The sequence below is a fragment of the Syngnathus typhle genome, linkage group LG2, assembly GCF_033458585.1.
Source record: "Syngnathus typhle isolate RoL2023-S1 ecotype Sweden linkage group LG2, RoL_Styp_1.0, whole genome shotgun sequence".
Classification (NCBI taxonomy): domain Eukaryota; kingdom Metazoa; phylum Chordata; class Actinopteri; order Syngnathiformes; family Syngnathidae; genus Syngnathus; species Syngnathus typhle.
In genome coordinates, this window is record NC_083739.1 from 9,868,443 (window position 1) to 10,975,171 (window position 1,106,729).

The 1,106,729-nt window shown below is 43.2% G+C and overlaps 105 protein-coding genes, 7 long non-coding RNA genes and 3 other non-coding genes across 201 annotated transcripts in view; 54 read left to right on the forward strand and 61 right to left on the reverse strand.

The window, feature by feature from the left end:
* Positions 1-18,212: 18,212 nt before the first annotated feature.
* On the forward strand, positions 18,213-28,620 carry LOC133145175 (insulin-like growth factor-binding protein 3). The gene is made up of 5 exons (XM_061268362.1): positions 18,213-18,492; positions 23,496-24,697; positions 25,220-25,254; positions 25,714-25,833; positions 26,746-28,620. The coding sequence occupies exons 2-5, from the start codon at positions 24,361-24,363 to the stop codon at positions 26,857-26,859; spliced, it is 606 nt and encodes a 201-aa protein (XP_061124346.1). The 5' UTR covers positions 18,213-18,492; positions 23,496-24,360; the 3' UTR covers positions 26,860-28,620.
* A 2,611-nt stretch (positions 28,621-31,231) lies between these two features.
* On the reverse strand, positions 31,232-37,967 carry LOC133149899 (phosphatidylinositol 5-phosphate 4-kinase type-2 gamma). The gene is made up of 10 exons (XM_061272116.1): positions 37,582-37,967; positions 36,663-36,760; positions 36,484-36,580; positions 36,220-36,369; positions 34,487-34,633; positions 34,014-34,052; positions 33,802-33,915; positions 32,981-33,245; positions 32,328-32,431; positions 31,232-32,232 (listed from the first exon to the last, which is right to left on the reverse strand). Exons 1-10 carry the CDS (start codon positions 37,750-37,752, stop codon positions 32,152-32,154), a joined length of 1,266 nt encoding a protein of 421 aa, XP_061128100.1. The 5' UTR covers positions 37,753-37,967; the 3' UTR covers positions 31,232-32,151.
* Positions 37,968-40,061: 2,094 nt separating this feature from the next.
* On the forward strand, positions 40,062-44,352 carry gpr182 (G protein-coupled receptor 182). The gene is made up of 2 exons (XM_061272401.1): positions 40,062-40,194; positions 41,029-44,352. Exon 2 carries the CDS (start codon positions 41,040-41,042, stop codon positions 42,123-42,125), a length of 1,086 nt encoding a protein of 361 aa, XP_061128385.1. The 5' UTR covers positions 40,062-40,194; positions 41,029-41,039; the 3' UTR covers positions 42,126-44,352.
* Positions 42,945-48,993, reverse strand: LOC133150099 (zinc finger and BTB domain-containing protein 39). The gene is made up of 4 exons (XM_061272400.1): positions 48,877-48,993; positions 47,216-48,278; positions 46,748-47,086; positions 42,945-45,723 (listed from the first exon to the last, which is right to left on the reverse strand). Exons 2-4 carry the CDS (start codon positions 48,260-48,262, stop codon positions 44,800-44,802), a joined length of 2,310 nt encoding a protein of 769 aa, XP_061128384.1. The 5' UTR covers positions 48,263-48,278; positions 48,877-48,993; the 3' UTR covers positions 42,945-44,799.
* A 268-nt stretch (positions 48,994-49,261) lies between these two features.
* agap2 (ArfGAP with GTPase domain, ankyrin repeat and PH domain 2) lies at positions 49,262-66,248 on the reverse strand. 2 transcript variants are annotated; one of them, XM_061299336.1, is made up of 19 exons: positions 66,139-66,248; positions 64,457-64,758; positions 57,447-57,505; positions 56,763-56,850; positions 56,328-56,413; positions 56,113-56,248; positions 55,664-55,798; positions 55,479-55,597; positions 54,996-55,142; positions 54,785-54,859; positions 54,349-54,453; positions 54,002-54,176; positions 53,792-53,902; positions 53,109-53,243; positions 52,385-52,536; positions 51,906-51,996; positions 51,497-51,719; positions 51,132-51,384; positions 49,262-51,013 (listed from the first exon to the last, which is right to left on the reverse strand). In XM_061299336.1, exons 2-19 carry the CDS (start codon positions 64,617-64,619, stop codon positions 50,807-50,809), a joined length of 2,460 nt encoding a protein of 819 aa, XP_061155320.1. In that variant the 5' UTR covers positions 64,620-64,758; positions 66,139-66,248; the 3' UTR covers positions 49,262-50,806. The 2 variants fall into 2 exon arrangements, with proteins under 2 accessions (XP_061155320.1, XP_061155315.1); XM_061299331.1 differs by lacking the exons at positions 64,457-64,758; positions 66,139-66,248 and adding exons at positions 59,799-60,933; positions 61,453-61,825.
* On the forward strand, positions 65,415-71,918 carry tspan31 (tetraspanin 31). The gene is made up of 6 exons (XM_061299348.1): positions 65,415-65,614; positions 67,123-67,290; positions 67,369-67,449; positions 67,995-68,135; positions 68,393-68,503; positions 69,292-71,918. The coding sequence occupies exons 1-6, from the start codon at positions 65,417-65,419 to the stop codon at positions 69,364-69,366; spliced, it is 774 nt and encodes a 257-aa protein (XP_061155332.1). The 5' UTR covers positions 65,415-65,416; the 3' UTR covers positions 69,367-71,918.
* A 3,387-nt stretch (positions 71,919-75,305) lies between these two features.
* Positions 75,306-86,543, forward strand: marchf9 (membrane-associated ring finger (C3HC4) 9). The gene is made up of 4 exons (XM_061273025.1): positions 75,306-76,591; positions 82,088-82,243; positions 83,630-83,822; positions 85,141-86,543. The coding sequence occupies exons 1-4, from the start codon at positions 76,247-76,249 to the stop codon at positions 85,470-85,472; spliced, it is 1,026 nt and encodes a 341-aa protein (XP_061129009.1). The 5' UTR covers positions 75,306-76,246; the 3' UTR covers positions 85,473-86,543.
* Positions 86,544-87,258: 715 nt separating this feature from the next.
* On the forward strand, positions 87,259-93,639 carry LOC133150472 (natural resistance-associated macrophage protein 2-like). Its single transcript, XM_061273018.1, has 16 exons — positions 87,259-87,381; positions 88,968-89,060; positions 89,327-89,475; positions 89,668-89,793; positions 90,221-90,340; positions 90,438-90,544; positions 90,621-90,691; positions 90,764-90,831; positions 91,082-91,237; positions 91,318-91,476; positions 91,563-91,649; positions 91,800-91,919; positions 92,003-92,152; positions 92,547-92,620; positions 92,703-92,856; positions 93,021-93,639. Exons 1-16 carry the CDS (start codon positions 87,360-87,362, stop codon positions 93,126-93,128), a joined length of 1,764 nt encoding a protein of 587 aa, XP_061129002.1. The 5' UTR covers positions 87,259-87,359; the 3' UTR covers positions 93,129-93,639.
* A 3,391-nt stretch (positions 93,640-97,030) lies between these two features.
* Positions 97,031-104,805, forward strand: ctdsp2 (CTD (carboxy-terminal domain, RNA polymerase II, polypeptide A) small phosphatase 2). The gene is made up of 7 exons (XM_061268905.1): positions 97,031-97,764; positions 99,799-99,962; positions 100,957-101,058; positions 101,489-101,545; positions 102,194-102,286; positions 102,399-102,584; positions 102,684-104,805. The coding sequence occupies exons 1-7, from the start codon at positions 97,704-97,706 to the stop codon at positions 102,807-102,809; spliced, it is 789 nt and encodes a 262-aa protein (XP_061124889.1). The 5' UTR covers positions 97,031-97,703; the 3' UTR covers positions 102,810-104,805.
* Positions 104,806-107,367: 2,562 nt separating this feature from the next.
* tegt (testis enhanced gene transcript (BAX inhibitor 1)) lies at positions 107,368-111,277 on the reverse strand. Its single transcript, XM_061303376.1, has 10 exons — positions 111,118-111,277; positions 110,310-110,383; positions 110,131-110,239; positions 109,911-110,031; positions 109,768-109,816; positions 109,152-109,249; positions 108,857-108,936; positions 108,365-108,465; positions 108,191-108,266; positions 107,368-108,113 (listed from the first exon to the last, which is right to left on the reverse strand). Exons 2-10 carry the CDS (start codon positions 110,363-110,365, stop codon positions 108,087-108,089), a joined length of 717 nt encoding a protein of 238 aa, XP_061159360.1. The 5' UTR covers positions 110,366-110,383; positions 111,118-111,277; the 3' UTR covers positions 107,368-108,086.
* Positions 111,278-112,541: 1,264 nt separating this feature from the next.
* On the reverse strand, positions 112,542-133,740 carry nckap5l (NCK-associated protein 5-like). 3 transcript variants are annotated; one of them, XM_061303389.1, is made up of 13 exons: positions 133,602-133,740; positions 123,071-123,156; positions 120,104-120,244; positions 119,701-119,769; positions 119,590-119,628; positions 119,391-119,510; positions 119,178-119,270; positions 116,271-119,026; positions 115,989-116,124; positions 115,838-115,910; positions 115,049-115,327; positions 114,292-114,437; positions 112,542-113,545 (listed from the first exon to the last, which is right to left on the reverse strand). In XM_061303389.1, the coding sequence occupies exons 3-13, from the start codon at positions 120,242-120,244 to the stop codon at positions 113,285-113,287; spliced, it is 4,113 nt and encodes a 1,370-aa protein (XP_061159373.1). In that variant the 5' UTR covers positions 123,071-123,156; positions 133,602-133,740; the 3' UTR covers positions 112,542-113,284. The 3 variants fall into 3 exon arrangements, with proteins under 3 accessions (XP_061159373.1, XP_061159383.1, XP_061159392.1); XM_061303399.1 differs by lacking the exon at positions 133,602-133,740 and adding an exon at positions 131,920-132,076; XM_061303408.1 differs by lacking the exon at positions 133,602-133,740 and adding an exon at positions 125,061-125,369.
* A 1,177-nt stretch (positions 133,741-134,917) lies between these two features.
* kansl2 (KAT8 regulatory NSL complex subunit 2) lies at positions 134,918-140,582 on the reverse strand. The gene is made up of 10 exons (XM_061272564.1): positions 140,464-140,582; positions 138,978-139,238; positions 138,528-138,700; positions 138,258-138,375; positions 137,118-137,281; positions 136,869-137,032; positions 136,470-136,566; positions 135,434-135,687; positions 135,155-135,346; positions 134,918-135,078 (listed from the first exon to the last, which is right to left on the reverse strand). The coding sequence occupies exons 2-10, from the start codon at positions 139,229-139,231 to the stop codon at positions 135,034-135,036; spliced, it is 1,461 nt and encodes a 486-aa protein (XP_061128548.1). The 5' UTR covers positions 139,232-139,238; positions 140,464-140,582; the 3' UTR covers positions 134,918-135,033.
* A 91-nt stretch (positions 140,583-140,673) lies between these two features.
* Positions 140,674-146,990, reverse strand: ccnt1 (cyclin T1). Of its 2 annotated transcripts, XM_061271828.1 has the most exons (9): positions 146,774-146,989; positions 145,683-145,764; positions 145,457-145,585; positions 145,067-145,127; positions 144,572-144,634; positions 144,403-144,457; positions 144,088-144,251; positions 143,638-143,708; positions 140,674-143,291 (listed from the first exon to the last, which is right to left on the reverse strand). In XM_061271828.1, the coding sequence occupies exons 1-9, from the start codon at positions 146,944-146,946 to the stop codon at positions 142,116-142,118; spliced, it is 1,974 nt and encodes a 657-aa protein (XP_061127812.1). In that variant the 5' UTR covers positions 146,947-146,989; the 3' UTR covers positions 140,674-142,115. The 2 variants fall into 2 exon arrangements, with proteins under 2 accessions (XP_061127812.1, XP_061127806.1); XM_061271822.1 differs by having other exon boundaries at positions 144,403-144,634; positions 146,774-146,990.
* Positions 146,991-147,986: 996 nt separating this feature from the next.
* Positions 147,987-152,544, reverse strand: sarnp (SAP domain containing ribonucleoprotein). The gene is made up of 11 exons (XM_061272290.1): positions 152,405-152,544; positions 151,792-151,891; positions 151,315-151,364; positions 151,169-151,239; positions 150,862-150,913; positions 150,691-150,764; positions 150,297-150,334; positions 150,185-150,210; positions 150,006-150,074; positions 149,395-149,481; positions 147,987-148,889 (listed from the first exon to the last, which is right to left on the reverse strand). The coding sequence occupies exons 1-11, from the start codon at positions 152,435-152,437 to the stop codon at positions 148,848-148,850; spliced, it is 642 nt and encodes a 213-aa protein (XP_061128274.1). The 5' UTR covers positions 152,438-152,544; the 3' UTR covers positions 147,987-148,847.
* Positions 152,545-153,794: 1,250 nt separating this feature from the next.
* On the reverse strand, positions 153,795-156,764 carry hsd17b10 (hydroxysteroid (17-beta) dehydrogenase 10). The gene is made up of 6 exons (XM_061272593.1): positions 156,615-156,764; positions 155,782-155,946; positions 155,294-155,458; positions 154,825-154,953; positions 154,535-154,643; positions 153,795-154,150 (listed from the first exon to the last, which is right to left on the reverse strand). The coding sequence occupies exons 1-6, from the start codon at positions 156,636-156,638 to the stop codon at positions 153,960-153,962; spliced, it is 783 nt and encodes a 260-aa protein (XP_061128577.1). The 5' UTR covers positions 156,639-156,764; the 3' UTR covers positions 153,795-153,959.
* Positions 156,765-160,130: 3,366 nt separating this feature from the next.
* Positions 160,131-178,053, reverse strand: fam120c (family with sequence similarity 120 member C). Of its 5 annotated transcripts, XR_009717936.1 has the most exons (19): positions 176,567-178,053; positions 174,617-174,863; positions 174,409-174,491; positions 172,966-173,094; positions 172,255-172,357; positions 172,112-172,185; positions 170,799-171,073; positions 170,107-170,269; positions 169,949-170,032; positions 169,661-169,862; positions 168,501-168,750; positions 167,399-167,513; positions 167,093-167,302; positions 166,765-167,002; positions 166,549-166,684; positions 165,396-165,459; positions 165,025-165,306; positions 162,599-162,714; positions 160,131-160,242 (listed from the first exon to the last, which is right to left on the reverse strand). XR_009717936.1 is itself a non-coding variant. In XM_061297927.1 (18 exons), exons 1-17 carry the CDS (start codon positions 177,074-177,076, stop codon positions 165,052-165,054), a joined length of 3,138 nt encoding a protein of 1,045 aa, XP_061153911.1. In that variant the 5' UTR covers positions 177,077-178,053; the 3' UTR covers positions 161,726-162,714; positions 165,025-165,051. The 5 variants fall into 5 exon arrangements, 3 of the variants coding, with proteins under 3 accessions (XP_061153911.1, XP_061153929.1, XP_061153901.1); XR_009717935.1 differs by having other exon boundaries at positions 162,599-165,306; XM_061297927.1 differs by lacking the exon at positions 160,131-160,242 and having other exon boundaries at positions 161,726-162,714.
* A 2,303-nt stretch (positions 178,054-180,356) lies between these two features.
* Positions 180,357-183,983, forward strand: avpr2ab (arginine vasopressin receptor 2a, duplicate b). Its single transcript, XM_061273094.1, has 7 exons — positions 180,357-180,418; positions 181,464-181,716; positions 181,988-182,233; positions 182,392-182,538; positions 182,623-182,860; positions 182,943-183,143; positions 183,208-183,983. The coding sequence occupies exons 2-7, from the start codon at positions 181,465-181,467 to the stop codon at positions 183,402-183,404; spliced, it is 1,281 nt and encodes a 426-aa protein (XP_061129078.1). The 5' UTR covers positions 180,357-180,418; position 181,464; the 3' UTR covers positions 183,405-183,983.
* LOC133150518 (monocarboxylate transporter 1-like) lies at positions 181,881-195,269 on the reverse strand. 5 transcript variants are annotated; one of them, XR_009713783.1, is made up of 8 exons: positions 195,095-195,269; positions 189,621-189,897; positions 186,712-186,855; positions 185,832-186,632; positions 184,834-185,375; positions 183,298-183,447; positions 182,617-182,827; positions 181,881-182,255 (listed from the first exon to the last, which is right to left on the reverse strand). XR_009713783.1 is itself a non-coding variant. In XM_061273092.1 (5 exons), the coding sequence occupies exons 2-5, from the start codon at positions 189,835-189,837 to the stop codon at positions 185,080-185,082; spliced, it is 1,458 nt and encodes a 485-aa protein (XP_061129076.1). In that variant the 5' UTR covers positions 189,838-189,897; positions 195,095-195,269; the 3' UTR covers positions 183,549-185,079. The 5 variants fall into 5 exon arrangements, 1 of the variants encoding a protein (XP_061129076.1); XR_009713782.1 differs by having other exon boundaries at positions 182,940-183,447; XR_009713781.1 differs by having other exon boundaries at positions 182,617-183,447.
* Positions 195,270-201,237: 5,968 nt separating this feature from the next.
* cables2b (Cdk5 and Abl enzyme substrate 2b) lies at positions 201,238-214,221 on the reverse strand. Its single transcript, XM_061273091.1, has 10 exons — positions 212,309-214,221; positions 207,550-207,645; positions 206,031-206,108; positions 205,843-205,948; positions 205,601-205,769; positions 205,197-205,294; positions 204,555-204,661; positions 204,325-204,444; positions 204,054-204,138; positions 201,238-203,672 (listed from the first exon to the last, which is right to left on the reverse strand). The coding sequence occupies exons 1-10, from the start codon at positions 212,869-212,871 to the stop codon at positions 203,529-203,531; spliced, it is 1,566 nt and encodes a 521-aa protein (XP_061129075.1). The 5' UTR covers positions 212,872-214,221; the 3' UTR covers positions 201,238-203,528.
* Positions 203,562-207,010, forward strand: LOC133150520 (uncharacterized). Its single transcript, XR_009713785.1, has 2 exons — positions 203,562-203,697; positions 204,629-207,010. It is a non-coding gene; the product is annotated as an uncharacterized LOC133150520 (long non-coding RNA).
* Positions 214,222-214,364: 143 nt separating the features above from the next.
* ccm2l (CCM2 like scaffold protein) lies at positions 214,365-219,461 on the reverse strand. 2 transcript variants are annotated; one of them, XM_061273089.1, is made up of 11 exons: positions 219,243-219,461; positions 218,622-218,789; positions 218,158-218,241; positions 217,770-217,953; positions 217,104-217,681; positions 216,865-216,994; positions 216,237-216,300; positions 216,003-216,159; positions 215,676-215,814; positions 215,194-215,341; positions 214,365-215,046 (listed from the first exon to the last, which is right to left on the reverse strand). In XM_061273089.1, exons 1-11 carry the CDS (start codon positions 219,270-219,272, stop codon positions 214,911-214,913), a joined length of 1,818 nt encoding a protein of 605 aa, XP_061129073.1. In that variant the 5' UTR covers positions 219,273-219,461; the 3' UTR covers positions 214,365-214,910. The 2 variants fall into 2 exon arrangements, with proteins under 2 accessions (XP_061129073.1, XP_061129074.1); XM_061273090.1 differs by having other exon boundaries at positions 214,365-215,043; positions 219,243-219,458.
* Positions 219,462-225,118: 5,657 nt separating this feature from the next.
* On the forward strand, positions 225,119-248,251 carry LOC133150219 (serine/threonine-protein kinase WNK2-like). Of its 4 annotated transcripts, XM_061272604.1 has the most exons (28): positions 225,119-225,576; positions 226,699-227,494; positions 231,453-231,625; positions 231,688-231,908; positions 231,985-232,142; positions 232,289-232,377; positions 232,463-232,682; positions 233,663-233,930; positions 233,993-234,108; positions 234,301-235,005; positions 235,812-236,702; positions 236,860-237,054; positions 237,212-237,226; positions 237,714-237,947; positions 238,495-238,538; positions 238,699-238,858; positions 238,932-239,048; positions 239,234-239,401; positions 239,512-239,563; positions 239,773-239,874; positions 240,053-240,762; positions 241,018-241,054; positions 241,131-241,192; positions 241,480-242,060; positions 242,404-242,624; positions 242,705-242,920; positions 246,085-246,374; positions 246,552-248,251. In XM_061272604.1, the coding sequence occupies exons 2-28, from the start codon at positions 226,889-226,891 to the stop codon at positions 246,789-246,791; spliced, it is 6,891 nt and encodes a 2,296-aa protein (XP_061128588.1). In that variant the 5' UTR covers positions 225,119-225,576; positions 226,699-226,888; the 3' UTR covers positions 246,792-248,251. The 4 variants fall into 4 exon arrangements, with proteins under 4 accessions (XP_061128588.1, XP_061128590.1, XP_061128591.1 ...); XM_061272606.1 differs by lacking the exon at positions 234,301-235,005; XM_061272607.1 differs by lacking the exon at positions 234,301-235,005 and having other exon boundaries at positions 233,996-234,108.
* Positions 248,252-248,607: 356 nt separating this feature from the next.
* Positions 248,608-260,950, forward strand: brpf1 (bromodomain and PHD finger containing, 1). 2 transcript variants are annotated; one of them, XM_061271120.1, is made up of 16 exons: positions 248,608-249,258; positions 250,284-251,054; positions 251,940-252,129; positions 252,291-252,578; positions 252,820-253,337; positions 253,916-254,105; positions 254,173-254,304; positions 254,565-254,693; positions 254,804-255,167; positions 256,057-256,368; positions 256,515-256,793; positions 257,252-257,399; positions 257,680-257,813; positions 257,891-258,006; positions 258,070-258,224; positions 260,150-260,950. In XM_061271120.1, exons 2-16 carry the CDS (start codon positions 250,324-250,326, stop codon positions 260,331-260,333), a joined length of 3,870 nt encoding a protein of 1,289 aa, XP_061127104.1. In that variant the 5' UTR covers positions 248,608-249,258; positions 250,284-250,323; the 3' UTR covers positions 260,334-260,950. The 2 variants fall into 2 exon arrangements, with proteins under 2 accessions (XP_061127104.1, XP_061127098.1); XM_061271114.1 differs by lacking the exon at positions 248,608-249,258 and adding an exon at positions 249,267-249,668.
* Positions 260,951-262,369: 1,419 nt separating this feature from the next.
* On the forward strand, positions 262,370-268,891 carry LOC133169751 (interleukin-17 receptor E). The gene is made up of 17 exons (XM_061302233.1): positions 262,370-262,563; positions 262,970-262,985; positions 263,058-263,147; positions 263,873-263,961; positions 264,035-264,127; positions 264,200-264,302; positions 264,761-264,909; positions 264,980-265,048; positions 265,758-265,824; positions 265,897-266,078; positions 266,157-266,204; positions 266,372-266,417; positions 266,480-266,631; positions 266,813-266,878; positions 266,938-266,989; positions 267,053-267,151; positions 267,263-268,891. The coding sequence occupies exons 1-17, from the start codon at positions 262,468-262,470 to the stop codon at positions 268,027-268,029; spliced, it is 2,184 nt and encodes a 727-aa protein (XP_061158217.1). The 5' UTR covers positions 262,370-262,467; the 3' UTR covers positions 268,030-268,891.
* A 403-nt stretch (positions 268,892-269,294) lies between these two features.
* Positions 269,295-273,836, forward strand: LOC133169776 (protein disulfide isomerase Creld1). Of its 2 annotated transcripts, none has more exons than XM_061302284.1 (11): positions 269,295-269,490; positions 270,083-270,224; positions 270,287-270,369; positions 270,666-270,776; positions 271,075-271,166; positions 271,245-271,424; positions 271,507-271,602; positions 271,683-271,766; positions 271,903-271,998; positions 272,280-272,420; positions 272,503-273,836. In XM_061302284.1, the coding sequence occupies exons 2-11, from the start codon at positions 270,108-270,110 to the stop codon at positions 272,721-272,723; spliced, it is 1,221 nt and encodes a 406-aa protein (XP_061158268.1). In that variant the 5' UTR covers positions 269,295-269,490; positions 270,083-270,107; the 3' UTR covers positions 272,724-273,836. The 2 variants fall into 2 exon arrangements, with proteins under 2 accessions (XP_061158268.1, XP_061158259.1); XM_061302275.1 differs by having other exon boundaries at positions 269,296-269,490; positions 270,104-270,224.
* Positions 273,837-273,929: 93 nt separating this feature from the next.
* Positions 273,930-275,770, reverse strand: LOC133169845 (uncharacterized). The gene is made up of 6 exons (XM_061302324.1): positions 275,611-275,770; positions 275,015-275,136; positions 274,805-274,932; positions 274,549-274,608; positions 274,294-274,483; positions 273,930-274,247 (listed from the first exon to the last, which is right to left on the reverse strand). Exons 1-6 carry the CDS (start codon positions 275,618-275,620, stop codon positions 274,137-274,139), a joined length of 621 nt encoding a protein of 206 aa, XP_061158308.1. The 5' UTR covers positions 275,621-275,770; the 3' UTR covers positions 273,930-274,136.
* A 404-nt stretch (positions 275,771-276,174) lies between these two features.
* LOC133169854 (struthiocalcin-2-like) lies at positions 276,175-277,951 on the reverse strand. Its single transcript, XM_061302336.1, has 7 exons — positions 277,618-277,951; positions 277,423-277,485; positions 277,304-277,331; positions 277,103-277,191; positions 276,798-276,935; positions 276,575-276,671; positions 276,175-276,429 (listed from the first exon to the last, which is right to left on the reverse strand). Exons 2-7 carry the CDS (start codon positions 277,483-277,485, stop codon positions 276,350-276,352), a joined length of 495 nt encoding a protein of 164 aa, XP_061158320.1. The 5' UTR covers positions 277,618-277,951; the 3' UTR covers positions 276,175-276,349.
* Positions 277,952-281,205: 3,254 nt separating this feature from the next.
* LOC133169862 (methyl-CpG-binding domain protein 4-like) lies at positions 281,206-283,344 on the reverse strand. Its single transcript, XM_061302349.1, has 4 exons — positions 283,028-283,344; positions 282,790-282,893; positions 281,550-281,889; positions 281,206-281,456 (listed from the first exon to the last, which is right to left on the reverse strand). Exons 1-3 carry the CDS (start codon positions 283,248-283,250, stop codon positions 281,815-281,817), a joined length of 402 nt encoding a protein of 133 aa, XP_061158333.1. The 5' UTR covers positions 283,251-283,344; the 3' UTR covers positions 281,206-281,456; positions 281,550-281,814.
* A 2,669-nt stretch (positions 283,345-286,013) lies between these two features.
* On the reverse strand, positions 286,014-289,490 carry LOC133169789 (methyl-CpG-binding domain protein 4-like). Of its 2 annotated transcripts, none has more exons than XM_061302293.1 (8): positions 289,354-289,490; positions 288,783-288,919; positions 288,297-288,706; positions 288,151-288,216; positions 287,934-288,068; positions 287,416-287,565; positions 287,178-287,281; positions 286,014-286,264 (listed from the first exon to the last, which is right to left on the reverse strand). In XM_061302293.1, the coding sequence occupies exons 2-8, from the start codon at positions 288,887-288,889 to the stop codon at positions 286,190-286,192; spliced, it is 1,047 nt and encodes a 348-aa protein (XP_061158277.1). In that variant the 5' UTR covers positions 288,890-288,919; positions 289,354-289,490; the 3' UTR covers positions 286,014-286,189. The 2 variants fall into 2 exon arrangements, with proteins under 2 accessions (XP_061158277.1, XP_061158276.1); XM_061302292.1 differs by having other exon boundaries at positions 287,178-287,311.
* Positions 289,491-289,512: 22 nt separating this feature from the next.
* ift122 (intraflagellar transport 122 homolog (Chlamydomonas)) lies at positions 289,513-307,217 on the forward strand. Its single transcript, XM_061302185.1, has 29 exons — positions 289,513-289,654; positions 290,493-290,559; positions 290,826-290,910; positions 290,992-291,070; positions 291,149-291,225; positions 291,330-291,396; positions 291,478-291,624; positions 292,390-292,465; positions 293,273-293,464; positions 293,776-293,914; positions 294,263-294,465; positions 295,062-295,199; positions 295,680-295,844; positions 296,427-296,624; positions 296,848-296,988; positions 297,825-297,878; positions 298,135-298,296; positions 299,014-299,180; positions 299,798-299,969; positions 301,045-301,147; positions 302,367-302,507; positions 302,577-302,674; positions 303,170-303,273; positions 303,658-303,823; positions 303,955-304,069; positions 305,416-305,541; positions 306,262-306,338; positions 306,438-306,602; positions 306,745-307,217. Exons 1-29 carry the CDS (start codon positions 289,611-289,613, stop codon positions 306,829-306,831), a joined length of 3,555 nt encoding a protein of 1,184 aa, XP_061158169.1. The 5' UTR covers positions 289,513-289,610; the 3' UTR covers positions 306,832-307,217.
* Positions 307,218-307,336: 119 nt separating this feature from the next.
* On the forward strand, positions 307,337-312,636 carry LOC133169815 (rhodopsin-like). The gene is made up of 5 exons (XM_061302295.1): positions 307,337-308,473; positions 308,555-308,723; positions 309,371-309,536; positions 310,525-310,764; positions 311,002-312,636. Exons 1-5 carry the CDS (start codon positions 308,113-308,115, stop codon positions 311,131-311,133), a joined length of 1,068 nt encoding a protein of 355 aa, XP_061158279.1. The 5' UTR covers positions 307,337-308,112; the 3' UTR covers positions 311,134-312,636.
* A 1,434-nt stretch (positions 312,637-314,070) lies between these two features.
* plxnd1 (plexin D1) lies at positions 314,071-366,645 on the reverse strand. Its single transcript, XM_061302172.1, has 36 exons — positions 365,291-366,645; positions 361,926-362,102; positions 358,073-358,204; positions 357,433-357,533; positions 354,603-354,732; positions 352,961-353,138; positions 352,761-352,869; positions 348,492-348,591; positions 347,234-347,332; positions 345,907-345,996; positions 345,679-345,778; positions 344,748-344,905; positions 341,031-341,176; positions 333,120-333,225; positions 331,606-331,745; positions 331,249-331,428; positions 331,078-331,162; positions 330,263-330,556; positions 327,078-327,227; positions 324,882-324,996; positions 324,424-324,531; positions 322,997-323,109; positions 322,176-322,280; positions 321,346-321,476; positions 320,970-321,168; positions 320,636-320,782; positions 320,355-320,511; positions 319,888-319,991; positions 318,952-319,015; positions 317,843-317,877; positions 317,224-317,328; positions 316,990-317,153; positions 316,763-316,910; positions 315,125-315,265; positions 314,977-315,051; positions 314,071-314,791 (listed from the first exon to the last, which is right to left on the reverse strand). The coding sequence occupies exons 1-36, from the start codon at positions 366,497-366,499 to the stop codon at positions 314,675-314,677; spliced, it is 5,712 nt and encodes a 1,903-aa protein (XP_061158156.1). The 5' UTR covers positions 366,500-366,645; the 3' UTR covers positions 314,071-314,674.
* Positions 366,646-366,759: 114 nt separating this feature from the next.
* Positions 366,760-369,051, forward strand: LOC133169883 (uncharacterized). The gene is made up of 2 exons (XR_009718474.1): positions 366,760-367,008; positions 368,804-369,051. It is a non-coding gene; the product is annotated as an uncharacterized LOC133169883 (long non-coding RNA).
* On the reverse strand, positions 368,000-392,135 carry LOC133169763 (transmembrane and coiled-coil domains protein 1-like). 3 transcript variants are annotated; one of them, XM_061302244.1, is made up of 7 exons: positions 392,037-392,135; positions 387,015-387,070; positions 386,370-386,746; positions 372,701-372,934; positions 371,887-372,572; positions 370,543-370,678; positions 368,000-369,799 (listed from the first exon to the last, which is right to left on the reverse strand). In XM_061302244.1, exons 3-7 carry the CDS (start codon positions 386,616-386,618, stop codon positions 369,485-369,487), a joined length of 1,620 nt encoding a protein of 539 aa, XP_061158228.1. In that variant the 5' UTR covers positions 386,619-386,746; positions 387,015-387,070; positions 392,037-392,135; the 3' UTR covers positions 368,000-369,484. The 3 variants fall into 3 exon arrangements, with proteins under 3 accessions (XP_061158228.1, XP_061158246.1, XP_061158237.1); XM_061302262.1 differs by lacking the exons at positions 386,370-386,746; positions 387,015-387,070; positions 392,037-392,135 and adding an exon at positions 384,150-385,155; XM_061302253.1 differs by lacking the exons at positions 386,370-386,746; positions 387,015-387,070; positions 392,037-392,135 and adding an exon at positions 374,151-374,429.
* A 9,309-nt stretch (positions 392,136-401,444) lies between these two features.
* trh (thyrotropin-releasing hormone) lies at positions 401,445-403,417 on the forward strand. Its single transcript, XM_061272355.1, has 2 exons — positions 401,445-402,490; positions 402,847-403,417. The coding sequence occupies exons 1-2, from the start codon at positions 402,298-402,300 to the stop codon at positions 403,371-403,373; spliced, it is 720 nt and encodes a 239-aa protein (XP_061128339.1). The 5' UTR covers positions 401,445-402,297; the 3' UTR covers positions 403,374-403,417.
* Positions 403,418-404,821: 1,404 nt separating this feature from the next.
* On the reverse strand, positions 404,822-404,933 carry LOC133150583 (U5 spliceosomal RNA). The gene has a single exon (XR_009713801.1). It is a non-coding gene; the product is annotated as a U5 spliceosomal RNA (small nuclear RNA).
* A 400-nt stretch (positions 404,934-405,333) lies between these two features.
* On the forward strand, positions 405,334-411,117 carry LOC133145913 (rabenosyn-5). Its single transcript, XM_061269428.1, has 11 exons — positions 405,334-405,446; positions 406,319-406,566; positions 406,702-406,937; positions 407,015-407,060; positions 407,131-407,292; positions 407,469-407,716; positions 407,876-407,946; positions 408,051-408,137; positions 408,216-408,318; positions 408,515-408,619; positions 408,703-411,117. The coding sequence occupies exons 2-11, from the start codon at positions 406,398-406,400 to the stop codon at positions 409,720-409,722; spliced, it is 2,247 nt and encodes a 748-aa protein (XP_061125412.1). The 5' UTR covers positions 405,334-405,446; positions 406,319-406,397; the 3' UTR covers positions 409,723-411,117.
* mrps25 (mitochondrial ribosomal protein S25) lies at positions 411,062-412,550 on the reverse strand. Its single transcript, XM_061269430.1, has 4 exons — positions 412,304-412,550; positions 412,117-412,223; positions 411,722-411,809; positions 411,062-411,529 (listed from the first exon to the last, which is right to left on the reverse strand). The coding sequence occupies exons 1-4, from the start codon at positions 412,435-412,437 to the stop codon at positions 411,340-411,342; spliced, it is 519 nt and encodes a 172-aa protein (XP_061125414.1). The 5' UTR covers positions 412,438-412,550; the 3' UTR covers positions 411,062-411,339.
* A 299-nt stretch (positions 412,551-412,849) lies between these two features.
* Positions 412,850-415,402, reverse strand: slc52a3 (solute carrier family 52 member 3). The gene is made up of 3 exons (XM_061272286.1): positions 414,368-415,402; positions 413,571-413,694; positions 412,850-413,336 (listed from the first exon to the last, which is right to left on the reverse strand). Exons 1-3 carry the CDS (start codon positions 415,366-415,368, stop codon positions 413,124-413,126), a joined length of 1,338 nt encoding a protein of 445 aa, XP_061128270.1. The 5' UTR covers positions 415,369-415,402; the 3' UTR covers positions 412,850-413,123.
* Positions 415,403-417,334: 1,932 nt separating this feature from the next.
* Positions 417,335-420,256, reverse strand: LOC133167666 (ubiquitin-conjugating enzyme E2 variant 1-like). The gene is made up of 4 exons (XM_061298496.1): positions 420,152-420,256; positions 419,000-419,145; positions 418,253-418,378; positions 417,335-418,063 (listed from the first exon to the last, which is right to left on the reverse strand). Exons 1-4 carry the CDS (start codon positions 420,171-420,173, stop codon positions 417,917-417,919), a joined length of 441 nt encoding a protein of 146 aa, XP_061154480.1. The 5' UTR covers positions 420,174-420,256; the 3' UTR covers positions 417,335-417,916.
* Positions 420,257-421,199: 943 nt separating this feature from the next.
* peds1 (plasmanylethanolamine desaturase 1) lies at positions 421,200-426,406 on the reverse strand. Its single transcript, XM_061298469.1, has 6 exons — positions 426,191-426,406; positions 425,337-425,456; positions 425,157-425,248; positions 424,944-425,088; positions 424,580-424,792; positions 421,200-424,503 (listed from the first exon to the last, which is right to left on the reverse strand). Exons 1-6 carry the CDS (start codon positions 426,324-426,326, stop codon positions 424,382-424,384), a joined length of 828 nt encoding a protein of 275 aa, XP_061154453.1. The 5' UTR covers positions 426,327-426,406; the 3' UTR covers positions 421,200-424,381.
* Positions 426,407-428,354: 1,948 nt separating this feature from the next.
* Positions 428,355-430,054, forward strand: cebpb (CCAAT enhancer binding protein beta). The gene has a single exon (XM_061298484.1). The coding sequence runs from the start codon at positions 428,561-428,563 to the stop codon at positions 429,425-429,427; it is 867 nt and encodes a 288-aa protein (XP_061154468.1). The 5' UTR covers positions 428,355-428,560; the 3' UTR covers positions 429,428-430,054.
* An 8,142-nt stretch (positions 430,055-438,196) lies between these two features.
* LOC133167673 (uncharacterized) lies at positions 438,197-440,334 on the reverse strand. 2 transcript variants are annotated; one of them, XR_009718084.1, is made up of 3 exons: positions 440,172-440,334; positions 439,268-439,390; positions 438,197-438,915 (listed from the first exon to the last, which is right to left on the reverse strand). It is a non-coding gene; the product is annotated as an uncharacterized LOC133167673 (long non-coding RNA). The 2 variants fall into 2 exon arrangements; XR_009718082.1 differs by having other exon boundaries at positions 438,197-439,390.
* Positions 440,335-442,575: 2,241 nt separating this feature from the next.
* On the reverse strand, positions 442,576-450,791 carry ptpn1 (protein tyrosine phosphatase non-receptor type 1). Its single transcript, XM_061272896.1, has 9 exons — positions 450,323-450,791; positions 447,856-447,946; positions 447,422-447,522; positions 447,125-447,223; positions 446,904-447,041; positions 446,605-446,814; positions 445,537-445,698; positions 445,295-445,452; positions 442,576-444,821 (listed from the first exon to the last, which is right to left on the reverse strand). The coding sequence occupies exons 1-9, from the start codon at positions 450,377-450,379 to the stop codon at positions 444,530-444,532; spliced, it is 1,308 nt and encodes a 435-aa protein (XP_061128880.1). The 5' UTR covers positions 450,380-450,791; the 3' UTR covers positions 442,576-444,529.
* A 41-nt stretch (positions 450,792-450,832) lies between these two features.
* klhl12 (kelch-like family member 12) lies at positions 450,833-456,388 on the forward strand. 2 transcript variants are annotated; one of them, XM_061272894.1, is made up of 13 exons: positions 450,833-451,095; positions 451,191-451,298; positions 452,079-452,305; positions 452,506-452,659; positions 452,747-452,964; positions 453,469-453,618; positions 453,690-453,804; positions 453,887-453,993; positions 454,158-454,353; positions 454,774-454,932; positions 455,003-455,101; positions 455,170-455,356; positions 455,590-456,388. In XM_061272894.1, exons 2-13 carry the CDS (start codon positions 451,241-451,243, stop codon positions 455,714-455,716), a joined length of 1,797 nt encoding a protein of 598 aa, XP_061128878.1. In that variant the 5' UTR covers positions 450,833-451,095; positions 451,191-451,240; the 3' UTR covers positions 455,717-456,388. The 2 variants fall into 2 exon arrangements, with proteins under 2 accessions (XP_061128878.1, XP_061128879.1); XM_061272895.1 differs by lacking the exon at positions 451,191-451,298 and having other exon boundaries at positions 450,834-451,095.
* A 1,149-nt stretch (positions 456,389-457,537) lies between these two features.
* Positions 457,538-469,194, forward strand: kdm5bb (lysine demethylase 5Bb). 2 transcript variants are annotated; one of them, XM_061272892.1, is made up of 28 exons: positions 457,538-457,886; positions 459,078-459,155; positions 459,416-459,538; positions 459,618-459,788; positions 459,963-460,019; positions 461,028-461,183; positions 461,495-461,588; positions 461,671-461,789; positions 462,077-462,235; positions 462,314-462,433; positions 462,515-462,673; positions 462,782-462,963; positions 463,073-463,235; positions 463,311-463,430; positions 463,559-463,753; positions 463,839-464,020; positions 464,099-464,223; positions 464,369-464,519; positions 464,595-464,709; positions 464,802-465,157; positions 465,821-465,959; positions 466,039-466,218; positions 466,305-466,466; positions 467,020-467,505; positions 467,580-467,664; positions 467,761-467,945; positions 468,061-468,312; positions 468,388-469,194. In XM_061272892.1, the coding sequence occupies exons 1-28, from the start codon at positions 457,731-457,733 to the stop codon at positions 468,523-468,525; spliced, it is 4,608 nt and encodes a 1,535-aa protein (XP_061128876.1). In that variant the 5' UTR covers positions 457,538-457,730; the 3' UTR covers positions 468,526-469,194. The 2 variants fall into 2 exon arrangements, with proteins under 2 accessions (XP_061128876.1, XP_061128877.1); XM_061272893.1 differs by lacking the exon at positions 459,963-460,019.
* Positions 469,195-469,367: 173 nt separating this feature from the next.
* LOC133150400 (uncharacterized) lies at positions 469,368-470,240 on the reverse strand. The gene is made up of 2 exons (XR_009713763.1): positions 469,719-470,240; positions 469,368-469,549 (listed from the first exon to the last, which is right to left on the reverse strand). It is a non-coding gene; the product is annotated as an uncharacterized LOC133150400 (long non-coding RNA).
* Positions 470,241-470,557: 317 nt separating this feature from the next.
* rap1aa (RAP1A, member of RAS oncogene family a) lies at positions 470,558-476,326 on the forward strand. 8 transcript variants are annotated; one of them, XM_061272901.1, is made up of 9 exons: positions 470,558-470,664; positions 471,461-471,578; positions 472,535-472,622; positions 473,217-473,285; positions 473,701-473,757; positions 473,838-473,978; positions 474,538-474,681; positions 474,775-474,907; positions 475,331-476,326. In XM_061272901.1, the coding sequence occupies exons 3-8, from the start codon at positions 472,566-472,568 to the stop codon at positions 474,859-474,861; spliced, it is 555 nt and encodes a 184-aa protein (XP_061128885.1). In that variant the 5' UTR covers positions 470,558-470,664; positions 471,461-471,578; positions 472,535-472,565; the 3' UTR covers positions 474,862-474,907; positions 475,331-476,326. The 8 variants fall into 8 exon arrangements, with proteins under 8 accessions (XP_061128885.1, XP_061128886.1, XP_061128882.1 ...); XM_061272902.1 differs by having other exon boundaries at positions 475,371-476,326; XM_061272898.1 differs by having other exon boundaries at positions 475,423-476,326.
* A 614-nt stretch (positions 476,327-476,940) lies between these two features.
* xkr7a (XK related 7a) lies at positions 476,941-484,502 on the forward strand. Its single transcript, XM_061273063.1, has 3 exons — positions 476,941-477,524; positions 480,150-480,349; positions 482,032-484,502. Exons 1-3 carry the CDS (start codon positions 476,980-476,982, stop codon positions 482,979-482,981), a joined length of 1,695 nt encoding a protein of 564 aa, XP_061129047.1. The 5' UTR covers positions 476,941-476,979; the 3' UTR covers positions 482,982-484,502.
* A 1,089-nt stretch (positions 484,503-485,591) lies between these two features.
* Positions 485,592-490,823, forward strand: cables2a (Cdk5 and Abl enzyme substrate 2a). Its single transcript, XM_061273064.1, has 9 exons — positions 485,592-486,151; positions 487,166-487,258; positions 488,214-488,291; positions 488,564-488,660; positions 488,867-489,035; positions 489,272-489,369; positions 489,475-489,581; positions 489,659-489,863; positions 489,952-490,823. Exons 1-9 carry the CDS (start codon positions 485,655-485,657, stop codon positions 490,090-490,092), a joined length of 1,485 nt encoding a protein of 494 aa, XP_061129048.1. The 5' UTR covers positions 485,592-485,654; the 3' UTR covers positions 490,093-490,823.
* A 186-nt stretch (positions 490,824-491,009) lies between these two features.
* Positions 491,010-501,724, reverse strand: LOC133150490 (DDB1- and CUL4-associated factor 1-like). Of its 3 annotated transcripts, none has more exons than XM_061273038.1 (25): positions 501,530-501,724; positions 500,817-500,931; positions 500,672-500,748; positions 500,514-500,587; positions 499,909-500,022; positions 499,368-499,505; positions 498,669-499,262; positions 498,487-498,588; positions 498,244-498,402; positions 497,878-498,057; positions 497,568-497,777; positions 497,317-497,486; positions 497,111-497,235; positions 496,800-497,032; positions 495,220-496,259; positions 494,954-495,152; positions 494,796-494,878; positions 493,608-493,692; positions 493,302-493,535; positions 493,092-493,185; positions 492,919-493,023; positions 492,748-492,821; positions 492,580-492,675; positions 492,180-492,429; positions 491,010-492,029 (listed from the first exon to the last, which is right to left on the reverse strand). In XM_061273038.1, exons 2-25 carry the CDS (start codon positions 500,927-500,929, stop codon positions 491,974-491,976), a joined length of 4,605 nt encoding a protein of 1,534 aa, XP_061129022.1. In that variant the 5' UTR covers positions 500,930-500,931; positions 501,530-501,724; the 3' UTR covers positions 491,010-491,973. The 3 variants fall into 3 exon arrangements, with proteins under 3 accessions (XP_061129022.1, XP_061129023.1, XP_061129024.1); XM_061273039.1 differs by having other exon boundaries at positions 500,817-500,934; XM_061273040.1 differs by lacking the exon at positions 501,530-501,724 and adding an exon at positions 501,400-501,527.
* LOC133150513 (uncharacterized) lies at positions 500,882-501,960 on the forward strand. Its single transcript, XR_009713780.1, has 2 exons — positions 500,882-501,016; positions 501,124-501,960. It is a non-coding gene; the product is annotated as an uncharacterized LOC133150513 (long non-coding RNA).
* Positions 501,763-506,268, reverse strand: ssuh2rs1 (ssu-2 homolog, related sequence 1). Of its 2 annotated transcripts, XM_061273078.1 has the most exons (14): positions 505,976-506,268; positions 505,863-505,903; positions 505,696-505,760; positions 505,108-505,212; positions 504,331-504,406; positions 504,108-504,237; positions 503,955-504,015; positions 503,718-503,839; positions 503,561-503,623; positions 503,396-503,478; positions 503,213-503,305; positions 503,020-503,125; positions 502,473-502,580; positions 501,763-502,357 (listed from the first exon to the last, which is right to left on the reverse strand). In XM_061273078.1, the coding sequence occupies exons 2-14, from the start codon at positions 505,883-505,885 to the stop codon at positions 502,217-502,219; spliced, it is 1,176 nt and encodes a 391-aa protein (XP_061129062.1). In that variant the 5' UTR covers positions 505,886-505,903; positions 505,976-506,268; the 3' UTR covers positions 501,763-502,216. The 2 variants fall into 2 exon arrangements, with proteins under 2 accessions (XP_061129062.1, XP_061129063.1); XM_061273079.1 differs by lacking the exons at positions 505,696-505,760; positions 505,863-505,903; positions 505,976-506,268 and adding an exon at positions 505,438-505,689.
* Positions 506,269-506,777: 509 nt separating this feature from the next.
* rpl32 (ribosomal protein L32) lies at positions 506,778-508,301 on the forward strand. The gene is made up of 4 exons (XM_061273084.1): positions 506,778-506,929; positions 507,480-507,580; positions 507,660-507,841; positions 508,138-508,301. The coding sequence occupies exons 2-4, from the start codon at positions 507,485-507,487 to the stop codon at positions 508,265-508,267; spliced, it is 408 nt and encodes a 135-aa protein (XP_061129068.1). The 5' UTR covers positions 506,778-506,929; positions 507,480-507,484; the 3' UTR covers positions 508,268-508,301.
* A 3,172-nt stretch (positions 508,302-511,473) lies between these two features.
* Positions 511,474-530,394, forward strand: LOC133150492 (glutamate receptor-interacting protein 2-like). Of its 3 annotated transcripts, none has more exons than XM_061273041.1 (24): positions 511,474-511,868; positions 514,244-514,324; positions 515,408-515,543; positions 516,417-516,562; positions 516,998-517,081; positions 517,153-517,228; positions 517,969-518,114; positions 518,606-518,753; positions 518,837-519,006; positions 521,432-521,560; positions 522,399-522,560; positions 522,885-523,071; positions 524,256-524,401; positions 524,468-524,548; positions 524,670-524,733; positions 524,991-525,136; positions 525,264-525,408; positions 525,663-525,829; positions 525,994-526,176; positions 526,261-526,414; positions 527,079-527,193; positions 527,301-527,501; positions 528,213-528,359; positions 529,182-530,394. In XM_061273041.1, the coding sequence occupies exons 1-24, from the start codon at positions 511,835-511,837 to the stop codon at positions 529,380-529,382; spliced, it is 3,249 nt and encodes a 1,082-aa protein (XP_061129025.1). In that variant the 5' UTR covers positions 511,474-511,834; the 3' UTR covers positions 529,383-530,394. The 3 variants fall into 3 exon arrangements, with proteins under 3 accessions (XP_061129025.1, XP_061129026.1, XP_061129028.1); XM_061273042.1 differs by having other exon boundaries at positions 522,435-522,560; XM_061273044.1 differs by lacking the exons at positions 527,079-527,193; positions 527,301-527,501; positions 528,213-528,359; positions 529,182-530,394 and adding an exon at positions 526,678-526,901.
* A 701-nt stretch (positions 530,395-531,095) lies between these two features.
* Positions 531,096-547,862, reverse strand: LOC133150498 (sodium- and chloride-dependent taurine transporter-like). Of its 3 annotated transcripts, none has more exons than XM_061273061.1 (15): positions 547,703-547,862; positions 542,369-542,598; positions 542,148-542,282; positions 539,180-539,414; positions 538,959-539,091; positions 538,688-538,822; positions 538,100-538,203; positions 537,835-537,959; positions 535,713-535,825; positions 535,405-535,542; positions 534,974-535,076; positions 534,439-534,539; positions 534,174-534,344; positions 533,523-533,677; positions 531,096-531,444 (listed from the first exon to the last, which is right to left on the reverse strand). In XM_061273061.1, the coding sequence occupies exons 2-15, from the start codon at positions 542,595-542,597 to the stop codon at positions 531,408-531,410; spliced, it is 1,914 nt and encodes a 637-aa protein (XP_061129045.1). In that variant the 5' UTR covers position 542,598; positions 547,703-547,862; the 3' UTR covers positions 531,096-531,407. The 3 variants fall into 3 exon arrangements, with proteins under 3 accessions (XP_061129045.1, XP_061129044.1, XP_061129046.1); XM_061273060.1 differs by lacking the exon at positions 547,703-547,862 and adding an exon at positions 544,029-544,190 and having other exon boundaries at positions 531,098-531,444; XM_061273062.1 differs by lacking the exons at positions 531,096-531,444; positions 547,703-547,862 and adding an exon at positions 544,029-544,190 and having other exon boundaries at positions 531,818-533,677.
* Positions 547,863-554,604: 6,742 nt separating this feature from the next.
* abtb1 (ankyrin repeat and BTB (POZ) domain containing 1) lies at positions 554,605-562,003 on the reverse strand. Its single transcript, XM_061273065.1, has 12 exons — positions 561,766-562,003; positions 560,787-560,849; positions 560,658-560,713; positions 560,413-560,557; positions 559,996-560,155; positions 559,873-559,918; positions 557,419-557,535; positions 557,230-557,342; positions 556,967-557,065; positions 556,740-556,907; positions 556,376-556,576; positions 554,605-556,236 (listed from the first exon to the last, which is right to left on the reverse strand). The coding sequence occupies exons 1-12, from the start codon at positions 561,819-561,821 to the stop codon at positions 556,030-556,032; spliced, it is 1,431 nt and encodes a 476-aa protein (XP_061129049.1). The 5' UTR covers positions 561,822-562,003; the 3' UTR covers positions 554,605-556,029.
* A 367-nt stretch (positions 562,004-562,370) lies between these two features.
* On the reverse strand, positions 562,371-562,443 carry trnam-cau (transfer RNA methionine (anticodon CAU)). Its single transcript has one exon. It is a non-coding gene; the product is annotated as a tRNA-Met (tRNA).
* A 244-nt stretch (positions 562,444-562,687) lies between these two features.
* On the reverse strand, positions 562,688-574,037 carry LOC133150503 (N-chimaerin). Of its 3 annotated transcripts, none has more exons than XM_061273069.1 (16): positions 573,958-574,037; positions 569,583-569,998; positions 569,199-569,289; positions 568,263-568,301; positions 568,100-568,155; positions 567,124-567,155; positions 566,938-567,051; positions 566,412-566,538; positions 566,158-566,319; positions 565,263-565,340; positions 565,114-565,198; positions 564,641-564,814; positions 564,494-564,571; positions 564,295-564,432; positions 564,116-564,221; positions 562,688-563,804 (listed from the first exon to the last, which is right to left on the reverse strand). In XM_061273069.1, exons 3-16 carry the CDS (start codon positions 569,215-569,217, stop codon positions 563,633-563,635), a joined length of 1,380 nt encoding a protein of 459 aa, XP_061129053.1. In that variant the 5' UTR covers positions 569,218-569,289; positions 569,583-569,998; positions 573,958-574,037; the 3' UTR covers positions 562,688-563,632. The 3 variants fall into 3 exon arrangements, with proteins under 3 accessions (XP_061129053.1, XP_061129051.1, XP_061129052.1); XM_061273067.1 differs by lacking the exon at positions 573,958-574,037 and adding an exon at positions 572,085-572,411; XM_061273068.1 differs by lacking the exon at positions 573,958-574,037 and adding an exon at positions 570,145-570,359.
* On the forward strand, positions 572,412-598,098 carry LOC133150493 (FERM, ARHGEF and pleckstrin domain-containing protein 1-like). 3 transcript variants are annotated; one of them, XM_061273045.1, is made up of 28 exons: positions 572,412-572,448; positions 574,156-574,367; positions 581,097-581,201; positions 581,287-581,329; positions 581,723-581,801; positions 582,641-582,738; positions 583,323-583,437; positions 584,281-584,428; positions 584,533-584,628; positions 584,750-584,916; positions 585,009-585,077; positions 585,155-585,230; positions 585,304-585,481; positions 591,438-591,601; positions 591,687-591,776; positions 592,258-592,394; positions 592,510-592,591; positions 592,674-592,735; positions 592,813-592,988; positions 593,214-593,344; positions 593,421-593,489; positions 593,584-593,673; positions 593,802-593,884; positions 594,036-594,148; positions 594,548-594,708; positions 594,813-594,920; positions 596,867-597,018; positions 597,117-598,098. In XM_061273045.1, the coding sequence occupies exons 1-28, from the start codon at positions 572,427-572,429 to the stop codon at positions 597,190-597,192; spliced, it is 3,102 nt and encodes a 1,033-aa protein (XP_061129029.1). In that variant the 5' UTR covers positions 572,412-572,426; the 3' UTR covers positions 597,193-598,098. The 3 variants fall into 3 exon arrangements, with proteins under 3 accessions (XP_061129029.1, XP_061129031.1, XP_061129030.1); XM_061273047.1 differs by having other exon boundaries at positions 592,677-592,735; XM_061273046.1 differs by having other exon boundaries at positions 591,690-591,776.
* A 1-nt stretch (position 598,099) lies between these two features.
* LOC133150509 (gamma-glutamylaminecyclotransferase-like) lies at positions 598,100-599,179 on the reverse strand. Its single transcript, XM_061273083.1, has 2 exons — positions 599,019-599,179; positions 598,100-598,623 (listed from the first exon to the last, which is right to left on the reverse strand). The coding sequence occupies exon 2, from the start codon at positions 598,619-598,621 to the stop codon at positions 598,163-598,165; it is 459 nt and encodes a 152-aa protein (XP_061129067.1). The 5' UTR covers positions 598,622-598,623; positions 599,019-599,179; the 3' UTR covers positions 598,100-598,162.
* A 777-nt stretch (positions 599,180-599,956) lies between these two features.
* Positions 599,957-611,577, forward strand: LOC133150489 (uncharacterized). Its single transcript, XM_061273037.1, has 10 exons — positions 599,957-600,155; positions 601,871-602,016; positions 602,316-602,397; positions 602,990-603,125; positions 603,349-603,548; positions 603,684-603,820; positions 603,904-604,045; positions 604,137-604,418; positions 604,617-609,864; positions 610,773-611,577. Exons 1-10 carry the CDS (start codon positions 600,030-600,032, stop codon positions 610,781-610,783), a joined length of 6,510 nt encoding a protein of 2,169 aa, XP_061129021.1. The 5' UTR covers positions 599,957-600,029; the 3' UTR covers positions 610,784-611,577.
* Positions 611,578-611,833: 256 nt separating this feature from the next.
* vegfc (vascular endothelial growth factor c) lies at positions 611,834-624,082 on the reverse strand. 7 transcript variants are annotated; one of them, XM_061273077.1, is made up of 10 exons: positions 622,867-624,079; positions 622,645-622,691; positions 619,491-619,514; positions 619,274-619,415; positions 619,002-619,192; positions 617,895-618,025; positions 617,502-617,605; positions 616,162-616,296; positions 615,329-615,530; positions 611,834-612,844 (listed from the first exon to the last, which is right to left on the reverse strand). In XM_061273077.1, the coding sequence occupies exons 2-10, from the start codon at positions 622,678-622,680 to the stop codon at positions 612,733-612,735; spliced, it is 1,077 nt and encodes a 358-aa protein (XP_061129061.1). In that variant the 5' UTR covers positions 622,681-622,691; positions 622,867-624,079; the 3' UTR covers positions 611,834-612,732. The 7 variants fall into 7 exon arrangements, with proteins under 7 accessions (XP_061129061.1, XP_061129057.1, XP_061129058.1 ...); XM_061273073.1 differs by having other exon boundaries at positions 619,274-619,514; XM_061273074.1 differs by having other exon boundaries at positions 622,645-624,079.
* Positions 624,083-624,432: 350 nt separating this feature from the next.
* LOC133150512 (uncharacterized) lies at positions 624,433-625,615 on the reverse strand. The gene is made up of 2 exons (XR_009713779.1): positions 625,279-625,615; positions 624,433-624,812 (listed from the first exon to the last, which is right to left on the reverse strand). It is a non-coding gene; the product is annotated as an uncharacterized LOC133150512 (long non-coding RNA).
* Positions 625,279-625,360, reverse strand: trnas-aga (transfer RNA serine (anticodon AGA)). The gene has a single exon. It is a non-coding gene; the product is annotated as a tRNA-Ser (tRNA).
* A 531-nt stretch (positions 625,616-626,146) lies between the features above and the next one.
* On the forward strand, positions 626,147-628,966 carry zgc:86609 (ER membrane protein complex subunit 3-like). Its single transcript, XM_061273082.1, has 9 exons — positions 626,147-626,268; positions 626,901-627,084; positions 627,156-627,213; positions 627,312-627,405; positions 627,648-627,752; positions 627,827-627,908; positions 628,046-628,125; positions 628,209-628,291; positions 628,363-628,966. Exons 2-9 carry the CDS (start codon positions 626,930-626,932, stop codon positions 628,489-628,491), a joined length of 786 nt encoding a protein of 261 aa, XP_061129066.1. The 5' UTR covers positions 626,147-626,268; positions 626,901-626,929; the 3' UTR covers positions 628,492-628,966.
* Positions 628,967-629,036: 70 nt separating this feature from the next.
* usp11 (ubiquitin specific peptidase 11) lies at positions 629,037-640,014 on the reverse strand. Of its 2 annotated transcripts, XM_061273048.1 has the most exons (21): positions 639,749-640,014; positions 638,246-638,352; positions 637,789-637,919; positions 637,538-637,655; positions 636,589-636,734; positions 635,983-636,044; positions 635,653-635,752; positions 635,387-635,560; positions 635,168-635,326; positions 634,682-634,906; positions 633,533-633,616; positions 633,288-633,382; positions 633,027-633,209; positions 632,837-632,940; positions 632,235-632,708; positions 632,072-632,142; positions 631,375-631,487; positions 631,148-631,297; positions 630,316-630,431; positions 630,123-630,211; positions 629,037-630,005 (listed from the first exon to the last, which is right to left on the reverse strand). In XM_061273048.1, exons 1-21 carry the CDS (start codon positions 639,856-639,858, stop codon positions 629,802-629,804), a joined length of 3,015 nt encoding a protein of 1,004 aa, XP_061129032.1. In that variant the 5' UTR covers positions 639,859-640,014; the 3' UTR covers positions 629,037-629,801. The 2 variants fall into 2 exon arrangements, with proteins under 2 accessions (XP_061129032.1, XP_061129033.1); XM_061273049.1 differs by lacking the exons at positions 629,037-630,005; positions 630,123-630,211; positions 630,316-630,431 and adding an exon at positions 630,438-630,816.
* Positions 640,015-640,353: 339 nt separating this feature from the next.
* On the forward strand, positions 640,354-643,031 carry rfc2 (replication factor C (activator 1) 2). Its single transcript, XM_061273081.1, has 6 exons — positions 640,354-641,111; positions 641,344-641,449; positions 641,508-641,609; positions 641,804-642,062; positions 642,400-642,660; positions 642,811-643,031. The coding sequence occupies exons 1-6, from the start codon at positions 640,880-640,882 to the stop codon at positions 642,919-642,921; spliced, it is 1,071 nt and encodes a 356-aa protein (XP_061129065.1). The 5' UTR covers positions 640,354-640,879; the 3' UTR covers positions 642,922-643,031.
* Positions 643,032-643,089: 58 nt separating this feature from the next.
* LOC133150506 (protein NDRG3-like) lies at positions 643,090-650,774 on the reverse strand. Its single transcript, XM_061273080.1, has 16 exons — positions 650,113-650,774; positions 649,326-649,394; positions 649,214-649,246; positions 647,275-647,380; positions 647,087-647,207; positions 646,936-646,998; positions 646,521-646,581; positions 646,350-646,436; positions 646,229-646,285; positions 646,049-646,152; positions 645,824-645,889; positions 645,698-645,749; positions 645,562-645,609; positions 645,371-645,406; positions 645,223-645,274; positions 643,090-644,838 (listed from the first exon to the last, which is right to left on the reverse strand). Exons 2-16 carry the CDS (start codon positions 649,380-649,382, stop codon positions 644,705-644,707), a joined length of 1,077 nt encoding a protein of 358 aa, XP_061129064.1. The 5' UTR covers positions 649,383-649,394; positions 650,113-650,774; the 3' UTR covers positions 643,090-644,704.
* A 148-nt stretch (positions 650,775-650,922) lies between these two features.
* LOC133150496 (PHD finger protein 20-like) lies at positions 650,923-660,343 on the reverse strand. 6 transcript variants are annotated; one of them, XM_061273058.1, is made up of 18 exons: positions 660,277-660,342; positions 659,072-659,106; positions 658,529-658,608; positions 658,274-658,448; positions 657,790-657,874; positions 657,513-657,586; positions 657,144-657,435; positions 656,454-656,513; positions 655,482-655,701; positions 655,109-655,203; positions 654,378-654,488; positions 654,105-654,188; positions 653,876-654,018; positions 653,705-653,804; positions 653,344-653,539; positions 652,958-653,153; positions 652,226-652,463; positions 650,923-651,880 (listed from the first exon to the last, which is right to left on the reverse strand). In XM_061273058.1, the coding sequence occupies exons 3-18, from the start codon at positions 658,606-658,608 to the stop codon at positions 651,732-651,734; spliced, it is 2,298 nt and encodes a 765-aa protein (XP_061129042.1). In that variant the 5' UTR covers positions 659,072-659,106; positions 660,277-660,342; the 3' UTR covers positions 650,923-651,731. The 6 variants fall into 6 exon arrangements, with proteins under 6 accessions (XP_061129042.1, XP_061129038.1, XP_061129040.1 ...); XM_061273054.1 differs by having other exon boundaries at positions 654,378-654,491; XM_061273056.1 differs by lacking the exon at positions 660,277-660,342 and adding an exon at positions 660,188-660,272 and having other exon boundaries at positions 654,378-654,491.
* Positions 660,344-660,749: 406 nt separating this feature from the next.
* On the reverse strand, positions 660,750-676,921 carry LOC133150495 (arf-GAP with coiled-coil, ANK repeat and PH domain-containing protein 3-like). 3 transcript variants are annotated; one of them, XM_061273051.1, is made up of 25 exons: positions 676,728-676,921; positions 671,799-671,856; positions 670,888-671,007; positions 670,449-670,502; positions 669,322-669,380; positions 668,704-668,887; positions 668,571-668,615; positions 668,390-668,485; positions 668,012-668,086; positions 667,609-667,620; positions 667,334-667,446; positions 667,220-667,271; positions 667,047-667,147; positions 666,723-666,834; positions 666,359-666,567; positions 665,771-665,840; positions 665,322-665,419; positions 664,877-665,094; positions 664,532-664,621; positions 663,745-663,834; positions 663,305-663,519; positions 662,964-663,073; positions 662,640-662,750; positions 662,328-662,389; positions 660,750-661,587 (listed from the first exon to the last, which is right to left on the reverse strand). In XM_061273051.1, the coding sequence occupies exons 1-25, from the start codon at positions 676,772-676,774 to the stop codon at positions 661,481-661,483; spliced, it is 2,508 nt and encodes an 835-aa protein (XP_061129035.1). In that variant the 5' UTR covers positions 676,775-676,921; the 3' UTR covers positions 660,750-661,480. The 3 variants fall into 3 exon arrangements, with proteins under 3 accessions (XP_061129035.1, XP_061129034.1, XP_061129037.1); XM_061273050.1 differs by having other exon boundaries at positions 663,745-663,841; positions 664,530-664,621; XM_061273053.1 differs by lacking the exon at positions 663,745-663,834.
* Positions 676,922-678,705: 1,784 nt separating this feature from the next.
* Positions 678,706-692,942, forward strand: fgd1 (FYVE, RhoGEF and PH domain containing 1). Of its 2 annotated transcripts, none has more exons than XM_061272185.1 (18): positions 678,706-679,179; positions 684,075-684,260; positions 684,326-684,488; positions 684,798-685,380; positions 685,589-685,678; positions 685,748-685,896; positions 686,017-686,173; positions 686,299-686,437; positions 687,072-687,130; positions 687,215-687,361; positions 687,952-688,044; positions 688,274-688,353; positions 688,431-688,461; positions 688,569-688,670; positions 688,921-689,049; positions 689,131-689,289; positions 689,883-690,029; positions 690,340-692,942. In XM_061272185.1, exons 1-18 carry the CDS (start codon positions 679,026-679,028, stop codon positions 690,610-690,612), a joined length of 2,841 nt encoding a protein of 946 aa, XP_061128169.1. In that variant the 5' UTR covers positions 678,706-679,025; the 3' UTR covers positions 690,613-692,942. The 2 variants fall into 2 exon arrangements, with proteins under 2 accessions (XP_061128169.1, XP_061128170.1); XM_061272186.1 differs by lacking the exon at positions 678,706-679,179 and adding an exon at positions 679,207-681,949.
* Positions 692,943-693,850: 908 nt separating this feature from the next.
* tfe3a (transcription factor binding to IGHM enhancer 3a) lies at positions 693,851-701,976 on the forward strand. The gene is made up of 11 exons (XM_061270582.1): positions 693,851-694,063; positions 696,281-696,379; positions 696,553-696,624; positions 696,710-696,875; positions 697,622-697,792; positions 698,172-698,270; positions 699,180-699,300; positions 699,709-699,765; positions 699,850-699,925; positions 700,003-700,150; positions 700,257-701,976. The coding sequence occupies exons 1-11, from the start codon at positions 693,951-693,953 to the stop codon at positions 700,581-700,583; spliced, it is 1,449 nt and encodes a 482-aa protein (XP_061126566.1). The 5' UTR covers positions 693,851-693,950; the 3' UTR covers positions 700,584-701,976.
* Positions 701,977-702,090: 114 nt separating this feature from the next.
* zgc:113363 (uncharacterized protein LOC791449 homolog) lies at positions 702,091-704,749 on the reverse strand. The gene is made up of 4 exons (XM_061270597.1): positions 704,679-704,749; positions 703,853-703,959; positions 703,534-703,749; positions 702,091-702,840 (listed from the first exon to the last, which is right to left on the reverse strand). The coding sequence occupies exons 2-4, from the start codon at positions 703,956-703,958 to the stop codon at positions 702,578-702,580; spliced, it is 585 nt and encodes a 194-aa protein (XP_061126581.1). The 5' UTR covers position 703,959; positions 704,679-704,749; the 3' UTR covers positions 702,091-702,577.
* Positions 704,750-705,126: 377 nt separating this feature from the next.
* cxxc1a (CXXC finger protein 1a) lies at positions 705,127-709,907 on the forward strand. Of its 2 annotated transcripts, none has more exons than XM_061302007.1 (14): positions 705,127-705,284; positions 705,964-706,082; positions 706,304-706,404; positions 706,515-706,630; positions 706,712-706,870; positions 707,159-707,359; positions 707,427-707,534; positions 707,715-707,968; positions 708,134-708,341; positions 708,518-708,628; positions 708,704-708,753; positions 708,882-708,978; positions 709,201-709,353; positions 709,756-709,907. In XM_061302007.1, exons 1-14 carry the CDS (start codon positions 705,282-705,284, stop codon positions 709,900-709,902), a joined length of 1,827 nt encoding a protein of 608 aa, XP_061157991.1. In that variant the 5' UTR covers positions 705,127-705,281; the 3' UTR covers positions 709,903-709,907. The 2 variants fall into 2 exon arrangements, with proteins under 2 accessions (XP_061157991.1, XP_061158000.1); XM_061302016.1 differs by having other exon boundaries at positions 707,186-707,359.
* Positions 709,908-710,410: 503 nt separating this feature from the next.
* On the forward strand, positions 710,411-727,690 carry cdk20 (cyclin dependent kinase 20). Of its 2 annotated transcripts, none has more exons than XM_061302504.1 (10): positions 710,411-710,552; positions 710,864-710,964; positions 711,036-711,149; positions 711,616-711,804; positions 712,009-712,130; positions 712,202-712,264; positions 712,495-712,618; positions 712,693-712,848; positions 712,930-713,156; positions 725,885-727,690. In XM_061302504.1, the coding sequence occupies exons 2-9, from the start codon at positions 710,890-710,892 to the stop codon at positions 713,122-713,124; spliced, it is 1,038 nt and encodes a 345-aa protein (XP_061158488.1). In that variant the 5' UTR covers positions 710,411-710,552; positions 710,864-710,889; the 3' UTR covers positions 713,125-713,156; positions 725,885-727,690. The 2 variants fall into 2 exon arrangements, with proteins under 2 accessions (XP_061158488.1, XP_061158498.1); XM_061302514.1 differs by lacking the exon at positions 725,885-727,690 and adding an exon at positions 717,379-717,762.
* magixa (MAGI family member, X-linked a) lies at positions 713,998-730,238 on the reverse strand. Its single transcript, XM_061301686.1, has 21 exons — positions 730,099-730,238; positions 728,224-728,275; positions 727,893-728,130; positions 727,248-727,364; positions 727,054-727,173; positions 726,461-726,631; positions 725,913-726,087; positions 725,765-725,832; positions 724,777-724,944; positions 724,369-724,538; positions 724,038-724,116; positions 723,759-723,918; positions 723,009-723,537; positions 722,464-722,527; positions 722,195-722,398; positions 721,815-722,081; positions 717,330-717,530; positions 717,187-717,254; positions 716,927-717,073; positions 715,806-715,944; positions 713,998-715,299 (listed from the first exon to the last, which is right to left on the reverse strand). Exons 2-21 carry the CDS (start codon positions 728,263-728,265, stop codon positions 714,713-714,715), a joined length of 3,714 nt encoding a protein of 1,237 aa, XP_061157670.1. The 5' UTR covers positions 728,266-728,275; positions 730,099-730,238; the 3' UTR covers positions 713,998-714,712.
* cacna1fb (calcium channel, voltage-dependent, L type, alpha 1F subunit) lies at positions 728,119-751,501 on the forward strand. 2 transcript variants are annotated; one of them, XM_061301565.1, is made up of 51 exons: positions 728,119-729,805; positions 732,643-732,710; positions 736,349-736,599; positions 736,870-736,970; positions 737,239-737,344; positions 737,497-737,636; positions 738,929-739,080; positions 739,150-739,302; positions 739,409-739,605; positions 739,697-739,800; positions 739,941-740,092; positions 740,151-740,225; positions 740,329-740,410; positions 740,489-740,515; positions 740,604-740,764; positions 740,908-741,133; positions 741,230-741,437; positions 741,503-741,623; positions 741,891-741,966; positions 742,032-742,080; positions 742,146-742,206; positions 742,415-742,517; positions 742,601-742,730; positions 743,754-743,813; positions 743,882-743,988; positions 744,329-744,416; positions 744,524-744,631; positions 744,771-744,823; positions 744,914-745,060; positions 745,360-745,561; positions 745,664-745,822; positions 746,046-746,156; positions 746,239-746,322; positions 746,416-746,544; positions 746,768-746,833; positions 746,936-747,027; positions 747,114-747,273; positions 747,473-747,600; positions 747,693-747,789; positions 747,886-747,988; positions 748,059-748,160; positions 748,307-748,437; positions 748,499-748,642; positions 748,704-748,957; positions 749,134-749,241; positions 749,315-749,433; positions 749,504-749,616; positions 749,720-749,939; positions 750,020-750,073; positions 750,149-750,249; positions 750,603-751,501. In XM_061301565.1, the coding sequence occupies exons 2-51, from the start codon at positions 732,692-732,694 to the stop codon at positions 750,864-750,866; spliced, it is 6,198 nt and encodes a 2,065-aa protein (XP_061157549.1). In that variant the 5' UTR covers positions 728,119-729,805; positions 732,643-732,691; the 3' UTR covers positions 750,867-751,501. The 2 variants fall into 2 exon arrangements, with proteins under 2 accessions (XP_061157549.1, XP_061157541.1); XM_061301557.1 differs by lacking the exon at positions 728,119-729,805 and having other exon boundaries at positions 732,434-732,710; positions 746,239-746,544.
* Positions 751,502-753,502: 2,001 nt separating this feature from the next.
* On the forward strand, positions 753,503-759,889 carry sypa (synaptophysin a). 2 transcript variants are annotated; one of them, XM_061302602.1, is made up of 8 exons: positions 753,503-753,567; positions 754,302-754,367; positions 754,449-754,573; positions 755,096-755,294; positions 755,978-756,169; positions 757,320-757,529; positions 757,612-757,671; positions 757,841-759,889. In XM_061302602.1, exons 1-7 carry the CDS (start codon positions 753,550-753,552, stop codon positions 757,654-757,656), a joined length of 855 nt encoding a protein of 284 aa, XP_061158586.1. In that variant the 5' UTR covers positions 753,503-753,549; the 3' UTR covers positions 757,657-757,671; positions 757,841-759,889. The 2 variants fall into 2 exon arrangements, with proteins under 2 accessions (XP_061158586.1, XP_061158595.1); XM_061302611.1 differs by having other exon boundaries at positions 753,506-753,567; positions 757,377-757,529.
* Positions 759,890-760,546: 657 nt separating this feature from the next.
* On the forward strand, positions 760,547-763,249 carry pcsk1nl (proprotein convertase subtilisin/kexin type 1 inhibitor, like). The gene is made up of 5 exons (XM_061302623.1): positions 760,547-760,800; positions 761,297-761,486; positions 761,618-761,798; positions 762,087-762,182; positions 762,249-763,249. The coding sequence occupies exons 1-5, from the start codon at positions 760,747-760,749 to the stop codon at positions 762,556-762,558; spliced, it is 831 nt and encodes a 276-aa protein (XP_061158607.1). The 5' UTR covers positions 760,547-760,746; the 3' UTR covers positions 762,559-763,249.
* On the reverse strand, positions 763,247-765,647 carry lhfpl4b (LHFPL tetraspan subfamily member 4b). Its single transcript, XM_061302723.1, has 6 exons — positions 765,543-765,647; positions 764,811-765,071; positions 764,455-764,659; positions 764,251-764,330; positions 764,025-764,172; positions 763,247-763,744 (listed from the first exon to the last, which is right to left on the reverse strand). The coding sequence occupies exons 2-6, from the start codon at positions 765,033-765,035 to the stop codon at positions 763,716-763,718; spliced, it is 687 nt and encodes a 228-aa protein (XP_061158707.1). The 5' UTR covers positions 765,036-765,071; positions 765,543-765,647; the 3' UTR covers positions 763,247-763,715.
* Positions 765,648-766,144: 497 nt separating this feature from the next.
* hdac6 (histone deacetylase 6) lies at positions 766,145-777,791 on the reverse strand. 2 transcript variants are annotated; one of them, XM_061301698.1, is made up of 29 exons: positions 777,714-777,791; positions 776,459-776,545; positions 776,170-776,298; positions 775,853-775,938; positions 775,356-775,440; positions 775,247-775,287; positions 775,087-775,183; positions 774,911-775,008; positions 774,727-774,831; positions 774,449-774,517; positions 774,241-774,367; positions 773,973-774,038; positions 773,836-773,895; positions 773,577-773,666; positions 773,168-773,274; positions 772,669-772,736; positions 772,230-772,362; positions 772,021-772,149; positions 771,323-771,491; positions 770,807-771,012; positions 770,447-770,639; positions 770,156-770,305; positions 769,134-769,311; positions 768,682-768,818; positions 768,417-768,602; positions 768,002-768,124; positions 767,773-767,919; positions 767,473-767,601; positions 766,145-767,336 (listed from the first exon to the last, which is right to left on the reverse strand). In XM_061301698.1, the coding sequence occupies exons 1-29, from the start codon at positions 777,789-777,791 to the stop codon at positions 767,268-767,270; spliced, it is 3,342 nt and encodes a 1,113-aa protein (XP_061157682.1). In that variant the 3' UTR covers positions 766,145-767,267. The 2 variants fall into 2 exon arrangements, with proteins under 2 accessions (XP_061157682.1, XP_061157690.1); XM_061301706.1 differs by having other exon boundaries at positions 776,459-776,550; positions 777,712-777,788.
* Positions 777,792-777,812: 21 nt separating this feature from the next.
* Positions 777,813-781,256, forward strand: uxt (ubiquitously-expressed, prefoldin-like chaperone). Of its 2 annotated transcripts, XM_061302756.1 has the most exons (6): positions 777,813-777,972; positions 778,648-778,729; positions 778,814-778,881; positions 779,032-779,139; positions 779,304-779,367; positions 780,854-781,256. In XM_061302756.1, the coding sequence occupies exons 1-6, from the start codon at positions 777,863-777,865 to the stop codon at positions 780,914-780,916; spliced, it is 495 nt and encodes a 164-aa protein (XP_061158740.1). In that variant the 5' UTR covers positions 777,813-777,862; the 3' UTR covers positions 780,917-781,256. The 2 variants fall into 2 exon arrangements, with proteins under 2 accessions (XP_061158740.1, XP_061158732.1); XM_061302748.1 differs by having other exon boundaries at positions 778,648-778,881.
* Positions 781,257-781,409: 153 nt separating this feature from the next.
* elk1 (ETS transcription factor ELK1) lies at positions 781,410-789,715 on the forward strand. Of its 4 annotated transcripts, none has more exons than XM_061302123.1 (11): positions 781,410-781,555; positions 783,445-783,653; positions 783,820-783,984; positions 784,061-784,228; positions 784,296-784,415; positions 784,878-785,288; positions 785,627-785,750; positions 786,439-786,554; positions 786,647-786,730; positions 786,816-786,917; positions 787,295-789,715. In XM_061302123.1, the coding sequence occupies exons 2-11, from the start codon at positions 783,447-783,449 to the stop codon at positions 787,391-787,393; spliced, it is 1,596 nt and encodes a 531-aa protein (XP_061158107.1). In that variant the 5' UTR covers positions 781,410-781,555; positions 783,445-783,446; the 3' UTR covers positions 787,394-789,715. The 4 variants fall into 4 exon arrangements, 3 of the variants coding, with proteins under 3 accessions (XP_061158107.1, XP_061158095.1, XP_061158101.1); XM_061302111.1 differs by lacking the exon at positions 781,410-781,555 and adding an exon at positions 781,562-782,485; XM_061302117.1 differs by lacking the exon at positions 781,410-781,555 and adding an exon at positions 781,562-782,485 and having other exon boundaries at positions 784,064-784,228.
* Positions 788,149-792,082, forward strand: LOC133149951 (gamma-crystallin M2-like). Its single transcript, XM_061272187.1, has 3 exons — positions 788,149-788,152; positions 791,055-791,320; positions 791,780-792,082. Exons 1-3 carry the CDS (start codon positions 788,149-788,151, stop codon positions 792,053-792,055), a joined length of 546 nt encoding a protein of 181 aa, XP_061128171.1. The 3' UTR covers positions 792,056-792,082.
* A 167-nt stretch (positions 792,083-792,249) lies between these two features.
* LOC133170115 (gamma-crystallin M2-like) lies at positions 792,250-793,532 on the reverse strand. The gene is made up of 3 exons (XM_061302792.1): positions 793,520-793,532; positions 793,144-793,386; positions 792,250-792,640 (listed from the first exon to the last, which is right to left on the reverse strand). Exons 1-3 carry the CDS (start codon positions 793,526-793,528, stop codon positions 792,371-792,373), a joined length of 522 nt encoding a protein of 173 aa, XP_061158776.1. The 5' UTR covers positions 793,529-793,532; the 3' UTR covers positions 792,250-792,370.
* Positions 793,533-795,215: 1,683 nt separating this feature from the next.
* On the reverse strand, positions 795,216-796,021 carry LOC133170098 (gamma-crystallin M3-like). The gene is made up of 3 exons (XM_061302768.1): positions 795,986-796,021; positions 795,645-795,908; positions 795,216-795,583 (listed from the first exon to the last, which is right to left on the reverse strand). The coding sequence occupies exons 1-3, from the start codon at positions 796,019-796,021 to the stop codon at positions 795,305-795,307; spliced, it is 579 nt and encodes a 192-aa protein (XP_061158752.1). The 3' UTR covers positions 795,216-795,304.
* Positions 796,022-796,440: 419 nt separating this feature from the next.
* LOC133170106 (gamma-crystallin M3-like) lies at positions 796,441-797,259 on the forward strand. Its single transcript, XM_061302781.1, has 3 exons — positions 796,441-796,494; positions 796,570-796,818; positions 796,941-797,259. The coding sequence occupies exons 1-3, from the start codon at positions 796,441-796,443 to the stop codon at positions 797,214-797,216; spliced, it is 579 nt and encodes a 192-aa protein (XP_061158765.1). The 3' UTR covers positions 797,217-797,259.
* Positions 797,260-797,822: 563 nt separating this feature from the next.
* On the forward strand, positions 797,823-798,829 carry LOC133149953 (gamma-crystallin M2-like). Its single transcript, XM_061272190.1, has 3 exons — positions 797,823-797,831; positions 797,977-798,246; positions 798,554-798,829. Exons 1-3 carry the CDS (start codon positions 797,823-797,825, stop codon positions 798,827-798,829), a joined length of 555 nt encoding a protein of 184 aa, XP_061128174.1.
* A 750-nt stretch (positions 798,830-799,579) lies between these two features.
* On the forward strand, positions 799,580-809,491 carry smc5 (structural maintenance of chromosomes 5). The gene is made up of 24 exons (XM_061301718.1): positions 799,580-799,832; positions 800,653-800,794; positions 800,934-800,986; positions 801,679-801,841; positions 801,934-802,068; positions 802,198-802,338; positions 802,488-802,649; positions 803,039-803,110; positions 803,376-803,631; positions 803,695-803,849; positions 803,933-804,046; positions 804,155-804,249; positions 804,536-804,668; positions 804,739-804,912; positions 805,135-805,304; positions 805,452-805,575; positions 806,032-806,154; positions 806,239-806,364; positions 806,442-806,537; positions 806,791-806,895; positions 807,267-807,386; positions 807,676-807,855; positions 808,066-808,161; positions 808,237-809,491. The coding sequence occupies exons 1-24, from the start codon at positions 799,681-799,683 to the stop codon at positions 808,384-808,386; spliced, it is 3,237 nt and encodes a 1,078-aa protein (XP_061157702.1). The 5' UTR covers positions 799,580-799,680; the 3' UTR covers positions 808,387-809,491.
* Positions 809,492-809,571: 80 nt separating this feature from the next.
* On the forward strand, positions 809,572-820,239 carry elapor1 (endosome-lysosome associated apoptosis and autophagy regulator 1). The gene is made up of 22 exons (XM_061301730.1): positions 809,572-809,752; positions 812,063-812,183; positions 812,273-812,453; positions 812,964-813,111; positions 813,213-813,293; positions 813,389-813,497; positions 813,625-813,774; positions 813,957-814,045; positions 814,247-814,427; positions 814,505-814,633; positions 814,777-814,867; positions 814,932-815,037; positions 815,121-815,258; positions 815,487-815,774; positions 816,198-816,374; positions 816,451-816,601; positions 817,087-817,180; positions 817,378-817,479; positions 818,715-818,841; positions 818,974-819,152; positions 819,427-819,592; positions 819,687-820,239. The coding sequence occupies exons 1-22, from the start codon at positions 809,681-809,683 to the stop codon at positions 819,771-819,773; spliced, it is 2,967 nt and encodes a 988-aa protein (XP_061157714.1). The 5' UTR covers positions 809,572-809,680; the 3' UTR covers positions 819,774-820,239.
* A 490-nt stretch (positions 820,240-820,729) lies between these two features.
* On the forward strand, positions 820,730-830,162 carry mapk14a (mitogen-activated protein kinase 14a). 2 transcript variants are annotated; one of them, XM_061302459.1, is made up of 12 exons: positions 820,730-821,107; positions 822,766-822,895; positions 823,823-823,881; positions 824,806-824,917; positions 825,010-825,039; positions 825,307-825,354; positions 825,460-825,574; positions 825,739-825,810; positions 826,601-826,680; positions 828,438-828,516; positions 828,781-828,954; positions 829,408-830,162. In XM_061302459.1, exons 1-12 carry the CDS (start codon positions 820,989-820,991, stop codon positions 829,470-829,472), a joined length of 1,083 nt encoding a protein of 360 aa, XP_061158443.1. In that variant the 5' UTR covers positions 820,730-820,988; the 3' UTR covers positions 829,473-830,162. The 2 variants fall into 2 exon arrangements, with proteins under 2 accessions (XP_061158443.1, XP_061158452.1); XM_061302468.1 differs by lacking the exon at positions 826,601-826,680 and adding an exon at positions 827,504-827,583 and having other exon boundaries at positions 820,944-821,107.
* Positions 830,163-830,662: 500 nt separating this feature from the next.
* On the forward strand, positions 830,663-841,181 carry srpk1a (SRSF protein kinase 1a). 4 transcript variants are annotated; one of them, XM_061301937.1, is made up of 16 exons: positions 830,663-830,755; positions 832,386-832,440; positions 834,177-834,304; positions 834,426-834,534; positions 834,647-834,734; positions 834,869-834,956; positions 835,367-835,473; positions 835,643-835,808; positions 835,885-835,910; positions 836,104-836,329; positions 836,403-836,744; positions 836,826-836,926; positions 837,177-837,284; positions 837,434-837,503; positions 839,100-839,192; positions 839,726-841,181. In XM_061301937.1, the coding sequence occupies exons 1-16, from the start codon at positions 830,743-830,745 to the stop codon at positions 839,908-839,910; spliced, it is 1,905 nt and encodes a 634-aa protein (XP_061157921.1). In that variant the 5' UTR covers positions 830,663-830,742; the 3' UTR covers positions 839,911-841,181. The 4 variants fall into 4 exon arrangements, with proteins under 4 accessions (XP_061157921.1, XP_061157913.1, XP_061157930.1 ...); XM_061301929.1 differs by lacking the exon at positions 839,100-839,192 and adding an exon at positions 839,274-839,366; XM_061301946.1 differs by lacking the exon at positions 839,100-839,192 and adding an exon at positions 839,274-839,366 and having other exon boundaries at positions 836,448-836,744.
* Positions 841,182-842,836: 1,655 nt separating this feature from the next.
* On the reverse strand, positions 842,837-843,993 carry lhfpl5b (LHFPL tetraspan subfamily member 5b). The gene is made up of 2 exons (XM_061272194.1): positions 843,585-843,993; positions 842,837-843,132 (listed from the first exon to the last, which is right to left on the reverse strand). The coding sequence occupies exons 1-2, from the start codon at positions 843,991-843,993 to the stop codon at positions 842,837-842,839; spliced, it is 705 nt and encodes a 234-aa protein (XP_061128178.1).
* A 5,827-nt stretch (positions 843,994-849,820) lies between these two features.
* Positions 849,821-896,272, reverse strand: cpne5a (copine Va). Its single transcript, XM_061272195.1, has 21 exons — positions 896,070-896,272; positions 886,682-886,722; positions 886,415-886,461; positions 882,947-883,050; positions 881,163-881,202; positions 880,237-880,251; positions 880,002-880,078; positions 871,440-871,503; positions 866,778-866,881; positions 866,562-866,666; positions 864,506-864,547; positions 864,346-864,418; positions 862,795-862,848; positions 862,447-862,508; positions 858,452-858,498; positions 857,225-857,406; positions 855,256-855,383; positions 853,575-853,677; positions 850,356-850,413; positions 850,130-850,203; positions 849,821-850,042 (listed from the first exon to the last, which is right to left on the reverse strand). The coding sequence occupies exons 1-21, from the start codon at positions 896,180-896,182 to the stop codon at positions 849,821-849,823; spliced, it is 1,755 nt and encodes a 584-aa protein (XP_061128179.1). The 5' UTR covers positions 896,183-896,272.
* A 12,703-nt stretch (positions 896,273-908,975) lies between these two features.
* dclre1b (DNA cross-link repair 1B) lies at positions 908,976-912,474 on the reverse strand. Its single transcript, XM_061302059.1, has 4 exons — positions 911,792-912,474; positions 911,343-911,508; positions 910,805-910,987; positions 908,976-910,372 (listed from the first exon to the last, which is right to left on the reverse strand). Exons 1-4 carry the CDS (start codon positions 911,984-911,986, stop codon positions 909,243-909,245), a joined length of 1,674 nt encoding a protein of 557 aa, XP_061158043.1. The 5' UTR covers positions 911,987-912,474; the 3' UTR covers positions 908,976-909,242.
* Positions 912,475-934,762: 22,288 nt separating this feature from the next.
* On the forward strand, positions 934,763-938,669 carry adora1b (adenosine A1 receptor b). Its single transcript, XM_061272199.1, has 2 exons — positions 934,763-935,241; positions 937,892-938,669. The coding sequence occupies exons 1-2, from the start codon at positions 934,910-934,912 to the stop codon at positions 938,667-938,669; spliced, it is 1,110 nt and encodes a 369-aa protein (XP_061128183.1). The 5' UTR covers positions 934,763-934,909.
* A 15,269-nt stretch (positions 938,670-953,938) lies between these two features.
* On the forward strand, positions 953,939-958,403 carry mmp9 (matrix metallopeptidase 9). The gene is made up of 13 exons (XM_061301881.1): positions 953,939-954,227; positions 954,757-954,995; positions 955,142-955,290; positions 955,509-955,637; positions 955,715-955,888; positions 955,980-956,153; positions 956,262-956,435; positions 956,594-956,749; positions 956,838-957,009; positions 957,078-957,220; positions 957,325-957,475; positions 957,558-957,661; positions 957,768-958,403. Exons 1-13 carry the CDS (start codon positions 954,087-954,089, stop codon positions 957,875-957,877), a joined length of 2,016 nt encoding a protein of 671 aa, XP_061157865.1. The 5' UTR covers positions 953,939-954,086; the 3' UTR covers positions 957,878-958,403.
* Positions 958,404-961,809: 3,406 nt separating this feature from the next.
* Positions 961,810-971,512, forward strand: kcnc4 (potassium voltage-gated channel, Shaw-related subfamily, member 4). Of its 2 annotated transcripts, XM_061301981.1 has the most exons (4): positions 961,810-962,790; positions 965,560-966,484; positions 966,583-966,759; positions 969,335-971,512. In XM_061301981.1, exons 1-4 carry the CDS (start codon positions 962,158-962,160, stop codon positions 969,406-969,408), a joined length of 1,809 nt encoding a protein of 602 aa, XP_061157965.1. In that variant the 5' UTR covers positions 961,810-962,157; the 3' UTR covers positions 969,409-971,512. The 2 variants fall into 2 exon arrangements, with proteins under 2 accessions (XP_061157965.1, XP_061157956.1); XM_061301972.1 differs by lacking the exon at positions 969,335-971,512 and having other exon boundaries at positions 966,583-967,517.
* Positions 971,513-976,583: 5,071 nt separating this feature from the next.
* On the reverse strand, positions 976,584-986,690 carry slc6a17 (solute carrier family 6 member 17). The gene is made up of 11 exons (XM_061301868.1): positions 986,322-986,690; positions 985,999-986,156; positions 984,833-984,959; positions 984,571-984,752; positions 983,901-984,011; positions 983,464-983,705; positions 983,146-983,338; positions 982,852-983,044; positions 982,618-982,777; positions 982,012-982,174; positions 976,584-981,772 (listed from the first exon to the last, which is right to left on the reverse strand). The coding sequence occupies exons 1-11, from the start codon at positions 986,620-986,622 to the stop codon at positions 981,410-981,412; spliced, it is 2,193 nt and encodes a 730-aa protein (XP_061157852.1). The 5' UTR covers positions 986,623-986,690; the 3' UTR covers positions 976,584-981,409.
* Positions 986,691-1,001,513: 14,823 nt separating this feature from the next.
* Positions 1,001,514-1,006,988, forward strand: alx3 (ALX homeobox 3). Its single transcript, XM_061302495.1, has 4 exons — positions 1,001,514-1,001,909; positions 1,004,669-1,004,946; positions 1,005,835-1,005,960; positions 1,006,251-1,006,988. The coding sequence occupies exons 1-4, from the start codon at positions 1,001,594-1,001,596 to the stop codon at positions 1,006,590-1,006,592; spliced, it is 1,062 nt and encodes a 353-aa protein (XP_061158479.1). The 5' UTR covers positions 1,001,514-1,001,593; the 3' UTR covers positions 1,006,593-1,006,988.
* Positions 1,006,989-1,008,913: 1,925 nt separating this feature from the next.
* Positions 1,008,914-1,016,827, forward strand: rbm15 (RNA binding motif protein 15). Its single transcript, XM_061301752.1, has one exon. The coding sequence runs from the start codon at positions 1,009,090-1,009,092 to the stop codon at positions 1,011,664-1,011,666; it is 2,577 nt and encodes an 858-aa protein (XP_061157736.1). The 5' UTR covers positions 1,008,914-1,009,089; the 3' UTR covers positions 1,011,667-1,016,827.
* A 5,573-nt stretch (positions 1,016,828-1,022,400) lies between these two features.
* slc16a4 (solute carrier family 16 member 4) lies at positions 1,022,401-1,044,337 on the reverse strand. Of its 3 annotated transcripts, XM_061302030.1 has the most exons (11): positions 1,044,186-1,044,337; positions 1,043,897-1,044,051; positions 1,042,774-1,042,859; positions 1,034,433-1,034,556; positions 1,034,161-1,034,293; positions 1,032,419-1,032,562; positions 1,031,978-1,032,139; positions 1,030,845-1,031,468; positions 1,025,652-1,025,863; positions 1,025,434-1,025,527; positions 1,022,401-1,024,742 (listed from the first exon to the last, which is right to left on the reverse strand). In XM_061302030.1, exons 3-11 carry the CDS (start codon positions 1,042,812-1,042,814, stop codon positions 1,024,531-1,024,533), a joined length of 1,746 nt encoding a protein of 581 aa, XP_061158014.1. In that variant the 5' UTR covers positions 1,042,815-1,042,859; positions 1,043,897-1,044,051; positions 1,044,186-1,044,337; the 3' UTR covers positions 1,022,401-1,024,530. The 3 variants fall into 3 exon arrangements, with proteins under 3 accessions (XP_061158014.1, XP_061158023.1, XP_061158031.1); XM_061302039.1 differs by lacking the exons at positions 1,042,774-1,042,859; positions 1,043,897-1,044,051; positions 1,044,186-1,044,337 and adding an exon at positions 1,034,877-1,035,259; XM_061302047.1 differs by lacking the exons at positions 1,042,774-1,042,859; positions 1,043,897-1,044,051; positions 1,044,186-1,044,337 and adding an exon at positions 1,034,631-1,034,832.
* Positions 1,044,338-1,044,966: 629 nt separating this feature from the next.
* On the reverse strand, positions 1,044,967-1,046,564 carry lamtor5 (late endosomal/lysosomal adaptor, MAPK and MTOR activator 5). Its single transcript, XM_061302855.1, has 4 exons — positions 1,046,426-1,046,564; positions 1,046,271-1,046,332; positions 1,045,595-1,045,712; positions 1,044,967-1,045,191 (listed from the first exon to the last, which is right to left on the reverse strand). The coding sequence occupies exons 1-4, from the start codon at positions 1,046,458-1,046,460 to the stop codon at positions 1,045,131-1,045,133; spliced, it is 276 nt and encodes a 91-aa protein (XP_061158839.1). The 5' UTR covers positions 1,046,461-1,046,564; the 3' UTR covers positions 1,044,967-1,045,130.
* A 1,765-nt stretch (positions 1,046,565-1,048,329) lies between these two features.
* On the forward strand, positions 1,048,330-1,050,680 carry prok1 (prokineticin 1). Of its 2 annotated transcripts, none has more exons than XM_061302868.1 (3): positions 1,048,330-1,048,468; positions 1,049,626-1,049,751; positions 1,050,255-1,050,680. In XM_061302868.1, exons 1-3 carry the CDS (start codon positions 1,048,394-1,048,396, stop codon positions 1,050,375-1,050,377), a joined length of 324 nt encoding a protein of 107 aa, XP_061158852.1. In that variant the 5' UTR covers positions 1,048,330-1,048,393; the 3' UTR covers positions 1,050,378-1,050,680. The 2 variants fall into 2 exon arrangements, 1 of the variants encoding a protein (XP_061158852.1); XR_009718521.1 differs by lacking the exon at positions 1,048,330-1,048,468 and adding an exon at positions 1,049,322-1,049,562 and having other exon boundaries at positions 1,050,252-1,050,388.
* A 271-nt stretch (positions 1,050,681-1,050,951) lies between these two features.
* LOC133170017 (uncharacterized) lies at positions 1,050,952-1,053,588 on the reverse strand. Its single transcript, XM_061302648.1, has 6 exons — positions 1,053,428-1,053,588; positions 1,053,050-1,053,361; positions 1,052,669-1,052,777; positions 1,052,423-1,052,538; positions 1,052,149-1,052,195; positions 1,050,952-1,052,055 (listed from the first exon to the last, which is right to left on the reverse strand). Exons 1-6 carry the CDS (start codon positions 1,053,543-1,053,545, stop codon positions 1,051,945-1,051,947), a joined length of 813 nt encoding a protein of 270 aa, XP_061158632.1. The 5' UTR covers positions 1,053,546-1,053,588; the 3' UTR covers positions 1,050,952-1,051,944.
* A 637-nt stretch (positions 1,053,589-1,054,225) lies between these two features.
* LOC133169413 (zinc finger protein 335-like) lies at positions 1,054,226-1,066,879 on the reverse strand. Of its 6 annotated transcripts, none has more exons than XM_061301613.1 (28): positions 1,066,690-1,066,879; positions 1,064,559-1,064,752; positions 1,064,022-1,064,301; positions 1,063,851-1,063,916; positions 1,062,695-1,063,774; positions 1,062,358-1,062,561; positions 1,061,941-1,062,105; positions 1,061,484-1,061,745; positions 1,061,127-1,061,304; positions 1,060,931-1,061,043; positions 1,060,509-1,060,527; positions 1,060,288-1,060,407; positions 1,060,074-1,060,150; positions 1,059,642-1,059,802; positions 1,059,321-1,059,544; positions 1,059,137-1,059,236; positions 1,058,697-1,058,785; positions 1,058,354-1,058,613; positions 1,057,681-1,057,783; positions 1,057,409-1,057,606; positions 1,057,026-1,057,168; positions 1,056,620-1,056,762; positions 1,056,426-1,056,523; positions 1,056,276-1,056,362; positions 1,056,109-1,056,192; positions 1,055,974-1,056,033; positions 1,055,554-1,055,647; positions 1,054,226-1,054,883 (listed from the first exon to the last, which is right to left on the reverse strand). In XM_061301613.1, the coding sequence occupies exons 2-28, from the start codon at positions 1,064,748-1,064,750 to the stop codon at positions 1,054,705-1,054,707; spliced, it is 4,779 nt and encodes a 1,592-aa protein (XP_061157597.1). In that variant the 5' UTR covers positions 1,064,751-1,064,752; positions 1,066,690-1,066,879; the 3' UTR covers positions 1,054,226-1,054,704. The 6 variants fall into 6 exon arrangements, with proteins under 6 accessions (XP_061157597.1, XP_061157576.1, XP_061157586.1 ...); XM_061301592.1 differs by having other exon boundaries at positions 1,064,559-1,064,755; XM_061301602.1 differs by having other exon boundaries at positions 1,064,559-1,064,782.
* Positions 1,066,880-1,067,291: 412 nt separating this feature from the next.
* Positions 1,067,292-1,070,689, reverse strand: clrn1 (clarin 1). Its single transcript, XM_061302661.1, has 3 exons — positions 1,070,079-1,070,689; positions 1,068,667-1,068,846; positions 1,067,292-1,068,111 (listed from the first exon to the last, which is right to left on the reverse strand). The coding sequence occupies exons 1-3, from the start codon at positions 1,070,410-1,070,412 to the stop codon at positions 1,067,846-1,067,848; spliced, it is 780 nt and encodes a 259-aa protein (XP_061158645.1). The 5' UTR covers positions 1,070,413-1,070,689; the 3' UTR covers positions 1,067,292-1,067,845.
* On the forward strand, positions 1,068,058-1,069,051 carry LOC133170164 (uncharacterized). Its single transcript, XR_009718522.1, has 2 exons — positions 1,068,058-1,068,157; positions 1,068,669-1,069,051. It is a non-coding gene; the product is annotated as an uncharacterized LOC133170164 (long non-coding RNA).
* A 147-nt stretch (positions 1,070,690-1,070,836) lies between the features above and the next one.
* LOC133169831 (coagulation factor VII) lies at positions 1,070,837-1,075,135 on the reverse strand. 3 transcript variants are annotated; one of them, XM_061302298.1, is made up of 11 exons: positions 1,074,873-1,075,135; positions 1,074,146-1,074,214; positions 1,073,900-1,074,078; positions 1,073,807-1,073,831; positions 1,073,606-1,073,719; positions 1,073,286-1,073,420; positions 1,072,902-1,073,194; positions 1,072,399-1,072,513; positions 1,071,915-1,072,111; positions 1,071,439-1,071,564; positions 1,070,837-1,071,193 (listed from the first exon to the last, which is right to left on the reverse strand). In XM_061302298.1, exons 2-11 carry the CDS (start codon positions 1,074,210-1,074,212, stop codon positions 1,070,951-1,070,953), a joined length of 1,494 nt encoding a protein of 497 aa, XP_061158282.1. In that variant the 5' UTR covers positions 1,074,213-1,074,214; positions 1,074,873-1,075,135; the 3' UTR covers positions 1,070,837-1,070,950. The 3 variants fall into 3 exon arrangements, with proteins under 3 accessions (XP_061158282.1, XP_061158291.1, XP_061158299.1); XM_061302315.1 differs by having other exon boundaries at positions 1,071,033-1,071,165; XM_061302307.1 differs by lacking the exon at positions 1,074,873-1,075,135 and having other exon boundaries at positions 1,074,146-1,074,544.
* Positions 1,075,136-1,075,268: 133 nt separating this feature from the next.
* LOC133169617 (glucose 1,6-bisphosphate synthase-like) lies at positions 1,075,269-1,080,161 on the reverse strand. Its single transcript, XM_061301961.1, has 12 exons — positions 1,079,927-1,080,161; positions 1,078,893-1,079,060; positions 1,078,710-1,078,816; positions 1,078,375-1,078,459; positions 1,078,021-1,078,301; positions 1,077,334-1,077,526; positions 1,076,994-1,077,272; positions 1,076,811-1,076,904; positions 1,076,619-1,076,748; positions 1,076,326-1,076,515; positions 1,076,012-1,076,145; positions 1,075,269-1,075,611 (listed from the first exon to the last, which is right to left on the reverse strand). Exons 1-12 carry the CDS (start codon positions 1,080,035-1,080,037, stop codon positions 1,075,509-1,075,511), a joined length of 1,875 nt encoding a protein of 624 aa, XP_061157945.1. The 5' UTR covers positions 1,080,038-1,080,161; the 3' UTR covers positions 1,075,269-1,075,508.
* A 327-nt stretch (positions 1,080,162-1,080,488) lies between these two features.
* ahcyl1 (adenosylhomocysteinase-like 1) lies at positions 1,080,489-1,090,976 on the reverse strand. Of its 2 annotated transcripts, none has more exons than XM_061302072.1 (17): positions 1,090,594-1,090,976; positions 1,086,504-1,086,618; positions 1,086,247-1,086,390; positions 1,085,454-1,085,554; positions 1,085,281-1,085,383; positions 1,084,990-1,085,084; positions 1,084,817-1,084,923; positions 1,084,548-1,084,664; positions 1,084,418-1,084,481; positions 1,084,078-1,084,166; positions 1,083,779-1,083,849; positions 1,083,042-1,083,136; positions 1,082,863-1,082,961; positions 1,082,703-1,082,771; positions 1,082,325-1,082,403; positions 1,081,498-1,081,618; positions 1,080,489-1,081,410 (listed from the first exon to the last, which is right to left on the reverse strand). In XM_061302072.1, the coding sequence occupies exons 1-17, from the start codon at positions 1,090,786-1,090,788 to the stop codon at positions 1,081,404-1,081,406; spliced, it is 1,671 nt and encodes a 556-aa protein (XP_061158056.1). In that variant the 5' UTR covers positions 1,090,789-1,090,976; the 3' UTR covers positions 1,080,489-1,081,403. The 2 variants fall into 2 exon arrangements, with proteins under 2 accessions (XP_061158056.1, XP_061158064.1); XM_061302080.1 differs by lacking the exon at positions 1,090,594-1,090,976 and adding an exon at positions 1,088,195-1,088,355.
* Positions 1,090,977-1,091,690: 714 nt separating this feature from the next.
* nfyal (nuclear transcription factor Y, alpha, like) lies at positions 1,091,691-1,098,779 on the reverse strand. Of its 4 annotated transcripts, none has more exons than XM_061302556.1 (9): positions 1,098,647-1,098,779; positions 1,097,539-1,097,642; positions 1,094,869-1,095,015; positions 1,094,669-1,094,800; positions 1,094,257-1,094,359; positions 1,093,609-1,093,757; positions 1,093,203-1,093,376; positions 1,093,014-1,093,124; positions 1,091,691-1,092,410 (listed from the first exon to the last, which is right to left on the reverse strand). In XM_061302556.1, the coding sequence occupies exons 2-9, from the start codon at positions 1,097,617-1,097,619 to the stop codon at positions 1,092,345-1,092,347; spliced, it is 963 nt and encodes a 320-aa protein (XP_061158540.1). In that variant the 5' UTR covers positions 1,097,620-1,097,642; positions 1,098,647-1,098,779; the 3' UTR covers positions 1,091,691-1,092,344. The 4 variants fall into 4 exon arrangements, with proteins under 4 accessions (XP_061158540.1, XP_061158529.1, XP_061158521.1 ...); XM_061302545.1 differs by having other exon boundaries at positions 1,093,591-1,093,757; XM_061302537.1 differs by having other exon boundaries at positions 1,094,645-1,094,800.
* Positions 1,098,780-1,099,156: 377 nt separating this feature from the next.
* On the forward strand, positions 1,099,157-1,101,581 carry ngrn (neugrin, neurite outgrowth associated). The gene is made up of 4 exons (XM_061302590.1): positions 1,099,157-1,099,551; positions 1,099,758-1,099,868; positions 1,100,018-1,100,159; positions 1,100,291-1,101,581. Exons 1-4 carry the CDS (start codon positions 1,099,313-1,099,315, stop codon positions 1,100,711-1,100,713), a joined length of 915 nt encoding a protein of 304 aa, XP_061158574.1. The 5' UTR covers positions 1,099,157-1,099,312; the 3' UTR covers positions 1,100,714-1,101,581.
* The window catches only part of LOC133169510 (sortilin-like), a 10,746-nt gene continuing 5,024 nt past the window's right edge, over positions 1,101,008-1,106,729 (reverse strand). For both annotated transcript variants that reach the window (XM_061301766.1, XM_061301775.1), the window contains exons 9-20: positions 1,106,512-1,106,656; positions 1,106,284-1,106,439; positions 1,106,075-1,106,166; positions 1,105,507-1,105,609; positions 1,105,254-1,105,425; positions 1,104,990-1,105,180; positions 1,104,491-1,104,680; positions 1,104,230-1,104,346; positions 1,103,805-1,103,913; positions 1,103,320-1,103,432; positions 1,102,870-1,103,011; positions 1,101,008-1,102,707 (exon numbers count right to left, since the gene is read on the reverse strand). In XM_061301766.1, the coding sequence (XP_061157750.1) occupies positions 1,102,693-1,102,707; positions 1,102,870-1,103,011; positions 1,103,320-1,103,432; positions 1,103,805-1,103,913; positions 1,104,230-1,104,346; positions 1,104,491-1,104,680; positions 1,104,990-1,105,180; positions 1,105,254-1,105,425; positions 1,105,507-1,105,609; positions 1,106,075-1,106,166; positions 1,106,284-1,106,439; positions 1,106,512-1,106,656 (1,545 nt within the window). In that variant the 3' untranslated portion in view covers positions 1,101,008-1,102,692. The remainder of the gene's footprint in view (positions 1,102,708-1,102,869; positions 1,103,012-1,103,319; positions 1,103,433-1,103,804; positions 1,103,914-1,104,229; positions 1,104,347-1,104,490; positions 1,104,681-1,104,989; positions 1,105,181-1,105,253; positions 1,105,426-1,105,506; positions 1,105,610-1,106,074; positions 1,106,167-1,106,283; positions 1,106,440-1,106,511; positions 1,106,657-1,106,729) is intronic.

Genomic DNA, 1,106,729 nt, shown 5'->3' on the forward strand with positions numbered 1-1,106,729 from the left:
CCTTCCTCTGCCATACAGAGATGGTTGCCAAAGTAGGGTGGTTGGAGCACCTCAGGGAACTTGCTTGTTTTGCTTGGATAGTCAAATGAAATAAAGCAGACAAAGGGTGTTGGACCTCTGCGTTGACAGATGACAGAACACACTGCGCAGGATTTACAAGCGGCAAGGTTGCCTGATGAGGCGCTGTGATTATGACGATGACATTTACAAGGCAGCGTAAGTCTGAAATAAGCCAACTGCAGAGTCACGAGCGTGTTGTGAACAAGGGTCTCACCCGTTGAGGGGATGCAGATCCACTGACCTTCTCGCAGCTGCTCAGCATCTCCAGGGTGGTGTGGAGGTTGCCAGATACAACGGCGGATCGGAAAAAGAGGCGTGATAAAAATAGTGATTTACTGGTTTCTCCAAAACTAATTTATAAAATAGAACATGCAAGCTATTTTTATTTTGCTGATCAAAAAATACACAAAGAGAGTTTATGAGTTTAAAGGGGACCATCTTGGCCGGATGGTGCCTTTAAATAAATAAGTGGCAACAGTGTGATGTCAGTCAAGTCGATTTTAAGTTTCTAAGTGGGCCAAGTGATCAAATATTATCCAGCTCGCATGAAAAGAACACAGAGACATTTTTCAACGTTCATACAAAAGGCTTCTACTCAACTCGGAGAGCAAATACACACGCACGCTAAAACAACAAGTGAAGTGTGTGTTCTCATTTATTAAACATTTCATGTGCCACCCACTTGAAAAGGAGCGGCTTAGTTGCTATTGTGAGGCAAACTGCCGTCATGCGTTTGCAACAATAATGGCAACGTGGTGGTAAGGCACACGTAAGGGTTGATTACACACACACACACACACACACAGACACACACACTGACGCACCCTCGCACACGTGCGGTCCCGCCCGCCAACAAAGACATCTGAGGTCAGGGAACAATGCAGCGAGGGTAATGCATTGCGCTGAGTAAATATTGACAAATCAGAGGATTTTCTGTTCTCACCCACTTGGGTTTCAGGAACACATGGGCTCACATCAACCCGTTCACACCTACGAAGGCCTGCGTGCGTGCGTGCGGCCTGCTGGCCGGCCGACAAGTTGCACCAGCGGGAATACTTGATGCTGACAGGACACAAGTCAGAGCTCCTTGCAAATGCTGTCCTTGTTATGGTATAGCGTTTATGAATTAAACAATTTAACTATCAAACGCGGTTATTGCTTTCCAACGTAAAAGCAGATATTTTCAAATGTCTATTTGCATGAATTACTGTTGAGAGGCTGGCAGTAAAGAATTTGGACAATTTTAAGTTAATTTTTTTTTTTTCCAAACGATGACTTGATTATTAAAATAGTCGTCGATTAATTGATTGCTCGCTGTGCTGCTACTGGTGTGTCAGCTTTGGACACTTGGGGCAGCATAAGGGAGCAAGACAGATATGTAAATGAGCTTTCACTTGTATGGATAACTTTTTTTTTGTATCGTCTTTTGATTCGTCCACTGATAACGCATCATCATTAAAGGGGGTCAATTATTCTGCTAGTAGGACCTCTTTTTTAAAATTCACTGTTCACTACTTTTTGAAGTTCTCCTCATTATGAAGTGAATTGAATTCACTTGCCACCATATCACAATCGTATTTCAATTCTATGCTTGCAAGCCAAATGGACGCATGACAGCTTGTGTCTGGACAAACCTGTAGATTGAGTCACACCTATCTGTAGATAGCATGGAACTATACATTATTACGATATTTGTTAAAAAAAAAAAAAGCGTATGCACATTGCCGCTGGACTATGAAGTTGCTTGTGGCTTTAATATTCCGAAACTGTGTCGGAACCCATTATTGCTCACATTCGTGACATGGCAAATATTCTAATCACAATCAGTAAAAACACTCCAGACAATCATGCAGACTAAAAGATGAAAAAATAAGTCGAAAAAAAAAACATTGCAGAGGCAACCTGCCTGCGGACGAGGGCTTCTCAAGGAATCGGCGCGGCTCCTGCGGGTAAATATTTACCAAGTTGTCATGGGACCCGTCCCCAGCGCAGGATACTGTTTAAACAATCAGAGTACAAGGAAGTGGATGGAGACACTGTATCATTGTAGCCCTCATGCGGGACCTTGACACACCACACACTCTGCTAACACGCCAGAAGGGTGCAGCTTGGCTAAAAATAGTTGAGTGGGACTTTGGAGTATGGAGTGAAGGTGAGTTGAAGGCAAGCTTTTCCAACAAATATATCCAAATACTGATAAAATATCCATCCATCCGTCCGTCCGTCCGTCCATCATTCCATCCATTTATCGTTCTGTCCAACCATCCTTGCGTCCATCATCCTTCCATCCTTGCATCCATCCATCCTTGCATCCATCCATCCATCCTTGCATCCATCCATTGTTTTGTGTCCTGGGTCATCCCAGAAGCGTGACGGAAAATCTTCACCTTTCGGCTGAGGTCTGTCTCCACTACAACAGACCAATACAAAGTCCACCGGTCAACTAATCAGTCTCCAAAAAGAGAATGAATGTTTTTTATTTGCTTTTCCAAATTACTGACGCTGTTTGGTGGAGAGAGATGTTTTTGTTTTGGAAAACTTGAAAAACCTGATTGTGGTACACTAAACTGGAATGAAGTGCAGTGGAATATAGTGAAGGGTCTGTATACAACAGTAAGTATGGATAATTTACAAGAAGCAAATACTTTGGCGAGATTAACTTTTATTTACTGTATATCATGAGACCAAATTTGCCCCAAAAAACTAACCCCAAAGTTATAAACACAGCAACATGTCACAGAACTGCTGCAATGCTCGGAAAGCTAGTTTGGAATTGAGCTTTTAAGCTCTGTCTGTCTTGATCATATGACCAACATATGCACTGTCACCAATCCAAAGTGCATATGCACGCACTTCTCAGACAAACTTCTGCTCTCGTTTTTATGTAGCTGGAGCAGAGCCCACTCTTGAACCCGCTTGTCGCAAAGCTGATCTCAGAAAAACCACAAGCATCATTCTAGTCTCAAACAAATAAGATTAATGGTGGCCGTGTTAGGGTGCGCGCATACGGCTGCCAAACCAGACAGACCGCGCGCAGCACTCGAACTCAGGGGCCAGGCTGGTGTGCGTCGCCCATCACTCAGCGGCAGACTCGTCCGCAGACCACAGCGGGGCTTGCCGCTCCCGCTGTTTTTTGTATTATTATTCACGCCCGAGTGAAATCTGCATAAGCATATTGGAGTCGAAGATTATAAACAGCTTCGAATCGTGCATGGAATGTACAAAGGAGAATATGTTTTGATATGTGGATTTCTGCGCAGTGCAAACATCACAGCTCATTTTAGCTCCGATCAGAGGATAAAGAATATATGACTGGAAGTACCGTTTAATGTGTTGCCGCAACTGTTATGTTCAAATATCAGTTGCAAAAAAGGATTAAATAGGAGTTTGGCGAAATGTTAGCATTAAGCTTCAGGCTAAGCTAAGCATTTGTTTTGGAAATCATGTTTAATTCTCTAACTTTTCTGTTTAGCTTGAGAGCACAGTTGAACTGGAAGGGAAATGACACAGCTTTAAGTGTCATGTTCCATTGTTTGAGTTCTATGTTCTTTGTCCAGTCTTTTGTGTTGTCTTGGCTATTTTTATTTTGTAGTTATTGCTTCTTCTCATCCTCTGTCCTCAAGATGATTAGTAAGCTCGACTGGAGTCCATGTTGCCAACAGTCTGCTTTTGATACTTTCTTACTTTTTGTGACTGACTTTTGAAATTGGTTTTGCCTCCAGTTGTTAGTTTTGTTCCTAGTATATACCAGATTTGTTGAAAATGTAAGCTCTCTGAATTTTATTTTTCTTTCTCAGATGTTTCTTGTATAGTTATTCTGTGAACTTTGGAGATCCTGATTGTACGATTATCTTTTGAAACCTGTGAATCGTGATTTGGAGTCTTTTTTATTCTACTCATCCTCTACATTGAGTCACTCGTACCTCATGGTACCAATGTCAAATTTGGTTAAACGTCTCTTGCAAAGTGCATCTGGTTGGAACCGGCGCTTTTTGTAGCCATCAAATGTGGGATAATTGTAGCTGGTTGTTTCAGCACTCTTGTTGGCAGAATCAATCAAGTCAATTCAAATTGGTTTGTTTCCTGGCATGTACTCAGGTTTTATTTAAGCATAGTCCAAAATGCAGTCAATCTTGACTGCAGCTGCTTATGAGAAGTTAACAGGGCTTGGCCTTGTCAACTTTTCACATATTCTAAGAAATTAGAGCGGTCTGTGTGGATTAGAGAAAAAAATCCAAAACAAATTCAAACTTGTGCGCCCAATTTGTGTTCTTTTAACACATTGCACAATCGTTCCACTCTGGAAAGGAAGTGATTCAAATAAATTATAAAAAGTACAAATTTAATGAGATAAATGTCCATGCAGAGTAATTGGATGCTTCAAGCTATCATGTTTGTCACAAAATGTCAGCTTGACGCAGCTCGGCAGGCTCTGTCACTTTTGTAAACGATGATATTGGCAAATCCGTCGTTCAAAACATCCCAGACTTAACCTATGGAAAGAAAGATTACTCTGACTTTACTTTTTTCTTGGCTATTTCTTCACTTGAATGTGAACACTGGTTGCCTTGCAGAGAAATCGAGTTTTTCCTGATGGTGTGAGTGGCTGCAGCTTTTTGTTATTTTATCACCTTGCCTCCATCTTCCTTGAGCTCTTTTGTAAGCACCCTTACATTCCCTCCCACCCTGAGATGTTTGGGTCGAATGTCAACAGATAGTATGATACTAACGCTGTCTCCTCATTCCATTCAGGAGGAATTCCAAACGCTTATTCGAAAATAAAATGATTTACAAAAAAATAGGCTGTCATTTATATAAATTATATTTAAACATAAAAAAAATATATTAGTCGGACACCACCAGACAAATAATCAGGCACACATCAAGAGTGGTACATAAAGTAAAGCAAAATTGTTTTTCAAATTTTTGTTGTTGTATACCGTGTCAAGGTCTGGGGACAAACATACAAATCTGTTTTTTATTTTAGAGAAAAAGTCAATATTTGACTCATATTTCACATTTGCTTAAATCCTATATGCTCTAAAAAATAACTAAAAAGTCAAACAGGGATGCATCTCAGACAGTACAAGGAAATAGCCGGTGGAACATCTTTGATTGTGACTTGAAACTAACGAAAGATCTCGCAATCAACCTGGAATCGGAAGTCGCTGTGGAGCTTCGGATTCAAAAGTCAAACTATATTTCGTAAGCGTACTGTATTCATTGAGCACGTTTTAGAGCATTTCAGACAATCCATTTGCCAGTCCACATATCCTGTTGAGTCACAGGGAAGGCGGAGTCAATCGTTACACCCTGAACCGATCATTGTTAATCACAGCACAAACACTTAAATCCCTTTTGACGGGATTGTGCCAGACTTTCTGGATTTTAATCTAATTAAAACGTTCATGTTCTTTTCCCTTTACCAACATTTTGGCTCGTCTAGGCTGATCTGCAGGTGCCAACAAAAACAACTGGCGAGCCAATTTCAGACAAGTGTGACTGAGCTAATTGCCAGAGGTTGTATCTGTCTTCAAGGCTGCACCTTCATTATTTAAGAAACACACCACACGGCATAGCTTCAACTTAGATCCCTCTGACATCTCGAGAAAATGTCTGTTTAGAGACAAACAGGCTTTAAATGCCATTTTAAAAAACTGTTAAAACAGCGGTTTTCAAACTTTCGACTTGTTTTATTTGGCTCTCCATGTACGACTATAATGTCCTAAATTAAACATAGTAGTGTTTCATAAAGTCTGTATCGTTTTAAAAGTGTTGTAAATGTTACAAAAACATACGTAGGCTATATTTAAATAGGGTATTTTCATATTGCTGATTTGATGGGGGTGGAGTAGATGTTTTTATTTGGAAAACTACATTAGATTAATTGGACTTTCATAAAGGTGGGTCATGAGAAAATTGTTGAGAATGTCTGCTTTAGGAAACACAAATCACCTAAAAGCACATTAAAGTTTGCGGAATAATGAATAATAAGGTCATCGCATCCGGGCGGAGTGCAACATCTGGCATCAGGGAAACATTATCAGCTCACTTTCACAAGGCCACTGGGGACAGGGAATTGGAGAGAGCTGGCGGGAAGAAGGCAAGCGGTGTACACGGACAGATTGAGACATCATCAGAGGAAGACAGAGAGACATTGAGGAATGCAGCTATCGCTCCAAGCCCCAAACCTGTTGAGACGCCAATTCTGCTCCTCTATTGTCTTGACCGCAAGCCTGACCATTCATCAGGCTAACTAACGTGATGGAGGATCGTCTGCTGCCTGATTGATGACCCTGTCGCAAATCTCTATTTGGACGACCCAACGGCGAAAAGTGCAATTTGACCAACACGTCTGATGGTGACGAATCAAACTTCAAAACTAACGGCTCAGCTTCAGACGATTTGTGAGACGTGGAAACTGTGATGTCATTCTCAGGCCACAGTAAGTGGCAAAATGGCTGCCCGCCGAGATGGATAAACACAGGTGGCTATTGTCTGTTTAATTCATATTCCGCAAAGTCATCAGAACACTGTGGTTTGACTAGTTGGGCTGCACAGAACATATTCCTACAAAGAACATTTGGAGGTTGGCTTCCCTTTTAAGACACAAGTGCTGTATGATGAAAGGCAACTCAATTCAATTCACCTCTTTAAAAAAAAAGAGGTTTAAAGCTGTGTATTGCTACTCTGACTTAAAAATGAGATGAAATCTAAACAGGAAACAAACATCTGAATTAAACAGGTTGGCAAGGCATGTGCACCAGAAGGACCGGCATTAAATCATGATGCACCAACTGTTTTATTATTTACGTTCTATTTGATTATATTAATATTCGTTTGTTTTTCCAAAGTCGAATATTTCAGAAAGTCTTTTTTTCTTTGTTAGAACCCCCCCCCCCCCACACACACACACACACAATTATTGGTTTAGAATGGGTTTAAGGCATTTCCATTCATTTCAAAGGCAATTTAAATTTTAGTGTTTTGAGTTATAAGCATGGCCGCTCAAACAAAAAACTTCTATCTCAAAGAAGAATTGCGTAAATATTTTTTAAAACTGTCAAAATATTTTTTTTGTCACCACTCGGCAAGAACAATTATTTTTTAATGAAATTATATTTGACATGACAGTCAAGAAAACAATTATTTTACATTAATCTTGTATAATTTTAGATGATGCAAGAGACAAAGCTGCAATTTAATGTGGTAGATAACTACCTCCAATTACTTATGATGCATCCAAAAAAAAAAAAAAAAAATCAGACCACCAAGAAAATCATAGCTTGTGTTCTGGTCAGCTGCGCAGGGACATTGAGGTACATCCGTGCGGAACAAAGAATGAACAAAAGAACGCTTTCTAGCTAAAAAAAAAAAAAATAAGGGCCGTCTTGCCAACTTGCTGAATGATGATTGGCTTGTCACGTTGCTGTCTCTGGCTATCGTCCTGTCATCTGAAACGCTTTCCCAAAACTCAAAACATGTTCTCACTTTGCTAAAGTCCGTGAACTATGGTTACTTGACTTGGACACTGGCTATAAAAAGCGCACACACACACCCACGAGACTAATATTGGCATAATTTAGAAATAGTTTATCAAGATTTTAAAAGGTACCTGTACTTTCAACCTCAAGAAAAACAACAAATATTCATTTCAGTGTAAACTCTGCCATCAATTATGTAAAGTTGCTTTGCTAAGTCCCAATTGAAGTGACACTGTTGACATTTGTCCCCACAAGGTCCATGACCTAAAGAGGTTGTCCCACATTGGTTCAAGTCTGTGGAGGCTTTGCGTAACCTATCCAATGTTCTCACAAAATGTTCCCACTTGACTTTGCCTTGCAGTCAGTGAAGCCCACCACGCCTGAAGTGGACCAGAAGGTGAATGAGTTCATCTTTCGAATGAACTCGCAAAGTGGCTCCCAGTCCATTTTAGATGTGATTTTAAGGTTTTGTTACTTATTGCTACAACAACAAAAAAATCCCATGACTGAGCATCTTTCTATCTTGCTGACTTAGTGATACTATTTTATCCCAGAACTTACGCTTGCAACACACAAAAAGCTAAAAAGGAGTTTTAATTCTCGATTTAGGCACCGGGACTCCTGAATGCCCAACTTGGAGAAATGAGAGCAGCGACCTCTGTATTGTCGACATCAGGCTTAGTTTTGTGAAAGTGAAGTGAGAAGCGTGACTGTGAAAGTTACTATAAAATATTATGGTTGTTGTTATCAAGTCAAGTCGCACGCATTGTGTTTGCGCATACCAGCACAAGCTCGTAAGGACTGGAGCTGTGCGGAGAACCAATGCAGGTCTGTGTTTGCAACACTGGCCTCTAAACTCCAGATGATAACAGAAACAATCTGACATTAGCTGATGATCAGACTGCAGTGAGCAGAACAGTGTGGCTGTGTCGGGGCATGCGGGCACAGATACAACAGATAAAGTCACTTGTTTGTCGCAGGCAGAACAAGGAGGATGGGCGCACTTACAAGAGATGTGTACATTTAGGTATAGATTTGAAGAATCAATCTGTTCTTAAATGGTTTTAAATGTACTCGTACAAAGCCGAGTGTATCAGCTCGTGTATGAAATTCACTTGAGAAATCAATCTGCCTTTCCTTAAATTGGCCTAATCTGCTTCACGTTAGGGGGTTGTCAGCATGACAGCGGGAGGAAGAGCTGCTGTCAAGAGTGAGCGAGGCCTAACCAGGACTGAGGAAACAGCCATTTGATGACACTAAGTCTTTAATCCTCCAGCACAGTCAGTTTCTTGTACAACTTCAGGGGTTTGTTTGTTTTCGTTACCCCTAAATTCCACTGCAGCACTTAGCCTCTTTGTTCAGTGTCCTGGCAACCAGTCTGTGTGCGGAACAGAAAGACAACATATCAAGCAAATGCGCTGTTCATTCAAAACCTTAGGGCCTTATCTTAAGACAGAAAGAGGTCAGGGAAGCCCTACATCCAAAGTAGAACCTCAACAGAATTTTGTGCTAACACACATCCTCCTTTTTTTTCCGTCAAATAAAGGGAAGATTTAATTTCTTGTTCGAATCAGAAAGACAACAGAATGAGAAATAGAATGTACAATAATTGAAGCTTGTTTGCAATGCATGACACCGCTATATCTAGTTGCCTTCACATGGGAGCTTAAATAGATTTGTAAAATGTAGAAATTTGAACATTATTGAAGGTGCTGGTGGTGGCAAAGTTGCTGTTAAAGGCAATAAAGCTAGGTAAGGGAGCAGTACAAGCAGAGTAGAAAAAAAAAAAAAAAAGAACAATAGGCTTCAACGAATTTACGAGATTGGCCAAGATTAAAAATTTCAGAATGCCGACTGTTTTCAAATCTTATTTTCATTCTAGAAGTCAGGTAGTCAACACAGTCTATCTTCCCCAAGAATATCAGGGCAGGGCGATCTATATCGTTACCGTATCGAAATCGAGATATGAACGTTCATTCATATGGACATTGACATTGCAACGTTTGTGTAGCATGTAAAGATCAGTCCACCCAATCACATATCTCCTGTCAAGTTTGATCGTTGATCAACATCTTAAATGAGACAATGACAGTGACGAGGGTTACATGCAGTCAATAACCTTTTTAAAACCCGAATATTGGCAGCATTCAAGTTTTGAAAGTCCATGTAAACACCCGCAGAAACCCAAATATGTCCATAATCGGGTCGTTACATTTTTTAATAACACCTCTGAGTTATCGCTGGTGGAATTTCCTAACCTGGAACGGGCCCAAAAAACATTTCTTAGACTCCTCCATAACAAATAAATTCAGGAAAAATACAATGGATGACATGACCTATAATAGAGACATGAATGATCATTTTTACTGTTGAGTGAAAAGCAGTTTTGGCCTTTCACCTGCACCTCTCACTCCCTTATTTATTTACCTCTCAGTGCACGTTTTCATTTGGACACAAGAGGGTGGCATCGACTGGGTTCTGCGGGCAATAATAAGACCAACCAGGTGCATTGGTGGGCAGCTTCCACCAAGTAGAAATTGAGCAACCAGGCGCACCGGTTGAGGCCATGGGCGTAGCAACGCTTTAAAAGCCTCAATATCATTTACAGGTGAATTCATTGTGATTTTAGACTGTCAAATATGTAAGACTCTACATTTAAAAGACTATTGAGCTGTTTGAAACTTTAAGTTCATGTGATTGATGAAGTCCCAGGAAGTAGAAGGACCTGTCTATAGTAGTAATGCATTTTTGTTTCCTTGATTCAAGGTTTTCAAACTGCATCTGTGTCTTAAAGACAATAAACTGAGTTGAGCCTACAACTGCTTTCTTCCTTTTTCAAGTTGACCCGACCGATTTACAGCAAAAGGAAAAGAAACTTGACATTTACTCTTGACCACTCTTTCCATAGGTGACCATCTAGCTCCAGCCTAAACATTTTGTCATTTTTGGGGAACACAAAGCTACTTTAACATCAACCCAAAAAGGCTCAGAAAATGAGCTACGGAGATGCTTTAAAACAGTTTGGGGATTTACCCGCCCGCTTTGTAGACTCCCTGAAAACATTGACGGGCCCTGAATTGTCGGATGAACATCCTGCAAGTATGAACAGCCACAAACAGACGGCGTGTGCAATCCAAAATGATTGTGTAATTAATTGAGGTCGACATTATGCTCGATCATGTCACCATGTGAGGATGGATGGGTATCGTGTTTAAGTGAGTAGGTGGGCAGCTAAGCAACCACAAAGACGTACAGATGAGAATCCTTTCAGTGCCATGTGACTGCACGCTTGAGATTAACCGCAAAATAATGAGGAAAAATACGCCTACCGTTTAAAAGGACGGGATGACAGATGACGTGGAGGTGGACAGAATTAGCTCTGTATTCTTTTTGTTTGCGCACACCTGCACGTGTGCGAGCAGGTGTATGCGTGTGTCTCAATCTCGGTGTGAAAGAAAAAAAAAAAATCAAGCGTTAAAGTTAGGGTAGTGCTATTTTCCACATCTGTTATTGTCTGTTGCTTGGTGAGTCATCAAATTAAAAGCAAGTTAGAAATAAATACAAAGAAACTCCCGCTCCTTTGCAGGTCAAAAAAGGGTCATCTTCATGAAAGCTCTAATCACACTTTTAATTCCAAAATGTTCTTGAAGGATCTTTGAGCTGAAGTGACAAGAGATGACTGCTCTTTTGCATACGTACACTAGCAGAAAGGAAAATCAAGGGTGTTATTTTCAAGATTTGTTTGAATTTGTTTACTGTTTTCTCAGATGTATAAAGACTGGATGTTGTGCAATTCACATGAAGCTGTTTGTTTTAACCGTTATATGAGAAGTCAGGCTCAGCAATTTAATTGAAATGTAATCGTAATTTCGATTTTGGCTTCTCACGATCGTAAAAACATGGTAATGGAAGAAAAATGATGAATGTGCCAAACAGCATGGTTTATGATATGGTTTTTGCCCTCCCGGCGTGTGCTTTAAGCTTTTTATTGACACCAGCCGATCGCCGGATTTAAGACATTACCACCCATGAAAAAATGTGCATGAAATGCAAATTCTCAGCCAATCCGATCCAGCCAATCAGTTAAGTCTACTTTTGTCATGAGTAAAATTCAGCCGATATTTTGGACTGTTGAAATGTCGTGCTCTGTCGGTAGTAGGATAGCATTTGCGCTTGATGGACAGTCACGCCTACTTCTTGCTTTGTTGCTGCGCGAGACGTAGCCTGGAGCAAACTGTGCCTCACTCAGATACCTGACAGTCTCCTAACTTTGCTCGTGTCCAAAGTAATTCAGGTGCAAGAAAAGTGATGATGGTGTGCAAGACTTGTTTTGTTGGGCTGCTGCCTGGGAGACAGATGTAACATCTACAGAGTGGCTCTGCCAGTTTCCTGTCACTCCTAATGGAAGAGAACGTAAAAAGTGCCTCATTGAGAATTGCAGCTGCAAGCTTTCTGTTGAGGGCAAAAACTTTGTAGTTTTAACTTTGTTTCAACTTTCTCATTGCATAAAATCATTTTGCCACCGCCTCTGGCGTTATCAGTAGCTCACATTAGATGATTACGAATGAGCTCCCAAAATGCTTTGGAACTGTGCAAATGCTTTTAGGAAGAAAATGATCATAAATTTCACGCATTGGTGCCTTGCAATACAAGTTTCATTTGTTCTGCGACCACAATTGTAACTTGAAACGGCAATCAAATCATTTCAATGAATGGAAATGACATTAATCCGTTCTCTGCACTCCATAAGATTGTGTTTAAAACATACAGTCATTAACCTTGTTAAATAGAATTAAAAATAATTTTGTAGCACGGTATCAGTTAAGCGCAGCTCAATCATTCTTCTCTGAAGTTACCAGTGCAGCACTAATATTAGTGTTCTACATAGAGGATATGGCTGAACCATTTGTTTTCAATCTGAAGCTTCAAGAGTTAAAGTTAAATCATTGACTGCCACCATAAAGCACTCGTTTCTCAGTTTTGACTTCAAAAGTCAACATCCCCACAAAAATGAATCAGTCGGACGGTAGTTTGTATCTCAAAGAAAGGGTGAAATTGGGTAACACAGTATTGTGTGAATATCACTGATTCGGACAAAGATTTGTGTCTTGCTTCGGCACAATTAAGTCTTCAAGAATGAAGGCAATCAAAGAAATCCATTGCGAAACCTTTAAAGAGGGAGCTTACCAAAGTCAAATGCAATAATTGTTTTCCTAATGCTTTGCAAAGGCCTCCAATGATTGAGTAGTCCTCAAAGACAACATGTTCTCTTCTTATGAAATATGCTGGCAATTCAAACAATGTGAAAATTAAACAGCCCCCTTCGCCGACTGCCAATTTCATTTGGAAAGTATGTAAGATGGATGTGTCTTTTTGGAAAAATTGTGGCTCATAAACAATCGCACATTTCGCCAGGCTGCTTTCCAGTGCGTAAGCCGGACTTGTCCATGGGATGCACATATTTGTGAAAAGATGATGAATGTTGTCAAGTTCCAACTATCAGTGTGGTGCCAGAACACATTACAAACAATCCATCATTGCTACAGCATACAAAAATTGGGAGGCGTGAGGTAATAAAACAAAAATAAAATAAAAACGCAGTTGAGTGACTCGCAGCACTTAGTTGGAACTGCAAACAGACCCATACAAAATGAACAAAACTGCAACATATACCACGCTCTTCAAAAAAACTAACCACGTTTTTGATGCTTAAAACAGATCACATCAATCACCCATTGCAAAACTTTAACGGCATTCCTGATCAAGTGTGACACCAATCAATGCGAACGCGTGCTAGCGACAATGACGCCTATTAAGAAGCACAACGGCACTCTGATGAAGTCCTGGAACAAATGAGCCAAAACAAAACACTGCAACAGCTCATCCCCATGGCGAGGACACTGTGAAGAAGAATCAGTCTGGAATTCAAGTATCAACAAGCATTAGAGCTTAAAACATTCTATGCTGAGCATCTCCACATATGTATGTGCATACTACAAGACAATCAAACACAAATTTAAAACAATGCGGCGTTTTAAGAGTCGTGTTTCCTTCCACTTACAACTTGTCACTCGCTGGCTTTTAATTCACTTCACTTACGATTGATTAGCAACACCACTCCTGCAAATCGGTATGCACCGTCAAAGCTAGCAATTATTGCCAGCACTGAGGCTTAACCTGACGCGAGTTCCAAATAAAACAAATCATTAAATACGTGAAATAAATGTGAATAAACGTTGGTGTTGTGCCCCCCAAGGCTGGATTATGGCAAGTCTTTGCTAAGTAAGCCTGTAAAGACCTTCCAGCTGAGAAGGTTCTAGCCAGAAGCAGCAGAGGAGATTAGTTTTCTCCTCTACTAGTTTACCTATACTGGCTTCCTCAAAAATTTAAAACAAAATCCGTAAGACCATTCTTGCTTGCGTTATTTAGAAAAACCACACAGTTAGCAAAAATTGAGCAAAGGCATGTACTGTACAGAGTTGTGAGCAGATCTGGATCTCTTTTTGCAGATCTTTTTCTCATGAAGGAGTTGACTTATAACACAGTTACTCTTGGCTACAATTCCTCCGATGGCCGCTGCCTGATTTTTTTTCTTATCCACAGGTTTGAATCTCTTCATTCATCGCTCTCAAAATCTGTCCGCCGACATATTTCCATAGTGTGCTGCATCGGGTTGAGTTCCCCTTGAAAAAGCTTGCGGTGCCTTATCAGTCAAATGGAACGCTAAGCTCACAGTTCAAACAATTACTTGTTTTTTCCAAAATATCTGTAGAATGGAACTTTACCTCCCTTGTGGAACTATCCTTCAGATGCAGTCCCCCTTCTCTCTATTGAAGAGTAAACTCCCAACTTTCCTTTATGAGGCCCGCTCTGTGATTGGACAGGAGCTGGACAACCTTGAGACTATGGCTGAGAGGATGATGAATGACAAAATCAGGGCCATCAGGGCGCCCTCTTCTCATCCTCTCGATGATAAGCTTTTGCCAGATAAGCTCTTTATTTAGCCATTGCCTCATTACACTGAGGAGCAGAACTTACTCTGTATCCACAACCATCAGACTGTACAACAGCAGAGTGGGCCACAACGCACACGATTTTGTGTAAAGTCACTTATAAGACAAAAAGACAAAAAAAAGAGTAAAACGGTAAACGCCCTCCTCACAACATTGCAATCCTTTTGTTTCATCTGCAGTAGGGGAAACTCTTTTCTGATTGGCTGACAAGTTTCACTTCAATATATTTCATTTCAATATATCCACCAATACGTTTCTTCAATATAAAACAAGTAACTTCAATATGTTTCATTTCAATATATCCGCCAAATGCTGTCACTTGCCCTAAAAACTTGACGTAAAGGGCAAGTCAACCCCAAAACCTTCTTTACAATAATATATTGTATGTCCAGCTCAACTAGTTGAAACAGTCTTCTAATAAATGTTCAGTTTGTGGAATATGAATCAAACAGGCAATAGCCACTTGCTTTTTAGCCATCTCAGGGGGCGGCCATTTTGCCACGACTGAAAATGACATCACAGTTGCCAACTCTCAGGTCACAATCAATTACGGCTCAGTGGTGAGCAATGATTTACAAAACGTATTACTTCAAAGAACGATTTGGGGTTGACTTTCCTTATGACTACCGCAAATGGAACCGTATTCCCCACCCTCGGGAACTCTCTCGGTGCTATATAAATCCAAGTTACTATTATTATTATTAGAATACATCAGGTACTTTACTATTCCTTTCCAGAGTATTCGGAGGTATCCGAAGCAATCGTTCCATGTTTGTCTTTGAGAAAATTCCACCAAGATGATTGCTACTTGTCACTTACATTGTGTTTTTCTTTCTTGAAAGACTTCACATAGTGTTGAGTACATTATCCGAGACGTTTGATTACTTAACTGTTGTTTATTTCTAGTGGCATTTCAACGACAATCAAGTACGTACACCTCTCACTGACAGACACAAAGAAAAAGCGAAGCGAAAGTGGCGAGAAAGGAAAATGTTTAACAACGAACGAGGGTATGATGATAGTAGAAAGACATCCGTGATCAGATAGGCCACCTATCTAAACAGGATGGCAAATCTGCACTGTAGACAAGTCACTGGCGCCATTGTTCTCTGTGCCTTCTGCAGTTTCACACTTAACAAGTGTGGCCTCTTCAAAGGCATACCAGTCAGAAAAGTCATTTGTCTTGCGGAGATATTCTGTCACTCGCCCCGTCCGTGTTGAAATCAGCAAGGACGGCAATCAACCGGAACGCTGATTACAACAACTTCACCAAATAGCAACATGTAAAAACGACTTTGCTGCTGAGCTGCAGCGGAGGTGTTATTTATTTATCCGTGGCAACAGAACAATCACGAAGTCGGCGGGACGATACTCTGGCTGGTTGGAGAGGAACCTGTAGCTGAGTCTAGTAGTTCATACTGCATGTCATTTTCCCATTTTTTAATGTCACATTTGGTTTTGGAGTTTCAAATGATTTTATTATCATTGTTATTTATCTGCTGTATTTTGTTAGAGCTGCAGTTGTGAAAGTGGGCTAGAAAGAAAGGTGAGAGCAGAACTGCAACGATTCATCGATTAATCAGCAACTCACTCATTATCGAATTAATCAACCATTTTGATCATGTATTAATGGCTTAGAGTAGGGGTGTTAAACTCATTTTTGTCGCGGGCCGCATCGTAGTCATAGTTTCCCTCGGAGGGCCATTATGATTATACAGAACAGGCTATAAAACAAATTGATGAATAACTAGTTTTGAAATCAGAGAGTAGTAAAAAATGTTAAGATATTTTAAAAAGAAGAATTGTAATAAAAATAGCAAGCAATATCTATTTTTTTTAAAGTGAAGACAATTTGTAATCTTAGTATCGATACAAAGTCGATGCAAAATTTGTCGTGTGGGCCACCTAAAATTATGTGGCGGGTCGCATCTGGCCCCCGGGCCTTGACTTTGACGTCTATGGCTTGGAGGGCTAGGGTAGGTACTGTCCGCTCTTTTTGATATACCGTAATTTTCAGACTATAAGTCGCACCGGAGTATAAGTCGCACCAGCCATAAAATGCCCAAAAAAGTGAAAAAAAAATCATATATATGTATATATAGGTCGCTCCTGAGTATAAGTCGCCCCCCCACCTAAACTATGAAAAAAAAACGCGACTTATAGTCCGAAAATTACGGTAGATATGAAAACAAAGTTTTTCACCGCACAATTAATTAAAACAAAAATTATTTGAAGAAGATGACTGGGACAGTCAAAGTAACTTGAGGCAAGAAAAAAAGGACATTCTGGATGGGGACCAAGCCTTATGGGGTGCCATCACTTCTTGGGGAAACCACAAATACAAAATACCATATGAGTTTCTGAAGAGATAACATGGGGAGATCCATCGTTCTGCAGTTTGAAATGACATGGCAAAACATTGGCTGCCCCCATCCACTACTTGGGTTGCCAGATGTAAAACTAGCAGAAATTCAATATTTTCTTTCAGCTAAAATTAGACAGCGAACGGAGTTCAACAAAGAAAACTCCCTAAGTCTTTGACTGGAACCGTGAAAGTGGAAGAAAACATGAGAATGTTTTCATAACATTCTCCAGAAAGCTTTTCAGCTCTTCACTTGCTTTTCTCCCATCCTCGGATTTGTGGGGCATGCAACACTCAGAAGATTAATCAGAAAACAAAATGTTTCCTCATCTTTGTGTCTTACTGTTAACAAAAAAAAAAAAAAAAAAGGCCAAGACTAACTACATTAAAAAAAAAAAGAATTTTCATCATCTTGGTGTCTTACTGTTAAAAAAAAAAAAAGAAAAAAAAAAAGACAAGACTAACTACAAAAATTACAAGACTTCTGATTGAAAAGCTTACTTTTCAAAGGGCTGGGCACATTTGTATTGAGAAGTACATTACATTATTAACTTTTGTTGAATTTAATTCAGATATTTTGTTAAACTACCAAGAATTAGTTGATTAATCAAAAAGTAATTGATGATCAAATGAACCATTATCGATTAATAATTCAGAGTGCTTGCTTAAAGGCGCTGTATCATGCTTTCCACTGTTAATTATAGGCATACACATATATGATTATATATTGCCAGAATGGTGATCTAATTTTTTATGAGATATGAGTTAGGTATTGGTGCCAATTTTTCTAGCCCGGAAGTCAAAGCATCTTTGCAAACATCTGCTTTTACTTTGGAAGCCAATCAACATTTATATTTCAGCATTCATCGTGTACTGTAGTTAAGTTCCAACCACATAGTGGCGTCATAAGAGCATTTCCATTGCAGGAAAGCAATTTATTCATTGAGTCGTACAAATCCATTTTCACAATAATATTTTGTTATGGCTCTGGGCGGAGGACATATTTTTCGAGTATGTATGAGCTGCTGTTTCTTGTGTTGTGTTGTGTTGTGTGTGCGTGCGCATGTGGCGTGACTGCTCTTATCCTGAGGAGAATCGCTGCAGAGACTAAGGTGGCCTACAATGATTGGCTGAGGAGGCAGAACAGAAGAAGTTGGCCTCCAATTGGCCAGATCTCGCATTTCAGTTTGTTTTCTTGTCAAAAATGTCTTGCCATTAGGGTTGTTTTTGTAATAAATTGTGAAATAAAAATGATTGTGTAACAAATAGAGCTGGCTATAAGTTTGACAGACAGCAAATTTTGTTGGCTCCAGGTGAATCATTGAAGTTTGGCAATATATGAGGACTCAAAAGAACAGTGACTATTGTCTTTAAAAGTTAAAAGATTCAAAATGTTACGCCATCGAGATCAGACACAGGCAGGCACAGATCACGACATTATATAAACCGAAGCCTCGAGCTTCGCCCAAACATTAAAGGGTACAGAGTGCATAGTGACTAAACGACTGACACTTTGAGGATTTTATTAAGCGCAACCCAAACAGCGAACTGGGAGCAACTGTGACTCAACAAGGTAATCTTGGTCTGTCAGAAGAAATTCAACTCAATGTTTTATCAGTGCTCTTTCAAAAGGCATCACTCAGCACAAGGAGCATAAAAAAAAACGCTCTTGTGATTTATGTATGTATATATACACAACTTGTTAGATCAGCCGTTTGTGGAACATTTGCAACAGGGCCACACAGGGACAGTGAACAAAAAATATTTTGGTCGAGATTCAAGTCTGGGAAAAAAAAAAGGCTTATTTTGTCATTGCCGGACGGTAGTCAAAAAGTAAAACAATCTGAATTTAGGAGATGAAAAATGCTGTACGACTTCAAGTATGGGTTTATTGTGACAGGTGATTTTCGCACCTTCAAAACTGCCCTAATTAGTCAGTTTACTCCGATACCCGAACACTAACAATTAATCGATGCAATTGTTATTCCCTTAAAACTTTAATTAATAATCACCTTATGTATTTCCACCACCTGCAACCAGCGACTTCTGTTCATGAAGTAGAAGATGCTTGCAGTGTATGGTTGCTCAAGACTACAGGTGTCAAACTGGAGGCCTGAGGCCAGATCTGGCCCGCCGGAACAATTTATGTGGCCCGTGAAAGCAAAAAAATGTCAGTCACGACCCTAGCTAAAATCTTTATCAAAATGTTTCTCATTTGTAATAAATGAGATTTTTAAAGATTTTCTTTTTTTACAATCACTGGAACAATAATTGAAGAAACTGCTATCATTGACGTCTGAAAGCTCAGAACCTTTCATTTTTTCGTGTAATATATGATAATTTGATGAGACGATTAAACATTTGGTTTCACTATCCTAACGGCCCTCCCAGGGAAGAAACATTTACTGCTCTAGACTGAAAAGGGACAAAACGTGATTTTATATATTACTGCTGGTGGAGATGGAGACTTGAACTCTGTAATGTGATCGGCGTGACCCCGAGCCGGCAGCTGCTTCAGCAGACGCTTGGTGGTGGCCTGCAGCTATGGACCTCTTCTTTTTTTTTTTCTTACCCTAATATCTCTACAGAAAATAGTACACCTATTTTGAAATGCAGCTTCTGATAGACAGGTTCGGAATACATACAAAGATTATAGCAAACTGCAGGTTGTGTACCTAATAGGGCCTCCAAATGGGGTCCAAATTTAGTGTGCAGATCCTGAATCCCAAATAGAGTCCCAAGTTGTGACAGGCCAGAGGGGCTTATTTTCATCACAAATTTGCAAATATTTAGCTAGACATTATCGGGAGGAAAACAAGGAATATTTAACCATTTATGAAGTGATGTGTACGCCTGGGTGGTTTGTTCATATTTAACGGGTTAAAGTCCCACAATATAGAAGCTAATTACCATTAGCATTTAGCTACCAGGTTGAAAGGCTATGGTTATTTTGAATGCAGAATTTGTGATTGTTTTTGGGTGTAGTTTGACAAAGGACTTTACTAGGAGTGGCATTGAAAAGACATTGATGACATGTTAACTATTTATTATTAAGTGGGGCGAGCTCGTTGCCAAGATATGCCGCATGTATAGGATATCCGAGGACTGCGCTCGAATTTTGTGTGTCCAGTCACCACTGTGTATTCTCAAACTAGAAATACATGCCTCCTTGCTTAGATCTCCACGCTCGTTCACCGACTAATCCATTCTAAGAGGCGCTTTTTGCTCTACAAGGATAGGAATGTGTTCAGTGATGAGCCTGACAAACGAGCTTCTCAAACCAATGCGGTGAGCCGAGCGGAATGCTGCGCATGTTTGAAGAAGGTGAAATGGAGCCCACGTGAAAGCCAAGCCAGGAGAAACAGTAGGAAAGTCACGATGCGTACTTTGACAGCAGCCTGACCTTTAATAAAAGAAAAGGTCCCGAATGTTTGAGATAAGTGGACAGCATGTGCGTCACAGCTGGAGAAATTCATTGCAGAAAATAAAATAGCCGCATACTTGTATTGGGTCGGGCTTGTTTAAATGTCAAGGGGACATATCAAGTTCTGAATGTGACGTCTCATTTCACTACAAACTTGAAAACTTTCAATGCGTGGCTCAGACATTGCGTTTTACAGGAAATGTCAGGCACAAATGGAGAGGCCCCTCGATACGATCCGAGCACAAAGTCAACTCCGTCGTTTTGTGTGTGACATCTTCAGAGGAATACTTTAAGCCCGGTTCACACGACAAGATTTTCAAATTGTCGGCTGACTTCCAACCTCTGAGAGACCCCACACGTCAGAGGGGAAATCTTACAAAACCTCTCGAGATTAAACGTGACTTTGGAAGAAACAAATATGGCGGACAAAGAGGAGGCGGTTGTGATCGTTTTTGGTTTGTTGTTAGCAGAAAAATGTGACATAAAAAGAAAAGGAATCAAAGGAATGAAGACAACGTGAGCATGGACTTTCTGTTCCGCCGCCCTGATGATTTTGATTCTGGATTCCCCCACGTTTGTCTTCAGGGGGGACACAATGCTGAAATGGCAGCAATCATGGCTCATGCCGCAACATTTTGACAATTTTAAGTTTTGGGCTCTCAATGATCATTATCAAAATAGTCATTCATTATAATACTGTATTAAAAAAATACATATATAAGGATTAGTTATGCATTTATTTATCTACTTGATAAAACCATGGCAAGGCTCTGCGAAATCCCCAAATAATACTTTTTGGGACGATAATTTATTCTGATAGCCATTCTTTACTCTGCCATCTGGTATAATTCTGAAATGTTCAAATATTCACAATTATCATGTATGAGTTGCTGAGATGCTAGAAGGCGACTCGACGAGCACTCAAGTCTGAAAGCATCTACCGCAGAGCCCGACTGTACCTCAAAGTAGCAATTTCCTTTTGACAAAGGATGGCCAGCCACATAGCAACCCACTTCTTCTGAGTTCCCTTGGTAACTAAAGGGAATAAATTACAGGTTAACACGGAGAGCGCGAGTGTGTGCGCGCGGGTGTGTGCGTGCGTGTGTGTAACTTTTAAATAAAACTGCATTGACATTATTGATTCAAACAGCATCAAGTACAGGCTCACATGGTTATTTATGCGGAAAGAACAGTTCAAATGAAATCAATGTCAGTGAACATAACAGCCTTGCAATGACTCATCATCCATTCATGAGACAGCAAATTGTAGCAGTGGGGAACAGGTTTGCCACGGAACACGAATATATTACATACAATACAGCTATTTTGATACAAATATAAGTCAGAATTTATCATGTCCTTCATCATAATGTCACATCAGCAACATATACAAAGCATCTAAAAAAAAAAAAAGACAGTTAATAATTTTCACCAATTGCCAATTATATTTGTCATTTACTGACCCAGTTTTTCCCTAAGTGTCATCCTTGCCAGCTGGACACTTTTTTCCCATGGAAATGTTTCAAAACAAGCAACTTAAATATTTCTTTTGCCCTTAAGGTACACTGTTTAGTTTAGTGATAATAGCTTATTGTTTTGCGTTTAGTTTTATAATTCAACAGAACAACTGACTTGAAAATTTCCTCACAGATTGAACAGAGATCAGGGATCCTTTTGGAGGGGTAACAGATGAGTGAACATTTTTTTCAAGGATGTCTGCTCTTCACAGAGCAGCATTATTCAGCAACTACAAATGCTACAAATGTAGTCAATTATTCAAAGTAGGGCGCAGGAATGTCTTTGACAAAGACAAAGTGACACCTCCAACCTTGGTCAAAGCAGACATCAATGAATTTCAGGATTCAAAATGTCAAATCCTGTCAAAATGTTTGGGGGCCCCATCATCCCACAATCCTAAAAGAAAATCGCCCCAGTAATTCCCAAGATACTCGAGTGGAACAGTTGGCTTCCACGTGTTTTTGCCAAAATCTTCAAAATGTTCGACGGGCCGTATGTCCCAAATTGCTGGTGTGGTGTCTGTAGACTTTTGGATTTGCCGTTGAAAGATCATACTAAGCAAATAAACCACGTTTCATCTAATTCTGAGATGGTTGGGTTAAAATTTGGGGAGGGGGGTTAGGGTTAGTCACGGACGGACAGGGTCATTTGAGTTCATTGGCTGCAATTATTATTTTTGTTTTATTGTTTTCATTTACTTATCATCTGCCTATTTTCTGCTACAGAAACACAAAATTATAATTCAAGTGGGCCAGAGCGTTTATTTTGACAGACCTACTTGAAACAATGTCGGTGGAATTAAGGACCTTGGTACTGTGTTGATGCCGGTTGCCATGTTAACAGTAGTTCAAAAAAAGAATCCTCCTGGGAAATGTGGACGCACAGAGCCCCCACTTGGTCTGCCGCTTGTCTCGGAATGTCCTCCGAGTATGCCAGATATGCAGACTAATGCTGAAGTCTGCAAACTGATGCGAACGCGTGTCAGCAGGTGATTTTAGCCATCCTCGCCAAGATCAATATAACCTGCGAGCCGCAGATAGCGGTGTCATTTTTGGCCTCGTGTTCCAACTGAATTCTCGTGGACCGATGGGGATACGTATCTGCTCTGCCGCGCCTTGACGTCCACTCTGACCCTCCGGCACATGGAGCGCATTGTGTGCACGGACTCCAAAGCCTCTCGGCCAGATCCTGAGCACATATAGTATTCTGGAGGAAATTGGATAGGGCTAGCATTACAAGGTGCCAACTAAGAGGAGGGACAATGATGATTATTTGTACTCTTTTGAAATGGTCATGCTCAGACTACAGCGGTGCATATAATATACAAAATTACGGTAATGACATCATTAAAGAGAATGGCACTAAATAATCAGTTGCATCATTGTGTTAGTCCATCTATATTCTCATTAAGATAGTAAAAAAGATTGATGTTACATTTTCCTGAGAGGAAGAAATGCCAAGATGTCAATTTTTCTAGGACTTTGAACATACACTTTGAACTCACGCGACAACGGCAAAATGCGGGTTACAGGGTCACCGCAGTTGCGAGCCAATGATTGAAGAATCATGCGCTGGTTCCATCCGTTTGACTTCTTGTGCAGCCACAAATGTGACACGGTGACATTATCCCACAGCAAAATGATGCGGGTATTGTGATGTCGGGGACAGCTGGACCCAGCGTTTTGCGGTGGCATTTGGAGGAGAAAGGTGAAGGTGAGACGAGTGATCCATGTTTGTCCAAAATAGCTTGTGCTATTTTTAGCCAGCAGATTGTCCACGGGGGAGCAGGAGCTGGCCTTAACAATTCAGATGATTACTCTTCAAGTCCATCGACAATCCTGGATGTGGATCGGTACTCACTTGTGCGTGCCAAATTCTTTTCTGTGTGCAAATTGACCTAATTTGGCGCCTGTCATTTTCTCAAGTGTTGCCACAGGGAACGTTGTCTGTCCCCCCCCTCCCCGACTGAAATATCAGGCGGCTGTGCAGAGGCGATGGAGGTGTGTTCATATTTGTTAGCATGACATGTTCTTGCCGGAGGGTCCGTGGCATCGGAAACGGTGGAATAGGTTGACTACTTGCAGAATGAGATGAGATGAATATTGCATGTGTGGGTATTTGGATCATTTGTGAAAGGGACAGCATCCACCCCCTTCTTCCTCTGTCCCTCCCCGCCACCTCCTTCTTGTCCTCCCCCCCCCCCTCTCTCTCTCTCTCAGTGAGTCCCAGCCCCTGAAGGTGTCATAGCTGCGCCCGCTCTCCCTCTCTCTCACTCACTCACTCACCGCCTTTCAGATCTTTAAAAGCCGGCACCGTGCCGCGTCTCTCTCGAGCTCTGTTCGTCTCCTCTGGCACCGCAGGGGACTCGGCACCGAGGATTGCTGCTGTCCTAGAAGCAGGAGGGCGAGTGGGAAAAAAAAAGAAAAAAAAAGGGGAGAGAGAGCAGAGGGGAGCTCTAGCTTCAGCCACATTTACCTGTCAGTGTGGAGAATCTGAGAAATGCCTTTGCTTTGTAACTTCACTAGCGTTGTCTTATTGCTGATTGTTCACTGGGGATCATGGACGGGAGCGAACCGTTTGGGCCCCTTCAAGGTCTGTCCTAGCTGCAGGGATCCACTGGGGGCGGGTAGGCCCCCCAGGGAGCACAACGTTGCCGGCAGCACGTCGCTGCTGGCCCAGGGGGAGCCCTGTGGTGTGTACACCCTCAGCTGTGCCAAGGGGCTCCGCTGCATCCCCCCACCCAGGGAGCACAGCCCCCTGCAGGCTCTCTTGCAGGGCAGGGGCATTTGTGTCAAGCACAGCAGGACCAGTCCCACCGAGCGGCCCCACCCCACAGGTAAGATGCGCCTCCTTTACATGTGACCTACACCTATACATACATAGGTCGCCTGCCGCACACACACATGCGGTCGCTGTACACGAAATGCCGAAGGCCCGTTGGTATCCAGTCGCACGCATCATCCGGCGCTGCTCTGCAGTGCCTCGTTCCACTCATTCGTCATTTCGACTCACTCGCAATTTGTTAGCAAGTTGTGTGACAGACGCGGACGAATGAGGTTTCAGCGAGGCGCCGTGACAGCGTCCAAAGAAAACGATGACATTTGTTTGCCGTCAATGTGAACGCTCCACTAACGTCCTGATGGAGAAGCTTTATACTGCCAAACAGAGACTCCGCCAGCTGAAAAGGAATGGCATCGGCGGAAATCATCTTCCTCACTACCGACGACCGCCCATCCATCCATGGATTGAATAATATATCTGTGCCACCATTTGGATTTTTTGTGCAGACACAGCTAGGCAAACTGTTCCTACTGTTGGTAGATGCTTAACGTTGTTTCCGTGTATGCTTTTCTCCCAGGTCCTCATCCTTCACACAGCGATGACATTGAAAAAGTAAGTTGTCTTGATTCTCTTGTAATGTACAATTAGTGAAGGCGATTCACCGTCACGGCTGCACAGATGAGGTCCAACTGATAAATGTCAGATTAAATGTGTAGTTTTCAAACGCTTTATTGGCCATCTTTGCTACTGGCGGCGTCTTCACACATGGCATTACAGTGTACGATGCGTGTGCTGCTATGCGGCACAATTATTTGAGCGTGATGACAAAGGCCACACAAAATGCATCGTTTTACCCGAGAGGCTTTTTAAAGGAATACGCACGATTGGGGATTATTGATCACTTGGTCCGTTGTGTCACAAGAAGCACCCGAAACATCTGAAGCATTGCAGCTAAATACGTGTCATGTAAACATACTTATGGCTGTAACGCCGGCTCTCATGTGACATAAGTGAACATCTGACCCGACTCTCGAGCTTTTCCCCCGGTTTCACTCAGCCTTGCTTTTTCAGGCGCCGTGTCGCAAACTCCTCAACAACGTCCTGAGAGGCTTGCAGCTGACCGTCATCCAGTCGGACCGCGACATCTACATCCCCAACTGTGACACGCGAGGCTTCTACAGAAAAAAGCAGGTAAAGTCGGGAACGTTCCAAATTTGTCATGTGAGCACAGTGTTGGTGCCAAAGCTGGATCAGAAAATCAACTGTCACCTTCCTCTCACGCTCAGTAAATAAGATTTAATGGTCCCAAGAGATGGAATTTGAATATTCAAAAGCTTATACTGCGTTGGCGTAGATAAACATTAAATTATAATTTACAGATCTGAACAAATCTTGTAATATGATTGCATAAGTTCTCACTTACATTTCTTCAAGAAAAATGTACCCAGAAGTAAAAAGATATCCTCTTTTTGTGTTAGGATCTATACATTGACCAGGGCAATCAACATGTCATGTTGTGGTTCAACCAATACTAATATAATACAATATTTATGGCACCTAAAATGATTCCCAATATGAACACCAGGGATCGCAGTTTTTCCACTGTACGTATATGTGCGAAGGTTAATTGCCGACTGCATTTTGTTTGCGATTCTACATTCAGCCGCATCTCTCAGTCTGTGGTGGGCCTCTGAGACAATGAGTTGTTGTTTTTTTGCAAGAATAGTGGAATACATTTTTTTCTTAATAATATGCACAAAAGTCCATTTTATAAAAAAAAACAATACTTGTTAAAAATAATTTGTTTTTGCTTATCGCTATGTATTATTTAAAGAAATATCCAAACATTGGGGGAAAAGGTGGAACTGTATATTAACGAAAAGTCTTAGTTTTAATCATGTCCTATCTTTAAACAATCTAATAACAAAAAGGTAAACATCACAAAAACAGTAATGGGAAGTTTGTTAATGATCAGCGACACAGGCCCTGTATTTACTTGGCCTCTTGAATGAAACAAACCAAAAATTCAAATTTGCCATAGTCTAATGGTCTAATCACGATTGTGTTTCGACATACCATTTTTTTCTCTGCCATCCTGTCCAGTGTCGCTCTTCCAAAGGCATGCACCGCGGCCACTGCTGGTGCGTGGACGAGCTGGGCACTCTGGTGCCCTCTCGAGCCAGCGAGGACGGTGTTCTACCGTGCGACGGGGAGTGAGTGTTGAGCCTGTGCTATCGTTCTGCGCCTGGAGGAAGACGAGGAGGAGAGGTGCTCAGGGAGACGGGGGCTTTAGCGTGGGCTAGACTAGACCAACACTGCCCGGACAGGAGGTAGCAGGGAAAATAAAAACACTCCCAAAGGAAAATACACATCAATCGTGAGGGGAACGATATGGGTAGACTCGCAGCTCGGGCCTGAACTGCGTCGTCTGTAGACAACACTGCACGCTCACGTTCGCGGCCATTTGAGCTCTCTTTCCTGCCTCTTGTCCCGGCTTTCGGGTTAGATTTCTCTTTTGCTTTCTTTTAGGGATGCACCGTAATGAAACTTTTCCTCCGTAAGCACAACTGAACATGAGGAACCCAAGGCCAAAATAACAAAGACCAAAACATAGAAAGACATTGCAATATCTTAAAAAAATGACATTTTCATGGCTGGACCAATATCAATACTTTGGCAAATTTGTGCGAGCTGTCAGGTTCTTTCCGAGTAATGAGCCCGCTTTGATGGCTCCCGGAGAGGCAGTCCTCCCCGGCCAGGCGGCCATCTTGCCCTGGGCCAATGGCCGGCTGTCACTGCAGAAGAATTTAAGGCTCAGTTCCCCACCTCCCGCTCAGTTGATGCGTGGGCGACCACTCAAAATGTTACCTACAAACTTCAAGTCAGTACCACGTTGGCCAGAAACCATTCTCGTCAGAGATCGGGCTTGCTTAAAAGGTTTTTGCTTGCGTCACCGCAACTGTTTCGGACACTAAGTCTTTCGGCTGAAAAACGAAAACGCAGTTCAACGACTGAATTTTCGGTGCATCCCTACTTTCTTCTTTAGGATAGCTGACACTGCCTGTGCATGTTCTGATCTCAGCGGGCTTAAATACTGTTACACAGGTGAAGTGACACAAACGTTTGAAAAATGTGTCTCCCTCACCATCCTCTCTCCCTCTCTCCAAAGATACACTGATATCAACGATTCCATTCTCTTAAGAGGAATTTATTTTTGGGTCTGTTCATTGTATACTGCTTTAAGCTTACAACCTTCCTTACCTTCTATATTTGTGTATGTTTTGTCTGGAAAAAAAAAAAAAAATAGTCACATGAAAATGATCCAGGATGCTTTATTTGTCAAGTGAGTGTGGTGAATGCTTGTCGGTTGATTGTACAATATGTTGGACTCTTGTGCTTGACTGTGTGATGTTCCGAAGCTGCAGACAAAAAGCGTACGGCTGTTGTCCTTTTCAAAAAGTTGTAAGGCATATTTTTATACACCTCAATATATTTTATATATGAATTATTGCTTTTATTTAACAAACTACAGTATACTGCCATGTATTTTTATATTGTCAGCTATTTCTTATTTAAAGACTGAGATTATTTTTGGTTCATGTTGGTGGAAGTCTAGTGCTTTAAGGGCACCTAACTTTATGGGGAAAAATATCCATCATCGGAGCTCACTTCAACTACTGTACGTGTTTTTATTTTCTCTTTTAATTTATGTCTTGTTGATTTAAACCCGAGAATGTCCATGAAAGCATTATGTTTTCCTCTTACTAATACTTTACTGAACAGAAAAAAAAAGAAAAGAAAAATGTCTTGCCAAAGTCATAAAAATGTGTGTTAAGTGTGAGTAGAATTTATCCATTACTGACCAATCTTGTTGTGCCGATGTGTTACCGTGATGGTTGGATGTCTGCACACAAAGGACATTACACCTAATGATAATAAATATGGAAATAAATAAAACTTATCTTAATACAAGTCCAATCACTGAGTGAATTCTTGCTTCCTGATTCACAATCACTGGATGCAGCAGTCAAACGAAATGGAAATGAACGTCACATACTGGAAGGAGAGCATATTCATGCGTCATGGTCCACACATGAAGGATTATTTCTCGTGCTTCTCTACAGGACTTTGCTACATGCTTGTTTCCAAGGTAACACCATTCGTGGGATTACCCTATCTGTCCAACCATAATGGAAGCAAGGCCTTGTAGAAAATTCGACAAATTGTTTAACCAGTGAATCTTTTTGTAGGCTTGTTGAACGTGGTTTGTCCTATGACCTGCCAATTGTTCATGTCATAACAAAAGCATCATGATATCAAATATTTAGGTCCAATGGTCAAAGCTAACTGCTTTATGGATATTCAATGAAAATCAAAGAGCGTTAGGGTCCCCTAGCGGCTTTTGTTGTAACTGCAATATTCACGGTTTTTTTTTTTCTTTTTTTTTTTTTTTTAATGAGGGACTATAGGGACTACTAGATAAGCAAATTGGTTTATCCACTTGGCCATTTCGGCAGGGCATGTGTTAACAGAGCATGAAATAAAATTGTGGTGAATTATGACAATGTACTAGCCGAAGCAAACAAACAAACAATTTGTTTCAAGATATTGCAATTTTACCATACTTATAAACCTACCCATTCCAAGTGGCGTCTAAAACAAATAAAGGATTCTCATTTAGGATGTCAAAATATTCCGTTCATATTTGAAACAATTCCAAACCAACCATTCATTTTCAATACCGCTTAGGGTCGCGAGGGGTGCTGGAGCTTGTTCCAGCTGACATCAGGAGAAAGCCTAAATGGGTCGCCAGTCGCACGATACATGTTTCCAAACCCAAATGTTTTCAACAAAAAACATTAAACAAAACAATGACAAAAACATATTGAAATTCTAATTATAGTCTAATCTGTTTCATAGGCTGGCCTCATTTTAAGTTATTGTAAAACTTTGATTCTCTTACCCAAATTTGGAAATGAAGTCTGTTACGTACCTGTACAGTCTTCAATTGATGCTATTAGCATCAAAAGTCTCTCTTTTTTCTTTGTGCGCTGAGAATAATTGTTCCACATACTGTCATAGTTGGCACGGCGTACACAAGCTGGAGTAACTGTAAACTGTGTTGTCAATTGAGAACAAAAACCTTTGCCAAAAAGCTGTCGAGAGTTTTCTATTTATTTTGCACCGTATGTTTGTCAAGCACGTCCGATGAGGTCAAACTTTTCGCGAATTTATGTATCTGTGCCGTAGAAGAAGAACAGAACCGACGTGACCTGGTGTGCTCTCCTACGACCCCTTCAGTGTTGGAGGAGGCCACTGACACATTAAAACGAAGCTGTAAACGTTAGCCTAAGTAAAAGGGATACTTTGAATGCATATTACAAATATATGAAATCACTGACTGGAAACATAAGACAGAACATGTGTTGTAGTACCATACTTTGACGATAGATGGCGGTGTTGCACTGCACTATTTCTGATATAGGTCAATGACACAGAAGTCGGGTTTTGAGGTCAAATGATGATTTATTTGAACAGAGACGATGCATATTAATATACATCAGGCTTTCCCGTGTATTCAGAGGAAGACTGTTCCAGATGTTAGTGGCCCTCACAGATAGCCTTCTGTCCAAACGTTGTTCACCTGTAGGGGAGCTCACAGTCTCCTTTTGAAGAGGCCCTGGTTCTCAGGCCACTTAAAGTCTTGGATTTAAACAAGGTAGACACTGGAGGAGGGGCTAGTCCATGTAGCGCTTTATAAATGAAGCATACATACTTGAAAAAAAAAAAAAAAAGATTGTGCTTTTCAAAACATTACATTTTTTTATCAAAAATTTAGATTTGATTTGCATTGTGATTCCAACTTGTGATGCAGTAGTCAACATGAGATAAAATCACTGAATGGAGTCAATGAATGAATTCAATAAATCATCATTGAATGTGGCTGATCAACCTCCCCTCAAAATGGACTTACCACGATCACTGTAAATCCTACCTCAATGACCCATATGTAATTTCAGGCATATACCAGAAATTTCAAAGAGATATATATTTTTAATCCTATCACAAATTAGTATCCATTTGGGCAGACCAAACTGATCAAAAATTGAGTTTGGCATCAATTTTAGCTCTTGACAGTAAATGCATTATTCTGCTGAGAGGAGAAAGTGTCATCTTGCACCATGGCTAATAATGGAACATGTATAAACAAACAGATGAGACATGTCTTGATGTGAACAGTTTGGAACAACTGAACTCGAAATTTAATATGCCCGGACATACCGTGTGTGTTTGTTTGTATGTATGCAACTTTGTTAGTAGAATGAACACAAATAACAACCCCAAGTTTTTTGTAAAATATATTTTGGTCAAAATGCTGATTTTCAAAAATACAACATGTGCAATCGATGAGGCCTTAAACAGAGTAGAGATTTCTGTACACTTCCATGCCAGGTTTTTGGAATGCTGCATTTTAAGGCTGACTGCTAAACTCCTCAACTGCAGATCTAAACATCGCCCACCGTGCCGCAAAATGACCAAATACTGTATTGCTCAATTCTTCCCACACAAAACAATACACCATCATTGATAAACTACCACTATGATATGCTTTTAATTCAAATTGCATATATTAAATATTTAAATCAAATATTAACAAGTAGTGTAATCTTTTCAAACAAATTCATTCCTTGCACTTCTGTCACAGTCAAGTGCCAATTTTGCATGCGTGATTGGGGACATGGCACACATTTTGGCACTCATTTGTCATCTCTCATGCACGTCATTAGGGCAACCTTAATTCATCTCCATTCAAGGTCCAAGAAATTCCTTGATTCACTTTGTTGCCGAGACTCACGTCAGGAAGTTAGTGACTCATTCAAGTCTGCCATGTGGCCTCTGAAACTGCTCATTAATCATCATTTGCTTCCAAGAGAAAACTGTGACGCTCTGTCTTCCCGGAATGTACGTCAGTGTGCTTGCGAACGACATGCGGTTTTGTACATATTGAGTTCATTTACAGGCTGGTCATTTGACTCTCTTTCCCACAAGTTTCATTCATATTGTTTTGCTTCCACTAAGAGAAACCTTCCACAGTTTGACAACGCTCGTCTTCAGTTCCTAGTGAAGTTGAAGATCATGGGCTACGGTTCAAGAGAGTTTGAATTAATCACTGGGAACCTATTGCCTAGTTCCCGGACTTGTATGCCAGTACTACGCAACAGCGGCCTCTAGTGCCAAAGGGAAGTTGCCAGAAGGGCCACCTTTGGAGAGGCAATTCCTTTTCGAATGCAATCTTTACTGTAAAAGGAAGAAACGATTGTGCACTTGAACAGTGAACACTGAACAGGGTCATTTAAAGATCCAGATTTCTTCCCTTCAGAGAAATAACGAAGCACATAATAATGAAGCACGCTATACTGTCTCTCTGCAATGGAGGTCGTCTTCATGTCAACAAATTCAAAATATTGCCTGGGCACACCAATTTTGGTCAATAGCAAGGCATGTCATTTATGCAAAAATGTTGGAGATGAAATCCCGGAACCGTTTGGCGTACTGCTCGGGGTGTACGGTAGAGATTTCGGCGCCCGCCTGTGACAAAGGGGCACAAGACCAGACAAGCGGGTCAGTAGAAAGTCAAAAACAGCCCTCCTTTCTTCCTCGAGTCCCTTGCGCGTCATACTCACCCCGTGCTTAACGGTCTTGGCCGCATGAGCTGCTTTCTTCTTCGTGTCATATTGAGTCAGGACATCGATCAGGCCCATGAAGTAGACCTCCCTCTGAGGGGCTCCTGCAATAACAAAGGCGCATCGTGAGAACGCTTTTTTTGGCGGAGCTTCTCCGTCTGATGCTGAAATGTACGGTTTACTGTTGGTTTTTATTGGGGCCCGAACAATCAATCAGCCAGCTGATTATATCGGCCGGTATTAGGCCTTTTTTAATTAACAGTGACCAAAGTTTTACCGATTAAACACAGATATAATCTTACCTTTTTTTTTTTAATCATTACACCAAAATCCTTTAATCTTCTCAAAAATAGCCAGTGTGCCTTGTATCTCAAAATAATCTTGGTCAACTTTGTCATCCTTCAGATTGGTCGGTTGGGAAAAATTTTGGGCTGCTGATTGACAGCAACACAGAGCCCAATATCTGTCGTACTGAAAACAGTCAAATGTTCTGAGTCTCTGATTGGAATTAATAGCGTTGTTCTTGTGTTAAGAAACCAAATAAGAAGTTATCTTATTAATTCTATGACCCGCAAAATATCGACGTTCGAAAAAAAAAAAGAATTTATCAGCTGGATGTATACTTGCTACAGCATAGCCACACACAAGCTCACCAGGGCAGCTTGCGACAGCATAGACGTCCACATAAGGGTCAAACTCGCCGGGCCCGAGAGGTTTGCAGCAGGACATGTAACCGGCGATCCCCTCCGGAGACGTGCCGTAAGATCCCACGGTGGGGCCAGGGGCCAAGCCGTTCTCACTCTCCTGGTCTTCCTCGTTGGAAACCTCTTCGCCTTCCTCTTCCTCCCTTTCAGCGCGGCCGACGTCGTGGATACCGAGCAGCAGGCTGTAGTCCATGATCTTCAGCTTCACCAGGAACTGAGAAAAAGAGGAGCATTGTGACACTGTCCATGGTACCTACCTACTTTTATACCATCTTAGCAGCCTTCACACAGGAAGGTGTTTCTGCTAGCCCATGTGACAATGTGCGAACCGATGGCTTTATGTGGATTGAACTGGATGTGTGCCAGAGTGCTTAAGATAGAAAGCCAAGCAAAAGCTAGACAAAGGTCACAGCACAATCACAGTCTAGCTCAAGGCGTGTATCTAATTAGACGCACCAAAGAGGCCTAATCTAATAAGAGCAACATGTTAATTATGAACTCATCCACTGCCGGACATTTTCAAAACAGATTGCAAGCAGCCATCACAGAATATTTTGAGTGATCTTTCAAGATGCACAGAATGTTGTGCTCCGTCACAAACTAAGCATCGAACCTACCAAAAGTCAAAAAATCTCACAGAATAAAATATTCAAATGATGACCGGGAGAAAAACACAGAACAAAAACTCAAAAATAAAATTTAAAATTGCATGGCAATTGCACCAGTGAAGGGGAACCAAATAAAATCATTTCCATTGCTGTGCAACTCACTTCCACATCTCGATTAAGTTTCTCTATGAACTTCTCTTTTTGCTCGTCTGTGACGTACACCTTCTGCATGTTGTTCCTGAAGTCCTTGTCCTTAAAGGTGGGAAGCTCTTTACCCTGAATTGTACAATTGAAGCACAGCCAAAATATTCAAAGATTAAAACACTTTGGCATGTTGAGAAGAGAAATGATTCGAAAGTCAAGTCGGCTTTTACTCGTTCTTTGTCGCTTGCTTCCCGATCCACCAGTGAACCCTGCAGAGATCACAAGGTTGAAAATCTGCACCTTTCTCAAACATTTCACACCAAATACCACCTCAAAAGAAATAACTTTTTCAAATCGTCAAAATTTGTCCATCTGTGAAAGACTCCAGACGAGGATCAAAATTCAGGCATTTAACAGTTTTGGTCATTATGTGTGTGGTGTGGTTTGATTATCTCAATTCTCAACACAGAGAAAGAACCATACCAATGAAGATTCTGTTTAATTATCGATCTCGAAACGAAGTTGTCCAAAGCAGAAATCTCAAGTGAGCTAAAAAAAAAAAATCTATATAGCAAATATAAAATCTTAATTTACGCCGCAATTGCCTGCAGTCTGAACAAAGCCTCTGTGCATTGGCTCGAAAAATGTTGGGGAAACAAGTTTGACGACAGCAGTGCAAGCAAGAAGTAGCGTTTGGCCTCACCTTTAGGTCATACTTCCTGTGTACCACCAATCTGTGGCTGAACATGTTCCTCATGACAATCAGATAGGTCTCTTCACTCTCCACGCTAACACGGTACATTCCCAGGAACTGAGGCAGCAGGGTACTCCCGTGACACTTTACTATATGCTTGAGGGGCATAGATGGGAGAAAAAATAGAAAGGCATCCATTCATTCAATAAAATGTGTGTTTATACAAGGAAAACATACTTAAATTCATACTTTTTTTATTTTAACTAATTAATTTGATCAATTCTGTTTGGTCCAAAAAGAACTAGATATAGCATTTCAAAGAAATTTATCTTAACAGGGTTTGTTTTTTTTACTAGTAAACATTTTGAAAAAAAATAAATGATTGTTTGAATAATTGTGATTTCAATTATTGTGGTTGTTTTTTTTATTTTTTATTATTGAGTAGCCAAACTGTCACACATCCATGAAGACCTGAGTCTTTTTTTAACTTTGTGATCATTGTTCTTTTTCATGGTGCTGATCAAATAAGCGTAGGAAAATATTTCCAACCAGGAACATTGACAGCAAGTCATGGTTATTAAAAATAATACAGTTTGTACGTTAAGCAAACTATTTGTCACAGAATTCTCCAACTGAATTTGATGATTAATTTTCTAATATCTGGGTTACCTGCTGCTCACACTTGTAGTGTAAAAGTCAAAGCAGCCTCTGGCGTGCGCTCAACTGGGAAACGATTTGACAAAAGCTGAAGGGTACAGATGGAATAAGTAGGACACACCACTGGCACGCAACAAATGATGCTGGCTGGGTTCAACTGCAGCACACCAGCCTCCTTCTATGGCCTCCTAACTGGGGATTTTGATTTTAGCGACACGTTTTGCAGTCAAAATCGAGGACACGTTTACAAGATTCATATCATCATTTGAGTGACAATGAGCTTCTACCACATTCCATTTCAGAGCTCAGATGGATCAGATGGCATCTGCATGGACAACAGAGGTGGCAGAAGTACTCACACTCCAGTAAAATGGTGACATTTCTAACTTGGCATGGTGATGAATTCTTTGCACACAAAACAGTTTCCCTCTTTTATTAACTCACATGGTCCATGTACTGAGAGAGAAGGTGTGGTTGAGAGAAATCACACTCCATGTCCCGTTACGGTTTAAGCGCTTGCCAACAAAAAAAAGACACTTTACCAGAGTAAGAAAAAAAATTAAGCGCCAAAAGGTCATGCTTTTCATGCTGGCTCTAGTCAGCAATCCCATTCTTGTAGCTGACATTGAACTTCTCAGTCATAACACCATAGATGGCTACTTCAAATCAGTTGCTGTCAACAGGCTGGCCAACATTCTTTTATGTCGATGTTAATCTTTCTTTTGCCTTGATAAGACCCCAAGAACTCGAGCAATCAAGATTTCCATCATGGATCATGTTCTCTCTCTATTTAACATCATGTCATCATCCACGCAGTTCAGAAAAAGTAACAAAAAGCCTATTTTGACAAATTAAGGAGCACAGACAACTGCTTTGAAATGTAAAAAGATAAAAAGTCATCAGAAAAATACAAACTCAATTACAGACACCTGAAAAAAATCTTGGCATGGCTTTTTTTTTTTTTTTTTTAAATGACAGCTGTGCTGAAAGTCACAACTGTCAATAAGACTCGACCAGATTTGCTACAATGACACAAGCCGAATTTGTATTTGCATTTGGTCCAAGGGATTCTCATTCCAACTCACCTGGTGATAATCCGATAGTATGTTGTGCATGTCGGCCACGTCCTCGCCAGAGATTTGCTTGACGATCAGTGTGCGGTCGTAGGAGTTGAGGAGCAGCCCCTCCCCTTGGTCATTGACACTTCTCGTTGGGGGGCTGCGGGTCAAAGACACCTTGGAAGTTTGACGATAAAGACAGTCAGTCATGTTTCAACACCAACGCTGCATTAAACCTAACAACAACACTCTTTAAGTGGCATGTAAGGACAGCAGAGAGAAGTCTTCTACCTGATAGTCCAGATCTTCTATACCAAAGCGTTCTCTAAGATTTCTAAAGACTTGAGGACAGTATTCCTTGAATTTAAAGTGTCCAGGAAGATTTTCTCTGTGCCGAGAGGAAAGCATTGTGATGTTATTAAAATGACGTGACTGTAACCTTTGAAAGCACCTTCATCGAGACAACATACTTGTTGAAGAGGTGGTTGTTCACTTTGATTTTTGTGTTGGCCTTGAAGTCATCGGGGAGCAACATGACAGGCACTGGAACCTGGCTCAGATCATTAATCTGGAGAAAAGCAAGACCACTCTTTTACTAAATGAACAGTGGCAAATTATGAGTGTTAACACCCTGCAGTAATTAGTCCGTGTTAAACAAACCAGAGTTTCATTTTATATGCTTTATGCAGGTGTAAATACACAAAAACATATCCAGGTGTGGACCAAACAACCAGTCCAATGAATCTGAATACTAACTGGTTAGCAGTCCGCCTCACACTTCAGAGGTGCACGTTTCGATTGGGCTTCTTGTGTTGACTTTGCATGCTCTCCCATGGCTGCAAGGGTTTCTTCTGTATGCTTCAGTTTCCTCCCATATTCCAAAAAACAGTATGGTAGTTTGATTGGGCACTCCAAATTGTCCGTAGGTGTGATTGTGAGAGTGAATGGCTCTTTGTTTATATGTCCAACCAGTTCAGGCTGTCCCCCGCCTACTGCCCGATGACTGCTGGGATAGACTCCAGCACACCCGCGACCCCCATGGGGACAAGCAGTATAGAAAATGGGCGGATAGATAGTCGCCCTATGCACACTCATTTGTTAGCAGATACTGTACTTTGACATTATTGTGTTTGGTGGAGTGCCATCAAGTGTTTTGTAGTGTATATGCAAATGTGCCCCCCCCCCCCACACACACACACACACAACCCTCAAGTTTTGTTTTTGAGGCCATATTGTACGAATATGAAGTCCCACAACGGTGAATCAGATTTCCTGTGAGCGCGTGTGTGTTTTTGCGTGCGCTCAGGCATGCGTTTGGCGCACCTGCTAACATCCAAGCTAAAAATGCTAAGCGAGGTAGCAGCGTTAGCATGCTAGCTGGTGACTCACCGAGTGATTGACGCCCCACATGAAGACGCTGAGGACAGGGTCGCTGGCTCGAAACACTTTGACCTTCTGCTGGACAAAGTGCTTCTTTTTCGTCTTGGTTTGGGGTACCAGCACTACCATGGGGCTGCTGCTATTCGACGAGGCGGCCGCCGAGTTCCCCAGCGAAGCCATTATCGCCGCTCAGCTAAACCAAATGATGCTCAAGCAAAGGACAGAGTACAACCAGAAGTCAGCTGTCGACCTCCGAACCGATGTGTCACACGGACTCACGCAACTTGAACGCACTTGACGTTTCAAAACAACCCTCTCTACATTAGTCGTGAACATTCATCCCCAATAAAGTTGAAAGCTTCTTCTTCGTTTTCTACTTTTAGTTTACCGGCGGTCTACAATCATTTGTCGCACACCGCCACCTACTGTTTAGGAGTGTACAAAGGCAAGTGTGCGTGGAATAGCCAATTTCACTAGATTGTTCTGAATATTCTCATTTATGAATTACAAACATGTCTTTTTTTTCATCTATCTATGACATCAAATGCATTTCTGTTAGAAGGCAGAAGGTACAAGTGCAATTCATGCTGCTGTTTTGTTGATCAAAAACATTTTTTTCCATCTCACTTGATTTATTATGGTTCTTGTTTATTTGTTTACTGTAGTGGGGATTATTGCAAGAGACACTCACCTTTTTGGACCCCCCCCCCCCCCCATTGTCTAGATATGCTCTAGAATACCTTCATCTTTTGTTTAGAATCGGGTATTTATCAAAGGTGAGGTACACGACATCCTTTTAATTTACCTTGCTGTGGTGTATATAATGGGGTTGAAGATGAGGATGATGACAAGGATGTTGTGGAGGTCAGGGACTCATTTGTGTCAAAAGAGGGATTTCTGCTGACTGGTTCCTTCCTGTCAAACTAGAGAAGACAGAACATGCTGACTGTTGAAAGTCTCTCATCACACACAAACACACATATTAGTTCCAGGCAGGATGAGCGACTAGCTAAAGGGTCACCATGCGAGTCCCAAACTGCTGACAATTCCGAGAAGCAATAGGAACAGCGTATCCATTAATCTGCACGGGACCCGGCCAATGTAAATGTTCCTGTTTTTTTTTTTGCTTTATGACCTTTTCCCATATTCCAAACTGCCACTGCAGCGGAAACACAACACGAGCACACAGCCCTGGTAAATTGCCAAATGCATAGACTATTGAATTAATAAAACCGCAAAAATCGATCCATCTGTTTTTTTTCACTCTTCCGGGGTCAGGTCTCCTTGGTGGAAGCCCGCACTCCACTCTCCCCAGAAAGTTGGTCCTTTCTTCAGAGGGATACAAGGCCTCGGCCGGCATAGACGCCAGCTCTTCCGTGGCCCTAATGGAAACAACATCTAGAAACATTGGTAAGATGGATGGATGGATACATTTGGAATCTCCACATTTCCTAGCTTAAAGAGCAATATTTACAAAGTGGGAGATTTTTAAAGACGTGTTTACACGAGAAGTAATCTTTCACAAATCTGACCCAGAGCATTTAGTGGAGAACACCACTTTCACATCTGGAATGGAATTATTTCTATTCCTCAAAGCGTTAGAAAAAAATCTGTTCCTATTATTCCTGTCAATAATTTTTGCAAGCAGCATTTGTTTACATACTGGCTTAACTTGCATTGCCTTCTTCCATGTCAGCTACTCAACAAAGTGTTTTTTTATTTCTACTTTTAGAAGTAAATTGATCACTTTGCTAAAATGGGATTCCTTAGTGAAAATGTCCAAATTGGGTCCAAAGTGTCACGAGTACTATGTCCGGCCACCATTCTTTTCCAGTATTGCTTAAGAGCGGCTCGGGCATGTCGGGAGTTCACAGCTTCCCAGTTTTCCGCTGGAATCCTGTTCCACTGCGCTCATAAAATAGGTGCTCTCACTTTTGCAAGATACTAGACAGACAAAACAGATAACTCATGTGATGCTAAGGAAGTGTTTGTGTGCAGCTATGTTAAAGGGGCCCCTTCCTCAGCTTCCCTTCTCCCCAAACCCAGCTTGCCTGTCTCGTGTGTCCCTTTCCTGCCATTGTTGTGCGCTAAGCTATGGCACCTGTTTGTACACCAAATGTATCGGCGACATGTTTTATGTAATTTCTATTTTTTTTTCTTTTACTACAATGTTGTCTGCCTCCTTGACCAGTTGGTAAAATATCAGTCTGAAACTGAGGTTTACGTTTCACACTAATTGCAAATTGATAGAAACCATCCTTCAGAAGATTCTTTGTGCCATTTTTCTATGGTGACGTGTTGTCAGACTTGGCTAACCTAAAATGGCGGGCTCGGCTCAATAAATGAACACTGCGGTAGTATGCAGCATTAAATGCAAATGTCCTGGTGATAATGATTATTATTTTGCCCTCTTAACCCTGAAGTTGAGGTGAGGGAATCGCCGGATCCACAATTTTGCAACTTACACAGGATATCCTGTTAAATCTGTGTGTGTGCGTGTGTGTGTGAGAAAGTGGGGAGAAGGCAGAGTGGGACCGGCAGAGAGCTCAGACATCCATCAACATCGGAGCTGCAAAGCATCTCCTCTAATTTGCAGGCGAGGAGGCATCAGGATCCCACCAGGTACGCTGATCATTCATTCGTGTCTTGTGTGACATTTGGCCTTTGATTCTAGACAGCAAGCCTTGCAATGTGGAGTTTAAATATTTATGGGCGTGCATAGTTACGTACGGTGGTGACCAAAAAGACAGTTATTGTTGACCGTTTTTAAAACTACATTGATAAATTGCACATGAACAAAATTACCCTGTTGAACTCCAAAAGCAAATGCCTTCACTAAAAATCGGAATACTGCACTGTAAAAAAACATAACTTAAACACAGACTTTATTTTTCTCTTGTCCATTAGGCTGCAAAACATACCTACTGTTTGAGAGTTAAACTTTACTCCGACTGGGAAATCCTTATTTCTGATTGGTTAGTCATACTGACGTTTTGTGATCATATTGCAGTAGTATTTTTATTTTTTTTCTCGAATTGAATTTGACTTACTGTCACCTTTGATAAACAAAAAAATGATAGCCGTCTGTGGAGCAAAGTAGGCAGTTCACACATCCAGCTTTGAAAAAAAAGAAGGGGCCATTGCAAATGGACAAAAACAGTCATTTGACAAAGTCCAATGCTCCTTGATCCCCTGAGGAAAAATGATTTGATTTAAGAGTGTTTGGGGTGCGTTCACCGAAAGAATTTGACTTGTATCTCAAGGCACCTCTGCTTAACTAAATTTGAATTAATAATGAATTTAAAAAAATTGAAGCTGGTGTAATGTTCTGCACCGTTTGTACATTTGATTAAGTGATACGTTCTGTCTGCTCTTTGACAACCCCTGACAGAAATTTCCAGAAAGCATTTCCTTTCAACAAGGTCTCATTTTCAGCCGTGTCTCACTTGTTTCCAGAGCCGTCCACGATGAGCGCAGACAAGCCCAACATCTCGCAGGTCTCAGCCAATGAAACGCCATGGTTTGTGTCCGAGTGCACCCTGGAGCTGGATGCCGAATACCGCCGCATCTGCCTCTTCCTGCTCTACCTGTTTGTGTTCGTGGTGGGCCTGCTGGAGAACGTGCTGGTGCTGTGGGTCAATTGGCGGCGGCGCCACTCAGCCAATGGCGTTCTCTTTTGCGTGCTCAACGTCAGCTTGTCGGACATGATGGTAATCATCGTGCTGCCCTTCTTCATGATGGAGGTGACGGTGGACCGCGTGTGGCTGTGGGGCCGCTTCCTCTGCAAGCTCACCAGTCTGGTCTACGGCATCAACTTCTTTAGCAGCTCCTTCTTCTTGGCCGCCATGACGTTGGAACGTTACCTGTCGCTAAACCGGCCGTCAGGGATCGTCTTGTTTCCAGCGACGGGCTGGCGCCGCTGGGCCCTCTGCGGAGGTCTCTGGCTCTTCGCCCTGTTCCTGGCACTGCTGGAGAACGTCCACGTGGACCTCCTGGAGTGGGACGAGCCGGGCTGCTATATGCTTCCGGAGGGCAACTATGCCGAATGGTTCGTCTCTGTGGCCTTTCTGTGCCTGATCTTCCAGTTCCTTGGTCCCGCCTCAGTCATCATCACCTGCAATGTGCTGATCGCTCGCACCGTGCGTGCGGCAACCGACGTGGAGGGCCGACGGGACGTGTGGTTGGTGCACGTCTACTCTCTGGTGTTTGTGGCCTGCTGGCTGCCCTACCACCTGGTCATGACGCTAATGATCATCAGCGACCTGTCGCCTGGTCTGTTCAGCTGCAACGTTGTGGAGTTTGTCTACTTCTCATTCAGCGTGGTGCAGAGCCTGTCGCTCTTTCACTGCGTGGCCAATCCTGTCCTCTATAATTTCCTGAGCAAAGGCTTCCGCGACAACCTCATTAACGCCGTGGTCAGCCGCCTGCCCCGGCAGACGGACATGGGGACCAGGCCCAACGAGGGAGGAGGAACAGGAGAGACAGCTTGCGACAAGGGCTCACGCCGCAAGTTGAGCGACGTGAGCACCAGCCAGTCAGATCTCGGGTCCTGATTGGAATTTGCTTACAAGCGGAATCTCGGTTCTTTAGTGGCTGATCAAACAATCGATCGATTGACTCCCTCCCTCAGGCATTCAGGCATGTTTGGTCATTCATAGATTTAGAAGCCACAGACATGACAAATCGTGGCCACGATTTAGATAGAAATGCCCATTTGTGACCACAAACTGCACTCACCAGAGCCCCTATCCTCCTGAAGTCTTTTTGAAGGACACTAATGTTAATGCTCATGCTCATCAAGGTTCGTCGAAGGAAGCAGATGTTCATGAAATGGTTACCAGATATTTACTTCTTGTCGCAAGGGAATTTTGAACTTCAATTTCCTTGCAACAAGAAAAACAACAAAAACTGTGGGCAAAGATCTGCGACCTTGAATAAACCCTGACATGAGTGTTTATGAAACGAAAATGCACACAAATTGATGCCCAGGTATTTGTGCGAGCAAACTCACTCAGACCCTGAATATAGAAAAAAAATAATTCAGTAAAAACAGATATTGAAAAAAAAAAATCAGGACTAAGTGGCAGATTAGGGAAAAATACTGTGAAAAAAAGCAGGGGTTTCCACAAAAATGGGATAAGTTCCATATTTTATCTGAATTTCATTTCTGCCCCTATTAAAATGAAATATGCACAGAGAACGCACAACGAATCATGTAAAAAATGGGACTAAATGGAGAATTGTGAAGAAAATAAGCAGGGGCTTCTGCAAAAAAATGGTGATAGGTTCTAACAATAATTGAAAAAAATACAAATCTGTCAAAAAATGCAAATAAGTCTTATAATGAATATACTTTTTTTTTTTTTAAAAAAAAACATCATAAAGGTAGGGAAAGATGTTTTTAACATTGCTTGCTGATTCTCCTGTGTATGTTTTCTCTCACTTGGCCAGTCTCCAAGCTGGCCGTGAGCCCTCATGTAATGTTTTCTTGTCCTAACTAAGCCATAAATGAGTATGATTTTGTTAAAGCCTCTTGAATGTAAAAGCATCAGAGCTGCTTTCTTCACAAATTTCACAAAACATGAACAAATTAAATGTAACACCATTACTTATGTTTGAAAGAAGGTTTCTGCTGATTTTTTTTTTTTGTCATTTCCAAATGAGGAATTTGCCTCAAAGTTTGAACAATAAAGAAGGGGAAGAGCTGGTGTTAGGACAATAGCAGGAAGAGGACGACAAGAATTTTACAAGGGGCAAGGGTGCTCGCATAAATGCGCTGAGTCATCACGGCCTACTAGCGATGGATGTGTTGTTGTTTTTTTCTATCAAACAACTTTAGGCAATCATATCATGCATGATGACACAATTTCCTTAGTGCATTTGTTCTATTCTTGTCAATAAAAAGGCAAATAGAAACACATTGTATAAAGATGTACAAAGCCAGAGCGGTCACAGTATCATAAATAAGAGCTAAGTCTAATTACAAAGTGAACATTTCTCAAGAGTTCTCACTCTTTAGGTATTTCTTGAGTGTGTCCAGAAAATAGAAATTAATTCTATTAATATCATTCATGGTCAGTTGGGGAAGCAGAGTGCAACGTCTCTCGAAAGTATGTAGAAGTAGAGGACGTTGCACTTTTTACAGAAGGTGCGCTCCATTTTGTACTCAGACATCCAACTTGTTCTTGGGACTCAAAAAATCAAGTCACCACAAAGAATTGTTACTACTCCGATGCATTTAAAGAGGAACTCGAGTCAGAAATGTTTGTCACAGTAATATATTCCATGCAACAGTATTCTGAATAATATTTGGAATCGTTTCTGGAATATGCAGCAAATCCACTTCTCTCCTATCGGGCAGCCATTTTCCCACTTGTTGACTGAAATGACATTGCAGGATCAGCTTGTGAGCGTCACATGTCCACACACGGAAAACAATTTCCGTTACTTGGGCACTGTGATGTCATTTTTAATTGACAGCAACTTGCAAAATGGCCACCCCCCGAGTTAGAGCAAAACAGGTGGACTTAGTGACTTAGCTGCTTAATTCCTATTTCACAAATGCAATATTAATTAGAATGCCGTGGTTAGAATAGTGAGGGTGCATAGAACATATTATTGTAAAGAATGTTTTTACTTTTAAATAGACTCCAAAAGTACTATAGGTTTTTTTGCTAAGAAAGACATGTTATGCCTATTTTGTGGCCATAACTTAGTACAGTATTTTGTTTCAGTCAAAGATAAAATGTTGTGGATGTGAATAAACAGCTTGGAGTCCGATCAGTTACTCATTTTCTACTCCCTGATCCAGGGATGTCCCAGAAATGTTTTTCATCGAGAGCTGGCTGCATGTAGGAAAATGGAAATAAGAGCGGGATTTTCATATAGAGGCCCTCTAGAGTTACCAAAGTTTTAAGATAAAATAATCTATTTACTTGTGCGCCATTTTATGCACATAAATTAGTAATTGGGATTTTGTGTGCATGTTATACATATATTGTGGCTACAATAAAAATTTCTTATACTCATTCTGTCACTACAGCTAATTATTTTGCGGCCCTAAATGAGCATCTTGGAACTAAACTACTTAAGTAGCCACATTTTAGATACCAACTACATCTACCACAATCGAGTGTTTAACGCACATGACCCCTACACACACACACACACATACACACACACGCCTCTACCAGGAGTCATTCAAGTGTCCACAGAAGTCAGCGCTTCTTAGGAGTGGTCGTTATACATGAAGGTGTCCTCAATGTTGAAATCGGCCGGCAGCTGGTTCTTGTGGAGCTCCATATGTGCGGCCATCATCTTGAGGGTAGAGCAGTAGAGGCCACAGACGGTGCATCGATACATGAGCGCGCCGGCGTGCGTCTTGAGGTGGCAGATGATGGTGGAGCGGCCTCGGAAGAAGCGCAGGCACACCTTGCACTGGTATGGTTTCTCCCCCGTGTGGATGCGCAGGTGGTACGTGAACTCACCCGAGTGTGCGAAGCACTTCCCGCAGTAGCGACAGCGGTACCATTTCCCGCGCACGCCCACCGCCCCGTCGTGTCCCGTGCTCCCATTGGTCGATGCAACGGAAGATGAACTGTGCATGGAGCCCGGGAAATACTTACCAGGAGAGCAGAGGCCCGTTCCGCTTCCTGGGCCTAAACTGGTGCCACTTATCTTTCCGAGACCTCCGAGCTTTTGCGGAGAGGAGGAAGACGAGGGCGGGTACTCCAGAGGCTGCTCGGCCTTACGCTTGCCTAACAAGCCAGGACCCCCTCTCTCTTCCCCGGCACCCCCGAAGGACTCCGATGTGTGCTGGCTGAGGTGGCACAGGAAGGCAGAGGGGGTAGGCAACGTTTGTGGGCAAAGGAAGCAATTGAGCGCCTCCGTTCCCGAAAATTTTTCTCCCCCTACTGTGACCACTCGGATGTCCTCGCGCTCCTTGGCGTCCTCGCCGTGCGCGGCCACATGTGCGTCCAGTAGAGGGCGCTCTACAAAGCAGCGGGCGCAGTAGGGGCAGGGGAAGACGGGCAGCGAAAGGTGGGTGAGGGCGTGCCACAGCAGAGAGCACAGGGAGCGTTGGGGCAGGTGACAAACGCTGCAGCTCAGGCTTTGGGCACACACGTGGCTTAGGACATGCTCTCTCACCATCTGGTAGCAAAAAAAAAAAAAAAAAAAAGGCATGTGAGAAAGGTTGTAATATTTATCCTGAGACAAAGTTAGGAGAATTATTGGCGTGTACGCTGTAAGCTGTATTTTTTTTTGTCTTATCAAAACTTTCCTTACAAGTATCTTATTATTTTGAATAAATAAAATACATTTTATCATCTATTATTCTGCTGCTTTTGTTCTATATTGTATTTTAGTACCACAGTTGAGGTACCTTATGCAGGTCCAGCATGCAAGTCACAATTTTCAAATTGTTACGCTACTTTTAAATGACAATGTGTTTGTATTGAGAAAACTAGCGACTCTGACACTAATATGTTTTGCTTTAGTGACACCCCAAACTATATAACAACAAAAACAATACAAAGGGAATAATAATTTCTTTACAGATAGAATCAAACAATAAATCAAAAGTGCTTGAAGTTTACTGACTAATTGCATGGCTTTGGTTGAACATCAGAATTTTTTTACATTGCTGTTGCAAAATTGGGGGGGGGGGGGGGGGTAGTATTCCAGAAAAAAACAAGAACATTTCAAAATATAAAAAAAAAGAAAGAAAAGAAAGAAATCCATGAACATGCAAACTGTGAATATTCAGAAGTCAATTGTAGTGTTAAGTTGTAATATCATCCATCACCACTAGATGGCTGACAGGTGCCCTTCCAATGGGTCAGATGGTGCCCTTCCTATTTAACAATGTGCATCGGCTTTATATTTTTTTCGGAAAAAAACAGTACCTCAATCAAAAAACTTTGAGTGAGCTGATTTTGTGGAAGAATTTACAAAATTATTTCTGTGCTATCCTGAAATGGCAAGAGAGTCCTTTGTACTGGAAAAAGAAATGCAGTTCATGGTTATTTTGTTGTTTACTTCACACCCTTTGTTCTTGGGATAGTGGATCTTATGAACATGAAAATATAGATAAGATAGAATATAGTTGCCCATCCCTGATATATATAGGCAATTCTAGAAATTTTGGAAGGGGCGGCAATTATGGATAGCAAACCTGGAAGTCCTTGCTGAGGCCTTTTGCGCACACGGCACACCGTAGCTCACAGCCTTGGCCGAGCTGCGCTAAGGCACGCGTGGACCCGCTCTCCTGCTGGTGGCGCAGCAGCTTCTTTTGGGTGCAGAAGTCCAGGTGACACATGTCACAAGAGAAAAGCTGCGTCCCCACGTGGGCGAGAGAGTGGGAGATCCCGGCGGCCCGGTCCCGGAACGAAGTGCCACACAGACTGCACTGTCCGAGCTCGTTCATGTGGCTCTCGGCGTGTCTCCGCAGCGCAGCCGGATCTGCGGGTAGAGGAGCCGCACAGGCTTGACATAGCAGCACGTCTCCCAGAACCTGCATCGGAAAACAAAACCAATCGATCATATGAACATGCATATTGCAGAGGTTACGTTCCAGAGCCAAACTCCAGCATAGTTGGCTGGCTAAACACTATCCTTAATAAATTACCACTGCAAATATGACCTTTTCGTGTCCGTTTTCCACAGAGAGGTCGTCTTCATCCTCGTCGTCCTCCTCCTCATCTCTCTCCTCCATAAAGTTGTCGTCATCGCTCAGTTCAATGATCTCGGCTGCCAGCCGCCCCCACTGCTCCTCCGTCGTCTGTCCAACTGCGCCATTGAATCGCAGAGGTCGCCGCTCTCCGCTCCCCTGCGAAACCAGCAACTCTTCCCCGCTGCTAGCGAGACCTTCCGAAGGCGAGGAGGTCCCCGAGCCGAGTCGAGCGAGAGAATCGGGAAAGGGACAGGCGAGGGATGGCTCCGAGTCGCTCGTCTTCTCAGAAACCTTCGGCCTGCCTTTAACTGCCTCCTCCAATGTCTGCTCTTTTTTGGTTAAGAGTTCAGCACCCACAGAGAGCGCCTCACTGCTTAAAACGCAGCGTTCCGGTTTATCTGTAACGATTTCCCCATAGCCTATAAGAGACTGGATGTCTTCTATTTTGAAGTCCATGGGCGCAGTCCCAGCTGGAGACCGGCGCTCCGGCACCGCACCGACTTTGGCGTGAGGTGACAGGGCACGGGCAGGGGTCGGGGCAGCGGAAGACGACAGAGATGAGCACGAGGCGGTGGAGGAAGAGACGGAGGAGGCAGTCGGAAGGTCTCCGGGGCTGCCAGCCTTGGCGTTAGCTGACATGGATCCCTGCAGGTCTGGGAAGGTGGCGTGACACGCCCTTGCTAGTTCGCTCAAGCCCAGCCTCTCAGCCAGCTCATAAAGAACCCCGACATCTATGAGATCCGTCAAGATCTCCCCAGTGTACATGAAACTCAACACCTTCTCAAAGTTGGATGGGGAAATAAACTCCAGCGAGACGGGGTCGGTGCGGGCCGATGGAGCCTGGCTGAACAAGTTGCGAAAGTACGTGCCAGCGCAGGCCAAAATGGCGCGGTGTGCCGCAAACGTGCGCTTGCCCACTTGCAGGGACACATCGCAGTAGCGGCCCGATTGGCGGCAGCGGTTGAGCTCGGCGAGGAGGAGGCCAGCATGGCCGGGACCCTGGAGACGGATCCTCATCTTTGCTTCTGGCCACCTGAAGGAGCATACATTAAAATTTTAATTAAAAAATTTAAATTAATTTAAAATAAAATGAAAAACTTCAGCTATCATACAGTCCACTTCCAATTGTCAATGGGGAATATGTGCCGGACCCAACAGCTAAGTGTTAACTGAGAGGCTGGGCTTGATTCATAAATAGGACATTATTAAATTGATTACACTTCAGTATGTGGTTTAGTCCCTAGGTAGGTTTGGTTCCTGTTTTGTCAAGGAAATTAAAATTTTGTGGATTTTGAAAGACCAGTCCTTGAAACGCTTGACAGATAATAGTAAAATGAATGCCCCTCCCCAAAAATAGTGAATTTGGCAGGGAGAGTGCTGAACTTCAACAATGGCATGTGAATTGATGAATGGAAATGTATTTGTTGGTTACGAGCTCGACAGTGTACAAGTCCCGTCACGTGCTCCTTGACGTCATAGGGCTTCGCGTGATGGATGACATTAATTCATGCGTGTAAGTAGAAATCGCCGAGAGGTTAAACGTAATACGTCATTTCCAACAGGCGTGAATTCCATTGAGAGCAAAATGTGTTAACAAACAAATGGCACCTTGTGTCCTTGCAAAAGCTTACCTAGTTAAGCAGTCATTGTGTTGTCGCTTCCTCGCTGCTCGATTGTGTTTACAATGACTTTAAATGAGCTGTGACGTCATCAATATTTAACAATCAAGGACCTCAACTCGGATCGCATGTTGATGGCGTCACGCGATGAAATGCTCCGTGGGCTGGCGCCCTCTTCAGGCACAATTAAAAACTGTAACCAAAAATATACAGCAGTCTCTCTCTCTCTCTCTCTCTCTCTCTCTCTCTCTCTCTTTCTCTCTCTCTCTCTCTCTCTCTCTCTCTCTCTCCCTTTTTTTCAGAGGGCTGATATGAGTCATCCTGAGCCAATGTAGTTATTCAGTCTGGCGCCATGACACAAATTCAGTGAAAGGTAAAGGAGTTATCAACACAAAACAACATTTTAAAAAAAGTTTATTTAATACTGGGATTCGCACGACCCACCAAGTGTCAGAAATAACATACGCTTCATTCGTAACAGTAAACTCATGGAGTAGACCTACACAACAGGAACAGGATATCAATCATGGAATCGCCTCTCCTCACCTTCAGTCATTATCCCAAATGACATTTTATTACATAACATGGATGTTGTCATAAAAGTATGGAGACAATGGGAAAAAAAAGAACAGGTGCCTTTTAAAAAGAGCATTTAAGAAATGATTTACAAAACTGATTGATTGGTTTCCATTGTGTCTTTGTTACAGATAATGTAGTATAGGTTTAATTACAGTATATTAAAACACCTTATGTTGGAGCAGTAACAGAAACATTTCATGTTTTCCGTCTTGGAGAAGAACTACCAAATGACCTCAGGCGCTTCTCAAGGCCAAGGCCACCGTCAAAGGGAGGCAACAGGCACACAACAGGCAGACATCCCGTAGCTTTGCTCTTCTTTGTTAAAACGATGGAAGAAACGCTGACATGAATACATGAACAGATCGTCTCCTCAGCACGAGTACACACCGCCTGCCGTATTATTGCACTTGTTCTGGAGGAAGTCGAACGCAAGTCCGCTACAAAGAGTCTACTGAAGTCGGCATCTCCCCGATATTATACATGGAATGAATATTGCTTGCTTCAAATGGTTAGATATGTTGCTCAGTCTTCCGAGACGTTTGATTTAAACCAGAGGTGGGAGGAAGTCACAAATGTGCAAGTCATACATACATCACAAGTTTTAGCCTTCGAGTTTTAAGCAAGTCCCAGGTTACTCAGGCAAATATAAAGCGACTCAAGTCCTCACTAAATTTCGAGCAAGTGACAAATTGGTTTAAAACAAGTCCAACAATAATGCTCAGTCACAAGAAATATTGGGACATTAGTCACCTGTACCTGGCTTGGTAGTTACTGTGCTAACATATTCACATAGTTTTTTATTCTTCCAAAATCAGTGCCAGCATTGTCTATGTCTTTACAGTCTACTTAATTTGACAATAAATGGACATGAAGTTTTTTTGACCAACTATCGGGAGGCTAAACTGTGAGGTTAACAGAGCTAACTTATTTTGACGTTGTAATAGCTCTTATGTTTCTTATCTTGGAATTTTAAATTTATTGCTTTATTGTCTTCTCAATTAAACATGACACCAGCGTCAGGAAGTGGCGTCATCATAGCTCACAAGAGTGTCAAGTTGGTGTGGAACACACACACGCACACACACAAATAAATTTTCTTTCAAGAGCAAAACAAGTGACACACTGTCTTAAAATTTGTGCATCTTCCAATGTAAACACGCAGTCTAGGTCAAGTAGAGTCAAAGTCGAGCTTTTCATCATTTTTAGCCGGGATCGTCGCAAGTCCTAAAATGGATGAGTTAAATCTGACTTGTGTCAAGTCATGTGACTAGCGTCCCCCACCTCTGCAAAATACTCAATCACTCAAGTGTGTTAAAAGTTTGACAACAGTTCCCAAACTCCGAGGTCAGCGTCCACGGCCAGGCTACGGAACGGGTTTCCTGGGGCTGCTTCGACCCAGGCTGGCGGTGCTGGAGCGGCGGGAGAGGACGGGTGTGGCGACGGCGGGGGAAGTCTCATTGGAGCAGCCGTGTTGGAGCAAAATATCAATGCAGCCTTTGCTTCCGCCTTTTCTGGCTATCATCATGGCCGTTTGGCCTTGGTGGTCCCTCGCTTTCACATCGATTCCGTACTGCAGGTGGAGAAACGATACACTCTGATGTAGTCGCACCACAACAATACCAACAAGTTCTGAATTCAACCGTATTTGCTACGAGAGCACTTGTTCGATACGAGAAGAAGAAACGCACCCAGATGAGCAGTTGCGTCATGACCACGTCGCCGAGCTGACAGGCGGCGTGCAGGGCCGTGCCCGCGGGGGGCAGCTGAGCGTTGATGACCTCCTTGCTGCTGTGGGCGAGCAGCAGCAGGAGGCGCGCCAGGTCTCGGTCGGTCACCGCCGAAAGCAGCCGTGCTGGCATATTATCGTCCGCACGCGGCTGGAGTGGCGGCACAAACGCCCGCTGTTCGTACTTGGCACGAATCCATGACTCTCTCTCCTCGCTTTAAAAAAAAAAAAAAAAAAGAACTCACAGACATAGAACACAGCGGGTTACAAATGTCATTTCCAAACCAGCCTTTCCTCCCCCAGAAAATATTCTGAGCATGAACCCACCGTGAAGCATTGGGGGTGGGCTTGGCCCTGCCAAGAGTGCGACCCTCCCAGATGCTGTTGGCCGTGTAGTTCCCAATGGCGGACAGCACTTGCGTGAGCTCTCCGGGCCAGTCGTCCAGGTCCAGCGAGCGCACCCGAGAAAGGTGGGTACCCAGATTCCGATGGATTCCCGAGCACTCGATGCAAATCAGTGCGCCCAGGTTGAGACTGGCCCAAGTGGGGTCTTTGGGGAGGGAAAAACATCAGAGGTGTGATTTTTAAAAAGTCCCACGTGGGCTTCCTCGTCTTCTCATATTTTTACCATCAAATAAAATGCATGAATTCCAATCAAGCATGAATTGATCTTACTAAATGTTGGATTCAAGCGGGCAATGGCATTGCAGCTCCAGATGCACGTGCGAGCACTTACTTGGGGCTTCACAGTCCACACACAAGTTGTTGCCTTTGGTGTTACGGATGGCCTGCAATGCTACTGCCTCGCTCTGGCTGCTGCGTCGTGCCTACAAACACACACTTTCACAACAGTGCAATTTCTACAAAAATAACAAAAGACGATTCCAAACATGCGCACAGTTAGCTTGTGCTTTGTGCCAGACTTGCGCTGGGCACGGAAAAGGGCCCACAGAGTGTAATTCTCTGTTTTATGTTTAGTTTGATATGAAACCTCATGTGGGGGCGGCAACAAACAGCTTGACGCCTCTCATCTACAGCTTGATGCCTCTCGTCTGCCCAACTGCCGCTTGTTGTGTACAGTACTTACGTTTCCAAGTCAAAGCACAAAATTCACCGCTCGTATGTTGAGAAACTCACAAGATGGGTCTCGAAAGAATCCTTTCCAGTTTGTACAGATTGTGCTCATGTCCCCTTTCAATTAAGTCGTGTGTGTACCTTGTTTCTGCCGCTCTCACACGATTGCAGGCTGGCCAAGATTTGACTCTCGATGGCCGACACCCACGAGTCCCTCTCCTCCAGACTGGGAGCCTCAAAGTGCCACGTCTGTCCGTTAAACGACACCACGATAAAGTCGGCGTTTTCTTCATCTGAAAGACAAACAATGCGATTGCGATAGCCTCGGTCATCCATTTTGAGCGAGCTTCCTGGCATGCTGACATCAAACGGAGGCAAGAAAGCCCACATCGCTGTGACAAACGAAGACGATCGGGATTGGCGATGAAAATGTCAGTCAAACAGAGCAAATGTGAGCGCAAATGTTACCTGTCCTGTTAATGTTTCTCAAGCTACCAAAGCTCTTTAACTTCCACATTTTGCGCTTGGCTGCAGAGCGAGAGACGAGCACAGAGAAGCAGAAGACAAAGCAAAGAAAGAAAGCGCAGATGTTAAAAATAGCCTGAGGAAACATGTTCAGAGAAAGTCACATTTAATTCAAGGATTAATTCAAGGCAGAGAAGATTCTTTTTTGCCTGCAACTGACTTTGGTGTCAGGTACAACCTGGACGAACCAATCGCAAGGCACATAGAGACAAACACACAATCACGACTCAAGACAATTCAGAGAACATGTGTGAAACTCGCGGAACATTCCATCAGCAGTGAGATTTTTGTCAGTTTATGCAAAATGACAACTTTCCCTCATCGAATGCTTTATTATTACCTTCGGCCTGCCCGACGGCCGCGTCTCCTTTTTGATTCATGCTTTTCTTCCTCCTGTTCTTCTTGCGGTCACTCATGGGAGAGGATTGGCCAGCATCTTTTCCAGAAAACGGTCCCGATGCCCCCTCAAGGGCATCTAACAGTTTGGGCAAAGGCAATCAAATCACAGAGCAATTTGCAGTACCGTAATTTTCGGACTATAAGTCGCGTTCTTTTTCATAGTTTGGGTGGTGGGGCGACTTATACTCAGGAGCGACTTATATACATATACATGTTTTTTTGTCACTTTTTTGGGCATTTTATGGCTGGTGCGACTTATACTCCGGTGCGACTTATAGTCCGAAAATTACGGTACTACTCTGAAGACATTTTTCTTGTACTTTTAACCTTTGAAAATAGATTACTGTATGTACTTTCTACTGCTTACATTGTCAATATGTTTTTTTTTTCAACCTCCCAAGCTCGCTGCCTATCCTCTCTTGGCTACCTCGCCAAATGTCATAAATAAATAGAGTGAATGCATTTCTTTTCAATTCTAGGTCATATTAACTGTGGAACAAGTTTTCCAGTGAGTCATCTCGAATCACCAAAAGATATACATTTATATTCATTGTATTTGTACTTCTACTTAAGTGCGTTTTGTGAGTCCTGCGGCCTCAGAGCGGCTTAAGAATGACTTCGTACCGACGCTTTGTGCTTTGGTGGACAAAGACGAGACGCAGCGCTGAAGGCCTCGCTCTCCTCCGGCAGAGCGGTCATCGAGCACGGAAAGGGTGGAAGGACACAACTGAGGGACTGACAGACAGAAAGAAATTGTATTTAGACATACATCTACAACAGGGCTTTCTCAAATTAGGATTTGCAGGTTCTGGGATGCTTTTGGCTGTTTGGTACCTGTACTGGTGCTCTCGGCAGCCGCCAGCTCTTTACTGAGCCCGTTGACGCCAGATGAGGCAGGAGGGACAGGCGAGGGCACGGGCGCCACGGCTCTCGGAGGACGTTTTCCCGGGACCTTCACGGTCACGCGCAGCAGATCGATTTCCTTCCCGTGCACATTCTGCATGTAGTCCTGAAATCCACAACATCTTACTTATCCGCTTCACCTGTTCTTTGTTTTGGGCTTGTGCTGTGTTTCAAGAAAGAAGCTTCAAAACTGTAATCTAACTGCAAAGCCGTGTATTAAAGGTGAAGTTGAACATGAGAGAAATGTCGATGCTCTGTTATCGATGGTGTCTTCTTACGCTGGAGCTGGAGTGGTAGCACAGCGTGCCGTTTTTGGATAGAGTGACGTATTTCTTCTTCCACTCCTTGTTCAGAGAGCTGCCACTTCTTTTCCACAGGATGCTCTGTGGAAACACAACAAGCTCAAGTAGGCAATCTCTTCAGTGAAAGTTGTCCCGCAGCAACAGCACAAAGGACGTTATTAATAGAAAAGCCAACGTGACTTCATCTGCTTTTGTCATTTCATCTGCAAATGGAAAAGAAAACAAATCTGGCATTTTTCACTTTTCATCCATCCATTTTGCAGGGGTACATCTTGGATTGGTCACCAGCCAATCGCACACATGTTTCCAGATCACACTGAATGACAATTTAAAGTCCTAAATTGAGAAACATATATTTGGAATATGAAAGCAAACATTTTCTTCCGTTATTTTTATTGTGGTTGGCTCCAACCTGTTTGATGGGGATGGCCCGAGTGCCGCTCGCGTCTCCTTTGGCGTCAGCACCTCTCCTTTCAGAGTCCCGGTTCTGCAAGAAAAACCCAACAACAGGCGGAGTATGCGTGACGTACTCAAAACCTGCCAACTAGACAACAAGTGGAACAAGTGGTGGCGTGAAATGACGACAAAGTTGTGAGATGGCAGCGGGCGCGAACACAACTGACCTTGAAGAGCGAAGGTCTTCGAGGGATGCTCTTCAGGGAACGAGAGCTGCCGCCTCCCTCCCCGTGCGCCACCCTCAGCTCTCTGTGACCGAGCATGGGGGTGGAGGGGAGGGAGCAAGCGTAGCCGCCACTAACGCCATTAGTGACCTGAGAGGAAAGGTCACAGGGTGCGGCGGGTGATGACATGATGAGAATGAAGACGCTGAATGTGAAATGTAAAACAACTCCTGCGTCACAGAGGCAAAGTCTTAGACAACAGGAAGGCGATATGAAAGGGACCAACCCAAAGTGTTCAATGGTAACTAGTCATCCCCGAGGACCACATGAACAGCCAGTAGGCCAGTTCTAAAAATAGATCACCACTCTGTGATACTGACATAGGGTTCAAACTATTTGTCAAAGCTTGACCACTTGTGGGTTTAAGCAGTTTGGGTAACCACAAAAAATGAGTGGGCAGGACACAGCGCCATGGGGATTTCCAACCTGTCCAGGGAAGGAGGCCGAGCCAGGCGTGGAGCTTCCGGAGTGACTGGGAGAGTTGGGGAGAGACTTGCAGGCCTGCAGCGCCGCCTGCTTCTTCTGGGCGACAATTTTCTGGGCAGCTGGAAAAGAGAAGCAGGTGAATCTTTTGGTGGTGATGACTCAATCGCTTCTCATCCTATGCTCACCCTCCAAGAATACTCGATCGACATTGAAACCGTAGGTGGCGCAGGTCTCGTAGAAGAGCGAGTGACGCACGTCGATACACAACTGGCGGGCTCTTTGGTCCTCGATCACACGTGGGTTGCTGCTGGTGATTTTATCTAAACACAAAGATATTGGCATTTTCCCCAAAAATGTATTTACTGAGTGAGAAGACTCCTGTCTGGTTGGGTAATGTCCTCCCTGATGTAGTCAAACGGACCGACAAAGGAGAGAACCACTTTTACGGCTCAACAAACATCATAAATAAAGCAAGTGGATCAGCAGGGGTTGCCCTCACCAGGGAAATGCGTCCCGATTGACGAATGGATCCCTCACTCGACAATCGGGAAGCACTCGCCTCATGAATATTAACGTCCACCCCGCCGTTCTCAACCTGTTCTGCCAGTACGAGTCATGGGACCGCTGCTCTCACCTTGAGTGCCAACAACGATGACGGGGACGCCCGCGCGCAGCGAGCCAAGCTGGCTGTAGAACTGGTAGAGCTCTTGGAAGCTGCCTTCGTTTTCCAGACTGAACACCAGAATCACTGCGTCCACCCAGTCGCTGAACTGAAGGAGGCAGAGAATGAGATGAAGCAGACTGCGTCCATCACGGACCACGCATACCACCGCGTATCGGTCCACAAACCTGCGCGTCGGGTGGCCCGGCTTCCTCTCGGATCAGTAATAAATAACTCTGTCCGTCCACAAGCACCTCCTTTTTATACCTGCCACCTGACAGAGACAAGTCATTAAGCACCATCGCATATTCAGAGCATGACACATCCTGTCTTATGCAATGTGTTTGAGAGATTTGTTACGGAGATCGCTACAGACCAAACAAGATTAAAAAAACAAGCCTGTTGCACTTTTGGTTACTAAAACACCTCACACAAAGATTTTGCACAAAAATTCAAGAAATATACATTAACATATTTTTCCACTTTCACAACTTGATTTTTTTTTTTATCAGTGATGGTTATGAAAAGCATATTGTCATTTAAATTGTTCAGTGTAAACCTTAAAATGGTTGCTTTGTTTTGTGTTCTTCACAGGTTTCTATTAAAAGTCAGGTTCCGCTTACCGTCGGGTTTCTCAAGCGCAACATAACTGCCAGTGATGTATTTGGTCACCAGGGCCGACTTGCCACTTTTCACACTTCCCAGAATGCCCTGAGAGAAATGAGCGGAAAATTAAAAATGAGCCACTGCTTTCACTTCACTCTGTTCCGTTACCTCAAATACACTTTTTTAGTCTAGTAGAGAATAATGCTAGAGTACAGTAGATGTTTTTATTATGTTTGCAAACGTTTTCCTTCTTTTCTTTTTTCCTTTTTGTCGCCCAATCTGTTGCTCGCTTGCACTCCAACTGTCATCTCAGCCAGTATGCTTTCATTAGCCAGTTTCTTCACACTATTGACATTGACGCTGTTCTTGTTGTTCACCATCTAGTGCAGGGATGGCAAATGTGCTTACGCTGATTAAAAGATACTTTGTGTGTGTGTGTGTGTGTGCGTGTGTATATGTTTTTTTATTATTTTTTTTATTTTTATTTTTATTTTTATTTTTATTTTTATTTTTATTTTTATTTTTATTTTTATTTTTATTTTTATTTTTATTTTTATTTTTATTTTTATTTTTATTTTTATTTTTATTTTTATTTTTATTTTTATTATTTTTATTTTTATTATTTTTATTTTTATTTTTATTTTTATTTTTATTTTTATTTTTTATAACAGCATGCAGCCTCGTTGCAGCAAAAGCCTCACCAATCTCAGCTCTGGGATGGATCTGCCCAGGCTCCATTCCTGGCTGTTGGCGATGTTTACTGCAGACAGGGAGACAAAAAGAGTCAGGACGCAGCTACATGACGAAGGCCTCATCAGTCTCATCATGATCATTAAAGGGCAGCCATCAGGACAGCCCGCGGTGAGCAATAAATCAGAGCTCCCTGACTGGGTGTCATAAGCACACGTGTGGCCCGGCCAACTGCATTAATGAATGTAACCTTTCTAGCACAACGGGGGGATCCAGAGCTCTGCTGCCACATTGCTCGTTTGCCACTTTATTCCCCTTTGTGCGAGAAAGGACTGACAAAGCCTGAGGAGGAACTCTACAAGTGCCAGGAGGCCAAAACTCTCAACAATAACCAAAGTTGGTTATTTGTGGTCAGATAAGAGTCAATAGTGTGAGTGTACAAGATGCAGTGTATATTAATTGTTGCCTCAAAATGACTCAACACACAGACATTGTCTAGACCGCTGGCACCAAATGTGAGAAGTCGCCGTTCAGACTTCCAGTCGAAAATATTTAGCACATCTACATTGAAACCTGATGGCTATTTTGTAGTCTGTAGGGTTACAAAGCGCATAAAATCCAATTTTTGCACGGAACCACATTCACAAGGTAGTTTCATATCAAATTTGGACAGGATGCTTCTCAGTCTGAACAGCTCCAAACACACAAATGCGTTTGGACCCTCCGTGAAGTTGGGAGCAGTAAAAAAATTGGCGTACATTGAAGAAATTGAAAAGAGCCAGTCCCTGGCTATAAAGTGAATGGACAGTCAGCTCTAAAAAAACTGATTCGAGGAAGAATCTGAATTTTTGGTCAGATTTATTCTCACATTATCTCATAGTATAGTCACTCAAAGGTCAATGTGGCACACTACATTAAATTGTTGATGTGGTCCCACGAGAAAACACACAAAGACAAGCAGAGTGAGACTGTCAAATGCCCGACTATCAAGATTGTCCACTTAGATGATCCTTCTGTCTGAGGTTTTAAGAGTGTAGCTGTCCAAATAAGACTCTGTTTGCTTATATCAATTCATTTTCTTTCATGTTACTGCACATTATGAATCGCACTGAAGCTTGATTCAAGAAAATTGCGTATTGAATCGAAATCTGTCAGAAAAATATAATCTTTTCTTCAAATCGTTCAGCCCTAGCTCCAGGTATCACAATTTTACGACTTGCATGGAGCAAAAAGATATTCATAGACTTTGGCTTCATCTTTGTCCTTCATCCTGAGCCAAAACCGATCAGACATGGTGATTCTTCAACTGCTCCTCTGCCCAGATTTCCACCGAAAGCCAATTACCCACGCTCTGTGGCCCAAACCAGCCGTGTGGGATCCACTTAGCAGCCACATGTAGCTTGCCAGTTGACGTTTAACGCTACCAATCTTTCCATTTCATTGTTTCGGAGAGGGATTTTGTGACAAACCTGTGTCGCTCACACACACCAAAAAATCGCCCTCCTCCTCCACCCTTCTGTTTCATCAGACTCTGCCTCTGTAGCAGCAGCAGCAGCCGTCCTGCCGGTTGCCATGGCAACACTTCCTCCTGCCCTAGCTGGGTGAAACTGCGTGTGTGTACTCGTGTGTGTACTCGCGTGTGCGTGTGTGTAGTCTGACGACTTGAGTGAATCCACAATGTGCCTGTGTAACCGTGTGAATGCACAATGAATGAATGAACAGACACACACACTCACTTATACAACCACAACTGTGAACGATATCCCAATGTTCGAATACTATTGATAAATAAAACGGTACCGAATGAAAGTGAACATGTGACAGAGGGAGGGAAATACATTTCCAGCACATGAAGTGGGCGGACTTCAGAAGAAACCCTCTTGGCTGTTAATAGCCCTCTTGACGTGGGCAAGGGTATTTTGCCTCGTGCTTTTTGCCGATGCGACCGTTATATCTTTAGGAGCTAAAAATCACCCCAAGCAGAAAGACCCATCTGGACCACCAGCGACCCCGCCCCCACCACGCCTTGGAATCATTATATGATTTAGAGCTATGCTGGGAACGCTGGTATTATGTGTGCAAGCAGATTATCCCTCCAGCGGCGTGAAATCAGCCCACGCTCAAAGGGGAATAAGATTAAGACTGTCCAAGACGATTGGATCGTGCGCTCTCAGATGAAAGAAGTTCATCTGTCATCAGTCTGAATTTGCACATTTACAAAAGCTTATCTCAAGACACCCATTTTGGTTCGAAACACACGCAGAGAGTACTGCAGACACACCAACCGCACCCAGATAACCAGGTACGTCAGTGTCCAGTTCCTTTATCGTGAAAGGTGGGAGTGTGCGTTTGTGGACGCCTACCTTCCTCTTCACTGGAGTCCCTCTGAATGAAGACAGGAGCAGTCGTTGTGGATGACCCGGCCAAAGCGGAATTGCTCTTTGTGAAAATGCCACTGATGAATTTGAGCATCTTCCTATCCTTTGAGGCGCCCCGCTGGCCCTGCTGGGCCTCCCGGCTCAGCGCCAGGTCTTCAGAAAGACTGTTCAGGTCGCTGTTGTCCAGCGTGCGACTTTTGCCTTTACGTGGAGCTTTGCTTGCCTGGGTAGCAGGTACAGGTAGGGAGGTTGAACCTGACTTAAGTCTGTCCTTGCGAGGCATGTCTCTGAGCATTGCGGCCACCCCGCCTCCAATCTCCAGCTGTATCCCAGCTTGGACCTCATCCCGCATGTCCCTCCATATTTCGGTCCGGCTGGCCTCGGCCCACGAGGCCCTGCAGGGGCCAGGGGAGCGTGTGGGCATTCGGCAGTCCTTTCGATCCAGACTCTGCGCCGAGGTCGGGCTGCGATCGCGACCCTCCCTGGGCTCCCGGCCACGGGTGGCCACGCTGCTGTGAGACTTGAGCAGACTCACGGGCCTCTGACCTACAGGACGGATGGGCAGGCTGGTTCTGGTTGGGGTACGAACAGGTTCAAGAGTCTCTGTTGGAGGTGTATTGGGCAGAAAAGGAGGCCAAGGTTGCTTTGTTTCCGGTGCGCAATATGTCTTCTCTTCTTGAGTTGCGTCTGTGTCCGCCGACTTGGGAGTCATGGCTCTCTCAGGTTGTAAGGGGATAGAAAGTTTGCACAGTGGTTTCTCACAGATAGTTCTGGGGGCATCAACAGCGCAGGATGAGTCATCTTTTAACTCGCTCAGAGGTTTCCTCCCTTCTTCTTTGACTTCATGTGATTTAACCCCTTTGACAAAAACAGGAGCCTCAGCACCCAAGGTTTGGGCCTGAGTTTCTCCAGCTTCACTCTGTGCTTCAGTCTCCACCTTCCTTTCTCCTCCCTGGCTCTCCGCTGACTGGGTCCCCGATCTCGCTGTGGCGTCCCTCTCCGAGGCGCTGCTCTGGACCTCCCCTCCATTCTCCTCCACTGCCTCTACCTTAACCAAGGTGAGGGAGATGAGGTAGGTGGTGCGTTGCTGCAGGGCGCCGCTGTCGCTCATGGGGTCCAGCTTCAGTTGACACACAGGAAATGAATCAAAGCAGACGCTAGGATGTCAACTAATGACAGTTTGCCGGCGTGTCGATGTGCGGAAGAATCCGACGGTGCAGCTGAGACAAAAAACTTGCACAGGAGATCAAGTTTCTCCTTACGCCAGCAGAGGGACGGTCATCCATTCCCCAAATCTCTCTTATCCTTTGTTTGAGGTTTTAATTGAACTCACAGAGAATCTACACATTCCATCGCTTTGGCACACAAGTCACTGAAACTCTTTTAGTCCTGGGAAACACGCCGATGCCTGTGTGTGGCTACTGAAGCTGATAAATCTTCAATACCGTGCGCAATACCTCATTCGTGTCGGACTTCGATTGACCTTATTTTTAGCACCTTCCATCCGATGTGTTACTCATCCCCAAAAAAGATTCCGTTCACGACGACAACTGCCCTGCGTCTCGTACGTCATCCAACATGGGATCAATGGCAGCCGTAAAGCGACAAGGTGAAGTCTTTGAATATTCAGTAGGGTCACCTCAAAGAAGCACGGTAGAGTGCAGCCAGGGATCTGGATCATGAGCTCTCATTGCCATTCCTCAAGCCTCACGTGTGGCAGGCAGACAGGAAGGACATGGATTACGGCTGAGGTGGATGGAGAGAAGATACCAGAAGAATTCCTGACGGAGGTAAACCAAGGAGTCAGAGCGCGTCTGGCCATCACGCCCCTCTCGTAGTCTCCCCGGTCGCCCGAGTCCTTTGAGCGCATGAAGCGTTGAGCATGACAAGACGTAGGAGACAAGGCGAGTCACAGCTTAGAACAGCAGAGATGCCGTAGCACAGGTCCGACGAGTCTGAGGCACGCTAAGAGCAAAGAGCTGCATGCCCCTCCTTGTTGCAATCCACACAATCCTGCTCCTTTGCCGATTTCTCTTGCAGACTGTGCTTGCTTTCTGCTCTTTACTGCTCATCCCTCCTATCCCCTCCTCCCCTTCATCTTTCTCCCAGCTTGCCGCCGAGGCAGGGGTGGGGTGTCTATGGGGGGGTGCGGGGTGGGGGTGCTAAATGAGCGGAGAAATTGGAGACAGTGGAAAATATCAGTGGGAAAAAGGAGGGGCTGGTAACCAAGAATGCAAATAAAGGATGGAGGAGGGAAAGAGGGCACTCAAGATGTTTTTTCCCGGGGAATAATTTTATCAGGACCATCCATCTGTCCTCAGCTGTCTGTCGTTGTGCGTATGTGTGCGTGTGTGTGCATGTGTGTGTATACGTTCGTGCATGTGGCTCCTCCTCAGTGGGAGGCTTGGCTTGTTTGTTGCTAAGGTGTTACAATCTTCCTGGCGATGGTGGCACAATCATCTCCTCCGTGTCCTTCCTTCCTCTGTTGGTACATTCTGTAACGCCGCTTCACAATGCTTCTCTACGTGTGTGCGTGTCTGTGGGTGAGCTTTTCTGTGAGTGTATTGATCCGTAGCGTATTGCCTGCTACGGCATGTGTTCATTAGCAGAAGTGGGAAAGCTCTGGTCTCAGCAGGAGGATGGGAACATATTGGACATCAATAGCTGGGCCACAGAATACTATCTGTCATCACACACTTACTTAGATGTGGAATAACGTGCAGTTTCTCATCCTCATTTCTGACCAAACAAGGATCCTTAGACCTTTAAGGATCTAATCACCATTAGATAACATTCATGGTTGCGCCTGTGGGGCACTCTGTCAGCGTTACCTTGATCATGCCAAAAATAGAACATTGTTTTTGGTGGCGGGGTGTGGCACGGGATTAAAAAGGATCCATTACATCGAGGAGCCGATCACTCAAAAGTAGCAGCACTTGTCATTTCTCAGTAGGATTCCTGGCGTCAATTCATAAGCGATATCTAACCTATCAATCACAAACCTCTGATGCAAACAGACTTGATTGTGATGTCAAATTGTTGCCGTGCGATAAAATCAATCATTCTGATCATGTTATGATTTACAAATAAATCCGGATCACATACACAACACAGAGAGAAGACAAAAACAACAGTCGCCGTGTTTGAAAACGCAAAAGCTGCTGCTGCTACAATAAGAATGCATCCAGCTCTTTAAACCTTGCTGCACAAAATGTCGTGTTAATTGCTCTCACAAAAATGACGCGCAACATGGCAGAATCACAATCAGACCGTCCACCTGCTCTCCCTGCATGCTCCTCCCTCCCTCTCTCCCGCAGTCCGCCCAATAACCACTCGCACGGAATACAAAAGAGCCAACAACTGCCTTTGGCTCAAGGGGACAGACAGCAATGGCGGCCACAGCACGCTAAATTGTTTTATAAGCATCCAATATGAAATTCACAAGCCTAAAATAGAGTCACATATCCAGAGCACGACTGCTGTTTAGCAAAAAAATGACCAAAGGCGGCAGTCACGCCGGGTGAGCACCCATTTCTCCTTCATTCGTCCTCTCTCGCACATGCTAAGTGCTCACAAACACATCTGAACGTCTTCATTTCACTCCCTGGAGCAGCTTTGCCGGAGAGCCATCTCTCCTTTTAGCATCAGTCAACTCTGAACTCCGACATCAAGGCCCCGCTCGCTTTGATCCTCAATCCAGACTCAATGCTCCAGCTTAATTATACAAAAATTCTCTTGAATGTTGTCAAACACGAAAACGGAGGGAAATTGTTTCAACATGAGCCAGAACCTAAAAAGACCTCAAAGCTCACCAACCCCCCCCCCCCCCCAAGGCAGCTTATTGGCCTTGGAGCAAATATGAGAAATGTTATACGGTAGATTAAAATAATAATAAAAAAAAAAAAGCTCATTTGTTTGACCTCAGTGAAGATGAAAAGTAGCGTTATCTTCAAGGAAGATGACCTGATTAATTTTTTTTATTTTACATTTTCTGACATTGACCTCACTTCTATCACTTGACACCAGAAAAGTCGCAAGCCAAAAATTGCCTGCGGGAGCTTTTGTCATTTTAACAAGAAGCGATGAGAAGTGAAGGTTGCGCGGAAACGAGGTAGAACTCATCAACGTCGCAAGAAAAGGCCCATTTGTGTGAAAGGAAGTGGCTTTGAGAGCGGTTGCTCACTGGCAGACAGGAAGTAGACCGCTCATCACTCTTCTGCTGCAGCCTTCAGTGCATTCAAACATAGCGCTACTACTCACATCGGGGAATAAAAATGAAACTTTGGGTGGAAGATATAACGGCTAACAGGAAATGCAGAGGACGATATCCATCACAACATCTCATACATTTTCAAATCAAACTCCCAAAGCCAAATGCGTCATATACGCATTACCCACTCAAGTTCTGGGACGCACCTATCAAATATTTTTAGAATTGATTATTCTATCAATTATTTATACAAATAAAAATCTAGATTTAAGTTGATTGCAAAATCATTTCCCAAGAATTGTTTATCAATGTGTTGCTTACTTGGTATTTTTTAATGATGAAACAAAACTAGAAATATCAGAGCGACTCCTTGGCGACTGATTCATGTGGGCCAGAAAATTATTTATACCAAGGCTGCAAAAGAGCGGCTTACCTTCTATACTGCGAAGATAAACTTTCAGGCCTGAGCGTAGCTGCAAGTCCTCAACCCTTTCCAGTTGCTTGTAAAGTCTGTTGATGCCACTGTAGAGCGATTCGAACCTCTTGACCTCTGCCTTGATCACGGCCGAATTGAGCAATTTGTTGTTGCCACTCATGGTTACACGTGCCGCAAACACAAGGAAGGATGCTCTGAATCACACGGGCCCATCGAACCGATTTCCACTGCATCAGCTTGAGTCAAGGAGGGTCGAGTTCTCGTTGAAGACCTTTCAAGTCAGCATCCGTCAAACCTTCCTGTAGGTTTGAGATACACTGAACTCACTTCCCCTTCTCAAGTTGAATTTGACGGCTCTTAAAGGTACTGCAGTTGAGAGCATGACTCACAGATTATAATCTTCACTTCCTTTGCCATCAAATATTTGTCCTACCTGCACTTGTTTACTGCTTACTGAGTGTATGGAATAGAGGCGAGAGGAAGTCGCATACTGTGAGGGGAAGCTACATTGAATTTAAACAGCCCTGTTCTATGGACAGGTTTTTGTGATATATAAAAATTAAATTGTAAGGACAATTTATTTCATGCAGAGCAAAAAGGGAGGTGCTTGAGCACCACCTAGTGTCTATATGTGCCTGATGCGAGTAAGCATTGACCCTTCTTGACCTCAGCCGATTTGTACTGATTTATTATTTTAAACCTTTATTTCGGAACACTAAATCTGTCTTGAAAGCGGACTTCACTTGCCTTGAAAACTTAACCCTGGTTTCAAACTCTCATGCTGGCTCAATCTCTCAATCTTAACTGGAACTGCAAAGCCAAACTCTGGCAAGAAAACCAATCTGAAACTCTAATAACAGGAATTTAACAGGGAGACATACGTAACGTAAGCGTTCCTGAACAGGAAGAGAACGTTTTCAATGGTCACATGTTGACGTCACGCGTGATGCTTACGTCATGTTCTCCGTACGCCCTCTTCGCTGGCGTCTGAAGAGCAGCCGTAAACAAAACAGCCATCGTTTGCCAGACGCCAACAATTGCTTCGTCTATTTGGCCTACAGTCGGTCGCCCGGCCGAGCCGAGAGAGTCGCGATGGTCTGCGGTGGCTTCACGTGTTCCAAAAATGCCCTGTGCTCCTTGAACGTTGTCTACATGGTGAGTGTTGCAAATCAATCACGGCGCTAACTTTCTCATTGCTAGCTACCTTAGCGTCTAGCATAGCGCTGCCTTAGCATCTAGCATAGCACAGCCAAACCCTGCTAGCAGTTTAGCCGCAACGCAGAAGAAATAGTTTGACTTTTTCTTTTGTTTCAACACGCCTCCGGGTTTCAGGTCTACGCGGGTACGTGTGTATCTTTGGTAGTTATAATCTCCAAATAGATACGTTTATAGCAAATCCTGAATGTAGTTACTCGCGTAGCAGTTAGCCTGCTAGCTCCTATTCCGAGGTGTGCTTTAGGCCAGTTGAATATCATCGAGACAAATTGAAAACCCAATTCAGCCCGCAGGCCCTGTCTTCTTGTCCCTTTGGCAGAACAAGAGACACACCCTATACATGATCAATTTTCCCCCCAATATTCTTGGTAGGGTCTTCATTATTAGCAGCGCCATTACTGCTTCGCGTGCTATGCTTAATACGTTGAAACTACCTAAATTGGACTTTATAGAATATTACTCACGGCCCAGGGGACAGATCTGGCCCACCACATCATTTCATGTGGCCCATGGATTTGACCGACTACGTCTTGTCTTTGGCTCACCATACAGAGAGCACCAATCAGGGCTCCAGAGTAACATTTTCTGCCACATTGTCACGGCATAACCGACAAATACTTGCAGGAACTACAATGTTTTCAATTCAGAGTTGATTGCGCAATTTTTTACTCCGTGACAAAAGTATTGACATAATTACATCGCACTGACATTCCAACAATCCCCAAGTACAATGTATTTGTATTTTTGCTTATTTAATAGTGGCGGTTCAGAAAAAGTACTGTTGACCGCCTGAAGACATTTTGCTGAACCTGAAATAGCTAAAAAAAAAAAAAAATTTATTGACCATTAGTGACACCTCAGTGTGACTGAATCCTGAGCGAATTTTCCATGAAGGTAACAACACGATGCCATAAAGTTTCTTTATGTTGGTAACGTTGAAAAACATCTACAATGAATGAAGTCATTTCCAGCACACAGTGTTATCTGTGTATCATTAGACGGAATCTTCGGGCGAAAAAAGTGTCACTTTGCTTCGCTGCCTTTGTTGTTCCATCCCGAGGCCCTGCCGGTACCGCTTATGAATCGAGTGCTGATCGAGGTAGTCGAAGCCAGCGCTATGAGGCTCAGTGCATCTCGTGTTTTTTTTTCTCCTACGTTGTCACATCCTTTTTATACTGCTGTTGTTTCGATAGCAAGTCTTTTGAAGTAAGGAACAGAACGCAACAAATTTATTTATTGATCATTTCTGACACTGTCATGTCTGAAAGCTAGTATCACGCCCAGATGACTATGTTTTTGATGTAATGTGAAGTCTTGTGTGGTACGCTAACATATTTTAGTGTCTACACCCTACAATGGAATATTGGCTAATCAACTTAAACAAATTGATCTAACGGATGAGCGGCCCAGTCGAGCTGTTTGTGAGATGCTCCTTATGTGATGCCCAGCTGGTCGGCCTGCTGCTGATTGGCGTGGCGGCGTGGGGGAAGGGTTTCGGCCTGGTCTCCAGCATCCATATCATCGGCGGTGTGATCGCCGTGGGCGTCTTTCTTCTCCTCATCGCCATCGTGGGCCTCGTCGGAGCCATGCAGCACCACCAAGTCATGCTTTTCTTCGTATCCTTTACCCGCGTCAGTCGGTCGCAGCAAATTCAAAGCAGCCTCGCACGCTTTCTTTAACGTCTGGCTTCCCAGTACATGGTCATTCTCTTCATCGTCTTCCTCTTCCAATTCGGAGTGTCCTGCTCCTGCCTGGCAATGAACCGCAGCCAGCAGGTGAGTTTGCTCGTTTTTCAGGCTCAACCCAAAATGCACCTTTACACATTGACTTAATTACTTGATAATTAAAATTATTTACTCACGAACCCAATTCCGATGATGTATGGACAGTCAACTTAATTGTTTTAAGGAAATTATTCATTTAGAATCTTATGGCTGCGACGCGCTTAAAAAAAGATGGGACACGTGGCAAAAAGACAGATAGTTGAGGAATGCTCATCATCGGAATATAAGTTTACTTAAAGTACCTGCTATATTGTATTTTTAGGTTCTGCAATATAAAGAAAGCTCCCTTGTAAAAATGTCTAAAACATAAGTTAAATAAGATAACTGTTAAGAATATTCCTTTGACTAACTTATAATGAAGTTCATAAACAAAACTTTTACTTTCTTTTCCCAAAAATCTGAACGGAGAGTCGTAAAAAAGCAGAACCAAATTGAAGAACCAGAATCGTCTAAATTTGAACAATGGCCAACCCTATTCAAATTGTTGCTCATTCAATGTACGTATGAGGCTGAGAATCCCTGATGTGCTTTTCCAGGAAGGACTTCTGAACTCAGCATGGGGAATGTTGGAAAATAACACCAAGACCGACTTGGAGAGTCAGCTCAACTGCTGCGGGTTTCTCAATGTCACCAGCAAACGAGAACAGTTTGAAAAGGATTGGCAGAACTGTCCCGCTGTAAGTCTGCAAATGAAATGTCCCCTTTCACTTTGGAGAAACTGCATGCACAGCTTGAGCATAATAACATTGGTTGGTAAATAGCGACGTGAGCAACTCGAGAGTATCCACAGCTTCCCTCGCTTTTAGCTACACAGTTTGTCCCAATAGCTTGAGCCGAGTAAGTAGGCCACATTTGAGCTCAGCTGACAGCTTGCGGATTCGCAGCGCCGCAGACCAACAGGCCTTATCTGCTATTTTTGTGTCTTGGACTGCAGTTATGCAAGAATACGACTTTATGCTACACCTGCGGGGATGTGATGCAGCACCATGCTAGCGAGGCTCTCAACATCCTCGGAGGCGTCGGGCTCTTCTTCAGCTTCACCGAGGTGAGAGATTGACCGTGTGCGCATGAGCGTCAGCCAGAGCACACGTTAAAAAAAAAAAGTCTGATCTTAAAATTTTTATTTGCAAGTTGTAGTTTTTATTTTATTTTCCATTTGTATTAGATAAGGTTCGATGCATGCCAACTCCAGCATGCTGCGAGGGGCAACTTCAAATTAAAAGCCTAACCAACAAGACATGGACATCAATGTTCAGGTTAAGCTTTTAATTTGAAGTGGCCTCCGTATTGCCTTGATGGCATGGGACCGTATTTCATACCATGAAGAAACATTGTGGCAGCGGGCTTGACTTCCATCTTTTCGACGGAAATTTATTCATCCGTTCATTACCCGAACCGCTGATCGTCACGAGGGTCGAAATGATGAATTAGTAGTGTCGCTTCCCCCGACAACTACAGCTAAATCTTGATTTTACACGGACTTTGGGGTCCAGAATTTGGGAATTGCGCTTAATCTGTACTGCAGCAATACCTCCAGTATGGAATTCTTTTTTCCTTTTTTTTTTTTTTTTTTGAATGAGCATTGTCTGTGGAGATCAGCAACTTGTGACTTCGCTTCTGTGATTAGCGGCCAAATTGGACGTGCCTGTTTCACCGTAAAAGTGAATTAAACCAATATAGAGGTTCATTTTTCAGCATTGGACGCTTTTTCCCTAGCTAGCCCGATACGTGTACCAGTGTCCCTTTAAGGATTTGTCTCCAGAAACTCCCAAGAGTTCATCTTTGGCTGCACAACGTTGATCTCCGCTGACTTTCATGAATATCCTCCTCCAGATTTTGGGAGTTTGGCTGGCAGTGCGCTACAGGAACCAGAAGGACCCGCGAGCGAACCCAAGTGCTTTCCTATAGTCTGCCCCACGCGTGTAAACAGTACGGCTCCGCGCCCTTTCTGACTCACCGGTACACAATGCTCGACGCGGAACAGACATGCTACCCAACCGACCTGAGAACACGCTTTCTTCACCTGGAACCGAGAACCTATCTGAGCTCATGCTTAACCGATCGGGGACTCGCGCATGACAGGATGATTCGTAATACCGGTGAGCCCCACTCGCCCGTATCGCGATGCAGCCTTGATTTGAGTTCCCGACGGACTCGACTCACCAATCGCACGCCACACAGACAAGCCGCCACCCAAGCCAACAAGTGAGAGGCGTCTCACAAATTATCCCTGGATGTGTTTTTCATGTACAGCACACGTGCTGGTCTGTCTGATGAGACTGTTGTAGGGAAAAGACTGGATGTGTGGAGCAAAAGTAGCTTTTGTGTAAATTGTGTCACAAAAAGGTTTAAATTAGCAACGTGACCAAGTGGCCACCATCTTTGTGGAATCTTCTCAAAAAAAACAAAAACATGGAATGGGCACTTTTAACACCTCTAAAGTCCCCCATGTCCATGTACTTCTCAAGTGTCCACACTGCTCTTCTCACTAATAATCTTCAATTTGCATTAGAGGTGCAACAATTAATCGGTTATCCAAATAATCATCAACTGTTTTGATGAGGATTAATTGTTCAAGTTGGCCAACTATTCTCAATTTTTGGCTCTTAACATTTCAGGCTTGCTTTGTGAAAGCAGGCATTTTCTGTTTAAGCAAAAAAAGATATGTGCAAATATCAGCTTTGATAGCAATGATCATTTTGCCCATTTCTTGGGGGATGTTATGGAATTCCAAATGTCCTGTTTTAATTGAGGGGAAGGGGGGGTTGATTTTATTTTATTTTTTTACTCATTCGTTATTTAATTCCAAATGGATTATTAATAATCATCAGTTGCAACCCTAAATAGTTACTAAAGTCACATGTAACATTGGTAGCAAGTGACACTGTTTGAAACATCATGTGAATTTTAACATGTGGGCTAGTAGACCTGTACCAATTTACTGGTAAATATTTTGAACTGAAACTTGTCAGCCAATCGAAGAAGTGATTTCCTGAGTAACAAATGAGAAGGAATGTTGAAAAAGAATCCAATTTTGCTCTTTTAGAAGCCCTTTGACCAGATTTTCTAAAAGCTCATTTTCTCCAACACAAACTCAATTTCTACTGAACCCATCATTTGAATTTTAAAAATTTTGTTGCATTGTATTCAAATCGAACTGGCTCTTTGACTGACATTTTAGCTTAATCTTGTCCTATTGCTGCTTCTAGTGGTTAGGGAGTAAGGAATGAACAAATATTGCAAATACAGTTAGAGTTGGAAATTAGTCACTCGTTACTTACTCAATAATGCACTGCAAAGCAATTCAGGAACTAAGTTCAAGTGGCCAATCCAAAGAGAGATAGGATTTTTTTTTTTTTTTAATCTTGTCATGTTGCTATTAAAGTGTAGTTTCGACAAAGGGTAAGGTAGTCAATCACGTTGAAATATTTATGAACTGTAACTGAGCCAGCTGTCCCAAGTTGGATTGCCAACGGACTGCAGACTTGATGTTGTACATAATAGTGATGTTGTGTGTAGCTTCTCATCCCTTGTGTTGCACTATGATTTAGCTTCGTATAACTTGTCAGTAGGTTCCAGCCCATTTCAGCCCAAATCTAACCAGCCAGAGAAACCAGGAGAAAGTGTTGGTTAGGTATCAGCGTTTGCATATCACTGGTAGTTGTGGGTCAGTTAAGTTGTTTGAAATTAGTGTGGAGTTGCATCAGACACTCCCCCACCTATTCTCCGTTGAAAACAAAAATTAAACATAATTGTCTCCTTGTCAGTGAATGAGTTATGGGACCAAATATTTATGTCATGATTCATTATATACATTTTCTTTTATTAATTTGGCAGTAAGTCTTTTTTTTGGGGGGGGGGGGCCTTTTTTCTGCCAAATATTGGGATCTGCATCGGGCTCAGAAATAATCCATATCAGTCAGCCCTGCAATGTAGACTGTGTAGTGCAAACAGTATATATAGGGCAAGAGAAAAATGTGCTCCATCACTTGGTCGAGGATTTCTTTTGTTTTCTTGTGAAGTGTGAAATGGCCTCAGTTGCTGTCCTCTTTAGTCAGTTCCTTTGTTAATAATTGCCAGGAGTCCTTTACATTTATCAGTGTTATTAAATGAATGCTTTGTACAAATGTGTGGAATAATGTTTGTCTATTTTAAATGATCTTTGATGGGTGTGCTTATTTACAGCAATGGCGTTCGTTGACGAGCTTTTAACTTATAGATGAGCGCCAACTTTAGATCCGTGTCTTACTTGAACTTGTCAGTGACAGCCAGTGCATGTTTTGCTGCTACTGTTGCTGCTGCTGACAAGGTTTCCCCTGCTGTGTACAGATGCGTTGCCAGATATTCTGCTCAATATTTACACCACACCCTTAATTTGTGTGCGCTTGTGGTTGAATTGTATTTTTCCCTTCATTTGGGGACCTAATTTTACAAGTAATAAAATCTCAAATTAGACCATACTTTGGACTCTTTGTTCCTTTATGTGTGTTTTAATGGCATTGGAGAATTTTGCAAATTACAATGGAAACAATATGGAAAAGCAGTGATGAGAAACACAGACCAGCATTACAACCTAAATTCCAATATTTGCAGTAAAGTCCGATAACTTTTATTAATCCCACAACGCTGACATCTCCAAAACGTTTTTATCGATCACTGTGAGGTCCCCGTTTTCATAAATAACGATGTTCTCAATAGATAATTACATTCATGAAGAACTAAACCTTAACAAAACCTCGCCAAACTTTGCCCATAACTCAAAAAAGATTTCATGCACGAGTGTAAAAAAGATGGATCTATAGTGAGGTTTAATGAATCCATGTCCCGGCAGGTTTGACCTACAAAAATTGAGAGGTATATGTAACACCCTCAGATGTACAAGAGTGTTTGGTAGCTACACCCTAAAATGTGCATGACGTGAGCTATGTGAATGTACAGATACAGATGTTTCATCTGAAAATGTTTAAGATGAAGTAATTGAAAGCATTTTATTTTGTTGCCATGGTGATGCACCATTTGCAAAGGAAATTTTTCATGGGGTCTAAACATAGGCAAAAACTCATGAAACTTACCAGACTAGGAAAAACATTTCTATCTTAGGTTATTGTGCAGTTTCTTAAAAATGGTTCAGTAGTGACCCATATATTTTTGAACAAAGTACCCCTGGTTGAAAAAAAAAAAAAAAAAAAAAAGCCTTTAAGTCTGCCTTATGGTGCCCAAAATACGCTGTGTGTGTGTGTGTGTGTGTCTGTGTGTGTGTATACATGCTGGACCAATGCCCCTGACCACTAGGTTCATTTTCCTGACACGTAAGAACGTCCCTGGAAGCTATTGAGAGCATTTCCGAATCTCATGTGGATCCTATGCCAGTCTCCGCCTTGCGATACGGGCCCATATGCCTAACGGGCGCTTTAGCTGGCATTAGCTGTGGAGGATTGCACAGAGAGAGAGAGAGAGAGCGAGAGAGAGATGGCCATCTGTCTTCTGAAAGCTTTAGAAGATGCTCTCTAAACACGACAACGATGCATCTGCAAGGGTGTCGTCCAGATCCGGCCCTCTGCGTCACTTTGTTCTTCGTGGAAACCTGCCGCAATTTTTCAAAACTAGTCCTGATCAAATGCAAATGTGGGACTGGCAGATGAAGTGTACGCGTTTCAGTCGCAGTGGATGCTAAAAGCTCCCTGTACAAGCGCAGTGTTTGAGCAGACATTGAAAGGAGGTTCTCGATCAATAATCTCTTAAATGCACACTTGGATGGTCACTGTCGGCCAACATCCAAGTCAACATTGTCTGTTATCTTTCGGCACCCCTGGTCTACATAGAATATCGTCCCTATTCCAGCCAGCCTGCAACATATACAGCAGCACAAGTGGTGTGCTTTTATTTCTTCCTCTGGATGAAAATCCAGATTGTTTTCACAGCTCAGTGAAGACAAACTAGAAGGCAAATCATTCCCATTCAGTGGGGGAAGACAAACAGGTCAATAAGGCCTATCAATAATAAAACAGGGCAGGAATGCTGCTTACTTGCTTGTCGGAGAGAAGGCCGACGTGAGTGCGTGTGGGGGGAGCAGCGGTGCTGGTCATCGGGGAAATGTGGCTTACGGCGGTAATGAAGTACATCATGTCACCTCTTTTACAAGAGTGTCGTGAAATAAATCATTTGCACTATGCTGAAGAGCTAACGTTTATCTGGCTACACATTCTTCTGCACGTTGAAGTCGTCATACCTGATGTTGTTTTGAATCTTTTCATGGCACCCTGCAAGTCTTCGGTGATTTGATGTAAGCAAACAAATGAATGTTGATCCCCGGGCTTTTTTCTCTCGGCTAGCACTTCAAACGGCAAAGACGCAACAAGTTGTCAATCCGCGCAAACATTTAGAATTGAAATAGGAAACAAAACACTCATGATTGAGTCAGGCAGCCGCCGGCATAGACATCAATTCGTAGAGTCATGGTGTCTTTGTTAAAGCCACGATTATAAAATGACTCATGTTGTATCAAAGCTGCATGTCTGATTTTTGTAACAACCCAATCTGCTTCGAAATCAGACAATTCAATCGGATATAATGAACGGTCTCGGGAACTATAGCTCCTTAGAAGAAGGAGAAGCTGCATGCAAGCTAACCCACCCAATACTTTTCCTTGTTTATTTAATATTTCTGCATCATCATTTTGAACCACTAATTAAATAAGTACTGCTGTCATCATCATTTTTGTTCATCAAATCTGCATTATTTCATTGATTTAAACAATGTTGGGGCTTTCGGGGGAACTAAATATAGCATGAGCCTTCATAATTTGGAACAATTTAATTTGTATGATTTAACCCCACATGTTTCTATTTGTCTTCATTGTGGATGCCCATACAAATTTGCTAACTCTGGCACATGGGAAGAATACATGTCGCATTGAAAGGCTACATCCATATTTGCAACAAACAGAGTGTGAAAAATCCATGGCGATCAACGTGTCAGGGCATTTTGTGCCAAACGTTGCCATGGAGCAGAATGCTGAGTGTTGAAGAGGCGCCGACGGCGGCGTCTTCTTTGTAAACAGCAGATGAGAGTGACCTTTGCACTCGCGCCTCTGATGTTTTTCTAATTAACTTGTCTGGCCATCTTGACAAATGAGACCAAGACGCTTTCACTGCTCTTACTCCTACCGCCTTCAAACTAAAGCGGCGAAGATTGCCAACATGTCAGCAATTTAAACTCTTTTCAATCGACCTAAAATGCCAACTCCGAACGAGATGTGAGATTCAAACTCCCGTCCACTTATGGCAGAATTCTAATGGTGTGGTCGAAATAGAAATGATTGCTCATGAAAGAAAATGATGTTGCTTGATTACTTCTATCGATGTGAAGGTCATAATCCAATCATATGCACGATACGGCGGAGAACCAACTTCTTGTGAAATGAAGGCTTGCGATGTTGGATCATTTAGCACAGCACACCTAATGATCTCTCGATCTGTAGAGTGATTCTCAGTGTCAAGTGTCAGTTGAAATCAGGATATTTGGTCAGGTCAATTCCTCAGAGGTGAGCTGGAACATGAACGCAATTTAGATTTCGACAGGTTGTAAAATATATGCGTTGTCAATTCAGACATAAGAGTTCACATGTACTGGCTAATGAGTTGACCTTTCTGTTGCTCGGATTGATTGAAATGGTCATTGATCGGTTTTACCTTGCAAAGCAAGCCGTTTGTTCTGTATTGTTCAATTTGAGGGCGCCCGAAACTAGCTGGCTGTGACCCACAGGAAGGGAGGGCAGACCCCGCTTTGGCATCAAGCGCATGCACGTCAGCGAAGAGGGGGTGGGGCATCAGCACCACGGACAGCGCCTAGTCAATACGCCGACCGCCTCTCGCAGGGCTTCACCCACCCTCTCGATAGAAATCGAAATAAATAAAAGTCTTTGTGCGTGGACAGGATGTCAGCACACTTTTTCCGGAACTAGCTTCATGGGAGAGCGACCATTTGGAGGAGGGGAAACGAGCGAGCAGCATCCTGATCAGGAGCATCGACGCGCTCTCCACTAATCGAAGCTACTGCTGCTGGCGTGTCATTGTTGCTGTGGGACGCCTCTTTGGTCTTCTGGGTTCTCGGACTCGAAGCCCGAATAAAACCGCAGGGTGCCTTGTGTTTTTTGTTTGTTTTTCCCCTTCCGCCTTCCTCCACCTTTGATGGCGGCGAGGGTGGCAGACGGGCAGCACTCGGTTGTTTTTGCCGGAAAATGCAAATGATTGTCTTTTTGGGAGGAGATGGACTGAGGAAGAAAGTGAAGGCGGACGCTGTGACTCTTTTGTTGTCTTGAAGGCGCCATGCAGCTCGCAAGTCTCTCTTCGGCCCGCTTGGCTCTTTTGTCGGATGATGATTGTAGCCCAGGCTCCCAGATGTGAGCGCGTGGATGGCGTGTCGTGGTCGTGGTGCTGCACAGCCCGCGTCGAGTCGCCCGCGTCGGCGTCGCTCTGTCTTCTGCTTCGGCGAGCGAACATGATGGCTCGTCCTTCTCTCGTCTCGCGTTCGTCGCTGCTGCTGCTGCTGCTGCAAGCTGCTCGCTGCACATGAACGCCGGCTGTCTTGTTTGCTTGCCCGACACAAGACAAATGATATGGGACGTGTTTTGTGAGGAATGGACGCTGGCTTTTGGCACACATGGCTCGTTTTTTTGGCCGGCAGTGAGCGCGTGAATTGTCCAAGCGAGGAGCGTAAACACGCATCCATCCAGGCGCACTTTTGGTGTATCGGCGTGCGTGTGCGCGTGTGTATGTAGCGGCCCAACATGTTCAAGTATCGGATCCGCATGTTTCTAAACGAACTGAAAGTGCTGGTGTTGATGCGATCCGAATCGAGCCCGTCCGGCGGTGGCTCCTCCTCCGAGCGCTCGGCCGCCGCCATGCGAGGCTTGGGGATGGGCGGCTGCGGCTGGCCGCCCTTCGTTGACTGCCGCTCGCGCAACGACGAAGAGGACTACTACGGCAGCAGCGAGCCGCGGCCGCGAAGCCTGCAGGCCTACGACGACAAGGAGCCCAAGCTGCAAGTGGGCCTGGACGCTGTCTCGCTCGCCAGCACCGCCAGCAGCCTGCGGAGCCCTCAGTGCAGGATCTGCTTCCAAGGCCTTGAGCAGGTACTGCGTTCATTCGCTTTGTTGCAACTTCCATCCTCCAACCGCCTTGCTTCTTACATCACGCGTCAGCAGCTGCAACAACAACAACAGTTTATCGGGCTTTTCTCCTCCAAGCCGATAAGATGCGGAAGTTTATTTTGGAGGGGGTGCTCATTTGACGTTCATGTGCGAAGTTGGACATTTTAACGTGATAAGTTTCGCGAATTAACGTGGAAAGTTATTGCGAGATTTAACATAATATTTTACAATAACAATTAACACAAAAGAATGAAATTACACAATAATCATCAGCAGCGTAGCTAGAGATTTTTCTGTGGGGTAAACAACACCTGCTTGAGGGGTGGCCGTGCATGCGTCTGTCATTGTTTATCATACCACAGTCTGGGTTTCAGGAAATAAAATTCACACAAATCCAGTGCCCATCACAGTAAACAGCAATATTTTGCTGAGCTTAATTAAGCACAATGACACAAAAGTCTCAGTATCAGGTGTGTTGCATTGGGGATGCATCTAAATCAGGCCGGATTGGAACCCTTGAGGACCAGACTTGGTGACCCCTGGCCTATGGGTGCATTTCATTTCACGAAACCATGACTGGATGGATAAACAATCACTCCTTAGCTATCTTATGTGCTTACTATGGTGTGAAATGAATGAGTTTGATTGATGTTGCGTATAAGAAGTGAATTGTAAATCATTGGACAGACGTCGCTTCTAATATCAAAATAACAGGGATCAACCAGCCTCTCTACTTGGGCCCACGTCAACATCTGAAAACATCCCAAAACGATGATCCTTTCCATGGCTGACACTTAAAAGAGCAAGAAATGAGCAGATTCAAGCGTAGGAATGTGCACATGAGTTTGATGGCAGTGAATCACCATTTCAGATGCGAGGTGACAAGTGAATATGACAAGCCAGGAAACTATACACATTACGACGCTTGCCTGCCTCCTGTGACGTAGACCCGCCCATTCCCCAATAGCGCTTAAATACATTTTAGTGCTGACACAATGTTTACATATGGACCTATTTTATAAAAGTGCAAATGTTCAGTTCGTTGGACTGATTATTAGTTTTAGTCTTTAAATGTGCAATTATTATAAGATAGATTTTGGGCAGAGTATCGAGGGGTCTAAGAATACTGCATAGATGTGAATATGGCAAGAAAATCATTGCTATCAAAATTTCCCCCTAGGCCAGTTTGGTGGCCCTAGAGTGACAAGCGGTGGCCTTGCCCCCTCGTGGATCCTGTAGCTGCGCCCCTGATAATAAATATTTCAAAAGGTTTCAGATTCAAAAAGACGCACATACAGTCCCCCTAGTTAAGAAATGTTAAAAAACTTAAAATAAATTTGATTCATATTGCAGAATTATATACTTAAAATTTCACCAGACGCAGAATCAAGGGCCCCCCCTGGCCATTTCAGCCCTTAGATATCAACCTCATTGGATACCTGTGGCAGGGGCTAAAGAGGAGAGTGCAGAGGAGGACCCAGCTCGATCTGATCCAGGAAGAATTGCTTCATTTTATTCAATGCGGAATTAAGTCAAACTTAGGACATTCAAACATGATTCTGAGCTTGCTTTGTGGGCGAGGGGGTTTAAGATATTTAAGAAATGTGGGGTAACATTTTCTCCATAACCGCAGGTAGGCACTTAGGACAGATTTGCCAATCCGTCATTCTGTCCGTCCTCGACGGACACCCATTATGCGGACAAGCGACGAAAAAGCGCGTATGCCGATGTTGTTTTTAAACTCATCCGGGTTGGAAGAGTGGCAGGAACATTCGCCACCCTGCCAGCATAGCAACAAAGAAAGTTAGCCAATTAGATCTGCGCAATGACAAACAAACGCAGTGCAAATGAGTCATAATAAACGGACCATCACCGCCTGTCATTCACACCTCTCACTTCTCTCGCCGTAGGAACGCTTTGGCACTTACCCACATTTCTGAAACAAAACAAAAGCGTATGTAATGGTGCGCATCTGTGGTTCGTGTCTGTCACCTGATGTGCTCAGCGGCAGCAGATCCACCTGAAGGCCAAGATGATAAGGCGACGACTTGATAATGGTGCAGAAGCGCAGATGGATATTTCCATTTAGTCACTTCTCCCATGTACACACGAGTTATTACACCCCATGTGCTAATTAATGACATCTACCTCATTGTGTGCATTTGTCTTGTGAAGCGTAGTAAAGCGGACGACACTTAAGGGTACGCTCGCTCTCGTGCGCCTCAACGTCTGGTCTCTACGGGAACGTGACTCAGTCTCGAGCTGCCCGCTTTGACTTCCAGACAAAGAACGAGCTCAGTTCACTGTGCCGCCCGTTCTCAGCTGATGGGACCTGTACGCCCTTTACAATTGTAGCTCAGTTGCCCCCTCAAGTTAATCCGCGTAAAGAAAATGCATTCTTAAAAAATAGCATTCGAAAATACAGACTTCTGGAAAAAAGGGACGAGAGACATTTTGGGTCCGCGACCCATCACTTGAGAGTTAGCGTCCTATACAACAGTTTATAGGAGTGGTCATATTGATATTATTTTATTCACGTGTGCTAAGAGTATTCCTGGTGCAGGCAGGGTGCACGTTTGCCATTTTCTTTTTATTTCATAATTGAAGAGGTCTTGCATGGGGGCCGTCAGCGGGCCAATTACTGGCAGGCGTCATGCCTTCACATGTGGGCTGCCCTTCTGACAAATGTATGTCAGCCTCCGTTTGAAAAAATCTGCATGGTCTCATTAATTAGATCCGAATTTTTGACACCTCAAAAATTGTTGGCTCTCTCGGTACCACTGTCGTGCCTTGGTTCAAAATGAGCAACTATAAACTATTGGCTGGCCCTGCTTTGTTTTTCATCAGAGAGTTTATTGACCAAGTCTGGAGATAATCGGGTTTAGGTGTGGTCCGTAAAAAGTAGTACTATAGTAAACCCAAAAAACTCTTTTTTTTTCGGCCATCACATTCTCGGCCAATTGATTGGTTGCCAGGGCAAAAAAAACGTCTGTTATCTCTCAATAAATTGAATCAGCTATAGTGCGTTGCATGCGCTCTACCAGAATGGACTTTAAACCAACGCTAAATTAGACCAAACAATGAAATTTGGCAGCACAGTTGATTGAGCTAACAGCCAAGATGAAAAGCGAGGGGTTTATTTTAGCTTGGGCCGGTTGACAGGCGGCGCATATCAGTCCTGACAGGCTCGTCAGGGTGTAATCTATCATTCGCACAATGGTCCAGTCACAATTTTAATCGTGACTGCCATCCAAATGTCAGGTAGGCCAGCAACCGGTTTAGTTAAGCTACCATTCACTATTTAAGGCCAAGGAAATGAGTTATACGATAAAAGATGTTCCATCTGCTTGTTTTCCAGCCATCATTTGCTTTGCAAACATTGACGCTGAGGCTGAAGGTGGGTGGCAAGGCAGGGAGGGGTGACAATAGCATCAGTCGACTGACTCCCTGCCTCGTTTTCCCAGAGACTGACTGGCTTTATGACACACTCTTGCTACATGCACCAAGGTCTTGCTAACCTAAAAAATGGCATTGCCCAAGTAGCATCACAACGTCACGATGTAGAGTGGCACTTTTCTGTCCAGAATTGGTCTTGTGACTTCATCCGCCAAGGGAGCAGTCATCTCCCAATACACCTTTCACTCTCATTTGCTACAGTATAAGCCCAAGTGATCATGCATTAAAATGATGGATGACTTATTTTTATCTGAGTGTGAGCACACATTTGACCTTTAGATTTGCAGATCTTCCTCAAATGTGAACATGTGCATGAGCAAAGAAATTCACTTTCAATTTTATCCAACCATCCAGCCAAAGATCTTTTCCTCCTTTTAAATGAATGTTGATGGGAAATTGTAGAATTTTGTGGCAGTAGTAGTGCTAGGATCACGGACCTGACAAAGAGTTCACATTGACTGTAGAATGTCTATCGTGTATGTATATATATATTTTTTTTTGACTTGTCCGCAAAAGTATCTTGTCAGAATATGGCTGGTACTCACTTACTTCAGTAACGTTGTACTGTAAGAAAATCGACGTGTCAATTATGTGCTCATCAAAATGATGCAAGGATGTGTCAAGTCTGTTGTTATGGTTACAATCACATTAGCAAAGCCTCAAAAGTTGGTTACGATGAAAATATGCCAATACACGTTGCGAAGGCCAACGGTCAATAGGGAGGTGTGGTGAGTGTGATAAATACTTGTTTTTTTAAAAAAGAAATCAGAATTTTTATTCGTTGTTATTTTTCATCATATCATTATGATCATGACATTTATGAAATATAAATGTTGCTTAGCATTCATTCATTGTGCTAGTGTCAAACTCACAAAATGGCAAACACTCAGATTATAGTACGTCTGCAAACCTCCCTCTTTATTTTTATTATAATATAAATTTTAACCACAAATTTAATGTCAACTGGGCAGCATGAAATTAGTCATATATTTCAGTATACATCTTTATATTTATGTCAAGAGTAGATTTGGTGAAGATGAGAAAAAAGATGCTGTGATATCTGTTAAAAGCGAAAACAAATAATTTTGGCTCAGATTGTCAGCCAAAATGAAAAGAACAAAAACTCAAAATCAATCTAATGACATTAACAAAGTATTTGTCCTTGGTTACCTTCCCACTACTGTTTTGAATGAACAAATCCAAGCAGGCAGGCAAGCAAGCGAGCATGATCAAAACAATTCCTCCGGTCTCCGAGACACTCGAGCGCTTTGTTTTAAGAGTCGCGGCGAGTGCCGAGGAAAGATTCCATCTTAGGAGAAGCGTGATACTCGATCAGCACTGAGAGCGCCGACGTTATTGAGCAACAGTGGAGTGCTACTTCACGTAAGCAGGCCGCTAGCCAATCATTGGATGAGCATGGATTTCCTCATCCTTCCTTTTTAGCGCCACACAACAGCTACACGCAGGTGGATATGCTCACTCAGACTTTCATGTGTATCCAAAACGAGCGATTAAGCTGGCAGTCAGTCATGCCTGATGTGACTGACCTCTTTAAGGGCGAGAAAGAAGGGCTGTATAATATATCGCAAAAATATCGTCATCGCAATAACGCCACGAGCGATTTCCCTCGCTACTTCGCGTTCCGTTTATCGCGGCTTCACTACATCGCGGATTTTTGTCCAAATTAAAGAAAAACATTTAAAAGTCCAAATAAAACTTTTGAATTGAAGAAACATGTGTCTAACCTTTAGTATTGCTCCAAATGTTCGTTTATAGGGGTGTAACGATTCATCGATACACATCGATGAATCGATATAATGCTCTACGATTTATTGGCATCGATGCTAAACGTAAACATCGATTTGTATCGCCGTGTTTGACCTCAGACAAACACACAAAGTTGCCATTTCAGTTCATGTCATTCACTTTCTGCTAGCCGGAAGTAACCCAGCGCTTATTGTTTTCAAGCGAGTCTACTTGATTGTTTTCCTGACTTGCTGTCATACCAATCCTGTCCTGCAGGGAGAGCTGTTGAGCCCGTGCCGGTGTGACGGGTCGGTGCGCTGCACCCATCAGCCCTGCCTCATCCGCTGGATCAGCGAGAGGGGCTCCTGGAGCTGTGAACTCTGCTACTTCAAGTATCAGGTTCTGGCCATCAGCACCAAAAATCCTCTGCAGGTATGACATCGCCCTGAACTTTCCCATGTACGTATTCATCTGTCCCATTGAATAAATGGCCTGAGCAAAACGATGACCACAATATTTACGTTAACTGTCTTCAACCAATTGTGAGATTTTAAAACAGACTTTAAATCGCTTTCGCTCTCTTGTTATTTAGGAACAAGCCTTAAGCATGCTTTCGCGTCCTTGTAGTTGAAGGCAAAAAAAAAAAGCTTTGACCGCTCACCGACAATTATCTTAATGGTGATTATTACCAAAATGGTGGTGACAATGAAAATTCGATTCATTGTGCAACCTTAATGTCGGCGCTGCTCCACTTTCTCCGCACAATGGTCACACCACAAAGAAGGAGGTGGGATGAGCAGGGCCTCATCTGCATGAGACAAGACGGCCTGCACTAAATGTGGCAGCTATGAACAAGACAGGGTGATGAGTGTCATCAAAGTTAATTCACTTTAATGACGAATGACGTTCTATATCTACATTTTTAACATTTACTGACATGAAATTATCACTATTATCACTCACTTAGCCTATCAAACACACACAGGCTACCTTTTGATCTCAACTGACAAGCACAGATTAGTTTATTGGAAAATTGGCGAAACTGCCATCTTGAGTCTTGAATAAAGAATCTCCGATTATTTTTTGCTGGTGATGTCACACTTTTGTGTTGCAATTTGTAAACGGGGCACGAATTCTACCTACCTACCTACCTACCTACCTACCTACCTACCTACCATCATCCATCCATCCATCCATCCATCCATCCATCCATCCATCCATCCATCCATCCATCCATCCATGCATCCATCCATCAATTCATCTATTCATCTCTTTTTGATCTTCTTTTTCTGCATGTTTCCACGAAATATAGTGCAACCTTCGGTCGGGAGAGAAAAAAAAGCATGTTTGTATGAAGGAGGACAAGGTTCCCTGCACACTATGAAGTGCATGTGTGCAGCTCTCTGATTGGTTGAGCTGGCTGTTGCCATGGAAATGCGAGCAAGTCGGAAGCCAGGAAACAAAGCATTTGGCCATGTCAATGGAATAAAAATTGACAGGAATTTTCTGGAAAAGTTTGATATCAGTGAAAATGTACACTGAAAAAAAAAATCATCCTGTTCCATTGCATTTGGTTACAGTTTTTCTTTGTTGTTTTGTCTCATTTCTTGAAACAAAAATGACATTTTTGAAACTAAAAGATCATTTGGTTCTGCTCAACAATACAGCTCATTAGCAAAAGATCGTATCTCTCTTAGGGTTCGCGTATGCTTCAAACTAAATCCTCTTGTCGTACCACCAAAATAGTAAAGGTTCTCAATCCTCAATGGCATCCACTTAGTACTTTTGCATGACTGTCTGTGTGTTTCCTTGGTGCAGTGGCAGGCCATCTCTCTGACGGTGATCGAGAAGGTGCAAATCGCCGCCATCATCCTGGGCTCCTTGTTCCTCATCGCCAGCATCTCCTGGCTCATCTGGTCCTCCCTCAGCCCCTCGGCGAAGTGGCAACGGCAGGACCTGCTCTTCCAAATCTGCTACGGCATGTACGGATTCATGGACATCGTCTGCATAGGTAAAGTGCGCAAACACAAACTAGTAAAGTCCGATACGAAAGGTATTTTCAGAGATGTACAGCGGTGCCTTGAGATGCAAGATCAATTTGTTTCATGACCATGTTTTTCACTCAAAATTCTCATATCAAATAATCTTTTCCCATTGAAATGAAAGGAAATGCCATGAATCTGTTTCAGTTGCCCTAAGAATGTGTAATGTGTTTTATTAGTCTTTTTTTTTTTATAATTGATGCCTATTGAAATGCATTGGAGGGGGCAGGGGGGTCGACTTTACACAATCATGATTTTGGAGCCGGTCAGCAAGTTTAAAAAACAAAAACATGACCAATCACCAAGCCTATCAGAAGATGAACCAATCCATCCAATTTATTTAATTTAATTATTGGAGGTGATTGGTATCGGCCCGGCCCAAAAATAGCCGAATTATTTGAAAGTCTAGGATCACTGTCAAACAGTGTAAAATAAAACAGGCAAAAAAACATATCTGTTATGAGTCAAAACTGAGCACTATCATCTTTTTAAGGGCGCAATGTTTACAAGAGCTCTCATTGTGGTTCTCATTACATAGACCAGTGGATGCATTATGCAACAACTTGTGTAACAAAACACCGTCAGAAATATGAATACAAATATGACTCGTTACTTGTATTCAGTGCACATTGTGGCCCTCGCTGAGGTCACACAACGTTGCACGGAAGCCAAATGAAAGAAGCAGATGGTGTGCAGGTAGGAGACCGCAAGGACGTTGAAAGGAAGCAAATGCTGATGATGTCACAGAGCGATCTGGTCCTGCGGGGCAGGTGGCGTCACATGTGCTTCCATCGCAGGAAGCATCTGTCCGTTCAATCGATTAATTTATGAAAAGAAGATGGAAAGAAATAGTTAAACACACGATTTAAACATTCTAGCACCATTCCTGTTCAGATATATGTTGCGTAAAGGGTTACCGCATAGATGCTAATTGTTGGCCGCGTGCTTGTGGCGTTTCCCATGAATGTTAGCGTTCAGCTAGTGCAGGTTATGTTGTTGATTGTAACTTTCAGATGAGAGTGACCTAAAACAGCTTGAAGACTCTTTTTGGAAGAATTGATCACAGTTCTTTCGGTTTTGTGCTTGGAAGTCAAAGCAAAAAATTCAATGGCTCATATCTCAAAAACTCCCAAGTTGGGTCACTTGTATCTCAAGGCACCACGGTATTCAAGTAAAACACTAGAAGTTGACAATGCTTATTTCGGGGTCACTAGCTAAATACGCCGTGGGTCAGAAAGAAGCTAGCGACAACCAAACATTCTGAAGAGTTCCTCCTTCCTCCCGCAGGCCTCATCATCCACGAGGGCTCGTCAGTCTATCGCATTTTCAAGCGATGGCAGGCCGTCAACCAGCAGTGGAAAGTTTTAAACTATGAGAAAGCCAAGGACCTGGGCGACCCGGTGAGCCTGAGCGGCAAGGCGGGGGCCCGCGGCGCTCGCGGGACTCCTCTCGGCCTGGCGGGTGGCAGCGCGGGCCGCCAGGGCAGGAGGCTGAGAACTATTCTGAACCACCACTGCGGCTACACCATCTTGCACATCCTCAGCCAGCTGCGGCCCAACGACCCGCGGATCGGGGCCGCCGCTAATCGGGAGGTGGTGATGAGGGTCACCACCGTATGAGGCCCAGAAGGACCTCGGAAGAACTCCTCTTTGAGCCCTTACATATGAACGGAAGGACACCTTATCAAATATGAAAGCCGAAATAGTAAATGGACTCGCAAAGGAGGCAAAGTGACGCCCGGAGCATCAACATCACACCGAGACACTCGCCAGGAGTTCTCCACTTGTTTCTTACAACTAAAAGGAAGCCAGATGCTCCTTTTCAATAATGGAGGAAGTGGTGGGGGGGAAAAAAAAAAATGACAAAAAATGTTTAAAATACATCATGGAAGGATGCGAGGGGGGAGCGGGGGGCATAAACAGTCTTTTTAACCTAATGGGAGACAATGAGATGTTTTTTCCAGTTCAATATCAGGATGCACAGAGACTTTTCTCTTTCGGTTGATCCTCGCGTTACATTTGCATCTCTTCTCCTGCTTTTGTTTTCTACTCCAACTTCAATTTTGTACGGATCAAGAAACCATGTAACTCATACATACATGTCAAGCCTTTCCAGACACCTCCAGTATGTCCAATTCTTGATCTGAACAAGCTTCCCAATGCTGGCCAATAGACGGAACAGAAAGAAAACAAACAGGAAGAAACTGATAACAATAATGTCCATAGGTGTGATTGTGAGTGTGAATGGTGGTTTGTCCTGTGATTGGCTGGCGACCAGTTCAGGGTGTACCTCGCCTACCCCTCAAAGACAGCTGGGATAGGCTCCAGCACACCCGCGACCATTGTGAGGAGAAGTGGTTCGGAAGATGAATGAATGACTAATAATAATAGAGAAATCAACGAGACATAATCTCTCTGCAATAAATACATATGGTCGCTGTTGGGCGGAAACCCAAACTGTCAAAATGACAACTTAACAGGAACTCAAAAGAAAAAAAAAAGGCTTGTTTTGAGTTCCCAGGCACTGCTTTGTTCAAGTTGTATGATACACACAGGTTTCCGCCAAACAGAGACGAAATGTACATTTCACAGGGAATTCTGCATGGGTATATCATTTTATTTATCACATAACATGAACACAAATTTGCTCTGTTTCGAATGGTGCTTGCCAAAATAAACACTTTCAAACCATCAGATTTTAGTGCACCAACTTTTTGTAAACGGGACGAAAGCCAGGCAGTATTTTACAGCTCTTTAAGATAGCGACTGAAGATTGTTGCTGCCGTTGCTGTGTGCCGAGTCCCGCCCGTTTGATAAGTACACAATTGGATTAAAACCAGAGATCAAATTATCTCTTAATACTCCGACTCTGTCTCTGCTTCAACGTGCATGATTGAAATTCAAGTACTGCCTTCAATGAATACTTTCACTGAAATGGTAAGAAAAGGGAGTAGCTTCATAACATACAGACACACATAAAAGATGAAATGAAACAAACAAAAATGATTAGATAGGTTCAATTTAATGCGGAAGACGGATTCCTGCAGAGGAGGATCTGTTACTTTGCTCTTTAATTTGAATGCTTTGTGTAAATGTCAAATTTGTTGGAAGAAATATTTGAATTGTTGTAGGATTGATCTTTTTTTGTGTTTTCTTGTTTCGAAGAAGATATACATATTTATTTGTGTCCCAGTCATAGGGTGGTGTCACATCTAAATAACTTGAACGGGATAGGTTTTAATGTGGGTTAATGGCACAATTATAATCATAATTATGTTGAAAATAATTTGAGGTTCATTTAAAATACGTAAAAGAATGTTCGTATGAGCACCTTCACATGACTTCATTCTCGTAGTGGGTGTGTGTGTGTGTGTGTGGGGGGGGGTCAGTTTAACTCAGGGCCGATGTCCAAACTCAACTCCCTTTCAATTTATACTTCCTCCTCCTCCGAAACTCAAAATGTCCCCGCCTAACCAGAAATAACAAACAATCCGGCAGTTGTTCGGAATGTTCTCCTTCCTCCGACCAGGTGAGTTTGCTTTCTAATACTTTTCCTTTTTGCCGTCTTTCCACTATATCTGTCAGTCACAAATTGAACAAGAGAGGAAAAGGTTTTGGCTGACGACTTGAACCTTAGTTCATTGTTCGTCAAGAAAGTGGGAAAACGTTTTACTCGGGGTTAGGATCAGGTTTAGGGATTTCTAAACTCAACCACCTCTTCTACTACGAAAGTTACATATTTCACCGTTTAACAGAAACAACAAAGAATCTGGCATTTATTCGGAACGTGGCTTTTTCGATCAGGTGAGTTTGCTTTTCCATAAAGATGCACATGCCGTTTTTCTCCTTCCCCCTATTTAGATCAGAGGAATTGTTTTTGAGCCTATGTTCTATTTATAATCTAGAAATTGGGAATAATTTGTGCTCAAGGGCCACATTTGATTTTAAACTTTGAATCTGTTGGAAAGAAACGTGAAATTGTTTATTTTATGAAACATATGAAAGATTATGTACGATTCTTTCTATTTCTAATTTAATTATAATACACTAGCCAATTATTTCAAAACAAAATAGAAAATGTAAAATTCTGTTTTCATATTTTTCATTCAATTATTTTCAATAGATGCATTTAAGCAGCTATTACCATCCATGGTCCAGATCATTAGGGATGGAAAATATTCCCATTTTTTTTCCATCTATCTATGTCCGTGATCAGCTCATCAGCAAATTCTGTTGAAGCTTGATAATTACCCTGATCATTTAACTTGTATGTGAAAGAGGGAAACTTCCATAACTGGCTTGTGTGTCCACCTCTTGCATTTATGCAACAGACTAATTACAAAGTTCCACTAAACAGGTCCATATGAACTATTAACCAAATATCTGAATAAATTAAAATGAGATCATCATTATTTCCATTTTTTTGGTAACATTTAAGATTGGGGGTGTGCTGTGACATTTTTCAAATTTAAAATGATGTTCAATGAAGCTTGGAAACCTACATGTGATAAAAAAATACCAAATTACAACTTGTAAGATTAGCAAACATTAGAGTGGGCAACTGTATATTCAAGACCTATTGCTAAAGAGTATCTGTTGTAAAATATAATACACTACCGTGAAAGGACCGAGCACAGCTATACACTAAGGATTTTTATAGTTGCCTCACAGTAGTAATGTGTCACGTCAACATTTTACTGTGTGTCATGAAAACCGGGCCGTTGGCACCATCATGGGCATTTCAGAGAGCAAAGTCCCCAAATCAATAAGTGAATTCATGAGGAGCAAAGAGCAAAGATGCAGGAGAACACTGTTCCACTTTTATATTTGCCAAAACCTCCGCGCCATCTTGCCGCAGCTTGTTATAAAATATAACTGCAAATAGGTGAGTTTTCAGTAAATCACTGAAGAGGTGTGAAAATTCACTGCAATCCTTTGTTTACATTTAGTATGGCCACATGACAGAATTTGGGTCGTTAGAGAAGACATGAATTCAGTTTTGGTGCATCGCTTATGCGTTGACGAATGTCAGCGTATACAGTAGCCATTTTTTTGCGTGTGTGTGCGTGCATGTGTTGAAGTTAACGTTGATAAGGATTACCTTTGTGCTTTCAGCCAGGGCAAGGGACCCCCCACCTGAGAATCTGCACGCCTCCTCTTTGCCGCCCAATGGTTCCAATAATGAACCACAAGATGGCAACACACAAGGTGGCTTTTTTTTTTTAAAATCATCATATAACACATCAATAATGGGTGATTATTGTTTAGTGTTGTCAACTTACCAGAATTTGGACCTCCTTACTTTATCTTTTTAAGGTACTTTGATACCCTTACTATGGCAAAAAGTGGACGATGTAATGGCAAGACAGACATGACATAAAGTTCATGCCTTTAAAAACGTAGAAGATGCCCAATTGTTGCATTGAGATCACCTATGATAAAAGGCAGACTAAATTAATTTGGGCATGTGACAGACAATTCAGAGGCTGGCGTTTGCGGAAACAAGTTTGTGATCCAGACCGGACACACACACCAGGGTGCCTTCCTCCACAGTCCTGACTATGGAGCCACTTCTGGTACTTATTTGGAGGAGAGGGTCCCTGTACCCCAAGAGGACACTGAGGTAATCTATATCATTTTGGCATGAATAACACAGCTTTCATGTAAAAACAGGATTATTCATTTGTGACCACAAATTATGTTTGATGTGAGCACAAAATACAAATTAACAATTTGAATGTCATTGAATATGACGGGGGGGGGGAAAAAAGTCCCGATGTCATATCTGCGGTTCTGTACGTGTTCCTCTAAACAGCAGAGGGGCTTTAGTCTGCGGAAGTTGTGGGCCTTCACCGGGCCGGGTTTCCTGATGAGTATTGCCTATCTGGACCCGGGAAACATTGAGTCGGACCTTCAGTCTGGAGCAAAGGCTGGTTTTAAGGTACAGATCTTCTTTTTGAAAGACTCAATACCTGATTTTTTAAAAGTTATCTAAGAAGCAGCAGTCGACACTACTAAACTACACTACTAAACTACTTATCCTCAGGGGTTTGGGACTAAGCCCCTATTGGCTCTGCAAGCAATTGGCTCTCCCCCCCAAAATATTTCAAATAACCTATATGAATGGTTTAAATCAACCAGAATCAGAAAATACCACAAATTAATCCAGTCATTTCAAAAGCCTTTTACATGAGACATAAAAATAAAATGATTAAATGTAGAAAAAACAGATCAATCTGACATATGCAGAAGAGCAAAGCCTGCTAAAAAAAAAAAAAGGGGGGCTACGCATTGTCATGGCCCCCATCCACCATTCACTCCAGCATCACTGGAGGGTCAACAATGATAGTTTTGGACCTGTTTGTCAGCTTCTGTGGGTGTTGCTGGGGGCCACCATCATCGGCCTGCTTCTGCAGAGGCTGGCTGCCCGGCTGGGCGTTGTCACCGGGATGCACCTGGCCCAAGTCTGCCATCGCCACTACCACACCGTGAGAGACCACACAATATCTCAGCTGCATTAGTATGTCTGCATGTTTGCTGTATTACCTAAGTGGGGAGACTTTTGCATTCGCGGCATGTGTGCAGGTGCCACGCGTCATCCTGTGGTTGATGGTGGAGTTGGCTATCATCGGCTCCGACATGCAGGAGGTGATTGGCTGCGCCATCGCCTTTAATCTCCTCTCATCCGGCAGGTGTGAACTCGTGCAAAAACATTGGACTTTTTCTCAAATTGTGGCCTAGCGCTCTCGTTGCTACGATTGCTGACAGGATTCCATTGTGGGCTGGCGTCCTTATCACAATCATCGACACGTTTGGCTTCCTCTTTTTAGACAAGTACGGTAAGTGATTTGGATGTCAAAATATGCCAGACAACATGTGCTTGGAACAAAATTTGTCTGCTCGTCATGCAGGACTGAGGAGGTTGGAACTCTTTTTCGGTTTGCTGATCACGATTATGGCCATCACGTTTGGATATGAGGTACAAACATTTGTTTATGTACATTTTGCTTCCTTTTCTATTTGACAACAGTAAGTACATAAATGACATCAAAATCTTCAGATTTCTTCCCCCCCCCCCCCCCACAACAATTGCACTGCTATGTTGAGGATGGTTCCAAATAAAGGGAACGTTGACTAGTTATGCTGTTGACATTTGAATTTGCTTGGACTGGTGACTGAGAGATTGACAAGGCAGTCGTACGTCTCTCTCTTCTCCACCTTTCAACCAGTACGTGACCGTGAGTCCAGACCAGAGCCAGCTGCTGATGGGGATGTTCGTGCCATATTGCAAAGACTGCGGCGCCGTCCAACTCGGCCAGGCGGTGGGCATCGTGGGAGCTGTCATCATGCCCCACAACATTTACCTTCACTCTGCTCTCGTCAAGGTGAAGGTCGACGCGGATGCTCTTGTTTCCTGTGAAGGCGCAGGAGCTAACCGGCGGGTGGTCACAAATGTTTTTTTCAGTCTCGAGAAGTGGATCGGTCGAGCAAGAATCAGATTCGTGAGGCCAACAAGTACTTCTTCATCGAGTCCTGCATAGCCTTGTTGGTGTCCTTCATCATTAACGTGTTTGTGGTGGCCATCTTTGCAGAGGCCTTCTACGACCGCACAAATGTGCAAGTGGTGAGTTTCTCCTCTTTGAACTTGAAGTGCCATTCTCTGCTTTTCTCTGAATTCTTTCCTACAGTTGTTTGCCGTTTTTATTTCAGAATAACGTTTGCAACCAAACAGGGAGTCCTCACTCACACTTGTTTCCACTCAACAACCACACTCTAGAAGTGGACATCTACAAAGGGGTATATACCTGTAATTGTCAAGCAAATTTCAGGACAATAGATTCCAAAAATATTTAATGATGACAGCCCTAAATGTGTAATTCTCTTCATTTTATATTTAGTTTGACACTAAGCTTAGAGTTGCAGCTTGAAGCCTCTGTTTGTGTTCAGGGAGTGGTACTGGGTTGTTTCTTTGGCCCAGCGGCCCTCTACATCTGGGCTGTTGGCATCCTGGCGGCCGGTCAGAGCTCCACCATGACAGGAACGTACTCCGGCCAGTTTGTCATGGAGGTCAGTGCACAAGCCGAGCGTTGTGACAAATATTTTTCTCGTTTGCACAGTCGTGAATGACAGCGTCTTTTTTAATTCCGCAGGGTTTCTTAAACTTGCGCTGGTCTCGCTTCGCTCGGGTGTCGCTGACCCGCTCCCTGGCCATCGTGCCCACGCTGCTGGTTGCCATCTTTCAGGACGTGCAACATCTGACTGGCATGAATGACTTACTCAACGTGATGCAGAGCATGCAGGTCGCGCTTCGCTAAAATGCAACTCACCCTAGTGGAGCAGCTGAGTAACACATTTTCTATCTTCCGTTCTTCTAACATGTGATGGGAGTAAAGTAGGTTTTGTTTTGGACCTATACACAGAGTCCTCTCTAAAAAAATGGCAATAATGGGTTTTTGGGTGAAATTTCAGGATAAACCTAAAATGTTCATCTGATTTATTTTCTTAATGCAATGTACAAGTCAGTTTTTTTAAACCAACTTCTGCTTTGTAATTTAGTTCTACCCCGATTATCTTGCATTGTTTTACTGTAGATTAGATTAAACAGGACCTGCAAACAGGAAAAAGAAAAACTATATATTTATAACGGTGCATGAACCTCTCTTTGTCCGAATAAAGTTTCTTTGTGTCGCACAGCTTCCGTTTGCCCTCATCCCCATCCTAACTTTCACCAGTTTGCCGTCCGTCATGAAGGACTTTGCCAATGGATTGTGAGTCCGCCGCCGCCATCATCAGCATTGATTAGATTGCGTCTGCTTGGAAGCAAACTCTGAGTCCATGTTGTTTTGGCAGGTTTTTTAAGATCTGGGGCGGCCTGGTCATCTTGGTGGTGTGTGCCATCAATATGTACTTTGTGGTGCTTTACGTATCAACGCTCAGCCATGTGTGGCTCTACGTGCTGACTGCCTTCCTGTCTGTAGCCTATCTGGCATTTGTGGGATACTTGGTAGGTAACATTTTTTTTTTTTTGACAAGCCAATGTCACTCAGCAAAATGAAATAAGAGTGAGAATCCGGGGTTCATTCTTCATCCCCAACTATAAGTAGAAATGCAAGGTGCAAAAACGATTTTAAACTAGGACTATTTATTGCTGCTCTCTTGTTTGTGCAGGCGTGGTTGTGCCTGATTGCTCTCGGTGTGCACTGCCTGGATCCAAGCGGCCGCAGAAGGAACGACGCTGCCGTCTTTATTGAGCCGCAGCTGGAGTTTGAGTCCTGAAGGAATGCGTGCATGTTTGAGCAGGTCAAAGGTCGCCTCACAGGTGATGTTGAACTGCACATCTCCGATAAAGTTTCATAGCATATACAGTCAAAAATATATATATATATAGTATATATTTCATTTTCAATGTATGTTTATCGTCGTTTTCAGCTTTGTCATTACCTTTGGGCGTCAGTTATTTAAATCTCACTATATATATCTCTATTTGTGGGCAGGGCCGGTCCCAATTGTCGGGGAATAGCGAGGGTCGACGGAACAGTTATCAAATGAATTGTTTTAAATCGATTGGACAGATTGGTCCATCTTCTGATCGGATTTTTATTTTCAGTTTGCTGATCGATGATCGGCTTCAACTCCTGATTATGTGCCAAGCCGAGTGTTGAATGTATGAATCGCCACAAAAATAACGCCTGCACCTAACATGCATAAATTGTTCGTTGAAGTACTATATGAGTGATACTTTAAAATATGGGTAAAAAATACACTGAATAAATACTATTGGTTGCTACTTTGCGGATTTTGTCTATTACAATGGTGGGACCACAATAAATTAGGAATTACTCCGTAAAATGTTTTGATGACTTTTTCTCTCTACATTTGAAAACACATGCTTCTTACTCCTTTGTCATAATGGGGTAGTTACTATTTCAGATAAGTAAAATTGTAAAAGAAACAATGTAAACCGAATACCTCCGACTGAAATGTTTGTTCCTCTGATGTATATAATGTGACAACAATTTTATATATAATATCATATAATATATGATTGTCTATTTTCTTTACGTCCGTGCTATTTTGAAATACTCATTGAAATACATTTTGGAGGCTGGATAGCTATTTGCATTTATTTTGACGGGATAATAGGATTTGAGATATGAGTATTATGAGCTACGAACGTGGCCATGTAACGAATTCAACTCGTTTCTTAATCCGCACCAACATTGCTGTACTTAGTACTTGCTTTGTGGGTCCTGCACTTCATGCTTTGGCCACATGGAGGCAGTGCGGGCTGATCAGAGAAATGCAGTACTGTATACGAGTGTAATGATACAACACGTTCGTTGAGTTACATTCTGGTTTACATCTAAATGATCAGGGCTCAGGAGCCAACGCACTTATTTTTAAACATAAACCAAAAATGTGACTCAAGGCCGTATGCTTGTTTTGCATCAAGCTGGACGTCAGCAACAACTGACAGAATCTCTCTCTTATTGTTGTGGTCTCGGGACAAGGATTTTGTCGCCGTGGTCATGACCCCTTAAATGATCCCACCCCCAAAGAAGGGCTTTTTATACTTGCTCAGGACAAGCAACACTTTAAATGATTGATGCCTCTGTCGATGCGCTGGCTGGCTGGCTTGCCTTCTTTGTCCGGTTAATAAACGAAGACTTGTTTTTGGGGAGTACCAAAAACATCCTAGGTAGGGACTGGAATTGAGAGCAGTATTACCACATGAAATTAGATGTTTTTTTTTTATTGCCTTTTCACCCCAGAGCATCTTAATTCACTGGTTACTGTAGAAATTGAGAGTTATGAGGACGCAATTTAAAGGGAAAGTCAAACAAAAAATCTAATATGATGTGTGCAGCCCAACTAGTTACAACGTAGTGTTCTGAGTAAGGTTTCGTGTGTGGAATATGAATTAAACGGAGAAAATCCTGTTTTTGTCAATTTCCGGCTTCCTAAAACGGATTAGCCGTGACCTGAGACTTGGCAACTGTGATGTCATTTTAAGTCGACACCAAGTGACAATATGGCCGCCCCCTGAGATGGATAAAAATGGGTGAATTTTGCTCCCAACCCATATTCCAAAAATGCAATATTAATCAGAGTGCTGTGTTTAGACTGGTTGAGCCGCATATAGTATTTCATTGTCAAGAAAATTTTGCAGATGATTCCTTTAATGAAAAGAACAAGCATGATCAAAATAAACAAGGTGACTGACAAAAATGATATAAATTTGTTCTGTGGCCAAGCTCGTATCCCATAACACTCGTGATCCAAATCGTTCTTATTTATTTATTCATTTATTTATTCAATCATTTAATGTATTTATTCATTTAACATTTCATCATATCCTCTATGACAAATTACAAACATTAGAGCATCTTATTGAGAGGAAGAAAAAGTAGTAAAAGAAGAAGGTTCTTCTTCTGTGTTTGCATGACTGTATTATATTGCCTCCCAGTGGCCAAATCAGTCACAGCACATTAAATTGGATTGTGCCATGAACTCATGATCCACAAACTGTTTGACGATTTACATTTTGTTTTATCATGTATGTTTTTATAAATTAGAAAATTGTTGGGTTTTATTTTTCCTTATCAAAAAAAAACAATGATCTGTGACCTAGCTTCGGATCTCATTGGGTATGCAAGCTGTACGGAATGAGACTTCCATCCCGTTGGACATGTTGCAACACTTGTTCAGAAACGTCGTTCTCGCTGCTTTAGACAAATTTGTCACATTCCAATCAATTCAATTTTGAAGCGGCGGCACACGATTGAGCAATTGTGATCCGGCCTTGCCACTTTCAGCTTTGCTCGCATTCTGGTCGCTAAGCGCAAGAGTGAGGTGAGGAGTGGCAGCTGGACAGGTTTTTTTTTTTTTTCTTCTCCTGTCATGGAGGCTGACTTATGTAAGAGGGAGAGTCTTCCCGCCTTCGTGTTTTTGTTTTTCTCAATGAGCCAAATGTCTCCCCATCGAGGCCTCTCAGCCTGTCCACCAAGCCCCTTTCCTGGAAACTTCCAGCAGAGGCTACTCGGGGCAGGCCCGCGGGTTGAATGGGAGGTGGGGCTTGGTTTGTCTTCAGTGGGTGTTCTCTTCCAGCAAAACACATGACTGGCGCCCACACCATCTCAGCCACTCTCAGCGAGCGGGTCGTCAGTCATTGCATTTTTGTGCAGCATTAAAATAATGTTGCTGTTTTTTTTTTTTTTTCTTTTTTTTAAAAGTATTCACAACCCTCCTGAGAATAAGCGGTTCAAAAAATGGATGCCTGGATTTAGACAAATTTGGATCACCTAGCAAGGGGGCATTCGACACGTCATTTTCAAAGGCTAGTCGTTGTGATATTTTCAGAGGTTCATGTGGGCCTAAGTCGAGATGGGCCAATTGATCCCTAGTTATTTTGACATTGTGTATTTACAATGATGTTGAATGGACAAATAGTCTCCGATCCCCAACCTTGACTCCCGCCAAGACATAGAAGGAAGGCGCGGCCATATCCCTAATTTTTGATGGGCGTGTTTAAAGTCGTTAGTGGTCTCTCCAAAATAAAATGATAAATCAGAAAATGCTAATATAATTTTCCTGATTTAAAAAAAATACATAAATTGGGCTTGTTAGCAAAAAATGGACCATTCTGGACGGATGATTCCTTTAAAAAACCTGGAGGCAAAGTGTTATAATTCTTACTCCTGCGTCAGACGGTAGATAGATAGATAGATAGATAGATAGATAGATAGATAGATAGATAGATAGATAGATAGATAGATAGATAGATAGATAGATAGATAGATAGATAGATAGATAGATAGATAGATAGATAGATAGATAGATAGATAGATAGATAGATAGATAGATAGATAGATAGATAGATAGATAGATAGATAGATAGATAGATAGATAGATAGATAGCATTTGCTGTCCATATTTAGGGTGGATGATAAATTGATGGATTAATAAATGTGCACACAAAATGAAAGAGATGAGAAAGTGATTATGATGGATGGCTGACTGACCATCAATCGTCGTTTGTTTATTCGTTTATTTTTGAACGTTATAATCAAATTGGCGAATGAAAGCATCTCGTCGTCGGGCTGGAATGTGACGCGTGCAGGCCTGGGAGGAATGCCTCAACCACGCCCCCTCGCTATGGCTTGTCCAATCAGAAAAGGTAGTCGGTTTTAGGGCACCCGCTGAGTGCCAACCGTACAAAAACAACGCGTGGGCTATTTGACTAAAGTCGTATTTATGTCATTTGGTCCTGGGGTGGACTTTTTGCACTTGAGAGCAAAGTGTAGCTTCGAGGTGCGGGTCTTTTCGGGGCCCTCGGAGCGCGTCCGGCCGATGTTGTTTATGTGTAGTAAGGGGTAGCTTGAAACCGGCCTGGCTTGCCCCACTTCCTCGCTTGTTTTCCTCCTCGGCTCGCTTGCGCCTGCTGGATTCTACTCCATGTTGACGCCGCCACTGCTGGCGCTGCTGCTGCTGCAAAAGTGACGACTCGGCGGCCACGGGACGACCAGGACGACCAGGAAGACCCCCCCCCCCCCCCCTAGCTCGCTCGCAACACCGCCGAAAAGTCGTGTCCAGAGAGCCCCGCAAAGCGGTTCCGAATTGAGCACTTTCCTTCTGCAAAGGAAAAAAAACTGAATAAGCGTTGGAGAAAGATAGATCGACAGAGGGACAGAAAGACAGTAGTCAAGCCAAGCAGGCGGGAGAGACGCCAGTGACAGGCGAGCTCGGCGAATCATCGACTGGATCGGAACCGCGAAGACAGAAGCCAATGAGGGGTGCCCGTCAGTGCCCGGGGACAGGATTTGAGGATTTTGAGGGCTCCGTGATTGTCCGATGGAAAGTTCTGTTATCACCCAAGTGCACAAAGAAGACGTCCAAGTGTCCCCCAAAACAGGTGAGACTACTTTGAACCGTTCAGATGATCTTTCTCTGCGACTGTTGTTGTTGTCCCACTACGTTGAATCAGTGTGCGCTTGATTGACAGCCGTAACATAAAAAAAAAAACATTACAAGCAGATGTGGAATTCAAGTAAATAAAGCAGTCCAACTACAACGTTAATGGCGAAAATAAAAATGACGCTTGTTGTAGGTTTGAATTAGTGTCGCATTTAAACTGAAATTCGAACTAAAAGTGTCCGATCCAAAACGTGTGTTGATGTTTGATTATCGCTGTTGGAGTTTGTTGGCCAAGAAACAAAAGCTGCTCGAGTATTTGAGAGTGTCAGGTTGCAGCTTGTTTGGCAGCAGCCCTTCATTTTGCCACTAGCAGGAAAAACACGAGTGCACAACAACAGGCTCGCTTTGCTCCCTTTTCGAACGCAGTTCGGCAGTTTGGGTCGCATTCTGGGGAGGTGGGGGGGGGGGACGTAGCGGTTGCGTTTGCATAACGCCAAAATGCACCGTAAATAATCTCGATGTTTCTGGAGAATGTGTATTGAGATTGGAGGGGGGGGGGGGCGTTCAAACAGCAGACACCCCCCCCCCCCCCCCCCGCACACGCCCAAAAATATAAGATACAATTAGTCAGTGCCAATTATGTTAGTTTAGGTTATACGATTAATTAGACGATAAGGTCGCAGTGAATTGGGGGGTAAAAAATCTGCCAGTGTATTTGCATGTGTGGATCAACATATGAGGATTTTTGTTTGTCTCCTCAAGCACGGAGTTGTGTAACACTACGTCCTCATTCTGCCGAGTAAGAAAACGTTCTTCTCCTTCCTGAGCTGCACTGGCACACTTTTGGCCCGTTTATCATCGGTTCCTCTTTCCAGGAAGCTTGATGATCCACTGGAAGCTTTCACAGCTTAGGGATGTGATGCCCATTTTTTGTTGTTGTGACTTTAGGCTTGTCCCACGATCCATAGTCAAAAAACCGTGGAGATGTGACCAAGGCTATAGGTCCGACGATAGAATGGCTGCCAGGCAGCCTTGCAAAGGCCTCGCTCGGAATGCTTTCTGTCTGTGTAAGGTAGTGCTCTAAAGTGAGTGTAGGTTTTCCCGCCCTTCGTGATTATATAACCTGTGCCGGCCATTTCCAGCAGCAGCGGCAGCAGCAGAGGCAGTAAAAGCAGATTTCACGCAGGCCGTGTTATTCTGCATGCAGAAGGCACGCGCTGACCCTCAACGTCGATCGTAGATATCCAACAATTAATCTGTTAATCATCAAATTTATCAATAACTATTTTGAGACCTTGTTTAACTAAGTAGCAGCTTCTCCACCGTAAATATTCTCCAATTGCTCTCGTCCTCCATGAAAGCAGACTGGTTATCTTTGTGTTTCATCCAAAGAAGATATTTGCAAACATCTGTTTTTACTTTGGGAAACAACTATCGACATTTTTGCGGATTTGCTAACCTGTTATGAATCAAACGGGGAATTGAATCACAATCCAGTCATTTTTCTGCTTTTTCTACACTAGCCATTTGAAGTATTGTCCCGTTTTTCAATAAAGGGGTGGAAATTGCTAGTATTATAATTCACCAAGATAAAAAAAAAAATAAAATAAATATTGACAATTCATACATATCAAAAGATTGTGGAGGTGAGAGCGGAAATCCTCAAGCTCCTCATTATGCTTTCACAAATCGATAAATGCTCAGGGGGACAAAAGGAAGAGCGCAAAATTACAGTGGACCTTAAAAATTGTCATTTCTATGTTGTTGCATTCTATGCGGAAAATCAGGACGAGTGTAAAGAAGCCGGATGGCTGATGTGGACATTTGCGAATTCCTGCATTTTAAGCTATTTTCCATTTTCTGAAAACGAATGCTTCACGTGGCAATATTTGTTCTTGGAGTTGCATTGTGTTGTTGTAATTTATAGAACAAAATAAAGATGCTTATTTTATTTGAACAATAATGTGTTGACAAAGTTTACTGCAATGACATTTGAGTGTAATAAATGTTTTCCTCTGCGCTTGCGTGGCAGGCCAGGTGAGCCGCTCGGCCCTGAAGCAGCCTCGGAGTTGTAATGTCTTCAAAGCGCTCTTCTGCTGCCTGCAAGCTCAGGATGAGCCCAAACTACCTCCGCCTCTGCTGCCGCCTTCCCAGCAGGCGTTGCTGGAGGCCCCGGAAAATGCGGCGGTTGTCAAGGTAACCTCGTTCGCATTCCACGTACGCTCGCTTCAGTCCTGCCGAAATCGGACCGGAGCAACCCAATGGGATGTGGAGTATGTTGTCGCTGTTATGTCACGGCGAGCGCTTGCTCTTTTTTTTTTTTTTTTTTAGCTGAAGAAAGAATGGTGTTGTAATGTGCGGTACGCATGTTATATAACAGAAGAGTAATTCATGTCAGCCTGGCAGCTGACTAAAAAAGCTCAGAGAGAGAAATGGTTCCCATGGCATGTTCTGTATGTTATTCATAGATTGCAAGAACTGCATGTCTATTTACAGAAATTGCAATTGTGCTAATTTTAGGGGCGGGGGGGTAATAGGTTCTTTTTTTCAAGGCCAATTAGTAGTCATTGAAACTGAAAATAATTTGCACAAAAGGGGAAAATATTGGCATCAAAATTTACTTCGACTAACTATATGCTTCCTGAAAGGGTTTTCAGCTTTGCATGTGTTAAATGTTCAGGTCATGTTAATTTTTCATTCATTATAATTAAACCAAAAAGTTCAGGGAAATTCCAGACTCAGCATGTCTTAGAAATTAAAAAAAAAAAGAAATCAACAAATAACACAAATAGTGTAACTATTAGTGTAATCACGGTAATAGTTATTTTGTAGTGGGTAGTGAATCTTCTATGTGCCCATTTATTAATCTATCATCCACCAGTTCAACTAGTTTTAAATCCATCAGTTATCGGCTGTCAGATATCGATGACACGTTTTTCTCTGACTAGTAAAAATATCAATGAGATCAAACATCGTAATCTAAAGAACTGAAATCAAATCAAATTGGAGCTTCAAAAATTGAAATAGAATTGAATGTGAAACTTTTTGACAATACCCAACAACTCAAAATCACACACACACACACACACACACACACACACACACACACACACGCATGCCTCAAATGGCTTATATTAACCTTATATTATGTTAGGCTAATAGCGGTGAAAACGGTTTTGTGTGTCATCAGTTGTGCGACATCAGCCTCCTGCCCGAGGTGACCGCCCATGACCAAGGGAAGATCTGCGTGGTCATCGATCTAGATGAGACGCTGGTGCACAGCTCCTTCAAGGTGGGCACCGACTGATCAATTGATCGTTCATTACGGGCCTCGTTCCAGTTGAGACACTGCCCGGACTGGTCGCCACTCAATTGCTGGGAACATAAAGACAAACGTGTTCCAAATGAGAGTCTTCCAGGGGGCCAGCATGCTAACATGTTTTTAGAAAGTATGAGTTTGCTGGAGTACCCAGAGAAAAGTCGCACAAGCACAGTTTGTGTGTTCACCTTGGCTTGTAAATCCAAAAGAATGTTTCTCAAATGACTGGATGTTCACACGACCTGGAGTGAAATACCCTGTTATTTACGGCAGTAGCAGCAGTACGCATGGCATGTAAGCGAGCGCTTATGTAACATCTTGAGAACTTCTGCTCGGGGTCCATGAGTGCGTGCGCACACGCCTACCGAGCCAACCGTACGTCTCCCTTCTGTTTCCCCTCTAGCCGATCAGCAACGCGGACTTCATTGTGCCGGTGGAGATTGAGGGGACCACACACCAGGTAAGCGGCAGTGCAGCTTGCGCCTGCGACATAGTTCTGATGTGGTTGCAGTGACCTCTACTGGCCACGTTTTGAACAAAGCCTCAACAGCAGGATGGGAACTCGCACGGTCATTTCGTGTTCTCAACATGGGTTGCCCAAGACGTTAACAGTGGAAGACAATTAAGAACAAAAGCCGTCTGGCAAAGACTTGAGTCCTGCGATGGCGGCGAGGCATCTGTGTGGGCCTCTGCCTGGTTCAAGTAATCCAGGATAGGCTGGTTAACACTGGCACGGCCTATTCTTGATTACTTGTTTCAGGAAGTGGCCATTGGCAGCTAACCTGGGGTTTCTGATGAACATGCATCCGTCCATTTTCTGCAGCATTTCTCCTCATTAGGGTCACAGCTGGGCTGAGATACTAGTGTCCAGCAAATGCCAGATAAGGCTTGCAAAATACTACAAGCTGTCTCTAACTTCTATCCAAGTGAAGATACTCATGTTTATCTTCCGTATGGCTTTCAGGTACTTTTTCATGACCGACCAAATGCTAAACATGTTAGAGCTTCTAGACACTTGTGACCGCAGTGATGAGTTCCTGCTGTCCTGGAACGTGGGATGGAGTTTTCCCGTAAGGAAGTCACCAATGCGTGGGCTGTGTGTTGGCAGGTGTACGTGCTTAAGAGGCCGTACGTGGATGAGTTCCTGCAGCGAATGGGAGAGCTGTTTGAGTGCGTGCTGTTCACCGCCAGTTTGGCTAAGGTAGCTAGCGGACATAGTCACCATATGTACCATCATCACCAGTGATTCTCAAAGTGGACTCTGGCGGTATGCAAAAGAATCACTCAATGTATAAATATATTTTTAAATCCAGTACGCCGACCCAGTGACGGACCTGCTGGACCAGTACAGCGTGTTCCGGACTCGCCTCTTTCGGGAGTCATGCGTCTTCCATCAGGGTTGCTACGTGAAAGATCTGAGCCGCCTGGGCCGAGACCTTCATAAGACGCTCATCTTGGATAATTCTCCCGCATCCTACATCTTTCACCCCAACAATGCTGTGAGTTTACCCTCCAAACTGGCGCAAACATTTGCTTGAGTTTGATCGATCCGAACATTGATGCCAAATCTGTGATATGTGCGCGTGCACGCTCGTCAGGTCCCCGTGGCGTCATGGTTCGACGACGTAGATGACGCCGAACTCCTCAACCTCCTGCCCGTGTTTGAAGAACTCAGCCAGGCGGAGAACGTGTACACTCAGCTGGACCAACTTCGTGGGCATTAAAGGACCTTTTTCCAGGTCGTCTTCCACATACCACGCATTGAAACCGGATCTCTTCACATGTTGGTCTGTCCCAGCTGCTGCACAAATATCTCAACAATGACATTAGCGTGGGTTACAGGACATTCCAAAATCACAAAGCAACTAAATTTGTGCCTCGGATTATGCTTGGCATTCTCAAGCCTTTTTTATATGCTTGTGATAGCAGCAATCACTATTCAAAATCGTGCAAATCACCACGAGACAGCGCGAGGACATCACAACCAAAGCGCCATTGTCCCAGTCACCGGTTCAACCAGTTGTGGCAATTGTTCTCTGGCCAAATAGAAGCCTCCATGCCCTCTATCTGACTTTGATTGAGCGTGCCTTTAAGGAACGAGGAAGCAGAAAAAAAAGATTTTTTTTTAAATCACCACGGGTTTTATACACCGTTCGTTTTGATAAGTTGTTTTATATGGAAATCTATTTTTAAATAGTTCCTCTATGCAAGCCGGTTCTGTCAATATTTCATTTCAGTGGACGTAAGAGTTGGCCTTATTTATGAATAAGCAACAAAAAAACGAACACGAAAGCTAAATGATGCCCAATTGTTGTCTTTTCTAAATCTGATGCTTTTATGTAGCCGTTCACGTTACAAAACCAAAAGCGACTTGGAATGTGAACGGAACGCATCAGTGACTTGACACGTGTGCGCACAAACCATGACGTCATGTGGTGCAGTCTGCTTCCTGAAGGAAATACCAAAAAGGTTTGACTGCAACCGAAGCCAAATTTCTGAACCGAATCATTTTGTGTCGTCCTCTTTTGCCCATTGACTGATTTCTTCTTTTTTGTCCGCCATTGCTTCTGTCACTGTCTAATTTGTCAAACCGTTGTGATGTTTATTGCCTTTTGATGACACGGAGGTGCATTGAGCGCCACCTGAGTGGTCAGTGTGCAGTTGCGTCAGCTACATACCTGATTTTTATTATAGCCACTTACGAAAGTCAGCAAAAATGCAATTGTACTGTTTACATTCATGTAATTATCAGAATTTACCTGCAGTACGAACATACTGTTTCAGATTTATATTTTCTACATCAGTCTTTGGTTGTGGATTTCATACTGTGTCCCTCTTAAAATTGTGGCCGGTGACATATTTTGATTTTGCCTCAATCATCTTCTGCCACTCAAGCCACCTCTGCTAAAACCGGCTGCATCCTTAGTTCAAGTGCTTATTCAATTTGAATATAGTATGATTAGTGTTTGGTTCTGTTTTTTTTTCCTGTTTTAAAAAAAAAAAAAATGCATTATTTTAGGAACGTGACAATATACGTAGCTTTCAGCTTGAGCGAAAAAGGACAAAATCGTATCGTGTCAGCAGACACAGAAATATGCGGACACAGCATAGGCCGAGTGCCGCACATTCAGACAAGCTTTCTGAGTTTTTTTGTCGTTATTATTATCATCATCGAACACTGCTGACAAAGATATACAGTGCCTTTTGAAGTTTGGAGCAATAGAGGTGTTGTGCCTAAAAATGAGTTATGATGATGGCCTCAACACGAGAATGCATGTCATGCTGGGCATGAGTGAGGAAACACTGTCGAGAGCAAGTTTACGCAGCTGTGCTACTTGTAGCGGGAAAACACTTGAAAATATCTTTTTTTATGAGTGTTTTTTTTTCTGTATTTATTGGCCAATGACCTGTATTGTCCGGTAATGCTCAATATTTTCTATTGTTTTCCATTTGCCAACATTAAGCAGTTTAAACTTCACTTGGAGAGTTTTGTCATATTGATTTGTGTCATTTTTCCTGGGTTTTCTTGTGTTGTTGAACACCTACCCATGTTAACTAGTTTTAGAAATGCTAAATGTACCACATGTGATGATCCAAAGTATTTAAGATTGCCATCAGTTGTCTTTGTCTTTTGGAATATTTTTGTCTCCCATATCTGACCAGACCTACAAAGTGCTACCAATATTTTATTGAGATAAAAATTGGTTCTATTTTCCTGTACTTGAGTGTTTTTGTGATGAGGCTCTAAACTCAAAAGTTTATCCACCTTCACCCAATACGCTTATTTTTTATTTAAACATTTTTATTAAAATAAAAAAATCAAAATAATAAATGATAAAACAAAAATTAAAAAAAGAATTCTTTTTTTAAAAAAAATCAAAAAATAAATAACTTTAAAAAAGACCAGAACAAATGGAAACGAACCGAACCCAATAAATCTGTGACGTCATTCGGACACTCTATTAGGTACATCGCCATTTTCAGGTGTTCCTAATCACAGGCCACTTCATTAGGGACAGATCATGGTCAAAGCTTAACTCAGTGCTTCTCAATTATTTTCTGTTACGCCCCCCCCCCTAGCAAGAAGAAAACTATTCGCGCCCCCCCTCCCCACCGTGACTATCCTAACTTGTCTTGTAAATCGTAAAATGTTGCACTGTCGCAAACGTGACAGAAGTAACAATGAGAGCGCCACTGCCCCCTGCTGTAGTAAACGCGCAATTACACTTTATTCTAGTACTGCCAAAAAAAAAGCCTGTTCCCCAGGGTCACACGCGCCCCCCCAGGAATAGCACCGCGCCCCCCAAGGGGGGCGCGCCCCACTATTTGAGAAGCACTGGCCTAAGTGACTGATTCACAATTTGGTTTTGTCTGATATCAGAGATTAAATAAAGAAAACCAACTGGCTGATTGATTTGTTTTAATTGAGAGGGAAAAAAAACAGCAAAAGCATTTCACTAGCTGACCAGGAGATGGCGACAGCGTGGCATCTGAAGACCATGGATTGTTTGTTCTGCTATAGCCTAGGTGACTGATTCACAATTTGGTTTTGTCTGATAATAGATATTAAATAAAGAAAACCAACTGGCTAATTGATTTGTTTTAATTGAGAGAAAAAAAAAACATCAGCAAAAGCATTTCACTAACTGACCAGGAGATGGCGACAGCGCGGCATCTGAAGACCATGGATCGTTCTGCTATGCCGGTTTAAAAAAAAAACAAAAACGTAATTAGCTAGGGGTCAAAGGTCAAAGTTTACGGTTCAAAGTTCACCCAGGGGTCAAAGGTCGGTTCAAAGTTCACGGGGTCATGTGCACATTTTCGATTTTTAACTAGAGTTGAAAGTTCAGGGTTCAAAGGTCACCCAGGGGTCACCACGGGGTCACCATGGGGTCACCGCGGGGTCACCGCGGGTTCAAAGTTCAGGGTTCACTTTTTTTTTTTTTTTTTAGGTTAACCTTTATTTAACCCAGTGCTTCTCAATTATTTTCTGTTACGCCCCCCCCCTAGCAAGAAGAAAACTATTCGCGCCCCCCCCCTCCCCACCGTGACTATCCTAACTTGTCTTGTAAGTCGTAAAATGTTGCACTGTCGCAAACGTGACAGAAGTAACAATGAGAGCGCCACTGCCCCCTGCTGTAGTAGACGCGCAATTACACTTTATTCTAGTACTGCCAAAAAAAAAAGCCTGTTCCCCAGGGTCACACGCGCCCCCCCAGGAATAGCACCGCGCCCCCCAAGGGGGGCGCGCCCCACTATTTGAGAAGCACTGGCTTAACTGAAAGTGAAAAGTGCCACACCCGCCCTCACCCCCACTTTCTGATTGGCTGTTGGATATGTGACGTCATTCTGACACTATGAGGTACATCGTCATTTTGTGTTTGAATAAAAGGGAGAAAAAAAATCCGTTATGCCGACGTTACTTGGGGGGGGACACCAACTCATCAACGTAAAACGCATACATATTGTCATACAAAGCAGTTAACCAAATGTCAGATTTTTATGTTTTGAATGGCCAATATAAAAACAAGGAATAAAACACCAGACAAGTTTTTACATAAATGTTTATTAAAATAATGATAAAAGTAAATCTCAAAAAAGCAATCTAATGTGAAATTGCAGTAGATATATTGGATAACAATATTTAGGCATATATATATATGCATACACGTTATCGAACCAAACCGAACCAAACCAAACTGAAACGAATCCCTTAGCGACTCGCTCTGTCTTCGTGCGACAGCCAAGGACGATTTGGTCGCTTGTCATTCGGTCGCCGAAGAGTCAAAATTGTCGTGATCTGGATCTTGAAGGAAACTCGTAAAATGAAGGATGACAATCACCATCAACCAGACTTCTCCTCCTCAGGATCTCCAACCAAAGTGAAGCCAATTATTTCTATTATTATTTTAAATGTATGTCACTCATTTTTTTGTAATCTTTAGGTGAAAATTCAAGTCTTCTGGCTTAGTTTCGGTCCCTATTTTTAATGTTAAGGTGATAGTTCCCCTATTAGTTCTTGTATGAATTTATCTCACTGCCATGTGTGCCAAGTTTGGAGTTTAGCTTTTAGAACTCTTAAAAGTAACATGCATTTCAAATATTTACAACTGTCACATTTGACTATACAGTCGTTGCATAAGTGTAGTAACTTGAAATTCTTGAAAAACTGCTGTGGTCCATGGTTGGAAAATGCAAAAAGAGGTTTTTGTGAAAAATCTTTCCTTGCAGAGGAAGAAATCCTCCCCAAACACCTTGGTGGGATTAAACATTCTACTTCGCTTGAATAATGCGTGCATTCAACACATTTATTTGGGCAAATGTATCAAACTTGTAGTTAACCTTTTAGATGAACAAAATTAATTCTTCACAGTATATGCTAAAAATGCAAGGTTAACTTCACTTAATTTGGCAAACTATCAGACATCTGTGGAATTTACAAGAGAAGAAAGCAGAAAGAGGAAAAAACGCAGTCAAAAACTTGGACAAACGCGGCCAACCTGGATCTAGAAAAGTCCAAGAGATTTCAAAGCATTACTTCAGAGGGCATGTGGGAGGGTGTCCAAATCACTCTCGACTACTACTAATTATAATAAACAGAAACCCAGAAATGAAGCAAAATAAACATGTGATCACACAACTTAAACTATCTTCCATGTGACTTGCTAAATAAGAGTCTGTCATCATCTTGTATTAATTGTTGGCACATAGAACAAGACCAAACTCAACTGAAGTGCCGCTTGCGTGGCACAATGCTGCCCTCTACAGGCTAAATAGGTTGACTGCAATGTTAGTCCCCTCGTGTTCCCAGCACGATTAGCATTAGTTGGACATGGACGGACAAACAATCAACCCTTGGAAGTTAAACATAAGGAAAAAAAAAAAAAAACCTCAAATCATTTTCGATCGGACCGTAAGACCACGAGTTTAAGAAATTAAGTCAAAAATAGTGCGCGACGCAAATTGGGCCGACTCTTTTTCAGCCGCTCACACAAACTTATCTACTTCTTCTCCTTCTTCTTCTTGTCCTGAAACAACAAAAGAGAACACCACACTGTTACTCGACACACTGCTACACTTTGTTGAGTTGTTTTATGACTGGTACCTTGTCGTTGAGGGCGAGGATGACCATCAACTTCCGGAAGATGGTAATGAAGTCCAAGAACAAGTCCACACAGTGCCTGCACAGGGTGACACGTTTTGTTTGTGCATGTACGCAGTGAAACGGTGACATATTTTTATTTATTTTTTTATTTAAACCAAACGCGGCCTCACTCACCAGACGTAGTCCTTGTCGCCGTTCTCCGCCTTCTCGATGATGAGCTGAGTGTCGAACAGGACGAAGCCGCACATGATGAGCAGGCCCAGGTACATGTGAGCCTGTTGGAAGAAGCAAAGGTCATCTTGGAAACGGCTCAGAAACGTGGAAGGAATATGCAAGAAGGATAGAGCGAGTGTGACAAGATTTCCCAAAAATGAGTGTCAACTGGTGGAGCTAGATAGTTTTTAGAATGTGCACTATTGCAAGTAAATGCTTGCAAATGCAGAAAACTGTCTTGTCCCAAAAAAATTAAATGGAGCAAATAACATAACAAGCAACGTTCAAGTTGTTTTTTTTGGGTGATTTTCTTTTGTTCTGGAGTGTTTCAGAAGCCTTTTGGAGGCTTTTTTGAGGACAGTTGTGACACTGAGACAAGATGCAGCAAGCAAGACAGCTACAAAGTGACAAGAGAGCGAGACGAGGAGAGATCAAACGATGGTTCCGACTGACCTTGAAGAGCATCGCCGATCCAAAGAACATGTTCATGAGTGACATCAGGAAGAGGATAGACAGGCCAGACATCAGTGTGCCTGATCACCACCACAACAACAACAGCAAGGCAGTCAGAGACAACAAAGTACTAGCAGTTCAGGTTCCCTATTCGTTGGTCTTTAAACGGGCAAAACGTGGAATCCATCTCTGGACAGAGAGCTTCTCGAAGGAGCACGCAACTATTTCATACAATTGTGTTTCGAGAAAGTACTTTCAGCCATGCCAAGTGTGAAGAGGAATGAGGGCGAGTTACCTCCAAGGAACAGGTAGCTCCTTCGTTTAGCGTAGAGGGCGCTGAGGGTGAAGCAAATGAAAATAACGGAGGTTCCCATGAAGGCTGTGACAATGATGCTAAAAAGAAGGCGGGGGGGTTAGCAAGTGCTTTGCACACACAAGGCAAACACAAATCATCAACAGATGCGACAGAGAATGCAGCTATGTAAGGCAGACGATGAATATGTCCATCTTAAACTCGAAAATTCTCATTTCACATGATGCCCTTACATCGACAGTGTCAACAAGACAAGTGAAATTTCATGGCTGTACGCATTTTTGCGCTTACAGTTGGAATGTTAATCGTCTTGTTTCCAAACAAGGTTCTCTGAAAGGCACTTTGAACATGTCTGTTTAACTCTATGATGTGTTTTCAAAGCTGACTTTTGAGTATCATTATTTATTTTTAATATATTCTTAACATTGTGCTGCCCAAACAAACGTTATGTTCAAAGGAGCAATATTTTTCTTTTTTCCCCCACTTAGATAGAGATACACAATAGGAGATTTTTTTTTTTTCAAGGCTTATGTGACTAGGAGGCCCAAACGTGATTTTAAAGGTGAGGCACACGTTACGCAAGTGTTCCTTGGCATACCTGGGGTTGACGGCGATGACAAAGTCCAGTGTGGGGCCGAGGCCCAAACCTAGAGTGAGGAAGGGGGGGGGGGGGGGGGGGAGCGCCTCAGTTGGTCTCATTTGGCTAACAGTCGCCCAAGCACAATAAAGGTGAGTGCAAACCGTTAAGGAAGGCAAATCCCGCCAGGATGGCCAGCCTCTTCTTCTCAGTGTGGGCGTTGTGCGGAGTCATGGCCAGCCACACCATCATTCCCAGGGATGCCAGGGCGCAGAGCACACCTCCCTGACAACACACGAGGCGTCACTCGTCTGATCAGGTATCATCATCAGGTGCATGATATTCAAGATTGAAAGTTAGTTAAGATTAAGCAAACTAAGATACCTGGAAGAGGCGCAAGACGACATGCGTGTAGGCGCCGGCTGCCGCCAGGAACATGCATGCCGCCAAGCTGGAGTAGACATTCTTCAAGTGCAACTGGGTGGAGTGAGATCTGCAAGAGCAAAGAAAAACATTTGAAAGAGCACGACTCAGATAAGTAACAAGTCTGACGGGCTCCATACATTTGGGAGAACTTGAAGATGGCATCAAAGTTGATGTTGCGGTCAAACGCATTCATGGTGCAAGAAGATGAGATCTGGGTAAAGACAAACAAATTAGAAACTGTTTTGCCATGTTCCTAGCTACTTCCTGAAAATGTCCATTAAAAATCATTTTGTTGTGATTTTGGAGTGAGGAATGAGTGACTGATTGTTGATGCAATAACTCCATCATTGTTCTCCAAAGTAATAGCACGTTTGCAGCCGCACACGAGCCAACACTTCACCATTACCTAAAGTAAATGAGGCCCCAAGAAATTGAAAGCGAAATTAAACATCTTGATATTTTACTCCAGTAACCTAACGCGTAACGATGTGTTTTCGAATGGCTTGGCGTGAGTTATATACGTTGACGGTGCAACAATTTCTCTTAATGTACAAATGGCGTCCAAATGGCGGAAGCATGAACAATCGGAGTCACGTACTACGAGAAACGCAAACGGTACTTCGTTGTTAGCTGCTCCGAATTGAGTGGTTGTAATCCATGTTGTCGATGTTGAATCTTGTTCGTCAGCAGCACGCAAGACACAACGAACGTGATCATATGTAATTGCGTTTGTTTGTGTAAATCACAAAAGCACAACGTCTATGTTTGGTAACCACAGTTTGCTTGTTGGTCGTCTGCTGTGTGTGTTATTAATAGCCTTCCAAGCTAACGTCGGCTAGCGTGACCACAAATCCCATACTTCGACAATTAAATCGAAAAACACAAACGTCAAGCCATTCAAGCAATATGTCAAGGGGTCCCGACGGTATATTGTGTGTGATTCACCTGGTCGGTGCTCCTGACGCCTTGCGGTTCGGTTCGGTTTGTTTTGCAGGCCTTTCGTGGATTCTTTCACTCCCTTCTTTCGCTTTGAGTCGCGTCTGAAAGCCAGGACGTGTCACACAAACACACGCACGCGCACACAATGCAGTGATGTCACCATAGAAACGCCCAGAGACGTGCACGCCACAACACCTGACTGTCCCCCTTTTGTGGCTGTTATGTTACTGACCTAAATAATTTGACCAACTCTAAATTCAAACTCTCACCAAAATACATTTTAGGAGGCATACTGGACCGTCCAAATGTGACAATATAGAGGTTAAGGTATAATTATCACAGTTTTGTTTTGTTTCCATTTTGGCAACGTTTTATACTCGCTGGTCAAGTTGGCAATTTAACGACCAAGTCTTGGTTGTTAAATTTGGATGTAGTCACAAATCCACAAGAAATAATCTCGAGCCTCTTAATCACCTATATCTTTCTTGCCTATCTAATTTACTTGTTTATATGTATGTAGAGTGGTTACCACTATATGTGTGTTCTGCTATTCTATACTCTTGTATATTTGTACTCAATAAAGCTGATGTTAAGAAAACTTCCGGTATAATGAAGAAGAAAAACACACCAACAAGTGTCATGTGTAATACGACGACGATAATGAAGTCTTTAATTTGTCTCGAGGAGGCGTAAGATTAACAACGTGAATGTTTAACGGACGCAAATAATATCAAAGAAGCCGATCAACAACTCCCTGGCCAAGTTTTTGTACACAAGTGCTCGCCTTTGGTCACCTAAAATGGCTGCCGCAACGCTGTTGTACCGTGACGTCACTACATTGCTGGTGCGTTCGCGGCCACCTGAAAATCTCTGTACAATTCAACTTTCGGTCACTTGGAATCTATCTTCAAGTGAGAATCCGAGACAATTCACTGTAATACAATGCAAGATCATTGGAGCAGATTTTCATTTCCCCCCCCAAAACAAAGGCCTACGGTTAAGCAATATCATTTAAGTGGTCTTTTTACAGAGCTGTGTGTCACTTACCGTCAATAATATATTGATATAAATTTGACTCCTTGCAATTTATTACCATATTACATCATGAGACTATATAAATCCCCATATACACGCAATTGACTTTTTGTGTTTTTGAGTGTGATGATGACTTCACATGACATGTGAGGGTGCAAACTCACAATTAAAGTGACGTAACCACCTGAAAACATCTCACAGTACATCATAGCCAACAACAGTAAGCGTGCAAAACTGCCAGTTAAAATGTCAGAGTTTCATAAACAAGTTTTACAGTATTGCAAAATGGTGTTTACACACCCATCACTTTACCCATCATTGTGCCACCTTGTGGAATAATACTGCAACTGTGTCAAACAAAAAGTCAGGGCAAGCTAATAAATGCATACAAGAACTAAATGAAAAGCTTTTTAATAGAAAGTTGAAAAAGGGCAGTACATACAGGGGAGCTATCACCTAAGGAATAAACAGCAACACATATTGACATTAAAAATAGGGAGCTAAACTAAGCCAGAAGACTTGAATTTTCACCTAAAGATTACAAAAAGATGAGAATGACGTACATTTCAAATAATAAATAAATAATAGAAATATTCATTGAATAGCGTAGCCATTTCTCTTTGTTATTATTGCTGGTATATATTACGTTTAAATGCATTGTGGTTTCAGACAGACATTTTTTTCACAAACCTTCGTGGTCGCAAAAAATATCAAATCAACATGATCAATAAAATCATTTGTACACTGAAATTGAGTTGAGCAGAAAAAAGAAATACATGAACATTCTTTTTTTGTCTTCTTTTTTTCCACCTTAGTAGCACTGCCTTTTTCTTCAAGTACATGATGTAGTGAAATGTGTCCTGGATACACCTCAAGAACCAGGATGATTGATGATGATGAGGTTGAAGTCGACACTAGCTGAGCGCCACTTGTGCTATTGGTTAACTCGCTCGCTCATGCGTTTGCAGTCCTGTACACACCTCGCCATCATTTTGGTGGGTTTGGCTTCACTTTGTTTGGAGATCCTGAGGAGGAGAAGTCTGGTTGATGGTGGTTGTCATCCCCATTCATTTTAAGAGTTTCCTTCAAGATCCGGATCATGCCAATTTTGACTCTTCTGTCAGCACGAGCGACCGAATCATCCTTGGCTGCCGCACGAAGACAGACTATCGTAGAGCGAGTCGCTAAGGGATTCAGGCGTCTCCAGAACCTGCGGCCGGCCGGGCGACAAGGCCTCCTCCGGCCGCTCCCTGAGCAGCTCGAGCCCGGTGTCCCGACTCATTTCCGTAACGCCGGCGGCACGGGTCTTTCCTCTGCGGTTCAATCCCGACTGGGTCGGCACAGGCAGGCTGCCCGGCTCTGCTGCACGGCTGGATGATGGGCCGCTGGCTTTCAAGCTCTGGCGAGGAACAAGACATCAAGGAGGACTTTGAGCAAGCAAACACATCCCACGCACTGACCTACATTTCGCTGATGTAGAGGCAGAACTTCCTTTATACAAATTTGGTCTTTTTTACACAAATCAATTTCGGCAATCTTTACAAATTGATGAGCATACACTGAGTGTAAATATATATATTTTTTTAGTTGATAGATTTTTGTTGTATTATTTGAAAATATTGTGAACCCCCTTGATGATGTAAATGGAACACTATTATACTGTTCTGTTGTTTTTTGTAGTATTGACTGTTTCTATAATTGGGCTCCTTTTAAGAAATGGATGAAGTCGGCACATCCGCGACTGATTTTTCTGGTCTTATGCAACACTGGGGCGGGAACACACATGAAGCGGGTTAAAGCAATCTGCATTATTCACATCCTGCTGATGAATTATTCCTCAGCGAAGAAGTACTTCTGTGTTTTAAGATGATGTAAGAAGCGGAGGACCCATCTCTATCCCTGCCTCGCTTTCAAGTGACACTCTACAGATATAATCTACGGTAAAAGAGAAGCTTCATTTAGAAAATCAGGTGCCTCGCCTGTGCCTCTGTACACGTCTAAGCACTCATACTGTTCATATAATATGCAAATAAAAAAAAATATCAAATCACACTCGGGGTGTCATTGTCTGTTGAATGTTTTTTTCCCCCCTGCTCTAGCAATACATCTTTGTCATTTTTATTGGTAATGATGAAAAGTGCTTACCGTTCTGAAGGGTGTGCCGAAGGACACCACCTCCTCGTCTTCCTCCTCCACAGCCAGGTACACGTCTGCAGGGCCTGCCGGAGTCTTGAGGTTGGGGAAGGTCCACGTCTTAGAGCGAGGAGAGAACATGTGCGCTCCGTGGGGCTCTTTGGAAGGACACATGAATATACATCAGAGATGTTGATTTGGAAAGGCACGCATTGGTCGATATACATAAGGTCCCACAGGTGACAATGCATATCAGACCCCAAACGAAGCATGAATTGTCTGCTGACCGCTGAGACGGACGGGATTGTCTCGAGGCACAAATTTACGGAAGGGTACAGGGAGAAAAAAGTGCTGCTTGGAAGCTTTCAATGAGCACAGGTCAAAGTTTACCATCCGAGAGGACAACGACTGTAAGCACACAGCCAAGACAACGATGGAGTGGATTAAGGACAACTCTACAAACGTCCTTGAGTGGCCCAGCCAGAGCCCAGCCTTGAATCTGATCCAACATCTCTGGAGAGAGCCGAAAATGGCTGTGCAGCCACGCATGCCTTTTAGTTCCTGACAATAAAACATCTGCAAGTGATCGCTGGTTCTAGCGGAATACCCAATACCTTGGAATAAGACTGTTATCGGCTCAATGCCGATGCTCACCTATTGCTGAGAATAACACTGTTTGACTGAATTCCAAATTGCATGTTGGGTTAGCTTATGTGGTAATTGTTAGTCGCAGCCCTTGCCACAACTGCATAAATGCATGCACGTTTACCTTCCCGGATGACGCCAGCTGAGCCTCTTCCCTCCATTTTGGAAGCGTGCTGCGGATTGGGAAGGGGCTGCTTGTGAGCTGCATAGCACTCGTCCTGCGACGTGGGTTCCCGGTCCAAGGTGCGGGCCCGTCGCCCGGCCCTCCCCGGCGAGCCCGAGGGCCGCTGCTCGGCTCTGCTCTTGGACAGGCTTCGTCCCGTTGCCCCGCCGCCACCGCTGCAGTCAGGGAGCGGGAACGTGCCGATGCCGCTGTCCAGCGTGTACGTGGACGCACCGGAACCTACGGTGACAAGACGAGATGAAGCGATAGAAAAGAAAATGTCTGTGATCAGTCATCACCAAAATGTACCCACCTTTAAAGATATCAAATCAATAACCTCAGTATTACCCACTAAGCCTAAGATCTTTTTTGTTTTTCACATTAAGCTTTTTAGACTGTCACCACAAAACACATTTTTCATCCCATCCTCTAGTACTTGCTGAAAAACCCGACTTGCACTGTTACGTTGCCTACAATCCCTAACATATATTATTGTGAGAAAATTAGACAGATTGTGTTTCGGCCAAGCTGAATGATCAGCATCGATATTCGGCATTTATCGGCATGGGTTTAAAAGAAAGACAATCAGACGGCCAATAGAACCGGAACGGCAATCGACAATAGCTGTTGGACATTTGAATCTGTCGCAAATAAAGCAATGACATCATCATCACTATATATTATGTGGGTTGGCACTTTATTACGTATGTACAGCATTTAATACCACTTTGACTTGACATCTCATCTCACCTGAAAAGTGTTGCGAATGACCCGAAATGGCGAAATTCTCATCCGAAGTCATCTTGGCTGTTCGATGGGACGTCTGCATGACAAAAGCAAACGCGTTGTTTTCCAGGTATGAAAGGAGAAACTCCAAGCGGAGAAAACCACGCCGACCAACCTGTACCACGTTGTCCCCTCCGCCGCTGGCGTGAGCAATGACGATGTCGCTTTGCTGACCGAACACGGGCCTGGACGTCTTGCAGTCGAACGAGAGCCTCCGCTGCGGCACACTGACGGCTTCCTTGCCATCAACTCTACAAGCACCAGATTCGATGAACAATTTTGGACATTTTAGTTTGCAGTCAACCCAAGAGGGATGTTTTTAAAATGACGATGGATGTCAAAGCAAAGTTTGGAACATATGAAATGAGCAGATGTAAAGAAAAGACAATCTCCATACCTGTTGAGCAGCTGCTGCATGAAGTTGTCGGAGCGGCCGCCCCGGTACATGACGGCCAACTGTCCCTGAGCCTGGTCCATCACCACCTCACACGAGTGACCCCTGCCCGACCTCTCCACGTACGCTCTCTCTTCCTCCAGCGCCCTCCGCAGGCCCTCGGCCTTCTCCATCAGCGTGGAAATGTTCAGGCCTTCCACTCCTTCTCGACACCTGCTGGCCATCTTGACCGAGTCCTTGCCCACCGACGGGATGTTGATCTTCCACTCCCGTTTCTCGTCTTTGGCTTTGACGGCGTCCGCCTTGCGGCTCAGGGCGGGCAGCTTGCTCTTCTTGCGCCCGAACCAGCTGGCGATCCCGTTAGTGGCCTTCTGCCTGGCCTCGCTGGGCTGCACCCCTCGGTCCTGCTCTTGGAGCTTGAGCATGTTCTCCTCGATGCCCTTCATCACCTTCTGCTCGATGGCCGACTGCGGGCTGGGCACGGGCGGCGGTGCGTTTTCGCCTCCAGATGTCGGAGGCTTGGGAGGAGGCGGCGGCAGGCTGTCTCCGTACATTGGGTTCTTTTTACCTTTACCGCTAACTTTGGCTCTCTCTTCCGACTTGGAGGAATACCGCGGGGCGTCTGTGGCTTTTCCTGATTTGTGGACTGAGGGACCCTGACAAGGTTTGGACGGCGACTTTGGATGGATTTTGTTGGGACTGTTGCCACTTTGAGTAGCGGCTTTCACGTTGTAGGGCAGGTTGAGCGAGGCGGGACACTTGATGTTGTTCCGCAGTACCTGCGGAGTATCGGCGTTAGGCGAGAGCAGGCCAATCTTGCTCTTGGAGCTCACACATAGCTCCTGTTTAACCAGACCGGTGGAGATGGGAGACTTCCCCACTTGTTCGTGAGGCTGAGTGGCGCCCGGGTACTTCAACCCCCCGCCGCCACCTCGACCTTTCCCATCTAAAGAGTCGGTGTATTTGGAATGTCTCTGCTCCTCCTTGTGCAGCTCAATGTGCCTCTCCGCCGTCTTACTCCTATCCTCGACGGCCTCGTCGGCCACGTCTGCCGGCTTTGTGCCTCCCTGTAAGTCCTCGGAACTCCTCAGCTTGCCCAGCGCAGCCAGTCTGTCTTTGAAGGCGTGGTGACTGGAATCGGTCTGTGACCTTGCGGCGGCGCCCGGCGTGGGCCTCTTGGGGATGGAAGATGAGTCGTTCCTTCTGGATGGAAGTGGCGGCTGGGCAGCCTCGCAGCTCTGCCCGACGGGCTCGTCTCGGATCTGTGAGCGGTCGACTCTGCACTGTGCGCTAGGGTTGGGCAAGCTGTGGTGGTTCACCCAAACCGGACTGTCGGAATCTTCTTCGTCATCTGACGTGGACTCCGACGAAGAGGACGACGACTGCTTTCGCTGAGGAGACGCAGCGAGGACGCTCTCGGGAAGCGATTTAACCAGTTTCCTATCGCCACCGTTGGTTTTCGTTTGAGATGGAAGAGTGATTCTTCTCTCCAGAGCGTGAGTGGGCTCCTCCGGACGTGGGTTAGGGGTCAGGTCACAAATATTTTCATAATGCGGAATACTGGGAGCTGGTTTGGAGGAGGAAGAGGAGACTGTGGATGAGGGAGCACTCATCTTAGGGTTGGCTGCAGAGAAGCTGTAACCGGTGTCTTTAGCAGGTGCAGGGCAGGCGTCATCGGGTTGCGGGGGGGAGGTGGGTGCCGAGTGCGCGGCAGGGTACGACTCGGACCTGGTGGGCGGCGCCGGCGGCTGCCTGCATCGTTCTGTGGTGGTGGCTCGACGGGTGGGAACAGGAGAGTGATACACCTCGTAGTTGTTGGTGCGACAAGGGATTCTGGAGCTTCGGGTGAGTTGGGGGCTCAGGCGGACGGCGGGACTTGAGGCCTGACACTTGTCCCCTATGGAAGGAATCTTGAGGAACTTGAGCAGTTTGGACGGCGAGTTGATGGCGGCGTTTTTGACGTCATTGAGGCAGGAGGGGCTCGGGCTCACAGAAGCGCCAGCTCGCACGGCCTCCAGATCGGCGCCATCTTTCTCCGGGGCGGATAAAGTATCGTTGGACGCGCTGTCGAGAGTGGAGCCGCTGGAAACACCATCGCCTGCCTCCGGGTCACAGTGGGAAACGTGGGTGCCTTCTGAATCAGGGAGCTGGGGGGCTGGAAAGAAGCCAGTGAGTTCTTGGATGTCCTGCTTCTGCTCCACTCCCTCCAGGATGTGATCGGCAGCGCCGGAATCATTTGCTGTTTTCAAGTGCGAGTCATTCTTGGCGCATTGCTTGGACAGCTGGACACATTCCGTTGTTCGGCTCTTGGCGGGACATTCGTTGGTAGCGGCCGCAGACACGCTGCAGGGCGTGGCGCAGGGGTGGGCGGCGCATGGTTTGGGAGCTCCGTCTGGGCTCCTCTTGCAGTGTAAACAGCAGGTGTTCCCCGCCTCGCACATCAGCGCCCCATCCCCGTTGATGTGTTGGAGTGCCTCTGCATCAGGGCGGCAGCAGTGGCAGCGCACGTGCTGGGATTTGCACTGTAGCGTGTCCGCTGAGGCCAACACGGCCTCTGTGGACACAAGCACCTGGCTGTAGTCGGAGAAAGACAAGCTGGCCGTGGCCGGGTGGAACTTAAGAGGGTCCGTTTCCTCCATTTTGCGCAGGACTTCCAAGATGTGTGCTTTCTTCTTAAAGAAGGGAGAAAGAGCCTCCATGGAGGAGGCGGCAGCAGCCCGAGGGCCCGGAGAAGAGTGCTGAGTGCGGTAGCCGTTCCCCTTTGGACAGGACAGAAGGAGAATTCGATCAGCGTCACAAAAGACCTTTGAGTGCACGCGAACAGGAAAGGAGTGCAAGGGAGATTAGCCTTTTGACAAACAATAGAGGCACAAATGTCACAGGCTTCAGATTGCGGCTTCACATAATCACCTTGGCTTGTGCTTCGGTCTGAGCGGCCTCCAAGTGTTTGGCGGAGTCATTGTGCAGCTGTGCATTGTAGTCTGGGAGTGGTCCCGCCTGGACCTGGAGGCAGGCAGACATGAGTCAGTCGCTATTTACACCGTGGGCGGCCAAACATTTTTTTTCCCCAGAGTGAGTGTTTGTGTCCTCGGGTGTATTGCAACAAACAAATTTGACAGTCACCTGGTAGTGAGCAGTGGGATGATTGGGCAGCTTCTGCTGAAAAAGCTCGCAAAGTGCTCGGTTCTGCTTCTCCAGGTCAAACACCAACATCTTCAACTTGATGCACTCTTCCCTCAGATCCTGTTCCATCAAACACGTACACACGTTCACAGAGGAGCAGACTCACAAAAACGTCACTGCTAATGCGAGCGGAGGCTACCTTCTGATTGAGGAGAGCTTGAACCACATGGTTGGCCACCTGCAAGCAAAAAGATCTTATATTTGACTTTCCACACAAAGATTTAACATTTGAGTTTTCAGGCGACATCACCTCGTCCAGACATCTTTCGTACGCTTCTCTCTGACTCTCATTCGCCAGCACCAGAGCTGAATTTTCTGCCTGAAAGAGAAATAACATAATATGTCACTCAATGAGAAGGAAAAAAAAAAAAAGTCATTTTCATTTGCTGTGCTCATCATTAACACTAAAAGGCATTGCATTTGACCTTATTGAAATATACAAATGCACTTGCTTTTGGCACAAATTTTACTTCTCTAAAAGAAGTTTAACAGAATAATTAACAACAGGATCTATGAAAATTTGCAAGGACGTCCCATTGTATGCCTTTCTGTGACTCTTCCAGTGTGTCTGTTGCGGCCTGGTGATGACAGCCTGTGACTCTGAGGTTGATGCAAACAGCTCTTGGGATTGTTTAAAAGTCCCTTCTGCTCACCTCCAGCTCCTTGAGCCGGTTCATGAGTTCGCTGCTGTTGTCCTCCAGGTACGACTCCACGTCGGCCTCCTCGCCCTCCTCGTCCGAGCAAAAGTCCTCGTCGCACATTCGCTGCTCCGCCTCATCCGACATTATTCTCATCTGGAACGGCACACGGGAACGTTCGTCATTGCGTCGTGTTTGTCCAGCTCCTGTTTCTATTCATTCAAATGAATAACAGCTTTTGTGCTCGACAAAACAGACTCGAGTTTCACACCGTGTAAAGCAAATTCTTGAGTAAAGACAAGATTGTCATTATTTCAGTATAAATGTTTCTTTTGTTTGGTGGCGTGGTCTGAGATTTTCTGGGGGGAAAAAACATAAATATAGATGTAATTTACAATATAAATTACACACCTACACGCGCACACACACATAGAATTTGCTCTCTATTTACGGTAGATTTCACAGCTCTCACAGCCCGAGATTTTGGGCTGTGGGACAAAAGGGGGCGTCAGAACTAGGTGTGGCTCGATAACACTTTTCCATATCCGATTCCTTTACTGCAGCCTCGAGGATCATCTGTTACTGAATCTAAACTGATCCGATTATTAGTGTCACTCTGAAAGCTGATAATGCGTAATTTGCTTGATACTTTGCTTAAAACACCACGTTGACTGTACAAAAAGAAAAAAGGGATGAGTAACTGCTCTGGCTTTATTAAAGCTCACGTCTTATACAAACACAGCAGACCCAGCTGCATCATTTAAATAGAGTGCAAATATTCAAAGTGAATAAAATCATCCCTGTGTATAAACAGAAAAACCAGATCATAGGTCAATGATATTGCCCTTGGCTGTTTTACTTCTCTCCACCTTACGCTTATGCGATTGGTTCAAATTTTGTCCAGACCCGTTCCATTCCCATTAGAAGTCACATTTATTCGTGTAAAGTAGGGGTGTAACGATACATCGATACACATCGATTAATCGATATAATGCTCTGCGATTTATTGGCATCGATGCTAAAGGTAAACATCGATTTATATCGCCGTGTTTGACCTCGGACATTAGACGCGACTTTATTTTGAAATCCAGTTCATTGTTGCTTGCTTCCTCTTTTCGGGAGCAGTGCGCCCGGCGTTGTTGTGTTGTGAGCAGATCACGCACGTGAAAGGGGAGGGGACAACTAGTACGCGGCTCCTGGGCTGCTGCTATGGCTAGTGTCCAAAAAGACGAGGAAATTTGCTCCCCTTTAGGCTTCAAGTCATTTGTTTGGAAGCACTTTGGATTCCAAAGAAAAGATGGCTCAACGGACAAGACACGTGCAGTTTGTAAATCCTGCCATGCGGTGATCAAATATTCAGGGAGCACAAATCTCGCCGCACATTTAAAGAAAAAACACGACATCAAAGTTCAGTGTTAAAGTAAGGAATTTGTATACTACAATACTCTTGTAATTTCCTAAATAAAGAGTTTGCAGTACCTTGTTGATTTTGCGTATGAATTGTTATAAATCAGGATATTGTTCTATATTTTTTATTAAAAAAAAAAATAATCGATCGTAGAGCACTATATCGCGATATATCGTGAATGAATCGCAGCAGGCTTTAAGATATCGACAAATATCGTATCGTAGTTCTTTATATCGATATTATATCGTATCGTGACAAAACCCGCGATTTACACCCCTAGTGTAAAGTGACCGAATACATAAAACAATCGGATTTAACAACAGCTTTCCTGCCGAGTGCAGCATTTAACAAAACCCCACAAAAAAGCTTCAAATGGTTTCATGATGAGAAGACGAGTGCCCGTCACTTGTGTAACCGGAGCTGTGTGTAAAGTGTTTACAGGAAGATTATCGAGCGCTGACCATCCTGAGTGGTAACCAGAGAGTCGCTTTTCGAGTCCAAACTATCCGCGCAGTCCAACAGTGGGATCGATTCCTCTCGCCTAAGAAAAGAAGCGGTCGGTCGGCTTGAGCGAGGTTTGACCTCGGCGAGCACAAGGCGACTTTTCGGTTGGCGTTGAAAATGACGGCATGCTCCAAAAGACAACAAAAGGGGTGCTAAATATAAGCTGAACTTTAGGGCTGCCGCAGCTGCTGTGGTTTGCCTCCATGTGCAAACAACACATCACAAGCTTGGCACTAAACGCGGAATTGTTCAACACTGCCGTCGTGCTTGAGCTCCTTGGACATATTTGGTGACCGCGCTGTCGGATTTTGAGCACGCTATATTATCTACAGCTCAAGAAAACTTTGAAAAGGATCTGTTTCTTTGGTTTTGCAATTTATAGGTTGTTGTTTGGGTAAGATAAACATTTTTTATCAATTTAATTTTATAACGCTCTTCGACTTTATTTTCAGAACCTGACGATTGGGCAAAATTGGACAGCTTTTTTTTGCCTTTTATTTCTTCCAGAGTTGTATATTGTTGCGACAATTATTTATTTTTGTCTCATTCCATGGGCGAGGAAGCAGCCGAGGGTCCTTTCAAGTGTGTCGGCCGGCAGCCACGAAACGCAAAAGGCTTCTTTTGCTTTTCATGGGCGTGTGTCACCGACACACAACACAAGGCTTTTCTTATCGTCCGTCCAGGGAGATCTTGCAACATGTCAGATGACACACGAGGAAGTTATGGACCAAACCCATAATTGGATCATCAACTTTTGTTTCTATACAGTTTCTGCACTGTCAATTTGAAATCATGTCTTGTTTTTCATGAAAGGGATGGATATTAAAACGTTTTTTCTTAAATAATTAAATAATCGACGGATTAATCAATGATCTAAATGATTGTTAGTTGCATTTCTCGTTTCTCACAAACAGCAACACTCCATTTTACCAGGGACTGCTTTCAGGGACTATCGATAATCAATCAATGCAGAAAATGACTTCATGGGATGAAAATGACCTTCACTCATTTGTCAGCACTTTGTGAAGGGCAGTCAGGGCACACACACGTACACAAACACGAACACACACCTGTGGTTTCCGCTCTCCTTTTGAGCCGTCAAGAGGTGTCACTCTGGCGTCAGGTGCCTCGCTCTCCCAACAACAGAAGCACAAAGCTGAGAAGAAAAGACAAAAAAAAAAAAGTCATTCCTTTTTGTTTCTTGATTGACTCGGACAGTGAATCGCAAAAATCTGTAAGTAATTGAAACATTTGTAAAAATGAAAGTTTGCTGGCATCATTGCCCATTTTTTGCTCGCAACTCGAGAAAAAAAGCAGCAGAGTAATGGCTTGAATCTGGAAAACCTTGTAAACTGTGTAACTCATGAATGGGGGCACCATTGTATATCAGCACAGAGAGGTTCATTCTTTGAGGCATGCGCCCCAAAAAAATAAACATCTTCAAGAATAAGCTGCAGAGGTTGTGAAAAATCGATGGCTGTCCGTAGGTCAGTCCAGCGGAAAGTGACATAGCGAAGAAAGCCACCTCAGCCGTGCTCTAAGAGTGGCAACCACACTGCGACGAGAGGAACCCCAGCATCCTCGGGAGACCACAAGAAGCCCAAACACCCCCTCCTCAAGTGCTCCTCCTCGCCTTTCACCTCCAGTCATCAGGAAACCAAATGAGAACTGTGAATGAATAATTCAGTAGTGGATAACTACTCCTCTTTTTGTGCATCTTTTTTTAGGGTTTGCAGCGCTCCCCCACTATTTCCTGCTTCATTGTTCAGAATACCTACTCTGTTATTTATTGACAGTAGATTTACTTCCTGTAATGCTCTCACGTGGGAAAGAAGCACCTTTCAGTCATGAATTGAACCTGCGCCTAAAATAGTCCAGCCATTGGCAACCCTATCTGGGATTGGCTTTTTAACCCAGTGACCCATCACTGCTCCGAAGTGGGACATCAGCGCATTTCAGGATCAGCATCTGTGATGTGTTTGGGCGTCAAGCTCGCGTCTTAATTCCTCCTTTCCGATAGGCGTCCACGGGCGAGCCGGGCCTGATCCTCCGAGCTCATGTCAAAGTGAAATGAGATTAGAGGTGTTGAGCAGCTGCCTTCCCAGTCTGGGTTTTAACGGAACACGAACAGATCATCTGGGCCGGCTCCTTGCTACACCTGGTGTAGTGGGCAAAAACAATGCCTTGAGCTATGAGCCGTGTCGTCACAAGAGCGCCCACGCTCTAACCCCAACATCACAAGCGGCACCTCATTGATTATCCAGGGCCGCTGCTGACGAAGACCCAAAACGGAGGGAGCTTTTACAAGACCGAGATTCGTGGAATGAGGGCAAAAAATATTCCAAGGCGACTCAGTGCACAAAAGCTCCTTAAATCATGTCGGTGGCACTCTTGGGGATTTGGCGCAGGCTGCTGCTGTTGGTCAACCGCCATCCTTCCCCTCCGCCAACGGCAAGCAGCCAACACTTGCGGTGTTTCGGCAAGACGTGTAAACAATAAGACAAGACCAACGCTCCCACTCAACCAAAATCTTCCCTGGAAGAAAATGTAGGCCAAAGTCAGACGCGCCACTTGGCCGCCATTGTCTGCACGCTCAAGTTCGGGAGGAATATCAAAGAGCTGTGACGATGTGGGGGAGATGGAATCGGGCGGGTGGGCGAGGGAGTGGGGGGCCGCTTCCTGTCTGATGTTTGGTTACGCCAACCGAGACGAATGGTACACAAGCAATATTTGGGCTGGTGGGGGGCGGGAGCAATTGGGGGAAGGGAGCTCCAGAAAGGTTCAATCTTGCCCATATTCACACACATGGAAACGCATTATCGCCCATCTCTGCTGCTGATGTGTCTTGTTTTTGTTTGACACAAACACACACACACACACACACACACACACACACAAAAGGTAAAGTCGCTTTTCAGATTCACAAGGATTTGTTGGCGTAAACCAAAACAAGCCTACCTCCGCGTTAAAAGTCGCCCCTCTGACGTGTGATGTCAAGTACAAATCAGCCGAGTGGAGAAAGCGTGCATTGAGTCCATGCGGTTGGAACGCGCGGCTCACCTTGGCGGCTGGCGTGTTTCCTGTCATCCGGTCAGCAGCAGAGAGCTCCAGACCGCAGCACGGAAGCAAGTCACCAAAGAGACGAGAGAGGCCGCGACCTGGCATTTCTGGGATGAGACAACCGCACTTTCAGCTGTCCCGCCCTCAGGATCGAGCAAGCGGCTCAGGGAAAGACCCGTCGCGGGGCGCCAACACCGGCTGAGCGTCTGCGGAGGCGGCCGCGTCTCCCATTGTTCCAGGACGAGTGAACGAGCGAGGAAGGCTTCCTCCGAGCCAGCGCAGCCTCCCGACTACAACAGCTGTGGACCAGCCCCCCAGCTCCTCGCTCACCGCCTCCTCCTCCCTCCCCCTTACAACTCCTGCCTCTGCCTCTGCTAAACATTAACCCCGCAGCTGCCGTAAAAAAAGGAGAGAGAGGGGGTTGCGGTGGCGGAGACCCCTCCGTGGAGAGCACAAAGGAATGGCGGAGAGAGCCAGAGAGGATATCCTTCCTGCACATGAGGAGGAAAAACAAAAGCTCTGTGCTAAGAGGATTGTCTTTCTGGATCACTTCTGTGATCAGTGGGATCCTCAACGAGGCGGCATGAGTGGTGCGCACGTCCGCCTCGCAGTCCTGAGGTTAGGGGGTTCAAATTTGGACTCTGGCCTTCATATGTGAAGTTGGCCATATCATCAAAGAGCGACACACTCAATAGAGATGAGCAAAAGTAATGTGGTCCTCACTAACCAAATTAAGTCAACTTTCATGTGCTTGACTCTCCTTTTCTGACATATTTTTTCCATTTAAAGTATTTGCCTTTGCCCCAAAAAGTCTGTAGAACAAGTTGGATGCCCGGAAATGGGCAAAATGACCCCAAAATGGCCATTTCAAAGCCAAACTAAAAAATGTGTTTCTTGTTTTGCAAGATCTCTGCATGACCAAATTTTGATTTGCTAAACTGGTCTGGGCTGAATGATGGCGTTACGGGCATTTTGCCCACCACACAGTTGGCGCTCTCGCCATGTATGAAGCCACATCACATCCTCAAAAGACACACGCAAAGAGTCAGTGTGCGACAGGAAGACTGGACGCCACGGCAACAGGAAGACATCGCTGGTTTGAGCTGCACAATGTGGGAGGGAAGCACAGTCCAGCCCAGATCCAAAAATATGGAAAATAGATACAATAGTAAATACATTGAGTCATTTTCAATAGGACTGTCACTGTCAAATATTTTTAGAAACAATTATTCAATCAATTGCTCCACTGCTAAATTGAAGAACAGCATGAGAAATTGCATTGAAGTTAATCCTTTTTCCCAAGCTATTGTTTAGTAGCTGACTGGTGTTGTTTGCGTGGTATTGTCTCATGAGGAGAGAAAACCAAGCAAGAAGTAAAAAATAAAAAAATGAGACTGACTACCAAAGGTTTTGGAACGCGAGAGCTACTTCTTGGCTACATGACGAGGATGCGCTACTACACTTAAAGTGTACATGTGGAGCTCAGAAGGAAAAATATAAGATATGGTTTATGAAGTAAAACTAGATCCAAATGTATTTTTTGGTGCACTTGTTTTAAAGCAATCTTATAATGGTGCTCGGAATTTGTCAAAACGTCCCTTCTCTATCTATCAGTACTGATGGAAAGTAAATAAATAAATACATTTGATTTCTCAATGTCAAATGACAAAGCAGGCGAGCCTGATGCACTCGCTCTTGGCCTGCCTCTCCCCCTCCCTAACGGCAAAGGACGTGAAAAGACGTGAATGGAGGATTGTTGCACACTAATGCATAGCGACATGCTTATGGGCTGAATGGGCCACTGAGGGAATTCCCTCCTGAGGATCTGGGCCTCAACAGGCCTGGCTTGAGAGGCGCTCACATGGTCCCCTCCGAGCCCCCGAGCCAACGCAGGCCACCGTGGATGACTGTGGAGATAAAAGGCCTTTTGTCACACGCTCTGCCATCCCGGCCTTTATTCAGCACGCCGCGCTGACTGCTTGACAAGCTCACTGTTACACACACCGCGGGGCAGGCAGAAGGAAGAAGACGACCACGAAGAGTCCCGTACACGTGGACAACTTCTCCACCAGGAAGTGACATGTGAGAGAGGGAAGCGTCGTACCGCAACAGCACACCTACTCACAGCATGCCTGAACTACAATCTGAAGAAATACAATTGAATCAACTTGTGAAGCTTTTAACAATACCCTGCCGTAGACATATCTGTACTCTGATTATAGAACTTCTGAATCAGCTACACCCGATTGTCAAATGATGCCCAACAGCCACGCAAAAGTCGCACAACCATTGAACACAGCCAATACCAGACTGTCTTTATCATATAGAATGACTCGAGATCAAGAAAGGACAAAATCAGGCATCCATTATCTGAAAAATTAGCAGCGGGTCAAATCAATAAGAATCAAATCAATAGCTGCACCCTGTGCGCAGACAAAAGACACAACGGTGCGTCAGCAGCAGATGGTTCATATGAACGGTTTGTGCTAGCCACGGAATGGGACGCGTCATCCTAAATTCCGGCTGTAAATCACACTTGCGGGGTGTAAACGCCCATTGAGGCGCCGACATTATAATGGACGCTAATGGCGCAGAGAGAACCCTACGGCCATCCCTTCGTCCTCCTGGGTCACCGTTGAGAGATGCAAGGTCCACCGCTGTGATATCTACGCTTCAGAAGCGTCTATTATCATACTTGCTTTACATTTTCAACTCAGTCGGAAGTCGTCAGTGACTGTGTGAAACACACACAGGAGCTTTCAGGTACGTGACCCTCCATTCATTCATCTTATACAGTATCGGCCTTTTCAAACATCAGGCGCCAGGATAGTTCCAGGTGGGCAAAAATCGACTGACTACCTGCTGACATCACTTGTGTCTTCTTCAACCAAGTTGTGGGGGCCCTGTCAGAAGCGCTATGATGAAATACGGCAAGTTGCAATTATTATATCTATTTTACAAATAGACTGATGTACAACTCTCATATAAATAAACACAAGCATATATTCTTTATCACCTCCAAACAAAACACTAATGCTAATGTGGGTTACTGAGGACTGACTGACATTTATAGTCAAATGTTGGCATTATATTGCCCCCTGGTGGCCAAGGTGCAGACACCAGAAGGAGCAGCACAATGTCCATTCAACCTGTTTAACGCTTTCCATTCTTTTGAATCATGTCGGTTGTGTTGTGTTTTAATATTGCAGAGCGCTACTTCCTTCATTAAGTCCCACAATTTTGTTGTTTTCTTGAGGATGCTGGAACGGATTCTGAGCATTTACAATGGGGAAAGATGATTGGAGATAAGAGTCGAGTTAAAAGGGAACAAATTTGATATTTCAAGGCCCCATGTTTTTAGTATATTTTTATCAACACTGATGGATTTGTTCTAGTGTAGAAAAGAAATAAAAACTGAAGCTTCTGGTTGCGGCTCTCGGAAGTCCAAATTTGCACATGAATAAAGTGATAAAGTTTGGACATGCAAGACTTGTCGGCTTATCTGAGCAGAAATTTCCTCCCCCACAGCCCAGTCGTTGAGCGGCGACTTATGCTACAGAATCCCAAGTCATAAGGAGACGTTTAGTCCAGAAGCTCAATAAGCACCTCATGGAAGACGCTTGGGGGCAACTAGAAAGTGGGTTGTAAAAGTTCCTCAGTAACAAGCTATTTCCAAGCACATAAAAATAAAACGCACTAAGGATGACCATTTGTTTGGGAGTCGCACAAGTTATTTGTGGCCAATTTCGTGTGTGTGTGTGATGAACACAATTTAGCAACTGAATCGTTTGACTGACAAAGTTAAGAGAAAAGAGGAAGTGGGAAGCCTGGTGGAAAACAGCTGCAAGGATGAAGCAACATGCACGCAACACAATTTGTTACACGTTTACACAATCGCTGTTACACACGACATTTGAAAACACAAACACTAAATCAGTGCAGTCTAAGCTTCACTTCAAAATAGGCTATTTACTTTTTTTAATGTCATGTTTGACGGATAAAATAAATTCATGAAACACTGCAACACAGGACCTTCTTTTTATGAAACAGAGAAATAATTTGATAAAAAAATGAATAATGATAGTAATATTTTCATAACACACTGATTTATGTATTTAATTTTTTAATGGTGCGTTTATTTAATAGCACATTTATGTATTTCTTTGATTTATTTCCTTTCATTCTTAATCAATAAATGGAACATGTAATTAATTAATGACACTTAATTAAACATTTTACGGTGGATTTATTTATTTAATATGGCCACTTTTCATGCTCCATAAATAACAAGAAAATGTGAAATTTCTGTAGAAATTGCATGTGAATACTGAAATGAGAAATCCTGAACAAAAGTGCAACATCAAAATGTATACATCATTTATTACATTTAAATAAATAATATTAGATTAAACCAGAGTACCGGGAGGAAACCCACCCAGGTGGAGGGAGAACATGCAAACTCCACACAGAAAGGCTGGAGGTGGACTTGAACCCTGATCGACTGACCTCTTTTTTTTTTTTGTTGATGAAGTGCACTTCCATTATTTCCATGGAGAATGATATGAGTAGATGAGTAGATGAGTAGAGATATGGTTCTTTGAGCCACCAAACAAGGTAGCGTCAATATTTGGTGATGCTAATGCTGGTGGTGCAGGCACCTTGAGTGTGCAAGAGCGGGAACGCCTTGGAGCAGGGTGGAGGGGCCATAGAGGGACTGCCTGATAATGGGTTGATAAGGAAGAATCCCATCTTCAAAGTGTGGCCATGCATGCACAACACGTGCACAACACACACACAACACACGCAACATCCTGGTCCATGAGAAGCTTGGCAAAGGCATTTGCACCCCCTGCCAACTTCACAAGGGACCCCATAATGCCCCGTGGATCTTTCTTCTCACAAAGCCATATGAACCCTTCAGGACTTTGCTGATTATTTCAGTAGCCTTCTTGATTTGCATTGGACAAGACTAGTCATGATCAACAACTGCTGGGAGGAATAACTTCATTTTTTACAAAATGGCCCATTGTAGGACCCGACGGATTATATCAACTCTTTTGTAGAAATACCAAAGTTTTGCCTTTGATAAAATACCTCGAGACACAATACCATGGCAAAAACTCAAGACATCAGTAAAAAGCAGTGGAATAATAGCTGAGAGCTAAACAACTTGAAAGTTGTTGTTTTTTTTGCATTAATTAAAAAACTGTGACAAAGACTTGGAAAATAGCCAGCAAAGTAACTCATATTTTATAAGAACCATTAAGAAATTAGAGCACCATTGGGCTAAAGGTAATATGTAGTACCTATAATCAGGCGCACTGATTCGCACGTCCGCTTCACAGTTCAGAGGGTGCGGGTTCGATTCCACCTCCGTTGCATGTTTGCATGTTTTCCCTGTGCCGGCGTGGGTTTTCTAGTTTCCTCCCACATCCCAAAAACATGCTTGGTAGGCCGATTGAGCACTCCAAATTGCCCTTAGGTGTGAGTGCGAGTGCTGGTTGTTCGTCTCTGTGTACTCTGGGATCGGCTGGCGATCAGTTCAGGGTGTCGAACTAAAATGCATGGTACGATACTAAAACCGATACTTAGTTCAACATTTATATCTTCAAGTATTTATACGTTGTTGCTTGCGAGCATTTCAAAGGAACAAACTTCTCATTGTGACATTAAGAAGTAAAAAAACACAAACAAAACAGAAAAAAAGGGTCAGTCAAGAAAAGAAGAGCAAGAAGTCGACAAAAGGGTGACTGTACGCTTCATTTCACTCCTCCTACTTTTGCAGTTGTGTGCAGCAGCCACCAAGAAGGCAATGTGGCGCGCGGCACATCTGGCAACAATTAGCCGCCGACACAAGCGACAAGCGCCGGCCAATAAAGTCGCCTGGCCGCCCGCTCGCCTGCGCTGATGTCATGCGGTACCATTTGGAAGAGCTGTGTCAAATAGCGCCATTGGGAGCGAGCCCCTCGCTTAGACATCCGCCTCCAACAAACAAATAAAAAACACTTAGCGCATGTTATCACCCGCTTTGTCAGCTTAGCAACACAACAACATAAACACACTGATGGATCGCCACACAAACAATTAAAAGCAAGCGCCTGAAAATAACAACACCCTGTTTTAAGCTGAAAGGAGAAGCTGGTTTGCTGTGCCCTTCTTGGGGGGGGTCAATGGACACAAGTGGATTGAGTTTTGCCGGTTGTGTTGTGGTGATGTATTGGTGTTGTGACTGACTTTGTGTTTTACCAATGACTGGGCTTGTAATTTAGGCTTGTGGTTGTTTTTGCAGCCCTTTTGACTCAGGCAAAATTTGCTATCAACCCATTTCTATGTTTGTAAACAACAATGATATAATGCAGAAATGACAGCGGGGTACATTCTTACGTGCTATATGTGTGTATATAGTATGCCAGTTCTGAATGAGCAATGAGAATGTCCCCAATCCAGTCTTTGAAATCCTAACCCCGGTTTTGACACAACAATTTGAAAGCCTAACTCCGTCTTGAGAATATCATTTGAAGCTTGACTCTGGCTTTAAAGCTTCCTTTGAAACTAACTCTGGTTTGAAAGAGCGCTTTTAACCTTGAACGCTGCCTTGAATCCTCCTCACTTTGAAACCATAACCTGGGCTTTATCTTTGAAACCCCTGAGCCTTGCTTGAAACCCCTAAGCCAGACACGACTCCCTAATTTGAAACCCCGACCCTTGTTTAAAACCTTAACCAAGCTGAAACCCTAACGCGAGATGGCTCACTTAATGAATTTGGTTTCCCTATTTTGAAACCCTAATCAATCGTTATTTAAAAGGCTTTTTTAACACTGTCCATTGCGCTTGATAATCTGTTGTCAAAATGCCTTACCTGCATGGAGAAAAGTTCAAATAATTGTGGTCCGTCCTAAAACATCAAATGGTTGGCCTTGTTTTTGCTTTCCGGGCAGATAGAATTTGTGTCCATTTGAAAACCAAACATGCAACGCAGAGTGCCTTTTGCACGAGCACCAAACTTGTGCAAGCGGATTTCCTTCTTTTCACTCTTCCTCTGTGAGCAAAACGTCACGTATGACTGAAAGGTGTACTTCTCAACTGTAGTCTGCAACTGCCATATTGCGACCCACTTTTACAGAATTGATTTGAAACTTGACAAAAACGAACGATGACGTTGCCGCGGCAGCTGAAAAATGAGAAAAACTTTTGTAACATGCCCACCTCTGGGGATTAGTAAACAAATGTTGGAAGAATTTTGAAACCCACATTTTTGGGGACTGATGTCAAAGGCATGATAGAAAAGCTTCTTAAAATGAACCTTCTCCTAGATCAGACATGTCCAAAGTCGGGCCAAATGCGGCCAAGATTTAACCAGAAGATGGCAGCAGACCTGTGGCTGAGCCCGTGGGTGCTTTGGAAAAATGAAGACACCATTCTCAAAGTTGTGCTAGGTGTCACACTGAACCTGCTTGACCTTTGTGTGGTTCTTTCCAGCCCATATCTAAGCTGGAGAGAAAAGTCGCTTCCAGGACAAGTGGAAATTGGCATATTTTGTTCCACAAAAATACAAAACAACTGTCTGCCTAGTTTGATAAGAAACTGGTTCTTTTCAAGGAATTTAACATCAAGAAGCAGTACCTGATGAAACATGCAAACTAGTTTGTGAAATATTAAAGAAGCTAAGAGGTCATCCCCCCCCCACACAGTTTACTCTAACCAAATCTGGCCCTCTCAACATCTGGACACCCCTGCACTAGGTTCTTTAACATTTTCATTTTCTCGTGGTTTGTCCTTTTTTGCCCCATTCACCCTTAAAGATGAAGAATTTAACAGTTACCTGTTTTAAGCCTGAACCACCTACAAAAAAAACCTCAAATATACTCAATGGATTCCTATCTTTAAAAAAAAAAAAAAAAAGATGGAGAGTCTTGGACCTTGCTAGATAAAGATCCATTGTGTATGGGCATGTTTTCGTTTTTCCCTACATAATACCAATTATGAGTGAGGGCCCAATCTCGGGACAATTTCTGTTATGGTGTGTGTTATCTGTTAACCTTGACAATAATAGTTATAAATAAATAAACACACTCCGATTTCAGATTTGAACGTGGGTCTGGCACCCTAATGCAAAAGCCTAACCTGCATAGTTTCTGCGCCTGTCATTTTGTGACCCATTTTGCTTGATCATGATTTTCAATGAGTCCAATATGTGACCAATTCCAAGTGAGAGGCAACTTCTGCAATTTCAGCTTCAAACCGTGCGCTGACAATCCACCACGGCGTATGGCAGCCACCCAAAAGGAGGAAAAAAGCGAACCCAAGACCCCAAATGCCCGGCCGGGGGCTCCAGCAGCAAGCATGCAGGGAGGCAGGCCCTCTCATTCCCATTTCCATTTCCAAACTACACCGCCCTTGCTCGGCCTGCTTGGCTGCGACAGACGGCAGCCAAACCAAGCCAAGCGAAGCCTTCTCCGCAGTCCACACCAACTCCAAACGCCACCGCCCGGCCTTTCTGAGTCCCCGACCCCGATAACGACATGGAGAAAAGGCGCTTACCTCATTTTCTTGGAGGTCCTCGACGCCGGCTTGGCTGAAATGGAGAATTTCCTTCGGCTGCTGCTGCTGCTGCTGCTGCTGCTGCTGGATTCATTTCTTCTCCTCCTCCTCCTCCTCGTCGTCGTCGCTCTTGTGTGGCGTGTTTGGGTTGAGGAAAGTGATGTCATAGCAGAAATCTGCTTTACCCCCCCCCCCCCCCCCCCCACGCTGTTTTTTGCCTGCCAAATAAAACTCCAGCACATACTTGTGCAAAAACCTTTTCAAGTTTTCATCAACTCTTTCGTGTCCTTCTGCCACGTATCCAATTTTATTTTGCACTTGTTTGGCACTGCGACACCACTGCAGAATGATCCAAGTATGATTCATTTGAATCTAATAAATTTGTTTTGTTTGGAAAAATGACTGTCTATCGAGCCAACAAATAATGTTTAATTATTTTTAGCAAACTACCAATAAGGTTCAGTTTTTCTCATGTAAAGACGTCATCATAGGAATGCATTCCCGCGTATTAGCGGTTTACGTTCAATTAGATTAGCATCAATGAATCAACTGATTATTAATCAATCAATGTTTCATCATTAATCGACAAATAGTAATGATTACAATTATGTATTGTGACTATCATTTAGACAACCGATCTTACAAAATTACAGAATCATTGCTTAGAAGGTTTTGTTTAATAATTTCATCAAGAAAGAAATGACTGCAATAAATGTTAATGCAAAACACATTTCCTTGATTATTCAATCATCAATGGAATAATCGCTTCTAAAAATACTCAATAATGACAGCCCTACTCTCCATGGACAATTTACAGTCCTCAGTTGAAGCTGGTGTTTTGGGATTTTTGGGGGAAGTGGAGGAAGCCAGTTTTGCCATAAAAAAAAAAAAACGCACAAGGAGAACATGTGAAACTCCATGCAGGATGCTCTGACACGAATTCCAAAACCCTGGACTTAATCCACTGTTCATTATTTGAACCATGTGTGTGAAGGAGGTCATCTTCTATAATAGGTAGGACAGCAGCTCTAGGAAGAGAATTCTCCAGCCACGGTTCAGATTGTTAGCACAAATTATGAGAAAGTCTTGCCCAATTGTGCATTAAAACAAATGAATGAAGACTGTTTGTTGTAAGGCATTTGATGTTGCAAGATGCGTTTGGAATGTTAAAATGGATTTCAATCAGATTGTTCTATATTTACTTCTTAAATTAATAATTCTAAACAATGTGTGCCAATTACTGGCAGTTTTGGGCTTTATTCCTGTGGCCAGTAAATATCAAAATCATTCTCGACCCCAATTAATGACAAACAGGATGAGGAGGAGTGCAGTTTAATGCGTGTAAACAGGACCAATCAGGGAGCAGTCAGTGAACAGTTGAAAATATTCCAAATGGCTGTTCGTCCGTCTTTGCAGATTGGAAAACAAAGAATCATCTGGGCGCGTCTTCTTTGGCTTGCAACGCCTCGGATGTCACCTGCAGGAAAAACATGGCCGGGTCATTTGAGACGAAAAGGCTCGGAACCGAGCCGAAGTGAGCGACCGAAACAAACCTGCTCATCAGCAATGTCGTTGTCGTCCTGTCCTGACGGGTCCAGATCTACCTGATCCGGGTCGTCCGCGGTTAGGAGATCCATCGGTGCCTCGGCAATGGCTCGAATGGTCTGGTCCTCCAGGGCCAACGCAGTGTCGAACTGCAGGGGGGACGGCGGCCCCTGCGTCCCGTCTCCTTCCACGTCCAGGTCCTGTAGAAGAGGCGGATGGGCCCATTAAATGCAGTAGATGGCAACAAGTATTCCTCGTTGTCCCCTCGAGGACGCCGTTCCACGCACATCGCTGAACTCCAGAGGAAGGCTCTCGGTGGGCCGAAGTTCAGCGGCGCTCAGGTACAGTTCTCTGGCAACGGGGCTGGGATGCTCCTGCTGGGGGGGCTCCCACTCTGGCCTGTACATGGGTGGCGGGAGGGGGAGGTGAAGAGGGCAACGGGGATCGTCCGACTGGCCCATGTGCACCGTACGCTCACACGGGATGTCCTTGGTTCCCGGACAACTTTTGAAAAGAACCTGGTTGCTGTCCTGGAAAATGTCTGAGTGTGACATCGTCAAGGATTAGTTGAACGGTTGGCCAGAAAGGAATCGTGCCAAGAGCCTGACAGCCACTTTGTGATTCCACAAACCATTTGATCACAGGTGGTAAAAGACCCCCAAATATGAATGGCAAACAGAAGCAGAAAGAGCTCAATGATGAATGATATGTTGACCGGTGCACTGTTTTTCTTGAATTTGGAGGGGTTTTATCTAAACCAGATTTTTTTTTTTCTTGGCCAAAATCACACAAAAACATTAACCGCCCCACCCAAAACTCCAATTCCAGAATCTCTGAAATTAGGCAGTCACAAATTATTGCAAAAGCAGTCACGGCATTCCCAAATACTCATTCTTGCCACCCTTATCACTACAAAGAGATTTTAATGAATGTTTTCAGGAACCATGTTGAAAAGATGACATGGTCATTTCAACCAGACCCAGCATTTGAGTGACCCGTTATTTGGGTAAAATCATTGCTGAAGAAATATTCTTCCGCTAGCTGGCAGAAGATTCAATTCTAGTCGTCATTGTGATGGCAAAAGAGTCTTACTGTGTGGGGTAAGTGAAGGAACATCCCGAATGTCTTATGACATGTGAATGTGGAAACCAAGAAAAAAAAGACTTTGTTCCTTCCTACTGAGTTGGTTATCCCTTTGTTTAGTGAGGGCAAACCAACGGACCACAGGAAGGAGTTCATGTGGGCTCCCATTCAAGCACCAGAAGCTACTGCAAGCAGCCGGTCACAATGGGGCCAAAGGTTTCCAGACTTTTGAGAGGATACGGGAGAAACAGTGGCGTGTCAGGGGAAGGCAGGGATTTGAGCATCGACTTCCATCCACCAAGGAAATGCATTTCTCCTGCACTGCTCGTGTGTGCGCCTACAAAATGGGAAACAGCCATCAGTCAATTGGTTGTTGGTTTTTCCAGTTCAGAATGGGACAACAAAGCTTGGAGAATGGAGGCAAAACTGGACTCTAATCTTTTTCAACAAGACGCTAAGCCCACTGTTTTTGCCAACGGCAAGGCTTGACGAAAACTTGAAAAAAAATACCACGCCTGGTGCCCTTATCAGAAAAATCCCCGTCCATAGTAGTTAATGAAAACACATGGTGTGATTGTCTAAAGAAAAATGAGATCGCCCTGGCAGGTGTTGCTATGTGTCTCAGTCAGTGGAGAGCACCTGAGGAGCTCCCTCGGTCACCGTCTGTCTTCGCTCTCTCAGCTGGCGGTGGAGCAGAGCTTCCACGCCATAGCGACGACGGTAACGACGAAGAGCCTTGAGTTTTTTCAGGTTCTCCCTCTCCTTCATGGACAGGCCTTCGGCTCCCGTCAAAAGACTGCTTCCTGTTGTCGAAAAAAACAAACACACGGTTGGGCCGGCGACATCTTGTGAGACGCGATAGGTGATGGGCGAAGACTCAATATTTACCGATGGTTTCGTGCTCGATTTTGCGGTTGTGTAGATATCTGCGCTTTTTCTCCTTGAGCAGATGCTGGAGACGTTTGAATTGGTCAATGTAGAGGGACTGCAGCCTGATGAGTTTCTCTCGAGTGAAGAGCGCCACCTCCTCTGCCGTGTACACGCCAGCATGTCTATGCACACAGAATACATCACAGAGCGCCAGCCGTTACATCACAATGTGCGCACACGCCGAGCCCCCCCGGACCAACGAAAAGCTTTTAATACTTCTCAAAAGCAACCGCCGGTGTTACATCATCTTCCCAAAATCTTTTTCAGAAGTCTTAGAGTCATGAACGATGCAAAAAATTAAGCGGATTTTCATCTGCGTGTAAACGTCTATTGCCCAGAAGGAAGCATTACAGTGATTCATTTAAAAAAAAAAAAAAAAAAACTATTCAAATGTATCTAACCTCACTATTTTTACTGATGAAAATATTGATGGCTGGCTAACTTAACAGCAAGCAGCATAATGAGAGAAGAGTCCAGGAGAGGTCCGACAAGCAGGTCGGTAAACTTCTCAAGGTGATGCAGAAAACGGTCTGGATTGCTATTAGCTTCTTGAAAATTAATGTATGGGACAATCAGTGATGACCAAACTGAAGATGGAGTTCTTTTCCTGTATGCATTTTAAAAAAGGGAGTACCTATATTTTACTGTGTCAAGTGAACATAATAAAATGCCTAGTAGGAAAGTTGTCATTGGTATTTTTACAGGTTGACATTCAGTGAGGTAAATACGCATCCTTGCAAGTGTGATGCATTTTTTTCCAAAATCAAACCCTCAAGGTCCCTTTAAGCATAATGTTCTAAAATATTAAACATCAAAATCAAGTGTTTTGGGGTACATTACCAGTTCAAACATGGGCAATTCGAAACATTTTGGTCAGCAGTCATTTCCATCGGTCAGGGTTTGGGCTATCCTCCCCCAATGGAAATAGCGAGGGTTTCATTTTGTTCAATGTGCGTCACTAATTTTAGCAGCATAAGAAACATTCACCTTCTCAAAAGATGCACTTGTAAAAAAATGTGCCGCTAGGCAACATTAGCTTCTAAGACCGTCCTATTCAGCAACAGAAGAAAAAAACACGGGTGGGCTCAAAACTCTTACTTGAGAGGATCTTCATGGTCACTATCAATGCTGTCTGCTTCACTTTCGGGGTCGCCTCTCCACGTCTGGTCCAGTGCCAGCGGACCTTGCTCCTCCTCGCTCATTGGACTGTCCTCATCTGGTCAAAACACATGACATCTTGCCATCACAAACACAATATAATAGTATGGACAAAAAAAAATAAAATAAAGGAGAACAATAATTATGTTCTGAAATGTAGAAACAAAGCGTGGCAAAACTTGTCACCACATGGGATACAAAAGCGTTTACCGAGAATACGACTGGCTTCGGAGTGAGCTCTATCGAGGCCACGCGTCTCGGCACGGCTGTATCCGCTCAGCTGGGACAAGAGCATCTCTGGTGACGGACCGGACGACACCTTTTTCATCTGAGCACGAAGGGCCATGGCGTTCCTGCGGGCATGCTCGGCACAGAACGTAACACTAAAAAAAGAGTGAAAAAGCTGCGGTTAGATCACATTTAGTAATGCAGAATTCTTTTACATAATTGAAATTTTTTGAAAAAGTAATGCAATAATTACTTTCCCTAGTAACTTTTTTTGGAAAGACGACGACATTTTGTAAGTAATTTGCTCAACACGGACTATGACTTAAACAACTTTGAATGTGTACTCTATTTATTAGTGCCATTTTTAAACAACACATTTGGCTACTTATGCTTCTATACGTCTATAAAAGTCACTTTTCCTGTTCCGCTTACCCGTCTTTCCTCTCGACCTTGGGCGCAGCATTGGGGCAGCGTTTGCCATTCTTAGCGGACACGTAGTTGCATTGCTTGTAGGGGGCGCTTTTGTCCTCGAGAATGTGTTTAATGCAGAACTCCAAGCCATCCAGGCGGGGCTGCGAGCACGGCCGCTGCAAGAAGGCACAAGTCTGAGCCTCCTGCGGACGCGTCGGCTGCTGTGTCAGCCGGTTGCGGCTGCTCGGCAAGACGTGGATTCGAATCCTGTTCATCGCTATGCTGCAAACAGTTTCATAACATCTTAGGATGGACAAGATCAAAAGGAGCAAAAACAAATCCATACATTTAATTTCCATAACAAACCCCATGGTCATTTAAAGCATTGTTGTCTGTTATCTTGTATCCAGTTAATAACGGCATGGAATGTACAGGATAGAAATTGTGTTGCTAGTAGAGGTGCAACAATAAATTACCAAAAAAACAAAAAAAAGTTATATCTGCATCATGTTTTCTATAACACTGCGGCTGTAGGCTATTTTAAGATTTCCACAATTAACTCTAGACATATATACGATTATATATTGGCTTTGGCACAACGCTGATTAGTTTGTTTTGAAATACGAGTTACTTTGGTGGCTATTTATCCAACCCGGAAGTAAGACTGCAGGTGCACTAAAACCCTGCCTCCGCTGTGATCACGTTTGTCGGGGGACTCGCGGTCAGTGACCACTCACAAAGTACGACCTCAAGTTACATTGTTTGGAATACAATGACGTTTCTGATGTACCAATGCAATTGCCCATCAAGGGTTGGGTAATCGCTTAATTGGCCGCCCTATACGTGAACTTTATATTGCAACGGCACCTATGCAGAAGTTCCCATTAAGTTTAGCGTGTCGGTTTTACATACAGTAGCACGGCAGGTGTCTTTCCACACTGAACTGAACAAAACGTCTTCAGATTATGCCAACTAACGTAGGAAGGCGTTGAAGACTCGTGAATACTAAACAAGAAAATTAATTGACGAAAATCGGTGTGTTTTGCTCGGTGGTTTCTCCCATTAGGTCCGACCAAGCACGCCGCGTTTCGGGCCGCCTTTATGATCTACGTCACGCTTAATGCGTCAAACCATTTTCATTAAAATTCTTCAAAATTGATACTTGTACCCTGGCTTGTTTATCCCTTGTCAATTAATGTTTGAACTAAATTCTATTCTAGATATACTGCATTTTTTACACTTGTTTTGAATTTACTGTACGTGAGCAACTTGTAAATAAAGTTTTTTTTTTTTAAACACTGCGTCACTCTCGGGTGGCAGCGCCATTTTTGTCTGGGAGTTGCTAATCGTAGCTAAGCTAAAGCTTGTTATCTTCACCTTGCAGCCAACATTTTGCGCTCTGCTATGCCTGTGAATCTCAGTAACATCTTATGAAAGGCGATAAGTGTATCCATGACAGTAAAACGAGTTTATCTGTTTATTTAAAGCGAATAATTACGTCACGTACCTCTGCTCTGATGATCTGTTGTACCAGGCAGCTGAAGCACAATGAAGGCAAGCCGCACTTTTCCAACGGCAACACAGTTGACTAGAGCCCGCCTCCCACGAACTCCGATTGGTCCAAGTGTCTCATTACGTTTACCTCACTTGTTCTAATAAAAATGGCAAACGGTTTGTATGTTTTTGTAATTAAAATTGCGAAAAAAATGAAAAAGAATTACTTTAAAGTATTTATTGACTTTAAAATGAAAAAAAAAAACAAGTGTTCACATACAACAGGATACCTGGAAGAATTCCCACTAACATTATTCATGACCAGTCCTGTGTATATTACAATATCCCAAGATGCAGGAAAAGCTCTGGTAAATAGTGATTTGCATTGCTGTGTTGCATGGCAGTTGTAAGATTGAATTTTTGTTGTTGTTGACCTCATTATTTGAAGTTAATTTCGCACTTGCAACCGCAAGTGGAGTGCAACATTTCAGTGCATTTTCTCTCTTCAAAGAATTACAAAATAAATGTGATTAAAACACATGTTTGTTCACCTGTCCAACCATGAAGCATATGCACAAACTAAAACAAATGAAAGTTAACAGAGGTCAAATTTTGTCACACAATAAATGGGACTAATCCTAGTATGGCGCAGACATCCAGATGATTAAACATCAATCTTTTTCTCTTCACAGGAAAACAGGATCCTTCTTGACAGATAAACATACCTTGGAGCTGAACAGGTTAGTTGAATGTACAATGCAAATAGCACAAGACATCAACTAGAAGATGACCACCCCATCAGCTCACAGGGTTTCACTGGACTTCTGCTTTAAAAAAAAAAGACAACACTCCCAAAAAAAGGAATGCCTATATTAGAGACAGCCAACAACAGTCGATTAATCAATAAATTGATATGGTCACCATCATTGTAAACCTAAACATGACGAGAAAAATACAGAGGACAAACAATTCAGAATCGTTTGCATCTGTGTGCCAATATCAGCACAATGCATTGACGAATTATTAGACCCTAAACATATCTTCTCTCTGCATCTCTGTCAATAAGTATGCTTAAAATCATTTTTTACAACCATTTAAAACAATGACTGCAACGCTCATACAATAAAAAGACTGATATAATTTACACCTTTTTTTAACAAAATGTAAAAATATTCCATGTACTGTTTTAAACATTTTAAAATCTCTGCATACATTTATCAAATGTAGCAAATAAAATCAAGACCACCAAACCCATCTTTTTGGGCTAGGGCTGCTTTGGAGATAGACTGTTACGTCTATACAGTATTCATTGTTGATCAGGAGGAAGATTAAAAATGAGTAGCATTTGAAGGGAAAAAATATGTTTGAAAAAATATCAAGCAATAAATAACCCTAATCAAAAACTGTAAAACAACCGGGTGGCCATTTGGAGATCTAATTTAATATCTTTGATTTCCTCTAGAACCCGATGGGGGAACATGAACAACAATTGCAGCCAAAACAATAGCTACTTTCCTGGGGACATGTCAAAGCTTTTCAAGCCTTTTTTTGTAGAAGTCAGTAAGAAATAAAACATTCCAAAAGTCCTCTGTCACATATGATGATTGTGAGTGAGGCTCCTAATATATTGACTTGTAAAAAACAAGCATAAAGGACAGCAGAAAGTCATTTGGGTAAGGGTGGAAGCGGGGGCGGGGGATCTGAAGGTAGGGGTGGGGGTCTGCTGTTGCTCCCCCGGGACCCGGCGGAGTACTTGTAGTCCCCGTATTGAGATCTGTAGTCAAACATGGACGGCTGTGAGGGCTGCACCCCCTGCGCGCTCAGAAGAGAGTTCAACATTTCAAAAGTGTCCTGGTACTCATTGGACTGGGCGCCACCCGTTGCACCGTGCCCGTTGGTGTCAGTCTTGTCGCCTTTGGGGTGCGAGTAGCTCCCCGGGGGGTGGTGCGGGAGGCTCAGCGCGGGGAGGATGTCAGATGAGGAAGACAGGGACGGCAGCTGGTAGGGATTGCGAGAAAGCTTGCTGACTTTGGAAGCGGAATGGGATCCCGCCAAAGGTTCCTGCGGATACGTCCTCTTGCGCGACGACGAGCTAGTTCGAGACGAGTCACTGGGGGCTTTCTTGCCACTTCCTGCTGCGCCGCTGGAAGTGGACGAGTGCTTGTGGGAAGAGGAAAGTGAGGCGCCACTAGAAGAAGGGTGATGGTGATGATGGTGGTGGTTGGAGCGCTCCCCCCTGTGCTTGTCCCTGCTCTTGCCTTCCTCGGCTGAGCTCCCCCTTTGCTTTTCGGGCACGCGAATGCGTACTTTGATGTCCTGCTCCGGCCCTCTGGCGCCGCCCCCGCCCGCCGCGGGGAACCTCATTTTCAAAGAGCTTCGATCGTGTCTCTCCTTCTCCAGGGGGATCTTCAGAATAATTGGCGATGAGTTAGCCAGGTTTGAGGAAGATGAGCCCGATTGCTGCTGCTTCTCCTTCCTTTGCTGCTGACCAATGAGAACCTGGGCAGCGTTGGCATAGTCCCGTTTCACGCTGGCCTCCATGTTCTCCAGCTTCCTTTTCTGCGCGGCCAGGACGTCGGCGTTCTTGGCGCGGTACTCGCTTAATGACACCTTGGCTGGGGTGTGGACCTCGTGATTGGACTGTTCGGCACCCCCTTGACTTTTTCCACTCCAGGTGGGCGCGCTGCCAGGCGTCCCCCTGTCCGATGCCGGTGCCGAGAGGCTCATCAGGCCCGCCACAGTGCTTTCAGACGAGGCCATGGAGATCATGCTCATCATAGTGTCCCTCTGGTCTCCCTCCTCTTGGACCTTTGGCTTGGCCTTTGGCGTCTGACCTCCTGCCTGAGAAGAAATAACAGACAGGCTGCTGAGTAGGGTTGCACAATTAGCTGTAAACCTTCCGTGGAAATGTATAAAAGCTCGTGGGAATAAACCAGAGATTTACACACATTAAGGCCTGGTTCAATCAACACAAAGATTGGGTTTGTTAGAAACCACACATGGGGAAGCAGCAAAGTCAAAAGAGCACACCACACGTAAAGATTGTGAGCCATCACTCTTATAGAACCTGGTCAAAGACAAAATTTTCCAAGTGACTTTAAAATAAAAAAAGAGAAGAAGAGAGAGGGATAAAAGAAACGGTACCAGGCAGAAAACAGGACCAGAAAACGGAATGATGGTGACGTACCTTCCAGTTGCGAATCCGCTTCAATCTGCTGGGCGTTTTCTCCAGAATCTGCAGGAATTCGTGCGTGAGCTCTGAACAAAGAAATGGGCAAAAACAGTCAGATGGATACAATTAAAAGCCACACATTGGTCTGTAGTATTCCCACATTCCGATACATTGAAATGTAGAGTCGGGATTCCAACTGCCAACGTTTTGGTCACTGGACGACCCGTGTAACCAACTGAGCCACAGTCATCTTAAGTGAATTTTTTAGGGCAAGTGAAGCCGTGTCAAAGGCCATTACTGGATATTTCCAAATGAAATTCATTGGGCAACCGAGAAGAGTCTTCACCAAGTGGCAGAGGTCAAAGTTGAGAAATAATCAGATATTGAGCAGATGTTTTCTAGAAACCTATTTGTGACTTGCTTCAAACCCTTGTGCTAGTCTACAAGGAGCTTTGGTGCACATACCATCCAGTAGTTTGAGCGTTACTGTGGGGTCGACATATTCCCACCAATGCTTGCCGTCCGTAGACACGGGAATCTCCCAGTTGGACCACTTGCAGGCTAGATGGATGCACACGCAAGCCACAACAGGCGGACTGTATTGCAGACAGAAGGTGGTCAAGTGGAGACTGTGTGGCAGCGTAAACCCACGAGAGCAAGACAATACCAAAGGGAGAAAAAAAGGGTGGGGGGGGGGGGGAGAATATTCACAAATTCAGTATACTGCGTTGAATGGACTTTTCTTTCAAAACACCTGGAACACACGAACGAGGAATCTACCTGTTGGTGGCCATGAAGTAAGATGTTTGCGCCAGATCCTTGCTCGCTGAAACAACAACACACCAGAAAAGCATACTTAACATCTGAGTCTGTTCAACAACACAAAAGCATGTATGCATGCCCTCCGCCTCATCCCAAAAACATATCAAAAGGGCCGTTCGATGCTCACCTCGGACCAGCTGGGTGCACTTGACAACATGTGTGTGCGGATGGTCAATGGTGATTTCGAATGCTGCAAGAACAGAGGACAAAAGAGAAAAAAGGAATGAGTCAACTGCAGCCGCCAATCACGAATAAGGCGCACTCCAATTCAACGGCACAAAAAACGAATCCTGCGTTTGCCCAAACAAGAGTTAATTGTGATTTGCATGGTGTCTTCCACTAACATTCTGTCCTAAATGGAAAAAACGGAGTTTATTGAGAACAGCATGCCCGATGACACGGCCTCCTCCCCAAACAGATGGCTTCGAATGAATAAAGAAAAAATATGAGACTGCAAGGATTTGGCTAGTTCAGTGGCTTGATGAGGCATGACCGTGACTTTGTAGTGTTGCCAACGGCGTACGACTTTTCTGTTGGATAAAAGGTCAAAACAGGTTACTTCTTGAGAATGACAGGGAGGGACGGACAATTCAAGGGAGCCGGGCTTTCCTTCCCAACTTACCCAAGGTCTGGAGTATTATGCTCTCAAGAATGACCAGGTCTTGGGCTTGTTGCAGGTAGGCCTGAGGTTGAGAGGACAGGCACATTACTCACTGCGAGGCCGCTATCCGTCCATACACAAGATCAGCCGATCATGCAGTTTGCTTTTAGTCACGTCAAATTATCTCAACGTTTTCTGGAGGCCATCTTCAGGAGCTGACTTTCCGCCATCCATCTTTTAGAAACGTTGGATGACCGCAAGTTAAGGGTTTTGACATGTGCTGCTTAGGACAACGCAAAACCTTTGCAGAGGTCTATTTGACGCAGGCCGGAGGACACGGCCGTACCCTGTTGGGTAAATACAGGAGTGCGCGGGGCACAAAGGGGAGACTTTTAACGATCTCAAACTTACATCACTGTGTACATCTGGTGAAGGGTCCTGTGGATTGAGACAGGCATGGGCCACCTTGATAACGTGTTCCAGCTTTCGGGGCTGCTCCTCAACCTTGGCGGCCAGGAAAAGAGCAGCAGGAGAAATAACCTGAGACAAAAAAAAGAGCCCCATTGATTTCAATATTCAGAAAGTGAAATCTGACGGCAGGAAAACGTGCTATGAATCACACAAGTGGCATACTCACATTTCTGTGAAATCTGGTGAATGACTGGACCATGTAGAAGCGATGCATGTACACGATGGCTGTATTAATTGTAAGTTGGGACCTAATATGTGCTTGTTAAGGTAAGTAGCATAAACATTGACGCACAAGTTATTTAAAAGGCATTGTCTCCCATCTTGTTTTCTTTATATTTTTTTTTGCGACGGGTAATGGACAGTTAATAGGAGACTCTTGATCATGCAATTTTGAACGGAGACACGTTTGTGATCTTTTCCCACCATTACTACTACTGACATACGTAGAGTCGGACAAATGCCCCTCAAAAACCTCTGGGTGAGTAAGGCCAGTTGTCAAATCCATACAATTTGTATTAAATATTTGTCTGTTCTAATTGGAAAACGGTTTTAGATTCAGTAAATCAACATCAATCACCAATGCCCAATTTCCGGAATTCTATCAATTTCATACCTGTGCGAAATTTACTGAAACTCGGATTGAACACAAAGGGTCCCACATCAAACTTTGACCCCAAATGAATTGGGATCTTTACGTTAAGACGTTTTAAAGGAGCAACAACTTTCTTAATATTTATCACCAGAAAATCTAAAATAATCTGTTGATCCTGGTCTCTTGCAAATCAAGTAACTTTGGAAACTGCATAAGACTTGATTGAAAACAGTCTTATGTTAAAGCGCTGCAAATCAAAACAAATTTCCTTCACTCGATATTACCTGTAAAAACAACTTAACGTCAGACAAAAAAAAGTGCACCAAGTATTGTGCTAAAAGGCAAATCTTCCTGAAGTCCAACGTGAAGTCTACGGGCTCTTAACAAAGTGAAATTTGTGCGCGAGCAAAAGCTAACGAAAACGTGCTAACGTAAAGGCCCAAGGCCTTTGCAGCAGCAAAACAAAAATAGACGGCACGTTACTTAAGCCTAAACCACAACAGAAGGACGAATCGCGGCGAGAAAACACTTCAGCTGACGCGATGCAAGCAATACGAATGCACACGAGAAGCATTAAGAAAGTAAGAAATCCTCCCGACCGAGTCGCTTGCTAGCTTGGCTAGCTAACGAGCGAAGGCGGCTAACGCGGCGGCTAAAAAAGATACACGTTGAGCCGCTGCCCCATGTCCTGCAGCAGGTTGGCCGCCTGTTGCCTGTACGACAGCTCCTTGTCCGGGTCAAGCCCGGCTCGCCGAGACGGGTTGTTGTCGATCTCTTGCCGGTTGTAGTACCATTTGTTGTTACAGCTTGCGGGGGGACTACGAAGCGAAGCCGCCATCACTGACGAGGGGGACAATTTAAAATTGCGGCACGCCACAGGAAATGCGTCACGCCCAACCAGGCCATGGGAGGGGGCGAGGGGGGCACTTTCTCCTGGTCACCACCAGCAAGCGTTCGTAAAAACAAGCAACCCCGTATATTCGCGGTTCGGCATCTGCGGATTAAAATATTCTCGCAAACTGGGGGGTTTCATACTCTTATATTATATATATATTAAATATTATAAGACGTAAATATTTTAATTAATATTTTTTGATACTTAAAAAAAATTATGCGTGGGGGTGTCATAAAAAACACCAACTGGAGATAAATTATGTTTATTCAAGAGTTTTGGAAGGTTGTCTCTTCTTTCCTCACTGCATTTGTAATGGATATCAATTTTAAATTTCGTTGTACATGTTACAATGACAAATAAAGATCTATCTATCTATCAATTATTCTTTACAGGCCAGCACTGTCCCCTATCCCCTGCAAAATGCAGGGGTCCACTACATAAAGTACAGTGCTGCCATAATCTATGAGGTTCAACCATAACGCCAATCACTCATAAAAGCTATATTTTAATATTGATACTGTATATACATTTGTGGTTTACCGTTTTCACTGTCTTTGTGTTTGTCCTGTAGCTAAATTAAATCGCTTTGTTGCAGCTCCAGCTGTTGTGAAATGCACAATACAAAATTGTATTGTACTTTTGGAACATTGCAAGAAGACAATTATACATTCTTGACCTACTTCAATCAATAACTATTATTTTACATGAGAATGTGGCAAAAGGTTTTTATTCTACGAGCCAAATTAAGTTCTGGTCGAACTGTTCTATCCCGTCTGAAAAAGTCAGTGATCGCTCGCAGGCAAACGTCACTCCCTGTAATTCAAGGGGCAAAGGGGCATGGCCACTTCGAGAAAGACTTTTGTATGTGATTGGAGGCTTTGGTATCATTGAACCTCGGTGTTGATGTGAAGACCAGTGCTGAGACACTCCTGACATATTGCTTATAACTGCATGCAATCACAGAGAAAATCTGACAAAGCCAGTATCAGAACCTTTTTTTTTTTTTTTTAATCAAAAGATTTAATTTTATAAAATGAACAACCAACCGAGGCAATTACCAAGCAGTTACAGGCATCAGAATTACATTTCAACACAAGAAGACCTAGTTTTATCCTAATAAGTGATTGAAAACATTTGTTGCCCTCCAATCAACTTGTTTATAATAATAATAAAAAAAAAAAGGAAACCCCATTGGGTCCTTTTCGGGACATGGCCTGAATGTAATAAAGTCACAGCATCCCCTGCCAAATTTTCCTCATTACATTAACTATCAGGAGTAGTTAAATTTTTATTTGGTCAGAATTCACGCAAATTACTCTGGTGTCATAATCAAAAAGACGTCTACTCTCAAAATGCCTGAAATGTATTAAACCGTTCGGATTGCCAAACTCAATATTTTCAGACTGGAGGACGAACAAACGAAAAAGTGTATTTTGAACACAACTAATGTCGTTTGTCCAAATCTGCCAGTAAACAGATGCACATGCTAAGGATGGAAACATGGTTGCGTGCTTGAAATTGTGTTCATTCAGATAGAGTGCAAGAAGATTTGACAATGATAAAAATAGGTAACAAAATAGTAAAGATAAACTTAAGTTATCAGTCATGGTCACTCAATTTCTAACATTTGTCAAGTGTGAAAGAAAACAGTAGAAAAAGGCCAATAAAACTATTACGTGTAAGCAGGGAAAAAAAAAAACAACGCTTTCCATTTCCACTATTTCAACAGTTTTTGTCCAGTAACTCAACACTTTTTTAAAAACCTGATTAACAAGGACACAGTCTGTGACCTGACTGAATGTCAAAAACAACACAAAAAAACTAAAATAAAACAAAAAAATTCTTTACACTATTCCAAATCGAGCAGCGCGCTTCACTTTCTTTGCCTGTTGGGGGGTAAAAAAGGGAAAAACATATACATACACAAGATGAACAATCAGTGGGTGGACTACGGTCAAGACTCAACTTCTTGCTGTATGTTTGTCGCAAATTCACCATAAATAAAAAATAAATATCCAGAAACCCCCTTTTTCTTTATTTTTTTTTTAAATCGCTGCATCATTAAAAATTCAATTATTTTGTTATGAAAAAATACTCGTTTTGTTACGAATAAATACAATTGTTTCTTTTACAAATATAGCACAAGAATATTGTGGAGGGCCTAAATTCTTAAATGTTTGCTTCTGCCCTTTTATTTTTAACCTATACACAGTTATTTGTATTTTTAAAGTCTCTCTGCATATAATGGCTAAAATAATTTCCGCTCTTAATGGTTTTTAAGTGTAACGTTGTCAAAATTGGATCTGACATGATATCAAAGAGAATTGGGCTCATCACTGGTAGCATATTTACAGGTTCAACCATTGACAACCATCAGAAAAACAAAGTTACCTCGACGTCCGCGGAGCCAGTCACGGCGCCGCCTGTTAGGATGCCGAACCTTTCCTTCCTCTTGATCAGCTTCTCATCTGCTTCCATCTGTAGACGCCGAAAACATTCAACATTTAAAACTTCCCATCCAAATAAATCCCTTCACTTATGAGCTGAATACCATCACCACTGAATTAATCTATGTATTTTGCAGATTGAGAAGAATTGAAATTCATTCATTTGAATGTCATTGAAGCAGTACATACGTCGTTCGCGTATTTTTTTTTTTTTTTTTTTAATCACAAACTTCGCTCTTTCACTCACTGGTACAACTTAAACTATAAATATAGTGAAGTATTACTGTAAAGGACAATTGTATTTCGAGCAGTTGGAATGCTCAAATGATTTTTCATTTGTGTGATAGCTTCCCTGAATTTGGAATGGGTAAAGTTTGAGACGTCGCCACATCATTTAACTGTGATTCAGATTTTGAATGGCCGCAAATCAAGTGACCGAGTCTCAGGCACTCCGAAAATTTTGTGGAACTAGCCCACGCCCTGAACGAGTGTTGAGTGCAGCTCGGCCATATCGCTACATAGCCCTCAGTCTGCTGCAGAATGAGGTTGTCTCACCTTTTGCGAAAGCGACGACACGTTCATGCCGAATCTCTCCGCCCTCTTCTTCAGCTGATCCACGTTGACCTGCGGCAGACGCCAAAAGTTTTCACACGCACATAAAAGAAAAGGGTGCCATTGCATCAAAAGAATATGAGGCGAGCTTGGCGTCGTGTGAACCGCGGGGCGACCCTTACCGGCATGTTTTTGGCCATGGCGGTGCCTGAGCAGGAGAAGGAAATGATTGGTGTCGCGGGTTGCTTGTACATGACGGACAGCAGAGTAGCGCCAAAGAGTCATCATACACACCTGTGGATGAACTTGAAGCACTGATCGGTAAGCCAAACCTAGAAATGCAAGCACACCAGCAAAAAATATGTTACACCAGAACAAATTAAAAACACTTTAAATAACAGATTGACCTTAGCATTCCACATGTGGTATATATAAAAAAAAAATCCCATTGTGAAATCCCGTGTACTACCTAACCTTTACCCTAATACAAGACAAGCGACATGCCAAACTTATACAAACAAAAATGTAGAATGTCCAAACCCAACCAATATGACATATGAACACTTACATATTTTCAACTAGCACCCAGCCCCTTATGGCCAAATGTTCTTCCCGTGAACATACAGATTGATCCATGTTTTGACAAAGACCAAACTTAATGGTCAGTAGGCAAATCACTGGGTCTCACCTGGCTGCACGCTGGGCCTTCTTGTCCTCCGCTGATGCAGGCAGATTGAAGCGTTCAGCGCGTTTCTGCAGCCGCTGCTCAACAGAAGATTACAATTGTTGATAAATGTGAGGCTGTGTAACAAGTGATGGGGGGGGGGGGGGGGATGTAGTTCTGGATCACGTGTCATACTTCGCCGGCAGCAGCTGGAGGACATATCTTCACTATCTTTTTCTCAGTGGGCCTGAAAAATAAGCACGTAAAGAAAGGAAAAATACTTTTTTAAAGGCTTTTAAAACATTTACAGAACATTTCTACTCCACTTCCACTAACATAATTGCTGGAAACAAAGGAGCCACTTGGCAAAAGGAGTCAGCTAAACCAAATCAATACATTTGTAACTATTTAATGAGCAACTCCTCCAAGCCTTCCTGTGACTATTTTTCTATTTTTCACTAAAAACAGAGGGAAAAAAGGAGGAAATTTAGAATAAACTCACAGCTCTGCCACGGGAGATTCCAATTCTTTGACATCTTTGCCGTTGTCTACAATCTCGCCTTTTGAGAAGTCCTTTAACGCAAACAGTCACAATCCCAACATCAGACAGTATAGGCATGAGTTAACTTTGGCGACTGGCAACGTTACCACAGTGTCATCCGCCAGCACGTCATCCACATCCTCTTCTTCATCGGTGGCTTGTGTGATAACATATCAAAAACATAAAACACACAATGTCAGCCACACAAAATCATTTGTGGTTTTCATGCGGATGACAGAAATACTAGAAAACACAGGCGGGTGATAGAATCTAGCAAGGTGACAAAATTTCCCATAAATAAACACCGACAAAATCCTGAGTGTAATTGGATTGCTAAGATTAATGGAGCAAGAATTTTGAAAATTTGATGATCTGGTGGGGGGAAATCACCCTCAAATGAGAGTAACTTGATTATTGCTCAACATATCTCCTCAACGCTAAAACTTAATCTGGTAAATTCTAAATCTCCACCAATAGGATCGTATGGACCAAAATGTACAAGTTAATCTGTCGTCTAAGATTTACGTCAGGTGTTCACGTCAGTAATTTTTCAGTAATTTTTCTCAAAGCAACTTTTAGCTTACCGTGCTCATCTAGGAAGGCCTGCAGGCGTGCGATCAAGTCTCCCTTGTTGCCTTTGGTCTCGAGACCTCGGGCTTCACATTCTTGCCTCAGCTCAGCAAGCTAAACCCAACAGAAAATGTTTCACGAGTTAAAATAATCTATATTATGTATTTTTTTCCTGTAAACCCATTGAGTTCGTGAGTTTAAAAGACTGCGAGCAAGTTCACCCTCATGACACGTTGTTTATTGCTCCACTGGCAGTCTGCCGACCCGGCGGCAAAGAAAATCATTTTGAGATACCCGCCTCACGTTTTCATATGACGCCAAACTATTAATCTTGACGCAGTGGCACTTGTGATTGAAATTGTGTTTTAGTTGAATTGAAACATTCAAGGTATTTTTTAAACGTAATCGGTGCGTTTTGAGCTCGGGCGCAGAAAGCTCAAGACAACGTGAGCACATGCTAACGCTTAGCTTTAGCATTAGCAACCATTCGACACGTTAGCTGCACCAGCCCAACCACTTTGTTTTTTTTCGACACTCCTACAGGGGACATCGAAGAGATCATCCAAATAACTCCCACAAGAAACGATCAAAGCTGGGTAATTGTAGTCAATGAGTGGCACGACCAACCTTGAGTTTCTGCAGCTCGATCACTTCAGCCATTTTTGTTGATCAATCTTTTCCTTTCCTCCAATCAAATCGCTGCTGCTGCTTCTTCTTCTTCTACTGCTGCTGCTTTTTGTCATCATCTCCCAACTTTTCGAAATCTCGCGTTACATTTCAAACTTTCATCAAGGAAAGATGGAATGTCTACATTCAAAATCTAAGTTCACTAAACATGTGCAGAACAGTACATTCAAAAATAAATCAAAATGAACGAATAAATAGAAACAAAATTATGAGATGAAACATCTCCTTATATCCAAATAAAAAACATAAAACATCTCCCGAGATCCATTTGTTTGGTTGTGACCCATATGATTGTTTTGATAATTTCATTTCGTCATTCATAAACTAAAAAAGGTGAATATGCTTTACTGCCTAAAATATTGGAAAATATATTTTTGTTTTCTGTCCGCAAAAGACGCGTAGGTTTCTGAGCACCGCTTCTTACAACTTTGTAACAGCGACACCGTGTGGATTAAAGGACCATTTTTTTTTTTTTTAATCAGATGATTGGCTTACCTAGTTGGAGAAAATGGGAGAAGTTACATTTACGTGCATTTTGTAATACAGAGACTCTTTAATAGCTTTTAAATATGTAATATAAATGTTGTAAATGATGTAAATGTAATTAATGCTTTTTGGAAATGATCACTTGTTCATGTACTCTCCCAAATAATTTCCTGGATGGGCTCAAGATTCTGCACTTGACAAAAAGTAGCTTCGGGATGCTATTCTGACATCCTGGATAGAATTTTATGCAGCTGTCCAAAAAAATCACAAGCTCAACGGACACAAGGCATGCGAACCGGCTATCGAATAAGAGGTTCTATGTTAAAATGTAACTTGGCCTGTTGAAATAGCTTTTGATTTCACAAATACAACTTCGTAATGCTAAACTTCAACAAAAGACCACTTTTAGTGTTTTACAAGCTACAAAATGTCTCAAAACACCACTGTGCAAAAATCATTCGGAACAGTGCATTTTTAACAAAAAATTATATTTCATTTTTGAAACACAAACACGGTTATCACTGGGAGGTTTGTTTCAAAACATTCCAATTATTTTCAAACAGTTGATGACTTGCAAATTATACCAAGTCACATTTGCATAGATTTATAAAAAAAATCTTGCTTGCATCATAATTTGGAACACTGTATGGTTGAAGTTACATGGGGGCCAGCACTACTGATTGTGAAGTCAACCTAAAAATTTCATTTGATCTTAGATGACATTCTTCAAGAACCCCCATTCATTTCCTTCATTGCTGACTCTTAAGCAGTGCTAAGAAGAAAAACAGGTCAAATACGTACTGCTCAGTTTTGAGACTTGCGGACAATTTGAAAGAAAGCCAGATTCCAAACCAGAGCTTTATTTTCAAAGCGGTTTACCAAACAACTAGGCGGTAATACGATGGACTGAAAACTTTCTAGATCTATTGTCCCATTCAGAGGGGCCTTGCTTTCATTCTTCATTTTCCCATGAAAACAAATCAGCGCATGAGCGCACACACAGCCGCACTCACGGCTGCATGCGAATGGCCCCGTCTAATCGAATGACCTCCCCATTAATCATGGGGTTCTCGGCTAGCGCCGCCACCAGGTGTGCGAACTCAGCAGGGTCGCCCAGACGTGAGGGGAAGGGGACTTGACGCGCCAGAAAGGAGCGCACCTTCTCTGGAAGTCCAGCTAGCAGGGGAGTGGAGAACAGACCTGCGGGCAGGAAATTTGTGGATTACAGGCAAAAGACACCTCCTACAATTTCCTACATTTTAATAAGATGTTCCATTATCGGTCCCACACTGGGAAATTCCAGAAAATTCCAATGACCGCCAAACTAATTTCATATCATTTAGAGTAGGGTTGCAATTAATGCTTATTTTAATAATAGATTAATATGTCAATTAATTATTTGATTTGTTGGATAAGCCAAAATGTTGATGACTGTTTTTCAAAGTATACACGGCTCTTGCAGATGGATTATTTGGAATTAACAAAGAAGAATCTGAAAGCAGCGAATGTTCCCGTTTATGGTTTATCAGCAGCCTCATTTTAAAACAAACACCGGAGCTATAATCAAGACATTTGTTTACTTACCTGGCGCTATAGTGACGACCCTGATGCCCATCGGGGCCAGATCCCTCGCAATGGGAAGGGTCATTCCGACGATGCCGCCTTTAGATGCCGAATACGCAGCTTGACCGACCTGAACGCAACACGCATGTAGAACAGCGTCAGTCAATGTATTGCACTCGATACGCATACAGGCTTTTAAATGTTTTGATTGGAGGCGCCAAGGCACACTTGTTTAATATTCTTAATCGAACAAATTTTGAGCACCAGGACAGCAACGTGACAAGTGGCTGTCATCTTTACGGAATGCTCACCTGCCCATCAAAGGCGGCCACGCTGGCAGTGTTGACAATGCAGCCCCTGTGGCCGTCTGCGTCCGGCTCGTTTTTAGCCATGGCTCCCACAGCTAGACGAATCACGTTGAAGGTTCCTGCGATGTTCACCTGCGCAACACAAATTCAACAGCATCACAATCAATCGATTTTTTGTTATCTTTCATTGACATCCCAGATACTACTGATATAAATAAACCTTTATAGGAGTGTATAATTCTTTATATCCTAATGCAAAACTGCATGAAATGAATGGGAATTTATTGACTTTATTGCTAGTTCCTTAAGATGTAAATACCAAAGTGTTGCTGAATATCACTGAATCATATAAACCCAAAGAGAATTCTTGAATTTTACTGATGCCGAATTGCAGTGTATTGTGTTTAACGGGATAAATTATGAATACATTCGATAATTATAATTTGTCTTTTCTTTTGATCGAAGGTCTTACATTGATGACGCGCTGAAAGTCGTCCAAGCTGTGAGGGACGTCCTTCTTGAAGTTGTACGTTTTGACTGCAACGGCAATCCCGGCGCAGTTGACAGCCAGGTCTAATTTGCCAAACTTGTCTCGTGCCAAGTTCACAGCAGACTGCACTTCCGATTCTGACGTCACCTGCGAGACAACACGAGGTTGCGTCATGTATGGAACCTTTCCTGAAACTTTCCATGGAATAAAGATGTGATTTACAAGATTAGTTCAAGCTCATCAAGGACTTCATTCTGGCGTATTTATTTCTTAAATCAAGGTACTGCTGTGTCAGGACCATGCTAATATCAACCTGCATTTTAATTTGAGTCACTATTCAATATTGTAAAACCAGATATTTCCCTTCAATGTTTGTCAATTGGAAAGGTTGGAATTTACAAGCCTGGTTCTTATCGCTAAAATCCTTGTAGCCAGGAAAGAGACGACATCATGATCATTTGTGTACTTGCATCTGCTGGTGCAAAGGCACATCTGTCTCCAAGAGCAGCCGCCAGCGCTGATCCTTCGGAAGACGGCAGGTCCACGATGACGGCCGACGCTCCACTTTGCACCAGACGCTCCACCGTGGCCCGGCCTAGACCTGACGCTCCGCCCGTCACCAGGCCCACCATATTCTGAGGCCACGAGTAGAGGAAGCCATTAAAAGTAACACCAAATATAAAACCATCAAAAACTCAACCACAAGGGATAGTCACTGCATACTCAAGTAATAGTTGCCACACCAAGTTAAAAAAAAAAAAATCAGGATCATGTTAGAATGTGGATCACTTCTGGTGACTGGCAGAGTAATTTTTGTATCTTATAAAGTTATTTTCTATAGAGTAAAAGAAATAGGATAGTAATTTCTAATTTCAGATTCAAACAGCAGACACACGATATTTTGGGATGGACTAGTAACTTGAATTGAAAATGATTGCTTCGTGAAATTTGTCACGTTGCAATGTGAAATGATTCTTTTTTATTCATGTGAACACAAGGTCACGCTGACTACTGCGAGACGATCGCCGTAAGCTGCCCCAGGTATAAAGTGAAATGATGGATTCGTAAAGAAGGCTAGCCGGCATACTTGTGGGCACCTTTAGGAGTTGTGGTTGAATGAAGAGAGCTTGTGACAACATCAGGCTAGCGTGGACATGTTAGCCCCCGGCTGCAAAACTTGTAAACGAGCACAACCGGGATGACTAACACTACACAATTTTATATTTGACACACATGCAACTTTTAGACGTGCGCAGTAGAGGATGACAAAGGTTTCTTTTCTGTTTTGATTTCCTTTGCTCACCTTGACACACCGGATATTCGCCATGTTGAATTGCAGGCAACCGTTACGTCACCAGCGCCAAAGATCGTGTCTTGGCCAGATGCGTCACTACACATAAACTCTGATGACTCACTTTTTGAACTTGAGCCCTAAAAATGCAAAATATACAAAATAGTTTACAGTTGGCAGTAAAATGAAACAAAAATGAACAAATAAGGTGCATTCAAAATCACAAAAAACATTTAAGGAGTCAAAAAAAGAAAATACTCTATTATGGAGCAATGTCGATGCTTATGTGCCTGTCTATTTTTAACCATTTAATAACGTGATTTCATTCACAGAAATAGGTATTTAAGTTTAGTCAGATGGACCCAAAGCAATAAATGCCAGACTCTGAGCCATGACTTTACAGTTACTTAAAAAAGTAGGCTATTGAATGGAAACACCATTTACACAGCACACAGACTTTCAACCTTTATTCAATCACAAAATAAAAATACATTGAGACCAACATCTCCTTTTCAAATTGAGTATTTTTTTAAACCGGGAGTATAGCAAAAAAAAAATTCACCTAAGGGTACACATACTGGTTGGTGTGAAAGAATTCTAAATAGGCTAGTTTCTTGTCAAAACTGTACTATTTGGATGATTTTATGCGTAGATTAAATCGGATTGCGGAACATAAAAATATTATCGGGACTTTTCACTCTTAGGGAGAAGACCTAAAGATGCTGGTCCTTGTTAGCAAGTACACCTGAAGTTTTAAATGTATTTTCAAAAAAATAAACAAGCTAATACAGGTATTTCAATACTCGGGCAGCCTCTCGTGTCATATCTACAGGATGCTTTGGTTGCCGTGAGAAAGACAGTAGGCTGTATAGTCATCTCCCAGATCTGGTGTGATCCTAAAACTATACAAACTACTACCTCATCCCACACACAGCCCCAATGTTATGGTCTGGGAAATGACCAACATCACGCACATTCCTCTTGTAGCCTTCATGAGGATCAGTCTTAGGTGGTAGACGAGCATCTTGGGAAGCTGGGAACATTTAAAAAAAAAAAAAGTCATGTGTGGAACATGGGGTTCATGCAACTTCGAAAACAAAGTATGGTCATACGTATGGTATGGTCAAATTGCGGTACAATAACTAATCGATTAATTGACAACGCATCGATTATCAAATAACCAACACCTTTGCTGTTCATTAACAAAAGAGTGAGAACTTTTCAGACTTCATATTTTCCATATCCTCAGAATTTCAGACTCATATGAATAAATTTGATTTCTGGAGTCTTCCATGAAAGCTGACTTGATTACCTTTTGAGTTCTTGGTTTTCAAAATAAGTCTTTGGCAACCATTTCCCTTTACTTTACAAAACAATGATTGACATTTCTGCCCGATAATCATCAGTTTGGCATTTGCTGCTACTGTTGCAACCCCAAATAAGACTGAAAAGGCCAGCGTGCTGCAGCAAATTGAAATTGAGTCATAACTTGTTTATCCCTCATCGATTTTCCTTTTTGGGCAGTGGCAAAACACGTGTTATCAAAGAATACATAAATAAATCACTTTTTAATGAGATATATTTCCAATTTCCTTGTCACAATTGTACTATATTGTTTGCTACCCTAGTCAACACATGTGACAGCAGGCGTGTTTTGTTTTTAGCTTCTTTTTTTTTTTTACACTACCAACTTCGCCCCTCCTAGCTTAGCCTCAACGTAGGAACGGAAATCAAAATAAGCATGTCTTATCGGCCAATCTTCTTATCATACCCACTTGATTAAGTTTAACCGCTTAGTACTTCTATCGCGTTGGCTAAATGCTAACCCGATCACCATCTGAGCAACGCAGCGAGTTAACCACTTTGAAGACATGATTAAATATACAGCGTGAGTGCTAAGCAACATGAAATCTTCCACCAGGCCGCCAATGAGTCTTTAAGTCCGCTAACGGGCTAGCAGCTAGCTAAGCTAATATCAGTCGCTCACCTCAAGTGCCCCCGGCAATGAACCGAACAGAGCCGTGGCGGTCTAACAAGGAAAAAAAGGGGTCAAAGCGTGCCCCGCGCAGACTCGGTAAGGTAATAAAAAGAAAAAAGGAAGAAAAGATAACACAAAAGGCAACTTCTCTTTGCAATGCAGTTCAATTCATTTCCGACTGTCATCGTCGCTCACCATCATTACTTTTACTACTTTTGGCGGAAAGCGGAGCAGGTTTCTTCTTCTTTTACTTTCTTCTTCTTTCTTTCGGCGGTTGGCAAAAAACAATTCTGGTGCATTACCGCCACCCTCTGAAATAGAGTGTGGGTCTGGATAATCCTCATATTTAACCACATTATTTTTCCAAATAAAAAGACAAACACTAGATACGAATGCATGCTCTCATGTCTCTATTGTATAGGTGTCTAATACTGAAGCAAATCATGACCAAAACTGCCAATCCAAATAAAACAAAAAAAAGCAAACAAATGTTAAAAAATACATACACGTATATATATATATTAAAAAAAGCAGAAATAAATACAAAAAACAAGTATATAAATACAATTAAATATACATGTATATTTAAGTTTATATTGTATTGTTTTTATATTGGCTTTTATCTTCACTTTTATTTTTGATTTTGGCAGTTTTGGTCCTTCCTCTGGCTGACTATAGAGTAGCATAATCTCTAACAAAAGAATTTCTTTTCAGCATTCTTGTCTGCCACCTTGTCATTCCCATACTTCCACTATGTGTGATGGAACCCACAGAAATGCAACACTAACCCAAAAGCTTTGCAACCTATCCTCCAACTTCATATTATCCACACAATGTGTACTCTTGACCTTGATGACCCATTTTGAATCCTCAGCGATGCAGGGGAGCAATATGAGGAGACAGCCACCATCGCACTTTTTGCTGCCACTGGCTGGCGACCAGTTCAGGGTGTTGTCTGAATTTTGCCCAATGTCAGCTGGAATAGGCTCCAGCATACCAGGTGACCCCAACCAGGATAAGCAGATGGAAAAGTAATTTTTATAAGTTCTTTTTTTAATTCCATATTTAATAATGAAATATTTAAAACATCTATTTGTTTATTTAGTGGTGCATTTAATTATTCAATGGCACATTTATTTGTTTGACTCATTAAATTCCATATTTAATTGACCCAAACATTTCATTAGTGACATTTTTAAGTAAATAGTTCATGGTGTATTCAACTTTGGCACTTTTGGTCCTCCATACTTTTTTGTGATGTGGACAGGCTGAGATCGGAAGGGGAAAAGAAACAGGAAGTGAACTCCAACAGTGGGCAGGGCAGTTTGTCGCACATCTCACCCCAAACGGGCCCTTAAATTTTTACAGATTCTTTTAGTGGCGTGCATTTTAGGGCTGACATTTTTACTTATTTTAGGACACGCCAATGTTCAGCTGTCAAGTGCGGTATTTTCTATTATCCACATACATTATATACCATATTATACACATTTGAATAATATTCTTGATTAAACGTGATTTCTCCCCAAAATAAAACTGGGCACACCATGTTTTTTTTACTAAAAGAATAAATTTTATTTCAGCACTGTAAGTCATTTCCCAACCAGTACAAACATGACTGCCATGGTTGTCTCTTTCTGAACCATTTCTCCTCCCCTCCATCTGTGAGATCAGACCACCAACACCCAGACAAAAAAAAAATGTCACTGACTCTTTCTTCCCCTCTCTCTCATCTTTCCACAAACAGTCTGGTGCTTCCATAATGCTAACAATGATGACAAATGATACCAACCATAATTATAACAGCAATAATGATGATGATGATGATAATATCTCTCGAACAATAATATCATGGATATATTTGAACCCTTTTTTGCTGCACGGGTAGTTTTGGCGGGTGGTCCTGGGTACTGACGTGTATGCTGAAGGCATGTTTGAACAACGTGGCAGCAAATGCTCACAATGATCAAAAGGAGCACCTCTGCAGGGGGAAGGGGCGAATTGGGGGGGGGGGGCGCTTGGCCTTATGATTAATATGAAGTTTGGAAGGCTGCTGAGGGGGGAGCGGCAGTGTAGAGACAAACAGATAAGGACCTTTTTATCCAATGGGGACAAAATGCTCCGAGAATCTCGCAAATAGATCTTAACGGGTACAAGCAAGACGAGCGCACATTCGGTTCCACATTCAAACACATTAATACATAAATGTTTTACGCCAACACTGCGCAGCACTTTCTTTCCCCGGGATTTGAGCTCCTCCAACATTGGAATGCGAACGAGTTGGGCGCGCTTGCACCATTTGGAAAGTCGGTCAAGTTAGCCTTGCCAAACAATAGGCGAGATTTTTGCTAACACTTAATCTTTTCCCTTACTGGTAATCATTTTTGTTCTACGTAGAATATCTAAAAATTAAAACTGTCTCCACAATCTCATTTTGATAGGCACACCTCAGCTGCTGACGAGTTCAAATTGATTTAAAATTCACTCCAATATGGCAACAATGTTAGAAATAAATCCAGGGGAAAGAAAAAGCGATGCCAACGACCAGAATATTCAAGTGGCTACGCAATGGCTGGCACAGCCGCAATGTGGAACGAGCGAGTGCAGACACTCTTGTCGGCCTGGCGCTGGCCATTCCTACTTTTCCTTCCTGTTTGCGTCTCCATGACAACCGAGGTCAACAGCCACATTTACCTCACAGTCTTGTTACAAATCACACAGGCTGCAATGTCATTATACATACACATCATCATACTCGCTGGTCTATAACCTTGGGGCAAGCTGCTTGCGGGGGAGGTGGGGATAGACTACGTGGGCTCAGGGGGACACTAAGTGTGCTTTGGTTCTCAGGTGAGACGTTCCGCTGCTTTGTGCAAGGGCGCAGAGTTCATCTTAGATCGACCACAAAATTATCATCAGGGATATTATGAAAATCAACAGTGCAGACGATGGTTCTCAATTGGTAGCGGGCAATATTTACTTACGTACATTAACGGTGAAAGTGTCTAAAGATGCCATATAGAGGTGAGGAAAATCGCAAATATAACAGTTCAAATCTCTAGGTTGGCTAAGCGTATTTCCAGTACTAACTGAAGCGATGGTAGAAGGATTAGACGATGTAACAACATTAAAATAGTAAGAAAAACACATTTGCACAACTGAATTTAATTTTTTTTTTCGGATTTTTTTTTCAAACTCTGGCTAGATACATACAGAAACTGATTATTAACGTTAATATAACCTTTACTGTTAGTTGGGTTGATTAAGGGGCAGGGCAGCCAGCCTAGAGAGAAAAGAGAAAGGCGGCCAATACAAATCATCCTAGGGCTACAGGACAAGCGAGGAGGTCTGGGATGGGGAAAACAGAGAAATTCAGGACAGTTATATCATGGTGTGTGTGTGTGTGTACGTGCGTGAACTAAGGTGACATAGTGGTCCCCGCAAAGCAATCACTGACTAGCTGTGGGACAAACCATTTTAAATTTGGACATAAAAACCTTGGTTGAATTGCAAGGTTTTTGTCAAGATGCACACCTAAGAGTTAAGAGTTGGAAGGACAATATTACGAGGCTGACAGAATCCTTCCACAAAATACTTTTTTTTTTATTTTTTAAACTGCATAAAAGTCATTAGTTTCAATGTGTGTACACGTATGCAACAATATTTGTTTTAATTTTGTAACATGGACCAAATCATCTTTTTGCTTCGTGGGGAACAAAACGTGTGTGTGCGCGTGTGTTTGTGTGTGCTGAGTAAGATAAAGAGCAGAAAAGAAAAGTATTGGTTGAGGAGGGGACATTGTGTCAAAGCAGGGGAGGGAAGGGGTGACTGAGTTAGCAAGCATAAAAAAAAATAATCAATAATTAAATCTCCATTGAACAAAAACAGACATGGACTAAAGAGGGCCAATACATGATGTATTGTGTTGCTGTTTGATCCATACTAGCTACTGTATAACTCAGGGTTATTTAACATCTACTAATGTGTGCGTGTGTGTGTGTGTTGTGTGTGTGCCTACCCAGAACTTGCAACGTGTATTTTTCATGTGTCCATGCAAAGGAGAGTGGAAGGGATTCCGAGTCAGTCGCATGTGTTACTCCAATGAACTGACAAGCACTCCACTGGCAACTGAAACTGCACAAATATATCACGTCAGCACGAAAGCAGAGAGAATGCTGCTGGTAACAAACACAACTGAATATTTGTTTGTCCAACGTGTGTGTGTGTGTGTGTCTGTGTGTGCATTGTATTGCGCACTTGTGGCGAGCAAATCGGTAGAGGGCATCATATAGCAGATCATTCTCAGGCGCATGGCCGTCCTCTAACACGTAATGTACTATTGCAATACATGTCCTAATGTCAAAATAGTTGAAAGCAGTTAAGTATGCGACTCCCAAGAAGTCTCGAAGTCGAGCGTTTCGGCCAGTGGAGCTATATTCTTTAGCCTAACCATAATGTCTTGGGTGTTTAAATCCATTGACGTGGTCACCTATGAAAACGTAGGGCGCGCGTTGCGGCGCCGATCATTTCCTTTCATTTGGTGTTCGAGAGGCGAGTGCGGCCCCTGCGGCGTGACCGGCCGCTCGGCATCTCACTGTAATGGTTGCGTTGGTAACAGGGGGGGGGGATGTCTGACGCGACTACATTGACACTTAGACACACTCATGTTTGATTCCTTCAAAACGGCATCTATCCATATCAATTTTGCGGCGTGCAAAAGAGCGCAAGTCATCAACGTAGTACGAAAATAAGGTGCTTTCTTGTTGACTTGCCTTTTAGTCTGTGACGAGCACTCGCGGATGCTCTCGGTTCAATGTCTACTGCTCTCAAACACGCAGTTCTGTAAATATAACTTGTATTTCCGTTGTCGTATGAAACCTACTGTGGGGGACTTCCGCTTCTATACAAACGTTAAGTGCTCAAACAAAACCGTTCATTAGCGGAGTCTCCGAACGTGAGCGGGAAACTCGGGTAGGGGTTGATTGGGGGGAGGGGTACTCTGACGAGTTCCCACCCACGAAGCCTTGGACTTGCACCTTTAGGGCAGGAAAGTGCATTCTATTGGTCTAAAGTGACACGCTGGAGCTCTCAGCGTTTCTTAACAGCCACCCGAGGATGGCGGGATCTTTGAGGCTACGCCGGCTTACCATGTTTTTTTTTTGTTGTTGTTTTTTTTTAACGTTGCTCGGCTAGCCGCGTTCAAATACGCTTTGGACATGACTTTTCTGAAAGTGCCGACGATTCCCGGAAGAGAAGAATCGGACTTCAAAAGTTATTTAATGAACATTTTAGGCCACTTTGCAGAGTAGACTTGGAACTTTCCAATATCTGCTAAGCAGCAGTCTTTTTTTTGTTTGTTTTTGGCCTGGGTGCCTCGAGGTGTTTGACTTGTCAGTCACCTGGCAGAGGACCATCCAGTGTGGTTTTGAATCTTGAAAACAAAGTGCCTCTTTGTCTGGAACCACTCTGTACACATTCTGACGTCTTTCAAATAGATCTCTACCTTTAAATGTAGTTCCCTGTCATCATTAACATTTACTTAGATGCGTGCAGCCCATACACGGTCAATTCGTCGCAATCTGGGGCTTCTGTTAAAAAAAAAACTACATTTAAATACAACATCAAGTGCTTTTGTTGGGATAATACAATCAAAGCTTTTGGGAGGAAGGGGCAGGAGGGTGGGCAATATAATATAATGCACTTTTTTGGAGGAGCGGGGAAAAACCTTGCATACTTAGGGGATTAAGGTGCGTAAATTCATGGGATTTCTTAGCAACTAAACGCTAGGCTATGCTACATAGCTCAAAGTATAAGAGCATCCTAATTAATGGCGTCGCTCAAGTGCTCCTGTGATCTACTGAGAAAGGAAATATTTTGCCAATGTGGCTTTCTAGCAGGCCGGACACACAAGTCACTTTATCCAGTTGGACTCTTTCGATCACTGACGGTCTCGCGGAAGTCAAACCTCACGCGAGACGACGATTACAAACCGCACTGACACGTGGCTACCGAACGTGGTGAACCTTGGGAACCACATCGGAACGGTGACCGCCGACGCCAAATGCAACCTCTGTGTGCAGCGTTTCTAACAACATAAAAAAGTATAATATAAAGGTAGCCATATTGGAGAGGGGGCTCGCTTACGTGGCGGCGGTGGTGATGGGGGCGGAACTTCTTTGAGTTTGTGTGCAGGGAGGAGAGGCTATTTTTGGAGGGGCGGGGTGCGTACAGACTCATGGAGAAAATCTCTCAACAAAAACAACAATATAAAACCACGAGAAACTAAAAATGGGATTTAACTGTTGTGACAGCCAACTGTTTGGACGCATCACACGGAGCAGCAGATCATACGAGACAGATGCCCACGGCTGCTTCCTGCTCCGTGTGATGGCGTGACAGTTAGTGGGCGGGGCTACAAAGACGGGGAAAGGCAGTCAAACACACTCTCTGAGGACGCCATCCGTCTCTTTATCACTCTTCCTTCTGTAGCGCTCCGTCTGACGGGCAGTCGTCAAGGCAACAAGGGGTCTCCGCTTGCACCCCCTCTGATTGGTTGTCTCTGCTGGCTAAGGCACACTGGATTGGCTGGGCCAGGGAGGCCAGCTCCAAGGGCTGCCCGATGGCTGCTGCTGAGTTTCCATTCAGCTGCCGAGTTGTGACCTCTGGCGCTGAACCCGCCTCCTCTAAGGGCTTCGGGGGACTGTTGGATGGAGGGGGCGATGGTGTCTGATGGGGGCACACGAAGCGTTAGGACACGTTGCAATATCTGAGTGCTTACTTTTGATAGCCGGCGAAAAGCACAAAAGTGGCCGTACCTGTGTTGTGTTGGCAGTTGCTTTTTTCCCTCCCCTTAGCTTTGCTGGGATATCTTTACCCCTCCTGTGGTGAGCAAACAGACAAGACTTTAGCATGGCGGTGAGAAACTCACTGGAGTTCAGGAGGGCACATTCAGCCCGACTTAATGTCAACTGGGCCAGTCCACTATTAGTTTTAGCCTAATCCACTACACATGCCAATAATTCCAAAATGTATTAGTACATTCTGAAAATATCAACATTTCTTAATATCTTGTTGCAAACAAAACAAGAAACGTCTTAATGAGTGCAATTTCAACTCGATTATGAAATGATGATAGTTTCCATCACACAGATCACAGTGGATCTACAGTATGTACTGTAGTAAAACTGGAGGGCTAGAAATCACTTTAAACTAAAAAATGTCCACACCAATCGGAAAATGTTACCGCCTCATCACAACATACAAATTAACATGGGAACCTTTCTCCAAGAGGGTACAGTTGTGCCCCTACCTTGTAAATGTAGACATCAAATTAAATCCAAGTTGTGGCAGTGCATGAAAAAAAAAAAAGAAAAAGTGCTTGCATTTAATGATCAATAGCTGCGTGTAGAAGAAGAAGAACTGTAGACGCTCGCGTCGGGTCGTTTACTCTTGGTGCGTTCAATAACCACTCGCATATGAGGGCAACTCAAACTTCCATCAAAATACTCATTTAATGTGCCAAAAAGCAATGAGGACGTAGACCCACCAAAATCCGCACAGTGGGGAAGGGGATTAAACTTTTTTTGAGGGTAACTGCATTGGCACGACAGTTTTTCTTTTACTGCTAGACGACATGTAAACCAGACAAGATTTTTTTAAATAGAATATTTAAACATTTGGCAACATTTTTACCATTACAATTATTTGTTCTCTCTGCAGAACAACCACAGATCGAGGTGCCTTGAATGTGAAAATATAGTTTACTACTTGCATATATGCAAAAAATAATAATAATATTGTGACTATATCAATATATTGTATCAAAATTGCCCAAAGAGTAATATATCACTGTGTCAAATCATTAGGCCCTTTATCAATATCTATTGTATTAGTCAAAAACATACTATTACGTCTCTACTCTGTCAGGTCTCTACTCGTCGTCTAGTCGTCTGAGCCAACAACACTCACCCTTTCCCGGCTCCGACTGAAACCACCTGCATGTTGAACCCCCCTCTGCCACGGATGGGTTTGTTCCCGGCCCACTGCCCAACAACCATGCCGGCAATCTCCAACTTTCCTCCCTGAGGGGGAATTGACTGGATGCCTGTATAAATAAAGGGATGGTGATTGAGAGATCTTCCTATGGTGTTTGTACAGCTCGTCAAAGTTCATGAATGCGCGTACCTGGGAAGGCTCTGGGTCTGTGCTGGGAAGGGTGGTGCGGATGATGTGGGTGATGAGGAGGCATGCCACCCATGGGCCGAGGTGGGTAAAGGGGGGGCATGGGGTAGAAAGGGGGCACCATGGCAGGCGGCAAGAAGGCGGGAGGCGGAAGAGGTGGAGGCGGAGGAAGAGGACGAGACAGATTGATGCCCTCAAGTATGGCTTGACGCATCTTCTCCACCTTCGATACTAGCTCCTCCTGCCGAGAAGAACAAGGATGGACCCGTGTACTCATTAGCGGTCTTGTATGCCTCGAGACTGGGCGGAAGAATTCCGAGCGGGTCCATACCTGGCCTTCGCACATATCTAGCAGGGCAGTACGGTCACGGGTGGCGCGGGCCAGTTTGCTCTGGAACAGTTTGCCATCAAAGAAGCCCCAGGGACAGCAGTGCTCCCATGGCAGCGGCTGACCGCACACATCGTTGATGAAGAGTGCCGTGTCGACGCCGGCCATAAAGAGAGCAGCTAGCTGCACGCCGCGGGCATCCACCTTCTCCACCTGAAAGCCAAACAAATGAATGCTCAGACGGAACAGGCGGGGGGGGGGGGGGGGTGGGGGGGTAGATGACTGGGAGTAAGGGAGGGGAGCACGTACCTTGAGCTCCTGTAGCTGGTCCGGTTCGTAGAGCTGGTTGGAAACGGCCTGGGCCAAAAAGGCATCCAGCTCATTTCTCTGGAGGATTCTTCCTCCAGGCCACTGCATCATATACCTGGCAGACAAGGAAAGCTCATCAAATACCCAATAGAGGGGCCAGACTGCCTTGGGGGCAAATACTCCTTTTGTGAATCCGTGGGATGTGAGTAACATGCAAGAGAGCAGGGTGAACAGCCTGTTCCTAGTTTTGGCTGATGGCTCATGACGCTTTTGAACGCCAAACTACAAACCCAAGTCCAATGAAGTTTGAATATTGGGTTAAACATAAATAAAAACAGAATACACTGATGTGGCAATCATGTTCAATCTCTATTTAATCAAAAACACCCCAAAGATATTTTATATTCAAACTGAAACCATGTTTTTAGTAAATAATTTATTGCTTGAGGGGTGTTTCCGTGAGTGCAATGTTATAACAATAAACACGGATGCAGTTTTCTTTACCACCAATATTGAATGCCTTCTGAGCCAAAGCAATGTAGTTAGCCCTTAAGTATCATGCTCTCAAGGCACTTAGATTGGAAACAAATCCTTTTTCAAGGCTCCATTAGCTGAGTTACCATTACCATCTGAAATGCGCAAAATGCAAATTGCGCAATAGAAAACTGGTACCATACAATACATCTTTATTTTTATAGCGCTTTCACAACAGTTTTTGCCATAAGAGAGCACTTTACACTAGAATTAAAAAAAAATAATCTGCATTCAGAAACTAAACGAGAGTAATCTGTACTGAGATGACATTAACTTGGAGCAGAAAGTGGCGTATCGTGTTTGTGTGCGTCTCGACATAAATAACACAAATGGAACATTATTAGAGCTTAGTGGGCAATTGAAAAGGTCATGTAATTTAATCACCATTTGTTTTTATTAATGTACGTATTTGCTATGGACGACTGGCTTATGAAGCGTTTGTAGTGCTCATTCAATGTTTTTAGATTGCAGCCACTTGTCACGTTGTCATCCCACACATTGGACACCACTGGTCTAAAGGTTACAAAAAAGGAGACAAACAATTCGACGCAAACAAGCAGCTTCCTACCTGAGCACGCAGCACATGAGCAGCAGATGCTGCGGGACTTGCGCCGGGTTGAGGAGGGCTGGGCAGTCGGAGCGGAGGCAAGCCAGGAAGGCTCGAGTTCTCCTGGAGCGGTCCTCGCTGGCGCGACCCAACCACAAGCGGCGTAGGTTCGGGCAGGTCCACTCCCGGAAACATAGAGCCGGGACCAGTTCAGGAGTCAGAGCCGACTTGGCTTTACCGCAACTCCACTCTTTGACAATCACTGGAGGAACTGAAACATTGTAATGGATTCAGTTACTGGCTCCTCTTAAGATTGGCCCATTTTACAAGCAACACTTTCACGACACATTCCCTTTTAGCAGTTTTTCGTCAAATATTTCAAGACCCACAAAACAGACTCTTCTTTCACGGGTAAAAAATAATGTGATTCTACCATTTTCTGTTCAGTAGAACATAAAAGCAGCCGTTTCTACCCTAAAAACAAAAAAGGGTGACGATGGGCATTTATCAAAAAGAAAACTATTATGCAGAACAGTGACTTTGATACTAGTATTTTTTGTTTTTGTTTAAACCTCAGCCAACTCAAAAGTAGTGTGGTGTGGTTTCATTCAATAAACCCGCTAAAACAACATCTGGGAATAGCCGTACATTTACAGTTGTTCATAGTATAGCCTGAAAAGAGCGAAAAATATCCTTTCAGATATGTATTTACACATTAGCAATGATAATTGTTTTCACTGGTATTGAAGTCTCGCTAGGTCTTGTGAAATCAGCTGCCGAAAAATAGAAAAAAAAAAACTTTGGCTACGTTCACACCGCAAGGTATTATGCCTGCAAAATTTAGATTTTCTTTTGGGTGGATCTTTTTACGTAGTCGCCGACATTCTACAACCAAATCAGACGTGTAATGTGAATGACGCGAGGCCGTGAAGTGATATGCCCGGCAGTAAGACACTTCTCTGTATGTTCTCAATTGGCCTCATTTACAAACTGTGCTGCATGCGGAACACAAAACATGCATAGGCACCATCAAGTAATTCTTTAAGCATTAGGAGATTTTTGAATAAATAAAGCAGCAAAACCGGCGTCGTGTATAAAAAAAATCCCAACCGACATAAATCAGAATTGCAGTATGAACATAGCCTTTGACACAACTTTGAAAACACATTGTTGTATGCCACCTCCAAATACTTGACAATCCCAGCCCCAACCTTCCAAGGGAGCTCTTTTGCGGAGGGCGAGTCTTTCAAGCCGGCGGTGAGTTTCGGCCAAACTGAAGAGGACACCGTAGGCATATTGTCTGGCGGCACGGAATAGCAAAGAGGCAGGAGGCAGCTCAGAGTTACACTCGTCCTCGATACAAACTGGCATTTTCATCTCTCCCTGGAGGCGAGAAGAAAGACCAGCTGTTAAACGGAACACGACAAGGTCAAATGGCACTCGGCGGCAGAAGCTGAGCAGAACTTTACCTTGGTCAAGATGTGGTAAATCTGTGGGTACATCAGCCCTCTTCTGTGTCTGTGTTCAGCTACACGAAGAACCTCAGCACTAACCTAAAAAAAACACTTGGCGTTTTCTCTCGGCAAATTCAGATCCCATATTCTGAAAAGGTGTTTTTAAGACAAACCTGAGGCAGAGGGGGTGTGGTTATGTCCATGTGACTGCGAGTCGCCATAGACAGCAGTGACGGAATGCTTGAGCTGCTCCCGTTGCCTTGGGAACCGTCTCCGGAGGCCGAGCCCTCTCTTCCGGCAGGATCCTCCCATCGTGACGACTTGTCTGTCAAATGGCTGTCAAATAGAGAACAAGCCGTGTGAGAATGCTCAAACATAACAACCGTGTAAATAGTTTCGCTTTTGTAACTGTCAATATTTGTGTAACAGAGTCAACAACCGTTCCGGAGAGGCCTAAACTAACTTCCAGAGCTGCAAATCCATTCATCCAAAATTTGACACCAAAAGCTCTTATCAGATGGCAACATCTATGAGGTGTTCAAAAGTTGGCCAGTGTGGGCACTGAACTTTGTGGATGACGATATGGAACAAATCAGAAATCAGCTCATAAATCAAGAGTGATATCAAAATTGAAAGTGAGTACAATCAAAACCCACAAGTGGAGCGAAATCGCCGCTTATGGCATGAAAAGGAACGTCGAGACTTGCACGTCTCCTTGCTGTGGCTAAGAACAAACTGCCAACTCGCTGAGACACCAAAACTCTGCTTGTGTTCAGTCAAAGTATGCGTCGTGCAAATAACTCGCAGCGGAATGTGATGAGATGCATCCAAAGCACAGCGGACCCTCTTTTTGTCCCTGCCTTACTTTGCATTGTTGTCATTGGGTTCGTCTCCATCCGATGACGAGGAAGGTGACGGAGAAGGACCTGACTGAGCGCCCGTGTGGTGATTGGGCAAACGTCCTCCACCCTGAGAGGAATCGTATGGCGCCGACCAATCAGAAAAGCCCATCTTGCCCGTGGGCGAATTGTTGCAGTCTTGAGATGGCGGTGGTGGGTTCTGGAACAAAGGGGCGGAGCCGGGTCCGAATGGAGCGTTTGCAAAAGGCGGTTTGAAGCCGGCCACCTGGGGAGGGGGGAACTGATGGCAAGGAGAGAAAGAATGAAGGCAAGGTGTTAGGCGCTAGTAAAAATCACTTAATGAATATCAATTGAGCACTTCCAATTCACTTACGAAAATAAATAAACAAAACACGCCTGCCGTAAATGAGCTATTCTACTACTTAGGTTCCATTTGCATTATTTAAGTGGAGTTTTTAGGGCAAGTGACAGTTTGAAAAGTCACAGCAATTTTGACCCGTCACGTTGAACAAGCCCTCAGAATTTTTTTCAGAGTTTTATTATTAGTGAATAAGGGTTTTCTTGAGTAGCAGACAAAACCACAGGGTCAAAGAGATGTATTGAGTAATAACCAAGTTAGACAGTATAACTCTCATTTAAAGGTGTTTTGTTGACCATATTTTTAATTCATTAATTAAATTAAGTTATGCAAGTACATATACTGTTTGCATAAACACTGTCTTGAACAAAAAACAAAAATGACATTTTTATACAGTTCAGTCACAGCAACCTTGGTTTCCATGGGGATTGCCTGGCTTTTCTTACCGCGACCACTGTGATTAGCCTTAGGTTTGTCAGCCATGCGGAATACAGCTTGCAAGGAAATGTGCAAATTTATCCGAGGTGTACTGCACCCGCTGAGATGCTTCAAGAGACAAGTGCAAAAATGCTTCTCGGCGGGGTTGTGGCCGAAAGACTTAAAAATACACTTACAGATATTAACTTAAACCATTTGATGACATTTACGGACATCCACCTATCTATCGATTTGTTGTATATGTAATAATATGATGACACAATTAAAGAGGTCTGAGAGAAACTGTGACTCTAATGTGCCCAGCGAAAAAATGAGTTTGACACTCCTGATCTTGGTCCACAAGATGAAATCGCAAGTCCTACCAAACAATTTTTTTTTTAACAAATATCACTGTGATTTTTGATTTTGGGGTTTGAGATGGAAAGATTCCCCCAGACTGGCTTCAAAGAAATCATATAAACTACGGTATATGGAAATCAACCTCACACACACACGTTACATACAAAGTAAGACGAGATCTACCTGATTTTTTCCAGGATGCATCGGTCCCATGTGGCCGGAAGGTCCCCCAAATGGAGTGGGCCCAAACCCAGGCACTGAATACACACACAGTTATTAGGGATGGACCCAAAAAAAAGTCAATAAACCTGATCAGTTGAACTCACAAATGAAAGTGGGAGGTCCCACGTTAGGCGATCGTGGTTTGGAGGCGGCTGAGAAATACTCCACAGCTTTCTTGAAGCGATCCACCTTGTCCTCCATGCGAGACTGGAAGGAGACACAGCACCATGTTCAGTACTTGTTGAAAGGCTCAACACAATTATTTCACACTAGAAATGTGCATTGAAGTCGGCGTGAAGTTATTTGACTCGTGTCATCACATTGTTTGTTTGAGCCAACGAGTGGGAGAAACAGGAAATGGCGAGGTCAGTTAAAATATGACACTGTTGCTCTGCCAAGTGTGAGCGCTGGCCACAAACGTCACCCTCTGACGTGGGCGACCACAAAAACTGCGGCGGCGGCGGCGACAATCCATCATCATTAAACCCGCAGGGATCTAAGTTTGGTAAGAACCAGGACTGAACCTTATTATGGCCCTTAAGATAAAATGGCAGATTTGATTTCTCACAAAAATACTAAACAATATTTTTAAAAAACCTGAAAACTTTGGATTCTTTCACTTGACATCACGTGACACAAATACAAAGCAATCGGGTAACTTGAAGACGTGTCACTGGAAAGATTCTGTAAATTCGTGTGAATTAAAAATGGAATGACTAGACAGCCGCACAATACACGACCGTTTGGTGCTTTAGTCCATTTTCAATGATACAATACGGATTCTTCAAGCATTTAGATGAACATGATGAACCCACCGGTGACTGTTTGAAGACATCTCTGGCGATGGTGTCCAGGTTCCCAAGGTCTTTGATGGAGGAGACATACTCTGACACAGCCTTGATGACCACTTCGCAGGGCGGCAGTACCAACTGATGGGCTCGCACCTGCAATGTTGTTCACAAGATTTATTGGCAGCAATTCATTTTCTAGGCTGAAATTAAAATGACAGACACTGTAGGAGCTCTAAGTACTTTTGTAACTTTGGCCGCAAGCTGAATTCCTTTTTTTTTTTTTGGTGAGTTTTGTGAATCCATCTTATCCCGAGCCCGCTGATTTTCTCCGAGGCAGCGCGGGTGGAGCAGACTAATCACAAAGCAACAGTGTGTTTGGGGCGGGATATGCGGCTACAATGAAAACAAGAAGTACCGAGGCTGGGGGGGAAACAAACAAACCGCACAAGTGGACCAATGCATGGATGATGCACGTGACTGGAAAAGAGCTTTGTTCTCTAGTTAACTTCTCGATATAGATTTCCGTTGCCGTGATTGGTCAAAACCAAAGTTTGGTCGGTTGCACAAGTTGCTACATCCCTCAATGAGCTTAAAGTATTGTACACAATTGTCGCACCTTTCCCGAGAAGATCACAATGGAGCGCTCCCAGATTGATACTCCGTTGTGTGAGTCACAAATCAATCTGGCTTTTGCCAGTTTAGTACTTTAGTGTTGTCACTAACAAATCTTTTGTGAAAGAAAGATACTGCTTTTCAGGAAAATGACAGTGATAAGCACTCTTGGATAAATAACACAGTATATTAACAATCTGGTGCCGGGCTCCCTTGTCAGGTCAAATGCCTCTCGCGGCCGTTTTGCCTGCTTCGATGGCCCAAAGTGGACGTCAGAACTTACAAAAGAATAAATAGAAAATGCTAGGTTGGTTGGAGAAGGTTTAACGTGCACTGAGACGTTTTACTTTTTATCTTTTTTTGTTTAAAGCACGAAAGTGACCACGCGTTGGTTGTGGGTGTTGTAAATATGGTTTTAAAATTGTTAATTATAGTTTCAAATTTTTGTGCTAACCAAGTTTTGCGGGTGACTGTTACCCCAGCCCTATTGTAATTTAGATGGACAAAATGACAATTACAATGGCGGGAACTGAAAATGCTGAACAGAAAGTTGTCTTCCTCAAAATGTTGGAAGCAGAGCATTGTACAAAATGTTGCTCTAACTTAACAATGGGCGAGTAACACAAGCACAGAGTGATGAATGAAATGAATGAGGTAAGATTTAGAACGAGCGTAATTACAGTACTTTACGGGACAGTAATACTTTACAATCCATCAGTAAAGGTGAATACACAATTACTAACTGTGATAATAACCATTTTCAGAGAACAGTTATTGCTTGAGGCAAGATTAGTTTTGATAGTTTTTCATGTTTGAAGCTCGTTTTTTCATGCACGACTTTCCGGGATACGCTACCTTTAGAGATGCTAGTGGGTGTTCTGGTCCCAGCAGACTCCAGTGGAAGGCAGCCAGGTCTTCATCAGGCAGAATATGATTTCCTTCACAAAGAAAAAAAATGAAATGGCTCTCGTGTGAATGAACAACGTATAGGGACACGGCGGTCGTAGGCGTGTGCGCTTCAGAGTGCACGATGGAAACATCGTTGGTGCGGGCCGCTCCTCACCCAGCAGAGCGGCGAAGCAGGGCAGATGCTGAGTCTTGAGCCCGAGCTGGCGGGCAGCTTCAGACAGCAGATACTGATGTGTGGTCAGGTTTTTGCCATTCCAGCTCAGTTTGAGTGCGTGCGAGGAGAAATAGGCAGGCACGTTGCACAGTGCAAACTCTGAATCCTGCGCAATCAAGCCGGCAAATCCGTAGTCCCTGTAGAGAGACAGCACTTCCTGGTGATGATCCTCCAAAGTCTGTACAACCTGCACAAAGAGCGAACAAAGTCAGCAGAACCTTTTTAAGCAGGTGGTTTTTTTTTTAGGCGCACTCACCAGCAGATCACAATTTTCATTCAAGAGTTTCATTTGTAAGGCTTACTGGCAATATATGTATATTAGGATGTGGCATCAGCGAGTACTCAAATGAAATGTAATCGTACTCGGTCCAAAAATGTAGAATTGATACTTTCTTCAAGGAAAAGTTTACGTGGAAAGTGTCTATTCATACAAAAGGATGCATGCAATGTCATGTAGAGGAAAGGCAATGCAAGGCAGATTAGGTATGAATTGTTACATGCAATAACACAACTAAATACATCAATTTGTCACATGAGAGCATACCCCGGACTTATCTTATCTGTCAATGTATCAAGAGAACAAAGTCTCTGAAAAGATGGACAGAGTTCAATTCAGTGACACTGTCAATAAGAGAGAGTAGCTTGCCCCAGACTTGTGAACTGCTTAAGGCGAGACCTTAATCCCAAAATGGCTACACACAGAGACACGTGGTGCGGTGCGCAGGATCTATTTGGAGCTCTTTCGTCGATCAGCTGAGATGCAGAAGAACGTTAACATAGCTGAATAGCAATTTAGCTCCACTGTGTGATGCAAAGTGAGAAAATGTACAACATCCTCTTCATATGAATCACGTGTCCCTCAAACTGCGGACATGCAAACAAGGCAGCAAACGCAACTGCTTAAAAAGTCAACACGGGTAAAACCCCGGAAGCAATCGTGGGTTTGAGTGCGCTAAATGTCACACATTTCGGTTCCTACTTCCTGACATAGTGTATTTCAGTCGCAACGCACAAACATCAAACCTCCAAGAGCCCTAAAATAATCACTTCAATTATTTTGGGGAAAAATCTTCGATAAAGTAATGGGGGTTTATAAAATCCACAGATAACACCAGCAGCCCAACTCTCATCTATTTCAGATTTCACAGGAAAGGCGCCCCGCTAAAATGTAAGCGGCAATATGAAGGAATAAATCATTCCATGCCTCCACTCAATATGCAAATGTGTGAAATACTCCAAATGAGCCAGCGTCCTCTTCAAAGTAAGACTATGCACTTAGCAATTCTTCAACAATGTATGTCAAGTTCATCGAGTTCATACTATGCAATACATAAGCAGAACGAGTCAACTTGGAAGGACCGTTTTAATTTGTGATTAATTTGAAACCCAAGATGGCTCGATCCAAACACATCGGCTCCCAGGAAACATTTGTGCTCTGCTGACTGGCTACATTTATATATATATTTATTTTTTTAAAGTGATGCTATGTATTTGACTGTTCCAAAAGTGGTCAAGAAGTTGTACGCTTGCCAATGGTTTTGAAAGGCAGAGCTACTTGACTACTTCATGCCACGTAAAGGCTCACGACACTTTTGAAGCTGCTTCAGGTACATGTCAATTACAAATGACATGTGCACAAACCCTTATTTTAGCCAAACAATTCATCACTCATCAACGCAGTTGTGGATTAATTTTACAATTATTTGTTGCGCCACTTGTGACAAATGATCAAAACGGAGTTTTTGTGTACGATTCAAAGTCTCTACTTTGACTTAAGCCAGTAGTTAAGGGCAGAGTGGGAGTACCGATCCCAGCCAAATGAAGCAGAAGGGAGAAGAAACACGTGCAAGAGAAAGTGCAAAGGAGCAGCGTTACAACTAGGTAACTCACCCGCACTCGGAAGCGGAACATAGCGAGGCGGACGCAGTGGCTGAGGCAGGCCGGGGGCAGGAACCAAGCGCGGGGAGGCGGGGTGGCCTTGCCGCCGACGTGGTTGACGATGAGCTGCGCTGTCTGTCGCTGGCCCTGAGCTCGCCGCGCCCACTCAGGCCAGCGCTCTTTGCCCAGCGTCCCGTTAAACACCACCACGAGCTCCAGGCCGCCCTGGAACAGGCAGGCCTGGGAAAGTGCGGCCAGGTAGCCCAGCATGGCATTCCACTGACCGCCGCACACCCAGTCCGTCTGGTAGCCGCCGTAGAGGCGCTGCAGGCCGGAGTCGGCGTCCACCAGGATCCTGGCGGGCGGGGGCGGGGGAGGCATGGGCCCGGGGTGGTGAGGGTGGTGCGGGTGATGGTGCGGGGGTTGGCGGGCCGCGGTCCGGACGAGCTTGAGCAGGTCTACGGGCACCGCGGCGCCGGGACAGCGCTTCTCCAGATACTCCTGGAATCCCTGCACGCCCATGACGGTGGTGTTGAGCCTGTGCGTGTGTCCGGGAGCGGGCTCGGAATACGTTCGGTACGCCGTGGTTGGAACGGGATGAGGGGCGAGACGAGCTAGCTAACTGCGAGCTAACCGTCTGCCCAACGACTGAGTGACAAGCGGAGCGCTTTACCCACACCCGAATAGGTCAAGCGACCGATCATGCGCGAGCGCCGCCTGATCGTGGCTAAAAACTTACGTCCGCTCCCCTCCACGAAACAAAAAAAAGATGTTTCTCCAATTTAGACGTGCGTGCGGAGCCTTGCGTCCATCTCTGTGGATTTTGGCGAGAGCCACAAGGCCAGTGGAGCTACAACGAGTTGGCAATTTGTTGATCACTCCATCCGCAACATCGCCGGTACCCAAATACGCAGTCGCTCACGGTGGTGTCCAAAAAGTGCCCGATATCGACACTAAGTGAAGAAATGATCACGCGTGAAATGGATGCGATACTGCGCACTAGTTAGCAGGGCTGGACGGCCACTTCGCGGACATGTTGAAGCGAGCGGCTAGCGCGACTCTTTCAACTGACAGCGACAATATTTGCCACACAATCAGCTCGAAAGCAAGTTCAAATTCCGCATTTGGGGAACGCGTTGAAATACTAGGCGCAATAAATGTCGTCGTGTGTCCGTGTTTTCTATTTGCCAAGTGTGTACGTGTGTGTGTGTGCACGCGCGCGCGTGCGTGCGGCTAGCTGCTGGCAGGGTCCCCGGCGTGATTTTGACGCGTCAACTCCCGACACAAGTCCGGGGCGGATCCGACGCGGAATGGGATGAATGTTTGACGGAATAAAAGAAAAAAAAGAAAAAGAAAAGAAAGCGAAAAGCCCGATTGTGCCTCCCTCGCTGTCGTCCACGCTCACGGCTCCATGTTGGGGAGGAGAAGCTCACTTCCAAGCGACAGCAGCCATCTTGCGACTTCCTCGCGGCCCAGCACAGTCGGAGAGAAGGCGGAGGAAGTGCAGGGAGGCGCCACCATATGGGGCTCATGGGAAATGTAGTGTCACGGCCACATGGCCGCCGTTTCACTTCAGGGGCTCGACCTCCACGTTAGAACTACAACTACCGACGCTAAGATAGCGACCGTTTGGATCGGAATTGCCAATAGGCGATTTCTCCAAAAAGTGTGCGGACTCGTCGTGAAATGAGCCAAATCAGTTTATGTTAATTGATTCAAAAATAAAATGTGCTCCACAAGTGTTCTTCCCGTTATGTGAGGATTCTCAAATACCTTTTTTTAACCCATGTTTGCCAGATAACATGGACGCTCGATTGTTTTGCACATTTAAGTATTGATGCGGTTGTCTCCGTGTTGATCTCACCCACGAACACAAATAAGCACAGTAGATGATCAGTCATTAACAGGTAGTATGGTTCGCTTCGGTCCATGTTGGCGTGTCTGTCTCCCCCCTTCGGTCATAAGCGGCACTGCTAGCCACGACGGAGGAAAAGTGAGGCATCCAGTTGCGTCCCCCACACTTATAAGTCTTAGAAGTTCGTTGTTTGTATCTAGCAGCTAATATTTGCAACATTCATTTGTAAACATTTAAAGTATATGTGATGTTTCAAATTTCAAGATTCAATGACTATTAATTTGTTATGTAAAAACTGAATGGCAGAACTTGAAAATGTTTATATTAAAATACTGTTGAAACACTTATATAAACTTGTTTTTATTACTTTTTAAAAAGTCTTAATGTCATCAATTTTTTTTACTTCATCACATTTGTAAATTAAATAGTCCAATTACATTTTGGGAAGACTGAATTTTCATCTGAAACACTTGCAACCGTGACAAAAAGGCAGAAAAAACATTTTCAATACAATGTTAAAAATAAATTAAAATGCACTGAGATGTAATTTATGTTTATTTATAATGATGAGTTGTGAACTGTTGTTTCATTTCATTTCCTATTACTTGACGAAAAAGATAAACACTATTGTTACTGTTGCATGCTAGGGGAGTTATTTGTGTCCAAACTATTCACACAAATACAACCGCAATTCCCACATGTTTTTCAGATCCACAAATATGCTCGTTACTTTAATGTGTTTTCGGGTCCACTTATTTGGGATTTCCCTATGTGCTTTTCCAATTCACAAATTCTTAGTGATTTCCATGTGTTATTCATGATTCAAAGTCAAAGTCAAAGTCTCCTTTATTGTCAACATCTTCACATGCCGAGACACACAAAGACATCGAAATTACGTTTTCCCTATCCCACGGTGACAAGACATATTACACGATAGACACACAAGTAAACAACGCAATATAAAAAACAAGAAGGGACAAACAATAAATAAGAGTAACAATAAATAATAAATAAATAGATAACACAACGAATAAAAGCCAGTGTGCATACAGACAGTAAAAGTACAGGACGCTACGCAGAACGGGGAAGCAAGTTCAGGATCCTGACTGCCTGGAGTATGAAGCTGTTTGAGAGTCTGGTGGTGCGGGAGCGCAGGCTTCTGTACCTCTTCCCAGAGGGCAGAAGCTCGAACAAAGAGTGAGTGTGCATTTATCATTTGTAAATATTCCGTTCTGTGTGTGAATTGTCCAATATGTCATTTAATTTTAAGTTTAAAAGCAGTTATTTCAAATAGAAAAAAAAATATTTTATATTATTTTAGTTTTGATAAAAGGATACCAAATTGAAATGCAGCTTGTTTTCTCATCTGGATGTTATTTTTAAATAAAGCTATTGACCCACAACTCAAAAGCTGTCTGATTTTCATTAGTTATTTTTCACATATTTTTTAATCTCCTTGTATTTCATGTCATTATTGTTTTGTCCCTTCTTTATTTGATAGAAGTGTGCCAATAAATTTCTCCGTTTGTAGTTTGCATTCCACGTTGCCGCCCTCTCCTGGTCAGTTTGAGAAATGCTGCCGGTGATAACAAGCGGGGATCCATTGCATTCGTGTCTCGTGCTTGATCATATTAGTAGTTAACATAGAAGTCACTTGATATAGTAAATTTACTAATACACTAGTTTGAGAGGTTCACATCTTTGTGATCAAGTGCGTGAGGTAATGGTCTACGAGTTTAAGGTTCCTCAACATACAGTTACAAGGAATTTAGGGATTTCATCATCTACGGTCCATAATATTATCAAAATAAAATCAGGAGAAAATGTTGTCCGATATGTGTGCAAGTTAAAAGAGAGGGGAGAAGGAGTGAACAACATGGGTTGCCTGAGGTCACCATCAGTCCAAATCATGAGCATGAGCACACACACGCAGCATGATGCAGCCCGTGTGCACCAGATCAGGTTGTCCCGGCTTCTCGACGCACCTTTCACAGGGCCCTGACTACGAGGTGAGTGAGTCTTTCTTTGCTTCTACTTCCCATTAACGCTTGACTGACATCTATAGTAGGAAGGTTTGCCGCCTACAATTCTCTACTGCTCTTTGGATTAAACAAAAAAGTGTAATGAGATTGAAGGACTGAACCTGACTTGCTGATCTTGGAACGTGAAGCCAGTCAGCTGAGAAGGTGACCAAAAAAAAAAGCAAATAAAACAGTCTCTCACTTGAGATCCCTGTTTGTATTGACTACTTTTATGGGCAGAGAAAAGTCCATGAACCAGAACTTCACAGTATGTTTGATTCTGGGTATGACAGTACTGGTAGTGTATGCGGAATCACAATTAGAAGATAATGGCTGTTTATGTGTTGATGCTGCGCTTCCGTGATCCCAATAATGACCAGACAATTGCAAATAGGAAACATGTTTACACGGCTGTTTACACTCCAACGCGCAATCGCAAAGGCATGCGGAGAGGGCCCCTCCATCGTGTGGACACTTCTACGTGTCCCAAAGAAAGTCTCGGCTTTTCGAGTCGAGTTACTAAAAACGCTCACAAAATGGACGGCGTAGCGGATTTTGTGGAAAAACTGAAGATGAATCTAAAATGCAACACAATCTTGTTAGGTCAACTTTATTTGGAAACCTTTCAATGTCCAGCTTTTCAATGTTTCAGTACTTTATGGACAACCGATACAATTCTTGGTTCAGTTAGCACTGGTATTAAAATAAAAGAAACAGAATTGGCATTTAAACATCGTGACCAAACAAGGCAAAATGACCTCTTCAAGTACTGAACGACTGTTCAGGTATATTTGCCTTCACCTGATGAATGACTTCATTTGTCAAGAAACCAAACTATTTTGGCACCTTCCCAAATAATACTCTGACTTGTTTTGGACTTTTATTACTTACCGCATCTTCCGAAAGAACCAATAATGCGAGGGAAAAGAACATTCCTAAAGAACAATGAGGCACACCCAAAAGAGGGATATTGATGGATGATTGTTTGCAACAGAATTTTACTTTCTTCTCACCATGATAACCTCTTCTCCAGCATGTTTGTCTCCATGGCAACAGACCCGGACCCACCCAACGCACGCAGGGGCAGCAACAACACGGAGTGGCAGCGTGACACTCAGCTGGCCGCAGCAGAGGTGACGGTGCTGACCGTCATCCTCGTTCTGGCATTGCTCGGCAACGGCCTGGTACTGGTCGTGCTGCTGCGGCGGAGCCGGCGCCGCCGCAACCCGCTGCATCAGTTCATGCTCAATCTCTGTCTGGCCGACCTGGTGGTGGCGCTCTTCCAGGTGACCCTTGCACGCCATGTTAGTACCATCAATTTAAAAGAGTTTAACAAGCCTGTATTTCTCACTAGGAACATTTGAAAGTAAACCGCACCAAGACCTCCAATGATTTTGACTATAAAAATGTTTGAAACTGGTTATGTCTAGAGATCAGCAGACAAATAATATTATATATATGTGTAATTTTATTTTTACTGGTCATGATGACTCACATCCCTGGAGCTACAACTATTCTCACTCTTGTCAGCATTGTCTTTTGATTTTGCGTGTGAAGGTGCTGCCGCAGCTGGTGTGGGACGCCTGGGGACTTTTTCCTGGTCCGGACTTCCTGTGTCGCTCAGTGAAGTACCTTCAAGTGCTCGGGATGTTTGCATCCTCTTACATGATCGTCGCCATGACGATAGATCGCCATTATGCCATCTGCTGCCCCCTGCTGGCACACCGCAGCTGGGCCACCCGCAGATGGAACACCCTCATCCTGCTGGCTTGGGGGCTGTCATCATTACTCAGTGTACCACAGGTACGTGCGAGGGATGAACCATCTGTGAATATGGTGATACTGTCAATCGACATGTGTTGCTTCACCACTTGCGTTTTTAATGCCACCACTTTTGACATTTTCCCCTTTGTATTAGCAATAAGATAGTGTCATTCTCCATTCTTGTCTTCCTACTCCAGGTTTTCATTTTCTCCCGTTCAGAGGTGGCCCCGGGGGTGTACGAGTGCTGGGGCCATTTTGCCGAGCCATGGGGCCTCAAGGCATACGTGACGTGGATGACGTTAGCCGTGTTTGTCGTCCCCGTCCTCGTAATCGTCGTGTGTCAGGTGAGTTGCTCAAGTGCCGAGCCGCGGAGAAAGATCACATGCACGAAAAATAGTCGTGGATGTCCTACTATCTTTTACCTTTAGGTGCGAATCTTCAAGGAGATCCGCAACAATCTGTATCTGAAATCAGAGCACCGTTCGCTGTCTTCCTCGTTTCCTCCCTCCAGACGGGATATCCAGAGAAGACGAGGACGCGGACAAGGAAGGTCCAACTCCTCTCTTGATGCTCCACCAATCACTTTCAACAACATCGTACCCACCAGCCAGCTTCACGTCGGACCTTTCCGTCCTGACACACATACTCACATGGCTTTGCAAACAGGTAAGGGCAGCAACAGCTAGTAAACATACACAAAGAAATTCCAATTCACTTTAAAAAAAATACTTTGAATTGTGCCTACTAGCGGACCGCCAACAGCTCTCTACTGTCTGCGCTGCACCAAAAGCCTCCACTTCCAGGGTAGCAGGAAGAGGAGAGGTGATGGCGGCCATGTCCAAGACAGTCAAGATGAGCGTGGTCATTGTGCTCGTCTACACGCTGTGCTGGGCCCCCTTCTTCAGTGTCCAGCTGTGGGCAGCCTGGGCACCCCACCCACCCAAGACTGGTGCATACTATTGGCTACATTTCACACATCCAGTAACTCACTCACCGCGTGTGTGTTTGGTTAGGGGCAACCTTCACGCTGCTGATGCTGTTGGCCAGCCTGAACTCATGCAGCAACCCGTGGATCTACTCGGCTTTCTCGAGCAGCGTGTTACCTGAGCTACGCGGCGTGCTGCTGTTGCGTTGCGGCAAGGACGCAGAGCAGCGCAGAAGCTCCCTCCCCAATAACGACTCCACTGCCACGCACGCCTCCAACTATTGACGTCGATGCTCTTCTGCCACCTCCTAGTCACCCGCCTGCACGTCTAGGTGAAGATTCAATAAATGTGATACTGAAGCACAGATTAGTTTTTCTTTTCCATGTAGTTGCATGACAATGATACTTTGTCACAATGATTAAATGTCATTTAATAGGTTTTACATGAAATGTTTTTATTTACCTCCCAGGCACCCCATTTTTAGTCTGACAATAGAACCAATGATACATTCTTTTAAAAAATACTTCACTCTGCCATCATAAAAATATCACAGTTAAACTAATTAGTATGACAATTGAAAACAAAACACAGCCTGTTTTCCAGACCCTTCAGAATAAAACACTGGAATGCAAAAAAACCCAAAACAAAACAAAAACAAAACAAAACACACACAACTTATTTGTTCCCATAAGTGCCCCTCTTCACCATGAGAGGCTTCAAGTTTTGTGTTTTGATCCTGGAGGGCAGTGTTGAAAGTTGTTTTTAATGTGCATCATTAAGTAGATCACTTGCAGAGCTTCGGGTCGCACTATGAGTAAAGGAATCTCTTTGGCTACCGCACTTGGACTAAAAACTAATGGTGTGTGTTTCTTTTTTTTAAAATAATTAAGTTGACATTTTGATCGAGGTGTGCACAGTACAAGACGAGGACATGACACAGGTAAGATGTTTGTGGTGATGTTCTTTGCACCAGTGCATGGAGATCTTAGTGCTGATATGACTATTGTTTTAACAGATGGCAGAAATTAGGAGTGACCCGTTGTTGGAACACAGCAGAACCATAGCTTTGTGTCAAAAGTAAACAAGCCCGCATTCCAGACCGAGATAAGATCATCATTATTTGATTGATTTTTGTTTGCTTGGTCCCATGACATTTTTCGCTTGTAAAGATTAGGATTCTGCCCTCTGCCAAAAAAGGAATTGAATGGTTGACAGCAACTCGAAGAGGTCAAGAAAAAAGATCAAAGTTTAAATTCACAAATATAATGTGGTTAATACAAGGGAATATATTTAGGATTTGCTTGAGAGGAAATTCCTTCCCTTGCTGGTTTTGGTGTTTGCAGATTGGAATTCAAGATGTTCTTGGGACATGTTTAATAACATTTTATATTGCTGGAAAAACCAACAGGCCTGTCCTAAGCTTTAAAGAAAAGATGACACAAAATGACTACTACTGCTGGTAAAAGAAACCGCCACGGATTTGACACATTCCAGAGTGAAATGTAAAAACCATCACACTCACGCGCCATTCTCTCACACACACACACGCACATTCCATCGAATCAGATTGTCCATATAATTGGAGATAAAATATTTGTTCATGGCCGCGTGTGTGCTTCAAAACCTACGAATACTGACGTCTGCCATGGAAACACAACCCCATTAAGACCGCTATGTGAGTGTGTGTTTGCATATGGACGTGTGGCAGCTCACCGTGTTAGTCCAAAGCTCACAAACGCTCCTTCATACACTCTGCAGACCCTGAGAGTAACATCTTCTTCAAAGTGATTGAAATGACTACCGTCATGAATCTGTGCTCTCCTCAAGATTCCCGCAGGCACATCAATAACACACAAGAAACAAAAAAGGAGGTGAGTGCAGTGCAAGTCCATAGCGTGAATGTGTGTGTTTGTGATGGCGTGTGCCGTGCGTGTACGTCTTTCCGAGTCTGTTCCGCTCCTACACGGTGTTCTCGTCCATCTTGGAATCCTGTGGTTTGACGGCGTCGGCCGCAGCGGGGGCCTCGTCATCCACATCCTCCACGTCATCCGCGTTGGCCTTGGGGGGCGAGGCTTGGTCCAGCATGGGATTGCGCTCCTCCTTAGGCTCACGTTTGTCCTCTTTCTTCTTCTCTCGCTCTAAGAGTTTGTAGTTGATACCCATCCCCACAAAGAGGAAGAGACTGGCCACGATGAGGATGATGCCCGACGAGATGTACGTGTAGTCGTAGTGCTGGTAGTAGTTGTAGAAGCTTCCTGCGGGACGGAGGGCGAAAGGAAACAGATGCATATCAGCTCGGAAATTGGGGCCAGAGTTACGACAATGCCTCCTGGTGGGTGCCACAACACTTAACCGCTGGTTTGGACTGAAAAAGGCAAGTTGGGTTTGCGCCACAGGATATTGCCCCAAAGTTTTTTTCGTTTTGTTCTTTAAAGATTTTCATAAAGGAAAAAATAAAAAATGCAATTTGTGATTGACAAAAATCCCTAAACTAGCCACCATACATTTTGGCAGTTTGGAACCTGCCAATTCTTTTTTTTCTTTTGAAATATTTGTTTATATTTGAATTTTTACCTCATTTATGTTCTTTTTTCTATTGAAAATGTACAGTTCATTAGCACTTTTAAAATAATCCCACCAAAAGCAAAATAAGAATGAAAAAATAAAATCAAGGGGCCGGCCTGCCAGCCTCCAGTGTCGGCGTGTTGTACCTGTCAGCGGCGGGCCGAGTAGCACAGGGGCGCACTCCACGATGGTGACCAGGCCCACGGCGGAGGAGAACCTCTGCGCTCCCACCAGGTCCATCAGAGTCTCGAATAGCACCGAGCTTAGCCAGCCGAAGGCGAATCCGAAAAAGATGGCGTACACCACAAAACCCGTGTAGGTGGTGGACAGCGGCGCCAAGACGTGACACACGCCGTTGTAGAGGACGGCGCCGGCAAAGAAGTACTGCACGCGGGGTCGGACCCACTTGGTGTTGGCCAGCAGACCCATGGAGGGCCGAGCAAACATGTCGACAAAGGCCAGCACGGACAGCAGGAAGGCTGCCTTGTCTTTGCTGATGTCTTTGCTCTTGGCGAAATTGGAGAGGAAGACGAGCGGCGCAAAGAGGCCGAAGAACATGATGACGTTGCCCAGCAGGTAGAGCAGGAAGCCGCGGTGCTTAAACAGCGTCAGGTCGATGAAGGAGTTGATTGTCTGCAGCACCGTCTTCTTGGGTCGCGCCTCACCGTTGGGCTCGGCCTCTGCGGCGGGCTTGGGGGGCGGCGACCGGGGTCCGATGGGGCGCATGAGCGAGCCGGCCACGCAGCAGTTGAGCAGAAGCCCCCCCAGGATGAGGAAGCTGCCTCTCCAGCCGAACTGGTCGTACAGCCACGAGTTGAGTGGCGCCAGCGTGGACAGGAAGACGGGGCTGCCGGCCATGGCGATGCCATTGGCGATGGGTCGCCGCTTGTAGAAGTACTTGCCGATCATGGTGAGGGCCGGGTTCAGGTTAAACGCCAGTCCCAATCCTGGACAAAAGTTTCAAACTATGAATGAAGCCACTAGCCAAGTGAGGAGCGGAACGAGCAACTGGATACGAGCGCCCACCTCCCACAACGCCGATGAAAAAGTAGAGCTGCGGCACTGTGTTGCAAAAGGAGGCGGCGACCAATCCGGACGCTGACAGACAGCCGCCCATCAAGATGATGGGTCGGCTTCCGAATCTGTTCACCAGGATGCTGCTGATTGGACCTGATGACACGGAGAGAGACGATCAGAACTTTACATTTGTTAAGTGAAACTATAGTCACCCAAATTGTTTACACAATTGATGCACCTCATGGCCCATGTGTTCTTTAGAAACAAAGCAAAGGCTTTATTCCAATAAAGTACGGATTGTCAACCGGTGGTCTGCGGCCCACTAGCGGTCTGTGGCGGTATTGCAGGTGGTCGGCGAAATTGGGAATGGAAAAGAATTGTGACATTTTTAAGAATAAAATTTACTTATTATTTAGACTTGATATATTTTCCAGCTAATTTTGTGGATATTAACAATGGATCATAAAAAAAAAACTAATAAGGTATTGATAATGATGTATTATAAAAATGTATTTCACATAAGAAAAGCGCCGGAAAATATTCAAAGTTAAATACAACTTAACTGTTCGACTTAACCAAGGCGATGTAAAAAAGTTGAAGTGACTCTACATTGTGCAGTTTGAATATTTCATTCAGTGGTACCACAAGAGGGAGCCCATGTACCACACTTTAACAATCAAACATTTTTGTTAATTACTCAAATTTAGCAGGAGTGTCAAATTAACTTGACGTAAATTTTTCTTTCACAGTGTCTCAAAAAGTGTTTTCTTTTATACCACCTATCTTAAGCTACAGAAAAAGCAGAGACTAAATCTGTAAATTTGCTACTTTAGGTGAATAGAATGCCAAATGGGAGGAAAATAGTACACAATGTGAATATGGGACAATAGAATACCATTAAGTATGAAGTAATTATAATGTGTTAAGTGTAAAGAAAACTCAATATGGAGTAAATATGAAACATTGGGCGCATAGGCGTTAAATATGACATAAATGTGTTGTTATATGCGGTTAGCTACACGCGAGACTGGTCGAGAACACATTTAAAGGCACATTTAAGGACAAAACAGCCTTTCCAATTGCAATAGAAATAAATAAATAAATAAAACCACAGCTATCATTTATAGAAAAGCAAAAAATCCTGCATTAGACATATCCAGCCAAAAAAAAAAAAAAAAACACCTTCAGCTCTACCATGCTATCGACCACTTACTTACATAATACCACATTACTGCTTGCATTGACAATCAGAGTCCAAGGAGATGGAGACCTTATTAACCCATTGAACCTCATCCATACTATTTGGAATGCAAGTCTGCTCAGTTTGATTACGACAGCAGAGCACTGACGGGAGGAGGAGGAGGAGGAGGGCTGGAGGCAAATCATCCTTCGTGTCTCTCTTGCGTGCCAAGCTGGCTATGAATGGACTCTCACATGGATTCACAGCAACCAGCTCTGCAAGCCACCCAATACAAAGTACAAGCGCGGCCGGGCCACTCACGCTGCACAGTCGAGGCGCTTGCTTTAGAATGTGCATTTCATACACATTTTAATCATTAAGGAACCAACGGATGACAAGCCAATTATTTTCCAGATTATTTTGAATTTCTTTTCCCTTGTTTTAATTAATAAAGTCCATCTATCCATCCACATTCACACACACACACAAAAAAAAATAGCCTAGGATAGATTCCACAGAATAAAGATGAAACTGAGCTGCGACAGCCAAAAAATGCTGAGGACAAAAACGACCCGTATACACAGTAACAAATGAGCGGTGACGCTCTTTGTTGTTATCTGGCAAAACACAAAGAGGCCAGTGAGGAGCGTTCTCCGAGGGATTATATAAACAACAGCGGTTTCTCCCTCCAGCCATCACTTGACCATTTTCTCACCGGCACCGCCGAGTGAACTACTGCGACGGCTTTTGGATCACATTGTTTTGTCAAAATCGAAACTATTCCTGCGGGGATGCACCTCAGTGGAAACACAAGGGCCATGAGAACCCAGCCAAGAAAAAGCAGATAGCTGATAAGAAACGCTCGCACATTCCTTATTTACTCTGGCTCTGCTTCGTTGACGTTCCACACACTGAAGCCAGGCGTTTCCCCCAACCCACGAGAAGTGGAATACAAGTCGGCGGTCAGCACTCCCACTTAATGGCCGCCGACAAACAACCTTTGTCTGCAAACAAAATCCTGAAATTTAAGAGGCTCTCCTCTTTGGCATATACTAACTCCAAAGTTCAAGTCATAAAGGTCACATTGGTGTCCCTCCCATGCCTGCCAGGCCAAGGAAGCACCGCCCGCCGGAGACCCAATTCTACGTGGCCCAGGAGAACAGACTGAAATGTGAAATCAGGAAGAGGCTGGAAAGAAAAATCCAAGCACTTAAACATCTGGGTCCTGTTATGCCTTTTACGCCTTCTTTTATTCTTTCCTTGGAAGTCCCTAAAGCTTCCACGTCCTGAGTTTGAAAAAAAAGCACATGCGAGTCTTTGGAGCCTGAAGATGTTCACCAAGAGATCAGATGTGAGCATGCGGCTTAAGCACGTTACGTACGTGTATATATATGACGGGAACTGTGAAACCTGATCCAAACCAGAACGACACTTGTAAAAAATGGGCTGTTGTTGCAAGTAAGGAAAGTCAAGGTTGAGCCATTTCTGTCTGTGGCCTATTAACAGTTGTCAACTACACAATGTGTTTGGAAAAAGGTGCCAAGGGTTCCAAAGATGCAAAAAGTCATGGCTAATAGGAAAGTACTCATTGGTGTCAAGGCGGCATCCTGACTGAGCTTATATCTTTATACAAATTATGGATGTTCAGGAGGAGTAAAGTTCAGCCTGGGTTGTGAGTGGAGAGCGGCTGTTCAAAAAAGTCTACGGTACGTTCAAGCTGAACCTTCTTGCCACTTACCTCCTGCGTACATGACAGCCAACATGATGGAGGAGATCCAGGAGACTTGGCTGGGCGTGGCATCAAAGATCACCTCGATGTCTTTGAAGAAGACAGTTATGGATTTGGGGAAAGCGTAAGAGAAGCCGATGGAGATGAACGCCCCCACCACCACGGCCCAGCCCCAGCCCCCCTCGGGAGGGGTGTATCCTGTGGGGCCCCCCACTGGAGGAGGCATGTCTGCTCACGAAGAGAAGGAGGCGAGGAGGAAAGATGCAAGCTGGACTGGAGGCAGCACCTGTGGAGAGGGAGAGCAAGGTTGATGGCAAAACTAGTCGGCTGCATTTTCACCAAAACGACACGACTGAAACAGGATGTTGTGATGATGCAAGCTAAAGTCTTGCCTTTCACATCCGCCTGCAACAGTCTGCATGTGCAGCACCATTATGCTACCTTGCAGCGCTTGGGAAAAAAAAAAGGCCTCTCTCATTGTAATTAATTAACAGCCATGCTGGTACTTAGTCTGGATCAAGTTGTCAACAACCACACTTGAGCAATCATTACGCTGCCACAAACTTGGAGAAAGTTCTTAATAGAACTGTTTTTACATACCACAGGCACAGGGGGGAAAAAAAGGTCAAAATAAGCACTCAACTCTTTCCCATCTTTCATTCCCAGCCACGGCTGGTCCCATGCCCAAAAAAAATAAAATGTATGAGTGGCAACAGGAAGGGTAAAAACGGTGCCAAACAAATCCCACTGTGCCAAGCCAGAGGTCACAGCGGCCAGCACTTTCCCATCAAGAAATTAATTGGACTGGTCCCCATGGCGTTCCAACGCGAATCATCTTGCCAGCTCCAAGGGCTCCTCTTCCCTTTCTCAACACAGATAAGATAACAACTATTTTGCACCATTCCGTGAGCTCGCCTGATATGCTTGGTGCATATTTTGCGGGCAGTTGCAGATGGTCTCCAGGAGACACGCCAAAATCGACGTGCAACCTGCACCGAGGTTCGTACGCTAATTCTTCTGCAAGAAAGAAATGCGCTGACCAAAAAAACAACAACAACGGAATGATGTCACTCGAGCCACATCGAGTTCATGCAAACTCAGCATGTACGAGTACTTCCTGCACAAAGCCAATAGAGTTGTTTTTTTTCCAACCGCCTCACTCGTGTCAAAGGGATGGGAATAGCGCCCGTGTCAAAAGCAACCACACGCACGCACACATATGACCTACCTAACCTACCACAGTCACGAATGCTCTCACACGCTTGTGCAAACATTGCATCGGTGTCAATGAAGCTCTGCTTCGACATCTCACAGATTGTTGACCTGTTCCACAGCTGCGGCCAAACAAAGCTGGCGCGTGCCAACAAGCAATAAAAGGTTTGCCAACCACTATCGAAGAAGAACTCCGTAAGAAGCCGAGTGGGAATACGTAGGGCGGCAGGTCAGGGGGGGGCAAACGCAGGTCGAGTTTCCTGTTCTTGCGAAGAATGGGTCGACCAGCAAGCAGTGGCCGGGACTAGGGTTGCAAAGGGGTGGAAAATTTCCGGTAAATTTCCGGAAAGTTTCCGGTAAATTTCCATGGGAAGTTAAGCTCGGGAATTTTGGAAATATTCCAAATTGGAAACTTTCCATGGGAATTATGGGAATTTATGGGAATTTATGGGAATTCATGGGAATTTAATGGGAATTTATGGGAATTGAGGGTAATTTAGTGGAAAGGTATCATATCTAAGCAAAAATAATTGTTTAGTTATAAGCAAAATAATACAATTAAAGCAGATACAATTAAAACAGATTTATTTATAAGTTGAACAATCAAACAGAACAAACACATGAACGTGGAGTTAAATTTTACTAGTGGAACTCCCATCTGTTGCACGTGTTGAGCCTTGAGGAAATTTGTTGCACTTTGCAATATGCTGCTGCATTTTTGTGGCATTTTTTGTGTATGCCTTTTCACAATATTTGCAGATATACAAAGACTTTCCTTGCAAATTAGCTTGTGTGAAATGTCTCCACACATCGGATGGCGCACGTGGCATTTTTCTCTCTTTGATGTCCCTGAGCTGTTGAAGTTATATTAAAATTATTAAATTGTTTATAATTTAATACAAAAAAACAACTAAATGTTATTGTTCTTAATTCTTAACCCACAACTCTGAAAAAATACAACAATGTGTCTGTGAAGCTACACATCCCTGGGGATGTGTCCAATGTATCCTGGTGGAGATACAACTCATAAAATCCAAAATATACAAGATGTTTTTAAAACTATTAGTTATTGTTATTTACTTAGGTGCAAATGATATCTAGCAACATCAAAGTTCCACTCCTGTCTGTTAAAGTGATATTTACTGTATAAATTGTGGTTTATTTGGTTTTGACCAGTTTTATTTTTTCCACCATAAGGCTAAATATAGCACTTACATATAAAAATATCTCTAAATATATTACCATATAATGTCATCAAAACTTACTTCACTTCATGCAGTCCACAGGCTCAAAAGTCTGGCTTCAATTTGTGTGCTCTGGACTCAAAAGTGTGGTCCAGAATTGTATAAATCATCTGTGCATGTGATGGAGGAATGAACAGCACATGTAGGGGGCGTGGTCTCAGTGGCCCTGCAACTATGTGAGCATGTGATAGCAAAGATATTCAACTGTGCTGCATGATATCTGGTTGTTTTAGTCAGGATTATGCTAAAATATTATTTTACACAACTATATTTAAGTTCCCTAATAAGAACATACCTTCAGTTTAGTAAATTCCCGGTTTATTCCCGTTTATTCCCGTTAATTCCCGTTAATTCCCGTTAATTCCCATGGAAAGTTTCCAAGTTTGAAAATTCCCGGAATTTTGCAACCCTAGCCGGGACCTACATGCATCAAATCACAACAACACGTTGCTGATCCGGACAATAACAACCAGCCTAACCAGTCAGTAATGAACTATTAGACAACATGTGCCGTCATCGACGATTGCTTAACTTAAGTGTAGTTTACAATGCAGTCATTAGGATTGCGAAATTCTGTGAATTTTCCAAGTTGGAAATTGTCCTTGGGAATTGACAGGACTGAGACAGCTTTTCGCTAATATGTGACCTCTGACCTGTCTGACGGGTGCACGAGTGGTTTTATTTTTTCTTGTACGGCTCATTCTATAGCGGGTGGCAGGTGACAGGAAAGTCATGACGGCATACGTTCTAACATAGCTAGCAAAACCTCAATGTGGGATCACCGGAGGTACACTTTAAACACAGGTGGGGCACAATCGCATTTCTAAAATTTCCCGTTGAATTTTCTAGGAAATTTGCCAGCCATTTGCGAGACCAACAGGCCCTTGTGAGCAAGCAACTCCAGGAGGGAAGTTGCAACTGAACTCAACTGAACTCAACTGAGCGGACAGGAAGGTCATTAAATACGGCTGCTCGTTAAATGACTCGTGAACGATGGGCGGGCTCTCGTGAAGCCATAGCATGAGCCACAAAAAGATCATTCAATACAGTTTTCAAAATGTGGCGAGCAAGGACGGTTTGCTTTGAAAGTGGAACGATTCGGTTTAGTTCGATTATGAATCGATTTGACGTGCTACGACTCATTTGTTTGATTAAATCCAACAATAGTGGGCACTTCTTGCCACATTGGCACACTTCCAAACTGTGTGGAAATGCAAACACCCTTCATTAAATTTCATGCACGATCATCACCAGACAGAACAACAACCAAATTAACCATACAAGAGTATCTATTTCACTCAGTTCGAGTCAGATTAATAGTTCAAACCCTGATGCCGCTTAGAACCAGTTTAGAGCTAAGTGGCCATGAAATACTAGTCGGCTTAGCATAAGTGATCTCTTGAACCTTGTGTTGACAGAGCTGCGTTAATCCCAAGAGACACCAGTAATCTGCGCGATCGAGTTGCCCACTGAGCGTGTGGCACAAAGGTGCCCGCCCGCGTGGAAGCGAGTTCCGTTCACTCGGGCATGACAAAAACATGCCTGTGTTTTTTTATGCAACTGTTTTTATTACACACAATCAGGGCAGCCATTTTCAGGTCAAAGCCGTAAATGTCCAATTAGACGAACGCAAATCATGTCAATTTTTATGGTTCTTTCTAAAAACATCTGCAGCCCAAAGTCAGCGTAAAATCGAGATTTAGGAGTATTTGGTGTCAGTGTCTTAACGGCTCTCCGAGGGAAGGCACAACTATGAAAGGGCTGGCAATAAAAAGGAGTTTGACACCCCTCATAAAATCTGATTGTTTTACAATACTTTGCCCTTTAGTAATTGTTTTAATCCTGAAAGAGAGAAATTTGGGGACAAAAACATGCAAAGAAAGGAAATAAAAGCTTAAAACCTTTAGGAAATTATTTAAATTACACAATATTCCATTTTTCTGGAACCCATGAAGCTGATTTTCAAAATTGTTGCTGTGTCTTGACATTTCATTTTCTTTTTCAAACGACTAATACAGCTTATAGGTTTGCATTCAAGGTGTGGGAAATATTTGAAAGGATTTATTTTGGCCTCTTGTTTTTAAGATCACAAAAACCTGGCATTTGAACAAGGCTTTTTCACTTGAGCTAAACAAAACGTTTCGAATTGCTTTAATGGTCGTGAGTCAGTTCACGAGCTCACTGCGGTGGGTTGCGCAATCATCGTGAGCATCCGGGAGGAGCATGTGATGCAACGCAACAACAGTGGCACGCAAGTCCCACATAAGGTCAACAAGTGACTGGACCATTTGGACACAAACACACGCTTTCTCTTTGCACCCGAACCTCTCTGGCAAATGGGGAATTGGGGCCCAAGTCCGCTTTGATTGGGTGGATGATTGTCAGAATGAAATGCCAAGAGCAATTGCCATGCATGCTGCTTGTGTCCTTTCACATTCTTCAGCCATTGTAAATGAGGATAGAGCTAGATTGATACTACGAGTGCACTGATTAGTCTTGATGATAAGGTCAAAAAGTGCACTTTATTGGCCCCATTCATAACATCTTTTTAAGATGGACGTCAAACATTTGTTTGGAGTAGATGTTTTTATGATATGCTTCGTAAATCAATAAAAATAACCTTGATAAGCCGTCTAAGACGAGTGCGATGCAGATCGTATATACAGACATGCAACAATCACAGTTCCATTCGTCAGAGCGCGTGTCTGACTCGGTGCCGAACCCACCCACAGGATTGTCTGCAGGCTGGGCCACATACTGACCAGATGCGCCCGAGGGAATGTGTGCGTGAGAGGGGGGGGCGCTCCCGCAGCATCACGCCATCAAGAGGGGTGGCGCTGGGGGTTGGGGTTAGACTCCACGAGGCGTGGAGCCGACGTTAAAAGCGTGCCAGCTCCATTTTCCAAAAGCTGAATTAGCTACACTCAAGGCGCTAACATGTTGATTAAAACCACGCGTACGGTGTCCCTTTGCCATCGCACCAACCCAAAAAAACGAAAAGAAAACAACGAACGAACGCATACCGACCTCGCGGTGGAGAATTCTGCCGGTGTCCTTGGGCTCGGTTCAATGCTCGACTCTCACACGCGCTCCCAACATGCAAAGGTTGACTTGGAGGTGCTCACGGTACCAAAAGAGCAATGTGGAGCGCTGCCGAGTGGAGGGATGGGGGACTCGGGATGATGACGTCACGGCAGCCAGTGCGCATGCGCACTAACGCGCCAAACTCTATTTTCTCCAAACTAGCAAAAAAGGACATTTACACTAGAGGTGACTTGAGTTGTTGTATACAGAGCACAAATGATAAATCAATCAATCAATCAATCAATCAATCAATCAATCAATAAATAAAACAGGAGCTCGGTGTATGTGGCGACCCCTGATGGGACAAACCGAACGATGGTTACTTTTAATAATCTTGGTCTTGACACATAAAAATATTTCCATTTCATCTAAGAGTGTTCATACGGAAAAGAAAAAACACGACATGTCTTTTTCTATTATTTAAAAAGGGACAGTGCAATAGCTGAACATTTGCAACTACTATGACATTTGCAACTAAACTAGCCACAGGCCAGTTTGCATCAGGTGTCCCTTGGCAAGGTGACGTAACAAAGCAGGTTTGAGTTGAGAAAAATGGAGTAAGAAAAATGAAGACCCGCACAATACAAGAACACAAGTCATTCAGTGCTAGTGAGCAAAAGAGAAGTGCTGACTGTAAAGTGCGCTGGTGCGTGTACATACAGTGTAGATTTAAACCAAGGACTCCCGTGAACAGCCAGGATATGACCTTCACTTCACTTGCCCTCTAGCGGTCATTAACCTTTTTGACTTTGGGCCCTCAATTTTTTTGTCTCAGGGCCATTTAAATATTTACAGTATTTCATAACAACGGTGTGTAAAATTCACTTGAGGTTCGACAAGCCAAAATCTTCAAAATTACATTTAAACCAAAATATATCATATGAGCTGTTCTGCACCTCCAACTTAATGAGAGTCTTTTTCTTTACAGTATGCAGAGAAGTTGCTTTGGCAACTGGACAGTTTTTATTGTTTGTATTTTGTTTTGTTATCTTATTCAAGGAAACCGCTATAACTATAGATAACCGTACTATCACTCAAAGCGATACTGTAACTAATCTCGGGGTAATATTTGACCAAACTCTCTCCTTTCAAAAGCACATTAAGAATATAACCAGAATTGCGTTTTTTCACCTTCGTAATATTGCAAAGATTCGTCCGATCCTTTCGACCGGTGATGCGGAAACTATTATACATGCGTTCGTCACGTCGCGCCTGGACTACTGTAATGTACTATTTTCGGGTCTTCCTAAGTCCCGCATCAAAAGTCTACAGTTAGTACAAAATGCCGCTGCAAGGCTGCTCTCTCGGACAAGAAAATTTGATCACATTACCCCAATACTAGCCAACTTACATTGGCTTCCGGTCCATTTAAGATGTGACTTCAAGGTTCTTCTATTAACCTATAAATCGCTGCATGGCTTAGCGCCTTCATATCTCGTCGACCTAGTTGTTCCTTATGTTCCGTCTCGTAACCTTCGTTCGCAAAACGCTACCCTTTTAGCGACACCGAGGGCTAAGAAAATGTCTGCAGGCTCTAGAGCATTTTCTATTCGGGCTCCAGAGCTTTGGAATGCCCTACCAATGGATATTAGGACTGCTACCTCAGTAGAAACATTTAAGACACGTTTAAAGACACATTTCTATGACATGGCCTTTAACTAACCTGTAGTGGCCGATTCGGCTGGAGTTTGTTTTCTCTCCCTCTCCACCCCCTCCCTCCCCCCTCCCCGGCCGGGGAGGTGGTTAGGTGGTACCCATGCTGACAGCGGCTATCTGGATTCTCGTGGCCAATTCAGGATAGGGGAACTGCAGCTCAACCTCCTCGAAGAGCACTGCCAGGACAATTGAGGGCTCCTTTCGGCAGCCCTCTGCTGTGACATGGACATCCACTTTTTATTTAATTGATTTTCATGTTGTATCATTTGTGCCCTCTCTGCATCCATTTCAACCTGGTGATCCTGAAAGGGGGATCCTTCCATCTGTGGTCCCTTCTCAAGGTTTCTCATTTTCCCCCTGCTAGGGGTTTTTAAGTTTTTCCTTGCCCTTTTGGGAGCTTAAGATCAGGGGATGCTTTGAGAATAATTGTCAATTTCTGTCTATGTGAAGCCCTTTGAGACTGCTTGTGATTTAGGGCTATACAAATAAACTTGACTTGACTTGACTTGACTTGTTTGTATATTGTTATTATTTTGTTTGTATTCCAGAAACACTTATTTCCGAGCTGTCATACCTGAGGCCGCAAACATTTAGCACCAAATGAAACCCGTATTTCTTGTGTTGTCTTGTAAGCCTGCCAAAATCAAATACTTGACAAGTTCACACAGATGACTGCGTCATCGAAGAGAGAAAATGAAGTGAGACAAGAAGCAGGGCACACCCTGTCCCGCTCACCAGACAATCACGGAACATGGGTAGACAAATAGCCACTCAACCCTATTAATTTGCACCTACTCGCAATGTAGAGTCATCAGTGAAGCTGACCTTTTTTTTTTTTGAGTAAAAAAAAAAAAAGACAATGTAGGGCTTTCTTTTCTGTAAAAAAAAAAAAAAAAAAAAGACCACATATAGTAAGGCTTTTTTCTAGTAAAAAAATGACCATGATTTTATATAGTATGTATAGAAAATTCCGATTTTTTTTACCCCTGAAACTTGACCCCAACTATTGACACCTGAACTCTGACCAGCTATAGTGAGGTTAAGAAAAAAAAAGGCTTTTAAAATAAACCATTAAAACGACCATGTGGGCGGCACGGTGACGAACTGGTTAGCACGTCCACCTCACAGTTCAGAGGGTGTGCGTTCGATTTCATTTCCGCATATTCCCCCCGTGTCTGGGCATAAGTATTTGTATTTTGGTACTTCCTACCAGTGGTTCATGCTGACGAGGAGGAAGGTCACAGGACTTTTGAACAGGCAGCCAGGCCGGCAAGACATAAACAACCTCAGTGGAGTTAAACCTGAGACGTCCATGCTCCTCTGCTCATTTGTATCGGCTTCAGTGGAAACCACAGACTTCATCTGCCATGACCTACCAAGGGCACGGCAGTGAGCCTGTTGCTCTTCCACTTGTGGGGTTGTACTCACTGAGCTCCCCGAGATAACAAACAGGAGAGCATGTTGTTTTGCTGCTTCATCCATCCGGCTCCTTCAGACCGAAAAAAAAAAAGCAAAGAATTTAGTGTGAAAACAAAATATTAATGACGGGAAGCTGGAGGAGCTAACGAGAAACACATTTTGTGTCAGCGGGAGATCTGGCTTGTCTTGAGAGGTGAGCCAGCATTTCACTCGGGCATGTTTATGATGGAACTTTTCTTGCACACACACACACTCCCATTTGACAGAGTTAAAGCAACACTAAGTGCAATATGAGATCTTAGTTTCAACAATGTTAAGCTGTACCCTTAATGACTCCTGAAATGGCAACATGTCCGAGTGGTGAGCACGTCGGCCAAATATTTGAGGTGGTGGCCATGTTGGTAAACCTCAATTAGCTTCTTTTATATTTTGTGATGATTCTCATTGTGACCACACTCACTCACCTGCGGAGTGTTTAGAGTCTTCACTAAAGCCAAATGTCAAGCTGCTTCAAAATAAACACATTGTTGCATTCTAACCTTTTACTACATTCTTTTCATAGACTTCCTGAGCAATAATCAGAACGTACGAGGTTAAAATGCTGTATGTGTGCAGCCAGGAGAATGGAATCCCCATCCCTGCTGCCAAGCAAGCTCCAAGAAATAAAACAAAACAGTTAACATTTGGAATTGACAAAGCAGAAAAAACATTCACAATGTTTGAAGATGATGAGTATGTTTACTCTAACTGCAACCGACAAATAACTAAATTACTAAATTAACAATAACAATTCATGACCTCAAGGGTTTAGTTTCAATCTTTTTTTTAGGTCATAGTTGACAAGTGTTTGGACGAATAGTATCGATCGCCTTATCTCGGTCAGCGTGTTGTTCCTCCCTGTCCTTCCTCCTCGTCAGCTTCAAGGACCCGCTTGCCTTTGTCCCACTTAACTCGTCTCTCTGTCCAAAAATAAAAAGAAAAGTTTAAAATTTTATGCTTTTGAGCCTATGTGGTTTGAATTATTTTGTGTGTTTTTTGGTCAAAGTGCCATACTTTCCCGACCCAGGCCTACTTCATGAGGACCTTTTTTTTGTGTGTCACATGCAACGTGTGACAATCTTTTCTCACGTCTTCTTGCGCAATCCACTAACAGAGACGGCGCGAAAACAGATGTTTACATACCATGCCCCAGTAAAGCCTCTCATAATCATGCAACGGTATATATATATATATATACTGTATATAAAAAAAATTATGGAGTGATATATTGAAAGCATTTTTTTCTGCTCTCAAAGTAGATGTTTGACTCTGCAAGCATGTGATCATAAAGCAACTATTCAAACATCTAGATTTAATCTGGAGGTCTTCATGAGAATAGCAGATTTGGCAGTAGCTTTGTGTGATGTTGGCCAAGCGAGTTCTTGAGTGCTCCACTTTCAGGTGCTGAAACGTTCAAGACAAGAATAGGAGTGAGAGACGCTTGAGACAGACACCAGTTGCTTTGCTGAAACTATCCAACATCCAAATCAATCCCCATTTGCTAAAAACCGGGAGGGGCGGGGATTACCATTTAAATTTTTCTAGCAGTTTGAAAACTGGGCTTCATTTTACACAAGTGTCTGTATTTGTACTTAAATACACTAAGTGAGGACTTTTGCCAAGTCCGCAGGAAATCATCAGGTTTTACTTCTTCAACGGAAACTAACTGAAACTACAGTTTATGTTTATGAAACTTCACTAAAACTAAATGGCCAATATCATGCAGGAGCTTTCGGGGTTTGTTTTAAATGTATTTGAGTATTTACCGTTTGTAGTTTACTCCACAATACTATCTTACACAATTAAAGTATTTATTTCAAAAACAAATCGTAAAAGTAATAAAAATTCTACACAAAAACATTTATAATAATACAAAGTAATAAAAAATTAATGAACACACTCAAAAAAACTAATTAAAAAAAAAACTAAAACTAAAGTGTAACTGAGTGTAACTCGCATGTAGAAATACTTGTCATTATTTGTACACAGAACCAATTGCTTTTTTTAGAACTGAGTCACAGCATTTTTCAGCTCCACCTCAGCTGCAATTGGAGGAAATTCACTCGACAGTTTTGGGCAGGACTTGAGGGAGGGCCTCGTGTGTTTGGGGACTTGCAGAAAGAAAACAGGTTCCAAGCTCTTAAAACAATGATGCTATTTGTCTTATTTCCCTTTTAGTTTTCACTTCAATTTTTCTGGAGAAGTGCAACAATCTTTACAGCATTCTAGTTGATTGACAAGATCCGCCCCTTTATCGGCTGACAAGAGCTCAATGTGCTTGATCCGAGGAGGGTTTGTGCTCATGACCCAGTTAACGTGTGCCGAAGACAGAGAATTCTTTTTTTCCTCCACTCTCAACATCACATAGATGGAAAGCATGTGATAGGAAAAAAGTAGGAATGCTGTGGTCATTGTGTATCCTTATTGGGAACAGTGATTGCATAACTGCATGTTTCTTTTTCCTTCAGTAGTTTTCATCCAACTAGAAAAAAGAGTAAGCAAAGAAAATAAATAAGTGACCCCAGTGTAGGTCCAATCACTGGAAGCTTCTTTGACACATACACAGTCATGCAGCCTTATAGTGAGAACTCTGACACAATTAAATCGGCCTTTACGAGAGTGATCATGTCCATTTTTGATTGATGCCATCACACAGGTCTTCAATTAGTGTTATTTAATGTTGTGGTCGTTTCCCTGTGCCTAAGATTACACTGAAAAAAAAAAAGTCTTGGTTGAATTTTTATTTGTCAAGTGGTTACACAAAATAATCCTGTCGATCCAGATCCATTATTTTTAAAGTAGATGATATATGTAAATGTATCTGGATTTATTATTGAGTGAATTCAACACACATTTTTTTTTTCCGGTGTAAGAAGGGATAGTGTCGCACAGCGGTACACTACGCTACAACAATAATATCAAATATATTGTGAAATCAAAGCTCTGATAGGGTGGATCCAAAGTCCACATGATCGCCTTTATAATCAACTTTTATTGATTCATGTTGTGTAATATTTGCTGCTGTCTAGTGGCACATTTGGGGCACTGCAATCGGGAGCCGTTTCAGAGAGACTTTTCGGATATTCCTCATTTCAAATGCCTTGGGGCCAGAAATGGATACACAATCATACACAATCAAGCATTCACAATATTGAGCCTAGTTTGACAATTTTAAAAAGTCTATAAAATTAGAAAGTACAATACAGAATTCAGTTCTTTTCGCGAATGGATGGATAACGGAACATTTCCTTCAAACCATTATACAGTTTAACCTACCATACTTACAAAAGAATAGTCAAATCAAAATCAGCTCACAGTTCTTTTAAGAAAATAAATATTTAATATACATTGGCAGTTTTCTTGGCATTCATCTAGCAAAAATACCTAATCACTGCTCTATTCTCTAAACTAAATAGGAAACAGTCGGTGGTCGGGAGCTACAAGTCACTAAATGTGTACATGATGACGTCATGTAACAAAAACATACATATAGATGGATTGAGTGGCTCGAGGGTAAAATCTGTGCCAAAAAAATCACGCCAGGTAGCAACCCCTGCTGGATAAGCAGAAAGTCAAACGATAAAAACGATTATGATGAGAAAGTCAACAATTTCAGTTATCATTTTTTGTATGTTGGTATTAAAAAAGGAATTTGTGGAACGATACGGATTGTGGAATGTCAAGAAGAGTTCAACTCACTGGTATGAGACAATCAATCAACCTAAGCACTAGATCCAAGTATTTTACATCATGCATTTGAAATGAAACGAGACCGCTGCGGACTCAGCTGACATCTGAAAACACAAACAGTTAACTGAAATGTAAAAAAAAATGTCATAAATAAAAGGAAGACAAGTAAAGAAAAAGAAAAAACGCAAGCTGAATGGGAAGGCTGCATAGAATCAAGTCTGTAATGCAAAGAACACAAAGTTGCACGAGATCTGAAAGTCGCTCTACTTCCCGATGCCGCAAATGTCAATCAGTGAATAAATAATCGACTTGAGCGACATATCACAATACAAAAAATAGACACACCGTATTTATCATAGGTAAAAAAATATCAGTCTATTTTTCCCTTTGAGAAAAATAGTTGATGAATTTATTCAATTTTAGTTCATCAACTGGTTGCACGAAATGAAAGGATCTGGATCCAATTTTTACGTTGATTATACAGTTACAGAAATTTTTGTGCAACCACTTGACAAAATAAATGATGGAAATGCAGTTGGATCTTTCTGCTATAGCCTAAAAATAGTTTTTGTTGAATTTTAGTAGGGAATTTTATTTTCTCGTGGTTGCACAAATTAAAATCATCTGGGTCCAGACATTTTTTAAATACATGTACTTATTCTTTTTATCTGGATCCAGATGATTTTACTTTGTGGAATCACTGGAGGAAATACAATTTTTGTTCAGTGTAATGGGCGTTTTTTGTTTGTACGGACCAAACCGAGGAAGCAGTTCAGGGCATAAATGCAGATTAAAATATGGAGAAAACTGGAAGGAGGGCTTGCGAAAGGGAGGCAAATGTGACCAAAGAGGTGACGAGGGAGGACTTGCAGATAGGAGGAAGACCTTGAGCAAATGACATCAAACATTAGATTGCTTTGAGAGTCACAATTGGATGGGCTGACCATTTTGCAGGAATCGTCTGGAATCTTTGGTGGACAACCGGTTTTGTCTTGCTGCTTCGGGTTGGGCCGCAGGCGCCATTTATGGGCGTCACACCAAGACCGGTAGTTCGGCTTTGTCGACTCATGTGCTCACGGAGATCATGTGATCATCAGACCTCCAGGTCTCAGTCTTCCACAAAAAAGATGAATAGAGGCAACTGCACTGTTGAAGAGATTTCATCTCAAGTTTCACAGCTGAGGTGTGGAGTCCTCGGGGTCATTTGAAAGCCGACAGTTTCCACAGTTTGCTCGGTCTCTTTTTCAGATTCAAATCCACTGCCAACTCTGGGAACGAGTAGCCTGCCCTCATATGCAAATTTTGCTTGGAGGGATTTGCGAGAAATCAGTCTTTTTTTCTTTTTATTGCGTTACACAAGAGAAAATGCCGCAAGAGATTTCATGGCATTTCTTCTTTTGGCAGATTTTCCAAAGGCCCGGTTAGGATTCCCACACGCAATTCGAGATGGACCGAGCAATCCAGAATGCCACCCCTGATCCATTTCAGAAAGACAACTTGTTGAGGGCCAAATAGGGCGGTTTCCCTCAAGCTGTGCAAATCAGGGAAGAAGGAAGGGTCTTCGAAGACCAAGCTACATCTGCTGCTGGACCAGCCGCCTATAGTGAGGCATGACTTTACTTTCCGGAAGGTAGAGTGCCATCTCCAGGGCCACCAGGATGGTGAACTCAAAGCTTATCAGCTCCCGCCTGCCGATCCTGAAGCGCTCCTCAAGCTTCTGCTCAAAACATAACATATAGAAGGTTTGGAACTTCTTTTTTTTTTACCAAAACTTTCACCAAACATAATTTTCTTCACTATTTATAATAACCTGCACACACAAACACTCAAATTCACCACAAAGAAACCAGCATGAAAAGATGGCCAGATGCTGCCACCTAGCGGCAGCGTGTCAGAAACTCAGAATTAAGTCAATTTTTTGCTGACATCGCAAAACAAACCCTCCAAAAAGAAAAAACAGCATCTGATTCCTTCTAACTGGGAAAAACCTGTGTGGCACTTGATGTTCAAGGTATGACAATACTGTAATAATATTTGTGTCTTATTTTTATCATCACTGTTGTAAATTGGTGTGGGTGTGTGAGCGCAGGCCTCTTACATCGATGAGATGTTTAACCTCCGGTTTTCTTAGATCACTGCTGATCTTGGCAGCCAATAGGATGCACGCAGCGGACACCAACTTCCTGTAGAATAAAGCCAAATAAACAGGGACGTTTTAATTGAAGACCTCATTTGAAAGAGAATAATACCAATAATATCAGCCTGACTGCAATGATAACATAGCAACACTAATGGGAGCCATTTTGGAAATAATCCAGCCGTCAATGACTGCTCCTTCTGTCTACCTTTGTAGCCAAAAGTAGGCCTACCTGTTCTGTTTGTTGAGTCGCCCCTGCAGTACCAACTTTTCAAAGTAGACGAAGGCCATTGCGATGGTGGAGGGCTGCAGGCCGCAATCCTCGCCGACCAATTGCATCTCTTGCTTCAGACTGAGACGCAGACGAGCAAAAGGTCACTCGTGATTCGCCGCGAGCGCGACCGCCTCGTGAGACGCCTTTCCGCTCGGGCATTCCGAGAAGGTGTTTACGCTTCCACGTACCTGCGAATCTTACTCAGGGTGAGTTTGATGTGAGGAAACTTCTCCTTGAATGTCTCGTTCATGTCTTTCTTCAGGTCGGAAGGCTTCACGTACTCGATGACGGTGGTCTGGGACGAGAGAAGGAATGGAAAGAAAATGATCACGCGACACTTCACGGCCAATGGAACGCTCCGAGGATGTCAAAAGCCAGCTGCTAAACGTGAAACCTAATGACGGCGTGTTCGCGCACACGTTCGTGAGTGGAATTATAGTTTAGCCTCTGGAGTGAAAATCCCCCGGGATGGATTAAACAGCATTGCATGTGTGCGTGTGTGTGTGTGTCTGCATCTCTTTGGAATAGATTCCACTAAGCTGCTGCCTATCAGGCCACCAATTAAGCTGACATCAAGGCATGTGGCTATTTGGTGCTTCTTGAATTTTTTTTGGTCACCATATTCTGTTGGGGTACTCGGGATCACTGCAGAGCAGAAATGGATGGTAGATTGACTGTTGCTCGTGGTGGCCAAATGCAAAAAGCTACTTTGATGAATGCTGCAAAAATAGGCAAAGGTCTCGTGGGGTCGGTGTTGGCAAAGACAGAAAAGATGCAAGATCTCTCCCGGTGGTTCAACATGCTTCTTCCGCATTGAAGAATGTTCTCACCATGTAAGAGGCGAAGATCAGCACCCGCTTGTGTTTCCCGCAAGGCCACTGGGGGTCATTGAGGATGTTTGGGTCGTAGTCTGTCATGTCCTCCAGTCCTGCAGAATAGGAGAGATGACATTTTAAAATCTAGCCCACTCCTCGTTTATCTTGTCTTGGCCTAAGAGCAGATATCATATCAGTTTGGATCGAGTGCTCAACGTGGCGGACAGAACAATACGTAAAGCTTTTTTTTTCCCTCTCAAATAAAGCAACATTTTGATGGGCTTACTTCTTGACTATTGATGGGTGACCCTAACAAATCAAATTGCATGATGGCAGAATTATAAAAGATGCTTCCCTCTAATTATGGACGTTTGCTCTGTACACAGAAAATGAAGATGAGTACTGTTTGTGTGTTCTACCAAGGTCTAGTCCCACGACGCTGTTGAGCCTACTCGGGGGTAAACGCCTGCCGGGCATGCTGTGAGAGCTCCTGGAAACGGGGATTTGCAGCGTGAGGTCGCTGGTGGACGACGGCTTCTGACTCGCCAGGGCGTTGGTGGGGTACAGGAACTGGGCGTACGACACCGACTGGACCAGAGGCAAAGGAAAGGTCGGGTCACGTGGGAATGGATTCTCGTGACACGGGTGTGTGTTGACGTACCCTGCCGTACGTCTCCAAGTGGAAACCCTCCAGTCCCATCATCTCCAAGGAAGTGGAAATATTCCCGGACGAGTGTCTCCTCCGGGGATGGTTCAGCATGGGCTCACTAGAGACAGAAATTTGACGAGAGAGCAGCGTTCTTCTTTCCGGTCCTTCCTTTCAAATGTGCCATCAACACGCGCGTGTACCTGAGGTAAAAGCTTTCTCCGTACGGCAGGATCGAGAAGGCCGCGCACAGGGATCTTTTAGCGCAGATCAAGACGATCCTGAAGGCGACAAAACACACGTCGGCAATTCGTCTTTCCCCCTTCACAGTTGTGAACATTCACAGGACTCGCTTTTGTGCGACTGTCGTGAACAAGCGTTTGGCTGGCAAGCAAGCAAAAGAGCATTTGGTTCTCATGATGCATGGGAAAGTCAAGTCTGTGGGGATTTGACGACGGGAAATGACCCGAACTGTGACAGGAGCAGTACATTTTAGCGCCTAACTCCACTAGATGTCTTATTTCACTTGCGGCTCCAGCAAGACACAAGTTCTCTGCATTCTTGTACATTTGCTCGACTAAGCGGGTATTGGGCATGATCTCTTCTGCACGATGATATTGTGACTGGTAATCTACAAACAGCTGCGCCGCTGGTGGCAAGATCTATTTTGGAACAATCAGCCGTGAGTCTATTATTACAGAACGACTCATTCTTGTTCCCCGGACTCAGAGGTCAGATTTGTTCCGTCTGCAAGGAAGAATAGAGGAACGATTACACTGAAGGAGGAGACAAAGCAATGGCGCGGAAAGTGACAAGCTGATTCAAACAATAATGCAGTATTAATATGGCAATTACAATACATTTTATGTCTATTTCTTGTCTAGACGGGAATGAGTCATCTCCAAAAATTTCTATACAAGAGAATAAACCTGTCTTGCTCTGCAGATTTTGTGATTGCCACTGCCTGATGAAAATTGCATCTTTTTTTGAACACGCATGACTGATTAAGGGAGAAAACTATTTTTTTTACACTGTTTTTTTACACTCAAATAAGCATGTATATGACTAGTATTAGCAGAGTATGCCATGTGTGTGTGTGTGTGTGTGATGTGATTCGGAAAACGTACGGCAATCTTGGATGAATGACCGAGATGGTGGTCGTATAATAAAGAAAAAAAACAAGCCCGTGACTGTTTTTTTGTGAGAAACTGCTGTTTTTTGTTGAAGCCAGTTGATGTTGTACTCCAGATTGCTAAAAATTACAAGAGAGAGGTTTGATCCATTTTTTTTCTATTCTTTCTCATGGTAGATTTGGTGCTTGTATTGTTACAGAAAACAATATTCTGTAGGACTTGAAAAATCCGTTGAAATGCTCTGAAAACCGCAGGCAGCAAACAGTGATCTAAGTTCAAAATATCAGCACGTCCATGGTAGGAGAGGCGCTAACATTAGCTGCGAGCATTTTAGCAGCATGCACTAACTTGACATTGGCAAGGATTTTTGGCTGACTTAAGCTTGGCCTCAAGTGTTTATTGCATTAAAAAACAAAGTCGTGCAAAGTCATGCACTTGTCACAGCGCTGCTTTAAAACGGACCCGGGATGTCCTCAAGTTCAGCTCAATGCAATTGTGTGGCTCATATTATGTTTATGGTTTTATCCCCGCTAACACGGCAACATTTTGCCCAGACACGCCTACATGGGTGCCACTGTTTTTGTCTCACCTGCTGCCCCTCGTGTCGTACTGCTTCATGTTTTTGATGAAGTGGATCTTCTTGGTGTGTCGCGGCCTGGGAGAACCGCCAGAGAGATTTCGGGTCCTGAAGCATTAAGACATCAATCAAGACCTCACAATGTAACAAAAATGACACTTGACACGCAAACAAAATGGCTGCATGCACTGCACGTGTGCTTTCTGGTATTTCACGACTCAGCACATTTTAGATGGGCTCATTTTTGGATTTTGACGTCTTTTGACCTTTTCTCATGTCTTCCATTCTTCTTCTTGCAAATTGATACTGGGAAGAAAGCGATAAGCATTGGAGTCGTTCGGTCCTTGTCTAAGTGTTTTCCGCATCTAACCTCAGCTGTATGGCTGCATTGACCTCGCGGATTAAAGCAACTCCGCATAAAAATCAGGCCAAGGAGATCGGCTCGATGACATCACAGCAGTTACGCAACTGCTGTGACGTCAGCACAGCAGACGCACAGCAGTACCTGCGCTGGCTCAAATTGCACGCCGTGTGTATTCCCCCATCGGCGCTCCTTCAAAACAATCGGCCACTTCAAAAGTATACTTGAGTTTTATCCATTTCGACGAGGCTCGTCACGGATAATATGCCATTTCCAAGCCAGCAGATGAAACCAAAGGTCTGGCCGATAGCTGGACTAATAATAATCCGTAACTTTCAAAATAAAAGCACAACATATTTGATGGGTTACATCGACTTTGAGGTCATTGTGAATGGGCGGTCAGATTTTTGGACTTTTTCTCAGCCTTCACATTTCCACAGCAATCATCATTCCACGACATTCTGGAGGATGTTCAGGAATGTTCCATTTGTGTGGGAATGACAGCCGAATGAAGACATATAAACACAACTAAGCTCAATCAATCTATCTATCGACATAAACAAGAATCAGAAAATTGCCAAGCTGATCTAGTATGTGTGGTAGCCTCCATCTAAATCTATCCCGGCATCCAAGCGGCAGATCCCATCGGCAGCCGCATTCTAATCGGCGTGACCCGCAGTGACCTTCTCCCATGAGAACCCAGCGGTTTCTTTTCTCCAGGATGTTGTGGAAAGTTTTGTGGGAATGGAAAAATTTCTCGACTGCTGCTGAGGACGACAATTGTTGTTTACATCAGAAACTAAGCGCACACAAATATCCCCAAGCTTTTGCTGACTCTTTGGCGCTTTGATGCTGGTGGCATGGTCGAATCTCGGATCACTACTGAGTGGTTATTATTGTTCATTTGGTATGGTTTAATGATGAAAGAGGGAGAGATGATGAAAGGTCCAATTAAGTGAAATTGGATCATAAATTAGAAAACTCTCAAGCCGCTGTTTGAGATGATGCCATTGTCGATTGTTTGACAACATGGAAGCCGGTGACCAGTCCCGAAGGAGCCATTCTAATTACAGCTGGTGGCCTTTTATCTTCCAAATATAGTGGCAGTAATGCACTGTTTGAAAAGCATCGTCTAAAAAAAGAACTTTGTCTCGTCTCTGATTTTTGTCAACTTTTTTTCCTTTGGAATATTTGTCACTTTCTCGGCCTTCTCGGTCGGGCCACTGTCAATGTCTCTTAGCACAGCTTAGATGTCCAAACAATGTCAAATAGTTTCCGGGTGTTCTATGTATTTTGCTTTTGTCAAAATACTCTTAGGAAAAAGAATTATAGCATGCTCTTTAGCACTAAGTTGGGCTGTTTTAAGAGAAGAAGTCTTGGCTCACGCAAACCAGCCATTGTCCCACCCACAAAGGTTGAGCAATAGTAGAGAATGGCAGTTTTACCATGACACCCAGGGGAAGCAATAGGCCATTATTTGTTTATCCATCATAACTATTTACTCTTAAGACATTGACATTCTGAGGGTTTTAAAAATATCCCTTTCTAGTACCTGCTAAATGTTTTCTCGGGCTCGTCATTGAATTGACACATGAACATCTGCAGAAATGTCCTGCTCTGTCTTCACTGTTCGTCAAGGGTTTGTATTTTAAGCAGGGGAGTGAGGGAGATACTCAAATCCCCTTAAAGTCAATCTGTAACTCGTATTAAGCGGTCGGTCAAGCACCAGTTGGAGATTAAACGTCTTGTGCTTTGAGCAACATACGTACACTTGCAGGGGCGGGAGGGTCTGCGTGATAATCACTCAGCCGGCCAGCTGCTGTATCTCTCGCATCCTCACATACATTATGATGCATTTGCATCTACATTCACTGGGTAACTTCAATAAATGTGTAGGCATATTGCTTACATGCGCACGGCTCGAAATATTTATTTCTTTAAGGTGCAATTTTACTTGTCATTGACTTAATTTGAGGAACTACTTTCTAATAGAGGAGCAATTTTTTACAGCTTAATCCCAGGGACCTGGGGCAAGAGTTTTTTTAAAAATACGGCAATAATTTAGTTTCCTTTATTATATAATTTTTTTTTTTTTTTTTTAAATTCACATTGTACATAGCAGAAAACTGTTGATATATATTTTCTGCCTACAAACATTTTCAATGGGATAATAATAAATCCCACTGGAAGGCACTTTAAGATGAATTCCCCATTATTTGGCAAATTTCTGTTTGTTGTTAAGTGGGATGAGTTCAGAGATGTGTTTTGTATTTTTTTTTCTGTCTGCCTATTTTGAAGGAAATACAGCACATTATAGTACTTGGAAAATAATGTTATGACAAAACGTGTGTGTGTGCGCACACGCGTGTGTGTATTAAAGGGTGCGGAGGGGAGTTCAACTGTTTACTGGAAACATATGCATGTTTGACACACCAGAAAATGATGTCAGCTTAATTCTACTGCTCCATTTTATTTCTCATTGTTACGTGTATGCTATTTGCGTGTGCGTGACCATTATTGCATGCGAACCCCGTCTATCTGCTCCACCCCTCATGTCATTCTGTTTTCATTATATTGGAATTCTTACCATCCCCATCAAAGTGAATATTGGAGGTGTCCATTATTGCATGTGAACCCCATCTCTCTGCTCCACCCCTCTTGTCATTCTGTTTTCATTACTTTGGAATTCTTAACAGCCCCATAAAAGTGAATATTGGAGGTCGTGTATGAGTTCAAGATGAATTAGGTGGGTGGTGTTGACGTCGTATCAGTCGCAGTTCATGTTAACAACAAACATATTATTGTAAACAATTTTGGGGGGTTGACTTCCCCTTTAAATGTCACTTTTAAAACTACATTCCCAATTAAGTGGCAAAATGGCTGACATCTTTATGCCAAGTAAGGTTGTCAGTATCAACTGAATGTACTATTACTAATATAATCCCAATTTAGTTACTTTCAAAATCTACTAATAAATTACCCAAGTTACTTTTCAGAGCAAGTCATCTGCAAGCGAGTCACCAAAAGTCATTAAGTTATCAATGTAAGGAGAACAAATGGCAGCTGGTGTTTTGTTTGGACTGATGAGTTGTTATGTAAGGCTCATATTCACAGCTTTTTGTCACATACAAATAGGTTAAGCGGTGTTTATTGCCGCAGGCTTGAAATGCTGCCAGTACGATGACTAACTACAAAAGTGGGCCAGCACGTGCAAACTTCCTTTTACGGTAAACGCTTTCACTCAGTTTATCTTGACGAGCAAATCTCTTGTTCTGTTTGCGTCTATGTACGCCACCCCCCACCTCAAAAAAACATTTTGCATTTGTGTGACTTGATGTTGCCTGTGGTTTTATCAATCCCCTCCCCCACTTCCTCTCTGCAGACACCAGTTCACAATTCAGCGTCATGCATCAACAGCCTTCACAATCGCCAAGCGACCGCCAATCCATGCCATCGCAAGTGGCCCACTGTTTCCAGATTCTCTCCAATTGTTAGCATCATTGTTCCAAAGCAAAACTTCTCCAAGATAAGATAAGAAAATCATGCGCTCACAATTGGGGAATAACTGATATGAGGCGCCAGGCACAACGGTGACAAATGGCAGCTTGGACAAGTAGTGCAAAAGTTTCCCTTACTTCAGTCTCTCTCTTGTTTTTAAAAGCGTGCTTGCTTTGCTCACTTTGTATCACTAAAACGCGATCACTCCAAAAAGGACAGCACAAGACAAATAGTTCCTTCCTATTCTTGATTAAATCAGCCAGTACAGAGAGTTTATCAGTCAATTTCTGCCCGCTGGAAGTAGGCCTCTTAAACATTTGAGTTCAGAATTCCATACTTTTTACAGTCGCTAATCTCCAGACTTCTCAGTAAAATAATTTGTAAATAGCTATGTATAATTTTGTCAACTTTGTTTTATTTTTTTTCTATACTTTATCCGCTAGTGTCAGTTGTCAAATTGAGGGTGAAATTTGCCCATTTTATTATTTAATGTACAGCATGTGCATATTGTCCATTAATTAAAAATTTTAAGGACAACGAAATAAATCATTCAGGTGACAACAATTATTGAATACTTGTTTTATATTTCTTATTTTAAAACTTTATTATGCTTTTATCATTCTCAATTTTAAACATTTATCTTTATTGTTTTTAAGTTATTTATACATATATGCAAAGTTTAGTTATGGTAGTTATTTGTTGTTCATTTAACACAGGGCGTTTATTTAATAAAAGATAATCAGTTATCCATTATACAAATTTTTGTTTTTGAGGGGGTTCCCCCCTTTCATGGTGCCCCAGGTGATGTAGATACGCCCCTGGTCTAGCGAACGACGGTGAGATTTTCCGGAAGAGCAAACAAACAAACAAACAAACAAAGAAGACAAAGTTCTGTTCGTCTTTTGAACTCACCTTTGCCTCAAGTCGGAGGACAGCGAGTTGCAGCTTTGCACCGACAGCAGCGTGGAAGACTTGCGCGGTGTCGCTGGTGAAGGCAGCAGGCTGTTGTTGGATGCCGACGGTGACGGGGAGAGGAGGTGGCCATCGGCCGCCAAGGGCGCCGAGTCCCTGCGACGGCCGAGCAGCAGCTCCGCACCCCCCGCGTCGGAAGGCAGGACGAGGATGGGCGGCACGGCCAAGAGCCCTGCGCCCGTCCGCGGCGTCGCCGTCGTCGCTTTCACGTCCTCGCAGCTGACGGAAGCCAACAAATTCACCGAGCACGTCCCGACATCGCTTTGCGGCTCCAGGAGCGCGGTGAACGCGAGCTCGCTCTGCTCCGGGACGGCATCCTGGTGCCCCTGCGTCCCTCCCCGCTCGGCTGAGCCACTATGCACCGGGCGGCCGTCCAGCGAGATGTTGGAGAGGAACAAAAGAGCGGCTCGTCTCCGGTTTGAATTCTCGCGGTTCCTCCGGATCTGCTCCCGAGTTTGGCTTTTAGTGACGGCCCCGAGGTGGCCGCAGGCGGCCGCCGCCATGCTGCGCGTCCCAGCGCAGAGTCCAATTGGGAATCTTACTCTCAACTGTCAAATCCCTTTTACCCGGCTCGAGACGGCTTAAGCCTTCCCACGCTCCTATTGGATCAAAACTGGCTGCGTCATGACGTTGCCGCACGCACACTTCCGGGAGCAGATGACGCTGTCAAAAACAACAACAACAACAACAACAACAACAACAACAACAACAACAACAATAAGAACAACATGACAATGTCAATTGACTGGACTTCAAGCAAAGAGGTTGAAACTTGTTCCAAATGAGAAACACTTCTTGGAAAGTGACTCATGCAAAGGGCTCTCAGTTTTGAAATGAGTCACCTTTGCTCCAATGAAGAAGTTGCTTATGAGTAACAAACGATTCACGTAAAGACACTGATTTCTCACAATTTAACACCTAACCGTAATAAATATGCAATCCTTTAATTCTTGATATGAAATCCTGCACATTTTCAACATTTTCAAATTCTCCAACATTCAGAAGAAATCATGTGTATGATTGATGGCTATCTTGTTGGTGTCATTTTCTTCTTGTTAGCAGTTGGCACCTGGCTTCTTTTGGGTGGCAGAAAAAGAATAATCACCTCGAAACCACAGGTGCCAAACTCCAGTCCTCGAGGGCCACTATCCTAGATGATCAGCTCATTAGCAAGCTCTGCGGGAGCCTGATAATGATCCTGATCATCTGAATCACGTTTGTTTGTGGTGACAGGATGCTGAGGCATTAGTATTATCACCCCGGCCCTGCCCGACAGCAACAGCACCTTTGATTGGCTGTCAGCACGTCGCTGTTACGAAACCACAGAGGATTTGCTCGCTCTGATCCCCGCACTGACACCACTGTGCCTGTCAGGCTGCTAAATATAACCGGAGGGAGGTCGCGCCTCGCTGTATCCCAGCAGGACGAGCGTTTGGGCACACGCGTGCCCTTTGGACACCCACATCTGAAAGACAACAAATGAACTCCCAGTGACCTTCCAGCTCTCATGAGCTGACAGCTGGTTTAAATCCAAAGCTGACATCAATTGAAATCTTCTGGGTATTAAATTTGTAGTTGTACAATGTTATGTCAACTTCTGCTTCTATTGTGGGGTCATCAGCACCCAGTGGTCTTGGCCTGACCCTTTGACCTTTTCACCACACGTTATGGAGGACCAAAACTGCCAAAACCCAAACTAAATTAAGAAAAAAGGGTGAAAATGAAAACCAATACAAAAAATAAAATGTAAAAATTGAATGGTTGAGTACATCACGGCAAAATCCCGGCCCGCCTCTGCCGCTATGAACGCATAACTGCGGGATGATACAAGGACAAGCCTGAGCTCGTTCTGACAAGTGACTTTATCAAAGAGGGAAGTTTAAAAAGCAATCTTTTGCTAGAGAGGCTGTCCCAAGACGGAAAGACGGATCTGCTGTAGTGCGGCGCCTGACCAATGGAAACCATATTATGCATAAGTACTGCGGGCAATTCTGCGTCATGGGCTCATGGTGCGTTTAATACCAGCACACAGGTACAGATTACAAAGATCAATAACAGAGCTCTAATCCACTGCTCTCATTTCATCACTCTGCTGTCACACGAGCACAAGTGCAATGAGCACCCCCCGATATTCCTTTGACCGTACGAGCAAAGAAACGAGCCTATTACATCACAACTCTGGCTGGATGCTCAGTGAAACTGACAGAGGTCACACGCCTGGCGGTGGGGAAGCAATGCACCATGGGAAGGTCGTGAAGCGTGCTCTGCTTTGTGGCGGCTCACCGTGGAGTGTTAACTAAAAAAACATTTATTCATTTACTTTTATCACAAGCCTTGTCTTAGATATTGTTTTAGATATTTTATTCCCTTATTTTGCGCTGCCACTGAAAGACGAATATAAGACTAAAGAAAGCGGGATTTAAAACACTACCGCTATCCCTACCTGGTCTCACATTGTAAAATATTTAATGTTTATGTTATATTTTTAAAAATTGAAACATGAACCTAAATTTAAAAAAATATACATATTAATCTACTTGGATCACAGGTAGTAATCCTCCTCTTCAATATCAGCATGTGCTTCCCCAAAGCCAAGGGCTTGGATGTCGTGTGTGATGTCACTGATGCGGCGGTTGAACTCTTGAGACCCCGACGTCAGAGAGCAGTTGTCGTACCTGCTGGGAAAAGAAGCAACTTTATTAACAGCATTTTTTTTCTTCTTCATTAACAGACTAAGAGAAAATACGAAATATTTGATTGGCTCATCACAGGTTTTTGCATTCAACTCAGATGTATGAGCCCGCCCCCTGCCCCGCCCCTCATACCCTCTCATGGCAGTGGCCGACGTGTTGCTCATACTGCGCTTGATGCGTCCAAAGCTGTCGGTCAAAATTCCACCTTCGCGGATTCCAATACTTTCCAGGAAACTCTCGAAGACACCCACGTCCTTATCCGGGATAAACGGCCGCATGCCTGCAAGTCAAATAAGTTTTGTTGAAAGGTGGCTCTTTTGTCATTGGGCAGTTTCTCAATCTGGAAGTGGAGTGCAGAGCGTGGTGGTCCCAGGGATTCACTTGACACATCCACGGCACCCCAGAAATAGAAAAAATAGGGTTCTAAACTTGGATTAAGGTTGCAGGGTTTTCAACTAGGGCTTCAAATTAGGATTTATACATGCATGTTGAGGTGGCATCACCAAACAAACTCCTGGCGGGCCCTCTGCTGCCATATCAAACGCTAAAATAGCACCTGCTCTCGGTTACGCCAAGTAGCTTCACCATACTTATGGTTATCATCGGCTTCTCACCCATTAGCAGAAACTTGCGGTTGTCTCCATACAGCTGCAGCAGCTCGGAGCAGAAGTGTCCAATGTCCGAGCCCAGCCTGTATTCTCGCAAAAAGGTTGCAAAGTGTTGCAGCTCCACAGGACTCAGCTTGTTCCTCAGCTACACACACGCACACACACAATTAATCAGTAAAGATATATCACGGTGAATTTTGAAAATCAATTCTTCTTTGAATTTTTGCTAGTTGTTTTTATTCAATGGGTAATATTTTTTGAATGTTATATTTTCACACGAAATGAAGTTTCATGATTTGCATGGTTTCCTGAGGATACAAAACAGTTTTTCACCGTGATCATGTACTCCTGCATGAGCGCTAGGGTGGGATTGCTTTCTCCCGCGTCGTTGGCCAAAGCCAGACCGCGATGGGAGTCCTGAAGCGAAAGCGATGAACTCTCGCTATACGTCTCACTGTAGTAGAGCTCAAACGCATCCTGGGATCCGTCACTAAAAGAAAGCAAAGAAAGTGAGGGTATCTTGAATGGTCGGGGGATGAAGAAAACCCGAAGAGGCTTGAGACTGACTATGAGCTGCAGCAGCTGAACTCTGGATCATAACTGTACGATGCGTCCGTCAGGCAGCTGTCACCTGTCACAAAAAGTTACAAATGAGCCTATTACTGCAAAAAAAAATCTTCAATTTGGAAAGTTTCAATGGGAGTCAACAGAAGTTCATTGCAGGGATTTGTTAAATTGAAGCTTGGCTCATAATAGGGAATTTAAAAATAGTTGGATGAAATGTTCTTCAGCACAGTCATGACTAAAACAAGCTGATTTCATGCATGCATGCTTGAAAATGAAGAGCCGATGGCATGAATAAAAGAGTTCAACAAAAATAGAGAGGCTCAGCAATAATTGTTAATGCAATTTTCTGGAGACAAGCAGACTCATTTGAACATTTTGGCGATATTTATGGATTTTGTTAGATCTTTAGTGGATTGGCTTGGGGGGAATGAGTACTTATGAACTCGTCGTTTGTGTTTTTGTTCTTTAATGAACAAATCTATTGTTCAATATTATTAGTAATCAATTTTGACTTACAATTGTTAGGAAATGTTATGTTGTTTAATTGCTTTATTTTGCATGGATGTCACATGATGAAACATCCTCCGAAATCATGCAACTTAATCCAGCGTTAAATGACTCCACTCACTTCTCTGCAGCCAGTAGCGGTCCGGCATGGTGTGGTGAAATCCTGCTCTGTCCACGCACTCAATAGTCTGATGGCCATAAATGATCTGGAACATCTGGCAGATCAGCGAACAGTACTCCTCCGCGGCATCCTAAAAGACACACACATCAAAAAGTCCTCATGTGGTGCTGCCTGATTAAAATTGGATGGATGGATAGATAAAATGTAAGTACGAACAACTGGTGCGAGAAACAACCCACCCGGTTGTCTACGGCCAAGATGACAAGATTGCAGTAGGCATCAGGGCACGGGGTGGGCTCCAGAGGGTTGTGGTTCCTCCTCTCCCAGCTCCCGTAGCTCTTGCCCCTCTCCCAGCTCCCCGTGCAGGCCTGCCGCCGCTCCCAGCTTCCTGCGCCCCCTCCTCCTCCTCCTCCCCGCTCCCAGCTTCCACCTCCTCCTCCGTGCCGCCTCTCCCAGCTCCCTCCCCCTCCAGGCGCCACACCGCTCGCCGGCCTCGGCCGACGACTCTCCCAGCTGCCGCCAGTTTTACGCGTAGGTTGCCTCCTCTCCCAGCTTCCACCTGCTTGTTTCCTTTCTAAACTCCCGCCGCTGCTGCTTCCTCCTCCTCCTCGCTCGACGTTCTGGTTCTTGTCGTGGCTGCTCCTGGACAATGACGGCCTCCAGTCCACTCCGCAAATGGTGTGGCGCCGCTCCATCGTACCACCGGAAGGTCGCGGGTCGGCGTTGCAGCTCACGGTTTGACGTCGACTGTCAATGCTCGCCGGCTTCTTTCGGTCCAGGCTGTTGTCGCCGGAGACCACGGTGTCCACGTTTAGCCCTGAACCACAAGTATCCAAAACACCTCTTCAAAAGTCTAAAACTGTTCTTACGCTATGTTTACACGGGGTAGTCAAATCAGTTGTCACCTGTCTTGAGGACCAGCAAGTGCAGCGCATCATCTCTCAGGTAAGACGCGGCGGCAATCTCGTGCGTGGGAATCCTCATCAGGAGCTTCTCGTTGTCTCGCCATGTCAGCAGGAGACAGCGAGCGGACAGACTCAAGATGCAGTCCTGCTCCACACTGGTCTTGGATGGCAGAACCCTCAGCTGCTGCTCAACAGCACAATTCCGTCACTACGATGTCACCACTTGTCGCTAATAAATTATTTCCTTATGTAGAATTCTCATATTTCAGCATTCATTATTAATATTATATACACACTTTAGCCTGTGCTGTCTTTACTGGAGCTGAATGTATTCCGTATTGAGCCAAGCTTGAGGCTAACAATGGCAATGATGAGTTAAACTACCAACCCTGGCTGTGTCCAGCAGTTGCAGCAGTTCATCTCGACTGGATGGGTTGAGCGAGACCGACACCCAGGTCAGGTGACCCAGGAACTGATGGGAAAGGTCATGTGATCAGAACGTTGTGTGATATATTCTACATTAATTCCCAAGCACTGCGCCACGGGACATTCAGATCGTACGGCAACTTTCCAAACAAACGTGTAAAATGTTTGACAATAAAAATAGTCACTGAAAATAATAAAACCACAAAGCTACTCATACAAACATGGAAATATAAAAGAGAAAATGTCATTTTAAAAATGAAATAAAGATCAAATAAATTAAAAGACAACAACTGAGTCCAATTGTATATAAGTTGCCTGAAAATTATTTGCTACAAATAATGTATCAATGCACTCAACATAAAGTGGCAGGCAATGAATGCGGGTTGGGCAAAACTGTCGTCTGTGCTGTAATTGTGCAAATCCTACCTTGACCTCCTTCTCCACATAGTCGAAGATGAGTCTCTCAGGGTGGATGAGGAAATCCGGAGGGTAGAGGGGGACGGTGTGTAGGGGACGCCGGTAAACGCTGCAGCGCTCTGACGGCCTGCGACTGGCTTTGAACCACACTAGACGCTTAATGGGGGACACCAAACCCTTGGCAGGGACACCACATGAACAAATATTGGGGGGGGGGGGAATGTAAATGAAGGATTTACTAAAAGAAGTCTGGGACAGTTAAGAAATTCAAAATGGATCCAAATAAGTTTTCATTTGCGACAATTAACTCACAAGTACTCTAGCAATGATTTAAACTTTAAATTATGAAATAAAAATGTTGCTTTAAATTTTAAAGCAACATTTTCTTTTCAGAATAGTTTTTTCACAGAACTTTACTAGCCAGCATGGAATGAAATTGAAACAGATCACTTTTGACCACATTTCTAGTATGTGGCAGGAAGTGAAGGTACCAAAATATGCCGCAACCAATCATTGGCACTTTTTTTGTTTGTCTGTTTGTCCGTATGAGATTATTTCCAAATGATCATGTTGCATGACAAGGCTCCTCCTGAAGCAAATGTAGGGAATTGTAAAAAAATAGGAAATTACCTTTTTAGATTTCTTGGGTTCATAATCCATTTTTGGTCAGCCGTCAAACTTTTCTAATCCAGTTTGATAAATTTGTTCTTGCTCAAATTGGTTCTCATTTTCTTTACATCGTTACCTCGACCTCTCCAAATTCTTGTTCTTCGCCTCTACACTGATTGTTTTGTCATCATATTGTTAGGACACACACACGCACACATACATACACACACACACACACACACACACACACACACACACACACACACACACACACACACACACACACACACACACACACACACACACGCAGGAGGGGACGACAGGAAGCAAAGGAAGGCCACTTCCTGTCCAGAAGGAAACTCCACCAGAGGCTGATAAGACCCCATTATCACTAAACAACACACACATACACACGTGCACACGCAGACACACACACACGTGCACACACACAAACCCACGCACACATACACACACACACGCAGACGCACGCACACATGCACACGCAGACGCACACTGACAGACACACACACACACAGACACACGCACACAGACACACGCACGTGCAAAGACACACACAGACACACAATAAACATGGATGGAGGCAAACTTTTGAAAATATTCATCCTTTTTATTCACCTTTGAGTTTCAAGGTGTTTTTTTTCTTTTAAATATTGTTCATCAAATGTATTTTTGTCATTAAAATCAACGCTCAATCATTTAAATGCCCCGCCAAATCTAAGCCATTTCTAAAGACGGGCACGCTCCTGCAGTCATCCAAACAGCCGACAGATGCCGCTGTCCCCTAATACAATTTTGACGTGCAACTAAACTGCTTTGCATTACAAACACGAAAATAAATGCTGCAGGATTCTGCAAGCAAATGATGAAAGAACATAAATGTTTGCCCTACTGCTGTTTTTATGAGTTGAGTTGAAATTGATTTAGTTAAGGTGGTGAGGCATGTTTTTTTTTTCTACACTGTATAGAGTTGGCATGGCGTGTTAATCTCCACAATTGTGTCATCATTACTGCACTGTCATTAACAAGCTGCTTCTCCTTTCAACGAAGTCAAGCCAGCCGCTCTTTTATGTGTGTGTGTGTGTGTGTGTGTGTGTGTGTGTGTGTGTGTGTGTGTGTGTGTGTGTGAGGTGGGGGCACTATCGGGTACATGGGCGACATGATGAGGTCACATTTGCCCGACTGTTGTTCTCTCCACTTTGCTGTCGGTCCGCTGGGAACAAATGTTGTGTTGTTTATGGATCAGACCTCTTTGTCACGGTTTGTGTGGAAAGCCTCGTTTTCTCCCCGCGCTCGCCCACAGGACGACAAACAATGTCTGGGCGTAAATAATCGTCAGTGGTTGTTCTTTTGTGAACGACTTGTTTTCCGGTGGAAACTTCGATGGGAACCTGGAGAGGTCAATGTGTTTGTAGGTCAGGTAGTGTTTTTTTCGCAGAACATCCAAAACATGTTGACATCATGGAAGTCCCGAGATCTGAAACACTGCAATATAAAAAATAGCTTCTGATTCCAGTGTTTAGACAAAATGACGTGTGCGTGTTGACATGCATGACAAAGCTATAAGGACCTTGCCTGGATGTTTTGGAGTTCTGGGCCAAGTCGGCAAGTGTAATTAGGCCAGCAGGGTCACGTACCGCTGCCTCTATTTGGTGGACAAAGGTGGAGCCAACAGGGTTCAAAATGTCCGACTGAAGTGGGGACAATGGAAGCAATGACCAATGAGAATGTGATGTGTATGCATGTGTGTGGGTTTTGGGGGAATGGGGAGAAATCCTAGCATTGAATGACTCTCACACCTCTGACCTCTTTTCTGATACACAAGCCTTTCAAGTGGGAGAGGTCAACCTGGATGATTTGTAATGGACGCCACGAAATATTGGACAAAGCAGATGAACTGCTTTTAGCATTTTTGCACATGTTTAAGACAGTGGATAGCATCCAGAAAAATTCAGTCTGAAATCAGTCCCCATATGGTTATGTTCTTTTTTTCCCCCTTCAAATTCGTGACCAATCTAAAGTAGTCAAAATGACGACGTAATGTTGAAGACTCAACAAACATGGTCTTTTTGAAATGTGCTGGTTTTCAAGATTTGAGCTGACCCCAGCGATATGCCATTCTAACAAATATGTACGTAATTCATAATTTTTCTTCTTCATGTCAGGCTCGGCACAATGACAAATATCAACCCATTCTGAATGGATCAAGTGTCTGCTGTTGACTCCCATGGGTGCTGACGACGGCACAACAATCGAGTGAACTCTGACCCATTGTCAAGCCTGGTTGTCAGGGATACAAGTGCAACTTAGCTGTACATGGACTGTTTGTCAGGGGGCAATGTATTTGACATCAGCGAGGGACAGGGGAAAAGGTGGTGGCCCGTGATGCTTCTAAACTCATTGAGTGTCCGGGGGGGGGTCAAACATTTGACCCTGAGGGCCACCCGTTATACTGCCGATGGATGGATGGATGGATGGATGGATGGATGGATGGATGGATGGATGGATGGATGGATGGATGGATGGATGGTGCAACGTGTGCAATAGCCTTCTCAGATTCCACAATGCCATCAATATAAGACGAGGTCAGCCATTTGCAGCTGAAATAAATAAATGAATAAATAAATAAAAAATCCTGGCAGCAATGCCTTACACATTTTCAAATAAATGAATATCCGGCTTTTTAAAATGTTTTGGGCAACGTATGATGTAGATAATGCGCTGTATAAGTCTTATGCAATTATTATTATTATTTGGGGCAAATGTATTTTCTGGGAAATTATTTATTTCCCAGTTGAATAACCTGGGGCTTAGCCGTGCCAGAATCACACCAACCCTGTGTCAACTCGTGTCTCACTAAATAATTTTATCCTGGCAATGCAAAAAATGAGCTGAGCGATACATCATGCTTTTGGAGGAACATCTTTTGTGCTCGCGTTGACATTGAGGAAGATCCACATACCGTCCGGTTAGCTTTGCCAGGCAATTAGCACAACCGACAGCCATTATAGTGCAGTGACCTTTGGAAAGGGCGCCATTAGGACAGCAAAAGCAAGATAGACTGACTGTAAAACATTTTGAGGAGCCTGTGTGTCAGCTGTTGATGCCCGTTTTGGAGTCAAGTGCTCACGTTTAACACACATATTTTTTCGATCTGGTGAGCTCCAGGGATTTCCTTGTACACATCTTTGATTAGGGTGTGTTGGAAAATATGATTGCTGTACATTTTTTTCACGTTTTCCTGACAAATGACATGATCGGATTATTGCAAATGTTTATGGATGGGTGAATAGTAATGAGTGTTGAAATCAGCGGATGACCACGCTAGATGGGAATTTGTGTGAAGATGGGACAAACGAATTGTGAATGACGAACAAATGTATCAAAAAGAAGCTCAAAGACGTATTCTGTTCATTGGATGCTTGTGCTGTATGCTTGTTATTTCTTCCTGCAAAAAAATTCAATCATCTAGAAGCTTATAGCGCTCTCTTGGATATTATACAAATCTTTTTAACTCTAACATTAAGCACCAAATAAGCACCAAAGAAGCTTAAAGCTCCACACAAACGACTCACAAGTGGGGATCCAACGTTTCATTGAAAAAAAAAAGGATTTTGTAACTAGATTAGATAGAGGCGTGTGTGTTTGCACAGTAGAACCGGCCTCCTCACAACTAACTCTCTGTATGACTACATACAGGCCAAAACTTGCATGCATGACAAAATAATAATGCTCCCCATTTTTTCTCTCACACCTGCAGCTGTGGATGAGCCCAATAAAGAGGCCTTTGCTTCCATTCCAGTATCATGAGCAGGACTGAATGAACAGAGAGAAGCCAGCTGACTGTTTAATAAGCATCCAGTGTGGTCATGGCATCTGCTGCAGGGGTTTGATGTTTACGACCTCCACAATGTGCGACATTCCAAAAGCATAAGACGGCGCAAAATTCAAACGTATTCTTTACTTCCCGTCTGTATTTTTTTCCACTGAGTTGCACAGAATATGGCTCATATTAATACGTGCACAATAGAAGTATAGTAGTTCCCTTCTAAGTGGGTCCTCCAATTATGCCGTGCCTTACTTTGAGGCTACTTATCCACATACATGACATGAACATGTATTGCGTGTGGCACGTGGAAAGCACTTTGTCAGACACCACTTAAGACATGGTGAGGTATTCATTATTTAGTAGCTTCAACTTGCTGTCTCTTAAAATGAAGCAAATTAACTTGAATGGATGGGGAGAGAGGGTCTTTAACCCCCGCCCCGCCCCCCCACACACACACACTTGGCAAAATGTTGGCACATCTAATATTTTCATCCATCTTGAGCAAGAAGTCACCTCTCGCTCACCTCAAACTCTGGCCCTCTTCCAGAAAAGGATCGACCTACGTGCAAATCTCATTTCCAGTATTTTCAGTCGGCCTTTTATTTTTGTACATTGCAGGAACAAAGCAAACAAGCAGGTGATATGAAACAATTGCACATAACAGACAAAGTTGGCAAAATGTAGAGCGTGCCCCTTGATCACAATTGAACTTTTCAACTCTTTCAGATATTAGATCTATTGACGGGTTTTGGATAAGAAACATATTTCATCACAAGAAACGTGGGCCATATTTGGTGAACAGGGATACAAATTTCAACTGATATATACACACACTTGTTAAAAGTATTACTTAGCACTCTTGCTGGCATAGCTTTTCCAAATAAGAGGAATGGCGTGCTTGCTTTAAAATGTTTCACATTGAAGGCGCAAGTGGAAAAAGCCGTCAAAAACAATGGCTTGCAAACAAACTCACAAAGAACACAGGATGCCTGGGAAAGACGGACCACTCCGTTTGGATAAGGTACACCAATTGCATGTCCAATTGCACATTTTATTGAGCGATAAGATATTTTCTCATTTCACACGTGTAAGCTAAGGCACGGCCGTTAAGTCCGCCGAAGCGACGCTCTTGCTCGTCCTTGCCAACGCTGAGACATCCATCTGAAATTCAATGGTGCTTTTAATAGGTTAGCCCGCTGAAGCCTAAATCCATATGTAGCTGTTCGTACAAGTCAAATGGAAACTTCACTTGAGTCATCATATGTGATAGCTGTGCTTACATGATGTAAATGTGTTCCTCTTGCCTACTGAAGTGGAAACAAAGTAAGAGCCTGCATAATTGCCTCTGGTGTCCCGCCGTGCAATGTGACTTGAGTCGCTCACATACTGCACTATATACGTAATTCTGCCACTGTGTAAGCCTAATTGTGGGGGGGAAGACAAGCCATTTTGACACAGCAGCACACCAACAAAGAGAGAGATGTTTGCCAGCTGCTTGCTGTGAGGACTGAAAATAGGCCTTGGACTTGTCTTGGGGGTTTTCATTGCTAGTGCTGTTTTATTTTTTCTAATGCATGTATAAAATAAAGAAAAAGAGAGAAAAGAAAGAACACAACAAGATCTTCTTGTGTTCTTTCTTTTCTCTCAAAGTTCGAACTTTGATATTCCTCGACCTCATAGCCGAAGAATCTTTGGATAATAGTGTAAAATAAATTCAGCTATAGAAACGTAAAATAATTTAAATTAGGTAGCTTTTTAAGGAACGGCTGCACCGTTTTTGGTGCGCCACTGTGGGAATGTCAACAACATGAAATAGATCCAATCATGAAAAATTCATGAAGATGTTGGAGGTGCTGATAGGCGTTGTTTGGCTGAGGACTTTATAATTTTTCATTTTTTTTTTTTTACTATAAATAGTAACGCGGTGGAGCTTTAAGCACGATTATATTTTCGCACTTGGGTCAGTTCACTTTTGTTGTGCAGTTCCGGCGTGCCGCCTGATTGGTCGGCCGGCTCGCTAGTCCAGAGGGGCGTCGCCGTGGAGCTTGGCGAGTCGAAGGAACGAGCGTGGGCGCCGCCGCCGCTCACTGACGCCGGGCACCGGGCAGCGTCATTGTATCGCAAGCCGCAGAAGCTCTACGGAGAGTGACAAGTACAGGAGCACTTCCTCCGCGTCGTGTTATATCTAACGACGTACGCTGGGCGGTAGGCGCCCATGTTTAAGAAACAGCCGCTGAGGGAGGAGGAGGAGTGATGCGGCGAATTGCGTCGTGGGTCAACGAGAGCATCCAAGCAATAAGAACATTTCCAAGAACGTTTTTCAACGTCGATTAGAAAATAGCAAACGACGAACGATAAACATGGAATTTCAAAGTGCACATTTCTTCGACGATAAACGGCTTCAATGATGACGACGACGATAATGATAATGATGCCACCTGCCGTGACCATCAGCACCTAAAAGCAGGACGTTGGGCGTGCTTCTGTGTGCCTTTTGGGACAACCAAGGTACGTCTTGCTTATATTTGTCTAGAAATGTCTATATGACGTCTAAATGTGTCGGCGTGGTTCAAAGGAGCTCTTTAATATTATTCATTCTGCCTACGCCCCTGCCAAGAAGGCAAGGATGCAATCTTGTGCCTAAGCTAGCAAATGAGCAACGTGGAAAGCTATTTTAAATGTCAACCTGCACTAATACAAGCCATTTTGTTACATCATAAAAATCTCATTGCACACCACCAAATGTACAAAATGTAAATAAAAATTGGGCATACGACTCATCTGCCCGGCAACTTCTTTTCTAAGTCCAGTTACGTGAAATTAAATCCACATTACACTCGTGCAGTGTGGCATATTTTACATTTGAAACATCTCATGACACAAAAAAAAAAGAGAAAAATCTCACAAAAAATACATGATGAAATATCCTCATTTTGATCTTCTCTCAGTTTAATTACAAGATGTGAACTACTTTGATTGTGTCAAGTCATGAATGATTCTGCTGCACAATTTGGCAACAGGTGGTGAATTGATGATATCGGAACGTTCGATAAACGTGCCCAAGGATGACACAGTCGCTTCACGTTTCTTTATTCCCACGAGGGGTTATCAAGTGCACATTCATTCAGAAGCTCATGCCTGCACACACTGACTCCCTGCACACACTGCCTCCCTTATTCACACAAATGCTAAGCTTTAAATCTACTTTTTGCCCTTTCATTATCTTTTTTCATTTCAAAAACCCACTATGAATTTCAGTAATATGCAAAAGCTATGTTCCATCCCTTCAATGTACATTTTTTAATGTAATCATTGATCTCCTAATTGCTAAAAGGTTAATATGGGTCGCGCCTCACGTTATCGGAAGCTGACATGTTTTGCTGCCATCTTGAACGCCCGAAGGAGACAAATCACCAGATCACACATTTTTGGATCAATGACTGCTGTATGTGCATCAAATACAATGCACTTTGGTTCACTAGATGGCAGAAAAATCTAAACACTGTCACTTTAAGAAATGCTTGTTTTAAAGCATCTATTTTAAAGATCAATCCTTTTGTCTTAACCCTAAACTTTTTCTTCAGTGTATAGTGGACTGACTAAAACGCTCTGGCAACATATCTGTTACAGATCTCAAGATTGGATTCAAGTTGGTGTGTGCCATCCATGCCGGTGTTGTCAGAGGTGTCTACTGCTTCAGACTACTGTGACTCGGTCACAGAATGGAAACCGAAGGTGTTGATGTGTGTGCCGCATATCGGCAAATTCGCCCACGGCGCGTGTGAGCTGTTAGCCGGAGCGACGGAACATACGACTAAGCATGGAGCAGGAAGCTAGCCTAAACGCAGAGGAGCGCTTGCGAATCAACCGCCCCCCCAGCAGGCAGCCTGAACCCCAAATAAGCACTCGTGAAGCCACAGCTGACGGAAGCCCCAGCCTGCCAAGAGGCGGCAGCGACCCATCTTCCGCTTATCAGAAGATCGTTCGTCAGAGATTCATCAGGAGAAGCCTGTGGTTCTCGGACGCGGACGAGCAGGCCTCGGAGGCGACCGAATGTGACGGCCGGCTCCTGAACGTGACCCCACCAACGGTCGCCGGCAGGACGCCAGGCGCCAGCGGCGGAATACGGGAGGACTCCGGCGCCGAGACTCGAGGTGGGCAAAAAGAAGGAAATGGCAGAGGTGACGAGGAGAAGGGCGAAAGCGGAGGAGATGCGCTGAACGCCACGTGCAGCGATGGCGGTAAAAGCGCCATCAAGGCAGCCAGCGAGGAGACGGAGGAAGAGGCGGAGATGAAGGCCGTCGCCACCTCTCCGGGAGGACGCTTCCTTAAATTTGACATTGAGCTCGGGCGGGGCTCCTTTAAGACCGTCTACAAGGGTCTGGACACGGAAACCTGGGTGGAGGTTGCCTGGTGTGAGCTGCAGGTAAACCACAGCAACTAACAGTTGCCTACTTTGAAACTAGAGATGTTCAATTCCGAGTAGCGTTTATACAATTTCATTTGAGACAATGACAAAGACCTTTCTTTCTGAAGCAGATGATGACTTGCAATAGTGTTCAAATAAGGCTGGTATTGTCACAGATGTATCAGTACTTGCTTAGTTCTAGTTCAAACTGGGAAAAGATCATTTAGTAGCTGCCATTGACCTTACTCCGTTTACTTGCAAATAATTAAAATTCAAATTGTCACGGTTTTCTACGGAAAAGGAATCAGCAACTATCATTGACCTTGGAAAGATTTGTTTTTTTTACTTGCTTCGGTAGGCGAATCATTTGCTTAGACCGTGCAAAGGAATGAACCAACAATGATTTGAGTCCTTTGGGGATTGCAGTTGGATTATGTCTTGGCTTCTCCCTTGCAGGAAGTTTACATGGAGCTCCACTAATCTTGGCTCAACTAGACGCTCTCGCTAAGAACGTTGCAGTCTTTTGTGTCACAAAACAGCAGCACATCTCCCAAGCAATTGTACTTGAGATGTTTTAAGCGAAGGCTGACAAAAGGTAGACACTGGATGACATCATTCGGATGGTGATGTCATGCCAAGCAGCCACAGCGGTCACGCCATCCCACTGCCTGCATGCTGAAGATTGCAAACACATCAGGAAGCTCTGCGCTCTGTTATACCTCCCTTGGGGCAAATACGAATATCCTCCCTCTAGCCGGCAGTCGATAAAGGGGTTAATCACAGCGCAAATGGATCAAATGTTGAAATTATTTTAAAGCAGGCATGTCCAGCTCTGGTCCTTGAGGGCTGCTGCTCTGCCTTTTTTACTAGGCTCCCTCGGCCAACCTACCTGATCGGCAAGCTCCATAAAAGCTCCTCTCCAACTCCCTAGCCAAAGTCTCACTATTGCCTCCGTTCTAAAGTACTAAACGTAATGGGAAGAGGAAACTGGTCATGTTTTTGACAGTTGTGGGTGTGCTTAAAATACAATAAAAGCCACAAGAACAATCCTTAGTAGATGTTTTGAGGCACTTGACGGAACTGGAGGCACATAACACGCCTCGTCACAAGAAAGCAAAAGCAGATTAAATACATTTGTTGGCCAAAAAATCACTTCTGCCTTCGAGTCTAATAAGCAATTAGTTGTCACAGTACCCCCTCCGGATTCCAGGAATTCCTTCCATAATCTTTTGAGTCAGGCTGTTTACTGCTTAATCTCGATGTTAAGAAGTAATTGCTAACTCTAAGATACACCTGATTAACCTCTTTGTCACTAAGCTTTTTATGAGTACGAAATAAAAGGGAAATAAATGAGCTGGTTAAAGGAGCTGTGTGAAACAGTCTCGTCATCTCCATCAAGCCAGGCTGGACTTGCACCTTCATATAAAAAGCTGAGCGTCAGAGCAGATGGGTTCAGCCGCCACTGTGTATCGCGGCACCGCAACTATTCGTGGCTAATTTTATTATGTTGTGTGTGTGTATGTGGGTGTGTTAACATCACCAGCTGTCATGCCTTCGCTTCTGCTGGTTACTCGCACCGATGCTGTTTTTTTGTTCACAGGCAGCCTTGCTGCTTAGTCATGAAAAATGCCGACTGTGCATAAATATCCGCCTAGGTAGTGTAGTACATTGCGCAAAATTAAATTGTGTTACCCTAGATTTTACTCCAAGCATTTTAATGATCCATTCATATTGAGAAATGACAAAAATGGACAGAATATTAGACTTTGGCAGTGGAATTTCGAGATAGTAACTTGTTGTATTCTCCCCATTTTGTTGATTTATATTAGTGGATATCCAAATAAGTGCGTTGAGTCCTTGGCGTGGTTACATTTTTAATAGCCATTATTTGAAGGTGTGAGGTGTGAATTTATACCTGGTTGTGTTTATGTTGGAAAAATAGCCATAGTTGACATGATATGGCTCAGAATATTCTTAGACTTCCACATGACTGTGTTGTTGTGATTAATGTTTCATTTGAGGAATATTACAAATATTTTTTTGCAACAGGTTTAGAGATTTAGTTTACAGTCATCCACACTGGACTGGAGATTTGGCAAGACAATTCGATTAAATCACAGCTGTAATGGTTCATTATGTCTTGTTTGTCTTGAAATGTTTGATTTTTTTTTCTGTTAGCGCTATCAATTTAAAAGGGATACATTTGAGACATCTCGTGTTCAAAAATCCTTGGTGTTTTTGAGCAATCTTTAATGTTTTCATCACAATTTCAAGATTGAATGTCCTCATCAAGTGTGGTTAATAATCGGTTTGTGAATAACACGATGCAATCGCACCCCTTCGGACTTTGTTGGCCTTTGTCCAGTTGAAGCACGTTGGGCGGCGTGTCGCCTGGAGCATGGCAGCCGTCCGGCGTTACTTCCTCTCTGCGGAGGCCTGCCCACGTTCTGAAAACATGTGCGCATACTGTACAGTCATGATCTGAATTTAATTGGAATTTTTCTCTTGCTGTTTTCATGGCTGACTGAGGCGTTGTCTGCTCCTGTGGTGTCTTTTGTCCAGCTTGCACACGAGTGACTTTGGCCGGTCTTTGGGGAGTCTCGGTGTCTCACCATGCTGGCTTCTGAATTATGTAAAAGCTTCCCTGTCTACTGTGAGGAGAGCTCACTGGAGTTACGTGCGTGTTGGCTGTAATTGGGGAACACACCATGGTGGATTTGCCGAAAGAATTTGTGCAAGATGACAGCAGAGAGGAGGACTCGAATACAAGGGATGATTTTTTTTTCATTTCATTTTCTTCATTGAGTTATATTTATTTTGCTTTCTGCAGTGTCATAAGTGCTCCGCATTGTCATTTTTAGATTGTGGAAGCTAAGCATCCAACTTGGGTGGACCTAGCCGGTCCTCCGTTGCTCAGCTTGCCACTGTCGGCTTCTGCAGAGGTGAATTATTCATGCCTCTTCAGAAGAGTGCAGCCTAAGTCTCACACTCACACACACGCACACACAGACACCTCCACGCTAGCCACATTGTCATTAGAATATATCACCATTCACGGCTCCATTTGAAACAATTTTTTATTTCTGGGCAACCTTGTACCGTTTCGTGTCACTGGAGTTCACTGTAAGGGGTAAATAATTGAATGTCTCCGAGCCTTTGAGTTTGTCGCCCATCCCTGCGAGGGTGGGGTCATGATTATGTAAGGCCCACTGCTAAAAAAAAAAATCAGTAGAGCAGTGCTTGGTGCTTCAGTATATGCCTTGCAGGGAATGGGACAGGGTGCAGCTAGCAAATTCTGCGCTCATCGTTTCGTGTCTGTGCGGGGGGTTTGCTGGTGATATTGAAGGGAGTGGCTGCTTTGAGGGGTGCAAAGAGAGAGAGAGAGAGAGGCAGGCTGGATGCTGTGATGGGGGATGGAAGGTGGACAGTGAGATGGCAAGATATCGAAGGAAATGAAGAAAGATGGAACAGATCGATGACACAAAGCCTTTTGCTGCAGTGGGGTGGGAGAGGGTGTGACTACCCCCCAACACACACACACGCACACACCCTTTGAGCTCTCATTTAGTCGCAGTGGCTGCTGATCGAGCGCAATGTCAAAACAAAATTGGTTTGACAGATTGATGTCCACTTGCAAGAAAATGGATGTGTACCCACTCTGCAATTTCTTGGATTGCTGCATGAATGGTTCATAAAAAGTGATCTGACCTCGATAAACCCTGATGAACATTCCTGAAGTGGCAAACATCTCTATCAACTTCATATGACTCACATTGCTGAAGAGTCAGGTAAAGACATTGACTGAGATTTCTCAAACGTAACACATCCTTGTTCGTTGGTTTTGCTCGGTGTTGCGTATTTGTCATAAAGCAAATAGGGATGTATTTCTTTGACCCAAAGACGAAGCTCTGACTTTCTCTGACCAACTATTTATGATAATGATAATAATAATATTAATGATGTCCTTTTTCCTCAGGATCGTAAACTGTCAAAAGTGGAACGTCAGCGCTTCAAGGAAGAAGCTGAGATGTTAAAAGGTCTCCAACATCCAAACATTGTCCGCTTTTACGACTTTTGGGAGTCGCCGCTTAAAGGAAAGAAGTGCATCGTTTTGGTTACGGAGCTTATGACATCGGGGACGTTAAAAACGTGAGTACTGATGAATTCCCAACTACCAAACAAACTTTGAACCTTTGCCTCCTCTTGTACAGCTATCTGAAGCGGTTTAAGGTGATGAAGCCCAAGGTGCTAAGAAGCTGGTGTAGACAGATCCTGAAAGGCCTTCACTTTCTCCACACCAGAACCCCTCCCATAATCCACAGGGACCTCAAGTGCGATAACATTTTCATCACTGGCCCTACGGGCTCGGTCAAGATTGGCGATTTGGGGCTGGCCACGCTGAAAGCTGCCTCTTTTGCAAAAAGTGTCATAGGTAAGTCGTTGCAGCAGCCATTTGTCTAAGCAGAGAAACGTGTCCAAGACCTGTGTGTCTCCAACTCTTGCCGCAGGCACTCCGGAGTTCATGGCCCCGGAAATGTACGAGGAGCACTACGATGAAGCTGTGGACGTCTACGCCTTTGGCATGTGTATGCTCGAAATGGCCACCTCAGAATATCCCTACTCGGAATGTCAGAATGCTGCGCAGATTTATCGCAAAGTCACAAGTGTAAGTCTAAGGCACAATTTGGATTTTTGTTTTTGTTCAATACGATCTTTAGCACATTTAGGATAGGACAGTTTTTGTTGTCTTCCCTAAATGGAGTTCGACTTCAGTTTTTTCATTCCACGTGTTGAATTTTTTTTTCCATCTAGGGTGTCAAGCCAGCCAGTTACAACAAGGTTATGGATCCTGAAATCAAAGAAATTATTGGGGAGTGCATCTGCCAAAAGAGAGAAGAGCGGTAAGCCACTGTCACCTCTTCTCATCGTAGCTCTCCCCACAATTTTCCTTTGAGTCCCAGTGACTGATTCGGGTCTGACTGACAGATACGCCATCAAAGACCTCTTGAACCACGCCTTCTTTGCCGAGGACACGGGCGTGAGGGTGGAGCTGGCCGAGGAGGACGACGGGCAAAAGACCTCCATCGCCCTCAAACTGTGGGTAGAGGATCACAAGAAATTGAAAGGCAAATATAAGGAGAGTGGGGCTATCGAGTTCACCTTTGACCTGGAGAAGGAAGTCCCCGAGGTGGTGGCACAAGAGATGGTATGTCAATACATTTTTGCAACTTATTTCATTTACTACTCTTCCATGAGAAAAGGGATCATGTGACTGACCAAATGGCTTTTCTTTTTTTTCAATTTGGAGCTTTACTTGAGGAAAAGATTAGGCACGTCCACATTGTAACTGTTGTCTGGGAGTAAGAGTGCAGACAAAACAATTGTGTCATGGGTGCTAACTTTGCTGCAACATGAGACTTGTGATTTCTCACCACTTGGCTTCTCTGGTGATTAGTTTTGCATTTATTGTGGCTGTCGCTGGGATTAAAGTTACCGTTACTCCCAAATTTCAACCCCTATCTCTTGCATAAATCATTTATGAAGGAATCTCCCCCCCCCCTTTTAGTTTCAATATTTTTGAATATTCATTTAGTATTTTGGAGGTGATTTGTTGATATGTTTTTTTGACAAATTTGGATTTAATTATTTTTTTCACACATATTCTCATATGCATCTTTTTGCTATTCACAAGCCAGCCTGATCTCTGCCGCCCCCCTGGGGAGTCCACTGTATTAAAGAGGAAAAAAAAAGGAACAATGTACTACGCGGGTGTCCACTGTCGATCGAATGTCACAAAGTTAATGAATTCACTCATACATATTCAGATACATAGAGCCACAGATACGTAATTCATCTCCAAGGGAAATTCACACTTGCAATGAAATCAACAACACAAGGCAAAGCAGTCATACTGCTGCTACCAATAATATGATGAAAAACAAGAAGCGCCGCACTGAAGGGAATGAATCTTGGCTTAATGAATTCCTTACCGACAGGATATGAAAGCTACTGATGAAATTAAACCAACTAAAACAACCTTTACATTTTTATGCTGCATCGGTGCCCAGATGTAACCTATGTGAATATTCTGACACTTCCGCCATTTTCCCTCTTTTTGCCCTTTAAGGATAGCAGCTATTTCAGCACTCTAACAACAACAATGAGTCATGCCTTTGTCTTTTTCAGGTGGACTCTGGATTTTTCCACGACAGCGATGTGAAGACCGTAGGGAAATCCATTCGGGACCGCGTGGCACTCATCAAATGGAGAAGAGAAAGAACGGCATCGGCTACTCATCAAGTGGATGGCGGCCATGCGTTCCAGCAGGCATCTTGTCAGGGTGCGCCTTCTCGGGACGTTCACGCAGGTCAACCTTCTTTGCTGGAGCCGCAAGCCGACATCGAGCAGCACAACCAACCTCGCACCCTGCCGGCCAGTTTCACCTCAGTCACATGTAAGTCGTCATACTGGGAGATAGTCATGTGCATCAATCATCATAATTTTGTGTTTCTGTAGCAGACGGCACTTTTGACAGCGGCAAGGGCTCTACTGTTTACTCCGACTCCCACAGCAGCCAGCAGAGTGTCCTCTACCAGTCCCTGCTGGAGCCCATCACCATGGCAACACAGCAGGTTTGTACCTGGAGCATACACACTCAAGTTGACTTATATATTCAAAGGTGTAAAACAACAATGTGCCATCGCTAAAGCACCTTTACTTCATAATAAACAACCTATTCACGGTTTTCCTTTGGGTTTTTATGGAGAAATGATTGTCTCCGTGAGTGAACATGTGTTTTGCCTTGTGGTCCGCTTCTCAATCAGTGGCAGCCAGGTAAAGCTTTTCCGGCAGATCGACCTCACTCCTGTGAAACGGCCAAAGAATGCGGGGCCACGCTGAGCCCGGAACGTGGTACTTGTTGTGAATTTGCAGCCCGCAGAGGAAGCGCTCCCATTATAGACGCTTATGATCTTGAGCCCTTAGCTCAACTCGACGCCTCCAAACTCTCCCTGAGATCCGTCAGCAGTGGAGAGAAATTCCTCTCACCTTCATCGGACGTGACGCTTCCTGTGACAAGGGTCCGCAGACACTCTGACATAAGTGGGCTCCTCAATTTAATGTGTCATCACAGCAGCCACCACCGGGGAGTGGTTGGACGTTCTGCGTCTTCTGATGCACCGCCGCACTGTCCATGTGCGTCCAAACGCACAGCGTTCTCAGTGGGAACGTTGCCTCGCCCTCCTTTGGGACATCTGAAAGATCCAAGCGATTGTTCAGATTTGCTCCTGCTGCAAAAGTCCCTGTTCAATATTATCAACCAAAAAGGAGCGCCAGGTCATGCTGCCTCCGCCCAGCCCGCCTGCGTTCAATTCTCAGCTTCCCACAGGAATCGTTTTGTTACCCCAGATGGCAATTTGAAGAGTCATCATCACCTGAAGGCCACTTTGGGTGGGGAAGATGAATGTCTTCATGTGTGCGAGGATAGATCCTTTGCAAGACAGCAGCACGTAGCCGCTGCAATGGGAGTGGTAGGTGGAAGTAGTAGACTCGCTGATTTCTCCCTGGATCTCCTTCCTTTCCACCGTCTGGGTCCCGCTTGCTGCTTAGGTTCCCACAGCTGAGCATGATCTTCAAAAGGAAGCTTGCTAGTAATGCAAAATAATGGTTTGTTGTTAATTCTCTAACACAGTGGTTCTTAAAAAAAATAAAAAATTGAGCCAGGTACCCCCAAACCAGACTTAAAATAGAATAATGTGCCATCAGTGTCTGATCCATTAAGCATTGGAACTCAATCTATGTGGGAATATTTGGAAATTAAAATATTTAACCAAAAAAATAAAAGAAATTATTCATTATAAAGAAAGATTTTTTCACATAAAAATAATCAACATAAAGCGTCATAGTACCGATTTGCTCTCAAAGAAAAACATTGACTTAATTTTAAAAAAAAGCAAAAGGAATTCAGTTGAAATCCAATTATGATTTCATTAAAAAAAAAAGATCAAGCTCTTTTTTTTTTTTTACAGATGCTACTAACTATTAAATGGATTTTAAAATCTCACATACCCTCGAAGTGGCTTCCTGTACACCCATTTGAGAACCACTGACTCTCAACGGGCAATATAGACTTGCTGATTAACTTTCACTGCTCTTCCCTCCAATCCACACAGATGATAACCATTTTTTGTTTAGCCTCACTAGTTCTTCTGGCCCTATTTGACCTGATTTTTAGTCTGCCTTCACTGTATTCTTGTCTGACTGTGTGCAAGAATGTATTGAAGAAAACGAGCGGTACCATATCATTCATGTTAGCTCGCTGCTTTTGTGTCCTTAGGCCAGTTCTGTGGGTCACCAGAATCAAGCAGCAGAGCTCACATCTCACCAATACCTCCAGCCCGCTTCGCCCTACGCGTGCCAACCCAGTGCCGCAACCCTAAGTCAGGCCGCTTCATGCTCATCCAACACCCATCCTGCCGCCAGCGACTGCTACCCACCTCCAAGTATTCCCGCAGGAGCGCAGTGCTACCAGACACAAGGTCATCATCGGGAAGCACCGACTTTGAACTGCGTTGCTGCGTTCCAGCAGCAGACTCACACCGTGTCAGGTTATCAACCGCAGACGGCAGCCGCCGTCACGGCTCTCCCGGCACAGCGGTCGGAACAAAGTTGCCCGCTTACGTGTGCGTCCTCGACGATGACGGCCGTGGCCAAATGTCAATTGGCGCACGCTTGCAGTGGCGGCGCGCTGCTTCCAGATGGCTCCCAAACTGGTCCGAGCGCTTCTGCATCGCTACTTAGTAGCCAGCAGATGCCCGTTCAACTAGAGAACCAACAACGCCTGAGGCAGCAGCCACAAAACGGGCTTCAGACACAGCTGGAGGCGATGCAGAGCGCACAGCACCAAATCACGTCACAGCGTCTTCTCCATTGTCCAAGTCAACATGAAGCACTAAGCCCCGCTCCCCAGCAGCAAGGCCGGCAGCCCGCACAGACAACCGCGCCGCAATCCAGTCAAGACGCATCCCAGTCCGAAGTCCAACAGCACCAGACTGCAAACGCAAAGCAACAATATTCTCCTGTGATCTTACCTGATGTCAGCATTACACATTCTGCCGTCAATGCCGTACCTGCTCAGAGTCCGTACCTGCCCGGGCAGTCGTCTACTATGACCTGCGGAGGAGGTCCCCATCTCCTACATGGCCAGGCAACTCACCTGACTCAAAAGGTAACTTTTCTACCCTTTCCATGCCTGAAAGCGCAAAAGTCCATTTGAATCCAAACTTCCTGCTGATTATCGGTCACGTGCACAACACTGTCTAGCTGTAAGCGGTGGATGTCCTCCTAGTGTCTTCTTTTTGGTTTTCTTCCGTCATTATCTGCAGAGTGTGCCATTGGTTAGACAGGAGGGATCGAACCAGAGCCCCCATTCAGCAAGCAGTTTCCCAACCCAGACAATTTGCGTCCAGCAGCCACTGGCTGAGGCAGACGTCCACCAGCGGCCACCGCCGCTGCAGATTTCAACCTCGCTGCCAGCAACAGCAGTAGCAGCAGCAGCAGCAGCAGCACTCTCATCTCAGGTAGGCTACCAATTTCCTCATGTTCCTTTCCTGTTTTCCTTCCTTCTTTACCCTCTTTCCTGGCTTTCTTATGGACTACGATCTGTTAACTGAAAACAAAGTCAGTCAAAGTCTTCCTTTCCATTGTCTTTTTGTTTTCTCCTTGACTTGTCCACAGTACCCGACTGTCCAGGTGATGGCCGCTGTCACTGACTGTGAATCCTCCTTCCCTCCCTCACACACTGCCCATCACTCTTCAGTGTCTTCTTCTACTCTCAACCATGTCTTCCTTTCTCCGGCTCATGCTCTCCCTGTGACCCCCTCTATCTCACCGCTCTCCCCGATTCTCATTGAAAATGTCTTAGTTGCATCCGTACCAATGTTGCTCAAGGCTCCCCCTTCACCCGTCTTGGCTCAAATGCCGCTAAACGCATCAGCAAATGCTCAGGTCACCGTTGCTTGGCAGCGAGATGACGCCCGTTGCTCCGAGCCTACATTTTCAAATCCCATTTACACGCACGCTGCCCTCTCTCCCAACACACTGCCGCACACAAATGGCAGCACTCTCATGCAGGTAAATATGAAGATGGCTAAGTGCTGAACTTCACAAAATGGTACTTTGGGTGTGTGTGTGTGTCTGTTATGCATAGGTGCTGATTGTTCTTTTCTCTTTCCCTCAGAAGTTGATTGGCAGCCACCCAGAACCTGTCCAGCAGATGAACCTTCTCACCCAGCCTGCACACTTGTCCACAACTGCGCAGACTACCTCAGACCAGGTTGTCGCTGGTGGCCAATCGGGGAAGAAGGAAATTCTGAGCCACGAGTCTCAGAGGACATTGACAAGTTCCGGTCTGACGCAGCAGCAGTTCAGTGTTCCCACAGGAGACGCAGGTCCAGCTGAGGCCAACACAGATGTAAACATCTAATTTTTTTTCTCACAAAGATTCGGTCCTGCACTTTGACGTCTATCCCACTTGCACGTTTGATATGATCATCTCCTACTTTTGGGTGGGCACAAAGAGCCGCAAGATAAAGGAATGCCACCTGCAAGTGCGGGCAGCCACATTCATGTGTAAACAGCATTGGGACAAGTGGCTGGCGTCTTGGTGGAATTTGGTGAAAAACATCAATTGAGCACTTAAAATACCTCTTCAAATCCTCCACAAGAAATTAATTAAATGATGACTGATGTGCATGAGCTGATCTACTGCGCTGCTCGCCAATAATATACCATTTAATTGATCTTCAAGTGTGCTACCTCTTGGCATGTGTCCAAATCTCAGTGAGCATCAAAGCTAGTCAGTCATTTAAAAAGGCTCACATGGACATCAAGGCAGACTGTAAAAACTGTTATTGGCAATAGGTAAACAAAAGCCAGCAAATGGGAGCTCATGTAGTTTCTGCTAAAACATTTCTGTGGGAGTTTATTTCTGCCTTTTCTGGATTGTGTCCTATCTGTAGGATCAGGTTGTGGAAAAACACACTGGTGGACAAAGCTATGACAGGTACCAACTAGCATTCTTCTTCATCCGTCATATTTGACCATTTGCGGGTTTTTTTTTTTCTTCCTTCATACCGCCGTGATTGCAAATAACTTTGCCAGACGTTGAATGTTGACGAAAAAAAGTAACACCAGCCAATTACTTTTCTTTGCTTTCGAACCAGTGTCAACTCTGATGCCACGTCAGGAAAGGAGATGAGTGACGGCTATGAAGGGACACACGGAAGCAAAGGCCAAGGAAGAATCCGCAAACACCACCGGAGGTCAACACGCACTCGGTCTCGCCAAGAGAAGATTAGCAGGCCAAAGCTCAGCATGCTAAACGTGCGTTACCAAAAAACGCCATGTGGGTTTACTCCTAGTAACTGAAAATACGCTTCCCTCGCTCACATTGTAGGTATGCAACACGGGAGATAAGATGGTTGAGTGTCAACTGGAAACGCACAATCACAAAATGGTCACGTTCAAATTTGACCTGGATGGAGACGCGCCTGAAGAGATCGCAACTTACATGGTATGTGGGAAATGAATTAAGAAGAACATCTGAACTCTGAATCTTCTGAAGGACTTCATTTATCATGTTATTTTCATTAACCAAATCGTGGTCCGGCGGTGCATACAATATTTGTTGCATTCTGTTAAAAAGGAAACAAAACAAAAGTTGCTTTTTTAGGCACCTTTTACCAACCATCCCCTCAGGTGGAGAACGATTTTATCCTACACTTGGAGAAAGAAGTTTTCATTGAGCAGCTCAAGGACATCGTAGACAAGGCTGAGGAGTTGTTGAGTGAAGACACAGAGGCGGAGAGAAATTCCAACCAGATGAGCAGTCCCGCGGGTGAAGGGATTAGCGCGATGCTGGCGGAGGTGAGACCAGCGCTCAGTTAAGTTAATAGTTAGTTGTATAAAATAGAGTAAACTGAATAAAGAATACAAAATGTGTCACATGTTCAATTAGTTTCCATTCTCCGTTTTAGGGAATGAAGTCTTGTGCCCCCAGCACACCACAGCCCGTCTATCAACAAAATGGTGAGACCAAAATTTGCCACCTTGTACTCCACAAGAATCTACACTCGGGTTTCAGTTTTACATGAACTCTAACACTTCTGTACTGGTATTTGCATTCTCGAGAGCCTTTATGACTACAGTATAATGCAATATCCTGGCATTTGTAGCAGGGGTGTGTAGACTTTCCCGTGAACACGAAACTGTAGGTTCTTCCATTCTGTCCTTGGCAGTGCTTCACACTGGCAAGCGCTGGTTCATCATCTGCCCAGTGGCTGAGGTGCCGGTCCAAGAGCAAGACAAGAAGACTCCGTGTCACAGCTCAACTGATCGGGGTATGTATGCCAGAAGCGTGCGTGCTGCCTGTCGCTGATGAATCATCAGACCTTCCAATGGAAGATTTCCCTTTATTGGAGCTTTGATTTTGTGTCATCCAACACAAAGGACTCAGCCCCTTTTTTTCCATGGCCTTAGCTCTGCTCTTAAATAACTCTCGTCTTCGATATTTTCCAGAATGTGAAAATTCTGCTTCACTCTCGGTCGAAGCCGTCACCAACGCACCCGCCGCGTCGACCTCTCTCCCGTCTTCACGAGGCCCCTCGTCCGCGCCGTTGCAGCATCAAGACCAAAGCCTTTGCCCCGTCCGGCACCCGCAGTCTCTTATCAGTCAAGATAAAAACAGCACAAAGGGGGCGGGCCTTCCCGTTGAAGAAGCCTGCGTCTCGGCAGTGTCGATAGTCAGCGACATCCCGTGCTGTGCTTTCATACCACCCGCCTCGCTGGATGTGAAGACTGAGGATAAGGCGGAGGTTGCACCTTTGGCCGTTCAAACCGGTCATCAAAAAGCCAGTCCTACCGGCGAGCTCCCCATACAGCGTGTCGCACACCCGTCGGTGGTCCTGCAGCAACCCTGTCCCGCAACCGCGCCGCCAGCGGCCCCCATCGCCTCTCAACCTCAAAGTCCCGCCCATCAGACCTCGGTTCCCTTAGGTCCCGGGGAGTCGGACGGCGAGGGGCCCCGCCGGCTGGAATTTGCCGATCGCACTATCAAGACTTTGGATGAGAAGTTGAGGAATCTGCTCTACCAGGAGCATGCTCCCTCGCAGCCTTCAGGCGCCGCGGCCGACCCGCAAACCGCAGCCACGGAAGCACTCGGCTCAATGACAGTCTCGGATGGCCGTACCGGGGAGGCGCTGCCGCTCAAGAAACAGGAGGAGCCAGTGGTAAACAACAAACATTGTGTGTTTGTGTGACTGCTTCACTCAATGAGCCCAACCCATTCATCTACCCGCCAATATAATCTGCTGATTGTAGCATTGCACTCATTTATTGACATCGGTCACCGACGCAATAACTTGTTGGGCGCTAATGACTATTGTGACCTTGTGAGGAGAGTGCATACTGTGTTATTGGACTCCTAAGATCATCCGCTGGTAAATTAATTGTCTCCCTGTGTGCTGCACTTGTCGTTTCCTCAGATTCCTGAAAGGCCAGATTGTGTGGATGTTTTGGCGGGTAGGCAATGTTTCTGTGTATAAGGCATTTACAGTCGTTGTCTCACTGTTATTAAAAGTTTCTTCTTCTCTTGTAGCTGCCGATAGGAATTCGATCAAAGGAGCTGTGACTGTCAGTGCTGCTTCACGCGATTTTCAAGTAAGAGCGAATCCGTATTTTCATGAGTTTGGTCTGATTATTGCTATTTAGTCATGCTGTAGTTTAATTTAAAACTTAACTCACAGGATTTCAGTAAAAATGTCTTTTGTGTTCAAACCTACTGTCTGACCTTTGTTACAAAGGCATTAAGAGGTATTTGAAGTTCTCATTCTACTTTTTTTTTTAAGAAAAGCCACTTGTCATGTTGCAAATTTGATTAAAGCATATGTTAGCTGAAGATGCTCACTGGCAAATATATTGAACGTTTGGAAATATTTTTCTTTCAGACAACAACCACGGCACCAACTGTGGAAAAAAGCAAGGGTAGCCTCAACACTTTGTCTGGTTGTTCTCAAGGACCGGATAGAAATAAGAATGACTGCACGACTGCTGGCAGATCCTCGGCAGATCCTGAGAGTCCAGCCGCATCCAGATCTCATTCTAGTAACCGCTTCTCTGCCCCGCCAAACTTCTACCAGGCTACCCTCGCGTCCAGCCCGGATATCACCCCACGCCATTTGCCCCGGGCCGTAACCATCAGCGCTCCCAGCCGTCACTGCTCACGTCACTCGGACTCCGCGGATGAGGACAGCGGCAGCGGCAAAGCTCTTCCAGCGGGGCGCCTCCACGCCCGGGCCGAGCACGGCGGGAGCAAGCTTGTCAAGAGGGCGGTGGACTTTCTCAAGCGCTCCGGTCGGAGCAAAAGCGAGCAGAGCCCTGATTCGCTGAGCAAGCAACCACTGGAAATGAACGGGCACGCTCCTTCGCCTGCGACGGGACAAGCGCCGTCTTCCTACATCAGTAGTGACAATGACTCCGAATTTGAGGATGCAGACATGAGAAAAGAACTTCAGAAGCTGAGGGAAAAGTAATTGAACTTATACATATATATACAAAGCACGTGTATGTGTCGGATAAGTAGCGCAAAGCTCTTCTGTGTCTCTGAGATTAGATGAGGAGTCCCATGCCATCAAAATCCAGTTTTTCTGAAGTGGACCTCCTGAGATATCCTTGGGCGACCCCCCACCCCCCCAAAAATCCTTAGTTCCCCTCCAGCAAATTTAGTTCAAATTATTACCTCGTTATGTTTGTCGATTTCTGATCTAATGACAAGAATGTTATGTGAAATTGACCTTTTAGAAATTTTAAAAATGTTTAATCATACTATTGAAAGTAATATCGTGGTTGTTGTTTTTTCCAATTTTGGCTAGGCACATGAAGGAAATATCGGAACTGCAGGCATTTCAGAGAAGTGAAATTGAGCGTCTGTACCAAGAGGTGGGAAAATCTCTGCCGTCTAATGTGGGCCTGCTTCATGCGGCGCCTCCCTGTGGCCGTCGACGGAGGGCCAGTAAGCACAAAGTCAAGGCTGGCAAATTGCTCAATCCGATGGTGCAGCAGCTCAAAAGCAATCTCAGCGCCACTGCGGCAGGTGTGTGCCTTCCGCAGTTGATCATTTGCGCTGATTCAACATTGGAACGTTGTCTTTTATCTTCTCATTGCACCAAGTAGAGAGTTCTGGAAGTTCCTCTGGATCACCTGCTAAAAGTTCAGCTTTGTCGGACTGCTCCGCTCGCTTCAGCGGCAGCTCCGGCTCCAGCAATCAGCGCAGCTCAACCCCGGAGCAGGTCCACACCCAGCAACCGTGTTCCTTGAAAGGCTCCTTTTCCTCAGACAACATTCACGCTGGCCAACACGCTGACGGGACGACGAACTTGACGAGCCAAGGTACACGTAGGAGAACACACGCTATCCAGAGAAATGTCACACAGAAACATGCAAATGTAATAATCCACTGGTCCAAAATCCCTTCAAATTTGAGTTAAATGACCGATATTGTGGAAAATCTATACGTTTGAGCGTCTAGCTTTCATTTTAAAATGCTATTCATCCACAAAAACACCCCAAGGTTTTTTTTCCCATTCCTCCATTCACTCATCTTGCAGCGTTCAGTCTGTGAGCTGTGTGCCTTATTAAACTACACACAAACACATTACACCATAAAATAGTAAAAACCGCAAATATCCTGGTGCAGTTTGTAGACAGTGACGAGGGCTGACATTGCTTTGACTTGTTGTCGTTGTTCCCATTCATCACTTTTGCGAACGTCATTATTTGCTACAAGTGCATTTGTGATTGTGGGGGTTTCTCATCTCTATCTTTGTTCTCTTTTTCAAAGTGTCTCTCTTGTTTCTTCTCTTCTTTCCTCTTATATTCATTTTTACAGGCTGGACGGTTTACCACCAAACGTCAGAGAGAGTCACCTTTAAATCTAGTAGCAAACCACGCACTAGATTCCTCAGTGGACCCGTGTCTCTGTCCATCTGTTTGTATTTGTTCCTTTCTCTTTTCCCCACTCTTTCATTCCCGCAATCTTGATTTGAAAGCTCCCACACTGCCGCCCTATGCTCATTCAACAAAAATAATGACGTTTTTGCGCCACCTTCATTGCAGTCATCTGACATTTACATCAACCATCCCCAAACGCTGCGCAGCCATCATCTGTCGGCCTTTCCGCCGTATGAGTACTGAAAAAAAAAAAGGTGTTTGCTAGAAAACATTGGGGTCTTTTTTTCTTCATTTTCCCTTGGTCGCACCGTTGTGCGTTTAGCATCCTGGAAATGAAATGGATTACTACAAAGGGCGACATCTGAACCTCAAAGAGGGCTGATGATGTGATTGGGACGGTCTTGCTCGAAACGAGTCAATGCAATAGTCTGTAAGGACAAAAAGCACATAACACTTTTAAAACTGCAGAATAGAGATGGGTGGGGATATTAAATAATAAGTCAAAGTCAAATTTATTTATATAGCACATTTCATACACACAGGTAATTCAAAGTGCTTTACTTAATAATTTAATTTAATAATTAATTGCGCCTCTCTCTTAAATCACAAAAATCATGTCACGCAAACATCTAATTTCCAGGGATTGTGTTTTCATTCCAAATCCCCCAAAATGATCATGTCGTGTAGTCCAAGGCAGTAAAGTGCAACTAAGACATGTCTGCCATCTAGGGACAATTGGTGATATTACAACTTTAAACTGCAGCCACCCCCTGTGTATTTGCATATTCTCTGTAAATTTTTCCTCTTGGGATTTTTCCCTCATTTTCTTCCATTTATATAGAAAACAATATTGAATGATGATTGGGGTGTTTTAGATATATTTTTAAGGTTTGAAAAGAAAAAGAATTTAAAGAATATTTTCTGGTGGGGGATAAATGAAGGGGTCACTTAGACGGTGGGCCGCCCTGATCTCGACAGAGAAGGCCAGCAGCATTTTGCTGTGAACAGCACCAAGAATAAAAAGAAAGCCCAGGATGCCGCTAGGGTTGATATTGTTCCCAATTTCTTTTCCAATCAATTGCTTGTCACACAATCACAGCGTATTTACTTCCAGTAAAGTAGAAGCCCAAACACATTAGTCAGGGCTTCTGGCGGGGGGAAAAAAAGCACACAGTAAGCATTAAGGCCAAATCTTTCACACTCAAGTCTCGAACAAGTTTGAGCACAACACGTGCATGTCGGAAACCTTGACCCCCTCTTGATTTGTTCACTCCTCATTTGAATTAGAAATGACTCACAAAATGTTGGGAACAATTCAGGATGACCCTAAAATGACATTTAGAGATGAACTTACACCTTTAAACTTTCTGAATGCATATTGGGCAACTTTGGCTTGTGAAAGTAATGCCATCATTTGGTCTTGGTCTCATGACAAAGAGCTCATTTCAATTCCAACCAAGAAATGTGTTGAATCATTCATGCTACAAATGATGCTTTTCAGTTCCTATAAGAGAACAGAAGGTTGCTCAAAAAGAGCTGCACCGTTGAAGGGTTGGAACGTGCCTTCAAAAGGTCACGTTAAGTCAACCTGTCAAAATTATTTAGCATTTTACGTTCATCCTGAAATTTCACCCGAAAAGCAGAATATCCCAAAGAACGTTTTGTGAGTAGTGTATAACATTTTCTAGTTGAAGCCAGTCGGCATAGGAACACAACACAGAACCCTGCTTCCCCTTTGTTGTACAAGAAGAGAGAGCGCCCTCGAGCGTTCGGACGAAGACATACACGATGCGGGCGATTTCTGCGGCGCCGGGCCATGCCGCCAGACGGGCACGGCGGGACACTGCTGGGCCGCACCAAGGGCTGTATCATCACTGTTGCTTTCTTTTGATTTTTCTCTTTCCACTTGGTGGAAGTGCATGAGCGTTTCCAAGTAGTATTGGTGTAGTCTTTGGGGTCGTTTGAGCAGGCGTGGCAATCTTCCTTTCTTAGAGAACACACGTTCAATCACGTCATTCCTTCCGAGCGCAAACTGTCCAAAACTTCCTCCTCAGTTTCGGAATCTAGATGGCAGTCAATGAATTGCAGCGATAGAAAGGAAAAGCAAATCCCCCCCCCCCAAAAAAAGAAGCTGAGCCTTTCTTTGCAGTCTTTCTGCTCAATTTGAAGTGACTCTCTTCTTTCGCCCCCCCCCCTTTCCATTTGCTCGCTGAACGTGCACATTGCTGTTGTCCTGCGCCTAATGTTTTGTCTTGTGCTGTTTTACCTCTTTATAGGGTCCACACTGAAACGACTATGTCTAGGGAAAGAGCGCAGTCGTAGTAACTATCTCATTTACTTGCTTCCAGTCCCCCCCCCCCCAACCCCGAATCTTTTCATCCTTGTGTCGTTTGTGCACGTCTTGCTTTGATTTTTCAGCACTTCGTAGTTGGTGTTCCTGAGAGTGTTCATTTGACACTTGTTTCTTTTGCATGATAGTCTCCCCAAATGTTTTTGTCACTGCTTGTAGCAGACATTTTAGACGTGTGTACTCATTTGTGACGATTGTAATCGTTTGTCTGCTGTGTTGCTAGAGGTGCGTCACACCTTTGTGTCTTCCTCAGGGTCGTCTTTCCGCGCCGCAGCTCAGACGCAGCCGTCCCTCGCCTCGGCCACCGCCCCGCTGGCGCCGTCGCCTCGGCCCATCGGTCGGCTCGCCGGGGTCCAGACCAACAACAGCAACAATAAGGAAAGATTGTTTACAGAGGACCTGCACAAGTTGGTGGACGACTGGGCCAAGGAAACCACGGCGGCCCATCAGCCGCCTCCCTCCTTGAACCAGATAAAACAACAAAGGCGTTTGCGCGACCTGGAAGGCAAAGTCGAGCGCCCGACAGCAGCGGCCGTGCACAAGGTACTTAGCATATGCTTACACATTGCTAAATGGAAATTCTTAATAGTCACCACTATGATGTATTCAGTTTTGGTGTCTGCTGTATCTTCAAACATATTCTATCCAAATGACTGAAGTGCCTTTTCAGAGTCTAAGATAAAAGTGAAAAGTTCACAGGGTTCAACCGTTCATTTCCAGATGAAATGCCACGCGAGCCCCAGAGGGTCGACAGCCGGGAGAGCGCGGCCGAGTTCGACGAGCGGCCGAGGTCTCGACTCGCCTCTGGCGCTCCACGCCGGGCACCTTCTGTCCCCGGGCTCTTATGCCCAGCGGTGGCCCGTTGCATCAGCGAGCCCCTTACCCGCCGTGGCCAAACCTGGAATCCAAGCCTACAAGTCGGAAAACGGCCTCTGCTCAAATCCCGCCAGGACTACCTAACTCCGAGGCCGCAGTCTCCACAACGATGGTGGACGCCACCCATTTGCGCGTGTGTGCATGTCACGTGTTGCGTACGAAGACTTCATGCTTCTTGACGAATGTGCTCATTTATCTTTGTCTGTGCACTTTCCATTTTCTCTGGGCACATGGTTACACTTCAAACACCGAATTGGAATTCAAATACCTGGATTTCCGAAACAAAACTGTATTAACGTTGATGGAATGTAGTGCCTTGACCCTTCAACTTATTCTTCTGTGCGACATTTATTTGATTTAACAGCTCACTGGAGTGAAGTTTTCAATGCAGCGGGCACTCTTTTTGCTTCTGAATGCCATCGTAGCTCTGCGCTTTTAAAAACAGCTAATTATCTTGTTCAGATAATCAAATGATATTGTTTTTCAATCGTTCCTCTGCTGTATGCCATAGTGATGAAACGCACTGCTGCCTTGCAAAGGAAAAATGAATTGAGGGGAGGAAGTAGGAGGCCAGCAGGTTCTTGTTTCTCTCCTCTCGTTTTCACAGACAACATAGACAAGATTTGGTCGTACAGGATTTTAATATTGAGAGGAATGACCGCATCCAGAAACGATGGCTGGGTGAGAATGTAGCAGATGGCATTTGATAGTTGGAGTCTTTCAAGTGAAATTGAATCCTCCTGCAAAGCTTTGATTGTGGCATTGCCACCGGCCTTATCTGAGCTGAAATAATGTGATGTGTGCAGAAGGAGCAAAAATTGGAAGCAAAGCGTGACACATTGTACATATTGGCCAGTTTAGAGTTGATCCTTTTTTTTTTTTTTTTCATGCTGCTGTCATGTAAGCCTATTATTGACATGATTGGATGGTACCAAAAAGAAAAGTCCTGAAACTGAGCAGCGTTATTGCCTTTGTTTTATGAAGCATTTTCCTTGACAGTCGAATATGGGAGATTTGCACAAGATATAGACTCCCGAGCTTGTACTTTATGTTGACGTGTTTCTTCATGTGTGCAGCATCTGTACTGTTCTTACAAATCGCCAAAAAGCACCGACGTTTTCCTCGCCACAAAAGTTGTCCACAAGAAATGATTGAAAAGAATCAGGACCTGGACCCTTCCAAGCTGTGAATTGTACAGATTAGTTGTAGTGTAAAACTGTATATTTTGTTAAACTTTGTGTGCGTGCGTGTGTTGTAGAGCGGTTGCTTGGATGTACAGTATCAATTCGCTTTGAATTGGACTTTTCTAATAATTTATGCAGAATCCTCTTCTTTGGGGAAATACTTCCAGTTGTAAGAGATTTCTGTTCTCTGGCATTTCTATCTGGGCTCGTTTGCTTTGTTTGAGTTTTCTTTGTGCTGAGAAGATGACGCCGGTTTAGTGGACAAATTCAGGTGGTGGCTGGCGCTTCCCCTCCCTGCATGTTTGTGGCCAACAAACGTTCCCTCACAGCTAAAATGCTCCCATGGGATGTGGAGGGGGGGGGGGGTGTTGGGGGGGGGGGGTCTTACTTGGGTCTGCCACACTGCATCACTCATCCTACCTGCTGCACTGTTTGACCGTGTTGAGAGACAAATAAATATTTTCAATCTGATGGTCACGTTTGATTGATTTGATTTGAAACAAAGCCCCCAGGCACACTTGTTTGATTCTCAAAGTGTGGTATGCTCAGTTGTATTTCATTTTTAAATCCAATATATTTACATTTAATATTTTAAGAAGTTTGTAAGTGGCGTTGGTATTTTATTATCATCCATAATTGTTTATATTGGATCTGGGTGTCACGTGATGCACTGGTTAGAACGTGCAGGGTTCGATTCCAGCTCCTGTCTTCCGGTGTGGAGTTTGCGTATTCTCCCCGTGCCGGCATGCGTGGGTTTCCTCCGGGTACTCCCCCAAAAAATTGTGAAATCCAAATTGCCCTTGAGTGTGAATGGTTGTTTGTATGTGTCCCCCGCCGACTGTCGACTGGGATAGGCTCGAGCACACTCGCGACCCTCGTGAGATGAAAGCAGTTCGGATAATGAAGGATAGCTGGACGTACCTCGCCCAGCCATTTATGAGTTCGTAAATGGATATTCAAAGCGGCAGATTCGTTCGGACGCCAAATGGGAACAATATTGATCACATGGATTGTGAAAGCCAATTGATCAAGCTGTAATGGACCCCCAAAATGTGACCAATCTGAAAAGCTGAAGGGCGGGGGGGCATGAGAAAGGTTCCCCGTTTTCCCGCTTTGTGTGTCGAATGTGCCGAGAGGCGCCCCAAGAAGCCAACGTTCTTGGCGCAATGGCGGCCCCCTTTGTTGTTCAGGCTCGCTGAGTAAATGCTTCTTTTTCTGCCTTTCTTTCGCACAATGCAACGACTGCGAGAGGACATTGCTTCTTAAAATAACACTACGATCACCTCCTACGACGTCTCCTTGGAATTGGGAAGCACTTAGTGTCGATGCGTGAGCCCCGAAAGGCTTCGTGCAATGCGATGGAAGTAGTAAGTGACCGTTGTTTGTAATCCGCCAATAAATAAAAGACAACAAAGTGTTTGGCATCACTTGGCGGTTGGCTGCTTTGTTGCGTTTCGTGGCTCGATTGGGTAACATTAGCTGACGATTGCACAGGCGTCGCGCTAAATTCTAAGATGAGCAAATGTCATTTGGATGCGATGGAAGTCGGGCGGTGCGTGAGGTGGTCGTCGCGGTTGGAGGGAAATGCTCGCTTGCAAAGATCGGAAGGCAACTTGCTGCCCGAATGTCGACATTCCACTGTTTATTGGTTGTGAAAAGTCACAAAATTCCCCTGCGACGCCCCAGTTCCGAAGCTAATAAATACCTCGCAAATGCAGCTAACGAGTATCCGACATCACGCACAACAAGTCGGCCATCAAAAGGCTGCTGCTCGTTTGTATGCACCCTTTTTGTGCTTTCGCACTTCGGGCTTGTTTTCGCTACTCGAATCAGAATGTGCTAAAGAGCGCGATTGCGGCCACAAGCTAAGCTAACGTTAGCTTTCCTCAGCTGCGGAAGTTTGGTCTTGAGCTCGCCATTCATGTCCAAAAGTCAAGCTTTGGCACTTGCTCAACACGTTCAACTGTTAAAACGAGTTCCAAGCGTGAAGCACACTTGCTGCTATGTGCGCTAACAAGATTCTTTAGTGGGAATGCATCGACTTCCTTTAGCTGTAGTTACACACTTGGCATACGTCAAGATAATACAAAGATAAACATGTACTAAAGCGCGGCGTACGAGAGAGGAACCGATGGCTAAGTGTCTAGATGTTTTGGCTTTACACCTCCAACATCATCCCACATAACACAACCATCTGAATCATCTCGTTTTTAAAACACAAAAGGCTCGAGTCAACTGTGCAAATGGTGCACAGAAACATTTGTGCAAAGGCAATGTTCATAAACTCATTTAATGACAATGACTTGAAAAAGGCCTTTAAAGGTCACCGCCATTCCATGGCAGGTCAGGTCCCACCCACAAGCTTGAAGTCTCCTCCTCACTTTGTTTTCAGATGTAAACCTGAACAGCATTCGGCTGCGGCCGTTGGCGTCATGGGCCTGGACTTTGATGTGAAGACCTTCTGCCACAACCTGCGGGCCAGCAAGCCGCCTTACGAGTGCCCCGTGGAGAGTTGCCGGAAGGTCTACAAGAGCTACAGCGGCATCGAGTACCACCTGTATCACTATGACCACGACAACCCGCCTCCTGTGCAGGCCACGCTCCACAAGAAGCGCAAGGGGCGTCCGCCTCGTGTGTCCCTCGCTGGCTCGTTGGATTTGGACGATGGAGGCCTTGGACAAGGAGGGGGGCAGGGGCACGGCGGGAGTATGCCTCACAGCCCCGGACGCTCCGAGCCGTCGCATTCCCCCGGCAGGGACGCCATGACGTATGCCCAAGCGCAGCGGATGGTGGAGCTGGAGATCCAAGGACGCGTTCACCGCATCAACATTTTCGAGAACATTGACGTCGTGTCAGAGGAGGACAGCGACGCTGAAGATGACCCGCCGTCAGTCGCCAACTCTGGGGGTGTTTGTAACGGGAGTGACGGAGGAAGCGGCGAGGGAGGAGGCGCTGGCAAGGACCGGCCTGACGTTCCGTCCTCCAACGGGGGCAAATCCACGCCCAAGTCCGGGAAGCATAAAAGCAAAGAGAAAAAGAAGGACGGCTCGACCTATCACCACGGCGCCCAGTCGGGGCCTGCGGTCAAGCTGCCCGAGGCGGTCTTCCGTGAACTGGATCAAGACAGGGCTGACGCTCCTGCCCGCCCGTCCTCTTACTACAGGTCAGACTTGCGCAGAGAAAGTCACCTCATTTTCATATTTTAAGAATCGATTCATAGATGAATCGGATAGAAAATGTTTCAAAGTTGTAAATGAAAGTGGTTTGTAAGTTTTACCCTTTCTCATAAAACAGCTGTTGTTTAACTAAAGTGTCCAAATCGTAATTATTATTCTCTGGTTTCTGTAGTCCTTCATGAAAGCGTTTGTTTTTAATCAAAACAATACATTCACAAATATCAGGAAAACATTGACCAAATCAGTAAATGAATCGATTTCATGAAGGTTGGTGAGTTAATCCCTCTTGTCTGATATTGCTCAATTGTTTTTTTTTTTGTCAATAAACAATACCAAAAAAAACTTGGACAGTAAACAGTTACTTGGAAATGAGGGTTTTACAATATACTTTATTGCAAAACAACATTGTATCAGATTACTCGATGGAAAAATCTATAGAATAATTGAATCTAAAAACTATTTGAATGTGACGGTTATTCTCCAGATTTTTTTACTTCTTTTTTGTTACCTCTCCCCAGCTTTCTACTGAAAGCGCTCCATTTTTGTTTAGAAATGTTTTGAAATATTGTTCAAATAGTCTGTTTAATAAGTTGAAATGTCTTTAATGCACGCTGACTAGAAGATGAGCTTCGGTAATTGTGGATAGCCTGGGTTGTTAGCAGAAGAGCAGAGAGACTGAAAATGAAATGGAATGAAAGGCTTCCTGTTGAGATTCGTCGTCACATCTGCAGCAGGCTACTGGTCGGGAGATGCTAAAGGGAAAGATCAATATTGATCAAATAGTCCAGCTTTATTTGTGAGCCATCAAATGAAATGTGTCGCAGTACACAAGTGGCCTAGACGTGACTGATGCCACGCGTGTTTTGCTTCAGGTACATGGAAAAGTCTGTGGAGGAGCTAGATGAGGAGGTTGAGTACGACATCGACGAGGAGGACTACATCTGGCTGGACATCATGAACGACAAGCGGCGGATGGACGGCGTCACGCCCATCCCTCAGGAGGTCTTTGAGTACCTCATGGACCGTCTAGAGAAGGAGTCTTACTTTGAAAGCCATAATAAGGTACTCGAGCAAGCGGAGCACCGCAAGTTATTTTCCACGGGACTGCTCCTTTTTTTTTTTTAATGTGATTATTTCCCTTTGTGTGTGCTAAACAATGTTGTCGATTAATTGTTGCATCGCTTGTAGCCGCTCTCATGTGAGCTCACTGTTGTCTCTACCAGGCAGACCCGAGTACCCTGATCGATGAGGACGCTGTGTGTTGCATCTGCAATGACGGCGAGTGTCAGAACAGCAACGTGATCCTCTTCTGCGACATGTGTAACCTGGCCGTCCACCAGGAGTGCTACGGCGTGCCGTACATCCCGGAGGGCCAGTGGTTGTGTCGTCGTTGCCTGCAGTCGCCGAGTCGAGCGGTGGACTGCGCCCTGTGCCCCAACAAGGGAGGAGCCTTCAAACAGACGGACGACGCGCGTTGGGCCCATGTGGTGTGCGCTCTCTGGATCCCGGAGGTCAGTTTCCACAGGCCCGTCATGTACCGAGCCTCAGTTCAGCGAATGACCCTTGTTGTTTTTCTTGGGGAACAACATCTTGACTTTAGGCACCACCACTATTATTTTTGGGCGGAGCCAAGGGAATTCAATCATTTTCCGGGCATGGTTCAGTCAAGTAAAAAAAAAAAAAAAAGCAAAACTAAGTGTACGTTTTGTGTGCGCGCTGACTTTGTACTCTCAATGTTTTGCCGCTCGTCAGGTGTGCTTTGCCAACACGGTCTTCCTTGAGCCCATCGACAGCATCGAGCACATCCCTCCGGCACGCTGGAAACTGACCTGCTACATCTGCAAGCAGCGAGGCTCCGGTGCCTGCATTCAGTGTCACAAAGCCAACTGTTACACCGCCTTCCACGTCACGTGCGCGCAGCAAGCGGGCCTCTACATGAAAATGGAGCCCGTCCGAGAGACGGGGGCCAACGGAACCTCTTTCAGCGTCCGCAAGACGGCCTACTGTGACATCCACACACCTCCAGGATCCGCCCAGCCCTTGGGGTGCGTCGGCGGCACCAGCGGCGCGTCGTCTCAGAGCGAAGGCGAACCGGAGGAGGACGACGAGCCCTCCGTCGGCCACGATGACGACTCCAGGGGCTGGAGCTCGGAGCGGGCTAAGAGGGCAAAGGCCAAGTCGAGAATGAAGATGAAGCGAGCCAGGAAGATATTGGCTGAGAGAAGGGCTGCGGCTCCGGTGGTCTCAGTGCCGTGTATACCCCCTCATAGGTACTGCTCAGCACAAACGCACATAAGTTGGCAATGTCGGAATTTTGGGTCAAATTTCAGCATGGACCTGGACTTCAAAATAACTTGTACATCAATTTGGAACTTAATTTAACTTTTAAACGTTCACTTGGGGTTCAGTACTTTTTGCACTGCTTGATTTTTTTTCACAACAGGTGTTTTGTCACTGAATTGACTCGAGACATTTCCTGGTTCAATTGGAATTGGTATTTAAACTGGCGTCTTACTGCTCGCATTATTGAATGCGATTAATTTTGGATCAAATTCGATTTTTAGCAGGTGACGCTACCAAACACCGCTTCAACCTGCTGAGCACAAGCTTTCGTCCATTCACGTTATTTCTAGATGGCTGGATTTCAGACATCTGACACCTGCTGTGACATTTGCCATTCAGTTAGAATGTTAGACAGCGGTAAGTCTTCAAATTCAGTTCACCTAAAAAAGTCAAAGTTCATTCTCAGTTCATCCAGAAATTTGACCCAAAAGCACCATTCATGATATGATGCGCCATGACCACCAAAATATAGTAATTCAGTTAACCCGTGTTTGATTCGATTCAGGCTAAGCAAAATCACCAGCAACTTAACGGTACCCAGGAAGAGCCAGTTCATGCAACGGCTTCACAGCTACTGGACCCTCAAGAGGCAAAGCCGCAACGGCGTACCACTGCTGCGGCGGCTCCAAACGCATCTGCAGTCCCAACGACATATTGAGCCCGTCCCGCCGCAGCCTTCAGCTCAGCTTCCTGTGGTACGTTGTGATCTTAGCGCCACTTGCCGTCCTCTCCTGCTCTCACGTTTGATTTTGCCGCTTACAGAGGGACTGCGAGGAGAAACAAACGGTATTGAAGGAGCAACTGAAGGCGTGGCAACGACTCAGACACGACTTGGAGAGAGCCAGGTTACTTGTGGAACTCATCCGCAAGAGGGAAAAACTCAAGAGGGAGACGGTGAGATGTGGTGATGGAGTATAATCATTTATTTACCTGAGGACTTCCGCATTCTGTGCTTCAAAAGGTTAATTGCGCTATAGCAAGGAAGCACTGGTGACAGACTCAATGAATTGCTCTTCCACTAGTTAGCGGAAACGACATAACTAACCTGTGCCTCAACCTTTGAGATTTAAGGTTGGGAAACGTGAGTCACTACAACCGACAATCATGAGTGTGCTCACTTCAATTAACTGTGGAGTCTCCTTTTTTCTTTCCAGATTAAAATGCAGCAGATGGCGCTAGAGATGCAGCTGACTCCCCTCCTGGTGCTGCTGAGGAGTACGTTAGAACAGTTACAAGAAAGAGACACTAACAACTTTTTCACTGAGCCCGTGCCCCTTGTAGAGGTCAGGCAATATGTTTGTGTATACACACACACACACAGAGTTTTTTTTTTGTATTTCTGTAAATTAAATAAGTGCATAAAAGAATCAGTCATTTGCATTGTGACTTGCAGGTCCCGGACTACCTGGATCATATCGACACTCCCATGGACTTCCAGACTATGTGGAACCTTCTGGAATCCCACCGTTATCGGACTTTTGAGGCATTTGAGGGTGACTTTGGTCTCATTGTCAACAACTGCCTCAAGTACAACGCCAAGGACACGGTGTTCTACCGGGCTGCGTTGCGCCTTCGAGAAATGGGCGGAGTGGTCATTCGAAGCGCCAGGCGGCAAGCGGACAGGATCGGCTTTGACTACGAGGCCGGCATGCACCTCCCCCGGGAGGCCAGTCCCGATACGAGACGGGAACTGGAGAGGGAGCGCCAACGAGAGCGGGAAAGAGAACGAGATTGGCCGTTGTCATCTAATGAAGATGGTGAGCCTCTTGATTTTTGGCCGCAGAAGAAAAAAAAAAAGGATGTTGTCTTTAAACACGTTCATTGGAAGTCGCTTTGTCCCCATCATACATTCGACACACAACATTTCAGGAAGAACCTGTTTAGATGAACTCGATCTTCTCCAAACTTTTGTCTGCACTTGTCCAACTGTTCTCTTTCACTACTCTTTGATAAGGAGCTGAGCTGCAAAATATGCAACAGCTGTTTGAGCCACGAATAGAGCGACAAATTTCCAGGTAGAATCAGAATCGATATTTAACCCGTCGTCTTTATCATGCCGGTAAGTTTAGAGTGTCACGAGAAGCAGGTTCTCAGCTGGAGAGGCACTGACAACAAAGTCCGATCTACACATTTAGGAGTCAAACAGAGTGGTGCTTTTTATTAGGTCTTCTAGTCAAATTTTGTGTCTGAAAACATATTGAATACATGAAGAGGGACAACTTCCCTACAACCCTACTCAACCCATTTGCGGAGGGATTGCGCAATCTGGGCCGAATCTGCCATATTTTGCATCTTGCCCATTGAATAGGAACCAACCTGAAATCAGGGACACACATATTCAAATCAATAGAAAGTACAGACAAGAGCTCAAATGGAAAAGATTTAATCTAATCCTTATTTGACTGGACGTCCCCGATCAGCAGGTTGCAAAAAAAATAGAGACTGGAAGACTCATAGAAAGGCATGGAAGTGAACTTGATTGGTCAAGACCTGCAAAAAGGTACTGAAACATTGAGCAGTTGGACATGTGCATTTAAAAGATTAGCGACGGCTAACCGAAGTTAACCTGGGATATTCAGCCAAAAGCTAAATGTTCACTTTTTGTGAGAAGCGTGCAAAACCTTTAGCATGCTCATCCCGCCGTAGAGCTCCTGGTGCCGGAGAACAGGCGGCGGCTGCCTTTGGAGGAGCAGCTGCATTACGTGCAGGCTTGTCTGGAGGAGGCCAGCTCGGGGAAGCACAGCATCGGCCAGTCCCGCAGAGCCAAAGCTCTCCGCAAGGAGCTCAGCATCATCAAGAGGAAGCTGGCACATCAGCGAGAAGGCGGCTCGGGCGGGGCCAGGGATTCTCTCGGAGGAGGGGGTGGAGGAGATCGGGGTTCGCTCCCGCATCATCCGTCGTCCACGGGGCACCACGACGAAGGGGAAGAGAGCAGCAGTCAGGAGCTTGGCGGCAAGGGTCAGTATGCTAATTTTACAGTTCAAGTCGTTGATGAAAGCGGTTATAACATTTTAAGGTGTCCATTTCTTTTTTTCCAATCTGTATTGTGGTTGTGTGCAAAACATCTGAACAATTTTTTTTTTGTTATTGTTTTGAACTAACAGATATGAGCGCATCGTCCTCTGCCTTGGCTCCAGAAGTGGGCCGACGGACCTCCGTTCTCTTCTCCAAGAAGAACCCCAAAATGGCCGGACCTCCCAAAAGGCCCGGACGCCCTCCTAAAAACCGGGATCCTGGCTACATTGTAGCAGGGGTCGCCCCCAGTCCCATCGGGCCTCCGCAGTTGCCCATGCTGTCGCCGGGCAGGCAAAGGAAGCGTCCCCGCAGCCCCCGCACCAGCTCCACCTCCGACACTGACAGCGATAATGACGACCTGCTGCCAGGTACTGCAAACACACTCAGGCATACAATGAATTGTACAGCAGAGATACAAGCAAAATGTCATCACAAACAATTTGTAATATTCCCTCACGTGACAAAAGTCATTGCGTGTTGAGGAACATCCGCTAAGTTCGTCTCCTTTCGGAAAACAAGGTGCTTGAAAAGATCATGTGCAAATACAAAGTTAGATACATTTAAACTGTACCTGACAACCTCTTACTGGATTACAGAAAAGTTCTGGAGTCACTGACCGTTTAATTATTACTTCTCCGGTATGTCACGAGAGAGAGCTTATACCTAGCATAGGAGGTTGAAGTTTATTTATACCCATGATTATGACTCATCTGTTTTTTTTTTTTATCCTTTTCTTTGTCAAAGGACATGGTAAAAGCATTTAAAGTTGCCATTCAATCAAGTTGTTATTAGTTCAATCAATCAATCCATCAATCTGTGCGCGTAGGTCTGCCAAGTAATGGATTTGTCGGAGGGAACCAGCCCGTGACGGAGAGCTTCCGCGTGTATAGAAACGACACGCGTCTTCCGCGTTCCAGCTCCGACTCGGAGTCGACCACCAGCAGCAGCAGCAGCGCCGCCTCCGACCGGACCAGGTCAGATGTCCCTTCTTGTGATCACTCTTTTTGATACATCAAGCTCGAGTGACAAAGGCAGGGGGAATCATTTCCCTTTTACTGAAGAATTTTCAATGAGCTTCAAGTACTAGTCATATTAACTAGCTAGCGGTATTTATTCTGGAATTGAGGCACAAACTGATAGGTTGAAGCGTTTTTGCCATTTTTGAAGGCATCCCAGCTTTGCGTCTTTGGCGGTTTAGGTATTGTGCAGTCACAGGCTTAATTGTCGCATACACCTCTCCTTTCGCGTTGACAGCACGACACCGTCGAAGCAGGGCCGAGGAAAGGCGTCGTTCTCGCGCTCGGCCTTCCAGGAGGACAGCAGCGAGGAGACATCTGGCACTGAAAACGAGTCGTACTCTGTTGGAGGCTCACGGGGAGTGTCGCATCGTGAGTGGGGAAAAGATCGACGACAAGAAGCGGTCGCTCGGTACTGACCGTGCCCCTTTTTCACACTTTACTGTCAGTGGTGCGTGGGCGGGCGCGGGCGGGATGCTGGATGACGTCGGATGATTACGCATCATTGGAGGCGCTGGACCTGGTGTGGGCCAAGTGCAGAGGCTACCCTTCATATCCTGCTCTGGTGAGTCCACATGACGTTTGATTGTAGCTGTGGCGGCTTAAAAATGCTGACATCTGTGGGCAGATCATTGACCCCAAAATGCCCCGGGAAGGCGTGTTCCACCGCGGCGTCCCCATCCCCGTCCCACCACTAGACGTTCTCAAACTCGGAGAGCAGATGACCCAGGAAGCACGCGAGCACCTCTTCTTGGTTCTCTTCTTTGACAACAAAAGAACCTGGTTAGTGGTTTGCCCTCTTTATTATGTAAATGTGTTGCGACATTTCTATGGTCTGTTTCTACCTTCAAGGCAGCAGCCACAACTTTACTTATATGGGCCCAATACAGTTTGCCTTGAGTCTCACATTCAGAAATTGCATCTCAAATCACCCTTTTCCATTAAAATCTATAGAAATGCCATTAATCTGTTCCAGCCCCACATTGTGCCGTTATTGTTGTGGTCCCCCCTGGCCACCAGGGGGCAGTATAGTACATGCATACTGCCACAAACGAAGCAAAGTTTCACGAGTAAGCAACCAAGTAAGCTGCATTATTTTTCATTTATCACAGAAGATGAAAAATATATGCCTTTCAGAATTATATATATTTTTTGGCCACTATTTATGTTAAGATGTCTGTTGGTTAACATGGTGAATGAACATTGTGACACTGATATTATTCAGTAGCCTGTCTATGGAGTTTTGCATTTGCCTTAAAATAGTCGGCGGTTCCAAATGTTGACATTTAGTCGACGGTTTTCAGCCCTTATCAGTTCTCGATTTCGATCATCTCCCGCATACTCATCTTGTATGGCGCTTTGGACGGAGAATTGATTAGCACACTAATGGCAGCAGCGTCAAAAGTTGTCACCGCTTTGACCCGATATGGGTTCAGCCACTAAACCTGTGCCGAGTGAGCCCCGCCACCCCCCGTGAGGCGCTTTACATTTTCCTGAGTGTTCACACGCATGTCGCTTGGTGGCCTAGTTTGAACGGAAACTCAGAAAATCATCAAAGAGCCGGTTCACAGAAATGTTTTGAAAGAGGACCGAAGAGGTGGGGGGAACCAGGCCGCTGTTGCTTCTCGTAATGTTGTTGAGGCTGCTTTTTGACTCACCAAGTAACACCCCGTTACAAGAAACACTGCCAACTCGATCATGTCAATGTCAGCAAACACCTTGTAAAATAAAATAGGCTCACCAAGTAACACCGCCAAGACCGTTTCATTTGATAAAAACGCTTAGTCTAAATTGGACCAAAAAAAATGTTTCAAAACAAATATGTCTCAAAGCAATTGAAGTGAAATACGTTGGAGGGCGTACCATACTGGCTGGTGTGAGGCTTTACGAATGAAATTTGACGCATTAGAAACTTGCGAGGAACATTTTTGTCTTTTTTGGATGTATGGAAATCATTCTTCTGGAATTTGAACATGAACTGTAATAATTGTCAGACTTCAATGTCATCGGCCGTCATTTCAGTCGATTCTTTGATGGGATTTATTGTTAGGCAAGCAACAAAACATTATAAACACCCAGCATAATAAAATAGAATCACACACACACACACACACAGAAAATGATTTAAACAGACAAAGCCAGACAAGTAAATTGGCTATTTTCCAGTCTCTTAACACCAAAACATTAGCAGCGTGGCAGAGTTAACAACATCGCCGTTAAGATTAGTCCGTAATAACCCTACACGGTTACTAAAAACATTTTCTAAGGTCCAATTTAGAATCTTTGATTTGAAGTTATGACCTCCTGTTTGATCCAATGTTCATATAATTTTGCGATTAAATTGTTGATGATGAGTTGCTGCGTATTATCTGTAATACAGTGACTAAAGAAGGGAAAATGTCAATATTTGCTCTGCGAGTCAATTGTGTGCGACCCCCAAAAAGAGTTAGCATTGTTTCCAGCCTGGTTAGGTCACGTCACATGTCACAATTCTGCATTTTTAGTTTTATTTACATTTTATTTACAGATCGTAATATGTAGTATATGTCATGTGTTTGGAACTTACTTCCCCCAGCGCTGCCGGTGAATTCCAAGGCTACAAACTTGATTTCGAAGAAGAAAAAAAAAAAAAGGGCACTCACTGGAAAGTCAAGTTCAACTGCATAGAGCGTGGCTGACATTCCTTTTCTTGTTTTCTGTGCGTGCAGGCAGTGGCTGCCGCGCTCCAAGCTGGTGCCGCTGGGCGTGGACCAGGAGCTGGACAAGGAGAAAATGCTGGAAGGCCGCAAGTCCAACATCCGCAAGTCGGTGCAGGTGGCCTACCACCGGGCCATGCAGCATCGCAGCAAAGTGCAGGGAGACCCCAGCAGCGAGACCAGCGACAGCGACTGAAAGCACACGCACACACGCATGCACAGGCAGGGTGATGCCGAGGTCACGATTGGTACAGTGTGTGCGCGCCTCACTAGAATTCCCCACGTAATCATGAAAACTACAAGCGGGCATTGGTCGCGCGACTTAGAAACAATCCACTGTGATTGTCTTCAAAACACTTTTTTTTAAATCACAAATGTGAAATGAATGATGTATTTAAATGCGCAAGCCTAAATGTGTATAAAGAGGAGGCTAGAAAACTAGCCGTGCAGCGTGCATGTGGGACGCGCGGCGGACGCAAAGAGCTCGTCCGCATTCGGACGGCAAACAAGCCACAAAATGAATTCCACCTAATTTATTCAATGTGCAGCTCAATACGAGCTCCTGTGGACACTCAGCAGTCTTTTTAAAATTTCATCAGTCCCTCACAATCATGATGTCACTTGTAATCCCAACACTTCCCGTTTTGAAGATTTTGTAATGTCGCATAGGTTGTTAGGTCAACAGCCAAAGTGAGGCAGCAACACGACTTCGCTGTCTCGTCCCAAGATGAGCGCTTTACAGTTTTTATATAAATACAGCTCTCAAAAAAAGAATACCATTTTAATAATAAAAAAAAAAGAAAATCAAACGTCTCACTTGTGTGGTCTGCTGTGCTTTTGTGTATCTCGACTCGCGGGTTTTTGATTTTCACTGTTCTTCCTTGAGGGCTTGCAGACTCATCATCTTCTTTGTGGCAATTTAACACACTTCACTCAACATGTATGCGACAAACGAACACTCATTGCTTTCACTGTGACTCAATAATGTTCCCATGACATCAAAGTCCCTCAAAAAGCCCTTTTTATAGTTTTATGCATAACATGACAGTCAAAAGTACGTCCGAGACTTTGTTTGTAGTCCTATGCGGCTTGTCTACTGTATGCAGCAGCTGATGAAATGCACAATCTTGGAAAATGAAATTTGAATTTGGTGTCATTGTGACATAGTTACAACAATCATCATTCCAATATCCCCCCACACTACTCGAACTTGTGTGACGCTGTATAGAGGACCAACACTGGCAAAATAAAAAATAAAGAAAATAATTACAAAAACAATGTAATTGGAAATAAATAAATAAATTGATATGTAATTGCATTTATTTACTTTTGCATTTATTCTCACATTTATTTTGCTTTTACCGTTTTTTCCATGTATAATGCGCAAAATGTAACTAATTTATTGTCCTAAAATCTGGGGTGCGCATTATACATGGGTACAAAAAAAAAAAAATTCTTTGTTTTTTTAAGTCCGGATATCATACGGAGGCCGACATTACAGATGCGCTTTCTTCTCTGCTGTTCACTTCAAACACGCTCCATACGAACACAATGCTCTCGTATCAGACGCTTGCTAGATCACCTGCTCGTATGCTCTCACAATGTACCCTACACAAATTCGAAACATTTCTTCGCTATTGAGTATGCTAGCGCATGCGCAGTGATACTGACCGGCAGAATAACATCCGGTTGTTCCCAAAGATGATCTTTTTTCTGGAATAATTTTACGTTCACGGACTTAAGTAGGAGTCAAAATTTGGGTGCGTATTATACATGGGTACAGGCTTTTTTCCAGCATCAACATGCCATTTCTAGGGTGCGTATTATACATGGGGGCGCATTATACATGGAAAAAAACGGTATTTTTACTTTTATTTTGCAGAATCGATTTTTGCTTTTGATTACATATTTAAAAAAAAAATATATATATATATTTATATATTTTCACTTTTATTTATTCTTTTGATTTTTGCAGTTTTGGTCTTGCAATGCAGAAGGAAATGTTATTCAAATAAGGTTGAATATTTTCTCTAATAAAAAGCTTGCCTGAGGGCAAGTGGATTTTGTTGAATTTGTTGGGAATGTTCTCGTTTTCTGAAAAGCGATATCTTGCTGTTACTTGTGTTGGTATGTAGCTGTACTATCGTAAACACCTCGAGGTTTTTTTTAATTTTGTTTTGCTTTGTTTTGCTTTCATTGTGTGGGTGGCGTGAGAGGCGGTCCCTCCAAGGCCACGCCCATCTACCTTTATAACACAGCCCTTTACGACCACATAGTTTGTCTCCTCTCAAGGGTCATTTTTTTGTGCAGTATTTCCTTTTAAAGCTGCAATGCAATTGCAAAGGCGGTTCGTGGGCTCGCTCGTCTTCACCGTAATCGTCAGCGGGCTGCTCCTTCCCCACGGAAACGGAAACTTCATGTGCCAGGTGAGCGGGTGCTGAAAAGCCGTAAATATATGTGCAAATGTCCGGTTTTGGCCAAAGTACATAGATAAGCATATAACCTGAGTTCAAGGTTCATTTGAAATGTTCCTTATTACTAACAGGGATGGCGCCAGGATATTTTATCTCCTGGGTTGTAGTTTGGGGTCTGAGAAAATATATATTAATATTATTAATATGAATAAAAAAATAAAATAAAAAAGGATTATGCAATCAAAGGTTCACATCTGCCTCGTTTTTCCATGCCATGAATTGTGTAAGCATTTCTTATCAAATATGAGATGACACAACGAGACATTTTAGGTCCACTAATCTTGGTCATGTGTCTGATATTCCTAATAATTGTCTCTTCTAACTCCAACTCTTCTTCTATCTTCAAACTCCACTGTAGCGGGCTCATGAAAATGGTGAGTCAAGTCAAGTCTTGACTATTTGTCTTCACGTTGCTGTCATGACGCTGAATGTTGTCTTGTGGGCAGTTTACGAGGCAGACGGCTGCCCCATCAAGATCGTTCGCCATCCATCAAACAGCAAATGTGTCTCCGTCCAGGTTTGGATTCAACGTGGAGGTACAAGAGTGCATGGAATAATTGAAAATGCTGCACACAGTTTTGGATATTCAACAATGTTAAGCTTTTTCTAAGTCAAGCAATTTATATTTGGTCCAACGCTACCCTCTTTGCACATTTGGAAATGGATGGTGTGTGAAATGCTTTGATTTTTTTATTCATTTTTAAAATCCCACTCTTAATTTTTATAATATGCCATAAAAAACATGTCGTATCACAACGTTATTTTATTTAATATAATCGTAGGTCTACTAATAATATTCAATCAATTACTACCGCATTTAACAAATGCACTGCGCTTACTTTCTCACTTGAGGAAATACTAGAATCATTTGCATTTTGCTGCTGAGGAAATTGGGGTTAGGCATGCAAAGTGTGGTCACATGCATGCTTTAAAATCCGCGTGCGTCAAATTGAGTTAGTCGCATTCTATTAGTTCACCCCCAGATGGCAGAAGATGTATACATTGTCCCTTTAATGGTCGATTTGAGTGTAGGAACTGGTCAAAGAATTAAAAGTACCTTGTGACACAAAAGATTAACACAATGTTTTTTTGGGGGGAAAGAAATTAATAACTTGAACCAATTATTTAATTATTAATTTTAATGGAATAAAATGTGTACTTACTGTTCCTGTGCGTGCGATTGTATTTACATAAGACCGCTTCTAGCTTTGTTTTGTTTTTGCTATCAGATGAAATGAAATTAAATGTGAGATCGTTCCAGACTTGAGTCGAGCTCCCACAATTGAACTTGCATCCTTGAGAAAAGAGATCATCAGGCCCGTCATCACGTATAAGAGAAAAAAGAAAAAGGTTTGGCCTCTTACACCCCAATTTTTCATCATTATCATCATCACCACCACCTCCATCTGTTTTATGTGTGTAGTGGCACGTCAAGAAGAACAGAAGTACAATCCAAGTGTGGTGTCCCGACAACTCTGACCTGCGTGGGCCACATAGCAACGACACTTTAACCTCAGTAATATTCTTCCTCCATTTTCCCGACACCCAGTACTCTGCTAATACTCACAAGGTGCCCCTTTTCTTCCAGTGGGAGCTGCTTTGCGACTGTGTGGAGGCCAAGCTACGGCTTCCCGTCACTGTATCCTACCACGCCGCGTCGATACGTTGCAGTGTCAACTACACTCTACCGGGTAGGTGAGCGTGTGTGTTCTTCTATACTCGTGTGAGGCAAGCCTAGCAGTGGAACAATGAACTATGATTACAATATTAACAATGTGTACATTAAGCTCAACAACCTGATGTTTCAACTGCAGTGGTGGAGAGAAAAAAGTTTTTTTCCAATGTGGTCAGTTGTCGACTACCTTGTGTGTACTGAATTTAAATAATGGCGAGTTCTGTGCGGCAACATTTTCTTGTCAACAGTTTCACAGAAACAAAAAAAAAAATCTATGAAGGTGAAACGCCAACTTCCTCGTCGAAGGGAATTATTTACTTTGCTTGGCCAATGAATGATTGAGGAAATGCGTGGAACGTTGATGATGGGAAAAAAAAACAATTGCCACAGTGATTCTTTCAGGCACGTCATGCGTTTGGACCTTTGTTTTTTTTTGTCTGTCCTGAATCGGTCCGATCATTTGTGTTACTTTAGATCCTGTGCCCAGCTTCTCTTTGTCTGTGCATCATGCATCCAAATCCATCAACGTCACTGTGGAGTCGGAGAATAAAGTCATCACGAGGTGGTGCTACAAGCAGAGTGCTCACAATTGCGTCCAAGGCTCGCCTTCCAACATAATCATCGTAAGAATCGCCAGCACGAGCCCAAATCTTTGAGCACCGAAACGTGAACATTTTCTCTTTTCATTTTTAGATTGATCCAGCTCAGTCTCGCTCTGCACTTGTCAAGATCCCGTTCATGCTTCCGTGCGTCTGCATACAAGTATGTTCCACTCCAATTGATTCTACGTTTGCTAAACTCAAAATGCAACGAAAATTATGACAAATGAAATAAGGATGATGCTCTCTCTCAAATGGACCGTAGTGAATGTGAAATGTGGGCATGTGATTCTGTTTTGTGTAAATGCCAAAGAGCTTAATCTGAACCTCTGCCATCTAGTGGACGGAAGAACGATTGCAACTTCACCAATTTTATCTGGCCCATCTGTCATTTCTCCAGCTTTATTGATCCAAGGCATGTGTATTTGATGTATGTTGGAGAAAATGGTATAATTGAAACAATCATTTGTTTTTCGGTACAAAACAACAAAATATTTAAACATGTAAAAAATAAATTATTAAAAAAAAGACATTTCATTGAAACACTGATTATGCAAGTTCCATTTGGACCAAATTCATTTGATAAAATTAGTTACTTTGAATTAAATATAGGTGCTAATGTATAAAATCAAGTAGTTTTAAGCCGATTTTGTAATTTTAGAGTGTAATAATTGTCATAGCATTTGAATTTTGATAAATTACACAGCCTTGCTTTGTGCTTCACATGTATGTGTGAAACGTTGGATTGATTGAGAGAATCAATTGTGCCCTCTAGTGGCAAAGCATTGAATCGCTCTACCTGTCACTATACGTAGCAGCCTGATTAGAAGTCAGTGTCAGTGCTCTAAGCTCCCCTCTTTTTGTGTTGACAGGTTTTTTACACCCACGCAGACGCCCCACGCAAAATGGTGTGCCCTCTACAACACTTCCCTCTGCCAGGTGAGTACACTTGACAATGGGGGGCCGGGGGTGTTAATAATATAAGCATGCATCATGCATGTGTGCCAGCAGATGCGGAAAATGTGTGGCTGTCCTCCAAGATCACGCTGTACGAGTCCACTTTGATTTGGCGCTCCGTGTGTCCCGCCCAAGCCTTCCCCGTATCTGCTTCCCTCTGCTGGACGCATCACAAACACATCTGCACCCCCTTGCCCAACTCCACCCTTGACGTGCAGGAAGATGGCACAAACCTGGTACTTGGCACAAATCTTTGCAATCATTCTTTCCTTCCTCCTCTGTTTATTCATGAAAGCTGACGTGTCCCCTTCCAGATATTTAACATCTCAGCTGTGGACAAACACCCGCAGATGTGCGTGAAGGTGAGATTGCAGTAGAAGAGTGCGAATAAATCAGCAAGTAGAATTGTGCCCTACCACACTCAAGTTGAATAACAAAAGGAACTTGGCAATGTTGCTCGTTGATGATATGAAACAAAAGCAAAATGGAAATAATGCTTCATGTTTCTTCAATCATTTTGTGGTTGCAGTTTTCCCTGCAAGGCAGCCACAACATCTCTTGCCCCTTCATGGCTGGTGAGTTGACTCAAGACAATGATCCCAGTCAGGAGGTGTGACGTGCACCCTCTGTGTTGCAGATATGCCATCTTGGCATGTTTCTCTGGAAGCTGGGCTGCGTACGCTGTCTGTGTTGGTCAAGTCTTCCGCAGCGGCCACCTTCTCGGCTCAAATGTGCGTGCTGAGCCAGAGGGAATGCACATCCCGAGGGCCCGTCTGCGCAGTGGCGGTGGTGAGTCTCTGAGTATGTCATGTGAACCGCTCCCGTCAATCTCCAAATTCTTCCAAAACTTCTAAAATCTGCTCTGACGTGCTCCACCTTTCCTTTAACACGCTAAACTAAAACGATTCGTCAATGAAGTTGAGCTTTGTGAGCATCCCCGAGACCTTGACTTGTGTGGGCTGTTTCTCAGGAAGCAGCGTCTGAGAGCAAAGTAAGCATGCCTCTCCACTGGGCTGCGGGGAGCGCGTGTGTGCAGGTAACCTTCCAGCAGTGCCCATTGTTTCGTTTGGTGTCTTATGGGTTGAACTTGCGCAGGTGTGGCAGTCATTCCCCGCCCAAACTGGACGAAGAATTCTGTGTCCACACGGTGAGTATGCGCAATATTGTAATTCCAGATTATTTTGGTCCTGAGTTCTCTTTTTTTCTGCAGGAACTCGTGACAGATGGGGGGCGATAGCGGCAGCAGTTTTGATTCTTCTCACCGTGCTTGCCGTTTTTCTCCACTCTCTCAAGAAAAAGGCAGCAAAAGGTCAGTTGCATAATCCCATTTTTTTTTAAACACTTTTATTTTGAGGTCATTGAACAGTCTGAGATGATAATGCACTTGTAATCTCCGCTCTCTTTTTCCCCCGACGTGTAGCTTGGCTGTTCATCCAGAAGCCAGTGTTGCTGGTGTGCTCGTCAGACACGTCGTCGCACGTTTCGGCCGTGTGTGCCTTGGCTTCCCTGCTTCGGGCGGATCTAAGCGCCACGGTCCATGTGGCCCTGTGCGCCGCAAGCTCGCAGATGCGGGCGGAAGCTGGCGCCGAGACCAGCGTGGCCGACCTGGGCCCGCTGCCATGGCTGTACGGGCAGTGGGAGGCTGTGCAGGAGGCGCAGGGAAAAGTCTTAATAATCTGGAGTCCCGAGGCCAAAAGGACGTACGGCAAATGGAGGCAGCGTACGCGTGGCGGCAAAGACGAGGCTGACGACAATTCCCAACACGATGCCGGACGACCGGGAATGCTTGAGGAAGGTGGGGCCGGAACGTGCGAAGACAAAGAACGGCTGATGGAGGACCAACGCTCAGCCGTCATCGAACCTGTGTTTGCGGCTGCTCTAGCCTGTCTGGAGAGCGCCCTGCACCGGCGCAAAGAAGGAGGCGTGGCCTTGGTCTACTTTCGTGGCCTGTGCCGCAGCAGGGACATCCCTGAAGCCTTTCGAGACATCCCTCGCTACTGCATGCCGCGGGATTTGGGAGGGCTCATTGGGGAGCTCGAAGGCCCCAGGGCAACTAATAAGACCTTTTGGGGGCGTTGTTGGTGTAGACTGCTTTCAAAGGGGATGTCAGTGTGGCTGGCGATGCAGTTGGCCCGCCGGCTGCGGACGCTGCTGCCTAATGTGCAAAGGACAAAAGGCCCAAGGTGATGAGTCTCATCAGTCAGGAAAAAAAAGCTGGATACAATGCGGGGAAGATCTTGCTGGCACTCGAAAAGGTAATGAAGCGAGAGCACAACAGACGGCGGAGAAGCATAAAAAATCCGTCCTTGTGTGACTTCTACATTCTGTAGTGAGGCAGCAGGATTCTCAATTACAGCGGCCCAAGCTTGAATTTACAATGACCTGTTGTGAATAGAAATGCCATAGTGGCATCAAACACGCGGCTTAGCTCCATAGACTAAGCTCAGAAAGTGTCCGAAGATGCCTGTGGAAATGCACATCAAGCGTTTGGAAAGTCACAGCGTTTTTGGAATGCTCTTCAGTTATTCAGAGTGCCACAAAGGGGCTGCCCGGAGCACGCTTCGTTGTTGAAGAGCGCCAGGCAGGACAAGATGGAAGCTGTACAAGCAAGATGTGAGGGTTAGGGGATGATGAAGAATTTGGTAATAACTTGTTCATAAATTCAAAGAAGGTGAGCCCACTCTGCTCCTCGGAACACTAGCACGGTTTAATTTAGGTCATTCATTTGCTCTTCTGTCAGGATAATATTCATTTTGTTTTAATACATTCATATTTGATCTATATTCGTTGTTTACTTTTGTTCATTGTTGGACACCCTCTCTCATTTGATTCTGAACGGTGGCTAGTCTGAAGTTGTGCTTTTGAAGGTTTGCTCTCATGTCCATAAAAATTAAAAATAAATTTCTGCAATTTATTATCACTAATACGTAGAACAAAACAAAGATTATCAAATGGGTAGTTATTGGCATGTATTTTACTGGGGTAAAATACATAAAAAATCTCCACTTATCGATATCAGTATGCACATTAAAATAATGCGGAAACTGTGTCATATTGAATCACACTGTTATCTTCCGTCATTTACAGATAATTTCAAAAACATATAATAAAGTTTGGCACAGAAAAGCAACACTGCAGGCCAGGGACTTGGGAGTATTGTCTCACATACTCGTTTGGTGCGGGTAGGCGGACTTTTTATAGGAACGCCCCTGGTTCTGACGGATTAATCTTGTTTTATTCATGATTTTTTTTATTATAGCAACAACTTTAGGTGTACTATGTGGGGGTACAATTCCAAACACAATGAAAGTGTGTTTGTGTTTTGTTTTTCACGGTAAATACAATGTTGAGTGTTACGTCATCAATATTTCCATGACTGTGATTGGTCAATAAACCAACTTTGGGTTTGGGGCGGGGCTTCATCCCTGACACAAAATCACCTCGACAGCAGCCCTTGCCCCTCGTCGTTCCTGCAAGATTCCAGACGTCTAATCGTACATTTCATCCTAGAATTTCCCCCCGATGGCTGCATAGCGAGCGCATTTCACCTGGGTTCACCCCAAAATATGAATTTGTGCCTTTTGCGTGTGCAACACGAACGAACGTCACGTCGACTAGGACGAGGAGGCGCTCAGACTTCCATTCGAGGTAACAACCGCTGCGGCTAACAGCTAGCCACGTTTAACTGCTTCAAATATGTAGCGACCAATTTAGTGCGTTTGGTGAGCTCAAGCCCCCCCCCCAAAAAAAACCCCACATAAGCACCAGAGGGTTTTTTTCGCGTTAGCTAAGTGGTAAATGCTGACTTGAGTTTAGCTAACCTTTGAGGTTCGGTGCTGATGCTGTGCTGACTCACGCGAGAAGCAAAGAAAGCTGTTGTTTACATTTCAGATGATGCTGATGACAGAATTGAGGTTGATGACAATAATTACCTGAACTCCGACCCCTTGGAGGGGCAGTTACCCAAAGTTAATCAAGCCTTTTGAAATCACAAATCTGCTTGATAATACATATAATCATTGCACTGTTTACTTGATGCATATGGCTGAAGTGACCTTCTTGAATCTTGGAACTGAGTCGTAGGTGAACATTTTGACGCAATTTTCAAATTGCAAAGGCATCGATTTCGGGGGAAAACTATCAGATTTGGGCATTTTTATATAAATATAAAATATTCATGTATTGTGTATTCTGTACACAGTCTACTGTGCTGACTTTCTTTTTGTTGTGTGCGGTTTATGTGTGTGAATTGTCTTGGAAGCATCATGCGGTGGGCCTGGCCACTCCTGCCTGCTCTGATGCTTCTGTCGGAATTGTCGCTGGTCATGGTCCGCACGGCGCCGTGTCAGACCTGCCAGAAACTGGCGGAGAGTTTCATCAAGGTACAGCGGTTGTATTTACGCACGTCTTCACCTTCAACATGAACTGCGTTCCTCCTTTCTAGGGCTTAGAGAGAACAGCCAACAAGAACTTTGGCGGAGGTAACACGGCCTGGGAGGAAGACAAGTTGGCCAAGTATGCAAGCAGGTCAGTCACTGGAAGCTGCAGTCGCATCTGCACAAAATCCAATTAGGGTTTGAAATTAGAGTTATTGAAGAAGTGAGAAATTATTGCCGACTAATTTGTATTTTAGATAACAGCCTGTTGCAAAATGAAGATTTTGCTGAGTGGCAAAATAGAGCACATTTGTTGTTATCGTTATGGACAACACACAAAATGAAAATATACCAAACCGTGGCCCAAAAACAGAGGCTTGTAGTGTACCACAGGTCATCTGTTCCAAACGGACTCTTATGTATTAAATAAGTTTGTTGCCGTTGCAGCGAGACTCGACTCCTGGAGATTGTGGAGAGTGCGTGTGACAAGTCTGACTTTGAGTGCAATCGCCTGCTAGAGCAAATTGAGGACCAGGTGGAGACGTGGTGGTTCCACAGGTAATAACAGAAAAGTGGTCGCCGTGTTTTTGAGGATCTGAAAGTGATTTGAGTATCGTCACGAGTTATTCAACTATTAGTGGTGATGGCTCCTTGAAGCTTCATGAGCCAGTTGAATTTTGTGACTTCTCTAGATGGCACTGAAAGTCCATTGGCACCATTTCTGAAGCCCCTTTATTAACACCAACAGTGCCATCTAGAGTGGTCAAAAAATACAACACCTGAGGCAAATTTGAAGCTTCATGTTCTCATTACTATGGATAAATGCCATTTGACGTGTTTTATGTGTATGGCGTAGGCAGCGGGAAGCGCCCGACCTGTCAGAGTGGTTATGCATCGACCAGTTGAGACTCTGTTGTCCTCGTGGACACTTTGGACCCGACTGCAAAGGTCACTGACAGCTGACCCCTTTGCTTGCATCAAATGGTGACACGTGAGCACTAACACGCATGCGCTGTTCCGATACAGAGTGTCCGTCGGGTCCTGGTGGCGTATGTGGTGGTTTGGGCCGCTGCGAGGGCGAGGGCACTCGCATGGGGGGTGGCGAATGCGTGTGCGATCCCGGATACGCAGGCCCGCTCTGTCAGGACTGTGCCGATGGCTACTATGTGGACAAAAGCGCCAACACTACGGCTAAAGCCTGTGCAGGTACCTGACTCAAGCCAGGCAATTTTGTGGAACTATCTAAGTCTACATCTGAAACAGACTCAGCATGTTGTGTCCTCCGCAGCCTGCTTCCATTCGTGTAAGAAATGCTCGGGGCCGCAGGACTACAAATGCCTGGACTGCAAAGCAGGCTGGATGCTTCACGACAACAAGTGCGTGGGTGAGTGGGCTCGCTCGGGTCACGTGGCGAGTCTTTTATCCGGACGCGTGTTATCCGACCGCTCTCGTGTGTCTGTTTAGACATCGACGAGTGCGGCACGGAGCTCTCCCGTTGTCCTTCCAACACTTACTGTCACAACACGGACGGTTCTTATGACTGCAGAGGTAAGCTGATCTGACTACTATGCAGCAGACAAAATCCAGTTCAGACACATTTTTTGGGGGGGAGGGGGCTGTAGATGATAAGATATCCACTGATAGCTTTGTGTCTTTCTTAGCGTGAATGTTGATGGCTTTTCAGGCTGTGACCAGGCGTGCGTGGGCTGCATGGGCAGCGGTCCCGCCCGCTGTAAGAAATGTGCGCGAGGGTACAAGCTGAAAGGAGCCAAGTGTCTCGGTGAGACTTTTGTTTGCTTGCTCGACAGATGACGTAGAAGATTTGCGCCAATATTCTAATGAGTGGATCAATCCATTTTCTACTTTCTTATTTGATACCATTTTGTGGCCTCTCAGGATGTTACAGAAAGAGGGGTCCGTACTTTTGGGAGTAAATTGAGACAAAATCATTATTGTATGTCATATAAATATTTGTTCTCATTGTTATTGTGTAGATATAATTTTCCAATGAGACTTTTGTTTGCTTTGGGTCTTTAAAATGGGTGTGGCTTTCTGCGACAGATGTTGATGAATGCAGCGAAGGTGCCATGGCGTGCCCGGGTCTCAACGAGGCTTGCATCAACGAGGTGGGATCCTTCCACTGCGACTGCGCCGACGGCTTCATCAGGAGAGACAGCATCTGCGTGGAGAATAAAGCTCCCGGTACGTCAATACGCAAACGCGCGCCGGTCGGTAGCCGTCCGCCGAGTTGACCTGAGTTTGCGGTTCGCGGGCGTCCCCTCAGTCGGCCCGGAGAAGGGCCTCTTTGACGACATGACGGACGACGAGGTTCTGGTTCTTCAGCAGATGTTCTTCGGCGTGGTCATCTGCGCCCTGGCCACGCTGGCCGCGAAAGGCGACATGGTTTTTACGGCCATTTTCATCGGGGGCGTGGCCGCCATGGCCGGCTACTGGCTGACGGAGAAGGGCGACTACATGTTGGACGGATTCCTCAAGGGCCGCTAGACAAGTCAGCGGAGGCCGCAATCGCTTCCGTGCTCGTGTTGGCTTGCCGAGTCGCCCGAAAGGCCTTCGCTGCGTTTTGTTTGCATCGGTACCACGATGCGGGAAAGCAAAGGCGTGCTGGAAGACAAGATGACGCTCACGCTGCACTCGTTTGAAAGGAAGTGAACTCAATTCCCCCCAACCTGGACTTTATTGCGTTTGAGGGTTATGCAAACCACCACTACTGATTGTTCACATGCAAAGTGGCTGCTGTCTGTTTTCTTTTCCTCTCTCACAATTAGAACCTCATCATTATCAGGTAACACGCTTGTTCTTGATGCAAGCAGGAATGTTTTTGACCTTTTTAGAAATGATGCATGGCACTGAAGTGACTCGTATCAAATGTATTTATTTATTTATTCATTTATTTATTGTCTTTAGCATGGAAGACTTACAGATGCAGGATGGCATCGTTGCTGCGAAAGAAAAACCGATTAGGTCGCGCTGCAGTTGTGAGGATGGATGCAAGCCATTTTCGTTGACTTTAATTTATTTGTAAAGTTTGCCACCCCAGATGTGACATGGGGAGGACAATTTCCAAATTGTGGCCGCACTATAGATTGAAGCGTGACACAAAACACTTGTTTGTGTACACAAGGTGAGGATAACAAGCGCACAGAATACAAATGAATAATATGGGCATTGTTGGAAAGTTAGGTAGGCAAATGGAGTTCACCTTCTTGCAAAACGTTAAGGTCAATGAAGAGGACATTGACACAGTCGGTAGCCAAGGCGTGCTCCACTTTCCTCCTTTCCAGAAAGAGTTATCTAGTCTAAAACCATACGTGTCACTATGGGCTTGGATTATTAATCTGTCATCAAACGCAAAATAAATCATTTTAAAGAAATGTCACATCTGGGGTGAAGCGATCGCTATATTTCCAACGCACTTTTATTTGTTGACATTGCTTCTGTGTAAACTCCTAAGTCGATCTTCACGCGTGCGCCCGTCTACCCGACACAACTTGCGTTATTCAAGTGTGATCAATTGCAGGTTTGCTTTGCTCCACCATGTCTAGATCCTTCATGCCTCAGATTGACATTTTCCTTTTAAATAAACACAACAGAGGAAAAGCTTTGGCTTTGTTGTCTTTTGTTGGATGAGTAATGGCAATGGCAGGAGGGAAGATGTGGAATTTTGGGCGCAGAATGCTGCCATTTAGGGCGAGTCCGGAGCTCAGGAGCAACTTCCTGTTTTAGGGTGAAGTTCTGTTGGTCAGCTATCGGAGGAATTGAATTGGCGATGGGTCAATTGACATGTTAAGTTAGAATTTGAATGGTTTCATTTTAACAATAGTTTTACTTAGGTGTCCTTATTTTACCCGGCGCTGTATGTAAATCTCGAGTTGGTCGTGTTCATGGCGAGTGGTGGCTCTATTTAAGCGTTCCGGTCCAGTTGATGGGGTTGAGGCGGAGCCTGTACTTCTCCCTCAGGATGTCCCGGGAGCGTGCCAGTGCACTGTCTTGCCACTTCTGCTCCATCAGCTTTACAAACAACACCGCGTTTTTTGTGACTATTGGTCGGCCTCACCTTCTTGTTATCATCTCTATAGGCCGCCATGGCCTTGCGGTGTTGCAGCCGTTGCTGGAGTTCAGTAGATCGGGCAAGGCGGTCCACCTCACGCAGATCCTCCCCTTCCTTCGCCCTGCCGGACAACCGCAGACTCAGCGGGATGCGTTTCTCCTCCATTTGCCTCTTGAGATGCTCACGTAAGTCCCTCCTGCAATCAGGTGCCATGTAGCCATTGTCAAGCACTCAGGAAACAGTTTGAGATCTCTAGCGTACCTGTATTCTTCTTTCTCCATGCTGGTTCCGTAAAAAGGTTTTTGCCATACTTGGTGATACCTGGACAACAAGAAGTGATAGACATCAGACAGAACAATTAAAAACTAGCCTGGGAACGCATCCGTCATCCTCAGTCCGTCTCGTCATCTTTTCACTCAATTATGAGTCCAACACAAGCGTATCTATTTCAGAACACAGTGTGAGAGTACTTTTGCCACCTCTGCGCACCGCGAAAAAACGCTGGCATCGATCCAACCTGTTATACTCTCGTCTCTGCATGATGGACGTTCTGTGTTGGTTGTGTTGATGAACAGCACGTGTCTCCAGACTAACGCCGCATGTACTGCCTGCCGGTGGACGCAGGGGGTTCAGTCTCGGAATGACCTGTAGATAATTGCAACGTTGGTCACAACATGGTCGAACATCTTACAAACTTTATTGGCACGTCAAATGAACCGGTGGCTACCTGATGACTGGTGCGCGGTGGCTGGTCGGAGGCTGCGGAGATGAGCGGCAATGTTGACTGCTTGATAGGGGACGCAGCGGAGGGAAGGCGCGTTGGGGAGGTCGTCGCTATGGAAATGGAAGCTGTTGGAATGAAGACAAGTGCCAACGGAATGCGTTCAAAACGACTAAGCTGGCAATTGTACTCCCACAGACATACGTAAGTACCAAAGTAAGCAAATATCTTGATTTAAAAACACATATCATCCAATTGTCTTTAAATAGGCGATAGATGGAGAACATCTTTCTTCTCCCAGTAGTGTTTAGCCTAACGCGCCCGGGTTTAAGTCCCTCATGTTTTTTCTGCTTTACAACATCTCAATGGATCTCTTTGTCGTTCCTTTTCACGTTGCATCATCGCTGGTGGAAGTAAAAAAATGTGATACGCCTATTTTGAAAGCATAAGGAGTTCAAAGTATAACATATTGGGAGTAAAAAAAACAACCAAAAACATATTTAAGTCCAGCTACCTGCAAATATTCTATTTAAGTAAAATATTGTTATTGCACAGCAGTGATAACAGATAATATTTCTTTTTTCAAAATTCTGTTGTCTTACGGAGTTTCATATTGTAGCTCAGGCTCTTTCTTCCATCTGGAAAAATCCACTCGACTAAATGTCACCGTCATGACTTTGAACCGTTCTGCACTGTATTGTCGTAATCAAAAACATCAAACTGTATTGTGCCTCCTCTGGCAACGGCAACAGTAACCCTGGCGAGGAGGTTGTTCCCCCCCACCAACAAAACAAAACTTCTGACTGGCATCACTCCTCAGTTAATTAAAAACGGTTATATTTAGCATGTGAAATACTATGTACACTGCGGGAACAAAAAATCTATTTTGTAAACAAATACACAGCCTAAAGGTTTGGGGAAACTGAGAAGAGATGGAAAATGCACTTCTTTCCGAGTTTTATTGCCCAATGATCTATGAGTAGTGATTTTAGTCATTGTTTTATTACCTATTGATGTTTGATTGTTTTTATTATTGAATTGTCCATTGATCTATGATGTATGACTCATTGGTCCTTTTTAGCTCATTGATTTATAACTCACAAATCGCACTGTTAATATGGGCTTGAGAAATTCCATCCTGAAATGAAACGAATCAAATACGAAAATGATCCCACACCAAAAAGCTTTATTGCGGAACTGATTCGTTAACCCACTTTGCCAAATATACTTGAGTGACAGCAATTAATAAATGAGAAGATGTCAATTTGGGTTGAAAAGGTAAAGAATAGTGGAATCCCAAAATGCATTGTTGTCGATCATATGTGGTGCTTGTAGGCTGGGTCAGTGGAAGCATTGGTGAGCATCTTTGGCACAAATATATATGTTTGATGTAGTGCAAGATTCGTTGTCCCAGAGGTCATCTAGAAGTGAACACAAAACAGTGTGACAACAAAGAAAATCAAATCAATGTGCGTGATGTCACTTTCAATTATTCAATCAATCCATGCAACAAGCAGTCAAACATTTGAATCTAACAAGCAGCTATTCATAAAAATTGCAATTCACCATCCACTTCGATCTCAATGCAGTCTCCGAAATCGGAGTTGGTGTTGAAGGCAGTGAAATCAACTGGTGAGCCGTCGGTCCAGACAAAATCGTCAGACTGGAAGACAGAAGGAACACGTTTCAGTGAGTCCATTCAAAAGGCAAAAGCGCATGCTTCTTTCATCATGACGTGTGACTCTTAAAGTTTGACATTTTATCTATCTTTTATATTAAGAGGTTTCACCCCAAGTGCTTCGTGGAGTCCTATCCAGATGTCGCGGGAAGGGTCAGAAGTGCCTTTCGCAATCACTCCAAGAACTACGGCATATTCCACAGCACTGTGGACTGAGGCCAAATTCCCACCAAGTATGTTGCAGACACTCTACAAGATGAAACAATAGAGAAATGAGAAAACATCCCATTCAGCACCAAAAAAAAAAAAAAAAAGGTCATGATTGTACAAACTACATTCAGACTCATCCATGACATTTCACAGACAAATGGATGATACCGTTTTGCTGGTTTAGCACAACTTCCCCGTTCTTATACCTCTGCGTCTGAGAAGCTTCTCCCTTCATCTTGGAAGAGGAAACAGCGACAGTCCAATTGAGTCCAGCCTTTCGGGCAGCAAGGACCAGCTACGCAATTGGTGAGAAACAAAAACCAGATTTGACAGATGAATCTTGTAGTAAAATAAGGTAAAAAGAGAAAAGCAATGTTATTAGGTGTGATGAAGAAGCAGCTACTAACTTTTAACTTGAGCAATACTTCTACTCCACTGTGAGGAAGGAAAGCTTGTGGTTAAAACCAAGTACAGCCCGAAATATGACGACAACAAAAAATCAAAATATGCATTTTGTTTGACTTACACTGACAGACGCCAGTCCGCTGAGGGCACAAAAGAGGAAAACTGTGTGGAGAACAAATGCCATCTGCAATGACAGAAAAGAACTTTTAGTATTAGTTCCTGGACAGATTACACTCGTAGTCAAATGAAAACGTGGAAAAAGGCATAAAAGTTGCAGTTGGTTTTGAAAAGCAGGAGGTCAGGTGTGCCGTGTTACCTTTGCTGTCCAGATGCTCGATGCTGAGCATGAGAAACGAAGCGTGGTGCTTTTATATCAGCTTGTGGCATCCCAAAATTGTACAATGACACCGTGCGGTGTCAGAATAGGTAGGTGTCATCAGAGATGTACTCGTGCCATTCTTCACTTTCAGGTTATACTTTTGAATTCAGCACACACCCAACATATACTTAACTTAATTGACCATAATTAAGGTTTAGTAACACAGCACCACAAAGGAACATATTTTTGTCGCTTTGAGATTTCCATCCATCTGTGCGTCCGTCCATTCGTCCATCCATCCATCCGTCCATCTTTTGAGGCGTCATTGTCAACTAGCCGGGACGTTTTTGGAGACTTTTTGCAGGAACTTCTCAATATAAGTGACCTTCCTCGTCAAGAGCACTAGCTAGTCCTTTGGCCTTGACTCGTGTCAGAAGTTCACCAGTAATTAGTGGGGCTGGATGATCCATCCACCCGTCCGTCCGTCCCTCCCTTCTCCAGAGTTTCCCACGTATATTATGTTTGAAATAAACGGTTGAGGCATTAAACCACCATCCATCCATCCACCTGTGGACACAAAGTGGGCAGTGATTTTGCAATAAATGGGTTAGGCTGCTATTCCCTCCAGTTCAGAACCTTTTTTTTCATGCAGAATTGAACTCCCATAGAATTGAACAAGCTTCATCCTCAAGTAATATCTCCTAATTAGATAACATCTGTGAATTCTGTGCTAAGGTCGCTAAGCTAATTCTGTGCTAAGATAGGGCTCAATATGTCATCACTAATTTAACTGTCAAAAGCTCGAGCTAAATGATTACTTGATTATTAAATAGTTGTCGATTCATTTGATAATCCATCCTTTGTTGCTTTATCAATTCATTTAGGAAAACCTTTTATTTTTTCATGTCAAACTTAACAAGTTACCAAAAGTCCAAACTACACTTTAAAGATTCAAATTTCAATTGTGATTATATTTCTGGGAGCCGCAATTGATTGACCGGATCGTCGGCTGTTTGTATTTAAAATGATGCGCGGTTACATATTTTCTCAAGCACAAATGGTTAAGGCTTCCCATTGCTGTCTAAATCTGAAGAGCAAAAGTCATGTTGAGAGAACAAAGCACAGACAATTTTGAGGAATGTCGAACAACAAGTTGAGCTTGAGCCTCAAAATGAATCAGCAGCCATAGCCTGAATTTATTTTGAATAAACGTGAGCTATGTTAACAATAATAATAGCATATTCAAGCAGTGTTTGCGCATGGTGAATTTTTAATTCTTGGTTGTTTCCATTATTTATATAGCATTTATGTTAAAATGACAATTCCTTCATTATTAAGTCTCATATGGCACTGACAGTAGTAGTGAAAAGTAGTGCAGTAGAAATACATTTGTTTTGCCCAACAGAAGGAATAAGGGTAAAAAAATCACGATCACAGTGGTTTTGATTTTGGCCATAATCATCCAGCCTCACTAATTACTGGTGAACTTCTGACACGGACGGGTCAACGCCAAGTGACGAGCTGGTGCTCTTGATGAGAAAAGTCACTTGTATTGCGAGGTTCCTGCAAAAAGTCGAAAAAAAACCCAAAAACATGTTCCTTTGTGGTACTGCGTGACTATACCTTAATTATGGTCAATTGACTACCTTGTTAAGTTGTTGTTGAGTGTGTGCGCTCACCTTAAAAGAATTGAAGGTCTATCTTCCCTTCAGAAAAGAGAGGGGTCACATGGAAATGTACCCGTTTAAATTCTTTTGTGCGCACACACCCAACAATGTCACACAGTACATATCTTTGTCACTTTTAGATTTCCCTCCTTCCTTCCCTCCCTCCATCCATCCATTCTCTGAAGCACATAATTGTCACGTAAGCATTACAACAAAGGAACCTGTTTTTGTTCCTTATCTGTTTTATACTACTGCACTACTTTTCACTACTACTGCAAACAGTTGTCAGTGGCATATGAGACTTAAAAATGAAGGAATTGTCATTTTAAAATAAATGCTATATAATTAATAAACCCCTCCGTGAGTCGTCACCTAATTGTGGTGAAGGGGTTTGCGTATCCCTATGATCCTTGGAGCCATGTTGTCTGGGGCTTCATGCCCCTGGTAGGGTCACCCAAGGCAAAAGGGTCCTAGGTGAGGGGCCAGACAAAGCACGGCTCAAAAATCCCCTCATGAAGAATAAGATTTATGGACTTAGTTTTCCCTCGCCCGGACGCGGGTCACCGGGGTCCCCCTCTGGAGCCAGGCCTGGAGGTGGGCCTCGAAAGCAAGCGTCTCGTGGCCGGACCTTTGCCCATGGCGCCCGGCCGGGCACAGCCCGAAAAGGGAACGTGGGTCCCTCTTCCCATGGGCTCACCCCTATGTGGGAGGGGCAAAAGGGGTTGGGTGCATAGTGAGCTGGACCTTGGCTGTCCGATCCCTGGCTGCAGAAGCTGGCTCTTGGGACATGGAATGTCACCTCTCTGGCTGGAAAGGAGCCCGAGCTGGTGTGTGAGGCAGAAAAGTTCCGACTAAACATAGTCGGACTTGCCTCCAGACATAGTTTGGGTTCTGGTACAAGCCCTCTCGAGAGGGGCTGGACTCTCTTCCACTCTGGAATTGCCCACGGTGAGAGGCATCGAGCAGGCGTGGGCATATTTATTGCCCCCCGGCTGGGCGCCTGCACATTGGGCTTCACCCCGGTGAACGAGAGGGTAGCCTCCCTCTGCCTTCGGGTCCTGACTGTTGTTTGTACCTACTATGCACCGAACAGCAGCTCAGAGTACCTACCCTTTTTGGGGTCCTTAGAAGAAGTGCTGAAAAGCGCATAGAGACTCTATTGTTCTAATGGGTGACTTCAATGCTCACGTGGGCAATAACAGTAAGACCTGGAAGTGTGTGATTGGGAGGAATGCCCCCCCGATCTGAACTCGAGCGGTGTTCTATTGTTGGACTTATGTGCTCGACACAGATTGTCAATAATGAACACTAAAGAAGATCAATGAGTCTTATATCATAGAACAATGGGCAATTCAATAATAAAAACAATAAAACATCAATGAAAAAAATCACAACTCGTCGATTAATGGGCAATAAAAAAGTGCATTTTACGTCCTAAACTGGATTCATACTGTTTTATTGACGACAACTTTTTTTAGGGTATGAAACTATTGCCCCAAAATATTGTCTAATCCTGTAGGGTGCAGATGTGCAGCTTTGTTGGAGTTGCACAGCAAAGAAAAGTAAAATTGCAAGCTTTCCCAAATAGTCTTATGCAATTAAGAGCTACACTGTGCAAATCAACGTTTGCAAATCAACATGGACACGTAACACTGGCCAACAGCAAATTTTAATCAGAGATGGCTTTGTGTGTAGCTAAATGTATTTTGAGCGTTGGTTTAAACTATTTCTAAACTTTATTCCCCTAGCACATCGCGTTTTTGAAATATTTGAATTTTCCACCTGTTGCTGAACATAACCCTTGATTCATAAATGTTAAATACATGACTATACTACATATAGTATTGTTACTATTATTATCACTATTCTGAAAACCTAATGTGCTAGAGAAAATAACAATTGCAGTTGGGAAACAGCGTGAAAAACTGAATCTAGAAAGTTTTATTTGCATCTCTGATTTAAAAAAAAAAAATGTACAAAGAGTTGTTGACCAGTCAGAGACAACCTAAAAAAAAACATTATACCGTCCCTTTAAATTAAAATAGTCCTAATAAAAAAATGTCCACTGATGACTGACACCTCTTGGCATTGTTGTCAGATTCCCAGCGTCTCTTGGTTTTCACACAGCCAAGTATGATACTTGTTCAACATGTGATCATCAGGCCTCACCTTGAACAAAACACAGCAGTAACCAGATTGGCAACCCAATTACCTTTTTGTCTTACCACCCCTTCATAAAAGTGAAATAAAATGAGGACTGACCTGTCTTCATTCCTCCACACAGAAGATTCTGTAGGAATCGTTGCCGTACTTCCTGATGCCGTGCAGCTCGATGGGGTAACAGCGTAAAAAACTGAATCTAGAAAGTTTTATTTGCATCTCTGATTTAAAAAAAAAAAAAAACGTACAAAGAGTTGTTGACCAGTCAGAGACAACCTAAAAAAAAACCCATTATACCGTCCCTTTAAATTAAAATAGTCCTAATAAAAAAATGTCCACTGATGACTGACACCTCTTGGCATTGTTGTCAGATTCCCAGCGTCTCTTGGTTTTCACACAGCCAAGTATGATACTTGTTCAACATGTGATCATCAGGCCTCACCTTGAACAAAACACAGCAGTAACCAGATTGGCAACCCAATTACCTTTTTGTCTTACCACCCCTTCATAAAAGTGAAATAAAATGAGGACTGACCTGTCTTCATTCCTCCACACAGAAGATTCTGTAGGAATCGTTGCCGTACTTCCTGATGCCGTGCAGCTCGATGGGGTAACAGCGTAAAAAACTGAATCTAGAAAGTTTTATTTGCATCTCTGATTTAAAAAAAAAAAAAAACGTACAAAGAGTTGTTGACCAGTCAGAGACAACCTAAAAAAAACCCATTATACCGTCCCTTTAAATTAAAATAGTCCTAATAAAAAAATGTCCACTGATGACTGACACCAGTGACGCGCTCACTTTAAAACAATTGAAGGTCTACCTTCTCTTCAGAAAAGGGAGGGGTCGCATGGAAATGTACCCGTTCAGTTACAGCTTAAATTCTTTTGAGCGCACACACCCAACAAGGTCACACAATACATACCTTTGTCGCTTTTAGATTTCCTTCCTTCCTTCCTTCCCTACCTCCCTCCCTCCCTCCATCCATCCATTCTCTGAAGCACATAATTGTCACATAAGCATTACAACAAAGGAACATGATTTTGTTCCTTGTCTGTTTTATACTACTGCACTACTTTTCACTACTACTGCAAACAGTTGTCAGTGTAAAATTTATGGACTTAGTTTTCCCTCACCCTCCCTCCCTCGATGACTGACACCTCTTGGCATTGTTGTCAGATTCCCAGCGTCTCTTGGTTTTCACTCAGCCAAGTATGATACTTGTTCAACATGTGATCATCAGGCCTCACCTTGAACAAAACACAGCAGTAACAAGATTGGCAACCCAATGACCTTTTTGTCTTGCCACCCCCTCATAAAAGTGAAATTCAAAAGAGGACTGACCTGTCTCCATTCCTCCACACAGAAGATTCTGTAGGAATCGTTGCCGTACTTCCCGATGCCGTGCAGCTCGATGGGGTAACGCCACGCTTTGCTCAGGTATTCGTCTGAACACGACAGAAGGTCCACATTGAACACTTGGCATGTCCGGTATAAAAAAAAGAAAAAATCCACTAAATGGCATTTGAGATGCACTGCTTTTCGTGCGTTCATTGCTAAGATCTTGGCCACTTTCATTCACCTGAGAATCTGATGATGATTTTGGCCCGAAGGTCAAAGAGGCCGAGCGGCTTCAGGAGTTCCGACATGACCTTGCGGTCAGCTCGGCGGGCCACCTCTGCAGATGGGTACAGCTCGAAGAATTGCCAAAGGAGCGGAATGGCCATCTTAACATTAACAGAGCAGCCTATTTTGACATGAAATAGCCTCGCGCGTATAGCAGCTATCGTTATAGCATTAGCCATCCGCAATTTCCTATGAGCCTCAGCTCGCAATCTCCCATGAGCCTCAGCAAAGTGTAAACAATCGCGTTTCTCAAACAATCTCCTATAAAATGATCTGAACTGACTAAAGTTCGATCTAAGGCATTGGTACTACTTACCTATGTTTCCCTTCCATATCGATCCGTAGATTTACTTGAAACATTAACGGAGCAGCCTATTTTGAAATGAAATAGCCTCACGGGTACAACAGCTATTCGATGACGCCCCCTGACTACAGTTACCGTAATGTTGGGAAGCGATGCGACCTTGTAATTTACTAGTCGTACTAAAACGTACTGAAACATTTTGGCAGAGCACCGTGTACAACCAGTATGGATCAACAAATTCATCACTTGATCCATATATAAGGCGCACCGGACTATAAGGCGCACTGTCGACTTTTGATAAAAATTTAGGTTTTTAGGTGCGCCTTATAGGGCGGAAAATACGGTACTTGATTATTAAATATTTGTCGATTCATTTGATAATCCATCCTTTGTTGCTTTATCAATTCATTTAGGAAAACGAACCTCTTATTTTTTCATGTCAAACTTAACAAGTTACCAAAAGTCCAAACTACACTTTAAAGATTCAAATTTCAATTGTGATTATATTTCTGGGAGCCGCAATTGATTGACCGGATCGTCGGCTGTTTGTATTTAAAATGATGCGCTGTTACATATTTTCTCAGGCACAAATGGTTAAGGCTTCCCATTGCCGTCTAAATCTGAAGAGCAAAAGTCATGTTGAGGGTTAGGGTTCACTATGCGCGCTCACTTTAAAACAATTGAAGGTCTACCTTCCCTTCAGAAAAGGGAGGGGTCGCATGGAAATGTACCCGTTCAGTTACGGCTTAAATTCTTTTGAGCGCACACACCCAACAAGGTCACACAATACATACCTTTGTCGCTTTTAGATTTCCTTCCTTCCTTCCTTCCCTACCTCCCTCCCTCCCTCCCTCCCTCCCTCCCTCCCTCCATCCATCCATTCTCTGAAGCACATAATTGTCACATAAGCATTACAACAAAGGAACATGGTTTTGTTCCTTGTCTGTTTTATACTACTGCACTACTTTTCACTACTACTGCAAACAGTTGTCAGTGGCATATGAGACTTAAAAACGAAGGAATTGTCATTTTAAAATAAATGCCATATAATTAAGAAAACCCCTTCGTGAGTCGTCACCTAATCGTGGTGAAGGTGTTTGCGTGTACCTATGATCCTAGGAGCCATGTTGTCTGGGGCTTCATGCCCCTGGTAGGGTCACCCAAGGCAAAAGAGTCCTAGGTGAGGGGCCAGACAAAGCATGGCTCAAAAATCCCCTCATGAATAAGATTTATGGACTTAGTTTCCCCTCGCCCGGACGCGGGTCACCGGGGTCCCCCTCTGGAGCCAGGCCTGGAGGTGGGGCTCGAAAGCAAGCGTCTGATGGCCGGACCTTTGCCCATGGCGCCCAGCCGGGCACAGCCCGAAAAGGGAACGTGGGTCCCTCTTCCCATTGGCTCACCCCTATGTGGGAGGGGCAAAAGGGGTTGGGTGCATAGTGAGCTGGGCGACGGCCAAGGGCGGGGACCTTGGCCGTCCGATCCCTGGTTGGGACATGGAATGTCACCTCTTTGGCTGGAAAGGAGCCCGAGCTGGTGTGTGAGGCAGAAAAGTTCCGACTAAACATAGTCGGACTTGTTTCCACACATAGTTTGGGTTCTGGTACAAGCCCTCTCGAGAGGGGCTGGACTCTCTTCCACTCTGGAATTGCCCACGGTGAGAGGCATCGAGCAGGCGTGGGCATATTTATTGCCCCCCGGCTGGGCGCCTGCACATTAGGCTTCACCCCGAGGGTAGCCTCCCTCTGCCTTCGGGTGGGGGGGGGGGTGGGGGACGGGTCCTGACTGTTGTTTGTACCTACTATGCACCGAACAGCAGCTCAGAGTACCTACCCTTTTTGGGGTCCTTAGAAGAAGTGGCGAAAAGCGCATAGGGACTCTATTGTTCTAATGGGTGACTTCAACGCTCGCGTGGGCAATAACAGTAAGACCTGGAAGTGTGTGATTGGGAGGAATGCCCCCCCGATCTGAACCCGAGCGGTGTTTTATTGTTGGACTTATGTGCTCGACACAGATAGTCAATAATGAACACTAAAGAAGATCAGTGAGTCTTATATCATAGATCAATGGGCAATTCAATAATAAAAACAATAACACATCAATGAAAAAAATCACAACTCGTCGAGTAATGGGCAATAAAAAAGTGCATTTTACGTCCTAAACTGGATTCATACTGTTTTATTGACGACAACTTTTTTTAGGGTATGAAACTATTGCCCCAAAATATTGTCTAATCCTGTAGGGTGCAGATGTGCAGCTTTGTTGGAGTTGCACAGCAAAGAAAAGTAAAATTGCAAGCTTTCCCAAATAGTCTTATGCAATTAAGAGCTACACTGTGCAAATCAACGTTTGCAAATCAACATGGACACGTAACACTGGCCAACAGCAAATTTTAATCAGAGATGGCTTTGTGTGTAGCTAAATGTATTTTGAGCGTTGGTTTAAACTATTTCTAAACTTTATTCCCCTAGCACATCGCGTTTTTGAAATATTTGAATTTTCCACCTGTTGCTGAACATAACCCTTGATTCATAAATGTTAAATACATGACTATACTACATATAGTATTGTTACTATTATTATCACTATTCTGAAAACCTAATGTGCTAGAGAAAATAACAATTGCAGTTGGGAAACAGCGTGAAAAACTGAATCTAGAAAGTTTTATTTGCATCTCTGATTTAAAAAAAAAAAATGTACAAAGAGTTGTTGACCAGTCAGAGACAACCTAAAAAAAAACATTATACCGTCCCTTTAAATTAAAATAGTCCTAATAAAAAAATGTCCACTGATGACTGACACCTCTTGGCATTGTTGTCAGATTCCCAGCGTCTCTTGGTTTTCACACAGCCAAGTATGATACTTGTTCAACATGTGATCATCAGGCCTCACCTTGAACAAAACACAGCAGTAACCAGATTGGCAACCCAATTACCTTTTTGTCTTACCACCCCTTCATAAAAGTGAAATAAAATGAGGACTGACCTGTCTTCATTCCTCCACACAGAAGATTCTGTAGGAATCGTTGCCGTACTTCCTGATGCCGTGCAGCTCGATGGGGTAACAGCGTAAAAAACTGAATCTAGAAAGTTTTATTTGCATCTCTGATTTAAAAAAAAAAAAAAACGTACAAAGAGTTGTTGACCAGTCAGAGACAACCTAAAAAAAAACCCATTATACCGTCCCTTTAAATTAAAATAGTCCTAATAAAAAAATGTCCACTGATGACTGACACCAGTGACGCGCTCACTTTAAAACAATTGAAGGTCTACCTTCTCTTCAGAAAAGGGAGGGGTCGCATGGAAATGTACCCGTTCAGTTACAGCTTAAATTCTTTTGAGCGCACACACCCAACAAGGTCACACAATACATACCTTTGTCGCTTTTAGATTTCCTTCCTTCCTTCCTTCCCTACCTCCCTCCCTCCCTCCCTCCCTCCCTCCATCCATCCATTCTCTGAAGCACATAATTGTCACATAAGCATTACAACAAAGGAACATGATTTTGTTCCTTGTCTGTTTTATACTACTGCACTACTTTTCACTACTACTGCAAACAGTTGTCAGTGTAAAATTTATGGACTTAGTTTTCCCTCACCCTCCCTCCCTCGATGACTGACACCTCTTGGCATTGTTGTCAGATTCCCAGCGTCTCTTGGTTTTCACTCAGCCAAGTATGATACTTGTTCAACATGTGATCATCAGGCCTCACCTTGAACAAAACACAGCAGTAACAAGATTGGCAACCCAATGACCTTTTTGTCTTGCCACCCCCTCATAAAAGTGAAATTCAAAAGAGGACTGACCTGTCTCCATTCCTCCACACAGAAGATTCTGTAGGAATCGTTGCCGTACTTCCCGATGCCGTGCAGCTCGATGGGGTAACGCCACGCTTTGCTCAGGTATTCGTCTGAACACGACAGAAGGTCCACATTGAACACTTGGCATGTCCGGTATAAAAAAAAGAAAAAATCCACTAAATGGCATTTGAGATGCACTGCTTTTCGTGCGTTCATTGCTAAGATCTTGGCCACTTTCATTCACCTGAGAATCTGATGATGATTTTGGCCCGAAGGTCAAAGAGGCCGAGCGGCTTCAGGAGTTCCGACATGACCTTGCGGTCAGCTCGGCGGGCCACCTCTGCAGATGGGTACAGCTCGAAGAATTGCCAAAGGAGCGGAATGGCCATCTTACCTGCAGCATTGGAACAAAACAAGACACAATGAGTCAGAGAACAAATATCCCGCAAAACTGCTTATTTTTTTATTTCACATACCGTAATTTTTGGACTATAAGTCGCGTTTTTTTTTATAGTTTGGGTGGGGGGACGACTTATACTCAGGAGTGACTTATATACATTTTTTTTTTCACTTTTTTGGGCATTTTATGGCTGGTGCGACTTATACTCCGGTGTGACTTATAGTCCGAAAATTACGGTAAATGTTGACTTTTTACTGCAAGTAGATATGTTCTACAAAGACATCCGAGACTTAGCAGCGAGTGTAGCGCAATATTGAGGAAGAATGCTGTTTACGTGTATTTGTGCGTGTGTTGAAGCTCACCCCTTGTTTTGTTGAGAAAGATGGTAGCCACCAGTAGTTTCCAGACATTATGGAACAGGATTTCTTGAACAAGGTTGAAAGGAGAACGAGGAGGTGTCCACTTCTTGAAGGCCTTTCTTCGAGGTGGACTGGGACCTTCAAAGGTTTGCAATGACATTTTATTCAAAAACGTGTCATCACTCCTCACGCGGAATTTATTCAATTAAAACATCATTACCATCTGCGAGAAGTTTTCTGCTAAAGTAAGGGCTCGTTTTCCGGTTGCCTTTGGAATATCTCGATTCTGCTCGTACAAAAAGATTGACATGTTAGATGAAGTGGAAAAGGTTGTTACTTTGGAAATATATTCGAGTTGCTGCTTACTATTTTTGGAATTTGCCACTTTTTTTGCGCCATTTCCAGCAGTTACGTCCGATACTAACTCTTGTTCCCGATTGGGTTTGTTGTCTTTTTCGAATCCCTCGTGCAATGGGTCATCTTCATGCGCCCAAGTTGCATGTTCAGGAGTCCTTTGGCTTTCAGAATTCGTCTGCTCCACACACAGGCTTTTGTGCGGGGAGCTAGCTCTTTCTGATGTCTTTGGAGGGAGAGCCAGTATTTGTGATGTCTCTTCCGGAATGTCCTGCTGTCCAGCTGATGTCTGCTTCTCTCCAACAGGGAGGCAATGAAGAGAGGTTGCTTTAAAATCAAAGAGGTCGATGTCCACGTCTTGAGCGTTTTTTACGAGGAACGCTCGCAGAGAAGCTCTTGATCGAAACCTCTGCCCGTAGGGACTTCAAAACATAAACATGCACTTAGTTGGGCACCCCACAGCCAAACCAATGCTGTTGGCTGGATGAAAGTGATTACCTAGTGATGTACACGTCCAGTTTTCCCGCTGTCTTGCCTGATCGTCGCTGTCGAACCTCCCTGGTCCAACCTTGAGGTATTTTGGGGTGCCAGGCACATGAATCCATCTGGCTTCGAACATGTATGCTCTAGTAAGGCTTGCAAAGAAGTGGAGCATTTCCGGTCAATTTCTGGAAAGTGTCCACTAAAGACTAGATAAGACACTATGCAAGCCAAAATCTCATGTAATATGATTGGCTATGACTAGACCTAAGATTATATTGTGATAGAACACATATTTTTTGCATATTATTGAAATTATCAGTGGCTTTTAAAATGAATAAACAATTACAAAATCAAAACATTATGCATACACTATCGCTTTCAGATTTTTAATTTAATTTAAACTCAATTGCATTGCACCTCTATCACCACAGGGAGCACTATAAAGTCTCTAGAACTTTGTAGAAGCGCAATGCCGAGTGAAGAAGAGCACTCCCTATCCGCGGCTGTCGTTTCGCTCAAATTGATACGAAAATCCATACTTTGCCAAGATTTAAGACTTAAACAATTCAGTTCTGAATGATCTTACTTTTCTTGGCGCGAGGAATGTATGAACTGCAGCGTTGAGTGGTTTGATGCGAATCAATGCATAAGCTTTTGGCATCCCGTTGTCTCCTTGCGAGATTATCGTTGAGGTTGCGATCGTGCAGGAAGCAGGAAGTGTGGAGCAGGAAGTGAGTCTGCGTCTGCGCGCTCCCGGAGAGTCATGTCAAGAGAAGCAAACATGAGCAAGTGAGCAGGCAAAACAACCTGTTGATCCAAATTCGAGCTGGAACCTGTTAAGAAATGAGAGCCGTCCTGGTCTGGAAAGAAACAACACGTCAGCATTGGTGAGCGTACTTGCGTTGCGTTTGCGTCATCGTCATTATCGGGCGGGATGCGAAGCCGCTCGATAAGCAACAGCGGTTGCTATGCCAACCGCTGCTAAGCCAGCTAGCTACTATAGTGTTAGCACAGAGACTTTCTCTGTCAAATGACACATACCAAGTCACTAAATCACAATTGTTCACTGCCTGCGAATGCTAGTTTATACATTGTGTTTTATGTGACATAACAAGTAGACTTTTATTCAATGCTAATAATGAGAGGTTAGCATGTTGGTGTGTAAGGCAAGTTAGCAACCTAAGGTTCGCGGGCCAGATCCGGACCTCCTAACATTTTAAACATTTTTCCCTTCATGACCTATATTGCATAGAAGGTCATACTTGTTAACTCATTGAAGAACTCGTGGCAGCGTTGAAACAGACTTGTCTGAGCTTTTCAGATGGAGCCAATGCAAGTAATAACGAATGTAAGTGTTAGTGTTTTCATGCCATTCATCCATCCATCCATTCATCCATCCAGCCATCCAGCCATCCAGCCATCCAGCCATCCATCCTCTGTACCGCTTATCCGAACCGGGGTCACAAATTGCCCGCATGTGTGAGTGCGGATGGTTGTTGGTCTCTGGGGCTGGGCAACCAGTTCAGGGTGTCCCCGATGACTGCTAAGATAGGCTCTGTGGCTGGATGGGATGGATTTCTAATTGCATAGCTGAATTTCCTTGCTACATGTGAACAATAAATTGCTCCAAACATTGTTGTAATGTTGTTTCCATTTGTTGCACTCTTGCGTTTTAGAAGCAAAGTGTATCTTTTGAACTCTTTTCAGTACGACTTTTCCTTGCAGTGTTTACGACCTTGCCTTCAAGCCAGATGGCACCCAACTAATAGTGGCAGCAGGCCTCCATGTTCTGGTAGGATACTTTTTACATACTTTTTGTTGAACACATCCTAACTGTTCCTACTTTTTCTACTTGTAAAGTCTTTCCAAACTGAGTGTCATGCTATCTCATTCTGAACTCAAAAACATAATTCATGCTTATGTCTCCTCACATCTAAATAAACAAAGCACTTCTGATTCAGCTTTCAAAAGTGCTCTCTCAACAAAGTGCATTTATATGAAGCATGACTTTGCAGCAATGTTTTCTCTCTCTCATTGCCAAATGGTGTGTTTTTGTAGGTTTATGACACAACAGACGGAACAATTATTCAGCCTTTAAAAGGACACAAAGATGTAGTCTACTGCGTTGCTTATGCAAAGGATGGTAATGAACTCATTTTCCTTTTGTGATCTTTTTTTCTTATCTGTCTGCCTCTATTGTCTTGCTAACTGCATTTTTCCGCAGGAAAAAGATTTGCCTCTGGCTCAGCTGACAAGAGCATAATAATATGGACATCTAAACTGGAGGGTATTTTAAAGTACACGTAAGTATGACTACTTCAAAACAGTATAATGACCCTTTCACACATTAAAAAAAGTGACTTTTATGTCTTTTCCGGTAGACACTACGATTCCATCCAGTGTGTTGCCTACAACCCAGTTACTCACCAACTCGCATCCTGTTCCTCGGGTGACTTTGGTTAGTGTGTGTTGAGTTGATGTCCACTCTGGGCTTCTTTCAAGACGTTCTATAACTTTGTCTTTTTATTTTAAGAGCGTCACAATACTCATTTTCCGTCATAGGCCTTTGGTCGCCGGAGCAAAAGTCGGTGAACAAACACAAAGTGAGCAGCAAAATAACATGTTGCGGGTGAGTGAACGCGGTTTTTGCTGCTAGCTTGAATGAAGCGCGTCTACATTGAAGTTATTTAAGGGCTTCTCTTCAAAACAGGTGGACCAACGATGGGCAATACCTTGCTCTCGGTATGATGAATGGAGTGGTGAGCATTCGGAACAAGAACGGCGAGGAAAAAGTCAAGATAGACCGCTCGGGAAGCTCGTCCGCTCCAGTCTGGTCCATTGCTTGGAACCCCTCCAAGTTAGTATCGTTGTTGTATCGGATGAAAATGAAGTCACACTTGCAGCCTAAAATTCAAGACAGGGGTGAGGTTCTATATTTGGCCAATAGGTAGCAGCAGATATTCGTGGATGTTTGAAGGCAGCACATGGCGACTGAGCCATGTTGAGAATGTCAGAGTCAGAGTCAGAGTTGCGACATCAGTGATGAGAAGTTGCAATTGCTTGCTTATCGTTTGTTTGGACATAATACAACTGGACACTGTCTTTAAATTGAGCTTTTTAAAACATCCATCTTCGCCACACTGCAGCTTCAGGGTCAGAAACCTTTTGGGATGCCAAGAGCTGCGTCTGGAATATTAAAGTTGCACATTTATCCTTTAATAATATGCTATTATTAGTATTGATGAATGATATCCATCTTTACAAAGATAATGATTTAATTTTCAACAACGGTTTAATAAAGTCAAAAACAGCCAAACATCGACAAGCGACACTTGACATCTCTAAATATTTGCATGTGTTTTCATTTTCAAATGATCACACATTATGAGAAGATCACACAGTCTGATCACTTGTAAGCTATTTTTAGAGCAGCCACGCGAGCTACTCGTGTGCTCCTTGGGGGCGACCCAGACACCGGCATAGAATCTTTTCCTTAGCACAAGTTGTTTGGACGACTCGGTGCCTCAATGTATTGATTGCATATTAGCATAATAGAAAGATGTACTGTAACACAAATATCCGGTGTACTTTTACTAACATATTTTCTGTGCTGTTTCTCGAGGGATGAGCAACATGACATTCTGGCCGTGGCTGACTGGGGTCAGAAGCTTTCCTTCTATCAACTCAGTGGAAAGCAGGTGACGGACCCAAGTAGCATGACTTTACCAATTGTCATTAGCAATAAAAGTTTCATCAGTGCTTAAGAAAGGTTGTCAATTATCTTGTATGGGGAAAAAAACGCATCGAGGCTAAATGGCATTTTAGCTAACCACCGCTACTGTACTGTAGAAAAGTCCAAAATCATGCAGTTACCTGATTTCCTGTCCAATTGGAATAGCTGCGGTGTGTTTGGGTGCATTTGAGCTGGCCCCACTATGATTTCATGGCCCCTTGCTGTCTCGCCTTGCTCCTAAACACCCCCCCCCCCCCCAGGCAGCGCCGTAATTGAACACAAGTATGCACTGTTCGTTACTCTGCACTATGCCACGGGCTCATATACTGCCGTTGGCCTACTTATTTATTAATATATTGGTTTTTTTCACTGAACATTCAGTTTTGATTACAAAGCTCTCAATTGTGTGCAGTGAATAAGAATCATCTGTGGGTTGTCAGGCTGATTTTCTTTTGTTTGTTTGTTTTACCCTCACAGAGGAGAAACAGATGTGTAGAGGTGTGGAATTAATGCTGAGCTGTGCGTGTGGACTTTGAACATTAAGATTGAAGCGACTTCAAACAAATATGCACTTTCTTATTTTTGTCCATCTAGCACTCTTGTCAGTTTATTTTTTTTAAGCAACTCTTAAAAGGATATTTGTATGTAGTGTTGACTTTGAATGTTCCTGGCCCAGATGGTGGGAAACGTTGGCCTGGGGCCCGAGCAATAAATCAAAGGCAGGCGACCACCTTTTTCAAATGTTGTTCTTGTCTTTTGTTGTTTGTGTCAGATTGGAAAAGACAGGACTCTGTCCTACGACCCGTGCTGCGTCAGTTACTTCTCCAAGGGCGAGTACATTGTCATGGGCGGCTCTGACAAACAGGCATCCCTCTACACCAAAGACGGCGTGCGACTGGGCGTCATTGGAGAGCAGAATTCCAGGGTGTGCACCTGCCGGGTCAAGCCTGACTCCAATTTTATGGTGAGGTGGTGAATCAGTAACTGCAAATTGAGCATTTAAAAATAAGAGACAGGCGAGAATGTGTGAAAGTGACACAACAACACCAGTTCAAATGACACCGCTCCATTTGAAGACAGTGGTTTTATTTTATTCTAACACTTTCACAGCTTTCTTTCTGCTGTATTTAGGTGCTAGCGATGTGGCACTCAGGAGCGAAGTGAGAGCTGAAACTTTCAGTGTAGATGTTCCAATCACAGGAACACTCCCACTCTTGCAGTCTTTTCTTGGAGGTGTTAATTAGATGCGCTGCTACATTGTTGTTTCTTCCATAGGTGATGGGTTGCCAAGATGGGACTATCGCCTGCTACCAGCTCAACTTCAGTACAGTTCACGGCCTCTACAAGGATCGCTATGCTTATCGAGACAACATGACTGATGTCATCGTCCAGCACCTCATCACCGAAGGAAAAGGTGAGCTTTTGCTCTTGCGACCATAATAATAACGACACTAGTTCCTTATGTCAGCTTTGTGACTCACGTGGTTTCTATTTTTACCAGGGTAAACTCTAAATGTGGGTGATCTAAAAGTACCATGATGCATATTGAACTCTGTCTGTCTGTCCGTCTTGAGCTGTTTTTTTTTTTTTGTGGAATGGGTTGACTTGTCCTCTTAAAAAATATATACGTATTTGTAATCACCATTACATTGTCATTTGTCACGCTTATTGCCATTATCAATTATTTAGTATTGATATTAAAGTCTTGAAACTTCTATTTAAATCTCGCTCTCTCTTGCTCTCTGTTCTTTTTCTTCTTCAGTGAGGATTAAGTGCGGTGAGCTGGTGAAGAAAATCGCCATCTACAAAAACCGCCTGGCCATCCAGCTTCCCGAGAAGATCATCATCTACGAGCTTTTCTCCGACGACTCTGCGGACATGCGCTATCGCATCAAAGAGAAAATCTGCAAGAAGTTTGAATGCAACTTGCTGGTGGTCTGCTCCAATCACATTGTCCTGTGTCAGGTTTGCAACTTTTTTGCAACATTTTTGTGATTAACTGTGAGCAAGCGTTCAGAAATCCAACGCGCCTCGAGGGGAAAACACAGCATGGTGTGTTTCGCTAATGTGGTTTGTAAATATTGTCCAGGCCTTGTCTCACTCCTCTTAACACTGCTAAACCACAAAAAGTACGTCACAAGTCAAGGAAAAAGGACCACATGAAGCAGAGCCAGCATGTGCCTCTGTTTCTTGTCTCTGTGTGTGTTTGACAGACACTGTTGGAGAGGAGAAGCTGCCATAACACATAGGTTACTTCCTTTTAAATCATTCGCATCGTCCTCAAACACGCATGCTTGCGTTTGATCCTTCAGACAGCTTTTAGACACTCCAAATGGGCTGTTTTTATATAGGATGTCGGCCTCTGCGTCAAAGCAAATCTTTGTTTATCTTTCCAGCGTCCTGTTTGTACTCTTGTTTTAATAAAAGAGCAGTCGGCCGAGATTTGTTAGGTGTTGATGAATACTTCCCTCCAAAAAAGATGCTTAAAGGAAATAAGGCAGGTGATTTACACGCTGTGACACGATATCAAGTGAAGCACTTTGAGCTGATGTGTTTTCCAGGAGAAGAGGCTTCAGTGTCTGTCCTTCTCCAGCGTCAAAGAAAAAGAATGGCTCATGGAGTCGCTCATCCGCTACATCAAAGTGATCGGCGGGCCGCCCGGCCGAGAAGGCCTTCTGGTGGGCTTAAAAAACGGAGCTGTGAGTATTTCCAGATTTTTGAAACAAAGTAAACCATACGTGGATACGTGGATAATATGCTTGTGTAAGTGCGGTTTCCATCAAACATCATGTCGAGTTGTTCCAGTGATCGGGGAGTTGACAAACATGAATCATTGCCGATCGCTATGATTTAGTAGACTTTTTTGGAACTCTTTCTTCTATATAAGAATGTCTCTCTAGTGAGTAGGGAACAAGTGAATAATTGCAAATCAAGCAACTTATTCCTTCCTGCCTAATCATGACAAAGTGAATTTTAGCAGCTGTACTATCTCTAGTAGAGGTAGCAACATATTGACCCGTTCAGTCAACTCTGCACAGCACAATATGGCCCTAATGGACCGTGGGATTTTGGTCATTTTGGGGGGATTTTTTCCTTCACATTGCCAGTTGTATTTATCCAGCAACTCAAACATGCACTGATGTTTTGCTCGAATTGCCATCTGTCTGTTTCCCCTGTAGATCTTAAAGATTTTTGTGGACAACCCATTTCCCATCACACTACTGAAGTTGACAACGTCAGTGCGATGCCTGGACGTGAGCGCCTCGCGAAAAAAGCTGGCCGTGGTGGACGAACATAATACTCTCCTCGTCTACGACATTATCAGCAAAGAACTGCTTTTTCAGGTCAGCAAGTCACGCCCTGGCTGTTTCATTCACATTCATTTGCGTCGTGTAGTGGAGCTTTCATATAAGGTCTTCACACCCCGGTTTCAAATGGCATGTTTTTGTGAGGTGGAAAAAAAACATAACTAGGATCCCGACTGATATCTTTAAACAGTGACATCTCACCAATGAGGTGAAAACTTTGTGCAAATAATGACTTGTAGACAATTTTCAAGAAAAGCCTATTAAAAAGAACATCTGAACTTTATTTCGGGTGCACAGTTGTGTGCTGACTCCCAATGAACCCAAGTTTGAATGTGATTGGTGAAGGTGCACTCTGACTAGGCAGCTGAAAAGCAAAGCAATTAACAGAGTTAACGGTATTTTTGTATTTTACCGGCCCTCTCGTAAACCTTTTTTTCCCCTAATTGAGTCGTACAGATAATAGGTCACATTAATGGAAGAAAGGACTCCTTATGGTCTCTTTTGCATCACAAAAGCTGGTGTTTGAACAGGGGTGTGTAGACTTTAGATCTGCTGTGTGTGATTGTTTTTATGCTCGTTTTTTTGTGTTTGAAGCACGTTGTTTTGCTTTCCCTGCAGGAGCCTAACGCTAACAGTGTGGCCTGGAACACCCAATGTGAGGCGATGCTGTGTTTCTCCGGCAACGGCTACCTTAACATCAAGGCCAGCAACTTCCCCGTACACCAGCAGAAGATGCAAGGCTTCATGGTGGGCTTCAATGGCTCCAAAATCTTCTGTCTCCACGTCTATTCTATGTCCGCCGTGGAGGTCCCTCAGGTGGGTGTGTCAGCGTGGCACTGATTGCAGATACAGAGAGCTCGCTGTTTTTTTTTCTTAAATCCCCAAAGCCCAAACCATCTCTGTATGAGGTGATTTTAAGAATTAGAGGAGCGTAATCTTCACTTGAACACACGCAGAGTCCAATGCGAACCACCACATGACTCTTGTTATCTCACGCAGTTGGGATGACGCATTTTTTATTTTCTCATGCTCCCCACAGTCTGCACCCATGTACCAGTACCTGGAGAGGAAGATGTTTAAGGAGGCCCACCAAATCGCCTGTTTAGGTGTGACAGACAGCGATTGGAGAGATTTGGCCACAGAAGCTCTGGAGGGCCTTGATTTTGACATTGCCAAGAAGGCAAGTTACCCACTGTCAACATTGAAGGAATTCTACTCAATATTTATCCATGCTTGGCAGGGAATGGAGCGAAGCTAGTTTATTCAAGTGCAGTCGGTTTATTTTGAAGCAACTTTTTTCACCAATCTTAAATGTATTTTAAGGCACCTAGCAACCTAATTGCTGTTAGTAAGCAGTCAACATGAATGGTACCAATTTTACGTTGTGTTCTGGAGGACAAAGAAGACTGCTGGTAGGCAATCACGTCAGTCAGTGGGGCGGAACACCGCAGAAAAACATGGCGCCTGTTTTTTATGTTGTACATATTGGATACTTTTGATGTGAGGTATGTGCTTCTAAACTGCAAATAATTTGCAGGGGTGGCCGTGTCTAACTCAATTAAAAATGAGAACGAATGAAAAATGCTGGGAACATGACGAGATTTACGGCATACAACAAAAACTCCTGTGTCTTTTCTGCGTTGACTGTTTTGCAAAAGGGTGGGAAAACCGTGTCAATCCAATGAGAATGGGTTAGCACATTTGCATGAGGTGTCTTCTGCTCTGCTGAGACGGAAAACTCTAACTGGTCCAAAGCTGAGTTGAGGAGGAGTCATTGCATGTTGAGTATGTTTGCTTTATTTGTCCCCAATATTTTTTAAAGCTTAAACCTCAACCTAATAATTAATTGCAATACATTTTTTGGACCCACAGGTTATGGGTCGCGGACCCTGACGGGTTCCCAAACCACACTTTGAAAGCCACTGATATTTGTGCGCTTGTGTGTGTGTGTGTGTGTGTGTGTGTGTGTGTGTGTGTAGCAGCAGGCAACATGTAATTCCCTCCTCCGTTACACAGGCCTTCATTAGAATACAAGACCTACGCTACCTGGAGCTCATCAACAGTATTGAGGTAAAACACTTTTATTTGATCCAGTTCATTGTGTGGTTTGGTATTTTGCCAAAGTGGAAACAGAAACACGGCAACACAAGGAAGCACAATCAAATTCTTTGCATCATAATGCGCATGAACTTTGCAGTCAATGTAGATTTCTTTGTGTAGTTAATTGTGATGACGTGCACTTGACAAGTTGAATCAACTTGAATGGAATGAGTTCAAGTGTGTGTCTCTGCAAAGGACATCATTGTTTGTGTCATCTAATTTGCAGGCGAGAAAGATGAGGGGCGAGAACGACAACGACCTGTTCCTGGCCGACATCTACGCCTACCAGGGGAAATTCCACGAGGCGGCCAAACTCTACAAGCGGAGCGGTCAGGAACCCAAAGCTTTGGGCATGTACACTGACCTGCGCATGTTCGACTATGCCAAGGTGATGAAATCAGTGATCGGCCCAAAAGACAAACACGCAAGCTGATGTTCACGTGCGCTGTTTTGCCACCTTGAAGCTCTTTTTACGACCTGTCGTCTCCTCATAAATCAGCCTCCGCAAATCATGCAAACAGCACATGGCAAGCTCACAGCATGCTTTTCTTAGACGTGCATTCCTTCATAGCACAAAGCTAACCTCCACACTCAGTTTGAATTGGAAATGGAGCATCTGCTTTTACATGAATTCTTTGGAGGTCGGTCGGCGTTGGCAAAAACAAGCGAATGCTTTTTTCCTGTTTACGTACATGAGATGTCTTTGATCAGCGGCGGCACATTTGTATTGGCTGAGCCCCGACGACTCGCTCGTGTGTCAGATTGTGTGATGTGTGTTTGAAGTAGCTGCTGTATATTTATGCGGCTGTGCGGCCATCTGCTCCCAGAGGCTGTATATTTTGGTTAGGACGCACGGCGGAACCGGAGGGACTCCAGTTGTCTCCTTTCTCCGACTTGACCTTCACGTGTCCGTCTTGAGTGGGATAAAGCATCTGTGTGTCAACAGTCAGGGAAATGATTATTGTTGAGCCACTTTTTTGTTGCTTAATTGTATTCCTTGTGATTTTGGTTACATAAAAAAAAAAAAAGAAAAGGTTTGGTCTAATAATTCATTCAGTGACTTGATATCCCAATGCTTCTTTGCGTGTTTCTTTCCCCAATGCAGGATTATGTCGGGGCGGCAGACCCAAAGACGTCGCGCATCCTCATGGCCAAGCAGGCCGACTGGGCCAAGTGCAGCAAGGAGCCTCAAGCGGCGGCAGAGATGTACATCTCAGCTGGAGAGAATCTCAAAGCCATTGATGTTTTAGGAGAGAATGGCTGGGCAGACATGTAAGGTGTCTTTACAAAACACATTTTTATACACACTTTAAGCCAATGAGTCAGTGCTTAGAAGAACGTCATGTGACAAAGACTTTTAACAAACATCGGACAAACATAGCCGGAAACTTCAAGCCAAGTGGTTTGCGTAGGCACCCAACTGTGAGCGAGTAAATCGAGATCTATTTAGAAGCCAATATATAGGTTTAATCGACACAATGCTATTTTATCTCTTGAGAAGTGTGAAACAGAATATAAAAAAAAAAGGTCATTCATTTCAACATATTCCATTCCATTATTCATCCCACCTCCTGTCTCTCACGCTTTCCCTCAGAATTCAGTCTTTTGCTGAAATGTATAATGCGCTAGCCAATTTAGCAGCTTTTTTTTTTTTTTTTTTTAAACTCAGGATTTATCTCTCCATTAGCTTTCGCACATACACGCAGAGCATAGTAAATGGAAGCGTTTCCATTTGCGGGTCCCATCAAGTCGGCTCGGCCACTCGTCATCGTCGGGCGGCTGCAAAGCCAGACGGTGATTCCGGCTCATTTTTCTGAGCCCTGAAATGACGACGTGCATGTGCATCGCCGTGCCCTTCCTCTCATCCCCTTCTTTCTCCTTTCATCCAGGCTGATAGACTTGGCTCGTAAGCTGGACAAAGCTGAGCGAGAACCACTGGCAAAATGCGCTTTCTATTTTAAGAAGCTGAAGCACCACGGCTATGCCTCGGAGACTTATTCCAAGATGGGGGACTTGCAGGCCCTGGTGCAGCTACACGTGGAAACGCAGCATTGGGACGAGGTCTGGCACTTTTCTTCTCACCTGCTCAGCTCATCACTGCGTACATAAATCGTCTTTAGCCAGGCACCGACATCAGTTGATGCTATAAACTGCCGCATACAATGACAACTGTATGGTCATGGCTCTTGGAAAAGTAAGCAGAATTTTAATAACATAAGCCTAATTACCATATAAGCTGCCACAAACGCTCCTGAGTTTGTCATCCGGCCCACGTTATGATTAGAAAAGCACAAAGCGTACTAGTACACCCAATGAGTATCATATTCCAGCTTTTTTTGTGCTCCAATCTCGTTCCACAAGTGCATACGACGCTGTTGAGACGAGACAAAAAGTTTCCATTCCTTATCATGATGTGTTGGAACAGGGGATGACAAAAAGAGAATCGCTCATGTTTTCCATAAGCAGGGTTTTATTATTTGATCCCCCAGTGAAAAGAAGGAAGGAGCTACTGAATATCTCCAACCCTTAGCCTGACAGGCATACTTGGTCTTGGCACAGCAGACCACCATGGCTATCCTCATTTGTGTTTCCTTGCAAGACATTTCCATTCATTAGTTGCTGTCAGTGCATACAAAACGTCATTCAAACGGTCCAAGTGGTACATTTACAATCCTGATAAATTGAGCATGAAATCCACTCACTCACTTGACATGCTTTTTTCCCAGCTCCCATAATTTCCCATTAATAATATAAACAAATTGCCTTAAAAAGCATTTTTTCCCCCTCTGCTGTGTGACCCCACCTCGATTTGCCGGTATTCTTTATTGTCAGAGTGAATTATATAAGAGTAAATAAAGAATAAAGAAGACATACCAGGTTCAAGACGAGGCTCTTTCCCCATACCAGTGATCAGGGTCACTTAAATAATTTTTAAAAGCACGTTTTCCAAACTCTTGTTTTTGCGCTGTATGCTGTTTTTAGCTAGCTCCATCTTTTTCTTTAATTTTTAAATGCCTTTAACAAATGTACTTTTTATAATATGAAGCACATCGAAACACCTTGTGTATGAAATGCTCTGGTCTGCATTTCCTCTGTCCACCTCTCAAATGAGCACTGTTGTTGTTTTTCCTCTCAGGCCTTCTCACTGGCAGAGAAGCATCCCCAGTTTAAAAATGACGTCTTTGTGCCTTACGCTCAATGGTTGGCTGAGAACGACCGATTTGAGGAAGCGCAAAAAGGTGAGTTTGTGCCTTGCTTCCTTAAGTGGAAACGTGACAAATCCACTATTCCCGTACGTTTCCCTTTGTGGCCGTGTAACGTGAAACAGTGTGTGTTTACACATAAGCAGCCACAAAGCCCCAGCAGCTCTGGAGAGTTTTCATAACTCTATACAAAATGATGCGCGTCCACCGGAGAATATGATCCTCTTTGCTGAAGCTGAGCAGAAGTGAGCTGCGCCGCCTGGTTGCTGAGCGGCATATATGCATGTCTGCTTCTCATCAGCGGGCCTCTGAAGCAGCTCTGATGATGATTACCAACCGTAGCCATCTTTGTAATCAGCTCATAGATTTGGAATTGTGATCTCAGCAGGCATAGTTCCTCTGCGACATAATCTTCCCGCGCTGTCTCCCTGTGAGCTACACGTACATGCCTGAGCAGGTCTGATTATTGGGGAGCCTGCTGGCAGTCCCACGCTTTGTATTTTGGATCAACTCAAGCTTTTATTCAAGCTTCTTTGCTCACTGTGTGTTATTTCAGCGAGTCGATCGACTGTCATAACATTGACGGGGACCAGTCCGTAGATGACAATAATGAGTCGACCTGCTGCAACCACTTTTCGCTTTTTCGGCCCAGAAAAATGTTGGTGTTGTCATCTTTGGGGTTTTTTGGAGAGACAATTTTCAGACCCCTTCGTAATCCGACTGTCAATTAAACAGAATTATCCCGTGGCGCCTTGAATTCCATCGCAATTAAAACATTCCCCAATTTCAGGGAGAAACAAAGTTGTAGTTTTTTCAGAATAGGACTTGTAGTCTTTTGTTGTTAACAAAATGGCGTGGATGGAAGAACTAAATCGTTGGGGTTGTGTGATCTACTTGTTGGACTATGAAATAACACATCTGTCTATCTGCCCCCCCCCCCCCCCCCCTCCAGTTGTGCTATTCCGGGCACGGTTGCTGGTGGGCCGCAGTCCGTCAAGCTGCTTCTAATTACACCCCGATAGCAGCACTAACAATAGCGCGTGCGCACGTGTTGACGCCTTTCAAGTACATTTGCCTGTGCCAAATTCCTTTGCACTGAGATGAGAGCGCTGCTGGCACTTGCGCTGCAAAACAACGCAAAAGGCTCCTTGCCCCTGTTAAAGACCTCAAGGATGAAGAAAGAAATAATCTTGACATGGGTGAAATTAGCTACTTGAATGTAGCACTAACGTTGCCGTCTTCTGTCATTCGCTAGCATTTCACAAGGCCGGGCGACAGAACGAAGCTGTCAGAGTGTTGGAGCAGCTTACCCAGAACGCAGTTTTGGAGAGGAGGTTCGATGATGCCGGCTATTATTACTGGATGCTCTCCATGCAGTGTCTTGACATTGCCAGAGGTGAGGCCTGGAACGGCATCTCTCTTTTGCCTTCGCTCTCTAAAGTCGACATTGATTGGTCTCCGACAGAAAATGAAGATCAGCGAGAGGAAATGCTGAAAAAGTTTGAACATTTCCAGACTCTTGCAGAGCTCTACCATGTCTACCACCCTATTCAGCGCTACACGGTAAGAACATACAGGACTTTGCCTGCTGCCTGGACTGGAGTCTAGTTTTTTTTTTGCTCTTCTGCAAATCCGCTGCCAGCCAATCCTCTCATACTACGATGAGATGCAAGACAAGTTCTGTATCAAATAATGGCATAATGATGCGAGCTATTCATTCAATAGTGTTTATTATTGGAGTTTGGCTTGGTACTCTACTGAATTTTACTTTTGGACTGTTAGGTGAAAAAGCTCATTTTCTGCCTTGGCTACAAGCTGTGCGGTTGTTCATGACGCCAAAGCCTCCAGCCTTCCACACCTCTTCCAACATTTCATGGTGGCCTGACTTGTCACCGTTAGTTTTGTTGTTACAGCTTTGTGCTTGGCTGTGATCACACTCCGGCATTATTGCTGTGATTTGGGCCAGTGACCTGATACTCAGCTTTAGTGATAAAGCGAATGCCAGACTTGTCTTTCATTTGCTTCCCTGGTGTTGTTGTTTTTTTCTTTTTCCTTCAGGATGAGCCCTTCAGTTCCCTCATGCCAGAGACGCTGTTCAATATCTGCAGGTTCCTCCTGAGCAACCTCCCCAAGGACAACCCACCACCGGGTATCTTTAAAGTGTATCCTTCCCGTCGATAAAGCACCGAAGGTGGCTCGTCTCCCTCGGGATCATTGCATTGACGCGACAGTTGCATGTGGCTGAATATGAATAATAATACAGTCTAACAGTTTATAGAGGTGGAATGAAAAAACAGGACTTTGCAGTCTCATTGTAAAATAGCAAGAGCCCCCCGCAGCTGCAACTCCTTGACCTGCCATGGCGTCTCCTTGAACGCCGCTTTCAACAATCCGTCTGCGTGTCAATACAGATAAGCGGCGCGATGTGGACCCTCAGGCGTGCATCGGCAGGCGTTCGCTCGCCCTCAAATAACACATTTGGATTGGCGGATGGTGTATGCTTGACATCTGACCACTTGTTTTTTTTTCCTTGACCTGCTTCCAAGTAATACCTTGTACGCTTTAGCCAAGCAAAGTCGAAAACTGGGCGCCTATAAGTTGGCCAGGCTTTGCTACGAGAAGCTCCAGAAGCTGTACATTCCGTCTCGCTTTCAGGAGTGCATAGAGCTGGACAGCCTCACCATTCGGGCCAAACCTTTCCACGACAGCGAGGTTTGTTCCACAGCACGTATACGACACACACACACTTTACATTCACATCCTTCACGATGTGCTCTGAGGCAGCGTTCAAACTTGTTTGCTCATTTAGTGAGACATTTTCTTTTGTTTTCCTTCCACTAAAGGAACTGACGGAAGCCCTGATGTGTTACCGCTGCTCCAACAAACCGCTGTTGAACAACCAGGGGACAGCGTGCGTCAACTGCAAGCAGCCTTTTATTTATTCAGCCTCGTCGTATGGTGAGCAAAACTGTAGCACACCACACACACACACACACACACACACACACACACACACACACACAGACAGCACCTTGGGCTTTTAGTCGTATATCAGCGGCAGAGTGGAGCCATCTTCACAAGAGGCCTCATTCGTTTGTGGCTTGGAAAGCGTCTTAAAGTCAAAAGATCTGGATCCGGATCTGAGGGGATGAAGACAGAACAATAACTTTTGATCATATTTGGCCATTATGTCACCTTTTTTCCAAAAGAATTTGCTGACCCCGCGGTTAAAACGATGAAGTCCCTGTTATGTGCCTTTGTGAACTCGATGAAAACACAGCAGAAAGACCCTTTGAACAAAGAAGTCCTTCTTAGTTCTCTAAATTTCCCCGTTGTGATTCTCCTCTGTTTATTGTTAGTTGCTTAGCAAACATTTCTCATACTGTGTAGCTTTCCCGGAGATAAAAGTCCAAGACATCATAAAAATAAAATAAAATAATCAGTTCATTGTTAAAACTTAATACACTTTATTCCAAAAACCAACACGTCACATCTAGTTTTCAGGATCGGGAGGCAATATTCAGCAGAGAGCACATTGATTACCAAATATAGCGTATTGCCAATAAATCGTTCTTTATGTAGCCAAGCCACTTTTTGGTGCTGCCGTGTCTCTGGTGTGCTGCACTCTCTGCCCAAGTGCCTGGCCCCTCCCCCTCACACACACACACACACACACACACACACACACACACACAGGACGGCAAAGTGCAGCTCACTTCTCCCGCCTCACACTCACTTGGCTGGGAGAAAATGTGAGAGAAACATTTTTTTTTTTTTTTATTCTGAGGCAAGCTGTGTCTTTGTAAAACAATCTTTGGCTACATTTACACTGTAGGGGATGATTGCCCAATTTGGATAGTTTCTTAATTACAATCTTTTTATGTAGTTCTTCTCAGTCCAAAACCAAATGCAACTTGTAATGTGAACGGAATGCGTTTAGAAAGTGCATAAAAACATCTTGGGACTTTGACATGAAAAGAATCAGATGCCTGTCACATTGGGCAAAAAAGATCGCGCGGCCTTAACTCCAGACTTGACGGCGCCATGACAATCACATTCTCGCAGAAAAAGTGTGCTACAACCTTTTGACTCCATTTAAGTTGCATCTGTTGTGAATGTTGCCATTCAGTTCCTTTTTGTAGAACTGCAAGTTGCACAAAAGAGCAATTGAAAAGGTCAAATGAAGTTCACCTGAATCTGGCAAAGGTGCCCTTACTATCTCTTTGTGATTCGTGTGTGATGTGTGCAAACAAAGGATGGCGCCATCTGTGGCTTTTTAACATCACGACTGGTTGTGTGCGCAGAGGTGCTGCCGCTGGTGCAGTTCTACCTGGAGGAAGGCATCAGCGATGAGGAAGCCGTGTCTCTTATCGACCTGGAAGTTCCTCACACGGAGCAGACGGATGCACAGTGGCAGCATATGGACAACGGTACCCCAAATATATCATTTCGGGAGCTACTCTTAACGCAAGGCAGCGCTCGCCTCTGTCACTGGTTCGGACGTGGCCTGGATTGTGCGGCGCTAGTTAAGATGTTGCCGCTAAGTCATCTTAGCTGTGGAGCTAATAGGGTTAGCATGTCTCATCTTAATGACACTAACCCTCTGAGAGCCGCAAGCGCAGCCCAAGCGGCGAGATTAACCTGCATTAGCCGACAGACGCTCAAGGGCACCGAAGCACTCTGTTGTTGGCAATGACACAAACAACTGATGTGGCATTTTCAACACTTAAGCTCTTTAAGTAGAGAGCGCTGGGATTTTACAATGTAGGGGTAATTACAAGAAAATGTGCTGGAAGACAGTGTTACTCTTTGACAAATGTACCGCTCCGTCCCCAAGTAATTGGACGGCGACACTTTTTGTGATTTTGCCTTCTGATATCGTCACGATGGTCCTGAAATAAAATAAACTTGAGTTGTCGTTAAGTGTAGTGTGTACTTTGAATTTGAGTACTTCTCCAAAAATATGGAATTACCGTTTGTTAAAGTGCCTTCATTTTCAGGGGCTCAAAATTCTTGGAACAAATAGCAACTACAACCGTAATTCCTCGTCGTTATATAAAAATGTTTTGAGTCCTTGGCCATCACTAATAGCTTTGCCAGGCCTTCACCGCAGCCTGTGCCGCTCCTAAGCGTGTGCTGTGCACTTTCAGATGCGCAGGTGTTAAAGATGGATGACGGTTTGGATGATGCCGAGGAAGACCCGTTCACACCCAAAATGATCTTCGAGGTAAGAAGGACCAAGGTCGTTGTGTCCGTCCGTCCTTTTGCTGCCAGCTGGCGAGGCGAAAGGACCATCACTGAGGTCGGATGTGTTTCCTCCAAACAGCAGGGCGGCTCCAACTTTGTCCCCGTCAAGGTGAATCGCTCTGTGCTGCGCTCCATGAGCAGGAGGGACGTCCTGATCAAGCGCTGGCCGGCGCCGCTCAAATGGGAGTACTTCCGCTCGCTGCTTCCTGACGTCAGCATCACCATGTGTCCCACCTGCTTTAAGGTACATGCTTCTTCAGTCAATGAAATAAATCCTCAAGTAAAGTCCATGTGTAAAAGTAATGTCCAGTATTTGGTTTCTCAATGTGCCTCCAATTTCTTTCGTTAGGTTGTGTTGATGCGCTTGCGCTTTTGTTCCTTGGCAGATGTTCCACAGCGAAGACTACGAGCTTCTGGTGCTCCAGCACAACTGCTGTCCGTTCTGTCGCAGGCCCATCGACGAACCAAACTGATGGACGGGCTTCACGATATCAGCTGTTTGTCTCAACGTCGCTACCGTGGCGTCATCAGATATGTATTTTATTTGCTGTATATTGCTTCCCATTCATGGAGGATGACCCACCTGTCGATTTCTCCTGAGCGCTCAACTAGCCGCTTATGGGTTGCGATGAATTTCAAATTTAAATCCCTGTGGATTGTGTCACTTTAAAAGAGTCGCCTAAAAGATGGCACATTTTTTTTTTTTTTTTTACTTCCATTTGTCAGACCTGCAAATCCGCATGTTTGTATTCTCAAACTGTAGCATATGTTTTTTAAAATATTAGTGTCATTTGTTTTTTAGTCATGAGAACTTATTTTTATACTCTTATCAATAAACAACAGTTTGCAAAAAGAGAGATCGAGAGGTCTCAAAGTCATTGCATCACTTTGAATATGAAAGAATGATTGAAAAGATGAAACTCAAGATGTTTCCCATCATAAAAGCATGAAGAAAAAATCAGATCGATGATCAAGTTAAAATCACAAATGATGAAAGCAAGATGGTGAAAAGAAAAAGTCATGTTGATTCATGCGAAAGCAGCAGTGAACAAAGTTTTCTGCGCCGATTGAAATGTCGCAACAGTTTGAGTTGCTCTCAGGAGGTTTGAGGAAACACAATGCTGCTTCTTTTCTTCACTTTTTGTGCTTTTGCTTTCTTGCAGCCGACATCTCGGCGGCTCTGACTCAAAGTCTCATGCGTGGGCGGATCTTCTCAAATTGCCGTCCAAGAATTGCATATGCCGATGGGGCAGGGGCGCAGTTAGGGATGGAGTGAAGAAGGGAATAATCCCCTTAACTTTCTGACTTTATCTCCACTGTGACCCCTCCCGCACGCAAGCACACAATTCTACTCCCATTAAAACAATCAAATTCCTTTTTAAGTAACATGTTTTCTCGACAACAGAAAAAAAATGCAGAGCATGCAACCTGAAAACAAGCTAGGTAACATTAGCGCGCAAATAAAATCAACAGATTGGAAGTGAAGCTTCGTCTGTGTCGCTTCAGGCCTCTTCACAAGGTGACCACTTTCCATTTTGGCTTTAGAAGCCCTCACTCTCTCTTGGAGGAAGGAGATAAAGGACAAGCTGGAGATTGTGCTAATTCTCTTTTTGCACGCATCCCTAATCCGCGCGTCACCTTAAAAGGTGGTCCGGCGCCTTGGGGGGCCGCAGAGCTTTGCTTCATCGCCACAGAGCCGATCTTGCTGGCTCGCCCCACATTTCCGAGACAAACGAATATCGCGGACCCTCACCATGAACGGCACAGAAGGACCCAACTTTTACGTGCCCATGTCCAACAAGACAGGAGTGGTGCGCAGCCCCTTCGAGCACCCGCAGTACTACCTGGCCGAGCCTTGGAAGTACTCGCTGGTGGCGGCCTACATGCTCTTCCTCATCATCACCACCTTCCCCATCAACTTTCTCACGCTCTACGTCACGCTCAAGCACAAGAAGCTGAGGACGCCCCTCAACTATGTCCTGCTCAACCTGGCCGTGGCCGATCTCTTCATGGTGCTGGGGGGCTTCACCGTCACGCTCTACACGTCCTTGCATGGCTACTTCAGCCTGGGTGTGGCCGGCTGCAACATCGAAGGATTCTTCGCCACTTTAGGAGGTTGGGGAATGTGTGGTCACCTCGTTGTGTTGTCGTCATGTTGTGTTGTCACATCACGTCGCGTGTTAATGTGTCTTTTAGGCGAGGTGGCCCTGTGGTCGCTGGTGGTTTTGGCCATCGAGCGCTACGTGGTGGTGTGCAAACCGATGAGCAACTTCCGCTTTGGGGAGAAGCACGCCATCTGCGGGCTGGCCAGCACGTGGATCATGGCTTTGACCTGCGCCATGCCCCCCCTGCTCGGATGGTCGCGGTATGATGAATTTTCCCATGCTTTGATGTTTTAACAATGGCACGGTCAATGAGAAATGAAATGAGTCACTTGCGTGGCTGCTTTGTAGTTGTGATACTTTACCGTGTGAATCTTGCGTCTATTTTGTGCTTGTGGAGCTTTCCTCCAACTTCCCATAGAGTTAGAATTAACTCTTTCATGCAGTCTATTTGCATTAAAAATCTTTTAGAATGGTTTTCAAACTCTTATTTAGGCACAATGACATTTTCATTGAATCATTATTTCAGTAGATTTTCTTATTTTCTTATATTCAAGCACATTTTTCAAAAAAGTGTGACAGTGACTTACAATAGTGTGAAATTTCTCGCACTACAAATTTTTCAGGAATAAAATCTGGCCCTGCTATGCTGCTGTATTTGAATGTTGGTCATTATGGTGCTGCATGGAGAACTGTTTGAGGTGGAACCGCTGAATTGTACAATTAATCGTCTAATGAAATTTATTGAAAATATAATTATATCAGTTGTAATAAATGGCATTAATTTGCCCAACCAATTATAGTTGAAGTAATTATAAATAATCAATGAAACTATTTTCTATTTATTTAAACCTTGCCATGATGTCCATTCTGCTAAATCCACGAGTCTCTTGTGCGCATGCGTGTGCAGGTACATCCCGGAGGGAATGCAGTGTTCGTGCGGCATCGACTATTACACGCCCAAACCGGAGCTCAACAACGCCTCGTTTGTCATCTACATGTTCGTCCTGCATTTCCTCATCCCTCTGGTTATCATCTTCTTCTGCTACGGCCGCCTGCTTTGCACCGTCAGAGCGGTACTGCACCCACCCTCACTTCAACCCCCTCCCCCCCCAATGCAACTTTAATAATGTGACACCTTTAAGTCTCTGCACTACTCGCTTGACCAAACAGAAGCCATTAAGAAACTAAATCATCACTTTGAAGGAATGTGAATGCTTTAATAAGTGATGATTTCCCTTCTTGGGTAGGCCTTGATTGAAGTTTTATTGTACGTGTCAATTTTAAAATAGGAATAGTAATTATGCTAATATATCCTATTTGCTACAATATTCTAATGCACTGAAAAAAAACGGAACATCTGAAGACATTCAAAGGCATAGCAGAGAGAAATTAAGTAGCTGATTAAAATTGCTAATACGATGTACATTGATAACATTCAAATGCATTGGGAACACACCAAATGAATAAATGATCGGATAGTGGAATTGATTTAAAAAATGCTTCAAAAGATCTTAATGAAAGAAATGGGGCCGCATTGTTTTTAACCTTGATTCAAATGCTTTTTCTATATTAACAGTACAGAAATGTTTTTAAATTACAGTAAACACTCTTCCCCACCAAATGACAACATTTGGTAGAGGCTCAAAATGCTCAAGATTAACTGGCCAGTGGAAATTCCCAAATCCTTTTGGCAAGGCTTGTTAAATGGTGAAGGGAAGCAATGACGGCGGCTGGCCTCCAAGAATTGGGTGTCTCAAGGACACCAGAGGGGGGCACGAAGGCTTTTGCCAGCAGCACGCCAGCTTGGAGCCAAGGCGTCCAGCTGAAAGGAAGTCTGCTGCCTCACTGTGTCACCCTCATGAATAATAAGTCACTCAGCCTTCATAATTCATGGGTTCATCCTCAAGTACCCTTGTTACAAATGCAAGCAGGAATTGTGACAATTGTGCTTAGTGCACATTTGTAAATCTAGCGAGTCACGACTTTGTTTTACATGCACGAGCATTTGCAGACATGTCAGCAGTGCAGTTGACACGTGTGTTTGTCGCCACGCACACGCAGGCGGCGCAACAGCAGCAGGAGTCAGAGAGCACGCAGCGGGCCGAGAAGGAGGTGACCCGCATGGTGGTTGTCATGGTGATTGCTTTTCTGGTGTGCTGGGTACCGTACGCCAGCGTGGCCTGGTACATCTTTGCCAACCAGGGCGTTCAATTCGGGCCTGTCTTCATGACGGCGCCCGCCTTCTTCGCCAAAAGCGCCGCCCTCTACAACCCCATCATCTACATCCTGCTCAACAAGCAGGTACGCTCGCTCGCCTTGCCATACTTTTTTCTCCCAAAATCTCAACTGAAATTAGTCTTAGAAAAAATGGCTTCAAGATATATTTGTTTTCATTCTTGAAAATAGGCGTGATCAAATTTAACATGATGTGACAAAAGAAAAGTTTGTAGGTCCACACTGGCCCCACCCTGCTGCCCTTACATAAACCTGCAGGGAGGGGGGCAGGGGGGGGCTCACATGAGTGTGCTGTTCCTTCAGTTCCGCAACTGCATGATCACCACCGTGTGCTGCGGCAAGAACCCGTTCGGCGACGATGACGACGTAGCGAGCTCCACACTCTCCAAAACACAGACTTCGTCCATTGCCTCCAGTCAGGTGGCCCCCGCTTGAGCTGCGCACCCTGACTCTCTCCTTGACCCCCATACAAACAAACACACACACACACACACACACACACACACACACACACACATACCAGTGTCTCATTTGTCCTATCTCGGAAGCCACCATCACAGCTGGTAGCAGCATAAATACCCCCCCCCCCCCCCCCCCTTCTCATTTTTGGGATGAACCTCCTGACCCGCATCTCCTTTTGCTGTTGTGCCTGTTTGACACTCTGGAAGCGACGTGGGCGTTTTGGAGCCTTCTCAAGTGCTGCTGCATGCCATTCACTGGCCAGCATGCAAATGATGGGTCTGTAGCTAGTAAGCAGCTAATCACATCCAATTCCCCCCCCGCTATGAAAGAACAAATCTGACTTTGTAGCTAATGCCACAAAGGGAATAGCCAGCTTGTTTATGCTTTGCAACAATTCAAAATGAAGGCCGGGATTGCTCGCAAAAGGACGTCCTTGGTCTTCAAGCTAGCGGTTCTCAAACAGTCTGGCTCCAGAGAAAAATCAAAATATTTGCTTTGATTTTCATTCAAAAAATGTCACACTTCAATACATTTTTATTACAATTATACTAATAAAGATATTTTTAACCAGACATATTTATACTGAAGTGGCACAACTAACATGTACATGATATCATTTCAGTTATCTTATGTTGTATGTTTTATGAAGGTTGAAGTGATTTTTCAGCATTAGAGCAGCAAGGAGTGGCGCTGAAGTCTAAATCTTTTGCTTGACTCTTGCTTAAACCTGGTGGGACTTTCTTCTCACAGACTTTGGACACCAAACGTTGCTTCAAATTTGATGGAGTGTCTATGAAGCAGTCAACCCCCAAATGTTCTTTATAATAATATGTTATATGTACCCCCCACCAGTCTAAACATTGCAGTTGCCAGAACCAATCACGGCTCAGCTTCAGAAATTTGCTGAACTGTGATGTCATTTTTGCTCGGCAGCAAGTGGCAACATAGCCGCCCCCTGAGATGGATAAAAAGGGGGGAATTTTGTTGCTTAACTCATAGTCCACAAACAATATTAATCAGAACACTGTGTTTTGACAATTTGGGTTGCACAGAACATATTATTGCAAAGGAGATTTTTGGGTTGACTTCTGCTTTAATATTTTCATCTTTGGCCTGGCACAAACTCGAACTATAGTGTCTTTATTTCCAGCTTGAAAAATTGACCTTTTTTCTTCCTTTGGCTGCTTGCGATGTACGCGCGAGTTGTCCACATGATTAAAACATGACCTGGCACATATGTGATGTCACGCCCCGAAGCAGGAGAAGAAAGCCTCTACACTGTGGCATTGGCCAACCATCATGTACAGTTGTTGCTCACGTGCCTTTTTGTGTTCCAACCACCTTCTTTATTTTATTAGTTTGTTGCTCGTTGCCTGTTCATTGGCCTGCCGCATGTTTCTCGCTCCTGCAAGCTAATGGCGATGGTCTGCTATTGCCTATTTCGAAGTAAAGTTCTTCTTCATCTAAACTGAAGTACTTCTTCTTTCTTGTCTTTGCAACTCACTGTCCCTGTACAGTAAGGCAGTGTTTCTCAACCTTTTTTTATTCACCGCACACCTTTTCATTGGAAATAATCTCGAGGCAGACCAACAAAAATCTGTTAAGTGTTACGCCAGCTTCTATATTAGAATCAGTCATATAACAACAAAAGACGTAAAGTTCGATTCCTATATATCCATGGAGAGTCGACTAATTGAATAAAAATAAATACTAAATATTCTTTAAATTGTATTTCTTTTGTAAATGAAAGTGACAGTTTTTGAAAAAGGGTTTTAGACAGTGTAAGGAATAAACTATTGAAAGTGATTGTGATCAAACTCCAAAAGAATCTAGCGAGGTTCCAATTCTAAAAGCACATTTAGGTATATGCTCACACCTGGGATCAAACCAAGCTCTGAACAACAACTGAACATCTCTCACGGCACACTGGTTGGGAAACACTGCAGTAAGGCACAGTGACTTTGAGACATGTTACTTTAATCTCATTTCGCGGCTGGAAGTAGTGATTGGTTGCATTGGATTACTCACCCCCCCACCCCCCTTCTCCAACCACCCCATGATTTAAGACAAAACAAAAAAGTATAAAAAGTAAAAAAAAGTCATATTAAAGTATCACGATATCGATATGACTGATTGTCCAGCAGTCAGGAGTCACGTTAATGGCTGAATTCCAACCAGTTCTATGTCCGTGTCTTTTGGAGTTTGAGCATGTGCATCAAAGACACATGAGATCATTTGGTGGATTGTGGAAAAGGCTGTGTGACATTTTTTTCTGTCATGTCTTGCAGTAAAAGGAAAGCTGTCTGGCTTTTCTCTCTTTCATTCTTTTCCTTTTATGAGGCCTTCTAAGCAGCTCCAGATGCTCCTTGGCCCATTGTTGACGGTTATCAAACGTTGCACTTCTTCTTTTCCTTTGGCCATCTCCTGTTAGGGGTCGCCACAGCTTGTTATCCTTTCCCATGGATGTCTATCTTCTGCATCCTCCTTTTTGTCATCGTGTCTTCACTCACTCTTGCAACTCCATACTTATCTCTCTCCCAAACTCCCATCGAACCCTGGCTGTCCCTCGGATGTCCCTCATTTCCAAGCCTCATAACTCTAAAAGAAGAAAACATGTTCATTATCACCACCTCTCGTCTTGCTTCCAGTCGTTTCTTCAGTGCCGCTACTTCTAATCCGTACATCATGGCTGACCTCGCCACTGTCTAATAAACCTTCCTCTCCATCTTAGCAGCGACTCTTGCTCCACCTGTTCCAATCTGCTTGGATCCAATTCATCAACTCCTTCCCACAGTCATTATTCAAAGTGCTCCACATGCAGTCTTCTTCCTCCTCCCCATCATATGTCTAATCTTCCTTTGTCTCTCTCGGTTATCAAACATTGCTCGATATTACGACACGGATGCAATCAAAGCCTAAATACTGTCATTTATTTCACCCACTCTCACAAATCATTTGGCATCACAAATACAGTCATATAAGACATTTGTCTTGAGATAATACGGAGATCACGTTGGTCATAAATGTACATTTCCCTCTGGTTTGGTCCAAATGTCCACGCGTGGACGGTTTCAATAACGTTCAATACTTGAACGGCGGCTCTTCCCACTGAGCCGTTCCACTCGTCTCTACTTCACCCGCAAAGCACATTGGGACAAAAAGTTCAAAGCACCGACGGTGGGGAGTCACACCTGAGAACGTTACAGGCTCTACGAACGACTTTAATCGCTGTCGTCTCCTACGGACAGACGGCCACTCCAAAGCATGACAACACATCTATAAATATTGCTATGGACATTATAATACAGTGCAGTGCATCATTGGCTCGTTCCCTCGGGGAAAGGTTCAGTGCATTAAGACCGGCCAGGCTACGGGTCCCGCCGACGATACAAAAGTCTCATCTCGGCATCGCTTAAAAGCCGAGCCGACCCGGATGCGTTGGGAAGCCTCGTCGCTACGTTTCACTCCGTGCAAAACGACTATGACGGCGGCAAAGGTGGATGTGGTGGCCCACTTAGGCTTCACTGCAGCACTCGTAGATGTTGTCCTCCACCAGGGCGACGACTTGCTCGAACTTGTGCTGGAGTTGAGTGCGACGCGCCGTCGGGTTGCACTCCAGGGCGGTCACCACCTGGACACAACCAGAGCGTGACGTAAAGACAACCCGTGAGTAGTGTTATATCGTCAGTCTACATGAGTTGCTGCACCATTTGCTTGTTGAAGAGAAACATTCAGTGTCTCGGTGAGTTGTACATTTGTTTTGTTTTTATTTATTTGTATGTCAAAGGCCTGCTGTTTGTTTTAAGAAGCTCCTACCTGGTGTCTGTATCTCTTGGCGTATTTGTAGATCTCCGTCAAGGCCAGGTTGGTGTTGAATTCATTTCGGTACTTCTGCAAAATAGTTTTGCCATCCAATTATTTTTTTTTCTTTTTTGTTCTCGGCACATGCAAGGGCGTTACTCACTCGAGACTCCTCGGCCAGGTGAGCGTTCATCTCCTGCTCGCTGAGAGGCGCCATTTCCTGGATCTGCTTGTAGTAGCACTGCACCCTCTTCTTGTACTCTGGGATTTCCTTAGCGTACAGCAGCTTGTTGGTCGGAGAATCCTGCCAAAAGACGCCTTTCAATTCAAACAACCTCAAAGCAAGTCAAATAGACGTCACGTCAATCAACCTTCTGAGCGAGACAACAGAAGGAGGAAGACGAGGAACATTGCTCTATTCTCCTTCATGCCAGCCACTCTCGCTCTCACCCTGGCACTCGCTCATGCAGAAATAAAAGTTGGTTGTGGGCACAGTCAGCTTTTAATGGCGACTACACTTGTGAGCAAATGGAGGAAGGGGACATGAAAGGAAAAAGTAGGACAAGGGATGGAGGTTTGGGGGGGGGGGCTTACTGCAAATGTGCTTACAACACAACTTGTGTGTCATGAGTTATTTGTGTCACATGACGTATTTGTGCGTGTGTGTGCATAGATGTCCAAAGTGGCTCCTTCTGATAGCAAACCCTTTCGCTTCCTGTTCGCAAGGTCACTTCCTGCCGTTGGCCCATCTGTTTGCCAACCCCCCGGTGACCTCTCACCCCTGTGTGAGCGTGCTTCTCGCCAGATAAGAGGGTTTCCATGGAAACGGGGGGGCATGGCTTCGTTTGATGTTGCTAATCCAGACCCTGCGTGCCCCATTCGGCCCCCCACGCTCAGCTCAACATGCACCATTTCTAGAAATATATATATTTCAATACTCCAGGAACCGACCCACAAGTTGATTCATATTATAAAATGACAAAAAGTAATTCACTGGATCATAACTTCCTAAACTGAGTTGGACCATTTCGAATCGAATCATAATCCCACTGAATCAAACTGAATGAAATTATTCACCTTTAAAATAAAATGTCAATCATATCGGACCCATTTGAGGGACAGGATATTGACATATGTATGAAATTGTCTTTTAAAAGAAAGAGAAAAATGAGTGGGTTGTCTCAGGAGTTCCAATCCGAAAAGAGAAAAAAAACACACACACCAAGTTAAAAAAAAAAAATGTAAGTAGAATGAAAGAGTGAAGCAAAGGAGGAGCATCATTTGCTGACTGCTCGCTTCCCTCCCGGGAAGGAAGTCAGCCAGGGAGAGACAGGAAGCGGAGCGTGTTCACGGGGTCACGGTGTCAGAGGGATGAGACACATTTGTGAACAGTGAAGACAGTGACATTTGAGCTTAGACACACACACACGCGCAATCGTGCACAGCCACAAGCGAGATGTGTGGTGCTTGTGACCTTGGAGCAGTCAGCCTGCCTGAAATGAGACAAGGTGAGGTAAATGGAGCTGACAGTTGGATGGCTCAGGGGCTTCACAGATGAATTCTGGAGGTCAAAGTTGGTGGCCCTGTCTTACATACGCATGGCCTTTGTGAACCAGGGAGCTACATACACTAGATATTGTTTGGAATTTCGTCATCACTCACTTGCATGACAGCAAATATGTATGTACCGTGTACAGGTGGTGCATGTATGTAAGAAGGGACTATATACACTTAAGTTGATCTCCATTAGCCCGTACGCTAAAGCTACATTTTCTGAAGGTCGGTGTTGCATTGTTCTGACCTTGCCCAGCTGCAGGTCGGAAATGGAGCAGGCGTCAATGAAGGCCTGGGCGATGACGGACAGACACGCGTCCATGTGATCCGTCTTGTCGATGTCAAAGACAAACTGGGGATTCTTCAGGATGTTGACCCAGAATCGTAGCGGTAAACTATGCAGGAACAAGAGGAAGCCTTGAAAAGATGCCACTTGGACCGACCGGCGAGAGACTCACACTTTGCTTTGCTCACCTGTTGGTTTTCCAGATGTGTAAGGTGTCCGGGTCAGTGATACCCCGTTTGTCGGCCTGCTCCTCCAGAAAGTCAAAGAAGTATTTGATAGCCAGTGGGGGCTGTTCTGGCGGGATGCTGAGGATGGCCTGAAAAAGGTCATCCAGGAACTTCTGGAGCGTTCCCTTTGGAAGAAAAGACGAGCAGATTCATCATGTCTGCGCAAATCCACTCGTGTGCGTTTGTGTGTCTCACCTTGGTAGACAGAAGGCGTGTCAGGTAGATTTCAGGCAGCACCTTCTTGCGGTGGCTTTGCCTGTGGGACTTTTTGTTCTCCATCAGCTCGTCGTGGGGAAGGACCTGGAACATGGCGAGGGCTCGAGTGAGGCACATGCTTTGCTTGGAAAGCTCCCCATGAGAACGCTAAATGAATGGCTGAAGAATTTCTCTGTTTCATGCGTTAGACACATGATCCACAAACCACATCAGCGTAGACACAGAAAATTATTTTTCAAGCTTGGGGGGGGGCGTCTGCCGCTTGCTGTTTATGAGATCACATATCAGACTGGCACAGCGGGCCTAAATGCAAATGCACAGCCTAGTGGGGGGGGGGGGGGGGGAAAGGACGACAAATCGGCCCTTAAAAACGGACTATTCACCCGGCAAATTGCGCTCCAAGAACTCATTATTCAAAAGTCAAAGGGCTCGTATCTTGGCAGACGTTATAAAAGAGCTTAAGCTGCATTAGCGTCTCTCTTTCCGCGCGTCGGGCGGCTTTCCTTCTCACCTCTGCTCACCCTCATTCTCTTTATCGCCACACAGAGCAAAAGCAACACTGAAAGACTACTTATAGAATCCAGGAGCGGTAACTCACCAAGTGAACGTACTTTTCTGTGTCCAGATCTTTGACTAGAGACAAAAAAAAAGAAGAAACAACGTGCAATCAACAACAGAGAGACGGGTCGAGGGAAGCGGGAAGGAGGTGACAGCTCGGTTGGAGGAAAAAAACAACAACAAAAAGACATTGAGAGGAGGCGAAGGTAGGGGAGAAAGTGATTAAGGTGGACCGTAGGCCGGAAGGAGAGGGAAGCTGTCAGATAGCGTGAAGGAGAGAGATTACGAGTGAAAGGGGAGAAAGGAGAAGCAAATTGAGAGAGACGCACACCAAATCTGCGATTGGCTCCAAAGACGCTCAAATGAGATGCTAATGCTCAGCCATCTTTGGAAGCCGCTGCTTCTTATATAGTCAAATTTTAGCGCCTGGGAAACGTTCGAGTATGAATGATTTGTGGGTTTTTAAGGGGCGTGGCCTAATGAGTGACAGCAGGGGCTATTTTCAGTCGGATTTGGTGTCTGCTCGTTGGGATTTGCCAGGAGAGCCAAAAAAAAAAAAAAAAGTATTTTCATGTTATCTCGTGCTGCTCTCCTTGCCCACTTGAAAAAAAAAAAAAGACCCAGTAACAAGTGGTTACTTGAAGATGACCAAAACAGGAAGATGAAGCATTTGGATGGAGCAACGACGTGTTTGAGAGCACACGGATGGCAAGATGACTGTCCAAATGTTGCGTGCCAGTCGGTGGCGCTTCCCAGTGGGCCTCGCTCCAGACCCTCAACAGCACTCACCGTGTTTTGAGCCGTGCAGGCTCATGACACCCCCTCAAGTCCTTTCAAGTCGCAGCCAGCTTTTGTCAACATAAGCCTATTTGTGTTTTTTGATGGACAAAACCCCAACGCAACACAGCTCGGGTCTGCTGCCTATTGTGGAAGCTACGAGCCAGACAGACTAATACATCCGCCTTGGACGCTTCCCCGGCAAGGTGTTTGGGGCTAGTTTCACCGAAGAGGCATCTTTCTCCTGGCTAGCCTGAGATTGCCTTGAGATGTGGCTGGAGGACATTTTGGGCTGGACTTACAATATTACTGCCTAAAATAGGTCATCCCCATTTAATGTTACACTTTTAACATGATTGGAAGGTGACCTACCTCTCCCCAGGGTGTTCTCTTTCTTGTCTTGCAGGCTCATGGCGAGCGACGCCCCTTCTGGGACCTAGAGGAAGAACAACGAGAAGACAGACAGAGGTGCCGGGGTCAGAGGTGAGCGCGAGTGCACCCGAGGCCCCCGGGGGGCGGACGTGTTTGCTGGCCTACACGCAAAGTTATCGTAAGACTTTGCCACTGACCCAGGACCGTGAGTCCACGCAGCGGCTTTCTGCTTTGACGGTTCAGCAAAACTAAACAGAGCACTTAACGTGTACAGGTAGGAGGTCAAAGGTAAGCGGGTCGCCCAGTGTCTGTTTACTCGCGCACAAATGAATGTGGACTTAAGCAAATACGCAGAGACATTCCTCTTGGCTTGTTTTCATCTGCAGATGCTTGGCGGGTGTTCGTTGTGTTTGTGTTGCAATTAAAGGAGAAAACAAGTGTCTGTTGAATGTCAAAACATGAGATCAATCTTAAAAAAGAAATCAATCATTTGGTCAAACTTTGTGAGCTTGTAATTTCAGACGACACAAGCAGGATTTGATGAGGGCAGAGAAAATAGCTGTGGGAATTTGGAATGGGACTTGATTTTATTTAGACATTTTGGAGATTTTTTAAATTTTTTTTTAAATTAAACGAGTTTAAAATTTAAACAGTTAGAAATTCAATGCAAAACAAAATAAGCTATCAATGGAATGAATTTTTTTTACATGGAAGCACTCAAGTATCAAAACATTTTGACACCCTTAAAGTCTGACCCCGCTGTACTTGCTCATGTCCATAAAGCAAATCTAATGTCAAAGTTACTTTCACCAAAAAAAGGGTGGATCTCATTTCTTATAATGTCTTCACATGCGTTTATAGAATTCCACTCTTACTGTATCAGGTAACATACAAAAAAGAAATGGACACTCACAGATAAAGCCGGCCGGCTCTTACCTGGTAATGGAAGATGGTGTTGAGTTTCTTGCGGCCATCTTCCATGACCGAAGAGTTGTCCAGGTCCTGCAGAAGTTTGCTGTTGCTGCCAGAGTCAAACCACTCTGAGGGGACAGAAGATGACAGATTTGAAGTCAGGTGAAAAAAGACCAGGGAATTTCCGTACACATTCAGGAGGGGGGGGGTCGGGGGGGAAAGCCGAGACAGGGGTCAGCCATGCCGTGACTCCGGACGTCAAGGCTTGCTGAAATACTCTCGGGGCATTCATCATATCAGCGCCGCGAGCTCGTCGGCTTTTGGAAGCAATAATTCTCGTGATTATTACCGTACAATCTCCTCGATGCATCCTGTCGTTTATTTTATTGCGGCCGCGGGTTAACGTGGCCTCCTGAGAGTTATTGACCTTTTGCAAAGGGGACTGTCATATCTCCCACGCAAGAGAGAATGAAAATAATCGGCGCTCTTACCCAGGTCCACGTCTTCCGCTCGGGGCCACTGGGAGAACGGCAAGTTTTTATAAAAGGCTTCGATGATTTTCTCCTTCACCTGGCAGATGGTGTCCATATTCATAACCTTGACAGATAACGAGTCCATGCCGCAGCCCTGGAAGGACACGTTGATGTTCTGCGAAAAACAAACACGGAGCGCTATGTTTTCAAACGTTCCAATTTCAGCATGTTTTCTTTTCATAAGCTCGCCGTCAGTCAAGACCAGCGAGTCGACGAGGGGCTCCCTCACTCCCTCCCACCTGCGGCTTGGCTTCGATATTCTCACGGAGCAGCCACTCCTCGTTAAGGGTGTAGCGGGCTTTCCCCGTGATGGCGTCTATGGAGCCCTTGTTGATCTGCTGCTTGATTGCGCACAGCAGGAGGAAAAATGGCTCGCCCACGGTTTCCTGAAGAATGAGCCAGCAAACACGAGTCCAGCGTTAGATGATAGTTTGTGGGAACTTGAGGCAAATGGACACATTTCGGTTGTCGATGATGCCTTCAACAAAGCAGAAGCGTCCAATTGCCTTCCGACATTTTTCCGTACGACCCGGAAGACCGACAATCGACGCTCGGAAAAATGCTCATCCTCACTTTGAGGTAGCTGTACATGCAGATGGACATCCAGTTGGTGAGCATTTTCTCCACCACAGACTCGGTGCGGCGCAGCATCAGCTTGGGGTTCTTGGAGGCTGATGCATCGATGAGGTCCACCAGCAGGTCTTTCATGATGCTGGTGTAATACTCCAGCTTGCCATGAAGGGCGATAGTGAGTAGGGAAGCCAGACTGCACCTGAAATATTGAGAAGATAGATGAGGAGAGGAGGGAGATGAGTGCCGTTCACCTCCATCAACGGCGTCCAGAGAGTTAATACGAGTATTTGTTAACTTACTGTTAAAACAGCTACTTTCAATAGAGTATGAACAGAAAGCCTATTGACCATAAAGCAGAGTGCAAAGAGATCCTTACCTGTCTCGTACAGCAAAGTCCTTCTGTTGCTCCAGGGCGTGGACGAAGGTGATGAGAAAGTGCTTGTTATTGAGAAGCGTGGCGAACAGAGTGATGCCTTCCTCTACGTTGGGTCTGGTCGGGCTGCTGGCCTGAGGGGTGCAGACAATTATTTGGCCGTGTGCGCCTGCTGCTCCCATCTTATCTCTTTCAGCCCATTCATCAGCGCTTCCCCCTCATCCTATCCCAAATATGCAGAATCCGCTTAATGGCTCTGGCTGGCCTATGTAAGGGCGTGACTGAGCAGCGACCATACGGTGCACTTTGCAAGATGACAGAAAGAGAACAGAGGTGCCCATTAAGATAAATGCTCACCTCTAAGATTTATTTTCCGCGACCTGGAAACACTTCCTGGGAAGACGATTCGGACGGAGGGCACTTTATCACGGTTAGACAGCCCCTCCCCCCCCTCCCTCCAAAACTAGCTGGGGATTGTTACTTTCTCTCGTAATGTGCAATCGCATTCAGTGGGCAGACAGGTGTGAAAGCGCGTGCCCTCCCCCTCTTTTGTCTGACCCCCCCTTCACAAAACAACAATTTCCATGACAATGTCCAAAGTGGGCTAAAAGGGAGTTCGTACTGAGCCGCATGAAGCATTAACTACTCACGGAGGCGCGCAATGACAAAATGCACGCTACGCTTTTTTTTTTTACTCACCAACAAGCCCACAGCGGAGCCCTAAGATGCTTCAGTGTGACCCAGTTGGGAAGGCGCAGAATAGTAAAGACCCAAATCAAGGCACTCTGGCAGAAACGTGCGCCAGCAAACTTTCTAATGGCTTAACCCCTTACCTGCCAGTCCTGCAGCAGCGGGTGCGTCTCCGGCAGAGCTCGAGGGCCCAAAGCATCGTATTCGTAGGCAGGCTGAACCAAACTCCTCTCGTAATCCGAGCATGTCTGAAAGACACGTGTTTGGACAACTTCAGAACCAGAAAAAGGAGATGCCTTGAATATTTTAAGACCCAAACCAAAGGGGACGCCGAGAGGCCCGTGAATGGACTAGTAGAGGTTTGCAGTGCTAAAGTGGGCGCAATCATAGCTGTGGAAGCTGATCTTCGAAACTGGTTTCTACCAAACGTCCTGAGAGGGAACCTTTGTGTGGTTTTGAAATGTTAGGAAATTCAAAAGGCACGCAAGCGAGATTTGCTGTCAAGGCAGAAAACATAAATTGGGATTCCACTTAGACCAGCAGTGTCCAACATGGCCGCCACTGCAAAGCGGGAGAGCGACCGGCGTGGGCGTGTGAGCTGAGTGCGATTTGACAAATCAGAGTGAAAAGTTCCCTTGTCTCGGTGCCCGCCATTGTTCTGTCTCCTTGAAAGTCCACGCCTGCTCTTGCAAGATAAAACATGCTGAGTTGTTTGTGTGAAAATACCCACGCAGTGACGGACGGACCCCTTCAGGGTGGCTCACATGTCAGAAAATTGCTTACCTATAGAGAAGACATTAAGGGTGCCAATTTAGGCGTCACCTACTGTGCGTTTAAAGCCCCAAGGCTGTGAATTACCGACGCATATTCCAAAACGGGAGGAGAGCGGATTAACTCAACAGCCGTGAGAGGAAAAACGAGTGTCTGTAGAAATCAGATAAGGGAGACAAAGTGAAATGGTCACCTTTGGAAAGAAGGTGCGGGTGACAAATTGTTTGTACTCCAGGAAGGGGATGCCCTGGCTGCGATTGAGCTCCTTGGTCAGGTCCGTCATGTCCGTCTGTAGCTCCGCAAAGCCTGAAAGGACAAAGATGTCTTATCTCTCTGTACTCACCAAGCTTTTCTGCTTAACCAATTTACATCTTTATGTTATTACGAAATCTATTGATGAATTTGTTTTTTTTTTGGTACACGGGACGTGATGTGCGACTCGCCCCAAAGCCAGGAGGGACAACTTGCCCGCTCGAGCACAACCTGATACCTTTGTTCAGCCTTGGCGGGGGTCTACGCTCCGCTGAGCGCTCTTGTTTCCCTTTGTTTTCTCTCTCTCTCCAAAAAAAAAAGTGTGCCAGCAAATTCTCCTAGGCTTTGTGATATCCGTCCAAACAGACATGATTTCAGTTATTAAGAGATTTTAACACGGGATTGCATCAGTTCATTTCCTGGATCTGCTGTCATACATCATTTTTACAATTTCTTTTCCCGGAAAACACTAAAAACAGATATTGATGATATTATATTTATTCGTAAAATAATTTCAGAAGATCTGTTTACGCAAGCATGTAGCTGATTTCAAGCAGAGGTGGCCAGCAGCTATGACTTGGTAAATTATTTTAAGACTAGCGTTGATGAATCCAAAATGAATCAATCCCAGGAAATGAGATGGTGAACAAAACGAGACGCGCTGATGAAAAGCATTCTCGTGCGTTATCTATCTTGCAGCCCACTAATGTGTTCTAAAGCAGCAGTCCGTTCACACCCACGACCTCCCCTTCCTGTCAGCTTGAAGGTGTCCATTTCCCATCTCGCTTTCCTCCCTATTCTGCATCTTCCTCTGTAGCCACTCAACTAGGTCGCAAATCCATCCTAAGCGGCCCGTCCTGCTCTGCTCTCCCCCACTCTGGTGTCCAGCGTGCTTCTGCTTTTCCTCGGACCGGGCGCCTTGACTCCAAGCCCTCCGGCTTCCTCCCTCCATTCCTCTTATCTCCAAGCCATAAATCTGGCCGCTCGTAGACGTGCAGCGGCCTTCGCGAGATCTCGGCTCGCATGGCCTAGAAACACACGCGTGCGCGTCGCAGCCTTGCCCCCGCGGAGGCGACGTTGCCAAATCACCGTGACTGCATGTGACTGATGGCTTGTCAGGAGCCGGCCTTCCTTTAGGAGTCACGCTTACTAGGCACAAATCTGTCAACAAATCTATCACCTTGTCACAATCGAAAACCGAGCAAAGCCTCCGAGAAACATGAACCGGCGCAAAAGTGCACAAAACAACACAAAGGTGCTCGATATTTCGGTCTCACTAACTGACACGCAACATCCATTTGACATCCGAACGCGTTCTGATAAAACACCAAGTGTGTGTTTGTGTGCGTGTGTGTGCATTAAACACACCTTTACGGATCTCCTCTCTGATCTGGGACTCCATCTCCTCCATTTGGAGTAAAGTTTTCTGCCAGTAGCGTTCCGCCCTTCGGCTCTTTGTGCAGTACACAACAAGGGCTGAAGAAACAAACACAAGAAGAAAATACATATATAAGAAATAATAGAGTCGGAATGTTACTCCTGCCATTGTGACATATTTTAGTTTTCCCTCTTGTTGGCAGTACTTTGTCCTATTTCTGAGTTATTGTTGCAATATGTAACTAGACAAGTTTTGACCCTTGTCTGGGGAAAATACTACACAAACCTTTTTACCAAATGAGTAACATCCTTCTCAATTAACACGTTAATCAAACCGTCTGCTGAAACTATCAGCGCGGGGCAACAACGAGGCCTTTGTGCAGCGGGCTCCGTTTGTTTGTCTGAGTCACATCTGGATTCTCCATCTCCTGGCCCTCCTGACGACCTACCTACGGTGCAGAGCAGCAGCAGGACGCAGCACACCACGATGGACACCACGATGGCCAGTTCGCTGCCGCCCAGTTGCACCTTGGCGATGGTGTGCCGAAAGTTGCCCACTTGCACCTGTAGACCACAAGTCAAAAATGAAAAAAAGAGTTCTGTACTTATTGTTGATCTACTTTGTGCATAAGAATGTTTTATATGAAATGACTGATTTTAAAGCCTGACAGATTTTTGTCATGAGGTCACGAGAGGTGTAAAAACAATGGTAATGACTTGCAGGCAAGCAGGCTGATTTACGTCCAAAGGAACATAAAAGTGCCTTCCACGAGCCGTGTCTGTTTCAACGATACGCCCAACTCCATTTACGTTTCACAGATGAGATTCAGACCACCGAGGTGCCATTTTGGAGGAGCTGAGTTTGATCACTCACTGCTTGGTTCAAATTCTCATTGTGGCTCCCCACTGCAGCATCATTTTTTTTTAACAGCGAATATGACAAAGTGTCACATTAAATTAAAGGGCAGCTGTTCTTTTTTTTTTCTCTTGTCTGCTAAATGCAGTCGCTGTGGGGAAACGTGTTGGTGGAAAGAGATCCAACCAAACATAAATTAGCACTTGTCAGAAGTCTCATTTTGAAGAACGAGTATAAGGAACAATATATATTCTACAAATCCCTCATTGTTGGACAACAGCCCAGAAAATCAGTTTCCTTTTTTCAAAGTGCGTTTCGAGGCATGCTGAATCCACATTTTAAGAACGTTTCCGACAATGTGAAGATTCATGGAGTCGTTACAGGTGCATGTGGGACAAATGAGCAAGTGCAGACTTGACAAATGGCCTCCCTGCATGGAGTCACATGACTCATCCTAACCCAGATGTGACAAGAAAAGGACTTCCACTTCTGCCTTGTGACCAGTCAGCAGCCAGAATCTCTTTTGTCCCTTGCCACTTCCTTCCCTTTCCTAAGCCAATCCCAACATTCATAGAAATGTATAAAAAAAATGAAAAAGACTCCCATCCCCACACAGATTTTGTTCAGTGGTCTGAGAATTTCTGTCGACCACAAGACACCCTCTTGCATCATTCCAGCGGAGGGGGAATGGCGGTCCTGTTTGGAAACACACTTTCCTCTCATCAGCTCAAGCGGCTCGGCTCCGCTTCAGAGCCAAACTAAATGCAGGCGTGCAAAAATAGATCGACCATTCAAAAAGTCAGGGCGGGAATCCAATAAAATGTACACAATGGACAAGAACACGCACGCAGCCTGTGATTGCGTCCGTGTTAAATGTCAGCCGCTTTCGACATGCTGTGGCCTTCCTTTGACCTAAGCCCTCGCTTTGCTAATTGCAAGTGTTTATTCTCAGACAATGTTGTAAAACCACACAGTGGTGCTTGCGGAGCCCAAAACAAATATTTCTATTTCCGAGCAGAAAAAAAAAGAAAAAGAAAAAAAAGGCAAATGGTTTTTGCAGCAGGCAGCACTCTGGCGACAGACTGACATGTTTCGGAGCTATTTCAGCAAACCACTCACATTCTGGCTCTTGTTTAAATATTGATGAATACTTTCCCCCCCCATAGAAATGGAGCCGAATAGACGAACGCTGGGACGAGAATGTCTGCTTTTATCACGACTGCGAAGGACTCGGGCCCGTGATGAAGACCTCTTCATTGTGACACTGACAAAACCAACATCAAGGAGAACAACGGGAAGCACATTGAAGTCTTCCTGACAAATCGTCTGCTAAAAATGGCTAAGTGATGAAGGATTAAGAAGATAAATGGCAAATAGACGGCAGGTGCCGTAAGCCAAGCGTGCAGAATGACTTTGCGGCGTCTTGTGATTGCTGACACATTGCGGGTCACGTTACAAGTGAGTGCGGTCATGCCTCCAGATCGTAGTGAGCAGACACTTGGCAGCCTGACACGCATCGGAAACATCCCAAACCACCAAAAATAATAAAGACAAACTGCTAGTAGATGACACAGCACTTTCAATTTCAAGGTCAAATGAGGACATTAATCTCAAGTCAATTCATTAGCCAATCGCTCAACGATCATATTAATCATGTCCGACTTCTATTTTTGTTGAAATGTAAATTAAAGCCACTGCTCCGTCTTGCGTTGAAGAACTTTAAATATATTCAAATCATGACACTGATGACAAAATGCCCTGCGTTATGCTTGGCGGCAGGCACACTTACGGTAACGGGCATCTCGTTCTCGCGGGAGCTCAGCAGGCCGCTGATGGTGCAGTGGAAAAGTTGGTCATTGTGGAAGCTAATGTTACACGGGTACGGGCCGATCATCACCGAGTATTCGTCCGGCATCAGCTCCAGATCGCTGGGCCCTTTCTGCCATGGGAAGAAACACAAACAGCTGTCAGTGGCTGAGAGTAAAGAGTCACCAGGGAGCCTCAAAGAACGAGAGATAAGGCTGCTGCGGCGGCGGCGGCGAGCCCGTCGTCTCACGGCTGTCACGCACAGGAGACCAAAAGACATTCTTACAATCGGGGCTCGGGTTCAGCAAACGATCTGGTTAACTTAAATGGCCGGCCCTTGACAAACATATTTGCTGACAGAGGCTCTGCGATTGCCTAAAATAACTTGCTCAGGCCGTTTGCTGGACGATGTCGAGTGGAAAAAGCAACGTAGCATTACAGCCACAAAATCTATCCTCTTCTGGATGCATCCAAATAGTGCACGATTAATCACCGCTGTTAAGTGAATCATCTAGCCATTTCTCTTTTGCAACAAACAAGCATTCACACTTGCGTTCACACCTACAGACTTAACGTGCGGGTGATGAATAGAACACGTTTGCGCTTGGTTGCCCCAACTGTATAATTGTGTCTCTTTCCACCCAAAAAATATTAGTCCAATCATGAGACAAGACAAGAAACACAAGCAAAGCAAGCTAAAATTGCAACATTAAATCCATAACAGGAAGCACATGTTGACTGATCGAAAGCCGATGCTCAGATAATGTTTTTTCTCTTTTTTTTTTTGGCTTCACAGTCACGTTGACTTGCATGAACAGACTGCAGATGGTTTTTTGTTTCGTCGGTCAAATGACGGTGAAATGACGGGAAAGCCCAATCAAACATCGTCATTTGCTTTTCCTGCAGCCAAGCGTCAACTGCGGGGCTTTGATTGTGTTACTTTTCGTGTTTCGGCGCTCCTCTTTTCATTCCACAATTCTTCTCAATTAACTTGCCGACCATAACGATAGTATTACCAACAGGGAACAAGGCCAAAATAAGGAAAGTGAGAGCCAATTTGGATGGAAGTGCAATCCCCAGTTTTTTTTTTCTTCCCAAAAGTGAGGAAGTATGTGTGTGTGTGTGTTTATTCTAGTGTGCTTCCTTGCTTTGATTGCACCCTCAAGGCCCTCTCCTGTCGCCATTGCAGGATGCCACCTCCCAGGTCTCTGTCAACAAATCATTCCGAACACACACACACACATGCTGACACGAAAACCATCACGCTATCGCGAAAAAATGTTTCAGCATTTTGTAAAATGTATACAAGCCCATAGGCAACACGAACAACCACACAGGCAAAAAAAACCTTAAACCAAAGCAGCCACATTTCAGCTCAGCTCCTTATTTTCACCTCTACTTGACAGTCTCGCTCCTAATAAAGAAAGACTGTCTTTCCTTCTTTTCTGCCTTCAGGTCAAGCACAAGTTGAATTTCAAGTCTTAAAATAAATCAGGAAACAGCACAAGTCATTGACGCACACTCTGTCTGGTTAACGTAAAGGGGAAGCGGCACGCCAGGGTGGGCCTCGGATTGCGGCGTTAGCATGTCGTGTCACACGGCGTCACGCGGCGCTGAAGCGGGAAGCCCTCTGGCCGGATGGATGGATCCGTGCAGACGGGTGCTTGACGAGTGCCGACAGCACAGGTGCTCGGGAGCCCACGCGAGAAGCCAGCGCGTCTCCCGGGACGCAGCCTTTAATGTGTTCTCGACGCCCGTGGTCCGTGTGAATATGCAAGCGGAGCCCCGCAGTGGAAGCGCTTCGGTTTACCGCTCAGCTTCCTTTGCACACAAAACTATAAACAAGCCACTCGCTCACTCTCATGATTGCATGATTATCATCACTCGCTTTTCGCGTTTGATAAATAGTCAGAAATAAATCACAGATGTAGAAACATTTTGAATGTGTAGGAGATTAGCTAGCATCACGTGCTGACGGATTGCAATTAGCATCATCAGGTCTAAATTCCACACAATTATGAATATGTGGAACACATTCCTGACTGGCATGCATTGGTCAGAAGAAACCACTGTTCTTATTTGACACATGTTTGAATGTGGTCGCCAGGATTCACTCTCGCTCTCTCTGGGCAAACCACAATGAGCAAAATGTTTGCGAAACAGAGCTCAATAGAAAACAGGCACGCACTAATACAATTTCCGGCAGAATGAAATGATGGCTTTGATATCCTTTTGAAAGTATGTACCGTATTTTCCAGACTATAAGGCGCACCTAGAAACCTAAAATCTTCTCAAAAGCCTTATAGTCCAGTGCGCCTTATATATGGACTAAATTCCTAAATTCAAACTGCCCCGAAGCATTGTGTCATGAAATCAAGCATAAGTGGCCTGCTGAAGACTATGAATCATGAATCAAAAAGACTATGGATCATTATTTTGTGATTATAAAGTCATTTGTTGCATCTGAAGTTGAAATAAAAAAGATAAAATGGAGAATGATTTGATTTGGATTAAAAATCTGACATGATGCATTAATGGTGCGCCTTATAGTCCGGTGCGCCTTATAGTCCGGAAAATACGGTAGACTATGTTAATCTTATCATGATAGTCTTTCATTGTCTGACATCCACTTGATATTGTAAAGCCAATGTTTATGTTATTAAATCTTAAAAACGTATTAGCCAATGTTTAACTGTGGATCTGAACTGTCCAAAGTAGTTCTCTTTCTTCCACATTCATAATCACACTTTGTGGTCACAAGGATTAAACTAAAGTGCCGTAGCACTTTAGATCTTGTCTTTTCTACTTCCTGACCACAGGGAGAGAAACTGCGACCTAAGGCTACGTGTCAGATCCAAAATCATCCAATATCGGGCTCTCTTGGAAATTATATGCAGAAGATTCAATTTGTGAATGAATATATTATTAAATGAAGACAACATTTTATGAGGGCCGATATGTTTCATTGATTTATACCAGTTAAATTATCATGAGGATCTTTTTCCGTGCCTGATATTGGGTGTGAAATATGAAACACGATCCTGTTCACAGTAACATGTTCCAAAACACGGGTTTAAGGCTGTGCCTTTATCAGCTTCATGAAGGTACCGCGAATCATCACCAATTTGTATTCAATGAGGGCTTAATGTTTGCAGTCATGCGACTCACATTGATGATGAGTGTCAGCTGCTCTCCTGGGTGATGTTTAATCAACTTTTCTTTGTTGGCTGTGAAAAACTGAGGGTCCTCGACGTATTCCAACAGGAAGTGACCTTTATGCAGCTCATCTTCATCCTCCTCTTCCTCCCCCTCCTCCTCTTCACTGGCCTCATTATCAGAAGGAGAAGGGCGGTCCCCCGCGTAGAGGACTCCATTCAAATAGAACAGCACCGAACTCGGCTGGGACTGACTGGAGGGTGGCGACGGACATGTGATCATAGAGGACGAAACAACTGTGCAGAGCTGAAAACAGAACGGAACAGGAATTGACATGTGCTTACAGTCAAACACCATCTATCAAGCTAGCTATTCATATTTAATAGTAAGAATAATAATGGATGGGTGGATGGATGGATGGATGGATGGATGGATGGCTATATAGTTGATTCTGGTCTTCTAATAAGGATTTTGCTCATTGAATTAATATGGGCGCTTTTATTTTGAAAGTTGCATTTTGTCCAAAGACTATGTAGATTTGGAGTTAGAAGCCGTGTGACGTGTGCAGCTGACAGCTAACTTTAGCGTCCAGCGTCCAGCCAAAGTAATGAAGTGAGACGACCGCTAAAGTGCCAAGTTGCCCAATTAACATGCCTTTGGGGCTGAAGCTTAAATTTCTAAGAGCCTTTGTGAGCCTTTCAGAATTGTGTGTGGGTGCATTTCAGGGCTTTTCACTAGTCAATGTGAGGGCTAATCCTAAATGATGGCCCAAATGGCCATGTGACACGTACGGCATCGATTGTAAGCATGCGCGTGTGGTGACTCACAGTTTGTCCAATTTCCGCCACCTGCATGGTGGCACTCTGCACCAGGTCAAAGCCATGGCCCGCCACTGTGATGATCCTCCCACCGCTGCAACACAGACACACCCAAGAAAGTCGTATCCCGGTGTACGGCAGATAGTTAACAAAAAAAGCGTGATGCGATTGTTGAGCCACCTGAGGAAGCTCTTGTCCGGCTTGATGAAGCTGATGCTGGGGTTCTTTTCGTACGTGTACGTGGTGCTCAGTTGGTCACTCTGACACAACACGTTTTCAAACTCCACGCACACTGGCACAGACTCGCTGCTCGCCTGCGGGGCCGGAGGCATGGTGCACTGAATGCTGTCGTCCGTTTGCCTAAAAGACAGGCAGGAAAAGCGGCGTCTTTAATTCATCACATTTATCCATCGCAAGCGGCGTTGTATGAAGTTTTAATTTATCGTGTGGAAAGACACGTCGGGATTTGAATCTTTTATTAATGACACGCCCGAGCGGACTGAAGCGTTTATTGCCGACTGCAGAACAATCACTCACTCGGTGATGATGCATTCCAGCGTGTTGTTGACCATGACTCGGACCTGGGAACCTATTCCCAGGTGCTCGCCGCTGATGGTCACTCGGGTTCCACCGGAACGTGAGCCTTTCTTGGGCTCCATGGAGACCATCTTTGGGACCTGATCGCAAAGAACAAGAAGGAGAACATGTATTTGTCTCTGGGGGGAAATGACATTTATTGGGCCTTGCTCGAGGGGACCTCGGCACTCTCTGGTCCGTGGTGGTTGTCAAAGCTGACACCTTTCTGTCCTCAGGCCAAGTACTAAAGTCCAAATCCTTACAGACTAAGCCGCAAATGCCCTCTCAGCTTTGACAGACCATGTCACTTGTTAATAAACAGACATTAGGTGGAATCAGCAAAGGGAAAACAGATTATGTGTTGGAAGTATAAAATGGCCGAATCCATTCACAACAAGACAAAGTTTTCCAGCCTACAAGTTAGTTTCATTAGGGCATGTAAATGTGCTTCGTGCGCAGTCAGGTTTAAGTCGTAAATCTGCTTTTTGGCCACCCAGCATGATCTTTTCCTCAAGCTTGAAAAGGCCGAGCATCTTTCAATGCGTGCGCTGCTTCCTGATGCTGACAAAAAAATGCAACATTTCCTCAAGCTCAGGGTTTTAAATATCTCGTCTTCTCACATTGACCGAGACAGCTGCTGACTGTAGCAGCAGCTCGGTGAAAGCCAGTGTGAAGATGGCAGAAAACTGAAGCTTGCTACTGTTCGCACACACGCACACACACAAGGTGTGGGTAGACTGAAGATGAATATCCAACATTGCATCAGCATTCCCGCTCGGTCCGAAGCCTCTACCCCTCGGTGAACCTCGCCTCTGGGTGAAAGCTCTCATCCTGGCTGACAAGATTCACTTCCTCAGCCTGTCCGCCGAGGAGAGACCTATTGTGAGCGGGTGCAAGGAGGCAGATGTTTCCTTCCTGAGGTTTGACGAAAGAGATAGAGACAAATATCCTGTCTCCAAAAGGAGTTTCCCTTTCTGCCACTCTTTTAGCGCCTGCGGTCAATTGCTTTTGGAGTGAGCAGGGAGGCCAAAATGCTTATCCAGAGCTGTGCCTGCCGTCTTGGATTTCCTTTGTCCTTACATATCAAGTGAAGTCTCAAGATCGGGGGGCTGATTTATCTCACGGGCAAGGAGCAATTTATCATCTGCTTCAGCCTGTCTGAATGCTAATACCTCTTTGCCTGTAAATAAGATGACACAAGCTGCTTTTATGGCTCTTTCCGTCATCTGGGCCGAGGTCAATTAACACAACCGCCGGCGGACATTATTTGTTTATACTGGCAGCCGGTGCGAAATGACAATGGCGCTGGGTTGCTGCTCCGGTAAACGTCTGAAGATTCCCACAGCCTCGCATTCTTCCCAGCCATAAAGCGCATCTGTTAACACTCAGCTGGCTCGCCGGGGAGGACTCTCCCGGTGGGTAGCGGGGGAACAAGAGAGAAGAAAAGAATGCGGAAGGAAGCGCGCAAGACTCACCAAGTACGAGAAGGCCTCCTTCGACTTCCCCGCCCCGCTCTGATCCACGTCCACTTGGACGATATCCGTCCCGTCCAGCGGAGACCTCCCGGTGACACACACCAGCCTGGGCGCATCGAGAGATGAGAGCACGCAACAATTTAGCCTATTTAATAATGTTCATTCAAAAGAAAGAGAACAATACACAAAACTGGGCGGGGGGGGGGGTTATGAACTCATTCATCAAAGCATATTGCATTTGCATGCGGAATCCAATAAGCCCTACGATATTACCAGAGCTAAAGTTCACAGCACCTCGGACCAGATGTGTCAGGCTTCGCTCGCCAGCTGTCATTTAGCCGTGTCGTCGGGGGCATCTAATATTCACAGCGCCCAAGTGTAGGGGCTCACGAGGAACCTTTAGCGCCTTCCTTCGCCTTCTGGCTACAGTAAACAGTCACGGTTTGCACCTGCCGTGCAATGGCGCTATTTCAAGCCTGAAAATCTGTTCCCGCAATTTTTCTCCGGGTTGATGAATCACACGCGCGTGTTAAATCAGTCTATTTGTATCCGCCGCTCCCAGAACATGCAAAATGGACTGTGTGGCACTTTTGCAGGCGCAACCACGCGTGCCCCACTTACCAGATCAGCTCGCACATCTGTTTGCCTGAGTAATCATTCAAGTTATTTGGTAATTCAGGCTCTGAGAATTTCATTTAGTCAGCTGCTTGGTGCTACGCGAGCGAGCGCATGATTGACAGAGGAATTTACAGTACATAGAGTATGTGGCGGAGATGCTCCGCATGTGGGAGAGGTGCGACAAGACACGCGGGCGACGTGCTCGCTTGAGGTTGACTTGACAATAATACACTCTTGCTTTTCTACCTCATCTGAAATTATTTCAAAAGCAGTCAAAGAACTTCCACAGATGAAATCCTCTGTTGTGTTTTGGGGTGATTGTCCTGTTACACAATCCCAATTAGTTTGGATGCATTTTTCTGTAATTAGTCAGACAAAATGATTTGGTAGACTTGAAAATGGCTTCTGCTGCTACCAAACAAGATGACGTCATCGACTTTTGTCTTTGGGTGTTTCCTCACAACTCTCACAATATTTTTTTTGTCATCATCCGGTTGATGTCCGGTGCTCGGTACAACAGTCATTTAGTTCTGTTCAAATTGTTTGTGCAGTAACTGATTGACGTCATGTTTAGGCAATCAATCTGTCTCCTATTATTTTTTTTTAATCTGAAAACCAAACGTCATCAACATATGGCAAAAACAAAGGAATTGCTATTGCAATACTTTTTGCAGTGGACTGTACATTTAGTCTGCGAGCAACAAAGTGAATGAATGTGTTTTTAAAAGTGAGACTTCAACCCAAGCGGGGGACGGGGGGGTTCGGGCCATGGGGCGTCAGGCACAGCAAATTGCACAGTCTTGGGCCCTCAACACCAAAAAGGCAAGTTATGATTCCCCCCGGGTTCACTGATGTTGGACCCGACAAGACGGCATGCTGGCTGACCACCTCAAAGAGCTTTTATGGGTTTTGCTTTGTGATCTGGAGCACAGTCTGAGTCAAACGGCATGTGAGCAGCTCATTTTTTGTTGGCTCTTGGCGGAGGTTCTCACTCTCTCGAGTGCTCTTGTTTCTGCTGTGTGTACAAATTTTGTCCATTCTTTTGTCCATCTTGGCATCATTTGACGTGTTTTGATTGTCAAACCTTACGCTTTTGTCCAACAAAAATAATAAAAATGAAATTGTCTTGAACGCCCCCCAAACCAGAACCTAAGAAGCATGAGAAAAACACACGCTCACATAAATAAGTCAACAGATTTGCTGACGGTAGCCAACCTGCACTGACAGCCATCAGTTGATGCACTTATTAATTACAAGAGCATCATTTCAAAAGTGTGTAATGATCTCATATTCAAATTAGACGGGCCGTCACGGGCTGCCGCACCATTTCATGTCCTGACAGAAACATGATGAATGGGACGTATACACAAACCGCATCCATCCAGTGCAGCTTTTTCCCCATACAACTTGATGAAGGGGAAAAAAACAGACCAATCAGCACGTAGAAGCTCCGATCAAATAAACGTTGGCCAGTGCCCTTAAAAAATATGCCGTGTGTGTGTTGCGTGTTTCGATACACTCCAAATAGAAATGGACGGGGACCAGGCTGGTCTGACCCTGGAGCCAGATTCTTGCACCAGCCCGCTACTCCAAATGTATTGGCTTGAGATGAAAGGACGTCGCTTGTCATTTCCCTGGAGTGGATGGCGAGACTCATCAACAATCGGGTCTTTTTGCTCTCACTTCTCTGCCCACGATGAGGGCAGAACCTCACAATTTGATTTGATTTCGATTCAGTATGTTGGGATTTGTCCCTAACTGCTCGTGATTGAAATTTTGGATAATAACATGGAGCAAGCAGAAGCCCGTAACTCAATAACATTGTATGCCGGAGTTCTCGGCAGTCTTTAAAGTTCAATGTACCTCTGTGCTGAAGGCTATGCTGAGCGTGCACTTGTTGCAAACATGCGCATCCGACAACATTGCAGCTCTGCTTCTTTTGGTTTTGACACGCTAGTGCTTGAAAAGAGTAGATGTTTGTCATTTGTTATGTAAATGGCGTCCCAATAGAACCAAAATCTGAACAGCTTGCTCAAAGACATTTTATGACGGGCAGCTAAAAAAAATGACTTGGTCACGTAATTTCACGCTTGACGGTTGGAGATGAATGTAACGACTTGAAATGAAGGCGATGACACAGGATCACATCCAATTACATCAAGCAGCCAATGGGCGGCATGTGCTGACGATGTTGGAAGCGCTGACATGTTGTGATTTGCAAAGGATAGACGTACTTTGCTGTCATAACAAACAGCCAATGAAAAACAAGACGCATGAGCTCATTGCTGAAGTGAAACGGGGTTCACCACGTTTCGTGCAATGGGGTCGGGGGGCGGACGTCCCGACAGGTTGGAGTCGTGGGTCACACGCACACCTGCTTTTAATGCAATGACGGGCTTCAGCGGAGCGCGACCAGATAAAGGCTTCCATTTGAGCTGCTCCGGGAACTTTGAATGTATTTGCAAAGTTGCTGACTTCCATCCAGCTCTGTTATGACGCCCGACCCCGCTGTCTCCATGGTTACGTGGCGATAATCCCTCAGCGATGGAGTCATTTCAGAAGCGCGCCGCATACAAATAGTTGTGAACGGGTGATAGATAACCTGATGTACGAAAACACAAATACGCCGGCATCCTTTGATGCTAAGATGCACGATCACTTAAGATTTGGTACACGTGGCCTGCCGGCTGTCGATTGGCTGCCTGTGGCCGGAGATTCATTTAACGTTATCTTAATTGAAAAAGTGCCGTTTTAAAATAAATGTGGATATTTCCTATGACCTTTATACTTTTGAATGGAAATGCATATGTCGATAAAATCTCTATACTGAGGGTGTGAAAAAAAAAAAACGTTTCTATTTCATCCTTACTGTGAATATGGTGGTGTCATTTAGCTTGATGAGTTTTTTTTTTTTTTTTTTTTTTTTTGGTCAAGATTTGAATATGTACTGTGAAAATTGCACTAGAAATTTGTAATTGATCGTCTGATTTGAAACAACAAAATAACCAATAATGTGACTCAGTTTCAAATATGCACGAAATTATTTGCACCAAAAAAAGGGGGACATTTCTTTTGAGGCAGAACCCTTAAAAATGCTGGGTTAGAAACAACCCATTTTTGCACAAAACAACCCATTTTTGCTCTGTCAAAAGGAACTTCCACCAGATCTATGCTGCACTTGCTAAGGAAGCATTTTATCATAATGCAGTATTTGTCTTATTTTGTGTGTTTTCTGTGTCCTTTGCTGCCCATCCCGGATCACTTTTACCAGAGAAGCTCTGTTAAACATCGGACAGACTTCTTCTGGTACTTTCTCTCCTGTTCTCTCCGATTCAGACTGTTTGTCGGAGATTCTAGCCGGAGCGGCGGTGCTGTACAAGCTAGCGTACAAGCTAGCGCGACGACGGCGGCGCGGTAAGCGAGCCGGCGCACTCGTAAGGCTGAGGCAGAAAGGGTTCCGTTCTGCCCTACCGTCAATTCATCTGGCGAATGTCCGCTCCCTGGCGAACAAGATGGATGAACTGCTGCTCCTCACTTCAAGGAACACGGACTTCAGCGGATCCGCCGCGCTGTGCTTTGTGGAAACGTGGCTTAGCGAACGAACCCCCCACCACGCCGTGGAGCTAGCCGGGTTCAAGCTAGTGCGAGCAGATCGCAGCGCGGAGCTCTCCGGAAAATCAAAGGGAGGTGGTGTCTGTTTCTACATTAATGAACGTTGGTGTACTGAAGTCACGGTGTTGAAAGAGTTTTGCAGCCCTCTCCTAGAAACACTTTTCATAAACTGCCGGCCGTTCTATTCACCACGGGAGTTCTCCTCGATTGTCATGGCGGCTGTTTACATTCCACCACACGCACGTCCGAGTGAAGCCACGCAGATGCTGGCTGACCAGGTAACAGACATGGAGAAACTTCTACCAAATTCACTAATCATTGTTCTAGGTGATCTCAACAGGGCGAACCTCGCACACGAACTCCCCAGATACAGACAGCACGTAACGTGTCCCACCAGAGGGGCACAGACTCTGGACCACTGCTACACCGTGATCAAGGATGCATACCACTCTGCGGCTCGTGCAGCTTTAGGACTATCGGACCACTGTCTAATTCATCTGATCCCGGCCTACAGGCAGAAACTAAAAACTTCTAAGCCTGTGGTGAGGACTGTGAGGAAGTGGACAGTGGAGTCAAGGCAGGACCTCCAAGCCTGCTTTGACTGCACCGATTGGGGAGCTTTCGAAGCTGCAACTTCAGACTTGCATGAACTCACTGACACTGTCACATCATACATCAGTTTTTGTGAGGATCTGTGTGTGCAGACTAAGACCTTCTGCACGTACAACAACGACAAACCTTGGTTTACACCGAACCTCAGGAGGCTGCGCAAAGTCAAGGAGGAGGCCTACAGGAGTGGCGACCGCGAGCTGTTCAGGCAGACCAGAAACGCGCTGAACCAAGAGGTCAGGAAAGCCAGGAGGTGTTACGGGGAGAACCTGAAGAGACACCTCTCTGCCAATCCTGATCCCTCAACGGTGTGGAAAGGTCTGCAGAGCATCACGGGCTACAAGAAACGAACCACCCGTCCTTTAGAGAGCCCAAGACTTGCTAACCAGCTAAACAAGTTCTACTGCAGGTTTGATCGGTCCTCCCACACAACGGGACCTCCTGCAACACAATCTACATACTCACCTCTCCCCACAACTGCTCTCTCCACACCTCTATCATCGTTGTCACCCACTCACTCTCTTGCAGAGGCCGCGCCCGCACTCCAGGTCCGCGAGGAGGAAGTGCGCCAGATGTTCCGGAGACAAAAGACCAGGAAGGCACCGGGCCCAGACGGCGTGTCACCTTCCTGCTTGAAAGTCTGCGCTGAGCAGCTGGCGCCCACCTTTGCACGGATCTTCAACCGTTCTCTGGAGCTGTGTGAGGTGCCCTCGTGCTTCAAGAGCTCCACCATCGTTCCAGTAGCCAAGAAGCCCGCCATCACAGGTCTGAATGACTATAGACCCGTCGCACTGACATCTGTGGTCATGAAATCGTTCGAGAGGCTAGTGCTGAACCACCTGAAGGAGGTCACGGGCCCCCTGCTTGACCCCCTCCAGTTTGCCTACCGGGCAAACAGGTCAGTGGATGATGCGGTCAACATGGGACTGCACTACATCCTGCACCACCTGGACACCCCAGGAACGTACGCCAGGATCCTGTTCGTGGACTTCAGCTCGGCGTTCAACACCATCGCCCCTGACATCCTCCAACAGAAGCTCATCCAGCTTGCGGTGCCTGCCTCCACCTGTCAGTGGATCACCAGCTTCCTGACCAACAGGAGACAGCGTGTGAGGCTGGGGGGCATCACATCTGACACCCGGACCACCAACACTGGAGCCCCTCAGGGGTGCGTCCTCTCCCCACTGCTCTTCTCCCTCTACACCAATGATTTCTCCTCAGGTGACTCTCGTGTGAAGCTCCTGAAGTATGCAGACGACACCACTCTCATCGGACTGATCCAGGACGGTGATGAGACTGCGTACAGACAGGAGGTGGAGCGGCTGGTCCACTGGTGCAGTCAAAACCATCTGGAGCTGAACCCGCTCAAGACCGTGGAGATGACAGTGGATTTCAGGCGAGACCCTTCACCACTTTTACCCCTCACTATCCGCAGTAATACTATTCTTTCCACAGACACCTTCAAGTTCCTGGGAACCACAATCTCTCGGGACCTGAAATGGACCGGCCACATAGACTCTGTCCGGAAGAAGGCCCAGCAGAGGCTGTACTTCCTGAGACAGCTCAAGAAGTTCAACCTGCCGCGAGAGCTTCTGAAGACCTTCTACACTGCCATCATCCAGTCTGTCCTCTGCACCTCCATCACTGTCTGGTTTGGATCGGCCTCCAAACAAGACAAGCACAGACTACAACGGACAATCAGAACTGCAGAAAAGATCATTGGAATCAACCTCCCATCTATCCAAGACTTGTACCTGTCCAGGACCAGGAATCGGGCAAGGAACATCTCTACAGACCCTTCTCACCCGGGTTGCAGTCTGTTTGAACTACTCCCCTCCGGACGGCGTTATAGAGCTCGGTACGCCAAAACCAGCAGACACAGAGACAGCTTCTTCCCCCAGGCTGTTGCTCTGATGAACTCACACCACTCATAGAGTCTCAGAGACATTACTGTGCAATAACATCCTGCTCCTCACACCTTCTTGAATTTGTCTACACTGTTTTTGCATTATTCACATGTCCTGAATGTTGTTAGTCACCTAAATGTTGAACAGAGGGTGTGTTTCTACCGAAGTCAAATTCCTTGTTTGGCACGCTCAAACATGGCGAATAAAAAAACTCTTGAACTTGAACTCTCTTGAACTGATTTGCTCTTGGTTCACCAAATCAATAAGTATGGCTACCAGTGCGGTTTCTTCTGTTAGCTGAAACTAATGAGGCCACTGGAGTTCACTGTTGTGTCAGACCTCAACCTTCTCGTTTCTCCTTTGTCTTTCTTTTCTTTTCCCCCCTCCAGATGACATGTCAGCACTTTGGCATTAGACATCTCAGCCACACTCACATCACTGTGGCTGAGCACTGACCTACCTGCCAGACATTGTGGCGGGGTACCATGACAACAAGCTATTGAACATGATTATCTCGTGTGCGTTTAAACCAGGGGTGTCAAACTAATTTTTGTCGCGGGCCGCATCAGGGTCATAGTCTCCTTCTAAGGGCCATTATGACTTATGACTGTACATTATATACTACACAACAAACTGATGAAAAGTAGTTTTAAAATCACAGACTGGTAAAAATTGTTCAAATATCTAAAAAGATGAATGTTAATAATAATTGTTAGCATTTTTTTCAAAAGTGAAGTCGGTTTGTAATTTAAGTATTGACACATAAAATCCATGCACAATTTGTCTTTGCGGGTCACATAAAATGATGTGGGAAACCGTATCTGGCCCCCGGGCCTTGGGTTTGACACCGATAGTTTATACAGTTAAACAGGATTGCACTGATTGATCATGTGGATGCAGAAGGCACAAAAGAAATTGGTATTGTTCTTTAAGTCAAGCCAGTTGTATTTATCTAGCGCTGATTCACAACAGAAGTTAACTCGGGGGGACTTGACATAGAGAGCAGGTCGAGAACCACCACAAATCCAAATGAATCCCACACGAGCAACCTCAAACAGATCCCATCTGCCCCGGCCCGGCGGAGAGTAAAACAATGGGCACAACAAGAGCCGTATAAACAATAGCAATAGTTAGGGATTGCATTTGGGGATTACGTAATACTTACTCAACGGAGACAGTGTAGAGCTCGGGCAGGAGCGCACACGGAACCTCTCCGATGGATACTTTGACTGCTTCAGCCCTGCGGCCCAAGTTCTTTCCCTGCACCGTTAGGCGGGTGCCTCCGTCAACTGGACCCCTCAGTGGGAAGATCTGAAAAAGACAAATTAAAGCTCGGTACCGTGGACAAGATGTGCACAGGCAAATTACAACGACGGAGGATGCAGGTGGAGCGTGATGCTGACGTTGAGGACCAAGTTTCTGGTTTAAGTGTTGAACACCGAGAGTCAATTGAAAGGACCCGGCATTAAGGTATACACATGTGCACACTCGCATACAAATCCGACTCTTAAGCGTCTGAGCCTTTTCATCCTCGACTCCTCTAGAGAACATGCAAATAAAGAGCAGCTTAAGAGCCCCCTTCACCTCCCACAAGAGACAGCCAGCCGCTGGTGGAGAGCGCAGCAGATAGGTGCATGAGTGTGAAGGCAATTTAGGGAGCACGATGTCGAGAGCGCCGCAAATGCTGACGGTGGTGAGTGCGCCGAGCGAGCCTCCGCGTGGGGAATTAATGCCAGGCCTTCTTTCCTTTCATGTTTGTGTGTGGCTGCCATTTCCTCTGTCGTCATTTCTGCTGTTCTCGCTCTCACACATCATTTGAGCCCTCGCCTTCACCTTCCCTCACGGCGGGAGGGAAGGATGTCTCTGAAAGATAGCATCTCAGAATCTCAGACGGGCGAGAAATCCATGATCTTGCCATTGTAATGTTTTCTTAAATGACCCCTGCCTGAGCTGCGATCGCCAGGACACCTCTGTTATTAGCTTGGTGAGCGAGAATGAAAACAGCTCTTACGTCAGTGAGAGGGCAAGATACGCTTTGGAATTCTGATGATCTGACGCCTCCGAGAGTGACAGTGTGGCTTGGTGCATAATTGAGTTGTTCACTGAGTGCAGGCTGAGGGTCTTGTCTAATGTGGTGGGAAAACACAACCACGATTTTTTTTTTGACAGCCACTACAAGACCGGAAATAATTGTAATGTTTTGGTGGTTACATTACAGCAGTCTGTGAGGCCACCCATAACCAGCACAGGCTGTTGGCGTGTCGTAAAGAAACACAAAGCCGCCCGCATTCCTTGGTACGCACGTGACGCCCACGCCGCACTTAAACATGAAATACACGCAACATGGCACATTGGGGCAGTTGCCCTCCTACGGAGCTCAGCAAAAAGTACAACCGGTCGTTTATTATGGCGGCTACGTGCGTCTCTGCCGTGCGCTGACATCAACATGTGCTGGCTGGCGTGCAGCTCATTTGCACCTCTTACAAGTCTGCGAGGTTTGATTTACAGCTCATCATCCGACAGGCCTCGGCGGAGATCACACGGTGGAAAAGCGTCGACACAAAGCCCCGCTCGCAATGACGACTGCGTTGTTTTCTTTGCATTGTTCACGCGGCTACAACCTTGATCAAATCTTGTTTTAACTAACAGATTGTGTGAGCCTTCTTGTGCAGTTCCGCCATGCAAATCAAAGAGGAGCCCAAGACAAAAGCAGGAAAGGATTGTGACTCCATGGGATGCTTTGCTTCTCCACCGAACGTCTCTCCATCCTGCCTGCCAGACTCGCAATGACTGAATCCAGTTTAATGTTACTAACTATGTTTAGCGCTTCCTGTTTTGGATGCCGTCACAAGATGTTCTAAAGTTCTAAACAATTAAACAGTTGGCACGGCTATATATTATATAGAAGGAAAATGACTTTTGTATGGGGGGAAAGTTTGTTAGCCTGGTTCCTTCCAGCTGACTGTTTGCTCAGGTTTGTCCCACCTCAAAAATGTGCATCAATGCGACCAGGCTACAAATTTGGCGGTGCCCCACGAGATCCAGCAGATGGAACTTTGCTTAGTTTGTGGTGTGAGCCTTCCCTGTGAAGCAATCACGTCTAGTATAGTCTCAATTCTGCCTAGCGACACGTGGAAGTACACATCACATTGATTACGTTGCTTTGCCAACACGCCAATGTGTCTTGAGGTACGAGCGTGGCCACAACACCAATTAAATTCATATTTCAAAGCAAAACAGAAAGCCTAACATCCTTTGGCTAAAATACACCAATGTACAAAGAAGCATGCTGAGGCAAATCCTTTTTTTCCTAATGCAGACAACTGCAAGCTCTCGGCAAGGCGAGTGCCAACGCGTTGCGTCACGCACCCCGCTGAGCCACAGCGCCGCCATCCTTCCAGCCGCCCGCCCCTCTCCGGGGGCACTCGCTCTCACTCTTTGTCTGTCTGTGTGAGTGAGGGCAAAATAGAGCGGGAGAGAGCATTGCAACAATGGTCAGTCCACGCCGGAGGACTGAGCGCAGCTAACTTGAGTCGTGGACCAAATGCACCTAAGTTAGTGTGGCAGCATCCTGTTAGTCACACTGCGCTGACAGCTCAAGCATGAGGGATGGGCACAAATGTGTTGAGGTTGGGAACTCAGACTCGAGACTTGTGTGTGTATGTGTGTGTGTTCATCACGCTTATTCTCCTGGGCCACTCCAGCTTTTATCTACAGGAAGTTCAGCCCGATTGGGCCTCATGTGAGCCGTGCTACCCGGACCGCCCACTGGGGCTACTGGAGTGTACACGAACGTCACAAAGCAGGTTGGCTCCCAACATGCTCCAACTGTTGATGAGCCAAACGGATGATGCACCTTAATAATTGACTCCGCCCCCCAGTTACTGTTGCTAAGTGCGTCAAGTTACCGGAATGACGGGACCACTCTTTTTGGACTCCCTCAAGAAATATTGCATAATTTGTGTTAATTAGAGACAGCAGCAAGCGGATTAAGGAGATATTACAATGATTCAAATGCAAAATGTCGCCAGCCTATCCCAGATGACGTTGGGCGAGGAATTGTGAACACCCTGGACTGGTCGTCAGCCAATTGCATGCAGGGCACATATTTAAAAAAAGACGCCTTCCTCCTACTTTCCCATCTCAGGACAATTTAGTCTTCATACATGCTTTTGGAAGGTGGGAGGAGGAAAAGCTACTTGAGCACGGGGATAACATGCAAACCTCAAACAGGAAGGCCAGAAACCGGATTCCAACCGCCTGCCTCAGGACTGTGAAGCGGATATGCAAACCACTAGGTTACTGTGCCAAAAAATGTCAACAATCATTCTCCAAGGTGTTATCCAATTAAATGCAAGGAAATTTCCAGATTCATTTATGGGATAATGGTGAGACTGGGTTCACTTTTTTTAAACACACGATGCCCTTCCTAACGCAACCCACTTTTTTAGAGGACGAGCATTGTGGAAAGTAATCAAACCTGGGCCGTTTGTAATGCACTGGAATATTATTGTGAAATCTTTTTGCCAATCATCACGATTGAATGAGTGCCGTGATCGATACAAGGAACAAAACCGACCGCAATGCATCACGCTCCATATGTTCTTTTTTCTTTTGATCTCCACAAAGAGCTTCACATGGTTCGTCCAAACTGGGGTCACAGCGGTAGAAGGCGCTCGCTCAGCTGATTGAACACAGAACGTCCCCCGGGGGCCAGTGGCCAAGGGGACCATTGGCTAGCACCATTACACGCTCGACTGACCAATGCATTGCATAAGCAGCTGACACTGGACGGCACAACAGCATGTGAACGAGCCCGTGATTGACTCTTATGTGGTGCCATAATACGACCCGGGAGCGCCAATGCAAACCTTGAGCTTACCTTGTGGATCTCAGGCGCTGGACATTGATGTTTAATTGGCTGACAGTCATCCCTCAGTCCGCAGCCGTTTTCACACCAGCCGCAGAGGTGGCCCTGATCTTCACGGCCCCAGCACTGCGAGCAGTCTCCGCTGCCCACGCCGCAGTTGTACACCTCCACTAGAAGGAATGTAGAGGCTTAGATTGCAAGCTGATCCTATCACGTGTGTTCATTGTAGATATACACAGATCGTTAATAGAAATTATTTTGAAGCATTCCACGTTACAGCTCGCGTTTGACCCTTCATTAACTGGGAACGAAGGAGCAAAATAGAAAGGAAACAGAGAAAGCTGTTTTTCACATTAGCTTGTGTATGTGTCCCATTAAGTTTGTTTTGTTTTGGACTCGCGATGACTCAGCGGACTCGTCATCTTCTTAAAACCTGCAAGAAGGCCGTCCGGCCGCTTTCTTCTGCGCTTTCGCACGGCCTGCACATCTGGAAGGCCTGGCTCGAAACTTCGGCACTGACAGCGCGCCAAACTCAACACAACTTCACGTCTTTTCCATGTTGTCATGGTGATCCAAGTGTACTTGCAACTCTATCCTTGGATAATGCTTGATAAGGCGTTCAACACATTCAATTGCGTCCGACAATCATTATGTGTAATTAGGCAGCGGCTGAACATAAAACGACAGTAAATTACTGCTCCTTGTCAGATTATGTGTTGTAATGCACAAAGTACTATCATTACAAGTGAATGGCAGCCTAATCAGGTTTGTCTCGAAGAGCTAATTTCATCTTTCATTAAAATGAAGAGAAAAAAAAATAGAAAAACATCCTACAATCTCAGCACATTGTTTTCACACAGGTGAAATCCATTGTGGGAGTAGAGGTGGCACTTTGAAAGTCTGCAATTACACTCCACATACTTGAGGAAGATGATGATGTTACCTTTCATGGGCTCGGGGTTGTCCACATAGGTGCCATCGCCAGAGCGGCTCCTCCTCCTCAGGTTGAGCTGGTAGATGTGATTCCTCTGATTAGTGGACAACTACACGGACAGAAAGACAGTTTGCAGAAGTGAGCTCATTTGCATTGCACTCCAACGTGACACCGGCGCTAAAGTGCTTTAGTTGTTCAAAAGGACTTTGTGGCCATTGACTAATTGTCTGCACTTACTGTCACGCCGCTGCACTTGACAGTGGTGCTGTTCAGCCATGTGGCTTCGTATCGCCGCTCGCTCCCAAAGTCGCACTCAAGCTCCTCCCCCTGGAATGAAAAACACTCACGTTGAAACACCTGGCAAAACTTTTTTTCAAATTCTATTGAGCTGAAGACATTTCATCCTGTCACTACACACGACTGGCAAAAAACATGCGCATAGTGTTTGAACAAATGATGTGAACTCTGCTAAATTTCCGCAGCACCCCTGATGATCCCCTGCTTGGGAATATTTATGGTGTCACTCCACAGCATAGTACAAAAAAAATTCTTGCAAGCAAGTTTGACGACGAGCAGCCCCTAATTGGCCCTGACAGGAGCCGATGGACTCCATTGTGGATTGATATTCCACATCTGGATTCCTTCACCTCAGCGAATCGTATGGGGGGCCAGAATGGATTGATTTTCAAACCAGAGCCAGATCTCAAGTATGTCAATTCGAGAGATCAAGAGAGGGGAGTCAGAGGCCTGGAGTTCACCTCGTTTGATCGGCATCCCCGCAAGGAAGCCTCATGGCTTTTGCCACCAAATAACCCAGGAAAATATTATCATTCGAAATGTGTGCGGTCTAATGATCTGAGAGCAAACGTGTTGCTAAGCGTATCAGTGAGAATGTTTATCACAGTTTATTTAAATGTCTCCAAGGGTCGCTCCACCCCCGCCGTGCCTCCCTGTGAGAACCAAATCCAATTTCACTCCCACAAACTCCAGAAGCATCTGCGATTTGGCGATGTCTACGCCGCGGAGACCGAAGGAAGGAAAGTGACACAAATTCACCGCCGTGTTGACTTGATGAAAACGTCCGTCACGAAACCTAACAGTCGTGTGAACGTTTATTTTCATTCAAACTGCTCCGAGGAACTGCGTGTACGTGCGGGTGGAGACATTTGTTCGTGGCTCCAAGTCTGTCACCATAGCAACACCCCGGGACAAGGACTCAAAAAGGCCAGGCAGGTTAGACAAGGGGCTGACCACGCCTGACAATTTGCCTGCCCACACAATGTCAGCGCATTGAGTCCTTGAAAACATTAAGATTAGGTTAACAATAGGAGTACGGTCAGGTGTGATGACAAGGATGCAATTCGCTCAACGAAACATAAAAATGCACATTTTGCTACCTCATTGAGCAAAAACGGCCATCTGTGCCACACTCAGCTTGAGGCAAACACACCATATGCTTCTGTTTTATTCCAGCTATGTTTGCGACATGTATGTTGGCTAAAGTCCAGCTTCAGAGTTGGAATGTGTGCGTGTGTGCGTGTGTGTGTGTGCGCGCACAAGCTACCTCTTGGACGTTACTCAGAGATACAGAAAAGTCCTGGGCCGCCCCCGACGGCGATGGAGGAACCTCTGCGGCCAGCAGCTTGGGACAGGAAGCGGCGTCCTGCGGTAAGGTGGAGGGACAGGAAGTGACATATGGCAGTTAGAAAAGACAATAGTTGGGCTGCACACATCCGCCAACTAAAATACTTGTCCTGTTTTTCTGGAGGAGGAGGCGGAAATGAGAGGGTGAAGTCTCACTTGAGGGGAAACAACAATGGCCTCAAATAGAAAGACGTTGAGGGATTGGAATAACAGACCCGCCGAACGGAAAAGATCCACCGCCCATACTTGAAAATGACTTCAATTTAAAGAGTTAAAAGGAAAAATAAATTCCAAACCTAAAGACCGTGAGCAATTTGACCATCAGGTACCAAAACATCCGAGTTTAGAAATAGGTTATATTACAAGGTATTGGACAATTTGTCATTCACACGTCTCCTTGCATAATTGACAATTATGATCAAATTTGGTCTATTGAGATGCTAATTACACTATGACTAAAACAAGAATAGAACCTCCCTGATTTTTGTAGACACATAAAGACTGATTAATAATCATATACGCTCTCCCACTGAGTGCGCATTGTGAACACTTCACCCCGAAAGTCTCAGTCGTGCGACAGGTACAGTTGATTGATGATGTCAAGAAAAAGAAGACTTTTATCTTCAGCCCATTTAAACGTTTCAACGCGGAAGAGAGATTTCGTGCCTGTGAGAATTGTCGGCTATTACACAATAGGGAGTTAGCATTATGCTAGCAGATTTATGCTAAACTAATTCTATTTTCAATTAACATTTATGACATACAGTTTAAAGTAAGAAAACTTTGCCTCTCAATTCGACCAGTGACACAACAAAATAAGAAAAACAAAAAACTTTTTTCAACGGGAATTTCATGGTAACCACAGGAAAATCACCTAAACAATCAAAGAAATGTTTATGCTATTGGGAAGATCAGGAAATGGTGAACTTGAACATGCTGACGAGAAACCGGAAAGGAGGACTTGTGAGTGTGTCACAGCAGAACACCTGACCCATGACTTGATGGTTGTCATTCCGATTTCAACACGAGCTGCATGTGTCATTCATTCTCAGAACCTTGCTTGGAATTTCATGCCTGTTGCATTCAGATCATCGCAGCAGGGGAAGCTGGCCTCCAGCTGAGTTGCTGGCCGGCGGACTTAATAATCCAAGGATCTCAAATCAGAAGGTGTAATTTACCTCCAGAAGGTTCTGCTTTGTCTCATCTTTAGTGGAGACACACTGCTGCCTCTCTTGGTCCCAGTAGCACTTCCACTTTGTACTCAGGCAGCTGATGCAGCTGAAGGACACAAACAGAGAGGAAAGGGTAAAGGTCAAGCGTGTTTGCATAATGGGCAACATTCGAGTCCCTCGTTCAGTCCTCGCATTTGTTGCGCAAAATGAGCGAGCAAGGCGATTGCAAAAAGCAGGGGAAGTGAAGATTAGTCACAGCGTTCATTCTACTGTTACAACACACTCGGGCAGAAGGTCAGCGCCAGAAAAACAAAGCACAGCTTTGTCGAACATTCAACTACTAATCAAGATTTAGCCCTGTGTATCATCTTTTGAATAAAGTTCATGTCTCGATCATGGGTCCAAACGCATGCCACTTCTGGAAATGATTTGAGGGATGGTCTGTGGACTCTCCCATTTTCTTTCAGCGATACCATCCACCTTCACAGTTATTCTTTCCTTTGAAATAATGGCCCACACGGGACGAGCCAAGGGAGCAGAGGAAAGGTCGGATGTCGGACGTCACATTTCTTCACAATCATGAATTCAACAATACCGTGCTACACTGATGAGATCACAGCATCCATTACTGCAAGTCACAGGTGGGCAACTCAATTCAAATGTGAATTGAATGTGTTTTAAAACACAAAATTGTTTTGTCTTATATGTCGTTGAAATTAGGAAATAGAGCTGCTTCAAGTCTTTCAGTTCATCCATGGGGTCGCTGGGTCGGGGAAAAAAAGGCACCAAACAAGCTCTGGTGCTCATTTGAGAACCATATGGAACCAAATATAAACGTGCGCCGCTGCTTTATGGCATAAGATAGACGGATGTTTGAAGTTCTTGAGGCAAAATCGAGACAAAGGCAGAGTTGATTGTGTGGACCGTCCAGGGGCCCAAATCTCAGGAGGAAAAGTACCATGTGTTTCCACCTGAGGGGAAGAGGGAGGCATCTATTTTGGAGGAGCCCCTTATGAATTCTCCAGTGGATGACACACACAGTGATTATTAGACAATGGACACGGCTTCTATTCGAGTTTAGAAAACACTCAAAAATTGCGGATGTGTGTAAAGATTTTCCATCATCACCTGAAATGCAAGATGCTGCTCTGAGTTTAATTGTGTTTTTGTCAAGTGTGCATCTCCGTCCTCGCTGCTGGGTGTGAATGTGTGTGTGTGCGTGGGTGTGTAATGGGGGGGATTTCAGGGAACACAATGTGTGTTTTGCCTCCAGCAAGAGACAGATGTCCCACACCAGGAATGATAGCGCCTTCGGTAATAGCAACACTCTCACAAGGTTTCAAATTGGAAGGACTGAAGTGTGTGTGTGTGTTTGTGTGCACGTGTGCGTGTTAGGGTGTGGATGGACAACATGTAATCGAAAAATGTCAGTTTGTGTGTGTGTGGGCGTGTGAAGTTATCATAAGCAGACGACCTTCTCGCGGCTCTTATCACCTGCAGCTTTTACCTTCGTGTCCAACTATAACACACGTGATCACACACACACACGCACACACACTCATATAGTGTATAGACAAAAGTATTTGCTCATGTGATTATTTGTAGCTTTATTAAATACATGTCGTCTTGTGCAAGATAAAAAAAATATATATCACCAAGTATTGCATAACAAAATAAACTACAATTCTGCTAATTATAATAAACTTGGTCGCAATCTCAACGCCAGCAAAGTTCTTCCACAGCACACACTTGTCGCCAAGTTTAGATCTAGATCTAGATGTTTATAAACTTGACAAACACAACACCACAAACGATGAAGATTTTCGTAGAAAGGCTCTCTCGGTCCAACACCAAAGGTGAAAGTCTCACTCCAAATGAGCCCGCACACACGCACACACACAGCACCCGCTAAATACACAAGCAGGCCTGCACTCTTAGGCCCTCTCAGTGGACACAGCGGTTAAACACACATCCTCAATCACGTCTCTGTCAGAGAGAAGTATGTTCGGGAGAAAAGATCGCTTTCACGGGGACAAAGAGCAGCCGAGACCGGGAGTGCACAGACGTGACCGCACCAGAAAGCGAGAAACAATAAAGAGGAGCCAAAACCAGAGACGCTGACGCTCAAGCAAAACACACGATGTGTTTGCTTAAGGGAACAGAGGGGGAGCGATTACGCCACTGTGTGTGTGTGTTTTACTGAGAGATATAAAGAGAGTGAGAGGGCAGGCTAGGTGGTTGTCCTAGTCAGGGTGTTGGTGGAATGTTGTGTTCTGGTTACCATTAAATCCACTTTGAAGAGACAAGAGAGAACACACACACACGCACGTGCACACAATCTACATGCTCATTCATTCTGCTTTTTCATGACTATACAACCCTCGAGGTTGAAAATGTTGAAACGTTTGCCATCTTTTTACGACAACATCTGTCCAGCGTTTATCGTCAAAGTACCTGAATGTAAGCATGGCCACCACGAGGCAAACACAAAATGACCAATTCAAGAAAACACACAAACACACACATGCTTTCTTAGAAAATAAAGTTGTCCGGACAAGATCGGGATGAGGCAGCTCTAATTGCTTTCTGTGAAATGGACTTTTCCGAGGCCCAAAGCACATTGCCGAATGGAGAAAGTTTGTGGTTAAGATAGCTAAAAAGTTGCTTTTGTTTTTCCACTGATGTATTTTGGATATGTGTGAAGGGTGAATGCGATGCTTTGTAATGCCAGTTGAACCCCGCATGGTTTGCTTCAAATAAATAAGGGTCCTCCATTTAATATTTCTTTGACAGTGATGTTATTGCCTCTTTATGGCTGCTAAGTGGAGTTATACTGGAATTCAAATGCGAGAGCAGTCTACGCGAAGACACCAGAAGAACATGAGAAAATGAGGAGATGATTGTTAGCCATTTAATGAAAGAACAGAGGAAGGATTTGCATGGTAATACTGCAAATGCTGGAAGAGTGCAACTTCCCGTGCGGCAGATTTGCATGAACACTGCTTGCATTAATGTCCGCACGGATCTGGAATTCAAATCAAGGACATTTATTAAAGCGACGTCTTACACAAAGTGAGCTCAGATTGGCGAGAAGTGGGTCACGAGAAACTCTTTAGGGATTATTCCAAAAAACAGCTTGAAGTGATTAAAATGTGATCGAAGAGAGACGCTCATCCTGTGAGAGTGGCACCGGAGTCATTATCACCTTTACTGCAAACGTGCCGTCCAATTTCACACGCGCGCACGCGCAAATTGGGCAAAGGCTCGCACACATCCACCTGCGAGCGCCGCCTTCACACCTTGACGCCATCTTCACCCAGCAGAGAAAAGCGCTCGCAATCTAACGGCCTCTATCGTCAACCGGTGAGCCTCAAACGTCGCCATCAGATAAAGGGGATCCTCGACATGGTCCCAAATGCGAGCGGAAGCCAGCTGGATCGCCTCCAGATAGGAGAAAAGCCTCTTTGTGACAAAAACAAACACCAGGCCGAGTGGCCAGACATACATATCCAATTTCCTTTGGCTTAGCGTTACAGCATATTAATCGCACGTTTGATCCTGCGCCGGGAAACCTTGAGCGAGCCAAATAGAAAAGAAACCCTGCAAGGGAACGTGACAGTACTATTTACCCGCTGTGGTCCAAATAGGACAAATGGGGTCGGAGGACGGCACTGGGAGCAAAGTGGAGAGGCCTTTAAGGCTAAGGCGGCGGGCACAGAAGAGAGGAGAGGAGAGGAGCTCGCCTCTCACGTCTCGCGGCGCTTAACCACAGCCAGGCGGCCGACCGACCGGCCGGCTGACATTTATGTGGGGCTGCAACTCGGCAGCCTCCATTAGGAGATGATGCTAATCTAACTTTATTGCAATTCAAGACCCATTTAGGAGGTTTTATTTGGCGGATGGATCATCTTGAAATGTTCAGTGCGACGAGAGTGTCTGGCTTCTGCGACACGCGAGGACATCACTGTGGGGTCAATTTGGTGGGGAGGCTTTGAAGTTGAAGGGATGGAGCAAACATCCACGCAATTGCCGCCTAGCGAGACTAAGCTCTTTGTACATGCATTAGCAGCGGGAATCCAGCGCATAATCTGCCACCGTCACAAATGCGAATCGACCCCCACCCCCATGAAGGCTCATCATCGTCGCAATATTCCAACCAGGCTACAAATTAAAGCTGGCCAAAGAACAGCCTCCATCTAAAATTGGCCACTTCCAGCTCAATTCCAAACATATTACACATGCTTGTGAAGTGCTTATAAAAGAGGTGCGCCTTACGAGGTTTTGGGGTTTATCGCTCCAGTCCGCCCGCAGTCGTAGATGACGAAATTTCCAGAGACCACCGACGTGTCGTTGACTTTGATCGCCACGGAGACAGTCGAATGATCTGCAAAAATAAAAGCATTGTACACAATCAAAAAAATGTTCAGCTAGCAGTGCTAAGTAAGGCGTAAATATTTCGTTCAAAGGGGACTGACCTTTGCCCGGGAGGATTGGCCGGTAGTTTTCCCGAGCGAGGAGGGGACACGTCTGGATCTGAGCGGGTCCGTGGCCCAGGTGCAAGGTGGCGGCGGTCCACATCCCCGGCCCGTATTCGCACTCCACCCGGAAACCCACCAGATCGGGAACCATGCCGTTGATAAGGATGCCCACGTCCTGAGTGCAGACGCAAACACATGCGAGTGAGTTTTACGTTACTCAAAGTTAGCCCAAGATGCATTTACAATTATGAAACAGATGGCAAGGTGCTATTTTCCTCATCTAAATTTATCAATGCGATGAAGTGTGCCAGACATGTCACGAGAAACATAACACCTCTGCGATGTGACTCCATTTGAGCAAAAATGTGGGGAAAATTGGGCGACTGAGAGGAAGTGCGAGACAAAATCTTCTGAAGCTAGACAAATACAAATAGAGCATGTGCTAACATGTCTTAAAAAGCTCCTCCATTGTTCAGGGGCATCGATCATTTCCTGGCCAAGGCTCTGACTTCCTGCCTGCCGCTTCCTGTTTGGGGAGACAACCTTGAGCGGGACTTCCTGTGGCTCCGGTGAGGTTAGCGTGTGTCGGACAGCCGCCTGGCCACCCGCTCGGCCCGACTGACCCACATAACGGACTAATCCGCGACTAATGAAGCAATTAATGACACGTCATCTTTCGGCCTTGTCTAATTATGGGCTGCGATTGAGGGTCAAACAAATTCCTGGAGTGCAAAGGCACAGCCAGCTAATTGTCACATTGTTATTATGCTCCAGGTACACGGCTGCAATTCCCCTGAAAACACGCCATCGCCGTTCCCCCTGCATTCAAATTACACGAGGGCGTGTGTCACCATTTCCATTTTTCAGTCCAACAACACATCGCTGAAGCGTTTCATTTCGCTGAAAACACGTCAAACAAAATGAGCTTCTCCGCCCGCCTGCCCTTTAATCACATTTCTTTTCAGTATACATTTGTGTTGTATCTTGTGTCAACTCATTAAATTTATTTCAGAATCATTGCATGGGGAAATAGGAAGACTGCTATGATTCATTTCATGGCGTTGTGCAAGATAAAGCACAGACGAGATCCCGGATAAGATGAGATCGCGTCATATTTATTAGCCGTCACGTTGGGCTAAATTGATCTTCGTCTAAAAGTGCATAGTGGAGATATTTTAAAGAGGGCAGTATTTATGGCGTATTTGGCACTGATGTTTTTGATGGCCATTCATTCACAAGTTCTAATATTTCTCCCAGTCATCTCTTGTTTGGACCTGCCTTGCACACGCGCTATTTACAAAATCAGCCAGCACATGTTTTGCCTTGCTGGGATGGATGGAGGTATTAGATTAGACCAATGATTCTCAAATTGCAGCAAGAATCCACGTTTCCCTCCATTCTCAATATAATAAATGTTTTCTAGCGTTTCTTTATTTTATTTTAGGGACTTGTAAAAAGATTTGTTTGCTTTGCAGCCCTGGAGTGGTAAATAAACTGTCAGATAAAGGTGACCCAAACTATTGTGATTATTAATATACCCCATGAGGTGTCAGGTTGTAAATAGCTTGTTTCCACGAGCCACAATGCTCATATAGTCTCTTTCTATTTGTGGAATAGGAGAAGGACGCGGCGTGTGTACCTTGATATCTGCAGCGATGCTAATCTCCGGCGGTGTGAGGGTCATGGAAGGACACTGCTGGGGGCCTTCACCCATGGTGATCCACGCACGTGCCAAGAGTCCCTGGGCACACTCCTTCTGGATGCTACACCTGGACAAACAGGTAGAGTCCTCTTTGATCCGCCCAATGTTTTTATTCTCACCGGTGAATCACGCTCCATGTCCGAAGCTCATCATCGTCATCATCGGCGCGTGTAAACAATTGCTAATTGAGATGGAGTAGCATATCGCGCAAATGCCGCGCTCTGCCTGCCGTAAAAAGCATCCTGCGATACTCGTAGCTCACCTGTCATTTTGCCGCGACAACCTTGACACTGGGTCACTTGCATCGCTATGGTAACCCATCCCGGGGGCACTGCCATCACAGACAGCTTGCCGGAATGGAATCCGGGGAAACTAGTCATTTTTAAAGCAGTTGGATAAACAAGCCCGCCTCACTGTTTCTCCACAGCGTGTCTGTGAGCATTAATGAATGTCTTGGACGGAGAAGACGAGGAGGCATTCATCAAGCGCAAAGGGCCGACAGACACTTTGACTTGTGTCTCACTAATGAACTTTATTGGCCGCTGCTGCTGCTGCTGCCACCCGGCTATCTTCATCTACACACTGCAGGACAAAGTGACCTCACACGGAGGAGATCCCATTTAGCTGCATCGCAACACACCACATAACGAGCGCCCCCACCCACCCGCGTGTGTGCGTGACTGTACGCTTTAGGGTTGTGTCTGAGGACTCTCGTCCCTTTGGAACCGAGGGGCTGAGAATGGCCATGAGGTCAGCCGCTGTGCTAAAAATAACATTAAGTGGCTCTGAAATCCACAAAAAAAAATCCCCTGCGCATGAATAATCTCATAAATACCAAGTGGTGTTTTTGCAAAAGAAACAGTCACACTCGGCGGACATGTTGAACCGTGTTCAGCTGCGCTCACCTCATGCCCGACTGTCATCATCACAATCCAGCTGGCGTGACCTTGTTTGTATCTACTGTATTGGTCTGTTTCCAAGTTCTCTCGCAGTTTTAACTCGTATTTGAATAGCAGACTTTGCCGTCAGAGGCGGACGTCATAAATTCCCTCAAACAATGAACTGCACGCACAGTTGCAGATGCATTCTCCCTTGATTAAAGGAAGGGAGAGGAAGTCAGCCTTCAACTGAGGGGGAATGGCAAACATTGTTTCCCATTTTCCATTGAGAGGTTACAGTGAAGCAAAGAGCAGATTTTATCTGAGAGCAATGCTGAAGGAAACATTCCGCAAGCGTGACCTTTAATCTTGAAGGAACAACATGCAGAATATCAACAAATATACGATTTGGGCTGCGGACTGCTGAAGCTGCAAGTTGACTAAACATCAGGAATCGATTCAAGGATCGGTTCCGCTTCCTGTAGGTTCAAAAAATGAATAAACATACAAGGAGGCGCCGGTCGACACGCATGCTAGCCAAATCCATTTCAAACAGCCACTTTAAATAAACATAGGGCTGCGCAAATAATCAAAATTCAATTACGATTACAATATTGGGATAATCGTCGGAAAAACTGTTATTACAAAAATATAGTCTTTCGATGAATTTAAATTGATGTACATTTGAAACATTTGCTTGCCTTGTACCCGAATATAAATGATCACTTGAACAATCGCGATTTCAATTATTACCGAAATAAATCGGGATTGATATTTCTTTTCAAAACCGAGAAGCCCCAAGTTAACATATGTAGCTAAAATATAACCAGCGAAAACTCATCATCTCCCGCTGGAGTCAGATAAGCTGGGAAGCGACTGCTAAACAGCAGGGGAACATACTGTATGTGCTCGTACGCACACACGCACGCCGATAAGGATGCTAATTTCTTCATAGCAAAGATTGACAGTCCTGTATGATGTGATTCCAATAAAGATATTAAGGTGTTTTTGAAAAGGGCCCCAGCATGAAATATTTGATCAAGGACGGATTTCTATCAGTAGCACGGCTCCCTTTGCAGACAACAATGCCTCCAAGACATGTTTTGGTGTTGGTGCTGCATGGCGGCGCGTTGGAAGCCGTCAGAGCCGTGCAGAAAATCAAACGGACACCCACAGAGACAATGGCGGCCTCCGAGGTTTTGCGGCAAACACTGCTCAGCGCTCCTCAGAGTCAGTCGAAATGCGGCCCGGCGAACCCCAGCCCTTCGAGCCGGAGGGCGTGAACGGTAGCTCGGAGGCCACGCTGACTTTAGTGCGCGAAAAGGACATCAAACGCACACTCATGACATCAGCTCCCAGACTCACAATGACACACACGCGCGCATTCACACGCAGGCTCACACACTTTGACATTTCCTTGTCAAAAGAGCCAGTGTGCACTCTCCCTCCCACCACCATCGGCACAATCAACGCGTCTTTGTCGATGAGGAGAGAGGAGGAAAAAGGATGGGGGGGGGGGGTGAGAGACGAGGTCTGCGGGGACAGACGTGGAGGATGACTGAGAGATGGCCAAATTCTTGAAGCTACTGGAAAATATGAATGCGAGAGAGAGCCAGAGCAAGAAAGGAAGACAAAGAAAGAATGGCAAACGCAGTGAAGCGAGAAAGGGACGACAGATAGATAAATAAAGAGAGGAGACGGGGAGATGACAGTCTGACCACACGTATGAGCATTCACGCATGCTCAGAGCTCCGCATCAGCTCCACTGCTCCAGCTCTAAAATGCCTGTGGCAGTGCCAGAGCCTGGAGAGCTGCAGCACAAAAGTCACTGGCTCATCTGAGTGGTGGTAAGAACGCAAGCTAGCAAAGCTCAAGGCCGTCTTTCTTACCTGTTCTCCAAAGTGCACCATCCGCAGTGGGCGTCACCCGCTGCCAAACAGTCACCGCAGCTCGTCCACTGCTCACATTGGGCCACTTTGACCCGCAGCATCTGCTCAAGCATAAAGGAAATTCAGTGCCAGCCGCAAGGTTGTAATCGCTCTTACGTTTACATCCAGATTCACACACTTGGCCAAACCATTTAATATATCAAATAAAAATAACAAATCTAATCTCCACTGATGTAACGTGCTGTGAGTGAGCATCTGGATGGATGTAATGGATTTCTTTTAGAGGAATAAATCCTCAAGTCTTCCTCAGTGTTGAAGGAATCAGGTCACGCAAGCTACATTTTGTCATTTCATTGATATGCGTGCCCTTTCCCCCCCCCATAATGAAAAGCACTCCAGTCAATGATGTTGCTATTCGATTGATGGCCGCTGATATTTTTATGAGGCGTCACTGTCAAGTGTAGCAGAATGTCGGGCGGACCAGCAGAGCATGGCTGTTGGTGCCTTTCTCCACAATCTGCTAATTGTTCCACTTTGTTTGGTTTTGTCATGTCACAGGCTCGACTGGTTGATCAGCGAGCGATCACTTGGAGTTTGGCGAGCGTGAATGAATGACAAGAAACAAATAACGTTGGCTTACGTGGTGGGAGGTCATGAGATAAAGATAGGTCCTGTCATTGGGATCAAATGTCATGATATGGTGGACAGGCTCGCTGGCTGGCAGCTTTAGTGTGCGCTGACTGGCCGACGTCATGTTTGGTGTCAAGGTCACCTGAAAAAGAGAAAAATGACAAAATGGAAGACCCGGTCCTTCGCACAACTGCACATCAGACCTTTTCACCATAAAGTCACGCATGCCACAAAACCTTCTGCACACCTGCAAGACCTTTTCAACATGCCACACAAGAAGGACAAAAGCCCTGATATTTAAGTTGAAACCCAGCAGCCGCATCATCAAGTAATCCAATTTAACGGCCGTCACTTCATTTAGGAAAGCAAATATTTGAATCGGAAGCCCCTCAAAGAGACAAGACAACCCTGGAGTTTTCTTGGGAAAAAAAAGCTCTCTCTCTCTGTCTCCCTCCCTCCCCATGGTTAATGTGAAACCTGGGTAGATAGATAGAAGCTTAAGCGTGGATGAGAGGCTTTACCTCCACTTCCACATGTTTTTTTAACCTTGCCATCCTGTTTCCACATGATGTTATTGATGTACTGGGTCTTAAAGGTCTCGTCACCTGTTCGTTGGCAAACACACTAAGTAAACAGATGCCGGATGATGCAGTGGGTGAGCAACAGGCCACAGACCTGGACAAGAAGCTGGACTGACGTGGTGGCAGGAAATCAATCCAGTTGTGGCCATAATGGAGGTATAACAAGCTGACAAAATGCTTGTCTGCCTACATGAAATAATATAAATCTTTATATTCCAAATAGTCATTTTGGTTTTAATGTGTAAAGAATGAATTGTGTCAGTCAAATGTACATGTGGCATGGGACAAAAAAAAAAAATCTGTGAGGTCCCGATCCGATATTCTACAGATCGGTATCGGCACCTGATCGGGCTCTTTGGTGAGTCCAAAAAAGAAATCCTTTGTGTGTCTCTGTGGCTCATGCATTCAGTGTTCAGCTTGCCTTTCACCAAGAGCAAAAGAGAGGCAGGTGGAAGTGGGGCAAGATAAAGTCTGCTTGTTTACAAAATGCATCACTATGGTCACAATCAAGCCGCGCTCGTCTGTGTGTGTCTGTGTGTGTGTCTGTGTGGCTACAAGGTTATTCAAAGTAGGTTGGTAGGTTACTTATTAGGTTAGTCAGTAGGGTGTGTTTAAAAGCAGAGCAAAGTGGAAGTCAGCTGTGATGGAGGAGACTTCATTGATTTGGAAAAAAAAAAACAAACAAAAAAAAACAAACAAAGCTTGTAATTCCAAATGACTTGAGCGAGAGCGCTCTCCAAACGCAGCCAAAGAGCTGTCCTAACTTAATCTGCGCCAACGTCGGTCCCCGCCGTGTTTCGTCTGAGCCAACGTCGCAGCCACAATCACATTATGCCCGCTAACAGCACCATTAAGCTCGGCAACAGCCCGCCACTCGCTTTCCTCGGGGCAGCCACACACAGACACGCACACATACACAACGGTATCGAGACACACTCCTTTACTCATTATTGAGTAATCTGTGGTCAGGCTAATGCAGGGGTCAGCGACCTTTTGGAACGTGACAGCTCATGTAAAGGACTACCAGTCTGACACAAGATTCTGAAATAACACATTTGCTCATATAACCTTGAATGATAAGTTATTATTGATAGGGAATGATATTGATCTATGTGAAGACTGATGACGTTGATGATTTCGCACCACAATTCAACAATCCAACGAGACAAACTGACAAATGTTGATATCTATGAAAGTATTTCAAATGATCACTTCTCTCACCTTTCTAGGAAATCACAATGTCCCATCACTCAATAGACAGCTATTTTTAGTACAAGCCTGCAGGCTGCTCACGCTTTTCTTGCCTGGAGCCTCATTGTCCCCCTCGGCCGTGATTCTTTCTTTGTCTTCCCAAGACAGTTTGGACCATCGCAGGCGTGCATTTCTGGGAGATGTCACCTTTTAGCATGCTTGGGTGAGTTTGCTAGGGAAGAACTTGGCTGGGAATACTAACACATCAAGAAAATAAAGAAGCGCCATCCAACAGAGCAGGGCTTCTCAAACTGGCATCTGGGGACTTGAGGTCCATAAAAAAAAAATTAATGAATATATGTATATATATATATATATATATCATATATAAAACTGCCAAAATAAAAAGTAAATGAAAAAATGTGAAATTTAAAATATAATTGAAAAATTAAATATTAAAATAAAATAAATAGAATACAACTCTTCTTTAAAAAATATGAATTTGTGATTGTTGCATTCCAACATTTTTCTCAAAAATGAACAAAAGACAATGTAAAGGATGTCATTTAGTGGTATATACGCTAGCCATCGTAAATTGGATCGAAAACGTTTGACAAACCTTGCAAAAGAGACCCAGGCCTCTATTTATTTGTTTTTTACATGTGTCATACTTGGATGAAACATATCATTCAAACAAGAAAAATACAGGCTCCCCCAGTTTGCCTGAAAAAGCGTCCATTCCACTCAATCCGTCCCACCTCTCCTTGAAAAGGCTGAGTCTGAGCTGAGTGTGCTACCTGTACAAAGCAGATTGCTGCCTTGCAGTGATATAAATACCCGGCTTAAAGCAGAATAAGCGGACCATTTTTATATTTCAACGACTCAATAAAAACTCAAAATGACCATCTGCGGTTCTGATTTATTTAGCATTCCATCATAGCTCACTGTTTAGATTAAGAGGCAAGAGTTAGCTGCCTTTTTTCTAGCTGGGAAACAACAGGCGGTCGCACGTTACCGACCCGCTGTCTTCTGTTTAAATTGGAATGAGCACACTTAGTTGTTGCTTTGAATGAAAAAGGCAGGAAGCACTTTGAGATAGATACTCATGTCAGTTTTTGCCTCCCCAGCCAAGAAGCCGCCTGTGGCTTTCTCAGCGAGCCCAGTCAGGGGTGACGAGGTATGTGCTTGAGACAGAATTAAAGAATGCTCTCAATTGGAGGGGAACTTTTATTGTCCTTTCCCTACAAGCTGCACAAGTCTGAGGCAGTCACAACAAAGCGGTGAGTAATTCAGATGTGGCCAAGTCACCTAGTTAACAGCTTTCTGCTGGTGTGTCAGGCACTAAGTCACCATTTAGTGGGACCACATCAAGGGACAGGCTGCCTCTGGAGCACACGGGGGGCCGGGGCACTGAGACGGACCTGTTTGTTGTACACACCTGCAGTATTTGGATTGGTTTGTTGATCAAATTCATCATCATTATTAATTATAATTATTATTATTGCAATAATGATTATCAATTATCATTTGTTTTTATTTTTATTTATTATTATTATTAGCTGGTGTTTGAGCTTTTTAATCACACACTGGCTGGGCACCATATCATTATTATTGCATAAATGATTATCAATTATCATTTGTTTTTATTTTTATTTATTATTATTATTAGCTGGTGTTTGAGCTTTTTAATCACATACTGGCTGGGCACCAAGTCACTGCCAGTGCAGCCCACAGGCCTGCACTAAAAATAGCTCACCAGTCATGGGACATTGTGAATTCCTTGCAAGGTCATTTCAAAGTGTCAACAATTACAGAGATTTCTAGACATAATGGAGTGCATGTTGTTATTGGTCTGCTTCCAAAGCATCATGAAGATGAGTGTCTTCACATTGATAAGTATCATCCATCAATGAGTAACATTAACACAAAAGTAAAGGTCATCAAAGCCAATTTGTTTATTTTTAATTTATGTCAGGAGTGTGGATCAAACTGCTAACCCTTTGCATGAATCAGTTCCCGGGCAGAAACCATTGCTTCCAAAAAAGTTGCCGGCCGGCCCCTGATGGTGTGACAATGTGAGACGCAGCTTACCTTTCGAAGTCGCCCATTGGAGGTTCCCAGAAAAATCACGGTATGGTTGAGCACATCGTCCACAGCCACAGAGCTCAGGCCGTTGTATTGGAACAAAGGAAGCGACCTCAAGGGCCTCCTGAGGGCCAGAGGGTGCTGCAAGTGGGCCGCACCGCAGTCCAGCTGCTCCGGCTGCAGCTGGAACAAACACACACGTGCACTTAGTCAAAATGAACGCTAGCCGTCGCATCAGAAGAGTAGACCGGTCGAGTGATGAAAGCCAAAGAATAAAACAAGAGTTGATAGGAGAGATCACAATGAGCTGCTTAGGCTTCAAACCCACTCAATGCTCAGAGAGGCCTTAAAAGAGTCTTCAACACTCATCACGCTCTGCTTTTGTCACTTTTGTTAAGCAGACGTCGGTGAACCGTCGCTACCGCGCTACAACGCTCACCGCCATCTACGGGGAATTCGGTGAATATTTTCAGAACGTCAACGCAAAAAGAAAGTGATTAAGAATGTGTGGATATTTGCACAGTAGTTTCCTGCAGGCCTATCTACTGGCGGCTTCAACGCTCTAATCATAAATTGTGTACGCGTGTCCCTCGGTGCCGGCCTTCACGCTGCACGCCGCAGAGAGATCAAACGTCTGTCGCAACAGCGACATTAGAAATGATCATCATCACGGGTTAGAAACAAATATAGACACTACTAACAAGGTCTTTGGTATGCACAGGCAAAGTTGACTGTCTCTTGCCGACGGAATGAGAACACGGAGAAGAATGGCCACAATGAGACTTTGTGACCTGACAGCAAAAGGGGTCAAGGGACACTTTGACTTCTCTCGGCTTTCACCCAGAAACTGAATTTATAAAGAGGCTCATTCTGGAGGTAAAATGTCCACTCAAAATCCAGGGAGACGATAATGAGTGACGTGTGTTCATTCATCATTCGAGACTCCCAAAATACTAGAATTAGCAATTAGCTTTTTTGTTTGATGTCAAATCTTTGATATCTAGATTTTAAAATTGGACCAAAAGGTTCAAAAACAAAAAAAAAGGGCAGAGAGTTCCAAGGGTCAGCAACACTGAAAATTTGAACAAATAAATATAGCTCCCTGAAGTTTTATGGAGTGACTATAATTGAAATATTCGTCTAAGAAAACAACCTTGCTTGAAAACAAAGTGCAGCACTACTCAAGTTAATTGACCCTTCATTCAAAATTAAGACGCAACATTACTTATACTTCATGTACAGATAATAAAAGAACAATAGCCGCACAAGAAACTTCTAATGCCCGATCCAGTTTTAAATTGATCACTTATTGACGATAAAAAAAAAAAAAATGGCCGATGCTGATAATCAGCAAAATTGCCAAATATTGGCCCCGTGGCCGTATCGAAATACGCCTAATTTAAAAACATAATAATTTGATCGACAAAGTCGACATAAATAGCATTGTGGGAATTTTGGGAGTTCTTTGAACAGCTCAGTCATGTTTTTGAGAAAAGATGGCAGACACTTGTTACGGTGCTTCATTCATAAGAGACACACAGTAGGAGACTGTGCAAAAAGGCTCTCCAGTGACACAAATACAAAGAGAAAACAAGGCGCTGTGAAATGTCCTTCAGGGCAAATATTGCCTTTGGTATGCATGAGGAATTGACATTGGAGCGGGACCACAATGTTGCAGTCATTTGACTCGTATCATGTTTATTGACATGACCATCCAAAGTTGCTTCGGACATAAAAACACACTGGCTCATTGTCGCAGCCTAACGTACAAAGACGCTACTATCGGAAGATGATCATATCTGAGGAATGAACATGACTGCAATTTGTCTTGTTACTGCTCAGATATGGGGGGAGCAAAGTGACTAAAGTCAACACGCCCGCAAAATGTTCACTCATCAAAAGTCCGCCTGCCCGATTCTTGTGAGCAAACACCTCGCTGGCTCTGGCAGCGCAAACAGACCACGTTGTGTGACCGGCAAACATATGTTCGCCCAAGTCGCTTAATCCCCAAGATCCAATATTTAGCAAGGATCCCATGCCAAATTTGGATAATTGAACATTTGCCGTTCGACCGGGGCTCCTCCATCATTGACTGGAAATCGGAGAAGGCCAGTGGGCCCGTCCAATTTCCAAGCACGCAATCAGAAGAAACGACACGTACGCACAGTAGCCACTTCTGTTTGCATTTGTTTCATACTTGGACAAAACAGTGGAGATTATTTTGTGGCTGTCCGCCTTTGCTCTGCGTCCAACATGTGATCATACGCTCACGTCACACAGTAAAATGAAATCAAGACCACAAACTGTAACTTGGAGACGTAAGATAGCATCTGGATTTGCGTGTGTGTGAAGGAGACAATGCAACTCTTTATTTGCTGCCATTTTTGCCGTCCCGTAAGTCAGATTTGCTCGGAGGAGAAGGAGACAAAAGAAGCGCAAAGCAATGACCCTTGGCTGTCCTCATGTTTTGCCGAGAGGGTGCTGAATTGTTGGATGTGAGAAGCAACTCAAGCGAGCCTTCCCATAACTTCGGTGTGGCTGTGGAGCACCAGCAAGTTGGTGATGCAAACGTGAAGTGGCAGAAAGCTTCACGAGGAAGCTTGTCTGACTCCTGAAGGCAAAGCAGCGTCGGGCCGGAAACTTTCATTTGTCACAATTACACATTCAGACTTTTCAGAAATTTAGTCAAAGCAACTGTAAACGCCAAAATTGGATCAAATAGTTCATTAACTACATTTTAAATAGTCTAAAAAAAGAAAATGACTCACAGCCACACACACTGATCTGCCTGTTGTTGTCTTGCCACATTTAGCCGTGTATCAATACGGCTCCAAAGTTCATTTTGTTTGCCACCGTTCTTATTATATAATTTCCCAGCAGCAGGGACACATTTCCAGCCATTTTATGTCACAGATGAGCTCATGGGATCCATCCCAGTTGACTGGGGTGAGAGGCAGGGTACTAGTTGCTAGTCGATGGACGACAAGCATTCAACCTTGCAATCACACCTGCAGATGATTTAGAGTCTAACACACATACATGTTTTTAGTATGTGGGAGGGTAGGGACGGAGGGAGGGAGGCGGAGTATGGGCAGGTACTCCAGCCAACATGCAAATGTCACGCCTCAGAAACAGATGACCAACTACTCGTCCACTGTGCAAAGTATTTGAGCTACATACAGACTTGTTTTAAAATGGTACAACGAAAAATAATTTAATAAAATAAAATGTAATAAAATAAAGAAGTTATTTAATAATAAAAAAGTAAATAACCCTTCTTTAACCCCCAAATGAAACTATTTCAAAACTGGCATTTTATATGTGTCTGTGTGCAGATAAGGAAGTTTGAAGGAAACAAATGTTGAGCTTACCACCAGGTTCCACTTCTGGACGCAGGCTGCCCCGGAGCCCTGGATGACACTGTCCAGCACCTGGACGTCACTGCTGGGCGAGTTGGAGCAGCTCCTGCGCCCTCGACGGATCTCCTCCTCAATGTCCGCAAACCTGAAGGCACACAGCGCGGTCTTCTTGTCCCCCTTGGAGAAGACTCCAAAGAGGAAAGCCTCCGCGGCGTCTCCATCGTGGACGTCGGCCGGGTAGACGGACAGGAGCCGGTTGTAAATGTCGCCGTTGCGTCCACATTGGAGGGGCACCTGGATGTAGGACTCTGTGAGCTTCCTGCTCTCGGGCCCGTTGGACTTTTGGCCGCTGGTGTCCATACAGATCCTGGCCAGGACGCTGTTGGGCTGGCTCTCCTTGTGGCCCATTTTGGCATCATTGTTGAAGGCGATGTACGAGTAGGTCTTGTGATTAAACGCACGCACAAAGTTGAGTTTGTTTTTAGCTTTGGCCTCCTGTTTGATCTTGAACACGTTATCCTCAGAGGGGTTAATGTCATAGGTGAAAAGTCTGGATAGATCGCTGACGTCAAAGGAGCGGATGGCGATCTCTGGAGTGTTTTCGAAACGCAGGTCTTCCTTACTGTGGTTTTTGGGGAAATACTGCGTACCGGCGCCGGTGTAGGTGGCCCCGACGAGCAACCGAGTGTCGCTCCCACCGTGGCTCCCACGCAGGACGAGCCCCACTGTTGACGCGTCTGGGTGGTTGGCGGCGATGTTGAGCATACTAGGGAACACGGTCTTCTCGCCCTCGGGTGGGAACTCCACCGCGATCTGGGAGATGTTGCTCATCTTCCGGAGCTCGCAAAAGCCCTGGTATACCGAGCCGCACGCAACCACGACGCCCTGCTCGCGGTCCAGCTCCAGCAGCTTGTTGTGGTTGTCCGTGAGCGACTTGGGATGCTGGCACGGAGCCTGCGGAAGCTGCGGCGCGTGGCACAACAGGTTGTCCTCCACCGGCCCCGTCCTCTTGTGCGCCTCCACGCTCAGGGTCGCGTTGAGCTGGTAGAGGCTGTTGACGCTGGCCACGTAGACCTTCCCGGACGCCGGGTCCACCGCGAAATTATTGGTGCTGTTCGGAGTGGAGAACTGCTGCTGAACGCGCAGCGCGCTGACGCTCCGGCGCGCCTCCAACGCGAGTACGCCGAGGAGCACGAGAGCGATCTCCATCGGAGGAGGCATTTTTCCTTCTGGCCGGCTTCCGCGTCTTCTGGGCCGAGGGGCGCATTGAGCAGAGACTAAATTGCCTGTTTGTTCCTAGGGCGACAATCCGAGAGGAAAGGCTGCTTCCTGCTTCGCGCCTCAGCCCGGAGTGACGCGATAAGGCGAGTCGTGCTTCCCTTTTTTTTTTCTTTGCAAGCTGCCTCCTCTGTCCCTCTCTCTGCCCCCTGCGTGTGCGCCTCCGAGAGGAGCAAGCGCAAATGTGAGCCGAATCCCTCCTTCTCCGAGTAAAGGCACATTACAGTAGAGAAAAAAAAAGTGCACCGTTAAATCATACGACGCGTGTCTGAAAAGTTGCAGGATCCCTGTCACAAAAGACGGATTTCAAACCAAATTTACAAACACTAGTTTTCACCTTCACAGGGGGCCAAACGTCAAGCGACGGCTGCTTGGGTTAGCACGCGAGAAGATGCAAGAGTTGGACAACTGGTGACTTCTTCACCGTGACAACGAACACGTCCGATCACCAGGTACCAAACACCGACTTGACTCATTTATTTCTTGCCTTTGCAAGCTCAAGTGGGTGATCAGGGGGACCTGTTTTGCAGATGGTGAAGAAAAAACAAATAAATCATTTGTGACACTAGTCCTGGAGCTTTTCTGACTCAATTTTCCATCCCATCCCAGTTCGAAATGATGCCATGCTCTGGGCTATAAAATAAATTAATCCTCACATTAAGTAGTTGTGCATGTGCCATGTGCCCTGCCACAGAAGATGGCCCACTCGTCGGTCTGACCGGTTCCGCTCATCTTGAGGTTAATGGCAGGTCATGAGGTCACCATCCCCTCGCACCGCTTGAGCACCTTTCGGATGATTTGCGCACATCCGAGTGTTCGGTCACCGTAAGAGGCCGTGAAAGTGCAAGCAGATGAGGACACCTTTCCACTTGTTGATACTTGTTATTTTTTCCTCTTACTCGGTCTACTCTACACTCATAAATGTTCAAGTAGAACACAAGTGCTCCCACTCAAGATTTTCTGGTTTTAGTTTCATCATGAAGTGTTCATGTCCTCGCACATTAGAATGGAAATAGTTTTTCAATTGGAGCACATATTTTTCTTAAAATGAATGTTAATCCCCACAGTTGACGCAAATCGTTTCAGCACACGCCGTGTGGAACACAGAAAGCACACAGGCTCCCGCGCACGCTGCTGACGGCCTAGCGTGGGTGGGGTCGTGCAGGGATCACCTGGAGAGCACAGCGAGACAAAACGGCCTTTGCACGCCAACCTGTTTCCTTCGTGATAACCAGACACCAGCCTCATCTCCCTCTCCCAGATGAGCGCGCTTACATCTATCCAGACTGCCCACAACGTTCCACGCCCGGATCTACCGGGCACGATAAAGGTTCAACAGCGCCATCTTGTGGCCACATGATGACAATGTTTTTCCCTGCTGGGACAAACAACAGGATTTGATTATGGACAGAAGCGAAATCAAGAAAAACAAAAGCACATCAGTTAGCCAGGAATGCATTTTTATTGACTTCACACTTGGAAAAGCATATCAGAAGGCACAGGAGTAGTTTATCATGTAAACCAACGTCAAGGTCAAGCCAAGGTCAAACGGCTCACTCACAACTCGCCCTAACGGAAACTTTTGGAATCGAGATAGGGGTTTTCCATCATGCGATCCCGACCTGAGTGCCCTCCTTATGAGGTTTTCTCGACAAACCATCGGCCGGAGCTGTACTATATCGAGTTGAGTGTTAAAGTGCCAGCGTGTTCATCCGCTTTAGAGTGCTAGCTCAGCTTGACGTTTCAGTGACAGGACCAAAAAAGGCAGGCAAATATTACAAAATACTTCACATACGTAGTCCAAATGTTAAAACCGCCCCGCCCGCCTTTTCAAATAGCGTCATCACCATCAAATAAAATGTTGCCGTTCACAACAGACCCGCTGGTTTTCCTGTCAGGCAGGCCTGGCCTGAGTCAGCTTTGGCAACGCAGGGTGACTTCGCCTTAAGATAAAGCACGACGAGCATAGAGATAAGAAGCAGGAGAGTGCGTGATGAAAAGGACACGCTCCAAAATGGGCAGATTTAACAGGACTGACAGTGGAAACGGCGCGCACTGCGGATACAAAGCAGCAGCAGCAGCCTCCCGGCATATCTGAGATGGAGCCAGATAAGCGCCAATGGGCTCAGGTCAGCCTGGCACGAGCGATCCAATTTGAACATGAAATTGCTTTTACTGAGACAATGGACTTTTCTTATGTATTGAACAACACATCTGACTCACATGCCATTTGTCTTCATTTCACAGGCACACACTGCAAACGCAGCCGAGGTTCGACAATGACCAGATGTTGTTCAGGAGCTGTTTCACATGGCGTGCAGCCCATCCCAGCCGGCATTGCTCCTTAAGTGCGGCTCATACCCACTTGAAATTTGAATTCATAAACAGCTTCACTTCTAAAGAAAACTAAAACCCACATCAAGTTTGCAATTAAAAAATGGTGAAGAAGAGGAAAAAAAGTCTTTAGTCGTGGCTACTCTCCAAGGTTCCGCATTTCATCGCAGCAAAATGAGGTTTGAGGTTTTGGTTGGAGTTGCCCAATCGCGGCGTTTTCACCACGTTTGTTTGAGGTGAGATGACTAAAACCCTCCTCCTGAACCCTGCTACATGGAACTGAATAAAATGAGGTTAATCACAAAGAGTGTTTGTTAAAATCTAGAATTAAGAAACAGTACAATGCAGTTATGTGAAGGGAAATCAACACAAGAGTTGATCTGAAAGAAAGAAAATGTAAACAGTTCAGTCCTTTGTGAACTGAGGTTCTTCGTCTCCAAGTCGACCCCGAGCCGCTTCCCAAATGAGCCCGTCTCAACTTTCAGCGAGTCCAAAGGCGTCCACGCGGCTCTCTTGTCAAAGCCGGCGTGCGACGCTAGCTATTTGCTTTCGTCACCTGCCGTGACACATACCCAATTAAACGCGTGGCGGCGGTCATCCCGGGGGCCGCAGGGCTTGTTGCATGTAACCGGAGAGCGCGTCCCAGTTTCTCCACAGGAAGGCCGTGAGGATAACCAGCAGGAGGGTGGAAAACGAGCGCGAGCGCGTCTTCATCAGAGGCACCACGCAGTTGGCCACGGTGGACACAAAGACCAGGAGGACGGCCATCAGGGCCAGCAGCACGTTGATCAGTTTGCCTAGGAGCGTCCTGGCCGTGGCGTTTTCCAGCCCCTCCAACTGCACCGCCTGCTGCTGCTGCTGCTGGAGCTCCATCTTGGAAATTCGCGTCTGACACGCCTCCAGCGCCTCCTGCCGAAAGACATTTAACAACAGGTCACTAAAAATTCCCTAGTGCTTACATTTCTTTGGAAGTCAAGTACAGAAGTACAGCCCCATAAAAGCCCACCAACTCAATCAACGCAGATCTCAATTGCAGTTGACTTGCCCTCCCTCGAGTTCAATTTTTTTTTTTTTATGTCGTGTCGGTTTATTAGGGACAATAATGAGCGCACTCTTAAAAGAATGTCCTTAATTTGATCATCTAGCGCGGTTGCACATGATTAAAATGTAATAAACTAATGCCATTCCTCAAAAATGATCACCGCATGATCACCACAATTCAATCATGTGCAACAGATGCGAATGAAAGACTTTTTTTTTTTTCACTGTAGGCTTGAAAAAGTTGTCAGACAACTCAAGCAGCTGAGAAAGCTTTCCACGAGTGACTTCCCACCATTGGAGTAGAAAACTATTGACAGTTCTCGTAGACGGATCGTGACCACCCCCTACTGGCGAGGAAAGGCGCAACAGAAACAGAAGTCACCTCCAAATAGAAGGCTTGTGTTGTGACTAAACAGACAGACTGGGAGGATGACAGCATTGTTGGTTTCGTCTTCCTGTTTAGAGTGTCAACATGCACGTGCATGAGCGCCACACACTCTCATTCTTTGAACAGATGAAACGTGACGCCTTGTCCACGTATGCCTCAGGGTGCCGATGACAACACACCTTCATATCATTGTTTTGCGTCAAAATGATAGACGGGAACCAACCTGACTGTCTCGCGCCCTCTCGTACGACTGGTAGGCGATCTTCTCCTCCAAGCTGGCCAGCTCCTGTTTCAGGTTCAAGATCTCATTCTGGTGAAGTTCTGTCAGGTCATTCAGCTGCTCCTCCAAGCGTTCACACCTGAACGCACGCACACACACGTGCATGTAAGTAACAAGCTTAAAGAAGAAAAAGAAACACAGTAGAAATGGACACAGAAGGCGCCTAACTCAAGTGTTGACAAGATTAGGCCGCGCTAACCGATCTGCTGATCTAATCGTCCAATCAGAGTGCCACGGTGACAAAACGCACCATGAGGCAACAGTAGCAAAGACAAACATGTAAAGCAGGGCTTCTTTTGGTCAGTGGAGCCAATAACAGTGAGGAGACCACAAATTGGGACATGCATTACACTAGTAGCGCCACCCAGTGGTGATTAATGCCTTCCAAAATGTTTAATGTCACGGTGGCGTGGCCTATTTTTTGCAAACCATTACTTTTGTTGAGCACAGGTCAGTTGTGTTTAACATTGAACGAACAGTTTTCAAACATTTATTTAGGTAAAATTGACAGTGAACTTAAGCACAGTACATATTGAGTTTTGGTTTCCTTAAGCAATGCTGAATGCTGATGAGCTTAAAAAAAAAGAAAATCAGAATAATACCTTTTGATGACCACTTTGGCCTATCCTAACATTGGTCATGATAGTGGGACAGTTTGAAGGTTAACTATTGTGTTAAAATGTATTTTTAAAAAAATGTACAACCATAATTGTTCTGTAGACAAAAAAAAACTTGTTGATTGATCCTCATTGACGAAAAGGTGAAGAATTCATACGGTTTACGGAACCGCTCGTCAAAGTGGAGCGAAAGACGTGTTTGGTTGTCATTTCTGTGGCATGATGGCTTGAAATGTCGCAACAGAGAGACAAAAGAAGTGTGTGTATGATGCACTCACGCCACCTTACTTCCACTATACAAAATGGCACAAAGTATACAAACTAGATTGGTCGCAGATTTAAAGAGGAACTAAATGAGTCAAAGTTCTACAAAGCATGTAGGGCGTTTCAAATTTGTGACCCATCACTTGCACACTTTGTGTTGTACATCCATCCTGAAGCAAAACACCTCACTTTTTTTTTTTCTCTCAACCTCCAGGCTCAGGACCGGCAATGGCTGGGAATCAAAGCCAAGCCACACATACGAAAGGCAGCAGCATAGTATGCCAACTACACTGCATGTGTGTCAAACAGGGACTTTTTAGGGTAATCTAATATTTTCTGAAGATTGGAGGTTTTTCACCAAACTAGGAAGTTACGCGACCGCTCTTGAACGTAGAAAGACGCTCACCTGAAGCGTTCCTCGTGCAACGCCTGCGTGAGGAGTGTGTAGTCCCGCTGATAGTGACTCTTCAAGCCATCCAGAGTCTCCTCCAGCCTGGCCTGGCTCTCCCTCAGCTCCTGGACCTCCTGCAGCAGCATGTCCACGCCAGAGGCGTGAGCCCTCTCCAGCATATTTCCCTTGGAGCTGGGGGGGCCGCCGGGCGCCCCCGCCGTGCTGTTGGCCCCGGCCGAGCCGGAGGTGGCGCTCGAGCAGTCGTCCTCGCTGCCGTACTTGGGACTGGATTGGAAGTGATGACCGGCGGTGCCCAGCGAACGAGCCGCGGCGACGCCTTCTTCCCCCGAGGGCTCGTCCAGCGAGTCTTTGAATGACGAGATGTTGTCTGCGCTGCCGAACTTGTTCCGGATCAGCGAGGCGATCTCGCGCGGCTTGGAGACGACGGCCCCAGCGGCCGAGTGCGTGGCATGGGAGAAGCTGGACAAGCCTCCTTTGACGCTGTCCACCACACCCTCGCTGAAGCCCGTCACTTTGGCGCCCACATCCTTCAAGCCTTGCTGCATGTCCCGAAGAACGTCCTTGGGTTGCCGGGGGATTCCGTTGTGCTCCGCTTCCCGCAGCCTGCGGTGGTAGTGATCCAGTTTCCTTTGCAGCTGCTGGATGCTCTGCGCTGACTTCTGGTTCTTTTTCTCAAAAACCTGCCGGCGACCGCAAATTTATTTTAAATACACAATCCACAAAAAAGTAGAGGACTAAAATGAACTATAGAGGTGAAGTGATTTTTAAAGAATGAAATGTCTGAATTGGCCTTAAATTGGAAAGCTACCTGCTTAATGCGCGTGCTTTGCTGTTTGTCCGCATTGTTTGCCAGTTTGAGGTACTCGGCAACATTGTCGTCACGGGCTGTCTGCTCAATCTTAATCTGTTCTGTGAGTTTGAGGATCTTCTGCTGCAGCTGGGAGATGGCCTGCTTGGTGCGCTGAGGATCCAGAGTCGCATCGTCCGAAGAGTCGACAGCAGGTGGAGTTTGGCTCAACCCGCTCACATCCGACCGCTCGACCTGCAACCACGACACAGGAAGTGAGCGTGATAGTCACTTGAAGCTAACGATGACTTTGAGAAGAATAAATAGTATGTGTGGCATCGTGAGGTGTTTTTTTTTTTTTTTGCTGACAGATTAAGAAGGAGGTTCTGCTTTTCTGCTAAAAGTCATCTGAAAAGTGAGAAGTTAAGAAGGCCACTTGCGGGCAATCGTCGCAAGACTTTTTTTTTTTTCCGTTTCAAACTTTGCAGAGAAATGAAAGAAGCCAAAAGAAGAAACTCAGAGGGAAACTTGCAGAAATTCAAGAGCAAATTTCTAAGAAACAAAGCAAACCCTGGAACCTTGGGTTACAGAACACTCCTTTTTACAAACAATTTTTTTTCTTGTGCTACGTAACCATCGTTGGCAACACTCAAATCGCATGAATATAAACTGAAAACTCATTACATCCCTCCACGCCAAGAGGCAGAAAGCTTGTGGCAGAAAGCTAGGGCACTCTGTTGTTATCGTATATTTATCAGACTGACAAATGAGAATTTCTCACCGGTGATTGCGTGCAATAGAAAAGGAAATTAATCTTTTGAATGAGAATGAGAGATTCAACTTTGTGAATATTTCTTTGACTAAAGGAGAGACAAGTTTGCATGGAGAGATGTAATCAATTAAAAGATAATTAAAAATGGATCAGAACTTCCCAATATTAAATTAGAAAACAATTTTCTATAGAGGGGCTACAGTGCTCATTCCTTTTCTCCTAAAAGATGAGTTTTGGGGCTGAAATTGATTAAATGCATTTTCCTTTCTGTCAATGGGGAAAAATGACCACTGTTTATAAATGCTTTAGGTTACAAATAGGTTCGTAACTGAAACACTGACAGTTATAATGGTTTTGTACAATGACTCATCATAGGACTTTTCCAACTGTGGAATCGCGGCGGTTAAATTGAACACAAAGCTGATGTGCTCACTGGAACCCGCTATTTTGGTTTCAGATTTAGGAATAGCAACAGGTGGAGAAATATTATCTCAATAAACGCAGTTAATTTAATGGTTGCGTCACTGACACAGTTGAGTAAATAATTCATTTTCGGACCAACGTCTGTCTTTTCTAACTTTGTGCTCTAAATGGGCACAGCAAATTGATAATCCTCCGCATCAAGTCAAGTGGCACTTGACACGCAAACACTCCAATAAGCTTTTTTTTTGCAAGTGAGTTAAGAAAATCAACGCTCACCTTTCCGTTGCCCATTCGCAGGAACTTTTCCCAGTGCATTTTGGCCAAAAACGAAGGTTTGCTTTCATCTATCCACACCGAGACGGTTACAAAGCCGTGGCGTCAGCGTCTGTCAGTCTTTATACTGACACTTCTTTCTTCTTTGTCTGTGTTGTCAGTTTGTGTGCGGCACTAAACCGGCGGACCTCCGTCCGCGCCGGTTGCTGTGAAAGTTGTGACCTCAAACCGAGTGCTGTCACAGATAGTGGCACCGCCTCTGTCATCTCTTAAGGCCCCGCCCACAACCTCTTTCAATTCTTAAGGCCCCGCCCACAACCTCTTTCATCTCTTAAGGCCCCGCCCACAACCTCTTTCATCTCTTAAGGCCCCTCCCATACAGCCTGGACTATGACGTCATCCTGCTAATCAAGAACGACCGAGGAGATTGCGCCTTTATATAATGGTTTGGGTCAATTTTTAAAATAATTATTAAAATAGTAATTAAAATCTTTTTTTTTTTGCGCCTAAAGTGATGGTGTTCAGGGTTAGGAGAACACTGTGGCAGCGTCAAACTGTAACTTCCTTGACACTCTGATGTCTTTGATTTCTCTTTGATGTCTTGTATGTTTCTTTATCTTTTTCTTTGATTTCCTTTTGATGTTTTATGTTTCTTTGATGACTTTCATGTCTTGTATCCACTTTGATTTCCTTCACCGATATGATGGCTCAGGTGGGCTATCCCAGTGTATTAATAAGGCCATTATAAGAAATAAAATTGAGTGACTTTTGACTTGCTGTGAGCGGCTCCTTACTTTGGGAATCTCATGTAATCAACTCCTTTGACGGGATGCAATCGAATGTATCAACGATATTATCAAACGACACACACGAACACACAAATGTCCTCATAGTAAAAGTCGAGAGAAACAGAGACGTTTAAGAAATCAAAGTTCAAGTCTTAACAAGATCTTCACAGTCTATTAAGAGTAAAAAAAAAAGTAAAAATCACGTTCTTTAGTCCCTTTCAGGTTTCCCTTAGTAGTCACGACCACTTCCTGTTCCACCACAATTGCCTCATTTACTCTTCTTTCTTTCATTTTTCTCAATCATCAACGCCTCAAAGACGCCTTCCATCTATTCAAAACACAACTGGTTCAATTGATTCTTTAGATAAATTTCTAAATTGTAAAGAGACATCCGGTAGAATTCAGTTAGAGGTTCTCTTGACACTGTCATGTGCCAGCCAATGGAAAAAAAAATACTGGCAGACAAGAAAAACCAGTCAGACAGATTACACATGTAAGATTTAGGTACTTTCTTTGAGAGTTGCATACCAGATTTGACTATTCATTGGTAATATATAGCACGCAAATTACTTCATACTGTTAAAAAAGAAAAAAAACGTTTAAGAAACACTTTGCAAGCACGGCAGCTTCTTGACGAGCAGCCAAAACAACGTCATGAATCAGGGAGCAAAAATAGCCCACAAGGCCGACGCAGCACACGACCCACAAGTGACACCTTATTGCAACACCTGCTCTCCTCATGGCGAGAAACAACGTAGTATTAATACCAAGTGGATGACAAGACCGTGTGTGTGAATGTGTGTGTGTGCGTGTGCACGCACGCATGTCATTCCACTGGTCAACAAATTCGAAATAATTGTAATTATTCAGAGATGCAAAGAAACTTTTCTAGTTTTATTCTATTTAGCACTGATTCAGAATCTGACTTGATTTGTTTCAGGTATCACAATAAATGAATAATCAAATATTAAATAAGTAAAAAGGCAAATAGTTAAATAAATCAATCAATAAATAAATACCGTATTTTCCGCCCTATAAGGCGCACCTAAAAACCTGAAATTTTCTCAAAAACCAACAGTGCGCCTTATAGTCCGGTGCGCCTTATATATGGACCAAATTCCTAAATTTAAACTGGCCCAAAGCATTGTGTCATGAAATCAATCATAAGTGGCCCGCTGAAGACTATGAATCATGACTCAAAAAGACTATGGATCATTATTTTATGATTATAAAGTAATTTGTTCTGTCTGAAGTTGAAATAAAAAAGATAAAATGGAGAATGATTTGATTTGGATTAAAAATCTGACATGATGCATTAATGGTGCGCCTTATAGTCCGGTGCGCCTTATATAAGGATAAAGTTTTAAAATGGGCCATTCATTGAAGGTGCGCCTTATAGTCCGGTGCGCCTTATAGGCCGGAAAATACGGTACATACATAAATAAACAAGCATGTTTACTTGTATGAAAAAGGCAAATAGTTAAACAAACAAACAAATAAATAAATAAATAAATAAGTAAATAAATAAATAAATAAATAAATAAATAAATAAATAAATAAATAAATAAATAAATAAATAAATAAATAAATAAACAAACAAACATGTTTGCTTGTATGAAAACGATATATTAAAAATTAAGGGTTAGGTTCAGGATTTTTTGGGGGTCTTGTTATAGCTATAAATTACAACACATGGTAAAATCCATATTGCTTTTAGATTTTATCGGTCAAACTTAAAAAGAAACATTAAAATATCACAAACAATTTATGTGCTAGAAAAAAAGTCAAGACATTTTTAAAATACATTTGGGGACACACAAATGTATGATTGTTATGATTAAGAATAAATAGCACAATAAGATCTAAACTTTCAAGACATTTGAGGGTTTTTTTTTTATGCAAGCTACGTTTTGACTTGTTGTCTTACTCTCTTGTTCCACTAGCGTAATTGAGGAATCATACATTCCTCATTTCCATACTTTCCCTTACTATTTTCATGACTTTTTCCCCCCAGTTCAGGTTTTGCAATGTATGCCATCTGATGGACGTTATCCTACAGATAAGAAGGGCAAAGGACGAGTCAGTTAAAGCCTTTGAGCTGAAGAGCTGGAGATCGAGGTACAAGACGCAGAGATAAGAAAGGCCCGGTGACCAAAACACACTGGCACCATCAGCTCCACTCATTACGTCAGTCAGTGACGTCATGTCAGTCATTCAGGTGCTTTCCGTGAGTTTGTGGGCTCGGAATTCGAGGCATGGGGACACGAGTTGATCCCTCAGACAAAAACAATAAAGAGACTAAATAGATTCTTTCCCTTGCCCCATGGCGAGCCAAACTGGGTCCACTTGCTTTTGGGTCAGGTTGCGCAAAAGCCTGCGATCCCAGTAAAGCTGGTTGGAATAACTCAGACTTCACTCGGCCTTTCCTCAAGCTGAGAGGGACAACGTAGTCCGACTCTTTGGCTCTATCGGCGCTATCACTATAGAGAGTTACAAACTTGCATAATACATTGTGTCATTCATAGCACGCCACTTTCAAATGATGGGAGAGGTGATATGGAAAGAGACCTATATAAACACACACACACACACATGCACACACACACACACACGATAGTATTTTGTACAACTTATTAGAAGCTCTCCACAATGTGTTTAACATGACTGAAATGAAGAATGATCTATTGGACCCCAAGTTTTTCTTTCATTTATAAATTAAAATTATAATTAAATTAAAATGAAATAAAATACATGTTGCCAAGCCATGTCACATTTATTCTCTGATTTTATGCACATGGTTTTAGTTCCCACACAACCAATTAAGGCTGTGCTCAAACAAGTCACATCAGAAAAACATCTTTAAAAAGAAAATCCGCATTTCTTTCTGCTTTAAGGGGTTCAAAGAGCTAACAATGAAGCCCATTCATTAGATATGGAAACTTACATAACCCCGTGCGATGCTGGAAAAGGGGTATTTCACTCACACACACACGATTGTATTTTGTACAACTTATTCGAAGCTCTTGACAATGTGTTTAACATGACTGAGATGAAGAATGATTTTACATCCTTAAAGTGGATGATGATGATGATGAACAAAAGGGTGACTCACGGTGGTAGGTGTCGGAGGCGGTGAGGTGTCAGCAGTTACCAGATTGAAGATGACCTCCATGGCGAGAAGACACATACGCACATGTGGGGATTAGACTGGTGTTTGTTTTCCTTTGGGAAGGACAACAGTTGGCGTGGAGGTCAAGATCGCAACTCTGGGCATTGACCACTCATCACTCACTCGGGATGGATCCACTTCATTGCTCACTTGACTCAAAAGCCCACTGGGCAAAGACTTCTCTTGACTGCAGAAAATGGGCGAGCGTGCCTTGGGGATTTTTACTAACAAAATATCCAGAAAGTATAGAATCCTATAATCCATGATTTGAACTCAGAGAGCTGAAACTGCCCCACACGTGTTCAATTTTAATTAGAACAAACATTGGAGCTTTAACTCCAGACAGCTAGCATTGCCGTCAAAGGAGAGAAGAGCAAACCGTTTCCGCTATGGATACCTTGCTGCTTAATAAGATGAAGTCTTCCAAAGCCGGATGAGGTGAAACATTGGATGAAAAGATCGAATGTGAGAGGAGCGCAGCAGCATGCATCAGGCGAAAAAAGAAGTCCACGGGGAGCTGTTGCTGAGAGCTCGACGGAGTGAGTGAGGGAGCATAGAGTCGTTGAGAAAAGCTTCATGCGGGGGGGGGGGGGGGGGGGGGCTTTTATTTGCTTGGCTGTTCCAGGCCCAATTACGTGGAAGAAGTGGCCTCCTTTTCAATGATCTCAACACTAGATTGTCACAGCCAATAAGTTTACCGAGTGATCTCGCGCTAATGAACCAGCTACCGCTGACCCCCGGCCAGCCGGGGGTTTTCTCCTGACCAACTGCCAGAACTGAAATTTACCCACATTGGGGGTATGGAAGACAAAAGTTTGGTCAGACAGATCAAACCCATGCAAAGATGCAGAGAAAACTGCAGATCCCACTTCATAAAATCATGTGAGGCATCCATTCAAAACCTCTTAAGGGTGACGGAGTCAACATTCTAAAGTCACCATCCGAACAAATACGAGTGAATTCGTACAATCGATCTGCTTTGTAAAACGCGTTTTGACTGGGCCACCATCACAAATAGCCATCATTGCGAATTACTGACATTCCCATGACCTTTGAACTAACAATGTGGGCTAAAACTTTGTGGTCTTGATGCAGAGAGATTGATTTCAAGAAAAAAAATCAGCACATGGATGACACCAGCCTGCTCCAAAGGAGGTGGGGGACGTGCAGAGAATGAATGCAGGCTTTAATGAGGTGGCGGGCGCAAATCGGGAGTGCGGGAAGGATTTAGGGAAAAGGCTACTTACATAAGAACTAGCCTCACTCACATGGAGAATGTGCAAGTGTGTAGGTCATTGATCCCCAGGACCATAAGTCTTGACATTGCAACACAAAATCACAAACCATTGTGTATATATATTTCCAAGCGGGAAATCCATCTTGGGCACATGACGCGGCATGGCTGCATTACATTGATGGACGGCACGTGGACATAAATAAAATCCTGGAGCGCCTCTAGGCACAGCTGCAACTGTGAGGAATTACTCATCACTTAGGGCAGGGGTGTCAAATTCATTTTTGTTGCGGGTCGCATCGTCATCATAGTTTTCTTATTGAGACTGTCAACCCAAACAAATGTATGAATGCCTCATATTACATACAGTATCGACTACACAACAAATTGATGACTAACTACTTTTCAAATCTGAAACAAATGGAAAAAATGTTCAAATATTTTGAAAAGATAAAAAATATGCTAGCAATATCTCTCCTTTTTTAAAAGTGGAGATCATTTGCAATTTTCGCAGCCCACATAAAAGGATGTGGTGGGCTGTATCTGGCCCTCAAGCCTAGGGTTTGACACCCATGACTTAGGGGAACTCAACTGTGGGCTTTTGACTTTCAGGTTTCTTTCAGAGGCAGCTGAATTCCAATCATTCTGCACCCTCCGCCCGGCGACACTGTTTTGTGGGGGTGACGGGCTCTCCAGCCGTTCCTGTCCATCGAGGAATACTTGAGGGTGACTCAGACCTTCTTTCTGTGCTCTACAGGTTCATAACATACTCCGAACTGCATAGGGCTCTGCTGCACAATGACAACTTCCCCAAGTGGGCCAATCAGCTAGAAAACACAAAATACTGACAGATGAAATTCACCACAGATTTAGATGAAGGATGGGACGGTATTTGGCAGTAATCTGTTGTCCGACTCCAGACCAAGTTGCACAGATAGACAGATGGACATTATTTTATGACGTATGTAAGTGGCCAATTGAGAACTGGCCGGATTATCTCACCGAATGACTCACTGAGGAGTTGAACTTTAGGCTGTTATATTGCATGTTATTCAATCTATCTCTATCCCACAACTGTGTCTTGTCCATAGAGGCCAATGAAGTTCTTCTACACCTAACTCTTCTAGCCAGAGCAAATCTTGTGGCGTTCCACATGGCTCCGTTTTGGGGCTCATGTTATCTGGATTTGTAGTTATCACTTATTTAAATGCAGACACGGGAAAAGTAAAGCCCGTGTACGTTTCAGACAGAGCCTTGTGAGAGTCCTGTGATGGTCTCTGTCAAAGGCCCGATTAGAACATGGCCATGGTCTCCATACACATTTTCTTTTAAAATGCATGAACTGCAACTCCACATGGGTTCTGTTTCTAACTCACGCTAACAGATACCTTGTGAATAAAACGCCGCTTCCGGTGACATTATGTCATCTGATCAGAGGCCATACATTATAATTAAATTATTAATTTGACATGCCCAATCGAACAAAGTGAACATATTATCAATTATTCGTGCACAGCTCCAGTCTGACGGAATAATGGAACAAATTGATGGAATAGTAGTTTTAAAATCAGAAGTCAAGGATGAGAGTTTGTTCAATTATTGTTCATGTTACTGTAAAAAGGGTAAAAAAAACAACAACTCAATATTATCATGTCTTACTCATGACAATTGGACAATATTGGTAGAGATTTTACCAAAGATCATACAAGTTGACCCCAAAGGTCACTCAAACGAGGGGATTGTTAGATTTAGGCCTCTTTGGCACACATAATTACATAAGTGAGTTTAGCTAGGCCATTATATCGCTGCGACCTTTCCATTTGCTAAGGTCTTGTTTAACCTATGGCATCCTTTGGCACACTTATCGGTTGAAACCAGTTAAGAACGTGGAGTCACACATAGGAACATTCCGACAAACTATGCTGCTCTACTGTGTAGGTGTGCCGAAGACAGTTTAAGATCAAGAGTCATTTTGGGCACGAGAGAACTTCTGGCCTATATATAAGTGACAGCCAAAATTCATTTTGGGGCGCCTCGCCATGGGTTAATGTGTGTAAGGAAACACTGCTGCATCTTATTTCACGGAGCCGATCAACGATGTCATTGACCAATCTGTCACAGCCGAGCACAAAATGTTTAGAAAATGCAAAATAATGGAATTTCACCAATCAGATTAGTGTTAAATCTAACACGTGGTCACCATTGTGGAATGGATGGGCCAGGCTGTTCAACTGAGATCTATTTTGATGCAGCAGTCACACTTTCATGATGAAATCACAGCCAAAACAAACAGATTGGAAGTTTTTTTTCATATTTTCGTCTGATCAGCAATTTTTCTCTGCCATTTTATGAAGCGTCTTTGTGCTTTATAAACTTTCATTTGGTGCATTTTTGTGGGGCAAGCAGAAATAGGAACGTAAAATGAAGTGAACAAATGTTGTATTTGGTTGAGCACAATTTATTTATACTCAGTTCATTGTGGTTATGTAATGGTGAAAGCAAAAGGGCACTGGCCCAAAATGCAAAGTCGGTCCGGGCCAGGATACCCGCAGTGGCGCGTCATTTTCTAGGCAGGATGAGGACGCTGAATAATCTAGAACAATCAATGCCGCTTTTTTTTTTTTTGCCCTGACTGATCATTTGGAGTGGCCCCATTCTCATCCGCATGAATCCAGGCTCTCTTCCGAATTCCTCATTCAGGCCTCAGTGCTGTTTGGGAAGTCTGAGCCACACTGCTGCCCAGAAGCGGTCCATTTCATAACAAAATGACATTGTGTGAATAGAAAGTTGCTTAGCAATGTACTTTTTTTTGTTTATTTCACCTGCTCTGACTATCCAACAATTAATGAGATGGTCTTTCTCTTTTTTTTTCAACTTTCATCCAATTCAAATGTTAATTCACCATTAAACTCAAACCACCATAGAGACAGTGAAACACACAGGCTCACTTTTGCCTTTTTTTCATGCAAAATTAGAACTACTGATCCAATTAATCCATTTCAAGCTCGATTGATACTGTTACTTTGCTTGTATTGAAACTTGAGTGCGTAATTAGTGACACAGAAATGAAACTCAGTGTCACTTAGCAGGAAGCAGCTGCTCAAGCATTCCCGTTCACTTTATCGCATTTCTCGCTCCATGTGAGTTCTTGCAACCAGTACACAGTCATGATAATATTAATAAAATAACCAGGGAAGTCACCTAAATTACAAATACATTTATTTATACACTATCTATGCCAAGGACAGGCACGACCACTAGGTGGCGGAAGGTATCATAAACTTGCTGCCATTCATTCATGGCTTCCTACCAATTTCTCAACTTTGTGTTCAGGGAACTTTACACCTTTGGACGTAAACAGTAAACTGAGACGAGATCATCATGATTTCAGTATTCAAGCTTTTGGTGATGATTGTGTTTGGTGGTGTGGTAAAATAGCAAAAATGGTGGGAAACTAGAGTATTAGTACACGTTTACATTTTTACTCCACTAAGGGGCGCTACTGCACAAAATATCTCATGTCTTTTAATGGAACTCTGTCCACATAACACCACCTTCATGATCAAACTTCTGACTAACCAACAAAAGTTAGTTCGGGGAGAAGAAGATGAGTAAAATGGAGAATATACCACGGCAAACCTGTCTGTGCATGACACATAAGGAAATATGTCGTTTCTCACTCTGACACACAGTATGTTTCGATGCTTTTTAGGGGAGAGAAATATGCTGAGATTCCCTCGGGTTTGACAACACATTTGCATGGATGTGTGTCCTATGTGGGTCAGTAGAGCATAGCGGAGCTCACTGAATCCAGAGCCTCATTCATAATTCATTAGCTCGACTCAAACAAGACAGCGTGAGCAGGGAGTGGCAGTCATGCGAGGTTACCCGTCTGTCTGTCTGTCTGTCGCTTTCCTCGAATTCACCTCAGAATCCCTTTATTGGATTCAAATACAAACAAATTGGAGTGAAACAAACTCATCACATAAAATGCACCTATAATGACGTTCAAGTAAATGATGAAGTGCTACGCGTTGATAAAAATGTCATTCTTCTGCCTGTCATCATATGTCGCTGGCATAGATAGATGAACAAAGATCTTGGAATCAATGAATACGATTTTCAAATGCAGGCAGCACCCCTGATGATCTCATGGCACCCTTGTTTGGGAATCAGCAGGGACGGCGACATGCGGGCCAAAGTTGTGCATAACATCCTCGGTGACCCAAAATGCCGGAACGGCTGTGAAAACACTCTTGATATGCACGCGTGCATGCCCACGCTAATGTTCCCACACGCAAACTGTGGGAGTAGGAACCAGCTGCAGGCCCGAAATAACAACATAAAGGACGCCCGACCGCAAGCGACTCACTGTTGACATCATCCAGGCACGTGAATGGACTGCTCGGCAATCAACTTGAACATGGCCTCCCTTCCAACACAAAGCTTGCAATTAACTTGATTGAGTTCCATGAAAAACAATCATGATGTATTTCTAAGCATGACATGACATCACTATGGTGAAAAGTGTTTCGACTTATTGGTCCTCTAAACGATTCCTCCACTGCTCAAGACAGATGAATTTGTCCCTGACAAATCAAGCGGAAGACATGCTGGGTCACAATCTATTCATAGCGGAGGAGAAATGAAGTGGCGCTGCAGATTAGCATATGAAATAGGTTTGAAGTTCACAGCTTGCTAGTTTCAATTTCCCCATGACTCACGCTATTCACTGGCGAGCATTCCCAAAGTCAACTTTGCTTTCTGTCCAGAGTGTACGAGAAGGCACGTGAGAAGAAACACAATCTTACCTTGGAATTTCCATGAAGACTGAAGTGCTGCACCATCTTCCCTCAAGACACGGTTCAACCCTCCGCTTTGCTCCTTTGCCCTCATCTACCTCCAAACATAAACTGCCTGACGCTGCTCAATCCATAGGTAACACACACACACACATTGAAGGAACATCCGCTGCCTTCCTCTCCAGCTATCCATCTTCACACATTTCACGACTACACTGCATGTGCCTGCTGTGCAAACACTTGAAGAGAGCGAGATGGACGGATGAAAAAGATGAGGGAGGGCAAGCGGGGAAAAGGGCAGAGCTGCCCAATCACTCCCAAACACACACGCGCGTGCACAAATGCTTTGTCACACACACACCGACCCGCAGAATATTTGACACTTGAGTTACACACGCACACACACATACACTAATGCAGCAGCAATGACAAGACAGCTGTCATACACAAAGCCGGCCGGCGTCCTGACTTATCTCGGAGGAGGCATGGTTGCCTCCTGCTTCCTGCCTGTGAGAGGAGGAGAGGAAAGAAGAGGAGGGGAGGAGGAGGGAACAGTTGACTGACTGCCTGTAATATGTCCCTGATGTGACGCGGAGGGGGGGGGGGGGGATCACAAAGGAGAAAAAGGCCAGCGGAAAGGAGAGAATGAGGGAGGAAGTATTAAAAAAGAAAGACAAGGACAGTGCAGCCTTGATGGCAACCTTCACCCTTTTGACACATCTGCAAATGGCAACCCTTGGTCAAAACACCTCGGGGAGTCACCTTCTCTGTTGCTATGGTAACCATATCAGGGGCTAGTTGCAGGCTGCATACTGCATGTTTTAGGGTAACCACTCGGATGACTGTTGACGTGTTGATGTGCACAGAGTGACGGTGCACAAGTAGGAGATTGAAGATGAATGGGCAGCCATCAAGAGAGTGAGGAAGCCCAAAAAAACTGCCGCTTGCTCTCGGTCCATTACTGCAGTCCAGCTTGCTTAAACCAGATCTTTTCAACGTAACGCCTCACAGACGTCAGCATAACAAGAACTATGTAATAATAATAATAATAATAATAATATTTTAATAATATTGTTTACAAACATTCTCATAAGACAGGATACTAGTGGTGTCAGTCACTAAAGCTACCACCCCATAAACCACCTTCCTAACTTTACTGTTTGAACACCGCCCTCTGGTGGTTGGTTCGTCTCACTGTCACGTAGAGAGCATGAGATGACCGGTGGTCCGCGGCCCTCTAGTGGGTCGTAGCGGTATTGCAGAGGGTCAGGGAAATTGGAAATGGAAAATTATTATAACATTTCTAAAAATAAAATTGATGCATTATTTCGCTTAAAATATTTTCCAGCTAATTTTGTGAATGATCTACCCATCTAAATTGTGTCAAATGTAGCTGAGACTTTCCAAATGTACTAGTGACTCTTTTACAGAAAGATGAATCATTTCCACATTCTGTTCTTAATGGCAAGACAAAAACACCAGGGATCACAGTGTACATTAGAGCTAAACAAAATGGTGATAAGACAAAAGTGAGAAAATATCAGCAGTCATACTATGACGTATGTATTTTTTCAGAATAATAATATCGACATCGTAATAGGTCATTGAAGCCCGGTTCACATGGCAGGATTAGTGGCCCGATTTTAGCCCCGAATGTCCCAGGGTAGGTCAGCCACAATCTTCGTAATGGCTCCAAAAATAATATCAGCAGATAATCCTGCCGAGTGCACGTGGTCTGCTCAGACTGTTCTAGATATTCAACATGTTGGATTGTTCTGGGGCGTGTGCGCTGTGCAATCGAGCACACAGTCGGGTGACATGGCCATGTAGCCAATCAGAGAGCAAAGTGACGAGGAGGAATGGTGGGGAATCCAAACTCTGCTAAATACAAACCAAAAACTGCCGCTTCTTTGTCCACCATGTTTGTTTACTCTGAATTCACGATTAATCTCGGGAGGTTTTGCGAGATTTCCAATCCCATGTGTTGTTTTTGCCGTGTGGCTGCACACCACACACGGTACTTTCCAAACGCTTCAGCGCTTGTTACGTCACAATCTGCACATTTACTAGATCCCTTCAAAGAGCAACAAGTTTCTATGGCAACCTGTGTAAATGTGGTGGCAACCCAGCATGACCGACAGCACTTCATCAATACTGCACACTTCCAACTCAATGAGAGAGGAAGCAAAAGCTCGAGTTTCAGAACGACAGTATTGATGAGTCACTCACCCGGTCCGTCTCATCTGTTGACTGGTAGCCTGACGACAGCACCGCTTCGGCCCCTGTGCATCCAGGGGCCGGGCTACTGGGGGCCGTATCGGTGGCGGAAGAGGAGGAGCGCGGGCGACTGACGTGCCGTTGCGGATCGTGAGTGTAGCGCCGATGTGGGGCCCGTGGGCTGCCTTTTAAGAGTGGGTCGCGGTCTCCGCTGCCGGATCCCTTGCTGCGCCGGCTCTGCAGGCTGGTGCCGCGCCTCATCACGCCTGCGGGGCCGCAGCCCCGGCTGGCTGCGCAGGGATCCACGAGGCCGGCGGCTCCGTCGAGGTCAGGTGAGCGGGACCCCGAGGAGTCCTCGGAGGCGATGCGGGAGAGGCCGCCTGATGAAACTACAGAAAAAAATAGAAGATACATTCATGAGTGACTGTTGTTTGCATTCAGAGACAGACACTCACTTTAAGAATTGAGTCAAATAAAAATCTGAAAAGGTGGGGGGGGGGGGGGGTCATTCAACTTCCTGTTGGTCGACACAGTGTGGTGTGTTTAACACCAAGAAAGGCCTTTGTCTTATGAGCAAATGACAAGTCATAAAACAGCAGAGCAATGATAAATGAGGCAAAATAAGTAAAAAAATAAAATAAATTGAAACGGACTTACCATCAGTCCAAGTGTCACAAGCTCACAACCTGGAAGGATTCACTCTTGTGGATCATCTGAGAGAAAGCAGACACATAAAGGACAGAAAATAAAGTGAATCATTTACTTGAATTCAAAAAGTCACTGACCTCGAGATGCTCAAATACACAAAATACTCCAACCACCTGTTCTTCATGTAATCAGTAGACCGTCACTGTCCAGTAACCGAGATGAAGAAACAACATTGTGTTCGACCAGAAGCTCATTAAGTATCCTGCTGTGACATTTGGGCTTTCTCATGAGGCTCAAACTGATCAAATAGTGCCAACAGAGCCCCAACATTGTCGCTAAAACAAGCTATGAGTTCAAATCAAAGCCGTCTTGTCCGTCCGTATTGGTGGGAGAGCGATCACCTCACAACCGTGCAGGCGTCCGTCCCCGCCCTCCTCGCAGCATCACTGACTGACACTGCTGCAAAAAACAAGTGGACACTGTTGAGAAGCACAGCTTGCTTGAGCTTCCTTTCATGTCTCTCCGAGCTGATCCAAGCACAGGACTGGATTTTTTTTCCTTGATTGCTAATGCTTTTATATTCCAACTAAATCCTATTTTGGATGACAAAGCCTGACCGTCACACAGAATCCGCTTTAATACCCGCACAATGCAGTCATTGCCACACCTTCAAAACAGGATACTTTCCTTCCAACTTTCCTTCAATTCACAATACAATACTTGAGAGTTTCGTTCCGCGTAGAGCGTTGTGCCGCCGCCGCATGACAGCGATTATCAGCAGTTGGTGACAACCGGGGTCAGCGGCCTCGGCCAGTCAGCAAATGTATCGCAGTCGAAAGGTGAATGTCAAACAATGACACAGACAATGGCCCCTTTGGAAACATGTCGAGTTGGCTCATACCCATCTGCACACACAGACACACACATATTAACTACGTGTTGCGACCGTCAATGTTATTGTCTATGAGCGAGGTCGATGGTGCGAATGCGCAGAAGGGTCCCAAATCACATTTTATGGATTTAAAGGGGATCGATTTGTTTCTGTTTGTATCCGTCCATGAAATAATGCTTCCTTCCTAAATACCCACTTATGTTGCTTTGAGGCAGAAGCAGACGCCATGATCAACTGCAATAATTTGCAACAAAGTGCAAAACAGAGGATGCACACTGCAAAAAGCCGGCGAGAGCCATAAACACAGATTCGTGCAAAGAAATTGACCAGACAGTCAGCTTGGGGGCCAGACCCTAAACTAAAAATGAAATAAAAATCAAATTTGGAAATACCATTATTATTTGATGTCTATTGTTCATATACTATCTTTTTCCATTTCATTACAAAACTGAAGGCATGTCTAACCTTGCTGAGTCAGGCACTTGCTTTAGTGTGGACCACATGATACTTTCTCTGTGCTCCTCATAAATCCAATTGCGGGCCGGACTGGACAATTCGGCGAGACGGATTTGGCACGCCGGCCGCCAGTTGATGATAAACTGCGTGGCCTTGCGTGAACTAACAAAAACTTATCTCATTCAGCAGATGTGTTGGGACAGGACTGACAGGAAACATGAACAATTGTTATTGTACTCCGTGTGTGTGTGTCTGTCTGTGTGGGTGTGAGTGTTTTTCATTTTTATGCGTATGTGCTGTCTCTGGGAGGCAGTCGGTTATCGGTTGAGAGAGCGGAGCAGATAACTTCATCATGCTGCAAAAAGTGTGATAAGAAATGCAGCTTGCTCTTTGTATGGGAAAGAAAAGGGACAGGGGGCGACAGAGGGGCGTCGGCGGCTTGGACGGCGGCAGTCCTGCGTGTGCCTCCACCCGGCCGTGTCAGGTTCAGCCGGCTGGCTGAGAGTGCGTGTGACTGAATGGCTGAATGGAAGGTAGTTCGCGGCGGACAGAAGCGGGCACAATGTCCTATTGTGCAAGCAGCAACTCTGGGAGGCCCAGCTGACAAACTGTAACGCTCAGCTTTCCAGCAACACAACCGACTCACACACAAACGCACTCCTACGCTGTCGTGTGCATGAGGAGCAAAGTCAAGATGGATTGACGATTCTCACAACAACAGCACGTGTGTTACGGAAGGATCGGAAAGGGAGCTTGATTTCAGCAAGTGGGTGTGCGCTTGAACAAAAGCAATGTTTGCACTGAATGACAAGACAAGTTGATTTGTTTTGCCCTTAATCACAAAAGAGTCCCACAGGGCTCCTCATCGAAACCCCCAACCTCATCAAAATACAAATATTGATCGACATTCGAATGAAAATGAATGATATTCTGCAATGTGATATATCAGAAAAGGATTCTGTTACTATGACGACTAGGTTGGAGGCGAGCTGTTGTTACAAGGCGTGCGGCTATTTGCGCAAAAACAGCCTCAATTCTAAACACCTAAACACTCACGAAGGCCGCACTTCGACACCAAGCATCCAAATTACACTTCTCCACGAACGTTTTGATGCTTTCACGTGGTACGTAAGGCAGACACATCACTCCGTCCGTCCCCGACGTTTCCCAACATCTCGTTATGTGCCTCTTCCCAGAAGCTAATGCTAATGGGAGAAACCACTGCAGCTCTGCTTACTGGTAGCCACTCAGCAGATCTCGCTGCCAAGTCAGGCGAAAAGAAAGTTGGAGCGGGGGCGCTCTTATTAAGTATTTCATTTCACGTTAAGAGGAGAGGAGGTACTCCAATCACTTACTTTATATCCATACATTTGATGCTATCTTTCAATTATGTTTTGAAATTTTGACTTTAAATGTGCATGACACATGTGCAAGTGTTATTTTGAGACTAAACGTGAAAAAATAACATTGTTCATCTAAAAGTATAATATGTACGGAGACGCCAGATGACACCTCTTTGTGGATGGACGGAGATGACTTCTTCTAGCTAAGCTTATGCAAACCAGGATGGTATTTATTTCAAGTGTGTATGTCTCCAGCTTCCAGCACAAATGATTGTGATGATGTCCACTACCTTATTGCGCCCCTTTCCTCAAAGCGGGTATGGAACCGAGGGAAACGGGCAGCTTGTTGCTAAGAGAAACCACAGCTTTTAGAAAGGAATTTCACCTTCGTTGGGGAAGTGTGGGAGTCGCTCATACAGGAGACAATGCAGCTCCAGCAAGAAAAGAGCACGACTGCGAGCAGTCTAAAATTGGAATGAGAATTGCAATCCAACTACAGAATGACAGTCGGTGTGGTGTACATTGGATACACTGGATCATCATTTTGGCATTTATATTTGCAATAGAATTATGCCATGTCAACCAAAACTGACACGCAGTCACAGAGCAAATGAGTTGATTGTTTCTTCTCGGCCAAATCTGAGCATCTCAAATATGAACAGAAAAACGGTTCAACGTGACCGGCGATATATAACTTCCCCTTATTTTCCAAATGGACAAGTCTATAAACAAATCAGAGGCTGACAGGTCACATTTGAGGTTCCGCTACATTTCTGACAATTAAAGAGCCGCTTATCAAGTAATCAGATAAGCGATGTAGATGGCCAACTGGGTCCAGATTGACATTGAATCAAAGTGTGACCAGCGGCAATACCTCTCTGACGTTCTAAAAATATCCACAGAGAAAGATGAGCTTGGCTTCACTTCTACGCTCGTTGCCTTTCCAGCCAATCACGCGGAGCATGTGAAAGGCAAGCAAGTTGTTCATCTTGTCATGTCCTCCACAACTGCATGTGAAGCTCAAGCTGGAGCGGGCAACACCAAATCAGAGGAGGGTAAACAATTTTTGAAATGCAACTAGGTGTCAAAATCCATGTGTGACAAGTAAGTGAGTATATTTAATTTATTATTTAATTTATGATAAAAATATTGGTTATTTGCAGTTGTAATTTGATTTGTGTTGAATTGGGTCTAATATAATTGTTAATTTCATCTGTGACTATAGAGAAGATGTGCCTTCCATGTTTGTTTCGTCTTTCCATTGGACATTCTTTTGGAAGATTTTTGGCGTGTCAAGTTTTTGAAAAGGATTTATTCCCGCCATTTCCCGTGAAGTCTTTTAGTTGAACAAGGATGGATGGTGCAATCAGACAGTGATGTACCTTGACCTTGGAGTTGACCTTTACACTTTTTATGGAGGTTGTTCTGAGCTTTTTTGTTATTGGTCCTATTAACCGTCTCTTCAATTTGTTATTAATTTTTCTCCACGTCATGAAGGTTCACTCCAGTCTTAGGAATCTTACAGGTGTGTGTTAAATGTGCAGTTGCAGTCACAGGAACACCAAGCAGCTTGTAGCTTTTATCTTTAATGCTTGTCTACAATTTATAACTCTCTCGCTTTGCATTGTGTTGTCCATGTTCCGTATAATACACAAAACAGCATTGTGACCACCAACTACTACTTTTAAATAAGCTTACAAGTTTGAAGGCACCTGTGATGCAAATCAGAGGACACACACACGAGTAAAATTATTTACAATATTTTCTAGATGAAGCATAATTTTTGTCCAGGCCCGTTTCATGAGTTACTTTGAATTTTTAATATATGAATTAAAATGTAATTCTCATTATGTTTCATTAATTGGTAATCTTATTTCAATTTTTTTTTCTATTCGTCTTAATAACATTTAATAACATTTTTCTTTCATTAACAGCGCGGTATTAACAATTTCGTCAAAGTGTGTACATGACATGCATGTTATATGACACGTCTGACAGTCTAGTGAACACACGTGAGATGCAAACTCTTACGAAAGCACACGCCTAAAAAAAGAAAAATTGTATCTGAACCTCTGTATCATCCCGCCAACAGCTCCACGCGTAAAAAAAAAAGGTCAACCAGAAAGCAAACAGCGTGTCAGTCGTGCAAACGGACAGAAAGCGCGTCGCGTGCGTCTTGACGCTGTCAGCAGGTTGACAGTCCCGTTAGGATGTCGAGTCCTGCCTGATAAGTCAGAACTGCTCACGGGAGCGAACAGCAGCGATCTGCGGCTGCTTTCCGCGCACAAAACGCACCAGCCAGTATATTTCAGCAAAAACAACGCCCAAGCTGACACTTACATGGCAGGTGAATCACAAAGTGTCTCGCGGCAGCTGGACTCGCTTGGCTAGTGCCGGGTGCCCATGAATTGCGTGCGCGCGTGCGTCCGCTGTCTGCCACTAACTACGCCCCGCCCACTGACGTCGACCGACACGACATCAGCAGAGATCGATTCCTCAGTCGGCCGGTTCGAGGTCTCACTTCAATGACTTCGCAGCCCAGGCGAAGGCCCAAAAATAACTCAAATGCTTTCTAACTACAACCAAGTAGGTAATAATAATAATAATAATAATAATAATAATAATAATAATAATAATAATAATAATAATAATAATAATAATAATAATAATAATAATAATAATAATAATAATAATAATAATAATAATAATAATAATAATAATAAATAGCTTTATATAGTGCCTTTCAGGACACCAAAGAACTTAACAGATGAGACAAAATGAAAAAACAAAACATCGTACTAATCAATGCCCCCATGGATAAGTTCACACCAAATTTTGTTTTTCAATTGATCTTAAAAACACATTAAAATGTTTGATCTGTCATGATTGTTTGAAGTTAGCCTGGCAAACCTGGTGGGTCTGGTGAGCCTGGTAGCCCTTCACTGCAAATCAGCTTGGCTCAAAATAAATCAGCAAATCAAATTTGTTTACTTGCTATGACATATCCTTCGTGACCTACGTCAGTCTTCAGCGCGAATGTCCATCACTCAATATTAAAAATGGTGATTCGAGAGTGACAACTTAACTTAATTTACCATTAAACTGAGTTTCAAATAACCAACACACAGCGATTAAAAGCAGCATTGGAAGCATTCATTTAAAAAGAAAAGGTATAGATTTTTATGTACATGTGAAGCCCTTTGAGACTTGCCTGTAATTTAGGGCTATATAAATAAACTTGACTTGTCTTGACTTGACTTGACTTGACTTGACTTGATTTGACTTGATTTGACTTGATTTGACTTGACGTCACGTTCACTCTTTACTTGTCTGCTCCGCTTTCAACCTTCGGTACGGTATCTTTTCCCTTTACAAATTATCTGTACGTCACAAAATATACCGCTAGATGGCAGCCTTAATGCACAGTGCCACGAGCACCTACTGCTGGTTTCCAGTTGAGGAAAATAAAGGGAGTTAGACTAGAGCTAGGTGACAAATTCTTGAGCCACTTGTGAGCCAATTTGGAGTTGTGGCTTCCCTGATTGGGCAGTTGTGACGGTGAAACCGAATAAATGTTTGGGAATCTCATCGTACTACACAACAAATTGATGGCTTACCAGTTTTGAAACCAGAAATCAAAACTAATGGTGTGTTGAATTATTCTTCAAGTTACTGCTAAAAGGGTAACAAAAATGCAACATTTCAAAATTATTGATTTCATATGACAATTCAGCCTTGGTAGAGATATTAGCAAGGGTCAAGGACTTTGAGACATGAGTTGCTATTGCGGGTCACACAAAATAGTGTGGTTGGCCAGATCTGGCCCTTGTGCCTAGAGCAGGGGTGGGCAAACTTTTTGACTCGCGGGCCGAACTGGGTTCTAAATTTGGACCGGAGGGCCGGACCAGGAGCAGATGGACGTAGGCGTTGTGTGAAGTCATATAAGCGACCTGTAAAGGTGATTGCATAAAAAATCTTGGCCTTTAGTAGGTAGTAAAGCATGGATATTCCAAACAATTTTTTTGAAAACAAATGCATTTATTAACAGCATTAAAAAAATAATAATTCACTAAAAAACTGCTATCAGTGATTCTCATAAAATACGACACTGTTATTATGAATAACAATCTCCATCACTTCAGTGCCTGCAGGTCAGATTAATGAAAGATGTTTATCTTATGAGATCACATCAAACGGCAAACATTCTGACCAAATATATCATCTTGAAGAATCGGTGAAAGCATACATCCAAATAAAGTAATCAAAACAGCAACACGGTGAGGGGTATCTGAAAATCAGAGCAGAGTTTTAACTCGCAAACACCTGGTAACAGAGGTGAGGAAACGGGAAACACCTCCTTAAAGTAAGCCTTAAGAACTTTACAGGTTAAGATTAGTCGCAAATAGGTGGTGCATCAATGTCCTTGAGCATCCTGCATTGTTTGAAAATGAGAATGGTCGCTAGTTTCAATCCCTGCTATGTGTACAAATCATATTCAAAATGCATTTTTTTACAATAAACTTGAGAGCCTCCCGTTCATTTTCAGTGGGAACAGTGTTGTTGGTTTCCCTTTTTTGCTAGTGCGTCATAGTCTGGAGTAAAATTTGTTGTGGCAATTCTTAGGAGAGATCCGAGGTGTTGGTCCGTTTACCTTGATCTGTGACGGGTTGATGTTGATGTGGATGAACGTCACGTCGCGTACGTCGAGCCAAATTGGCCACTCTTTTTTAACATTCGGCACTCACTTCTTTTTTTCGGGCCACTCATTTTAATGGAAGGATTCCAGGGGAAGGTTTGTGGGTGGCTTTAGCGCAAAACTGCATCTGAAAGCTCAGCGCGCGAATTATAAGAATGCTGTCGTCAAAGCCCACGCTCTAAATTCGGGACTGATACGAATAGAGCGAGAGTGCGCCAAGTCCGTACTACTGAGTACGTACACGCACTTGTGAGTGTGCACCGAGCTTTCTGACACGGCTTCCGGTAGTAAATGCGCAGGCGAGCGCTTCGCCATCTACTGGGAAAACGCAGTCATTGCAGGCAAAATGACCACAAAAAAAAAGTTTAATAATACAATTTGTTCAGGGTTGGCGGGCCGGATTAAACGGTCCCGTGGGCCGGATGTGGCCCGCGGGCCGTAGTTTGCCCACCCCTGGCCTAGAGTTTGACACCTGTGTGTTCGACATTTAGTTTGCTGTCCGAGGCAGGTCTTTGGCAGTTTGCACTACCTGTAGAAATCAGATTAGGCTGTTATAGATTGTAATTGACCCTTCAAATTATTGTTGCCACATTGAAAATCTGTTTGATTTAAAAGGTCCTATTATATTAATCAAGGGATGAAATTAGATCAAGTGCAAGTCATCAGCGAATGAAGACCTCTCTCTGTGCTGATTGGTGACGACAGTATTTTTGCAGAAATCTGTTTTGGAATACTCACACCCAAAATATCCCGTAGTCCAACAAAATACCTCTTTAGCGTGTGCCGAAACGGTGAGCTGTCAACAAGTGTTGCACAAAATGTTGCTGGGCCAATCAGACCTCCTCACATGTTAGCCAAAAATGGCCAAGCGCTGAAATGCAATGCAAACGCCGGTCGGGCAGGCTGTTTTTGTCCGGCACAACAGATAATGGAAAGCATTAGTGAGAGAGGCTGATGCCGATGACCCTTTTCACTGAGGATGCTGGCTCTCAGTGGCCCTCAGCAATTAGAGCCTTCTGGCTGCTAATGAAGAGCTTGGAAGACGTAAGCGGAGGCGAGCGGGCAGCCATCGATCCTCTGTCAGCTTGGGGCTCCGATACTGGGCCTGCTTCGGAAAGCGTGTCGACCTGCTCTTCTCTCACATGCGCAGAAACAAGAACTATCTTTGTCTCGCTTAGCAACATGAAACTTTGTTTTCCTGTCATATGGTGCCTTTTCCTTCTTGACAATAAAAAGTCCAAGGTGTGAAGTACGCATCATATGACATCCAAAAATGCGGAAAAGGTCAAATAAACACATTCCCTTTGGAGTCTGAGCATGCAAGAAATGCTCAAGTGTTGCTATTGGTCATCTTTGCAATGATCAGCATGCTAATTGAGAGCATTAGCCACAAGCCTGTGGATTTGCGTTCATTGAGAAGGACTGCAGAACTATGAAGTCAAGCAGAGAAGCAATTTCATCAGGAGGTGGCAAACACATTTCACCTTCGACACTTTGCATTGATATTTGAGGGTTTCCAATCCAATTTCATTTGCTCCTTTCTTTCACCAGGGTGTCTCACTTGTTGACAGCGGGGTGGCGCCAAGATCATCACCTATTAGTCCTCAGGTGACCAACGGCACATGTGTACTTCATAGGTGGGCACTTCATTTCATTTTCTTTCTGGTCGATACCGGCTTCATCAGGCATTCAAGAAATATGAATGCGTGCCTGCGTGCATATACGTGGATACAATTAACATGGCATAGGTGAGCCTATGTTGACAATTTTTTTTTTTTTTAAATAAAGGATATTGATTCAGGCATTTGAATCAACTATTCCTTAAGAAAGGGTACCACCCATTTTGTACATGGAACAAGGTACAAATAATGACAGGTCATGTCATCTGCTGCTGTGCTGTGTGCATACGTTGAAAATACTCGGAGGCAGATTGTACAGTGAAGACGAAGCCTCAAACATTCAGGCTGGAAGCTTCCCTGGGTGCCCAGTAATCAAGAGAGTGTGGCAGAGTGTCATGTCAATACTTGCTGACTCAGCGTAAATCCAGCAACAAGTCAAATTTCATGTCAATACGAGGGAGTCACGTGGAAAAAACTCCTCGTTGAAATATTTCGATGGGATAAACATGTGAGATTAGACAACAAACGACCTGATGTTTCAGTTTTGCCATTTCACGCCACCACAACAACAGACATCATTCCTGAATGGCATTATACCTTGCAGTAGATTCAACCACGATGTGTGCTTTACAATTTCTGGTGTTTTGTGGTTGGTGCTTGCCGACCGGTTTGAACTGGCTGCAAAGTGAGGTTGGAGTTCCACGCGGTAGCAAGCCGTATTGATTGGATATAATTTAATGAGAGCAGTTGCAGAGGAACAAGAGTCAGCCATCTGGCATAAAACCAATATAATGAACCTTAGTGTCAATCCGAATGGATGATTCCAAGCACTGTTGGATTCATTTTATTGCCAAGGTGCTACAATTAGTTGCAAGACTTTCTTTGAGCGGATGCTGCACGTAATTGATGTTGACAGCTCAACAGCCAAATGAATTGACTTCTTCTTTTACAAAGTTTGGCGGAAAATTAACCTTTAGCTCGGCTCCGCTAGTCTGACAAGTTACAAACATCTAAAACAAATGTCCAACTGTCGGAAAGCTTGTTTTGCTTCAAACATAAACTTGCCACTCCGAGAAAGGAAATGAGGAGCAAGAAGGAAGATACAGTAAGTGGTCGGCCAACGCTATGCCAATGACATGCGCTCGCTTCCTGCTGGGTTGCCTGAGTCTTATTAAAATCCCGCTCTTGTGCCCTGACAGAAGCGCTTTTCACGACTTAAAGGTGAGAGCAATTAAAAGCTTTTTAAAGGATCCTCACAGTAACTAGCAACCCTTACTTACACACTGCCACCAACCTCAGTGCTAAAACATAAAACGGATTGTTAGTCATGCCCTTTGTCTTCACGGCTTTGCGTAGGTAAAAAAAAAACAAAAAAAAAACAGAACAAGGCAAAGCCTTGTGTTTCGACAAGTGTGTGCAGTCTATAACGATATCATCTAATGAGTTTATATGGAAGGCTAGAATGTAATTCTCGTGGCACATGTACAAGGCATGACCAAGACAGAAGATTTGCAAGTTGTGTCTGTGTTGTTGAAGCAAACACATCCAAGTCTATGAAAACCTTCTCTGACCTTTTCCACTGACAGCAGTGTAGGCCACCCAATAATCAGTCCATTTACGGCAGAAAGAGTAACCATATCCAAACGTGTGTGTGCGTGTGAGTAATTTAAGTCTCGAATATTTTGTGCCCAGTGTCCCCCCCCCCCCCCCCCCCTCCCCACAAGTTCCAACCCCCTTACAGTAGGCAAAGCTTCATGGTGAGAAACAAAGAAATGATATCTACCATCACTTAATACACTTTAAAAAAATAAAAGCTTTGAACATTGAATCCCGAAATGAGAATGTGCCATGAGAGGAAAAGGGAAGTAGAAAAAAAAAAGATGGCATGTTTCAATGGAGCAAGAAGGAAGATGTGACTGGCTTCTCATTCGACTGATTACAGACGGAGAGGACTCAGTGGAGTTCTTCAGCAAGTTCCCGCCACCTCCATGTCGAGTGTGCCTGATGCGCTCTCCCCTCCATTACGGGCCGCAGTCCACAGCCGTCACACACAGAATAACAAGCAATCATCCTACCTTTAACTCTTCAATTCTCCCCTGCAGATGGCCGACCGACCGACCGACCGACTCCAAACAACGTGACATTTTCTGGCCCTTTAACCGGAGCCCTGTACTTCATGTAAAGTAATACCTAGGATGTGGCTACTGTCAGGAAAGTCTGTTAATTAAAGTATCTGTTACAGTGCATGAAAGCAAACAAGCATCTGACAACGAACCTCGATTAATGATTCTATTTTGCAGGAGAGAGAAACATCACGAAAGGGGAAAAATATCCCATTCTACATCTTCTCTTCTAAATCAAAGGTGACAGCACCCGACAGAAGTATCATGACTTATTCACTTGTCTTCACATGCAGTGGATAGTTTTTAGCAAGCTTAGCCACGAGCTAAAGTCGAGGGGATATATACGTATGTCGTAAATTCCGGGACTGATGTCACAAATTATACCTTGAAGGTGTGCCAGAAAAAAAATCAGCGCATCTTTAAATTGTCTCAGTCGGTTACTGATGTGGCTGCGTCACCATGACAACGCCCTGAGCATCCATTGTGACACCAACTCAACATTTCAGATCAAATATTTGGTCAAAAAGTCACATAAGAAGGACAAGAAGTTAGATCTGGTCCCAAAACAATTGCTTGGGTTTCCTTCCATGTTTCATAAACATGGTCAATTTGTTAAATGAAGTCCTCAAATCCACCTTCAGATTAAATGTGAATGTAAATCGTTTTCTACGTGTGTTGACGGCCGGTCCATGGTGTCGCATTTTTATCCAGTGTTGTGAAGAACCCTCCAAGGTCTGGTGAGTCACTCTGCCTGTCACGGACTCCATCGTGCCTCCACTCACTGAGGGCAGGAAGGCCTGGGTGGCGCTTCATTGACATCTGACTGACAGGAGGCTGGGGAGGCTGGGGAGCCAGAGTCATGGCAGCCAAAGCACTTTAGCCATTTGCGCGTGTGGGCATATTGCACGCTGCAGAGCAATGAAACTGGCAAGCTAAATGTAAATCTGGCGATTCCTTATAATTCTTCCATTTCATTGATTCGTTCAAACCACTTTTAGGATGGAGCTCGGCCATCATCTCAACTCTACACTCCAAAAGCCCATTAGTGTTTTGACTATAGACTGAGAATCAATCTCGCTGGGTGTGTGCAGCAGAGTGTTAGTCTTTGACTGAACCTAATCACAAAGCTATTATCTAGGAAAGTCAAATTACATCAACTGGAGAAAACCATTCACGTGTCCTTAGGGCCAAAAGCCTTATTCACAGAAATGGAGAATAAAAATGATGAAGGAGGCGGCAATACCGAAGCCTTACTTTCGGACAGAAGCATGATTTATTTTTAGTGTCACATTTGAACTTTGGCCACTTGAAAATAATTGCATCATGCATAGATGGGGAGAAGCATGCTGTGTGTGTGTGTGCGTGTGTGTGTGTGCGTGTGTGTGTATCCACTACTACTACTATGCTCTAGCTTGAAATCAGTGTTATAAAAGACTGTGATAAAAAATATATATATATTATTTCATGTGGTAAATAATGAATGCCAATTCCCACCACAAAAGCACACCTGGCATAAATGTGTGAGAAAGTTATGAAAGTCTTGGAGCCATCTCTTGCAATTTTAAAGCAGATAGCTCTTGAGAAAGTAACTGAGACATGTTCTGTGTGGTAGGAAGAAAATTCACCTTGCATGCAGAGTAGGAACATTTCTATGTATGTATTAGTGAATAATTATGAGAATCAAAATGATGGGATGCTTGGCTGCAAAGAATTCCAGTGCTTGCAAATGAATAGCAACAATATGGAACTCTGACCAGAAGGTTTTGCAGACAACAAAAAGACTTGATCTGATTTTATTGTCGTTCATTAGTTTGATTTTTATGCTATTTGGTTTGAAGAAAAATGACCTCATGAGTTGCTTTCTCATCTATCTAACTTCAAGCTCTGTTCAATTCTCCATTTTGGAGGTAAACAAAAGTCAAGCCAACGAAAACGGTCCCCTCCGTGCCCTTTCAAAATTCCCCAAACACGGCAGAAACACTTTGAATCTTCATCCTTGTTTGTGGCCAATTCAATTGGTGCGACTGATGAGCCCGTCAGTGCTGCTCTTTACTGTAAACGACTGCTTGGTCATCCCGGGAGAGTAAAGATTTATCGGATCCAACCGTCCGTGATACAATACGAGTTCAATACAGATGGAAAGTCGACAGCTTGGGAATAACAAATGTTGCCAAAGACAAAGCTGTAGAACGATAGTCTTGAGCAAAGGCTTTTTGTTTGCTTTCAGGTCTGCCAATGTTATTAGCACCGATACAGGAATGAGCACTATTGTTTTCTGGGGACGAGTGAGTACGACCACCTGCCATGGATGGAATCCTTTGTGGTCTCGCTGAGAGCCAAGATGGTCTTTCCAAGTATGACAAAGCAATCTGAATATATATATATATATATATGTGTATATTTTAAAACTATTCACCAATCGTTGGCACATTTTTGCTTCATCTTGATTTTTGGATACGTTTCTTTTTTTTTTCAGGCATTTTTGACCTAGCGGACAGTTTTGACTCCAATCTTCTTCAGAACTCTTAAGCCCTTATCTCGCTGATTCGGCCTGAATGTTGATTTTTCGTCGGGGTTCGTTCAAAGGTCCAAGCAGTTGCAAAAACATTCACCGACGTCTCATAATATGTGTTCATTGTCTGTGGTTCTTTTCTATTTCATGCAACAATTTGTGCTCTGCCACCTTTTAAGCGGCAAAGAGACATGTTCATGCACTACTTGGCTTTTTTTTTAAACTCTTAAGATGGTGGCCATTAGGAGCTCGAATCAAAGACTTCCTTGATTGTGTCTCTCACAAGCAGAGTGGGACTAGCTATTTATGATCTGTACGGAGAATCACTCCTGATTCTGATTCCATGATCCTTTTTGAATGACGGGCTTGATGAGCTACACGTTCCCCACTCACCGACAAAGATGTAAAAAAGGAAGGTCTTAAATTGAGCTAGTTTTTTTTTCTTTCAGTTTCTCAGGCTGGTAAACACTTCTCTGCAGCGTGTTAAAGTGTGAGTCACTTTTATTTCGACTTTGCGGCGACTTTATGGTGTCACTCAAGCTCTGCTTCTGTGATCCCACCACCAGGCCATTGTCAGCACGGAGGACGTAGCTGCCGTGTCACTTGTCTCATCTGTCTTCTTGCCGTGTGTTTGTCCTCTTTGTACAAGCCTCTGCTGTCACCGTCGGAGACTTTGACCGTGTAGCGTATCAATGGAGTTCATCTGTCACAAGTCTAATTTCTGCAGGAAACTTTTGACAACATTTCACTCAAGATTGTGTATTTGTATATACAGAAATGTATATAAAAAATAAAATTAAGAGCTTATCTGACTTCCAAGATCGAAAAGGCCATATTGGTGAGAACATGCAAACTCCACAAAGGAGGTGTGAGGTGAGGTTCCAAGCCAGAATCCTCCGGAAATTGGTGTCGCTCCAAGATAATGAACTCGGAAGAGGTGGTATTCTTTTCTCTACACTGGTTTTTGACAGGTATTCTCTACATACAGCACCTCCGTACTTTATATCATTGGAAGAAAGTGTAATCGTTTGTTCCAACTCAGAGCCCGGTTGGAAGAGGAGAGAAGGATTAGGCGGCACAATCAACCAACACTCTGGGCATTCTATCCATGGCATTTCAGTGCCTCATAATCCCACCTGATACTGACACATAATTCCTAATTTGCAAATATTTGAGTGAACACTGCATCAAACTGAACACAGTCTTCTGCTGCTATTTGCATTATGCCCCGTTTGACTGCTTAAATTTTCAATGTCTCCATTCGTCGATGCCCCCTTGAGGACACACACTTGCGCACGGCTTGATGACATCAACAAGGACCAACGGGACCAAAAGAAGACTCGAGCGTGAGTGTGACGTGGACAGAGAGCATCGGGTATAAAGCACGAGCGCAATGGTGCGTGCTCACTCAAAGTTGGCCATATACGGCTCAGCGAGCACCACTGTTGGAAGCTGCCAGCAAGCATCATCCACCTTTTCAACTGACCACTTCAAAGGCACTGAGGGGAAGTCAGGTGAGCCTCCGTTCCCCTAACAGGTAATATCCTATTTCTGGACAAAAACTTTTTTTTTTATATTCCCAGTGGAAGATCTTTGAACAACTTGCTATCTTGCCTTGAGTATGCAGTAACAGGCATCCAAGTGAGACACCATGAAGTCGACATGCCTGTTCTTCCTGAATTCCTTCCTGATCTGCAACTTGATGATGGCGTGCAGAGCACAGAGCATCTCTGCCGAGGAGGACCCGGACCTGAGGACCATGGACGACCTCCTCCTACACAGAACTGAGAGCCTCCTGCTGCGTTCCATCCTGAGAAAGATGCAAGCAGAAGACGACAATAACGGTGAGCTAACCATAAAACACAATAGAATAGAATATAAATATTAAAGTGGAATATGCTTAAGAAACATAAAAATATGATTAACCTAGCTATAAATGTGCTTCCAATTCTAATAATGATTGGTGCTGACGGAAAAGAGAATATTACACTTGGCTTCCATCCACAGTTATATTGTTTTGAACAGCATAAAACTATTAATCTGATATCATACATATTTGAAAATGTCATCAAATTGTATGCGATTTATCTTGCAACCTTTAAATGACAGTCTCCCCTGTTAAAAGGTAAATTACGCACAAAACGCGCAATTACGCACGACCTAGCTAGACCGAAAAGTGACTCCAATTTTCCTCCTCCAGGTGGTCTCTCCTCTCAGCCAGCGTGGCTCACAAAGCGGCAACATCCGGGCAAGAGGTACAGCGAGGATGTGGACGAAGAGGCTGACGTCGGTGATGAAGAGTATTCGGATGTTGAAAGGAGACAGCACCCCGGAAAGCGCTCCACGACTCATGGCCGCCTTTCGGACGCTCCCGTGATAGTCGTCCAAGGTGAACTTTCCAAACGGCAGCACCCGGGCAAGCGCTACGTGATGTTCCCGAGGAGCCGGCGGCAGCATCCCGGTAAGCGGCAGCCGGACGAGGAGGATGACGACGCCGAGGAGGAGGTTCACCTCCCGGAGTTGCACAGGCGCCAGCATCCCGGCAAACGCTTTTTGGATCATCCAGGATTGGCCACGATCAGTCCTTGTGAAGACCTCTCGGACTCTGTGAGATGTGCCAAGGCCAACCTGTTGCTCGACTTTTTAGACGACATCAGCGATATGAAACATGCCGAGGAGAAGAGACAACACCCAGGCAAAAGGTTTGCTCCCGAGGATGGACAGTAGATTCGTTATAGTTCCATATGCTGTATTGTCAATTAAACATTGTGTAGACCTACAAACTAACAATTAAAATGTACTAAAAATCTACCACTTTTCTTCTTCTGGTTGTTTTTGACGTACACATCGAATTTATTTATTTAATGTACATATTAGCACTGTGCCAACGTAATTGATCCAAATCGACACATTGAAATTTATGCCAAGGACAAGCCTTTGCTAATCGTTATTGATTTTCTGTCACGTCAGTCATACGAAATATAACACAAATATAATTTGTCCGAGTTTATTTGAACTGCAATGGCCACGTATGCGTGTTTTAAGTTAAATTCGATATTTACCAATGTTCTATTAAAACAATAAACACGTTAAATGCAGCAACCTGCAAGTCAGTCAACCTTATGTGAAAGTGTGACACTGCATGAGAAAAAAACATTGAGAGCATTTTGCGCACATGGGTGTCGCATAACGTTGTTCCACCTCCAGCCTGGGAAGCAGCGACGCAGATTAATATGCAAATGAGCCATCGGACGGTGAAGACGACGCAAGTACACTCCGCTGGGTCAAAAAAAAAAAAATTGGACCGACCCAGATGTTGCACAAACCAACGCCCAAAAATATATTTTTGTATATTTTGCAAAACAACCCTGGGAAGGTCCAATTTTTAACCCAACAGTTTTAAAGATAGCTTAACTTATATTTTTGTATATTTTGCAAAACAACCCTGGGAAGGTCCAATTTTTAACCCAGCAATTTTAAAGATAGCTTACCTGCATGCACACATGTTTCCTGTTGAGGAATGCACAGAATATTTCAGTAGAACTTTTCCCATTTTAAATGCTATGTTTCTATTGAAGCTATCTCCATGAATATTCAAAATGAAATGCTTTTAATGCTGCTTGTTGTCATCTAGCGTGGCATCATACAGCATGTCAACAAATCAAGGTTTCTTTGAGCATCTTAAAAAGATCAACACCACAAATGTCATAATTTTGTTTTCCGGGTATTTTTTCTTTGCTTTCTCTTTCTTTCTTTTAGGGGGGAGGGTAGGGGCAGCCTGTTTTAAGCTCTGTCTCACTGAAGCATACCAGTGAAAGTGATGACAGCCATAGAAGACGGACAGCGACGGCAATGGCGTGCTGGGCAATTGGAAGAGCCGGGATTTTTCCTGCAAATAAAATGCCTTGATTTTGATTAGATTAGTACTCAGTAAAAGTCATGAATGCAATTGTGAGACACCATATATGTATGAAATCATCACTAAAACGTATATGATTTGATACAAAACTTGCAGGATGCTGTGCATTAGCCGATTAATTAATTTAATAGCTCTCAATCCAAATAGATATGAGGTTAAATTCCTCTGAACTAAGGTCAACTTTCATTGTCAAGCGAGCCATTAAGGTCACATTGTGAGATTTGAAGATGATCAATTTCTTTCTACAGAGTAGCAAACTCTGCTCAGGCTGAGGATCAAAATTTTTCATAGCCTCTGCAACTTCTTCTCCACGGAAATGTTTAGTAAAAGGCGAAAGATTGGTTCGGAATGAAGAATGCAAAGAGAATTTACTAAGCTGCCGTCGAAACGGGCAATTACTGTCAATTACTGTCGTACCATTTTAACAGACGGTCTCACCAGACCCAAACATGCCCCCCATTTCTTTCTAATGCAATCAGCAAGGTCATGACATTTTGGTTTCTTTTACTGGCCTCAATTGCACACATATAAATGAGGGATTATTTGTGCACAGCACTTGGTTATCAAGGAGGAAATACTAGAGAAGAGCAATTAGAGCGATTCAAAATCTAGAAAAATGCATCTGTACTTAATATCTCAGGTAATATATTTTACTCAGTGAATGCTTATTTCTTCAGAGAAATGGTGACATTACATGAGGAAGTTTTTAACGCCCTCAAAAAGTGGATTTGATTTTGCCGCTTTGGTCGGCGCTTGTGATTTGTCCCTGCTGACTATCCGTACTGACCTTCTGACCTGTGTGTCACATGACCAGGCAGGCTGGAGGCTCGCTTCAGGCCATCAGATGTTGTCCAGATGTCAAACACTTGTCCGCTTGAAATGTAAGTATGGAACAGCACCTACTGACGAAGACTGCTGTGGTAGTGAGGCGACGACGTCGTTCGCTTTTTCTTCTGGGAGGGCGAGGAGCTAAAGTAGCCGCGTTTAGCATCCCCAAGCTAGCGTTGCTGCAGCCACACAACCACCATCGCCAAGATTTTCGACTAAATATGAATGCGGCCGTGTCGTTTACCTTGGTTGCAATAGAATGAAATTATCAGACGACGGGCTCATTGTTTTAGCGAAGTTGTTTCACTCTGTTTCAGTATCATAATTAGCTCAATTGTTTCATGCTAAAATCATTTAGCCTGAAAAAAGCATTACATAAGCATTTTAGTAGTGACATCAAGAGCAGTTTCATTGGTTAAAATCAAAAAAGTTTACTGAATGAAGCGCAGGTTTTTATGAAACAAAACAAAGTATGTGACCCAAGACATGGGCAATCCTTGGAAAAGACCGCAGACATGAAAAGAAACTGTTGTACTTTGTCAGAAAAAAAATTGTATAAATAGCATTTATAACATGTAGTACGTACTAATTTTCACTGTAGTTGTGTTACATCATGTCAATGGGTTTAAACCAACCTCATGCAATTGCCAAAACCTTCAGCAGGAAGTCTTCACGTGTCATGTCATATTATAAATGATCAGCGATCACTAGATCAAAAGCATTGTTCTGAAAAAGTTAAATCTAGGACTTTTCTCCAATGACATCATCAACGACAATTCCTCTCTCGCTAAATATAACAATTTTGCAATGTACAAAGCGGCCAACAAATCAAAAGATGCTAACGTAGCAATTGCCAGCGAAATAGATAACATGGAAGCAAAAAAGACTTCCACACACTGACCTTGTCTTTTTGCTTAAATGGCAGGCTGAAGGAGGAACAAACATGGCCCACTTTCCTCTCGCCGGTGGCGTGACCCGAGGATCGGTGCCGGAACTCTTCCGTCATGGCCGCTAGCTCCTACCCAAGCCCTTTTGAGGAGGCGGCGGGCGAGGTGAAGGAGGGCTTCCTTTGCCCGCTTTGCCTCAAGGACCTGCAGTCCTTCTACCAACTCCAAGAGCACTATGAAGACGAGCATTCTGGAGAAGAGCGCCACGTTAGAGGACAACTGAAAAGTAAGTCACGAGGGTCTCGGCCCAGCCCGCCCCCCCCGTGTGAAGTTAATTTCCCAACAAATTATGTCATCAAATAAATAAATATGATTAAAAAAAAAAAAGGTTTACCTTTTTCAAAATCCCGCATACGTGTAGGTTTGGTCCAGAAGGCAAAGAAAGCCAAAGACAAGCTGTTGAAGAAGGATGGCGACGACCGAGGGGACGCTGGCAGTTATGAGTCCTTCTACTACGGTGGAGTGGACCCGTACATGTGGGAGCCTCAGGAGCTGGGAGCAACAAGAAGTCACTTGGACATGTTCAAGAAGCAACGCGCCGCCAGGATAGATCACTACGTCATCGAAGTCAACAAGCTTATCATCAGGCTGGAAAAGGTGCGTCCATCTCATCGCACAACAACTATTTGCATCGTCGTCAGTATTGGCGTTGAAAAAGTCAAATGTCCTTTCAGCTCACGTCCTTCGACAGGACCAACTCGGACGCGGCCAGAATCCGAGGTTTGTGCAAAATGGCGAGCTCGTTGCGTGCTGGAATGTTTACGCGCCTGATATACGTCCTCCTTCCCAGCCATCGAGAAGTCGGTGGTGTCTTGGGTGAACGACTCCGATGTCCCGTTCTGTCCCGACTGCGGCAGCAAGTTCAACATTCGCAACAGACGCCACCACTGTCGACTCTGCGGCTCCATCATGTGCAGGAAGTGCATGGACTTTGTCCCCTTGCCTCTTGCTCGTATGTATCTCACTGACATGACCTGACTGGTCACTCCATTAGTACAGCTTCAATGGCTTATAGCTGTGCTGCATGAGTAGCTTAAAATTCTTGGTGGAGTTGTAAATTTTAAAAAAAATGTCATGAGATGTACACTATTCGATTCTGTCTTTTTTCGTGTGTTCATGAACTGACAGAGAAGCTCATCAGTGGCACACGTGAAGCTCTGAGTGTCCCTGGCGTCGGGCGCGCTCAGTCCCAGTCGCCCAGCGGGATGGGCTCCAGGAGAGGCAGCCTGAGCAGCCTGAGCAGCATCACGTCCATGCTGGACGACAAGGACGACGAGAAGATTCGCTGCTGTTGCCACTGCATGGAAACGCTCTTGAAGAGACAGCACAAGTTGGACGAGAAAGATTTTGTGCCTGATATAGTTAAGCTTTACGAGGTTCGTTCAACCTTTGCTTATCAAACCGGGGTCTGCAAGCCATCACTTGGAATGCTGCAAAACAACGGGCTTGTCACTTTCTTTTTGGGAATTTCAAGTGTTTTTGAAATCGTCACAAGAGGGGGCAGTAATGTTACCAAATAGTTGTCTTTCTGTTAGAGGCTGAGGGCGTGCATGCACAAGGTGGACGAGAAGGCCCCAGAATACATCCGAATAGCCGAATCGCTCAAGTAAGTCCGTTGAGGCATGTTTCCTTTTTTAGCAGATGCCCTTGACATTTCACCATGCTGCGACATGAGCTTGATTCTTTGATTTCGACCGCATTCTTTCTCAGCGCCGGAGAGACGACCTACAATCTCGAAACAGCGGGGGGGCTTCGACTGGAAGTACAGAAATACTACGAATTGATTGATGCTCTCAGGTAAGTGTCTGTCCTCCATTTGAAAATGGAAGTCTTCTCCAGTATCAACGTGACTGACCCTCTTTGCTCTTTTGTCAGCAAGAAGATTCTGACTTTGGGAATGAAAGATGAGCCGCCGCCGCATCCAAAGACGCTGCAACTGCAGAAGATGGTGCGCTATTCAGCCACGCTGTTTGTCCAGGTGAATGGCAGCCTCGGAGCTCATGTTCTCGGGAACAAAATTGTCTTTTTTCCAGGGAAAAAATTGTGACATTATAAAAGGAATATTTTTATCATGTCAAAGCTTTGTAATTGGAAGGAGCGGGAATGAGTCATTGGTTTATTCTGTTTGCTTCATTGGCAAGAAAATTCAAGCATGTGTTCCGTCTCGGCCGTAGGAGAAGCTGCTCGGCCTCATGTCCTTGCCAACCAAGCAGAAGTATGAAGAGCTGAAAGAAAAGCGAAAACAAGAACAAGAGAAGAAACTCCAACAAGAGAGGCTGGTGAGATGCCGGAATCACACGGCTTCACTTTTTAAAAAGAGATGATCATTTTTTTGTTGAGTTTCAAGTTTCCCACTACACAGGCAGCCCAGGAGGTCCTGAAGAGGAGGCAGGATTTGGAGAGGAACCGTCCGGCCGCCGATATCAACGGAGAGCAGGCCCCCCGGGCACCTCGCCTGAGCAAAGCCGGGGGCTGGTTGCCCTCCTCTGACCCGGGCCACCCGCGCAGCACGTTGGAAGACCCCCTGCTGCAGCAGATTGACAACATCCGCTCGTTCCTCCGGCAAGCGCGTGAGGCACACAGGACGGACGAGGTGGCCATGCTGGAGGAGAACCTGCGTCAGCTGCAGGACGAATACGACCAGCAGCAGACCAGCCTGGCCATTGCGCTCTCTCAGAAGCTGGCCGACGAGGAAAACCTGCAGCAGGGCGAACTGCGCCGCCTGGAGGCCTGGGAGAGAGAGGAGAGCCAACGTATGCTTCCCGCCTGCGAGACCTCTCTAGCTCTCGGCGTTCCCGCAGCCCCTTCTCGCGATTTAAGCCCAAGAGATGAATGTTCCGCCGCAAAGCAGAACGAGGAGTCCCCTCCAAGACTAAGAAGTTTAGGTGGCCAGGTTACGCCCCCGAGCGGAGACGGACATAGCAACCCGTTCCTTGAAGAAGGCTCGACTCCTATCGAGGAGGACCCGTCCAATCCCTTCTGCGAGGACATCAAGAGGGAGCGCGGGAAAGTGACCAACGGAAAGGAAGAATACAACCCTTTTGACGACGATGAGGAGGAGGACGACGACACGCGGGCTGACCATGTTCCCAGCAATCCCTTTGAGGAGCAGGAAGACGAGGAGAAGGGTGATGACAACGCAGACAGCGGCAACCCCTTCTCAGACACCTCAAACGCCGGCTCCTCCACCAATCCCTTCGACTGCGACGACGACAACTTGGACTTGATCGAGGAGGAGCTGCTGCTGCAGCAGATCGACAACATCAGGGCCTACATCTTCGACGCCAAGCTCAGCGGTCGGCTGGACGAAGTGGAGCTGCTGTCGGAGAACCTGAGAGAGCTACAGCGCGCCCTACAGGATCAGAAGAGAAGCGAGCGTTGAAGTCACCAGTCGGGCGAAAGAAGCGCTTCGAGCGTGCAAACGCCAGATCCTGAACGTCCATCTTAAGCGCCATGTACTCTGATTTTCTTTGCACAATTAGAATCTACTCATGTTTTTTTGCTACTACTTGAAAAATGTACATTTCTTGCACACTAATCGGAAAACGCCAGAATGTGTTTCTCCTCTGCCTGCTAGTACTTTTTTCATCACTAGTAATCGGTGTCTCTACAAGTATGCCAAAAGTCTAACGTTACTACTCAAACACAGTTCAGAATCATCCGTTGTTCTCTCAGTGCACTGCGTTGTCTTACTGGAGAGGACACAAAGCGTACTAGTACACAGACCTTAAGCTTGAGTACTAAGTGCTGCCTAATAAGCCCAACGTGGCAGTAGTCATCCCAAAAATATTATGAATAACGCACAGAATAACTTGTCTGCTCAATTATTTGTAGTTTGAAAGTGGGAAAGAATGCCTACGCATGCCAAGAAGCGACATACTTCCACCTGCTGCCGTGTCTTTGCTATGCGTGAAAGGGAAAAAGGCCACGCAGGCAGCACGCAGGAGGACGCATTCATAGGAAAAGCGGTTCGCTAAATTGTTCTGCTACTGATGTTTGAGCAAGTGAAGCATCAGCCACCAGCGTGTAATTGGCTCTGCAATCTTTACAGAAAGGTGTCAAAACCCGTTGCAAGCCAACAGGGAGGGAAAAGCAGACACATTTGAACTGTATTATGGCTAATACAAGTTGATATTTGGATCCAGTAATGTATCACGTTTCATCCGAATGAGCATTCCTTTTGGACACCTAAAGATGCTAAATGAGCGGTTTAGATGATTGAGTGCGGAGGGGTCAATACCACTAGGACATGCCTTTTGACGGCCTCGTTGCAATTGGTAAACTCCGAGGCGCCAAATGTTTGCCCGCATGTCATTGTGATGACAGAAATCTTCATACAGGTTTCCTCTATTTGAATTTTTTATTTTTTTTTCCATTGGAGATGTCATTCTGACCTGCTGTGAGTGCGCGTATCATGTATTTAAAAGATTCTCAGTCGCAAACAGCCTAAAAGGCACCTTATGCTGATATTGACTCATGGACTGAGCTGTGTAAACGTCTCCCAGTGTATTCTCGATCGGTGCATGTGGTGTTCAGTGATGACGTTCCTCCCTCCAGCTCAGCATGGGCGCGTGAGAACGTGCTGCTTTTCACATCTACCGCATGCACGCAAAATGAATGCCAGCAAGTATTAACACTCACTAAATGTTTTATAGCCCTGCCATTAACTTTCTTCACATGCTAACACTTGTGTCGATTTTACAGTTTGATATATTGCATAATGACATTTTGGACCGTTTATTATCATCCAAGCACAAGTAAACAAGTCAAATGTTGATTTCACGTGTGTGTGATCATTATTTTGTTCGACACGGTGTGTCATAAGATGCATTTCAAATCCAGTCGGGCCTCTCTCTGTCTTTAGGTTTTGAAATATCCATTCTGAGGGAAGTCCTGTATTGATGAGGGTCACACTCTTATGTCCTTGCATCTTTCCGGATTCTTCACCGCCAAATACAAACGCTTCACATATTTGTGATAAGGAAAAGTCTGCTCTTCTTTACTCCTGTGCCGCTCTCATCTGGGCACGATACTTGCCCGTCATCTCTTTGGGCAATGGCGTGGTGCTGGGACAGGGCACCTGACCTTCCACCTCACAGATGCACTCCCGCAGACAGTACTTCTTTGGGCCAAAATTGGCAGGGTTGGAAGCCTGCATCTTTGCTTGTGCCTCTGCCTCCAACATCATCCTGGGAAGCAAACAAGGTCACCTGTGCGTAGCCCTTCATCGCTAATGCGCTATCCAAACAAATTGGATGGATGTCAATTCAATGACACAATCAAAAGGTACCAAAGAACAACAGAAAGGAGGCACACTAAAACAAAACCATGAAATGAGATGTGACATTGAGTTATCATTGCAGCTTTTGCTTGCGACTTACTGGGATTTGCCCAAAATGGTCCTGATGTGTTTTGCAATCTCTTTGTGCTCCTTGCCTTCCACGTCCACCAGCACCTGTTCGCCGTCATCTAGACCAGAGACACCATTTAGCTTAGCTCTCATAGAGAAGACAGCAATGTTTACCAACCATTGGGCTGTGAAAGACCATCAACTATCTCCAATTTTCATGTTCATATGGCTGTACCTCTGCGAGCCACGTGCAATGAAAGGCAGAACCATAACATTTGATAGCAAAAATCAAAGCATTCACTTTTTGGGCCATTTTAGTTTGATGGTGTGCTGTGACATTTTTTTTGTTAAGGTCAAGCATATTACTTGGCTCAATAAGTTGGCAAACACAGTACTAGCTGTCAGACATGAGACAAGACTACAAACCCAAATAAAATCTCAAAAATGGCGACGGCGTCATGTTTTTGAACATCATTATTTGAAGCCACGGGTTTTTGTACTGAATTTGAGGAATGTTGAAGAACACGAATTTCCTGCAGAGCAAAAAATAAAACAAGAGGTTTTGTTTATCGACAGGTTTATGTCTTACGTATTCGTTTTCATTAGACCTGACCTTGCTCCGTCGCTGAGCTCTCCCTGCGTGTTGTAATTTACAGTCATGATCTTCACTCGGTTTTTAAAGATTATGTCGCCTTTCTGGAGATACTGCAGCGTCCTCCTAATCGGGAATCTTCCTTTCATAGGCATTTTAACACCATTTGCAACAAACTAGCATTTGAAGCTGGCTGACTCACTAACGCTGCGTGACTGTTGCACGAGAATAATCGGCGCGTTTTGATGACGTAGTCTGCGCGAGTGTCAAGAGGTTGTCGCCATCTTATACCGGGAGTCCCGCAACGGTTCCGCCCCATCACTTCCGGCATGAGCACCATGCAAAATAATAAAATCACTAGCTGAAATACTGCATTTTTTATTCGCTTGGGATATTCCACACAGTTGCATCATGCTTGGATCAGTACAAATGTTTTATAATGAAAAAAGTGATGCAAGCTTTAAAAGAACAGTTGAACAAAATAAAATTATGTACTTGTGTAAAATGAATTTGTGAAATCTTTTGCGTTATAGGACAAAGAGTAGGTAAAAATTCTGGATTGTGCCATTTTATTAAAATATAAAGAAATCAAGTCAAATTCGATGGATGGCTAAAATATCACTTATCCAATTATGCTACCAGTGCAGTACCCAGCTTTCATCCATCCATCCATCCATCCATCCATCCATCCATCCATCCATCCATCCATCCATCCATCCATCCATCCATCCATTCCTCCGCTTACCCTGGGGTTGTGGGCATGCGGGAGCCTATCATTTTGGATCAAAATAAATAAACCCATACTCTACACAAACAAGTCTATGAATCAACATGATAGTCCTCAGGGTGGACATTTGGTGTTGCAGAAGTCCCCGGCCTTGAAGAGCATTAAGACGTTGACCAGTGGAAACATGACAACAGAGCCCACCAGTGACCCTGCTTGAGCTGCTGCACCACACCAAACAAGAGCACTATGACTACGGTCTCGCAGGATGACGCCTACCATCACTTTGACATAAGACAAAGTTCCAGTGAAGAGGAGCCATGAGAGGACCTGGTGAAGGTGAAATGGACAACATTGGACTTGATGGTTATTTTTTGCCCCCTAATGCTAATCAGCTGTAAGCAAGTTTCCATAAATAAAACAACAAATGTAAAAATCTCTAATCACTTAGGAAATGAGCAGAATTGTTTTTTTAAGAAACGGATCGTTGCCATTTCCTAGATAAAGCTCCCGACAGATATGATGTCACACAGTGTTTACGTAACATGTTTGCGTGTCACTCACAATGATTACTTCTCCTGCTATGGAGCCCTGAAGTAAAGGACAGGGGCTCATGGCGGCCATGGCCATGTTATAGCTGCCAAAGCCTGTCCCCAACAGCGCCAGCACACCCAGAAACAGAAGAGACCTGAAAGCACAAGGAACCGGCAATTACACTCACATGCAGTGAGTCTACACATAATTATTAGATTAGGCATTTATCATTTTTTAAACCCATCCATCCATCTTCTATACCGCTTGTTCCCACAAGACTTGCAGACGTGCCGGAGCCTATCCCAGCAGTCACCGGCCCTGAACTGGTTGCCAGCCAATCACAGGACACACAGAGACAAACAACCAGCCACACTCGCACTCACACCTACGGGCAATTTGGAGTGCCGCCCTGGCATTTATACAATTAATTTGAAATAAAAACTGAAAAAAAAAATCAAGATGAGCTTCAACCTTCCTTTAACAAATCTCACAAGTTATCATTTAGAAATTATAGCGAGCGGTCTTATGCAGCATAACAAATTTGCCAAAATAGTTTCACAAGCACGTCTTGGCTCTATAATTTCAAATTTGGTGTAATGGTATTTTAAAGACAACTTCAATCACCTGCTGAGGAAATAATTGTGATATTTTTTCAAATTGATTAATATTTTTTTTACTATTAAGAATAAAGGTATACTTATTTTGATATTTTGAGCAGTAAAAAGTGAATATATTTATATCACTATATTTACATTTGTATTTGTTTATACAGAAGTCTTTCAGCATGTACTGAGTGTGATTCAGCAATGTGAGTGCTCCAATGGTACCTGTTTTGAAAGAACATTGCAACGGTGCACGCTACTGGGTTAGCCACTGAAGCCAGAGCGGCCGAGAGGTGATAGGCGAGGTTGCCATAGGGCATGCAGGAGTATGTCTGCACGGAGGGCAGCACGCCATTGGTGGCGCCGTTGACCCACACTACCAGGATGTAGATGAAGGTCAGCTGGTACACAGAGTGATTGGGCTCAGCAGGCGGGGGCCCTATATGTCCCCCCTCCTTGTACTGCCATTTTCGATCCTTTCCATCAATCTCTGCCATAGGGTTGTCCAGGCCGGAGCAGACCGACGCCACAGAGCCCTCCATCAAATTTTCATCAGATGGCAGACGAAGCCTGTTAAGGCCGACAAAAGCAGCCAGGCTTATGCACATCATGGCTGTCAGGAAGATGAAAAACACCTCCGTGGAAAAATTGGCAGGTAGATATTCTGTCTGGAGGGCCCGCATGTTCCCAAGTGTGCGGTTTCCTTCTACCCCCTGAGTAGAGTTCACACATTTAGCCATGCCCACACCTTGGGCCAGAGCCACGACACCGGGAACAAAGCCGCTCAGCCCTTCCCCGATAAAGTAGGTGGTGATGTACTCGGCTGGAAGCTGCATCATGAAAGGCAGGAAGGTGACAGAAGAGGTGCAGTCCACTAGTGAGAGGAAGAAGGTGATGATGAAGAAGGCCGTGCTGTGCAACGCGCCAGCCACGACACTGGTTCGGTCCCAGAAGAAGGTGAGCAAGATGCATGACATGACGCCAACGGAGAGGATGGCGTAGATGACGGCACGTTCATTCAGGCGGCCTGGGCTGGCTTTGTGCATGAGCGTGATGAACAAAGGTCCCACGTTGGCCATCTGGATGAGGACGGTTAGGTAGGAGGGCAGCTCCCAGCCCTCGGGGAGAGTGTTGACGATGAGCGGCAGCTCTACCCACAGGCCGTTGACGGCTACCCAAGAGCCCAAGCCAAAGGCGCAGGCGAGAATGTGGACCAGAAGTGCCATCCTGGCCTGAAAAAACAATGCAATTCCTTTTGTGCCACACCTGGAAGACAAAAAATCATCTGTAAAGCAAATAAACAGTGCCCAATTACCCAAAATACTCACACGTCGCCTCCGGCGTCCCTGCAGGCTTCAGAAACGACTTTGTGTCATCACGCAAAGACGTGAATGAGTAGACAGGTAGATGAATGGGTTGCGACGATCACATGGTTTCTGGGGTCAGAGTCCGGTTCAGCTGTGAGTCCTGCATAACAGCGAGGACGTCTCTCATAATTAGGTCAGGTCAGACATTTTGCAAGTGTTTGTTAGTTAGCCGGGATCACCTAGGAGTAACGTAAGTGTTGATACGTGAAACACTCGACAAGAGTTCTCCACAGTGTCAATCTGGGGCCAACCACTCCTCTGTGATCTGCTCTGTAAAAGTGTTTTCCATGAGAAGTAATAAATTGCACAAGGGTTTTCTAATCATCCATTAGCCTTCTAACAAAATGAGCAAACATGCGATGGTTGCTGGAAATGGGCCTTGATACACCTAGTATGTACTAGATATTCGTTTGCTGCAAGAATAGTCATTTACCACATTAACAACGTATAGAATGTATTCCTGACTAGTTTAATGTTATCCTTGTAAAAAAAGAATATCAAAATAACAGTAGATTAGTCAACATCAGGTAAACATCAGAAAGTTTGTTGGACTCATACAAGAATTTAAACATTCAGTCTGACTCAGAGCCAGGGTTTGTAATAGATTTGTGATAAATCAATCTGTTTGTAAATACATTAAGGATTCAGCAAGTGTTGAATTGAGTAAATCATCCAATTTACAGCCAACGACAGCATAGTGCACCAAAGCAGTCCTCTATTAAGCCACAGCCGTCAAACCCAAGGCCCGGGGGCCAAATACGGCCCACCACATCATTTTATATGGCCCGCAAAGACATATTTGCATTAGATTTATGTCATTACTAAAATTGCAAATTGTCTTCACTTTTAAAAATTTCCTTTTTAAACAATAAGTTTTCACTAGTCTGATTTGAAAACGAATTATTTGTCAGTTTGTTTTGCAGCTTACACTGTATATAATATGAGGCGTTCATACATATATTTGGGTTGACTACAATGCGGCCCATGCCAAGCCATCTAGCCCTTCCCATAGAAATCTGTGCTCTGAAGAAGGTTTCTCAATTTGGAATGTTTTTTATGGTTGCATAAGTCACCGTGACACTGCACTGTATTTTTATCATTATTATTGGTGACATGTTATCAGAAAAATGATAACAGCCTCACCCTTTTACGTCAACTCTAAAACCCGCTAAACAAAAATATATACGTATGAAAAAATAACGCATTCCATTTCACTTCCAATTGCATACGTATAACACCATTGAGGCATAAAAATGCCGAAAAATCATTTTGACACAATCCTGACTTCAATTTTTTTCTTGATATTTATATTTAAAGCACTTTTTTGTTGTTGAATCATTGTAATGTTCTGTAATGCATGTGCCTAGACTTCATGTACAGTATTTGGTAATTTTACTATAAAGGTTCTCGTTAACTTTTGCTCTGTTACTCAACTGAGAACAACCGCCTGACATGGGCCGAGACGGATTTTGAGTAGTCAGATGTGCGGATTATAATATTTAGAGTTTAAAAAAGACATTTTGAGCATTACAAGCAAATAGTAGCACTAATTTGCTGCTGGAACGGACTTTGTTGTTCCTCTTAAGATGATCATTAATACTGGACCTACTGGTTTCGCTGCATTATTGCGCTGCCCCATTGCTTGTTGTGGTAGACCTGCAGACTTTTATTTTATTTTTTTTAAATAGTGTGTGCTGCTGCTGTCCTCTTTGCAGATGTAAAGCCCGGATTTGGCCATTACTGTTCATTCTCTTCTATATTGGGCGTATCAGTCTTGACCAGAAACTGACCACCAGGTTAAGTAAAATACTGTTCCGCAACCACACCAAAGCCTACAAAGTGTGATTTAATGAAAGAGAAGTGAAAAACAATTGCACAAATGGTCAGAGTCATATTTCTACTTTCAAGCACAATCTAGGCACATTGACAGCAGATGTGATTAGCTATAGCGGGCCGCCATGCGCACGATTCGAACGAGTCAGACAACTACCCGCGCAAGATATAGAGGTCACATACACACCTTATTGCCTGCAAAAAAAGCTACTCATCAGCTTCTATGTATACTGCATGCACACATTACACCTTACTACATTCCAAGAAAGAAAAAACACAAAGGGGGTACGCTTGATTACATCATTTATGTTACTGTACAATCTGCCTTTTTCCATAAATCATAAAAAAAGATGTACAGCATTCCAATGACCACAACTAAAACATCCGGCCTAGGGAGAAGAGGGAAATGGCCTGGAATGACGTGTGTGTGGATAACGCTGAGTGTGTGTCTGCATTGGTTTACAGCTCCGCCTGTATTCTTGCAACCGATGGAACGTCGGGAAGTTAGCCAAGAAACGAGGATGCGACAGACGGGAAGGAGGAAAAGATGGAGACAAACAAAGCGCAGGGGGGCTCAGTTGCTATAGATCTGGCCCTCGGGTGGTTGAGGGAGCTTCATGTTCTCCTTGGAGAGCATGAGATGCCGCAGCTCATTCAGCACAGTCTTGATCCTGGAGAAGGACTGCCACTTGGCCAATGTAACAACCGCGCTCGTGTTAACCTGCAAAATCAAAAACAGAAAGACCCATGTGAAAACCAAGACTGGATTAATTGCTTTGTCAAATCCAAGGGATGGGGCATAAGAAGGCAAGGCGTTATTATATCCTTTAAAGGTCACATCAGATGCATCTGCTTGTGCCTCTGCACACGTCAAATTGTCAATTGAGACGTTTAATAAGGTGTTACGTACCACGCCATTGGAGGTGTGCACGCAGCTCAGGTTGATCTTGGTCACAAATCTGACAGACGGCGGTTTCTCTGGGTATTCTGGCCCACATTCAATCTTCAGATTATACACCCTGTTTTCGTAGGTTGTCTGTGGAAGAGGTCGCTTGGTGAGTATGCGTGTGCGTGCGTGTCCCACACTACGTAGATGAGATGAAGATTAGCAATCCTTGACAGCAAATCCATCAAACATAACGACTACACCGCTCTGTTAGTCAACACCATGTAGCTTCACTTCCTATTTCAGGATATTGTTGTGCATTTTCCTTATTGCGGAGGCTCATTCTTGTTAAAAGTTATTATAAAAAGGGTTATTAACTAAACCATTTTTAATAAACAAAATAAAAAAAACAAGCTTTTCAAAAGAATTAAATCACATTTTTATTATTATATTTTAATCAATCGACCTATAATTAGTCCAAATATATTTTGACCTTTGTCAATCAATTTGACACATTTAGTTTTTGGGCTTAATTTGTTTCGGTATTACCGTTTGGCTGTACAAAGGAATGCAGGTGGAACCGTCATTGTCTGAACAAAGGAATAAAATGGCTAGTTATATTCATATTAATATGGAATTCCAAAAACTAAAGTGATATTTCATTTTGTTTTCTGTGTGGGTTTAAAGGGTCGCAATTCAGTCAGATTCTGTTGGCAGCAAGTTTTGTTTTTGTCCATGTCCGAGTCCTTGTTTCAAATCATTGCCACTTACTCGAGGAGGGCCGAGGATGACTCCTCGCCACTTTGTTAAGGTCACGTCATCTTCCTCTTCCAGACCCCAGCTCACGGTTCCATCTCCGATACCTTTCAAGCCTTCCTCGAGCTCTTCAAGTAGTCGGAAATTGCGTGGAACAGTAACTGCACACAAAACAACAGATTTTTTCAAATCAGAATAGCCTTCATGAGAATTTGTGTGATGTCACTTCCAAATTGGGGTAAACCAGTACAACTGAATCATTATCTCCTTAATCATTTCATTTTGTCAACAAATTATAGAACTTATTCTTTTATTGGTTGACAAGTTTTAAACGCAAGTTCACACCAAGCTACTTAAACAGTGCGTTCATCCTGCCACAACTTTCACTTCTTCTCACGCACTGAACCAAGCAGGATCTCTTTGTAGACATGCTGCCCCATCATCTGGCCCACATTTGTGATGCGAAACCCAGTTTGCATTTTTGGTTTGAAACTTCTCATTTCTGACACGCCTTGTATATTGATGAGCATCTGTGAAGAAGCTATTAAAAAAAAAAAAGATTTTGTCCTTCTGACGAATGCTGCATCATTTGGCCTCTGCGGTGAGATGAGATGGTGCAGCTTGGATGCAAATAACAAACCAAGAGCCAGAATGGGGAAAAAAACACACCTGCCTCTTTTCGCTTCTCCTTTTGTGTCAACAAAAACGCTTTTACAAATATATAACTTGCAAAGGCACCAACAAATGCTGACCAGTAAGGGTTTCAGCTCAGAAGCCAATTCGTCAAAGAGCTTTTCGGCTGAGAGGCTAACAGCCAAGCCCTTTGAGCTAACCACGGCTATGCATCCGGCTACTTCCAAACGGACTGGGTATAATGTTACGTGTGCGTTAGTCGTGAGTTGTTCGGCTGCAATAAAAACTAAATACTGTCAATTCGTAAGCAGTCGTATATTTAAATCGCAATTAGCATATTGAGCTAATGCTCATTGCTTTCAATGCATTTTCGCTGGCGGTTCCACCTATGGAACAGCTTGTGTATTTATATATTAAAGACACATTCGGCCATGGCTAACCTTCCCGTAGTGATCTGCAACTCGCACAGAAATAAACAAATGGCTGCGTTTTAAAACTTGGCGGTGTGTAATTGTTCCGTTATAACGTATTTACCGGATCCGGCGGCGAGCGCCATGTCGATGGTGCTTGCAGGTAGCGCGCACGTCGTTTAACCCCCTATATATATACGTCACGGGCGCGCACACGCATTTCTTTTTTTGGGGTCCTTTGCACAAAATAAATAAATAAATACACTAGGTCCTTTGCACAAAATAAATAAATAAATACACTAAGTAAAAGCATGAAACTTTTGGGAAATTATCTAAAATGAAAATAAATATATTTATGAGTGATTTTAGAATAAATACAGTAAGTAAAAGCATGAAACTTTTGGGAAATTATCTCAAATAAAAATATATTTGAGTGATTTTAGAAATAAGTCTGGTCTTGTACTTGTTGCTGTAAAATGGAACAACTACCAAACCTTAGCAATGCATTTAAACCAAAGCTGGACAAACTGGTAGGTTTCTGAGAGCACTTGAGGCTTAAATGAAGTCACAGTTTCACTTAGTGGACAAACAGTGTAAAGACACCAGCATGTACAGCGTGTATGGAGCAGAGCAGACCAAAAAATAATCGGCCTAATTTGGACCGATGTTGATTATACGATAATCGGTGGGGCCCAGGTCTGAATTGGTAATGATGTAATAATTTTCTCAAGTGTCCCTGTTTTTCACAAATCCAAGGTGGCAACCCTATGTCCACGACTCTGGTCTAAATGTTCTATTTATTCTAGGCAATATATTTGAGGAAGATTATTTTAGTGTGTTTGTTTTGGCTTGTAGATTATCATCATTCATTGCAATTTCATTTCATGCACTGTTATATCACCTGATTAGCCAAAATGGGAATCAGGTTGAATCAATTCTGTTTATCTAGTCCCACCTAGCTCAAAAATTGCACTTTTGTTACTTGTGATACCACAAAAAGCAAAAGTGACAATCTAAATTTTATCCTACAAGTTAGTTTTTTTTTTTCCCATTGAAATTTTCGCATTTTTTTACTTACACAAAAATTACAGAAATAAATCATTTCTATTTCTCCTTTTATGGTTTGATAGTTTTGCCTACTATGGTAAAGTAATAATGGAAAGAAACTGGTATAAGTACAGAACTTTTATTAAGCGTACATATAAATAAACACTTTAATACATTATAGACATTGTACATCTCCCTAATGGAAGATAACAAAAAAGGCATCAAGGTATATTATTGTGTTGTCTATCTAAAACTGGCCTTGCCTCACAGAAAGGTCCATGAAGTATTTTACTGTTTAACTGACAGAGGTTTACAATAACTCAAATAGGGAGCTGATAAGGCGATTCAACATCCGAGCAGCGCGATATTTGTACGAAGCAAGTTAAATAATTCCAGTGACTGAACCTTTCACGAGTTCAAAAAGATTCTGCAGTAACAGCTTTTTATTTTGAAAACTCCATATGAAACATCTTGAGAATTAGCCTCAACCCTAACTTAACTTTACGCCAATAAATAAGCCTCCAATTTTTTAGGTCAATTCTATTAAAACGAGTTGTGGCAAGTTGGAAATAGCTAACATTTGTAGCGACGCATTAACATCAAACATCCTTCCAATGTCATGACAAAAAAAAAAAATGTGATAGACTGTAAACACCAAAACTTTGCCCTAAACCCGACCGAGTGTTCCCAACACTGGCACAACATCTCCAAACAAAAGCAACATCCATTGCCCAGCGTGACCTTTCCACCGCACACAAAGTGCTTCCCGCAATACTCCACAAGCACTACGAAATCGACATTGTGTTCTTTTTGCTACCGACCCACATTGAAGAAAAGTCAAGCATACATTTGACCGGAACATAAATCTATACACTCACAAACACCTAAATAGAATCCCTATATTGACGACATACTCCCAACCATTAGTCTGCTATGAGTAATCATCATGGGTGCTGTGGGAAATGATCCAATTTCACTTATTTCCCTTCATTTTGTTTATCGCGACTTCATTAGAAAAATATGGTCATCTATCTAAGCCAATCAACAACAGAATAACTGTTTTCCATTCAACACAGCAACTTATCAATTTGTTGAGACCAGATGATCATTCGTTCAGTATACAAACTTTTGACATTTTGATTCGGTGAGATTTTTCTAAACGGCTTGCTAATGGTTGGGGAAACCCCATTTGGGAAAACATGTGGTTCTACTGTCACCCTAAATTCAATCAAATCAAGTATAAATGACTCAAATAGCAAAATATCCATATATTGTATATAAAGATGTCACTATCTTTAAAGCGCCACAACAATCAAGCCTTTTGACCAGGATGCGCCTTGGAATGAAGACATAGTTTCTGTAGGTACTTTAAACCTGGGACCAACATGGAGAGCACATCATAGATGATATTCTACTCTGTTCAGTGGCTAAGTTCTACAAATTAAAGGGGAAGCTTTCCACTGCTCGCAACATGTGTTACATCCTCAAGCTTAAGATGCAGGGTTTTGTTTCATGATGCACTTTTAAAGGCGTCTGCAGTAGAGCTTCCGAAAATCACTTTAAACACTTCAGGAAAAGAAAGAAAGGCATTTCAGTCCAATTCCAACGGGTTAAGACATGAAGTTACGCTGCATAGTCATTTGCTGTATGACGAAGAAAATTACGAAAGACATGAAAAAGCTTCCCACTGGTGATTGGATGACATAAACGCATCTGCAACTGAAGCCCTTTTAACGTCACCGAGGTACAGGGGTGCCTTGAAATACGAGTGACCAAGATCTGTGATACATGAGCCTTAATTTGGACATTTTTTAATGCGTGCGTCGAAATGAGAGAAAGCTGAAAACCACGCACAGGCATATATACATATACCTTAGTGGGCAAGAATTACAGCATTATGAAATCATTATGCACAAACTGTTTACGTTCTATTTAATTTTGGCATGCTTTGATAAAGGTCAATATTATACAATGCGTCATCAAAAAAGTCACGATTTTTCCCATGGTTAATGGCCTTTCCATTCATTTTAGATGATTTGCGATACGGGTCTCTCAAGGCACCACTGTAATAGACCACGGGTGGGAATGGAAACGACTCCCACATCGTACAAAACGGGATCTGCCGTGCGGGATCTGTGAGCAACTTGAGTTGAGCGAACAGGTTCTGCAAAAGAGCCAAGATACAAACAATGTGTGGCGTGTGTAAGGCAGCTTGAGAAAACATGAACAGAAAACCGGACGACAGAGCGGACAACCTGACACACCCAAGCCACGCCATTAAGTACAATCGGATGTGACTCAAAACAACAGCTTGGCTCATCCTCCATTAGAAAGGTTTTGTTTAAAAATGCAACATTTAGTTTAATGCCTTTTTTCTTTGCTCAGTTTTTTTCCTGTGGCAATGAACTGGGCTTTTGTTTAAATGACAAATATTCTCCTATTTAAATACTAGACAACTTTTTATAGAATGCGCTCCAATACAACATCTACCTATTATTAACACAAACTTTTTTTAAGCAAATGTACACATTTGAGAAGCAGAATTCACCTTTGGGATGCTTCGTTAGATTTTGCAAGTCGCCAGTCAGCACTTTAAAAAAAAAAAAAAAAAAGGTTGTATTTTGTGTCGGAATGCAATTTTCATTGCATTAAATGGAAAGAAGGAAATGTCATTAAACCCGCAAGTCTTTGATTTCCTTTTACTTTTTGAGCTGTTATTAAGAGTCATTAAGGTGTCAAAGTTTCACTACTGACAAAGCCACAGTTGTACAAGGCTTTCAAGTGTTCTTTTTGAAAAAGCCTGGAAAGGGCAATAGTTTGGATATTAGTCTGACATCATGTTAGGCTGTGCAGCCAAAAGTGTGCAAGGTCGCCAAATGTAACAAGAATTATCGATCAATTTGTTCTTTTGCTGTGGGTGTTGGTTAAGCTTCCTTGTTTCTCTTCCCAATCAAAAAGATCTTCAATTAGGTGCGAGTAAATAAAGACATTGAGATTCTGAGGCGCTCAATAGAATCCAAATCAACATCCAGGAAGTGTTCTTGATTTCGCCCTCAGAAGAAATTTCCTCCAAAGGTATTTGACATGACTTTCTGTGCAGATGTTTCATAAAGTGAGCAGTTATTTTTATCAAAATATATTGCAGTTTGTGAATAATATCAAAAAAAATCCTCTTGAAAAATGGAAAATGTGCAAGCGTTAAAGCTATGGCATCAGAACCTGTTAGTTTGTCTTATGGATTACGGCGAGGCAAGATGGGGGGGGTGGGGGGTTGTCTTCTGAGGTAGGGCAGAGTTAGCCTGTGGTGTTACTTGACTTTATGAGCCCATTTGAGATCATCAGCCCTAGGCTTCTCCCCCGTGACGCCCTGGATAAGATCCTCCAGGTTCTTCCAGAAGCCCACCTTCTCCAGGGGGTAGTTGAGCCAACCTGAAACAAGGCTACTCTGTGACGACACTCGCGCTAGCTGCACCGGGTGCAGATCATATATGAGAAGAAGGCAAACCTGTAGTGATGCAGAAGTACGTCTCGTGCGGGGACACGTGATGGATGCGGTGGTGCTTGCGAGGAAGAATAATGTGGCAGTCCTGGAGGAACACCACCCAGCGAGGCAGGCCAAAGTACGTGTGGGACCACTTGTGAATCTGGTTGGTGAGGGTCACGAAGATGCCAAGCGCAAACAGGTAGCAGTACCACGGGTAGAGCCGGTAGATCTCCGCTGGATTTAAAAGGAGAGCAAATTAGGCTGACGTATGAACTATCAATTATTATTTAAACGGCACATGGCATACCAATTTTTTGGACCTACGTCTGACTTAAATGCTCTCTCACACCACCCCTAATCCAAGAGCTTCATGCAAAGGACTCACCAGGGGAGAGAGTGACGAAGTTGAAGGCCATGTTGGCTAGCGGGACGATAGTTAACATGCAGTTGTCGCCATTGGTTTCAATGAAGTCGTGGCGGGTGATGGCTGTGGGATCAATGTGGTGCTCCCTGAAGGGTCGGATAAAGGCCTGTAGGTCGCAGAATGACAAGACCGTGTGAATGCAGGAAGGAAAAAGACTCATGCAGTTGAGATGACCTTTCCGAAGATGGGTAGATCCACCGACCCCCACGTGTCAGCCCCCCAGTGAACAAGGCCCGAGGCAAAATCCGCAGTGAGGATCCCTGCCACTACACATTCGTTCATAATTGCAAGAGTCATTTGGTATGTTGTCATGATTGGATATCTACTTTATTTATACTTTGACTGTGTACTTACCAATAGCAAACAGGATATACCACAGATGCCCCAGGTGGAAATTGGCAAGGAGGTGAATGAAATTGAAGGCCATGAGAGAGAAACAGAGGAGGACACTAATCCACTCTTGGCCTCTTTTGCCTGCAAGAACAATAAGTCAAGAGGAGCTTCCGGTACAGCATTTTCAAATACAATAGGGCAATGAGGGTTGTTCCAAGACCATGCTCATTACTTGTTATGTGTAAACATTAAGCTAGAAGACATAAAAGCAGGGTTATCTGTTGTTTTATTTCACCCCTCTCCCCCTCGTTTTAATTTCTGGGAGTGTTACTGGAAAGTTTGATGCATTCTTTGAATCGGGTCAGTCGTATCTACTGTAGTGACCTTCTGATCTCAAACCGGCCACGGCAGCTCCACCTGATGTGACTTCATTTGATCCAAATCACCATTGAAAGATTAATAACCACTCGATGATGCAACTTATTTTGTGTTGTTGTGTCTTTCGCTGTAACTTAAAATGGACAGGCAGCAAAATGGCTGGCAAGGTAAGTGCTCCTTTGAGTTTACATGTATTTCCAAATTATGAAAAATACTCTCAATACCCGGAATAGGAAATGTTTTGGTTTACTGTCAAACACAAATCGAAGCGACCTCACGTGAGTACTGTTGTGCAACGAGCCCAGACGAGCACCGCAATGTGGTCGTTAGTGTATCTATCAAGCACGGAAACGCCTATTTTGTTATCCGTGTTGTTTACGGTATAAATGTGACTCGGAAACTCCAGTACAGCACGTAACACCTGGTGATGTCACAACCCGATGAGCCGGAGAAACAAGCTAGCATTGAAGACGAATTAGCAACACAGATCGACTCACCTGGTGAATATAAATTAGCCAGTTCTCGGGCACCGGCGTGTTGAGGACCCCACCGAGCTGCACCTCGATCAGGTCTCTGGCGCTCGGGGTTTTGTAATTCCTCTCTACACCCGCTTTCGTCTACCATTCTCGCCATTTCTCCACTTTGGGCCCAACCCCTTCAGTTGAGTCTGTCTGCTCCTCGTCAGGAGCCAACGAAAACGTCAATTTCTCAGCTGACAAAGAACGGAACGTTTTGGACCAATCGGGTACGAGAGACTGAGGCCGGCAGCCAATTATCACGCGCAAAGGTGTCCGCGTCTGACCAATGGCGTTGCAAAAAAGAGAATGTACTTCCTGACCCCACCCACCCTGTTTTAGGAAACCACAGACCCTCCCCCCCAATTATGCCGTACTATAGGTTGTACAGCAGATGGCGACAAAGCGTAATATACGTGTTGGCTATATGTCAGGGCTCTCAACCTTTTAGAAACTGAGATCCTCGTTTTGGATACTCAACTTAACTTTACGGAGAACAATAATTTGAATAACAAACGCAGCTCAGATCGTATCTTGCTCATATTCCCAAAAATGCGGTGCATTTTTCAATGGGCAAGTTCTTTTAATGTTATGTTAATAACTTTGATTCAAAGACAAAGAGAACCCTAACTAATTTTTGTCGTAACAAACTAGTGGTGTCAAATGGCTCCCAGTTTGATACAGACGTCTGTAACAACACATTTGCTCTAAGCACGTTACAGTTTAAAAAAAAAAAAAAAAAAACTTGTAAAATTGTCAATTTGCCTGATGTAGTCAAAATTAAAAAAATGAAATACAAACTCGGAAAATATATTGTAATCAATATAAAAGTATAAACGAAAGTATAACTTATAACAGATGACCAATGTCTTTGTTCACCCATCTTTACCAATTCCTACAGGCAAATTCCATGCTCTTCCAGAAGGTACAATAAACCAGTCCACCTGTTGCCATCTATACAATAGAAGCGCTAAACAGCCCACAATGTATGACTGAGTACATTGTAATGAGACCATTATAATTTCAGCATACTGTAGATATTATTTGGGATAATTTGTTGGACGATTTGACGTGATTTTTAACCAAACGCTGACCTTGAAGATGATGGTTGCTGCTTTATTTCTTATACCACAAGAGGGCAGTCAATGCTCAGTCAAAAGTGCACTAGTCGAGGAAAGGGTCATATAGCTTGAGAATTACGACGTCAAGTACATTATTTATAATGTATTTAAGAAGTCATTTATTTTTCCCATAATGAGACAATTTGCATCAAGTTATCATAGGTAGTGTTGTAAATGAACAATCAGCAACAGACAATGAAATATTAGAAAGGGATATCTTCATTTATATATTTATTTTACTTTGGCAATACGTACTTATTGCACAACACAATAACAAGTAATATAAGCAATATACAGCTTGTTGCGAGGGGGGAGGGGGTAAGGAAAGAAATAGAAAAAAATGGAATGTTTTTAGTATGGAGGCCTTTTCCCAGTTTCTACAAAATAAACGAGCCAAATGGAAACACAGTATTTGTTAATTTTACTTAATACATAAAAATAGAAAAATGAGAAAAAAATAATTATTCAGTATGTTTTTCCACAAAACTGGACATAATAATTATAATGTGATACTATTGACGGGGTGAGTAATTGAACACAATAGTCAGACAAGGATCAAATAATAATAAACGTCAATAAATTGATCATACGTGATCAATCTGGAGTTGCGTTTGTGCTGACGTCATAATTACGCAGGGTGTAAAAAAAAAAAAAAAAAATGACAGCATCGTGGTATTTTCCATGATCGTCTTTAGAGGGCGTGATCGGACTATCAACAAGTCTTGTGTCTGGTTGTTTTTAAACGCTAAGCAATCAAACATGTATGCATTTTATTGTTTCTTTAGATTGGCTGTTTGTCATCCAAAGTCAAATAATAATAATATTAATAATAAATGATTACTATACTAATAATTGTTATATGTACATACATATATATATTATATCTAGAATATTATTATTATTATTATTATTATTATTATTGTGAATACCATGCATGGAATTGTGGGTCAGTGCTTTTGTCACATACGTCACACACCTGCCGCGCTAAGTCACGCCCCTCGACTGCAATAAAACTTCTCCCGTGACAGGAAGACCTGTCAATTCCTTCCAAAACCACGACGAGCATAACTTGTGGGCGCTTAAGGAAAGGAGCCACACAAGTGCTTTTGTGAGCAACACCCGCACAAAAAACAACAACAGAGAGCATTGCGACACGAGACTCGCAGAACTGACCGACGTGGGCGCCTCATCAGCCCTCCATGCTGGTGCAATCCGGCGGGTGTTAAGATCCATGGAAGTGGCCGGTTTCTACGACGAGGGCGGCTTTGCTATCCACGCGAGAGACGGCATTATCAACCCCGGCGGCTCTTACTGGAGGCTCGGCGACTCGATGACGGAGTTGGGCATCGAGGAGCGGGAGAGAGCGATCGACTTCAGCGTCTACTTGGACCCGGCGGCCGTGCACTGCCCGCAGCTGGCGGCCGGGCACTCGCACCCTCCGCAGGGCGACGTCTTCTCCGACTTTCTGGCCGAGAACAAGCTCAAGAGAGCGGCCAATTTTAAGAACTACACGCTGCTTAGCGAGCTGGACGCGGCTCAGCGAGACGGGCCGCGGGACCCCCGGGGGGTGCCGTACGGGCTCGGCTACACCGACCTCCAAGAGACGCGGGTGGACAGCGTGCTTGCCTCCGAGCTGGCCCGCTACCGAGCCGCGGGAAGAGACGACAGCCAGGAGGACGTCAAGGTGGAAAACGGCTCGTCCACTTTTGACATGCGCCCCTACCTACAGTACCAGTCGACCGGGGGCAGCATGGGCAACATCTCCACGGCGTCCTCCACTTGCTCCAGCCCACCTGGAACCCCCGCGCCGGCGGGTCAGGGCAGGTCTCCGAGGTCTCCGTCTCACGGAGGCAAGCTCTCCAGCGGGAAGGCGAAGAAGCGCCTCGACAAAGACAGTGAGGAGTATCGGCAGAGACGCGAGAGGAACAACCTGGCCGTGCGTAAGAGCCGCGACAAAGCCAAAATGCGCAACTTGGAGACGCAGCACAAAGTTTTGGAACTGGCGGCGGAAAACGATCGTTTACAGAAGAGAGTGGAGCAGCTGTCCAGGGAGCTGGCCACGTTACGCAACCTGCTCTCGGCCACTGGCCAGTGTTAGACGCCCCCGGCCCAAGCTGCTTCCCTCCGCGGACTAAAGAACGTTGTTCGGAGGGGGGGTGGTTGAAGGGGTCGTGTGGGGGTGGCGGTACGATACGGACAGTTTACAAAGACACAAAGCATTGAGACTGAAGAAGTGGCTCGCGCGCATTGCGCAATCACTGCATTCTTTTGGGGACACCTTTGCTTTTTTCTCCTCTAAATGTGTGTATGCAGTATTTGTGTGTAGGTTCGACAAAACACACGAGTGGATTTCGACACGAACGTACGTGTCGAAGTGGAGCAGCGGCTGCTTGTCGAGCGAAGAGTTGTGCTGCAGTGAAATGATGCAACTCTTCGTAATAGTATGGGCAACGGATGAAATAAGTGGAATTATTTAATGTCGACGAGGTGAAATGAATTAATTGTACTTGATATTTTGTGAAATTAAATAATTTCTACTTTGGTCTAAACATTTTCACTGGCACGTCTTTATTTTAGGCTGCGTTTTTGGACGACTGCTGTGAAAGATCATGTCTGCCATCTTTTCAAAAACTGTGAAAAAAAAAAACAACACAAGCACCGTTTCCTGATTCATGCAGGGGGAAAAATGATCATACAGCTCTCTTAATAAATGACATTAAATGAACCAGTGGGCTCAATGACTCCATTGTCATGCTTTGTTATGAAATATGATGTCACAAATAAATTTGCATACAGAGACATTTCTCTTGAATAGCTTGAGCAACATTTTTGTGGCTCGCTGCCCTTCATTGCAACACATTCGAGCGGTGCCATTCTTGCAAAGAACAGCAACCGAGTGAGTTTGCCTCGTGTTTACACATTGATTTGACACAAACGTCCTCAGATCTTTCCAGATTGTGGCCTCTACGATAGTGCTGAGAGCAGCACCGATGAAAAAAGTCGGCACGCAATGCAGAAATGTTCGCTTTATCTGCAGCACACGGCTCTGTCAATAGTCTGCTGGGTCCACTGGCCCGCAGAGGGGGTTCAAGGTTGCAGGCAAATTAATCAACAACTAACCTCCTCACACCAGCTCAGGTCATGCTTCAGTCGCCAGACATGCTGAACATTTAGCACATGAATTCCCTAATCCTTTGCAAACTTGTTGAGTGGGAAACAAAAATATGGCAGTGTGTGGGCCTTAGAAAGCTCTTCAAGCATGTGTTCAAGATCCTTGCAGCTTAAGCGACACAAAACTAACAACATTATGGAAAGCCAAGTATGCCAAAAGTGGCACTAGTCGAAGAAAAAAAAATGAAATAAAACACACTTGGTTCTACTCGTGTGCGTACTCGTGCATGGAAGTTCAGCTGGATATGAAGGATTTTGTATTAAGCATTTAACCAGCTTAATTTCCGACTAAAATACCAAACGTGATCATAGTAGTGGGAAAAACATTATCACTAGCACACACAGTCACTCTACTAGTATTATTCTACTAGAACGCTGAATTATCTTACTAGTGAGGACAAAGAGCACACTAGAACGTGGACCTTAAAATGGATATCAAGGAATTAATATTCAAACAGCTTTGCATCAAGCTGATCACTTACCCAATGTAAGGTTCTACTAATTTGGCCAGTAGCACTAGTAGTGTGTGTGTGTGTGGGGGGGTCATTACAAGTAGGACACAGAACTAGTAGGGCAAGGTGAGCAGGAAGAGCAGACCCTAAAGAGAAAGTCAACCCTTCAATATTGATATTTTGAATGCGCTTGTCTAGACGTGTCATTCTGATTAATATTGCATTTAGTGAATATGAGTTAAGCAGCAAAATTCACCTGTTTTTATACACCTCAGGGGAGCGCCCACTTTGCCACTTGCTGTCGACTGAAAATGACATCAGAAGTGGCTGGGTCTCAAGTCACAACCAATCACGGCTTCAAAAAATTGGTGAGCCGCCATTGGTTGGGACTTGAGACCCGGCCACTTTCTGTCGACAGGAAGCGACAAAATGCCCCCCCCCCCCCCCCTAACCCTAAGAGAAGGATAAAAAGAGATGGATTTTGCCTGTTTCATTCATATTCCACAAATGAAACAGCAATCAGAACACTGTGTTTTCACTAACTGTGCTGCACAGAACATATTGTTACATCGGAATTTTGGGACTTGACCTCCCCTTTAAAATGGATTTCAACAACACGGAATAAATGCTTGAACAGCTTCGCATACATATAGTGCTAGATGTTAACTAGTACAAAATGCAGTTTTTCTACTGGTTCAGTCATTGTGCCAGTGCGCTTCATTTTCTTGCTGGACCATACTCGTACATGGACGTGAAGTTGAACATTGAGGATACGGTTGTGGTCGTGGGTGTTTTGCTGTGGAATTTTGCAAGGCCTCCCTCACACCAACACGGCATAAATAATGTCACAAGCAAGCAAAGCCAAGCCCAGACAGAAGATAAAGCAGCTTGTTGGGGACGCGGCGGGATGTGGAGTTGATCCATGACAATTTCGGGTGGGGGCCGTTGACAACCCAGGAGAGAGGAAAAACCACCTCTGCTCGTTTTTCAGGAGAGGCCGCTTTCACCTTAAGGGACCGCAACAGGACTGAGTTTGACTCTTGAAATAAATCAAGCACTGCTTGTTTCTTCATGCTACTCTCAGCGTTGAACAGCTCTGAACTATTGGGCAATATGTTCCCCACCCACTTTTGAAGAAGTCATTGTTATCCTGCATGCACTACATTAGGACAAAGGCTGGGAGCAACATCACCAAATTTAGTCAGAATGTGTCAACCATTAAGCACATGACCGCTGTAAATGACAATATTTGTGGTTGCTATCCAGCAGTTATGTTGTCGGTAGTTTATAGAAATAAACAAAAAGGTTCTTTCTATTTCCTGATTCACACGTTTTTTTCTGGTGTCGAGCCATTGTTTGGATGATTTTTTTTTGCTCTGACTTGCGAGCGTAGTGAACTCAACTCACTTCACCACAAGCAGCAGTTTGGCAGAGAGTGAACAATTCTTTACAAAGACACTGCAAAAGGTTAAATGCCACTCCCAGCTGAAGTTTACTGTGAAACCTAACACAAAGCAAAGACAATTGCGCATTGTGTCACCCAAACTACCAGGAAAGTCCGCTTAATTAACAGTTTTTTCGCAGTGTTTCCTTGCCTCCGTTTATTGTAACTCATTTAATTCTTTAGCCATTGTGACGCAAATTGAGTTGTTGCAAACATTAGACATGCAGCTATGATACAAGCCACATGTGTCATTTTATAATCAGGCCTTTAACAAAGAAACCATTGCAGGACTCCTTTTTTAACATTGCAGTAAAGGCTTTAGGTATCAATGTCTGATTTTTTTTAACGAGTTACACTTTTGTATTGTTTTAAATCCATCTGCTCGTGTCATTAGCTAGTTAGCGCAAAGTTTGTGTCCTCAGCTCACTCCGGCGGCATCCATCAAATTCCTTCTGATGGCTGTCCGACTTGTTACTGGGTGAAAGGCTCATCCGCTTCCTTGCAACATTAGTCGTAAGCGGGATTTCTTTGTAGCAAGCAAGTTTTCGCCTCAACTGTCATTTTGCCCACAGGCTGCTCTGTAACTGTCAGAGGACTAGCGCCGCTAACAACAAAACTGCAATTCCGGCGACGTCACGCCATCTCATTCGACCTTGCGAAATTTTGAATCGATAATTGGGATAATCGATACGCCATGCCCACTCGAACGAGTAAACGAGCAGCACCACTTATAACCCTTTAAGCAACGGCTATTTGGGCACAAACAGTGTAGCAACACATGTAGACAGACAATACATGTCTATATTACACTTTGATGCAGAGATGTGCAAACTAGTACAAGCAGCACGAGGGAAATGAATTAATAATAACTCAGAGCTGATTGACATTCTATTTAATTATGTTTTTACTTTGTGTTTTTAAAATGTATGATAGGATAGAGTTAGAATAAAAACACAGGTAATGAAAATTTGTTTTTTTTTGAGAAGGCTGGAATGGATTAATAGAATTTCCATTCATCTCAATGAAGAAAGATGATTTGTAATGTGAATGAATATTCACTTATGCATAGCTTCACCTATGAATAGGAAAATCTGAGAAAATGAGTGGTTTCTTCATTTTTTTCCAGAACTCTACAGAGCAGAGAATGCATTTCCCCTTGAGGAATACGAACACGTCTCGTAAATCAAATGGAGTGTTAGGTCCACTCGCTCTCTGTTGCTTTTCTTTCTGTGGATATGTATTGATTTATGATATGTATTCATTGTCTGTTCATTGTCTGTACTCGTTATTTATGTATGTCAAGCCAATAACTGCAATTGGGCAACATAAACAATGGCTAGCAATTAAAGTCGGTTTTAAAAGCCCATATTGCTGCGCTGTCAGTGCTTGGCTCATTTTCAAACATTTGAGGAATTCCATTTTTTGTTCTTTTTCGATGACCCCCACTCGTGTTCCCTCCGATCCCCAAGCTGTCTTTTCCTCGCCTCTTGCTCAAACGCTGACAGGAGACAGGGAAATTCCCACACAGGATGACCTCCTTGTTTGAAAGTTTAGCCCGGCCTCCTCTCCTCGTTTTACCGTCAGTGGGCAGTGTTTGTCCGTAACCTCGGCGTTGCATCACAGCGCCTCACAAGCCAACTGCCCCCACCCCCCCAAAAAAATCCTATGACAATGCAGTGCAAACAGGCAAAAGCACACCTGACACTATCATGTGATCAAAATTATGACGGTGAAGATTTTTCACGTGTATAAGGATGTACCTTCCTAAATAGTGAAATACTACAGTTAATTTTAGATAGATAGATAGATAGATAGATAGATGGATAGATAGATAGATAGATAGATAGATAGATAGATAGATAGATAGATAGATAGATAGATAGATAGATAGATAGATAGATAGATAGATAGATAGATAGATAGATAGATAGATAGATAGATAGATAGATAGATAGATAGATAGATAGATAGATAGATAGATAGATAGATAGATAGATAGATAGACAGATAGACAGATAGACAGATAGACAGATAGACAGATAGATAGATAGATAGATAGATAGATAGATAGATAGATAGATAGATAGATAGATAGATAGATAGATAGATAGGAAATTGAAAAAAATCATGTGTCTGAATTAAATGACTTCTCGTTTCGTTTTTTGCAATCAAACCAAATAAGTTCCTTAAACACATTATTTTTAGTCTGATGTGCAAATAAAAGCCAACTGCACTTGAGATTCTGATCTCAAACGCCATACTCTGTAAAGTGCAGAAAGTAAAGAGAACGTTGCAAAGTAGAAAAGTCATCGGGGAGTCCCTCTTGGTTGATTTGTTTACGTCAGTCAGTCAGTCGGTCAGTTAGTTAGTTAGCGAGTTAGTTTATCTTGCGCAAAGTTGGTACCGTTCAGTTCAGACTTGAGAGTATCTTAGCTTTTGTTGTGAATGATTTTTATTTGTTTCATAGTCTTCTTTAGATTATGCAGTGGACCTTCATAGCTTTACTTCATGAGCACACTTTCACGTGGGAAGTATAATCTTTTTGGCAGTGACATTTGGTGACATATTAATGGTGTGTAATAGCGTCTCATGAAGTGCGTAACGTGTGGATGTAGAAATAATAAAAATACAACTGCAGTAACAATTGTCCGGTCACATGACAATTAGTTTGAATTGAGAGCTATAAATATGTCCACAAATATAACGTGTGTGTCATTCTTGGCAAATAACTGGCGGTAGAAACTTCAGCTCTATTTTCTTGAAATGTAAAGTCTTCATTAAGATGGAGCTGTTGAATGCTACAATCAAACCTTTTTCCATGGACAGCACGGTGACTCATATAGTAACCTTCATTTTAGGGAACTTTTAACGGGAAGGAATTAGTTTAAGAACATTGAAGAAATGTGGTTTTGTGGATGTTAAATAGAAAGCAAATGTTGAACAGTTCCAGTTCTTAGAGCAGAAAGAAAGAAGAAAAAAAAAGCCCAAGCTAACAGTTAACATTGAAATGATTCAATGCACTGCATTTGAGCAGATATGTGATTTGGTGTTTTGCCGTGTTTGACTGAAGTTGCGTGTGCAAAATGAAAGGAGCACCGGACATCCTGAACATGGCTTCTAACGGGAAGCTCGAGCGCCTGAGCTACGGTAAACGGCCATGAACATGATCTGTCTTGAAGTGAACCAAAGTTTCAACATCACCCTCCACTTCTGCTATTTGGCTGAAGATGACTATGAGAACACAAAACTGAGGAGCAGAAGTGACTTGCGGTCACTACGCAGCAAGCTTCTCTGCCCATTTATTGTGTAACATCAGACCATCTTTGCAAAATGAACGTTAGTTTGAATATTAAAGACCCGTGCTTTTATTTCTTCATATGCTCACTATGTGTATCAACTGATGCAGAATCTTGACTTTGTATGCGAATGCTCAACGAGCACCATATTTATCCTGCGGAGTTTTCTTTTATTATTATAACTACATGACATTAACATATGGTATGAAGTTATATCGTTTGTAATAAATAATATATTTTCTGCTGCCCAACTAATTGAAACACAGCTTTCTGATTAATGTTTCGTTTGTGACTCGGCAGTTTTTTTAAGCTGAGCCGTGATTGGCTGTGACCTGATACCTGGCAACTGTGTTATTCTTTTCAGTTGACAGCAAGTGGCAAAATGGCCGCCCCCGGAGACGGATAAAAAGGGGGTTGATTTCCTCTTTAATGTGAATTAAGTTGAAATGGGTTCACTGCTACCACTAAGGAAGGACACGTCAAAACAAAAATCGCATGTCTGTCGGCTTGTATCACGTAAAACTCAAAAGACGAGTTCTTTGCGTCATAAGGCACCATCGTATTTCAAAAGTTTTCCCCTTCAATGTGGGCCAATTAACATGTCAGCGACAAATTTGACCATGAAACCTTACGCGATTTGATTCAGACAAAATGATCTAAATCAATATCCTGAATTGGAAGTACATGGACAACAAAAGTCCTTAATAAGAGTTGAGATTGAGTGAATTTCCCGTCATCATTGACATTAGTCAACGTTTGCGTAAAAATCATTGGAATTGTGACTATTCTGACGAGGTGTGGTTTCTTCTAATGATGAAAACATTCACAATCAGCAAATACTAAATGAGTCAACTGTGAATGATTATTTGTCATCATGGCTCTTCTGTTCAACTATTCTGACAGCGACTGAAAGTTCCTTTCATTGCTCTGTTCCTCCAAGAAAACTTTACAAAATTAGCAGACACCATTTTACGAAACAAACATCCTGTTTTATCTTGACAAGCAGGACTCATTGATCATTAATAGTCAAGTACGGTACATTCCTTAACGTTACCACGCTTGTACCTCAAATCCGGTGTGGCCAAGTGAATGCTGCTTTTCTTGTATCTCCCCACCAAGCACAGCGTCTGGTGCACCAAGCGAGCTAGCGCAGGTAACGTTTTGAAAACGTTAATCGCACAATCCCTTTTTTGGAAATCATTTGGAAGGCAAGATTACAGTAAAAGCACACCAAATGATCAGGATCGATATATGTATATCACTATACGGTTGATAGAATGATCAAGGGTTTTCAAACTTTACGGGTCCAACATTTTTTCCTCAAATCTGCCATGTGCTCTCCTAAACGGCGTGAGAATTACGGAAGGCAATCGCAGAAAGACATAGCGGCCATTTACATGTTGCAAAAGTAGTGATTCATCCCCATGTTGGAAACTTTTGACCCGAGATCTATGCTTCTAAGTACTAAATATCCGCTGAGGTTGTACAATTCTAAATGCCAAGGCACGTCAGTTCCTATATGTCTGCATGCACTTTTTTCAAAATGGTACGACATAAGTTACTGCAACTTATGTTAAGGAGCCCAAAGTTACACAGACCAGATGTCCAATCGCTCACGAGTACGAGACAGGGCCTCCCCCTCAAAATTCTGTGTATTCAGTAAGAAAACAAAATAATAGTGTGCTGTAATTCTTGATTTTTGGACTACCTTGACAAAAACATTGCACAGAGATGTTACTGAGACATTTAGAGATTGTAATAAATATAACATGTCTCCAACCAGAAGATACCCATTCACTTATTTGGTAAAACTTCATCAGGCGAGGCCGTGATTGACTACTTTTGTAATCTTTCTGCTATGTTGGCCTCCATCTTGATTAGTTGCGCATGATTTCCTTGTGTCATTTCAGTGGGTGTAACCTTCAAATGCACACTATGTGCTTGTGTCAGTCTTTCTTTGACTTTTCACAACAGTGATTAAGTGGCATGTATGTCTCATGGGGTCAGTAAAATCCAAACGTGCATCCATTTTTTACTGGGCTTGTCGGTTCCAGGGTGTTCTGGAGCCTATCACAAGTCATTTGATTTAGTTATGTTTTTTTTTTTTTAATTGACTTGTAAAATATATAAACACTACGTGGCAATGAACTTAACTCACTTTGTTTTTCAATAAGTGGTCGTGGCAAATAGTGAACAATTTCCCCCAAAGTTGCTTAATTCCACTAACAGACTAAAACAAACAGACGCTGTAAATTGAAACAACGGATATTTGAACACATGTAGACAAACGATATCACCATACTCACTTCTTGATCATCTGCAAAAAAAGGGGAGGGGGGGGCTCATTACAGTTTACTGACTTAATGACAATAGTGACAATGTGAATCCAGAAAAACAAAGAGCCACTATTTTCTTCATTTGTCTGTGTGATTGTAATATACTGTCGCCTGGTGGCCAAGGCAGGCACATCAGAAGGAGCACCAGAATAGAATTGAAGCATTAAATAGATTTACATTCTATTTATTGGTGTTTTTGCTCTATTTTTATGAAGTAGAGAGCAAACATTCTTTTGCCTTTTACTGGAATGGATGATTGGTATTTGCAGAAATTTCCATCTAACAATACAAAACAATCTAGTTCTCTTGATAACCTTTACAGATTGATCTTAGGCAATGGCTTGGTATTTAATGGAATAAGTGATGTGCCGTTTAAGACGGATTCCAAAACAAGAAGGGCATCTCCAATAACCACAACCCCTCCCACACATGCAGACTCACACACTTGGCTATGTGACCATGCTCACGTTGACTGTGTCTCACCTTTCACCTCATTGAATGTCAGACAGTCACAGACTATGTGGGCACGCGCCTCTCAAAAAGAATCCGCGGCATGTTGAGTGATTCTGCTCTGGTGCGCATCTGTTGTTATGATCCAAAATACATCAGCAACAAGTCAAAAGAACACATCGATGACATGGGCTTTGTTTACATGCGGTCCCCGCCAGCGTCATCACTCCTTGCAGCAATCTGCAAGAGGAAGGATGCGGGAACCTCGAAGCGGACTGTGGGGGAAACACCAGCTTCAAACTCTTCATATTGATGCGTTGACCTACATGCAAGAGTGTAATCTGCGGCAACATAACCACAGACTCTCGCACCAATATCTGCGCCTGGTGGTCGCTGACGAGTGCGGGCAAGCAGACGAGGACAGGAACTGCGAGCGTCTTCACAGACGCAAGTGAGTCGTGAGCGAGGAAAACAAACAAACATGCTAGCTAGGTGAAAAACAATCATGCGTTTAAGGCCAAAGCCACAATAAAATGCTCCTTTCAGCTTGCATAACATCCACACTGAGTTGTGAGCGCCAAATTGAGATACAAACGATGACTTACTGTCAAATATGAATGAAAATGTTAAATATAAAACACAGAACTACACCCTGTTTATTTAAAACAACCTCATAGCGTTTGCTAACTTAATGCTGATGCTAATTAGGATCTATGTGCTATAACCCTCTTAGCAACGAACTGAACACAAACAGTGTAAACATGAGACAGACCTTCTAACAATACTTACAAGCATGGATTCTTTATCCTCTGCGAAGAAATACAAATACTTGTGTCATGTTGAGGAGTTGAAGTGTCTCAATGAAAGAATCCAGTAAGACCCTCATTCGTAGGGAATATGGCTACGACCTTCCTGCAAATGGCATAAACATGCTTGTAATTGACAGACACCATTGAAATGAATTGAGAAAAACAGGGGTGTGCCGGAATTCACAATGTCTGTGCGCCCAGAAGGTCAAGGCGGAAAGAAGCACAATGTCCTTCAACTGAAGACAAATATGTGTCAAACATTGCTTAACTCGGCATTAAGGTTAACTCAAAAGAACATTGAGTGCTAGTAATTATTCTTATTAAAATACACCTGACAACATTTTTGTTGTTTTTTTTTTTTTGGCTGGAACGAATTAAAGGCACATGCATTAATTTCAATAGTAAAAGATAATTTGAGATGCAAACATGGTCACAGAATAAATTAAACTCATCTCACTGTATCACTATCTTAAAATAGAGGTCAAGATCTTTTCTATTAGCCTATCAGAGGCACCTACCAACATTTACAACCTAAATTTTAAAATTTGTTCGATGAAATTGAAATATTTATTCCACAAAAGTCTATTCTTTTCATTCTGTAACATTTCTCTTGGCTGCATTGCTTCCACTATAGGTTTCTTTTTTTTGGTCCAATCAGATTTCAGTCTCAATATGTTGCCATGTCAATTTAATCTGCCAAGGGCCTTTGCGATCAGTAGTGATATTTTTAAGTACAACTCCAGTATAGTGTTCATAGGAGTAATACATTGACATTTAGACAATACTTGTTTGAAATAGCTGAACAGGTTAGAGCTTGTCCTAATCCCCAAAAGTTCATCAGATAAAAGTAGTAAGTTGATTAATGAACTCTCGCGCATACGTACGTTTCTCCTAGATACTTTTGAAAAGCATTTTGGTCTTTGAAGTTCCCAAGAGAATGCTTTGAGTTGGGTGTGGTCGGTGCAGGCCTTATTTGGTCAAGGAATCATCTCTGTTAGCTGAACTTCAGCTGAACGCACGAGTAGAAACATAATGTCTTTGTCTGACTTTTCATAAGGAGCTACTGGGGGACTTTTTGGGAGGCGGGACCATATCTGAGACAATGAAGGGTTGGCTACTCACGCAGTGTGTGACACAAGTTTCAGGACGAGTTTCACTAGAGGTATACAAGTGACTTTACCTATGACTTTTTCCAAGTATGAACTGAGGTTCAGGCATTTTTTTTTTTTTATTTGGCTTGCAAGCAAAAGTTTGAGATGTTAACACTATAGGATGGCAGTAGCTAGCGATGTTTTTGATTTATTTTTATTTCAAACATATTTAAAACATGAAAATAGGGAAATATAAATAATAAATAACACTTTAAAGTGACATACCTAAATGATCATACATATCATATTAAACTAATAATTCAACATATATATCAACAAAACAAAACACAAGTAGACACACTTTCAGACTTATTTTTCTGTTTACTACTTTTTGCCTGTGCATATTCACGTTGGCTATTTGTCTTTTTTCTCATAGATGTAAAGAAACCAGTTTTTATCCAGTTTTATGTTTGCACTATTTCTATGTTTATTTTATTGTACATGCGTAGTGGTGTAATTAGTTGCATTCACATTGCATTTGAGCTTTTTTTCAGGAATTTCTGTAGTCTATATTTTTCTGTATTTTACGCACTCCAGCATGCTTGCGCTTATTGCTACATAAATTTGCAGAAACAGATAATTACCACTAAATTCTCCAAAAATCTGGTAATCCATGATACAATTACGATCAAAAAATAAAAATGCAGTGAAGTTGCAAAAGGAAAACGGTGATATAGTAGCAAGGGGTAATAGCTTTTGTGTCACCAGTCTTGGCACTTTTCTGACACACCTTGTATGTAGTGACGAGAATACAAAAGCAGAGATGAAGAAGTTACTCATCAACACTGCCTGTTGTGTTTTTGAAATGTCGAAATAAGCGACGTGGGGCATGAAGACACATGCCACACATGACAGTGGACTCACTTCCTTGTAAAATTCAGCTTCCACTGTGAGCGTATAATGACTCACACTTTGCACAGTCACACTTGGAAAGGCTCCTGTTGCATACAGGAATTTCCTGATCCCGACTTCCTACAAAAAAGAACTGAGGGATTCTAATGATGGCCGAGCCCTCCTCCTTCGCAGCTTGCCAGCTATTGGAAAGTTCCAGGTTAATAACTAAACAGCTCAGGACATTGGGAGTTTGGAGGAGTCACCAGGGCAGGGGCAGGATCGGGAGAGGGGGAGTGACATCCCCTTTGCTATCCCCATTTGACCTTCATGCCCTTTTGATACGTCTGACATTTGTGTGTCAAAATTCAATCCCATTTTCTCACACCTATGACACTTGTTTGAGGACAAGGTGAAAAGTCTAAACCTATGGTAAGGTTGAAGATGATATCAAGCACATTGTCACTTTCAGATGATTTCCGGTCCTGACGGTCACACCTTGATTGTAGTTTTCCTACTGCAGATAAGTTCAGCCTGTACAATCTTGCAGGCTTGACGTCAGTAGAGGGGTGGCGGAGAGTGCTATTACTCACTATGTTTGAATTGCATTCCTGTACAGCACGTACCAGTGTGTGCCTCTTATTTCCCAAACAGGAAGTTGTAGATTGCCAAATCTCTTGCACCCCACAAGAGTAAAAGGACAAAGAGGGCGGGTGAGCGTGGTGGGGGCTAATAAAATACAGCTTTAGAAATGTGTTTTGTTCAAGGGAAACAACTTTAAATCACGGTGAGTTCTTACGTTGTCAGTATTAAAACAGAGAGGGGTATTTTTTTTTTTATATGCATTCTATTTTTATTCCGACAATGTGTTACGCCAACAGAAAAAACGTCATGACTAGTACTAGTATTTTATAGCAGCAAAGAGTGATTGAGAAAACCCAGTTGGCACAGTAAAGCAACAGGAAAAGTGTGGTCAACTATCTAAAGCCAGTAAGTGCGTAGCTCAACAGCGCCACCGTGTGGAAAGCAGCATACGACACCAACATACTTTGCCCAGATTCACAACTTTTGGAAAAAAAAAGCACGTCTGTGGAGTGACAGTGGAAGAGGATTTAATTCTCCCTGCAGATTTACAATGATTATTTGTGTATATAAACAACAACAAAAAAGAGATTAGCTCAAACAACATTTTACAACTCATTAACTTAAGCGTAATAAATAATTATGAAGTTGTGTAAAAAGATGGTCGGGTTCTTACTTTGTGGAATTAAATAAACTTAACAAATGTAAAGAGTGAAAGAGAGTCTGCAGTATAATCCTTTATTTGAAAAGTCAAACAAATGTATATAAAAAAATACACATTTTAAGCTCAGGATAGAAAACAGGAGAACTTGAGGTGCTGAGGTTGAATCCCTTGATTAAGCAGAACCAAAACAAATCAGCACACTAAAAACCTGATTTGAAATGTGTGTGTGTGTGTGTATATATTTATTTATCCACCTTTAGGACAATTATACATTCCAAATAAAAAGATGTACAGCTGTCCAACTCATTTTGTTGAATACTAGCAGCATAACTAATATCCCTTTAGAACACACCTGTCGATTCACAAATGCAGCATGCGAAAAGTCAATATAATCGTTGAAATTATTTCCAGCTCAGGGTGATACTGTCCAAATATTACTACAGTGTATTGTTTTTCTCTGTGCTGGTGTTGGCTTGGTTCTTTATCCCTGGTTCAAAAGGTAAAGGTGACACGATTGGATGAGTTTGTATTGCTGGCAAGTAGTTTGGCTCTGTATACTTCTCGCCACCCACCATTATGGCGACTTGACTCCAGCCAAGAGTTAGAACCCCAATTCATACCATTTAAAACAATTATCAAAAGCTAATGTCCATATAAGGGTCACGAGTGAGCTGGAGTCTATCCCAGGTCACTTTGAACGAGTGGCGGGGTACACCTTGGACTGGTCGCCAGTCAATTGAAGTACCGGTAAAGTTATAAAATAAAATTTGTACCCTCCAATGGAACTATTTTCTGTTGGGAGACTGCAGCGAGAATAAAGAACCATGAGGATAAAAGCGTTTCAGATGACAAATGCACGAATGGAGGCAGCTTGGTTCACATTAATTTTCCTTAAGTCCCTGTAAAGTGAAAATAAATGAAACTATGACACAGCAGAGTGTTGTTAAAACACTGCCAAATAATGATTAAAAAAAAAATGGTGAAGTATATAAAATGCAGCTTCAAAAGTTGAAACATAAAATCAAGCTCCGCCCTCTTATCACTGCGGGCACCTGCTCAATGCGCTGAAACGATGCTCCGCCGAATTGTCAGTCTAAAACTTCACTTCTTGGGAAAATCTAGCATCTTTGTTATGCCTACACACGGCAGCATGTTTGAGCTGTAAAAACAGAATCGCTTCAAGCCCCCACTGGCTGGAATATACCCCACCTGGTCATCAAGGCTTTTCCACACCGCAGCAACAAGATGCTACAAAGCCGCCATGTTCAAATTCTAATATTCTGGGGGAGGGACAGCTCATGTCCAAGCTAAAGTATTCGATTAGGAATTGCTTCACCCCAGACTCAAGCTCTTTTCTAGTGGGCACAGTGGCGCTTCCCCTCATGCCGCCTTATGGCTGGAACTCAATTCTCAGCCAATGCGTAACTCGATTCTCATCGCCACTTGACGCAGCTTAAAAAAATAAGAGTTTCAAGATATGACATAGATGTTTGGACCATATGATTGGCTACGTTATAAAGCATATTCCTGCCTTCAAGATGCAGTGGACTTCATTGGTCAGGTTACACGAGTGTAAAAGGATTTTAGGGCCACACTGAAAGAAAAGGAATAGTCTTCTTTACTTCCATCTTTCCCCTTATGTGGTTTGAAGACTCCTTCATACATTATAAAGGAAATGATTATGTAATTAAAACAAACAAATTTCTATAATAGCTACGCTGATGACGCCAAAACGGATTGAACTTCAATGACAACGGCCGTGTCGGCCGCCATCTATGTCAAGGCACTGACCAAATCAACAGCTGGGCTAACCCGAATTGCCATCTCTCAGTTACATCTTCTCAACATTTACCCATTTCTGTGGCTCTCTCTTCTTTTTTCCCTAAACGGCGCTGCTTTGTGTGTTTAAGTTGACGGACGAATGGAGGACGTAATACCTTGAAAAGGCCCTGAGCTTCCAAGACTAAAACAACATTTGGCCAGGCGAGTCAGTGAAGGAGGAGGAACGCAGACATCAGTGGTAGAAGGCTCGATAGCAGACGTAAGCGCTGAGCGCCAGCGCCGTGCACAGGCACACGTTGGCGAGGAGGGGAGACCAATTCTCAGGCTCTGCGGATGTTTCCACCGACTGCCGAACGGCTCCGTCCACTTGATGCCGCTCCGTGTCGTGCTGCGGCTGGGCTTTGGTTTCAGATTTGGAGGTTGGATCTCGGACTTCCACGTGACCGTCAAGGTGAGCGGCACCATCGTGAGGGGACTGGAGGGCGACCGCGGTCCTCCTTCGCACCTCTGAGTCTTGTGAGGACCTGTGTGAGTGTAGCAGAGGATTGATTACCCCACATTGTCCACGGCTTGACTTTCAAACACCATTTTGAGCATGTCTAAAGAGCAACTGAGCCTATCCCAGCGGACTTTGGACAAAAGGCAGACTACGCCGTGAACTGGTTGCCATCTGGTTAAGAAGTGCGCAGTCCTATTGGGCCTCCCAATATCACTCGTGAAAAATTGTAGCTCCTTCATCGTTTGAGTTGCCTGTCCCCTAAAGATGCCTGTGTTCCTACAGCCGCAAGCATTTTAAGTTCCTAAAAATATACAAAAAAAAAAAGCTGAAACTTTCCTTATGAGTCATGTTGCAACTCGTGATTCTAGCCACTTCTTGTTTACAGAATTAATTGCGTTTGACAGCAAGTTGTTTTCGACATTTCCAAGCAACCAATACACTAAACAAAACATTGAGCATTTTTATTATTCATTGCTTCAATTCAATTTGAATGATTACCCCAGAGTGTGGATTTCAATCGGTCGCACAATCTCGTCGTTCATGGGAAAAAGTGATGGCCCAACTTTGCCATTCTGAGGGTCTCTTGGAGGTGGGAGGGGAGGTGGCGTGAATTCAGGGGGATCATCTTCTTCATTTGACAACTCCTTCCATGATTCCTAGCGGAGACACAAAATACAGGTGAATATTCATGAAGTCAAGAGGCCTTGAAAGTTGCTACAATATGGTGGGAAAGCACTTGCCTGCAATGACAAATCTCCCTTGAGGTATTTAGCACCTTCAATGACAGCAAGGTAGGAGAAGCGAAGTTGATCCGCAGTCTGAATCAAGCCCATGCGATGGCGTCTCATCTCCAGTAGAACATCACGGATACGCACAGAGGACGGGTCTTTGCGGATAGACATCTGGAGAGAAAAAAGTCAAATAAAAACTTGTTCATTATGCAGCTACATAACGGCTGGAAAATCAAAAAGAATACAAATTTAATTTCCACAATGTTGAGTTCAAAACTCGTGTCACCATAAAAACCTGCACACAATGATTCGGCCAATCACAACGCCCCTATTGATTTGTCAACCGTCAATTGGCTGTTGTGTTCTGTCAGTAGTGCTGCTAGCATTACTGATCCTTTCCACGTTTGCCATGCTGCACATAACCTAATGTTATCTGAGTAGGAGCCTGCGGTTCCAAAATAGCACCGATGGATCCACCAAGGTATATAAAAGAAGAAACACAGCAAGTCAGCAACTGCCCATCGCCATGTTCGAAGTCATGCATGCGGAAGAACTACGATCATGTTAATGCAGTTGTATTGCAGACCATGCAGGTGGAACATTTTCAACATTCCATTTCAAATTTCTTTAAATTTTACAAAGGAGGCACCTATACTTTTAAGTTGAAATAGGAGTACGATATTACGGCAGCTTCATCTTTGTTTTTGTCACAATTAATGACATTGTATAATATTTGTGTGTTATTCATCTATTGTGCTTTCCTCTATTTTATTATACAGGGTTTTTCTATTATTTTAAAAGTGTTCCATAAATGATAACAATAACTATATTCACTTACTGGAACATAACCCCGCGATGAATTTACTGTAAAGCTCAACTGGGAGTGGTACAAAACAGCTTAAAGTCTATTATCTGAAAAATTGCTCACTAGCTGTCAAACCAGTACTCACGCTGACGTGAGTTGACTTTGCTACCACCGTGCAGCCCTTGTATCTCAAGTTTGCGCTTGCAGGTCAGAGAAGACAAATAATACATTCAAATGAAAATATGTAAGTCTTGTATTAGCTCAGTACAAACCAGTAATAGGCAGGTGTCCACCAGGCAAAAGGTTCCAGAGCGTCCGATGCCAGCGCTGCAGTGAACCACCACTGGCCCCCGGTCTGAATTCATACAACCTGACTCCCGCACTTTGAACAAGAAATTAAGGAAGGAAGCTGGAGACTCTGGCACCCCAAAGTCAGGCCAGGTGGTGTAGTGAAAATGTAAAATTTCACGTGTCTCTAGTGTCTGCAGAGGGGAAATAGTCACAGAAAACAACAGAGTTGGAACACAAAAAGAGCAATTGTCCCACTCACTATTAGTCACGCAAAACTTACAGCGAGATTTTCCAGCTCTAGATGACGGACTGTGTAGTAAGACTTGACGTCTTCGGAAACAAAGGTGAGCTTGAAGTTTGTATCCTCAAAGAGCGCATCTCTCTCTTCTCTCTGTGGCCAATATTGGGCGCATTTGACCTGCAACCGAGTTTAGGTCAGATGACTTTGGGGGCCAAACCAGCAATTAGAAAAGAACATGTGCAAAACAACCCTCTGCTTACAGATCCTTTCTCGATCACTCTGTTCAGCATCACCACACCGCAACTCTGCTGCTCCCAGACCATCTCCCAGAAGTGACCGCACGTGTTGGGTAGGGGTCCCTAAAACAAAAACAACAGCATAATCACAACCTTGCCAAACGTTTTTAGCCTCGCACCCACTCTATCAGCGGCACAATCTACACAGGACAAACCTTTAAATATTTTTTTAATGAATGACATATACTCAATCTAATTAGATCCAATACTAAGATGGTAGCGCTGAAGATACATTTCTTCAACGGTGTGCAAAATGTTTACCTGAGTGAGGATGTAGCTCCTTTGCGCCTCTTCTACCGCTATTAGGCTGGCGTTAATGTAGTTGTTAGCACTCTGCTGCAGACATATCCTACTGTGGTCAACTGGGGAGAAAAGATAAGATTGCTCAACTCTTTCATAAATGTTTTTGACTCAAACCATGGTGGGTAGAGCGCACTGTTCTGGCACTTTTACTACTTATGTTTTATTTAAAGTGCAAAATAACCACTATGTTGAACTTCAACAAAGCATATTCTGTAACTGCGTCCAAAAAAAAATCTGTAAATTAGCAGACCCTGTAAATCAGGGGTCCCCAAACTTTAAATTTCACCCGAAAAGCCCCACAGCCTGATCTCTCTGCCTTGGCTTCAAAAAGTTGCAAAAGACGTGAACAAGAGTTGAAGGGGCCTGTGCACGCTTGCTGGGGAGCGACTTACATGGGCTAACATCTCGATAGCGATTCCGACTCTTGTTTTCAGGTAGTTTGGCCACCTTGCAGGGCAGTTCACATGACTGCTGACGAATCTCCTGGAAGACAATTGGACCTTAATTTATTTGTCTGTAGCTAACACTAAGGTAATATGACACCCACACAATCCTTGTAATACGTACAATTAGTCTATCAATTAATTGAATAACCAATCCGATAAAAAATATATATAGATATTGCATTAAGTTTCTTGCAAAATCATTGTTTTCAGACCTTTTTAAGCGATCATTGGTATATATGGTTTAATGATTAAACAAAACTAAATAAACAGCATTTGCTGTAGTCACCAACATTTTAAAAACAAATGAGAGCTATTTCTTGGATAAAAACTACCGTTTTTTTCCGTGTATAGTGCGCAAAATTTTACTAATTTATTGTCCTAAAATCCGGGGTGCGCATTATACATGGGTACAAAAAAAAATTAAAAATTTTTTTTTTTTTTTTTAAGTCCCAATGATCGTCACACACGCAGGGAGGCAATGGGTCCCATTTTTATAGTCTTTGGTATGGTCTTAACTAGGCTGGATGTAATTTTTTTTGTTGGCGTTGATTTCTCCGACTGCCCGTAAACGCACCACCGCGCTTCGTGCGCGCACGGGACAGCAAACGAGCAGGTGATCGAGCAAGCGTCTGATACGAGAGCATTGCGGTCGCATGGAGCGTGTTTGAAGTGAACAGCAGAGACGAAAGGAACAAGGCAAAGTGTTGTGAAATAAAATGCACAGAACGGATGCGCAAGACACGTCAGCTATATAAAGAGCGAGAGTTGTTTTCTTCCTATTAGTTTCAATTCACAGTTTAATTAGCAGTTTCAATCAGCAAATAACAAAATGCGTATTACAGGTAATATTTTATTTCACAACACTTTGCCTTGTTCCTTTCGTCTCTGCTCTTCATCCTAAAACACAAAGGCGCTCTTTAAGCAATGCGACAGTGAGCGCCCGGCGCGCTGCACCAAATTAAGCTCCCTGCGCAGTGCGCACTGAGGTCCACTTAAATTTTAGAAAGTACATCAGGACTTTAAAAATATCTTCTAAATTTCAGCGACGGCTCTGTCACAATAATCGACCAGCCCGGTGCAGTTGGGCGGTCGGCGGCGCGCTACGGTTGAGCGTTCTCTCGCACGCTCTCTCTCTCTCTCTCTCTCTCGCTCTCGCACACACGCAAACCGGATATCATACGGAGGCCGCCATTACAGATGCGCAGAACGGATGAGCAAGACACGTCAGCTATATAAAGAGCGAGAGTTCAGTTCTCTACCTAAATCCGTATTACAGGTAATATTTTATTTCACAACACTTTGCCTTGTTCCTTTCTTCTCTGCTGTTCACTTCAAACACGCTCCATGCGCACGGAGCGCGGTGGTGCGTTTACGGGCAGTCGGAGAAATCAACGCCAACAAAAAAAATTACATCCAGCCTAGTTAAGACCATACCAAAGACTATAAAAATGGGACCCATTGCCTCCCTGCGTGTGTGACGACGATCATTGGGACTTAAAAAAAAAAAAAAATAATAATAATAATTTTTTTTTTTTAAAAAATTCATAAAAATTGGATGCGTATTATACATGGGTACAAGCTTTTTTCCAGCATCAGCATGCCATTTTTAGGGGTGCGTACTATACATGGGGGCGCACTATACACGGAAAAAAACGGTAAAGCGAAGGGTTACATCGATGTACACTTCAGAGATTTCAAGTTTAACTACATGTCAGTCATACTGCAACTTCAAAAGATTGTTTAACGTTACAGATTAAACAGATGATTATTTTGTCCGTAAACCGACTATGATTCCGTCTGGTTTGGTCCGTAACATATCAATAAATAGGCAAACGTGTTGATCATTGTTTTCCAAATAAAGGGGAAAAAAGGGTCTGATTCCATGGGGGAATGAGAGAATATTTGCTCTTGAGGACCTGAAATTAGAATTTATAGACAATTTAAAGTTAAAAAAAATGCTCTGAGCAATTATTCAATGGATTTTGACAGCGCACGAGACTGGTGCCGATTAAGTGTTTTAAGGTGTTTACGGTTTTTGTCGTTTATTTGTTGTTTTAACTGTAATTATCGCTCCATGTGCAACCACTTTGTATGCAGCAATGGTTGTTTGACAAGTTTAGTTGAGTAACTCGGTCTGAAAAGTAGAAGTGACAAAACAGCTAGGGAACTGGAAATCGTTAAAAGAGATGCATTGGGTCACTTCTACAGTATTTTATTGACAGAGATACATTTCAATATAGAACAGAGGCGTCATCAATTTATATAAACTAGAAGTTCTGCACGGTGCCTTCACGAACGCACAGTAGTACACTAAAACACAGGAAGAAAAGGACATGTTAAAGGCCCATTTACTTCCCATCAGTCCTAACCCGTCCCAAAAGTGACATTTTACGACTGACCCCCTTTGACCCACCTGGTAAATGGCGCTCCAAATCCTGTTGTCATCGATTTCCCGAAACTCGGCTTCCATTGCTGACAGTCCAGCTGTCGCTCGTTCTTCCCCCGCTGTGGATAAGCTCACCTCGCTGTAATCGAGATAGTTATTGTCTCGTAAAAGTGTCAAAGAACGCCGCCGCTGTGGATTTGTTGTCACTAGAGCAACATAGATGACTTGGACTCAAAATCGGCCTGCTGCTGTTAGCGGAAACGAGCCGCAAACAAGCGCCTTACGCGGTGGAGCTACTAGCTAACTGCCGTCCTTGGCGGCAAACAACAAAGAGGCATAAATAAAGATAAACATAGAAAGTCGTCGCCGCCTTCCTTGATAAGACAGCTCGTAAATGCCCAAATGGAGAACTTCGAAAGAAAGGAACAGTCAGTCAGGTTAGCATTTCTACAGCAGCTGTAGAGCGACGCCAACGGGAGCGCGCACTGAGGCATCTTGTCGCTAGTGCTCGCTGCCTCGTGAGCGCGCACGCACGACGTAGTGATGTAGTGTTTACGTCCAGCCAGCCAGTGGATTCTCGCTGCAGCGCGACCCTCCATCTAGACTCTTCTAGTGTTCTTTTGATATTTTCTTAATAGTGATGCGCGAGGATGTGCATATTTCCAACATGGAATGACTGTAATTATATTTTTTCTCCAGGCTGTCTTGCAGCAACAACTGGAACAAGGGACACTGATGCTAAAGCTAGCTAGCAGCGCTACTTAGCTAGAGGCTTTGATGCAGCTTTAACACGGCGACAGGTACTATGTACATTTGTGATCAGCTCCCCTCTGTGTGTCGCTTCATGTCTTGTCTTCTGGCCAGCGGATGACATTCTGTGGGTGTATTTCTTTAGCTTTTGTGTGGCGTCGGCGTTAAGCCTTCAGCTGTCGTCGGCTGTATCTGATGTGTAGCTATAGTTACTGCCTCCCAGTGGTGGAAAAAGTATTCAAATCTTTTAACGGTAAGTTGCATAATCCATGTTATAACTCGTAGACACGTCTTCCTAAGGAAATCCTGTTAATTAACATGATTATTAGTAATAAACAAGTATCCACAATGTAAAAGGAAATGGACAGAGTACCCTTAAAAAAAGAACAACAATAGTTTGTTTTTTGTTTGGTTTGGCAAAATTGCATCAATAATTGAATACAAGAAAAACATCGCTTTATGCTAGGTACACCACACAGACACATACAGAATTTCTATAGATGTAAGCCATTCTTAAACAAAGCACACTTAAATGATGGGATTCAAATTAAAATATAACTAATTTCATAATGGCACATTCATTAAAGAAAATAATGACCTGGTCCCTATTGAGTCATTACTCATATTTTCCGCAAAACATATTGCTCCAGAACGTCTGTATTCTCGATGATGCAAAATAAACACATGTTCTGTTGGATGGTGTTTCCCAACCTTTTTTAAAAATCTCACAGCACAACTGAATACAGTGTGTCAATGTCACCAAACAAGTCAATACGCAAGTAATGAAGTACCCACTGACATCTAATGGAAGGGCATTTAATTGTTCTGCCTTTCACTATACTTCGCTGGCATCGATGCCTGGACAATGATACTTCATATGTCAGAAATCATTTTCTAACCAATTAAGTGAAGTTGCGTAATTTCCCAGTAATCTGTCCCGCCACATTGGTTGGGAATCACTCATCAATATAAACTCTTTTTGTGTGTAATTTTCCTAAATACCCTCCTCAATTTTGTATTGTTTGTCATTTAGATTCCTTGAGTGGTCTGAGAGCTCTGAGCTGCTCTCCAGGCAGTATGGCCCCCAAGGACATCATGACCAATTCCCATGCCAAATCCATCCTTAACGCCATGAACTCTCTCCGCAAGAGCAGCACACTTTGTGATATAACTTTAAGGGTGGAAAATACAGATTTTCCAGCTCACCGGATTGTATTAGCAGCCTGCAGTGACTATTTCTGCGCCATGTTCACCAGTGAGGTAACTACCACGGGATTCATAACATCGAAGTTTTTGTTAAATACGAGACTAATATTATTAAGAAGTTAAAGGGTGGATTAAAAAAATGAGTGGATGACTCTTAGAGAGTCTTAAATAAACTCTGCAGATACCCTGTAAACACAAAATGTAAGCATTTAAAATTATATTGAATGTTTTTCTTCTCCCAAAATGTGTGTTAGCTTGCAGAAAAGGGAAAATCCTTTGTGGACATCCAGGGGCTGACTGCATCCACAATGGAGATCTTGTTGGACTTTGTCTATACAGAGACAGTGCTAGTTACGGTGGAGAACGTGCAAGAGCTGCTCCCTGCAGCATGCTTGCTGCAACTTAAAGGTTGGTGTTTTCTAAATCTCATCTGTGTGTACTAATGACTAGTTGAAGATTGATGCGTCTCCAATTACTTGTTTGTGTTTTCCTCAGGGGTGAAACGAGCATGTTGTGATTTTTTGGAGAGCCAACTTGATCCAACCAATTGTCTGGGAATCCGCGACTTTGCCGAAACACACAATTGCCTCGAACTGATGCAAGCTGCTGAGCTCTTTTCCCAGAAGCATTTCTCTGAGGTGGTTCAACATGAAGAGTTCATGCTGCAGAGCCAGACAGAAGTGGAAAAGCTTATAAAATGTGATGAAATCCAAGTAAGGGAACAGGCTGACTAGAACAGTGTTGCTCCACATCACGGGGGGATCCGTTTTTCATAGCTCCACTTGCCTGAAAATGTTGAAATTTTCAAAAGGTCTACTGGGGTCTACACACTCCTGTGTAAATGGTGTTTTTTTGTGATTTTAAAAAAATTAAACCAAGATAAAAACAAAAAATTTTATATTTCATAAACCTGATGTACGAGAGCAAAAATATACAATCGGTCTCAAAAGTAATTTTAGAGGCACATAAAGCCATTTCTGATTCAAATTTGCTGTTGACTAGTATTTGTGATGAATCTAAATTGTTGAAATCATCTTGCTCTCAATGCAATCTTTAGCCTGTCATTTTTCTTGGCTATGAAAAAGAACAAACCTGTAAATCCAAGTTGCTGTCCCAAAGCAAGCACTTTCACTATGGAGGCAAAATTTGTTAAGCATCAATTTCATCATCAGTTCTGCACTCAACCAAGCTTGAATTTGAATGTGCTTTGCCTTTAGGTAGACTCAGAGGAGCCGGTATTCGAAGCTGTGCTAAACTGGGTCAAACACAACCGAAAAGAGCGAGAGCCTTATTTGCCAGACATGCTGGAGTTTGTCCGGTTGCCATTGCTGACCCCCCGCTATATCACAGACGTCATTGATGCAGAGGTGGGGTTCTTCTCTGTGAGATTGTTTAACGGTGTTGTCAGTGTGGTCACGGATGTCCCGGCATGTTTCAGCCCCTGATTCGCTGCAGCCTGCCTTGTCGAGACCTTGTGGATGAAGCCAAGAAATTCCACCTGAGACCAGAGTTGAGAAGCGAGATGCAAGGCCCACGCACACAAGCTAGATTAGGCAGGTGTCTTGTTTTGAACTGCACTTTGGCAACCCTTGTTTGGCACTCAATTTTAAAGTCTTTCTGATTTTGGTTTTAAAGGTGCCAAAGAAGTCCTTTTGGTGATTGGCGGCTTTGGCAGCCAGCAATCACCGATTGACATTGTGGAGAAATATGATCCGAAAACTCAGGAATGGACTTTCCTACCTGTGAGTATTTCAACAGAAGCGGCAATATCGGATTCAGCCTTTTTGAACACCCCGAAATTAATGTATTAATGTGTCAAATGTGAAATTGTTTCTTAATGCAGTTGCACTGCTTTTACCAAACTCATGTGCAGAACATTTGACTAATCAGCGAATGGATTCCACAGAACATTGCGAGAAAGCGGCGTTACGTTGCCACCGTGTCTCTCCACGATCGAGTCTATGTGATTGGAGGTTTTGACGGACGGTCCAGGCTCAGCTCCGTGGAGTGTCTGGACTACACGGCAGACGAGGATGGCGTTTGGTACACTGTCGCCACCATGAATGTGCGCCGTGGCCTAGCTGGAGCCACAACGCTTGGAGGTGAAGTGTTGTGTGTTTACTTCTTCGTTGAAATAACGCAATAATTCACAAGTTTACAACTTCCTCGAGCATTAAACTCAGTTTAAATCACTCTTTTAAAATATTCTGAGGTACTTGTTTTAACTCATGGAAAGAAATGTTATAGTATGACATCACTTATAGTAAACAAAAACAAGACTCGCTCATTTCCACAGATTTCCAAATGAGAACCCAAGGGTGCTCGCTTCAAGCTATTTATTTATATGTCAAAACATTTTAAAGCCACTGTAACGTTATGCAGTTTGAATTTTTTTTTTGTTATTCTTTTGTATATCACTTGAGAGAGTGAATGAACCACGCTTTGAAAATCACTGCTGTAATTAAATGTTTCTTTCTCTCCAATCAAATCTCAGAACAATTTTTGTACTCTTCTTGGCTCAGACATGATCTATGTTGCCGGCGGTTTTGACGGCAGCCGGCGTCACACCAGCATGGAGCGATATGACCCAAACATCGACCAGTGGAGCATGCTGGGAGATATGCAGACAGCTCGAGAAGGCGCTGGTCTGGTGGTGGCCAGTGGACTGATATATTGTCTTGGTATGGTCACATTTTTTTGATCTACACACGATGGAATATCGCTCACTATTTTGCTTCCTATTTCCTTAAGGAGGCTATGATGGACTTAATATACTGAATTCAGTGGAGCGATACGACCCCCACACGGGCCACTGGACGAGCGTCACCCCAATGGCCACTAAGCGCTCAGGTAAATCTTTCAGGAAATTTGATGTCAAGCTATTTGGAGTGAAGACCGTTAGCATTGTGCTTTTTCAGGGGCAGGCGTGGCTTTACTCAATGACCACATATACGTGGTGGGAGGCTTTGATGGGGTTGCCCACCTGGATTCTGTTGAGGTCTATAATATCAGAACTGACTTTTGGACCACCGTGGCTAGCATGACCACACCTCGATGCTATGTAGGAGCAACTGTCCTCAGAGGACGACTGTATGCCATCGCTGGGTAAGGGGTGTCCTGGTTTTCCACAGCCATGTTCAAAACGGTACTTAAATGTAAATGAAACGTCAACATGAAAAGAAAATCATTCTCATTGGCTAAACTATCTGAACATTGGACGTGTCATAATTTAAAGTAATAGAAAATTGTTGAAAGTAAAGTAGTAGTGGGAAAATTGTTGGGATGTAGGGTTTTACAGTGTTTGTTCAAACAGCGTTCCTCTCTGATTGTCTTTGCAGATATGACGGAAACTCTCTTCTCAGCAGTATCGAATGTTACGATCAGGTGATCGATTCTTGGGAGGTGGTTACCTCCATGGTGACGCAACGGTGCGACGCAGGAGTCTGTGTTCTGCGAGAAAAGTAATTTTAGCTTGAGAAATACGTCAACCACAAGTGCGACAGTCCCATGAAGAAAATGCAGGCAGCTAGACTTGGCTACAATGCCAGTGGAACAGACATTTGTTTTTCTTTTTATATTCAACTGCCCGATGAAAGGAATTTCCAAAAACTAAGCTCTCATTGGTTGGACATTCAACCCTCCGCTACTTCAGAGGTGGAGCGCGGCCACGAAGGATTTACGAAGAGCCCACCGCCACCTGCATGACCCTCTTGAGTGGCGCTGGTGTTTATCTGTGAGATTATTTTTGTCCTCAAAGTGCAATATATTAGTACACATCATGAGAAAGAGATGCTGCTAAACGCCTTATGACTCTAGCTTGCGTCGCACGGTGAACATTCACGTTGCCTCTCGGTTTAATGGGCCGTTTGCTTGTTGCTTAGCATTTGCCAGGTCATGAGCAACCCTCTTTAGCATTCTCTTTGTAAAACTCAGATGCCTAAAATGACTTCATACACATTTAAGAAAGAGTTTTAGAAAAGAACTGAATCTGTTCCAGTTATGTCGGATTATTTTCCATTTGATTCGTGGCCTCTATTTGAGGTACGCGTCATTTGTTTCCCTCAAGCATTTCAAGTTGAATATGTTTACTTCAATACTGTTGCTCGGAAAGACAATAAACAGTAAATCTAAAGTGAATATTTTGGCCATTTTAACCGTATGAATGCCCGTTCAGTGGTTTAGACACATTGGCGGTGACTCCCAAGCATTTCACAATTTACACGTTGGAACAGGAGTGAGGGAGGATATCGTCTACGACGTCATGATTTAGAAACCTTCCCTGTCCTTTCACCCCTTCCAAAGAAATTCATATTGCCGGCTGTTCGCATTTTGACTGAACATTCAAGACAGCAGGAGATTTTTTTTCTGAAAATGCCATAGCTATGAATAACAATGGCCATAATTTATTATTTATTTTATCAGTTGCCCTGAAAAAAAGTATCTTGTTCAATCCCAAATAGTTTAAATAACAAAGTTGATTTTAGAAATTCACGCGTATGTGAAACTTTACCAACAGAACAGTTTGTTTTTGTTGGATTAAAAGACAGTGCTCTTTCTTTTACAATCAAATGTCCTATTTTATTTTTGTTTCGTGATTTTTTCTATTTAATAAGAAATGCCTTTTCTGTCAGATAACTAAGAAGTTGTCCATTATTATACGTTGTTATTAAATAGATTTAGAATGTGACGTAATGAAACGTGCCGGCGAGATCAACCAATGGCAGCGTCTATTTAGAAAAAGATAGGTCCGGCAACCCTTAAGGTGCCACCTGAAAAAAAATCGTCCGCGCGTGTGTAAACAGAAAATAACCCATATGAGGGAAATTATTTGACACACTTGGAAGTTTGCTTTTTCCATACCATGTCATGTCACAATTCAGTGAAAACAAACACTTAAGTCAATGTGGTTTTACAACTTAGTCCACAAACCGTAGTACTCGTCAACGTATTCACTTTTATGTATGGGGTGTAAAAAAACCGTAATTACAACCAATAATTGTTTTTCTGAACAATACAAATCGGCAAATAATCTGAGTGAAAGCTTCTTCCTCAAATATATTGGTGAACGATGGAAATCCGGAAAGACACATTGAAGCCATCAGTTTCATCAATCTTTGTTTGGACGCTGAAAAGCTACTTATTAAAAGAAACACTGTCGTGTCCCCACTTTATGCTAATGTGGGTCATCTGAAGTGGTTTCAAGCTCGAAGCTCGAGGTCAACTCATGAGGACATTGGGAGCAAACTGGTGTCTAGTTTTTTGAGCGGACGTGCTCGCTGCCTTGGAACATTCTCTTCACAGTGCGTGGATGTGTGTGCGTGTGGACGTGTGTATGTGTGTTGTCAGCTGCCTCATCTCTGTTGATGTCGACTGGATGCCACCGGGCCTGACGCTTAATAACGGAATAAAACACTCCCCCCCCAATCTCTCACGCGGAGCCCCCTTCCCCGACATCGTGACCTGACCCGTCCTGTTCGAAATGATGAGCCAGCCGCGACCGGGCGAGTTCAAGCCGCCTCCGGAGTGCCCGGTGTTCGAGCCCAGTTGGGAAGAATTTGCAGACCCATACGCTTTCATCAATAAGATCCGTCCCATCGCCGAGAAAACGGGCATCTGCAAAGTCCGTCCGCCTCAGGTGAGCTCAGGATGTTTAAAGACCCCTTTGAACGTGGATGCTCGTTTGGTCGCGATGCTTGTTGGGGATGAAGCAGCGAGGGATTTAAAGGGACTGCTCAACATGGCGGATGAAGCGGCTAGGTTCATTCTTTGTGCACCCACGGCTCCCTGTTTCATTTTCGACGTGGTTGGCGTCACGAGCGCTCCGCTTTCGGCCACCTCGGACGCTCGATGCGCTCTGCGAGCGTGTCCCGAGTGGGATTGTGTTGTTGTTCGGCGTGTGTCAACAAAGCCTCGGCGCTGCGGCCACTGAGTGAGTCGTTGAGCTAAGAGGCTAATGCTAACTAGCAGAAGCTGTCATGATGTAGCACACGGTGCTGTTGTCATAGGTGGATATGCGGAAGACATCCTTGTGCGATCTACGGGAAAAATAATCATAAAGCTTTTGTCCATCCTTTGAGCCCTAATTTCTGCGCGGATGGTCAGACGTTATTTGCTGAAGAGCATCGTGCGTGGACAGCGTGTCATGCAACACTTGTCATCAATTCACACCTCAATAAATGTTCATAACAAAGGTCATGTACAAATACTGTTCAGGCCATTGTTAATAATGATCTTAACAAAGTGATCGAATGACAACACAACAAGTACAGCAGGTTATGTAAGTCGTGCATTAAGAAACTAAACAGTTCTGCCTCTTAAAATTGAGCCAGGTTATCAAACCGAGATAATTGTGATTGCATTTTATTTTGATTTATGACTACTCAAGGAAGAGCAACTGTCCATGCATGACTCAAGAGTCAGTCTTGTTGGCTGTAGTCCTCCATGTTGGCTTTGTGGTAAGCTGGCCTAGTGACTGAGTCTTCCATCTGGCCATTTTGTGTGCCAGTGGGGGGATGTATGCTTCTGACTTGTAACAAAAACTTGGGCCTCCCCTTTTGTGAGGGATCATTCTTGTTGTTGACGCTTAGCTCGAAATCCTTCAAATTTGCCTTTTTTGTCTATGACAAGTACAAACTGAAACCAGGGCGTTCCACGTTAAGGCTTGTTAAATTGGATATGTATCTTAAAAAAATACAACTGTGCTGTTGTGAAGCGTGACTAATTTGAAAAGGAAAGTCAACAATCCAGAGAGAGAAATAAATAAACTCTGACTCCCAACATATCAAGACAAAGGCTCATATGCTGATATTGTTCTGTTACTGTTTAGGGTTGGCACCCTCCATTTGCTTGCGATGTTGACAGACTTCATTTTGTTCCTCGGATCCAGAGGCTCAACGAACTGGAGGTGAGTGTAACATTTGTGCTGTTTTTAACCCTTCCTCTCTTGAGTTATTACACTTGCACACATGAAAGGAAAGTAGTAATAATCTAGACACATCTGGGATCAAAAGTATTCCACGTGTTATGTCAGATGAACAAAATAGAGGTAGCGAATTTACATGTTTCAAGGTGGATGGATGAATGACCAACACATTTTCTTTGCCTTCCTGTAAACGTCTCCCAATGTTAAATTAAATATTTAAATGATCGTCTATCTCATTCCAGGCTCAGACAAGAGTTAAACTCAATTTTTTGGACCAGATTGCCAAATTCTGGGATTTGCAGGGATGTTCCCTAAAGATTCCCCACGTGGAGAGGAAGATTTTGGATTTGTACCAGCTAAACAAGGTTGGTGTCGAATAATGTATCCAATTATAATTGTTTTGATTGCCTCACTTATCTTATCGCAATCATGTCCCCATCACAGTTAGTAGCGGAGGAAGGCGGATTCGACATCGTCTGTCGGGACAGACGTTGGACCAAGATTGCCATGCAGATGGGCTTTGTCCCTGGGAAAGCTGTTGGTTCACACTTGCGAGGGCATTATGAGAAAACACTCTACCCCTACAATCTCTTTCAAAGTGGTGCAAATCTGTTGGTAAGTAACACATCGCATCAGAATGACGACATTGTTCCTTCCAGTATGCAACTTGTGATGACTTTTGTGGATGTCCTAAATGACAAGAGAGCTCATTATTGAATTGGTACCCCATGACCTCTTAGTTTGGGTCGCTCTAAACGGTTTAATTACATCAACTGTCTCTTGCCTCAGACACCAGAGGCAGCTTCCAAACTGATGGGTTTGGAGGCTGATCCTGAGCTCCAAAAGGTATGTATGTGTGCGCCACAGTGAACAATTTACTACATGCATGTTGATTTCTGGCTGGGTTTAATGCTGTTTTTCCAAATATTGCTTGTAGAAACAATGTCTTTTCATAACCGATTTGACCCTTTGAACTCACAAAACGGTATATTTATCTCGACTGAGGAGTTTATGTTTATCTCAATAACATTTTTTAGGAAAAAGACTGATAATAAGTCAGCCTAGCTTTAAATTAATTGTTTTCTAGTGTTCCCCAACTTTAATGAGCCAAGGCATAGCATTAGGAAAAATGTCAGAGAACACTATCCAACAAAAATGTTACAAAATGTACAAATACTAAACTGGTAACCTCATCTCAATGATTTACTCTCACCTCAAATTGTACAAGAAGCCACAATTTATCCTTTAGTATGATTGGCAACAATTTCATTCTACTTTCTGCCATCAGGAGGAAAATCCCGTTTGGTCTGCATCGCTGGCAGAGATATATTCGTATTTTGTTATCATTTTTGACCAACAAATTTAAATTAAATGACCTAATTGGGAATCAGTGTTTAATTTGTTTCTTTTCATCACCTTGACACTGCTGCCTCATCTCAGATCTGACCGCGTCTGGATTTGCATGTTGCTCTATTGTTTTCTCTTGCACGCTAACCACATCCTTCATTTCGCCTTTCTCTTTTGACAGCTGAAGTTACATTTTACATTTACACTGTTGCTGTCTAGCCGACAGTCCGTCAACAACTTACTATCGGCACACATAACTATTAATACCAAAACTGTTACGCAGTTATGCTCAGCAGTTTTCATACATTCATCCTAGCCGTGGATTTCATGTTAAATTTGGGACTCATAGTTAATCTTTTGTCTTCAGACTGAAATGAGTAGTGTAATGTGAGTTTAAAGGAGATAGCTGCTGTAAACATTTACTTCACTTATTATTTCCACTTAAGAACCCACATCTGTTCATTAACTGCTCAACGATCGTATCAACCTGCACGTTGTTTGCTTCAGTGTGTTCAAAAGCCTGTCCATCCCGAGGAAAGTGCAGAGAGTATGACACAGGTTGACACCAAAGAGCACAAACTGCCCGAGCCACTTCCGAGGCAGCCCATCCAGACGCCCGATTCTTGCCCTAATGCCCGCAGAGGAAAACGCATGAAGTATGAGGTGGGGGTTGTTCATGAAAATGCATATTTCTTATGTTTCATATGTGGTAGCTTTTCTTGCTTTTTGGAATTATACCCTAAAAGTGTCATCTTGATTTCATAGCTTAAGGGAAACGAGTTAGGTCACAAGTTTCTTTAATAGTTCCATTCAGCAGATATTTCAAAACTAATAATACTTGTATTCTGCTGGGGGTTTTTTTTTACATCATGGAAATCTACCATTTGAACAGCGACGTGTTGACTTGTTATAACCACCATATCGGCGACATTGAATTGTTTCACATGACCTGCATTGTCACCTTTTCCCTGTAGTCTGTATGTGTGAAGACCGAACCAGGCGAGCCAGGCGAGAATCGTCCAAACTTGAGGAGGAGGATGGGCTCTTTTGTTGCCAAGCCGGAACCAGGTACGTTTCCAAATGACTTAACTGCGACAGTACTTTGTTCTGAAACACAGTAACTGATGTGTCACACTTGGCTGTCTTACAGAAAAGGAGATTCCCATTCAAGTAAAACTGGAACCAGTTGAAATCAAGGAACCAGTTATTGAGGAGGACAAATTCAAGCAACGCTACAAAAAATACCTCCCACCTCTTCCTCCGAATCCAGTAAGTACAAACGTTTACTCTTTGCAAATATATGAATGTTCCTTCAGTTGAATAATCATCTGTTTAATTTCTCCAACAAGAATATAAACCTGAAACATATTGAATTTTTTTTGTTATCACGAAAACTGGATGATTCATTGGAAGCATACAAAATAATAAAAAGGGATGTTACATTGAGACGTTTGAAATATTTTTTTTTTCTCGCAGGTAGAAACCATTACAAATGATCAGGTCAGGGGAAATTTTTCAAATGAGTTAAATTACTCACTACTTCCTTTATTGTCTAGGTGGATCTGGTGGTGTGTCTGGTTTGTGGCAGTGGGGGAGACGAAGACCGCTTGTTACTATGTGACGGTTGTGACGACAGCTACCATACTTTTTGCCTCATCCCCCCTCTGACCGACATCCCCAGAGGAGATTGGAGGTGCCCCAAGTGTCTGGCTCAGGTGAGGATCATTGATGTAAACAATAACACAGAATTAAACAAGTTCAAATATACTGAATATCATTGTGTCCTTTTTTAGGAATGTAGCAAGCCTCATGAAGCGTTTGGCTTTGAGCAAGCTTTCAGGGACTACTCCCTTCGGGCTTTTGGGCAAATGGCAGATGCATTCAAATCAGATTATTTTAACATGCCAGTTCATGTAAGTCGAGCATGGTTTGTACAAAAATAAAAGTACAGTATGTTTTTCTGCAAACGTTCTGATTGCTCATATATCTTCCAGATGGTACCTACAGAGTTAGTGGAGAAAGAATTCTGGCGCTTGGTGGGAGCCATCGAAGAGGATGTTACTGTCGAATATGGAGCTGATATTGCGTCAAAGGAGTTTGGGAGCGGATTCCCCATTCCCAATGGAAAATTTAAGGTTTCTCCTGCTGATGAAGTAAGCTGATCACATTGTTGTGCACATCATCCAAAACAATAGACACAGAAGAAAACAAGGTCATTAATTGATGGGTATGCCTAATTTCATCTGATGCGTCCTATGCAGAAATACCTCAAGTGTGGGTGGAACCTCAACAACATGGCAATGATGAATCCATCCGTCCTCACACACGTGACAGCGGACATCTGTGGAATGACATTGCCGTGGCTTTACGTTGGCATGTGCTTCTCCTCCTTCTGTTGGCACATCGAGGACCACTGGAGCTACTCCATCAACTACCTCCACTGGTATAGAAAAATAAATAAATCCCAAGCAGTGATGCTTACTGACTGACCTTTAGGTCTTTCCGTCACAAGAATAGAGAGCGGTCCATTAAATTGTTTATGTTTCTCCTAGGGGGGAGCCCAAAACCTGGTACGGAGCGCCCGGGTTTGCTGCAGAGCAGTTAGAAGACGTGATGAAGAAACTAGCCCCAGAACTGTTTGAGTCTCAGCCTGACCTCTTGCACCAGCTGGTCACCATCATGAATCCTAATACCCTGATGGCCCACGGTGTCCCGGTATGTATTGTCCACCTTGATCACATCACAAATGACTTGATAAAATGCATCCTCATCTTCTCGGTTCTGCTTCAGATTTATAGAACGAATCAGTGCGCTGGAGAATTTGTCGTCACGTTTCCCAGAGCCTACCATAGTGGCTTCAATCAAGGCTTCAACTTTGCCGAGGCAGTCAACTTCTGCACGGTTGATTGGGTAAGCAGAGAATCTATTTTGCTTTCATTGTAGTATTTAAGCACAATGAGATGTTTTTGCACATGAGCTTGCCGTTTGCATTGGGGGCCTACGCAACAACTTCGATTTTTTTCTTTCTGTTACTCTAGATGTCTCTCGGTAGGCAATGTGTGAATCACTATCGCACGCTACACCGGTACAATGTCTTCTCCCACGACGAGATGGTGTGCAACATGGCAGCAAAAGCAGAGACACTCGATGTGGTTCTGGCATCTGCTGTCCATAAGGACATGGCCGTCATGATCCTGGAAGAGCAGGAATTAAGGGGAAAAGTGTCAAAAATGGTGAAGTAGCAACAATCATTTTGTGCGATCAAATCTGTCCTTCACTTATAACCACTCACCAGTGGTTTGGCCCTCCCATTTAAAGGGCTTAGTGCAGTGGCAGGAGGCAAAATACGATCATCTGCAGGATGACGAGCGACAGTGCGCCAAGTGCCGGACCACATGTTACCTTTCTGCCATCACCTGTCCCTGTAGCCCAGGAGTACTGGTCTGTCTGCATCACATCACTGACCTGTGCTCCTGCCCGGTTACCAACTACACACTGAAGTAAGTCCCACCGCTTGGGCATCAAGCTAACGTAAGATGAGTGAATATTCAAATTTCACATTCAATGTCCTTGTATAGTTACAGATACACACTGGAGGACCTGTTGCCCATGATGAATGCCTCGAAGCAGCGTGCCGAACAGTATGATGCATGGGCCTCACGTGTGTCAGAGACTATGGAAGCTAAACTGGAAAAGAAGAAAGGTAAGCCAATAAGTGGAGAGAAGAACAAACACAAAGTATTTAGCCAGTCCAAATCCAAAGTACCAACAATGATGAACAACAACATGGAGCAATTTGTGTGTGAAGGTCAGTGTTGTCCTGTGAGTGACACGTCCTCCCTCCGCAGGCTTGCCAGTTTTTCGCACTCTCCTTGCTGAATCTGAGTCTGAAGGCTTCCCTGAAAACGACCTTCTGCGTCGGTTGCGTCTGGTCACCCAAGATGCAGAGAGGTGCTCCTCGGTGGCACAGCAGCTGTTGAATGGGAAAAGGCAAACCAGGTATTTTGCGGAGAGAAGGCAGATCAAGTATCTTGCTGGTACATCAAATGTGAGCTGACTTGACATGTTCTCCAGGTATCAATGTGGCGTCGGGAAATCACGCAGCCAGTTGACCGTGGAGGAGCTTAGTTCGTTTGTGAGGCAGCTGTATAACCTCTCCTGCAGCCTCACTCAAGCCCCCTTGTTGAAGGTAGGCTCAAGTAGACAGAATCTGAACCGATCTGGCAAGTGAGAACATAGCACAGCAGTTGGTGCTCAATACGTTATGCCGTGTCTTTGAAGGAACTCTTGAATCGCATTGAAGACTTCCAGCAGCATAGTGAGAAGGTCCTGGCTGATGATGCTCCCAGCGTGGCTGAGATCCAGAGCCTGTTAAATGTCAGCTTTGACTTTGACGTGGACCTGCCCGAGCTGCCGCGCTTGAGGGAGCGACTAGAACAGGCGCGCTGGCTGGAGGGAGTGGAGCAAGCCAGTGTCCAGCCCGCAAGTTTGACTTTGGAAACCATGCGAAGACTCATCGACCAAGGCGTGGGCTTGGCACCTCACTCGTCCGTGGAGAAAGCCATGGCACAGCTTCAGGAGCTTTTGACGGTGTCGGAGCACTGGGAGGACAAGGCGAGCAGTCTTCTGAAAGCCAGGTGAATGGGGCAGATCAAATGGACAGCTGTTCACAGGGGTGCAAATAAACATTCCAAATACGGTGGCTTTATTTTTAAGTGTACTTAACAATGTCTTTGTTGTACGAGTCATGTCTCACTTTCTGCCCGAGTCTTTGCACTGATTGCATCTGAGTGATTTCCTATTGCATCAGTGCACCTGATTTTGCTTCGTTTTAATTCCAGCTATAGTGCAAAAAGCTGTGGCTAGAATATTCAACCAGATCAACAAAAAGTGAGCATCCTGTTTAGTTTCGCCCTCATTCCACTGGTGCTGTTCAGCATTTCTTGTCACAAGTTGCTTTCAATGGCATGGCTGTTAGGAATGTGCATCTCTCCATCTTAACTAAGAGCTTAAACTCAATTGAAGTGATGTTCCTTGCCATTTGTAGTTGCAATGCTTAGTTCTCAATTTTCAGTTTCATCCTTTTTAGGTTTTGCAAAATTTTGATTCCCATGGACAAACCGAGAACAACTCCAAATTTTTAATTACAGCAATTTAGGGTCCAGGACCTTTCAGACCTGTCACCGAACTGTGTGTGGACTGAAAACAACGCAACGACAGTTCTCATAATTGTTTTTTAGATATCACTGTCTAGTTTTTTGGACTTACATTGTATCATTGTGTACTCTTTTCCCCATCAGACCGCCTCACTCCATTGAGACCCTGAGTGCTGCAGCCGAGGAGGTTTCTGGCATCTCCTCTCACCTTCCTAACTGCCTCCTTCTGAAAGACACCAGCCGAAAAGCTCTAGAGTGGCTTCAGGAAGCCGAGGAGCTTCAGGTTAATACACGCTTGACACATGGGCTGCGTGCTTTCACATTCCCACGCGTGTTTAACCCACAATCGTGTTGTTTTGCAGGCTAATGACCGTGTACTTATGTTGGACGACCTATCTGACATGGTGCTACGAGGCCAAGCCATTCAAGTTCATCTGGAGCCCTTAGACAGACTTGAGACTTTAATGACAGAAGTACAAGAATGGAAAGAATCTGCTGCTTCCATTTTCCTTCAAAAAGACACAGCCCGTACCCTGCTTGAGGTGACCCACCCCCCTCAAACCCATCCTCCAGATTATTACGGCCCTGAAGATAATGTGACGACTCACTGTTGCGTTTTTCTTCCCAGGCTTTGTGTCCAAGATGTGAGGTTGGAAATGAAGATTCTCCCAAGAGGAAGGCCAAAAAAGGGAAGGAATCATCGAAGAGTAACAAGAAGAAAACCCTCAGGCTCAACACTGTCAGTGATGTGGAGAAAGCGCTTTCAGAGGCCAAAGATTCTGCCTCTGTTGTAAGTCCTCGTCAATCAAGAAACATAATAGTGAATGTAGTTCATTTTCCACACGTCTTTCATAATATGAATGTGTGGAAAATATATGAATTGGATATTTCCAAACAGTGTCCTGCTCTTTAACAGTCACTCTGCCTCCTTTCTTTACTCTTTTTTATTTTCTATTTTTTAAGTTAACTACTATGTCAGGGGGTCACCAACATGTCCCGAAGAAGCACATGATTGGCCCGGAGGCCTGGTCTGAAAATAGCTCACACGTGAAGTGATCATTTGAAAATGGAAGGGCATGCAGAGATTTATGGAAATTCAATGAGTGTTTATTGATGTCTTAACTTGTTAAATCATCAATTATAGTGAGAACGCCTTGACAAGGTCACTGATTACATATTGTTAATCACAGCATACATCTGAAAGTAATTTGAGAGAAATTGTCTCAGCCTCCGGCATGAATCAAAGGTCTCAATTTTAAAAATGTTAGTGACCCTTGCACTGATTAATCCTGTCGTAATTCTGTCGGGCTAAAGTGAATGTCTGTCTTAATATTCCTCTGTAGTATGCGACTCTGGAGGCGCTGCGGGTCAGGGAGATGGAGGCCTTCTGTCATCTGAGAGTGGCAAACGAGTCAAAGCTCCTCCCCACTGCCGACTGCTCCGACTTGAAAGTGTGCGTCTGTCAGAAGGCGCTGATGGGAGCGATGCTGCAGTGTGAACTCTGCAGGGACGCCTTTCACAGCGTTTGTGTCAGGGACCAATCAGACCTCAGCGAGACACCGCCGTGGCTGTGTCCCCAGTGCCAGAGATCCAGAAAACCGCCACTGAACAAAGTTCAGCCTCTGCTCGCATCCCTGAGGCGAATCAGAGTTCGACTGCCCGAGGGGGACGTGCTGCACCACCTGGTTGAGAGGACAGTTAACTGGCAACATCGCGCACAGCAGATTCTACAGTCTTGCCATTTGACAGAACTGGAAAATGGAGCCCAAACGCCCCCAATTCTGACCCGTTGTGCATCAGACCCCTCCGACACTTACACTAACTCTCAGGTCATTCATTATCGCCTTTTTTGTCTCGATTTTGGTGGCTGAACAAAGTTAGTCATTTGGGTATTTTCACGCAGGCCCCGTTTTTAACTCCAGAGTGGAACAAGACAAATCATGCTCAGACTGTCTTTTATACCGAGCAGAGATGCATTCCACTGCAAGGTCAGTCGTCCTTCTCTCCCACGCAGATTGAATTTTTTTAAAGGGAAAACTTGTACATTTGAAAAACTTGTTTGATGTTATGCATTTATCTGACAGGCTTGAATCAGGATCTGGAGGAGCTGATGGTGGAAGGTCTCCTCCTGCAGGTATCACTGCCAGAGGTCCAGACCCTACACCATGTTTTATTGGACAGAGCCACGAGCCAGCACACAATGTCTCCAGCGCGGGACGACACCAACAAACATGTTCAGTTTCAGTCTCAGGGAAAGAAACTTAACCAGGTAAACTCATACCTAGTGTTTTTTTTTTTTTTAATCCAAAATCAAAAAGGTACAAAGAGTACATGGATTTTCTTGAAAACGAAATGCTTGTTTTCTAATTTGCTCTCTGTTTCAGGATACTAATGGGAGGGACTCTCTAATGGTGCCGGAGAAGAAAGCAAAAAGGCATTTGGCTGTCAACGGAGAGCGCAGGGCAAGGGACAGAAAGCATTCTCACAAAAGACAGAAGATAAACCAAAAGGAATTACAGCGCAGGCCAACCTCCAACTCGTCCTCACCGCGTTCCGATATCTCACAGTCCGACGAGTCCGATGAGGACATGGCCGTGTGTCCCGCGGAGAGATGCCAGCTTCCTGAGGGAAATGAGGTGGGAATTAAGTCTTGAAATGAAGGAATGCATCAAAAAGGACAGTATCATAAGTGTCCCGTTTACTTGCTGCAGGTGGACTGGGTCCAGTGTGACGGCAGCTGCAACCAGTGGTTTCACCAAGTGTGCGTTGGCGTTACGACTGAAATGGCGGAGAAGGAGGACTACATTTGTGTCCAATGTGCACTGAGCAACTCGTGCATGACGGAATAAAGAGACCCTCCTAAATAACGGTTGTTTGGGGTACCACCGGTTTGGCCCTCCTCACCTTCGGCTCGTTTGTCCAGCCCTTTTGTAACAATGGTGCTATCTTCTCTCTCACTTGTCCAGAACTATAATTGTTTAGTTCTTTTTTTGTATTTTTACATGCATAATATATATATTTACTTAAAAATCGTGGCAGTCAAAATGACAACAAAAAAAATAGCAGGATGTAATGTGTATTGCATGGATGCCATCACATGGACATCAAACACACCCAGTTAAAATATAAATGGTTGATCCAGGTTTAATATTTTCTTCTTTTGAGCCTCATTGCATGCCTAGCAAGATTTTATGACATTGGAGCCAAGGTTTTATTCCTGTCCCCTCCCTTTTTAGTCAAGTGTTTAGTACATGGATCTTAATTTCCATTTTTTGTAGAATAGTTTTATTTATCTGAGCAATAATTTGTCCAATTTGACAAATGGATCTTCGGGGGATTGTTGCGGTCATAGCTACGTTGTGATGTACAGAAGGGGACTTGGTGCAGCTGCAGCAGTGGGGGTGAAAGAAAAGACTTCTCACATGTACAGATGGCAGTGTGTAACTTGGTATAGAATACTTGGTGTGGAATTGGCATAGTTTATATTGTGGAATAAATTCATTTTGTTTTATGGATAAGTCTCTATTTGATACATGGAAAAAAAAAAAAGTTTTACTCGGACGTGACTGATTCCACATCATACTATTAACCAGCAGTGGGCAGTGTGTCATTACAATACTGTACCTTGGCAAGTGTATTTTAACGTCATGGGTTTCCACACTTGGAAAGGAAGGACTTGACCAGACTGGGATTTCACTCTTAGTTCGGGTTTTTAATGAGCGAAACAATCAAGGTGAAAAACCTTTAAACTCATTCAAAAAATGGATTAGTTTAAACAAAAAGGTACAATTTTCTTCCAAATAAAACAATGCAGCTTAGTGTTCTTTAACACATAAACCAATAAACCATGTAGATAAAGTTCAGTTCTTTTTCCTGAAAGAAAGAAAGAAAAGGTCTTGAACATAAAGTTAGCCTTTCAAACAAAAGTCAATATACAACTTAATGCTTGTCATAAAGAAAACGCATTCTCCAGATCAACTGTAATGCAGTCAGTGCTCTAAACGGTTAACGAAAAGAATCCAGTTGAGAACTGGGAGCTCACCGGTAGTCCCTTTGGTCTCCTCTTCCCATGAGTTTTCTTCCTTTCTCCGTGGAGCTCAGTGCGGTTCGCTGCTACTGCTGTGTTGCTGGCTGATCGAAAGGATTGTGTTGTTTGCTGCTGCTGCTCACTGGACCAGAGGATCGGGTTCTTTGCTGCTTATGAACCCTGGTGTGTGCGCGCTCCCAATCAGGATGAATTGCGCTCTGCTGTTGAGGCGCTCTGAGGAGCTCCAGTGCGTGCTGCGCGTTCACGTCGTACACCTGCAGTGCCCCCTTGTGGTCACATGCACCCACAGACAGATGCGCCACTCCCAGGTCGACGCGAAAGTACTGACATGATTTTCTTTTTCCATGCCTATCTTCTGCATCCTCTCCATCTCTTTCCTCACTCATGGCATCACCATGACAACGACACTGTGCTCATCAAACATACTTTTCTGCCACTCCAGACACCCTCATGCACTGCCACAGTTCCTCTTAGTTTCCTCTGCCATAGTCTTTCTCTAGATCGGGTCACAAACTCTGGTCCTTTTAGGTTATCCTGTCATAGTCTTTCTCTAAATCAGGTGTCACCAACTCCGATCGTCGAGGTCCCCTATCTATTAACAATGTTTTTAAATGTCACCGTTCTGCATACTGCAATTAATGGCCCATTTATTCAGATCATATCTATAAAGCACTGACACCAAATCTATTAATTCTTCACAATTCTAATCACTGCTTAAGCTCCTGTCCGTTGAGCTTGACATTGAAAATGAATTCAAGAAAGTGGAAAATTAAAAATGTTACCAATTTTTTTTTTAAATAAGCGCATGAACATGAAGCGTTGTGATTGGATCATTTTGAGCCAATCAACGACCGCCGTCTCGATTCTTCCGCACATTTGCCCAGCCAGTATGATTTAGGGCAGCAGTAGGCACATACATAAATACACATAGCGGAATACGGTGAGTGTTTTGGGGAGCGTCTGTGTTAATATTCACGTATCCAGCGGTCATCTTAAGTTTTTTTTTTTCCCCAAAGCGAGTTGAAGTCCATCGAGACAGAAAAACGAGCCTTCGCGATCACAGGGGAGCAATTCTTAGCATACTGGCTCGCGGGGTTGCTAACGTCCAGCTAATGATTAACTATAGTTGTCGGCGATGGAAATAGTGTACGGCAAGTGATTCTGTGTTGTGTTTTGTCGCCGTATTTTGCATATTCACGCAAGGCCACTGTCATGAAATGCGCAGCTTGTTGCTTGCTTAGCTTCCTCAAAAGTCCTCCAGAAGTGCTGGCGTAACATGATTTTATTTAGTGATCAATTATTGTTTGCACTGTCGTTGTGGTTGTACCATTGCTATATGTGAAGTTTTTTGTTACTATTGTAAAATGCGCTGTATAAATAACTTGGTTTTGTATTGATTTGTACCTTCATTTGTCGTCAATGACAACCTAGTATGTAAACTTTTTTTTCTTTAGTAACAACACACGAATTGGGTATTTTGTGCGCTGGGCATGTATAGGGAAACAAATATCCACACCCTTCCTTTTTGAGAACGGCTTCTCTGAAATATGACGTCCAGTTTAGTGTTGCAGTTCCAGTACCACCCCTAGTTTCACTACTAAAATAGGGATTTTACTACGTTAGCCATAGTGTCTAACAGTATCTTGAGTTTGACTCCATTCAAATCATAACAATCCAATCAATACAAGAAGTTCATTGTTGCTTAGCGTTAATAAATCTTCCCTTTCTGTGATGAGGTGGGACTGCCAGTTTTGAGCTTTGTGGCCCCTGCGCGGACCCTCAGCACCTGCCACTGTGCACTGAAGGCTCTCCCAGATGTAGAGGGACTTGACATCTGCAGCTGCTGTCTACACAGTATGTTAATCTGTTCCCCACACATCCTTTGTATATACATATTCTGCAATGAAATTCTGTGTAGTGTCGGGTGGGCGTTCATTGGTGCGGCATTGTGAAAATGTGGAACTTGCTTGCATGCATCTCAGAGCAAGCCATTCTGGAAGGTCTTTTTTTTTTTTTATATCGTAGCCATCTTGGGAATTTACACGCATGCTGTCTGCAAGGCTACTAATTTGTTCTTTTTTTTTTTTTTTAGGGGGCGGTGAGTCTGACATTCTTTACTACTATTACGACAGTAAATAAAGTTGTCGTTAGTACTTTATCCTCTTCCATTTTAGGCAGCTGGCTAAGATAAACTTGAATACTGTACTTGAAAGCATGACATGATTCTGTTTAGTTTACGCCTTGTAACCAAAGCATTCTTGTGGACTCTCAGCTCACTTCTCTCATGCATTATTTGAATGTCATGGTGGTGCCTGCAGCCTCTGATCTCCATTTTTCATTTTGTACATGCCCTCGAGTCGAGTGATCACAATGGCCCATTGTTGAGCTGTGCGTGTGGGCCTGTGCTAGCATATCGTACGTCACTCTTCGAATTGCAAATGCTGCCCAAGTGGGACAGAGTGTTTTTTGTATTGTTTGTCTCTACTTTTGACAAAGGTCCCAACCACCAGGAACAATTCATTGACATTTGTGCTGTAATTAATATTTATTATTTATTTATTTGTAATATTGTTAGCCTAATAGCATAGTTGCACAAGACATTTGAATGTTCTGGAAAAAACCCATCAACATTGTTAGTTCATTTGCCTATACTCAACCTTTGTAAATTACCTTGACCTGAATGAATGAGAACTGATTTATCTCCCTCCCTGTGTAATTCAGACTTTATTCTTGTAAATCGTTACTATCTTATTATAGATTTACGTTGACCCGAAGTGTGCTTCAGTCTGACCGACTTTGTCCTTTCACAGACCCTTGAGGTGTCCTGTGAAGTTGCCCATCATGCGCGAGTACAAGCTAGTAGTGCTGGGTTCAGGAGGCGTGGGAAAATCTGCACTGGTGAGAGGGGTCAATGGTGTCTTATTTGACTGCTTGAATAAAGTGTGATTTGTTTTTGAACAAAATATAAAGAGCCTAACAATATTTTTCACTGAAAGCTCTCCCATATAATTCACTCCAGTCAAACAAAAAAGCACTTTGTGTGTTCAAATTGAAGTGGAATGCCCTATTCTATTTGTATGTTGTTATTCTTGTTATATTTAGGAATTGACCTTGTGAATTTCACTTGTGGAAGTTCCTTGCGGAAAAAAAGGATAGTGGAACAAACTAAAGTTTCTGTGATAAATCTGTTCTGCCAAGTCTGATTAAAGAAAACTAAAGTAATATTTTCCATAGAAAATCATGGAAATCTATTTAATCCATTCCATACACCCAAAGAAAACATTTAATTGACAGAAATTGTAGTTTAGTAATGTGAAATATATCAAAATAATTAATTGTCCACTGAACATCTTTGACTTTTCATAAACTTGATTAAAAATGGAGGCAATACCAATAAGACAGGACAAAGAACTATCTTTGACCGTGACGTTAATCTCTTTGGTATTGATGTGATGATGTAATCATGACTGATTTATGTTCAATCCACTCCAGACAGTCCAGTTTGTGCAAGGAATTTTTGTGGAGAAGTACGACCCTACAATTGAAGACTCCTACAGAAAGGTAAACTCTCTCTGTTATGTCTATGTATAAACAATTATACATATGGTTTCTTTTTTTAACTATACAAATCAAGGACTATAAATTATATTTTATTTCATCATTTAAAACTTAAATTATAAATAGAAAATGTTCAATCACGGTATAACTTCAGAAAATTGTCGATTGGAGCTTTGATTGGTTGTGATCAAACAGCAAGTGGCAAAATGGCCGCCCTTTGCGGTGGATAAAAAGGTGAATTTTACCCGTTGAATTCATATTAAACCAATGGAAATCTTTGTTTCAACTAGTTGGGCTGCACAGAACATATTACTAAGACAATTTTGGGGTTGCCTTCCCCTTAAATGTTGACCTATAAACGGATTTCTAAATCCCGTTTTGTACATAATGGAGACCACTGCCGATTTTTCTTCTGCAGCAAGTGGAAGTTGACGGGCAGCAATGCATGTTGGAGATCTTGGACACAGCTGGAACAGTATGTGGAGCCAGACCCACACGATTCACAAAGGGAAATCAGGCAAGTGTGGTGACGTATGTGTGTGTTTGCCATTGTAGGAGCAGTTCACGGCCATGAGGGACCTCTATATGAAGAACGGGCAGGGGTTCGCTCTGGTCTACTCCATCACGGCACAGTCGACGTTTAATGACCTGCAAGACCTCCGGGAGCAAATCCTGCGAGTGAAAGACACCGAGGACGTGAGTGGAATGCATCAAGTCGTATTTAACATTTGTCGTCGTCGCTACCGCTGTAACTACATTTAGGGGGTGATGGCAAGTTGAAGAAACTGTAAGGTAAACATAGATTGTGATGACACTTTTATCCGGCTGTAAATTAGGCTTTGCAAAATGGAAGAAGGGCAACAATGAAAGTGACTGAGCAATTCTACAGCTAATGCATAACATCCGTCCTCACTTATTTTAAGAGCGCAGCGTGACAAGAGGTGATGGTGTGATAATGTATCACTTCCTGCCACTTGTAGGTCAGAACTAAAATGTTTTGGTTTATAGTAGGCTATATTTCAATGAAATGTCCTTTACTATAGCACGTATTGGTGCTCAATCAGAGAGTACCAAAAGAAACATGTACCTGGTCTGAAGAAGAAAAAAAAAAAACTCTACTAATATATATACACCATGAAAAAAACAATTTATCTTTTTCTCTAATCGGTCCTTGTACACCTCCTGGGCTGGAGCTCCAACCTATATGTACTCAGTCTGCCTCAATGCCAATTCATTTTGTTTGTGTCGGAAACAGGTCCCCATGATCTTGGTGGGGAATAAGTGCGACCTGGAAGATGAGCGAGTGGTGGGCAAGGAACAGGGTCAGAACCTGGCCCGCCAGTGGAGCAACTGTGCCTTTTTAGAGACGTCAGCTAAGTCAAAGATCAACGTGAATGAAGTAAGTTTCTCTGCAGAATACAGACATTGTAACGATGGACTTGTCGGCGACTTTGACTTCATTTCCTACTTGCTTAACTTCCTATGCTTTTAGATTTTCTACGACCTGGTGCGACAAATCAACAGAAAAACACCAATGGAAAAGAAGCCAAAAAAGAAGAGGGACTGTACGCTTCTCTAAATGCGCCTTCACACGGACGCTTTCACAAAGATGGACTCTAGGTCAGGTGAGTGGCTGTTGAGAGATCACTCATGCACGTTGGTCACGACAGCGGACAGCTATAATTCAAAAGGTGTTGTATATGTGTGAGTTTCTTGATGTCAGAGTTGCCCATCGATCTGCACTGTGGATTAGTTTCTCATTCTCTACACTGCCACCCACTGCTCAGTTATTCTAAGTGCCAGAACAGTCCATTGCTTTACTTTAGTTTGGGAGACAGGAAAATATGTGGACCTCATTCAAGTTTTTCCTCATGTCCACTAAATTGTGCAGTCTGAAGTGTGTGGCGGTATGACAAATTAGCCTTCCCTTTTGTGATACATGTGCAACTTGGACATCATTCGCATAAAACCAGCGTCCAAATGAAAACCAGAGGTGCACAAAAAATGTGGCTGTCAAAAAAAACACCTACCTTCTCCATTGGTTTAAGTGGGAAGAAGGCTTTACTGTCCAAACCTCCGCCTTGAAAGGTCTGTTGCCATCAGAGGCCACCCAGCGCCATCTTGTGCTGTGTCCTCCTAGGCTTCCTGATTGATACCGCAGCACTTCAAGGAGGCCTTCAGGCAGTCTTTGTATCATTTGCATTGACCCCTCTACCAGTGCTTGCCTGCCTTGCTGAGAAACGCCTTTTTTTGGAGTCATTTGTCTGTGGAATGTGACAGGTCCTATGGCCATAAAGAGTAAAATAAATATATATAGAGTGCTATTTTCCTATCATTTTTTTTAACAGATTGCATTTACTTCCATACAATAATCCAATTGTTTTGAGCACACTTAGTTTAATTTGAATGTCATTGAAATCCGAATCAATGTGTTTTTCTTGACATGTTTTCTTGAAAGAATGGGACTACTTTGAATAATATTTGAGGAGACCAGTAAGCCTCCATCCAGTGAACACCATCACATTTCATGACCAATCACATTCAAGTATGTTGTTTATCTTTTCTTTGTGTCTCACAAATGGCTAAATGAATTATTTACTTTGTCTTTTATGTTAAGATGAACTGCCTGTTAGTGGGTCTTACTTACATTCCAAGTCCTCTCTGAAAGATTGCAGGAGTCTCCCCTCACATGTTTGGGAATCCTATTCTTTAATGTTATTTTTGTTTTTTTATATAAATGGACTAAGTTTTTTTTTTTTTTTTTAAATGTCTCAAAGTGTCATCATAGATGTTTTTATGGATAAGAAGAGAGTCATGTTTGGGATTTCAAATGTTCTCTTAAAGTCCATCTTGTTAAATGTTGGCCTTCTTGCATTTATGCACTAACAGTGGTAAAGATGATGCATCACTGTTCTTGACTTACAACTCTTCCACTTTGATAATGTATTTCGCAAGTGACTTGGTTTTATAGTGAGCTACAAGCCTTCCGTGTTCCACCTAATATATTCAACTTCTGTTTTGCATAATAAAGCTAAGGATTATAATGTTTTATTGACTGATTGGGTGGGGGAGTAGGTGTGTCTGTTTTGTGTCCTGAAAATGAAATGAAATTGTACTAAATCACTTCAAATAATGCCTCTTTCTTTTTCTTTTTTTTTTTAAATGATTAAAATTGAGTACATTTTAATTTGTTCCTGTTTCCTGATGTTCATAAAGTGCTTGTTTTCAATTAAGTGTCCATCAATTATCTAAACCGCTGATCCTATTGCTGGCGTGCTGGAGCCTATCCTGTTTACAAAGGTTAGTTGCCCACCGTTTCATCCTCAAACAGTTTAAAATTTGAAAAACAAAAACCAAGAATGCATTGAAACACAACATTTATAGTTGAATACAAAGATTTGGATGCAGCTACGTTTGGCCATTTAAACCTGGTCCATCTGTCAGATCAGATCCCCCCCCCCCCCCCCTCTCTATCTTTCTCTCCTCCAAGCAGTCCTGCTTTTCGAGGCCATGAAATGTCTTCAATCATTTGCAGCATTTCTCCGTCTAAGCAGATCGATGAGCGACGCTTAACTTACTCCTCTACCTTCCTGGCCCTCCTCCCACCCCCCGAGCGAAGCTGCGCGACCCCTCCTCGCCCTCCCCCCCTCTCCATCATTTTCCCATCTCCTCCTACTCACTCTCCCCTCCGACAAACATGGCTGCGAAATCTGACGGTGCCGCCGTCCCTTCGCGAACCCAAATCCCGGCCGACTGTCCCTCCGGGCCGGACCGGCAGCCTCCGCAGAGCCTCCACGCCGAGCAGCGCTACTCCCCGGCGGACTGCTGCTGGACACTGGGCGCCCTTTTGGTCTTCTTTTCGGACGGGGCCTCAGACCTGTGGCTGGCCGCCGACTACTACCTCCGGAGGGAGTACTGGTGCTTTACTCTGACTCTAGTATTTGTGATTGTCCCCTCCGTGGTGGTGCAGGTGTTGAGCTTTCGATGGTTCGCCTACGATTTTTCCGATACGCCGGAGAGCGGCACGGCGGCGGCCGCTGTATTGGCGGCGTCGTCCGGGGCGGATACGAACGACTTGAACGCCAAGGACGGCGGCGAACGGGGCGCTGGCCGCTCCGCCGCGGCTGCAGCCGGGATGCTGCCCGGGCCGGCCAACGTGGGCCGAGCCCGGGGATGCTGCAGAGTGTTCGTGTGGCTCTTCCAAGCCGTCGTTCACATCCTCCAGCTGGCACAAGTGTGGAGGTAAGAACAGATGATGGGAAGCAACACACCCCGGTCAACCCTTTGTGTGTGTTTTGACTTGGGCATCAATGGAAATCCGATTGAGCATTTACTCCGTGCATCCAGCTTAAAGCACATGCACGCTCTTTGTCATCACTTGTAAGACTAGTAAGTGAAATGACACTCGCGCTACTAACATTCTTATTTCACGCTGGTAGGACAACTTCTGCTTACTAGTAGCGCTGCAGGTTACTGGTGAGGCAGAATTGTTCACCAGTTGTTTACCTTATATTAGGCCTACTAGGAAAGAGCTAAAAGGCAAGAATATTATATCATTCATAGTCTTAACTAATAACATGTTGTAGAAGGAGACAGCCAATATTTATTTACTCATTACAATATAAGACATTTAAACAACTTAAATTGGTACCGATTTTCTTTCTGTTGTAAAGTTGAACAAACAGGCCTACTAAAGGACACAATATTTTAAACCAGTCAAATTTCTACTTGTGTTTTACAACTCCATTATAAGCATTAATGACCCCCCCCCCCCCCAAAAAAAAAATTTTTGTTTTTTTCTTCAATTAATCTGTAGCGTTATTTTCATTCTGTCATTGCCTTCAAGCTGAAAAAATTCATACTGGTCAGGCCCTACTTTATAAGTGTCTTAGTGGATACAGCATATGGGTGAAGCGAGTAGGTTCAAGAGGTGGGCGCCAGTCTCAGCCAGTAAGTGCCAATTGTACAGAAACAGGCCTTTGGCCATGTTAGGTGGTTGGTAAGAGTGTTTGCAAAACCTTGTGGTCTTTTTTCCCTGTCAGACGTTTCCTCTCTTTGTACTTCTTTGGTAATTTCTTTGACAATCGTCCCATGCGGTTTGTGGTTCAGTAAAATGATACTGCAGTTTTTACGTCACAGTGTGTTGCTATGAACTTTGAACTTTCGACATATTTGATAGACTTCTTAAAGGCAAGATTGTATAGGCCTGTCAAAAGTTATTAGGCCTGCTCCACATTGTCCTCCTTAACCAGGCAACTTGTCCCACATTTGATCAGTCTGGAGGTTAGGGTTAGATGGAAGCGCTGAAAATACTAATGGCGGACTGACAGACGATTACAATTTCTTTCGGCTTGAAAACCATTTTATTGTATGTATATGTGATGTATTTTTCGAAGTGGGTAAAAAGTAATTGATTTGTTTGTATCAATGTATCCTGTCGTCTGTAGGTTTCAGGAAAGATGAATTGGCCTCCAGGAGATGTCAATGACTTGTCAGTTTTCCTGCCTGGTCTGCACCGTTCACGCTTTCATAGCAACGCCCTCTCTAAGTGTCTCTCAGCAAAACATGCTGACTCTCCCAGCGTGCGGCGAGACTAAAACAAAACGCTTCCTCCTGCACGAGGCTGCTAGTAGGTCTGTGGGTCAGCAGCCCGGTCAGATAGCAGAGGCTGTACTCAAACTCTTGGCGCCCTGATGGCTTTTGACAGCCCCGAGTTGCCACCAGGCTGGAGGCGGCAGCCTGTGAGACATCCCAGCCAGCTGGTTGCTCTTTCACCCCATGATGTGTTGCATGATGAAATACGATGCAAATCAATTGCTTGGAATGAACATAAGCACTTCCTGTGATTCGCTATCTTGCATCTTCGTCTGCATAGACAGCCCAATATTGATTTCTCTACTTCCTCCTGGAGCGTGCACGTGCGTGCGCGGTGTGTGTGTGTGTGTCCAGCAACACATTAGAAAGCTGAATTACCGGTAATGCCATTAAAGCAGTGGTGCGGGTTCCGTTTGTTGCAGTCCTGTCGCGAAATGATCGCCCACCCGAGGTGGATAAATCCAGGTGGATTTAACTGCTTAATTCGTGTTCCAGAAGGAAAAAAAAACATGTTTAGATGAGTGGGTGTTCATCAAACATATTGCAAAGGTGCCGTTTATCATGACCGACTGTTAAGGAGCAATCACATGACAGGAAATGAAATGCAGAGGAAGTGTTCTGATTTGCCAATTTGTGGGCTCAAGAGCGAGGATGTGCATAATTGCCAGATTGTGGTGGTGTTTGTGTTTCTTACGCATTTCATCCCAGAGGTGCAATTTGTGTTGCGGGAAGCAGAACAAGAAAAGTATGCACAGACTCCCTCGTGGTTCATCGAGCTTGGTGACATCAGGTCCTTCTGAGGTCGTCAGGTGGTTAGTCTTTCTCACACACACAAACGCACGCGGTGTGAAGGGGAGGATTTTTTTTTGCTCAGCCCACGCAAATGGATGTCACATATGACCTCTGCATCCAAAGAGAAAACCAATTTGCGCTGAATGCTGTTTGCTTAAGGCGCGCGCGTGTGGGTATAGTGGCAGAAGGTCACTATGAAAGCAAGGGTGGGGGTGGGGCTCCATGTCAACAAGGGATTTGCACTGAGCTGTGCGCTCGCCTGACATTCAATCTCCAAACTAGATTGAGTGCTTTTATTTCGTTTCCTTGCTGTTTTTGCAGCCGTCTGCGATTCCATCCCTCTGACGTGTGCACTAAAATTAAAAGCTCACTGCTGCTTAGTCCATTCTCATTCCAAATCCCAACGGAGCCAGCCGCACACTGGAAATGTGTTCAAATTCACTTTTGACAATCAAAACAATTGAACGCTATCTCCCCCAGGTACGTCCGAGCCTTGTATTTGGGGGTGCAGAGTCGCTGGCACAGGGAACCCGAGCGGCGGCACTATTACCGGCGCATGATGTTCGAGAGCGCCGACATCAGCATCCTGCGTCTGCTGGAGTCCTTCCTGAAAAGTGCCCCCCAGCTGGTGCTGCAGCTCTCCATCATGATCATCACCGGTCGGGTGCTGCCTCTTCAGGGTGAGGGCCGCCACATGACTCGGATCACAGACAGACCATTGTTGAGAATGAATAAGGGGTAGAAAACTGGTATCGTATTGCAGTGGCGGGCCTCCTGTGGGGACTAACCCAGTTTAATCTCGGATTTCATTTCTATCACATCAAATTTCTTGAAACTATCATTACTAGACAAAAACTGCACTATGACAGCACGTATGTAATTGTGCCAGGTACATCTAATAGCAAATATTTGTTAAGAATATGGTCGGACATACAGCAGATTTAAAAAGTCTGCACACCCTTGTTCGAATGACGTATTTTTTGTGTGATATAATACAATAAAACCAAAATATTTAATCTATATTTGTTCCTACTGTTAATGTGAGTCATGTAAAAATGTTTTCCAGAGAAGACATCAAATTAAACTACTTCAAAAACGTGTGTACTACTACACACTATTATAACTGGGCATGTGTCTGCGTTGAGAATGAACCGATCATCGGAGTCAGCACATACCTGCCATCATTTCAAGCGGTTCTGTAAAGTTTTGGTGTTATTGTTGGCGTTTTCTGGCGTTTTTTTTTTTTAACTTTCAAGCAGAATCTTAAAGTGATAAACAAATGTAAATATTAATTGTCAGACCAGGGGTGTGTAGACTTTTTCTCTCCACTGTACATGACATTCCTGGAATAAACAGTTGGGAATAAATGATTATATCAACATAAAACAAATATTATAATTTGTTATAAATGTCGGTCATCCCGTGATGGCCCACCACTGCACTATTGCCATAAAGTTAGCAGGCTACTAGCTACTGCTGCACGTAAGATGTCATACAGTAGAAGTTATGAATGGTCACGTGGTGCTCTTTTGTTCCTGTGGTTGACGTTTCAGTTTATGCTCATGGGACAAAAAGTGAAAAGAAATTTCTCAATCTGCACCCTTATCCAGATCTGCACCAACATTAAATGGGTTCCGTGTGCCCACCCACTTCAAAGTGTCTTGGAAATCAGTTAAGTAGTCAATGCGTGATCCTGATCAACTAACCAACCAAACAAACAACCACAAAAGGTGATCATAACATAAGCTCTTGAGCTTGTGCTTTGTACTTGGTGGTGCTGTGGTACCTCCAAGTTTTGAACTTTAAATTGTTTGGCTTCAAAAACAACATTTCCAATTGATATCTATGACATCAGCAACAGCCGTTATTTTTAACCATTTCACCATTATTTTTGGGTTTCGGCGAAAATTGACGCAGGGGTAAGATGAACAGTTTAAGTTGGAGCGGTTTGAATGAGTCAAAATGTAGAAATAGAGGAAAAAAAAGATCTCAATTCTGGCTTTTATTTTGAAATTTGAAAACTTTTTGTGGTAGGGATAAAATCAACAGTTTCAAATTGAAACAATTCAATTCCATAAAAACAAATGATTAGAGGGAAGAAATAATTGTACATTTTGGGCTTTTATTTTGAAAGTTTGAAAAGAAAATAGCGATAGAAATGAACCGAACAATTTAAAACTAAATTTGATGTCAACAGGCAGGGAGGTACCACTTTATCTTTGGCTTGATGTTTGTTTCTTCCCATCTCTGCATGCTCGCACATGAGCAGGGACGCCAATGCTGAGCCACTTCCGCAGTGGTTTCCTTTAAAATGTCTTCAGCATCAAATCCGTTCTCATTTCCTTTGCCGTGTCCTCCTCAGGACTTTCGGCCTCCGCCTCTCTGATGTCCCTCGCCTGGATGGTGGCCTCTTATCAAAAAGTCTTGAGGGACTCCAGAGATGATAAGCTCCCCATGAGCTACAAGGCAGTCATGGTTCAGATCCTGTGGCATCTCTTCACCATCGGGGCCCGAGCTCTCGCCTTTGCTCTCTTCGCTTCCGTGTTCCAGCTCTACTTTGGCATCTTCATCGTGGCGCACTGGTGCATCATGACCTTTTGGATAATTCAAGGCGAGACAGACTTCTGCATGTCCAAGTGGGAGGAGATCATCTACAACATGATGGTGGGCATCGTGTACGTGTTCTGCTGGTTCAGCGTGAAAGAGGGCCGCACTCGCTGCAGGATGCTCACCTACAGCCTGACGGTGTTCATTGAGAACGTGGCCCTCACCGTCACTTGGTACCTGTACCGTGACCCTCGTTCCTCAGACTTTTACGCCGTCGTCATGGTGTGCGTGGTGGCCAGCAGCTACGCTTTGGGCACCTTCTTCATGTTTGTTTATTACTGTCTGCTGCACCCCGACGGCCCTGTCTCAAGCTGGGGCTACATTGTGGAGAAGCAGGCGGCGGTAGAGACGCCGGTGTCCCCGATGTCCAGCTTGCCCCCAGATGTGGTGAGCAGCCCCCCCAGGACCTTGCAGAGGATTAAAGACAGAGAGCAGGGCTCCGGGCTGGACGGAGATGTGTTCCAGGTGCGACCGCCTCGAGGACCTCGGGCACCGGTACGCCACCCTTCACCCAGGACAGAGGGCCCTGTCATCCGAATAGACCTGCCCAGGAAGAGTTACCCTGCCTGGGATGCTCACTACATCGACCGGAGGCTGCGCAAAACCATCCTGGTGCTGGAAAGCGCCGCTCCGGTCGCGCCGCGGATTCAGTATCGCTGCCTGGGCACGCCCAAAGAAGTGATGGAGTATGAGACAACGGTGTGATGTGATAAGACTGTCCAGCTCCAGAATAACTTGAACAAGTGTGTTTGCTCATGCCAAGTGCTATGTTATTGTCAGTGTAAAGCGCGAGTTGAGAAGGTCATTTAACTGCCTCTAAAATGTTGAACGCCCTTGTCAGACTTGTCAATGTTTCAGTGACAAAGTAATGCAAAATTCACAGCGAGTGAACTGACCGGTACATTTCTCGGTTAAAGCGGAATTGTGATTCAAACCGTCCTCTTCGTCATGCCGTTTACATTTTGACATCACGAGATCAAGACAAAACCTAACCATCAAAGAAAACTAAACAAATTGGCATTTTGTGGGTTCAAACAGGAAGAATCAGGATGGGTGGATGAAAGATGGACGGACTGAAACATTGAACACTTGGACAAGTGCGCATTCAAACATTTGAAGACTGTCGATGTAAGTCAAATCTTTAAAGGTTCTAGTGGATTTCAGGTTGTGACGTGATAGTTGGTTCATCTCCACAATGACTTGAAAAAGTGCATTTGCTAAAGCGACATGGTTGTCAGTGATGGTGCATACTATGGTTTGTGCATTTCTCAGGTGAGAGTGGTATTAAACAACAAAAACGAGAGGTTTAAAGAGAGCTGAAGCGCACCTTCAAGCTGTCTGTTTATTAAAAATGGCAGCTAGAGCCCAAACATCACTGAACACAAAGGCCAGACACTCCCACTGTACTGTACTTTTCAATACTGCACAAACAGTGATCATCACCATTTTCAAAAGCTGTCACTCACGTTGAAGGAATGGTGGCTTTCAAATCTGGAGGGGCAACATCAGAGTTGAATGTAAAAAGGGTAGTAAAGGTTTGAGCGTTTCTCTGCGAACATAAAAACATTCCTGTGTCATTGTTGAGGTGAGCTCGAACATTTCGATAATAAAGGGTTACACTTTGGCGCCCTGAGTGAAAATAAGCATATTAATATTATGATACCCACATGACGGAAGAAAACAAGAGGTCAGATTTGCCATGTAAATGAAATGATGACGATGTTATAGTTGCCAGTGCTTGTTCTGTGTCCAAATGTTATTGCGTGAATACTGTCAAAACAAGTTTTAGTTCCAGATCGGAAACTTCCACAGAGAATAGCAAAAGTGATGGGTACATATAAATGTCACAAGGGTTCTTTTCTTCTTTATGAGAGGATAAAATGAGTGTAGGAAGACAACTTTACATTTAAATCCATTCATTCAAGGTGCGTCTCTTGGATAAGGGAGTTTTGTTGTCAACACTGTCCAGACAGAAATCAGTCAAGAGCCCATTCAGCACCTTTAACAGCCCAAGAAGAAAATGTCAAATGGGATTTATGGTGCTAACTGTCAGACTCGGTCATGTATCATCAAGCACACGGTGTCACTTCAAATAAGCTTGGAAGGAACAGTACCTCAAATGCAAAGCAAGAATCAAAAAGCCTTAAACTGCTTGCACCAGACTGTTGTGCAAAATGAGAAGGTAAAGTCATGAAGTTTATTGCTTGAATAAAGAGCAATGTGTTTACCTGACGTGCTGCCCTCTTTTGCTTTCAGAAGTAGTAGGAAATTATCTTGCGCTCAGTATTCTATTTTTTGGTAATCATCGGGGATGGTTTACCACGTTTAAGAAACCAACAGAAAATATTAACAGTACTCACTGGCATTTATACTTTGACCTCGGCAAAAAAAAAAAAACACTACATTACACTATATCCTACTAAATAAATTATAGTAAATTACCGGGTCGTTGATAGTTGACTTAAACTTCATTTTTTGTTTGCATGACTAGACACACCAGAAGAAGCCACTATAAATTAATCAACATGCAGAAATTGTTGATTTATTTACATGAATTGTTTACGCTAGAAATGTTTGATGTTAGTATGAGTACTCACTTTTGAGTCCCCACTGATTAGTACTCAGTTTCAGGGGCATCAAAATTGAAATATTTTTCTCGTTTGAAAACAGTTTTTTGGGGGGGGATTCCTGGAACGTTATGGCAGATAAAACGATTATTTGTGTCATTTGTTATGCGGGTGAACTGATAACGGAACAAATCTGAATATTTGGATAACTGGGGCTTTCCTGATTTCTGATTGAGCCACTCGTGGTTCGGACCAATCACAAAGCAACCTTGCGCTTAGGGGCGGGATATTCGCTGTGACGCAATCAAGAAAGCCGGGGAAACGAACAAACCCAATAAAGACGAAAAAAATGTAGCGACATCAGTGGAGGCAGCAATTAATTATGTTCTCGCAGAATTACCCACATTTCTTTTAGAAAGAAAAACAGCTTTGTTCATTTTTAGCCGGTGAAGATTCCTGTGCCGACATTATCATCCGTTGTCGTGATTGGTCAAAACAAACTTTGATAGGCGTGCACAAATATCCGCATGACCCAATTGGCTTGAAACATTGGGCTGTATGCTCCGCCTTTCCAGAGCAGATCACGCTTGTGATCAATACCTTTGAGTGATTCACGTATCAATCAGACTCTGCCAAGTTCAATAATAACGTCATTAGGCTAAAACCGCTCCAAGGCTACACAACCTACTAATAACGACAATAATGACATATGCATGATCCAATCATTAGCATGACTATCTGTGGTACCGCCCACTCCTCCGTCACCTTCCCTACTAGCTACCAATAGCCCCTAGTAAGGTTTCGAAGTAGAATGGCATCAGCTCTATGTAGTCTTCAGTCAATCGGCAGCAGCAGTAGTAGTAGTAAACCGGCCAAAACACACCGAGAGCAACGAAGGAAATCCAGAGATTCCAAAAGAAGACAGGCCGCTGTGTTATTTCTCAGTAATATCTCACTGGACGGACGGCCTCAGTGTCGCTTGAACAATGATAATCAAGCTGCTCGAAAAGCCACCGAGGAGCCCCCGTGGATCCCGCCGTCAGACAACCAAGGGCCGGTGTCTCAAGTGGCGGAGCCCGCTCCGTCCGCCGGGAGCTCTTCGTCCAGTTTTCCTGGAGTCTTCAGTCCTTCGGTCAAGTCTGCCGGAGCCAACGAGGTGTTCTTGGAGGGTGGCGGTACAGCCGAGAGCCCGGACACCCCGCTGCCCCCCTCGACCAGCGGCTGTCAACAGGCTAGCGTCTCCCGTGGTCGTTCAACCCCCGCAGTGAGCCCTCTGCCCACCGGTCAGTCGAAGGAGTCACGACCCAGGTTGGTTCCTTCGCCACTGCCCTGTAGCATTTCCTGGTTGCGTGCTGAAAACGGCGTTTAGTTCTTCGGACACAGATACATTTGTGAAAAAAACGACTGGTAAAAGTATTATAAGTTATTTAATGACTTATATTTGTAATTATCAGTGGCTGATGATGGTGAATATAAGGGAATTCTCCTTTTTCCCGAGCTAGACGAACTCCTTAAAATCCTGTTTGAAAGTACAAATATGTTAGCAGAGTAGCCATACAGCATCAGGTACTTGTGAGAAACCCAATTGCACCGAACTCAGTGGAAAGAAAGAAAGAAAGAAAGAAAGAAAGAAAGAAAGAAAGAAAGAAAGAAAGAAAGAAAGAAAGAAAGAAAGAAAGAAAGAAAGAAAGAAAGAAAGAAAGAAAGAAAGAAAGAAAGAAAGAAGAGGATGATCAATTCTGTTAGCACGCCATTCACTGCGACAACAGCTAGTAAGAAATCTTGGGCGGCATGCAGGAAGGCTTTTTATTAAACACGCCCACTTGAGTAACACAGGTGTGTTCACTCAGCACGTAGACCACCGGTGTCAAACTCAAGGCCCGGGGGCCAGATACGGCCCGCCACATCATTTTATGTGGCCCGCGAAGACAAATGTGTGATGTGTCCATCAAATCATTACTAGAATTGCAAATTGTCTTCACTTTTAATACCTGTTTAAAAAAAAAAATAGTTTACCAGTTTTTACTCGTCTAGTTTGAAAACAGTTTGTCAGTTTGTTTCGTATCTTTTACTGTGTACATTTATTTGGGTCGACAGTCATAATGGCCCTCCGAAAGAAGCTATGACTACAATGCGGCCGGCGAAAAAAATGAGTTCGGCACCCCTGACTTAGACAGTCAACATTTTCTGTCATTACAAATTTTCAAATGCAAGCAGTCAAAGAAAACGTTTGTCAGTCAAGTAAATGCTTAAGTACGCATACTTCATTAATTCCCACCACTGCTTTGTGTTGATCTTCAACCCATACGGATGATCTCCCAGGTTGAGGAATGTCTCCGGTTCTCCTGGACCCAAGGTGCCAAAGAAGGTCCATTTCATCAAGACCATGAGGCAGTATGACACCAGGGGATGCAGGTGAGTCCAGTACATTTGCAGTACCCTGCAAAAGTATTGAAACGGCAAGGTCCTTTGTTTTTGTTGTAGGGCCAACGATTTGGGGAAATAATCTAATTGTATTTTTCCCCCTAAAAGTTGTGATTGCGATCAATATACCAGTATTGTTTTCTAATGTCTTTTTCAATTATTTTTTCCCCCGACTAACAAATAATCAATCCAACTTTATTACAATAATAAATAAATGCTGCAAGGGAAGAAGACGGGCGCTGCTTCAGTGAGCCTAAGCACCCTCAGATGCTTTACAAGAGCCTAAAGGAGTTCAGCAAGTGCACGTTGCACCCCGTTTCAACAGTAACTTGACCCCCGGCAGCTATGAGGCTTTCCTGAAATATCTCATCACAACTTAAGGCTTCATAAATTACTCGGCAGCCATATTGTTTTGCTTTGATTATTTTTACCATTGCCACTATATCACCTCATCTTCATATGGTGTGTGTTTTTCCTGATGCCGTGTGCTAAGAGATTAGACGGAGCAAGGCAGCCCATGTTGATGACACTCGGCAGGTCTGTCACGCTCGGGTTGAAGGAAAGTTGTCGGGCAAGCTTTTCCAGAATTAAGAATCTTCCATGGGTTGTTGTTGTTGTTGTTTTTTCTGGTCTTCCATCAGGCAGCATTGAAGTGCGGTCGGAATTTCAAATGGCGGAGACTAGGGAGGATTTAGATTTGTTGAGCCCGATTTGGGTTCTATTTGGTTGTCAGAATGAGAATTCTCCAAAAATGGATTGATTCAGATTCAGCATAAACCTGCTACAATTTAAAATGACTCAAGTGAACCCTGATTCCACCGAGCCCATGTGAAATTGATTTACACAATACTTTATGATGAAAAGTGTACCGTGACTCCTAATTGATTCTAGTCAAGTCAGTCCAAATCAAATGTTCAGTAGTGCCTGTACTTGCTGTGCCCCGCAGGATCATGCTGATTTGTGCCAGGCGCTCGTTATATGCTGCTTTCTCAGTGCTGCCCTATGGAGAAATTGCTCAGCTCAGGTACACGTGAAAGCACACTGCCATCCATCCATCCATCCATCCATCCATCCATCCATCCATCCATCCATCCATCCATCCATCCATCCATCCATCCATCCATCCATCCATCCATCCATCCATCCATCCATCCATCCATCCATCCATCCATCCATCCATCCATCCATCCATCCATCCATCCATCCATCCATCCCGTTGCCACCGTCTCCTTTTTCTTTGTCATCGTTGACACGCCGAGCTCGCTATATGACACGCATGTGATTCACTGTAAACAGCGATGCTAAGCTGGAGGCGCCGAGAAGACACTCCTCCGTGGCGGCGGCTGACCTGCTTCCTTCGCTGGAGGGTGTGGAGATGGCCGCGTGTGATAAAGTAAGTGGACCATCACACGTGACCTGACACGTGGCAGTTTAGTCAGATCAACTCCAGGGATTGTAACTGTTCTAATCAACACGTTTTATTTCTTAAATGTATAAAGCACGAACTCTACTTATTTAGAACTTAACTTACTTAGAAACAAATCTATGCTTTCTCTTTACAGTCTTTAAACAATGTACTTTGCCCTTCTTCCCGTTTAGACTGTTTCATATGCTCAGTTTCTTTATCCAACCAATGCCTTGGTGAGAGAGAGGAGCGGCGGCGCACCAGAAAACTGCGCAGCTCCGACCCAGCCAGCACGTTCCCAAGGCAACGGGCCAAGGACTTTTACACTTACCCGCCTTAATAGCGCTGTGGCACAAGAACCAAGTATGTACCTGAGGACATGATCATATTCAATGCAAGAGCATATAACGGAAATGGCGGACAGTAGGGCCCGACGCATGCCAAGGCCGATGGCGCTATTTGAAAGAAATAAACACTATCGGAAACTCTGTAGGCTCCGTGTACTGTAGGAATCATTATTTGGAAGTGCTTCTCGTGGATGCTCGCTCTTGCCGTGCAACAAGCTGCAGATGTTACAGGTTTTTTCCATTTCATCTCAGATACAGAAGAGGTGGCTGAGTACGACCCCAACCTGCTCAGTGACCCTCAGTGGCCTTGTGGGAGACACAAGAGGGTTCTGATATTCGCATCCTACGTGGTGAGGCTTGTTGACACTGTGGAGTTGTTTTTGCTCTCAGGCTCCCGCCACATCATTATTTCACGATCGATCGATCGATCGATCGGGCTATTTGTCGCTCGGCAGACGACAGTTATGGTGTACGTCAAACCGTCAGAGCTGAAGAAGGACATGAACGAGATCTTCAAGGAGAAGTTCCCTCACATTCTGCTGACCCTCAGCAAGATCAGAAGGTAGAAACGTGTGCTTCAAACCTCTCCACCATTCTCTACACTGCATTGAAAAACAAAGACCTTTTCCTTTGCGTCAGCCTGAAGAGGGAGATGCGGGCCGTGAGCGAGGAGTGCGGCCTCCAGCCGGTCACCATAGCGATGGCGTTTGTTTATTTTGAGAAGCTGGTGCTGCAGGGGCGCCTCAACAAGCCCAACAGGAAACTGGTGGCAGCCGCGTGCGTGCTGCTGGCTGCAAAGATCAGCAGTGACCTGAGGAAGAACGAAGTCAAACAGCTCATTGACGTGAGTACACTGCCTCGTGAGTAAAAGCGGTTCAGGTCGTGGATGGATGGAGAAGCACCCAATCACATCCCTTGCTTTATTCCAATAGAAACTAGAGGAGCGTTTCCGCATCAACAGACGGGAGTTGGTTCCTCTGGAGTTCCCCGTGCTGGTTGCCTTGGAATTGGGCCTCTACCTGCCCGACAGCAAGGTGATGCCGCATTACCGGCGATTGGTGAAGCAGGGATAACTCGACGCCCGAGACTTACTTTACAACTAGCACGCATGTGTGCATTCTTTGGATTTGTCGTGGTTCAACTGTATGGTTTGTCAAACTGTGATTGTTGTCCGGGAAGCCTTTTGTGTGTTTATTCCTTGATCAGCATTTTAAAGTGTACTTGTGCACTACTACTACTAGTGCCATCTTTTGCCCAGTGGCTCCATGGACCTTAAGTAGATATCAAAGATATGGAAAAAACGTTTCCACAGGCTTGTGGATTTTGCACCTGAATGATCTAAATAGCATTTGTCACTTGTGTTTTTAAACACGCCTTTTAAACCCACTGTGACATTTAGTAGTTTGAACTTTTTGACTAGACATTGAACTGTAGATTGTGGCATGTAACTGTGTGGCACCTCTTCAATGTATTTCATGGCAGCTCTCTATAATGTTGTTTACTTTGTGTGTGCGTGTGTGTGTTTTGTGCACAAAGCCCCAGTGTGTATCTCTGGCACGTTTGATTTCTCAGGAATTTTTGCTTTGTGGTGTGTGTGTTGTTGTCAGATGTGGATGTGCAAGCATTAAAGTGCCTCCGACTCCAGTGTGCTGTAAGTGATGTTTCAGTCCAAGCAAATGTTTGTGGTGTGAGACCTCTTAAAAAAAAAAAAACTGTCTCAACTACTAAATATGTCACTGAATGTAAAAGAAAACCAGTCATGTGTAAAATGTTTCTGTAAATGATTAAAATATATTTAAATGCAGTTTGTTTTGTGTAGTTCTTGTTGTAATGATTTCATGGTTCAAATCAATGAAAGATTATTTTACATGTTGATCCTCTAATCTGCACAAAAATATTTTTTTCTTGTTAATCTGTGTGTGTACATGTGATGGAAACCTCAAATTCCATCAGAGTGGGAAATTCTAACAATATTTATGCAGCTGCAAAATGTAATTCTTAAGTTTTATTTATAAGAAAAATACTTTTAGATACATACAAGCTGTACATTAAACGTCTCAAGAAAATCTTCCTGTGGGGGAAAAAAAAGCTGATAAAATGAACATACCAGAAATTATCATTTAGAAAAACAATTAACTCTTTTACCGAAGTGGCTTTATAAAATTGAGCCGGAGCTCAATGCTTGAATCTGCCTAGAAATGAACTTCAAATCAAAAATAGATGTTATTTTCATCACCAGATATTTATACTTTTTTGTCCAGTTCAATCTTCTCTCATCATTTCTTAGCAAAAGCACATCGGTCTTCATCCAAAACCTTACTGGGCGCAGGAAAGAACACAGCTGTCCAAGTACGAGAGTGCACGTAAGAATTGCACAGGAAGCATTTTGGCAGTTTTGTCACTTTCAGGCATTCGATTGGGTTTGGTTCAGCAAGTCAGGAGTGCCCAATCAATTCAACTGATCTGTCTTAAAAGCAAGAGGCCATGCGATAGAATAGCAACTGCTCTGATCTTTGCATTCATTTAGCAACCTAAATCCAAAACTAAAGCACATTTGTGATGACTATTCCACTCTATGCTTACAACTCTACGCTTACGGATGCATTACACTCTTAGAAACACAACTTCACCCCTAGAATGGAGCCCAACCCTGTGTCACCAAATTGCTGCGTGTGTGAGGTCTTTATTAAACAGAAATACTTTTTAAAAGGTTTGTGAATAAAATATGAAATGTTCTAAATGCACCCACATACCAGGTGGTTCCCGCCACATCAAGCCTTCCTATAAAACTATAATCACATACAATCGCGGTGTTCTGACTCATCTCTGGGCTTCATACTCTCCTGCCGCGTCCGCTGATCCGGCTCTCGTTCTTGCCTCTTCATCCATAGCTCACGTCTACGGCGCAAAGGGCTTGACTTGGTGTCCGGTTGGTCAGGGCCGCTCACTGGCGCTCACTCATTCAAGGACAGAATGATGTCATCCTCAAGGTCGGAGTTGTCGGAGCTGTCTGTTGGTGGGAGAAATGGGGGGAAACTTAAGCGGCTGTCAGAGACGAGAAGCAAGTGCAGATTCCTCTCGCCGATTAAAGTACTTAGCGAGATCGTTGTTTGAATTTTTTTGCGTCACCCAACATTTGAAACCTCATGATAAAATGTACCATTGTCCACATCCAGTTCCGCATCATCATTGTCAGAGTCGTCATCATTATCCTCGTCGTCGTCCCCTGCATCCAAGTCCTCCTCGAGGAGGCGAGCCACTTCATCATCGGAGGGAGAGAACTCATCATTCCCATCGTCATCATCATCTCCGCCATTTTCGTTCTCAAGCTCTGCGATAAGGCGATCCGTATCCACGTCGTCATCGGAGTCGTCGTCGTCGTCGTCGTCTTCCTCCTGATCATCATCCTCCTGGGGCACACACGATCACGTACGATATTCGTATAGTACAAGTTGTATGAACTGTATTTTCTAATGAGCGGGGCTGTAGCGCCTTCTTGTGGCATGTTAGGGCAACAACAATCAATTAATAGTACCACTGAAAATAATAACAATAAATACCTGATCCTCCTCTTCCTCCTCCTGTTCCTCTGCCAGTCTTTGCCGTCCAACTTCATAAAGCCGGCAGACTGTGTCCGTGTTAATGGAGTCTTGGTTCTATTGAATAAAAACACCAACTGTTTGTGTGTATCAAGCAGCATGTCCAAAATGCAACTTTAGCCAGCTTACTTCGATCACAGCAAGGTAGCAGTCTTTCGAGTCTGTGCACAGATCAAAGATATTCTTCTTGACATCAATGGTGGCTGGGAGGAACACAATCGACATGTCAGACTCGCTCAGCAACCTGCCATACGTGATGTAAATTGAAATGGGACTCAGCAGGGCACCGAGCAGCCGTACCGATGGGTTTGTAGTCTGTGGCGTTGAAAGTCCGGACCGATGAACCAAAAGGACTTTTCATCTGCATCTCCATCATGTCGTCTTCATCGTCAGCCTGTAATATTGCTGCAGACATGCGAGGGAGGGGTTCCGGTCAAAAACAGTCTCCTCATGCAGTCTCCTCCTTTATTCACCTCCATAAATAACGGTGCCATTGTTGTTGAAGACCGTGTTGCACTGGTCCAGAGCAGGAACTGTGTGAAGCAGGTGGAAGGTTCGCAGATCCCACTGAAAAACTCACATTAAGGAGCACCACATCTTTTTCAAACTGTAACTACGTAAATGTATTCATCCAACTGCTCTATAAGATAAAAAAAAAAAATCAAAGCACTTTCCAAGGATACTATTTCCGTGTTAATGATGACCTCGAGGCCATTGGGGTGGAACACGCCACTGATGTTCATGTTGAACTTGTCAAACTTGTGGATGGCCTGAGCCGAGCGCACATCCCACAGCACGCCGTCGTTGAGTACCAGGTCATCTGTGGGGTTGAAGGTGGCACAGTTCCTCTTGTAGTTATTCGCCAGGTCGGGGTTGTTTAGAGTCAGTGTCACTTGGCATGTCTGGGTGTCATAAATCTGAAAAAATAAAATAAAGAGAAGCATTCTTTATTATTCCATTTAGTCCTATTGAAACAGCAGCACACATACATGCGCTAGATGCTCCTCAGTCCCAATGACACGATCTTGTGACAGCTTGCTGAACTCCACATAATGGTCACCCAGAAACGAATGCCTGCAGACAACAGAGGTGGAACATTTAATTTGTCAGAAGGGAATGCCAAGCTTGTCACAGCTTGTCGCTGAGCTCAGGTGCAATCAGCAGAGTTGCCAAGGTTACGTGGCTGAGTGAAGTCGGATATTCGGTGTGCTGTGTGAAGCTAAGCCCGCGGGCCTTGAGCTGTTGACAAGCACATCACCTTTTGAACGAGCCCTGTTTTGACAGCATAAAGCTGCCATAGCATTGGGCATGAAATACCAACAAGCTGAAGCCTGAGATTAAAAAAAAAAAAGGAGGGGGGGGCTGTTTGGTTTGCAATGTAGGTGGTTAAGCTCATATTGCTGTAAATGTAATAAAATTAATTAAATCGGTACTTGGTAAATGTTTCTGTCAGTATTCTTTGTTGTTTTCTGTAATATTATTGCAAGATAACTGAGAATTTAGGTCATGTGCACCAAGATATTTACTGTCTCAATTCAACATAACACATTTAGTGGTTTTGCCCGTGGGAAAAGCATCAAAACTGAGGAAGTTACAATTTTTGGTCTCTGCTGACAGTTGAAGGTGCTACTATAAACACTGTTTGAGCTAAAAATCTCAAGAAAGAAGCAAACGGAGGCCTCAAAATATACATTACAGTTTTATTTAGTTTTGACTTTTGTTTTTTTTAAATTTAGTTATTTCTAATTAGATTTTATAACTAGTTATTATTCCATTTTTTCCAAAATGATTTTTAGTTTTTTCCTTTATTAATTTAAATATGATGTTTTAAAAATACACAGTGTTTATAGAGTCCAAGATTACAAAAAATATTGTGAAACTAACTAAACTACAATTCCGTAAACGACAGTTTGACCTTCCTTTTTCCGTAAGGACAAAGAGCAACACCAAAATAAATACATTTAAAATGAACCCTGAAAGTTCACGTATGATATGAAATGACAAAGATGAAAACTAAGAACATTTTTGCTGTAGTTTCGATTGGTTTTCTTTTTTTTAAAAACACTTGTTTTCTATTTCATCGCATAAATGGAAACATTAGTTATTTTGCTAGTTTTTATTAATTCTAATATCCTTGATGCATTTCATCCAATTAACTTTTGAGGGAAACAACTTACTTCATTATGAACACCGACTTCATCCCCCACAGTGCAGATGTTGGGTAATTCCAGGAGGCAGATGTTAAAATTAAGGAGCCGTCCTAAAACCCAAAAATGTGCCGCTTAGGACAGCAACGCTTAAATCACATCGAAACATGCTCGCCTCATCTTCTTACCCGAGAGGGCTCGAGGTGAGTGATGGCTGAACTGTGACAGCTGTAGCTGGCCTCCTCCTGGCCCGTGAACACATTGTAGAGTTTCAATTGTCCCGTGCAAGTTCCAAGCATCAGGAAGCGTTCACGGGCTGAGAAGGCACAACATGTGAAGCCACTCTGATCTTCATCAGCTTCCCGGAAAACGGAAATGGGACGGAACCTGGCGAAAGCAAAGCATAAAGTCAATAAATAAAAAAGTAAACTTCAAGGCGGGTTTGCACGGCAACCTGCTGAAGATGAGGTGTCTGTCAAAGCATCCTCCATCCACTCCTCCGTATTTGGGATATATGACCCTCCTCGTGTGTCGCGACGTAAAGTTGAGAGGTGCCTGCCGTCTCTGTTTGGGCTCAGGGCACTGATGAGGGGTGAAGAGAGAAAAGGGCGGGCAGGTGGCCACTGGGTTTTTACAGCGCGCGTGCTGTTCCCGTAGGTACTCTGTGATGATGCCGTCTAATGCGGGGGGAGAGGGCATGTGCCTGTCAAACTGCTTCTTCATCGCCGGCGTCTGGCTGAAGGCGCCGTGATCGGACTTTTGCCTCAGCACTCGAGGTTTCTTGCAGCCGCTCGCGCCGCACCACGCGTGCCGCTCGCGGGAGAAAACGATGCGGCCGATCAAAGGGGAGCTGTTGCCGCAGTGTGGCGTTGACGGCAAGGCGGCCGCGGCGGGTTGCGACGTGGAGGGGCGCGGCTGTAAATGGCCGGGCGACGGGGTGGATGAATGAGACGGGTGGCTGGCGAGTCTCGAGCCGACGCCATTGGTCAGCCGCGGGGTGCGAGGTAGGCTGGCGATGGGGGCGTTCGGGGGAGTGACGGAGACAAAAGGCGAATGAGACACGCACGCCATCGGGAGCTCGGCCTCCTTGGTGAGGGCAGCGGCCGTGTCGTGAAGGCCTTTGGCTACCAGGTGGTTCCTAATGAGCAGCAGCAGCTCTTTCTGCGGAAAGGTGATTCTGGACTGGGCCACCACGCTGGCTCTCTGCAGCCACGCCAAGGATACGTCGGTGCCGATCAGCAACGGTTTCCCGGATATTCTTTCCATGAGCTCCGCCGCGAACTTGCAGAACTTGACGTGCTCGCTGCGTTTGTCCTGGAGCACGGGCTCCTTCATGAGCTGCTGGATGTGCCCGCTGCTAAATAGAGGCAGCTTGCTGATGATTTGCCTGACAGAAGTGGAGCGAGACAGACCAACCAAGGCCTTGCAGGCAAGAGCTCGGATCTGATCCGCATCCGTAATAGGCATCTTCACTGTCAGCAGGGACAGCAGCACCTACGGAATTGTGTGTAAAAAGAAGGGGGGCGGGGGGGGGGACTGAGGTCACTAAAGGCAGATACTTACAAAGCATAAATTATGTTGTCTTTGAAGTTGATTATTAAAAGTATTTTCTTTTCTTCACAATAATACGTTTCTTGCCGCCCCACCAGTCCAAACACGCTATTCTGATAAATATTGTGTGTGTGAAATATGAAGTAAGCAGTGAAATGTACTTGTCTTGTTTTTGTCCAACTCAGAACACGCATGCATATTACATCGCATAGTAAAGAAAAACATTTACATGACTTTTCTTTTAAAAGGTATTTTGTAATAAAAAAAAAAGTAATTAGGGCTGGAGTGATCAAACTGAATTAATATCGCAATGTAGCAGAATTCAATTTTTAAAATCGCAATGCCTGCAATTTGGAAATGAAATACTTTAATTGCGTGCTTGTTTTGAATACACACCACGTTATTCTGTTATATGTTTAAGTTGTCAGTTCATTCAACTTCAATGCAATGCATCAAATGATTGATGCCTGGAAAAGAAGTTACCTTAATGCCATTATTGGACTGCACCACATTCCACATCTTTGTGAGCACATTCTCGCTGGCTTTGGTCATGTGAGGGAGGCGACGACGCGGAGTGCCCGCGATAAACTTCCCAATGCTGGACATGCGTTTGTCGGGCGCGCACACGCAGTTAAGGACAACCTGCAGGGCAGACTTCTGGATCTCGGCATCGTTCAACACTTCTCCCTCTGCCACTGCCAGAACAATGTTCATTCCTGCAAAGGAAAAGGGAGAAGAAAAAAAACGTAACCGTACGAACTATACGACATGACAAGCTGACTTTGCAAACATACCTGCGCTAGAAATAGTAGACCCGCTCTCATCGACGACAGCAACAGTCTCGGACAGCAGCATTTGAGTCTTTGGTACAACAGTGAGAATACTCAGGGTGTCAAGTGCATAACGCACAGTGTCGCTCCTGCAGGAAAAAAAACAAAACGTTACGCTTAGAACGCAACGCACTTCGTGTAGCAGACAAAATAGCTTTCATCCTCCACACCGGCCATAGTAGGTCCTCCAGTCACATGCGATGGAAATGAGTTGCAGGAGGAGTTGGACACAAGAGAGTTTGTGGAAGACCTCCGCTGGTTCCCAATATAAACGAAGAGGGCCGTGCTCGATGAGGAATTCCATCATTTCCACTACCTGCTCGCGGCTGTAACTGACCGCCTGTGAACAGAGCAGAGGCCTGATGAGCACCGTGGAACGTCTCCACTGGCCACAGACCCCTGTCATCCTATCAGCAAGTACCTTGTAGTAGGGCTGCGAGTGAATTGGAGCGCCTCCTTCCGTGCGCTGCAGGGACTGCTTCACCTGCTCCACCTTGATGGCCAGATGAGCCTCAAAGTACCTGCGCAGCGCCATGCATGTGTGCTTTGCTGTCTGCCTGCTGGAGAAAATGTCGTCGTCACTCAGCAACGCCCCCTGGTCATCAGGGTTTAGGATTTCCAATGTGCTAATCTGGAAGACAACGGAAGTATGCAATCAGCATCACGGTCAGTAACGTGGATTTGCTGTTATGTTTGCACGGCTGACGCGCAGCTCGCACGGTTACTCCTACCAGATTGACGAGACGTCGCAAGCCGTCCTGTTTGTCGAAGAGCTCCAGCACGGCGCGGAAAGCAAAGGAAATGGAGAAGAACATGGTGGCGTGGCAACAGCCCGATGCGTGCGAGCATTCCAGCAGCCACAGTGTGTAGCCAACCACGTCCGACAGGACCGAGGGGGGCAGCATACACACCTAGAGGGAAATAGGAGCCACACCGATGACAGCTTCAGACAAAATATGTGGCTTCAAAGCATATTTATAAATTCTATTATTTGAACAGAAGCTTTTTATATCCACGGTACAGACAAACATACACTATATACCGCTAATGTAAAGGGTTTCGTTTTTTTAAATCATGTCGTTGGTTTTGAAACATACCCTTTCCATGGCATCCTGGTTATAGGCAAGGTAGTAGAGGCACAGGGACACTCCAGTGGCAGCCATCGAAGGCCTCGGGATTTCCAGCAATTTCTGAACTCCTCCGTGCGCCACAAACTCTGCGGCAAACTTCTTGTGAAGCAGAAGAGAAGCCAAGTACTGCGAGAGAAAAGTCAAATAAAATGAACGTTTCGATGGAGGTTTGAGTGCGCTTCACATTGAAAGAAAACGGCAGGACTTCACCTTGAGCGCCTCAAATGTGAGCTGCACATCGTTGGTCTGCTTTAGATCCATATAATGCAACAGCAGCTCACGGGCACCCATTTGCATAAACACGGCCAACAGCTGAAGGTGGGAGAGAAAATAATGAAAGCAAATACTAATGAAGGAATCATTATTGCCAGAAACATGACAACAGAACCAACCTCCTGATATTCTCCCAGAGGAGTGAGATACTGCAAAATGAGTCTCTGCTCGATCTCTGGCGTCAGCGGGTATAAACGGTAACTGTTGCCAATCACCCAAGGGCTCATCTCTGACCAGCTGCTGTTGGAAAGCTCGCTTATATTCCTTTCTGCTTCTGGCAAGGAGAAATTCGACTTGTGCTTTGCGGACCTGCCGCTTTCTTTCTCTGCTTTTCTTTTGAGGTAGCTACTCCCATCAGAGGTGCCTAGATGCAGAGGTGAGCCAGAGGCTGATATGGGCTTCATCATTGTTTTAACGCCCGAGGTGGCACAGTTGTTGGCCTTGCGGGGGGCGCTGGGATGAAACGGAAGCTCGTTCTCCGGCTCCGAGGCGGAAAGATTCATTTCGCCATCCTCTCCTGGTTCCGGTCCTTCCGTTTCAGCCCCGTTTTGGCCGAGCGAGAAGGGCTTCTCAAAGCCTCCATCGACAGTCTCCTCATCCAAAGGCAGCAAAGGTACACTTGGAGTTTTTCTGGGACTGGGACGTTTGATTTCTCTTTTTGTCTCCGCATCTTTATCTTGAAGCTCACGTAAGCGATGGAGCATCAAAGGCACCTGTTAACGGAGGAAAATTAAAATTGACAGGAAGTTCTGGATGAGAGAAGAATTTGGTGATCATTTAGGAGACACATCGTGTCTGGGAAAACCAGAGAGGCTGACCAAAACAGAGTTCTCTTCTCGGTAGTTGGCTGCTATGTCCTGGTTCTCCATGGCACCTGCCAACAAGCCTGTGGCATAGATTCTGAGCGGCTGCTCTGCCTCCTGAGCCCACTTGAACAATTTTTCAACAATTCCCTCCTGAAAAACCAAGCGAGCAAATCAGCAAGTTACAATCAAGTCATTATTCAGCTCTGATAGTCCTGATTGTTTATTAAGTCACACTCGGTGCGACATCTCAGATCATGTCTTAGCTACGTAATAGAGGTAATAAATGATTATTGATCATTTAGTGAGTTGACACTATATAAAGGAAAACAGTAGGGAAGTGGAGCTTGCTAGCAAGCTGGACTCTGACTCTACAAACAAACACAATCTTGCTGGTGGAGATATTGACTTACAAAGTTCACAATCCATACTTTGTGATGACCTCGCATCAAATAAACTATTCCCATTGTATTCAGGTGCCTGGACCGATTTGAGCCTTTTAATGGCTGGCAGCAGCTATTGTGAGTGTTGGACGGTATATATTTAAGACAAATACCTTTTCCTGAAAGACCACTGCTGTCTCCAGGCCAGGCATAATGTTCTGAAGCAGACGACAAGCTTCTGCATTGAGGGCAAATTCTCTGCTGGTCATCACATAACTATTCACCAACTATGGGGGAGAATAAATGATCTCAAGCACTTTCAAGTTCACTTTCCTTGTATCACATATTTTAGCGATGGGACAGGACTCTGTGTTCAGTACGCTCTGCATAATGGCCTAGTTGTCCCCCATTTTGCACGGCCTTTGTGTATGCATACCAGTAGTAACAATTGTAACTTATCACTTGAGAATGCTTTTAAACACTCCTCTCATGATATTTGGGATTAGCGCAAGAGAATAAATCTTAAAAGAGAAGAATGTATTGCTGAAAAATTGCAGAGCTTTTATGTGGCCAGATGTGAAATTTGATCGCATAATAAATAAGCTATACTATTCAGTAAAATTACATTATGCAGTCTTTACTGACAAGCAAGATAAGAGACTTTAAAGGGAGAGGGGAGAAAAGTCTCTCTGTGGACAAAACATGTACTGAACCCAATAAGTGAGGTCCCTGTACCGTCCCACCTCTAAAATACACCCACCATTGCAGCCAGCCTTACTGTGTTCATGAAGTCATCATTCTTAAACAGGATCTTGAGCAAATGCCCTAATGAACATTCTGGATCAGCTCTCCCTAGTGGAAAAGAAGGATGAGAGCCGATATGAGTAAGTATTATTGTCTATGACCAAACTCCAACTTCGGTTTTCTTGATCGTACCAGGATGTCGGTCATCAAAGGGGTCTGGGTCTGCTTTGTGGTACTCTTCAGTCTCCTTCTCAACAAGCTCGGAGATTCTTAAATTTTGAACATAATTACCCCAATGAAAGCAGATGGAATGAAATGATAAGTCTTAACTACTTACTTGGTGAGGATGTTAACTAGCTCCTGTGTGCTGCCTTGCTGTTCCCTCTCCCACTGTTCCAGTAGAGCAGTCAGCTCTGCCTTGGAGTCCACACTGGCAGATGCTGACGCCATAACTACTATGAGGAATGACAGGAAAGTTGCCGTTCAATTCAAAACCTCCACCCTCACTGTTAAAATCTGCCTCATGTGTAACAGCTAGTAAGTTGTGGCTTACAATCAAAGAACCTAGAAAAGCAGAACTTTAACTCAATCAGCCGGAACATACTTGATAAATATAGTACAAAAGACAGATCCTCTGTTTGCAGGTGCAGTAGTCTCCAGGGACTACAACTGTCAAGACCGCAGGAATGATCAAAACCAACCAAACAACAAGGAAGTACATGAAAGCAGTCAGTTTGATTGCAGGCAGCATCACGTTATGCATTTCTTCGCACCCAGATGATGTAAACAACATGCGTCCTTTGAGTCGCTGCGCCTTGGCTAAACAAGCCAGCTAACTGGAGTCGGGCTACTCATGACGATGTAAAAGTGCTCACTTTAAAACCTACAGTTGGATATTCTTCCGACGTGTATACCCGTACCGTGTAAAGTGAAACACTTTCAGAATGTCGGAGAGCGCTCCGTTTATTACAGCCAATGTTGGCATTAGCCATGTGCTAGCGGCATCGCTGGTAAACCTGGTTATTTAGCTAGCTAACATGCTAACTTCACCTCAATGTTCCGTTCAGTTCCTCAGTTTTGTCAGAAGTTTCCAAGACCTAATTATGTCGATACGGATCCAAACCCGACTGCCGCAAGTTAACGGTACACGGGGAATTTCACAGCCAAACCTTAAAGTGTATAATGTGGCTTTTTTGTTGTTGGTTTACTGTCATTATGGCGAACACGTTCCCGACGTCATCGCAGCTGCGACAGTCCATTTATTATGACGACAGCACACGAAGTAAAATATTAGAAAATACAATTTATTCGAATTTCTCAATGAATACATGTTGTTCGAATATTTATGCAAAAGCATAAGCAGTCTTTCATAATTATACAAAACATTTAAAGTGAAAAATATACATTTGTTTGAAATATTGTGACAGAAATCATACAGAAAAATAAAAAAGTAAGATAAATTCAATCTACAATGCATTTAAGGGATATATGGGTTTGTGTGTAGCATGAATTTTTGTCATTATTTTTTAAGGTACTGTATACTGCCGTACAGTAAATACATAAAACATACAATAACAATTATTTAATTTTTGATGTGAGCGAAAAATATGGTCATGCTGTAATCTGCAGTTTCATCGCTATCTAACAGGTAGCAGGGTGATTGTTCGGATTGATTATGATTTCATTATTGTTGAGGGATATTGTATTGATATTGTATAGGCACATCGGCTTCTGCAGCTACATTACAGTGCAGCAACAGGTGGCAGGGTAGTTGTCTGCACTGACTTTAAATTCATTTCCATAGACAAAGTAAATGTTGGTTTTCCCTTTCCATGAGTAGGTCACCTTGGTGACAGGAATCAGTTCGATAGTTTGAAGCTGGACAAAAAGAAGAGTAGGCAAGTTATCCAAAACATCAGATATTTAAAATGGTTAAATCATGTTTTACTAAATTATATTCAGCTACAGATGAAGATCTTGCACAATTATTTACCTGTTGAAGAATGCGCGAGGTCTGGGAAAACCTGCCCTGGTGTTCCTTGATTAAACGATTTGCAGCACTTACCACAGCAGGGTCTGGGAATCCCATCACTGGATATACCTGAACGAGATCATAAGAACTGAATCACATTTGGAAATTTGAATTCTGGATCAGTGTTAGCCTTCTGGAAGCACAACAGTGGTGGCGCAGCAGCTTCGGCCAGAAAAAAAAAAGACTTGATTTTGTTCCAATGTTGCAGCTCAAGAGGGCTTCACATAGTGTTTAAATTTAGTCAAATGGTCTCCAGGAACATGAGTGCGCTGACCTTGACCCCATCAAGTACCTTTGGAAATAACTAGCAAACTGACCTCTGAACTAATGGACACATAAATCCCAGATGCTGTTTCAGACCAGGACATTGTGAAAGGTCCAGTTGACTAACAGTTCCTTTTCATTTCCTGCTGTTGTAATGGCCAGACCTCACAATATCTGTCTCTATAGACTGTACGACATATGAAGCACCAGCTGTGAGAGAGAGAGAAGAAAAAAAAAATCTTACCAAGTACTGAGAGTCCCTCAAAAGCTCCTTGCCGGACACTTTGCTAAGGTTATCCAATTTAAGTCCACTGCATTGCTCCACAACATAGTCATCAGAGTTGTTGGTCCTGAAATATATAATATATATGTATAACTTTGCTTGATTGGTATTACTTAGCGCCTTATTAAAAGTCTGACGGTAAAGGAATCAGCACCATTTTATCGTGAGGTTGATATAGACTAAAAGCTGCTGTTTTCCATGACACGTAGGGCATTGTCTGAATCCTTGCCCCTGGCAGCCGTGGCAGCTGCAAAACAGTGGGGTGAAACATTGTCAATTTAAGGGATTATAATACATATTTTGGAGAGAAAGGTTTCGGAAAGAACGTTCGACGTACTTTTCCCGCCCTCTTCCAAAACAATGATTGCACCGCTCATTTCCGTGGCGGAAACCAGCTCCATTGCACACCCAACATATTTTCTGTCAGAAATAAAGAAATCCAGCGGTTGAACAGTATTACTGAAGGTCACTTCCACCAATGTGACTTGTAATTATAACTTACATTGCCCGCACCGGTACAGTCTTTGCAAGGTGCCCGCCCCGCTCCCACGCAAACATGACAGCACTGTTGATAAATTCATTCACATTAGGGGAAAAAAAAGAAAGACACAGCAGCTCTTGTTGGAACTTGATTAGCATGACATGAGGTAATTATTAACCTTCATAGATGAAGTGTAGGGAACTTTGATGATCTGTTCACTATCTTTAAAATAACTGGGGGCTGTAGCAGGAATATCCCAGGGACCTGGAGGAGGTTGGGCGTATGCATCCACTGGCTGGCCTGATCCAAAGAAAATAACATTGCAGAGCGAAGATAACTGTATTGATGCTACCTTAAATAGCTAGCAGAGCAGAGCTAAGCAGATAGGCAACAATATTTATAAGTGTTGATGTACCAATATATGGTTCGTGACTCCACTCAGTGGATCTCGATTCAGTGAAAGTTTCCAGCCGGTACTAAAAAAAAAAAAAAAAAAAAAAATTAAGATCATATTCTGAAATTGCATGGTCAAATTCAGCTGTAATTTTTTTTTTGGTCTTCCTTTTACCCTGTATGTATTGAAAGCCTCCATGTTGGTGATCACTCCATCTTTGACTGGTGCTGAACTATAACAACACTTGCTGGAGACCCACAGTCCAAAAGCCTCCCGCGCTGTAGTCTCACTTATTGATGGAATACTGTGAGCAGACATGACATGCACGGATTCCATATTAGCTTAGCTGCACACACCCTTGTTTTGTGTTAGACTAGAGAAAACGTTTGAGCATTACTTCCATTGTGGTTGTTCAGGTCCTGGTTGCGGCAGTGGAGTCGGTTGCGTTGGCATTGGAGGAGGCAGAAATCCACCTACAACCAGGATGGGGAATTAGCATAATTTTCATACGTATTGCAGGTGGCTGTATTGCAAAACAGGGTCACGTGAATTAAAAATAATGGAACTAAACTGCATTTAAAGACCTAATCATTACTAACAAACGCCCCGACAAGATAAAGAGCATCTTCGGAGCATAAAGCACCGGAGAAGACATGACACGGAACAAAAATACTGAAAAGGGTGAGGCAACAAGATGTCATCAACAATAGGACAGTGCCCTCTAGTGGCTGGACGTAACCTCCTACAGTAGCTGCAGCAGCTCTATTTCTTTCGTTAAGCGCCAGATCGACTGCCTTAAACTTAAAAGAAAAATCATGTGCATTTCTTTTGTCATTTGTTCTTTGTTGTTGTAGCAAGAGGTTGTATATAAAAGCTTATTTTTCCAGTAATGTCCATTTTGATCTCATTAGGTCTCTTGTTTGTGTCAATTGTGCACCACCATTTGCCTGGCGGACAGACATGCGATCAACACACTATACTTCTCAAAGCAAAAGAAGCCATTCTAAAAGGTAGAAAAATAAAATTGTGCATGACTGGAGTGATGGACACAATGTTTGAAGATAGTATGAGGAGCTTTTGATGTGTAATACCATTACGTGACACTTTAATAATACGACAGATAGTATGAGGAGCTTTTGATGAGCAGTTAAGTGGCTACGGCGGAGAAACTGACCTCCTCCGCCAGCCACAGTGCCTTCATAGCCGGGCATGTTGTCAAACATGTTCGCAGGTGGAGCGCTCGGCCCTTGAGAGTCAGGCGCGGGTGGGGCAAACATTGCTAGAAGAAAGAAAAAAAAAACCAGAGGAACCAGTTCAAGAAAACGCTCAGATCTCCATTAAAGCAAAAAAAAAAAAATCATATGATACACAAATGGGTTACACAAAAAAATATATTTAAGTTACGAATGGTTGCGTAACCCGAACTAACGAAGTTCCAGGTGAAGTTTTATGAGGAACATGGTCCAACTACCACGACGATGAAAACGTGTGTATTGTGACTTACCTTGCCCTTCTCCGGTGTTATAATCCATTACAGATGTTTGTAAACAAAACAAAATACTGAGTGGTAGTTGAAGCCCTCAAAAAAAAGCCCTCGTAAAACACACCGCTGTTGTCATAGGACGCTAAACCCACAATGTGAACACATGGTGACGTCAACGTATGTTGCACGGAAGTGTGCGATTACATATCTTCTTAAACGGACACACTCCCGGTTGAACAACGTTGTAAGGCCCCGTGAAAACACCATCATCGCGCATACCAGAAGGACCGCTGACAGCTTGGATGTAACCCGGATTGGCCACGCCGTAACTCGCTCTTGCGTCGCTGCATGGGTGGAATAGAAAACGAAACTTAAGAGGAGGCCATAACGGAACGATCAATCACGAGATGTGTTATTTTACAGAACAAAAACTTGCAAAAACTCACTTTATGATTGGCTTGTAGTCCATGTTGATGTGGTGGATGTTCTGTCAAAACGCAAAGAAGCTTTACAGGCGCCTTGCCATCAATATCATATGACCAAAAAACAAATCATTTACCTTTTTTTTTTTATCACGCGTCAGAAAACACAATGTCAGCTAAAAGTTTCCGTCTTGGTCAAAGAGTCAGATTGTAGTGGAGATTCAGAGGTCAACATGCACGACGTGCTGTCGAACGTCGATTTCCCAACATTGATAGGCTTGGCAATTGGCAGCCCCCCTTCCAGGAAAAAAAGGGGTGTTGCGGAAGTGCGCACACATCTGCTCTTTGGCCAGAAAACAAGTGAACATAGTATATTCTTATAAATCTGAAGGGTCTTGTTTGCAATGGTAACCAAAAGTGGCTGTAAGATAGAAAATAAGTGCATGAGATAGAGGAGAAGACTACATGGCCGAACCCCTTTAATCACTAGTCCCGCACTATATCTCGCACTAAAAAGTAGTTCTTCATTCTGCTTGGCGATTCGGAGAGCCAGATCGCTTCTTTCCTCCTAAGAGCACATCAGGTGACCACCGTACGTGCGAGTCATATATGACCATCCAACGCTTTTATTGTCAATCGGTATTACAGTTGGAAATGGAAAAAACATTTCTAACAATAAAATTGATTTATTATTTAGACTTGATTTATTTTCCAGCTAATTTTGTGAATTGTTTACCCATCCAAATTATATCAAATGTAGCTGAAATCCCCAAATTAGACATACAGATGCAAAAAAAAAAAGAAAAACGGTGTATATATAGGGCAAAATAAAACAATATTTCTCCAAAGTAGTAGTTGCTTTATAATTATATAAAAGGCCAACAACTTGATACTATATTATGTAGTATAATACTAATATTAAGTGTTTTCAGATTGAGGAGGAAGTTTAAGTGACAGGCATGAGCGAACGAGTAGGGGCTGTAACATCGGTTGTTGTGAACTACGGTTCCCATGAGCCTTTGCAACACTCCCGGAAGTCCTTTTCTTTCTTTCCGGTGTCGGCGGAGATCCTTTCGGAACTACATCGGCGGGTGAGTCGATGGAATCTGTCACAATCCACACAATTTGTGCCCTTTGATGCACCATATTTGTGCATGTAATTTATTATTAACATTTGCTGGGCGTGCATCTAATAAAATTAACCACTTTATAACGACATTGATTGATGTTTTGTAGCGCGATGTGCCTGTGCTAAAGCTAATGCCCAGCCGCTAGACGTTCTTCATGTCATGCCTTGTCAAGATTCAGCAGAGGCCTGTCATTAGAAATCCTCCAGACAAGTACCTGAAATGCCAAAGGAGCTTTAATTTCAGAATAATCCTCACTGTACATTTAATTGGCTTGTAAGACCTCGAGTCTAGGTAGCTCCGCGTCCACCTGAGCACTAACATGTTAGCTTAGCTAAGGGGGATAGTCAACACGCTTGTAAAGCAGTGTCATTCGGGTTCAACGTCATTTTAGTTTTTGAGCTTCGGGTTTCGATCTGCTTGCTGAATATCTAAATCTATCGTGTGAGGTTGGATCTTGCTATGACCCCAAAGAGTTCGCACAACTCGAACGTTTGATGTTTTCGTTTTTCAGTCACAATGCCAGCCCTCCGACCACTCAAGAAGCCCAAAATCGTCAAGAAGAGAACTAAGAAGTTCATTCGCCATCAATCAGACCGATATGTCAAGATTGCGGTAGGTTATGATACCTATGTTGTCATCATAGTGCTGAGGATGCACCTAACTGACATGCACATTTCTTGTCACCACACAGAAAAACTGGCGCAAGCCCAGAGGTATTGACAACAGGGTCCGCAGGCGGTTCAAGGGGCAGATGCTGATGCCCAACATTGGTTATGGTAGCAACAAAAAGACAAAGTATATGCTCCCAAGTGGCTTCAAGAAGTTCCTGGTGCGCAACGTCAAAGAACTGGAGGTTCTGATGATGAGTAACAAGTAAGTGACACACATTGTATGTACTTAAGAGGTTTATCGTTATTGATATTTTGAAACGTGTTTAAACTCTCTGGTTCGACTTGGGCGTTGATTTAGTAATGAGGTGAAGCATTCAGTGACATTAAATAGACAATGCTTGCTCAGCTTGTTTGAGATCACAGGATGATGCAAACACGTTAGTTGATGTGTAAGACTTTTTTTTAACGTGCTTTCATTTAGGAGAGTTAAGCCAATGTGTTTTCTGCTGTTTAACAATGTAAATCCCCATTGACAACAAACCTTTGATTCACCTTTAGGACTTACTGTGCGGAGATCGCCCACAACGTCTCGTCAAAGAACAGGAAGGTGATTGTGGAGAGGGCAGCTCAGCTGGCCATCAAGATCACCAACCCCAATGCCAGGCTCAGGAGTGAGGAGAATGAATAAAATGGATGTTCACAATAAATACTTTCAAAAAGAATCTTGCCCATGCATTTTTTGTTATGCTGTTCATTGGTTAATATAAAATTAAGGTTCGACAAGGAAATTGGGGGGAAAACAAGTCAGTAAATATGCATTTGCTATAAAAAAAAATATGGTTTGTGGTTCTTAATGGGAATAAAAAGTGCGAGTGGTAAATGGAAAGACCGTTAAAGGATTGTTGAAATGCTCATAGCCCCTTTTAACACTGAGACTTATCTACAAATCCTGTATCATGCTTATTTCTGTAGAGCCACAATGGTTTCATTCAATAAATGTGTCCAGATTGTGGCGTTGAGAGGCGGTACCCTGCAGAGAAAGTTTCCATTGCGATACGGAAGCCAGGCTGTGCCCCTTTGTCGTATGCCATCTGGCACCTCCATAGTAGCAGGGATGCACACAAAAATATGATCTGCTGGTCACCTTGTTGAGCGAGGAGGAGAAGCAAAACCAATATCTGAGTCTTTAAGCCACAATTGGATACTGGAAGGGACAAGGATTTTTGGCAAAGAGGAAAGTAGAAGAATCTGTTGGGTTCTTGTCATATGTCAATATGATGAACATGTCAACGAGGCTCATATTTGGAAAAAGCCACCTCACACCGAAGCAAGTCTCGTTTGGCTTCTCACAGTCCGACCTTCTGAGGAGAAATGGCCACTCTGCAGGAGGGAAGAGGAGGATGTTCTCCTTTTCACTCAGATGTCGACTGGGCATCGTACGCGCGAGGACAAAAGGTACAAACTGAAACACACAAAAATATTTTATTTGTCACCTCATATTTTACTGTATTTTACGCATTTGTTACTAAAGGACCCCAAAAACATTTCAAATAAATATTGCTGACTAAATCCTTTACAATTAACTTGTATTTGAATAATCCCAGTACAGTTGGCAAACCAATCCGAAAGTCATAGTTTTTGCACTAATACATGCTTGTCATGTTGCTGCACAAACTGGTTTAGAACATACTTGAAAAAAAAAAGGCTTTAATAGTCATTTTATTTTTTTGCAACAGCAATTTGCTCTATACTATTTTTCTTTCCTCGATGACCGTTTTTAGTAACATGGTTGCATGTTCTATGTTGTAATATAACATAATTGTTTCTGTAATATAAAGTCAACAATTACTGACTATATTAATATAGGCGTCCACTGAATGCACGAATACAGAGTCCATGCATGGATTTGAAAAAAAAAAAAAAAAAAAAAGCTCACTAAATGGCATTTGTAATCATTTATTCTTGCCGTGTGGATTGTGTAAATTGGATCGACTGGACTGTTTTTAGTGTAGCATCTTCTTAGATGACGTCGTTTGTTTTAAGTTGCATTTGCACCTTACTACCGCAAGATGGCAGCCTGGTCAGATTAATGGAGATGAGCTGATGTGTGATGAAAAATGGAAGGTCATGTCTTTCGAGGACTAAAAAAATATATAATTTTTTATTTCATTATTTTTTGTTTTATGTCTTTTGAGAATTTTAAAAATATATCATTTTAATTTTATTCATTCATTTATTAATTTTTTTAAAAGTGCTTCTTTTATTATTAAATTGCAATGCAAGAACGTTTTAGGTTGTTTTTTACATTAAATTAAACTATTACTATATATTTTTTTGCATTTTGAGTGACTAGCGTGATCACGGAACAAATTAAGGTCATATCTCAAAGCACCAAATGTATGAGAGAATTTAGGCCAGTGCTTCTGAAAGTGTTACGGCAAGCAGAGAAGACCTTGCTGGCCCTGATGATCCACCACTGATGTAACGCTTGCTTTGAAAGGGAGTTTGAAAAAAACATACATTAGTGTTTGTTTTTATTACATTTGTCATCTACTTCCAGAGGTTTTCTTGTAATCACCGCAGCGAGCGTCAATATTCCATTTCCTGATTCCCTTCATGCAGCTGGTGATTAATAGGCTATTAGAGAGGAATAAAAAGCTCCCGGAGGAAATTACCCTCAGCTAAGTGTTTTATAACAAGTGGAACAGCTGACTAAATGGGTCTAGTGCAGAAATGAGGAATTGTTTGTAACCTCTGGAAATTAGCCTGACCTCTCTTGAATTTTTGTTAAAGAGCTGCCTGCATGTAAACATTGTTGCATGTGTGCAAGGCCTGAGTGGGACTTATTTTTAGCCCTGGGGTTTCCTGGCTCAGACCTTCCCACATGAGTTCTTCATGTTTTAACAAATATATATAAGCTTATTTTTGTATCAATCTAAAATAGTTTATCATTCCCTCCCACAACAAGATTCATATTATGAAAATAATTCATTAAAATGGACAATATTATAGGCAGGAAGTGTTTATGACATGACTAAACGCTTACCGGAACAACGCAGATTTATAAAACATTTTTAATTCGGCAACATTTAGGCAGCCACCTTGTCACTTCCTGTTATTTGAAACCAATTCACACCACTTCCAATGCACTTGATGTTCACCACACAGTAACAGGTACGTTAAAGAACATCGCAAAAATTCTCATAACAAAATATATATGCAGTATAGCCTGTGCTATATATATATGCATCAAACTGGCCTAGCCTCCACATTCAATTTGGAAATATAATTGCAATGAAAACAAAGTGAGGACTGCCCAAACTATCTGATGATTTTGAAACAAACAAGCAGATCAAAAGAATTGGCTTTTTGGGACCAACTAGCCACCCCAGAAAGACCTCATAAAGCAGCCCGGCCCACCGGGGATTCTCCCAGGGCTCCAGATTGTCTACTCCGGGCCTGCATCTGTGTCTGAACGCATTTTGACTCTGCTCAGCTGGGCTCACGTAGTGACAGGCGTCGAGGAGTGCGCGTGTGACAAATGTTTCGACAGGTTTAGCAGCGGTTGTGCCAACAGATCTGTTGCCTTCTCTCTTCAGATGGCTCGAATGTCAGGCCAAATGTCTTCCTCATCATTCAAACCACACGATCACACATGATTACCCCTCTGGAATTGCACATATGCTGTTGTGTACTATTGTGCACGTGGTGAGCAATTGATACGTGAAGTTTTAGCGTGTGGGTGGATGTGCACGTATAATGACGCTTGTTTGATTCGCTAGGTGAAAACTGTGCGTGTGCACGTGTGAGCGTGCGTTTGTGTGTAGGGGGAGGGAGCAGTGACAGTGGTGTGCTCCCGCCTCACTGAGCCCCTCTGGCAAAGAGAGTGAGTGTGTGTCTATGTGTGTGTGTGTGCGCCTGAGAGAGAGGGTTATGTGTGAGTCTGTGAGCACATGAGAAGGGGAATGATAAATCCAGTGGAAAGAGACCAACATTTTGCAAGAGGATGGCAAGAAAGGAATGCATTTATCTCCTTTTGGGGGATTTTTTGCAAAACCAGAATTTGATAGACTTGTTTTTTGAGCATCAAAGTACCAACTGAGACATTTGGAGGAACAGGTCTTGACTCAGGCACGGATAAAGAGAGGGACAAAGATGGGTTGCCTCTTGTATCTGAGCAGGTGAAACGTCCCTAAACTTATTCCTCAGGTGGACTTACTATCAACAAGGTGACTTTCCAAAGGGAGCTGCAGCCATGCTGTGTGGTCTGAGGAGAGACTCTAAGAACGGTAAGACAAGCCACGCTTCATCTTCACCATGTGTCATCTTTGGTGCCATCCAAGAGGATTTGGGGCGAGAGAATTGTTACAGTTTAACGCCACTGTTGTCGAGACTAAATATATTGCGGGAGAAGGCAGCGTCAGCAAGCGCGTCTAGCCGGCGCCTCGCGCCCTCCTGCCAACTGTAATGTCGACCGATATAGAATTGAACTAGGCCCGTTTGCGAATCAGCTTTGACATCTGAAAATAGCATCATGACCTCATCGGCACATTTTTGCCACACCCCCGCCCACTTGCCACATATTTAACCTCCATCCTAATGCGCATGGCAACGAGTGCTCTGAATTAAACCGGCAGTTAATTTATTCCTCTTATGTATATTCATCCTAGACTCCGCAATTAGAATTGTGATGACATGCAGCTCTTCTGGCAAACTCGCAGTCAGTTATTAATCAGCTTGAGCGGAGCATCTTGAGGGCGAGTGATGCTTCTGCTCAGCCTCGGGATGGAAGGCTACAGTGGTGGCCCATCACGTGCCCATCCTCGTAACCTACAGCTAATGTTGCCTTTTGACTGCATTGACAGCTGCTGGACTGTCAAGGCCCTCAGGAATGTGTGCGGTATTAAGATTTTTGCCCAAGATAACATCTTTGTGATGTGGCACTCACTTGTGCTCGTACCTTTGGGCGAGCACGCTGGGAATTTGTGCAAGGATGTGTGTCTTCTTTACATCACAGGGAAAGAGACAAAGATATTTCTGTGAGTTAAGTATGACTCATAGGGCTGGGTGAAAAGCAAAGATTTTACTTCTTGGGTCTTTGTATCCAGGTCAGAGGTTTCAGACCACAAATGCTTCGACAGAGCCTCTGTGACTTTTGAGTTTGAAGCCCTGCCTCACAGCAGTTGGGTCCTTCGTGTGTTGCCCGGTTTTGGCCGTAAGGTCTTGGCTTGCTGACCAAAAGATAGCAGGTTCAAAACGTGCTGGAGAAGTGCCAGCTTACTTCTTGAGTACAGCTGAGAAACCCTTGAGCAATGTACCCATTTCAGCACCCATTGTTGTTCCATCTACACTTCTGGATTCACAATAAATCCACGGCGTTTTTTCAAAATGCAAGCTGCTTTTTTGTTTTGACTTGAGAGCAAGTGATGGCCAGATGAAGACTTGAAGCTTTCCATCCAATCAGTTCGGAAAAACGCTTCATGTGCACACAAATGCTCCTTAGTGACCAAAATCTATGGGTGCTGTTTTTTTTTGGATGGATGGACTGGTTACACTCCTAATAAACAATTTTGCCAATGTTCAGTTCTGTGAGATTTGCTGCACTTGAAAATCACACCTGGTTTTTTTTCCTGAGAAGAAATATATCCAGCATTGCAAAACACGGCAATTTTTTTTTTTAATCATTATTCTTTTTCGCAGTCCATGAATTAACAATAGTATCTGTCACAAGAAACCTCACAAGATTACTGAGGGATCGACGGATTGAGCATGACAGTTTTGATTGTGATGACATAGTGAAGCACGTTTCGATCCATTGAGGCTTGACACGTGCAGTTCTTTATCATTCTTGACACGTTGTTCTGTCATTATTAAAACACATTGAGCTTCCCGAGAACCACATTTCTGTAGACAGGCACACGTGAGCTCGGCACGTCTTCATTGTCAAGTCTAGTTTACCGTGTTTGGAAATTTGCCAGACCCTGCTGTAATGGTGCACAACCTTTTCTACCAAAATACCAATGCAAAAAAAAATCTTCACCCTCAACACACAGATTGTGATTTGTACCAGATTAGCGCTGAGCACAAAAACAGGGCCCAGTATGTCAAATCATTCGGCCAACGAGAAGCACAGCTAACGTACATACAATATGTTTCAGGAATGGAAGGAGCAAGAAACACTTTCTCCCCTGCAGAGCAAATTGAGCATTTATCGTGGCTGCGGCTCTAAATGACTCGAAAATGATGATTTTTCTCCCCATGCACCAAACAGTCCATTAACCGCGTGCTGGTGCATCAGGAGAATCCTCAGGCTCAAGTGGTGGCATAAAACCCTCTTGCTGAAAATACATTCTTGTCATGAATAGATCCTCAACATTTTTTCTCCATCTGACCTTTTCATAAGCTTGTGTAGGGCTGAGCTAGGACCGATCATTCTCGTACAGAAAGTACATCACGGATTAAGCTGCGTACTGACTCATTCGAATCAAAGTGCCCCCACTATGCAGCCGGCCCCCGCATTAGCCAAGGTGCAGTTGAGGCTAATAAAAGCGTGAGCATCTGTCATGAGGTGCATAATGGTTTGTTCATTTGGCCATCTGCCTCAGAGATTTTCTCCTCATTGAGCCACAGTGCCTCTTAACATACCTCCTTGCTGTCTCCTCAGATGAGGGACCATACGCAAAAGGAAACAAGCAGTCCGGGGTATCTGACCAATCGCATTCCTCCCAGAGGCCCAGCCTTTCAGGTACAATTTAGTCAAACATGACTGCATGTGCATGACTTTGTTTTCTGTCTGTAGCTTGATGCATGTGGATGCACTCAACCTGCGTACTTAGTAACAGAGGAGGAAAAGAATGCTTGTATGGCATGTTTGTCAATGGTAATAATCTGGAGGTGACAAAGGCACTGACACGCTAGAAGCACAGATACTTGTGGGAAAAAAAGCAGTAGTCCTTATTCAACTGACATTTTTGGTAGTATAACATATGTGTTATCAGTTTTAAGGTTTATTTATTTTTGAATGTACCATTGATTTTATGAAGCACTTTGAGTGCAAATTAAAATGATCACCTGTTAAGGAGAACTGTTGCTGATTTTGCATCACTTCTGAATTCTTTTAGGGACCAGTCCCTCCACCTCTGAAAGATTCTCTGTGCATCCTTGTTTTGTCTCGGGATCTGTTCATTGTCTATCAAATATTGGATATTCCGTGATAGTTTCAGCAAAGTTCCTAAATCCCTACACCCCCGTGAAAAAAAGTGACAGGATTGTGCTAGCGAAATTACAATAAATTACTTCTCATCAGGCACACACACCTTCTATCTCTGATTGATTGTTTGTCCTCTAGCGTGGAGGTTTCTTAAAGATCGAACAAGATCGGAAACTGTCAGGTTTTTATCGATAGTATTTTTTTAAATTGCAAACTCCCGTTTACGTAAGGAAACATTCTCTGAAACAAACATAAAAGCAAATACATCATTTTGTAATAACTTGGCACACAGAAAAAAAGACTTCTTTGCATACATAATCGCTTCCCCTTTTACAAATTTTTCAAATGCTTTCATTGAAAAGAAGAAAAAAATATGGGCATGTTATCAAAACATGTTCCCATAGTTTTTGGACTCCCCAACTCGAATCAATCAATCATAGCACATCACATCACAAGACTTGATGACACAAACAGAAATCTGAGATCTGAATTCCATGTTTTTTCCTCTCATTATTACAACTACTTTATTTTCTTTCTGATTCAAGTGATTGCTTCAGAGAGGCTAAAACGTGAAATGTTCTTCACTAATGCTCTATCCGCCGTATGGTGGGTCCACAGAAGAGTGCCGAGGAGTGACCACAGTGGACCTGATGAAAAGAGAAGGCAGCAGCCTCGGCCTCACCATCTCCGGGGGCTCCGATAAGGACGGCAAGCCCAGAGTGTCAAATCTACGTCCAGGTGGGCTGGCTGCCAGGTGAGATCTGCTTGCACTTCGTGATGCAGCTGAGCGCACGCTGTCCGCATCACTTAGATCCGCTTGTAGAAACGTGCTTATGCTGCAAACTTACATTAGCTCACCTGCAGGACTTTACTGTTGTGTTAAGTCAGCTTGATGCCAACAGAGATTTCTCCAAGAAATGCCCTTGTTATTTTATAATGGAGTGCTGAATAGCCAAGTGAACCAAATCTTTGCTTCCTCTGTGTTGACGAAAAATAATCATCTCTAATAGTGATACTGACAATAAAAAAATATTTGATGAAAATTAAAAATCAAATACTGTTTTGAATTGTGTTTAAATAGAATTGTTTTTAAAAAACAAGCTGACAAGTATCAAAGCCAAAGCCTGGAGACAGGTCAGATCTACTTTCTAAAAACCAAAGAAAACAAAATAAAAGACTTCTCATGCCGTCTCGCTAAATAATCACTCCAAGCGGTTCCCCTAAATGTCCAGCATTATGACTACCAGTCTTTCCTAAAATCAACCACGCGAGAGCAAAATGTCGTAGAAAGAAATCACATTTTACGATGATTAAGCAGCGTGTGACATGCTTGGTGGATGTGTGAGCTAATTTACTGAGTGGAGAGTCATGCGAGCAGACAGGACGGGCAGTGACATTGTGTGATGAGAGGCGACTGGATGACGGGGCCAGTCAGCTCTGCTTGTTAGCGTGCCTGCCTGCCTGTAGCATCCATTGGCAACGGCCCCGAGGTGAGACAGGAAAAAGGGTCAGAATCATTCAATTAATTAGTCCTGCAATGAGTGGTAAGATGACATTCTTGGGGTTGCCATTTTGGAAATTTGTCAATTTTCAAACGAGATGTTTTTAAATTGTCTCCTCCCTCCAGAAGTGACCAGCTGAATGTAGGGGACCACATTAAGTCAGTGAACGGCATCAACCTGTCCAAACTTCGTCACGATGAGATTATCAGCCTGCTGAAGAACATAGGGGAGCGAGTTGTCCTGGAGGTGGAGTACGAGCTGCCTCCGTTACGTAAGTCAAGTCTACCCGCATTTGCACGTATAAGTGGATCTCAAAATTCAACACATCACTGTTCGAATCCAAGATTTTGTAATAAGAGATTAAGATCAATCATTAATCTTTTCCACCATTACTGCTGAACTCTAATTCTTTTTTTAATCAATTCAAGAGAGGAAAGAAAACTCAGGAGAATCAGTTTCATCTATTCTTCAGCTGAAACTGGGGCGGAGAGAAGTGTTATGAACCGTTTCAACTCGAGTCAATGTTGGCACAAAACTTATGACCTCGAACCGTAATAGGCCATGTTGAAAAAAAGTTTGTAATGATTTATCTTGGTCACAAAACCTGGCATTTGAACAGAGTTTTATTTTATATCCACTACATGTACTGACTGTATTTTATGTAAATGTTGCTTCTAATTCAGTCAAATTTATTTTCCTCTAACAGTCCAGACTCCCCCAGGAGTCATAAGCAAAACCACAGAGGTCTGTTTGCTCAAAGAGGGCAACAGTTTTGGCTTTGTCATGCGAGGTACGTCAGTGACCGTCTTATTGAGTTAGTCTTAAAGAGAATTGATCTGTAGTTCTTCTGGTCTTCTCAAGGGGGCTTTCATGAGGACTGGCGCAAGTCTCGTCCTCTGGTGGTGACCCACGTCAGGCCAGGGGGTCCTGCTGACAGGTATGAACAACAGTAGTATTAAAAATCGATGCGCTTTTGGTTTTCTTTTAAATAGAACTAACTGTCATCTCCCTGAGATGGATAACATTTTGCTTCTTACTTCACATTCCACAAAAGCAATATTAATCAGAATGTTTAGACTAGAGGGGCTGCATAGAACATATTGTAAAGAATATTTTTGACTTGACTCCCCCTTAAAGAAAAAAATCTCACTTACCTCAAATTATGTGAACGCTGATGAGCTCACAGGAAGAACTAAATCTGTTGTAGGAATGCCTGGCGACAAATGTTTACACTGATTAATTGTAGGTTCCGCTATCCGGTGCAAGAGCATTTAATTGTTCCGCTGGCACTGATAGATGAATAAAGATTAAAAAAGTATTTTTTTTCAAAACAGTCAAAATTGGAGGATTACCAAACTACATAGCCCAGTGGGACATGGAGAATCGTGGTAGTTTACAACCATGCCTTTCGAGCTTCTCGTCTCTGCTCACCCCTGCGTGAAAGAAGCATACACAACACGTAGGTCTTCTCTAAAACCAGAAAGGCCACGGCTTATCCCCAGGCAAACATTGCCCATTTTCCTCATGAAACGAGGCTGCACCAAAACGCTTGGTCCAACTCATTTCGCCTTCATCTCACCTGGGAGGGAAGGTCCACATGGAACTCTTCAATGATTTAGCAGGACGGGTGTCGGGACACTTCGCCACTGATGTTCTCCCTCTCTTGTCTTTCTCTAGGGAGGGCACGGTAAAGGCTGGCGACAGAATCCTGAGCATAGACGGCATGCCTTTAAACCGTGAGAAGCATGCTGACGCGTTGACCACGCTGATGCAGAGCAGCCAGGAAGCCTTGTTCCTGATTGAGTATGACATCTCTGTCATGGGTGAGCACACACACACGGGGAATATGTGGAGGCATGGTAGGGCAGCGTTGCTCTGAGGGTAAATAATGTGGCCGTTTGGCTCCGTGGACGCAAGTGAGGCTCGGTGCTGGAGATGCCACCAGGGGAGTCGCTCGGGCCCCGGAGCAACGGGAAAAGCGTGGATGGATTACCGTCACGTGTTGCTGGCTTGCTCTCTCACTTCCCCTGTACAACCTATTTGCTTTGTTAACATGTTTTCCCAACATGACCTATATAAAAATGCTGGATATGAACAGTTGACAAGCATTATGTGCCTCCAAGCTTCAGTGGTGCTACGGTGGCCAGATGTCAAGCTGCACCCCACTGCTGAATGAAACACAAGAATGTCGTTTTTAACATGGCGGGTTTCAAGCACACATGATTTATTTAGTTTCAATAGCAAGTCATGGGAATTAAGTCTTCTTCTCCAGGCTGGGTTTAATGTTTTGAATCAAATGTGTTACTTGTTGCAGAAGCAGTGCAACAGGCCTCGGGTCCTCTTCTGGTGGAGATAGTTAAAGGGCTCTCCTCCAGCCTGGGCCTCAGCCTCACCACATCCATATACAGGAATAAGCAAGTCATCATCATCGACAAGATCAAGGCGGCCAGCGTGGCCGAAAGGTGAAGCTACCTCATCTTTATCACTCATCGACAGACATGAAAAATTATTCCCAGATTTATTATCGGCTCTGTCATCCTGTCAGGTGTGGCGCGCTGCACCCAGGAGACGCCTTGCTGACTATCGATGGAACCAGTACGGAACACTGCTCTCTGATGGAGGCCTTGCAGCTTTTGGGGAACGCCACTGAGGTTGTCAAACTGGAAATTCTACCATCCAGTCAGACCCGGCTGCCTGTCCGGCCACAAGATACAGGTAAGGCTATCTATTGAGCGTTCCTGCTTATTAGGGGATGGGGCTGTATTTGGAATTATATAATCACATTTGCATGCTTGTTAAGTGGGAGTCAGAACGGAGCTCCATTTCATGTGCCTCTTATTAAGCCCCAAAAGAGTTTGAAATGTTCTAGTAGGCTTTTTTTTTTTGCATGATGCGAACACTTACTGGTGTTTGGAACTGTTCATAATCCCCCCCCAATAATTAATAAATCAAGTGCATCACAATAAATTTCAGCTGTTCTAGTCAGCCTTTCCTGCCATTCGGTTTCTTTCCAGCAAAAGCCTCGAGCTTTTGTGCTAACACCGACAACTCTTTTAATCTGTTCTTAATGCTCTCTACCTTCACTAAAGCTTTTTTTCTAGCTAAAGAAAATCCTCCCCAAAGCACGATGCTGCTGCCACCACCACATTTGACTGTAGGCAAACACTATTGCGTATGCACCAAACCGGAATTTATAATTAAAAGTCTCAGCGGCATCATTACATTGCAAAAATCGATCTAATGAGGTGTACAAAAGAAGCACGTTGTCTTCTCGTCACAGCATGTACATACTTTTGGCGTAGTCTTTCTTTCCGTGGAGCTCAAATCAAAAGCATAGCTGTGTCAGGATCGGAACGGAGCAGGGCGACCAAATGCAGCTTGGGTTTAATTGAGGGAAAAGGTCATTGGATAAGGGGAACAGACCAACAGAACCAGTAAACAACTTAACAGACCGAACCGTACAGGACTGACCGACAGACACGAGAAGACATGAAACGTGACGACAACAACGACCCGACTGGAATGAGGGTCAGACAGGACTTAAATACACGACAGGTAACAAGCCGCAGGTGACTGATTACATTGCTTGTGAGGTAACACAGGAGGGGAGGGGCAACGCCAACAGAAACCATGGTAACCTAGACATAATAAAGCAACCAGTGTGTGTAGCATGTGAGCGTGCATGCGTGTGCACTTGAGGCCCACACTGGAGACATGATGGATACAAACCACTCACACACTCGTATTGACCACTCTGCAGCTGTTTTACAAGCCACAAGGAGCTCCTGTGGGCCCCTCAACGTGCAGCGCAGTCATTTGCATGTCCTCTGAAATCTTCAGTCTCTCGTCATATTGCAAAAAAAAAAAAAACACATTTTGACAGCCCATTTACCCCCAAGCAGCATGACCGTAAAATGGAGTGCTTAATCTCCTAGGGGCGGTTTTGAGATTGATCTGGCCACTATGAGATTAACAGTTTTTTTTTTTTTTTCTAAACCAGCCCAGAATGAGAAAAACATTTCTTAAAGAGTCTCGTCTAGGTGATCTTAGTCTGAAGGGTCAAGAGCTTTGTCAGATAAGGACCATTTCACCAGGATGAAGAGTCCTAGGTTATTTCATGCGAGTGGAACGTATCATAAACGTATCATGCGCTTAATGTGTCGTCATACATGGTTGCAGCAAATCCCCCTTGCATGTGAGCAAATTGTCGCAGATTAGACCCCCGCTGAGGAAGCAGCAAGGATTACTGTCACATTTAGCGTGCAGTGACACACGTCTTAATGAATCTGTAAAGGAAGTTAATTATTGAGGTGCTTCCCACACACAAGGTCATCTTATTTCATAAGAAGGCCTCACTGTTATCTGAGTCCATGTCTGCTCGTTGTCAGGAGCAGTCTCATGCGGCCAATTATACTGAGCGCTTGATTTCATAGAAGGCTACGCTGTACTTTCGAAATTCTAAAACCACATGCAGAGGGTCTTGAGATACGAATGATGCCACTTATAAGTTTTTCTAGCATTAGGTACATAAGACGTTTTGTCTCTACTTAGTGTGTTGGAATTGCATCATTTTACACAATGGCTTCAGCATCATCATTTCAATGGTTAATTTTCAGCCAAAGTCACAAGGGCCACATAGAATGAAGTGGAAGGTCGGCTCTGGCCCGCACGCCTGAGGTTTGACACCGGTCCAATATGACCTTTGCACTTCATTAGACAGCATGCAATCAGCTGTCCCCAATAAAGGCGTGTGTTTCGTACCGCAAAGGACAGCATCATGCCTCGCGGTTATCTTGCGCATAGCCTTTGGAGCTTTTTCGAGAAGAATATTCTAAACATGATTTCCAATTTCAATGCAGTTTTTTGGAAGTTTGCCAGAAAACGTAAGCTTCGGTATTCTCACCATTTACCATCAGTGTGCGTCAAACATTCTTAACACATCAAACCAAAGGATTAGGTGCACCATGACGAAAGACATTAAATATCAATTACTCCGCTCTGGATAATCCCCCAGGCGGTGTGTTTTGGTGCAATTTTAGACACGGGAGTGGAAGTGTGATTTCATGGGTAGGATTTAGAAAACGTGCATAATACAAGAGCGGGTTCTGCCTCACTCCTAAGTGTTGATTTGTCTCTGCAGTGAAAGTACAGAAGAGCAGTCATCATATCTGGGACCAAAGCAGCAACTTCTGCTTACCTTCTCACGGCAGCCTCGGCAAGACATGGAGCAGCCCGAGCCACCCACGCAACCAGCAGGACCACTGCAAATGTAAGTGATCATTTGTGACAGGCTCGCTGCTGGCAAGACGTCATCAGAGGAGCCCATTCCTCAACACTTTCGATAAACCACATACCTTTTTAGATCACCTGGGTGAATGAAAGCAAGATTGTGTTTTGCTATGGACTTTTTTTCTATCCCCACCCAGCATCAGGAGCTTATCCAATTCCTTTAATTGGTCTTAAAATACAGTGTATTTTATTTAAAAGAAATAATCAATTGATTGAACAATTAAGTGCTCTTCCGCTAGATGGCACAAAGTACAACTAGGCTTAATCTAGGGGTGTGCAATTCTGCAACCCCACCCAGCAAGGGCCCAGTGTCCTAAAATTATACATACCCTGCAAATAGACTAGATAGTTACGCACAAAAGTATTCATTGTATGAATAATTTCAGTCTTGACTGTATGTGTCTCCTGTGATTGGCAGTTGCCCAGTTCATGGTGTGCCTTGCCTACCGCCTGAAGACAGCTTGCGGTTCAGAGAATGCATGGATGGAAAACATAACATAAAGGACAATGTAATGAAAAGCTGGTTTGATGAATTGTAATTAAGAAAGTCACTGCAGTGGTTAGAAAGTGTGCTACTACTTCAATCGTGAGAATTGACAATGTTCATTATGCACTGGTACAGAGCATTAGAGGTATGCTGGAGTCTTTCTTTCTTTTTTTTTTTTTTAAGAGTGGTTTGTTTTTAAACATTTGGGTAAAGTGATTAAATGAGCCACCTTATATTTTTCTATTGTAAGAAGTCGCTTTAATAAAGATTGGGGAAAGTCAGCCCTATCCGAGGCTGTCGATAAGTAGAGTGCAATGTCTCATGTCTGCAGCTCTGGTGAGTGGTGGCTTCTCCCCTTCCTCCACAGCCACCTCAGGCTTCAGCAGTCAGGGGAGCAGCACGCTGCCCTGCCCCATGGTGCCCACCGCACCCACCAGTCCTCGGACCTCGACTGGCAAGAGGCGGAACAGAAAGAAGGACCACAAGAGCTCATGTATGACAAATTGGATGGATGGATGGATGGATGGATGGGCTGAGTTGGTGGGTTGGGAGGGAGGGGTGTTCAGGTAGGTTGGCTGTTTTATTTCTATAGTTTAGCTTCCTTTAAAAGCCTTTGGTTATGGTTGCTTCCTGCCAGTGTCTCACACGGGAAATCTAAAAATTGACTTGACACTTCTGAATGACTCATTTTGTTTCTGTCACCCTGCGTGTGTGGTAGACTAGTACATGCCTGTTTTTATTCCACACCAGTTTCTCATATTGTATTTCTATGTCATATCTCCACTAACCTCCCCCTCCATGATGTCCCCTCTTTCAGTGTCGCTGGCATCCAGTTCTGTCGGCCCTGGGGGCCAAGTTTTTCACATGGAAGTGAGCGAGGTCGTCCTGAGGGGGGATCCGCTTACAGGTTTTGGGATCCAGCTGCAAGGGGGTGTCTTTGCTACAGAAACTCTTTCTGCTCCACCCATCATCCGCTTCATTGAACCAGACAGCCCGGCTGAGAGGTAAAGCACAGACACCAAATACGAAGCACAATTCATACACTATAGGGAGTCACCTTGAACTTGGAGAGCTAATCATTCAGCCAGGCAATGACACATCAAGCAGGCTAATTTTAGCCACATGAGTATTTGGTTTGAAGGCAGACACATTAGAGATGCATCACGCTGATAGAAATGAGGCCGACAGACAAATAACTCAACATTATCTTTCACTTTGTTCCTCTTCCAAACAAGGTTTTTCATACGCATCATTGGGCAAAATTACTTACTTTACTCATTAATGACAATGTTGAAAGATAAGATAAAGATACACAGACTGGCTATCAAACAGGAAAAGTAAAAAACAATGGGCGCACATGTAGACAGACATAACTCAAAGGCATATTTTGTACCCATTGTGAAAAAAGTATTACTGCAATTTGCCAGTCGTGAAACTGTTATACTGACTCCAGTAGCACAGGTCATTAAATTAAAGCAAAAAAAAAAAAAAAATCTAAATCAAACAAGTGCCCAAACTGTTAAATTCTTTCAAATCTGTTGAATTGTCATTTATGCATATTTGTATAAAGTACAATGTCACAGAGTGCTATTTTCCACATTCTAAATGTCATTTCACAAATTGCATTTTAGGTGGAGGGGTGGGGGGGGCTCAGGGGTTTACACATTGTCAGTTCCATACATCTCAGTGGGGAAAGAAAAAAAACCATTGACCTCCCCCCCCCCCTTTTTTTTTTTTTTGGGCTGTTTGTTCAAAATTGACCTTGCCAACTCAAATGTGTTCATGTCTCCTGTTACGTGCCTTTTTGGTGTGGCCCGCTGTCCTGTGAGATAATGATGGCATTGCACAGGGTCAACCCCCCTGTGTGGCACAATTTAAATCAAGCGGTAGTGGAACAGTTGTTCAGTCCGGGGGATTCTGCCCCCACTGGGATGTAAGCACCTAAGCTTCCATGCAAAGCATAGTCTGCTGCAGGGATGTCGGTCAATTAACATTTTATGACAGGACTTCATTTCATAGGCGTGATGTAATCTCCAAGGATAAGCTAAATTCTCCTGGCTATCCAAAATTGATGACAAGGTGTGATGACGCCTGTAGAGGTATATTCTAATGAGAACCAGTACAGCTGTAGCCCTAAAAAAAAAAACATTATTGGGGTTGTTGCATGTTATTGTGCTTTTGTGTGCAGGTGTGGCTTGATACAGGTTGGAGATAGACTCTTAACCATTAATGGTATCCCTACTGAAGATGGCACTTTGGAGGAGGCCCATCAGCTGCTCCGAGACTCCGCTCTGGCCAATAAGGTTACAGTGGAGATTGAATTTGACGTCGCAGGTACAATTTATTATAAATATCCATACAAGGACTGTGCAGCCACTTACGTTTTGTTCTGTTCATTAGAATCGGTGGTTCCTAGCAGCGGCACCTTCCATGTCAAACTACCCAAGCGAAGAGGAATGGAGATGGGTATCACCATCAGTGGTGAGTATAAATCTGTCCAGCAGGGTACAGTATTGTGTTGATCACGACAGCCACTCCGTGAACGAAATCTGATGACATCTCATTCCCTTTCTCCCTGTTTTTGTTTATACCTGAAAACCAGCAAGTAAGAAGCCTGGCAAGCCACTCATCATCTCTGACATTAGAAAAGGAAGCATAGCACACAGGTATGTCATTTGTCAACACACATGACTGCTTCAACAATCTCTCTCTGCGTGGGATTAAAAAAACAAAATCTGCATGGCAAATCTAATAAATCATAATTGGATTGTTCAGTGGCGCAGTGGAAGTATGTTTGAGACTGAGGGTGAGGTTGGGGTCACCCCTAATGATCCACGATGAGATCGTAATAGGATTGACATAATGAGTCAAGAGCGGCTCCCCTGGTTCCAAGTAATAGCTTTGGTCCCTTTGACACTTGCAGGACGGGCACTCTGGAGCCCGGAGACAGGTTGCTGGCTATAGACAGTGTGCGTCTTGAAGACTGCACCATAGAGGACGCCATGCACGTCCTGGATCAGGCCGAAGACATGGTCAAGCTCCGAATACAGAAGGACGAGGACAACATTGGTAAGGGTGTGATTTAAAACGCAAAGCATCATAAAAGTAGAATAAAATACCATCACAAAAAAACATCTCTGAAATTCACAGTCCATAATCTGGCCCATTTAAATTGAACACAAGTCTTATTCTCCAGATGAGCTGGAGATGTCTGGTTCCATCATCTACACTGTAGAGCTGAAGAGATATAACGGACCTCTGGGGATCACCATTTCAGGCACGGAGGAGCCTTTTGATCCTATCGTCATTTCGGGTCTAACCAAGAAAGGCCTGGCTGAGAGGTGAGCAGCGGGAAGAGATCACAAATGACACCAAGGCTGGCATTTGATGCTGAAGAGACTCTACTGCCCCCTGTGTAAATGTTTTTGGTTGAATAGGACCGTAAACAATGGCTGTCTCATTTCTGTTTTCTATTACAAGAAGCCACTTTGTCTGCGGCTCTGTCGGCGAGCTGGCAGCCGCACGGTTTTCTGATTCGTCCTGGCTGTCGGCACTGTCTGGTATCTCCGTCTCCTCTTCTCTCCAAACTCTGCAGGACCGGGGCCATTCACATAGGGGACCGTGTGCTGGCTATCAATGGGGTCAGTCTGAAAGGCAAAACGTTGAGCGAGGCTATCCACCTGCTGCAGATGGCGGGGGAGTCAGTCACCCTCAAGATCAAGAAACAAGTAGACCGCGTGTCAGCCTCGCCTCGCTCTCATGGCAAGAAAGCACACTTGTTCTCAAATGCCTTCAGTGTGAGGGATGGAAGGAAGATAAATAAATAAATAAAAGAATAACTTCCATTTCCTATACTGCAGTGGACTGATAACCATTTATATTTTTTTGACTTAACATTTGGCTTCATTGGCATGGCTCCCTTTCAGAATATGATGCAAGGAGGGTCCTGGACAGAGAGACTGGCTTTCTGAGTGACTTAGAGGATGAATTGATGGATGCGGCGAGAATCGCTAAACCCTCCGAGATGTACTCCGCCACCGTGCCCAGTATTGACTCCGCCATGAGCTCCTGGGATGGCTCGGGATGCGACCCCGGGTACAATAGCCAAGGTGAGGTCGGGAGAGGACGTCCTTTCCAAAGCAGAGCTGTTACCTAGCCTGTTTCTTCCAAAAACAATATTTGTTGTTTTTTAGGAACTTATCTACACAAAGACATGTTACTCAATGCCAACGACTGGAGAAGAACAAAGTACAGGAGCCCGGTCGGGTCCAGCTCGACAGGACTGATGCAGCACTCCGGGCTCTACGACGGGAGACTAACTGAGGATGACTGGGACAAGATGCCTGGGTAAAAAAAGCACAGGCCTTCCTCCTTCACTTTCCTTCCTGTGGGCTCCTTTTGATGTCAATGCAGCTTTAATTCTTTCACAAAATGTTATTTCTGTGAGCTTCTGTTTTGCTTTTTCTGTTTGATTTGTTTGACCAAAGCAAAGTGCAGTGTGTGAGTCATACCGTACTGTAGATAGATGGAGCAACATTTGCTTGTCAATTGATGCTTTTATGTTTTGTTTGCTCGTCCAAACTGTCCTTTTTTTTTTTCTTCTTTCTCAGGTATTCTCTCTCTGATCTGCTTTACTAATTGCCCACAAGCTCTTTGGTGTGTCACCGTTTTCATGTCCACACCAAAACACATCGGGACACATCAGTCTCTCTTTGTATTTCTTTTTCTTTTTTTGTCACTTGCTTTCATTGTTTGATTTTTATTTTTTTTTTCCGTGTGTGTGGTGACAATTGCATTTGTATTTGGAAAGAGAAAACATTTGTGACGGACTCTTCTTCAATGTGTCCAGTGTGGTCTTGAGCCTTTTTTTTTTTAAAGGGACTCTCCTTTGCAAAGCCTCAGAAACAAACAATAAAGTGCAAAGCTACATTTCCCACGCTGCTTTGTGAAGACAGCACCGGCCTCAAGACAACAAGACTGCTCTCATGTTGTGGTTCCTGCATTGTCGTAGATTCATCAGCCCCCCTCATTGCCATGGTACCCTGAATCAGGACGATAGCTTTTGGTCTCAAGCTCTGCAGGACCTGGAGACTTGTGGCCAGTCTGAGATCCTCAGGGAGCTGGAGGTATGATAATCCCCTGTGTTTGTAATCTGCTATTGAATCGGAAAAGGTAGACAGGACACGTCGCCACACTACATTTCCATCTTTTTTTTTTTTCTGTGCTCTTACAGGCATCTATGACAAGTAGCGCTTTTAGTCTCTACCTAGAAGAGACCAAGACTGATGAGGACTCAATGTTTCTGTCCGAAATAAGTCCCATTAAACAAGCGGAACCTAAAGTGGCACCAAAGACCAGCAGCAACCTCAACATCTTGAGCGGATGTGGCAGAGGCTCCAATAGTTTGTCTTCGATGACTCTGGCCCTGCACAAGGTAAGCGTGACCTTGTTTTTGCTTTTCAAATGAGCTAGTAGGTCTAAAAATGAAAAATCTCTCTGCTTCATGCTCATCTTAATGTTTCTCAGATGGTGTGAGCATGTATCATGATGTCCTTCAGACTGACATTAGTGTGTTTAGGTAATATATTATGAGTTGAAACTGTTCAGTTATCATCGAACGTTATCACGGCAGCAAATCAAAGCTACTGTTTGGTCATAACACAGTTGTGCGTTGATAGTCCCAACAGATAAATATATATGTATATTTTTACGTTGATTTAGTACTTTTTATGACTAGGTATAAGCTGAAATTTCTTATGAGCTACTGATATTAAGCAGTCAAACCTTTCCCAGTTCCTTCAACATTTAGCTAACCGATTTATGCTCCATTGGTTATGTGACACCTCACCTAATGCAAATTTATACCAATTATTATAAATATGAACTTGTTTTTTAATCAATTTTTTTTAGGTTTAGTTTTTTTTACCCAGTTATACATTTTTTTTAATTTCTGAATATTTTCCATTTTTAAGGGTTTGATACTGACCCAATTATCTGTTTTAGAAATTCAAATAAATAAATCAGCAATTGTCACTGCTTCAGTTAAACAAGTGGGCCAAGTGTATTTGATGGTACTGATCATCAGGGTATTTAATATACCCCAGATATGGTAAATGTAAACGCGTATAATATCTGTGACTATCAGGTGACTATCAGAAAGGACCCCGAGACCCGTGACTTTGGATTCAGTGTATCTGACGGACTTGTGGAGAAAGGAGTGTTTGTCAACATGATCCGCCCCAAAGGCCCGGCCGACCAGGCGGGCTTGAAGCCTTACGATCGTATACTTCAGGTACTTCATATTTCTGTGAACCCAAATGATGTGTCTTGAGCTCCAATTCTTTGCTTGACAAAAAAGTTAACAATTTAGACTACACCCTTAAAAAGGCTAGCTCAAAAACCATTGGACTTTTTTTTTTTTTTTTCCAACCCTTCTTGTTGGTGTTTTGTAATGCGGAAATGAACCAATATGAAAGTATTTCCATGCCTAGTCTCATACACTATTCAAAAATATTTGCTGAATATACCTCACCTATTTAAATGTTTGGTGCTCTGACTTACTGAAATGCCCTAATATGCCACTAAATGGTGCCAAAGTGCTGTCTATTAAAGAAGCGATTAGTTGCCATTAGGCCACAAATAGCAAAAATCAAATAGTAATTGAACATTTATAATTGCCCTCTTTACTACAAACTGTGGTCCTAAAACTGTTATCTAACATCATTACCCATGAATACAGATTATTTGATTTTGAAATAATGCAGCATAGTTTCCAGCAACAACAAAGGACAAATTGAACTGCTCCTATCACATGCAAAGCTTGTCAGACGTTGAGTTTGTTCTGTTACATCATGACAATTTCAAGAATTAAACCGCCTGCGAACCCTAACGAACATTGCAGCTCCTTTTGTACGTTTTAATTTGGCCACCGGGGGCAGCATAACTATGCCGACAAACGAAAACATTCTTAACCCCTGTAAACTGCAGTTATGGGGTGTTTTTTCCACAGAGGATAAAGAATATATGCCTAGGAGCATTGTTTACTCGACTCAACTTCGACTCAACTTAGTCGAAATGAACATGTCATTTTTCCCGTCTGATTTGATCCTTCCAGGTGAACCGTGTGCGGACTAGAGACTTGGACTGCTGTCTCACTGTGCCCCTGATTATGGAAGCGGGAGGCAGCCTAGATCTGGTCATTAGCAGAAATCCAATGGAAACAAGCAACACCAAGGGTCTGCCTGGCGACCGCAACAACCCTTCCATCTCACTGCTCTGCTTTTCTGAGCACTGCACCAATAGCATTGCCCTGTGAGCACAAACATAGACGGGCTGGCACCTCGCACGTACACACTCCCATCATTACATCACTCGCACACTCCTTTCGGTCACATTGCACCTGCCGGACGTTCATGACCGGTGTTAATGTTCACATGATGCTTTTCAGAGGGGGCTCCAGTTCACGGGCCACTCCTTCCCCACTCGCACATAGCAAAGCTTTATATCACAGCAGCCATTACTCACCGGAGCACATAGCCAACAATTATTTCTTGAATTGACTTATCCTTACTAGTATGCAGTTCATTCGTTATATGCACAGGGTGTTAGGACGTTTAAGGTTCATAGTGTATCTGGCAGTTATTTTCTTGGCTCGCCGCCCATGTTTCCATACAGAAGAACCGGACTGCTCCAAATAGAATTTTCACTGCTACTACCAGTCAAGCTTCATAAAAGGTTAAATCGTATATGTTAATCACACTTGCTTTTCTCGGGGACGTCCTCGGGGATCACTGCCAATATTGTGTCGGATTTTTTTCTCCACCTTTCTCAGCATCACCACACGCACGTTTACACTTAATGGGAATTTTTGGACTTTTCTTCGTGTGACTGTTTATTTTTTGGGACCACCACCTGACCCATGTTGCTGGCACAACCTCAGCAAGTGACTTATTAACTAACAGAAGTGGTGTCATGTCTTGTTTGCCTTCATGGGGTTGTTGTGAGAGTGACCCCCCCCCCCCTAAATAGCCGTCCAATTTAAATGAAGCATTGACATCCTGTATTGGCTGCTGTGTGCATGGCCTTCGAGCCCCTCAGTGTCAGCATGTCAATTCTTCTCAAACAATCAAATGTCTACAGAGGCCTATTTTTAAAAGCTTTATATATGAATCAAATGTTCCGATGCTATTTTGGTGTAAACTGTTTTCATTTCTAATTCATGCACGTAAAATGTTTTGCCTAAGTTATACAGAATGTGGTGTCTTTATTTTCTATTATGTATATGGAAAGATGTACTTTGTTTTTTTAATAAATTGTTTTTAAAACCAGTGAGTGTTTTTTTTTTTTTAATTCCGTAGGGGGAGTGCTCTTTTAGTAGCTCTTGGTCCAGAGGCCAGCTGTTTACCCACCAAAATATTACTAGACATAATTATTGGTAATTATTAATTATTAGCCATCCATGCAATTTATTACTATGAAATTTTAGTATACTAAAATAAAGGCATTGTATTGAAGAAACCATTGCTGCAAAGGCTAAATCAATTTAAAAGATTAAGCTGTATTATGCTATTTTGAACTATTTTTGCCTGAAACAACACACGGAAAGTAAGTTCATGAAGCTGGGCATGGTCAAAGTCCATCTGTAGTTATCGTGCTGCGTGGGTGTTTGCATTGGTGTCGTGTGCGTGCGGCTTTGTGTGTGTCGAATGCCTTCCTTCCCTTGTTTGTCAGCAAGACAAGTTCCCGCTTGACGGATGGGGTTAGATATATCGAGGGTCATATACTTGATTTGACTTTTAGGTCAAGTGTCACTGAGCTACAGCAGGGAGTGTGAAGGGCTGTATGAGTGACAATAAGGGTGAAAACAGGTTCCCATAAAGATTAACGTAGTACTTAAAATAGGAGGGGAACATTAAGCAGAGCCCTTTATCAGGCCAGCCACTGCGCTGGTTAACTTATTAATGTCCAGAAGTAGAGAATTGTTTTCAGCATTTTACTCTGCCACATTACATTTGAAATAAATACGTGATTACAATGGACTAAGATTTGTTAAAAGAACTTTCACAAAGGTATGTCACAAACTTTCGGAATAGAGCAGGTAGGCCTTTTCATTGTACATTTGGTTTTCTTGCCATTTACTGTAGGATAGGGTGCTGCTGATGGCATCCTGGTGCCCGAATAAGAAAGTAGTTACTTTGCGGCCTACCAAAAAGCTGCCTGGAGTTTTTTCGCTGCTGATCTGGACATGAAGTAGATGGATATGGATTTGATGGTGGAGCTGTCTGTCCATCACCGCGCCTGTTATTTATTCCTCTTGTGTCTCATTGCTCCGAACACTGTATCAATCTTTACTTCCTCCATTTTCTCCATTACGTTTCCTGTACAAGTCCAGCAAAATATTTCCTGTTAAAACTTTGAATTTCTCTGCAAATCCCTCTTCTGTTTTTTCATGGCAATTGTCAAAGAGAATTAATAATTTGCTCATTGGTGGTCAGGCTGTATTTTTTTGACAAAGTTTTTTTTCACTATGACACTCCATAGTCTACTCAGTTTTGATGATGTTAAGCATACCTGTGCAAACTTGGGAAACATAACGTAATTACTAAAAACACCACAATGAGCGTGCATTATAAAACGGTTCATAAACAACTCTTCCTCTCCCTGTACAGTATTCCACATAAAATAAATTGATCTACGTAATAAAACATCTATTTTAATGAATTAAATAGTAGAAAATAATGATCAAATCTGTCCAAGAAACAGTGTTTATTGTAGTCTATGTAGAAATGATGCAATGTGCATCCAAACGTAGACAAATGTGAGTTACATACTTTGGTACATTTAGATTTTTAGTGGATGAAACTGCAAGTTCGACTCTTATGAGTTGTTGCTTTTTTTTTTTAATACAGTATTGCATTTTAATTCTGGTTAATTCATAACATTGAACATTTACAAGTTGCCATTTCTACACTGAATATTGCACAATTAAAACACATTTATGAGTTGTTACCGATCAGTCGTGATGTTTGTATGATGTACAAAATTGTTACAAAAGGCATATGTGATTTACAAACAATTGCAATTCTACTATACAACTGGCTAAAGTCAATGTTAAAAACGAAGCATAATCAAAAATGTCTGCTGTTGAAATGAGCTGTTGGAGGGGGGGGGGGGGTGTTGGGCTAAAGCACAGCTCTATTTGCAGGATTACTTTACGGCATAGGTGTCAAAATCAAGGCCCTGGGCCAGATACGGCCCGCCACATCATTTTATGTGGCCCCCAAAGACAAATTGTGCATTGACATCATTTGTCAATACTAAAACTACAAATTGTCTTCACTTTTAAAGAAATAGATATTGCTAAAAATGTTTGTTACTATTCATCTTTTAAAAATATTTGAACAGTTTTAGTCTCTTAGTTTCAAACCGTGTAGTTTATTGTGTAGCCAATTCTGTATATAATAAAAAGGCGTTGATGGTCATAATGGCCCTCCGAAGAAAACTGACTACGACAAAAATGAGTTTGACACTCCTGCTTTACGGATTATGCATGAACCAAGCTGTCATTTTTTAGATTCCTACCGGTTCTATGGACCAAGGTTCATTAACATTGATAAATTTGACAATTTATATAGTAAAATATTTCCTGTTGAAACATGTTGCATGTTCTACAGCAACACACTGCACCAGTCAAAACAAACACTATAATAACGGTGAAACAACAATAAAGTGCAAGAGGTTTTAAAAAAAAAAAAAGAAAAGAGAAAGATGCACTGGGACTGACCTTTGCAGCCACAAAAGCAATATACATATAATCTAAAATGCCTTTTTCATCATTGTGATTTTGATCATATTTGTTCTTTTTTTATATTAACACGGAGCTTCATATGAATGCACCTAGACTTGGCCAAGGCTTTCAACCAAAGCAGAGTAAAATGTCTAGTATATGTTTAAATGGATAAGATATACTCTAAAAGATGTGAGCTCATCTATGAACGATATATTCTCATTCAGATTCAGATGAATGCGACAAATTAGCTCAGTAACAAAGCGGCCGCCGTCACCGAGGATCTTCTCACATCGCCTACCTTTTTTTAACAACACATTAAGTCTGCTGAATTTAAGAGACGTTTCATTCCTGCTTCCTTGCCCGACACACAAATTCCTCATCTCTCCGGAATCAACAAGAAGAAAGGTAGTAAACATTGAACATGTTCTATGTGGAAAATACTGGACTGCCTACGATCAGTGCCAACTACAGCAACGACAGCTGAAACATTAACAATATTGATATGGTAAAAAATAGAGAGCCAAAATCACATCAATATAGAATTCTCCTCATAGATATGGAACCACAGGGTCTCTAAGGTGGTCAACGCAAACCTACCGACGTTAGCGAATACGATAAGAACAGGAAAAGCACATGAATCTTATTCCTCTCACAGAGAGCGCTCACATGGTTGTTTCTACAATGGTGTGGGTGGGCTTGATGGAGCCGCCGTTCCCATTGGGGTCCAGGGGCTGAGTCAGCTCGCTGTTTTTCGGCACCGTGTACTCTTTGGGCCGTGAGCTCACGCCTGACTTTGCCGGGGCCGCCACCGCTTTGATCCGCTGCGGGAAAGAGGCCATCAAATAAATAACATTGAGCCAGCAATCACTGTCTTCAATAGAGTCATCAAATGCAATTTACAGAAAAAATATTTTGGGGACACTTGGAGAGCTAATTAGTTTTTGAGGTGGTATTAGGTGTCAAATGTTTGCGAACCACTGATTTATTTATCACGCAAAATCTAGGTGAAGGCCGGAGATAGTGACAGAAGCATCACACCATTGTTTATAACTTCCTGGAAGGAGAGGTATTCTTTTCATGTAACTTATTTCTACACCTGAATAACACAAATATGTTATTCCTGCTGCACAGCAAATAATGCAATAGATTTCTTTGTCTTGAATCATTTTGGATTTGACATCAGAGTTGCTTTTAGTTTTACAGCGTCAGTTGCGTTGAAAAAGCTGTGAGCCATTTCTTCACCATTTTTCTGTAACTTCATTAGCAAGGATGTAAAGATGTGGCTGTTGCTCACATCCCCACTTTGTATCCACTCACTTCAATGAGGGGTCCTTCAGATTGCAAGATCTTGATGACCATCACCATGGGGATACAGATCATGGAGGACAAGGCCAAGCACCAGCCCAGGCCGATGGCCCAGTCAGGGTATTCGTACACTTTGTTATACGTCAAAGGCTTGTACTTGACCAGCGAGAAGACAAAACAGCCCTGAGGGGCAAACACAAATCGGGTTTGATAGTTCAAAGTCTGACATTGGCCAGGTTTCATGGTAGAAAGGATATGACGACAGTGATGGTCTCACCATGCAGAGGACTGGTGTGATGATGGTCCAGCTCCATTTCATCCACGAGTTTGGTCTGTAGCCAATCATATCCTCAACTCCATCGTAAAAATTATCAACTCCTGACACATATTGATGGGAGGAAATCTTTTGTTATTGAGAAATGGCCTCCAATATCCATCAACATGGAAATTGCTTTACAAACGCTTATCTGTCTGTGTGAATGATATATCTTTTTACAATCATATTGATAGACACAAAGTATTTTCCAGGCAGAACTAGTTCACTAGGTCATCTATTCATTTCTCAACACTCTTATTAAAAACACACATACACGATTTTTGGCAGAGGAAAATACAGATTAACAATTAATCGAGCAATTAATTTGAGAAATGCATAATGCATACATTTTCCCCCCAATGGATTTCAGTGGTCGTAAATTATATACGGATTTTCACGTGCAAGGGCGCAGAGTTCATTTGTGTTTTTGCAACTCTTTGGGATCATTAATTTGCTAAACAACTCACAGAAACCAATCAAAGTCACGTCCACTTACCATAAACCCAGGCTACAGCGATGCATTCAAAAAATGCAACCCACAAAAGGCACACACCGCTGGCTGCATAGTAGTCGAAGAGTTGAAAGACGTACATGCCACCCTGGGGAAGAAGAATAGTGGCATCAATCTGAGTGTGTGCAACTGAAGAGTTGGAAGGTGACATTAAAAACAACGGGTAGGCCGGGATGTCGAATGTTAAGCACAAGAATGTCGGTGCCCGACCGGCTGAAGCAGAGTTCAACAGGTGCTGAAAGTACGTGCAAGATGACCAACTGTTCCATTCTAGGATGGGCAAGAATGCCTGGAGAGAAGATGTAGCGAGCCATATTTGGTCGCAACACGAAGGCCAGCGGAAAGTCGGTGACGTGACCGAGAGTCTCTTTTGCTTCTCCAAATAGAATCAACACAGGCTAAAAAGGAGGACTTACCTTGGTTACCATGGCGAGTCCCAGGAGATAGCTTAGGAAACACATGATGGCGATGAAGATCTCTCGCCGGTAACCCTGCCTGAGGAGGGCCGGATACAGATCCACAATGGACGTGATCTGTCCTTCCACCTCAACAAACTGCAAAAGCAAAAAGATCGGTTCATAGACATTATCCAGAGTTTACCAATTTAATATATGATCATTTTTTGGTTTTATCAAGAGTGGAGAAAAATACAAATGTTTACATAGTAAAATAAATCGTACTCTATTTTCCGCCATCTACCGTATGTCATACATTGAGCACATACCTGGCTGTCAAGACCAAGTAGCAGCAGCATGATAAAGAAGAGGATGGCCCAGAATGTTGGCAACGGCATCATAGACACTGCTTTAGGGTAAGCGATGAAAGCCAAGCCGGGACCTGGAGGGAAAACAGATTGGGGAAGGGGAGGAGAGGGGGTAAAGGACAGCGTTAACAACGCTTGGCTAATTTAAGATTGGACGACAGGCATATTGGAGTAAAAAAAAAAAAAAAAAGTATAGTAAGGCTGAACATGGTTTGTCACCCTCTCAACTATACAGGAAGTATGACCTCATCTAGCGAACAGCTCAAAGGTTTAAAAAAAAAAACGTTTGCATTGCGAGCTGAGTCATTATGAATATCTACAGACGCTTTTGTGTTCGGTAGGTGTTAACTTGCAGGAAAGCAATAAAGATAATAACATTAGTCATAATGAAAGCAACACAAACTCAGCCTCATTGAAACATACCGTTTATACATTAACCTGGGTTTTAATTAGTCATATAGTTCACCTAGTCACTCATACTGTCCATAAAACGCACCTTCACGTCAGAGCTAAGCAACACCTCCACCTTCGTTCGATCTTAAAATATAGTACTGGAATAAAAACATGACTCAAGCTTTGACTATCTTACATTTACAACTGAACAACTGTGTGTGTGATGATACCAATATCGTGGAAAGCCGCAACCCATTTTGTTCACCGATCTAGGCCATCATTCACAACAGCGCTTTCATGTCAATTCAACTACTCAGCTCCTATTCATCGTCGGAAAAAACACTGGCCATCGTATGGCATTTATCTTGAGAACTTGCACAAGACAGACAGATAATGCATACCCAACAAGCGATACAGCATAACAACCCGACAGTATGACAAATATGCACTTCAACATGAAAAGAATACACAGCTGAATACTTCCTGACTTTTTGACAGTTGCTAAAATGCGGCCAAGTGGGTTGCTCCTTCCCCATTATTAAAATAATTGAGCAAACTATTTTCTTTGGGCCGAAAGAGGAGAATTAATTGAGAATGTCGCTGCAAAAAAAAAAACCATACAATCGGCAACTCAGCTAAACACAATTAAGTAACTCACCTTCACCAACGTACAGCAAAAAAAACTCTACCCTGTATTGTGTTTGGAATCCACATATGATATACTTTACAGTATTCTCATTATGATGGCAATATTATTGTCTAATATAGGGGAGTGATTATTTCAAAAAGCTGTTGGTAATGAGCAATTGTTCCATCTAGTACATTCGGACGTAAGACTCCATCCGGTATGGGCACATACTACATATGATTTAATTTTTCAAAGTATCTGACATCATGTGCTAATGAACCTAGCTAGTTAGCAGCTATACGAGTGACTTGGTGAACTGCAGAACAAATTAAATGAAGTGGGTTGTCTGGTGTCACATGACAGAGTCCACTTGGTTTTAGGCATCATCAAACCGCTGCGCTGTCGTTCAAGAGGAAAATAAAAACAGCGTGTACGTACAGCCATCACACTCATACAGCCATGATCGTGTCATTTGAGGTCACGAGACTGCATTGGGGTTGAAGCCAAGCAAGAGTTGATTTAACTACAGCAGCGAGCATACGGAAAGGCAGGACATCTCAATCAAGGAAAAAGAAAAGAAATCCAAAACGGATGTCATCCAACTCTGGCGATTCACAGCTTGCTAACAGAACTGAGAGGAAGAGGAGGAGGAGGAAGAGGAGCATCACTGGGAGCGAGGAGCTCATGGCCAATGATTGCACGCGAGGCCCAATCTTCTTAGCTGTGTCCCTGAGCTACAACAGGACACGAGCAGCTTGAATGTGGGACACGAGGACGCAAAAGGGAAGCTGCATGGGTGCGCTTGTTGAAGTGATGTCAAGCCAATCCTCTGGCACCTGACCCAGACCGTGAAATCTGCCCTTCGCAGAGTGAAGCAGGAATCACACGTGCCTATCAGTTCTTTCGGGCTTTTTCTTTTTTTCCAAGGAGTGTGCAATTGCCGATCCGCCTGCAGTGTTTCTTAATTTTTTTTTTTTTTTTGGGCTAAATCTCCAATTGTCTTTTCTGTTTGGCAGCAGCGCCTACCATCGCTACTGCCAGCAGCGCCTCGAACCCTCGTACCTGACTCTGCCACATCGGCAATGTCCACCCCTTGTTCTTGTGCCATGAAGCCCAGGACGGAAAATATTGCGAAGCCAGACACAAAGCTGGTGCCGCTGTTGAGGACTCCCAGCAGCAAACAGTCCCTATGTCACACATATGTCATGAAGGTTGTTAATGAACACAGACGGAACCGAAGTTCCCATTCTCTTTTTACGTAGCCATCTGAGACGCATCACTACTGCCCAGCCGCCCCCCTCCCTCTCCCTGAGGAGCTGTCGCTCACCTGTAGCAGTTGTATTTGTATTTGTTGTAGCTCCCCAGCGATGTCATGGCACCCAAACAAATGGCGTAGGAGAAGAAAATCTGGGTACCCGCGTCAATCCACACCTTGGAGTTGGAACAAGAGGACTTGGTGACTAACACGTCCAAAGTATTGGAATGAATTTACCACAGATGTCTGTTACTAAACGAGAGTATTACCAAACGTAAGTCATATCTTCATTGTAAGTGTTAAGGGTTAGATTTTTTAGTTTAGCAGCCGAATTATTGACAATTGAAATTTTATTCCGCAAATATCAGACTCGGACTTCTAAAATCCATATCGGTTTGGCCCAAGCTGGCTAAGAATATATCAAATTAATTAACTCTATTGAAACAAATTGAAACGCAATTAATCTGTAACAGCAGCCCCCCAAAAAAGTGTTGTTATGCAGAAAGAAATATTCAAAAATATTGACAATTCCCTTTTGCTAATTTTGGACTCATTTTATTAATTCTTTGTGGCAGGATTTGTCCATAAACAATCCCCAACTTGTAACCTGAATATTAAATTCTGCTTGTGGATAACGCACAAAGACATTTCCAGCGTTACCTCTGGGTCCTGCAGGCGAGTCAGGTTGGGGTAAAGGTAAAACTTGATGCCCTCCGATGCCCCCGGCAGGGTCACTCCTCGTACGAGCAGCACAATCAGCATCACAAACGGGAAGGTTGCTGTTATGTACACAACCTAGATCAGACAAAGATGCCATTAGTTTTGTCTTATATCATTGCCAGGCTTGCTGCCATTTGCTTTGCTGTCCTGACCCAGTTTAGGGGAGACCAAATAAAAAAACAATAATCATCATAGACCACATCCCACTCACTTTCCCAGTGGACTTGACTCCTTTCCAGATGCAGAAGAAGCAGATAACCCACACTGCCAACAGGCAAAGGGCCAGATCCCACTTGAGGGGCCCGATTTCTTCGATCCCGGAAGAGATGCTCAGGACGTTACGTCTGCGCGGGATGGACATTGCATATTCATTGGCAGCTAATTTTTTAGGACACTGGTCAGAGGATTTTACAAATAACAGTCAATACTCACTCCCAGAATTCTGTAACAGGGGAGGTAAAATTGGTAATGTTGGCCAGCAGCCAAAGGGACTTGTTTTTTCGAACCGTGTCCTCCACACAATTTTCTGTGTTCCAGGGCTGGTTGCATTTGGCCCAGGGGAGCTCAGGCTGAAAGCACTGAAATAGGTAGTACAGACCCCAGGCCAAGATCACTATGTAGTAGATATTCAGTAGGGAGACGATCACGATTGAGGCATAGCCAATACCTGCAGACAAGGAAGAGGAAATTAAATGGGCCGTTAGTGCTTGCCACTTAAGTGCACCACTTTATACATTGATCAAATAATCCACCAATATGAATGCAGAAGGCCAGAAGCTACAGAAAAAAAAATAGAAGCCAAAGTCACCATAAGCTAATGTAATAGAGCACCTATGGAAAGTTGTCACGGTCACCAAATTTGAATGTAGGTGCTAAGACACTTGACACGGCTATGAAGATGCCAAATCCAAAATCAAGCGCGTGATGCTATCATTTGGACCATAAGCTCCGAGCAATGTTTCCACAACATCGCAGGGAACCGTGCAATGAAGAATGGCGGAAGCTCTCAAGGTGAACCTGATAAAATGTCGATGTGCTGTGACTTCTGACATTACCGTTACGAGTCAAGTTGTCTTGCCAGATAGTGACTCGTTTTAGCTCCGCCGTCCTCCTCCAAAAGCCGCTGGGGAAATATTTGGCTCTTAAGTTGCCAAATTCTTCCACTGCGGCTAACTTTGTCAGCGGCAACCATAAAACCAAACAGCTGCCGAGTGATAATTTGCTGTGGATTTGACACTATGCAGCTCCACACCTTTCACACACTTTTTTTTCTTTTTAATTGATTTGAGCCATTGTAAAAGCGGCTCTTCCATATTTGATGTCATGTGCGGCATGTAAGCATGTTTATATTCAACGTGAAGCTTTTAAGGATTATATACTCATGCAGCGTCCGCTTGTGTATAAGGTCATCCGCTCCAGGCACAGAATGTTCATGGAACACCATCTGTTCATTAATTCTCTCTCCACACTTTTTAACACATCTGCACAGAGCTTCATTTTTACAGACCTATTGTTTATTTCAGTTCTCAAAACTTCACAGTAGCACGAGGACGAGCTTATTACCGTAATTCCCAGACTATAAACTGCTACTTTTTGCACAACCTTTGACCTCTGCAATTTATCTATGAATTTTTTATATTGTAAGAGGATTTGTTTTAGTAATACAGGTAATGGAAATGAGCACATTTCATTTAAAACACCTGCGGTTTATAGTCTGGAGCGGTTTATACGGGATTTTCCACTCATTTTAGCTTGTGCAGTTTATAGTCCGGATATAACGGTAATTTGGTAGAGCATGAAGACCGATTTCTGAACTAACCCAAAATCAAGATGACAAACAGTAACTCAATGTCTTCAACTATTCATTTATGCATAATACAAATTTGTAAATAAAAACAAATCCTTGCGTACTGGTCATGTGAATAAGTTTCTTTTTCATTTCAGTTGCTGCATGACGGTTTCCCTTATCATCTTATCACCGACATGTGGGGCAAAGGGTACATGCGCAAACAAAACATAAAATTGGAACAGACACAGCACATCTCATTTTGTTAAGGTTTTGATGCCCTTAAATCAACGTCTGCACAAGATTAGCGTTGAAATTTCAGGACAAATTGTCCATTGTTCTACCAGTGAGCTATTCATGTTCCAAGGGTCCACAGCACAACTAGATACCGAAAAAGACGTCCGTGTAAACAAAGCGCTGTTGTTGAGCAACTCATTACAACTACCGATAGCCATTCTCATAAATGAGGTCAACGAGGGGGAAGCATCTCTCTGATTTTGTTCTATTCTTGGATGACTTTGCTGTGAACCTCAACAAAGAATTGCTTGCCCTACAGTATTTTTATACAAATCACTTTGACACCTCATCATGCCAAATGCAAACCCATGTGCATGTGACAGGGGCGATAAAAAGCTCTCGAGGTGGGGACTGATGACGTGTGCTTGGCCACTTTGTGGATACGTGCAGGCTTTTGTACCCAATGGCGAGACGGCCACTATGCCTCAGAGAAAGGGTGGGCGCAGTGCCTACACTCTACGTGTTCTGTATCACAGGCCCACAACAAAACCTGACCAAAACAGTGTGCCTTCGTCTTTAGAAATATCTTCAATGTGAAAACAAACAGGGTCGTGGCAACACATCATGCAGTGCTCATTGCTAGGCAACTTCTCTTTTTTTTTGTCTTGTCTGTTTCTATGACAACCAAGAACCCATCACACGCACACACACACAAGCTGCAATGCATCATCTGTGCTCACTGGATAATTCATCTTCAATGCTGAAGAATTATTGTCTATTAATGATCATCTCTTGATTTTGGGGGGATTTGAGGAAAGGTGTCACCCATCTGCAGAGACTCAACTTTAGTAGTCCAGAGAGGCATCTCATGATTTCATGGTACAATGAAAAAATGAAATCCACCCCACCCCCAATATTAGGAGCTCCTAATACAGCAGTGAATCTCTAACAGCAATGATCATCAACTGGTGGGCCCTGGGCTGGATCTGGCCCGCCAAATTGGTCAATCTGGCCCACAACGGGATTCCATAATTATGAGGATCAAAGAATCCGCAGCAATGAGTTTTTTTCTGTCCCCGACTGCAGTTTAGCACCAGTTTGAGAAGCTACACTGCTTGAGTCTTCTCTGCTGGGTTTGCCTAGAGATGTCCCTGTCCCGAGAAATTTGCCACGGATAGCATAAAATGTACTATGCGTTGCGGTAATCTGACAGCCAGAAAAGTTCTCAAACTGAATTTTGGGAAACTCAAACTTGGAGAACTGCGCGGATCTCTAACAGCACCCGGATGTGCTCCAGCACAGTGGCTGAGAATTACTGATGGGTCAGTGACATCAAACATCTGATCAGCAGTGAGGCAGAAAAGTATTTGGACTGACCCGTGAAGATGGGGCAGAGTTTGGCCCAGCAGGTGATGCCTCCTTCAGAGGTGTACTGGCCCAGTGCCACTTCCAGGAAGAAGACTGGCAGCCCTCCCCCAAACAGGAAGATGAAGTAAGGGATGAGGAATGCACCTGGGTGAGAAAGACACCGGACAAAAGCTGATCAGTTAACTTCTCAGCGCTTCAACCACTTTGGCTTTTGTACATCTCCTACTTACCTCCACCATTCTTATAACAAAGATAAGGAAAACGCCAGACATTTCCTAATCCGACGAAGCCTCCGGCTACGGACAAAACAAAGTCGAGCTTGCTGGCCCACTTCTCCCTCTGCGGAGCCTTGCCTTCGGCCTCATCTTCGGGCCGCGTGCCTGGGCTCTTCCCCGGTGAGGGTTTCAACGTGTCCTTGTGGAAATCCTTCAGGCATTGAAGCTTCTCTTTCTGGGCCATGCTGCGGGCGACGTAACAGAGGGCGCGTGCTTAGTAAGTAAATGGACGAAGGCAGGGGTGAGCGGGACGAAGCGTCGGGCATTAGGGAGATAATATCGTCTCCTGATTGCGTTGCAGAGTGCTGCGTAATCACTGAGTACGTGAGATTCCCTGGCATGGCGCTAATCTTGCTAATCTGAGCATCTGATGCACCGAGGTCATTCGAGACGTGAGAAATGTTTGGGTGGCAGAGTTAAATCGAAGCAAGCCTCGTCAAATTAAATAAATTGGAAAGGTAGAATCGTGACGCCATCCTGCGTTTTTAATAATAATCAAATTCAAACCGACATTGGAACGTAGTAGAATGCGGTTTTCAAATTGGAGAAGATGCAGTTTTGAGGGGGGAAAAAAGTTTTGTATCAATAGGCTTATTTTTTTATGTGTTTATATTTTTGCTTATAATATACTGATTGGATAAAATCATAATATTTCTGACGAGATTATTTTTCTAAATCAATCCAACTCGAGTCGCCATCAACTAGTAAAAAGGTTAATTAATCGGGTTTCCATGGTTGAATAGCAAGGGAATTAAATTAACATAATATGCACTTCCAGTAAGAGTTGACATTTATCTTGTGCCACAGCACTCATAGGTCCAAATTTAGAGAGGAAGATAACGCCGAGCCTGCTTACACACAAGCTTACACCAAGGCCAATCATTATAATGTAACTTTCTAGGAAAGATAAAATGTCTTCATTGACATGGCACAGAATTCCATTTCCTGACCAGCAAGAGCTCACATTGCCGATGGGTCAAAACATATTGTGAAATATGAAATAAAAGCAAGGCGATCATAAATAACATTTTACAACCCTTCGTCAAACTTTCAACATTCCAACTGGGATCGACAAGTTCTTTCACCTCAACAGACCTTGGTCCAAGTGTAAGCAATGTGTCATTATTTTCTGGCATTTTTTTCACCTCCTTGTTATGCATGACAAGTCAAACTGAGTGGCTTTTCATTCTGCAGCCTCATTACATAACTGGATCGCACCCACACCATTTCTCATCCTCTCGCTGCCTTTCCTCTCTTTTGCTCCTGTAATGCTCCTGCACCTGCTCGCCTGACTTCTGGTACCGCTGACACTCGCTGTGTTGTTCAATCAAACTGTCTTTGGGATTTTAATACGATTTATTTGCATCAATAAATATTAAAATCTGTCAAATTGAGTCTTCTGAAGTAGTTTTGCAATTTTGTAGAAGCCACCATTTCTATCTGCCGGATTGTGAAAGTAGTTCAAGAACACAGTAGATGCCTGAATTAAATTATCCACATAACCTTTCAACAAATAAGATTTGATTGTTGTGATTAAAATAGTTTTAAAAAACAATGACAAGTACACCCCCCTAAACACAACACACTCTATTGAAGACACTCAAATAAAACTTACATTTCCTTCATGGCTGCAACAATATCAAAGTTTGTCGTCGTCAGCTGTCACCATTCCTCTGTACTAAGTGTATTTATGCCAGCTCGGGTCACTAGAAGTGGAGCTGACAGCAGGGCCCGCCCCTCGGCTAAAGACAATTAAATCCAAAGCAGGGATTGGACCGAGCCTTGCTTTGACAGACAACTCAGGTACAAACATAGGAGACTGTAAATTTCCACTTCTCCCTACCCTACCCCACCCCCCAACACACACACACAGATACACAGATACACAGATACACAGATACACAGATACACACACACACACACACACACACACACACACACACACACACACACACACACACACATCTAATTCAAGTTAGAGATGCAGAAGATAAAAGTGGGGTGAGGGAAAACAAAGTTTGGCTTGAACTAATACTTTTGGACAGGGGTCGCCCCACTAGGCCTTGGACAGATACCGAGCCGCGGGCCATTTGATAGCTGGCTGCACAGAAAGACTGCAAAAAAATAGGTGCATCCATCTGTGGCTCGCTTATGTCAAGGCGAATCTTCAAATGAGCAATAAAACAAAGCTTCCGTCAAGATGTGTCTTTATGCGAAACCTATTCCTGGTACACTTAAAAGGTTGACAACGCTACTGATTTAAGCAATTGTACATTGAATCCATTTAGCCCATGAAGGCACGTTGGCGCACTGATTAGCATGCATGCCTCACAGTGTGGGTTGTGGGTTCAATTCCGACTCTGGCCTTTCTGTGTGGAGTTTGCATGTTCTCCCCGGGCCTGCGTGGGTTTCCTTCCACATTATAAATACATGCATAGCAGGCCCAATGAGCACTCCAAATTGGCCATAGTTGTGAGTTGTTTATTTCTGTGTGCCCTGGCAACCAGTTCAAGGTGCCCCCACCTACTGCCCGATGACGGCTGGGATAGGCTCGTGAGGAAAATTCAGAATGTGGATGGTTGGACGCATGGAATGGACTCCACTTTTTTTTAAAGCAATTCCAATTTATCTTAATAATAAAACATACACATTACATTGTGTGATTTAATTTACTGTTTACCATTGTGACACGTAAATCAAAAACTAAACGAAACATTTTTCTTTTCACCAATATTTGTGTGAAAGGTGACCGAACCGTTTGCAAACATGCTCTGCAGTGAAGTTAAACTTTGCTGTGGAGTTGCCCTCGTATCTCTTATGTGAATTCCTAGATAACGGGGCCAGGCAGAGGAAATAAATAAAATCAATCAAAGTGTGACCACAGGGGGCAGTCTTCACCCTGTCGATTCCTTCAAGCAAGCCGTTAGCAGCTATAAAAAATCAAAGTGGTCAATGTAAATGTTTCTGATACAGATGGAGATTTTTCCATAATTTATTCAAATATTAGTTGCCAGGATAATTCCTGGGGGCAGAGAAGCGACTAATTTGTCACTGGCCTGGCAACCTAACATCTATCATCGGTTTTCTGGAAGGCATTTTCACTTAGGTATGTCTAAAAAAAATATTGGGTGGGTCTTTATAAAAGAAATATACATATATTTCATCATCCATATTCTGTGCCGTTTGCTACTCTGTAAACGGTCCGCTCTCCGTTAAGATTAATTCCGTTTTTAATGAGATTTGGCTGCATGCGTGCACCCGAGGGAACATGATGATGACACAGGTAGGACATTTGTGGTCATCTGCTCTGTTGAGTTTTGTTCAAGATGTCGTTGAGCAAAGATAACAAAGATGTGGAGTTGGTTCTTTACTTGCAAGATCTTGGGTTGTTTTACGGCAGTCATTCCACAACAAGCAGATGAAACAAGGTCAGACTCCAGATCAGAAGCTTTTATAGTGTCCGCAAGGAGGAATACGGAAGGGAAGAAAAGGGAAGGGAAAAGAAGGAAAAACACATCCTCATAAGAATGTCTTGTTATCTACTGAATGTTTTGTATCAATGTGTCATGACGTCAATGAGCTCTGCCTTATGTGTAACGGAAAAGCTGTGCAATAATATTTCATACCAACACAATTCCAGTAGAGTGTTTGTTTAGTCACTTAAGTCTTAAATTAAATCTTTTTAATCAATGCATGGCTTTTAGTTTGAGTTTGTCAGTGGCCTGGCCACACCTTGCAAAACAAGTTTTCGTCAGTGACGGACTACCGGACCTTTGTGTCAGTCTGGCGGAACACTGCCTGTGGCAACTTGTGGAGTATGCTACTCTTGGTGCACTCAAAGTCCTACCAGCACAATGTCCTTGAATTTTCCATTCCACACTCACGGATCACAAAGATAATCAAAAGCATGCTTTCGTCACTCTTTGACATTCAATGTTGCTCTGGTATGCAAAGCGTTTTGAATCCTTGTCCTCCATAATGCCACAACACGTGCTTTATCATCTGTGCTCTGTAAACACGTCCAGTACGAGCCAATAACATATCCAAAAAGGAAACACGGATGTAATTTCTCCCAGTCTGTTTAGACGCCACTCGGAGTGAGTCCACAATGGCCGGCGTGTGACCATCAATTATTAACTAATAGTGTCTTGGACAGGATTTGCACAGTTTAACAGGGGAACAAGAACCGGTGGATGACAAGTACTATCCCACTCTCACACACACACTCTCTCTCTCACACACGCTCGACTTCTCTAAGCTCTGCATGACAACATAATCCATCGCATTTTGTCCAATGTCATGCTCTATGGACTACATTTGTTATATAATATTTTAAACAGTCACTATTATGCAGATAGAGGATGAGCTTCACAGTTGTGTATAATTCTTTAAAAGAAAAAAAAAAGACTAGAATAAGAATGGGAGTTAAAAGCCTACAATAGTGCTTTAAGCGCTTTGATGGAGATTTGCCATTGGAAGGGTAAACAAAAGTAAAACTGCAGTCGCCCAAAAATGATCAGACCACCTAGTTTGTCTTTGGGGGTTAACTATAGCTGGCTGTATGATTACAGGTGCACTAAAATTTGACAGAAAACATGGAATGCCTTAAAAAAATTGTTTTAACTAAACAATTGAAAAAAAAAAAATCTCTTTAATTAACTATACGTATTGTTATCACTCATCAAGCGTGGTGTCATATTTATCAACTGCTCTATGCATAGATCACACACAAACACACACTTATTTAAATACATGACATGCATCAAATAATTACCTTGTGTGACTGTGCCAAATGATATGAATTTGAATTGCAAGTTGGATGAAGGAGTTAAAAATAAACACTCAAAAGCTCACAATATGGGATAACTCAGGTTATATCATGACAAGGTTTTGTAGTTAGCAAAAGAGTAACTGGGCATTTCAAATAATCATAGTCTAGGTAGGGTTCGAGGAATTAAGGCAGTCAGTCATTGATTTGGTTGACGAATTAATCTTTTATCCTTTATAAAAAAAAAAAAAAAAAAAAAAAAAAAGTAGCAGTGAGGAGATGCTTGTCTAACGTTGTGCTCTCATCTTCACGTGGAAATGAACGAGGATCAATGAGCAAAGCTTTCTTGTTTGAACAGCATCATACAAATAAAACATGACGTCTTATCGTCAAAGACTGGCAACGTGGATTTGCATCACATCAAAAATCACAATTCATTCCTCGTCCCGTTAAATGTCATGATGCGCTCGTCGTAATGCCATTTTGTGGCTTCACGTGGAAATACCCAAGAAAGGATTTACCTGTGCGCGGGGCGGCTTGCTCCTCGTCAAGTTGACCTCGTTCAACGTTGATTGAAACAATTAAAGCAATTTTCCCGCGTGACCATGACGCTCGTTGGAGCCGCTTGCCTTAATATCAGTTTGAGTGGAAAATCACCAGCTTCTCCATACAACAACCTCTTAAAGCGACAGTCTCCGCGAGCGCACCTGACTCACCGAGTCCCCCCCCCCCCCAAAATCATCATCGTATATTTGCCCTTGATGGAAAATTTGTGTTGACGAGCAACGTGGAGCGCACGCTTTGCTTATGTACGTCATCCCACGTTTGATGCGAACTGATTAAAAACAATGGCAGCAGTCAAAAGAATATGGTATCAAATGTTATTCATCATCATCGTCTTCATCATCATCATCATCCGTTGGAAATTTATAGTCGTAAAAATATTTTACATTCCATCATAAAATGGATTGTATTTTCAAAAACAGTATTCTATTTAAATATCGATTTTAGTTGGCAGTTGTATTAGTTTTGATGATTTAATAATTTATTCGTGGCGCATGTGAGAAAATAGCAAAAAATCTGTGTGGCTCCATGAAGTGTGGTGTGTACCACTAGTGGAACACAGGCTCCCATGCACAATATAATAATAACCTTGATGGGTTAAGAGTTATTGTAAACTAGATACAATGTCTGGTAGACACATACCCCTGATGGAAGCGGCCTACCTCCAGCACCAGGTATGTGGAGGTGTGTTTTGGTGGATGGTGTTTCTGCAGGACTTTTTGGTGGTCTCTATTTCCTAGCCACTGCTGGGTGCATACTTTCTCTGTGCATTTAATCTGAATAATGCCAACTGTCACCTCATTGATGCGTTTCTTTTGCTACGTACCCCCGCTCACCGAGTTTCCTGACCTCACTTCACCAAGTCCACCTTCTCGGCAGCTGTAGAGGTGACCAAGGGTGATGGTGATTGGGGCTCCTGTGGCAATTTTCGTCACCTGAACCGGCATCTCATCCTGCACATGCAGGACTTCTCCACGCACCTGGTATGGCCACCATCTTTTTTTCGGAGGCAGACCTGGTGCAGACCTGGACATCTTCAGGATGTACCGAAAACAGCAGTCGTCACACCCTTTGGCTTTTTCGAGTTTCTGAGGGTGATTTTCAGCCTCAAGGGGGCAGCGCAGACATTTCAGCGCCTGTTCTTTTTGGACGACATCCTGATGGCCAGTGCATATTCAATGGCCACCTGACACACCTCCGGCTGTAGTTCGAGCAACTCACCCAAGTGCCAATTTAGTTTCTCAGCAATTAACTTTCTTGGCCACTATGTCACGCAACAGGGAGCCACCCCCCTTCTGGCCAGGGCGGACACCGTTGCCAGTTTTCCACCCTCCACCACTGTAAAGTCCCTGCAGGAGTTCTTGGACATGGTGAACTTTTACAACCGGTGCATTCCCAAGGGAGCTCACATCATGCTGCCCTTGTATGAGACCATGTAGGGGAAAGGGCCCAAGGAGGAAGTCTTTGCCAAGATTGCTTTTGTCAGCAGGGAACTCCGTGACAGCAAAGAGGAACTATAGCACCTTGACAGAATGCTCCTTGGACTTTTCCTCATCACCGACACTTCCAGTTTCTCATGAAGGGCCGGTAGTTCACTGCCTTTGTGGCCAAGACCTCGGAGCCATGTTCTGGTTGTTGTAGCAATGTCAGCTTGCTGCCATATTGGAATTCACTACAGCCAGCCAGCCAGCACGTGGTTGGCAAGGACAATTACGCTCCTGACTGCCTCTCCTGCTCAGTAGTGGGGGCCGTTAACCCGGGGCTTGATTACACTACCATGGCTGCCGACACTCTTGTGCTAGAGAGATATTTTGACCGAACGTGGACTTGGTAGGACCCCTGCCTCCATACCACCTACTCACTATGGTTGATAGAACCACCCCAAGTGGCCAGAAGTTGTTCCCCTGTCATGGACTACCTCAGGAGTGGTGGTGCGGGCATTCATCGCATCCTGGGTTAAACTTACCAACAGCCAAGTCATCATCTCCAATAGCAACCTCTACCACCCACTGCAGCCTCCCTACAAGGGGGCCCTTGTGGCTGGTGGAGGGAGGGGCTAAAGGTTTTGTGGTGGACATTGGAGGTCAAGCAGAGCAGATCACAATAGAAGAGATATAACTTGCCTTTGTCTTCTCATTTCATGATTTGTCATGGCCCCACGAATGGATCATGGCAACATGCAATAAAAATAGCGTCAATTAAATACTAAATGTACACTTAGCATTCTGAAATGTTTAAATCGTAACTTTTGCGCGAACACAATGCATTAGACTGTGCATCGAAATTATCTTTGTTTAAAGAACACCAATTCTTGCTCATGCAAGCAAACAAAAGGATGTAAATGAGTGAACAAATCACACGGCAGTGCACATTGCTCACTGTGTGTGCTAATCGCAGAGTCATCCATGTGAAATAGATGGTGACACTCGTGTGTGTGCGTGTGTGTATATGTGTGCTGCAGTTACAGTAATCAGCCTTTGGAGATCTTGGAAGTACTACACACCCAAATGACATACAATATAGTCATAGGTTATACTAAAAATAAAATCAATCTGGTCAACTTAAATGCTGGAAGGGGCCACATTTTTTAATCAGTTCTATCTTTGGACCAAGCACTTCCCAACCAGATGTATGACAAAACCCCTATTTTAAATATAGACAACCTATGTGCATAGGTGCAAAATGCGTGCTCTTAAAATGTCATTTTGGGAAATATATCTTTCAATGCACGTATGAAAGTCCCACTATCCTTTAAAACGCACCATTGCTGGAGATAGAAAATGACTTGAGTGCTCTGACAGTATTTTACGCTGCCTGGCAACATCTAGCAGCAGTTGTACTAGCAGCTAGCATGGCTAACATTAATTTAAACAACATTTGTGAGCATTTGATATTACCTCTGCTGTCTGCACACCAGAACCTCCATTGAATCTTCCTGTTCTACTATTAAAATTGAAAACTCTAGAAAGAGAATATTCTCACATTTTGTAATCGAATTACAGAAAAATCCCGTGTATGACACACTCGTGCACAATATCGACCTTCAAGAGTAAATTTTTAACAGTCTCACCATTCAACATATTCAAATTTTATTACTGTTTAACCTTTCAGTGAAGATAGGTTGGATGATCTACAAATCTAACACGCAGAAATGATTTAGCAAATGTTTGTGACAACATTTGACATTTCCTGATGGATCGTGCATGACTTGCGCAATTCCAAAGTCACCTTGGAAGGCCCCATCTTTGATTAACTGCTGAAGCAAATAAAAGGAAAACAGCATTTCAAAGTATTCACTTCCTTCAGCGTGCCACAATGCCAGCAAGAAAGTCTTTGCAAAAGCTTTCTGGTACCCAAAGGCAGGGAAACGGCAAAAAAATGCAAGTGTGGACTCTCACCATTTGGCGACAAAAACAAACCTTGAATATAAAGTAGATGGAGCCCCAAGGAGAGAGAGAGAAAAAAAAAAACTCAAGTCAAGCCTCCAAGTGGAGTTGTATGCTGAGATTTCTTTTTCCTTTCTTTCTTTCTTTCTTTCTTTCTTTCTTTCTTTCTTTCTTTCTTTCTTTCTTTCTTTCTTTCTTTCTTTCTTTCTTTCTTTCTTTCTTTCTTTCTTTCTTTCTTTCTTTCTTTCTTTCTTTCTTTCTTTCTTTCTTTCTTTCTTTCTTTCTTTCTTTCTTTCTTTCTTTCTTTCTTTCTTTCTTTCTTTCTTTCTTTCTTTCTTTCTTTCTTTCTTTCTTTCTTTCTTTCTTTCACCACCTATCTCTGACAATAATTTGTGTTTAATGAAAGGCGCTCAGTACATTTATTCTTGTGCCCTTTTCCTCTTGAGAAGTTGTCTTGTCCTGTCCTGTCCTGTCCTGTCCTGTCCTGTCCTGTCCGGTGTTCAAGTTCTGTCTCGAGCCACAGCGGTCACGTTGTGGCAGTGTAATCCCTGCTCACGTGCACGCACTGATTGTTTGTGCCAGGTTCTCTGCTACTGATAACATTCACCTCAGGAATCGCTTTATCTCACTCAAAACACACAAACAATGATGGACAAATGAAGATGCGTGTTGGGAGATGTTTCCTGAAAGCAAAAAAAATAAAAAATTCAAGCCGTTCTCTCAACTTCTAGATGTTGTTTGTGCCAACACACTGACGAGAAGATGTATTTTTACTTTATCACAGTATCTTGCCACAATTGAGTCTTACATAATCTTTAGAAATGTTTTCAGTAATTATCTTCAGGTCGTTTTTTTTATCTTGAGTATCAAATAAAAGAATTTAATTTGCAACAGAACAGGATGATTAAATGGCGGTTCTGGTGTGTGGGACTAACATCCAATCCTTGCAAATCGTGTTTAAAGATCAATTTTATTACTGATTAAGCATGTGGAGACGAATATGTGAGATGATCTACTCGTGGAAACATTTATATGAACCAAGTGGAAATGATTCAGTCGAAAAGTTTGCCATAACATTTTTAATATGTAAATCATTTGTTTTTCGACAAACGTGTGCAAACAGTCAACATTGACCCAGAACGTACTATGTTTGCATGGAAAATGAACATGTTCAGTAAGATTTAACCAACCGGAAGGGTAATGTTGCGTAGCGTGTGTAATGTGGAGAGCCTGGCGTCAAAGCTAACTAATATGGCCACTGTCTGTGTTCGTCCTGGCAGCTAATACGTCTGTAAGACTTAATCCCATATTACTGTGGCTATGTTCAGTGTAAGCATCGGCCTGTCACACACTTCCAGAAGCTGCTTCCATGTAGACTGGGAAGATAAACGGAATTCCTGCTTGATAAGCTTGGCTTTGACACCAGAACTGTTGTTGTTGATGAATAAAAAAAAGAATGCCACGTGGACTTTAGTATCGAAAAGACATTTAAGATGTCAGTTCAGCTGCGTCCATTTTAGAAGGTAAAGGAATGAAACATTTGAAGTGACGCACTTTGCTCTTCGGAATGCCGTTGGCTTTGTTTATAAAAATGCTAAGGGCATTGTGAGCGTGGGCATTACTTTGAACGGCAACACTGCCCAGCTCTTGTCATCACAAGACAATCCTATAAAGAGATCGTCTTGGCGGCAACCTTTTTCCAGTGCGGTGCATGTGTGGTCTATACTGTGTCACTTCTTACGTAACCGCTGACCTGGACAACACAACCCTGGCCCCGGTCCTAAATCTCTCGAATGAAACGTAAATACAGGACTTCCTGTGTTTCTTGTTGGCTGCATTCACAAAATAAAACATCCATACATTTCATGGGAGTACATTCCTTAAAGTGTTATTTTTCCTAATAAGGACATGTCATTGCGGAACATAAAAAATGGAGTGGAAGGTAGCTTTTCAGGTCAGTGTCTGGCTAAGTACCGGTTTACCACTCTCTCTCGAGTACTAATCCCCTGACGTACTAGGATTTTAGAAGGGACACAAGCAGTGTCTACTTTGTGTACATCCTTTAGTCGTACCCTGGAGAATATACCGTCTATTTACAGTATACAAGTCGTTAATGTGATGGGTTCACATCATAACTCACATCATGTTAGTCTAGGCTTGATATAAAATCCCACTCAAAATGAATCCAAGTATTTATAATGTGTGAGCTAAATAAGCAACAAAAATCAATATAGATCAATCAATCAAATCGTGATGCAGCAACAGTACACAGTGTGTTCAGTAGAAAAAAGTACAAAAAAAGTACTTCTATTACTCGTTTACTTAAAAGGTGTGGAAATTGATGATTTGAATGTCTTCAAATGAAAAATAATCAAAAAGACCTGAGAAACTTGAAATGATTGACCTTCTGTCTCTGATTGGTTGTTCTTCCTCTGGCGCAGCGGTTTTTAAAAAATGATATTAGAGGTGCAACATGGGGCCAGCAGAGACGATTTGACAAATATGACAAATACAAAATAAAGGTTAAATAAATAAATTATGACTTTTCTCATGTATTCCTATTTGTAAATTGATGTGCACATTCATTATGCTGTGGGTAAGAATCCTCTCTAATGTTTGAAAGAATAATAAAAAAAAAAAAAGAGAGAGATTTTTGAAGTAGAGCACCTCAGTGGTGGCAATTGTGCCCCTGAAGGAACATGACTCCACCACAGCCAATCAAATAGAACAAAATAGAGACAGTTGAGCTGCATTACTATATTGCAGAAATGAGTGCAACGCCGAGCTGCTCCACATGAATTTGTGACTGTGCACATTCGTATATGCGAAGAGACAGATGCCACTGTGAAGCCTCTGTGAGTCACGCAGAGGCATGAGTCAAGTGCCAAGAGATTTTATCCCTTTCTGCCCTCTTCAAATTAGTTTTTTTCTAGAAACACATGGAACTTGTCAGTGCTAAATATTATTCAGGACAGTGGTGGACATGCAGTTGAATTTCATGTCTTTGCAATGGGGAGAAAGAAATACAGCAGTTTTTATGTACAATAGTTTCTTTAAAACAAAAAAACTCAACTTGTACTGTATATATAGTTCTCATGCATTATTGTGTCAGTTCGATTAAACTAGAAATATGTCATGCTGGTACTATTACTTACATTCACGGACATGACGCTCAATAAAGGACATATGTAATTGGTTATTCGATAAGACGGGTGCAAAGGGACAGTGTGGTAATAGCGCGGCGTGTATAGAGTGTCATAATACAGTAAATGAAAAGACCAGTTTGATCCAACTATATGAAGACAGTGAGGTGAGCAAAGTGTACAATTACATAACCATGTGTGGACGAGTCAAAGTACAAGACCATGCTTCATAGTAACAAATGAAACAGGGACAATGTTTTCCGACCTATGATTAAAAACAACAGCGTTGAGTAGCAACAATATAAAATGAAACACTTGAAGATTGTTGGGTAATAACTAATTGTGCTGTTTATTCTAATACCATGGACCTTGTTAGCATTCACTGTCAGGGCTGGAGGGCAAACATTTTGTTCACAGATATTTTCAGTGGCAACTGTTGGAACAGCAAATTGATTCCGTCAACTGGCTATAAATTTACAAAACACAAGATTCCATCCATGCTTATTCCCACCACCCTGATAACTAATCTGAAAAGTAAGATACCATGTTACACAAAAGAAAATCTCAGAATTTTTGGAACGTATCATTCTATACGTTCTATAAGAGCTCGATGAAGGATATTTGTGCAACAATGATGTTGTTACCAAGAGAACTTCGTTTGAACACTCATCTTCAATGACACTCAGCTACCTAAAAGATGAGAAATAGCGCTATCTCTTGGTACAGAGGTGAACTACTAGTCACTAACTAAATGCGTTAGGCTTCAATCACAACACAAGATTTGTCAACATGCGGTTGTAATAGATGGGTGATTTTTTTTTTGCCTAAACCAAGAACTTGAAGAATTTGTCTGTTTTTAAACAAAAATAAAGGTGGATTCAATATTAAGGTTCCACTTTTCTCTCTCTTGAACAACCTGCCAAATATATTTCACAACATACAACGTAAAAGGAGATATATTAAATCATAATCATTATGGAATTAGATTCTTAAAATATTAAAATATTTGAAATATAAAACGTAGCAATGAAAGCAACTTGTTGCTTGGAGGCCGAATTAAAGTGGTCAGTCACACATGCAAAAATAGTCCCATGGATATAAAAAGTCTACACCCATCTGGTCAAAGGTTTTGGTGAGATGAAAGATGAGACCAAGACAAATAATTCCAAAACCTCCATACAGATAAATTGGGGGAAAACATAAGCAATATTTTAAAGCAAAAAGTAAACAGACATGATGATGCTAGTGTGGATACCCTTTTGTAATTGTTCGGCTCTAAAACATATATACTATGGAATATAGTAAAGCAAACATGGCAAAGATTACCAAGAACTGGATGTCCCTCCAAAATTGATATAAAATGAAAACTGGAAAGCTGCAAAGAGAATGACAGCAACATTACAGAAGCCGCAAATTTTTTTGTGCAAACCCTGGATGCTTAATCAACGTGACAACAATTTCCCAATTTTTTTTCCCTACGGCTGGGCTTTGCATTAATTTTAAACTCAACCACACGTCCAGTATTAAGGGGTGCACACTTGCGCTCATTTTTATCCCACTCACCAAAAGATCTATCTTACGTTGTACGAGTTAAAGCACATATGTATGTAGACTTTTTAGATCCTCTGGCAATATGTATAAATGTAATATTCTCACTAATGTTTACAACTAAAAATAGGTTATGTACAATATTGTAACAACAGATAAATGAAGCCTACAGAAACAAAGGTTGTATCTCAGGCAAATTGCACCTCTTCAGCAGTCAATATCGATGCTTAATAGCAGCTCTTCCAAGACCTCCAGCTTCTGATTGGCTTCCTCGATGGCACTGTACGTCTGCACGTTACTGACGATGTAGGAACGGATTTCGTCTATCAGGGGGACGGAGTCGGTCTCCTGTCGCTCCTCCAGCAAAGCTGCATCCTCTTTGACCATCTCAGCAAACTCCTCCTTCTCCACCAGCTGTGACAGACAAAAAACAACAAGAATGTAATTGTGGGGATTTTAGACGTGCTGATATATTTCATGCGTATTCATTTCAATTCCACTGCACCACAAAAGTATTTTGGCATTCTTGTACAAAAACTGCAAAAACACCCACCCGCTCAATTATTTTGGACATGAACTCTATGCATTGATCTTCCAACCGAGTGAGCCGGAACAGCTTGGCCGTCTTCCACATGCACAGAACGTTGTCCTCACAAAGGTTCTTGGCGAGGGTCTTGCTGCACAGACGTTTCAACCCCGGCAGCAGGTACATGTCGGCCACGCACAGGATGTCAAACACGTTCTCTCGTGTCACCTGGACATCAGGAAGAACCAGTTGGTGGTCATACCAGATTGATAGACATTCAAGAAGCGTCGCGGGTTGTCCACAAGAACAAATTCATTGCAAGTAACATAGTCAAAAGTATATGTCGGATAGCTTTGAGTTCCCGCTCGCCAATAATAGAAAAATGTCAAACCTGTGTGTCATCGCTGTATATGTAATACATGATATGGATGAAAATCTGATGAGAGATGTTGTGCAGAGTTATGGCCGGAGTGCTAGGCTGGGACAGGAGCTGCTCTCCCTCACAGAAGTGGTCCACCAGCAAAGCTTTAAAATAATCACTCCGCCCACAGAAAAATGCCTGAAGAAATACACGCAATCAATAAAACGTTCAGAGGCCGGTCTGCAACAAAAACAAACCTTATGACACAAAAAATCGTAGCCATCGACTCTGAAGCAGACATCAGGATAGGTGGGCAGGTGGTCGGCATTGTTGAAGGGAAGTGCCCCGTATCCGACCTGAGGTGAAAGCAATGCCCAAATATGACTTTTTTTAACTTGCTTCTGAGCAATTTGCCTCAACATATGCTAATAAGAAAATTATCCGTTCTATATTTCTGTGCCTGGGCAGGATGGAAGCGGTTTAATAAAAATAAAAAAAAAAACTCAAACGCAATTCTTACTCTGAGCTGAGGCGGCAGAGCACAGTCAGCCAACTGGGCCATGTCCTCCTGGAGTTGGCAGATATGAGGCTCCAGACTGAGGACCTTCACACAGATGCCCGGCTTGTTGGATACTTGAGAGCCAAAAAGAAATAAAAGGAGATTCAAGCTGTGAAAAACAGATGAGTGCAGCATGACATGGCATCTTACCAAAGTCGTACACCTGCCGGCATTTAATCTGCAGCTCCTCAATCAAATCTGTCATTTTGCACTGCTTAGCAAGCCGTCTGCAGTCGTCCACGAGGCTTACGTCAATATCCATACGTCCTTTAACATCAAAGCACAAATTAAGGATGGGCATGATAATCCATTTATTGATCCGTGGTTAGATGGATCATGTGGAATTGATTATTGATTTATTACGTTTTGAAGCATATGGGGCAAACGGAAAACATGATTTCCGACTCATGGCAACTCCTCTGAGTGATGTTATTGGTCTCAATGACTATCCCCAATCCCATTGAAATAATACTGGAAAATTAACAATTCATTCATTCAATGATTGTTCCAATAGCCAGTTTTATAAATTATTTACTCAAGTTTACCACAAATATAAACTATGGACTGTCACATGACAGGATCATAATATTTACTTTATTCAGACACACTAGCAATAAAAACAGTTATGTCATTTTTGGACAAACCCTCTTTGAATTACAAAGAATATTTACACCCAATTAATAAGACTGAAAAAAACCCAAACGAGACAGTTTTGGGATAGTTTTTATACATTGCTCTCTTATCCAGTAAACATGGTTCACTATGAGGCAGTCAAACCTTCCCCTAGAGCAGGGGTCTCAAACTCGCGGCCCGCGGGCCAATTGCGGCCCTCAGGACAATGTTTTGTGGCCCCCTGCCTGAAATAAAATCTTTGTGTTAATGCGGCCCGCGCATTTTTTCTCACATGCATCTGGGCGTTTTATATTTTTTAACACCTGTGGGCTCCTGTAGCTCAGGCTCGTGACAACAGTGCAAATTAGCAATTGGTCACTTTAACATGTTTGGATGAACAAGTGGAGGGAAAATATATCTTGTCACCTCGTGCTATACGGTTTTTGTCAGCCCGTCATGTCTTTTTCAAAACCTGTCGTGAAGAGAAAATTGACGATGAGCACAGATAATTTCAGGAGAAGTGGGAGACGGAATATTTTTTTCTTGAGCACAGGGGCATCCCAACGTGTCTAATATGCAAAGATAAAGTTGCGGTGCACAAGGAGTATAACATCAGATGTCATTACTCAACTAAACTAAGCCATTCAAAGACGGCGAGTTCATCAAACAGTGCATGTTACAGGCTGCAAGTATAGTCTGCTCGGAAAAAAATGCTCACTTTAGTAACATCAGCATTTCAGCCAACACAGAGCGCATTTCTGACATGTCTGGCAACATTTATGATCAACTGCGTGAGAAAGCTAAACATTTCCATTCATACTCATTTGCTCTTGATGAGAGCACAGACGTCACTGACACGACGCAGCTCGCAATATATGTCCGTGGCGTTGATAACAATTTTGAAGTTACGGAGGAGTTGCTCTCAGTGATTGCAATGCATGGCCAGACCACTGCCCAGGAGATATTCCTCCAGCTGTTTGATTCCATTGAAGATGCCGGCTTACAATGGAAGCGTTTGGCTGGAATAACTACCGACGGAGCGGTGGCGCTTGTTCAAAGGAATTTGGAAGAGGAGGGTGTGGAAGATGCCATTGCTCTGCACTGCATTATCCACCAGCAGGCCCTTTGCAGCAAGATCATGAGGTTTGGCAATGTGATGTCTGACGTTGTGAAAATCATCAACCATATCAGATCCAGGGCTCTAAAGCATCGGCAGTTCCGCGACTTTTTGGCGGAAATAGAGTCAGATTACGAGGACGTGCTCTCATGCAAGGCACTCATGGTTTCAGGCACAACATTCAGTGGTGAGAAGTATGCTGATACCATTGGAAAGCTACAGGAAGAATTTGATCAGAGGTTTGCAGACTTCAAGACACACAGAGCCACTTTTCAGATTTTTGCTGACCCCTTCTCCTTTGATGTGGAGGATGCCCCCCTGTCCTGCAGATGGAGCTAATTGACCTGCAGTGCAATACTGACCTCAAACCCAAGTTCAGGAGGTGAGTGGAAAAACAGCGGAGCTTGGACAATTTTTGAGAAAACTCCCCCCCAGGTTCCCTGAGCTTTCCAGGATGTTCACGCGGACCATGTGCCTTTTTGGCAGCACCTATCTGTGTGAAAAGCTCTTCTCCACAATGAACTTTAATAAGTCAAAGTTCAGGTCCAGACTTAAAAATGAGCACCTTAAAGCCATACTGAGGGTCTCAGTTGCCTCCTCCCTCAAGCCAAATGTGGCTCAGCTGTGTGAGAGGAAGCGCTGCCAAGTCTCTGGCAGCAAGGATTCTGAAGAACTGTTCATGTTCTGCATGTTCTGACTTGTTAATATTGAGAAGATTGGTTCAGTTGACCTTTTTTTTTTGAATACTTGAAGCCTTTTTTTGTGGAATACTTAATGCGGCCCAGCCTCACCCAGACTCTACCTCCAGTGGCCCCTAGGTAAGTTGAGTTTGAGACCCCTGCCCTAGAGAATTAGTAGCTGCAAAATATTCTCACCTGTATATAAATATTGCAGAATGGCTCCAAAAGCTGCAGGGTTGATCTGAAAGCAGGTACAATTTTGAATTCTCATACCAGAAGCAGGCAAAATGTGCCAATGACACCATGGAATGGACATACCAGAGGATGCTTGAGATGGATCAAGGTTTTGTCTTTCCATTTGCTCGCAAACATTTCGCTGAAGTACTCCGAGAGTGCACCGAGCACGCATCGGTGAGCCGTGAACATTTGCCCGTGAACGAGGAACGTGATATCACTGTGGAGTCCCTGTTCCAGCAACCTGAGGAGTGAGCAACTTTTAGGATGACATAGATGTGGCTTTTCTTCATTAGATGACATTAATATGATTAGCCCCACAATCATTTTTGTTTTAAAAAAAAAAACTAAGACTAACCTCTCTAAAACCTAATTGAATCTAACTATGAATGGGTGGATGGATTAATTAAAAAAATAAAAATCCAAAAAAAAAAAAACTATAATGAAATATAGTTGTAGTAATATAGTATGAACTCAAACTACTTAAAGGTCGAAGCTTACAAGTGTAGGAAGTAGTTAAAATCATCCCGCTTCATGGCACGGACACCGACACACTTGTACTCTTTGAGCAGGCGTCGGATTGAGTCGTTCAGTGAGCCGTACAGGCACCGCTCGCCATCAAATGTGTTAGCCTCACACTTGGCACCTACATGGCAACAATGACAAGGAAAAAGACGCATTTTTCTGGAATGCTGTGTTACACGAGGAACATGACAGGACAGCACTTGCTCAAATGCTACCCTTACCACTTGCCAGCAGGTACTGGACAAGCTCTTCGTGGCCACAGAGACAAGCATAATATCTAGCAGACAAGAGAGGTCATCTTAGAAATGGGAGATGATACTTTTCTGTTAACCACAAGGAATGGTACTTACAAGGGGCTGCTGTCCCATTGATCTCTTATATTGAGGTCCACGTCTCGCTGTTCAACGAGGTATCTATAAGACACAAAATGAGTGGCTTATAATTCTAGTATAATGGAGTCAGAACATACAGCTGTCAAAACCATCAAAAGACCATTACAAAATGAGAATTAGAATACAATTAACATTTTGATTTATTCTATAAACCAGAGGTCCCCAACCACCTGCCCGCGGACCAGTACCGGTCCATGTGTCACTTGGTACTGGGCCGCCAAGCAGCACAGAATTGTTGTTTTTTTAAATCGAGGATCAATTAACTCAGGTCAAGACGCCCCAGTCGAGCCCGTAAAGCTAGCAAAAATGAGTAAGAATTTATACTATACTGCCCTGTAAATTTCAAACTTGGAAAGCACTTCACTGATGCATAACCACCAATAGATGGCAGCAATGCACCATTTTTATTTTTTTATATGAGAAGCATCCAGTTTGGGAAATCTGACTGACTTAATTTTGTTTAACCTAACTTTGTTCTACTGCTGATTATATAACAACAGAAAAAGGTAGAATGAAACTTTTTTGGTGAAAGGAGAAAATCTATTCTTTCTTTTGGTAGATTCAGTGTATGCAAAGAACAGAATATCCTGTGAGTCTTGGGAAAAAAAATGCCTTAAACTAATCATTGGTGGTGCTACCATCATTTATTTTGAATTGTGTATGTGTTTTACCCGATTTGTATCATAGTGTTGCAGAATGCCTCACATGCTGTAGTATTATGACGCCCAAACACTCATGATCACTACTAATGCTGCATGAGCAAAGTGAGCCGAACTGAGCTTCAGTTAACAACAAGCTTATTTTGGCTAATGACAGAAACTATCGTTTAGCTCAGCAATAACTGTAGCTCAAAGCTCACGCGGAATTCATTTTACGGTAAGAATTCGAAGAAACAGTTCTATTGGACTAAATACGCTTGTACACATGTAATGGTTACCTGACTCTACAAATGTCGCCCTTTCTGCAACTACTAAACAAATCGTTGACGTCCATGATCGTCTCGGTGTTTTAGGTCCTCTGAAATGCATTGAGTCGGCCTGTCAACTGGACAGGTAAACGATCGGTGGGGAAGTGGCGAGAGTTTGTTCGCTCGGAAATTGAGGTGACGCTCGGTTGTTGACAAGTGCTGTGCTCGCTTGCTCAGTAATGTTTTGCTGGACGGAAGGAGTTCCGGAGTCACGTGACGTAGTGGCGTTGCCTTCACGGACGGCATCAAGAAAGCCGGATAAAAGAAAACTCCCCTGTCAAATATATTTGTACGTGTTGACTGCCCATAGAAATGTTTATTATCTTAGATTTTTTTTTTCTCTAGATTTTCGGATTCCGTCTAAACTATTCCATTTGTCGATTGATTGATTTTGTAATATGGCAATTTTTGGATGGTGACATGAAGAAGACCAGATAAGTCTCACCGCACACTGCTACGCGGAGTGCTGATTTCTTTATAACTTCATGTGATTTAAAATGCTTTCATCAAATGCACCACAGTTAGTCCGAAAAAAAGAATACCTCCTTCCTCCAAATTTGAAAAGAAAAAATACGTGCCCCGTGTGAGGCTCGAACTCACGACCTTCAGATTATGAGACTGACGCGCTGCCTACTGCGCCAACGAGGCCTGTTTAACTTTTGGAAATATCTGCTTGATAACAGAAAAGATCCTGATAAACGCTCCAATTCTCGAAAATTTGAATTTCCGCGGTTATTTTGCCATGCCTGCAATTCTTCGCTGACGCATGACTTCCAGAGTACTTTCATGCAAGAAAGTACGAAAGCTGATTGCGTTTTTCTTCATTAGGTCAATGAAAAAAAAATCAAGATACAGCTATGAGTACTGTAAAATAAACAACGAACTTCAAATCTGATAGGCATATGTAATAATTTAATTTCTCCATGCATACATACTATACAGAAAACGGTTTACATCAACATCACGACAATGTAAAAAAAAGAAAGCAAATTAGGGTGCTGAAGAAGTGTCACAGATCACGGAAGGCTCATAAGTGGTTCATGGTTCAGCAGTGTGGTAGTGTTAATACATGATGGAATCAAAAACAAAATATATACAGGGTATATATATTTCTTTTACATCACACAACAAACAAAATCGATTTGTTAGAAAATCCAGAAACATTATGGTACATCTCTACAATATCAGCCAGCCCAGCAGCCAAGGGTGTTTTTGATTTTTTTTTACCACCTTAAACTCTGATTTAACTTCATGAAAACATTCAAGTAAGATTTAATCATTGCTCCTTTTCCCCCGACAAAAATGGGGTCAAACTCATTTATACTGTATGTGCTATCGGAGAAGGCAGCACAAACCAAACTCATCTTGACTTCACTTGGCCCCTTTTTCAGATGGCACTATTGTAATAAAAACCAAAAAAAACATTGCAAACAAAATCCTTCATGTTACAGTCACTAGCGCTTTATGACATTATTTATGCTCAGTTTTAGCAATATACAATCAGGTTTTCTTTTAAGGAAACGGAGTAATTACATGGTTGTTCTTGTGGTTGCCATGGAAGCCCTGCTGCCACATTTCTATTAATTCTGGCTCATGATGGCCAGCTCTCAGCTCATTGTAACAAAGCTTAAACATGAAAAACAAGAACGGAAATACAGCATTGTTTTGAATGCACTGACACGAGTGGCTCAGTGATAGCATTTTCTCGAGGACTTTCTTCAAAAAATTCATTCTGCTTCTGGCAAGTGCACAAACAAAAACAGCCAATCAGGCTGGACAAGTTGCCCTACATTGGTGAAATATCTTCTTGTCCGTTTTCTCTTCATTCCACCTCCTCTCAGAACAACACATCCTCATTGGTGATGAGCATTTCGACCACCAGCCTTTGGTAGCGGATGTCATTGAGTGCCGTCATGGCATCCAAGTCAGGTGATCTCATCAACGTGGGTCCAAAGACGATTCCAAGGTTCTCACTGGACATGAGGTTGTCCTTTTCGTACTGGGTCACCCTGAAGGAAGAGAGGGACGGACGGGCTCATGTCTTGGAAAAGGCCTTAAAATAATCAAGTGCTCATTTGAACTCCGTTTCCCCCAAGCACCATGTTTTGTTTGAGTTCAGTTTAATAAAGACATTTTTATCTATTGCCAAAGTATCCCATAATATACAACCCAAACCATCTGACACCGCAACAACAGCTGAACTACTGCACTTTGCTGAACGGTGCACTACTAGTGCAGACCTTTCATGATGTTTGTAAACAATAGGTGCGTTGACTGTTCATGACACTACCTAACAGAAATAGATGTGGCAGGCGCTTACCTTTTGAGGTGCGCCATGAGGTACCGCAACGACTCGCAGTGAGCTGGCGGCAGTAGCTTGAGAGCCTCGTGGAGGGATTCCAGCCGCTTTTCTGGGTCTGTGATCTCTGTAAAGAGCAAATGGAAGACCATCCATAAAGACATTAAACAAGTCATTGTGTAAGACATCAGAGCGCCTACTTGCAGACTCGATGAAGCGTGGGTAGGCATCATATGTGATGAGGGGAATGGGTAGCTCTCTGAAGTAGAGCTTGAGCGCGCCAGTGATGATGTTGATGTCCTCATAGACGCTCGATGAGATATCTGCCTTCTCGCCATCTGTGGATGCAATGTAGGGGATCATTACAGAGTCATGAACAACTTTAGGTGTGATTCTGACCTCTATCAAACGTCAGCTTGACGTCTTCAACTAGCTCGCTGAAGCCGGATATTCTATACAGACCCTCTGACTGGAGACCTTGGAAACAGAGGACGAAACCGTGAGCGGTAGCAGGCTCCACTTTTGTCAGCTCGCGACGTCACCTACCTCGGGCTTCAATTTCTTGGATGCACATGTCCACCACCATGGGCCTTTTGGTGTTGTGCGCTTTGACCAGGGTGGTCAGGTCACAGCTGTACACCTTCTTGACGTGACGAAGGTCTGGCTGGCAGTCGTTGGGCACGACCTTTGAGCACTGCTTGTGGACATTCAACCCGCAGTCTGACACATACCAGGAGCTTATTTAGTTTTTTGTGCATGTGTATGCGTGAAACTTCAGTCAAACATAAGTTGCTTTTATTACTTGTATAGATAAACATCATGAAAGATTTGACTGACTTGGGATTTGAACTACATGGCTTGGCTAGTATTGCCTGTTTACATTTGAAAACCTATAGTCTAATTATGTTCAAGATAAAGATTTGGTTTTTGCTTGAAACTTGAAGATTAACACGAGACATATTTATGATGTGTACTTGCATGACCTCGTCCCACCCCTAATGTGCACTTAGGTGTCTTACCTGCACATTTGACACCTTGAGCGATGAGCCCCCACATGAAGTTGGCGCAATACTCACACCAGTGAGGGCCACGAAATGTATGTACCTGTTGATGAGGGCAGAAGATGACCAAGACATCTCACGCAAGCACGCACGCACATGAGTCTTACCTTAAAGTTGTGAACCTTCTCATATTTGGGCACCATGTCACTCTCCCGCAACGTGGCTCGTCGCACCAGCGATGTGAGCTGCGAAATGGCCAAAGATTTTAGTGGCTGCCAGAAGGCAGAGGCAGGAGATGTTGGTTTGGACATAACCGGGCTACGGTCGAGCCGGGTCCCTTTCTTTATGATGGGGTCTAAGGAGCTGCCAGCAATTGGCAGATGAAGAACTGAGCCACTACTGCCACCATTCAATCCAAGGGCGGCAGCAGCAAACCAAGAACCTTTTTGACGCGGTCGTTTCTCATCTCGTCGGCCTGATTGCTTCTTACCTCTCCTAACAACATGAGCCTTGCTGTTTGGCATTATGGAATCTGTCGTATAAAACCGCGTTTAAGTCAAAACGCGTTTAGACGTTCCGGTAAATCGTACAAAGAAACAGAAATAAATTGTATAATCCAAAGAAAAGCTGGATCTGCAAGCAACTTGTATGGAGCCCCTACAGTCAGCCAGACAAAGTTGGCTGCTCAACAAAAGTGGGCCAAAGAATCAGAAAATCGGCCACAGGATCTGGAAATAAATCCAAAAGTCTTCTACATCCTTCAGACTGGCGTTACAGCTCTCGCTCTGCACACTCCAATCCACACGACTGAGAGGGAGCTAATACGCCGCAACACTGAGCAAGTGAGAGCGGGAGGGAGAGACGGATTGAGCAGGTCACATTTAGAGGAGAGTGAACCAATAAGAGCACCGTGATTCTTACAGTCACTAAATCCTCTAGCAAAATGGTCCTTGGAGAGAAAGTATCGTTGCATGTTACATCACTGTTCAGCTTCATCTGTGACACTCTGCCTCAAGTACATTGCATGTTATACATCAATCAATTAATGCTCATCGTCCTCACCCTCTCCTCAGTGTTGCGATCATCTTTGATGGGAGCCGGGCCATCGGTGGCCTCCATGCTGTGTGGCATGTGTTTCTTCAGTGTGGGTTCCTGGTTCAGTGTAGTGTAGCCCACGTGCTCATAAATAGGGTTGATAGTCATTTTGGCGATGTACTCTGCTGCCTAAAAAAAAAAAAGTCACAGTTTTAAAAGGTTAAGAATGCTTTGGGCAGACAGAAGGACCGGTTCATAGAAAGTGCCCCCTGAGTGTTCACCTTGGTTTCAATGTAAAGTGTGATGAGGCCATCTGTGACCAGGTCATGGATGGACTCGAACCGCTTCTCTCCAACAAAGTGCTTCCCATCATGGTAAAGACGGAAGTTTCTCGTCTGGCTCCCGAACCTGAATGGGGTGATGGGAAGAAGATCTTAGGCAAAGTCTGCCCTCTCTTGAATGACTTTTAATTAGATCTGATCAAATAAAACCAAACTGTGACACACAATCGCCAAACTGGGACAACACTTTTTCTAGGCCTCAGTGGATGGACACTTGAAGATCATTAACCCCAAATCCAATTTTCATTCACAGAGTAGTATTTATGGAAGGTAATTATAACCACGGGGGAAACATGCAAGCGTATGTGGGCAGGTGGAACACAGCTATGAATAGCCGATGCCGACCCAAAACACAAGTGGTGCTCCACTTTGGATGAAGCTCACTCAGATCCGTCACGACGACTCATATTCACCGACGGCACGTGACTTGCCGTATGACATACACCTTTTACGGAAATGCACCTACCTCAGCGCCAGTGTATATGTGCCCGGCTGCCTTTGACTCTCTCGAATGAGGTAGCTGCCTTCGGCCTGACTCAGAAGCTGGTCGGCTTCCTCTCTGGAAATCATCCCGTGATATCTGAACACAGTAGGTCTGCTTGTCCACATCAAACAATTCTCACAAGACACGCCGATGAAATAAGCTACTTACTCTCTTCCATAGTATTTGGGTCGATTGTCCACCTACAGGTGAAATACACATATTTGAAAACCATCAAAGGTTTAGCGGGAGAATTCCACCCACAGGCAATATGATTCGTGAGACGGTAACATTTTATTCTGGACCAGCGTGTGCGTCGGCGTATGTGTGGGAGCAGAGAGGAGTGAATGAGTCAAACTAAGAGCGCAACAGAGCTCAAAATATGACGTGAAACCAACACATTGGCACACTGGCAAATATTTATATGGTGTTGATTGTACAGATGACTTGACAAGTCAATTTACAGCCTGACATTTAGCTCTGCATGACGTCAGCTAGCTAATCTCGTACTTTTTGGCTCAAGCAGGAGGCAGAATCGTGCTCGGCAAGCATGAGTGTGCTGACTGGAATTAGTCATTCATCATCATAGATTCCAATTGTCTTGTATTTCTGAACGTGGAGCATTGGTAAGGAATAGAAAATCAGTAAAGGAACATAAAGCCAAGTGAGAGCTTAAATGCAAACACAGCAAGATTTTTAACCGGCTGGAAAAACTAACTAGTGACGACCCTATCACTTTGAGCGGTGAAAAAGTGTGAGTGTTTTCGAAGGCAGCAAACGTTGTCTTCTTGTTAAGGTTCGTTCAAGGTTGTCTAACGGTCTCCAGATCTTCTGCACTGTATTGTACTTTTCGTCTGGCTAGGGAATTTTGAACTTATTCAAAATCTCTTTGCGACAAGACAAAATCACTTAAACTGATGAGCGTCTGTTAAACATTTTGCTAATATTTGCAACTGTGAACGCACCTTGACAAACTCTGATGTGACTACCTGCCATTCACTGCCTTTGAAAACACTTGCACTTGTTCTCCGCCCAGTAGGATAGTGGCTTAATGACCAGCATTCAAGCGTCACAAAAAAATTATAAGAATGACAAATATGATGTGTTCTAAATCCTATTTGTCAACAGAGGGTAATCGGAACCTCACCTCACAAGTGCAGGTCAATCGACGTGGGTGTGGCGCCTCTTGCTGGAGCTGATACACTGCGGCAGAAAACACAAGCTGGACCTCAGTTTTTAAGCGACACACAGACAGACAAATGCTCAAAAGTACAAAACGATATCACCACAAATTATTAGTAAGTACTTACAGTAAGACTTCCATACCGGTGGCCTGTATTCATCATGATCTGAGAAGACAAATAGAAAATGTTTGCTGTTGTTGGGGGGGGGGGGGGGGGGGTTATTCAAAATTGATCATTTGGAATTAAAAAATACATTTTAAGAACATTTCAGATAAGTGGAGTCAATATGACAATTCCACAACGACAAAAATATTTGCTTAAAATGGATTGTAAAAAAAAACAAACAAAAAAAAAACACTTAATTTAAAACTTTCTTTCCCAACAAGAGGGGAAAAAAAGTTGTGCGAGGTTGCGTAATGTTCCCTCGAGGCTACATGTGTGCACCACAAATGATACAATCTCTTTGTTCACGCCTTCTGTCTCTGATAGGCTATTTTTGTCGGTGTGAATTAAAATAAACTTAGAGCCTTGAGATGGGGTATGAGTGTGATGATTCTTCCAAAGATATTTTTATTGTATGTCTGGGTGCGTTTTTTATTTATTTATTTACTTCATACGCATCTTTAAAACATCAAACTATCTGTGTAACGAGGTTTTTATCAAAAATAATACTATTACAATTTGTATGGGTTCTTTCCTTTCCTATACAAAGAACCCTGAAAAGAATTGCATCAAAACGTATGGCAATCAGAAGTAGTTTTTGTTTCAAATCCTGGTTCCACCACTGAACCAGCAACAGTTCCAGTGTAACAGCAATAACAATCCATGATGAACAGTTTGATTTAGTAACTGTACAATATTACGTCGATTTGACAAAGTTATATACTAGCTCGTGTTCAAATGTGTTCAAATCGCTAAATCGAGGCCATTGGCTTCCTCGAATTCAATGCACATGATGGGAAGACAACAAATGTATGAATTGGTCAGGCGTGTGATTAACACAAACGACAAGACATAATTAAAACACTCAGATTAGGCTATAATGATAAATCATCATCTTACCAAAGACATTGAGGGCCATTGTGATTCTGATAACGATGATGGTGAACAATAGAAAAGAAAATCACGTCCAAATTCCGGACCCCTCAAGACCCTGCAAGAAAAAGAAAAATGGAATGGGTAACGACCAGAATATATGAAATGCAAGACACCCGGCCGACTAAACAACAAATAAAGCAGCTCCAGCCCAAGTTGAGCAGTAAGCTAACATTAGCAGATTTATTACTTCACTTAACATGCAAAATCGCATCTCGCTAGAATGGGGGAAAAAGCGAATTCCTTGGATAGTGTTGTGTTAAACCATAAGAATGCGGCTGTTAAATCTGAAATAACGCACCGGGCGTCTCAACGTAGCGGCTAGCTAATTAAACGAAGTAAAGTACTCACACACGAGCATCAATTCAACAATGTGGTCGCCATCTTGCTTGGTCACGTGAAGCTGTCTCGCCCTCTCCCGCTGTCTGTGGTAACTATGGCAACGAACCTTGACTAGGGGCAGCAGAAAATCCGTATATCCCATAATGCATTGCGCCAGATCATGAGTTAGGACGCAAAGATAACACATCACGGAATGACATAAATTTCACTATTACTTTTGAAAAATGTCTATACAGCGAGTAGGAAGAATGTTTTGTTTTATTATAAAGCATAAAGATCATATGCCAGACTGCGTTTGTTGTCGCCTGCCATGCAGTGTCCAGTGTGTCATACATTCCTTTTCTCCAGGAGATGGCGTGACAGCGCCGCTCCACGAGTGTCCCACCGGGCGGCTTCTGGAGGCGGTACGCTGCTCCTTATTGTTCCTAAAGAAAGCACGGATAGCTGCATGTTTTCCAACATTTGTCCAAATGGCTGCTGCGCAGAGCCACCGTCCCACTTGAAAGCAAAGCTTCACTACGGGGAACGCGACCGATCAACCGGCCGGCCGCCGCTCGGTGACGGATAATACCTCAAACCCAACGGAGCACCCGGTAAAGAGGAGTGGGGTGAGGAAATCATTCTATCCGGATTATGCAGCCAGGTTACACGTAGAATCTCATCGGTGACTCGTTGAGACTATTCGTGGCTAAACAAATGAGTAACCGCGTGTGTTGACGTTTTTGATGACCCAGCATTTTGGAGTAGAATAGAATTTGTGGTCTGTTCATTCACCGAACCCGTAGTGGAACCAGTTTGCTTTATGGTAGCGCTCCTCTATTGCTTTCATCATTTTACATCTTTTTCTCACAACTTTGTCCAAAATTGAGTTTCCATTGGCGATCTACTGCAACCCCCCCCTCCAAATAAAAAGAGGCTTGTCATTGTCAAAACGTCAACATCAATATTGGCCAACACGTCGCAATCCTTAGCCTACTTACATCTTTACTAGGGCCTAAAGGATTACTCTGCTAACCTACATCTTGGCCTTTCACTCTGCAAACAGGCATTATAACGGTGTACAGCAAGGGGGTGGTCCAAACTTTTTCCTCCAAGCGTCCCATACAGAAAAATATTAGGATGCAAGGGTCACTTTGACTATCTTCGACTGCAATTACATATTGATATTATATATACAGTATTATAGTAATTCTTAAAAACTGCTAGGGAATTCAGAGGCATCAAAATTGTGGTCCTCCACAGCCCCCATCCGGCATGTTTTTTAGATGCTTGCTCCCTTCTACACACCTGATTTAAACGCAAATATTCAATTTATCAGTAAGATTGGCATAATCCAGATATTAATTTATTTGAAAACATATTACGCAGACGTATAGCTGCTGTTTAAGTCTAACTGTGGAGTTGTTTTGTGTGTCTTTTTGTGTTCCAAATGGTTTACCTCATGTAGAATCTCACATTGCATTATGACCAACTGTAGAATTTCAGTCGGTTTTTGCACAGGTTGGTGTTGCAAAATAGTAATCGTGGCAAACGCCGGATGGTGATCCTACAAGGTTCTTCAGGTAGTGTTTGTGTTTGACACCATTCATTCTACCTCATTGAATTAGTTTGTGGTTTTGACGTGGATTGGGTTGTTACAAACAACAGACATGCAGTTAGGGTATAAGCCACGTGTCATTTTACAATCGTGGTTTTAACAAAGACATCATCGCAATCAAAGCTCGATGTATTGATGTCTATGCCGTGTGGTAGTTTTAGGTAAAAATAATTTAAAGGGACGGATAAAATGCATGGATTCTGGTGCTTAATTCATATCCCATAAATGTAATTTTAATCCAAAAACCCTGTTTCGACTTGTGGGGCTCCATTGAACACATTATTAATTTTGACATGACTTCTTTAATACATTGCCAATATATCGGATTGGGACTCAGTATTGGCTCAAAATCGGGTGACTTGGACTCGGTGCAAAAATACATCCTCTTTTTTATCCTGTGTTGGAAACTCCTAAATATATTTAATTATAAAACATATGTGGGCTTTTTTTGATTAAAAAGATCATTACAAACATTCTTTTTGTGGGGGTGGGGACTCCAGGGGCTTGCAAGGGGTGGAGCCAATGAGGCGGTGGCCTTGGGCATCAACCTGGGGAAGGGGGGTATCCACATCGTCCCCCAACCCCCCTTAGTGACGTAAATGCATTACGTCTAGCTACTCTCTCAAAGCCCCACTTTATTATTAATAGTAGTCTTCGTAGTAGTTGTCGTCAAGGGCATCACCCCCCCGCCCACATGCACATGCACTTTTTCTACACCCACAAGTTTCACAACAACCCCCCACCCCCACCTTTTTTTTAAGTAGGGTTGCAAGCTGTGTGAAATGTTATTTTTAGCATTTGCCCATGGCTCCTAAGACCGAGTCCACAGGGTCGTTTGGACACCCCATTCTAGACAGACTTGTAGTTCTTTGTGGCTGTGTCGTTTGTGCATTTTATGGCATCCTTCAACTTACATCATGAAGAACGCGTGTCGTGTAGTGGAAGTCCCGTCACTTCATCTTGTCAAATGCAACTCTTCCCTTCTGCATTTCCTTTTTGTGGCTCCCAAGTCGACCCTCCCACACAATTGCTTGGGAACGCCAGCGTTTGGCTTTGAATCCCTCAAACCCCTGGGAAAAGTTCGACTAAACACCAGTTCAAAGGCTATGTGAGTGTCCCTCCTTGTGAAAGCGTCGCTGTTGGAAGCTCCCACAGTAGTTTCTTTTGTGCCCATGTGACTACTTTGCTCAGTATTCCCCTCTCGCCTCTCACCGCCTCCCCATTTCCTCTCTTCACTCAAGCCGCTGATCTGACAAATGGGTCAAAGTAACAACGAGCGTGAGTCATCCGCAATATTGGTGAAGGTTTTTTATTATTATTATTGCCGTCATAGAGGAGATCCTGACTGATACCGGATCTGAATCTATTGAACTCGTAGACTCGCTGCTTAGCTTGTAGAAGTTTGTTTACATAAAATGTCACCTAGTTGAGGATGCCTTTAAACCGCCTGTGATTATTATTATTTTTTTTTAAACCTCACTGAGGACAAGACAAGGACCAACACATCTGCTTAAGTTTAGTAGAACTGCAATATTCAGAATTCCTTTGGATCCGCTTTTGTCGAAATCAAGCCGAAAGGAAGAATCACTGGGTGTAATAAGTGCGAGGTTAAAATTGTTGGTATCCCTCGATTAACTCGTTCACTGCCAGCACAGTTAAAACGGATATTTGACGTCTATAGCCGTCAATGGTAGTGAATGATTTCATAAATAAAACATCTTAATAATTTGAAATTGACAAGGATGTAATTTGTTGAAATGTGTCATGATAAGCAACAATACTTCTTTGGACAATGTTATTTTTCTAACCAAAAAGAGTACCAACAAACTATGCTCTGCTAAATGTAGCATAGAGTGTTTTGAATCTATTCTGGTTACGATGAATTCTCAAAACCACCAAGTATCAAGACAGTCTGGGGGGAAAGCTTAGTCACACTTGCAAGTCATGAGTCCCACAGTAAAAAAAAAAACAGACAGCAAACACAAAACAACATCAGACTACTAATATGAAGAGTCCTGATATAAATACTATTAGACGCTGGTGAAGGAAGCTAAAAGTCAGGAGAAGGCACCCTTCAAACAAAATACCTGTCGAGACTCGTGACGTGATCAAAGTCTCATTGGGTGTTACAGAAATCGATCGGTTGATTGTATTTGCCCTCAAATGGTTGTGCAATAACATTGAGATGTTTCTTTTAAGAGGTTCATTCAGACTGTATGTCAAACGTTAATACTCAAGGACTTGGGGTGGGGTGGTGTTCTTCCGGTCTGCATGTCACCAAATGGAATCATGGAGGAAGAAGAGAGAAAAGGAAGCTCTTTTCATTTCTTCTTCAGTAAATTAGCGGATGAAAACATGTGTCGGAATTGACTTCTAACATTCCTCAGACGTGATGTCACCGACGGTCTGAGAGGATATTTATTGTCTGAGGCGGAGGTTTATCGTGTGTGGGGTAGATGTGTTGGGGGGGGACGGGTTTCTGAAAGGTTTGTGTGTTGGATGGGGGTTGTGTCTTTGTCTATTCTCAGACCGCGCTCATCTGCCCTACTTGTGAAGCTTTGACAAGTCTGGACTGGTTGGCTTGTAGGAAAACGCCATAAATCCCACCCGTATGTGTCTCACCGCAGTTTTACGCACATGCCATCGGCCCAACTCGGAAACAAAATCACCCGTGAATTTTTCAAAAGGTTTTTGTAACATTTGTTCCATATTTTCACGACTAATTTAGACTGCCACCAAAGAATACAGGATAACAATAAAAGAGCTTTCATTATACATTTGACTCACCCAAACAAGCCCGAAAATATCACGCAATGTAAAATGTTGGTTGTCTGCGGAAATGCCCAAGTGGAATGTGCCTGTTCCAGAATATAAAAATACACAAACGACTGACTGGGGAGGGTCACAGCCGCTTTAATTTGGAAAAACAGACACAATCTGCCAGCCATTTGGAAAAGAATAACAGCCCTTCTTCTGTGTCTCCAGCAGACGGGAACAGATCGAGAGCAGCAGCAGCAGGCAGCATGGTCGAACCAGCCGACAGACCATCCACGGCCGGACATAGGCTGGGCGCTCCCGAAAGTTTTGGGGTGTCCACCCTGGAGCCTGGTCTGAGTCCACCTGGACAGGCACCAGGAAGAAAAGTCTCTATCAGGGTGCAGATGTTGGATGACACACAGGAAGTCTTCCAGATATCAGTGAGTAAAGTCTGCGGTTCTTACTCTGAGTCAATTTCATAATTAGTGAGGAATTGAAGTGTTCAGATTTGACTTGTTTCTGTTAACGCCTGTTTGAGACATCCTACTGTCTGTTAGTTGAGCCTTTTGGGCGCAGCAGTTTCTGCTTCTCCTTTTATGTTTCCATTCTTTTTGGCAGTGTCCTTTTGAGGCCTATTTCATACTCTCTCCTGGGAATGACCAGGAAGAGTTTTTGTTTGTATTCAGTAAGTTTATTTCTGGTTTTGTCAGGAACCATGTAGAGAATACAAACTCGAGCATTGCGACACTGTCCTAATTTCCATCTGTTGCCTCTAGCAAGAAAGAAAATTAAGAAAAGAGTTATATGCATAAGCAGTATAGTAGACACAAATAAATCACATTATTGATGTTTATAGTTAAAACAGGCTTAATTTAATACAAGCATATACGTAAGTCGTAAGTAGCTTGGGCTTAGAAAAGTTGATTCATCACATTCAACGCTAACAAATACTGCAAAACGCCACGGACAAGCTAACAAATAGCATTACTGCAACAATCGGATATTTGAACACAAATGGTGGCGCAGCACATATAGACAGTAGTGCAGTGTACAAATGAGTCACAATCCCTTCACTCATTCAATTCAGAATGACATTAATAATCGATATTTAGCACAATTTTGCAACATCATGAGCAATAACCGACCCAGATTCGACAGTTGGCTGCAATGCAATGCGAGATGTGCCTTTTTATTTATCTATTTATTAGTCTATTTAATTATATTAAACTAGTTTTTTGTAATGTACAATATTATCGAGTGCTGTTTACTTATCAAAAAATATTATGGAGGGATCAGGGCTGGGGGAAAATATTGTCTTTTCCATTCATTTCAACTAAAGTTGTGTTTCAAGGTGCCACTGTACACTATCTGACATACAATGAACATTTACCATCATCAGTTGCTTTACTCACACCTATAATCTAACAAAGTGCATTAGTCACGTATTAGGCTGTGTGTAACTCTACCCTCATGAAGTCACTCACATCAATTGTATTGAAAACCCTAGTTCAAAGAAACCAATTGTATTGTAATGACGAGAGTCTGATGTAATGCTGTTTGGTGAAAAGGCTCCTCGGGGAGACTGCCAGGAGGTATAATGATGACATTTACTCAAAGAATGCAGCCTGACATTTATCTATATTCTGGGAATTTCATCACTCATTGTCTCAATTATGGTGACGATTTGGAGGAAGGAAGACGACAAGTTACTGTCTGCCCAATAGTGGCGTACGTTTGTTTTCATATTAGCTTGCTCGTTTCTGTTGATTAAATTGTCAGAGAAAAAGTGTCTCAAATGACAGGGAACGAATGGATCACCTCTTATTACCACTGATTGTGAAAACAAGGGATCCATTGTCTGACTTAATCATGTCCTCTCCCATGTTTGCGCAGTTGTCCCACCTAACATGTGAATGCACAGATAAGCAGCTCACACTGATTAAGCTGGCCGGCGATGCTTCGAAGAATTGTTTCATTTCCTTTCAGCACAGTCCAGGTTTCGGACATGCAGGCAGTCATCCGAAAAGCTATTTCTGCTTTTAATAAAATCAGCTGGGAATGTGCGCTCGGACACATGAGGGAGAATGGTGTTCATTATGGAAGGCGCATTACTTGAAATCTTATTTAGCTGCTTTGCAACGGCAGGACATTCCGGATAAATTGTAATATTGAATCTGTATTCCCATTTGCTAATTTGCACTTGCACGCAATTCTGCAGACATGATATTCCCTCTGGAGCGGTGAAGTCTCGCTTTGAAAAATACCCCCCAAGCCCCGGAGAGTCCCAATTGTGTCGTCGAAACGCACATAGAGCGCACAACTACTGATTCCTGAAAGAATAGTCCCTAATTAGTCAATAGTTTCTTCTCATCCGGCAATCTTACTTAACCTAAATCCCTGTAATACGTGCTCTTCATGACTGACATCTTTGGTGGACGCCAGTGGCTTTAAAGTCCAAGGCGGGTGTGCGTGTTCAAGCGCAACAGGATTACTGTGTGGGGTCTTTGTTGCATGATTGGATTGTGGATTTATGATTGTGTGAGATGGGTGGAGCAAAAGAGATCAAATCATGATAGGTGACAGGAGAGAAGATTACAAACCACAGGTTTAAAGTCGTAATACTAATCAATAACATTGTAGCAAGTGCAGCATATCGGACTTGCTTTTTCCCGTCGCAATTGATCGCATGGAAGGAAGCAGCATGCCAGCATCCCACACACACAAATGTTTCTATCTTACGCAATAGCCGGCCCCATTCCTGTGGTCGGAGACTTCCGTTAAAGCAGCGCTCGGAATAGCAATGCGGCCCGTGACAGCTTCCATTTATCTAGCGTGTATTGCACATCGAGCCACGTGGAAGTAAGGGAGACGTGCTGGCTTTGAAGAACTTGTATCTGAAGGCTTCTGAGTGAACCAAAGCGGGATGGGGCCCAGCAGAAGGGCCTGAACGCTCTTCCGCTTGCTGTCATGGAGAAATAGAGCGTTTTCATTCAAAAGGCGAGGGCATTCGCCACACGTATCCGTCCCCCATGGAAGTGGTCCCAGCACACTCTGTCCCGTGTGCATGGCTGCAGATGAGACGCTTGTTTTTGTCAATGCTGTGAATGATGTCCCCCGGCAAGGAGGCACTTCAGGACAATTTCATTTCATTTCCGTCATCATGGAAGATTATATGCTTGAGCGCAAATATTTTACATAACTGAAATTTTTGTCAAAGCAAGAAGAAGGGTGGACGTTATCACATTCGTTTTTGTTTTGGTTAAAAATGTTTGACTTTTGTTAAAGATGGACAAATGATTTAGACTTTTTTTTTTACTTGTTGAAGTTTTTTTTTTAAGTGAATATTTATGGAAAATAAATCTGCTGTTTTAATAATGCAATAATAATTCATTTTAGAACTGTATTAATTATAATTACTTTGTCAATTAACAAAGGAAATGCACTCCATTTGGTTAGTGGCATCTTGACAATTTGGATTTTCAGAACAAGCCCGATGTTCGTCCTGCTACATGATGAATATGTCTCCCTCTGAGAGTCATGAAATTTACGAGGCTCATTAATGTGGGGGAGGCGGACGACACACCACTGCCGTCAGGCATAGCACGCTAATTGCTTTTTCTAATTGAACAAGGTTGTGCATGTACTTAATTTGTTCTCAATTGTGCTGCGAGGCATCACACAAGAGACCAGATGCACACCAACACGTCGCAGCCGTTCACCTGTAGGCATTTTCATTATGTTGCCAGATTGATTACCCATAATGACTTGCTGTGAGTCCAAGAAGGTACAGTAGGTCGCCATGCTGGAGAGCTCGTGAGTTTATTCCCCCATCTGGTTGTGTGCTATATGAAGTGACTTTGACATCTTGCCAACAGGGTTAAACCGGTTAACCTAATCTGAACGAGAGACTCTGATTGGTGGACGGACGAGGAAGGAGGAGCCCTCTCCCAGCTGTCCGGCTAAATATTGCCCTCCTTCATTATACACCAAAGATATTTAGTTTTTTTTTTTTTTTTTTTGTGGCGCACAAACATGCAGTGTGGTCAGTTCGACCTCTGTTTAGTGTCGTACAACGTTTGAACATAACAGCTCAGTCATGAACAGCATTTGACTGCTACTAATGTGGCCAAAGTGGTGAAGCTTCTTTGCAGTCTTTTCCAGTGTTTTCTTCTGTGGAGCGGCCGAGTAACGGTCATGTTTAAAGTCAAAACAAAAAGCACACCATCCTGCTCGATAAGCAGCTGCAGTGAAAATTCGCAGCAGGGGACCAGAGTAGCGCTTGAGATGTTTTTCTTTTTTTATTCTTTAGTTTTCTTCTTCTTCTTCCTCAGAGGGTTCTTATCATCAGACTCAGCCATCTGGTTTCCATCTGTGTTCGTCTCTCTACAGATCACGGGGTGTTCCATGCTTCCAAATCTTCTTTCACTACGTTTTAAAAAGGAATTAAATACTAAAATGCAAGAAACAAATCCAGATGAAAGCTGCTGAAACACTTCATGACATATTCAAAACGTTCCCTTTTCATGATCGTCTCAATGGAGCAATTCCAGGCTGGTACTCCTAAAAACAAAGGTGCGAGCACAGATGGGGAGAATATTTTACTTGGCTGCGAGGTGAAGCGTGACATGAAATACTGGAGGAATAGCAAAATGATTCCTGGCTGAAAATAAACCAATAAAAGTTTTATGAAAACAGAGGGCAGGTGGGTGAACGCCAAGGTGCTTTCAGCAAGTTGAATTCTTCAGGTCTCACATTTTGTTTTAAGGGATGAGTTTTTATTGGTTTGCAATAATGTAAGCTATAGACAAATCAAATTGTAATATGCACAGTATGTAAGCAAAGTGCCATTATAGGATGATAGTGATCGTAGTGTAGTGTTATGCTACTTGTAAAATATTTCTACTGAAAAAGTGAAGCTGGCAAATTCTAAAGGATCTCTGGCCCTGTTGGTGGAGAAAACTCATACTTTGTACAGCTGGTTGAAATATGACTTCTGACCATGTGACTTCTGGGCCTTTGCGTATGAAACAGGCTGGTCTCGAATTAACAATGAAGTGTATGTCACGGTGGAGAAAAAGAAAATTGGAATACTCTTTTAAAGGATCCTTTTGCTCATTGTAACATGTATTTTATGCAGCCTTTTTGAATAGAGAAGCAGGATCACTATAATTTGTCTGCTGCAAAAGCCGCATGAGTCACTTCATGAAAACTGCACGGAAATGACGTGCAGCCGTTGTTTATTGGCCACTTGTTGCGATGGAAAATGATCTATTGACTTCTCCTTCCACTTTGTATCTTCTTGCACAACAGGACCATTGAGGAAGAAAGTCCGTTTCAAAGAGGCAGTCTGTTTTATCCATGTCTGGATGAGATTTTGAGTGCTAAATCTGGATATTTTAGGCCCAGACATTTGCATGATGTTTTCCAGGCATGTCGCCAAATTCCCATTTGGCTCGCTAATGGACAGTCGGCTGGACAGTTGAGGCCCGGCCCACTTCTCCAGCTCTCTAATTATTCTAAATGATATGAGCCGTGGTGGTATGGTGTGGGTCCCACTTCTGCTTGTGTGAAACCTAAACCCGCTTGCCTTGACCACAACTGGGTAGGTTCGGTCAGAATGAGGGAAATCATACTGCCACTGGTTAATCGTCGGTTAATCCTGGTTTATCTGCTTCATCCTGCAATTGTAGTTAAAAATATGACAGAATTGACAGCGCTTGTGTATTGGAGAGAGCCCGAGAGGAGAGTGTGTTTTAGTCATGTGACTCAAGGCCACCACCTCTGCCAAAAAGACTACGAGAAAGAAAAAAAATAAATAAAATAATCCCACTTGCACGTATTGGAAGTTCTGCTCCACTATGCAGGGAACTATTTTTGGGCTTCTGTTTGAAAGAGGAATCCGCTCGCTGGCTGGATGTTGTTTTTTTGTGGTAACATTAAGCTTGGATATATCGTTGCTTTCCCTTTTGTGACCCTCAAAAGTCTTCACGGTTAAAGTGAGGGTCTTTCGGTTGTCCAAATGTTTATGGTGATACGGTATGTGTTGATGAAAGTCGTATCATTGATATTTCATCCCACCATTTCTCCCAAATATTTCTTTCCACAGTCATTTTGACATATAATATTGCCCTGAAGCATTCCTGAAGGTTCCTGTAAAAATCTCAGCCGCTGAGACTTCCTTTCCTTTAAAAACAGGCAGTACGTTGATATTTCGTTTTCCATCAGGATGTCGCAATCACACTTTTTTGGGACCTTCAGTAAGAAGAGATAGTCGCAGGCTTTTTAAAAGTAAGGCATCTTTTTCTGTCATCCCAACATACACAGGTTGTGATGTCATGAATTTTTTTTATGAGTGAATTTTCATTGACTGAGTCAGGAGCATGGTGGTGCTCACTATTATTGTAGGCGCGCCTGTCTGTCTGTCTGTCTGTCAGTGCATGTTTGTCCAAGCAGGCTGCCCACACACAAACAGATGGTCGTACGCACACGTATGCCAGATGGTGTTAGACTTACTTGCCTCACACCTATGCCACTTTGATTCTTCTTTTTCCTTTTCATTTTTTTCCATGGGATCTTAGGAGCTACTCAGTAACTGTGCGTCAACCGAATCAAAATAAATAATTCTGTTCAACCATTTTTATTTGACCTTGAGAGGCTAACTATTTTTTTTTCCATGCTTGTGGTTTTATTATGCATCAAGCTTCTGATTTTTGAAATAACATTTTCTCAGACATTGATTATCAATAAAATATGCATTTTAAGTATCTCTGTCCTACTGGTTTGCCGCCCAGTCACAGAAAAAAATATCCCAGTAATTTTGGGTTTGGTTCCACAGCTCTGTGTGTTTTGGCATCGCACATTTGCCTGAGCACAGCTGAGACCACTGGACGAACGACTCGCAGATTTTTCCTGTGGTCTTTTGGTTGTTTCTAAACTCGGGGAGCTGTCCACCCAAACCTAAAGCCTACACTTGTCAGTCGGGTTAAAGATCAGCAGTTTGTCGTTTGGAAAACGTCAATATGTGGGGGGTTGCCGCCTCATTCTGCTGTGAAGCATTTAATTAGGCCCACACAAAGATGGATCCTTATCTCCACTTCTTCTCCCCACCCTTATGCCCTCAGGCCACAAGTTCAGTAAGAACTAATTCCTTCATTTTATCTCTTTTCCAGCAACGCTCCTCCGGCAAAGTGCTTTTTGACCTAATCTGTGTCCATCTCAACCTGGCGGAGGGAGACTATTTTGGCCTGGAGTACCAGGACCAACGCAAGATGACTGTGAGATGTGCATGACGTTTGAGACTCATTTGAAAACATGTCTTTGTAACTTTCACTCCAATGTTGCACTCTGACCTTCACACAGGTGTGGCTGGACTTGCTGAAGCCAACGATGAAGCAGATCCGACGTATGTTACATGAATGTGTCGTATTACCATTTTAAAGGAACTGTAATGTTTGTTAGGACACTGTAATGCATGGAACCTCTGTAAAAAAAAAAACATATTTTTTATTTACAGATGTGTACAACAAGTTCTTGATAATGCCCAATGCTTAAATGCAAAGGCAGGAATATACAAAACTGTTCTCAAGAATAAGAATATTAGGGCAGGTTACAATTGTAGTCCCAGGCTTCTTTGTGACATCATCAAGCTAAGCTAAAGAACCCATCATTACATTTCAATGATTAGTATAAGGTCTGATATTTGCTATCCTACAGAATTTGACTCAAAAAGATAAGATGACTAAAAGTATACAGCAGCTTTTCTTAACTTATATCCCCCTCCCCCCTCTCATTCAAGGGCCAAAGAACACCATTCTTCGTTTTGTGGTCAAATTCTTCCCTCCTGACCACACACAGATCATGGAGGAGCTGACTCAGTAGGTTACACAATCACACACACACACACACTAGAGAAGTGATAAATTCTAAATTGTGTCTGCTCCGCATTTTAATTTAAATGTCAACCACATTTACTGGTGGCGCACAAAACTTGGCTAGTTAGGTCGCTAGATTTCTCCGAACACTCAGACTGTAGTTGTGGAGCAGGCCCGCTGATTTCAGCAACAGGCAGGAAGTTAAATTCTTATTTTGCCCCTTATTTTACCCTTTCTCACTATTTCAGCATTTCCATGTTTCCCAAACTTTATTGAGCCAAGGTACAGATTTTGAACATAGCCTTACATGTAGCGATAGTACATAAATGAAGCTCCTATCCCGCTTTCTCACGCATTTATTAGACTGTTGTGTGAAATCTGGGTTTATTTAGTGGAACACAAATCTGATGTACTTAGGACGCCCAGATTTATTCTGTTGTATGAATAGCAGCAGGTGGATTACAGAGCTTTTTTGTACCGTCTGTTATCTATTGGAAGAACATTTCTCTCTTCGGCACGTCACGCTATGTCAACAGCATAGCTAGATGAGCAAATATGCAGTATTTGTGGGAAATAATCATTTTCAGACCAATTATGAGATTTTGTGTGGCACAGCTAATCTCTCCTGGCACACTAGTTGAGAATCGCTGGATTACTGGGACATGCAGACCAAATAGAGACATTAATACATCAAGATTTTATTCAACATGCTCTTAAATTTTATGCATGTATAGTAAGCACAGCAAAGTATTTACACTGACTTTGAGAATTCTTGGCCAGTAACCTATCTTCCATTTTTCCTTTTCTCCCTCCCTCTTCCATCTGCTCCTGCTTGCCTACAGGTACCTGTTTGCTTTGCAGATCAAGCGTGACCTGGCCTGCGGTAATCTCATCTGTAATGACTCGAGCGCCGCCCTGATGGTCTCCCACATTATCCAGTGTAAGAGCAAGAAGCGTCACATGTAAAAAAAAAAAAAAACTGAAATCATCCATAAAAATAGAATATTCTATCTAGTGAACTACAGTACACTGTGGTAGCAATGTTAACAAGGTTAGACAGGATGTTAAGAGTGAATGGTACCATTTGTATTTCACTGACCACATGAATGTAGTCATGGTGTCGACAGAAGGATGCGGCGCAGCAGGCTAAGGAAAGTCTATTGGTTGCCAGAGCAACCGTCATTTGTGTGTCTATACAGCACTACCGCATGGGGAGATGAATAAAAGTAGAACTAGAATAGAAACCAGCTGAGCGCAGACCTCTGCCAAGTCCGAAAAAATCGTTTGATTGGAAAATCACTTGTTGGTGCAGCTCCATCTGCTGGAACGGCTTGAGCACCGTTTCACTTCGCCTAAATGGACATGAAGTTTTAATTAACAGTGGCAAGTGATAATAAATTATTTGAACAATTCCTCTGTTCATATTGTCATCAAAATGAAGCAGTTGCTGCACTGTGCATTTTCCACCCCGCCTTCTCCGCTCAGCTAACTTCCATATCCCCATCTGTCGTTCCCCAAATTCAGCGGAGATAGGAGACTTCGACGAGACCCAAAGCTGGCAGCATCTCCTCCACAATAAATACCTGCCAGACCAAGACGCCATCCGGGACAAGATCACCGACTGCCACCGCAAACATGTGTAAGTTGTAACACTTTGAGCTGCTTGTTAAACTCTGAGCTGCCCTAATCTGACTGGGCATCCGTTCCACAAGGGTGTAAGGATTTATAAACACACACTACACACCCACCTCGCAATCATGACCTTCCAGGAGATTTCTATCTTTCTCATATAAACACACACTCATGGTGGACTGAGTGTAATTAGAGCACCCCTGCGTTCATCGCCTTACATTTTGCCCAATCTGTGTACACTACACAATATCTATGCAAGACGCACGCACTTTTTTTCGAGCGACCCCAACACAGAACCCTTGACATACATTCCCTCTATACCACCCATCCCAACTTCCACACATTTTTTCCATTGCACACATCCGTTTATTCCCAATCAATCCACAAATATACTCCGTGAATTTACACGCATTATTCCACTGTTTGCGTAAACACATCATTTAAAAGTTAAAAGTGTCGGCAGATAAACACTGAAAGCCCAAGCAGCCCGCTCCTCGCCACTTTCCCTTCCCCCATCGCTCAGCCGAGGCAGGAAGGAAGTGGCTCATTCAGCAGCGTATAGAGGAAACAGGAAGATATTTTCCGATTTGCAGGGAAACAAAGCTTGTCAGCGCCATCTGATTTCGCCACATATTTAAAGCGTGCGTTTGTTTATTCCAATCACCTCGGTCATCACTGTGGTCTAATTCAAGGTTAATGCAAACACTTAAAACACGCTATTTCCAAACATTGACACATCATCCAACTTCACGCTGTTATGTTAACCACACACTGTTTATTAAACAAGGCCTCAGCGAGATAAGCATGAGATTAACCAGCGGCTCGATGAACCCGTTCCTCTTGTCTTCAGCGGACAGACCCCCGCAGAGTCAGACTACCAGTTGCTGGAAATCGCCCGGCGACTTGAAATGTATGGCGTCCGTCTGCACCCGGCCAAGGACCGTGAGGGCACCAAACTCAGCTTGGCTGTTGCCCACACTGGGGTGCTAGTGTTCCAGGTACCATCCAAGCAGAAAGTTTACATTTTACCCCAAAATGCTGTTTAGAAATTGAGAGATGAACAAAAGAATCTTTCTATGGAGTGAGACTGTTTTCTTTTCAGGGCTACACCAAAATAAATGCCTTCAATTGGTCCAAGATTCGCAAACTCAGCTTCAAACGCAAACGCTTTCTTATCAAGCTGAGGGCTGACCCCGCTGTAAGTTCCTCCTGACCTTACTCATGTGACCTCCAAGCTATTTCTATTCCCAGCGCCTTCCGTTGTGAGGCTGCTTTTTCGCTCCAGCTCTCCTTATGCCCACCTCTTGTTCTTCTTCCAGCAAAGCGGTCACCATGACACGCTGGAGTTTGCAATGGCCAGCAGGGACTGCTGCAAAATCTTCTGGAAGATCTGTGTGGAGTATCACGCCTTCTTTAGACTCTTCGAGGAGCCCAAGCCCAAACCCAAGCCCATCCTCTTCACCAGAGGATCCTCTTTTCGATTCAGGTAGCAAAAGAATATGTACATAGTGTAGAGAAATACGATTCGATAGATGGGCTGGATGGGTGGGGTTATCCTTTTGTGCCCTGTTGTCGCAGCGGTCGGACTCAGAAGCAGATCATTGATTATGTGAAGGATTCCGAGCCGAAAAAAGTTCCGTTTGAAAGGTGAGACTCTTGTCCTCGCTTAAACTTTTTGCCAAATATTTGCATGTGATTTGACCTCAATTGTCAACCCTTGTCAGGAAGCACAGTAAGATTCTGTCCAGTAGCAACATGCCCCATCAGTCCTCTTCCTTCCGATCGCAAGTGCCAAAGGAGGTAACGGATTCATATTAGAGAAGATTAAAAAGCAAACACCAAAAAAAAAAAAATCTCCTCCACTGTCTTCCAGACTGCCGCATCAGTGCCAATGGAAGATCTGCCAGACTCGGCCCGACAAGTGGACAAGGATGCACAGGAACTGCCAGGGACCACGTCTGCCACCAACGGCTTTGCTGATAACAGCGCAGATACCAGGCACAATCACCAAGGCACAGGCTTGCCGCCGGATAAGCGTCTCCTCAATCCAGGTCCATCCTGCAGGGCAAACAAAGGCAGCAGTTCTTCCATCCCTTACATAGACTGCAGCGACGTAGACAGTGAATGCGATGTGACAAAGAGCAGTGCGGGCTGTAGCCAAACCGATGATGACGAGCACAATAAGCACGCCGGTTGTAACGCTTCTAACGGGGGCCCAAATGGGAACCTGTTCAGGCTCGTTAACGGCTTCTACCACACTAATCATCCGGGGTTGATGCAACAGCAGGATGTAAAGGCCCAACGGCAAGTCACGCCGGCCAACAGAAACGGCAGCGACCGTTCGCAGCCTAGCAAGGTTAACGGGAGCTACGAGCTCAACGACGATGACACTTTGTCAAGTATTAACGGCGGCTCCTATCACGGCCGCCTTCCGCTCCATAGTACGCTGCTGGACGAGATCTTTCAGGCTCGCGAGAAGAGGGGCGCCACGCCGGGGCGCCCCTTCGGAACGGGCACTCAAAGCCAGTGCTCGAGCCCGGTGATGAGCAGCTTCCACCATCGCACAAACTCGCTCGGTCAAAGCGAGCTCACAAACGGTCACTCTCGATGGGATGACGCCGGGCATTTTTTCAGTAAGCGTCCCGGGGCTGCCCCCGTCGAGGCGCCCGCTGTACCGCCGCCTAACCACTATAGCGGCTACTCGCCTGCCAATATCATCTCCAACCGCACTCCTGCACATTTAGCCAAGCAGTGCAACAACAACATGCGGAATCGCTCCGAGACCGATCCATTCATTCTCAGCCAGTTCACGTCCACTCCCATTTATCACGCCAAGCTGCCCGCTCAGACCCCTTGTTCGGCCCCTCTGGAGCGAAGAATGATTATAACTAACAATAATCATAGCGGGAACCTCCTGGCCCCGGGTCAGACGCGTTCCAGTACAGTGCAGCGCCTGTTCGGCCAGCGCGGAAGCCCGGCAGCTCAAAAGAATCGTAACAATCTAAATCAGACGGTTCAAATGATTGACGGCTCCACCAGCAGCGGCAGCGACACCAGCGACACCGAGTCGGAAACGGGCAGCAGCGCGTACGGCCACCCGCTAATGTTTGGCAATCCCGCCGCTGTCAGTTCCATGAATTCGGTCAACTCCAACGGCGTGAGCTCGTCCCCGCTTCCGCGCTGTAAATTCTCTTTTGGGAGTCTTCAGCTGGTGGACGGTAATGATGGAGAGGCGGAACCAGGTTGCTACAACTTCAATGCGGATGATGTTGGCGGCCGTGTTTTCAGTTGCTAAGGGCAATGTCGGCCAATCGCAGCTCACTTTAATGATATTTTGCTTGTTTTAAGGGTTATTGCGCAGTTTAGACGGCAAGCAAAACTAGTATTTGCTTGAATTTAGTCTCTAATTGTTTTTGATTACGCTGATAGATTACAAGTAAAAATTGCATAGAACAACGTGATTTAGTGGCACCTTGGTGGTCACCAGGATTGCGCATAGCTCACGAGGGATTTTGGCCCATTCTTTGGCAATAAGCAGCATGGAGCTCCAGAGTGAGGGCAACCGAAACTAATTTGGTGTGTCTTCCAATTGAAATAACACCAGTTGCGTTACTCTTTCACCAAGCCTTTTGCTGATGTTTTCATGACCCAACGACTTCATATTTCCATATTTCAATTGAGATTGGAAGTACGAAATTGATTCCTAGAACAGATGTCCTTTATCAATGCCAGTTTAGATTGGAAGTACTGGTAATAACGGGAGCCAGAATTCTGTTGTAGGGTAATACTGGCTTCACTCAACATTTAGTAATGTGGTTGTTGTGGATGTAAAGTTGTGACCACTATGGGATGCCAGATCTGCCATTTGCTTTGTGTGTGTGTGTGAAGTTCTGGTGACTGTAATAGACGGTGGGTGACATCATGAAATTCATGGACATAATTCAAGAATAATGATAATGTTCAAATTGACTTTGCATCGGGGCTTAATTATTTGAGTTTTACAACGAAGGCTAAGTTTCCAAGCCGTTGCCTGGCATCACGCTAACAGGGCGATCTTGCCAGCAAGGTTGTTATTTCGCAGGTTTAACAATGTGCCATAACCCCACACTGTATATTTATATTTGTACACCACCGTTTTATGAAGAATACATGAATTCTAACTCTAAAGGACTAACAGACTACATAACCCCGTTGTTGTTGTTTTTAGCGAAATTAAGTGTTTGCCACCTTTTATGTCTAGGCCAGGGGTGGGCAAACTTTTTGACTCGCGGGCCGAACTGGGTTCTAAATTTGGACCGGAGGGCCGGACCAGGAGCAGATGGACGTAGGCTTTGTGTGAAGTCATATAAGCGACCTGTAAAGGTCATTGCATAAAAGATCTTGGCCTTCAGTAGGTAGTAAAGCATGGATATTCCAAACAATTTTTTTGAAAACAAATGCATTTATTAACAGCATTAAAAAAATAATAATTCACTAAAAAACTGCTATCAGTGATTCTCATAAAATACGATACTGTTATTATGAATAACAATCTCCATCACTTCAGTGCCTGCAGGTCAGATTAATGAAAGATGTTTATCTTATGACACCACATCAAACGGCAAACATTCTGACCAAATATATCATCTTGAAGAATCGGTGAAAGCATACATACAAATAAAGTAATCAAAACAGCAACACGGTGAGGGGTATCTGAAAATCAGAGCAGAGTTTTAACTCGCAAACACCTGGTAACAGAGGTGAGGAAACGGGAAACACCTCCTTAAAGTAAGCCTTAAGAACTTTACAGGTTAAGATTAGGCGTAAATAGGTGGTGCATCAATGTCCTTGAGCATCCTGCATTGTTTGAAAATGAGAATGGTCGCTAGTTTCAATCCCTGCTATGTGTACAAATCATATTCAAAATGCATTTTTTTACAATAAACTTGAGAGCCTCCCGTTCATTTTCAGTGGGAACAGTGTTGTTGGTCTCCCTTTTTTGCTAGTGCGTCATAGTCTGGAGTAAAATTTGTTGTGGCAATTCTTAGGCGAGATCCGAGGTGTTGGTCCGTTTACCTTGATCTGTGACGGGTTGATGTTGATGTGGCTGAACGTCACGTCGCGTACGTCGAGCCAAATGGGCCACTCTTTTTTAACATTCGGCACTCACTTCTTTTTTTCGGGCCACTCATTTTAATGGAAGGATTCCAGGGGAAGGTTTGTGGGTGGCTTTAGCGCAAAACTGCATCTGAAAGCTCAGCGCGCGAATTATAAGAATGCTGTCGTCAAAGCCCACGCTCTAAATTCGGGACTGATACGAATAGAGCGAGAGTGCGCCAAGTCCGTACTACTGAGTACGTACACGCACTTGTGAGTGTGCACCGAGCTTTCTGACACGGCTTCCGGTAGTAAATGCGCAGGCGAGCGCTTCGCCATCTACTGGGAAAACGCAGTCATTGCAGGCAAAATGACCAAAAAAAAAAAGTTTAATAATACAATTTGTTCAGGGTTGGCGGGCCGGATTAAACGGTCCCGTGGGCCGGATGTGGCCCGCGGGCCGTAGTTTGCCCACCCCTGGTCTAGGCATAGATATGCGATCATTTGTTTAAACCAAGGTTGTCCAAATCGGGTTCTTAAAGGCCGCTGATGTTTTGGATGTTTCCCCTCCTCCAATACACCTGATCAGAATCTGGTTGGACATCCCTAGTTTAAACTTCCTCATGTTGTGTAATACATTAGATTCCTAGTTGAAGTGATATGAAGGAGGTGTTTGTCTTTAGTCCGTCTGCGCCCGTCCTGACCTTTGTCACCTGTGAACATTTTCGAGAGGGCAGCTGTTTAGGATAATCGTCCTTCTTAGACACTTGTTGCACTTGTTACAGGAGTAGCAACGCTCACCGGCCTTTTGGAGCACTTTCATACTTGCACGGTCTTTTTGTGGTCCAGACTTTTGTAGTATTTTCTCTTTCAAATTAGAGATGCCGAACTGACGTATTTGAATAGATTAGTGGCAGTTCCAATAACCTTTATATCTATTTATGTAGCGTATTTTTGATAAGTGTGGCTCGGTCACGTCGATGGCTGACGGGTCTTTTTCAGTCTGCACTCACCAGTTCAACATGAACTCATTAACTTGTGACCATTCATGCTGTCTGCTTGACTTGGCACCTGGCATGCAAGCACACGCACAAACACGCACGCACACGTCGCACTGTGTGTGTCCTCTTTCCTTGGAGTCAAATTCCCCGGCCTGCTTAAGTTTCCATTGTGGTGTTGCCACATTAGGGAACTCTGTCCCAACCTGCTATTTGTTTTTCCATCACCAAAGGATGTTTCTGAACGAGAGCCGAATATTATTACAATCTGACACCTTGCTGACTCTGAGTGACCTTGGCTTGTTTTGGTAACAAATGTAGACACTGTTACTCTTTTTAAGCATGTTTTCTGTTTTTCCGCCCCCATCACCCCGCTTCAAAATGCATGTTAATCAGACGAGCACCTTTTCTGTCATTCAGTTCTGTTCTTGCTCACTTTGGCTTTCACTGTTAAAGGCTTTCAAGTGGTTCTAGAATGTTTGAGAAGCTTCGTGATCCTGATATACGGCAACGCCTTGTATTACTTTTACACTGCTGTATGTTTCCAAACATTTCGGAACCATTTGTCCTATGTTTCCTCACTGTGCACACAAGGGGCAAAATAAAGTTGCCTCAACTCCAGTGGGTGGTGGTGGTGGTGGTGGGGGAAGGTGGGGTGACAGACGGATGGATACAAGTGAAGTTACATGTAATGCATGTTGTAAGTGCAAAGGAATATTTGAACCGTATTGCACGTTTCTAAGTTGTTCATGTGGGATTTTTTTTCTTTTGTTCGAGGACGGATGTACAATCACGCACATACTGGAGTTGAGTCTTCTTTTATTTCCTCTCATCAAAAAAAAAAAAAATGTTCATTATAATATGCTGTACATACGTCAGCTAGATCGTGACATGATAGATTGTGATTTTGTACTTTTTCGGAATAATCAGAGCTTAATTTGCTCATATACATGTTCCTATAGTTGTTTTTTGAATTACATTACATGACTTAGCTTGTGTTTGATATTTATTTGCTTCCTGCTGAATTCTAAACCTTGCAGTAATTACTAGATTTGCAAAGGTCCCCATAAAACTGTTGAACATGTAGTCCTCAATCTTGACACACAAAATATGTGCGCTGGACATACTCCGGGTTTCATTCTTGTTGCTGTTTTTACACATCTGTCACCTTTGTTATTTCCACCTTAAAATTGAAATCTGCTTGCTTTACTCTTCCTTCATCTCTGTAACCTAACACTGTAACCTATTTTTCTCCACCTGCATCAATTAAAAAAAAAAAATCTAATAATAAAGAAAATGTGCATGATTCAGAAAAATAATCATTGGGAATTCTCTGCCTTAAACACCGGAACAGAAAAGATGTCCACGACCTGTTTTGCGTCGGTCCATCGTGTGCATGTGCTCTGCTCGATGGCCCCTGCACTGTTTTGACTTGCTTGTGTTTGTGTATGTTTTCGAGCACACCGGTAAGTAGTTACGGACTCAGTGCTTTTCCACCAGCATGTGGACTCTTGGAACTTGACACCCGGGCAAGTATGACATCATAGTTTTGTAGTTAGCTTTTGTAGAGTAGAGCGACGTCTAGTCCGACTGCAATCCCGCCACGGCAAAGCATGAACGACTTGAAATGTGTTTTCTTTTAGACGCCTCGGCTTGCGACTAACCCTGTTCTCACTACTAACGCATGTCGTACTGTATCTTGGTTTGTGAGGATCTTCTCTCATCTGGAAATTCATCGCCTGGTTGCTCAAGTGTTTCTGTTGATGTAGTAGCTGTGATGATAGATCTATACAAGTTGCCAGTGAGTTTTTCCACAGTAGTTGAAGTACTTTGTGTTGCATCACATTCACTCAAACTCCTTGTGAGTGTTGACCTCTCACTTTTTAATTCTTACTGACCCTCCCTAATCTTCCTCTCCATTTACCTCCCCCAGGAGGTCCTGCTTCGGAGGCGTCCCCGCTGAAAACAAACGGCATTTTGAACAGAGAGGTTCCTATCGGTGTGGTGCCCCCGAGTCAGCTGTCACCGCTTTCCAGCCCCCTCCTCGGTGACGCCGGATACATTCGGAACGAGGATGAGGATGAAGCCAGAAGGAAGGTGGGCGTACAAAACAATAAATGAGAAAAGTAATGCATAAAAGTCGCTCAGATGATTTCATGCCACCATTTTGTTTTGTGTCCAGAAGTTTCCCACAGACAAGGCGTATTTCATCGCAAAGGAACTGTTGACCACCGAGCGGACCTACCTCAAGGAACTGCAGGTCATCACTGAGGTAAGGAGGCCAATAGATGGAAAAAACTTTCTTCCCACCTCATCTTTTCCAGCTGTCTAAGTGTTAACCGGCCGCTTGTAAAGTTCAACAACTTGTAAATTGTTTGCTCATTAAGACAGGAGCTGGTCCAGTGAATAATGATCAACAGTGTGTCAAAGAAGGTTCATGGCACAACTTACTTAGCGTAAAATACTTTAGAGTCCCACTGACCTTGGTTTGGGATGAAAATGACTCGTAATCTGATTTTTTTGCTCAGTCAGCTGTTGTTTCCCAAGGGTGGTTTTTAGCTACTTTGATGTGGGAGAGAAAGGCGTGTGCTGAGTGCTTTTTAAAACTCTTGAATATTTTCTTTGGCTGGCATAACTAAACTTTCAAAATGCCTCCCACCCTTCCTCCCTTTCCGTTGCTTGTCTGAACTGTCTCACTGTTTATTCCCCTCACCCTCTTTTTCTTTTTTTTTCTTTTTTTGTGTCCATCCCAGTCTTTCCAACATATTGCGGAGAAAGATGAAGAAGCATTTCCAGTTGCTGTTCGCAACCTGATATCAGGCAACTATGATCCAATCTACAAATTCCACCAAGGGTTCCTCAAGGAGGTGGAGCAGAGACTGGCACAATGGTCAGTATTGACATCAGACTCCAAGGAGGCTTGAATTCAAAAATATTTTCAAGATATTCCAAATTATATGAAATGTGAGCCGTAAATAATGTCATCATGTCAACTTTACTTTCAGGGAGGGTCGATCCAATGCACACATCAAGGGAGACTATCAACGAATCGGTGATGTTCTGTTGAAGAACATTCAGAGTCTGAGGGTAATTGAACCACTGCTACCATGGCCTGTGTATAAAATACACCTTTTCCTGCAATTCTCCAAATTCTGTATTCCATCTGCAGCAGCTGACGACTCATCTGCAGAAACATTCTGAGTGCCTGGTTGAGCTGGAACGATCCTGTCGGTAAGTCAAAATCGACCAACCAATATTCTCTGAGTGGTGGGTATGGGTTAAGCCCCTCCCCCGTTTGTGTTTCTCAGGTCCAGTCGCAAGGCGGAGGCTCTGTGTGGAGAACTGGAGCAGCAGAAGGTGTGCTACCTCCCCTTGAACGTCTTCCTCCTGCGGCCGCTCCACCGCCTGCTTCACTACAAGCTCATCCTAGAGAGACTCTGCAAGCACTACCCGCCTACTCATGAAGACTTTAGAGACTGCAGAGGTAACGAGTCTTGCCGCTACTTTGCTGTCTTCAAAATGACTGTACATGTGTGAATATTGAAGGAATAAGCAGATGAAAAATATTTACCAATATACCTATAATATACACTATTCCAGTTTAGCATCGGCTCTTCAATGTTCTCATGCATTTTCTCGGGAAACTATTTTGTAGTTTCGAACAGGCTGCTTTTAAATGATATCCTCGCTTATTGTCTCCCTCCTGTAGCGGCCCTGGCGGACATCACAGAGATGGTGCTGCAGCTGCAAGGCACCATGATGAAAATGGAGAATTTTCAAAAGCTTCTTGAGCTGAAGAAAGATCTGACTGGCATTGAAAATCTGGCCATCCCCGGCAGGGTAAAACACCTGGTTTAGCGGACGTCAATAATTCTATTGTCCTCTATATCTATGTGTGATTTTCTTGGGCTGACAGGAGTTCATTAGACTTGGATGCCTCAGTAAACTTTCTGGGAAAGGCCTGCAGCACAGAATGTTCTTCCTGGTATGACTTCAAAGATGCTTTAGAGCTAGTTTAAATGTATGTAGGTGCAAAATGAATAACTCCGCTTTTTTTCTCTCTGCCTTTTTCTCTATAGTTCAGCGATTCCTTAGTGTATACTAGTCGGGGAATGACTTCATCCAACCAATTCAAAGTCCATGGCCAGCTACCCCTCTTTGGCATGACGGTATTGCTTTCTATATTGTTGGATTGGACCTTTATCTGTTTTGAAATCCAGATTAAATATCAGAATGTATTCAGAATAATACCACGTGTTTTTGGAATATAACCTTTTCTGTGTCTGTGCATGTGCAGATTACTGAGAGTGAAGAGGAGTGGGGCGTCCCTCATGCTTTTACCCTCTATGGACAACGGCAGTCGGTGGTGGTGGCAGCCAGGTACAACTCGTTAATTTTAACTGATCAAACTAATTACCAAATCTTGTGGACTTTTCTTGAAACACCTCATATTGCAAGCTCGCTGATGACAAAAAAAAACGTAATTGACCTAATTGCAAGAGTTCAATGAAGATACCCTCCTCCTTCTCAGCTGCGCTGCCGAGATGGAACGGTGGCTGGAGGACATCAGGATGGCCATTGACCTGGCTGAGCAGACCAATGGCCCTCACATGGATCTCCTCTCCACCAGCCCTTGTGATAATAGTAAGGACCCATCGCCACACGCATTCAAATACTTCCGTTTTGTACGAAACTTTTGCAGGCCTGAAACGGAAATCTCAACAAAGTTATTTTATCGACGTGAAATTTAAAAAACAATTTGTGTCATTCTCTCATGACATCACTCACGATTGAGCTTGAGACTTTGCGCCACAAGTTAGCAGCATCTTCAAATATAACGTCTCCGTGCACCACTGAATGCCATAGGAATGAATTAGGCCCCTTTTGATGTGCTTGACTTGGCCACCAGGGGGAGCAGTACAACTCAACACAAAGAAAAGTTTCAAAGCTACCATAACGAAAATTACTCTGATTTGGAAAAAATCTCAAGGCACCATTGTGTACTAATTTGTTTTCATCGCAGTCGTATCTGTTGTTCCTCAGAGCTGCCGGAGGAAGGTGGGGCCGAGCACGAGTCCGAGGAGGAGCTCTGTGGTTCACGTTCATCTCTAGAGCGCCAAGCTCAGCGCGGTAACACCACCGTGCATGTGTGCTGGCATCGCAACACCAGCGTGTCCATGGTGGACTTCAGTATTGCTGTGGAGGTACACAATCTTTTCCTGCTGGTTTCCTACTACGCTATTGCTACACCTCTTTGCCCTCTTCCTGGTTCTTGTTAATATTCACATTACTGCTGCCCTTCTTCCAGAACCAGCTCTCGGGGAACCTCCTGAGAAAGTTCAAGAACAGTAATGGTTGGCAGAAACTCTGGGTGGTCTTCACCAACTTCAGCCTCTTTTTCTACAAGTCACACCAGGTTTGAGAATAGAAAAAGACAAGCCATGATTTATTGTATTCATTGTGCCAGTTTTAGGACTTGGAGCTTTCTTAGCACGATCTTATGAAGAAGAACTGAACATTATTGCTTTGAGATTTTACTGAGACTTGAAATACATGACTTGAAAGTATGAAGGTCATCATTTGCAAACTTGGCAAGCCACCACGTGGAAGATTACGAGTAAATTAATAATCATTGCTAACCCTAACCCTAACTACTACGACAACTAACTTGATCCGTAACTATAAAACACAAGCTAAGCTACGCTATCCCCACAGTTCAGCTCACTGCCGGTCAAACATTAACTTTATATCAGTTAGTCATTTAAGTGAGCAAAAGACAATACAGAGACTCTTTTGAGTCCATAAAAAATACATACTGGGTTTGTACAGCAAACTAACGTAATTAATGATACAAAGTGCAAGGTCGTACAATTTGACTTATTGAACTTTCTTAACCCAATTAAAGACTCAATTGACTTGACAATTTAGTCGGGGGGGGCCTACTTGACTTTTGCCACAGTAACTTGGGACTAGGTCAGGGGTGGGCAAACTTTTTGACTCGCGGGCCGAACTAGGTTCTAAATTTGGACCGGAGGGCCGGACAAGGAGCAGATGGACGTAGGCGTTGTGTGAAGTCATATAAGCGACCTGTAAAGGTCATTGCATAAAAGATCTTGGCCTTTAGTAGGTAGTAAAGCATGGATATTCCAAACAATTTTTTTGAAAACAAATGCATTTATTAACAGCATTAAAAAAATAATAATTCACTAAAAAACTGCTATCAGTGATTCTCATAAAATACGACACTGTTATTATGAATAACAATCTCCATCACTTCAGTGCCTGCAGGTCAGATTAATGAAAGATGTTTATCTTATTAGATCACATCAAACGGCAAACATTCTGACCAAATATATCATCTTGAAGAATCGGTGAAAGCATACATCCAAATAAAGTAATCAAAACAGCAACACGGTGAGGGGTATCTGAAAATCAGAGCAGAGTTTTAACTCGCAAACACCTGGTAACAGAGGTGAGGAAACGGGAAACACCTCCTTAAAGTAAGCCTTAAGAATTTTACAGGTTAAGATTAGTCGCAAATAGGTGGTGCATCAATGTCCTTGAGCATCCTGCATTGTTTGAAAATGAGAATGGTCGCTAGTTTCAATCCCTGCTATGTGTACAAATCATATTCAAAATGCATTTTTTTACAATAAACTTGAGAGCCTCCCGTTCATTTTCAGTGGGAACAGTGTTGTTGGTCTCCCTTTTTTGCTAGTGCGTCATAGTCTGGAGTAAAATTTGTTGTGGCAATTCTTAGGCGAGATCCGAGGTGTTGGTCCGTTTACCTTGATCTGTGACGGGTTGATGTTGATGTGGCTGAACGTCACGTCGCGTACGTCGAGCCAAATTGGCCACTCTTTTTTAACATTCGGCACTCACTTCTTTTTTTCGGGCCACTCATTTTAATGGAAGGATTCCAGGGGAAGGTTTGTGGGTGGCTGTAGCGCAAAACTGCATCTGAAAGCTCAGCGCGCGAATTATAAGAATGCTGTCGTCAAAGCCCACGCTCTAAATTCGGGACTGATACGAATAGAGCGAGAGTGCGCCAAGTCCGTACTACTGAGTACGTACACGCACTTGTGAGTGTGCACCGAGCTTTCTGACACGGCTTCCGGTAGTAAATGCGCAGGCGAGCGCTTCGCCATCTACTGGAAAAACGCAGTCATTGCAGGCAAAATGGCCAAAAAAAAAAGGTTTAATAATACAATTTGTTCAGGGTTGGCGGGCCGGATTAAACGGTCCCGTGGGCCGGATGTGGCCCGCGGGCCGTAGTTTGCCCACCCCTGGACTAGGTTGACACTTTAAGATTTGCAACATATATTCCACTGAATAAAGGTAACAACTGCAGTCTTCCGACAGGATGACTACCCTCTGGCCAGCCTTCCTTTGCTAGGCTACTCTGTCACCGTTCCATCCGAGTCGGAGAACATCCACAAGGACTATGTCTTCAAACTTCACTTCAAGTCCCACGTCTACTATTTCAGATCGGAGAGCGAGTACACATTTGAACGGTAAACAGTCTCCTACGAATAATTTTAAAAACATATCCACATATGTACATTGTAAGCATCAATGGCGGGCGGTGAATTTTGGATCTGCATTTCACCAGGTGGATGGAGGTGATCCGCAGTGCCACATGCTCCACAAGCCGCTCCCTGCCAAGCAACAGGAAAGATCTTTATTGATACCCCACGGGGGAAGATCTGGATTGTCAGCTGCTTTCAAGCCAAAAAGACACACCGAATCATGCCACTTTGCACTAATTAATATCCGCAAATAAATCATCTTTTCACTTTCACCTTCAACACACACTTGGGAGGTTCTTCACTGCCACCACTCACTTTCCACACAGCTTGTTTGTATTCATGATGCCATTTTTTCCTCCTCCTGGCAAGCCATGCACATTCTTATCACAAAGCCGGCCTAACATTTACCACAAGTGTTTGCATTGTGTTGGTCTAAAATCATTTCACGCACAGGTTAGAGATGATAATTTATATACCTGTAAATCAGGGGTCACCAACACGGTTGCCCGTGAGGACCGTGTGAGTCGCCCGCAGGGCTGTTCTAAAATTAGCTCAAATAGCGGCACTTATCAGTGAGCTGCATCTATTTATTTTATTTGAGCTATTCTTGTTTAAATCATACTTGCATGTGAACTGGAAATGACAATAACACTTTGTGTGTCTTGACACGTGAAGAAATTGACAATAAAGCAGACTTTGACTTTAATAGTTAAAGCTAAATTAAGCAAATTTGCTATTTCAGAAGTGTGTGTCAGTAAGTAGCCCTGGGCTTAAGAAAGTTTGGTGACCCCTGCTGTAAATGGATTTATTTTCAATGACAATTTAAATACATTACTGCAGTGCCACTTTCAAAGAGAACACATCTTTTATTGTTTTTGTTTCGCAGCAGATTTTTGTACAGTTCTTTGATACACTGTGAAACGATCTGCTTTGCGTGATTTTTTTTTTCAATTCATTACTTTGCCACATTTTTGTGCCTCACTTATACAGACAATCTTCAGAAGGAGTTTTCTTATACAACCCTGACATTTTTCTATTCTAAATAAAGACAACAATCTGTTTGTACTCTGGAGGAATTATGTTTTGTATTTAGAACAACACAGTACAGAAACAGCTGGGACGAACAGCTTTAGTGGCGTTTATACCGAAACCCGTGATCTCCCTGGGAATCATAGTTCTCATGGTGAGGCAGCGAGGGCCAATCCGGCTGATACGTCGTCGTACTGTACACAAAGGCCTCAGTGACACTCCCCGCCACAGACCTCTCCTCATCGTCGGGCTGCCCCAGCCATTCCTTCACCTTCAGCATCACCGGCGTTCGCTGATACATTGTGGGAATATGTTCAAAATCATCCAGGTACTGTAGCAAGGCCTCATCCACTCTATAGAGCTCGCCATGAACCCTGTGACCTTGACCTGGGAGGTTGAGGAGGAAAAGAATGTTGTATTCACCAGCGATCACTAGGGGGAATCTCTCAGTTGTGACGACAGAGGCAAGCAACTGCGCAGCTCCAACGCTCTTGTCCAGCATGCGGAAGTGGTTTGGTTGCCCCCTCTTCAGAGTGCCATAGATGAACATTTGAGCCATGGCTAAAATGATGACGATTACACAGATACCAATGTCATTCATCTTAACTGAGAATATTTATTCTATTTTGCAATTGTTCTCGGTATTTCAGACAGAGGTGGAAACTGTAGAAAAGTAGAATTTCAGGTGCTTGTATTTAAAAAAAAAAAAGAGTAGGAATGATGAAACGTTTGTACTTGAGTACATTTCATGTACTTTTTTTTAGTTTTGCTTAAGTACAAATGTTTAAAACCAAATATTTTTAAAAAATACTGTCACTGTCGTAATACTCCAGCGCCTGAAAAGTAATCTACATCAAATAAACCACATAAGCAACACCTACGCGTGGTCAAGAATGTGAAACGTGAACGTCTATTTTTGTTTTCGCACAACTCGCTTCATAGCGAAACGGAAGTACCTGAAATGAGGGATCAGCTGGAACCATGTGAGTCTTGCCAGAGTGTAGACCTGAATTCAGAATTAGAACTGTGACCTCATTTGGAGCTCCTCTCTTGAACCGAGGCTTTAACCATAGAAATAAAATATAACACCGCCTTTAGCGCTGGCTCGTACATCAACTCCTCCGCCATGTTGTGTGTGTCAAAATTAAGCGGATTTCGTGAAATGAAAACTGAAAATGACTTGTCATCTTTTCGCCATTGTAACATCTTTGCGCTAACTCGAAACCCTAACTCGTTTAAACCCCCCACTTTGAAACCCTAACTATTGTTTAAAACCCTACTTTCAAACCCCAGCCCTGGTTTGAAACCATCATTTGAAACCCCAGTTTATAGCCCCACTTTGAAATCCTAACCCTAGTTAAAAACCCTACTTTGGGGAGGGCAGTTGCAGACGGTGACGGTAAAGGTATACATTTGTATGAAACATTTGGCATAGTTCCATCAACTTCCATGCCACCGAGATGCTGAACGGCGCTGCCAAACACCTTTCTTAATTTGAGCGTGAGGATTTCAAACTAGGGTTAGGGTTTCAAAATAGGGTTTTAAACTAGGGTTAGGGTTTCAAACTAGGGTTAGGGATTCAAACTAGGGTTTTAAACTAGAGTTGGGGTTTCAAATTAGGGTTTTAAACGAGAGTTAGGGTTTGCAAAGGATGGGAGCCACACGCATCCACATTTTCTTTTTAATTGGCAATTGATTAAAAGGTATCCAAAAAATCGTGAATAACGAAGGACAGGTTCCATGGGGACGATCAAATAAAACGAATGGTAACGTTGTTTATCGGCACTACGTTTTATGGCGTGTGAACCTTATTATCCGCCCTGACGCTCTCACGTCGGCACTCGCCAGACTATCTACCAAGCGCTCCAGTATACATTGCCATAGCCAATAAGCGCCCGGTAATGCGTACCGTGTTGTGTTAGCTCCTGGCTGGGCCAAGCAGCTACGAGCGAGCCTAAGCAGCTAGTATGGCGGAGGAGAGCAGTTTCCCCGAGTTGGAGGGGCTAGAAAAACAATTGGAGTCACTGATAAGCTCTCATTCAAGTGACGACTTGCATGGAGACAGCAAAACGTACTGTTCGGAATTTTGTAAGGTAGGTCGCCGTAACCCGCTTTGCTGACATATTTGTAGTCGAAGGTGTTAGCATGTATGTTGGCTGACTCCCCTCCCCCAGAACTGAATCGCTAGCTTTAGCTGCTATGATTGTGAGAATTTGCATGTAAAACGAGTAGATTCCATTTAAAAACACAGACGTGGTTTTGTAACCCAATATCGAAGTAATACCATTAGAAAAATAGAGGGAAACGTTCATTCAAGTGTTATTCTGGCTATGTTTGTTTTTTAGCTATCCTGCTAAATATTACGCCTGAGCAACCGATCACGAAATTACAAACAAACTCAGTCAAATGTTTGCTGGGCTCCGGAATTGGCATTAGGAAGTGGTTTGCAATCGGTGACAGATTTACTGCACCCTCAGACATGACACATTTCAAACACTTATCAATTAGCCAAAGTTTGTAATCTGTCCTCATATATATAGATTGAAATATAGTTATTTCCAACGTTTATTGAAACACCATTAATATGTCATTAACAGAATTCAATAAAATAAACTGTCATTTTATTGTCTCCCCAAACCATTCAAAAAAAGAAGAAAATGTAGAGAACATATCAGTATTGTTTGGAGTATTATTTAGCGGAGTGTGTTTTAATTGACGTTTACAGCAAACTATATGATATGATGTACACAAGAAGCACATGAAATGAATACATAAAACAGAAATATGCACAAAATAATACATGCAACATACACCTTTCTATGAGTCATTTTGACCAGTATGATGGCACCTGGATCATAGATGTTGTAATGACAATGTGCATGACATCACCCACTGCCAGTCGAGATTGAAAGTAAACAAGCCACAGCGGTCCGCCAACAGATATTCCTGCTCCATGCAGTCGTCTAACCCACTTCACTGTGCTTTTTAGCGCCGACTCTCATGGCCTTCTCAAACGACACATCTATTTTATCATTCACAATGGTCGTTCTGTTAGACTGCGCAAAAACCAAAAAGAGACTATGGACCCATTCCTGGATGATGGGGAGAGGGCAGTATGGACTGCCTATTATCCAAAAAGAATTTGTTTAATGAACTCCATGTTTGCTCATCAGCTATTAGCTTTGCAATTAGCAAACATAGCAATTCAAAGCCTCTCATGTACTTATTTTTATTTGCAACGTTGGAACGCCCCAAAGTTTAAAATGGCTTACTTAAACCAGGATCCCACTCTACATTGTAATCAAACGTTAGAATCAAATCCAAGGTTTCATAATCCACGATGATAAACATTTAAACCTCATGAGCGGGTTCATTTCTTATTCAGATCGGTTTAACTTATGGACATCCACTTTTTTAAACTTTAAGACACTGTAATGACACAAAAAGACCACCAGATGGTAATAACATAATAAGGTTTGGTTGACCGGGTAACTTAAGTATGTCTCTCAATGTTATCCTCTCATGAAAAGTGTTTCTCCTCTTGTCCGCTTGAAGCAAACTGAAAATACTCCCTCCAGCATACAAACACGGCCAACATGCGCGGCGTGCCGTGATATTTCATATTTGGTCTGCGTTGGCGGTTTACACATACAAGAAAGAGTGGCTGTGAAATGGGTGGTACTTGACCCATTTCGGGACGATCCTGATGATCTTTCATGGCAGATTGGGGTGCCACAGCACTCGGGTTGCAAATTGGTGGACCAAATCATAATGGATTTAAATCAATTTTCACGGTATGTCCACGCAGCTGGTGGAAGAGTACGCCTCACGCTGTCGGACGCCGCTCCCTCGGCTCAGGATCCTCGAGACAGCCCTGTGCCACTTCACTCGGGCCTCATCCTTCTTCACATCAAGCTGGGATCACGTGCTTCACACACTCAGTAGTTTGGCCTTGTAAGTATGAGCAGGTCATATTTTCATACACTAGATGGACTGAGTTCACATTTAAGATGGAATGTAAATGCTTGCATGAAAAAAAAAGGGATTCCATTCAAAAATCCAAATGGAGACCTGCAGTGTCCATGACCAGGGTCGAAGGCCATTTTTCCTTATTTGGTTGAATGGGTTTTGCAAAGGTTCAGCCGTATTTGATGTTAGTGATAGCTCTATATCTGGGTTCATTTAAAGTGTAGAAATTCTTAATGAAATTTTTCTTGACCCGTCTTAGTTTTCTTCCTTTTATCTTCACACAGGAGTGTTTTTGAGTTGCTGCTTTTCTTTAATGAGCAAGATTTCCACGAAGAGCCGTTGAAACACTTCTCTATTAAATTTCAGGTGAATAGTCTTGACTGTATTTTTTTTTCAACAATTCAACAACTGCAATTTTACACCATTCAAATAGCCACTTCCATTATTTGCTGTAGACTGAGAACATTTTGGTTTGACTTCAAGTGATATATTTTCCATTATTTTCTACCATTTCACATGGAAACAGTTTTTGCGAATAAACGATGATAGGACCAGATACTATGTTTTAACCAAATAGAATGCCACAAATACATGTTTTTGTTACAAGTGCTGTGGCCAATTAATACTGTCGTCATAGTTTGCCCCAAATGTCAATGTACTGGCATCTCTAAATCATGTTCAACTGTTAATGAAGAATGCAAAAATGACTAATTAGGCTGACAGGCAGTCGACAGAGACGCTCTCATATGAACTTATTCCATAGTACCGTCTCCTCTCTTTTTCGTATTCACAAAATAGCAAGAAATGGAAACAGGGATACGTCGCATGTTCATATTTACTAAATTGGCTTAAAAAAATTGAAGTGTCTGTATGGAAACTTCACGGTTATTGTAACTCTCTACATTGTCATAAACAGAATATTAACCTGTCTTGTCTTTTTTTTTTGGTATCATTTCAGGAATGTCATGTTGCCCTTTTAAAGCATCAGAATGTTCACTTACTTCAGGTTGAGCCTTTGCTTCGTTCAGGAGGCGCTTGGGCCAGTTCAACATTGAAGGCAATACTCAGCGAATCCAGTTTACCTCAAAATGAAGGTAGGTGGTATTTGTTGTCAAGTTCTTTTCCTCATGTTCATTGAATTGTTTTGCTGATACAATGTGTACTCTGCAAATACTGTGCATTGTGTTTCTCACTTAATCAAATACATTTGTACTCACTCAGAATACAAACAAAAAAACCTGTTCAAAAGTATTGCCGTTAATGTGCTAATTAGAGTGTATATCCATTTAACTGGGAAAGCATTCTGTGTTTTCTCAGCGGACAGGTTCCTCAGCTCTGAGTTGCCAGTGTTCTTGGAGCTTCGGGTGCGCTACCTTCTATCCTGTGAGCGTGTCCGTGAGGCTTTAGCCCTGGCTAAGTGTTGTATTCGTCATCCGATGGCAGGGAAACACATGTTCTTCCTCCAGGTCTACCTCACATGGCTTTACAAGACGCAATACAATCAGCTGCTTAAAGAGGTTGGTGCAAAGGAGGCAGCCACTTGAACATTAATGGCCGTATCTCTCTCTCTCTCTCTCTCTCTCTCTCTCTCTCTCTCTGGCTGTAATTGAATGATGCTCTGTTTTAGCCCCAACCTGAACTGTTTCTTCCAGGTTGCTGACCTCACTGGTAAAGATGCAGTGCACATCATCTGCAGTTTAGAGTATGAAGAAACCGATGAACTGCTGTTAGCTCTCTGCCAGGTGTTCCTCTCACAACAACTCTGCAGGGGAGACATGTACTATATATGGTGGGTGAATATCCATTGAATTCAAATTCATTTTTAATGCTATAAATGGTGTATAAATGTCCCACCCTTGTGCCCCTGTGCAGGGAACTTGTTTTTGTGTGGAGCAAACTTCACAAACGGCTGAATACTTCCAAGCAAGCTTTGCTGGAAGAAAGCCGTCGGCTAATGCGGTCTGCTGCCAACGTCAGCTCTGTCTTCCCATTTGTCAGAGTTGTTATTGAAGAGGTGAGAATACGACTCATCAAAATCAATTGTCTATTTATCTAAATCACAAATTGTCTCATGCAACTGATTATTACTGTTTCTGTCTTGTTAGCTCGGTGCAGACGGGGTCCAATTTTGTGTGGAGCTTTGTGCAGATGCCTTGAAATCTTGTGTCCCATGTGACATTAACACCAAGTCGCTGATCTATAAAACTATTGCTGGCCTGCTGCCCAACGATTTGGAAGTGTGTCGGGCCTGTGCGCTGCTTGTCTTCTTCTTGGAACGCAGCGTTGGGGCCTACAAGATGGTGTATTTCCTGTATATGATTCCAGACCAGGACTACCATGCCGAGCACAGTCCCATCAAGAATCAAACGCGATTTGAAACGCTGCAGGTAAAGCACTATCTTCATCTACAGTATTTATTAGTAATGTTATTATGGCGATGATTCTTTGCTGACGTTAGAAAGGGCTATAATCAGCCAATATAATTGGCCGGCCCATTAATTGGTCAGGCCCTACTATTTATATCCGTTTAATACAATAATGTGTCAATGTATGATTCTTTTGTTTGTGTGTTTTTTCATTGGCAGATTTTGAAGAAGGACCTTTATTTTGATCCAGAGTTTTGGAACCTCATTGCTTTGCGGACCAATTGTTTGAAACTGATGAGCGAGAGGGTGGTTGACGCTTCACTCGACGAACTCATGGAGGAATCGTGGGTCCCAAACTACTGTGCCAAAGACCTTCCCTTTGTGTGTAGTACATCAACAGCAAATGCTGATAATGGAACAGCAAAAAGGCCTTGTCATAATGATGGCAGTCACAAAGAAATTAGCTCTGAGGAGACACCCAAGAAACTCAAGGTGGTCCAAGGCAAAACAGGACTGAATGACAGCAATGCCGTGAAAAAAAAGGCTCCTGATAACGGAACAGCAAAAAATCCTAACGATGGGAGGCATAAAGAAATTAGCTCTGCGGAGTCACCCAAGAAACTCAAGTTGGTGCAAGGCAAAACAAGACTGAATGATAGTGACGCTGTGAAAAAAAAGGTTAACCACAGGTCACGTTTCACAAAGGAAGCATCATCGCAACCTTTGCGGCGCTCATTTTGGCAGCTTGACAGGGTACATGACATTGGGTCTGGGCAGCTAAGACGAGCTACTCGACTATCTGCAAAAGATCCTCCAAAGCGAAGGATTCAAAAACCCAAATGGCTCCTGGAAGATTCTGCTAATCTACAAGAGTCAAAGCTTAGGAAACGCAGTTTGAGAAACCAAAGAGTGCATCAGTCGTCTGCCCTAAAGAGGTCTGAAAATGGTCGGCCCAAGAACAGCACACAAGCCAAGGCGTCGGAAAACTCTTGCACAAAGCATGAGACAGCAGATGCTCTTGAACCAGCTTCTACTCCACAAATAATTTTGGAGCTGTCGCTACCAGACAATGAGCTGCTGGGAACCTTCGCCGAAGACGGCAACAAATTGAAAGGATGCCCTCCGATGCTCTTTTATAAGCCAACACTAAAGCTTCCTGACCCCTCCCATCCTGTGAAGGTGCTGCATGGAAAAGAGGTCATCCTTCGAGCAAGGGATGAAACTATGCTTGTGCAGCTCTTGCACTGTTACGCTCGCAGGCCTAAAGGAAAGGGTAAAGGGTCAAATATTCATGGATCTGTATCAACAATCACACGCTCTTCTGCGCATGGGAGTTCCCTCAAAGAACCACAGAGCATGCTTTGTGAGAAACCTAATGCTGAGACAAGGGTTGGTTTGACCTCGGAGGATGCGGTTACAACCGAACACCCAGAAACACCGAGCCCGGTTCGACAGTCGTTAGCAAAAGAGCCTTTAGAAAGCACAGAGATAAAGAAAATAGTTTATTCAGAAAAAATAATTGCATTAAAAGGAACAGAAAGTTGTATTTTAGGTCAAACTGCTCACTCTTCAAAAACAGACAAAGTCCATTCCACGGTTGCACCTGTAGAACCCAGTGATGAACGTTCTGTTGAAATGAAGGTGACTTTAGCTGCACAAAGCCGCGCAGTGGAGAAAGTCACACAACAGCCAACTACATCTTCCATTGACTTTTCACCAACCTTTGATACGCAAAGCAGAAAAATAGAAGGTACTGATTACACCCCGTCAATGTCCAACACATTACCTTCTCAAAGCTCTGACTCTACGTGTCACACGCCTCTCCAAGGTAGACAAGCTCTTGTATACACAAATGAACAAAATCCAAAGCCACTCAGCCCTCATTCTGAAAATGGCAAAACATGCATTGACAAGGCCAAAGACATCACGGAGGATGCACAAAACGAACATTCTAACCATATGGATGACATTTCAGCCTTAGCAACAGAGACTCAGTTTTCTCCAGTTGAACTTCTCCCAGACTTGGAGAATTGCAAACCACCTACAGACGCTAACTCCAAGAAATCGGTGCCCCAAAATGAAAGCAATTTTGCGAATACAGTGCCAGAACCATCCACCACTGGTAATACGCAAGGATATAATCATGAAACGCCAGCCGAATATGACGACTATGAGGATGACTTTGAGGATGATGAGTCAATAGAAACAGAGGAATCCAAGTTGGAGTACTGTTGTACTTTTTGTCACAAAGAATTTAAGGGCAGACGCGTAGTAATGCATGCTATGTTCCACTTCCGTAAGGATGAGTGTATGTTTTGTGGGACCACTTTTAAAGATGACCTCCTGGCAATGATGCACTTGTCTGATCACATTGAGAAGCTCAAAAGAAGCAGGGAGGTAGCCAGTAGCAAAGCTCAACAAACCTGTGAGTCAGAAACCAAAGATTTCTCCCAACCCAAGACCTCTGCCAAAGCTAATGTTCCCAACAGCCTGTCTGGTCATTACCATAGTAGGAAGCTGAGGAACTCCTCTGTCTGCAATAAATCTCTTAGTCATCCAGAAGCAGACTTTCGATTAGAATCGAGAAATTTGCGATCAAAGGCAGTCGATAGTCAATTTGTACAGAAAAACGAGACGAATGAGTGCATTGACGGCAAATCTCCTGAGAGCAAGATAAATGGACTTTTTGACAAGAATAAATTTGACCAAATGAAACATAGCAACTCAAAAGCTGAAGACAACCAGGCAACTCCAACACACGATACTGAAGACAAAGCAGACCACCGCGAGTTGACTCATGCAATGGCCAACTCTTGTGATTCCTTTGCATCTTCGGTTCAGAAGAGGAAATGCGTTGAAGGTTTAAAGAATAATGTCATTAAGGACGGGAAGAAGCCTATTCAGGAGAAAAGGGTAGAGCCCAAAGCGAAAATTAACTGTCCAGCAGATGGATGCACTTGGTCTACAGACCTTTCTAAAAACCGTGTTGCTCTTCTCTACCATGCTCTCGAGCATCACTACGGTGACATCAAACCTTTAGAAATGTCATTGAAAGTTGCAAACAACAAGTGCAGTATTTGCAAGAGGGTTCTATGGAGTTTTGAACATTTTCAGCATCATGTGGAAAGACACCGCCTCAGTCCTCGCCATCCTTGCCTTCATCTGGGTTGCACTGCCAGGTTCAAAACTGGAAACGAAATGAGCCGACACGCAAGAAAACACAGTCCACTGCAGGCAGTGTGCTGCTTGCCTGGTTGTTCTAAACTATTTATTTGTCTCTGGGCACTGAACCTTCATGAAAAAGAGCACTATGCTTCCAAACCCATCAAGCCAGTTAAGACTGTGGACCTGCAGATAGACCTTAAACCTAACTGCATGCAGGTAAAAGCTACGGAAGGGACTTTGAGCCAGTCCACTCGTGTATTAAGGCGGCATGCATCTCGAGATGCGACGGCGAAATCTGCCAGTGTTCCTCCTCCCATGGCGAAAGGAGAGCTAAAAAACAGAAGTGAATCCAAGCATTCTAATGTTTTGAAGAATCTCTCCAACAAGGACACCACCGCACAGTCCAGTAATCATAGTTTGAATCTGAGGTTAAGAAAAGGTCAAACATCAGAGCCTCGGGAATTACCCCTTTTCAGACGTCGGCTCAAACTGAGGCATAAATTCAAGAAAAAGCAGGTTCATGTCAACCAAACTGGAATGTTCCCTAAAACAAGAGGCCGTCCACGAAAGGCAAACAAAGCAGCACGTGACGAAAACACGACGACGGGACAAAACGGTCAAAGTCCAAAGAGTGAAACCCCAGACGGTCCTGAGACGCCAACATCTCCAACGGTTAGTAGCAAGTTAGAAATGAACGAAAAGCAAGAGGAAGTCAATGACGACGACAAGATTCTACACCAGAATTCAAATTCCCAACAAACAGTGAGCAGTTGTGTTGAACAAAAGATTTCTTTGCACAGGGGCTCCCCTCTAACTGCAGCATCTCGGAGTTCAGTTGTCCATGCGCTCAAATTAAGAGTTCTTAATTTGAGGAAGCGCTGTGCTTCAAAGGGCAGAGAGTCTTTGGAAGCCAGTAGGGCAAAGAAGGAAAGGCTTACACTTAGAAAAAGTCCCCGCAGACGGTCTAGCCTGCAGGCAGCTTCAAGGAAGCCTGCAGCGTCAACTCATGTAGCCCGGAGGTCTGGGGAGGAAAAGGGAGAGAAAAGGCATTCTTCCAAAAGTAGCCCCGCTGATCTTATTCCTGCTTCCACTAAGGTGAACGTGAAGAAAACGCGACCTAAAAAGAAAAAAACAGGAAAGATGCTTCAGATTGGTGACAAAAAAGTCGGCGGGACGATCTGCCCCAGTTTGGAAAAAAAGTCAAATGAAGAACATCATAATGTGACAAGTGATGGCTCCAGTTCTACCACGTCCGATTGGAATAAAAAATCAAACGAAGAACCTTCAGAGGCGACGAGAAGTGGCTCCACTTCTACCGTGTCCAATTTGGAGAGAACGTCCAAGGAAGAACTTTCAGACGTGACAAGTGAAGTCTCCAGGGAGGAACCTTCAAATGTGATGAGCGATGGCTCTGGTTCCACCATGTCCAATTTGGAGAGAAAGTCAGTGGAAGAACCTTCAGCTGTGACTAGTGCCAGTCCCACCACGCAAATGTCCATAAAAGAACCTTCCAATGTGACGTGTGATGGCTCCACGTCTATCACGTCCAATTTAGAGAGCAAGTCACAGGAAGAACCTTCTCATGTGTCAAGTGATGTCTCCATTTCCACCATGCCAAATTTAGAGAGCCAGTCAACGGAAGAACCTTCTCATGTGGCAAGTGATGTCTCCATTTCCACCATGCCCAATTTAGAGAGCGAGACAACGGAAGAACCATCTTCAACCACGTCAACAGTTCAAGCAGAACCTTCTTCAAAAAAGGATGTGCATGTTCAGAGAAACAAAGGATCCAAGGCAAGTAAAGAAGGTGAAGTAAAGAGTGGCAGGAAAAGACCCCATCCAGACCAACGTATTGCTAAAATAGCAACCGAGTCGAAAACTCAAGCTTCAATCGGCAGTGAAGTGAAGGTGGGAGAAGCGGACAATTGTGCCAGTGAGCAGCTAAACGTAAACAAAACGCCCGAGTCTGTCAAAGACAAGCGTGGTCAAGCGAAGTCCAAGTTAGCAAAAGAGCACGATGGATCCACATTGTGCATGGACACTCTGGCCGAGTACGGCAAGAAGCACATGCGTGCGCCTCCCACGGCCTACCTCGACGAGAAGTTCACCACCATGCCCAAAAAAAGGAAGGACGCGGCATCCGACATCTACACCTCGCTGGAGGAGGCTCCTGTCACCGTCGCGCCGCAGAGACATCGGTGTGCCAATTGCTTCACGACGTTCAACAGTGCAGAAGAGCTGCAGAGCCACCATCGTTTACAGCACTGTACCAACCTCTTTGGCTTTGACTCTGATGACGAAGGTGAGTCGAACGATTGGTGCTATATTGTGGGATCAGCTTAGAAGACAAATGTTGCTCAATCAATAACCTTTTTTTTTTACTATACAAAATGAATCGTTAATGTTGCCGAAGCAAGAATCGAACTAGTTTCTCTCAACTCACCCTTGCGCCAAGAGATGCTCTTCCTCCTTCCACTGGCCCCACCCACCAATTAACTCATCCAATCACACAAGTCACAGATGCCTCCAAGGTCTCACTGACACTAAGATCTCATCAAACTCTTGCAACAATACATGTAATACAACTGTAGATTTTCTTTTACTAAAAAGCATTTATTAGATACTCTATTGAGTAGTTATTGTGCTATGGTTCCAACAATCTGCAAGACCATGAAGGTGTCTGAAGGTGATGAATGAGTCCGGGGTTGGGGCCTGTGCAATCAAGCCTGACGCGGAGCGCTAGTGACTCGCGTACGAGTTGTTGACTGGAAAAAAAATCAATGATCAATTTACGACTAGTCCACAATGAGTCACCTTGTTGTCGACTATGTAACTAAATGATCATTGCGGGGATCATTTTTCTACACAAATTAATGTTACTGTAAAACAGAAGTAAGGAAAAGTCTAAAGTGTCCAAAGTTTGGGATTATTTCGCCCCTCAAAACAGAAGAAAGGTCTATGGCTGTGTGTTAGACTGACCTATGTTTTTGTGTTTAAAGACACCCCCCCCCCCAAAAAAAAGATCCAGTTCCATTAATCTGAGCAATAGTAAAATCATCCTGTTTTCACAATCACTCCGCCTAGTTCAAATGACACGCTATTTTTCCATCGAAGAAGTACCTATGACGTCTTCGCGGAATGTTGAGTTTCTCTCTGCTATTGTGGCTAATCGGAACTTAAAAGCAGTCTCTTGTATTCTTCACGTTGCAGGGAATTGTTGAACTACCTGACTTGAATCTAAGTGAGCGGACCTTGTGGATGCAGAAGTGACTGGCCGGTGGAACTTGTATGGGACTGTGGGGTGTATGTATCAAAGTCCACCAGACCACTTCAAGACTTAATAATGTATGCTGTACAGACCAAAAGCGCCATAATGGCGATATTTGTTAATGAAGGCCGGTGGCTAGTCGATGAGTTAAAGGCCTGCAGAAGCCCAGTCAGTTTTGCTGAACCGTTTGTACTGAACTGCCTGCCCTGGATCCACCTTTTCTTGTTTCGCCAGAGTCGACCGCAACCGACACACGGACAGAACTGCCGCAAGGATACTCTTTCTCCATCAGTAAGCCATAAGAAAGAAAAAGAAAACCCAGATGCTTTGTTTGCATTTTGCACTCTTGTCATAATCTACAAGGTCATACTTTTAACATTGGACAATGAAATGAATTTCCAATTTCCTACTCTTGATCTTTTCTTGGTGCTGCCACTAGGGGTCAGCTTGCACTCATAGTTCTGAAGTCTGCAGCATTTCTTACCCTAACCAAGTTATTTTTTGCAGGTTTGCTTCATTGCATTGACTATTTCACAAATATTGCATCTTTGTCATTGAACTGTATCTGCTATATACATTGCCTAGGCTTCAACGAATTGCAGAACCACAGTTTTAACTTTGCAGCAGGTTCTATTTATTTTATTTTTTTTATATTGTACATATTAGAGTTTCAATTGCTTATGTCAGGGTTTGCTGGAGCGCAGTTTATATTTGTTTGGGGGAAAGAATAAAACGTATTTCACATTATTGATTCTATTTCTATTACAGCAGGCTGTCAGTATGTTTCCAGCAAATTTCTTGTGGCCTTTTTTAAATTCTCTTTAGTAGAAGTAAATGTTGATTCAAATACGCCTGCACCACCAAGTGTTGCCCGAGGCTCACCTAAATTACTTGTCTCTGCAGGTCTGTTTGTGTTGTATAGTTACACAAATATTAGCATGGGAAGGTTTTCATTATTTCAATTAATTTTAATGTTTTAAATATAATAAACAATGTCCAGACATTTGTCAGTAGATCATTTAATTGAAAGTGAGGGGGGGGGGGATACTTCAGAAAGGAATATGAAACATTTCAGACTTTCTTTTTCTAAAATATTAGGATTCATTCTTTTAGCACTGTTGGTAGCATCACCAATCAAAACACGGACTTTGGCAGAGTGATTTTCTTGAATACAGTATTTCACAACTACAGAGGACTTTCGTTTTAAATACAAAAAAAAAAAATTAAATATTTACATTTTAATATTGCCTAGGATCATTTAAATTACAAGTAAAAAGCTGTAGATCAGCCCTACAGCAGGAGCCGTATTACCTTTCTGAAGTGAATAACGAAGAAAAAACAGGGTTTACAAGATGGACAGTGTGTGCCCTCTGGTAGGAATGCAAACGTTTCGTTGGGGGGAAGCATTTCGGTGTCATGTTCATACTGCTGTGACATCTCCGCAAGGCCCATAGCTTCCACCTCACAGCCTGCAGCAAAGTTGCCTTGAGCTTATTTCATCTTTAGTCTACTCTGTCATTATCTTCTTCCACTTTCCATCTCAACAAAAGTGTCGACGCACTTGCGCCAGCGTGTTGCAGCAGGTACCAAAGCTGGCTCAAACGGATTGGTCCGATCTGGCCTTTTGACATTTCTCCAGGTGCGATTGGACAAGAGCCCACCCGTACACCGACACATGTGAGTCACATATATCCCATTTCCTCTTCAGTTACTGCATCCGCCCGTGGGACCAAGCATTTTTAGCGCCTTGAATCATACTTCTTAAGTCTGTTGTAATCCAATAAGTGTTCATTTGTTGTTCTGCTCCACCCCTTGGTCTCTTCTGTGGTGTCAGGCCACAAGTTTCCCAAGGTTTAAACGGCGTCCTCGGCTGGCATCTTGTCTTTTCTACTCTGTGACCGGCTAATTCCACGCAGGCTTCATATAGTTGGGGATGCACTGGCAGACTTGGTGGCTGTAGTAAAAGCCAGACAGGCAGGCACGTTTGGGGGTCCTGCAGGGTAACCTGTAGCAACTTGGGAATAGTGGAAAAAGGGAAAACCTTTTATTAGTCCCAACTTGGGTGGGAAATTGTTAAAAAGCATGTGTTTGATTTTCATGGACAATTCAAAGTGTAATATTACAAACTGTAAAGTTTACATGGCAACTAAAGGCAATTTAATGGAAAGGTATTAGATTCACGCATTTCACTGATTGACATTTGACTGTTCGAACATTTTTCCCCCCGACTCTGAATCCAATAATACACATTGAACTGCCCAAAATATGTTGACCCATCTCTGACATTTCATTTGGGAACAGATTCGTACTAGGATCCCTAAGGAGGACGCTTTATGTTGACAATTATTTTGCTGTACACACATTTATTTACAATTCAGTCAATTATTTCCTTCTTTTTGGGGTTATATATATATATCCAAATAGTTCAAGAGATACAACAACAAATGGAGTTCCAAAGTTGAATAAATCAGACACTGATGGCACCGCACTGTTTTTTCCCATGCAAAAATGCTTTGCATGGGGGAGGGCGCACTTGGCTGAAAAAATATTTCACAGGGGGTAGTAGGATACATCACTGAAAAAAGGCTGTGAACCTCTGACTTGGGGAATATTCCACATTTTTCAAAGGGGGTGATGTGTTCAGGTCTCTAAAGCGTGAATTTAAACTTGTATTTCTTGACATTTTAAATGATTGTTTAGTTGAGGGATAATGAAAAAAATTCTAAAGAGTTTATATTTTATAATATATGCTTTGCTTTCAAAGTAGTCAGTATGTTTCAATTGTATTGAATATGCAATTGGGTCAATTACAGGATACCTAATACATAAAATATATATTTTACAGTTCATTTCTTTAACCCGTTTATTTAAAAATCAATCAAAACCTCTCAGTTGGGATAACCCAAGGTATGACCCTGTTTGTAATAAATTGGCTTGATTTTGTCAAGATGATGCAACATTAGCCAACTACGTTTCAGTTTCCCGTTAAGAGCCAATATTAAAATTACTGGTTGATTCACATAAATTCCTGCCAGTCAACCTCCAAAAAAAATTCCTAGGATTTTGCAACCCTCATCCCATGCATAACAAAAAGTACAAGCTGATGTTTTTGTGGCAAATCCATGTTGATGCGCTCCTTTCTTCCCGCACAAAATGCCTGAGAACATCCACTGTGACAAATCACCCGCACATCTGAACTTTCCCTCATGGCTCAGCTCCCGTCTCCTTGTATGTTTTTCTTTTTGTCCTGTCACTCCATCCATCTCTGTGGCTGCCCGGCGGCCTGATGGTTGCTGTGCTCTGCTCACTGTCAGCAAGCTCAGGCCTCTCGGGTCAGAGGCCTCTTGCGTGCGAGCTGTGGGAACCGCACCACACGCTCGCAGCTAAGAACGCGGTTGGGTGCCGGGGAACGTCTCTTGTCCATAAAAGGAAGCATCCAAACAAAAGTCAATGGAGAAGCTTTCGAGTCACCAATGTTTGACGCTCATTTAGATTTTGCTTCTCTTCTGAGTGCCTCCTATTTACATGTTTATTAAGGAAGAAATGATTGAGAGCAGCACAATCATGTTTAGTGACGAGGTGAATCAAAAGGGGCGGTTCACAACACAAGTGGTCTCGGGGTTTGTTACTTATGCAGGGATGAGGATGACAGTTGAGGAACAAAACCCGATGCGGGTGAGGAGAGTGTCACATCTTTATGCCCATAAAATGGTGATCGCTTTGAAATATTCAGAAATAGCAGTGCGCTAAATGGAGATGTCATATTATGAATTTTGGTGGCGTACCTTTCAAATATTAGCCGTGTTATGCTTTTATTTTTTATAAACACACACACATGAAGTGTTTTAGACTGTTCCTGAATTAGTGACAGGTTGCAAAAGTACTCGAATGCTTCACACAAGTAGTACAGATACTGGTATTACACTTCTGTAAAGTATAAATGGACTTTTACTGTTTTTGATGGAATTCTGATAACTTGGCAGAACAAAATAAACCTCTGAAAATAGTTTCTCTCAAACAGCTTAATAAGTCCTCATACTGAGGAAAATTGTTGGCTCGACTTCCACGCTATCATAACATGTTCCCATCGCTTTGCTAACATTGTGAGCGGAGTAATGAAAACAATGCTAAATGAGCTAATAACTGGAAAAAAGAAATACCCTGTATATGTTTTCAGTTTATACTGAGAATTTTGAGGCAAGTCTTTTCTTTTTATTATTAGCTTTGAAGCATTCTTTGGGCCGACAACACCAAACTCTTAAATAAGTCAATGGAAGAGGGGATATCTTGCATCTCTGATTGATTTCAATGCTCCTCGTTCACTTTTCTCCCTTTTTCTCCCCGTCTTGCTAGAACCCAAGATGTCGTCAATCATCATGGTCATGGTTGACTAGCTCACCGGAAATTAAAACTAAAAATGCAAGTAAACCAGCAGGTAAAAAGCAAATAGGGATGAAAAGGAAAGGAGCTACATTGACTATTCTTTTTTTCAGCTTACCTGCAGGTGTTAGGGTTGAACCTCTTGCCTTGCCGTAGACATGTCTGTGGACTTTCTCTGCACTGACACAAGCAGGTGTCGGGGTTGAGAGGTTGATTCCCGGGACACTGGGCGGCACACACGCAGCCGCACAGCTCCTCGTTCCAGCGCTGGCCGACGGGGCACCACTTGCCCTCATCCTGACCTTCGCATTGACATTCACCTACAGGAAACAATCTGCTTAGGTACTGTGCAAATCTCACCAATTCTATTTGTCTATTTGCAGTTCACTTGTTGCGAATTCACCTTTTTTTTGGTGCTTTTCTTTTAAACCCATCCCCAGCTATTAGCTGAAAAGTTGCCAGTTTTGGAAGGTTTTTTTGTGGCGGTCCTTTTGTAACACCCTAAAATGCCAGTAGATGGCAGCAAAGCCCCGGGTAATAGGAAATTAGAAATTGACGTCAAAGGAGTATGTTAAAGCGACGCATACCAACAAAAAACAAAAATTACTTAAGAGCAATTTTTTTCCCCATATATTTAAGCGCAGTGGTATTGCTCAAAGTGTATGTAATGTTACAGTGGCTTACCATAAAATATACTTTTGAGGAATCTCCCTTTTGATGAAGGCTTAGGCCTACTAAACTGCTGTACTACATATTTACTGTAATTCATATAATGTTGGTTATGATGGCAATACTTGTAGGGCCAAGTATTTTTTCCTGCGGTACTTTGAGAACCACTGCCATAGGCAATTATACACAATTTTAGTGGGAGGATCAATTCTCCATGCTTTTGGAGACAGGGCTCTGTCCCCATTTTCTGTATCTGCATGCAAATCTTAAAACCCCCCTTACATGTGTTGTGGTCCAGTTTCCAGCCCGGACCGCAGCTGGCCTCGGTGAGCCCGTTTCGACAGACGCATTCGCAGCTGGGCTCCTTCAGAACCCTGTTGGGGCCGCAGAGAGCAAGCAGCCCTGAGTCCAAAGCCTCTGGAAGCCACAGAGATAACGAGAAGTTGTTGGAATAGCACCAGCGGTTAGTTGCAAAATCCAGCCCTTGTTAAGTAAATACAACCGAGTTGTTTCTTTTCAAAAGCACGAGAGACAACGATTTCACGGAGGATGCAATTTCTAATGGCACATGATGCAACATATTTCAAAAAGGCAGCATTGACACAAGGAGCTCAAGTTTATGTATCTTCTTAGAATTAGGAAATGTGCTTATAATTCGCTCTGAACTCATCTATTTCAGAGGAGATTTTCAAGACCCTGAGGATATTGTGTTCCATAACAAATTAGCACCAAAAGAAAGACCCTTCTCATATATGAAAGAAAAAAGACTTTTCTGGCCTTTGTCCATTCTTTAGTAGTCTGCTGTGAGTTGGATTCACCAAAAACACAGGTATCTGACCAATAAGTGGAGAAAAATAGCTTAATAGGGGAAATGGTTGGAATAGCACCCTTTTAAAAAAGAAAAAATGATTTTTTTGCTTTTGTTATACCTCTAGCTACAACCCCAAAAAACTGAGAAAGGGATTTGAATGCTAAAATAATAAATTATTTCATAAATTATTACAGATATACAACTAAGTTGAACACCTACTTTTACATGGCCTTTATTATTCACTCCATGGACTGTCTCAACTTTTCTCATGATCGTGACGCACCAAGTTTATAAAATGTGAGTTGCTTTGTCCGATTTCCAACATTGTACCGTTTCTTTCCCTCATAATCGACGTCTTCTCATAAGATCGGCTGGTCTCAAATCCAAAGCAATGCAATGTCACCATCTACAAGGATCTCTTAGTCATTACAGCGAGCTACAAACCTAAATTTCACAGACAAACTGGACGGGACAAACTGGATGGGACTCTCTACCCATTGAAACACTTGCTTGACAAATACAGTGTAAACCTCGGAGATGGTTGACAGTTGGATTCCAGATCCACCGAATATAAACATTCACGCCAGTTAAAGAGTTTGTAAAGTATCATAACAAATACATATGTAATGCACTGTACAATAGAATGTATACACAGGGGCATTTGACTCATCCATGTGAGAGCCTCCTTAACTTGGCAGCATAGTGAGTTCAGAGATCCTGGCTTTGAATCTTGGCTTGAAACTGTCTAGATTTCTAATGACCATCTCAAAGTAAAGAGGTTCACGATCAGAGAACAAAAAAAGGCTCTCACCTGTCTCTTTCTCAGAGTAGTTAATGGCATCTATGGGCACACACATGCAGTTGACGGGATCCCACAAGAACGCCGGAGCACAGGGGACCGAGGGAGGGGAACATCTACACAAACACAAACACACGCTTAAATATACGGGATGAGGAATGTCAAACTTGACTAGGCAGGGTTGTCAAAGCTTTTTTCCTAGAGAGTCCCAAATCCCATTTCTACACTCAGCTCCAAAGCCTTTATCGTTATCCTCCACACAAACTAGTCTAGCTAAACATTTTTATCTAGAAATGTACCCCGATTTTGTAAAGTTGATTAAATATAAAGACCCTCCTAATGTATTTGTATTGCAAACCACTTGGACACAGCACCATGACACACGCCTACTTTAATGTCACTCACAGGTGATCCATTGCGGCTCGTCTGATGATGGAGTGAAGTGGCCGCTTAGGGAGGCACTCGCACACCGTGTGATTGACAAAGGTTACCATGACAACGGAGCGCTCCATCCTGGGTGGCGATAGTTCCATCAGCTAGGAGGACACAGGAAGGTGAGAGTTTTATTTTGAGTCAGTGATTCCCAACCACAGTTATAGTGACAAGCTGCACAATGACTTCCAGGCGATGGCGAGAGGTGCCATGAACATGTGTATCCACTTGTTGCCAACAGAAGTGTCATTGATGATTCTTACTTCAGTATACAGTGGTACCTTAAAGGGGAAGTAAACCTCGAGATGGTTTACAACGGGTGTATTTTGCAGCTCAACGAATATTTCACAAAGGTAATATAAATCAGAATGCTGTGTTTAGACTAGTGAGGGCGAATACAACATATTATTGTAAAGAACATTTTTGGGTGTTGTATTCCTTTTTAATATTTAACGGAGACTCATCACGGAGGACAACTCACCGGATGGTAGTGTTTTGCATTCAAATCACAGTCAAGGTTAACGACATGCAATTTGAATTTACCGTTAATGAAGACATACGGTCAACAAAGTACATGTAACTTAAACACACAAACAATAATGATCATAAACCATATGATAGAAAAGATTTTGCATTGTTTGAAGGAACATGCCAACCCTACACCCATACCTATTAAGATCTAATTCGGTTGTTTTTTTTACTAGAGCAAGAGCTGCAGACATCAATTTATTTTATTTTTTTACAAAGCCGTTATCTAGGGCATCTAATCATATGGCAATGAACAAAAAAGTAGCACTAACGTCATGGACGCTAAAATCGAGGTGCTGATTAGTGGGTGAACTTGTGAACACAATATGCTATTTAATGTCATTTATAGATATCTGTCAGCATTTCTTCATTTCTGTGAATATTCAAAAGTTGAATGTTTGTAAGTTGAGGACAACCTGGATATAATTTGTGATTCCAGTCCTGGGACTTTTCTGACACTTCTCGTTATGCACCTTCGCTCCACAAAGTTTGGGAAATGATGCTTTCATCAGAGCGAGGCCTGCTGCGGGTGTGCTAATATTAAATATTCACCGTCTTGTTGACGAGCGCGTGACTCGTGTTGGTGCAGTAAAAGGCTTCGTTGGTGCAGCATCCACCGCAGCGATGCAGGGCCACGCAGCGGGGGAGGTAGAACTGACTGGTGGATTGTTGGTACTCTTTGGTAACCTCAATGCACACCTCCCGGGGTTGACACGAAGTGCGCTGGATCTCTTCTAGGATGACTGTTCACGTACGATTGCATTAGCCAGCGATTCAGTTCAAGTGACTTTGACAGCATTAAAGCACAACGCGGCGGCGTTTACCTCCGAGAGTACTGTCCACTTTGTAAAGCGGCTCTTCCCTCAGCTGCACCCAGCCATCGTCATGGTTCAAATGAACCGCCGGGCTCGCAGAGGAGCTGGGAAATGGGGAGGAAGAGGCGTGCCATGATTTCTTCCTCAGGCACTGCTGAAGCAGATTGTATTCAGGATAGAGAAGCCGCAGCAGCTGATCCACACTCTTGACGCTCTGTAAACTGACCTGGTCATCTGACAACACTGGAGCCTGGAAGCAAGACAAATACAACATTCTTATCATAGTTGTCGTTCTTACTTGAAGCTATCCATGGATGTGATACTAACAAGATAAGAATAATAATAGTGGACTTGTTTTGAAAGCCTGCACGTGGTGCACACTAAATTGCCCCACGGCTCCCTCCCCACTTCACACCAAAATTAAAAAAAAAAAAAAAAAACGGAACAGTTCATTTCTTTTTTTTTTTCCCCTTGGTCTTTGTGATTGGGACATGAGGTCATTGCTGTGGGACTGTGAGGTCATGACGGAGCAATGACTGGTCCAGTGCTCCGGGTGTGTCCTCTTCCCAGGAACATGGAATAATAATATTCATGGCTGTTTCATTACCCCAGCTGCAGCAGTATTCAATTACTTCAAAGCCCTTTTTCTTCTTCTTCTTCTTCTTCTTCTTCTCCTCAGGATAGCAAAATCAAGGGCAGCAAACTGAGTCCAAATCTTGCACCGTTATGGGAATCTGAACCTGAGATCTGCTCTCACTGCATTTCCTCACGAATAGACACATTTCTATTGTTAGGTCCAGTGTTTCCCAACCACTGTGTGAGAAATATTCAGCTGTGCAATATTAATGTTATCCAATATGAATCACAGAACGAATTGTAGATAGGATCTCCAAACCACTGGTCAGCCACTTGCTAATGGCGCATGCATGGCTAATTGGAGAATCTCGAGATTTCATGTTGCGTCGGTCTGATTGTGCTGCATCGGTACATATTTAGTTAATGTGTGTGCTGCTGTCCACTTTTGATAACAGTGACCCTCTACGGAAATACCAGCATATAGTTCAACCGGAGAACCTGGATTGTTCATTTTCACCAACATAAAATACACAGTCGAGTTGTGACACCTTGACTGTGATCGCCACTCAGCTGCTGCCAGAACAGCAGAGAGTCTTTAAACGTGACTTTGTTCTTATTGTCGCAATATTTATAGAGCTTGTCTAAGTTGATGCTTTTGGATTTGAATCACAATCACTTTTAGTAGTTTATTTCTTACACTGGCTAAAACCTTTTTAAAAAACTGTCACTTTAATTCAAAATATAAATACAATTTAAAAATATATAGACGTATTTATTTTTATTCAATTATTCCACTCTTCATATATATTTGTACTACATATATAGGACTTTATTTATATAGCACATTCACAAAGTCTTTTGTTGTAATATAACTCATTTTATTATAGAAGCTGGCCTGAGACTTGACCAGTGAGGGATATTCAATTGTCAAAGATCTCAGTTGCATTCAGAGTACATCTAAGCTATTATGACTATGAAATGTAGTCCGATCAACTTTGTAGCATTTGGCTGAATGTGAGCAGGGAGTAAGTACACTAGAGTCCTGTATATCACATGGCCTCCATCATGTTTGACCACATATTGCGTTATGCTTTAGATCGAATTACTTTCCTTCTCCATACTTTTGTATTTATAGTTTTGATACATGTTGAACATGAGTCACACAATCAAAGAATTTCACGACTGATTCAGTCAACTCCAGGAATATTAGTAAAAAATTGACAATAAAGTAGACTTTTGAAGAATTGTTCACTACAGCTTGATGTGAGCAAGTTCAGTTGAGTTCATAGCCACCATAAAGCACTCCTATCGGATTTTTGCTTGCAAGTCAAAGGAAAAGAATTGTCTGAACAACATCTCATATTTTCAAAAACTTCTTTCACTGCTATCTCAAGGCACCAAATTGTTAATACGGCCTCAACATTTTTTCCCAATCATTTTTATATGTAGATTTGTTGTCTTTCAGCACAGTGTTGGCCTCCTTTATTTGCAAAGAGATCTTCTTGGAGTTGATAACTCAGTCAGTTGCCCAATGCCAACCAGATATTTAACATAAACTCTGGACTTCTACTATCTGCTGCATTTGAAGTAACAAGGGGACAGACTGTAACTGGTCAATTCATCTAAGTCAAAGTCAACTGTGCAAATACATTTAAAGGCTAAAAATGTATTTACAGCAGTCACTTTTTTATCACCAGGGTTACGTTCCAGAACTCACTGCAATAGTTGAAAAGCCGTATCGACCGTATATTTAATATACAGTGAATAATTCAAGGCGGCTCGGTGGCGCACTTGGGTAGCACGTCCGCCTCACAGTTAGGAGGGTGCGGGTTCGATTCCACCTCCGGCCCTCCCTGTGTGGAGTTTCCATGTTCTCCCCGGGCCCGCGTGGGTTTTCTCCGGGCACTCCGGTTTCCTCCCACATCCCAAAAACATGCTTGGTAGGCCGATTGAGCACTCCAAATTGTCCCTAGGTGTGAGTGCGAGTGCAAATGGTTGTTTGTCTCTGTGTGCCCTGCGATTGGCTGGCAACCGGTTCAGGGTGTCCCCCGCCTACTGCCCGATGACGGCTGGGATAGGCTCCAGCACGCCCGCGACCCCAGTAGGGACTAAGCGGTACAGAAAATGGATGGATGAATAATTCAAATTGAAATAGATAAATCGACTTTGGTATTAAATCATGGTTCATTCGCCTTTATTTTGGCATTAGCCTAATGTATAAAACCAGACAGGCTTATTTATTGCTTGTGTTTGTAAAAAAGATAAATAAAAACATAGAAAGAGTAGCCTACCTGGAGGGAAAAATCACATATGAAATCACAATATTGGGGGCGGTGGGGGGTTCACAATCAGGTTATTTTCCCCGATTGTTCATCCCTCATCTGAAGTCTTTCATGTAATTCCAACTGGACAAGTCTTGGGCATCTGTGACATTGTTGCAAACTTGCAGCTGACTGCTATACCAAGAACTAGTCGCTTTGAGTGCAGCGGCGTGAAGACACATGACCGGAGATAGCCAATCGCAATTTGAGATTCACAAGCCTCAACATTAGATAGGGCAAAGGCGAAAGTAAAAAAAAAAAAAAAAAAAAAACTATAACTGTCAATATGAGATTTTGTGGCGATTTTTCAAAATGTGACTCACTCACATTGTGATCATCAAACTTTCCAACAGCAGCTGTAATCAAAATGACATTCTTTATATGAGTAATATAACACTAGTGACGTAAATGTTGTAATTAGATGACATATTGTCTCCAACCCTGATTAGAAGTAACGAGGAGATCCATGTTTGTAGCTCTCACCTGGGTTCCCGTGTCTCCTGCTGAGTAGTAGTCCATGTAGTCTTGTCCTGAGCACAGTTTGCTGACATTAAGAATCCATAGGAGGACAGCTGGTATCAACATAGTGAGGAGGAGAGAGTCGAGCTGAAGTGAAGGCAAGGACAGAGGAAGGTGATGAAGGAGGAAAAAAGGAGGTTTGTCACAGGGTGTCACAAGCTCTCAGGTGTCCTTTCGTCATTCTACCCGGGGACGAAGTTGCTCTTCCGGCGCAGGTTGTTCGATTCTGGGAAGCCAGCGGAATCGAGCATGATGAGGAAAGTAGCGAGGCTCCTTCAGTGGGCGTGTGACGTCTCGTCTCGCCGCATTCCCGCAGTTCACGTTCAGGTGGACGCCGGATGGGGAAGACGGGTTCTTTTTTTTTGGTTTGTTTTGGGGTTTTTTGTCTCTGTGTCCTCGCCGGCCTCGTCGCCCTTCACACTTGCACACCTTCTCGCCGCCTTTATCTCTATTTTTTTTTTCTTTGCTCCGCACGCAGCAGCTGCGCTCTTCCCACCGTCTGTCTTCTGCTCAGATTATCCGCTTCTTGCCCAAGGAACCTTCAGGGCAAAGCTCTTAAAAAAATAAAATAAAAAATCTGTCAGAAAAGCATTAGAGAGGGGGGAAACGGAGAGATTCGCAAATCTTTCAATAGAAATGGAGATGGTGACAAAGGACGACGTTGGTTTAAGACCTCGTGTGAGCGAGCAGAAGTGTAGATAGAGGAGCTGCAGGCAGACGTCCTGGTGGAGTAAATGAAAAAGAGTGGAAAGCTTGTTGCTTGTGGGCGGGGCCGAGTATCCGAAGGATGATTTATGCATTATAACTGCTAGCACGATTTCTTTTCTTTTTTCCCTAGAAATAACAGTCTTTCCTTTATGCCATCGCGCGCCTTCAAGAATATCTACATTTACTGTCAAGAGTATTTTTACCCCGCATTCTTTTTGAAGCTTTTTTTTTTTTTTTTTTACTCCATTCAGACTTATTTTCGTGCGCTCACATCAGTCGAGCAAATGGTGATAAATGCGGGCTCTTAAGTGCCTTTTTATTGGCTGCTAATAGTACTTGCTGTCTATTCGCGGTTTCTGCTTTCCATCATTCTGCTGCTGTTCTTCCTCCGAATAAAAAACGAAAGAAGAAAAAAAAAGTTGCCGTCAGACATTTTTCTTCCTTTGCTGCTTGTAGTATCCAAGGTCAAACATTGCATACTTTTACAAGTGCCCCAAGGCTTTTGGGGGCATGTGTGTCCCGGAGGAAACGTGAACACCATAAACCTGACTTTCGAAGTTATCTTTCGCTCCCGCCCTCCCAAGGTGAGGAAAGGCAAATACACGCAACGGGGACTGACGAGACTTCAAAAAGTCAAAAGACGAGAAACGGTGAGTCGCTCGAAGCTGTGAGAAAGAGGAGTGTCTGGGATCTGGCCCAAAAAAAAAAAAAAAAAAAAAAACATCCGATTTTTTGGAGCCAGTGGCTGGCAGTCTTTGCAGGGATTAGAGACGCGCATGCACGCACACTGCGGCAAGTGTCTGCATGCAGATGTGCTTTATGTGTTGAAATCTGCAAGACAAATTCCACATTCCGATCATTGCTGTCTACATCTTCGTGTGAGCTCACGGCATAAAACTAAACGAGGGTTTGTTGGATTGTTGCCAACAATCTTCTGTATGTACATTAATGACGTGGTTTATGTTAAGAAAAGAAAAAAAAGAGTCAACATTTGTGGGTTGTTACTTCATGTGCAGGGAACAAATCACTATTGAAGTGCACTGATACGAATTACAATTGTATCTTTATTAACTGTAACTATGCCAGACAAAATAATGAAATGCGTTTCTGTTGTATTGCCCAAGGTAAAGCGAAATTGCGTATTTTATCCATGTGTTGGGCAAGTCTCAACTTCCTGTACGTACATCAATTTTGCGTTCAAACAATGGGTCACATTTCTCACCGATTAGGTCAGTTTTGTGAGTAAATCGAAACAAAATCATCATTATTTCATTATTCATACTTAGTGTGACATTTGTGTAAATGTGTTGCCTTGGTTCAACAAAGGTTGGGTAAAGTGCAAGGCTGAAACTCGAAGGGGAATAGCGCCATCTGCTGTCCGCATTGTTGTAGTCCTTGAAGCGAGAACGAATCAGTCAGATCCACTGATGGATTATCGACAGCAGGGACATGCAGTCAGGGGAGGCAAGGGAGGTCGTCATGAAAAGGGGGGAAAACAAATTCAATTGTCATATTCATCAAATTGTTTTTATGATAAACTTTATATTATAAAGTCATTTTCCTTTTAATTTCAGTAGTTTTGTATCATTTTCAAAATCGCAGAATTTTTATAGTTATGTTTAAACCGAAGACGAGACGCTCAGAGGAGACAACTCTCTGCCTCTGCCTTGGTGAAGATTCAATAATGCCCCCCACTATCATCGATTCACGGATGTCACCGCTAATTTTGGGCCCTGTGAAAAAAATAATAATAAATCATTACGATTTGTAAGAATAAGCGGTGCACTTTTCAAATTTGAGAGTTGAACTACAATTTTCAAATAACATGCATTTCTTAAATGTGCGTACGGTCATTTCTTAGCCCGAGAGTCATCCTAAAAGTGTACCCACCGTTGTCGGCAGGACTCGAACCTGCGCGGGGATACCCCAATGGATTTCTAGTCCATCGCCTTAACCACTCGGCCACGACAACTTAGTAGCAACACCGATTTGTTGGTCACAATTGTTTTTTGAACGCAAAGTGAACCGATGAAATTATTATAAATATTCATGTGCACAAATATGTAATTCCATTTAACTTTTCTCATGAACCGGAAGCTCTTGTTCTTATTTGTTCTTCCTGCAGTATTTGACTGCAGTCAGGCCATCCTCCACACGGAAAGAGAAGAACAAGCAAGCCACCACAGCAATTGCATACTGTGCATTACGGTAAGCCAGACAGCGAGCGGCGTTGGCCATCTTCAAAATAAAAGCTAATAACTAATGAATGGACGTTAGGGATTTGGATTTAAAATGTTTGAATTTAAAAAGTCTCTACAGGCAGGCACTCAATTCACTAAGGTAGAATGCAAACTTTCTCATGATTGCACCAATGAACGTTCTAAAGTTAGGTTAGAAAAATAAATTAATCTCAATGATTGTTGGCAATTAACCCGATATTCAAAATCCATTCAAAATTATACTTTCGTTATCCCGGAACCAGACCAGTTTTAAACGACATTAGACCACCACAGGGTTATTGTTTTATCCTATTTTTTTTTAATCAGGTGTAATTGCAGTCATTGATGGAGATTTAACATGAACCTTTTCCAAACTCAAGATCAAAACGTTTCTTGGTGCAATCCCGAGACAGCATTTTGTCTGGGTTAACTGGCAGCTTGACTCTGGAGAAGGTTTTTATGATAACATTTTAAAACCAGTTGTTTTGATTTTGAAGGTGACCAACGCCGCTCGCTGGCGGAGTTTACCGTAATGCACAGTATGAACAATCTTTGTAGCGGCTGACTTGACTTCGTCTTGAACGTGTACGAGGGTGGCCTGACCGGAGTCCCCGTTCTGCGACTTCTGGCGCTTCGTAACATTTTGAACTTCATTCATGTGGTAAGTCTAGTCTGTCGCGGCCGACATTAATTTCGTAGTATTCTATGTTGACGCACACAACCCAAAACGTGTCGAAATAAGGCCAATGTTTGGAAAAGGGTACATGAAACGACCGAGAAACGAAACGTGCCGACCGAGGAACTAGCCAAACTAATGCTAACTAGCGTGTCGAGAAACGTCCGTCTGTGACTGTCACTAGCTAAAACGAACGACCCCATATGTCGTTTCCCAGTGCTTGTGTCTCAACATGTCGATTGAATACGCAGTTACAACAGTGTAGTATTTGACATTACAGTGTAGTATTTGACATTAAACAGGTGTATCAGGTTTGTACCCCCAGCGGCTAGTCTAAGTTTGTACCACAACTCCCTGTTGTGTGTTGGTTTGCGGTTTCAAGGGTTAACCAGATTATATTGATTCAAAATATAGGATCAACTTCGTGTTTCATATGAGTAATTGTGTCTCTGGTGAAGTGTAGATTATTTGACTTTCCTTCTCGTTATAGAAGTTTAGAGCGTGACGTTGACATGGATCACTTGTTCCTGTGACAACCTGTTGTAACACTGGCATGCTTTTATTTTGAATGAGAAATTACTGTTATGTCTCTTGATGCTGATGTGTTTTGGTTTCAGAGCATCAAGGCGAGTCTGCAGAGTGCGCGATGGCCGGCCCAGAGCTCCTGCTGGACTCCAGCATCCGTTTGTGGGTAGTGCTGCCCATTGTCTTCATCACTTTCCTGGTGGGTGTCATCCGCCATTATGTCACTCAACTGCTGCACACTGACAAGAAGGTGGACCTGGAGCAGGTTTCTGACAGGTGGGATCAGATGCTGTTATTTTCTTTTTATTTTGATTTATGATTGTGTGTGTGTGTTTGTCTCCCTTCAGTCAGGTGCTCCTGCGCAGTCGCATCCTCCGAGAAAACGGCAAATATATCCCCAGACAGGTGAACGGTCGCTCAATATTTTCTATCAAATGCTGAATCGGCCCTAAGGAACGCCCTTGCAGTGACTCCAACCCAAATGTGTTTTGTTGTGTGTGCAGTCGTTCACAATGAGGAAGCACTACTTTAACAATGAGGAAACAGGCTTCTTCAAGAAGGTTAAGAGAAAAGTCATTCCCAAAAACCCAATGACAGGTGTGTCTTAAAATGCATTTCACAATAACGTGCTGGTGAAAACTGAAAAGAAAAATACATGAGTTTTAAAATAATCCCCAGTCGAGTCAGAAAAGTATTCAAGTTTTTATCACAGAGTGCTTTTGTAAACCAGCTCATTAAATGGTCACTCAAATGCTTCGATTAATGGCCCAGCTCTAGCCGCTGCTGTTATTTCTCTCTCCACATTTGTGCCTCAACACTTGCACCATGCCATGTTGCAGATACGAGCATGCTGACAGACATGATGAAAGGAAACCTGACTAACGTGCTGCCCATGATCGTGATCGGCGGCTGGATCAACTGGGCCTTCTCCGGATTCGTCATAAGTCAGCTCCACCGCTACACGTGTTTCGCCCGTGTCAGACAAAGTACCTATGCCAACCCTTTTCCTCCCATCTAGCCAAGGTTCCGTTCCCGCTGACACTGCGGTTCAAACCAATGTTGCAACGCGGCATTGACCTGCTCACGTTGGATGCGTCCTGGTTCGTATGACAATCAATACAAATACACCTCACAAAGCAGTGACATTTCAGCATGAACCATGTAATGTTTTTAGGTGAACTAAATTTGACCTCTAAGGTTTGAGTTTTCCTGAATATTGCTTATTTCTGACGTGCAGGGTGAGTTCTGCCTCCTGGTACTTCCTTAACGTGTTTGGCCTGCGGAGCATGTACAGCCTCATCCTGGGACAAGACAATGGTTCGTCTCCACACAAGCAAAAAAAAAAAAAGTCAATCGCAACCGGCACATTTCAACACTTTGGATGCCTTGATTCCCCGTAGCTGCCGATCAATCGCGTGGCATGCAGGACCAGATGACGGGTGCCGCCATGGCCATGCCCCCGGACCCCAACAAGGCCTTTAAGGTGACGTGTTGCTTTTTGGTGCATCTCTCCTGGCAGTTTTGCTCATTGGTCTGTCAACTGGATGCTTGCAGAGCGAGTGGGAGGCGCTGGAGATTGTGGAGCACAAGTGGGCGCTAGAGAACGTGGAAGAGGAGCTCATGGCTCGAGAGCTCAACTTTGCAGAGGTCTTCAGCCAGGACTTGAAGTCCACTGTGTTTTAGAGGAAGGCGTTAGAACAGGGCTGGGCAAAGTGTCGCCTGGGGGCTCTCTTTCATCTGGCTCACTGTTATTTATTTTGTAAAAAAAATTTAAATAAAAATATAAAATATAAGCAATGGAAGTCCTTTTTTTTAATATATTGTAAATATGTGAAATGAACTTTCATTTTTTTGTTAGAATTACATTCATTAAAAATAAAATGATTAAATGAGCCTAAATTATTTTGTTAAAACACTCATTGTACACTAAATGGGTGCGACTCATTTACAGTGAGTCAATTAAGGATTTTATTTAGTAACTTCAGAAAATACAAAATGTTTATTTTTTTATTGCTTTTAAAAATGGGGGCTTAATGTAGGAATGAGCTGGCCCAACTATCAAAATCAAATTTGGCTCTCAAAAATGTGCCCAGCCCCGTTCTTGAAGCTGTTACCTCTCACTTGTCAGAAATCAGAGATAAATAATCTGATTAATCAACTTTCTCTTTCTTAATTTATAAAGGTTTTGAGTTTTACCGGGATGTTGATAATGCAGTAGAAAAGGTGGCGGCGGTGACATAAGTGTCCTTTTATTTCAAAATTCTTAAAAAAAATCTTTGCATATTTGACAAAACAGGAAGACCAGTGAAAGCCTGACCAGTTTCCATATAAAGAAGCTCTGTTAGAAAAATACTGTACAGCGTCACTGCTGTCAAGCAAATGTTTTGGAGGAAATAAAGAAGCGCCTCTATGGCCTCACCAGGTCCCATGACGCACAATAAATAGCTCAAGCAAAATGTACAAAAAAAAAAAAGCCCAAAGTCATCATGTACAAACTTGGCAAAGGAAATATTAAGGACAGGAGTTGCCTACTCCTGCTCCAGTTAAATAAGTCTCTGAAGTCATTTTGGGGGGTTCAAGTCTTGGTGAAGAAAACCTGAACTGAGGAACAAAAACTGTGGCTGTTAGGAATCATCGATTCTCATCATCCAAGCAAATTAGTTTGAATTCATACATGTTCTCTTGGTCCGACCAAGTTAGCATCTGAACTCGTAGTTTTTTTCTTTATCTAATCAGAATACAGCATCTCTGAATTCAGAGTTCCATGATCATCAGCCAATCCGATTAGTGTTTCTTAATCCATAGATTTTCTTCATCTATTAAATTAGTGTCTGAATTCATAGATTTCCACCGTCTAATAAAATCATGGTTGTTTTGGCCAATAAAAGTCAGATCAAAGTGTTCAATTACATATCGTGAGACATGCGACTGTTGCTGGGATTTAAAAAACAAAAACATTACAGCAGAATTTACCCACTGAACTCATCTGACGTTCAGTCCGTCTCCATGGTGAGCTCGGCAAAGGCGGAGGCGCATGACGGCGTTACTGCAGACACGTCCGCCTCGGGGGGCTGCATGGACGAGGCCGTGCTTGTTGAGGATGTCGTGCAAATGGCCGAGCTCGGGGAGGGTGCGGCCACACAAGGTTTCCTCATCTTGTCTTGGCGGTGGTAGAAGAGCACGTAGGCGGCGTTGGTCTGCCGCACGCAAAACACATCACATTCCATTACGGACTTCCTTTTCAAAGTCTTGGATACAAGCCATTTTAAATAAAAAATCTTCCCATCCCCCCAAAAATATCCGCAATGACTTACCATGATCTGCTCCTCTGTGGCATACGTCACTTTGCTGTCATCAAAGTAGTACCACTGACCATTGTCCTTGTTACATGCATAGCTGGTGTCTACGCACGCACAAATACACACACATAAAAATTAACAGACGTTTCTAGATGGTAGGTCAAGCGTTATAAGTGGTGGGGGGGCTGGGTGCACGCAAAACACGTACAGTGTCCATCTCGGAGTCCCCCATAATGGTTGGACACAGCAATGAGGTCGTAGCGGCTCGGCGGCTCCCCATTGGACAACTTTTTCCTCAGGAGACAACCGGAGAAGTCCAAATTCCTACAACATAAAAGTTTGTGTCCTTAATTTGCATGACCATGCCAACCTTTGTTAGGGGGACATTTTCACATCTGGATCCTCCAAATGCTCTCAAGCAAACTTCAGACAGAGACCATCAGTAACACTCGCCAGGGACGCAAATCCGGCAGTGTCAGACGTGTCCCCCTGCTTAGGCCAGTACATGTCCAGGCTTGTCTGAAGTTTGCTGGAGAGCATTTCGATGATCCAGAAGAGGACTGGGAGAATGTCATATGGAATGTCAAACTTCAAACAGGCCTGGACATGTGGTGCCAGCTCTCTGCAGGTCCATCATGAGGTCCCCCTGTGTGGTTCTGGGATTTTTGTTCACCGTTCTTGTGATCATTTTGTCCCCATGGGGTGAGATCTTGCGTGGAGCCCCAGAATGAAGCCATTATTGACCAAATACTTATTTTCCATCCTAATTTGAAAATAAATTCTTTAAAAACCAGACAATGTGATGGTTGACGTGCATCTATGATGACAATTACAGCCCTCTCATCTTGTAAGTGGGAGAACTTGCACAATTGGTGGCTGACTAAATACTTTTTTGCCCCACTGCATAATTGAATTTATAACAAGCGATGAAGAATTCAGCAAACAAAAAACTTCTCGAAACGCATCGTGAAAACAGACAGGCGTGAGAAACGGCACCTAAGCTGCTCATTTCTTGCTAATTTATGCGTGTGTTTGTGTACCTGAGGGGAAAGTCCACAATGGTGTCCAGCTTCTCTCTGGTGAACTTAGTGTAAGAGAACCGCTTGAGATGGATGATGAGGACCTCTGGCAAAGACCACAGATCCAGTTTCTTTGTTGCCAGTTGGTGCTTCTTACACACGGGGCAGTACCTGTGAACACACACACAGTAAGTATGTGCGTGTTTTTCTGAGTGTGTGTGTGTGTGTGTGTGTGTGTGCGCGCCTACCATGGGTTCTCCTCCTCCAGTGTTTCCACAGTAGTAAAGAGCTGGATGCACTCCTGCAGCTGGACGGTGGTCTGCTGCAGAGGAACGTCCATGCTGCTGTGCTTCACGTACTTCTGCAGCACGACCACAGGAAAGAGTAGAGTGGACAATCAGACGGCAGAACAGTGCAAGGCGGGTCAGCTTTAACTTGCCAGTGAGCTCAGGTCTCAGACACCACGAGTGCAGTTGTCAGCAACATCATTGTCAATCAGTTATATTGTATCACTTCAAAAAGCACATTTTGGAAACAGGGAGACCGTTCAGGTAGACAATAAAAACAGATCCCAACTAGTCCTCCCTTGGCTTGACGTAAAAGCTCTGATTTGCCACTGATGCTTTGTCGCATAAATATGACATCTCTGCATGACAAAAAGTCCAGGTATAAACACTTTTCTTTTTTAACAATAAAGGGCTATTTTTTTTCTTATAGAGGAAAACGTTTCAAACTATAAAGTGGAGTTTTTAAAATTCCCTTTCTTCCCTCGTTAAATTGACTAAAATGTAATACTTTGACCTGTCTTGAAGAACAAAACCAACAATTATTATATTTCCTGTTATAAATTTTGGTCAAAACATTTACATACGTTTGATCTGTAATATTTTACAGTCAATAAGTTGCTATTTTGAACTCTTTTATTTGACACAATCACACACTGACCTCCGCCTCGTTTTCATTGTAGAATCTTTTCTTGATTTCGGCATCCCAGTCCAGAGCCACGTACGGCTGGGCTGCTCACGCATCAACACACATATCAAAAATAATCTGTGCGTGTCGGAATGACAAATTGATGTGCATGCGTGCGTGCGCACACTAAACTCACAACTGAGGGTCAGGTTGGGGCCAGTCTCCCGCTCGAGGCCATTGCAATTGACTGCCTGGATGTCGAACAGACGTTTCTTCCTGCGACACGTCCTTGTCTTGGCCGCTCGTTCGTTGACTGGCGAGCTGGGAGAACACGCCTCCTCCTGCTTGCCGTCATCTTCCGCGATGGCATCACTTTGCGGCGGCTCCTCCTCATTCTCCGCCTCATCATTCCCCTCCTCATCCACGTCAGCCCGGCTCTCCTCGCCGCGGGCGTGGACGTGCCCGTCGCTTGGACCGGCGTCGCCGCTGCAGAGGGGCTTGGGGGCGCCGGTGCACATGCTGTGGACGTCGCCCTCCTCAGGAGGTGGCGGGCGAATGTGGACCTCTGATGGAGCGATGGGGTCCTGGTGCCGACTATTTGCCGGCCCGTCAGCATAGCACGCCTCCGACTGCGAGGAACACGTCGGCTCCGCGTCGTCCTGCTCGTCATCTATGCGGGCAATTGGACATACAACAGAGATGTCATAAATCCTTCCTCCACTAATTACTTGTCAGCGAGGTTGGCCAAAGATTATACACAGATAAAGTATTAAAGCGGGTCTGCGGTCAGTTTGTTACCGTCACTGATGCCATTGGTCTGACTTTTATACAGCTCCTCTTCATCGTCGTCGTCGTCATCCTCTTCCAGCTCCCCGGAGGGGTTGGGCGCTCGCACGTAGCGTCTATACACACACACGCAAACGGTAAAGCAACAATTGCAGCAAGGCTGGTGAGAAGTTTGTGAATGGCTGTGCTGAGCGCTACGCACGCCAGTCTTTGCAGAAAAATTTGGTAGAGCGCTTCTGGGCTGCAGCTGCTGCGCGGCACACTAAGCAGCAGCGGATGTCCGAAGAGCGTGGTGCTGACAGAGCCGTACTCTCTGTAGTGGGCGCGCTCCCTCAGGTAGAGCGCCAGCAGCACCTGCTGGTCACTTTGTGCACTGCACTCGTACCTACGCGCACAAAAACAATTGATTCACATGACGCCGGAAAAGGCCTTACATAGGGAGTGATCAAAGAGGTATCTGTACACAAAAATGTCGTCTCGGTCCAGGATGCAGCTCAGAGATTCATCTGGTGTGTAGATTTTGTAAAAGCGATGTTTGAACACGTCAGCAACCACCATCTGAAACACAAACACACCCTAAGAACTGGTCTCATTTTCATTGGCCCAGTTTGCTGCATACTATAAAATGAAATTCAAGGAGAAAAATATTAAAGTTGTCTTAAAAACGTTTTCTTTGATGGAACTCTCAATGATTAAGTTTATATTCACCTGAGTTTCTGGAACTTGGGTCATTTCTGAGAGAGCCAAGCAGAGGTCCAACACTTTCCCCGCCTTGGGAACTAGAACGCGATGCTGCGCACATGCACAAGCACGCAGACAGGAGAAGCGTCAAAACATTATGGCCTACAGTTAGGGGTGTAACGATACATCGATACACATCGATTAATCGATATAATGCTCTACGATTTAGCATCGATGCTAAAGGTAAACATCGATTTATATCGCCGTGTTTGACCTCGGACATTAGACGCGACTTTATTTTGAAATCCAGTTCATTGTTGCTTGCTTCCTCTTTCCGGGAGCAGTGCGCGGCGTTGCTGCACATGAAAGGGGAGTCGACAACTAGTACGCGGATCCTGGGCTGGTGCTATGGCTCGTGTCCAAAAAGACGAGGAAATTGGCTCCCCTTTAGGCTTCAAGTCATTCTTTGGAAGCACTTTGGATTCCAAAGAAAAGATGGCTCAACGGACAAGACACGTGCAGTTTGTAAATCCTGCCATGCGGTGATCAAATATTCAGGGAGCACAAATCTCGCCGCACATTTAAAGAAAAAACACGACATCAAAGTTCAGTGTTAAAGTAAGCAATTTGTATACTACAATACTCTTGTCATTTCCTAAATAAAGAGTTTGCAGTACCTTGTTGATTTTGCGTATGAATTGTTATAAATCAGGATATTGTCCTATATTTTTTATTAAAAAAAGAAAATCGATCGTAGAGCACTATATCGCGATATATCGTGAATGAATCGCAGCAGGCTTTAAGATATCGGCAAATATCGTATCGTAGTTCTTTATATCAATATATCGTATCGTGACAAAACCCGCGATTTACACCCCTACCTACAGTCTTACACCCACAAACAACATTATGACCTTAGCAAATGTCTGACTCATATGATTGAAAGACCATGTTTTGTTGTTAAACTCCAGTCCTGTAGGTGGTGATAATGAGCATTACAAAATTGCTGCCAACTGCCACAAACGAAAAAAAATTAAACCAAAATGGCAGACTTCAACCAGGCTTTTAGTATGTCTACTCACAAGTCATATCGATTATAATATAATAAAAACTTAATTATTTACTAGGAATAAGTTAAGATGACAAATTTAAAAAAAGTATTAGGCAGAGGCTGACCTGCATGGGTTTGGCATACGGATCGAGCGAGATGAAGAAGACCTCCATGACACGCTCCTTGCTGACAGGAAGTGGAATGCTCAGGTAGCAGAATGGGTCAAAAGTTACAGACACCTTGTGGCACTGAGGACAGATGAGCGTGGACTTGAAGAGGCCGTGGAAGGTGTCGACTATTACTGAGTCGTTGCGTCGTTTGTGGTTCCGCCACGCCTCCTCAGCCACTTCCTGCTTGAGTTGACACACACATAAGATGGATCAAAAATGTTAACTTTGTCAGTCTCGAGGAGTGGTATGCACTTTCTACATTTGAATCTTCGCTCTGTTCTTTGTATCTTCCTGTGTTCCAAAACCATGCATGTTACGTTAATTGAGGACTCTATATTGTCCATAAGTGTGAATGTGACCGCTGAGGCTAGACACTAGTCCAGTGTTAGCAAGCACAATTGAAAATTTACTTAATACTCGACATGAGAGAATGAGGGTGACCTGGTCCGGACGTCCTTCGGCGTCTCGCAGCTCAATATATTCTTTATTCTTGACCCGGTTCAGGTCTTCATGCAAGCCGTCCAGCAGGAAGGAGAGGAGCTCCTGACTGTCATGTTGCTGGTAGCCCAGGAACTGAGACGCAAAGTGGCCCACCTTCGTCTGCGCAAACACAACGAGCCTCAGGAGTCATGTTGTCGCTGTTTGGTGGCATGGTTGTACCTTGAAGACGCGCGGTACCACCGAATAGTGGTGGCCCGACCACATCTGCTTGATGACATCTGCGTATGCCTCGGCGATCTCCCCCTTCATGCCCAGCGGGTTGGAGAAGTTGAGCTCCTCCAGGTAGATGCTTTGCAGGAAGTACTCAGTCAGCGGGGGAGTGTTGCTTAGACACTGCAAGGCAGGCAAAAAGAGTCAGCAACAGAGGAATTATGTGTAAGTTTGTGTGTGTGCGCGCGTGTGTGTGCGTGTAGCACATGTGAGACCTGCAGAGCAGAGTTCATGAAGCAGGTGTTGCCGAGGTTTGTGAGGCCGCAGACGCCAGGCTGACCTCGATACGAGTCTTGCTCCTCCACAGAGTTCCTCCTAAAAAAACAATCATGAGGCTTGGTGGTGATATAGAAGCTCCACAAGACTGCTCATTTAAATTGTGGGATCTGTTTAATGTCATAAACAGTAGCTGGTGCTTATATGGGAAAATAATCCTGAGGGCCATGACTATATTATAGTATTAAAAGAGACGTACCAAATCTCAGACTTCGCGCATCTTATTAAAAAAGAAAAAAAGAAAACAAAAGCAAAATAAAGTTGCTTACAGAATTAAAGGTCTGGTGCTCGGCCAAGTGCCGTCAGCATTCCTTGTCTCCATAATCACTGTCTGGAACACAAACACACGAATATTTTTATACTTAAAGGTCAGATTCCAAAGAGTTTTAGGGTCTGTGAGAATTCATAATTTACTGTTCATATGTTTTGTAATATAACTTGCAAGTTGTCAAGGACAGTTGGATTTTATAAAAACTAGGTTTTAATGACGCATTCTGAATGTTTCTCAACCTACCGGAGGTTTGAGGCATGATGGTGATTGTTTCTCTAGCTTACCAGATGAGATGTTTTAGTAGATCACGAGTGAGCGACAACATTCCTGCACAATGAACTACAAGGTTTGTTCAATGATGAAACAAGAGGAATCGAACCCTGCACCTGTGAGCCAAACGTGCTCCACCGTGCCACCCCAGAGTCATTATTTTAGGTGAATCAATTATTATTACTATGGTAAGAGTCACACTTATAATTGTTAAGAAAGTCTGTTTTCAGAGGGATAAAAAGTCAGAATATTCCAAGGAATGTAATGAGAATACGTAGATACCATATTTATACAATACAAGCTGGTGTGTCAGAGTGTGTGAGTGTGTACTCACCATGCCTGAGCTCAGGCAGGCATCCAGGACACTCATGTGGACGTTCCTGAGGCGTTCACAGTTGTTTTCGGAACTTTTCATCCACAGGCGACACTCGCACGTCGGCAGCAGTGAGAAGGCCCGACACATGGCCATCTGGATTGAATCTTCACACACGCACATGTGTACACGTTTAAAAATAAAAAGTACCACAAACTGTCAGTGTGTGTGAAGTAAAGCTAATGAGCAAATAAAGCAGGGATGAACAACGTTTTGTACTCACAAGGCACAATTTTAAAACAGAGCAGAAGGGCCAGCTCATTTGTATCCGATATGTTCTTCTGTGGGTTTTAGCTTGTATTTTTTTAAAAATCTTTTTTATTCTATTTATTTTTTATCTCATGCGCGGATCGGTTGGCACTTTTTAAATTTCATTGTACATGTGATAATGACAAATAAAGATCTATTCTATTCGATAAGACCCCCAAATGAAGATTTTGAATTCTAGGACATTACAACCTCCTCACTGCTCTCTGGTGGGCGATGCTTACCAACCATGTGAAGGAAGACATTATTAAGTAGACATTATGGATATTTTTTAGACCAGACCACTATTAAAGAATATGGACTGACAGGAATAGAGGATACATGAGGTTAAGTGTTACAAAATGAAATGCGAGAGGATCGGGGAGATGCTGAGTGACGCATTTGCTCCCGATTAGCAGCGCAGGAAGGAAGTGACATGCCACTGCAGCGAACAAGTCACGCAATGGGCAAATTTTGCCTCGAAGCTCAGCATTAAATGTGTTCATTTTTATAGCACTTTAATTTGCAGCGTAATTAACATCACACACACTTTTTTTTTTTTTTTTTATCTTTACCGTTGCAACGCAAATGTCTATTTCTTTTATTGTAAGTCGATGTTGTTTCAAAACACAGCAGTGCCTGCTTCAAACACAACGCAACTTACGTATGCTGTCCGTGCGGCTAAACTGTGCCGTAGTGACATTCTCCATGTTACCATGGAGACAGAGGAAGATCTCCACTGGGTAAACTTCCACTTTGAGTGTGCTGGGCAGGTCCACCACCTGAAGCGCACAAGAGAACACAAAAGGCATGACTAAAATCGGACATCAAAGTTTTTATTTTACGGCCTAGTCACAGGTTACATGAATTTATTAAAGTTATAGAATGTGGAAATGAAAGAGAATATACACTCACCTTGCGTTCCAGTGGCGGCTGCTGGTCCACCATCCCATACCAGGACAGAAGCTTGTGCCACGCCGCAGCCGGCACCAACACAAAGTCCTCGTTCTCTACCAGACGTTCTTTAAGGTGGTTTGAACACACCTCTGTGGTGAGAAATTCTGGTTAAAATTCTTGGATCGACTTTTAAGTTAGTCAGCATCTCGTAGGAAAAAAATATTTTATATTATTAAAGTATTTTTTAGTTCATAAAATTGGAAATACTGTAAAAATAATCTAATAAACTAACAATATGAGAACACATCATTTTATGCTCATAGTCGTCAAATTGGAATAGTAGAACACGAAATAATTTTGAATTAAAGAAGGCATTAATATGAAAATATTAGCAGATGAAACAAGATTGCAAACAAATCTGTTTTGTTGCCCACGCCACTGGAAGACACGTGGTCCACAGGGTAAGTTCACTGACCCTCAAACAGCTCAGTGTTGTCAATCTGACCAGGACAGGAGGAGTTCTGATCTCCGCTTTCCACCAACTCCTTCCACTGTTCGTACCAACGCTGGTCCACCATGAACCTAAGAGGCACACAAAGTGGAAATAATGTCAAATTCATAGCTCCATCGATTTAAGTGGCCCCCAAAAAACGGGGGCTATAAAAAAGTCAGATGAACTGGCTCTCCGTTCAACAAAAATAAATATACCTACTCAAGAATATGCTGTAAATCAGTCTTATTTAGCGTATAATTTGCATCTATTGTTCTAAGCATCAAATGAAAAGGAGCACACGTACAACGTCGAGGTGATCTTTTCAAACGACTCACACTAATTTGTCTGTGTTCCTCATTCCCGGAAAGACGTAGTAAACCTTAGAGAGTGAAAACAGCTATTTCCTTCTAGTCACAGTCGCACACAGATTCAACTTCAACAAGTTCCCAACAAACTGTATTGTACTGTCGTGGCCATGTCACTAAACACTTTTAAATAAATTGAAGAATTATTTTGCAGGTTAAACTATAAAGATGAAGAATTATTATATACGTTTCAAAACCAAATAAAATCACCTTTGCAGTGGATACAAATAGATGACACCTGTTTCAAAGGTCATCTTTTGTGAAAAATAAACATGAACCTGATAAATCATTCCAAATCTTTACACCATTAATACTGCTTTCTTGGCATTTTTTTTTCTAGCAGATGCCTGAAGGATCAGTGAAGGTAGTTGTGCAAACACTGAACGGTATTTGGAAGTGTTCATGAGTCATGATTCCATCTCCCATGAAATGTAAATAAAGTGCTGAATGAGCAAATGCGTGTGCTTTCTTTGGCTGCCTTCAACTTCTGTTTTTATTATTATTTGTCACTTCTGTTTCTACCTTGAGCACTGTCTTGCTAGCTAACTGAACGATAACTGATCAAGTGTCACAGACAGCCGCCTCTTGAACCGGCTGCATTTTTGTCGACACCGCTCATTGACACGCACCCGACCATGGGGAGAACCAACTGCTAGCGGCATCATGGTTAATTACACGAATTACAGAAAATTACGATTTTCCACACCAAGGAGCCGAGGTTACGTTTCACAAACAAACAAATATTCACAGATGATTCCACGACTAGGCTAAACTTGTAACTGTATCACCTATTTGAAAGTTGTCTTTAATATTTGGCGGCGACGTTTGTAATTGATCCTAAAACTTTAATAGACCACAATAAAAGGTGACAGAGAGATGGGAGAGAACAAGCAACACAAGTCAACCTGACCAAGAAGAGTGGGGCGCTCCACACATGCTAACATTAGCAACCTACGCTAACGGTCAATCAGAAGCGAGCCTGTTAAACCTGGCCTCTCAATGCCCCCGACAAACGAACAAAAAATATAATTATCAGAAGCCGCTTAAAAGTAGCAAGGGATAAAGGTCAACTGTTAGGAGGCGTAAATGGACTTGGTTAGCTTGCGCGGATGATTCTTACCAACTGTCCCCGGCGCGAAGCTCGCAGTCCCGGAGCAGATACTCGACCTCCCGCCGCTGCGTCTCCAAATCCGGAGGCTCGGCCGCGGAGCAGCGGCTGTTGGCCGCCATGACAACGGTCAGTGAGACATTAATGACGAGAGATGAAGGCAAAAGTGGACACTTGGAAAAGCCGCCTTGTTGAAGCCATCGACTGCGGAGGGCTGCGCGGACTTGTTTGCGGAAATAGGAAGTGGCCTGCAGAGGGAGGATGACGACTTCCTGGTTTGCCGCTCGGACCTTTCCTATCACTCAAAACATTTGCTCTACTTTTCTCGAAACAGTCCGCGCGACCTACACATTCGCAAGACGCAAAAGCGAATATATTGTGCGTAAATCGTGTGATGTGCGAACCTTGATGATCATCAATTATGTTATCTTTAGTAGCGGCGGCACGTTTAACACGTTCTCGTAAACTAGGTGACTTGTATTAAAGTCTCTCATTTGGCTGCGTCACACCGACGTGCTCGTTCGGATTGGTGACGTCTTATGTTTTGATTAATGCATCGCGAGACTAGTAAAGGCACAAGTTTACAAAACTTCACTATCGCGAGATTTGCAACGTTTCATTTTGATTGACTACTCTGATAATTGAAATAATAAAAGGATAACAATTTAAGAAGCGCGACATTTGCAATTTAATGGCTCCAAGATTATACCGTTAAGGTTGGGTTTGCCAAAAGCTTTGCTACCTAGTCATTGGGTGCCAAACTTGGTGTTTGGAGTGGCTATCATTATTATTGTTATGAAGTACAAAATGCCTTGCTCACCAAATCACATTTTCACAGGGATAACTCGGCATGGCAGACGCTACGGAAGACACCTAACTGCCCCACTTTGTAGTCTGCGTTTCTTCTTGTCATTTTAGTGTTAAATACTTAATTAATTATAGCTGGGGTACGTAGTAGTCTCACAAGTACAATAATACTACATAAAAAGTAAACAACAGCGGCCGGTCGGTGGCGGCGTGTTCCGATCCAAATATCGCGAAACTTTTGGCGCACTCGCAGCTACCACCTCAACCAATGGGAATGCATCTTACTGAACGTTTCCGTAGCGGGAACAAAATAAGTTGTTTTCAAGAGAGGCCATCATGGACGCGGCTATGGCGGAGGGACCGTGCAAAGAGAGACCCGCAGAAGTCGCACACAAGCCGGACGCGGAGGCTGGGGAGGGAAGCAGCACGAGCTCCGTGTCCTACGAGCTGCCCTGGGTGGAAAAGTATAGGCCGGTGAAGCTGAACGAGATCGTAGGCAACGAGGATACGGTAAGCCGTCTGGAGGTGTTCGCCCGGGAGGGAAATGTCCCGAATATCATCATCGCAGGTCAGTATGTAGCCTCTAAAGCTTAATGCTCACTTTCCTATCTACAAACAAGCCATTTTGTCATTTGTGGATGTAAATAGGATAATGATATTAGCCTTCTCTACTGCTGTAGTTTGAATGGGTTCAGTGTCAGCTGAACAGAAGATATTACATGTTACAGAAGTTACTTTAAAATACTAAAATTGTGACTAAATAGAAAACCAGACAAAGGCTCATTCTTCTCCTGATTCAGGTCCCCCCGGAACTGGAAAGACAACCAGCATCCTGTGTTTATCCCGAGCGCTGCTTGGCGCCTCCATGAAAGATGCTGTGCTGGAGCTCAATGCCTCAAATGAAAGGTGAGGATTTGTTTGTTTGTATTTTGACATTATGGTTGTGACGCTTTGGTGCGTGCAGGGGCATCGACGTGGTGAGGAACAAGATTAAAATGTTCGCCCAGCAGAAGGTGACGCTACCTAAAGGACGACACAAGATTATCATCCTGGATGAAGCTGACAGGTGAGACGAGTGGCTGGAGGGTGACGATGTCTTTACCTTTCCAATTAGAAAGGGCAAGTACAAATGACACCTTCTTGCTGATTGGCACATTTTTAGCATGCATGTACAAAGAGGCTGCTAATAAATATTTAAAAAAAACAATGAGAAACTGCTTTTTTGTCTGTTCCCAACTTTGATATCCTCTCAACCTCCAGTATGACAGACGGCGCTCAGCAGGCATTGAGGAGGATCATGGAGATCTACTCTAAGACAACACGTTTCGCCCTGGCCTGCAACGCCTCTGACAAGATCATCGAACCTATCCAGTCACGCTGTGCCATTCTACGCTACTCCAAACTGACCGACGGCCAGATCCTGGCGCGGCTGCAAGACGTTGTAGCGAAGGAGCGACTATCCGTCTGTGACGACGGCCTGGAGGCAATCATCTTTACTGCGCAGGGGGACATGCGGCAGGTGAGTACTCCTGCACTGACATGCTTCTTGCCACAAGGTTTTTCTTGCCTCAAATTGTGGCAGAGGTGGTCCTATTCTGATCATATTTGCCTCACCTGTTGGCTGAAACTAACACTTTGTAAAGGATGCACATGCGTTACCAGAATATTTTTCTGAAATGTTTTCATTTTCTTAACAGAAATTGCATTACCGGGATATTGTTTTGAAACGTTTTCATTTACTTAACATAAATTGAACTAAAATTCAAAATAAAACACATTTTTAACTTTGCTACCTACACTTTTTTTGTAAAGAAAAATCCGTTCTTCCCACGTCCCTCCCGTTTGTGCATCGCTAGGCGCTGAACAATTTGCAGTCCACCCACTCGGGATTTGGCTACATCAACAGTGAGAACGTTTTCAAAGTGTGCGACGAGCCGCACCCACTGCTCGTGAAAGGCATGCTGGGGCACTGCGTGGATGGAAATGTGGACGAGGCGTACAAGGTGGTGGAGCAGCTGTGGGCGCTTGGCTACTCGCCGGAAGACATCATAGGCAACATCTTCAGAGTGTGCAAGACCTACCAGATGGCTGAGTACCTCAAACTGGAGTTCATTAAGGTGAGGCGCCGTCTTTGACTGTCTTCTCTTGATTTGTAACAAAGAAATCGGTGGTTGATAACTTCACCATAAAAACCCAAAATGATGATGCATTAACACACAAAAGTTTGTCATCTGAAAAATGCTGACTTGTTTGGTGTGTGCTTGCAGGAGATTGGGTTCACACACATGCGTATTATTGAGGGGGTCAACTCACTGCTGCAGCTGGCGGGACTGGTGGCTCGTCTTTGCAGTAAGACGGCGCCCCCTGCTGCCAGCTAGCGGAGCTGAGGACAACCAGCAGACCACCTGTAATCCAATCATTTGAGTTTCGTACCGTGTATATTGTTTTGTAGCTTTCAAGAAATAAAACTCACCTTCTACGCCAATAAGTCAATGTTTTGTTAATTTCCCTGCTGGCTGTTTTGAGGCAGAAGCGGCACGAATTGCTCTTCACGTCAACCTTTATTAGTCAAGTCCCAACATTTCACTCAAATACTTGAGTACCAATCATTGTAACAAACATTTACACACAACTACAGGTAAACAAAATCTTTGGAAACTTCCCGCATGTTCCACAAGTAGGGAGCATCGCACCAAAACATCTTTTAAAACATGTTTGCTGTGGTAAACTATTAATTCTACTTCTTACAAAGAAAACATTTTTTAGATTGGCTAATTGGAGGTTGGGGGAAAAACTTGTAAACTACATTAACCAACACAAAGTATTCACGGACAATCTGTCAACCATCTCTTGTGCATGAACTTGCGACCCACATATGCCCAAATCTTTAAATCAATGGCTGAACTACTCACAAGACGGCACCCACTGGACCATTTTCATGCCAAAAAGTCCACATGCAGCATGCTTGATTGCCTCGGCAGAAAAGACCTGAACATTTCAAAAGGAGGGGAGAAAAATAAATAAAGCGGCTTGCAATGTACAATGTTTTTAGCCATGCTAGCATCACCTCACAGAACAGCAAATAAGGTTATTGAAAAAAAGGTAAGTCGCATAAAGGCTTTGGGCAAATGTTTGTAGGAATCCAAACAACACACTGGCAATAAAATGAATTCAAGCTGCAAGCAGTGCAATGAACAGGCCCTTGCACTCAGTCATGATCAACAAACGCATGACAACAAATGGCAGATTTGGGTCGCCTGTCTGATGGGGACTACGTGCTTTCAATTGAGGCACTTGGAAGGAGTTCTGAATGTTGCCCATAGTGGTTCCTTTAAAACAAAATCTTTTTTTTTTTTTTCTTTTAACTTTCCTGTGTTTGGGACAACAATGAACAGTGATTTCCAAGCGATGTGCTGAGAAGGCATACTCGTGTGCAGTGAGAACTCATCAAATTATACAATTTTTAAAAATTGACCCATAATTGACTTCTTCACAAAAGATGAATTTGTTTATCAATAGTCACAGGTAACAACCCAATTTTCTTTCACTAGAAAGCAGAAGGTACAAGTTACCTCTTAGTCACCTGTTACCATTCATAGAAAATCAAATTTCTGAGTAAATTATTATCATTATTTCTGTATATGTACTTTTTTGTGACATTTCAGTTTTGTGGATTTTGTGAGTTCTTTTCTGATGTAGATTATGTGCCTCAGCTCAATAAAGTAATTACATTTCATCAAGACATGTCCCTTTCCTGCAAAAAACAAACTTTTGGGGCATGTTGAGGCCCTCATACGAGAACTTGTACGTTTCAAGAACAATGATTAAAATCAACAATTCAACAAGGGATTCACAGCGCTACAATAAAAAATAACAACTGAAACACCATCAAACTGAAGCTCGAAGGAACAAGCTGCCATTCAATAAAAAAACAACACCTCACGTGAACGCCATCTACAGCATCACCACGGCGACTGCAGGGCTGGAGGGAGGGAGCGAGTCAAGATCGCCTTTTCCTCCGCCTCATTGGGAGAATCCGCTCGGCTAATGGGAGAGGGATGCGAACGACAACGACGGCTAAACTGCACAGCTGCTTCTCGGTGGGAGGTAAGAAGTCGGCGCTGGAGAGAAGAGGAGAGAGCTGTTTGGACCCCTTCGGGGTTAGGGGCTGGGAGGCGCACCACCCTCGGGGAGCGTGTTGGTGGAAGCGCGAGTCCGAACGCCATCGCCAGAGCCCACGCTGGAAGCCGAGTGAGTCCTGGAGCGAACCAAGCGGGTCATGCCGGCTGTGGGCACTAGAGGGGCACAAACAAGTTGAGGTCAATAATGACCAAGTGGCCAAGTGAGTGACATTAGGAGCTGGAGTCTGCTTGGCCGGTGAGTTGGTGTGTGAAAGTCTGAGCGTGAGTTGTGGCCGACAACAGCTCCTTACGAGTGTTGTCGTTTTCTATTTTTGTGTTTTATTGTCCTCCTGGTTTTCAATGAATACACTCAAAGTGCATTGTTGATTTTGACTCTTCTTGCCCACATGCAAGGGCAAGCAGAGTCGGAAACACCAGGCAGGCACACACAAATTCTGGAAGACGATTGGCTGATCAGTACGACAATCAAACATATAGAAAGACGAGACAAATTAGGCCCTGCTTAATGGGAAGTAAGAAACAAACATGTTTACTCACTATAGCCCATTCCCTGCACAAAATACTTGAAGGCCTCTGACAGTTTTCCTGGCTGAGGGAGGAAAAAAAAAGAACACATTCACTAAATGTCCTACGAAAAATACAAACAAATTGTTCGGTCATATCAAGGATGAAATGAACCGCTAACCTGCATCACTTGTGGAAGTCCGCCACAGTCTGCCATCTAGAGGAAAGACTGAGAATTACACCACATAGAGTACACGTGACATTTCGAGGTTGGCAACTAGGCACAACATGTTTTAAGTTAGTCCAGGAAACATACCTTGATAATAAAACAACTAGTACATCATAGAAACTCTTCAATTAAATGTCAGGTACCTTGAGTAGTGTGGTCTTGGTTGGGTTCAGTCTGGAATTACACTCCACCTGTTTGGGGAAAAGTGGACAAGGCCAGTTCACGACAATATAAACAGAAACATTGATTGGTGATCATGGCGCCTTCCAAGAAACTGACCACGGCATCGACAGCCGGTGAAGTATCTCCAACTACCAGCAGGGCATGGCACCTGACACACACAGAAAAGCACATGTGTGTCAGAAAATAACAAACACGAGAAAAAGAAATCCAGACTTTCAGTACCTGAGTGTGTTGACTGTCTCATCGTTTAAACCAGGCACGGGACGCTCTATCTGCAATTCTGTCCGGCTACGAACAAACACAGACACGCACGCATACTCATTGAACAGTCCTGTTATCTTGCAGGGCAAAAGCTACTTTTCTTCCAGCACATTTCGGGCACATTTTTTCAATTCAGAATTTAAGTGATTGAAAAAAGTAAACCTGAAAAGACCCATGACAAATTACCTGTCATAGCTGCAGTAAAATAATGCCAAGTTGTCCAGCGCAATGTCCTGAGAGATGTGCAGCCTATAAGTCTGGATGAGCTCTTTGTTCTCTGTTAACTCATCCTTCCGAACAAAACATGTTAATGAAGCATGGAAAACCTTGACTGAGCTGCGTGTGTGTGTGTGTGTGTGTGCTCACGGTGCTGAAGTGGTGTGCCATGATGATATCCACCAGGTTGCTGGTCCAGCCGCTCACCTACAAGAAGCAAAACAATAGATGGTTTTGAGTGTCAAAACATACACATGCGTGAAGGTCATACCTTGGCTACGGCCCAGTCCATCCAGCCCTTGGCGCAGGGATCGATATTGATCAGAACTAAACCCTCCACCAGACTGGGCTCATTCAACTGGAAGAAGAATCAAGGTCAATAAGTGGGTGTGCCAATACTTTTGTCCCAAATGAGAATCGACCCAACGATGGATTCGCTCACAGCCAGTTTGGTGAGGACGTAAGCTCCAGCGCCGACTCCAATACCAATCACGCTTTTGATCCTGAGCATATACACATGTGTGTGACATGAAATATACAGTGCCAAGAAAAGGTAGCTGATCAAACAGATGTTGAGATCAGACAGGGATGAGCTAAGTAAACATTAAAAGCATTTTTAAATTGGTGATTTGATTTATTAAGAGACAAACACTCTTCAAACCTGTTCAGTAAAGAAATCACCTCAATTAGAATCTGTGTAATAAAATGAAATCGGCTAAAATATTTTAAAAAACTAACTGCAACAAAACGACATAATCCAAAGAAATTTAGGAACAGATGACAAATGGGAATGTAAAGTAAGATTTTCACCTTTTTGCGGATGGATGTGCACGTGTGTGAAGAGTGGACTGACTTACTGAAGTTGTGTGAGAACCGACGGCAACATGGCAGCCAGTTCGTCCATAGATGGATACTGGTACCTGAATACACAAATAAAAACAACAGTCAAGTCCGGTTGAATTCAATTCGGTTCCCCCAAAACAACACAAATGTGTGTAGGTGTGTTACCCATTGGGGAAGGTGGGTGCGTTCTCCTGTTGGCCTGGTGCATCCACATGCAAAACGGAGAAGTGCTGAGTCACTTCCTGCATGTCCTCGTAGTTGAAGAGGCTATTAAAGCACGACTTATCTACAAACACACTTCACGTTAGTGACGACTCGTCCAATTTGCCACTTATTGTACATGTTTGACTCACGGTTGAGTCCGACATCATGGTAGGTGAGGATGGTGGGCCGGTTGCCCTTAGCGACGCCTCTCATGGTCACATGCAATGCACAGTGAGCGGTTTCCACATCGTACTCCTGGACAACAAATGCAAGTGTTTACACACATTGATCAGCCAAACCTAGAGGACATATTATGAAAAATGCTGCATAGTAGTCTGTCTGGAATGCCTGACCACCCATCAAGTATGAAAATAAACAACCAAGTCAGTCTTTTATCTGCCTAAAAAGTATTTTAGGAATCTTTTTTCTCCATTATTAGGAAAACCATTCCTTTTCAATTAAACCAATTTGAAACAAAATCTTATATTTTGGAAAAAATAAAATAAAAATTAAAAATATTTCCGTTCCATTTAAAATGAATTTCACCCTATCGTAATATGGCCATTTAATAATAAATAAATAAATAAATAAATAAATAAATAAATAAATAAATAAATAATGAATAAATAAATAAATAAATAAACAAATAAATAAATAAACGAGTGAATAAATGAATTCCTTTCTTATATCATTAAAAAAATTGACTGACTTGTTTGTGAAAAAACATCTCCATTATTAAGAACCGTAATAAAGCCTGATTGGGAAAATAATATGTGGATATGATCAAATAGGCTGTTTGACTGGAACCACGCAGCAAGATAGCAAGATGGATACCAAGTAGTCAGAAAACAAGATGTGGTGCAGCTCCCAGCGTAGCATAAAGGAAGGACCAAGCCTCTTGTTGGCTGTACGTGGAAAGCTTATCTGGTCTTTTTTTGGAGGTGACTCCCACACAACAGTCAGCTGCTATTTCCACTCGTGCGCTGCCGATCTGTTCTGCTGTATTTTACAAATGTGATTAGAACTTAATTATGCGCAACGTGAGAATATAGATTCTCCCCAACAGTCGGCACAGCATCTTGCTTGATGTCTTGTGTCGGAGAGGTGTGAAAAAATCATTGGGGTCATCCGCAGGGCACACGTCATCCTAAGTGATTTGGGGCTCAATGGCTTCTGCTTTTTGCCTTCAGCAGTTAACTCACAAGTCTTTTTCCTCTTGATTCACATCCCACAGCTCGTCCTTTCACCTTCTTCGAGATCCAGGTTGCAGTCATAGCAACGAACCCTCTGCACTCAGTTTCTCAGGTAACATCTTGGTACGATAATCGCGTTGCTGTTCTGCCCGGGCTGCTTTTCATGACATTCAGAGATTCCCACTAACACGGCTCTTCAACTTGATCTTACCGGGAAGCGGGGTCTTATGTTTGATCGGAAGGCCTTTGACGTTTTTGTTATTGAGCTACTTACTCACGTCTGGATCGAACAGGGTTGTAACCCTACTTATTTAGAGGTCTTGAACTGCTGATGTCGTTTCCATGCTGATGTTCCTTTTCGTCATCATTGCCATTCCTGTTGTCAGGCAATGAGTCATCTTGCACCCCTGCTCTCGCAGACTCTCGGGGTATTTTCCTCTCTGGATTTTGTGTAGCCATGAATGTAATATTTATCACATTCCTTTTGGGGTTTTTCCTCTAAAAGTCATTATTCATAGTGATTTCTATATTTTTTCTTTTTTATTAATTTATACATTAAATATAAACAGTGTATAATTTAATCATTGTAAACTAATATAATTGATGTAGTAGAATAAGACTTAATTTGCTTTTTGATGAAAGAAAAAAATCAATAAACCATTTGTTCTACTTCCAATTAAATCTGTTGAAATGTCACACTTTTTACTATTTTGCATGGATATCTGTTTAGGACAAAGCAAAGTATTTGCACTTATGCTTGGACATGATCATTTCCATTACATTGACATCAATATTTTGAAAATCTTAACATCCTATGGCAACTTAATGGAAACCTGCCAAACCCCATCACTTGGCCAACTGATCACATTATGGTGATCTTTGAACAACACATCACCTGACAGTTGAAGTCCTGTAGGTTTCTGCCATTCTGCAGAAAGAGACAAAAACATTTGATGAATCAGAAACAGTGAATGTGGAAATCCAACCAGAACTGAGTCTTTGCTCACCTGTGTCGTCAGCAGGGGTTTGATCTCTGTTAGCTGGACGTCGTGAAGTTCCTCCATCGTGCCAACAATCTGTTGGATAACAGACATAAGGACCAGCCGAGCCATATGGTCTAAAATTGCTGAGCATTCAAAATGTTTCTATTCCTAGGATCGGAGAAAGGATATTTTTCCAAATGACACCATTTGTGGGAAATAAAAAAACATGTCTATTATATGTGTGGACGTTCATGCAAGTAATGACGGGTGGAAAAACACTTAGTTTAAAAACACTTTCAATCTTGTTTACTATCAGCAGAAATTAAGAAAATCCAAATACAGGGTGAATAGACAAGAGCAAAATTTATTTGGAAAGAAATCATTTAGTTTTTTTCCTAAGCGTTTAAACGCAGATATTGTATTTTAGTGCAAAAATTGATTCCAATTGCTGGACATTGCAGTGGTTTCCATGGGTTTAGCTAGAACATGTGACGTCACATCATCGCTTGCTGAACAAATGATTAAATAGCTTCCAAGACTAGTAATCAACAGTCGATTTCCAAGTTACATAATCATTTGTGTTTGTGCTCGTCTGTCTGAACTCACGTCAGCAGTCAAGTCAGATGCTAACCTTAGCTCTGGTCAGACAGCCGTTGCATAGCAACCGTTGCTATGGGAACCGTTCCAATTCTTTCTCTTTATCTCTCAAGATACGCACACACACACAAAGCTCACGACTAGTTAGCTTGAAGCTAATTATCCGTCCGTGGCAACTCAATGAAGAATCTACTTTGTCCTGATTTTAACTCACCGTAAATTGCGTGGTCGAGTTTAACGTGCGCCAGGAGAAACGAACGCCAAAGCGGGTTATAACCAGAGATCCGTTCGGAGCGTAAGTGAGGTTGTTGTTGGTCTCCTCTGCTTCGAAGATGAGCAAAGTGTACAAGTGATACTCAGGCAGGTTGCCAGCCAGGAAATGGTGGGGGCGGAGGGGCGGGGCTTAGGGAACAAACAACAGCTGACTGGTCAAACTGGTGACACAGCTAACTTCCAGGGGGCGCTACAGAGTTTTGGGGGTTCTTTTTTTGGCCAAATTGATTTTTACCAGGTTACACGGATACACACAATAAAAATCCATCCATCCATCCATTGTCTGTACCGCTTAGTCCCCACTGGGGTCGCGGGCGTGCTGGAGCCTATCCCAGCCGTCATCGGGCAGTAGGCGGGGGACACCCTGAACCGGTTGCCAGCCAATCGCAGGGCACACAGAGACAAACAACCATTTGCACTCGCACTCACACCTAGGGACAATTTGGAGTGTTCAATCGGCCTACCAAGCATGTTTTTGGGATGTGGGAGGAAACCGGGGTGCCCGGAGAAAACCCACGCGGGCCCGGGGAGAACATGCAAACTCCACACAGGGAGGGCCGGAGGTGGAATCGAACCCGCACCCTCCTAACTGTGAGGCGGACGTGCTACCCAAGTGCGCCACCGAGCCGCCCACAATAAAAATAGAAAATACAATTTTGTCTTGTAGGGTAGATTGAGGTGCCACAAAAGATCATTGAAGCAAACAAACCTTGTGCTGACAATGTGAAGAAATAAAAGTCTGACAAGCATGAGTATTTGAGCGACATTATTTGACTTGAACACCATCAAAACTACAACTTCATACTGTTCATTTTCTCATAGAAGAATAAAAAATCTTTTGCTTGCTTTGTGTGTGCAGGACGACGCAACCAATCAGTGAGCCAATTTCCCCCCTCCACACGGACATAGATTTTGGAACACTTGCAAGTGAAAAGTGAGTTAATGTGCTGTATACAAATAGTTGTATGTCTGGAGTGCCTACGGACTCAAAATGTGAAATTAAACAACCAAATACCTCTTTGGTGTCTTAACTGTCACCCAAAAAATATCTTTCATTGATTTGGACGCTCGTTTGTGTTTCAAACTCTGGGCTACGCTTCTACTAGAAGTAAGAAGCTGGTACCGTCAACATTCGCCGCTGAGTGATGCGGAAGAAGAGTCAAACTAAGATCCAGCCCAATGGTTGTTATGGTAACAAGATTCAGGCTCAACATTTGCCCAGCAGTAGAGAGCCAGGTGGTGTGCCAATACTTTTGTCCAAATGGTGTACAACTAATTATGCACACATGCATGAGTCAAAATTACCCTTTGACTGAATTCATTTTTTTCATCTAGAACCTAGTTGTTTTTCAAACAAATTAAATAGAACAAGAATATACAAAGTAATATCAGAACGCTGGTAAAAGAATCATGCAAAAGTGTGCGCCTTGACGTCGTGTACACGGTGAAGTTCGTTAGCTCCTGAACGAGGAATACGTCTGTCTCTGTGTAGTTGGAGTGCGCTGCAAACAAGCGCTTAAGTGCATGATTTGTCCAATGTGCTACCCGGTTCAAACATTGTTAGCTGGAGTGCCACTGTCGCACAGACAGCCGCCTCACGACGGACAGGTCGTACAGCAGGCGCTTGATCCGCTGTTTGAGTTGTGGCAGGCGAGACAGCGGCTCGGGAGGCTCCAGCTCGCCGGAATGGTCCAACCAAGACTCCAAAACTGAAGAAGGAAAGAAAATGTTTATTAACTTGCTGCTTTGTGTGACTTACAGTACACATATACAATATAACACACACTTACATACACAGTGGTACCTTGAGATACTATATGAGCTTAATTTGTCCCATGACCATCCTTGTAACTCAAAACTCTCATATATCAAATCATCTTTCCCCATTGTAATGATTGGAAATGCCAATAATCCATTTCAGCTCATCCTCCCCAAAAAAGGTCAACTGGCCCCTTGTAATATTTTATATTATATTCAGAAAATACGAGTGATAACTACATCTGAACAATGAAATTCGACACACACACACGAATGAAAATGAGAGTATGTCTCACTGTCCAAGTCCTTCTCGATGACGTCCATCCTGGTGATGATCTGCTGGTGTAAACGCTCCACATGCTCCAGCAGATTCTGCTGGCACTCCGTCACAGAAGCCGGCGAGGACACCGAGGTTGCCAGGTGAGAGCGTGCATGGCCTTCATCTCCATTCGGGCACGTGCGCTTTGTGCTTTGAGCACACCCTGGCCAATTGCTTTCATCATCATCATCATCATCGTCTTCCTCCTTTATTTCCTGGAAAGACACGCAAGAAGTATTCATCAATCTGAATTCCCATTTTAATCAACTGCCTTCCACTAGGCTCTTTCTTCTTCTGCAATGTGAAAATGATTCTGCTCTCTTTAGCAGGCATTAACACTGTGTCAAAAAAGGCATCAGAGGGTCATAAAAGTTGTAAATACTGACTGTGCTTTTGTGAAGTTTCTCCTCCTTGCAAATTTACTGACTTTGGGAATAATAATGTTTGAAATGTTCTATTTGATCAAACCGATTACTTGTCCAGCACTCAATTAAGTTCCTTACTGCATCTCACTTCGGAGTAAATATAGGTCATCGGCGTGGTGACGTTACCATAGCAACAGCAGCCGCGTAATGAGTAATGCTTGTGCGTCAAGATTCTTTTCCAGAACGCTTTGTTCATCTATGCTTGACCCAATTCCACAGAGTGCAAAATTTATCCAATGAAAGTTATTTGTTAGTTTTGCTTTGAAACTGCTTGTTCCTTTTACCTTATCCTCCTCATTGGGTGTTTCTTGTTTCACAGTGGCTTTTGGCCTCTCCTCCACCTTTTCCCACAACGAACCAGGCTTCTGGTAGCAGTGCTCGCTGCTGACATAACTGACCGGGGCTTCTCCTCTCGGCTTGTGCCCCTCCTCCGGCGTCCATGGCAATCGCCACAGCTGCAGGTCAGGGTGCGACGGCGTCCTGCATGGCCAGATGACGTAGGTGGGAATTAGTCACATATGCACTAGCTATAAGTCACAATTTTAGTCAAGTAATTTTCTGCGCAAAGCAAGTCGTAGCTCACTCACTAGTCAAGTCATGTGACTTGAATCCACCACTGCTACCCAATGAAAAGATGGGGCTGAGAGAACAAGTGCATGTGTGGACCCACCGCAAAAGGCTAATCTTCAGCTGCAGGCCGCTGAGGACCTGATTGAGGTTGTGTGTGTGCGCCAGGAGGCCGCTGGTTTGTGTGATCTTGGAGGTGTTGCTCTCCGAATAGTTGTCCCTCACGAAAGACAGGCCGAACATGCGTCCGGACGTTAGAAGGTCGGGCTCGGACAAGTAGCACTGAGCCCGCTTCCAACCTGAAGGCACCAAAAGACCCACAATGTGGCCATGAAGGTCAAGACCGTGATCAATAAGCAACATTTTTTTTTCTTTTGAAGGTAATCCTGAACTAACGCAACGCTCAGTCATCCAACATCTGCTCAAGATCGCTGTCCGACTTTTTGTCTATATTTGTCTCTTACCTGTGCAGTGTCTGCAATAGTAGCAAGTGTAGTTGCGAGGGACGTTGTTCTCGTACAAGCCCATACAGGTGCCGTGCTGCCAACACAAACACGACTCGCACTGCAGATATAAAAGAGTAACGCTGTCACTTATGCCCAGGTACCTCAAAAGGACCCATGTGGGCAGCTCACCTGAATCATGAAGTCGTTCTCCTCGTCCACCTCGCACACACACCTCACCACCTCGCAGTCCTCCGCCCCAGCGGTGAGTGACCAGGAGGGCGCGTCTTCGCCGCTCTCTGCCGTCAGCGTCGACCAGTCGCTGCCATCGTCCACTGGTAAAGGTAGACGGAGGACGTGAATTGCCGTCAGGGACTTCTGCCTCTGGGGCGCATCATTATGCATGTGTGTATGTGTTTACTTGTGCGCGTGCTGGGATAATCCTCGCCAAGTTTGAATGTGACGGGAGACAAGGCCAAGCCTTCGTTGTCGCTACTGCAAACATCTGAGGAGACGAAAAACTATTATTTTTGCATAGTCATCATCTGATTCTTTTCACATGCTTTTAAAAGGGGAAGTCACCCGCCCACAAAAATAAAATATTTTCTATAATATGTTGTAGTTGCCAGGTCCGAAGTCAAAACCAATCATGGCCCAGCGTAAAAAAACTGGTGAAGGCTTTTGTGGCTTTTACCTGATTGACTCATCTTTTTCTTCTTCTTTTTTTTCTTCTTCTTCTTCAGTTTGACCCTTAGAAAATGTTTCCTCTCTTTCCTGTCGAGATGACTCTTGTCCCTCTTGATCTCTGCTGGCAAGACAAGCCAAACCAAAAAAGGCTGGATTTACACAACGTGCTTCAAGTGACGCAATTTCTATTTTTGGGGGGGGTTTCAAGAGGCTTAAGATGGAAATGCTACATTAACAGTGTATACAAATTTAATATAACATCAACTATAACATATAATCATGAAATATAATGTAACTGTCACATTAGAGTGTATCGTGTATAGACATGATCTATAATATGTTGGTAGAGGTTTGTCCACCACAAAACAAAGTTGTGTGTTGTCACTGCCCAGTGCTGACACTAGTTTCAACAATTCATGTGCAGTTTGCGGCCTTTTTCATGTGGCCAGTCAATATAAACTAAGTCAAATGTGTCACTTGAAATGCACATGGGAAAAAAAGGCATATGTATAGGCATTAAGTAGTCATTGGGCATTTTTAAATCCAGACTAAAGCAAGTCTGGCAACATAATTCACTTAGTTTCAGCACTTTATGTGTTTCCACAATCAAGAGTGGTTAACAATATCCAAGACAGAGCAGTCGTGCACCATTTTTGGGCACTCTTGTGGTGGGGTGCTGAAAAGGAAATGCTGCATACATATACTGTATAGAGTAAGAGTCGAGCGGCGTCAGCTGACCTGTTACCATCCTCCTGTGCTCTCTGTCGTCATGACTTGCGATGCTTGCCATGTCGTACAAAAAGTGGCTGCTCTCAGAAGTCGAGCGCTTCCTCCTACAACAAACATCAAGTCACATCGAGTCGGTAATTGTAACTTGTGCCGCCTCCTTGTAGGTAGATCAAAAACTGATTTGAATCAGAAATTGTTTTTGATTTGCAAGATTTATGTGCATCAAATAGAAACCGAATTAGATCAATCCTCATTAAAATGTAACCGCCTTGAATATTTCACTCATTTATTTATTACACATTCTCGTATGTTGGGATACCGTTGTATAATGATTCTGAACACGCTAGTGTGATGGGATGCATTGACAATGATAACAATCAACCTTGGCATGTCTGTCACTGCTGGACTGCCTTGTTCCTCTGGTTGCTGCTGCTGTTGCTCCTGCTGCTGATGCTCCTCCGCGTGGTAGTACTTGATGTGGTAGTGTAGAAGACTGGCCTTCCGGAAGGACTTAGTGCAGCCCGCCGATGGACACTTGAAGGGATTGTGGTCCAGTTCGATGGAGAGGATGGGGGGAGGTTGGTTCTTGATCACCCTGTACACTGATGCACAAGTGCTCAGATTAGTCCATGAGGTAAGATATGTGTTGGAAAACTTGGACTACATTTAACCCAAATTTTTGTCTGAGTTGCATTTCTCAGAGTAGTTTCAATGCAACATACTTACAAGTTTTTACTTTAACTTGAGTATTTTTGGTGAGGAAAAAAAATCCAATTCATACCACTGGCTACTTTTATTTTTAGCGGTCATTATTGTTTGCACAAACTATTTGTTTTGAGTTGTTAGAGAGAATTGTATCATGTGACTTGTTTCACTAATTTTACGTAACCAATGGCAACTTTTGAGTCGAATTCACCAATCAAAAGGAGAAAGGAAGTCACATGACCGTAAAGAAGCCGTACTTCCTATGGCTGAATTTTCCCTGATGTATAACATTTTATTATCATTTATTATTTTAGTTTAAGTATCATTGTAATAAAATATCAGAATTTTTATATTCCACCTCATTATTTTATTATTGTCAAGTTGACATTCATGCTATGATTAAAAATATATATAAACCAGAAATTACTCAGCAGGTTCTCAGTATTTGAGTATTTTTTTTCACTGTCAGCTACTAAGCTACTACTGCCTGCACACACTCTGACCATGAGATTGCCACTGCCACCAGTTGTAGTGGATGTGCAATTACAGTTTATTCTTGTATGACTAAACAAAGCCACCTTCGTAGTATCGACTTCAGGTTAAGCGACCATTTTGGTTAAATTTGAAAGTGAAATATTTGGTGACTTACGTGGTTCTCTGCTGAATTTGTGAGAGGTGGGCAGGTGGGCCTGTCGCTCCAAGAGCACATCTGCTCGAGGCAACACACATATTATGCAAAACATAGGCACAATCAAGCCAACAGGTCATTTTAATCATTATGTGTGTTCTGTAGGGCTTGGCGAATGAGCAATTCTTTTAGAGCGGCATCCATAGCTCAAAGCGCATCCCCGCTGACACGCACTGCTGACTCTAACAATACACAGAGCAAATAGTTTTAATTTACATTGTGATTTGACGTTCTTTATCTTTTTTCTTCCTATGTACACTACCACTTAAAAGTTTGGGGTGACCCAGACAATTTAGTATTTTCCATGAAAACTAACATAACTGCACAAAAGATTTCTAATCATCCATTCGCTTTCTAACACAATTTGCAAACACAATAGACCATTAGAATACAGGAGAGATGGTTGCTGGCTCTATATACACCTATGTAGATTTTCGTTTGCACCTAGGATAGTCATTTACCACATTAACAATGCATATAGTGTATTCTTGATTAGTTTAATGTTAACCTCATTGAAGAATAGTGATTCTATTCTAAAAATAAGGACATTTCTAAGCGACCCCAAACTTTTACTGTCGATCACTTGTTGAATTTGACCTAATGTTAACAGGTGTAAATGAAGAAGAGTGTCAGGTGCCTGCTCGTGTTTACCTTTATCGATGTGGGAAGGGACAGCAGGCTGGCTGAGCTCGCTTGTGATTGGCTGCTCATGAGTGTCGTTGTTTCCACCGGGAGAGAGAGGAAGACTCTTGGCTGCTGGTGGAGGGAAGGATGACGATGATGAAGACGGTTGTGGCTCGCTCTCGCCTTCAGCCTTTTCGTCCTCTTTCTCTTCTTCCTCCTCCTCCTCATCCTCCTCTCTTTCTTCTTCCTCACACTCTTCCTCGCTCTCTCCTTCTTCCAATCCTTCGCTTCCCATAGCTGACTTCCCACATTTTGACTTCTAGACAAGCACAAATAGGAGTTAAAAATCATTGTGCTTGGTGGAATCTGGTCCAGTCATTTTGTAGCATTCCTTACTTTCTGTAAGGCTTTGACCTTAGGGGGCTTCACTGTCCGAACCACGCCATCATAGAAACGTACGGTGTAGGAGTCTGAAACACAAATGCGTATCAGATCTGAGCTCAATCTGGTTGGAGATTTTTTTTTCCAGGGATACAAGGGATGAGTGAAAATATTCATTTTTTAATGACTAAAGTCCGCTGCAAGTTATTGATGTTAAGCAGCTATTCTTTCGGAATCACCATCACTATATCACATCTCAGATGTGTAGAACCATGTGCAAATGCAGCCTCACCATCTTTGTTGACACGCAGGATTTTGGCTGGGTAGAAACGACAGTCGGTCCAACAGGCCAAAACCTTTGTCCCGGTTGCAAATGACTGGGAGAGAGGGAGAGAGGGAGAAAACACTGATAAAGGTTGAAGTAGCCTCCTGCTGACATGTACATTTATGTACATACGTGTGTATTTATGGAAAACAAAAAGTTGGAATATTGCAGGAAAAATACATTTTACATTAATAAAGGTTTTTCTATGATAATTTTGTAAATGCATAAGACAGTCTTTATTAAAATTCTCTTTTTGCATGAATAAATTGTTTATTTTAAAAGAATAAAGTTTGGCTAATAAGAGAATACAATTTTGATATTGCTAGAAAAAGTCATTTTAGGTGAAAAAAGTTCTTATTTATGGCACTACAACCTATGTATGTATGATACCATTCTTATTATTAATAATTATATATTTAATATTCGGTATATATATGTATGAATGTCATACCGTTGCCACGCTTGGCAAATTGAGGCCCCGCCTTCTTCTTAAAGTGACTCTTTCCAGTGGCCGCAGGTATGGTGAGTTCCAATGGAACCATTCGTCGTGGCGGCGGCTCCACCGGCGGTAGTGGATCAGAACGCGCTCTTTGTCGTAGTCGACTTTGTCAATGGTGGCTGAGTACCTGACAGCCCACACACGCACACAAAATAATAGCATTGAGTGCGTGTTGTTGGTTAGCACGCCGCTGGGAGTAGTGCATACCAGTTCTTGTGGCGGTCTCTTGCCTGCAGTTGAGCGCCCACCTCAAACCTGATGCCCGGCCTCTTTGGAGGAGTCTTCATCTGTACACAACAAAGGAAAAATTTAAAATGTGTCTTCAAATTTCCCCCCGTTTGGGTCTATTCAGTATCACTTTCTGTCATCTAAAGCACCATTTGCTGAATTTAGTGTTTTCTTTCAATTTTCTTCTAAAATGTCTCACTTTGTATTTTCCATCCGTTCAGAGGCAGGGTACACCTTGGACTGGTCGCAAGACAATGTCAGAGCACATTTATACAAACAAGCATTCACCTTCACATTTACACTTAGGGACAATCAAGAGCAGAGGTCTCAAACCTAAGGCCCACGGCCCATTTGCGGCCCACAGGGCGATATTTTACACCCCCCTACTTGACATCAAAGTTGAATGTTAGTCCAGCCCCAATTATTTTGCCACGTTGCGGCCTGGGGCACCATAGCTCCTGCTCATGACAGATTTCTGTTAAAAGTAATTTTGAAGTGACACCAAATGGAAGGAAAACATACCCGTCACCCAGTCCCAGTCATGTATTGTTCATAACCTGCCATGAAGAGAAAGGTTGGTGACGACAACAGCCAATATGAAAAAAAAAAAACAAGAGACACATTTTTGGGGGGTTGACGACAGGGGCTCGCTGACATGTCTGATTGCAAAGTGTATATGCAAGTACAAGGGAGATGACAGAAAAGGAGCATGTCACCATTCTTGTTCATCTACTGAAGAATCAATGATCTGAACTGTTATCAATAAAGATTGAGAAGATTGGATTAGTTGAATTATAATAAAACCATTTCAACCTGTTTTTATGGAATTCTTGATGTTGGCACACCAAGCCGCCCCCACATAGTGGAGTTTGAGACCCCTGATGTCCCAGCACAAACAGCCAAACAATGGACTTTGAAGCAGAAAATGATCATCGGTCTATTCCCGTGCTGCCCTAACTAATAATATAATGCATATAATTATGATTTAGAATTATGAGTGAAGAATATTACCATGACAATGTAGTTTTATTTTTTTTAATAACATCTTGTAAGATTATCAGACTGTAAATATAAATTTCTGCACATATTTGATGACGTTTAATAAAGACTCAAAAGGCTGTCCACACGATTTACGCGTTATTAAATGGATTAAGACAATTCCATCTAATTAACTCTCCGATTCGTCTGACAGCTAAACGACAGTTTTGACATCTGTTTATACACTTCCGGTGTGAAAGCATCCCATTGGCTAGAAGCAGTCAGGTGTCGATATTCCTGACTTTTCATTGGTCGTAAGTGCTGTCAGTGCAGCGCGAAGGCCTGCCCTTTGCCTGCCTTCAACTATGTGGATTATCTTTCCAAAGAGAGGCGACTAACGTCATAAACTCAATTTAAAACTCTCACAAAAGACGCAGCGGTCCTCTATGCACAAAGAGTAGAGGAGGCAGCCGCACACTGAGTTGTTCATCTAGTTTAGGACTGTAACAAAGACGAGTTGGCGTCTTGTGCAGCTGTGTTCCAACGATTATAACTGGACGAGCTAACGGCTAGCATCTAGCGAGTCCCACAGACGGAGTACGAGCACAGCGTGAAGTGTCATTTTATGATGAGTTTCGTGACGAGTGACGTGATACACACCTTCAGCAATTACCCACGCTCTTTAATTCGACTAACTAATTACTGTAGTCTCTTCGAAGTTGAAAGAATGAAGCGAAATGCTTGTTTACCTCTCGCGTTTAGCAGCGTAGTCTGTGAATGAGCTCAGGACCGACGTCACATCTAGCTGGCATTTTGGCGCATGCGCATTCTTCTCACTGAAAAACTAACCACGAATTAACGGAGGGCGAGGTTATGACCGCTTGATGGTGCCATTGAGTCACATTATTTTCATTCGTCTTCCGAGCCGCTTATCTTCAGTCAAAATAGTGGTGGAGCTCACAACTCAATGCACTCTTATCGATTGATGCCATCCACTTCTCAAGTGAGCAAAAGGATTGGAATAAACATTAAATTAACTTCAAGTTAATAACATTTAATATTTGATGGCATAACCATTTGCAATAATGCCATCAAGCTTATAATAATAATAATAATAATAATAATAATATGACCCAAGACAATTTTCTCCTTAAGGAGACAAATTAAGTGAAACCTTGAACCTCCAGTAGAACCTTGAAAAAAGGTATGACAAGATACAAGAGGAGTTTCCCAACCTTACTGACATTTTATTGCATCTCATCATTTCAAATGGCACAATGGTTCACAGCAGTGGGAATTTACAGGGAACGTTCCAGAAATTTACCACGCCAATGAATAATTTTATAGTGTTGTAATGTTTCAGCATATATTTAAAAAAATAAATAAAACAGCATATTTTTTTCTTACCTAAAGGTCTAATGAGAATAGTGGTATTTTTATTTTTAAATTTACTCACTGTCCACAATTAAAGACTTTCTTTCCTTGTTACACTTGCACTGCACTTGTTTTAATATTACGACTAGCTCAGAAAAATACAAATTTATTCTCGTAAGATTGACATTTTTTGTTTGTTCTTGGAAAACTCGTTCTCCCAAAGCTCAACGTTTTTTTTCTGAAATAAGCAACTTTGCAATTCCTATGGCATTTGGTTGTGATGTTTGATTGATTAGTTTGGGGGATGTGTCCTTTGGAAAAAAAAAAAACGTCTTCTGGGTATGCTGCACAGAATACGACTGATTTTGAAGGATACAGTACTATACTGTACTTTTGCTTGGTTTCAAAATTCAGGGTGCAAGAAAGCATGTGCTTGGTGTTTTTGGGGGAAAAAAAGTCCATGTAAGGATAAGACCTGCTAATCCTCTTGGACACAATAAAACACAAAGTAAAAAGTGAAATAAAAAGAAGTAGAGGGAAAAACATTTTTGCTTTTGTCCAACTTGTCCCCTGGCTTGACTACCTGAAGGAGTGCCTGAAGTGCACGCTCCTCCTCTTCAACTTCTCGGGATTGTGGGAAGCCATGTGCGAGAACTCTCGAAAGATGTCCAGGTACGTGGCATCTCCTGAAGGAGAACCACAGCCGAGGATGAGGATGTTAATATTGGACAAGGGCGGGTTGGGGTGCAGAGGAAGGATGTTTTGATATGGTAATGGGCAGCAAAGCCTTTTTTCAGCACTGAACGGTCGTCACGGCAACAGCTCAGTCCAACGACACTGCATCTTTTGTGGTCAGTTAGTGCTCCCAGGCTCAATTAAAAATAAACAATGAACCCCTCTGACTGTGTGTGAAACAGAACAGTTTCCTTTCATTGTATACCAGTCAGGACAGTCCACACACTGTTTCCTGTAAGCGCAGACATTAGTCACAACTCCTCAGTAAACTGCATTACAGTTTTTCTCTGTGGGTTTGTCTCATTTCTCGAAACACAAACGACTTTCTTAAAATTAAAAGATATTTGGGCAAACAGTTTTACGGTTCTGCGCAACAATACAGCTCATTACCAAAAGCTCATCTCTATGCTGCTCTGTAGAATCAGGAGCCCAGAACACTCAAAATGGTGACCCTGAGGACTACGGACTGTAATAATATCAGACGCAAAGGTAATTCCAGCAAATGTGTTATTTCAGCAGTGTGTATCAAACTGATAGCCCTTTACATTAATCAGTACTAAAGAAGTTGATCTCAGTATCAAAAAGGTTGGTGAGCCCTGCTCTGGTCTGACCTCAGCACCATAGCACTGTGCGATATGCAAAGAACTAAAGTAGCGAATGCATTGCTTCTATTAGCGCTCGATGCCCTGACCTGCTTGGGCGAAGCCTCCCTCCGACGCGCGCATCTCCTCGTTCATCCTGGCCAGACGCAACCTGAACGACAACGACAGAAACTTTAGTGGTTGAAGGCTGTTTTTTTTTTTTTTTTTAAACTGCTGGACTGCTTAAAAAATAGACTAAAATTTGTTGAGCAGTGTTATAATTATTTATGTATATACTGATTAACCAATTACTGAATAAAATAAACGGAAATCTGGTTATGAGCTGCTTGCAGCTTTCATGCTTCTATTCATTACAGCTCATTAAAATCTTGTAAGAAGAGTTGCTTCAAACAAAAGCTTACAGGGTGACGATGTCAGCGTTGGCTTGCTGCACCGCGATGCTCAACGGGTCGTGGCCATCCTCATCGCCATCATTCTGGGCGGCGCCTCTTTTGAGGAATAAACACACCTGCCTGAAAGCACACAAGCAAGCAGAGGTGAATGAACAGCCAGGAGAAGCAAAATCTTTTTTTCCCCTTCTGTGTCGTACACATTGTTGCATTATGCCATGATTGTTAGATATGTATGATGGATGGAAAGTTTTGGGTGGAGAACTATGGATTTCTGTTGTCTTAACATTACATTACGTTGTGTGTTTTATGTTTTGTCAGGTAATGCAGACTCACCCCGTGTGGCCCAGGTAGGTGGCGTGATGCAGAGGGCCCCGCCCTCTAGCATCTCTTTGATTGACATCAGCGGCGTTTTGGAGCAGGAACTCGCAGGCTAACAAGGAACCCTTCAATCAATGCATGACAGACTTTTACAAAGAATTACAGATACAACAATAAATACATTGAACACACACCAATTTGCGACTGACAAATTTGCATTTCATTTTGTGGAATCTTCAGCGATTGCTAAAAAAAAGTATTACTAGTAAAGTATAGTATTACTTAACTAGTAAAGTATAGTATGACTTAACTCCATGATGTGGACAAAAAATAAAGTAGTTGCAGTGAGTACGCACCCCAATCACAGCCTGTATGAGTGGTGTCTTCTCTTCGTCATCCTTGTTAACCATGTTGACGTCAGCGCCGTGCGCCAGCGCTTCGGCCATGACGGGCAGGTTGCGAGCCTTGGCTGCTCGGTACAGGAGCGCCCCAGGGTGGAGGTACCTGCCGTCCTCTGGGTCCGACGCGTCATGCTCGGCCTCGCCGCTCGAGTCTTCGGACGCCTCGCTCTCTGAGGAAATGCAGCAACAGAGTTGAAGTTTGTTTGATCGTTGATGTGAGCCAATGGCGTGGACAGCAGATAGGCTTAAGTCACGTGCTGGTCTCAAGTCTTATCTTTCAAGTCTCGAGCACTTCAAATCCTGAGTCCAATATCCCGAGTTTCGAGTAAGTCAAGTAAAGTCGCGAGAAGTTCAAGTTGCAGTGAGTGGAGTCCCAGTCTCTGACACGGACGCACCTTCCTCGGTCACGCTGTCCACCACTGACCCCGTCACCAGAAAGTCAGTGCTTCCGTCGGTGCTCCCCAAACCGCTGTCGCTGCTGAGGCCTGGCGGACCAAGTAATGCCACAACATGGACAAGTTAGAGTACAGTGGACACTTATCGTTCATGCGCTCTTACAACTGCCACATGGCAGTACTTAATGGCACATATACATTTTCTGTGCTCTTTTGAAGCCGTCTACACAAAAATCAAAGTAAAATCATGGCAAAACCAAAAGGTAGGCAGCGCTTCAGTGTTGAAAGCTGTTCAAAAAAAGTTGTGGATCGGAGGTTGGGCGTTTAAGTTTATTTTTCACACCGCATTGTGTAAGGAGTGGCCATCAATTCTCCATCCCTGAGTTTCTGTGCCTGGCCCACGTGGGCCCAGTTAGTCTTTCGAGAACATAATTTCCACGTTACAAGCAGGTACTGCGCACGGAAACACGCAGCCAAATAAAGACAAATAAAATAAAAACAGCGCACAGCGGGGTGATCATTGAAACAAAAACAATATGGGACATGTCATTGCAGTCCGTGGTATCAAAAGGTATACAACAGTTTTAAGGTATACAACAGTTTTATTTATTTGGCTAGATGTCAGGTGTGCGACATCTACGTGTGACTCAGGGACGGAAACTCTGGGAATGAGGACGATGTCCATCTCTGACGCCAACAGTCGTCAAAAAACACCGTCCAAAAAGTTCCAAACACAGAAATCAGGAAGGGGCCAAATACTTTTTCCATAGCACTTCACACGACTTACTTCGAGGTCCAGATCCGGTGTGGAAATAGGAGAAAAGGGAGTCCAGCTCATCGGGGCAAAACAAGGACTCTCGTCGAGACTTGGCAGACGCTGAAAAGGAGTCAAAACAAGAAATGTCAAACAAGAACATAACTTGTAGGGAGGGTAAGGGAATCAAATCCTGATTGCACACTGTTAGTGTAGTCCCACATTGAGTAGGTCTCCTACTAAGTAGAGCCAATTTGAGTTTTTTCATCTAGCCATCAGTGTTATCCAATCGATACAGCAAGGACTAAACAATAAAATCTATTTATCAGTTCTACAGGCATGAGTTAACTGCTAACAATGCTGATGATGAGCAGGAACCTGAGGAAAGGCTGGCCGGGGAAGCGCTCCGGAGATCCTGTCGGCACCGCCGCCGTGTCTTTGGTACCGTGGTAGCGCTGTTGTGCCTGCGACACTTCTGGACGGTCCAGCGCCGCGTTGACTTCCTGTCGCCATTAACAAGACTCGACGCAGCAATCATCTTCTTGACAAACCTTTTCTCCACATACTTGGCCTTAATCCAAGCCTCCTTCTCCTGCCTGGAAGATCATTGTGGCTTTGAGCTGTTTTTGCTTCCATTTTATAAGCAATGTTTGACATGCAACTAGTTAAATGATCAATTAAAGTAAAAAAAGTGGACATTTATTAAAAAATGTAATCACAATTTGATTAAAAATACGTACGTTTTATTGAAAAGTCTAACTTGAAAACCTGATGCGCAAGCTGCAGATTGTTCTGGCCTGAATTTAGGAATCGACTCTCCTACCTGCAACTGGATGCCGTGGCTTTCCTCACACCTTGTCCTTCCTGATACGAGCCCTCATAGATGTGCTTGACAACACCGTTGCCTAGCTCACACATCAACTGTGAGGCAAAATTAGCAGACATCAATCATCGCCGTGACGATTATCCTTTTGACATTTTCAATGGTACAGAACGTTTTTTTCATTTGCTTTTTACTCATTTGTTTTAACTCGGCAACAAAGTTAGAAGCCCAGCGGGCACTTTTTAAAACAAAATTGAAAAAAATATTGAAATCATACCATTACCTTCTTCTATACTTATATTAATATACTGTATATGCACAATACCTTTAGTGTATTGATATGGTATATTATACACTGTGTGTGTGTTCAGTCTGGTTAGCTTATTTTCATGAAGTTGTTGAACGTTGCGCTACTCCTTTACAGTCACGCTCGTTGCTCAATGTTTCACCTTTAATAACTCGGGTTCCCACAAGTCCAGCGTGAGCGATCGCACTTTGGAGCAGTGAACGCCGAGACTTCTGGAACCAGACACAAAGCGACAATTCAGTAAGACAAGTTGGTGGCGACGCCAACGGACATTAGTCAATCACTTGGAAGAATGACACTTGGCACTACGCTGATCCTAATGTGATGCTAATCCTCTCAAGTTCCGCACATGCAGCGGCCGGTATCCCGGCAACGGGCCATGCCACGTTGTCTCCTCTGTGACTTGGAGGACGCAACATGAATATTCAAAAGCTGGCCAGCACTTTAAAGGGGACATATGTATTTTGGAGTGCCAGCTTACCCATCAAGTGTGAAATTTAACATCTAAGCCATTCTTTAGTTATCTGACTTAAGCGGAAAACGTGTCTGCTAGCGAGCCCTTCGCATCAAATTGCTCTGCCCATGACTCGGCAGCTCGGCGCGCAAAGGTTTGCCATTTTCGAGCGTTACGTCATAGCTAAAAGACTTCTTAGCCATTGGTTTGAGACAAATCCGCCCACCTGTTTTAAGTGTGAAAAATAAAATCATTCAGAATGTTCAATAAAAAGACCTGTGAATGCCGGAGCACTCGATGCACAGCAGGATCCCCAGATTGATGGATGCCCAACGAGGATCGGCCTGACCGCAATCGCAGCACTGCTGGTTGCCAGGGAGGCCAAGGATCCTCTGCAAGATGCCCTCGCCGCGGCTTCCATGCTCTCGCGACTCGTTGGCTGAGTCGATGCTGCTGGTGGATGGTGAGGCAGCTCTGTCCAGATGCTATACGACACCCGAAACAATTAATCAGTGTTTTTAAAAAAATATATATATTTAATTAAAAAAAAATCATTGCATTTCAATGGTTGACAGTTCCGCACAGATTTTCACGGGATCCACTGTATTGTAAGTAAAGGGATGTAAAGAGTGTGACTGGCCTCGCTGCGGAGGCTGTCAGGACTCTCCCTGTAGGCCGAGGCAATGCTGGCCTGGACCGCCTGAATCCAAGCTTGTCTCAACTTCTCTGACTCGGCCTGCAGCATGCAGCTCCTGATGAGAAAAAGCACACAGTCAAGCGGAAGTGTGACATGAAAAATATGACCTATCTTTTAGTTCTATGCAGTATTTAAGACTTTTGAACCAGCTCAAATTGTAAACTTGTGATTTTAGACTCTAAAGAGAGCTGATAAAGTTAAGCACGTACGGCGAACTATAGCTCCTAGTTCTACTCAATAGTCAACACAGTAAATACAAACTCTTACTTGGTCGGGGAGACTACTTCGAAGCAGAATCTCCTTTCGATGTCCTCGCAGGGTTTGACGGAACACAGGCGGAGGTCATCCACCACCACCGTCAGAGAGTCCTGCCCACAGACAAAGCTCCCGGTGAGACTCGACCATGTTTGTCAGGACTGAACAATTAAAAATCTGCTTGCCTTGAGCTTCTTCTGGTAAACCAGCTGACTGCTCTGGATGGAGAACCAGCGTCTGGAAGGTATAAAGGAAACATTAGACCACCTCCAGTGAGACTCAGAAGACCTTTATCCCACCTGTTCCACGTCTTGAAGGTATTGCTGGCCCTCTTGAACAAGTATCCTTCCATCACCACGCCGCTGGGAGAGTCTAGATTGAACTCTGCCTTGGAGTCGTCGTAGGCAAAGTCCTGAGAGAGCCGGGGGGCGGCAAACATCTCCATGAACCACAAACGGGAATGTCAAGAATCGCCACACGTTGTCAAACATTCCCTCCGAGCAAATTGCCAGGAATCGGAAGTAGGATTCCCTCCTCATGTGTGGATTTTGTTTATAATTTGGAGATGACTCACCTGCATAAGCGTCTGAGAGAAGGAAAAGCAGACAGAGAAAGAAAGAACATGAGAAGCACATTAACAGTAATCAAAACAATCTTGTGGAATTTTACAGTGAGGCTAGCAATGGAGAAAGGTGATCTTTTCAACCTCATTTTGACCACCAAGAAAACCAATTCCAAATTAACAGGTAGCTAGTGCAGTGAAGCATGCGCTGGAGAAATAGGATCTCTTCCGCTCGTTCTACTCAGTTCTCAGGCAGCTGCATTTTGGATCAGTTGGAGAATCCGAAGAGGTCAGAATTATATAGAAGTACTCATTCTAACAATTTGTCTGGTTCGTTCAGCCGGTAGTCGATTGGCAAGCCATCTAGTTGGCATCAATTCACAGCAATGGGAACACTTGACATGAACCGACTCACCCTCTGCTGGATGGTTGCGTGCTTGTGCTCCAGCTCTCTCTTCTCCATGGCCGAGTCGATCACCAGCTGATCCAACTGAAAGGAAGGCAAAGCTACTTTATGAGTCACAAGTCAAATTTGTTGTTTGTTCTCGTCTCACTAAAATTAGCCAGTTGCGAAGGAGGCACGACTCACACCACCCCAATTGACTGCTGAGCGCATGTCACAAACATCTTTTGTTACCATGTGAAAAAAAAGCAGACCAAAAAAAAAAAAAGCATGGTTTATATCAGTGCTTTATCACCAAGCTGCTAAATAACACCGTAAAGAAAAGACAAAATGGCCTAATATCAAGCTTACTGCCCTTGATTTGCTCAAGGCAATCAATGCTTTGCTCACCTCTGTTGCCAACTTCTTCATGTAGGGGTCCACCTCTTCCAGGCGCTTGTAGCCTTGTTGGAACAAGGAGTACTGGGCATGCATGAAGGACAGCATCTGGAGGGGGGCAGACATACATATACAGCGTATGTATATTTATTTATACAGTCTAATGTCTGTTTGGAATTTAAACAAGACTTACTGCATCCAAGATCTCAAATTTCTTTTTGGCCTGGAGAACATTGATCTGCAGGGAGAAGGAGAAGGCACGACATGTACGTATTTGATATCAAAACACAGGCACATTTAACTTAGGCACAGGCCCAAGTACCCACCTGCAGAACGTAGTCCAAGGCCAGGTGGCGGAAGCACTTTCGCGCAACGCTGAGCGCGCAAGTAGCTTCCTCCACCTCGTGAGCTTTGTTCCTGGGTGCCTGCGCATTCTTCACCTGCGCAATCTCCATGTCCTCACGCATGCGCTCAAAGTGCTTTTTGGTCTCCTTGAACTTGCGTACATCCCTACAGATTTAAAATGGATGGGAAAAAAGTTACTTTTGAATGCATTTTTTTTTTTATAGCGACTTTTTTTCTTAGAATTTAATTCAGCTTGGTGGGGGGCTTGAGCAAGTGCTGCCTCCACCATGGAAAATGCAAATTTTATCTCCTCTTCAGATTCTTGACCGTATGGGAATAAGCTGCTGCTTGCCAGGAATCTGGCTGACTTTTGAGCACGGTGTCTCAAAAGAGTAATTTCAAGCAGTGTTCTCAGTTGATGTCGTGTACTGTAATTTGTTATTTGTTGTGGAATTTGAAGAATGTCAGCTATCACCGTGGAAGATTTTGCACAATAGGTCAATTAAAAAAAAAAAAAAAAATCAACATAATACAGGGTAGAACATTTGCTGTGTTGACACACATACAGTACGATACAGGCTTGTGCAAAATGAACTCACTCTTTGACAAAGTGATGCAACTGTTGCTTGACTGAATGCTGAGCTTGATCGAAAAGCACCTGCAACAAAAGCAACAAAAACTGTAAAACCAGATCATTAAAAGTTGACAAAAAAGGCATCACACCATTTTGTTAAGTGTTTCTTTTCAGTTGCGTCACGGATGAGGTGGAGCCTAGCCGGCCAGCCAAATTGATTATTATTAACATTTCAAATGAAACTGAATGAAATCTCCCGCTTCCAAGCCAAATCCAATGCAATGCATCAATGTACCGAAAGAGAGTGACGAAGGGCACTTTCACATGCAGATTAAAGTCAGTTGGCAAAAATGAATGGAGGAGGAATGTGGCCTTTTCTTTTTTTTCCCGCCCCACACAATAACGCCGCCTTTTCTTGAATGCTTTGAATCCAAGAGGCTTCCATTTCACACTGGGAGCACATGCTCGGAGGTTCCTACAGCATTCCCGCTAAATAGGTCATCCGGGCGGGTAGGGTGGAGGAGTGGACGGCGTGCAGGGAGAGGCCGGACGTGAATCCATCTCTAGCTGTGTGACCATTTAATATTATATGTAATCCACATGCAGTCTGATCCAACAACTAAGACTTCATTTAAAAATAGATGGAGGTGACTTTAAGTTGACCTGAGCTTGAAAATAATAATTTTGTGCGTGTTTGTCCCACAGAAGTACAGCAGGGATGCGGAAATAAACCTGTGGCTGCGGTGGTGTCCCGATGTGACCACACGCTGCTGAAAGTCAAGCACTAGTGACTGTGTTGGGGGGGGGGGGGGGGGTAGTACTTTGGTGATACGGCCTGAACGTGTTACCTCGCCATTTTTTCCACAAAAATTTGATTCCCCATTTTAATCAGTTGTCAAAACCAAGTTCGACCCTTACAAAGACTTATGAAATATTTCTCCTGATACCAAACAATCTTTTTTTCTTGTATCAGCAAAGGAACAAGGAGATGAACAGGAAAATTCTCTTTATCTGTTACAACCAACCAACACTTGGTCTTTGGGGACGATTTTGAATTGTGAAGAAAATGCACAATATGGCTCCTTTTGCAGCCCTTGATGAGGCTGATGCTTCTTTTGGAATGAAAATGAAGTGCCTTTTAGTGATGCTTACTATGTGGTAGTTGATGATTTCCTGAAGACTTTCGCTGCACTTTTCCAGGCACTCCTGCCAAGAATAGAATGCAAAGAGGAAGGGGGAAAAAAATCATGTTCGGAACATGTGCTGTTTGTCTGAAAATAAACACTCCTGCTAAAATAAAATGAGAAGATCAACTGGCTGAGAATCAGGCTGGGCAGGAACACTGAAAATAGGCTAATTTTAGTGTTCCTACAAAAAACTGCTATAATTTTTAGCCTGTGTATGAACTGACTTGAATCATATTTTGAAATTGATTCTAACACATGGTAACACTTTTAAATTTAAAAATGTCCCGCAAATTGTTGCTGGGGGCCTTTAATATGAGGCAGAATGATTTAACTCGAAAGCCAGGCGCCTCATACAAGACTCAGACAAAACAAAACAAGGCTGATCCACTCCCACCAAATCTCACCGAGATCATTTCATCCTTCTTGCACTGCTGCGACAGATCCCGGATGCCACTGATGAAAATTTTGTTGGCACTGACGTACGCCTTCCCCGCATCTATCATGCCGCCACAGAGCTTCACCAACTGAGTATACAAAAAGGACACAAGTTGAAAGATACGTTACAATGTCAAAAACTCATTTCAACATTTTTTTTTTTGTGGGTCTCTTCATGAAAGACATGCCCACCAAGTTTCACATTGCTAAGTCAAACGTGCTTCAGGGGCTGAATTTTTTTAAGACGCTAGGTTGAGCTGACCTGAGGATTTAGGAAGGCCAGTTATCAAACTAGGGGAGGTGAATTTTTATGATGTTTGGTTCAGCTGACGTTGTGGAGTTTTAGAGTTTCCTGTTTTACGCTAAGTCATCAAACTTGGCCACCATTCTCCACCCACAGGGAATGATGAAAACTCTCAATTTAAGGTCACAACTCTGTTGACTATTAGTGGTTAACATTTGGCAAAAAGTGGACAAAGCTCCACAAATGGTCCGTGGAAAAGAAAACCAAATGGCAGACTTTCTGTGTTTGTTCAAGCATGGCTTCTCAAAAATACCAAATTTAATGTTGGGAAATGATGAAACTGTTATTTCAGGGCTGATGTTTTTTCAAGATGACTTCAGAGTCTTGCGTTTTAAGGAGCATCATGAAATGTCACGACCACGCTCCACTCATGATCAGAATGTCAAAATGTCCCATGATTGTGCACCATCTATTTGTCTGGTGGGGATGGGTCCAACTTTTTCAGACTATTCTGGGCCTTAATTAAGTGTGTGACAATTTTCGTCACCCTTTCCAGCTTTCTGGAAGGGTTAATTTCCCACAAGCCACTGCATTAGCGTCATGTTGCAAAAGATGGGTTGACAACGATGCTCTTACCTTATCGAGTTTTGCCTCAATCTCCACAACCTCTGTCTCCACTTCCTCGATATTTGCCCTAAAACACAAAAGCAAGACAAGTCGTCCATATAAATTCATGTTTAGATTTTGTGTTCCATTACGGGGGCTTAGCCATTATTAAAGCTAAATGTAGCAGTAGCAGCTACCATTAGCAGTTGCCTCTACGGGCCTGATTTATAAAGATCACAAATAGCAGCGTTACATTAACAAATATCACATTGCAACACATCATCTATCAAGTCATTAAGCAAATTAAAGGACTTGATCAGGGTTTTCCAGAACTTTGATTAGGTTGTCAATTTGTCCTCATACAGCACATGTAAAGTACACATGACTCTTTCTAGTCTTTTTAGTCAATAGTGAGAGTTGTTGATCCACTTTGTGGGACAGCTGTTGAAAGTATTCACCACCCCGAAGCTATAACCCCCCCCCGCTGTCCTGTGTCATTGCACCCAGCCCCACTTCCCCCCAATAATTGAAGCGCATGGTGCCCCCAGGACCCGTTGACATGGCAACCGCAGCTATATGGGCTGCAGAGGTCCCTGATGGGCTCGTGAGGGGCGAGTCCGACCACATTGAGTTTGTCACACAACCAGATGGTATGTTGGATAGGTACATTAGGTAGGCAGGCTGGTAGAGGAACATGTAGTCAAATTGTAGCTTTTGCAACCAATCATTTCAGTATTTTCCTCCCATGGTGGTATATGACAGTTCTCATGCTGGCCGGGCTCATAGTATCTTAATACGTCTAATACAAGCTGACGATTCCCGTCTTGTAAATACGAATACTCTTCCATGGGAAGACTCAAATAAAACATTAAATTTGTGCAACGTGGCATTTCTCCCACCGTCGGGAATCCAAAGTCTACAGAAACAGTGGAATGTTGGCTGCGACCGAAGAAAATCAATACGTGTCTTTTTTTTCTTTTCATACAACAATGACCCCAGAGAAGTTCGAAAAAGAGATATTATGCATTTTTTTTCCCCGAGAATTCAAGAGTTCCCAAGTGTCTTACTAACATGTTTATGGGAGGCTTTGGTCAAAATAGCTCAAAAATCAACAATTATACAGCACATATTTCTTGCTGACAACCTGTGGGCTGGATATTTGACCATTTCCACATGTTTGCAGCTCGGTTGTACTAACAGAAGCAAAACCCAGAGTGTTAGAACTGTTGTTGCTGTTATGACACTAATCTTTTTCTCAAAACAAATCTCAATTCCTTCCTGTTTACCTTTGGCAATACCACCACAGGCTATCTCCCAAACACACACTTTAAGCCATCGCCGATAGAAATTAAATTGCATTCACGGGATTTCATCGCCGTGCCACTGAATCACACTTGAATGGTGCATGACATGGCCAAGCATAAATACCCCTGATCGCCACACAGACAAGAAACGAGACAGAGAAGTAAAGGAAGAGAAGAAAGACAGAAAAGGAATTGAAAAAATGAATGAGAGCAAGAGAGAAAAGGAATAGAGGCAGAAAAGAAAGAGGAAAAAAATGAAAGCGCAAGAAAGAGATTAGAGAGAAGAAAGTGGGCCTATAAAAAGAGCAGGAGAAAAGGAAGAATTAGCTACAACAATGAGAGAAAAGAATGAGAAGAATGGAATGAAAAAAAGAGACAATAAATGAGGGAGAAATGAGAGCGAAACAGAAGAATGGAATGAGATAACCTAGATAACAGAAGGAGAAAATGACAAAAGCTAATGCTAATGTGCGCTAAAAAGACCTTGAAAGCGGCTCATTCACTCTAAAAGATGTTTTCAGTCGTAGCAAAAGTAAAGCTGGACTTGGTTATTTCAATTTCCTCATTACGAGACACGACTATTTGGATACAACACAAAAATGTCAGTGTTAATGTCTCCTAGAAATAGTTCACTGTGTTTCAGAGCAGGACTGAAACATCCTGAGCAGAATATTCAGCATTCTTCTTCAATTCCATATTGTAAACACGGTTCCATTAAGAAGACAGACCAAAGCCTTCAGACTGCACGCAGCACCTTTATTTCCTGCAACCGTCTGGCATTATGGAGACATAGCTGAATTCCCTAAGTGACCGTCCCTCGTACACTCAAGCGAGTCCCGGCGAGCTGGGAAGTCTTCCCGGCATTTTTGCTGGCTAAGCACGCAGCTTGGCTCGCAGCAGAGCGACATAGCAGACGTGTGAAGCATGCAAGCAGCGCTTTCCTGTCTGCGAGCTGCTGCTGAGGTGGAACGGCTTCGATTACAGCCAAGGAACATCTTTGTTTGAATTTGCAAACATCAACATGAGAGCAAACCAGAACTGGGAAGTACGGCCTTCAAATTCAACCTCATATTTCCCCCCCCCACACACACACAATTCCCATTTGGCTCATAGTTAAAGTGGAACTCATTCCACAAATTGTCTTTTACAACACAGTTGCAAGATCTCTGGTCAAACCAGTCACGGCCAGTCATGATTTGTTGTGACCTGAGACCTGGCAACTGTGATGTCATTTTCAGTCGACAGCAAGTGGCAAAATGGCCGCCCCTGAGATGGATACATAAAGGTGGATTTTGCCTGTTTCATTCATATTCCACAAACAAATCACAACATCGTGTTCCGACTAGTTGACGCAGACCTTCGAGGTAGCTGAGGATGACGTGCGCTCATGATGAGTGCTCACTTCCTCCGCGCTTTCCTGCGGGTGTTTCCTCTACTAGGTCAGCGGTTGGGCCCTGACGTCATCCTCATCCATCAGCCTTGACCATCAGCCATTCTGCATGGTTCTGACTAGTGCGCAAGTACCTCCGCAGACCCTGACTCTGTCACCAGGAAGCACAACCGGATGGAATCTTCCATGATGGAGACAGCAAGTTCAAGAGGTAATGGAAGAGCCATTTCTCTGTATGACTTCTCTTCCTTGTGTTTCACAGCATTTTTTTCTTTTTACACACGTTCAATAGAAACGCTTTGAGTTTGGATTTAAGCGTGAGAGTGAGTTGGTCAAGTGGCAGACAGAGCTGGAGTGCGGAGTTGGCTGACCAGCTACGCAACCCTTTATTGAAGTCGGGGAGCTTCTCAACCGCTCCAACAGCAGATCCATAACACAAAGTGGATGATCTGGACTAGAACACAAACAAATTGGGAATTTGTACCTGTTGCATTTGATTAATCACGGAAATGAATATGCTCAATAATACGTAGAATACAATTACAACTAAAAGGGCAAACCTGTGCTGAAGGCCCTTCGACAGAAGTCTGTCCAGGCCTACTTTAGAACATGAACTCATTCATTTTGGTGGGGAACCAGCTATGTACCGTAAAATGCTGATTGGTGTATTTTCTTAAGCTGTTTACAATTTTGGTGCCTTTGGTTTGTGATTCAGAATGAGCTGTTGGAACAAGGCAGTCAGCGTCATCGACGTCCTCCCCTCACATTGACCTCTTCTTTGAAAACTCCAGCAGGCTGACGCATTTCCCGGCCCGGCCCCGGTTTCGTCGAGGGCCGGGACTAGTTATCTGCCCTTGCACCGGCGCATACAGACAAGAAGTGGACAGAGAGAAAGGCAGGGACGGAGAGAGCGAGAGAGAGAGTGAGAGAGTGAGAAGAGTGCAGAAAGTGGAACAAATGGAAAGCAGATGGCGAGACACGTGCAATACGGCCTTCCACAAGAGGCTTTTGGATGAGAGCGACCGCTGAGACCAATCATTTTCCCGCCTTTGACTTCACACTGCAGCTGGATAAAATGGCCTTAAAGGACAACTAAATCCATTATGTTTATCACATGCTGGTTGCTTATATCTACAAAATGTTTCCATCCATCTCTCCATTTTCTGAACCGCTTCTCCTCACGAGGGTCACGCGCTGAAGTCTATCCCAGTCTAATTTGGGGAATAGGCGGGGGCCATCCGGAATTGGTTGCCAGCAAACTTCATTTTGAAAAAATATGTTTACAACATTGAATCTGCCTTTTTTTAACTTGCTTTTGGGTGTCACCATTTTCAGTTTTTTTTTTACTCGCGCGAGAGTGCGACTTCATGCGACTGTGACGTGATCGCCAATTACTGGTTGGTCCTCACTTTGTGACATCACAAAGTGAAGACTCAGACATTTGTTTGGGGGGGGGGGATAGGGTTAAGGAAAGTTAACCTCGTGGAGTGTTGGTCTAAATTGTTGACGTTTGTTCTTCCATCCACGTGTTTAAATAAACTCTCACTTCTGATTGGACGCTGCCGTGTTTGTGTTTGCTCTTGAACAACAGCCATTTCACACCAGGCTTTTGACACTTCATCTTTTTTGAGGACAGGTTGTGTGATGCTGGGGCAGCGCGGTGCGGTAGTGGTTACCACATGTGCTCCACAGTCCAGAGTCTCTGGGTTTGAAAAAGGATGCATACGTCTCGTTTAAAGCGTCCATTGCACTCAAAAGTCGGCGTGTCATCAGTTATTCATCTTTTTGGCAAACATCCCATAAAGTTTTAAAAACGTTTTTTTCCCATTCTATACTTTGGTTTTTAATTTAAGTAACACTAAAATTAAACAAGCATTCAACATAAGCTTCTTTAACTTGTATGTGTAACGGGGTAAAATGGCAAAATATATGATATGACAAATAAAATATTTGCAAAAAAAAAAAAAAGCCTTGCATTCATAGGTGAGCTGGACGAATTATGTGACGGTTTATTAACTTCTTTCCTGCCAAATTCCAAATCGTTGGTGCCTGAATTGTCTCCCAATTCTATACGTTTTGGGACATTTTGTCTGGTGGCGTGTGGGGAGCTTACTTCACAAGTAAAATGTATTTTCAATGAAGGTTAGGAAGCTCTGAACTAACTCCAACTCGGAAAACCCGATTATGTTTTGAGGCGACCTTCATTTCTCTTCCAAATGGTCAACTCCGTCCGGCCCGGGACAAACAAATAAATGCATCCCTCACCTGAAGCGGGGCGAATCTTTGACACACTCTTCAAAATCCACCGTCATCTTGGCTTCCCGGTGGGCTGTTATTCGTCCTCACAAGATGCAGGGCATGTCCCGGTGGTCCGTTCAGTTCGGTTCAGCTCGCTGGCTTCTTTTGGCAGCCTTGTTTTCAAGCCACTTCGCTCCCGCCGACTGAGCTTGAGGAGCCAAGGACACACGCCCCAGCAGTATGGGGCGTTCACAGTCCTCCAGCTGAGCTCTGACATTCAAACTCTCTATGATGTATGCCAAACGGTGACGAATGGATTGTGTCTGGGCATAGACATTGGACCACCAACGCATGACATCACCTGGCACTGATACAACAAAGCAATGTCTATTAAACGTCAACCTTTCTTTCGATGTGAGGCTCGGAATTCTTGCTGTTTTACAGTGGCATTTCTATATTACTAAGTCATACGTGAACGCAGCACACTAATTTACCACCTCTCAGCGTGGGATGAATGAATGGTGACGTCACGTTGAAGCCGCTTGAGCAGATGAGATAGATAGATAGATAGATAGATAGATAGATAGATAGATAGATAGATAGATAGATAGATAGATAGATAGATAGATAGATAGATAGATAGATAGATAGATAGATAGATAGATAGATAGATAGATAGATAGATAGATAGATAGATAGATAGATAGATAGATAGATAGATAGATAGATAGATAGATAGATAGATAGATAGATAGATAGATAGATAGATAGATAGATAGATAGATAGATAGATAGATAGATAGATAGATAGATAGTTGAAACTGAATCTGGAAATATAAAATATGCAACTGAAAAAAAATGGCAGTGAAACCTGAAAATAAATAGTTTATTCAAAAAAATTACCAAAGCGAAGCAAAACTATTTTCAACTTGAAAACTTTTCATACAAGTATTTTTCATTTGAATATTTTTTTTTTTTTAAGTTTCAAGATCAACACGTTTAATTTCAGTTGTAAATTTTCTTTTTTTAAGTAAGCTTTTGACCCCAATCTACCTTCATAACAGTCGACCTTTGAAATGCTTTTGCTGCAACAATGCTGCCACCTAGTGGCCAATGCTGTGCATTAGTAAGCCGCGACAGGGCCGCCGCTCCACCTCCTTAAACGCAGAACACGCGCAAGGGGGCGCATTTCGCTCATTCTCGCAGTGGATACACAACTGATGCGCAGATGCGCTACCGTAATTATTGCTGAAATGACAGCACTGACATCTTTCACATCAGACGGCACTTAAGGAGCAAAGAGTGACTCTTACTGAATCTTTACATGCAAAAAGGGCTGAACATATAAAATACAAAACATATTTATATATATATATTTATAACACATATTTCCATACATTTCCATCATTAGCTTTTTTCCCCCAGGCAATTTTTCTGAACAAAGAGTAATATGTGGAACATCTAGATCAGGAGAAGGCAAATCCGGTCCTAGTGAGCCTCTGTCTTATTTTTGAAGTTTCCCTCCTTCACAAACCTGATTTAAATCACCAGGGTTGTTATCACGCTTGTACAGCGCTTGCTGATGAGTAAATTATTTGAATCAGGTATGCTACAGTCAGGAGAACTGATAAACAGGCAGGACAGCGGCTCCCTAGGACCAAACTCTCCTACCCCTGATCTAGACCAAGCAATGATCAACCCGTTTTCTGGAATAGCTCAAAGCAAGTGAAGATAATTTTTGTGATGGATGGATGGAAAAATAAAATTTATTTACAAAAAATAAGAATCCATATATGTAAAACCTAGTGCTATGAGTAACAGTCAAACCCCAACGTGACCCTCCAGCGCAGACTGCTTCTGATGGAGACCGACCAGGAAAAAAAAACTCCAGGAATTTTCCCCTCAGTTTTCCTTTGCTTCAAGTTTCAGGAAGCGAGAAAGGAGGGAAAATGCAATCCAGACCACAAAGACTTTGGGAGGCTGTGGGGGGACGGGGCTGGGTCTAGGATCAAATGACCAGACAGAGGCGGAGCTGCAACGTTCAACTTCACTTCTGCTCCCATTTTCACACAAAAGTCTAGAAGTGGATCAGCTCGGACACTGATGTCTATCAGGACGTGTGTGTGCGTATGTGCGTCGTTTGCAGAATGAAAGACTAAGTCGATAGCGTCGCTAAGTCGGCAGGAAGCTGCTGAGTCTGCACTTTGGTGGTGTGGCAACCATGAGGAGGCGGTGGACGCCAGGAGAAGATGCAAGCGAGCGGGGGTAGAACGAGGGAGGGAGAAGCGGCGGGACGCTCCCGACCCAGCGTTGAGCCTTGAACTCATGAACCGGACTCGCAGCGCCCTGCCCGGCCTCCCTCCTCCTCCCTCTCCACCTCCTCCCTCTCCTCCTCCGCCGCCTTCATTGTCTTTCTCCAGCCACTTCAGCACCATGAGGTTTTCCTACCATCTCGAAAACAGCGCCACCAGCAGGACAGGTAAGTCCCTGCAACAAGAGTACCAGGGCGAACAAGAGCCACGTTTTATTTTCAAAATGGACAAAAGTGTCACGTCATTTGTAGATGAGGCAAAAAAAAGTAGTTTGTTTATGTACATTGTTTACTTTAATGCTGAAATCATAACAGTTCAGTGTATGTTGTAATCTCATCCTGACAAAAGTGTCACGTTGTTGGGGTACTAATTTCACAGTGGCGTCATCATCTACCAACATCCCCCTCCCCATTCCCCAAAAGACTTAACCCTACTTCCCGATTCCCAACATGCAGCGGCCCACGCATGAAAACTAAAAATAGGCTCAGCTGCTGGACACACACACACGCACAGACACACAAACTCCAAAGTGGCAGTGAGTGAGTGACCCAGTGACCTAAAGAGAGACGGAGAGATACACAGAACTCTCTCTCTCTCTCTCTGTCTCTCGCTCGTTCTCTCTCTCCCTCTCTCATTAGTGTGTGTGTGTGTGTGTGTGTGTGTGGGGGGGGGGGGGGTTAAGGTCAAAAGTCAAGCTAGCAGATGATGGTAGCAGGGTGTGTTTGTTTTTGAGTGTGCTTGTTTTTCAGCTTTGGTTTGGACACGGGGTGCCTGGGAGGGGTGTTTTTGATTTAATGGCTGTCCTCTCTTTATCACTTCCTGTTGCATGTTTGCTACTGTGCGTATGTGTGTGTTCATGCGTGTGTTAGGTGTAGGAATGGTATTGAAGGCTTTGACCGTGAACATCTGATCACTGAGGCTTCACCACTATGTCGTTGGTGCACTTACATAATTATCTAGTCATAGCTTTACAACATGTGATGGAGAGGCAGCAGATCAACAGTCTGGAGAGCCTTCTTAATAGACAGATTCACCAGGTTGTATTGTACTATTGTCTCTGCTTTGATTTCTACTGAAAGTTTTGTAACAACTTGAACAACCGCTGTAACCGGGTTAAAGCACGTATCCCACTGAGGAACAAACATTTTCGAATGAAGGTAGCAAAACGTGCCTTCACGCCAGGGTTCTTTCACGGTGGCAAATGTCCACCAAACAGTTGCCTAATGTTCTGGAACAGTTTTAGTGTTTTTTTCATGTGCAAAATTCCCTTGCGATAAAAACAAAGTACAGGCGAATGTGAGACAATCGTTAGAAGGAGAAGATTTGCGACTTTGAACAAACCCTGATGAGAACACAGTTAGTCAAAGTGATAAACGGAGAGTTACCTTCCAAATTTTCGCCAGATTCACAACTTTGTATTGGATTATTAGAACTGCCTTGTACTGGTAGTCTTGATCACCATTACCTTCTGTAGAACATCGAGACCCTTAAATCCTCTAAAACTTAGGTGTCAAACACAAGGCCAGATACGGACCGACACATCGTTCCACGTGGCCCGCAAAGACAAATTGTTTATCAATTTCATGTTTTTTCTCCAATTTTTATTACCATTTTAAAATATTTGGACACTTTTTACTCATCTCTGATTCCCGTTATTCATCAGTTTGTTGTGTAGCTTATACTGTATATAGAAGACGCTGACCGTCATAATGGCCCTTTGAAGAAAACAATGACTACGATGTGGCCCGTGATGAAAATGAGTTGGACACCCCTGCAGTCGAAAACATTCACATTGATACATTTTGAAAGGCCCAAGTGTCAAACTCCGGTCCTTGAGGAACACTAGGCTGCATTTTCTAGATGTTTCCCTCCTTCACCCAATTCAGATGATCAGCTCATCAGAAGCTTTGCGGGAGCCTGATAACAATCACACTTATTTGAATGACGTGTGTTGGAGGAGGGAAACATCTAACACATGCAGAAGAGTGGCCCTCAAGGACAAGAGTTTGACGCCTGTGTTGCAAGGGATAACCAGAATCTCCTTGATTACCCCAAGAACCTTCTAGACCACAAGAACCATCACAATTCCCACAGTATTATGTGTATCAAAATGTAAAGAATGCAACAGACACGAATATAAAATGTAAAACGATGTCACATCCCATCTTGCAAACACATTTCCCACATTCTATGTCTCTCCATGACAGCACTCCGACGGGTTGTCAAGGTGACAGCGGGTCCAGATCACAAGTTATTGATATTTTGTCATCTTTGGCACAAATTGCGACCGTGTATCACCGTCGATGGTAGTTGCTTCTCGCAGAGGTGTCCCTAATCTTTGGACCATGTTTTGCCGGACCAGTCACCTGATACAAATGTCACACATGCGAATTTTTCGAACTCGTTGTCATGGAGACCAAAAGTAAAGGAAGAAGAGGAGGACAAGACACAACTACCTCCTCCTCCGCAGCCCTCTGAAGGGTTTTCTTTGCTGCACCGCCCGCCACCGGCCAGTCCATTGGATCGAATAAAGCGCCTCTAATCGCTAGCTCTGTCCAGATAGAATTAGTAGCACTCTCTCTCTCTCTCTCTCTCTCTCTCTCTCTCTCTCTCTCTCTCTCTCTCTCTCTCTCTCTCTCTCTCTCTCTCTCTCTCTCTCTCGCTCTCTCGCTCTCTCGCTCTCTCGCTCTCTCGCTCTCTCGCTCTCTCTCTCTCTCGCTCTCTGCGGGTTGCGCGCGCGCGGAGCCGAACGAGGAGCCGGTTTCTCCGTCTTCTCCTTTTGCCCTTTTTTTCTTCTTTTTTCTTTCTCTTTTTTCTTATTCTTCTCCGTGCATGTGGACCGGGTGAGCCGCGGTCTGCCATCGTCAACATTGTCGTTCATGAGCGGCCTGGTGCTGTGTTGTGCGATGTACATGGACAGAAGCAGCCTAAGCAGAGGTGAGCGTGCGCGCACGCACACACACGCTGCGCCGCACTGGCGTGCGCGTGCATGTCGACAATCACATATGAGGTACGCACAGAGGAGGGGGCGGGGGGGGGGGTGTCGGTAATCCGCACGCGCTGACCGACATCTCGCCGCAGTGAATGTAGGCTAGTGTGGCGCGCGTGCACGTCACTGCGTCTGATGCCAGCAGATGTGCTGCTTGTCGTCCCGTGCACGGGAATGTTGCGGATCGAGGATCGATTCCGCCGCCATATCAGAGTCGATGTTACGTACGTGTTGGCGTGCGTGCGTGTTTGAATTTGTCCGTCGATGCTGATGATGTTGAGACCATCTATGTGCAGACACACCCCCTCTATCTATCTATCGCAGGCACGCACCCGAGCGCACGTCCATGATTGCGCATCGCCATGTAGTACATATATGCCCGTTCGGGCCCACGTTCTGTCACATCAGACCCAACAACGACCTCTGAAACAGGCGCCACAATGTCACAGAGAACAAAACCTGAACACCCACATGATGTGTTCCTTCAACATCACCTTGAGAAAATACTTGTAAAACAGTCAATTGAACCTCGACCTTCTGCAGAACACAACCCGCTTGATCACCAACAGAACCTGGTGTGTCTTTAGAATATTCCACGTTCACAACCCACGGTCACTACCCTAACCTATTTAATTATCACCAGAACCTAACATCTAGATCTTATAGAACCTCTGGAAAGTTCTTATGGCACACATTAACAACCTTGAAATGGAATACCACAATAGACTTGACCAACACTAGAAACTGGTGGCCTTCAGACATTCATAACCATGCCATGATCTACCAGCATTTCCATGAAGAAGCTAGATCAGTAAGACGTGAATAGCCATAATCTTAACCTTGTAATGGCCTACTAGACCTCCTTCTGTCCTCGTCCCTCCGTCCTTATTTGTAATATAATTGTCCCTCCGTAAAAAGGGCTTAATCCAACAGATACATTTTTATTTTTATTTTTATATGCAATCTTAAAACGCGCCAAAGTGTAAAGTTTAAAATGGCTTACTTCAACCAGGATCCTGCTCTGGATTGTAGCCAAGTGTTAGAATAAAATTGGAGGTTTCATAATACACATTAATAATAAACATTTAAACCTCACTACCTGGTTTATTTATTATTCAGTTTTAATCCGTTTTTTTAAGACATTGCAATGACATAAAAAGACTGCCAGATGGTAATAATATTATAAGGTTTGGTTGACAGGGTACCTGAAACAAGTCAGTGTTATCTCTCATGAATAGGAGTTTTTGAAAAATTACGTTACTTCACTTAAGTCTTCTTTTACTACCTCGTGCAGGGAGAAACGTCTTTTTAACATTTACATTTTGTCTGAACGTAAGAATTACGCAAGCAAGAGAAATGGAAACCCTTAAAGGCTAAAAAAAAAAAAAAAAAATGTATTTCCTAAAAAACTAAGTGATGAATTTTAAGATACAAGAGTTCCCAGCGACATTCACCTTTGCAATCCTTTTCACTGGGATGACAAATTATAAATGATTGGCATTTGCAGAATATGTTACAGAGCAGCAAAGTTTAATCAGACTAATAATAATTTTTAAAAATGACGTTTTTACTCGCAGTCATTACATTTTAAGGGCAAAATGACACCATTTAAGAGCAGTCCAAATGGTCACAAACATCCAGGAAAAGTGTGCTGACATTTATTACATGGGCAATATTGTCTGTTTTGTTTAATTAGCTTTTTGTTTAATTACAGCTTACAATGAACAGAGACACAATTAAAGGCCAAGGTTGTTTTCGACAGACTCCCTTTGGCCTACATTAAAAAGTTAACACATGCTAATTTATTCCTTTCTTCAATTTATTCATTACTCCTTCAACTTATTCATCACTGCAACTTAAAACCATACGGAGTGCTAAAAAGACGAACCTTTATGTTGAAAACTCAAAGCGTCCTCAAAATATTTCCACTCAATCAAGGTTGTTGATCATCACTGGAACCTGCTGAGGAACATCTAGACCTGTAGCTGACTCAGCTAACATATTTAACGAATTTACGTTGACATGTATTCGCAGCAACAAGCCAAGACTTTTTGCCCTGATTGTCCCTGCCAGGTCCCCCGTCCTCCTTGAGTCCTAGCTTGCTGGCAAAGAGTCTCTCTCTGGAGCCTCCGTGTGGCACACAGCAGCCCACCTCCTCCTCCTCAAGTCCCGTCGGACTCCAGGAGGAGGAGGTAAACGATACGGGACCACCGCAGCTAAATAAGAGCCGGCCTCCTCTGCTAGGACCAAAGCCTCAAGGTGAGGGCCACAACAATAAGGACAAATGCGTGAGATCACTGATTAACGACTCCTTGCTTCTGCAGTCCCCCCCAAGCCGCCCCATTTGCAGCAACAAGTGGGAGCATTGAGGACCCGACCTCGGGCTCCAGACAAACCGCTGCCGCCTCCGCCACCCTGCAAGCCGCCCCGTCCCGAGGACCATGCTTCACCCACCTGCGTCCTGTCACTTATCGAGAAGTTTGAGCGGTGAGTGACCCATCATGATATGTCCGTCTTGGTTCCCGTCATGAATCCTCATGCAGGGCTGGGTATTGATTTCTAAAATTAGAATTGTAGTTTTAGATCAAACCTGGTCTCATTTTTTAAGGATATGTCTCGGTTTTGAGTTTAATAATTTATTGTCATGTTTATTGATGCAAAATGTTTTTAATATGTAATCACTTTTTATAGCTGCATTGCGTTAAGTGATACGGTCAGTTTATAGTTAACATTGTCATGTTATTTGTACGTTATCTTGTTTAGTGATACTTTATTTTGTTAATCCATGTGTTGCAGCGAGCAGATCATAATGGTTCCTGACATCACCGGAGGGTCCCTCTGTCCCCGCCTTCTCGACAACCCCTTATCTCGACCTTCATCTCCATCGTCATCGTCAGCTACTGCCATCCCCAAGGAGGAGGAGGAGGGGGGTCTTCCTGAACTCAAATGTCACGATGACGTTGCACGGGAAAGGGAGGAGCCGGAGGGGCCAGAGGAGCCGGCGTCTGCGGAGATGAACGAGCGCCGACCGTCTGACCAATCCGGTCTGCCGCCCGAGCGTTTGTCCCTTCCGTCCTCGCAGACGGAGGGGAAGCTGGCCAATCGTGACAGCGGCATCGACAGCATCAGCTCACCGTCACACAGCGAGGAACTCTGCTTTGTGGGTGTGGACGACGCTGGCGGCATTGGTGGGGTTTACTCCTGTGGCCTCCCCCGACCCTCCAGCTCGTCCTCATACGCCGGCGAGGAGGGCGAGGCGAGGGGTGTAGCCAGGAGGAGGGACTTCTCAGAGGATGCAGACAGCGACCTCGAGGAGGAGGAGGAGGAGTTGTCTGAGCTTACCTTAGTGCTTTCAGCCCCCAGACAAGACTTGGCTGAGGTAAGACAGGAAGCTGGCTGTCATCTGTCATGTGATCATTCTGATTTGGAATGAGGGTCACAGATGAAGCAAACCATCTTCCTGTTCTTGTTGTATCGATCCATCGCTTATGGAAGCTATTTAATTGTAGAACTGTTTGTCAAGTAAAGGGTGACCTTTCTTATCTTTTGACCAATGCCCGTCTCAGACATCATCACATGTCTTACAGCTGTCCGTCCAGCAAAGGGTGTTCAATATTGCCAATGAGCTCCTTCACACAGAGATCTCCTACGTGTCCAAACTCCACTTACTGGATCAGGTGGGTCACCATATAATCCTCACTCACAGTCCGGGCACGGGTCAACTGACGCACTGCTGCTCCCCACAGGTCTTCTGTGCCCGACTTCTGGAAGAAGCACGGTCCCGTTCTTCTTTCCCATGTGACGTCATTCACGGAATCTTCTCCAACATCTGCTCCATCCACTGCTTCCACCAACAGTTCCTCTTGCCGGCCCTGCAGAAGCGCATGGAGGAGTGGTGAGCTGGTCCCAAACTACTTGACTCGACAAGAGTTGCGGCAACCCGCCAGCGTGCCGAGTACAAAGGCCACCTTCATGAAACAAGTATCATAGATTAAATGTCTGAAAAACTCCTCAGGGACTCAAACCCACGCATCGGAGACATCTTGCAGAAGCTTGCACCCTTCCTGAAGATGTACGGCGAGTATGTGAAGAACTTTGATCACGCCATGGAGCTCGTCAATACGTGGATGGAGAGGTCGGCTCTGTTCAAGAGCATCATACATGACATCCAGGTGACTTCGCCACAACAGTTGTACATACAGGACATAGTGCGTCGCTGAACATGATGGCCTGTCACTATACGACATCAACGTGGCAGACAATGTAAATGTGTGTGTTTGCGTTTTGTGTGTGTCAGAGAGACGAGCGCTGTGCTAACCTGACGCTCCAACATCACATGTTGGAGCCAGTCCAAAGGATTCCTCGATATGAACTCCTGCTCAAAGATTATCTGCACCGTCTACCGGAGGACGCGCCGGACTACAAGGATGCTCAGAGTATGCACACGCACACACGTTTAGAGGTCCCTTGGCCGTTCCTCGCACCAGCACACACACACACACACACACAAGTCTCTTGACAGTTTAGTAACCTGCTTCCAGACAGATTGATTTTTCATATTGTCCTCTAACCAGTTACTAAGTCAATGAAATTTGTTAAAATGCTGACACAAATGCCGCTAGTATGCTAATATATCGCAAGATAATCACCCGAGTCCACAAAGGCAGATAGACAATGGTTGATAATTTGTCATCTTGCTAATTACAATGCTAACATGCTTGCACCTACTATGCGCCTACAAAGCAAAAGAGCAACCTGAGTGCAGAAAGCCCAGTGGAAAAGTGATAAGATACATTTTTCTCTTTAATCGTTTATTATGAACTGCTAATGCTGCCTTACTCGCTGTAGTGAAAAGTGAAGCCACCGGCGGCCATCTTGCATTGCCATCTTGTCATAACCATGACCATGGCCTTCTACCATGAGAACCAACCGGTAGTCTAGTTATATTTCATGGTAATTGATTAAATGCTGACATGTTACACTTAGCAAGAGTATAGGCAGCCCCAAGGCAAAATGTTAAACTTGATGATGGGTGAATATGTTTGTTGACGACATTCTTTTTGTCTGCAGAGTCTCTTGAGCTCATTGCTACAGCAGCTGAACATTCCAACGCTGCCATCAAGAAAATGGTGAGAGCATTAAGAACAGCTTCCCAGAAAGGATTACGGCGCAACCTTCGCGACTGCTCAAATTGATGCTTTTAAAACTTTCAGGAGCGAATGAGAAAGCTGCTGAAAGTGTACGAACTTCTGGGCGGCGAAGAGGACATTGTGAACCCGACCAATGAGCTCATCAAGGAGGGACACATTCTCAAACTGTCCAACAAGAATGGCACGTCGCAGGATCGATACCTCATCCTGGTATGGGCTCCTCTGTCTTCCCTATCTCCATCATCAACGCAAGCGGGACGTCTAACCTAATAATTCTCAACTGGGGTTTAGCATATAGACAAAGTCACAATCACACGTACGTACCAGCCCATTTTCCTTGCACTTTTATGTGCGTATATTGATGAATCAAAATTCATCCTAAATGACAGCGTGTGCTTGCACCGCACTACTTTGCATAAGCCGTGCCCATATTTCCCCAAAGAGGGTGTCCATTTGACGCATCTCGGCCAATGCGGGGAGGTTTAAAGTTGCAAGAGATTAAAAACATACAGTTTAGAGATACGTTTCCAGAACATTCATAACTTTTTCAACCCTTTATCTTATTTTCAAAAGGTTTGTATCATCGGAACGCTTTCACAAACACAGAACTGACAACATATAACAATGTCGATCATTTTTTAAAACTTTTTTTGAAAACTAGAGAATGGTAGTAAGGTGGGTAGTGGGTAGTAAGGAAGTTTAAAAAGGGTTTAGATTATGAAGTGATCATTGGAAAAATGTGTACCCTGGACTTGAAAATGTTGAAAACCCCTGGTCTAACCATCGTTGTGCTCCTCCAGTTCAACGACAGGCTGCTCTACTGCGTTCCCAAGCTGCGTCTTATTGGTCAGAAATACGGTGTCCGAGCTCGCATAGATGTGGACGGCATGGAGGTGAGTCTTGTTGGGGTTGTGGTGCGGAGGTGTGAAGGTCAAGATTCGGCGCATTAGAGTCTTAGCAAGTTAACATATCATCAATTCTCTCAATGGAAATCGCAACCTGATAAGTCATAGTGGTTTTTGTACTTGGGTTGCTGTTTTGTTATATTGTTAGCATACCAACTGCTAGCATGTTTGCATTCTAGCAATTCTCCTTGGCATTGTTTTTTACCGCACTGTACAGCTGAAGGAGATGAGCAGCGCTGCAGTTCCTCGGACCTTCTTGGTGTCTGGCAAGCAGCGTTCTCTTGAGCTGCAGGCCAGGTATTGCTAATGCCACACAACTGTGTAAAAGTTGAGGTTGCCTTTACCCACCCTTTTTTTTAAATGTGTCTCTGCAGGACAGAAGATGAGAAGAAAGACTGGATCCAGGTACAGACAAAAGGCTTGAACTCAAACAGCATCACTGAGTCTATCAACCAATCAGGATATGCATTTGTGTGTGTTTCTGTGTGCGCGTTTGTGTGTGTATCTTGCAGGCCATCCAGGCCACCATCCAGAGACACGAACACACCATGGAGACATTTCGCCACCTGACTTGTTCGCTACGAGATGAAGAGTCAACACCTCCTCACTCCCCGGTAAACACACACCATTGTGCAAAATGTAAATTGCGCAATAGCAAAGTGGTAATGAAAACCCAGCTACTGCGATGAACACTGAAGGCTGGGCAATTTGGCCTCAAAAATAAAATCTCAAGTTTTCTATAAATTATCCTCTTTTGCTTCTAAAAAAAAAAAGGCAAATGACAATTACATTATTCAAAACCAGTGTTTATAGATTTATTGAAATGAATCGCCATTGATGACTACTTTTGCTTATGTTCATCAGAGCTGCGCCGAACTTGGCAAGCGTGCGCCGACGCCCATCCGTGAGAAGGAAGTGACATTGTGCATGAAATGCCAGGAGGCATTCAACGCTCTTACTAGGCGGCGCCACCACTGCAAAGCCTGCGGTCATGTGAGTCCAATCAAAGCTGGCTTTCTCAGGCGCCACGGCAACAATCCGTAGCCTTCTAAGACTCTCCTGTCTCACCATCAGGTGGTTTGCGGGAAATGCTCAGAGTTCCGTGCCCGCCTCTCGTATGACAACAACCGCACTAATCGTGTGTGTGTGGACTGCTATGCTATGTTAGTGGGGATGTCCCCCCCGCCGTCTGTCGTGGCCGGCAGCAGCCAGAGGAGGCGCTCCATCCTGGAGGTAAGAGTGACATACACCACGGTCAGTGCCACAGACGCGGTGACCCTTTAGCTGGAACTCAACACGACTTGTTTCATTGTTGCCACAGTAACTTTGGACTTGCTTAAAACTTGAAGGTTAAAGAGGAAGTCAACCCAAACTTTTTTTTTACAATAATATGTTGTATGTACCCCATGAGTCTAGGTATGGCATTCTGATTAATATTGCCTTTGTGGAATATTTGTTGAGGAGCAAAATTGACCCATTTTATCCAACTTGGTGGGCGACCATTTTGCCACTTGCTGTCGACTGAAAATGGCATCACAGTTGCCAGGTCTCAGGTCACAACCAATCACGGCTCAGCTTCAGAAAACTGGTGAGCCGTGATTGGTCGATACCTGAGTACTTAGGCACTGTGATGTCATTTTCAGTCAACAGCAAGTGGCAAAATGGCCGGCTTTCCCTTGTTTAATTCATATTCTACAAGCAAAACATTATTCACAACACTTCATTTCGACAACTTGGGCTACACAGAACATATTGTACATTACAAAGAGAAATTTTGGTTTGGCTTCCGCTTTAAGACTTACTCCAACCTCTGGTTGTCCCCGTAGAAACAAGCCTCCCTGGCGGCCGAGAACAGCGTCATGTGCAGCTTCCTTCATCACATGGAGAAAGGAGGCGGGCGAGGCTGGCAGAAAGCCTGGTTTGTCATCCCTGAAAACGAACCCCTGGTCCTCTATATCTACGGAGCACCTCAGGTGGGCCCTGAACACGAACACATTACTCAGTGACCTGTCCACGGTTTCTCTGTAGGGTACCCTTAACGATGCAACAGTTTAGACAGAACAAGCATTCACAACGACAATGAATTTAACATGGATGTTTTTTGAATATCCACGTAAAAAAAAATGCAAACACAGGGAGAACGTAAACTTCACAGAGGAAAGCCCGAGCCATGAGTCTATGAGGCTCAGTCACCATGCCTAAGAATTTGCCTAATTTGAAATACATCGTAGTTGGTCCTCATTGAGTGCACACAAAATGACCCATGATGCCGTGTGTTTTCAGGATGTAAAGGCGCAGCGCAGCGTTCCTCTGATTGGCTTTGACGTTTCGCTCCCGGAGTCATGCGACCGCCTGGAGCGTCGGCACACCTTTAAGATTTCCCAGAGTCACCTGACGCTCTACTTCAGCGCAGACGGCGAGGAGCTCCAGCGTCGATGGATGGATGTGTTGTCCAGGGCCGGCAAAGGGGAGGAGCCTCAGCCTCACCACCCAATCGTAGAGAGCGTGGAGGAAGAGGGGGAGGAGCCGGAGGGCACAGAGGGCGACAACACGTGATTTGTTTGGATGAGAGGTGACGCAGGGGAGTGGGGCCAACCGTTGGAGTTTATTTCATCTGGACACAAAATGGGACATTACCCATGAGCCTCTGCACAGCTGCAGTGTCACATGCTGTCCGAAAGCACAATCCTCTTTCTCCTGATGCTACCATCTTGTCTTGATGATTTTATCCACTTCCTATAATTCTCTGAAAATGTGATGCTGTCACACCGCGAGTGGAAGAACCCCAGCGCAGTAGCAACGTGTCAGGGATGCCCTGATGGGACACACTTGGACGCAATTGCTAATTATGACTTCAAAATGATCATATCCCATTTTAATTTCAGCTTTTAATTATGTTATTTCATTATGTTTGGGTTTTAATTAAAGATTTATTGGAAAAAAATACAAGACAAAACAAGGTGGAGGAGATGCAAAGGAGAAACCATGAATTAGACTGAGCCCGTTTGACATATGCCAGTCACGCCTTCTTCTTCATCTTCTTCCCGTCATTCGGATGACTCGCTGTTGAATGTTGTACGTGTGTGTGTTTTGTTTGCTTGATGCCAAATGTTGAACCTTTGTAAATATAATTTATTCACCTGCAGTCACATGACTGTCAGCAGAAGGGAAGAAGCCGTTGGCAGCGAGTCTAGGGTAGCAACTGCTTAACTTCCTGAGAGGGAGCAGGCTCTTTTTGCTAAGATAGACCAATTTTATTCTGGAACTTTAATGACATTTGCTCATTAAGATCACTGCATTTTGTGGATGAGACAGTTTCTTTGTATATTTTCTATTTGGTTTTCACCATGGATTTTTACCATGTTTTTTTGGGCTAAGTCAAGCATAGCAATTGACTTAGCTTATTTTTTTGTCAGAGTAGGCTTGCTCTTTGTGGTAAACTAGGCTAATCTTAGATGCCATTTTTGTTCATAAAGATCACAATGTTTGTGTGAAAATCAATTATTTGGGAGGAGGGGGACTTCACGCCATGTATTTAGCACAAAGTCTAGCGCAGCAACTGACTAGCTTCCCGGAAGGAAGCAGGCCCTTTGTTCTAAGATAGGCTAATCATATTCTGGAGCTTTGATGGTGTGAGAACATCTTTGTATGAAAGTATTTTTGTTTGTTGTTTTCACCACTTAACTTTCAGGGCACATTTTTAGCATGTTGTTTTCAGTTCCGAGCCTAGCATAGCAATTAACTCGCTTTCTTGGAGGGTGAGCTTGCGCTTTTGTGCTAAACTAGGCTAATCTTGTTCTGGAACTATATTCGCATTTTGTTTATTCCATATATTGTGTTTTTTTTCTGTTTGTTTCAAACTTGTATTTAACTTCATGTTTTTAGTGCCTAGCATAGGATCAGTCTACTTGGGAGGAAGCGGCTTTTCAGGCTATGATTAGCTATACTTATTTCGCAACTTTGATGATGTTTGTTCGTTAGCTCACCATGTTTGTCTTTTTTTTTTTTGGTGTGTTTCCACTTCAGCTCTTACTGCGCATTTTTAGCGTGTTGGTTTTAGCATGTGCTGCTCCTCTTCCCTCTGTGATGTTGAAAGGAAATGGCCTTATGATTGACTTCATTTTTATGTACTCTGAAGCTTCTGACTTTGTGTCTTTGTGCTTTAAAGTAGTCGACATGGTGCTGAATGCTAGATGACGTCTCTAGTGCTGGACGATGACAAATACTTCTCTTTTGTGAGCTAGCAGGCAAGCTAGGCTGGGATCCTTCCAGTCACTTGACTCCTTTTGACAGGAGAGAGTGGTGCAGATGTTTACATGTGGTCACAAGGTGGCGCTGTGAGTTCTGAGTGAACTTGTGCCAAATGCAGTGTTCTATTGTAATAATGTTATTATCGTTGTTGGGCTTTTTGCCTCTCGTGAGTGTGTTTCTCTTTTTACAATTCACTCATACATTATTGTGGACTGTAAATGGCTGCTGTTACCCTGGAGACAACACATCTTCAAATCTAAGACACATTAATGGACTTCCTGTTACAGTTTATCTTTAAAAATAGAGAGAAAAAGAAAAAATCTCGTCATAGTATCCTCTGAATTATCGGGAGCCTTGTGTTGCTATGGCAACTGCCAGGCTCCAGAGCTTAACCTTAGGTGTCGCCTTCGTAACCGCTAACATCTCCACGTTATGATGTCTTGTTGCTATGGTGAGTACTAAATTCCAGTGCTGCTAGGTTGCTGTGGCAACAGCAGCAGCAACAGATTATTGACGATTGATGAGCGATAATTGGTTAGTGGCCGGCCACTGCCTTTCTTGAACCTTTTGTGACACCTTGCCTTGTGAATGACATCACGTGTTGAAGATATTAAAATAAAGCATTAATAAAGGTTGGGCGATTACTGTCATTTCTCCCCCCAAAAACATACAATCCGGTTTAAGCCAAGTGATGGGCTCCGAGGCCACGTTACTTTTTTTTTTTTAAATGATACAAAAGATAAATATGTATTTTGAATTTTAGGTTTACTCTCATCTTAAAATAATGACATTTTAATGAAACAGCAAACTAATTAATACATAATTAAATTGAACTATTAATTCATCTGATCCTAATTAATTTCCAGGTATTTCAGATTTTTAAATAAACTATGTACTATACGTTTTTTTTTTTACTTTTTCATTTCAAGGGAAAAGTGGACTATTGATCATTCACCCACTTGATTTTACTTCATAATATTCACAGAGGAACATTGTTGATCAAAGTTAGTGATTGTTCTCTGCTAATTGTAGTTAGTTAGTTAGTTTATTGTTTAGCACATATTATTATATCAATAACTGTACACGGAGGGAGACGAAGCCTAGGGCTTGTAAAGAGCTCCACTCCTTCTTGTGCCCCAATTGTATTTACAAATGTAAACATGAATCTCTGGCTGACGTCACTCTATGGTGCCACAGTGGCGTCTTTAAAGGTATTTATTAAATCCAGTTATAAGAAACCCAAACACGCGAAACACAATCCCCCGCTCCGCCTTGCCCCACCACCAAGCGCAGGTCGACTAGTTGATTGGTCACTTGAGCTGTCTATGCAGGTCAGCCGATAGGTCTGACGTCACATCGGATTTTCCCCGAAACGCCCATTCGATCCACACGATGAACAAAAACAAACAAGATGGCCGCCACGCAGGGTGAGAGAAGCAGGCAGAGTGGCATCTGATTGGCTCTTAGGGTTTGAGATTGCGATGCTATTGGTTATAAAACGATTGGCCTTTCCTGTAGTCCAACCCTCGAGAGTAGAAACTAGAAAAACTAGGAGAGTGGGGTGCGGTGGCTGCTGGGAAATCAGCCTCAGTGTTTATTTCGGTCTGGCAAGGAAGCGCCGTATATTTGGTACCGCTGGAAAAATGTCCTCCGTCAGTCCAGACCGGGAATCGATCGGCGGTCAGGGCCGAAGTGCGCTCGAGCCGCAGACCGTGTTTGTCATCCTGGACTCGGCCGAAAGTCTCAACGTGCTTCGGTGGGTCACCGTTATTTGTTCCGTTAGCTTTACTTGATCTACTCAGGCGCACCCGGAAGTCTTATTGATTAGCAAACCTTATTTAGAATACAATCGGTGTCTGTCGTTATCATTTCGCCGTCAAGTATCAAAGGTGAAATAACCCCAAACACTTTTTTTTAAAATTCTATTCCGATCTGGCTCAGGACAATGTACACTGTGTGCTGTAATGGCAAAATAAGAGAATTTTGTCATTAGTTTGGTGCAAAAATAAGTGTTGAAGATGAAATATCAGGCAACTCAAAACTGGTTAACTGGACTAGCATTAAGTTATGTTTAAATCTTTCTTTTCACTCATGGATGGAGTTCATGTTCCAAAAAAAACGGAATTTAAAAGGGAGATGTTATTGCAAAGTGACAGTACAATAATACTGTCATAACGACAGGGTCAAAACTACTCTCTGTTTGGACTTAACTGCAATCACAAATACTTAAATGTTAAAAAAGGTGAATACAATGACTGACTAACCCTGAGGGTGCTTGGTGTTCTTCCCCCCCCAGGGCCCATTGGCCCAGTCTCTGGCCAAGGAAGACTTTCGTTAACATGGCCCATTCATTCATTCATTCATTCATTCATTCATTCATTCATTCATGCGATTCTGAAAAGTGCAATTGTTATAGTCACAGAGAGTCAGAAGCCACCCTAGCCACAGTGATCTTGCTAGCATGATAGATATAAACTTATTTATGTAATCAGTATTTGTTCTGATTCTGCATGCCAGTCTTATTTGATGGTGAGTCGGGGGCAGATACTGTGCATTTTAAAGATCCCCATTTTTGGTTAATATCCTCTTCATTTTTCAACAAATGAAATCTCAACTCAACTCTTCTGAAACATCAAGGATGAACTTACAATGTCATGTGAACTTTGCACATAAATATTACTGATCTCTCAAGTCCAGTCAGGTCCGCCCCCCCACCCGTCACTCTTCTGACAAAGTGTACATAACGTCACAAAAATGAACCACACAAAAAGAAGCCAATACACAACACCCCTCTTGTTCTAATTCTTTGTTAGCAAGGACCACAGAAACGCAGGGCTGTATTGTGTGCATATAATCTTCTGCACTCTGCACAGACACAGATAGTTAACAAACTTTATTTTGAACACATACTAATAACAAATACTTGCACAAAAACAAAATAAAAAGTTTAATTATAAAACACAAAAGGAAGTGAAAATAAAGTGGGAAGTGAAAATTACTTACTCCCCTTTCTTATTCATACTGTATTTTACTATATAACCAACATAGTAATTTACTGAACCTATTCTAATACATCATCAATCATCTTTACCGTAGTAGTAAAAAAATTATTGTAAATAAGTATTAAGTATAGTTGAGCCTTCAGGAAGTTGCCGCCGCCAACTCCTCCTCTTCGTGTTTGTGTGTGTGTGTGTGTGTGTGTGTGTGTGTGTGTGTGTGTGTGTGTGTGTGTGTGTGGAAAAAAAATATATATATATATGCACACACAACCAACTGTAAACAATCAAGTAAAAAATAAGATGCATGCTAACTTTTTCCCCTTAATGTCAACATCTAGTGTCCGTGCAGAATGTTTAAAAATGTGTGCAATTTCTTTTAATGTGCAAAGTTTTTTTTTAACTGCATTCTGCCAATTGAATGTTGACCTGCCAACTCTTTCCAGGTGCCACACAGGCAATACATTCTTTTTAATGACTAGCAAAGTAACACAGCACAACAAATAACCCCAAAACCTTCTTTCAAAAGACGTAAACACCGTGTCTGAAAGGAAAATTACAAGACCTTTCTCATGATTTCCTACTGTCCCGACACAGCTATGTTTGTTCCATGGAAATTTTGGAGGACAGAGAGGAGGAGGAGGGGGTCTTTGTGGTGAGAAGTAGGAAGTGACTCAGCTGAAACGCACACAGATATTTGGGGGGGTAGGGGGGTGGGGGTCAGGAATGAGGAAGAGGATGAAAAAAACACTCATTCAAGACAGCAGGCATTCTTACACGTATACTAGACCACAGTCGTACTGAAGAAACACCAGTCTCATTATTTACTACACATATATCTAAATTGTACCCTTGTAACCTTAAATAAATCTGAACTATGAACTATAAATGATATAATTTTAAAAGGAGATTAAAACGGGTGTTTTTTGGCATGAACCAAGAGGCCTCTGATTGATCGGTTGTGTCTGCTTGCTCAGAGTGGAGTCTGGCATCGTCGCCGACATTGAGGTGGACGCCCTGCTGCCATCAGACTACGACACCTTCTACCAGATCAAGAGTCAGCCCATCCGCAGCAGGTAATGCCACCAGCTCCTGGACTTGTGTCTCTGCACAGTGTATATTCTTTTCAGCCATTGTAACATTTTTATTATGGACAAACTTTATCATTAACTGTGATAAAGTAATGGTTCAATTACGATGTAGTGTACATAAAAAAAGAAGACATTTGTGTCTCTTGATTTCTCCTCAGCACTTCAGTGAATGCCTCCTCTTCCTCCTCCTTGTCATCCCCATCATCTGTGCCGGTGGCCATGTCCTCCAGGTAAGCGTCCGGCTTCTCTCCTAACCCAATAACGGCCCAGTCATGGCCGCTGAGGTCCAATACTAACGGCTGCTCTGACCCACAGGGTCCTATTGCGTCAGGATCTTATGCGTCAGCAGGCTCTTGAGGAGCAACAAAAGGAAGCACAGCAGCAGCTTCTGCGGTTGCCCGCCGGCTCGGTGTCGTCCCCCGTCTGCGTCAGTGCGTCCCCCTGCGCACCTCCAGCTCAGGTTCCAGTAGAGGTGCTCAAGGTACGAGGCAGAGGTTGAGGACTTAAATGGTTGATGACTTAGGACTTGCTTGTTATTTTACTATGAAAGGCTTGACTTAAATACTGTTAATGGTGAGGAGACAAGGGGAAGTCATGTCACTTTACTCTTCAGAATAAAACTAACGGTTCAAGCAGCAAGGTACTTCCTTTCAACGTTAAGCTTCCATGAGTACCAATAGCTTATGCAACAAACACACCAACACGGGGTGAGTGTGACACTTACTAGCTTACCACGCTAGCCTTTTACTACAAACTGATGCGTTGAAGAAAGCAAGTGGGAGTTAGCCACTTCATCCGCGTCATCTAGCTTCTCCCTGTATGAAAGATTCAAGAAATGTGCTTTTTTTTTCTCCATAGACATGGTATGAGATTCAGGATTCGTGTTTCGTTGCTTTGTGTCCTGAAGCTCATTTCTCCAAATTCTAAGAAAGAACTGGTTCCTCGTTGGGACCTCTCAGCCCAACTTTAAGTGACGTCCCCTATAAAGAGGATTTCTAAGAACCCAGAATGTTGTTATAATTAGATTCAAAGATTTTTTTGTTTTACATCAAATAATAAAATCATGAAAGGCAACATGCAAGGTTACACTGTGCTTTTCCTTTTGTCTTTGAAACAATAAAGTACCAACTTAAGACAAAACAAATACTGTATCATGACCATAAAAGACCTACTGCATCTGCTTGTATTAGCACTTGAACAGCATGCTGACCTCCCGGCATCCCTCAGGTGCAAACCCACTTGGAAAACCCTACGCGGTACCACATCCAGCAGGCCCAGAAACAACAGGTACGGCAGTACCTTTCCTCCGCCGTCAGACCTGCTAGCCGCAACGCTTCTGGACCATCATCGGGCTCCTCCCTCAACAGCCGGCATGCTGTCAGCAGCCCCAAAATGGAGGTAATGCAGAGTGGAGCGTCAATTTAGGTCCACATGACATCGGCACAATTAACCAAATGTTCAAATAAGTAATGGCTGGTTCTCGAAAACTATGGACCGGTTGAATATTCAAATGCCGGCCTAATTCGAGAGTCCATATTTTTTCCCCTTTACAATTAATCAGCACTTTTCACTGCTTATATTTTCACAACCTTTACCATTTTCTGCAAGGGTGCCAGTCTATGAAAATATATCTGTGTTGGCTAATAGCATGCAGATAAAAAGAGGATGTGTGTGTTTTTCATGTCCAACTTTATCAGTTATTTGTCTGAGAAATCCACGTCCAGACTGCGTAATTCAACCCTAAAGGGTCAAATTCCTTTTTGATTGATTCTTCAAGATGGAGGAGACTGTCATTGATGACATCATCAGTCTGGAGTCCAGCCTCAGTGACGACTTCCTGACGCTGCTCGACTCGCGGGAGCAGGTTGCCACAACGGTAATGCCGAGTGCCCTGTGCCTGTGTGCGTGTGTGTGACTCCGAGGGCGAACCAAAAAAAAAAAAAAAGATTAGGTGGCGTTTTCTTGCCTGTATGGTATGCTGCCTCTGCAGCTTACACAGATCTGACTCCTTCCTCTTCCTGGGCACTTGTGCGTGTTTGTGCATGTGTGCATCTGCTAAAAAGGCTGCTGTGGGAAGTTTTGGGCTCTTCTTCTTAAGGGTCGTTTCCTCATTTTTTAACAGTCGCTGAAGAGAAAGAGACTGGAGCAGTTTGACTGATTTGCCTGTGTGCATGTGTGTGTCTGTGTGCTTGTGTTGGTGTTACGCGATGCGGATTTTAGTTTTCCTGCAGGAACATGATAAAAGGAGACATAAAGCAGAGGTAATGGTTTTGTCCTTCAATATCCTTCAGCTTTTTTTGTTGTTGTTGTTTCATCTCAGTCGGGATTTTTGTAACTTTCACGCACAAAACAAAGAGGCAGAAGTTTATTATTTCATATTATATATATTATTATTATATTATCATATTATTATTTTAAATTATTTCATAATTTCCCAGGCAGTTACTTGGCAGCAAATCTGTTTGGAGTTTCAGATAAAAAAGAAAAACACTTTCAAGCACTATCATTGCATTAGCAAACGGTGTTACTAGGATTACCTCCTGATTGTAATGTATAATATCGATTGGCTGAGGTGTCAAAGTAGTGGTTGTGAGTATTTGCATTTGGGCATGTCATGTGATCTATTTAATATGTGCCCGAATGAGAATTTTCCTTCTTGCCACTCTACAAGTTGTTTCACCCTGCCCGCTGTTAGACTTAATTATCTTGTTAGTAGACACTCACACAAGTCACGGTACCCACCTGAGTGACGTCATCTGTTTTGTGCTCTGATTGGTCATTCTAGCTGCCGACGGCGGCGGGAAACATGCCAGACGTCTTTGAGGAGAGCGGCGGGAAGGTCACGCCCGTCGCAATAAGCAACAGTTGCCCAGCTGACCTGCTCACCGTCAAGCGAGAGCTGAACAGTGGGTTGCTGCGCTTTGGTGTTTCCATTCTTACAACCCTAACACAACATTTGAGGATACAGTACTAAAACATTTGGCCCTTTCTAATGTTTGGGAGTCTGATTAGCCATGTTAAGATCCTCCCCGTTGCTCGACTGACACAGAGGAAGGCTGTGTTCTTTACTCACTTTGATAAGTCAGCACTACTTCGTACATCCTTCGGCTCAATTTTGACATTGTCATCACTTCTTACTTCCTGTTCAGCACAACGGCACAATCTCCAAAGTGCAACAAATCACTTCTCATGAGGAAATAATACAAGTAGAAAATACTTTGTAAAACTTTATTCTTCTAAAGAAACACTTATCTGTTTGAGGAAAAAAAAATGAACAACACTTTTTTTATATGAACATGATGATGGCTTTTCAGATGTGGAGACGAAAGCGCTGATGAAGGAACGACAGAAGAAAGACAATCACAACCTGAGTGAGTTCCTAACTTAGACCATACATGTCATTGACAACCTAAACCACGTGAAGCAGATAATTAGAGCTGCTCTTTGTTTTTCAGTTGAGAGACGACGACGCTTCAACATCAACGACCGCATCAAAGAATTGGGTGCACTCGTTCCCAAGACGCCCGACCCGTCAGTAATCACGTCCACCTCTCATTGGTCATCGTTCATTAAGACTTGAGTGCTAACGAGGCCTTGTGATTGGATAGGGATGCCAGGTGGAACAAAGGAAGCATCCTGAAGGCTTCGGTGGATTACATCCGAAGACTTCAGAAGGAACAACAACGAGCTCGTGACATGGAAGAAAGACATAAGAGACTGGAACACACCAACAGAACTCTGATGCTGCGCATACAGGTCAGTGGCACTCATTTGTCAATCATAAACCTTTCCCCTGCCAACCGATTTAAACACCATGTCATCCGTGCCTAACCCTAACCTTTCACAATTTCCTTATTTTCAGGAGTTGGAGCTTCAGGCGAGCCTCCACGGTGTTCCTTTTTCCTGTGGTGATGGCACTCCGAGCGACCCGCAGGCCTTCCTCTCTTCTGTGACGCCATTGTCGCACACGCTGGGCTTGGCAGAGTTGAACGAGCTGAAGGGAAGTGGCGACGACACTTTCTCCTCTGACTTGATGAACGATGCGGGGCTGGCAACGCTGGAGGACTTTGGAGATATCTTGATGGAGGATGGCGGCCTGATGTCACCTGCGGCCGGTGCCGACCCCATGTTGTCATGTGGGGCATCCCGTTGCAGCAGCAGGGGAAGCAGCATGGATGATGACCTCTGACCATTTCATCTGACACTTTGGTAACCATGCCACCATCCCTCTTACATGGTAATTGTAACCTCATCGTCTCCAATACGCCATGGTAACCACACCATTCTCTCTGTCACCATGGTAACCACATCAGTCTTCTCTGCCACCCCCTCTGTCACTATGCAAACATGTCACCGCACATTTTTCACCATGGTAACATGACATTCCACCTGTCACCATGGTAACCATACTATAACTATCGATAACAGTGGTTCTTAACCTTGTTGAAAGTACCGAACCCCACCAGTTTCATATACGTAGAGGCTCTGCCGAACTCCTGAGACCAACTCACCGAACGTCTAGGGTTCCATCAAACCCAGGTTAAGAACCACTGATCTGTAACCATGGCAACCACATCACCCCCTTATCATCATGGTAACCACACCAACCTCTGTCATCATGATAACCATACTATAAATTTTGACAACACGGTAACTATGTCATTACCACTCTGTGCCCTTGGTAACGATATTATCACTGTACTGGTCCCTACAACACGCTCCCTCTGCCACCATGCTAATCATGCTACTCTTGCTCTCTTTCAACTTGGTAACCATGTCATCACTCTGTTGTCTCCATGATCGCCATGCTATCACACGATGTCTCCGCAGTAATCCTGTCATTCTCTCTATCAACTTTGCATCCATACTTTTTTCCCCTCTTGGTAACCATGGTAACCACGCCATCATCTATCTCTCTGACTTATCAGCTCCCACTTAGAGGTCAGTGCCATAAGAAATTGAAAAATGTTTTTTTTAATAATATATATAATTGCATATATAATTTTTTAAAATAATTTTCTAATTAGTGGACTTCCGTGGTCATGTGAGAAAAGGAATGTTGGACGTGTTAGTTTTCTGATTGACAGGCACTCAGTCCAAGAATGTAGCCAATCTGAGAATGCAACTCCAAATAGATCTTGTGTAACTCAGTTGATCTATTTTTTATTTTTTTTTGTTTACCATTCTGTCGATGGTACAAGCGTTTTGGGGACCAAATGCCCACATTTGTGTTGTCACATTTTAGGTGTGTACTCTGCTCATTATAGTAGGCAACCATCAGCAGTAAGTTGTCAGAGAGAAACCCGTGCTAGCATGTGCTAATGCTATCCAGCTGCTAAGAAACAGGTCCATTAGCATTGCCCCGTTGAGCGGTTAGAACTATTCATGAATATTTTTTGTTTGTTGTTGTTTTCTTTTTAATACTGAAAATGATCTGCTTACTATAGCAACTGACGCTTTGCTGTCAGGATCATAAAGGGAGTCGTCTTAATTGTTGTTTACAATCATGTAACATTGTATCATATCTGTATTTAGAAACTTTATATGGAAATAAAATGAGAAAAATAGTATTTTTTCCAAAAGCACTGTTGACTCATTGAAGCCCGTGAAATGTCCTCATAGTTCCTTGCGTGGATTTACTATATGCCATGTATTGGGGGAAAAAATAGGAGAAAAATAACCCATTTGAGGCACACATGGTTTACATCATTTAAAAATAGTTTTAGATCTTTGGATTTTGCAATAACTGGAGGTAAATTCACCACGAGAACATGCTCGTGTATGAATATGCGCGCGTGTATCTGTTTGATGTTGGCTGTCCGGGCTCAAAGGTTAGCTCCATCAGCTCACGTTGTCTTTTCAGTTACCTTCCTGTTTCCTGTTTGGATGTTTCATAAATGGACAGCCACACTTCCTGTTCTGGCCGGCTCGTTCCTTCCGAGATGTCAATCACGCTGAGTTGATTTGGGATTCCGCAAAACTTGCACAATTAGGCACACGTAGACAAACAATTGACAGGTAGATAAGTGCGTGTAATTGCTACTTAATGAATTGTTCTGTAGCCTGTTAGGAGGCGTCACATGACTCCTAGACTCAAAGTGTTCCCAATGTCAAACAATGAGGGAACAAGACTCCATTGTGAAATTTGGAGTGACATCTCTTTTAAGCCTCTAATTGGTCAGTCTAAGAAGGGAAACATATGGCGCAACACTCCAAACACATCTCCAAACAGTCTGCCGAGCTGCAGCACTCCTCCAGTATTCCACAATCCAACGGTTCCACACAAGCCTCGTCCCAGCAACAGCAGCAGCAGCACCAGCAGCAGGTGTCAATGAATCCGCAGGAGCCGGACAGGCCCCCTCCGCAAGTCACGCACCTCTCCACTGCCCCACACATGGATTGAAAGTTGCAGAAGAGACACGCCAGCAGGCAGTGGACGCAACAGTCTGTGGAGGAGTATGCAGTCAGTGTGTGTTTTCATGTGCACCCATGCCCGGCAGAGATAAGGTTCACGTTGAAGGTGTCCCGCTGATAAATGGGTGTGTGTTGATCTTTCAACTTCCTGTCAGTTACATGCCTCAATAATGTAGAAAATATTTATTGTTGTCATTAGTGTAAAATATCCTTTTGTTAATTCTTGAATGTATAGCAGGTAAAGATAAAAAAAATGAAATTATACATATTCTCAGTGCCAGCTTTTTTCCTTTATATTAGTCATAGGAGCTACCATATTTCTACATGAACAAAAATACTTTTAATAATGAATAATTTTAATTTAAAGCACTCAGCGGCATGGTGGTGGACTGGTTAGCACGTCTGCCTCACAGAGGTCGTGGGTTTGATTTCAGGCTCCGACCTTCCTGTGTTTCGGTTACATGTTCTCCCCGTGCCTGCGTGGGTTTCATCCTCCCACATTCCAAAAACTCTATAGGTGAACTCCATCCATCCATTATCTGTACCCCTTCTCCCCACAGGGGTCACGGAACCTATCCCAGCAGTCGGCCCACCGACGATGTGGGAGGAGAAAACCCGCGCAGGCACGGGGAGAACATACAAATTCCACACAAGGAGGGCCGGAGTTGGGATTGAACCCGCAACCCCTGAACTGTGAACAGGTAGATGGATGCTATAGTACTCACCGTCTCTTGCTACTTCTTCAATGAGGGTGCTATTTGTTTTGTAGGAGGTGTGGCTTTTACTGGAGGAGAGATGTTTCTGATTGGTGGGAGCCAAAGGTGGGGGAGCAGCCAGTGGCAACTTGTCTACTCCTAAATTGACGTTGTTGATGACATTACAGTGGGGCATATTTATTTGGACATCCACTTCCGTATGAGTTTCCAGAGAGCCATGTTGGCCTGCACGTGTTGAAAGGTGAAGTTAATGAGTTAGTAAGCTAAGCTTAGCATCATTAACTATTCTTCATATGCTTTTGTTGCAATATGTCTGCGGTCACCTCACCTGCACATTGGAGCAGGGATGGACTACAGGCTATCGGCTGGCTGGAGATGCACCCTGACTGGTCGGAATCCACAGTCGCGTCGGAGTGCGACGTCATCACGTCCATCCTGGCCAATGGGAGACAAAGAATACGCTGAATTGATTAGTTATGGCAAGATTTGTGTTACTAAACTGAATAAGACAATCAGAAAGTCAGGAATAATGACTCAATGTTAAAACCTTTTAAGCCGGTCTGTTGGACAGTGCAACTCCAGAATGTTCACCTTTTTGAAAACGTTCTTATCATAAGAAAGAAATGCTGGTAACACTGTGCTATCTTAACATTGCAGCTCTGCTTACCTTTTGGCTTTAACATGATGAAAGTTTCAGCCACCACATGTTTATTCTGTTACTATGGTGTCACAATTGTGATGGCAAAATTCAGAAGCACTCACTCGGATTAGTAAATATTTATGCAGCCCCTCCAGACACTCTCAACTATTATTTGTTGGCAAATATTCAAAAAATAACTTTTATACAGTATTGTCTTTTTAAACAAGGTTAACACTTCTTTATTTTTATGTTCAGATAACTTTTAAACTAGCAGGTTTTAAGCACAGTAAAACACTACACAAATCCATGCATAATAATAATAATAGTAATAATAATAATAATAATAATAATAATAATAATAATAATAATAATAATAATAATAATAATAATAATAATAATAATAATAATAAATTATTATTTAATTTACTAACAGCGCTTATTATAATAATAAGCGCTGTTAGTCAATTAAATTAACTCGTTAAAGGATGTCCAATATATTTGCCTGAAAACCAACCTTCAGCCTCCGCACGCTGCTTTGCCCTCTTTAAAGGCATGTGCGCGTTTGTGTCCGGCACTGTATGAAATTGGATGGGTGGTCGTGTGCGTGCGTATCGCGTGTAAACGCCCACCTCGTTACCCTCTTAGTTGCGCACACGAAATGTAGTTGAGGTGACGAAATTACACTTCAATTACGGTCTTGTTAATTCGGACAATTGAACTGCACAATTAGAGTTTAATATTGCTACATATGTGCTTTTCTTTTCTTTTTCTTTTCTTTAATAATTAAATATTGACTTTTTTTTTGATTGAGGACAAATGTTCTACTGTTATAAACAGCAATAAAACAGTTTTAAGAAATAATTTAAAAAAATGTTTTTCATATGAAGGATTTCCGTTTTAAACGAGCGCCCAAAGCCCATTTTAGTTGTATTTTTTGTGTGACCTGCAGGTGTCGCTGCCACTCTGCTACAGCAGAAAAGAGACAAAAAGAAGAAAACGTGGCCGAAGATGCTACGACCAATTGATGCTGTGAAGAAAGGAGGATGAAGTGGGATTAAGGGAAGACTGCTGATGAAATTTGGTGACTAAAACGTGCCATTTGGCTTCCAACCAAGTGATGGTGAGCCTTATAATGTAGAAGTCGAAAGAAAAACTACCACGCATTGGCGGCCGCCACTCGTATGTTTTGGGGCTTCATTCTTCTTCGTGCACGTTATTGTTAGTTCGTCCGTTCGTTCTTCTTTTGCCATCTTCAGAGGTTGCAAAAGTAGAACTTGAAGTATGTACAGATACTTGTGGAAAAGAGACTTTTTATGATTGAGCACCGATTCAACCAATCTGTATAAAAGCACAAAACTCTGACATTCTTAGGAAGAAGAAAATAATATACATTTTCTCAATACTTGTAAACAATGCACATTTGGACTTCTGCTGCCCATTTGGCCTGTTTAGTTCCTCTCCACTTTTGTAGTTAAGGTGTCACACAAAGCCCAAGAGTTCAACCACTCAAATTACAGGACAATTCATACAAATAACAATAAGTGGGTGGTTTTCCCTTTAATCTAATACAGTGGTTTTCAACTGTTTTTTCCATTATAATCAAGAAGCAACTCGTGGACCACTGTTTTGGCAGAAAATGTATTTTATTTCCCACCGAAGGAGGATATACATATACAGTAACTACTTTATGCAACCTATTCTCTATGAATTTTAATTTAATTTACTCAGAGGTTGTTTTCCAAAATCGTGCTAAGAAAAACAGTTAAAGCTAAGAAGTTGTGTATCTGTCTGTCGTAAAGGCGGGAGAAGCGTCAGCTCTTCATCCTGATGAGGATGAGAAAGGAGACGTTACAGTGGAAACGCCAAAGGGGCCTGTCTACTGTGTCTGCAGAAGACCTGATATCAACTGCTTCATGATGTAATCCACTCAATCTACACCCTAAAAATGATTCGCACCTGCATTACATAAACACCTATAGAACACATGTAACATCTGTATCATACATGTATCAGCTGTAGCACCCGTATCTGTGGAATAAAGCAGCACATGATGCTCGCTGCTGTCTTTATTGAAGATGCACAATTACATTTGATAAGCACTGTACGTTATGCCTACCAAAAACATTGTCGTCCAATCAGTGGCTGCGACGGCTGTGCAGAGTGGTTCCATGGTGGTTGTGTGGGCGTGTCCGAGAAGGCGGCCAAAGCCATCCGAGTGTGGTTCTGTCCATCTTGTCGAGGTGACTTGTCTTTTTGGACTTTGTCAATCCCAAAACACAAATATAACACTACTCACATCAAATATTGTGGTCAGGAGTACATGTGGAAATTTAACTATTGTCCATCTCAGACGGTGACCCATCTCTGGAGATTAAGTATCGTCAGAAGAAGACAAAGGCGTCTGAGGCCGAGGAGGACGGGAGCTCACCCTTTCAGTCCATGAGCGACAGCAGGCGTAGCGCACAAGTGGGTCGGCAAGCAAGAACAAAGCATGTCACGGCGCTGAAAAAAGTTCATTATTGTTTTTTCTGTCCTGCCTCTGTCTAGCAAATCAAACGGTCTGCTCGCATGTGCGGCGAGTGTGAGGCCTGTTTGAGGACACAAGACTGCGCCACTTGCGATTTTTGCAAAGACATGAAGAAGTTTGGAGGACCTAACAAGATACGCCAGAAGTGTCGACTGAGGCAGTGCCAGTTCCGTGCACGAGTGAGTGGTCACAATGTTGAACCAGTGATTGCACTTATCATCTGTAGCACACATTTAACACCTGTTCAACAAATGTTCACACCTGTAGCACACAGGTAAAACTTGCTACGGACATGTAACACCTGTGGCGCACATGTAACTCATGTAACGCCTGTATCTCATGCAGCACATGCATTCACACCAGTAGCAAGCATAAAACATATGTAGCACACAGCGCTAGCACACATGCAACACCTGTAGCAGCCTTGGGTCTGTGGTGAGCGAAATAAATTGAGTTTTTTGCATAAGATGTGGCATGTTCCTGGTGTGGAGCAGAAGATGCTTCGCAACAAAGAAGAGGAGATGAATCGACGCAATGCAATGAGGCGACGGGAGCGCTACAGGAAACACGGCGGGGATCTTACAGAGGAGGAAGAGGAGGAAGATGTGTTCAGTGAAAGTGAGATAGAGCTCTACCAGCAGTACAAAGCTGCTGGATTCAGCGACCTGGTCAGTGAATAATTCAGGGCCCGTCGGTTTCTATTGGCGCTTCCAATGACAAGTCTTTCTGTTGCAGCTTTGGCACAGTGGAGAGGAGGAAGAGGAGGAGGAGGAGGAGTCACTCAGAAAGAAGGCGGTGAAGGTGAAACATGTGAAGAGACGAGAGAAGAAGCCAGAGAAGAAGGTGAGTCCCATTGTCCTACACAAAACACCACTTGCAGCACATGCCCTTAGTACACACAGGTCACATGTAGCACATATGAAGTATTTGTAACATATTTGTATGTAATACTGCTTTACATGTCCAAAACACCGTAGCACACTAATTCACGCTGGTATGGCTCATAACTGCTTATGTCCACAGAAATCCCTCTCCGCTCCCAAAGAGGAGGTGCGGCGTCACAAGGCAAAGCAGCGACACAGGGGACGCGTGCGACACAGTGAAAGAGGAGGAGGTGGAGGAGGTGGAGGAGGTGGTGGAGGAGGAGGAGGAGGAGAGGTTGACGCAAAGGAGCTCGGCAGTACTCTGCGCCAGTGTCTCGGGCCTGGCTGTGTCCAACCGGCAAGGACCTCCTCTAAGTACTGCTCAGACAATTGTGGCATGAAGCTCGCGGCCAAGTGAGTTGCACCTCAAATGCACCTGTGGATTACACACTTGTAATAAGACTTGTTCCAACTCACTCATACACATGCCGTATCACGATGATATATGTATACCCCTTTCCATGTCATTACAGTCCAACAGTCACCATGAAGCACTAACGTGACATTTGTTGTGCACAGCCGCATCTATGAAATCGTCCCTCAGAGAATCCAGCAATGGCAGCAAAGCCCCTGCGTTGCCGAGGAGATGGGGCGGAGACAGTTGGAGCGAATCAGGAAGGAGCAGCAGGCCACCAGGCTGCGCCTCACTCTGATGGAAAAGCGCTTCCACGAGCTGGAAGGCATCATTGCTAACTCGAAACTTAACCAGGTGCAACATGACGAGGAGGTACATAAAATGATTCTTTTATAATATAGAAACAGATAAAAACATTTTATAGAAATTTTCAGAAGGGCAAAAAAAGCGGTGGACCAATAATAGAATGTTGTTTTTGGTGCAGAAAAGCTCAAGAATGCTTCTCGGCATTCAAAAAAATGAATAAAAGCTGTCACTTGTGTGCAAAGGCCAACGAAGGCGATGGCGATGACACAGACCTTCAAATTTTCTGCGTGTCCTGCAGCCATCCAGTCAACCCCAAGGTAGCACTTAGACACATGGAGAGGTGTTACGCAAAGGTCAGTAAAGGTCAGCCTGTCTCCAACTTTGTCAATTTTACCATCTCTGACCACGGCTTACCTTTGTCCTAATAGTACGAAAGTCAGACTTCCTTTGGATCCATGTACCCTACGCGGATTGAAGGGTGAGTGCAGCCGCCTTCTTTCCACATGCTCATGCCTGTCTCAGTTATCACACATAAATAATTTTTTTGGACCTTTTCGCCATGTTCAAATGTAAAAATGAGTATGGCATTTTTCACGTCTCGTACAGAGCTACGCGTCTGTTCTGCGACGTCTATAATCCTCACAGCAAGACCTACTGCAAGCGACTGCAGGTGTTATGTCCGGAACATTCCAGAGATCCAAAGGTTTGTTTTGCTTCTTTGTCTTTCAAGTGGCTGGGACTGGACTTCTAGTTCTCAGCCTGTACGTTAGGATGGCATCAGGGCTGCACGATAAAAGCTTATAGGTTTATATGCTCATATACTTCACCCCAAAATTCCATCCATCTTTGGAAAATGTAAATAACTTTGACAATATTCAAAACGAGTTTTGCTTTTTGTTTGCTAATGTTTGTGCGCGTCATCCAGGTGGCAGTGGATGAGGTGTGCGGCTGCCCTCTCGTCAAAGACGTCTTTGAACCCACCGGCGAGTTCTGTCGGGTCTCCAAGAGAAAGTGCAACAAACACTACTGCTGGGAGAAGCTCCGGCGTGCCGAGGTGGACCTGGAGAGAGTCCGAGTGGTATGTAAAGCTCCTGTGTATTTTTAGGGGCCAGACGGGGAGTTTGAAACAGCTCACAGAGCTGTCGGTGTTCCCAGCACATGCACAGGTTCCACACCGAAACATACATCTGTTGGTGCTCATGAAACGGGAATTATGAAATGATGAAGTATAAATGTATAAAAGTGATCATGCATATTGATCATAAGGAACATGAGTCATATACCTGCCATTTAGCAAAAAAGGGAAAACGAGCGGTGTAAAACAAACATGAGGGAAATTAATAGGCTTCCATTCAAGCAGTTTTCCCTCTTTTATGCAGTATTATTGTGATTGCAAATCAGATGTTCTGAACTAGTACAGTGTATGGACAGATTGTGAGTACCTTTAGCGCCTCTGCTTACGCCATTTATTTGTCGCCAGTGGTACAAACTGGACGAGCTGTTTGAGCAGGAGAGGAACCTGCGGGCCGCCATGACCAACCGTGCGGGTTTGCTGGCTCTCATGCTCCACCAAACTATCCAACATGACCCGGTAACCACCGACCTGCGCTCTGCCAAAGACCGCTAGAGACGCAGCTTTTGTCATCACCGGCACACTACAAAGAACTCAGAACATTGTTCATTTTAAAGTACATCAAATACAATTTTGAAGTTTTTAATGCTTACGTTTTACCATAATGTTGTTTTATATTGGTGTGATAATGCATTACTTTTCTATTTTTGTATTTTCATTCTTTCATTTGTTTCTATGCTGTTCTGCATGTGGTTTGTTAAGGCTGCAAAAGAGGTGGAAAATATGTGGTACATTTCAATGGGAAATTAAGCAAGCCAAGATTTGATTTGGTCATAAACAGACATAGTTGTGAATACATTTAAAAACCAAGACATTGCAAAAGATTTATTTGGAAGGGGAATGTTACCAGCTTAACTTCTCAACTACACCTTCAAATCTGTAAATCGAGCTATGCGTATTAATTATTTGCTCGCCCTTGTAATTTATTGCGGCATACATCCGTCCGCTAGGTGGCGAAATACCACTAGATACCCGTTACGCATGTCCAAACATAACGAAAAAGAAGGCTTAGCAAGCTAACAGGTTACCGAGGCAACGAGAGCCCTTCGGACTTGAAGGTTGTTTGTGATGATATTTTGCTTCCACCTCTGCAGAAGGAATTGCTAGTAGGCTTGGAAACCGTGGTCCCTCTGAGGCGCCATAATGTGAGTTCTTCGAAAGGCACACGCTTCGAACTTAGGTTATTGCTAGTTAACCATTTGGTGGCAGAACGTTCTATCCACTGTAACTTAAGTGTAAACGTATTTTTATACAACTCATGTACTTGTCATTCGAATTCACTATTAAATGAAATAATTGCTCTGTCTTAGAGCAGTGCACCATTAGATTTTTATTTTTTTAATTTATTAGTTGAAGTCACAAACTTACATATGTCCAAATGGAATATGGTCAACAGGTCCAAGAAGCTAGATGCTCTTCAGCTATAAATTAAGAGCCTTTGTGTATTCTCATGCAGTCATTCAACAAAACAGTAGGTACGTGATGGAGCAGTACAGCATTCTGGGTCGCATTGGGGAAGGCGCTCATGGCATCGTGTTCAAGGCCAAACACGTGGAGGTGACTACAAAAGACTTAAGTGTTACTTTATAGATTTGTTGGAATGATAATGAAACAAAGAAACTTGTCAGACTGGAGAGACGGTGGCTTTGAAGAAGGTGGCTCTCAGGCGGCTGGAGGATGCCATTCCCAACCAGGCCCTGCGGGAGATCAAGGCTCTTCAAGAGATTGAGGATAACCAGCATGTGAGTCAAATTCACTCCGAGGTTTTCCTGGCTCAAGTTTAGCCAGAGATGGGACCACTGCCCATCACCCCCAATCCTTTAGCAGGTCACACAACCCCAAAACACGAGAACTCTCTTTCGTGTTACTTCAAGATGTTGAAATACCAAATTTGAGGTATGGCAAAATTGTAATTGTGGGATTGTAATTCAACGTAGATACCACAAGATGGCAGCAAAGTACAATAAACAATGTTAAAGTATCAACGTCATGCATTGATCATGAGCGCAATACAAATCCGTTACAGTAAGTGACGATTCAGTAGGTAATTTATTCAAGAGGAGCAAACTACCTTCACATGAGGCTCATCAATATTAGAATTGAGGACATCCTAGTGAAATGCTGGTTAGATAACAGTTTTCTTTTAGAGCCAAAGGTGGCCCAAAATGAGGCTGAGAGAGTAATTTTTTTCATGCTCCAACTCCTCAGGTGGTGAGGCTGAAGGATGTCTTCCCGCATGGCACCGGTTTTGTCCTAGTCTTTGACTTCATGCTGTCCGACCTCTCTGAGGTCATCCGCAACGCACGGCAACCTCTTACCCCGGCGCAGGTCAAAGGTTACATGTTGATGCTGTTGAAGGGTGTGGCCTTCCTGCATAACAACAACATCATGCACCGGGTGAGCACCATCTATGGTCAAGTTGGACTGATGTGTTTCCCCAAAGTCCAATCAGTGACTTTAATCAATGGTTTCTCTCTTGATTAGTTAGTTGTTAAAAATCTAATAAAATGAATGGATAAAAATGGATGAATCGCTCATCACTATCGATGACCTGCTGCAGCCGCCAGCCTGCACAATAAGGCACTTCCTGTCTGTCGCCAGGATCTGAAGCCTGCCAACCTCCTCATCAGCTCGTCAGGACACCTGAAGATCGCTGATTTTGGTCTGGCCCGCCTCCTCAGTCAGCAAGAGGATCGCCTCTACAGCCACCAAGTAGCCACAAGGTAGCACCCTCTCTGAGCTTCAGTCCTTTTTTTTCTCTCAATACATTATCATACATACATTGTGTGTCCAGATGGTATCGTGCTCCCGAGTTGCTGTATGGGGCCAGAAAGTATGATGAGGGCGTCGACCTATGGTAAGGAAACATGCTTAGTGATGTATAAGGATGACTACACATCACTTTTGAAGATAAAATGTATGAAATCGCAGGTCTTTAAATGAGATGAGGCCTCATTCAAATGGGAATAAAAATCTGATGCCTAACCATACAAATTACTCTCAAGCTCCGATTAGGTGAATTAACTCAGGTCGTATGTTTTATTGACGCCGCCAACTCACCAGTGATTGTGCTTGTGTGCCTTGCAGGGCAGTGGGTTGTATTTTCGGGGAGTTGCTGAACTCGTCTCCTCTGTTTCCGGGGGAGAATGACATCGAGCAGCTGTGTTGTGTCCTCAGGGTGCTCGGGACACCCACCCAAGAAACCTGGCCTGTAAGACTCACACACGCACACGCATAAGGAGTGAGAGGCATCAAGCGTCCAAACATTGCTCCATTTTATTGCAGGAGATGGCAGAGTTGCCAGATTACAATAAAATCACCTTCAAGGAGAACCCCGCCGTCCCATTGGAGGAGATCGTCCCTGACTCCTCCCCCCATGCAATCAGTCTGCTTTACAACTTCCTGGTTTATCCATCCAAGCGGCGATGCCCCGCCCAGCAGGTATGAGACGAGCAATTGAACGTGTGTGCCTGTCATCTGACAGACAGTCGATGAATTAACTCCAGATCGCTCACCCTGCAGGCACTCCTCCATCCGTACTTCTTTTGCTCACCTCTTCCCGCCCACCATTCGGAACTGCCCATCCCTCAGAGGGGTGGCGGGAACCACCTCCACCCGCGATTGCAGGCGGCACCTGCTGACTTCTCCGTGAACCTCCCCTTGAAAAATAGCTTGGTCCAGCCCGCTCTGCTGCGAGGACACGCTACCTGCCTGTGATCGGTCCAACAACTTGGATGACAGAACCTCAGGTAATGTGAAAATGTGGTTATAACCTGGAGATAACAGTGTTAGCTTTTTTTGCAAAAAAAAAATAAAATATCCAAACTGTTTCATAATAATAATGTTTAATAATTTGTTGGAACAGTCCATAAATCAGGCCATAAAAGTCAGTCAGGCAAAAGTGGACCTGACGGACCCCCCAGACCGACGGGGGGGATCATTTCTGATAGGTTTGCCAGCAGCCTCGACGCCCACTTGCTAGGTGAAGGCTGAAGTAATCGAGGCACTTTAGTTAGCACGCACAGCTGCAAGACATTGCCGCATGCTTGTTGCTATAGAACAGTGATTCCCAACCAATGTGCGAGTGATCCAACTTTGTTTAATTTGTCTGAAAATGATTATTTATGAACTCGAAATGTGTCTTTTCTCAGCTATGTATGCCAGCAATGAATTTTGACTGGCAGAGCAAATTAGATGCTCTCCCACTAGATGACATGAGGTACACACATGAGGAGATTTTTTTTAATATGTTTAAAAACTGAATCTTGATTCAGTGTGCCTTGACTCAGTCAAAAGTCCCAATGATCGTCACACACACACCTGGGTGTGGTGAAATTTGTCCTCTGCATTTAACCCATCCCCGTGTGATTTTAATCCATCCCCTGGGGGAGAGGGGAGCAGTGAGCAGCAGCGGTGCCGCGCTCGGGAATCAGTTGGTGATCTAACCCCCCAATTCCAACCCTTAATGCTGAGTGCCAAGCAGGGAGGCAATGGGTCCCATTTTTATAGTCTTTGGTATGACCCGGCCGGGGTTTGAACCCACAACCTTCCAGTCTCAGGGCGGACACTCTACCACTAGACCACTGAGCCGGTCAAGGTTGGGGAAGCACTGCTATGGAAACAAACTGCTCATTGGGCGCTGTGTTGCCATTGCCAAAGCGATAATAAGACTGACAGCCAGCATAATTGTGTGCGTGTGTGTGTGTTTGTGTATGTGCATGCGTGCGTGGCTCATCATTAGAAACAGTTTTTCATTACAAAGCAAGCAATCAGTCTCCATTACTCTATAATAATTGCCATAAGAATACACTAAGGTCCTTACACACACACGCACACTCAAACACTCTCAAATAAATCCATACACACAATCCTTAAGCACAAGCACTTACACAGTTAACAAGCCCCCCCCCCCCCCCCCCCACACACACACACAGAATATAATCACACACATACCCATAATCAGATTGCAATTACACGATCCACATTCACACATTGTGTGTGCGTGTGTATATGGCTTATCAGAAGAAAACGTTTTAAAGGTTTTTCAATACAAGCAAGTCTATATTACTAAATAATCATTTATAATTCACTAAGGTCTTTTCTGGTTATAAAAATAAAAATGATTGACATGCTTCAACGTTAGGACGTGTCAGTTTCAAAGTTCTGTTATTTGCATACTTGTTTGTGCACCTCGCCCTCCAACCATAAACCTTGTTGTCCGATCTCATGCAGAAAGATGTCGGAGTTTGGAAAAAAAAAAAAAGCCCTTAAAAGTTTTCCCAAAATCCTGTCAGTTATTGTCAACTCAGAGTGTGAGTCCACCCAATAGGCCCCGCCTACTGAGGCGACTGCCAATGAGAACCTTAGTCAGTTTCTGCGGGCTGGGCTCCAGCCAAGGCAAGTTCTGATCGTGTTCCTGCCTCGGTCCGGCTCGTATCCAATCGGAAGATAAGCTGGCGCCCGATTGGCTGGCGCCCGATGGGCTGGCGCCCAACCTGCTGTCATCAGATTGGCTGTCGGAAGGGCACTCGTCACGCGGCATCAGGAACGAGAATGGTGCTTGCTGAGGAGCTGGCCAGCTCTCAGAATGCTTTGCGTCCTCCTCCTCCTCCTTCTTTGTGGTCTCCTCTCTTGTGGTCCTGCTTTGCTCTCTCCTCCTTTTCCTCTCCTCCTCTCGCACCTTCCTTCGTCTCCTCGCTTCCTCCTCCACAAGGTCCAAGTCCAGATCTGAAGGTCCTCCCTCACCGCCACTTCCTCCTCGTCTTGGTCTTGGTTTGGCTCCGCCTGCTAGCTTTTTCCTTTGTGGGCTGTTGGAGGTGGTCGTCATGGCAACCGTCCTAGCCTCTTGCTCCTCCATGTGCGAGGAGGGCGAGGAGGATTCATCATCAGGGCCTGAAAAATGACATACAAGGGCAACATCAGCTGAGCCGCCTCAAAGGTTACCAAGATGCTCATGTTTGGACTCAAAAACAACAGTGGAGATGTCAAGAGCGATAAAGATGAAGAATGAGCCAGGTGAAGGAGGAAAAGCAGAACGTTACCGACCGCGAGTTTTCCGTGCGTCCGATGACGTAGAAGCAAGGCTCGCCCTGTTTGGAGTTGGTCATGCACAAAGACAGGCTGGACAGCTCCACTGAGGAGGAAGAAAGAAAGATAGAAAGAAAGAAAGCAAGGAGGGCAGGAAGAAGGTGGAGAAAGTGGGAAGTCATGGTCAGTGAGTGGAGTACTCTGAGAAGCTACACTGTTGAACACTCTGTCTGGGCTAGGACACCTAGGAACTATTTGAATTTGTAAAACTGCTCCCTTAAAAATTGCCATGTGTGTTAAAAGTGGAAAAGAAGAAGAAAGCAGTGTCAGGGAAGTAAGACGGAGGACATCACAGAGGTGGCCATCATCACCGTAATCGGGGACGTAGCCATTTCCTTTCTTCAGGACCAAATGGATTCGATGGCCTCCTCTCCGGATCTGCTCCACGGCCTGACTGTGCGTCATTCCCGCCGTGCTGTCGCCGTTGATCTCTACCAGCTGGTCGGAAACCTGAGGGCAAACCACAAGTGAGTGGCTGGTTCTTATAAGGAATATCAGATCTTCTAGAAGGTCCATGGAGATGGTCGCAGCTGTGAAGGTGACGTGAGGTTATGAGAACGGGACAGTTGGGTTTATTATTTCAACAAGTTAAAGCAAGCAAACTACAAAGAGTGCATTCAACTGTGCGGAAAGTCACCGAGTTCGAGGAAGTCCACCAGGAAATGTGAAAAGAATTGATTTCGGCCACATCACTCAAGATCTGAAAGTCTAGGTAAAATGTCCCCACCCTCATTCCATTCAAAGAGGTTCAGGAAATGCGTATGGTGTACTACAAGTGCGGAAGGGGTCTCAAACCCCTTTACTCAAAGCCTGGATGGAGCTAGAAGAGGAGTAGTTGGACCATTTTTAGCCAGAGACACTGCCAATCCCCTCACAGATGTGGACCGGGCGCTGTTTGACTTTTGTTGATAAGATTATTACAACTCCTTGTTCAGCACTAGACAGCCATATCGAGTCCTTGAAAATAACCAGCAACTCCTGGCAAGACCAGGCGCCATGACACACGCCCAGGATTTTATCCAGCCAAGTCTCACATATTTCTTACATTAACCATGCTGTGTTAGCATGCAGCTAAATTGTTGACTGTGCTGAAGTGAGATGGAGCAGCTGGCGCATCTACTTGGGCATGAGTCCATCAGGGATTCTACCTGCTCTCCCACAAGAACAAAACCACGCAATTGCTAAGGTCAGCAAAGCTTCTAGCTGAGTTTGAAGCCCAGAATTTGGGTCAAATTGAAATACATCCAGATGATGGGTTGTTTTATTAGATTTTTAGGAATCTCATTTATGAATTTGTTTTATTTTGAATTGTGTAGGCAACATTGGTGACTAATGTAAAACCATGTGGATGGTGCCATGAACAAGAAGGGCAATAAATGCTTGAAGACAATGGACGAAGGACTCAACCAACAACCAGAATGTGTGGGTTTACCTGTATCTTGTTGCTGCATTGGGCTGGTCCACCATCCATCAGTCCCAGCACGTAGAGTCCCATGTTGTACTCACTGCCCCCCCTCAGAGAGAAACCAAAACCCGTCGGACCTCGTTCCAGGTCCACTCTGTAGAACCTTGACTCGCTCTAAAACACACACGCATTGCATCCAATTTTACTCACAGCTGGTGTATTTCATTCCAACGGTTTGTAGATGAACTGCTATGTTAGCGTTTGGTGCACTTCTGAATGAATCCTACCTTTGCCCTCCCTCTGCATCCTTTGGTGAAATGCTTGTCGATTTCCACATCAGCAGCTCCTTCTGATTCTACAGTGGACAAATAACATTTGGATTCACCTTTTGCAATCCAATGTGAATTGAGAATTTTGGTGTATGTCGTACGTGCTCGTGGTGTCACACTCAGCTTCAGCGTGTTCCCCGCCCTCCTCAGGATCTGGGCCAAGTCTCGGTGGTGCAGGGACGCTACCGCTCGTCCTTCCACGGCCTCCAGCTGGTCTCCAGGTTGGATGAGGCCACTGCGGGCTGCTGGGCTGCCGCGGCGCACCGTTACGAAGCGATGGGACATCAGCGATTGGGACGGAGCTAGGCGGGTGAAGGATGGGTGTCAACAAATGGCGGGTGAGGGGGGAGCAGAGAGGATCGTATTTATCTTCTGTATGTCAAGTTGTCTTTAATTTGTCAAACTGTCCTCTTGGTTTTTGTCTATGCCATCATTTTGTGTCCCGAATACCAAATTTTGTATCAACATGTCGCAATGTAATTTTTGTATAAATATCATTATTTTGTGTCAAAATATCTTCATTATGTGTCTGAATATCCTTGTTTTTTTGTCTAATTATCCTCAATTTGTGTCTAAATGTCCTTAGCGCTTAGCAGCTGAATGTATAATTAAAAAAGCGCCAATTAGGAGCATGAATTATTCACACAAGCCTCAAATGTGTCACGAAGGCACAAGAATAATTTAGAACTTTTCAAATTGACTCTTGTCCTCATCATCACCCAACACACACACTAAAGCAAATTGAACATTGCAATCTGTTGCATTTTTAAAATGTTTTTATGTTTCAAATGATCTCGTAAAGTGTTTGGGAACACAGAGAGATGAAAAGCAAAGTGTTTGACGTCATAGCATATTCCAGACATGAATGCTGGCAAGCGCAAAAAAAAAAAAAAAAAAGGCAAGAGGATCTGACACGATCTGGACTGACAGCACCATGCCACACAGAACAACTCACTAAAGCTAAAAATAGAACAAAAACATAACATTCTGCACCAATTGTTCAAAGCCAAGGCAGCAAATGTCCTTGCGCTTAGTTAGACAGTTTCCATTAGTTTCCAGTCCAGTGATAAACTAAGATAATTAATTTCACTTCTGTGGTTGTCTATGCTAGAAATCTTATTTCCTTTGCAAGTTGTCATGCTAAGCTAGGCTAGCATTTTCCCTTTACATTCAGTGGTTTAACGCTTATCAGTTATCTTGATGTTTGGTCCTGATAAAAGATGTAAAAAGTTATTAAAAATTAACTCTTCCTCGTCAGTATTTTGGAACGTTTGAACCTCTTGGCACTTATGACCCAGTTGAATAATTTGCACGCAGACACACACACACATGCAAAGTGACACAGTAATTGGTGTGTTTTGCAACTCTAGACTAGATCAAGACCTGAAACAAGGTCATTAAATAGTAAATAACGTGATGGTGATCTCAATGTGTTTGTGTATTTTCATGTCAATGACTCACTGAGGGCTGGGCAAACATTTCGGCTCAGGGTGGGCCAGGTCACTTGTAAAATAGTTCAAATATATACACTTGAACCTCGATTTTATGCGGAATTTGGGGTCCAGAATTTGGGAATTGCACTAACCTAAAGATAGGAAAGAAACTTACCTAGTATGTATAGTACTGACCAATTGGGGTAGCGATCATGTAGGGGCGTCCAATCCTATTAGCTTAAACCAGTGCTTCTCAAATAGTGGGGCGCGCCCCCCAAGGGGGGCGCGGTGCTATTCCTGGGGGGGCGCGTGTGACCCTGGGGAACAGGCTTTTTTTTTGGCAGTACTAGAATAAAGTGTAATTGCGCGTTTGCTACAGCAGGGGGCAGTGGCGCTCTCATTGTTACTTCTGTCACGTTTGCGACAGTGCAACATTTTACGACTTACAAGACAAGTTAGGATAGTCACGGTGGGGAGGGGGGGCGCGAATAGATTTCTTCTTGCTAGGGGGGGGCGTAACAGAAAATAATTGAGAAGCACTGGCTTAAACAGTCATAAAGATGAAACAGCCCATACCGATCGCCGTCTTTGTGGTCGCACAATATGTAGGTTGATGTTCTAACTTATCAAATGCCTTTAAATTAGTCATGAATATTCAATCATTAGTGTTAAGGTTTACATGTTGTTTACAAAATGTTTTAAAAGTTCAAAAGAAAATGTATTTATGATTAAAAAAATAAAATAAAAAAAATTGGGGTCCATGACCAAACTGCGTTAGACAGAAAGTCTCGTAGAATTGAAACGTGTTCTATTGAGGTTTCATTGTATTTCTATTTTGGTATTTACAATAAAAAAATAAATAAATCAGTGAGATAATTTATTCAATTGTATTTAAAAAAAAAAAAGAAAAATTAACTGATACTAGGGGGCCAAATTAAATGAACAAATACTACAGGACTCTTGGTATTGTAAGTACAGTGAAGCCCGTTTATCACGATAGAGTTGTAGTCAAGACCACACAAACCGAGACCAAGACGTTACGAGACTGGAGCGTATTGAGCCCGAGACAAGACAAAGACTTTTTCCGAGGTCCAGACTGAGACAAGACCATGAGTATAATTATGCTGTTATGTTTGAAACAGTATAATAAATCTTACATTTAATCAAACTAACCCTATCTCACACGCAGAAGCATTTAGAGTAAGTAAAAATAAAATAAAACACACAGTTGCTATAAGCCACAGATTTCCACAATAGAGACATAGCCTGCAAAAAAAAAAGTAAAACGGTGACTGCGACATAGTGGTGGAACGCTGTACTCAGTGGGCCGTATTAAAGAACAGAGTGGGCCGTATCTGCCCTGCAGGCTATACTTTGCCCTCCACTGGGTTCAAGCCAGATTCCCCCTAAATCAACACGAAGGTCGCCTCGTCAATGAAATGAAAGACTCGGGCCTCTGAACACCAAGCTGGGTTTCTTGTTAGTGTGCAACGGCTTCATCATCGTGTCACTCTTCATTTCACTTCATCACAGAAGAGATTTGTATCAGGCTGAAGTGAAAGTTTGTTTCATCCCACCAAAGTGAAAGAGAATATTTGTCCCATCTCATGTCCAGCCATCCATTTTTATACTGTAGATGAATTGGAGCCTAGCTGACTTATGGCAAGCGGCGGGGCGCACCTTAGACTGGTCGCCAGTCAATGTCAAGGCGCAAATAGTCGCCAGCCAAAGGCAGAGCACATACAGACAAACAATGGACTGTTTGTCAATGGTTTTGGAATGTGGGAAAGAACCCACACAAGCAAAAGGAGAACATGCAAACTCCACAGGAAGGCAGATTCAAACCTCAAAAGAGAGAGGCTGAAGATGCCAAGCACCAATTCAATGTGTTGCCGCCCTCCCTTGATCTCTGATCCGCTTCAGGTCCCAACCAGGTTCTGTTGACCTCATCAGCAGCACAGCAGCGCGTAGGACAGCACACACACACACGCAGATGTGCACACACTTACATTTCGAGTCCTTGACCCTCTTGAGAACGGACTGCAGGCGCTCCAACATGATGAACCAGAATCTTTTTATGTGTGTACGTGTGTGTGTTCAGTCTCAGAAAGCAGACAAGCGTTTCAGCTGAGGGGAAACAGCTTGCCAAGGGGGCCGAGCCTGCACTGGTGGGAGGGACTGACACACACATTGTGTGTGTGTGTGTGTGTGTGTCTGTGTGCAATAATCTGTGGGGACACGCCCCCCGAAACTAAAACCAAACCACCTGACACTCGCACACTGACACACATTCACCTTTGAGTCCAAATAAAAAATTCAAGGAACAAATGTTAATTTTGTTGTGTTCCAGGGGTGACTTAACAGTATAAATAGTGTGATGCTCATCACTTAAAAATAGCAACTGACAGCGTAACAATCATGATCGCGGCATAACAAGTGGCGATAATGACATAAGTAAGAACAAGATATCAAATTATGATAATGGTGTGTGTGTATGTGTAGTGATTTAGTGGAGATGATGAGATTGAAAAAAATGGCGTGAAAGGGTCAATAATAGGCTAACAAGCTTGAAAACAAATGGCACTAAAATATGATGACAATATAATCGGTGGCAATATCAATATCATGTGCAAGGCCAGAACATGTTAAGATGTTATATTGATACCTTGACTTGGGACTTGGCCAACATACTCATTTCATTTAATACTTGTACAGTGAAAGTGATGTGATTGGCACCCAGCCCTGTCGCAACTAGCGAAGATCCGTTAATGAAGAAAGCATTAAATTCCACCCACCAAAAGGGGTTTGCAGTCGAGTATAGATGCCACAAGATGGCAGCCAAGCACTTGAAATTAACACATCGTGCTCCCGGCACAATCATGAACCCGTTCACAAACAACTGTATTCACTACTTAAATTACTCCTTCATTCATCGTCCAGTCCGCTTAATTTAAACAAATAAACTAACCTTCAAGAGGATTATCAGTAGCATACTAGCTAGCACACGTGACGTCACACGCAGACAAACAAACGTGCTAGCACTTAACAGAAATGCTATTTGCCGTTGGAACTCCTCTCCTCATTCCAATAAGAAGTAGTTCTCAAAGTATTTACTTTCAAAAATTACACCAAAAAAAGGAAAAAGTGACTCACCCCCATTTCTTGATTGGTTGAGATCTTGGGATGAGATAACAAATCCGAAACCTTCACCAGGCCGCCTAATCAGCTCCACCTCTACCTTCTTCCCCTCCTTGCTGTCCTTGGCGATGGTGCCTCTGATTGGCCCTCCCGCATTCTCCTCCATCCCTTGTAGGTCACGTGGCTCTAAGGTCAAGGTCACAGGAACGGAGTCCAGGAAGCTGGTGCTCTGGATGAGGCCTGAGGTGGGGGGCCCATTGGGTGTCTGGCTGGGCGGGGTTCCTGGAAAACAAGGGAACACTCTTCAAAGTCAAGCAAATTAATTGGTGAAATCCTTGAATGGTCTTGTCCTTCCTTACTCGGGGTCTTTGAGCCAGAGCCATGTGGGCTATTACCTGCTGCCTGAAGGTGCCCCTCCAGAGGGGGCTCCATCGCCAACCCGGCCTGGCTGAGTGGCGGCACACCCCCCAGCAAGGCACGCGAGGACGGGGAAGGCAAATCAGTGGAAGTCGAGGGATGGGACGGGGGGCTTGTCAGACCGTGCGGAGAGGGGAGGGGCTTGTACAAATTAGGCGTGACCACAGATGCAGAGACGGAAGCTGAGGGCAGAAGATAAAAAATTCAATTATGTGTTAGTCATCAGTAATTGCGGTGAGCAGGGTACCTCGTCTGTGCACCAGCAGAACCACGTTCCCCTGTTTTGAGTGATCCTGCAGAATCTTCTGGACCTGAGGAATGGAACATTTTACCATGAGTGACCTTGCCCTCTTTGGACTGCCATGGGTGATAGTTGCATGTGATCGATGAATTGATGTCAATAGGGCGTCACTATACAGTACTGCGAAGGTCATCAATGCGGTGGTCGCAGACACCAGGTCAAGGACCACATGAGTAGCAAAATAGTGATGGAACATTGTGATTTTCTAGGGATGTAGGGATGACAAGTGATCATTTGAAAATGTAAGCACTGGCAGAGGGTGACAGAATTTCTTTTTTTCTCCAACAATGGACACAAACGATGGGGTCTCCAAGTAATGGGTTCTTGTGAGCAGCCTGTTTTATGGGACCCTGTTGCATCACTCCTGATTCAAATGCTTATAATCAAGCGTTGCACAGACCTGGTAACAATCCCGATCACTTGAATAAGGTGTGATACAACGGGATAAGAAACCGGCTGCACTTGGGAACCCCTGCTGTAAGGGTTCTGACCTGAGAGAAGTTGAGGTTCTGTACATCAGCACCGTTGATCTTGACCACAATGTCCCCTGACTGCAGGGAGGGGCATTGCCTGCGGTCCCAGACCCTTCTCACAACGGCCAGCTGACCTCCTGGCCCTCCCGCCGTTATGCTGAAACCCAGACCGGCGCCCTCACAGCGCTCCAAGGCCACTGGCACCAGCTCGCCGGGGGGGAAGTACCCCGTACCTGGCAGAGGTAGCACCAGGCCCGTGTTTCCAAGGAGGTGCTGAGGGGGCACTTGGTGATTGGCCGGGCACCCGTTGAAGCCACAGGTTGAGATCTCCCGGGGCGGCGTGGGGGGTAGGCAGGTCTGCGGCATCGGGGGACGCTGCACAGGGGCGCCGGGCGGTGAAGACTCGCACAATTTGGATGAGGACGCGATGGGGATGGTGGATGTGGACAGGTCGCTTTCTGATGACTTGGAGCTTTGACGGTGGAGGAGGGAAGATGTGGACGAGCGTGTGGGGAGGGTGTTGCTGCTGTAGCCAATCACAGAAGACCTGTGCAGATGGAAGGGGTGGGTTAACAGCAGACAGTGGACAGTGTCTAAACTATGACCCCATTGTGCCCCATTGTCTATTATTTGCAGTTTTCATACTTATTGAGACACTTTTATTTGGTGTTGTGCCGTGAGATTGTACAAATTACAGATATATTATAGCTGCCTTGGCTCATTGGTAAAACAACCTCAACGGCTAACAGTGCCAACACATTAGCTCACCTTTGAGTGCCCCCATCGGAGTCACTGTGATTGGTTGACATTCTCTCAGAGGGAGGTGGGGGGTGGGCCACGAGGGGTTCAGAGGAAGTGGGAGTTGGCGGACCCGCCAGTCCATTGGTCAATGGCTCGACGGAATAGGAGGGTGAGGCTTGGCAAAGTCCTGGAAAGACATCAAAACATTGAAGGAGAGTAAAAGATCATTATCATCAAAGGATAGCACTGAACGTCTCTCAAAGATATTTAAGTTCAGGACGAAGAAGTGTGTGAGGCTCTGCTGACCTGACCCGCTGCCGGTGACATCCTGCATGTGGCTGTATGTGAGCGGTCCACGCTGGCGGTTGTCCGGGGGAGTCTGCGGCTGATGGGATGATTTTACTTACACATAACACGGCGGTAACAGGCGTGACCACGATTAACACGCAAGGATAACGGCGGAATGTGAAGTGTGATAGGGACGTAGCAAGTGACGATAACGTATTACCTCACAATTTTATCTTGGTAATTTGACACTTGCTTGAAACATGAAGACTTGAGATTGACTTATGAGTGTGACAAAGATGGAACGTGCTGATAATCATAACGAGGAAACAACGGTCAGCGGCGAGAGTACCGTGTCCAATGTGTGTTTGGGACAGCCGTCAGGGTTGTAGAGCATGGGGTATCCTCGCCTCAGAACCACGTCCACGCTCTGACCCATGGGAACCGACTTGAGCATCTCCACCACCTCTTTGTGTGAACGGCCTAGCACACAGGCGTCGTTGATGTACACCAGGATGTCAGCTGTGGAATGAACATGTGCATAAAAAAGTTCAATTAATGTCAACCAAAAGCTAAACTTTGATGGTTTGAGTGTGTTGTACAAGTGTGTATTTATGTGTGTGTGTGGATTAGCGGGTCATGAGAATTAAACATAATCCTCTATTTAAATCCGTCGCTTTAGAACAAGCAAAATCGCTTGTCACATGATAGTGAGGATGATCGACACTTCCGTCATGAAGTGGGTGTGGCCTGGAAATACCTTGATGGAGGGTTGGCGGACCTCCGGGTGTGATGCTGTACACCTGCAGAAACTCCCGCGCTCGACTACCTCCGACGATGTTGAAGCCGAATCCTCGCGGGCCCTTGGAGAGACGCGTGTGCACCGAAAAGCCTTGCAGCTGACTCGGCTGATCCGTGAACTCTGGAACTGAGAGCATGCACGAGCGCCATCAAGCGGGAAAGCAAAGGTGATAGGTCACATGCATTATGACAAAACAATGAAACAAGTGTGATAATAAAGTCACACATCGCAGCGTACAGGTCGGAAAACACCACCCTCACTCAAAACGAAAAAATTCAGCCTGAAATGGTTTGTATCATATACAAGATATGACACACACTCTAAGAGAACTGGAAGAGATGTGTGACACAGTTACAGACTGGGAATCGCAGCACTGACATTTAATCATCGATTAGTTTTAGTTAAGGATTATGTTCAAGATGTTGTGAGATTATGTTTCTATACTGTGCCTAATGATCACAACATCTGAGTTGTGTTATTTCTATCCCCGACCCAACCGTGAATTCTCCTGTAAGTGCAAAAAAAATGGCAGCATGACACATAACGACGTACCGCAACTACTTTACAACTCGGGTGAAACAACAAATTAACTGTGTTAAAGGGGAAGTCAACTCCAAAATGTCCTTTGTAATAATACGTTCTGTGCAGCCCAATTTGAAACAAAATGTTCTGAATAATGTTTTCGTTGTAGAATATGAATTGAACTGTCAAAATCCACTTGTTTTGATCCCTTTCGGGGCGGCCATTTTAGTAGCAGGTTTTGAATCCAACCAACCGAAACTCATTTGGTGACGTGAACACAATCAGGAAATTTGGGTGCCTATCCTGACTCTAATTTTAATATATATGTATATTTCACTTGAGTATACGTCGCAGGACCAGTATAATCAAGTGCAATTAATTTCTCCAAAAAACATCACATGACTAGGACCTGACCAAGACTCACGTTCTGATGAACAGGAAGTGGTGTCTTTGATTTGAGCGCGAAGATCCTGTCTGCTTTTTGACAAGTGACTGATAGACATGGTCATCATTAATATTCTTATCTTCATTTTTGTCTTCTCAGTGCATGATGGGATTGTGATGTCACTCACTTGGTGTAGAAGGTGTCAGCGACGCTGCCGTACGTCATCTCCCACGTGTCGGCCATTGGAACTCTTCCCCTTCCTGCTCTTCCTCCATTCGCCATTCTTTCTCCATTCCCTGCCAGAGACTCACCCCAGGATTGGCTGGCAGGCAGCTTTGTGGGCGGGGCTCCAGCGGACCCTCCTTGAAGAAAGAAGGTAGATTGAAACACTCGCCGCCATATTATTGACAATCATCCTAAAAGCGCAAGGAGACTCTACGGAGGTGCTATGATCGAACTGATTCAAAACCCAGGCTAAACTTAGCTACTACTCGACATACAGAGTTTGTTTCTCAGTCAAGATGTATCACTTCAATAATACTTTCTTGACACCAGTTAATACTTTCCTGTTGGCGGAGATTGGGCGTCATCCTTAGCATTACAGAAAGAGCACAAAAAAATGTGAATAGGTTCGATTTCGAGTACTGTACAATTGTGACCCTATCAAGACTCACACAAACTAATAAACTAATCGGAGTAAGCAACGCATACACAGACTAGCACGCACACACATACCAGACAGACCGCTGTCCTCCTCGCTGTTGTCTTCTTCTACAGTTTTTTCCAAGTTGCTGAGAGATTTGCTCCTGGTCCTGAAGTTCCTCAGCAGGTTTCGATGTTCCTGGTATGTAATAGGTGGACTGTCTGGACTTATATGGACTGGCCGTGGCGTCCCGTAATAGTTGCCTGTTATCAGATGGCAAGTTAGTCCGTTTGGATCAGAAATGTCAAATGGTCAGAAGAGAATCACATTATAGGTGATTGATTTGAACATTTAAGAACTCCTTATGCATGTGCAAAACATCATGGTGGTCTTTATGTAACATGGAGGCAAAGGTGGCACTGGAGTTTAGATTTTGGAGATGTGTGGTAATGAAGGGATATTATGGTATCACCCCACGAAATGAACTGAGCTACTGCTATTCTAGGCTTAGTTTGGTTGTCATGGTAATCTTGTCGCGATGTATTTTGTTATTCGCCTTTTGGTATTTAGTTTTTAAAAAAAAAAATGATCACTGCCATTATTGAAAACAGTTAGCTTACTTTAGTACAAACATGGCAGTATTATTTGTCAGCCCCAACGCTATTTATAAGACACACAATGTTACCTTTGAACTTTCCACTTTCAAGCAGTGCTCCCGACTCCTCCAGAGAAAAAAACTCCTCGATGGACACAAAGTTGTAGTCCACGCCGCTGATCTCCCCATCACGAGGCTGCCGGGTTGTACCTGCCAAATGGAAATGTGATGTCATCAAATTGCAACATCATCTGTGAGTGAATAATGTGTATGTGTGCACATACAGGGTACAGCGCGCAGATAAAGGTTCTCCCGGATGAGCTGCTGCAGTTGACTGTCCATGGAGGTTGGTGTGAAACATTTACTAAGGTACAGACGGAGGTCTTTACACAGAGACGCGCCTGTGATACAGAGGTAAAAACACATATCACAGTTAAAGTCTTAGTTTTAGCGTTTTAGATCCATGTTTCCATCATATACGTGTCCTTAAATCTTTTAAATCTATCAGGCTATCTCTCTTGCAAGTGCGCTAGCAAGCTAGGTAGCTTTTTTGTCAGAAATGTGCTTTGCTGCCATCTGTGATCTTGTTGGTCTGTCAGTCAATCTGTCCATCCGTCCCTACATCCATCCCTCCATCCATCCTTCTATCCATCCATCCATCCATCCATCCATCCATCCATCCATCCATCCATCCATCCATCCATCCATCCATCCATCCATCCATCCATCCAACAACCCAAATCCATCCATCCATCCATCCATCCATCCATCCATCCATCCATCCATCCATCCATCCATCCATCCATCCATCCATCCATCCATCCAACCGAGTCAGGTGTTGCCTTTAGGGACAGTTTCAAATCATACAGTAGTGGTCCCCAAATGGGATCTGGTTGTCATGCAGCACAATCAGCATTCGTCCAGGTCACCTGGTGAAACAGTCTTGATCCTGATCGGGTGAGGACAGGAGTTGAGGACACCTCGGACATCGCCCAACGTCATGCCTAGCACAGGCGTGCCACCAATCTCTAAAATGATGTCACCCACGGTGGCCCCGCCACCGGGCGCCACCGTCACAAATGGAAATTCGCCATAGTCTGCGCCGCCCCCAATGGCCAGCCCCAGCTCTCCGGAGCTTCCGCCCAGGGGCACGAAGCCCTCCTGCACCTGCACAAAGGGGACGAATGGCGGTTAGTTGATGGATGGCCTTAATAAAGACAACTGTTTAGCGTCAGTATGTTAGCTTGTTGTGGAGTTTACCTTGGAGCGCCAGTGCAGTTTCTTCACCGTGTTTTTAGACATGGCGGCCGAGCTGAAAACAGGAAGTCAGTAAACATATATGTCATGTAATACCATTGAAGTCTTTTCTGCTACTCTTTTCTTTTTGGCTTGTCATTTTGCAACTTTCATTTCTATTTCTCTAACACTAGCTGCCCTCATGTCTTGCCTCACAAATTGTATCAATCTTTTCTTACGTCTTGCTTTCCCGGCAATTCCATCCTCATCACCCCTCAACCAATACTCACGCTTTACCCTCTGGATGTGTCCAACCCCCCAAAAAATCAGTCTGCCCTCACCACTGTCTTATAAACTTTCCCCTCTATCCGAACAGTGATGCTAAAATATTTACCTTTATAAATAAGTCAGGTTTTGCCTTTAAACCTTCTATCAGAAACTTCTCAAGGTTTAGAAACTTTTTTTGGGACTACAGGCTTCTCAAAGGATTAGTATCTCATTAGAGAGAATCCAGTCAGTTTTCAAAAGAAAATATTTTTCAGCCTTGTCTAATAAATATCCGGGTTGGTCCAAGGTGACCCGAGGCTGGGTACCAGTCTGACAACCGGTCTCTATCTTGACTTGGGACTAGAATCCTTTTCTTGGACTAGAGCCCTCTCTCTTTGGTTAAGTGTTCACCTGATTAATATCATACCTAAAGATTAAAGGTGACATGTTTTTGGTTATGTCTTTATCAAATATCTTAAATATATACATTAACTTTGTGCACTTTGTAGGTTGTTGCTTGGGCTTCAGTCCATTTGCTTGAATTAGTTTCGATTAGTTTGTCTATGGTGTGGACACTCAATCTTGCCTTTCATGCATGCTAACACACACACACACACATTGACTGGACTCTTTCAGTCACGCATTTGCTAAGCCGCTAACTCAGCACCCATCCACAGACAAATAACACAAACGCATCCGAGGAGAAGTATCGTTTCCCGTGTGTGTTACCTGTTCAACGTTGCGTTGTACTCAGTTCTTTGTGTCGTCACTTCGTGTTTGTTTATGTGTGTTAACGTGTGTGTGTGTCTTTACAACTGTGGTCGTCACTCGCTCCTCCCTCTTTGATAGGGGTGGTCAAAGGTCGTATTTCAGTGTTTAAGGTGTAATGAAAGGAATGCGTGTGTGTGCGTGTGTTGTATACAGCAAACATTACGTGCTATATTTTTATGATTCTAATTGCTATCAAGAACCATTAAAAACCATACTGTTGAATCGACCGGCCTAACCTACCTACCTACCTACCTACACACACACACAGTGTTCCCCCCACAACTGAACAATGATTGTTCCAAATGTCCTTAAATGTTTTGTGAAATGTCTTGTCTACGCTAGTTAAACTAACCTGTTATCCACCACAGTGGCTAGTTAGGAAGAAGGCTGGCCAACAGCATAAGGCTATTTTTCCACTACGCGTTAATGGTTTACTCATTTCTATGATGTCATTTTCCACAGAATGACGTCACCTTAGCGCCTGAACCGTTAGGAGGAAGATGACTGGGTCATGTCTGTTTTTTTAGGCATCAACCGTCCAATATTCAACAACAACAACAATAATAATGTAAGTGACACGCTGCGTCACAAGTCATCAAGCGCTCACAAAAGAAGCATGCGCGCACGCACACAGCGAATAGTGGTGGCTGCCGTTGACAGACGCGCACACTCACAACCTGCAATAGTGAGCCCGCCCCCTTTGCGCGTGCCCGCCTTGCCTAACAATGTGCTGACAGCGTCATTTTGACCTGCAACTCGCTTGCGCGCTCACGTGCACGACCCCATACACATAACGGGTTGTTTTACATGGGTCAAATCGTTCTCACGCACACGCAAACACAGAGAACCGTGCGCGTTTACCGTCATGCTCGTCCAGCGTGTGGCCGCGTGGCGCTGTAGATTTCCCGGCTTGAAGCCGCTTGATGTCTTGCAAAAGGGTGCTGCAAGGTGCATACGCGCGTGCGTGCCTTTTGGGGAAGGGGGGGCTGGCTTAGGAAGGCGCGCGCCCGACGGTCACTGCAGGTGAGGATGCAAAGCAGCGAGTGAAACGCTCGAGTGTGCGTGTGTTTGCCACACCATCTCTCTCTCTCTCTCTCTCTCTCTCTCTCTCTCTCTCTCTCTCTCTCTCTCTCTCTCTCTCTCTCTCTCTCTCTCTCTCTCTCTCTCTCTCTCTCTCTCTCTCTCTCTCTCTCTCCCTCTCTCCCCCCCCCCCCCCGTGGGCGTGCACAGACAGAAAGCGTGCAGGAGCGTGGAGGGTTGGGAGGGGGTGTGGCAGCAGGAAACTAAGAAAGCATGAAGGGAAAGTAGGAAGTGTGTGCGCGTGTGTGTTCCCCACTAGTAAAGCTCTCACGCCCGCTAATGTAATGGTCACCGATCCGTCCATCGTCAGCCCACCCGCCCCCCCCAAGTCAGTCAGATGCGAAACTTCATTTGATTAAAATGGTGGAGTATCTGAAAGAAATTATTTGGTTGTTTTATTCGCAACGTTAAAACGCAAAAAGATTTTAATTTTAAGATTACCACCACTGTTGTCCTTGAGCAGGTTTGTGTTACCAAAATGGAGAATACACATTTACAAAAACTTATACTGGCAGTATTTGGATCAATACCTTGATTTATTGTAACACATCCAATGTGCGTCACAATTAGTGGACTCAAAAATCATTCTCCTATACTCTGCACACTTGCACACCCACTGTCACTCACTGTCACAATGCACTTTCCCACTCCCTCAGTAATCCTCGATTCAGCAGGATCTAGATAAATTAAAACAATTCACACACACGCACGCGCGCATACTGTACCCCGAAATTGACTCGAGACCAATACATTATATTTTATGTATTAAATCTATTATATAAGTAATGCTTCCGTTACAGCGTGTTTACTGTTGAAACATTTGCAAGGTCCACATCTCGGTCTCCTCACCATCTGTTCACCTCACACATGCATACACACGCACGCAGGCTGCAATTGCTCCTATGTGCGGCAGGAGGAAGCAGAGGACCATTAATTGTGTCAAACCAATCCGTGCATTAGGTTTTAAATTATGTCGTGTGAAAATAAAAGGTACCAATGTCTCCGGGTTGTAGTAAATAATTTCATTTTATTTGTGGAATTACTTAAATATAGAAAATGTGGCTTCCAAATCTGGTTGAACTCACATAGTACTCTAATAATCCCTGGCCTTACTTTTAAAAATAGAAAGAAAATGACACTTATTGACGATTTTATGAAGGTGGTCAGTAATCTCTCTAACATTTTACATTTCATATTCAAGCATTCTTTATTAATGTCTTTATTTGCTTGATATTGTGTACATTTGTGAAATATACTGCATACATTTCGTACAATTCTGCTATTGTGGTCTTGCGACATGAGAAATGACGAACACAAATTGCTTGACATACAGGAAAAGAGGCAAATCTGGGATTATCTGGTTGCCCAAAGCACAATCATACAAACACAGACGCAACCACACACATGCACACACACACAAAACAAAGGAATGTGTAATGAAGGACAAAGGTAATGAGGAGAGGACAGGAGGAGACGTGAGGGTGAGCGTTGGTTCATCCTCAATTTCACCTCAAGTGTGTTCAAATCCTGTCGGCTCCACTGTGACATTCTTAGGCTACATTGAAAAGAGCTTGCTGGCAGCTGTTTATTACAATCACATTGCCGTCATATTTCATGTCAGCTGTGATTGTGTTCAAAAGTCAGGCGTGATTGTGTTTATGTAGATTGGAATTGGTTTATATGTCATGTATGATTATTTTTACAGGTTAGGTGTTCATTGGTGTGATTGTTATGACATGTCAGGTACCACTGAGTCAATGACAGGTGTCATAGTGTTCACGTCAAGTAGTGTTCAAGTCGTGTGTAATTGTGGACATGTGTAATGGGGAGGGGTGGTGGGATTATTAATGCAAGGTACGTCATTGTGTTTACGTGACAAGTGTGATTGTGTTTATGTCAGGTGTGATTGTGTTTACATGTCAGGTATGATCTTTGCTTTTTTGGGGGTCATATTTCTATTCTTGCTGTGCCTTTAATTTATTTGCAGCTCTCCTCCCCTTTAACACACTGAGCCCTTTTCCTATTTAATCCCCAATTGGGGCGGGGGGAGGAGAGAAGAGGAAGAGAGAGAGGGAGGGAGGGATGGAGAGAAATGAGCAAGAGAGGAGGAGGAGAGATGAAGAGATTCAGATTAGTGAAGCCAAGCTGAATTTCTCTTCTGCCAGCTACTCGTTCTCGTCACATCACTCGGCTTCGTAACAGAAAATAAAGAAATAAAAAACCCGAGAATATCAGATGAAATCGTGAGTGACGAGCAACTGGGGCATCTCGACCAAGCGGACCGGTCCAGTATGCAAAGTTTTGTTTGTTTGTTTGTTTTGTGAGGAGCCATGAAGGGACCAACATGAATGCCTGAAGTGGACCACCAGAAGACATGCAGCACAACCACAAAAGTAAGTTTATCCGTCCGTCCATTCAACCGATCGACTGTCCGACCGACCGCCCGTCTGTCCATCCGTCCATACATCCATATTTTTCTGCTGGTAACATCTGGCATAGTTCGCTGTCAGAAGGTGTTTCAATTCCCAACTCCAACAGAACTTCAACAAAGGAAATAGAGTGGACCATGTTTTGTGCCTCCAATGGTGAGGCAGTTGACTGGAGCTGTGTCCTGCAACAGTGTGTCATCACACTAGCATCAGGGAGTCAGGGACAATGACTCTGGATTTTCAGACATAGTTGGTGGTCTTCCTTTCAAAAAGGATGACAGGGGAGGTGCGCCTGCCTTCCTGTTTGCATTTTCTCCCCATGCCTGCTTGGGTTTCCTTTGGGTACACTGTTCTCCTCCCACATTCCAAAAACCTGCATGGCCGGCCGATTGGCCGCTCCAAATTGCTCGTGGGTGTGAGCGTGAATAATTGTGTGTGCCTTGTGATTGGCTGGCAACCAGTTCAGGGTGTCCCCCGCCTAGTGCCCAAAGACTGCTGGGATAGGCTCCAGCGGGCCCGCAAACCTAATGAGGATAAATGAATGAATGTAACGTCAGTATTCATTTTAGCTGCAACATTACCAGCATTACTAACACCAGCATTACGGTCCAGTAATCCAGCCATTTTATTTGTTTACACTGCACTTTTTCGAAGATGACCAAGCTCATGATGTCAATGCTAATGTCAGCATCCTGCTCGCTTACGTCGTCTTACTTGCCAATGTCATTTATGTCCTTGATATCCCCACATGAACATTGACCTCCACATACCTCAGTGAATATGCTTTAATCCTTCCATCCTGCAAGGATCAGACTTCCTGCTAGCGGAATTAAGATGGCGTCCGCCAGCGTCCTGATAGCGTTGTCATGGAAATGAGCGCTAAATCGTCAGTTGCCATGGCGGTGAAGTTAATCCCTCCATCCTTTTGTTCCAGTGCCTTGTATTTGACTCAATTTACTGAAATCCTGTGAGCATAGTGGTAATGGTTGGCCATGTCATGTCAGTCCGCTACATTAATTGACATGTATTCCAGTGGCTTGGTGGTGAAATGCTGCATCTACAAGTGGTAATGGAATGGAGCGCTTGCTTTATGTGTGGGGAAGATACGGTTCAATTAGTTTGTCAATTGTGCAAGGTAAGCAGAGCTGCATTTTGCTTTCTTATAATATCAGCCGCTTCTTTGATTGGCAAGGCCAGTCCAGGATGTTACCCACCTCTCACTCCAAGTCAGCTAGGATAGGCTCCATCTCACCCACGACCCTAGTGAGAACAAGCGCAGTAGACAATGGATGGCAGAGACACATTATGCCTTTGTGAAGAAAATGAAAAGTGCAATGATGTTGACTAAATGACCTAATGACCTTCCCAGCTGGACCAGGCCGGAGGGCATACACATACTCACACAGACACACGCGCACACACACGCACACACACGCAGAGAACAGAACAGCAGGAAGTAGCAGAAAAGCAGGAAGTTAACAAGGCGTATGAGGATTGTGTGCGAGTGATGCTCAGCTACACAGACACATACACACACTCATACACAAACACACACACACATACGCAAATGCACAGTTGGTGTTCCGACAGCACAACCCCATCCCGCTGAAGTGGGCCTCGACTCAGCTGAAGGACTTCCTCCAAAAGTCTTACAGCCATTGAGGTCACACGAGTACACACACTCACACACTTGTACATGCATGCATGCATGCATGCACGCTCGCTACTGTCAGGATGATCTTGGTTGTCTCGGGATAATTCTGGCATAATTAGGCGGATTCTCATGGGGCAATGCAGGGACTCTGTGTGTTTCCGTGTGTGTGTGGTGGGGGCGTGTATCAGTGTGTACAGCTCGACTAGCTACACACACACACGCACACACACACACACAAATGCATACACAACACACACACGCACACTCACACAACAAAACAACGTGAGCAACAGTCATGTGACCTGCACTGTCCTAACCTCATCTCCTCAGCAGCCCGAGGACAAAATAATCATGTTAAGTTAGTGCAGCAGAAGTAACAGCGCCCCCTGCAGGCTCGCTTCACTCTTTACCCACTCATTTGTTTGCTTCCTTTCCGTGACTATTATTCACCCATTATTATTCATCCTTCACATGATTATTCATCAATTCAACAGTGGTGGGGAGTAATTAAAGTACAAACACTGCTTTGGTGTACTTAATTGACTTTTCAGATCCGTACTTCTCTTTTCTCTTATTTGCACTTTCTTTGTTTGAAAAGATAGCCTTTATCTGTACTGTACATTTACTTTTTACCTACTTTTTTCAATCACCGTGACAATACGAAAGCTTATGGCCTCAGTTAAGGGAATTGTTGGTTTTAAAACTTAAACAAAATATTAGTCCTATTTTCATCTTCTCAGTGCACTCACTATGTACTAAATTATGAAAAGAGGAAAACCTTTTTGGTTTTGCCAAGTTTTCAAAACAAATACTGCATATGACTGACAGTAATTTTTTTTAGATGATATATATTTTTTATTTTAGTACTAATACTTTGAGATTGTACTCTTTACTTTAGTAAAGCTGTTGAATTAGTACTTCTAGAGTCCTTTTATACAAGTATCTGTACCGGTACTTCAATTTAATTACAGTGCGTACTGAGCTCTGCAATGGAGTCATGCTAGCATGTTAGCGCATGGAGGCGCTTGCAGCAGTTGGTATTAGCACGCCATTTTGTCCAACAGTGTCAGTGAAATCTGTACGCCATGACCGCCGTGTGTGTGTGTTAAAGACTTATAAGCTTTGTGTCACAGCTGGACACAGCAAGGCATTGTGGGAAACAGGAAATCTAGGAAAATGACAATGCGAAGGTCGAGCGAGACGGCAATAATCTCACTGAGATGCTCACATTGTACGTGTATGTTCGTGTGTATGTATGTGTGTGTCCATGGTCCTCAGGTAATACTAGCAAACGCATCACGGCCCATATCGCACACATACACGCACATACACAGATCTAGGTCACAGCTGTTCACTACAATGTTAGTGTGTTTACATCACCTTCATCTTCTCTATCATCATCATCATCATTCTTTTCAAATTTTCTGTCTGCTTATCTTCATTCTGGTCATGGGTGACCTGAAGCCTATGCCACCTGATTTATGGAAAGAGGCTCGGTACATCCTGGACTGGCCCCCAGCTAATTGTAGGGTCACATTCGCACGAATAGAAAACTGAGAAACTTCAATGAACTCAACATGCATGTTCTTGGAATGTGGGAGGAAGCTGGGATAGCTGGAGAAGACTCACATGAGCGCAGGGAGAAAGAACATGCAAAACAAACTGGAAGAGAGCCATGACCAAACCTCAGAACTGTGAAGCAGATGCGCTACCTAACCACCAGGGTCATCATTTCAGAAGGGCAGATCGGAAAAACGTATTAAAACATGTTCAAACGGAATTGAGGGAAAACCGGTGAAAGGATGGGGAGAACATGTCCTCTTATTTCAAGCGGCCTCATAACTGAGGGAAGTGCTACTGTGCTACCTCATGCTGATGAAGAAGATGATGGTGAAATTAGATTTTTTTTTTTCTAATAACATTCTTAAATCCTCATGTCCATTTTCAGGCGCAGCACGTAACGGCTACGCCAACGCTGTGGATGGTGAAGATGGTGGCGGCGAGGGTGAGGAAGGTGGGGAGGAGGACGGAGGAGAAGGAGGAGGCGGAGGTGGGGGAGAGGAGAGAGACGGCGGGGACTGGGACGAGGAGCTGGAAGGGGACGACCAGGGAGTGAGAATGACTCGGACAGATACCCTCCACTCGACCACCAGTTCCACCGGAACGCAACGTAGGAGAGGACAACATGCAAAGAAACAGGTGAGCCAACATGTTAAGAAAGTTTTGCCAAATCTGACCCACAGTGTAATTATATTTGGCCCGCGAGGACAAATTGTGCATCAACTTTGTGTCAATACTACAATTGCAGATTGTCTTCACATTTAAAAAATAGAGATGTTGGTAGTTTCTTTTTATTACCATTCATTTAAAAAAAAAAATTGAACAGTTTTAATGGACTCTGAGTTTAAAACTAACGACAATACTGAGAAACCACATGGTTGTAAGGTGATGATGTCACTTTTTGTCCAGGTCCAGGGAACCAATCAGGTCCAGCGAGCTCCCCGAGCGCTGTACTGCCTGAAGCTCAACAACCCAATCAGACGTGCTGCGCTGTCTATTGTTGAGTGGAAGTATCCTTTTCTATTTTAGTTAGCTAATTCTTATCATGCTAATGACATTACTTACTGGTACCACTGTTCAACCGGGGTTAGGGATAGAGCTAGGGTTGGGGTCAGGGCTAGGTTTAGACTTACGGTTGGGGCTGGGGCTAGGGTTAGAGCTAGGGTTAGGGTTGGGGCTAGGGTTGGGGGTTAGGGTTAAAGACCTTGTTTTTTTGTTTTTGTTTTTTTATAAATTGTGAACATTTGTCCCTGGTTCAGCTTCCTTAGTGTCCCACAGGCCTTTTGACATCTTCATTCTGTTAGCCATCTTTGCTAATTGTGTGGCACTGGGTGTGTCCAAACCGTTTCCTGAGGATGACTCCAACTCCACCAACCATGACCTGGTGAGCTGATGTATAGTACCACTATCTCCCTGCATGAAGTTAATCTGTAAAATTCTAAAATGCTTGGAAGATAAAACACTTAGATACAAAGTGAGGACATTTCAACACCTTGAGGACAATCAACATCATCGGTACGTGTGTTTTTTTTCTAGGAACAAGTGGAGTATGTCTTCCTCATCATCTTCACAGTGGAAACCTTCCTGAAGATCTTGGCTTACGGTTTGGTCATGCACCCAAGTTCTTACATCCGCAATGGCTGGAATCTTCTGGACTTTGTTATTGTCATCGTCGGGTAAGTTAAGCCTAGCTTTATCACATTATTATGATATAGTTTATTAGTTACGATATAGCTAGATATAGTTTATGATGAAGTTTAAAGAGTACTTTTTATGTTGTTAATTATGCAGAGAGACGTTGTATCTTGTTTATGTATTCAATTAACATAATATCTTAACTGTTAGGTGAATGAATACTAGTAGTTGCACTCCAGCAGTTATTCTTGTGTTAACATGTCACGTTATTGTTTAGCTGTCACATTATTGTTAATGCTATGTACTTTTTGCATTATTTGACTTATCTAGTTTATTTGTTGGTGTTGTTACATTGTTGTTACATTAGTTTTATTAGTTTATTATTATTCATAAATTATAATCTTAGGTAGCGGGTGAGTGGATTGAGTGTCAGCGGTTGCAGTGCAGCGGCGCGGCGCTAAAGTCTTTGAGAGTCGAGGCAAACGTGAGCTGACGTCCTCGTTTGTCGGGCGTCCCGAGTGGGCGCCTTGGGCGCTGCCACATTTGGTGTGATTCAGCGCCGTTGTTGAGAGCGTGTGTAACGCTTGGCTCGTCACGGCGAGCCGGCGGAGCCTCTCGCTGGTGCTCGCAACGTTTGGCCACCGTTGCCCTCGCTGAACGTCCTCGGGGTCGTGATGAAGGCTGTCGTCATGGTGGCCGGAGGCCAAAAGCCCTCCGTCGACTCATTTATAGTTAGGTTGCCCCGCTTTCTGTCGATGACTCCTCAGCCAATCTCTGCGCTCCTCCTGCCTAAAGACCGCCATTGTGCTGCATTTGCGTCTTCTTTAGGATAACAAGTCTATTTGATGACTTTCCACGTTGTTTCGGCCACAGTTTAAAACTAGGTTACAAGACAAGAGCAACTCAGAAAGCAGTTCCATTTGAAATGACAGTGGATTTTTCCACAATTGTTAATTGGATAATTGTTGTTACTTGATTGATCCACATTTTGATGATATTGAAACTTCACACTTTTAATTTGTTACTTGTCACTTTAGCATTGTGTTTATGATCAAATTGTTACATTGTTGTTTTATTGGTATATATCAAACGGATTTTCTATCGTGCCCATGTGTTAAGCTGTCACAATCATTTAGAATGAGTTGGACTTGTCCTCAGCTTGTTAAATATGAGCTTCAGGGTCCACTTCAGTTCTGTCCAGGTTAATTGAATGTGATCTATCCAAGTCCAAATGTAGCGTGGACCATCTTTCACGCCACTGGAATCTTGTTTCCACACAGTTGCGGGTCTGTTTGTTGTGGTCTAATGATGTCACTTCCTATCCCCGCAACAGGTTGTTCAGTGTCGTCTTGGAGACCATGACCCACAAGTCAGGGGAGCAGGCGAGTACGCACCACATGCCAGGCAAACCTGGAGGTCTGGATGTCAAAGCGCTGCGCGCCTTTCGGGTCTTGCGGCCCCTCAGGCTGGTTTCCGGTGTTCCGAGTAAGTGTGCAACGCTGGGGCTTGTGTCGGCAATATCCTTTGACCGCCGCTGATGCGCGCGTGTGACAGGTCTGCAGATTGTGCTGAACTCTATCATGAAGGCGATGGTTCCGCTGCTCCACATCGCTCTGCTGGTCCTTTTCGTCATCATCATCTATGCCATCATCGGCCTGGAGCTCTTCATCGGACGCATGCACAGAACTTGCTACTACATAGAAAGTGGTGTGCAGCACTTATATTTTAATCCTAATGTTCATTAAAAATGATTCATGACAGAAATGACCCCCTCCTGAGGACCGCTGCACGTAATGTCTTACTGTCCCCGCAGACACCTACGTGGAAGACGACCCTGTGCCGTGCGCCTTCGCGGGTCACGGCCGGCAGTGCGCGGTGAACGGCACTGAGTGCCGCGGCCGTTGGGACGGGCCCAATGGCGGCATCACCAATTTCGACAACTTCTTCTTCGCCATGTTGACGGTGTTCCAGTGCATCACCATGGAGGGCTGGACCGACGTCCTCTACTGGGTCAGACCCAATCAACCAATACGCTCTACGAGGGGCCATCAGGGGCAGAAGTCAAGATTACCTCTCATGACCACACTGCTCATGTGCGCAGATGAACGACGCTATCGGTTTTGAGCTCCCGTGGGTCTATTTTGTCAGTCTGGTCATCTTTGGTTCCTTCTTCGTTCTCAACCTGGTTCTTGGTGTCCTCAGTGGGTCAGTAAACTTCTGAAAGAGCTCAAACTTAATACATCCCTCTTAGACTATTATGAGTAAGAGCCTTTTACCTGCCAATGTCATGCGTGGTCTGCAGCGAGTATTGTCAAACCTTGAGTATTGTGGTGTCCACATCGCAGAGAGTTCAGCAAAGAGAGGGAGAAGGCGAAGGCTCGTGGCGATTTCCAGAAGCTCCGCGAGAAACAGCAGATGGAGGAGGACCTGTGTGGATACATGGATTGGATCACTCAGGCTGAGGACATGGACGACCTGGATGAAGATGGAAACTCACGTGAGTGTGTGTTTGTGTGTGTGTGTTTGCATATGAGGTGATAATACGTGTATTGTAGGTCCATCTCTGGGTGATTTGTCAGACAAGAAGAAAGGGAAGTTTGGATGGTTCAGTCACTCTAATGAAACACACGGTGAGACACAAACAATGGTCAATCAAGCATTTGTATCAGCAAATTTACTGAACTTGACAACTGATGTCAACAGTCACATGAGTCTGTCTTGTCTTCCACTCAGCAAGTCTTCCCGCTAGCGAAACAGGTTCTGAGAACACGGAAAACATTGATGAAGAACATACTGACTGCTGCCAGGTCTGCAGGTAACCAACATAATCAAAGCACACAGGAGCTAGTCGGCCGCTTAGCTTAGCAGTTACCTTTGTTTTGTTTTGTTTCAGTGCTCGAATGATGAAGATCGGCTGCTGGTGAGTTAAAAAAGGACAAGAAGTGTTTATGATAGAGTATAGGCAGACTGACAGGAAGTGACCTCACAGTGATGTATTGTGGATCCAGTCGGACGTTGCGACGCTGGAACCGTGTGTGTCGCAGGAACTGTCGTACCGCCGTCAAATCGGTGACATTCTATTGGGTGGTCCTGGTGCTCGTCTTCCTCAACACTTCGCTCAGCGCCTCAGAGCACTACAACCAACCTGATTGGCTGACGCAGGTGCAGGGTACGGCCGCCGCCCTCGCATCTTGAAATGTTGCGATGGAGTTCATGATGATGAGCCGGCACGCATTTTGCCGTCCTACTCTTTGTGTGTTACCATGTAGTATGTTTTACTTTTTGCCATGTGTGTAACATTGTGGAGGGCAGATATCGCCAACAAGGTACTGCTGTCACTGTTCACGGTGGAGATGCTGCTGAAGATGTACAGCCTGGGCCTGGCGCATTACTTCGTGGCGTTCTTCAACCGCTTTGACTGTTTCGTGGTGTGCGGCGGCATCATGGAAACTATTCTGGTGGAGCTGGGCATCATGCCACCGTTGGGAATCTCTGTGCTGCGTTGTGTCCGCCTGCTGCGTATCTTCAAGGTCACACGGTGAGGAGACGATGCATGATGAAACTTCTTTGCACAGTCGTTTTGGTCCTACTTTTGTACCTCCCGCCACTGCTGAACATGATCTCCTCTGCACAGCCATTGGACAGCTCTGTCCAACCTGGTAGCGTCTCTGCTCAACTCCATGAAGTCCATCGCCTCGCTACTGCTGCTTCTTTTCCTCTTCCTCATCATCTTCGCGCTGCTGGGCATGCAGCTCTTTGGCGGAAAGTTCAATTTCGACGAGACACAGACCAAGCGCAGCACCTTCGACGCCTTCCCGCAGGCGCTGCTCACCTGCTTTCAGGTAAGCAATCACTTTCGCCACATTGTTGTGTGTGTAACCGACTCAAGATAATCTGACGGCTACAGATCCTGACCGGCGAGGACTGGAACGTGGTGATGTACGACGGAATCATGGCGTACGGCGGCCCCGTCTTTCCTGGGATGATTGTCTGCATCTACTTTGTTATTCTCTTCATTTGCGGAAACTGTATCCTTTGCCATGTCTGTGTTCAATCAAAATGGACAATAACCCTGAGGAACTCCACAGTACCATTAGAAAAAGAGCATTGATCTCCAGGGTTTTTGTATTTTTATTTCATTCTACTCAATAAAATGTTAAAAGAATAATAAAATGCATGTATATTTTCATAGGAAAGGTATTTCCTCGAGTCAGTGGGGAAATGGTCGGAACTGGACTTCATTTGCTTAAATAAGAGCCAGAAAAAAAAACTGTAATGTTCTTAACACGCCTCAGACATCCTGCTCAACGTCTTCTTGGCCATCGCTGTGGACAATTTGGCCGGAGGCGATGGAGACGACAAGGCAAAAGAGTAAGTGGCGGCGGGAGTGATCAGCTGCAAGTGAGGCTGACGCTCTGTTGCTTGTCCTCATGTAGGAAGAAGACGGAGGAAGCCGAGGAAGAGGTGGAGGAGAAGGAAGTGAAGGTGCTGATGATAATAATGACTGATTTCATGTGGCTCCTTTAGTCACTTTAACCTCGTGCCCACAGGTGGACATTGATGAAGACACCGAGTACGAGGAAGAGGAGGAGATTCCGGAAGGCGAAGATGGTGAGATGATGTGCGACCATGTGTGACCATGTGCATCTGATCATGTGCATGACCATGTATGTGTTGCCATATGCAAATGAGTACAAAGAAGAGCATCCAGGAGGAAAAGCTGGTGATATGATGTCATACAATATGCTGAGGTGATGATATCATCTGATTCTCATGACATTATGAAGAAACTCTTGTTTTGTTTGTGGCCTCCCATTAGACGGCGGTGTGCAGCTCAAAATTGCTGACCTGGCCCCACCCAAGGAAAAGATTCTTCCCATCCCAGACGGCAGTGCGTTCTTCTGCCTCAGCAAGACCAACCCGTGAGTTTGGCTTCCTGCTCGCCACATGTTGGCTTTGATGACGTGCCGAGATGAGCGCATGTTTTCTCTATGTGTATCTCCAGCATCCGAGTGGCGTGCCACACTCTAATCCACCATCACATCTTCACCAACCTCATCCTGGTCTTCATCATCCTCAGCTCATGCTCACTGGCCGCCGAGGACCCCATCAGAGCGCACTCCTTCCGCAACAACGTAAGTACGGCCAAACACGAGTGTATTGTGGGATTCAAAGAAGTCAACAGAGATGGCGATCAGCGGCAGGAGCCGTGGAGATCTCCACGGCAGAGGATTGAGCGGATTATTTCAGAAGTGGGTCAGGGGCTGACAGAAACATCACCAGTCTAAACGTGCACGCACACGGCGAGCAGCAGCAGCAGCAGCTGCGGTCACGCAACGAGCTCGCCAATTGCACAGATGTTAGCTTTGTGTGCGCGCGTGTGTGCTTGCTCTTAAGGCTGGTTCATATGCAGAGTCGACCTCGCAAACTACGTTCCACTCAAGTCAAACACATTACTTCCCCCCCAGGAGTTTACTGCGGATAATTAGACAGCTCAGAGTGCTCATGTGACTTACGACTGGAGCACATCTGTGCACTCCAGAATATCTTCTCTATCACCCCATTGTCAAATAACAAACAGCATCAATTAAGGACTTATCATCAGCTCGTTCACACAGTCAAATTTTCTTGACTATCTCCAGCAACATATCGTAGCAGCTTCAGACTCTCACCCACTTTTTTCCCGTAACCCACTTTCTCTTCCATTCAATCACAGAGCATATATATAGACATTCATTTACACTCCATAGACAATTTAGAGTCTTCAATTAACCGAACGTGCATGTTTTTAGAATGTGGAGCAGGGAAAGCCACAATACTCAGAGGAAACCATCCATCCATCCATCCATCCATCCATCCATCCATCCATCCACCCATCCACCCATCCACCCATCCACCCATCCACCCATCCATCCACCCATCCACCCATCCATCCACCCATCCATCCATCCATCCATCCATCCATCCATCCATCCATCCATCCATCCATCCATCCATCCATCCATCCATCCATCCATCCATCCATCCATCCATCCATCCATCCATCCATCCATCCATCCATCCAGCCACCCAAATTCATCCATCCATAAGTGATCAATTTCAAATTTGAAATTGTATTTTTTACCTAATTTAAGAATGAGCACGACATGTTTGTTTAGGTTCTGGGTTATGCCGACTACGCCTTCACCTCCATCTTCACAGTGGAAATCTTGTTCAAGGTAAAGAGAGCGTGATAACGCACACAGGTTTGTTTGTACCGCATGCTCACTTCCTGTCTTTGCGCCAGATGACAGTCCACGGAGCGTTCCTGCACCAGGGCTCCTTCTGCAGGAACTGGTTCAACTTGCTGGATCTCCTCGTCGTCAGCGTATCACTTGTCTCCTTCTTTTTGCAGTCAGTATTTACTCTCTTTTGTCGATGAGCTGCACAGTGAACCTTTGCTGATTCGTAAATCGCCATTTGCGTGAATTTTTACGGAATTGTTATTTGCTGAAAACTCTAGTTGTGTATTTTTAATCTCTTTCTGTCATAGCCTAAAATGGCACTTGACTGGGGAGTTAGGGGAGTTTTAGCAAATGATGTAGGATAGGTTCCCCCACAAAAATGATTACATAAGAGAATGCTAAACATGTCGGATGTTTAATAAATACGTGTCTACTGAATGTATTGAAAAAATATGCTAGGCTAACATTAGGAGTTAAGCGAGTCAGCCTGTTTGTGTTCGTACGTGCAGTTCCAGTGCAATCTCAGTGGTCAAGATCCTGAGGGTCCTCCGTGTGCTCAGACCTCTGAGGGCCATCAACAGAGCCAAAGGCCTCAAGGTAAGCAAACTGGGATATGGGTCAAGATGGCTGCCATGCATTCTGCAGATATTCCGTGTGATGAGGCTTTATGTATATACGTGTGTGTGTTTGTGTGTGTATCACAGCACGTGGTCCAGTGTGTTTTTGTGGCTATCAAGACCATCGGAAATATCATGATCGTCACAACGTTGCTCCAGTTCATGTTTGCATGTATCGGAGTACAACTGTTCAAGGTGAGGGAAACCTTGGCACAAATAACACCACTCTTAAGTGCATTCCAACTGTAAACTCCTGTGACACTAACCCTCAACTGTCTGTACAGTATATTTATATGTGTGTAAGTGGTCAAAAATCGTGTTGTTGTGTCATCAGGGTAAATTCTATCGTTGTACCGATGAGGCCAAGCACACTCCTGAACAGTGCAAGTATGTCAAATGTTCACGTCTTTTTTTAAACCACAATGACATCATGTTTACCTGTATAGTATGTGTGTGTGTGCGTATGTGTGCACGCAGAGGGACGTTTGTGGTGTACAAAGATGGAGATGTAAACCATCCAATGGTGCGAGAACGAATTTGGCACAACAGTGACTTCAATTTTGATAATGTGCTCATGGGAATGATGGCACTCTTCACTGTGTCCACGTTTGAGGGCTGGCCTGCGTAAGTAGTTTCTCATTATGAGTGTATCTGTGTGTGTGTGTGTGTGTGTGCACGCGCTTTTGCATTGTGTGTGCTTTTAAATATGTATGTTAGGGTTTGCGTGTCCTTGTGAGTGTGTTTAGCATACATGTGATTGAGGTTGTGGGCAGGTGTTTATGCTTGTGAGTGTTGGTAGGTGTGTGTTATTGTTATTGCGTGTGTGATAGTCTTGTGTGCGTTAATATTTATGTTAGTGTGTGTGCTAGCGTGTGTGCAGTAGCTTTTTGATGACTCATTGAGGCTCCTCCACCCCTCCCCAGTCTGCTATACAAAGCCATCGACGCCAACGAGGAGAACTCGGGTCCCATCTACAACTACCGTGTGGAAATTTCCATCTTCTTTATCGTCTACATCATCATCATCGCCTTCTTCATGATGAACATCTTCGTGGGTTTTGTTATCATCACATTCAGGGAGCAGGGCGAGCAGGAGTACAAAAACTGTGAACTGGACAAGAACCAGGTGACCCAAAACCGCTGCCCCCATCCAGCGCCCACAAAAGGCTTACACACTTGTGTGCACGTGTGCTCGAGTCCTCCGTTGAAGTTGTATCTCGTCCCACAGCGCCAATGCGTCGAGTACGCTCTGAAGGCTCAGCCCCTTAAGCTCTACATCCCCAAGAACCCAGTCCAGTACAAGTTCTGGTCCATCATCAACTCCACGGTCTTCGAGTACGTCATGTTTGTGCTCATCCTGCTCAACACCGTCACGCTCGCCGTCCAGGTAAACACCTGTGGGTGGAACTGAGGGGCGGTGGGACTGAAGCGGGTGGCCCAAACAAACAGGCCTGGGTGAAGATAAGGCAAAACGGGACTGACCAGGTAAGATGAGGAAAGATGGGACAGCCCAGGTTAACTAAGGCTGGAGTCCAGTTGAGGTAGACTGAGGGAAGGTGGGACCATCCATAGGTGGGATTGTGTCTGACTATTTTGTTTGTTGTGTTTAGCACTACGAGCAGTCCAAGACCTTCAGCCACATCATGGACATCCTCAACATGGTCTTCACTGGACTCTTCACCGTTGAAATGCTGCTCAAACTACTAGCCCTCAGACTTAGGGTAAGATGTCTTTTTCATGGGATGTGTTTCCATAGCAACAGCACTCACCTGTGTCTATTTGTTTGCGTGTGTGCACGTGCAGCATTACTTTGTGGATGCATGGAATTCCTTCGACGCTCTCATCGTGGTTGGCAGCGTGGTGGACATTGTGGTGACAGAGTTCAGCGTACGTAAACAACCAGCAAAAACAAGTATGTGTGTGTTTGTACGGCTAATGGACTGTCACTCACCGGTGTGTGTGTTCTTGTGCTTGTATCAGAGCGGAGAGGACAGCTCTCGAGTGTCTATCACGTTCTTCCGCCTTTTCCGAGTGATGCGATTGGTCAAGCTGTTAAGCAAAGGGGAGGGCATCCGCACCTTGCTGTGGACCTTCATCAAGTCGTTGCAGGTCTGGTTGTTATTACAAGTGCATTACTGTATCATTACACAGTAGCTACGTAGTACGTTTTAACACAATTAAATGATTACATAATTTTTTTACTATATTACATCTTTCAATACGATCTTGTAACCAATCACCACTACTTGGTCAAACGGGTTATTGCACCAATAGAAGGTGCTTTTTGAACACGTCCATTGAAGTTGTTTTTACTACTCTCATGTCTTCTCAGGCGCTGCCGTATGTTGCCTTGCTCATTGCCATGATTTTCTTCATTTACGCCGTCATCGGCATGCAGGTGAGAGTGAGAGAAATAAAATGACAAAAGTGATACACTCATGGGCAATGGTTTACTGTATAATGTAATCAAGGAGATCAAATATGTCATGTTGTACACCAGACGTTTGGGAAGATTGCCATGCAGGATCACACACACATCAACAGGAACAACAACTTCCAGACTTTTCCGCAGGCTGTCCTCCTCCTCTTCAGGTCGCGTGTTCATCATCATTTCTTATTCAGCATCTTGATTGTACCTTACTATATTATAATGTGTGTGCGTGGGTTTTGATTTGCAGGTGTGCGACGGGCGAGGCATGGCAGGAGATCATGCTGGCCAGTCTTCCTGGGAAACGCTGCGATCCCGAGTCCGACCACGAGCCGGGAGAAGAGTTCACTTGTGGGAGCAACTTTGCCATTGTTTACTTCATCAGCTTCTTCATGCTCTGCGCTTTCCTGGTGCGTACACACACGCACGCACACGCACACACACACACACACATTCTACATGCTAACAATACACTAACCTTAACCCTCAACCCTACCTGACACTAACCCTTAAACCTAACACACTAACCCTAACCACCTAACCCTTAACCCTAACCCTAAACCCATAACCTCCACCCCTAAACATGTACATGTGTGTGTGCATCCACAGATCATCAACTTGTTTGTGGCTGTCATCATGGACAACTTTGACTACCTAACCCGTGATTGGTCTATCCTGGGCCCACATCACCTGGATGAGTTCAAAAGGATCTGGTCAGAATACGATCCGGAGGCCAAGTACGATCATTAAGAGGTGTAAATGTATTCATCGAAATAATAAAGCAAAATTGTAGCTTTTTGTACTCCATATCTGTGGCGATGTCTTTTAGGGGTCGCATTAAACATTTGGACGTTGTGGCTCTACTTCGGAGGATACAACCTCCTCTCGGCTTTGGGAAACTGTGTCCTCACAGAGTCGCCTGTAAGGTAATTAAATCCAACATTCACGTAACTTTCATCTCTTATAAGGTAGAACGTCTAAGGCTGAAGAGAAACCTCACTGTTGATGTTGCTATTTGTTAGCGTCTGGTGGCTATGAACATGCCTCTAAACGCAGATGGCATGGTGACCTTCAACGCCACCCTCTTTGCGCTGGTCCGCACGGCACTAAAGATCAAGACAGAAGGTAAAACCGCAGGAAATCAAGGTAATGGTCACGGCCGCCTGTTGATGAGCTTTGTTTGTGCTGTTGCTAGGCAACCCAGACCAGGAGAACGAGGAGCTGAGGGGGATCATTAAGAAGATCTGGAAGAAAATGAAACCAAAACTCCTGGATGAAGTCATTCCACCGCATGAAGGTAGAATTCGTATCATTAGTGTGTATCACTAGTCAGCGCGCGAGTTATTTTAAGGTTAGCTCTGAAAGTCAGAACGGAAATGCTAACCATGGACCAGCGCCTCAGTTCTCTACCCATCTCTGTCTCTCTGGGGTTTCCTGCTGCAGAAGAAGAAGTGACAGTTGGGAAGTTCTACGCCACCTTCCTGATCCAAGACTACTTCCGCAAATTCCGGAAGAGAAAGGAACGAGGGGGTCTAAGTGTGGAGACTGATGCCACCAACCCTTCAGCTGTACAGGTCTGTCAATCATACGGTCATCAATCAAACATCAGGGGCTTATTGACGTTTGCCTTTGCAGCTGTGTAAAGCGGGTCTGAAGACTCTGCAGGATCTCGGTCCAGAGATGCGTATGGCCCTTGATGAAGACCTGGATGAGGAAGAGGAGGAGGGGGAAGAAGAAGAAGAAGAAGAGGTGGAGGAGACCATGAGGGATGAGGAAGAGGTGGGTCTTCGTCTTTAACCTCACACACATGGACACACTAACTTCCTTCTCACTTCTGCAGATGGACACAGTGGGTCCACATAAAGACCGACGAGGATCCGGAAGAGTCATAGGTGACAGCGGCGTGGTAAACGGCGGTTTGATCCATCGGGTCGGTTCTCTCGGCAAGATGTCTAACGGCGGCGATTACGACACCCGCATCTCACGGCGAGACAATCTGAGGTCATCTGTCAACCATCACCAACGCCGACCCTCAGTCAGGAATGGCCTTCTAGACCACACTCACAAGAGGCCGTCACATTACAAACACGGAAGGTAGGAAACTACGGATAGCTGTCAAAACTACAAATATGGAAGTAAGGCTGTGGCAAAAAACTTGAAGTCATGATAACCTGCAAACATGGGGGTTATGCTAATAAAGTACAAATATAAAGTCAAACAACACAGGTAACTCCTCCAAATATGGAAATGGAACATGCTTTGATTGACAGGAGGGATTTGAGGGAAAAACACTGGAGAAATGGAGACATGGACATGTCTAGAGAGTCACGTTACTACACAAGAGAAGACGACGCAGACAGCATCACATCCACGGAAAGGTACGTGCACGCGCGCACACAAACACACACACACGCAGACACACACACTTTTTCTATGTGTGCGTGTTTCTAGATATTACCCTGATGATCCTATGCACCATGATGGCCACGCCCCCTATAGTCACTATGGTAACAGCTATACCGAGACGAGGAGGACAACACGGAGGCGTCTTCTTCCGGCCACACCCACAGGTGAAATACAACCAGTTACAACATCTGTCTGACAGCATCAAAGGTGGCTGACAGCAAATTTGGCTGCCAGGTCGAAAGCCGTCGTTCAACATTCAGTGTCTGAGACGTCAGGGCAGCAGCGACGACTTGCCCATGCCCGGAACGTACCACCCTAATTCTCCTCCACGCCGTTCCCGCACTCAGGTAGACACACATGTACACTAACACACACTCACACTAGCATACTAACACAAACACACACTAATACACTCGCACACATTTAACACCAGTTCCTTTCTCCTTGTAGACGTACAGCAGTTACGACTGTCCTCCGTTGTCCGGTCGCTCCTCTGTGACGTCCTCCACATCCTGGGCCAATCCGTGTCCTCGTCGCGGTCGCCTCCTGTATGCTCCTCTCATTCTGGTGGAGGAGGAGGGCAGCCCGTCGTGGGGGCGAGCCGGAGGAGGAGAACAAGGAGGAGGAACAGGAGGAGGCTGCCAGGACAAGCTGGCGGGAGTTGGAAGAGGTAAGCCACGTTTGCTCAGCTCAGTGCCAACCAACTGCTAGTCACCAGTCGCTCATCTGCTGTTGCATTTCCACCTGCAGGAGTTAACGTGACGGGAGCGGCGCCAAGTCCCGCCTGGTACGGCAGCCCGGGAGGTGAGCCGAGATGTCCGAAACGAAACGAGTGTCATGTAGCCAATTAGCGTTTGACCTCTTACATTTGTCCCGTAGCCCCGCCTCCTTACAGAGCCTACACCACCCTCAGAGTTCCTTCGCAGCTCGGGGCTCCGTTTGGCGAGAAACGAGGCTCGGCTGACAGCCTGGTGGAGGCGGTGAGACCAAAGGCCATCAGACATGACTAACTGATAAAAGGCCATCAGACATGAATAAGTTGGCATGACTTATTAAATTAATTTGATAAGGAATGCTGTAATCATTTAAGTAAGTTGATCAGGCATGACCAACTAAAAGAAGTAGATTAGACATGATTAATTCGAAGAAGTCAATCAAATATTACTGCTCAGAGGAAGTGGTACAGATATGGCGAATCAAAATAAGTTGGCATGACTGATCAAAAGTCGATCAAACCTGACTAAGCTGTGCAGACATTAGAAGTCAATAGAAGTTGATTACACTTTACTAGTTGCTGCAATGCCAAAGGTTTGATTAATTTTTATCTCGGCAGGTTCTCATCTCTGAAGGTCTTGGCCTTTACGCACGTGATCCTAAATTTGTGGCGTTTGCTAAGCGGGAGATTGCGGATGCATGTCACATGACCGTGGACGAGATGGAATCGGCTGCCAGCGACCTGCTGGGGTCCGCGAGCCACGACTTCCTCAACACCACCAGTGGAGATCCCGCTGCACTCTACAGCGACGAGGAGCCAATCAGGATGAGCCGAGAAGAGGAAGAGCTGGCCGACGAGATGAGCTGTGTGACGTCATTTTGATGGACAGATGTTCACGGCAAATCAGAAACCAGGGAGGTGGGTTGTCGGCAAATTCTCGCAGGAAGTAAAAACTCATTCAAGGAAGTAGCAGAGGAAGGAAGATGGCCACAATGTGCATGTGCATGGCGGCCTAAAGTCGCACATCAGACGCGACCTTGCCAAGTGGGCGGTGCAGACGAACCTCCACGTGTTTACAAACAACAACTGCAGAAGAAAAACTTACAGTTGGGTGCTATCTGTTAGCATTGTCCAGCTAGCTGTGCAGTTCAAATCATTGACTTATTTCTCCTGATTTTGATACTCTGGACATTTTAAATGTCTCCCAACAAACACGACATTCTTGCTATTGTTTAATTTGAACCAGTTTAGCACAAACATTATTGTCTCTTTTGGACATTATGATGCCGTATTAGCCTAGCCTTTACATAAGCTCACTGCTAACTGCAAAGGGACAACCAACCGGATTTCTAGCCGACCTTCACTGTGCGATCAGAAAGAGAGCTGCAACGTTGCATAAGGGACAATGGTTTCAAGTTCAACAATGGCGGCGTGCAAAACGTTACGTTTTAACTAAGGCATGTTTAATTATTCATTTGTGGAGTACATAGCAATAAAAGAAAACTTTGCTACTTTTTCCAAGCGCTCCTCGTTGCTATATCTGAAGCTGTGACGCGTCTGATGGATGTGGTACTCTTGACTAATCAGAGAGAATTATACAGCGTACAGACAAGACTAATTGAAATAAACTGCTCAGGCATGATAAATCAAAATGAGTTGATGAGTTGTAAACAAAAGAAATAAATTGAGTGAGCATGCCTAATTGACAAAAGGTAATCCAGACACAACTAACTGAAATAAATTGATTGGCCGAAGAACATGTTGACTGGGAGGAAGTTGTTTCGACTAATCGAAATACGTTGATCAGGCATGACTAATGGGAAAAAATTGCAATCAATCATCACTAATACGTGACTACTAAGTGACCAAGCGACAAATATCATTCTGACATGACTTTTTGAAATGACTTAATCAGTAACAAAAAGGTAATCAGGCATGACGAATCGAATGAAGTCCATCACACTCAATGTAAACAAAATGTAATTCAGTTGATCAAGTTCATCAGACTTGAGTAATCAAATAGTAAAAGGTGTGCTAACTAGATTCACTGGGAGAGTACATAGCAACAAAAAGCTTTTTTGCACTTTTTTCTAGCTGTTTGCATACTGTCCAATGGATGAACTACTTCTCATTAGGGGGTAGCCATCATGTGGAAGCTATGGCGTACCCGTGAGGATACCATTGTTTAATTATTTTATATCATTTTTGCATCTACTGAAAGGTGTTTTTTGTTTTTGATCTCATTTTTGTTGTCAGATTTGATTGTTTTTCTAAATTGATGCTGACCATCAGCAGCTCTTGTGTCTTCTCGTGTTTTTCCTGACTGTCGACCGAAGGGCTCACTTACGGAATTCCCTCCAAATTTCAGTCACGTCATCAAGTCAACCGTGCGTACCTCAAATAAAAAACACCTGAAAACACATTTGTGTTCTCATCATTCAAGACTTCATCAAACACACCCACACTGATGATTGTGTAAAAGTAGAGTTGGGTAATTAAATGTTAATGATTCAGGTATGTCAGAACAAATTTTAAAAATTAAAAAAAACTATTATAAACTTAACAACTGCCATAGCAGCATACTTTAGCTGAAAACAGCGAGAAGCACCTGTCCAAAAGCAGTCAGTATTGACTCTAAATACTTTACTGACCCGGGTACCGATCATTTTTCAAAAAGATAACTTGAGCAGAATCATTGTCACTTTCTTTAGTGTATGACAAAATAGGTCCAAATAGAACATTGTTGTTGTTGATGTGTTTCTACAGTACATACATATTTTGACAAATGGGACATTTTCCCAAGAGGAAGCACAGTTTTTGGAGGTTTATTCAGGTTATCGCTGAGGAAAGAATAAATTCTTTATTCAATTACCACGTAAAAGAACATACAGAAAATGAGCCAAAAATAAATTTTTCCTCCCCCTCTTGAAAATTAAAACAGGGGGAAAAAACTGTCTGCCCTCCCTGTCCTACATTTTCTTAATACAAATAAATCTGCTACGTTTAAGTAATATGTAATATTCCTGTTTTCACAAGCAAACAGACAAGAGATTAATTAATGGCTAACAATTATATAAACAGACACCCTTATTCTAACATGCCAGCATAGACGTTTACTTAGCGGAGGGACCCACACTGCCCCCTGCTGTGCATATACAGTACGTGCGCCTGACGTGGACCGTTACAGTTTTTGATCGCATGACTTCCCAGGGACATGCACTGGGAGTTAGTGATGTGCATTCCAGTTCTTTTAAGTGAACAGAATAGGCAGGGGACACCCTCAACTGGTCGCCACCCAATCACAGTGCACATAAGACACAAACAACCACTCACACTCACAATTACACCTACGGACAATTTGGAGTGTTCAGTCGGCCTACCATGCGTGTTTTTGGATTAAGGGAGGAAACCAGAGCACCCGGAGAAAACCCACGCATAATAATAAAATAAGAAAAGCACACAGGAAACAGTCCAGCCCCTCCCTTCTCTGTCTCCACCTCCCACTTCTTACAGCATCCTCCCCCTGCTGGTCCATCTGGTGTCGCGCTCTTACACATCCAGCATCATGGACGTCGTCAATCAGGTAAAAAAGAAAAGAAAATAACTAACGTATTTCGTCCTATTCCTGTGCCCCGATTTTTTTATTTTTTATTCATTTGGGTACGTATGCACGCTCGCACTCGTCCATTCGGCCGTTTTACGGGTGCATGATCAAGCCTGCCGCGTCCACGAAGACCAGTGCGCGTAAACCTTAACAGCGCACATTTAGTCGAGCTAGTTATTTTGGAGTGCTGCTTTACGTGCACGACTATGAGCTGAAGTGACGTCATCCGGTCTTCTGTACTGTATATGTGCATTACTGCGGGGGAAGCAGAGGAGGATGCTGATGAAGAAGCATCCCCCTCCTGTTTGTTTTGTGTCACATGATGTTCACCGCTCGCGTTGACGTCACAATGTCGTGTCCTCAAGTTAACGGCACGTAGAAGGGTGGCCGCTGGAGATAGGATTGGTTAAGGGGCCGGCCGTGAGGGCCGTGAGTCAGTACCCGAACAAACAGATCCCGAGACTATTAGTGTACCTACTGTCACCTCCTAACAACGTTAAAAGGATATCATATAATTTTATCGTCCAAAAAATATATAAAAATTAAATGCTACAGCTCCTCTTCGACCAAATGTGAGGCAGTTCATTTTTCCCCACATAACGGGAAATAATACGATGTCCCTGCCAAAAGGTTTCGGTGCCATTAAATGCTGCAAAAAGTTGGCATAGCACTGCTTTTGCCGTTGGATAACAAAGGATTGATGTCTCCCCCAGTTGGTGGCCCAGGGACAGTTCAGGGTGCTGAAGGTTCCTCTGGGCTTTATCAAGATCCTACAATGGGTCAGTTACACGCACACACATGCACGCGCGCACTTTGTATGAGACACACTATTTGTAATAATTGAGAATTGATTCCATCAGTTCTTCTCCATCTTGGCCTTCTCTACATGCGGAAGCTACTCTGGAATGCTGCGCATGTCCGTGGAATGCAAGAACCGCACGGACAGTGACTTGAGCATCGAGGTCGAGTTCGAATATCCCTTCAGGTCAGGAAATGGGCCTTGAGTCCATCGATATTAACGTTTCCATCAATCACTTTGACACTAGGAAGAGAAGTCTACTGCAGATACAAAACACAAAGCAATCGTCACTTTTATCCCCAGGCTGTTTAATGTTCAAAACATTGCATTGTTTTTTTTATATCTTTAAAGAAAGATATAATTGTTGGTTCAAACAACTCGTTTATCTTAAAATATCACAGATCTCACACACAACTGATACATAGTTTCACTATTTACTTGTTATTATTGTCGTACAAAATATGTTTCAGCCTGTGCTATACATACACATGGGCATGAAGAGCAAGTAGCAGTGCTAATGTTAATAATAATAATTATAATAATAATGATAATAATACATAAATGCCACTGTATTTTTAAGTGCTAATATAACACTATTTTTTATCTTTTTCTTTTGGCTTTTAATACTACTGTTATTGCTAATGTGGATTCTGATATCATTCTAAATTTTTCTGTGTTTGAATGTGTGTGTGTGTGTGTGTGCGTCAGATTGCATCACGTGTACTTTGACGCCCCCACTTGTAAGGGTGGCAACACGGAGCGTCTCTTCCTAGTAGGCGACTACTCCTCCTCGGCAGAATTTTTTGTGACGATCGGCGTATTCGCCTTCTTGTATGCCACGGCAGCACTCAGTGTCTACGTCTTCTTCTTTGAAAAGTACAAGGAAAACAACAAGGGCCCACTCGTGGTGAGTGTGTGTGTATTCATGTTAATGACTGGAGGCTACAACAAGTTTAATGCTAACATTTGTCCTAATAATGCTAAAAGTAATGATATCTTTAATGCAAATATTAATGGTAATGTCAATACAATACAATACAATACAATACAATACAATACAATACAATACAATACAATACAATACAATACAATACAATACAATACATCTTTAGGCACATGGCGCTTTCACAATGGCTTTCGCCATAACAAAACACTTTACAAAATCTTATAAGCTAAAATAACAATACAACAGAAAATATCAGAAAAAAACATTGTCAATAACACAAACATAACAACTAACACTCCATACATGGTTCCTACGCTACTGAGGTTTCATCAGTGCGTTAAAGGCGTCTGCTACAGCTAAGTTTCGAAAATTAAACAATCAGCTGCAGTGTCCATTGACAAATAGAAGGATTATGAAAGGATGCAACCAACAAGCACAGGGAATTCGCTCCTATGAGAAATGTCAAGGCCAAAATGCTGAAAAGGTCCACCAAGGGTCCACAGCTTGTACAAAAAAAAAAACACATGACAAAGAATAACAGGACTTGCTTTAGTCGAGACGCAAAGTAGTTGTGATCCGGAAACGTTTTGAATATGAAAGTGGGCGAGGTGATTACATGTGACCGACTTATGTGTATTTTATAGGACCTTGGCGTGAGCGCTGTATTCGCCTTCATGTGGCTGGTGAGCTCAGCGGCATGGGCTAAGGGTTTGTCTGATGTCAAGACAGCCACAGACCCAGATCAGGTCATCACTTTGATTACCGCCTGCGACGCTGAGGAGAACCGATGTCGTGAAGTCCACGACCCCGTCATGTCTGGACTCAACACGTCTGTGGTGAGCAATGACAGTTAACAACTGTGAAAGCTAATAATAGCTGACAGCCATAAATGATATCTACTGACAGCTCGCAACTGCCAACAACACTCGCTACCTCTAATGACCTCTAGTGATCACTAACAACCACTAATACAGTGCTTCTCAATTATTTTCTGTTACGCCCCCCCCTAGCAAGAAGAAATCTATTCGCGCCCCCCCTCCCCACCGTGACTATCCTAACTTGTCTTGTAAGTCGTAAAATGTTGCACTGTCGCAAACGTGACAGAAGTAACAATGAGAGCGCCACTGCCCCCTGCTGTAGTAAACGCGCAATTACACTTTATTCTAGTACTGCCAAAAAAAAAGCCTGTTCCCCAGGGTCACACGCGCCCCCCCAGGAATAGCACCGCGCCCCCCAAGGGGGGCGCGCCCCACTATTTGAGAAGCACTGCACTAATAACAGCTAACAACCATTGATGACATCTTAAGACTGTTAGTGACCAACAACGAGTAATGACGGCTAATAGTTTGTACGGCCACTAATGACAAAAAACGGTAACTAACAACAGCTGTTGACAACATAATTATTAGTTAATTATTATAGTTAATTAATTATTAATTAATTATTACCACCAATATCGCTGTACATTTTTTTTATTTATTATTGTTTATTTATATATTTTGTTAAGATGTTAACTACAGCTAACAACCAGCAGTGACCTCCATTATGTTACGTCCCGTCCCCAGCCGTGTTACTAGGTGTCTAGGTTGTCATGGTTTCTGTCTGTCTGTGTACTCGCCCCTCCCTTCCTGTGTCAACTCACAAACCATGTACTAATCACAGTCACCTGCCTCTCGTTACCTGTCTCGTATTTAAGTCCTGTCTGCATGACACTCCCTTTTGGATCATTGTTGTCTACTGTCTTGCTGTCGTCATGTCGTGCTGTCTTTTTGTTTTATGTCCCAGTCAGTCACGTTATTGTTTAAGTCATGTCAGTTTGCCTAATGATTATTGGTGGCTGGTGGTCTCTAGCGACAGCACTAGTTACCGATAGCATCTGCTAACAAGTAGTAGTGACCTATTGCTGATGTCGGCTACCTGTATTGACCACTAACAATGGCTGACAACCACTAGCGACAGCTAACACCCACGAGTAACTGTGTGCAGGCATTCGGCTTCATCAATTTGGTTCTATGGGTGGGAAATCTGTGGTTCGTCTTCAAGGAGACGGGCATCATCGCCCCGTTCATGAGAGCTCCACCCGCTCAGGAGAAACCCCCCACTGACGCTATCGCACCTGGCGGCTATGAGCAGGATCCTTACGCCAGTAACCAGGGGGGCTACCAGCCTGACTACAACCAGCAGGGTTACAACCAGGTCAGATACAACCCTCTGTAGAACATCTAGATGAGGTTGAATATAATAAGACTTTGTTCATGTTCTATGGTGATGTTTGCAGGGAGCGGAGCAGGGAGCGCCCACCTCCTTCTCAAATCAGATGTGAGGTGACGGGAAGCTGGTGAGTTCTCCGGGAAGTTCCACTAAACTGTGATCAAACTCCAAATTATGGTGAAAGTTATGTTCTCAATGCCGATTAGCTCTTGCCAATTAGGGACCAATTGGAAACTTAGGGATGGACAGACGATGCCCACTTCAAATCACGTAACCGTTGTGTTTTACTTTCACAGGAAGCAACGGAAGCGAATGCTTGCCTCTTACCTTCCCACAATGCAACACACCCAAATGTTTGTGAGGGGGTAATCTGGAGCTCCGATGTTCACTTTGAACATACTGTAAAGATATGAGGTCAAAGCTGACAAACAAATGAAAATATTATGGTTGTGACATGTTTGCCAATTGCATAACCAACCAACCAAACAAACAAACTAAATAAATGAATATATATGTCGCACGGAAATATGCAAATCCTTTGGAATGACCTGGGTTTCTGCATAAATTGGTCATATCTTTATTAATTATTTAATTGAGCTTTATCCGTGTAGCAATACACACAATACTATACAGATTTTTTTTTGCAGAGGCAATGCTGCTTCACAAGAGCTAAACAAAATCAATTGTATGTTTTTTACAGGGTATGGCAGCTTTAACGCATACTTCCAATGTCATCGATTTGAATTTTGGGTGGCTGAATCTTGACTACCATATTCTCATTGGGAATTATTCTTGTGGTTTACATACTACAACATACAAGATGTGTCCAAGAAACACATATTGTGATATAAGTATAAGTGGACACTTGTTTGATGTTCTGTCTTAAATGAAGTTCCGAGCACATTTCATGACCACCTTATGCAGAAATCCAGGTAATTCCAAAAGGTTCATTTACTTATTTTTGCAACTGTATGGAGTATTGTACATTGTTCCTCCGCTTTGAAAATCTGCAAGCCTGTAGATGCCAAAAGATGGCAAAGCGCTATTTTTTTTATTTTTTTTTATTTTTTTTTTTTATTTTATAGACAAGGTAATGGTCTGACTAAAAATGAAGCGCCTCGCCTCTCCAACACAGTTTGTTGCCACCCAGATCCTATAAGATGGCTCCAAAACAATTTTTTTAATGCAGACGTGGATTTGGCCTGTGGACAAAAAGTGTTTCAACAATTAATTAAAGAGAGCCCATATGCAAATGCTGAACTACGATTACGCGGAGGTTCACTGTCTGTATATTCACATAGATTTATTTTAAGCTATTCCTGAATACCTTATATATTGTAGTGACTTTTTTCTCCATGTTTATCTGTAGTGACCATCCCGCGTTTACACCTAAACCGGAGTAAAACTAATTTCAAACCTAAAACCGCAAGCATTTTTAATCAAGTCAGAAGCTTCCTTGTTGTAGTTTTTAGTGACTCAGCAGAAATGACAATAAAAACATAGTTAGGAGGCTACCTTCAGTGGCTAGTTTAGCTTCTTGGCTGCGAATCTTTTGGCCTTGCTAATGTTTCCACGCACACAAAGTGAATCAAACCATCAATCTTGTGATGGCCATTTCTGCTGACAATCACTTTACCCATCCAGCCAATCAGCAACCATCCTTGTGGATGTTTGTGTTGTACAGAAATTTACAGTTGTGTTTGTGTGTGAGTGTGTGTGTGTGTGTGTACCTGTCTTGCTCTCCTTAACAGTTTTGTTCCCTTCCTCTTGCTCTATGTTCTGACTCCAGATTGAGATGACTATAGACATAGGTAAGCCTTATTGCGTTGGTTTGCCCGTTGCAGTGGTCGTGTGTTTGAGTTTACCATATTGGATGCGGCAGATCTGTATTAGTTCTTGGACAAGGTTCAATTCCTATGATTAGGTTCTAGTCTCAATTAGTCTAGGGACATAGTTGTAATCTTGATTCATTGTTATATTCATCATTTGTCCATAGTATTAGCCATGAAACTGGTCAATTCTTCTGTCAGTTTCTTTATTATGGGCAAATAAAATGGAAAAAAGACATTGTTCAGTCATAATCCCAAGAGATCTGGCTTTGAGTGTATAATCTGTTTCTAGCTCTCCAAGCAGCACAAGAATGGGGCATCTTCACCCGTTAACTTCACGTTGCCCCATTCAATATAGTCGCAAAATGGATGTGCAATCCAACACTTAGTATGGTGTGTATGTTTTAGATGGCGCAATGCAAATGATGACAATGGTGATGTACGTGTAATTTGTTGTTATGCCGCTCCCCCTGCTGTGTTTATCCAATGGAATGATTCAATAAACAACAAAACAAAGCAATTGTGTTGTGTTTGGGGCGAACACACAAATGAAAATCTCATTTTGTGGTGTTGCCAAGGCAACTCCAAATGACTCACTTGCGTCACCAACCAATACGCCTGACAAGTTTCTCTTCCAGAGAGAAGATTCCAGTCCTGACAAACGGCTCTTGTTCACATAGGTCCTGAAGAATGGGCTTTGGCCGGAGAGAAGGAACTAGTTCTGAAAGAAAGCTCTTGTCCCGAGAAAAAGTCACAGTCCTAAAGCAAGATATTTGCTATGAGAGAACATTTTAATTCCAAGAGAGGGTTCAAGTCTTGAGACAAGGATTCCCTTATAAAATAAGATGCAAGACCGAACTTTATCCCAAAATGTAATTATATTCCAAAGCCAGGGTTCAAGTCTTAAGAGAAAGTATTCATGGTCAGTGAAGGTTCTCGTCATGAGAGAACGTTCAAGCCTTGAAAGAAGTCCCAGAGGGTTTAGATTAAGAGATATTATGAAACTCTTTAAGACTCTTCTGTGAGAAAGCACTAAACAAATAAAATTTACTTGAGAGAAGATGGTCATTGCAAAAGACTAGTCCTGAATAAAGACTCTCTCGCTCTCGCTCTCTCTTCCCTGTCGCTCCCACCCCCCTTTTGAGTATCATCGCTCCTCTCTCTGTCTGCTCTCCCATCATTCTTCCTCCTGTCCCCATCCACTCGCTCATCAATCCCACCCTCTTCCTCTCTCTCGCTCTAATTACTCGCTCCTGCCTCTCGCTCTCTCTCTACCTCATCTAGCTTTAAGCGCTCCTCCCCCGTCTCTCTCACCCCCCCTTCCCTACACAGCCACCTCGTTGTTAGATTTTCGTGCGTGTTCAGTGGTCAGAATGGCGTCGCTTGGCCTCCTACTGCTCAGTGCCGCACTGCTCCACGCCACTCAGGTAGGCGCTATCGTGACTTTCCTCTGATCCAGCGTGATGCTCCACCGGCTGCTTCCAGTTTGTTACTTTTTATTATTTTATTACCGCCATTTTGTGGAAACTGCGCGTTTGTGTGTGCGTGTATGCTGACGAATATTGCGTTTGAGCTCCTGGTCACCATAGTGACAAGAGGCAGTAGCCCATGGCAACAAGACTTTACAGTCTCCTGGAGTGTGTGCGTGTCTGCATGTGTGAATAAAGATGATGATGACAAACAAGGTATCATTTTAAGTGTAAATACAGGATGAGTTTTGATTTGCGTAGTAGAAAAGAATACATCTAATGAATTAGAAGCAGCACTGTGGATTAGTGGTAAGAGCAGTGTACTGCAAGGCAAATTTTCGTTCTGAGCAGGCTTCAGGTACAGCGACGCTGGAGTGAAGTGATAAAAAATAAACGAGAGCTGACGGTCGGCGATGTATTTTTATTGGTCTGATGGCAAAACAACCTTTGTCAGTGTGCACTTGCAGCTCGCATAGGAGTCGGCCGTCAGAACCCGTTGGCCTACGACAATGACCGTGATGAGATGATGTCACAACCGGCCTACTACCGGTCAGATGGTTGGAGTGGGCCCAGCTTGGAGCAGGCCCTTCAACGATTGGTGGAGAGGGCTCAGAGACGGGAGCAGGAGGAGGAGCAGCGAACAGGTTGGACCATGACATCAACTTTCCGGTGGCAAAAATCCTGGCATCCTTGTTAAACCAACATTATGAAATGTCCTCTTATGATAAATATTCATGTGACATTGGCAATCCAATAATCTGTCACTTTCACGTAGCGTCCTTGGCATCTTTGCTCCGCCTCCTCGCCCAAGCTGGGGCTGCCCAATTGGTTGCTCCTGGGGATGTACAGGTGGGAGAAGGGGATTTCCAGGGCCAGAACCAGGGCCGAGGTCCAAGTCGGGGGAGGCCCCCTGCGACCTGGTGGACACCTCAGGTGCTTCAGGCCGTGCTAGACAGGTGATGGGATGGCCCTATGAAGGACATATTGTAGGATGTAATGAATACGAATACAGCAATATTCAGATAATTCAAAATTCCACAGACTTACTGAGATGTCTTTACAAACTATTTTCTAAACAGAGTATTTTCTAAAGATTCTTTGCAGACTGGCTGGACTCTCAAAGGAGTCTTTGGAAATTGGTCGTGGAGTTTCTAGACTAGAGCGTTTTTATAGACTTATTGGACTCTCTAAAAAGTATTCTTTTGATTTTTCTTCAAGATTAAAAACTGACATGTGATTGGCAGGATGGAGCCACAAGTAGGTGGAGCCCAGGCGGCAAAGACAAGGCTTGATCGATTTCGGGGTGATGACTACGAAGACATCAGCGATGACGATTTGAGGTACGTACGCAATGAAGAGCCAAATGAAAGCCAAGCAACTCTCATCACATGATCCCACCTCCTCAGACGTCTACTTGCCAGGATCCTTCCAATCCTCAAACCCGACTATGCCCCCTCCAACCGGCGCACACGGCGGGATCTGTCTGTCACAGAGACCGCTGGAAGCGCCCACAAGAGAAGCCGCCGCTCCCTTGGTGATGATGCCTTGCCACCATCCGGCAACGAACCACTGCTCAGGGTGAAGAGGCTGGATGAGGATGAAGAGGACGGGCAGCAACTTGACACGGTGGCTAACGTGCAACATGGCGCCCGACGCCGGAGAGCCGCTCTGAACCACGTGCTGCTTCACCAGATTGTCAACCACATGAGGAAGTAGGAAAGGGAATGATGGAAAGTGGTGTTGAGCAGATTCATCTTTATTGTCATGAACATATATTCAAGAAATGTCCTCATCACAGGATAATTGCTAAATTGTACTGTATCGGTGGGAAAGTTCTTAAATGAAGCCTGATTATCGGTAGGTGTGTATTCCACTTCGATCATTAACAGGACCAGCGGGGAGGGTTGTACTTTTAACACACCCCACACAATAAAATAATCAAGAGTCCTCTTTAACAAGTTGGCCTTTGCTGAATTTGATCAAAATTCAAAACTAATACAAAGAAATATCTAAACCACACCACAGAATAATCTGGATCATCTTCGAAGATATCCGCCAATCAGGCTTTTACTGAAAAAAAAATGCTCAGATTAGGCCAATTATATTTGTCTACCCCTCCTTAGTCATCGAGAAGATCAGGTCTGAAAAAAGTAGTCTTGACACGCCCCACACGACAGGATAATAGCTCCAGCCTAACCACCTGGCCACGGCTGCCTCATCGTATTGTCATTTGTGTCGTTGTATGGATGGAGGTCAAGTTCAAAGTGGCACCACCAAGAACATCATTCAAAGCTCTGTGATTATTTCCTTCCAGTTGTGTTTGTGCACTCCAGCTTGTCATGTGATCACAAGTGTGCATGCCTACATGGCACAATATAATCAAAAGTAATAAAGTTCAAATCGTTAACCATGTTTCAATTTCGCTCAACTACACTCAATTTTCTTTCCCATTCTCCAAGCCTGCTCCTTTTTTTAGGTCATCGCGGCTGGTAAAGGAAGCTGGTTGTATTGTATTTGCCTTTCACCGGCAATGACATTGTCCCATATTGTTTGTATTCCAGTGTTTTTTGTTTAAGGTGAGAGCGCTCATACAAAGGGGACGAAAAAAAAGACAGTTTGTTTTTACGGAAAATACACTGAGGAAAGATCAGACGTGAAACGAGCTATGCTAACGCTTATCTCGTGTGGTCGCTCCTTAACACGCTCCACACCACTGGTAGCGAACTAACTACGCTAACTGCTAAACACTTGACATGCTTGAACACAATGAGGTCATGAATAACAGTTCCATCTTTTGTTGTGTCTTCAGCACATCATGATGATGCCATTGTGATGATGATGTCATTGTCTGAGAAGGACAAGTCGCACGATGTCTACGCTGACATCAGCAGTCCTGTAGTCACTGCAAAACCCATAAACACACACCAAACACAAACCAAAAATATACTCAATAGGATATACTATAATATATGCAATCAATATATTCATACTCAATCAAACATACACACAGACAAATAAACATGATATTCACACACAAATACATACACTCAGTTAAAAACACACAAAATGGGTCACAGACACACATTCACAAACACACATGAACAAATAAACAGAAACACAATACACAGGCGCTAGGTCAGCTTGTTCCTTCAGACCTGCCACAACTATGTGCACGAACGCACCTTCCTTGCCAAGCGGTGGCAGCAGGGCATCTTGTCTGTTAGCCAGCACAAATGCTAGCGTGGACAAGATGGCGGCGTCCAAAACGCCAAGGATGGCTAGGATAAAAGCCCAGTGGATCGAGCAGTTTCCCGACGAGAAGCTGCCCACCTGGGTGCAACACACAAATACACACGCCACAGTTAATCGCTGACCATCTCGCATCGAGCCGAGTCTCGAATCACTTACAGAGTCACCGCACAGGACTCTCATCTCCGGACTCTCCCATGAGTCGGGGAATAGCAGACACGCTAATGCCAAGCAGAACCCTGAATGCAGAGATGGGAAAAAGTTATGCGCAACTCTAACTACGAGTCTGAAAATTGGCAACTTAAGTCTGACTCGAGTCAAGTCATGTGATTCAAAGTCAGAGCCAACGAGAAGCAATCATACCTGCTGTGAGCTGCAGCCAGGCGCAGATTTTGTAGACGGTGGCGGCGCTGCAGAAACGGAAGAGGCACAGACAAACCACGCTGGTCCAAACTGCCCACAGGGAAATGCCCACCAGAACCGCCACTGACTGGAAGGACGGCAGAGGGGACAGACTGGACAGACGGCCGCGGCAATCTGGAACGGGCCGGTCCGACTCCAGACACACCTGACGTGACGTGGGAGGGTGCACAGAAAAGAAAGTATGTTTAGCGCTCAGTGTTTGTTGTCTATGTAACAATCGTACCAATATTAAACAACTGAAGAACGGGATGTGGGGCATTCATCATTCCAAATGAAAAGATGCAGTTTGGAATCACCTCAAACAATCCGAGGGTTCCAGCGGCGGGGGATGGACCCGTCCCCAGGTGCCGGACGTCGCCGGTTCCGATCCAGGATGGCTGCACCAGGATAACCACCTGGATGATGGCGAAGCATAGCGTGCACACGGCCCAAAGCGCACCCACCGCGCGGGCGCTGCGCACAAACTCCGTCTGGTACAGGCGGGACAGGTCGCCCAAGTCGGGCGTCGCTGCCGACGCCATAACCGCACTAACGTGTCACGGGACTCCTCAGCTTTTCTTGGAGGTTTTGAGAAAAAAAATCACAGAATGGAGGACACATTACTCGTATGATAATTTCTCTCTTTTTAATCCACCCAGGCCGATGTCGCCTGGCGTCAATGTCAATACACGTTATTCATTTTCATTGGCACTCTTCAATGATCGCGATTTGGGGTGCAAGTGGTGATCCAAACGGTGCAAAGCCGACACAAGCGCGGGGAGGACACGCACATTTCACAATTACTGAATGAGCTCAGATTCGAACCTAGAATCTCGGCATTGTGAGGCAAACCTGTTACCCACTATTGCATCGTGCCGCCTCGCTTTCGCACAAAAAACGACGTTCATTTTATTTATAGCGCTCAAATGGGAAGCAATCTTGCTAGAGTATACGTATATCCACGATTTTTTCAATAAAAACTGCAATTTCGCCACCATTGCGTGACGCCATCACCGGCATTGATTTTGGCTATAGACGTGAAAACCAACCTGCAGCAGTTTCGCACGCACGCGGGCCGAGAGAGACGAGGACGGAGGCGCGTTCCAACCGTGTCCAACAGTGCGCGTGTCCGCCCGCCAGGTTGGGGAGATATGAGGAGGAGGCAGTGACTCTTCAACACAGCGACGCCCGGAGGCGGAACGAGGAACCTTAGCGGTGCAGGGCTATCGGCAAGGTAGGTAGGTACAAAACCTGCGTGAAGCTGGCCCCCCACCAAACTAATAATATAAAGGTACATGTACAATAGTTTATTTAAATAAAAATAACAACTATGTGCCTTTTTGTTTATGATGTTTTTCACTTTTGCGCTATGCTTGCTGGCTCCGTTATTTATTGTGTTATCTGTTTATTTATTATTTATTCATCACTCTTACTATTGATTGTTAGAATTTTTGCCTTCTTGTTTTTATATTGTGTCGCGTACATGTATGTCTATCGTGTAATGTGTCTCGTCACCGTGGGATACAGAAAAACGTAATTTCGGTCTCTTTGTGTGTTGTGACATGTGGAGAGATTGACAATAAAGCTGACTTTGACTTTGACTTTGAACTATATCTTTATTGTATTATTTGTAATAAACCAACCAATTCAGTGATTTTACAATTTTTATTTAAGATAAATCAATTAACAAATTATGTAATAAGATAAATTATCAAACGATACATTTTAAAATGAATAAGCACATATAGAAAGTTACATTTCTCTCATAATTATAACCGAGTATGAGCATTTCATTGTAACCAGTCTATTGTTTACCTATATGTACCATGGCTTGTTTGGCGACCTGTCTATTGTTTTTCCCCATTTGCTCAACTTTGACTGACAATGGATGGATGCCCTCCGTGAACAATGACTAATTTGAGTAATTATCGTCCCACGTGAATCTCTTAAAAACATACAAAAGCTTTTTGTTGTTGTTGATAGTTTGTAAACAAACATTATTGCGCAACAGTGTTGCCACTGCAACTTCAACATATTAATGTCAACAATTCTCACTGGCTAAAAGGCAAAGTGACAGTGAACCCCTCCAATATTGCAGTTCATCTTGGCGACCTCAATATACTGCAGACTTTTAAAAAATCTTTACTATAGAATTATATATTAGCCAGTCCAAATGTTGATTTCCACACTTTCAGTGTTGTACCAAAGTTCAAGTAGAGGAAAGGAAACTCCCCGACTAAAATGCAGTGATAATTCCAATTTCCACGGAGTAGAATGAAGGAATGACTTTGAGCACCGTTGTATGTTTGTTTATACTGTATGTGCTACTGCTCCACGTTTGTTTAAGCAGCGGATGTTTTAAAGGTTATAAAGAGTGGAGGGCATCGTCGGTCTGACAGTGAGCTTCCGTCAGTATTTCAGGCTGGCTAACGTCCACCTTTTTTTTTTTTATGGTTTTGTTGAACACTTTAAATATATATCGCTTCATTTCATTTTGCAGCAAACGGAAAATGGGAACGAGATGTGGCTCAGGCAATGTAGAGCGGGTCGTTCAGAAACCAGAGGGTCGGCGGAGGGTTCGTTGCCTCTTGACAGCTGGCAAGTGAGTACAGGCGTGATAATAATTTTAAGTTTTAAAAAGTTTAAATGTGTTTTAAGTATGTGGGAGGAGTAGAACAACACAAAACAATTGGCTGGGGTTCACTGTAATAATGACAAAATGTATAAAAAGTCAGAGCACCCTTCATTATCATCTCTTTTGCGTCCTCGTTCTCCTAACTCCTTGACAAGATCTCCTCTCCAAACTTGGAGCTGTGGGCGGCGTTCTTCGCCTCAAACACGGCCTGCATGGACCAGTGAGGTTACAGTTATTGTAACACAACAACAGCACTACAAGACTAAAACAAAACAACATACTTTTTTTTTTTTGGTACAGTATGGTTAATCAATCAATTAATCAGTGCGTTAGTGTGAAATCACCTGGTTGTGCACGTAGGCCTCGCACGCGTAGCACCACACGGAGAGGTCGCAGAAGCTCAGCACCACGGGATGATTGGACATCGCGCCGTGCGTCAACATGTGCTCGTTGACGTAACGGCCGCATGCCACCTGGCGCGAGGGACACGTGTGACCTCATCATTAGCTTTACACATGGAAATCTTACTTGGGATAACTTCTATTGTGAAAACACTATGAGATAAAAATAACAAAATAACATTTTTGTGATAGGACATCTAAGACAGGAAACCTTTTCTATTGACCTATCCATCTATCCATCACCTTGTAGCAAGTGAGGCAAATCCAGTTCTCTGCCTCCGAGGCGCAGTCCTGACAGGGCAGGAAGACATCGATACCAGATGGGGGCAGGGGCTTGACGGCGTCCAGGTGAGGACACCAGGAAAGAGGGTCCACCACATACATGGAAGCCTGAGGAGACAAAAACACACGTACACAGATTAGAGGATCATCTGTGTGGGAAATTCCAGAGTATAGAAATAGAATAAAATACCATCTGAACTCCACTCATCAGCTCCAGAGTACTTTGAGGTTTGGACCAACCGCATGCTCCCTGCGGCTCAGGCTCTGCCCCTTCTCCACGGTCATCATCTGCTGGTGCGGCGACGACCACGATCTGAGTGCGATAACGAGACATACGTTTGGCAGGAAGTAAGAAAACAAGAGCGACATCAACTCCATCATGTAAAAAAACGTGGTGCTGTTCTTAATCCGGCCCATCGATCAAGAATTGTGTCATATTTGTTGCATTAACTTAAATGCTTAATATTTCATTAAAAATCAAAAGTGGCCTATGTTTGTCCACCCCTGGCATAGAGGGACAACTCGTCCCCACTGCAATGGTGGTTGCTTGTTGCCATGGCAACATTCATTGGTGACACTACCAGCCCACAAAGCCTTGAACTTACGGGAGTCTGCGAGCTCTCTGGTGATTGGCTCTGCTTAGGTGAAACTTCATCTGACTCCGCCATGGATTGGTTCTTCTCAGATGTCTTTTCACTTGACTCCGCTCCCATGTCAGATGGGTGCGGCGTGCTATGTCTGATGTCCAAGCTCGCCAATCCTAGTGTGAGCTGGTCCAAACTGTGGTTGGCCTGTTGGGTTGAAATACCAAAATCAATGTCAACTCTGTGCATTAATGAAATGATGATGTTTTAGTCTTTATGCTATTACTGCTGTGCCCTCCAATCCCACAGGGGGCAGTGGTGGCTTGTCTGGACCACTCTGTCTTGACCTCCTGCCTTTCACTTTTCCACTGCGCCTTTGATGAGCGCTTGGGGACGATATAGCTGCTCGCAGGGATTCTGGGACTAAGAACAAAACAAGAGTTAAACCAAAGTGGGGCAATCAGACAACAGAAACAGGCACATGGGCCAGCTAATTCCCAGATGAGGTTAAAAAAAATAGGTAAAATTTGCACATAAAATATTTCTGAAAATGAGCTAATAATAAAATAAGTGCGTAATAAAACAAATCAGTATTAACAGCATTAGCTTCTGATAATGATGTTCTAATAATATTGGCTAAATTCTGGATATGGATGTTTTGTTCTTGTTTGTTAGTCAATTTATCCATGAAGCACACAAAAAGCTTTGGAGCTGCATTTGCAGAACCCCCGGACTCACTGTTTATCCTCAGCGACTTCCAGTAGGGGGCGTGGTGTCGGATGACTTCATTAATGGCTGCCACGGCGGAGCGGTGAGCTGGAGGGAGGGGCGTCTCCAAAGAAGGAGGAGGGTCGCCGAGTAACACGCTCGTGCACATGGCCATCGAATCAGAGATGGACGTCAAGTTGTATCCACCCTGTGACGTGACACGACAGGTCACTCGTTACATTGTTTAGCAGTTAGCATTTTAGAGCTGGGCGATTTTTCCATTTTATTGATTGACTCAAATTTATATGTCAGGATGATGATGATTATTCTAATTTATATTTTGAATAGGCTTTTGTCTCAACTTTATCTTTTGATCTCATGCTGCATTCAAGGAAGGTAGAAAGTCGGATTTATCCCACTTGGAATGTCACAGTTATGACCTCAAAGTGTTCGAGGCGAATGTAAACAAGGATGGCTGTTTCCGATAAATTGTTTGTTGTTCGGCTTCATCACAACACATGTTGGCCTCCAGCAAACCTTATTTGGAAATTCCATAATTTCCACTTGTTACGTGAAGTTATTTTGAAGGCCTGAAATAATATAATAAATAATAAAGCTAAATATGTATTATGTCTATACTATTATGTTACCATTCACGGTGTCTTCATAGGGTCGCCAATGTCGAGTGATCACACATTGAAGTCCGTTGGTGAATTCGGGGTCCTTTTTCCCCCCAGCTTTGCGACTCAGACCTTCAGTTCAATGGATCATTCTAGTGCACTTTTCCTCGTCGTAAGATGGAAAAGTCCGTCTTCCCAACTTCCTCGTATGCAGCATCAAACCCAAATTATCATCAGCATAAAAGAAAATTAAAGGAGCTTCCCAGTTTTTTTCTGTTATGTCCCCCCCAGTAAGAAGAAAATATCCCGCCCACCAAATCTCCTCAGTGACCATAAAATAATATTTGTCTATATAATTGTGATAAGTACACCTCTGGATAACATTGTATCCCAATTAAAATGTTCCCAGCGCAATTTAGCACCATCACTCACTTCCAGTATGAGTAAGACTCGCCCACAAGCCAACGACATCAGCATGTGAGTGAGGTGGGCATAGCACTCCGGAGTCACACGGTATCCGCCCAGAGGGTCTCCCCGCGCCGCGTCGAATCCCGCCGACACCAAAACGAGACTTGGATTGAACTGTGGATCGAAGCAAGGCCTGTTGATTTATTTGTCTTTACCCACAAGGCAGATTATACAAATCTATCGTGCTCTTCAGCAGCAAATAGATCATGGTTAAAAAGAAGATGAAATGAGATGAAAACCAAGTGTGCGTGTTACCTCGGTGGCAATCGGCATGACAACATGGTGGAAAGCGGCGAGATAATCGGCGTCTCCCATCCTGCCGTTGCTCCACGCCACGTTGACATTAAACCCCGTCCCTTTGGCCACTCCCACCCGGTCCGAGGCGGCGTCTTCTGAGGACGGAAAGAAGCTCCCGTCGTCATAGCGATGAAGGGAGATGTAGAGGACGCTGCAAACAGATAACCACACAAACTGTACATTTCTGTGAAAATTTACAATCATCATGATCATGTCAATAATAATAATAGTAACACCAATCATATTTGTTCACACAAGAATAATTCATTTAAAAAAGTCAGTAAGACTGCTCGTCACACCAATCACATCACATTTTACCTATCGTCGTCTTCAAACATGTGCTGCGTGCCATTGCCGTGGTGAACGTCCCAGTCCAGGATTAAAACTCGTGCAGATGCATGCTGGCAAGTCTTCTGTGCGTAGCGAGCGGCGAGTGCCGCCGTGTTGAAGAAGCAAAAACCGCATGCTGTCTCTCTCTCAGCATGGTGACCAGGGGGACGCACGATAGCCACGCCGCTTCTGACCTTCACAAACAAATTTGTGTATGAATGTATATGTCAATAACATGTACTGCACTCTTAGGCAATCATATCCACGTATCCATAGTGTTATTAGCAAACCTCTTTCAGTGTGATGTCACATTGAATTTGGCTGCGAAATCCCAGGGAGAAATTTCGAGTTCTCCCTGAGACTTTGGAAAGAGGAGCTCCAGGACACAAAGCATAGTAATTCTTGACTCTCAAGACAATGTCCAGGAGAGACCAAAGCTCCAGAAAGGTAACAAAGAGCTCCAGTCTTGATATATAAGGGCGTGTTTGAAGGCATGCATGGTACCTGTCCACTCATGATGTGGTCCACAGCGTTGAAGCAGCTTCCAACAGCCAGCAGGGCTGACTGGAAACTCTGATTGTTGATGAAGATGGAGTTGAACTCTTCTCCCAGTTTGTAGAGATCTCTGCTCTTCATCGTAGTGGTAGACTTCATCAGCTTGATGTGGTCAGCGCTAAACAAACATGCACACACAAAATGTTTTTATTTAGGTTTGTTTATCATTCTGTTTGACTCCATAAGCAAGACACCATCAAAGCAGGCTGCCATCGGCTTTGCCACCGGAGCTCCCTTCAACACACACTCACTGGTCAGTCGGCCCTCGTTTCACTCACACAAACAAATTCACGGGTCCAAATTTATCTATAAAGTGAGATACCAACTCATAGCAAGGCCCCTCCCCATTTTCACTCTGCGCACCGAGAATACCACCACCCACACGCTCAGTTGCAGCAGTTTTAGTAATCCAAAGTTTCCAAAGTCTGCACTACTTTTGCATGATTTCCATTCCCTGCAATCATTTCTCAAGCTCACGTTGTGCCAAGTCACATGGGATAGGTTGACCCGTGACTCTAGAAAAACAAATGCCTGAAAAGCTGAAAAAATAGGACAGTTGCAATTGTGACACGTCACAGCACCGACAACAGCTTGAGTACCCCCCCCCCTCTGTTTTCATGCCTAACAACATGGATGCTGTCACATACGTGTGACACATGGCAAGCTCGTCCTCGGTGGCGAAACGAGCTGGGATGCGTTGGCAACGTTCAACCAGTCCAAGCTGCTCATGTCGAGAGAAGATCTTGAAGATTCTTTGTGGCTGTTCAGGATGATGCCTGTAGAGAACATGGAGGAGAGTGGACCACGTCAGTTATCCAATGCAGTGCGCATTCCCCTCAAGGAACCACCCGCCCACCTGTCCCACAGGTTCAGGTGCTCCATCATTCTTTCGTCATACACCAGGCCTGTTGTCGTGACAAGGGGACCTTGTGGCCTCTCCTCATTGCCTGTTAATCTGAGGACATCTCCTTCAGCAAGATGATCACCCTCTACAGGAGACACAACACAACTGACATGCAAAATTGTGCCAACACACAAGGTACAACAACTAACTGTTTTGAACAGTGATTCCTAATCACGAACAGGCCCAAATTGAGTATTAAGTAAATTTTTGAGTGAATTGAGACAAAGATGATCATTGTAGCTTTTTTGTGAATAACATACTGTGAAATGTTCCTGATGTAAAATATGCCTTGGCTCAGTAAAGATTGGAAACACCAGTTTAAAATGACGACATAAACTAAAACAGAAGAAACAGAAATAGAGACTGCCACAAAGTTTGCGTGTGTTTTTACCCAGCACTTGAAGTGAGGTCCAATATGGATACAGAGCCGAGATGGTCTCAGAGATGGACTTCATGGCACTGATACACGGAGACATGTAATTATTTTAAAATCCACGGTCAGTTAGCATCCACATAGCCTCATGTTAGCTGAAGTACAGTAGTCTCAGAAATTTCATGTCACTGATTTGAATTTCATTTTTTTTGTCATAGTAATTTAAAAGGGTTAGGGTGTCTTAATATGTCTATGGCATGCATATGTCAATCAGCTCTCAAAGGACAAGAATTATCGACATATTGAGTATACAGCCCAATTTATACATATCACAGGGGAACCCCATACTATTTATTCTGCTCAATTAACAAGATTGATTCAAGCTTTAGTTTTGAGTTAACACTACCAAGTAAATGACGATGCTAGCACCTCTTTAAGTTTGACTATGAAAATTCCCCTCGACAACGCAAATCAGTATCACTGCTTGTGTGTGTGTGTGTGTGTATGTCACAGGTACCAGTCAGAGGGTGCAGTGGATGAAGCCATTGGTGCACAGGCTCCACCCAGCAAAGCGCGAACACAAGCGGTAGCACCCTTTGCTGTCGCCTGCAGGTTGTAACCTCCCTAAACATACATGAAAATACATGAAATGATAAGTCCTCTTATAAATTAGTTTAATAAATTATAATATAACACATTAATTCCTCGCCATTTTGGGCTTCACCTATTGCGGCTTCATTAATTTGCGGGGTTTTTGAACAATGTCCGTCACTTCGGACATGACTCGGGAGACGCAGCAGCTGGCCGCGCGAGAAGTGAAAGCACCAAGAAAATTCACAAGAAAAACCAACCCCATAACTGCATGAGGCCAAATTAAAATTCTGAGCAAATTGCAGCCATTATGATGTCATAATCTTTGTTTTTACCTCAAGAGCCATAACGAGTTGACCTTCTGCCAAAGACATTAGCATGTGTGTCAGTGTCTGGAAACACTCAGGACTTACGCACATCTGACCCTGAAAAAACACCCACACACACCCACACACCCACCCACACACAATGTGACAATGTGACAATATTATTTGGATACTGAATTTTGCTGTTTATTCCGCAGAACATTATTTTGTCCTTCTATAATGGCCCAGTGAAAGCTTTTCTTAATATTTCCACTTTTCACAGTCATACCTTGGGATCCCCGAGTGCAGCATCAAAACCAGCAGAGACCAGAACCAGCTCCGGCTGAAACTTCACACACACAGATAATGTTTTAATATCAAAGTGTGATGTCAACAGTCATCTGCAGAGGAATCAGTGAGGTTTACTTCATAGGCGATAGGAAGCAGCAGTTGCTGGAAAGCACACACATAGTCTGCGTCGCTTTTCCCTGCCTGAACAAGGAGAAAGCAAAGTTGAGAGTAAGCTTGTGACGGTGACAGGCAAAACAATGAAATGCTCTTCCAGCAGAGGACAGAAGGCACAATTAACTGTTGCTCACTTATTGAGAGAGTTTTGTTGAGAAGTATGCTGTGAATTATTTCTGAATCTCTTAAGTTTGTGAAGCCCTGCTAGGGAATAATTGACGTGACTGACCGTGGCCCAGGCCAGATTGATGTTTCGTCCTTCGGCGGGGGCGCTGCCCAAAAAGGTGTTGGCAGATTCTGGCAGGTGAGGCCAGAAAGCACCCTGCTCAAACCTGTGCACGCTCATGTACAACACGCTGACGCACGCACACACATTTTAACACGTTTTCGACGGGAAAATTCTTATTATTTTTGTGTTCGAAAGCAGGAGATGTCACCTGGGGTCTTCCTGGAAAACGTACTGGATACCTTGACCATGATGAACGTCCCAGTCCACGATCAACACCCTGACACGCACACGAGGAAAAAAAAAAAAACTTGTGTGAACAGATTCAACACAGATGAACAGAACGGAAACTGTTGAATCCAATTGTTTGTACAGTTTTCAAAAAATAATTCCACCCCATAGTCCGAATTTTATTTTTCGTCTAACTGTGCTCACTACGTCAAATTGCTCATTCTGGTTGAGCAATCCTCGCTTTTTGGCCAGACATACCTTTTGACTTTGTGTTTGTTCTGAGCGTAGCGAGCTGCAATGGCCACGTTGTTGAAAATACAAAAACCGTTGGCCTTGTTTGACTGAGCGTGATGTCCTGGAGGCCTGACACGCACACAACACAAATGTTATTATTGGTTAATGAGGGAGTCCTTAACACCTCCTTGGAGCACTCAGGTCATACCGGATGACAGCAAAGCCGTTCCTCAATTCAGACGTCAAAACCTGGTCTACCAGCTGGAGCACTGATCCCACCCCCAATATGGACACCTGGAAGGTCTCCTGTAACACACACACAACAAATGGGTTTGTGTAAGTGTGTTGTGTTCGCACCCAAGGTGTGTGTGTGTGTGTTCTTACAGGATGGATATAAACGGAATCATATTTGTCAGAAAGTTGACGCAATTCTATCTCAGACATCATCTGGGTGGACTTAATCAGCTCGATGTATTGCTTCCTGTAGGGAGGACATGTGGCATGTCAAACAAAGTTGTATTATTTCATGTATTGGTGAACTCACGTGTGGACGAGAAGCAGTTCTTCATCAGTGGCTGCTCTGGGCTGAAACACACAAAGGTGCTTAATTCTCCTGCTTCAGCATGAAGTCGGGAGGTCAGTCAAACTCTCACCTGGACTTGAACACAGCGAGACGACAGCTCTTGTCTGTCCAGCTCCTCCATGATGGACGTCACTCTGGCAGGACTTTCTGCATGGCTGAACATCGAGGTCAGTCGTTAACAGAATGCATGAAATACATGCATACAGTCGTATGAAATACTGTACATGTGCAAAGCCATAGTTTGTATCAAAATCTAGCTCTATGTGGTGGATCATTAAAACACTGGAGGGATGGTTACTGGAAATGGGCCTATGTAGATATTCATTTGCTGCCAGAATAGTCATTTACCCTCATTAGCAATGTACAAAGTGTACTCCTGATTTGTTTAATGTTATCCTCATTAGAAAATAGCAATTTTATTTTAAAAATAAGAACATTTCGAAGTGACCCCAAACTTTTGAATGGTAGTGTATATACAATATGCATTGAGTGAAGTAATACAATTTATTACTACGTATGATCATGTAACACATATATACATACTGCTCATAGGTCAGGTAAGCTTACTTGGAGTCCCACAGGTTGTGATGACGAGTGAAGGTCTCTGAATAGACCAAACCCGTCCTGCTGGCAGGCGACCTGCTGGACAGGTCCTTCACACACACACACACACACGCACACGCACACACACACACACACACACACACACACACACACACACACACACACACACACACACACACACACACACACACACACACACACACACACACACACACACACACACACACACACACACACTTAAACATTATGTGGCGCCCATTGCTTACTTTTATCCACAGAGTACAAAAGGATCTATCTCTGAAGCGATTGGTTACGCTCACCAGCCGCTGCAGTTGGACCTGCAGATCCTTGTCTCGCTCTTCTCGGCTCCTTGACATTTTCCCTTTCCTCTTTGCCTCCTGCAGGGCGCTACCTTTCTTCTTTTTCTCATTTCCTTGAACTGCATCTCCCTACATGCACACATACACACTGCTGCATTAATAGCCCTGACCAAAGAACAACTTGTCAAACTTTAACAAGAGGACAGTAATTCCAGAGCCCTCAATTCATCATTGACAAGTTATTTTTTTACCAATATTTTTCCCAGACTTTAATCAAACATTGAGCTACCTGTGGGGACAGACGAGGAGACCTCCTAACTGGCTTTAGTCCACATGATGATTCCAATGATGGAGATTCATCTGCTCCAGACGACATCTCAGACCAGGTAGAACACAACAACAGCATATTAGTGAACACATATTGTATGTATGTGCAGTGCATACACAACTAGAATTTACTTAGCAAAGTTATTTAATAGCTGCTACGTTCAAACAAAGCAACACTTTAGGCCCGATCGATTAATTGTGCAGGCGATTAATTCAGCTGATATTGGGCCACTTCAAAATAATGTGTTTCCAACTGAGTATCATTGTAAGAAGGTAGTGAAGCCTTCTGTGTGGAGTTTGCATGTTCTCCCCGTGTCTGAGTGGGTTTACTCTGGGTACTCCGGTTTTCCCCAACATTCCAAAAACATGCAAAAACCAATTGAGCACTCTAAATTGCCTGTTGGTGTGGGTGTGAGTGCGGATGGTTGTTTGTTTATGTGTGCCGTGCAATTGGCTGGCGAGCAATTGTGGGTGTAACCCACCTACTGCCCAAAGACTGCTGGGATAGGGTCCAGCACGCCCACAAACCACATTTGGTGCTTGAGGGCTCAGTGTTTTGGGTTCATGTAACAACTGAGACAAAATTTAGCAACCAAGTAGGGCATGGCATTCAACAATCTTCTGCAAACAAAGGGCTGAGTGAACTGTTTATCTATTCCTACCACACTGTAGGAAGGTTTGATTTCAAGCATAACGAATATCATTTTTTCACTGGTTTTGCACAAGTAGAGTTTTGGGCTCACGTGTCACATTTGATGTTTTGTGAGAACAACAGTGCTTCACTGTTGTGAGATTCTTAACAACAACTTAGAGGTTTTGCCAAGCAACTTGCGCACGTTTGCTAGAAAATGAAGAATGTCTGGAGTCTGGAGACTCACTGTCTGGGGAATGTGCGCCAATTGTCTAGGAATGACAGTGATACCGCAATCTACGCATGTTGCCAGCCCTCATCAAAGAATTCTCATGACAGTATCATTGTGAGTATGTCATTAGTATGTTACCTGATTCTTGGCCACGAATGTGTGCGCACGTTATAGTACATTGTGGGGAAAAAACGAACCTTTATTTCCCACAGGATGTATTTTTGTATTTAGTATGCCAAGTTCAATATCAATAAAGCTGCAATTAAGGTCCGTGTGTAATCACGTAGCCCTTTAAACAGGCATTTACATATATTAAAACAACAACAACAACAACAACAACATGGGCATACTTACAGAAAATTCTTTGCGTTTATGTTTTGATTTTGCCCTGAGCGCCGACAAATTGTCGCAAAATATGACGTAATGGGTCATGTGCGTGGCTCCGCCTCCTGACGTCATATTCTTGCGCCCCCGTGTCAACCAAAGAATACAAGCAAACAGCAATGGCGCCGCCAGATAGTTGTAAAACTAACGAAAATTCTCAGTTTACAGTGGCTTCGAAGGTGCTGCAATATGAAAGGTTTATTGACGAAGTACTGAAGAAAGATTTACAGTAAGAGACGGACGGATCATTGTGATAATCGTTCTCATCATGAGTTCTTGTTAGGTAGTTGTACTAACGAAACTGATTAAATGGTACTGCTTTTGACAGCAACACGTTTACCTGGGGGGTTTATTAAGTTAATTGAAAGCCTGCATATTGGGTGTGTTGTTAGGGAGTATCATTCACTTTAGTGTACAAATATTGGTACCTTAAATAAAAATTAAACATGCATTTCATCCACATGAGAATAAGCGGTTCATTAGATGAACGAATGAATGAATTAAAATAATTTCCCTATATTACTGACATGTTGTTGTTTTTTTACGGAATATTTCTTGTTAAAGTCAAATTTGTTTTAGAGGTTGTATCTGCCTCTTTAAAGTTTTTCTGGGCCTGACTGAATAAAATTCAGATAACTGAAAAATCATCTGATTCATCCCAAAGCACTTGCAGCATGATATTCAATATTAGCATAACATTTGACTGTTTTACAATACTTTCTCCTGTAGTATTTGATTAACTGCAAAAAAGACAAAACATTTATGTTATTTATTACTTTTGGGGCATAGAGGATATTTGATTATCATTATCTTAATACATAGAAAAGAGCTGTTAACGGCCGATTAAATGTGCTTGCTGATCGGTCAGGCCCTATGCTTAACACCAAATGTGTGTCGTTTTTAGAAAAGTGATGGAGCAACGCGATACTGTTTATGAGCAAGCCTCTCATTACCTGCAGCTGAAAAACACCTTAAAGGCTCTTCAGGTACACACACATGTGCGCACACACACACTTAAGCATTGTGGGTATGATATACGTGTGTGTGTGTGTGTGTGTGTGTGTATACAGGAGACGGATTCTCACCACCTCAAAGCAGATGTTGACCTTGGCTGTAACTTCTATGTTCAGGCTGAAGTGTATGTGCAGTTCTCCCACATACTACAACAACGACTAATACTATAATAATGTTTAGTCAAGCATATCTTTCCGCCTGTATACAAGTACAATTCAATGGCTTAATCAAAAAAATAATTACCGAGTATTATTGCGTGTCCTCATCTTCACAGGGAGGACTCATCTAAGATCTTTGTGTTGGTGGGTTTTGGCTTCTTCTTGGAGATGGACCACGCTGAAGCTCTGCACTTCATCGACAAGAAGACAAGTCAACTAACAGCGTCAGTGAATACTCACACAATTTGACACGATATAGGGATGTTAACCCCCCAAAAAATCTAGTTTGACTTTAAACATTTTACAAGGTGGCCAGTTTTGTCCATTTTTCCCATTGCAAGATGACCACCGCCCATGCTAATTTTCCTTTTGTGTGAATGTGTGTTAGCTTTACAGATCAGCTGACCAAAGACAGTGCCAAAATTAAAGCAAACATCCGGATGGTGCTGGAGGTCAGTTTCATCATCACCATCACACACATAAAAACAACATGAATAGCTTTCATAAGCTTTAGTCAAGTCTGTCGTGTTTGTTCATTCAAAATGATGGATCTGCATGCTGTTTTTTTGTTTGCTTTTTTTTTTGCTTGCAGCAGGGCAGCTTGGTACATACCCCTCTGTTACCTGTATTGAGATGGCTATTTCAATGCCAGCTATGTTCCAAAAAGAACTCATTGAGTTCCAGCCAATTTAGAGCACTCTAAGTGATCTTTCAATGCTCCCAACACAAATGACTTTCTTCCTTAGTCCATTTAGTAGTAATCAACGTTGAACATATGTTGGTTTTACTCAAATCGCTTTTTTTGGACCAAAAAAGCAGGAAACAAGCTTATTGCAAAAAAATATTTTATGCACAACAGTGACTTTAGTACTAATATTTTTTTTTTTTACTGATGCCACAAACATCTGAACAGTCCTTTACTTTTAGAAAATGCCAATGACAATTATGAAAATGTGCTTTTGATATTAAACATAATGATTGTAACAGTTTTGCACCTGGTAAACTTGGTAAACAATTTGCACGCTATTTAGTGGTAGTCCATTCTCTCTTCTCTCTTTTGAGACACTCTTTGTTGCAAATTTAACATGACAAACCCTTGATGAATCACAAGGTGCTTGTAAAGGTCAACGTTGCAAAGTTCCAGCGAATCCGTACACCATGATCTCATCCGAAAGAGACTCAATGCTGACATCTGCTAGCCATATTTTTTTTCTTTTAAACTTTCCCAGATTAAAGACCACATCTGTCCAAGATTTTTCTCTGCCCATTCTCATAAACAAATGTAGTTGATTTCAAAATCTGTCGCTGGCGCTCCTTGTTCCTGTTGACGACATTTCACGTTAACAGTGCTGAAAGTGTTAATGGAAGTCCAGTGTGATGGACTGAGGTTTGAGGGTTTCCAGATGTTAGAACATGTCTTTGAACCCTTGCTATTCATGGCACGTATCACGGGAATCTGTGAATAAATTCATGGTTGCCTATGATAATAAACCCAAAATATAATCCCAAAACACTTTAAACTATCATTTCAAACTCACTTTACAGCCTTAAAAGTAATGGCCTTTGGGTCATTTTATTTTTTAAGAAATGCAAAGTCGTTGCTTTGCAATGCTTAGAAAATACGAATCACTACTTGATAAAACGTACAATATATCCCAAAGGAATCTTTCTACTGACCACAAAAACATGGTGCATTTTAAAACGAAGAAGTTGAAGGCCTAACGTAGGAGGAAGCAGATATTTTGAGATGCATGTTGGCTGAGTGATGACCCTACCTCCCACCCTATTACTATGACCATTGGTTCCCTGGCTAGCAATCATCATCCCTATTCTGTGTTGGTGTGGTTCTCGGTCCAGTTCGTTAAAATTGGAGGCAATCAAAGGCTTGAACAGCCGAGGGCACTGTTGACCTTTGGCTATCGTCTTGTCATCTTTCAGGGTCTGCGAGAACTTCAAGGTTTGACAGAGCTTCCAGAATGCCGCAGAAGAGAAGTCTTCTAGATTTTTACTGTCTTTGGACGCCTTGTGAGGCGGGATCAACAAGTGGGATCAACCTGAACATTTTGTGGTTCTTCTTCTGTGGTGACTAGACCTTTTGAATTCTCATATGGACAAGTGCCAGCAATGAGATGTCATGCTATGTCCGCATCTGGATGGATTGAGTGCAATTTGATGAAAAAGATGCTGCTCTAGCATCCTAACAGGATCGTTGCCATGGTGACATGATCCTAAATTAATGCTGGCTAGTCAAGGACTAGAAAAGCAAATGTCTTTGACATTTTGTTAAATAGATTATTTTTTTATATAATTTCCTCCAATTGTAAATAAATGACAAAAATTCGCTTTTTCTCCAAATTACTATTATGTTGTGCACAAGTTAGATATATGAAATACAATATAAAATACGAGACTCCACACGCACTTTTTTTTTTTAGTAAGAACATTTCTCAAATCGCAAATTTTTACCCTTTGTTGCATTTGACCCTTGCAGGAGAACGTTTTGGAGTTAAGGATCTGAAAAGAAATTGCCAAAAGCAGCACGTCATCAAAATCTCGGAACCGATGGAACGCCAGCAAAACGTTTAGTCTGAAAGTAATAGACGGGAAGCCGAAGGTTTTCAACAACGGAACTCAACGCAGGTAAAAACTAGTGAGGAGGAAGCGTTCGTCCAAACCGGAAGTGGGAGAAAAACAAAAGCAAATAGGCGATCAAATTCTTGTTTCTTCGTTGATTTACACTCGAAAATTGCACGTGCCGATTTCGCTGACGACTTTTTGACGTTTCAAGGCAGAGTTGTCTGGCTTTTGGGGATGAACTTAGTGGCAGCAGCCCCCGCAGTGGAGTGGCGTCGGCGGGCTGACGTACACCCGAGAGGCGTGGGGTTCTTTAGAGCTGTCACAAGAGCTAAGGCTAACGAGCTAGATGACTTAGCACGATAGGCTAACAAAACAAATACACTCCACTCCAGGGAAGTTGAATTTGGCTTGTCCGGACTCTTAAAAAACCCTTAACTTAACTTTGAATAGACACCGCGAGAACCACCGGGGGCGGACGAGATTTGAAAGTGGGCAGTTTAGCTTAGCACTTAGCAACGCGCAGAAGAAAACTACTCCATCGGCGTCCTCGCAAAACGCACAAGTGGACAGACTCAGCACTTTAGACGTCTGTTAGATTAATATTTAAGTGCGTAGAGGCACTATTCTATTTAGTTTTTTTAGGGGAGGCGGGGGGCTTGTTGTTTATTATCGAGCCTCTTGCTTTGTTTTGCTTTTTAAGTTTCTACATTTGGAGGTTTGGTTGTTAGCATGGAGGCTGCGGATCCCGGCAGTGGCGCCTCGGAGCGGTTACGTAACAGCCGCAAGTCCGCCGATAAGCTGCTGCTCTGACAGCCGCAAACACGGACACGCGTACACACAAATACACACACTTGAGCAAACAAATACGAGAGGGGCGGTGGGAAAGAAGAGGACCAACACAAAACAACATGGAGGATCTGTGAGACGGCTGGTGCACGCGTAACAACGATAAGAACAATTTGAGCAAGATGGATTCAAACCCGCTCATCAACGGTAAGGCGTGTGCCTGCCTGCGCTTGTGTATGCATGCATGCGTGATAGCGCAACATGTTTCAATTGTATTTCTTTGGGTGCCAAGTATAGTGCACTCATCACTATTATTGTGTTTGTGCGTGTGTGTTGACAAGGCATGATGGGATGTCAGTAATTTCTTCTATGCAAGGAAGCTCTGAACTTCCATCTTTTTCTGGTTGTTGCCTTGGCGACCACTGCTGGTCATTTTTGCCATGGGGACTACATAACAGTACGTCTAGTGCGACCCTTTTGTTTGGCTGACAACTAGTTGAGAAAGTGCTTGACTAGCAATGCAGCACAGCCTGTGTTTTAACTGTACATATCGCCAAGGATCAGGTTCATTTAATTGTGCCAGCCAAAGTAGCAAGCATGATTAAAAGTCAATAAATTGTACAGCCCTACATACTAAGACTACAAAGTACTAATACTACTGCATCCGGTAGCACTTTGTCTGTGTAAAGATCAGCTTTACAGATGCTACGTCCGATCTGATGGATGTTGTCAGTTGGCGAGGTAGTGCTGTCACAAGTGGTAATGAAATTGGGGGGTGTCATCCACCTAAGGAATTTGGAGTGTTGGGGTTTGATGGTGGTGCACGGAGCTTAAGACCAAGGAGCGGTGGTGCCAGAACGCGATGGTCCACTTTAGGCTGACCTGGAATCAGCTCTGTTTTGTCAGTGTGGTTTGCAGCACACAGCAACTGGAGTGCCTTTGAGCAGAGCGGCACGATTCTGAAGCTCCATGGTTACTGGTTGCCATGGTGATATCTGAGATGATTGACGCCTTTGTTGCATAACGGCTCGGTCATTGACAATAATGCTTATTTGCATGTGTGAGGAGGTTCTGCGTGTCCATGTGTCAGTACAGTTTGATTACTTTATTGTAATAAATCATCATCCGATCTTGTGAGCATCCCTGTTGAATTTCTGCTGTTCCAGCCATGGACCCGTCTATCACACTCTGGCAGTTCCTGCTCCATCTGCTGGACGACCAGCGCCAGCGTCATTTGATTTCATGGACCGGCGAGGACGGAGAGTTCAAGCTGCTAGATGCCGAAGAAGTGGCTCGCCTGTGGGGCCTGCGCAAGAACAAACACAACATGAACTACGACAAACTCAGCCGTGCGCTCAGATACTACTATGACAAGGTCTTACTGCATACTACTCTAACAAGTGCTGTCACCCTGCTAAAATTAACACTTGAATAAAAAGCATACTTTCAAGCGAAACATGCAATCACAGATTTTTTACCAAGAGGAAATTTGCATGCAATAAAATGAAATGAATACCATATGTTTGTGCATATTTTCCCAGAATATCATCAAGAAGGTGAGCGGACAGAAGTTTGTGTACAGGTTTGTGAGCCAGCCTGATCCGTCCTTGCCGGACGGGACACACAATCCCGAAGACAGCCAAAGACAGGACAACCCGGACGCCAATAGCCAAACAAAAAGCTGCCCGTCCAAGAATGTAGTACAGGTGGGTGCAGACTCGCGGACCCAATAAGATGCGTCACAAGTGCAAATGATTGATTGATTCGTACGTTGATCGTCAGAAGTCATCGCCCGGCAACTCGCAAAAGAGTTCTCGAAACGACTACATGAAGTCGGGCCTGTACTCCACCTTCACCATCCAATCGCTGCAGGCCACGCCCAACCCTCGACCCGTCAAAGCTGAAGTGCTACTAGACCCTGTCCCCAAGCTGGACCGTGTGCCCAAAGAGGTGAGGGAGACCAGCGCAAAAATCCTGGACCCCGCCCTGCTAAATCTCCTCTTCCGCCTCCTCCCAGGTTTCCCCTCCGTCAGTGCTTGCCGATACATCTCGTCAGGTGATTGTCACGCATCCTTCACCGTGTCCTACGCCTGTCGTCAGCCCCCAGACAGCTGCCAACACCCCCGGTCATTCACAGGTCAGGGTCATCTCAAGAAGCCGTCACTGAAAAGACACAGTAGGCCAGCCGTTTTGCTCGGAACGCAACATTTTAGGCTTATTTTGTATTTTGCTCCATTGAAGATAAACTTGTCCAAGAGATTTTGGTCAATTGCTCCAAGTTTGAAGCCAGCATTTTTGGGGAAAAATTCAGCCCCACACAAAGCTCCTCAACTCACTTCAACATGGTTCCTTTGCACCAAGACCCTACAAGGTGGCGCTAAAGACATACTTTTATGTTAGACAGTACGTTGGCAAGAGTGCAAAATTGGAGAAAATGACAGTCAATGAGCGAGGGTCGGTAAGAAAAATCAATCAATCAATCAATCAATCAATCAATCAATCAATCTTTGAGTGGTGATTATGTGGAGAAACCTGTGCTTAAATTAGTGCTGGTGTGAATTCAAATATGTGCTGACAAGTTGTCCTGTGTGTCTTCCAGAATCCTCCAGGACTGCCTTTGATCGACCATCCCCATATTTACCTCACCAGTGTCAAGGACCCGTCCTCCCTAACGCCACTCCTTCCATTGGCTCCTGTCGGGGGCTCGGTTAGTTCTGTCCAGCCGCCCCACGCGATTGTGAGCCCCCAGACGCCACCGCAGGATGACGGCGACGGATTGGCCAATGTTGTTGGCTTGCCACCCCACCCGACTCCCTCTCAGCCCGTCTTGGTCATCATCAACCCTCCTCCATCGCAGCAACAGCGCGCCACCATGACGTCCACACCTCCTTCCGTTGGGCCACCCATAACGCGCCCGCCCCCACCACCCATTGTCATCAAGGAGGAGACCCTGCCGTCAGAGGAGGAGCTTCTGGAGATGGTTGAGCTGGAGGATAAACGGGTGGAAGAGGTAAAAGCGGTCTTGTATAACGAAAGGAACTTGGGCATTTTCACATCAATGGAAAAAAAAAACATTTAATGGTGTTCGCAAGAGACTTTTTGAATGCCAATCAGTCTGTCACTTTCGGCACATAAAATCCCCATAAAATAATAATTCAAACCTGTTGCATATGCAAGGAATCATTTTTGCCACCATGTTCTGTGAGCAGCATGGTGCTTTCATTTTGTCATTACTCTAAGCGAGTAAGTTGTGCTGCAAGCCTTTCATCAACAAATAATTCCATAGAATTCTATATTGGATGGTGTCATTGCTATCTGTTTGCTCATCTCTTGTCTTGCCTTTCTCAGGTTCCTCACATTTGCAGCACGGGAGACCCTCAGACAAACCTCACCATTGTTGAAGCTTTCCCCGTTCCCAGCACCCAGCCTCGGGAGGGGAGACCAGAGGGAGAAGGAAAAGACACACAATCAGGTAGCGAGCGGGAAAGTTGATGCAGATTCGGGGATTGCCATTTCGTCAGGTATCGGCCACATAACTGGTCATCTGCCTTGAAATTGGAGGTGTGGAACATGATTCACTCTGACTCAATGTCCCCTGTGTCCTCTGGGATTTGAGTGAAATTCTGCTGGAGGTGGAAGCTGTAACTCCTTCTAACGGGGACTCTGCTAGATGTTCCCAGCAGACCTTCACATTATGTTTGGGTCTGCCAGGTTGGACTGGCATATTTCCCCACCACCAGTTGGTGACAGCGTCACCCCACCCTTCACTAAGACATGCAGCCGCAAGATTGATGACACGACCAAAGTCGAAAATCGAACTGCGGCCGAGGGTATCCTGATGCTAAGTGCACGTATGGAAGCCCTTATGTTTTAACATTGTCTTTGTTATCAACAATCCATGATGAGCACAGAAGTCCAGGAACAAAATCCTACTCAGGTTCTGGTCGGGAGGAACCGTTCGGCCCAATCACACCCTTCCAGGTCTCACTGTCATTGGTTTTCCGAGCACGAGCTTGCATCAACTTCCACAGAAATAATACTCGAAGTAAATATTTATTTCTTTATCGATAATGTGAAACGAAATGCCTCCTTCTTGGAACCATGTCCCTTTTGTCAAAACATGCACTGAAACATCAACACAGATTTGGTGTATGTTGTAGGGTCTGCGCCTGCAGTGACATCATCGATCTCCAGTCCAGACGTCATTCCTCCCAAACCGAAGAAGCCCAGAGGCTTGGAGCTACCCTCCCTCCCCCCAGGCCTCTCTCTGGATAAGGTGATGACACCTACCTACATCAGTTTAGGTGGCGATGCTACACACGCATCCTGCTGGCTCATGAAACCACTTCCTGTTTTTATCTCTGGCAGGTCAATGCCGCCGTCAATAGTTTGCTTGCACCCGGCTCAGCAACCAACACGCTGACGCCCACTGTCATCACCTCGCACGCTCTGGTAAGCCAATGCTTGGCCGGAGTAATGCCGTCAGTGCCCATGTGTTGCATACGCTACTGAACCAACTGACTTGTTTGGCTCCCAGACTCCGGTCCTGTTGACTCCCAGTCCCCTCCCATCCACCATCCACTTTTGGAGTACGCTCAGTCCCATCGCGCCTCGCTCGCCCGCCAAACTCTCCTTCCAGGTAACTTGCCCTCGCCGTTTCCTCTCCTCTCAGGAAACTGACTCTTGCAATTGGCAGAGATTATTTTTAGGTTATGCCTGTATTAATCATTTTACCAATGGGTGTTAACCATGAGGTCCACAGGCCTTATGCGGCCTGTCGCATCGCTTCATGTGGCTCACTAGAGCAATTAGTGTTGAATTCATGTGCCTTGCTTTGTTCTACTTTGCAAATTGCTAAATTTCTTCACTTTAACTGACATTTTTTCCCCAACAGATCCCAACTTGACATAATTATATTTTTCCGCCAGTGGTCTTAGTTCTGCGTTAGGTTTTGTAAGTGGCCTAGTTTGTCAAATGCAATTGGCAATCTGACCGTAAATGGCTTGTCTCTTCCAGTTCCCGACAAACGGCAGTAACCAAATCCACATCCCGGCGCTGAGTGTGGACGGTCTCTCCACCCCTGTGGTTCTGTCACCCGGTCCCCAGAAGCCCTGAACGTTGCATTTGCGCATCAGAAGGCTGCTGTGTTATTTGCGCCACTTGCCAAGATGGCGGCATCACCGTCGCCGTACCTTCTCCAGTTGGAGTGACCTACAGGAAGACGCATCAGATTTGTCCTGTTTCCAAAGAAGAGGAAAAGATTTTTTGCCCCCAAAGAGCTAAAGCTCTGCCTTCTCATTAATATTTATGAGGATGAGGCTTCCTTTTTTTCCTATTTATTCCCTGCTGGCCGACATTGTCTTTTACCAACAATGGATGCTCATGTCTTCAGTCTGATTATCATTCTTTTTGGGGTGAGTTTTTGTTTCAGGCTATGCCTTACTGGACAGCATGATAAAGATGATGAACATGGCCCATGGTTCATTGCCCAGAGATGTTTTTTGTTTTGGGTGCACCCGCAGACCTTCCTCGGTGCTGCCGGGTCTCGTCAGGACACTATTCCTGACTTCATTCCATCTGCGGGCTTGTTGAGCACCTTCTACTGGAGGATAGTTGCCACTGCACCTTCTTAATGTCCCAATTTCCTTGTTTACTGGTGGACAACTAGTAATTTGATGCACAATGACAATGTCTGTGATGACCTTGAACATATCACAGAGGACAGAAGAACATTAAGCGGTTGTTGTTTGTTTTTACGTTCCTATGCTACCCATGGGAACCCGACATTGACTGTTGTTTACACACACGAACAGCTGGACTATTTTGGACGCTGAGTGACACAGTGACTGTTTTTTCGGCCTTTTAGGCAAATGGGTCAGTAAATGAAAAACCCATGGGTGCCGAGCATCGATCCCTGAGGCCTCTCTACATGATGATTGGATGTAAAAGATGGAAATCCTCTAAATCACGGGTGGCCTACATGACCATTCCGTAGTTTAATCAGACCCACCAAGCATTTACATTATCAGGAGTCCTCCAATATTTGTTGCATTAAGTTATCTGCATTTTCTCCCAAAGTTAGTGATTTAAAACATATTTAGTATTTTTTTCTATCTATCTCACTGAATAATGTAATATATATTTTTAATCATCAAAGAAATTCAATTCAAATAATTGGGCGAATAATTAGAATTTACAATAAACAATAATGGTTTATTGGTTAATTTTAATCAAGTCCAATATAAATTATGCAATTAGGAACAATGAAAATGACTTTCCCTTTTAGTTTACTCATCTGAACTGGCCTGTGCGTTCATTTTAGAAATCAAATACAAAAGTTTGCTCAACCTTGCTTGAAAGCTCGTGCATCCTCGTCACAAAAATGAAGCCGCCAAAGATGTCCAATTAGAGCCAAGTGAAGTTTACTCCTGGGTTAGAAAACCCCCGTCTGTGAGACAACGGTACCGTTTCCCAGTCTCCTGAACGCAGCACTAAGCCATCGCGTTCGACTGTTCTATTTTTCTAGCAGAGAGAGCCGCTGCTTTATTTTGTCTATTGAAGAGAACAAGAATGCCCCAAAAAAGCCTTAAAGACTTTGCCAGTGACGCAGATGTGATGTTTTTCTCTCTCTCTCTCGCTCTCTATCTTGCTCTCTATCTCTCTATCTCTCTAGTGGGCATGGCCTACACTAAGCCATTCATGACAGAACATTTTGGATGAACTTTTCTTTTCACCAGCAGAACAGGAAGAATGTTTTTATATTGATGACGTCACTTGGGAGCCTCTGCAAGATTGGCTGTTTAGGTCTCAATACAGCTGTAAGGAGTGGCGCTACACCCGGGGTTAAGGGGACTTAAAGCCCCGTCAGATATTTGTGTAGCCCCAGTTAAGCCCCTTCAGCATTTTATTTTATACTGTAAAATATATTAATCAATTATTTTCTCAGCCACCTCGGTCCTGGTCAAGAACCCTGTAAGTCCCAGGAGAAAAAAAAATCCTGGCGCTGTCTTTGATGATTGGTGGAGGTGCTTTTAGAATAAGAGCTTTCCTCCAGTCTTTTGTGTGCTAAGATAAACGTAGCATAGCTACGATGAGATGGGGGTGGGGGGTTGTTGTGGAACAGTATATAAATGTGTCAAATCCTCTTTGGCCCCGCTCTTCCTTTTTAGTGAGTTTAGTGATGTCAAAGAGGGGCAGGGAAAGAGGGATTTTATTTTTCTGATGCGTATTCATATTTACTGGAAATATAAAGAAGACAAATTGTTTTTTATGGGTCGTATTTCCCCCCCCCCCCCCCCTTATGTTTGTTAATTTACAGATGTCTGTTTTTCTATGACATGTACAGTACTGTATTATATGCATACACACACACACACACACACACATACAATGCAAATTTATGGGGTGAAGTGTAATTAAAGTGTCCCATTCAAACTGCTTAGACTTCTGTTGTATGCTTTTTGTTCTTGCATATTTAGCACAAACACAGTTCTAGTTTCTAAAGCTTAAACTTTATGTGGGGGTGGGAGTGTAAAGTTTCTACAGCAGCCGGTTCGAGGTGAAATGTCTTCGTCGATAAGCCAGTTTCAACCCCAACAGCCGTTTGGGAAAATCTATACATTTTCCTCGATAGTCACAAACGCCCTTGTCATTACTATTCGTAGACTGGCCTGTAGACATCAGGAAATGTCTGATAATGTACTTATGTTTATTGTCTTAGATTTAATGTTACTAATAATCTCAGATTTATAAGAGTGGTGTTAACATTTTAAATTATACAACAATTAGTTTAATTATGTAACGAAGTCAAAAGGGTAAGTGAAGCGAGAGATAAAGAGAGCTGTAAGTATAGTGAAACACTATTGGCCACAAGGAGGCGTCATTTCATCAATATTGGCCATTACTAATGACGTTCACCCTTGACCCTTGACATGGGTCTCAAAGACAAGGACTGGGGACCAGATCTGGTCCACCAGATTATTTTGTGTGGCCAATGAAAGCAAATCACATCTGTCAACTTCACTAAAATCTGTACCAAAATATTTATGTGTTTTAAATATTTTTTATTTATTTAAGAAGAGCTTGGGATGTGTATCAATTTAAAGCGCCATTTCCTTCCTTCTTTCCTTCCTTCCTTCCTTCCTTCCTTCCTTCCTTCCTTCCTTCCTTGGGGTTTTCTTTCTCTTCTCTTTTGCTCTCCTGTTTGAATCTTTGCGTGTGGTTTATGCCTGAACTATTTCAGTATCTTTGTGTGAATGAAAGATAATTGCAAGAGGAGTTGTACTTCTGTAAAGTAGCTCCTCTCTGTAGCCGTGTTTTAGAGGCAAAATGTTGAAACAATCTTTTTTTATGATTGTCCTGAGCTATAATTATAATAGTCATATTTTATATATATTAATCAATTAAAGTGATTAATGGCCACAACCTAGCTCGCACCATTTGCGTAAAGGCCACACATAAAGGCTGCTGCTGTTTTGCTGATACCGGGTACAGTGAGCCCTGCACTGTTTTTATCAATAGTGATGAACATGTCAAAAGCGGACAACAATAAGTGACCATCACACCAGCGCCACCATACATAACCAGATTTGAGCTCGTAAAAACCCATTTGGATGACAATACTTTATGCTGTGCCATCACACTGCTACTTAATATAAAAGGCCGTCGGAACCTCGAATGCCCATTGAGCATTAGTCGGGCCCACAGAGAGAACAATGGGAAAGGTAAGTTGGGTTTGTTAGCTTGCAAAAAGTAGATAACACATGGAGCCCGTGAGCATGTCCGACCGTGTGTCTGCAGATCATTTTCTACGAGGACCGAAATTTTCAAGGTCGGCACCACGAGTGCGTGAGCGACTGCGCCGACTTGCATCCCTACTTCAACCGCTGCAACTCCATCCGGGTGGAGAGCGGCTGCTTTATGGTGTATGAAAGGCCCCAGTACCTGGGTCACCAGTTTTTCCTGCGCAGGGGAGAGTATTCGGACAACCAGCGCATGATAGGCATCAATGACTGCATCCGTTCCTGTCGCATGATTCCGTTGGTAAGTTTATTGCAAATTTATGGCACTGAAAACCTAACGTAGCATCGGAGACATATTAAGCTTCTTATCTTTCTTTCGACAATTTGAGCGAAGGCTCACTTATCTTTTTTGCAAAGCATCATGCATCGTATTCATTTTACTGCTAGGCCATTGGCAAGGGCAAAGAAATAATTTTTTGTCCCAAGTACAAACCAATTCATACTCTAATGTAGTGGTACAATAATGAATCGATTATTGAATAATCGATGATTAATTCATTATTATTAATTAATCATTTTCTTGCCTTGACTTGTGAGCAATGACTTGATTTACAATTATGCTTTAGACATTTAACTGCTCCAGTGAAGTGAAAACAAAACTGGAGCAACTAAACTAGCTTTTCTGACAATTATTGCTAAGGTTCATCATTTGCACTGACTCTCTCTTGACTTGAATCCATACGCTGTGCGTCTTCCGCAGCACCGAGGCTCCTACAAAATCCGATTGTACGAGCGCCCCGATATGAGCGGTCAAATGCAGGAGGTGAGCGACGACTGCCCCAACGTCCAGGACCGCCTGCGTATGTCTGACGTGAATTCGTGCAACGTGGTCGACGGCCAATGGCTGCTGTACGACCAGCCCAACTATAGAGGTCGGCCCTTCTACCTGAGGCCCGGGGAGTACCGGCGGTTCAGCGACTGGGGAGGCGCCAGCCCCAGGATCGGCTCCCTCAGGCGGATCACTGACTCCATCTAGGACCTCCTTCCTTTTCCCCTGTTCTCAATAAACATGCTTGGCTTAACTCTTCATTCTTGTTTGATTTTGCTTCCTTTTCAGTGTGTTTGTTGCCACCTACAATATACAGCGGTGGATTGTGATTCAAATGCTCCACTTGATGAACTTTTCAAGATACAAGCCATGGTTCTTAAAAGCAGACTCGCACCATTTATTTACTGGTTTCTGTTTGTGAGAACTCTGATCACACTAAGCAAAAGTACAGTCACCGAGTATTTTTATTTGAGCATTTTTTGACAGTCATCTATTTCAACAATATGTGCAAAGGCCCTTCTCCTACAGGCTGATCCGCTTGATGGAACCCACCCTCGGACTTGAGCTGCCCCATTCGTTAAAGTGCATGTATTTCCCAGGGCGCACCAGATACTGCCGCCCCCTGTAGTGCGGGTGCTCGAAGAGGAGCCAGTGGCTTTCGACATTGTGGCAGGAGTTGATATTGTTATGGTGGAAGCGTTCGTACAGCGAAGGGCAGTCGTCCATGAGTTCCATGGCTTGACCCTTGAACTCGGGGCGCTCATAGATGACAAGTCTGTGAGAACCTTGAAGCTGAGGAAACCAGAAGATGATCCATTAGTCGTCATCGGAAAGTAGTGGTGGTGGTGATATGCGGTGTTCGGCATTTAAACATTTATTAGGTACCCTACCATTGTTTTCGCACTAGTACGTTCTTTGTCATCATTATCAATAATAAAACAATCACACTAGTAGGGCAACGACATCCTACCAATAATGTTTTTTCTACTAAAACAACTTGGTGTTACTAGTAATAAAAATCTGTGCACTAGTTCATATCTGTGTTCCTAATACAACTACAGCACAAGTATTAATTAGCAACATTTTATAATATCACCATAACAGTGGCACACAGCTATCAACTAGTGCATATTAAGGCCTACTAGCATGCCAGAATTACGAGTGAGGTAAATTGTCTTCGTACATTCTTGTACATGGACCTCAAGGGACAAAGAGCGCACAAGTACACGGACGATCCAGAGCACTGTAGGATATACAATAAATGTTTAGATGGATTGATTTCTGCTGACATTTACTTCAGGTATCATGTGGCAAGATCTCACGCAATCGTTGAATCCCATCCATCGTTGATAGTCTGAATAGTCGCCTTTCCTCAGGAAGTACTGATAACCCGAAAAGTTGGGTTTCTCATACACCATCCATTCACCGCTTTCCACCCTGATGGAGTTGCAGCGACTGAAGTGCGAGTGCAGGTCAGGACATTCGCTGCTGCACTCGTAGGAAGGACCCTGGAAATTGCGATCCTCGTAAAATGTGATCTAGAAGCAGACGGCGCGAGAACAGTTAAGCAATATCCAGACCCTGGTTTCAGATGGGATCAGACAGCGTTGCATTGGATGTGACCGGGAAATAACCCGAAGAGACAAATTGCAAAAACAAGTATAGCCTCACCTTGCCCATTGTGTCACTGACCCGGTCGCACTACAACTGCTGCTTCTGGCCCTTTATAACCCACCGGTGACCCGTGTCATTGTGGCTGGCAACAATGAGTTGGCCGGTCAGCACTTTCTCGCCAACAATACATATTTTTGTACTTTCTGTGCCTGGATAGCTTTTTGCTTTGCCTTTCCCGAAGCCCTTACGTCATGGGTGTCAAACGCAAGGCCCGGGGGGCCAGATATGACCCGCCACATCATTGTAAGTGGCCCACAAAGACGGATGTATGTATGTTTGAAAATGAATGTATGTGCACAAATTGACAGCTACGTAGTACTGAATTATGGAGCTAAACTATTAAATTGTTTTTCACCATTTTCAGGTTTCCTGCTTTTCAGGGGGGGGGGGGGGGGGGCTAAGATTGTACCTAATGACACTTTTTTTTTTTTCGCTAGTAAGCCCTCTCTGGATGTCACAATTTACAAAACAGCTTGGTGTTGGTATTTAAATTGGCCAGTTAATAAGTGACAGCACAGACGATGGGTGTTTCATAAGTCAGTTTGGCCATAATTATTTATCCTTATTGTAAGACGGCAAGTTTGGTAGCTGGGGAAAAAAATATTTGTTTACTATATGATGGCACAATGTGAAGATGTTGCACATATTTTTAAATGAAACTAATTTATGCATATTTCACATCATTATTGTATTATTTCACTTTTTAGGCTAATGCAATCCATTAATAATTAGTAATACAAACATTTCCATAGATAGGGGATATAAAAAGTCTACATTTTAACCCCCCAAATTGTATCATTATTTTTTTTGCATAAAAATGACCATTTTTGTTTCTTAAAGAAATTTGCCTTTGTGCTCCTAACATTACACTTTAAAATACTATATCTGAATTTTTTTTTGTATTATTATTATTGGAAGATTCCTACCTTTTTTCTCAAATATGCCCCCCCCCCCACACACACACACACTGAAAATGAAATCTCTGGACCCAAGATCATGGAAAACTCTTGTTAATGAAGACGACCTACGCCAATGTTTTCTTCCTCATGTGTGTCAAGTCAAGTTTATCCCAAGTTTTAGATACAATTTAAAAAAGTGACTCACTTCACATTTTCATGAACATTTTATTCTATATTTTCATAAGGAAGCACAAGAATGAAGAAAACAAGAGGAGCGCTCGCTCACCCAGTAGCAGCTTTCTTCAATGTCTCGTAAGACACAAATGTCTCTTCAACTTTTTCAGATTTAGAGCGTCAGTGCAACATTGCTATTTTTTCTACGCTATTCATGACTTTGCTTTTGTTTGCCCTCACTGTGACAATCACTCTGAGCTCGGCTTCACGAGAACAAAAGCGCGCCTCCCAAAGTGATGATGCTGTGTTTTTCATGGCGAGCAAAAAACAAGAGGTGATATTTGTTTGTTTTCAAAATCAGCTTTAAGTCCGTGTATGTACTATCATGAATATGAGCGACCTTTATTTTCTGTAGCACTGCAGAATATTCAATTCCAAAACATTGCGTTACCCAATGATGACATGAAACTTCATGATCTCAGAGGAAGCTGTTTCACTGGACCATTTTCCATCTGGATTTATGATCTGTAACCTTTTTGTATTTGGAATTTGGACTTTTGATAACCAAAGACCGATCTAATAATGGACTCAGTGACTATATGTGAATAAACTATGCAGTCATATGATTATTTAATGCCATACAATGAAAGCACAGGTCACTTTTATAGACTTTATGATTTCTTTTATTCTAATTCAACACGAATGGCAATCAGCACACATCCATGATGCGTCGAATGGAGCTGATTTTCATAACGTTGCTCAGGCCGCTCTCCCGCAGGCTCTTGTGCTCTCCGGGTTTCACGTAGATCATACGTCCTCGGAAGTTGGGCTGCTCAAACAGCAGCCAGTGGCCTTCCAGCACGTTGCAGGATTGGCAGTCGGACATGTACAGGCGGTCCTGCAGCGACTCGCAGTCCTCCAGCAGCTCCTGCATCTGGCCCCCGAAATTTTCCAGCTCGTAGATCTTCACCCTAAACTGTCCCCTGTGCTGTTGGACGGAGAACAGATGTGACCGCTCAGAACCCCGCACCCCGGGAGTAAATTCTCACCATGGGAACCAGACGACAAGAGCGAACGGTGTCCATCACCACCGCCCCGATGCCGGTCATGCTTCCGACGCGCATCAGGTCGGGGTACTCGCCCCTCTTCAGGAAAACCTGGTTCCCGATGAAGTTGGAGCGATCGTACAGGACGAAGCATCCGTTCTCCACCCGGCAAGAGCTGCAGCGGCTCAGGTGCAGGTGGATGTCGGAGCAGTCACTGCTGCACTCATAAGAGCGACCCTGGAAGTTCTTTTCCTCGAATAAAACAATCTGCATGGAAGACACAAAGCAACAAAGGTGAAACGTTTTGCCATCACGACACGTAACAACGACGGGACAGCCGTTACCCTGCCCATGGTGACGCTTGTAGTTGTTGCTTCCATGCCAACAAGCGAGCCCCCCTTTTATAGTGACAACCTTGGGCACCTTTGTGTGAAACCTCATGACTCATCCAAAGTGCAGTTGGCGCACATTCTTTTGTTATTGTACGCCGGCTGCCTTTTGGAAAGGGAATGCAAGCTCATCACAGAAGCTCCGCGTTCCTCAGATGACCTGTTACAAACTGTACAGCCGATCCTCTATGGAGGAGTTTCCAGCCGGTTTGAGGCCTTTTGTGTCAGGCCACCACATTGATCTCGATAGTTGATTTTTGCAGCATTAAACATCCGATTGTAACAAAAGCCGCATTCTGACTTACAGTACAGTGATGGCTGTCACCCTATAGTGAGTGATACAATTTAGAGTGATGACACCAGGGCTTTAGCATAAGGTCTGCGAGATGTATAAAAAGGCACTGGGGTGGATGCCCAAAGTGTACATCTGCAGTTATCTCACAAATACCATGACCATGGGAAGGGTAAGTGAGAAACGGTGATGGACAAATCACAATGCAAAGAAAGCAATTGATCTTATTGACAAATGTCTTTGACAGATCATCTTCTATGAGGACCGCAACTTCCAGGGTCGCTCCTACGAGACCAGCAGCGACTGCTCGGAGCTGACCACCTACCTGAGTAGGTGCAACTCCTGCCGGGTGGAGAGTGGCCTCTTCATGGTCTATGAGAAGCCCAACTTCAAGGGTCACCAGGTGCTGGTCAGAAGGGGCGAATATCCAGACAGCCAGCGTCTGATGGGAATCGGTATGAGTGACTGCATCAGATCCTCGCGTATGATCCCTCTGGTAGGTGTATGTACTATGTATTCTTTCAAGACAACGCTTGCTGGAAAGATCAATCAATCAATCAATCAATCAATCAATCAATCAATCAATCAATCAATCAATCGCTCCAACTCGTTCCACAGCATAGAGGACAATTCCGAGTGAGGATCTACGAGAAGGAGAACTTTGGAGGCCAGATGCACGAGCTGACCGACGACTGCGACAACGTGGACCGTCTGCGCATGTCCGACTGTCAGTCCTGCAACGTGATGGAGGGCCACTGGCTGATGTTCGAGCAGCCCAACTTCCGAGGAAGGATGCTGTACCTGAAGCCCGGCGAGCACCGCAACCTCCGCGAGCTGGGAGCCGGCAACATTATCCGACTGAGCTCCATCCGCCGCATCACGGACACCTGTTAGTTGCTTCTGTCATTCATTGAATAAACCAAGTTGAAATTTCAAACTTTGAAATCAGCTTCTCATTTTAGCCTCATGCAGCATAGTTCTGAAGTATAGAGTCTGAATATAGGTCTATCCTTGCTGTAGTGGTTCTGGAACATTGGCGTCTCTGTCAGAGGATACAATTCAAAAAAATACCTTTGTCAAGCACCCAATGAAATCACTTTGATTTCAGCACTTCTGTTCTGGATGTACAGTATGTTGGGTTTGGACTTATTGTTTTCAGTTCACTCCATTTTGGCTGGCCCAAAGCAACTCTCAGCACTCTCAAGCGATGTTGGAGGCAAGTTTGCAACTTCTAGTTTGGTTTTGTTCTGCCCCATTCACCAGTTATCATGTGCCCGCACAGTAAACAAAAGGTTTTTTGCCACCACTGCCCAGCACACATTTGATAGCAGCTCATTATCACAGAGGAACAATAGCCGATCAAACACCGCCGGGTCATTTTGCTGATATGTAAATCCACCTCATCTGGGTATCAAAGGCTCGCCTCACTCTGCACATTTTGTTTATCGATAAATACTTTGACGGGGCTTCAGCAGGGACCGAGCATCACTGAGCATCACCATGGGGAAGGTGAGATGATCGCAGCACATGTATGACTGGAAGCCATTTGAGCATTTACTTGATATCCCGCTAATTGTACTCAGGAAGACAATTTAGCGCACTAGTAGGATGTCATGGCAATGCTTCAAAAGCTTGTTTGTTTCCTGACTCCAAGAGACTCACAACCGTCTCTTTGCCAAAGATCACCTTCTACGAGGAGAAGAAATTCCTGGGCCGCTGCTACAACTGCAGCAGCGACTGCGCAGACCTGCACTCCTACTTCTCCCGCTGCAGCTCCATTCGGGTGGAAAGTGGCATGTGGGTGATCTACGAGAAGCCCAACTACAAGGGCTTCCAGTACATCCTCTGCCCGGGCGAGTATGCCGACAACCAGCAGTGGATGGCCTTCAGCGACAACGTTAAATCCTGCCGCGCCATCAAAAATGTAGGAGTCACAAGTTTACTGATCAAAAATAACTTTATTTCAGAAATTATCAGGTCAATGACCTGGTAACTTCATTCGCTGGGCTGGCAGTGAATTTGTTTAACTCTTGAAATAATATGAAAAACAGAATAGAAGACATACATTAGACCCACGCTTTCAACAATTATGTTTTTTACATCACTTCTGCTGAGGATGTGCTCATGTTTTTTTCTCCTCCTCCAGCTGGCTGAAAAGGTTTTAGTAACAGTGCTGTATGCACGTTGAGCGACACAACTACTGAGGGAATTATTCTTTCCTGTGCTCTCAGGTTTATGGCAACGCGTGGAAGCTGAGGCTCTACGAGAGGCCAAACTTTGGCGGCCAGATGGTGGAATGCACCGACGACTGTCCCTCTCTGTATGACACCTACAAGGTGCGCGAGGCCTACTCTTGCGTGGTGAGCGACGGCGCCTGGGTGTTCTACGACCTCCCTAACTACAGGGGCCATCAGTACCTCCTGGAGCAGGGCGAGTATCGGCAGCACGACGACTGGGCCGCTTCCTCTCCCGGCATCGGCTCCTTCCGCAGGGTCACAGAATTTTAGTCTCCTTTCCCAAAGCACCAATAAATGATCAGCTGACTTAGACTTTGCTTATTTTTGGGTCTTTTGGATGGCTCACATCCACAATGTTGATATTACATTAGACTATCTTATACAGTGTTTGTGCAGAATCACTAGATACTAATATTTGCATTGCATTCAGCTCTCGATATTTCTGGTAACCTATTAATTTTTACTCTATGATTTATGTTTTATGTTATGTTTATCTGAGGGTTAAGGAAAGACCCTACCCCAAAAATGAAAAACCTACTATCAAGATGATCCAGGGCAGTAACTAACCAATGAGTGTGATGCGTAAATCTCTGTGTGATGAGAGGATCACTGGATGGATGGATGAACACCCTAACCCTATTTTCAAACCCGAGTTTGAAACCATAGTTTGAAACCCTAACCTTAGTTTGAAACTCTAGTTTGAAACCCTAACGCCAGTTTGAAACTCTGGTTTGAACCCCCAACCAACCCTGTTTTAATCATTGAGAAAAGTTTGCTTTTAGTTGGATACTTTATTGTGGATAGTTTATGTACACTAATTATAAACAAATCAATATGAAAGTACCGCTTTTATTTTCCTGTATTTAGTCTTCAAACTGTGCACACGTTAGGGCGATTGCATATGAAATAATGTACACCTTTTAAAGAATCAAACTTTCGATCTGGGTAATACAGTACACGTCCACTCCACACCAGTAGGTGGCTGTAATGTACCGAAGGCTTATTTGTAAACCACTTATAAACAGTGAGCGAAGAAGAATAAGGGCGCTGAGACAAAACATGTCGACGGAGGTTTCCGGTATGGCGAAGTGTTGAGAGGTGACGGCGGTTCTCGTAGCATTATGGCAACCCCCTTGAAAAGAATTAAACTCCGTCATGCCGCCCGGAGCTCATCAGACAGCGTCTCCTCCGGCAGTCAGCCCAGTGGAGCCAACGAGGCTGGCTGTCGTTTTGTGGAGGGTGCGGTACTTCGCATCACTATGGAAAACTTCCTGTAAGTTGCTCGTCATAAACGGTACAGTTAATTTCAAGTCATGAGGCTTGTATGACACAAAAGGCACAATGGCGAAACAAACACGCCGCTTCGACTGCTCTATGTAGAGCGGTTTCTTGACGACAATGGTACCTGGTTGAATAGCAGTTGCGAGACCTTGCTTTGCACCCCACAGCCACTCTCCTCACAACACACGCACAAACATGAAAAACACACTCCAGTGGAATATTGAATACGATGTATGCAAAACAATAAATAAAAACGCAGCATAGTAGAGTTATGGGAATATATCATTCTAAAAAGCTCACTATGATATTCATGTAGCACTTAATGCATACGTCACTTGAAGGAATGCTAATTTGCACAGACAGTTTGCATTGTTTTGGAATTATTTAGCGAAGTCTACATGTAGACTAAAGGCTGAAACGTTAAATCAACATAACATAATAGAGCAACGTGCAATATTTACATTGGGTGTGCAACTGTGCACGTTTTACTTCTCTTGCAATAGTAATAGTGTCTGGGAAACAGATCTTTGATTTGATTGATTTATTTTCATTTATTTTAGCTCGGTGGTGGTGTGCATGTGGTTGTGGCTGGTTGTTCTTCCCTTATAAGTTTAAAAGTTTGGAAAAAGAAAATCAGTTTTGTAATTGTAAATCATTAGGTTTTAAAAACAACAAAGCACTAAATTTTTATTATTTATTTATTTAACAAATATTACATTCTTGCTGGTAAGGTTATTCATTGTTCTTTTTCAGTTTACTGTACGGATTAAAATGTCATCTTACTCTGCTGTGCATTTTTCTTGCTCTTAAAGGACGTACGACTATACCGTGGTACATCCTGGACCAAACCTGAACATGGTTATCGGAGCAAATGGAACCGGCAAGTCCAGCATTGTATGCGCAATCTGTCTGAGCCTGGCAGGAAAGACCACCATCCTGGAAAGAGACGACAAGGTCACAGTCCAATAATTGTGATAAAATGTTTACATCATATTGAAAGGACACTAAAAGATGCTTTTTGTGTTTATTTTTTTACATTTTTAAAGACCATTGTTGACATCATTACAGTATTAATAATGACTTTGTCTTCTAGATCGGGGGCTACGTGAAACAAGGATGTGACCGAGGATTTGTTGAAATTGAACTGTAAGTTGCTTGTGACAAGATGTAATTTCAGACATATGATTAGGTCCCTAAGTACGAATATGCCGCGCTTTTTTGGTTATGACGTCGCGTATATGAAATATGCGGCATCTATATATAGACTATGTGCTGATACGTGCACAAAAATCGGAGCATTCTGACGATTTGCAAGTGTAGCGTCATGTAATTTATTTGAATGTTCAGAGATAGTTGTGTTTTACACGTAACAGCTGTCTGCTGTCTTGGAGCGTGCTGATTAAAGTTAAGTCCCAATGATCGTCACACACACATTTTGGGTGTGGAGAAATTTGTCCTCTGCATTTAACCCATCCCCGTGTGATTTTGATCCATCCCCTGGGGGAGAGGGGAGCAGTGAGCAGCAGCGGTGCTGCGCTCAGGAATCATTTGGTGATCCCTTTTCACCAGGGTGATTAATTGACTTTTCTGTTGCTTGTATTACTGGCTCAAAAATGCTCTCCACTTAAGTGAGAAAAAAAAGTGTAAAAGCAGGCCTGTTAAGATTAATATTACTTGTTAAAGTTAGAATTGTTATGTTCATGGCCATGAGAGTGCTAAAATGATATGCCATTCTTCAACATTCTGCAGTGGTTTTGATTGCTGTTTGCCTTTTATCAACTTCATTTAGAAATTGCTACAAAAATAAGATCTCCCGATCACACTCACATTCTTTTCAGTTTCAAGAGTAGTGGGAATATAATAATTAACCGAGAGATCCACGTGGCAACCAACCAGTCGGTGTGGAGGCTGAATGGAAAAACTTGTAACCAGAAAACGGTGGAGGAAGAAGTCAAGGCTCTGCAAATTCAAGTGAACAACCTTTGCCAGTTCATGCCTCAGGTATCTTTCTGTCAGTCAGTATCCCTAACCCGGCAAAACAGCCGTCAATCTTTTCGGACTTGCCTTTAATGCCTTTGGTTCCTCTGCGGCAGGAAAAAGTGGGGCAATTTGCCAAAATGTCCAAAATCGAATTGCTGGAGGCGACCGAGAAGTCTGTGGGTCCGCCGCAATTGTTTCAGTATCACTGCGAGCTCAAAAACTTTCGCAACAAAGATAGAGAAATGGAGGTAAACGCATACACCAAGAGGCTTGTTTTGTTCAGTGTGACTGATGCTCTCTTTAAAACATCTCCATTAAAGATGAGAACTAAGAATCCAAAATAAATGAAATGATTCCATTGTATACTTTTTTTTCAGAATGTTATAAAGGAGAAAACCAGCTATCTGGAGAAAAGCAAGCAGAGATACGAGAGAAACAAACTTGACGAGACTCGCTATTATGAGAAGAAGAGGCATCTGGATGTGATCGAGTTGATTGAGAAGAAGACACCCTGGGTGGTGAGTAGGCTAACAAAAGGCTAGAAAAATTTTAGTCAATTTATAGGGAATGGTCAATTATATTTCAAACCAGATAAATGTGAATTAACTGGGAATTGAGGGTAATTTAATGGAACCTTATGTTTCAGTATAAATCCATCTGCTTGTAGGAGTACGAAACCACCCGGAAGGAGCTTGAGGGTGTGAAGAAGGAACGAGATGAGGCGAAAAGGGAGCTCTCTGTCCTCAAGAAGTCCCAACTGCCCATGATGACCAAGATTCAGGCCATTGAAGAGCAGCTGAAGCCTAGTGACACGCAAATGAAGACCAAGGTGACCCATTGTGGATTCTTCACAAATATCTTGCAATATCTACAGTCGTGCATTTTTTTACTCTCGCAAGTTTTAGTGATGGGCAGATTTCTGACATTTTCAGACCCAAACAACCATTTTTGAGATAGGCGCAAATCAGTTAAAAAAAATTTTTTTTTTAGGGTGGGGTGGCACTGTAACATTGTAGAAAGGCGAGCCTTAAAGCCAGATGCTTGCCAGAAGTATCTGTAAGATGCCATATTGTTAACATTTTTTCAATGACAAAGTCGATATTGTGTTTAAAATCTAAGCCTGATAATGTCCAAAAGAATTTTACTGTATCTGTTATATTCCCCAGTTGAAATGTGCAGTATCATCACAAATTTTTGTAATAACATGTTCACTTTCAGAGTGCTGCCATTAAAGAAGCTTCTTTAAAATGCAAACAAAAACAAGATCAGTTGGATCGACTCTTCAAAGAGGTGAGTGACAAGGTGGTGGCCTGCATGTCAACACTAAGTAGTTTTGACAAAGAAACTGTATATTTCATCTTGGAGAAAAAACTAAAATGTTGCAAAATAATCTATGCACCCCCAATTTAATTTCAGCTGTAAATGTTATAATGCATTTCTGGTTCATCCTAAAATTTCACTAACAATTCCAAACTTCTTAGAATTAGTTTAAAAACAATTATGCAATGTATTAAATTGTAAAAAAAAAAAAAAAAATGACTGCTGCTCTCCACAGATTGAAGATATAAAACAGGCATTTAAAATGAAACAAACAGAAGAAGAAGATCAGAGGAAACGTATCATAAATGTAAAACTGATGATCGAGGATTTAAAAGTTGGGCTTGCTGAAATCGAAAACCAGCCCGACGTGACGCCGAGGATCAGTGAAGTCAATGCTGAGTTGAGGCACATCCAACTGGAGAAGAGCAAAGTGGAAGAGGAGAAAGCCAACCTGTGTCGCGAGAAGAACAACCTTGTTGCAGAGATGAGAAGTAAGTATCAAGGGCGTGTGATGGTGGGAGCACCAAATGAATTTATTCTGTGGCGATTGACAGTGTTGGAGAAAAAGCTCCGCGACATGAATAACATGATGATGGTAAAAGAGGAGAAGCTGCGTGGACGCCACAGGGACACACACACAGCCTTGCAGTGGCTCAGGCAGAACCGACACCTCTTCAGCGGAAACGTCTACGAGCCCTTGATGCTTGTGGTGAGTCGAACGTGTACAATAGTCGCCAACGAGTCACAAAGTTGTCTCCTTGTCGAGTCTGCGTTTCGATTTTGCTTCCTCAGATTAACATGAAAGATCACCGCTTTGCCAAGTACATGGAGAACCACATCGCCTTCAATGACCTCAGGGCGTTTGTCTTCCAGAGGAAAGATGACATGGCAAATTTCATGAAAGAGGTGAGGACGCTTCTGATTATTCTCGCTTGGCAACGTCATAGGCAAATTTGATACAAATCAACTTCAATGCCCAGAAAATGTCTTTACTGTGAACGTGTCTGACTCCAGGTGCGTGACAACATGAACTTGAGAGTCAATGCTATTATTGCTCCAAGAGAGACGTGCTCAAGAATGACTCCATCGCGGCATATTGAGTCCTTGAGGTGAGGGTTAAAAACAAAATCATTATGAATGGGTTAGAAAGGCGGGACTTGCTTCAAAGATTGTGTCATTCTTTGAGAAGAGTGGCCATTGTTTTACCACCAGGTGAATGACCAAACAGTCACTCAGCAGAAACATATTTAGGAAGTCTCCTCATGTAAAATGCTCAACTCAAAAGGCCTTTTGGATCAGTCCAGTCGATGTATTTTTTTAGCAGATGTTTTTTTCTGGGGGGGGGGGGGGGTTAGGGTTAGGCATATTTGTAATTCCCCTCGTTTGTCATTGCAGGCGATTTGGGTTCTTCACCTATCTGCGTGAGACCTTTGATGCCCCCGATGAGGTAATGAGTTACCTCTGTCATCAGTATAAAGTGCACGAGATCCCCATCGGCAATGAGCAGACTGAAGCCATGATAACTACGGTAATAACTTTGCAGAACTATAAAAGTCATGTTGGACAAGATCCAGGAATGAGGGTTGAATTTTTTGCAGGTGATACAAGAGCCCTACATCAAGGTGATGTACACAAATGACCAGAAGTACACGATAAAGAAGTCCTTCTACTCCAACATTACCGCTACCAAAAACACAACCGTGTATCCACCCAAGTACCTCGGTATCACTGTGGACACCGAGCAGAAGATGCAGCTGGAGCAGCAGATGAAGGTGAGAGACACTTACTTGGGTGTTTAAGTGCACTCACGAAGACCCGAGGATTTGTAAATGAGCTATGTTTTCGGCAGGGCTGGATGTCTATCTGGCCCATTTTTAGAGGTCCTAAAGTACTCCTAAAGAGAATCTGAGCACCCACCTCAAATTTTAGAGCTCCTTATATTATTTTTATTTTTAATTAGCTTGAAAATAGTAAAGTCAACACCCTTTACGCAGATTTGCCAGTCCAGGGTTCGAGACATTGATGAGCAGCTGCACCAGCTTCAAAAAGAAGCGAGCGCCCTGGATCGCCGTGAGAATGAACTGTTGACAGAGAAGAAGACGCTCTTGGAATTAAAGGGCAAAAAGAGACAACTGGAGCAGAAAATCAGCAACAAACAGGACAGGTATGGTATGGTTAGGACGTTTGGACCACGAGCTTAAACAATTTTTGACATCATCAATCACTTCATTTAGCGGGTGTGGCTTACGGTACAGATGCCTTTTTTAGGTTATTCATTTAGTGTCTGATGGACTAATTCCGTGTGTTTTAGACTGAGGGAGCTGGAGCAAAGCGGAATCGACCTGAAGAAGATTGAGGCAGAGACAAAAGAGAAAATAAGTGCTGTCAATTCCAAGAAGACATCTATAGTTACTGCGTTATTGGCACAAATGAAGGTAAAGCTGAAAGAACCAGAATGCCCTTGCTGCAACTCTGATACTTCTGACATCCGCTTGATCGCTCAGCCCATTCTTCCCTTACTTGAGAACAAAACCCTGAGTTTTACCCAAACTCATCCACACGAGGCACAAATGTATCCCCAACCTGAAGAGGGAGGGCAATGTGTTCTGTAGACAATTGGCGAGTTTCAGCTTACACGCTGCTGCCGCAAACTGCTCTGGCAAGACTTGAATGTCACCTTGATGAAGCCAACAGAAGGACATCATCTGCAAAAAGTTGAATCAAGGCAAATGGACTTCATTGGGCTGATGCCAGGACCTAAAAATTAGAAATGGAAAAAGCCTGAAAATGGATCTGTTTTGAAGATTCCTTTGAGTTGTCTGGATGTTCCTTGTAATTGTGAGGATGTCATTGTGACTTCAGTTGTTGCTTATGCGTCTGCCCGCCTCTAGCTGCGAGCCAAGTTGACCATGGAGAAGGTGTACCTGGCCTTGGAGATGGTGGCGCTGTTGGCAGAGAAGACTAAGCTGACTAACATTTGTAGAGAAAGCACAAGTGCACTCAAAGAGATCAGTGTAAGTATTTGACCCGCCAACAGCCGCTCTCCATCTTCTACCTTTGTGTTCTTGATGTAATATCGAACGTGTGTGTTTGTGTAGGACAAATGCAGCCGGCTGGATGAGAAAACGGTCCTGCTCAAACAACAATGCAAAGAGATCTTGAAAAAAGCCAAATCAATCTGCCGGATGAAGCCCGATGAGGCGTTACCGCAGCACCTCCATCATGTCGGTCTCCTACCAAATATTCCGCTTGTAGTGTGATCCCATTGGGACTACGGTACGTGCTTGTTTTGCGATTGCAGGCTTTCACTAAGCTGCCCGACACGCTGGACGAGTTGGAGGTCATGTTGAATGAAGAGCGGTCCAGAGCCGAGTGCTTTCCGGGACTCAGTAATAAGGTAAGGAGTCATAGCCGATAAATAGTGAATCGGCCATGCTGTAAAATGGGTTTGAAATTAGTTTGAAATGTTTTGGGATCCTTTGTGGTATTTTCATGGTTTAAAGTATTATTACGTCCAAATATTTTTAGAGGTGCGTCAATTTTCTATTTGTGGCGTAGCAAAGTTTGACATCGATACTTGACTGAAAACTCAGAAGCTGCTTAAACAAAAGCATTTCTTGTGTATGACCTTGATTGTGGTTGTGTTTGAGGTTGTGGAGGAGTGCAAGAAGCGAGAGCAGGAAATCAGAGAGCTGGAACAAGAGCTGGCTGAGAAGAATGCGGCCTTCACTGCTTTCAGACAAAAGATGTCACAGGTACATCACACATTACAACCACACATGCCTTTTGGGTCAAATATCAACATGATGCTAAAATGCACAGTGACCTTCAGTGCATTTGGGGACTTATTTACATATTTTAACCTCTAAAGTAAAAAAAAAAAGAGCTTAAACATAAAACAATAATTATAAATATTCCATTTTATTATTAATAATATTTATATTGATGATAGATCAATAAATTATTAATTACAAATTATACATCATTGTAAAAATGGACAGTCACACTAAAGTAGAAGTCGCAGAACCAGCCAACATATAAAAAAGGAAAGTGCAAAAGTCTAAAAGACTCAATATACATTTCTACGTGTATGTGTCTGCACGTCTGTCTGTGTGTGTTTGCACAGGCCAAAGAAAACTGGCTTAACCCCCTGAAACAGCTGCTGGAACAAATCAACGACAAGTTCAGTGATTTCTTCCATGCCATAAAGTGTGCAGGAGAAGTGGATTTGCACTTTGAAAACGAGGTAGCACACTTTGTTCTTGCCTTTGACCTCCCCCTTTTAAGCATGTTTGTCTTTTTTTTTTGGTTTCTTTACCCATGTTGATTTTTAAAGAGCGCAAGCGCTCCTATGAACATGGCGATGGTAGGGGTGGTCATCATGGGGAATGTCTCATGATGCACACATTATCCAAAGAATCAACATAAGCAGCTGATGCCGTGCTGTATTTTTGTGCGGCACCGGCGCCAGCCTCAGTGAGCTTCCTGATTGGCTGTGATGGTTAGATTTTAACACATTATTTGGATGTGTGCAGGAGGAATACGACAAGTATGGCATCAACATTCGGGTCAAGTTCCACGAGAGCAGTCAACTGCATGAACTGACACAATTCCATCAGAGTGGAGGAGAGCGCAGCGTTTCCACCATGTTGTACCTCATGGCCCTGCAGGAGCTCAACCGCTGCCCCTTCAGAGTGGTAGATGAGATCAACCAGGTAACACCCCGCAACGTTTAGAATCGTCATGCCAATTTTCGTTTGAATCAACAACAAGAAAAATCTAACCCCACAATGATTCTCTTTCCAAATTGCTAACCCGACAGCTTGGCAGTTTCTTTTTTATCACAGTTATATCGACAAGGACGATATGTGACTTGCCCCCACTTCTAAGAGTCGCTATCTTATGTCTTTTGGTCTCCTGGTTAGGGTATGGATCCTATCAATGAGAGGAGAGTTTATGACATTCTGGTCAGCACCGCCTGCAAAGAGCAAACGTCGCAGTACTTCTTCATCACACCCAAAGTGAGCGTTTGAAGCGCGGGTTCACATTTGATACCGCTTTGTCCTGAAAGTCACTTTTGTCAATTCGGCCCACAGTTGCTGAAGAACCTCAGCTACGTCGACAACATGACCTTCGTTTGTATCCAAAACGGCCCTCGGATGCTTGCCGCCAACAAGTGGGTCGAGGAGGCGTTCTATCGACGCGTTCGCCGGAAAAAGCAAACTCAGGCTAGATTGAGACCTTGAGTATTGCCTTCAGATTCTGTGGCCACATTTCACGATGGTCTGGAAGAAGCCCTGTAAGCATATGCGCCACAGGTGAACGTAGAACAGGTGGTGGAGGTTATCGCGCCATTGGATGGGTATCTGGCTTCATGTTACAGTATTACGTTTTGGATGGAGTAATCTGCTCACAATAAATGGCACTTATTTCCTATCACAAGCTAGCTTTTTCTGGTTAGCCTGTCGAACGGGAGTGTCCAAACTACGGCCTCCTGTCCATTTTAGCGGATGTAACATTTTAAAACTGACATTTGACACAATTTTAAAATAGGAAGAACTGTTTAAGAGTTGTGGGTTTCAAAAAGGATCATTATAGAGCGCTTGTTTTATGCTGTATAATGTAAAGAAGCAAAGAAATTACAACAAGAATAGCACCTCAACAGCTAAAGTTCTTACCTATTTTTTTCAAATAACTTCATTACAATGACATTATATAATTTCTTAGTGTTTTGTGTTTTATATGTGTATATAGAAGTCCAATTTTAAAGTGGCCCTTGCATTATTCCATTTATATGTAATGTGGCCTTAAGCGGAAAGTTTTTTTTAAATTTTATTTTATTGAGCTGCAGTCTTTTGTGGTAGCACACAACTGCAGAAACTAGTTGACATTTATTTTGGTTTAATGGCTAATTGTGCCACATTTGAGAAGTTCCACTCTATTTCCTTCGTGATGTGTGACTCGCACCAATTTGGAAATGAGGCAGCATCCCAGATTGGTTGTGAGGATTTAAATTTTGGGGGGTACATCAATGCTAACAACGGCATCTGACCTGAAGGAGCACTGGAAGACTCCAACATGAAAAGTGCATCCCATTAATCCAGTTGAGATGTAACAAAGGCATGAATTATCATTGCTGAATGCTGACGAAAGTTGTCTCGAACAAAGCAAAACGGGCAGAACAATCAGGAAGTTAATTTTCATTGTAATTTTCATTGTTTTGTGATTCTTCTCAATACCAGCACTGTGCAGATTCCCTGAGAGGGAAATCAGTTTTCTTTAATTATGTTTTTTTTTTATTGTAAATGTTTGATTGTATATAATTGATATTAAAAGTTTTTTTTCAAATAATTACTTTTTTCGACCTTAAGCACGGAGCGTGCGTATTTTCGCCACCTCTGCAGTGAACGCTGACTCATCCATCTTGTCGAGAAGGGGGCCGGCCGCACCTGACGACTATGGCGTGTGTGAGGCGTGTCCGTTGTCGCTGTCTTCCTCCACCTGTGACTCCCATCACTCGGATCTGGACAGCAGGCTGCCATGTATCTACCACCCCTTCTTCTCTGCCTGCTTTTTGCACGCGCTTTTGCGGATTTGCCCATGTGCAAAGAGGTAAGTTCGAGGAGTTTAAGTTGGGGCGACTTCCACCTTTTTCCTTGTAGTTAAGAGTTCTCCGTACACGTAAGTCTTAGCTAGTGGTTGTCAAGCAATGTGTAAACTCAAAAGTGAAATTCAGATAATCGTTTTTAGTAAATGCAGGGTTATCAAAAGTAACCCTTATTCTTTGGAATTCACTTGCTTAAGACTTGTTTACTGTGAAAAGATAGTACGAGTGTGTTCGTGTGTGTGGGAAATGAACATATGCTTCGACAACAACCTGCCAAGTGCATCGTCTATGTATGATGATGCTTGTGCACTTGTTTCATACGAACGTTTCTCTTAGTTTTTTTTGTTATGGTTTTTACATATGGCCATCAAATGTACAGTAACATAGCTATCCAGTCTATACTGTAGAGTAGTTGTAAAAATAAATGATTCACGATATGTTTAGAATTTTGTCAATATAACTGGACATTACAGACTTTGAATGTGTGTGTGTGGACTTCTAACTTTCGCACTTCTTGTTTTTTTTGTGGCGCCGTTGTGAGTGGCAGCCTTTTTTTAAAATTATTTTTATTTTAAAATCCATTCAGTTTTTTATTTGAAACATATTGTTTAATAAGAGATTCAGAGCTAAAATTACAAGAACTAAATTCATCTATGTGTCCAGTGTAAAACACCATGTCCCAAAAAAGTTATACATGACTACATAAAATAGCACGACTTAACTCCCATTCAACTTGAGTTTGCAATTTACATGTAATTGCTTAATTCTCCACACTCCCACATCAAAATTATAATAGGGTGTGCACACTTATGCAAAGGTTTAAAACCTGCTGTATTTTTACTTAACGCAACTGAGAACACAATCAACAAATAAAACAGATGCCTAAACCTTTTTGGTTTCATTACCTCCCTTTGTTTTATTATTATTATACTGAATATTATAACACTAGTTTATTGAACATTAGGCACTGGTGTCAAACTCCTTTTTCTCACGGGCCACATAATGATTTCTTTCACAGGGCCGATATGACTGAAACATTCTGAACGTTTGAACACCTTATCATATATATATATACATACATACGTATATGTACATATGAACAACAAAGTGACCTAGTTTTGACATAAAAGAAATCTAGCGTAACCGTTTTTTCACCTATTGTTCAAGTTACTATATATTTGTTAACCCCCAAAATGCTTGTGAAGTCATTACAATTACATGACAATTTGAAATTTGGTACAGATTTTAGCCCGAATCATGAGGGTTGATGTACATGATTTATTTTTGCGGGCCATAAAAATTTATCTATTTAGGCCTCGTGCCTTGAATTTCATACCTTTTTTAGAATGCAAATGAAAAGCAGCTCATTTTCCAACAATTGTTTTAGTTGTTTATCCCTGATATGGCTTTTCTGTGAGTTCCTGTTTTGCCCAAGTGACCTTTTACAGCCTCCGGCACATGTCTAATTAGATGCATTTTAACATCAGAGCTGAGGCGCGAGACCCATCTGCTCCTCTAGCAGTCAAAGGGGCTAATGGAAAAGCCAGAGTCCTGCCCACTCCTGTTGATGCTGTGTTTCTGTTAACTATTAATCCTGCAAGGCTTACCCCGCCTCATGAGCTTCACTTCAGTATACCGGCAGCAAGATAACAGTCTACTTTGCTCCTAAATGACATTCATGGAGGTGCTACACAGTTTTTCCGTCACCTACCAAGTAGCGTTAAGACCCCAGAGACAAAGAGAAACAAAGCTGGCTGGCACCAATCTTGAAAAAAAGGTTAGAGCACCAAAGGAAAAGAGCTTGCATCACTCCCCCCAACATGGGACATTAAAATAACATTTGGAACGAGCTCCTTGGCAAATATTAGCCTCGTCTTTATTTGGAAAGGAGGCTGTCCTCATTCTCTGAGATAAAACCTGTTTCTTATCATTTGACTTGTACTGCAAAAATGATTCCCACTGGTGTCGTCTCGCCAGTGGGAATTAAAGTCGCTAGTCATGTTTTTGAAACATAGCTGGTCGAGAAATTGGATAAGTTAGATAAGATTCTCAGGTTTTTTTTCTTTCAAGTGAGCAAAAAGTATCGGAACAGACATTAAATTGACTTATAGTGAGTAACATTTAATAGATGGTGGCATGCTTAACATGCAATATGTACTTGTTCTAATATGTGTCGGAAATGGATAATTTGACGTTTGTTTTTCCACGCTTGCTTGAAACGCAGCCAATTCATACAGATCGTTTGTCTTGACACATTTCTTTCTGCGTTTGCAAATGTGTAATGTGACTGTCCCACTTGTTTGTCCTTTCTGCAGTCAGATTACCACTTTGAATACACCGAATGCGACGTGCTGGGCTCTCGCTGGAGGGTGGCCATTCCCAACAAGGCCCTAACCTGCACCGGCCTCCCAGATCCAGTCAAAGGCACTCAGTGCAGTGAGTGTCTGGCATCCGATGTTGTGTTTGAAGCAAAACGTCCAATGTACAAATCTATGTCGCAGATTGATTTTGGGTTCTTTTGGTAGCTTTCTCCTGCAATGAGGGGGAGTTTCTGGACATGCGGACTCAGATGTGCCAGAAGTGTGCAGCCGGAACGCATTCTCTGGGCTCTGGCGTGGCCTTCGACGAGTGGGACCGCCTGCCCGCAGGCTTCGTCACGCTCGGGATCAACACCAACGGCTGGGACGTGGAAACAGACTGCTCCAAGTAAGTACAGCGCATGGGGGATTTATTCCAAACAACAGGGGTGCTTTATGTTGATTGATAATCAGATCGGCGTGCATGAAAATACTTCTGATATTTTGGAACAAATCGCCTTGTTTCAAATAGATATAAACTTTCAAGTGAATGACACATTCAAAGATGTGTTGCACATCTTTGCCGTTCCATCGTATCACTTTGCTGCTTCTTCAAGACATCTTGGGAAATATTTCCACATTCCTTAAATTTCATACAGGTTTTTAGCACGTCCCCCAAACTGACACATTTTCACTATAGAATTAAAAAATGAAGAGATAATTGATTTAAATGTATTTCTTCCTCAGCCCATTTAAACATCAAACAGTTTAACTCATTCGGGACATTTACAACACTATTCACACACGCCAAAATTCACACAATGCTCGCTCAGTATTAAACCACGTCATTATTTCAATTTGGTGCCATTTTCTACTTCATGCTTTTTTTTTTTTTTTAAAAATCCCCTCCTTTCTACAGTTCTACTTGGACACCAATGGGCGATTATGTGGCCTCAAACACAGACGAGTGCACGGCCACGCTGTCGTATTCAGTGAACCTGAAGAAACCGGGACGCGTTTCCTTTGACTATTCCTATTCCGACAGCAGCATCTACTTTGAGTTCTTTGTAAGTGGTCTCCGTGAGCTCATTCATTTGTTCAAGATGGCCATTGTGTCTTTCCAAAATTTCACAGTTTTATGTCAGTCTTTCCTTTCTCTCCCTTTCAGGTCCAAAACGACCAGTGTCAGTCCACTGAATCTACCAGGCGCTGGATGGGGATCTCTGACAGTGACTGGAGTCATCATGAGGTTTGAACCCTTCCCCGTGTAATACATACACAAAGTGTATCAAGAAGTTGTGCATTTATGGAGGATGTACTTGTACATAATTCTGATTGCTACAGGTCGAGCTGAACAAAGGCAGTAATGTTTTGTTCTGGAGAACCACTGCCTACACCTTTCACACAGACCTTTCTGACAAAGCCGTGTTGCTGCGGAATATACACATCTCGGGTACAGATGGTCAATTCTGCCGACAACATTTTTAATTTGATAATTCATTTGATCATCCTCAGTTATCTTTGGAAGGGTATTTATTGTAATTGTTCTACATAATACTATAATGTATCCTTCTCCGCAGGTGTGGCCTACACGTCCGAGTGTTTCCACTGCAAGCCGGGCACCCACAGCGCCAAGCCGGGAGCCGCCCGTTGTGACCCCTGCCCCCCTGATACCTACTCCAACAAGGGGGCTACCGTTTGCCAGCAGTGTGACCCTGATAAATACGCAGGTACATCCGAGATGTCTGCTTGCTTTTCATAGCAACAGTTTGGGTCGAGGGGCGTCTTATCAGGAAAAAAATTGCATATCAATTTAAAATAACATGTTTCATGTTGTGTTTAGAAAAGTAAACTTAAATTGCATTAGCTGTGTGGCTAATGTTGATGTGAGCTATTATTTGCATTTTTGCAGAGGTTTCATCAGGAAGCTGCAAAATGAGACCGGCATGCACAAATGCAGACTACTTCCATACGCATACACCCTGTGACGCACACGGAAAGGTACGCTCATCATTTCAACACTTATCGCAGGACCCCACTTACAGAAAAAGTTCAGGTGTTCTGGATTTAAATTGTCTTACAACCATCCAGCTCAACTCAATTAATGTGACCCAAACGAGGGCAAGCTAAAGAAAATGCAAAGATGGGCATGAGTTTAGTTTGGATTTTTAGGTTGAAATACTTGTACATGGTGTGCCTCAGACGCAGCTGATGTACAAATGGATCGAGCCTAGAATCTGCAGCGAAAGCGCCAAGGGGTCCGTGAAGCTTCCCGCGTCGGGAGAGAAGCAAATGTGTCCGCCGTGTAACCCGGGTTTTTTCATGAGCAACACCTCAGCCACCTGCCAAGCTTGTGCTGAAAACCTCTACTCAAATGGAACAGGTGGACATCCCTTGTTGTCTTGTGTTTATTTGTGTGTGTATGTTTGGCCTGAAGTGATCTTGACGTTTGGTTAACAGCTTGTACAGAGTGCCCTGCTGGCACAGAAGCTGTGGTTGGTTTTGAGTACAAATGGTGGAACACAATGCCAATCAACATGAAAAGTAATGTCCTACGGACAGATTTGGATGACTCCGTGCACCGCACTGGTGAGTGAACGCATCAAAACATCTATGAAAAACAAAAATCCATACTGTCACTAGGCCTGTCGCAATAATTACTACATTGATGATCATTCGATAAAGGCTCAGTGATATCTGCCATTTTTGTCTGTCATTTGCCATGATGACAGCGTGGGAGGTGGCCGGAGAGTACGTGTACACCACTCCCGGTGATCGAGACACAGACTACCTCATGCTCACGCTCACCGTCCCGGGATACAGGTGAACATCTGCTCGATATCTATCAATGGTGGTAATTCATGCAACTGACTTATCGTCTTCACAGGCTGCCAAAGTCTCAGGCAAAAGACGGCAAGCGGAGTGAGCTGTCTCGCATCAGCTTTGTCTTTGAAACCTCATGTTCGGCAGATTGCACCTTGATTTTTCTGGCGGTACGATGTCACAAATAGATAGTTGTCCGATGTCAAACTAAAACAATGGACACTTTACACGGTGCCGTTGGCTTTCTCGACAGGGTCTCAATCCGTGGAGCAACAATGAAGTGGAGCAGTGGAAGGGCAGCAACGGGAAGCAGTCATACTCGTACCTGATTCAAAGCAATGCCACTGTCAGCTTCACCTGGGCTTTCCAACGTACAGACAACTCCACAATGGTGAGGATTTTATAAATCCTCTTGACCTCTTCAGGAAGTCATATATGCAGTGAAAAAGCAAGATGGGTATAGGAAATGATGGTTATGTATCACAATTGCACACTGCACTTGCGTTTTGCACTGCAGAGTAAGGTTGCTAAGCAACAGAGCGGAAAGTAGCTTGGTCCATTTTTGCTCTGGTTTGTATGTAAAGTATTTGAACTGAATCTAACTGTGCCCCCTTGTCAGGAGAAGCGGTACAGCACTGACGTAGCAAAGATTTTCTCCATTCACATCACCAATGTTCTGGGGGGCGTGGCCTCAAAATGTCACCAGTGCGCCCTCACGTCTAGCCCCGACAACGACGACTCAGCCTGCGTGCCCTGCCCGCCGGGCCATCGCTTGGTCAGCGAGAAGGTCGCCAAGGGAGCCAAGGGAACGTGCCAGCGCTGCCCGCCAAACTCCATAGTCGCGACTGAGTGGCCTACCGGAGAAGCGGCTTGTGTTGCGTGCGGCTCAAATACAAAGAACAACCAGGTTCAAGTTTTTCCTTATCTGTGTGCTCTTGCAAACATTACTTGGCGACTGCCACCCATGACCCAAATGAAATGCATCAGACATCAGAAGTGATACTTGTAAGCATAAATGGTGCATTGGAAGTGGTGTGAATACATTTTAAATAAGAGCCATAACAGAAAGTGCCATGTTAGCTGCGTAACTGGTGTTGAATTTGATACATTTTTGTATTATGTGAACCGCTGCCTTGTTATTTGTAAAGTGTCTTTTCTGTTCACACTATATACACATCTGTTTGTCATTTCAACGAATTATATTCTCATGTTTGTTCAAAATAGACTGATTGTGATCTTGTAAGCACATTTAATTGTCATATTTGTTTTTGAATATTCCAATGTGAATCTCCTCTCTTACTGTCAAGTTGTATCTTCTGTTCTTCCCCAGGCCTACACGGCGTGCCTCAGTGATTGCACGGCCACAGTGCAGACAACAGGTGGCGCGTTGCTGCACTATGACTTCTCTCCTCTGTCCAATGTCACCTCCTTCCAAAGTGGCCCGCGTTTCACCAGTAAAGGCCTGCGCTACTTCCATCATTTCAGCGTGGCTCTGTGCGGCGAAGAGGTGACTCATCGCTGCCTCGGTGCCCTTCTGGCCCCTACGTATCTATTCCGCTTCACCCGCCGACGTGGTTTTGCAGGGCCGAGCGTCGGCGACCTGCGTGGACAACGTGACGGAGCACGGCCGAGTGGTCCAGGGTCACGTGTGCCAGTCTCTCGTGGTTCCCTCGGACATCAGGAGTCAGAACATGGTGGCGTCACAGCCCTTTGTTGTCGGCGACACTCTCGTTGGTATGCCGTCATCATGCGGACCGTCCAAAGCGGACATGCTGCTCATTTTCCAAAAATGCAACCTGAAAACCCCCAACCAATCACTCCTTTCCTATTAGCCATTTTATAACCTTTTGCATTTGTTTTCATTCAGCGAACAGGGCTGGAGCCCTGCCATGAAAAGCAGAAAAAAAAACCAGTAATATGACATCCCATTTATAAAATCAAATCTAAAAATTGCTCATGTTAATACAGTAGTTAGAATGATAAAGTTAATCCATTCTGTTCTTCATCACAAGATGACGCAAAAGCAATACCTGCACATCAGACATGGATTTGTTGCCTGGCAAAAGGCAAACTCGGGCTAAACTTAGCTCCGCTCTGACCAAGCCAATGTTGAAACTGTCAAGATCTCATTGACCACAATTTTATTTGGTGACCTCGTGTTTCGAATAAGTCGTGACAGTTGGCCTTGTTCTTGCTCTAATGCTTGCGCTTTGTTGAAGGTGTAACTACTGACACGGTCCTGGCTAACATCTCCTCTCCACCGGGGCTCTTCCCCTCTACGTCAAACCTACCGGATCTTATATTTTATTTCAGGTAAGTCATATCAACACTGCTTATTTAAGATGGGAAATTTACGACGGGTAGCAACTCTTTTGGAGTTTTTCTACAAGGTTCTTTGCCATATTGAATTCCCAGTGAGTACAATGAGCATGTGAGAGTGATATCATAACATTTTTGTTCAGGGTGTATTTAAAAACACAATTCCAAGAAACTTTGTCTTGGCTTTTCAGGTCCGCTGAGACAACGCAGGCTTGTAAAAGAGGCCGCACGGCCACTATCAGGCTGAGATGCGACCCGAGCATGAGCGCAAAAGACCTGATTACACCACCCAGGTATTGCTTGCTGTTTTGATTTCGTGTAGGGGTAAGCGATTAATACATTTGATTTAATTTAGTTTTATTATTCAGTCTGAATTAATTAAATAATTTGTTTCGGGCGTTTGTAATTTAAAGCATGTCTCTGCTGATGAGCACTTCCCTGCAAATTCTTGATTTTTGTGTGCGTTCTGTAATTTGGTAAAATGCCACTAGATGCTGCCAAAGCCCTACCTAAATGGTCTGTACTGTTTTACATCTGGCCAGAGAAGCAAAGGTTGACGCTTTATTTATTTATTTATTTATTTATTTATTTCAATTATTATTATTTTTTTAAAATCCCAAATGTCATTTTTAGCTCAAAACGCTTCTCCAGGTTTATACTGTATATTCATGTGTGGCTATTTTGTTTTATTTCACGCATGAACGACTGACTGATTGGTTTGATAACTACACTGAACAACAAGACTAACCCCACCCAGGGAACACACATACTGAGGTATAAATAGAAGGACTCCACACCTAAATTTTAGAAATCACATGAATCACGATAAAAAGATGAAATGTCTTCAACAAACGAGTTGCTTTGATTACATTTTTTAGGTTGGGTTTTGGAGTTTTTCAAACATAAAATAATCCATAAAAAAAATATTTTATGGGTAATGTTCTAAAATGAGTTTAAAAATTCATGTTTTGGCATCATAGTTTGTTGCGTAATTATAAATATTTTTCGGGCCGGCGTCAGTTCCTTGCAGCAGGGTTTTTTCCCTATCACCTGCCAATAGTTGCTATGTTTCCTGCTTTCTTATTGTATCCTTGAAAGTTGATATAACCGTCTTTATTTGCTGCTCTGTTTTTATCCGCACTGCAACTAAAGCCAAAAACAAGTCACATGGCTCTTTATCGTTCCAAAAAATATTGTATGTATATTTTTTATATTATGCATTTTTTCTAACAATCAGCTGTGTGCTGCTGTAGAAGATAAATTCACTTTCTGGTTATTTATTAAATGATTATCTCATCTTATTTTATTGTACCTTGGCTCAATGCTTGGGAAATAAAAACATTTAAACAAAGACAAATTCCTGAAGAAATAAATAAAGCAAATATTGTAATAATAATAATAAATTGTTAAACAATAATAAAATTGGAAATCAGATGGAGAAAAAATGGTAGACATTCACTTTAAGGCCATATTACTCTACCCTAGTTTGATTGAACACTCTAAATCTGATATGGTTTCTTCTTCACAGTAACTGCTCAGAGGGGACGTGTGATGGCTGCACTTTCCACTTCCTTTGGCAGAGTCAGCATGCGTGTCCACGATGCACCAAACATAATTACAGGGAGATTGTCAGTGCTTGTGAACAAGGAATACAGGTAGGCATGGACACAAGGGCGTGTTGACAGAGTCTCATCAAAATTCCAAATTTTTATGCAACTGCATAATTTTTACCCAGAGTGTGAGACTTAGCGCCGGGGCTCTTTTTTTTTTTTGTGTTGTCGTCTTAGAGGACGACTTACGTCTGGCAGCAGCCGTTGCAGTGTCATGGAGGAGAGGCACTTCCAGCCCAGACAGTCAGCGCTTGTGTGAGTCTGGATTTCTGGCTGAAGTTTGGCGTTTCCACGGGAACCGCCGCTGCTGCTCTACTCGTCACCCTCATCTGTTACTTCTGGAAGAAGACGCGCAAGTGAGATGACTTGTTTTGACTTTGTGGGGACTCTGGTGAAATGAAGCTGCCCGATTTTTAAAAATCTCCAAGGACGTGCACTTTTCTGCTTTTCTGTCGCCATTCAGCTCTTTGTTAGGGAACAGCAAGTTGTGTAAAAAGTAGTAATACATGAAAAAGTTGAATTTAAAAGTTTCCAGGTCAAAAGAAGGCAAATGAGTATTTTAGTTTCCTGCCGAAATGCCATTCAAAGTTCGTCAATCAGTGTAAAGGTGCGGCTGCTGTTCCCCTGCAGATTGGAGTACAAGTACTCCAAACTGATAATGAGCTCCGGGGGCAAAGAATGCGAGCTGCCCACAGCCGACAGCTGCGCAATCATGGAAGGAGAGGACGCTGAGGACGACCTCATCCATCTCACACACAAGTCCTTCTTCTGCAAAATGAAAGCATACTCGCGTGAGGTCGGTAATTCCTCCACATGCAGACGCTTGAGACACAGATGCGAAGCACCTTTTTTTTTCTTTTTTTATAAATCTTCTATTTTGTTTTATTCAGAGGACGTCCGACGGATTTGATTCAGTCCCTCTGAAGTCGTCATCTTGTCACCTGCAAAAAGAGGATTGTGATTCTGATGATGCTTGATGCAAAGGTTTGACTGAAGCAGATTTGCTGAATGCTTTTATTTATGTCCATGAAGGGAGGCTATAATCCTTCCAAAAAACGTGTGGCCATAAAATGTGGGCACCAGGAATATAGCCATGTTTGTCTTGAGGCTGGAGCACAGGACAGTTACTTGTCTGTGTAAAATTAAAGAACACTAATATGAAAACATCATGAAAGAAATTAGAAATGCAATTGATTCTTGAATAAAATACTATGATAATCCAATTTCCATTACACTTGTATTGGGGGTTGTGTTCTTTGTCTTTTTGTCATTTGAAATTTGCTTACCTGTTTTCTATTAGGTGACCTACGTTTGTAATGTTATTATTTGAATATGTCTAGTGATTTGGCTATAGCCTAGAAAGCAAATGTTGCTGCGTTGATATTTTCCATTTGAAACCATGTTGTGCCTTCTATTTTTCACAATAAATGTATCTAAAGATTGTGATATCTGTTATTGTGTACTGTGTATTAGCCATTCTACAATTGGAGGACATTCTCTGCCCCCTTCAAATTTCATACGACTTAGGCACAAAATAGAAAATACATGCCCTTGAGTAAATGATAGTTGTGAAACAAACTGTAGCTACGTGTATTGTAAAAGTGACTCTGAAAATATTTTAAATGCCAAATATCTTGCATATCTTCAAAAGTAATTTTTAAAAACTTCCTGGCCTTTACTAAGTTATCAAATATTAGAGAGAAAGTTTATATTTTATAAAGTTTATATCAGCTTTTTGGGGTATGACTTTGTTGATTTGTCTTCCTTGTAAATGTGAAGACATTTTATTTTCTTACATACAAAGGAGTTAACTTTTACACACTATTTATTCAAATAAGATCAATGGGATAAGATATACGCACATAGCTTTCACATTCAGCAGGATAAGTGAACGCAGCTCGCGTTTCGGTCACGTTTTGGTTCTCGCGAGATTTGGAGCCGTGCAAGTGGGGCAGAGTTGCGGGAGGAGGCGTCGAAAACAACGGGGAACATTTCAAGACTCACTGTGCGTGCAATCAGACGGGGATTTTGCAACATTTCGCAAGAGGACGAACCTCACTATTAAGTTGTCGCACAGAGAGGAGGGAAGAACGAGTCCGCCTTTATAGTGTTTTTGTAAGTTTTGGGGAAGTTGAAGTCCGGTTGCAGACAAGACGAGGAGTGAATTACTCGCCAATCGGTGGTCGGCAGCAATGTCGCAGAAAGAAAGACCCAAGTTTTACCTGCAGGAAGTCAACAAAGCCATATGGGAAGTCCCGGAGCGCTACCAGAACTTGTCTCCGGTCGGCTCCGGCGCGTACGGATCCGTCTGGTAAACAACTTTGTGCTGCTGTTTGTGTGTCACCCAACTTTTGCACTCCTTACCCATTCATTTTAATGAGGCCTACGCTCGCCGTGCTAAAGCTCGTTAGCATGTCTTCACAGTTAAGTTGTCACAAAAAGAAAAGAAACAGTTTTTACATGAAATTAATTTATTAGTTTGGAAATTCTTGCAGACATCGTCTGCATAGATATGCTCAAACAACCTGACGTTGCGAAAATTGTAGTGTTGAACATTGGTGCCATGACGTAATTAGCGTCACATACCTGACTTGTGGACACCGTGATAAAGTGGTCAGAATGCATTCAAGTTTGCATTCTGCACAGTTGTATTGATTGAATGCAACAGAATAATAGTGATGGCCCTGTGCATGTTCATACTGATTTCTATTCAACATTAACAGAAGTGAGGGGTCTTTAAAAAACAAGACCAAGACCAAAACCTTGGTGGGCTAATGGATTTGTATCTGATTGTCAGCAATCCTAACAAATCAATCACAAAATCAGGCCTCTTACCAGTTGAAGAACAATTAGAAAGGGTTTTGTGCAGACCAGGAGAAGTTCCACCATGCTTTTATCTTCACCAGACTTGATTATTACCGTAATTTTCGGACTATAAGTCGTGTTTTTTTTCACAGTTTGGGTGGGGGGGGCGACTTATACTCAGGAGCGACTTATATACATATATATGTTTTTTTCCCCCACTCTTTTGGGCATTTTATGGCTGGTGCGACTTATACTCCGGTGCGACTTATAGTCAGAAAATTACGGTACATTGGACTTCCGACTGGACTTCCCCAAAAGAGTACTAAACAGCTGCAGCTCTTTCAGAACGCAGCAGCTTGAGTTCTGACCCGGACAAAGAGATCAGAATACATTACTCCAGTCCTAAAGGCTTACTCCCATTCAGCTGTTGAATAGACTTTAAACTTGTGCTACTGATGTACAAATCACCGAACGATTTACTTCCTAATTGCATTAAAGAGATGCTCAAGGAATGTAAGCTTGTATGTAAAGGTCTGCAGACTTGGAACAATTAGTGGAGCATAGAGTTTTCAAATAGTTATGTTAACTTTATGTAGGAAATGTGCTATTTTATACAGCACATTCACAAAGTTAACTCTATAAGATGCCTTCCCTTGCCCTTTTGCAGGGGACACCTTAAACACTGGATTTGGTCATCAAGTGGGGATTGTGTCGACAGACACAGGAAGATAAACCAGCATTGCCACTCATATTAACAATTATGGACATTGAAGCCTGTCTGGGAATGTGTGAGGAGAAATCTATGTAATCATAAGGAGTTTAAATGCAAACTCAAGAACACAAGGCTGGATCTGAGATTGACCCTGAGCCAGATAGTCTAACTCCTATTCCACCATGATGTTTTCAGCTTTCTCCACAATCGAAGTCAGCACGTGCCTCATTATTACGATTGCATCTATTAATTTCGGGCTTGAGTCACGTGCGACGTGTTATCGCACAATCTGCTCGGTGATCTTGGTTGAGGAAGCAGCAACCATTCGATTGTGGTTACAGTGAGCTGAGAGCTGACATTTTCTGCTGATGTCGCCTTTTCTTTCCCCTCCCTGCTGCGCCTTCTGCAAATGATTTTCCAAAGGCAGTGTGCAAATGTTTATTTTCCAACAGTTCTGCTTACGATATGAAGAGCGGCTTAAAATTGGCCGTGAAGAAGCTCTCCAGACCTTTTCAGTCCATCATCCACGCCAAGCGCACCTATAGGGAACTGCGCTTGTTGAAGCACATGAAGCACGAAAATGTGAGTCTGTTGCTGTGTCTATCATCCTCAACTTGATTGATTTCATTGATTTAATTAGATCAATCATTTCAGTGGAAGTTTGAGCATATTAATGCATGTTTAGGCCGCACAACCGTGTGATAAAGAAAACTGTACAAACTCAATGGCAAACTTGTCTCGTGTGACGAGCAATTGAGAAGGGTTCTAAAAGTTTTTAAAACTCCATTATGAGGAACAATTCATTGAATTAGTTGGTAAACAAAAATTATTACTCAAAACGGAATATGTTTTTATGTTTCATTTGAATCATGGGTGTCAAATGCAAGGTAAACAAAAAATATTACTCGAAACAGAATATATTTTTATATGTTTCATTTTAATCATGTGTGTCAAATGCAAGGCCCGGGGGCCATATATGGCCCGTCACATCATTTTATGTGGCCCCCGAAGACAAATTGTGCATCAGCTTTTGACTGGTGCTGTACTTTTAAATGTTTATAATATCAGTAATGCTGTCTCTTCAAATTAGGGTCCCGAGTTTTTACGATGTCTTTTTGAGGTCCGGACAACAAATAACCTCCAAATGACATTACCGAAGATCTTAACTTTTTTATGAATTCAGTTTGCTAAAAGACCATACAACCTATTCAGAAATAGTCATTTTAAATTGAAATTTATATTTGTGTTTAAAATTGCCCCACTGAAAATGTGTCTCGATACAGTTTGCTATTATACACAATGTGAATAAGGAATAATAACAGTTCATTCACTATAGATATTCAAAAAACGATTGTTTATTCATTGTCGTATTTTTGTTGTATTTTTTTAATTGTTTGATAAAGACCTTGCTTCAAACCCCTGGGATTAATCTGGAAAACGTAGCTCCTCAAAATTTGAAATTTGATCCTCAAATGTTGATTTGATTTGATTAGATGCTTCTGTTTGCAGGTAATCGGCCTCTTGGACGTTTTCAGCCCCGCCACCTCTCTGAAGGAGTTCACAGATGTGTAAGTCCAATGTGTTCAAAAATGATTTGTATCAAATGTTTACAAAAATGTACAAATGTTAATCCCAGTTTTGACTCCTTAGTGCTAACACTATAGAAAATACTATACACATAGGACGCTGTTCATTTTTTCCAAAATGTAATAGTTGCCAGGTGTCGTAATGGGGTGTTTTTTTTTTCTTTACAATAATATACTCTATATTTTGATTAATATTGCGTCCGTGGTTAATGAATCGAAAAGCAAACAGACATGTCATGGAGACACTCGGGAATGCTTAGTGGAAAATGTAGAATATGCCTCCTTTAAAAAGATTTTCTGTGCCGTTCATAAAGGTCTTCTGATGGCGGCCGTTGCCGCATGGCGCATGCTCTGCTAACAGTTCAATAAGTATGCAGGAGCTGTGTGCGCCCCCCCAGTTCTAAAAATAGCCTGCAGAATCAGAATGCTGTGGCGAGGCTTCTCACAGTGTCAGACAAGCTTTCTATAGAAGATGGAGACCTCTATAATACTTCCCAATTATTAACGATAATATTGACGCATCAGATTGATATAGAGCATTTTGGAAGCTCAAAGGCACATCACAGGGGATATTATACATTCTTCATGCACGCCCACATTCACATTCTAAACTGCATCATGTAGCCACAGCTGCCCTGAGGCAGGTTGAATTTTCCAAGGTGGTGCAACTCTGCTTCGTGTCACGCTAGCATGTAAACACATGCGGGCTCTGTTACTTAAAAGTCCTTAAGTCGACTACTGCACCTAAAATGTCGCATATTTCCATTCCTATAATGGTCTGTTCACTCCTAATATGAACATATTTTTTATCTTGTATGTGTTGACATTTTTGTTGGAATCAGCGACGGGCAAACGGTTTCGGGGCATTTTCGCCAAGCATTCATTAAATGTGTCATTAATTGGCAGGTATCTTGTCACTCATTTAATGGGCGCAGACCTCAACAACATCGTGAAATGTCAAAAGCTGACAGACGACCATGTGCAGTTCCTCATATACCAGATCCTCAGAGGGTTGAAAGTGAGTGTTCTTTGTACTTTGATATGGTTGTGCATATTTAAACGGACGACAATGAATGTACATTAACGGGCATCTTCTTCATTGTGTCTCAGTACATCCATTCGGCAGACATCATTCACAGAGTAAGTCCAATTGTCTCCCTTTGCCCCTCATTTATTTTTACTCCTTCTCTTATAGCTGGCTTGTAAACATTTAGAAGAAACTGGCAATGTTCATCTCTGGAGTAGAAAAAAAGAGATGAAATTGTTTAGTTGCCCTGTCTGAGCATCAATTCATTAACTCGTTTTGTTTACTAGCATGATTAGTGATCAAATGATTCCCATTGTAAAAAAATAATAATAATAAATCGTCGCCTCTTATATGTATTTTTTTTTTCTTTTTACTGTCAGGATCTAAAACCCAGCAACCTGGCAGTAAATGAGGATTGTGAGCTGAAGGTGAGTCATCCCACTGCAGCAATCTATAATATGAAGCAAAAGACACTTTGTCTACTGCGCAAACAGAGCTCCTTCCACCCCCACCCCCCCTCTAACCCCTGACAGATTCTGGACTTCGGCTTGGCGCGGCACACCAACGATGAGATGACCGGCTATGTGGCCACCCGCTGGTACCGCGCCCCAGAGATCATGTTAAACTGGATGCATTACAACATGACCGGTAAGATGACAGAAAAAAATCTCCACATCGCAATGCATGCATGGGAATTGTTATACGCGGTGTAGTATCGATAGTCGGTAAGATGCGGTCTATCTGACATTGACCAGTTAGTATTGAAATTTCGGAGTTGTTTTTGATCTTGTGCTTGTGTGTGCGTGTTGCAGTGGATATTTGGTCGGTGGGCTGCATCATGGCAGAACTTCTCACAGGAAGAACTTTGTTCCCGGGAACGGACCGTATCTTTCACATGTGGGCGCCGCTCTAGGTGACCATGCTGCCTGTCAGTATTGTCAAAGAACTTCTTTATGTGCTTATCTGTCTTTTAACACTATTCCCTCCACATGTGAAGCAGCCTGAGGTGTTGATGACTACTTAGCCTCCATTTCTCTCCCTTCCCCTTCAATCCAGGCACTTTTCATCTCAATGTTTCACTTGTGTGTTTCACTTTGTGCACATGGCCGCAGGCAGTCTCAACTGGTGGGACGGGAATTAGCAGAGAACGAGTAACCATGCTGGGATTTTCTTTTGACACTCACTTTATTTTGAAAGGTTGTCAGGAGAACGGCACAACCATTAGCATCCATATTTTAAAAAGTCAGAAAGTGTCTGTAGCTAGAGGGGTGACGGCCAACCAGTTGAGAATGTCTGCTCCGAACGGTCCACACTCCATTGGTTGGGCTTTGCGTGAATCTGAGCTCGGCACTGGGCTTCCTCTTGAAACCTTTCTGACTAACGGCCAAGCTCAATGCCACAGGATCTCCTCTTCTTCCCCCTTCCTCCTAATCTTTTCTCCACCCCCTCCTCCTTCTCTCATTCCTTTTCCATTTTCATGTTGTCTTCCTCTTTCTGCTCATCCTTCTTCCACATCCTGTCCACCTCCTCACCTGAGGCTTCTCGATGCATCCTCTCCGTTTGTCAGAGTTGCAGCGTGGTGGTGGGCATGGCAAGGAAGCCGAAGACTCCTGGGCGGGTCTCGTTGTGTTGCTGTCCTGTCTGTCAACGTCTTCCTTTAACACATGCCGATAGATATTGATCAGTTGAAGCTAATCATGCTGCTGGTCGGAACACCGGGACCCGAGCTGCTGATGAAAATGTCTTCAGAGGCTGTGAGTTGCCGACGACATGCCGAGGCTTTTGCTCAGCAACACTTGTCCCGTGCGTGCTGTCTCACTTACCGCATGTCTTGCTTTCCTTCATCAAATCATGAGAAACTTTGCTGGGAATTGCTCACTCTCCCCAAAAGAATGAACCATTTTCTAAAGTTTGAATGTGCAATGAGTATATGCATCTTGAATAGCAGTGAGCAATCACTCGTAACTAGAGAAACAAAATATCCCATTAGCCCATGTGAAGTTTTTTTTTTTTTTTAATTTATCCGTCCATCCATCTTCTGCGCCACATATCCGCACGATAAAAGGAATCAAACAAAGTAAAATGTTGTGTGTATGTAAAAGTGTTAATGCATTGCTGAGCGATTGGATCGGCAATATAGTACACAAAATCAAGTAACCCGGATGCAAAAACAATTGTAGTTGAAATGTTCCTAACGTGTGTATTTATGCAATAATTATAATGAAAAGTCCAACAGCAGACACTAATCTTGTATGAGGTGGTGGCATTGATGTGGCTAGTGTTCCAAATCTAGTTTTTCATGTCATGTATATACGCAACAAAAGAATATCTCCCTATAGTAATTAGTAGTACAAAATGAGTGAAGGAATCCCAATACACCCAAAGTGTGTTTGGACGCTGGCTTGACTCAATCGCTCATTCTTGTCTTTTGTCTTCCGCCTGCTTCCATTCCGCCGTCCCTTTGGCTTCCTAGCGTACAGTTTGCTTCTCAGAATAACAAGAGTGTAGCAGTGAGAAAAGGCTTCGCTAACCAACTCTGCCCCTGTCGCTATGCTCCCCTTGACACCAGCCTTGTAGACATAAACCAGCTTCAGCAGATAATGCGGTTGACGGGAACACCGCCGGCGTCACTAATAAACAGGATGCCCAGCCACGAGGTGAGCACTTGTGGCAGTTGTTCACCAACAGGGGAGGCTGAGAGCTGTAGCCCGTGGTCCGCAATACAATTTGCGATAAAACCATTGTCCGGTTATCATTTTTTATATGGTGATTTGGCAATAAAAGAAACATGGTAAACCAATTCTGAATCCTGACTTCAGCGTCGAGCCAATTAAAAAGATGGAATTTGCATTTGATCTAGTGTATACAATGTTATTATGTTTGTATTTTGCACCGACAACTTTCTAACAATTGGCAGTGGCAGAATACGATAGCCAAAATATAAAAAATGAACACTGTTAGCGTCTTTAAAGGCAGAATATTTTATGCATTTCTATTGGATCTCAGTCATAGGTTTATGTAAATTTGTATAAAACATTCTACATAAGACTTGAATTGCTCCAGTTCGAAAATGTCAGAGAGGTGCAGGATCAATGCCCGCGCATCACCTCAAAATTCCTAATCTGAGTGCTGCCGTCATCCTTATGCTGGGTTATGTTTTCATGGTATTTGCGGATGGCCTTATGCTATGATTCCTTGACCACCAAATCTTGTCTTTGCTGTTTTGGCTTACGTGACGGCAGTTGGATTTCAACATGTGGACACTGTATGACCGCTTTATGTATGGCCACCACTTGTCTTCTCAGCTCCCTTTGAATTGTACAATCTGCTAAGAATAAGCAATTAACTTGAATGAATTGCTCAAATTGATCACTTGCTTGGCCATAGATAGCAGCGAGTGGCAACAAGAAATTGGATGGACCTTGAAGTAACAACGTGTGTGTGTATTGAACGTTTGCAACATGCCGCTGCTTGTGAGTAGTCTTGACAACAGTTTTTGTTCCCTTCCCAGGCTAGGAACTACATCAGCTCCTTGCCGCACATGCCCAAGAGGAATTTTGCTGACGTGTTTATTGGCGCCAATCCTCAAGGTAATTTGGTATGGAGCAACACTTTGAAACTGGGTGGTTCCAGAGCCCCAAACTTGACTTCTGTATATCAAGAACCAGGTTTCGAGCAAAGATGCAATTTGCCTTCCCAGGCATCCAAAGGTTGATTACGCGATGTTGATCAGGGAAATCAAACCAAGAATTTTTTTACATTGGCAATTTGGCACCTTTTACCCTTTCTAATATGAAAATTGTTCTAACAACTGTCAAGCAATGACATACATTCTCTCTCGCTTTGTCGTGAAGCTGTCGACCTGCTGGAGAAAATGCTGGTTCTGGACACCGACAAGCGGATAACGGCAGCTGAGGCACTGGCCCACCCATACTTTACACAATATCACGACCCAGACGACGAGCCCGAGGCGGAACGCTACGACCAGAGCTTTGAGAGCCGTGAGCTTGAGATTGAAGAGTGGAAACGTATGTCTATACTCTCCCTGATGCATGTTGATGTGGCGGTACCTTCTAAGTTCAGATGCTCCCAAGTTAGAGACAGATTCCCCAAAGAGATGACAATTGGAACGTCCCAAATTATTATTATCATATTATTTAAAACAATATATGCTCTGAAACTCTTGCAAAATATTATTTCGAATACCTAAAAGTAGAATCAGCTTCCATACGTATGTGCTCTTTGACTCTTCATTTGCAGGTTAGGTGCTAGACCAATACTGTATACAATTATTGCAGCATAGCATTTATTTAATATTTTAAATATGAAGTTTAATGTAAAAAATTATCAGATGTTTTTTTTTTTTTTTTTTTATTCAGCAGGGTGTGGCGAAAGACACCTTATAATGCAATTGAATATAATCCAATTAGCCACCTCGGATTAAACCTCCAATGGGGTTCACATGTTCTCATGATTTGCAGGGTTGACCTACGAGGAGGTGTGCAGTTTCGAGCCGCCCATCTTTGACGAGGATGATATGGAGTAACGGGAGGTGCCTCCTACCAGTACACGCACCCCGTCTGACAATTTGTACATTTTGTGCAATAGCCTTCCGGATGAAAACATTAAACCACTAAAGATAGTATCGTTTCACCTCGTCGGTGAAACAAGTTTGATTTTCATCTCATCGGTTTTGTAAAAATCACATTGACACCGCTGTGATACTTGGATGCTGAAAATCCTGGACCTCTATTGCTGTGCCATGTTGTGTTCTTGCAAGTATTTTATCATTTTTTAATAGAGGAAATGTTTATCTACTGCTTAGCATGTGAAGCTGGAACATCCACACTAGTGTTGCGACAGTTTTTTATTCTACATTTTCTGTTTGACCGTAAATGTTGACAATTTTTGCAAATTCGAAGTTCGACATGTCTATCATTTTAAAATTCAGTGTATATCTTAAAAAGGGCTTCACACAATGAGAGTATGTCAAATGTGCCATATTTATAATGAATTTTGCCTCACTGTCCATAACCTGTCCAAATATCTTATATATGTAGTTTACTACTTTGTGTCATAATGGGGAAATAGTACTGCTTGAATGTGTAAGAGCTATTTCAGATCTATTTATACTATGTGGAGGATGTATTTATAAATGAAAAACTCCCATCTATTTTCAGTCCAACAGAATTACCACTTTGTGATTTGATAAGCAAAATAAAAACTATTTTTAAGACTTCTCTTGTAAGTTTTCATTGTTAAATTTAATTAAAAAAGTAAAATAAGAGTGGTTTATTTAACCAATATTTAATGACTAGTATGTCATTTATTTTAGTTATTATAACCTGTTGAAGAATTTTTTTAGGTTGCATATACAGTAATTGCATTGTGTTCCTCCTGATTAAACAGCACAGGTCACATTGACCTATCAACAGTTGTTGTTGGCAAATGAACATAAAAGATTAAAGGATAACAGCTTGAAATTTTAGAGCAAATTGAATCCAAGGACTCTAAGAAAACTATGTAATAAATACCAATCGTTTTACACTAAATCTGTAATAAATACATTCATATAATGCTATTAACATTGTTTATAGTGATTTTATTTTATTTGCTACCATGATTTTTAATTCCCCACAATTTAAGTGCTTATTGGCTTAAAAATAAAAGATTACTTTTAAAAACGTTGATTGTCATGCAAATTGTAATTTCCGCGTGTGCCGTGGCTGAGCGAAGCCGCCTCTTCGCCCTTTCACCCAATACGCATGCGCCAAACATTCGGTCATTGGCGCTGTAGCTAACAGCGGAGCTACAACATGGAGAGAAAAGGTAAACGTTTGCCACACGTTGTCGGAGAAACGTTGGTCGCCATGTCATTCCTGCTCTACCCCGTGTACGGGGAACTTTGTTAGACGTAGAGCCGCGTCAATGTTTTAATCGAATGCGTTTGTTTCGTATGGTTAGCCGCCGCGAGCTAGTGTTAGCCGTGTGAGGATTAGCTAGGCACAGAAAAGCTTCTCGCGCTTTCTGTGACATCTATGACGCCTTTTCCCAATTTATTATTTTACAGCAACACGGCTTTTATCTAGTTATTATTTGCACACGTATCTGTTGCAAATATTTGTCTGATCGGTATCCGGGTGGTTTGCTTTAAAGCTGTATTGCTCTACACTATGACAAAATGATGAGCGCTGTGAGATAGTTGATGGATATTCTGGAGATATAAACAGAAAACAAATATATGAAGTACAGTACAGTTAACCTTGGTCTAAAATTAACCAATAGTACACGCCCCCACGCCATAAATCTCCATAAATGTACACCAAACTAGGGTCTCAATTCATTCGATCAAATTGCAAACTCATCTTCCAACATCACCTTTTTAAAATAAGTGTTTACAATCAGGTGTCAACGATAACCCACCAATTGTCTTTGCATAAGTTACTGTTTACGCATGTCTGATTTTTACTTTATGTCCAGCACTTTTTATGCAACTGTTCTTTTAAATCAATTAAATCAAATTTGCCACAAATGGAAATCACTATGCAAAGTCTGATTGGAAAGGCCATTTAGATCTTTGTACAACGATTCAAGAAAGATTAACATTTTGATGTACTTGGCATTGATTAAGGGACCTCATTAGCATACATTGACCGCCAATACGTTTTAAAGTGGTGGATTGTAGTATTTTAGGAAGGAGACTAATGATGCTAAGCTGTTCAAATTTTGCAACGTGAAGCTGTGATGTCATATGGAAAAGAATATCAGCACTGGTTGCCATGGTAACAGGGCCTTTGTCACAGAGATATGTGATTTCACTCTATTTTGCAGGAGCTACTGGGTAGATTTAGCTAAAACTTGCACATATACTTATAAAGCTATTGTGTGCAACTACACTTTTGCACACAAATTGAAAGATGCACCTTCAAAATGACTGCATTCTTCAAAAGATTAGTAAAAGGCTCCTTTGCTAAACAATGTGAGTAGTCATAAATTTATACTCAGGCAAAATCATCCACCACAATACTTGTTGAAGGTTGGTAGTCATACGTAGCTTACCTAACTTTTCTCTCCTTCATGGTGACTTCAAGTAGAGAAGAGTATTACTGGTCTCTTCATTAGGGACAGCTAGGAGGGAGTAGAAGCGCGTGTTATTTTCCATATTAAAAAGGTTTTGTGCTTTGGTTGTTAGTTTTATAATCACAGGGTGGCAAAAGGAGACTCAATGAAGTAACATAATATTTGTAAAGAACAAAATTTGATTCCTACCAAACCTTGTAATAGTTAACCTTCTGGAGCATTTTTTTTGAAGTTGGAAGTTCAGACGTACAGTAACAGCGCTTCGCTGTTTTGCTCAATGCAAGTAGAACACGTTTTGCTTTTGTGTGTGTCTCAACAGTAGATTTGTGAATCAGCTAAAGCGTGATAAAGCAAACAATCTTGTCTCTTATGTCCACAGTTTTGGCTCTTCAGGCGAGGAAAAAGAGGGTCAAAGCCAAGAAGACCTGCAAAAAGTGAGTTTTTATCCCTCTTCAGTGTGTTGGTACTTCTCCCCTTTAATTGCTACTGCCTTGGTTATTGTTTCTCATCTTACAGTCCACATATTTTCATTGGCATTGTATTTGACATTCAATGTGTTCTTATAACTGCAGAAGAACCTTTTCCGCTTCAAAAATAAAAATAAATAAATTCGTGATGAACGAATTAGTTACCCAATTGCCCGGCATCATTTACACTACATCGCAATGAAAAATCCTGAACGAAAGAAATACGTGCTTCAGTGAGAATTAACCATGTCCAGCAGGATGATAAGAATGCAATGCTCATCAGGATATTAATTGTCCCCCACCCCTATTGAATTCTTTGTTAGAATTTCAAATGACTATTAGATAGCAAACATTTTTATCTTCCTCTACCATACTAATGCAGTTGTCGTCCCCTTCTTCCCTCAAACTAATCATGCTGCCGATGGCATCCTCTAGAGTTGTTATGTAACAGCCCCAGGGGGTAGGCTATACTGTATAAAGCGTGAAAATAAAGAAGCCCGCATCAAGCCACAGAAGCGAGGCGTTCTTCTGAAAATTGCACGGCATGATATGATGGACAAAAGTGGCACATACAACTAAAACACTTAACATCAGTAACTTTGGATGGGATCTTTCTCCATACATGGCTCATGTGGGAAATAGAAGCGCAAGCCCCAAATCACGCAATAGTGAAGAGATGTTTGCTTCCTAGTTGTTTCTGTTCCTCAAAAAGATGTGACTGAATTTGACATTTTCGATAGATTTCAGATTGACCTGCACAGTTTGTTTCAGACACATTTAAAAGTCCAAGTATAGTGAACTTTGGCGCTCAAAGGGCCTTGTTTAATTTTTCAAATATTTACACATTTCTTTTTGTTATTTACATTAAATCAATTAAATGAGTTTCCAAGTGCAGAAACAGCAATTAACTGAAGAATTTATCTTTAAATTAAGGTCATGGATGTATGCTGTATGTAAGAAAGAATGCGTACTTACTGACCAAAAATAATTTAGGTACGAGGCCCTCAAACGTTAAAGGACACTGTGTGTTAGTGTCATCTGGTGGTGAACTCTTAGAATGCAATGAGCTTTATTCAAAGCGTGTGAATTCTGCAGCACGAGCACAGAAATGGAAACGGTGTGAGAGTAGAGCGCATTTGTGTTACTTGAATTTGGTCCGCTTGATATTTTTTCTGACAAATGCTTCCAATCAAAAGACTATTGTCATTATCAAAAGCCCCAAAATGATCGGACACGTTTACAGTAGGAAAGAAAATTCTGGACTTCTATTTCAATGTTTTTACGAGTCACTTGCCACTGGTTTGGATGCAATGCCATTATGCCATCCTGCTGCCACGTCGTGTACTGCAATTAGAGTTGAGAAGAATGCCCAACTTAGTTTGAGAGTTGTAGGCAGCTGGAGATTAGGCTCCTCCGGAAATTCCATGGAGGAAAAATGCCAAGACAGCAGCTAACTATATAGATCCAACTCATTTTTCACAGTGTAGCAACAACACTGAATGCTTCTGCTTCAACCCGCAGCTATTGATCGTTGAAGGCAATCCATAGGCCGGCTGTGATGGCACGTTAGTTACAGTGTGGAATAATCCCAAATGGAGGACATTCTCTGTCTTTTATGTGATCCTTCCCACTGGCTGGAAGACATCACAGCAACAGTCCATATTATTAGCTTTCATAAAGGCAAAATTACGGATTGTCAACAGGCAGCAGGCAAATCCCAGAAGTCGTCAGCAGGCCCAACACGAAGCTTCGCCTCAGGAACCTGAAGAACCCGAGGAGATTCTGGGCTCTGACGATGAAGAGCAGGAGGATCCCAACGACTATTGCAAAGGTGAGTCTTCTTGAAATCCTTACCTGTCAAATGAACGACAAAGTGGTATACGACAAAGTGGTCATCTCATCTATGGCTCTGTCGACCTGATCTATGTTTGTAATGCTGTTTTCTTTTGTAGGCGGCTACCATCATGTAAAAGTAGGTGACCTTTACAATGGAAAGTATCATGTCATTCGGAAACTGGGCTGGGGACACTTCTCCACCGTGTGGCTCGCCTGGGACATCCAGTAGGCAACTTTGCTCTGGATTTTCACTGCAGTCTCTTTGCTAGCATGCCTTCTAGTGGCAGTTGACACATACTGGACCTTAAAGCGGTGTGTTTTTCTCTTTGTTTCGTAGGATGAAGAGATTTGTTGCAATGAAAGTAGTCAAAAGTGCAGAACACTACACTGAAACTGCCGTGGATGAGATCAAACTTCTCAAGTCTGTAAGTCAATGCTGCCATGGGGACAATTACAAATGGGCACCATAGCGCTTGGCTCCCGTTCAGTCGAAATTTCATCATCACATTCAAAGTATTTTTACGCCAGTCTGGTGCTGATTGTAATTCTTTGCGCTCAGGTGAGAAACTCAGACCCTGATGATCCTAAACGGGAGATGGTGGTCCAGATGTTGGACGACTTTAAGATTTCCGGCGTCAATGGAACTCGTATCCTTTATGGCTGTTTGTCACCTACCTGACTCATTCTGGTCATCTGACTCATATTTCAGCAGTTAATATGATGCTTCCGCATTATTTGGAGAAATAGGATCCAGTTAAATGAAGAAAAGACCATAATGGTCCTTGAAACTAATTACATATTGCCAAACCAACCCACAAAAACGTCTGCTCAAATGGCTTTTGGACAGTTGGCAAGTTCCCATCAGCGCAATGTTTCTAAATGGAAAAGAGCGCTTTACCAAATGTGAAAAATTGGCACAGCCGTCATGTGCTGAGCTTCCTGAGATGCGTCTGGCACAGTCTGTGCAGGGTACAATGAAGTCTGAAGACTCTGCAGGCGTTCTGTTCAGGAGGGGGACGACTTTGTCGTTGTTGTGATCTTAACATTGTCTATTCAGATGTCTGCATGGTATTTGAGGTTTTGGGGCATCACTTATTGAAGTGGATCATCAAATCCAATTACCAGGGTTTGCCTCTACCCTGTGTAAAGAGCATCATTAGACAGGTGAGCACAATCAACACACACACACACACACAGGTTTATTTTTAGTCTCATATTGTTTCAATTTTCATCTTGCATTGGTAGATTTGCTTCATCTTATGCATGCAATATATCAAGGAGCTCGGCACAGGACCAGGTGGGATTGCTTATCACATCCCAAATTTGCCCTCAGGTTCTTCAGGGCCTCGACTATTTGCACACAAAATGTCAGATCATCCACACGGACATCAAGCCGGAGAATATCCTGATGAGCGTCGACGAGCCGTACGTCCGCAAGCTGGCGGCAGAAGCTACGGAATGGCAGCGGACGGGAGCGCCGCCTCCCTCGGGCTCAGCAAGTACACAATGCGCTTCTGACGTCCACGCAGACGTGCTGACAACCCTGTTGTACTAATGACATTCTTTGTTTTGCAGTTAGCACCGCACCTGCTCCAAAACAGGTACACGCTTTTTTCTGGCCGTATTCATTTTCGCAGTCTCTCGCAACGTAAAATCATGAATTCTGCCTATAAATGAAGCACATGACTTCTTTCATCCTGCAGATACCACACTTCCATTTTTGCAACCACCTCAGCACAATATGGAAAATGCTTGTGTCAGTTCTGAGCTTCTCTGTGTGTCCCTCTTCAACAGACTGTAAAAATGTCCAAAAACAAGAAGAAGAAGTTAAAAAAGAAACAAAAGCGACAGGCGGCGTTGCTGGAAAAGTGCATCATGGACCTGGAGGAGATGGAGAAGATCACGGAGACTCGAGAGGAAGACGACGAGGTGGACGAGGAGCCCGAATCTCCAAAGGGCCGGGCCTGTGCTCCTCTGAAGCACATGCCTCTGCAAGATGTGGGGAACCAAGACGCAGAAGGTTGGAAGTCTTAATTTCCCATGAAATCATCTCTCACAGTGCACTGTTTTGGTTTGGTGTCAATATCTTACAGTGACAAATGGTGTCAAAAGCGTTTTTCTTCATCGGATGGTTTCAGAGAGCGGCGTGAATGCAGACGGGTTGGCCGAGATGAACTGTAATGGACATGCCGAGTCGGAGCAGAGACTACCCCGGTGGAGGGAGGAAGACCAACATAATGGAAACGTTGCAGAGAAGAAACACCACACCATCTCAAACGGCTTGGACCTCAAGGAGGAGCTACGCACTGACATTGAAGGGGCACACTGCAGCGGGGTGTCTGCCAGGCAGGTGTGTGCCGGGCTGGGGGAGGAACCGGGGGAGAACATTTGTCAAGAGCGGGAACACGATGGAAGTGAGGGAAATCTGCAAAATGGTCAGTTTGACACACGCTGGCACCCGCTTTCTGATGTTCATTCAGCCTTCTGAGTGCTTTCTTATCTCTGCTCCAATGTAGGCAAGCAAACGGCGGGATCCCTGCTCGTCAACCCCCTTGAGCCAATCAACGCAGACAAGATCAAGGTCAAGATTGCAGACCTGGGAAATGCCTGCTGGGTGGTGAGTGGCCTTATCGTGACCGGAGGGATTTCCTGATGACCCATCAGGACTTGCAGACACAAACACACCCAGCGTCATTCAGTTACCAGAATAGAACACCTTTAGCTTCCTTCATAGACGTGTACAGCCTCAGCTTCTCATGAGACCAAAAACGTATCAACTTTTTTTTTTCCTTTAGAGATAAGACAAGACATTGAACACACAATGTGGAAGACTGTTATATTGAATTTTGTCTGTTCTTCTGCTTCAGCACAAGCACTTTACAGAAGACATCCAGACTCGGCAGTACCGCTCCTTAGAGGTACTCATTGGCGCAGGTTACAGCACACCGGCGGATATCTGGAGTGCAGCCTGCATGGTAAGAGGGACTGCATCCAATCGTAGATATCAAACAAATGCAACCTGGCCAGGCCTTTTTCACCAGTGCGACTACGGGGGGGGTGAAATGCTAGTTCTTCCTTATCACTTGATGAATTCTTTTTGATGATGATATTGTTGTCGCCTCAGGCATTTGAACTCGCCACAGGAGACTACTTGTTTGAACCACACTCTGGTGAAGATTATTCCAGAGATGAAGGTATGACCCTCTCCATTTCCTATTATTCATGAAATCTTATTCCGTAGCTGTACAGAGTTCTGCGTCTGCCCACGTGGACTTAACTTGACATGTTATTTTGTGCTTAAGGAGCACACATGCTAATTCAACAAGAAGTGAATGATTGGCAGGCAGCTGACAAAATTGGAGTTTTTAGTAACTACGACTACATGGGACCTGTTAAATTAGCCCCAATGTCACTGTTACACTTGAATAGAGGATCTTCATGCTACTACTTGATTAAAAGTCAGCTAAGAGCACATGAAGACATAATGAGAAAGAATTGTGATGGAGTGTCACCATTCCTGTGAGTACCTCCCTGCTTCCATCTTCCTCCCCCAACACTGGAAACAGGGCCATCAACAGCTTCATTGCCTTGTCTTCAATGCTGCCTGTGTCCCTGCTTGTCCCCCCTCCTCCCCTTCTGCCTCATTATTTTTATTTAGTTGACCTTATGCTTTTCGTTGATTTTGCTCCAGCATGTCAGGATGCTATCACTCTAAAGTGTTTCTTTGCATGCTGTGCTGCTGTTTTTCCCACTTGAGACTTCCTTCACTTGCAAATTGATTTTCAAACATTAGTTTTTCTTCCCTTCGCACATGCTAATACATTTCATTTCCTGTGTGTGTGTGCATGCGTGCTTGTGTCATGTCGGCATATAGTCAGGGCTTTAATAAAGTGTTCATTGCAGTGAAGGCCCTATGCATGATGGTGCATACAATCATTGCCACAGCGTCTGAACCGATCAAACTACGTTGTCACTGGCCACTTGTTTTTCCGCTCCTCCTGCTTGCTGCATTAGTAGGAAGCGGGATTTATTAGTAGGAAGCAGTTTTTCCCACATCAGCTGCCATTTCTTCCACAAGTTGGTTTGTAAGTGTCAGAGGACTCGCGTGAACAAAAGAAAAATGGCAGTTTCTGTAACATTGTACCATCTCGTCAGAGTCCGCAAGTTATAAATGGATTTTTACTATGCCATGCCCAATTGAAAAAGTGAACGAATTATGACTCATTTGAGCATAGCACTCGTCTATGTATCTATGTCTCAACGAAAATGTGGCCTCAGTCATCCATTTGACTCTTTAATCACATTTTGGACATATGTAAGTACCATGACTCGGTTTGAAAAGTGAGTGTGCCTATTAGGCCCTGCCATTCTTTGAATATTCTTCTCTTACCACTGTAAGAGCCACTCGGTACAGTTTGCTCGCTCCCTGAGCCACATTTAGTGTGGAGTAATGTTGCGTGTTTATTGCAGTGTTGACCAGCCTCTATTGAACCAAAGTTCTTGTGTCAGTGGTGTAGAGAGAGGGACAAAGGTACATTATTTGTCGTGAATAAATAATAACTTCAAGACTGATTAAGCGACACCGGATCATTCCCACGGCACACGTGGTGAAAATATATTGGCTAATTGTGCAAACACTTTGTCTGCCATTCTGATGTTACGGTCCATGAGCGGCTTACCATGTCGGGCTGTCATTGTCATCCGTTGGCACTCCATGTGACTGTTTCGCCATCTCCTCTCTTTCTCACCCTTTTTGTCATTGATCCGCTTCTGACGGGCTTTGTCTCCAGACCACCTTGCTCTCATGATCGAGTTGCTCGGTAGAGCTCCTCGCCACTATGCGCTGAGCGGGAAATACTCACAGGAATACTTCACAAAGAAAGGTATGCTACTTGTGTGTTACTGACACTTTCTTGTCTGTGGTCTTTGTCTTTCTCCCCCATGCAACTGTGTGTGCGGTGTAGATCATATAGCGCTGATCATTGAGCTGCTGGGGAGTGTCCCACGTAAACTCACATTGAATGGAAAATATTCCAAGGATTTTTTCACCAAGAAAGGTAAAACAAAAAAGTGATTTGTTTTACAAGATCCTTTAGCGGTCAAAGTAGTGGTGCGATGGCAACTCATTGATGATTGAAGTTATTGAACTTTATTTTCACAATAGAGTAATCGTTTAGTGACCTTGTTTAATTGAAAAATGTCCAAATCCTCAGACTTTAAGCCAACATTAAGTATTATTTTAGTTGAGGGAACAATGTTTGACATTTCGGGCTATTTTCAGATATATACATTATTATGGACCCAAATCCATAACTGAATCTTAATTCACGTTTGTTTGTACATATTTTCCGAATAGTCCGAATATGGAATGATTTCTGCATAAATCGATAGTAAGTGAGGTGTTTTCCTCCCGCAGGGGACTTAAAACACATCACCAAGCTGAAGCCGTGGGGCCTGCTGGAGGTGCTGGTTGACAAGTACGAGTGGCCCAGGCAAGAGGCCGAGTGCTTCGCCGACTTCCTGCTCCCCATGCTGGAGCTGGTCCCCGACAAGAGAGCCACGGCGGCCGAGTGCCTGCGGCACCCTTGGCTGGCCCTCTAGTGGACTTCCATCTCCTTCCACTCTCTCCGGAGAATGCAACAGATCACTTTCCACTTTGGGCATATCATTGAAATATTTATTTCCCTTGGTTGGCGTATGTGTCGGTTCTTCTCTCAGCACGATAGGGATGTTCCTCAGTCGACTTGGACTGCCGTACCCAATTCGTAGGGACCTGTTCTTGTTCCGCTAGTGTTTCCTTATTTGTTCTACTCCTGCAGCAAAAGCAAACATAGGATATGTAGCCATGTCCCCACAACTTCATTAGTGCTGTCTTTTTACCGGGTCTTTTATCTTCTGTTCAACATGTATAATGTACATTTTTGTATTTGTAAAGAAGGCTTAGGAAATTGCACACGGGGCTGGCATGTACACTGACTACGGTAACGTTCTTGCAGCATTATTCCAGGCAGACTTACGTGGGTGCTTGTCTGTTGATGCACAAACATAATCCTCATCAAAATGTTAATGCTGTGTCATAGCTTAAGAATAATGATAATAATAGATGCAATAATTTGCGAATCCCTTTCAACCTCTATTCATCGGAGAACAGTGCAAATACATGCGAATAGGCTCGACTCAAATTGGGCTTGTGCTGCTTTCACCTGAATGTGTACTCGGAAAGGATTTGCAAATATATTTTTCCACACAACAAAGGTTTATTTGGTGTTTTTATTTAGCTACAGTGCAACCTAGGGTAGAATTCTATTATCTTTTTTTTTTAATTTTTTTTTTAAAGGACGCTGGTGTTCTTTTAGAAAGGTATTTCTCAAACTATATTGAGTCAAGGCACATATTTTATAATTAATGTCAAATTCACACACCACTAAACAATTCTCTTTCTCACTAAATGTCACTGCCATAGATTGTTGAGCAAGGATGCATGATTTCTAGTAAAATTCAGAAAGTTGCTCAGTTTATTGGCAGTCAGTTGTGCTACAGTGACACAATTTAGAAATTAGTGTGCACCGGGAAGCCACAAAACAAAAAAACAAGACCCATGGAAAAGGAGGAAAAATAAAAAAGTGAAAATAGTTGTAAATATCTGTACCAAAGAATTTGCCTCTCTATAAATATATAGTATTAGTTACTATGTACAGTTTCTAACAAATCTTATATCTTGGCTAAAGTGATTTAGCTGGGTAGCTGTGTTTTAATAAATGGACCGAAAATGTTTGTGCTTGGTTGTATTGTGTGGCCAACAAGTACATTTGTGTGTGTGTGTGTGGACTCAAACTTAAAAACTCAACCTAGAATAAAAATGTTGCATACTGCATTAGTTTCCTTGTTCTATTGAAGGAACCTCTGTCTTGCACAGTGACGTCTTAGATCTTCAAACTGCAGGCTCTTCAGGGGTTTTCTGTGAAGTGAAATGGAAATGATGATTAGAATTAGGAACTTGTTTGACAAACCTTTAATTCAAAATTACTGAACATTAATGCGATACATAGTTAAAACCTGATTTGCAAGAGAAAAACAGAACAGATACAGAATCAGCGCAAAAAAATCATCAAAGGTTACTTGCATCTCTTATCTAAAAACAATAGTAAAAAAAAATGTTGACCAGCGAAATGATGACTTATAAGTAGCCCAAATAAAAAATTGTAAAGAAATACATTTGAAAAGAATAGTATAATTTGTGTTAACAGCACAATTGTTTGTATACTTCAGTGCTTCTCAAATAGTGGGGCGCGCCCCCCTTGGGGGGCGCGGTGCTATTCCTGGGGGGGCGCGTGTGACCCTGGGGAACAGGCTTTTTTTTTGGCAGTACTAGAATAAAGTGTAATTGCGCGTTTACTACAGCAGGGGGCAGTGGCGCTCTCATTGTTACTTCTGTCACGTTTGCGACAGTGCAACATTTTGCGACTTACAAGACAAGTTAGGATAGTCACGGTGGGGAGGGGGGGCGCGAATAGTTTTCTTCTTGCTAGGGGGGGGCGTAACAGAAAATAATTGAGAAGCACTGGGTTAAATAAAGGTTAACCTAAAAAAAAAAAAAAAAAGTGAACCCTGAACTTTGAACCCGCGGTGACCCCGCGGTGACCCCGTGGTGACCCCGTGGTGACCCCTGGGTGACCTTTGAACCCTGAACTTTCAACTCTAGTTAAAAATCGAAAATGTGCACATGACCCCGTGAACTTTGAACCGACCTTTGACCCCTGGGTGAACTTTGAACCGTAAACTTTGACCTTTGACCCCTAGCTAATTACGTTTTTTTTTTTTTTTTTAAACCGGCATAGCAGAACGATCCATGGTCTTCAGATGCCGCGCTGTCGCCATCTCCTGGTCAGTTAGTGAAATGCTTTTGCTGATGTTTTTTCTTCTCTCAATTAAAACAAATCAATTAGCCAGTTGGTTTTCTTTATTTAATATCTATTATCAGACAAAACCAAATTGTGAATCAGTCACCTAGGCTATAGCAGAACAAACAATCCATGGTCTTCAGATGCCACGCTGTCGCCATCTCCTGGTCAGCTAGTGAAATGCTTTTGCTGTTTTTTTTTCCTCTCAATTAAAACAAATCAATCAGCCAGTTGGTTTTCTTTATTTAATCTCTGATATCAGACAAAACCAAATTGTGAATCAGTCACCTAGGCCAGTGCTTCTCAAATAGTGGGGCGCGCCCCCCTTGGGGGGCGCGGTGCTATTCCTGGGGAGGCGCGTGTGACCCTGGGGAACAGGCTTTTTTTTGGCAGTACTAGAATAAAGTGTAATTGCGCGTTTACTACAGCAGGGGGCAGTGGCGCTCTCATTGTTACTTCTGTCACGTTTGCGACAGTGCAACATTTTACGACTTACAAGACAAGTTAGGATAGTCACGGTGGGGAGGGGGGGCGCGAATAGTTTTCTTCTTGCTAGGGGGGGGCGTAACAGAAAATAGTTGAGAAGCACTGGTATACTTAGACAGCTTGGGGATGAAATTTGTGCTTTAACTTTTAATTGTAACATCAACACAACATCTTGCGTTCCCCCCTGGTAAGGCCTTACCTGCACCCTCCGCCTCAAAGTCTTCCGGGAGCAGTTTGTCCTGCCGGTTGCCCAATGTGAAGGAGAGAAAGGCCAGCAGGAGAGCGTCCAGGATGCTAATGATGGCCAAGATGTAGGCCCAGCGCACCGTGCAGTTCCCCAGGCTGTACTTATCCGTCCGCTGGCCGCACATCCTCTTGACCTCGGGGGCATCCCAGCCGTCGGGATAGATCATGCAGCCCATCACCATCAAAACGGCTGCGAAGACCATTCTTAACTTTCAGGTCATAAAGTAAACAGACTATACCGTTTCTTGAATTTCCACGTGAATGTAAATTTCATACAACTAACTAGTTAAATCCCCCCCGCCCCTTCACTTAATTTACGGCTCCCTGTGTTGGCATTCTGGTCTTGTTACAGGTGCTGTTGACCTGATCAGGTGGCTGACATGTAACTGAAGCCCCAGCAGAGGTGTCAGAGTATTTGCACTGACACCGGATGCACAAAGCACGCTTGCAACAAGAGCCCGGCATGTCCAACACAACCAGCCTCCGTTTCAGTACCAAAGACCTGAAGAATGCACATTGCCCTTTGATTGGTGGGCGATCGGCAAATTGGACATCTCTGCATTAAGCATACAGTCCAAATCCAAATGAAATAAGACACAATAAAGCTTTTTTTTTTTTTTTAAGCTTAACTTTGCGTCTTACCAGAGGCCAGCTGCATCCAGGCGCAAATCTTGTAGACGCTGCCAGCGTTGCAAAAGAAGAAGAGGCTGAAGCACACCGTGGTGGCCACCACCAGCAGCATGGACGTGGCCACAAAGAACATGGCGGTGCGGAAGGCCGGTGATGGGATGGAGCCGAAGTCTAGGAGGCTGCCCTTGCAGATGAGCTCCGAGGTGAGCGCGTTGCCGATGCAGTAGTGAAAAAGCCCAAAGTAGCCCGCCTGCGGCGTGTTGACGCTATCGCCGATCCAGAAAGGCTGGATGAATACCACCACCGTGATGATGACGAAGCACATGGTGAACACGGCCCACAGGACGCCGATGGCCCGTGAGTTCCTCACATAGTTGGTGTGGTAAATGCGCGCTGCCTCCTGGGCCGGAAGTAGGTCCATTGTCGGGACCAATGGTAAGGATGGGTTGGGATTGCGGGTGGTTGCTCAAACGCTCGGCAGGCAGGCAGTCAAGTTAGTCGCGCCCCTGCAGCATCCGCGGCTGCCTTGTCTGGACTGCACTCGTTCGTGGTGGACTCAACTTTCAGCACCATGGAGAGAGGCGTGACTTCGCCTGCAGTAGAGCGTGCGTGGACAGTGTTGGTGGTTTTGTAGTGTGTAGGTGTGGAGATGCGAGGCCTAAAGATTGATAGTGAGACTTTCCATACTTTTAACCTAATAATAATATTTCATTACTATTATTTATTAATAATTAGTCTCTAAAAGAGATCAGTTTTTATTTGAAAGCTTGTTTTAAAACTAACCCTGTCAGCCATAGATGTCTATGAAACGTCTGTTAAAACCAAAAATAGACGTCTAAAATAGGTTGATTTTTAAACCAAAAATAGACGTCTAAAATAGGTTGATTTTTAAACCAAAAATAGACGTCTAAAAAAGGTTGATTTTTAAACCAAAAATAGACGTCTAAAATAGGTTGATTTTTAAACCAAAAATAGTCCAGTTTGGGGGTCACTGCCCCAAGTGCCCCAATGACCACGGGCACCACCGAGGCCTTCACTTTCCAGGCCTTCTCAAGCTCTTCTTTGAGGCCCTGGTATTTCTCTAGCTTCTCAAGTTCTTTTTTCCTTATGTTGCCATCGCTGGGAAACGACAATCCAGAAACGACAATTGATATATATATATATATATATCAACCAGTTGAAAATCACTTCTCCGGCTATAGCTAGCTCTGAAAAAGTGGGTGAAATAGACATTGAGAACAATGTTTTCTAGTATTGTGCATGTGAACTCTTCTATTCAAGTTGAGTCTAATTCAATGTTATTACCGTAATTTTCGGACTATAAGTCGCACCGGAGTATAAGTCGCACCAGCCATAAAATGTCCAAAAAAGTGAAAAAAACCATATATATGTATATAAGTCGCTCCTGAGTATAAGTCGCCCCCCCACCCAAACTATGAAAAAAAACGCGATTTATAGTCCGAAAATTACGGTAGCTGTAATTTTTTTGTGGTGGGGGATCCTGGTCACTTGTTATTGTTCTGGGACAAAGTGGGTGGTCAGAGGAGTTTTTAGCTCTTTGTAAAGCTAAAACTACTCATTTATGACTCCCACTGCAGTCTCCGGGTTCCCACGTGGACGTCTTGATTTGTTCACAGCACATTTCATTAGGGGCAGCAACAACACTGAGGGAGAGACTCTCCTGCAAAAAAGTAATGCTCATCATCTCCCAGGGGGGCTTTACAGTCCTATAAATAAAACATGCAACAATGCAATGAATATCTCATTATATGGTGCTTAGAATGTGTTTCAGAACACAAATCTCCCTACGAAATATTGATCTATTTGGGAGTAGAGGGTTCATTTCTAATTTGATATTTTGGTAACAATAACATCTGAATTTGGCCAGGTATGTTTTAACCTTCAACTTGCTTTTCCAGAGGGGGGGCGCTACTGCCCCTTGAAGGATTTTTACCTGGCATTGTGCAAACGCCTGCTCTCGGAATTCAATGCCTTTCAATGCTTGCTTTGTCAAGAACAGATCCTTCTTCCTGGAAACTTTCCATGTACGCCGTAAATTTAACTGTGCATTGGAGCAGTGTGGTGGCCATAAAGTTAGTCAAACTGGCACTTTATACTTGAGAAATCAAAGTCAATAATATAGAAGCGAGGACAACACAGAGATTGAGTGAGATTAGTAGTATGGATAAATTGTCCCTCCTGTCGTTAGATGTAATGATGACAGAGCAAAGTGATCGACATTTGTTTTTAATGTGAGGTTAAGGCAATCCATTACAAAGCATTTCACGAACCACAGCATGACAACAATCATGTCCAACACCTGGTTTGGAAATTAATCAGCATGCAAGTCAGAGACCTGGAGAGGGACGGCAACCAGCCGAGATAAAAAACAAAACAAAACATTCTGTGAGGTGTAGAGAAGCTGCACAATACTGTGCAGCAGTGGTTCAGTTGACTCCCTCTAGTGGTACCCAAATGAATCACTAAATAAAATGTTCAAATGTTACATTAGGTTAAACTTTTGTTCCCCCGTTTTATCTCCAGCACAATTGATGAGTACTGTTCAGTTGATTTGAACTTTAAAGTTAGTATTTAATTTTTTAGAACTGCGCATTTTCAAATATTTTACGTACGACCATTATTATTTAAGTGTGATACATCTAATTAAAATCACTAAATACCGCTTTGCTTTGTTCTGTTTTGAAGCACAGTAACAGTGTTCAAAATGTGCATAGTAAGAGTTTGTCAGAACCACTGCCGTACGATATGCGCGTCAAAGGTGAGCAGAGCAGATGCCACACGCTCCATCCGGCTACTTGTTATCTCCAAAAGAACAAATCAAGCAATATGGCCGACGCGCTCATCAGCTCAAACGAAGGCCGACACACACGCATGCACAAGGTCTAAAATTGCCAACTTTGACTGTTTTTTTGACATTTGACCTTCCAGATGTGGGCCTTATGTACAGAATGACAGAAGAATAGTCCCCATGAAGGACTGACATCTTCAGACTTACAATGAAAATAATATTCCTTCAGCATCTAATGCTTTGTAGTTGCATAAGTGTCACTTGTTACAGCTCTATCAGGCAATAAATATGTATATATAAAAAAGAAACAACAGTTGCATGTCTGAGCGTACTAAATAAAACAGATGCAGTGAACGGAGCGGCAGAAAATGTTTTGTTGCAAGAAAATCATTTGGAATGACCCGGATTTTGCCACACTTGTAATGTGATTTTCATCTAAGTCACACACTATCTCTTAAACTATAACTCACTATAATTAGGCGTCCGTATTTTTAATGTACGCAATGTAAACCTTCACATTGCAGAGTGGGGAAAAGAAATGTGAACCCTCAGGGCTCTCTCATGGCCTGATGAACATCAAGGCTTTTAGAGATGCTTTTGAAACCCTTTCCATCTTAATGCAACTTGACAGTTCTTAATGGTATTTTGTGCGAGGCACGGTTCACATTGGGCGAGGCCTCCCGAGAATAGAAAACTAAAAACTGCTGTGTGTCTTTTCCATGCTAGTGCGGCTTTGACCAACACCTCCAATCTCATCACGTTGACTGAATCCCAAGTTGGTTGATCCCTGACTCCGATTAGCTCTTGTAAAAGTAATTCGCCTCAGGGTTCTTATACTTTTCCCCACTCTGCACTAGGAACGGGAATCAAAAACCTGTTTCTTTATAGCTGCCATTCGTTCGATTCCTTGGAATCATTTGTTTGCTAGCGTGAGGATTCCGCTTAGCGATTCTTCTTAGCGTCTCAGACAGTAACACAACTACTTTTTCATTCTCTTACCCAATGAGAATCGATTAAGAATCACATTGATGAATGAATCAGAATCACAAAATTCCCAATTGTCACCTGTACACACAGTTGATTGTTTATCCTCTGTGTAGAATGACCATGCCATACTAATAAGCAAAGAGTCGAGGGCTGTCTGTCATATATCAATTTGTCTTAATTGCATTATTTCATCCAATTATGCAATGAGAATCGTTTAATTGATAATTGAATCAGACTGAATCCATTTTCATCAGTTCCCATCCCTTTGCTGCTCGTAGTTTGTGTGTTATTAGTCTAAAAAGACTATTGTTGAGACTCAGGCCTATGCTTTATCACCAATTGATACAGTAATATAAGCCATTCACCCGTTTTAAAAGCACACTTTCTTTCAAATTGTCCCATTTGACACACAACATAACAGGAGGGTAGAACTGTACGCATTCTTATTCATATTTTGTTTAATCAGGTTGACCTGCTTGAATAGCTTTTGGTCGAGGTATGCTGGTATTTATAATAGCGCGTAGTCTCATTTCACACCTGGATTCGTACATATGACGAATTACATCATATCCAATGAATAGAAGTGAAAGGTTCCCAAGGCTGTAAGAGTATGGACGTATTACAATAAAATTGTCTCCGAAACAAAACAAAGTGGACAAAATGACACATTTCTGTTATTGTGCAACTAAAACCAACAAGTGGTAACAGCCACAGTTGAGTTGTAAACAGGTCTTGACTTGGAGTATTGTACAAGGCTCAGCTAAACTGTTCATATTATTTATTGTATAAGTCATGAGCAGGAAGTATAAAAAGTCTCCAAATGTGTGTGAGACGCCTTCAACAGTTTGATCCTCAGCCACAGTTTGTAGCACGATAACACCTGGCTGAATGAATTTGGATATGTTTTCATATTTGTAGGCACGTTTGGATCAAGTGACTGAGAGAGATTGAATAGAATCATGTAGTTAAAGCAAATTAGTGAAATACAGCGGTACCTCGCACTCCTCACTTGCACTCTTTGGACTTCTTTGGTGTTCAATAAAGTTTACAAGATGACTCCACTGGTTTGCTAGATTGGTCAAATGCTCTTAAGGAGGATCAATTTGTTGGGTCGTGATTGGCTGGTTGGCTCGCTGATTAAGTCAGTAAATCACTCGTTTGTTTGTTTAGGCAAATGATTGATCAGTGGATTGATCAATTGGTTGGTTAGCTGGTTAGTCGATTATTTAATTCACTGGTTAATTGATTAGCCAGTTGATTGGTTGGTTAGTTATTGGATCAATTGGGTTTTGGTTTGGTAGGTGGTTTAATGGATTAATAGGTTGAACAATTATTGGTATTTTTTATAATCATTAGTTAATCGGTTAATTTATAATTATTGGTTAATCAACCAATTTGTTGGTGGTTTGGGGTTGCCCTAGTATGCTGTGTAAGAGTTACTTGTTTGCTCCTAATATCGAGGTTACTGGACTCCTCAGTGCATTGAGGTTGCACCCACAAATTTAGGGTCTTGCTCTGACTGAGGTACCACTGACCTGTTAACCATTTGGGAAATAACATACAATGGGCTGTAGCATTTTCGTTATACTGCTCAATGTGATGATTAAGAACCATAATGGGTCAGAGAGAATTTCCTTGTAGACACTCGATCACTTCAGAAACTATGCAATGGGAAATTGGGTTATAGCGCGAGATCCGTTTTCATCGTGGGACTGGCGTCACTCTGCCAATGTGAGTTTTCAAAAAAATGGACAGAATCCTTTTAAAGGTCTGTCCACGGCAGCACTGTGAATAGCCAACCGCTGCTACAGGCTTAGTGAAAGGTCAGTGAAGTAACATTAGCATTTTTTTTTTTATGAGCAAGAAAAAGATGCAAATGTGAACGGTCAAATCATCCTTTTGGCGAACTTGAATATTTAGCTTATTATTCACATTGTAACGTTTGTGCTTTTGCCTTGGGTAGTAATTAGTGCAATGTTTCGATAGAAATATTAGAAACAGGTGAAACAATATTAATATGGCAACACAGCAACTTGCACTCAAAAATGCTCCAAAACAATCCATACACTGCTGAATATATTTTCTTCATCACATGCTTGTTTCCCCCTAAAGATATATAATACAGTCCTTATCAAAATAGAAATTGCTATGGGGGGCGGGGGGGTTGGATCAATATTACAATGAGACAAGCCATAAAATATAGGATGGAAACCTACAGGACTTTTGACCCCCACAGTCTAAAAGCCCACTAAACCAGAATACATGACTTCTCTAGATCCATTAACTGCAAAAGGTATCACAAACATGATACGACAAGATGGCACATTCTAATAATATACTTACGCCCTCCCTCGTCCTGTTTTTTCATTGTCCACTTGGACAGCAAGCAATAAAAGCTCCGCCGTGAGCTCCTGAAAATCTCAAGCTGTTCCGGAAAGGAGTCTCATCTCTCCTAATTAGCAGGCCATTCCCCTTCCAAGGAAGCAGAGTGAGTGGCTTCACACGGCGTCGTTTTGGGATACAGCGGCGGTGGGGCGGTGTTGGGCTTGATGGCTTTGCTCTTCATGTAAGAGATGAGCTGGTCGGGGATCTCGGCCAGAACGTCTTTGGCCAGCCGGGCCATGCTCAGGACGTGGTTGCCTGCCCGGTCCATGTAGTCCCTGAAGGGGACAAACTGGTACGGTGGAGAAGAACAACAAATAAAAAAATGATTGCTCATCAATAAGCATAACAAGATTTTCAATACATGATCATTTTTCACCTGTACAATGTCCCTCTCAGCCAATTTTCCACGTGAGGAAATCCGGATGTCGTCTCCATCCAACTCCACCATAGCTGCAAAGACAAGAGCATCAGCATCAAATGTATGCTGATGAATATTTCTATACTATATCGTATTTCTTCTCCGGTTATTGAGACGTTGCGACATAATCTCATTTGACATTGTATGATGGTGAGGGTCACCGATTGGTGATTGCCTGACTCACCGTCAAACTCGGCTTGTCCGACCCCAACAATGATGATGGACATGGGTAGTTTGGCCGCCTGCGGTGAATGACAAGAGCAAGTCAGTTGCAGGGTAAAGCTCCTAATTTGTGGCCCAATGTGTGTCACAGTGGTTCTAAGAATTTTTACCACAAGACCCAGCACAGAGTGAAATTGACATAAAAATGGTGCAGACTGCTGTATTTCAATGAGGTAGCTCTGGTTGTTTTTACCAATATCAACTTTTGATGTGATACAATAAATTTTAGTTGGAGTAGAAAGCAACGTTGATTTTTTTCAGAGTATATAGTACACGACTGTGAGTAGTGTTATATGGCCTGTCTACACTATTTGGGATCACAGTGACTCAAACCCTTAAGAGTTGACAGATCCCCGAAGAAGGAACAGTTACAAACAATAATAGACACATAGAAAGGAGAGAAACATGAATGATAAATGAGCTCATAAAGGTTTCATGGATTTGTTTCAGAGCCCATTACAACGCAGTTAGTCGGAAGTGTCCAAGGGCCTGAAAAATACGTTATTGAAAAAACACATTGAGTGATAGGGGCCCTAAAGTGGGGGTTTTACAACCCGCATTAGCTGTGAATATTTCCATTATGTGGCTTTCAAAACATAAAATAAGAGGCTCGTTTAAGTTCAAACAAATCTAGAATTATAGTCAAAGAGAGCCAATTCTCCCTTAAAGGGGACGTCAACTCAAAAATGTTCTTTACAATTATTTGTTGTATCTGCCCCCATTAGTCTAAACATGACATTCTGACTAATACTGCCTTTGTGGAATATTAGTCGAGCAGCAAAATTCCTCCCTTTATACCCAATCACAGCTCGCCGGTTTTCTGAAGCCGAGTTGTGATTGGTTGTGAACCGAGACCTGGCAACTGCAATGTCATTTTCAGTCGACAGCAAGGGGCAAAATGGCCGCCCTTTGAGATGACTAAAAACAGGTGGATTTTGCCCGTTTAATTCATATTCCACAAATGCGATTTTAATAAGAACACTGCGTTCCGACAAGTTGGGCTGCACACAACATATTACAAAAAGAAATTGAGATTGATTTCCCCTTTAAGGACAGGGCTTGGTAGACATTTATACTCAAGGGCCACATTTGCTTTAAAAAAAAAAGTGCTTATTTGTTGATGAGGTAAAGAAAAAGGTGTAATTAAAATAATGACTTATTTACAATTATTTTAAATATTTGGAATGGATTTTTTTAATTACTTACCTTCATGGCTGACATTTTCTCTGAACCAAATTACAGCTGTCCGTTTTTAACAAAACAATTTGTTATTTAATTGAACTATTTTCACTCATTAAAAGCATCCAGATGTTCAATCTTGGTGACATAATGCCGCCCACCTCTCGCAGTGAGGACAAGGCGGAGCGTTATGATACTTCTCAGACAGTTTCCAGAGAGTTTATGGATTTGTTCTCAAGCTATTTTCAACACTTTAAATGGGTTCACAATGCGTAAAAATAACAGAATACGTGAGGACAGACCAATATTATTGATTTGTGAAACACACTCAATTGACCATAATTGAACATACTGTACAGAGTTTCAGCCGATTCAAGAAGGAGCAATATGTCTGCTAATTTGGAACATAATTAGGATATGTAAACTATTTTTAAAAAAACAATCCATTTGTTTTTCTATATGCACTCCATGAATCCTCCCGATGTATAATTTAGTGCAAGATTATGGCAATTTAGCGTTAACTAAAAAAGGTTTGGTGGCGTAAATGATTCATTGTAATACTCCTCTTCATTTTTTCTATTTGTGTCCCAGTGCACACGCTCTTCATGAATTCTGTCTGACCTGTTGTATCCTGCAAGTGAGTGATGTATGCTTGTTGTAGAAAGACATTTACATTCTGATAAAAGTGGGTCAGTCTTCCTTCCCAAGCGGCCTGAGGCGGGCGGGAGAGGGTGTGTGTGTGGGGGGGGGGGATGCCTGTTAACAATGGGTGGTTAAAGTCCAAGGTATTATCCTCCATCTCCTCCATCCTTATTTATCCATAACCTCCTGCATTCACATTCGTAGCGCTTGGCCCTGGACACAAATGTCGTCTATAGGGCATTTACATAAATAGATAGGCTCCTTAGAAAGCATATGAAATATTCAGTCTATGGTCTTTCTTATGCGTTTCAGCAATGTGCACGGTATGCTGGCACATCAAGCCGGGAAAATTGTGCTTGAGGGCCACAATGGATTTTCAGAACACTTAACTGGGTCAACTAAAGAAAAAAAACGTTTTTCGGTTGAAGATATGTGGTTTTGGTTGCTTAATTAAAAGGCTTGACCCATGATATGCTGCACATGTTTCAGTAATGATACAAGCATAATAAATGATGTTGAGACTAAAAAAGTTGTTCTCGTCACACAGAAAACGTGTTGCGAAAATGCAAAAACCAATGAAGAAATTGGGATCGAAATCTGCGTTACAGTTTTTCTCTCACGGCCATGACATTTTGACAGTATGATTTGTAATCCAGTCCATTTGGGTTCAAATTCATATCTGCATGCAAACAGGCCCTTAGGGTCAGAAAGTGATGTTATACTTGGAAAAACATCAAAGATAGTGTGAAACCCTGCAGGCCGCCTTTGTAGAGATGTGAACATATTAGTCAGAGCCGAATCAATATTTCAGGGCTCATTTAGCATCAGATATGTCACAGCTACGTAAACACAATGAGGAAGCAGCTAGGAAAGTTGAGTTCCAGGTGAAGCAGCATGCCGTTCGGAGACGTTGAGCAGAGCAGCAGACAAGATCTTAAAAGGAAGGTGTGGCTGTTCCAATGTTTTGATTAACAGTCGCAAATTCCCTTTAAACCCAGTCTGCTGGGGGTCTATGGGAGGCCATGCTCCGTGATGCAAAAACGCAGAGGATATTGATTTGGCCGTTTGTATACTATGTGCAAAAGGTCACTTTTACATAATCGGCATTGTTTTGGTGTCTGGCGCAAAGTGCAGTTTTAACCGTGTGGCGTTTTCTTTCTTTTGGTATTTTTGTAGAAATGGCCCTTTATGCGCTTGTTGGAGTGAACACAGTTGACCTGATTCCAGGCCAATCAAAGCTGCCTCTCCTATTGGCTTTAAATTCAGCGCAGGACCGTGAAGTGGCAAAATGGCCAAACAGTCTTCAATTTGCTACGACTTGACGGTGAAACCCTCACGGAGAGCCCACGGCCGCACTTACGTTGACGATGGCCTCCTTGGTTTGAGCCATGTCGGAAATCACGCCGTCCGTGATTATGAGCAGCACAAAATATTGCGAGCCATCCTGCACCGCCGCTGCGTACCTAAGGGAGAGAACCACCATCAGACCAGTGGAACACTGAAAACTTGCCATGCATGCATGAAGGAATGAATTATTCCAAGTAGGATTGGGAAGTTTTATTTTGAGTGTATGGCCATTGACATGTACTAGAAATGTCTGAGAAAAAAAATGAATAAAACATTCCTTGGCACCCATCAACCCATACCATACAAGCTTAATATAAGATGTAGTAAATAAATGAAACATTCTTTCCAGGCTCTTTTAATAAAGCCAGTGGAGACGACGCACAGTAAGTGTGGCCTACTTTCATGGCCTTGCGCTGGCTGCCTTATGAATAATTGACACAAGTGTTTATCCAAACGCTGCAGTATTACATTTTCATTTCCTGAAAACATTTGAAGATGGACAGCAGGACAAAACAAACAACGGCGAGATCGCAGGGTGGGTCGGAGCATTTCAGTATTACACACACTCAGCAACAAGTGCCATAACCATCAAGTGACATTGCTGGTTCTGGGTCAGCAAACTCTCATTGCTTTTTTTTTTTTTTCACCACAAGTACATCTTGCTGATGTCAAATGGTATCAGACTATCTCCAAAACCACCATTTTCCAGGAAGCAAAACAAAATATAATCTGTCAGGTGTCTCACTAGTCTCAGTGATTCAGTAATGTGCAATAATATTGTTATTTTTGGAGAGGATAAAGAATACAGACCTGCTTGCATTGAGATATTGACAATCTACATGTGTTGCTTTGTGTTGAAGTACCCATTGTTTAAAATGGTTATAACACCACAATGTCAATAACATCACATTAGCGCCAATACTTTTGATACATATCATTTCCCCTCCAAAAACAATAAACAAATGCAGTCATCACACATAGTATATTCATTTATTTTAAATGTTTTGCCACACATTTCCTAAATTGAAATATCCTTCATTTTGCACACTTGAATCCTTTACGTATTTATTATTCATTGTCTGTTCATAAATTATGACTGTAGTTCAGATGTAATTCTGCTCTCTGCCTTGCCTCATGAGAACCCTTTACATTACGTACAATCAAGCTTCTTTGTAGCATGATAACTATGTGATCTGTTGCCATGGAGACCGGAGAGCAGATGCTTTAAAAAAAACATTCTCCCGCCCCCCCCCCTTCCCGTGCATCATTACTTATGTCGCCCACGGAAGGCAATAATAGAAAGGATCTCATAATACTTTCACATTCGACACTTATCACTTATATATATATATATAGCTAAATTGCTTCTTTTTTTTTTTTTTTTTTTTAAATTAAACCACGTTATGACACTGCCTAATAGTGCCACGTTTTATCTCAATAAGGCATGCTTATTGCACAGTCAATCATCTTCCATCCCAATTTGTGGTATTGCCAGTAAATTCACTGGATAATAATTATCTCATTTGCAAAGCTTGTTAGAGGAGAATCAAACGCGTGGTGTGCTCCATTGCATTAAAAGCTCATTTATCGTTCAAGTGTGAGTGTTAACTTATCAATGAATGCGTCTTTGTGTCAGACTGTTGAAAATGATTCTGAAAGGAAATACTACAAATGAGCGATTGCTGTGCTGTTACCTTGCCACATGATTGATAACAGGAGAAAAGTTCGTGGGTCCGTACAGCTGCACCGTCTTAAGGCTTTGATGGTATGCATCGAGAATCCCCTCCATGCCGTTGCAGTAGGGGTTTTCTATGTTGCCATTCTTGAAAAACAGAAATAGGAAATTAGCAGAATAGAGTCAAAGGTGAGCAGAAACCATTAAAAATGGCAGCAGCAACAGCAAAGAAGGTTTGGAGCTGGTTGAGAAAGATTCTTGAACTATTTGGTTGGAGTTTAATATGACTTCACGGTGAACGAGTAGCTAGCCGAGCACTTGTGCCTTGCAATCAAGAGCTAAAATATTTTAATCTTGGCTGCGGCGCTTCTGTACTACACTTTGCTTCACTACTGTGCGCATCTGCAAATTTGGTTACAAAAAGCAGATTAGATTTTAGACTTGCAAACGGTAGGTCTAATTCAAGGCGCAGGCGGTCAAATGTGATTTGGGTATATTTGATCAAGGCGAAAACATCCCACAATGGTGCACAAAGGCGCAAATGTCCCAGTATGCCCAATTATTTTAGCGTAAACTCTAGCAAAATATCAAAAGAACAAAAACTCCACCCATGTGCAAAGTTGCACTGGAACAAAAATAGGGCCCCAGTTGTTTATTCGTCTATACGTCTCCTGACGCTGACATGTCGGAGAAAACATGCAAACTTTACACATGAAGCCTGGAGGTCAGATTCAAACCCCAAACCTCACCTCCCTGACCCTAATCACATTTGACGTTATTTTTTTTCTGTTTCATACGTAAAAATGTAACAAGCATACATAATTACGAATAAAATGTCTCTTTCGATTCAGCAGTGAAAGTTGATTTTCAAAAGGCACTTGCGGGAAGTGGCAATGCAAGAGGCTGCAACGATACGCTGCCATGAATCTTGATTTGAATGAAAACACGGAGCGGCGGCGACGTCGACAGCCTCTCATTAGCGTCTACAATCAGCAGCCGGCTGAGGGACGAGACAAATTGATTTCGTAAACCGCTCACCTTGGCAGAAACTCATTTACACTAGAAAAGATACACAATACATTTATTTGGGATTGTGCTCACTTGTGCATGTATGCTGATGAGGGTTTGAGAAGATAGAAAAGGTAAAACACTCATTAGGCTTCATTTCAGCCTGCAACGAAGAATAAACACTTTTTCCAGTTCTTCTTGAAAAGTTCCTGGTGGAATATTTTCTCTGCCATGCTTGTAGTGTTTGTGCGTGATAGTGTTACTGGTTCCATATTGATTTTGCTTGATTGTCTTTAGCTTGAAAGGACACTCAATTGGCTTTTTAGGAACATTAAACCTCAACTTGGGATCTTGTGTTGTCCATGTGGTCTGTTTCTAATGTTTGACAAGAAGGAGTACTGAATCACGATGGAGACTGCTAAGTTAGGTGATCACACTAGCTAGCATGACAGCTGCCAACTGTTTGGTATTTTTGTCCAAATACTTTTGTCCAGCATTTTGGATGTCATGGTAGTTGGAGATGGAAGGCCAGTTGTCAACTTTTTTTTTTATATTTGGATTGTTGTTTTTGGATGAAGTTTCACAATGTTCTTTCAAAAAGAAATATATATTTTATGTTAAAAAAAAAATCCTTCCACCAGGAACTTATCTTCATGCGATCTGGGAGTGTTCATTAGTTCCCCCAGGAAGCTGTGAATTCACCGCTATTTTCAAAGCCCACCACAGAAATCAAAGCAGTTTGTGGGATAAATAGGGCGATGCAGAATATTGCATTTACATGTTGTCTTCATCGTGGCAGCAATTTTTAATGTGAACAGAACGCGTTAGTGATGTGACACGCACAAAGCACCACGTCGAGTAACATGCACAAAAAACGTCAATGTCTTGAACTCAATTGAAACTTTTCATCAAATGAAATGTGAAGCAGTATAACTGAAGAATGAATTGCGGTGACACTTTTAACAACTTTGATGACTCACCAGGGGGAACTCATGGGAGACCCTACCATCAGGGGGCAGCTTAGCACCAAATCCCAAAGCAGGGAACATCTTATCACTGTCATAGTCCTGGATGATCTCGCCCACTGCCTTCAGGGCCATGGCGTAGGCGTTCATCTGGTACGGGTTCATGTAGTGAAGAGAAGTCGACTGAGACGGATTGCCTGTCAAGTCCAGAGAATAGTCGTTGATGCGAACCCTCAAAAAGCGGGATCCGACTGACGACGGCTTTGGGATGCGTGGAGCGGAACCGAGTGTGCATGATGTGATTAGCAGAAAAGTCTTGACTTATAACAGTTCTAATATGACAGCTGAACCACCAGAAAGATGCCAAAATGCCTGTTTCCCTCTGTTTATGTTGAGAGTCGTTTAATACGTGGAGCGAATACATATACGCAAAGCATTTATATTCCCCCACATTTCGTATGCGGCACATAAGAACAATAATCAGGTTTCGTGTACTATACAACAAAGAAATAAAACCAGATAATCCGCAATATTTTACAGTCGGAATGAAATATCATCAAATCAAGTAAGGTTGCATTTTGGCCTTCAGTTTATTTGTTTTTAAACATTTCAACCTATGTCAGCAGTAAATGTTTGTTGTACAAAATATTGATACCTCAAATATTACAGCTCTGGAAAAAACTGCAGACTTTGTGTGGCTTTAAAAGTCGGCGCCTGGCCTGCTGTAAATGGCCCACCCCTTCCTATATGTTGATGTATGTGGCCCACATTGAAAAAGGTTTGGACACCTCTGACTTAGACGTTGGAGTTTTTGGCAGCATGCAATGATTGCCCACGGCTCGCCAATTGTAAGCTTGCCATCTGGCAAGAAATTTTGTTTGAGAAGATTTACGGAGGTCACATAAGGTGTGTACATGGCAAGTTTCTCAAATTAGGATCTGTTCTAGACAAACAGTGCAGGAAAAGTCTATCTGCAGGGCTGCAATGGAATTCAGCCTCAATAAAAAGCTGGAATCAGCGGATGCTTCCCAGAGCGATAAAACTTTACTGTACCGATTTCATGTCGTTCAAAGGCTTCATGCGGAAGATAACGAAACTCAAAAGCGAATGATTACAACTGCAGTGTGGGCTTCTTTAAAATCAATTCTGTCTTCAAAGAAGACAACACAAATGGAAATTCATGTCCAAAACCATTCACGACAAAAACTGGCACAGCGATCATATGGAGTAAGAAACACTTACCATTGGAGGCCGTGAAATCGATGGCCACTGTGAAGTGAATTTGCGTCCTGAAAGACAGAAGCAGAAAGAGTTGTTGTTTCTATGGAAAAGGAAGGAACCTTACACTTTGTGCTTCCAGGTAGGACATCTTCCATTCAACCATCTGCCCTCCGTGCCCAGAAAAGCTCCAGGGAGATGTCAGGAAGGCATGAGCCATCTCAATTTCCCCCCAGGGGATGAAAAGCCAATCAGTGCCTGTGGATGGCTGCACTCTGAAATGAGCCTCCACCTTCCAGCAATTTCTATTTGCCCCTCTGTACCTGACCAGTACCCACTTTGTGACATTTCTAGGCCAAAAGAGACCATTAACCTGACCTCCCTTGAACATCTGCCTTGATTTTTTTTTTTTTTTCAAGAATGGCTAGACTTCTTAGCTTCTCTGATTATCCAAACTTTCAACCTGTTGACACTTGAGCGAATGAGTTGTGATTGAGTAGTCTGCATTAAAAGAGACCCATTGGACTACCGTTCAAATGGATTTTTTATATATAGTAGACTAGAGGTTGTATTGAAATGCTGGGGAATGAATTCAAATGGGCAAAATGCTGAATGTGTGACTAGGGGAAAAAAAGATTTAAGTGGAGTCAGTATGTTTGTCAAATTTCTCTACGTTAGTGACATTACTGCTCATGACTCAAAGTTGAAGGACTTTCTACAAGGGAGCAGAAACATGTGGCTCATTGTGATTGGTGTCACTTCCTTTTAAAATAGTGTGAAGGACAAAGGATGGCGAAAGAACGATCAGGCCTTCAGGGGATCAGCGTGTCCGCACGTGCACATACACAAACAAACACATGTGCGCTGTCTGTTTTGGCTTTCGCTAGCGGCTCCTCTAATTTCCCTTCCGAGGTGCGTTGGGGATTAGTTGAGGAGCTGAGCCCGCAAATGATTTCACGATGGGAAAATCAATGCGGAACGATGTTGACTGATGCTGCAGGATTGTCTGGCTTTTGGCTCTTATTGCAAACCCTAATGGGCAGGCTGGGATTACTATTTTTATCCCTGCCTCCCAAGCTAGTCGTCTATAAAAGTCATGGAGAATCTTCCTTGACTGATGTGCACTGCAGACAAAGGCGCCATCGTCATTTTCTGCCACCTGATCATAAGTCCATGTATCCAATCGCTTCTCCCTGCAAATAACACTGTGTGGTTTCCTATCACCCTTCTAATGGTTTTACACAACTAGCCAAAGCAGTAGAAAGCAAAGTGACAAGATGGTGAGAATCTGGCACCCACGCATGCTTTGAATAGAACAATTAAGGTTTGCAAATCACTTTTAATTGTCAAGCTCATTTTTCATTAAGTGGGCTCTGCATCACAGCCCAGAGTGTGTTGCCGGGTTTGCATCTGCTACGCAGAAAATTGCTTTATGCTTTATGGCCTTCCTTGACTGTTTGTGACTGCTTTGACGCCATTGACCAACTGCAGTAGTCGGTATATTTCTTACGATTTGAAATCCCATCTAATACAACACCAATGCCATGCTGATTTTTCGCGTTCCGCTGAGGCAATGACAATATGGCGAGAGGCTCTGAAGTAAGAACGCCCTGCAGGCTCGGAAATGTGTTCCAAGTGGGGTAAGGTACCACAGCTATGTGCTTTAGTTTTGTTGGGAAAAATAAATATGGTTGGAACGATGCAACAGAGGAGAACATACTACAAAAGAGGCTTTTAGGAGAGCATTCCTATAATCATTATAAAGTTGAAATATAAATGACTGACCAGAGATTGTACATACTTTAGGTCTACATAGAGACAAACAATTATTCAAACTTGTAGATTCTCAGCTGTCGGTGAAGCCAGCATGCTAACATGTTGATGGAATGGTAGAAAAGTGATCCAGACCCAATAATAACTTTATCACACAAACCACAACACCATGGCCCTATTTTCTGTTGTCAACGCAGTGTAGTAACTCTGCAAACGTGGGTGGAGTTTTCTTTCCTTTGGTATTTTGGACATAATCGGGGGTTTGGAGATCAAAGTTATCTTTTCCAGGCCAATCCTGCAGTATCCCTCATTTGCATCACATTCAGGGCGGTTGGAACGAGATGTGCTGGGTTCTGCATGACATTGGCACATAAACTGCAAGCTCTTCCCTTGCCAATGATGTAGTTGGCTGTACATGTGACATTCAATTAAAGACTGCCTGACCAGGCCCGACATCAACGCAATCTCGACTGGCCCACTTTTGGCACCCGATCCATGTTTGCCAGTCCCACAGGGGCAAAGCCTTTTGTTTTTAATGAGAGTTGAAGAGACTTCTGGATCGCAGGGTTAAGGTTTAATTTCACAACGAGGGTATCGTGCAAAGTCCTTGGAGACGGCAGGAGTTATTAAAGGTTGCACACTTTCCCTAATTGGTTTGTGTTTGGCAGAAAATAAGAGGCGTAATTACGCAAAGTGCTGATGGTTGAATGAATGAGACCTCAGCTTCATCTGGTCATGGACAAACACGAAGATCTGTTGTTTGCTTTCCCATGTAGACACTACATCTTTTCCATCATACTTCACATCTCCTCATCTTCATGCTCCTTTTTCTGACAAAAGTGTCGATACTTCCCTGTTAATAATAATAATAATGCGTCAGATTTACACGGCGCTTCATAATGGATACATTATTCACGCACTTGCACATTCACTCTCCAGTGGCAGCCGTCTAACCACCCACTAAAGTGGGTGACACTGGAGGAAAGGCGGGTGAAGTGTCTTTCCCCAAGGACACAATGATACACGACTCGGACAGAGTGGGATTCAAACAGCTACTGGACAACCTGCTCTCACTCCTGAGCTAAAAAAAAGGAAATACCACAGCAATAACTTGAATCTGAGAAAATGAATAACCAAAAATGAAATCCAGACATTACTTTTTAATTAACAGAATTATTTTAAAAACAAAGTAACAAAACAGTCCTAAAAAAATGATAAAAATGACGGTATTCCGAGAAAAGGTAGAAAATAATTTCACCAATGTTTGTCGTCGAATTAGCATCACAAATGTCGTCAAACTTAAAATCATTGTGCATGCATGAGTGTGTGTATGTGTGTACGTGTGAGAGAGCAAGCGGGGTAGAGCGATGAGACAGAACTGGGACATAATACTCTGAACAACCAGACAGCTGACAAGTAAAAGCAGGGCACTAAGAAAGACGTTCATGTGCAACTAGTTGCCCGGCCTTAATTACAGCTTTCTCCATCTTTTATCATTGTCAGTGACATCGTATCTGAGCTGCACTAAATCTAAAGGGAACCCTGATTTCACTGAGGGGGAGGGGTCATCCATCAAATTGAAGTACTTTGTTTTTGTAGCCTAAAACTGGACAGTACAGCGCGTAAGAATATTTTAAGAACGTAGAAACTGTTTGCAAATTGTTGAGCTAACTTGGACTCGTCAACTCTTTCACATTAGCATTGGATTTTTACTACTTCGCTATTCTAGGACCAAATCAACTGAGAATGAGCTAGCATGAACTAGAAATCACCCACTGCTATTTGTCAAACACTCCACATCGCAAGCATATTTTTACTTAGACAGTCAGCAGCTTGCAGGGAAAGGTCATGCAGCATCAGCGCTTGTTCGTGTCTAATATCACAAACAGACTGAAACGAAACATTCTAATATTAATTAGTTAAATTCATTTCTTTAAACACTTTTTAGGCAGGAGTTTTTACAGCATAATTTCTGTCAAAAACTAATAAATTCATCTGAGAACAAGTTGGAATATCAACTAAATAATTGTATTAACATGAGCAAGGGGGGGGGGGGGGCTTCTTCTCCTACAGCATCAACCTGAATTAGTATGTAAATCAATATGTGCCATAGACTACGACCAAAATCCATTCATTTGTCCGTCCATCCATTTTCAACCAGTCAAATCTGCCTGAGCAGTAAACTGAAATGAATCACTCCAAATGACAAATCGCCCAGCCCTACTATGGCAATCTAGAGAACTCACCCTCCTTTAATGTAATCCAGGAAGGTGTGCTCCGACTCCACGCTGAATGACATCAAGGACACCTGACAATGGGGAAAAACAAAATGAAAAGATCTTCAATTTTTGCTCATTAATGGGAGCGAAAGCCACTCATCTAAACAAACACATTAGCCAGTCACCTACGAGCACAAGATGCCTCATCCATGCCCAATTTCATAATCACTGATGAATATATCAATCATCAGCATACACTTGGCCCCGGACACGAGACTCATTATCAACAACCTGCCAACTGTCTGCATTGTAAACTGTGACATCACAAGTGAGTAGAATACAAACAGAGCTGAACTTCCTTTGAAATGCACTCACCGTCCCGGAGTTGATGTATCGCTTTTTCTTGAGCTTCTTCTTGGCGTTCACCACCTAGTGTGGAGACGAGGCAGAAAAGAGGGATGGTGATCACGTGAAAGATTCTTTTTATTCCGCCCCGGGTGATAAACAATAAAAACATCTTTGCCCCGTGTAGCATGCCTGAAAGGGTAATAGAGCGTACACCGAATCCAATAGCGGCGTGAGAATTAGATAGCATAGATCATGCTGCACAGCAACACCGACATTATTCAGAGGGTTGCAGGGCCACGTTGCTCCTGTGAATGCACAATTGAGGCATACGCAAATGGTGTGCCATTGCAGTGATAAGCAAGGCAAGCTGTTTCTGCCGCCGAGAAATCATTCCTTGACAAAGGAGTTTGTCTGTTCTTGGAGCAGAGTATAATACTTTGAAAAAGGCAACCAGCTTCCATCAGGCTTCCAGCCAAAATGAGATACAGCCAGAAAAGTCGTTGGCAACTATTTCTACAATCCTAAATTGGATCACAGCAATACAGTACATGTGTGTCATATTCAGCTTGTGTGTGTTACACTCAAGCCAAATCTGCTCTAAGTCAACCGATCTTGTTGTCAAAACGATCGCTCTCAACTTTTACAATCCCATTCTCCAGTCAGCAAAAGAATCACACTCAAAATTTGTATGCTATAACAACCACACATCCAAACATTCATTTCATGCCGTGTAGCATAATAATCACACTCTTGTGTCATAAAAACAATCACTCCGAGATTCCATTCATTCATCTTCCGAGCTTATCGTGAAGTGGAGCAAAACAATTACTCTTAAAGGTATTTGTGACACAATGGTCACATACTTGTTATTACCAGCTATGTGAGGCATAATAATCCATGTCATTATCATTGTTGAAAGCAATCATCTCTGTTGCTCATTTGTATTCCCGCATTGCTGGTCCAGTCTGCGCCGTCCACTTAACCTCTTTCAAGGCAATTGGGACAGAAGCTAGGCATTTCCAATAGCGTAGTTCAAATACGGATAACTCGGAAAGTCCTTTGTCACTAAACGTGGGATAACAACAATGTCATCTTAACTGGGCAAAGTAGGCAATATTTTTAAAGTTACGTTTTCTCCAAAAGGTCAAATCCACAGAAATTGAGGAGACGAATTTCTCCAGGCACAAACTGGATGTCGTTCCTCAGAATAAAATGTTGGATAATGAAAGCAACTCATCTTTGGACAGTGCTTCATTTAACCCTCTTGTTCCAAAGTGGCTCATAGTGACGCAATCAATTAGAATCAAAACCTCCTCTGGGGTTATTAAACACACCCTTAGTATTTTTATAAACATTCCCATGATTTGGATTTTTTTCACTGCATTTATAACGTCCGTCAATTCCACAAAGATTTTTGCTAATCGCGGACCGGCCTGGTCCTTATCGTCTAATAACATTTGTTAATTTAAATAAACAACGCGTTTTAAAACCTCATCTGCGAATAAGCAGACCCATCTGTCTATTTCAAAATTCAAATGTGGCTCGTGGGGGACCAAAGTTGTGCGTGTGCTGACCCACCTCATACACGTTCACGTTCGGACCCCGACATAACTCTTTGTAGCTACTGGTGAATTCGCCAATGAAGTCGTGGCTTGGGAGAGAATGACAAAAAAAAAAGGCATTCATTACAGTTCACGCTGATACAAGAATGTGTGTTTGTGTGTGAGGTTTGTCTGACCTTCCATCTCTGTCCCAGTCATATACTTCCACTTTGATTGTCCTGTAAAGAACAAATGAAAAACAACAGGATGAAGACATTTGTTATTGTCAAGGTGAGCGGGTGTAACACAAAACAAAATAAGCTGCCAAAAAGTGATTCATAGCAGGGAAAAAAAAAACAGCTCCCTTCTATCTGGTACTATATTAAGTATAAAAAAAAAACATCTGAAACAATTTTCAAAGGATATAATGCACCATTTGTGTGATGATTCCAATACTCCAAACATACAATTTTGTGTTTGACCCGAGGCCCAAGTTTCTAGCAGTAATAGAAGTCACGGGAATCTTCTGTACTTGGCATGATGATTCAGCAGAAGATCTAAAGAGTGCTGCTCGTACAATATTCAACTGTCAGCATTTCAATAAGATCATTTTGAGCCTGATGCCAGCCAAAGAGTTCAAACGCAAACTCTTTTTTGTGTGATTTTTCTTTTTCTTTGGTTCCAGGTTAAAGCTTATAATTTGTATTCAGGGTATTCTAAGCGAATATAAATGAAGCAATTGTGAAACGGATTTAAGCGTATAACAAAACAACTCCAGGAAAAAGGTTTTCTTCAAAAGGAGACAAGTTTAGCGTTTATATGTTGTTTGGTTTTGCTGGGATTTAAAATACGCTATTGAACGATGCAGTGTGTTTGGCGTGGCTCTAGTTTTGTCTTATTGCTGCTTGATAGCTTTTGTCTTTCAACTCTTCAATTGAAGGAGATAAAAACAGGTGCCTAATGCAAGTAGGTTTGAATTTTTGAATTTATGGGAACGATCACAATCCTGACTAAAGCGACTAGATTTTATGAAAGCACAGTGGTACTTTGAGTTGTTGAAGTTACGACCTGTTGCTTAGTTGATTTTATTTTTGTTTTGTGGTTAACAACGCTTCAGATACCCAACACTTGAGTGGATTAAAAAAAAAATATATATATTACTTAAATTCCCTTGCTTAACTTCCCATGGAAATTTCCATAAACCTTTCTGGGGATTTTCCATCCGTTTGCAACCTGAAACTCGCTGTAAGCTGAGGTGGTTGAGGGAAAAGCCAAAGATAGAAAACCTCCTCATGGGAGAGAGCATATATTTTACAAGTTTTCCAAATTAATTGGGCCGGGGGGTTCGAAAGCGACTGAGCAAGCCGGGGGGGGGGGGGGGATTTATTTGGAATGAGCAAAGACTTTGCCTCTCTTTGAACGGCTTTCATGAAAAATTGCTGCTGCTGCTGCTGCTGCTGCCAATTCCGTCTCAGCGGGTCCAAAAGGAGGCAACGTCACGGAAGCTGCCCATTCTTGCCCGTCTGGGTGGGGAAAGCACCCTTTGCCTTACTCTCTAATCTGGACCACCAAAAACTTACAAGCATGAAGTAGCCCATTCAATCATGTTAATATCCAAGACTTGGCATCTAAAAATACAGCAGCTTTTAACAAAAAAATCTTGTAAAATTATTTTCATATAATGTAGAGAACAAGCAAAAAAAAAACAACCTCGTATTAATGTGAGAAAAGGAGGCAAGGTTCTAAATGACAGTGGCTACTTTGGCTCGCCCAAATCCTCAAAGGTGTCGTCGAGGGCTCTCCTCCATCTGTCTGACCCAATTACCTTGCAGGTGACCAGAGATGGACGACAATAGAGCAAAAACACATCTTCGGTGACACCCAGCGTGCCAAACGGGCCAAATTTTGACCACATCAACACATCATCCGACACACACACATGCAGCAAAATAATAATAAGCTGAGCCACAGAAAAGGAGCAACTGCAATCTGTTTACAACTCGTGACATCCCTTGGGGGTCATTCACTTACCCTGGATTTTACACTCCATGCTTTAAGTGACATTTTCAATTCTTTTGCTAGCTCTATTGCAATATTTGTCACGGGAGGGGATGAGATGCATGGAATTAGATATCTTCAGACTGACATCAGGACTCTTTCAAATATGACGAAAGATGATAAGAATTTTATACCTACCAATTTGACTGCAATGCAAAGAGCAGCCGTAGCATATAAATGATGATGTGGGCTTACCTGTCGTAATCTCCATTGCAGAGCGCCCGCACGGGGATGGAGAAGGGCTGCCACACAGGGTTCAGCGTGTTCTTCACTACCTCGGTCTTGTGGCAGATGGTGAACCTGAAAATGAAAGATCCAAACAGATTTGAAGCGCACATCAAAGTTTTTCAAGTCCGCGCCACCTTTGATTTAGCTTTAAAAGACTATTGACAAGGCAAGAGACAAACTTACGTGCCATCTTCGTTACTCCTGTAGAAGACCATGAAAGGGTCCGACTTGCCGAAGAAGTCCTTCTTGTCCAGCTTGTTGGCGCAAAACTGCATTGTGGTGTAGTCCTTTAGAGGGTAAAAAAAGGTTGTGGAATTTGCAAGTCCAAAAACATACTTGCATGTTAGCTAGGTACCTTAATTCATTATTCAGAAGTGTGAGTTTGAATGTACGTAAGTGCTTGTTTGTTTATAAGCACTCGGTCATTGGTTAGCGGCCAGGATTATTGTTTGTGTAGAAAATGGGCCAATGTGTTGCTTTTTCATTATTGGCCTGTTATTCGGGGTTCTGGGCTTTATATTGTGGCCACAATATAAATGCTAATTTGTGGCCCAAATGTGCCGCAGCCTGGTATTGCCAGAGGACTGACTTATTTACAAGACTGTTTAGATACTCGTCCGAGCAAAAATCTTCAACGTACGTATGTCTGAGGGTTGAAATTGCATTGTCCACCCAGACAGCCTCCACATTTCCCGCCTCCTTTTTCTACCAAGAATCTCCTCAGCCCCCTGCCATGAGTTCTTCCTTAGCACGTTTGCTTGTCCCCGGGGCTGATTCTTGAAGTTTGGAGCAGGAGACTAGATCTGAACTTTTGCGCATGGAGGAGGCGCCTTCGTACACGATGCGTGCACAGGGAATATGTGAGTGCAGCTAAGAATACACTAGAAAGGCTAGAATTAACATAATTACACTCATTTGTGCACCATTTCATTGTAGGCTGCCATTAGAAGGACAATGAACATGGCCTTAAAACCGCTCTTGCTATCAGATGGTGGTCAGGCTCTTAGCTATGGTGTACTAATGAGACTGAGCAGTGGGAAAGTAAAAGACATTATATGAGAAAGCCCTGATGTCTACAGTAGTTGTACCTTGTGGACCGTTTTTGATGGGTCTTGACTCTTTGTGTGTCTCGGCATGTGAAGACGTTGACAATAAAGCAGACTTTGACTTTGAACTTGTACACTCCAATTTGGAAAAAGCAAAAGAGAGCTGGAAGTTAAAAAAAAATGTGTTTGCACAAGTGTGCACACCCTCTTGTATCAGAAGAATTTGCCAATAACGCACGCAACTCATGTTTACTGCAAATGAATTCAACTGTTCTGGTAGGTATTTCCTCATATTCCTTCTAGTAGAGGCCTGACAATTTTGGGCAAGCATAGACCCCGGTTTGCGTGCCACTGGTGGAGTCTTTACAACCCTCCAATAAAAAGAAAAAATGTTTTAAAAAAAAGTGCAGACGGATCCACCATTCTGCCTGACCAAGATAAAAAGGATGAGTTGGAAAAAAAAAAAAAGAAAATACGATGACCATATTAGAGAGTGCTGATTTCATAGCATCTATTAAAATACCCCCCCATTGTCAACGTTGTTCCCAATCAAACATTTTATGTTTCCAATCATCACGGCAGGGATGTTGAAAACAGTGAAGTGCTGATTAAAATATTCAGTGGCGGCAAAACGAAACAGCCTCTCTCATGTCGTTTATGTTGTTTTCCCATTCCAGTCATTGCCAGCTCTTTTGTAAAACTGGCAAGTCCACAATGGTCTTTTCCTTCTACATTTGGTGTCATGGTGAAGTCACAGAGCCATTTGCACAAATTTATAGCCTCCACTGTGGCGTTTTAGGGCTTTTTTTTTTTTCCAACAGAATACCTCACATTCTGTAATTGTCCTGTTCAGTAGCCTCCACGCTTTCACATTTAGTTGACAAATATCATTTAAAGGTGATGTTAGTGACTTCCTGTTTGGGTACAATTACACATTTATAAAACACAAGGTACCACAAAGATCACTTTTAAACAGCTTTGTGGTTCCGCTTAGACTGAGGTGTGTGCTTATACAATTTGTTTTAGGTATCCTTTAGTCACATTCAAAGAACGAATGTGTGAGGGTTAAAGCTAGCCAGACTACAACACTACAACTTCAGTCATCATTTGAAGACCCAGTAAATGCCTGTAAATTCCTTGGGCTGTTTTCAAACACAGTGCATTAACGTCGTTAGCTAATACTTGCTTGATGTGATCAAAAGGTTTGGGCATAAAATGAATATTCTTCGAAATGCTAAATTAACTTTTGCGTGAACACGTGCTCTGTTTAAAATTAATGGTGTACACTTCAGTAAAAAAAGAAAATGAAAGTAAAAAACAAATTGTTTTTGTTTTGTTTTAAACAATATATTGATTTAAAGTAAAGAAATAAAATTGGCACGGACTTTCCAGATAGACAAAAAGTAAATATGCAGGTAAGTTTTCATTCAAAAAAAGATTAAAAATCAAGTAAATGAAAGTACAACAAAATATATTGGATACACATTATTTTTAATGTGTAAGGAAATTGGATAACAGCCAGCACGAGGGCGGAGTTTTAAAGTGAAACCGATTTAAGATAAAAATCAAAAAGCTCATATACAGCACAGCACGCTCTGAAGGAGTGGGAATAAAAAGATCCCTTTGTGCCTTTACTGCTGTGTGTCATTGTGCTTTTTCTCATTTGCATCCGCCAGAGTGTTGGGGCGGATGTTAGATGGACTGTGTGTTAATAGTGAGCACTAAAATTGGAAATATTAGCCTAGAGCCAAGTCAATTACCCATCGAGTCGCTGCCTCAGGTAGACATTCTGGAAAATGTGGCTAAGTGGCTGAATTAACTCACCCAGGAGAGTGAAAATGAATTTACCAGTGATTTCGTCAGTGATTAAATCACTTTGTCACTGGGTTGAATCATCCAGCACGGCCTTTCCTAAACGCTCCGGGAAGCCAAGCACACTCACTTCAATAACCAGACAGAGTTGGCACACCCTTGGTCACTCACACCCACCTTAAAATGACGTAAAAAAAATCTATTTAATGACACGTCTCGTCCCCCCAAAATGTTTTCCAGTGAGTAATCCATTCATCCATTACTTCAAACTCATCTATGCTATACTTAAAAATAAATGGCTTAAAGATGATTTCATTTAAAATTTGTATTGTGTTTTAAATAGTCATCTATTAAATTGCACTTCCATAAAAATATAGAGAAATAACAAATACATTGAATATAAAGAATTAAACTGTTTGTCACTGGGGGCTAGATAAAGTATTCACTGCAATATCGTCTGTCGACATGTATTGCTCCACCATTTGTGTTCAAATATATGGATGGTAATTATTAGCCTGACCATAGCATTTTCATTACGAGTTATCTTTAAGCTACTGCAGGCATTGCTAAGCAAAACGGTTTGGTTGTTTGATACACACAATTTGTAATTGCTTTGTGTTTAGTTAGACAGTAAATTTTATCTGGAAGCCGATGCAACATTCATATCTCAAGTTTGCACCCGCTAGTCACAGCAAAAACAATTGCCTAAATGGTGGCTCGTATTTAGAAGAATATGTAACTTGGGTCACTTGTAACTCAAGGTTCCACTGTAGCCCCAAAAAAGAAACACTAGTAGGATAGGTTCCACAGGGGAGAAAAAAAAAAACGGAAATAGATGAAATTCTAAATAATAAAGCACAAACAGGCAGGGCCACTATAAATCTAAAAAGTTCCATCCAAACTGCAGTGAAGTAAATGTCAGTAACTAAAGTCAGTAAACAGAGGACTATTTTATGGCCATTGTGCTTTGTTGACAAAATAAACAATGTGGTCGAGTGCTTGTGAAGCTTAAATTAAAAAGGAAAACACGTCAGGAAAAGCTTGTTAAACAACACCTGCTTCTATCTCTTTGTGTCGAACAGCAAGTAAGCAAGTATCGAACCATTTGATGCTTCCTTGCTTACATATCATTAAATATGCATGGAGGAAGTGCACGAGGCTGCACCGACAACTTTATAGCAAGAGGGAAACGAGTTATGAACGTAAAGGCATCCCTCGGCTTCACTGGCAGAACTTAATAGGATTGGTTACCATCCTTCTTGAGCCAATAGTGATCATTAACACATAGCCTGGAATCAAGGCACAACATAGCGGGAGTGTATGCATGTATGTATGGTTGGTTGTATGGTTGTATGCTTATATGGTTGTAGGTTGTACGGTTATATGGTTGTATGTATGGTTGTATGTATGTAGATCTATAATTTAAGCCACTAATGTGCAATAAAAGAAACAAAATAAAACAAAATGAAGCAAAACGATGTGAGCATTTGCATATAGTCCCAGTACACACGCATCGGATGCCAAGTGGGTAAACGAGCTGACTGCCTAACATTAAATCCAGCCTAACATTTACGACTCTCACTGCAATATGCAAGAATTTATTATCCACTCTGAGAAAACAGACCACAGGCACACACAATGCTCCATAAAATCAAAGACCCAATCAGTTCATCTGGCGTTATGCAGAAACAAGCCATTCCTCTTTAAGGCCATGTGTCGATTTTTGCCAATGCTCGCGACGGCATATCTGTTTAAACTTCTGCACGTTCATGTTTATCGAGCGGCAGAGTGTTATGTTTTGTGCTGGCCTTTCCTCATTTTCAGGTCATGCGGGAAGACCATCTGTGTTTTTATGCAGTACGATAACTTTTGAATGCAATTTTTCTTCTGCAGTTCACAACTGTGAGCCAGTCGTGCGAGCAACTTATCAAGTGTGCAGGCCGATGCATAATATATCCCCTTGTGATGTTGTAAGCGGGAAACTTACTCTGCAGTTGCCCAACTCCTCAGCAGACAATATAATGGTCCCGCATTTCTTCCCGGGTATACCACTGCAGAGAGAAAGACAGGAAAAACACAAATGATTAGAATCACCAGGGCACGTCACAACTGACGGATGCTTTGGACTGAAGAAAACAACAGCGGCTAGCAGCGTGACACATTTGTTATGTAAAACTGCACCGACGACACACCGGAGAAATTGTGTGACAACTCTAATGAGCGCATGATTTGGTTTCTCCGCTGCGGCTGCATCTACTTCGACTTGCATCTTTTTTTTCTCTTCATCTTGACGCAATGTGGTGGAAAACTGGTGAAACACATGAGCACATGTGATCCGCCTGAAAAAAATCCCATCAGAGCATGAACACTTATTAGAACAGCAGAGCGGCTACGGTGGTTTAGCAATCCTATTATGTGAGCACCATATTAGAAGATCAATTGCTCCGTTGATTATTCGTATTTTGCTCTTTTTCCAAGCGGGATGTTGATGAGCTTTTCGTTCAGTTCTCACATCCTTGACATAAAAAATTCAACATGTTCTCACTGCTTGTCTTCATTGACGTAAGGTTACAGTCAATCAAAAGAGCATCACCACTAATCTCAAAAGATGCATTAGAATTCTAATTAGAATGGAACAAATTCAGAAAACGTTATTGAGGAAAATATGTACTAGTATATTAATTGCGATAATTATTATTCACTGGCCAAACATTTTGCTGAACTTATCGTTTTTTTTCTGGCAAATTAATTTGGGAGCTTTAACATGCCCAAATTATATCTGCGAGATTGAGTTGATTTCCAACCAAACACCTCACCACACAAAACAGAGTGAACATGAAATTTTGGCAAATGGCAAAAAGTAACATTGCGAGGAGTTTGCAGTTGTCATTTGACCAAGGATATGTCATGATCCTATGTCTTTGACATTGTAAGGAAGGGCTAAGCAGCTCTTATTACAAATCCTACACGCACCCCCCGTGACGCCTGATCTTTTAACGAGGTGAGAATATGAATGAAGCGTCGAGGGCTGGCGCTCTCTCGTTGCTTCTTCAAATTCCGCGGAGACCCTTTTCAAGGTGAATTAAGCGTCCTTGAATTATTGATGTTTCTGGACGAGTCGCCGTTTGATGAAAACCTCCGAGGAGCCAGTAAACGTTTCATAGCTGAGGCCAAGCCATAGTGGTCGAGTCATCACTGCAGTCATTTTAAAAAGTGTTGGCCTCAAAAGAATCTTTTTAATCAGCTGCATGTTATTGAGTGTTAAAAGGGGAGATGAGTGACTTGTTAATATCTTGTGTAAAAATAGCCCATCCAAATTTGAAATTAAATGACTCAGTCCATCTCCACTTATCTGCATATTTCTGAAGGTTGGCCAAACAATTAACAATTTATGCAACCAAACAGTGAGTTTCTCAGGCGCTGACTTTGCAGTTAGGCTGGTTGAAGTTCCAGAATAGCAGAACAGTTATCATGTCAAAGCCAAAACATAACCAGCGTTTCAGTGCTATCACAGGTGTGTGTGTGTGAGCTATATTTGTGGGGTTCGCCGTTTAGTGTTAGGTAACAGCGTTAGCTTCCGAAATGCAGCACAAACTTTGTGCTGACATGGCGGGGTTATATCGGGGTGTGTGCCCATTTGCACATTCTGGGCCCTGCTGCGCTGAGTAGATGCCACTGGGGATGGCCAAACACCCACGGTGAAATCGAGTACCATCTTTGTCAATCTAATAAAAACCTGGCTTGCTATTGCCCAGCAAAATATGTTTCTAATTGTTTATCCTTGATGAATGCGTGTGAGAGAATGTACTGCTGGATGTGAAGTGCGACCGGTACACTTCCTAATGACGAATTTGCTCAAAATACATTGAATTATGTTATTATTAATTAAATTCATCTATGATAATTTAAGACTAATCATGACTAATCACAATCTTCCAAGGAAACCATAATGTCTCATTCAGTGAGCTATTTTTAGAACAGGCCAGCGGCGTGTGGGTGCCACCTGGTTCCTGTGGGGAAACATGTTGGTGACCCATGATCTGAAACCTCTGCCGCCTCCCTGATAGTCACAACCTCATAGTGCAATACCAAAACCTTCTGGATCTCCACTAAATCATGGAGTAGAATATCGACCTGCCGATCCGTAGAACTTTCGTGTTCACCACGAGGCAGTAGACAATGGGAATCTATTGGATCATCACAAGAACACCTAGCCTAGAACCTGCTGATGATCATTCTAAACACCTACAAATGTTGGGAATGCTTTGAAATTGTAATAAATGTGGCAAACAATACAGTCACTGTAAATTTATCTCCCAACGCTTTTTTTTTTTTTATATCGACTGGTGATTGGAATGCTCCTTGCATCACTTTGATGATGAAACAATGTGAAACGTGCAGCTTCCCGCGCTAACCTGCTTTACAGACACGGCCTGCAACAGCTTGCGAATCTGCAGCGGCTCACCCTGCAAATGAGCTCAGTGGTGCTTTATGATACAGTCTTGTGTGCTTTGCTGTTCTTCATCAGCCCTTGTGCCCTGAGAATGAAGCACCTTGGAAATATTTGGCAGAGGTTCTGGGTAATATTTCCGTTCCCTGATACACATGCATCTGAGCCAGGATAATTTTGTTGCCCATTCAAAAAAGAATTTTGACATGGGGGGCATTCAGGGCCTTTGCCCCACCCCTTTGCGCCCCACTGGCAGAAAAGACGACTCTGTGAACAGCATACTATAAATGGTGCTGGAGCAGAGGAATAATGAAGAAAAACAAGAGGAAATAAGATAACTCAGATGTGTAATTGAGGCGGACAGCATTCTTCAAGTGGAGATGCTGTATTTTATAAAAGCACTTTTTGAACTCTACGCTGACTCGAGCAAATTTGTTTTTGCTTCTGCCACGTAGACGCAGCTTCTCGTGCACTGAATTTGAAGGAACCGAGGGGAGCCGCTTCGACAAACAAGTTGTCTGTGTTCACTACCACAACCGCGGTAACGCCCATTTCCACCTGCTCACCTCTATGAACAAATCCAATCCCACCTCCCAATAAGAAAACGGGACTACTTTTTCCACTCCTGTGCTGGGCATGAAAATGGGGCCTTCAAATCTATTCTTTGACTCACAGGAAGACTGTGTAAAGACTTTTGGACTGGTATGAAGTGGTCCAGTTTTCTGGTACTCGTAATAACTCAAGCAGAAGTCGAGAGCCAAGGGTGTCAAACTCATTTGTGTCGAGGGCCGCATTGTTGTCATAGTTTTCTTCGAAGGGCCTTTATGACCGTCAACACCTTTTATTATATACAGTATAGGCTACAAAAATGAACAAAATTATGAATAATTACTTTTGAAATCAGAAACTACAATAAAAAAAATCCAATATTCAAAAAGATGAATGGTAATTGCTAGAAATACCTCTAATTTTCAAAAGTGAAAACAATTTCAAATTTTAGTATTGACACATGAAGTTGATGCAGAATTAGTCTTCGCGGGCCACATAAAATGATGTGGCGGGCCGTTTCTGGCCCCCGGGCCTTGAGTTTGACATCATGTTCCAGACTCTAATTTATATGCAGCCCTCACAGCTTTTAGATGAGTTATAAAATTAAGATCTTTATAATTTACTTTATTTTCTCTCGCTCTGTCGCTGTCTCTCTCTCTCCAAATTGTTTGTCGGGGTAAGATTATACTCAAAGAGAGAGAGGAGGAAGGAAGTAATTGTTGATGCTGCTCACACGAGCTCATTAATATGAGGGATGCTCTTGATATTTAACAACGCTGCAACGTGTCACACCAGAGGAAAGGGGAGGTGCTGTCTGCTCAACAGTCCGAGTGTGAGCACGCAAGAAGATGATTTTTCTTCTTTTTTTTCCTCTCCATATAGCGGCTGGTGCAGGGTGCGGTCTTCATGTTTCTAGCCGTATGCTCGGAAGAAACATTAAGACACATAAATAATTCAATCATGTTTTGTTGCAGGTCAAATTATAACCCGTTTGACATTATTTACATTATCGCTTGCTTGTTCTTGATTTCTTCTAGTAGTGGAAGCAGAGCCCAGAGTGTGTGGCAAACAAATGAATGCCCAAGCCAGTGCCATAAACACTCTGCTCATCTCCAACTGCAGGGTAGGAACCATTGAACTAGAGCAGCATTTCTGACACTTAAAGATCAGCTTGAGAAAAATGGTGAGCTGTGATTGGTTGTGACCTGAGACCTGGCAACTGCAATGTCATTTTCAGTAGACAGCAAGGGGCAAAATGGCCACCCACTGAGATGGATCAAAATAGGTGGATGACAGGGTTGACAACTTAAATCTCCATCCGTTTCATTTTTCATATTCCACAAACACTGCATTAATCAGAACACTGTGTTTCAACAAATTGGGCTGCACAGAACATATTATTACAAACAAAACTTTGGGGTTGATTTCCCCTTTCATTTCACACTTGATAGGTGGGCATGGACTCCAGAATGACAACTTTTTTGTTATTTGTATACAAACATTAAAAAGTCAAATGTGTATCCGCTAAACAAAAAATAATTGCGTCGCTTGAAGCATGCAGCATAAATCCAGCCAAAAAGCTAAGCCATTGGAAAGTTGCCACTTAACAGAATAATTTCATTGCAAAGGAAATCACACTGAATCAACATTGGCCTGAATGAGCATACGTATGTGCCCGGTGACAGAGGTGAGTCAGGGCGCAGCAGTAATTTGGCCCAATGCCACCGTGAATGCTTAGAATCACATCTCACCTCAAAAGAAGACCACAAGGTTTCCAAAAGGCATGAAAGGGGGATTATACAACTAATCCTCTTAATCGTCACACATCGATAAGCATCCATAATCCGTCACCTCAGCAGGGTTTTTAAAAAGTGCGAATTCAAACGACACCAAAACACAAAATGTTCTTCAGTGAGAAAAGTTGCCTCTATTTAACTTTAGTTAAGCACTACGTATTGTTGACTGGTCAACAACGCAATGCCATGTCTCCAAAACGTGGCCTGGCCAATCACAGTGTAGCAGAGAACAACAAACCCAGATGTCAAAGTAACATCCGTTCATCCAGATAGGTTTCATAGAAATATTTGTTTTCAGTTGAAAAGCAGTGCGGAGGTCCATTGAGTAGTGCATCCAATTTCAATGGAGAGATCTGATGAAGTTTAAGATGTACCACAAAAGAGGAAGTGGCAAACAGCACAAAGATGCATCCTTGCATCACTGAACAGTGAGCAAAGGCTTTTGTTCATGTGTAACAGAGGCAATGAAGAACTTACTGTGCTGATGTTCACTAAAGGTTCAAAGTGATTTATTTTGAATAATTCATGTGGTCATTATGGGGTATTGTGTGTAGAACTTTACATAAGAAAATGTGAAAAATACTTTTCAGTCTCATTGTCTAGCTGTTCTTTCCATTTTGTTGAGCCAGAGTAATTTCCTTGACATTATATAATTTCATTTGCCCGCAGCAAGAGCAGAACATCCCACTTTCAAGAGCAATGCTCCCTTCTTTTTGTTGTTACACAACTTCTGTAACAGATGTCTTCTGGCCTTTATCTCCATTTTAGTTTCAGGCCACTGCTGAATAATGGCATTCATATCACAGGGTTGCCTTGACCTCCCCACGGTGCTTAAAGTAGACCGTAGGTACAATCTGCACTTCATTTTCTTTCGATGAATAGATTGACGAGCGGCAAGAGTTCACTTAACCTCCCATGCGCGCCGTCGTTGCCGCTCGAGGGAGCTTTCATCCATCGTACTGGTGCAAACGCACAAACTATAAAAGAAGAAAAAAAACAGCTCTTCTATAAATGGCGTCATCTTCTCAAAAGAGGAAAACTTTCAATGATGGTATAGTGACAGTTTTGAATTAATTACTAATAGACTTGATCTCAGTGGCAAAATACGTAATGAAAGTCAAGGAAAAAGAAATGGAATTTCGATCTAACGTAATATAATCCGTCCTTGCGGCATCTCAATGGATGCAGTGAAATGGCTTTGTGCACACGCTATTCTCAGAGGCGCTTCAATGTTACAGCGTGCCTATACAAGTTGCCGGGCCAGCGGTAAAAGGTTAATGCCGCCTGTATAATGAACTCCATTATCTTGTAACATATGCAATCGCTTCCCACGGGCTACGCGCAACATCCCAAGCCTTTCACCTGCATCGCTCACTCATTTAGCCTTCCATCTGTTCAACCATCAACAACAATAATGCATGTCTCTCTTTAAAAGCCGATGATAAACACAGGCTTAGGACTGTGATTGCTTCGATCGTCCTAATAAATATGGATGGAAACTGTTGTTTTGAATATAGTGTTTAAAGAACATTGATCTAAAAAAAACAAAAAACATCTCCACATTCATTTTCTGTAGCACTTAACAGTTCATAGGTGAGCTGTAGCCTATCAATTGGTTGCCTGCAAAATTGCACACAATTCAGTCAATCTAAGGTTCAAACCCCAGGAGGATGAATAATTTCGGGCTTGACTGGAACATACATTTTTCAAATTTGTTTGCGTATGCAGCGAAAACCCACTCACCCATAAAAAGAATATAAACTTCATACCAAGGTCTAATCTAACTGAAACGCCATTTTCTGTTTAGTAACCTAACTATCTACTATATATTTAAAAAATGTCAATAGTTTCATTTTTGTCCCTGTCAATTATTTTTATATTTTTTATATTTAATATGGCATTACTATAAAGTCGTACAAAAGAAAGAAGTTTGAACAGTTGTGTTCGGAATTGCACTTTAATCTACTATAAAAATCCAAAACGAATACTAAAACTAACCAATGATCAAATGGAGAGACCAAAGCCGCATGGTGGATCGGCGAGAAAACTAAAATAGAGGTTAGAAGATGTGGATTTGGAGAGCACATTGAGTGGTCCAGGAAAGTGGCTATAAGGAGGGAGGGTAGATGAGAGGTGAAGTGTGTAAAATCGGAGGAAAAGGAACCTCAGAAAGCAACGTGCCTTGAGGAGGGCTTCTTTAAAAGCATAGCTAACACATTTCCTTTCTACTTGCATTCCTCGAGTCCCAGTTTCAGAACCGTTGGCTGCATGACAAGGAAATGGAGCCGGGCCATTATTTATTAACAAATATTGGGTCTTAGATCTTCCCAACGGAAAGGACTGAATGGAAACCTATCAACAACTCTATCTGAAATACCATCACCAGCTGCCTCTGCCAAGTGAGATGTTGCATCGGTTGAGTAGCAGAATCAATACCGTTGACGTGTTTGCGGCCCAAGGTTTTCTGCTTCTCATCTTGTTAGCAGCACCAAAGGGCACTTACGCTAGCACTTGCAGTACCATCGCTGTATTTTCTTGTGTGAAGAAGGCAAAAATGGGTGGAGAAGTGTTAAATCCAAATATTAGGCCTGCCTGCCAGCCTGTCTGTCTGCCCATCTATCCATCTGTCTAGCCTCTGAAGACAATCACACCTGACATGTAAACACAAGCACATTTTACAACACTTCACAACTGACATGTAAATACAATGACAACAGAACTGTGAAGGTAGTTACACTTAAACACAATCACATTTGGACCTTGAAAAGAATCACATCATACCCGACGGCAAGACAATAACACCGGAGGTGACAACAATCACACTTGTCATGTAAGGAAAATTACACCTGAAGTGAAAAGTTGGCACCTGACATGTAAACACACTCTCACGTGATGTAAAGACAATCACACGTGATGTGTTAAGACAATTGCACCTGAGTTTTGTTAAAACAATCGGGCCTGAAATGTAAACACAATCACAACTGACTTGTGAATCGCACCAGATTAGAACAATACAGAACAAATCAATTGTTGCTCCCCTCCCTTTAAATTGGTAAAAAAAAAAAAAAAAATCTCATATTCCCATACCAACCCAATGAAAGTAAACATTTTTAAACCACGGAAAAAAAACAGCTTGAGTCTGACAGGATTTGAAATCTAATTTTCCCGCTAGATTGCGTTGCTAATGACAGTCATTTCTTTGAGGAAGCCCTCGGTTGTGTTCAATTAGCCGCCTCCTTTGGTGAACACATGGTCTTATGGTTCAGGCTGATGTAGTCACAGATGGCTCTATCCAGTTGACATATGGATCATCGCCTTGATTACGTTGTGACGGGTGACATCAAGAGGAAATAACGCGGCACATATGAATGAGCTTTGAGCTTCTCCCATTCCAAAAAAAATTGGAAAGCTTCTTGAGCAGGGGTGTTAAACTTATTTTGATCGTGGGCCACATCGTAGGATTTCCCTCAGAGGGCCGTTATGACTTACATGCAGAATTGCCACCTGCGTTTGTTACGTATACAAACGCTTCTAAAAGCCGTTAAATTAAATAAAAACTCATTTGAGAGTGCATTTTCTGCCAGAATTAAAACCAACATATCTATTTAGCAAGAACTGTGAATTTGACAATGTATTTCCTTCATGGTGCCAAATGAAATAATTCTAATGAAGGACAGATTTGGCACCTTGAGACCTTGAGTGCTTAAACGGCGGTACTGTTTGTTGGAAATGAGGCTAAATAGGACAGACGTACCTGAGAGTCTTCTCCAGGCGACTCGCGGGAGAGCCCACAATCTCCCCCAGTGTGCAGTAGACCTGTCCCAGGAAGTCCTGCCATGAGGGGGACAGTAAGAGCCACGGAGACACGGCGCAGGTTCGGGCAAAGGGACGGGCGGCATGTTCAGGCGGGAATAACAAAGAAAGTAATTGAGCATCATTAAAAGCATTGCACAATCGGAATTGAGAGGACATCTGTGGCAGACACGTACGTTAAAGTCGGCCGGCTTTTTCCCAATTGCGGAGAAGGAGGAAGAGGAGAAGGAGGAGGAAGAGAAAGAAGGAAATCAAGAAAGCAAAAGAGAGAAAGAGAGAGAGATCGGGCAGCAGTAGCAATGACACAAGAGAGCAGAAAGCACACGCTACTTAAATCATCATCAGGCAAGATGGAGAGCAAAAAGGGGTCGATTTGGATAAGATTGGGTGGGCATGATGGAGAGGGCGGAATGGGAAGGAGGACGAAATGACAAGAGTCGTACTGGAAAGAGTTTTAGAAGCCATCTGCTTCTGCAGCACACAGCAAAACATCACAATAGCAAATGAAAAAGAAACACAGATGCAGGAATGTTTGGTCGTATGCAAATTTCATTCAGAATACAAATTTGGTAGCTGAGTAGGTAGAAAGAGAAGTTGTTAATGTTAGTTAGTTGAAGTAGATGGGCAGGTTGCTAACTAGGATTACTATATTCAAATATATATATATCATTAATTAGAAAATAAATCACAGTCTTTTTTTTGTTGTTTTTTTTCAGAATGAAATTAGAAAGCTTATGTGGCGAAACTTTACACCAATCATGCACAAAGCTTAGTTTCTCATTTCAAATAAAAGTGTGAAACTTCTGCATGCTTGAGTGTGTGCTGCAACCATAATGTTGATTAGTATATCTCCAGGGGAATTAAAAATATGTTTTCCACTTTGTCAGAGCTGGAATTAAAAGCAAAATAATTTTAGCACATGATGCATCATTTTCTCAAATGGAAGTTTTTAGATGGCATATACTTTGATTTGCAGACAACCAAAAAGTTCAAGACAGGCGCATATGGAGAAGAAAAACAAAAACAAAAACATGATGAATCGCACTGAGGGTCTACGACGTGCACTTAAGATCCTGCTCCACAGACACGGAGCTTTACTTACATGCTTGGCCAGATCGGGACTTCTAGAATCAATATCAAACCTGAAAACACAAAGAAAGCACTTTAGCATGTTAAAGTGCTCCACTCTCCAACAATAGCATAGATGAGCTGCGTAGAAAAGGTTGAGTAAGGCAGACAACTTTGCAGCCACACACCAATCAGAAATGTATCTTTTTCTTTTTATGGGCAACTTTTGGAAAAGTTATCAAGCTACATATCTATATATTTATTGCTGTCTAATGACACAAATTTGATCCATACAGTAAGTAAGGCACCTGGGAACTCATTCAAATCATGCTTAAATAAAATGTGGAATTTGTCTCCTTTGAAGAAAAAAATCATCTAAATCCTGTGTAAACGAGGCTTTAAGTCGCATGCGTCTGCCAGTCAACTTAAAAGTAATTAAACTCCAGAAGGCCTTGGTTTCCTTCTCCCCATCCTCCTCCCGTGATAAAAGAGAGATGTAAATGAGTCCCTCTAATTGCAATGGGAGAGACTCCCTGCTGTCCACATTTCCATCACGATAGCATGCAAATGAAGGGAACCAAACTCTCAGGAGATGTCCACAAGGGAAATGGCGGTTATGATAAAGCAAAACAAAGCAGTCTTTTTAACATCTCTGAGTTTCAGGAGAAATGTGGAGTGCTCAGTCCAACGTCCAGCAATTGATTTTTGCATCTCTCAAAATGAAAGTGCACCTTGCTGACCTGCTCAATGGGATTAAGGATCTCTAAATGACGCTGTGCACCTCTAAGTGACACATTGGCTTTGGATTCAACACCAGTCATGTTGTTTCAGACACAAATTTATGATATTGACAATACTATCATCAATATGTACATGTTTTTTTACTGTTACAGTATCATCGCAAACGGACTGAGTACCTTGGCAAATGGACCTTTGCAGCCCTCGTGTGTGTGTGTGTGCATGCAAAAGGGCCCCGCACATGGGATCTTGCCAAGTTTTATAAGACTTGCTTTACTTTGACAGCGAGAGGGGGAGATTAAGGATAAAAGTTGATATGAAATATGTATCACTCATAGCGGTCCATTGAGACTCAGTGCCAATGAATAATTCCTCAGGAGAGGAGCGAGACGAGGAGAAAATGAGAGTCAGGTTAAAGGACGAGCGAATAAGGACATGGGGGTATATTTAATGTCTCCTCAGCATGAGAAGCCGATTTGCGAGGCACAATTTTAACTGCAAATTATATGAAATTAACCTGACGTGTTTGGACAGCAAATGGTGTACAGCGACAAGTCCCCGAATGAACAAGAAGATTTCTTGTGTGCTGCCACATTGCCTTTCCCCAGTCTAATGTTGGCAGCACAGACACTCATTAGCACTGACAATGCTCATCTTAATCAAGTCTACCACCTGAGACAGATTAGGTTGCGGACTTTTTTTTTCTCTCTCGCATGCGTCTTAATAAAAGCCCTCTATAAAGTCAAGCAAAATTGTCGGGGGCATCAAACGTCATGTGAAATTTATTTGAGGTTAAACAGAGGCGCATATAGTGGATATATTCTAATTCATCTGCCTCTAACCCAATTAGATTGTCATTATTGAAACACATCTTGAATATTGAAATGTCTCTTACGGGACTCATTTATAAAAAATGGATGGATAGTGACTCCCTTTTGAGTTGTTGGCTGTGAGCATGAGCGAGTAAGCTACTATATGGAGTATGTGGTAGGAAAGATTTGAAGCAGCTCTCACATGTGGATCATGCACAAGTCGGCCTCAGTGTGTCCTCCGAGCAGCTCATCAAAGTGGATAACTTACACGTCAAAGCGCAGGTTCTGCTTCTCTTCGAAGAAATAGTCCAGGATGTATTTCCTGACAAAGTCTGGGTTCAGTGTGTTGTCTATCACCTCCGTTCTCCCAAACTGTGTCAAAACATGGAGAGATGGCAAGATGAGTTTATTGCAATGATTCTATCACAACATCACGTCTGTAAAAATGAAGCGGGAGACATTATTATTCATCACATCGAATGTGTTTTTCCAACTTTAACAATCTTCAGTATCGTAAAAGGACATCTTATTGCAAGCATTGCATTTACTACATATTATGTACATACAATTCTGCATAACTTAGTTTGATGAATTTATGCACCAAATTTGAACAACAGATGACCAAAGTTCCCAGTACTTGGTTTGTCAAAACAAAGTATGGACAGACACTTGTCTCTATTGTGAGTTTGTCTTGTGTGAGAAGACCCAATTTATAAAATGACGGTTTAGTGTCGGCAGAACACTGACATTCACATCATATTTAAAAAATGTTACCTGTCGTGTTTAAAAGTACGGTGGATCTGTTATCTAATCCATTATATTATGAGATTATTATACTCCCATTTCCTTTGTGCTCGGATGAATATTCATTAAGACTAACGTTACATCGGTATTAAATTTAATCAATTTATGCAGTGGGAAGGCAGTGCTACAAATTGTGAGACGGAAACATAACCAGAGGTTAATAGGACAGGACAGCACATGACAAGAAAGAAATGGGAAGCAAAGCATTCTTCCACACTGTGTGGAAGATATGCTGTGTGTAGCAAACAGAACAGGAGTGGAGCGGTGACCCTGGCAGTGCTACACGTGTGTATGATTTGAGTGCAACTAAACGGACAGTCCAGGAAGATAAAGTGATCACATAAACCGGGTGTCATTAGCGAGCAATTCCACACCAAGAGAATAAATCTCCTTGCCATGTGTCTTGGGAGACAGCTAGTAGATCAACATAGGCTCGTGACTCGTCAGAGCTCAACTCATCTGAAAATGTCCATCCATCCGTCCGTCCGTCCGTCAATCCATCACTCGTAATCAAAACTTAATCAAAAATGTAGTCTATAGCAAGACCTCACTGTATCGCAGTATGGGTCTTCAGGAATTCATCAACTTAGATTGCATTAGCAATACTGAATAATTGCACAATCATGCTGCAGAAAAAAAAGAAAAAAGCTAAAGGAAAACAGCTACAATATCATAGTGTCACTCTAATTACCTTGATTCAATTATTTGTGCCCTCACCCACTTTGATACAACACTCAGTGGATCGGACATACGTTCTGCTGTTACGACAGCATCTGAGATGTTACGCATCGTAACTGCTATACATGCTATTCTCGGAGTGAGAGAAATAAATGAGGTTTCACTCCAAGTGACACTACACTCCAACCAGCAACCATCATCAGCAACGAATGAGAAATCAGGAGAAATCAGCAGCAGCAGACTAAGCAGACATGTGGTGCTGCTCACTCTTTGTCCTGTCTTCTTCCTTCTTTCAGAACTGGCATGTTGATTCATTTTCCAGCACCGCTTGAACAGTCATTCCCAAGCACTGCCATGAGAGGTGTGCCGTGGGAAATTATCCAGTATCATTTTATTCCTCTGGAAATGATCACATATGTGCAGTAAACCCCCTGCATATTTGCAATTCGCTCGTCACAATTTTCTTCTTCTGTCGAATCTTTTTGTATCACCCTAGGACACCACCAGAGGATGACGCCAAAGCCCTGTCTAATGGGAAAATAGTAAATGGCTTCAGTGTCAACATCTCAATTGGTTTGAGATCTTTGTATGTCGATGAGGAGCTAAGTTTAGCCTGGGTTGTAAGTGGAAGGAGCAGAGTCTTGCATCTAAGTAGCTAGTTATAAAAAGCTAATGCAGAATGGTCTAGAAATTGCTTTACTAGTAGCAAAGATGCTGGTTTCAAATCATGTATTAGTCATTCATTTATTTTGAAGGGGAATGCTAAAGTTTATTCACGGCACGGCTCAGTGGTTTACTAGTACCACAGATAATGTGGTAATCTGTGATCATTATCTCTTCCAATAATGAATTGTGACAGGCAGAGCACGTCAATGCTCATTCATTAGATGGCAGAAGGTACAATAAAACTGTATTTGCATGCTGTAAAATATTCATGCAACAGATAAATTACTGATGGCTGTGTGTATATTAGCCTTTACACACTTAGTACACTGAGCAAATTGAAATATGTGAGTAGATTGAAATAAGATTATGATACATGACCCGCGAAGCAAGCCAAACCAGACAAAGAACGGGCATAAAATTAAATCTATACATCCACTTCCACCCCAAAACCCGAGAGTCCTCAAATCTATACAAAGAGCAGTTGTGGCTGCAAACGCTTATGTTGTGTTTTCTAGGCATGACAAGTACTGAGATTAGGTCGCAGTGTTTGTCTAAACTCGGCTCTCCAGAGGATCTTAAAATTCAGTTTACCCACAAGCGTGTCAACCAGTTGGAGGGTTTGTTCCCGGGAAGAATAATTGGATCACGGCTTGGTGGTAAGCAAAAAGTACTCCAAGCAGCCCACTCGGCCTCCAGAAAAACAAAAAACACATTACACGCACCACTTCGATTTGTCACTAACTCACAGCTTGACTGTTCTGTCAGCAGCAAGAGATGGCCCAAAGGTTCTGAGATCTGGCTCATGGCTTGCACCCAATGGTGCTGAGCTACAGGTGGAATAAGATCAGTGGGAGGTGGCGGCGGAGGAGTTACCTCACAGAGCTGAGCTTCGAGGTTTGAGGACAGGTTCTTGCCTTCTTGCGTGATACTCTGGGTTGATTACACACGCACACAATGTCGCCCAGGGAAGTAATGAGCAATATCAATAACCCTTCATCTGAGAATCTGTTGCTTGGCGGGTGTTTTTGTTTTGATTGGCAGCATAACAAGGGAGGTCTCAGCAGGGAATTCTTTCAAATTGACCGAGAAAAGAAAAATATGGGAAAACCAATCAGACCATTTTTCAGGTTTTGATTGCCATTTGTTTTTCAAGAGTTTTCTTCTGAGAAAGAACACATTAGAGTTACAAATGGAAGGATTGCTTTTATTTTTTGCTGTTAGAGTCCACTTGCAAGTTGGGGCTGTGATTCATCAGAATGAAATAAAAGGGCTGTCATATAGATGGGTAAATTGGTGCTGACGTCGTAGAACGCATTAGCGCCACCGAGAGGACTGGAGTAGGACAGTCATTACTTGAAAGCGATCAGCTAGCCTCGTTTTATAATGGCTTGTTAGTAAACAGGCTTCAATTTGACCACTGGGTCTAATTGGGGCTCAGCGGTCAATGGCCTGGGGCTTCCATGGGAGATCGTTAGGCATAGTGATTAGCAATGTAAACGCAAACATGTCCAAACATGGTCATGTGCGTTTTATAGAAGTGACCCGTGTGAGCTGAGGGAGGCGTGGGCGGGCGGTCATGGGGTCTTACCTCTCGCCACTGTTTGCATTCCACCCCTTGCGTGTACAACACCACCACTGTGGAAACAAGAGAAACCAGAGTCGATCAACAGAACAGTTTCATCTCAAATGAAATATATGAAGAATGCTGGCAGAAAATTGCTGACCGCGTCAACGCATCAGTTAACACTTAAGACTCAGTGGTTAATTTCAAACATGGTAGGAGTCTAAAATATTAAATGATATGATAAATGCATTGTTAAAACAAACAACAAACAAATACAGAAAAAAAACTTACAGGGATCCGATTTGGAGAACGTGTCTCTGTCCAAGAGATTTCTGCAAGAGAGAAGAAACAAGTCAGAATCGTTTTTAGTCCATAGGGTGACATCCTAATGCTAAAGTCATTAGCATTTTATATGACAATAATTTTGTTTTCCCCCTCATGTTTTTGGTGTCAGGTGTTTGGTCCCGAATCTTTGCAAAAAATGCAAGGGGATTGCTTTAAAATGATATTTTAATTATAAAGGACTAAATATTAGGTACAGTTATAACAGGATATTATGTCATTCCCTCTCAGGGATCTCGTTAGCAACTCCACAAAAAGATATCCAGATCTCGATGAAGTCTTTTCAGATGAGCTGCACCAATAAATAAATTGCATGCAGGTCGGAACAATCTTCATCCCTCTCAGAACTGGCGAGAATTCAATGAATAGAGATGAGATTTTTGGACAGGATTGAACCAAGCAACATCGCACCATAGGCATGCTTGTCATTCCGAATTCCTCTGCCACAGAGACGTGTGTGGGGCTAACAAAAGCGGCTTTGTGAGGTATTACATTCGGGATGACCTGACTCCTGTTGGAATATTGTCAGCTTCATTATCATGGGAGATAAGAAAAGAAAACTCCGTGACTAACTTGCTCTCTGTGTATCAGTTTAGCATCAATTGGCATCCACAGTCATTAGCACTTTAATCACGTTAGCACCAAACACAGCCACCAACGTGAGGGAACAAAACGGTCACTTTTACCACACTAATTAAAATGTCAGAACTTGAAAAAACATTTCAAACATGGACAGATCCATAAATCAATTTTATACTTTAACAATAAAAAAAACTGTAATAAAGTGCTGTGGACAGATGCACAGACATACGTTGATGAAATACAGATAAAAAAAAATATGACGGTGCAGATTATGGCTGCCGCTATTTCAGTCAAATAAGTAAGAGTGACTTGGTTGTTAAATTCATCATCACCAGGTATTTATACGCCAACATATAGAATTCAATTTTACATCAAATTGCCCTTTAAAGAGGCATTTTAAATGGAAATTCCTTCACTTGCTCAAGGATGCTAACTGGGACTGTGGGCCTGCGGAGATAAGAATGAATAATGAAGGAGGTGTAGGAGTAGACGAATGAGGAAGAGACACCTGGTACCACCAAAGTGAAGGTCAGCAGATGTCTCCCTGGCCATTTGTTTGGCTCTGCCTTACGAGGATTCAGTAAATGGAAATACTGCAGGCAATCCCATCTAATCATGAAACATTTGCTTTGCATGATGGCAAGAATTGAAGAATTAGGATTTCACTGTAATGTTGCCAGAGTAGTAAGAATGTTAGCTATAATTGTTTTAATCATTTCTGAAGGAGAGTTTTCAGGTTTTTACCCGGAATTTCCCATTTATTTCATGAAAAATGTTAATTGAGTATTTCATTAGTGAGTTTGAAGAAAATTTGAGTTTGGAAATCCAAACTTTTGGTATGAGTAAGCTTTTTTCAGCCGCTGACCAGATGTTGAGTGGTTTTGCAAAATCCTTTGGGTCATATTCACAATTGCACAGCAGCGAAATAGAAGAATATCCACACAAAACAATTTACATCACAGTCTCAAGTTACTTTCCTGTAGGCTTATGTGGCCAAACCCAAGAGTGTTTTATTGCAAGTCAATACTCGCATGAATTAATGAGGCCAGATGGGGAAGAGCGAGACAATAATCCACAGACAGAGATTATGATAACATTAACTTTTCGCACAAACACTTCAATGCAATTAAATTCCTTCAGAGTTTTTCACATCATATTTGCATTTGACATTTTGGAGAGTAGGTATATATTTTTTGTCAAGCAGCTGTCAACAAATGATAATGAAGTCGGCAGCGCTCATTAAAAGTCCCACAAAAAGTCACGTGTGACTTGTTACTCTGATTGCCAATACGTGATTCAATCAAAACACGTTAAATACTGTTAAAGAATCCGAACATAACATCATGCTTAATGGATCAATTTTAAACAATATAAAAGAGAAATGTCAAGTAAAACCTAATTATGGGGCAATTTTTTCCATCCAATACCATCATGTGAACGTTTAGCCTACCCTTGGGAAATTAGATTCCATGACCACGACTATTGGGAGCGGAAAAAAAAAAATACTCAACCCTCCAGATCCCCCCCAAATGTAGTTCGTCAGTTTGTTCTGCAAAACATTTGTACATTTTAAAATGATTTACTTGTAGGTAAGGTTCTAAACACTAAACTACTAAACATAAGGTTTATACCACAAAACGTTCACACTTGGGGTTAGGAAAAGCCAATCACGGCCATATTATGAGTTCAAACTCGCTTCCATTATTCAGATGTTAGCTGAATTAAACGATGGCCTTGAGTCAAACTGGGATCTTGGTAATATGAAACATCTCAACCGACTTCCGCCAGGGCTCTACTCTGCGTCCGTTTGTCCGTCCCTCCTGTTTGCTTTGATTGCTCCCAAGCTGCTCGAGGCACTGTCAGACAAAGGAGTGCCGCTCAAAGAGCGCTAAGTGAGTGGAGATGCAGTGTCTGCGCTCACTTGAAAAGAAATAAAGAGCGCCTCAGGGTGCGGGAGAAAGCTAAGTGAAGGAAAGTTGAAAATGTACACCTTCCATCGTTGTCTCTAATGTCATACGGGAACTTTTTAACTCTGTCCAGTGCTGCTGCTGCTCCAGACTTGACCCTCCAGCCATCCTTTGTCCTTCTGGGAGCCAATGAAGCAGCGGATCATACAGGAAGTATCGCCGTGGTGGAGGCTATTGACATTTGGAAGCCATTGCTCTCCGAGAACAATTTGCAGACGATACATTAATGAAGTCTCGGGTTTCTAGGCCACTCAGTAGTATTAAATTAAACTGTTAAGCAGTCAGTCAACGTTTCGCTTGGCAGTGCCTTTGTCTTTGGTATGTCACTGCTGGCCATCACAGTAGCATACAAAGGGAGTCTGGCTGATTTACTTCACTTGCTGAAGTTTAAGAAAGAAAAGAAAAAAAAAAGATCAGTTGTCAGATTAAAGGTACTTCTTCATCTGCTTCTGTTTTTTCCAATTTCCAGTTTGAGCTCTGTCTGTCAGTCTGTCCATCTATCTGTCTGCTTGTTCATCCATCCAAGTAGGATTTTAATTTATTAAATTGTTACTTCCCCTTCGTTATATTTTATTACCTTTTATGTGCAGTAAATTTATTTCAATCCTATTTAAGTACGCCTCCCCTCCCATATTAAGCACAGTGTTAATTAAGTTTAAACTGTAATTGTTAGTCGCTCGCAAAAATATTAAAACATTTTTAAATAAAACCTCTCTGGATTTTGATGAACACTTAGGCCTTCTACACTACTACATATACTATAATATTTGCTAAGATAAGTATTTTTTAGCTATAAAAAATCTGTCTGTATACACTGCAAGTTAAATAAAAAAGTGTAAATTGGAGGCGCGGTTATGAAGTAATGCCTCCATGACGAAATATACAATTGAACCTTTAAGGTCGCTTGCTTTATGGGATGATATGGTTGAATGAGCCGGTGGTGGATTCATTTGCAGTGTGGACACGGATGGGTGAATATCTTCTCTGGAGGGCGTCTTAGAGTCTTCAATAACATCAAAAAAAGAGGCCAGATGTGTCAGAAAAGTTGCTAAATACAGTGGTGAAATTAAGAAGTCGGCACTGGGAAGCCCTCGCTTTGGTGCAAAACCCGAGCTCCGCCCCTGGTTGGAGCCCCGTCAAGATGAACCGCTTCGCCTAACCTCAACATAGTTCCTTGGCATTCGATCAGCTTTTTTTGTTTGTTTGCATGCACAGCCAAGTTTGTGCCCCATTTGCGAGTGCACACTTGCAGTATAAAATTGTATACTCTCACCCACGACAAGAAAAATCCTGCAGGCTATTGTAAAATTTTAATGGACTAAAATGTGGAAAAGGAAGCTGATTTTGTTGCTGACTGTAAGAAGTGCAAAGAGCCACAGAAGAAAGAGTCTTCCAATGACGTAACACTTGTAAACCTGTCAGTCATTTCACATTTCCTAAACCAGTGGGGTGTTCATAAAACACACTCTTTGGAGCCGTAGGGGCCATCTGAGAATAGTGACAAAAGCAGCTTGAGCCAGGAGGCATCGCATTGTTTTCACTCTTGGATTTTTCCCACCCTTCCTGTCAACACGTTGCGATTGCACTGTGTTACAAATGATACAAGATGAAGCGCTGAGCATAGTGAACACTCAACAAGGCGTGTCGTTGTGCTTGCATTAGGATGATATCAAGGAATCAGCATTAGCTATTCTCATTTATAACCCCACTGTCCATGTCAAAACATTTAATTTCTCGGATCTGCAAGGATATGTAAAACAGGGTCCCGAAAGGTGCAATATAAATTTAGATGTATTATGCTTATCATTCTAAACATTTATTATTATTATTAAGAACAGGCAAGCATCCGCACCTACGGATATTTTAGGGATTGCACGCAAATTCCACACAGTGCCAAGATTCAAACCTGGATACTCTCCTCAGTGAGACAGACATGCTAACCACTACCCCACTGTGCTGACAGACCTATTAAACTTAAATGCCATTCACTTGACTGAAGTCAATTAAGTCTTACGTACTTTCTGTGTCAAATTATCTTAGCTATGTTTAAGACGTGTAAGACATTCGTCATAGCTGGGAACAGGAAGTACAGAGCGGTGCAAAAAATGGTTGCTCCGCCCTTAGGGAGCGTCAATCAGAAGGCCTGGATTCTGCTCCTGACGGCGGTCACGTCCAAGGTAATGACCCCCTCGGGAGCAGATTGATTGTGTTAGTTAACCCCCCACCCTCCCTCCTCCCAGCAATGGAATGTATTGATTGGATGCTGCACTGCTCCAATCAATCAGTGACGCTGACTGAATGGTTTTAAAGCGCAATGTTTCCAAGCCTGTACTGAACTATCATCTGAAGTCACACGGCAATCACACAGCACACAACCAAACAAGAATGTTACACAAAGTATCCATATTAGAAGCACAGTAATGATGAAATAAATCAAAAATAAATACTAAATGCTTACATACGTACGTACATACATACATAAAACAGAACAGGGAGCTCGTGCAATGTCTAGCATGTTTGGGGGCATGTTACAACTCCTTGGGTGTTACAGCAAACGGACTTGCCTCACTTCAATTCATCCAACAATTTCATGGCAGAAAGTACGTAGTCTGCGCAGAGCATAAATATAAGCACGTTGTCGTTTTTGAGCAGGGGCAATGGCCTAGTTTAGCGTTTTGGTGAATTTGGTAGCAATGTCTCACTGGGTGTTCCTGCTGTGCTGACTGGTGTAACTGCCAATTTGATTACAAAAAGACATTTTAGATTAGCTAAAAGGAGGTCTACTGTGTAGCGCAACCGGTGTAATGTGATTTGGGGGCATTTCATTGTGGCACAAGCAGACAAATTTGGCACGCCCCAAACTAGTGAAATCAATTCATTAAACAAATTAAAATCATAATCTTAAAAATGTTCATATTTGTAAAATTATTTTATTTATTAATAGTTTCATCCATGAATCCAAGTGAGTATATTTCTTTATCCACAATGCCAAGCACGCCGCCCTGATTTTAATGCAAATGAGGGATGTCTCCACAATTGGTTCATCTCACGTACATCCCGTTATGCCCAATTTTCTAAGTGTCCTCGAGCAAAATGCTGAACCCTGAATTGCTCCTGATGCTGCGTCTTTAATGGGTGAAATCAGGTGACGGTGTTGAAGCTCTTTTTTTACCTTCAAGTTAGAAAGCGCTATCTATACAAGAGAAAGGCCATTCACCATAAAGCTTCAAAAACAAGTTGGAGCAATAGAAAAAGGAAAGCAGGTCATGGATAACATCACTTCAAATTCTCTACCACTCTTTAATTTCACCACATCTTAGCTACTGTTCAGACATATGGTGCAACAACTACTAAACTTCAATAGAACCTCGATATATTCTACAGATGTAAGCCACCGGGCTCATCACAACTTTCACTTTGGGGTGCCTTCTGCAATTTCGCATCAACGCAGATTGCAAACTTGGCAGTCCAGTCTGGCTCGACACACATCATGTGACCCGTTCCCCCACCTTAGGAGAACAGACTGTAGGATCAGCTGTGTGAAGTCATTGTATCAACTTGGCGCAAAACCAAGCAGTGAGACGATCCAGGCTACGATCACTGGCTGACCCTGGAGCCAAATCAATCAAATCTTTTGACGCGGAGCCATATGCCGTAACGCGGATACATATTTGCTTTGATAAGACCCTTGTCTGACGCCCACCCTCCCGTCACACTTTTTTTTTTTTTCACAGTAATATTGGTGGATAACATACCAGCCTGCAGGGCTGCACGCCACTATTCAATTCCAAGTGCTTGATAATCTAGGAGTTTCGGTCTGACTAAATAAATTAGAATTGTGAGGCGTCTGAACCACCCTTGCTTCTTTTGTCTCTAAATACTCATTGACAGTCTGTGTTCAGACTATGGTGTATTTTATTATTTGACTAAATTATTTACCCTTTAGTGAGTCTCAATATGCCTGAGAACCAGATGAATATATTCTAGCGAAGATTAATTTTTCATAAATAACCAAGCAGAGCCCCCTTGAACGAAAAAAAGCCCTCAACTCCAGTTCTACAGATCAACACTAATCTGGGTTGACATGCCCATGACATACAATAACAGGACACAAAAAAAACCTCAAGAACCTATGCCAAACATTCAACAATTTTCATACTTCATATTCATCATTCTTAGCAGAGGCCAAGGAAGTGTGGACCCTCGCATACACCACCCATAGATTTGTGAATTTATAATTTTTTCTCAATATCTTTTAAGTTATATTTATTTTGCTTTCCTATTTCCTCACTGATATTGTTGTATTCTGTCTATATATGTTACTGCACCTTTTGTGCTCAAATAGCCATTATAAAATTGGGACACTGATGTTATTTGTAAGACCATCATGGTGTTTTTTTTTTTTTTTTTTTTTAAACCAAGCTGAACTGACAGAATTGATTTAAAAGCTAGTAGATTTAAATACACAGTCTGTAATTGTCTTTGTTTTACGTTTTGTTTTACAGTTAGCTTTAACTGACCGTTGTCTTAAAGATCTTAAAGCCTCTTTCCTATCAAACTGCTGCTTGGCGTAAATTGAATTGAGGTTTGCTCGCAAATCCAACCAATAAAAACATCCGAATAATGGCTCGTATCTTGAAAAGATCTCATGGCACCACGGTAGTGCGGGCGCGAGAGAGTTTTGCAGTGTCTTGCATTGCTCCCCAGAGGTCTGACCTGTGTGGAAATGAGCTGCTGCGCTGGAGTCTGAATCAGACAATCTCACACAGCTCACAGGCAGCAGAAATTATTTTTCTATCCTGGAAAAGTGTTGCCAGAAGCAAGTCTTTGTTTGGAGAGTCGTTAATGACAAACAAGGGAGCTGCAGACCTACAGCGCCTGGAGCCATCAACACAGATCACAAGTTTATGTATGATGGGGGGCAGGGGGGGGATTGATGACACATAAATGTGCATCAGAAGGGTCCAGCTGCTACTCACCACCAGGTTTTTGCAAAATCTACGGCAACTGACATTTTCTTTGAGTTATTGTTACTGTATATGACAACATTAATTTCTTTCAACACTACTTTAGCATGAGTGACGCAGCGAAGAAAGGGGCCTCCAACCTCCTTTTGATAATGAAAATCAAAGACCATGTGGAAGCTACATTAAAAAGGCATTGCCTCTGTGTTGGATAGCTGCTTCCAATTCATTTGGGTGGATTCCCTAGTAGGAGTTGCCAAATTACAAGTCTTGGAACTTGGCCAGAGTGGCCTTCAAAACCAAAGAGACTGACTTCCTGTTCACTTTATCATACATCCGGTTATTTCTTGCGTGCGTTTATGTTTTCTTTTGTTTTTACCCAGCCATGAAAGGGCCTTCTTTTGATCATCAAACGTTAGCACCATCATCCCATATTAATAAGTGAATGAAAACAATTCACAATTAAGGTTCGCCTATCTGCCGAGTTTAACTGCTTCTGAAAGGAGCTCAGTGATGACAATTCCCCAGAGGTTTGACAAAGTCCACACACATGCACGCAAACACACAGACATGCATGCACATAGTTGATCACAAACACGCACATACACACTTTCACCACTCCCCGCAGGTTTCCACCGTCTCAATTCAATCAAAGTCAGGAAGCCGCACCGGTAAGCGGTGAGATGAACAACAAGAGGCCAATGGAGATGGAGGAAGGTGTGACACTCATTCTCTGCACCTCTCTTGCGCGTCTCTCTCATACGTGAAATGAAACTCATCCATAATGGATCTATGAATGAATAATGAACACATCGTCGTAGCCCGGCGAGTACACCAAGCTAAAATGTGTTAAACGGCAAGCGATGCGAAGATGCAGAGAAGCGGTCGCAGGCAACCCTGCCCCACCCTGAGCAACCAGCATGCAAGCTTGTATTCAGAAGAGGGGCCTTTGCGGAGACAGAATTGAGCATGAGAGATGGACAATTTAAGCACTTGAGCTTGTGTGACAAATGCTTCCCAGCCTTTGTGAAGCACTTATGACCCCATCCCCTGGGATGGGGAGGGGGCTGCTGGGAGTTGACCTGGCGAGAAGCAACTAGACAGTCGATGTCACCCAAACACACATGCACGCACGCACACACGAGCGTTGTATAAGAGCAGTGCTGAATTTGATGACAGAAAAAAAATTAATTAATATTGACCTCAATTCCTCCACATGCTAATATTCTTGACAAAAAAAATGAAATACTGCCATCACATCTTGGGAATGATAAACTTATATGACCAAGAAATAACTGAATATTCATTGCAATGAAAACTTAGAACTGCTCAGATTTGACACAATTGATGAAATAGAGAAACTCCATTTTGGAGAGGCTAAAATGTTTCATTTAAAAAAAATGGTTACATATGGCAAATCAAATGATAATGCTAAAATGTTGGACAAGGAATAATATTGCGATCAAATGATGATAATGCAAAAAATGTGGACAAATACTCATTTTCTGCCAGTGACATTTTTTTGTTGTCAAGAATCTAGACATTCAAGCCCAGTTTTTATGGCTCCATATTTCTAAACCGCAACCAAATCTTGCAATTGAAAAAAAAAACGATTAAATATTGCAATTAAATGCGTAAACCGCAACCACCCAAAATTGATAATGTGAATACTACAGATACATTTTGCAAATGATGTGGAACACAAATAATTGAATTAAATGTCATACATCATATTTAACAATCAAATGATAATCAGGGCTTCACCAAATGCAGAGTTATGTTTGCTTTTAAATTGCATTTGATTGGTCGCATGCATCCCCTCACCTGCAGGAGACTGTGATCTCCACTTTGGTAGCCGGGATGCTCCCGCTGCTCGGGTCCAAGTCGCACACTGTCGTCGCTGTGGTCTCCACTTTATCCATCACGTCACCCTCCATGCTGCTGGCAGGGAGCGCCAGCCCAGGCTGCCCGGGGTCGAGCGTTGGAATCCGGGGTGGCTAAGCTTTGTGGAAGTGAAGAAAAAGCGCTTGGAAAGTTGACGGGTGCGGCGGGCTTACATCAAGCTCTGCATGGGACCGCTCAGGAGGCGACGAATGCGCGCTGAGGTGCGCCGGTGGAGGAGCGCAAACTGCGAACTCCACCCTCCTTCTCTGCTATACCGTCGTCTCCTCTTCCTCCTCCTCCTCCCAATCTTCTACGTGCATTCCCCTACACGCATGCAAACGCTCATCCACGCAATCTATCCACTCGCGCGTGGATTGTTGCGAGGCTTAAGATCAACAGGACATAAATATGAGATGATGGAATTAAATGTGCCACGGGAATTAAATGCGCAATCTTGCTCATGTTTGTCTGTCCGTGGATTAAATAGGAAATATTCTACAGACAGTAAGTCAATTATAAGATGATTTTGCACATGTGAATTTATCTCACATAATATAGAAAGTGAAAGAGGAAGTTTTTCAATCAACATTTTTTGAGCAATAAAAGAGGCTTATTAGAGTAATGATTAATCAGCCCTAGAAAGTCTGTCTAAAACGAAATTATCGGGAAATCATGTCAGTATTGGAACAGGAAATCATTACAATTCAGTCAATCCGTTCCAGACACCCAGTGTTGACAAAAAGATTTAAAACATTTTAAAAGAACGTCACTTTATGAGGACTCTTTAGGCCATTTTCAAACTTTACCGAGGCGAGTTCTTCCTTGAAATCTAAAAAATGGCTGACACTTGGAACCATATTATGCATGAAAGTCCAACAGACAGCAAGACATATGCCACACTGCAACTTTGACAACTCACACAAAACCTTAAGCTTTATCTTATCTTTATCTTCAACACTTGTTGACTAACACTTGTTGACACAAGTTGGACTTACATTGGCAAGACATCCTGTCAAACGTCAGGCCTTCAAAATAAATGTACACTAGTAAAAGAACACACCACAGCAGGTGCACGTGTTATCTGAGAAACTCATGTCCAACTCACATTTTTGCTTTGGATGAAAATAAAGCGGCTATGCAGGAAAAGCGATATGTTATCAAAAACGTTAACCTGTGAACTCTAATAGTGGAAAAACAAAATCTAATACTTCTCCTTTACAGGGTTTAAGCACAGGTACTCGAACCAAAGCTGTTGCTGCTGGTACAGCTCGGACATCTAACACTTCTGCAGCTTCACATTTCTTTTGTATAGTTGGAACAATCAAGAGTAATGTTCATTTTTTTTCTCCCTCTCGTTAAGGTCTGCGTTGCAGCTCTGAGACTAGCAAAAACATTGCAGCAGAATTTTACACACGGCACCGCAAAGGTGCTGATTGACATTTGGGTTATAATTGGATGAGGAGGCAAAGGAATGGGCTCATTTTATCAACTGAACAGGAAATTCATCTACCTTCAACCTTGAACTGAAGCCCATGTTGAGTGGCTTCACCCCCATTTGTGACAGGTCTGCAGAATCTCAATAAGCCCTGTAGTGCCGAGGATCTCAAGATCTTTGGGTCCAGGCATCAATAAAAGAAGCAGACTAGCAAGTTGAATTCCCACTAAGAAATAGCCCACGTGAGTAGAAATGTTTTGACAAGGAGCACAGTGGAAGGCAGAAGCTGAACACTGTCAGACATGGTGCCAAATTCAAAAGGTGCAAAAGCACATATTTATTCCCATTGGAAACTTTGAACCTGAGGTAAACCAAGCTACAAATATTTTCCACAGATCTTCTCATCTCCCCTGCAGAACTCAGAGAATGCTAGAAATGTAATAAAAAAACAACTAAAAATACACTACCGTTGAAAAGTTTGTGGTCACTTAGAAACGTCCCTATTCTCAAGATTAAAATCACATTTCAATGAGGATAACAAACTAATCAGGAACACACTGTACATTGTTAATGTGGTAGAATAAATATCCACATAGGTGTAAAGGCCCATTTCCAGCAACCATCCCTCCAGTGTTCTAATTGTCCATTGTGTTTGCTAATTGTGCTAGAAGGCCGAAACACTTGTGCAATTATTTTACTTTTCATGGAAAGCACTACATTGTCTGGGTGACCCCAAATCTTTGAACCCTAATGTACAACGAAACTATTTGCTTCATTTCAATGATCATGATGCTACTCCTTTTGGCATGTACCTCTTGGCCACCAGGGAGCAGTGCATTATATACACACACAGTCTGTATTTTTTTGCCGTGAACCAGTCCGGGTCAACTTGAAAAGACCCAGGAAGAAAGCAAACGTAGACTCAACTCAGTTCATTGTCTTATTTAAGACGCAGATGCAGAAACAGATTGGAAACCTTGAAACAAGGAAACCAAAAAAAAAAAAGAAAATGCATTAATACTGGATACAGGTCCTTCAACTTCCTGGGACTTCATCAATCACATGAACTTAAAGTTTCAAATACACAAGTTAGTCTTCTAAATGTAGTGTCTTAGATATTACACTGTTTAAAAGCACAATGAATTCACATGTAAATTAAATTGGGGCATTTAAAGCACTGCTATACAATTCACCAATGCAGGTCTGCCTTCCCCATGCACCAACAGTCCTAACCAGCTTACCTGGTTGCTAAACTTCTACCTGGTGGAAGCTGCACACAGGTGCACCGGGCTGGTCTAATTACAGCCCACAGAACCCACTCGACGCCACCCTCTTGTGTCTAAACAAAAACGTGCACTGAGAGAGGCCAAAACTGCTTTTGACTCAACAATATAACTATACAAATATGAGTATTGAGTATTGTCTGTTTACATGTGTTGCTCCACTGTTTGTTTTCTAATAACGGTTCGTTACACCACCACTCTACGTTTTTCCCCATAATATTCACATTCAATTAGCGTGGGTGTGTTATGCTTTCTTGCTTTAGTGCTCATCTAGTGGTACCAAGAAAGTCTAAATATTTTTTGAAGTGGTAGTTTGTGTTAAAAAAAAAAAAAGATAACCCCTAGGATAAAAAGTTTGAATCAGAAGAGAGGAGGCTGTGTGGTGGTGTAGCAGGTCAGTGACATTGGAAGTTGCCTGAGGATGAAATGCTTTGAAGCTCAGAGGAGAGACTTTGAAGTTTGTGCGTTAACCAATCAGGAGCAAGTGGAGGTTATGGAGGACAGGGCAGCCGTCTGAGTTCTGGATGAGCGAAAGTTTCTGGAGGGTTTTGGAGGAAAAAAACGCAGAGCGAGGCTGGATGTGATAAATGCATATATTTCTGTGCTGGAGATTAGTGAGGGGAAGAGCTGGACAATGTTTTTATGGTCGTTTTGAATGCACACCTGCATAGTGAGAATCGTACGGACCTTCGGATGCTTTTGAAAATCTTTCACCTTTGCCAAACGGTCCAAATAGGTTGTCACTTGTTTACTGACTTGTATATAAGATCATCAATCCCCAATGAAATGTATAGAAATGTTGTCCGTCCACCTGTGTTGCTCCACCGTTTGTGTTGCTTAAAGTGCCTGCCAAATAATTGTTATTCATTAGCCCATGTATGTCGTTTCCCATTTGGTTTTAGCATTAAGCTAACGGACTTCAAGGCAACGTTAACCTCATTGTTATAGAATCCGAATTCCTGAACGGTGGTGCACCCCTGCAGATATTCTGAAGGTGTGTGCATCATCAACTTAAGAAAGTCGATCTACGGTTGTCACGGCAACGATACAAAAAGATCGCTACTGTTCATGACACTCCTGTGGAGCATCCAAATGATTCTTAGGCTTCGGTTTGAAGGTAATTCTCAGCGGCCTCAATATGACTCCTCATCATCTGAGATAAATCAACAAAATACAAAATGTGCGCTGAGCTGGAAACACTTTTCATTTCTGGGTCCAACTGAACGAGCTGAACGGAGGCTGCTGAAATCATCTTGGTCATTGCAGACCTGTTACCACAAATCCAAAATACTTTTTCAATTATAAATCTTGAGGTTTGAATTACATGCAACGGTGAGGACCAGAGTGTTGAATTGTGGTTTCTGTCACTGATTATACAAAAAGTTCAAATTTGACTTCAAGCAATTGCGCAACATTTAATAAAGTTGAAATAAAGTGATGACAATGACTCGCATAGAAATGCCGCACACGTACAACAGGAGTAACTCAACGGTTCATATCCCCACCACCCCACAGACACAGAAAAGATTTAAAAAAATAAGGAGCAAGTTATGAAGAACTGTCATGCATGCCGCAATCATTATTTTTCATAGTCTGATGATCTTCAAAGTGTGATTGCGTTGCAGTAGAAAAAAGCTTGCACAATTTGATGAGACAGGGCCGAGAGAGAGAGAGAGAGAGAGAGAGAGAGAGTGAGTGAGTGAGTGAGTGAGTGAGTGAGTGAGTGAGTGAGTGAGTGAGTGAGTGAGTGAGTGAGTGAGTGAGTGAGTGAGTGAGTGAGTGAGTTGGAAAATATTTCATGATGCCAAGGAAGTTCTAATCGTCGCTAACAAACGAATCGCCTTTTGAGGGGCCGCAACATGCCCAGGTCGTTGCTGCTTGCCGCATTAATTATCATTAGAATGATGATCAATTATGATATATGATTGACAGGTGATCATTAATATCCTCACCTTGTGGGAAACACACACACGCACGCACGCACACACACACACACACACACACACACACACACACACACGTAATCTTTAATCATCAAATCCCTTTCAAGGATGCACTTGGCTTTTAAAAAGCTTTTAGTCTGTTATTGTGAATTTACTGTCTAGTTTTATGAACTCTGTTTTACTTGAGTTTGTCATATATTTGTGCTTTTACTTGTTCTTTAATGTCCAGAAAGCATTTTATTTTTCTTTAAAGGCACTCTATAACTATAGTTCCTCTCATGCGCATTGTTTGGTCCGTGTGAGTGAAATGCAATATATTTGTTTTGCTGCGTTAGAGACACTTCTGCCTCAGGCACTGTCAGTGACAAAGGCGCACATCCAAATGTGCCACCGAATATTATTTTAGAAATGCAGATGTGATTGTTTTTAGAATATTATTCAAGAAATGCAGATGTTATTATTTTTGTCAGCCTCCTTGCTGTGATTTCATGTTTTATTTTTGTGAACGGTTATGTAGTACGGCATTAACTGGCGATTCAAATTTTGATTGACAGACCCCATGGTGGAAGGGTCTTTGTATGCACAGTAAATGGATTTTATTCTGGGCACAAAAATCTTGCCCCCCACCATGTACCTATCTTTTGGACTAGAAAAGTGCTACTGATCTGATTTTCTAAATGATTGCAGAGGCAGCGTCCTCTATTGGTAAGCCACTACTGCATTAAAGTCGAAATCAGCACGTGCAATTTGCTCTACTTTAAGTCCAAGCTCTAGCTGTGAAATGATCCTAGCAAATGTCAATTTAGGGTTTCCAGGACGGCCTTGAAGATAAGGTTCAGGGCGCTCGGTATCACCCCCAGCGGTGACCCACACGGCCCCTACCGGGATGGCCAGGAAAGGCTTGGGGCAAAAGTGGCGCGGTCTCCACTCAGATGCGGGAAACTCCCTGCTGGTCCTCAGCAGCGGTGCTTCCTGTGAGAAAAGCCCAAAACGCGATATATACTTCGTTAAAGACACATCTCAAGAAACATCAAAATGTTTTTGTAAAATTTGAGAGCTTTTTCAAAAATTCTGACCAGTCTGCTTTTGCACAATTGGGATTTTATGCATTTCTGAGGGCAATGGAAGCCCACCTGAGTGATGTTCCTCTCTGTCCCCCTCTCTATTCCTCCCACTATTCTGCTCTCTCTCTCTTCCCATACATCTATCCAGCCGGCTCTCTAATCCTCTCTTTCCATCTCTCTTCCCCTCATTCTCTCTCTTGCACCCACCCGCTCATTTCCTCCATTAGACCTTCCCTCAAGAATGATTGCCTTGCCACTCCCCTCTCATCCACTGGCCCTCTCCTTTTCTCCCACTCTCTCCCATTCCCCTTCTTTTCTCTCTATTTCATGCTTTAGATGCATCCATATTCCTCTTTTCCACATGTAGTCCTGCGCCGCTTTGTTCCTCTCTCCCACCTTGTCTGCCCTCTCTCTTTCTCTATCCTTCCCTGTCTCCCACGCTGCCTCTTTCAATCTCTCCATATTTCTCTTTTCCCAATGGAATGTTGCAACGCCCACACTTTCGCTCCGTTTTTTTGTTTACAGCGGCATGTCACAATCACCCTTGAACAAGTTCTAACACAGGTTATTAATATCCTCTCTGATGGTTGAAACACACAACTAACCTTAAGCACAGCATTCAGGAATTATTCAGGAAAAAACGAGAGCAGAACAAAATCATTTTGAAAATAAAAACGAGGTCAGCAATTCAAAAACGACACGCTTGCACTTTCCAAGAGCCGGCTCCTTCCACCGAGCTCCATGCTTGATTTTGCCGTAACGAGTTGCGAGAAATTTCCTGGGCTCTTGAGTTAAAGAAACGGCAAGTTGCCGAAGCAAGAAGCGCCGGGTGGAAAATCAATGCAAGGAAATAAATTAAATGGGAATCTTCCCTTCCAGGCCTCGCGTAATCGTCATCATCACAGGACGGCGGCTCCTCCGCTACTCCACAAAAGAACTGTTTTGATGCTTTTATCAACACTTAAAAGGATTTTTAAATACATGTAGCGCAACGCGCAAATGTGTTGCTTGTGATGCCTCCCTGATCAAAGTTCACTTTCTATCCTGGGCCAGAGGGTTACACTTTTCTCCCAGAGCCATATCAATCCAAATCATCACAATTATCCCCCGTGTGCTAGTACGACCGGAAATGAATGCTCGCCCACGGACGTGCGAGAGGTAATGTTGGAAGCAGGTGCAGCCGGCGAGGCGTAATGGCGGCCTTCCTCCCACACAGCGATGCGGCGAGGGGCTGCTGAGCCAGATCCACCAGGAGCAGTTCAGCACCACTCATCACAAATGCTTCACCTCGCCGTCTGTTGGTAGACAGAGCAACCATCGCCAATTGGTACATACATATTGAAAAGAAAATACTCTTTTCATCCATTTCCTGTAGCACTTGTCCTTGGGGTCAAGTCAAGGCACAGCCAATGCCAAGGCACATGCAAGCAAACAATGCAGAGCTCAACAGTCCATGCTAGAATGCATCGGTCTTTACTTTTCTTCTAACAGATCAATTTGAGCATATTATTAATTTTGTTTTTAGGATTGACCCATAAAAGCTTGCGCAATACAGATTTGACTAGGATGTTTCAGAAAAAAAAAATCCACCTGTTGCTAAACCTAGCCGTTTATTCAAAAATATTAGTAGATATATGACTATGCTAGGTATTTTACAACATCCTTAAAAATACTGTGTTAAAAACAACTCAATTTGGGTTAGAAATTGGGCAGACCCAGGAAGTTGAGACAATTTGACCAAACAACCCAAACTAGGGTCGAATAGATCCAACTTTCTGGATCGGTCTAATTTTTAACTCGGCAGCTTTGAGGGTTAATGATGGTGGTGATGATGATGATGGCAGTTGGAAAAAAAAGTTGAGTTTCGACTTGGTCCAACGCTTTCTAGTATGCTATGCCTAAATGTCACAATTGTCACGATTTAAAGGGCTCCTTGTCAACTGCATGCATATGACGCTGTGAACCCCTGTCTACGCACGTGATGGTGTAATTAACATGACTCCCGCTCACGTCAAGATAATGAAGAGGGCTCGCTCACCAGCTGAAACAACCCAGCTATCTGGTCACACACCCCTGTACCCTCTGAGCACAACTCAATATTAGGCCCTTCCTCATTACAGGAACAGCGGGAGCTTGGCGCTCGATGGCTCCGTAGGCCCGAGGACGGACGATGTCTCAGAGACAAAATGGCAAGCAGGCTTTTTTTTGGGTTCATCCTTAACGCTCAGTGACACTTTCTAAATATATAATATAATACCGGCTCCATGCCGCTCTTGTACGCCACAATAAAAGCACCATAGGGACAAAAACAGCTTTTTGTCAGTAAATGCATGTTTTGTTCCACTATTTAGCCAGTGCCAACAAGCACAGTCATATTCTTGGTCAAATTCTGACAAATATGTCCTTCTCGCAATCTTAACCAGCTCAGTGAGCCTAGTGGTAGAGTGTCCGCCCTGAGACTGGAAGGTTGTGGGTTCAAACCCAAGCCGGGTCATACCAAAGACTACAAAAATGGGACCCATTGCCTCCCTGCTTGGCACTCAGCATTAAGGGTTGGAATTGGGGGGTTAGATCACCAAATGATTCCGGAGCGCGGCACTGCTGCTGCTCACTGCTCCCCTCTCCCCCAGGGGATGGATCAAAATCACACGGGGATGGGTTAAATGCAGAGGACAAATTTCACCACACCCAGATGTGTGTGTGATGATCATTGGGATTTTAACTTTAACTTCCATCGGATGGTAATTAAATCGATATAGCTGATATCTTGATGCTGAGTGACGAAGCAGGCGGGGCTGACGCGCTAGCTCTTGGTCTGCCTTTTGTTCCCCCTCTCGTCCCCTACGGCAGCTTATTAATGTCTTCTCATGATTAAAAAATAAATAAGAATAAAAGACAGATTAGGCAATAGGCAAGCCATGGGCGTCTTAAACTGAACAATAGCTTGTCAATTAAATAAGAAAACACAAAACTAAAAGTACACTATTTTAGTAAAATATTTAGGTCTGGAGATGAATTGAGAATTTTGCCCAATTGCGCCATCACAGCATGGCAAGGTTGCTTCTTCACACAGGATTGCATAGCTTTTTGCTAACCGCTAAAAATGAAGCAAACAACATCTAATTCATAAAGCACGTGCAGATGGTTAACTACTTCACCAACACTGGCCAGCAGATATACGTGTCTCAGCCCACCGGTATTATTTGCACGTAATTACGTAAATGAGGTAAACATATATTTGCCGGAGAAATTTGCCATCTCTATGCAAATGAGGTCAAATATAACTCATGTAATCAAAACAACCATTCTCAAAGCTACATGTGGCATAACAATCATATGCTTGGTTATCAACAGAATTAAACAATTAATGAAGCTCATTAAAAAAATGGCGTATAAAAAGTCAAATTTAATTTAATTCATTAATTTTTTGACTGTGTGGATACACTGATGTGTAAATTTTAGGCCACGTGTAGCTTTGAGAGGGATTGTATTAACAATGGGTGTCATTGTTATGGCGGGATTTTCTTGATTTTAGTTTGTTGTTTGGACATTGTTCGACCATGCACAGCTTTAACAACACAAGCACGTTATTGTTATTCACACAAGCCGTAATAATTAGATCTGGGATATGGCAACTGACACAGTCAAGGAGTCTAGGAGTGTGTCAATGATCAACATTAGAAAGGTTGAGGAGCTGTGAGTGGGCTGAATACGCAGCAAAACATCCTTCACTTTGCAATTAATGGGGAGGGATTTCCCCGAGCTTCCATTCGCATTTTACAGTCGAGGGGAGGGAAGTTGATATGAGCTTATAGAACCGCTGGGGCATGGTCAAAAAAAAAAGATCATGGCAAGACTTTACTCGATGGATCATCATTTGTTCCAGGTCTGACAAAAACAGAGCAAAAACTTCCCACTGAGATCAATTATTGGGGAATAAGTCCATATTTGCCACCTTGGCAATCAACGGCTAGCGGGAGAAGCTAACTCAATTCAGTTCATTGGTATTAAAAAATTCTTTCTAAAAACCATCTACAAGATGTTAAACTGGGTTAAAAATGAAGTGCATGTTTCTTACTCCTGTTTGATTGCACAAAAGGGATCATCAGCAAGGCTAAGGAGAAGGTGATGTGGTTGTCAAGGCTTTGGCAGAGTGTCTTTTTGACAGAGCGTTTTCACAGGATTTCAATCTGTCAGGAAGACTGAAGGATAACACGTACAACACACACACACACACAGCAATTCAATCCGAGCAAGAACAAAACATAGCAGGCTGTGAGGAAAAAGACGCCTCATGGAATGGAAATGGAAATCATTTTGAACAAGTCACTTTATGTTATGATTTACTCGCTCTGGAGGCTTAACAAGCCAAATCAATTCATGTCAAGCATACAAAGCAATGACAGAATAACCACGTAATAAAACACAAAGTCGATCGATCAATGAATACAACCACTGCCAGGGATCCAAATATTAAAGGTAAGCACACAGCAGGCTCCCTGTACCATTCCTATGAACATTATTCCAAAGTGTGTGCTGATTTTGCAAGCTTCTACTTTCACCTTTGGGCCACAACTCATTCACACTGTGGCTATGAATCATCATTAGGCGGCTGATAAAGTACGCGATTAAAAGAACCAGGGTGTTTTGCAGAGCTCTGTGGGCTGCAGTGGAAAGTTTCGCATTAAAGCGTACACGAGATAGCGTGTCGGCCGGGATAACCGGCCACTTTGGAAATATAATAGTGATGAATGATCTTAATTGCTGTGTGTCACTCTCACTTGGAAGAAACACAAACGGGTCATCACTTTGTTTATAGCTACCTGCTTGTGTTTACATTCTAATAAGAGGAAGAAGTGAATGGCAAGTTTAGTGACATTCACCAAATGGCAAGCCATAATGGAGAAGTATCATGCTACCGAGTGGGCCCAATTTACTGTTGTTAGCTGCACGCTGGAATGGCTGGTGCCCTGTAAAATGCATTCTCATTAGAGACAAAAACAACCTTGAAATGGAAAATGTCAGGGATATTTTAGCGATTTTATTTGATTCTACTTCCCGGTGCCGACACGTGAGGGAGAAGATAATAAACCTTGCCTGAGGCTAATACACAGAATACAAAAGCAGCAATGAGCTGTAATTGTGTTACTTTTGTAAAATGGACTGTTTGCCATTGCCTCAACTATGGGGTTTTTGTTTGCAGGGGGAGGTCGGAAAATGGATGGATGGATGGATGGATGGATGGATGGATGGATGGATGGATGGATGGATGGATGGATGGATGGATGGATGGATGGATGGATGAGTGGATCTTCAAAGAACCTGATGTTACTGTCATTTGCGTTTCTCTTTAAACAATGTAGAAAATGGATTAAAACCTACTACAACAGTTTCTCTTTTTTGAATGAAAACTATCGGGAATTTTATTCTAAGGCCACGCCACCCAGTTGTAGCTGCTACACAGGAGGAGTGTAACGCCGGTGACTAACGACGGGCGAGCGCATGAAAAAGGAGGAAGAGCTGCCAGGAGCACAGAGGAAAGGTTGCTTCTGCTTAGAGGCTAGAATGAATACGATTAGAGGCTGCAAGAGAGCCTGTGAAAGAGAGCATGAAGAGTACATTGTGAGAGAGGAGGGGAAGGTGGAGACCCCCGAAGGAAAGCACTCACGTGTGTGTCATCAACCAGCAGCTAGAGCTTACCAAGTGAGCCGCAGACCATAATAGCAACACAGAGAAAACGATCAATGACACCTCTTAGGCTGTTTCTTTCTTTTTCTTTTTTTTTTTTACAGATATCAAGGTATCCTGCAAAAATTCAAGCAGAGAATATGTATAAAAAAAAGTCCAAACGTTGTTATCAATTGAGATGTTTCTTTTATGATGTTTTTGATTAAGATATCTTTTGATTTCAACAAACACAAACTACTAATGTTGCAAAGTCAGTAAAATGATTATTTTCACTTGAAGGGAAATGTGCATCAAATGTGCATAATAATTTGGAACAATGCATTCTAACAAAAACTACATTTTTAATTTCTATAATACCATTTGAGAATACACAAGTTATTCTCTCACAGTTCATGACTTGAAAATTATTCTGAACACTATTTGCATAGACTATTTATAAAATCAAAGAAAACATAATTTGCATAATAACTGGGAATGCGGAAACCTGCAACCCACCACACTTCTTTTTGTAACTTGAATGACGGTCACATCACATTTTATGAACAATTCATGCAAGAAATTCCAACAGACTCTACTCTGGCTTCATCTCCATATGCTCTCTTATCGCCCTCATTCAACCTTGTTCTTCCGTGCAAGAAACATCCATGTCTACACGTCTGTCACCTCAAACCTCTACAAACACAGTCAGAGGCCAACAAAAAACAACTGAGCTCTGTGAGCAGACGCGATAACAGCCAGTGCCGCCGTGTGGGTGCAGCAAAGCGCGGAAACGGGCTTTGCTTCTCATGTCGGCACCGAAAGACAAGACCTCTGCTATCAACTGGAGTGAGCCCTCAGCTGGTTCTCATCGCCCACGCACCTCTGTTGACAATGTCACACGTTGGGTTGGAAATGAAAGGAGCGGCGATGCACTTTCGCTGAGCTTTGACTTAAAAAGAAATTCTGTCGCCCTTTGCCTCTTCTTTAAACTCGTATTCGGCTGATGGGAGAGCAAAGGGTTGAGGATACACTCACAAAGCTGTCCATTTTATTCTCAAGGCTCGACAACTAAAAAGAACAGGCTGAATCCCTTCCCAGTAGCAGCGGTGCTCTGGGAGCTGTCCGTGGTGCTGAAAGCTTTCGAACTCCTCATTTGGAGTTTTGAAACGGACTTAAATATTTGCTGCTTTGTAGCACATAAAAAGTGATAGTTTGCAACATTGACTATGCTTCAGTAAAGAAGTTATGCTGTTATGGGAAACAGTCAACGTCGGCGATTACATGCTATGAACAACCGAAATCACGCACGGACACACGCTGCTTAGAATCGCTTGCACAATACTGCCATCTGCAGGACATATGGCCACACTGCAACTGGAGCTGGTCAGTTTCTTAAACAAGAACGTCAGAGAGCATGTGGTCGTGCAAGTTAATATTAAGTTATGGATACAATCGATAGTTTCCCCCGTTTTTATTTCAAATTAATTCTATTGATGGAACATAAAATTAAAACAAAGTCTGATTTTCATCAGTCAATATTCAGTACATTTATTATTCCATATTAGTTTTGTCAGTGTCAAGATATTTGTGTGATCATCATATAACATTTCTGCTTGATCATGTGCCATGTGAGATTTTTAACATGTAAAAGGACCTGGCTCAGTTAAGACAGGAAAAAGGTGCACTTCTAAAGTTAAAAAGGTTCAAAAGCATAAACACACTTATGGCACATTTGTCTTGTGTATGGGACAGAGGGAACGCATGCGACTGACACTCCTCAAAGGGTGGAAGAGCTTTAAGTCCTCCGGTGGAAAAACCACATGCTTCAAGATGTCGTTTTCGAGCCGTTCAGCGTTAGCGTCAGAATACTGCAATGAACCTGACAAAGCTACGAAATGGTTAGGACTGGAGAGGGGCACAAAGTCACTGTCAGACACTTTCGTGTCGTCGTCATCGTCGTCCGACATTGGACCAGCGCCAGTTCGGTTAGAAGCACCCGACGTCATCTCTTCGATGGCGCGTCGCCGTGGCGTTAGTAGCGCGCCGGTGTCCTGCAGCATTTTCAAGGAGTCAAAGTTACTTTGGCTGAGTTGACTGAACGGCACCCTCTGCGCCATCAACATCTCTTCCGGGATGGTGCAAACCAAGTTAGGCTTTAATGTGTACAAGAGGTCTTGGCGGTTTTTAAAGGTGGGAATCTTCTCACTGGATTCTCTCAGGTTGCAATCAACACTGTCAGTATCCATCTCCTCTTCCTCCTCCTCCGAAGAATTTGGACCCAGACACTCCCAGGACTTCTTGCTTGAACTCTCAGGAGAGTCAAACACCACTCCTTTAGGCACAAGTGGTCGGGCATATTGGCGCCGAACGCTGGCTGATGATTTGTTCCAGTTTTCCGGCAGTCTCCTCATGTAGTGTTGCACTGACTCGGGCACCAGGATTTCGTGCTTTTTGCTGGGTAATAAGGTGGCGAGGCTTCCCGGAATGCCGTTGCCAACAATGGGCAACAGGGAGGACGGTTTGAGTCCACTGACAAAGTCCACCAGTTCTTGATAGGACGAGTGGTCCGAGTAGGGCACCACGTGGAGTTTGGGGTGGAAGAGGTAGAGGGGCCGGCTAGTGGGATAGATGGCCAGGGTGGGTTGTTCGCTGTTCCACTGGCACATCGCGGCAAAGGTGATCTCTCTCTGCTCCACAACGCGGATACGTCCAGCGCCCGGTTCGGTGGTGAAGACGTCGGGGAGCTCGAGTATCCTGAGGATCTTCATCCTGTCCAAACTCACCTCGATCCAGGTTTGAAACTCTCTGGCCAGGTCTACTAAAAGGGTCTCCTTACCGAGGGAGTAGAGACCTACGAGGCGGCAGAAGACGGCAACACACTCTGTCAAGCTGCATATACGTATTGTCAAGATTTCATGGTGTTTAGAGCTGCAGGTTTTAAATATTTATCACCGAATAGTAATGAGAATTTTTTTAGCGGCTTCCGTATTTCAAAACACATGAACATTTGGTCACAATTTACGTACGTTCAACCACTCTTGCAACAATTTTTCAAAAAAAGCAACTAGCAACTTGCCTAAGAAAGAGAAAACAGGAGTGGAATCTTACTGCTCTAAAAAGAAATTTCAAATAGTGTTTGTTTGGTATTCAAAGAAATAAGCTAAATGATAGAAGTGGGAAAAACAAAACTCAAAACCTGTTTTAGTTTAGTGTCATTTGCTTTTCCTCAGAGAATTTAAATATATCAAATACAAAATTTCAACAAGCAGGGGGGGAAAGTTACCTAAGACAACGTTGTGGTCTGGGTGGCTGCGGATGATTTCCTTGATTTGCTGTGTGGCTTGCTTTCTTGAGGGGATGCTACGGTTGGGGTCACAGTTGGTGTTATCCAAGTACAGCACATCAATGGTGGCTTTAGTCGCCAGGCACAACTCACGCAGCATCGACGGGGAATATCTAAAGTCACCTGAAATTTATAAGTATTAAAAAATGTACCACAAACTTTTGTGTGTTTTTGTGTTGTACAGATGAACCTGTGAAATTTTCATGGCACGATTATCGCGACAGAAAATGATCACGATTATCAGTTTGACATTGTATTGATGACAACTACGCGTTCCACACTGGTGCTGAACTTTCTCACGGTCAGTCGGTCAGGGTGAGGACATGTACGTACCCAAATAAATAAAGGTAAGTAAATATCCGTTTCAGGTAGACCACCGGTTTTAAAGAAATACAACAATAAGGGTGAAATAGTTCAAACACTGCACATTTGAACAGCAACACGCAAAGTTTCATTCCCAGTGTGTTGAGCCACTCACCGGTGTATAAAATGGTGCCAAAGTAGCCCTCAAAGAGGAACATGACAGCGCCCGGACAATGGTTGGCATCTATCAGTGTGACCGTCATGTTTTCTTTGCCAATGTCGTCCAGGGGCAGGAGGTACGAGTCACCCACCTCCAACGGGTGGATCCACTTCTCCTTCACCTGCACAAGAAAAAAAAAAACAATAATAATCATAAATATGCAGCAGTTATAGTCTACACACCTATGTTCACATGCCAGGTTTCCTTGATTACAAAAATTGAGACCAAGATAAATAATTTCAAACTTTAACTATTATTGCGATTCATAAGTTTAAAATAAGATCTGATAATGTGATTGCACAAGTGTACACACCCTCTTTTAGCTGCAAGGGTGTAATTTCATTCAAACTCATGTTACATGGAAGTTGTCATGAAATGATATAATGGAAAACAACCCATCTCACCCGGAGCTTAACTTTGACCAGTGAAGCAGTAACAGGGGAACAGTAGATGGGTCGGTTAGCCCATGTGGATGTCAGGCCGACCGTGTGGTCGCTGTGCATGTGCGACAGGAAAAAGAGTCTGCTCTCTGGACATCTGCGAACATGCCAGAAGTCTACAGCCACAGGAGTGTTGGTGATGATCTTGCCATTGGACATCGTTCCATCCGACTTTGCACACGCACCAGTCGATCAACGAGTACGGAACCTTTGTGATCTCTCGCTAACTCAAGTCGTCTCGGGTCGTGCAATGGGTCGTTTGAGGCCTGGTTGGCTGGATGATTCTAATTTCGCAGCGCCATCTTAAAGCGTTCTAAAAATGTTGCACTAAAGACCCATTACGAAATATAAACAATAGATTAGCCCGCATCCTTTTCCCGCGCTATTTATATTTTCAATATATCTTCTGTCCTGACACGCCCCTGCCCTACCACAACAATGTCACCTTTTGTTTACGTCACAACTGCGTTTCACAGGCGACTGATCGATGCTGCATCCAAGTCTTGCCTACAGTAACAAATACCCCGGTTCCACTGTACAAATGTCCAATAAAACGGCTAAAATGGAAGAATCTGCCTTTTATTTCCGTTCCAGCAAAAGATAACACGGTCGCTTGTAAAATACGTACGTCTACGTCACAGGTTTGCCGTTTTAATGGTGCGTTTGGAAATACTCGTTTTGGTGCTCGGTGAAGAACAGAACGGCAAGTTTGAGTGAAACAATGCGCTCCGAGTGATTTTCTTGAACGCGCCCTTATTCCCAAACCCAGCCGCTCACAGGTGCAACACTGCCCTCTGCTGTCCGCATTGTGTAAATGAATCAGAGAGCTTCTTCTGCCTTCATTTCAAGATTTGTGGTTGCAGTAGAAGGGCATAAAAAGAAAAACCGTTATTCATTATGTTGCTTAATCACAATTGTTTTCCCTCAATGCTACTGCCAGGTTTACTGCCAGATATAGATGCTGCATGGCTGTTTATTTTATTTTTTTAATTTATGTCTCTAATAAGACACTGCTTTGGCAAATTAAATATTTCCTAAAAAGGCTACTGTTGATGGTTGAGCACGAGTTATCAAATAAAATGAATATGCGGGGAATCATGATCTTTTTTGCTAATTTTTTCCCACACGATGGGCGGTTAGTGAGAAAGAAATATATGTAGGCCAATTGCATTATTTATTTATGAATGTATTAATGTATTTATTTGTTTGTTTGTTTGTTTATTTATTTGTATCGACAAAATGTCCACGTAGTTGCTTTTGCTATTCAAGATCTTGACTCTATTTTAATGTTTGTTTGTTTTCTCTTAGCACTGAGCCTTGCATTGATCTTACTGATTTAGTTTAATTGCCCGTTGCATACATAAATGTGCAGAATGTATCCATTATTTTACACCCAGATTTCCATTTCATGCATTAACATACAGGTGTTGAAGATTTTAATTGTACAGATGCGAAGACTGAATCTCTTTTTTGCTTGATCTCCTCATTTCTTTTCTGAAAATAGTACGAGGAAAGGTGGTCCAATATATTTTTCAATTCGGTTAGTTGGGGGCAGGTTACAACCAAATGGGGGCGTTACTATGGTGACGGCACCCGACAGTAGTCCCCTTCCCCCCGTGCTTCCTTTTATAGTTACTTCCATAGTACCACTCACTGAGGATTACACCTTCCAGTTTCTCTCTTACTGCAGCGTGTGTATTTTGCGCTTGCCCCCGAAGCACATGCATCACAGTCAGCTTTACTGCTAATTATTTGACTCAGACTGCACTCACACAAGAGGAGAGAGGGGTGGGGGTAGGACTTTGGGGGAGTAGGACGCTTGTTACCGCTCACATCTTACACTTGCTCAGAAGCCATACCAGTACAGGCGGCCGGCGCCATTTAAATTAGTAGCACACTGCGTGGGGCCTTCCACTGGAATCAACGAAGAAATGATGATGAACTGGATAATAGGCAGAGCAATGATGCATAACTGGACTGTATTCTTCAATTGGTTGCCTTCATTTTCAAGCATATGCCCCCTTATCAAAAAATAAATGAAGCAAATGATTGCAGGTGATTTTTCTATACATTATTGTTGTTTTCTTTGAGTGGGGTAAAATATTATTGTTAGAAACTGATGTGCTTTATTATTGCAAAAAAGGTTTGGTGCCTTAATCGAATCACATTTTTCAATTGATGCCCACATTGTTGTACATTCATGTATTGGTCTGCTTTGTCAATGACAACAACTCTTTTTTTTGCAATTTACTGTATAATTTGTTTGACCTATTGACTTAATCCATGGTGCAGTCACCGCTTGTATAGGGTAGGATGCTGAGGTCAGCCTTGTCTCCTCGCTCTTGCATTTGCATGCAGAGCTAAGCAGAAGTGCTGTCCGACTGCAGCGATCACAGCAGAGCAGATGGCTCCCGCCACTATTCTTCATGCTGTCCTCTGCCGTCATTTTCTGTGTTAAAATTTCCTTCGACCTTTTGTCAACATTCCTCTTTGAAGCAATGGTGACCGCTGATGTCTACATGTTCCTTTTAATTGAAGTTGAATTCATTATATTGATTAACTCAAGTAGATTTGTCAGGGTGCTTGTTCTTTAAAATCAATCTATGTAGCTTCTGTTGTTCAAAGGTGACATGCACACTAACATGCTGAAATAAATGGAAATTCCATTCATCCATTGCAGCCTCACAAAACCCCAAACAATTTTTGTAACATATTTTAAATAGGAAATATTACACTTTACATAATTGTTCAAACGTACAATAATAACATAATGACCACGTGAAGAATCAACCATGCATCATGTGCATCATGATGTCATGCTTAAATGACTTTTGATATTATTCTAGCACAAAGATGGTCACACCCAAGACATTCAGTAACCTGCAGTAATATAATTTTTTTTTGCGTAAACAATATATTCCTGTGTGTATTGCTATATTGTCTGTCTACATGTGTTGCTGCATCATTGCTGCCAGTTTTGTTAGCCTGTAAAAACAAGCCTATTTTGAATAATTTTGGTGTCTGATCATTTTTCTTCTCTTTTTACAAGGAAGTGTTTTTGTTTTCTTAATTCACACACAATATGAATTTATTTGAAGACCACAGGACCCCTCTACTTTCAGTTGCTTGCTCTTAAATCATGGATCTCGGATGAATGACAAGCAGATTATACGTGTTAGCGCCATTCATCGGAGCCAACGCATTGACATGCTCAGAGGTGATGGCAGCTTTATTTCCCTTCAAGGATAATGCAGCGGCACAGTCTGTACGCTCCTTGCCGAGATATTTATGGGGATGTGTGAGAAGCCCAAGATGTCCCTCGGGGGGTGAACAGCTCGTTGCTGAGTAGAATACGCTGGTGTTAAATGCATTTTTCACTCATCTCTCTGTCTTTCACTTATTTGAACCTTCATCATCCTTCTGCTGACCAAACTCAATCCAAGCGGACCGCCAAATACTCAGCTCCACGTTTGATTCGATTAGACCCATTCCTTAGCCTGTGAGGGGTGAACGAAGTGGAAGGGGGTGCGTGATACATCACAGCGGCAAGGATGATTAAGTGATAACAGAGAGATGGATAATTTAGTAAGAAGGAACCGAGCTTGGCTTCTGCTTACCTTGAAGCCAACAATGTAACGTTGCAGTTCCTACTAGTCACAGACTGTACAGAAAGTCACGTTTACGTCATATGTCCGTTCCTGTAGGGTGTGTAAATAATTTGTTACAATCACGGCAGGGAGCGTAATTTCAATCTATCTTGGATATGGACTGGAATGTTGAAGATCAATTGAAGGGATGTCATTGACAGAAGTGTACGTTGGTGTCAGTAGGCACTCCGTACACTTAACTGTAATAAAATACAGGATGCATAATTGATCAGAAAGGCCCTACAGAGCATGCAAGGCCGCCATATGCTTTAGTATTTCCATGTGCATGACAAATGATTTGCATTATGCATGTTTGGAGCCGGAAAGGAAACGGCAGTCCTTTGCTAACAGCAGTGCTGGGCGCCCTTTTTGAGTGTCACGCAGGTCCTGAAATATTACCCACTCAGGATGCTTCTGGGTTAAGGTGTTGCTGCAGGGGTGGAGGAGGAGGTACATTGCCTGGAAGCAACCTCCAAATCTGGTCTATGCTTTTACAGAACACTTGAGGGCTTGCATACATGCACTCAAGCACGACAGGCCCAGTCCAGATTCAATTAATCTTCCTGATATGTTTGTGTGTGTGTGTTCTCTTTAAGGTGGATCTCAAATGTGTACATCATTGGTCAAATGCTGGGTGTTTATAAATAAATAAATAAATAAATAAATAAATAAATAAATAAATAAATAAATAAATAAATAAATAAATAAATAAATAAATAAATGGATGAATGGATGAATGGATGAATGGATGAATGGATGAATGGATAAATAGATAAATAGATAAATAGATAAATAGATAAATAGATAAATAGATAAATAAATAAAATATAATATAATATGATATAATAATTTTCACTTTTTTTCGGCGTATTATGACCATAAAGAAGGCAATGGCATATAAAAAGTAATGAAATACGAAACGTGGAATACAAAGGATGCACCATTCACTAAGACAGCAAATAGAATGAGCTACCACTCGTCTGCCGGTCGATTTGCAAATAAAGGAGGCAAGGGAGTGTGTTAGAGATTGAATGTTACGACAGTACGTGAGCGATAAATCGTGTCCTGTTGACACTGTATTGTTGCAGCTCTGTTTATGGCGAGATAGCTGGGAGCCATTCTAAATGAGTGATGACCCAAATAAAACAAATAAACTCAGATTGGGCTTTTTTTTTTCTTCACTAACCAAATTCTTGAGGCCGTATGTCATGAACACAAATGTGGATTCCCACCATGCAGTGATTGAAGCTTCTTCATGCTGCTCCAATTGGGCTGACATAAAAGACGCTTCTAAGCCTTTGTTTCTCTCGGATGCTGCTTTCCCCCAACTCTTCTGTTGTCATTTCCAAACCCTTTATTATCCGCCTTTGTGCATTTGCTGGCTTTAAAAGCACTAGATACTGTGAGCTGTCTGTAGGCTGAAAGCTTTGGTGGAATTTTCGTAAATGTTTTACAAGGGTTTCATTTTCGAATACTGAGACACTTCAAAGTCTGGCCTCACTGTGAAACGTCCTATTGTCTAGGGTGAGGCTTCCTAAAAATGCTAGTGTTCTCCTTGACCACATCTCTCTTGGTCCATAAGGTGGTGAAATTGCCAAACCTCAACTTCTGACAGTCAGGATCTTCCTCACTCTGAAAGCCGGGTGGGTGACCATCACTAATTGAGATGTGAGTGGGTTCGGCTGGAGGGCGGAGATCCCAGGATGTCATGTGGAACGAGGGGTTTAACCCCAATATGACCACAGTGGGGTTACTTTCTCAGTCTCAAAAGGTCTAATAAAGCAGGGGGTCTTACATGAGCCGATTTGAAGGGAAAGGTCACAGGAAGAGAGCCAAACCCATTGCCCAGGGCGGTAAGAGGAGCAACGGAGGTTCGGCACAGAATCATTCTAGTTAGAGCAGTGAATTGTTTGAGGGAACGTCACCGAAATCATCCCTGCGTGTAGATACAAAAATCAGCCGTACCGCTTTTCCCCACGAGACTCGCAAGAGGGAAGTGTGCAGTATTTCACCAAGTTGTGTCCCAAAGTCCCAAAAGTGAGAACGGCTCACTCACAGACACATTTTGAGAAATAATCAGACAACAAAAGATTGACTTGGTTATATAATTTCCCAGTTGAAGGAGCAGCCACTCTAAAATTACAACTGTTTGTATCCAAGACATTCAAAAGTCACTTACTCTATGTTCCTTGTAACATTCTTAACATTCAGAAATTGGACTTCTATTGGGTTTCACGGCACTGCTCCTTGTATTTTTATTCGTGGGAGTGGTGCAAAGGAAAAAGGCTCTTTATCTTCTCTCTCGGCCACTTTTCTGCACCCTAACGACATGCCAGCATGTAATACTAATGGACGCTCTGGGAGGGATCAATTTCCGTGTGTGGGAAGTGAGGGGGAAGAGGCGCTTATGTGAAGACGCCACCGAGACATCTCTATACTTTTAAAGGTCGTTTGCAGACAAAGGGTAGATCCGGAATCTGAGTCAGGACAAATGCAACATACTTTACCTCGGGATCTCAAATTTCACTATGGGACACACACAACACCAGCGCTGGGAAAATTGTTGTACCATTTGATTTTGAAAAGGCACAGATGGGCCAGCTCATTTGTAAATAAAATGATGGGGAAAAAAAGTTGAAATATTAACATAGTGTATCATGTCGGGAAAAACTCCAAGTCATTTCAATTGATTCCACAAAGCATTGGTCTGAAACAGCTCAACCACAAAGCAAAGTGCTGCTTGGCGGCTCACTGCCATGAGTGCTGCCGCTTTGTCCGAGCGCTAAACGCACACATCAGTGATTTCCGATAATGAGGATAACCAGTAGGCCTTTGGCGTGGTGATTACTTGTCTGCTTTCACAGACGGCTGCCTTAGTTTGCCGCCTAGGCCAAGTCAAAAAGTTTTTAACAGAAAAAATCTGGATTATTCCAAATACAGACTTAGAAAAATAACACGGTGTGTATACTACAAGAGGTTCTATTTAAATGACTCCGGTTTTTAGTTTTCTCAAGAATCATTCCTCGCACAGAAGAGCTCTCTAAATGCGTACATTTAAGAACGGTAAGCTGTTTGGAAAGGGTTAGGATCTAATATTTAGTATCTCCCAAGCCTTGACGTTCATCAATATGCTAAGACACACTGTTTAAAAATGGAGACAGTTCAGCACTGTTGCTATTCTCCCTTGGAGTGTTTGTCTTGTAAAGATGACTAACAAGCGCAGCAGCGAACGCCTAATGAGGTGGAGAAGAATCCTAGTGTCAGCTAAATACTTTTCCCACCCCAAACTGTGACTTTTATGCCGTGTGTTTGGTAAAAATATGGAATATTCATGTTTGCATGAAAAATGTGTCGTCTATTGTCGTGACTTCAATTAAGAGCTAAATCCAGGTCACGCCACATATTTACTGTTCTTTGAGACGCTATAGTGCTTTCATAATCTGAGTGAACAGCAGGCTCTTTGCTTTGCACAGGTGGCACGTATTTTCTTGTCTGCGTCGTCCGGGAATGAAATGACTGGTGTTGTTTACATTCATCCGTCCTCCAGCTGTTGTTTCTATCTAGTACTATTTCTGCTTTAGTGAATCTTGCACAAGACTTAACGGTGAACCAAAAGAGGGTGTTTGTGCGGGTTGTCAGACATTCTTTGTGAGACAAAAATTGTGTGTTTTATCATTTTTGTTCCTTGAGTATTTTTGACAAAAGCAAAAGAAACCCGAGAACTGTCAAGGTCAATCGTGAAGCAAAAAAGCGCAATGTTGATAATGTCAAGTCATTCACTGACGGATTATTGGTTTTTGTTGCCATGGCGGGTGAGGTGGAGGAGGGGCCACTGAAGCGTACCTCACGTCAATTGAGGCAGATTCAAGGGGGAGATCATCAGAGCAAGAGCCCTGAAATTTGCGGCTTCAAACCAACGCGGGTTGCAATTTCAAACATTTGTTCGCCGTGCTCTGAATCAGTTGGTGAAACTGTGTTTTTTTTCCTCCCAGATTTCCAGAAAGGCCTCGAATGGCTAATCCAACACCTACATCATGTTCTTCCAACATTTCATAGTGTTGAAAATTTGGCAACCGTCATCTGTCTCCAATGTACAGTAAAACCTTGTTATTAATTGAGCATATTTGCAATTCAGATTTTGAATATTAGCGGAAACCCCTGCTTACTTATATTGGGCTTTTCAATCACCTGCTTTTTTTCCATGACACTTATAAAGGAGGGTCAATTATTTATGTATTTTCTCTATTTATGGGTTCACTAGGTGTCTGACCTTCATGAATAGCAGGGTTTTACTAGAACTGCATACAGATGCCACAAGATGGTGGAAAAGCACTTAAAATGGATTATAGAGCATCAACACCATACATGTAGCATTAACACAATCATGAACCAACCCATGTTACATGAATGACGAGTTAAATTATTCAAAGCCAAAAAAATGCCTTCAGTTATTAATGAGGCTAAATGACCAAAGGTGAGTGTGGGAGTAAATTTTGTCTCCTCATTCGCCATTCGCCGTCCGTCACTGTCGCTTTGTCTTTATTTCAAACTGACCCTTTCCGTCATTCGTCCCTTTGTCATTCCGTCATCATTATTTTAAGCACACTTCCGTCATCGCTCCATCACGCCGTCATCTTATTTGGACAATGCTACCACAATATGGGACAAGGCCATTGTGGTGTGCTTGATTATCTTTCTGGAACGAAGCTAACGATCCAATGTGCAGCCTTCCAATTCAGAGGCCAATACGCAACCACCTGAGTCGGGCGGGCTGTTTCCTGCTGATGCTTTCTGGATACTAAAAAACTAAATGGAACAATGTTCAGTCTTCCGTGCCTGAGCCAAGCTGTGTTCAAACAGCGCTTGTGCGTCCAGATTATTTATCCTGGGCCAACATTTACAGATTTCCACGTGCAATTAAAATCCCTGTTCCACTGCATGGACTTATTTGGCTCGCCACAGCTGCACTTGGCTCTGCTCGCCTGAGTAGTCAAAAGAAATGGCTCTGACGTCATTTACGCATCATTTGAATTGAAACAAATGAAAGCACGTCTTTTCGGCACCACCTCGACATTCAAACTCCCCAAATGTTGTATGATTTAGAAAACATAAAGTTGACAATTTGAAATAATCATAAAACTGACACAATCCTCAATATTCATTCAAAGGCGTAGGCAAAATAAACGAAAAAAAAATCCTGGCAATTTAGCATTGCCCATCTGTCTAGTGTACTTGCTTCTGATTGGGACTCAGTTGGCTAATTCCCCAGTAGAGGTTTATCAAAGTACGATTCCTGGAGTTCGCCCAAGATGGCTGCTATAAAATGGAGGACTTGGTGTGCAAGGGCCCCGGGGACTTTTGGGCATCCTGTTGAGATGGACACGTCCACCCAATTTCATGTTGATGGGTCAAACAATAGTCGAGAACCGAATTTCTTTATTTTTAAAAGTTGAAAGTTTCTGGAAATCTGCCCAAAGCGTCTACTTCGAGCCCAAATTGCCAACTTCCTGTTTAGTTTCCGACATGGGACGTCAAAGCTTCCTCTTAACATTTTTCACAAGTGGAAGAAAATGTATTCTCTTGGTCTTTGGAGTCAGGTCAAATTTAGTTAATCGATTTGAACAAGAGAGTAGTTAAGGTGAACAAGGAAGCTAAAGTCAAATGAACAGCACTTGGCAGGCTGCCGTCTTGAGGCCAACCAAGTAAGCGCCTCCGCGGGATAAACCTGGTAAATAATGGATGGCCTGGACTGCCGGCTACAAAGAGGAAGTTCGCTTAATGGAAGAAAAAAAAAATTGAACACAAAACACAATAAAAGAGCGAGGGAAAAAAGAACTAAATGAATCTCGGAAAAGAGAGCTTGGTTTTGAATTAATATTTTATTCCTCTCAATCCACTTTGCTGCTTTTCGCATCTGTCTTTTCCTGATCATATTTTTCTTTGCCAAGGTCTTCTGTTCCCGATAATTGATGTTTGCATTAAATCATATGTAGTGGCTGCCCCATTTCTATTCATCTGTATTCTTTTGAATTTACTCAATACCGATTTTCAGTTCCGACTCCTGTCCTTGCGATGAGGGACACTCGTGTTTTTCTGTTTTAATTTCAGTAAGTCACTAAGCTCTCTCTCTTTTGCCCCGTTTGTTGCTGCTTCCAATACTGGAGATAAAAATACTGCGTTTCAGGGAAGTAAATACGCAAACTGATGCAGGGATCAACAGAACGTTTTCTTGCAAGGGGGAAACACAAAACCCAAAGCAGCTTGCAAGCAGAGATAATCACATGGACAAGCGAGGCACCTAACACTTCTTTTCTTACTTTCAATCAATACTGTGTGGAGTTGTGAATTTTCCTTAATAGTGTATGGATTTTTGTCACTTTTTCTGTCATTTCTAGTTCTTATGAAAAATTTTTTTTCAAGGGTCAAGACAAGTCAGGTAAAGTGAAAAAAGTCAGAATGTTCTGTAATTATGTATATAAATAAGAATGTAAATAATGTAATTATCCTATTTTCTTTACAATAATTTTTAAGAAAAATAAATAAAAACAAAAATATGTAGCATTTTTACCAGAACAAAAAGAAAAATATTGTGGGGACAAAACTTTTCTAAAAAAATGTTTCTCGAAATAAAACAAGCCTCCTTTTCTCAAACTTTCTTCCTGTAATATTATGCCTTAAAAAAAAAATATAATCATCCAGGGATATCAATTTTATACTGGATATAGGAAGTCTACGCCTCCCCCCCCCCCCTTTCAAGCGTTCAGGTTTTAATGATATAAAAGATGACAGCAAGATAAATCCTTTCTCCGCCATTAATGTGAAACAGCTCCTCAGAGAGCTTTTCTGACCTCAGCTCAGAGAGTACACCTGACTGACAAAATGGATGTGTGTGCGTAACAGCGATGATGACCTAACATCACTCTCACTCTCACTTTTCCCCAGTGGGGCTCATCTTGATTCCAGCCACCGTGACCCCACTCTATTGTGATTTGGATTTAATACAGACTTTTATGCCAACGGGCCACATTTGATTTTTAAAGCAGACAGATGGGTCAGCGCAGTCATAGTGAGTTCATTTGGTATGGACATCACAAAAACATGGATGCATTGCTAGGTGTGTTAGCATGAGCATTTGTTTTGAACACCTGTCCACCAGGCATTTAAAGAGGTCCATATTTCAAATCAATGTCATAGGACAGCTGATGCAATATTTGTCTTTTTTTTCCCCACAGAAGATAAATAATATATGCTTATGAGTATTGTCTGTCTACACGTGTTGCTCCACTTTTTGTGTTCAGATCGCCATTAATTTAATGCTGCCATTCTCGATGCCAATCCTAAGCCTGTCAATAGCGTTTTACATGTGAATTCCAAGTACATTTAAATTACCCACAAAATAGTTTCATTAATCAGAATCAGCTTTATTGGCAGGAATTTGACTCCGGTAGATCTCAGCGAATTATAAGGACTGCTGATGGTGAGACGGACTAAAGAACTAATAGGTCTAATACCTCAGTGGGATGATTGTTGTTTGATTTTTATTTCTGGAAGCATGCATGCAAATGCAACATCTCAGTGGAATGCACTTGGTGACATGAATCATTAATAAGCGCTCACGCTGTTCTCAAAATAGTCTGCTGTCGACATGGCGGCCGTGATATTGGCTATTGGATTGCATCTCATGTTGCTTAAATCAATACCTGAGAGATTATCATACTTTAATGCAGGAAGCAGACACACCAAAATGAAATAATAATCAAACAAAGGCTACAGAGCAGGCAAATGTAGCATCTGAACTTTGCCAGGTGCAAGGACAAGCACACAGATACAATGTAAAAGTGAATGTCTCATGTACACAACAACCGATCCAATATTTTGTTTCAGTTTAGGACTATTTTTAAAAATGTCTCTGTGTGAACTCTTCTCACAATCGTCAAATTGCTGCGGATTTGCATAATACCGCTCCAAGCCTTTTGAACCGTTTACATTGTATGTGTTGATTGTGCAGATTTGGCTGCCAACAAGTGGACTGTCCATCAATCTAGCCATTTTCTGAACCGCTTTGTCCTCACGAATGTCGCGGGCACACCCTGAATTATTCACCAGCCAATCGCAGGGCACACAGTGACAAACAACCATCCGCACTCGCACTTACAGGCAATTTGGAGCGCTCAATCGGCCTACCATGTACGTTTTAATAATGTGGGAGGATAGCGGAGGACCCGGAGGAAACCCACGCAGGCACGGGGAGAACATGCAAACTCCACACAGGAAGGCCAGAGCTGGAATTAAACCCTGCGCCTCTGAACTGCCTACAGAAGGGGAATTTCAGATTCTAAATGTCAGCAGTTCTCCCTTGCAGGCTGGAATTTTCATGACCCAAATTGCATAAGCACTTTGCAGGGATCCAAATGGCGAGAGGCGGGAGGTGATTTGCTCCTCGCTTTTAAGGAAGCAACACCAGAAAAATGTGGGTGCCTAATTGTCTGAACTGGACAAAGTGAAGATGACATCCTGTGTACTCGAAGTTCCTAAACGGTCAAAGTGACTTTGTCTCTCCGCGGGGCTTTGAAATCCAACTTTGTGAACAGCTGAAAGGAAATTGAGTCGGTGCCGCAGGAAAGGTCCTGAGACACAATTAGGCTGGGATAAAAGGACAAAAAAAAAGATCTGGGGCAAATTATCAAATCCTTTCCCCCACTCCTCCAGAGTTCCAAATGTATACCCAACTGGGCTTTGCTTTTAAAGATGCCAATTGTCTGCAGACAACATGATCCATGCAGCAAAACCACCCCGGATGCCTAGCTTGCTCATTATGGGCCTGATTTAATAAGATCCCACATGGCGGGTGCTAAATTGCATTTTGAGTCACAAATGTGCGTGCTGATGGCAAAGCGTGTAAAAGTGGTGGAGCTCGTGTTATTTAAGAGGGTTTTGCAATCTGATGGAAAATGGAGAAGGAGCAAACAATTACTCAGATAATTTAGTGGAGGCCAGAAATGTTTTGGTTCATATTGCTCTGCGCTGTGTGGGCTTTCTTATGATTAGATTGACTTTTGTTTCATGTTGGTTTTTTTTTGTTTGCACCAATCAGCCCAATCCCTCAAGGCACTTATTGTCTCAGTTCATTTTAATTTGACTTGTTTTGGGACCATTTTGTTATTTTACTGTTTCGAACTATTCCAAAGTGCCGGGATTGTTTGCAAAGGTTATCTACTGTTAGTCATCAGTATGCGTAGAAGCAAGATCATGACTTGCCCTTGGTTAATAGCCAGGATGCTCCTGAGGCTCTTTTAAAGCAAATTGATAGAGAACCTTGACCTTGGCTTGCATTATTCATGAGTGTTTCCAACAGGAACACTGTAAACAACACCAATGTAATTTAAAAAGGATTCATGGAATAACATAACAATGATCGTGTGTGTAATTGTGATTGGAAAAAGAAACAAACATGAAGTTGGGTCGAAGCCATTAATGGATTCTAATGCATGCTTATAGTGTATAAGCGTATGAAGTGATGACCTGATGAGTGAAAATGCTTGCAATGTTTTCACGGGCACTCACTCGCTTCACATGCCGGAGTGTGCTCCCACTCGTTATGGCAACAAAAGCAATACTCGCTATTACTCCAGCGGGAAAGTGGCCGTGGTGACCACTCGCTCATTTTCACATCTCGCACGAGGCTTAGAAAAGAAAAAAGTGCTGTAAGCCACAGAGATGTTATTAAGACTCCTGGAAACTCTTTCATCGTGAACAGTTCCATTTGCTTCAAAGTTGCATTGCTGTGCCGTGTTGCGTCTCTTCTATGCTTTGTCATACTTAAATGGAACTTTATGACAATTTCTCTCTTCAAAAAACAATGATTTGCTTTTTATCCTGTGTGTTTATTAGCATTTTTGGTAAGAAATACTTATTTGGATGAAATCTTACACTCCTGCTCTGACTATGCAGATGGCCACAGCATTTGTCAAAACATGCACATTATTATACCGTGCAATTCAAATTTTTGCTTTCATAACTGAGAGCACCATATGAATGTAAATGTCGATATTAAATATTCATCTCAAAACGTCATTGTATGGAAAATGCTCACTCTTGTAGTACATGATGCACTGAATCACTGGCGCTATATCAAAAGGCTCCCTTGGGATTTCATTTGCCAACATTTGTTACCTGACCTGGTAGGGAAAGTGACTCCAGAGCTGATGGTTCATTCGTGCGACGTGGAAATTGTGTCGTCAACGCCGATTGGCTCTCGCCAACGAGGGACAGACTGGGCCCACGTGGGTCAGGGACGAAGGATGCCCACCTATGATTTCCATTGAAATATATCTCAAGTGAAACAGTCTGTGGCACAAAAAAAGGTTGGCGACTGCTGTAGGCTAGTCTGCTGAAAAGAAATCCGATGACTTCATCGATTTACTGACTTTGACCTTACTTTTATCACATTGTAGTCGATAACAAAAAATCTTATCATATATCTTATCTATAACCAAAATCATTAGCGTTAAGTTCACACTGCAGGTTTTGATGTTCAAAGTGGATTTTTGTGGGTGAAATGCAATCGTTTTAGTGTAATCGTTGCTTTTTAAATGGGGGCAGTTTCGATGATTTGAGTAGTGAGGTTGAAAAGCCAAAACCCGAAACAAAAGTTTTTTTTAAAGAGAACCTCTGATATTGCGCTTTTGTATTTTACAATTTTATTGCCAGCATCTGGGTGACCGTTTGGGATATCTAAAATTTCTTTCAGCCTTTCCATAGTCTCTCCATGCTGCCTGGAACTAAATGGCTTGATGGTTTGGAGGCAATTTCAACATTGCCATTCTTATTTGACCAATCACAATTATTTTCCAAAGTTTAATGAAATACATATATACACTGTAAGTGTATGTGTAAAATTAACTTATTGGGTTGTATCCCACTATTTGTGTCAGGGCTGCTTGCCCACCGATCAAGCATAAAATTAATTAACTAAGTCAATATTTCGTTATCTGACTAATTCAATTTGGGTGTCTGTGAGATAATTAATGTCCATAAATGTTACAGGAGCAGCATGAGTATTCTGCCTTCTACGGCTGCTTGACTTCCTCTCTAACTACCATGACACTGGAGTCATTTTCTGTCTGTAAAGCTGATGTGAAATGATTTATAACTTTGTCTCATGAGGTAAGAAAAAGTCAGGTGCAACCACTCCGTTGTGTCGGACGTAATCATTTCCTCCGCACAAATATGCAAAAGGAGCTGAAAGCCGCCACCGGCTGTTTCTTGTAGTACCACGTCAGCTGTAAGAACATTGCGCCTGTCACTGTCAGCAACGTTGACAATGATTGGCACTGAGGCCAAGCGTGGCTTGCCTGGGTGTCTTGTATGCAGTGGTCCATCTTTTTCTGGGAGGGAGACTGACAAGGCCCTGAATGGGAAATGAGGGATGAATAACACAACCACTGGAAAACTGGAGATGAAGCTCATGTTGTCCGCTAATTTTAGCTAAATTATTTCTGAACCCCTCATTCGTCATTGGCTAGATTCACGCTGCACGTCAGAGTGCCTCGTTCTGATTTAGTCACAATAGTGCTACCCTCTTTAAAACAATGTATATATTTTAAAGTGCTTAATGTCATGTCACCACGTTTACCTGCAGCCTAAAATTGGACAACTTGGAGGTAAACAATAAATTTGCATAATTGCGTATATATACAACTTCATTCTCATTCTCTATAATATACAACTTTCTCTGGAAATCTAAAAAAAATCTAGAAAACCAACAAATGTATATCTTGAAAATGTACAATTTTAGAAACAAGTACATGAATTGTAAACATCACAATTAAGCACTCGGTGTGAAGCTGATGAAACTGTTTACGTGCTCATGTTTTCACCACCGGGAAAACATTTGGAGCATATTAGTTCCCACATCGATGTCAGTTGCCATAGAAACATATATACCCACATGTCATCTGGCGGATGATGAAGACGGAGAAATACATTAGGAAAACATTTCTTCAAGACTTTTCTTTCCAACCAGGCTGACACTGAGTTCAGGGTACAATCTGAATACATTGCTCATAAACATGCAGAGCCATGAGGCAATCTGCATAGCAAATCTAATCAAACCTTGCGGCAATGTACCTAATATTGTGGGGAGTGCATACTACATGTGTCCACATTTTGTCAATTTGAATTTTGATGACGTGCTGTCATGCCAGATTGGGGGTGGCTTGGCGTTTCCTGTTGTAGAGTTCATTTAAAATGCTTTCTATTCTAGCGCCGAAAAGCAACATCAAAGTCTCTGTCGGTCAGGATGGTACGCAGAGATTCTCCTCTTCTTTTTCGACCCACTTTACCTTAACGACGGCAATGCTTTGACGTATGCTACAAATGATGCTGTCGTATGAATTGCACTGATTATTGTCACTGATTAGCACTAATCACTGAAATTGCTAATCAGCGAATTGCTACGGTCTCTCTCTCTTTCTCTTTTTCTTGCTCTCTCTCACTCTTTCAATCTCTGGCTCTTTCTCCCTCCCTCTTTTTGTCCCTCTCTTCCCTCTCGCCCCTGTCCTTCTCTTCTATCCCCCCCTCTCTCCTCCCCTCTTCTACCTCCTTTTCCATTTTTGTCATCCCTTCGCTCCTTTTTTTATTGCTCTCTTTCACATGTTTTTCACTTGCTCTCCTCTCAACTGCTCCTCAGCTTTCTCTCTCCTTCTCTGTCTTTCTCTCTCACTCTATTAGCTCAGAGGTTTCTTCCACGGAATGTTTTCCTGTTGGGCTTCAGTTGGTCACTTCAAGTATGAGGAAAGTGTTTCTCGACCGTCTGCTCGAAATAACCTTTGTTGAAAATGAGCGCGATATAAATCAAAGTGAATTGCATGACCTTTACTCACCTGCTTGGTAAAGTAAAACGTCAGCAAATGTCATATTTAGTGTACTCGTGGAATAAAACAGCCTCTTTCATAGGATTTATTCCACAACGCTTCCTGTATTCTCTTTCATGAGTCTTGCTTGAGCCTTCTTAACAAAGAGCCATATTTCATAGGAATCTGCTGATGATGGAGATTTAGAAGCTCTCTGGATGCTTTAATTATCGTACCTTCTTCACTGAAAAAAGTCTGAAGCATGTTCATGCAATAATAAGCAGAGAATATTGTCATATGGAGTCCCAGCACATTTGCAGTTACTGTCACTCTCAGCAGTTGGCAAGTTGGGCGAGTGCATCATTTGAATTTGGACAATTCTGGGTCCGGTTCCTCAATTTTATTATAGTTCCCAAGGATTCTCGATTCCAATTTTAATAAAACTAAAATAATACAATAAAAGGAGCCTCAGTTGAAATGAGGAAAAAAAAAGTCCGGTTTAAATGTATCCAAATTTGATAAGAGATCATTTTGTAGGGATCATTAAAAAGATTTCTGTCTCAATTCCAATCTAATAAAACTAAAAAATAAAATAAAAGAAGCCTCAGTTGAAATTCATTCAAATTTGATGAGAAATCGTTTTGTTGGGATCATTAAAAAGATTTCCGTCCACCTTCAAATGACAAAATATCACCAGTGTTTATTTATTTATTTATTTATTTCATGGTCATTTGAAAACCAGGCCCCTATGTGAACTTTATTGGCAGTCTCTGAGGACATCCGGGCCAGACGGCAGCCACATTTATTAGATCTGACACAGACTTCCCACTCCTTTAGAGAAACAGTTTAGCCATCTTGAACAAGAGCGGTCACTGTCGAGAAGAAGAATTGCGCCGTTATCGCCAGGGACACTCGGCAAACAGAGGCAACATGAAATGAATAGCTTCATCGCTTATCGCGCGGTAGACAGAGATGTCCTGTAGGCCACAGAAGTCGTTTACTGGGTGACTAGTGTGGACATTTGAAAATAAAATTGTGGGCATTGTGGCATTTGGCCATGGAAGAAGAGGCGTTGAGATGACTAGTCTTCCCAGTATATTTTGTTGCAAAAAAATGAAGAAGCAAAATTAGGGTACCGCAGTGATGGAGTGGTTAGCACATCTGTCTCATGGTCAATTTGAATCTCAGCTTGGTGATTGCGTCAACATAATAATATATTGAGGTGATTATTCTTTTGTGTGATTTTCACATTCATATTGGTCGTCTGAGGGAAACCATAACTACGTCGTGAGCCGCAATGAAAATTAGTTTGACACTCCTGACTTAGCACATTATCGAAAGTCGAAGTTGTCATTTGTAAGCAGGAAGTTCATGTGCTGACTTGGATGCTTGGGCAATGTCATCACATACACACACACACCTACACACAAAGTCGGCCATGTAGCACATCCATCTTCTCAGCAAAGGGTTCTCTGATAGTCTCCCAAATGCACTTCTTATAATCACAAATACAACCGCTGCTGATAAGCTTTTTTGTTAAAGACCCTATGAAGTGAATTCAGTCATTTGTTTTTCAGTTATACATGTTTGAAGATAGATTTCCATAGAGAGCCTGGTTGCCGTCTAGCCTGACTTTGAAGAAATGGGGCATTCGTTTAAGTACAGAAAATCAAAACACTGTTTTTGTTTCCTAAGGAACAATGAATGACATAGAAATGGCAACTGCTTTATTCTTGTTATCCATTCCTTGTGAATTTTGCAGCCCTCTCGACTGCTATTTAAATGCAGCACGACTGGGGTATTAAGCTTGGCATTCTCGCAGGTCATTTTGTAGACTGTTTAGCACTCAGTGCTAACAATGCACAAGGAGCCTTTTATAATAACAAGGGAAGAGGAAAAAGGACAAAGTGACAATGACGGAAGGGTGCCCAGGTTGTGGACAAAAGACGAGTGACGGACCAGCGCACTTAAGTAAATTAGTCTGTCAATTTTCCCAGGTCGTAAAAGTGATATTTGATTGTCAGTTTAGCAAGGTGTGGTTTCAACGCGTTCAGTGGACCAGTCCACTTAATTTTTTAGCCCCATTTTTTAAATGATTCAAATATGACATAGTTTTTAAAAACACTATTGTATGCAATAAAGCAAATTACCAATTTATGAAAGAGATAGAATAAAATTTTAAATTTGGCCAGGTTCTTAAACCCTTGGATTTCAATTGTTGAAAAAGTATAACTAAAAAGTAAAACTTCCAAACAGGAAGTGGAGCCAAGCGACAACGTTGGCAATTTTTGAAGGGTGTTTTTTTTTACGAGGTGATTCCCCACAGTGGCTTTTGGCGTCGTCCACTGTGGGATAGTCAAACCGCAGACTCTGTCATGCAACAACTCCCACGTCATCTCATACTAGCACCGAATGAGATGACTTTGCAGAAAACGCAGAGCCTCTGAAATGTTCCCCCAACAAAGCATCCATAAAAATACAAATTAAAATGACAGCATTGCGAGTGCTACTCGCGTATGTAATTCATGCTACCCACCCAGGATAATTCCCGCAGATGTTTTAACAGGGAACAGCCTGCACACATTTGCGATTAGGCCCACATGCGGAAAATGTGTCAGTAAACACGTGAAATCCACACACCAAAGGTAGGTAGGGATTGGGCTATTTTTGACTGCCTCTGATGCTAAATGTGTGCCAACCATACAGGAAAGATTTACATTGTAGATGAGCGGCGAGCACATCAGTTTCGAGGTTTGCTGCTCGAAAATCGGCTCTGGCTTTTGTATCTCCGAGTTCTAGAGTGGGTTTCGCTTTTTTAAAAATGGTTGATTCATTGAGTTCTTGAAGGAGTACTCACCCCTGAATCAACTTTTTTTGACTGTGGATGACCTGAAAAACAATGACTTCTCAGCCACGTGATGTACTATGTCTTGACTATGATAGGTTAAGGAATAAAGAGATATTCTTAAGAATTCAAAGGACCAAGCTCAATGACAAACAAGAACAATAAATCCAACTAGCTACTTTTATGAGTGACAAATGGAAGATTCTGCTTGTAAATGGGTTAATGAGTAACTTCCTCTTTGTTTCATTTTGTGTTATTGGCCTTGGTAACTGTAATAATATGTCCAAAATATAATTATTATACTCATTATACAACTCCATTAGCACTAAATACGTTACTTTTGTCACGCCCAATATTAACATTCGCTTTGAAATGGTTTCTTAGGCAAGTGAACTGGTGTCGTGGCACCGGTGTGAGGACCATATGGCTGCTTCTTTCCTTCAGTAGAACACATCGACTTGACCTCCAGGGCTCATGCGGAGCACTCACGTGCCCACCCAGATGGGCCGTGTCTTCAGACTGCATACTGTACTGTCACCGCAATATGTCTATAATTCCTGAGCGGAAGGTTTAAGGCAATTTAGTGAATCGATTGCTGTATGCTGACCATTTTGCTGTTGGTTTTCTTTCCCCTTCTAGCAAAATTTTGTATCGATCAAAAGTGCTCACAGTAACCTACTAGAGTAAAAATCCAGTTTCTTGTGTTAAAAAAAAAAAAGCTCAGGTAAAATGAGACTTTTTTTGCTTAAGTTAAAGTAAAACAGAAAAGATTGTCCAAAGGTCCAAATGAATTGTTACTATCAATTACATACAATTTGCGTTTTGATAACTTTGCACATTGGCACTGAGGCAAAATTTAATTCGTGTTACTGTCCCTCAGCTAAATAAATAGACTGGTGAGATGTTGTCAGGGGGATGCTTTAATTTATTCACATCTTGCCTAGGCACCATCAGACAGAATGCAGTCATTTAACCAGCGATGCGGGACTCGCCATATTGATGTGGCAGGCCCCCTTTAAATTAATGCACGTCAATCTGATCGTAACACAAAGCGCTTTAGCAGCTCTAAGAATAAAATTGACATTTAGTACATCTGTATGAAATTAATGTATGCAAACTAATGTCTTGGTTTTATTTTTATTTTATGATTTATCAGATTTATTTATATGATTTATTTTATTTCCTACATTTTATTTTATGAATGAAGTTCAGTCATATCAACATATTTTTTGTCCTTCTAATATATGACTGAGCAGGAGTTTATGACTTAAGACTTGCTTGAACTTGAAGGACTTTAAAAATTCTGGTGGCTTGTAGATATTGTATGTGACCTCTGCATCAAACAATATGACAACCAAGTACAAATGAACACAATTAGGTCTGAGATGAATCAAATACAATGACACACATACAAATTTCTTTTTATAAGCGCAAAGAAAGGTCCATCCATTCCCGACACCGCTTCTTGTGTTCAGCGCCGCTCAGGGTACCAGAGCTTGACATCAGGCGAAAGGCAGACAACACCGCCAAGTGTGTATGAAAATAGATTTACATCAAACCTATCTACATCAAATTGGTTCTATTATTGAATCCACAAACCACTGATATTGTGCCTCAAGTGTTTAGGCACAATATCAAACCTTTATAGTAGTGATAGTGTTCTTAGTTCTAGGACTGAGATCAAATATTTCTTGGTGTTTGGCTGAAGGTTTACGAGGCGCTTTTGCTTTCACTTTCAGTCATGTGGAATGCAGCCTCTCTCCATGTCACTGCTCCATAATATATAAGTGAGGGCCACTCGGGACTCCCTCGAACATACTCGGCGGTCACGCCTGCCTTGAGGAAGTAATGGCAACTATGTCACGATTGTAGCTGCCGCCCTCGGGTACAATGGAACTTTGAACCTTACCATATCAACGTCAATGCCACGCGTGCGTGTGTGTGTGTACCTGAGACAGACAAAGGTTCAGTGTGTTCAGTGTGTGACACAATGGATCTGGTGAGTGTGTCATTGAAAATTGTGTTCCCTGATGGTCAAAGTTAGAAGGATATAAAAACGGCTCCTCCATAATTCGTGATACTTCCTGTTTTACTTCAGTACACGTGTTGTTGAAACTTTTTTGGGTGTCTTATGATAGACATTTCCACCCAATTTTCTTTACCTTTCCATGGGGTGTTACTGGCTTTCAGGTGATGGTGTTGGGGATCCCTAAACTACAAAAACATTCAACAGCATTGTATTTATTAGCAAGCTTGAAGAGTATATATTGCATTTATGATAGAGCTTGTATCACCCCGCTCACTCTTTGTTCGAGCTTCTGCCCTCTGGGAAGAGGTACAGAAGCCTGCACTCCCGCACCACCAGACTCTCAAACAGCTTCATACTCCAGGCTGTTAGGATCCTGAACTCGCTTCCCCGTTCTGCGTAGCGTCCTGTACTTTTACTGTCTGTATGCACACTGGCTCTTATTTGTTGTGTTATCTGTTTATTTATTATTACTCTTATTATTTATTGTTTGTGCCTTCTTGTTTTTTGTATTGCGTCGTTTACTTGTATGTCTATCGTGTAATATGTCTTGTCACTGTGGGATAGAGGAAACGTAATTTCGATCTCTTTGTGTGTCTCGGCATGTGAAGACGTTGACAATAAAGCAGACTTTGACTTTGACTTTGTATGTTGGATATCATGAAGTTATGCAAATGTGTCTATCTGTCATTTTTTTGTCCTTCGCTTTTATCAACACCGTTGGCAACAGTTCGAAGTTCAAATCTCCACACACACTTCTGCACCGACCACACAGGCAAATCTAATGTGGCCGTGACAGATGAATTTCTACCTTTTGTTCAGCAGAAATCCAATGAGTTGCATTTGGGGTAAGCACATTTAATATATATACAGTAAATTACTGAAATGGTACCTTGACAGAGTTTAATTCGTTCCATGATGAAGCACAGAACTTGTACAGACAGTATTACATATCAAAATATATTGAATATAAGTATATATGTTGGGATATATCCCTCCTCTCTATTTTGTCAGAAGAAAAATCGAATATTATTTCTCCGTTCATTAATGCCAGACAGTTAATACTATAGTATTAACGTCTCTAGGTAAAAAAAATAAAATGATGTAGATGATGTAGTAATGGTTTTCCTTGGCTTGGGCCAACATTGAAGACGTGTGATTTGAAAGTAAACAGCGAGTAGGAGAAGGGAGAAACTGAAACCATCTGTGAAATGTGCGAGACGACCTACATCTTTAGTTCAAGGGAATTCCTAGGACTTTTGCCTCACTGTGTACCCAGAAAAAAATATTTTACTTCTTATGATACTATATTTGGAAGCAACTGCACGAGGACTGAGGGGGTCGAAGGAAAAGGAGGAGGGGGTGTCATGCGTGTTGGCGCACATGCACGCGCGTAGTTGGACGGGTTCTCGATATTGCTTCAAGCTTCTCTTTTGTTCGGTCGTGGAGTCCCCCCCACCCATCACCCACCTCCTCTTGCCCCGCGCGCATGCACGGAGAAAAGGAGCATCCTTTCCATTTCTGCTCTTTCCTCCTCCTGTAGGCGATGCAGCCAAGTGGAAGTAGCGCGCATCGGCGCCGCGGACGCACGAACCTCCGCACCTGCCCTTGGACACACTAAACCCAAATTACGCGTGTGTCAAACTCAAGAGGGTTTTTTTCGTCTTCTTTCTGTGCTTGTTTCCTCCCCCGACGTGATCCTCGTCAAGGATGCCCGGAGCACTGCTGTCCCTCTACATCGGCATGGAGGTGGCGATCGCGGTGGCGTCCGTGGTGGGCAATGTGATGGTGGTGTGGGCGGTGAGGATTAACAAATCCCTGCGGGACACCACCTTCTGTTTTATCGTCTCGCTGGCGCTGGCGGACATCGCGGTCGGGGCGCTGGTCATCCCACTGGCCATCACTATCAGCATCGGGCTGCAGACGCACTTCTACAGTTGCCTGCTGGTCGCCTGCATGGTTCTGGTTCTCACGCAAAGTTCCATCCTGGCGCTGCTCGCCATCGCCATTGACCGTTACCTGAGGGTCAAGATCCCTACCAGGTAACATCACAGGATCAGTATTGACCCCGAGCTTACTGAGTAATAAAGTGGTGCGTTATCATAATGGCAAAATATACACGTGTTAAATCAGCAATAACTTTGGTGGTCAAGGCAGGTCAGGTAATTTTGAAATGTTATGTTTTCAAGAAAAACAGGGAATAAACCACCATGCAATTTGATTAATTTAGCTCAACAATGTTGTGTATTTAAATCAACTAAACAACTGTGCCTTAGGAATGACCCCACTATCTTAATGCCAACAAAAAAGAGAAAATTCAAATGTCGGGCAAACAAAACTAGCATCAATGTGCTCTGAAGTGTTTGAACACCAATGGTGGTGTAACGCATATAGACAGATCATTTTACAAGACTCACTGTATATTCTCCACTTATGACCAATATTATTACCCTTTACTGAGTCATTGAGATGAGAATTGTGGTGACTCATCATTTGTCTATTGTACAACACCAGAAGAAACAGCACACTGAATTGTATTGAAGCATTAACTCACAACACACAAACTATTTCATTCTTAACATGGTATTTAATACTGCTATTGCTTTTTATTTCTAAAGTGCAATATTATGGAGAGCTTTTTTTCTTAAAGGCATAAAAAAGAAACAAAAACAAACACAACATGCTAAAAACATATTAGGCAAGACATGCTTTGTACATACAAACATACATAGTTTTTGAACAGGATTTTCTCCTTTACTATTATATTCAAGTAAAATTTCTATTAGGTATTCGGGACCTAAATCATTTTGTGATTTACATACCGGTAGCAGAAATGTGAAAATCTGTTCTACAGCCAGTGTTAAAATTTTAAGGACTGGAGTGAGGTTTTCAGATCTCTGTGTGTTTTTTCAGAACCCAAGCTGCAGGGTTTTGAATCCACTGCCGCTGTTTTATGCTCTTTTGGGGTAATCTCATCGGAAGACCATTACAATAATCATGTCTACTGCAGATAAAAGCATGGGAAAGCTTCTCCTTTTTTGCTTGTAGCATGCAACCCTTTACGTATATGGTTATTATTAGTAGTAGTAGTAGTAATAGTAGTAGTAGTAGTAGTAGTAGTCGTAGTTGTTGTAGTAGTAGTAGTGGAAGTACCACCAGTAATAGTAGTAGTAGCCGTATCATTATTATTATCATTATTATTATTATTATTATTATTATTATCATTATTATTATTATTATATATTTTTTAAGCAGGTAGCATCACATGATCACTGATGATGATAGGGATTATAATCCATTCAATTGATGATTTCGGTTTGTCCCATAATGGTGATATTTATGATTGAAATAATCCGATATGACATCATACAGCACTCACACCGGCGGAGCGCCAATTTGTCTGTCTGCGGCTTGGTTAAATTCAAGTTGACCTGCTTTTTTTTGGTTTAGAATTTAATCTACTTTTTTTCTTAAATTTGTGGAGGGAGGGAAGAACGGACGGACAGATTAATGCGCGGTGTACAGGTGGGTGCTAATGTTGGTGGTTGGAGGGGCCACAAGCGCACATTGGCAGCCCCAGGGCAGCTGTGGCTACCGATGTAGTTTACCACCACTGGAGTATAAATGTGTGAGTCCATGAATAATGTATGCACTGGAAAGCGTCTTTGAGTGTCCAGAAAATTGCTATATAAATCTTATGCATTTTTATTATTACTATTAAGAGGGGGGGGGGGCATTTTAGGGGGTGCTCAAGATATATTAGGTGTGTTAAATAATTTTTAGCAATCAATTTAACGACAGCTACATTTATACATTTTGTCTCAGGACAATTATATTTACACATCACATGCATGAATGATTTAAACTTTCATTGTGGGACATAGAATGTCCTCCAGCGCAGAGCCCAAATGGACTGTTGGCTCACCTCATACAAGGTGACGTACTGTGCATGTACGTAAAATACGTCAATATTTTATTGTCGTGATAAAATAACCCCTTCTGTTTTTATTCATGTTTTTATTACAACTAATTAACCATTTCTAGATTAAAAGGCAAAGGCTGTGAATTACTGGCATTTTCCTTGACTTAGTGATGTGGCTGTCCCAACACATACATTCTTGGTCAATACTAATCCAACGCATGAAAGCTGAGCCTAATTGGAGCATTTCCTTTTGCTTCAGGCGAGATGTGCACAAATGTCAGAGGGCTGGATTTACACCATAGTGGCTTAGTGCGTGCTTCTCATTTAATGCCTTGATAGTATTTTTTGTGACTGCTATATAGAGCAATACATATCCCATATGATTGTGGTTTCATTCACATGAAACATTCAGCACGTGAAACAAGCGACATCTGGGTCAATATCACAAAGCCTTTGGTGCTCTTATCAGGTTCATCATGAAAATGTAGCAGATTAGAGAAACTCTGAGGTCTTGTGAAAAGTGGCCGAACATTTGCACACATGTACATAGTACAAAGTTTGATTAAATACGCTTGTGTGTAAAAGAAAAAATTAAAATTAATATGAGCCTATTAAACGATCTAGCTAATTCAGTCGGCGGGGCCCTTATTATTTATTGTTCTGTACATTGCTAATGTAGAATATTTGACTTAGATCTCATTTAATGTTGTATACACTAACATTATGCTATCAGTGCTAAGTTAAAACTTCCCTCCTATTGGCGCCTGCAGGTACAAGCAGGTGGTGACGCCCCGGCGAGCGGGCGCAGCCGTGGTGGTATGCTGGACGGTGGCTTTTGTGGTGGGCCTAACCCCCATGCTAGGCTGGAACAACCTCAAACGTCTGCAGCAAAACGGCTCCATCGACTCCGACCTGGTGGTCACCTGCCAGTTTGAGAACGTCATCAGCATGGACTACATGGTCTACTTCAACTTTTTCGGTTGGGTGCTGCCGCCGCTTCTGCTCATGCTGCTGATCTACGCCGAGATCTTCTACATGATCCACAAGCAGCTCAACAGCAAGAAGCTGACCGGCAGCCACACTGACCCCAACAAGTACTACGATAAGGAGCTCAACCTGGCCAAATCCTTGGCGCTAGTCCTCTTTCTCTTTGCCGTCAGTTGGCTCCCCTTACACATCATCAACTGCATGACGCTCTTCTGCCCTGAGTGCCAGACACCCATCCTCCTCCTCTACATCGCCATCCTGCTCACCCACGGCAACTCTGCCGTCAACCCCATCATCTACGCCTTCCGCATCAACAAGTTCCGCACGGCCTTCCGTAAGATCTGGCATCAGTATTTCTGCTGCAAGGACACACCCACTCTGGAGATGCAGCCCAGTGACAGGAGGTGGCAAAGCGTCAATCCCGAACCAGGTCGAATGTCGCCCCCGAGGGTCCTGCATGATGGCGGCCGTGTGCCCGACGCCCTGCAGCCTCAGAACCAAAGCAGTGAACCTCTACAGTTGAAAGAACACCCACCCATATTGGAGCAAAATGCCATTTAGCGCAATGAATGCCGCCTTTTGAGGATTAACCTTCAAAGCACAAGAACCCTGCCATGTGTTCATGAGGTGACTGAGACAATCCTTGCAAACCACAGCAACAGGATTGCTCTTTACTCAGGAGGAGCGTGCTGACATGGACCTTTTGACCATGACGTATTTCTGGGTGGCTAAAGCTCAAGTAATCTTGGAGGGCACCACTTGTAAACATTTGACTAAAGCAGAGCGATTGAGGAAACAGGGTCGAGGGCTTAAATCATGATTTTAGCCTTCCTTTTCTTAACCAGTGTAGCTTAAATGTGAGTCATGAAGATGATGTTATGTGAACTGCTTTAAAGGCAGACCCAGTGGTGAAAGGACTTTACTATTAAATGGGAAGTTAATTCAGAAAAAGACGTGGTGGGAACTTCAACACTGTGGTTAACATGATCCTCAAAGGACTGGCTAATCAATTGACTTGTGCTGCTCAGATTCTTGACACAGGCTTTTTTGACAGGGAAATGCATCACACTGTAGCGCTGACGTGAGCTAGAAAGCTAGCCATGATGTTTTGCTAGATTAAACTAGGACAACCCAATCAAACATTTGCAGTCCACAAACCCGATGACGAGGTTCGATTCCTAGTCCATCCCTTTAGACATGGCAACAAATACAAGAAGAAGAATTTATGATATAAACTTGATTTATCCTACTCACAATTTGTTTTGAAGGACTCTGAAAATAATTCTTTTTAGGGTTTTTCAAAATCAGTATCGCTTTTATTGTTATTGTATATAATGCAATCAAATTTCCGAACAAAACACAATAGTTAGTACCCCGGCGTGTATGTTTACAAATATTACGAGAAGGTCTATAAATTTGCAATAATTTCCTAATACGGTGACAGTGACCTGACGTCAGTCGTCGTGTGTCAAGGAATGGGGTTCTTAAACTTTTTGGGTCTGGTTGGATCCTCACAGAGGATTCATCATAATCCTCGCTTTAACTGAACATAAGTTTTAGCAATAAAAATAAATGCTTATTTACACCGCAGGGGGAAGTCTTGATGGCACTATAAATTAATATTGATGATATTTCACAAGTATATCACAGCTTTTATTTCGCCCAAAGCTAAGGTAATGAGAAGTTATTGGATTTTTTTCATTTGAATGATATAACATGATAATTTATTGCAAATTATTTTTCACACTCCCTTGTGGACCCCAGTTTGAGAACAACTGTCATCCTTAGAGAAATTAAGCCTGAAGTTGTTTACTTCATTTTTGTGCATTGTTTAGTGCAGAATGTGGAAATCGATGTAAATGACAAAATACAAAATCAAGAGGGAAAGTTCTCTGTCAGACTGGGTATTCACTGCATCAATTATATGGAACAATTCAGCTTTGCATCAAGGTAGAAAAAAAATGCAAATCAAATCCCCTCAGGGTTGAAGAGACATTTACATTCACTTAATACCCAAAACAGGAGCATAGCACCCATGGGGCACGCTGGCGTCTCAGCGCTCACACAGGAGGGACGAATGTGAGTGTTGCTGTGAGTCAGACCAGGTGTAATTATTTGCGGGGTCATTGCTAATTTGAAGACCCTTTAAAGTGAATCGAGAGATTTGTTTCTGATACATGCCTGATGATGATTGCTGAAAACGTGCAAAGAATCTGAATTATGTAGTGCTGAATTGTGTCGCGTTAAATTGTTTGTCACGAATTCAGATCTCCTGATTTTTTAGTCTCCCCTCCCCCATAATATGAAAACCTTTCTTCCCATTATCATGCGTTACCAGGTAGCACATACCCAAAAAGACATCTTTTTTGTTTTTTGTAAGTCCGACTTGGCAATCAGCATGAGACCCGAGGCTTCAGGATAGCCTGACTGCTTTTGAGCGCCTCTTCGTTGCAACATAAAAGGAAGTCCCATAACAATCCATTGGGATAAACTTTAGTCCAGCCACCAGAGGCTTGAAGAGATAAACAATATTTTTATGCCATCAACATTTGATGTTCGTTTGGAGGGTTGGGAGAAGGAAGGGAATTTCTCTTGCAGCTTTTATTGTTCACTTCCATGCCTCATATTGAGTTGTAAAGTGTGTTATTTTATGTTCATGACTTGAAACCACACTGCAGTGTAAATCCAGCCTGTTTGGTACACCACGTATGAATGTAATATTAATGTAAATACCATACTAGCGCAGTATGGCTGTAATCTCGCGACGTCTTCAGGGTCTTCATGGCACAACATCGCACAGTAAGGACGATATTTTGCACAATAGTGTGTATGTGCGGATGCAAGTTGTCACCCTTGATGGTGCACCCCCTGTCAGCACTTCCCACACCTGTTAAAAGGAAACCACCCATACAAACTGTAATGACATTATATGGTTTGGTGTGTCCCAGTATTCAGTCTTCTTTGGAATTCAAACATAAAACCAAGGCCCACGTGAAGATACGTCATGTAATGTAGAAAAAGACTGGCAGTAGTCATTCATTTGTTGATTTTTGAAGGAATCAGACTAGTGGGAGAATTATAAAAGATAATTGGGGCTTGACTTCCCTTTTAAGGCCAGAGTCCTTTTGGAAGCGGCAGACGTTTCTAACAGGTGACGTAGCTGCTCCTTGTCAGATCCAGTAAATAGTGTATAGTGGTCGCTTGAGATCTTAATTCCCTTTCTTTTTAATACAAGTAGTCAAGTAGTCGTTTAGTAAATTTTTGCCTTGAATTGAGAAAAAGAATGTGAGCAGTTTACCAAATGAAAGTTTACAATCATTCTAATCATAGAGTATCACATAACGTTTTTAAGAAAAATGCAGCTTCGCCTGAAATCTGCTTAACTTAATGTTAACAAGCAAAGGTCATACAAAGACAAGGCTTGGGGAGGGGTTCACTGTATTATCTTGAAAAGCCAAAACACCCAACGACACCTTAACATACATATGATGTGACTCACTGCTGACACCTAGTGGTCATTTTATGTTCCATCTCCACCCAAGAAAATACCTCGCATCTAGTCAAGTTGTGAAGGAAAATACCTCTAGTCAGTTTGTGGTGCTCTTTTGATCCGATTGCAGCACGCCTCTATGGACCCTTCTTTGTGCACACTGAGGACAGCAAACATCTTTCTCCCCCAACAAGACTGAATTATACATTCATCCAAAAGGACATGCAGAAGTATTAAGTCAACTCGTAAGTTAATAAGCTCAATGTCTTTTGTCTTCATCGTGTCACCAGATGATTGTGTGAGTGTCTTTACAATGCTGTAATATTAATACGTGGCATCATGATGCATTAAATGATGTTCAGTACCACTGGCAAAAAAAAAAAAAAATCAGCATGTGACCTCTGTCATTCATCTGTATGGGCCTTGGTGGCCATTTTCTGGGAGGGCTCTGAACACTTAATTAGCTATTCACCATAAATGAGACTTTGGGATGAGCAGTCTTGCTTTGCGGTTAGTTTAATATGAATCAATATATGCATAAACACTGCTCTAGCGTCACCCTGTTGTCATGGTAACAAAAGCCTAACTTGCATCAGAGAGAACCAGAGGATGTCAAGTAGAGTGTAATTGTCCATCCTTTGTAGATTTTGATCAGTGAATGTCATAGCTTTTTATTTTTACCTGCAAAGATAAAAAAAAAAATCCCCTTTAATGTTTTTGAGTAGGCAGCAAATACTTTGGTTGTCTCTCGTTTACCGCAAGGAGGACCATTAAAGTTCATCCAGTGCACTATGTATTCCTTTTAAAGCGATTTTGTTGCTTTTCTGGGATTTGTTTGCACAGCACGTCCTGAGGTATGATTACCTCTCAACTTTCCATAGGAAATTCCTGCACTGCTGTCACACTTATCATTAGCAGCTTTGGAGGCCCAGTTTCGCTTCCTATTATTTTGTGAATGCTAAACATTCAAATTTGAAGCAATTCCAAGCACACAAAAAATACACCGGAGGAATAATAATACAAAAACGATCCAGCTCATTTTGTTACCTACAAAACTGCTGTTTCGTTAGTAAATTATCAAATGAATGGCTAACTGTTAAACAAATGTGTCATTTAAATCAAGCTTTAAAAAAAGAAAAGAAACTGTATTCCAGTCTCAGCATTACTATATCGATACATTTCAATGAATTGGAATAAAATAATGAGTGTTCCTATTTTCAATATGTTTATTCGTGCATCACATTTCAAGCAGTGGCGTTATTTTTATTATCTTGGGTTCCCGCACAGAAGCAGAGGCTAGACATTAAATTCACATACAAAAGTAAATAATTTAAAAGAGGAACTTTGTGTTTTTAAACTTACTCTGCAGCAGTCCATTGTTCTTTGGGCTCATGTGGCTGTGGCCAAGTAACATCATGTATGTAATGCATGTAAAATCTTGTAAGTTGGGGCACTCGTAAAGCAAGATAGTACGTAAATATAGATCCATATTTGTTTCCACGTGACTTACTGTAATGTGTCCTTGAGTCCCTGAAAAGGCACAATATAAATGTATCCATCCATGATTCAGAACACAATAGCGGTCTTTTAGTTGTTTAGCTTAATACAACCACTGCCGACCTTGAAGCACACTGACATGATGAAATGGTGTTTTTATATTGCCAAGGTGAATTTGTCCTTTGTGTTTAGCTAATACTGCGACATTTCACACAAAGTGGCTTCCCACATTGACAAATGGGCGAGCAGTTTGATCCACCAGGAGCTGCTTATCAGGTGTGATGAATATGTAAGAGTGTTGTGCTCGCGCTCCACTACGTAGTGTAACTACTACATCGCTCTAATGGATGTCATGGCAGAAAAACCTGGGTGATAATTCCTGTTTACAAATTTCTATAATCCTCCTTAATGTATTTCAGTGTCCAAAAAATTGGCAAGTGATTGAAAGGGCTAAGCGAGTGAGTGAGTGAGTGAGTGAGTGAGTGAGTGAGTGAGTGAGTGAGTGAGTGAGTGAGTGAGTGAGTGAGTGAGTGAGTGAGTGAGTGAGTGAGTGAGTGAATGAGTGAGTGAATGAGTGAGTGAATGAGTGAGTGAATGAGTGAGTGAGTGGAACAATGATATGGCAATGCCAGCATTTTGGAGATAATAAATTGCAAAAAAGGAACTATTTAATTTTTAGAATGATGAATTTAGTTAAAAAAATTTAATCATGGATTGACCGAGTTCATTTTAAAATGCATGAAATATTTTGTGTTTGAAAAGCTGACTAGCTGTTTGAAACCTTACTACAACACTTTACCCTTGCCCTTAAACCTAACATAACCCTGAACCCTCAGCCCTAAAATTGGACTTAATAGTTTTTATTGTATAAAAATAACATCCATTCGCTCATTTGCCATCTTTTATGGTGGGTTTGACTGTTTATTATTCCAAAAAAGCTCTCAATAGGAAATGCTGTTTGTAAAGCGGTCGGGCGTCAACGTTGAGGCAGTTAATCCCGGACTAGCATACATTTTGCATGTCATCCCACTAAGAAGTAATCAATGATTAAAAAAAATGAGGCCACCAAGGTTGACAGCCCCTTTGTTGCATCTTGTCTTCTGTGGAATGTGAAAAACTGGCATTGACACTAATGATTCCATCTTATTAGCATAAAAACAAGTGAGTCACATTTGCATAAACTAGCAAATGTTGACGCGGTGGAGTTGACTTACAAAGAGCGAATGTTACGTATCATAATTCCATTTAATGAACACTTGAACTCACTGGAATTGTTTTTTTCTCTGGGTTCCTCCAAATGCATTTTAGAGTTGTTCTTTGAGGCCTCAATTTGAAATAATGTTCTGTTTTTTAAATAAAGGGGTGGAAATTAAAAAGAGTTTTTTTTCCAATCTGATCATCAATTAATCGGCAAAATAAGCAACAGACTAATTGATCATTAAAATAATTGTTAGTTGCAGGCTGCAGCCCGAGGTAATTGTATATCTCATCTTATTTATTTTTCCAACACAATTATAAAAGCCATCAATTCTAATTGCTATTCGCAGGTCGTCCACCACGAATAGCAGAGGTCCACGTGACATTAAATGACTACCAATCCAGTGGTGACCATTGGTTTTTTGAAGTATGCTCTTCATTGATTGCCGACCACTCTACTGTATGACCTGACATTAACTTGCAAACAATCCAGTGGCATTTATCAAAAATATGCTCCAAGCTGGGCAATCATTGAAACGAGATCAACCAATTTAAAGATGTGCTTCAAACATCGGGTTAGAAAATGACCCGCTGTTTTCAGTCCGAGTGGTTCGCCCATTAAAATTCATATTTGCACACCACTTGGTAATTTAACGAGGAGCCTCCTGAATAAGTAAGCCATTAAGATCTCTGTAAACAGCAGTGCAACACTCTTTATGCTAAATATTGTGTCAAATCATTGCTGATGAAATTTTATTATAGTAATTTTTACCAGTTTAAAAAAAAAAAACATTTTCTTGCACTGCACATTCCTTTTATAATTTTCAGAACTTATCTTATATTTCCGTATTTTGTTTTAAAATGTTTATTTTTCTTTTGTTTTTAAAAGCTTTAAATGTCTTAATGTGCCCTGCTATTGATTGATGACCAGTCCTGTATGTACTCCACTTGTCATGCACGGTCAGCTGGATTGGAAACCAACTCACCTGGTGAGAATGAGTTGAAATTGATCAATGGGAGCTATACAAAATACACAATACTTATTCGAAAAATAAAAAAAGATGCATACAATTTTACCTGTCCTGTATGTTTGGTGCATGGTTTACTGGAGACGCTTGATACATCAATGTCGACGACTATAAACTATCAAAGGAAAAACTGCCTTTTTTTTATCGATATGATCAATCAAATGTAAATCTAATAATCTAATAATACATAAATAAACAGATCATTTTGAGTACATTATTCATACATTTAATTTGCATTCAAGCCTTTTTAACAATAACTATAAAAACATTGTAAAGTTAGATAATTGTTATCAGTATAGTAAATACCATTTGTTATTTCACATCTTTGCAAGTTGAATTAAGTTGTGAGGTACACCATGCGTCTTGGTTGACATGCCAAAGTGACCCCGAAACATTATTGTACTTAGAATATGTTAAATCAAATTGCAATAATAAAGTAGATAATATTTAGTAATATATAAAAAAATATAGATATGTATATTTTTATAAATTTGATAAAATAATATTTTATGATTTAATTTAAGCACCCACGGGCATTAACATGCCTCCAACTAGAAGTACAGTGGCCTTTTTTTTTTTTTACTTGTAATATTTTTGACAGTACACAGGCAAGTGTGGAAGGTACCTGCTGTGCCAAATGGAGGTCAACACATTTAAAAAACACTTTTCCATCAAGTCCCTTTGAGAGTTAAGCAAATAGACAGTCGCCTTGCTTCTACTTTTCAGCGCAGTGACAAATAGGAGTCATGACGGATGCATGACCGCAAAAAACACTAATGTCAGGGTTCAAGCAAGAAAATGACTCCCTGTGTGTACACAGCTACTTCTTTGCCCGCCAGCGAAACATTGCATTTATTTTGGATTTGAAACCCCCAGCAAGGCCTGCATATTTCCAACTGAGTGGTCAAACAGACACAAGCGGGAGGCATACAGTAAGTGCCTGCCTCAACAAGTGCTGCCACTGACTCACTTCCCCTCTGCTATCAGCTGGTTGCCCTTGATCAACACGGGGAAATTCCCAAGCCTTATTCCTATTTTGTGAAGGCGTTGGTAAAAGCCTGCTGAATTGACTCATTACGTTCAAGGTCACTAGCTGTTCTTCTCTGCTCAATGTAGGCGAGACGTTTTCAGACGGGTGATTCACATTGTTTTGTCCCATCACATGCTTTTTTTTTGCGTTCAACAAATAGCATGAAAACTGTGTACAAATAAATACAATAGCTGTTCTAAGACAAGAATTACAGAGAACTGGATTTTTATATACACAAAGAACAATTCCCTAAGACTCAAAAATGAACCAGTTTGGCTGAGCAACTTGAAATTTAGTGGTCATGTTCATCATAACACCAGGCACCAAAAGGCCTCAAAGAACCATGCCCAAAATTGAACAGGAAGTTAGCCATTTTGGGTTGAAGCAGTCAGTTTGGGCTATTTCCAATAATAGGAAGCTAGGAGCTATTTCCAGCAATAAAGGTTTCACAAAATTAGCCTCCGAGACCAGTTTCACAAATCAACATAAAATTTGGTGGACAAGTCTATCATGGGACAGTGCAGCAAAAAGTCTCAGGACCCATAATCAAAATTGGATGAAGAAAACTCAGCTATGTGGATTTATTACAGCCAATTTTGGCCAATTCTGACAGTAGTGCCTCTGGAAAGTTTCACCGACTGACATAAAATTGTGTATCACTAAGAACTCATGAAAACATCTCAAGGACCCAGGCCAAACATTTAAACAGGAAGTTGCCTATTTTGGTTTGAACTCTGAGTGAATTCTAAGGCGAGTACTTTGACAAATTCATGCTTAGAAGATGTTTGGGTTCACTTAGAAATGTCCTTCTTTATTCCAATGAAGATACAGCATACACAGTACATTGTTAATGGAGTGAAAAACAACACTTATTTAAAAAATACAGACATGAAGACTATTGTCTGTATACAACAGAGCTTTTGTGAATTTACGGAAATTGTCTCCCAAACCTTTATGAATTTGTTTATGTCATTCTTTTGGCTCATTGTGGTGGAGAGAAAATTGGAAAATAAAAACAGGCAGAGAAGTTGTTCTGTTTCAAACACACTAAAATTATTTAGTGCAAGGAACGTCGCCTTGGTGGTCACTGCTTGCGGTTGTCCTTTGGATGTGGGGGGGAGGGGGGTGACGCACCCGTAAAGGCTACCCCTCATGACTGGCAGTAATTGATTCCTAAGCGTGGCTGTTAAACAACTGGCCATCCGGAAAGTCAACACGCCTGCCTGCACTTGATGTGAACGGCGGCCCTCGCCACAGCAGACGTACTTGGTGCGTGTGGCTCTGCTTCCCACTGCTATTTATAGCTGCATGTACATTTTGTAAACAGAGTGAAATACTGCACAAATAAGGACTTAACCTGCTGACTAGGCGGCAGAGCCTCAGTAGATGTTTTCAAGCTAAAGTCAATCCTGTTCAGATTTTGGTATCTTATTATTACCGTATTTTCCGGCCTATAAGGCGCACCGGACTATAAGGCGCACCTTCAATGAATGGCCCATTTTAAAACTTTATCCTTATATAAGGCGCACCGGACTATAAGGCGCACCATTAATGCATCATGTCAGATTTTTAATCCAAATCAAATCATTCTCCATTTTATCTTTTTTATTTCAACTTCAGACGGAACAAATTACTTTATAATCATAAAATAATGATCCATAGTCTTTTTGAGTCATGATTCATAGTCTTCAGCGGGCCACTTATGATTGATTTCATGACACAATGCTTTGGGCCAGTTTAAATTTAGGAATTTGGTCCATATATAAGGCGCACCGGACTATAAGGCGCACTGTTGGTTTTTGAGAAAATTTTAGGTTTTTAGGTGCGCCTTATAGGGCGGAAAATACGGAATTTGTATGTTAACATGTTAGCGCAAGTAAAGATTCTTAATTGCCTATAGACATTTATGTGAGTATGATTTGTTGTTTGTCTCGGGTCTGTTGCTTGTTGACATGTGCCCTGACAATAATTTCCAACGAGTCTGTTGTTTGTCAACCATGCCCACCATTGACTGGCGAGTAAGTCCAGTTTCGTGTTTGGCTCTGTGCCCTACCACTGGCTGGCGACCAGTGCATTGTTTGTCTGTGTTTGTGTACTGCGTAGGTTGCTTCTAATTGGCTGTTGACTGGTCCCAGGTTTGATTTAAAGTGGCCGATCGCATCACACCAATGAATGGTCTATGCACACAGCGCACTTTGCAATTCCTGGGCTCAATCCAGGCATATAGCAAAGCAAGCCAAGCCTCCGGGGTTTGGCACGCTGCGTTGAGTAAATGCACACCCATGCACTAACCTTTCAGTCGAGTTCCAACAACTGCGTATGTAATGTTGCTCATGATATTTTGCCTGTGTGTGTGTGTGTGTGTGTGTGTGTATGTGAAATGAGGAATTTCCCCAACTTTCTTGAAATATAGTCTTAACTCAAAATAGGGCCACACTCTCTTCCATGACGCTGATCACACTCGGAGTAAATTTGGTCCACTTTCAAAACTAAATTTCTTAATGAGATTGTATTTGAAAGAATTTATTTTTAGTCCAAACTTTTCTCATCACAAAATCAAGACATATGGCTATAACTGTACATGCACATTATTAGTCTACATACAGGGTGATTAAAAAGTAGCTCTCTATTTTAGAATACTTGTAGAAATACTTCTCCATAAACATTCAATCACTGTAATTATTATTATAGATTTGGTGTTTGTTGTTTTTATATATATACTATATGTATGAATTGTCCAATGAGAGGGAAAGTGTTTAACATTAAGTTTCATTTAAAATTGGATGCAGCTACCAGAATTCGCTTCCGTCGTCTCAAAATCGTGCAACCCTTTTGGGATTGATAACGTTTCATTTCCCAATCCCAGTAAAGTACCTTGGGAGGAGATGAGCAAGTCCCTATGTTTAATGTGGGCATGAGAAATAAGGCCTGATGCAATATCACAAGTCTCATATTCATACCATCATTTAATTGAAAAGCAATGTTGTTTCAGTTTTGATCACCCGTAGTTTACTACAGGGGAACATGAGTCACGAGTATGCTGCCCCAATGACAACCGCCTCCCTCCCGGATTTATTCTTGTCAGACTGGAGGATTTATGACTCATGACACAACGTCGGCCGTACTAGCGATACTAAAAAGCACGGTGCGGTTTACGCCCAATTTACGGACGCTTACCATCGGCCAAAGAAAATGTCCTGTTTTCTTTGCGGTTTGTCTGTGAGTGGGATTATACATAGAGTACCTTACCAGAGTAAACAACAACAACAACAACAACAACAAAAACGTCATGTTTTGATTCGGATCGGGACAAGTTATGGACTGTGGTAATGGTTTACGTGGATTTTGGCCATGTGCGTTTCAGGTGTTCAGTCAATGTAAACAGTGATATTGGAAGTTGGCCACAGTGTTCACTTCAATTCAAAGCCTTTTTATTTCCATAGTGCCATTCCACAAAAAAATAAAATAAAATCCTTTAGAAAAACGTTGACTAACAGGTTATAAGTGTTGGGTTAAAAATTGGACTGACCCAGGAAATTGGGTCAATTTAATCCGATTTATTGGGTTGTTTTGTGGGTTGGTCCAATTTTTAACGCAAACTGGTTTGTTGTTAACCCAGCATTTTTAAGGACAAACAAAACAAAATCATCACAGCAGGCATAGACAGTGTCGCGGGAAATGTTTCCCAGAACATAAAGTCAGCATGTAAAATACCGAATAGGCTAATATTGGCTCCACATCAAGCACAGTCATCCTGGTATGCATGAGTGTGTGTTTGTCCCCATGTTCATCAGCATTGCTGAAGAAGGATGTTGGCGGACAGGATGTGACTTTGGCCTTTTTCAGTGCCAAATGGAAAGACAGCAGGACAATCTTCTACCAATGAAGTACATAAATCACACTTACAGCTAAGCGTAAACACGGTGGTCCAGACAAATAACATTAGCATATTGGCATATTACCATTAGTATGTTTGCATGGTGAAAATGGTGAGAGCAAATAATTTGGTTCTCTGTGTCCTTTATTGGCCACCTTTGTTGTTTCACAATAGTGCTGAGTGTTTAATCTCAGTCAGTGTTGACAATTTAAGAATTTCTGCCTCCTCTAGAGAACTGAACTAGAAAGCAAATAAAGTATTTAATTCAGACTTAGAAACAGACAACATGAGCAGAATCCTTGACTTGACCAGTCAAGTTCTGCAGTTTAAAATGAAAGTTTACAAGTACACATATTTAATGATAGCTTTGTTGTTTGTTTTTTGTATAAATGAATGACAAATCTATGTTTTATTTTGAGACTGTGATATCAGCCCTATCTCACTATGTAATTGAATGGCATGGATTGTGCAAACAAGCGTTTTGAGGAACTGACTCCTCCGCTATGACACTCTCCAGCTCTGTTATGACGTCGCTGTCCGCCTACCGCTATGTGCATGCGATTGTTATGACTGAAGCCAATTTTAGGAAGAATTCCCCAGGAGAAAAATAATGTATTTTTCAAACTTGTGTTCCAGACTTATTTTGGGGAGCTAAAAAGCCAAAATCCAGATGACTTTGTTGAAAAGGAGTCACATTCATTAGGGCTTTGACGCCGCATCAAATTAGAGGCAGATGTTTTTTGTTGTTTTTTTACCAGGGCCAGGGCGGAGTCACATATAAACTCAAATTGTCCCTGCAGAAGCAGAACAAGTATGATGAATTAGAAAGAGCTCACGCAGGAACCAAAAAGTATCAAAGAATAAAATTCTTTACATACACGTCAGGCTGTTATGATTCAAGCCTTGATGCAATTTGAATTCAAGAAAAATATCTCATTACTGGAAGTGACCCAAGACCATGCACTCCCTCTCCTTCAACGTACCCAGTTTTAGTTTGTTCTCACATTCCAAAAACAATTTTAAGGCCATATTGCTCAGTCTCAACAGGGGTGCCACTAGGGGGTGGCCTGTGGTGGGGGTGGCCATGGCCACCCCAAAACATGTACTGGCCACCCAACAGCCACATGCCAGAATAAAATGGATTAACATCAACTACTGTATTAGTGTCACAAATGTTTACTGTTTTGAGGCATATTTGACCTTATATGGTAAGAACAAGTGCACCTGCAACATCCTGTGGTTGGATGAGTGTGCTATCCTTCCTTATATTTCAATTTCCTGATGTGGGTGATGCATCACTTATTTTGACACATTGAGCCTGTGCTAAATGATTGTTTGCACATCTGAGAAATGTCACCATCTTCACTTGTTCAGTACTTCTCCACCTTGGTTTTGCATGACTGGAAATGTCACAAGTATCCAAGATATAACTTAATCAGTATGTTCTTTGTTTTTTTTTCTACAGTTTGAAAATCATTCGGATGTGACAAACTTGAGGAAACTCCCTAATAAGTTATATCACATCAATTTACAAGGGAGGTTCTCAATAGGTTTGCAAGCGAACTGGAGTCTAACCCAGTTGAATTTGAGTGTGTACGCTAAACTGGTCCCAGGTAGCCTTGATCCGAAACATACCATTGCAGACAGCGAACGCCTCAAGCCGACACAATTAAATAAAAAAATAAAAAAATAAAAAAACAGTAGAGAACTATCAGAAAGACATAAGAAAATAATATATTTTGGTTTGTTTTATTTAATGTTATTAATGATATCATGTGCACAAACTACAGTCTGTCAGACACACAGCAAATAAAAGCATCAAATAAAACACTGGCCCAGGAATGAATCAGCTCTGCAGTGAACTGTAGACTAAATGCAAGCAAATCACAACAAAATATTTTATCATCACTGCTGTTTTTCTTGTGCAAAATTAGGGTGGAAAAGTACTGCACAAGTGAAGATGATGACATTTCTCAGATGTGCAAACAAGCATTTAACACAGGCTCAATGACACCCAAACTACATCAGGAAATTGAAATATAAGGAAGGATAGCACACTCATCCAACCACAGAACATTGCAGGTGCACCTGTCCTTACCATATAAGTTTAAATATGACCCAAACTATCAAAACACAAGGAAGGATGAAAAATTGTATCAACGTGCCATCGCACTTTCTGAAGTTAGATTGCTATTCTGCTATGTTAGCATACCACCTATTCGCTTTTTAATGTTTTTCATTTGAACTAGGGCTTGAATACAGGCTGAGATACAAAATCATTATCAATTGGCAGGAGTGCCTTTGTTACTTAGATTGCTATCGCGTGATATGTTCATTTGTTAGCATTTTTGATTTTTGGAAATTTCCTCTGGAGTATGTAAAAATGTAAAACCATTATCTATTGGCCAGAGTACTCTTGTTGCTTGGAATGCTACCGTTCATGTTATATTTCACCATATAAACAATCTTCATGTCAATATTTTGCAGCAGCACCGCTGAACGACGGCTCGATGGAGAGATAAAAAAATGTCAGTGCAATCAATGGGAGAATTTCATCTGCAGCTTTGGTGAGTCATACTTTTGTACACACACTAAGACATGAAGACAACACCAATTTGACTGTGGTGCATGGACCAGCCGCCAGTCAATGCCAGGGTAACGATAAACAACAGACTGGTCGACATCAGGTACCCCTATGATTAGTTTCTTTATCCCTGAAATTTCTTTGAGTCCTAGGTTGAACACAGAACCTCTTAACTGCAATGCAGACGCGCTAACTATGAGGTCACCATTCTCACTGTGCAGAAACAGTGTAGAAATATTCCGAAAAGTCTTCTCAATCCTTTTGACCGAAAGAGGCAAGTGTATTGTGTCATTTTGGTGATGAAGTCAGGGGACATGTTGCATCAAAATAATGATGAAGCTCATCATTACAAATAATTTACAGCAAAACAGGAAGGAATATTACATGAGATATTCTTGAAACTTAAGAAAAGCAGAACATTAGCTCACGTAAACAAACAAACCAAAGGTGTTGCTTTGGAATATTTGCCAATGCATTTTTATTCATCTTCATTTTAGCATTCTTCTTTTCCATATCGCATTTTAGTTGACCAGGAAATAGATTTCTATTTATGGACAAAAGTGAAGTAGAAAAAAAAATTAAAGACTCCGCAAATGTGGCATGATGTAAGTCCTAAAACAAACACACACACCATATTGTCAAAATTGCTTCACTCACTGTAAATATTTACTCATGATATTTGTTAAAAGTATGATTTGATTTAATTGTCTCAATATAATGCCAGCCTACATCACTACTCTAAGTCAAGTCAGAAAGTGACACATTCATGCTATAATGTAACACGAACCTTACCAAGGTGTTGTTTGGGGGGGGCGCAGGGACAAATTTGAAGGGGCACGATGATGTCCCCTGAGAACGCCACTGGAGAGGAGCTGAAAATGGTCAGTTTAACAGGTTTTGATTATGTACAACTAGTGTGGATGTTCAAATTAAGTGAATTCAAATAAGCTATTTTCAGTATAGTTTTCCACAAGGGTGCATTTACTACTCGAAACATTGCCCATCCTTTTGTTGTTGTTGCAAAGTCAAATATGAATATTTTGGAAATTCCCTCTGGAGTCAATTAAAGCGATAGCATGTGTTGAGTACTCAGAGTGGGAGGGTTGAGGTTGCTGGAGGGTGGAGAATGAGGTGAAGTGACTAAGAAGCAAAGTTGCATAAAAAGCCGTGCAAATCTAAACAAGGACACAAGAGCGGCGAGACGCCAAGAGGAAGACGCTCGACGGATTGTGCATTTCATCTCGACTGTTTTTATCCACACAGAGGGGCTCAGTCATGAGATCCTGCGCTTTGCTTGTCTGCCTGCTCTGGGGCTTCAGCACCATGAGGGAAGGATGGAGCCTTCCCCTCAAGTCTATCCATGTCACGTTTCCAGGAGACATCATCAAAAACATGACAGATATGGAGCTGGCACAAGTGAGTAACAGATGGTGCATGTTGTCTTGATAAGAGAGCTTCCACAAAGCACTCAAGCTGTGCGGAGATCTGGAATGGAAAGAAATTCTTGGCGCTAGGACTTTCACAAAACTTTTCGTCAGTTTTACCTTACAGAAAAACATATACAGTTTTTGTTTTTATAAAGTACTATATAGTGAATTGAATGCTATTTTCTTATCTTTTCTTTAAAAAAAAAACTGCTGGTGTTTTACTTTGGGAAGAAACAGATTGACATTTCTGTTCATTTCAGTAGGGGAAGAATGACAGAATTAAATTGAATAAAATAACATAAATGTTGCTTTTTTATATAACAGTCCAGAAAAATGTAAAATACTAATGGATATTTTTTTGTATTAGTTGTTTGATTGGTACAAGAAAGTTGTCCTAACAAAGAATCGAGAATTTAATTTCTAAAATGGATGAATGACACAACCCAGCCCATCCTTTGTCACATGTTGCCTTATCAGCTGCACCGTGTGTTTTCTCACCACCTGGACTCATTCCACAGAGTTACCTGACCAGGTTTGGCTACATGGAGAACCTGCAGCGCAGCGGCTTCCAGTCCATGGTATCCACCACAAATGCCCTGAAGAAGATGCAGCAGCATCTGGGTCTGGAAGAAACTGGTCAGCTGGACTCAGCCACCGTGGAGGCCATGAAGCAGCCGCGCTGTGGCCTTCCCGATGTGGCCAACTACAAAACCTTTGAGGGAGATCTTAAATGGGATCACAATGACGTGACTTACAGGTGAGTTGAAGGAATGCGCTTGATCAACAAAAGACTTCCATGCTGCTTTTTTGTTTATGTTGGTCATGATGATACCACTATTAAACAATATTTGTTGAAAAGACATTGAGCGAAATAGACACTTAGCGCCGCATCCTCCCCGACAGGATCTTGAACTACTCTCCAGACTTGGACAGCGAACTGACTGACGACGCATTTGCCAGAGCTTTCAAGGTGTGGAGCGACGTCACACCATTGACGTTCACTCGCCTCTATGATGGGACAGCGGACATCATGGTGTCATTTGGAAAAGGCGGTACGTGACACAGCCATGCCACTGGCTTCATCTTAGGGAGCATTACTGATAAAATGTTGGTTAGATTTAACAGTGGCAATAATCAGTGGTGTGCAAACTATGGTCAGCGGGTTACTTTCGGCCCACTGCATTCTTTACCCGGCCCACTGAGCATTCTCATTATCAAGAGGCCCAGAATACAACCAGTGAAAATATTGTTTTGTATTGGCCTCTTCCAGACCACGGAGACCCTTACCCCTTTGATGGCAAGGATGGCCTCCTGGCACACGCGTACCCCCCCGGCAAGGGGATCCAAGGAGACGCCCACTTCGATGACGATGAAAACTGGACGCTGGGAAAAGGACCAGGTAGTTGACGCCTTTCTTTTATTGGCCTCAATCCTTGGCTCTCTCTTATGAATGGCACTTTCTCTTGTCTCCAAAAGTGGTGAAGACTCGCTATGGGAACGCCGAGGGTGCATTGTGCCGCTTCCCCTTCACTTTTGAGGGCAAATCCTACACGACGTGCACCACTGACGGCCGCGCGGACAAGCTCCCGTGGTGCTCCACGACTGCTGATTATGGCCGAGACAAAAAATACGGCTTCTGCCCCAGTGAACGTGAGTCTGACAATCTGATAAATGGAGAATCAAAACCAATAATGAATGGATTTCAAGATGACGTAACACACATGTAAATTGTTCCTCCCAGTTTTGTACACTATTGGAGGGAATGCGGACGACGCCCCCTGCGTCTTCCCATTCACCTTCGAGGGGAAGGAGTACGACGGATGCACCACAGAAGGCCGCAACGACGGTTACCGCTGGTGTGCCACCACAAACAATTTTGACCAGGACAAGAAATATGGATTCTGTCCCAGTAGAGGTGTGTGTGGGTTTTAGCCATATTGCTCAGCATTGGAAATAGGATTTTCTCCAAAGTCACCAAAGCTTACGTCACTTTTTACTGATGTTTGTGTCTCCACATGAACAGACACCGCCGTGTCCGGTGGGAACTCCGAAGGGGAGCCGTGCCACTTCCCGTTCACCTTCCTGGGCCAGAGTTATGACGCATGCACCAGCGAGGGCCGCGGTGACGGAAGGCTGTGGTGTGCCACCACCGCCAGCTATGATGACGACAAGAAATGGGGCTTCTGTCGTGATAAAGGTGAGGAATTAAAAAAGTTTCACTTGATTGAGTCAGTTCAGAAACGCAAACCCCTGTAAAGACCAGATAAAATCATCACTTGGACGTATCATAACTCTTTGTACACAACACATGACAAAGTCTCTTGTATAATTCTGTTTCCTTCACAAACCATGCAGGTTACAGCCTGTTCCTGGTGGCCGCCCACGAGTTTGGACATGCGCTTGGTCTGGATCACTCCAGCATTCGACAGGCCCTCATGTACCCCATGTACACTTACGTTGAGGACTTCTCCCTGCACAGAGACGACGTCGCCGGCATTCAGTATCTCTACGGTACGGCAAGCGGTACCACAATTGAAGAATGTTTATCATTCAAAATGTTGTATTGTGCCTTTATTGAAATACATGTGATTGTTTTCAGGCCGCAGGGAAGGCCCAGTTCCCACACCACCGCGCCCAACCACCCCATTTGTATCAAAGACAACCACCACCACCCCAAAAACCGTAGACCCGAATACCAAAGACATTTGCAAAGTCGACAAATTTGACACCATCACCGTCATTAAAAACAATTTATATTTCTTCAGTGATGGGTAAGAAAAACAACCTGGTGTCACATTTGAGTCGCCCGACAGTCGAACATGCCTTTTTTGCTCATTAGATATTACTGGAAGAAATCCGCCAGAGGAAATAATGGCGAGCTCAAAGGTCCATTTCGAGTTTCTGAGCGTTGGCGAGCACTTCCGACAGTCATCGACGCCGCCTTTGAAGACCTTCTCACCGGGTATCTCTACTTCTTCTCCGGTACGTGAGCTTCATGCATTGCACATGGCCAAAAGACAAGTACTACTTTCCCAATCAGAACACTTGCATTTTATGTGTACGTGTCCCCTTTGTGATCTTTTTAGGGAACCAGTTCTGGGTGTACACAGGACAGAGCTACGTGGGCCCACGTAACATCGAGAAGCTCGGCCTCCCTGCCAGCGTGAAGATGGTACAGGGAGCACTGCAGAGGGGAAAATCCAAAGTACTGCTTTTCAGTGGGGAGGAATACTGGAGGTGAGTTGAAATTGATCAAAACACACATGGAGTGATAAAATTGACCTAACTTTAATGTGATGTTGATGATGTGTCAATACAGGATGGATGTAAAGACGCAAAAGGTTGAGAAGGGCTACCCACGATACACACAGAATGCCTTTGGCGGCGTGCCCAGTCAGCCTCACGATGCCTTCCAGTTCAACGGTAAATGCCATGCTCGACGGGGAGGCAGCATTTGGCTTTTATATATTTCTGCATCTGATTTTCTTCCCATTATATCGTAAATGTATGTCCCACATGTCTGCTTTAGGTCACACCTACTTCTACTGGGACCGCTTCTACTGGCGCTTGACTTCAACCAAGCTGGTGGACCGCGTGGGCTACGTCAAATACGACCTGTTGCCTTGCTCCGAATCTTGAAGCGCTCGCTCGGGATGGGATCGGAACACGTTTGGAATCAGGGAGCGTGTAAATGAGCGTTTACGTGCAGTGCCTGATGACTTTGAGGGTTATTTGTAGGCCGGTCGCTGCTGGTGTGCCACAACATTGCATTAGGCCTTAAACCCTTGTAAACAAGGATAGCCGTTGAAGTGATCATTTGTGAAATTACAGCATAGTCATGGCCATCATTGGCGGCCAATCATTCAAGATCTATAGGAGACCAATTTCAGGTTGTTGGAATAATTTATACAGCAAGTGTCTGACTGGTGCAGACTTTTAACAGTATTTGATTGTATTGCCATTTGTAGTATTATCATATTATGTATGTGTTTTTAAGAGTTGTCTTTCTTAACGGCTTTGACGCCAGAACTTGCACTGAATTACAATGCATGGCTCTTTCACTTTAAATTATTTTTGTGTTTTCTTAACTTTCAATGCAATAAACATTCATTTGTTTTTTTTGTACTGCATTTCCAAAATAAAAAGCCTAATCAATTGATCAAAATGTCTAGAATGCATGTTTTTATAATAATCAAATAACTTTTTGTCAATTTGAACATTAGCAAATAATGTTGTCAAAGTGCTTTACAAGTTTCACTTGAATTTGATGCCATAACTAATACACTGGTCTTAGTCTATCTTGGCATACTTTCAAAGTAGTTTTAATGTACCCTTTTCAACTAGTTTTGAGCTACTTTGAAGAGGTTTTAATCGATCTAGCTCTTTGTTTTGAATCCAAAACTAAATAAATGTTTCATTTGACCGAATAGGATTCAATAACGTCATTTATTTATTCATTCATCTAAATTTTAGCTCATGTGTTCATTGCCCTCTTGTGGCAAAGACTCTTCCTGCAGTTCAACTCCAATCTATTTTCACAAAACATCTAAAACAGCAACAAATGTTTTGGTTCTACATTTGACATGCTTAGAAAAAACGAAAACATTTGTATTAGCTGTAGAAGACAAACAGAAAGCACACACACCCTTTTTGACATACTGTCGAAAAGGGAAACAGGTTGAAGCAATTCTGCTTATCTAAACCGGTCCCAATTTCAACCAAGGATTTACATTGCCAAGACACACCGATTACATTCCCAGGGTGTTACTTATAATATTGCTGCACCCAAGAAGAGGAAGGAAGAAAGAAAGAAAGAAAGAAAGAAAGAAAGAAAGAAAGAAAGAAAGAAAGAAAGAAAGAAAGAAAGAAAGAAAGAAAGAAAGAAAGAAAGAAAGAAAGAAAGAAAGAAAGAAAGAAAGAAAGAAAGAAAGAAAGAAAGAAAGAAAGAAAGAAAGAAAGAAAGAAAGAAAGAAAGAAAGAAAGAAAGAAAGAAAGAAAGAAAGAAAGAAAGAAAGAAAGAAAGAAAGAAAGAAAGAAAGAAAGAAAGAAAGAAAGAAAGAAAGAAAGAAAGAAAGAAAGAAAGAAAGAAAGAAAGAAAGAAAGAAAGAAAGAAAGAAAGAAAGAAAGAAAGAAAGAAAGAAAGAAAGAAAGAAAGAAAGAAAGAAAGAAAGAAAGAAAGAAAGAAAGAAAGAAAGAAAGAAAGAAAGAAAGAAAGAAAGAAAGAAAGAAAGAAAGAAAGAAAGAAAGAAAGAAAGAAAGAAAGAAAGAAAGAAAGAAAGAAAGAAAGAAAGAAAGAAAGAAAGAAAGAAAGAAAGAAAGAAAGAAAGAAAGAAAGAAAGAAAGAAAGAAAGAAAGAAAGAAAGAAAGAAAGAAAGAAAGAAAGAAAGAAAGAAAGAAAGAAAGAAAGAAAGAAAGAAAGAAAGAAAGAAGAGAAGAAAGAAGAGGAGAAAGAAGAGGAGAAAGAAGAGGAGAAAGAGAGAGAAGAAGAGGAGAAGAAGAGGAGAAAGAAGAGGAGAAAGAGAGGAGAAAGAAGAGAGAAAGAAGAGAGAAAGAAGAGGAGAAAGAAGAGAGAAAGAGAGGAGAAAGAAGAGAAAGAAAGAGAGAAGAAGAGAAAGAAGAGAAAGAAAGAAAGAAAGAGAAAGAGAAAGAAGAGAAGAGAAAGAAGAAGAAGAGAAGAGAAAGAAAGATATAACATAGACTGTCCATTTCAATTCATTTTCCCCCACGGAGAATGCACTGTCCATTATTTATAATGCTTTGAAAGAGAGAATCAGCATTGGCCAAGGTGGAGATCATTTTCTATCAATCATCTATTTATGGTGAGATGGGGAGATTCTAAGAGCGCCGTGGACACTAGAGTGCGCCAAATATTGGATGAAAAATCCCCTTGCTGTATGTTTCTAAATATATTGTTGTGGTAGCTGCACTTCAAATGGCATGAAAATAAAATGATTCCATGATTAAGTGACATTTTTAAATCTGTGTTTTGATTTGATTTAATTTGATTACGCCTCAAACACGTTGCTAAAATGCCCACTGAGTGGCAGTATAGAATCGGAGTGTGGGTCTGTTGGTAAATACTATTTGACAATTCGGAAACTCAGATCGTTGTTTAAACATACCGGTCGGACAAGGTGCGTCCAGTACATCAGGCAGTCCAGATGGAAACAGTTCAAGCATGGGAATACGCGCTCTCTCCGAACATGCATACACATGGGCACTGTGGAATAGTGATTTCCGAATGCACGTTGTCGCTATGTGCAGCCTTTTTCAAGCGCACTTAAACGCCTCACAAGTTGATGCGCCCCGTAGTGATAAAGTTCCCGGAAATGGCAATAAAATACATCCTGTGTCTATCTCCATATCGATAAGAGCCACACTTCATATTATTTCGCAGCTCTTGTAGAAGATAAGAGCAAATGACGGGTGAGTCGTGAGTACAATTTGGGTGCGCGTGTGGTTTTCAGTAGTACACGGATGCATTCGAATTAAATGGCATACGTATAGAAGGCAATTGGACACTAGGTTGCTCCCGCACATATTTTCTTCTTTCCTTCTTTCTTTTTATGTATAACAAAAAAAAAACTGTTATCGCATCCACCGCTGGTGGTTTGAAAGACAAAACAAAATGAAACATACTTTTGGGAACCCATCCTATTATTTTCTGGGAATAAAAAAACTATTTACCGTTTTCTTGCTCTGGCCAAACCAGCAAAATGAATGACACTTAATGTCGCAGCCTACAATTCGAGTCAGGAGTTGGTTAAGTATTCAATTGTCACGGATCGGAAGGGTTATTGAAAGGAAAAGGTAGTTGGAAGGGAGGATCAGGGGAACAAGCCAACAGAACCGGCAAACCAGCATAATTTAACGGCCTAACAAACGGGACTGACCGACAGGCTGGCAAACAAAAACACAACTGACAGAGACGTGAGACAAAAAATAAATCCGAAAAGGGTGTGACATGCACGCACACAGGACTTAAATACGTGACAGGTAACGAGAGGCAGGTGACTGTGATCAGGACATAGGTTGTGAGTAGACGCAGGAAGGGAGGGGCGAGTGCACAGACGGACAGAAATAATGACAACGTACACATAATAAAACAACCGAGGACGATTCGTGACATCAATTGTGTCCGAGTTTGCTTCAAAACTATCCTGAAGTAAATTGAGGCTTGTTATTTAGATAAAATAAGTGCTTTTCCACCATCTTGTGTCATTTTGGTCTTAATGTTGTAATGAGTTGAGGAGTTTCGTCCCCACTAAAGAATGGCGCTTTGCTGCCATGTTTCAGCCTCTGTTGGCATTTCGGAACATTTGATGCCGGGTTCAATATGTATCCCGTTTTAACTACTGTAAAAAAAAAAATAGTTATAATAACATTTAACATTTATAGCCGAGAGCTGAAACGGAATTGGGTCTAATTTTAAAGCCCGTTGCATGCATGAAAATGGACGTTCATTTTAAAATGTTATTAATATACATTTCGTCCATTATGAGATGTTATGGGGAGGGAGTGGTTGCGTGACGAGCCAGCAGTGAAAGCGTTAAAGCGGAGCTTGTTGTCGAGCTGCGCGGCGTCGCGTCGCTGGGAGAGGCAGAGACGCATCGCATCAACAGAGAATCCCCGCCGGGAAACTGGCGCACATCTGCTCCAACTGTTGAATGTCTTCCTTGGATTGGTCGGGTGCGGGAAAAGTTGCACAATCCGAAGGAAAAAGGCGCACGGCGTGAGAGGTTTTGCAAGGAGCGCTGAACGCGCACCAGCTGCGATCCGCGCGCCGGACTATAAAGTGAGCTACATCCGCGCTTGGTTGGCAAACAGGTGGTTTCGCTGAGCTTCGGAGCTGCGATGAGGGCGCGCTTGATGTTTTGACACAAGGAGCAATAGTCATCATCCAGCGCGCCGATTTGACGATGATCAGCTCCGTGTGCGTTTCGTCTTACCGTGGACGCAAGTCCGGCAACAAGCCTCCGTCCAAATCATGCTTGAAGGAGGACATGTCCAGAGGTGAAGACTCAGATAAGATCATCATCAATGTGGGCGGCACCCGCCACGAGACCTACAAGAGCACCCTGCGCACCTTGCCGGGCACCCGCCTGGCGTGGTTGGCCCACCCGGAGCCGCAGGTGGGTTCCGATGAGTCGTGCAACTCGCCGCCGCCCAGCAGCAGCACCGGCGGGGAGTTGTTCTTCGACCGCCACCCGGGCATCTTTGCCTACGTGCTCAACTACTACCGCACCGGCAAGCTGCACTGCCCGGCCGACGTGTGCGGGCCGCTCTTCGAGGAGGAGTTGGCCTTCTGGGGCATCGACGAGACGGACGTGGAGCCGTGCTGCTGGATGAATTACCGGCAGCACCGCGACGCCGAGGAAGCTCTGGAGACTTTTGAGCCGCCCGAGCCAGACGACAACGGCGATGACGACGGCGATACGCCGCGCCGCTTTGGCATTGAGGAGTGTCCGGGCAGGTCAAGGGGCTGCTGCGAAGTTTGGCAGCCCAAGATCTGGGCCCTGTTTGACGACCCCTACTCGTCCAAAGCGGCCAGGGTGAGTTTGGGGAGGGACACGTGTTGCTGAACAACAGGTAGTTTTTGTTTCTCAAGATCAGCAATAAGGTCGATATTGACCATCATTTTGTAATTTCATTATAATAACTATTGGCACAAGGAAAACACTTTTCATGCGTTTCCTGCTTTTTTCTAAATACCTCTCTCCACCACCACCACATTGCTTTGATTTTGAGAACTAAATCCAACCCACATCTCGCTTAATTAGAATTGTAATTATTATTATGACATCTTCTTTGGGGGAGGCCCCTGTTGCTCAAACAACAGATAGCTTTTGTTTCACTTTTATATTTGAGATTAAATTTATTAGTCACTGCGCACAGGTGCATGGGAGACATGCACACTTACATCCACTGGCGAGTCCATTGTTAACAAATATGCTTCCCGCCATTGACTGGTAACTAGTTCAGAGTGGACCCCGCTTCTCACCAAAAATCCGCAGGGATATGTCCTAGTTCAACCATGACCCTAATGATAATAACCATGCACTGTAGAAAATGGATGGATGGGAAAAATAAAACTACTATTATTCTTGAGCCTTGTGGTACTGATGATTCACAGACACATTGAAACCTTTTTAAATCCTGACAAACAAAAAAGCACAATATGTCTCCTTTACCGGCGTCTGCTTGAGCTGAGCTTCAGATGTTATCATTTTAGTAGTAGAATCAGCCAAAAGGAGAGAAAGGCTTCTTGTTCTTGTAGCACTTTTATGGTGGATACACTCATCTGAAAGTAGCATTTAATGTACTCGCTAATGGCAGAAGAGCTAAGCGAGCTTTTAGTGGACTTCTTCTTTGTCAGCAACCTTGAACTTGATCACATTTCAGGCATCACCTTTTGGCTCAATGATACATTTGAATACAGTTACACAAAAGATTTCAGTTGAAATGAAAAACTTGACCTTTTAAACACAAGTGATGTCAGCTAGGGAGAAGCAAATTTACCATTCTACATGTACTTCACATTGTGACTGGTGTATAATTTTGATGTTTGACAAGGACGAGCATTGAGAACACATTTAGACTGCTAAATTAGGTTCTCAGGATAGCCGCCAAATATTTGTCACTTGTGCTGAAAAGGTGCAGTGTTGTGATTACGGTGTGTTAGAGGTGCTTGGACCATTAAATACAATGTAAACATGTGAAGTTGGAGGGTACACAAACTTTTAAATATGATGTAAACATGCTCGGGTGTACAGTGTCTGACCAGTACATATTTTTACAATTCTTTTGGATGGCCTGACTGTATAGTGTGTGTGCGTGCGTGTGTGTGTGTGTGTGTGTGTGTGCGCGCGTGCCACGTGGTCATCGTGATAAATCTCTTCAACTTGTTTAAAGTTTCCACTGGTGAAGTGTGATCACTGGCTCTCTTTCATAAGCACTCAGATTCACCTTCATGCCTACATGAAAAGAGATCAGACAACATAATGAATAATTCTACCCCCCTCCAAAAGAATTTTTAACTTGTTGAATAGCAGGAGTTTCAAATATTGTAGCACTACTGTAAAATTGTTTCAAACATGAACATAGTATTCCAGCACAGACCTAAATTGAAATTCATTTCTGGCACAACACTTCAGTTTAATTCAGTGTCACCTTTTAAATAATTCAGAAATTTGGTGGCAATTGGCCAAATGTGAATAAAAAACACCCTACCCTACTTGACCCGAAAGCAGTGGTTGAGTTTCATCCTAAATGGGAGATGAGTAGCTACACAATGTATAAACACATTCATGGAATACACACCCACGCACACACACGCACACACACGCACACACACACACTCACACACAGATAGCAGAATTATTTATCCAGCTGCAGGATTATTTATTTAGCGAGGGCGATACAATTTGTTCAGGCTTTTAGTAAACCATCAACGCGTTCATTAAACCTTGTGACGGCGTGCCATATTGTTCATTGATAAAGGGACGGTATGACTTTTTGTTTCTCATTATTTGCACCATTATACACATGAATCATTAATCAGTATGCTGACTGTATGACCACAATTTACAGTGTGTACGGATCAAATGTGCAGCTCTAACATAACATGTTGACATTATATGTAATGGTCCATCCAACTCAAATATACCTTCCACACGATAGACCTTTTCACCGTGTTCCATCCGTGCATTGTTCAAACCACTTTCTTCTCACTCGGGTTGCAAGCCACACGTATTTCACCAGCAGTAAGCAAACCTCTCTGTCACTAAACCAAGGCAGAGTGGTTGAGAAAACAGGCTAAATGGCTCGGGTGATGATTTTTAGCCTTCTTCTCCACCGTTGTAGTTGGAATGTCAAAATACCATTTGTAATTTACATTTTAACGACTAAGCTGATTTGAAAAGAGAGGTGGTGGAAATTCAGACATAGCATAATCATTCAGGGACTGGCTAATAATAGTCTTTTCTGTCGCATGGATTAATGGCGCCCATTTTTCTGAGGCTGAAATGGATGGCTGATGGTAGCAAGCAGGCTAGCCATTGCGTTTTGCAAAGTAATCTTCCCACAAGATTCTCACTCCTTCGTACTTCAACTGTATAAACTTTAGTCTGGAATCAGGACTTGTGCGCAACTATATTTGGGTTTCCTATTAAAAGACAGGTTGAATAGCTCATTCAGTGATACTTTGGGCTACCACTAGAGGGAGCCAAAAGTGTCACTATTGTTCTAGTGCTACAGGTCAAGAGTCACTGCCTATTGTTCAGTGGTTTACGATGAAATATCGTCCGGTGTTTTTTCACCAGGGAGTGGCGCTGGCATCCCTTTTCTTCATCCTGGTGTCCATCACTACCTTCTGCCTGGAGACCCACGAAGCCTTCAACGAGCTGCAGAACCGTACGGAGCTGGTGCTGGTGGGCAATGAGACGCGAACGGAGGAGCGCTTGGAGATGGTGACCAAGCCCGTCCTCACCTTAGTGGAGGGGGTGTGCGTGCTGTGGTTCACTTTTGAGTTCCTGGTGCGGATTGCATGCTGCCCGGACAAGGTGCTCTTTATCAAGAACTCCCTGAACATCATCGACTTTGTGGCCATCCTGCCCTTCTACTTGGAGATGGGTCTGAGCGGCCTGTCATCCAAGGCGGCCAACGATGTCCTGGGTTTCCTCCGGGTGGTCCGCTTTGTGCGCATCCTTCGGATCTTCAAGCTGACTCGACACTTTGTGGGTCTGCGTGTGCTCGGGCACACGCTAAGGGCAAGCGTCAACGAGTTCCTGCTGCTCATCATCTTCTTGGCGTTGGGAGTACTCATCTTCGCCACCATGATTTACTACGCCGAGCGGATCGGAGCTAGCCCGCATGATCCCACGGGCGCTAACCACACGCACTTCAAGAACATCCCCATCAGCTTCTGGTGGGCTGTGGTCACCATGACCACGCTAGGCTACGGAGACATGTACCCGCAGACGTGGCTGGGCATGATGGTGGGGGCCTTGTGCGCTCTGGCCGGGGTGCTGACCATCGCCATGCCTGTGCCGGTCATAGTCAACAACTTTGGAATGTACTACTCGCTAGCCATGGCCAAGCAGAAGCTACCCAAGAAAAAGAATAAGCACAACCCCAATCCCGAGGCTCAGACCAACTCGGTGTCCTTCGAGAAGTCGGAAACCAATTCGTGCAGGGAAAGCACTCAGAGCGACACGTGCCCGCTGGCGCCCGACGACACCCGAACAGGTCAGACAGCCGCTGTCCTCAAAGTAGAAGTGCACGGCGTATACCTAATGCGGGGGCGGTGGCTGCAAACGTTGGCATTTATCTTTTTTTTTTTTCAGACTCCAAACAGAACGGCGACGCAAATGTGACTCTTTCCGAGGAGGAAGGCTGCAGCCTGACCCAGCCACTGTCCCCCAGTGAAAAATGGTCACTGCGCTGCCCCCGGGGAAAAGATCGGACCAAGAAAGAAGCTACCTGCTTCTTGCTCACCCCTGGAGAGCCCAGCGTCCACTATGGTGACTTAGTACACAAAACAGCACAAATCCTAGAAATTGATACCTTCATATTTCCTATCGGATTGTGCCAAAAAACATCGTGCAGGGTTTGCTGTTCACATATTTATGAATGAAATACATGACATCTCTCAAATGTGGAGGTGCACAAGTTATTAAATTATGCTTAATTATTCGTGGTGCACAGATAACTAGCTGTTGGCAAACCAATAAACATTTGGTACTCAATAGTGCTTTCCACACCCCCACCCCCTCAAAAAAAGCTCGTGTGAAGAAGCTCTATGTTGGGCAACCAATTCAGACTTTCCCAGCTCAAGTTTGACTGCTCGACATCCACTTCGTCATTTGCCCGCAAAACTGCACTTTGTCCATAGATGATTTTCTTTAGAAAACCCATTAGAACGTCAAGGGAAAAACAACAACACAGAAATGAGGCAGTGTAGCCAGGCTTCGGTGAGACTACTTATACATGTTTTGATTTAGTTATTAATTGATTTTTCAACCCTTATTGTCACGGCCGTTATAGTAATGAAAATGCGGCCTATTTGTGGACATGTCAGACAAATTTTTCAAAACCCGTTCACAAGCAAAAGCCATAGAAAGCAGAGCAACAACAGCACAACATCTCATAACTCAATCTTAGAGTGAACGAGGAGGGGGTAATTCAATTCAAAGCCATGTGCATGCTGTCCATGATCCCCATTACACTCACTGTTGAGCGTAACGCGCTACAAAAGTAACACAATTATGTCATTAATGTACGATCCATCCAGCCATTTTCTTGTCCTCATTCAATGCGGAATAAATAATCATGCCACTAAAATGCCAAATAAATATGGAATTCTTATTATTATTTTTGTAATGATTCTAATTTGAATGACTAATTCAACAAATACACAAAAAAAAGGAAAAAAATATATATTTTATTAAACTATAATAATGAGTTAATTGATTGATAATACAACAATGATAATTATATTAAAAATGATTCACAAATACAGAAATACATATTAATTTTGCATTCTTTTGTATTTACAACTCAATTAAACAAATAGTTTGTACTTTTAATATATCAATTCAAAATACATATTTATTTTGCAATTTTTTTGTATTTACTACTCAGTTAACCAATTACTTCATGCTAAAATTGATAAATAAATCCATCCATCCATTTTGAACACCGCTCGTCCTGTTCAGAGTCGCAGGGATGCTGCAACCTATCCCAGCAGACATCAGGCGAAAGGCAGATGACACCCTGAACTGGTCACCAGACAGTCGTAGGGCACATAGCGAGATGAACAACCAGCCTCACCCACATGCACACCGCCACTGAGCAGGAATTGATGCCACGCTGCCCGCACACAAGTCAGCAACTCTCACAAATATCGAAGCTGAGAATGGGAAGATGACAAATAAATGCGCCCAAAAAATTACGAATCGATAACATGAATGCCCAGATGACTGGAAAGCAAAGTGGGGCTGTTTGTGACCTGTGTGCCCTAGCTTGCCTACACCTGCTCGAAATCCTGTTAAATGCACACAAATGCAAAACCGTCGCTGGCTGAAAGAAGCGCTTTCTATTTGTGTGAAAGGACAACCTGCTTGTTTTCAAACAAAGAACATCATGGTCGCCCGAGCTCTCGAGTGTTGCTAAGAGCCACGTGAACGTCAACGATTTTCCATATCCTCAAGCGACTGCGGTGGCATGATTGCCATTAAAAGCTCTCCATCAACAAAACGGAGTGGAAACACTACCTTTTACATTCATTCCCATCATTTATATACTGCTAATGACTAAAGGGTCAAATGAAAAATCCTTATGGTGTTCATGTTGTCTTTTTGGTCCTATAGTTCTACATATTTGCATACATTTATTTTGAGCATTATAGCATTTTATCGAGGAACATCAATTTTTTTTTACATTGTAGCATAGCCTACTATTTGTTCGCAATTAAAGCCAGAAGCATTTTGACTGGCCAAGTATGTAAAACAGAATGAATTTGTCTCCGGCAGTATGAGTTAAACTAGTTTTGCAGTAATAAGCAATTACGATGAACAAAGACATGACACATAAGTAGACAAAGTCTTTCCGTAATGAAAGAGTACCATTAGTGCACCCAATGACAGATGTAACGATGCAGAGAGTCATCAAGCAAAGATAAAGTGGTGCGGTCATTACAATGCAATGGCAGTTGTGCAGATGATGGAGATGACCGTTGCGCAATTTAAAGTGACCAGTACCAGTAGCAGTGGTAGTTGTTGTGATACAACTTTTGAGGCGAAAGGATGCAGAAAGTCCTTGAGCACTTTAAAGTGTCTAGTGTTGTGGAATATTGATCGATGTCAGTTGTACCAGTATATAGAGAGCTGCCGCTACAATTATCAGTGCCGTAATACTATTTCACGGATTTGTGCAAAATTTGCAGAGTTGCAAAGTACCACTATGGTACTCTGACTACATGGTACAATAATGACCAAAATCCTTAAGAATTTACATTAGAAGTTTTTTTTTTTTTTTATGTTAACCCAGAATTTGTGAGTTGTCTTGGTTAAAAAAAATCTTTTTCTGCTCTAACAGAGACTTGTAAAGACAAGATGGCGACCCCTGCAAACTACACAAAGCCGGATGTCACCTCACTGAGCGGATGCTGATTGACTAAGATCAGGGAGGGAAAAAGCATAAACTATTTTCCGCCCCGCTTCCTGAAGGATTCTTGACTTAATTATGTTCCCCTGTATAAATACTAAGGTGAATATGAGTTGCATCTTTTACCATGTAAATAGCACATGTTCTAAAGCATGTATTGCGTAATATAGTGTTGTACGAGGCGGTCATGATTTTAGTAATGTAGCATCATTTAAATTTAATTTTACATGCAATCTTTATGTTTGCCTACCTCTGCTTTACATTCATTTTTTTAACTACGCAGCTATTTCCCCCATTTGGATTAATTGACCTTTAGCTATGACTGCAACTACAACAACACAAAATACAAACAATAAATCAAATGCAATACTCTCCTGAACTCAACGTAGTGAAGCCGCGCTGTGCTGTGCTGTGATTGGCCAGTGGGCGTTTTTGTATAGCGTGACAGTAACTGTGAACTAGGTTTGGATGAAAGATTTTTTTTAGGGTTTAAGGTTAGGATTAGAGAATTCTGTCGTCATCACGCACAATGCAGAATTTGTGAAATCATCCCCTTTGTACTCTTTAATTTGTATTGACTCGAGTACAAAATTCATGCGGTGCAATATTGTCTGCCTGTGGCATTAGATGTACCGACGCTGGTTGAGTCAGGACCAAATGTGCACTCACGCGGTAAAAAACAGCAACGTCAAGGCTGGATTCACACTGCATGCTTCAAGATCGAGTAGCAATGCCACGTTTTGGCAGCGGAAAAAGAGAAAAAATCAATTGGGCATTTCCAGTTTGGGTAATCCAAATAAACATTCAAATATAAATTACAATAAACGCATTGACAATAAATTATGGTCTAAATCCAGAAGGTAAATCATTTCAAAAAAAATGCCACCATTAATGTGACCTATAACCTATACAACTCAATGACCAAAGTTGATCTTTTTTACCATAATTCCAAAAATTATGTTTGCCACAAACACATAAGCACAAAAACACCATATTGTAACGTTTGGTGCTTTGAGGCTGTTTTACTTCAGCTGGAAATGGGGCATTCGTCACAGTGGGAGCAAACAAAAACAGTTCAAAATAGCCGACAGTCTTTGCAAATAAAAGTAAAAAAAACAATGTCAATAAAAGCGCAACTTTATCTGGGGTTAATCAGAGGCACTTACATCATGGCGGGTCTGTGCTGGCTCCGATTTAACAAATATGAAGGTCAATTCTGAAGACTGCCACATCTCCTGTGTGGTGTCACTTTCTTCAACATCACCAAAACCTGGCATTTTAACAGAGATGTTGTATACCCACTGTATGATTTACAGTAAATATGCTACATTCAAGCTGTATACACATGACTGTAAATATGATGTAGAGGTGTAAATAGATTAGATGTGACATAAATAGGCCAAACTACACTTACCATTAGTTCATTAATGGTGCACAGATCATGTATTGGGGAAAAATAAACTGCCAAACAAATCAAAGTTGTTGTAACGGCCCGATTTTAGACTTCAATGGTTTAAGTGCAATTTGTGTGTTGTTTCATGAGTTCCATCACAATAGACATGCGACATGGGAATATTATTTTCTTTTTTAAATATGCCTTGAACCAGTGTGTAAATTCAGCCTTTGTGTCTTTTCATGAGCTGGCACCATTGAGGCCTCTGGTTGAGTAATGCAGCTGGATTCTGTGCTGTAAGGTAACCGGATTACCTCCGGTGATGAAACCAGCTGTTGTTGACAATTGCATTCCACATTGTATACACGAGTCATCCTCACAGTCTACCATAGTGGCCTTATGTTTATTAAAAGTTCATTCCAATCCATATGTAGACATTGTTTATAATGAGCACAGTTGTTCCGTTTGTACAGTATGTAGCACAGTCCTATATTCTTTATCTTTTTGGTTTTTGTAACTTCTCTGTATATAAATATAAATGACACATGTATGTACCATGAATGAAGAATGTATTATTTTGATAATGACAAAGAAGCACATCAGTCGTTGTATGCCGCGTGTGTGCGTGTAATGTAGTCTCGTGTCACTATGCACATATGAATTCAATAGACTCCCCTTTAAGCGCAGTGTCGCATTGAAAAATAAAAAAAGAATGTTTTCTTTCTGAATGGAATCAAAGGCTTGTTGTTATATTTTCAGTAGATACAAATACTGCATGTTACTATGGCGATGCAGTGGTGCTTGGTTGACAATACATACATTTTATCTTAAATCATCTTTGGCCATTGAAATTTATTAAAGTGCAATTAATATATTTAAAATTTCTTTTTAAATTACAGAGGATATCGCCATGGAGATTTGAAATGGTAGGGAACACTTATTGCCGCACACACACGTGAAAAGAAGCTTGGTCTCATTTCAAACCTGAAGCCACAAAGCAGCGATAAATACGTTTCCTTCCCTCAATTAATTTGATAATGTCACTAAATGAATTTAAAAGACGGCTAATCGGTTTTCTTACAGACATGTGGCGGTATAATTAATGCAAGTGTGTGTGTGTGTGTGTGCGTGTGCGTGTGTAGGTGTGTCACGTCAATACAATACAAAACAATGACTACAATGGAGATGAATGGCATTAGGCATCTGCAGAGCACACTTTTGTGTTGTGGTGCTTCATGAGCTTTGAATAGAAGCTATAATGGCGTTATGTGGCACACAGTGTAACCAGTTTTGTTTTTTTTACTTCTTGTTTTTTTTACTTCTTGTTTTTTTTTTTTTACTTGTTTATTATACTTCTAAAATGATCACTTTTTAATTGATCACCGCTTAACCCTGAGAATGTTTCCAATCAAAGCAACAATGTGCACTAATTTCTCCTTTTAAATAATGTCAATATTTCAAAAAAGTATCGCTACTGCAATAATAGCCCGTACAATATGCATAATGCAAAGACATGTATTAGGTTTCTTATGGAATTGTGTGCTGTTATCTGAATTTGAACAGTCAGATGGAAATTTAAATGCCATCCAATTGTTGAGTATCCACTATGTGTCATTGTGAACATCTGTGATGTGATTGGCCCATCAGGACTTCATTACTTGAATGAAATACATACAGTGACGAGGATACTAGTATAGCTACTGCTTCTAAATAGTAATAGAACGCAACTGCTCCCAGAGGTAGCGGAGTGTTTTGCAGCCAGATGACTGAGAGGATTCTTTAAATCAGAGCTGTTCAGGAAGACAAGAAGGAACGTGAGAGGAAGAGAATGTGCGAGGGCTCGAAATGTCAACCTTAATCCCGCGCATTTATTGTTTTCTCCCCTTTTCAGGGCTTTGTGCTCTTCTTCCCGGTTGACGGTTGTCATGACGATAGGGAACACAGTTTCCATGGCGAGGGGCTAAATGTGATGCTGCATGTGAAAAAAAGGACCTTGTTGACTTCCTGTGGAATCCTTTTCTTTTTTTACCCTTTATGGCAACGCGAGAGGAGGATTCTTCAGCTTTTTAAAACAGTCCTCTAGATGTAATATCTTCCATCTGTCCATTTTATTTAGTGCATATCAGGACAAACACTGGACTGGTGACCGGTAAATGTCAGGGCACATATACGTAGAGGAACAAAAGACTGATCAAACAGTCAAGCCCACAAACAATTAGGAGAGTAGGAGCATTTCACAGCCCAGATGTTTTGGAGCTCTATGTGCCCATGTCAAAAACCGGATATCTGCACCATGTTCAGACGAGCCGTGACAACTGGACTGCCACATTTAAGAAGAATGAAAGGGGCCACTTTGATTGGAGTCCCCTGTGATCACTCCCACAGCGGCGCAGTCCACACTTAGGTGTGCCGGCCTATGCTCATCTGCAAAATAATCATCAAATCTAACTCACCTCCTCATGGAGTTGCCATTCAGCGGTGAGGCAATCTGGACAAAGTACCGATTGCCAATCTGTGTCACAATAACAAAAGATGAATGTTCTTTTTATCCATACGTACTCTGAATCAAAAGTGAGGTTCAAACACACAGTATTTCTAAGAGGGAGGGTCTCCTTATATCCAACTTAATGGCCTCAATCACGATTTACTTCAACTCGTGGTTTGTCAAAGATGCAAGTTAATAATAACCTCCCTCCAAAACAATACTACTGGACTTCCACTGTAATCAAACACTTGTTTAATACCAGCGGGGCACACAATATCAACATAGCGCACAACAGGCTGCGAGCATCCTGCCACATGAGCGAAAAAGCCCATTGACCATAATAACATCTGGAGCCAAAAGTAAAAAAAAAAAGAAAAGAAATCAATCGGCCTCTGTGAGTGGTAATGGAGATGTAACGATCTGTGAAGAGCACAAGAATTATTCCTCACTGGACATTTAACCTAAAGGCTGCCAACCCCCCCCCCCCCACACACACACACACCCCACCCCACCACCACCACCACCACCACATTGAAAGCATCAGATGCTCTGTGGAAAGCTAATGGATGCCACTCTATGTGTGTGTGTGTGTGTGTGTGTCACTTCTTGCGTAACCTGGTGCTCATCCTATTACAGGAACATTTAGTGTCTGTCTATCTGTAGACTAGGTAGTATCGGTCTCTGTATTGCAGAAGAAAAAGGAAAAGGGATGACAAGATCCTCTTTCGGGAATCATTCGGAAAGTATGCACATCTGGATAATGGGATGTGGAATTTTGCCTGACGTGCTTGCATTTTTCCAAAAGCCCATTACAAATGATAAGAGTGGAAAAATCCAGACCTGAAATGAAAGAAGTACTTTGAATAGCAGAGTCACACATACAGTTGATGCACAAATGGATACAAATATTTGTCGTTCTCAACATGATGCTTCAATGAGTAATCACACTGCTTTTATCTAAGGTTGAATGCACATTTTTTCCCTGTTTTCGAAACCACGGGTGCATTCCAGGTTGGCTGATATTTAACAATATTATAGTTTATTTTAAAATTGAAAGAAATTAATACTCCGCAACTCATATAACTAACGTGGAAAATTGCAAAAGCTTTTAAGAGAGCCTTGACTACCTGAAAGTCTCTGCTGAGCTCCGGCCACCGTTTAGCAGTCTTATTAGCGAGCGCCGAGAGAGAGGCCTTGGCCATTACGAGTCATCTGGCATATAAACCGACCATTAGCACGTACATTTTCCTCTGCCTCTTAAATCCTTGAAATAGTGCCTCGTCCATTTGGAATGCTCGCTTCCTGACACGTTGAAAGGAATCAATTAAAAATGGATAATAGACGTGAACAGCTCATGAATATTAATCACCTTTTTTTGTCTTTCGTCAGAAACTCCTCTTGATCGGCTGAAAACTGTCAGGGTTGCGTGACAGGGACACAAGGAAAACAAACTAAAGTCTCAATTTAAAAGATATTAATGCTAATACAGAATGCAAAAGATCCCCAAACTTTGTAGCACCAAGAAACGCTTACTGTCAGATAATATTTTCACAGGCCGGTATTTGATGACGTCATGATTTTTGCAAAGACAAGTATTTTAAAAAAAAACACGATTAAAAATATATATTTTGGTGAACATTCTGGGATTGTTTATTTATTGGAGTAAATTTGTTTATTATTTATATTTGAAAAAAGTACATTGTTATTCTGACATTATTTTTAATAAGCCAAATTTTACATTTTCCTTTTAAAATGTTGAAAGCATCAATAAATCAAATAATCACCGACTGCACATTGTTTATTGACATTGTTTTTTTTTGCAAAAATCATCCATGTGTGAACTACAATCCAATTTCCGCAAAACAGACCAACAACCATGTGATTAATTATGTAATTGTTAGGGCCTGAGACGTGATATTTTTTAAGCAGATAATGATAGTTGTCAGAAATATTTTCGCGGACCAGCCTTTATATAAATAAATAATACATTTATTTAAATAAATAATACAACTTGTCACGTGACCAGGACGAGCGTCTTGACCTGAATTAATTGATCATCGATAATTTTATTAATTTTTTTCCTGTGCGGCTATGTGACCCACAATGCCGGTCCACGGCCCCGGTGGTTGGAGACCTCTGCTCTACTACCTTCAACTGCGCTATACTGACCACGCTCTTGTTAAATATTTAACATGACCTCCGAAATGCAGCGCATTCCACTAACCACTGTGATCCCATCCTTGTGCCTTTAGTAGTTGGACTTGAAAGGCGTTTTGGTATTAATAATTAAAGCACAATATAATTTTATCGTATGTTTGCACTACAATAATGTTACAAGATCAAATGCCTGTAGTGAAGTCCCACAACTTAGAGGGTGTCAGGTCAGGGAGGGTTTCATTTAATAAAATGCATACATAACCTGCTCACAATACAAATCGTAACAGAGCTACTGTGAGTAAAAAGCAAACTACTTTCTTCATACTTTATTGAATGATTCTGATCAATCAGTACATAAGTACTAATTTCTCACACTGATCATTTTTGTCAAACAGTAATGAGTTGTCCCGTCCTGTCCTGTGCTTACTGTCTGTCGGGTCGCAGGACCATCTGCGGAGGCTGACGGCAGCTGAGAGAGAGCCACGGTACTGCTGTCTCTCCGCCCCCGCTCTGCTTCTGCCAGGAAAATGACGCTGGATGTGTGAAAAATATAAACTGGTCTTTTCCTGGATCAGAGGCCTGAGTTTTTGAAAAATGGGAAGCTTGGATATGCAAAATAAAGAGATTGTGTCGAATTGTAGGTCTATCCTGATAATTAGCAATAAATGTATTGCTCAATGATTAAAAAATGGACCTGTTAGTAAGTTAGTTAGCAAAAGGTGTTACCCTGATAATGTGGCAGGATTTCAGTTCAGTTTTGTGAGTGCTGACCTTGTGTAAATAAACATACACCCTCGCCGATAGCCCAACTGTCGACAGGCCCTAATAAGTCCATAACTGCAGTGTTGAAAGTCAAATTGACCCAGTAAAATAAAAATGTACAATTCAATTTACAGTATGTAATAAGTAGATATATTAAGAAGTATTAATAAGTAGACTTAACATAGTTATGGAGTTAATGAGATAAAAACAATGTCTATCGGGGCTGTGTTATATTTTAAATCAATTAGGAAGTCCTAAAATAATGGCTTGTAAATCTCTTATCATGGTCACCCTAAATGTTGTTTTGAAACATAAAGATCCCAAAACAGAGAGACCGCAAAAATGACTTTTTAGTCAAAGTGATTCTTTTATTTTTCATCTTCACTTGTACAGTTTGGTCCCCCCCAAAAAGAGAGAAAATCTAAACCTTCTGACAGTTCACTTATAGTTTCTTATTATTTCTAGTGTGACGCAAACCCATTGATCGCTTACACACCACAAGTGTACATCCCATGAACACACTACCACTTCAACACCACAAAAACTTACACAGATTTGACACATTGTACTTCGTGCATGCGCACGTACACACGCACACACACTCACAAATGCGCGCACACACACTCACTGACAGGCAACGAAGCGACAGAAAATGACTTATTGTACATCAAAAAATAGTTGAAAATATACATATATATATATATATATATTATTTACAGCTCAAGTATAGACTGATACACATTGCAAATTGATCGAAATGTACACCAAGATTTACAGTTTAAATACAACAAATAGAAGAACTATGCATTGTTCACATCAACACTGAACCGTCCAGTCGATTCATTTTCGCTTTCGCTAAGACCCCCGCCACACTTACAGAGAACCCCCCCCTTTCGTCGGGACTAGGGATAGAAGCCTGGCGTCAATAACAAAAATAATAATAATAATTAAAAAACAAATGAACTTTTTTCAACATTACTCTTAAAAATAAATGGCTTCTAGATGAATTGATTTTGTTGACATAAAGGCAATGAAAGTGCAAGGATGTTGGATCTACCAATTACGACTTTCAAGCGAGACCTTTTAGGATCTTCACTAGAACCTTTCATTACGTCCTTGTTTGCGGTCAGCCGATGACCACTGCTAGCTACTCCTTCAGTAGAAGCATTTTGATGGAATTTCAGGAAAAACAAAACTATATGTGAAGAGGTTAGTTGGTGAATGTCAAGGGGTTCCCTGTACTGACTTACAGTTGTCCGACAAGCTTTACAGATAAGGCCTATAGACAACATTGCAACCACGAGCCTGTAGCTAGCTTTGTTAGCGTAGCGCCACAGATAGACGCCATGAGGCCTCACTTTAGATGCCTAACATTAGCATTGTTAAAAAGCTGACAAAGAGCAATGGGTTATTTTAAAATAAGTTCATTGTTCACTTTAGGGCAGAAAAATGTTGTGCTTGTTGATTTTTGAGGGATTACATTGTCAATGTAAGCTTTAGCTAAAGACTCGATGAATTTTAGAAAAAAATAAACGTGCTGGGCCAGGATTGGCCAATTTGCCTTTCGGGAGTGTGGCTTAGCGAAAGCTTAATTCAAGCTATACATAGGCTATGGCTCAAAACGTGATATATCTATATATTAATCACGATTAACACAACAGACAAAACCAACAGACCCAAGAGTTGGAACTGTACAAATAAGCATCGACAAAAGTATTGAGACAGGTCCATACTCAACCAATCAGTCATTCAAGGGTTGGCACTTTGTGCCACGCTATAAATGGCCAGAAGTGGAAATTGTGCAGAATCATGGTAAAATAGTCATACATGGTGGATAAAAGAAGTTATGCATTTGAAGAGCAAACAGGTCAATAACAAGGTTTTCATATATCCATTGTATTTTTTTTTCCCAGCAATACAAAAGTCAAAATATGATTACCGTCATTTTCGGACTATAAATCACGGTTTTTTTCATAGTTTGGGTGGGGGGGCGACTTATACTCAGGAGCGACTTATATACATGTTGTTGTTTTTTTCACTTTTTTGGGCATTTTATGGCTGGTGCGATTTATACTCCGGTGCGAATTACGGTATTTACTTTTTTAATCTGACACGAAGAAATGACTCAATTGAAAACAATGCGAGTGAAAAAGGACGGTGAAAAGCATATCTTCACTTTCAGATGGAACACATGAAGTCAACTCCAATAACGCTTCAAACACATTGGTCGTCGATACAAAATGTCAAAATAGTCTGATCAAGTTCAATTCATTGTACTTTTGATCAGAGCAACTTTTTTTATTTTTGTATTTTCCAACGCAATTATATTGGAAAGAGCAAATAATAGGCAAATTATTGGGCCGAGCAAACCAGTGATTGTATTTTAGTGCTTTCAGCCTTGTCCCTCCGGCCAAGACGACATGATCTATACGTTTCTTATAGTAATTCATTCTGACTGGCTGACGGGCTGGCTGGTCGGCCGATTAGTCGGTCATATTTTTAGCTCACCGGCTGCTGCAGCTCATCGCTCTGGCAGCAAGACGCAGCTGCTGCTTTGTGCTCACGCAAATGTGCTTTTGCTGAAATGTACCTGGGCTCGAGCCATAAAGAAGACGTCATAAATCCTTGCACTGATGATTTTCAAAGTTTGCTTGGTGGTGCTTTGCAAAATCATAGCCTCATTTCAGTTCAGTCTTATTTCACTTTTAAGTGCAATACATTTGTAAACAGTACAATCTATTTGTGTTCAAACATTGACTTATGTAAAATTTGATGTGCAATTTCATGTGCGATACAATTTAATTGTAAAAAACATTTTTGGGGCATTTGACTTGGCAGCAAGGCCAAAATTGAAACATTTGACCTGTGTGCTATTACTTTCCTGAACAGAGCAACATTTATGCAATTTCCATTTCTGTTGTGCAAGGTGGCTGTTATCACGAGGCAACTAACTATAGAATCATTATGAGATATAAGTTGAATAAAACAGACAAGTGCGTGGAGACGTTGACATTGTTGGAGACGTAGACGGAAACCAATAATGAATATCAGCATGATCATCATCAGTAAAGTACGAGAGCATAAACGCAGCGAAACACCTGATCGCTCTCCAACTTTGAACACTGAGAAAGGGTCACAGGAAGGCAGCTTTGCTAACCAGCAGAGACATCTACTGGTTGCAACTGTGTATTCTAAAAGCAAGCAGAACATGCATCAATGTTCAAAACTCCAAAACGTAAGATATAAGGTTTTTGGATAAAATTTAAAAATGGTCGTACAATGCACTTTAAATTTTACCGATGAACTTTTGCATGAGCACGTCCAGCTATTTAATCTTTCCATAATTTGATCATAACTTCTGTTGTCTTGGAGAGCCAAGCGTAATCTAAGGTTTACCTATCTGAAAGAAATCCGATTGACATTGAAGCACAATTGATTTGCGCTGCCTTAATTTACTGAATCTGTCAACCCTTAACCCCTCCTGTCTGGTCTGGACAACTGCACTGAAGTCCTTTACAAGGTTCCTAGCAAGATCTTGCACAGAGCATCATCACCCTCAGCCTCACGCAAATTCATAGGCTTCCCCCCAAAAATGCCTGGGAATCCTATTGAATCGCAGGTTCAAGTGGTGATCAAGTCGCTTCTTGTAGCGGGCTACAGGACTGCGAACATGGACATTAAGGTTCTAGAGGTTCTACAGGTTTAGATTCTAGTGATGATCATGAAAATTGTGAATGTGACTTGAAGAAGGTTTTAAAGGTGCTAAAAGTCTGGATGTTCTACAGAAGGTTTAAGGTTATCAAGGAAGTGCTGGTTGTCCTCTACAAGGTTCTGAAAGTGTCTATTAACAATGTTCTACACGTTCTACAAGACTACTGAAGGTTGTGTCGAAGGTTCTGGTTCAATGCTAGAGCTAAACAGTAAAGCATCTCATGAGCAAAGAGGTGCACAGGCGACAGCAGCACACTCCTGATGTTCATGGTGTCTAAGGCGCGTTGCCAAAGCGGCACCCTGGGCGACACCATTTCTATTTTTACACACCGAGGGTTCACCAGGGTCTCTCTCACACAAAAGACAAGAGTCACACCTCTACTTCCCCCACCGAGGCAATCAAACACAATCCCCCGCGCTTCATTAAACAGGTAGGGAGGGAAAAAAGGCGCGAGAAAAGTGAGACTGTTTTAGAAAGGGATATGTTATGGACAATTGAATTTGGAATGTTTTTTGTACAAATATTTGTGTGTTGCGAGTACCTGCCTTCAATCTATTTTCATCCCATAATTTATACCCTTAAAATTGATAGGTTACAAATTGGACTGATAGGGACTTTGGGTTGTTTTGAAAGAAAAAAAAACTGATTCTGATATTTGTTTTCAAATCTCAGAATGATCTCACCTCATCTGATCCTTGCCTACCGGTTGGTGCTGGAAAGTCTGGAATGACCTGCCTTTTTATGTTTTTAAATTAAGTGGTGTTCAATTGTCTTACGTTTTATGCTTCATTTTTTTATTTATGTACAACTCATTGTTGTAGCTGTGGTTGTCTTTAAAGTGGTTCTAAAAAATTGAGTTGGGATTCAAATGATCCAAAGCTTACTTTCATTTTGATACAAGAGAGCAAAATTTGAAAAAATAAATAGTACACTAAATCACTCAAAGTTCACGTGTCGGATGTCTATTTTGTGCTATGCTGTGATTGGTCAGTCTGTGTTTCTGGCAGTGTGGCTCAGTGAAAGATCACAGATTGATTGTGCTCTTTTCCATATTAGCCCATTTCAGGGTCCTCCACACAATCCCCCAAAACTTGCTCAGCAGGAAAAAACTTGCCCCCACCCTCCAAAACACAAAATTGGGTGAACCTGTCAATCATGACAGGATGCAGCAAAAAGTCTCAAGGACCCATACCTAGAAATGAACAGGAAGGTGGCCATTTTGGTTTGAAGCCACCTTTCTGAGCTAATTCCAAGGCTTACTTTAACAAACTTCTCTCTTCTCAAAAGCCCTGATGGAAGCAAATATTAGTGGCACGAAATTGTGAGCATTTTTGGCCTAAGCCATCTAATGAGGGCGTGGTCAAAGTCTGATGATCATTTGGGGGATTGGCCATGACAAAGTGGGTTCAGAGCTAATGAGCACTGGACATACCTGGACCTGATGCACCCGATGAGTAAAGGTGTGATGAAAACCAAAAACAAAATGAGCATGACAGATTATAGCTCAGATTCGGGTGAGCCGATGTTCTGGTAGCCCGTCTTGGTGCCGGTTCCGTAGTTGGTGTTGGTCATCTCTTGCGTTCCGCCGGGCCCCAAGTAGGGGCGTTGGGATGGCACAGGGGAGGGCGCCTGGCGAGGGGTCTTGCTGAGAATGAAGCGCTGCTCGTCCTGCTCCTCCAGGTTGGACATGTCATTCATCATGCCTTTGCGGTAGGACACAGACAGCTTGTTGGAACCATCAGACAGCAGGTTGAAACAACGGGCTACGAAGACCACGGGCAAGGGCAACATGGCCACCACGATGAGGGAGTAGGCCATGGCTGAAGCCCAGGGAGGGTAGTTGTGGAAACGCTCAGAGCCCTGGACAGAGAAAATAGATGCAGTGCTGAGATACCACATCACATCGTTCAAGGTAAAGCACTTAAAACACTCATTTTACATTTTGCATTCATTCTTATGGAAAAACATATGAAGTTTTTGACTACAAACGCAATCACGGGATGAATTAAGTTTGTAAGTAGAGGATTCACTGCACTTATATTTGTGTGGGCAATTGTTTTAGTATCAAATGGATGCTTTGTTTAAATTAAAAGCCATACCTCTGACTCCACCCAGGCATTGTAGCCCGCAGGGCTGACGACCATCTCGATGACGGTAGCCGTGATGAGCAGCACTAGAATGGCCGGTGACACGTACCTCCACATGTAGTAATAGAAAGAGTATGGCCGGAAGCCCAGCATGTCCTCCAGGTCCTGCATGAACCTACAAGGAGAAGCAGTCCATGGCAAAGTTGTTGACAGAGCGAGCTAGCTGGTGATGGCAAGGGTTAGACACAGCACCAAAGTTTCTGCTGGGAAGTTGGACACCGAGAATAATTGAATTCATAAATCAGATTCATATTGTTTCATTTGAATTATTTGCTTTGAAAATTGTACAATTTGAATTTCAATTTGGTAGGAACTGAAGAGCGGTCAACTTGATCCTGAATTTAAAATTATGAAACGTGCTTTTGTTTCTCTAAAATTAAAATTAAATTGATCCTAATTGAAAATTCAATTTGTGTTCACAGTCAGTTCTTCTCAATACAAATTTAGCTCGCTTGACAAACATCGATGTTCTTTTGGAAGAGCAATCGATTTTAGGACACAGATCTCCAATCGGCACCAAACGGGTCGGCTTTTATTTCAGTGTTAGCTATCGGGCACCTTTTGGTTCCATATATCCAGGCCACAGAGATGTTCTCCAGGATCACCACAACCGTGAGCGGCAAGCCCGCCGAGTAGTCGTCAAACATGGTGACAAAGTAGTTCCCTGAGCGCTGCACAAACAGCAGACCCAACAGGAAGGCAATGATACAGCAAACCACTGAGGGACACAAACATGCTGTCAGAATTTTGACCCACTTCAAGTTGTTGAAGGCATAAAAAGAAAAAGCTTACCGCACAGAATCTCTTTGCGTATCTTGAAGGCATCAAGGATGGGCGTGGTGATGCCCGTCATGGTCCCGATCATGCTTCCCAGACCCAAATTAATGAGCATGAAGAAGAACATGACCGACCAGAAGGGACTGGCCGGGAAGTGTGTCATCGCTTCTGTGAAGGCGATGAAGGCCAGACCGGTTCCTTGCACCGCCTGCATGGTGAGGATGATGATAGTGATGTCTCATGTGACTCAAACAAATACTCGAAAAAATGCATGAATGGGATGTCACCTTTCAAGAAAGCGTCACTCACCTTGTTGAGCTCGTCCTCCAGCACACACGAGTCGAGGCCCAGCTGGGCAAAGTTTTCGTCCTTGACCGTCTTAATGACTCCATACATTTCCGCATAGTCTTGCGTGGTCAGGTGTGAGAAGTTGATGTGAGGAGGGATGAGCTCTTTGCTCAACACACTGGTGTTGAGGTACACCAAGATCTTCTCTGCATTCCTGCACATTTACATGAGTTAGAAATTCAACCTGTTTCTAAACATATGCTGCACACAAGTGTGTGTGTCAAAATAAAAACTCAACTTAACAAAATTGCTCTTTAAGAGCGCCAGGGACATACTCACTCTACGACACATTTCTCATTCATGATGTTCGCCTTGAAGCCCAGGACAGCAAACACCACCAGCGTGGCCAGGATGGATGTGACAAAGTTGATGACGGAAACAAGCGCAGCGTCAAAGTGGCAGTTGTTGTCTCGCTTGTTGTAGCTTGAGAAGGCGATGACGCCGCCAAAGCCGAGGCCCAGCGCGAAGAACACCTGCGTGGCCGCCTCTCGCCACACCTGCGGTTCCAGCATCTTCTCCAGCTGACAATCACACACCATATTTGTCACATCTTTACTGCCCTGGTACGCCCTGGACTTTTCAGATTCGCCCCTAAAAAGAGCCAATTTTCCAAGGGCAAGAAATGTGCTGACCGGTTTTAAAATTTGGACCTGTTGACTGACTTCCCTCCTGCACTGGGTTTCATCACTTTTATTGGTTTACGGTTGGCGCCTCACCTTTGGTGTGAACATGTGTGCGATTCCATCCACTGCGCCCTTCAGCAACAAACCTCTCACCAGGAAGCAGAAGAGCACCACATAAGGGAAGAGAGAGCTGAAGTACATCACCTGAAGGAGACATGGAGGTCATATTGCTCAGTGTTGCCATGGATACACGAGTCAGCAAGCAAATGCACGCAGATACACAGTTCTCGTGAATCGGGGGTCGGGAATGCAAATGGCCCACTTCATCCGGCCCAACAACTATTTACATTGCGATGTCATGGATTTTTCAATGTTAAATAGAATTGAACTGCATGATTGTGAAAAAATGTCACTGTAACAGGCAGTGTGAACTGTTATTTTTTCAATGTACCACTAGAGGGGGCAACTATTTCATGTTTTTCAGAGATCCGGATGTAAAACAAACAATTTACTCCCATTCTTAATCCTATTTTTTGCTATAGATCATAACATAAAATTTGGGCATGATATAATTTTATTAAAATTACCTTTTATATTAATTTAATAAATACTTTTCTCACAAATTATAATCAAATGCCTGATAAACAGAAAATATTATTTTACTGCTACAATAAAACTGTTACATATTTGACATGTATGTCATTATTTTGAACCTCTAGGACCATCTCTGGAAAAGACCAATAAATGGCGACTTGTACCACACCTTCCCAGACGACTGGATGCCTTTAATGACAGCCAAGCACACCAAGATCCAAGCCACAAGAAGGGAAAGAGTCATCTTCCAGTTCAGGCCGCCCGTATCGTCGATACTGCTGGTGATGTTGAGCGTCTGACGGTACCAAAAGTAAGTGGTGGCCGAGCTCTTTTCACACTCTGGCTCCACGACTGCAAGGACCAAACAAGCGTGGCTGTGAGTTGCGTCTACACACATCCAAACCGAACCTTTTAGTTTTTGCTGCACTTACTGGCTTGGGTTCCATTGATGTGGACCGGGCATTCAGCCCAAGGGAGTGGGTACTGGAAGGACTGGACGAAGTAGAAGATGCTCCATCCGATGATCACGTTGTAGTAGAGGCCCACAAAGCCGCAAACCTGCCACGAAGCGAGAGAGGAACATCAGTTCTTTATTCATGGATGAGAATACAAGGCAACAAGATCAATATGAACAAATACAAATACATATTAACCCTAAGTGATCAGAAATCACTCTCACGTTGGACAAAATCCTGAAATCAATTTGAATGATTTATCTAAATATCATGCACATCAAAAAACTCTCACATTCACCCAAAAACTTCTTTCACGGTTTGTATACGCAATGATGGTAAAAGAATGAATACAGGAAATCCAGGCACATTTATGTGAGTGAAAAGGTGTGTGCAGTTTATTCAGTTAGCTTCGCCAAACATGTCGGATTAAATCTCCTGGGGCAGGATTAACTCTGAGTGCCAATGAATTATTGAGCTGCTTGCTCTCAGCAGTCCTGGGTGAGGCGCTATTTATAGCTGCCCGACATTACATTTTGCATGTGAGACAATTTGTGTGCGAGTGTGTGTGTGTTTTCTTAGAATGATACACATTAACCAAGTCTGCTGACTAAATGAACAGACTTTTGATCTAAGCATGACTATGTACAAAAGAAGAATGTTAATAAAAGAGAGGCGCAAATTGAAGAATGGAGCTGTGAGGAAGCTACCAGACGTGTTAATGCTGCAGGCTAGAACTTGGTCTTCTCACCAGGGCAACAGACAGCATTCACTAGATCCTCGTGATTGTCCAACAACTGCGAGCCCAGCGCTGAGAGGAGGAGGACAATTATTTCCTCCCTTATTCACTACCCAAAGTGGGAGGTTACACTCTAAAAACTCTCCAAACTATGTCTGGATTTCCACCACATCTATTTATGAATCAACTTGTTGACCTTAATATTGATTTTCTCTCCTTGCCGACACCCACTAGAAACATAAAGAGAGATACTCCACAGCTAAAATCGAGAACTGAAGAAGCATTTTGTATTGAAGGTGAAATTTATTCCTCAACCAAGCCCGGTTGCCTCTCACATGTTGCTTTGTATTGAGACACGATAATGGTGCCGCTACCATCCATCCAAAGAAGAAGGTCGTACGCTTACCATCAGGCTCGAAACCCCGATGCCTCCCAACAGGGGGTAGACGTAGTTCCACACGCCAATGCTGCCACGTCGGATCCTCTGACCCACCGCCAGTTCCAGGAAGAACAGCGGGATGCCGATGAGGATGAGGAGGATGAAGTACGGAATCAGGTAGGCACCTATGAAACAAGGGAGAAGAGTGTATGGCGGTGGACTTTGTTTGACTCCCGAACGAATGGGCGGACGTTATTAATTCAGATGGGAAAATTTTGTTTTGAAAGTCAACCAAATGAGAGTGGGACTGTAATACATTCACCAAACCCCTGTTTAGTAGGTTCACCTACCTCCACCGTTCTTTTGACACAGGTATGGAAACCTCCAGACGTTCCCAAGCCCAACTGAGAAGCCCACCTGCGCCAGGATGTACTCCATCTTATTGTTCCAGGCCGGCCTCCCGTCCTCAGCGTCAGGGTCCGGGGAGGGCAGAAGGGCTCTTACTGGGGCAGTGGAGCCCGGACTGAGCCCCATGCTCATCTGACTGCTCTTGTAGTCCATGGGGTGCTCCAGAGATAGCAGGTCGGCCACGGACTCGGTGACCGGCTCGCTGCTGTGCTCCAGCTGGGTTACTCGAGTGTTGTTCGGCATGGCTGAGCACACGTGTGGGAGCTTGAGCCAAGGAGGGTTGAAGCAAAGAAAGAAAGTTGGGAGATGTCTGATTGGGAGATTGGAAGATGTGCGTCTGAAAAAAACAAAATGGTTGGAAAGTCAGGTTGCGTACTGCCCATCATTTTTGCAACAACAAGCCCAAAAGGTTTCTCGTGAATATTTTATGAGGAGACTTTGCTCACAGCAAAAACCTTGAGGTTTTCAAATTTGTCTCTTCACGGATCATTTTTTGGACTCTATTCTCCTTTATTTGCCCATTTATTGTTTTCAAGAGCTGACAATAAAACATCTTTTGGTAACATATTGTGGCATCCTCATGTTTTTGAGAAGTTTTTTTCATTGTTGCTATTTTCTCATCTTTGTTTGAGTTTTTGTTTTTTTTGCAGTAATTTGTGGGGCCCATGGTGGTTTTTGGGACATTTGGACATTAAGTAGTTGAGAGAGAACGAGAGTTTCGCCGGGTCTTGACTGTAACTGCCGCTGTTGTGTTTCAGTAAATGTATTATTTTAACAACATGCGTGGAGTGATTCGCGTCCATGCGTTTGACAACTTAAACATACCTCATGCATGGAAAGTAAATTTTCTTCTCTCCGAATGCAGCTGCTACTAGCGCATGTGCCTGTATTCCCTAACATTTATTATGGTATGTAAATGGAAAAGGTGAGTCTAATGACATAACTATTTGTAAACAAAACTTATCAATGCCACTTTTACATATTTTGCTTCTTTAAATAGGATGTAAATATCAGTGTTGCCCAGTCATGCAAAGCACAACAGTAGTACTGCAGCTCAGAACGAAGCAATGCACTAATCCACTTCATTACAGCAGCCAATTCCCTCTTAGTTGATGTTATTACTCTAAAGTTGAATCATGTGACAATCATGGGCAGCGGGACGGCTTTTATTTGTGTGATGACCCGTCCAAGGAAACTGTGTTGCGATTCAAAGACAAGATGAGAGTAAATCTAGGAGCTGTTAAATGTCAAGCAAAAATCTGCACTCTAAAGTCTTTATTGACTGTACAGTCAAGCAAGTATAAACAGAAGTCAACCAGTCCAATACTAATTCAGTAAAAACAATTTTAAAAACATTTATTTAGCTTTTAATGACCCCCCCAAAATGAACACTAGCACCTCATTGGTCGCACAAGTATGAAATCAATTAACACTATTGTCATATTTATGTATTTTTGTGAGAAAAGTATCAGACTGAAGTTAGACAGTCGAACATATTAAAATATATTTTCCCTAACTACATTTAACTTCCCTATTACAATCTTCGGTTTCTTAACTCCCTGGCTTTGTTCACTTATTCATTTAGAAAAAAGTGACACGAAAAGCCACAGAAAGCTAGAGCAAACCATAAATATCATTTGATGTTAGCTGAAATAACATCCAGTGATACGAAGCGGAAATGATGAAACAAAATATTATTGAGCTCGTGCGTCCTCATCGCTGCCACCTAAAAGATGTCATGAAAGGATTTGACTCATCAGAAACACTCAGCATGGCTGCGATGGTTGTGTTGCTTAAACATGACATGAAAACATTGTGAGACAATGAGGCTACTGGGCAAAAGCCTCAGATAAATATCACAGTCACAATGCATAATGCAGCTTGATTGAGGGCGGCTGCTCGCAGACAGACTACTGCAAGAGAACAACGCTCCAAACTGAAGTAGCTCCAAGAAGTCAATGGTAACTCAAATCATTTAATTAAAAAAACACTTTTGACGAAAAGCACAGTTGCCGGTATTTCCAATCACTCTCTTTAACATATTAAAAAAAACATGTAAAAAGTGAAAATGATGGTAGCAATACAAGCCAGAGGGCAGTTTCAGTCAATTTCAGTCGACAGGATAGAGAATTATTATCAACATAACTCTGGTGCAAACCAAGCAGACGGGAAGCCCACCCGAGTCGCCCCCACTGGTATCATGCACATGGCATTCCTTAAGGAGGGCGATAAAACCCTGCAGTCACGACACCAAGCAGCAGTCGTGACCTTATTACAAAACTGAAATTAAACTTAAATTTGATGTATACAATCGATCTACTCTTAACAGCTTCACATGCTTTGTGAGAATTGTTTCCTTTTATTTTTTTATCCATTCTCAACAGCTGAAAAAAAGTGGAAAGCTTTAGAATGTCAATCTCCAGACTTAAACCGTATTCAGCGTGTATTATGCTTAACGGTGTAACACCTTTCATACTAAATCAAGCATTCAAAAAGAGCCTGTGCAGGAAATGAATTGCAAAAGAAAAATGCATATGCAGTGTAGGAAATAATTAGGATAGTGTTTGGTCACTCACTGAGCACAGTACAGACAGATTGATCCGAAAATCAATGAGTGCGTTGTATTGACGTTTGTGTTTTGACTTTCAACTTTGAATTTGAGGCTTTGTTTAGTTATTTGTTTACTTTTGTATCATTTTTGTCACATGGTCAAAAACATGTGACAACAACGTTCTCAGTCATAAATTATGAGCCAGCAGCTCTGCTACAGATGTAGCCTAACATGCAGCATGAAAATAACATAGCGACAGTGTTCTTTAGTCAAACCAAAGCATGACAGCACAGGTTCACGGTTTCTCTCACGGTCCATATCTGTTGGGACTTTCTTTTAATCGGGTTGCTAGGCAATGGCTCATCTTACAAAATGGAGATGCAGCCTCGCTGGCCGCTTGTTTCTCCTCTCGCCATGGCAAACAGACACGACATCCACTTGAGGGGATGGCTGTAAATCTGGCTGTACGTGCCATGGCAGAGGCGGAGGTGATTGTTGTGCTGCTTGCCGGGATGACACTAAAGCCAAGCGGCCAGCTAAGGCAAAGTGACACATTCTCTCTGGTCACATTTTAAGGGATTCTTCTTTGCTGGCAAACAAATTGTTGCAAACTTACCTACTCTCAAATCCAGCTCAAAAGCCTTGCTAAGGTGCCATGTTAGAGCAGCATATTCTATATAATAATATATGTTATTTCTGTCTCATTTTGTCTAATTCATCTGTAGATCTGAAACCCTGTCTGCAGTATTGAAGACAAAGGAATTGACTTTGCCGTTCCAATACTTTTGGAGGGGACTGATTGTTTGCCATAGTACTACAAATCCTACTAATAAAGATGATTGTGATTCCGATTGTGATTAAAATCACGTAGCTTGAAGAAAAAAAAAAAGACGTGCGAGGGCAGCAGAATTAATTATTTACATTTGAATTTATTCATCCATACAGTCTTCGTTAAAGCCAGTGCTACTCAATTATTTTCTAGTAGTAGCATTTGTTTAGAAATTTGTACGCCTCTGCATAACATTGTTTCCTGGGGTCACACGCTTTCCTCCAGGCATCCCACCGCAACCCCCTTGGGGGGGGGCTTGCTATTTGGGAAGCAATGATTGAAGTTAAACATGGCAGGGCCTTAAGCCCTTTAGCACGTGGCCATTTTAGGCCACCGTGAGTCATGCTGTAGTAGGATTATTATTCTTGACAAATTTGTTATTGCTGACAAACTTAGGCTCCACACTTCAGCCCATTTATCAGTAAAACTAAATGGAAATGTGAATATTTAGTTTGCGAGGAAGTTGGCAGTATGCACCCCTACACGTTTTACTTGCACACCTAAAATTTTAGGTTAGGGGGTCATTGTGCTCCCATAAAAAAATTGTTGTCTGGGGCCAAGGAATATTTAACATTTGACATTTTCTTGGCTTTATACCCTATTCAAGTTGTTACTTATAGAAGGATTTAACCTGACATGCAAAAACAAAGTCGACAGCATAAAAAGACCAGTTCAGTGGATAAGACAAAATTTATGAAATATTAAAATGGCAGACCCTGCTGGTTTATCTTCGAAATTTGTATTGGTCCAGTCGGGCCATCTAGCGACAGAGTCTTGGTGGCCCTGTCAATGTAATCATACATGTATGCTTTTTGAATGAGGGAGAAAGCCGGAGTCTACCTTGAGAAATTCCCACACAAAGTCCACACAGATAGGCCAGAGTCGGGATTCAAACCCTGAGCCTCAGAACTGTGATGCAAATGATGTAACGCAAACATTCAGACGGCTGGGGTATTGACAGAATTTCAATCGCAATGGATTAATTGATTGATTGATTGATTGATTGATTGATTGATTGATTGATTGATTGATACGAGTTCTGCACTTGGTTGTGGAATAACTGTGGATGCATAGTCGCCCACCCGCACGCCCGCCCGCACACGCGCACACACTCGCACGCACCCACCTATAATGCAGTGTCCAACCAGACACATCCTCAATCTCAACACGCTATATGACCTCTACTAACGTGTCAAGGTCACATGCATGGGGTGTCTGCGATGTCTCCATCTTTCCCGGCGAGGGAGGGGGGGGGGGGGGGTCGGTGCATTGAGACAAACCCCTGACTACGTCTCGCGATGCGCGCCAGGTGTGAGGAAAAAAAATGGCAGCGTTCGCTGGAGTGTGCGGGGGTGCGCCACACGACGACGACATGCACATGAAATGGAAGGTAAGAGTGACGCACGTACCTCGGGTGGATTTTTAGGGATGTTACGACGCGACGCGGAGGCTCTTCATGGGTGACGGGCGGCGGCGTCCATGTGCAGCATCCCTGCCACGCTCACGGGTGGGCGCGCGACACGCGAAAAGTGCGCGTGGATCGCAAGAACATCGAAGAGGAGGAGCTGCACCGCGTCTTTGCTTTCCACGTGGTTGTGATGGTGCGCAGCGCAAAGCCCCCGGACAGGACGGACGCAAAAGAAGAAAAACATTACTAGAGCAAGTCACGACCATGTATGACGCAGGTTTGAGTCATCCGCCAATGTGCTCGCGTCAGCGGACGAGGTGAACAACAAAAAAACAGCCCCCCCCCCCCCCCCAAAAAAAAAAAAACAGGTTGGAAAAAAGCAAAAGACGCACGTCGTAATGGCAAGTTGCTGTACAGTACCACGATATTCTTTATTCTATTCATTTTATACAACCTTGAGGAAGAAAATATTTGATTTTGGTTGTTTGAATAAAATGAAATTGTCGGTTTTGTTACTACCGAGAACATCGCTCCCAAATACAGTTATGTCATTTAGAGCTTATTTGCAGAAAATGAAAAAAATGTAGCTACAGAAAAAAAAACATATAACCTCATCTTTCTCAAAAATGATAAACATCATGATTGTAAAGATTTCTATCACCACCGTCCATACATCCATTTTCTTAACCGCATCCTGGCACCTTTATTACCTGTACTGGTAATGTTTTAAGTGACATCAGTTGCCGTACATGTAAAAGTTAAACAATCTAATATCAAACGCCTCAAAATGATAAAAGACTTTTAATTGCAATAAAGACATCTATCAACGCTTCTCACTCAGTGTTGCTTCATGACAAACATCAGATATCAATCCTTCCTCGAAATGAGACTTATCACCCCAGTCGTTATAGTAGTGAAAGTTTGAATGTGCAATTATCTGCATTAATGGCAAATTTTGAGCATTTAAAGATGCTAATTTACTGCTTTTTTTTCTATCTAAATCTTGGCTGTTCCTGTGATTTATTTGGATTTTTTGTGGTTTTCAAAGTGATTTCATCAGATTCTATCGAACAAATGGCAAGGACATTGCAGTTTATTTGCTTTTACACGCGCACTCACACGCACGCACGCACACACACACACACACACACACACTGCGTCATCCTACAACAAGTATGCACAGTGTGTTTCCTGTCTCCTTCAATCCACTCATGTGACTCCGTTTCAGAGGGCTGCCTGCTGGGATCAGTTTCCATGGCAACTACAGATCATATGATGGTTATTCATGTGCATGCACTTCTTTTTGTTCAATCACTTTCTTCTCTCACACTCACACCTATCGACTCAGAATGGGTCATTGTCTTATATCAGATTTTTTTTTCTTGTTTCAATTGATGCAATTTACCAATAAACCAGCCACACATAAGATGGCGGAGTAAATGTTACGGCCAATCAAAAACCACCCACAAATGTAATTTTAAAAATCAGGACTACTGACTTACAGGTCTTGCAGGAGCCAAACAATAAAACATTTAAACAATGCAAAATCAGCTAATTAAATCCCCAACTGAAATAATACACATTGTGAGGTTTTTTTTTTCCGATTGGTCATAGAATTTTTGAATGAAGCAGTTCTCTTTAGCAAGTCAATACTGAGTTCTTGGGATCTGCTGCGTCATCGGCATTAATGGTTCATGTTCCTCCATGTCGCTTCATGTGTAGTAGAAAGTACAGATCTTTGTTTTCAATGTCAACAAAATCATCAGAAAATACAAATTCTCTATGCACAGATACCTGCAAAATTATTCTTGTACTTAAGCTGCATTACTTCTCACCACTGTGTGAGTGCTCTGTATTCTCTACTCCCCTGACGCCGTCTAGTCTCCCTCAGCAAAGGCGGGTTGCCAGGTGACAAATTAAACAAGCTGACGAGCACCGCCGGGCTAAAACCCGATCCACTTCCCGAGGGGTGTCTGTGCGCAGCTGAGCTCCAGCGGCCCTCGCCTTCTCATTATGATTACAGAAAAAAACCTTGATCGCATTTCAAACTCATCTTAACGCATTACCCTTACAAATGGATTACAGATGATTTGATTTTTAAAAAGTTCACCAGAAGTGAGCACTTACATGCGTGTGTCAAGCACTCCATGACTTGAACTCACAAAAAAAATTACTGCTTTCCCAGTTATTGGATTTTTAACTGAGTGATACAGAAATATATTAAAATGTATTCATCACTAACAACTCTATCTACTCAATATCTTTGACGTTAAGCAGCTAGTCAATAGCAGCTAAGACGTTAATTACCAACACTACCTTTCTTTGCATCATCTTGAAAGGTTCACCACTGTGCTTTCTCCAACCTGTCTGTTCCGCTAACTAGTCTTAGAACTAGAAGGCCGTATTTTGGCGACATCTTGTGGCATTCTAAGGAATTACAGAAAGTACACAAAATTATGTAGACCGGCCCAAATTGGTGAGTTTTCCAGAAAGTAGCCAAGGGTCAACTTTCACAGAAGAATGTGTGTGTGGTGAACTACAAATAAGTGACGAGGTCTATTGCATATGACTGTATGTGAGTGCATGAGGAGTCTGGGGAGGCGGCTCTAAATAGATTAGACAATAGTTCTTGTCAGCGGGAATCAGATTATTATCGCCTCACTTGTTAGCTGTCAGCTGCTGTGATGCATGCGTCGAGCGCGGTGATGCTTTTTGTGTGTGTTGTTACGGCACCTGCACCTGAGATCCTTGGGGAGTCGCCATTTCTTCACATGCACGTTTCTGCTGTTGATTGGAGAATGATTTTTTTTTTGAACAGCCAGATAAATACAATAGGATAAAAACGTGCATTATGCGGATATGCCGCTAGAGGGCAGTAAATCGTTCATGGTGTGGGAGTGAGAAGCGTGTTTGGTGTTCGAAGCCCACCATATGTGATGGTCCTGCGTGTTTGAAATATAAGATGGGGGGAGGGAATGAAAGGGCGGGTGAGTCTGGGGATGTAACAGTGTCTCCCAGGACACCTAATACTTTGCATGCTCCAGGGCCGGCCAGAAGAAAAAGAGCAGAATTAGATTAGCCATCCAAATAGGCCGGGTATTTGTTTTAATCAGTCTGGTGACACAGGGAGAGCTTCATAGCATGGAGTCCATAAGAAGGCCCAGAGAGAGAGAGGAGAACCCACATGAGATGCTCCGAGGAGGCAGACTGTGAAAGACAAGGAGAAAAGGAAAAGCAGAGATGGCGAGGGCAAGCGGGGTGATTGGTCCCCGGGCTATGGCTGCATAATGGTGGCTGTCTATGGGTGGGGGCGGTTCGCCTTCAAGAGTTCACTGTCAGGTCTTCAAACTAAGAGCACGCTGGTCACTTCCACCTAACAAAGCAGCATTGATCCTTACCTTTGTAAGATGAATGATCAGAACTAGGGCAGAAAGCTTGTATTTAAAAATGGGATTGTGCATCTACTGTATCTCTGGTAGCTTCCTCCCTGTACAACCTCAACCATTAAATCAATTGACAGAAAAACTAATTGCCTTTGTTTCTTTACAAATTTCCGAGCAGACGCTGTCTGGTGGATGAATTACTGCCCACTAGTGGATTGTCTGCATACTGCATGGATGTCTTAGTATGTACAGTAAGTAATGTCACTTTTCAAAATAACAATCACATTAACAATACTGGGCCTCAAACGTTACAATACATTTGGCATTATATTAAGGACCTTCCTTAGTAAAATCTGAGTGAGGGAATGCTATCTTCTCCCAGTTCAAGCCATCTAATCTAATCTTACATTTTCTTCTCTCATTTTTGATAATTAAGAATGATGATGCACTTTCTAGAACGGGTTGCCAGCATTGTGCTTGTGGACAATTATGCCTACAAGGACCACGTAAGTAGCTCACAGCAGCGGCATGTTTTCTAAAACAGCTCATCGTGATGAGATAGTGATTTATCAGGAATGTTGGAGAGGGGATTTTTTTTTTAAACATTCATAGAGATTTATAGAAATTGTTACATATTGATGTGTATCTGATGTGTATCTGTTTCCTTTTGTTTCTCTTATTTGGGAAATAATTAACCTCATATCATTATTTATTAAAAATAATTTACAAATAAAGGTAATTTGAGCAAATTTGGTATTTCAGATGTGTGTATTAATTATTCTGGTAGCTCTTTGCAATTTTTCAGTTTCAAAAAGGTTGACAACAGGTTTAGTTAAAGTGGCTGTTTGCTCTGAAGGGCAATAATGGATTACCTCTCACAGCCACAACAAAAAAATGCAACATTTCACAATATCAAATGAGAGCATTTATAATATGATTATTGGACACAACACGACAGTCATCTTCATTTTATCTTAAATCCTACCACATCTTTTTTTCAAACAAATGTAAATCACAGTTGGCATTCTGTCTCTAAAACCAGAGAACATGAAAACTCCACCCAAGAAGGACGGTGCCAAAAAGTCGACCAGTATACCTCAAAACTGCCAGACTCTCTAAAATGTTCGAGGCACTCTACATGACTGATATGTTCGAAAGACGTTTTGGAAACTAACAACGCATTCGCATTTCTGCAGCTGTTTTCTATTGCGCAATATGCAGAGTCTCTCCAAACAGTTTATTTTCTATCCATTTACTTTAGCCCCAAGGTCGTTTGCTTTTTCCTCTTTATAAACAGCAGCGATTCTCACGTGTTCTTACTTGATGGACCTGCACTCCGTCTAGTTTATGCTGCTCTGTTATTCCCCGACGGAGACATATGCCACAGATGTGTAAAAGACTTAGGAGACCGCTTTCACGTGTGTGGAAGTAACTTGTAGTGACAGCGGATAAAACAAATATGTCACAGTCATCCGTCCGACATATGAACTGGAAAAGATCCAGTCATTCTCATTGTGGCTGAAGGGCAACATGATGACCAAAGTCTGGGTGGCTGTTGGAAGGCGAGTTGGGGTCACGCTCTGCATGCCCGGTCCCTCGGGGCACCCACCAGCAGCAGGATGAGCTTGAGCATCCGCTGGGAGGATGACCCCAGATATCTCCCTCCCATGGGGTTTGCTGGTGCAGCTGTATCACATTGGAGCATGACAAAGTTCTGCACTGCACTATAGGATGTAGGGAAGTGACCAAATTACCTTCAGTACGTACCTGCATATAGTTATCGAAATAAGCGTAATCAATTTGTTGTATACATTCACCCTTAAAGGTGAAGTCAAACCAAAATGTTCTTTACCAAGTTACAGAATATGTATCATTCGCGAAACATGACAAATAGGGATTTCTATCTACCATACGAAGGGGGCGGCCATTTTGCTACATGCTGTTGGCTAAAAATGCTTTCAGCTCACAACCAATCATGGCTCTGTTTCAGAAAACTGGAAAGTCCTGATTGGTCGCGATTGGTTACCATAACCAAAACTAGCTCGGAGTGGTGGTGGGCGGTTCAGTTTGATGTGGTCTGAATGTGTTTTTAATTCAGTTCAATTCTGATTTATTGTCATTACAAGTGCAATGAAAAGTAAAGTGCAGACCATTCAGTGCAAAGAGAGGAAGATTGTTTGTTTTGAACTCCGGTGCGGGCCCACTTCTTATCTTCCTTCGCGATATATTGAGATGTTTTTGTAAACCTTCATGTTTGCAAAGCACTGGTGCGATTCAGGAGCAAGGTTGACCTGCATTTAGGGCCCAAGAAGAGCAACTGCGGCTGGGTCAACTTCACTCATCCAGATGATGTGGCGAGTTCAGTTCTCGCTCACTTACTTGTTGACGTCTCTCGTTTTGAGCAGAGCCCCTGCAATGATGTCCAACAAAATTAATTTAAAACAGCTTCTTATTTGAGCACACGTATTGTTGTTTAACATGGGAATATGCTTTATCTTATTTTCATCGTTAATTTCTGTTCAGTGATTCAACAGATTAATTTGCAAGAAAATGTGACTTAAAGGATTGAAATTGAATAGTTGTGTAAAATTATGGCCCACAGAGCTTTTACATTACCAAGAGTCCTGCAGTATATGTTGCGCTCATTTTACTTAATTGGTTAATTAATATGTATTCAGTCATTTAACATGTATTCAGTCATGATCATTTATCTTTTTATTTTTTCCTCAATGAATGTCGGATATTTGATTTATTGTAATTAATCTAACAAAAATATTTTAGTAAGAACTTTTACATGTATTTTTCATTTGTATTAATTGAATATAATTTAATTTGAAGTACTGCAGTATACTAAAAAGATAGTTAAATAATTTGTCCACCCCAGATCTAGTCAATTTTGTATGAAGGTCAAACGCCGTAATGTTTGAGAAAAACATGAAATTGACATTTTGGTCCAATTCTAAGTGAGTCTGACTTTGCCTCAACGCAGGTCCCTCGGACCCGCCTGCCTTGCGACACTTCACGCATGCGAGGTGACACAGAGGACAGCGGTCGGTCCTGCTTCCCCCCTCCGACCGGCTAACCCCGGGGTCGGCAGCTGTCAATCAGCGCCTCGGCTGCTTGTGCGGCTTCTGGATACGGCGTAGAAGATGTGAGGAAGGCCTCTTGAGAGAATCCCCCGGCTCTGCATATGGGATCATCTCTGTGCATTCATGGCGGGTAATTCAATTAGACATCCTTCTCCTATTCTAATGCAAACCTCAGGTTGAATCGCCACCCTGTATACGTGAAAGGAAAGGCCCCGAGCCACGATGGCCGGACAGACACGGGTCAGCTCGTACCAAGTATAGAGATGTTGTTCATTCAGTCTTACAGCTGCATTTATACGGCAGGTGGTACTCATCGTTGCTCGTGGTGGGAGTCGGAGAGAAACTCATGGGAGAAAATATATAGGTTCCATAACACAGTCTCTTAGTGTACAAAAATATTTTATATTATTATTATATGTATATTATATTATTTGTATTAAATTCAAATCAACATTATTGTAGTTGATTTGAAATTGCAAAGGCTGCTATTTAAAAAAACTTTGTTTTGGTCGGTCATTGGACTTTATTTTCTTTAATGATTATGTAAATATATATGTCTACTTATGTAGTGTCAAGATAAGTTCAGTGCAATCCCAATGTTTACATATTGTTTCAGTAACTGTGTAAAGTTGATGTTTTAAAACCACAAATCTCTTTGCATTATTGTTCCAATCCTACTTGCGACTTATTGATTTATGTTTACGCCACACTTGTTTGGTAGAATTTTGTGAAGCTGTTGTAGTGACCACTTCCAAGACTGCGAGACAAATGAGTTTGAATTCTGAGTTTAATTTGTTAACGTGGTACTCAAAACACTCATTCCGAAAAACATTCATCCTGATTGAAATGAATAGACAGACATGCTATTATTATTATTATGCTGTTCCAACCCCCCAAAAAACACCAATATTCTTGTAACTTACAGTATTCCACAGGGATAACACGATTAAAATGTACACCCTCAAAACTCGTAGGTCAAAAATTGGACCGACCCAGTAAATTGGGTCAAATTAATTCACTTAACTTCCTAGGTCAGTAATTTTTTTAACCCAAATTTTGTTGTTTTTAATCCAGTTTTTTTTTTTTAACTCAAATTGAGTTGTTTTAAGTTCAGCATTTTTAAGGCTGTAAAGAATCAAACAACTTATATAGAGTATATGCAGAGATGATTTTCTATGTAAATTAATTCACGTGAAATTGTATGCGGCGACTGGATAGCACGTGGAATTTCTTTGGGTGGATTTTACGAAAAATATAAAGTTGAATCACAAGATTTGCTTTCACGGGCCACCTAAAATGTGTTTGGCCGGATGTGACCCCAGGGCCGCCTGAGTTTGGCACCTGTAAGACAGCGATATGATAAAACATTGTTGGTATTTTGTCTTACAAGTAATTGTTATAATAAGGGTAAACAAATCCTCGTTTCTGAAAAGAGGATGTCCCCTGGATGGACAGACGATCTTGTGAAGGATGTAGTCCAAAAGGCCGCCGCATGCGAGGTGCTGCAGGGTCACCTTTAGCCACGGCGTTGGTGCCCAGAGCGTGGGGGTGGGGGGGACGTTCAACAGGCTGAACTGATTTCCTGTGCGGGGTCACGCGTTGGACGTGTTTGGAAGATGATGGGAAAGTCAAAGTTAGATCTTGGTGATACATTCATTTTGATGATTTATTCATGTTGATAATTCTTTTTTGTTTGCACGACGTACGTACATACTTGAAAGTGTATCCTGTTAATGTGCATTGCTTACACTATAACCGGCCTTGTTCATTCACATTTTTACACATTATCTATGAAAAAAAGAAATATTCATCGCTACTATTTCAGTGCTATTTGATGTCAGCTAAGACTAGGGGGGTTGCTTTATCATTGTGCAGGACAAAATAGAGGAAATCCCATAATGGAAGGCAAAAACAAAGCAAAACTGGTTTTGAATAATGTCCAAAAAATTATTGATTTTGTTTTAAAGTGGTGTAACAAAGAAGTCCGACATTAAGGTTCTGATTTGAAACCGGCATTCATTAACCCCACATCACTTTGATGCCCTTTTGCCTGCAGATCTTTGTCATGGACACCAATGGATTCCCAAATTGAATGAAATGGGGCTTACCATACTTCTCAGCCCAAATGGACCTCCTGTTTACACACTTGTCCATCAGCTGAGTGGCGGCATACGGCCTCACGTATCCGGTGAGATGTCGAGACGTCTCCGAGAGCAACCGTGCCGAGGCCTTGGTAAGTGCGCCGTGTTTGGACAAACTTTGTCCAGATTACAGATATGATGTTTGGAAATCAACTGGTTTTTATGTGGGGAGCATGGTGAACGTCCTGAACCTTAAGATGCAAAGTCAAAATGGAATATAATTGCTTTTTTTCTTGGTAATTACTATTTTTATGAAGGTTGACAATTAAAACATACCTATTTAAACGTTTGATTAAAATTTTGAATGTGAACAAGTTTTGGGACCAAAAAACATCAAGCAGGAGCAGGAATACTTTAAGGAAAATATAACCAGTTGTAAAATGTTTCTTTTGCTTGTTTTGTTTTGACAATTATCTTTCCAAAATGTCATTTCTTTAGGTAATTACAACTCAGGTGATTTATAATTATTTTTACTGTTATTATTGTTACTATTATTCAACATAATTTAAACTGGCTATTTAAGTTGGAGTGTTAACTCACTCATCGCCTTAATTAAATGTCTAAAGGTTATTATTTTGAAGCACATTTTCAGAATTTTGTTGTAAAGTATGTATTTGTTTTCAGGAAAGTTTTATCTCAACTGTGTGTGGGAAAGTACTGGCTCTTAAAGCATGCCGATCTGATGTCGGTGATGATAATAATAATATTAATATTAATAATAATAATAATAGAAGGAGAAAGTAAATATTTTGAATATTTCTGAATTGGAGTATTTTATTGTGGCAATGTGTTTTTTTTCAATGTGATTAAAAACGTGTTCCCTGGGCATGTGGTATGAAGGATTGAAAATTGTGGGAAGAGGAGGTCAGTATGTAAAATGTCTGCATTGATTTGGGAATGTTGACATGCAGCATGTGGAATAGTGAAAATGTGTCTTCGTTTGGAATTTCATCACGGAAATTTGGGATGTGATTTTTTTTTTTGGTGTGTAAGTGCGCCCGCCGTTTAGTAGCACTCGCAGTTTGCTGCCTAAAGAAGTTTGCGCTGACATACCAACGCAAATACGCCCATAAATATTGACAGCCGAGTGCCGTTTGCGCCTGTTTATTCACCCCGATGTAATATATGGTTTTATTATTATTGTTACGGGCCGAAATGCCGTCTTTTATGGCACAGAATTATTAGGTCCGACAGAAGTTGGGTGGGACTCGCGCGCATATGTGGATCGGATGATTGATGGATGAATGGAAGGATGTCTTGTAAATGTATGAATTTTATTTGTGCCCTCAAAACAAAAAAACGTGTGCCCTGGTCTTAGTAAATTAGACGTTGTCTGTCAATGAGGCTCATTTGCATAAAGGTGGGCAACTTCTCCGGCAACTACTTCATTTAAATACGCGCAAATACCACCGGCGCAACGAGACGCGTGCTTTGGGAATGAGATGCTGTGTTTTTGCTCCATTTTTTTTTTTTACCGGTTACTGGACCCGTGTTTTTAAAGACACGGTCAAACATGTTCAGTCGTCTCATTATGGAGACAACGTGCCCGTGCATAACGTCATCTGAAGTGGGAATTAAATGCTAAATTGGAGGGACGCGTGATTGAATATTTGGTGGGTTGCATCATACATACACACACGCATGCACACACGCGCGCATACACACACAGTTTTACGGCTTTTAGTGTGTGATCAGTTAAATCCCACCCACTTACTCACTCACTCACTGAAAGTTTTGGTGGAAGAAAAAAAACAGGACGAACTCGCTGTGGCGTCCTTGCCCTGAATACGAGCGAGCAGTTGTTGGATGCAAGATGGAGACGGAGCCTTGTTTGTCTTTCAGGCGCACACCGCCTACTTCGACGGCGCTGAGCGCGAGCAGCTCCCCGCCGCCAGGTTCCTTCCTGGCGTGCGACGAGCTGCGCCAAATCGGAGCTGCGCACAGCCTCGGTTCTGCGAGGCGCAGCGTCGGGGACGCGTACGCCGCAACCGCCGCTCTGCACCGCAACTTCGGGAACTTCTCGTCGAATCCCCCCGCCTCGCCGCCGGAGAAACGTAACAAGTTCTTGGAGGGTTCGAACCAGGAGCACAAGCCCGGCCCGGCCCACAAGACCCCTTTCTACGACCAAAGTAAGGTGGCATTATTCTGTCGTATTCGTTTTCCCCTGCAGGTTTTAGCGCAATACCTTTCATCTGTTTGTAACGAGGTAAAATATTGAAATTTATCACTTAAAAAAAAAAAAGAAAAAAGTGACCTGGGCAAAAGAAAACAGCGCCAATTGCACACACAACTTTACAATTCTGAAGCAATCGTCAAGTTCAAAATTATAATAACAAATTATAATAAAAAAATAAAGCCGTTTATTAGGAACGGGACAACCTGCATGCCAGAAAATCAATAAATGTTACAAAAGTTAAAAACCAAAAAACACTAAATGGCACCCTTATCTGTCTTTCCCCATCAGCCACAAACTGAAGACATACAAGACAACTTGCATGCATAAAAGAGAAAGCAATTCAATAAGCCCACAAGATGGGCATTTTTCTTGTATGTTTCAGTTGAGCACAAACTGAGAATGAACTGGACAACTTTTACAAAAGTCAATGCAATTAAGTAATCTAAATTGGTAACAGAACAAAATGAGACATTTTTATTGTGTCTCCATTGGACACAAACTAAGGTTGGATAGGAGAACAGACATTTCTCAATTCGAAGTTGAACAGGACACACAATTGTAAACAACTTAAACAATGCCAAAATGGTTTCACCTCTTCTCCCCTTTAATCTGTAATTTACAAAAACACACATTTCATCGCATGTATCGTGAAAAGAAACAGTACAAATATATTTTAAGAGGAAAATTAAGCAGAAAAATAAAAAATGCTAATTAATTTTTCAATTCACAGTCAGGAGATTTTGTAATTTCATTCACCTTTGTTTATTCATTAAATGTCAAATTGAATCTTTTGAGATGACATTTTAAACTATTGCCCATCATTTCCCCCAAAATAAATTTCAATTTATACACATATGACTTGATGCTTTCCCCCTTAATGCCATACAGTCAGAAAATGTATTTTACAAATAAACAATAATCCCTTCTCAACCCCACCAAAAAGAAACAAAAAAAATAATAATATTCTATTTAAAAATATATACAAATTTCTCTCATGATAGTATTGTTTATTTTTTAACTGACCATGACTAAATCAGTCATGAATAACCATATTTGATGGTGGTGCATTGATACTGCATCACAATGATACAAAGTATTTTATCCCACACCTATACCCAATAAAAAAGTTTCTAAGTTCATGGAAATGCATGCTAACATTTGATAACATTTCATCCTGATGTGTGTGTTTGTGTGTACTGGGGAAATGATACTCTTGCTGTTGGTGTTTGTAGTGATAAGGTCACAATAATATACAACGGCGTCATTCAATTCACAGAAGAAAGGTCATGAATCCCCCCACCCCACATTAAGTTAAAATAACTGTCTCAATCATCACAATGCTTTAAAATAAGACATTGTCTATTTGTCCATTTATTAATTGAGACGTACAATTGACGCTGCTACTTTCAGGACCTTGTGATGTGAACAACTCTCTGTTTTGGTAACCGTTAAGTCTGCAGAATTTGCTTTTAGTTTCTCAATTATTTTTTGAAATAGTTTTCCCCAAAGCAGCATAAGATAATTAAGCAGAAAGATAGATGAGAGAAAAAATTTGAATTTTCATCGATCCTACAGGGGTAATGTTTTACGAGTACACGTATCCTGCTGTCACATGGCCGCTTTGTAAAGAAAACTGTGAATCTAGTTTGACAATATTTTTTTTCAAAGCATCTCAAGTTTATTGCAGCAGCCAAAACGGACCTTTTTCACCATGTGTCTTTTGTACTTTTCCTCTATTTGACATAACTGTCCAATGATAAATGATGTAGTGAAAGGAGTGGGGGAAATATACTTAAAAAAAAAACTTGGTCAGCTTCCAAATAAATCAATTCAATTGTCGAAAAAAATACACATTTCATGATGATCTTAGAAGTTTAGTAAAGATTTATCCAATTATTGTTCATACTCTTACCTCGCTAAATGATTGAAGAAAAACACATGGCTCCAAGTTACCCAACGGAAGGCGAATTTCTGTTGTTGTGAAGCGCAACACGAGGTTGGAAATGAAGGCTGCCACCAAATTGAATTAAGAGCTTGAGTCGAGGACAGCCTGCAGTTAAATGCAATGGGTTTTGTTTTGCAGCTCTAGGAAATTCATTTAGACAACAGTTTCAAGTAGTGGGTCATCAGGAAATAATACAACACAAAACACACAACAATCCCATATCGCAGGATGGGATTGCCAAATATGACCTTAGAAAAGGCTAGCGTGGAAAGGCCATGATAACAACAGACCACATTGTAGTTATGGTTTCTCTCAGATGCTCTGAAATTCTATAGTATAAAATTTGGGAAGAATTTGAAGTAGACACCCATGATTCATTGACGGGCCGTGATCATACCTATGCAGGGAGAGGTAACAACATGATCGGGGTCTCAAACTCGCAGGGTAATATTTTGCGGCCCCGAAATAGTCAAGTTTAATGTTGTTGCAGACCCGCCTTTTTGGGTGAGGGGTGAAAGCTCTATTTGATATGCAATAATTGGTTTTCATTTTATTTTTAGTATTGTGAAACAACAGGTTACAGTGAGAATGAAAAATAAACATCTGTGGATGTGTCTGCACGTTGATGTATGGAATTATCCAGTTTGTTTACATCTGTGTGAAAATGATTGTTTATTCATTACAAATGTAGCAATGTTCATTTATTGATGCCGGTGACCAAAGCGACGGGCAGAAAAATGCTGTCATTTTTTTCTTGCACACCTCAGACCACGAGAAAGGCGCTCTCAAATGCCTGGGATACTCCGGCATGGGCGTCGACTGCTTCGGCAAACTGAAGGAGGCGGGTGGCGGCTCGCTCTGCGGCAACTCCATTGCCGACTCCATCGACCTGTCGGGCAAGAACAAGAAGCGACGCAATCGCACCACATTCAGCACATTCCAGCTGGAGGAACTAGAGAAGGTCTTCCAGAAGACGCACTACCCAGACGTCTACGCTCGCGAACAGCTGGCTCTGAGGACTGAGCTGACAGAGGCCCGAGTACAGGTGTGTGCTGTTTTTAGAGGGCAAACTAAGCTAATCGGTTTTCTATAGCCAACAACGCTTGGGACTTTTTTTTCTAGGATTTGAGCCAATGATTTTCTTTCCAGAATTCAAATTCCACAGATGATTTTATTCGTTACAGAAAAGGTCTAGATAAGCGATTTTTTTGTATTTCGTATTTTTAGGCAGAACTTGTGCAAACACAATCCTTAAGAAATCCAGCTTTCTCACCATCTTCTCTCTGCCAGGCGAGCCAGTACCTCAGGTCTAAATTTTCCAACATGGATAAATGACTCCTTTGCAACATATAAATGAGCATCTTGTCTTTGGTGGTGATTTGCCTCCACCGGGATTCTTTCTTGGCGTGCAGAGAACATGTGGGACATGTGGAATGTGGAATTCATGCTGTTGGTTCTTTGCAGGAATGAAAGCCACTGGTCACATTTTTTAAATTAGTTACCATGGTGGGAAAAGTCGCTGATTTGTCAGCCCCGATTGACATTTTGTCAGCTTGCTCCCTTCTGTTCTTAGCCGTATTGTGTCAGAACTGCAAGTCAGCAGAGACACGCTTTGAATCACTTTAAAAAGAAAATTATCCGGATAAATGCAATAATTGAATAATTGCTTCAAAATGATAATTGGCCAGCCGAAGCACACAGGAAATAGGCAAACCACATGCAACATTGACATGCACAAAGTAATGGCACATTGTTTGGTCTGTTCTTTTCACACAGTCCCGCATTTGGCTTAAATTTGATTTTGGATCTTTGTTGCCTTTGGTCACGGCTGGTAACTGGTACAAGTGGAGTAGTAAAATGGATAAGACTTGTATTGCAGCTGTCCTGTGTATTAGATGTGTGCTAATATGCATCATATTGATTGTTCATCTAGGTTTGGTTTCAAAACCGTAGAGCCAAGTGGAGGAAGCGGGAACGCTACGGGAAAATCCAGGAGGTCCGCAACCACTTTGCCACTAGCTACGATATTTCCCTCCTCCCCCGCCATGACACCTACCAGGTATGGCTCAAAACATCAGTTTCATGTTTGTTGAGTCGTACAATCATTTTACAATAATGCTGCCAATGACATATTCAATTCAAACACCCATAATGTCAAACTGTAACCAATTGCACTCGCAAGTCAAAGCAAAAAAATAGTTGCCGAATTGGCTGCTATATCAAAAAATTCACAAGTCATATCTTAAGGTACCGTTGCACTTCAAATATTTTAAAAAGACAAAAAGATGAGAATAGCATGTAATTGTGTGTGCGTGCATGTGCGTGTGTGTGTGTGTGTGTGATACCCAGATGCAGGGCAATCTATGGCCAGGTGCTTCAGGAGTCGTCGGTGGCGCATCGGCGAGCAGCTGTGTCCTCGGACCCGAATCCTTACCCTCCTCCTGCATGAGTGCTTACACTCACCCTCACAGCAACCTGCAGGGCTTAATGGGTATCCCCTCGTCCCCCAGCCACACCCACCACCATCACCACCACCACCACCCGTCGCACCATCCGGCCATCAACGGACTGTACTCCCTCCACAGCTTCCCCGGCGTAGAGGCTCCGGAGAGCGACTACAAACCGACGGGCCTAATGGCGTTGAGAATGAAAACCAAAGAGCCCGGCAGCATTCTCTCATGGCCGACATGACAACCATACTGCCTGACAACTTGAAAGGAGATCAATTTGTGAAGTGCAAATAAGCTATCTCCACTGCATGGAGGACGCACCCCTCTTTACATTTCACTCAGACAGCTTGGAGACATCTCAATTGAAAAGTTATGAAGCCAAAACCACAGCATGGGCTGGTCTTAAATAAATAAATAAGATGAACTAATACATTCTTCAGATTCTTTGCCAATATCACATAATGAGACCAAAGGAAACTGTAGCGAAACCTTTAATTATTATTGTTGTGTTTGATGTCTGTGGTGTATTTTTGCATGACCCAAAATAAAAGCTTGGTCTGTGTACATCAGCTGTCTTGTGTTGAATAGATGGAACAAAAATAACAAAACCTTTTTTCTTTCTTTCTTTCTTTCTTTCTACATGTCCAGTACAGTGGTACCTTGAGGTTCCAAAGTTTTCATAACAGTTAAGCCTTTACTTTCTTCCAAATATCTACAATATCATTTTGAGCAGTTTGCACTGGAAATTTGCCACTACTATCAATATGCTGAATAAATCCTTATTTTCCGGGTGAAACAAGCCAGCCAGTCGACAACACTTTCGGCTGAGTTTTAGTTGAAAACTGCGCCTTGTAAATTAATTCTGAGCAATGTCTAACAGTCGGCCTCCTCTTTCACTCATTGTACACATTTGGAAACACGAACAGTCAGTGGATGAATAAACACCAACTAGAACTGTGTGGATCTGAAATTGAAATTAACTTATTAAAAAAGAAAAGGAAAAGGGGGGGGCTTTCCTACCTTCTGAATCGGTAGATGTCATCATTACATTCATTTGGCAACACAAAATCAGGAGGAAAAAAACAATTGGGAAAAAATATACAACACTTAATCACTAGTGGAAGTTAAACAGCCAAGACACATGCTATGTAATAACTTGGAAATAAATTATAAGAATTTTCTGTCATTTCCAAAAGTAGGTCGATTTGATCCCTTGCTGGCCCTGAATTCTCACCACGGCTGCTTTAGACACTAAACTTGTGGTCAGGTATTTCCTTATTAGACTGCTGTTATTGCTAGGGTTTGTGAGCAGCCACTTTCCCTAGTTATACCAAAACTAACACGTGTTTCCAATAGAAATGCTCTTCCACATACACGCTGCTTCAAATTGCAGCCAGTGGGGACGGGACGGCAGCGCTAAATGCAGTTATCCCCCACGGCCCCTCAGCCCCTTCTGATTAAGTCCCAGATTGAGTGGAGGAGATAAGACTTGTCAGTTGGGATAAAAGCTTCAGAAGATGGCCATTTGAAGAAAAGCTGAAGAGTCAGATTTGTTTTTACATGGGATTCTCAGAAAATACAACGTCCTTAAATAATAATAAATTAGTAGAATAATTTACTAATAAGTTACTCATTGGCAACATATATAATGTGTCATGTTTTTAAATGTTGCATGATTGACAATGTTTGTCTATAAATGTTAATTTCTTTGTTTTTTGGCAGTGTTGCAATAGTTATTGTGCAATTTTTTTTAAAAAACATGGGGCATGTCAATTAGCTTGTGATTTTTCAGGAGATGCTACTGAGTGACTTTGGAACTATTGTACATTGTGTATCGTTTGCATTATTTAAAGAGGGAGTCAGGTCGAAAATGTTCTTTATGATCATATATTCTATGCGCCCCCACTCACCTAAACCTGGTTTTCTGACTAATATTGCATTTGTGGTCAAGGTGCCTATGGCCTTTTTAAATTGCCACCCACTAAGAGCGCCTAAGTTGGATACATTCAATTCCCTGCAGGGTTGCCATGTTATTTTCTGTTTCTATGGCGAAAATGCCGCAACGTTTATGGCATTTACAGTCGACCAGAACCACTGTTAAAAATGCAAAACCAGAAAATGGAGACCACGACTGACTGGTGACACTGCTACCATGTGGTAAGCAACAAACACTGCAGTGCTGTATAAATAATACAGTTGGATTTATGGACTAATTCTTTTCAGATAAGCGTTTGACCATCCACCCATCCATCCATTCTATCCTCACGAGGGGTGCGGGCGTACTGGAGGCTATCCCAGCAGTCTTTGGGCGGTAGGCGGGGTACACCCAGAACTCGTTGCCAGCCAATCGTAGGGCATAATCCAATACATTTGCACGTAATAAACGATGTGTTCCTGTATTCATTTTTTCCGAGTCAGTCAATTTATTCTCACTTTGCATTCCAACTTGCGTACAATCTTTCACATTTCTTCTGCAGAAATAGCACGTTTTCTAGTTAGATTAAACAGGCAACTTTTTTTGGATTGACGTGCGCGTTCCCGTCTTCCGCCCACCTTTCTAACCAATCGCGTGTCAAGGGGCGGGACAGGAATCAACTCGACAAAATGGCGACCGTTGTTGTTTTGCCGCAGGGTCAGTGAACAACACCAATTTGTTTTGCCAAAATCGTACGGTTGCACGCAGAATTGTCGCAACCAAAAGCCCCAGGCGCCACAGGGTCGACCGCGTGCGGACCGAAATGAAAGGTAAAGAGCGGTCGCCGCTGAAAAAACGCTCCCGGGCCTTGGACGACATTCGCGATCGGGGAGGATGCCACCCGAGCAGCAAGAAAATGGGCGCGCTGTCCCTGTCCAGCGGGAGTAATAATAATGGTAACAGCTCGGCCAAGAGTGACGGCGGCTCGACGAGGAGGAGCCTGCTCGGCGATAAACGGGACCGGGACTTTGACGGACACGGTCGGCTCGGTAACAATCACAGCTGTCCACCCAGCGTCATCGGCTCCGTGAGCAAGAACCACGGCAGCCTGAGCCTCTCGTTGGATTTGGCCGCGGCGAGGAGTACGTCGCGGGGGGACCAGCGGCTGCCTGCTCTCAGCGCCGAGGGTGAATACAAAACCCTGAAAATCAGCGACCTGGGCAGCCAGCTAAGCGACGAGGACGTTGAGGACGGGCTTTTTCACGAATTCAAAAAATTCGGTGACGTGAGCGTCAAGCTGAGCCGCAGCAACGACGAGCGGATCGCTTTCGTCAACTTTCGGAAGCCGGAGGACGCCCGGGCGGCCAAGCACGCCAGGGGCCGGCTGGTGCTTTACGACAGGCCGCTGAAAATCGAGGCGGTGTACATTAACCGCAGGAGGAGCCGCTCGCCGATCGAGAGAGACCTCTATGGCGCTGTGCCGGGCCACAGACACTTGCAGAGGCCCCTGTCACCCACAGGCCTGGGATACAGAGACTATCGTCTGCAGCAGTTGGCCTTGGGTCGGCTGGCCCCGCCACCGCCGCCACCCCTTCCCCGCGAGTTGGAGCGGGACCGGGAGTTCGCCCTGTTCGAGGCCCGGGCCCGGCCGGCTTTCATCGCCGAGCGGGCCGCCTTCCGCGAGGAGGATTTTATATCGCCAGAGGATGACCAAAGAGCCAATCGTACCTTGTTTCTGGGCAACTTGGACACCGAGATTACCGAAGCTGACTTGAGAAGAGCTTTTGACAGATTTGGCGTCATTACCGAGGTGGACATCAAGAGGCCCATGCGGGACCAGACCAGCACGTATGGCTTTTTGAAATTTGAGAACCTGGACATGGCTCATCGTGCTAAGCTCAGCATGTCTGGCAAAATAGTGGGTTGCAACCCCATAAAGATAGGCTATGGAAAAGCCACACCCACCACACGTCTGTGGGTGGGGGGTCTTGGACACTGGGTGCCCTTGGCTGCCCTCGCCAGAGAATTTGATCGCTTTGGCACCATCAGGACTATAGACTACAGAAAGGGGGACACCTGGGCCTATATTCAGTACGAAAGTCTGGACGCAGCGCAGGCGGCCTGCACGCACATGCGGGGCTTCCCTCTTGGGGGGCCCGAGAGGAGACTCCGAGTGGACTTTGCTGACACGGAGCATCGTTACCAGCAGCAGTTCTTGCAACCTCTCCCGATCGCCCCCTTTGACATGGTGGCCGAGTCGTTTGTCCACCGTGGTGCGCCAGAGCCTCTGAGGGTTCGAGAAAGGACTCCTCCGCCACTTCATTTCAGAGACAGGGAGCTCTTCTCTGGCGCCGAGTGGCCTAATCCTTCGGCTCTCCGCGAGCGGGTGCGGGCCGCCCCGTTTGAGCCCCTTGAGCACTTGCAACGTGAGCGGAGGGCCCGTGAGCCTTGGTCTTTGGAGCGGGAGCTGCAGGGGCGAGAGTTGCACGGGCGAGAACTACACGGGCGAGAGCCTGCACGCAAGCGGCGCCTAATGGAGGACGGGCGCCACCTCGACCGCTCGCCCGACAGCTCTGACAGGACACTAAGGCGCCGACGCCCCTCTCCGGACGGCAGCCCAGGAGGCAGCAGCAGAGACGGGGGACGATTCAGTGATTCAGAGCGCCCCTCGCGAGCCGACAGACTTTCTCCCGCAAGAGAGCGCCATGGCAGCCTGGAGCGAGGCGGAACAGAGCGGAGACTCAAAGGCCTGTCTGACAAGGGTCTGTCAAGCTGTGCCATTTCACTGGTTGGCGAGCGTAAACGTAAATCTGGCGACGGCAGTAAAGGGCTGGCAAAAAGAGAACGCTCCGAGGGTTCCTCCAGAAGCGCCTCCAAATTGGACGGCACCAAGCTGACTCTGGCCTGGCAGGGAATGCTTCTGCTGAAAAACAGCAATTTCCCGGCCAACATGCACCTGCTGCAGGGAGACCACAGCGTCGCCAGCGAGCTGCTCGCCGACGGGACCACTGGCAAGCAGGTCTGCGAGCTCAAGATCACCCAACGCCTCCGCCTGGACCAGCCCAAGCTCGACGAGGTTTCCCGGCGCATCAAGGCGGCCGGCCCCGGGGGCTACGCCGTACTCCTGGCCGTTCCAGGGGCTGCAGCGGATACATCATCCGACCCGGCTGTCTCCACCCAGCGGCCGCTCCGCAACCTGGTGTCCTATCTCAACCAAAAGCAGGCGGCGGGCGTCATTGGCCTGCCTGTGGGTGGGAGCCGTGATAAGGACACCACGGGGGTCCTCCATGCTTTCCCTCCCTGTGATTTCTCCCAGCAGTTTCTGGATTCCTCTGCCAAAGCTCTGGCCAAAAGTGAGGAGGACTATCTGGTCATGATTGTGGTGCGAGGTGCATCTTAAAACAAACAGCTGATGAGTCAAAGTGTTTAAAAAAAAAAAAAAAAAAAGGAGGGGGGGGGGGGGGGACAACGACAAGTTCTGTATACCTTTGCATGCCGTGTTTTGCATTTTGGGCTACACTAGTTCGGTTCTTGGGTGTTGGATGTTGCCATGTTCTCCACTAAAACCACAGGCGGGTTTTTTCCCCGTTGCAAACAAAAAAGGCGTTTGTTTTTTGGAAATTTGCAGAGGTTACATATTCCTAGACAACCATTTGGATTACTTTAAAAACAATCATTACTCTTTGTTTCCGAGGGGGGGGAAGCAAAAATGGAGCCATATAGGAAGTGGACACAATAACATCTCTATAGCAAGTGTCATATGTAGTAGAAAACGAGGTAAACCATTCCAAATGAGCCAAGTGTTAAGTGGACACATGTTTAAGTGTTCCTGACCTGCACATGTTATTGTGTCTGCTGCTCCACATGCAAAGGAGACAGTTAAGTACACTGATGAAGAATGGCAGAATGTAAAAGTATGCACATACTTTACTAAGACAGAAATTTGCTCAAATAATAGAAGTCATTCATGTCATGTTGCTTTCCCTCCAGTGCCACCCCCCTCTTTTTATATATATATATATATATATATATATAAATCCAAGCATTATCAAATTGTGTAATGACACACAGGATGGCTGGTGGTAACACTGGGGCGAGTTGTGACATGTTTGACCTTCCGGTGCTTTTGGGTCAACTTTTTTCATATTCAGTTATTGACAAACATTCTTTTGTGTACACTCTCAATGTTAGACCACAGCCAGGCCAGGAGGCCACAAGCCGTTAGAGCACTTGTTTATGGAGGTCTGCTTTTACCAAGATGATGACACGAGTTCTTGGTTTTATAACCGACAAGGAGTGGATTTACTCTATACTTGTCAGATTTTCTTTTTGTTTGTATATGTTTAAGTAAAAATATGTTTGGGTCTGTTTTAGTATTTCTAGATACTAATATCTTAAGTTGCAAATTCCAAATACAAGTATTGCAATTCAGAGCATCTATTTGAAGAAAATGGAAATATAGTTAAAAAAAGGGAGCTTTATTTTGTATCTGTTTTCCAAAATTTCCAAATTGTTATTTCAATACTGAGCCCTCCAAATATGTATATTCAGTGAAAGGTTAACATCAGTCTTTCTTCCTTAATCCACCTGGTACATGAGAGGTTCAGGAACGGCAATTCTATTCCTGGCTCAACTTGACCTGGGTGACTTCTAAAGCAAGCACTTATTATTTTTGATTGTCTTGGTAAAGGCAGACAAGCTATTGTGAGAGCTGTCATTGGTGTTCTTTGTGCTTTCACAATAACCAATTGTAACTTGTGTTTACTCCATGCTTTAGTTTGTCATTTATGTTTTGTTTATTAGAACTGGCTGCGAAAATTCAAGGGGCAGAATAGGAAAAAAAAAAAGTGTTTTGTGTTAACATTTTGACTGAAACAACAAAAGGGTCCTTATAACAATTAGCAAGTTCAGTAAGTAGGGCCATGGCATTTTAATCATTTCAGTATTGACAGAAATCCATAATTTGACACTGATGCCTACATACTGAACCAGTTTGTACAGTGAATTACAAAAGTCTACACACCCATGTTCAAATGCCAGGTTTTCTCTTGTAGCAAACAGGAGAAAAATGAATCTCTTAAAAAAAAATTGCATACATATACACACCTCGTACACACACACACGTGGCATTTCAACAGGGGCGTGTAGACTTTTTCTTCTTTACCCACTGTATGTGTGGAATCATCACTGTTCTGAAATGTAATGACGCAGGAGGACAGCACGACGACGACCACAACGCCGCATTCAGAGTGGTCTCACCCTCCCACAGCTCTGCGCTGTGTGATGACTTCAGTGTAACGTTTGTACGTGCCCATGTCACGGGGGGGGAAGAAGGAGAGCGAGCTGTTGACGTGGCCGCCCCCCAAAAAAAGTGCATCAATAAATTGTTCATTTGAAGGAGAAAGCTTCCAAGTTTCTTGGATGGAAGTGCATTGAAGAAAACCAGGAAATGGTTGTGTTTCCCAGGAAGTGAAATATTCAGAGAGCGAGAGAAAAAAGGGAGGCCACTCGCTGTTTTGCATAGAGTTTGCACAAAGTAAATTACTTCCAGCAAACACAGAGGAGCCGCAAAGCCGCCGGACAGGAGTCCACTCCAAGCACTCCTCTCAGGTGACGCCTGTCAGGTTGCCATAGCGACCCTCGAGGCCTGACCGCTCAGGGGTGCTATGTCTGCTTTTGCTTGGGGAGGAGGATGTTCCACCGTGGAAATATTGTTTGCAACAAGCTGCATCCTCTTGCTTGTCTTCATCATCTGATCCACCCGCCGCAATTCCGATGGGAAGGAATCCACACTGAGGAGCCCTTCAAATGCACCCCCTGACTTCATCCGATCTATCTTAGCCGTATTAGCATGTAGAGAAGAAGGAGTCAAGATGGGGCCCATCTGGAGGCGCTTAATGTCACCCGTCCCTCCCTTGGCTGGCGGGGTGAGTACGAAGGAGGATGACGACGCTGCCCTGCTAGCTCTGTATCACTAGCTAAGGCAGTAGTGGTAAGTAATGAAGTAGAGTGGTTGTCATGGTAACATCCCATCACACACGTACCCAATCTCAGGAGTTTCAATAATCACATCTAGAAATACAAAGAAACACTCACCTGGCTTCAAATGCTTATTTTCACTCATATTCTGAAACTACTGTTTTACAATCTATTGCAGCGAGGAACAAATAAACACTCAACAATCAGCTGTACTTGCACACACACGACAGACAGATAAAACTAAACCCAATGAGTACAAATAGACCAAAAAGTATCCCAAAAGGCTTTTGGCAGATAAATATGTACAATACATTTCTTATTGACTGACACTTCCTAGACCATCTGTATAGGCTACTTAATATAATATTGTTTAGCCACAAATGTGCCATATATGGAGTTAATTGGGCTCTGAACAAAGACATCTGTACATGCATGAAAGTTGCTTGAGCACACAACAATAACACAATTCAGCAGTCATTTGACCTAAGATAGTTGATCTTACTTCACAATACCGACAAAATGTTGCAAAAAGCACACCCACCCATACTGAAATGCCAAGTGTGAAATGTGGGTCTGTTTTAGTCAGAAATAACAACAGAGACTATAACAAAGCAGCCATACAATGACAGCAAAACAAGAACAAAAAGTAACAAAATAGACAAAAGAAGATATCAGTAATGTTCCGTCATAATGTTTAAAAGAGTACCGCTGGGTCCCTAGAACAAACTGACAGATGATGCAACTATAAGGTTGTGGAGTGTCGTCACCCAAAAAGTTAAATCAACATTTTGTTTCAACCTGTATACTACTAACAACAACCTAACTCCCAAATTGCAATTACATATATTGTCATTTAGAGTAGCTTATCAAGTGGTAGATTATTTTTTTTTTTTGACATGTTCCACTGCTCAACACTAAGACCGCTACACTCTTGATTCATTTCTTGCACATACTACTTTAAAGCACTCTGACCCGCGGGCTCAGTGCAAATAGAAGCTAAAAGCGTGACATCATCGCAATCCCCACGAGCCACAGGGGAGACGACAACCAAGGCAATTGGAGTCGAAGCGAGCCTGACAACTTCCATGCAACTGTTGCTAATTCAAGAAGTGCAGGGGCAGCGCAGGCTGCCCATATTTAGTCTCAGGTCAACAGCATTGGTTGGCAGCCACATTTCAAATCCAAATGACACATTGTGCCCTTTACAGTATTGCCTTTGGTGTGTCTGGCACACTTTGCCCACATTCTCTGCCACGCGTTCACTGATGAGTGATCCTACGCCACTTCAATGCAACCATCTTGATGTTGGTCAAGTCATCTAAACTTGATTATCCCTATTAACTTCAGAGAAAAAGATGACACTTATCCTGGGTAGGGATTTTGCTCTTGGGCCTCTTTTTATCTCCTCTCCAAATGAGCTGGCCCTTGAGCACAACATTTTGATCAACTACAGGCAACACCATTAACTTGAATACAAATCGCTTTTGAAAAGATGCTCATGTGTCTTGTTAGAGCAATTCTAGAGTCTCATGATATTATAACGCAAATATTCTCAATTTTAATTCTTCAGCACTTCAAGCAGCAACCACAGCTGTGAGAAAATGTTGTATATAAAAGATCAAATAAAATGATTAATGAATAATACAAAAGAAAAATTACATTCTTGTTTCTAAGCAGATAAACAATGCCCACTTTCAGAATAAAAAATATCTACTTTTCCTCTCATTAAATAACAGACCAGTACTGAGAAAAAAATAATTCCCTGTGCAAGCTATCAAATCAATACGCTTAGCTAACACTGTGATGTAATAAAAATACAATAATAGCTCAATGATGACATCTGAAAAAATAGGCTCCATCTTCAAGATGGAGAATTTGCTGAGGGCTTTTAAAACTACTCCAAGACGACACGTCCACCACACAAATCATTCTTGTAGCCAAAGCAAATACAGATTTCTGTTTTCAAATGTATCAAGTAAAGGTCGTCAGAAAATGAATTGCTGATGTATAGATGCCTGAAAAATCTGTAATGAAGTATTCATATTATCACATAAGCAGTAAGTATTACGTAGTATGATTATCATCTCCTTGGGCAAAAGCATCTGTCATAGCCTATACAATCAGTTGACAAGGGTTCATACATTTAGAAACGTCCATCAATCAAAAATGAGCCGGGTGAACTTACAGCCTACAACAAATGTACAGGAAAAAAAAAAACATGTTTGTGCTTCCTTTGCCAGGCTCTCATCGAAGAAGGCTGCTTTGTCCACAGGCCACTGAACACACCACCATTGCTGGTCTGCTGTAAGTAAAGTATTTTCACTCGTGTTAAAGGTACGCAAGGTAAGTTTATTTTTTCATTGTGTCTACAAAAATTTACTCACTACTTCCAGGTGGCAAACGGACATTTTAGCTGTTTTTGTCATTATTTACAGTTTAGGTTAGCGCTGGTGAAGTTCGTTTTGCCCATCTGGAAGCACCATTTTGCCCTTTGTGTTAAAACATGAAATGGTCTATAGCCCTGCTTGTACTCTACAAATCTCTCTGTCTGCAACAATTTCAATAAAAACAGTTCAATTCAACTTTGTCCTGATTCATTTCTTTCAGAAGAAATCACACAAGAACAGTCACGTGTCAGTTTTATTCCAGCCGGTGTTACATGTCAAGTTGCTCCCAGTTTATCTTACTCCTCGTCTCGAGTTACGACTGCTATGGTAAGGCGAGTTGCGCAGTTTTGTGTTTCGTGACTGCAGATTCATCACAAGCGACTTGGAACTTCCCAAAACTTATCATATAATGTTCAATATACCCAACAATACTGAATTACTGGCCGAGCGTACGTGCTGATCGGGCCCGCCCATGTTAACTGGAGGGGGGGCTAATGTTACCATCGCCTGATGGGAGCTCAGCATTAGCTGTCATGCATTCTTCGGATGCTTGAAGGTAAGCAAGTTCTAACAGAGAAAAGGGCTCATGGAGTTTTTTATAAGTGCTTATAAAAAGAAAGAAAAAGTGGCTCCAGATCATTTTAGCCAATTTGGTTGTCACTTTCAATTTCAAACTATTTATAGTATTCAGGAATAAATATCGACCTCCAATGTAATGTGCATGTTAAGAAAAAGGTCAAAACTGCATTAAAGATATACATTTTCATTATAATAATAATAATAATAACTGGGATTTATATAGCGCTTTTCTAGATACCCAAAGTCGCTTTACATGTGTGTGTGTGTGTGGGGGGGTGTGGGTGTGTGTGGGGGGGGGGGGCTGGGGGAGGAGGGAGGATAAAGAACAACTTTATTGGGAAAGAAAACTAAGAAAAGAAAGTTTGTCATTACAGACATTGAATGCTTTGCGCCTGCAGACATTAAAGATAATGAAACATAACGACAACCATACTATAGCACGCATACAGACGTGAGGAGCGTACAATTCAAATAACCTCTCGATTTTATTCCATCAGTATGGTGAAGAATTGAACTGCAAACGCATCCACGTCACGGGTGTAGCAGAGTTAATGCTGATGACTTGGAGTTCAACAAGTCTCTGGTCTATTCACTTGAGCTGCTCCATTAAACCCTATAGTGTACCAGTGACGTGCGGTAAGGTTCATGACTGCGGAGGCGTAGCAAGCCTCCCTTGCCTCATCTGAATGCACATCCCTGCCGCATACTTACCCCCCGAGTCGCAGTGACCCTTCGTTAACACCGCTAGGTATCCACGTCAAGCCACTCAGGGCAGAAGAGCTGGGGATCAATCCACCCCGATCAGAGTGAGAACCAGCCGCGGTGAACCGCTGCCTTTCTCTTCCGATCAGGGTCGAATAGCACCGGAGCCAGCCCCGACTAAGCAGTGCCTCCTCAGTGCTCTCCTCCCGGTTGTACCTACAAAAAAAGCTTCTTTCTTCTTGAGCAATCTTCTTTCTCCCATGTCAACGCATGACCTCAGGAGATGCTGGAGCCATTCCTCCAACTTTGCGAGGCTCCAGGGAAGTCAAACAAAGTACCTAGAGGGAACTCACCTGTGTTGCAACACCTGTGGAGGGAATGGCTGAAAAAGAAACCCTACTCTACAACGCCTAGGTCCCGGTGCATCCTCGGCCTAATCACCTAAGCCGGACTAGGGGATGTGAGTATTAGGGGTAAGAATTTGGAACCTGTGCCAATCGGCCATTTAGGGTCCAACATTAAACGTGTGTGGTGCAATGTGCTGTTGCATGAGCGAGGCTAAACCTCATAGAAGACTGAGCCTCGATTAAGGTCCTTCCGCTCTGGACCACCACACCCTGCGTGCATTGTCCCTAGAGTCGGAACCCAGGGGGGCCGCATACGTACCCCCTGAGTCGCATTGACCCTTCGTTAACACCGCTAGGTATCCAGGTCAAGCCACTCAGGGCAGAAGAGCTGGGGATCAATCCACCCCGATCAGAGAGAGAACCAGCCGCGGTGAACCGCTGCCTTTCTCTTCCGATCAGGGTCCAAGAGCACCGGAGCCAGCCCTGACTAAGCAGTGCCTCCCCAGTGCTCTCCTCCCGGTTGTACCTACAAAAAAAGCTTCTTTCTTCTTGAGCAATCTTCTTTCTCCCATGTCAACCCACGACCTCAGGAGATGCTGGAGACATTCCTCCAACTTTGCGAGGCTCCAGGGAAGTCAAACAAAGTACCTAGAGGGAACTCACCTGTGTTGCAACACCTGTGGAGGGAATGGCTGAAAAAGAAACCCTACTCTACAACGCCTAGGTCCCGGTGCATCCTCGGCCTAGTCACCTAAGCCGGACTAGGGGATGTGAGTATTAGGGGTAAGAATTTGGAACCTGTGCCAATCGGCCATTTAGGGTCCAACATTAAACGTGTGTGGTGCAATGTGCTGTTGCATGAGCGAGGCTAAACCTCATAGAAGACTGAGCCTCGATTAAGGTCCTTCCGCTCTGGACCACCACACCCTGCGTGCATTGTCCCTAGAGTCGGAACCCAGGGGGGCCGCATACGTACCCCCTGAGTCGCATTGACCCTTCGTTAACACCGCTAGGTATCCAGGTCAGGCCACTCAGGGCAGAAGAGCTGGGGATCAATCCACCCCGATCAGAGAGAGAACCAGCCGCGGTGAACCGCTGCCTTTCTCTTCCGATCAGGGTCCAAGAGCACCGGAGCCAGCCCTGACTAAGCAGTGCCTCCCCAGTGCTCTCCTCCCGGTTGTACCTACAAAAAAAGCTTCTTTCTTCTTGAGCAATCTTCTTTCTCCCATGTCAACGCATGACCTAAGGAGATGCTGGAGCCATTCCTCCAACTTTGCGAGGCTCCAGGGAAGTCAAACAAAGTACCTAGAGGGAACTCACCTGTATTGCAATACCTGTGGAGGGAAGGGCTGAAAAAGAAACCCTACTCTACAACGCCTAGGTCCCGGTGCATCCTCGGCCTAGTCACCTAAGCCGGACTAGGGGATTTGAGTATTAGGGGTAAGAATTTGGAACCTGTGCCAATCGGCCATTTAGGGTCCAACATTAAACGTGTGTGGTGCAATGTGCTGTTGCATGAGCGAGGCTAAACCTCATAGAAGACTGAGCCTCGATTAAGGTCCTTCCGCTCTGGACCACCACACCCTGCGTGCATTGTCCCTAGAGTCGGAACCCAGGGGGGCCGCATACGTACCCCCTGAGTCGCATTGACCCTTCGTTAACACCGCTAGGTATCCAGGTCAAGCCACTCAGGGCAGAAGAGCTGGGGATCAATCCACCCCAATCAGAGAGAGAACCAGCCGCGGTGAACCGCTGCCTTTCTCTTCCGATCAGGGTCCAAGAGCACCGGAGCCAGCCCTGACTAAGCAGTGCCTCCCCAGTGCTCTCCTCCCGGTTGTACCTACAAAAAAAGCTTCTTTCTTCTTGAGCAATCTTCTTTCTCCCATGTCAACCCACGACCTCAGGAGATGCTGGAGACATTCCTCCAACTTTGCGAGGCTCCAGGGAAGTCAAACAAAGTACCTAGAGGGAACTCACCTGTGTTGCAACACCTGTGGAGGGAATGGCTGAAAAAGAAACCCTACTCTACAACGCCTAGGTCCCGGTGCATCCTCGGCCTAGTCACCTAAGCCGGACTAGGGGATGTGAGTATTAGGGGTAAGAATTTGGAACCTGTGCCAATCGGCCATTTAGGGTCCAACATTAAACGTGTGTGGTGCAATGTGCTGTTGCATGAGCGAGGCTAAACCTCATAGAAGACTGAGCCTCGATTAAGGTCCTTCCGCTCTGGACCACCACACCCTGCGTGCATTGTCCCTAGAGTTGGAACCCAGGGGGGCCGCATACGTACCCCCTGAGTCGCATTGACCCTTCGTTAACACCGCTGGGTATCCAGGTCAAGCCACTCAGGGCAGAAGAGCTGGGGATCAATCCACCCCGATCAGAGAGAGAACCAGCCGCGGTGAACCGCTGCCTTTCTCTTCCGATCAGGGTCCAAGAGCACCGGAGCCAGCCCTGACTAAGCAGTGCCTCCCCAGTGCTCTCCTCCCGGTTGTACCTACAAAAAAAAGCTTCTTTCTTCTTGAGCAATCTTCTTTCTCCCATGTCAACGCATGACCTAAGGAGATGCTGGAGCCATTCCTCCAACTTTGCGAGGCTCCAGGGAAGTCAAACAAAGTACCTAGAGGGAACTCACCTGTATTGCAATACCTGTGGAGGGAAGGGCTGAAAAAGAAACCCTACTCTACAACGCCTAGGTCCCGGTGCATCCTCGGCCTAGTCACCTAAGCCGGACTAGGGGATGTGAGTATTAGGGGTAAGAATTTGGAACCTGTGCCAATCGGCCATTTAGGGTCAGACATTAACGTGTGTGGTGCAATGTGCTGTTGCGTGAGCGAGGCTAACCCTCATAGAAGACTGAGTCTCGATTAAGGTCCTTCCCCTGAGTCGCATTGACCCTTCGTTAACACCGCTAGGTATCCAGGTCAAGCCACTCAGGGCAGAAGAGCTAGGGATCAATTCACCCCAATCAGATTGAGAACCAGCCGCGGTGAACCGCTGCTTTTCTCCTTCAATTAGGGTCCAAGAGCATGGGAGGCCCTGAGCACTTACACCCTGAGTCACCTTGACCCTTCGTTAACACCGCTAGGTATCCAGGTCAAGCCACTCAAGGCAGAAGAGCTCAGGATCATGCTCCTTCCTTATTGAGCAATCTCCTTTGTTCCATTACACCGCACAACCTAAGGAGATGCTGGATTTATTCCTTCCACTTCCCTGTGCTTCATACACCGCAAGGCCCCAGGGAAAGCCAACCTGTTGTTGTTGCCAGAGGGTCACTATTTTAGAGTTCAGTTTAGTACAAAATTTTCTTATCCATTTCATTTAGATATTTTTCGTTTTTTTTTTTAATTTATCTTTTTTTCAGCGATTTTGGTTCAAAATGATACAAAACTATTTCAATTAAAAGGAAAATGACTTTACAATAATAACAATTGAATTTGTTTTTCACCTTTTGATGATGGCAGGGGAGGCGTAGGCCCATTCTTCATGCAATAAAGTTAGCCGTTAGCTTGGAGAAAACGTGCATAAAAGAAGTGGTGTTTTAGTGAGTGGTTCTTTCTTCCTTGGAAAATCGTAAATTGACATTCTGGCTTACATAGTTCACGCCAGGAGGGAGACGCAACATGACTTATTCACTCACACACCTGTTCAGATGATGAACAGGAAATGCAATTCACGACTTCATTTTCTTCTTCGTTTTGTTTTACGGCGAGGTGGGACCAGCTTCAATGTGCATTACTGACACCTACTGGCTGAAGTCATATGAACTGAAAAAAGAACGAATCACTTTAGGAAGTGATTCGTTCACTCTCGTTCACTGAAAAGATTTGTTCCTTTGAACGAATCGTTCACTCACGAGCTAACACTATTGTATGACAGCTGATGCTGAGCTCCCATCAGGCAATGGTAACATTCCCCCCCAGTTAACATGGTCGGGTCAGATCAACGCGTACCCTCGCCGGGTAATTTGGTGTTGTTGGGTATATTGAACATTATCTGGTGCGGTCACTGAGTGGCATGACAGCACAGCGGTTAAAGCTCTACGAAGTAATATATTCTTATTTCTTTGCGTCACGGGTTCAAATCCCGTTGATGACTTTATTATTATTTTTTTTAGTATTTGCTATTTTTTGCAAGACGTTTCGTTCAGGGTTTTTATTGAGAATTTGAACAGTTTTGCAATCAGGGAAATTCCAAGTCGCAGTGACGAATTTTGCAGTCGCAAAACACAAAACTGCGCAACTCGCCTTACAACAACAGTCGTAACTCGAGACGGGGGACAAGATAACATGGGAGCAACTTGACATGTGCGCATTTAAAAATGAAACAACAAAACCATTGATTAGTTAAAAGCACAGTTTTCTACACTCACAATCAGTTAGCCACAATAAAACACTCATCCGCAAAGCAAAAGAAAATGCTATCAACATAATAGGAAACAGGTAATAATAATCTCAAATCAAAAGCATCATAAAACGTTATACAAAACGTGGCTTGGCCCTTGAACGCAACTTGTGTGTGTGTGGGGGGGGGGGGGCTTTGTGCATTGTGACTGCTGCAGTGATTGCAAGATCTTGACAAACAAAAAGGTTTTAGGGCTCAGTGCAGCATTGTGCAAGTGACTTGAGGGGGAAGAACAAGTACTCATTGAGCTGACATTCTTGTGGTAGGAGCCCTCGTCTGCCACTAGATGGCAGTGTATCAACACCTATCTGCTTAGGCCCGATATTAAGCCTCTCACATGACTTTGGCTGACATCACAGGAAGTAGTGCTGGAGCGTCCCCGCTAAGGCAAACAGTGGTGGAAAAGGAAAGTACAAAGACATAATCCCAAACTTTGCCATTAGATGACACCTCACCTCGCCTTCAGATAACTCATAATCATTGTGGGAATAAAGCTCAATAAAGTTGAGCCTGCTTGCATTGACTTACTGAAGCAAAATGTGTGTGTGCGAGGTAGGCCAAGTTGCAATAATGCTGCAAAATGGCGTCTTTGTAAAGATCAATACTTAATTTTGTCCAAAATACATCAGAACCTCATGTAACCTCATCAAATAAAATGATAAAAATGACTGAATTAGTCAACCCTTGCCTATCCAACCATTTTCTTCTGCCGGAACATAAACTATTGGATGAAAAAGGCACCCTCCTATTTTTTTTTAGCTCTTTATCTGCCCTGCTTTAAAAAAAAAAAAAAGGTTCTGACGTTTCAGGACACGGTACAGCTCCTGAACATGCTGAAAGGAGGTAGAGGTGACACTAAAGTAAATAATGAAGAACTACATCTTTTAATAGTGCTTAGCAAGAGTTTATCAAATCTGTTTTTAGGCAAGACAGCCTGAACTTGTCTATTGTGAACTTGGAGAAGGCATTTTGACCACGTCTCTCAGGGACCTTTCTGGAGTATGGTGTACCAAATGGACTGCAGGGTCCCTGTATGACCAGTGTCAGAATTTGGTCCACATTGCCAACAGCGAGACCCACTGAGTTTCTGGGCTCCCTCAGAAATAGCGTGAGAAGCTCAGTCAACCTGAAGGGACTCATAGTCAAGCTCCTCCACATTGAGAGATGCTCGATGAGGTGGCTTGGCCATCTATTTAAGATGCCTCACTGGTGAGACATTATGAGAACATCCCACCTGGAAAACCCAGAACCCCCAGAGAGCCTGTGTAACTTCTTGGGATCCCCTAGAATAGCTGGACGAAGTGGCTAGGGAGAAAGGAAGCTAAAAAAAAGGCTCAAACTTAGGGAGGAAAAAAAAAGGATCAAACCAGCTGTTTTTAACACCCAACATTACAATATACGCATCCCACAGCCCCCAGTCCTTTGCATAGCCTGCTTGGCCTTCACTTCTGGGTAATGAGACAGATGTTGGTGTATGTAAAACCTATGTATACACCATTGCAGCCTTGAGCTCATTGTGTTTGTCCACGTTGTGCTAAGTCATGGAGCTTGTTCCAATTTGGCCCCAAAGTGCTTCATTGCGAGCGTAACGGCTTTTTAAAAGGCATGTGCTTGTGGTGAAAAGCAGTTAAGTTTTTTTGCATAGCTTATTTTCAACAAGGCAAGAGTTGGCTATATTGTGCATTGCTACTCTCCAAAATGTGCTGGATGCCATGTGCCTCTGATACAAACAGGATTATATGTATATATAACATACTGTATTACACTTTTGGCTTTTCGACATTCTGTCTACCAGTTTCATGCATCCTTGGGTGATGCTTGAAGGCGAGAAGGGCGACGCGGCGTCGCGACCATGCTGGTTGGCTCTTACACGACGCCATTGTGCGGGCGGTCTGGGGCGAAGCAACCGTTGGTCCTGCAGCCGCTCTGCGCCGTCTTGGTCTGGCGCGATTTGTTCTGCCGGGCTTTCCAGCGTTGGGCCAGCGGCTCCATGAAGAGCGACAGGGACGAGAGTAGGTAGCAGAGCCCCGCCAGGTAGAAAGAGCAGTCGTAGGTTTGCGTGTAGTCGTACAGGAAACCTGTCCGCAAAAAGAAAATAAATATTGTTTTTTCATCAGCATTTTTATGCTAGCGAGAAAACTCGTTTAAACCAGTAAAGCATACGGCCATTGAGCACAAAGTTTGCCCAACCTAACGCTCAAGAGACAATTCAACAGCGTGTGCTGTGGCTGTGTGCAAACAAGAATCTGCTTCAGGCTTGTCTGTCAACTGGTAGGGTCGTTTTCCCGACGAGATGTGCGCTATTTATGAACTGCCTCCGAAGTTGTGTTTCAACCCTGAAATACTCCAGCTGGCCTCACTAGCCAGGCTGACACTACATACTATTTCCAGGTGGCTATGTGTGTGTGTATGTTATCACCGTCCAACTTGTATAAGAGTTGTATAAGAGTAGAAATGTTCCTGTCCCTGCAAAATTACCCAACATACGACTATTACATAATGTCTTAACAGCAGGCAACAAAAGTGAGTGAACCCCTAAGTGAAAAAGTCCAAGTTGGTTAGCTTAGTATCAAGATTTTAATAGACCTAAGCCTAACGGGTTGCGTGACAATTGGGAGAGAAACTGGCTAATTGGGTTTGATTTGGACATTTTCACTGAGGGTTGCACTCACTTGTGTTGCCGGTAGTTTTGTGTAGCTGTTTGCAGATTTTTTTTTTTTTTTCAGGGTAAAAAGATGGTCTGGTCGCCAGCCAATGGGAATGACTTACCTGCCAAAGGAGGACCCGTGAGGCAGCCCAGCCCCACAAAGAACATGGAGAAGCCCATGGAGTTGTTGAGTTTATCTGCCCCCACCAAATCCACCTGCAGGCGAAGGAAAAGCAAAAATGAAATGTGACTTCACCTTAGGGAGCAGCAATGCCTTTTTGACATTTGAGTTTAGACTTTTTCGACAATATAACAATGTTTACAAAGTTGCTGTTCTCACCAGAACAGGTAGCAGCAGAGCCATGTATCCACCACAGAAGATGGCAAAGAAAATGGCGTAGACCATGAGCAGGATGTAGGAGGTGGCCAACGGGGAAAGCAGGTTAACCAGGCCACAGAGAATCAGGTAAGCCTTGTGGTAGTGATACTTGTGGAACAGGTTCCGGTCGGTCACCCAGCCTGAGGCCAGCTGGGCGATGGTCTCTGTGATGCCTTGCGCAAGACATAAAGCAACGTATGACTACACAAACGTCACGTATCCGCGCTGTCTGTTCAAGATTCAAGCCATATGTTGCACAACTTCTTAACTCTTAAATCTTAAAATATAAATATGTATAAAAAATAAAACACAAATATTGTATAGGCATAACAATACAAAATAGATACATTTCGATGCAATGAAAATCCATATGTTGTCAGACTTAAACAGAATGTTCAGGGATAGTAACAAAACATGGAATAGGCTACATGTGCATTGTGTGTTCAAATGTTCGTGCAGCAGATATAAGAAACTGTTCAAAGACTGGTATTTTGAAAAGTGTAAATTTGATGTATTATTATCATCATCAGATATGATAAAGCAGACTCGCTGAATTAGGTTGACAGCAGGATGTCTGTGATTAAGCTTGATATACAACACAGGAAGGACTGCCCCAGTAAACCGACCCCCCCCCCCCCCCCTTCCTCCGTGTTGATTTATTTTTAATATTAATATTGGAAACATCCCATAAAGCATTTATAAACAAACAGTGATGTCATTGCCGCTCTTTATCCGACCATCACTGGGAGCCACTGGCCATGTGCTAGCGTCGAGAGTGATCAAGTGGCATTTGATGACTCAGCAGATATGCAGCCGCAGTGCACAAGCTGCAGGCTGTGGTATCGGGCTGTTGCGGGGATAGCTTCAAGCTCAATGGATCAATGAAGGCGACACAGCAGCTGCATCGGAGAGACAGAATAACAATTGCAAAGACCAGCGCTGTGTAGTTTGGTGCTCAAAAGCCACGTTTCATTGTGACGGCCACAAAGAATCCGTTTATTTCATGTGATAAACTATTTTTTTAAAATGAATTAATAGAGATGGATTGTTTGTCGAAATGTGCCCTGACGTGACCAGTTCGTTGTTTGTCTTGGATCGTGGTGCAGCTCGGATGGCTTTTAAGATGTAAAAACAGCGATATAAAAGGCTGTTCTTACATAACGGACGTCTGCAGCGAGGTCACCGAGGATTGGCGAGGCAGCTGTGTCGTGTTTACATGTTTGCACGTTGCCGTGTCCCGACCCGAGATGCTGTTGCGGAGCATCTCTCGCTTGCCCCCGCATGCTTGTTTGTGTGCTTTGGCCGCAACGGGTTGGCGCACGCCTGCAGCTTCAAACTGGGATGAAATATACTCGAGCGGCAGTTGAAACTCATCGTGATGGTGACAGGTAGGAGTGTCCGCGGAACTCTGGGAGAGTTGGCGGAGGTTCACGTCACGGTGAAAAGTAAAAAGTTTGGTGTGAGGAAACAAAAGCTTACAATGTGATGCAAGGTGAAGCATGAAAAAGTTAGAGCGGGGGTCCTGTCAGTTTTATAGGTTTTTCAATTTCAATCAAGTTTTGGACTTCATCAAGTACACTGACGTAAGGAACATGTCACTGCTTGTATCATCTCACTGTGCAGCGTTTGATGCAGTTGATCATAAAATACTGGAGCAGGCTACTAGACACTTGGGTCGAACTAAATGGAACGGTCCTAAAATGGTTCCCAGGCAGTGTTCGCGACGTCCCATCAATGCTGATTAAATATTGTTTCAACCCAGTCGGGCTCTGACGTCTGCAGGCTCTGGTCAATTAGTGGAGGCCAGTTTTCAAAGCAAATGCAGCAGTATTCAGCTTTTATGCTGCACGCAAATCGAATAAGCTGCCAATAGAAGTGAAGTCAAAAGTGTAAATGCTTTTAAATCCAGGTTAAAAAAAAAGTCTCCATACATTTGATTGAAAAGCATTTCATATCACTGGTCACTCATTTTAGAAAAATACTTTTTGTTTCCTCACTTTGCTTTGAAATGCATTTAAATATTTTTTAAAAGTTTTTTGAATGATTCCAAGTAAGCTACCGTATTTTCCGGACTATAAGGCGCACCTTCAATGAATGGCCCATTTTAAAACTTTGTCCTTATATAAGGCGCACCGGACTATAAGGCGCACCATTAATGCATCATCTCAGATTTTTAATCCAAATCAAATCATTCTCCATTTTATCTTTTTTATTTCAACTTCAGACGTAACAAATCACCAAAAAACGATCCATAGTCTTTTTGATTCATGATTCATTTACTTATGATTGATTTCATGACATAATGCTTCAGCCCAGTTTAGATTTAGGTATTCGGTCCATATATAAGGCGCGCCGCACCGGACTATAAGGCGCACTGTCGGCTTTTGAGAAAATTACAGGTTTTTAGGTGCGCCTTATAGTCCGGAAAATACGGTACTTTTGTTTTCTTTACTTTGAATATCTTTAGCTGTTTTGTTTGTAAATGCTGCCAAGTGTATGAAATGTGTGTCACGTCAATGAAGTTGCCTTGTCTTGCCTGTGAAGTGGAGTTTTAAAAGGTTCAAGCGGAAGCCACCAAAAAGCTTCAAGATTAGGGTGCGTCGTTGCATTAAAACATGATGAAGATTTATGGCAAGACATCAAAAGGTTAATGTTAGGGTGCGAGGCATCAGAAGGTGTGCTTCCCGTCGCTCCCCTCCCTTCCCTGATGGACATGCAGTCACGAGATGAAAGCCGGAGATAATAGGGGCCGCTGTTGGTTTTTCCCAGCTTGGCCGAGGCACTTGGCTGCATCCTCGGCTCCGCCGGCCAGCCTCCTTTGTGTATGCTGCCGCCTCAGTGCTTTTCAGCAAAGTGTCTGCCGCTTGGCCTCGCACGGAGCGAGGGAGCCCCGCTCGTTACCGGCAACTTTCCTCAGCCTGCCGTTGCTTAGCGACGAGCAGCTAGCTCAAAAGGGATTGAGGAACAGGCCGAACCGGACTTTCCTTCCATTGAGGCAATGGACCTCTATGACAACCGTCGGGGGGGAGAAAAGAGGGCCCAGCGGGATGCTGGGACGACGCTTTTGTGGCGCGGGTGGCACTCCGTCACTCTCATTACCAGCGCACATGAGCGCCAAACGTGATGCAAAATTTCGGGTGGTCGAGGGGAAGTCGTGCACTCCAGTGATTCTCAACCTCTGTGCCATGAGAATTCACCAGGTGTGCCGATTCAATTTCATATCACTGGTCAGAAAATGAATGTTTCTTGATTACAAATTCGGGCTTCATCTCAGCTGCTCTGTAGGCAATGATGGACAGATGACAGATGATGACCCCCTTGCTTCTGTTACTAACTATAATGAAAATAAATAATATCTGTGCATGCTACTTGTGTGATTAATAATGACAAATTGTTGCCATGCACGAGTACAGTTGACAAAAGACGATGGAAATAACTATTCCAAATATAACTGGTAGTAATGGGAAGTGTCGGTTCGGACCAAATGGAAGTTGAAGGGAACCAATTGCGGTTGCAGTCCTACAGCAGCAGTAATGAGTTGCTGGTGCATGTCATGCGTTCAGTTTATTGATTTCCTGCCTGCAGCTTAAGAGAGTTATGATTTCTTGTTGAAGTGCTTTGCTCAAAAAGTGTACACGTGTTTGCCTTGGAAAAAAAACAAATGTAAGGTTTTAAGTCAGTGGACCTTTGATTTTTTCTCTTTTTAAACAGACAAAAGTTCAAATGTAATTTTAGAATTCATTCTCATTTTCAATGCTATTGCTTATTAACCATTGACTTAATGATTGTTGAAGAAAACAAGAAAAAATCCAGCTTAATTGATCAATTTAGGTAGGTAAAGGATAAACGAATGCAACAACAAAAAAATTGTGATAATGCAAATGGTCAGTCGACTGGGTGGATTCAGTGAATGTTTATTGCTGCAGTGGCTACTTGAGATACAAGTTGAATTTGCTCCGTGACTACACTCATAACTTAAAACACTCATATCAAATCATAATTAAATGACTGTTCACAGTCATGATGTATTAAAATAGACTGTAAAGAATTTTGTTTGTTTGTTTTCGGTTTGGTTTGTGTGGATATCTTTGGTCAACTGTAAGTACATTGTGCTGCTCCTTCTGGTGTACATGCTTTGGCCACCTGGGGGCAGTATAATAGAGGCATATGGCAATACTGCTCATGGAGCCAGTCTCAGTAAACAACAGTCATTCTTCACGGAAGATAAAGAATATATGCCTGTGATTATTGTTATATGAGCTGTCTACATGTGTTGCTCAGTCGTTTGTGTTCAGATATCTTTTGCTAACGAATATAGAACAGCGACACAGATGCTCTTAGTTAGCTGGTCTAGAGTGTTTTCATAGTTTATGGACTTTATTAAGACTCCAGCTCAGCTACGATTCCAATGAGGAAAAGCACTATAGATGGATGGATGGATCCAATGAATCACTGCCAGATACAAACATACCGTGGATGATCGTGCAACTTCATTCAATAATTTACAAGCACATTTAGGAGGCGCTCGTGCATGCGTGCAACTGGTCCCAATGCACATGTTGTTTTCACAATATAGTGTGAGCGTGAATCCACACACCCGCCATGGCCACTGGACCAAAGTTCACCTTTTATGTAAGCGCATTCGTTGCATAATACCGCAGCGTCTGAGCAGCTCACAAATAATTCATGGCCACCAAGTTGATGGAGGACTTGATGAAACCACTCTTGTAAGAGTCAGGAGCACCTTCTTCCAGCTCATAAATGTCACAATTATCACTTGCATGGACATTTCAAATCGATACCTATGTTTTCAATGCTGGTCATTCTTTTCTAATTCTCCCATTGTTGTTAGATTTAGTCACGCATTTTGCTGTTTAAAATGTCTGACCAATTATTCTAAAATGAGAGCAGGTTTTTGTTTCCAACCACTCCCAGTTGAAGCTTACAGTAAAACTAGACGTAAAATCACTATAACTTTTCCAGATGAAATTCTGCTAGCGTAATGCTAACACACAATGGGAAATGCCATGGAGGGGCTAATGAACACTTAGCCCAAAAGATTTCACCAAACATACTGAATCAAACATCAAGACCTGCAGTTTGAATCTGGCTTCAGTGTGCGGTGAAGAAGAGTATGTTCAGTGTGGGGCTTACCTGCAACAGAGATGATGAAGGAAGCATCCATGGGGTCAATGCCCAGGGTCCTGGCTCGGGCAGACAGGTGGAAGTAGGGGATGAAGTAGGCCAGCTGGCTGAAGACTAAAGACCAAGTATAGATGCAAAAGAACGGGTCCTTGAGCAAGGAAAAATCTAGCACTTTGGTTTTCGGGGGGCTCTCCTCGCTTGGCGTGCCGGCGTGGACGGCGGAAACCCCAACTGACGTGGACCCATTCGAGGTGCCGTTGAGCTCCACGGAGCCATCGGCAGTGGGCTTACACAGACCCATGTCTTGGTGGGTCTCGTGGCCGTTGAGAACCAGTCTGTTTAGTTCAGGGTTCTCCAACTGCTCCTTGGTTTCCTGAGTGCAAACCAGCTCCTCAAGAGGAGAAAGAGGAGGGGATGGAAGTGAGTCTGATTTGGAGATGCCGTTGGATAAATGTGAGGAGCCATTCAGGCAGCTTTTGGCGTTGTCCTTCTCAGAGGAGCTCTTGAGGGACACGGCTGGGCTCTTCTGGACGGGGGAAGCGCAGCTCGACGCCGGTTTCACTTGAATGGGCCGCAGGAGCATCCCGGTGGCCACCATGTTGAGCATCAGAGCCCCGAGGATCAACAATGCGCCTGCCAGGGAGACGCAGAAGAGCCAAAGTGGCATGTCACATGTGGTGTACATTTGTAAAATATCGTATCAATTTATTTCCAACAGTCTCTTGTCTTCATTCAATATCGTGTGTCTAGGCAGCAGAGCTTAAAGTTGTTTGTGTGTTATTGTTATAATTATATTTTGGGGGCCAATTAGATTTCAGCTTCTAATATGTGTTGCTATAGCAACGTAAACTTCCCAAGGCCTTCAGGTGCAGGATTGCAGGCCCTGTACAGCTAAAAGAATGAAAGGTTTTTTTTTTTGCAAATCTGAACCAAATTTCATATTGAGTATATCAGAGCGTATTAGAATTCATCCGGGTGGGTCAGCACTTTCCCATGCTCTGGTTCAGAGAAACACATGTGGCATGAGGCCGGGAGTGGACGAAAATTCAAAGATCTACATCCGAAAGGCGTGGCCCACCACTAAAAAAAATATGTGAATGTCCGTATTTGTTTATTTATAGTGATGCGTTTGCCCCACCTACCTTGCCAAGCATACTGGTCCAAAAGCAGCTGAGTGAACGGAGCCAGGGCAAACGTCAAACCCATCCCAGAGCGTCCGATGGCATAGGCCGTTGCCAACTTCTTTCGAAAGTAGAGTGCCGTGACCACGGAGAAGGATTGGTACAGAAGTGCAAAACCCATTCCTGCATGGAGGAAAGTCAACCCAAAACATTTCTTTGTAGTACGTTCTGTGCAGAACGCCCTGTTTAGATTAGTGGGGGCACATATACCAAATTATTGTCAAAAAAATGGGGGTGTTGACTTCATCTTTAAAGCAGTGGTTCTCAAACGGAGATCTGCCAAATAATCTGCAACCAATAATTACGTCGTCTCATTTGAGAAGAAAAAAAATGCTAGTTATGTTGACGAAGGGTGGTCCTGGAGTCATTACATGGAACCCCAAGAAGACATTTCCTTCTCACCTACGATGACTCCCATGCTGATGTAGAGGAACACCACGCTGTTGGCGAAAATACTGATGAGGAAGCCCCCACTGACCAGCACGGCCCCGGTGATGGACGTCAACCTGGTTCCTACCTTGGCACAGGCCACCGAGGCGATGGGTGCTGATGGGTGACAGAAAAGGGAGGAAGCATGAAGAGACAGGCACATCCGCCAACACCTGGCAAACCGATTATAGCACTGGACAGAAGATTCTGTAACCATATTTTCATCTTTTCAAATGTCATGAGCTTTCATCTGTTGAGATGGTCAGTAATGTGGTGTGTTCTATCCGTATGCCTTTTTATATGACAGAACAATTTTCAGCACAGGGAACCACTGGAAACAAAATTTGGAATCGCCACTCCGAGAGGATGCTCATTCAGTTGTTTTCGTACAAGTCAGATCTCAGACACGACTCAAAACTAAAGTAATCTCAAATGGCAACGTTCTGGCTTTAAAAAACACTCTAGGAAATCAAGAAAAAATGCATTAGTCAGTAACGGTCACATTTCTACAACAAGTAAAATGGGATCACAATTCTGAGGAAAAAAAGAAATCACCCTGTAAATTTCCATTGCCAAAACTATCACCTGCATCAAATCAGATCTGCTCATAAGTGTTCAGTTAGACAGCAGGAATCAAACCTAAGAGCCGTTGCACCAAGTGGACTGAGATGAATCATGGCTCCAGCACAAATTGAAACAAAGGAAAGGAATTGTAGGTTGTCTAGTGGGCTGTCTAAAATCTGTACAAAATACAAACAGCATGATTCCAAGGATGTTAAAGGCGGGTGTTAATGAAAGCGTCAAGACAGGAAAACAGAAAGCAATACGTCTTGAAAACAGAAAATGCAGAGCAAAGCAAATGGGAGGAAAGTGGAGACAACATCTGTGACCAAACGATAAAACAGCTTATGGAAAAGCTCAACAAAAGCCATCGTTAAGACTTAAGCAGGCAAAAACAAGGTTACATCGGGAAAGCCATCAGTACAGATGAATCACTGAACTGCATCGGACAAGGTGATGATGATGCTGGAATTTTTTTTCCGCTGCTGTTCCAATAAGATTCATGTAGACCAATATCTGAAGGAAATATGCTGACATTACATTTTCAATAAAGCCACAAGTTGACATTTTGGACATTTTTCTCATCTGTCAACTCAAAGGACGTTTGGGGATAATGAAATTGATTTCCAAGATAATAATGCCTCTAGTCATAGAGCAGAAACTGCGATAACATTCCTTGAAGAAGGGCACGTAAGGTCAATGCCGCAAATAATCCGGATCGCAATCCGATTGAAAATCTTTGGTGGAAATTCAAGAAAATGGTCCATGGAGATGCTCCAAAGATGATGTAGCAAAAAATTAAAAAAAAAGACTGTTTATTGCTCATTAAGTCTATAACTTTTTTTTTGATCCTCAGAATTGAGTGAGTCCAGATGGTTTTCCTTCTGCTTGGTCCAAAGACGTACTGACTACCACATTTAAATTCTTCATTTCTTTTAGTGTTTCTTAAAGCCATACAATTGAATGAACATCATCCGAGACTGGTGATTCGATCATTTTTGTCACTTAAATGGATATTTATTATAAACGCAGACAGACAGGATGAGTTATGAGAAGATAGAGATGGGGAGAAAAGACAGAACCGAGGAAAAATGAACAAGACTGGAGCAGCACCCTGTGAAGAAGCGATACAGGAAAAGATGGTGTTGTCAAACCTCCAGAGAGACGCAAACTGGACATGATGGAACCGATCCAGCTGATGCTTTCTGCTGAGCCCCCAAACTCATCTTGGAATGCCAAAAAGAAGATCCCGAAGGTCTTCAGCGTTCCCATCACGAGGACGTTAACCTAAAAAAACAAAACAAGATCAGAGTCTGGTGCTGGACTGGATCAAAAGGTTTTTTTCAGCGCATTCTGCCATTCCTTGTTGCGCCAATGTTTAGTTTCCAGATATAAAAGCAGTAAGTATGATTCGTCTCCACGTTACCAGGAAACAATGCAGCACCACCATCCATCCCCAGCCGCCATCTGGTGGCTCCTCATACTGGATCTCATTATCCGTGTCCTTCTTTGTGGAGATATCGTCCTTCCTGAAGAGCTTCATGGCTGCACTGTAAATCCGAGTAAACAAAACAATCAATATGTGCTGTGTAAAATGAACGATAGATGTGAGCTAAGTTCACACCGTTGGAAAATTGATGCTTGATGTAGCTTTAGTTCGACTTATGTATTTTGACAGATGATGATGATGATGATGACGTGTCCATCCATGCATATGTGATACAAGGTCCAAAATAGCAAAAAGCAACTTGTGATGAGCAAACGTGGTCAAAAACTGACATTCTGCCGAGTCATCATCCTTAAAGTTCACTGAATGCATTTTTTCCTGCTAAGGAGAGGCATAAAGTCCAAAGTTGCAAATCAATAATACCTGCCGTGGGACCTCTCACACGACCGATAAAGTGCCCGCAGCCGCCACCAGAGGAATTCTGCAGATCAGCAGCAGATGATCCCAGCAACTTGTTAATGAGTAAGCTATACATAAACGCAATGCTGTCGACAGCGAGTCAGACATTTGCTCCAAATCCAAAGATCGCGGCGCCTACACATTACAGCCGCCAAGTAAGATGGGCCAGACGGCAAGAATGAACAACCAGGTCTGCGCAGCAGACGATCTGGCGTCACAGCATCGTCTTCCCCACAATAAACATCCCACGTGGACTGTCTGCTGGCTTTTTCTCCCTTGTTTTGCAGCTTGCTGAGTCCCACCCATTATGCCATAGGCCTGTCTTACTTACTCCCCACATCTGCCTTTCATCAGCCCTGTCCTTCAGCAGTTGCTTTTAGCCATATTGCGCAACAATGGCCTTTAGAAAAACAACAACAACAAAAAAAAAAAACACATAACAGGCCCTCAATTATGCAGCTTTTACTTGACGGTCATGGCACATTGCCGCCTCAGTGAGGGAGTTGTCTCTTAACACGTTTGACGTGTAACACAATAGTGCTGGAAGCCACAATGAGCTGCGATGGTGCGAGCGAAAATCTCACAATGACCTTGGGATTGCATCTTTCACTCTGCAAAGACGTGTAACTAGAGTATCCCCTCGTACTGTAATACGAAACAGGATTTTAACAAGAAATTCCTGCTTCTACATCCACTCTGCTGCTCTCAAGACTGCTAAATAATACAGATGATAAACTTAAGTCAACCCCCCCCCCCCCCCCTAAAAAAAAATCACATTTTGTCTTCTTTGTTGGAATGACCTGACGGCAATACGTTAGTAGAAGGACGTGAAAAAAAAATCAACCCTTTCTGAACACTTTGCCAGAGGAAAAACAAATGACAAGGTGTCAATCATGCATGTGCATTACCAGACATGGTGAACCCCCCCAAGCAGTTAGATTGGACTCCAGGAGCATTTGCTCAAACTGTGGCGGAATATTCATCCCAGTCATCTCTCATTTGCCAGCAACTGGGCAGCAGTTACACAGACAGAAGTGGAGAGAAGGGACCTGGAAAGTGGCATTAAATTTGCAACTTTACTGCTCGACGGGTTATTCTTATTTATTTTATTTTATGTGCCGTTTTGGGGGGTAAGCAGGCACACTTGGGCTCTAAGGTGAAACGTTTGTTTTCATCAGTGTAAAAAACGATTTAAATATTTATGTAATATGTTTAACATTGTTACATTTATTTGTCAAAAAATGAGTTGATTCATTATAATTAAACGAATTATAAAAATATTTTTGCATGGTTTACATATGTTTTTCCACCTGTCATATTTGTCTGTTTTCCAAATCAAATCTAGCCCTTGACCACAAACATTTCCCCAACCCTAATGTACTTTGTAAACTTATACATATATTTGAGTTTTGGGAATGAATGACTCCAAATTTCATTGATCTCAATGGACAAATGGTCAAAAGTCAAGCAAATGGAAGTCATGGACTGCATTGTGTTGGAACTTGAAGGCAGCACTGTATCTTGGGGCCTGAATCAATAAGTGACTTGTATAAGAAAGCAAGACGTCTTTAGGCAGCAAACTCAGAGCGGATTAAAAGAGGAATGAATTGGACCAGTGTACCCGCCGGGGAAATATTTGCCTCCCATGTGCTTTTCATAAGTTGTTCGCCGAGCATGCCTGAGTGCATGTTTGGGAATGTGCCGAGGGTCTGCGGGATCGGGCACTGGGGGTTTGCAATCGGCATCTCGCGGCGAGGGTTTAACAGCCTCGTGTTTGGGCACGTTTCCACCAGGACGTACAAAACGCCCACACGTCTCCTTTCGACACACCATTCCGTGATTGACAATCACTGGCCACAATATTAGGTACACAAACCAACCACTTTGGCAACAAGACCCTTAACACTCGTAAAAATCAAACAAGATGTCATCATTACGGCATGTTAATGTGGAAAATGTGACAGGAACACAGTTCTCGGTACTGTTTCAAACTCCCCAGTAAAGATCCTCCCCACTGTCCAATAAGAATGCGCATTTACATGAATTGGACTGTTGTTAATGTTTTGGGATTTCCCCAGCACCCTTCAAAGACCAGCTAATGTCTGTTTCTGCAGGAACCTGTCAAATATGATGGAAATGCAAAGGTATTAGCCCTACCACCATTTTCTTAGTCTTGATAAGGCCATTACATCTTGTGGTGAAGATGTGCTTTACTTTAATTCAAAAGCACAAACTTTTCTTGAACATGACATGACGTCTGATGTTAGAGTAACAATTTGTCATCATTGACAAATTTTACTGCATGTTTTTCTTTTGTCTCACATTTTGCTGCAATGTAGCCTGTAACAAAAGCTATTTTAGTCATGCGGTGTCTTCGTCTTGAAGTTAGTATATGTCAGACTGCTAAAGTATCAGTTTGTAAGTATCGGAGCTTTTTAACCCCGCAATCCAAGTACAATATTGGCATCCCTAATTTTAAACTTGTGAAGAATAGTTGCTATCTTCTTTTGGGGTGTACATAAGAGATTCCATTCACTAAGGTTGTTATAACCTTGCCTACAAAAACTGAATTCTCCCGGTATTTGTGATTTCATAAAAAAATAAAAATAAATCAACTCAAATCAATTTTTTTCTGACCCGAGCCACTGGTGGCTGGACCAATCACAAAGCAACAATGTGCTTGGGGGCGAGGCATGTGGCTGCGACGAAAGCAAGAAGCGCTGAGACCGGGTGAAACAAACACCACTGCACAAATGGATGGGCGCTGCCACAAATTATGTTCTCACGGTTTCTTTTTGGAAGAGATGCACCGAAAGGCGCTTTCAACCGGACACGAGGTCTGTGATCCTTTAATTTCTTGATTTGCATTTTCATTGGCGTAATTGGTCAAAATAAAAGTTGGCTGAAAAGGCTGCCCAAGTTGCCATATCGCCCAATCAGCTTGAAGTATTGTACTCAAATGTCCCTCCTTTCCTGAGCAGGTCAAATGTCCCTCTTATCCTGAGCAGGTCACAGTGAAGCAGTCCCAGATTGAAACTGTGAAGAAGTCCGTTGAGTGATTTATGTATCAATCTGGCACTTGCTCGGTTATGCTTGATAAAGCTTTTAAAAAGTTTCCCTTTAAAGCACCAGCATTGCAAGCATGTGTACTGAAAAAGTAGTGCAAAGAATGCCTGTCTTATGTTATGATAAAAATGGTTTAACTTGTTAGTTTGTCTTTCTTGTCTTATTAAAGGTTGGCCCATCAGTGTGTGTCAATTAAATGTCATATTTCACATTTTGGAAATAACACTACTGCATAAATGAGCACATTGTCAATTTCTATGTACCTATTAAGATTGTAAAGCTGTAATTTGTGTCCACAGAGGTGCTATTAAAAAGCGTGGGAGGTTTGGACTAATTTAACCCAAACCACGGCTCACATTACAGAGTGACGCTCTTTCTCTATTCTAGATATGATTTCCTAAAGCGGACGGTACCATTTCTTAAGCCAGGCGTCTCGCCGGCCTGAAACGTTAACCCAAGCCTCAAATTGGAAGTGGACACTCTGCCTCAGTATTAAACTTGCTCAGCTGTTTTCCTAACCCTTCTCATATGGTCCCAGCCACGCTTTACCATAAAGTCATGACCCACTTTTTTGGACTACTCAAATCTAGCAAGTATGTCTTGTTTTTTGACACAAATAAGGAGACTGTACCAAAAGATCATTTCAAAGCCCATTGTCAAACATCCTATTGGGTTTTGTTTTTTCTTACCGGCAATACTAAAGGGTCAATGTGATCCACTCTTTGTTTCAATGTTTAAAAAATATATATATATATATATATATATATATATATATATATATATATATATATATATATATATATATATATATATATATATATATATATATATATATATATATATATATATATGTATGTATATATACGTATATGTATATTCCTTGCATGTAGATGTTATTCTGACATGAATATTGGACAAGCTTCCACACATTGTTTTTAACTAATTTAACTGCAAGCAATGAATATGCAAATTGAAAGCTTGCCGACAGGGTGGGTGCACATTTTGAACCTCCACAGACTGGGTGCTGGTTAACAAAAATGTTTTGCATTTCCAAGAGACAGAGCGGACATGTTTAACTTGACGACGTCCAACCACACGTAAAAAAAAAGACAATTATGGAAAATGTGTAAATATTCGGTCTGCAGTGACGAAAGACAAAAGCGCTGCTAGTAATGTCAGTGAAGACATTGTAAGATGTCTTTAAGTGGCAGCTACTCAAACATGACAAGTGCAAGATCCTCAATATGATCATGAAAATAGCAAATCCTTAATCAAAATAATTTGATTTTCACAAATAACTCTTTATACATATGTAATTTATTTTATTTCAGTCAAGAGGTGTGTAGGACATCAGCATATGTATAATACATTATTTGTCTTAAACCGGTAAAAAAAATGAAGGAAACATATTTTAAGGAACTCATTGTACTGGTATGTTTTAAGTGTAAAAGTTTTGTTATTCTGCAACATTGTCATGATGAATGAATGATATTGACGAGGACACCAAAGGCACTTTTCATCATTCTGACCAATACAGTCTCATCTTCTTTACTGGTACAGACGTTAAATTCGGTTTTTGACACCCTGGAGGAATGAGGAAAAAACTCCCATCGTTTCATTATAAGTTGAACTCTAACCCAAACTGTCTTTTAGCTTGAACCCATACACCCTGTCTTGCGTTAGCGTCCACAAAGCAATCTGGTTTTTGTTATTCCAGCTGTAAGCAGGGTTATGGCAAAGCAAACAATAATGGGCCGATTTGCATGGACCATTATGAGCTAAGAAAAAAGGCTCCAATCAAAATCTACAAACAAAGAAACTAGATACAGTACTGGAATATAACAGAAATTAATGGGATGGGATGTTCAATTTCAAAATCATATACTTTTTGGTGTATGCTTTTATGCTAAACATGTCCTCCCAATTTCACGTTAATTTCTGTTCGCTTCCAGTATTGTATCTAGTTTCACTAGACTGACTACGAGACAACTACACAACAAAACGAGTTCCTGGGCTGAAAGAGGCTATTGTGGGGAATGTGAAGCAACATTCCCTCCCTCCCTCCTGCTGCACTGGCGCAAACAGGTGGGCTCCACCCAAACGGCTAATATTGGTCCACATCGTAGTCCAAAAACGCCATTGCAATAAAACGTGGGTCATCGTGGAGCCTCCAACTAGCGGGTGTCGAAAACTACATCAATCGAAACAACACTGTTTGAAGCAAACTTAGCGATGAGGGCACACAAAAAGAACATTACTCGCTAAAATTAAACAGCACTCAAGCAGATGAGCCAAACAGTTGTTTTGTCTCATCTTGTTTGTTTATGTTCCATTATTAGCCACGCTGCAAGATGACACTTTCTCCTCTCAGCACAATGTTGCATTTGCTGTCAAATTCTAAAATTGATACCAACCTCAATTATGCGGTCAGCTTGCTCTGTCCAAACTGGTATTAATTTGTGATAGGATAAACATATATTCTGGATATCTCCTGGAATTTTCTGATAAGAGTTTAAATGATACATTCCAAGACTACTAATATATGACACTACACAAGTGCTGCACTGAAGAACGCTGACACACTGCTACTACACTACAGCAATACTGCAACTGCTAGGATAAAGCAATAAACACCACACCGCTACCGTCATGCTTGCTGAATGAAAATAAAGAAAAAGAAAAATACATCTCAAATGCATCCGTGGGGAAATCAGCGGCTACAAAATAGATTAATGGGACCCATTTTAATATATTTTTCTCTATATAACCTGTTCAATAGGTGGAAACAAATAATGCTATGAAAATGCTTCATTTGACATATTTGCAACATTTTTCAAAGAAAAAAATCTTATTTATTGATGATATGTGAAACGTGCATTGCAAAAACTATTGATTGTACTGGGAAGCAATGGGTTTATGAATGCGAGACAAACAATATTTATTGTTATTCTTTCTGTTTCTGACACTGGGATCATTAAATGTACCCTGGGTGACCAAAGAAACTGCTGTTCTGAGGCCAAATTTCAGCAACTAAAGGGTTTCTTCATTCAATTTCTTGTGCATTTGATTGGCCTCAAAGCTTCTGCAAATAGTCCCTGCTCCTTTCCAATCACTTTCAGTCTGACTCACAATGATAAAAAAAATTCAATCAACAGCAGTGGGACAACAACAGGAAGTAGAAACCTGTCAAACTCGACTACCACTGTCGTCTTTTCAGAATGAGTATGCTGACTAAAATGAAGTCAAAGGTTGGGGAACGATGGCCTTGCTAAGTGATTTGACATGTTTACTGACCAACCTCCAAATTCTGCCATTTTGAAAAAGTTACAAAAAAGGACCTAAATCACTAAAACTAAAAAATAAATTAAAACCAAACAAGAGTGCTTATAAAAACAAGCTGAAACTCTATTTTACATTCATAAAACTAATTTTAGAGCAAAGGTGTCTAAGACTAAAATAATATTAAATCTAATGAAAACTCAACTAAAATGTAGCATTTTCTAAAACAAATCAAAAGTAATAAAAGCTAACAAACCCACTCTAAAAATCCCAAAAAAAAAAGAGGTCAAACGAAGAATCCAAAGATAATCCTGGCACTTATCGGCTTTTTTGACAGCAACACATTAAGCTTGTTTCACACATGTAAGCACAGCAGCTACTGCAGATTGTATGCTATTTTTTTTTTACCCGCTGTAAAAGAGTCTGTGTCATAAATTGATGCTTTTTTTGGGATTCTCTCAGGACTGCAACTCAAAACACAAAAACACACTCCAATGTTAGCACTATACTCAACTACAACACTTTATGATACAACTACACACTACAAACAGCAGCAGTCCACAACATGACTACACTATGACTCAATTAAACTACACTGCAATACAACAATACTTCACACCAACGCCACTCCACTCCATCACTACAATACAACTAAATATTACAGCACAACCACAATATGGCACTAAGAAACACTATGACACTTTTACACTACAACAGTACTGCAGTATTACACAATAATACTACACTACAAGAATATGACACCATACCACCACTACACTATAAATTGAGAACACACACTTAAAAAGATTAAAGATTAAAGTCCCAATGATCGTCACACACACACCTGGGTGTGGTGAAATTTGTCCTCTGCATTTAACCCATCCCCGTGTGATTTTAATCCTTCCCCTGGGGGAGAGGGGAGCAGTGAGCAGCAGCGGTGCCGCGCTCGGGAATCAGTTGGTGATCGAACCCCCCAATTCCAAACCTTAATGCTGAGTGCCAAGCAGGGAGGCAATGGGTCCCATTTTTATAGTCTTTGGTATGACCCGGCCGGGGTTTGAACCCACAACCTTCCAGTCTCAGGGCGGACACTCTACCACTAGGCCACTGAGCTGGCGTACCCTGCCGACAAAAACAGGGCCCCGCCACTACCACAATACACTATTAGACTACTATCCACCGACACTACAGGTACCAGTACGCTATGAAAGTACACAGCACTCCTACACTTTGACACAACCGAGAGTTTTTAGCAATCCCACTCCAACACGTAAATAAAATCCAAATCTTGTTACTCTTTTCATAGGAAGTTTTAATGCTGTTGTTATTGCTCCCCATCTGTCTCTTTCCAGGACTGTTCAATAAATAAATATTTTGTGTGAAACCATAACACCTGAGGGAAAATGTCAAACCCCCTGCGGCACACCAAAACTGCTGCGGTATGAAAAGACATCACCAACTAAACAAACAGGACCGTTTTTCTTAAATGACAAAAAACACAAATATTTGGATTCACCTGTTTTGTTGGTTTGCTTTGGAACGAAGGTCACAAGTCATCGTCTCCGCGTAACATTCTCACCTCGAGCGCTTCAAACTTGACACCTGCAACAAGACGATGAAGCATGTTTGTTGTAACCAAATACATAATAATATAGTTTGCCTAGCTGCATGTTTAAATGATAACAGGTCAAATTGATTATTGAATTTTTAATGCTATAAAATGGCAATAGGTCAATTTGACACCAAAAGGGTTTAAGCCTCAGTTTGACTAGCTCCACGTTTAATAGCCTAAAATGTTAAAGGGTCAATTTGACCCGCTGCTTATTTAACACTGGTTTAGTGTTTAAGTGTTTAAACATGCTAAAAAATATTAATATATCAGTTTGACTCAAAGCATGTTTAACACCAGAAAATCTTAAAGGGTCATTTTTTTTGTACAGAAGTCAAAACCTACCAGAATCAAATTCTGTGTTTGCATGCACAAACTTGGCAAATAAAGACGATTGATTTTCTTACCACGTATGTCAAATAAACCAAAGATAATAGGTCAAATTGACCTTATGCATGTTTACACCAAAAATATGTTAATGGGTCAATCTGACCCGCTGCCAAAACATTTTAATGGTTACATTTTACCCATTGCATGTTAAAAAAAAAAAAGTTAATGAGTCAGTTTTACTTGCTACATGTGTAACAATTATAAAAACTAGTGGGGACAAAGCAGTACAGAAAATAAATGGATGGATGGATGGATGGATGGATGGATGGATGGATGGATGGATGGATGGATGGATGGATGGATGGATGGATGGATGGATGGATGGATGGATGGATGGATGGATATGTTAGAATAGGCCTCTTTGGCACATGTGATTAGCTAGCTCAAGTTTAGATAGATATACTCTAAACATTGTTGGTGGGTTTGGGGGACTTTGGAAGACATTTTCATCTATTTCAATGGAGAAAGTTGTTTTGAGGTAGACCGAGTAATTTCAGTGACGTTTCTGCAGCCTTGCAGTCAGTGCATTGCAAAGCAGACTTTAATGTCCTGAGGAATGGAGAGTTTGACACTCTGTAGTAAACGCTGAATTTGAGCGCTTTACACAAGACTTATTGTCGCATGTTTAAGGGGGTCTTACTTCGTGTAGTTGCTGCCAGTTGTTATCTCTGGAGCGCAGACGGATTGCATGGCGGTGGCGTCGGTGCGGTGCCCCCTACTCACAGCCGTCCTCTTCCTCACAGCAGACGCAGAGTGACACTTAAACGGCGCGTGTCATCGTCATCTGCACACCACCTGTGAAGAGAACCAACGTGGGTGAGAAAGGGGAGAGGGACACACTTTTAAAGCCATAAATAACTTATTTTTAGCAATGCCAGACCACGACCACTTTATTGCTGCGTAAACTTTGAGAGAAAGGTTGCCCAAACCTGCAAGGCGCGTCATCGGAGGCTCTTCTTCTCCTTCAGCCATAACTTTGCACTTAGGAGGAGGGGGTGGGGGGCGTGGGGAGGAAGGGTTGGGGGTTCCGACTCTGCCCGGGATCTTGCTTGCACCTCTACACGCGGCGGCTGCGTCCCTTCTGCATCCTCTCACCTTCTGTTCCAAGGCGTCCGCGAGCTCGCAAGTCAACCAGAGGGGATAGAAGGAGGGTGGGGGCGCGTTAGCTGCGCCGGGTCACGTGATGGGGATGCCAAGAAATCAGAATGGGTCTCCTGGTCGCATTTTCAACCAGAAAACTTTCCATAATTATTATTAACACCATTGGGGTTTGTGGAAAAATAAATTAATAGAATAAAAGTAGTACAGTCATTTGTATTCAGTACAAAAGGATTTTGGGTGGCGTCTGACCTCAGCTGCATAGACCTTGAGACCACCGACAGGTCGCTCGAGGAATAGCAGGCACCATTTTTAAGAAAATAGATCAAATGCACAATAATTTCATCCCCCAAAAATTTTGAGAAGCACTGGCCCAAAGCCTATTTGAAAGGATGTTCATTTTCTGACAAACTGGTTCTTGCAGGACATTGAGTTAAACGCTTCCAAACAGTCATATGTGAAAATCTCAAATTACTTAAGAAATGTATATACACACACACGCACACAAGATATTCACAATATACTTATATATTGTGTATATCTTTTTAACTATGATAAGCAGACACAGACTGCACTTTCAGTATGCCTACGTTCTTAAAATGACTCCACAGATGACACACATCATCAAGTTTATTTTGAAAGTATATGCATCTTTGTTCATAGATGCAGCTTTTGTACATATCCTTAAACAATTACAGACTGACACACTTGGTCAAAGACAAACATGATTGGGACATACAAACATTGCAGTATTTTCTGTACATCTCAAATTGCTTTCAGGAGGAAATCTTGTGAACGGCAACTGTGACACTGCCATGACTCCTCACCAAAATGTTGCTGAAAATCATAGAGGGAGAAACCACAATGTTTTATTTATTTTTTAATTGTCCTGGTAACACATAAAATAAAGAATGTGGACATTAAAGCTTTAGTCTAATTGTGTTATTTCCTAAAGGACATGGAAACACAAAAATGGAAACACTGATCAAAATTCTGCTCTTGGGGCAACACAAATGTTATTGATTCATTATTACATTAAAAAAAAACACAAAAGCTGACTTTCCAAAATAGCAAACGTCACTGGAAGTTTAGGGAGCTTCCCGCTAGGTGGCAGCATAGCCACACAAACTAAATTCAAACCAATATTGACGTTGTTATTCCGTCACATCCTGTAAAATATTCAATCTTTTGTGTAATTTAATTCAGACAGATTAACAAAGTTGGGGTCAGCGGCACTCACCCAGAGTCAGACTCCAGGCACACGGTGGGCGTGTCCGTGGGGTCTCTTGTCAGAGCAGCGGCCTGTTTGGCCAAAACGGACGCCACGCCCCCATGCTCATCCGACAGTGATCCGCGGCCTGTTTGGAGGTCAAGGAACAACGACAAATGTCAGCAACACACATCAGACAGCATTAAAGCCTACACATATCACAAAAATGCCCTCATACTTATTAAACATGTGTGACAATGACACTAAAAATCTATTCTATTCTATAGAATGTCTTCCCTTCACATACATACTTTCAATCTTCATATGAATTGAAATCTTAACACACTAATAAGTTGTTCTCAAACTACTCAATTTAGTTCCCTCTCAAACACAACTAAAATACTCTATGCTAACACACTAATAGATTGTTCTCAAATTACTCAATTGAGTTCACTCTCATACACAACTAAAATACTCTCACACGAGCGCGCACACAAAGACACTACTGATTCCCCCCCCCCCTGCAGGAATTAAAAAATTGCCAATTTTAGAGAAAATATTTATTTTGTGTGCGGTAGAGAATTTCAATTTTGCTGGCAATTCAGAGAGGGTGCGTGGGTAAATGGTGAGCTGGAGGCGAAAAAAATCGGTAAGATCTTAAACCAATTTTAGAACTCAACCAGGAAAAACATGAAAGTTGACTTACATGCCAGGTTGTGTCCTTGCTCGTCCGTACAAAGAACCCCGACCACTGCTGGATTCTTCATGCTGCGAACCAAGCGACGAAAGAGGGAACAAATCGAAATGTTCTTGGGTAAACACTAGACATACAGAATCAAACAATGACTATTGATCTCTTACGTGTCGTCAAGATGTTGTTCCAATGTCGACTCCATCCGCAATAAGGCTATGAAAAGGAATGTTGACCAGAATGAGAACCCTTGTTGGTGTTGTGATGCTTTTCCGGTATTGAATCAGCTGACTCTACACGTGATCACAGCTACGGCTCGCCACAAGGGCCTAAAAGTAAGAAACGCGTTTTGTCAAACGGCGGACAAAATTAATGTCATGTTTGGAAGTGTAAGGGTTACTATTCTTTTAAATACAAGACATACATTATACAAATATGAGAGTGGCAAAAGTACTTACACTCGTCACGAAAGTATAAATACATAAATAAATGGTAAAAGCACAAGAATTGATTTTGACTCCCTTAAAGGTGAAAAGGTACAAATATTTCCCTATAAAAGTAGAAAGTAGCAAACAATACTCTCATTTATCACCAATCTCTTCATTCGTGGTATTTGGGCTTTGTCTAGTGGTATGCAAAATAATCATTGAATTAAAAAATACATTTAAATGATGAATACAGTCAAACATCAGCTGTGAACACAACCTGCTTAAACACTTTTTGAAATAAATTCAGTTTTATACATTTTTCACTTTTTTGATATGGAGCATTTTATAATTCAGTTATATTTGTTTTTGAAGTACAACACATCTATTTTTTAATGTTTAACAATTTGTTTGTTTGTTTGTTTGTTTGTTTGTTTGTTTGTTTGTTTGTTTGTTTGTTTGTTTGTTTGTTTCATGTTGGTTATGATACTGTATTTTAAAGATTTGGAAGTTTCTTGGGGGGGCTAGATGGGCATTACTCGGTGCAAAGTTTGAGCACCACTGTTCTAAGACATCAGCATGAATTGTCAAACTATTGCTCACATGAGGCCTGGCATTGATCATATGGTATTGCCTTAATGTGATGGGCATAAACCGAGAGCGTTTTATTTGTATAGTGTAATGTTGATTGATTCTGAGGGCGAGTCAGCCTTAAGGCCCCGCTCTTCCTCAGTGGCGGCGCTGCTGACGGGGCAGAAATGACTCGATATGATTATGTGGCTGGTACATTGAAGGAATCCATCAGCGGCACTGCGGCAGGCTCGCATCCTAATAATACTCACAAAAGCTATACACTCAATCAAAAGGTGACACAGACACACACAAACACACACACAAACACACTTCATCAATGACATAGCGTTGTTTATCTGGCCACATCTCAACAACATTAGATCATTCAAAAGAGTCAAACCCCAAGTGTAGATCTGACCCATAGTTTTGTGATTTCCCCTGGCTCAAAGGTATTTGAACAACTAACCTTTTTTGATCAATTACATCTTGGAGGTACAATCACAGTGCTGCACAATTTACAATCTGACACTTTCCCTGGTGGTGAGCCATTGAAGTCAAACATGCATTTTATAAGTTTTGCTTTATTTGCTCAACTAAATAGCATCACGACCAAAACAAAATCAGTGAGGAAAATTCTCCAAAATGTTGACCACTCATGGAACAAATTTCAACACGCTGAACAATTGATAGTCAGATTATTTTACCTATTTTTTTTATTGAATTTTTGTTTGAATAAAAATGAACACAATAAGTATCTAAATGAGTTTTATTAAAATAAATGGCTATAAATGTGATTACAAAAGTGTCCACACCCTTACAAATGGGCTGTGGCTGTGTTTGGAATTAATCAATTACATTCAAACTTAAGTTAGAATGGAGTCGCACATGCCTGTCTCAATTTAACAAGTCTCTCACAGAAACAGATGTTTGTAAAAACTCAAAAACAGAGGAACCTCCGTCTGTCAATGCGTGGATTCCTGTCTGTGAGCATCTGATGAGGTAGCCGTGGGGGTACCTCACACACTGAGTGGGCGGGAGGTAAGCTGAGGTGAGGTGAGGGAGCCCGAGTGGATAAAGAGAGGAGCCGGGAGACGCACCCAAGTGACTGCTGGAAAGCTTCATAAGAGGATCCATTTCATCATGAGCTTCCAAGTAGTGCTGCTGTCCTTTCTCCTGGCATCTGTGAGCTGGTCCAAAGGAGCTGTCATCACAGGAGTGAGTTATTTATATATATATGGTATATGTGCATATATTTTCCATTTAATTTCTTTTTGAAAGTCGTCTTGGGTAATATTTATCAAACATTTGTTACCTCCAAAAGAATGTCTCGGAACAAAGTTTCTTGATTTGAAACATGTTTGCTGTAGATGGTCATTTCAGTTTTGCAGCATATGGGGGATTTTTCTAATTATCTAATATCGTGAAAAGAAAAGCAAATGCACCTTATTTACTGCAGCTTACTGGGTCACTTAAAGCACTCTTCTTCATTTGTCTCTGCATGACTGTATTATACTGCCGCCCTAGTGGCAAAGTTGCACACACCTGCAGGGGCAGCGATCAATTATTCATCATCTACAAACTAATCTAATCTTTTTACCGTTTCTTACATTTTCATATAGTACATATAATACTATAGAGTTAACGTACGTCTCTTTATTTCTTTTCTTTTTTTTGCAATGAATGTTGAAGGAAGCCAGAGTAACCATTGCTCGCCATACTAACCATGGATCCACCCGAATTATTGGGTACATTTGTCAAGCAATCCTGGTTTCATTTCCATTGACAGGTATATGCTGTGCTGCATTGGTGCAAATTTGTCAATATTAATAACGCAAAGCCACCCTGCAAATAAAGTTGATCCATTCCAATTTATTTGATCCGCTTCAATACAAATAGATCATGTGCCATGTGCCAATGCAATAGATGCCTTAAAGCACAGTCACACGTCTTGTTCTATTAAATGAAAAGCGATTACGCATGACAGCGTGGAGACCACATCCTCATCTTCCTTCACGTCCACCGGAGGTAAGGATATCCTGGCTAGAGTTAATAGCCGCTTGTAAATAGATCAGAGCGATGAAACCATACAAAATGCGCGTGGGTGCAATTCAACTAAAGCATCTTACATCATAGGTCAGGGAGAGCGGTCCGTTTGGCATTTTCCTCTTGTCACAACCCAGTTCTATAAACAGGGGTGCACATAAAAGAAGGCAGGATGCAAGAATCCTAGCCTTAGAACTGTGCTTTCAGTAGAAAAGGATAACCTAAATTAGGATGGCTGCCTTCTGGATTCAGCCGTGAGGGGCCTTGTAGGTAAAGCGCAATATACGTTATTAGCATCTGCGGTGTGACTGAGCTGTATCTCCCTCCAGGCTTGTGAGCGAGACATGCAATGTGGCCTGGGTCTGTGCTGTGCCGTCAGTCTGTGGTTGAGGGGCCTGAGGATGTGCATCCCGAGGGGTACCGAAGGCGATCTATGCCACCCGCTGAGCCACAAGGTGGGACACGCAGACAGTCATGTCATGTAAGGAAGGTATTTATTGAGCGCTGTGGCCTACGTCATTCAGACAGCAACGTCAGGTATTTACGGTCAGGGGTATGAAAAATATGGGCTGTAACTCTAGCTGGTCTATTTGGGATAGACCGAAAGTTAAGCTCAAAGCTATTCATACCCCGGCCCGGGGGTACGAAGAATCTCGGACCTCACTGTATGTATGTAGAATATGTATGTATACTGTATACGGATTATTCAATCAATTTGAAAAAGAAACTTGCATATATTTTTTCAATTTTGTAAATTACACTGCTCCATATTTTCTTTGCATTTTTTTAATCAGATGATTCTGAATCTGCCCTCTTTTTTCTCACATCGGATCTTTATCACCGTCATATATCATTTTTATTTTTTTTTTAAGTCAATGAAAACATAAGGCGAGCAGACAAATTATAATGCTTTTCTTCTCACGTTTTATCTCTTGGATTCATTTTTGCACTCAAGCAGGTGCCCTTTTTTGGTAAAAGGCAGCACCACACGTGCCCCTGCCTCCCCCACTTGGTGTGCACCCGCTACGCCGGAAGCAAGTACCGATGCACTGAAGACTACAAGAACATAGACTTTCAATAAAAGGGCCAGAGAATCCCTTTCAAGACTTTTGGGGACGAAAAACACATCCTGGCGACTCTTTACGTATATACTAGCAGTGTTGGGCAAAGTACCACCTGTCTGTCCATTTTGCAAATGTAAATGGTATTGATGTCAGTTGCACAATACATTTGACTTGTCTTGATTGTAGTCATGCACTTCATGCCTCAAGGAGCCATAGAAGCCACGTCAGACACTTTCAACGTTTTGTGACCTATTAAAGTATTTGTTGCTAATTTATCACAGGACTGTACACTGATCTTGCCAATAAAAGATGAAACGACATACCAGTCCTCGCTGTATTACATTATTTGAAGGCAAAAACAGTTGTTCTTCCTTTTGATGGCCAACATATATGAAGCATACCATTGATTTTCTTTTTTTTAAATTAGCTCTTTTTAGTATGATTTTTTGTTATAAGCTGTGTTTCTCAAAAGCCATTGACAGGAAGAAAAAAAGAATTGAGCTATATGACTCGGCAAAAATGTCTTCAAACTATTTGCTCTGATTTAAGGTAAGCCCGACACGACAAGCATATCATCAGAAAAAGACAATATCAACATTTTTCTTTTTATTATATAGCTAGATTTGTTCTTGATCAGTTAGTATAGCGTCAATCACCCATAAATGCTACAAAACTGTGACAAAAATCACTCAAATGTCGTCAAAACAATGATTCTGTAAACCACTTGAGGCTAGGAACGGTCCCTCCGTTTTTGTCATGAATGTCATACAGTGTGTCCGATTTTATCAGTGAAGTGAGAGCAAATAATGATCTTTATCTGGCTTGTCATTGTTGCACTCAAATGTCACAGACGTGACACTCAATCCACGATTAAATCGATTGGCCTTTTGAAAAACAGGCAAAAGCTTGGACTAAGAATAAAATATCGAAGCGGCTGTCTCGTAGCCAGTAACCAGACTCAAAGAAGAAAAAAGATGACATGATAACAGAGCTTAGATTGTGAAAAGGTCTCACAGGGAACGATAAGCACACAAATTAATTCTTTAGTCTTTAAACTGAAATTAGCCTGCTAAAGTCAATATATCCAAAAGATTAAGAAAAGGTTATTTCAGAGATCAATTGAAATAAAACGTTGCTACAAAACGAACAAAAACATCTTCACATCCCAAATGTTTTGCATGGTGGATGGCTGTTATTATACAATGGTAAACATTGGGATTTTGAAGCCGTATTAATTAATATATATAATTAATAATTTGTTTTTAAAGAACTCATTTGGGAGAAAACTGTTAATTTAATGCAACAATTTACTCTTGTTGCGTACTCTTTTTGAACATTATCACAAACTAACGCTGATGATGCTATTAGCTAAAGATAATTGTCACTAATACTGGTGATCAATTAGCCACACCTTTATAGCAATTATTTTATCAAATGGTCAGGGCACAATAAAAATGACTTGGGTGTTTAATTTCCCCACATGGTGGGTTGGTACACAGAATCTTGGATACAAATACAATCAAAAGTCAATTTTACATATTATAAGTAAAGTCCTAACGTTGCCCCTTGCGGTTGCAAGCACATTCACCGGTGGACAGCGAGTACAGAGTACTCTACCACACCAGCATCAGGTGCTCCCATGACATACAGCTCCCTTGGGAAGTCTACTGTCGCGTATATGACGTCAGACGTCTCCTATAAGCGCAAACAATGTATTTGTTCTTCTTTTGTAATTTAAAGGAAGAAAAGAGTGAGTCAGAGGGGTCGTGTTCCTCTTTTAACACCTACTATGGCGTCTTCTTTGGATGACTCAGGCGGACCTTTTGCACACTTGCCTGCAATGAAACCAGTGGATTAATTCAGGGGAGAAAACTAAAATTGATTTGCCCTGGCATTGGCTGCCTTGATCAAACTGGTTGGTGATTAGTGACCAGTCAAAATGGATAATAATAATAATAATAATAATAATAATAATAATAATAATAATAATAATAATAATAATAATAATAATAATAATAATAATAATAATAATAATAATAATAATAATACATGAAAAGCTTACCCAAGTGTTTGGATTTGGTTTTGCTTCTGAAGCAAAGCGCTCCTCCGATCACCGAGGCAACAACAACAATCATAATGATGGCGGCGAGGGTGGCAAAAGTCCAAATGGTTCTGCTTCTACAAGGGACAAAGCTTTAGAGCCATGCGAACCACTAAACAGATCCTACAGTGGTAGGATGTGAAGCATGTGATGATTCTGTCAGTACTGACAGAAGGTCCGTCAAACCGTCACTGCAGTTGTGCATACATGAAATGGTCACTGGTCACTTGTGCCACTTGAGTCCCGATCAACTCCGGGCTCTCGGTTATGGTCGGCAACGGGATCCGGTACTGCTTGTCCTGGTCAGCTGAGGTTCCTGACAAAAATTGGAAAATATAGCTCCTTGGTGTGTGCAAAAAGGTCGAGGGTTCCTGGCATCAATTTACAACTGTCCAACAGCTCGACATTGCTTTACTTTTTTTTTCTTTTAAGATAAAAATCCTTTAAGGATATCCACAACAAGCTTTTCTTGATGTTCAGGTCAGCAGACTGCTGACAGTGGAAGTTGATCATTTTCTGCAATATGAAATTGCAGCTTTTGTCTAGTCATCACAAAAAAGTCTATAGTTGTGTGAAGGGAAAGCTTACCAATGACGTAAAGCCAGTGATCCGCGTAAATGTAGGCGGGAGCGCCCAGCAGCACACATCTGTAGTAGCCTTCATCTTCCGTCTGTGCCTGAGCCACTTTGAACTCAATCCAGCTGTTTGTCTCCGTGAAGCTCACTCTTCCTCTCAGGAAGTCAGCGGTGTAGCCTGTACTGTCCAGAAGGGTTTGACACCCGTTTGAATACACCTTGCAGCACGACTTGACATATCCTCCGTAAAGTGGCGGGAACTCAAGTCTCAGGTAAATGTCATCAAACTCATGGACCATCTGCAAGCCGATGCATCCGGAAACATCTGGGGAACAAATATCATTCGTCAAGAAGCAGAGAACAACAGAACATAAAGAGTGTCGTGCCTCACCTAATGAAAGAAGGATCAGAAACTGCAGCTTCATTTTAAATCTCATATCATGAGAACACTTGGGGCTTTTTCCTCTTCTCTTTTGTCCTTGCAAACAGAAAAAAAGCAAGTTCTCCATTTAGTTTAGATGCACAGAATGACATTGACTTCCCATTTTAGCATTTAGACAGACTTAAAGGCGACATGGACTTTTTAGTGTCATGTGTTCAAAGTCTTGTGCCTCTCAACACATTTTAAACACGCAAACCTTTTAGAAGTAGTTTGGCAAAGGTATGACACAGCTAAAGCAACATAAATTAGTTTTCCTCCCACATACCAATTCCTGATGTTTATTTTTCCCAATTAACAAATGAAGAGACCCGTATAGGCAATATCAACCTTTTTTAATACATCTAATCTTAAGGAGAACGAAGAAATAAGAATTTATGGCGAGAAGTGACCCCGACACACGGAGCCCAATGTGGCGAGCGGCTCTCCAATACATGTCCATGATGCCTTCAAAACTAATGTAAGGACCATAAAAGCAAATTAAGTGTGCTGTAATTCATTAATTTTGACTAAAGAATGTCACAGTTTTTAGTAAACATCTGGGAACTTTTTATTCATCTTGCTTAAAACGGTTCTTTTATTTCATTAGTAGCTACCACATTGTTATACGGTAGACTACGATACTGTACAGAGCTTATTAAATACTTATAATTGCAATAGATCAAATCCGTTTATCAGAAAAAAATGACATGAATGAAAAAGAAAATGTACAGCTCTGTGAAGAAACTATAATAGACAACTATAAAATGATCCGTTTCTCTGATTTTACTATTTTTAATTACAAACCTTGAACATAATTCTCCAAATTTAAATATGAATGTTATTTGTAGAAAATGAAAAAAATGAAACATGATTAAAAGATCAAAATGTCCAGTGTTTATTTTGGTCTTATTTTTTTCCCCCAGAACTGTTTCTCAAATAGATGTTACATATATAAACTAAGATTTTTTTTATTTTATTTTTTTTGGTGTTAGCATGTATCTTATTTAAAACTTGAGATTCACAAGAAGAAAAAAAAAAAAAAAAAGTCAAAGCTATGTACAACATTTTCGATTAACATCTTTTTGGCATTCTAAAAATGAATAAACTTAAATAGACAAGACACTTTTCTCTCCCAAAAAGACATTCATAAACTGCCCTGCATACTTTCCAAATCCTTGGGGCAACAATGCGGCGCTCAAAAAATCCAGACAAACTGCATGAACAAACAGATAGGTGGCACGGCAGATCTACTCTACAGTGAAAGCGATAATGTCATAGCGGACGCCCTGCTGCTGCTGCTGCGGCTGCTGCTGCTGCTGCTGCTGCTCCTGCTCCTGCTGAAGTTGCGCCATCTGCTCAGGCGTAGCTTCCGTCGTGTAAACCTCCTGAACCTGCGCCTCCGCTATCACTGGCGCGTCGGCTACCGCTGCAACAGACAAATGGAGTTTGGATTTGCTCATGTCACTGTACTTGGATAGTAAAGTCCTTTTCTAGGTGGTTAAAGTTTGGGAATCACCGATGAAGGTCAAGAAGTCAAAACATCAAGCCATCTGTTTTGTGAAATCGAGGGGAAACCCATGAAAACGTAACTTTTCAATTCCCTTTTTTGAAACATAAAATTGGGGTCAAATTGATTTCATTTGAGATTAAAGTTTTACAAATTAAAGATATACTGGATCACATCATATGAAATAAAACAAAAATGTTGACGATGGAGCAATTTTCTGTATTACTTGAAGTTTCCAAAAGAGGCAGTTGAGGAGTTTCTGCACTCCAAGTGAAGAAAATGAATGTCATAATTTTGATTTGAATGTTTTTATTTTTTTACCCTGTGTCATTTCAACTGTAGCTTGTAAAGCACCATTCGTTTTCATCGGTTTACTTATTATTCATAATTTATAGTTAGCCGCTGGAGCATCTTTGTATGAAAAAAGCCGTTGATGTTAATCTTTGCATGCATTTGTAATGTTGGACAGGAATGTCATATGCTTGTCACTTTTTTGCGTGTTTGAATTTAACATTAGCAGTCACCATGTTGTGACTCACGCTGCGCATCTTAGAATAAATCAATAAATCCGTCTAATCAGAGTACAGACCTGTGACAGCAGAGTGGGCGGCGGACTCTAGAGCCTGCTGTTCTGAGGCAGCAGCGGGCAGGTACTGGATTGGATTGTCGCTGCTGACCTCCATCTAAAAAGAAAGAAGTGGAAGGAAGAATTGCGGTTTTAGTGAAAAACGCAAAACCTCAAGGATATTGTTTAAATATTTAATTAATTTTTTTTTTAAAAATTGCCCCGATGATATGTTTGGCACAGTTTTCACAACCCTGATGTCATGGAAGTGTGCCTAGTGGCTGGGTCTTGTTACGCATGACCCACCTGGACATTCAAGATTGGGATTGGAACACTGGTCCCCTGAGCCCAGAGGCATCCTATTGCATGATAATCCATTCCAAAAAGAGTCAAGAGTGACTGCTTGGAAATGTAACCATAGCCGAGCCCATTTTATGGCATCACCTGTTGCTCCTGTAGAAAGCCTTCTTCATGCTCGTACTGGATGATCTGTCCATCTGGTATCTGAGGGACATTTGCAGCAGATGAGTCTCAGGAGCATCAGGCACAGCCCTCGGGTCAAGCGTGACATGCGCTCACCTGGATGTGATTGCCTTCTGCTAGCACGACGTACTCCTGCGGGATTAAGTGCTGCACGCCATCCTGGGAGATGATGTACTGCACCTAAAAACGGAGAGTGCAAGTTGGTTCTGAGTATGGTACCTTGGTAGTCATCCAAGTCAAGCAAAAGATCTCCAGCTCCTCACCTCGGTGACTTGATTGTCTCCAGTCATGAGGTGCTGGACCGTCTGTCCGTCAATGGTTGTGATCTGCTGGATGTATGTGGTCTCCTCCTGATGGAGGCAAATAAAGATGTTATCACGTGTAGCTTAGCGTGAACGTGAGGGTTGCACTACCTGGTCAGTTAGGGACTGATCTTGGGCCACGATGATGTGCTCTTGACCCAGAGCCTGCAGCTGATCTGTGCTGATGACTGCCTGGTGGGCATGCAAGGCTGTAATACACAAGGTACAAATGTAACCCAAAAGTGAGCTTTGAATGTGATGTAGGCAAATAGTTTTGTGTTTATGCATCAAGTGTGGTGTTTTACACTGCAGCGTGGCCAGCGCCTCCTCGTCGCCATTGACTACGATGGTCTGCTGGGATGCGGCACCCCGGCTTTTGCGTGTGGTGGTCTGTTTCTGGTTGTGGACACGCTCCTTGTGGAACTTGAGGTGACCATTGCGATTGAAGCTGGAAAAGCATGTGCTCGTCAGACCACAAAAATATACTGCGGCTGGACGATTATTTGACTTTAATCGACTCATTCAAGCTTATTTGCAAGTCAGATTTTTAGATCTGCAGTTTTAGATACACCCGAGATGACGATGGACCAGAAGCAAGATACACTACTTGGGTTGGTCGCCAGTCAATGGCAAGGTAGAAACTAGTCTAAATTGAAATCATTCATTTCATTCATAGAAAAACCAAAAAGAAAGTTTGCCTTTTGTTCCTACCTCTGTCCACAAAGGTTGCAAGAAAATGGCTTCTCATTGGTGTGTGTCAGCAGGTGTCTGCGCAGATCCTTCCTGTTCTTGGAGGCAAAGCTGCAGTTGAGGCACTTGTGAGGTCGCAAGTACGAGTGCAGCTCCATGTGAGCCTGAAAAAAAACATTTTGCAGTTACCCAAACTGTAGAACTGATGTCAACTCCAAACTTCCACGGCTTAATTTCTCATGGCAGTTTACGAGAAACTCTTTGGAACTTTGCAAGAAAGTTTCAAGCCCTCAGCAGCTTGACTTGCAAGTGATCCAAGTTCAGACTCACCCAAGTTTGTCCAAGTGCAGCTGCCATGCCATACAACATCTGTTGCTGATAACCATGCAGCCTTCTGTACCTACCTTAACCTCGGGCCAGGAGCTTGAGGTGAAGTCACAGTCGTGGCACCTGAAGGTGTTGGTATCCACGTGCGCCCGCTTGTGGTTTTCCATGTCCGAGCGGCAGTGGAAAGACTCCGTGCATATGCGACAGGAGAACCTCTTGCCGCTGACACAGGGTGAGGTCGTCGCGGAAGGAGATGACGGTGCTTCGCTGCTGAGCTGCAAGTGAAAAGAAAGGTGAGACATTTTCAACAATTTTTTTTTTTTAATAATAATAATAATAATAATATTACCTCCACCTGCAAAACACCGTCAGGCAAACCAGAAGCTAGGTAGAACTTGTCACTCTTCAGGCTCTGTTCCTCGGATTCCTGAACCTGATCGGTGTTCTCATTACTGAGAAAAAAAATGTATAAGAAAATGTATTTGGCATGTCACAAAAAAGATGCAACCTAGATTTACTGTCACCGCTCATTGGTTAGAGTTCAGAACTTACGCACGTGGAAGAAGAAATAAATAATGTTCGGCTTTTGGACACATGGACAATTTCAGGGCCGAATTTTGGGGACCAATAAGTCCCTGGTTGGTAGCTATTTTTAAGTCAAAAAGTCATTTGAACATTTGAGAGATTTTCAGCCTTCCTTCACAGGGCTCCAGTGTGTCAATATTGATGTCAAGACTTTCAAACGAGGGTGCCGTTGCAAATTTGAAGGTAACTTTGCTAGCAAGCTCGCGTCTGTTAACATGTAGTCAGTGTTACTGTTATTTTGCATTTGTTAGACAATGTAAGAGTCTTGGAAATGAGTCAAGGATAAAAAAATAGAAATAAAGGTAGAGAAAAATTATTTTTTTAGAGAAAATTTGGGGAGGGGGGGGGGGGTTTCTGCCTTTTTTTTCCCACAGAAAAAAAATTCACAAAGTCATACCCGAAAAGACACAGAAAGTCATTTGAAATCATTCCTTCACCTGCACTCAGAGCTTTGGACTTCTTCGGTCACCTGCTCCACCACATTGAACTCCCCTTCATCTGTGTAGGTTTCCATGCCGATCTGAGCGATTTCTTCCGTCTCTGCCTCATAGGCCTCTTGCAAAACGGTGTCACCGTTCTCAGACACGTGGACTGTGACGACCTTGTGGGCCTGACCCGATGCCGCCGAAATAGCGCTCCACGTTTCTTTCTCGAGAGCTTTGACATCTGTGCTGCCATCGGCCTTGAGCACCGTCACCTGGGGAGCACAATCAATGTCATGATGGTTGAAGGATTATTAAGGTCACAAGTAACGTTTGCTATTTGAGCAGTGTCACCAACTTGTAAGGCGTCTCCGACCAGTTCCCGGGCGTTGCTCATATTTAGCAGCAGGCTCAGGGCATTCTGGGCAGAGAGCTCACCAGATTCAGCTGGGGAAGACGCAAACACTACTTTCAGTTTTTCTGTTCAAGTACGGTGAACCACATGAAGTTACTCAGTTTGTCCGATGCTAAATAGACTCCTTTTTTTTTGCCGGTCAAATTCAAATGCTATACAGTGGACAACCCTATAGTTGGTGTTCGACAGATTTTTTTTCAATATTTTTTTTTTTTTTTTTTTTTAATAAAAGAACCTAACACACATTTCTTAATGGGGGGGAGTGACTTATCCTCAGTGAAGCATGGAATTCAAGAGGTAACACGGGAAATGAGATTATAGGTGTTTCAGGAAAAACAAGTAAAAGAAGAAGTTCAATATTGTGAAATGCCAATGTGTCTAACCATGTTCGTAGATGATGGTGGTGTTTCCCAGTGCATCCTGGGATACTGACGCATTTCCCATCCCCTGAATAGCTTCAAGAGCTGCAGGGTCCACTGAAACCTGACAGATGCAAAAACAGAAGAGCATGGTTGCCTCTTTCCCTCATGACTGAAAATTTAATTCAAAGCAGCCATGTGGACTCACAATGCCGTTTGGCACGACTTGAGCTGCCTCCTCGTCTTGCTCTTTTTGCTCCTCTACGTGCTGCAGGGCATAAAAAGGCTTGCGACGTGGCTTGGTCTCAGTTGCCGGGTGAGCAATAGACCACTCCTCGAAAGCTTCCGGATGGCGACACTGCACGTGGAGCCGCAGATTTTTGCGATGTTTGGTCCCAAAGTGACACATAGTGCAGGCAAAGGGCTTGTCTCCTACACAAAAACATATTTACAGAGCAGCCAAAATGAATAAACCTGCCGGTCCAAGTGCCCAAAAACCAATGGTCTGTTTACATCTAATCAAACTGACCTGTATGTTTAATAGCCAGGTGGGACACAAGGAAGTCCTCTTTGGAGGTAGTGTATTTACAGTGCTCGCACTTGTAGGGTCGATCACTGGTGTGGGAGAGCTGGTGGTTCAGCAGCAGCTTCTTGTTGGCGCAAGTGTAGTCACAGAATTCACACTTGAAACTGATGAAGACGCAACACACACGGTTAGTCCTGACACACTGAGCAAAACATAGCTAGGAGGCGTTAACGTGCTTGGAAATAAAAAGAAGTATGAAAAAAAAGATGTTTCTTAGATGGTGAAAAACAAGTGACATTTAAAGTTTTGAATGGCAGTGTATATGCGAAATACAGTTCTAAATCGATAAATGTCTAGGACCTAGCCTGGTTGAAATATTTGAAAATAAGGAGTTTTGATCACACTATGAATACAAAAAGAGTGCATGGTACTGACGTGCTGTTGCCCACGCTCTGAAGGTGCGTCAGGAGGTGCATTTTGAATGTGTAACGCTTCTTGAAGGATTTGCCACACTGAAAGATCACAAAAAGAAACAGATCACATTTTTAAGACAGGACAATAAAAAGCTGAGGAGTCCCTTAAAGGGCACTATAATACTTTTCCCCATTGGCGTGCTAATATGCCATGATGACATTTGGGCTCGGCGGACCTTATCACACATGTGAGGCTTCTCTGCGCTGTGGGTCTTCATGTGCTGAGTCAGCCTCTTCTGCATGGGGTAAACTTTGTGACACATAGGACACGGGAACTCTGTTACCGTCACCAGCGTCTAAAAGGCAAAACACAGAGTTGACTTAGTTAGCTAATTTCACACAATGTGTGGACAGACAGTGAAGACACAACTTTTTTAATTGAATTGCCAAAACTTACCACATCTGTCTTTTTTTTCCTGGTGGGTGTAAAAATAAATAGTTAGAAACTGTCAAACAATATATTCATGTAGTATAGTCAAAACCAGGGGTGGGCAAAGACTCCATTGGATTTTTAAAACAGACAGCTCGTGCCAAGATGAGGCTAAAATGAAAGTCAAATGTTTATTACAAAATTATGAAGTCAATTTTGAAATATAATGAACCAATTATTGAATAAACTAAATCTGATTCTTTCCTACATTGGGCTGCCAACCACTCCAGGGTGTAATGAATTTGAATTACTAACCAGTTTTAGAGGGAAAACTGGAAAAATAAAAAAGGAAAAATAACAATTATTAATTAATTACGACAGAATTCTTGAGAACGTAACTATTTGGCTACTTTGCCAACCCCTGGTGCACACTGGCCGGTGAGACTTACTTCTCTTTGTCGTGAATCGCGGCGTGACGAATGACATCTTTCCGGTAAACACTGGAGTACTCGCACTTCTCACACTTGAACGGCTTCGTACCCTCGTGGTTGAACATGTGTTCCTGCAAAACACATACACGCGTACCCGACATGACACTCACGTACGCAAGCTGAAGGGCACGCGTGTGATTGAGCGCCTTTGGACCTTGAGCGAGGACCAGCGCTTGCAGCGGTAGTTGCACTGGAGGCATTTAAAGCGCTCTGGCTCGTTGCCCTCGTGGGAATCCACGTGGAAGCGCAGATCTTCCTGCGTAAGGAAGCGTGAGCCGCAGATCCAGCAGCTGTGAGGTCTCAGGAGCGGCTTGAGGGATTTGTAGTACCGACTGAAAGAGGAAACTTGGCATTACTAGGCATATCCAATTTAGTATGCCCGCCCTAGCACTAAGGTCTCTTGTCCATTGCTTGACCTTCTGTCCATTCTTTAACCTTACGGAGAAAACGAGAAGAACCCTTGAACCTCGAAAGATGACACGTACAGCTAAAAATGAAGAAAGGCATTTACTTTCGACTCAAATGCTTCTTGTATTTCTTGCGGAGAAAGCACTTTGAGGGGCGTCCTCGTTTCCTCTGAAAGAACTCTTCCTGCTGAGAGTTGGACGAGGGGTCTTTGTTCTCCGAGTCCGACTGGCTCACCACCACCTCCACCTCTTCGTCCCTGTCGGCCGCCAGAGCGCCGTCGTCGTTGTCCAAGCCCGAGGAGCTCGCCTGGTCTGCTGTGTTGCTGTCGGAATCCACTCTTGGTTTTTTCGCTAGACTCTCTGCCTCTGTAGGGAGGGACAAATACAGGTGGGTCACACTAGGCAGAGAGTGGGGCTCCAGCAGCAAGGCTAGATTGAAACAATTTTCAATCTTGCAATTGCGTGGGCACTGGGGCTTGACTTGACTTTTTTGCCATAGCAACTTTGAGGAAAGTTACTCGTACCAGTGCTGCAATGATTTTTGGGAAAGGGACCACCCACCTTGGCTGTTGTCATCTTCTTCCAGGATGTTGTATTTCCTTGGACGGCCAACTTTACGCTGAGGACGACCTTGAGAGGAGGAAGAGATCGGAGGAGTGTGTTTTTTCAAAATGGCAGGTAGTCTTCCGTGGCAGTCCTCTTCCGCTGGGTTATAGTTGCTGTCCTCTGAGGAACAAATTAGCAGAGATGAGATTAGAGATAAGTGCCTTTTTTATGACCACAATTATCAGGAAGATCAAGATAGTAAGAAAATACAGGTCGACATAACAGTCACACTCCAAAAAGCATTGCAAAACATTTGATTTTTCATTTCAAACAAATATTTTAGCAAGCCGTCTCTACCTTTTGACACAGCCCAGGATGTACTGAGCTCCACCCACCCAAAGTGAGATTCCCTGATCAACTCGAAACACTGACCTTCAGAATCATCAATAGCACCAGCGTCTGGAATCTGGTCTTCCTGGTCGTCATCCTCTTGAGCTTGATGAGATGCGGATACCTTCGGCTGCATTGCTCTCCTCTCCGCCGCCACCTCTTCCTTCTTCCCTTGGTCTGCCTGCTGAGAAGCCGCCGTGGCGCTTTTGGGAGGCCGGCCACGTTTGCGCTTTGTTTGCAAACCCCCTTAACACACAACAGGGGTCATCAATTCAAACTTTATACGAGGATTATAACATACTCCACACCTAAATATCAGTTTTTGAAGTCACCACGCCTTTGGCCCTCACGTAACATCTTTTTAACCATGCTGACCTACCTGAAGGTTTGAAGTGTTTTTCCCGCATGTGGTTAATCAGCGTGTCTTTGGAGACGCTCTTGTACGGACACATTTTGCACTTGTACTGCTGTACAATCACAACTTCCATCATCTCCTCCAGCTCAGCCAGGTTGGGCGGCCGGTCTCCGGAGCCTTCGGCCACGGCCGTCGCGTTCGCTCGCTGGCCCAGGGCGGCTTCCACCTGCCGAGGATCGTCCCGGCTGGCTGAGCACTGCGGCGCAACATCTGACTTGTAGTTGGCCGTGTAGGTGCCGCTGCTGCTGATGTAGAGACTCAGCTGGCTCTGGCTGCACTCCGCCACCTCTGGGACCCCCCCTGAATCTGCCGTGTCTGCCACAGGGTGGTCTGACGAGGAGCTGTCCTCAGTATAGAGGGAGGCGTCGGGGCCATTGCTGTTCTCCGTATAACAGGAATGCTGGGGTTGCTGCTGCGGTTGATCGGGATCTTGAGTCCGCTCGTCGTCGTCGTCGTCGTCATCACGTGTCCGGTAACGGGAACACTCGGGTTGCTCAGAATCGGCAGCGGCGGTGTACTGCCGGCTCATCTGCGTCCTGTGATCCGCGCTGCTGTCGATGTAGGCGCGGGAGTGATGCGGCCGCTCTCCGTCGTCCACAGCGCACAAATAGCGGGCACTGCACTCCACCACGTAGTTGCCCCGGCTGGTGGGGTTTGAATCCGCCCTGCTGCATTCAACATATCCGGGCAGGTCTTGGTCACTGTTGTCGCCACTGTAGTCGGGGAAGCCCGACTGGGAGCGCGTCTGGTCGGGTTCTTCAGAACACTCTGCGTAGGAAGGGGAGGACTCCCCTGTTTGGTCTGGGCCATCTGCACCGCAGTCCAGGTACTGGGATGGGTGAGAGTGTTGGGGCTGATCAGGATGACTGCTGCTGTCTTCTGGGTAGCCAGAGTGTCCCGGCTGGTCGTCGGGCTGGTCGGGCTCCGGGCTCCTCTGCATGTCTCCCTGGTCCAGACAGGTGGACGTGGGACCCTCGGAGAGTGCCTCGGTGGCTATTCGACCAGACAAGACCGAGGAAGACATGTGGGCTACCATCGGAGCACCTAACGGAGACACAGATGTGAACACCAGATAGACTAACTGCTGCGCCAAATTATTCACACATAACATTTTCAGGACCTTGTAGTATGAGATACTGCGTTGGTTCTGCATCTCTGTCTTCTGCACTGGTTACGGCTATGCACCCTATTGGAAAGAGGAGTGAAAATAAAACCTATTTGCTTTTGCCAGCAATCCAAACAAAACAATTTATGTTGTCTGTTCTGCGGCAAGATAGGAACGGGGAGATACCATTCAAGATGTCAGGGCCAATGGTGGACTCGATGATCTTGTCAATGGCTGAGCCCAGGTCAGACGAGGTAGAGGCAGTGGAGTCGGACACCATCATGGCTCCTTCGGACGCGGCGGCGCTGGAATGAACAAGCACTTGGGCCGACTCTGACACCAGCACCGACTGAGTCACAGTGGACACGCTGGAAACGCTGGTGGACTGGGCAACCGAAGAAGAGTCTGGGAGGTGAACGGAGGACACTCGGACGTCCGTGCTGGAGCTTGTCTCCGGGATGAAGACCTTGAAGGATTGAGGTGATGTCATCGCTTGGCAAGCTCAACATTCATAGGGGACGTGTTTGGTTTTTTTTTTTTAAGCAAAAAGATTCTTGTTTTTAAACAGCGTACTTTAACGTCTATTTTGTTGTACCCTAAGTTAAGTTAGGTTTTTGTCCGTTTGTTTATCACTTTTGATTATTTCTTTTTGGCTTTCACTACTAGTTATTGGACATGCAGCACATCAACCTTTTCCTAACACATTAACTTGCAATATCTTACCACAAGTCCCTCGGAGCTCTGTCCCACATGACAGTCCGACTCGGGTGGTTGAGCGTGAGAGGAAGCAGCGTCGCTGCTGTCAGCCGACATGGCCTCCGACGACTCCATGCCCATCCCGCTTTCCGACGGCTCCTCCATGCCAGCGGGGCCTGCATCACTACTGCTTTCCACCTCATTCTCCTCAGAATCCATCACTACTGTACAAGGACGTATGAGATCAGTGTCTGCACAGACAAATAATACTTATTAAATATAGGAGCATTTTATGCAACTATGTTACTGTAATTTGATTATGATAAACAATTCCTTAATGGGAAAGTTTCACCTTCAAAAATTCGAAATTATTAGTATATTTTTTGAAAGGTGACACTATTTTGCCTTACCTAAGTTTGAATGAGTGAAAATATTAGAAACATTCAATGTGAAACCATTTCGGATTAACGGTATGTTAAATAAAATGGTCATAAAAGTGATGTGATCATCAAACTAACTACACCGAGTAATAATAAACTAATAACACCCAAAGTGTATGTTCTCATGCTTTTATTGGTAACATCTTATAAGCACTCATAGTGCACAGTTGGGAAACATATTCGAGTATGAGGCTAATGACTTCCTCAGGAGCAAATCAGTCAGGAGTCAGTTATCCTAAAATTCACTCAGTGTGATGAGATTGGTTAAAGCTGCCTTGGCTTTCAAACATCACTTTAAGAAATCCAGTACAGTATGTATAAGTACACTTTAGATGAATGAGCTTTGTATGTATGTAATATTGGCTATTTAATTTGTAAACAAATTGTTTTAACAAAATTTGTATGATTTATACGGAAGAGGATTAGGGCCAGTGAAGAAATAAAAAAGTGGGTCACAGAATTCGGACTTTAAAGTGAGAATTCCACATTTGAAGTCAGAATTCTGACTTTGAAGTGAGAATTCCCACTTTCTGACTTTCAAGTATTCTGACTTTAAACCACTTTAAAGTGAGAATTCTCACTTAAAAGTCAAATTCCGAGAATAAAGTCAGAATTCTAAAGTCAGAATCCTGACTTTAAAGTGAGAATTCCCACTTTCTGAATTTAAAGTCAGAATTCTGACTTTATTCTCAGAATTCTGACTTTAAAGTGGGAATTCTGACTTGATTCTCAGAATCCTGACTTTAAAGTGGGAATTCTCACTTTAAAGTAGGAATTCTGAGGGGGGAAAAGTCAGAATCCTGTGACCCACTATTTTTTCTTCCCTGGCTAATCCTCTTCCATAGACTCACATGCAATGCATTTGATGTGCATTATTAGTAGTAGTAGCAACTCGTTTTCATCTTAAATTTTAATGCAGTGTTCATTTTCAACCTGTGCATAATGTTACAGTCATTTATAATATTAAATAGTTATTAAGGATAGAAACCTGAGTGGTTTGGTTGAAGACTTTGGCCAACCACTCTACTACAGTTGAATGTTGATCATGAAGGTGGTAGTTAGAGAGCCAAGGATTTGCTTTCTCGGTGGTACTTGGTGTAAACGTTTGAAGACTACTGGGTTGCATGTTTGTCACCGTAGTTCACTGGTCGTTTAAGCACAACGATAGATATTGAGCATGAGCTAAACTGCAAATGTTACTTATTTCCGAATCTCTGAGATATTTTCACAAATCAGGCAATAAGAACGTTACAAATGAATTATAGAAAGCCTGGTGGGGGTTGAACAACAACCGTGGCTTGATTTCCTTGTCTTTAAGACTTGGTTAGCATTAACCTCATACACCATTTACAGATAATGTTGGTCAAACATTATACAGTAAAGCCCAAGTCTGTTTGAAGGTTGCCGGACAAACGAACATATTTAGCGGTCTCGGCAAAGTCGACGTTTCGGTCGCAAAAACATGTAGGGAAAACAAAAACGGGAGTCCTGTTCTTGAGTACTTTAGCATGCAGTAGCTAATGGCCTAGCTGCCCTTGATCCTGCCTGCGCCGCGTCGCCATTTTCCAACAGGCGATAGTCTATTTACATCAGGCATTCTCGGAAGCTCATCTGGGGACCTCGAGGGCCTCAAGCTCCGCCAGACAGCCCAAACGCTCTCCCTGAACAAAATAAAAATACGCAACCTACCCAGCAATTGGCTGTTATATTTTTCTTACCGTGTATTTGGGAGTGGATACGTGTCCTTAAGCGTAGCGGCGCTAAATAGTACAGGCATCGGTAAGACGTAATTGTAGCTTCTTTCTAGTCGGGCGCTAAGAGAATCTCCTCGCTTCCTGTTCCTGTGGCCAAGTCTTATTTATTGTTTTGATAAACCAATTCGTTTTACAGACGTGCCGGCAAATTCAGGCAATCGTTGGCTACTCGTAGTCTAACTCTGTTGATGGCATTTGATGAGTATTAAGTGTAATATTCGGAATAAACGACTGGACTATTTTTTTAGTCCAAGGCGTAGCACGCCTTTTTACGCGGAGGAATATTTGCTGTTTTGCAGATATCTACCCTACCAGACAGACATCGCAGTTGAGTCGCACAGATCTAATTTTAGAAAATGAATCCAAACATTTGCAAGCAGTCGTTTGCACGAGTACCTATTTTCTGAATTTGTCACTTCTGTTTTGTCATTAAATTGGTATAAAAAAAAACGGATGGATGTCAGTGTTAGGGCACATAAACAGCAGACTGGTCACCAATGATATCCAGCAGATATGCCACCACTCAATTAAAGTGGAAAAACAATAGAGGAAGGGAACGTCACCACTTCATTTTCAGCCATTTATTGAACAGTACAGTCAAATGTACAAATATATAATGAAAATGCTGCATTATGCCAAAAACCATGTCCAGAAACAAGCCCCTATCCGACTGAGGAGCAAACAATTAGACTTGGCAAAAGTAGCAAAAAGGTCACGAATGTTTGCTCCGACATTAGGCAACATTTGTAGTGTTTTTTCTTGTCACAAGAGAATTTTAAAAGTACATGCAAAATGGAGAAACATTCAATACCTTTGAAAACACTTGCAATTGTTTGCAGCTCAGTGGGACAGCTACACAAAGACTAATGACCATTTTCCTGATGTTCCTCATTAGGCCCTCAAAAGCAAACATACACTACAGCTTTTTTTTTTTCTTTCTCCGAGTAGTTTTATGCAGTGCTATTATTATTTTAAAAGGTAACGTAACAAAAACATTATTTATGGGCTTGAATTGATAATTGGCATTTCAATTTGTCTCAATCGGGAACACTGATTTCAAACACTGATGATGATGCTAAGTAGCTATCTAGCTGTGACGTGTTAAGAAATAAATTTTGATTCAATACATAAGGTCGGCAGCGCCGCCACTTGGGTCCAAGTCTTTACGCCGCAACATGGGGAAGTTCATCCCTGCCAGTGGGATCATCAGCGCATTGAAAGCATGCAGGAAGAAGACAAGAAGGAGGATCCAGAAGCAGATGTCAAAGCTTTCGCCGTGCGTCTGGAACACGAAAGTCACTTCCTTGAAGTTGGCAATGCGCTCAGACAGACGCTCGATCCTCACTTCAGACGCGAACAGAACCACGACGAGGAAGCTGCATGCACCTGCCAGGAGGCGGAGTCCAGACATCATTGACAGATTCAAGACAATGTCCGAACATGATATATATGCTACAAGTTATATCAGTTTTAATGTTAGTCCTTGAAGGATTCCTGGATATCACCTGTATGAAGCTAAAATGGCTGTTTCAAGCCAACATTGCAGGCTTCCTGTGTTGTTTTGCACATATCTTATGATAGACATGCTTACCAAATTTCACCCATCCAACACATGCATAATTGTTCTTCTAGCCATGCTAGTGAACAATTTAACGGTGCTGATGGTGCAATTAATTAACAAGTGTTTGCACGAGTCACTAGCATGATTAGGTTTTTACACTGGAAGCACTTCCTGACACATTTCATTTTTAATTTGTAAAAATCAGCCAGGTCGTTAATTGATGAGATACTTGATTTTGATACTAAAATAGTAAATTTTGAAGTACTAAATTCAGTGTTCTAATAATTAATGTGTCCTGTATATGCCACGCCACCAGATGGCAATGTTTGTCAAATTGAAAACTTTGCATGTACAATATAATGATTGTCATAATTGCTCACAGCAGATGGACGTCCACAAGTAAAGTCCCAGAGGACCGTGCAGCGTCTCGTAAGGACGTCCAAAGGCGTTGAAGAAGAAGAAGCCACTGGACACAGACGAGAAGACAATCAACGCGCCGCAGAAGATGATGATGGTCACGTGGAGACCTGCTGGGATGGCGTCCAACAACTCTGAAAAGACTGAGCCACAAGAATTATGCAACTTAACACACGCAACGGGGACATTTAAAGACACAGTGAGGACTTGTTGGTAGTCTGGAGGCCAGAATAGTTGAGTGAGTTGTGAAGCACTGAGGCAGAAACATGAAAGGTCACTGAGAACTTGTTAGATCTGGATCATTGCTCTCACATAACTTGAGACAATAAACACTTGTCCTTTATCTAACTCTCCACTTATTTGTCCACAAGTTGTCCTCTTGTCAAGAGTGCAGAGAGCACGGCAAAATACCAGGCTTTTTCCAAAAGATAAAAATATTGCAATGACGTTTTCCTAATCACGTACTATACTGTATAGCATATAATGTATAGCACTGTACACGATAAACATTAAAATACATTATATATAAAGGGTAATGGTGTTTTAGTGCCGAGACGTTTTTGAATAATTGAAGAAGCCGCTGCTGTCATTTATTATTGATAAAGTGAAACTTTATCATTGCCGTGTTTAACACTGAAATACAAGCATGCACATTCACTACATGCAGCACACATGAAGGCCTACAAGCATACATACATACACATACACACTATACATACATACATACGTACATACATACATACATACATACATACATACATACATACATACATACATACATACATACATACATACATACATACATACATACATACATACATACATACATACATACATACATACATACATACATACATACATACATACATACATACATACATACATACATACATACATACATACATACATACATACATACATACATACATACATATACAATACATATACATATACAATACATATACAATACATACATACATACTAGGTGTAATGTCCATACTCAGTCATGAACCTCACTTGTATTTCTTTCTCAGGTTAACTAATAAGATTATCCAGACAGAGTAATTTGTAAAGAGAATCACAGGCCTATTTTACATGTTAAAGCTACTTGAGATGTAGGTTGGTCATTAGGACAGACAAGAAAGAACAAAAAGAGCATTTTCAAGTGCTATTTCGTATTTAGAATTTATGAATCACGTTTATAAGACAATTGCATTTCTCAAGACAATTTATTTCCTTGGATTAAATCAAATTTACAATTTATTTGCTTGGATTAATTGAAAATTTAATATAGTGCATCCAAAAATATCTTCCAATTATTGAATGGCCCAATAGCAGTGCAGTTCAATGGTAAAGATGTACGCATATTTTGTACTTGAGAATCGTGAGGTCCTGCCGCCCAAGCCACAGGTCTTGACTCTCTCCCCGTGGAAGAGTCCGTAGGCGAGACGCCCGACGAATTTATTGAGCTCGCTCCCAGTAGCGTTAACGAGTTCTGCTCCGGTTCTGCACAGGACGGACCCGTCCACCCAGCTAGGAAGTCCAGCGGAAACCGCGGTTGCCAGCGCGCAGCACGCCGCCAGCGCACCTCCAAAACTCAACAGCAGACGCTTGTATCGCCGCGCCGCTGCCATGGCCGCCCTCGGCGCCTTAACCCTGCCGCCAGCCTCTCCACCGACACCCTCCCTCCAATACCATCTCGTCTCCATGGTGACCGCGTATCGCCTTACCAGGGGCGGAGCTAGAAAATATTTAGTGGGGTGGCCGGTGACCCGATAGATTGCACAAACTACCAGGTTAAATAGATCAATCCTGTATTGTTACCCTGGTCTGAAAGCCCTTTTAATGGCTCAATGCGATCTGGATTGACTAGTGGCATCCAAATAGCCAAAATTCTCTTATATTTTATGCTCATTCTAAATGGATTGGGAGAGGGGTAATTAAACACGAAAAAAAAGGGCCACAGTTTTCTCCGATGTGTCGCTCACTCAACCTTGTGCCCTCGACCGCTCTCACGGATGCACACAGCAAGCGTGACGTCACAGTAGAAGGGTCTGTTGCGGTTAGCGTTCTGAAATCACTGAGGTGTAGCACTACAACAACTCAAACATTAGCAATTAGAATGTTAGAAGATTAAAATGTCTAAAATACTGCAATCTGTATTTCACTGTACACATATTCACAACCACAACATACACACTTGGCCGGACCCACTTCTTCCATCCAACCAATAAAGGAAAACCATGCTCAGTTGTGTGTGGCATTCCGGTCCACCCTGTCCATGGTGATCTTGATCCAGCTGAGGAAGTTTCCCAAGCGGGTGAAGACGCCATATTTGCCACTGCTGGCACAGCCCTCACCCCAGCTAACCACACCTGTCAGGAACCAGGTTCCGCGGTAGTGGACTACGAAGGGACCACCGCTGTCCCCGCTGCACGCATCCAAGCCAGTGTCTACGTAGCCTGCGCAGAACATGTTGTCCGTGATTACCTGTATGGGGTGGTGAAAAGCAGAGATGGGGAATACAGGTCAACAAAGTAAAAACCTTGCCACATTTTAGCTTTTACCACAAGTGCTTCTACGTATCAACTAGCTTGCTTTGTTCACTCTCGTTTCAGTAGAAGCATCTGTGGCTAAACCCAGAATGTGGCAGGGTTTTTACTTTCTGGACCTGATTTTCCCATCTCTGGTGACAGGCTATCAGCATGCTGCTAACAATGCGAGGTAATGCTCACCTGCTTCGTAGAATTTCTGCAGAGGTGGTGGTTGACCACTGGAAGCGCCACCTTCCTGAGGAATCGGGAGGATCGGCGCAGGTACTGTGTGGCCCCCCACCCTGTTACTAGGCCCCGATTGTCCTCCTGTGAAATGAAGAGATGGCATATTTAAACCTGAAAAACGTGATCAAAACATGTAATTAAAGTCCAGCCATCCAATCATTCATTTCCGCTTTTCCTCACAAAAGTTGCGGATGTACTGGAGCCCATCCCAGCTGTCTATGGGCAGTAGGCGGGGTACACCCCGAAATGGTCACCAGTCCATCGCAGGGCACACATACTGTTCACGCTCACTTCTACAGACAATTAGGAGTGCTCAATCGGCCTACAATGAGGAAACCCATGCATGCCTGTGGAAAACATGCAAACTCCATACAGGAAGGTCGAAGTGTGATAACGATGTGGTGAAGTTAAGCATATTGATGTGCACCCACCTTTAGCAGGTATTTGGAAAGGTGGTGGTCCGGCAAGCATGCGGGGATGGCGGTGGGCCCCCTGACAACAGGTCGAGCGAGATGGAGCAAAGCGACGTCGCTGTCCATGGTGAATTCATGAAAGTAAGGATGAAGCACAACTTGCTTGACAGGAATCTTCTGCTCGCCGGGATCACGACGCTTCTTGTCATAGTCGCCTTTAGGCAGAACAGCAACATACATAGCTTGAATATAGAAAACCTGTGCTAATTAAATAGAACTAACCAGTGCCTATTTTTAATATACAGTACCTAGCCTGTGGCTAACACATATGTTAAAGAATTATGTAACATTGTCAATAACACATAGCCTGAATTGAGCTAACACTGTGACTAACATATTGCCTCAATATAGGTAACATATCGACACTATTGAAGACATGTGGGGTCCATCATGGTGTCAGCTCGTGTTAATGCTACATGCTAGGATAAGTGTGTCACCTCACCTATGGTGACATGGTCAGCAGTCTGCTGGAAGCAGTGTGCAGCTGAGACCACCCAGCGATCTGACACCAGGGTTCCTCCGCAAAATCCATAGCCATCAGCACGACGGATGAGCACCTGAAGGCAGCACAGGTGGGCGTAAGTCACATGCTGTACATCTAAAGTAAGTCTTGATTTTTAACTGGAGACGGAACTTTTCGCATGCCTTGCCAAAAACAGAATGTTTTCCCTCTGGAAACCAAGAGCTTCCATTCTTGAAACAGAACTTAAATGAATATCTCTTCCCATACTTGAAACAGAACTGAGTCGAAACTCTTTATCTTTCAAAACCAATCTCTTTCCTTCCCGGAAATGGAACTCATTGAACTCTTCTCATCCACTGAATGTGACACTTCCCGTACAAACCACATTCTTTCTATAAGCGTAACAGAATTCTTCCTGTCCTGGAAACTTAATTCTTTAAATCCTCCAAATGGAACCCTTCCTATCCTCGATGTGTCCTTACCTGCCAGGGACTACCTCCCAGTTTCTCCAAGGCTCCTCCCACAATGCGAGGATTGAGACGCTCATCTGTAAATTCCGTCCAGTTGAAGCCTATGTCTTGACTGTCATCTAAGATGGTGTCCATTTCCATTGTGACATTGGTGTCCTCCAAGATGGCGTCCGTTTCAACAGTAAAATTAGCATAATCCAAAATAATGCCTGTTTCTGCCGTGAAGTTGGCATCATCCGAGAGGTCCCAGAGGGCGCGACCTCGATGCAACCTTTCCACCTGCTGGCTGCCACATGGAAAGGCCACTGAGCACATGCAGAAGACGAACCATATTTAGTTTTATTGTGTGTACATGTCTGTAGACAGAGTAAGTGATGTCACTGATGTGGGCGTTACCTGTCTTTGAACACCTTTGTCCATCAGACTCCAGTTTGAAACCTTCAGCACATCCACACTGAACACCAGCGCCCTCTGGCAAGTCTGTACAGTACTGCAGGCAGCCACCATTTCTATAGGTACATGATGACACCTCTACAGGCACACAATACACTTTGACACTTACACACTGGTACATTTGCATATGCATGAACATAAATGCACACACACATACTACATACGTATATAGAGAAACAAATGTACACACATAAATGTTTACGCACACACACACAAACATTGCAAAGAGGTGAATAGGCAAGGTGAGCAATCGCCAGGGTTACCCAATTGGCAGGTGCTGCCGTGGTAACGGGGCGGGCACAGACACAGGAAGTCTTCCCGCTCCAGCGTGCACTTCCCACCATTGACACACGGATTGGTCGCACATGGATTGAAGTCTGCGGAAGAACAACTTCCTGTTTACTCTGGCGGGAACTCTTTAGTTCTCGTTCACGTCATTGCTTCCTGGGACGAGGTGGACTCACTGGTGTACCGGAACCAAAACTCCAGCTGGCGAGATAAAGCAGCATATAACAGCATATCACAGCAGTGTCCTGAGTCAAGAAAGCGGGCCTCACCGTCTTCTCCTGCGACTGGAAGATCTCGGCGGCCTCCTCCTGGGAGCAACGTTCTTCGTAGCATTCCCGCTCCAGGTCACCGGGAAAAAGCTCCTCCAGCGTATTGGAATTTGCTCGCCGCCTCCTGGTGACGGCAGCTGAGCGCAGGATCTGCTCGGCCGAGTCTCGTTGCAAGAACACTGCCGCAGGCGAAAAACACTGGTATTAGCACCAACAGGGGCTGAGCGACAAGCGAGCGTGGCTCACCTGTGCTCTCCACCAGGACGGCGCTGAGCAGCAGTATTGTGGTTGTCGTGGTGATAGATTTCAACATGTCTGCAAAATAGGGTCGGGATATTTCATTACCGCTCTCAACCTCTTGCCTTCAGCCTCACTGCAGTCACTGAGATTTGTTTACGTGGCCAACCCAAACATAGCCCTAAGTTTTGCTCCCGAGGTGTGGACCCATCACTTAAAACTTCTTTAAGCAAGGGATAGGCCGAGTCACCAAGAAGAAACATAGGGGATGGGATCTTTATCATCCACAATCTACTTCTTACATGCAGACTTGAAGAGTTTAATTTGGAATTCGCAAAGACCTGAGCATTTACTGTCCCTGTGTTCCATCTTAAGAGAGCAGATGACAGTTCTATGTCCCACTGAGCAAACAGGATGCTTTCTCACATAGACATTAAACCACTGAATCAAAGCCTTGTCTTGAATTTTAATGAAAAGAAGACCGAAATTAGTGTTTGGTCCCAGAGGCATTTGTTCAGCTCACCCTGGATGTTGACTTGGGCTCCCTGGCCTATAACAAATCCACTCAAAAACAAGTGAGAACTAAAATTCACTACTACTAACAACCATAATACATCTAGTTTCTGAACCACATATGTTCGACATTATTTATTTGGTAGAACAACACATGAAGAGATCAGTAAATGCGGTACATCATGAACACGTATAACACAAGTCAGCATAACGGCAGACCTACCTGGTGCTGAGGACGATGGTTGACAGTTTGCGTTACTTTGGAGTTAAAATGGCGGCTCCGTTGATCTTTAACCACAACTCAAATATTGATGTGCTTGGACATGACGCCATCTGCATAATTGACTCAAGTGACACATATTTGAGACAAATCAATTCTTGATATCGGCCGAGTCCCCTTTGAGCCATTTTGACAATTGATTGCAATGAAAAACCCTTTCACACGGAAAGTTGACCTTTCCTAAAGTTAACTAAAAAACACAGTATAAAAATAGGAAAAGTAAAACATTATGGCAGACCTCAGTAGCAGGACTCTCACGTGTTCCTCTCTTCTGCCACAAAATGTTTTGCAACCAAATTTGTGCTGTCTACTAAATCAAAATGACTGAAACTACAAACATTATTTTAGTCTTTGACTTTAAAGCCAGTTTTATTACGGAACACGAAATGTTCATGAACAACCGAAGCAGCAACATTAGAAAAATAAATAAAGCTATCGTCCATCTTTTCAATCTCCATGCATGTAAACATTCACTTTGGATTTGTCACCTCAACCGTAACAACTTCAAGCTTTGCCATTTGATTCTTTAGGTAGTCAATGGAACAGAACAGGAAGTGACATTATGAAGGGGGTGTGCGGCTAGACAGCAGGGCGAATTAATTTGTTTTTTTCAGGCTCCAGGAAGTCACGCAGCAGCGCCTCAGTCGCCTTCTGAAGCTCCACCTCCAGGTTAGACACCTCACTGCAATGCAGTCCACAAGAAGCAATGTCACACTCTGATTAGTCACACGGTCACATACTGATCCTTTGATATTATTTTGATATTATTTAACTAGTTGGGCATAGTGATAAATTTCAAGCTGTGCATAATGTTAGAGTGCCTTTAAATAGTTTTTCTATTTTGAAATGCGGTGCCATTGTTTTAGGTGCAGTTCAGTTGTATTTAACTTGCACGTGTATTCAAGCACATTGTTAATGTTCAAACTGCTTAATGTTAATATTATATAGACTTTTGTGGAATGAAACCATCGCCTCATTTGCATCAAAATGCTATATGGGGGCATGAATTTTTTAAATCCAGAATCCGTGTTTAGTTGACAGATGAACAAAATAAATAAATAAACAAATAAGAATCATATGACCTGGTTCCCGGCGTGGCGCACAGTTCAGTGTAAATTTTGATTTTGGGTTCGGTGCCGCTCGTCCTCAGCGTGGCCACGACACCGTTCTCCAGCGTGAATGTGATCATGTGACCACTCCTGCTCACGGGAAGTACCTGAGCCGAGAAAACAGGGAAAGACTAAACGGCAAGTGTGACGACTATAAGGATGGAGAAAGGAAGAGGAGAAAAAGAGAGGAAAGAAAGCAGAAGAAATTGCAAGAAGGGAAAAGAAAGTGGAATCAAGAAGGGGAAGGGTGAGACGAGAGGAAAGCAGGGAGTCAGGAGGTGTGCTACCGAACGGCCGTCTGCCTGGCTGCTGTCGTATCCCGTGTTGACGTCTCTCACGTGGACGACGCGTACGCCGCCGCAGGCGTCCGGATACGAGCTGCTACCATCAAAGTCTCTGATGCGAGCAAAGATGCGGCAGATGGTGACGCCGTCGTTGCAGATGACATAAGATGTCCGCGACATGTGATAACCGTACCTGTGCAAAGAAAGTTCACACACGGCCATCGCATACAGGAATGAGATGCGAGTGCACGCAGGAAGTTCATGTATGTCTACACATGAAGCTGGTGTCTCCTCACATGCGGTAGATGTTGTGCAGCTGCTGCTGGAGATTGAGCTTCCTGTCATGGAGGTAGGCGGCCATCTCCGCTACCACGACAGCTGTGCTCACTCCGTCCTTCTCAGGAATCAGACTGCCGCACAGGAAGCCTGCGTGCATGTCATACATCAGGCCGGCATGATGACGGCGGCGGAATGGCGTTGGGGAATACCAATTGACTCCTCGAAGGCGAACAAGACGGTCTTTCCCTCTGCTCTGAGCTCCTGAATTCTGTTGCCGATCCACTTGAAGCCGGGAAGTGTTTCCTGTTGACAAAAAAAATATATATTTTACTTCTTTCTTTTTATGTTATTCCTGTATTTCTAGTATAGTACAATACTGGTGTCAGACTCACCTCCACGTGGAATCCTTCCTGGCGGGCGAGTGCGTGGAGGATCCTGGAGGAGACGGCGGTGGTGAGCATGTAGACATCCCGTAGGTCGGCACTGTCGCCACACCTGCTCTTCCACGACGACAACATCCACCACCCGAGCAGGGCCGCCAGCTCGTTTCCCGAGAAAACCTTCCACTCACCGCTGTCGCTTAGCTCCGCCACCGCTAGACGATCGGCATCTGGATCGGTGGCCAGGACCACGGAGGCGTGCTCACGTTCAGCCAGACGGAAAGACAGCTCCTGGAAATGAAAAGGTAGGAAAAAGAAGAGGAAGAAAAGGAAGACAAAGTTGGTGTCTTACCAAGACGGAGTGACCCTCCTCGGGGTTGGGAACGTGCACAGTTGGAAATTGAGGATCAGGGTCTTTCTGCTCGGGGACTGCAATGGGCGGCGAATGGAACCCGAAGGTGGCAAAGGCTCGTTGTACGAAGTCATGTGCAACACCGTGGAAAGATGAGTGCACAAACTTGAGGGGACATCTGGAATTCACCTCCCTGCATGCATGTGCATGACACTTGACACCATCCCCTCACACAGCAACATCTAGACTGTAAATGTGTTGTTTTTGCAACGACACCAATGTGCCATTTCCATAGCAACACAGACTGCTGTGAATGTCATGTTGCTATGGAAACAACGAAAATATGTAGTTGTCATTGCAACACATATGAGGAAAATTGCTGTTTTCATAGCAACACAATGTGCTGTTTCCATGGCAACAAAGTACGTGCTTGTTCTGTGGCAACACGTGCCACAGTAAATGTGCAGTTTTCAAAGCAACAACTATAAATGCGGTTTGCATAGTGACACATGCACTTTTGAATGAGATTATGACAACAGAAGTGACATTTCCATGGCAACACACAGTGTGACGTCACCTTGGCAACAACAGTAGAAGTGCCATATCCATGACAAGATACGCAACATCAAATGTACCGTTTCCATAAGAACAACAATAAATTTGCTTTTCCTTAACAACCCCTCTCACCTGTGCCAGCAAAGGTTAGCGACGGCGCACATGAAGGCGGCGTCCACGTGCCTCAGCGGGTCACTCCTCAGCGGGCTGCGCTGTGCCAACGTGACGTCCCAGCAGGCAACACTCCAGGGCTCCTGATGCTCCTTCACGCTCGCCAGGATGGCACTGTCGTGAGGCGCCGTCACCTGAGCGCCGTTAGACCAGTACACCTTGTAGCCATTGTCTTCTTTGGGATTGTGAGACGCAGTGATCATCACGCCCGCCGCCGCGCCCAGCTCCTTGACGGCAAAGGGCTGCAATACACAACACGTCGTCATGCATACACACATCATCCCTGCCACCAAAAATAATGTCACGTCTGCTTACCACATACGGCGTTGGCACATAGCTAGAGAAGAGATGCACCCTGACCTCTCTGCTTAGCATCACGGCCGCCGTCAGTGACGCCAGCCTAAAACAGGTAGTTGTGCGTGGGTGGTTGGCAGCTGTTCTGCACCCGTGGTGAGTTAGGCATAACAATGCTGTTTCTACGTATGGCAACATTGAGCAGTAACTGTTGCTTCCATAGCACTATGCCACAGTGAAAGTGATATTTCCATGGCAACACAAACTTGACGTTTCCATGCCTAAACTAGTATAGAAGCTGTTCACCACAGGAGTAAATACGCTGTTTCAACAACATGCACTGCAGTTGTAATCACCATTGACTGCTGCAGCCGATCTCCGGCTGCCCCCTGGTGTCAAACCCCACCACTACGCCTCTGCGCTCTGCATCTGGAACACACTTGAGCAGGTAGGCGCACAACCCCTGCCACACAAACACATGAACATAAACACAAACAAAAAACATACATATTGCATACTATATAAACAAACATATTGACCTGTGTGGACTGGATGACGGTGAGGTCATTAATGCGGTTAAACCCTGCTCCCATTGGCGCTCTCAGTCCGGCAGTGCCAAAAGTCAATGTGGAGCAGAACCGGTGCTGCAGCTCAGATACGCTCACTGACCCGAGCAAGGCAACTGCTTGCGCCCGAGTCCTCTCGTTCTGACAAACACAAATGCACACACGTTTGTTGTTTACCATAGCTGCATTCCTTTTGTCACTTAACTCAACCCAAAATGCGGCACTTAGGCAACCAGTGCTTTCCTTGTTTGGTTTAAATAGGAAAATAAAATATTTACAAAAACTACTGCATAGTACACCCTTATTTAAATGTGCGTGTGCGTACATCGTCATGTTACCCGTGTGTATTTGTAACTGGATATGACTTGTCTGCATGTGATCAGGTTGCCTCTGTGTAAAAGTGTGTATGTGTTGTCATCATGTTCACTATATTCGTGTGGGAGAGGTCGTGTAGTGTCTATGAGCGTGTTTGTTTGTTTGTGTGTGTGTGTGTGGGGGGGGGGGGTCATATGTGTGTGGTCTCAAGTGACGGGTGAGGCTACAGATGACATTTACACTGAAGGTCATCAGAGTTCACGCCATTTATCATATGAGGTTTGACTTGATTTCCGGGAACTTTCCAGAAGGTTCGCGTACTTTCAAAGACAAAATGTAGAATCTTCCACAGAGAAGGTTTGCACAGCACACCTTCAGTCAGTCCATTCATAAGTCGCCATTTGTCATATGCGTCCGTTGTGATGCACTGGTTTAATCAATGTCATTAAAATAATCATACCTTCTTATTGAGCACGTTCAGGTAAGTGATTCGGCTTTACCGATTTTCTTGACAGACGCTTTAGTTTTAGATGAAGGAGCACATGACAACTTTCTCCTCACCTTTTTGTTTTTGTCAACAATGCAGCACACGTGACTCATGAAGCTTGTCAGTAGAGCGAAAGGAGCAGTCAATCAAACTGTACACTGTGATTGACGGGCGGGGCGGATGATTTTTTTAGGTCAAAGCTCACCTTGTCCCAGCGCATCCAGCGCCGCAGCGCCTCGTCCACCTTATCATCTCCGCTACTCGGTGGCCTCTGCTCGGCCTCCGTGGCTCCGTCGCCCTGCTCAGCGTCGCCCATGCTGACTCGAAACTGCCATTAAGACGACGTTACCGTGGTATTGCTGCTAATGCTATTGCTAAGGTTGAAGCTGACTGATGAGCCCCGTCACAAAAAAAAGTTGGGCAGTCAAGTCTTTTTATGTCACCGCTGCTTCCGGTTGTCTTTCAAAACAAAAGACTATGGCTTTCAAAGTAAGAGAATCCCCAAAACGTTTGGCTTCATCATAATTTAATATTTTCAAGTACGTGCAGTTTTAAGATGTTAAAAGCAATGGTTATGAAACAGCCAAATGCTTAAATATTACTAATGAGTTATTCCAGAATAAGTCAAGCGCAAGCATCAACTTTAAATAGTTACAGTACTTTTTCCGACTATTTTTTGGACCAACAGTACTCAATGTTTATGAAAGGGAGAATATTTATTTAGCAATTGTGTTTTTGTACTCCTTGTTTAAAATAAACATTCAATCTCTCTTTTTATGCAGCTTTATTTGAAGATGCACTCTTCTCTGCCGACAAATGTGTTATTGCTGACTGAATGCACGGTGACAACAAACAGACAATCATGTTAGACACAAAACATGCTATCTCAGATTACATTACAAAGGACAAATCAATGTTTTCAACGGGTCGATTCAAACATAGACATGGTAGCGATTCAGAAAGACTTAACATGATCAGCGAGTGACTAGCAAATTCATTCAGGAGATAGCAACAAAAGAAAAATGTAGATGTGACCTACAGGCTAGCATACTGGCATAATATAGAAATAGAAACATTGCCGCATGCAATAAGCCTTAAAATGTTCATTTAAAACCCGATGATGGAGGTTTGGTTCCCAGTTTGTTTATCTAGATGTAGCTATTCCTAGAGGATAAAGAATGTATGCCTATAATTGTTGTGATTTGGTTTGTCCACATAGGTTTCTCCACCATTTGTTTTCCAATATCCGTTGCTTCCATATTTATAGCACTGCAACTATCGATGCTATTCATTAGCCTGTCTATTCCATTATGTATCAACATTAAGCTTGCGGTTGTTCCTAGAGTAAAATGTTCTGGATTTATTGAGGACTGATCTGGAACAGTTCCATATCAATTTGCTGCATTAAATAAGGGGGACTGGGTAGTACCTTTGAGGTCATGTATTCATATAAAATAAATAAGTAAAACGCCATAGCTGCAAACAGTGCATGCAATTAAGCTTTTGTTTACATATTTGACACGACAATAAACATGCTGGCTGATTATACAATTTGTTTTTAAAGCTATGCCTGATGTACTATTTAGGATACATAAGTACAATAAGTCATCCATTTGGTAGCAATTCATCAAATAAAATAGATATCTCTTTTCATTTCAGCCAAACAGCAGCAGGCCTTCCCATTAATACCTGAAGACAAAATACAGCATGATTGCACTGTTGTAAAATCAAATCAGCACCACATGCTGTAGGGTACAATATAGGAATACATGGTACCTGTAATAGTTGGGCTTGAAGGGGCCGTTCTTGTTGAGGCCCATATACTTGGCCTGCTCGTCAGAGAGCTCTGTGAGGTGAGCATCAAAGTTGGGAAGATGCAAACTGGCCACGTACTCGTCTGCCGGGAAAGAGGAACATCGTCACAGTGGGGGATATGCCCAATAGTCAAATCCAATTTCACTCTATTTGTATAAAAACTATGATTTGTTTACATGGCCTCTTTTACCTTTTATCTTGACTTTTGCGTTCACGGCATGTACTTTTTCTGACAGTATTATATATGTTGTTTAAATGACATTGTTTTGTGCACCAAGCGCCAGCTCATTCACTGTTCCTTGTCAGGAATCCCCAATATACAGATAAGTGGGAAGTATTAATGGGGGTGATCTATAGTGATTTACAGTGATGATTTAGAATAAACCCAAAACATACAGGATAGGAATGTGTAGATTAATGTTATTATCGGGCCAAATCCTCTTGGCCCTTTTCACTCCACCGTGCAGGAAATGAGAATGGTGCTGCTATTATTAGGACCACTGTTGTCATGTTTGAAAAATAGAAGAATCGGAAAGTCGGAAAACGCAAGCTCTTGCTTGCTACCTGGGATTGGTTAAATTAGGATCCGCACGTGCACATCAAATAAAAGCACAATTTCCCAAATAAAACAACTGAATATTTTACGTTTACTGTGACTTTGTGGTCACTGTGACGGCCGGTCTGAGATTGTTGGTGAGCCTGATGTGGCCATACGTTGCCCACGTATGCAAAATACGATGTATGGGGTACACCATGTTCTGCTTTGTCAAGTGGAGAAAACACATTACCCATTTTCTTGGGCAGGAGATACACATCCTGCTTGTAACGTCCCTCTGGAGCGTTGAACAGCTCGATTAAGGCCAGAGCCTGCAAGCAAACAAATCACATGTGAGAGCGAGAGAGAGTGCTCATAATGTGTTGTGTAGGGAGCCTGAAACATGACATGGGGGGAAAAAATGACTGGCCCCAGTAATTAAACTATACAGGGAAGCCTGGCTGCTATCTTGTGTCATTTATACGTGCTTACAGTACAAAACATCATATGAGCGTCAATGATGCACAGATTTTCACATTTCCCAGCAGGGCACCGTCCTTGTATCTGTAACGTGGACTTAGATGATAATTGTATGCACACTTGAAAGCACAGCGGGCACACCGGGACGGACCTGAGTGGTCGCGGTGATGGACAACACAAAGGTGGGCACTGTGGAGCAGCTCAGATTAAGCAGGCGACCCTAAGAGAGAACACAAACAAACCAAGATGGCCACCACTAACACGATGAGTAGTGCAATCATTCAAAAGCAGTTTTGCCAAAGGTCTGTCACCTCAGCCAGCAGGACAACTCTCTTCCCATCAGGCCAGATGATGTGGTCCACCTGCGAGCGGACCCTCTCCCATGTCAGCTCGTGGCTGCGTAGACTGGCCTGCGTGATCGGAGACAACCGGAGTCAGCGAGGAGGTCTTCAACAAGACAACGCAGGACAGACATGTAATCGTTTGTTACCACGTCAATCTCCGTGTTGGAGTGGCCCATGTTGCACACCACGCAGCCGTTCTTCATGCGATCCAGTTGCTCTCTGGTGACAACGTTCTTGTTGCCTTCGGGACCAAACATTTGATAATAGATTTGGAAGGTTGATTTTTGTTTCATTTTGACTTTTTTTTTTTAATTCAGTTGGTTTCAAATAGTTTTCTGAGTTGGTTTGTTAGTTTTTGGTTTGGAGTGCAAGATATAAAAAACCCTAAATATTGCGCATTGAAGTAAAATAAACTACACTTCCCAAACAACTGTTTAATCTTCTGTACGGCCAGTAATGCTAGATTCCGACCCAAATTGAAATATTACGTCAGCCCACATTTTTTTCACAGGGCATCCATACTGAAGTGGCTTCACGAGGAGAAGAGGAGTAAACAATTTTTTAAAGCAATCTCATTTTTATTTTAATTTGTTAACAAAAATCTTTGGGGTTTTTTCACTTTTAGATTAATTTGCGTTAACAATAATAACTTGCGCGACCAGTCCATTACCTGACATGACAATCTACTCCCCAACAAAAGGTTGTGGGTATTAAACTAAAACTACTAAAAAATGGATCAGGTTTAGTAAATAAAACCAACAAGTTTTACAGACTGTACCACAAAATGTGTACAGGTTAAAATGAGACTCCCACAAAATAAAAAGATGGTTAAATAGTTACCAAAACATTTTGTACAACTTTTTTTTTTCTTCTGCCGTCTTACCAGTGCAAGTGATGACCACATCCATTTGCCGGATCACCTCGCTCAGTTTGACCACTCTGAAGCCGTCCATGCTGATTGGGTGTGATTACACAAACATTCTCAACAACTCAAAAGAAATCTCAGTAATTCCAGGATTTATGAGTGGCTTATACTAAGAGCATGGCTTTGAAAGCAAAGCAGCTAGTTTACAAAAGCACAGTAAGTGTTAGCAAAATAGCAGCTTTTCCGAGCTCTTATGAAACTACTTCTCAAAAAAGCAAAAGTAACTTTAATAGACTTGGAAAATAATCAGGACTCACCACGCCTGCAGGGCGCAGATAGGGTCGATCTCAGTGATGCACACGATTGCTCCGAGGGCTTTCAGAGCTGTGCAGCAGCCTTTGCCCACCTACATCACATACAGAAGCATCTCAAGACATTTGATATGGTGGAAAACTTTTCAGTAAAGGAGGTGTCATTTCTAGACTCTTGCAATCTGCAACAGCTTGGTCTCCATTCCCCTAGAATAGTGCCTTTTTCCCGTTCACCGTACTGAATTTTATTAATGAAAGTCATAATCATTCTAATTAAAGGAACTGTAGCAATATACAGAGATGCATCTGTAAAACACATTATAATCATTTCCTAATAATAAATCACCTCTCCATAACCGCACACCACCACTTGTTTGCCGCCAAACATGATGTCCGTGGTTCTCTTCAAGCTAAAAAAAAAAAAGAGTGAATTACAATGAATTTATTAGACGGACAGACGGTCCATTCACACTCACCCGTCCAGGATGGATTCACGGCAGCAGTAGAGGTTGTCAAACTTCTGCTTGGTGACCGAGTCATTCACGTTCATCGCCGGGACACACAGCTTGCCGGCTTTGGACAGTTGGTAGAGTCTGCACCATGGCCACACAATGAAAAATCTACAGCAGTGGTTCTCCTTCCAAATGTTGTCGCAAGTGGTCTGATATGATCGTGCGAAGTGGCAACCTTCACAATAGGTGTTTGAGCCATTAAATTTTCAAATGATGTTCACTTCTATTCTCACCGATGAACACCGGTGACGCTCTCCTCGACGATGCCCCGCACTTTCTTGAACACGCTGGGGTACTTCTTGTAAACCCAGTGTGTCAAGTCTCCGCCATCGTCCAAAATCTGGAAAATAACAATGGGACTTGAAGGTCTCCTCGCTGCACCGAGCCACACCATACCATGCGGTACCATATTGGCTTGCCAGCCCTCCAAGTTGACGCAGCGGTCGATGCACCACCAGAAGTCATCCTCGGTCTCACCCTTCCAGGCAAACACGGGCACTCCTGCAGGAGGTAACATGCCAAGAGGATCAAGACCAATGACATTGGATGGTTTAGCACACCAAAATATTATAGTCAAGCTCCAAGCACACAGATATGTGTACCATAAACTCCAAGTGTTTGTCAAACTAATAATACTAAGTGTGGGTTCATTTCCGATGGAGTGTGGGAACATCTGCTTGAACATCGGGTGCCTCACCTGTCTCGGCCAGAGCAGCAGCCACCTCGTTCTGGGTGGAGTAGATGTTGCATGCGGTCCAGCGACACTGAGCCCCCAGAGCCACCAGGGTCTCGATCAGCACCTGACAGGCGATCACGATAAACAAAATTACAAACACACTGGTGAAGATGCCGAGAAAGTCAGCGACCTACCGCCGTCTGAGCCGTGATGTGGGTACAGCCCACCACTTTGGCCCCCGCCAGAGGCTTCTCACCCTGCGCTCTCTTCCTCAGGGAAATGAGGGCCGACATATCTGGAGGAAGCAAAAATATGGATTGGATGCCAGTCATGATGTGAGTTAAGGTGAAACATCCCCAATATGTTTGTTTAAATTTAAAACTGAGATAAAAATCTGCAAGAATCGACCTTGTGTGTGTGTCGGGGGTGCGGGCGGTTCATTACCTCGTCTTATGTTGGAGTAAGTTAATGGGCCCAATAATTTAAAAAATATATAATGAATGAAAAAAAAAATTGGGGGGGCTGATGTAAAGACATTACAATTACAGCCAGAACATTTGTTTTAAGATACTTTGGCGAATAGTAGTATTTGTTCAACTTTAATATGTATAAGATCAGGGGATGCTTTGAGAATAATTGTCAATTTGTTATGTATATGTGAAGCCCTTTGAGACTGCTTGTGATTCAGGGCTATAGAAATAAACCTGACTTGAATACAGAAAGAAAAATCAGTCCCCGCCCCAGGTCCCTATTTTTGAAACTAATACATCAGCTGATTAATCTTAACAAGGAATCAAAGTACCCAGTGGAAAACAGAATACAAAGGGCACACAGGAAGGCCAGAACCAACATTCAAACCAATCGTGACGGAAATGAGCTCATCACTCCACTAGCACAGGTTTTAATTGATCGTATTCTTTTCAATCATTTTTGTCATTTGCAATCACACCATTCTTTTAAAAAAAGAGCAATAATTGCCAAAAGTACCTTGTTCGGCAATTTCAATCTCACGGCGGCCAAATTCGGCCTGTTTGATGTTCTTCACGCAGAAGTCGCTGCTGCCCTGAGTGTTGACCTGAGCTTTGTCTCTTGGGGATGTTTCATCATCAGAGCTGTCAGTGTAGGACGCAGCTAGCAAAAGAAGAAAACAAGAAGAAGCCAAATCATAAATAGCACATGCGCCATACCTTAACACTACAGATATGGAAGAGGAGCGATGCAAAGTTGCTAAGTTGAAATGGTACCTGAGCTGTAGCTGTCTGTGGACGACTGCGAGATGGAGCGAGAGAGGGAGCGGCGGCCAGCTTTGGTCGGGTATTTGCTGAACTCCTGTTTATCCTCTGCATTGGCAAACTGGATCTACAGGGGAGAGCGAAAAAAACACAACAAAATTGCCAATTTACTTTTTCACAATAGACTCCGATGGTCTCCAAGAGGTTTTGTTCATAGTCAGTCATAGAGTGTCAGTTCCATGTCCTGTTTTTGTTCTCACAGCTATGGAGAATTTGTCTTGAAAGTGAACCAAAAAACAGTATTACGGCAAATGAATACAAACCTCCAGATTGTTTGTTGAGCCTTTTAATTCTTAAAACATTTGCAAGGATAAGCCTGTTCGCTTGCGGACATATCCAGAGGACTTGAGCGATGACTTTCTTCAACTCTTTTCATTCACTGTGGAATGTTGTCAAATTTCCTCTTTATTTTCGATGTCCATAGAATGTGTTTGCACTAAAAACCAACATGCAGGTCAGTGGAGTTGACACAACACAAGACGCATAAATCCGGGAGCACATCAGTGACAAGGGCTTGTACTTTGACAAACTCTTTCAAAGAAATTAGCTCAAATGGGACCCAATTCTGAGTTCTATCAGTAGTTCTCACGAGAAAGTTAAAAAAAAAAATCTGCTTTTGAACCCCATCGACAAGGAATTGTGCGGATGTGTCTATCATAACAGGACATATCAAAAAGTCTTGAGGACCTATGCTTGAAAGTGACACGGAGGTCGACCATTTTGGTTTGAAGGAGCCATTTTGGGTGAATTTTCATATTTTGATAGACTCCAACTGGGGACTTATTAAGTGGAAACAGTCCGTATCCCACTGAGCAGGTGAGATTCGCAACGAATTGTTTTTGTAACGCTTGATCCTAACTGTAAATGAAGAATTTCTTCCCGAGATGGGCAGACAGTGGCGGAGAAACGTCCCTCTCAATCCCAAAGTCAAGAGGTAAGCACAAATTTCCCTCATGCTTTTAGTAATGTCCTTCAACTTCAAGATTACTAATTGTTTTTGCCACTTGTATGTATTTTACATCTTGCACACTGAAGCTAAAAGCACTGAGTTAGCGGAGATAAATAAGTAGCCGTGCAACTAAGAACAAACAAATGTAAATGCAAGTCGGTAATGCGGAAAATATCTCGTGTGTGTGAAAAAATGTTTTTAGGATAATGTACATATTTCCATGTCTAATGGATTCAGCAGCAGTTGGTAAATGTCCATGATGTGCACCTGAATAGCACAATGTTCATATATTTTTGGTAAATGTTAAAACTGTAAATAATTTGATACTTGGAAAGACACTGTTTTTGCCATCATAATTGCTTTTCCAGAATGTTTTTCGTTTGTTTTATGAGAAGTAAGTATTGTTTAGATATTTAAGTTGTCATATAAGCAAATAAATATTGGTGTCAAAGTTGAAGTTGAAATAAATATTATAACAAAACTCTCCGTTTCAGTTAAATTTAGCAATATTCTGCTGCCTCAAGAATGACAAATGGTAGAAATACATTTTCCGATGAAAGAAGACAGTCTAATCTATCCTTTGGTAGGTTCCATGTTTATGTTTCGATCTGCCAGAACTGTGTGAGAACAAATCAAGTCTGGGTCTTGGGGACGAAATGTGTGTGATGAATTTGGGTTGTTAGCGGTCACTCACCCTTTCTCTGTGCGCCATCTCTGCCTGTTCCCTGCCTCTGCGTCCTCCGTGTGACATTTCAACACCTGGTGGAGCCAGTGATACTAACTCGGGGAAACCCTCCCAGAAAAGCTGGGTGGGAGGCACCCTTCACCTGTCATCCTTATTTCCAATGGCCAAGGGAAAGAGGCGGACACAGGGAGCGGTAAAGACAGCGAGGTAAAGAGAGAGACAGAGATAAAGAAAGAGAGAAATAAAGACAGCAACGGTGAGACAGAGGGAAGGAATAAGCGAGGGAGAGCGAGGGAAAGAGAGCATTTTGTCACCCTTTTTTGTTTCTTCCTCCCTTCTTCTTTCTTTTCTTTTTTCATTCATCCCTCCCACGCTTCCTTATTGGATCAAATGATTCATTTTTTCCTTCACCTCTTACTCTTTTCATCCCTTTTGTTGTTTTCTTAGTGATCACTACTGCGCAAGTGGCAGACTTAAACTGGCTCGGCTTGGTCCTTCTGTCGGGCCGTGTTAGCGACTTACTCACCCAGATGTCACCCAACAGACGGTCTTACATCAACACATTGTCCATTTGTCCAGGTCTTCAAATAAAAGCCTTGACGCTTAGGAGTCACGATGCACAAAACAGCACCTCTGATGATACGACACAAGCATATCCGAACTTGTAATCGGCATAAAATCGGAGATAGGGAGGAGTATTTGGTTTGTCTGCTTTAGACTGTAATCATTTATTGCAAATTATTTTGCATTCCTCCAAGCAGTAACTTGGACCCCCCATGAGGGTCCGAGGACCCCAGTTTGAGAACCATTAGGATAACATGTTCTGCTCACCTGCCAGGCAATAAGAACAACATGTGGACTGTGTTCCGATAGAAAAACATATTGGATGTTTGGAATGCTGCAGAGAGCTTATGACAACAAAGCATTTTGTTATGAATACACACCAGAGGCTCAAGTCCAACTGAACCGGCACCCGCTGCCTGGAGAAAAACAATGAATGTGCGAGTACATATATGCTTCAAGGGGACTTATTTGACTATTTTTGTATATTTCAAGGCCTTTCCACAAAACGCTGTCTGATACCGACCAAGTACTGTAAAGCAGGAATGAAACTGGGGTGTTTTTAACCAATGTTTTAATCAAGTTGTCCAACTTTGTGTTGTGTGTTTATATGTGTGTGTGTGCGTGTGTGTGTGAGACAGAGAGAGAGAGAGAGCGAGAGACAGAGACAGAGAGCGAGACAGAGAGCGAGACAGAGAGAGACAGAGAGAGAGAGAGACAGAGAGAGTCAGTGACCTTCTGTCTTCATCTCATGGAGCCGTTACACAACATACCCTGCTTGGAATGACAATATTGGTTCATGCACCATCAATTGAAAACCCTACTGTTAATACTGCAACACAAATTGACTTATTAATATTTACAAAACATATCTGCTGGCCTCTTCTTTTTTTCCCCTTTCTTATTTGTTCCTATATTTATTTGGAGTTGTTTTTTATTTGCATAAACTTTGATTTACAAAGTTTATTACATTCGACACCAGGCTTGTAATCTCACATTTTCCCTATTGGAATGAATTGAAATGCCACGCAGCAGTACAATAGTATTGGTGTCCCTGCACATCTGCCTCACAGTTTGGCAAATCTGGCCCACCGCATCATTTTGTCGCTCGCAAAAGCAAATTGTATGTACCGACGTAATGTTCCTTGCTATAATATAATGAAATTATTACGATCTAATTTATGATTTACAGACTTATGTTTACACCACGTTTGTTTGGTAGAATTTTGAAAGTTGTGTGGTGGATCACATTCATGTATTATAAATTTCATCACAATACAGATTAATTTATTCATCCTTTCAAATTAATTAATGGTTCATGTATTTATTTCAACAGAAACATAAGAGAGAAAAAAAGTATTGTATATAGATTTAGAGTAATGCACGTATGTATATAGAGTAATTTATTGCTTGTGTTTGTTAAATTATACATAAATATATATACTATATATGAGAAGAACTTGAAAAATAATATGTGCATTATAATCGCAATCAAGGTGGAAAAAAGATTATATTTTGAAAATCGTTCAGTAGTCACCAAAAAGCCTTGCCGCTCACGGTCACACTTGTGAACACGGTGTTCTTTAATGAAGCTAACAGGCTAACGCGTTTTTGAACTGTGGGAGGAAGACCCCCCACGTAGGGAGAACACGCAAACACGACCCCCCATCCCCAAACGTGCAAACCACTCGTTCCACGGATTCCTCGTAGCTCCCCATATGATGTTAGCATCATATAACTCTACTGCGGCAGTATCAACCCGGCCAGGATACGGTCTGCCCCCCTCATGATGCGGCGGTGGCGGCGCCTCCTCCTCCCTGGCTGATGTCAGGTCGCAGCGTCCTTACCTTTTTGACGGACTTGAGTGTAGGAACGGCGGTGAAGGCGGCAGAGGGCATCTCCCCGACGTTCATATTCACGTCGCTGCTGTTCTTGCTCACAGTCAAGGCCGAGTATTTCTCCGCCACGTTCTCGGTCTCCTTGACGTACTTGGTGCCTTGTTTGACCTCCACCATTCCGTCGGACGCCGTTGAGTCGCTCATCTCATGTGCCGAGTATGGTGTCCCGTTTCGGGGAGCAGGGGCTGAGCTGTTGAGGTTACCGAAAGGAGGAAGAAGCGCGGTCGTGTGGGCCCACCTCAAAATAACAATTTAACTTTGTAGGTTAATATTAAGCTGTTTTGTGTCTTAGCGACTTTGTTTGATGACACTTCCTCGGTTCGAGTGGAGGCTGCGATCGCATCGGTGCGCAGGCAGGCTGATCTCCGCGGGGAGGAAGGGGCGATGCGAAGGAGCGAGTGGGTCACCTGAGCTCTCGGCACGGGATGGGTGGGGGTGTTTGGCTCCATCGGCTCTGCGGAGGAAAGCGGGGCAGTCAAACTAACGACAATAATGTTGTTATTGCCCGGCTTTGTACAATTGTACTTGTGCGACAGTCGTACATTGTGTTTCCATGGTTACACAATCGATGATCAACCCCCCCCCCCCCCCCTGAAGACCGGTAATAGTCCCGCCTTCTACGCCATGATTGGTCAATTGTGAGACGGCCGGACTACCTGAGCTTCTGCGAAGTGTGGGGGTGAGCGCTCCATCGGCTCTGCGTTGGGGCCTTAATTCAACAAAATTTGGAACTAATTATAACTATTTTAAACCATTATTGTTTGACTGGGAGTTGCTTGGAACGCCAGTTACTGTGTTTTGCATCAGTTCCCCAAGATAAAAGTCCCGTAATTCTACTGACCTTAGTGCCCTCACCACAGTGATGGTGAACCAGAGGTGATTGTGAACTTCAAGTTGAATAATCACAACTGCAAACATAATACAGAAAATAGGCTAATGTGCCTTTGAGAAAAAAGCCATAAATAGCACCTGTAAAAGATTTTGCACAACAGTACAAGGAACCACATGTGACTGACTGCTGTTTAATTAAATAGGCATTCAATCAATTATTTTTTATAAACTGTTTATGTAAAAAAGACAACATTGCTTCATTTAATGAATAAAAATATACAAGTCAAACACGTGTGAATAGAACGTTTTCCCTATAAACAAAAATCCTAACAACATTGTATACAATGTCCCAAAAAGCTGGCAAGCTAACGTACAGTAGGGGAGGGAAACATGATTAATATACAATATTTTCACAAATGTTTGTTGGGGGTGTGAGGGAAGACTCAAAACAAAGGAAAATCAGAACATGCATTAACAAGTTCAAACAAAACAAAAAAAAGGCTGTACCAGTTAAACGTCATGACTCATTCATTATCAGCATTGAACGAAGTAGACTTGGTGTAACCATGACTTATTCTGGGTGGGAAATAAATAGTAGGTGCTAAGTGTTTGGCCAAAGAAAGCATTTCATCTTAAAAGAATAGTTTTACAAACGACAAGACGGTGTAGCCATAACTTTTGTCAGGGAGAATATTGCAGTGCGAAATATAAGAAGGGAGATATTTTTTTCAACTACACACGCACGCACAAAAAGAGAATGAGAAGTTCCAGAAAAGAGGGCAGCTACTGCTGCTGGCCTGTTAGCCGGTAGCTCAGAGTGACAAATAAGACGAGCTGGTAAACAGGATGAAGGGTCAACCTGAGTCATGCTACGACACTCTGATCATCTGAGCCACCGTCTCGTCGGCTGCCGCCTGTGCCACTTCCTGCTGTTGCTGTGAAGAGAAACCTGGGTTATTTATAGCACAATGAGACCAAAATAGAAACAAGGCCCCCCCACACCCTTTGACGATGATGTTATGCAATAAAAATAACATCAGCCACTTATGTTTACGAAATATATATATTTTTTCGTTTAACTGACACCGGTCGTGTAGTTGCCGTTCTGGCAAAAGTTTGAGCTCTGTTAAGTAAGGTACTAGTACTTTTACTCAAGTGCCATTGGTGTATAAAGTGTTTTGATTGTGATGTCTTTGAATAATTTAGAAAACTAGTTTGCAAGTTACATCAGATCTTCCATTTTAAGTGTCAAATGAGCACATCAGTCCCCTTAAATCTAAATCTGCACAATACAATTTATGGCAGTAGATAAGGTGACGAGAATAATCAATTGCCCTGCCTTGGTCAAAGGACATGCAGGGTTTGTTCATCTGCTGGCATCCAGAAATACGTGTAACGTCATGGTGAAAAGGTCTACCGTAGACACGCTGTGATTGACCGGCACCCAAATCACGAGCACGCATTCATTCCGGCCACAGTCAACCATGATTGACCCCAGCTTCGACGCTGCAGAAACCAAAAGGCTGGAAGCTTTTTACCTGTGCCAATGCCAGGGCCATTTCTTCCTTTTCCTTGGGTGAGAAGAACCGCCCTCCGTCGCCTCGTTTACGCTGCATAGCGTGACGGTGGCGAGACTCGTGCAGGTATTTCTGAGAGTAAAAACAAGAGCTTGCATTGGATTTTCTAACCGACGCCGCCTAACCAGCATGATGACAAACGAGCCTTACCCTCCTCTCTTTGGGGATCTTGCCCTCAGCCTCCAGCTTGGCGCGGGCCTGCCTTCGCTTTAGGATGCGGTGGTACTGCTTGGCGTTCACATAGAGGGGCTCCTCCTCCAGCATCTCGGCGCCTGGCAGAGGAATCCGTTGCATTGTGGGCACTGTGCCACCTCCGGGCACCATCTGGTCAAGAACGTTAAAAGAAGGGTTCAATTATATTCTTCTAAGGGTACAATTATATTCTTCAATTTGGAAAATGTTGCAGTACTTCATTTTGGTCCTAACGCATCGATTGACTTATTTAGATTGGGGAAGCAAAAAAAATAATAATTACACCTCCAAGCAGTGTTTATGATTAATTGATAACAAACACAAACGCAATAAAGATGCTGGGTACCTCAACATTGGGTCTTACCATGACCATTCCACCTGCATTGACCATGTTGCCAGAGACGGGCAGGGTGACGGTCACAGTGCCTTGGCTATTGGTGGTGTTGGTGTTGGCACCTCCTGCCTGTACTATCTGGGCACCCGCCAAGCTGGCGGCGGGAATTGTGATCATTCCTAACAAACACACACCCTCCTTTTAGAAAACTTACAAGCACAGGGCAAATAAAGAATTAACCTTTTTGCATCTCAATTTACGTGTAGCTGTATATCGAATCAATATTCCCCATTAGGTGTTGGAATGCCGATAATTAATCCAGCCCCCCCAAAACAGTTTTTATGGTTACGAGAGTCACCCAAAAGGTATTTTACTAAAATTAATAAACAAGAATCTAAAGACAAAGTGTTTTTACAAACTACCGTGCATGTGTGTGTTTTTATGGCCGAGTGAATTTCCCAAGTCACCTGTTTACATGAGACGTAATCTATTTTCGTCTGGTGCTTACATAGTGTGCCACTACATTTAATCAGAAGAGCCATTGTGAAGTATGAAGATGACACAGAAATATATGTACCAGTAACACAACACCAAGTAGTATCCCCGTAATTTACAGAAAAGCATTTAAAAAAAAATTGCACTACGATTGGCTAGTGTCTGTTATGTGCCTCTGTTTACCCTGCTGTAGCACAGTTCCATCTGCATTGACTGGCTGGTAGACAATAGTCTGTCCATCAGCTGTCTGAGCCACTTGTTGACCTTGCACACTGATCTGCTGACCCTGCAGGGAAAATACATTTAACAGATTTTATTCAGCACACTGGACAAATGGTAAGCAATGTTTCCTCACAGATTCATAGAACTAAGGTACTCGGTTTGAATCAAGACTAGCATGTGAAGTTCTTTTGAGTCTATATAAATACATTTTACTTGACTTTTGACTTTAGTGATTTCAACCAGAATTTTCTTAGTGGCATGTAAGTATACTGTAATTCTTGATCCTTACCGGAATGTTAATACAAGAATGCTAAAAGTTAGTGGTAAAAATGTGTCATAAATCTCTTACACTTTGTTGGCCAATATTTAACACCTGGTTCTGTCCAGCGGTGATGGCCGTCTGGGGTTGCTGGATGATGATCTGCTGAGGCTGGCCCTGCTGACCCTGGAGCTGCAGAGTTTGACCACCTTGCAGCTGGATCTGGCCAGGCTGCACCAATTGAATCTACAAACACACACTACATCAGTGCACAGAATGCAAACGCACATCCCCATGTGAGTTCCTTGCCTAACCTGTTGCAATCCCTGAGCCCCAGACACAGGAACCTGCATAATGGTCTGACCCTGGCCCCCTGACATGGCCTGCACCATGATGGGCTGTCCGGATGACGTGATGAGCTGCCCGCCGCTCACCTGGACCATCAGAGGCTGCCCCTGCACCTGCATGTGAGGACCACCATTGTCACAGCAGCACAGCAAGCTTTACTGACTTCACATGGAGGACAGACTCTTTTCGTCTTCTAGCCTGAGAATTATTTGATGTACAGTCAGCCCTCGCCAATTGCGTCACCTCCAGACAAACATAGCTAGGGTTGTAAAATTGTATGGAAATTTACCTGAGACTACACTTCTAAATTTTTTGCTCGTTGCGGTGCATCTCGGCCCCTAACCTCTGCCAATAGCGAGGGTTGACTGTTTGGCAAACACTCAGGAGCAACAATAACTTGACAGGCAAAAGACACATAAAAAAAAGGAGTGTACAAGCTAGTAGCAAATACAGATGAAATGCTAAAAACAAAAAAATGTCCCATAGCAATGAGTGAGAAAAACTATCATGATATTAATATCGACACTACGTTGAAAAAAATTATGATAGACTGTCCTTGCCCACCTGCAAGTGCAAAACATAATTTTACTTCACTCACTCGTTACAGATCACAGTAATGCAAATCAAGCAGAATACAGTACGAGTTTGTGTTTATAAACTCTCGACCTTGCCACTCAGAACATTTGAACTACAACTAGAAAACAAAAAGTGAAAAACTCAATGAAAGTTCCTGCTGTGTGGACTATGGCAATGAATTCATGCAATTCACTTGAGATCACGTGGAACCAAAAACACTTTGTAGATGTTTTCAACATCAGAAAACGAGTCATGGCACAACGTGACAGCACAGGAAAACGCCACATGAGACGCTGTGCTGAGTGAGGAAGGAGCATGCAGTGAATTCAGACAGCTGGGAGACGCATGCCGTGGGTCAGATGCTTCATGAAAATACACGCAATCTGCCCCGACTGTTGTATGCAAACGCATAGGGCTCCAAATTTCCTGCTTGGCATTTTAGACCAATTTTAGCTCTTCTCATAAAAAAAAAAAAAAAACCTAACATTTTTTGGCTAACCTTTTTATTGCCAAAAAAGAAAAGTCGACGATTATTTTTACGATTTTTCTCAGAATTAGTACCATAAAATCTTAACGCTCAGGCCTGAATATTTTTTAATTGAAAATAAGCATTACGACCTTTTTTCTTGAAAGAACATGCAAGGGATTCATTCACGTCACTCTTTGGGGGTAAAAGTTGATCCTCATAACATTCAAAATGGTGGCGGGAGAGACGATACATTTATTCAGTAGTGTTAGTTTAAAATGAAACCCCAGCAGCGGATAGCCCTGAAGGCATGAATTTTTCAAAAGAAAATGTTTTTTTCTCTGCTCTTCACCAATTGGTGCATGGTCTGTTTGACTGTGACCAGACTCAAAATCCCAAAAATGAAAACACACCCATTTTTGCACTACACGGCCCCAAACACGCTAGACTCGACTTGTGAGTGACGTTACGGCAATGACGTTATAGGCGCCAGCTGACCGAAAATAGGACTCTTAAACTTCCGGATGTATTTATTATTATTATGGTCATAAGATCCCAAACAGCAAATATGGAGTCATATGTGAGGCATACGCCACCGACACAGGGTGGCCAAGACACCACTACCTGGAGTGTCTGCACCTGCTGGCCCGAGGCTGTCACCACAGGCGCCTCCGTTTGCAGCTGCACAGCGGTCACTGTGCCCTGGGCCTGCGGGCAAGTCACCACAAGGCAACTTCATTTTTTTTTTTTTTTTTTAAACAACACAGTAGAGCTGCCTTCAAGTTGGAACGGCCCCCCAAAAAAGGACAATCTGGATTCTATTTTGCTTTTCACAACACTTTTAAGAAAGGATGACAATGGATACAAAATATCCATAGCTGGATCTGCAACAGTTTTGTGCGCATTGTGTTAACATTGAAAATGTTCTATTTTATACTTGGGTGAAGTTTCATGCATTGTTTTTAGTTGTATACCGAAGCCATTTGGATTTCAGATCCAAAAATTAATGTAAGAAAAAAGTTTAGACGTGCAACTTTTTTTTTAAGTGATCTGCTTTTCAAGTAGCCAAAAGTATTGGAACTGATATTGTTAAATGAACTTCAAGTGAATAACATAATACTTGGTGGCATTACCTTCACGTGCAATAACTATACCAAGCCATCAAGTCAGACTTGACTATTTCTCTTATCGCTTGTAATATACTCCACCTGATAGGGTTCATCTTTAAAACAGAAAGTATCATAACAGCAACAATGATATGACTGTCAGCACCAAATGAAAGGCCCATTCAAAGACATTAGAATATTTTAAACTCACCCAGAAAAAAACACAACAGTGTATTAAACATTAATAACCAAATATATAATAGTCAAACATCTACACAAAGTGGGATTTCTAATTGCTAAAAGTTGCCATACAAGAAAAATGACAAGGATAAAATCATGTTTGCTTCTTTGAAATCAATTTCAGCTCCATGGTCACATATGTTTCATAATCAAATCACGAGGCTCCCATTCTGCACGTTTTCCCAGTACATGTGGTTGTGTTGTGGTGGTGTGAGTTCCCCTAGAGACAAGAGCAATGGATAACTCACCTGCTGTTGGATCTGTCCATTGGCAGTCTGCACTACAATCTGCTCTCCAGTCGCCGTGGTGGCAGCCGTGTACTGCTCCATAGCCGCTTAACCAACAAGCCGTTCTTCAACAGAAACACACACAGTCAGGGAGATCGAACAGTATTTAACGCAGCCACAGGATTATTCATTGCATTTCATTTTTGTCACTTTTGATTTATTATACACATGGGCAGTGGGCGATACGAGCTTATTATACAATACAATCAGACTTTATTAATATAGCACATTTCATAACAGCTGCAGCAGTAACAAAGCGCTTCAAATATGGCAATGGGATAACCACAATGACAGTGAAAACAGTCAATTGAAACAGAAATTAATACATGATAGCAGAACAATACCCAAAGGTTTTCAGGTCTTTGAGTAATGTATCCATATCTGAGTACCTGCATATGCCATTTAGCCAACAGTAGGAAATTAATAATACATAGTTGTGTTTACAGATGGGTAGTCACTGAAGTCAAACTATATATTTTCAAAACAAGGGGGAAAATGTGGCTTAATTACAGTAAAATTATAATATAAATTCCACAATTTTGGCAAAAACATTTTTAAGTCAAAACAAACGGAAAACGTGTGCATACCAAGGAGATTCTTATAAAAAGAGAAAACAGTACCAATTCGTCATTTTGCAAATTATTATTTATTTATTTTGAATGTTATTTTGATAGCGGGGCGACATGGTGCCTTGGCTAACTCAACAAGAGGGTGGGGGAGTAAATAACGCTAATATTGGGGCCTGGTTGACGAGCTATTTGAAGGAGTTTGATCACGAGGGTGGACTATAAGTCAGTTGCATTAGTCCGCTATATTCGGCTGGAAGTCGTTCAAGGGTGGCGAACGAAGCCATTCCCCACCGTTCCTTTGTTTGCACTAGCAAGCTAAATAGTTAGCTTGCCCGACCGAAGCACGAAACGATCGTGTCCCGCGAATTTGGACACAGGCCCCAAAACGTACGACCGTCATTCGATTTTTGTGCACTTAGTCGGGTTAGTCATTTGGTTGGTCCGCGGCAAACCAATCCGTGCTGACAGTTACCCAATGCCTTCAATCGGCTCTCCCTTACCGTGTGCTCGCCGCTGTCCGGTTTCCCTCTGATTGGCTCCAGTACAGCTTGCTAAAGCCCAATCAACAAAGTGAGCGAACAAAATGGCCGCAAATGAAGCAACCCCGCACGGGGGGAGGGAGGGAGAGTGGAGGGAGATGGGAGGGAGGAGAAAAATGGGAGGGATTTCTGCAGTGCCCTGAGCGCCCGGAAGACGTCGCAATTGGCGAACAAGAGTATTTCTGTCGCGTTGGGAATTCTCTTTACTCCAATGGTTATGAAACTTTTGCCGACTTGAGTTTGACTCAGCACATTCATTCATATCTGAAATTCGCCGTTCAAATGAATGGAAATAAAATTACAACGTTGCTGCCCCAAAAAAACACAAACACTCCAAGATGGAATGTGTTAATGGTCGAAGAAGTGTTGCCGTGGATACTTCAATACTATTTTACAGTATTTTGTTAAAAATGCAGGTATTTGGGTGCATTGACTTTCGCCTCTTCTTTGCGCACATGTAATTTGTCCAAATACTCTTGCCATACAAAACCAGGAAATGGTTCGAGTAGCGAAGAGGGCACGGATGCAATATCATCGCATTGGACATTGTTGTCATCCCGATCTGTTGATCAACTTACAAGAACGCGAAACTTCTTCCAACCGACAAGACTCCCACGTTTGCGACCGATGGCTGCCGGACGTTTCTATGTGCTCTCCCGGTGGGTTGGGGCAGTAGCGACCCCATCAGCGTGCATCCCCAAGGTGGTGGCGCCGCTTCGTCCTCCCACGGCGTTTTGTCGTTATGCCAGCAACAGTAAGCGTGTGGGGAGGACACGCGGAGAGCAATACGGATCCCGCAGAGATGAAGATGATGATGAAGACGATATCATGAAGGAGGTCGAGGACAAACTCAACGTTTTATTGGAGTAAGGCTGCTTCTGAAATGTCATATTTTCCACCTGTTATTATGACATATGAATCATGGCCCTAAATTTTAATGATCCTATTGTCAAAGTTGAAGCATAACTCGGCTAGTCACCCACACCGGAATACGTATAAAGTTTGTTACATTGTTAAATATGACAGTAGAAATTCTGTTCATTCTATTGTTTTCTTGTTTGTGTTTTGCTAGAGAGAATAAGAGGAAGCAGAAGATGGTCAAATACAACAGGTTGCACAGGAAGATGACACCATCAGGTGCTCCAGAGAGGACCTTGACTTGGGAGGCCATGGAGACCATCAGGTATGCCAGGGCTGGGTATTGCCATCAACATACAATGTATAACACGATACAATATGTATCGTGAAGTGTGGCCTTCAAGACGATACGCATCAGGATATTTGACATTATTTTACATTAAGAAATTCAGTATACGTGTACCCAAATGATAGGTATCTAAAGCGAGAGCATCCAGACGAGTGGACAATTGGACAGCTATCTGAAGGTTTCTCAGTCAGTCCCGAAGTGATCCAGAGGGTGCTCCGCACCAAGTTCAACCCGACGCCTCACAGGAAAGCAGAGCAGGATGCAAAGGTAAGGTTGCAAAACTTTGTAAATTCTCAAAGTTTGAAAAGTTGATGGGAATTAATTAGTGAATAAGCAAACTGAGAGACAAGGGAACTTAAAATATGTGCAGAAACCTTTTTTTTTTATTTTTTATTAAGGTGATGTCCAGGCTTCAGCGTTCAGCGTTGCCTTTGGGTGAGATCAAGACAGAGCAAAGTCAATCAGCTCTGCACGCAGGCCGCTCGCTACGCCAGTTTTTGCCTACCAAAAATCCAGAAGCTGCTTTGGTTCCTGTGATTGGAAGTACAGATAAACCCTCTATCAAAGCTTCCGCTCTCGTTACCGTTCCGGTGATGCCGCCAAAATGCCACAAAGATGCCGCAGCGACAACAACATGGACAACGGGACAGGACGACTCAGCCAACGCCAATCTGGCAGAGGCGGAAGACGAGACTTGGGATGGACAAGTGTTATCTGAGGAAGAGCTCGAGAAGTTTCAGGGTACTAAAGCTGAACCTGTGCTGCAGGTTGGGAATGACTTCTTTGATTGCAACGGCCATTTTTTGTACAGAATCTATTGATGCAAAAGATTTGAATGTAGTCCATCTAATAAAAGACAAGTAACAAGATTGCTTTGTGAATAATAAGCAATGTTGGGCAAATTCATTTGACCATTTATACCACATTCATTGAATGTGAAAGGAATAGGTTCCTTTACAATATCACTGTCTATGTAGAGCAGGGGTGGACAATTCATTTTGCAAATGGGTCACAAGAGACTGCTAGCCAAGAGCCAACCCGACATTCTAACCTCAACTTTAAAAAAAAAAAAAAAAAAATTAAGAGCAACAAAAAAGTTTAGCAGTAGTCACAAGTAGAGGAACAACAGAAATTTATTGGCAAACCCAAAGATAAAATTGTCTGAAAAGATACAAACAGCAGATACAAAGATTGCATATTTACAATTAACTTTTAAAAAAAAATCATACCTCATTTATAGATCACGAGAAGAATGCAATTGCATCGCATATCATTTTGGCCTAATCGCATCACCTCAGTCATTTGTAACTCGCTGTCTCAATATTAGAAATAATTTCTTCGCTAAAAAATGTTTACGTTTGTGTAGATTTGGAGTTATCCAAATCATGGTAATCCAAAAAAAGCCTGAATGTTAAAAAATGACCAGCCAATAGGCAAAAATAAATCCAAATAAGATCCACACCACATTAACTGCACTCTGAACATGCAAAGCACAAATAAATAGAAAAAAGGTATGAGAGAAGTGCAAATGCCTCAAGGAGAAGGAACAAAAAAAACATTTCAATGGGACATTACATACATTGACTATTTAAACATTATGTATACAAATAGTGTCTGGAGTGCTTGCCCACCCATCAACTGTCAAATTAAAGTTTTGTTAGCTGATTATTTCCAAATGTGTTTGCAACTGAGCCCTTCAAAAAATAGTTTGATTGTGATGTCACAGTGTAACTAATTTAGATAGTTCTGCTCTCATTGATTAGTCTTAGAATAGTGGAGAGTTGCTACCAAGACACCCGGACACTCACTTTAATCTTGCGAAAAGAAACGCGCATCCTTCAAGACTTCATATTCTAGCCAACTGTATCAATAGTACCAATATATTAATTTACGGTATAAACTTACATTAAAGGTAAAAGGAAAACAAACTTATTTACACATCTTGTTTTACAACATTTCCAAAATTAAATTGCTCATGTTGTCTGTCATGACTAATTACCTACACAAAATCCATGGATGATATCCCAACTCATGTTGTAGCCACCAATGAGCTGCCTAGCAATTTGTTTTTGAGTACAAAACTGTTGAAATCATGACAAACAAGCTTTGTTTTGTGCTATTAAAACTGCAAATACAGTACTGCCTTCAAGTTGTGCCATGCTAAAAGATGGTCGGTCTGCCTGGTTTGTTTGTCACGTCCGACATGAGATGTAGACTGCTGCGTTAGCTCTCTGCGCTAGCCGACAACTGGTTAGCCGCCAAATTATTTGTCATTTCCGAGTGTTTCATAGTCCAGCTTTACGTGAGCAGCTCTATTTGAATAAAACCAGTTTACGTTTGGGAAAAGAAAGTCCTATTCAGAGTCACACATATTTTGTTAAATGTGCCGACCTTAGAGACCATTATGAGAAACTTTGAGGCTTGTGGTCCAACTTGGATAGAAATTTTGCCTTGAATATTTTTTCATCTTTCACTTATCAAGCATAGCATCTGGAGCTATATTTACATCATGGACGCTACTGACATGCATGGAAATAAGTACGTACATCTTATTGCTATCAAATGGAACCTCAGAGTTGTGCTTCTTGCTTGAAAAGTAAAAAATCTTATGCATTTCCTTCCGCATCAATTTCTCCTCACCTCTGAGCATGTACATTCGTTAGAGTTAGGAAGAAGATAGTCGAGTGACACCAGAACAAAGTTCAAGCCAAAGGAAGAAGTGCAATGGTAGGAGTGTCTGTTCGCTAAAGTGCGAAGCCGGAAATTCCTCCAGAATAGATGATTTGACTGATTTTAGCTGCTACTGCAACAAGTCCTGAAATATAAAATGGGAAAAGAATTTGAGATGAAACATTAGGAAAAAATACCAAGACTATTATCACCAAAGTGATCATGTTACTAAAACTAAATCATAGATATGTTGATCAACACAAAGCAACTACTAGTTACTGGCCGGGCCGCAACCACGTCAGCCTACCTCATCAGAGTCGTCGTGAAAGTCGATCTTTCCGTTGACGCGGTGGTTGCTCTCCAGTTGGTCGTCCAACCTGTCATCCACGCGCTCTGCTGTGTTTTCGTTGGCGTGTTGCTGCAGCACTGAGTATCTGTGGACCAAGAACCTGCACAAAACACAAGCCACACGTTCCAGGTCTGTCCCTTGCATACAAATAAACGAGTTGCTTGTCCATGTCAAGGTACACATTTGCAAACGATGGACCTTTCAATGTTAGGGCACATATATAGTCAATATCATTTGTAAACACCTCTCCATACATGCTACATTAAAAATGTGGGCCTAAAAGATGGCAGAAAAGTGTCACTTGTGCAAATTCTCTCAATAAAAATATACACTCATTCCCACTAGCAGTAAATTTAACATGCATAAGACACATTTGGTACACAAGAAGAGAGTTAATTTAACGCGAACCTGCCACCACAGACGTATTTCTTGATGAAGACGACTCCGGCGGCGATGCTCAGTAGCATGATTATTATCGTTATCACAACGACGAGAGCTGTAGAGGAGTGGTGGCCTTGTTTCTGTAACAAAATAATAATAACAAAAGGGGAGGTCTTTTAGTCTAACATGACAATAAACATCACATTCTGATTAAAGTTGCGTTTGTAGAGTATGAGTTAAGCAGCAAAATTCACACATTTTTTATACATCTTAGGGCGTGGCCACTTAAAATGACATAATAGTTTTAGTTGACAGTATGTTGAAAAATGGCCGCCCCTGAGATGGAGTGAAACGGGTGGATTTCGCTGCACAAAGAAAATCTGGGGGTTGACTTCCCCTTTTAAAAAAATCAGAAAAGGCAAAAAAGAAGAGGAAAGAAAAATAATAAATGAAACACTTGAAAAATCAAAAAACGAAAGATAAAAAGAAAGGAAGATAGAACCTGTACTGACCTGGATCTCCGGGTTGAGCAGATCACTCACACAATGCACACTCAGGTCAATCTCATTGCGCTCAGGAATCGTACCTCTCTCACATTTATCACCGGGGATTTTCCTGTAGCTGTGGAGAGAAAGTTGACTAGTTTTAGCATATATGACACGTGCGAGATTAAATAAGGCTACATATATTATGTAAGGAAAACTAAAAAAAAAAAAGAAAAAAAATCCATAATTTTGATATATCTAATTATTAGACAAACAACATTTTAGGTTAATCCTGAAATTTCATCCGAAAGCCCAATATCCCTAATTTTCTTGCGAGCAATGTAAATTCCAATGTATGAATTAAATAGATTGAACACTCGGCTCCCGACTCTAGACAAAGAAAATTTTTTTTGGTGCTGTCTGAATTGAGGTCAAGCAAGTTTTTTTTTTACCCTTTAGTCCGCAGTTGTTCCTCTCGACCGTGCAGACAGAACTCCAGCACTTTGCCTTTCATGTCTGGCTCCTCCACACACTCGGAGCTATTCTCTTTGCGGTAAAATCCAAAGTCGCTGTATCAACAAGGAAAGGACATCACAAAAAAAGCCTTGAAGCCAACGAATGCCACAGTACCTCAATGAATTCATACATTCATCAATGTTCCATTATCAAATTTAGGCACTAAATGCTCCTAATCAATGCGTCTTCCGTCTTACCAAAGGAAGTCGTCCAAAGTGCATGGGCAAGGCGTCGGCTGCGTGCTGACCAAATAATCTCGTCCGTTCCAGCAAACAGAATCCTTACGGAGACGCAGGAATGTTTCCTTGTAGCCCAGGATGCAGCCGTTGTTGGGGTCGCTGATGTTATCCGAGTGGGCCAACCACTGCACGTAATCGGCATCAGCACCTACAGAGAAAGTCAACAAACACAAAAAGTTACATAGTGGCCCCCAAATCCCCTTTTTCGTGGTCAATATTCCAGTTGTATATATATCCGTGATTTCCACATTCTTCTCAGATTCAAAAACAGATGTGTGAATTATTTTCATTTTGTGTGGGCATTTATCACTATGTCCCATCTGTAGATCAGTGAGCATGCACATTTAATTTGGAGAGAGACAGGTTTCAGGGATTCACGTGCCCGTCCTTCTGTAATATTTGTTTATATTGTAGATGCTGGGATAGCCACAATCAAGAATGGGGCCCGGCCACTCACAGTCTCTAGTGAGGAGATCCCGAAAGTCGATAGTAATGGAGACCCAATGCTGGCTGAGGATGCCGCTTTTGTAGCCCCAGATGCTGACGTTCATGGAGCGGGCGCCCGGTTCCGACGCCAGGCCGGTGAAGATGATAGGCTCCTCAGTGAATGTGTACGTGTGCCAGCACTGTCCTTCATCCGTAGAGAATCTGTTCAAGAGTGGACAAACTCAGAAAACATAAACAAGACATTTTTGCTACAGCATGCGGCAGCAACACTCACTTGATCTTGTCCACCGGTTCATCTGGGCTGTGCTCCACAGCTACGAGCAGCCCACCCGAGTCCAGAATGGCATAATGATGCGGGCCGTCCAGTGCCTTCATCCACGTATAGCCTCCGTCATCAGACACAAAGACGTCGGGGGTCATCGCAGAGACGGAATCGCCGACACTCCCTGCGAAGATGAGCGCATGAATGTCCATTCGAGCATCAAAAATCAAACATGTGATCAATCAAATTTTGAAAGTGTAATTACCATGAGCTAATATTAAGCCCACAGCATTTGGTTCGCTCAAGGGCAGCATAGGGACATTGAGCTTCAATGCGGTACTGTATGACGCATGGATGTGGAGATGGCACTGTTCCAACAGAGACAAAGTAGCATTAATACATGGGAAGAGGACCTCCAAAATCCACTCTGACTGCTGAAATTAAATCAAACATATGTAAATATAGTCAAGAGTCAGCGATATTGGCAAACTCGCCAAATTGGCCCGTTTTTCTGTAAAACACAAACTATTAGCTCAAAAAAAGATTTGATCTTAACCGGAAATGCTAATAATCCTTTCTACTGTCTCAACAAAAATGTCAAGAATGAAAAAGGTTTGTGCATTATAATAATTCAACAGGTATTGAGCTCAAGCCGGAGCTCAGCGCTCCTGTTCTGTTAACATTTTGAAAGGTTTTTCTATGGGGGTTGATAAAACAGTTTTTCCAAAAGAACAACTATTTTGGAAATTATTCCTAAAATATAATCTCCTTTTTATTGAAAATAACTTTTGGAAATGAAAAACCTTTATTCCCCTCACCATAAAAAGGCTTACCTTTTGCGAGTCACACTTGCTGTTGGCAGGCTTATGCAAGTAAGTCCACTCCCCTCCCATGTCACGGGTCACGACAGACCTCACAGTCTTGTCTGAAACAACATGCATGTATGCACATTTTGAAATATGATGTCATTTGGTCTTTGTTTTGCAGACCCCATTAAGCTACGGCTCAGGGACCCTTGTTTGAGACACATGATGAGAGCTACCTTTATCCAGGACACTGGTGGTAAAAACTCCTCGCAGGGAGGTGATGTTGGTGAAGTCAGTCTCGCCTCCTGTGGTGGTGTAAAGGTGGTTCTCCAGTGACTTGGAGAAGACGGTGCCCCGGTCATCTGAGACGTAAATGGTGCCGAGGCCATCATCTGAAGAAACACATACAGGTAATGTAACCATCACCTGCTGTTAAGATAAAAGTGGCAGGTTACTGGACCGACCTTCTGGCTCATCCACGTGCATGAAAACCATATCATCGCTCGCTCCCAAGATGGAATAGAACTGCTCGAGACCGATGGCAGGCAATTGGGCCATGTTCCAAGTTTCGCCTTGGTCCACCGACACATGGAGCATCCTCTCAGTGGCCTGCAAAGTAACACCAGAGCTGACATGAGTTGAGAACAATACACAGACCAGCAAGGATGATCCAACATCTATT

Excerpts from the sequence above, each read along its gene's own strand:
- LOC133150496 (XM_061273055.1), bottom strand. The coding sequence starts at position 658,608 with ATGAAGACTCCTCCAAAGAGGCCGGGCATCAGGTTTGAGGTGGGCGCT. Across the intron at positions 657,875-658,273 it reads ATTTGCCAAGCGTGGCAACG|TCATTTGCAACCGGGACAAA; the intron begins GTATGACATTCA and ends CCTCTCTCCCAG. Across the intron at positions 651,881-652,225 it reads CATCGAGAAGGACTTGGACA|TTTTGGAGTCTTGGTTGGAC; the intron begins GTGAGACATACT and ends TTCCTTCTTCAG.
- srpk1a (XM_061301937.1), top strand. Across the intron at positions 835,474-835,642 it reads TAAAGAGCATCATTAGACAG|GTTCTTCAGGGCCTCGACTA; the intron begins GTGAGCACAATC and ends ATTTGCCCTCAG. Across the intron at positions 835,911-836,103 it reads CCGCACCTGCTCCAAAACAG|ACTGTAAAAATGTCCAAAAA; the intron begins GTACACGCTTTT and ends CCTCTTCAACAG.
- ctdsp2 (XM_061268905.1), top strand. The coding sequence starts at position 97,704 with ATGGAAAGTTCTGTTATCACCCAAGTGCACAAAGAAGACGTCCAAGTG. Across the intron at positions 97,765-99,798 it reads CCAAGTGTCCCCCAAAACAG|GCCAGGTGAGCCGCTCGGCC; the intron begins GTGAGACTACTT and ends CTTGCGTGGCAG. Across the intron at positions 101,059-101,488 it reads TGGTGCACAGCTCCTTCAAG|CCGATCAGCAACGCGGACTT; the intron begins GTGGGCACCGAC and ends TTTCCCCTCTAG.
- ift122 (XM_061302185.1), top strand. The coding sequence starts at position 289,611 with ATGAGAGCCGTCCTGGTCTGGAAAGAAACAACACGTCAGCATTG. Across the intron at positions 290,560-290,825 it reads CAGCAGGCCTCCATGTTCTG|GTTTATGACACAACAGACGG; the intron begins GTAGGATACTTT and ends GTGTTTTTGTAG. Across the intron at positions 292,466-293,272 it reads ATCAACTCAGTGGAAAGCAG|ATTGGAAAAGACAGGACTCT; the intron begins GTGACGGACCCA and ends TGTTTGTGTCAG.
- LOC133150498 (XM_061273060.1), bottom strand. Across the intron at positions 542,283-542,368 it reads TTGTTATAAGAATGGTGGAG|GTGCATTCCTCATCCCTTAC; the intron begins GTAAGTAGGAGA and ends TTTCTCACCCAG. Across the intron at positions 535,826-537,834 it reads TGCCGATGTGGCAGAGTCAG|GTCCCGGCTTGGCTTTCATC; the intron begins GTACGAGGGTTC and ends TTTTCCCTCCAG.
- klhl12 (XM_061272894.1), top strand. The coding sequence starts at position 451,241 with ATGTGTAGCTATAGTTACTGCCTCCCAGTGGTGGAAAAAGTATTCAAA. Across the intron at positions 452,965-453,468 it reads TAAAATGTGATGAAATCCAA|GTAGACTCAGAGGAGCCGGT; the intron begins GTAAGGGAACAG and ends CTTTGCCTTTAG. Across the intron at positions 453,619-453,689 it reads CAGACGTCATTGATGCAGAG|CCCCTGATTCGCTGCAGCCT; the intron begins GTGGGGTTCTTC and ends GGCATGTTTCAG.
- LOC133169776 (XM_061302284.1), top strand. The coding sequence starts at position 270,108 with ATGCGGTGGGCCTGGCCACTCCTGCCTGCTCTGATGCTTCTGTCGGAA. Across the intron at positions 271,767-271,902 it reads CGGTTCTTATGACTGCAGAG|GCTGTGACCAGGCGTGCGTG; the intron begins GTAAGCTGATCT and ends ATGGCTTTTCAG. Across the intron at positions 272,421-272,502 it reads CGTGGAGAATAAAGCTCCCG|TCGGCCCGGAGAAGGGCCTC; the intron begins GTACGTCAATAC and ends GCGTCCCCTCAG.
- LOC133149951 (XM_061272187.1), top strand. Across the intron at positions 791,321-791,779 it reads CCTGTCGCATGATTCCGTTG|CACCGAGGCTCCTACAAAAT; the intron begins GTAAGTTTATTG and ends CGTCTTCCGCAG.
- LOC133167666 (XM_061298496.1), bottom strand. The coding sequence starts at position 420,173 with ATGGCGCTCGCCGCCGGATCCG. Across the intron at positions 419,146-420,151 it reads GGCGCTCGCCGCCGGATCCG|TTACTGTTCCACGCAATTTC; the intron begins GTAAATACGTTA and ends TTTTGTGTGCAG. Across the intron at positions 418,379-418,999 it reads TCATCCTCGGCCCTCCTCGA|ACAACCTACGAAAACAGGGT; the intron begins GTAAGTGGCAAT and ends CCTCTTCCACAG.
- LOC133150495 (XM_061273050.1), bottom strand. The coding sequence starts at position 676,774 with ATGACGGTGGATTTTGAAGAGTGTGTCAAAGATTCGCCCCGCTTCAG. Across the intron at positions 669,381-670,448 it reads AAATCATCAACTACCACATA|GTGCTTTTCGATCAAGCTCA; the intron begins GTAAGCATCACT and ends CTTTTGTTGCAG. Across the intron at positions 668,486-668,570 it reads AATTTGAGATCTTGGATGCA|ATGCTGTCCTTCATGCATGC; the intron begins GTAAGTCTTGTT and ends GCCCCCCTCCAG.
- abtb1 (XM_061273065.1), bottom strand. The coding sequence starts at position 561,821 with ATGGACGTCAACGATTTGTTTAGTAGTTGCAGAAAGGGCGACATTTGT. Across the intron at positions 559,919-559,995 it reads TCCATCTCAAGCATCCTCTG|ATCAACCCTGCAGCTTTTGG; the intron begins GTATGTCCATTC and ends ACCTGCTTTCAG. Across the intron at positions 556,237-556,375 it reads TGTCCAAAATAATTGAGCGG|CTGGTGGAGAAGGAGGAGTT; the intron begins GTGGGTGTTTTT and ends TGTCTGTCACAG.
- slc6a17 (XM_061301868.1), bottom strand. The coding sequence starts at position 986,622 with ATGCCGAACAACACTCGAGTAACCCAGCTGGAGCACAGCAGCGAGCCG. Across the intron at positions 986,157-986,321 it reads GTGTCAAAAGAACGGTGGAG|GTGCCTACCTGATTCCGTAC; the intron begins GTAGGTGAACCT and ends CTTGTTTCATAG. Across the intron at positions 983,045-983,145 it reads TGGAGGACGAGCTCAACAAG|GCGGTGCAAGGAACCGGTCT; the intron begins GTGAGTGACGCT and ends CTCACCATGCAG.
- LOC133169862 (XM_061302349.1), bottom strand. The coding sequence starts at position 283,250 with ATGGCTAATGCTATAACGATAGCTGCTATACGCGCGAGGCTATTTCAT. Across the intron at positions 282,894-283,027 it reads AATCATCATCAGATTCTCAG|ACGAATACCTGAGCAAAGCG; the intron begins GTGAATGAAAGT and ends TGTCGTGTTCAG. Across the intron at positions 281,890-282,789 it reads GTGTGGAGGAATGGAGACAG|GTGAGGCCTGATGATCACAT; the intron begins GTCAGTCCTCTT and ends GTTTTGTTCAAG.
- zgc:86609 (XM_061273082.1), top strand. The coding sequence starts at position 626,930 with ATGGCCGGCCCAGAGCTCCTGCTGGACTCCAGCATCCGTTTGTGGGTA. Across the intron at positions 627,753-627,826 it reads CTTCTCCGGATTCGTCATAA|CCAAGGTTCCGTTCCCGCTG; the intron begins GTCAGCTCCACC and ends CCTCCCATCTAG. Across the intron at positions 627,909-628,045 it reads CTCACGTTGGATGCGTCCTG|GGTGAGTTCTGCCTCCTGGT; the intron begins GTTCGTATGACA and ends TCTGACGTGCAG.
- LOC133150518 (XM_061273092.1), bottom strand. The coding sequence starts at position 189,837 with ATGCCTCCTCCAGTGGGGGGCCCCACAGGATACACCCCTCCCGAGGGG. Across the intron at positions 186,856-189,620 it reads GGCTGTCATGTACGCAGGAG|GTCCAATCAGCAGCATCCTG; the intron begins GTAAGTGGCAAG and ends CCGTGTCATCAG. Across the intron at positions 186,633-186,711 it reads TTTCATCGGCGTTGTGGGAG|GATTGGGACTGGCGTTTAAC; the intron begins GTGGGCGCTCGT and ends ACTTTTGTCCAG.
- ptpn1 (XM_061272896.1), bottom strand. The coding sequence starts at position 450,379 with ATGGAAGCCGAGTTTCGGGAAATCGATGACAACAGGATTTGGAGCGCC. Across the intron at positions 446,815-446,903 it reads TAGAGCTGGAAAATCTCGCT|ACACTAGAGACACGTGAAAT; the intron begins GTAAGTTTTGCG and ends TCCCCTCTGCAG. Across the intron at positions 445,699-446,604 it reads TGGACACCTGCCTATTACTG|ATGTCTATCCGCAAAGACCC; the intron begins GTTTGTACTGAG and ends TTTTCTCTCCAG.
- alx3 (XM_061302495.1), top strand. The coding sequence starts at position 1,001,594 with ATGGAGACGGAGCCTTGTTTGTCTTTCAGGCGCACACCGCCTACTTCG. Across the intron at positions 1,001,910-1,004,668 it reads GACCCCTTTCTACGACCAAA|ACCACGAGAAAGGCGCTCTC; the intron begins GTAAGGTGGCAT and ends TGCACACCTCAG. Across the intron at positions 1,004,947-1,005,834 it reads TGACAGAGGCCCGAGTACAG|GTTTGGTTTCAAAACCGTAG; the intron begins GTGTGTGCTGTT and ends TTGTTCATCTAG.
- cpne5a (XM_061272195.1), bottom strand. The coding sequence starts at position 896,182 with ATGGAGGGTGACGTGATGGATAAAGTGGAGACCACAGCGACGACAGTG. Across the intron at positions 886,723-896,069 it reads GAGATCACAGTCTCCTGCAG|AAATCTCTTGGACAGAGACA; the intron begins GTGAGGGGATGC and ends TCTCTCTTGCAG. Across the intron at positions 866,882-871,439 it reads AGGAGTTGGGCAACTGCAGA|GACTACACCACAATGCAGTT; the intron begins GTAAGTTTCCCG and ends TACCCTCTAAAG.
- plxnd1 (XM_061302172.1), bottom strand. The coding sequence starts at position 366,499 with ATGCCTCCTCCGATGGAGATCGCTCTCGTGCTCCTCGGCGTACTCGCG. Across the intron at positions 362,103-365,290 it reads TCCAGAAGTGGAACCTGGTG|CTGCAGCCGGAGCAGCTGGA; the intron begins GTAAGCTCAACA and ends TGTTTGTTCCAG. Across the intron at positions 319,992-320,354 it reads AGCGGAAGACGTGGACCTGG|AGTGGTTTGACTCTGGCAGC; the intron begins GTAAGAGCGCCG and ends CTGTCCCCTCAG.
- tspan31 (XM_061299348.1), top strand. The coding sequence starts at position 65,417 with ATGTTCTCCGTACGCCCTCTTCGCTGGCGTCTGAAGAGCAGCCGTAAA. Across the intron at positions 67,450-67,994 it reads CAATGAACCGCAGCCAGCAG|GAAGGACTTCTGAACTCAGC; the intron begins GTGAGTTTGCTC and ends GTGCTTTTCCAG. Across the intron at positions 68,136-68,392 it reads ATTGGCAGAACTGTCCCGCT|TTATGCAAGAATACGACTTT; the intron begins GTAAGTCTGCAA and ends CTTGGACTGCAG.
- LOC133149953 (XM_061272190.1), top strand. Across the intron at positions 798,247-798,553 it reads CCTGCCGCGCCATCAAAAAT|GTTTATGGCAACGCGTGGAA; the intron begins GTAGGAGTCACA and ends CTGTGCTCTCAG.
- fgd1 (XM_061272185.1), top strand. The coding sequence starts at position 679,026 with ATGAACCGGACTCGCAGCGCCCTGCCCGGCCTCCCTCCTCCTCCCTCT. Across the intron at positions 679,180-684,074 it reads CAGCGCCACCAGCAGGACAG|GTCCCCCGTCCTCCTTGAGT; the intron begins GTAAGTCCCTGC and ends TGTCCCTGCCAG. Across the intron at positions 688,671-688,920 it reads CAACACCTCCTCACTCCCCG|AGCTGCGCCGAACTTGGCAA; the intron begins GTAAACACACAC and ends TATGTTCATCAG.
- LOC133145175 (XM_061268362.1), top strand. The coding sequence starts at position 24,361 with ATGCCTTTGCTTTGTAACTTCACTAGCGTTGTCTTATTGCTGATTGTT. Across the intron at positions 24,698-25,219 it reads CGAGCGGCCCCACCCCACAG|GTCCTCATCCTTCACACAGC; the intron begins GTAAGATGCGCC and ends CTTTTCTCCCAG. Across the intron at positions 25,255-25,713 it reads ACAGCGATGACATTGAAAAA|GCGCCGTGTCGCAAACTCCT; the intron begins GTAAGTTGTCTT and ends TTGCTTTTTCAG.
- rpl32 (XM_061273084.1), top strand. The coding sequence starts at position 507,485 with ATGCCAGCCCTCCGACCACTCAAGAAGCCCAAAATCGTCAAGAAGAGA. Across the intron at positions 507,581-507,659 it reads ACCGATATGTCAAGATTGCG|AAAAACTGGCGCAAGCCCAG; the intron begins GTAGGTTATGAT and ends GTCACCACACAG. Across the intron at positions 507,842-508,137 it reads GTTCTGATGATGAGTAACAA|GACTTACTGTGCGGAGATCG; the intron begins GTAAGTGACACA and ends ATTCACCTTTAG.
- mmp9 (XM_061301881.1), top strand. The coding sequence starts at position 954,087 with ATGAGATCCTGCGCTTTGCTTGTCTGCCTGCTCTGGGGCTTCAGCACC. Across the intron at positions 956,154-956,261 it reads TGGATTCTGTCCCAGTAGAG|ACACCGCCGTGTCCGGTGGG; the intron begins GTGTGTGTGGGT and ends CCACATGAACAG. Across the intron at positions 957,476-957,557 it reads AGTGGGGAGGAATACTGGAG|GATGGATGTAAAGACGCAAA; the intron begins GTGAGTTGAAAT and ends GTGTCAATACAG.
- smc5 (XM_061301718.1), top strand. The coding sequence starts at position 799,681 with ATGGCAACCCCCTTGAAAAGAATTAAACTCCGTCATGCCGCCCGGAGC. Across the intron at positions 804,047-804,154 it reads TGGCAAATTTCATGAAAGAG|GTGCGTGACAACATGAACTT; the intron begins GTGAGGACGCTT and ends GTCTGACTCCAG. Across the intron at positions 804,913-805,134 it reads AGCTGGAGCAGCAGATGAAG|ATTTGCCAGTCCAGGGTTCG; the intron begins GTGAGAGACACT and ends CCCTTTACGCAG.
- trh (XM_061272355.1), top strand. The coding sequence starts at position 402,298 with ATGAAGTCGACATGCCTGTTCTTCCTGAATTCCTTCCTGATCTGCAAC. Across the intron at positions 402,491-402,846 it reads AGCAGAAGACGACAATAACG|GTGGTCTCTCCTCTCAGCCA; the intron begins GTGAGCTAACCA and ends TTCCTCCTCCAG.
- rfc2 (XM_061273081.1), top strand. The coding sequence starts at position 640,880 with ATGGACGCGGCTATGGCGGAGGGACCGTGCAAAGAGAGACCCGCAGAA. Across the intron at positions 641,112-641,343 it reads CCCGAATATCATCATCGCAG|GTCCCCCCGGAACTGGAAAG; the intron begins GTCAGTATGTAG and ends CTCCTGATTCAG. Across the intron at positions 642,063-642,399 it reads CGCAGGGGGACATGCGGCAG|GCGCTGAACAATTTGCAGTC; the intron begins GTGAGTACTCCT and ends GTGCATCGCTAG.
- avpr2ab (XM_061273094.1), top strand. The coding sequence starts at position 181,465 with ATGTTTGTCTCCATGGCAACAGACCCGGACCCACCCAACGCACGCAGG. Across the intron at positions 181,717-181,987 it reads TGGTGGTGGCGCTCTTCCAG|GTGCTGCCGCAGCTGGTGTG; the intron begins GTGACCCTTGCA and ends TTGCGTGTGAAG. Across the intron at positions 182,234-182,391 it reads CATTACTCAGTGTACCACAG|GTTTTCATTTTCTCCCGTTC; the intron begins GTACGTGCGAGG and ends TTCCTACTCCAG.
- LOC133170017 (XM_061302648.1), bottom strand. The coding sequence starts at position 1,053,545 with ATGGAGAACTTGCTTTTTTTCTGTTTGCAAGGACAAAAGAGAAGAGGA. Across the intron at positions 1,053,362-1,053,427 it reads TCTGATCCTTCTTTCATTAG|ATGTTTCCGGATGCATCGGC; the intron begins GTGAGGCACGAC and ends TTTGTTCCCCAG. Across the intron at positions 1,052,196-1,052,422 it reads AACCAAATCCAAACACTTGG|GCAAGTGTGCAAAAGGTCCG; the intron begins GTAAGCTTTTCA and ends GTTTCATTGCAG.
- marchf9 (XM_061273025.1), top strand. The coding sequence starts at position 76,247 with ATGTTCAAGTATCGGATCCGCATGTTTCTAAACGAACTGAAAGTGCTG. Across the intron at positions 82,244-83,629 it reads GCACCAAAAATCCTCTGCAG|TGGCAGGCCATCTCTCTGAC; the intron begins GTATGACATCGC and ends TCCTTGGTGCAG. Across the intron at positions 83,823-85,140 it reads CATGGACATCGTCTGCATAG|GCCTCATCATCCACGAGGGC; the intron begins GTAAAGTGCGCA and ends TTCCTCCCGCAG.
- lhfpl4b (XM_061302723.1), bottom strand. The coding sequence starts at position 765,035 with ATGGCGTCGGCAGCGACGCCCGACTTGGGCGACCTGTCCCGCCTGTAC. Across the intron at positions 764,173-764,250 it reads GAGTCCTGTGCGGTGACTCT|GTGGGCAGCTTCTCGTCGGG; the intron begins GTAAGTGATTCG and ends TGTTGCACCCAG. Across the intron at positions 763,745-764,024 it reads GCCACCGCTTGGCAAGGAAG|TGACTACAGGACTGCTGATG; the intron begins GTGCGTTCGTGC and ends TGGGTTTTGCAG.
- brpf1 (XM_061271114.1), top strand. The coding sequence starts at position 249,604 with ATGCAGCTAACGAGTATCCGACATCACGCACAACAAGTCGGCCATCAA. Across the intron at positions 251,055-251,939 it reads CGCCCGTCCTCTTACTACAG|GTACATGGAAAAGTCTGTGG; the intron begins GTCAGACTTGCG and ends GTTTTGCTTCAG. Across the intron at positions 254,106-254,172 it reads CTTCAGCTCAGCTTCCTGTG|AGGGACTGCGAGGAGAAACA; the intron begins GTACGTTGTGAT and ends TGCCGCTTACAG.
- cables2b (XM_061273091.1), bottom strand. The coding sequence starts at position 212,871 with ATGGCGGCGGCCGCCTGCGGCCACCTCGGGGCCGTCACTAAAAGCCAA. Across the intron at positions 207,646-212,308 it reads TCCTCCGACTTGAGGCAAAG|GACCCGAAATCTCTCTGGCG; the intron begins GTGAGTTCAAAA and ends TTAATGCTTCAG. Across the intron at positions 205,949-206,030 it reads GGAGAAAGCTTTTACCTCAG|TGAGCCCATGCTGAACCATC; the intron begins GTACACGCGCGT and ends TTCTGTCTCTAG.
- LOC133170115 (XM_061302792.1), bottom strand. Across the intron at positions 792,641-793,143 it reads CTTGCCACATGATACCTGAA|CTTCAAGGTTCTCACAGACT; the intron begins GTAAATGTCAGC and ends TGGTTTCCTCAG.
- ahcyl1 (XM_061302072.1), bottom strand. The coding sequence starts at position 1,090,788 with ATGAGCGACTCAACGGCGTCCGACGGAATGGTGGAGGTCAAACAAGGC. Across the intron at positions 1,084,665-1,084,816 it reads AGCGTCACCGGTGTTCATCG|ACTCTACCAACTGTCCAAAG; the intron begins GTGAGAATAGAA and ends GCCATGGTGCAG. Across the intron at positions 1,084,167-1,084,417 it reads TGGTGTGCGGTTATGGAGAG|GTGGGCAAAGGCTGCTGCAC; the intron begins GTGATTTATTAT and ends TATGTGATGTAG.
- agap2 (XM_061299331.1), bottom strand. The coding sequence starts at position 61,494 with ATGATCCAGATCCCTGGCTGCACTCTACCGTGCTTCTTTGAG. Across the intron at positions 53,903-54,001 it reads TGCCGAGAGCACCAGTACAG|TCCCTCAGTTGTGTCCTTCC; the intron begins GTACCAAACAGC and ends TCTGTCTGTCAG. Across the intron at positions 51,720-51,905 it reads TGTGGACTGTGAAGCCCCAA|ACCCCACTTGGGCCAGTCTC; the intron begins GTAAGTGCTCGC and ends CCCTCCCCAAAG.
- lhfpl5b (XM_061272194.1), bottom strand. The coding sequence starts at position 843,993 with ATGGACCTACTTCCGGCCCAGGAGGCAGCGCGCATTTACCACACCAAC. Across the intron at positions 843,133-843,584 it reads CTGGATGCAGCTGGCCTCTG|CCGTTTTGATGGTGATGGGC; the intron begins GTAAGACGCAAA and ends TGGTCTTCGCAG.
- prok1 (XM_061302868.1), top strand. The coding sequence starts at position 1,048,394 with ATGAGCTTCCAAGTAGTGCTGCTGTCCTTTCTCCTGGCATCTGTGAGC. Across the intron at positions 1,048,469-1,049,625 it reads AAGGAGCTGTCATCACAGGA|GCTTGTGAGCGAGACATGCA; the intron begins GTGAGTTATTTA and ends ATCTCCCTCCAG. Across the intron at positions 1,049,752-1,050,254 it reads GCCACCCGCTGAGCCACAAG|GTGCCCTTTTTTGGTAAAAG; the intron begins GTGGGACACGCA and ends GCACTCAAGCAG.
- sarnp (XM_061272290.1), bottom strand. The coding sequence starts at position 152,437 with ATGGCTGAAGTGATCGAGCTGCAGAAACTCAAG. Across the intron at positions 151,892-152,404 it reads TCGAGCTGCAGAAACTCAAG|CTTGCTGAGCTGAGGCAAGA; the intron begins GTTGGTCGTGCC and ends TGTTGGGTTTAG. Across the intron at positions 148,890-149,394 it reads CTGGCTCCGCGGACGTCGAG|GCAAAGAAAGTGAAGCGCGC; the intron begins GTAACTTTGTTT and ends ACCCCCCAACAG.
- LOC133169789 (XM_061302292.1), bottom strand. The coding sequence starts at position 288,889 with ATGGATTCATGTGCCTGGCACCCCAAAATACCTCAAGGTTGGACCAGG. Across the intron at positions 288,069-288,150 it reads CAGAAAACTTCTCGCAGATG|GTCCCAGTCCACCTCGAAGA; the intron begins GTAATGATGTTT and ends AAACCTTTGAAG. Across the intron at positions 287,312-287,415 it reads AATCATCATCAGATTCTCAG|TGTTCAATGTGGACCTTCTG; the intron begins GTGAATGAAAGT and ends GGACATGCCAAG.
- cxxc1a (XM_061302007.1), top strand. Across the intron at positions 707,969-708,133 it reads GGCATGAAGCTCGCGGCCAA|CCGCATCTATGAAATCGTCC; the intron begins GTGAGTTGCACC and ends TGTTGTGCACAG. Across the intron at positions 708,979-709,200 it reads AACATTCCAGAGATCCAAAG|GTGGCAGTGGATGAGGTGTG; the intron begins GTTTGTTTTGCT and ends CGCGTCATCCAG.
- tegt (XM_061303376.1), bottom strand. The coding sequence starts at position 110,365 with ATGAATGCGTTTGACCGCAACATCAACTTTGATGCCATCTTCAAGTTC. Across the intron at positions 110,240-110,309 it reads ATCTTCAAGTTCTCCCAAAT|ATCTCACTCCACCCAGTTGC; the intron begins GTATGGAGCCCG and ends TTGCTCTTGCAG. Across the intron at positions 108,466-108,856 it reads GATCGGCGATGCTCTTCAAG|GCTCACATGTACCTGGGCCT; the intron begins GTCAGTCGGAAC and ends TTCTTCCAACAG.
- LOC133150219 (XM_061272604.1), top strand. The coding sequence starts at position 226,889 with ATGGAGCAGGAAGCTAGCCTAAACGCAGAGGAGCGCTTGCGAATCAAC. Across the intron at positions 236,703-236,859 it reads CAACTCACCTGACTCAAAAG|AGTGTGCCATTGGTTAGACA; the intron begins GTAACTTTTCTA and ends CATTATCTGCAG. Across the intron at positions 241,193-241,479 it reads CTGCTTCACGCGATTTTCAA|ACAACAACCACGGCACCAAC; the intron begins GTAAGAGCGAAT and ends TTTTTCTTTCAG.
- rap1aa (XM_061272897.1), top strand. The coding sequence starts at position 472,566 with ATGCGCGAGTACAAGCTAGTAGTGCTGGGTTCAGGAGGCGTGGGAAAA. Across the intron at positions 473,758-473,837 it reads TCTTGGACACAGCTGGAACA|GAGCAGTTCACGGCCATGAG; the intron begins GTATGTGGAGCC and ends TTGCCATTGTAG. Across the intron at positions 473,979-474,537 it reads GAGTGAAAGACACCGAGGAC|GTCCCCATGATCTTGGTGGG; the intron begins GTGAGTGGAATG and ends TGTCGGAAACAG.
- fam120c (XM_061297927.1), bottom strand. The coding sequence starts at position 177,076 with ATGGGCGTGCAGGGATTCCAGGAGTATCTGGAGAAGCGCTGTCCCGGC. Across the intron at positions 173,095-174,408 it reads ACCCACTAGCATCTCTAAAG|GTGCGAGCCCATCAGTTGGT; the intron begins GTAGCGTATCCC and ends ACAACATTGCAG. Across the intron at positions 171,074-172,111 it reads TGCATCCTGGAAAAAATCAG|TTCCCCCCTCCCCAGGTGGC; the intron begins GTAGATCTCGTC and ends CCTTGCCATCAG.
- LOC133150099 (XM_061272400.1), bottom strand. The coding sequence starts at position 48,262 with ATGAGGATCCGTCTCCAGGGTCCCGGCCATGCTGGCCTCCTCCTCGCC. Across the intron at positions 47,087-47,215 it reads TGGAAAACGGACACGAAAAG|GTTCTGGGAGACGTGCTGCT; the intron begins GTCATATTTGCA and ends TTTCCGATGCAG. Across the intron at positions 45,724-46,747 it reads GCCTCAGCAAGGACTTCCAG|ATGGTGAGAGAGCATGTCCT; the intron begins GTTTGCTATCCA and ends TTTTGCTACCAG.
- LOC133169854 (XM_061302336.1), bottom strand. The coding sequence starts at position 277,485 with ATGGCATTTGTTCTCCACACAGTTTTCCTCTTTTGTGCCCTCAGCGGA. Across the intron at positions 276,936-277,102 it reads GAAGCTTCTCAGACGCAGAG|AGTGTCTGCAACATACTTGG; the intron begins GTATAAGAACGG and ends TTCATCTTGTAG. Across the intron at positions 276,430-276,574 it reads CATTGAGATCGAAGTGGATG|ATGACCTCTGGGACAACGAA; the intron begins GTGAATTGCAAT and ends GTTCACTTCTAG.
- magixa (XM_061301686.1), bottom strand. The coding sequence starts at position 728,265 with ATGTCTAAAAACACGGTGAAGAAACTGCACTGGCGCTCCAAG. Across the intron at positions 722,528-723,008 it reads AGAACCTCAACTTCTCTCAG|GTCCAGAAGATTCTGCAGGA; the intron begins GTCAGAACCCTT and ends TCCATTCCTCAG. Across the intron at positions 715,945-716,926 it reads AATGCAGCAACAAGATACAG|GTTTCCGACCAGCTGGTAGA; the intron begins GTAAACCCACAC and ends GTTTGCCCTCAG.
- LOC133150503 (XM_061273069.1), bottom strand. Across the intron at positions 568,156-568,262 it reads ACCGGTATGGAAGTCTTACT|TGTATCAGCTCCAGCAAGAG; the intron begins GTAAGTACTTAC and ends TTTCTGCCGCAG. Across the intron at positions 564,433-564,493 it reads CAAGCTGACGTTTGATAGAG|ATGGCGAGAAGGCAGATATC; the intron begins GTCAGAATCACA and ends TTGCATCCACAG.
- LOC133150506 (XM_061273080.1), bottom strand. The coding sequence starts at position 649,382 with ATGGAGGAACTTCACGACGTCCAGCTAACAGAGATCAAACCCCTGCTG. Across the intron at positions 649,247-649,325 it reads AACCCCTGCTGACGACACAG|AATGGCAGAAACCTACAGGA; the intron begins GTGAGCAAAGAC and ends CTCTTTCTGCAG. Across the intron at positions 646,153-646,228 it reads TGGCACACCACTTCAGCACC|GATGAGTTAACAGAGAACAA; the intron begins GTGAGCACACAC and ends TTTGTTCGGAAG.
- LOC133150489 (XM_061273037.1), top strand. The coding sequence starts at position 600,030 with ATGGCGGAGGAGAGCAGTTTCCCCGAGTTGGAGGGGCTAGAAAAACAA. Across the intron at positions 604,046-604,136 it reads TCAGAGTTGTTATTGAAGAG|CTCGGTGCAGACGGGGTCCA; the intron begins GTGAGAATACGA and ends CTGTCTTGTTAG. Across the intron at positions 604,419-604,616 it reads CGCGATTTGAAACGCTGCAG|ATTTTGAAGAAGGACCTTTA; the intron begins GTAAAGCACTAT and ends TTTCATTGGCAG.
- LOC133150492 (XM_061273041.1), top strand. The coding sequence starts at position 511,835 with ATGCTGTGTGGTCTGAGGAGAGACTCTAAGAACG. Across the intron at positions 511,869-514,243 it reads GAGGAGAGACTCTAAGAACG|ATGAGGGACCATACGCAAAA; the intron begins GTAAGACAAGCC and ends CTGTCTCCTCAG. Across the intron at positions 526,415-527,078 it reads GACTGGGACAAGATGCCTGG|ATTCATCAGCCCCCCTCATT; the intron begins GTAAAAAAAGCA and ends GCATTGTCGTAG.
- ccm2l (XM_061273089.1), bottom strand. The coding sequence starts at position 219,272 with ATGGATTATGAACCCAAGAAATCTAAAAAG. Across the intron at positions 216,995-217,103 it reads TCTTGGCCGTAGACAACCGG|GATGCCGCGGAGGAGTACTG; the intron begins GTGGGTTGTTTC and ends TGTGTCTTTTAG. Across the intron at positions 215,047-215,193 it reads TCGGCCACTGCCATGAGAGG|CAGGTACGACAACTGCTCTC; the intron begins GTATGAGGGGCG and ends TTCTTTTCCCAG.
- adora1b (XM_061272199.1), top strand. The coding sequence starts at position 934,910 with ATGCCCGGAGCACTGCTGTCCCTCTACATCGGCATGGAGGTGGCGATC. Across the intron at positions 935,242-937,891 it reads AGGGTCAAGATCCCTACCAG|GTACAAGCAGGTGGTGACGC; the intron begins GTAACATCACAG and ends TGGCGCCTGCAG.
- kdm5bb (XM_061272892.1), top strand. The coding sequence starts at position 457,731 with ATGATGAGCCAGCCGCGACCGGGCGAGTTCAAGCCGCCTCCGGAGTGC. Across the intron at positions 460,020-461,027 it reads CTGATCCTGAGCTCCAAAAG|TGTGTTCAAAAGCCTGTCCA; the intron begins GTATGTATGTGT and ends TGTTTGCTTCAG. Across the intron at positions 461,184-461,494 it reads GAAAACGCATGAAGTATGAG|TCTGTATGTGTGAAGACCGA; the intron begins GTGGGGGTTGTT and ends TTTTCCCTGTAG.
- slc16a4 (XM_061302030.1), bottom strand. The coding sequence starts at position 1,042,814 with ATGACTTGTGACCTTCGTTCCAAAGCAAACCAACAAAACAG. Across the intron at positions 1,034,294-1,034,432 it reads TGGTGCTGCATTGTTTCCTG|GTTAACGTCCTCGTGATGGG; the intron begins GTAACGTGGAGA and ends TTGTTTTTTTAG. Across the intron at positions 1,031,469-1,031,977 it reads GGACCAGTATGCTTGGCAAG|GCGCATTGTTGATCCTCGGG; the intron begins GTAGGTGGGGCA and ends TCTCCCTGGCAG.
- LOC133169831 (XM_061302298.1), bottom strand. The coding sequence starts at position 1,074,212 with ATGTTGAAATCTATCACCACGACAACCACAATACTGCTGCTCAGCGCC. Across the intron at positions 1,073,720-1,073,806 it reads GTTTTGGTTCCGGTACACCA|ACTTCAATCCATGTGCGACC; the intron begins GTGAGTCCACCT and ends GTTCTTCCGCAG. Across the intron at positions 1,073,195-1,073,285 it reads ACAAAGGTGTTCAAAGACAG|TGGCCTTTCCATGTGGCAGC; the intron begins GTAACGCCCACA and ends GCATGTGCTCAG.
- slc52a3 (XM_061272286.1), bottom strand. The coding sequence starts at position 415,368 with ATGGCACTTCTGGTCCACATTCTCGCCTGCGCCTTTGGCTTGGGCTCT. Across the intron at positions 413,695-414,367 it reads GCAATGTTCTTTCAAAACAG|GTCTCTTCTGTTTCTGGGTG; the intron begins GTACCATTGGAG and ends TTGTGCTTTCAG. Across the intron at positions 413,337-413,570 it reads TAGCAGGAGAAGTAATCATT|GTCCTCTCATGGCTCCTCTT; the intron begins GTGAGTGACACG and ends CACCTTCACCAG.
- LOC133169751 (XM_061302233.1), top strand. The coding sequence starts at position 262,468 with ATGCAATTGCAAAGGCGGTTCGTGGGCTCGCTCGTCTTCACCGTAATC. Across the intron at positions 263,148-263,872 it reads GGTTTGGATTCAACGTGGAG|ACTTGAGTCGAGCTCCCACA; the intron begins GTACAAGAGTGC and ends AGATCGTTCCAG. Across the intron at positions 263,962-264,034 it reads ATAAGAGAAAAAAGAAAAAG|TGGCACGTCAAGAAGAACAG; the intron begins GTTTGGCCTCTT and ends TTATGTGTGTAG.
- LOC133150509 (XM_061273083.1), bottom strand. The coding sequence starts at position 598,621 with ATGGCTCAAATGTTCATCTATGGCACTCTGAAGAGGGGGCAACCAAAC.
- xkr7a (XM_061273063.1), top strand. The coding sequence starts at position 476,980 with ATGGCTGCGAAATCTGACGGTGCCGCCGTCCCTTCGCGAACCCAAATC. Across the intron at positions 477,525-480,149 it reads CAGCTGGCACAAGTGTGGAG|GTACGTCCGAGCCTTGTATT; the intron begins GTAAGAACAGAT and ends TATCTCCCCCAG. Across the intron at positions 480,350-482,031 it reads TCGGGTGCTGCCTCTTCAGG|GACTTTCGGCCTCCGCCTCT; the intron begins GTGAGGGCCGCC and ends TGTCCTCCTCAG.
- LOC133150490 (XM_061273038.1), bottom strand. The coding sequence starts at position 500,929 with ATGGCGTCAGCATCTGCCAGTGTGGACTCCAAGGCAGAGCTGACTGCT. Across the intron at positions 498,403-498,486 it reads TCACATTTGAGGCGCTCAAG|TACTTGGCTTCTCTTCTGCT; the intron begins GTGAAGTCCTGC and ends TTTCTCTCGCAG. Across the intron at positions 492,030-492,179 it reads GGAACTGGATGTGGACAATG|ACAGCTCCGACAACTCCGAC; the intron begins GTACATTTTATC and ends TCCCACCAACAG.
- cebpb (XM_061298484.1), top strand. The coding sequence starts at position 428,561 with ATGGAAGTGGCCGGTTTCTACGACGAGGGCGGCTTTGCTATCCACGCG.
- zgc:113363 (XM_061270597.1), bottom strand. The coding sequence starts at position 703,958 with ATGGACGTGATGACGTCGCACTCCGACGCGACTGTGGATTCCGACCAG. Across the intron at positions 703,750-703,852 it reads ATCCCTGCTCCAATGTGCAG|GCCAACATGGCTCTCTGGAA; the intron begins GTGAGGTGACCG and ends CAACACGTGCAG. Across the intron at positions 702,841-703,533 it reads TGAAGAAGTAGCAAGAGACG|ACTGTTGCGTCCACTGCCTG; the intron begins GTGAGTACTATA and ends ACTCCTCCACAG.
- nckap5l (XM_061303389.1), bottom strand. The coding sequence starts at position 120,244 with ATGAGAATAATGTCGGATGAGGCGGAGCAGCGAATGTGCGACGAGGAC. Across the intron at positions 116,125-116,270 it reads ATGCAGCAGCTGCTCAACAG|AGTTGATGGCAAGGAAGCCG; the intron begins GTATGGAGATTG and ends TGGTGCTTGTAG. Across the intron at positions 115,328-115,837 it reads TCATTCGCAACACTTTTCAG|GTTCCGGTGCGTCCACGTAC; the intron begins GTGAGATGAGAT and ends TTGTCACCGTAG.
- elapor1 (XM_061301730.1), top strand. The coding sequence starts at position 809,681 with ATGTATCTACCACCCCTTCTTCTCTGCCTGCTTTTTGCACGCGCTTTT. Across the intron at positions 814,428-814,504 it reads CCTCTACTCAAATGGAACAG|CTTGTACAGAGTGCCCTGCT; the intron begins GTGGACATCCCT and ends TTTGGTTAACAG. Across the intron at positions 818,842-818,973 it reads CTTGTGAACAAGGAATACAG|AGGACGACTTACGTCTGGCA; the intron begins GTAGGCATGGAC and ends TTGTCGTCTTAG.
- mapk14a (XM_061302459.1), top strand. The coding sequence starts at position 820,989 with ATGTCGCAGAAAGAAAGACCCAAGTTTTACCTGCAGGAAGTCAACAAA. Across the intron at positions 825,355-825,459 it reads ATGAGGATTGTGAGCTGAAG|ATTCTGGACTTCGGCTTGGC; the intron begins GTGAGTCATCCC and ends AACCCCTGACAG. Across the intron at positions 826,681-828,437 it reads TGAAAATGTCTTCAGAGGCT|GCTAGGAACTACATCAGCTC; the intron begins GTGAGTTGCCGA and ends TTCCCTTCCCAG.
- LOC133169815 (XM_061302295.1), top strand. The coding sequence starts at position 308,113 with ATGAACGGCACAGAAGGACCCAACTTTTACGTGCCCATGTCCAACAAG. Across the intron at positions 308,724-309,370 it reads CCCCTGCTCGGATGGTCGCG|GTACATCCCGGAGGGAATGC; the intron begins GTATGATGAATT and ends ATGCGTGTGCAG. Across the intron at positions 309,537-310,524 it reads TGCTTTGCACCGTCAGAGCG|GCGGCGCAACAGCAGCAGGA; the intron begins GTACTGCACCCA and ends ACGCACACGCAG.
- elk1 (XM_061302111.1), top strand. The coding sequence starts at position 782,461 with ATGGATTCAAACCCGCTCATCAACG. Across the intron at positions 783,985-784,060 it reads CGTCCAAGAATGTAGTACAG|AAGTCATCGCCCGGCAACTC; the intron begins GTGGGTGCAGAC and ends GTTGATCGTCAG. Across the intron at positions 786,555-786,646 it reads CAGGCCTCTCTCTGGATAAG|GTCAATGCCGCCGTCAATAG; the intron begins GTGATGACACCT and ends TATCTCTGGCAG.
- tfe3a (XM_061270582.1), top strand. The coding sequence starts at position 693,951 with ATGTCCTCCGTCAGTCCAGACCGGGAATCGATCGGCGGTCAGGGCCGA. Across the intron at positions 696,625-696,709 it reads CCGGTGGCCATGTCCTCCAG|GGTCCTATTGCGTCAGGATC; the intron begins GTAAGCGTCCGG and ends TCTGACCCACAG. Across the intron at positions 699,926-700,002 it reads GTTCCCAAGACGCCCGACCC|GGATGCCAGGTGGAACAAAG; the intron begins GTCAGTAATCAC and ends GTGATTGGATAG.
- ngrn (XM_061302590.1), top strand. The coding sequence starts at position 1,099,313 with ATGGCTGCCGGACGTTTCTATGTGCTCTCCCGGTGGGTTGGGGCAGTA. Across the intron at positions 1,099,552-1,099,757 it reads AAACTCAACGTTTTATTGGA|AGAGAATAAGAGGAAGCAGA; the intron begins GTAAGGCTGCTT and ends GTGTTTTGCTAG. Across the intron at positions 1,099,869-1,100,017 it reads GAGGCCATGGAGACCATCAG|GTATCTAAAGCGAGAGCATC; the intron begins GTATGCCAGGGC and ends CCCAAATGATAG.
- LOC133150493 (XM_061273045.1), top strand. The coding sequence starts at position 572,427 with ATGGGTCAAAGTAACAACGAGC. Across the intron at positions 585,078-585,154 it reads AAAAAAGTTCCGTTTGAAAG|GAAGCACAGTAAGATTCTGT; the intron begins GTGAGACTCTTG and ends AACCCTTGTCAG. Across the intron at positions 585,482-591,437 it reads TAAGCGTCTCCTCAATCCAG|GAGGTCCTGCTTCGGAGGCG; the intron begins GTCCATCCTGCA and ends TACCTCCCCCAG.
- dclre1b (XM_061302059.1), bottom strand. The coding sequence starts at position 911,986 with ATGTCCAATGGCAAGATCATCACCAACACTCCTGTGGCTGTAGACTTC. Across the intron at positions 911,509-911,791 it reads TGGTCAAAGTTAAGCTCCGG|GTGAAGGAGAAGTGGATCCA; the intron begins GTGAGATGGGTT and ends TTTCTTGTGCAG. Across the intron at positions 910,373-910,804 it reads AGACCACAACGTTGTCTTAG|GTCTCTACTCCCTCGGTAAG; the intron begins GTAACTTTCCCC and ends GCCGCCTCGTAG.
- LOC133169845 (XM_061302324.1), bottom strand. Across the intron at positions 274,484-274,548 it reads ATGGAGAAAGAAGAATACAG|GAGGGACTTACGTGAGCATC; the intron begins GTACGCTAGAGA and ends ACCTGATTGCAG. Across the intron at positions 274,248-274,293 it reads ATAGAGATGATAACAAGAAG|CTGATGGAGCAGAAGTGGCA; the intron begins GTGAGGCCGACC and ends TTGTTTGTAAAG.
- hdac6 (XM_061301698.1), bottom strand. The coding sequence starts at position 777,791 with ATGACCCATTACGTCATATTTTGCGACAATTTGTCGGCGCTCAGGGCA. Across the intron at positions 775,288-775,355 it reads CTCGCTGTGTTCAAGTCCAG|CCCAGAGCAGCCACTGATGA; the intron begins GTGAGAGTTTGA and ends TGTGTGTTTCAG. Across the intron at positions 773,896-773,972 it reads TGCTTCCTATCGCCTATGAA|TTTCAGCCGGAGCTGGTTCT; the intron begins GTAAACCTCACT and ends GTGTGTGTGAAG.
- ssuh2rs1 (XM_061273078.1), bottom strand. The coding sequence starts at position 505,885 with ATGGACTACAAGCCAATCATAAA. Across the intron at positions 503,840-503,954 it reads GAGTCACGAACCATATATTG|GCCAGCCAGTGGATGCATAC; the intron begins GTACATCAACAC and ends TCTTTGGATCAG. Across the intron at positions 503,479-503,560 it reads ACTGTACCGGTGCGGGCAAT|AAAATATGTTGGGTGTGCAA; the intron begins GTAAGTTATAAT and ends TATTTCTGACAG.
- cdk20 (XM_061302504.1), top strand. The coding sequence starts at position 710,890 with ATGGAGCAGTACAGCATTCTGGGTCGCATTGGGGAAGGCGCTCATGGC. Across the intron at positions 711,150-711,615 it reads AGATTGAGGATAACCAGCAT|GTGGTGAGGCTGAAGGATGT; the intron begins GTGAGTCAAATT and ends CCAACTCCTCAG. Across the intron at positions 712,619-712,692 it reads CCACCCAAGAAACCTGGCCT|GAGATGGCAGAGTTGCCAGA; the intron begins GTAAGACTCACA and ends ATTTTATTGCAG.
- rbm15 (XM_061301752.1), top strand. The coding sequence starts at position 1,009,090 with ATGAAAGGTAAAGAGCGGTCGCCGCTGAAAAAACGCTCCCGGGCCTTG.
- LOC133170106 (XM_061302781.1), top strand. The coding sequence starts at position 796,441 with ATGCCCAAAGTGTACATCTGCAGTTATCTCACAAATACCATGACCATG. Across the intron at positions 796,495-796,569 it reads ATACCATGACCATGGGAAGG|ATCATCTTCTATGAGGACCG; the intron begins GTAAGTGAGAAA and ends TGTCTTTGACAG. Across the intron at positions 796,819-796,940 it reads CCTCGCGTATGATCCCTCTG|CATAGAGGACAATTCCGAGT; the intron begins GTAGGTGTATGT and ends CTCGTTCCACAG.
- lamtor5 (XM_061302855.1), bottom strand. The coding sequence starts at position 1,046,460 with ATGGAGTCGACATTGGAACAACATCTTGACGACAC. Across the intron at positions 1,045,713-1,046,270 it reads GCAAGGACACAACCTGGCAT|GCCGCGGATCACTGTCGGAT; the intron begins GTAAGTCAACTT and ends ACCTCCAAACAG. Across the intron at positions 1,045,192-1,045,594 it reads TGCCTGGAGTCTGACTCTGG|CAACATTTTGGTGAGGAGTC; the intron begins GTGAGTGCCGCT and ends TATGATTTTCAG.
- cables2a (XM_061273064.1), top strand. The coding sequence starts at position 485,655 with ATGGCATCAGCTCTATGTAGTCTTCAGTCAATCGGCAGCAGCAGTAGT. Across the intron at positions 486,152-487,165 it reads TCGAAGGAGTCACGACCCAG|GTTGAGGAATGTCTCCGGTT; the intron begins GTTGGTTCCTTC and ends ATGATCTCCCAG. Across the intron at positions 487,259-488,213 it reads TATGACACCAGGGGATGCAG|GATCATGCTGATTTGTGCCA; the intron begins GTGAGTCCAGTA and ends TGTGCCCCGCAG.
- LOC133169617 (XM_061301961.1), bottom strand. The coding sequence starts at position 1,080,037 with ATGGGCGACGCTGAGCAGGGCGACGGAGCCACGGAGGCCGAGCAGAGG. Across the intron at positions 1,079,061-1,079,926 it reads GCTGGATGCGCTGGGACAAG|AACGAGAGGACTCGGGCGCA; the intron begins GTGAGCTTTGAC and ends TGTGTTTGTCAG. Across the intron at positions 1,076,146-1,076,325 it reads GCCAGGCAGACGGCCGTTCG|GTACTTCCCGTGAGCAGGAG; the intron begins GTAGCACACCTC and ends TTCTCGGCTCAG.
- LOC133170098 (XM_061302768.1), bottom strand. The coding sequence starts at position 796,021 with ATGGAAGCAACAACTACAAGCGTCACCATGGGCAGG. Across the intron at positions 795,909-795,985 it reads CAAGCGTCACCATGGGCAGG|ATTGTTTTATTCGAGGAAAA; the intron begins GTAACGGCTGTC and ends TCTTCCATGCAG. Across the intron at positions 795,584-795,644 it reads CTTGTCGTCTGGTTCCCATG|CACAGGGGACAGTTTAGGGT; the intron begins GTGAGAATTTAC and ends TCCGTCCAACAG.
- LOC133145913 (XM_061269428.1), top strand. The coding sequence starts at position 406,398 with ATGGCCGCTAGCTCCTACCCAAGCCCTTTTGAGGAGGCGGCGGGCGAG. Across the intron at positions 406,567-406,701 it reads CGTTAGAGGACAACTGAAAA|GTTTGGTCCAGAAGGCAAAG; the intron begins GTAAGTCACGAG and ends GCATACGTGTAG. Across the intron at positions 407,947-408,050 it reads CGAATAGCCGAATCGCTCAA|CGCCGGAGAGACGACCTACA; the intron begins GTAAGTCCGTTG and ends ATTCTTTCTCAG.
- vegfc (XM_061273072.1), bottom strand. The coding sequence starts at position 622,746 with ATGTTGATACCAGCTGTCCTCCTATGGATTCTTAATGTCAGCAAACTG. Across the intron at positions 619,515-622,644 it reads CAGGAGACACGGGAACCCAG|GCTCCAGTGTTGTCAGATGA; the intron begins GTGAGAGCTACA and ends TCTTGCTTCCAG. Across the intron at positions 618,026-619,001 it reads ACGCGCTCGTCAACAAGACG|CTGATGGAACTATCGCCACC; the intron begins GTGAATATTTAA and ends GTGTCCTCCTAG.
- mrps25 (XM_061269430.1), bottom strand. The coding sequence starts at position 412,437 with ATGCCTATGAAAGGAAGATTCCCGATTAGGAGGACGCTGCAGTATCTC. Across the intron at positions 412,224-412,303 it reads GAGCTCAGCGACGGAGCAAG|GAAATTCGTGTTCTTCAACA; the intron begins GTCAGGTCTAAT and ends TTTGCTCTGCAG. Across the intron at positions 411,530-411,721 it reads ACCATTTTGGGCAAATCCCA|GATGATGTTGGAGGCAGAGG; the intron begins GTAAGTCGCAAG and ends TTTGCTTCCCAG.
- kcnc4 (XM_061301972.1), top strand. The coding sequence starts at position 962,158 with ATGATCAGCTCCGTGTGCGTTTCGTCTTACCGTGGACGCAAGTCCGGC. Across the intron at positions 962,791-965,559 it reads ACTCGTCCAAAGCGGCCAGG|GGAGTGGCGCTGGCATCCCT; the intron begins GTGAGTTTGGGG and ends TTTTTTCACCAG. Across the intron at positions 966,485-966,582 it reads GCCCGACGACACCCGAACAG|ACTCCAAACAGAACGGCGAC; the intron begins GTCAGACAGCCG and ends TTTTTTTTTCAG.
- ccnt1 (XM_061271822.1), bottom strand. The coding sequence starts at position 146,946 with ATGGCGGCTTCGCTTCGTAGTCCCCCCGCAAGCTGTAACAACAAATGG. Across the intron at positions 145,586-145,682 it reads TCACCAGATTTCACAGAAAT|GTTATTTCTCCTGCTGCTCT; the intron begins GTGAGTATGCCA and ends TTTTTGTCTCAG. Across the intron at positions 144,252-144,402 it reads TACTTCATGGCCACCAACAG|TCTCCACTTGACCACCTTCT; the intron begins GTAGATTCCTCG and ends GCTGCCACACAG.
- hsd17b10 (XM_061272593.1), bottom strand. The coding sequence starts at position 156,638 with ATGGCGAATATCCGGTGTGTCAAG. Across the intron at positions 154,644-154,824 it reads TGGCCGCCTTTGATGGGCAG|GTCGGTCAAGCTGCGTATTC; the intron begins GTGAGCATTCCG and ends TGTTGCGTTCAG. Across the intron at positions 154,151-154,534 it reads GGTCGTCACTATAGCGCCAG|GTCTGTTCTCCACTCCCCTG; the intron begins GTAAGTAAACAA and ends TCCTGCCCGCAG.
- LOC133169413 (XM_061301613.1), bottom strand. The coding sequence starts at position 1,064,750 with ATGGATTCTGAGGAGAATGAGGTGGAAAGCAGTAGTGATGCAGGCCCC. Across the intron at positions 1,061,305-1,061,483 it reads AAGAAGCATTTGAGTCGAAA|TCGGTACTACAAATCCCTCA; the intron begins GTAAATGCCTTT and ends TTCCTCTTTCAG. Across the intron at positions 1,056,363-1,056,425 it reads ATCAGTCCCTAACTGACCAG|GAGGAGACCACATACATCCA; the intron begins GTAGTGCAACCC and ends TGCCTCCATCAG.
- LOC133150472 (XM_061273018.1), top strand. The coding sequence starts at position 87,360 with ATGTTCTCCTTCCTCCGACCAG. Across the intron at positions 90,545-90,620 it reads AATCTCCTCTCATCCGGCAG|GATTCCATTGTGGGCTGGCG; the intron begins GTGTGAACTCGT and ends GATTGCTGACAG. Across the intron at positions 92,857-93,020 it reads TGGCATTTGTGGGATACTTG|GCGTGGTTGTGCCTGATTGC; the intron begins GTAGGTAACATT and ends TTGTTTGTGCAG.
- gpr182 (XM_061272401.1), top strand. The coding sequence starts at position 41,040 with ATGAGCGCAGACAAGCCCAACATCTCGCAGGTCTCAGCCAATGAAACG.
- pcsk1nl (XM_061302623.1), top strand. The coding sequence starts at position 760,747 with ATGGCGTCGCTTGGCCTCCTACTGCTCAGTGCCGCACTGCTCCACGCC. Across the intron at positions 760,801-761,296 it reads CACTGCTCCACGCCACTCAG|TGTGCACTTGCAGCTCGCAT; the intron begins GTAGGCGCTATC and ends AACCTTTGTCAG. Across the intron at positions 761,487-761,617 it reads GGAGGAGGAGCAGCGAACAG|CGTCCTTGGCATCTTTGCTC; the intron begins GTTGGACCATGA and ends ACTTTCACGTAG.
- peds1 (XM_061298469.1), bottom strand. The coding sequence starts at position 426,326 with ATGGCGAGAATGGTAGACGAAAGCGGGTGTAGAGAGGAATTACAAAAC. Across the intron at positions 424,793-424,943 it reads CTTCGTCACTCTCTCCCCTG|CGGAGATCTACCGGCTCTAC; the intron begins GTGAGTCCTTTG and ends TTTTAAATCCAG. Across the intron at positions 424,504-424,579 it reads GTACTTCTGCATCACTACAG|GTTGGCTCAACTACCCCCTG; the intron begins GTTTGCCTTCTT and ends GCCTTGTTTCAG.
- clrn1 (XM_061302661.1), bottom strand. The coding sequence starts at position 1,070,412 with ATGGAGACGAGATGGTATTGGAGGGAGGGTGTCGGTGGAGAGGCTGGC. Across the intron at positions 1,068,847-1,070,078 it reads CAGGACCTCACGATTCTCAA|TCTTTTCAGAGTTGTTGGAC; the intron begins GTACAAAATATG and ends CTTGTGGCTCAG. Across the intron at positions 1,068,112-1,068,666 it reads CTTGTGGACGTCCATCTGCT|GTGCATGCAGCTTCCTCGTC; the intron begins GTGAGCAATTAT and ends GCCTCCTGGCAG.
- uxt (XM_061302748.1), top strand. The coding sequence starts at position 777,863 with ATGGCGCCGCCAGATAGTTGTAAAACTAACGAAAATTCTCAGTTTACA. Across the intron at positions 777,973-778,647 it reads GTACTGAAGAAAGATTTACA|AAAAGTGATGGAGCAACGCG; the intron begins GTAAGAGACGGA and ends TGTCGTTTTTAG. Across the intron at positions 779,140-779,303 it reads AAGACAAGTCAACTAACAGC|CTTTACAGATCAGCTGACCA; the intron begins GTCAGTGAATAC and ends AATGTGTGTTAG.
- sypa (XM_061302602.1), top strand. Across the intron at positions 754,574-755,095 it reads GAGTTCGAATATCCCTTCAG|ATTGCATCACGTGTACTTTG; the intron begins GTCAGGAAATGG and ends TGTGTGCGTCAG. Across the intron at positions 757,530-757,611 it reads ACCAGCAGGGTTACAACCAG|GGAGCGGAGCAGGGAGCGCC; the intron begins GTCAGATACAAC and ends TGATGTTTGCAG.
- LOC133149899 (XM_061272116.1), bottom strand. The coding sequence starts at position 37,752 with ATGGCTTCGCTGGGGAACTCGGCGGCCGCCTCGTCGAATAGCAGCAGC. Across the intron at positions 33,916-34,013 it reads AAGCAAGCGACAAAGAACGA|GGTAAAGAGCTTCCCACCTT; the intron begins GTAAAAGCCGAC and ends TGTACAATTCAG. Across the intron at positions 32,432-32,980 it reads TGCTGTCGCAAGCTGCCCTG|GAGCCCCTCAGAGGGAGGTC; the intron begins GTGAGCTTGTGT and ends TTGTTATTGCAG.
- LOC133169763 (XM_061302244.1), bottom strand. The coding sequence starts at position 386,618 with ATGAGGCGCGGCACCAGCCTGCAGAGCCGGCGCAGCAAGGGATCCGGC. Across the intron at positions 370,679-371,886 it reads TTGCACGAGGAACGCTTCAG|GTGTGAACGCTTGGAGGAGC; the intron begins GTGAGCGTCTTT and ends GCGTGCGTTCAG. Across the intron at positions 369,800-370,542 it reads AGAGGGCGCGAGACAGTCAG|GAGGCGCTGGAGGCGTGTCA; the intron begins GTTGGTTCCCGT and ends GTCTTTCGGCAG.
- kansl2 (XM_061272564.1), bottom strand. The coding sequence starts at position 139,231 with ATGAACAGGATTCGAATCCACGTCTTGCCGAGCAGCCGCAACCGGCTG. Across the intron at positions 136,567-136,868 it reads TGACCGAGGGAGCTCCTCAG|GCGCACACACGAGCAGTGCA; the intron begins GTGCTCTCCACT and ends CCCATTTTGTAG. Across the intron at positions 135,079-135,154 it reads ACGACATTGCTGATGAGCAG|GTGACATCCGAGGCGTTGCA; the intron begins GTTTGTTTCGGT and ends TTTTTCCTGCAG.
- nfyal (XM_061302527.1), bottom strand. The coding sequence starts at position 1,097,619 with ATGGAGCAGTACACGGCTGCCACCACGGCGACTGGAGAGCAGATTGTA. Across the intron at positions 1,095,016-1,097,538 it reads ATGGACAGATCCAACAGCAG|GTGCAGGGGCAGCCTCTGAT; the intron begins GTGAGTTATCCA and ends CCTCACATGCAG. Across the intron at positions 1,093,377-1,093,590 it reads TGGTAAGACCCAATGTTGAG|ATGGTGCCCGGAGGTGGCAC; the intron begins GTACCCAGCATC and ends GTTCTTGACCAG.
- cacna1fb (XM_061301557.1), top strand. Across the intron at positions 741,438-741,502 it reads CGCTGCTCACCTGCTTTCAG|ATCCTGACCGGCGAGGACTG; the intron begins GTAAGCAATCAC and ends TGACGGCTACAG. Across the intron at positions 742,081-742,145 it reads TGGAGGAGAAGGAAGTGAAG|GTGGACATTGATGAAGACAC; the intron begins GTGCTGATGATA and ends TCGTGCCCACAG.
- usp11 (XM_061273048.1), bottom strand. The coding sequence starts at position 639,858 with ATGGCGGCCAACAGCCGCTGCTCCGCGGCCGAGCCTCCGGATTTGGAG. Across the intron at positions 635,327-635,386 it reads TGGTACCGCGCGTCTTCAAG|ACGAAGGTGGGCCACTTTGC; the intron begins GTACAACCATGC and ends GTGTTTGCGCAG. Across the intron at positions 631,298-631,374 it reads CTGGAGGAGGAGAACCCATG|GTACTGCCCCGTGTGTAAGA; the intron begins GTAGGCGCGCAC and ends GTGTGTTCACAG.